Source organism: Acomys russatus, chromosome 26, assembly GCF_903995435.1.
Source record: "Acomys russatus chromosome 26, mAcoRus1.1, whole genome shotgun sequence".
NCBI lineage: Eukaryota > Metazoa > Chordata > Mammalia > Rodentia > Muridae > Acomys > Acomys russatus.
Window position 1 is genome coordinate 1 of NC_067162.1, and position 1,022,500 is coordinate 1,022,500.

At 40.6% G+C, this 1,022,500-nt stretch overlaps 1 protein-coding gene and 2 pseudogenes across 4 annotated transcripts; 1 reads left to right on the forward strand and 2 right to left on the reverse strand.

Moving 5' to 3' along the window:
- The first annotated feature begins 25,914 nt into the window (after positions 1–25,914).
- On the forward strand, positions 25,915–26,885 carry LOC127209619 (vomeronasal type-1 receptor 4-like; annotated as a pseudogene).
- Positions 26,886–53,200: 26,315 nt separating this feature from the next.
- Positions 53,201–551,128, reverse strand: Large1 (LARGE xylosyl- and glucuronyltransferase 1). Of its 4 annotated transcripts, XM_051168560.1 has the most exons (16): positions 550,668–551,128; positions 486,810–486,867; positions 406,409–406,596; positions 317,733–318,034; positions 305,278–305,360; positions 284,039–284,162; positions 247,274–247,445; positions 143,818–143,922; positions 115,584–115,696; positions 113,114–113,239; positions 98,413–98,568; positions 82,064–82,227; positions 71,957–72,235; positions 61,219–61,365; positions 58,126–58,321; positions 53,201–55,610 (listed from the first exon to the last, which is right to left on the reverse strand). In XM_051168560.1, the coding sequence occupies exons 3-16, from the start codon at positions 406,512–406,514 to the stop codon at positions 55,413–55,415; spliced, it is 2,271 nt and encodes a 756-aa protein (XP_051024517.1). In that variant the 5' UTR covers positions 406,515–406,596; positions 486,810–486,867; positions 550,668–551,128; the 3' UTR covers positions 53,201–55,412. The 4 variants fall into 4 exon arrangements, with proteins under 4 accessions (XP_051024517.1, XP_051024518.1, XP_051024519.1 ...); XM_051168561.1 differs by lacking the exon at positions 486,810–486,867 and having other exon boundaries at positions 550,740–551,128; XM_051168562.1 differs by lacking the exons at positions 486,810–486,867; positions 550,668–551,128 and adding an exon at positions 505,886–506,450.
- A 247,671-nt stretch (positions 551,129–798,799) lies between these two features.
- LOC127209620 (heat shock protein HSP 90-beta-like) lies at positions 798,800–828,886 on the reverse strand (annotated as a pseudogene).
- Between the last annotated feature and the right edge of the window lie 193,614 nt (positions 828,887–1,022,500).

Sequence of the window (1,022,500 nt, forward strand, 5' to 3'; positions counted from 1 at the left end):
AACCATAATCCTCATCCTAACCCTAAACCTAACCATAGCCCTAGCCCTAGCCCTGACCCTAACCCTAAACCTAACCCTTACCCTAAACTTAACCCTAAACCTAACCCCAAATTAACCCTACATTATCATATCCGACCTACCATAAACCCAACCTAACCCTAAACCTAACATAACCCAAACCATAATCCTAACACTAAACCTAACCCTTCCCCTCACCTTAAGCATAACCCTAACCCTATTCTTAATCTTAACCCTAAACCTAACCATAACCCCTAACCCTAACAGCAACCCTACCCTAACACTAACCCTAACTCTTACCCTCGCCATAAACCTAACTCTACACCTAAACCTAACCTGATACGAACCCTATTCCAAAACCGTAACTCTAACCTAACACTAACCTACAACGTAACACTAACCTAATCTAAAACCATAACCCTAGCCCTACCCAAACCTAACCCTTACCTTTCCACTAACCTTAACCATAACCCTAACACTAACAGTAACCCAACCTAACCTTAACCCCTAAAAACAATCTAACCCTACACTAACTAAAACTATGAAACATCCACCTAACACTAACCTAATCTAAATCGACCTGACCTGACCCTGACCCTGACCCTAACCCTAACACTAAACTACCCTACCCTACACGTAACCTACCCTAACCCTAACCCTAAACCTAACCCTAACTCTAAACCCCTAGCCCTAAACCTAACCCTACACCTAAACCTAAGCCGAACCCTAGCCCTAACCCAAAAACTAAAGCTAACCCTAACACTAACACTAACACTAACACTAACACTAACCCTAATCCTAAACCTAACCCAAATCCTAACCCTAACCCTAACACTAGCCCTACCCTATCCTAACCCTAACCCTATCACTAAGGCTAACCCTAACCCAAACCTAACCCTAGCCCTAGCCACCTAGCCTTAACGCATAACCTAACACACCCAAACTAACACTAACCGCGTACACTAACCCTAACACTAACACCTAACCCTAACCCTAAATCTAATCTAACCCCCGATACCCTAATCCTAACCCCTAACGCTAACCGTAACACTAACCACTAACAGTTCCTTAAACCCAGCCCTAACCACCTAAGCTCAACCTACTCGAACCGCACCTAAACCATAACCCTAATCTCACCTAAACCTAACCCGAGCCCGTATCCAACGAACCTGAAAACAAACCAAACCCTACCCTAACGGCAAACGCTAACCCTAACCGCGCCTAACAATCTAATCCTTACCACCAACCTAACCCTAACACACTAGCCCTAGCCTAATAAAACTGAAAACAAGAAAAATCCATAAACCTAACACCCTAGCCCTAACCTAAACCTATCTCTAAATCCTAACCTACTCAAACAATAGCTTACCCTAAACCTAGCCACTAAAAGCACTAACTCTAATCTAGCTAATACCTAAGCTAGCCAAACGAGCGTAAAACCGACTAACACTAGCTACCCCTAAACCTAACCAACAACCTACACTAAATCAAACCTAAAACCGACCAAAACCCTAGCCCTAAAGCTGAACCCTACCACTAACTCCACGAAACCGAAACCGTAAATCTAACCTATCCCATAATGCAAACAAAACCCTGAACCCTAAACCTAGACTTAACCGTTAACACCAACCCAAACCCTCCCGACCCTAACCCAGCCCTAACCAGTACACTTCACTTACCCTCACCCAACGGCCTAACCTAACCCTAACCCTAGCCCGAACCCTAAACCATTAACCGAAACACTACACTCCAACCGAACCCATCACACGCATAAACCTAAACCTAACCGTAATCCTCACCCCAACCCTAACCCTAACCCTAGCCCTAGCCCTGACCCTAACCCTAAACCAAACACTTATCCTAACCTTAACCCTAAACTTAACCCCAACTTATCCCTAACCCTTACCATAACCCTAACTTAACCCTAACCCTAACCTAACCCTAACCATAACCCAAACACTAACCTACCCGCCCTGTACCTTATATAAGCCTAACCCTAACCTTAATGTAAAACCCTAACCCTAACCCTAACATTAACTCTACCCTAACAGTAACCTTAACTCTAACCCTTGTGCCCTAAACTATCTCACCACCTAACCCTGAACCCGAAACCATAGCCCGATTCCTAACTAACCTACAACTGCAACCGCTACACTAACACTCAATCCGAACCCTAACTAAGCCATTACCTAACTAACCCTAAACTCCCATTAACCCTACCATAACCCTAACCTACTAACAGCTCCTACGTTAACCATAAAACAAACCCTAACCCTAACACTAAAACTAACCATGTCCCTAGCCCTAGCCCTAACTTAACCCTGACTCTGAACCTGACCCTGAGCCTGACCCTGATCTTGACCCTGACCCTAAGCCTAATCCTAACACTAACCTAACCCTAACCCTAACACTAACACCAAACCTAACCCTAACCATAAACATAACCCTAACAGTAACCCTACCCATAAACCCTAACCCTAACCCTAACCATAACCCTAGCCCTACACCTAACCCTACACCTAAACCGAACCCTAACAATAGCCCTAACCCTCATGCTAAACCTAACCCTAGCCACATACATACCCAACCCTAACTCTAAGCCCTACCGATCCTAACCCAAAACCTGAAGCCCTAACCCTAGTCACTAACGCTAACCCTATACCTAACCCTAGCCCTAAACCTAACATAACCCTAAACCTAACCTAACCTCCTAACCCACACTAACAACCGCTAACCCTAACCCTAAATCTCCCCTAAACGAATCCTATCCCATAACGCTAAACCCTAACCCAAACAGTAAAAACTACACTAGCCCTAAACCAAACCCTATACTAATACTCTAACTCAACCCTAACCCTAACCCATAAACCTAACCCTAACCCTACCTAACCTTAAACCTAAACCTAACCCTAACCCTACCATAATGCAAATGCTAACCCTAACCCTATGCCTAACTCTAATTCTTACCCTAACCCTAACCCGGACAACTAAGCCCCACCCTAACCTAAACGAACAAAACCTAACCACTAACCCTAAGCCCTAACCCTAACCGTATCTCTAACCCTAACCTAACTCAACCCCTATGCCTTACCCTAACCCTAGCCCTAAAGCTAACCCTACACCGAACCCTAAACCTAACACTAAACGTAACCTTACACCTAACCCTAACACTACCCTAAACCTAACTCTATCCCTAACCCTAACCCTAACCCACAACCCTGCACTAACCCAAACCTAACCCTAACCAAGCCCTAACGCTAACCACTAACCCTAACCCTAGCCCAACTCTAACCCTACACCTAACCTAGTTCCTAAGGCAAAGAAAACCCGAAACCTAACCGAACTCTAACCCTAACAGTACACTAACCGAACCCTAACGAATAGCCCTAACTTTAACACTAACACTTACACACCCTAAGCGTAACCCTAACCCTAACACGATCCCTGAACCCAACCGCTTAAACCTAGAACTTACCTAACCCGAAACCTAACCCTAACCGATACACTAACTCCCACCAACAACACCCTAACATAAACACACTAACCCTACCAGATCCATACCCTAACCCTAACCCTTAGCCCTAGCCCAAGGCCCTGACCTTAACCCTAAACCTAACACGTAACCCTAACCTTAAACCTAAACCTAACCCCAACTTATCCCTAACCCTTACCATAACCCTAACTTAACCCTAACTTTAACCTAACCCTAACCATAACCATAAACCTAACACTAAACCTAACCCTTCCCCCTAACCTTAAGCATAACCCTAACCCCTAACCTTAATCTTAACACTAACCCTAACCCTAACACTAACCCTAACCCTAACAGTAACCCTACCCTAACACTAACCCTAACTCTAACCCTCGCCGTAAACCTAACTCTACACCTAAACCTAGCCCTATTCCTAAACAAACCCTAACCCTAACCCTAGCCCTAAGCCCTAACCCTAACCATGACACTAACCATAACCCTAAATCTAACCATAACCTTACCCTAACCCTAACCTAACCCTAACCTAACCCTAACCCGAAACCTAACCCTTCTCCTAACCTTAACCATAACCCTAACCCTAACACTAACCCTAAACCTAACCTTAACCCTAACCCAAAGCCTAACCCTAACACTAAACCTAACCCTAACCTTAGCCCTAACCCTAAGCCTAACCTAATCCTAACCCTAGCCCTAGCCTAACCCTAACCTAACCCTAACCCTAACCTTTCTCTAACGCTAAACCTAACCCTAACCCTAGGTCTAACCCTAACTCCAACCCCAACTCCAACACTAACTTTAACCCTAACACTAACCCTAACCCTAAGCCTAATCCAAACCCTAACCATAATCCTAAGCGATAGCCCTATCCCTATCCCTAGGCCTAGCCCTACTTCTAACCCTAACCCTAACCCTTACCTTAACCCTAACATTAACACTAAACCTAACCCTAACCCCTACCCTAATCCTAACGCTAACCCTAATCGTAAACCTAACGCCAACGCTAACCCTAACCTAACAATAACCCTAACCCTAACACCAACCACAACCTCAACCCCAACCCCAAACCCAACCCTAACCCAAACCTAACCCTAAACCTAACCCTAACCCTAGCCCTAAACTAACTCTAACACTAAACCTAACTCTAACCCTAACCCCAACCCTCACCCTAGCCCTAAGACAACCCTAACTTTAACACTAACACTAATCCTAATCCTGAGCATTAGCCCAAGCCCTAGCTTTAGACCTAGTCCTAGCACTAACCTGAGGCCTAACCCTCACCCTAACCATAACCCTAACATTAACGCTAACCCTACCCCTAGCACTAGCCCTAGACCTAACCCTACCCTAACCATAACCCTAGCCCTAACCCTAACACTACCCTAACACTAACCCTAACACAAACCTTAACCCTAACCCTGACCCTGACCCTGACCTTGACCCTGATGTTAATCCTGACCATAACCCTAACCCTAACACTAACCCTAATCCTAGCCCCTAGCCCTAACCCTAACCTAACCTTAACCCTAAGCCTACCCTAACGCTAAACCTAATCCTAACCCTAGGCCTAACCCTAACCCCAACCCCAACTCCAAACCCTAAACTTAACCCTAACACTAACCCTAACCCTAAGTCTAATCCAAACCCTAAACATAACCCTGAGCGGTGGCCCTAGCCCTATCCCTATTCCTAGGCCTAGCCCTACTTCTAACCCTAACCCTAACCCTCACCCTAACCCTAACATTAACACTAACCCTAACCCTACCCTAACCCTAACGCTAACCCTAATTCTAAACCTAACACTAACGCTAACCCTAACCTAACAATAACCCTAACCCTAACACCAACCAAAATCAAATCCCCAACCTCAACCCCAACCCTAACCCTAACCCTCCCCCTAACCCTAAACCTAACCCTAACCCTATCCCTAAAACTAACCTTAAACACTAACCCTAACTCTAACCCTATCCCTAACCCTAACCCTCACCCTAGCCCTAATCTAATCCTAACTCTAAAATTAACACTAACCCTAACCCTGAGCATTAGCCCAAGCCCTAGCTTTAGACCTAGCCCTAGCACTAAACCTAGGCCTAACCCTCACCCTAACCATAACCCTAACCCTTAACTATAACCCTAACCCTAACGCGAACCCTAACCCTAACCTTAACCCTAACCCAAACGGTAACCCTAAACCTAGCCCTAACCCTGACCCTGACCCTGAACCTGACCCGAACCCAAACCACACACGAACTCTAACCCTAACACTAATCCTAGCCCTAAGCCTAGCTCTAACCCTACCCCTAAACCCAACCCTTGCCCCAAACCTAACAATAACACTAACTCTAACCCTAACCCTAACCCCAGCCCTAAGACTAACACTAATCCTAACCATAACCCTAACCCTAACCCAAACCTAACCCTAACCTTAACTCTATCCCTAATCCTAGTCCTAAACCTAAGTCTAAACCCTAGCCCTAAAACCTAACTCTATCCCTAATCCTAACCCTAACCCTTACCCCAACCCAAACCCTAGGGCTAACCCTAACCTAACCCTAACCCTAACACTAGCCATAACCCTAACCCTAACCCTAACCCTAAACCCTAGTCATAGTCGTAACCCTAATGTTAACTGTAACCATAGCCCTAAATCATAACCCTAACCCTAACACTTAGCCTAACCCTAACCCTAACCTTAGCCTTAAACCTAACCCTGCACCTAATCCTAGCCCTAACTCTAACTCTATCCCTAATCCTAACCCTAACCCTAACACCAATCCAAACCCTAGCCCTAACCCTAACCTTACCCTAACACTAACCCTAACCCTAACCATATACCTAACCCTAACCATAGTCCTAAACCTAACCCTATCCTTCACGCTAAACCTATCCCGAACCCTAAACCTATTCCTAACCCTAACCCCTACGCAAACCCTAACCTAACCCTAACACTAACCCTAACCCTAACCATAACCATAACACTAACCCCAACCACAAACCCAAACCCAAAACTAATCGTAACCCTAACCCTAACGATAACCTAACCCTAAACCTTACCCTAACCCTTCACCTAACCTTAACCATAACCCTATCCCTAACGCGAACCCTAACCCTAACCTTAACCCTAACCCAAACAGTAACCCTAACCCTAGCTTTAACCCTAACCCTGACCCTGAACCTGACCCTGACCGTGACCCTGACACTGACCTAACCCGAACCAAACCCTAACGCTAACCCTAACACTAATCCTAGCCCTAGCCTAAACCTAACCCTAACCCTAAACCCAAACCTAGACCCAAACCTAACAATAACACTAACTCTAACCCTAATCCTAACCCTAGCCCTAAGACTAACACTAATCCTAACCCTAACCCTACCCCTAACCCCAAACCTAACCCTAACCTTAACTCTAACCCTAACCCTAGTCCTAACCCTAACCCTAACCCTAGCCCTAACCCTAACTCTAAACCTAAACCCTATCCCTATTATTAACCTTAACCCTAAACCTAACTCTAACCCTAGTCTTAACCCTAACCCTATCCCTAACCCTAATGCTAACCTAACCCTACCCTAACCCTAACCCTAAAACTAAAGCTAACCCTATCCCTGACCCTAACCCTAACCCTAACTATAAACCTAATCCTAACCCTAAACTTAAACCTAGAACTAAACCTAACCCTAACCCTAACCTTAACCCTAAACCTATCTTAATCCTAGTCCTAGCACTTATCCTAACCCTAAACATAACCCTATCCCTATCCATAACCCTACCCCTAAGCCTAACCCTAACCCTAGCCCTAGAACTAATCTGAACCCTAACCCTAACGCTAACGCTAACACTAACCCTAACCCTAACCCTAAACCTAAACCTAACCTAATCCTAACCATGAAATTAACCCTAACCCTAACCCCAAACACAACCCCAACACCAACCTCAACCCTACCCCTAACCCTAACTTTAACCCTAATTCTAACCCTAATCATAGCTCTAACCCTAACCCTATCCCTAAATATAACCCTAGCCCTAACCCTAACCCTAACCCTAACCCTAAACTAACCCTACTCTAACCCTAACCCTAACACTAACACTAAACCTAACCCTAACCCTAGCTCTAATTCTATCCCTAACCCTAACCCTAAACCTAACGCTAACCTAACCCTTACCCTATCCCTAACTGCCTAACCGTATACCTAACCCTAACTCAAATCCTAACCCTAATCATGAACCTAACCCTAACCATAACCTTAAACCTAAACCTAACGCTAACACTAAACCTAACCCTAATCCTAACCCTAAAGATAACCATAACCCTTACCCTAAGCCTAAGCCTAACCCTAACCATAACCATAACACATAACCTAACCCTAACCCTAACCTAATCCTAAACCCTAACCCCAACCATATCCCTAACCTTAACCCTAACCCTAACCTAACAGTAACCTTAGGCCTAGCCCTAGCCCTCACCCTAACCCTAACCCTATCCCTAACCCTAGCCATAACCTTAATCTTAGCCCTAACCCTAACCCTATCCCTAACCCTAAACCTAACTCTAGCACTAACCCTAACACTAGCCCTAGCCCTAAACCTGACCCTAACAGAAAACCTAGCCCTAGTCCTAGCCCTAACCCTAACCCTGACCCGAACCAAAACCTAACCCTAACCCTAAACATAACCCTAGCCCTAAGCCTAACCCTAACCCTAACCCTAACACCAATCTTAGCCCTAAACCTAACAATAACACTAACCCTAACCTTAACCCTAGCACTAAGTCTAACACTAATCCTAAACCGAACCCTAACCCTAGCCCTAAACCTAACCTTCCCCTAAACATAACCGTAGCCCTAACCCTAACTCTAACACTAACCCTAACCCTAGCCCTAACCCTAACCCTAGCCCTAAACCTAACAATAACAGGAACCCTAACCGAAACCCTAACCCCAAACCTAATCCTAAACTTAAACCTAACCCTAACCCTAGACCTAACCCAAACCCTAACCCTAACCCTTCTCCTAACATTAACTCTAAACCAAACCGTAACGCTAACCCTAACCTTAACACTAAACCTAACACTAACCCTAACCATAGCCCTCCCCTTGACCATGAACCTGACTTTTACCCTGACCCTGACCCTAACCCTAACCCTAACCTAAACCTAACACTAACCCTAACACTAACACTAACACTAATCCTAACCCTAACCATAACCCTAACCATAACCATAACAGTAACCCTAATCCTAGCCCTAAACCTAACCCTAACACTATGCCTTACCCTAAACCTAACCCTAGCCCTAAACCTAATCCTACACCTAACCCCAACCCTAACCTTAACCCTAAACATCGACCTAAACCTAACCTTACAGCTAACACTAACCCTAACCCTAGCCCTAACCCTAACTCTATCCCTAACCCTAACCCTAATGCACAATAAGCACTAACACTAACCTAACCCTAATCCTAACACTAACCCTAACCCTAACACTAGCCCTAACCCTAATCCTAATACTAACACTCACCCTAAGCCAAACCCTAACCCTAACACTATTCCTAACCCTAACCTTTACCCTTACCTGACCTAACCCTAACCCTAATCCTCACCCTAAACTTAACTCTTACCCTAACCATAACCCTAACCCTAACTTAACACTAACCCTTACCTTAACCCTAACCATAACCTAACCCTAACCCTAATCAAACCCTAACCCTGATCCTAAACCTAACCCTAAACCCTACCCCTAACCACAACCGTTCACCTAACCTTAACCTTAACCATAACCCTAACCATAACGCTAACCCTAACACTAACTTTAACACTAACTCAAACTGTAACCCTAACCCTAACACTAAAACTAACCCTAACCCTAACCACAAACCCTAGCCCTAACCTTAACTCTAACCCTAAAACCCTGACCCTAACCCTACCCCTAACCATAACCTAGCCCTAAACCTAACAATAACACCAACCCTAACCCTAACCCCAAACCTAACCCTAAACTTAACCCTAACCCTAAACCTAGCCCTAACCCTAAACCTTCTCCTATTCTTAAATCTAACCCTAACATTTAACACTAACCCTCACCCTAACCTTAACCCTAACCCAAACCATAGCCCTAACCCTAACACTAAACCTAACAATAACCATAACCCCAGCCCTAACACTGACCCTGACCCTCACCCTGACCTTAACCCTAACACTAACATGAACCCTAACCCTAACCCTAACACTAACCCTAAACCCTAAACCTAACCATAACAGTAACCCTAACCCTAGCCCTAAACCTAACCCTACACCTAAATGTACCTTAACTCCAGCCCTTACCCTAACCCTAAACCTAACCCTAGCCCTACTCTAACCTAACCCTAAACCTAACCCAAACCCTAGCCCTAATGCAAACCCTAACCCTAAACCTAGCCCTAACCCTAACGCTATGCCTAACTGTAATCCTGACCCTAACCCTAGCCCTAGCTCTAGCCCTAAACCTAACACTAAACAAACCATAACACTAACCCTAGCCCTAACCCTAACCCTAACTCTAACTCTATCCCTGACCTAACCCTAACCCTATGCCTTACCCTAACCCTAATCCTAACCCTAACCCTGCCCTAAACCTAACCCTACACTTAACCCTAACTTAACCCTAACCCTAAACCTAGCCCTAAACCTAACCTTACACCTAACCCTAACCCTAGCCCTAACCTTAACTCTAGCCCTAACCCTAACCCTAACCTTAACCAACAACCAGCACTAACCCTAACCTAACATTAACCCTAACACTAACCCTAACCGGATCCCTAATCCTAACCCTAGCACTAACCCTAACCCTAACACTAACCCTCACCCTAACCATAACACTAACACTAACACTATCCCTAACCCTAACCCTTACCCTTACCCTAACCTAACCCTAAACCTAATCCTCACACTAAACCTAACCCTTACCCTAACCTTAACCCTAACCCTTACCCTAATTTAACACTAACCCTTACCTTAACCCTAACCCTAACCTAACCCTAACCCTAATCTAACCCTAACCCTAACCCTATCCTAACCCTAACACTAACCATAATCCTTCCCATAACCTTAACGATAACCCTAACCAAAACGCTAACTCTAACCCTAAACTTAACCTTAACCCAAAATAGTAACCCTAACCCTAACACTAAAACTAAGCCTAACCCTAACCCTAGCCCTACCCGTAACCCCGACCCTGAACTTGACCCTGACCCTGACTTAAACCTAACCCTAGCCCTAATCCTAACACTAACCCTAACACTAACTCTAAACCTACCCTATCCCTAACAGTAACCCTACGCTAAACCTACCCTAACTCTAACCCTAGCCCTAAACCTAACCCTATACCTAAAACATAATCCTAACCCTAGCCCAAATCCTAAAACTAACCCTAACACTAACACTAACCCTAACCCTAAGCCTAACCCTAATTCTAACCCTAATCCTAACCCTAGCCCTACCCTAACCTAACTCTAAACCTAACCCTAACCCTAGCCCTGACACTAACCCTAACCCTAACCCTAGCTCTAACCCTAACACTATATCCTAACACTAACCCTAATCCTAACCCTAACCCTAACCCTAGCCCTAGCCCTAGTCCTAACCCTAACACTAAACAAAACCTAACCCTAACCCTAACCCTAAGACTAACCCTAACCCTAACCCTAACCATAACAGTAACCCTAACCCTAGCCCTAAACCTAACCCTACACCTAAACCTACCCTAACCCTAGCCTTACCCTAACCCTAATCGTAACCCTAACCGTTATCCTAGCCCTACCCTAACCTAACCCTAAACCTAACACTAACCCTAGCCCTAACGCAAACCCTAACCCTAACCCTAGCTCTAACCCTAACCCTATACCTAACTCTAATCCTAACCCTAACCTAACCCTAGCCCTAACCCTAACACTAAACAAACCATAACCCTAACCCTAGCCCTACTCTAACCCTAACCCTAAACCTAACTCTAACCCTAACCTAACCCAACCCTATGACTTACCCTAACCCTATCTCTAATCTTAGCACTAAACCTAGCCCTCCAACTAACCTGAACCCTGACCGTAGACCTAACCCTAAGCCTAACACTAATCCTAACCCTAATCCAAGCCCTAGCCCTAACCCTAACCTAACCCTAACCCTATCCTAACGCTAAACCCAACCCCAACCCTAACCCCAACCCTAACCCTAGCCCTAAACCATAACCCTACACCTAAAACTACACTAACCCTAGCCCTATCCCTAACCCTAACCCTAGACCCTTATCCTAGCCCTACCCTAACCTAACCCAAACCTAAACCTAACCCTAGCCCTAACGCAAACCCTAACCCTAACCCTAGCTCTAACCCTAACCCTGACGCTGACCCTAATCCTAACCCTAAACCTAGCCCTAGCCCTAACCCTAACGCTAAACAACCATAACCCTAACCTAGCCCTAACCCTAACCCTAACCCTAACCTAACCCTAACCCTATCTCTAATCTTAGCACTAAACCTAGCCCTCCAACTAACCTGAACCCTGACCGTAGACCTAACCCTAAGCCTAACAACTAAATCCTAACCCTAATCCTAGCCTGCCTACCCGAACCTAACCTAACCCTAACCCTAACCCTAACCCTATCCTAACGCTAAACCTAACCCTGAACCTAACCCCACCCTAACCCTAACCCATAACCCTAGCCCTAAACCTAACCCTACACCTAAAACTAAACACAACCCTAGCCCTAGCCCTAACCCTAACCCTAATCCTAACCCTAAACCTAACCCTAGCCCTACCCTAACCTAACCCTAAACCTAACCCTAACCCTAGCCCTAACGCAAACCCTAACCCTAACCCTAGCTCTAACCCTAACCCTATGCCTAACTCTAATCCTAACCCTAACCCTAGCCCTACCCCTAACCCTAACACTAAACAAACCTAACCCTAACCCTAGCCCTAACCCTTAGCCCTAACCCTAACCCTAACCCTAACCCTAAACCTAAACCTAACTCTAACCCTAACCTAACCCTAACCCTATGCCTTACCCTAAACCTAACTCTAATCTTAGCCCTAAACCTAGCCCTTCAACTAACCTTAACCCTGACCGTAGCCCTAACCCTAAGCCTAACACTAATCCTAACCCTAATCCTAGCCCTAGCCCTAACCCTAACCCTATCCTAATGCTAAATCTAACCCTAACCCTAACCCCAACCCCAACCCTAACCATAGCCCTAATCCTAACCCTAACCCTAAGCCTAATTCAAATCCTAACCATAACCATGAGCGACAGCCCTAGGCCTATCCCTAAACCTAGGCCTAGCCCTACTTCTAACCCTAACCCTAACCCTCACCCTAACCCTAACCCTAGAATTAAGACTAACCCTAACCCTAACCCTTATCCTAACCCTAACGCTAACCTAATCCTAAACCCTAACACTGAAGCAAACCCTAACCCTAGCCCTAACCGTAACCTTATGCCTAACTTTAATCCTAACCGTATCCCTAACCCAGCCCTAGCCTTAGCACTAACCCTAACACTAAACAAACCCTAATCCCTAAACCCTAGCCCTAACCCTAACCCTGACTCTGAACCTAACCTAACCCTAACCCTATGCCTTACCCTAACCCTAACCCTAGCCCTAACCCTAACCCTACACCTAACCCTAACCCTAAACCTAGCCCTAAACCTAACCTTACACCTAACCCTAACCCTAAACTAGCCCTAACCCTAACTCTATCCCTGACCCTAACCCACAACCAGCACTAACCCTAACCTAAACCTAACCTAACCCTAATCACTAACCCTAACCCTAACCCTAACTCTAACCCTAACCCTAAACCTAACCCTAACCCTAACCCTAACAGTAACCCTAACCCTAGCCCTAAACCTAACCCTACACCTAAACCTACCCTAACCCTATCCCTTCCCCTAACCCTAATCCTAACACTAACCCTAACCCTAACCCTAACACTAACACTAACCCTAACCGTAACCCTAACTATAAACCTAACCCTAACCATAGCCCTAAACCTACCCTTAACCCTAACCCAAACCCTAACCCTAATGCTAACCTTAGCCCTAAACCATACCCTGAACCTTAACCTGACCCTGACCCTGACCCTGACTCTGACCCTAACACTAACACTAACCCTCACCCTAACCCTAACTTTAAACCTAACTCTACCCTAAACCTAACCCTAACCCCAACCCTAAAAGTAACCCTAACCCTAGCCCTAAACCTAACCCTACACCGAAACCTACACTAACCCTAGCCCTATCCATAACCCTAACCCTAATCCTAACCCTAACCCTAATCCTAGCCCTACCATAACTTAACCCTAATCCTAACCCTAACCCTAACGCAAAGCCTAACCCTAACCCTAGCCCTAACCGTAACCCTATGCCTAACCCTAACCCTAACCCTAACCCTAGCCCTAGCCCTAACCCTAACACTAAACAAACCTTAACCTTAACCCTAACCGTAACGCTAACCCTAACCCAAACCCTAACCCTAATCCTAACCCTAACCCTTCCCCTAACCCTAACCCTAACCCTAACTCTAACACTAACCCTAAACCTAACCCTAACCTTAACAATAACCGTAACAGTAACACTAACCCTAGCCCTAAACCTAACCCTACAACTAAACTACCCTAACCCCAGCCCTAACCCTAACCCTAACCCTAAACCTAACCCTAAAACTAAACCTACCCTAACCCCAGCCCTAACCCTAACCCTAACCCTAATCCTAACCCTAAGCCTAACGCTAGCCCTACCCTAACCTAACCCAAAACCTAGTCCTAACGCAAACTCTAAACCTAACCGTAGCTCTAACCTTAACCCTATGCCTAACTCTAATCCTAACCCTAACCATAACCCTAGCCCTAGCCCTATCCCTAAACCTAACACTAAACAAACCATAACCCTAACCCTAGCCATAACCCTAACCCTAACTCTAACCCTAACCTAACCCAAACCCTATGCCTTACACTAACACTAACCCTAACCATACACCTAACCCAAACCATAACCCTAAACCTAGCCCTAAACCTAACCTTCCACCTAACCCTAATCCTGACCTTACACCTAACCCTAACTCTATCCCTAACCCGAACCCACAACCAGCACTAACCCTAACCTAACCCTAACCCAAACCCTAACACTAACGCTAAACATAACCCTTCCCCTAACCCTAAATCTAACACTAACCCTAATCCTAAAACTAGCACTAACCCTAACACTAACCCTAACCCTAACTCTAACCCTAACCTTAACAATAACCATAACAGTAACACTAACCCTACCCCAAAACCTAACCCTACAACTAAACCTACCCTAACCCCCGACCTAACCCTAACCCTAATCCTCACCCTAAACCTAACCCTAGCCCTACCCTAACCTAACCCTAGCCCTACCCTAACCTAACCCTAAACCTAACCCTAACCCTAACACAAACTCTAAACTTAACCCTTGCTCTAACCCTAACCCTATGACTAACTCTAATCCTAACCCTAACCATAACCCTAGCCCTAGCCCTATCCCTAACCCTAACACTAAACAAACCATAACCCTAACCCTAGCCATAACCCTAACCCTAACTCTAACCCTAATCTAACCCAAACCCTGTGTCTTACACTAACCCTAACCCTACACTTATCCATAACCCTAACTCTAACCCTAAACCTAACCTTACACCGTAACCCTAACCCTAACACTAGCCCTAACCCTAACTCTATCCCTAACCCTAACCCACAACCAGCACTATCCCTAACCTAACCCTAACCCAAACCCTAACACTAACCCTAACCCTATCCCTAAACCTAACCCTATCCCTAACCCTAACCCTAACACTAACCCTCACCTAAGCCTACCCCTAACCCTAACACTATCCCTAACCCTCACCCTTACCCTTAACCTAACCTAAACTTAACTCTAACACTAATCCTCAACCTAAAACTAAACCTTACCCTAACCACAACCAAACCCTAACCCTAATCTAACCCTAACACTAACCCTATCCTAACCCTAACCCTAATCTATTCCTAACCTGAACCCTAACCTAACCCTAACAATAACCCTAACCCTAACCATAACCCATCCGTAACCTCAAACAAAACGCCAACCCTAAACTTAACTTTAACCCAAACCGTAACCCTATCCCTAACACTATAATTAACCCTAACCCTAACCCTAGACCTAACCCTGACCTTGACCCTGAACATGACCCTGACCCTGACCCTGACCCTAAACCTAACCCTAACCCTAATCCTAACACTTACCCTAACCCTAACCCTAACACTAACACTAACCCTAACCCTAACCCTAAACCTAACCCTAACCCTAACAGTAACACTACCCTAAACCCTAACCCTAACAGTAACACTACCCTAACACTAACCCCAACCCTAATTCTACCCCTAACACTAACCCTAACCGTAACCCTAATCCTAACCCTAACCCTAGCCCTACACTACCCTAACCCTAAACTTAACCCTAACCCTAGCCCTAACGCTAAACCTAGCCCTAACCCTATGCCTAACCTTAATCCTAACCCTAACCCTAACAATAGCCCTAGCCCTAGCCCTAACCCTAACACTAAACAAACCCTAACCCTAACCGTAACACTCACCCTAACCCTAACCCTAACACTAACCCTAACCCTAACCCTAACATAACCCTAACCCTAGCCCTACCCTAACCTAACCCTAAACTTAACCCTAACCCTAGCCCTAACGCTAACCCTAGCCCTAACCCTAACCCTATGCCTAACCTTAATCCTAACCCTAACCCAACCCTAACCATAGCCCTAGCCCTAGCCCTAACCCTAACACTAAACAAACCCTAACCCTAACCCTAACCCTGACACTAACCCTAACCCAAACCCTAACATAACCCTAACCCTAACCTAACCCTAACCTAACCTAACCATAACCCTAACCCTAAACCTAACCCTTCTCCTAACCTTAACCATAACCCTAACCCGAACACTAACCCTAAACCTAACCTTAACCCAAACACAATCCTAATGCTAACCTTAGCCCTAACCCTTACCCTGAACCTAACCCTAAACCTAACACTAACCCTAACCCTAACACTAACACTAACTCTACCCTAACCCTAACCTAACCCTAAACCCTATCCCTAAACCTAACCCTAACCCTAACAGTAACCTAACCCTAGACCTAAACCTAACCCTACAAATAAACCTACAATAACCCTATCCCTATCCCTAACCCTAACCCTAATCCTAACCCTAATCCTAGCCCTACCCTAACCTAAACCTAACCCTAGCCCTAACGAAAACCCTAACCCTAACACTACCCCTAACCGTAACCCTATGCCTAACTCTAATCCTAACCCTAACCCTAACCCTAGCCCTAGCCCTAGCCCTAACCCTAACACTAAACAAACCATAACCCTAACCCTAGCCCTAACCCTAACCCTAACTCTAACCCTAACCTAACCCAAACCCTATGCCTTACCCTAACCCTAACTCTAATCTTAGCCCTAAACCTAACCCTCCAACTAACCTTAACCCTAACCGTAGCCCTAACCCTAAGCCTAACCCTAACCCTAACCCTAACCCTAGCCCCAACCCTAACCCTAACCCTAAATCACAACCCTATCCCTAACCCTAGCCCTAGCCCTAACCCTAACCCTAACCATAAACCTAACCCTAATCCTAACCCTAGCCTTAGCCCTAACCTAACCCTAAACTTAACCCAAACTGTACACCTAACCCTAAACCTTGCCCTAGCCCTAGCCCTAAACCTAACCCTAACCCTAGCACTAAACCAAACCCTAACCCAAAAACTAGACCACCCTAATCCTAACCCTAACCCTTACCCTATCCGTTACACTAAACCTAAGCCTAACCCTAACCCTAGACCTAACCCTAACCCTAACCTTAGACCTAACCCTAAACCTAACCCTAGCCCTAACAATAACCCTAATCCTAAACCTAATCTTAGCCCTAACTCTAATACTAAACCTAACCCTAACCCTATCCCTAACCCTAACCCTAACCGTAAGCCAACCTAGCCCTAGCCCTAACCCTAACCGTAACCCCAAACCTAGCGCTAACCCTAACCATAACACTAACTCTAACTCTAACCCTAGCCCTAACCCCAACCCTAAACTTAACACTAACCCTAAACCTAACCCTAAACTTAGCCCTAACCATAACCAAAAACCTAAACCTAACCCTAACCCTAGCCCTAACACTAACCATAACATTAACCCTAACCCTAACCCTAAGCCCTAAGCCCTAACCCTAACCTCTAACCATAGCCCTAGCTCTAACCCTAGCCCTAACCCTAACCCTAACCCTAGCTCTAGCCCTAGACATAAACCTAACACTACCCCGAAACCTAACCCTAGCCCTAACCCTAGCCCTTGCCCTGACCCTAACACTAAACCTAGCCCTAGCCCGAGCCCTAACCCTAACCCAAACCTAACCTCTAACCCTAACCTAACCTAAACCTAACCCTAACCCTAGCTCTAATTCTAACCCTAACCCTACCTACCTAACCCTAACCCAAACCCTAACACTAAACCCTAACCCTAACCCTAACTCAAACCCTAACCCTAACCTTATCCTAACCCTAACCCTAACCCTAAAACTAAACCTATCCCTAACCCTAAACCTAACACCTACTTTTAACCTAGCCCTAAACCTGACCATAACCATATCCCTAACCCTAACCCTAACCCTAACTCTGAAACTGACCTTGACCCTAAATGTAACCCTAAGCCTGAAACTGAAACTGACCCTGACCCTGACCCTCACCCTGAGTCTGACTCTGACCCTGACCCTAACCCTGCCCTGACCGTGACGCTAACCCTAACCCTTAATCCTAACCCTAGCCCTAGTTCTAGCCCTAACCATAACCCTCACCCAAAACCCAACTTAACCCTAACCCTAACCCTAACTCTAACCCTAGCCCTAACACTAACCCCAACCCTAACCCTAGTCCTAGCCCTACCCCTAACCCTATCCCTAACATTACCCTAACCCTTACCCTAACACTAACACTAACCCTAACCCTAGACCTAACCCTAACCCTAACCCTAACCTTAACACTAACCTTAACTTTAGCCCTAACCCTAACCCTAACACTAACTCTAGCCCTCATCCTAGCCCTAGACCTAACCCTAAACCTAACCCTAACCATAACCCTAGCACTAGCCCTAACCCTAACCCTAATGCTAACACTAGCCCTAGCCCTAGCCCTAACCCTAACCTGACCATAACCCTAGCCTTAGCCTAAACCTAACCCTAACCCTAACTCTAACCATAATCCTGAGCCCTTACCCTAGCCCTAGCCCTAACCCTAACCCTAACCCTAATCCCAACCATAACCTAACTCTAACCCTAACTCTAACCCTAACCCCAACCCCAATCCCAATCCTAACCTAACCCTAACCCTAACCCTAACCTAACCCTAACCTAACCTAACCCTAACCCCTAGCCCTACCACTAGCCCTAACCCTAACCCTAGCCCTAACCCTAGACCTAACCCTAACCCTAACAATAACCAGAACCCTAAACATAACCCTGAGCCCTAATCCTAGCCCTAGGCCTAGCTCTAACCCTAACCATAAACCTAACCCTTACCCTAACCAAAACCCTAACCCTAACCTTACACTAACGCTAAACATAACCCTGCCTCTAACCCTAACCTTAACACTTAACCTAACCCTAACCCTACTTCTAACCCTAAACCTTACCCTAACCCTAACCCTAAATGTAACCCTAACCCTAAACATAACTTTAGCCCTAACACTAACCCTAACCCTAGCCCTAGCCCTAGCCCTAACCCTAACCATAACCCTAATCCTAACCCTTACCCTAACCCTAACTCTAACTCTTACCCTAACCCTAACCCTATGCATAACCTTAATCTAACCCTGACCCTGACCTTGACCCTCACCCTGACTCACACCTGGACCGTGACCCTGACCCTAACCCTAACCCTTAACCTAACCCTATTCCTGACCCGGACCCTAACCCTAGCACTAACCCTGAACCTAACCCAAACCCTAACCTTAAACCTAACCCTAGCCCTAACCCTAACCCTAGCCCTAAACCTAACCCTAACCTAACCCTAACCCTACCTCTAGCCCTAACCCTAACCCTAACCCTAACCACAACCCTATCCCTAACCCTAGCCATAGCCCTAACCCTAACCCTAGCCCTAACCCTAACCCTAATACTAACCCTAGCCTTAGCCCTAAAGCTAACCTTATCTCTAACTCTAACCATAACCCTGAGCCCTAGTCTTAGCCCAAGCCCTAACCTAAACCTAACCCTAACCCTAACCCTAGACCTAACTCTAAACCTAAACCTAACCCTAACCCTAACACTAAACCTAACCCTAACCCTAACCCTTACCCTTAACCTAACCCTATCCTTACACTAATTTAACCGTAAACCTAACTCTAGCCCTAACCGTAACCCTAACCCTAACCATAACCATAAACCTTGCCCAAATCCTAACCCTAACCCTAATCCTAGACCTAACACTAACCCTAACCATAACCATAAACCTAGCCCTAACCCTAACCCTAATCTAACCCTAACACTAACTCTAGCCCTAGGCCTAGCCCTAATGCGAACACTAACTCTAATCATAGCCCTAGCCCTACCCCTAACCCTGATGCTGACCCTGACCCTGAAAATGACCCTGAACCTGACCCTGACCCTATCCCTAAACCTATTCCTAACCCAAACCCTAACTCTAGCCCTAACCCTAACCCTAACCTAACCCTAACCCTAATCTAACCCTAAACCTAACCCTAACCCTAGACCTAACCCTAAACCTAACCCTACACCAAACCCTAACCCTAGACCTAACCCTAGACATAAACCTAACAGCAACCCTAAACCTAGCCCTAAAGCTAACCCTAACCCAAATCCTAGCCCTAACTCTAACCGTAACCCTAACCCTACCCCCAGCCCTAACCCTAAACCTAACCCTAACTCTAGCCCTAGCCCTAACCTTAAAACCAACCCTAAACCTATCCCTAACCCAACCCTAGCCCTAGTCCTAACCCTAACCCTAACCATAACCCTAAACCCTAACCCTATCCCTAACCCTAACCCTAACCCTAACTCTACCCCTAGCCCTAACCTTAAAACCAACCCTAAACCTATCCCTAACCCAACCCTAGCCCTAGTCCTAACCCTAACACTCACCCTACCCCTAACCCTATCCCTTACCCTAACCCTAACCCTAGCTCTAACCCTAAACCTAACCATAAATCTAGCCCTAGCTTAAACCTAACACTAACCCTAGCCCTAAACCTAACCCTAACCCTAGCCCTACCCCTATTTTAGCCCTAATCCTAACCCTAAACCTAACCCCAAACCTAACCTTAGCGCTAAACTTAATTTTAACCCTAAAGCTAACCCTAGCCCTAAACCTAGCACTAACCCTAAACCTAACCCTAAGCAGAATCCTAACCCTAAATCTTTCCCAAGCATTAACACTAACAACAACCCTAATCCTAACCTTAACCCTAACCCTAACCATAACCATAACCCTAACCTAACCCTTGCCCTAGCCCTAAACCTAAACCTAACCCTAACCTTAACCCTAACCCTAACACTAACCCTAACCTTAGCCCTAACCCTAACCCTAGCCCTAGCCCTAGCCCTAGCCCTAGACTTAACCCTATCCCTAACCCTAACCCTAGCCCTAGCCCTAGCCCTAACTCTAAACATAACCCTAACCCTAACCATAACCATAACCCTAGCCCTAGCCCAAACCCTAACCCTAACTATAGCCCTAGGCTGACCCCTATCCCTAACCATAACCATAACCATAACCTAACACTAACCTTAACCATAGCCCTAACTCTAACCCTAACCAACCCCAACCCCAACCCTAACGCTAATCCTAACCCTAAACCTAACCCTAAACCAAACCATAAATCTAGTCCTAGCCGAAACCTAAAAGTAACCCTAGCCCTAACCCTAACACTAAACCTAGCCCTAACCCAAACCCTAACCATAACCCTAGACTTAGCCCTAAAGGTAGCCCTAACCCTAACCCTAACCCTAACCCTAACTCTAACCCTAGCCCTAACCCTAACCCTACCACTAACTACAACACTATCCCTAACCCCGGCCCTTGCCCTAGCCCTAATCCTGATGCTAACCCTAGACCTAACCCTAACCCCTAACCCTAACCCTTTCCTAGTCCCAATCATTTGCCTAAAATTTTTATGATGCCATGGTTTGTAATAGCTGATTAACAAAGCACTGTATACATGTATCGCATTTTCAGTATCCATTCTTCAGTTGAGGGATATCTAGGCAGTTTCCAGCTTCAGGTTACCACAAATAAAGCTTGTGTGCACATAGTTGAACAAGTATCATTGTACCATGATGGAACATATTTTCTGAATATGCTTATGAGTGATATAGCTGCATCATGAGGTTAGATCTATTTTCAATTTTTAAAGAAATTGCCAAATAGATTTCCAACTGTAACCTCTCTTTCCATTGTATTTTCATGAAAGTTAGATATTTCCTATTCTGTCAGTTCTTTTCCTGATTCAACACTTTGTCTGCCTCTCAATTAGATATTACATTTAAACATGGATAATTCCTTCTACAACTTAAATTTACCTTCACTGCTTCCTATTAAAGGTGTGTGTTAAAGGTATGTCTGCATTTCACCTAGGTCACACAGACCTACAAGGTATTTGGACATAATTGGAGTAGACCATTTTGCTGGGTTCAAATTACTCGACAGGAACAAATAAAAATAAAATAGTGGTGGAAAGATATAAAAATTTGTAATTGTAATCTGAAGGATGCACTTGAATAAAACTCACATGCTTATATAAAATATACAGAGAATACTAACTATAACAGTTGCTATAAATATTTTTAAAAGAACTGAGTTGATTTGTGTTTAAAAGTAAGTGAAGTCTATATACAATGTGTTATAAAGAGTTCAATTTCTTATGCATGTTACCCCAATGCTTCTAACACCTTCCAGTTCCCCATTCAATTTTGAGGCATCTTAAGAACCCAATGCCTCCCGAAATTAACTCTATCTTTGGAGATACTCACAAGGAACTCTTAAAAGTCTTTGTTAATTGACAACTAGAGAAAGTTTCATAAATAATTTTACTCCCAGCACTGTAATCACCACTACAGATGGAAAAAATTGCAGTTAAGCAGGGAGGTGAGGTCACAGTGACACAGACCTCGCCCTCAGGTCTTGAGCTGGCTCTCTTACAGCCCTGCTTATTAATGATTCTGAGATGTGCTGAATGAAGTCACCATCCTGCAGAAGCAAGAATCCAGTGCTTTGATATCAGTCTGAGTGGCAGAGTCAGCAAAGAAGAGAGGACTTACTATATGTTCCAGTTTGTTAGTGGGAAGTTGGTGTAGAAAAAGATCCATGGAACTGAGAAAGTAGGCATAGGAGTAATTACATAACTAAGAGGTGAGTGGGAATGACAGAAGTGTCTCTAACTTTGTTGTAACTCCTGATGTTTCTTGCTGTGATATAATTTACTAATTGTGGCTGACTGAGGCTACAACAGGACATTGCACACCATTTGTAATGGTGCTGAAGCACTATTTTAATACATCATTCTGCTTATCCACCTTACCTAAATGAGATTTAGTGTATCTTCAAAGTAGTAGTAGTAGCTGTCATAAGATGAGGAGGAGGTGGAGGAGGAGGATGAAGAGGAGGAAGAAGAAGAGAGGGCATGAGTGAACTCATCATGATTTAATTCCCATAGTTGACATTTAAATGGAATTATAAGAAATTCACAGTCCTGCATAGGTCAAGTATGTTATCTGTTTCAGGATGTAAACATACTTTTATTTGACACCTCACTTATCTTCTGCTTTTAGAGGCATTAGTAATTGATTCTGTATTTAATGGTCATTGGTACAATGACTTGTTTGAAGCCTCTTCCATTTGAACTTGGAAAGGTATCATGGAAGAGAAGTTACATTATAAGTATTGTGCAAGGATAGCTAAGACCAAATATATCTGGACTAATCTCTCCTCAGTTAGTCATACTCTAAATGTAAGCAGAAAATGATTGGCCAAAGCAAATGTTACTGACTTTATAGCACAGATAATGAAACATTTAGTAAAATATGTTTGGTTTTAGTATTTGCTATTGCGAAGAAGACTTGCTCATATATTTTCTGTTTGTCTGTAGCGTTTTCAAACTGTAAACATCGCCATTCTCAAGGCAGGCTGCTATATAACAAATATGTTATATTTGTAGGACACATTCTTTAGATTCTTTAAACTGGAGTTATAGAAATGATAAAAGTAAAATCTTTTCAGGTTGTATTTTCTATTTGTGACTGAACTTGTAAACCTAGACGTATAATGAAAAAAACCAAACACATAATCTGTACCTTTGGGGTAATCATTGGTCTCCTTTTGTTCTGTGAACCCTGTATCAATAAAGAAGCACCACTTTTCCTTGTAGGAATAGGGTTTGCTGCCCTAAGAGTGTTACACAACTTAAATGTACTGACTTGCAGTCCAACACATTTTCCTCTTTTGTACCATCACTACTTTACACTAGTGCATAGTAACTGAGTTCAGTCAGTATCATTGTGCACAAATATTGGATGATGTATGTTGGGATAATGCTCTCAAATGTAATTCCATGAATTTTATGTGCAGACCTCAGCTGCTACCAAAACTGACATTCAAGGAAAAACTTAAATCAAAATCTCCTTGTTGTTTTCTCTGTGACTTCAGAACCATGCATCTCATAGTAATTTTACAAATGATACATCACATAGAACACCGTAGAATAAAATAATAGGTTATACATTCTTCCTTCTTTGACAGAAATATTACTGTTATTATTCTTCACACTGGGGTTACTGGCATGCAGGGTTGTATTTGTTCTTCCCAAGCAGATGTGATCAATGTTCTACAGAACTTGTGGGCACATTCAGATAATGCAAAGGTATAAGGTTCCTGGCTTATTTCCAACACGTACAAGGCTGTTATTTTTATTCCCTTTTCCCAACTTTTGTTAATTTTTGAATTTCTTTTCTTTTTAGTTATCTTAAAAGTAGCTGGTTTCTTTAAAATCTGTCTATATTCACAGTTTGGGTTAATGCAATTCTTTTTATTCTCTTTCTGCTCTTATTAACCTTATCTGTTTTAAGCACATTATCTAACCTTCTTCTCTCATATTATGCTTTATTTACTTTCTCACTGTGTCTCATACAAGCTCTGTGTCATGATCTAAGGAGCCACATTAAAATATCATTGGCTGAGCACATGTTTATCCCACAAAAACAAACACCTGTTATAGCGATAAGCAAAGAAACTGCATTAAGACAGAATAATGGCTGGTGATCTTTTCAGACATGGATTAATTCACTTAATAGAATACTTTCTATTTTGTTCAGTATCCACTCCCTCTGCAGTGCCAACACATAGAGAAAAGACAGCTAGTATCTGATAGTCTCTAATGTCTCAGAATATCTCAAAACATGTTTTAACTTCTTCACAGCTGCTTCTGCCTTATGGAGAGATGGAAGCACCAGCCAAAGAACATGCATGCACTAGATCTAGGCCCTCAACACACATGAAACGGATGCTCAGTTTGATCTCCATGTGGGTCCCCTAGAAAGTAGAGTGGCTTCTGTCTATGGGCTCTTTTGCCTGCTTTTGATCACTTTGCCCAACTCAGGCTGCCTTGTCTGGCCTCAGTGGATGAGGGTGAACTCAGTCCTTGTACCGAGATGTGTGTGTGTGTGTGTGTGTGTGTGTGTGTGTGTGTGTGTGTGTGTGTGTGTGTGTGTGTGTATGTATGCTGGGCTCCCCTTTCCTGAGGGCAACGGGAAGGCAGATGAGGGAAGTGAATCAGAGGGAGGAACTGGAAGATGACTATGGAGGGGGCTGAGATCAGGATGAAGAGTGAATATATAAATTAAAAACAAATTTAAAAATTAAATAGTCTGTTGAAATTATTAAACTGTTTTTGCTCTATAGCATTCCTCACAAATATCAATGAATTCAGAATGTCTTGCATCATGTTTGTTTTTACTACTATTTATTTTATGATTATTTATTATTCTCACTGGCCAAAATCAAATCATCTTGAATGATTCATATCATGTAAAACTTTTTATCTCTCCTTCCATCATTATTTACATTATAAGTATTGAGCCATCTCACAGGATAAACATGGAAATTAACCATTCATACAAAGAAGTTCTGGAAGAGGTGTTTTTTCTGGCTTTGTAGTTGGGAGTATAAAGGACCCGCTGTTTCAGTCTCTCAGTAGCTCCATGAATTAATGGATTCTTCTTTCACCCTAAGCTGCAATCATTGGCAGTTATTCATTAAACCAGAGAAACTATGTGGTCATACACTAAAGGAAATAGTGCTGAATCATAAAATGAGCTTTTGGAATCTGGCAATCAACATTGTTTTCTTATCACAAACAGCCACTCGAATTTTGGAAAATTTTTCTCTTATCTTCTACTATCTAGTTCTTTACTACAGAGAATGCAAACTGAAGCCCACAGTTTGATTCTCATGCATCTAATGGCAGCCAATGCCTTGATCATTCTTTCTGCAGGAGTTCCCCAAACAATGGCAGTTTGGGGATTGAAGCAATTCTTGACTGAATTTGGATGCAATTTCATAGTGTATGTTCAATGAAGTGCCCGGAGAGTGTCCATTGGAACCACATGTCTCTTGAGTGTCTTCCAGGCTGTCACCATCAGTCCTAGAAAATCATGTTGGAAGGATCATAAAGGCAAAGCTGAGAAGTACACTGGATGCTGCATATTTATTATCTAGGTTTTGTACTTCTTGATAAATTTCATTTTCTTTGTGTACATATTTACCAACATAAACACAAAAAATGTGACAAGAAAGCGATATTTTGAATACTGCTCCACTGTAGGGCATGATGATGTTAATGACGCCCTCTATGCAGCATTGGTAGTATGTCCTGAAGTCTTCCTTTCTGGGTTCATTGTGTGGTCCAGTGGCTCCATGATTGTCCTCCTGTTGAGACACAAACAGTTGGCTCAACACATCCGCAGCACTCATAATTCCAGCAGAACTTCCCCTGAGTCCAGAGCCACCCACAACACCCTGTACCTGGTGTCTATCTTTCTGTGTTTTTATACTCTATCCTCCTTCTTAAGAGGCTGCATTGCTCTGTTGCCTAAACACAATTGGTGGCTAGAAAACATCACTCCCATCATTTCTCTTTGTTTTCCTTCTTTTGGACCTTTTGTCCTTATGAATTATTACTCTGTTATGCCCAGTCTCAGTTTGTTCTGGATAAGGAATAAACCCTCTGGATCATATTTTAATTATTTAAATGACATGTTTTGCTTTGTATCCAGTGGTTGATTCACACTCTTATCTCAAAACGTTAATACAGTGACTTAAATAGGTGTTTGGCCCTTCGTCTATGAAAGATTAGAAAGATGACCATACAAGTGTTTCTACTTCTTGAATTAGGAACCAACAAAAGCTTCCTTATTATTTGAGTCTCATTTCTGTCAATTTGCAGCAGTGAGAGTCTTCTCAATACCCAAATGATATGCAAAGGGTTCAGCAAGAACTCTGTCAATATTACTAGACTTCCGGTGGGGTTCATCCAGGCAGGGCAGCTTGGATGCATATGGCTATCACAGCCAGTTTTAGGGGACCAACATTCTACCTGTAAGGAAAACTGAAACCATGTGTGGCCATGAACTTATTCTGCAGAGGCTGTAGTATCATCACAAGCATAATATCACCATAAGAGCAATATCTGTTACCTCATACAGATATCAATCCAAAGAATGATTGTTTTAACAAGATTTTGAAGATTGTTTGCTAATATTTTAGTGAGAATTTTTTATCTACATGCTTATTTGATAACAACTTTATTTGTCATTGTTCTGTCCTTATCTGTTTGGCATAATGATAATGCTAACGTCAGCTAAAAGTATTTGGAGAAATTAATACAGCTATTTTGGGGGTCAGTGTGAGGTTTGTTGAAAAGCTAAAAACTGGAAGTATGATTAGATTGAAGTATTCAAATCCTGGGCCTATACCCAGTGAACTCCATCTCATACCATAGAAATATGTGAATATAGATTATCCTTGCTGTTTTCTTTATTGTAGCAATGAAACAGTGTCTTCCTACATATGCATAAACAGATAAATCCAACATTAAGAACTTTTCATATAGAAAATGTACTATAACTTGACTACAATGAAAGATAGAGTCATAATGTGTGTAGAAAAATTCATGGACTGATAATGGATAACATTAAGCCAGGTCACACAAACTCAGGAAGAAAAAGAGTACATGTTCTTCAGTTGTTTTAAAGAAAGAGAATCCCAATCACTTCATTTTCCTAATAAAGACTCAGGAGCTAGGATGCTGGAGTAAAACCCTACTAACTCAGAAAGGCAGACAAAGCACCCAACTGAATTTACTACTCAGGTCGTGTCCCAAATGGAAAGGCCAGCTAGGGCACATGACATCCCAAGAGTAGAAAGCCAAACGCTTAAAACCAAAGAGTTATTTCTCCTTCTTCATGCTGTCTTTTGTTTATAGTATGTTTGAAATTATTTTATATGTGTACATATACATTTATATTATTACACATATATACAATAGATTTCCTATTGCAAGAAAAACCATGACACAATCAGGAATTATATAAAAGTTACATTCTTAGTGTTTGGGCTATGTGTATTCAACAGCCCTGAAGAAGACATCTTTCCTATCTTGGTGCATCAAAATTTCTGAACATAAATCAATCTTTATCACATAGTTTCATCATCCACTTATCACATTTATCTAGAGCTAAAACCAACTTAACCCAGAAGTGCTTAAGCTTCTTTGTAAAACTAAGCTACCTGGTCCTCATCCCCCTCAGAGCCTTGGGAATTAAATTCCCATTCAAACTGTCAATATGCCTAGAACTCTTCCAGATAGTTAGATATTGAATATAATGTTGTGTGATGTAATCTCTGAGCTTATATTTCAAAGTATCAATATGGGAAAAGATTCATTATTTTTGTGTAACTCGCATGTTGTTATAGCAAAGGACAAACATCAACTGGATACCATGCTATTCTTCTTTCTCCCCTTCTTGGCAAAGCACATGACTGTCCAGATGGATAGAAGCTGTGATCCTTTCTTCCTACCTATGTATTTTACACATTTAATACATACAATCCCAGTGAAAAACTACATCTCATTCTCTACGGAAATAAACAAAAATAATTGTAACATTTATATGGCATCGAAAAAGACCCTAATTAGCCAAAGCAATCAGTATCAATGATGGAGGATAATCATTCCAATCTTATGAAATACTATAAAGAGATAATAATGAAATTATATGGCATTGCCATAAATATATAGATGTAAACAAAAAGGACAAAATTGAAGACCCAGACATGAGTACATATACCTTCAGGCATTTAGTATTTGAAAAATGTCCCAAAAACTTAAAATAGATGAAAAAAAGCTTTGTCAACAAATGGTGTCGTGAAAATTGAATTTCCACAGTGAGGATAATGACATTAGACTTGTATCTACAAGTTTGCACAAAAATTAATTCCAAATTGCAAAAAGGCCATAAACATGAAGGGCAAAACATTTAAAATGCTGTAAGGAAATATAGATAGGGTCTTACACGGTATAGCTCTACGGAAGAACTTTGGGAACAGAGAGACTTTTGCTTAAGACTTAGAAAAAATGCTTTTCTTTTCCTTGGTGTAAATTGTTCTTTGATGATTTCTTGTGTATACATATTTAATATACCAACATACTATTCTATTGACATCCTTTTCTGTTGCTGGTGTAATGCTTTCAAAATCAAAAGATCCATCAATGTGCGGTAGTTCTTCAGGTCACTTGACAAGGACCACACCAGGAATCCAACAGGATTTGAGTGCCAGTCTGGGAATTCTGAGATATCTATCCTCATCAAATGTCCACTTCAATGAAAACATGGGTATTCAATATATCAAAATTATAAATATATTTGATACAATATATGTACCTATTTGTGATTCTTAAGTGCATCTAATTTATTAATGGCCATATTAACCATTAATACATTGGACGATTTCAATAACAGTGGTGAATTTGCACACATGCCCACTTATACATGTGCACAGGTTTGAGGAGCCCAATTGACAAAGGCTTCTGCTGAGGGTCGATTGTATATAGAGGGGACACAACTTCTTCTCTAATGCCAGAAATATGTAATGGAAGAGCCAGATGTTGGCTGGAGCAGACCTTAAGGGGTGCTGTTGTTTCTGATTATGAGAAACGGTTTTTTGGCACACCAAAAAGCTAAGGTTAAACTCCAAGGCAGCGGTGTGCTTGATATTTCATGTTTTCCTTGAAATATCTTGTGCTCATTTGTGCAGGATTGTTTGCTTTAGCTTCTCATTGACTTTGCCTCATTTTTTGATAGATGATGATGATGATGATAACTATTACCATTATTATTTATTCATTTCTCTTTCCTTGAAAATTCTAAGTAATATCCTATAAACCTTAATAAAATTGTTTTCTATAAAACATAGCTTCTTTTTAGAACACTCGGACCATTTTCTGTATCTGCTTCATTTTCTGATTCCTAATCTTAATCTAGGTCACACAGGAACATACAAGACAATGCCTACATACTCAAAAACAGACTCAAGAATTAAATAGAAAATATACCACATTTTTAAAGCTACTATATAGAATTATTGTATCATTATTCATAGATATTTCCTTCTGATACTTTTTATTCTTTGGAAACTTCATACATGTGTATAATGAAATAGGATCATCTACCTATGCCTAATTGCTCTATCCTAATTCTACCTGTATCTCCCCTAACATCTTCCCTCCCTAATTTATCAAAGCCAGCTCCAGCAGTGTTCTGTTATCTGAGAAACAGATATGGGGTCAACAATGGATGTGACATGAGTACACACACACACACACACACACACACACACACAACAGAAGACACAGAGGATGACACTAAGCTCAACAACTTTATTTTTTCCTTCAGCTTATTTATCAAGCAATATAAAAATTACAATGTGATTGCATCCTATGTTTCTTCAAATCAACAATTACAATGAGACATGATCATATACCTTATGTATTGCAAGTGAGAAAACAAGTTACTCCCAGGAACCCACATACAATCCTATCTAGGCAACCTATCATATATTAACAAAATGTAAGCAGGCAGGATATGCTTCTCTCACATGGTTTTATTTACTACAAATGCGGGAAAATGCATACTGTATTTTGTGGTTACAAAAGAGGATCCAATCATTTTGTTATTCATCTTAAAATGTAGTCTTAAGAAAATGAGCTCTTAAAAGTACAAAAAATCTAAACTTTCTAGGCATGTTGGTGCACACCTTTAATCTCAGCCCTTGGGAGGCAGAGGCAGGTGGATCTCTGTGAGTTCAAAGCCATCCTGGTCTATAAAGCGAGTCCAAGACAGGCAAGGCTACACAGAGAAACCCTGTCTTGGAAAACCAAAAGAGAAAAAAGAAAAAAAATCTAAACTTTCATATAAAATGCAATCAGCCGTTTTTAATTTAAACCATGTGGATGCACAACTATAGCCTTTAACATTTCTTTAAATAATTTCAGAAATCAAAGGTCAAAATTGGGTATAAGAAATTAATCATTACTTTTGTCATCCACCCACCTTTAGCAATAGAGGCACATTATTGAGTTCTTTCTGCTGTCTGACCTCAAAACATCCCTTGCACTACTATCAAGAGTGTGCCTCTCCAACTTCAAATTACTCCCCAAAATTTTACACAGGAAAGTCACTAACAAAACATCTTCACTTAACTTTATTAATAATCTACATCTCTAATCTATTTCTAAGTGTGGTTGTATACTCATTAGTCGGCTGCAGCAGAAATACCTGAAAAAGATCAATCACTAACATTCTATGTCCCAGAAAAACTCATTGGTTGGAAATTCATTCTTTCTGAGCCCCTAATGATGCAAAGACAGTTGATTCTGTAGGTTTTCTTGTGGTGTCCTTGACCCCTCTGACTCATTTAATTTTTCCTTCTACTCCTTTACAGGATTCCCAAATCCATGCGTCATGTTAGGCTGTGGGTCTCTGCATCTGTTTTCATCAATTTCTGGGTGAAATCTCTGTGATGATAATTATACTCGGTTCCTGTCTCTGCACATCCTGTAGGCAGGACAAATTGTAGATCAAAGATTTTGCAGCTGGGTTTAAGTGCCAAAACCTCTATTGGCAGTCTTTCCTGGTTAGAGAAGATGGCTAATTAAGGATCAATATTCTCCATTGCTGGGAGTTATAGCTAAAGTCACTGTCATGGTGTCCAGGGAGTTTCTATTGCCCCTGGCTTCCAGACTGTTTCAGTGATGTGGCCCCATTCTAGTCTCCTCTCCCTGTACTCTCTAAATCCATCTCTCCACTGCAATGATAGCTAATACCAAATATGTCTCGACTTATCTCTCTTCAGTTAGTCATACTCTAAATGTAAGCAGAATCTGATTGACCAAAGTAAATGTTTCCGATTTTACAGCACAGATGATGAAACACTTAGTAATATATGTTTGGTGTTAGCATTTGTTATTCATAAGAATCCTTGATCAGATATTTTCTGTTTGTCTGGAGTGCTTTCAAACTGTAAACACTGCCAGTCTAAAAGCAGGCTGTTATATAACAAATATGTTATATTTGGAAGACACATTCTTTAGCATCTGTAAATTGGAGTAATAGGAGTGATGAAAGTAAAATTCTTTCAGGTTGTATATTCTATTAGTGAATAAGCTTGTAAACCTAGACATATAGTGAAAAAAAAAACCAAACACATAATCTGCACCTTTTGGATAAGCCTTGTTCTCCTTTTGTTCTGTGAACCCTGTATAAATAAAGAAGCGCCATGATGGAAGTCATTCAATGTTTCAGAAGCAGTCTGAATGATAGTCAGTCAGACATGCAGAAGTGATCTGATTGCTACTCACTCAGAGGTGCAAGAGCCACTGACCATCATGTCTGACTCACTTTCCTCACTGACTCCTTATACCCTCTGCTGATCACACTGTCCACAGTGAACAAACCAGTCTGAAAGGGCCCCGAACATTCAAGGGTATCTCACATTAATTAAAAGGATTTCAGCCAGCTCACCATTCTACTCATATTAACTTCTACAGAAAGATTTTCTTCTAGTTCTTGACTGTCTTGTTGACTGTCCTTGCGTGGCTAATCAGGATGTAACAATGGTGTCTTTCTTGGATTGTTTGTTTTGGTCTAGTACTAATTCACAGTTCCTTCTGCCGGCTCCTACAGGGGGTCTCACCCTACCTTACCTTGTAGGAATAAGATTTGCTGTCCTAAGAGTGTCTTCCAACTTATGTGTACTAATGGGCAGTCCAACACATTGTCCTCTTTTGTACCATAAGAATAATTGCATACCTAAGAGGTGAGTGGGAATGACAGAAGTGGTAAGTGGGAATGACTGTATTCGTGTAGTATATGGTATTTTGTTTCAACTTAAAAGTGTATTTTTGTCCTTCAAATCTACGTATGGCTTACAAAGAAGTTATTTGTTCATTATGTGAAATCACAATTTGAGAAATTCTTACCAATGTAGTACCTTCAATTTTATGTTGATTAAGCACAAATTTAAACTCTTTATTAAAAGTGTCTTTTAAGACCATAAATCATAAAAAAAAAAAGAAAAGAAATCAATGGTTTCATTCAGTACTGGACACTGAATGCTACAATACTGATCTGCCAGGCAAGTTGTGCCCACGAGTACAATAGTAGCATGACTGTTACGGGGTAACCAACCACTATCTGCTTGGATCTGAGGCTTGCTCAGTGGAGGGATTTTTATATCTGATACTGTAAAAATGGGTCAAATGCCCATGACTGGCAAGGTCATAAACCCTAGTAGAGAAATCTGATGTTTCACTAAATGATCTTGTTATCAAATTACCTTCTTAATATTTATGCTTATGAGTGTAGAGCCATTAAACTGAAGAATGGTCAGGACTAAGTGGATTCAGAAGGCTAATAACAATAGTATAAGAGACATGAAGTTGAGAGGAAGATGCGTTGGTGGGCTCTAGGGTGAGTCAGAGGGAGCTAATGGACGGATGGCTCAAAATATTATGTACACCTGTACGAAATTCTCAAGGAATAAATAAAAGTGTAATTTTTAAAAGATTGCCAGCACATAAGCCTTGAAAAAAAAAAAGAAATAAGTTTTTTGCCAAAAGAGACTTGCAATAGAACGCACTAGTTTTGCCCATCTGCGCGCTAGGAAAGATTCTGAGTAGGTAACTCTGTTTGATGAAATCAGCATTTCTCTTGCTTCCCTGTGTGTAGGGAAGTTCAGTTTTAGTCATAGAAGCTCCCACAAGTGTTTCCTCACTGTGTTCACATTTCTTTAGAAACAGTATATTTGCTGGCAGAAACATGTGTTAAACTGCCATTTCTTCCTTCAGCAAACATGTATGTAGAAGGACAGAGCTAGCAGCAATGACATTTTCTCGACGTTTTATAACTCAGGGAAAAAGTTGCACACTTATGAGAGGCATTTGAGCAACTTTGATAGAAATGATTTTTTCACCTATAGAGACTTGCATTAGAACGCACTAGTTTTGCCCATCTGTGCAGTAGTATAAAATCTGAGTAGGTAACTCCGTTTGATGAAATCAGCATTTCTCTTGCTGCCCTGTGAGTAGGGAAGCTCAGTTTTACTTTTAGTACCTCCCACAAGTGTTTCCTCAGTGTGTTCACATTTCCTTAGAAACAGTGTACTTGCTGGCAGAAACTTGCATTACACTGCCGTTTCTCCTTTCAGCAAACACGTGTGTAGAAGGACAGTGCTAGCAGAAATGACACTTTCTCGACGTTTTCTAACTCAGGGAACAAGTTGCACACTTCTGAGAGGCATTTGAGCAACTTTGTCAGAAATGAGTTTTTTGCCTAAAGAGACTTGCGTTAGAATGCACTAGTTTTGCCTATCTGTGCAGTAGTACAGATTCTGAGTAGGTAACTGTGTTTGATGAAATCAGCATTTCTCTTGCTTCCCTGTGAGTAGGGAAGCTCAGTTTTAGTCACAGTAGCTCCCACAAGTGTTTCCTCAGTGTGTTCACATTTCCTTAGAAACAGTGTATTTGCTGGCAGAAACATGCGTTACACTGCCGTTTCGCCCTTCAGCAAACACATGTGTAGAAGTACAGTGCTAGCAGAAACGACACTTTCTCGACGTTTTCTAACTCAGGGAACAAGTTGCACACTTCTGAGATGCATTTGGGCAACCTGTTATAAATGAGTTTTTCGCCTAAAGAGATCTCCGTTAGAACGCACTAGTTTGCCTATCATCGCAGTAGTACACATTCTAAGTAGGTAAATGTGATAGATGAAATGAGCATTTTTCTTGCTTCCCTGAGAGTAGGGAAGCCCAGTTTTAGTCACAGTAGCTCCCAGAAGTGTTTCCTCAGTGTGTTCACAGATCCTTAGGAACAGTGTATTTGCTGGCAGAAACGTGCGTTACTGTGCCATTTCCCACTTCAGCAAACACAGGTGTAGAAGTACAGTGCTAGCAGAAATGACACTTTCTCGACATTTTCTAACTCAGGGAAGAAGTTGCACACTTCTGAGATGCATTTGTGCAACTTTGTCAGAAATGAATTTTTCACCTAAAGAGACCTGCATTAGAAAGCACTAATTTCCCTATCTGCGCAGAAGTACAGATTCTGAATAGGTAACACCGTTCGATGAAATCAGCATTTCTCTTGCCTCCCTGTGAGTAGGGAAGCTCAGTTTTAGTCACGGTAGTTCCCCAAGTGTTTCCTAGTGTGTTCACAGTTCCTTAGAAACAGTGTATTTGCTGGCAGAAACATGCGTTACTCTGCCGTTTCACCCTTCAGCAAACACATGTGTGGAAGTACACTGCTAGCAAAAATGACACTTTCTCGACGTTTTCTAACTCAGGGAACAAGTGGCACACTTCTGAGATGCATTTGATCAACTTCGTCAGACATGAGTTTTTTGGCTAAAGAGACTTGCCTTAGAACGCACTAGTTTTGCCTGTCTGCGCAGTAGTACTGATTCTAAGTAGGTAACTTTGATGAAATCAGCATTTCTCTTGCTTCCCTGTGAGTAGGGAAGCTCAGTTTTAGTCACAGTAGTTCCCTAAGTGTTTTCTCAGTGTGTTCACATTTCCTTAGAAACAGTGTATTTGCTGGCAGAAACGTGCATTACTGTGCCGTTTCGCCCTTCAGCAAACACATGTGTGAAGTACAGTGCTAGCAGAAAGGACAGTTTCTCGATGTTTTCTAACTCAGGGAAAAAGGTGCACACTTCTGAGATGCATTTGGACAACTTTGTCAGAAACAAGTTTTCTTGCATAAAGAGAGTTGAATTAGAACGCACTAGTTTTGCCTGTCTGTGCAATAGTACAGATTCTGAGTACATAACTGTGTTTGATGAAATCAGCCTTTCTCTTGCTTCCCTGTGAGTAGGGAAGCTCCGTTTTGGTCACAGTAGCTCCCACAAGCGTTTCCTCAGTGTGTTCACAGATCCTTAGAAACAGTGTATTTGCAGGCAGAAACATGCGTTACTGTGCCATTTTTCCCTTCAGGAAACACATGTGTAGAAGTAGAGTGAAAGCAGAAACGAGAGTTTTCGGCGTTTTCTAACTCAGGAAACAAGTTGCACACTTCTGAGATGCCTTTGTTCAACTTTGTCAGAAATGAATTTTTTCCTAAAGAGACTTGCATTACAACGCACTAGTTTTGCCTATCTACACAGTAGTACAGATTCTGAATAGGTAACTATATTTGATTAAATCAGCCTTTCTCCTTTATGGAAGCTCAGTTTTAGTCACAGTAGCTTCCACAAGTGTGTTCTTAGTGTGTTCACACTTCCTTAGAAACAATGTATTTGCTGGCAGAAACATGCATTACTTTGCCATTTTGCTCTTCAGCAAACACATGTGTAGAAGTACAGTGCTAGCAGAAACGACACTTTCTCAACTTTTTCTAACTCAGGGAAATAGTTGCACACTTCTGAGATGCATTTGGGCAACTTTGTCAGAAATGAGCTTTTTGCGTAAAGAGAGGTGCTTTAGAACACACTAGTTTTGCTTATCTGCGCAGTAGTACAGATTCTGAATAGGTAACTGTGTTTGATGAAATCAGCATTTCTCTTGCTTCCCTGTGAGTAGGAGAGCTCAGTTTTACTCACAGCAGCTCCCACAAGTGTTTCCTCAGTGTTTTCACATTTCCTTCTCTATAGGCCCTTTAATGTCTTCAATCCGTTTGGTGCCATCTTCCTGCACTTGTTTACAGATTTTATTTGTTTCCTCCACTGTCATCTTCATTACTATGGATTTGAGGTCATTTTCTTGTGCTTCAGTTATGTTTGAGATCTCACAGTTGATTTCTTTGGGATAGCTTGGAGCTGTAGATGCCATATCGTTTTGGGTTTTGCTATTTATGTTTTACGGTGAGCTCTAGTCATCTTGCTGTCTCTGACATTGAGTGGTAGTGTCTGGTGTCTTTCCCTGGATCAGGCAGGTGACTGGGTTTCAGCTCAAAAGGGACTTTACTCTACACTCTGGGCTCACCACTTGGTCAGTAATGGCTGGTGCTCACACTGAGCAGCCGAAGGATCAGATCGAGGTAGTGTAGATAAAGCTGGTGGTCATCCTGCCTTTGGCTCAGTTTGGAAACCTTGCCCTAGGGCACTGGGGCTTTCTTGGCCTTGTCTCAGTCCACCCTAGACTGATGGAACCCCTGCTGACTTGTGGGGTTGGCTAGGATTCGGCTTGTTCTGTCCAGTCTGTGGGGCCTAAGATAAGTCCCACTTGAGAGAGCAGAGACTGCCTTCTGGCTTCTTAGAGTTGTCTGGGCTTCTGCCTGATGCCTTCATGGTGGTTCAGTCCCCTTTGGGTGTGCATGTGCACATCCACTGGGTTGCAGGAGCTGGTCAGACTCTGCCAGAGCTCGCTAGAATAGCTTCCTGGTTTGGAGTGGGTAACTAATTTTCTGCCTGATCCCTCTCAGGCCAGTTCAGACCATCTTGAGAGTGTGGGAGCCCCAGCTAACCTGTGTCAACTGCCTAGGCATCTGCTTGGTCTCTTTAGGCAAATCAGTTCCACCCAGGTGTGTGGGAACAGACCACTGGGGTGGGGGTTTCTGCCTCATTCAATCAGACACTGTGGCCTCAGATCAGCCAGCCCGTGTGGCTTTGGAGCTCTGGGTGTAGGGTGTGTTGACAGCTGCCTGAGCCCCTGTGTGAGCCATGGGACCCTCCGTGGTCTGGTGGTCTCAGATCCACACTTTCAGGTCCCCCTGGTCCATCCATCCCACAGATCAGTCAGAGAGGGATAGAGAGAGTCACATTTTTCTGTGGTTTTCCCAAGCCCACAGCTCCCAGTTGGAGTTACATTGCCCATAGTTCAGTCTCAGATATGGAGTCTTGAGGTACACAGTTACTGACTACCAGGGGCACACAGCATCTTCTTGCTGGGTACAGGTCTGGTTTTGGGGGACTGTGCACTGGTCCTCCATGGGCCAGTTGGGTGGCCTGAGGCTTGTCCTACCTGTGCTCTTTACTTTTTGGATCACACTCATATAGGGTTCTTCAGGTCTTGTGGTCTGTAGCTCCCAGCCTGGTCCATAGTCTCCATCCTGCAGCTCAGATTCCCTATGTGTTTGGAGGTGCCATCTTGGATCCAAAGTGGTGATTCCTAAAAGGTGAGGGTGTGAGATAAACTGCTTCTATGAACACCCTGAGGCTGGCAACCCCACTATTGCCTGTGGCTGTGGAGGGCTCATCTGAGAAATGTGCTTTTGCAGCTACCTCTGGCTGCCCTGTGGCGGAGGGCAGTTTGCAGTCCCTCACTGTCTCTCCAGTGGGAACCTAAGCAGAATCCCATGCACGAGTGGTTCCAGCTGCTCCAAAACTTTTTCATGAAGTACCTGAAGCAAGAAAGAGTGCAGACAGGGTGAGCCCCAGCTGTAGCTGAGACATAGTGTTGGAACCTGCGGGGGACAGCCGAGTCAGGAGGTGAACCTCTGGGTGACCGGCACCATGCCATTTTAAAAACTCTTGTTCTATAGTACAACTTGAGATCAGTGATGGAAAGATCTGATATCTTCTTCAATTTCCTTCTTCAGGGACTTGAAATTTTTTCATTTCTTTCACTTGCTTTGTTAGAGTTACACCAGGATACTGTATAGTATTTGTGCCTATTGTGAAAGGTATAGTTTCCCTAATTTTTTCTCAGCCCATTTGTCACTTTTATACAGGAGGGTTATTGGCTTTATTGAGCTACTTTTGTATCCAGCCACTTCGCTGAAGGTGTTTATCAACTATAGGAGTTCTCTGGTGGATTTGAGGGGTCACATATGTATACTATTATATCATCTGTGAATAGGGATAATTTGAGTTCCTCCTTTCCTATTTGGATCCCCTTGTTCTCCTTTTGTTGTCTTATTGCTCTAACTAGAACTTCAATACAAGAGATATGGAGAGAGTGAGCAGCCATGTCTGGTCCCTAATTTTAGCAGAATTTCTTTGAGTTTCTCTCCATTTAATTTGATATTGGCTATTGCCTTACTGTATATAGCCTTTATTATCTTTAGGTGCCTTGTATCCCTGACCTCTCCAAGACTTTAAACATGAATGTGTATTGGATTTTGTCAAATGCTTTTTTGACATCTAAGGAGATGATCATGTGTTTTTTCTTTTAGTTTGTTTATATGATGGATTACATTGATGGATTTCCACATATTGAACCATCCCTGGATGCCTGGGATGATATTTTTGATGTGTTCTTGGATTCAGTTTATGAGTATTTTATTGAGTATTTTTGTTTCAATGTTTATAACAGAAATTGTTCTGAAGTTCTCTTTCTTTGTTGAGTCTTTGTGAAGTTTAGATATCAGGGTGATTGTGGCCTCATAGAAGGAGCTTGGTTGGGGGGGGGGAGAGAATGAGTTTGGTAATGTTCCTTCTATTTCTATTTTGTGGAGTAGTTTGAAGAGTATTGATATTAGCTGTCCTTTTAAAATCTATTAGAATTCTGCACTGAAACTATCTGGCCCTGTGTATGGCTTTTGTTTTGTTTTGGTTTCATTTGCTTAGGTTTGGTTAAGTGACATTTGATGACTGCTTCTATTTCTGTAGGAGAAATAGGACTATTTAATTTGTTTACCTGATCTTGATTCAATGTTGGCAAATGGATATATCAAGAAAATTGTCCATTTACTTTGGATTTTCAAATTATGTAGTATATAGGCTGTTAAAGTAATAACTCATTTTTTCTGGGTGCCTGTTATGTTTCACTTTTAATTTCTGATTTTGCTGATTTAGATGGTGTCTCTCTACCTTTTAGTTAGTGTGGCTAAAAGTTTGTCTATTTTGTTGGTTTTCTCAAAGAATCAACTCTTGTTTTTATTGGTTCTTTGAATTGTTCTTTTCTTTCTAATTTATTGATTTCATCTCTGAGTTTGATTACTTCCATTCATCTACTCTTCTTGGATGTTTCTGCTTCTTTTTTCCTATGGCTTCCAGATGTGTCATTAAGTTGACTGTATGAGAGGGTTCCAATCTCCTTATGAAGGCACTTAGTGCTATGAACTTTTCTCTTAGCACTGCTTTCAGTGTCTTATAAAATTGAGCATGTTTTGTCTTCATTTTCATTGAATTTTAGTATGTCTCTAATTTCTTCTCTGACCCAGTTATCATTAAGTAGAGAGTTGTTCAATTTCCATGTGTGTGTAGGCTTTTTGTTATTTTGTTGTTGTTGAGGTCCAGCTTTAGTCTAGAGTTATCTGATAGGATACAAGATATAATTTCAATCTACTTATATCTGTTGACCTGCTGTATGGTCAGTTTTGGAGAAGGTTCCATGAGGGGCTGAGAAGAAGGTATAATCTTTTGTATTTGGGTGAAATTTTCTACATGTATCTGTTAAGTCCTTTTGATTTATGACATCAATTAGTGTTATTATTACTTGGCTTAGCTTCTGATTCATTAACTTATCCTTTGTTGAAAGGGAGGTGTTGAATTCTTCCACTATTAGTGTGTGTGGATCTATGTGTAATTTGAGCATTATTAATGTTTCTTTTACAAATGTGGTTTCCCTTATATTTGGGACATAGATGTTCAGAATGATGGTTGAATTTTCCTTTGATGAGTATGAAGTGTCCTTCCTCATCTCTTTTGATTAATTTTGGTTGAAAGTCTATTTTATTAGATGTTAGAATGGATACTCGAGCTTGCTTCTTGTGTCTGATTGCTTACAGGACCATTTTCCAGCCTTTTACCTTGCATCTGAGATGTATTTCTTGAATGTAGATGAATGTTGGGTCTTGTTTATGCCTCCACTTTGTTAGTCTGTGTCTTTTTATTGGAGAGTTGAGACTATTGATGTTGAGAGACATTAAAGACCAGTGAATGTTAGTTCCCTTGATTTTTATGGTGGTGGCAGTGTGTTTGTGTGCTTGTCTGGTTTTTGTTTTGTGAAAGTGAAGTTATCTATTTCCTGTTTTATACTGGGTGTAGTTAGCCTCTTTAGCTTGGAGTTTTCCTTCTATTATCTTCTGTAGGTATGGATTTGTGGATAGGTACTGTTTGAATTTGTGGGTTTTTTTTTTTTCATGGAATACCTTGGTTTCTCTCTCTATGGATATTGAAAGTTTTGCTGGGTATAGTAATCTGGAGGGTCATCTGTCATCTCTTAGGGTTTGCAAGACCTCTGCCCAGACCCTTCTGGCTTTTATGGTCTCTGCTGAAAAGTCAGGTGTGATTCTGATAGGTTTGTATTATATGTTACTTGGCCTTTTTCATTTGTTGCTTTTAATATTTGTTTGTTCTGTACATTTCCTGTTTTGTTTACTATGTGGTGGGAAGATTTTCTTTTCTGGTCTACTATATTTGGTGTTCTGTAGGCCTATTGCTTTAAATTGGTAACATTTTCTTCTATGATTTTGTTGGGTGTCTGTTATTTTCTGTGCCTTGGAGCTGGACAACTTCTCTTTTGCAATTCCTGTTATCCTTAGGTTTCATCTTTTCATGATGTCCTGGATTTCTTGGATGGTTTGTGTCAGGAATTTTTTAGATTTAAATTTTTCTTTGATGGTTGCATCAAATTCTTCCATTGTATCTTCTCCAGGATATTCTTTTCTCTATCTCCTACATTCTGTTAGTGCAGCTTACCTCTGCAATTCGTGTTTCCTCTCTGTCTTCTCTTTCCAAGTTTTCCTCAGTTTATCCTTTCATCATTTTTCCATTTTCATCTTTAGATCTTGAATTGTTTTATCGATTTTCTTTCACCTGATTGTTTGCATTTTCCTGAATATCTTCCAGTGATTTTTTTTTCATTTCTTCTCTGCAGGCCTTTGTCATGGCCTCTCTAAGGTCTTAAATCTGTTTTGCTGGTGTCCTTCTCTGGCCATTCAGATCATCTGGTAGGTGAGTGGCTATAGGTTGAGACCTCTCGCCTGTGGGTATAAGGGAATCATTCAGTGGATCAGTCAGGTGACTTGGTTCAGCTCAGGAAACTTTTTGTGGATTTGCTTGGTGGCTTGAAGTCAGAGCCACTTGTGCTCTACACCATGGGGTCTCCTCTGTGCTCTAAGACCCAGACACTGTTGCTTTTTGGCCTACAATTCCTTCTGAAACACAGTCACAGATGCTTGTCACTAACCAGCATGTGGCTAGGTAGGCTATGGAGAGTATGTGTACCCCTGTATGGGCCAGGAACTCTCCGTGGATTTACCTGAAAACCTATGGTCATATCTACCCATTCTCCACACCTTGGGGTCTCCCGTGGGCTAGCAGCCTAAGTCCCTGGTGCACTGAAGTGCACAGTTCATCCTGATATACAGTGCTGGTGCACTGCTTTTGGTTGGGCTGCAAAGAATGTTCTTGGGCCTGCCTGGGCCTGGGGCCTCCCCTGGATTGGCCTGGTGATCTTAGTTTAGATCCAGCCATGTTCCATACCCTAGGTTCTCCTGTGGGCTAGCAGACCAAGACTCTGGTGTTCTGAAGCCCACAGTTCAGTCTGAGACACAGAGTCTTGAGATATAGAGTGCATATGTAGCTTGAAGGCAGGTATGCATCCAGACTCAGGGGACTGGGGATTAGGCACCTCCTATCCCTCAGGGACCCAGACTCCTTTGTGGACCAGTTAGATGGCTAGAGGCTATACCCACCTGTGCCCCACACAGTGTGGACCCCTCTCACCCAGTGCACTCCAATTCTGGTGCTCTGCATATCCCTTCCTGGTCCCTCAGCCCAGTCCTGTTGATTAGACACAGTGCATGATCAAGGCTGCCATCTTAGATCCACCATAATTATCAATTTCTATGGCAAAGAACTCTCCCATATACTACTTATACTGAAAATCATGCAGAAATTACTAGGGATAAGTTTTACATGAGTAGTTACACATAGTACTGTAAGAAACCCCAATCAACCCATTTTTTTCACAAAGTGGAACTTTGCTGGATCACCTACATTTGTCTATGTCTGCGGTAAGTAGACAGTTGTACCTTCTCCCTAGGAATAGCCACATATCATGCAAGGCCCAAGTATAGATAAGAGGTAAAGTCAAGGTTTTTGGTCACCATTTGAGAGTTCAGGATGCCTCCAACCCATTAAGGAAGTACTGTCCCCAAACACTAGGAAGTGAGACCCTAATATAAGAAGTGCAGACATTGGAGCAAAAATTTCCATTGAACATGGCAATCACACATGCACACACACACACACACACACACACACACACACACACACAGAGAGAGAGAGAGAGAGAGAGAGAGAGAGAGAGAGAGAGAGAGAGAGAGAGAGAGAGAGAGAGATAACATATCTGTCCATGTCTGAAAGTTGGTGAAAGTTGCTGGTGGCCTTCAGCAGCCTCCCGCTTTCCCCACTGGTGACTGCAGATGTATCTGGAAATAGTACTTGATTCTTAATGATATGGAGGCTTCTTTTCCCCCCATTTTACTCCTTTATTCTGGACTCTGATCTTCTAAAATCTGCCTAATTATGGAGCTTGAGGGAGAAGATTCAACATAAGTGTTTCACTCCAATTCTCTTCTGTGTCTGGCATGACTACATTCCATCAATTTTTGGTTATTCTAGGGTATCCTACTCCTTTATTAGTGTGAGAGCTTTTCCAGATGTTAGGAACTACTATCGGCATCACTTGGTCCATAAGTTGACATAGTGACTTACTCTTAATTAATCTACATATAAACATGGATATGTGCATAATATTCCCCATTTGTGGTAAATGCAATACTGTAAGAAGTAAGGAGGCAATATCTAGATGTATGTGGAACATGACAGCTCCAGGGAAAGGCACCCATCCTTGAAGGTAGAATTATATTTTCCATATAAAACGCAATATTCTACAAATCCAGAGATGGGGCTTCAGTCCCTACTTGATTAACTTCTTAATTATGGTTTTGTTGGCATTGCTGGTCTCCATGTAAAACTCAGTCTTTCTGGCAGTAAAATGTAATATTACAACTTAGTATAAGACCTGTGATCAGTCACTGGAACAGCCTTCCTTTCACCTGTAATCCAATCCTTATTTACCCCAGTGCTGTTATCCTCAACATCAAATGGCTTCATCAAACTCATCAATAACATCAAACTTTCTGAGGTCTAATGGATGCCTTCTATTCATGTACTTCATCTGAAGTCCTCATACTAGCTTGCTTCCAAATAGACTAACCAACCAGTCTGTGTAGCAATATATTTGGACAGGCCTCGCTCAGGTCCCAGAGAAAGCCTCCGTCTCTTTGGCAATGCCTTGGCATGGGAAGTCAGAGAGCTTTGCCATAAGAAAGGAGACTTACTTGAATATGTTAAGTTCCTTAAAGCAAACATCACAGGATAACAGGCTTTAATGCTTCCTGACTGTCAGAGGAAATTTAGTCCAACCTAGTAAGGCCCAACTTTCCTGCCAAAACAGCCATAACTTTTGGGCTTGTTTTAACACTTGAGATAATAACTCCTCCCATGATTTGATCTGGGTAGCTTTAAGATCCTCTCTCTGCATATGAAAGGAAGCTAAGAACATTCTTGGGAATAACAAACTCTGTAAGAAATGGGACCACAACTTTGAAGTCATTGTTAGGCCTTTGTCAGGCTCTGTAAGGAGAGGACCAGGGATTTCTAACTTGGAACAATTTGTAGGGCAAAGAGTATCTGAGTTATGCTCCAGCCCTAGAAACTACATGAATGGAGAAAGCCTTTTCTGTCTTTATAGCACAAAAACAGAGTAGGACTAGCAGTACACACCCAAATTCTGGGAAACATTAATTCATCAATTTCCCTTTATTTTTGCCTTTTAAATGATTTACCTGGTCTCAATTCTTTGAAGATTCCCATAGTTCACTATAGCATATATAATCTCAGCACACTGCTCTACTAGACATGTCATTATTCTTTATAGAATCTCTCTTATTGCATAAATAGAATTGTCATGTTGCTAACAAACAAAAGCAGTTGGGGCTATTTTCCTTGTTCCTGCACCTCTTAGATGCAAGGAATGTGAAATGTGTGTGTGTGTGTGTGTGTGTGTGTGAGAGAGAGAGAGAGAGAGAGAGAGAGAGAGACAGAGAGAGACAGAGAGAGACAGAGAGAGAGAGAGAGAGAGAGAGAGAGAGAGAGAGAGAGAGAGAGAGAGAGAAGAAGAGAAGAGAAGAGAAGAGGAGAGGAGAGGAGAAGAGAAGAGAAGAGAAAGGAAGAGAAGAGAAGAAAAAAATAATTTCTGCACTTGACTGGGGGAATGACTTTTGTCACTGTTGTGAGGTATATAGAAAGTCACTCTTGGAATCATTATAACATGGGTTCTTCAAGAGTCATGGAGCATTTCTTGTCTCTTGCTAAGATAATTTTGAAAGTCTGGAGTGTTAGGTAATCATGGTGACCAGAGCCACTCTGTTAAGTGAATCAAACCAGATTTATATTTTTAAAAATGTGTATGTATTTTCTCTTGTTCATAATGTCCATGGAGCAAAAGGCATGAAACTCACAGCAGGACCACTAGGAATATAGAAGTCGAAAGGCAGTGGGAATAAGAAGGGAACAGAGAAGGGAGTATGATTGTAATATTGTATCCATGTATGAAAGTTGTTAAGATCTGGTTGTGTCTGTCTCAAGTTGTTCCATCCTGTAGTTTTTCAGACTGTACCTTAACCTGAAAGATTCCATTTATAAACAGCTTTTTAATACATTTTGGGGATAGAGGATGTCTCTGAACTTGAGTGGACATGTGAACAGAACAGCATCATCTATCTGATGCCACACATGTAGCAGAGACTGATAATAACTTATTTCTGAGAGCAGGAAATATGTCAGCCTATAAATTTCTCAGGGTAAATTATAACTGTAGTGTTGGCTTAATGTTATTGTGGACTGTGTATAGTTTACCTTTGTTCATTCAAATGCTGATTTCTCCACCCCACTCTCTGAGTCAATAAAGAGAAGAAAACCATCTTTAATTGATCTGTGCATTCTGCACATCTTATACATTTATAATTTAAGAACTGAAGTCCCCCGGAGGGAGGAATGGGAGGATACAAGGGATAGGATAACCATTGAGATGTAATATAAATAAATTAATAAAATAAAATTTAAAAAAAGAACTGTATAATGCTTGTGAGTAATTGTATATTTACAGAACAAATGAAACTGACACTGGTGATGCTGGATCAGACATGGCAGGATTCATCTTCCAGCATGCTGAGATGCTAACACATCTGTTCCAGTATCCTACATTGTTCCATTCTCACTGCTGCTCATAAGAGGCTGCTCTAGGGGAGCTTTGAAAAAAATCTGGTGATGTCAATTGGTCCAGCATTTCAGACAATTCCAAACAGGACTTCTATTAAGCCTAAAATTTCTAAATATTTAGAAACTGGACCATAAATGTTATTTCTAGCTTGCTTAACCATTTTTCACAATTTTATTTGGGCCCCATAAAGGTAATATATGTCCCAAAATAGCCTGAAGAAACCTTAAGCGAATGATGCCCTATTTTCCTTAAGAGGGGTTGAGTATGTTTTTGGTTGTTTTCTTTGCTGTGAATGTCATTGTCATTGGTCTTATTCAGAGAGAAAATGAGGTTAGAGTCATGGATTTCTTTGTTCTATATTCTTTTATTTTTCTTTCTTGGTATGGAGATAGAGGTTGAAAAAAGAAAAGATATAAAAATATATAAAGATGATAAGACAAAAGTAGATTAGGGATTCTACTATTCAACTTAAGGCCTTAATTATTACTCACAAATAGGGCTATTTTTAATTCATCAGTATAGAATTTTATATATTAATCTAAAAGTAAGCTTATTTTTGACACATTGCACGTTGATATAGAATTCAAATTTAAGGTTATTCTTCACACACTAAATATATATGAGGTATTATACCCAAATAACTCATTTATAATACTAGGTTTACTTCTAATACTTTAAACAGCTACTGTGGACTGTTTGGGATAATTAAATAATGAGAGTTAATAAATTCTCAGTCAGATTCATGGTCATGTCAAATACTAGTTTAATTTAGCACAGGAATATACATCCTAGGTTTAACAGATAGATAAGATTGCATATATATATATATTAGATAAGGTCTTCAAAAATCTCACTGACTTACAGAATATGGCATTTAAAATATTTTTATTATTTTAAGGATTATTTGACAAGACATGTCAACTCCTGGCAGCACCCACCTACCTCAAAGAAGATGTTGATCATTGAAGAACTTCCTTATGGAGATGGCTTCAAATGTGGCAAACAAGCCACAGGGAAAAAGTGCCCTTGTTTCTGCCACAGACAGAATTCTGCCCGAAATGGGCAAGCATGGATACAGGTCAAGTTGACAGCCAAACTCTGCCAAGACAGAATAAGCAAGTCCTCAATAGTTCCTGCTTCACAAGTATGTCTGTCAGATATGCTGGGCCAGATGATGCTCCAATGTTATACAACATTTTGGGTGGCTGTCCAGACAACAAACTGTCGTGTGTGTGTGTGTGTGTGTGTGTGTGTGTGTGTGTGTGTGTGTGTGTTTTCTTTTTTTGGAAGCTGCCAACCTGCACTTCCTGTTTACTCAGGTAATTAATTTTGTTCCTTCTCAAGTCTCTTATGAGGTTGAAGACCAGATAGTTTAGTTCTACAATTAAGCTTAGTTGCTTAGGTGTTAAGATGTTCTTTGGTCTAGATAGATTCTTTTTAGATTGATAGAGATGATATATGATAGAGATTGATTTAGGTATAAAACTTTGGACTCTCATAGATAGGAATGGATACTATTTTTCTCCTAAGTTGCCAAATGCTTATGAACTAGAAATTGTGAATGTTGATCTTGCCTGATAGTTTTCATAAATGTTTCATAATTATTATTATATATTAGCTTATTATTGAAAGAAAAGGAGCCTTTTATTAGACTTAAAGGGGGAATGTTGGCATAATGTTCTTGTGGACTGTGCACAGTTTACCCTTGTTCATTCAAATGCTGATTTCTCCACTCCACTCTCTGAATCAATCAGGACATTGCATTGCTCCATTTATACTAAGTATCTCCTGTTTCAAGGTTGTGTAAACATGTCACCATTTGTTCTTTGTGTTATCAATAAAAACACACTAGCCAATGTTGAACAATAACAGAGAATAGAGTAGGATATCTTGATCAAGTGAGGGGAGGAGGAAGAGGAGGTAGAAGAGGATGGAGCTGCAAGGAAAAGACCAGAAAACATCAGGTGAAATGAACCAGGCCTCGAGATTATTGAAAAGCAAATATAAAGTGGGAAATCAGAATGGGAGAAAAGTATACTAGATGAAAGTTAAGGATAGAGTAATTATTACCCAGCATTGTGCTATAGGCTAATTAACTATATCCTGGTCTATCTGAGTGGTTATTTGGGAATCAAGCAGGCTAAGGAGTAACCACTGAAGCCCCTGAAATAATAATGTAGTTATTGGCACCCACATGGAGGTTCAGAATCATCTTTAACTCTAGTTCTAGGAGGTCTGATGCCCTCTTCTGACCTCCACTGGCACCAAGCACATATACATTGCACATACAGGAAGGCATGTAGGCCAAACATTTAAATACATTAAGTATTTTCTGAAAAGAAATGGATCTGGGTGAGAGGGGAGGTAGAGAGTTCTGTGTGTAGGGGAGGTTGCAGTTGGGATGTATCGAATGAGAGAAGAATATAGTTAAAAACTGAAGGACAAAAAAGACTATAGTATGGGTGACACTTTGTAGCCTAAAAGAGCATAGGCAGATTGTTGCAGCTTGGACTCTTGATCCAAGAATACTATGACACCTAGTTTATGTTAATTTGTTACACAAATACACTGAAGAAGAAATTAAACACAGAACAAAGGATGTTGTAATTGTATGCCATTTTATGCATTTCCAAGGAAATGATATGCTAGTTAAAAATGTGAATGAGTGGCTGGAGAGATGGCTCAGCAGTTAGGATCTCTGGATGCTCTTTCAGAGGACCTGAATATGATTACCAGGATCCACAATGAAGTTCACAACCAGTTTCGGGCAATCTGATACCCTCTTCTAGTCTCTGTGGGTACTGGATGTATAAGGTCACAGAAAGCTATGCAGGCAAAAAACACATTCAGTAAAATAAAATTCCTTTAGAAGAATATAATGTGAATTATGCATCCAATTTCCCTGCTTCAAATCCTAGGTATATTTGGTTGGAAACTTGGGCTCAGTTTCCCCTTTGTTAACATGTTGATTAATAGCAACTTATTCTAGATTAGTACTTGAATCACAATATGAAAATTGCTTATGACAAGCACAGTGAGCTCAATTCAAGTACTTGTAATAATTATGAATCAAAAATAGAACAGAATCTGTATTTACAAACATCAAGTTCTGGTATACATGAGCATGAAAGCTCACATTAAGAGACAAGAATCTTGTCAGATTCAATCCCTGCTCTCCACATAACTGTGGAGAATGTCCTGTCCATTGGGTAGATCAGAGTAGGGGTTTGATGTTTACTACTTGTATTGTCCTTGGTTAGTGTAATAGTTTGAGCAGACCCCCATGGGCCCCAATCCACCTGTCATAATGATGGGATAACAATTAAGTTGTAATCTAAAAAGATTAATTATATAAAAAATATTTTAAAAAGGAGACAGGAATCTTATTCAAAACAAAGGGAATACATTTACAAACTGAACTAAACGTAAAGGTTGTTGGCTGGATAAACCCAGGTATTGGCTATGTTTGCATTGGAAGCCTATTACCTCATTCATAAGATGACTTTAATATCTATTACAACAGTTTAACTACATTGTTCCATATCATTTTATCCATTGTCAGGATTATTATTTTTCTTCAAAATAGGTATCACCTGTTTTGGAAGCTTTCCATAATCTCCAGGTTGGAAGGAGTGCCTCTTCTCCAGATCCCATGTAACACCAGGCTTTCCAAAATCACTCAGATGTTGCTATTTGCTTCCCCATCTGTCTTCTCAAGAACACTAGGGCTCTCTGATGGTAGGGATTATGTATTGTTCATACTTCCTTTTGCATATAGAAATTTTTACCAGTTAGCTCAGTTGCTAAATCCCAATACTTACCTTTAGAAAACAAAAACTACCAATCACTTGTATGGTGGTTTGAATAAAAATGGCTCCCATAGGCTTATAGGGAATGGCGCTACTTGAAAAGATTAGGAAGTGTGTCCTTGTTGGAGGAAGTGTGTCACTGGGGGTAGGCTTTGAAGTTTCAGAAGCCTAAGCCAGGAGGGTCTTTCATTCTCTTCTTGCTGTGGATCCAGATGTAGAACTCTCAGCTGCTTCTCCAGCATGTCTGCTTGTGTGCCACCATGCTTCCCACCATGATGAAAATGATGAACTAAACCTCTGAAAGTGTAAGCCAGACCCAATTAAATGGTTTCCTTTCTAATAGTTCCTGTGGTCATGGAGTCTCTTCACAACAGTAGAACAGTGACTAAAAAAAAAAAAAAAAAAAAAAAAAAAAGAAAAAAAAAAAGAAAAAATGTGCTTATATGGAGATTTGCTATTGTATCTGGTGAATTCCTGTCATGATGTCAGAGCGTCAAGAGTTTCACAAATGTTTGAAACAAGCTTATTGTCAAAGGCCTGAAGAGATCAGAAGTACCAGTTGTCTTACCACCACATGAGGTTGTTAGAAATATAGGCTTTGGGGAGTGGGCGTCTCACGAGTAAATGTTATGCTGATGAGATCCTTAGTGAGATTCTTACACACAGGAAGATTTAAGAAATACCAGTAGGAGTAAACAACAAGATCAGTTCTCAAGGGCTAGGCCTGTTCCGCTTAGTAAGATTTTATAATCTTTTATTTATCTGAATCTTCCCAAAACTGAACAATTAAAAAAAAAATAGACATGAGAAACAAAGGGTTGATTTTCAGGGCTCTTAATTAACATATCTTAGTATCTGTATCCTTATCTTTATAATATATATAATTCCTGCCTTATGCTTTCGATGCAGATATAATTTTTTAAAAGTCTGTATCTCAACTTATTTGTTCTCCCTTGCTTCATAGTCCCAGACTTACCATTGCCTGTCATATGCAGTGTAGTTTATGTCCATGTGAAGCAACCACGTAAAAAGGCTTAGACTCCATTGAATATCCATCTCCACACATGAAACACTTTGACAACCACTTTCATTGTCTGGTAGTAGAGTATCTAAATTAGTGATGCATCGTATGGGGAAATTCTTTCCCAGAACTGCTGGCATTCTTATATCATGGGCATTTGGTGCCTCTCAAGATGATTTAAATATATTGGAACAAATCAATGAGCGAATCCACAATCAGAAGCCCATTACCTCCTTTTAGATACCATTTTTAGGAATAAGAAGTCTCTTACTGAGAACAGTGTTTGGGCATGATATCTCCAACATCCAATTCTGTGGGCCTGGAACAGCTGAGATGGCTCCAGATAACAGGGAAATTTCATAAATGTTATTGTCATTAAGCTGAAAAATAGATCCTTAGGACTAAAAGAACTACATGTCACAATGAACTAATGCAGATATGACTAGACCCACTGGATACCTGCAGCATCACATGGAAGGTCACGGCATGTATTAGTGTAAAGACACAGGTTTTTGAAGCCAGCCAGATTTTGTTTTAATCCCAAAGCATTCATTATTGTCTATAGGATATTGGGAAAAACATGTAAAATTTTTGAACTATGTCTCTACCAGCTAAGTAAAAGGGATCACAATATATCATGTCTGTCAAGGTCCAGATATAGTTGAAGTTTGGGTTCAATAATATGACTCTTACCATCTTCATTAGTAGTACGCAGAGACTCCATCTGGAAGGGTATTTTTTAAATCATATTTCTCTACCAACCTTGTGCTTCCTAAAGGCCTGGTAATAACAAACATAGCCTTAACTCAGATAAGAGCATCTTTGAGAGAAACAGTATAAACATAGTGTCTATTATTTTACAATAGAGCCCTAAGAATCTATTGGTTGATTTGGTAAATAAGTTCTCTATAAGTGAGGTCAACATGTTTATGAATATTACTTTGAAGCAGTTTGATGGGCTAGGGCTCAAGAAGGAACTTCAAATTCCATACTTCTACCTGGTTTACTTATCAGAGAATCAGTTTCTGTCCCACAAGGTTGAATCCAGCTACTTACATATGATTACATAGTGACCACTTCTAGTTCACATGAGCTTTAGGAAGTCAATGGGCCCAAATAGCTTTGGAGAATGGATGAGTGTCTACTTTTCAGGCTTTGTGTTACTTGATGGATACAAAAGGAAGAAGGTTAATAATTTCCCCTAGCAAGTTCAAATATATATATTTAATTCAAGCCAGTATGTCCTCAACTGCTTCTCACTGTTCCACATACATAAACCTCCACTAGCTGTCCATCTCTTGACCTCTTGTTTGGATTTGGATTTGGGCATCCGATAACTTTTGGGCTCTAGTTTCAAATGAGACTAAATGATCATGTCAGGCAGCCAAATTTGAGGAAATGGGATGTTTCTCATGCTCGTATGGAATGTCAGCTTCTGGCTTTAATCAATTCTATGTACATGGAGTTTCATCATCTTCCAGTATATGGGCATATTAGTAAAATAATTAGCATCTTCTTCCATTCTCAGGAGTGACCCTGCTTGAATACCAATTTATATGGTCATTGGCTATTCCTATAAAAATACAAATGAAAACAAGTTGTCTGGGATTTGTATGCCAGAAAAAATGTTTAAAGAAAAGTTTTAGGAAAATATAATTTGATGTTTAATACTGGGAAAACTGTGCTGCCAACTAATGTTAAGCTTGATTCAAGTAGCTGAAAATGAGTAGTTCAAATCAATCCACTGGCAATACGTAATCTGGGGAGAGGAGCAGAATGTTTGTGTGCCTTTATGTGTGCGCACATATACATGTATGTGAAGGAAGGGAAAGACAATGAGATAAAGATAAATATTGAATAGGCAATCATGGGGTTCAGGGAAGATCACTGCTCATGGCAACTGAGAAGATACGGACACAGTAAATTCTGTGAGCCTGTGGAACAGGATGCAGCATCACTACTAAAGAAACTGAACTTAATATGACTTTGAACACTTTTTTGTCATGTTTTCCTGTAGTGGTATTCATGCATTACTTTGATAATGATAAATCCTGCATAGATGCAATACATTCAGATCCTTGCTTTATCTATGTATTATATATTATACATAATGTGATATATATTACACATAATGTAATAGTAAACATTGTCAACCTGACAGGATCTAGAATTAACTAGGAGGATAATCGCTTATGAAACAAACCTCTAAACAAGTCGAAGAGATTACCTAGATTAGGTTAACTGAAGTGAGAACTTTCACCCTAAGAATGGGCATCACCCCACTTGATGGGGTCCATGACTGAGGAAAAAAGAGAAATCAAGATGAGTGTTTAATCTTATCTCTTTCTGATTCCTGACTACAGGTACGATGTGTTCAGTGGCTTCAAGTTCCTGCTACCCTGCCTTTCCTGTCATGATCGCCTGGATTCTCAAATTCTGAACAAAAATAAACCCCTTTGTAAGATGTTTTGTTGTAGCAATGATGGAAGTAACTAATGAAGACAAAAAATTATATGTATCTCTGTGACAATTAATTCTGATTACAGTTTTCTTCATTTTGTATTAATCTAGGGAAATCACCACTGATCACATCACATGTCTCATTGATTGGACTATTGTGTGGATCCACAGGATAAGAAAGCCCTTAAGGACAGACTATTCAATTGAATGATACTGATTTCCACAATTTGCATACCTAAAATATAAGATATTTGGCTACAGTGGTAAGACAGATGCAAAATGAAAGATTTGAAAATGGGTTGAGGGTTAAGGATAAAGTAAGATCTAACTTTGAACATTGAGGGAAAAATGGTGACTTTTCAAACAAAGAGAAAGATGAGATGGAAGAACAGAGAGTGTGAGGTGCTGTGTATGAATCTGACTTTGCCCTCTGGACCAACTGTGTCATGTGGCTTCTTACAAGGGTAGGAGGGAGATGAGGAAGAAAGTCTGTACTTTCATTTATTGAATTCAGCTTTTGCTGGTCACATAGCAACTCAATACAAACAGCCCAGCAGAGTGTAGGCCATCAACTCTTGTTCTCATCAATGTAAATACAACATTAATAGTGAAGAGTAAAGAAAATGGGCAAAAAGTCCAGTGTTTCTTCCATCTGAACAATGAAGAGGTGTTTGGCAACCCTAGCACAGGTCCTAAGGGGAAACTAAGCTCACCAGCTTCCCCACTTCCAACAGTGAGAAAGGGAAGAACATGAAGACACCTGATCCATTTCTTCCAGTGGTTTCCATGTGGTCAAGTGTTCAGATTGGACTTCTGTGAACTATTCAAGTTGTTCTAAAGGCCGGAGCAGGGATTCATACCTTCTGTGAGTCCTGAAGTAGTTCTTTGAAGCCCTTTCCTTGTGACTTGGTCACTGTCCATAGAAAATGTGACATGCATATACTGTTTGGCCTCATATTTCTGTAGTCCCTGTCATATCCCTGGATCTGGAAAGTGGTACATCAGAATCAGGTAGTCTCAGTGTTCATCCTGAACATGTGCTCACATGTAAATATTCTCTGAGGATGCTTGTCTTTTCCAGGCCACTGCTGATTGAGAGGTGTTGGTTGAGAGGATGCTTGTTTTTGCCAGGTCACTGCTGATTGAGGGGAGTTGGTTGAGGGAGCTGATTTTTCTTTTGGAGTTTTAAGGATTAGATGTTGTTTTAACTTGGATTCCTAGATAAAAAATAAACAAACTATCCCAAATTCAAACAACGTAAAACAAAACAAGAGTGATTTTGAGAATAAAGAACCAATTCACTTCATCTCCAGGTCCCTGTGTCTCCAAATGGTTGTTTGGTTCCTTGTTTTGCCCTCCACTTTGGGTGCCCACCTGGGTGGCAGGATAAAGTTCCCTTACTAGAAAGAAATATCTTGCTCTTATTTCCTAGAATGACTAACCCAGAGCATGGTAACTTCTTTCTCCATCGCTAAGATTTGACCCATAATTGCTTTAAAAAAATTCAATGGGAACATCCAGAAATTCTAACTTGGTTTGTGCCTTTATTGTAAGTTGTTAACTCTTCATTTGCTTCCACCCTTCTGTGTCCCATTCTGGAAGAACCTCATGGTGCACTTGATCCCTGTCCAAGATCTCAGAAGAGAGCAGCTTTGTGGGACCAAGGTGACAAGGGGAAACAAACCAAAGACAAGCAATGATGGAGTTTGCCTTCAAAGGTTGGGCTCCATGGAAGCAAGTGGCTCTTTCCTTGTAGTTTACCTATCCCTAGTGATGGCCTTTGTAGTGCTAGCTATTGTTCTCAGCCGTGAGATACTTCAAGGCAGCAAAGCCATAGCGCCGGGACATGTCCTGTTGAAACTCTTCCTTCAGGGTTTTGAGACAGATGCGATATTGCTTGTTGGAACGGAACTTAGTGATGTCAAAACTGGGGGCATGGGGCATGTGGATCATGTAGGCATTGGGCAACACGGTGAATTCATACTCCTGGAAGGAGAAAGACAAGAGCAATAAGAGATCTTACAAAAGCCCTAGGTCATGTATGACTCTGAATCAAAGGCCTGGAGAATTACACTAGGAGAGGGCATAATTGCTCCAGAATAACTTGCTTTAGGATCATGCCCATGAATTTGTAAAAAATATCAGTCATCTGAACTTTTATTTGCCATATACAAAGTGAGAATGAGGAAATCTATCTTGAAGGATGATTTTGAGGGTGAAACTCATACTTTATAGAAAGAAGGGAGCAGAACACATGTCAATCCCAAAGGCTCTCCATATACCCCATGATCACTCTGTAGTGATGCTACCATGCAATATTCTCTTGGCCAATGAATTGACATTTGTTTCTGTGATTCCTCACAAAACTGGATGAATATTGACAGTACCATCTGATAAGTACAAAAGGGGACAAGATAAGTATAAAAGGCAAAAAACCAAAATCTAATGTTTAAACTCAATGTGGTGGCTCATGGTTGTAACCCAGCACTTGGAAAGGCTACTTGAGAAGAATGCCATGGATTGCAGGTCAACCTGAGTTATATAGCAAGTTCCAGACCAGTCTAAGCCATATTGGGAGATCCTGTCTTAAAAATAGGTAGACAGATTAATAATTAAATAAATAAAATATCCAAATAAAAGACCAAAATGTTTAGCTGTATTGAAGCATAAGAAGGATAAAATTTTCCTCAATTTTTTGTAAGTGGTGGCATCATAGAATATGCTTGACTTGGCAGGAGACAGACAAATACCTAACACCTCTGAACAGCCAAAACAGTGGACACAAATTTAGGTCATGGAACTCAGACAGAACCCAGAACATGCAGTTTGCTCCAATTTTGGATTCTTGTCATCTACTTTCTCATCCCAGAGCAGACAAGAATAAACTTAGCAAGGCAAACCAAGGACACGAAAGGCATATGTGACAGGCAGACGATGGAAGCTGATGGTGAAGTGAGAAAAATCAGAAGATGCAAGACCAAAGGGCTCAGATGTCTGGGGCATTTCACACAAGGACAAAGTGGGTTACCCTCCCACCAGCCCCTACAGCTGGGGCTCTGTGACATGTCAGCTGTGAGTGCCTCACTTCCTTAAGTCACTGTAATAGTTAAAATTGTGTCTGATGAGTTCTATGCACAAATACAGAAAATAATATGGTTCCTGTGCTGGAGAGGTTAAGAGTACTGGCTGCTATTCTAGCAGTCCTTAGTTCAATTCCCAGCAACCACATGGAGGCTCACAACCATTTATAATGTGATCTGATGCCCTCTTCTGGCCTGATGGTGTACATACAGGCAGAGCACTAGATATAATAATAAATAAATAAATCTTTAAAAAAATTATATGGTTCCTTTCCAAAAGCTCTGTGAAAGAGTCTAAAACACAGGGTAGGCCTTGGTGATGGGAAAAATGAACTTTTCTTTGACTAGTCACTGTAAAACATTGTTGGGCCAGGAAATAGTATTGTTCTCTCTGGTAGCAAAAGCAGGCCAAGACAAATGGTCTGTAAGTAGGTATGCAGGTCATGACATAGGTACAAATCAATTGATATCACGCCTTGTTTTTCTCAACATGGACACTCTTCTACAAGCTCCTACCTACATCAGTAGTTCTCAGTCACCGGGAATACCTCAGACTCAATGGAATATGTGTCTTATGAATAGGGAAGGGGCTTAACAAACTACAGTCTGTCTGGTTTCCTGCATGGTTGTACAAATGAAGCTGTGCTGAAACCCAGCCATGGACATTTGTTTATGACCATCTATTGAGGAAAAATAGTGGCAGAACTAAGCAGGAAGAAAGAACACTGGCAGGTCTCTCAAAGCTCCACATACTTACCACCTGGTCCTTTGTAAAAGTATATAGTACTTTGGCATTCAGCTGGGCAGTGATGGCGCACACTTTTAACCCAAGCACCCAGGAGGCAGAGGCAGGAAGATCTCTGTCAGTTCAAGGCCAGCCTGGCCTACAGTGAGAGTTCCAAATTTGCCAAAGTTATACAGAGAAACCTTGTCTTGAAAAAACTAAAACAAAACAAGCAAATGAACAAAAAATCTGCAGAATTCTGAAGTATATTTGTTAAGTATTGTGTGAATGGATGAAGGATTTCAGATGCAACAAATTCAAAAAGTCACTGCTGTTTTAATTGAAGGGCAGGATAATTAACTACATTTTAGTGGCACACTTTGTGGCCCTTTCAGTCAGACAATTATACAATTTGAAGGCTAGTCATGACTAAGCCACTCTGTGCTCATCTTCCTCACTAGCCGGAGAGGGTAAGATGATACATTATAGGAAACTCACATTGCCTAATCCTAGAAAAAAGGTTTTTGAGGTTGAAAGCCTAGACAACCAGATTCAAATTCTCATTCTTAGCTCCTGAACACATCTTGCTCCTCTGAAGGTCCTTTTTAATCTTCTTGTCTCAAAGGTTCTCTTTTAGCTCTAACATTTATATCTCTCTCCTCTCCTGAATAGTACCAGGTGGGTGTTCTGTTCTCACCTGTGCATCCAATTCCATGATGTGAGCCACTTTATTCCAGCCAAAGCCCACAAATCTCCGATCGTACTCAGGACAGTCTTGTCTCACAACAACATATGGCTCAAAATCAGCCTCCCACTCAACCTGGTAAGGCGTGGTGGCAGTCCGCCACTTGGCAAAGTTTGTGGGTGCATGGCCTTTGGTCCATACGTGGTACCTGGAACATGTGGAGAAAAGCCATTGAGTGAAGGGGTGGAAGCCGAATATTCCCAAGATGAGATGGAGGAAGAAGAAATGCATGTTGATATGGTCTTCCTAGTGGAATGCGCTGTGTCTCTGCAAAACCCTCATTCAAGTTCAAGACTTTAGTGCCTGTAAATATGACCTAGTAGGAAGAGGATCTTTATAGAGGTACTCAGGTTAAAATTATAGTGGGACTTAATCTTATGTCCTTTTGTGAGAGGAAAATTTGAACACACAGATGCATAGTGAGACTACCATATGTAGATGCAGACAAAAATAGAATGATGGACCCCTCAAGAAACAAGGAATATTGAGGATTGCTGTCAATCACCAGGGGAAAAAAGCATAAAGGAACAAGAAAGCCATCTTTCCTACAGCCTCTGCAAAACCATGGACCTACTAGGACCTTTAATTTGGACTTCTATCCCGGGCAGAGACCTGGCTACTCCATGCAAGCAGACAGAGACAGTTTGCACTACTGCACAGTATTGTGTTTGTATTTGTGATCAACTGAAGATTGTATTTGTTAGCCATTGTTGGAACAATTTTAAATGCTGTAGATGCACATTGTTTTAAATTCTAAAAAACGCACCCAATACAGGATTGCAAATAGTAATGAAACACAGGTAGCCTGGTTCAAGAGCCAGCTTGTGTGCTACTGTCCTCAACATATATACAAAGGTAGAAGGAGCAAGAGGTTGAAGTGGAAAGCCATCCAGATTAGGATTCTGTTTTCATTCTTTGTCTCTCAGTGTACCACACACCTTAGGTCACTCTTTCCCACCTCATCTCAAAGGACTTCCTTTCAGATACAAGATCCAAGATTTTCTCCTAACTTGGCACAAGGTTGATGCTCTGTTCTGAAAGCTATCTCCGGTTTTATGATGTAAGGGAGTACATTGAAAAAAATTGAGTGGATGGATAATCTAAAGCTTGAGGTGTGTGTGTGTGTGTGTGTGTGTGTGTGTGTGAGAGAGAGAGAGAGAGAGAGAGAGAGAGAGAGAGAGAGAGAGAGAGAGAGAGAGAGAGAGAGAGAGAGAGAGAGAGAGGCCAGTGAGTAAATTATGCAAATTATGTGGAAGGTGGATTCAAGGAATAAAATGAAGCTATAGTTGGCATCCAATAGCTTAGCTGTAGGAGAAATACAGATAATGGGTTTCTTTAATCTCCTTAGGGACAGCTCTGTACAGCAAGCAAGGCTGTAAGAGAGAGTGCTCCATGACAGGTGGCATTCCAGTGGCAAGGCTCTTCTCTAAAACTCTTGTTTCATCAGAGACTGGACTTCTTCCAGACCATCACAAAACCATCCAGAAGAATCAATGGGAAGACTAGGAAGAGGAAAGGACTTGAGATTCAGTTCCATGCATGTAGCCATGTTCACCAAAGCCAGTTACTGGAAAACAGGATGTATCCATACCAGTTAACCTCAAAAGCAGAAGATGAGAGGGTTCCCTAGTACACCTGATACAATGTTATAGGGAAGAAAGAGTCGAGCTCACTGACCAGTGTTGTTGCTTGATGTATGTCAAGTGAAGGACTAGTTTTATTACCAGGGTTTATGGTATAGGATGAGGTCTGACACTGCATTTACAAAAGGTCCCAGGCAATGTGTTATGATGATATTGATTCAGGGGCCATACTACTCTGAGGACCATGTTCCTGGAGGGATATAGAAGCTTCCCATGCCATGTGAGTTTTTGGAGAGCAGGTAATAAAAGCAATTTATCAGAGAGGAAGGCTATAATTTAGCACTTGGTATGGTGGATTGCAAGCTTCCGGCAAGAGCAGTAATTATAGATAACAGCAGGCTAGGCCCCACCTCTCATGCACATAGATATGGCCTTGAAATGTATTCTCCCATCACCTGGGTGACTTTAAGTTGCAAGTGATAACTTTAGATACCTTTACATGGCCTGAGCCCTTAGATATTAGATTACTTGTGCACAAAAACATGAAAAGGAAACCCCACCAGGGATCTCACAATAAAACTCACCAAAAGTATTATTGCATATTGTAATTGTTTTACTTTTCAACTTGATACACGGTCTCAATGAGAGATTGTATGCATTAGGTTGGCTTGTGGGAATGTCTGTATGTGGATTACCTTGATTGCCTCAATTGATTCAAAGACCTACCCTAAATATGGGTGATACCTTCTGTCAGTGACCAGACTTGGAAGAAGGAAAGTTTTTTGGTCACTGGACTTTTACTCTTGCTGAAAAATTTATCTACCCTGTTGCTGCTGCCATCACCAGATCCTTCTGTGATATTAGAACAAGATTTTTCAGACTTCCAGTATGTATTGATGAGCAAGAATCTACCAGGTCATTGGCACCAGAATGGTATTGCTATGATAGCCTCCTGAACTGGGCAACTACCAAATTCTGGGCTTCTCCAATAGAAACATCCATTGTTGGACCAATCTGATTGTATTGTAAAAGGTAATCTAATAAATTCATTATATATATACATATATATACACACACACACACATACTATCAGTTCTATTCCTCTAGAGAACACTGCTATGTATATATCAAAGACAGAATTCTGAGCTAAGGGACAGTGACAAGGTCCTAAACGGAGCTGGTCAATTCTTTTAAAGTACAAAAATAAATGTGTCTTCTTGATCCAGTAGTCCTCTCTTTACATTTAGATACACTGCCTACCATCCATATATAATGAAAAGCAAGTAACATGCCAGGAATGGAGGACAGACAGAGTCCCAAGGACACAGGGATGAGTATCTTTCTTTGGCTTATAGCGGACTAATGCAATCCACTGACCTCTCTGCCAACAACTTTGACATCTAGGTGTCTTGGGAGAGAGGTCTTTTTGGCCCCCCAGATGACTTCTGTGAGGGTCACTCACCTGAATGTGAATAGGGTCCCCATGTCCAACATTGACAGCAGCTCTGCTTTTGACTTGGGGAAAGAGAGTCGGTAGCGCAGTGTCTCAAATGCAGGGACAATCATTGCTTTCTTGGTGTTGGCAAGGTCAAGCTGGATAACAGACTTCCTGAAAGTGAGGTAGGTAGAGATACAGGGTACCATTAATGTTATGTCAAATCCCTTCCTTGTGAGGATAGCTGATTGTCAGCCCATGGAGACTAAGCAACTGTACAAATTCCTCACGGGGAGCTGAGAGAAGAGCTGACAGTTTACTGTGGCTGACTCAGAGGACTAAGAATTTCTGGAAATCCAACAGAACATTAGGTTAGATGGTTCAGGATGGGCCTACTTTTCACACAATTGCATAATGTGCTAATATAAGAACCAATTGTAGAGTGGGGCAGTCTCAAAAGATGTATTTCTATCCCTCCTAAAGGGGAGGCCACAGAAGACTAGGGATACAAAGCTAATAAGAAGAAAGACATACGATGACCCTTCAACCTCAGGAATGGCCTAGATCCTGACTCCATGGAGTAAGTAGAAAACCTTTTCACATATAGCGAACACCTGGCCAAGTAAGACAGAATTCTAATGGATTACTTGGAGTTCTCCAAATTCAATGACTTCTATTCAGTCTTCTGCTCCTCAGGACCTGGATCCTGACTTCCTGGGTTGGACTGTGGGCTGCCAGCTCAGACATCATCTGTTAGGGAAATAGGCTTAATGATGGCAGCATGACATGAAGCTTTTAAGAAACACGGACTGGATTTGAATCCTGGCAATGCCACTTTGAGTTTAGTCCTGGCCAAGTAAACAAGCTCCTTACTACCTCAGGTCCCTCTTGCCCAGAATAGTGACAATAATGTCTTTTTTTTTTTTTTTTTTAGTTGCTATGGATGAAGTGTTATGGCAAGTTGTGTACCTGGCAGAAGGCAGGCATAAGTGATAAGTGGATATCATTTGCAAGGCTGTCATTAACCTGAGGCCTGCTGTACTGTGATCTCTTTTGTGACTAGATTGTTCTAGTCACATCAACTTTAGGATATTTTGATGCAATCATGGATCTTCTGTGTCTATCTCTAAAATAGAGAAAGCAGCTTTGAAGGCTTGAGGGAATGACACATACAACTCAGAGCCCGTACTTAAGCAGGGACCAGGGATGATGCTCAAAGAGAAGCTACATTCTGTGTTAGTCACTGTGTTTAATTGGGTCAATGTAGAGCAAACAGAGAGACAGGCTGAGAAGCACATTATCAGGACTTTATACCAATTAATGATGAGGAAGACTATGGACCAGGACAGATAAGGACATTTTTCTGAAACTATCCTTAGTCAGTCTTACCAGACCTTGGTGGATAGGTAAGAGGTGGCCTAGGGGTGGCATGGAAGGTAAGTTTGGAATCTCCAAACATCATCATAGTTGAGCCTTTCAACTATGACTAACCATGGTGGCACACAGTCCCATAGCACAGTAGTGATTTATGAAGAATGACTGAAGATAGATGCCTAGAAGCTATACTCAGGTAGTCAGTCTGTTCTGGCCTGAATTCTTCTCTCTCCCTTACTTGTCTGAACAATGATGTCAAATGTCTACAATTCCTCTGTGGCCAGATATCTGCAGTCAGACTTTTCTATTAAACCTAGTTTAGATACAATGTTGGGCCCTTTACCTTCCTCCTAGAAAAGATGAAATGTGCTTTGTTGATACATCCTACCTTGCCTGGAGAATGCTGACTCTTTGCAAATAATCTGTTGTCATCACTTGTCTGCAAGGTAAGTGATTTAATGGGAAGATATTTGGAACATATGATTAGCATCTCTATCATTTGACTTTTAGGAAAGAAGCTAACCCTTGATAATATGGTCAATTAGTTGAAGAATATAAAAGCAAAAGCTAAGCTGTCTAGAAAAGATGGCTGCTGCCTTAGGGCTGTAATATGTGGCTTCAATTGTAGGACTGCTCTCACATTCATTCAGGTTTGCCAGTCCCACAGACTGAGGGTCTTGCTGGGAAAGACTAGGTTGCAGACCTTGGTGCTTAGCTGAGATTTTGCTTAATCATTCAAGCTGTTTGTTCTATAATTTCTGTATCTGTGAGATAGGGACAGTAATGACAGTGTTCAACACTGAAGGCATTTGTGAAGACATAACTTTATGCTTAAGAAGTGCTTTAAAAATGTGTGTCAGAAACTACACATCAATACTGATATACAGGGACAGTAGACCAAAAAGACTAGTAGCTAGTAGTGTATGATGAACTGTTGATCTAGCACAGCCACCATTTAGTGATCATTTATATTTTACTATATATTAGGAGCAATCAAAAACGAATATCAGACTATGCGGATAGGGTATATGTGAATTTGGTGTCATTGCTGATGCAGTATCCACCCAGTGATTTTAGTATCTTCTAAGGTCTGAGCCCTAAGGGGTTGGTGTATCTATATGAAAGAATGACTGTATTTCTATAAACCACAGGAGAAAAATAAACCATGCTTATTAGTGAGGATTCATCAACAAGTAAATGCTGCTGAGAAGACAGGTAAGATGAAAGCCAGGGATGTCCACTGGGGTCAGGAATGGAAGTGATCTTCTTACTGACAGCTAGCTCTTGGAATAAGACAGGAAGCAGCTACCCAGACCAGTGAATGGGTGGTATGAGCCCTATGGGTAACAGTTGCATCTCCTAGCAGATGGCACAGACCCAAAACAAAGGTGGGGTTAGGTTGCATTTAGAAAGAGAATCCATACCACCCAGGTGTCTCCTCATGCTTCATCCTGACTGAATTCTGGAGGACATATGTAAGGCAGGGATATCTAGAGAGGCCAGTACAACTGACCAAGTGTAGGTAACCAATACTTTCATCTTAGTGATTGTAGGCTGGCAAAAATTAATTTGTATGGTATACTGGTTTGTGATAGAAATCTCAACCAGAGACTTGCCTCCAGCAGACTGGCTTGTAGGCATGTCTATGGGGGCATGTTCTGGATTGATGTTTGATGTGGGAGGTTCCATTTTACTCTGGGTGGTCCTACCTCTGGTCATATAGTCCTGGGACGTGTAAGAAGGTAGTCAGATATGAGCCTGGGAGCAAGCCAGTAAGCAGCATTACTCCATGCCTCTGACTCAGTTCTTGCCTCCAGGTTTCTGTCTTGAACTCCTGCCCTGACTTCCCTTCAGCTCTAGGCTGAAAGACCTCCTGTTTTTTCTGAGTTGCTTTTGATCATGGGATTCATTATAGCACTAGAAAGCAGACTAGGACAGGAAAGAACCAGCAGCTAGCCCTTTTCCTAATGGCTAGGAGATAGAAGAGAATATCCATGTTTTCTAATTAGACTCCTCCAAAAGTCACACTGGTCATAAATTTTCTGAAAATAGTATCCAAGCTACTTGCCAAATTCCAGCAAAGGATTAACTACCTTATACCAGCACTTATGCTTATGCATTCTACTCACGCAACACACCCTGAAAGATTGTCTTTCCAAGGCGATAGCTGTAAGCATCTGTCACAAGCCACTTTAGTGTGTGTGTGTGTGTGTGTGTGTGTGTGTGTGTGTGTGTGTGTGTAGAAAATCAAGAAAACAACATATCTTGGGGATCCAGAAAAGTGAGAAAGCACTGTTGCATTTTGACCAGACAAGACTTATTCTGAGGTTTTCATCTGTCTGGGACTGTCTGGGTGTTGTTGACTTCAAACTGCTGTGGGCTAGGTCAGTATGATCAGTATGTGTTGGGGGATATTCTGAAGAATGCAAACAAGATCAATGGCAGTATATTTCAGAATATGCTAGGGAGCCCGTGCCCAGCACAAAGTGGCAGCTAACTTTTCATTCCAGCTGTATGTGTGCACTAAGGGAGTATGACAATTTATTCTTCCATTTCAAGAGGAAGACAACTAACAAGTTTTTCAATAAAGGGGTCTAGTGCCTCTCATGAGATGAGATGTGAGCTTGAAGGGAGGCTGAACTGTTGGACATGAATCATGCACAATCTTGGCAATCAGATAGTGTCTAGTCTATCTGGACTCTAGTATGTCTGTAATTGCATAATCACAGTCAATTTTCTTAATTTTATTAGCTTTTTTTCTGATATTTATCACAATCAATGCGTTATGTCCTTGGATATTAAGAGAACTAAGATAACATATTCTCCAACTAATAAACATGAATGAAGCCAAATACATTGACACTCAAGCATCAAGCTTGAATAAGTAAGTATAAGTACAGGACTTCAGGGTAGGGAGCAAAGGAGGGAGGCAGAGAGATGCAGAGGGACTTCTGTGAATATAGTCATGAAGAAAGCCACAAGACAGACAGACCCTTAAGGAATGAGGTCTGACAATCAAGGCCACAACACAAGATCCATAAGGGAAGAGGTCAGATAGTCAAGGTCATCTACCAGAATGAGTAGCTCCCAAACTAACCACAACAAGATGGGTAGATTATTGATTGATGACATACCAGAGGGAGGACCTGTCAGTCAGAGAAGAGTAGGTCAGAAAGAAAAGCAAGAATGGACCTTGAGGAGTAAATTGTAAATGATGATGATGATGATGATGATGATGATGACGACGACGACGACAATGACGACATAATAGCTACAGCATATTGACCATGAGCCTGGCCTCTATTCTCCACCATCTCTTAAATTCCTTAGTCTCTCTAGTGAATGCTCACCTTCTTTCACTGTTAGCAACAATGGCTACATATCATGGAAAGATTTCGTGGAAAGCTTGCCACAGGTGGGCACTGAGTTAAATGTGGGATATGGGTCACAGCAGGGGCTGTGTGTGTGTGTGTAGAAAATCAAGAAAGTATAGTTCTGCTCTAGGTGCCCCAAATTCACATCCAAACTAGATAATCACAAGATGGTGCTCCTGAGCAAGCCTTGGGGCCCCAGGATTGGGAAGATCTGCACTTACTATGTACTCTGTAGAGTTGTAAGGATTAAATGGGTTTCCTCAGGGCAAAGTTAAGATAGTTCCTGATGCATAGACCTCTCTCTGTGTACATGCTGGGTTGATAATTATGGTCATAGTGATTAACTTGGACACGGGACCATCAGGTTATTGGGATCAATCAGCAGACTAAACAGAGAGCACTTCTAGGAAAGTTTACAGGGAACCAGGTAACCAGGTTCCTGAGCTCTGCAGCAGGAGGCTTAGCCTGAATACCTCATTAGTAAAATGAATGGAGGTGCTGATCTTCAAAAACACATGCAGGGGCATAATACAATGTTTGGCACATAGCAAGTGCTCAACAAATATTAAATCTTACAGATATGGCAGAGTTACAAGGATGTATGGATCCAAGGAAATGCCACCTGGTTAATATCTCTTAGTAAGCACTCAGTCTGAGTCACTTGGCATGACTTTTTTACACTCACTTTGTTATACACCAGAGAAAATATGAAGGAAGGTAGCTATGTGTCCTCTTGGACAGAGTAGAATTATAGTGATTACTCATTTCCTGCTATGAAGTATAGCATCTGTCGTGGTACCATGTTCATTTTCTAGGACATAAATACAAGGATGATAACAGAAATACCCATGACATGTAGGTAATAATCAGACTGGAAACCTGCCCAGTCTCATGGTATGAACAGTCTTGGCTGTAAATAGTCTAACTTCTCACCTTCCAACACCTCTGCCTTTCAGTCCATAAGCCATGCCAGCTGCTTCTGAGTCCTAGGTGTCCTGATGTCTCTTGCCAGGAGACCCATTGACCTTTAAACCTAATCTCAGCCACCAGATCATTTTGAGGCCTTTTGTGCCCAGCTACACTTATCTGCTATGCTCTCAGTTCCTGCAAATTCTATGTTTGCATTCATAGTGATAATGGTAACAATAGCAGCAGAAGTGGCAGCACGTACAGTCAGGTTAAAAACCTCAAGCATGCTTGGACAGGGCTAACTCTATGCTTTGTTACAAACTTGTGATGCCAGACACACATTGCAATGGTCATGGAAAGAATGTCCTATCACCTCTAACCTTCCAGTGACGTCATGAAGAGGTGTTGCAAATGAAGAACATGAAGGTCTTTAGCTGTCAAGTCCAAGTAAATGCTCCCTAAGTAGGTGTGGTGATTTCAATGAGAAATATGCCTCATAGTCTCTGGCATTGGTCCCCAGTTGGTGTTGCTGTTTATGGAGATTTATGTGGTGCAGCCTTGGAGGAAGTATGTGATTGAGAACAGGTTTTGAGATTAAAAGCCTCACATGCTTCCGATTTTCTCTCTTGGCTTTGTGTTTATGGTGAGGCACATAAGCTCTTAGCTTCCTGCTCCAGTAATCACGCCTACTACTTGTTGTCATGCCTATTGGCCATGATGGATCCTTATCTCTCTGGAACCATAAGCCAAAATAAATCCTTTCTTCCTTAAGTTGCCTTTGATCATGGTACTTTATATCAGAGTAACAGAAAAGTAGCTGATGCAGAAGAATAAATGTCCCTTCACTTAAAACAGGGTTACATCTTGATATACTCGTCACACATTGAACATATGGTATGTGGGAAGCCCATTTACTACTCCTAACCCAGCTGACAACAGTGTGCAGTATTATATCAGTTTTCCCTCATGACCATACATATGATTAGGAGCTTCTGTCACTGTTCACCCTAGCATCAAAATAGAGGATTGTATGCTTATTGCTAGCTGGGAAAAAGCAAAATACAGAGTCTTGAGTATAGTTTCTGTATATGCAGCCTTATATCTTTGAAAAAATCAGAAACTGAGCCATGATAGATCAGAGACCATTTGTCTGTTTTTCATGTCCTTGAGGGAAAAGAATGAGATAGCTCCATGCAGTTACCCAACTGTCCTGAAGGTGGCAGGGAATTTGCAAGTGGAGGTCCTGGGGTGGTGACGGGCAAATTCTTTTCATACCGACAGTTGTGACCATGCCATTGGACACAGAATTAACTCCTGCGGAGCATCTACTCTAACCCAGCAGTGGGCTGTTCCCCTTTATTAGCTAAAAATAGTGATATTGGGAAATAGAGTAAGCTGCCGAAGTCATGCACTCGTTCAAATGCAGGTCTCTGTGATTTCTCCATGCCTCGTGACCTTACTTAACAGTTCTGCAGACAAGAGTGAAAGCTGTTTCTCTACCAGCTGCTTTACCAGACATAGGTAAGGGCTGGAAGAGACTTGGGTGAAACTCTGCAGCTCTGTCCATGCATAGATCTGACTTCATTATTTCTAACTGAGCTGCTTGCTTTTGCTATATTAGTTGGTTGCTAAACAACTGCTAAGTGAGCTCCAATGCTGAGCTTTTTGTTGTTGTTGTTGTGTTTGTTTGTTTGTTTTTCTGAAATAAGTAGTCATGATATGAACAAGAGTTTGGAGTGCAAGGGTGACCTTGCTCTTTTGCAAAAAGCAAGCTGTGTGGATGGAAGTCCACTTTCTCCTCTCTCTGACACCATTTCTTCACTTCTCTCAGACTTAAATTTGGTCACCTGTAGAGGTGTTCACTTCCTAAAGAAGTAAAAAGACAATAAGAGGGTCAAGCAGCTGGCAGGGCTTCCAGCGCATGATAAGGATTCCTCTAAGGTGTCACTATCATTATTTACCATTTGAAGGTTAACAGAGTTTGGGTAAAACATTTTCTTAGATTTCAGTGTGGAAAAGAGAATCTCTGACAGGATATGCTGGTGTTCTTGAACACCACAGCTATTGCAGCAAATAGCATCCTTGACCTCTTCTTAAAACAGTAACAGTACACTACTATCAAGTATTCCCATTGGTGATTCACAGATCAGAAGTAATAGCTGCCACTCACTAGAAAACATTCTCTTCAAGGAAGGCATAGCTGTCTACATACAAAAAATGATAGTGGGTTTATTTTGGCCCTCTGACTGAATTCTTACTGGTTCTCAACATTCTGGTGTCTAGAAACAATCTAGGTCAGAGGTTAAAATTTGGTGAGCAGATTAGAGAGGGCTAATGTAGCCTGTGGATACAGTTTGGTTCCATAGTATTAAAATCTCATTTTCAATTATTTGCTCATTTTTAAAATTTTTATTTTATTTTATTTTAGTGTATAAGTGTTCTGACTGCTCATATCTGTTTGTAATACATGTGTTCTTGGTGTTCAAAGAGTGCCAACCCTCTGAAGAAGTGCATGGTTGCGAATATTCATGTGGTACTAGAAACTGAACTTGGGTCTTCTGTAAGAATAATTGGTGAGCAATCTCTTTGGCTCCCAATTATTTAATAATATTAAAACATTAAAATACATAAAAATTCAGATCCTCAGCAAAAACATAAAGAACTATCAATTCCAATCCTGTCACAACAGAAAGGTAATTACACACCTGGAGAGATGGCTGTTGCTTAGACAGAGCTATGGACTCTTGTAAATAGCACCTTTCCTAGAAAGGGTCTATAAATCTGCAATATTTCAAAATTCCTGATGACATTCATGTGGTGACCCTTGAACTAAGCAAAATAACTGGTTGTGGCAGATGTTGCCTAGCACTGAGTATGGTCTCCATCAGCAACTGTAACGCATTCTTCAATGACACATGTGGAGAAAACATGTGCCGTGTTGTAAAACATGCTACCCATATGGTAAAGTAAGGAAATAGAACACTGAGGTGAGGGCTTGTTTAGTTTTTTAGGAAAGGCCCAGAAGGTGAAGGATGGGCAGAGTACAGTTATCCAGCCTCTCCTCAGTCTAAGTTGAGGATGGCCCTAATTATCTATCTATTCTTCCAGTATGTAGCCTAGCATTTTGCTGACTGCCCAAATCCCCAAGTTGTGAGAGAGAAGGCTGTGCTGAGAGTTTAGTTTGACCACATGGGGGCAGCCTTGTCCTACGTACTGGGATTTTATTACTCAGTTGGAGCTGGACCTGGAGAATAATCAATCTGAGTCAGGGAGTCAGGAGTTCTAGTTCATTCACAGGGCATTGCATCACAGCTCCACAGCTCCACCCACTTCTCTGGTGGAATGCTATATTGCTTGTAGCCACTTACTTTTTTTTAATAGTTTATTAATTTATTCATATTACATCTCAATGGTTATCCCATCCATTGTATCCTCCCATTCCTCCCTCCCTCCCATTTTCCCCTACTCCCTTCCCCTATGACTGTGACTGAAGGGGACTTCCTCCCCCTGCATATGCTCATAGGGTATCAAGTCTCTTCTTGGTAGCCTGCTATTCTTCCTCTGAGTGCCACCAGGTCTCCCCATCCAGGGGACCTGGTCAATTATGGGGCACCAGAGTTTATGTGAAAGTCAGACCCCACTCTTCACTGAACTGTGGAGAATATCCTGTCCATTGGCTAGATCTGGGTATTACTCTTTGGTTCTCTGACAGCTGATGGGGCTCTCTTTCAAGCTTACCAGGAAGGAACTGATGCCATGCTACATCACTTTGTAGTGTTACTCTAATGAGCCAGAGGTTAAATACAGAGTGTAAAATACCTTCCTTTCCTGGAGAGAGACCTGGGTGGATGTATGGGGGCTGGTGGGAGAGGAAGGGAGAGAGGGGGGAGGGAGGAACAGAGTGAGGGAGGGAGAGACAGAGGGAGGGAAGGAGGAACAGGGAACAGGATAAGGAGAGAGACAGGGGGAGAGGAAATGAGAGGGAGAGGGAGCACTATCTCAGGAGTTTATATCCAGCTTGTTTGGGGAATCAGAAAACCCAGAGCAGTTAGTCAAGGTCTGAGACAGGGGCCTGCCAGACACTCCTCAGATCTTATGGCTACTATCTCTGTGGACTCAAGCCTGTTATTTTGCCTCTCCAAGTCTTACTGGCCCATGGTGTAACAAAGGGCCGCCCCTCATACTTTTAAGACTTGGTATGTGTATCCTAGAAGGACAAGGTATATAAACTGTCTTTGGCGTATGTGGATCCCAGCAGGCTTAGACACAAAGGAAATCCATGTTGACATGACAATTAAAAAAAGGACCCTTTAATGATATTGTTAAACCATGTGACTTTACATTTCTCTTTACAATTTGGAGCTGTGTTAATTCTACAGTCCCTTTCAATTCATATTGTTTATAATACGGCAGTAAATATAGCTTCCTATACAACTGCCTAGTCTTGTACAAGTGTACTGCTTTTGACCCTGCTATGTGGGAAGAGGTGAAAAAGGATACCTGAGATTCATATGGTTCTGAGTTTGGGTGTCCTGTGTCATGACTGCCCAGATCCCTCCATACTAGCTATGTAAGATAAGCCAGTGTCTTCTAGTCTTGTTCTGCAGTTTCTTGTTTGTAAAATAAAGACAACAATATAATCTGTGTCAGGGGCTGTGGGAGAACGAAACAGAATGAGATTTTATTCGTCAATCATGTTCTGGCATATACTTAAGTGCTTTAATACATGCCAGGCATTTTTATTACTTAGGTGTGTTTTAAGGAGCAGGCAGTAATCTTTTGAAAATGGTTACAAGAAGCCTGTCCTCTGCAACACTGCAAGAGGGGCAGACAGTTTGAGCAAAAGGGATGCTTCTATACCAAATTAACACATCAGTGTAAAACTTGGGTCTATTCTGTGCATGGGAAAATGGGACTTTGTATACATATTCCAAACCTGTAGGCAGAGGTAATCTCTGCCTCTTTTTGGGTTGAGTTTCCCTACCTATAAAAGGTAAGTGGCAGACTAGACAATGGTCCTGAGAGCCTTCTGGTCCAGCTCTTCACGATCCTGTGTGTATACCAGCCCCAAGAGTGGACAGAACAGCTAGATTCACTGAGTTCCTTACCTGAGGTACTCATAGAGCCCATACATAGGCAGGAAGTCAATGTCAGATAAGAACATGTAGGGTGTGCTGATGTGCTTCATAGCCACGTTGCGTAGGAGGTTGACAGGATAGAACTGGCCCTCCTTGTACACGATGTGGTAGCCCACATTCTGGCGGCTCATGAGCACTTCGGATCCCTGGGCATAGCGGAGGAACTGCTGGGCTTCAGCGTCTGACAGGTAGAGGGCTAGGCTGATGGGTCCCTCCCAGTGCTTACAGATGGCCTCCAGCATCTGTAGTCTGGAAAAGAAGGGAAGAAAACAGCATCAGCAGGACATCTTCTAATCTATCTCCAATGTCCCTTGGTCAATCACCTGAAAATCCAAATATCTTAATTAAATATGATTCAGTTTCTTACCAACAAAACAGACACAGAACATCTACCTTGTTGGTTCTTGGTTTATTTTGTTTGTTTGGTTGGTTGGTTTTTTTGTTTTTGTTTTTTGTTTTTTGGTTTTTTTTTGCTTGTAGCTGACTGCATGACAACAACCATAACACAAACTCTAAGCCTTACATTCATCCTCTGGGGTGCTATGGATTGGCTGGGTGTTCCCCCAAAGGTTCATGTGTTGAAAGCCAGGTCCTTGGTGTGGTATTGTTGAAAACTTAAAGAGATTGGACTGAGCGGAAAGTAGCTCAGGCATTCAGGGTGCTACCCTTAGAAGGGTTAGTTCTCCTGGGATCTCAGTTAATCCCACCAGTGTAGACTATTTTTCCTTGGCTTCCTATCTCACCAGAGGCTTTGCCTTCTTCTGGAAGTTCAGTGCCTTTCATTGAAGAAACAGATGAAGGTAGACATAATGGAGTATGCCTTTAATCTCAGCAGTTAGCAAACAAAGGCAGGTGGATTTCTGTGAGTTCAAGGCCAGCCTGGTGTACAGTGAGCTCCAGAACAAAATATTGAAAAATACTCTGTCTCAAAAAACCAATTACCACCCAAAAGAAGGAGAGGAGGCAGAGAAGGAGGAGGGGAAAAGTGGGTTTTATTCCTTTTCTGCATGCAGTTATTTCTTTCTTTCTTTTTTTTTTTTTCTTCTTCTTTGTCATGTTATGACAGGTAAGGGAGCCCTTTAGTTCCCAAAATTCACATGCATTTCTGTTCCTATTGACAAACACCCCGTTCACCAGAGTCTGAATGCACTGCTTGGATCTACAGCTTCTAATACTGTGAACTAATTTTTTTTTAAAGTAAGTTCTTAGCTTCAGATATTTTGTCATAGTAAAATAGAATAAATATTGCAAAAAGGAGGAGCTGAGTATGTATGTGACTATAGTGTAAGGGCTGAACTCTTCCAGCCCAATCTTCTGTGTTCTCTCAACAAAGCCTCAAAAAAAGCTTGTGGGCCTCTTAAGGCACTGACCACCATCAGAAGGTTGGACCCAAGGAACATTCAAACATAATTAAAATGAGTAATAACTAAAATTATTGAGAAATTCTGGTATGCCAACCATCTCCCAGAATTCTCCCAGCATTCTTGTGCAACTTTCTGTTGAAGAAACTGTAGCTCTAACTTTGATTTATTAACTTATTGACCTTACATGTATAGATAAGCACCTTAATGGGGTCTTGAAGTGACTGAGAAAAGAACAAAATTAGTGTTTTACAAAAGAAACAGAAAAAACATAGGCACAATAGAGACTCAAATGTATGTGGGATACCTGGTACCTGGGGTGGTGCCATCTTCAGTTTTCAGCATTTCCTGCTCTAGGACATACTGAGCAGCCACTTTGCAAGGCTAAGCTGGGCTTGGTGGCTAAGCATGCTTCGGTTCAGGAGGGTAAGGCAAGTGAACTGTTGCAAGATCGAGGCTAGCCTGGGCTACATTGTGAGTTCCAAGTAAGCCTGGGCTCCAGTGTGAGATGGTGTCTCGAAAAACAAAAACAAAAATAAAAATATAATGCAGACCAAAGAGAAACAAAAACACAAAACAACTTTTCAGAGTTGAAGAGACAGGGGAGCCAGGAAATCCAGAGAAAGAGAAAAAAGGTGCCTCTAGGAGGAATGAGGCAACAAGAAAGTTTGACAATCAATTGTGAAGATTCTATTTAAAGACATCAGAAGTGCCTGGTGTATAAAGCCTGTGCTAAAGACACAGCAGAAGCCCAGTTCAGTGCTTTTTCCTCTACTCAGAAAGAATACCCACATAAACAACAGTCTCATGGAGTGCCTGTTTTATTGGGGCAATTACCAAGAAATTTATGCCACACATTTTCATGTTTCTAAACAAAAGGGGAACAGGCACACCTGCCTTTGTTCAATGGCTTTCTCCTTGAACTTTCAGAGCCGTCTTACAATGATTCTGTCAGTTGGTACTGCTCTTATCTGCTGCTTCTTTCACTGGGGAGGATTAAGAGGCTCCTCAGGGTAAAATATTCTCCTGCTTCTTGTACCCTGCTAATTATGGCAAATGAGACACTATTTAAAACTGACAGATCCATTTTGAAGCAGGATTCTGTGGAATGGAGGGACTCTGAGCTTCCATGGAGACCCATGGCTATGAATCCTTTGGAACTTGAAAGCAAACATCAAGAGTGACTTACTCCTCCTATGTAGATAGGGTAGCTGCTGGAGGCATGGGCAGCAAGAGGTGTTTGACTGGAGACAGTATGGCTTGGCTCTGGATCCTTGCACAGACTTTAGTTGTGAATCTGCATTTTCCAAGCAAGGAGCAGGCCCTATCTGGAGCAGCTTTTACTCTAACCTCCACTAAGGGTCTAGAATGAAAACATAGTCAAAGCACCTAAGGTTCTTGGGAGAAAGGTGCTATTGATACAAAAAATAAGCCAAACTTTATAGAAGATGGTACCAAATCTTTTCAAGAAGCAAAGTAAGGAACAAGTGGAAAGGATCATACTGCCTGCTTCTGACCATTGCCATCAGCCAAAAACCTTCTACTTCTTCGTCCGCAGAGCTGACCTTTCAGCAAGGATGTGCATACTGATAAGCTGAGGTTCCCAGCAAGGACAATGGTGTTATAAAAGATAGTAATGTAGAACCTGTTACTACCAGATGCTTGATAAGCACCAGCCACTTAGTGGCTGCTATCATATTTGATATTCATAGTGACTACAAAGTGAAGGAAGGGAAGTGATTTCTTTAAGCCAAGTAGTCATATAAATTCAAAGGGTGGCTTTACACTCAAGTCTGTTTGACCCAAAAGCCTAGGATCCAGGTCACTAGTCAATGGACAGGTGTTAGGATCAGAACTCACAGTTGCAACCTTTCCCCCCTTCCTTGCCTGTCTTCCTAATTAAGAATATTGTGTTAGTGTATATATTTAAATGATATGGTCCATCATGGTGCGGAAGTCATGGTGGCACCTATTACATGATGTCTATAGACAAGAAGCAGAGGAGGTGGGGTTGGACTAGAAAACTTCAACTACTGACCCTAATGACTCATTTTCTCTAACAAGGCTCAACTTTCTTAAGCTTCCACAAGCTTCCAAAATGGCACCAATAGCCGGGCCATTAACCATATGAGCCCATGGGAGACATCTTACATTCAAATAGCAACAAATGTGTGCTTTGCATGCTGTCAAGTATTCTCTACTCCTTCCCCTTCCTTGACCCCTCTTTGGTTCTGCCACAAAGGTCCATAGCTCTCTCATGGCTGTTTCTCCACACCTGGTCCTTAATGAGTATCCATCCTTATACAGTTTCAAGTGATGCAAATCTCTGTGTATCTATTTTGGTCCCTGAGCTGGAAAGATGGGACAGATACAACAGCTAGGTTCTGGGCCAACACAAGACATTTCAAGAGGCAAAGGTCAATTAAAAACCTACAAAGATGTCAGTTTGGGGAAAGTATTGAAGTTGAGTGTGCGTGTGTATGCGCACGCGCGCGCGCGTGTGTGTGTGTGTGTGTGTGTGTGTGTGTGTGTGTTTTCAAATGTGACTGCATCATTTTTATGGTGAAAGAGTGACGTTTTAGAGGGGGAGTGTTTGCCAAATATAGGATTAGCCAACCAAGAATGTAGCTCTAGAAACTCTAAAAAATTTTGCCTTCTGTTCTAAGTTTTCCCCAATTCACCACGGATCCCACTACTGCTTTCTGCTTTAGAGAGTGAACAAAGGGCTCAGGACCTAAATATTGTCATAGTATGAGATTTGATCTGAGCTATGCAGTGTAGTGTGAACTATAGCATAGCATAGCATAGCATAGCATAACATAGCAGGTGATGGTATTTTGATGTCAGTGTACATACATATTCATTGGGAATGACAATTCCTTTGGCTAATTACAAATGCTACCTAACTTTCTCTATCAACACTTCATGTTTGATACTCTCTTACATGAATCAGGCCTGGTCATGTGACTTCATGAGACATTAGCAAAGGTGATGTTAGAAGGATTAAAAACTATTCAGGCACTTGGATTTGACCCTCAACACTCTTGGAACCCCATGACACCCCCTCAACCTTGTGGATAAATCTGTACCACCTAGCTTGATAATAAGCACATGCCACCTAATCTTAGAAGACCACTTTCGCTAATAGCAGGCATCTGAAGGGAACCCCAGACACCCAGTCCAAACTGCTCATAGAATAGTGAGCTCATTATGGTAGTCAGCCTAAGATACTAAGATTTGAAACAGTTTATTGAGTAGTAAAACATGTGGTTGGGTTTGCTGAGATAGTTACAGGAAGTGTATGGTAGAAAGTTGGATGTGTGGTAGGTCTGCAGTCCCTGAAGTTGCAATTTCTTCAGTTCTGCCTCTCAAACAAGCTTTATACAACAAATGTCTGTTATTGCCAATGGTACCAGAATGCTAGACAGTCAGTACTCCACCATTTCTGGGGTGTATGCACCCATAGCAGAGGGGACAATAAGCAAAACAAATTGAGAGGAGTTCAGATGGAGCCATGTACTAAGGATGCAAGGAACAGGAACATAATATTCAAGGAAGAGGGACTTAGAGAGGGCCAGAATGGCCTTTCTGAGGTGGTGAAATGCATGACCTGGAGCTGTGCTGCTTCTTCAAAATACTAACTCCCACAATGATGACCTTAGATGGAGGGGTCTTTGGGAAATGGTTGTGTAATAATCCACACAACTCTCCCTTGAGTAGCCTGTACCCATATTTGGGTAAAATTTAATAACTTAATTTCTATAAAATTTCTTTGAAAAAGCCCACACCCATACACATATCATTCCTTCTGTATATCTCTATTTCTTATATGTCCAGATATGTATTAAAATATCTCTGTGAAGCATCTGCTACACTTTGAAAAGACCCTAGAAAGTTCTCTTGCTCTTTCTACCATGTAAGGACTAAGTGAGAAAAAAAATCATTTAGAACCAAGAAGCAGCTCTGACAAGTTCCTGAATTTGCAAACACTTCAGTCTTGGACTTCACACCCCCTAGAACCATGGGAAATGAGTTTCTGCTACTTACAAGTTCTTCTGAATATTCTATTTTGCTGTACTAGCCATAGTGTACTAGGTTTGATGGTATAATCCTAGCACTCTGGAGGCAGAGACAGGAATATTTTTGGAGTTCAAGGCCAGCCTGGTGTACTTAACAACTTCAAGGCCAGCCAAGGCTACAGAGTAAGTCTCTGTTTCCAAATGTTTTTTAAAAAAGGAAGAAGGAAGGAAAGAGGGAGGGAGGGAAAGGGAACGAGGGAAGAAGAAGAGAGAGATAGAGAGAGAGAGAGAGAGAGAGAGAGAGAGAGAGAGAGAGAGCAACTTTTTGAATATCTCAGGGAATAGGTTTCCCAAGAGAGCAACAGCTTTGTGTAAAATCAGCTTAGCATAGCCAAGCAAGATTGCAGACAAATATGAATGTTGTGGGTAAGTGAGTGACAGAGGAGGAAAGATATCATGGAGTTGGGTAGATGCCTAACAGGGGCCTCAATCTTCTAAATATAAGAAGAAGTCATCAGAGAATCTAATGGTGTGATATGTCTCACAGATTAACGAGCTTGTCACAGGGAGAAGAAATAACCTCTCACTGTCCAGACTGGGCTTGGTACTTTTAAACGAAGTATCTCGAGGCCAAGCTGGGTACTTTACCAAAGCACATTCAAGTCCTCACAGTGTCTCTGGGGGTCTGGCTCGGGGCAGTTCTACATTTCTAGTTCTTTTTCTTCCCTAAAGCAGGCAGGAAGACCCACCAGTCCCATGAGGCCTACAACAATAATTACATCGTTGTCAAAGGGACATTAGAAAACAAGTGTCTGTCACTGACCAGATGTGTTATTGTGATGGTTTGTTTTTTGTCAATTTGACAAAACTAGTCATCTGGGAAGAAAGAATGGCCAATTTTGGAACTGTCTCCATCAGAGTGGCCTGTAGGCAAGTTGGTAGGGGCATTTTCTTGATTAATGATTGGTATGGGAGGGCTTAGTCCATGTGGGTGGTGCTACTCCAGGGCACGTGGTCTTGGGTTGTATAAAAAAAAATAGTTGAGTAAGCCATGTGTAACCAGCCAGCAGACAGTGTTCCTCCATGGTCTCTGCTTCAGGTTCTTCCCTGACTTTCTTGAATGATGGATTGTGGTGGGAAAATATAAGTCAAACAACCTCTTTTTTTTTCTCTCAGTGGCTTTGGGTCACAATGATGCCTTCTGCAGCAATAGAAAGTAAACTAAACTACATTTTTGTTCAGTAACCCCCCCTCCATTCCTATCTTCTGCCAGGACCTCATGGGGCAGAAAAAGCTGTTGGTTCCACATTGGTGGCTGGTGACACACTTTCTGATTGGAATTCTGGAGGTAGAGTTACCAAGCCAGTAGTTACCTCCCCTAATTCGCTATTCCATTTACACAGGATCTACCTCTGATATAAAGATTTATAAGCACACTGAATTATTTCTTAAATTAAAAATCAATCCAGGAGGCACCATTCAGTAAGCTCTGTCCTAACTGGATGCATAGGACGTAGAGGAAATGGTTGGAGTAATTTCTGCATTGTCTTTGGTGCTGTGTTATAATTTTTATTGTTTCTTGCTACATGCTTCTCTCGTGGAATTTTGCAAGTTCTTATGTCTTCTGGGGTGTTGCCTGGGTGGCAATACTTGTCACTGTGCCCTAGAGGCTACCCCATATCTTCTAAGCTTCGTATGTATGAAATTTGAAGGGATAGGCTCATGGTCAGTGTTCGCTGCTAATGCAAGTGGGGCTGGAGCTTTATATAAAGGGCCAGGAGGGAAGGAGCTGCCTGGTCATGGTGGCCCAGGCCAATGTGATTCTCCTGTTGGCAGTGGGTTCAGGAGCTTGGCTTGAAAACACATGCACACACAAGGCTAACTAATATTTGCTTATATCATTACTTTTTCAGCACTTTACATTCTCTTATGGTATAGTATCCAAACTACAATCAATGAAGCTGACTTGACAGTATCATCACTATTTCACGTACTGAGGCTGAAAAAGGCCAAGTACCTGACACAAATCCACCTATCTAGGCAGTGGTACAGCTAGTTAAGCTTCAGCCAACTTGACACAGTGTAGAATCATCTAAGGGATTTTCAACTGAGGAATTGTCCAGACCAAATAGGTCTATACATGTCTCTGAGGTCTCTTGGTTGACAACTGATGTGGGATGGCTTAGCGCACTGCAAGTGGCATCATCTCTAGACAGCTTTTCCTAGGCTATACAAGAAAGCTATCAAAGTGTGAGCCTGTCAGTGAGACAGTGAGGAACAAGCAGTATTTATTTGTAATTTCTGTTTTTAAGTTCCTTTCCCAACTCTCCTATTTGATGAAGTATGATCTCGAAAATAAGTCTTTTCCTTTTCCAACTTATTTTTGATCAGAGTATTTTTTCATATCAACAGAAAAACAAACACATACCCAGAAGTTTTCACTGGGGTATTTAGGTCTAGACAAAGGGTCCTTAATGGCAAATATTTTACAAGAGCTTCCAAAGATTCTCTCACTCAACTCTAGCCAGAATTTTAACCCTATTTATTGCAGATAAGGACACTGGGGTTTAGAGAGGTAAGATGACTTGTCCGAAAAAACAAACTCAAGAAGGTCAAGAGCCACTGATGACACACAGTGTCTGCCTGCAAGGACCAGGTCTTGTGCATAGCTATACCACTTGTATGTGTGTCTAAGTCAGTGTCTCAACATGTCTTCCTCAATAGTTCCCTCCACCTTATTTTAAGAGAAAGGAACCCACTTCCATTAGTTATATTCAATAAGAATCATTCCTAAACAACCATGGGATGCAAACTTCCACCCATTGTGGACTTCCTGGATGGTGCTCTGTGAGTCTCTCCATATCTAGCTTCTTGTTCCTTCAGGTTTTGCACACTCTTCATTCACTCATGACCAGTAACAGTGTTATTTACAGAACACCAATTGCACATCTGATACTTCTTTTAGTACCATGGCTCATTTCATCCTTAGAGCAAACCCAAGACACAGCCCAGACAGGGCATGTCAGGGAGCTCAACAGACACTCAATTTAATGTCTTTTTGAAATGAGGCAGCATGGCACAAAGGACACTGGGTCAGGGCAACCACTGTGAGGCACATGTAACTTAAAGAAGAACATGGTCAGCTAGTATGAGAGTCAGCTATAATGGCTAGGTAGAGAAAAGCTGCTTATCTCTGGAGCAGTGACTTCAGGGATTCAAATCCACTCACTTCTTGAAGTCAGTGAGATTTGAAAAATTAAAAATCAGAGCTGGAGAGCAATGTGGCTCAGCAATTACGAGTATATACAATGTAAAGACGTGAATTTGGTTCCCAGTGCCCACATCAGGTAGCTCACAATTATCGCAACTTAGTTCCATCGGATCCAACACACTATTCTGGCCTTTGTAGGAACTGCATACAACTAAAATTGTGTGGTTACACCTTTTTCCTGTCAGGTTCTTGAATATATAAATCACCCTTCCCACTATAGACCCTTTGGACTCGCTAGACCATCTGACTAGAAAACTTTTAGAAACTGGTGTGCCCTGTTTTCAATTTATTAAGATTTATTTATTTATTATGTATACAGTGCTTTGTCTACATGTATGTCTACATGCCAGAAGAAGGCATTATAGATTGCTTTTAGGTCTCTACAGATAGTGTTCCTTTTTCATTAAGACTTCTTCCAATGATATTATCTAAGGAAGATTCCCAGCCTCACTGACATTATCTATCCTAGTCCCTTCAAAGTTCTTGTTGCAGTTATAATTTTACTTAATTGTTATATTCTTGATCCTGGATCACATACTGCAAACTTAAAACATTGTCTAGACAAAAATTCTGTCTTAACTGGTTTGCTATGGAGCCTGGGTATGAATTTGTTTCAAAAGCAACCCATTGTGATCAAATTCATTCCATTGTGAAAACTGAGAACCAGCCTACAAGATAGTAACTGGGACAAGACCACCTTAATAGCAGCATCACTGGAAAATGCCCCTTGAAGGTCTCTTATATCAGGGCATGAGTGAGGAAAAAAGTCTGGCTCTTGTTTTTCTGGATTCACTGAAGTAGAATGAATGAGACTGGCATCCATAGGCTCATATATTTGAGTGCGCAGCCACCAGGGAATGGCACTATTTGAGAATAGGTGTGGCCTTGTTGGAGTAGGTACAATTTTGGGAAGGAAATTGTTGCTGGTGGTGGGCTTTGAGGTTTCAGAAGCCCATGATAAGCCCAGTATCTCTCTTTACCGTTCCCTGCCTGCAGATCCAGATGTAAGGTCTTAGTTCATGCCTACATCCCAGCTATCATGCTTCCAACTATGGTGACCATAGAGTAATCCTTTAAACTGTAAGTCATGCCCTAATTAAATGCTTTCTTTTGAAAGAGTTGCCTTGTTCAAAGTGTATCTTCAGAGCAATACAACAGTAACTAAGGCAACCTCTGAGGTCCCAGTGTGCAGGCTCTTCTGTAGGGCTTTACTCCTAATAAGCCAATCCTCCTTGCTACCCTTAAGCAACACCAGGAACTAAAAGAGGATATCCCCGTTGTGCAGCTGTGAGGATGGGACTAAGATAACTCCCAACTGTACTTCAGTTATCTAGTCCTAGGAGACCATCTTTTATCTTCTGCTGTTCCATGGGGCAAAGAGCATCACTTATGGGAACTGTGTGGTGGACAAGGTCATTGGCCGTACCTGTCCATGGAGAGCTGAGCAACCAAGGTAACATCCGTGTTGTCATGAGAAGGCTCGAACTCATAGTGCAGGAAGTAGAGGTGGGTTCGGTGTACAGTGAAGCGCTCTCGCCGGAACTCGTAACACAAGTCATCCTCATCTAGCTCTGACAGCTGCTTCTGGAGCTGTAAAGGAAGAAAACCTCTTGAGGGCAGGTGGCAAGGCTCCAGGGGACTCAGATGCCTGCTACTGTCTGTCCTTCCTGTGTTGGTGGTTCAAAGGAAAGGGCTCCGATTTTATTTCCTCAAGATTGTACTCTAACTTCAAAATGTGATCACCTTCTCAGGATAAGAGGTGAGCCCCCTTGTGGCCAAGAGAGACAGTGATGCTCCTTGACAAATGCAGAGCCCTCACAAACAAAACAGAGAGTTTTCCTAGGTAAGTCAGTCAAACAGTTTGGTTTCAATTAACACAAAGAAGATCTTTGTAGAATGAGGAAATCCAAAATGGGAGGGCTTGGCTTTTGTCTTCCTGGAGCTACATACTTCAATCTTTGGATCAGGTATAGGAGAAAAGAACGAAGTAAATTCATTAATGACACAAAACTCTTTTTATTATTTTTAAGGATAACTTCTTTATCTTTCAGCTTCTCTAACTTTCTGAAAGTCTATCCTCATTCCATCTTATACCCATCAGAACAGTTAAGATAAAAAAAAAAAAAAAAAAAAAAAACGCAAGTGACAGTATATACTGGCAGGGATATGGAGAAAGGGGAACACGCCTTCATTGCTGATGGGAGGTCAAACTTGTACAACCAGTTTGGAATTCAATCTGGTACTTTCAGAAAACTGGGAATAGGGCTACCTAAAGACCCAGCTATTCCACTTCTTAGAATATACCCAGGAGATACTCCACCACACCAAAAGGTCATATGCTCAACCATGTTCATAGTAGTCTTATTCATAATAGCCAGAACCTGGAAACAACCTAAATGTCCCTCAGTCGAAGAATGGGTAAAGAAACTGTGTTCCATTTACACTATGGAATACTACTCAGCTATTAAAAACAAGGAAATCCTGAAATTAGCAAACAAATGGAATGAACTAGAAAGAATCATACTGAGTGAGTTAACCTAGATCCAGAAAGGCTCACATGGTATGTACTCACTCATAATTGGACACTAGCCCAAAAGGGATGTCCCCTGAAAGTCTTCACTTACCAGGAAATTGGGATAGATGCAGGGACTTCCTACTGGGACTCTAGATGAGAAACGTATGGGAGAATGGGGAAATAGATGGATCCAGAGGGTCCTAGAAACCCACAAGAACATCATGATGGGCAGATCTGGACCCAGGAGGGTCTGCTCAAACTACTGCACCAACCAAGACAGTACATGCAGTAAACATTGAAGCCCTACTCAGATCTTTCCAATGGACAAGACATTCTCCACACTTGTGTGGACAGCAGGGACTGACTCTGACATGAACTCTGGTGCTCCATACTTGACCACTTCCCCATGGTGGGGAGGCTTGGTGGCACTCAGAGAAAGAATAAGCAGGCTACCAAGATGAGACTTGATAGGCTGTGCCCATATGGTGGGAGGAGGAGGTCTCCTTCTCTTACAGACCTAGGAGAGGAGAATAGAGTGAAAGAGAGAAGAAGGAGGAATGGGAGGATACAAGTGAAGGGATAACAACTGAGATGTAATCTGAATAAATTAATTAAATAAAACAAGCTTACATGGCTCCAGGTGCCCAACATACTATAGTATATGCTGGTAAACTCCATAGGACCACTACTATACAAATGAGGTTCTCTGCTTAACAGATAAACAGCTGAAATCTCAATAATAATAATAATAATAATAATAATAATAATAATAATAATAATAATAATAATAATAATAATAATAAAAATAAAAGTTTACTTAAAAAAAAAGAGAGATTAGTATATGTGTGGGTGGTTATAGTCATTGGCTTTGAAAAAGACAATGAACTTTTGGGGTATTTGGAATGACCTACACTATCAATGTGATATGTGTTGGTTTGTTTGTTTTTTTACCTCAGTGCAAAATTTCTAGATGCTGTGCAAGTTATAGCTTTGAGCAGACAACACTTAGTACATGCAGTTTGTATTTCAATAAATTAAAACTTAAAAAATAGTAATTACCCAAGGGTCACACCACTGGATGTAATTTCTTTGTCCTGTCACATCAACCTCATGTATCACATTTGAATAGAGATTACAGTTTACATTGTTGGATTTACTAACCTGTCTGAACAGAATAGACTGGTTTCACCAAAATGTGTATTCTTTTACATTTCAAAACTGATAGCATAATTCACAAGAGTACATATTAACCTGTTTCTCTCAGTATAGCCCTTCATCACTGGAGACCATTGTCTTGATACATTATGCTATTGTGTTATTTCTCAAGAGAGTAGCAGTAGCATGCACACACAAATAGCTTTACTCTTCTCCTCACTCCCCCCTCTGAAATGGCCTCACTTTGCACAGTGGTACTTACTAAAGTTGTGAGTCTCTTTCTCTATCCTTGAAACCTAGGTTGGAATTGGAATAGGCTTTTGTTGCTAGAAATTAGGAAAAGCAATACCCTCTTATTCTGAGGCTAGACTCCAAGAGGAATGTGTAATTCTCCACCATAGCCAGCTAGCCTGATGGGAAAGAAAAGATGCCTATGGCAGGTAGACTTTCCTCAGTTGTCCATGTCCTGTGAGCAAACCCAGCCATGCTCAGCAGTTTTTCTAACAAATGCTTCTTGTAGACCACTGAGGTATTAGTTGTGAGCAATATTAGCATGTGTTGGGAGGCATGTTTTCACTATGGTCCCTGACAAATCTAGGGACAGTTCAGCTCCTGAATACATGTTTGGTAAATGCTCATAGGTTTACCAGATGGACTTTTACAACCCAGATGCAGCCACATATTTCCAAATGCTCACTGGGAAATCAACTGATATCTAGTGATCTGAGACACTTCAGCCATCTAACATAGGTCCAAGAGGTAGAATGGAATTTTTACTCCATCAATGATTCTATGCACCACATGACCCTTTCTGATATGCAAGAACAGACCTGGAGGTCTCTTGTGACAACCAAACACAGTTTCCCTGTATATCACCTAAATCTTCTGCAGGCTCCCCATGAAGATTCCTCAGACTTGATTTTCCCTCTGGCTTCCTAGGACTTCCTTGGGCATTACATTTTTCCCTCTTAGTCAAACCTTGTCTCATTAGTCTTTCCCGTAATCTATTTAACTTTCAAATTCAACCTAACTGTTTCCTTTATGTGAGACCATTGTAGGCCCTTCTAGGAAAGCTGTTCCATTCCTCCTCTAGACTTGAAGAGTTGCTCCCAAACTCCACTAAATAAAACTATTTAAAGGCCTTACAAGATGGTCTCCTGCTTTATACCTAGTGCATAACAAAATGCTCAATAGCTACAGGTTGCATGCACAAATGATTTGCTGGGAACAATATGAACACCATCACTGTGATGGCCTGCTTTCAAATTATCCTTTGTTTCTTCTAATTATATTCGTGGAAAATAATAAGTCTATAATGTTAACGCTGTTATTTTCACTATTTGCATGCAATGGTCTGTGATGGCTGAACAAGATTTAGAGAGCAAGCAGATGTACAGCAGGCTCTGCATAGGTGCTCATCCTCTTCCAGGCACTCTGGAGAAGCCCTTGTAAACCTCACATGACAGGTGAGAAAGCAGCTTCAAATACCTGATGTCCTATAGGCAGGTCATACCAGGGCCCATGTGTACATATACTGTCAAGGGAAGATTTGGTCTCAGGTGAAGAATTTGATGCAGTGCAGACAGTTTTTAAACCACCCACAGAACAAACTCTAACGGCAAGAGCTGTATCCCACTCAAATTAAAACCCCTAAACCCAGGACATCCTGAGCACATTGTAAGCTATACAAGCCTCTATTGGTATCATTGACTGCTTCATAAGAAAGGGAGTGGCATCAAGGAAATTACCCCTGTAACTAGCAAGGTGTAGCTTTCCTAGCAGGGAGGGCTGACTAGAAGTCCTGGAGCATGTATGTTCTCTTTTATGAATTTTGTGGTATCAGTGGTATGTGATTCATCTGAATCCCACACAGGTAATGCTGAGATACCTGTCTGTGAGATTCCAGGATACCCAGATGCCAATTTAGTGTTAGTATTACCTTTACCATCATCCTCATGGGATGGACCTATGCTGACAGGGCTAGAGCTCCTGCTCAGTGTTGAATGTTGGGTGCCAAGTTAATGTTTCCAGGTTCACTGCCTCACTTTTTGAAATCCTTCCACACACATCTCTTATTAAAACCCAGGCTCTCCCTTCAGACCTCTAGCCAAAAATACTTTACACTACACAATTACTTCTTCCCAAGAATGGATGTAAGCCTCAAAACAAAAAAGTGACAGAAAACATAATGTGACTTGAACAAAGCAGGCTATTTAAAAAAAGGTACATATAATAAGGTCCCAACACAGCAAAAACAAACAAATAAAATCTACCACAGAATCAGATGAGGGAAACATTACAACGTTAACAAAGATTTTTCTGTGAGTGGTGGATTCAAAGATAAATTTCACTGCTTCTGTATACCTTCCTCCAGTTAGCAAATTCTCTGAAATTTTCCCAAATGAGATAATGCATGTAGGAACAGTTTGTAAAGTTTAAAGTGGTCTATAGACTTAAACAAAGCAATTATGATTGCATTACTTACCTTTTCAAATTCTAGTGTTGGCTGGCTTATTGCTGACTGTATGGCTGACGTTGTCTCAAGAGGAAGACACGAGTGGCTTAAATACAGTGTCCTCTTCACCCAGAGACTAGACAATGTGCCCAGTGAGATGATGGGCTGGACGGAGTGTTTTCATTAACACATCTGAAAGCTACTGTACAGTGTTCTCACAGGAGAAAACAGAGCTCCCCAACAAGTGAGTAACAGAAACAAAAGATAGATTTCTCCTGAGATAAAGCATTTGCTAAATTGCTTCTTTGGGCAACCTGCTGAGGCATAGGCAGAATTTAACTCCAGAGAAAATGCCCCTTTAAGCAGTTTGCACTTCTGTTCTGTCTTCCTATCCCTAAGGACAATGGTCGAGATTGGCCTTTGAAATGCATGAAATGATGCCTGAACATACCTAAGGGTTCAGTGGAAGTGCATGCCCTGGCTCTGGCTGATGGGACTTCTGTTTATACTGGTGAAGAAGCAGTGAAATGATGAGGATGATCGGGAACCAGGACCTGATAATTCTGACCTTAAACGAGCCCCGTTTAAACAGGAAACCAAGAGTCTGGGCTTCACAAAGCATCTTTGGAAAATCAGCAGGTCACTAGCAGATGGTTTGACAGGTGCTCCCATTTAAATCCTATCTCCAGCACCACTTGTCTGGGTGCCTCTCAGTCCTGTCCTTGTGATGAAGGCTTTATCTCTGAATGGTTCAGCCATGTGTTCAAGGTGAACATATGATCAGTGAACAAAACAGCAATAACTGAATCTAGGGGCATTTCCTCTGAGTTTTTGTAGTCACCATGTCACTATCATGTCAAGTCAAGTGGTACGTGAGGTATATTCTAGCTTTAAGCATCCAGCTCAATGGTTCTGTGGCTATGGAATAGTGACATTCCTCTGGCAGTTGTCCTTGGCAGGTTTACTTTGGCTTCTTCTTCCAGGCATTCTCAATCCTAAGGAAAAGCCACACCAAAGATTGGGCTTGATGGTACACTGAGTATGAGGAGAGGATTTCAAGCTTGAGGTCAGCCTGTGCTACATAGTGAGACAGGGTCTCAAGGGAAAAAAATTAAAGTACACTTAAGTGATTAAGATGTTAACTGCTAAATATACTTTCCTTAAACTCACATATGAGAGTATCTGGTGCCTTCAGATAATATCAGAATATCTTTCTTATTTTTTAACTCTGTGCATCAATGTATACAAAGGATGTGAATTGTTATGGTGTTTAAATTGCAGCAAGAATGCACCCATGAGATCTCATCATAATGACAAAACCCGTGAAATCATTTGCATAATGATGACATAATCAATCCAAGTGCTCATCTATAAATACATGTATATATGAGCAACATTAAAACAAATGTGGACTCAGAAGGTTGTTTGTGCAACATACACTACACACAGACACTAAACTATTATAATTATGAAGAAGAGGTCATGAATCTGAAAGTGAGGACAGGGGAAAGGGAGGAGTTGAAAGAGAAGAAGGTGTAGAAATGATACATATATTGTACTCATGTAAAAAATTCACGAAAATATAAAAACCTGAATAACAACAGCCCCAAAAATAAATTGCAGGAAGTAATATATTTGTAACTACTTACAGGAGGTCACTGTGAAGGGACACAGACACATTCCCTGGCTGAATGCTGTATCTCTTCCTGTCTACCAAAGCCCTTCTGTATACCAGAGTTCTCCGAGATGGAACTTTGAGGATGGTGTCTTCCTTGATTTTTCCAGTGCCAACCCTTGACCAACCTGACTTCCTTCCCATCCACTCTTGTCTCCTGAATACTAGCTTTGAAGTGGTGAGCAGATGGACTTAAATCTGGCAAACAGCTGTAGAAGACTTAGTGCATGTATTATTTAAAGTAGCAGAGACATTCTGTGCTCACCAAACCCACATACTCTCTTTGTGGGCACACATCTGGGCTGTATTTCCAGCTCCTTGCAGTCAAAAGGAACACTGGTATTTGGACAGATAAAGTTGCATGGCTACCACTTTTGAGTCTCAGTCAGACACAAGTGTCATGTAAAAGAGTTCAGCAGAGGAGTCCATGGCTTCCTGAAGGGCAGAAACAAGGTAGGACTTGTGCTCCTCAATATCCAATTTCAAAGGAGCAATGGATTCATGGAGGGTTCAAATTGATTTCCTCACTGTCACAGAGTTCAGGTTCTCCTACCCAGGAGAATTACCAACAGTGGGTGAGTCTCTTACCTCAAAAGAAGATAATCCCAAACAGGCATCCTGCAAGGCCCATCTCCCAGTAACTTTCTGTTGTGTTAAGTTGACAGCACTAACCACTATACTGTCTAACTCACATTGTCCTTTTGAGTCTATCAAGTTGACATGCCCTATTGCATTTTTACAGAAAGTCATAAAATTTTTTAACACATTTTTATTGAAAAATAAAATAATTCATATTACATCTCATTTTCTATCCCATCCCATGCATCCTCCTATTCCTCCCTCCTTCCCACTTTCACCCCAATCCCCGTTCCTTACGACTGTGACTGAGGGGGACCTCCTCCCCCTGAATATGGTGCTAGGGTATCAAGTTTCTTCTTGGTAGTCCGCTATCCTTCCTCCAAGTGCCATTGGGCCTCTCCAACAAAAGGACATGGCCAAATATGGGGCACCAGAGATCCTGTGAAAGTCTCCCACTTAACTGTGGAGAATGTTCTGTCCCTTGGCTAGATCTGGGTAGGGGTTAGATGATGACTGCACGTTTTGTCCTTGGTTGGTGCCTTAGATCAAGCAGAACCCCTGGGCTCAGATCCACCCATCATAATGTTCCTCTTGTAGGTTTCTAGGACCCTCTGGATCGACCTACTTCCCTATCCCCTATATTTTTCTCACCTAGAGTCTCAATAGGATGTTCTCACCTCTATCCCACTTTCCTGGTAGGTGCAGACAGAAAGTCATAAAATTTTTAAAAAGATCACCTTAAGCCACACAGAATTTTCATTAGGTAGTCTTCTAAGAAGATAGAGAACCATCTGATGAGTAAAACAGCCATGACCACAGAAGTCAGGGGCTCAGGGGAAGTAGACTCTGGACAAAGTGGGCCTGAGCTGAAACTAAAAAGCCAGCTACAAAGTGTAAGCCTGTACCTAGATATGTGCCCATAGAATGTCTTAATGTTAGGCTCCTCCTCTTTTCAGCCACTTTACTAATATACCTAGCCACACTGATTTTTAAGGCTTTGAAGAAGCCTAGAGTGCTCACTGGTGAGGAGCCTTGCTCAGCTGTCTTAGGGTTCCAGGCACTGTCCATGATGGTCTCAGTTGCAATTGTATGATTGAAAAGTGGGTGGCTTTTTCTACAGAGCAAGTTCAGGATAACCAAGGCTACACAGAGAAACCCTGTCTCAAACAACAAAACAAAACAAAACAAAAAGAACTTTAAATAAATAAAAGTTAGATATATTTGTTGAAAAAATGGAAAAAAGAAAAGGAAAGTTGGTGGCTGGATCCCTTTTCCCTAGCTGGGCTGCCTCCCCAGTGGGAGAAGATGCACTTAATGTTGCTCTAACTTGAGGTGCCTAGATGGGCTGATACCCCTGGGGACCTCCCCTTCCCTAAGAAAAAGGAGAGGGGGAAATGGAGAGAGGGACATTTGAGGTTGGAACCAGGAGGAGAGGAGGGAGGGGGCTGGGATCAGGCTGTAAAGGGATTAAATTAATAAATAAATGGGGAAAAAAGTTGGTGACATGTTGTTGGCTCATGCATGGCACATTCTGGTTTACCTCAGGGGCTCTGTTAGGGTACAGATGTTTCCACACAAGCCATCTGCTCTTTGGCAGTGCTATACAGAATGATGTCATACAGTGTTTATGGAATTTGTTTATATGTGTCTTACTTTTTAACTTCTAAGTGAGCCATGGTGATGCTGTTTTTTCCTCCTAATGGGCTTACTAACAAGGAAAAGAGAGTCACAGATAACAAGTCTATCACCTTTCATAGCAGGAGGGACCTGAACTTGTAATCCTTCTTCATTTCAGAATGATGTGATGTCAGATCTCAGATGGGTTAGAAGGTGTATGAGATGAGCTTTTCCTGACACACACACTCAATAACTACTTGTAGTGGTTGGTACACTGGACACTAACTTCTAAGCATGGCCTGCATGGATTAAGCTAATGACCATTTTACAGAAGAGAAAGTGTAAGCTCATAGAAAGTTAGAGTTACACCCAAAGTCATAAATGTAGCCTAGGGCTACATTTCCTGATCCTACATGCAAGATTCATTCTGACATGTGCATGTTTTAGGCAAACAGCTTGTCACAGTTTTATAGTCAGCAAGAGTGATTAAGAATGAGGTGGCTGGCAGTCTTACACATATGCTGATACTCTGATAGATAAAATGCATACCTGACACCATAAATTTGGGGCTGGGAAGATGGCTTCATAAGCAATGTGCTTCCTATTACGAGAAATACATTTTCTTCTATTAAAGGGAGCTCACCCACCAACGTTCAATATTCCAAAAATCTCCTCTGTCTTGTACTTGTTTGCCCAAGTTCTAGATATTGTTAATATTTGACTCTCATATCAATTAGACAACTGAGTCAGAATGTAACGTTGAACACCCACTAATCAGATGGGATGAGACCCAGCCACCACCTTATTTTATTTTTGCTTTGTGGCTTCTTTGTGTGACCCATAATTATCCTTTTCCTATACCATATAAGCATGAGGGTCTGAATTCAAATCCTCAGTGCCCACGTTTTTATAAAAAGCAGGCATGATTGCATAATAAGTACTGTAATAAGTACTAGAAAGTAGAGACAGGTGGATCCCTGAAGCTCATTGGCTAGCCACTGTAGCCAATTGGTGAGCCTCCAGCCTTAGTGAGACTCTATCTCAAAAGATAAGTTGGGGTGGAGGACACACCAAAGTTGACATCTTGACACTGCACACACATGCATAGTTGCATGTGCGTGTGCACACACACACACACACACACACACACACACACACACACACACACACACAGAGAGAGAGAGAGAGGCGGGGGATAATATCAATTGCTGTAAGTGCTATGAAGAAAAATAAGAAAGGGACTGTGTAACATAGGTCATGAGTCATGATTAGGAAATATTTTTAACAGTTGAAGAGACACTGATACAGAATGAGAGCTTATTATCAGCTTTCACTCTGAGGCCCCACTACTCTGTGATTTTACCTCCCAAAGTCTCTATGTTCTCCTCTGAAAATGGAACTTCTCTGGGTTCTCGGAGTAGGAAAGAGAAGATAAACAAGTGAGGACTCTTTTTTAATCATAACCACACCATGTCTAAATCTGCAGCTATCTCCACCTTCGTGGATTGGGCAGAGAGCACCACCCTGCGTTGGGGCTGTAGACTTAGGTAGACCTGATGACAATGGTAGTCTTATCATTTGAAAGTTATGTAACTCCAATTTTCTGCATGCTTGGTTCCTGTGACACATGACTCACAGGGCTTCCCCCTCATTATGGAGATTACAAATATATTTCCTTCTGCCATTTCCTGCAGGAAATCTCAGCTCCCAAAGGCTAGCAGAAAGTGGATAGAGCTCCTGAAGGAGCACAAAGAGCCATTGCAATGCCAGAGATTCAATCTTAGGATGCCCAGCAGGCTTACATACTTACACCACTGCTAGGAGACAGAAACTGATGACCCAGAGTGCTGATATGGTAAGAATATGAAGCCTGGGACCAAGTGGAGAGAGTGAACTTATCAATTACTGATATCTGAGATGACCATGGGATGAGAAAGCTGTGATGTGCAGGTGCTGACTGCTGTCTACATGAATTCTAAGCTCACTGTCATCCAGTCTTTGTTGTTGTTTTTGTTTTGCTTTGCTCTGCAGATGTCTAATAATGTTTTATAACAGCAGATAACTCTTTTACCATCAGTCTTTCTGAAATAAAGACATGTAGAGTTGTTGTTTTGGCTGACAGGGAAGTGAACCTAGAAAGATCTGTTCCTGAGGCTGAAAAACTGAAAGTGACAGCTGTCAGAAAAGAATTGCAGAAGCAGAAGCCAATAGTTACAGGCCATTTTCTGCTTGGGTATATGGCATCTTTCTTTGGTCAGTCCTCTGTCACTAAAAAAAGACATGGGTTTTGTTGGATTCAACTTAAATTGGTAACACCTGGCTACTTCAAGCATTTTAAAATAGTGAGCTTCTTTTATCAGCAAATTCCCCTAAGTGGAGCAAAGTCTTCTTGATAAGAGAGACATGTTATGCAGTACAGTCTTAGGGAGGACAGTTCTAGACTGACAAGCACTAGGAGGCATGCTGCGTTCAATGCAAAGTTAGATTGTCCTTAGTTTTCACTGCTGTAGAGGACAGGCCTCAGAGTGACAGGGTCCTTGTAAAGGGGCTGCTTTCAGGTTAATAGGAAGTAAAGTTTCTTATCTAGAGAAGGCTCACAGTGGACAATCTGTCATGGAAGTGATGAGCTCCCTGTTTTTGAAGGATTTCAGTAAGATGCAGGAGATGGGATTTTGAATAGGCAAGTGGGCAGAGAACAACTGTGACTCACCAGCTGTGTTCCATGGAACACCATGGTTTGTTTGCTCTATATGCCTGAGGGATAGGTGACTATGGAGGAGAGAGAGAGAGAGAGAGAGAGAGAGAGAGAGAGAGAGAGAGAGAGAGAGAGAGAGAGAGAGAGAGAGAGAGAGAGAGAGAGAGAGACAGAGAGAGAGAGAGAGAGAGAGAGACACAGAGAGAGAGAGAGACAGAGAGAGGAGAGAGAGAGAGATGTTCATCTCCATCCCTCCTTCAGATAAGAAACCTTAGATAGTCGTGCATATTATGAACCACTGAATTGCACTACATTATGTAAATGAATTCACCGGCCCCAGAGACAGATGCCCAGATAAACTGGACAGGAGTGGCTGTGTCTCACCAGCTGCTGTTATTCAATACCCCCGGTGGAGCTTGTTTTTTCTAAACGTGACTGTTTTTTTTCATTCTAGCAGCCCCCTAGCTGGAGGCTGGTGCTTCTTATAACCCAGTTCCTTGCTACTGAGGCAAATGATTTGAGTGGGCTAGTTTTATGTCAACTTGACCCAAGATAAAGAGGAGGGAGCTTCAATTGAGAAAGTGCCTATGTAAGTTAGGGTTGTGGGTAAGCCTGTAGGGCATTTTCTTAATTAGTGATTGATGGGGGAGGTCTCAACCATTTGTGGGTGCTGTCATCTGTGTTAGTGGCCCTGGGTTCTGTAAGAAAGCAGGATGAGGAAGGCATAAAGAGCAAACCAGTAAGCAGCACTCTTTCATGGCGTCTGCATCAGCTCCTGCCTCCAGCTTGAGTTCGACTCCACCTGCTTTCATTGAACAATGATATGAAAGTATAAGCTAAATAAACACTTTCTTCCCGAAGTTGCTTTTGGTAATGGTGTTTCATCGCAGCAATAGCCCCTTAACTAAGATACCCTTGACTACCTTATTAATTTTATGATTTTGGTTTCAGCATCAGGAACAACCAAATGACACATTTTTTCCTGCTGTGAATCTCTTAATCAGGAGGACTGACTGACCCAGAGCAAAGGTGACAAAACTTGTATGATTTATAATTAGATTTCTACAGGAATCTACAGGTTTTCTCTTAGTCTTTCCCCCAGTAGAAGCATTAATTAAACCTGCTGTCTAGTCATGGAATCATAGTTACCTTTAGACTAAAGGTACATCCCAACATACCTGGTGTTCCTGAAACCAAGGCCTTCTCTTGGGAGGTTGTCAAGAGTTATCTGGGAAACACTCAGAAAGGCATCCCTGTTCCCATTGATCAGGTGGTAAATCAGGGGCTAAGAACATTTTTGAAACTTTGCTGAGGTCATGGGTCTATTAAATGAAGGTTGCTCATCTCTAGAGGGTTTACATCCTTATTATCACCATTACTCTCTACCACTACAGAAGCAACAGCTAAGCAGTCATGTACATGGTATCCCATAAAACCCATACCTGCCTGGTCTCCAATGTTTTTTTCTCACATGGTCCACACTATAGACTCCACACTTCTCCTTACCCAGACTTCATATCTGAGTTCCTGGCCAAGTCTAGTGCTGCAGGCCTGCAAGTCTAGCACTTGGAGAGCAGAAGGATCAGACCTTCAGGTCTAGCCTGAACTACAAACTGAGCACAAAAGGAGTTTGGTGAAGCTAACAAAACTTTACGTCTTAAAATACAATGAAAGAACAAAGAGACCGGGTCACAGATTATCTGCCCAGCATGCATGACACTCTAGATTCAATTACAAATATTGGGTGAAAGAGAAAAAAAATCATATTTTCTTCAGTAAGTCTCTCCTAGTAAAACTCCTTCTTTCTCTTACTCATGTGGCATGCCTTTCCCCACCATGCACCCTCAGCACTACCGCTATGTATCACTTACTACAACTTGCCAGCCTGTGACACCCTCATGCCTGCCTGCATCCTCAAGAGACAAGTCCTATGAAAGCAAAGCTTTAACTTTCAGAGTCTTCTGTATTATCACTAGCCCTGTGGCTGGCAACTCAAATCAGTGAGCATCTGCTGGGTAGATGAATAAATCTTGAAGCTTGCACAGTCTGCTGTGGGACCTGTTCCCTTTGGGAGCCTGAAGGTCAAGTGATGCATGTCTTGATTGCTTCCTCCAGACACACAGCTGTGTGTGCACTGTGCCAGCTCTGATGGCGTCTTCCTAGAGTTTGAAGCATTAGCTTTGGACAGGACCCTGGAGTTGACTCTGTCTCTTTGTCTTTGTTTTTACCTTACCTGACAGAGAACTGGGCACTAGGAGTGCAATGTCATGGTTGTTGGTGGGGACAGGCTAGAATGCTGAGTGCTTACTGCAGGCTACTCTCAGACCTGGAAAGCCTTTTGTTTCTTCTTCACCAGGAGTTGTTAAGTGGCAGCTTGCATATGACTCATTGTTTAGATTCTAGTCTATGGTTTGCATTTACACTGAGAACCCAGGGCTGCAAAGACTAACAGGCAGACAACCAGAGAGGAGAAATGACAGAAAAGAGAGTTTTCACTGGGCATTTGGAAGAAAACTCCAGGCAGGCACTCTACTATAAGTGGTGAGAACAAACTTTGATTTGAGCAAAGAGAAAAGCTGAGGAAAACAGTGAATGGAAACACTGCTTCTCAGACCCTGAGGGTTTCAAATGCTTTCTGGAGTTCCTTCCCTTTTATCATCCATAAACTGTGGACACCAAGAAGGAGTCTAGAGGGACAGGAGAGAGCTAGAACAAATCAAAACTTCACTGGGATTCAGAAGGTATTGGTGGCTCTGTAATCAGAGTCACTCCAACAAAGGCCAAGAAGGCTCCTGGAGTCTAAAAGAGTCTAAGGACTTAAAGACAGCTATGAAAACCTTGCCAGTCCCATAGGGAAATTAAGACTTAGATACTTTCACTTTGTTTACAAAGGACCCTTTGCCAGCTCACATATCCTTCCATCTAGTTATTAACTGCTGTGCACTCTTTGCTCCCACCCTGTTCTCCAAACTGGTCCTGCCCCTCTGCCTTTGGACCAGGTACATCTTCTGTCTGGAATGTTATCTCCCTTGCTTGACTACAGCTGGCTTTCCTGTCATTCAGGTTTCTGTATCAATTTTATCTTTATATCAAGCTTGTTACTCCTCAGAAAAAAATCTATAGCACTGGTTATTAGCTGATCATATTTTCCTGAGAGCTTAGGTGGTTATATCCTAGCTAGCTTTGTCTCTCCTGCTGGGATATCCTGAGGGATAGGCTATTGTGCCTTTTTTTACCTCCTTCTGTCTGTCTTAACAGATTCATTTATTTTCATTTTAAATATATGAGTTTTTGCTTGCATATATGTATGGGTACCACATGCCAGTACACTTAACCACTGAGCCATCTTTCTAGTCCCTCTTTGCTCTGTCTGTACTTCAAAGCTCAGAGTGAGCAGGACACCCTACGTACATGTTTCTATACTGAACAAATGAAACGATTTCTTCTCTGGATGACACTGAGGACCCAGGACAGTGAGAACAAGCAGCACATAGCTTATACAACAGTTGCTAGTCTCTGGAGCATACATGCGATTTCTTGCCCATTTTTCAGTTGAGGAAATAGACAGAGACACAGGTCACATACGTAAATGTGGTAGTCTGAATAGGAATAGCTCTCTTGGACTCTTGTGTTTGAATGCCTGTCCCATAGAGATTGGCACTATTAGGAGGTGTGGTCTTGTTGGAGGAAGTGTGTCAATGGGGAGACGGGCTTTGAAGTCTCATATATCCTCAAGCTATGTATGGCTGACAGTCTCCTGCTGCCTGTGGATCATGATGTAGAATTCCCACTTCCTTTTCCAGCACATGTTTGCCTGTACATTGCCATGCCTCCTGCCATGATGATAATGGACTGGACTTCTGAAACTGTAAGACAGCCCCAATTAAATGTTTTCCTTTATAAGAGTTTCCATCACCATGCTTTTTCTTTATAACAATAGATGTAACACATACATATATGCAAGCAATACATAAAATAAAAATAAATGAATCTGTTAAGACAGACAGAAGAAGGTCTGAACAAAAACTCCAGAAAAGAACCTGTGTTTGCAGAGATTGATTGACTGATGAGAGTTTCAGGACTATGGAGAGACAGAAATATTGCATGACCTTGTGGCTAATTACCTTATCTTGGGTTCGTTTTTGCTCTCTAGGACAGCCACTCCTTGCCCACCTCTGTGAACTAGCATCTTGTGACTAATAGATAAAAACCTTTTAGAATCTAATAATCTAGCAGATTACTAGCCTCCACCAACCAAAAAGCTCTGTTCCTGGGCCACAGACACTAACAATGGCTCCAGAATAAACCATCTTTTATTTCTTATAAGATGAGACCTGTGTTTTTTTGTGTCAACAAAGGTAAAAGAGTGGAACTTGGTTTAGCTCAATTCTATGCCCCTACTATCTATGGCTACCATGCTCCTTTCTTATTCATTGTGTCTACAAAGGTAATAGGTAGAGTTAACTTCTGGTCAGCTTGATTCTATGTCCCTGCTGCCTGTGGCTACCACTTTTTCTACATCCTTACAAGTTCAGTGTTAGTAATAGCCAGCCCCCTTGCTTGCTGTAACCATGGGCAACTTGCTTACTTTCTCTCCTTTAACTTTTTCAATAGTAAAAGAAGAACTCAATGAACAAAAGTGAGATACAGTATACGAAAATATAAGAAAAAAAAAAAAAAAACACCCAATAGCTTCAGCTTACGCATATAACTATTCAGTCAATGCTTTCCTTGCCCAAACCAATTAGGAAGGAGGCAGTATCTATGGGAATCTCCTTCTGTGTGACTCTGGACACCAAGCAAGATGAATCATGGGTTCTATACGGATGCTTGGGAGTTTCCTGGCTGTGAGGCAGACATAGATATCTGATGGCTTGTTCTGCCTAGAAAAATCACTCTGATCCACTCAGTGATCCACAGGAAGTCACCATACGATCTGACCATTGCCCCATTGGACCATGGATTCTATGGCACATAAGGGTCCCTTTGGCTCTAGCCCTGAGTTGAGTGTAAAGCCTGGCAAGGACCCAATACAGATAAATTAGAGTGTGACCAATCTCTCCTCCCATCTGTGGAACACTTACATTTTCACTGTTGACATCAGTCTCACTGGGGCAGCCAAACAACTCCCGCCTGAGGAGGTTGCCATCATACTCCAAGAAGGTCAGGTAGAGGTTGCGGAAGAATTCCACGTGTTTGTTCTTCACACGGAGCTTCTTTGGGGAGTTCCAGTGGATGACCTGGAGGGCACCAAGGAGGCTGTCAGATGTTGAGAGCCATACAACATAGGGCTCCATGGCTTGAGACTGGGCCGGGTATGACCTATGAGTCTGCAGTTCATTCACTCACTCATTCATTCTACATTTTTGGCAGAGTGGTGGGGAGCCAGTGGGATCAATTCTTGCCTCTGTCTCTAAGCTGTCATTTAATTGTGGGAAGTTCCCTTATTCTCTGGGTCACAGGAGCATCCATAGTTCCTTCATGTGCCATTATTAGACTTTCATCTCTGGGATCCTCCAGCTCTGTAATGCAAAGGCTGAGGCCCTGCAGGCCAGAAACCTGCCTGGTGATGCAGACAGGACAGGAAAAGGACACTTGTGGCTTGAGGAGTGGCAGACATAGTTCCTCTCTGGAGTTTCCTGGTAGTCAGAGCATCATTTGGCAAAACCAAAGCTGGGGAAACTGTTGTGATTTCCAGATGAGAAATGAGGCTTTGGGCATACACTTTCTGACTTGGTTGAAAAGAGAAAATAAAAAAGTGGGAAAATTGAGAAAACTACGTGAATATTCAGAGTAAAGTTATCATAAATACTTGAATTATTAATATTTATTGTCACTTATGTTATTACTACTAACAATTACTTAATTAATTAATTTTTAATAAAACAAGTCCATGGTGCATCAATGTGAATACATACACAGTTTTATGATTTGCCTAGAAGTTATACTTCAGAGTAAGAGACAAGTATTAAAAAACCATCCATTCTAATTTAGAAGCATGATACATGACTTCAAAGGTTTTAATGATCTCTCCCCCAGTGAAGCCACATTAATAGGAAAATATGGTCCAGAATGGCCTAGCAAGTTGTTCAGTGTCACTCAGCTCCTATACTAAGCCATATTTATCACTCTGAGACACTGAATCAGGGTTCCTGTTGCTCATGTTTTTAATCATTTATCTCTGCCTAGTGAGGAATGTCGTTTCCTGGTCTCTTGACAGACAAAATCACCAATCACTGCTGGCTTGGAGGCAGCAATACCTGAGACTGACACTGCTGAAGAATGCGAGCATGAGTAGATTTTTGTGTGAAGCTGATGAACAGAGTTGAATCTGCAAGGTTTGTGGTGATAGCTTGCTGTAACTTATTCCCACTTCTGAGGAACCTTAATGCTACAGTCATAATAGTATTGATGATGATTATAATAGCTTGCAATTCACATGGTTTGATACTTCCTGTGTGCCAAATACTGGTTCAAACACTTTACTTGTCTAAACAAGTTTGTTCTTATCATACCTCTGTAAGACAAACGACATTTTCATTATGCCCTGTGAGGGTTAATACCGTCAGTGAGACAGGATCTAGAATCATATAGGAGAAAAGTCTTTGAACATGCAGGTGAGAATTTACTGAAGTGCAAGCCCTATCCTAAAGGCGGAGAGCATCACACCATGGTTGGAGTCCAAGAATGAAGAAAATGGATAAAATGATGTGGGTAAGCATCACATTTACCTCTGCTTTCTGACTGCAGATACAACATGACCAATCACCTTATAGTCCTGGAACCAGGACTTCTTTGGCTGGAAGTGTGAGCCAAAATACATCCCTTCTTTCTTAAGTAACATTTCAGATATTTTTTGTCACAATAATAAGAAAAGCAACTAATATATATTAAGATAAGGAAAGTTTAGATAATCTTTCTTCCCTATCTGGTCAGAAATCAGGATAAAGCAACACTGGAATTCAAGCAGACAGAAAAACTAGGAATGTCTGTTCTTTATTTTCCTTTATCTGCAACTATGAAATGATTCTCTTCCTAGAAATGAACATAATCTTTCTTGCCCTGGGATAGACCTGAGCTTGAAAGTAACTGAGGACTTCTAGATACACTAGCTGAGCCAGAATGCCAAGTGAAGGCAGGCAGTTATCAGGTAGCTGCTGGAGCAATCAACATAGAGGTTGGGGGTTGTGATATCATTGGACCTGAAAAGTCTATAAAGGTTGAAAGTATGTACAGATTTGTTGTCAGACTCTAGTGAGCCAGGATGAACTGGTTAAAACTCATTACTGTCCAGGAAACTTGAATCATTTGGAAAGAGAGAAGACAAGGTGATCAAAGGAGATGAGAGGTCCATCTCCATCAATGGCACAGAAAAGTTCAAAGGCACAACAAGATCTCACTGTGAAAGCAAGTCTGTGGAAAGAGTCTAGCCCATACTTTAGCCTCTGAGATACTTATACTCAGAAGGGCTCATAAAAATCATTCATGATGTGGAGAAATCAGAGGCTAAAATCCAGACAGGGCATGAAGAAGAACATCTGCTCCAAGTTACAGAGACAAGGAGTGCTGGGAAATGGGTATCTTCAACTCCCACCTGGTCTTCAACAAATAAACATCCCTGGTGTTTCTTTACCTTAAATGACTTTGTTACTTTGAAATAATTGTCCCTCCTTAGAATATTCTTGTTTCTTCTTTATTATGTGTCTGTTATCTTTCAAGCAACAGTAATTAAAATGCCATGGTACTGGCACTGAAACAGTCTGGTTGATCAATGGAATTGAATCAAAGACCCAACCCACATACCTATCGACACTTAATTTTTGACAAAAAAGCAAAATGCAACAAATGGTGCTGGTCTAACTGGATGCCTACATGTAGGAAAATGGAAGTAGATGTATATTTATCACCGTGCACAAAACTAAAGTCCAAGTATTAAAGACCTAAACATAAAACCAGACACACTAAATCTGTTAGAAGAAAAAGTGGGGAAGAGCCTTGAACTCATTGGGGGGGGCGCGCGGGAGAAGGGACTGGAGGCAGCAGGCATTATGTGGGGTGAAAGGAAGCCACTAAATTATAAATTTGTTTCACCCCACCATGGTTTCTAATACTTCGTATGATAATTTAAATAAGTTAGGGGGAAAATCCCAAAGATAATGATGGCATTGATTAAACTAAAGGGGTCAGAACATAATAAAAAAAACAAATAACAGTGGGAGGGATGTTGTTGGGAGGACTGGGGATTGGTAACTGTGGCAGGGAGATAAAGAGAATGGGGGCACTGAGCATGACCAGAATATGTTCTATGCACATATGAAACTATTGAATGAATTAATTAAAAGACAGACAGGAAACAAAAAAAGATGGTGCTGGAAAGATGGCTCTCGTTGCTAATGCGGAGGAGCTGGGTTTGACTCCCAGCACCCATGGGGTGGCTCACAACTGTCTGGAAATCCAATCCCAGAGGATCTGATGCCCTTTTCAGGGTTCTGTGAGCATCAGAGACAGAGACAGACAGAGCTTGATGGCAGAGGGGAGATAATGCAGTGATAAAATAAAGTGAATCCCTTGTCAGCAAATATTTCAAAATGATCAAGATACAACATAAATGCTAGAAAAAAATCCAAACCAAATTTCAGTGGAAATTTGCTGCTATAGTAAGTAAAGCATAGCAGATTTTGGAACATTTGCTTAGCTATCTTTAAAAATGACTGAGTATATGCAGAAGCCAGTGTCCTGCAGCAGCTCTGCGTGGCACAGTAAATGCCCCTCTTGAAAATGGCAGTCTGTAAAGAAGTGTGCAAGTCATCACTCTAAACAGACTAACAGTGTGACCCAAGAATATGAGTGCAGAAGGTGCTCTTCATGCACAATTCTCTTCATCACTGACAGGCATTTTTGCTGCAAAATAGCTGAAGTCAGTGTGCACAAGTGCTACATAATGGGAGTAAGTCTGTTAAGTTTATAAAAGCAAAATTGAACGTTTCCTGAAATTTTAAAACTCTCTCTGCTGAAATGAGCACTGATGATACAACTTTCTGTGAGACACAGAGTCTGGACAGGGAGGGGTATATAAGATGACTAAATCTGAAATTCTCTCTTCTTCTTTCTCTTTCTTCTCTCTCTCTCTCTCTCTCTCTCTCTCTCTCTCTCTCTCTCTCTCTCTCTCTCTCATGAGAAGACAAATGTTCATGGTATGCTATCACATAGTTTTAAAAAAAATGAAAAACATACTTAGTCTGATATATCAAGGTAAAAATGATGAAGAGGAAACAAGCACTTTCAGAAAAACATTTCTGATATAGACGGGGCTTTTAGAAAATGCCTGTAGTTGTTCCATTGCTATGAGGTTTATAAAGCCAGAAATGGAAGTACCCACTAATACCACTATTTCTAGAGAAATATCACAATATATTTATTTAGCCTCATGTTATATATATATATGTATTCAATTTAACCTTCAAATTTAACATTCAAATAAAGAATAACATGTTGTTTGTTAAAAACATTGCCATGTTATAAAGTACTTAATAAATTTTCAAAGACTACCAAGAAAAATTTACATTTAGTAGTTTGAATGCTAGCAAAATATTCATGTGATTTCTAGATTGAAAAAGATAAAGTAAGAACTTAATAAGTAGTGGAACTAGGGAGATGGCTCACCAGTAAAGAGAAATTGGGGTTCCAGTATCCGTGCCCAGCAGTGCAATACTGCATCTGTTATTCCAGCTCCAAGGGATCTGACATCGGGCACTGTCTTCTGGCCCCCCCCACAAGCAGTGCACGAACACACACACACACACACATACACACACACACACACACACACACACACACACACACACACACAAATCTGAGAAAAACTCAATAAGCATAGCAATGGTGTATTTCACATTTAAACCTCTGCATTTAAGGAGGGACCTCTGATGACAACCACTAATACCAAATGCTTTTGTATAACATGCTTTTAGAGTATGCTCACTATATTAGCAAGTACAGAACCAACACTTAGAAAATAATGAAGTTTTTCAATGATGTTTCTGTGCCAAAAATATTAATGGTAATGTTTTTAGAGGTGAAGTAACTTTTTTTTTTACTACTTAAAATGACCCAAGTAGATAATAAAGTAAAACTTCTCTGCTTTCCTTTTTTCCTTCCATACAAAATTCTACACTGTTTTCTCTTTACATTTCATGGTGTTTTTCAACTGATAGACTAGCAAGCAGAATATGGTCTGAACACTTTCATCCCAGTTCTTAGGAATCATATCTCTTTTAGTTGAGTCCAGGCTGGTCTACATAGAGTTCCAGGTCAGCCAGGCAGGTTACATAGCAGATACCTTGTCTCAAAACAAGACAGGCAAACAAACAAACAAACAAACAAACAAAATGCTTCCTAACTGATAACTCATTCTGGAACCCAGTCAGAGGCACCTTGAAAACTCTCATCCTCCTGCTTTTTCATATCAGAGAGTAGATGACTTAACTGCTGGGAAACAATGGAAGTCCCTATGGGAGGGGCTATGCCAGCTGGACCCTGGGAACATGGGAATACAAGAACATGTTGGAAACTTTCACCCTCAGCAGAGAACTAGAGTGCCCATTCAACATACAGAGTGCCCAGCCAGAGTATGTGCCAGGATCCAGGGTTTACCAGGTTTCTTTGTTTTATTATATATTAATGTATAGTGTTATGAATTTGTATGGAAACAGGTCATCTCAGAGAATTTTTAGGGCTGCAACCCACAGCTAAAGACCTCACAGAGCCCGAAGACCTGTCACATTAGCCTATGGCCCTACCTGTCACTTTCACCTGCTTTGTCATTTATTGGACACTGTCACCTTCTATCATCTGTGCTCATTAATGCTATCTCTGTACTCCTAGATCTCTCATTTCCTGCCTAGAGTCTGAAAAAAACCTGTCCTTTCATTGTCAAGTTATCTGCTGTGACTTTGCTCACTTCTGTGTGATTGTGAATCTTTTCTAGAGCAGAAGTAAACCTCCACGCTTGTCTATAGTCTCAGATTGACGGGGCACCCCCAGTCCCTTGCACACAGCTTACCAGTGTGGTCTGTCACACTGAACTCTGTACTATGGAATTTTCTTCTAGATCCCAGCTTCTAGAACCCAACTGTGGTTCACAACCCAACATAGGGTCATGTAACTGAATAGTGAGATTGAAAAGCATTGTTTACAGTAGGTTTGTGAACGTACAATGACCAAAAAATTAAGTCAAAGCACAATGCTTATGTATGGGGGCATTTTTAGCAATAGTGTTCGATGTTGCATGTATGACTTCATTGTGCCTTGGTTCTAAACATCTATGAGTCCAACTTTGGCCACCCTAGCATGTAACACTAATGAATGTTGCCTAACCTACCTTGGTTCAGATTCAAAATTACTAAGTGCCCTGAGTTGCTTGTGGCATTTGTATTGTACACACAAAGATTTCTGCATAGAAACAGTGGTTTAAAATTTACTATTATCATTCCTCAGCATGGAAGTGTCAAATGTGATTAGGTTTGAACTGTATTGTGGTAGAATGCTTGACTTAAAATATACACATATGTATTCATGAATTTACATGAATATATATGCATGTGCACATGCATGCGTGTGCGTGCATTCTTGAATTTGAGAAGGAATGGAGTGGGCATGAGAAAAGCTAAAGAGGGAAGGAGGGTATTAAATGATATAAATTCACAGTGTGCATATATAAAATTTTCAAGAAATTTAAAAATATAGGAAAAAAAACTGGTGTTTGAGTGGCTGACTGAAGCTCCATAAACAAATGTTGAATTCTGGCTTGTTATTAGGACAGAATTTCTACTAGTGCCTGGAATAGCTTTAAATGTATCTTTGTCTTTGGATACTATGTATTTATGTTGAGTGGTGTTCTCAGCATTAGGAATCAGAAAACTAAAATATTCATCAGTTTTGAAAAGCATCAAAATGCCATGTTCCTGCCCTATCAAATATTCACCCACACTTTAATTCCATATGTAAAGATAAATAAGTATATCCACTTCATTAATATGCAATTTTATTTTGTTTAGTAACTGACAAAGTTATATATGTCAAAGAAGCATTGGAAAAAAAGTTAGTTTCCTTGTCATCTATTATTAGTAGATATTTGATTTGGGTGTCTACATTTGAAGCACTGATCCAGTACATCTTGGAGCTCCAGATATTTCCCTGAATGGATGCTCTGTCATATCTGCATTGTGTGCCATCTTCTTGAATTTTAAAGACTTTAGCAAAATAATAATTGTTTCCCTATTTTCCAAAGGTAAGTAACTATGGAGGTGGAAAATCTGAGTTAGACCTCTAGAACCGACATAGAAAAGCTGAACTGGGTGATGTGCACTTGTACTCTTGAAAATAAGGAAACTGAGTCAGGTGGTGCTTGCTGGGTATCGTAATGAGTAAGCCTTGAGTCAATGAGAGATCATCTTTTTTCCACCTCCTCTTCCTCCTCCTCCTTCTCCTCCTCCTTCTCCTCCACCTTCAGACAAATGGCAATTGAGGAATAATATCAGAGATTGACAGGTGGGCTCTACATCTATGTGCACTTGTGTATGTGCACCCACATGGGCATACTCACACACAATCATATCAATGATGGCCACACAACTTAGATAGCCATGAGTGACCAATAAGGTATTCAGGGTGTGAGAGAAAGTGCAGGGCTCCAGTCACAGTAAACCAGCAACCAAAGCAGACTACTTGAAGAGGGGCTGACACCTCGGGGAGGCCAGAAAAAGACATTAGTTTCCACATAACAAATTATAGATGGTTGTGACTGCTATGTGGGTACTGGTTACTTTGTAAGGCCACTAAGATGGATCTCCAGCCCATCATTTCCTAATTAATGAGGACCTCTTATGTATTCTAGCTTCACGCCAGTAACACCTAAATCAGAAGCCACCTAGAGCCCCATAGTAAGGTCATGCAATGTTGTTTGCTAACCAGGAGCTGACCAGATATGAAAGAGGTCAAGCCAGAAGGCATTGTTTTCCAGATTTCAGATATTCTCTCTCTGGAACTGACTGGTTTTCTCCCTCAGTTCATACTAATACTTTTGAATCAACGTTACCATTCATCATTCTTATTACCTTCTCCCTGGATTCTCCTGCATCATTTTTCACAACCTGGTGGTGGCATGTCCAATATGCTAATGTACTTCATCTTCCTCAAAAGATGTGGAAGCTGACACATTTCTAAGTGTTATAAAAGTTTTCAAACTTGAGTTATGTAACACTTTCTTATGCAGATGCTATGCATTTCCTTCCGGAAAATATTTCACTCTCTCATGTAAATGTCATGATTCCTTCTGGTGTTTCTTTTCTGCATTCACACTTTCTTTTCTGATGTTAGCCCTTGAAATCCATTTACTCCAAAGAGGGGTTACAGTGAACAGTCATCATCCTGGAAGATCATTATCTCATGTTTATTTTTTAAACATATTTTATTTATGTGTATGAGTGTTTTGCCTGCATGAGTGGCTGTACACCCTGTGTTTGCAGTGTCCATGGAGGCCAGAAAAGGACACCAGTTTCCACATAAAAAGTTATAGATGGTTATGACTGCTATGTGGGTACTGGTTACTTTGGAAGGCCACTAAGATACATCTCCAGCCCATCATTTCCTAATTAATCGGGATGTCTTTTCATCGTTTTTTAAAACTTGGCTTGGATCTTATCACGCACCTGATGATGAACTTGAACTTACTCTCCATCCACCACTTCCCAAGTGCTACAATTATAGGTGTGTGGCCTTGTGCTGAGTCTGTGTGATGCTGGATTGCTTTTTGAGCTTTTCACTCTATCCAACTCAATGTATTTGCATTGAAAAATATGTTCAGGTAAAAACCCAGCTCTGTATTAGAAAAAAGAATTCTGGTTCTGAGGTCAGGAAGAAGAGTACTGGCTGGCTGGATATGTATAATAAATTACTTATTCTTTCCTTAATTTCATGACTAATAAGAATCTTCTCACTTGGCTGTAAGTGAGGTAATTCCTAAATAATATAACAGGAAATCTCTGATCATCTTTTAAGGATACAGTTGTGTCTGCTGGCTTGCTTTGAAAAGACCTCAAAGATCAGCACATGCTATACAGAGGACTCTGGTGTTATCACATGTCCTATGGCTTGCCCACCCACCGTCAACTTCATTAATCTTCATTCATATTTGGGTTTCCATTCTTTCTTGTATGGGCCTATATTTTCTAGCCACAAGGGAACAAACACAGCAGGGACAGTGGTTTGTATAGAACATGAGAGAAAGACAGAAAGAGGCTAAGTAAGGGAGGAGGAATAGAGGCTGAGGAAGGAAGAGAGTTGAGGATTACATTTATGACTGGATAAGCCCCTTCTCTTACCCTTTAAAAACTATTTATTACCCTTATTATCATTATATTAAATTATACTGTATTATACAATGAGGGCATTATTATAATCACCCTGTATATGGATGAGTGTGCTTGTAATATGTGTGTAAGTATGTGGGGATGTTCATGCCACAGCACACATGAAGGTGTCAGGGGACAACCAGTGGGAATTGGTTCTCTTCCCACCAGCAGGTCTTGGCTGACATAGCAAATGCTTCTGCCTATGGGGCCATGTCTGATCAGCAACTTACTCTGTAACTGTCCCAGCTGACATAAGGACTGAGAGAGTGTCCAGAAAACTCTCGTCAGGCCCTTTGCTGGTCTCTTGTGTTTGTGTTCCTGGCAAAAAACAAAACAACAAAACAAGGGAGGTGGAGAAGGTGCTCCTTTGGGCTCCCCTTTTCTCTTATAAGTTAAGTCAGAGAAGGCTGAGCCATCCTGCTTCAGAAATAAAATGAAAGTCTTTGAAACACAAAAGATGGAGGTAAAGTCTAAGCCCCCAAGGGGCATGGTTGAGAATGAGCCAAAAAATAATGGCTTCTACTTTACAGAGAATGTAATTGAACCTGCGGAATGGCAAGTGATTTATTCAAGTAGGTGAGCTGGTAAGAACTAAAACTGTCATCAAATATACAGAACCACTTGGCTCCTAATTCTTGGACACTTCTGTTTCTTCCATGAAAACACTTTTCTTATTTGAAGTTTTCTGAAGAAAGTGTCAGCATAAAGGTCTTTGCTGACACCCAGTATGGATACAATGCCCAAGGCCAGGAAACTTGATGTGAGGGCATGTCTGCTCCAACCTACTGTAATTATGCTGGCAGGAACCAAGACCTTATGTCCTTCCTTTGGTTATGAGACTATTCAAACAGTGGGCTTCGATAAATTGGATTTTCCTCAGGAATCTCATGGGAGAAGAGAATAGGCTGGGAGGCCAGTGCCAGTCATAGAGGGCACTTTCTCCTAGAAAGAAATGTATACAGTTATGACAACCAGACATACTTCCAAGCAAGAGAGCCTGTGGCCTAGCCCACGGTGAAAGGAAAAACCACAGATTGAGTAGGAATGGTAAGGCATGTATAATCTCTCAACTTCATTTCAGGACCTCCAAGATAGACTTGGGAGTGTGTCACTAGGCCTCTTTGATCCTCTTCCCAATGTGGCCAAATTAACTGATCTCCTTTTTCTTCATGTGGCCTGTTTGAAAGTGGGTCGCTGAACTCAGGGCTGTCAAGTCCCAGGCTTTGACACTATCAGTTTAGGTAACAACAGTGGGCATTGAATTTAGCAGGAGGGCTGTGTTGGCTACCAACAGCATTTGTATTTCTATGTTTCTAACACAACTGAAAATCTAACTAAAAGCTCTTTGAATTAATGGCATACAATTGCCAGAGAGACATTACTTCTATGATAGGCAAACAGAACACTTGGCTACAACTTGATGATAAATAATCATCACTAAAATAATTGCCTTCTGTTAGGTGTTGGTGAGGCAAAGAGTGGGAGAAAATGGGAACAATCCAGGAGTGTCCTTGGTGTTGCAAGGCTCCTTACTTCTCCCTGCACTCTAAAGGACAAAGTTCTGATGGTCCTAGAAGACGAACTGTGAGGGGAATTCACATATGCGAGAATCTAGCTCTCCATCAGTACATCAAAGCACTTGGTCTACAGAGGAAAAACAAAGAAAATTGAGGCTAAAACCAAGAGTCAGCTGACCTAGCATGGACACCCCATATCTTATGGAGGAAACTCTTCTCTATCCAGAGGGCTAAGGACTACCCATGTCTCAAGTTTTAAAGTATAAGAGTTTCTTGTTTGTTTGCTTTCTTTGTATTTAAGCATTTTACCCTACTCTCTAACCCCTGAGAATGATTCTCTCTGTGCTAATGTTTTCTTCCATATGGAAAAGCTAGCATCTCACTTATGGGATACTGAATCCTTCCTCCAATGATCAGGAAAGATACATTTTCACTTATCATATGCCTGAAGATGCACAGGCATTTCTGAGTCAGCCACTCTATTTTGTTATTTATTGGTTCCCTCGCTGTCCTCACATACATGGCTTTTACTAGTTACCAGCTTTGTGAGAATTTAGAACATGAACAAGTGTTTAGATTTCATTAAATAACTTTCTCATATCCATCTGGGAGTACACATTGTTTCTCCTTGACTCCCTCAATAATCTCATGATACTTGTGAAATTTTGGTGTTAAATCACCTTTGTCTTTCTACTGTAGTAAGTCCAACTGAGACATAATAATTATCTATTTTATTCATGACTAGATTTGGCTTGCTAATAATTTGCTTAAGATTTTTATACCTATCCATGTTCACAAATGAAACTCGCTTGTAATTTTCATGTCACAGAACTCATTTTGGGAATCCAGGATAACTTGAACAACAGAATGAGTTTTGTAAAAAGTGGTCATCTTTTCCTAAATTTTGGAAAAGTTTATTTAAAATTGGAAATATTTTCTGTCTAAAAATACAACTGCAAGAGCTTATTTCTACTTGCCAACTGGGGATGCTGTGTTCTTTTAGGAAGGGTTCCTGTAGAGATTGGAAAGATAGAATTATAGATAAGAGTTTGCTGTTTGGACCTGAGTTTGGATCCCCAGCATACACATAAATTTCAGGTGAACTTTTATTCCTATAGCTTGGGAGATTGAGGTAAGGATGCTTATATCAAGCTGAATACCTAGGCTAGACATATTGGTAAGCTCCAGGTACAAGTAAGAGACCCAGTCTCAATATACAAGATGAAGAACAATCAGGAAGATACTATACACATGTGCCAAAACATATATAAGCACAGAAATGTACACACATTTCACATATGTCCATATACTACAGTCACACCCATCATACCCATCCATTCTCATATGAAGGTTTAATGGATGGAAGGTAATCTTGGCATCTGACTTATACCAGTTTTGCTAAATTATTGATTTCTAGGAGTTTTTACTTTTCACATAAACTTTCAAATTTATTAAAATAATGTTGATCACAATTTTGACACATTACAATTCTGTGGTATTTACTGAGTGGAAAGTTCCATAAGTGGGAGATTGATAAATTTAATCTTTGCTGTATACCTAGAACTCAGAAAAATCACTTGCTCAGAAACTTCTGCAGAGTGAATCAATGACTCTGAAATCATGCTTGCTATCCACCTCCTGGTGAGTTCTCTTGGTTTTGTCTGATGAGTATAGGCAGCCTGTGTTGATCTTATTGGTAGTTTCCAAACAAGGACTTTACTGCACAATTTTATAATCAACTTCTGCTCTTATCTTCTTTATGTTCTGCCTTTTATTCCTTTTAATTTATTCTCATGTTCACTCTGTATCATCCCAGGTTGAAAGGTTGACATTAATTTGTAGCCTTTTATCATCTTAACACATTGACATTTATGTATTTCTCAATATGCTGATTTAATCTCATACTTTTGGACATGAATTATTTTCAATTTCATTTAGTCTCTAAGTAGTTCTCAGTTTCCATTACAATTATCATTTAGAAACATAAGAAATGTAGAAGTTGGTTCTCAGTTTTAATCATTTGGATATCTTTAGCCTTTAATTTGAAGTTACTTTGCTTGTTGCATTATGGTAGAATATGATTCTTTCAAATGTTCTGCGAGTTGTTCTGTGGTCTGGTACATGGTCACTTTATGGTAAGTGCTGACTGTGAAGTTGATAAAGATGTATTTTCTGACTGTCCACACAAGCCTCTTATTTACCCAATAAATCAATGTGTTAACTCTAACTCAAGCCATTTGTATTTTTATTATCATTGACTCATCTTTTTATACTTGAAAAAGGGATGTTAAAACATTACACTATGGTAGTAGGCTTATCCTTTTCTTTCTCTGAAGTTCTAATAAGTCAGGTATATACAGATATAAAGAAAATTAAAATATCTAAGCAATTATAGATATACTTACACTTGTTATACTTATACACTTAGAAATATATCTGCCACAGCATGGGATATATGCAGATACAGTACGCTTGTTCCTGCCTGGCAAATTTGATTTTTAGTTGGGTCCATCTCTCTCCATCTAGTACAGCTTTCTTTGGGTACTTTTTTGATAATATTTTTGCTTAATGTTATTGTCAACCTTTTATATTTTCATTAGTTAGGTTTATCCTTGTAAAGAGCATATGCTGCATATAATTTTCTCTTGAATCCAGAAAAACTATTTCACTCTCAAAATTACCTAGAATTCTTCATTTATATCTAAGATTACAGGCAAATAAATGTAATTGAGCTTCTCTTACTCTTAATGAATTCGAGTTACTTTGTTGTGTGTGTGTGTATGTGTGTGTTTATGTGTGAATGTGTAATTGTATGTGTGACTGTGTGTATATGAAACAAAAACAAAACATAGGCAAGACACACAATGATGTGTGCCTGCAAGCCCAGTACTGGGAAGTAGAGACAGAAAGATCCCTGGGAATTCACTGGCCAGTCAATCCAACCTGTCAGTGAACTACAGGCTCAGTATGTACTCTACCTCAAGAAACAAGATAGAAAATGATGGAGGAAAATAAGGTTTACGAAACTTTTTCTTTTGACTATTTTGGGCAGAGAGTCACTAGCAATACAGGAAACTAGGGGGATATCTAAGGTGTCCTAGACATGACCCTTCTGGACTAAGACCAATCATGGTACTTGGTTACGTCACAGAAAATGAGATTCATCAGCTAAATACATAGTTGCCAATTTCAGCCACAACTATAATGCTTTGTTGTGTGACACTGTCCATAGCACTAACTCATATATCCTGCTCTGGTGCCTTCTTAAAGCCAGGCCTTCTTCAGTAGTGACTCAGAAACTCACAGTAAAAGCTGTTCTGCCCTGTCCCATGTCCAGAGCGGTGGGGGTGGAGAACAAGACCTTTGTGCTTCCTTTCTTCACCCTGACCCTCGTACACTTGTTATAGACCCTGCGGTATTTACTTATCCTGACTTCCTTCCCTGTTTCTCTGCCCTTCTGCAAGTGTGACTTGGAAGTAAGTAGTTATTCGCATTCCAGCTGTAGCACCTGGCACAGAATTGGCCTTTCCACAAATGTTTTTGCTTGAGTTAAATCAATGGATTTTGGGATATGAAATGAACCAAAACAGCTGGCAATACACAGAAAGAGGAAAAATTACACAACCTGGTTCTTTACGCCAGGGAATGTAACAGTTTCCAGAAAGCCCAAATAAGAGTGTGAAAGAAAATTGCCAAGACAGAAAAGTCATGTCCTTTCTATTCTTTTGGGACCTTACATCTTCCACCATACTGACCACAGGCTCACAGAAAACTGTTCCCTGCCAATGTTCCCAGCTTCCCTCTGCCCAGTACAGGACTATGTGAACCACATACCACCATGGCACCTCTTGACGCACCTTTAAATCAGACACATCTCTGTAGCACTGCTCAGAGCGGGTGTGGTCTGACAGCTGCACATTCCAGAAGCAGGGGAGCTGATACACCAGAAAAGGGTTTTGTTTGATGACAGCATTGAAAATATCCTGAGGAATAAAAGCCAAAGACACAGTCAAGATGGTGGACAGATTCAGCTAACAGGACATCCCTGGAGCATCCTGTTCTGAGAACAGGATTGGTTGCCCCCACTGTGGACAGTTTTCCTGCCTGTTTTCTACAAAAACCAAGGGGTAGAGTCTGGGCAGGAGCAGGAGAATTCCATCCAACTAACCTGACTGACTCAATACTTATGAGTCTAGCTGGTCATCATCCAGCAAGGTCACACAGGGCAGATAGGGAATGACTTTCCCATGCTGGCTGTCATACAATAAGTGAAATCTCTTTTCCTCCCCTTACCCCATCCTAGGTGGGAGTCTCCTGGAGAGGAAACAGTATGATGACAAATGGCTCAGCTCATCTAGAGGCTTGAGATAAATTACAGATCTTTGCTCCTAGCAGCTCTTTCTTGGGGCTTTTGGTTAGCCCAGTGATGTATGTATGCTCCTTAGATTTCTAGAGGCCACAACATCCAGAGTGCAACATTCTATTTCAAACTCTAACTTGTCTAGGAAGACTTTTTTCTTTTCTTTTCTTTTCTTTTTTACTTTGAATTCCTTCTCCTAACCCAACATGGAAGCCCAATTATTAGCCTGCTACTTGAGAGGTGGTGCCAGGAGGTGATTTATGGGCCTCCCTTGCATGAGACTGCTGAACAACCTATGCTTACTGAACTGAGATATAGAGTTGTTAGCTTTGGGAGATACATTCAGGTCATTGTTTCCTGACTTGAAATATGAGGATATGAGACAACTTTTATCTTAGGTCTTAGACAGCATCTGAGTTATTTATTTACTTTTCACTCATTCATTATTCTGTAACTCATTTTTTTTTTTTTTTTTTTTTTTTAGGAAGGGTGATCAGTTTTTGGTTCTTTGGGAAATACTGAATAATGATGTTTTTAAAAATGATATAGACATGAAGACTTTTTGTTTCCTCTGTATTTGAAATCTTTGTGGGAATTTGACAAATAATCATGAACAAAAAAATGTGGCATGAACTCAGGATGGAAAGAAGAGAAAAAAATGAAGAAAACCCAGAGAAAGTATCATCACACCTTAAGATGGTCAACAATGCCAGAGTAAGATAAAATGTATGCCTTTCCCAGGCAAAATGAGAAATATGTTGTAATGAACATGTTACTTAGTAGTTTGTTGAAGTTCGTTGCCTGTCTGGTTAAGGTTCATCTTTCTTGCTTAAATGCCATTCCCTAAAGTTCAGGGTTACCAGGAGTAGGATCACAGTCATGGCTTCAGCTTACATATTACAAGATGCTTTTCAGATGTATGTAAAACATTTGGGAAAGAACACGTGGCACTTTGGGTCCATAGGGAGCAGATACATTCCACATTGATGGCAAAGATAGTACCAATTACTTTTAACATAGCAGACTGTCAGCTACTTGTAAATCATATTCCATACACAATGAGGTTTCTGAGGTAAAGAACATGGGTTCTACCACTGAGGACATGGCTTACTGCTTAGGAGCCCTGGCTGTTCTTCCTGAGGAGCTGGCTTTGATTCCCAGCAACCATATGAAGGCTCACAAACAACTGTAAACTTCTGTTCCAAGAGATCTGATAACTTTTGGCCTCCATGGGCACCAGGGACACGAGGTCCAGAGACATACATGCAAACAAACATCAATACACATAAAGTAAATAAAGAAAATCAGGTCCTTTACTTAAATCTGCCATCTTTTTACATGCCATAGTATACACTATTCAGTGAATGCCTTTTGACTGAGTGCATGAACAAATCAATGAACTAAGACACATCCAATTGCTAATAGGATTCTTTCAGAAACAGCACCAGGTCTGCTCTAGTTTGGTTTCTGGTATATTTTCCCAAAAGTCCATGTGCTAAATTACTGGTCCTAGGTGTTCCCTGATTCACACTGCAGGTATTTAAACCTTTGATAGGTAGGACTTAGTGATAAATTTTAAGGTTACTGGAAGAATACACATAAGGGTGACTGTGTCTTCTTTGGTGTCCTTATCATACGGTGAGAATATGTGACCCTCTGTATGTTCTCTAGTGTTATGCTATTAGACAAAGAGAAATTTGGTCAAACTGTGACCCAGAATGAACCTATTAATCCAGGCACGGATTATCCACATGTAAATTCCAGAATTTGGGACACTGAGGCAGGATAATTGCTAGATTGAGGCAGCCTGGAGCATACACTGAGAACCTATTTCAGAAAAAGCAATGGACTAAAGCAACCAAGCTGCAGCAAAACCTCATTTCTCAGTGTTTACTGTAGTAAGAACATGGTGTGTACTAACAAAACCAGGTACTCAGGTGTAAGAGTCATTGTCACCAGCTACTCACCTGGTCAGCCAAGGAGGTAGACAGCATACCCATGAGTTCCCTCTCTGCTGTCAGCCTCCACATCTGCTCCCATTTCATTTTCCGCAGCTTATCCAGAAGCAGTAGTATGACTCCTAGGGAAATTTTAAGATAGAAGAACAAGAGCAGCAGTGAAATGGAACTAAATACACTAGCCACTCTGAGATAATGTAGGTATAAGGTTATTGTGCAATTCAAATGTTGATTTATGTACCCCCTATAACTTGTTGCAATCCTTATTCTTGGATGTTGTGTCTTAATGTTGTATAAACAATGGTCCCCAATTGTCCACTGATATGGCAATTAAGCAGCTTACAGCCAATCACTGAGCAAGGGAGAGAATAAGGCTGGACTTACTGCCAACCAGGAGAGGAGGAGAAGAGAAGTAGGAGGAGACTGGGCTATGGGCAGGTTTCCAGGAGAGCATGGGCAGGGTTCCAGGAGACATCAGAAGAGATTCAGCTGAGTATGGAAAGCCACAAAGTGCAATTATCTCTGGGAGTTATACTGGGAGCAAGTCAGGTAATCTTAGAGGGTTGAGAATAGAGTAATAACTGCTCAGTTATTGTGCTGTGAAGCTTGTTGAACAAATAATATAATAGTGTCTTAATTATTTGGGTGATAGCTGAGTTAAGAGAGAAACTGAGAAACATAATTTTATAAAAGTAACTAGATAAGATCCAGTCACCTGCAAGGATGAGCTTTTTCCCCGAAATCTCAGGCAATGAACCTTCACCCTATAGGGTGCATGGTTTGGAAATGAAGAATCTTGGGATCAACACCAGGTTCTGCCAGATACTAAACAAATATAAAACTAAATCTCATCTCTGAAACATATCCATTACATAAGAAAGTATTAAGGTAGGTGGGAAACGCCTAATAATTTCTAGATATAGGAGGTGCTAATGGTCGTACTATGAGTTAAAAGAGTAAATTTTTATTATTTATATTTTAGGACAGTAATAATAACAAGAGATCCTGCTGTGAACTTGATATGCAGTACATTTTTCATAAATGCTAGTTTATCTTCTGAGTTTTCCCTGGAGACATGACACCCTTAGTATGGCTGATATGTGGTATTGCACAATAGATACAAATTCTTTCTTTCTTTCTTTCTTCCTTCCTTCCTTCCTTTCTTTCATTTTTGAGGAAAATTAAAACAGCGTTTCCACAACTTAACTTTGATTATGTATTTTAGTTTTAGTTACTTTAAAAAAATTATGAGCCCCCCTGCCCCTTTTGCCTGGGCTGCATGGCTAAGAGCCTAGATCATCACCAGTCCTGCGTCACGGGGCCCAGGTGGGGAGCAAGCCTGAGTCAACTACTAGTCCAGCACCACACAGGCCTAGGTGGGCTGACCAAGCCCAAGATAACCCCTACCTGATGGGCAGAGCATAAAAATCCCAGACACACAGAAGCCCACGGTACTACTAAGATGAGTAATCAAGTGGTGGAGAGATGAAAGAGAAACAGACAGATGTGTGCACAATGAAGAGACACAACTGAGGACTGGAGGGTAGTGAGCAACAGCCTTTTGTGAGTAGCCAGTGATGCCAACTAAGGTCATGGTAAGATCCTGTCCTGTGTTGTCAACTAAGGGCCATGTCTGGACCCATGGCCTAGTAGCAGTGGGGGTCTATTATCACAAAAGGACAGGAAGATGTCTCTGGTCTGGACTTGGGGCCATGTTGATGTCTCGGGGTAGGGCATAACTTGCCCTACCCTTTGTTTGGGCATCATGGGAGGCTGGCCAGAAAATGTGAGAGCAAAAGAGTTGGTCCCATCCCTCACCAGCTACAGTATGCAGGAAACTGGGCCTGTACTTTATCCAGGAAGCACAGTTAAGCTGGCCCTGGTTACGGAAGTTGCAGGTGAGCTGCCCCCAAGTTTCTGTGTGTTGGACAGCTGGCCTTGCCACTCATCTGCCATGTGGTGGCATGGACAAAGGAGAGATGTCCTCCCCTCCCTTCACCCCTAGCAATCTGTGGCAAACTGGAGAGTTGTCTCTGGTGTTATGGGAGCTGTAGAGCTGGCACTGCCTTTCACATACTGCAGCACTTGGGAGGGTAGGCCCTGCACCTTGCCTGAGCAGCACAGTACAGCTGGCCCTGAGAGTATGAGAGTTTGTGAACTCGCTTTGCCCTTGCTGGCTGAAGCATTGGGTGAGCTAGGCTGAGCAGTGCTGGAGAGCTCACACTGGTGGTGTGGGTGTGGGAGAGCTGGTGGGTTGACTAGCTCAGATACCTCTCAGGTGCAGATCTAGGACTCTGAGTTGGTCCACCCCAACATCTACCCATATATTAACTATTGGAACTCATGAAGGGGCCTATCCAAAGCCACAGGATTTCCATGACACAGGACAACAATAGGATATTCAAGAAGAGTTCCAGTGCAGTTCCAGTAGTGATAGTGTGGCAGAAGCTAGAGGCCTTGAATCAGACCAACGACTCCTTGAAATAAACATTTGCAAGCAAAGAAGTATGAACAAAAGGGTATAATTTTTGTGAAACACATTGGGACATACTATAGCTTCATCAATGAGATTTTTTTTTTCTTTTGAGGGGGTGGGTTTGCAATGGCAGAGAACAGATACAAAGACACAGGGAGATGAGTGGGATTGGGGTGCAGGATGGGAAATTAATATAAAAACCAATAAAAAGTTAATTGTAAAAATGTGTTTGAATGTTTGTCTCCATGAATGTGCATGAGCATTTGATACTTAAAGATACCAGAAAGGGTGAAAGTTCCCTTGGAATTCAAATTACAGATGGTTCTGAACTGCTGAATGAGTTCTGGGAACTCAGGTCACATTCAAGAGGAGCAAGTGTTCTTAACCTCAGAGTCATCATTTCAGCCCCTTCAGATTACATCTTTATCAATTGTTTGATAGTTATTGACGACAAACACAGCCTTGTCTTGGTATTCCTGACTTCAGTACAACCTTTATTGGCTCAATGATAACTACCAGGTATGACAATCAAGGAAGGCAGTGTTCATGTTGGGACTTTAGTACAAATGTCTAAGCCTTTGTGTTTATAAGAAACTATTAACAAGAGCCAGTTGCTTCCTTTTTGTCACTTTTTAAGGTAAATTTCTGTACAAATGCTTGAGCAAATGGGGCAGAATATAGACCAGTTTTACATTGAATAGACTCTTGTATTTGGAAAAAGGGAAAACTATTAAATATATCATTAAGACCAGAGCTGGGTGTGTTGGCACATGCTTTTAATCCCAGAACTCGGGAGGCAGAGGCAGGCGGATTGCTGTTAGTTTGAGGTCAGCCTGGTCTACAAAGTGAGTCCAGGATAGCCAAGCTAACACAGAGAGACTCTGTCTTGAAAAACAAAACATAAAAAACAAAAGAAATAAAAAATAAAAAATAAATAAAAATTAAAAAATTTTTTAAAAGGATTAAGACCAAAAAGTTCAAAATAAAATCTAACAAAAAGATGTGTTTTGGCTTATCTATGTGAACTGCAGGCATCTATGTACCAGGAATTCAGTCTAAGTGGGTTGAAAAAGGCCAAATTCAAAATATGAGGCCACACTATTGAGGTAGTGAAAAAAACTGCCATACTCTTGGGTTCCCAAAGCAATCCCATTCATGGTGATTAATTCAGCAGAAGGCCCACTGTCCAGGCAGCTAAAAACTTTAGTTGATACCTAGATACATATCTCTAAGATTCTCAGAAGGAAACTGACTTTCTCCTCCCAGTCACACATACATATCAATTCTAATACTCTTTACTTATTCTAATGTTTGGAGAAAAACATTGATTGACTGAAGGTTCTCGGCAGAGAGAGTTTTAAATAATGAGAAGAGCGGGGTAATACTGAGATGTATTCACAAGGCAAATTACGGTGATTCTTCACTTACTTTATGCATACTAGTTTTTTTTGAATACCACTTTCCTCAATGCCACAAGATCTTTTCAAGATAGATGCTGTCCTTATTTTACTAGATGGTAAACTGAGGAGTTAACTCAGGCAGCTGTATCATATAGAGTTGAAAAGCAGGAAGACCAGATTCAAGTGGGTCTGCCTGACTCCAAAGACAATGTTTCCTTGCTATTCCAAACAGACCTGAGGCCCACCAATGCCATTTGATGCCATAGGAATTCATGGGATGATGATGATGACGAAGACGAAGACGACTACTACTACTACTACTTTCTTCTTCTCCTTCTTCTTCTTCTTCTTCTTCTTCTTCTTCTTCTTCTTCTTCTTCTTCTTCTTCTTCTTCTTCTTCTTCTTCTTTTCTGATTCAGTTTCTACATAGGTAAAAACAACTAAACTACTACTCACCTCACCAGCGTCGAGAAATTGATGTGCTCTCTTGTGGTAGCCTGATAATGTTACCAGATAGCTATCCTGAGAAAACGGGTAGTGCTTGACAGTTTACATGATGTAAATATTCCTAGATTTGGATCATTTGAGTAATGTGGTATTATTGACATGGAAAGAAAAGCAGGTAATTGTCTCTTGCACCTCCTTCCCGGAGATGCAAGCCAGCTCCACAGTACCATAGAAACGGTTCCTTAAACAAAGAGACATTTTAAGAAGCAATAAAGATCATACACACACACACACACACACACACACACACACACACACACACTATCTGAATAGGTATCAGCAAAAGGAGGGAAGGGTAAGAGGATATATTACTAAGAACATGGTATAATGACACATATGTATGAAAATGTCATAATAAAAGCCATTACTTGCATGTTAAAACTATTCTTATTTATTTTGGGAAGAGAATAAAAATATTTTTATGAGGGAAAAAACTGGAAAATAGAGTGATATAATACTGGTGACACAAAAGTAGACTCCTGTCCAGAATGTATGAGAGACTTTGTCAACTGCTATTGTAAAAACTAATTTAAATTAGGTGGGATCAATGCTCCATTATATAGAGAAAGAAGGGCTGTGCAAGCTATAGGTGATGATAAAAGTACTTAAAGAACATTCTTAGAGGTCTATGTGGATCTATTATGAACTATAGAGTCTGAACTTAGCATCAACACCTTTAAGTGGTATTGTTCTAGTATACTGGGTGGCAGACTTGGTTCAGCACTGGCAACTTGGCTCCTTGGAAAGAGTCAAGAATCTAGGACTATTTTAATCTATATGCATTGGATAACAAAAAATAGTTGTTGGTTTGCTCTGTGTGTATGTATGTGTGTGCATATTTCATATTGTATATCATCTATTCTAAGTTGTCTGTGTATCTACTGCTATCTTTTAAAAATATTGTACGTGTTTGAGCATGTTCATGTGTGCTTGGGTGCATGTGTCTGTACAAGTGCACATGTATGTGTATGTTTGTATGTGAAGGTCAGAGGACAATCTTAGGTATTGATCCTCATTGAGTACTGCCTGCTTTCTTTCTTTCTTTCTTTTCCTTTCTTTCTTGAGACTGAGTTGGGAGAAACAGAAGGAACTTGTAGAAATAAATGCTCTCTAGAAACTCAAATGAAGAACAGGGATGGCATTTAGGTAGAGGAAGCAAGAGTGACCTGACAAATCAGACAAGCTTCTCCCTACAAAGCAGTGGTTTCACTAGAGCAGGGTACCCAACAAATATCAGTTTATAAATACTACCTACCATATCTGGAGAGTGGAGCTTAATAAAAAACAATGACCTATTCCCTGCTTTCCAACAAAGAAAGATTAAAAGAGGGCTGGGTAGAACAGTTGCCTTTCCTCATAAATCCACAAGTAGTCATGATTTATTCATACAATACATATCTTTACCCCCTCAGACTGATACTCTGAAAGAGCCATCTAGAGCACAAATGCCATGTAATTGACCCCAGCTTAATGCAAAGACAGAATATTGCAACAACTTGGGTAACCAAGGTCTGATACTACACACTACCAAGGACCCCTGGAAAAGTCACTGGGTCTCTGAGCCCTGGTTTCTTACTTATAACCTGGAGACTATCTCAGTCCAGTGCCAAGATAAGTCTCAGAATGGAGAATTAGATATTTAAAAATACATTGAATAGGCATGATACCTATGGGAAAACATAATCTGATAATTGATGCTCCTACCTTGAAATTCTTTCTCTATCCTGAATTCATATACTACCCTAAGTATCTTTTTTAAAAAATCTCATCTCTTTGTGTAATCCACTGGACACGTGAAATATTGACATGTTCTGACATATTCCCAAAACCACATTCTTCTAGACTTCTGGCATTATTCATCTTATAGTGCTACAACAACCTGTGGTAATTGTGAACCCCTTTGGGGTTACTGAAAGTGACATCTAAAAGGCATAATCAAGGGGAGGCAAAACTAATAGTAATGGAATGAAGATCCACATCATGAAAAATTATGTACATAAATTATGCTCTTGAGCAATAAAAACAGCCAGCTTAGGATGTCAGACAGAATCACAATGACCAAAACTTCTAAGAGATCCTATTGTCTTCCAGGGATAGGAGTTTGTAATGAGTAGGCAGAAAAGCTGAAGAGAGGCATATTCAAGAACAGAATTTCAAATAACTAGAAAGAAGCCAAATGCATTGTTTATAAGACGAAGAGAATTGTCTGCTATGTATTGAGTTCACCCTGTAAGGCCAGGGAACATACTAATTGATTACAACAGTCTTCCAAATCACAAATGTCATATAGTGGTTTGATAGTTAAGTTCTAAAAACTATACATTTCCTCAGTAAGTTGTCTAATTCTCACTTGCTGAATATGTATATTCCCACTAGAATTAATAGAAATTAATATACCCTTATGCAAAATGGGAACAAGCATTTAAGGTGAACTGTTTGAAACCATGGAAATGGCACATTTGTAATCCCATATTTAGTTTTGACATACACATTTTGGCCAGGTCAGATATTGACACTACTCACTCTTTCGCAGCCTGGAAGAAGTTGGTACCAAAAAGGTGGCCTTTGTCTGGCATTTGATATTGGATTAGCTGCCCATTTCCAGACTTGATGCTGGGTTCCAGTAGTGTTAAATTTGGCCTTTGACTTAAGGCATTCTGCATAGAGGCTTGTGGCCTTAAATTTGATGGAACCTTTTAGTGTAGTTGACTGAGATGTGTGTGGGAAGCCCTGTTAAATTCTGCTGTCAGAAATCCTGTGCTTAGGCTGCACGCTGTGACCTTCCAGTTACTGAGCTTTGCCAGAGGAGGTCTTTGTGTTCCAGGCTATCCTTGGACTATTTACCTTTGAAAAAAGTAGGGAAGTCCCTACTGAGAGACACCCAGAGGATTAAGGAAGTCCTTACAGAGAGCTACTCAGAGGATTAAGGAAGTTCCTACAGAGAGCTACTCAGGCTATTGTGTTCTTCTTGCCTGGGACCTAGGGAGAGAGGGATCAGAATAGATCCCATTGACCTTGCTATAAAAAGTCTTACTTGTTGGCATTAAAGACAGTCTTGATCAGAAATTTCTAGACTTGACTCATTGTTTCCCACGTCTCCATACCCTACTTTCAATACCCACTCCCTCTTTCAGTTGAACCCTGATTCGATTTGTACTGTGGACCGGGACACGGCAGATATGGAGGCAGGAAAGACATTTTTAAAATTTCTCTTGTTTACATATACATTTATATTATTATATAGAAATAAAATAAACTACATACCGCAGGAAGAACCATGAAACAATCAAGAATTATATAAATGTTACATTTATAGTGATTTGGCTAATTGTATTTGGAAAACTTGAAGAAAACATCTTTCCTATCTTGTTGAGTCTAAATTCTGAATGAAAATACATATTTATCATATCTTATCTCTATTAACTTAAAACATCTATCTAGACCTTAAAATATCTTAACCCCTAAACAACTAAGCCTAATTGTAAGATTAAACTATCTGGGCTTCAACTCCATCAGAGATTTCAGAAGGATTAAAACTTAATTACCTGAGTGAAAGGGAAGTGCATGTTAGCAGCTTCAAAAATGAAAAAATGACAGAGACAGTTTACTGCCTGAACAGTCACCCAAAACTCTCAATAACATTGGAGCATCATCTTCAGTCTTCGGGCCCATATATCTATCTGACAGACATTTGTGAGGAGGGAACTATTGAGGACTTATTTACCCTGTCTTGGCAGAGTTTGGTCATCGACTCTGCTTGTCCATTTTCAGGCAGAATTCAGTCTGTGGCAGAAACAGGGACATTTTGCCCAGTGGCTTGTTTGTCATATTTGAAGCCATCTCTTTAATAAGGTTCTTTGATGCTCATCATCTTCTTTGATGTGGGCTGGGTGTTGCCAGGAGTTAACCTGTCTTATTGTCAAAGAATCTTTACAATAATAAAAACATCTTTCTGTAGGTTTCTAAAGGCTTTTGAAGGCCTTACTTACAGCTGTCATGTGAGGAGCATAAGAGACTAACATGAGATAAATAAATGAGTAAATAAATTAAAATTCAAAGGCTTTTCTTGTGAAAAGTCCAGTGGTGGACTGATTTATGGATCAGAAAGCAGGGCTGCTCCCTTCTACATGTACTGAATATGTAGTGAAGCTCACACTCAAAACAGCAAAGAAAAAGGAGAAAGAGACGAACCCTTTTAAACATTGCTTTGGTATGGTTTAAATATTGATTTTTGCTGCACTCTAAGAGGAAGATAACAATGAAAACATCAGTGTGTACCAGGAGAAAAAAAGGTTTTCCATTTTAGAGATGAAGGCTAAGGCTCACATACATCTACTTACAGAGAGATTGTGTGTGTGTGTGTGTGTGTGTGTGTGTGTGTGTGTGTGTGTGTGTGTAAATACCCATGTTGTAAGTAAACAGGGGAATTCTGGTTCTATCAGTGTTCTCAGCCAATACAAAGTAGCTTATCCTGGAAGAACAGTATTTCAGTGTTGGTAGGACTGAAGGAGATCATAGGCCAACTGCAGGAAACCAGGCATGTATAAGGCAGGGCTTCCTGAGGTCTGACCTTTGTCATGAGGATGGAAGTCCTGACCCTGTATAAGTGATTTTGGTCACTGGTTGGAGAGCAGAAAGACTGGAATCAGGACAGTGTTTCAGAGATTACTTGCCCAATGTTAGAGCGACTTGTTTTCTTTCTGCATGTGAGCACACACAACAGACCTCTCAGCAAGCATTGCCAGCAAGAGGAACTATGTAAACTTAAAGAAAAAAGAATGACTTTCAGCTCAGTATGAGGTGGTACAGTTGGTTCATCATGATGGAGAAGGTGGCTCTGTGACAATAGGGGTGTGATGCTGCTTGCTCACATCTCAGAAGATCGGGGAGCAGAAAAATGGGAAAGCAGATATCCAGTTGGTTTTCAGCTTCCCCATTTCTTATTCAGAATGGAACCCTGTCCAACTCGAAGATGCCATCCACATTACAGTTCCTTTCTCAGCTAATTTTCCCTGGAAATGCTGTCATAGCCACATCCAAAGTCATGACCAACTAATACCCAAGTGTTTTTCAATCCAGTCATATTGATAATGAAAACCAACCATCATACCAGGCAAAACAATACCATAGGTCTTCATGATTAAGGTCTTTGATAAGAGGAAGATCTCCCCTCCTTCCCTTCTCCTCTCAACTTCTTTCTTTGCAGCCTGCTTTCATGATTAAACTAAATGAAAGAATCAGCTTCCTTAATTAAGACCACATACTTCCTTGATTCAGGAGGAGAAACAGAGGTTCCCAAGTGGCTACATAACTCCAACAGACAAGTTCAAAGCAGGCTTTGGATAAAACTTATTCCTTGCTTTAGTATAGGATGTTAGTGCAGGGGACAAGTTGAGAAGATGGTATGTAAACCAAAGAGTACTTGACTTATGCATAAGTGAGTCGTAAAGTTTTTTTTTTTTTTTAAGCCAGAAACTTGGTGGCTGTTGCTCCTCCCTTTGCATAGCAGTCCCTGGTTTCTATCTGTATTTCCTCAGCTCCACTTCACCACCTTAGTCCTCTAGTGATTCTGTAGATTTGCTGGTCAGACCAATGACAGTTCCTGTGCACTACACAGATGCTGCCTGGGAAGCACTGAGAGCATGTGGGTTGTCTTCCTTGAAATGGCTAGGAACGTGACACTCACAGTCATGGCTGTCCTCTCCTCATATTTGAAGCACTGTGGATTTTCATTACAAGCTTGATACAAATAATGAAGTGAGTTTATTAAAATTACTCAATTTAAGATCCCTGCTGATTTTACCTGGGACTCATTTTTTATTATAAAAATTAAAGGGTTCTGTGATCTACTTTTTTGCCTAAGTTTTTTCCTTCCCAAAAGCTGAAAAGACACATACATACACACACACACACACACACACACACACAAAGAGAGAGAGAGAGAGATAGAAAGAAAAAGAGAGAGAGAGAGAGAGAGAGAGAGAGAGAGAGAGAGAGAGAGAGACTTTCTGACACCTTCCACTTACTTTTGCTGGTTTTGTTTGTTTGTTTTTACTAAGTGTGGATGGGATGAGGTATAACTGGGAATTCTTAGATAGAAAAAGCACTAAGGGCTGGGTCTGGTTGTCCCATAAAGGCCCAGTGTCAATAGGCTTGATCTGCTTGGCACTAATGGGAGATTATAAAACCTTTATGAGGGGTACAATATTGAGGTGGTTGTAGGATCTTGGATCCATAATTGCCCTCTTTTCTGTTTTTCTATCCAGGAGATGGAGTGTTTTGCTAAATGTGCTATATCTCCACAGGTCAAAAAGTTATAGCTCAAAATGTTCATCATCCAGAATCTCCGACATTATGAGGCAAAACCAAACCTTCTTCTAATAAGGTGAGTATCTCAAGTGTCTGCCACTGCATGGGAAAATTGATTAGCTGAGAAAAAAGGCAGAACCTAGGCAACAATGGAAATCACAACTTCAGGTGTTAATAAATTCATGCCATGGGAAGAGCTCCATCTCTTCAAATTTCCGGGCAGAGCCCCTTTAGTGTGATTGTGATAGGGTGGGCAGGAGCAATGGCTCAGCAGTGAAGAGGACTAGCTGCTCTTCCTGAGGACCTTGATTGTGCTCCAGTGCCTACATGGTAGCTCACAACCATCTGTAACTCTGCTTCCAAGGGATTCAATTCCCTCTTTTGTCCACTGTGGGCACCAAGTATACATGTGGTGCACATTTATGCATGCATACAAAGCACTCATACACCCAAAATAAAAGAAATAATTCTAAAAAATCATTATGACCATGCTATGAATATAAAGAGTTTAGAGGTGGCCAAAGGCCTCTCTTAAAGATCTGTAGAATGCCTTTATTGCTTATTTTCGTTATCCAATGTTTCATGAAAAAAGAAAAAAAATCATATACATAGCTTTAAGAATTTTTACAGTTGATGCACAGTATAATTAGAATCTAGACCAAAACCAAACCTTGCTACTAGGCCAGAAATCCCTTCACTGTCACACACATACACTGTGCAGTATCCTGTCATTTAAGTTTATTCTAGTTATTGCTGAACTTCATAAAAATTGAACCAAAACAGTAATGGCACTTTAATGGCAACTTTTTGGTCCAATATCATGGTTGTGAAATCTATCCACATTACCTTATGAGGTTGTAGTTCTTCCATCTTAATGCTACATAACAACCTACAACATGATAGAATGTTACTGTTTAGCCATTATATAATGCTGATGGACAGGTAGGGTACATTTGAAAGTGCTTATAAACATTCTGGAATTTGTATTTTTGCTGAATACATACTCAGGAATGGAGTTCAGCTGAAGTAGATCCTTGCTAGTAGGTATATTGGTGGTACTTGCCTCCTAGGTGTAGTGAAGATTAGACATATTTGTAATCTGAAACTATGCATCCCTAACAAGTATACACACATGTTACCTAGGACTATCAATATGATTTTCATTAACATCAAACATCCATGTCTCCTGAGAAGGAACACCAGTGGCTATAAGGTCACTGCAATCCTTTATAGTCTGAACTTGCACTAAGAAATGAATGAGCCTGCCTGACTCAGGCACATTCCAGGACACTTTGTTCATGGGAAAAATTATTCTATAAATTGGATTAGCAGGGCATGTACTTACTGTTGGCGACAGAAAAGGGTGGACCCCCCACTAGCTTTGTTGTGATGTTGACCTTTAGAAAAGAATGTGCACAATTACCTGGTTCCATCTTTCAGCTAGAATGATAAACAACCTTCTTTGATCATGTTTCTAGTACAGAAACCAAGAATGGTGGAAGCAGGCTGCATTGTCACCTAAGGATCTGGCAAACACAGGACAGATGTTTTCCTAAGAAAAGGATTTCTGCTTTTATTGTGCAGAAAAAAAAACAGAGGTACAGAGGAGGTCACATCTCTTTGACCATTACAGAGATGCCAAGTAATGCTTTGTGGGTGGGAAGAGAGAACAAAGGAGTCAGCTATCTTAATGCTGGCTGGTGTGGGCATGTGATCACCCTAAGTTCTACTTTTAGTTTCCCTTCTTAAAATTGGATGCTTCCAAAACCATTTATGCATCTCTTTAAAGGCCACAGAAACCAGAGCTCTAGTCTAGTGAAGCATTTTTTTACTATCCCAGAACCTGCCTGGCTCTTTCTTGAGCATGCCCTCTGCTCTCACTGTTCCTGTATTCTTGTCAGATTTATCTTCTCAAACCCTCAGATCCTTCCCAGCAGATTACCTAACTACCAGTGTGCTTCCTTTCCATCTAGATGCCAATCAGCTGCAACATTTATCTCTGTTCAGTTGCCATTCCTGTGCATGTGTCTCTACCCTGAGATGCTCAGTCCTCCATGGTACAGGTAAGGCCACTTCCACATCCCAAAGTCTACCACAAGCATAGCAGGTAAAATCAGAGGATGCTGCTGCATAAGGTAAGTGAAAGGATGATTTCCAAAATAAGCCAGGGCCCTGTCTTGTGTGACTCAATAAAGACTCAAAGGCCATTTGCACACAAAGTGTTAAATGTGCTGTGATACATACTACTTAAAACCTAAAATCCTCTGGATTTTTAATGAAGCAGGTCTTGGATAAAAGGAGCTGGGCAGCTGCCAATCTGGCCCCTGCCTTCAGTCATAACAAAAGAGGCCCAGTGTTAAAAGCAAATCTTCTATTCAATGACCACCTATCTCCCAAAGGTTGAAAAAACTCACAAATTGTGCTATTAGGAAGTTTTCCAAGAATTAATTCTGGTCCAACAGATGGTTCTGGAAAAAAATATGGGCATCAAGAGAAACCTAGGTCTTTGTAACCTCTTGGCTGGCTGGCTTTCAGGAAGTGACTTTCTCTGTCTCTGCTCTCATCTGTGGAATGTGGGGCAACATAGCCTCAATCCTCAAAGACAAACTTGTCCCTGGGAATATTTTACTTCTGCTGATACTGACCATAAACCAAAGCAGCCTTTAATTAACCAAAGAATCTGAGCTTCATTTGGGTGGTAAATCCCAAGAGAGGAAGAAGCACAGAGGAAGCCAGAGAAGTTTTGTCATCACCACTGACTCCTCTGTTCCCCAGTTCCACAGGAGTGCTGTTGTATGTGTCAAAATGAGGCAGAGAGGCTGGGGGTGGAGTGAAGAAAACAAAGCAATGTACATCTCTCAGACACACTGATTAACTGGAACACATTGGAGATGTGCGTTGCCAAGTCCTACAATGACAGGAACATTTGGACAGAGAGGAAAGTGTGGGGTGGGGAATTGATTCTCAGTATGCATAGCATGCTGAGCAGAGTTGCATGATAATACACACTTTATTGAAATGCAAGACAAGGGTCCTGCAAAGCTGCCAGTGAATAAATACTTATAAACAAGAATTAATTGCTTGATGTTCTTACTTAGTTGTCAAATACCAAAGATGATTAAGAATCTCATCCAGGTAAGGTCCGCCCTACTGCTGTAGAATTGTACCATCCTAGGGAAGTCCAAGTAGCCCTGTGAAGCTCTTCCACCTTATCGCAACTGACTCCTCTGGTTTCCAGTTCTAGTCTAGGCCAACTAATGCCAGCACTGAGCTATTTTGTTCTTGTCTCCAGGCTCTGTGCATGGTTGGCTCCAGGTTGCTCTTTAGGTCTTGGCTAAAATATCATTTTCTTGACGTCTGTCCCTATTGTCTTCTGTTATAGAGTCTGATTAATTGATTTAGGCAGTAATCATAATATATAATTCCCTTCTCTAACCATCTTGGCTCTCTCACAAGTGAAGAATGAAAACCTCAAGGGATGTCAGCACCTCGGTTAGGAACCTCAGAAAGCTCTATGATCCTGTTGTGGCTCTGCTACCAATAGGCAAAGCAGTCGTGGTTTTGAATAAACTGTGATTACTCCTTACATTGAGGATCAAGAAGATAAAATATGAAAAGAAATATTAGCATTGCCTATGATAAAGTCATTCAACATGCATGGAAGATGCTGTTGAGAGTATCCAACACAGGGCTTTCAACATGTGCACATTTCTTTCCTTGTTGTGTTAGGCATCTTCTTCGTACCTCACAAAAAGAAGCTCATGGGAGGGGGTTTATTTCAGTTCGTGGTTTAAGAGGGTATAGCAGCAGGAACCTGCACAGCAGAGGAGTGGGAGAAGAGTTGAATGCTGCTGCTCAGCTTGCTTTTTCCTTCCTATGCAGTCTGAATCCCCAGCCCTTTGCCTATAGTCAGGATGAGACCTCCCTTCTTAGAACCTTATAGAAGAGTTCTCAGTCCACACAAATACACCCACAGGCATATTTTTTAGGCAACTCCATACCATGTCACACTAATAATGAAGAGCAACCTTCACATTTGCCCTATGTGAAGGCAGGTGGGCACAGTCAACCCATTGGTGGCTAAGGCAGCCTACTCTATAAACTTAGCTCTGGACAGATTATTAGCTAGAGTGGGAATAGTCTGCCATTGTCTTATCACCCAAACACATCTAAAAAATGAATACAGAGAATGTGGAAGATAGAAATAAAATTTGAAATTATGCGGTAATACCAGGAGTTTCATTCAAATGGGCATGGGATGAGGTAGAAGGGATCCAAAGGATACATTCTCATCTGGTCTCTGGTTGTCTCTCACATCTGACATGAAGGCTGATTCATGCCCATAGTCTTCCCATGATGTAACTATACAGCCACACCAACATCTATGGCTAGACCCTGCCTATGCATAGGGTTCCATGCCCATTTATCTTTCAACCATCTGTGTCTTCTTCCTAACAGACCTGTACCACTCAGCTGCTCCTGACCTGCTGGATCCTGTTCCTACGCTACATTTGCACCTTGAAAATGTTCTCTTATTCACCTTGTTTTGAAAGCCTGACAGCATTTCCTGATTACCATCAAACCAACAAGACAGACTTGAAAGAGATACAGGTTTTGAAATGCTAGTGTCCATTGTGAATGCTTGTAGGCTCACTTTGGTTTCATGCATTTCCCTCTTTTGTGTTGCAGAAAGGTTTGGCAGACATTAAACCACTGTGTGTTGACAGAAATATCTGCCACTTGATTCCTTATGACTGGCATTTTCAGATCACATAGGCCTAGAAATCCAAGCTTATATGAGAACTCAAGGAAGAACAGGCATTGTGGCTTCAGTTTTGATATTATGTGTTCACAGAACAGGATCTCATGGCTGTACCAACTCTTAGATAGCTTACGGGTGAAAAATACGCCCTCTCATCCAAAGATATTGATTTCTGTATGGCAAAAAGTTAAGTGAGGAGTCCGTGGTAGCAGATGTTTTAAGACCAAATTAAATAGACCATTCTCATTCCTTTTCTGTGCATCTTACGTGTGTAACACCCCAATCAAGGGTTCCATTAGTCCCTTGTTATTTCATTTTTTTAAGTGCCTCTATAGGAAACTGTACATAATTCATGGGACAGAGGTGCCTGATATTTACTGAACATCAATACTGATTCTACATCAGTGGGTTTTATGTTACATTTACAGCAGTTTAGTTAGACCTCCTAGGAACCTATTAACACTGGGTTATAATCCCCATTTATCAGATGGGAAAGATAAGTGGCACAGACAGGATCCCGCTTCGGTTCTGCCAGATGCACAGGACACTGCTTCTGCTTTGCTGTCAACTGCTGTTGGTAGACACTCTTGTTCTTAAAGGGCTAGAAAGTGGCTTTGGAAACCACAAGCTTTCTGCTGGCACTTCTTAAGTTTTGCCACCATGACCAACAAAGAAAGCAGCCACGGGCAAACAAAAAAACCAGTTGTGTGGCTAGAGTTTTATTAATGGACACTGACATTTGAGTTTCATACAACTTCCATGTGTCACTATGTAGAGTATTGTGTTTCCCCTCAGCAAACTGAGCATGCAAACCCCACTTTTGGTTCAGGACACAAAACAAAGCAATTTTGGCCAACCCCTGCTACACACAGTCAAATATTCACTAAGAGACAGTAAATCAGCTGGGAGAATAGTGGTAAATGGTTTTTGTTGGTGGTGGTTTTACTTTTTATTCACTCTTTATGTATTTCACAACATGCACCGCAATCCTACTCATCTCACCCCTTTGTATCTGCTCTCTGCCCTTGCTCTCCCCAACTCCCCTGCCCTGCAAACAAACAAACAAGCAAACAAAGATTTTGCATTGCCATGAAAGTTGCAATAGGCCACACAGTATACCTTTTGTCCAAATATCTTTTCTTACAAATGTCCACTGGTCTGGTTTTAGGCCTCTTGCTTCTCTTACACTGTCAATACTGGATCTTTACTAGGACTCCTCTTAGATATCCTGTTGTTGCCCTGTTTCATGGAGATTCTGCAGCTTTGTATCTGTAGGACTGGAAATGTTTTTATAGTGTGTTTTCCTGGACACCCAAACATGATCCTGGGTTGCAGGTTTCCTGTTTCTTTGGCTGCCTGCCTTGTGGCCAGCAAATAGCTGAGTCTATCTCCACCAGATTGGGTTTAATAAACATGGCTTCAGTAAACAAAGCCTGCCTTGCTAGAGCAGCCATGCAGGCTGAGAGATGGAGTATTTGTCTTGGATAATTGCCTTTGCTAAGATACCTCTCACTTGAAGCAGTCTCTCAGGGCCCCATGAACCAAATCAGAATCTGCCACACCAATTCTGATTCAAATACATGTGACTCACTGTGGAGAGAGAGGTGCATCAGTGGAGGGCTCAGGGCACAAGGATGGCTAGTTAAAGTGTAATGGTGGATGACAGTTCACAATATGACTAACAGAGCAGAAAGCTGGTGTTCCTCTCTATGCTAATTCACTAGCATTTTATGTTGGGTTCTTTGAGCCACAAGAAGCACAGGAGAATGGGCTGGGAATAAGAACAGGGAATGGAACTGCTTTCTGATGGTTCCTTCCTATAAATCCTCTAGGATTTCCCCCCTTACACATTAGCATTGCTTGCCTTTCTTGACAGACTTTGCAGCTGTGGTCAGGCTTCTGTCTCCACTGAAGTGTCCCCAAAGTCTTGCATGGTGAGAGATACTGTATACTGTTAACTGTCATCTCTGCTGAATGAGTGTCCACAAATTCAATCAGCTAAGAAGCCCAAGAACACAGTGACATCAAAATAATGCTGTATTTTTTTTTTTTTTTTTACCAATGTGATAAAACATTACTGGCCAAGGCAACTTACAGAAGAGTATTTATTTGTCTTAGGGTTCCAAAGTGATAAGACAGTGTCATGGTAGGGAAGCATGGCAGCAAGCAGTGGGCATGAAAGCAGGAACTGTGCAATGAGAGCTTACATCTAGAACCACAGGCACAAAGCAGGGGGAAAGCACTGGTTACGACTTGCAGGTTCTTGTTTTTATTTTTTTTCAAGACAGGGTTTCTCCATGGAACCCCTGGCTGTCCTGGAACTCTCTGTAGTCCAAGCTGGCCTCAAAATCACAGAGATCCATCTCCCTCCACAGTGCTAGGATTAAAGGCCTGTGCCACCACACAGGTGATCTTTTGAAAAAAAAAATCTCAAAGTTGATTCCTTAGGGACATACTCCTCCAGCAAGGCCACCACTTCTATACCTGGTCAGACTGCACCACTATCAGGGGACCATGTGTTCAAATAGCTGAGCATATTGGGGGTTGCTTTTTATTCAATAATAAAGAAAAGTGTAGGATGGAAAGAATGGAGCTGTCTTTATAATAAGGTTCTGGAGGAGAAGCTGTCTCATGTGTTTAGTCAACAGGAATCATCTGCAATGTACTGGAAACTACTAAGGTGGTTGCAAATTAGAGGTTATGATTTAAATCTCCCCAGGTATTCTTGCATGTAGCCATATGGGCAGGTATTGTTCTAAATTTGAGCGATGGTGCAATGCTATTTAGACAATTCATAGTGATCTAATCTAGCTTACTGGGGAATGGGGCTGGGTAAATTCCCAGAGCTACATAACTGCTGTACCAACAATTGCTATGCACTGACAGGCTAAGAGAGCTTATAATGAAGGCTTAAGGTCTGGGCTCAGGCATTTACTACTGGCTCTGCTAACTTATGAAACCAATTAACCTCACTGAGCCTCCATGAACTCCTCTGTAAAATGGGGATTGGATGAGCTAATTCAGATGAAAGCATGCATCAAATCTAATAGATTAGTGCTGTGAACTTGAAAGCAACCCTCCCCCCAAATCAGATGCCTTATCCCATCATAAATCTTTGTGATGTGTGAAAAGCATAAACTGAATGAATGTAGACAATCTTTCCAGGGAATGAAGCTCCTGGACCATAGCCTTTCTTCTTACTGCCCAACGCACAGGTGTCTGGGTGTCAGGTCTCAGTTCCTCTTCTTCAGATGATAAGATCCCCTGACTTCACATGGGTCAGCAGGGTAGGGCAGCAATTTTTTCAGGAAAGGAAACCCTCTTGTTACTGTTATTCCAGGTCAATTCTGAGCCAGGGACTGTTTATTACTCATGGCCAGCACTGGCTCTGCTTCACCTGGCCTCTGGTGCAAGGTCCATGACTTCAAAGGGCTGACCTTTACTGTCAGAGACCATCTCTCTGAGCTAAAGAAGCTGAGGCTGACTTTCTATTAATAGTTTCTCTGCAAAAACACTGCTGTTTCTTCAGCATAAAGACTGTGTGCTTAACATAGACAGCAAACAAGAACATGTCAAATCTAAGGGGTGACTGCTTACATATATCATAGCTATTTAATTGTGAAGTGGTATAAAATTAAAATATTAATAACATTAGATATGGCAGTGCCTCTCTTAGGATCCTTTGTGTGTTAATACACACCTAAACAAATATGACCAATGAAGGAATTTATGAATTATTGATTATATTGTATTGTGAAAACTTGGGAAAATATACTAGCTAGAGAGAAACAAATACGCTAATGGTCTGTCAAATGGGATAACAATACAGTATTAGAAATAAAAATACCTCTTTGTGTACTAAATTAATGTACAAAGATACCCCCTATTTTATTTTTAAATAAATAAGAGTGTGGGAAGCTGAAGCTCCTGGCGACAATAGAGCATACCGCAAAAGAAGATGCAGATGCAGATGCATAGGGGAGGAGATAATTGCCTACATGGAAAATCAAAAGTCAAGAGTGACCATGAAACTGAAGATAGCTCTGTCAGGCATGTGAGAAACCAGAGGAATGTCAAAGTATGATTTGTGGTGTTCAGTGATTCCCGATGGAGTGAATAACCACCCCTACCATAGATTCTGAGCTATTAATGCAATGTCACTGAACAAAGATGATAAGGGTAGTACATCTTCTTAGAGTTTTTATGACTGAGGGTATGAATGGGGAAATGAAGAAATACATTCTAAGAATCTGCTGTACAATATGGTGCTTATGGTTAATAACCAGCATCACAAAACAAAGTGTACCATTTTGTTAGAATAAGGTGCAGGTTGAGAGTGCTGCTCCTATGTAATTGCAAGAGATCATATCAGTAGTATGCTGCTAATATAGGAGTTGTTGAGGACTCATGACTGATTCAAATGTAGAGAACAGGCTGCTACTCATGTCACACATCTCCATGGCACCTGTATCATCTCACTTTTTCATAGTATTATCATAAGAAGCATTGCTTCTCTATCAGGGTACACTGAGTACAGCCTGAATGTCCAAAAACTCTAACCACCAAGTGGTTACTAGGATCTTTGGGATGTGATCAGGAAGTGAACAGGATATAAAGAGCCACTTCATCTTTGTTTTGCCAGTGAGGACACAGGTAGGAGGTGCCAGCCACGAGTCTGAAAGCAGTCCTCAGCAGGCATCAAATTGGCCTCCATCTGACATCTTGGCCTCTGAATGAAGAAAATGACATCCCCATTGTTCATGGTTTTACTACAGCAGTGTGAATCCACTAGGATAGCATTAGTATTCCTCACACACAGTGGAAAACAGGGTTATAGAACAGTGGTCTGGGCTCTCTATATCAGGCTGTGGAAGGACTAAGGCAGAAGCCTGGAGGATGGGCCAGCACCTGAACTCCAGGCCCTCGGAGGCTCTCAGCCACTGTATCTGTGATAGGCACGGCACAGGGTCCTGCTTTTGCATTTTGTTTCTCCTGGTTTCACTTTCTTTCTGTTTGGCATGTGGCAGCCTTGTGATTTACTTAGCAAAATGATAGGGACACATGAGTCCCTGAGGTCAGAATTTTCCAGGAAAGATAGTTCACGATAAGAGAATTAATTGGACATGGGGGTACACTACACTGAAGGCCAGCCTGTGGAAGCTTTGAGTTAAATTCACACTCTCTGAGGCCCAATGCCCTGGGGAAGCAATAGCAAGCAGTGGCTTCAGGGACAGTGGCTTATGCTTATAAGAAAAGACATTGACACACCTTGATATCTTTACAAGATGCTGCTGAAGAAACTCTTTAGTAACTGCTTTTAATTAGAGGCCTCCCATAAGGTCTGGGGAGAGGAGGCTCTCACTTGCTGGGTTGCTCACTAAGGTGGTTCATAAGATCCACTGAGGCTGAAACTTTGTGATGTGAAAGGTTAAGTGCTCTGGCCTGCTGATGGGTGCTTTGCATAGCATTTTGCAGCTCTTTTAGTGTTCTATTGCTGTGAAGAGACACCATGACCATGGCAACTCTTATAAAAGAAAGCACTTACTTGGGGCTGGCTTTATCCAGAGGTTTAGCCCATTATTTTCATGGCAGGAAGCATGGTGGCATGCAGGCAGACGTGGTGGAGAAGGAGCTGAGAATTCTACATCCAGATTGGTAAGCAGCAGGAAGAAAGAGCCACACTTGGCCTACTTTGAGCATTTGAAAAGCCAGGGTCCACTCCCAGTGACACACTTCCTCCAACAGAACACACCTATCCCAACAAGGCCATCCCTCCTAATCCCTGTCAAGTAGTGCTACTCTCTAATGATTATGCATTTAAAAACATGTGCCTATGGGGACCATTCCCACCACAGCCTAGAGATGTCCCTTGCCTCACGGACAAGACATAAATTGAGAATCAAAGAGAAAGGGGATGTTGGGTGCAAATAGCTTCTCCCAACAGGTAGAAGAGAAACTGTCTTATTTCAAACCCCTAGCCTGAAGGACAGGACTAAAGTTTAGCATTCAGAACACAGATTTGCTGGGCTACTTGCCTCACTGCTAATCTGCCAAGTAGCTCTGATGACATGTGAGATTCCCATCCTTTACTCAGAATTGCTGTACCATGAGTCTTTGACATCATTTATCTTGTGCTCACTGTGTCCCAGGCATTTCCCATTCATGTAATTCTTCCAGAAACCCTGAGAGTCTACCAGAAAAGGAAAATCAGCAGAAGGAAATTTCCCAAAGCTATCTAATGAGTCACAGGCAGAGGCAGCTATTACTAGGGCTCTGCACAGCTCTCCTATACTAGGCACAGAGGTCCCCGGCAAGTTCTAGATCTAGCTGTTTTACAGACTGTGATATTCAGGTGTGACTGAGTGATTTGTCCAAGAGTGAAGAGTGAGGCTCCTTGTCCTCTCACTTAGATATTTGATGGGTGGCTAGGTAGGGGCATATATCTTCCATAAAAAACCACAGGTAGAACTGAAGCCAGAGAAGGCTCTGTTTTGTGCGATATATTAGACAAGCTTTGGGAAAAGACACAGTATTAGATAAAGGTTCAGTGGAAAGAAGCAGCCGTGTAGCAGTCTACTAAGCATGCTTTCAGCAGGCATCATATAACCTGGAAGTAGGGGACATTAGTTCCTTAATTCTCAATGACCTTGACCTCAAGATAGACCCTGGGCCTTCTATGACTTTGAACTGGAGCTGCCTTGTTGAACATCAACAGCATTGCTGATTCCTAGGTTCTAAAGAAGCCTTCACTGCCAGCACCTAGGAGAATGGACCTGCATCACATGTGACCCCTACCAGACATTCATGTTTACAACTGCATGCAGTTGTCTTAAATATCAAAGCCTGAAACTCCAGTGTGGGCCCTTGTCTGCAGGCAGAGGAGAAGCTCCCTCTTGGTAAGCTTCAGGCTAGGATATAGGTGAGTGGACCCTTCTGCTGATCACAACCCACCAAACCCAAATGTGTTAAAAAGATAGTTCCTTCCCAGACTCTAACCCACACAAAAGGTGTCAAAAGCTGGCTCTTTGAAGATAAACATATCAAAGGCGACTTGGGGACAAGCCCCAGGAAGTGTCCTGGGAGCATCTCCTGCTATTTAAGTATACTTAGTTTAAAAACCCAGAGGCTGGAAGATTTGGCAGCTGCACTCCCCATTTCTCACCCTTAGCTCTCTCCCCTTGTCTTTTTTTCAATCATTAAGCTTAGTGAAATATAATCTAGTTCTTTGACTTTTGACTGTTTTTATTTTAATCAAGTTTGGTGTGGCCTTTCATAAGCCAGAGGCTCCCTTCCTCCTCTAGAAGGGACATAGATTTTTACTGTCTCAACCCTTGCTGAGCAAGGCTGCCCTGCGCTCCCTCCCTGCCTAGAAGGCCTTCTTCTGTGACAAAGCCTTCTTCAGCTAGCCTCCAGAAGGCTGAAGGAAACTCTGTGGCCAGATTCTCAGCCCAGCTTCTCGGAGAAAGGAACCCATACTCCAGCAGTTGGAAAAAGTTTAAACTGGCTATTATTAGATGGCTTTAACAGATACTGAGCTTAAACACCAAATGAAGGGCCCATAGGGCCCACTGTTACCTGGTACTTTGCCAAGAGTGCTCGTGACTTTTGAAAAAGAAAAAACTTCTCTCACATGTCAGTGCCCACTTGTGGCAAGGCCAAATCTCTACTGTGCTTTACTTTACACAAAGGTGAATCTGACTCTAGTCTTGAGTACAGGAAGAGAGGCACCTGACCATAGCATCTGGCTGCTGCCGCCGCCACAGCAATGCTGAGGCAATGAGTGAGTGAACTACATGTACACCCAATGTCTGGATGTTAATTAGTACAGAAATCTTCAAGTATTTCCTCAAAGTTTTGAAATTCTGGATATGGGAGGTAGAGAAAAGTGTCAGAGGACACCGATGTGTCAGGCTGTTTCAGTTTTTGGCAAATTACCAACTGGTTTGTCTTTCTCACTTCCTGCCATGGAATGTATCATGCAGTGTCTAATTTCTTGCCCACTACTTTCCACTCCTTTAGAGCCCAATGCTTGTTCTCATCTCAGAGGTGGGTCAGCCCTTGAGTGCCCCAGTTTACTTATTCTGCAGTTTAGAAGGATTTGTAGAGCAGTTCTTTCTTTCTCCCTGGAGAGCCAGGTCGCCATCTGACTGTCTCTGGCCTAGTATGTTGTGAAAAGAGCACAACATATTTTACTTTCCAATTGTTTTTTTTTTTTTAAACATATATCCTGTGGCTAATACACCCTTTGTCTTGGGACAACACAGATTGTCCTTGGATCCTTTGAGATGTTGCACAAACCCCTTGTGAAGTTGAGCTTGCTACTTAATGTCCTCCCAGTCTGCCATTCCTCTCCCACTCTCACCCCAGTGCTTTCATCTCCCACCACCTTTGTTGCTATTTGGTTTATACAATAGTCACCCATCAGCCTATAAACTGAAGTGAGCTGCATTTTAATGAGCCTGTCAAAACCTGTTTATTTGCTTTTTTCTCCCCCTGACAGCTTAACACTGGGTAAATGGCATCTCCTTGCACCCTGGAGGTGATGTGTAGACAGTGTAGTTGGGGGTATACTGTCTCTGTGCCACAGACACTGAAGGTGCCCTTAAAAACCATCTGAACTGGTGAGAGCTTTGTTCTGGGAACTGCCTGGCCATCCCATTCTCAGTTGCTCCAGTTCAGTGAGTCACAAACAGGGAAATGAGTTATGACAAGCTCCACTAAGAGTCAGGTGTGGTGATGACACCAGTACCAGCAGCACTTAGGAAGGGAGAGCTGAAGCAAGGGGATTGCTGCCAAGTATGATGCCATCCTGTGCTATACAGTGAGTTCTCAATCAGCCCAGGCTATGCTGAGACCCTGCTTCAAATATCCCGAAGAAGAGCGGCAGGGGATGGCGGAGTAGTGGGGGGCGGGGATGAAAGGCTTATTTCTCCAAATTTCTTAAGACATTCTGTGCTTTGTAAAAGCAGAATGAGAAAGACAAATACAAACTAACAAAGAGGAAATGGAAACCTAGCTGGATCTTTCAAGGAGAATGTCTCTATTAGAAGACAAGCCTAGAAATGAATCAGTGAACATCAGAAGATGACACATGCGGAGATGCAAGGAAAGAGGCCTTGTGTAAAGCAAGTACATTTGTGGAATATGGCTGAATTGTACTACCTCAACAAACACTCAGGATGGTTCTGAGGGGAAAGGGGGCCAAAGCAAGTCCTTAAAATGCTCTGGCTTACTGGTACTTAGAGTGACAGCCTCACAAAGTCACCCAGATTCAAGCCCAAGATCAAGCTGCTGGTTTTATAGACAAGAGAATCTGGATTCACAATGCTGAATAGGCGTTGCTAAAGGCAGGGAATTTCAAAAAGAAGTCAGGCCTAGGAGGTAGAGCAAACATCTCATGCTTTGTTTTTGGAGATTTTCAAAGTGAAACAGAGGTGGGAAATTGATACAGGAACTAAAACAGGTGGTTTCTCTTCTTAAAATAGCACCAAAAGCTAAGCTTTTCCAGACAATGGGAAAATGTGGCTGCATATTTTTATAAAACCAAAATTATTGATGGTTCTTTCCTATCTTCAGTGGCTGAGAGACTGTGGTAAACAATTTATAGTTACGTATCCACCATTTCCTGATTGAATTATTGGTTAAATATGTAAGAGGACAAAGACTTAAAAGAACTGAGTGCTTACTTTGTGCTTGACACAAGGCTGAGCTCTTAAATAAGTTTCTTCCTAAGCAGGTGGTCTTCACAACAAGAGGATACCATTTTCTTACCTCACAAGCTGGAGAACTAACCAAGCTGGCCAATTTGAGTGGCCAAGCCCACAGGAAGACTCACTGGCCCAGCAGTGGTTGCAATTCAAACGTGCTGGAGTTTGCCAATAACATACCCACAGGCTGTTTTACTAAAGGAGTCTCATCGGAGACTTGAAAAACCCAGGATTTAAAGTGACCATTTCCCTCTAGCAGAGTCTTCAAATTCCCCAGGAGTTGGATGATGTGTCCTGATGGGTGGCATAGTTGGTTTTACGAAACAATTTCCGATTGTGAAAGCCATAAATCATTTTATAATAATCACTTGGTACCATGGGCTTACTGAAATAGACCTGTCACATCTCACAGGGCTTTTTCTTACCTGCTCTGTCCTAACTCTAACTCTGCTCAACCAACAAATCGTTAGCCTTGTACTGGGCATGTAAAAAAAATCAGGTACACATCTATTACATATGTGTAGGGGGTCTAGGTCTAGCTTGTGTAAGCTCTTTGTGTAAGGCTTCAGTTTCTGTGAGTCTACATGGGCATAGGCCGAAGTTAGTTTACTCTGTGGGTGCTATTGTGGTATCCTTGACTCCTTCCCTCCTACCCACGCCCTATGAATCCCTCAATCCTTCCTCCCACTATTCCACAAAACTCCCCTAGCTGAGCCTATTCTATGGCTGTGGGACTCTGCATCTGCTTCATCAGCAGCTGGATGAAGTACAGCACGGTCATCATTTGGGTCCTATAATAATGGTAGTAGGGGCTGCCTCTGACTCTGTTACTTGCCTTTGGATTCCATTCCCCTACCTGGGCTGCCTTATCTGGCTTCAGTGTGAGATGTGCTTAGTCCTGCTGTTTACTTGAGGTACCAGGGTAGGCTGGTACCCATTAAGGCACCCCCTTCTCTAAGAAGAAAAAGAGAGGGGATGGGAGGTAATAGGATGCAAGAATAGGATTGAGAGGAGATGGGGAGGGGGCTGGTATCAGGCTGTAACATGATTAAATTTAGAAAAGGTCAGGAATGCAAGCAAGCCCGCCTGACCAGCACACAACAGGTAAGAAGAGGTCCTCCTTTGCCTAGCAATGAAATTTGGAAATACTTCCTTACCTGGGCTCTATTCCTTATATCAACTTCCCCATTCCTCATCTCCTCAGATTCCTCTCCTATCCAGTGACTAAAGCCCAGTGCAGCAAGAAAGGACAAGCTCTGAGTCTGTGAAGTACTGATTGGCCTAACTTGAGCTGCAACATCTGTTATGCAGAGCAGAATGATATAGGACCATGAATGGGGTGCAGCAGGCCTAATGCAATGGAATCTCATTCTTCCAGGACAGCCTTCAACAGGGGCTCCCTGGCTGAACATATGGCTGTTCACGACACTGATGCTGGTTTTTCCTTGTCTTCTTCCAGCTTTAACTCTCACTCTAAGTATTGACTTCAGGTTTGTATGACTAGTCAAGGAAACTACTGGTCAAAGTGTAGTATAATAGGGTCCATTTCTGAACTTACACATCCAAGAAGCTTGGCTCACATCCTTTTTCCTCTGGATTCTGGGGCCTCATGTTTAACTTTGATTTCTGTGGAGTGAGATTATCAGGTCTCAGTGTTGATTTTCTTGCTCTTTTTCTACTCTAGAGTGTGAGGTCAGACTCTAGAATTTGTCTATGCAGCATCTTCAGGTGGTGTAGTTTGAAAACATCTGCCCTAACTCATTACAGTTGCTGTTCTCAAAAAGTACCTGTTATAGTTCTGCTTCATTCTGCCTATCTGTGATGTCATTGCTTACTGGTCATGGAGGCATGGCCCTGGCCAGGGCCATAAAAAAAAAAACAAACCCTCTACATGCGCTTGCACTCGCGCTCGCTTTCTTCTTCTTCTTCTTCTTCTTCTTCTTCTTCTTCTTCTTCTTCTTCTTCTTCTTCTTCTTCTTCTTCTTCTTCTCTGGGGTACCCCTTCCCCCTTTCCTTCTTTCTCTATGACTATTTAGTAAATTCCTCTACAACATAATATTTGGCATCTGGTACCTTATTATCTGCTATCATTCTCTTATATTAAAAATAAAAGTACCACCCCATTTGGAAGTTGAAATTTTAAGCCCCAGGTTCTTTTCCTGATAAAAGTAAGTGCATATTTTTGAAAACAAGGATCACATCAACAACAATGAGTATGGAAGAGGGGGAAGGATCCAGAGGTATTTTCAAGACAGATATTGGGAAGAACTCTACTTGGGGGAGAAAAAAAGAGGGCTCTACTTTTTTATATATATATATCCATTTCCTGAAGCCACTGACTGGTCTAGGGTACTTAGCATTCAGATAGTTGTTGGACAAAGAATAACTGCACAAGTGACTATCAATAGCATAGACAGAAACAAAAGGGAAAATGCAAGATTGGTGTTAGTAACAAAGTTGAATAAATTACTTGATTTTAAACATGATATTTGAGATATGCATACCCAAAAGTACCAAGTTACAAATATGTCTACCTTTTTTCCTGCCACCCACTGAATAGGCTGTACATGGACCTTTTGAAGAGAGGAAGGGTCAGAGGAAATATGAGCCTTTCCTATGCTCCCAACCTGTACCTGGAACTCTACAGCAAGATACAGTCTGATACCTATTGTGAGTACAAATCCCTGTAGATCTAAAGTGTGCATGTAATATGATTGGGAAAGACAACATCTGTGCAATTAAAGAATTGAATTTATTACTGCAAAATGATCTCTGTTTTATATCAATAGTCAAAGAAATTACAGATCAAACTGATAAAGGGTACAATAGGATCTCAGCATTAAGTTTGGCAGAAGAGCCTTCTGGCACGATTGTCAGGCTTCCACCTCTCAACTGTTTCATTGCTTGTAGCATGACATGAAGTAATACCTGGAGGTGTCACCTGTGTATGTCTTGTGCTCTGGTAAAATCAGGAAACCAGGTGGCCTCCTTTGTGTTGCTGTTCATCTCCTTTCTTTGATGAAGGGACAAGGAGTCTACATATCACTCTCTGTGGCTCCCACCCACATTGCCCATGATTTACCTGTGTTGTAGCCCCTTCCAAGGGCTGGCCATGGACGGTGATTTTTCCAGAGATTTCCAAGATACCAGTCACTCTGGTTCTCTACCAAGCCCAGGACCTGTTGCCCTATAAAATAAAGAGTACACAGATGTCTTAGAAGCAGCAGGCCAGGCATTTATGGCTAGAGAGTACCAAACAGAAGAATAGTTCTATAGACCGTCATAAATATAGCTCACACCCACTGGGGGCTTGCACTAAGTGCCAGCTCCTGACCAGAGTGTTTAACTTGCATAACATATTTCATTCTTACAGTTAGGCAGCTGCTTTTATCATCTCCATTTTACAGAGAAGAAATAGTTTCCCAGAAAGGTTACTTACCTTTTCCAAGGTCATCTATTTCTGATAAAGCCAGAGTCCCCATCTATCCATTCACCCATCCTCCCACCCATCCATGCATGTATGTATTCAATCCCTAAATTATGTATTATATATTCAATCCCTAAATTATATACACAAGTCATATATTTATGGCCTTAAATACTAATTAATCTTCAAGCACTGCAATCTGATAGTTTCCACTGTATACTAATTTACTGGCTTTCTGAAGCTGGGATGCAAACGTTTTTGTTTGCTTGTTTTTTATTTAAATAATTTATTCATATTACATTCTGACTGTTATCCCCTCACTTTTATCTTCCCTTTCCCCCTCCCTCCCTCTTTCACCCTATTCCCCTCCATCAGGCCTGTGAAAGAAGGGGATCTCCTCCCCCACCATATGATCACAGCCTATCAGGTCTCATCCAGGTAGCCTGCTTCCCTTTCCTCTGAGTGCCACCAGACTTCTCCACTATAGGGAAGTGGTCAAATAGGGGACACAAGAGTTCAGGTCAGAGTCAATTCCTGCTGTCCACGCAACTTCAGAGAACGGGCTGTCCATTGGCTATATCTGAATAGGAGGTCTAGGTTTACTGCATGCATTGTCCTTGGTTGGTATAGCAGTTTTGCAGGTACCCTGTGTCCAGATCTACCAGCTTTGTTGGTCCTCTTGTAGGGTTCCAGGACCCTCTGGGTCCTGCTATCTCCCCATTCACCCATACCTCTCTCACTAGGAGTCCCAATAGCATGTCCCAGCATCTTCCCCAACTCCCCACTGGGGGAAGACTCTCAGAGGACATCCATGTTGGGCTAGTATCAAATTTTAAGTTGAGTATATACAATGTGTATCTTCCTGGGTCTGAGTTAATTCACTCAGGATGATCATTTCTAGCTCCATCCATTTGCCTACAAATTTCAAAATTTCCTTGTTTTTAATAGCTGCATAGTGTAAATGTACCATAGTTTCTTTATCCACACTTCGACTAAGGGACATCTAGGTTGTTTCTAGATTCTGGCTATCATGAACAAGGATGCTATGAACATAATTGAGAAGATGTCCTTGTTGTGTGGTGGAGCATCTTTCAGGTATATTCCAAGTAGTGGAATAGCTGGGTCTTGGGGTAGCCCTATTCACAATTTTCTGAGAAAGTGCTAGATTGATTTCCAAAGTGGTTGTACAAGTTTGCACTCCCACCAGTAATGACGGAGTGCTCTCCTTTCTCCACATCCTTGTCAGCATGTGCTGTCACTTGAGTTTTTGATCTTAGCCATTCTGATGGGTGTAAGATGGAATCTCAGAGTCATTTTGATTTGCATTTCTCTGACGACTAAAGACGTTGAGCATTTCTTTGTTTCTCATCCAATTGATATTCCACTGTTGAGATTCTTTGTTTAGCTCTCTCTGAACCCCATTTCTAAATTGGGTAATTTGGTTTGGTAGTGTTTAATTTCTTGAGTTCTTTATATATTTTGGATATTAGTCCTTTGTCGGATATAGGGAATGTGAAGATCTTTTCCCAATCTGTAGGCTGTCGATTTGTTCTGTTGACAGTGTCTTCTGTCTTACAGAGATTCTCAGCTTCGTTAGGTCCCACTTATTAATAGTTGACCTTAGAGCCTGGGCTGTTGGTATTCTGTTTAGGAAGTTGTCTCCTGTGCCAATGAGTTCAAGGTTCTTCTCCACTTTTTCTAACAGATTTAGTGTCTCTTGTTTTATGTTGTGGTCTTTAATATAGTTGGACTTTAGTTTTGTGCGTGGTGATAAATATGGATCTACTTGCAGTTTTCTACACATAGACGCTATGCTTTTTACATTGTATAGATTTGGCTTCTTCGTCAAAAATCAAGTGTCCATAGGCTTGTGGATTTATTTCTGGGTGTTCAATTAGATTCCATTGATCAACCATCCTATTGCTAGGCAAGTACCATGTTGTGCTAATTATTGTTGCTCTATAGTACTGTTTGAGATCAGGGATGGAGATTCCTCCAGAGGATCTTTTATTGTATTGCTTTTTGTATTCTGGGCTTTTTGTTTTTCCATGTGAAGTTGGGAATTGATCTTTCAAAGTCTTTAAAAATTGTGTAGATAGTTTGATCAGGATTTCATTGAATCTGTAAATTGCTTTTGTTAAGATGGCCATTTTTTACTTGGTTAATTCTCCCAATCCATGGACAAGGGAGATCTTTCCATCTTCTGATATTATCTTCACATTCCTTCTTCAGACACTTGGAGTTTTTTTTCAAACAAGTCCTTCATTTGCTTAGTTACAGTTACACGTAGATACTTTATATTACTTGTGGCTATTGTGAAGTGTGTAGTTTCCCTAATTTCCTTCTCAGCACAATTGTCATTTGTATACAGGCGGGCTACTGACTTTTTTGAGTTGATTTTCTATCCAGCCACATTACTGAAGGTGCTTTATCAGCTGTAGGAGTTCTCTGGTGGAGTTTTGGGGGTCACTTATGCATACTATCATATCCTCTGCAAACATGGATAATTTGACTTCCTCCTTTCCAATGTGGATGCCCTTGATCTCTTTTTGTTGTCTTATTCCTCACTAGAACTTCAAGTAGTATATTGAAGTGATACAAAAAGAGTGGGCAGCCTTTTCTGTCCTCGATTACAGTGGAATTTCCTTGAGTTTCTCTCCATTTAATTTGATGTTGGCAATTGGCTTGGTGTATATAGCCTTTATTATGTTTAGGTATATGCCTTTAATCCCTGATCTTTCCAAGACATTACACATGAATGGGTGTTGGATTTAACCAAATGGTTTTTATGCATCTAAGGAGATGATAATGTGGTTTTTTTTCTTTCAGTTTGTTTAAATGGAGGATTACATTGATATATTTCCACATATTAAGCCATCCCTGCACACCTGGGATGAAGCTTACTTGGTCATGGTACATGATAACTTTGATGTGGCCTTGGAGTTGGTTTGTGAGTACTTTATTGAATATTTTTACATCAATTTACATAGGAAAAATTGGTCTAAAATTCTCATTCTTTGTTGGGTCTCTTTGAGGTTTAGGTATCAAGGTGACTGTGGCATCACAGAATGAGTTTGGTAATGTTCTATCCATTTCTATTTTGTGGAGTAGTTTGAAGAGTATCTATATTAGCTCTTCATTGAAGGTCTGGCAGAACTCTGTGCTGAAACCATTTGGCCCTGGGCTTTTTTTGTTTAGGAGACTTCTGATGACTGCTTCTATTTCTGTAGGAGAAATAGGACTATTTAATTTGTTTATCTGATCTTGATTCAACTTTGGCAAGTGGAACCCATCAAGAAAATAGTTCATATCATTTAGATTTTCAAATTTTGTGGCATATAGGCTGTTGAAGTAGGACTTAATGATTCTTTATATTTCTTCAATGTCTGTTGTTATATCTCCCGGAATCATTTCTGGTTTTGTTGATTTTGATAGCTTCTCTGTGCCTTTTAGTAAGTTTGCCTAATGGTTTGTCTATCTTGGTTTCGTGATTCTTTGAATTGTACTCTTTGTTTCTAATTTATTGATCTTAGCCCTGAGTTTTATTATTTGCAGCTGTCTTCTCTTCTTGGGTGATTCTGTTTCTTTTTTCCTGCTAGGGCTTCCAGATATGTTGTTAAGTTGCCTATGAGATGTTTCCAATCTCTTCATGAAGGTACTTAGTGCTATAAACTTTCCTCTTAGCACTGCTTTCAATTTGTCCCCAACTTTGGGTATGCTGTATCTTCATTTTCATTGAATTTTACAACATCTCTAATTTCTTTATTACTTCCCCGATGTAGCTGTCATTGAGTAGTGAGTTGTTCAGTTTCCATGTGTGTGTAGGCTTTTTGTTATTTCTGTTGTTGTTGAAGTCCAGCTTTAGTCCACGGCAGTCTAATAGGATACAAGGTATAATTTCAATCTCCTTGTATCTGTTGAGGCTTGCTTTCTGACCTATATATGGTCAATTTTTGGAGAAGGTTCTGTGAGGTCCTGAAAAGAAGGTATAATCTTTTGTGCTTGGGTGAAAAGTTCTGTTAGATCCATTTGATTCATGATATTGGTTATTATTATTTCTCGGTTTAGTTTCTGTTTTATTGACCATTTCTTTGGTGAAAATGGGGTACTGAAGTCTCCCACTATTTATGTGTGAGGAATCAATGTGTGGTTTAAGGTTTATTAAAGTTTCTTTTACAAATGTGTGTGCCCTTGTATTGGGAGCGTAGATGTTCAGAATTGTGATGTCATCTTGGCTGACTTTGCCTTTGATGAGTATTAAGTGTCCTTCCTCATCTTTTTTTTTTTTTTTAATTAATTTTGGTTGAAAGTCTATTTCATTAGATATTAGAATAGCAATACCAGCTTGCTTCTTGTTCCCATTTGGTTGGAGTATGTATTTCCAGCCTTTTACCCTGAGGTAATGTCTATCATTGTGGCTCAGATGTGTTTCTTGAAGGCAGAAGAATGTTGGGTCTTGTTTATGCATCCATTCTGTTAGTCTGTGTCTTTTTATTGGATAGTTGAGACCATTGATTTCAAGAGATATTAATGACCAGTCCCGTGGTTTTGATGTTGGTTGCATAGACTGTTTGTCTGATTATGTTTTGCTACCATAAAGTTATCTAGTTCCTGTGTTATCCTGGTTATATCTTATCACTTTCGGTTGGAGTTTTCAATCTAGTTACTTCTGTAGAGGTGGATTTGTGCATAAGTACTGTCTGAATTTGTGTTTGTCATGGAATATCTTGTTTTCTCTATCTATTGTTATTGAAAGTTTCACTGGGTATAGTCTGGAATGGTGTCTATGGTCTCTTAAGGTTTACAGAACCTCTGCCAAGGCCCTTCTGGCTTTTATGGTCTCTGCTGAGAAGTCAGGTGTGATTCTGACAGGTTTGCCATTATATGTTACTTGACCTTTTTCCCTTGCTGCTTTTAATATTTTGTCTTTGTTCTGTACATTTTGTGTTTTGCTTATTATATAGCTGAAGGATGTTCTTTCTGGCATATTTTATTTGGTCTCTTGTATGATTATATTTAACTTCTTCTTTAAACTGGGGAAATTTTCTTCTATGATTTTGTTGAATATATTTTTCTGGGCCTAGGAGGCAGGTGTTTTCTCTTTCCTCAATTCCTATTGTCCTTAGATTTTGTCTTCTCCTGGTGTCTGTGATTTCTTAGATGTTTTCTATGAGGAATTTTTCAGATTTAACATTTTGTTTGATGGTTGTATCAAATTCTTCTATTGGATTCTCTACACCTGAGATTCTCTCCTCCATCTCTTTAATTCTGTTATCAAAGCTTACCTCTGCATTTCCTGTATTCTCTAAGTTCTCTCATTTTCAGCTTTCTTCTGTCTGTGCTGTTATCATTGATTCCATTTTCTTCTTCAGATCTTGAGCCATTTAATTGATTTCCTTAGTCTGATTGTTCGCATTTTCCTGAATTTCTTGTAGTGATTTCCTCATTTCCTCTCAATTGGCTTCTGCCATGGCTTCTCTAAGGTCCTCAATCTGTTTGGCTGCATCTTTCTGTATTTTTTTTTTTTTTTGGATTTTATTAATTTCCTCCATAATCATTTTCATTTCTAAGGATTTGAGGTAATTTTCTTTTGCCTCAGCAGTATTTGAGTTCCCAGGGTTGAATTCTTTGGGATAACTGGGTTCTGGAGATGCCACATTTTGGCTTTTGTTGTTTGTGTTTTTAATCTGGCCTGTAGTCATCTTGCAGTTTCTGATGTTGGGAGGTAGTTTCTGGTGTCGTTCATTGAGAGCAGTGCATTGGTAAATGTCTATAGGTTGAGACCCCTCACCTGTGGGGATCAGGGAACCCTTCCTGAATCAGGCAGGAGGCCTGGTTTCAGCTTTGGGGGACTTTGCTTTACACCCTGGGGTCCCCACAGGGGCCAGCAGAGGCTGTTGCTGGTGCTCTGCAGCCCAAGGTTCAGTTCAAGATAGTGTAAGTAGTATCTGCCTTTGGCTGGCCTTTGGAGACCCTTCCCTAGGTCACTCGGGACCTGGGGCATCAGTTCGGTCTGTCAGGGAGTGTAAATACTGCCCGTTGGTTTTGGCAGTTGGCTAGGCTTCCACCTATTCCTGCTCAGGCTGTAGTGCCTCAGTTCTGCAGTAGCCAGAAAACATGTCCATAGTAATATGCTCCCCCCAGCCCACGTGGGCCCTGGATCTCTCCATGGACTGGCAGGGTTATCTGAAGTCAGAATAATCCCAGATATACACTATGGGCACCCCCTGGGCCAGCAGACATTGAAGGTGAGGCTCTGTAACCCACAGTTCAGTCAGAGAGCGTGCAGGTAAGACTCGATTGGCTGTGCTAGGCTTTGGAGACCTTGTCCATAAGGCCATTAGCCCTTGGGACTTTCTGTGGATTGGTGTGGTAGTCTGAGGTCAGATGCACCAGTTCTCCTGGGTTCTGCCCTGGGCCAGAAGATCCAGATGCTGATGCTTCATTATCCATAGTTCAGTCCCAGATACAGAGACCTAGATATAGAGCACAGATGCAGCTAGCAGGCAGGTATGCGGCCAGTCTCTGAGGACTAGGTACCATTCCTCCATGGACCAGCTGGGTGGCCCGAGGCCAGACCCACCAGTGCTCTGTACCATGTGGACCCCTCTCACTTAGGGTTGTGCAGTTCTTGTGGTCTGTAGCTCCCAGCCTGGTCCCTAGGCTCTGTCTGTTCATAAGACACCATGCTTGGCTAGTGCCATCATCTTGGATCCTCCTTCCCATATATATTTTAAAAGAGTTTAAGCTGTCCTCTAGTCTTGTCCTAGATGCCTCTGCTCCAGCCTTGTCACCACGGTGACTCCTCCATAGTAATCTCTTCCTCAAGATTTAGTGACCTTCTTCTTTCTCTCCAACCCCGAGATTCGTTTGTTTGTTTTTAACATCAAAGTATAAGGAATTATCCTTGTTTGATGAGAGGAGAGCCCATATGGAAAAGCCACTCTGTGACCAGCTTTTCACAATGCTTCTGTCCTTATTACTTCTAATTTACATTGAACTATGTCAGTAAGCACCATATCAATTTCATGTCAATGCAACAGTGTCATCGGAAGGGGTAATTACTCATCTGTCACTCTACTTGGCATTGTCTCTGATTTTCCATGACATCTCAGATGGGTTAGACTTGTAGTCCAATACTTAGGGATATGTTTGGCTATGTCTGGTGGGTCCATCACTAAGAGATGTTATGTATGGACTGTAGGTAGGACTGAATTGCTGAGCTTTCCAGGGATGTCATCAAACCTACTGGGTTTCATTTGGAAGATCTATTAAAACATCAGTAACAGGTATTATCTTAGAATTATCTTTGCCATTTTATTGACTGGAGAATGAGGTTCTCATACAACCAGTGATTAATACAAGCACTGATGGAACTAGCACTAGCAACTGCATCCAGATTTTTTTCCTTTCAATGCATTAGTGCTTACTTACTCTTACAACAAATTTTTGAAATAGGTATCATTAATTCATATTTCCTAGAAAGAGAAACTGATGATTATGGACTTTAAATGATGTGCTAACAGTCACACAACTAGGCATTGATGAATTTTACAGCTAACCTTCTGAAGTGAAACTTCTCACACTGTTGGACAATCTGAGAAATAAAGAGGTTTCTCACCAAATGAAAACCCAGCAGCATGCTAAAGAAACACTTCAGTACTGTTGGAACACCACGCTGGGTGATTTAGGGCCTCCTTGGTATGATGACAGCTTTCTGAAATGATGGTGCAAGAGTCTGGTGTAATTTATTTGATCAATTTATTGAGCTGCTATCTAAATCATCATTCCAGCACAAACACATAAATTAGAGGCATGGGAAAAAATACTAACACCCACTTTGTCAATGTAAGTGATCACATTCCCAACTTGTAAAATCCCTTTGAAAAGAGTATAAGGAATTTAAAGAGTGTGAGATCCAATCAATGCCTCATGCAATAGTTTTGGGGTTTTGATGCAAATAACCAGCTCCAAAAGACTCGGCCCCCTTAGATGAGAAGATGTGAGCAGAATCCCGACACTAGAGTAACTTTATATAGGAGCATGGGGCAAAGCCAAAGGAGTTCTGGGGGGTCATGGCTTATATCAATTAAGGAACATGGGTTAGTATCACCAATACTCTCAAGCCTGATAAAGGGGATCAAAAACCCAGACCTTACAAAAATGTGATGGTTTGAATAAAGAATTGCCTCGCATAGGCCCAGGCATTGGAAAAGATGGTCACCATTGGTAATGCTGTTTGGAGAGGTTGTACAGCCTTGTTGAAGGAATTATATCACTGCGAGTGGGTTACAGACTTGCACTACTTCTACCTCTCTCCCTCATTCATGTTTGTGGTTCAAGATGAGATAATGTCCTGCTTCTCATCCCATTCCTGCTGCTTGCTATAACACCTCCCTGCCATGATGGACTCTTATTCCTCTGGAACCATAAACAAAATAAAATTCCCTATAACTGAGTTTTGATCATGGCATCACAGCAACAGAAAAGTAACCAATACAGGTACCATTTTCTCAGAACTGACACACAGGGAATGAGATTTTACTGCTTTGAGGATGACTACATTCATCTCAGGGAGGATGAATTTTTAATACCTAAAAATCCAAATTATGTTATTGTCACCATACACATTTTACTTGGCCTCAACCTATTGCTTCAAACATGTCTTCTCCTACCTAATGCTCTATTCCTACACAGCAAAACTGCAGGGTGTTACTTGCTTTCTTGCCTTTCTCACTCACTATGCACTCCCTCAGTAGGGACCAACCGTACTTGCAGCTGATTCAGTCATTTCATAGTCTCTATTGAGATTGATACTTAACACATAACCTCGAGTCTAAGTTATACTTTGTGTTCACGGCATCATGACACATATCTTTATTTAGAACTTCCTTTTTTGAGACAGGGTTTCTCTGTGTATCCTTGGCTGTCCTGGACTCACTTTGTAAACCAGGCTGGTCTCAAACTCACAGTAATCCATCTGCCTCTGCCTCCTGAGTGCTATCAGTGTTTGTGCCTTCATCTGATTTACATCCTTTAAATTAACAATTGGATGATAATAAACATGTGTGCCTCTCTTCTGTAAGTGTCTTGTATTCTTACATTAGCACATGGGCAAAGCCTGAGTAGTATTTCAAACACAGTAGGTGTTTATCAAATTTGGGCTATATCAATGAGGCTTTTGGTTATATTTCTCTTAGCTGGAAAGCCTATTCATGTTTGTGTGTGTTAGTATCCCTACATTCTTTTTTGTGTGTGGTATGTGTGCATATGTATGTGTGCAAGTATGCTTGCCTATGTGTGTGGGTGGGACTGTAATAGGTGACATCTTCTTGTATTGGTCTCCACCTTAAATTTTCAAATGAAGTCTCTCAGTGAACTTAGAGTCTGCTGTTCTCCTAGATTTGCAGGCTAGCAAGCCCACAAAAATTCTTATCCCTGTCACCCACCCTTGTTACCCTTGCTCAGGCTTTTAAAAAAATGGGTGCCAGACTGAACTCAGGTTCTTGTGCTTGACCATCAAGTGCTGTACTGACTGAGCTATTGTTCTCATCCCCATAAAGTATGGCCCATGCAATCAAAACATCCTCAAGTGAATGGTTTCTTTTATTTTCTTTTATTCTTGGCTGTACTGGGGATGACATGGAGGCCCCATGCATGAAAGGCAAGAGATCTGCCAATGTCAAATGCCCTCCCATAAGCTTAGGAATTTGAACACTGTGTTACCAGTTGGTGGTGTCAATAGTGTCAGCCCTTGTCCCTGCTCTTTTGAAGCTGCTTGTCATTTCATTTTCTCCTATTCCCAACATCAATGCATCTTTTCTTTAGCTGTTGAGTTCAGGTGTCATTGTCCCTCACTTGGAGAACTGCAGACATGGAAAACAGCAGCAGTGACATCATTCCCAAAAATCTTAAACTTTAGAATCTTGAGGGCTAACTTTAAGTCACCTCCAAGAATATCATTCAAATTCTTTTTCTCACATGCCTAAACTACCTTTCTTCTGCTGGCAGCATAAAATTCATTCACTCAATGTTCTACAAAAGAATAAAATATGAATCTTTAACTTGGAACATAACTATAAGGCTCATATCCGTTGTCTGAGAAAAGCCAAATAATCAACAGCTAAATGGATTCATTTGCATTAAGTGGATTCATTAGTTGTTATATCAATTATTAAAACAGTGGAGGGAAGAAGTGATTTTCCTTATTAGTCTCTCAGCAGCTTTGGGTTCTGCATATAGGCTTGTGAATCCCCTGAGCTCTCTATTTGGTGTCTATCTCCCAAGTGCACAGAGGTCTGTGGCTAAGGACAGGGAGATGTAAGTAGCAACACTGTTGGAGGCAAGGGTATAGAATCTGGATTGTTGTGTTCTCAGTGTGAAACCTTTTGAACACTTTCACTTTTCTCTGGGTGTCTCCTTGAATAATGTTTAGGCTTTACTATAACTTTTTTTTTCTGGATATCGTCTATGGGTCATCACCATGCCTCTACTCCCTGGGAACAGGCCACTGAGTTACAAAATAAGTCAATGGCTAGTGGAAGGCTGTGTCCTTCTGTTTTCCCGGTACCAAGAGGAGGGATTTCCTGGCCTGTTTTTGGTAAGATTTTCTCTCCCATAGCTGTGGATTACTTAACAGGTAAGAAGTTTGAGAAGCTTACCAATTTAGCTTCCTCCTATCACTTCTTCATCTTCATTCTTTATTTTCTATCCCTTCTTACATATGTTAATGTGTACATTCAGTGTGCTGACCCATAAATTAGGTTATGTGGGCCAGACCTACCCTGACGATGACCTCACTACTTAGGATGTCCCACAACAGGAGAACAATTGTAACTATGAGTCCAAATGTTAAGAAGACACATCATGGATGAAGATCAACAACACAAGGTGACACTTTGCATTCATTCCTATATGTTGGAGTAAGTTGGTATATGGTCCGTGTGTGTAGTTAATCACCTGTGTACTCTCACTGCCTTACATATCAATACTTCTGAGCATCAATTCTGGCCCTGGTGCCTTGTAATCTGAATTACCAAACCACTCCATACATAATTCAGATGTATACCGAAGGCAAACTATTGACTTGTCTGGAAGGTTGATCTCTGCCTTAGTTAAGAGTTAGGCTCATTTGTAGGGCTTATATGGTGGTGTCTACATCCAGTTTACAAATAAGCAGAATTCACTGAGGCTCTCCAGTGCTACAGTTACTTTATTTTAAGGTTTAAGGGTGTTTTGTCTATATTCATTGTCTGTGTATCGTATGTATGCCTCGTGTCCCTGGAGACCAGAACACTGTTAGATTTCCTGGGATTGGAGTTACAGATGGTTGTAAGCCACTGTGTGAGTATAGTCTTTGAACCATCCCTCTAGCCTCAAGTACTATACTTCCTGAACATAGTTAACAGGAGAATAATATGGACATTAGACAATTAAATTAAAGAATTCACACATATAAATTAAAGAAAGATAGCAAAATGTCCATTGAGTATCTGGAGGTATCATGATAAAAGCTCCCTAGTGTCTTGTGCTGCCCTCTGTGTCCAGACTGTCTTTCTCCTCCATCTATCTCCTCCCTTCCTCAGCTGCTATGGCTCTTAGTTAGCTGAAGCTCTGGTTCAAGCTGATATCTGCTGAGCATTTGCTTGCTGCCAGATACCACACAAAATATGAGGGAATTAAATACAAATAAAATGTACTCCTTGACCCAGATGCTGTTAGATAAAGAGAAAGATAAACAGTTTGAAGCAGTGTGATACCGGAGTGACAGAAGTTCTGATGAGTTGGAGGAATGGCACACCGAATAAATGGCAAGCAGAAAATAATTGATTCTGTGCAGAGTGTGGGGAAGCTCTGACTGGCACTCTGTATCTTGCCTGGTTCCATCTATCATGTTCTCTCATGAGAAGCATGCAGCCCCTCCTCTCACATGTAAACCTCAAAGCTCCCAGCTTCCTCATAGCCTTTTTGTTACATACTGTTCATTAACATCTATCTAGGACAGAAGTTCTTTCTGCTGCCTATTGTCAGGGTGGCTAAGACATGTACCCCAGCTCAGGCCTGAATGGCAAAAACATCCTCAACTCCAGAAGGCTCCGTCCAAAGAGTTAGCCTAATTAACCAAACAGTTCAATGGCCTGCCATGCCATTAAGAAGTGAATTCCCTGGGATTCCTCTGGGGAATGCCATCGGCTTCCAGAGCACCCTGACATACTCAGCATTCAGCAATGCCTGCCTCATCTCTGAAGGAGATGTGACTAAAAAAACCGGCGTTGTCATTGTTTTTACCTGGCCCTGTGGTTATGATTAAGTGTGCTGTTCTTGGTCTTCCCTATTCTACGCACACTCGAACTTATGAAAATGAAGCAGTCTTCTTGCTTACTCATACATCAACATTAACAACCAGACAAGAGCAAACAGTGTTGCTATATTATTGGGGCTCTATTACTGGTGTCATCAGCCAGCAGATAAATGGCTCCAGGCCAGGAACTCTGCTGTCTCCATCTTTCTCCACCTACTGGCTCCTGGCAGGGTTCTTGCTGTTAGGTTAGGAGGTGAGAGTGAAGTGAAGAAGGAGGGTCAGAGAGGAATTCTGTTACTTACAGCACATAGGATGTAAGACTAAGCAATTGTTCTCTTGCTGTGAGGAAGGAAACATAACTATGGCAAGGACAGAGCGATATATATAGCAATTAATTAGTTATTTGCACATATTCACTGTAGAAAGTAAAGTGTTTCATGAAGACATTTTCCTTAAAGCATGTCATGTATGTTGACCACATTCACCCTCTATTATCCTTTCCCATCCTTCCTCCTCATCACTGCTAGTCCCTTTCTTCTTTCTAGAAGACACTCTTCTATTTTCATTCTCTACCTCACTCACCTATCTATCTATCTATCTATCTTCTATTCTATCATCTATCAATTATCTAACTAGTCTATATTTTATTACTTATGAATACATCTATCATCTACATTACTGATCATATTATCTATCATACTATATATAGACTATCTTCTATTTTCATTCTGTAGCTCACTTATTTATCTTTCTACCTATCATCTCACTTTCTATTTAATCTATTGTCTATCTTCCCTTTTACTCCATCCATCCATCCATCTATCCACCCATCCATCACCTATCTATTCATCAAACCTAGATTCCACATATGAGAGAAGACATGCAGTCAGGAGACCAGAGAAATACTTGCATCCACAATTACTGTATAATTAAATCAGCGTATGGTCCACCAAGAGATGAATAGAAAAAAGAAAATGTGGTATATACATAGGGTGGAGTTTTATTCTAATGTAAAGAAGGAAAAATTAAGATTATGTCATTTCCAGGGAAATGGATAGAACTGGCGATTATTAAGTGAAAAAAGCAGACACAGAAAGATATGGGGGTTCAAAATCGGACAAATGGTGCTAGCCCTAGATCTAGTTCATGGTGACTGATCAAGCATAATCCCACTGAATCTAAGTTTCTTATAAAAGGCAAAGAATAAAATCTGTTCTTTATCAACAAGTATGTAGATGAAATAAGTTCATATATGTCAAATGCCTGGCTCGTGGTAGAGGTTAAATTAAAGGCATTTCTCTTAGTCCCTTTTGATGGTCATTACTAATAATTTGCATGGTTTTCTATTCAAGCACTAACAGTATTTGTATAGAAGGAATATATAAAATATAGCCCTACTACCTCCATCTCATGCTACTAGCCCTGGCCTCACCCTATTCTATCATTTAAAAACCTTTAACTTCTGTATTTCTGATTTACCTTTGAATACTTGCCATGTCTCTTTCATGGGCTCAGGTCACAGTCAGAGTCCCCTGACCCTGCTGATACCTTCTTATTCACTTCCTTGGCTCCTTCGTTTTTTTGTTTTTTGTTTTTTTTTTTCCTAAATATTACTCACAGCTAATATGCTCTACTCTGATGGCTTCAAATACCACTGGCTACAACATCTTTACTGATTCCACCCCTTCTCCAGACTCATTTCCTTCTTTTTTATTTCATCAGACTACCACCTTCATCTGGCTGTTCTGGAGTGATCTTCAACTCAAGCTGACTAAAACCCAATCCATAATCCTTTTCTCTTCAATATTCATCTCTTTATCTCTCATCAACCCACTCTCTGCTGTCGCTTTCTGATGGAATTCTATGCACCCTTACCATTATAAAAAGGTATGTCAATTGTTCCAATTTGATTTCTTAGATTCATCCCTTTCCTTGCTCCATATTACACTCATTATGTCTCTCTGAATTGCCTCAACACACTTTTGTCTGATCACCTTTTCCTCAGGACAGCTTTTTACCACTATATTCTGATGATTTTGCTTCCTTGATTAAAATTTCACATGCTTCTAGAGGACAGTATATTGTGGATGCATAGATGAAAAATTAATCTTACACACAGCCCATCATCCTCCCTGCCTGAACCTGTGAACTCAGCTGCAATGAGTGAAAGTGAGTGTGGATTAGCTAACCTCTCCAGAGAAGCTTACACAATAGGTGACCCTCACCATATATAAGGTACCTCCACTACTCTCTCCCTCTCCAATTCCCCAGAAAAGCTCTAGCCTCTACAGAGAAATACTGCCAATCAGTGCTGCACATCAAGCCAACTGTGCTTGCTTATATCACCAGGTGAATATTAAAATATTAAAACCTGGGGTGTCCTTAAGTATCACAGGGAAGCCAACAATACCCTACAACCTCATATTTATTCTAATAAGCTATTTTTTGATACAACACCTTTTATAGCCCATTGAATAGCATGTCTGAATGCAGGATGTCTAAAATAAGAAAAACATTTAGTGTCAAGGTCCAATTTACTAAAAATCAAGAAAGAACAGCTACTCTGCTTCAGGTGTCCCTGGTAAGTCAGTGTAAAATTTCAAAGCATCTCCTGAGAAAATGGGCACAAAAAGGCAGTTAAACTGCCAGGAATAGATGGAACTGGACTGTTTATGAACTTCTATGTAAAAGCAGCACCTGCTTTGGGAGTTCAACTCCAGCTCCAGGTACTTTCAGATGATACACTCTCAGATGAGCTGTGGGAATTTAGCAATTTGACTGAAAGAATCTTCTTTGAGGGATGCATTGACAAGGGGACTAAAGTGGACAGACACAAGATCAGTAGAGGTACCAGGTCTCTGATGTTGACTCCACATTCAGTCTTCCTTTTTTTCTTTTTGCCCTATGCTTCTCAGACAAGGACACTTTGTCTTTCATTGAACCATAACTAAGTTCTCATCTGTTCCAAATGCTAGCTTCTTCATACTTGAAACATTGTCTTGGGTAACTCTTGGGTCTTTATTTTCCTCGTCTATGAAATGGTGTTGGTGGCTATGCTCTGGGACTTCTCTGCAATTCTTAACCAGGGTTATATCTTCCCAACTGCATGTTCCTGGGATGGGATGTAGACACTTTAGGTTCTCTGAGTTTCACTTTTAAATAAAACATTCTGTACTATTAAATCTTGACTGTGGGGGGGGGGGTCTCTCCAAGGCACTTTCACTGAATGTTGGAGGCACAATCATATGAACTGGGGCCCCTTATTAGATAAAAATGAGAAAGGAAGCTGAGCACTACCACTGTTCTCTCTTTGTATCCACATTGTGGAAATACTGTGACAGCCATTTTACATATGTTACAGCTAAAGCTACACAAAAAACAAAACAACACACACACACACACACACACACACACAATAAAACAACAGCAACAACAACAAAACAAAAACAAAGGAATTTTCTTCCTTAGGTTGCTTTGCCAAATATTTTGTCATAGCAACCAGAAATTGTTATTCCCATTTGGTTACTGCCCACTTCTGATTTCACTGAGAAGATACAGCTCACAGGCCCTTAGCTTTAGGGCTATGCTGATTGCTGATTCCTCTACAAGGAATTAAAATCTGTGTTGCTTGGAAAGCTGAAGGAAGGAAGGATTAAAGGAGAGATTTAGCTTGCAAATGAGATCATGAGAAGCCACTAAAGTTCATCAATGCAGAAAGGAGGTACTTTTTCTCTACGAAGCTTTGAAGAACTAGGCAAGTTCAGAAAAGCTACAAGGTAAAACTTTCATGCCTCAGGGATCTACCTTGCTCCTACTCTGAACCACACTTCTGACCATCAAGGACACAATGGTGAACAACTAAACCAGTCCCTGTGCTTCAAGACTGAGATATACATAGAACTTCAACAACTGTCTTGCTTTTATTTTCCAGGGCCTTCTTCCTGTGTGAGTCCTGGAACAGTCACTTCACTAACAATAGTCTCCTGAATTCTAATGAACAAGAGGGTTAGAATATCATACCTCAGAGTCTGAGGGAGGAACAGTGTATGCAATGAGCAGAGGACCAGACCTGATGACATGGATGCATCCTTCCAACCTTTGATGGTCAACTTGACTATATCTAGCACTAACTAAATCCCAAATGACTGAGCACTCTTTTGAGAATTTTTAAAATTAAATCACTAGAAGTGGGAAGATCCACTAAATAATATGTATCTTTGGGAAGATAAACATTTAACCCAGATCTTCTGAGGTGGGAAAATCCACCTTTACTCTGAACCACACCCTTGCTGGTAACCTATATAAAGGACATGGAAGAAAGTTTGCTTTCTTTGCTTGCTTGCTCTTCTCCCTGCTAGGAAGTTCATTCTTTCACTGGCATTCAGTCCTATTTGTTTAGTATTCTAATGTACACTTAAGACCACCTGAGAGAGCCAGCCTTGTGGACTGAAAAACCACTGGATCCTTAGAACTTCCAAATTCATAGGCAACCACTGTTGAATCATCTTGGACTATAGCTTGTAAGTCATTGTAATAAATCATATACATATCATACACACATACACACACACACACATTTTATAAGTTCTGTTACTCTAGAGAACCCTGTCTAATATATAACCCCAATTACGTCTCTTTATTTTAAGCTTGCAATCATTTCTCAACATCCCCACCATGCTGGGCAGTCCCACATCATCCAATAAAGAAGAATCTTATGACATCCAGAAGAAGGCAGCACTGACCTTCTCTTTTGAGACCTTTTCCAAGGCCCTATTATATGTGTTTTCCAATATCACCTCAGAGATGTCTTAGAACAATCCCAGTGAGTGCCACCATGCTAAGTTCAGACTTCTGCAAGGAGAACAAACACTTAGGAAGGTAAAGTCACTGAGAGGAACAAATGATTAGGTTAGCTCCATAGTTCAGGCTTGCATTCTAGCATTTGTGTGATTCTATGTATCTTTAGCTTTGGATGTAAAATGTCCCCAAAAGTCTCATGTCCTTGAACCTTTGGTGCCCAGCTGGTGACATTGCCACAAGAAGATTGTGAAGAGGTTAGGAGATGAGGACTAGCTGGAAGAAGTGGGTCTATGGAGACAGGTCTTGAGGTTTTGGTATAGTCCTGGTTATATCGGTCTCTTTTTCTGCATTTTGATCCACTTGGATATGAGCAAGCTCCTGCTGCCACAGCCAAAACTCATTTCTGTTGCAAAGTCTTCCCCATTATTCAATTCCCCGCCTTATGATAGTGTGAATGGGAAGTATCTCCCATAGACTCAGGCATTTGAACGCTTGGTCCTAAGTTGGTGATGCTATTTGTTGTTTAGATGTTATGGGAAGGTACAGCCTTGCCAGGAGAAGTAAGTCAATGGGGTTGGGCTTTATGATTGTAAAGCCTCATCCTACTTATAGTTCTTCCTCTTCTCTGTTTTTATAAAAGATGTGATCCTTCAGCTTCCTGCCCTTCCTTGCTTAAGTTGCTTCTTAAGTTGGTATTGACTAGAAAGTAATTTACACACATTAAGTGTGGCTTAAAAAAGAAATGAAACATTTCATTTCTTCAGTAGAAGAGCTTTGCCTGCCACCACCATGGGGCAAGGCTATAAATAGTCAGAAAGGGGGAACAAATTGGTCAAGTATAGCTGAGAAGCCTATATTTTCTATCTCTGTTGTCTCCTGGAATCTCATATAGTGTTCTGAGACTTTCTGGCGTGTCTCCAGGTGCTCAGGCTATAATGCCTTTCAGTAGTAATCTCAGGGAAATAAGGTGAGGGTACCTATTCCCAGAAGTACCTCCTGGAGGCAGAAAGGAAAGGCTGAAGCTTGAAAGTAAAAGATTCAGTAAAGGACCAGAGAAGGAATAAACTGCTAGGATCTATGAACAAGGCTCCACCTCCACCCTCTAGACATTTCTATGAAGAGTCACATTGTCTTAATTTATGGTTTAAAAAATAATCCACTCAAACTCAAATAATGATTTTTCTCTTCTTCATTCTATGATCTTTGGTATTGGAAAAAGGAAATGGAAAAAAACTTTAAAAGCAAACAAATAAATAAATAAATACAAGAGAGAAGGAAAAAAAAAAAAACAGAAAGAAAGAAATATTGAGCTGCTGGGCTCTTTTCCAAGGCAGCTTTTATTATACCAACTCCTAGGATGCACAGCTGCTATTACTTCTTGAACATGGGGCTTCCATGAGGAATGCAGAGTTGGCCTGTATCCAGCCATCCACCTCTCTGTGGGCACTCATGGAGCTACTTTTTATTTTTAAAGAAGTTTTTTGGCATATTCTGATGGTTCACTCAGCCATCCCTGTGACTAACCAACCATGCTGCAGAAGAGCAAGTGTCTAGCTTTTCAGACCAGAGTTACCAAAAAAAAAAAAAAAAAAAAAAAAAAATTTCAGTATTCTCCAAGTAAAGTCTTGAGTTCTGGCTTCTCTAGTGATCAACTGTGTCAACTAGGCTTGCTCCTTTATTGTGGCTATGCTTTTTTATTTTCCAATAATAGATGATAATCAAATTTACCTTGTTGCTATCAGAAGGTTGCTCTGAGTACAAACTGAAATGTTTTCAGTCACACGATACTGTTCAGTTTTGATGAATTTTATCATTATTAACTAAAACTTCTGGGTGATGCTAACTTAAGTGATAATTTATGTTTTCAGTACATATCTATTAATCTAATAAACAGGTAAGCAAACACACACACACACACACACACACACACACACACACACACACACACACACACACGACAGCTGAGCCTGTACATAATGTAAGCTCAAATTCTGAGCCTCATGACAGGATCTGGATGAATCCTCCTTCCTTTGAGGTCTGGAATGGTTGCATAACAGTGACACCACATATGACCAAACAGATATACCACATTTTGGGTTATAACACAGGTATGCTGACACATACCACACTTGTACAGGATCATAGAATACCATATGAGAAAGGAAGTCTTCACATGGCTAGTAATGTTATACATGGAAACAATTAATAGTTAGAAGGGATGCATGCCTCGACTTTGGTTTCCTTTGGGTCATGACATAAGACATTTCCTATTCCAAAGCCTCAAATGTTGAATAGCAACATTGAGACCTAATGATTGAAATAAAGAAAAGAGAACTTTTGAGGTCAAGGGTGACCCAGATCTAGGCCATACTACCCCTGCCCATATGCCTGTTCCTTGTTGTACTCTTTGAACAGAATTCCCCCTTAGAAGCCAAGGACAACTCACCTATATCAAGCAGCTAGTAGTCATTAGTCATCTCCTTAAGGGATATTAACTCACTAATAACACCTAAACTGATACACTGTCTTTAAAATAGTTTTCAAATCTTACATGATGTAATGGTTATTGACAGCATTGACATTCTTTCTGATAGAGACTAAATGGAAGCTTCTGAATGCAGCTCTTTGCAAAGTCATAGAAATGGGTGTGGGTAGCAGTAAGACAAAGGTAGAGAGGAAATGTCTTTGCCTTGATGTACGGGTCCATAGACACAAAACTAGAAAGTCTAAACTACAGAAACTGCTCACCAAAGTGTGAGATATTACACAGCCAAGTAAACCCACTCATTTGGTGTTTCAGCATTGGTTGTCTCATCCATCACTCCTTCACCCAACAGTTAGCTACTGAATGTTGACTGTAAGATGAACACTGTTCTGAGTGCTGAGTTACAAAGACAGGGAACCATGTAGTAGTAGCTTACTTGGTTAGATTAAAACTCAGTAGACCCATAAAAAACCAGGCATAGGGTTACATGCTTATAACCCCAGTGCTGGGAACATGGAGATGGGTGAGTTCCTAGGACTCACTGGACAGTCTAGCACAATTCGTGATCCCCTGGTTTACAGTTGTCACAGTGAGAAGCAGGGTCTCAAAAGCCAAGATGCACAGCTCCTGAGGATGACATTTCCAGCTTCTACACACATGCACATATGGATCTGTGCTTCTGTGTGCATATCTCTGCTACTATGAAAACAAACAAACAAACACCTGCAAAACCCTCAACAAACAAGGACTTCTTCTGAGTGGGCGCATTCTACAAATGATGAGTGGTGAGAGGAGACGGCATAAAAAGCAGATGAAGGGATGGTATTTAACAGAAGTAGAACTGGATAGTCTTCTATAAAGAAGGAGCTTAGGATGCAGATTCATGCTGGCATTTCTTGAGGCAGGATGTTTTTCATTCCAGAGGCATGTCAGTAAGAAGAGAAAGAATGGCACGTGAGTGGAGGCAGTGCTATTGCAGCCTCCAGGAAAGGGCTCATGGAAGCCTGAAGTACCTGTTCCAGTAGCTGCATATGGACATTGTTGTCATATGTGCCATCTGGAAAAGGTCACTAGTTCAGTAGTGAATGACATGGAAATGTGCCAAAGATGACGTGTTCCTTTTTTGGGATTCAAAGCTGCTTGAGAATAAAAAGCATCAGGCCACATACTTGATAATGTTGGGTAATATTTACGAACTACCAAATGCAAGAAAATATGGCCACCTTGACAAAAAAGAATTCCGCTTCCAAAGGTCATTGTCACTCAGCCCAGGTCTCAAAAGTTGAGAGGACACCAGGAAAGATAGTTGCAGCTTTCTTAGTCTTTGGTCTTATTCAAAATCATTTCTATTTGAAACCACAGATCACAAAATGGTCATTTCTGTTGTTTTAAAAACTTTGTCCTCAACTTCTGACTCTCTCTCTGGCTTACCAAAGGCTGGCAGAGAGAAGACACGGCCATGAAGAATTGTCTTAAGTACTGCGAGGGTCGCAGAATGTTTAAGATCCCCAGCCTGGGTCTGGAGAGAGTTCTATGCTTGGATGTTGGTTAATTTCCACTATAATATGAGGGCTTATATTCTTTGGAACTTTCTGAGTAAGAAATACTATTATAAACAGTGAGAACATGTGACTCACATAGGAAAGCTGAACAGATAATTAGATCTCAAATCAGAAATGCAACCAAATCGAAACCCTTTTCAGAGACAATGATGTTAGAAGTAGAAAATTAAACAGCATGAAGCTTTGTGTTGGGCTGAAAAATACTGTATAAGATTGCTTTCAATGTATGTCTGAGGTATTTAAGATGTAAATGTACTGCATGTTTACACTTGGTTATCATTTCCAAGATATGAATGTGGTAAAGTACTCTTAAATCTAAAATAATCCTAAATTCAAAACACTAATTCTGGTCCTAAGCATTTGGGAAACACACACACACACACACACACACACACACACACACACACACACACACAACACACACACACACGATTTCTCCTTACATTTTCTTTCAGAAAATGAATTCACTAATTGACTCAGTAGACCTGTGTGTGTGTGTGTGTGTGTGTGTGTGTGTGTGTGTGTGTGTATGTGTGTGTGTGTATGTGTGTAAGGATACATATCAGTGCTGTTCCTCACTGTCCATATTGTTCTATGAGGCTGTCATTGGCCTGGAGCTTGTCAAGTAAAAGAGTATAATTGGCTGAGCCCCAGGAAACACCTGTCCTTGAGTGTCCAGTACCAAGATTATAAGCATGCCACACCATGCCTGTGTAATACATGAATTCTGGGCATGAATCTTTCCTCAGCCCAACTTTCTTTTCTCTTAACTTTGATCCCAGGAAGCTCTTAGCTTAAATTCAAATTGTGTAGAATGCAAGGATTCTCACACATAAATCACTTTATCTTTTCTTAATGATTGCCTCTGTAAGATAATATAGAATTAAAAAAAAGATAAAATAGACTATTCATGAATAATAGAAAACAGTGTTTATATAAATCAAGGCCTGCTACATTCTACTTCTGTTTCCTTTTTATGTGATCATTGACTATGATTGTTTTGAAAACCTTGCTTCTTTGTAAGCCAAGGACAAGCTGACTCCCATCACCACTGCAGAAGATTGAAGGTGTCTTACAGTCTGGATCTTGAGATGTTATACTTATTTTGATTTAATAACTTGCACAGTTATACACCTTAGTCTATTCTCCCAGTAGCAACTACAATCAACCCACCACCAATGACCCCAGTTTATAAAGTTACAATGCAAGCATTAAAATTCTCCTATATTTAGGGCATCAGAGAAGCCAGGGGATAGGTGATAACTTTATTCTGCTGAGCATGTAAGTAGCAGTTGCGCAGTCCAGCCTTGTGCTGTCTTCTGTGCAGGCTCTGACTTTCTCCCAAGAATGACCTAGCTCTGACCTCCAGATCCTCTTACCACTTAATTCCTTGCAGCTCTACCAGATGCTCAGGTTATTTCAAAGTTTTTTTTTCATCATCCCAAGTCATTATAAACCCTTCTGAGAAATGAAAACCCCAAATACTTACACACCCTTTTACCATCTAATTTTTAATGTACACCAGGGGATGTTTTGATTTTACCATGTTTAATCAATGCACTGGATCAAGCAAGTCAGAGAACACAAATAGTCACACTTATATCAAGTAATAATCAATCAAGGCATGGAGAAGCTGAGTCCTGTCATGCCTCTTGGGATTCTTTCCTACATCAAAATAATTTTGTTCCCAATTTAGCAAGTGGGGCCTCTGGGCTATCTATGCTGTAACTGCTTGCATTAGGATGGCATCTACAGGTATAAAAACATCCTGATTCTGTATTCTGGCAATAGGATATTGTTATTTTCTACAATGTGTTTAATACTGTTTAATTTTTTACAAATTAAGACATATGTTGACAAGTGTACAGTATTGTATATATATATTTGTTCATGTGTGTGTGTGTCTGTGTATAAAGCCTGAAGTAGATGCTGACTGTCTTCCTAGGTCACGCTCCACATTACTTATTGAGGCATGGTCTCTTTTTAAACTCAGAGCTCACTGATTCCCTAGTCTAGCTAGCCAGCTCTCCCCAAAGATCCCCGTCTTTACCTCTCTAGTGTTCTACTGTTGGGATTACAGGTGGGCTGTCTCTCCCACCCAGTTGTTATATGTGTGCTGAGGACCTGAACTCAGGCCTTTATTCTTGCGTGGATAGTCCTTTATCCACTGAACCATCTCTCCAGCCCTATAGACTTTTTAAAATACAGTTAATTATATGCATACTAGGAATTTTCTATTAATATCAAATCTCTTAGCAAATATCATTTGCATGTCTGTAAGATATGATTAAGACCAGTGTCTGGGAAGGGTGTTGGGAAGGAAAGCATGGCTGTAGGGTTTAGCTGGGGTAACCAGGATAGCTATGGTGGGTAAAAATTAGATACATACTTCTGAAGAATTAGTAGATATAATTTTGAACATTCTCAGTACAAGGAAATGATATCTGTCTAAGTTTATAGATAAGCCAATGGCCTGATTTAATTATCCACATTATATACTCGTTTAAAATGATACACTTGACCTTATAAATAAAATTACTATGTGTCAAATGCACACAAAGACACGACACTACACTACACACACACACACACACACACACACACACACACATTTATTCTTCCCTGGGTCAATGGAGCAAGTAATGGGAGGCAACAGGCTGCCTGTCTTTTTTTTTTTTTTTTTTAAATAATCTTCTGAAAGGGCATACAGGAAGCTCACCAGGAGCAGGACCGAGTGTGTTTCTATTTCCATCAGTCACACTGAGTAAAGAACAGCGGGACATACAAACTTGCTTAATGCACTTCTCAATAGTGCAGTCAGTAGTCTGAGTTAAGATATTTGCTTATTACATAAATATTTATTTATTACATGTGATGAAAGAGACAAGTTTTTGTAAAGGTAAGATTGAATTCTTGGCAAGGGTAAGGCACCTTGATGTTAAGACACAATGAGGAAGAAAAATACTAAGAGCACTGCATATTCTGAATATCTGCTAAAGAGTATCTTAAAGGGGGCAGCAAAATGGTTCAGTGGGTAAAGGTGCTAGCTGCCAAGATTGCTGGCCTGAGTTCAATCCCTTGAATACACACAGTAGAGGGAGAGGATAGACTCCTACAAATTGTTCTTTCATCCCTATGTTACCACTTCCGCCAAAGAAGTAAACAAAGAAATATAAGAAAAGAGGGTCTTTAAAGGAAGTTCTTTTTTACTTAGGTTCCTAATAACCCAGGCTCTCCTTGAACTCAATATTAGCCAATGACCCAGAACTTCTGATCTTCCTTCTTCTGCCTCTGGAATGTTGGAATTATACAGGTATGCCACAATACTTCAGATTAAACCCAGGGCTGTGTGCATGCTAACTAAGCATTGTACCATCTGACCTACATCCCCTAAATCCACCAACTCTTCTCTAAATTACACAAATTATAATTGCAATCTAGGAATAGATAATACATGGCTCATCTATTGGATTATACATCAGCAAATCTCAGTACCCCCATTTTTGACTTCTCTCCCATCATACATAATCCAAGGGTCTACACATTCTTTCCTTATATCATGGCCTGCATTGTAAAGGTCTTCACAATTGCTACAGGAGCAACACAAGTACTAGAAATGGGAGACAAAAACAAAAACAAAAACAAAAACCAACCAACCAAACAAACAAAAATTCCAAAAGCCTTAATTGAAGGCCAAGTCTCACTGTTTTAAGATCTAGATTGGCATTTATTAAAAGATTTTCCTAAAAAACTTGCAAAGGCCCCTGTAGATTTGCCATTCTACCATTTTACTACTGTTAATTATTCAAAGATACTAAACACAATTGTTCTCCCTGTGTATACCCACATCATCCATATGATGGCTATATATAACGGTTACATATAATGCATTATAGAGGGGTACAAAGACAGTTCCAAGGATGCATGGGATGTGGAAGAGAGTAAGAAGTATGTAAAAAAAAAAGGAACCTAAGTAATGTCCATTGGAAATATTGCACATAGACAAACAGACATACACCTACACATAAGACATACACATACACAGACAGACAGACACATCACACACACACACATGCTTGCAATTGGTAGAGCCAAAGGAATGTCTCTTGGAGAAGTGACATTTATATTGGGTCTTAAAAGACAGAGTTTAATTGGCAGAGCAGAAGGTAGCAGGCCATTATGGGTTGAGCAAAGGCTAGAAAAGGCTGGGAGATGCACAGAGAGAGTGGCTGCATGTGTTCCTAAAGTCAGCACACTCCAGGTTCTAAGCTTTGGCAAGGTGCCTGGCAAACAGAGCAATCATGTAGAGTTCTTTACTCTCTGAGCTTCAATTTGTTCTTTGTCAAACTGAGCTCATAAGATCTACTCACAAACTTGTTATAAGGAAGATGGGTTATATCTGTGAAATGCATAGCTTGGTGCCTAATACTTTGAGATTTCCAGCAAGTGAGCTGTGAATTATTATAGTTATTATTAGGCCATAAATCGAAGTGGTGAAAGTAGGCTAAACAGAATTCTTTTTGACTTGCTAATAAAGGTGTGGGGAACATCAGATTTACCAACCACGCAAACAATGTGAAAAGTACACAGCCACATATACATGATGGTGTCTTTAGGATCTACAACAGGAACAATTAAAATAATAAGTACAGATGTTACTAGATGCTGGGCACTGGGCAGAATGTTTAATATACAATATTAAGTCTTCTAATAACCTTAGAAAATGGGAATTAGTACTTCATATTTAAGAGAAAATGAAACCAGGATATAGCAAAATTAAAGTCTTTTGTCTGTGTGGTATTAATAAGCTGTAAAACTAGGATTCAAGCTATGTACATTTGGCTCTGAAATTTTACACCACACTTCTTTTCATGTGAGCCTAAGGATGTGGGTGGTCTACAGTGAGTGTCCTCTGAGCAAGTGGAGAATAAAGTCAAACAGAGCTTTTATGACATTGTGACATGCAGTGAAGATTGGGATCTTACAAGAATAGAATTCTACCTTTTGGTTGTGTCTGGCAAAGCATACTCCTTGTAAGATCGCTTTGACAACCTACTAATCCAGACACCCCACTCCACACTCCACAACAGGGTCTCACTACATAAGCCTGCCCATAGGAGCTCTGTGTCTATGCAATGGAAAAGCAGGGACTCTAGAACTATACATGCAAAGTAGTCTAAGCTCATAATCTCATCACAGTGGCCCCAAAGAGATTGCTTATAGATATGTCCCAGGGCGTTCACACTCATGATGCAATGCTGTTGGTGATGTACATTTGCCCACAAAAAGATAATTATTGATGTCAGAGGATGAAGGCAGTGCTTAAAAGTAACAAAATTCAATTTCTTCCTCTATCCAGCTTTCCCCAACTACACCAGCCAAATTTAGCTCTCTTGATGAGTTTCCATTGCTTCTGAACCATGTTGTCACTATGATAGTGAGCTCTTAACAATGGTAGGCATTGAGGAATCTCTGAGGAGGTTTAAAAAATACATGTACCCAGTCCACATCTCAGGAGATTTTAATTTGCTAATTGTCTAACTTTAGTTTAGACCAGGGGATTTGTCTCTTTAAAGAGTTCCCTGGGTGCCTCAGTATCAAGGCATGCAGAGAACAATCCTAAATCATACAATATTGCCATGAATAAACAAATAATATTGGATCGGGAAGTATACACACATATACATTGCATGCATGTGCATAAAAGGAACTACTGAATGGTGTAATTAGTCTGTAAAGAAAATTTGAAAGAAAGTAAATTCTGAAAGAGAAGGTGTAGAATGTACTCTGTACCTTGTCTAGGGGGATCAACTGATTATTTTATTTCTTTGGAATACTAATGTCTAGAACATAGAAACTCTCTGTAATTATCTGCTGGAGGAACAAGACTGTTAGGAGACACTTAGATGGACTTATCAAGTTAACCTGTAATCCCAGGTCTTTCTTTTTCTGATGCCTGACATGCATCAAAGAACCCACTCTCTAGGAAAGAATATTTTCTAACAGAAACAGCAACAGACCTTCTGGCCCCAGTTCATTCCACCCTTGTTTTCCAGGGCATGTCACTTCTGTCCATAATTTGGATGCTTATGGGAATGCAAGTGCACATGTGCATACAGGTACAAATGCACATATATACATGTATGCTTGCAGGTGAGAAGGCAATGTTTGATGTTATTCTCCGGGAGTGGTCCACTTTGTTTTTTGAGATAGGATCTCTTAATGTTCTGGAGCTATCCAAGTGGCCCAGGATAGCTGGCCTAACAAGCCCCACAAACCTGACTGCCTCCACCACCCCAAGTGCTGAGATTACATGTATTTATCACTATGCTTGTAGATTCTGGGCATTATATTCATGTAATCTTGCTGGCATAACAAGTATTTTACTAACAATGCTACTGTTTAAACTTTCTTTTATATCCTCCATGGGCTAGGCATTGACTCCCAAAATGAAAGCAAGCCAAGCCCCTCAAAAGATCCTCTTTCATTCCTTGCCTTTTTACTCACATACACCTCAGTGTACCAGCTGTGACCCTCAAACAAGTATGCTCAATGTTGAGATAGTCCTCAGAAGGAAAGAACAGCACAAAGGAAAGACTGCTCTCAGGGGCCTGGTGATTACTTCCACCTGTCTCTCAGCGTCCTGTGCCATATTCCTGAATAACCAGTTTTCTTTTCCTTGGTCTGTTCCATAGGCATGGATTTTTATTGCAGCTTTGTCTTAAAGAGGCAGGATCCAAAGACATGGCATCCTGGTTTTGTTGAAGAGATTCTAGTTTAAAAGCAAACAGGTGAATTTCAAGTTTCATTAAGTAGATGTGTTGATATTATGGGAAAGTAAAGTACAGAGGGTCAAGTCTTTGTGTCTTTTGGAACATACCATCACCTGTAATGAATTCAGCACAGCACTTTCAACCTTGCAATATTTCACTCATTGATTTATTGTCAAATGAAAAGGTGCTGGTTCCAAATGGCATTTAGTGAGACAGATGGGGAGTAGCCCAGACTTCATTACTTGGCATTTGCTCTCTGGATAATTTTAATGCTACATGAGTAGAAAGTGCAGGGTATTCTTGGCTCTAACCATCTGCAAGATATGTATTTAAGGTTCAAGTCTAACAAAGGCTCATTCTTTAAGTCCATCTGTCCATTGATATTGGCTCAATGTAACCCCCTCCTTTTTTTTTATAGAAAAGAGATACCTGATTTTAATATTTCTCATTCTCAAGAGTTTTTGAAGGGTCATCTACATGTGCATCTACATGGGTAGTCTTGCTTGATTCTGTAGAAGAAATATATAAAAAAAAAGGCATATATCTTGGAGGTAATGTTTGCAAGAGTATTGGAATTAATCAGATATTTTCTTAAAATGTGATGTAGGTTAGTGCCCCAACACCAAGATCCCAATCCCTGCTTTCTTGTTATTATTGTTATCTTGCCACAGTTTCATCAAATGTCTTTGTTGAACACTCCAGAATCAATGTCTGTAGTGCCATCAACTCCAAGGAAACCATACCTGAACTTCAGTCCCCGTTCACCTCCTATATATCCAACATTTCAACCAGGCTGTCACTGAAAGTCAACATGTCAAAATCTCAAACACCTCACCTTCTTAAAGAGCAAAACATTTTAAAAGTAGCATTCTGCAGTCTTGAATTACAGAGTCAAAATCTAATTAATATTTCCTTTAGAAAACAGAAAGGATGAAAACCCATCACATCGATGTTTCCTGGAAACAGACGCATACTTTTATCAATTTTTTAAGGCTGGTCTGATGTGTACATTAGTCCACCTGGACCCAAAAGGAAACTGAAGTTGAAAATGTAAGCTGCTGGCTAAGGGCATGTAGCTACAAGAAGGCAGAACTGAGACTCAAGCTCAGGCTTTCTGGACTACACAGTTGGCTCCCTGTCCTTCAGTTTGTCTATCCCCTGAAATGTCTCCAGGGATTTCTCTTCCACAGGTAATGCAAGGGGCTCCTTTAGTACCTGACTCTGACTTAAGTTCTTCCCCCAACTTATACCACTGCCTGCTAAATCTACCTGTAATACCATATCCTAGGAGCTGTGTTTCATTAATTAGAAATCGCAGTATTATTAATGAACTGACATAATCAGCCTCAGCCCCGATTAAGTCATTTTTACATTTCAAACATGCATTAGCTCTATGCATGCCTGTGAATCAAAAGGATCATTCCTATTTCCTAGAAGCCCTCCTCTAAATTCATGATTCTGACCTTCTGCGGGGTCAAGTTTGAACCCCATTTCACTCACCCTACAAACACCGATGATTTTCTAATTGAAAGTTCAGTAGGTACACCAGAAAGGATGGAAGATATGATCTCACTTATTATGATGTACAGGGAATAAGGACACAGACTTCAGGTGCCATTCTCAGAGTAGTTGTTCTTCAGATGTTTGTTAAATGAACCACAATTTATGAACTGGTTCTCAAGACACCTTGCCAGAAGCCACTGCCTGCACATCTGTTTTTTTTTTTTGTTTGTTTGTTTCCCCCTTCCATATATGCAATGCAGCCTAGAGTCTCTTCATTGTAATTACTCACAGAAGCTCATTTGGCTCACTGTATTTCCAGGAAACAGTATTGCAGTGCAAAGTCTGATGAGATCATCCCCAAGGGAGAACTTCAAACAAAGTGCTAAACAGTGGACTGTCACCATGCTGCTTTTCTAATTGCAGGAGGATGGAGAAGGCAGTCATATCTTCTGGGGTACTGGGTTTAGCGGCTGGCTACCTATGACTCTGATCAAGTCAATTAACCTTCTTCAACCACAATTCCTCCATTAGTGAACACATGATGAATCATCACAGGCTTCCTGAGAAAACTAAATGAGAGAGACCACAGAAGCCCAAGGCCTGGGAGGAATTTAATAGGTGTTGTAAAATCATTTGTTTTCTCCTGTGATTTCACTGAACCCTGGTCATTGAGCCTAAGATGTCAGAGAGTTCTGCAAGTTACCTTCTAGAGTCTTCTCAAAGCATGAGTACTGGGTACTGTGTGGCTTCTAACTTTGGCTTAACTGTATACTATGGGGAAGTAAGTCTACACAGTTGACATTAAGGTTTTTCTCAGTTAGTAGCAATTTCCTCAAGAACCCTTACAACTTATTCGTATGTTTCTGGTGACAGGGTGGCATTTCTTCTTATTTCTTTATGCTTGGACTTTGAGGCTAATTTTCCTACCAGCAAGTAGGTGGCCTGAAGAAGCAAGAAGTCAATAGTGACAGGGGCATTGTAGGCAAGAAATAGGCAAGCTATAGCTTGGGAGATGATCACTATGTAAAGGTGAGTGGTGGGGATAGGGTTCCTACATACCCTCTGGAGGGTGCTCTGGGATTCCTCCTGATATTGTATTTTGGAGACATTCCTAACATTAGACCTATCCTCTATTAGCCATGATTTTTTTTTCAGAATATGAGAATGGTTTTGTTTGGTCCCTTCTAATGCTTAGTACATAACCTGATCACTTCAATAACTAGTGTATGGATGAATGGATGGATGGATGGATGGATGGATGGATGGATGGATGGGCAGATGGATGGAAGGACAATGAACACACAGGAAGAAAATGAAAGAAGGGGAGAACTGATCTCAATCCAGTGGCATGTAAATATAACAGAAATAGCGTCTCTGTTCTCAGCTTGTCACCTTTGTAATTGACAGGCCTGGAACAGGGTATCGCAGCAATCGATAAGTGACTGGATAAACTAATCCAAGGGATTGTTTAAAAAATTGGCAGGAAATGATAACTACTCACTAACACCAATTTTTCTAGTATTATTTCGAGTGTTTGGTTCTCAAAATTAGTATACTGTGAAGGTTAGTGACAAGAATGGACTTCTCCAACAGGCCAAAGAACAGAGTTCCATTACGAGAACCAGACACAGCAGAGGCAGGGAATAAATAATGCTTGCTGGGTTTTTCCAGTGTGAAGAAGAGGTGATCTGTAGCTTGGGGGCTATTTGGGGGAGGTTCCTAGCACCTTCTCAGTGCTGATGTGGGAGTTTGACTGGCATTGCATAGTGGAATGCTGCCTAGCTGAACACAAAGGTGTGATGACAGCAGGGACATGAAGAATAGGCAACCTCCTCTGAGATTTCACAGTAGCTATGTGGAAAGGCCTATGCAAGAATGTGCTCCCTCAGAAATACAGGATGACGGTATCAATTAATTCCTTCCTGATACTAATGTCACAAACATAAGCCTTTTATGAGGCAGTAAAACAATTTTTATAGGTTTTTCCATCTGCTCCCTGTCTTGATGTATTTTTTTAATTAAAAAAGGGTTCAAGCAAGAAAAATCAGTCATAAATCTCCCTGTTTCCCTACCCATGGAGGAGAGGTAATTTAGTAGGGGGTGACCCTTAGAAAGCTATTCAGGGGGTCCTTAAACACCAGGGACTGTTTCCAGACAACAGCCTTCATTTGGTGCATAGAATCTGCCCTCACTTCAAACACTTTACATGTCTTACAAACCTAATGAGCCTAATAGATTTGTATTCATTTTATCTTTATTTCTAATGATAAAGCAAGGGGGAAACCCTTTCATGAAATGTGCAAACCAGAAAAAAACAACATAAAGAAGAAAATAAGAATGTGGTTTGGAGAAATGGCTGCTCTTGCAAAGGCAGAAAATTCAGTTCCCAACATCTATTTCAGGTAGCTCACACTACATGTAACTCTACCTCTTAGGACACAGGAATACCTATTCTGGCACACCAGGTACTGGCACACATGTAAAGGCGACATAGACACACACACACACACACACACACACACACACACACACACACACACACACACACACCCCTTGCAGTTTATCCCCTAGAGGTGTTAATAAACATGATCATAAATGTTTAGCCCAAAATCAGATAATTTGGTGTATGTTCTGAAAGCAGTGACAATGGCACAAGTGTTATATATCTTACTTCCTTTCACAGCTAGTCAGGTACTATCCTTGCATCAATAGTCTCCATTTTATGAATGCATGCCACATTAGTCTATTCTACAAATATACGAACAGTTAACAAATTGATGATTTTTATAGTTGGCCATGTTTGTAAACATTTAGTTATAGGAAAACTTGCCAAAAAAATAGAAGTAGGAAACTTTCCTTAGTTGCTAGGTCAACTCTTTTGAGCCTCAACTATTCTGGCATGTATCAAATGCACATATTACAAATTAGCCCACTTCACAGACCACCACTTACAACTAAGTAAAATCCTTCCCCAATGTTAAGTATTCTTATGATGGTAGTTATATTTTATTACTGATTTGGATCAGAAATGATCTTGGGGTAACGTACCAAAAGACAGAGGCGACAGTCCTAGAATCAGTTGGGAAAATGAAGGGTCAAGCCTTGAATGGCAGCAGAGACTCCATACCTCTTACAAAGAATATGAGACGACTATGTACTATTTTTGTGCACTCCTACCCATCCTTCCTTCTTCTCTCTCTTGTTGTCTCTCTTACACAATAATTGACTATCCTTCTATAGTGCTCTGTACTAGGCCCCATGTCAGATCCTTGGGGATTTGAGGTGGAGTGGAATTCTTAAAAGATTCATGAATGATTTGCTTTCTGGGTCTGTTAGTACACTTCCTGTTTGTTAAAGGAGGGTCTCCCAGGAGGGAGCTGTTAATTCATTGGAAACTATTCTTAGGAGAGAAACCAGAGGTTTGTGACACTTGTCTCTGAATGGTGGTGGTGGTAACGTCAAGAGGAACACGAACTGCCTTTCTGGTGGCAATGATTGAGGAAACTGAGACGTGGGACAGCTCTGACAGCAGAGCAGTTGCCATGCCTGTCCACATGGTGCTGGGAAGACAGGGCATCATAGAATTTATGTCAGACAGGACAAAACTCGTAAGACCTCCAAGTAAGCAGTTTCAGAAACTTCGGTCATTAAACTCCTTTAGGCAATCACCATACACTCTTGGCTCTTCTTCCTAATGGCATTTTCTTCCTTGTGTCTGCTAGCCACCTATCACCCTTTGGAAGTCATGGCTGACTTTTTTCACAACTCACTTGAGCCAGATGATTTAGGGTTTAGTGGCATCATTTCAAGGACAGCAGTAAGGCAAGTAGTGGGGGAGAGAGGGAAAGATCTTACAGAGGAAAGTCAAACTCAGAGACTCCAGGCTAAGGCTCTTCATCCAGCTCTCTAGTCATAGAAGAAGCCAAAGTTACTGTTAAGTTTCACCCTGGAAACCAAAAGGTCCATTACAGAAACAGAGATGCTTCACTCATAACTAAAGATGGAGTATCTACTGACACTGGGTTGCAGAAGTCCCAGGCAATGCTGGACACTGAGCAAACTAAGAATAGAAGGGGACTGGAAGGTGGGACGTAAAAGAATGATGCACGTTGCGGGTAGTAAAAAGGGAGGTTAGGAAATGTGGGACAATACATGTGATAGCAGCTAAAGAGGAGGGGCCAGGCAGTGATAATGATCACTGGCACTCTCTTAATTGTAAGTTCCCACTCCCACCCCACATTCAGGATCCAGTCTCATTAAAGCATAATTAAATTATCTTCACTCTGTTAAATTGATGGAGGTAGGATTGTGGGCCACTGGCTTCAGCCATCTTGAGAAAAAGGGTTGGTACATAGACAGGCTGCAGATTTGGAAAGGAGAACAGGATAGCGGAGAGACTTGGCCACCCCACACATCTGCTCCTGCGCAATTGGTCTTTTGTTTGACACTGGTTGGAAGTAGATCTGGGGATCCTGAGGACTTAAAGAGTGGCTGGAAGTTTAGTACTTTGGGTTCTGTCAAGTATATAGATTAGAAACAGGGAAAACAAAGGCATGGACTGGTGACCACTACCTCATTCTTGCAGATACACTGATCTAGCTTGGCTGTCTGAGTGACTTTTTTCAAAAAATTTTCCTGGCCAAATACACAAAGAAGTCAAAATGTCAAGCAACCTAGCAAGCTTCTGATGTCTCTATTAAGAAATTAGTGAGCTACTTTTCTAAGTTGGTCATACTTCACTGCATAATCTTCCCTGATAAAACAAGAAATATTCACAGAACTTGTTGCTAAGGGCAATACAGAGAATAATGAGCTATGGTCCCTCACCTTGAGGAGTTTCAAGTTAATGATTATTTAAGAATCTTTTTCTACAGCCAGTGTCAGCTTGATTTAAATGCAGGCCCAGAATTTATTCAACAAATTTTCTGAATCATATATGGAAAGAAAATACTGCTTCCAGAAGACAACCATTGAAGGGTGATGATTTTCTTTTGTTCTTGGTTTCTGTATCTCTTGGCTGCTGGTAGAGCTAAGGTCAAAGGTCTGAAGTATATTGTCTTAGTTAGGCATTCTATTGCTGGATAAACACCATGCTCCCTTTAAACTATGAGCCAAGCAACCGCTGCTGCTGCTGCTGCTGCTGCTGCTGCTGCTGCTGCTGCTTCTCCTCCTCCTCCTCCTCCTCCTCCTCCTTCTTCTTCTTCCACATTCTTCAGCTTAGTCTGTCAGTCGATATGTTGTCAGGACCAAAGTCATTGCCAAGTGTTATTCTTGGTCACATAGTCTCACTTCCAATGCTCCCTCTCACTTCCTACTCATCCACTATAACTTCTTTTTAAAAAAATACTTCCCGTTTATTTATTAATCACTATAGAGCCAACGTTCCTCCTTTCCTTCCAGTCGTAGCCTCACGCCCTACTCTGTCCTTTCTCCCCTTTCATTCTCCTCAGAAAAGAGGAGGCCCCCAAGGGGTACAAAATCTCATTGGCACCTCAAATTGCACAGGACTAAGTGCATCCTCTCCTACTGAGGCCAGGCAAGGCAGCCCAGTTAGGTGAAAGGGATCCAGAGGCAGGCAACAGAGTCAGAGACAGCCACTACTTTCATAGTTAGGGCACCCATATGATGGTTGGCCAAGCTGCATATCTGCTACATATGTAAGGGGCCAGGTCCAGCCTATGCATGGTCTTTTAGTGGTTCAGTCTCTGTGAGCTCCTGTGGGCCCAAGTTTGTATGTCTTCTTGTGGTGTCCTTAACCCTTCCAGCTCCCTCAATTCTTCCTCCTACCTGTCCACAACATTTCCTGAGTTGGGCCAATTGTTTGGCTGTGGTTCTCTGCATCTGTTTCCAACAGTTGCCGAATGAAGGCCCTCAGAAGACAGTTATGCTAGGCTCCTGTCATGTGTGTATTTCTGGGTCTGGGTTACCTCACTCAGGACAAAATTTTAGATGTTCTTCAACTGAAGAATGGATAAAGAAAATGTGGTACATTTACATAATGGAATACTACCTGGCTATTAAAAACAAAGACGTCATGTAAGTTGCAGGAAAATGGATGGAACTAGAAACGATCATCCTGATTGAAGGAATCATCATGACTTCTTGTCACACCTCACCACTGAACTTCCATCACCTGCAGTAACCTACTGTCTCCATCCTTCTAGTATCAGTACAAAAATCATAAGATATTCTTTGTAAAAATTTTCAGGAAATAAAAAGATACAAACTAGTAGTTTCAATATCTAGTTAACAGAGTCACATTTTTCTATAGTTTGTATTTCTTAGGTAGTCAATGACAGACAGTGTGGTTAGCTATCCTGTTATTTATGAAATCCAGTCCTAATTTCAGATACTTGCCTATTAAGACACAGCACTGGGTTTTAAGTCAGATCACCATTCAGATTCAAATACATCAGCAAGGACTCTTGGACCCATACTCTTGGTCGGAGCACCTCCTCTCTTCTGGCACCTCAACGTCCTCAACTTTCCTTCCTATCTTATTTTTCCTCCAAGTATATCTAGTGTATATTCACACACATGCACAAACATGGGCCTGTGTGCATGCACACACCTACACATACACACATTCAGATACACTCATATATACATACACACACACACTGTTACGTTAATGTGTTTTCCCATTAAAAATGAAAGTTCCACAAGGATTTTCTGTTTGTTGTGCCCACTACTGCAGCTGTCCACAGATAAAGGACCACTAAAGAAATGAGTCCTATTCGTCATAAAGAAATGAACTTTTCTCTTTTCTAGCTGAAAAATGCTACAAGCAGGGTATCAAAAATTCCAAAGCCCTGAAATATTTTTGGTCCTTGAATTTCAGATAAGGGACACTCAACCGATATTAGAAAGAGGGCCATGATTTGGGATGATGCTTGTACAGTTTGTTATACTGTATTTCTGCCAACAGAGAGAAGGCAGGCAGGACGAGACGATGATCCTGACCTGCCAATGTGGCAAATTATTGACCTAGAGATGTCTACTTGTCTACTCTGAGCCTTAGTTTTATCATCTGTATAACTGGAAGGCCTAGAGGTATATAAGATCAAAGGGCTTCTTTTCCATCTATTTGCTCTGTGGCATCAGAATATGGATGGGGGTCTTTTGTAGTAGAAGAAAGAAGCTGAGCACCTATCCTCTACCCTCTTCTTCACTGGGTTATATAATGGATTTTATTCATTTGCGAATGCCCCTGAGAATCTGAAGTACATATCACTTCTAAAATTAAGAGACAGAGGACAGAGCCAGTGGGATTAAACAGAGAAAACAGGAAAAATTGGCCAGACAAAGACTGGAAATTGAGTCCAGTACAATAAAATAGATTAAGTACAACTTCTGAGATGGGGTGAGAAAGAATACCAAAAGTAGGGGTTTACTACTACCCAACCTATCCACATCTTACTTAAACCATCCCTTAGGCACTGTCATATACCACAGATGCAGGGAGGACTGCACATCTGGGGCAACTAGCCATCCTTATTTACTCTTGGCATTTTCTCTTCACAGCTCTACCAGGAACAGTGAAGCAAAGATGTACAAATCCATAGATTCTCATCCCCAAACTTGCTGGGGCCAAGTTCCAGAATCCTTAGAAAGCAGGGGCTAAAACTTCCAGAGGGCCATTAAAAGGATTCTTAGCGTGCCCTATCTAGTTTCATTCCTGGGTTTTATAAGCATCCTCTGATTGTAATCCCATGACTTTTATCAAAAGGCTACCTCTGAATAGCAGACACAAATATTGCCTTTTTACATTCTCTCTGGTTGAGAGGCTGTGGCCTGAGTTCATCATTCTTTCTTTCTAGATTTTCTGCAGCCTGAGGGAGCAAATGCTATTTTTCTTTTCTTTTCTTTTTTTTTTTTTAAAGGAAAAGTGCCTAAGGGCAACTACAAACTTGTGCTCATCAAATTCTTCATTTATTCACCCATCTAAGGATAATTACCAAGGATGTATTACCAAGAAGACGCTGATTGAAGCAATGGAGGTTAAAAAAAAATAGTCTCATTTAAACTAAAGAGAAAGCTGCCTACATCCTTAACACAGGTCTGCTGAAGTGCCTGGTCCACTTACCAGTTGTAGACCTCCAACTCCTCTCACTCGAACTGCTGCCTGTATTCTGGGTTTCTGTGCTACAGCATGGGCTTCTTTCTCTTCCTCAGCACATATACATCTGACTGGTTTTCTGGTCCATACACAGAGCTGAATTTGGAGATTGCTTTTGTTTTCATTGCCTTTTCCTCTACCTACCAAGCTGGATAATCGGAAAGAGTACCCATGCAAATGTAGCCTGGGAGACAGCATAGCTGCAAAGCATGGGGTGCTGGCTACTAATGACAACTAACTTCATCTGAAAGAGCACGACTCACTGAAATCTGGAAAGTCACTGTGCTTATTTGCCAGGTGTTCCAAGAAGCACACCTGGTAGGCTACAGAACCTTTGCTCTGCTATTCTGGCTATAAGGACATGTGGGAAAATTGATTGAAAGTGAAAAGTTTGGCCGTTAGGTTCCCAATCTGTAAGTTGGAGATTATACCTTCCTGAGGCTTGGGTTGAGGGTCAAAGTTGATGTTATCTTTCACTGAATGCTTATTACAGGCCCAGCAGTGGGTGAAGTCCTTGGACTTGACACTGAGTCATACTTAATTCCACTGTGGCCTTAAAATAAGGGACAGGTAAATGATTTTGCAACCTCTGTTTCCCATTAAGAGGAATTTCTTGAGCAACTAGGCTTCACTGGGGCACAAAGGACTCATTGAGGTTTTAGATAAAGCTAGTGGGAATGTTTCAGTCATGACGGGATCATTTAAATGTAAATGAATCAAAATTATTGGAAAATACAATTTCATTACTTTAGTCATTTTAGCCACTTCTCAAGTGCTCAATTTCTACATGAGGCTGAGGGTTTCCATAGCCAGCAAATACAAAACAACTGCTATATCACAGAAAGTTCTTGTAGATAGAGCTTGCATACAGAGGGCATGAGGGAAGAAATGAGAGTAATCAATAGGAGCATTAACTCCATGAAGGTCCATGCTGGAAACACACACACACACACACACACACACACACACACACACACACACACACACACACGTTACCAAGGACTAATAGGGTGAGGCTATTCTCACTCTGGGGCTCAATGGATGGCTGTGGCACCTACAGTCAATAATCGTTGATTGTTGACTGCATATAGCTTTTAGTAATTGAAAAAAAAACATTTAAAAAAACATAATGATGAATCTGTTCCTATCAGCCAAATGGTTCCCTGTTATTGGTATGCCAGTTTAACTCTGAAAGTAGTACTTAAGGAGCTTTTCCTAAACTCAACGGAGTTCTCATTTTCAGAATCTGGAAAGTGTTTCTTCAATAATGTGAGGTGCTTAATTATATCAGTGTAGGCAAAAAGCTGTTAGAGCTCTTGTATTATCTTAACTTCCATGGGCTGTGCTACATCTTTATAAGGTCACATATCCTTATAAGGTGCAGATGTCCTCAAGATGTTGAACTACTAGGTCTTTATAGTATACTCCTCTCCATAGAGTCTATCATCAAAACATTCTTGGTTTGAGATAGATTCCTTGTAGCCCTAACTGACTTTACTTGACCTCCCTGCAGTTGCTAGTCTCATTCATTCAATAAATTTCCATGGATCACTTATAGGCGTCAACTATCATACTAGTTGATGATACTAAAATAGAAAAGGCAGGAGAAAGCATGGTTCAATCTCTACCCTCATAGGTTACAATGTCATAAGGAAAGGGAGACTACAGAGAAGTATTTCTAACACACATATGTCAAGGGATGAATGTAGACACAGAAACCAAAACCTGTAAGGTAGTCAGGGAACAGGGTGGCTTTCTTTCTATTTGGACATTATTATACTGGTTATCTTTTGAAAAAAGAGATGTGCATGTGCATACTTATTTTTTTACTATGTGTATATGCATGAGCCTGTGTGAATTTATAACTACCACATGTATATAGGAGCCTCTAGAGATCAGAAGAGGGCATCCCATAGAACTGGAGTTACAGGTGGTGGTAAATTGTTGTCAGTGCTGGGAATTGAACCTGGGTTCTCTGCAAGAACAGCACTCACTCTTTAACTGCTAAGCCATCACTCCAGCTCCTACTTTAGTTATCTTTTAAAATAGTCATTCAGGTAAACTTCTTTTTATTGATTATTTATATGATCAGTAGGCTGGATTGCAATAAAGAAATTAGAAATGCATTCTAACCCAAGAGAGCTTATATCCTAATATCAGAGAGACAACACACCAAAAAGGTGCTGGGTAGTTCCAAAGGTCAGCATGACTCCAGGCCAAGGCAGGATTGTTCCGCCCAGACTAGAAAGCAGGTTTCACAGCCAGCATACTCAGTCAGTTTATGTGAACATGTTTTCACTTGACAGATCACTGTCTTTATTCTTTACACTGTTCTATCCTGCATTCATCCTTGTCTTCCTCCTCTGAACTCTAAATAAAAAAAGTTTTTCTTTCCTCCTTCACTGCTGGTAGAAATGCAAACTAGTACAACCACTTTGGAAATCTATCTGATGCTATCTCAGAAAACTGGGAATAGGACTTCCTCAAGACTCCTTGGAATATACCCAGAAGATGCACCAACACACAACAAGGACATATGCTCAACCATGTTCATAGTGGCCTTATTCATAATAGCCAGAACATGGAAATAGCCTACGTGTCCCTCAGTAGAAGAATGGTTAAAGAAATTGTGGGACATTTACACTATGGACTACTACTGAGCTAGTAAAAACAAGGAATGTCTGAAATTTGTGGACAAACGATGGAACTAGAAAGGATCATAATGAGTGAGTTAACCCAGAAGCAAAAAGACTCAAATGGTATATACTCACTTATAATTGGACACTAGCCCAAGGGGCATGTCTCATGAAAGTCTTTACTTACCAGGAAATTGGGATAGATGTGAAGACATCCTATTGGGACTCTAGAGAAGACAAGTATGGGAGAATGGGGAAATAGAAGGATCCAGAGGATCCTAGAAATCTACAAGAAGAACATTATGACGGGCGGATCTTGGCCCAGGGGTTCTGCTCAAACAATGGCACCAACCAAGGACAATACATGCAGTAAACATGGAACCCCTACCCAGATCTAGCCAATGGACAGGACATTCTCCACAGTTGAGTGGAGAGTGGGGTATGACTTTCACACGAACTCTGGTGCCCATATTTGACCATGTCCCCTGGAGGGGGAGACCTGGTGGCACTCAGAGGAAGGATAGCAGGCTACCAAGAAGAGACTTGATACCCTATGAGCATATACAGGGGGAGGAGGTCCCCCTCAGTCACAGTCTAGGACAGGGGAGTAAGGCGAAAATGAGAGGGAAGGAGGAATGGGAGAATACAAGGGATGGGATAACCATTGAGATGCAATATGAATAAATGAATAATATATATATTATTTGATGATAGAACGAATGTATTTTGCCTCATTAGATGACCCTGAAACTTATGGGACACGGGGGGGGGGTAATTATATGATTTAAATAAAAACGTTCCCAACAGGAAAAAAAAGAAGAGGCTTGATACCCTATGAGGGGGAGGAGGTTCCCCTCAGTCACAGTCATAGGGAAGGGGAATAGGGTGAAAGCGGGAGGGAGGGAGGAATGGGATAACAATTGAGATGTAATATGAATGAATTAATAAATAATAAAACAAGTGAAAAAAGTTTTTCTTCTAAGAGCTTGGGATGATCGTCTCAGGCGAAATTAGTTACTTCCTCTACTAGGCTCCCCTCTGTGCAAGTTAACTATCTCAGTTACTGCAGTGTCATGTGATAAAGATATGCACTTATGAATCTGGGTATGGTATTCCTATGGGTCCACCTTCATAAATGGACAGAGCTGCCTCTTTTCCATGGAGATGATTAATCTTCATTGTCAGCTTGACTGCATTTCAAAGAACTTGGAAACACAAGCCTGCTTCTGTAAGGCTGTTTCCAGAAAGGCTTAAGTAAGCTGGTAAGACCTACTTTGAACATGGTAACACCATCTCATGGGCTCAGGTACTGGACTAAACAAAAGAAAGAGAGCAAGTTGAGCACCAGCATTCATCTTGCTCTCTATCCTGACAGTGGATGCAATGGGAACAAGGGCCTCACATTTCTGCTATCACACCCTTCCTGCCATCATGGACTAGAACCTTGAACTCCCAGCCAAAGAAACCCTTTCACCATTAACTTGCTTCCTGTCAAGTATTTGACATTTATAAAAACAACAGTACATCCATTCTCATTTATTCATTCTACAAGATTCAGGGACAATCGCTCACAAATATTCTCCAGATTCCTTAACATAGAGAATCAAAAAAGAGCCCCATCACTTTGTTCTAACCTTGGAAAGAGTGAGTCTTCTTCTCTAAGGAAGATGTGCCACTTTGATCTCATCACGCTTTGCATTTGTTCAGAGCAGTACCTAGTAGACATTCCCATCAGTAGATACTGCCACAACTATTACTGTCAAAACCATTTTTATGTGTTCTTAATGATACAATTTTGTTGATTTTTTAGTGTACTTCTGAAATTCTGCTTTTAGCCTGACCAGAGCATGATGATGCCCCCTCCCTGACCTAACAACCAAGAGACACTGGGTGCTGGGAAATGTGGGTTCCTGTGGAATGTATCTGCTCACGCAAAGGGCAGATGTCATTTGAAGACACTGGAATAGAGGTGGTTACTTGTTCTTCCCATCATCTCCAGCACTCTTCAAGAATATGATAAACACACTCTTGGACTTCAAGGCCCAGAGGCCTTAGATTTCAATGGCAGACTCCAGATGAGCAGTCTGCCTCTGTAAATGCCTCCTTGAGCCATAGAACTATTCAATTTCAGTCTTACCTGATGTTCTAACCCAGATGTGCTCCATTCTTATATCCATTTCTCTCTTTGGGTTACCTACATATTTTCTTTGAAAAAATGTTAGAGCCATATGTAGGCAGCACAAGTCCCTAAAGTCTTCCTTGGGCTGAGTGTCTTTTGGGCCCCAGAATCATTTTTTGCAAAGCACATAAAACAGGACCCATCTGCAGAGCAGTACACAGAGCATGAGTTCTTATGTTGACAGTGTTGGCATGTGGTATACACACTCATCACTACTACTGTTACTCCACTTTACTTTCAAGTGTGGAAACATTCTGGAAGGCTGAAGTGCTAAGGTAGTATTGTCTGGATGGCTGGCCATATGTGATATGCAGTTATATAAAATATATTCCTTAAGAACAAGAACAAATGAAACTTTGTTTTTAAATATGGTTGCATATGGGCAGGGAGAGTTTCTGATCACTGTACCTTCTTCATTCATAGAGTGCTACAAAGAACTTCTGATTAAGATGGTTTGGGGGATTAGGAAGATGGCTCAGTGGGTAAAGTGCTTCTTGTACAAGCATGTAAAAGCATCCACATGAAAAGCCAGTTGTAGCTATGCATGCATGTATAATCACAGTGCAGAAGATGCTGAGATAGCAGGCTATCTAGGGTTCCCAGGTAGTATAAAAGCTCAGGGAACTACAGGTTCATGGCAATATGCCATCTAAAAAAAATAAGGTAGACAGTGATTGAAGTAGACATGTCTACTGACCTACACACACACACACACACACACACACACACACACACACCGACAAAGATAACTATATGTTCACATGAGCTATTCCAGCCAGCCAGGACTCAGTCATTTAAAAGACAAAGCTGAGTACTCATCTGAAGGAGAGAAAAATTCTAAAGATGAAAGAATGTTCTGGAAATGTCCTTTTAATTAAACTGTCAATTGGCTGCATTTCCCTTGAGTCTTAGTACTTTGCTTATGAAAGGGAACTTACAGGGGGCTTTGCCTATTAAGCCACTTCATTTGAAATTAGAACTCTATCAAATTTTAATTCTCTGTTTAGTGCCTGGCAATGGGTAAATGCTGAAGTCTCTGAGTAGTATGAATCTATTCATCTTGTTGGCTTGGGGCTACACAGCTGGAACCAAAACATATTGTTAAACAATGATAGAAAAGAACAGAGATTCAAGATGAATTGCTGTGAAATATAGGCAAGGTCAGGGTGAAAAAAGAGCTTTCCTGAACCCGTGATAAGGCAGTTTCTACTGATATAGAGGCTGATGCACAGATGGGGCTCTACAGATACCTAAGTGTTCACAATGGTTTCATGGATTATTTCAACACCAGAAAAGACAAAACGAAACAAAGCAAAAACAAATAAAAAAAACCACTGTTTCTGGCTGGATTTTGCAAAAACTGATTGCTCAAAAGTGCTAAATGACTAAATGAGTGATGGGTAGCAAAGAAAATGAAGAGGTGGATACACTGGTAACAGCGTGACTGATGAGGGCCTGGCCCATCACTGGCAGGTGACAGATGATACAATAACTAAGGACGATATCAGGGAGGTTGCTGGATGGTCCAAGCTCTGAGATGGGGCCCCAACAGCTAAGGAGCCAGGGCCAGGAGCTGGGTTTGTGTGGTCTAGTCGAGGGAGACAGAATGCCCTTTCTCTCCAGTTTTTTCAGGTAAGTAATTCCAGGAGGGTGGAGAAACACACTAGGTGAAAACCACCTTCTGGGCTCTGATTCTTTTTCAGAGCCCTTCTTTGGAGGTCCTCCCAACTCTCCTAAGTAGCAATAGCCCCTAAGCAAGAACTCTGCTTAGGAGACTAGAAACAGAAGAGGAATCAAGCTGTTCTTTCTGAAGGTACAGGTTGCTCATTCAGAACACTGTAGATTATTTCACTGACAACATGCCTAAGAACCTCCAAGAAGGAATAAACAGCTGAGCAGACTGGTGTACATGTGTAATCCCTGGGTTTGGTTCATATCTTCTAATTACCAAACCAGACTTTCAGTGAGTTATTGGAAATACAATGTTTACTGTATATTTTGCATTCTACTTTTTTAAATTTTATTTTATTAATTTATTCATATTACATCTCAATGGTTATCCCCTCCCTTGTATCCTCCCATTCCTCCCTCCCTCCTATTTTCCCCTTACTCCCCTCCCCTATGACTGTGACTGAGAGGGACTTCCTCCCCCTGTATATGCTCATAGGGGAGGGGAATAGGGTAAAAGTGGGAGGGAGGGAGGAATGGTAGAATACAAAGGATGGGATAACAATTGAGATGTAATATGAAGAAATTAGTTTTTAAAAAGGAAAAGACAATGAGTTAACTCCTCTTTGCCTCAGTTTACTCATTGAAGACTGAGACAAATGTACCATTATTTGGCTTATAGTTACTATCCAGGGAATGGGCCTAAGAGCTACATACCACAGTGATTCAGCACATCTGGGAGGAGTCTCATGAAGTGGTGATTTGCTGGAAATACTGACAGAGCTTGGGATTATATTTATTTCAATTTTTCAAAGTGACTAAATTCATATTGTTCATGCATGGTCAATAAAAAAAAAAAGCATCTATGCTACAGCAAGGCTCAAATACCAATGTGATATGTTATACCTAAGTCTTTTTTCTCAAGGCTTTTCTATCTGCCTAAAGTTAATATATGCATGGAATGCTGTTGAGAGCTACCATCCATTCCCTGCATCTTGGTGTCCTAGAAGAGTTCAATATATCCCATCCTGTAGGGAACAGACATGTAACTGTGAAAGTATAGTCTAAACAAAGATTTCTTCTTTTTCCATAGGTAAAATAGAAGCCTACATTCCCAGGAGCAGCTTAGAAATACCCTGCAACCAAAAAGGAGCCATGCTAAGAACAAAGATGGGAGCACTTTAAAGACATGAGACAGTGGTCACCAAAACCTTTTGTTGCTTCTGCTTTCTATGTCACCTGGAATGATCCACTGCTCTTTTACCCAGCCCAGTTTGATAGGAATAATCTGTACTTACAAGCACGAAAAGTTCTGAAGGCATGCTAATGCACCCATGTGTTATATCAGCCATCAGGCATACAACATATGCTTTTATACCAAAAGTGTAAACATTTATAAAATGTACTTCACTATATAATACACCTATATGAGGTAATATGCAAATCTGATTAGACATTTCTCTATCTTACACACAGGAGTCTCAAGGTAGAAATAGTATCTGTTCACACTGGACACTACCTTGATCACAATCATACTGACCACTGCCTTAGTCCCATTCACACTGGATACTGCCTTGCCTAGCTTGTGGCTTTACTAAGTGATATATTCTAAAAAAGAACATTTGCTTTGGAATATCTTTAGAAAGCTGTGGAATGAGCAAAGCACTTACTTCATCTAAATCTCCCCAAACCTCTTATCATCCCTGTCCAATTACAGATGCAATCATTACTTGAGGGCCATGATGACGACAATGAGAGCGAGGTAGAAGCATCATTAAAGTGCATCATCTCTTATTGGAAACAATTTTGGTACAAGAATCCTAGTATGTTTGTTTAAAAAAAAAAAAAAAAACAGGTCTCAGAGTTTCCTGGTTTACAAGGTGGGTGAGAGCACACTGTGTATTCATTTGGCTGATTCAAACCACATATTTCTTCTTTATGACTGTTACTTCTTGCTAGCTATTTAGTCTCTTTGAGTTTCTGCATTATGATTCAAAAAAATGAAGAGGGAAGGGTTGGCTGGATGACTCAGTGCACAAGAGTGCTTGCGGAACAAATGCAAAGACCTGAGTTTGAATCCCAAGAGCCTATGTAAAAGCTGGGCAGTGTAGTGCTCAAGTGCACATCTACAATGCTAGTACTCTGACATTGAGATGAGAGGCAAAGACAGAAGAATCTTTGGAATTCTGGCAAACAAGATGGAGGGTGAAGACAAAAACCTGAGGTTGTACTCTGACCTCAATGGAACATGCAGCTGCCCTCATATAAAAACTCACACATATACACTATATCAAGAAAATGAGGATGATCAAAGTGCCTTTGCTTACATGACTGTTAGGTTTAAAAAGCAATATACATAATGTCACTTATCTTCTGAGAGGTGCTACCAGTTAATGGGAAGTGTTGATACTGTTTTAGTCCTGGCTTACATGGAAGCCATGTATAGCTTAATAAAGATTCACAACTAAAGGTCAGAAGAATTGTGTGGTGGTTTGAATAAGGATGGCCTTCATAGGCTCATATTTTTGAATGCTTAGTCATTGGAGAGTGACACTATTTAGAGGTATGTCCTTGTTGGGGTAGGTATGTCCTTGTTGGAGAACTATGGTGCTGGTGGTGGGTGGATTTTGAGATTTCAAATGCCCAACCAGGCTCGGTGTCTCTCTTCCGGTTGCTTGCAAATCTGGATGTAGAACTCTACCTCTCCAGTAGCATAACTGTCTATATGTCATGCATCCTACAATGCTGACAATAGACAAAACCTCTGAATGTAAGCAAGCCCCAAATGAAATGTTTTCCTTTATAAGAACTATCATGGTCATGATGTCTCTTTGCAGCAACAGAATATTGACTAAAACAAATTACCACTTCCCTAGACCAATGGCTCTGTTTTGAGCCCAGGTATAAGCATGGGGACAAGACACATCTTTATTACTGGAGAAGGGAAGAGATTTTTGGAAGCTTTAGGGAGGTGGAGGATACCTCCTGGCTCAGCCCTGAATCCTCTATGGGTGAATCTAAAATAAAAATATGAGCTGAGACTGTGGGGAGGGGGTAAGAAGGCTGTGACACTTCAAAGCAGTTCCAGTGCTATTTGAGAGGCTCAGTATTGAAAATGATACATTAAAGGGTTGGATTCAGAAGGCCAGTAGTTTAGAGCTACTTTCTGCATCAGGGATGAAGCTAATGAGGCTTTTCTTTTCACCATCTATAAAAGTTTATTACTGATACTTCAAAGGCAGAGAGCAGGGGAGGGTTGATGAGAGGTGCTGTTGCTCAGAAAAGGTGAACAGAGAATAGAAGATGCTGAGCTTGGAGGGCTGAGATAAAGGGCTTCCCTACCAGCTGAGAAGGAAGCAACTCCTTGAGACATTCACCTGGATGCCTACATGTGATGACCAGTAACTGGTAGAAGTTAAAGGGTGGAAGTATGAGGGAGGTGATGGAGGATTAATCGATTTTGATAGAAGGCATCTGGGCTGGCACTATGTACTCGCTGCTGGCAGCCATCACTCAGAGATGTCACACACTCATGGTTTCTTTCCTAAGACTGGTAGAAAGTGGCCTAAGCATTTTTTAGTTTCAACCTACTTAACAATTTGCTTTCCTTGAGATGAAGTGGAAAGGCACATAGAACACCTCTGTCAGCTAAGCTCTGTTGTCTACCTGAGGACACAGGGAAGGAAGTTCTAGTCTAAGGAAAGAGCCCTGAGTTGGGGGAAGAGTGGTTCTTTCTAGGAGCTTGGGGTCTCATTGTCTTACACTGTGAGCCAGGACATGAAACAGAAGAGACAATCAGACATTGACACATGTTCTTTGTCCTCTGAAGACAAAGTTTTTCCAGGCAACACTCACCTCTTCATCTCCAAGTATGCTCTTTTTTTACAGCATATTAGGAACTCAACTACAAGTTGCTACCATGCTCCATGCTTTGTATGCATTTCTAGTGTCTTTCCAAACACTTCATTAATCCACTTTTGTGATAGGAGACAGTTTCCAAACTCAAGGGCGAGGCGGTAGAGAGCTACTGAATTGAAATGCTATCAGGAGCTTGCTGCAAGGCCTGGGTTTGGTGCAGTAGGGTCCAAAAGTACAAATTGAATTGCTACAGTAGGACAATTTGGGAATCAATGGTTATCCAGAACCTCCAAGACATGATTCTTGCATTGGCACTGGCCAAGAGCAGTATTAAGACATGATGAAGTGATTTCAGAAAATAATTTGGCAGGCCTTCAGATCTAATATCAGTATTCAATAGGTGACCCAGCCATTCTACGCTTCAAAATGTTCCGAAGAAACAGAAACATATATCCACTCAGAACTATGTAATGAGGGGCTGGAGAGATGGCTCAGTGATAAGAGCACTGGCTGCTCTTCCAGAGGACCTGGGTTCAACTCATAGCCTCCACATGGTGAGTCACTACTATCTGTAACTCCAGTTCTCGGGGATATAATACTCTCTTCTGGCCTCCTCATTCACTGTACATAAGTGCTACACAGCTATCCACATAAGCTAAATACCCATGTAAAATAAACACATATGTTACAGCCTGTGTGGAATGTTTGCAATCGTACTGTATTGGTCATTGTTCTCTCTGTGAGAAATACCTGACAGAAGCAACTTAAGGGAGGATAGGTCTATGTTACTTTCCAGTTCAGAGCAAGTAGTCTATTATGAGCTGGAGTGCATCTGTCTGTGGTAGGAGAAATTTATGGGAACTGTGTGTTCTGTGGAACAGACTACGAAGAAGAGTCAGGGTATAATGCGCACAGCCCAACTCTATTCACCTATGTCAGCTAGCTAGTTCCTGCATCCAAGAGTTTCACATCCTTCCAAAAGAACGCAGTCACACAGGGATCAAGTGTTCAAACACAGTAGTCTGTGAGGAATGGTTCTCATTCAAATCATGACAAGTAAAGTAACCTGAAAGTGGGGATGACTTGAATGCATAAGTGATATGTGGATTTAAAAAAAAAGTATGATATAGCTATGCTATGGAATATCACTCAGTCATAAAGTGAATGCCACACTAACACATAGTACAATATGGATGGAATGTAAAAATACCATGCTGAGTTAGGGGGCCAAACAGCAAACACAGTGGGTTAGATCATTCTAGCCATAAGATGCATCTAGAATTAAAAAAAAAAAAAAATTCTACAGAGGCAGATTAAGGGTTATGTATGGCTTAGGATATGAAGGAATAGAATAAATATTATTGGGCACAGGAATTTTGCATAAAAATGTGCATACAATATTAAATGTTTTAATGTTGCATGGTCATTACACTCTGTGAGACAACTAAAAACCCTTGAATTATACATTCTGAACTAGTGAATTTTTTGGAATATGAAATGCATCCTCAAAAGTGATATTAAAGTTTACATATTAGAATTTCATAGATAAAGCTTTGGATTCTGGCTTTTGTGATTTCAGTACTATATGAAATAGGTGATATGCCCTCCCACTATACCCTGAACTTTGGTTCCCACACGTGTGCAGGATGCAGAATATCAGCTCCTGGGTTGCTACAACAATACGACACAGTACTTCATATTAAGTGTTAGTATCACATTTGTGGCAAGCTTATGACATTAAAAAAAAAAAAAAAAGACATGGAACAGTTAACCAAAGATAATACCTTAAGCAGACACAGTGATTTCTGAAACAGCAAATGGCACAACGAATGACAGTGGCAGGATAGCTGCAGAGCTCAAGCTTTTAGCATTTCTGCAGGAGACATCAAAGGCAGCAACCCCTGAAGAAGGTGGCCACCAGCCAGTGGTATAAGCTGTAAAGAGGCAATTCATTATTCAGCAGCCTCATTCTGGTAAAAGTAACATGTAGGGAAATTACTAAAGAACCTGCATTTGGAGCTAGGGAAATGGCTCGGTGGATGAAATGATTGTCATGTAAACATGAGAATGAGTTTAGATCCTCAGCACTCACCTAAATGTTGGGTGTGCAGGGAAGCCTCCTATAATCCCAGTACTCAGGAGCCAGAGGCAGAGAAGGATCTCTCCAGCAAGCTGGTTAGCTAGATTAGTTGAATTTGTGAGCTCTGGATTCAAGTGAGAGATCCTGTCTCAGTATTTTGGAGTTGATAGCAACTGAAGAAGACACCAGAAATTAATCTCTGGCCTCCACATGTAGGTACAGGTACACACACAGACACACGCAGGAACACACACATTTTTTAAGAGCCTGAAATATTCAGCTTCATTGGGACTGAATGAATGTGCACCTTAAGTGGCCTGCCCACTCCTTCCCTGTGCTTTCTGTCTAGGCCCTGGAATTTAGACTCTGATGGAGCAGTGCATTCCCCCTGTGGGTCATCTGCAGCTGAGCTAAACTGAGGTCTAGAAGCCAGGTTTGCACAGGTAGGCAGACATCTGCCTGGAACAACTGGCAATGCCATTAACACAGCAGACATGAGAAGGTCTGAATAGACTCCATTAATCCCCTATGCAGCTTGCAAGTCATCTCTACCCCTCAGGACATGGTTGAGATTGGGACTGGTTTCCATACAAGAAAAAGTGGTCCACTAGAGATGTTCCCAGCATCTGAAGGGTAATGCTGGGGTGAGGCGTTCACATAGCATGGTGAGGGGAAAAAGCCAGAACAAAACAGAGATACTAGGAGGAGACTGGAGGTTGAATACAGCAAATGTTAGAGCTTTTTGAAGGCATGGCAGGCTGCCTGAGAGAGGGAGAGTTCTACATTCCATCACTGGTTGCTTGATGACTTGAGTAAGGTCAGAGCCATCCCAGGCTTTGGGAACTCCTTGTCATGTTGAGACTGTGTCTTTTCAAAAAGACTGTTTTGGTTTCTGTCATTTGGGATCAATGCCCTTTTCTCCCCTCACTTACTGATGGCTAATGAATGACAGAGCAGACAGTAACACTGCTCTGAATATCGTGGGCTCTACTCTACAGAAGTCAGGGTAGGTTACACTGAATACAATCACAGTTTGAACATCCAGGATTCAAAAAATCAGAATTGAAAATAGTCAGAAATCTTAAATGTTTGGACTGCCACACAGAAAATTACTTAGCACAAAACCCTGCTTCCCACTGAGAATTATTTTCAAATATAATTTATCCTTGTGGTCATGATCTATGAAACATAGTAGATGCTAAATCTGCTAAGCAATGTGGCACTATCCCAGCTTCCCAGTTGCCATCAGTTCATGGAATTCACAGCCATGCCAGGCTTCTTCCTCAATGGGAGGAATAGGGTCTTATTTCAATCTTTTCCCATTAAAGGTGTTTTAAAAGTGTGTGTGTGTGTGTGTGTGTGTGTGTGTGTGTGTGTGTGTGTGTGTATACACTTTATTCTAAGAAAGCTACATTCTTACTTAAGGCTGAAGAGTCAGTCAAATGGTGCTCTGGAACAATTTTCCACTTAAGCACAGCAATAAAGGACAACTCTGGACAAAGTGCAGAAATTAAGTGTCTCCAGGAACCAGAGGTGAAGTGGCTCAGAGCAGGACTCTGGTGTTAGGGACATCAGACTGCTATTGTAATCTTCAGGGGAATACTATCTCTGTACTGGAAGTAACTTGTAAAATTTTAGAAGGGGCTGAGAGCTGGATGAAGATTCTGTGTATTTGGGAACACATCTAATTCCTTTAGATGAAACCCTTATGGGACCCCTTCTTTGTCTAGCTGCTATTCAGCAAGTTGGCTACTTCCTCTTATAACTATAAAAATTACTTGAGCAGCAAAGACTGTGATCCAAGGTCTTAAGCTGAATAGTCAGGAGACCCAAAAGCAAGACAGAAACTGTTCACAGGCACTCATCGGCTAACGGAATAGGGAATGGGTAGTCATGAGTGTGGATGAAAGAATCACAATAGACTCACATGCCATAATTTAAACATATGTTTATGTCTAGCAAGGGTAACAGTTGAGGGAAGGGGAGAAGGAAGCCTTTAGGATGAGATGCAGCTTGGCAGGTTGAATGATGAGATGCTACCCATAAAAGGATCAGGTTTAGCAGAGGCAGAGAACTGAGGGGAAGTGAGCTCCTTGAAAATGAAACAAGCTTGTCTGCACAGCACATGGTGCTGGAAATGAAAGCCTAGGATGGGCTCTGAGCTCATGGCTAAAGATGCTGACAGTTCTAGTACATGCTCAGTGGACTGAACTCCAACACCTGCTATAGTATGGATCTAGTGAAAGTACTTGACCTAGAGAAATATGACAGGCACACAAGAAGAAACATCTGAAAATTACATTTATATGGGGCCTCTAGAACAGACAAGCATGTAGAGACAAAGCAGAAGGGTGGTCTAGAAGAGGTAAGAAAGGAAAAATGTAGAATGACTGTTCAAAGTGGACTCACAAGTTGGGAAAGGCACTTTTCCAATATGTAAGTTGAGGGACTGCAGGCTGTTCTGCACTGCCAGAGACCATGGGAACACACTCATACAGATGATGTAGCAGACAAAAGAGGCTGTCAGCTCCTGGAGGAGGGAACCCTTAACTCATGAAGTTGATACATCCTTTTTCAACTTCTCACCAATGCCCTTAATTTTATGCCTCTAGCTAAGGGAGATAAGACACATTTCAATTTGATAATATTCCTTTCAATAATGCTACTCTTAATTAACAAGACCCCACACTACCAAACAGCTGCCAGCTTTCAGCACTTCTACAAAGGAGGAGCTTTGGTCACTGTTGAGTAGTGTCTAGAATGAACACAACAACTTTTTACAACATAAATCAGATAGCCACTGATGCAGTGCTTACACCACTCAATCCAGGATTCTGAAGATACATGCTGAACATTACCTTGGGCATGCCACATGCCATTATATGTATCAGTATACAAGTGAGATAGTAGTTCATCTCCAACATGTGGAACACACATGGGTCACAAATCAGCCTTTCTATTCTTCCAATGCACAGTATATACACAAGAGATCAAAGTAGGAGGTAAGACCTTTCTATCTCAGGACATTCTGTAGAAAAGATTTCTGTTTAGCAACTGAACACTGAAGTTTATAAATTTTATTTTAATTTTGAAAATTCTCTCTTTAGTTTCCTTTCCTTTTCTCTGGTTCCTTTGTCACTAAATGCAGGGAGAATTGTCATTGGTGATTCCATCCAACAATTTCAGCCCTGCCTATAAATCACTTTAAGCTTCCTGGAGAAGGTAAAAATGCTATCCTGACATTGCTATAGGAAAGATTCAGGTGCACTGAGAAGGAGGTAGCTCATGACTTCCACAGATTGCCTGGTGGGAGAATCTCCTGGCAAACATGAAAAACACTACCTCATATTATGCCTCCATGCCTCTCTCTGGGGATAGTTCTATCCAGTTGTGAAGGTGTTTGTATGTAAAAGAATAACATGGCAGAAAGATGTTGACGAAAACAGAAAAACACAAAGTGAATTCAAATGGTAGGATGTCTTTGAACCACAACTGTTTTCCTCTCCAGAGTCATTAGTCCTAATTACTAACAACCACCCTGGTGACAAGCACTGGCAGTTACTAGCTGCTAATTGGCTTTAATTTAACACTCTGATTGTGTGGTCACAGGTAAGTATTTACTTGGGGAGGGAGGACTACCTGCCCCTAAACAGCCCTTACAAAGAACACCCTCGCTGGATGTTTTCAGCCTAACTCAGGGTGAGGTGAAGGTGCACATTCCAAACTTCCTGGGGCATCATAATCACCCAGAGGGCTCACAAGAGTGCATACTACACTTCCACTCTACCCTCCTTACTGTTTTATAGCTCCGCATGTTCATCCGTAAGTGGTCCATGCTGCTCGCTCCATGAGGATTGAGCAGAGAGGCAAGGGCCCTCTCACCACCTGTACTATAGATGCAGGTGCACATCCTACACTGTGAAGGTCGAATTATGTCATGTTGAACTGAGGGGCATCTGGTCAAAGATTGCTTTTAGAAATAATTCATTGTTTTCCCCAAACCCAAGTAATATGCAGTCTCTTTAATCTCTTTCTTAATTGGCCATAAATAAATCAAAAAAGATAAAAGACATCAATATTTACCTGAGCTTCACCTAGCTAAGAGGTCTGGGTAATTAGAACAAGGCCTCAGGCTACACTTTGGACCTTACCTGTGATCTTAAAGTTGATCCACATTGAATTCAGTAAAATAAACAACCAGAGTCTACCTGATAGATTAAGAGCACAAGCCAGCACAGAGAACTAATTCTATTAGTTAACAAACTATGCTAGCCAGTCACTGTGTGCAGAGAAACAGGGACAAACAATAACAATACCTTCCTCTGTAAGTCCCAATCATACTCAATGTGTTCTAAAGACATTAGACCTAATGCCTGCAGTCACCTGGTAGAAGGGTGGTATGGATATCAGGGAGCTGGGCATATAGTACATTCCATGATCCAAGACTCCTTCCTCTGAGTAGATTGCATATCTTTAATTGCTTACCACAGGTCTGTCAGGGTCTGCACAGGTGAGGAAACTGGATTGAGGAACTGGGCCAATGTCATTTTCCATTAAAAGGTGGAGGTAAAAATTTTAAAAATCAGACTGCTCTGCCCTGGAAGGAGCACAAGCAATCATACTAGATTCTACAGCATTAGCTGGCCAGTGCTCTTTTACCCATGTGCCATGCCTTCAGAAGTTAGAATATGACTTTGCTTTGTAACTGTAGTCTTTGGCACTTGTCATACTTCCCTAATTGCTTCTTGACCTTAGGAGGACAGAGGCATGGCAGAGGGTACTAGGAGAGTGCTAAGATACCAGGCAACTGCTACACACACATATACAGTGACTCCATGCTTTCTGGATGAGCTATTAAATGACTAATGCAAATAAGCTGGGGCAGCCAGATTTTGTTCCCATTTGGACAGATGTTTTCACATGTGGCAGCTGTCCTCAAGTACCTTCACATAGAGCTTTTGTGGCTGCTCATTCTCCATACTGTAACACCACACACATAAGCGGTACCTGTGTGTGCACTGACTGCTGTCTGCATGTGGAGGGATCTGGAAGCTTAGTGACGGATGCACACAGTTATTGGATCTGCTTTAAACTCGAAGGAAAGGAGATGCCTGACACAGATCAGGAGGTATTCTCTTACCATGCTATCCATGTTGCTACTGTGGACTGCATGATATGGCTCAGCTTTGCATCATAAATCCCAGAGCACTTCAGACTGTTATCACTGCTCCCAAACATTGAGAGGATTTAGCTGACATAAGCATCGCCACAGTTGCCATTAATCCCATAAATACAAGATGAATGATGCTTTAGAGAATGGAATCTTTTAAAGCTCAGACATGCACAAGCACCATGGCAAGGAGAGAATGTGCTCCGATGGAAACAGACTGGTGAAAGGAGTAAATTGTAAATTTATGGAGAGTAGAACACACACACACACACACACACACACATACACACACACACACGCATGTACCTATGCATGCATGTGCAATATAAAAATAGTAAGTCTTTTAAAAAGAGCAGGCATTAGGGTGGAGATAAAATGTTTGCTTAGTGGATGAAATTAAAATGCTGCATAAGCACATGGGGACCCAAGTTCAGATCCCCGGTACCCACAAAAAAGTGGAGGATGATGGTGTGTGTGTAACATTGTCCATTGTACAAGGAGAAGGCAGAATCAGGAGGAACCTGGACTTGCTGGCTAGCTAGTGTAGCCAATCAGTGTGTTCTAGATTCAAAGACCCTGTCTCTAAAACCAAAGGCACAGAAATATTTGTAATTCAGGAAGATATTCAGCACCAACTTCTGGGTCTTACACACACACACACACACACACACACACACACACACACATACACATACACACACACACACACACCTTTGTCAAACTGTCTTCACAAATTGACATTCCACAGTATGGCTAGAACAAGAGACTTTCAGCCCTTTGGAGCTGAAGATTGGGGCTTAGGAAAGAAAATGGTGCACCTGTGTGTTAGCAATACAACTGATCTTTCAAAAACCAACATCATTACTAGTTAGTGAAAAAATACTTGAAGGAAATCAAAGTTATGCACAGAACTTCATTATGATGTAAAACACACCATAGAAGCCAGAGCTCCCACTTCAGTGCTTGGTTCTTTACATGCAGCCATACTTTCTTACTAAGAAGACTGACAGTGCAACATGAACCTTCAGAAGGGCAAATGAAATAGACACCAGAAGCAGTTGAAGAGAGGGAACAGAACGGAGACCTAACAATTATGTCCTCTGAAAGACTCCACCCAGTAGGGGAGCAAAGCAGATGCTAAGACTCACAGCCAAACTTCAGGCAAAGCGCTGATAGTATTATGGAAGAGAGGGGGATAGAAGGACCCAGAAGGGACAGGAGCTCCACAAGGAGACAAACAAAGTGAGGCAGCTTACAGAGACTGTTGCATCAACCGAGGACCATGCATTGAGAAAACCTAACCCCCCTGTTCAGTTGTAGCCAATGGGCAGCTCAGTCACCATTTGGGTCCCATTGTAAGGGGAGCAGGGGCTATCTCTGACATGGACTCTGGTACCCACGATTTGATCACTTCCTCTGTTGGGATGACCCTGCCAAGCCACAGAGCAGGAATTTGCAGGTAGTCATAATGAGGGGCATGGGAGGGATGAGGGAGAAAGGGAACAGGAGATGAGTTAGGGGCTTATAATCAGGATGTAATGTGAATATATATGAAGACTATCACATGAAATTACACTCAGCTAAGACCCAAGAAACCAAAGTCTTTTTTTTTTTTTTTTTTTTTTTTGGCCCCATTTTGAGGCATAAGGACCTCACTCTGCAAAACTTAAGGGTGGCTCCAAAATCTCTGTGCATTTGTTAGGTATCCCAGTCTAGCCTTCAACTTATGGTGAACCTATCTTACTTAACCTCTTCAGCAATGGGTTTACAGGTCTTAAGTACAAAGTTTTGATAACATTTTCAAATGAAGGAAGATTTTTAAAAATCGGAGACATTATCACTGGTGAAAAAGAAAAGAGAGAAAGTCTTCACAGAATGATGATATAGCAGTAGATAGAAACTTATCCAGCCACTGGCCATTACAAAAATAAATTATATTAATTAAATGAAGACCAGGGAACCATAGCTAGATACACGAGGAAAACATATGCCTTAAAACTATATAGAAAAGAGACTGGAAGAGAGCACGGATCCCTGCAGAATAAATGGGAAATGCTTGATTTCTGTCTCTTCCTTTCTCCAGTTTGCAACATTTTATGATAAGCATGCTTTTCTTCATAAAAGGGAAAAACATTCAGGGTAATTTTTATGGTGTCTCTTATATCCATTATGTGTTATGTCACTTTGACTAATGATTTTTCAAAAGGAGAAGCCTAATGCCAGTGGACACATTCTTTGCTTAAGAAACACAGGAGGAAGCATAGCCTTTGGGATGTTTTCCAGTGTGACAATTAAAGAAAGGCCTATGAGAGAAAGAGGAACTCCAGGAGGCCTGCTTACAGGGAAGGGAGGGAGGGGGTGATCATGTGCTGCCTATGAGAAAAGATTTGTAACAAATGCAGCCAGTTTGTGAGATTAATGAAAGGGGAAATCACTTTGCGTGGTGGTCAATCTTCAATAATTTAAGAATAATCAAGACTAATTTCAAAGTAATAAGAAAAGCTAGCCATGCCTAATTTTTGGCTGGAATTGTGCACTAAATTGGCTGAACGGTGTGAAACTGTTGCAGTATGGGATGCAGAACAACTCACTCTGGTTCTCTGCCTGGGTTCTTGAACTTTAATAATGACATTTACCTTGCCAGGAAGCTTTGGAAAACACCAAAGGTAGTGATGATCAAGTAGGTACGTGATGCAGCAAGAAGGGGGATGCAATTCTCCTGAGCAGACAGTATGATGATCAAAACATGATCTTCATGGTTTGGTGCACTGGAAGATGAGAAAGGCTGATTTCATTGAGAGCCTGTCTAGATCAGCTGACCTGTAGGTATATCTGTGGGACAGAGCCCTGGCTACCTAAATAGATTACAGAAAGACTTAGCCTGAATGGCAGGAGCATTCCATAGTTTGTGGCCCTGGACTATATAAGAGTAGGAAAAGCCAGCTGAGCATTACATATGCATGCATTTAATGTCTCTCTACTCCTGAGTATGTATGTGATATGACTAGCTGTTTTAAGTTCTTGCCTCCTTGATTTCCTTGCCATTATGGGTCTGTAATCCAGAATTGTGAACTAAAACAAAGCATTTCTCCTGTAAAGTGTTTTTTGTCAGAGTATTTTATCACCACTGAAATGAAAGTAAAACAAACAGGAATAAAACAAAAACACCTGTAAGAAAAAAATAAGTGCACTCTCCCTCATAATAATGCTTAGCAGAAGCCTGGAGCTCAAACAGAAGGAACTAATTTTAACTTCTCTTAAGTGGGAACAATCCCACATGTGTGGAAACAGGTGGCATGGGCTGGGACTCCGGTTGAGAGATAATAGTGACAAATGAAGATGATCTAGAGACTTAAAAGTTAATAAGCACCTTGTCAATTTATTTGGGGTGTGTGTTAAATGTTAATATGCATGCATGTGTAAACATATATACACATATACACATACTTAAATATGCACAGCCTTATTTCAGTGGGCCAGACTACACACAGAGGAAACATAATGAGCCTAGCTACAATACTGTGGAGACACAGAACTATGGAGAGCTGACACCAGCAGTTAATTTATAGAGGACGACAGTGAACGTCCAAGAAAAGTGGCATGCTCAAGTTTGCTAAGAGTGACAATGTGGAACACCTTTTCAGTATATGCCCAGGAGAGGTATAGCTGGGTCTTGAGGTAGCACTATTTCCAATTTTCTGAGATATCACCAGATTGATTTCCAAAGTGGTTTTACAAGTTTGCACTCCCACCAGCAATGGAGGAATGTTCCCCTTGCTCTACATCCTCACCAGCAAGAGCTGTCCCTTGAGTTTTTTATCTTAGCCATTCTGATGGGTGTAAGATGGAATCTCAGATTTGTTTTGATTTACATTTCCCTGATGACTAAGGATGTTGAACGTGTAAGTGTTTCTCAGCCATTAGAGATTCCACTTTGAGAATTCTGTTTAGCTCTTTACCCCACTTTTATATTGGGTTATTTGGTTTGTTGGTGTTTATTTATTTATTTATTTATTTATTTATTTATTTATTTATTTATTTATTTTTTAGTTCTTTATATTTTGGATATAGGTTTGTTGAAGATTTTTTTCCCATTCTGTCATATTGACAGTGTCCTTTGCCTTGCAGAAGCGTTTCAGTTTCATAAGGTCTCATTTATTAATTTGTGATCTTAGAAACTGTTGGTGTTCTGTTCAAAATGTTGTTTCCTATGCCAATGAGTTCAAGGCTCTTCCCCATTTTCTCTTCTAGTAGATTTAGTGTATCCAGTTTTATGTTGAGGTCTTTGATCTACTTGGATTTGAGTTTTGTGCATGTGGCACATATGGATCTACTTGCATTCTTCTACATGCAGTCTTCAGTTAGACCAGCACCGTTTGTTGAAGATGTTTTTCCCCATTGTATGGTTTAGGCTTCTTTGTAAAAAAAAAATCAAGTGACCGTAGGTTTATGAGTTTATTTCTGGGTCTTCAATTTGATTCTATTGATCTACCTGTCTGTTTTTATTCTAATAAGATGCCCCATTATATCACAGAGACGCATGCTCAACTATGTTCACAGCAGTTTTATTCATAATAGCCAGAAACTGGAAACTACCCGGTAGTCTCTCAACTGAAGAATGTACACAGAAATTGTGGTACATTTACACAATGGGATACTATTCAGCTACTAAAAACAGGTAAATCATGCAGTTTGCAGGCAAATAGATGGAACTAGAGAATATCATCCTGAGTTAGGTAACTCAGACCTAGAAGACACACATGGTATGTACTCACTTAAAAGTAAATATTACGCATAAATTACAGAATAACAGGCTACAATCCATAGACACAAAGAAGCTAAGTAATAAGGAGGGTCCAAGGGAGGATGCTTCTATCTTACTTAGAAGGTGAAATGTGGTGGAGCGAGGGAACTAGGTAGGAGAGGGTGTGGGGAGGAATGAACATAGGGATCAGATGTGGGGAGAGTAGGGGTGGAGGAAGTCAGGGGGAGGACTGGGTAAGAAAATGCAAATCACTAGGGGGCATCTCTGGGACAGGGGAGACTCACAGGAGTCTATGAGGATTACCCTAGCTGAGATTCCTAGCAGCAGGGGATATGGAGCCTACAGTTGACACCTCTTATAGCCAGGGGAAGCCAGTAAAGGAAGGAGACACCAATCTACACATAAAACCAACATTTGGCCCTAAATTTGATGTGCCAGGGTAAGTTGGTACCTATGGGGGCTTTCCCTTCTCTGAGAAGAGGGAGAGCAAAGAAAGGGAGCATGAGGGTGGAACGTGGAGGAGAGGAAGGAGAGGGCTGTGATCAGGCTGTAAAGCAATTAAATAAATATATTAGATATAAATAGATAAATGAAAGAAAAAAGATTGACAATGTGGATACTAACTATGCTGAGTGTTTTAGGTGTGATATGACTTCACAGAAACATATGCACCTATGAAGTGCTCCCTGGGTAGAATCTGGACTCAAATCACATTAGATACAACATATATAGTTGAGCCAAGATGATACTCCTGAGTATGACTTCAGACCACAAGCTCCTGACTTCAGTGTTGGGACTGGATGTTAGAACTCGAGACTCTCAGCCCAAATGCTGCTTAATTTTCATCACTGTAATTGCAAAGATCATCATGGATAGGTGACAACTCCTTGCATACCAGGTCCCAGACTTCCAGGAGGGAAAAAGGCTAGGTGTTCTATGGTTAGTTGTAGTGAATCCTGAGGCTTAAAAGAGTACGCGGCACAATACAAAAACTCCATACAAGTTTACTGAATAAGTGAGGGAACAGAAAACAGAAAGCTGGCAGGAGATGCTGGGTGTTTTCAGCATGAATTAGGGGACAGGGCAGCTCTGGGCTCTTCTGGGCCACAATCAATGAGAAAAAGTGACAGGTAAGAACTGGCTCCCTTATAGTCAGTTGAAGTTACAGCAGAGAGGTGGAGGTCCTCAGTGCACCATCTGTGGCACAGCATGGCCTTTGTCCCAATTCCAGGAGCAATGTGATAGGCAAGCAGAGGTTTGGTGTCATGATATTCACTGAGCAGAAACCCTGAAAGAGCTCTAAGAAATAGAGAACTTGATTGTCTGTTTGTAGGGTGATATTGGAGCACACATATTTGATAGTCAACTTACATCTAAGACCCATAAAAAGTCTTACAACTCAATAATAAAAATTAAAAAGATTTTTTTTTACAATTTTGCAACAGAGTCTTATATAGCTGAGGATAGCTTCCAAATCGCTATGTAGCTGAGGCTAGCCTTGAACTCCCAATTTTCTTGCCCCTCCCCCCCAAGTGCTGGGATTTCAGGAATGAGCCACTAATTCTGACTAAACAACACATTTTTAGGGGGTAGAATATTTTAATAGCCATCCTATGACATAATGTACATAGGTAAGAAGTAACTACATGAAAACATCTTTACAACCATTAATCATTTCTACACTTAAATGTAAACCACAAATACAAAACCACAAAAAGGCTTACTACCAAGAACAGGTTTTAAAAATTGCCATTTCAAGTAATGGCAAGGTACTGTCACACAACATTGGAGGAAAAGGAAAACCGTATAACAGATCTGGAAATTTTTTTTTTTATTCTTAAATCTCCAAGCAAACCTACATATGATTCTACTATAGCAGACCTTGAGTATTTGCTCCAGAAAAATGAATACATATGTCTCAATGTCCTTAACCCAACCTCCCTTTAGCACACAGACACTCAGCACCTTCTTCCTCAATAGCTCTTAATATGCTCAGAGGAGCATGTTTTGGTGTACTCTCCAAAGCCATTGATGTAGACAGTCCCTTCCACACAGGACCTTTTTCTGTAAATTCCGCACTTGGGTTCTGGGTCTCATAGGCAGCATCCAGAATGACAAAGCCTGAGACTAAATTTTCCTTCCACTGAGAAGATTTTGGAGGGGACAAACATTTGCTCTTTCCCAGCCTTCAAGTCTGTCTTGCCTTCTAAGTAACAAGCCCCTTAGCAGATGCACCCACAAGTCCTGATCATCCATAAATACTGTGTACCTACAAGAACAGTGAATAATCTACAACTCTTGAGTATCAGCTGTACATGACTCTGCAAGCCACGGAGAGCAGGAGAGAATGACCACACCTGGTCTCATCCCATCTTGAGAGCTGACATGTCCTCAGGATGAGTGTGGTGGCAAATGATAAGACCATGCAAACATTGTCAACACAAGGCCCTCTGCTAAAGTGGCATCTGGACAGAATACGCAGGGAATGAGGAATGACAAGGATGTCTGTGGCACAATCTCTAGGCAGATGAACAAGCAAGCAGGAAGCTGAGCGGCACACATGTGCTGGTATGACAACTCTGTAGGGCATCATGGCTGAAGAGAAATGGAGATGTAGAGAAGACCACAGCCCAGTGTTATAGCCAGGGTCAGCTTCATGGGGCCCAAGCTAAGAATGTGTCAGAGCTTCTCTTTTGCTGCTACCAATATGAAGTACATGATGACTTGGGAAAAAAAAAAAGATTGATTTACTTGCTCTGCTGAAGATCAAACCTCGGTCCTTCCATATGTCAGGTAAGAGCGCTACCAATGAGCTATATCGTCACACTGAAATCCAAAATAAATTCTTTTTTGTGTAATTTTTAAAGATTTATTTTTATTTATTCTACTTTATATCCTGATGGCAGCCTCCCCTCCTTCCTTTCCTCCAATCCCCTCCCTCTCACACCCCCATCCACCCCTCTCTGCTTTCTCTCTAGAAAAGGGGAGGCCTCCCATGGATATCAACCAGCCTGGGTATATCATATTGTAGTAAGACTAGGTGGATTTTCTCCTTTTGAGGCTAGAAGAGGGAGCCCAGTAAGGAGAAAGGGTGCTAAAGGCAGGCAAGAGTCAAAGACAGCTGCTACTCTGTTATGAGTCCCACATGAAGACTTCACATCTGTTACATATGTGCAGAGGCCCTCGGTCCATCCCATACATGCTCTCTCTGGTTGGTGGTTCAGTCTCCATGAGCCCCTGTGCGCCCAGATTAGTTGGTTCTGTAGGTTTTCTTGTGCTGTCCTTGACTCCTCTGGCTCTTTTAATCCTTCCTCTCCTTCTTCCACAGGATTCCCCAAGATCTGCCTCACACTTAGCTGTATCTGTTTCCATCAGTTGCTGGATGAAGCCTCTATGATGACAGTTACATAAATTATGTGCATACTAATATCCAGAAGTGTGGGCCTTTGTCTGTAGCTGGAGGAGATGCCTGTTTTCTGTAAGTTTCCTGCTTGGAAATAGGCGGGTGTGCTCCCTGCTGACAACAGTCCACATGACCAAAATGTGTTAGAAGGCTAGTTCCTTGCAGGGACACTTCCAAAGCAAACTTCACAGACTTTAGGTCAAAAGGTGTTAAAAGATGGCTCTTTGAAAAAACATACATCAAAGCTGCCCTGGAGACAAACCCTAGGATTTGTCCTGGGTGTGGCTCCTGCAATTCAAATACCCTTCCTTAAAAAACTCAGAGGTCTAGGTTGGGGGACACTCTTTCCCTTTTCTCCCTCCATGTCTCCCTGTCTTTGTTTTTAAGGTTGGATAGAACAGTAGTTTAGTGAATTAAAATCTAGCTCTTTGACTCTTGGCTGTCTTTATTTTAGCCAAGTGCGGTAGATTACCTGGCCTTTTACAAGTCTGAGGCTCCCTTCCCCCGCTGGAAGGAACATGCACTCCCATTGTCTCAATCCTGGCCACCCTGCACTCCCTCAATCTAGATGGATCTGACTAGAAAGCTCCTTCACTGCCGAGGAGGCCTTCCTCTTGAACAGTTCTTTGGCTAGAACCTGCCTCAGCTAGCCTCCAGAAGGCTGAAGAAAACTCTGTGACCAGATTCTCAGCCCAGCCTCCTGGAGAAAGGAACCCACAGAGAAGATGGACTTGGCCTCTCAGTCCTGGTTAGGAACTGAACTCAGGTCCTCTACAACAGAGATATATGCTGTTAGCTACTGAACCAGAGTATATAACAGGGACCTACCCGGCCACTCAGTATGTGTAACCCACTAGATGCAACACACTACAAAAATTAAGGGCTGCAATCATTTAGATTGCATTGCACTCCCTCCTAACTGGAACCCAGACCAAAAACAGAAATAAAGGAGACTATACGTCCAGCTTCATGCTGTTTTTACACTGCTTCCATGCCGACTGAATTCCCAGGCCTCTCCAAGGATCTTTATTCCCAAGGCCTCAAGATGTGACTTGGGGAAATACTCTTGGAAGATATTATGAGGGCATCTTTCAGCTTTAAGCTATGACACTTGGGTGATGCTAGGGTGGTGGTGCTGCCTGCTGAGTTGTGTCACAAAGGGAAAGCATAATTGATTCATAAAGCTCAATGTGGCCATGCACCTCTATTTAACACAAAGGTCAACTGATCCCCCCAACAAGTTTAGTCACCTGCCAGAGGCTAAACAGCCGGCAATGGATAGACTGAAGGTAAGAACTAAAACAGACTGGCTTTGTTATCCAGATTCTGCTCCACCAGTGACTATCACTTTAGTCTCTAACACAGTCCTCCTGTCCCAGGGAGCCTCCCGGGCCACCAGGTCAAGGGGTACTGGCCAGCTTAGGAGTCCTAAGGAGAGAACCTAGACTGACAGTATAGGGACTGAGAAACCGTGAAGTGATTCTGGGAGAGAGTTATATTCTAATTGCTTTTGACATATGGCACAGAAAAACAAACAAACTCACAAATACACACACACACACACACACACACACACACACACACAGAGGAATTCCACTCAGGTAACTTGAGCAGCCGGATACCATCTCGTAGGTATGCTGGCTGACTACAGATTAACAAAATAAAGATCTAGGTCAAGATTGAGAAAGCCTGGATTGGCCCACATGTGCAGGTCCTTGCACTTACCCCATGTAGGAAGGTCAAGGCCACAGTGGCAAAGAGATGCCCAGAGGGAAGAGCTATGACCTGATTTATACTGCTGAGATAGATATTCCAAGTTCTCCTTCAGAGATGCCCAGGCTTTACTCACTTGCACCAGAAGAGGGCAATGTCGCCTTAAAATTCAAGTCAGTCAGATCTAGTTTTCGGGAATGAACCAGCACAAGAAATGCTACTGCTCTAGCTCCCACACAAGCCTGGAGTCCAACCAGACTCTGGGCTGTTGGGCCCCTTCCCTAGGAGTTTATTTCTAATATTGAAAACAGCAAAGAACTTGATTCTTTCCTAGCTTTGTTCTAACTTGCTATTTTTTACAACTGCTACTGACCCACCTCACTGTTATCCACCAAAAAAAAGATATTTTTTACTTTAAAATTGTGTGTGTATGTGTGCCTGTGTGTGTGTGTGTGTGTGTGTGTGTGTGTGTGTGTGTGTGGTGTGCATGTATGTGTGTGCGTGCGCATGCATGCACACCGCAGAAATCTAACTGTCCTCACCTGTGCCATTTATTGACCCTGGATATTTACATAGATGCAGCAGATCTGAACTCAGCCCCTCATGCTTATACAGCATGCACCTTACTTGGTGAGCCATTTTCCCAGCTCAATCACCATATGGAATCTCCCCTACATTTAAAGTACTAGGTCAGCTACAAAACCCACTTTTGTTGAGCAAAAGAACCTTCTAGCCAATCTTCAGACCTTAGGACTGATTATCTGTTGTGCTTTCACACTCTACACAGGCTACCACCCAACCTGCCTTTTTCCCTATGACAATATTCTAGCCTAGGGCCTGGCAGTCATCACATCTCTCTTCTCATTCCAATACTGGGGAGAAGTAGAGCACCCCCACCTCCCTGAGGACTGAGGAAACTGCTTAGGCCTTTTTGCTTGGTTAGTATCAAACATCTACAAAAGCTTACAAGGAAAGTTAAAAAGAAATAACAAAGGCGAACAGAAAAGCAAAGGGCAAGTTCAGGTCCTGGAGGCTCTCCACACTTCTTACTGGTAAAGACATTGCTGTAGAACAAATCAGGCAAGAGAGACCCTGGGAAACTCTTCCTACAATACCACTTGAGTTTGAATAACAGACACTTTTGACACTTACTAATTTGGTACACAGATCTTCTGGCTTAGCACAGTTTAAAAGTTAATGTTTTGTTTGGACTCCTTCCATTATGGCATATGCTGATGTCATCAGGATGGAATTCCAGTGTCAGTAGAGTACATGAAAATAAGGGGAAGTAGCAAGGACTTTCCAACAATCTTTGTAGGTTGATCCATCCTATGGGGCTCACATGCCTCTGGGAGAAATCTCAGGAAAATTGAAAGCAGGGGTGTGGTGTACAGCAGGAAATGGAAGGATCCAACCTCTTCCAGCAGTGCTCGGGTGGGTTCATGGGAGAACTCCCGTTTTCTGAGAAGGGGAAGTGGTAGAAAGGGAAAGGAGGATGGGAGAGAGGAACTGGAAGGAGAGGAGGAAAAGGACTGCATTTGGGATGCAAACTGAATAAATAACCATGCATGTGCAAGTGTGTTTGTGTGTGTGTGTGTGTGTGTGTGTGTGTGTGTGTGTGTGTGCGTGCCAGCCAGAAGTAATCAGGAAGCTGTGGGAAACAGCTGTCCAAATAATGCTGCCCTACCATGCTTAACAATGAAAACAAAAGCAATGGACACAGACCTGTGACTTCAATATTTGGAAATCTATAAAAGACGCTTCTGTCTTAGTTGATGGCAACAGGACCTGTTTCTAGGAGGCACCTACACCCTGGATCCTGGGTATGTACCCGAGAACACTGAACCTCTGGTTACTTCTGAATTAATACTCAAAGTGTCTACAGAGAAGAGGTGCACTCTCTACATTGCTTCCCTATGTATACCTGTCCAGCAGTCCCATGAGATGAAGACCCAGTGTATTAGTATCATATGTATTGATATTCTTCATACAAGAACAACAATGTCTGAGATACAGAACTGCAAGTGGCAGACATTTAGAAAACATTCTTCAAAATGAACCACAAGGCATCATACGACCCAGCAACTCGACTCCTAGAGAATTGAAATGTATGCCCACATAATAGCTATATACATTAATATTCATGAAACATTATTCACAATTGCCAGACCAAGCAAACTGCCTCAAATGCCTATCAATTGATAAAAGCATTAAAAATGGTAGCCTGTGCACAGAGTAAAATATCATTTGGCCATGAAAACAATGAAGTACAGATGTTACACGAATAAGCTCTGAAAATATTATCCTAGGTACAAGGAGTCACTAAAGATCACATACCAAAGGGATCTGTTTATATAAAATATCTGGTACCTGAAGAATTATACAGGTGTGTGTGTGTGTGTTTGTGTGTGTGTGTGTGTATGTGTGTGTGTGTATGCATGTGTGTGTGTATGTGATGAGATGGCCTTACATGTATGAGGTTTCTGTTTTGGTGTCAATAAAATGGTTTTAACTTTGGTGGTGTCATTTGCAAAACTGAGTATTTGAGCACACCAAAATCCACTGAATTAAAAGTTTGAACAAAATTAATTTTATGTCATGTGACTTACATTTCAATAAAGCTGTTGTAAAGATAAATAACAGTGTGGTATGCCCATATACACTTAAAGGTTCAATAAAATGTATACCTCTTAAAATATTAACTAGCTTAGGAATGGAGTCAAAGCAAACTTAAATAATTAATAGCTTTTTAAAAAAGATTTATTTATTAATTATATACACAGTGTTCCACCCATGTACGTGCCTGCATGCCAGAAGAGGGCACCAGATCTCATTATAGATGGTTGTGAGCTACCATATGGTTGCTGGGAATTGAACTTAGGACCTTTAGTAGAGCAGCCAGTGCCCTTAACCTCTGAGCCATCTCTCTAGCCCCAATTAATAGATTTTTTGAAGAATGAGCTAGTGCGACTTCCTCTGTGTCATCTGTCATAAAAGACCCTTAATTGCCTCTTCTAAGCATTTTCCTTGTCATACCAGGCTGTACTGATTAACCATTGAGTTTTCTGATATTCAAGAAAATCAATATAAGAAGGTTAAATGAAATAGTTTCTAGATGCTAGAGCCAACATTAATATCCAGTCATTGCATAAATAATGTATTCCAGAGAGACTTCTTGTCGACCCACTGTATGCAGGGCACTTTCTTTTCTCTTCGAGCAATTACCTGCAACATGGGAAAATAAGTAAAAGAGGAAGAAGAACACAGACTCTTCAAAGAGGGAATCAGGCCAGTGGAGTGAAAGGGCTTCTTTTTGTAGTACCAGTAAGTAGGAGGCTGAAGCCCGAGGATTACAAGTTTGGCCAACTTTGGCAACAAAGTGAGGCATTATCTCAAAAATAAGCTAGTAAAATATTTATTATTGCTATAAAATTTTAGCAACAGGTGACAAGTAAGGAAGGGCTGTATGCTGCTAGGCTTTGCATCAAGAGAATGAACTCCAGATAGGAGGCAGAGCTCACTCCTGGAATGGGCATTTTTAGAGTATATCTGATTAATAAACCCAGGATACCCATTGGTGCACATATCTGGTTCTCTGACAAAGATTAAAAAACAAAACAAAACAAAAACCTAATAGCTGTTCATAGCCCATAGCACAATCTTGTCTGATATCAGGAAACCCTGTCCTGGATGGGCCTTGGAAAGACAACAAACCAGGAGTCAATATACTGCAACAACCATCCCGATCTTTCAGAGTAATACTGATTTATTCTGTTTTCATTTACTCTCTAAATTTTCTTCTGTTCTCTTTCTACATAAATTAATCAGCTGTGTAGTGACTCTACCAATCTACTATACAGTTAGAAGCCTGGCACACATATTAGGTGGAATTTTGTAAATGTAGAGTCATGGTCACAGACTCCAAGTTCAAGGTAATTGTCTCAAATTTCAAAGGTAGCTTAAAGATCTGTGCTCAGGGATGAAACCCTTGTATCTGGGATCTGGAATAGTACTATCCCAAGGCTGTCCCAGACGCTCCAGAGGCAGATGGGCTAAAAACATATGTGGAGAAATGTTGGTGCCATGTAGGCAGTCCTTAAAGACAATGGCAATATAGCAAGTCTCCGATCTTCCAAGGACCAGTGTCCTGATGTCCTACAACTGCAGATGGAAGGTAAGACTGGTCACACCGGGGCAGGCAGTTCCTAGATGGCACTTTCCTCATTTAGTGGTAGGGATGAGCAACTGATCACAGATCTCCCTTAAATCAGAATGCCAACTTGAACCATTTTTTATCAACTTTTAAAAATCAACATAACTGGGCAGGCACTACAACAAGTATGACAATTGGTTTAACTAGTGTCTAGGATCCTGGCTCCTCTAGGCATCTCTTCATGTAGGGTACAACCATCTGGCCAAAGTGTTGAGTATTTTAAAAGAAAGGTAAAAATGAAGAAGAAGAAGAAGAAGAAGAAGAAGAAGAAGAAGAAGAAGAAGAAGAAGAAGAAGAAGAAGAAGAAGAAGGGGAAGAAGAAGAAGAGGAAGAAGAGGAGAAGAGGAGGAAGAGGAACACACACAGAGGGAACAATAGTAAATAAAATAAAATAAAATAAAATAAAATGGCTAGGACATACTGGAAAAGACAAAGGGGAGCACTCAACCATTAACAACAGTACTGGTCTTTTGGTAGTGAACAGATGCTCACTTTATGAGAAAAGACAAGAGCTGCTTGGCCTTTATAGGTACCTCTACAAATCTGGATAATTCTAAGTTATTCTAATAGCTGCTTGACAATTTTATTAGCATAGTCAGCTGCCGGGTGGCGCTGTCCATGCCTGAAAGAATGAGTCCCCACTGGGAACTCTTTATAACAGTGAGTTCTATTTAGAACATCTTCCTCTTTTCAATTAGCTAATCACATAGGAGATTACATCCCATCAAGTCCATGGAAGCATGTGGCCGGAAGTCTCAGCAAGTGAGTGGGTCCCTCCTCAGAGGTGGAGGCCCACAGAGGCATTCAGATCAGCAGCTCTTCTGAGCCTTGGAGCTCAATTCAATAGATGTAAGATACCCCTTTACATTTTTACAAAATATTTGTCCATAAATTTTTATGTGTATGTGTATGATAGTGAGGAACATCTGTGCATATAGCATGTATGTGGAGGTCAGAGAACAACTTGCAAGAGTTACTTCCCTCCTTCTATAATTGGGTCCTAGAGATCAAACTCAGGTAGGTCACCAGGCTGAGTGACAAAGAGCCTTCATCTCCAGAGCCATCTTAACAACCTGATGGCCTGGTTTTATGTTTCACTGCATTTATTTATCACAAGCCTAAGTTTATTTTTAAGTAACCAGATAGTAAACCAACAAGCTCTGACATTTGACCATTATTTTAAACAGTCAAAACTCACATTTAATTTCTTAAAGTTGGGTTTGAGAAGATGGGTCGGTCAGTAAAGTGTTTGCTTTTAAAGCAGGAAAACCTGAGGTCCATACTTAGAACCCACATTTCAAAAGCTGTGTGTAGTGAGTGCATCTGTAAGCCCAGTATTAAGGAGGGAGCAATGACAGCAAATCCCTGGGGCTTGGGGGCACCCAGCCTTGCCTGCTTGGCAAAGTTACAGGCCAATGTGAAAGGTGACTGAAAAATGACTCTTGAGGTTATCCCAAGATCTCCATATATGCAAACATATGCCTATGCATATGCAAGTGTAAACACACATACACACACACACCAGAACAAAGAAAATGTTCTAAATTTCTTGCTTAATTCTCAAGTGTCCTTTTTTTCACGTTGAAGTTCATGTTTTATGACTGATGTTTGTTTGTTTGTTTGTTTTAGCTCCAAGGTTATGAACATCAGGACTGCTTGATGTTCTGGGCTGTTATCTAACCTACCAATTTCTTTTCTTTTTTTTTTAAATTTTTTTATTAATTTATTCTTGTTACATCTCAATGTTTATCCCATCCCTTGTATCCTTCCATTCTTCCTCCCCCCATTTTCCCATTATTCTCCTCCCCTATGACTGTTCCTGAGGGGGATTACCTCCCCCTGCATATGCTCATAGGGTATCAAGTCTCTTCTTGGCAATCTGCTGTCCTTCCTCTGAGTGCCACCAGGTCTCCCCCTCCAGGGGACATGGTCAAATGTGAGGCACCAGAGTACGTGAGAAAGTCATATCCCACTCTCCACTCAACTGTGGAGAATGTTCTGATCATTGGCTAGATCTGAGTAGGGGCTTAAAGTTTACCGCCTGTATTGTCCTTGGCTGGAGCCTTAGTTTGAGCGGGACCCCTGGGCCCAAATCTGCCTATCATAATGTTCTACTTGTAGGTTTCTAGGATCCTCTGGATCCTTCTACTTTGCTATTCTCCCATGCTTCTCTCATCTAGAGTCCCAATAGGATGTCCTCCCCTCTGTCCCAGCTTCCTGGTAAGTGAAGGCTTTCGTGGGACATGCCCCTTGGGCTAGTATGCAGATATAAGTGAGTATATACTATTTGATTCTTTCTGCTTCTGGGTTAACTCACTCATTATGATCATTTCTAGCTCAATCCATTTATCCACAAATTTCGGGAATTCCTTGTTTTTAATAGCTGAGTAGTATTCCATAGTGTGTATGTACCACAGTTTCTTTATCCATTCTTCTACTGATGGACACTTAGGCTGTTTCCATGTTCTGGCTATTATGAATAAGGCTGTTATGAACATGGTTGAGCTTCTGTAAGGCAGGAGGCACTGTCAAGAGAACAAAGCGACAGCCTACAGACTGGGAAAAGATCTTCACCAACCCTACATCTGACAAAGGTCTAATATCCAAAATATATAAACAACTCAAGAAATTAAACACCACCAAACCAAATAACCGAATTGAGAAATGGGGCTTGGAACTAAACAGAGAATTCTCAACAGAGAAATATCAAATGGCTGAGAAACACTTAAAGAAATGCTCAACCTCCTTAGTCATCAAGGAAATGCAAATCAAAACAACTCTGAGATTCCATCTTACACCCATCAGAATGGCTAAGATCAAAAATTCAAGTGACACCACATGCTGGCGAGGATGTGGGGAGAGAGGAACACTCCTTCATGCAAACTAGCACAGCCACTTTGGAAATCTATCTGGTACTATCTCAGAAAACTGGGAATAGGGCTTCCTCAAGACCCAGCTATTCCACTCCTTGGAATATACCCAGAAGATGCTCCAGCACACAACCTACCGATTTCTTAATGGCTTCTTTATACAACTTATCAAAGAAGCTTGTGACTCTGTTAGAAAATCCAAGGCTCATTCTCTGCTACCTGTGGGCTCTCTGTAACACACACATAGCACTAGCAATGGCAGGTGCCTTTAAGTTTGGAGGAGGCCTTGAATCACTAGTCCACACTACATGATGATGAGGTAAGTCCTGGATCTTCACTGGCCCAAAATTCAGCTATGAATCAGGGTCTTTCTAGGAGAGCCTTTTGCAAGTATGCAGATTCTAAAGCCTCACCTTTATATGGATTATGAGTACCCACTGGCACTGTCAGAGCCTAGACAACAAAGGGATGGATTCCGCCTAAGAATGTAGCCCCTCACTCTTGAGGCTACATGTCTAGGTTCAGCAAGTAGGTAATGCAAATCCTGCCTTGAGTCCAAATGGGGCATTCATTGGCTTGTGATGTCCACTGCCTTTGCCCAAGTATATTGGTGCTCTCCAGGTGTGTTCATTTCTCCTCTATGCTGTAGTAGCTTCTCCTGTTCTCATTCTCTCTGACCTGTTGAACATGTATATTTTTATTCCTTTCTTGCAAAATTAGTGGAATTAGAGTGGTCACATTGATAAGCCCATGTGTTCAAGATGCCATGTTTTATAATGTATTTAAAATAAAAATAGATACATAAGCCACTTAAATCTCATATGTAATTAAATTTTCTGCTATCTCAATGCTGCTCTCTGACCAATATATGGAAAACCAAAATATTCTGGGTCATTCTGTTTTGAAAAGTAAATCAGAAGAACAAATTAATGATGACAGAGTGACAATCTGAAGACAGTGGGGCTGTTGTCTTGTTTTGAGAACAGAATCAAAAGAAGTATAGCACGAGTGTGACATTCAGATGTGAAAATTGTCACTGTGAGTACTGTTGTGGCCACAATAACGTCTCCCTTTAAAATAGACTATTGTGAGTCTTCAAAGGTAATAGTGCAAGCTTTCATCATTTATCAATTAATTGTCAGAAGTGCAACAGGCTGGACCCAGTGCCAGACACTGGGGAGATAGAGAAAGCAGGCAATTCTGCATCTTCTATGTAGTACTTACATATGAACCACAAAGACCAGGAGCAAGCATTCCAAACAAAACCAAAAACTGAGCATAGTGATACATGTCTGTAATAATGACACATGTCTGTATTCCCAGTACTTTCCAGAAGAAGAAACATCAAGGTCACCCTCAGCTATAGCTCCAGTTCCAGGCTAGCATGGGCAACATGAGATCTTGTTTCAAAAAATAAACAACAAAATAAACCAAAAGCCATGTGTCTTTCTTCATTTTTATATACTTCCAGAAAAAACAAACAAAAAACAAAACAACAACAAAACCTCTAGCTTTCTCTGGGGCAGGTGGTTAAGTAGACAGGAAAATACTCTTTTCAGAGGTTTACTCTATGTTCTTCTCATTTTTACAGTTTGAGGAGCTGAGGCTTGAAGAGGTTAAGTGTATCTCTAAACAAAAAACATTTAAAAGGGAGGGAAAGATGGTTCAGTGGTGTAGAACACTGTTTGCTCTTCCATAGGTCCTGAGTCCAATTTGAGGCAACCACATGGTGGCTATGGCATAGAGGTATACATGGAGATAGAACACTCATGTAAATAAACAAAAAATATATATTTAAAAACCCCATTTAAAGTAGCATCTGATTTTTCCCTCCATCCCTCCTATCTGCCTCCTGTAGACACACATGAGAGAGAGAAAGGAGGGGGGTGGGGGTGGGGAAAGAAACAATAGCATTTTTAAGGTTCACTGTGCAATCTTTCCTGCAGTGTAGCAGCTTTAAAAAGAAAATAATGAACCTCAACTACCACCAACTCCATTAATAAACTGAACACATGGTGAGTAGTATTCTGTCAAATGTTGGCAATGCAGAGCTCAAGAACACACCCGCTTGAACAAATGGCAAATGCAACATACAGCACTTCTCCTCTGCATGCCAGCTCTTGTAAGAGGAATAACAGCATTAGTCAAACAAGAACTCTCTGGCCTTTCTGGGTACATGAGCTCTAGAAAAGGAGCTTATAAAGTTTGGTGGCAGGTAGCACAGCACTGCCAGACATCAGAATTGCTTTAGAGTGTGGAGAAATCTTAATAGTGTGCTGATGTCACTGTTTTTGAAAAGAGGATTTGCAACACCTTGAGGTGGGGATGTGTGAAAACAACTTAGGAAGTCTGGAAAAGCATTTTAAACAGAATATTCCAAGCAAATTAGAAAAGAAATACAAGAGTTCATTGGAGACAAGATGGTTAAGCAATGTTTTAGTTGCACATATACATACTGTGTTCAGACAATAGTGCAGGTGTGTACAGACTTACAGAAAGTCAGACACGGTTTGGAGTTGGTTTCAGGTTATGTTGTGTATTAGTACACAATGGTGCAGCATAACACCTGGAAAAAGCAACTTAAGAAATGGTTTAGAAGCTATAGTCCATCATGTGGGGAAGACTTGGTGGCAACAGTCTGAGGTACCTACCTAGTCACATCACAACCAGTCAGGAAGCAGAGAAGGATGAATGTTGATGCTCATCTCACTTTCTCTTTGCTTAGACCAGGAATGCAGCTAATACTAAGAATGGCTCTTCCCTGTTATTTAAAGACACTGATAACACCCTCATACATACCCAGAGGCATTGTCATGGTGATTTTTAAAACTATAGTGAAGATTAACCATTATATTAAGGAAAAGAAATTCTTTGCTGTGGGATTCAGCTCATCAAGTATGAAAAGCATTGATCTCCCTGCATCTACATGTCAGGTTAGAAACAGTCAGGCTGGCAATGGAATCATGCCAGATCTTTTAATAAAAGCCATGATGGAAAAAGCTCCCTGTGCCCACAGGTGTCTGTGCCTCACTCATCTGTCACCAACCACAACTGGCATGATGATCTTTCAGTAAAGGAGCCCGTGGGCCTACATGGGCTCAGTGGGAAAATGACATGCTCAAATATATCCTGTTATATGACCATGGCAAGCCTGACCAATATATACTATTTTTTAAAATTAGCTGTACTATCTGTATTATCAGTATGTCTGGCTAGCAATCAATTAAGACACAGACACTTGTTATATTTTAAAATAGCCTTAGTTAATGGGGCAGGCATGAGATCCCTGTCTCAATCCCATTTTGTCCGGTTTTAATAACTTTTATCAAGTTACCTCCCATCCATAATCCCAAATACTTAATAATGTTCTTTATCTGGTCATGTGCTTTTCTTTTATCTAACCCATAACAGCCTTTCTCTTTTTTCTTTAGGTCTCTCTTCTTTTTCTTCACGGCAGTCTTTCTTCTTCCTAGAATTCTTCTCTCTCCTAGCCCCACCTATCTCCTTTGCCCAGTCCAGGTGGGATGGCTTTTTATTAAGCAAAAGGTGAGTCACACAGACAGCAAGCAATAATTAGCATCAAAATACAACAGACCATCCCCTAACAAATATATGTAGAAATTTCCTTTAAATAGTCTCAGATGGCATTTCTTCTGGATTCTCAATCAAAGCCATCTAATCTAAAAACACTAATTAAACCTCCATGCTCCGAAGGTGTGTGCTTCTGATAACCTGGGATAAAATTCATACCCCTGCACATGTGTGAGCTTGTGACCTCAGATACCAGCCAGGGTTTGAGGAGACCTGCAGCTGTTTCTTGAGCAGTGGAACAGGTGTCAAGAAGATGAGGGCCGTCCCTTCGACCCCAGGGAGGCATACATAAAACAGAAAGTCAGTAAACATTAACACCTCCTGCTTTCACTCTCTCTTCTCATGGACATTTTCAGAGACATTAAGAAATAACCTCATGCCAACTACACTAATGAGTCAAGGAGAACCACTGCTGAGAAAATGGCATTTCTCCTTCTTCAGCAAAGGAAACAGTCACGCAAACCTCTATTCTGTGGCTGGGCCGCCAAGTGGTTGGGCCTTGCCAAATTCCCTCACCTCACCCACGCTGCTGCTTGCCAGCTAAGAGCTGTCCATAAGCCAGCCCCAGCCTGGCTGTGTGTGCGTGATCCCATGACCAGCCCAGCCCTGACCTTTACTGGTATTTATGATGCCGGATTGGATTTTGATGACTGTTTGAGCTCTTGACACAAAATAAATAGGTTGGCGTCTTTTTCTCCAAGGCAAGGGTGCCAGGATTTTAATCCTGTCTCCAAACACTTCTCCCAAATGCTACCCTGCCTCTCTCTTCCAACAGACAAGTAAGCAAGGAGCAATGTCTCTTTCCACACAGTGGCCCCTGGCACTAGGTCAATTACCTGAGGACAGTCATTCTCAACTCTGGCCTTACCTTAGTGCCATCTTGTAAGCTTTGCCAAATATGTGCTGGGTCTAGGAAGCTATTTCAGTTAGTAAAGTCCTTGCTGTACAAGCATGATGACCTGAGTTGGATCCTCAGAACCCACCTTAAACATCTGGGTACGGTGGTAAACTATGTGGGAGTTCTACTCTGAGGAGGTAGAGAAGGGTAGATCCCTATGGCTCCCTTACTAGCCATCTTAAACAAATCAATTAGTTTCAGGTCAATGAAAGACAGAAAAACAAGGCAGATGGTGTCCTGAGGAATGATCTCCAAAGTTAACCTTTGGCCTCTATATGTATGCATGGCCCCCACGTCGACCTGCAGTGGGAACCAGTGCCTATGCTACAGAGGCCAGGCTTTGGTTGAAAATTGGCCTGGGGATCTGGATTTTTTCAAGAATTCTCCTGATGATACTACTTTGAAGCTTGGGGAAGGGAAGGAAACAGAGAGATAGGTAATCTCCTTCACTACTCCATAGGCTGGCTGGCCTCTGTTAAATGGTTGGGAAGGTACACATTTTTATTGCACAGAAAAAAAGGTACAGAGATATGGAGGAGACCTCCTGGGACAACATAGCCAGTCTAGGATGTAGAGACATGCTTTCCTGGCTATTGCAGCCCTGGCACTCCGCATTGGTGATCTCAGATCATTTACACAAGCATGTGTGTGAAGTCATACTACCTTACAGGTCTCAAGAGAAGGACTACTCTACTAAAACCAGATGTCAGTACAGGAAATGTGCCAGCAACAGCACTGGGCACAAACAAGTGTACAGAAACACAATGCAGTGCATAACAAGTATTGAGCTTGGTCTTGTGAAACTAGGAAGAGAAGTTAGGACACAGCATTATAATACATTTAAAACCCTTCACTAATCTTAAATGCCCAGGCAGAAGTTGAAAATGTTATCCACAACTGACTCCAGATGGGAGAGATGTTTGGATTTCCGCCCTGTGCTGATATGGACACACACTCTTTATTCCTGATAGAGACTCATGGGTCACATGGAGGAGGCCATAAGGAGGCCAAGGTGGAGAAGTCTGTCCTCTGAAAAACCTAGGACACTTGTTTTGTATCTGGAGATGGCGCCTTTTCCTTAGCTCAGTACTGCTCAGAGTCCATAACCCTTATCCTATCTTATATTCTCCTTAGTTTTCTATAAAGAAAACATATTTTCATCCCCCAAATTTAAAAGAAAAACAGCTGCTATAATGGATGGCAGAGTTCTCTGAAGTCCCAAGACAAGGGCACAAACATTTGATATTGAGTATCTACTCCAGGCTGCTATTGGACAAACTCCAAGTGAGGCCAAATAGCCACCTCCCTTTGCAACTCTTTCCAGGCTTGTCTGGGGGACACAAGCTGGCCTGTGGCATGGCTCTAGAAACCAAATGTTCTTTTGGAACTCTTGTGTGCATCATTCAGTCTTAGGAGATCTGAATGACATGGGAACACTATTTTATTCACTTCTGCTTCTGTCTCTAGTCCTGACTCAGAAAGCATTCCATTCTAGGATGTTATATGACTGTCTCAAATACTCTCTGCTTTAGTTTTGTTTTGTCTTGTTGGTTGCGTGGTTTGGTTTTTCAAGACAGGGTTTCTCTGTGTAGCACTGGCTGTCCTAGACTCACTTTGTAGACAGGCTGGACTCAAACTCACAGAGATCTGCCTGTTTCTGCCTCCCAGAGTGCTGGGGTTACAAACACGAGCCACCACAATTGTCTCTATTTTTTAATTGAATCCCCCATAAAGAATAAACTCATCTGCTTGAATGATGACACAATTTATTAGCCCAAATCAGAAAGAAACACAGGACTCCAATTCCAAGTAGAGGTCTTCCTTCCCTGGGGCCCCAAAGAACCAGTTTGTAATAATAAAGATCAATTGTATACCTGGCTCAATCAAAAATATTTTATATAAAAATCAGGTATTACTTTTACATTTTGCTTCTTTTTTAATTCTTGAATATTTTCAGCTTCTGGGGGAAGGAGAATTCTTTTTTATTAAGGTATTCCCATTCATTGGTTTCCTAGCTCCTGTGATGGCCCCACATCCATGAACATATGGGCAGAATTAACTAGAGTTAGTACAGTATCAAAATTTTAATGTAGGTCACATGATTACATAAGTAGGCTACAAAATCTACCCTTTCTGTCTAAAAAGAATCACTTTCCAAAATGCTAAAGAAACTTACTGATGCATCAAATGCCTTGAAGAGGCTGAGCATGGTATAGCCTCGGTCTAAGAGGTGATCCAGGAAGGCAAAACAGGAATGAGTTCAAACAGAACATGCCATTCATGTAGGATGGGTTCCCTTAGTCAGCATCCTTCTCAGAGTTGTGAAAGAACAAATGGTAAAACGACTTAAGAAATTAAACAAACAAACTTTGCTTTGGCCTGACTACAGCTAGGAATCACAACTCAGTATCATCTGCTTTCTGTCTCTTCTTTTCAAGGTCTCAGACTTGCCTGAGCTCTCAAAGTGCCCATGCAGGGTAGAGGGTGCACAGCACTCAAAAGGCCATCCTCAGAATTGTCTGTTTATGAACTGGGATTCTGGAGAGTTCTTGTTAGACTCTAATAATAGTGTACCGTGTCTATAGGATTTATGTGAAGCCCTGCTTTCTGTCCAGGAGTCTAGAATTTGGATCTGAGAGTACTTCCTCTCATACACACGCAAACTAGCTCCTAATGAACTCATAGTGTGTCTGTGAGCTTCCCTGGTAGATAAGGCCTGTGTGTGCTGTTAGAACCCGTTGCTGCAACTCCTGACATGTGGCTTTACTATAAAAAGTCTCTAGAACTCTGAGCCCGACTTCCTCTGAGCTTGTCTACACCTGCCTTTTCTGTTTGCAGATTTTTCTCAGGATTCCGTAGTTGTCATGTGTTACATCGATGAGTATACCATCATACTGAGTGCCGGGGATCCTTTAGCAAGTCTTTGAACCCAGGTTGAACATGGAGACCTACGCCAATGTTGGAAAGACAGGTGGCGATTCCTCCCTAACAACTTCATAGTCCTGCATTTGCAGAGGAAAACATGATCGCTTTTCTAGGGGTTCCCATAGAAATTCTTGGTTTTACACATATTGCTTCTGACTCTTCGCTGTAGGTCGTATATCAGCTCTCTACAATACCCTCACCCAGGGAGTTGTCCAAGATCCTGTTGCTACTCAGAGAAGCTCATGTCCTTATCCTTACGGCCAATAATGGATCCATCCCATCAAATACTTATGAGGGATAAGAGCTTCTGAGGGAGGATGTGAACGCTAAGTAGACAAAACAATACTTCTATCACAATGGAGCATATAGGTGGTTTTTATGTGCAGCATTCAATATAAATAGATATCACATATGCAAAACAAACGAAAACAAACAAAACACAAGGTTGGAAAACTCAAAGATATTGTTTGTCATTAAACCGATGCTGATTTTTTTTTTTATTACCCACCTCCTGTTAACTCGAGAGACTAGGGTCAGCTTCAAGTGTGTTCGCTTCTGTATCATGCCTTACCTAGACATTCATGACTAATTTTATTTATTTATTTATTTATTTATTTATTTATTTATTTATTTATTTATTTTATTCAGATTATATCTAAATTGTTATTCCCTCACTTGCATCCTCCCGTTCCTCCCTCTCTCCCTCTTTCATCCTTTTCCCTTCCTCTAGGTCTGTGACAGAAGGGTACCACCTCCACCACCATATGGTCACAGCCTATCAAGTCTCATCCTTGTAGCCTGCTTATTCTTTCTCTGAGTGTCACCAGGTCTCCCCATCAAAGGGAAATGGTCAAATATGGGGCAATAGAGTTCATGTCAGAGGTAGTTCCCACTCTCCACACAACTATGGAGAATGTCCTGTCCATTGGCTAGATCTGAGTAGGGCTTAAATGTTTACTGCATGTATTGTCCTTTGTTGGTGCAGTAGTTTGAGCAGACCACCTGAGTCTAGATTTGGCCATCATGATATTCTTCTTGTGGGTCTCCAGGAACTTCTGGATCCTTCTATTTCCCCATTCTCCTATACTCCTCTTACATTGAGTCACAATAGGAAGTCCCTGCATCTATCCCAATCTCCTGGTAAATGAAGACTTTCATGGGATATCCCTTTTGGGCTACTGTCCAATTATAAGTGAGTATATACCATGTGAGTCTTCCTGGGTCTGGGTTAACTCACTCAGGATGATCATTTCTAGTTCCATCCATTTGCCTGCAAATTTCAGGATTTCCTTGTTTTTAATAGGCGAGTAGTATTACAGAGTGTACATGTACCACAGCTTCTTTTTTTAATTAATTTTTTCATATTACATCTCAATTGGTAGCCCATCCCTTGTATCCTCCCATTCCTACCTCCCTCCCACTTCCCCCCACTTCACTCCCCTATGTCTGTGACAGAGGGGGACCTCCTCTCCCTGTATATGTTCATAGGGTATCAGGTCTCTTCTTGGTGACCTCCTATCCTTCCTCTGAGTGCCACCACACCTCCCCATCAAGAGGATGTGGTCAAAAATGGGGCACCAGAGTTCACATGAAAGTCAGACCCCACCCTCCACTCAACTGTGGAGAATGTCCTGTCCATCGGCTAGATCTTGGTAGGGGTTTGAACTTTACTGCCTATATTGTCCTTGGCTGGTGCCATAGTCTGAGCAGGACCCCTGGACCCAGATCCACATATCATAATGTTCTTCTTGTAGGCTTCTAGGACCCTCTGGATCCTTTTATTTCCCCATTCTCCCATACTTCTCTCACCTAAAGTCCCAATAGGATGTCCTGCCCTCTGACCCACTTTCCTGTTAAGTGCAGACTTTCATGGGACATGCTCCTTGGGCTAGGGTCTCGATATAAGTGAGTATATACCATTTGATTCTTTTTGCTTCTGGGTGAACTCACTCATTATGATAATTTCTAGTTCAATCCATTTGTCCACAAATTTTGGGAATTTCTTGTTTTTAATAGCTGAGTAGTATTCCATAGTGTAAATGTACCACAGTTTCTTTATCCATTCTTCTACTGCTGGACACTTAGGCTGTTTCCATGTTCTGGCTATTATGAATAAGGCAGCTATGAACATGGTTGAACATATGTCCCTGTTGTGTGGTGGAGTATTTTCTGGATATATTCCAAGGAGTGGAATAGCTGGGTCTTGAGGAAGCCCTATTCCCAGTTTTCTGGGAAAGTGCCAGATGGATTGCCAAAGTGGTTGTACTAGTTTGCATTCCCACCAGCAATGAAGGAGTGCTCCTCTTTCTCCACATCCTCGCCAGCATGAGGTGTCACTTAAATTTTTGATCTTAGCCATTCTGATGCGTCTAAGATGGAATCTCAGTGTTGTTTTGATTTCCATTTCTCTGATGACTAAGGAGGCTGAGCATTTCTTTAAGTGTTTCTCAGCCATTCGATATTCCTCTGTTGAGAATTCTCTGCTTAGTTCTGAGCCCCATTTTTCAACTGGGTTATTTGGTTTGGTGGTGTTTAATTTCTTGAGTTGTTTATATATTTTGGATATTAGACCTTTGTCAGATGTAGGGTTGGTGAAGATTTTTTTCCCAGTCTGTAGGTTGTTGCTTTGTTCTGTTGACAGTGTCACCTGCCTTAGAGAAGCTTCTCAGCCCCATGAGGGGCCATTTATTAATTGTTGACCTTAAGGCCTAGGCTGTTGGTTTTCCATTCAGGAAGTTGTCTCCAGTGCCAATGTGTTCCAGGCTCTTGCCTACTTTTTCCTCTAACTGATTTAATGTCTCTGGTTTTATGTTGAGGTCTTTAATCCGCTTGGAGTTGAGCTTTGTACATGGTGACAAATATGGGTTTAGTTGTATTTTTCTACATGTAGACCAGCACAATTTGTTGAAGATGCTATCATTTTTTTATTGAATAGATTTGGCTTCTTTGTCAAAAATCAAGTGACCAAATGTGTGTGGTTTCATCTCCGGGTCTTCAATTCGATTCCATTGATCCACCAGCCTATGGCTGTGGCAGTACCATGCTGTTTTAATTACTGCTGCTCTATAGTACAGCTTGAGATCGGGTATGGAGATTCCTCCGGAGGAATCCTATTGTATAGGATTGTTTTTGCTATTCTGGGCTTTTTGTTTCTCCATGTGAAGCTGAGAATTGATTTTTCAATGTCTTCAAAATATTTTTTAGGTATTTTGATAGGGATTGCACACCACAGTTTCTTTATCCATTCTTTGAGGAACAATTAGGTTCTTTCCAAGCTGGTGGTGCTGAACACGTACTGTGTCTGTAGGAACTGGACTGGGAGCCACAGATTGCAAGACTTGGAGAACACTATATGACTAATTTTTAAATAGCCCAGAGTCTGTGTGGTACCCACCCTTCACCTGAGCTTAGCTTTGACACAGTGGGGTCCCAACCAGGATTCTTTGATTCTGGTGCTGCACTGTCCAGTATACTGAAACTCTCCAAGCCTTTCATGACAACAGCAGGATTGCTGACCAGTACTGAGTGCTGAAGTCTGACTAGGTCACTGTTCTCTCTATAACCATCAGCACAGCCTGATATGCTATCTCCTGCAGGATCTCACTCTTTCTTGCTTATGCTTAAACCTTCCATCAGGCTCTCAACTGTCTTCCTACCATTACCACATTACCTGTTCCTCTGTTCTCTACATTTCTACCACAGAGAATCCCAGATGTCCAGGGAACATAATCTCATTGTATTTCATGTTTCCCTGTTTTTGTTTTTGTTTGTTTTTTGTGTTTGTTCCCCTCTGCCCTCTTTCTGGAATAATTAGGAATTTTCTTTGAAAACTGGAGATCTCTACTTGGTTTGTAATTGACATTGTTCCTTATCCCCAAAGTCAGTAATATTGCTCTCTCCATCACAGCTAACTATGTTTGGTATGATTCCCATCTCTTAGCAATCATTTGTGCTTGTAAGTCCTCAGTTAGAACTGGAACCATACCAAGGAAGGGAGATCAGCTTAACCAACCTGTAAAATTGTTACAGATGGAGCTCATTGAGTAGGCCTGTCTACAAACCTATAGAAAGAACCAATGAATGAAAGCAGATATATACATACATGCATGCTCTTGCCTCTACTACTGACCAGGTAGAAAACTTGAGTGTGCTCTTTAATCTCATTAATCATGAGGCTCTCTGTTTTGTAAAATGGAGATGGACATATTTGGTGAGATGATGGAGGGAGTTAACATATTTTTAAAACTCAAGATTACATATCACAGTCCAAACTATGCCATAGTTTATGCAAGTTTCCTAAAGAATTGTGCTAGATTAACAGAAGGGAAATAAGAGAGATAGAACAGGGTGCACTATAATTCAATATTCTATCCACTTATTTTCTGTAAATCTAAAATTGTTTCAAAATAAATTTTATTTAATAAAGTTCTTACATTGAGGAACAACCCACCCTTCTGCCATGAACATGCAACCTACAAAGACTGGTTCTTTCTTGTATGACTTCATCTCAGAAATATTTAGCAGTTTAGAACAGTTGCTATTCTCATAGAGGACCCAGGTGTGACTCCAGCCCACACACAGTGGCTCAAACCTTCTGAAACTCCAGTCTCAAGGGATCTGACACTCTTTTCTGTTCTCCACAGACACTGCATGTAAGTATTATACACACACATGCAAGCAAAATACTAAAAAATAGTATTTGTAAGTAGGATTGTTGGCTACGATTGAATATTACACTGGTTCTTGGCTTTTATAAGAACTTTGCTCTCATGAATGTCAATGGTCTTTTTTTTTTTTTTTTTTTTTTTTTAAGATTTATTTATTTATTATGTATACACTGCTCTGCCTGCTTGCATCCCTGAAGGCCAGAAGAGGGCATCAGATCACATTATAGATGGTTGTGAGCCACCATGTGGTTGCTGGGAATTGAACTCAGGACCTCTGGAAGAGCAGTCAGTGCTCTTAGCTGCTGAGCCATCTCTAAATGTTAAAAAAAAAAAAAAAAAAAAAAAAAAAACAAGTAAGTAAGCAAAGCCCTAAAGTGCCATGCTTTATGGCCCCTGAGGCTGTCAAAAGCAAATAAGAACAACCTAATCAACAAGACAAAATACAAAAAATCAAATAAAGTCAACAAGAAACCCATTGTCTTCTTTCTGAATGGAGATATCTGTTAAGAACACACACACACACACACACACACACACACACACACACACACACACACGTAGATAAAGTATGCATGTGGGTTTGTATGCAGATATTTATCTGTATCTCCCTTTGCTTCCAGGGAAGCACTGTGGCTTGGCTGGGTAGTCATGTTCCTAGAAATGGCCATCCATCCATCTCAGTGTTTTGTTCACTTCATCCTTCCAGATGAGCAAGCCTGGCACACTGTGTAGAAAATAGCCCGGAGGATTTGCCTTCTTTGATAGGCCAAGTCTATCCTTGTCAAATATTAGATTTTCCTAATAATCTATATATATGCACTTAAGATAAAAATGTCATGCGCATTTGACAGCTGAAGAGTGACATGCACTGATTTCTTCTTTTCATGAGTATACAAATGAGGAGCAAGCTGTTCCCTCTTGTCATTTCCAGGGCAGATCAGAAATCCTTGCCAAATCTGTGGTGTTTGATGGGTCTGGTTATTACAACTGTGTTTCCTTTATAGACTCCTCAAAAAGGCAATCTACATGTTCTTCAACACTGTGAGAAAATTGAGAAATTATGTATGGCCTTTTCAGGTGTTGTTGCTGTTGTTTGTTTCTAGGCTAGTGTGGAGTATAAACAAGAAGGAGAAGAAAGTGTGAAGAGTATTCAACAGGAATATTTAGCATAGAGCTAATTCGGGAAGTCAGTTGAAGATGTATGCATCATGGATGCAGGAGGATGGAGAGAGCCTTTTTTTTCTTTCTCCAGTTGATGTTACTTGCACCTCATACCACCATGTCTGGAACTGAAACCTCCTAATGGATTCTACACATACCCATCAGCTATACCAGGTCACCAGAAAGTAGCTTCCAATGAGAAAGACTGTTGGACTTTTGGTGGTGCCCACAGATAACTGGGGAGTATCTGTTGGCTCTGTTTCTTAACAATTAAACTTTATTATACAACCCAACTAGCTTATACAAAAGGGAAAAAAGGTTAAAGGGAAACAAGAGTGAACCTTCAGGTATCCCTTCCATGGGACGGGTCCCTAGGTGTCTCTGGCCTGCGCACTGGTCTGGCCTATTCACTGATCCTTTTCCTGATCCACGTGCGCTCAAGCCCGGTCTGAACCTGCTGTCCTCTCTCCTCTCTGCCTGCCTGTTTCTCATGTGCAAAGGGCAGTCTCCCTCTCCCATTGAGGGTCGATTAGAAACACAATAGTCCAGGTGGAGTCCCCAGGTCCAATTCCTGAATTTCAGGCCCAGGATGGATACACCCAGTCTATCTCAAGGCTAATCTCAGGGAGTATCCATGGTGTGTCCAAGGGCAAAGCCCGCCAACACTGCTTTCACCTGTGACAAAGCTTACAATCCTTCCCACAAGTATCTGTGTGTTTTACTTTTGAGTAGATGTGATAAACACTGGAGAAAACAATTTAAAGAATCCAAGAGATATCTTGGCTCATTGTGTGAGGACTTAGGCTCTGCAACATACACTTGGGCAGAACTAAAAAGAATCTCTGCCTCATGAACTGGAGAGCAAAAGTGCAAGGGACCAGAGTCCCTGCAAGACAATGCTTGTCTCCACTTTCTACAACTGTACCCTAACTCCTGAGGTTTCTACAACCTCTCAAAATAGTGCCACCAGTTGGAAAGCAGGTGTTCACCATGTGAGCCTGCCCTGTGCTGGGAAACATTCCATACTCAAATGCTAACAGGATGTTTTTGACATCTTGTGGGTAGCTCAACATCCTACCAGGTAGACATCAGTCCTCTCTCTCACAAAGCAGCATGTTAACTGAGGCAAGATAAACAGTCACCATACCAGAGCCATGATATTCAAGTCACTGGCGAAGTCAGGTCATTGTGGGGGTTTGATATAGGCACTGACCTGTGTAATTAGAAAAGGCCACACAAGTAATTCCAACAACAACATCACCTTCCACCTTATAGCTCAGAGCAAGTTTTCAAAGGACAAAGCAGTAAATGATCATTAGGTACTGACTGCTCAGCTTTCCTTTGCCTATTAAGCTAATCTGAAACCTGGCTAACACAGAACTAACCTTCATGTGAGGTCCCTTGGACCAAGATACTTAAAGAGCAAAAAGATTGTCCTCTTTCCTGAGCACAGGATTGTAAATCAGACTTGCTCGTCATCTCCATGAGTTCATTTTGTGAGGATATGTTTCTTGCCTCCAAGCATTTGGCTCAGATTTAATGCTTTTATTAAAGGGTCTGACCTCCTTCATTTGAGTTTTCTCTACCATAACCCAGGAGATCCCAATAGGAAGGTCTCTCTATCTACCTACAGTAGCTACACTTACAGTCAACATCTCCATAAATTGAAGGATTTGATTTCAGCAGAATGTCAAAATTAGCCAGTGGAATAATTCACAGGTAAGACACCTAGCCCTATAATGCTCCCAGAAGCAACAGATGTTTTTGGAGGAAGATCAGTTAAATACTGGGATTTCTACTACCATAGTACTACAGCCTAATTTTGGCATTTCATACCAAGCAGATGCTCAATAAATATTTATTGAATATGTGACAAGGTAGAGGAGACATCTGGCTAGAATAAGTTTCCTAAGTTCCAGGTGTAATGTTGTTCAGCTTTTCAAAATCTCTTCCTGGAGCTTCATGCCCATTTCCTTTCTTGCTGTCCATGACCTTGCACATATTTGCTTCCAGGAGACAAGCAGGTGGTCTCTATAACTCAAGTTACTAGTAGATGACAACCATTCCAGCCAACGAGACATTAAGTGAGACCTTCCCCCAAATTGTAATTGGCACAGGTTACCCCCTATCCATCTTCAAACAATAACAGGGAATCAAAGGATATCCTGTCAAAACACCAAATACTTCTCTTTGTGGGATGATGTGGAAACTAGTGCAGTAGAAACTCCCTAGAATCTCCAAGGGTGATGCTAAAAAAAGACTCCTAGAACTGAGGTATACATATCCTGAAGTGGCCATCTTTTATAACTATGCAAGACTTCCAGAAGTGGGACTGCGACACTAACCCAGCCACAAAACCTTTGACCTATAATCTGTCCTGCATGCAAGATGTACTCGAGTAATAGTGATACAGAACTTGTGGGAGTGGTTAACCAATGACTGGTCTGACTTGAGGCTCATGACAGGAAAGGGAGGCCACGAATAACACTGCATGGATGGCCAGGAACCAAAGACTGGGCAGGTCAGTGACCCAGGATAAAACCAAGCATGACTGGAAAAAATGTAATGAAATTATTACTAATGATACTCTACTATACTATAGATCCATGTGTAGCCCAGTTGCTGTCATCATCCACTAACTGATGGGAACAAATGCAGAGACCCAAAGGCAAACATTAGGTGGAGTCAGGAGAACTCCACAGAAGAAAGGGATGAAGGCTTGTAGGAGCCAGAGGGGTCAAAGACACCACAAGAACAAGGCTCATAGAATCCACTAAGCAGGGCTCATGGGGGATCACAGAAACTGAAGCAACAATCACTTACCCCTTATGGGTCTGAGCTAAGTTCTCTGCACACACACTGTGGCTGTGTAGCTTGGTGTTCTTGTGGGACTCCTAACAGTGAGAGTAAGGGTGTCTCTGACACTTTTTGCCTGCTTTTAGGAACCTTTTCCTCCTACAGGGTTGCCTCATCCAGCCTTGACATGAGGGTCTGTACTGTGAGGAGACACCATGATCAGGCAATTCTTGTTAAAGAAAGCATTTAATTGGGGGCTCACAGTTTTAGATTAGTCCATTATCGTCAGGGGAGGGTTCTGGAGGCAGGCAGGCACTGGTGCTGAGAGCTTACATCCTGATCCACACAAACAGAGGAAGAGAGATTGGGACTGGTGAGGGCTTTTGAAACCTCAACTCACCCCACACCCCGCCCCCACACATCTCCTCCAACAAAGATACACCTAGTGCTTCCAATACAGTTCACCAACAGGGAAATAAGGATACAAATACATAAGCCTATGGGGGTCATTATTCAAACCACCACAGTTACCCACTTTCCTTCTCTTCCTTGTCACTCAAGAGTAAAAGAGAAGTAACAGAAATGTACTGATTAAGATAATAATACATTTTTCAGGATTATTAAGAATCCACTGATTGTAGGATCTATCAAAATATTTTCCAGAAGGAGACTATCTGTCCAGTTGCTTTTCAGATCCACACTGCAGGTTCTGAAATGGTAAGATGTGAAAACCCAGTATCACAGAACTGAGATAATAGCACAAATACCTGCAAAGTACTAGGAGAAGTACACATTTTGCTTCTGAAGTACTATTCCCATTGAGAGTGAGAAGCTGAAGTGTAATATGCAAGGAAGAGCCAGGCCTCCAGGAAGCTCTTAGGCGTTTCCTGCTCTGATACACAGTTGCTTTTACCAAAGGAAAGAAAATTCCCAGTTCTTTTATAGCTATATACCTCTGTTACCAAACTTCTCTACTCCATCTCAGTTGGGCTAATTCGGAACCTTTCATTTCTCAAGGAGGGTGGGGAATGCCTCTTCTAGTACCAAAAGTCTCTGACATCCTGAATATTTCGAAAGTGGCTATCTTCTTGTGATGAGCACAAAATGACTCTAATTTGAATGACCTCAGTGGCTAACTCTGGCAGGTCTCTACTCTAGTTCAAGTACTTCACAATAAGAAAATGATGCGCATCCACTCAGGTAATGTCCTGTTATATATACTATAGATGCAGTATGGTTAGCCTGAATTAAGCTCCATTTTCAGGGAGGCACTACTGGGAAGTGGTGAAAATTTTAAGATATTGGGTATGGTCTTTAGGTCATTAGGAACATGCCCTTGAACGGTAGTCCTTCTGTGAGGATTTATTTCTCTCTAGAATACAATTAGGAAGGCATGAGGATGACGATAATCAGGCTTTCTGATCTTGGTTTAAGATTTTACCTGTTTTTTGCTCAGAGGGCACTGAGATAGAAGATATCTTAATTCCTTGGCCTGGACTGCATCGGTAGAGGCTTCCAATAGCTACACTAGAACATCTTCACCCAACATGAATGATAGCTTCCCCTCAATAGCATAGATAAAGCCTCTCTCAATTAATCTCCTGTCCTAGTCAATGTTCTATTGCTGTAATAAGACCACAACCACAGCAACTCTTATAAAAGAGAACATTGAATTGGGGCTGGGTTATGTTTCAAAGGCTTAGTTCATTATCATCATGGCAGGAAGCATGTTGGTGTTCAGGCAGACATAGTGCTGGAGAAGGAGACAAAAAGACAAGAAATCTATATCTGGAACATCAGGCACCAGGAAAACAGAGAAGGGGAGAGGGAAAAAGAGAGGGAAGGAGGGTGGGAGGGAGGGAGGGGGGAGAGAAGAGGAGACAGAGAGAAACAGATAGATTGGGCATAAGTTGAGCATTTGAAACGTCAAAGCCCACCCCCAGTACAAACTTCCTCCAACAAGGGTACACCTAGTCCTATAAAGCCACCCATATTCCTACAAGGCCACACCTACTCCAACCAGGCCACACCTCCTATTAGTGCCACCCCCTATGAGCCTATGGGGGCCATTTTCATTGAAACCACACCTCCCTTTACTTATATACACATGTGCAATTAGGGTGGAACTACACAAACAGCTGGGAAGAGTGGATGAAAAGTGACATGAGGTTCCAATGACCCTCTCACCTCCTTTATCTAAAAGGTTATGTAAACAAGCCTAATACTGATGGAGGCTTACAAGTAGGCACAGACAATATAAGGAAGAAGGTGGCTGTTTTGCTCAGGGAATAACATTCCACAACACTTAGATATTTTCATACACTAGTGAAAATCAAGCTAGCAAATCCTGACACTAACACCTTATGAATATTATTATCTCCATTGTGTCCTGAGAGGACAGCAATTCAGAGATCCAAACAATGCCAAAGATATAAAGACAGCAAGAAGAAGACAAGCACTCCAAAAAAAAAAAAGAAAAAAAAAAAAAGAAAAAAAGAAAAAGCCTCATTTTCCTCATTCCATTACCCTGGGGAAGGGCATCTGAATTGGGAAAAGGAAGGGGCAGGGAGGAATGTCCTATCTACAACCAGAAGTTCTTTCACTCAAATTCTGGCTCCTATGCTTTCAAAAGGCCATACTATCAACAGGGGCTAATTAAAATTGGGAGATCCTGCACAATCCCAGGATGCCAGGGCACACAGGACTCTTACTGAAGGGAACAGTGAGGTGGGAATTATCTCCATCCCTTAGCTGGGCCCATACAGAAATTGACTTCCAATAGTAGGGGTGCATCAAGGCCTGCACACACAGGGGTTCCCAACAGTCAGGGTGTGATACAATGAATGATGTATCTCACCTGGAACGTGAATCATTTCTTGGTATCTATCCCGCCTGCTTGCCAGTCACTTAGCAGCTGTTAGAGATAACAGATAACAGTGCTGGTGTTCAAGTAGTTGTTATTTGATTTAATAGTAGTCCCAAAAAGTTAGAAAAGTGATCCTGGCAATGAGACCACCCCAAAGAGAAGACATTCTAATTGAAAAGAGAAAAACACAATGAAATTTGGACTGAAAATAATAGCTTTCACAACATTTATTTCAGTGTGTTTTATAGTTGTTCTTTTACTGTCAATCTCTTTCTTTGTCTAGTTTATGGATTAAACTTTGTTATATATATATATATATATTAACAAAACATAGAGTATATAAGATTTGGGGCTATCCACAGTGTTGGCAATCTATCAGAGAGCCTGGAATGGGTCCCTTGTTGATAAACTGGGAAATCCATGCTACTGGTTTCCTGCCTCACCCTTTGTAAGGTCCCCACATTCAGCAAAATCCAACATTTTCAACTCTGAAACCCCAAGCTTTCGATTGCAATGTTGATTTGTCTTAATAAACCCAATGCAGATACTTAATCTCCATATAATTCCTACTCCTCCCACCTTATCCCTCCAAATCTGTTCTAGAATTGTCTGCATTATCTATCCACCATGTAGAAAACCTGTACCAAGTACGTACTATATGCCACACACTGGTGCTGGGAGATACCAGGAATATGGCAACTGTTCCTGGTCTCTTACTGCTTATTTAAGAGTGGGCAAGACACAGAATGACTAGTGCAGCTTTCTATACTTGGGGCACTTAGTTGAGCAGCACTGGCTCGATGGTACATAGCAGTCATCTGTTGTGCAATTACTCAACAGATGAGAAGGCGCTGAGATGAAGAATGGCAGGACTGCCTTGCTGTGCCACAGGGGAAGTGGACACACTCAATCCTCATACACGTTAATGAGCCAGGATAGGAGGGATATGAAAGAGGCTCCCCTCTTCTGAGGAATAGGGAAGGAGGATGTAGGAGGGGGGATTGGACTGGAAGGTGAAGAGGGATGAAGCTATGACCAGGACGTAAAGTGAATAAATAAATTAAAAAAAAAAAAAAGAATGGCGAAGAGGGATAGGCATAGGTTTCCATCTACAGGATTAAATAAAACCTTTTAAGTATGTCCTGCCAGAAGCTCATATCTGAGGAAAGACGTGTAAGAATTTAAAGTACTGAGGCAGAGAGAGGTCAGGGGACCAGCAGGATCACCAGGGCAGATGGACATGAGCCACCTTTTGAATGAGCTGCAGATCAGATGTCTCCAGCAGTTGTTCTCATTATTTGCTTTTTGGACCTCGGCCTTGAGCATATGCTGTTCCTGTGAGTGCAGATGTTTAGACCAATGTATCAAAACCCTTCCTTCCCATCTCCTCTTGACTCTCTTTCTACCTCATGTTGTACTTTTCCTCTCAAGAAATAAGCCTACTGTCACAAAAGTTCTTTAGATGGACCTAGAAGCTAGTGGTCAGAGTCCAAGGTCAGCCAGATTTCAAGCCAGGTTCTTCCACTTAAAACTCATCCTTAGTGACACAGGTAGGTTCCACACACATTTCTTTGCAGGTATCAAAGGGGAATAGCACAATGCAGGGCTAGGGCTTAGTAACTGCTTAATCCTCATGGCCTGGGGCAGGCCCAGGAGCTCAAAAATAGTAGAAAAGCCAAATTAAAGACTCAGTGAAGATGAAAAGTAAGACAAGAGAGAAGAGAAAAAATGAGAGAAAGAAAGGGGGAAGTAAGAAAGGAGGAGCAAAGGAGGGAAGAAAGCAAGGCAAATAGAAGAGAAGGAAGAGAAAAAAGATGACAAGGAATGGGTAAGGAAGAAAGTACACATGGGTTGGGAGGGAAGGAGGGAAGCAAAATTTCTATCCCCTGACACTCAAGCATCTCAGGAATAAGAACAAGAGAAAAAATACACAGATGGAATGGAAACAAGCTACCTTTTATTGAATAATGTGCAAGGCAGAGCCATTACCTGACTTAACATAAAAAAAATAAAAAAGCCTTGAGGCAATTATTAGGGTATCATTCTCTTAGTTTTAAGGAAAAATACCAACAACAATAAGAGGTCCTGAGAGGCTAAAACAATCTCTCTGATGTTGTAAGAAAAGGCACAGTCACATCAAAGCTAATACGGGAATAATGAAAACTTCTACAACAATTTTGCCAGGGATGCAATTCTTGATGCTGCTCCAGTGACAGGCACCTCTTGTTGAGCTGCTATGAGTACCACAAACATCCAAGTGCGTCATAGAAGAGAGGAGGAGGGTATCAAGTGCAGAGAGGAACAATGATTGCAAAAGACCATCAGAATTCTGCAAGTAAAAAGTAAGCCTCAAGGCAGACATTAAACACAAATAAACAAAAAGCCCAGCATGTTGGTGCACATATGCAATCCCAGAAGCCTTTGGATTAAAGGCCTTTGACATATATGTATGAAGACCCTATGCCAAGCCCCACTCCCCCCAAACAGAAAACAATAAACCTGTGGAGGCTAGGTAGGAACCCTACTGATATTGGGGGCACAAGAGATTCTTTAAGGTATGGTACAACTTAGAAAGAAATGTTTCAGACTCATAGCTAGACTATATGACTGATGACCAAGAACAATCTTCCCTGGCTGACTTTCAGCTTCTGTACTTACTATGTCACACATTCAGTATCAGGCTACGGGTATCACTGAAAAACCCCTTCATATGATAATTTAAATATATATATTTTAAAATTCGACTTTTCTTCCCTGCAGCAAAGCTGTCTCTCTAGTTTAAAGAGCATCAAGAGCCAATGTGAAATGAGGTGAAAACTGTCTACACCAGTGCTAGGAGAGGCCACGCAGGACTAGTAAAAAGGGGACACCTTTAATCAAGGGAACCTGGCAGATATCGTGGTGTGTGGCTGTCCTGAAACCTCCACTTTGATCCCTTTCATATCAGCTAAAGGGAAGAATCAATGTTACTTTCAAATGGGTAAGTAAACTTCTAAGAAGGTGGAAAGTGGAAAAGTGCAATACTCTCCAAGTCTCCAACAGGTATCAGTCACTCTCAAACCTCATCCCACCACGGTGAGGAGGTATCAGTATTTTCCTTCTAAAGGTGCAGAGGAGATGAGGTTTTGAGAAGTTAATAACCCTCAGACATATACTGTTGATAAGCAGGCCACATTCCTTGGTCACATTCCTTGCTATGCTTTTTCCACTCCACCATTCCCATCAGGAAGAAAGGCAGTGGGAGAGCTAGGCAAGATAAGACATGTAGAACTTGAAAGACACTGGAAGAAAACTCCTTCAAGGCACCTAGCTAAGATTTTAAAAGCTCCCCAAGTGTCTTTCTGAAGTAAGACTTCCAGGGTTCTTTGTGTTCAGTGTTACAGTTATTTTTCATTTAAAACTACCACCAGCCCCAAGAGCTTCATGGACAAAGCTCTGAAGTAATGGAACACATACAAATTAATGATGTTACCCATTATCCCATTTGCTCTGACTCTGGTAGGAATCCTTAGAGAAAACAAAAACGGAAGAAATAAGAAAACAGAAATGGAGGGAATAACACACATTATCTTGTCCAGGTCTCACAAGGACCCTATTAGAATCATTCCCACTATATTTAGACTCAGAGAAGTTATGGAGCCCCCTGGAACAAAGCACCCTAGACTGGATAATTTATAAACAACAGGTTTTATTACAGTTCTGGAAGCTTAAAAAGTCCCAAGGCTAAGGTGCAATCAGACCCAATATCTGGAGAAGGCTAGTACTCTGCTTGAGAGATGGTGCCACGCAATGTTGTTTCTTACTCTTCATCTCAGATGTCAGGAAATTAAGGTGGACTATGTGAGTGAGAATTGCAGTTCTGCATCTTGAGAACTTAGCCACTGGGTTAGCCATTATACTTCAATGAGCATACTCTCCCAGATGAATAAGAAAGAGCCATTAGCAGGAATTGCTTCATGCTAGGCAGCGAGGAATGAATTTACCTATGGATTGCTGAGCTGAGTGTTAAGTACAAAGCAAATGTGGGAAATGTAAGCTGTGATCCACTCCAGTGAATCACTTAGGCCCCTGAAAAGATTGAGGTTAGCCATATTTGTTTGAAGGTCATCCTGTACCCTGCAGCAACATGCCCTTCTTCAAGAGGAGGCATTGTCCTTCTGGGTCAGAATGCCATCTCCATTATTCATCTAGGCTTTCTTCCAAAAGCCTCAAATTATGGGCACACATCTATTATTTATCCCCTCAGAAGATCTTCCTGTAACTGCTGTGGTCAGATCCTACATCAAATTTAACTTGCAGTTAGGCCAGGGATCCAGGACCCCAAGTCACACCTGATCTAACCCCAACTCCAGATTGGTAGCTGCCCTGTTCACTACTCCAGTGAGAATTCTAGAGCCTTGACAAAAAGTGACAGACTGCAGGCTCTAAAGCTGAAGAGTTTGGAGTCAGCTTTGCCACATAATAACTATCTGGACAAGAACAGCAATGTAAATCATGGTCAAGCCCAGTTTACCAAATGTTCAAAAGCATAAAGCTTCTATCTTGGTTTCTGAAACAGAAGTACTTAAAGAATAATCAACTCCCTTTTCTTCAAGAACACCCATCTCTCTGCACACTTCCTTGTCTCTCTGTGTTCAGTTGCTCATCTCAAGATTATCAGGACTTACAACAAATTCCTGACTTTCCCTTTGACTCTCTCATGTCCCGCAGTATAACCCGTGACACTGGCCCAGCTGCCTTGGATCATCTCCCACCTTATTTTTTGGCTCCCTGGAAATCTGACCTCCAGAATGTGCCTTAAAGTGGAAACTTCCAGCTCTTCACATGCTGTACCTGGGTTGAAGCTCACATCATCACCCACTAGGATTACTGAAAGTCCCCTAAATGTTTTTCTTGCTTCCTTTTACTCACCTAAGTACCACAAGGATGATCCTTTAAAACAGAAGACATATCAAGTATTGGGGGATGGTCTGATGTATTTTGATGCTAATTAATAAAAAAGCCATCCCACCTGGGCAGGGCAGATGAGATAGAGGGATGGCTAAGATTCCCTCACTTAGAGGAGAAAGAAGAATTCTGGGAAGAAAGAAGAAGAAGAAGAAGAAGAAGAAGAAAGAAGAAGAAGAAGAAGAAGAAGAAGAAGAGAAGAGGAGGGAGGAAGGAGGAGAAGGAGGAGGAGAGGAGAGAGAGGAGGAAGGGCCACAGAGAGAGTCCCGAGAGGAGAAAGAAAAGGACTGCCACAAGGAGGAAGGAGAAAGACCCAAGGAAGAGAGGAAGACCACCATGGGTTAAACGGAAGAGAAGTACATGGTAGGCATGGATGAAGAATAAGCCCAGATGTAGAACATTAGCAAGTATTTGGGATTATGGATGGGAGGTAGCTTGATAGAAGTTATTAGAAGCAGATGGCATGGGATTGAGGCAGGGATCCCATACCTGCCCCACTATGAGAAGTAGTTTAGATGATTAATGTCTGCCCTGCCCCAGGTTAACTAAGGCTATTTTAAAATAAAACAAGTGTCAGTGTCTTAATTGATTGCTAGCCAGGCATACTGATATACTGATAATACAGATAATTTATAAACAACAATAATCAAGTCACAGCTCTAACAGAGTCTGCCAAAAGATCCCCAAATTACTGGAAGCAAAGGCAACACTTCATTGTCCTACAAGGGTCCCATGATGTGAATCTGAAAAGCTTCTAGCCTTCTCTGGGGCTCATTCCATTCCATTTTGAAGTACACCCTGTTCCCTATCTACTCTTAGCAGTTCGTGCCCAATGCCCATTGTGCTCAGACAGTAGCCTAATCTGCTTCTAAACACACCTACTTGCTCACTTGTTCTGCCAAATTTGAGTATTTTCTTAAATATCAACTATTCAGTGAGAACCCCCATTACCATCCTGTCTGCATATTAACCACCCACTCACATGAGAATCCATACTTTTCTGTCATTTTTCCTACAGCACTAATCACCATATAATAAACTAAACATTTGATTTACTAATTTATTGCCTGACTGCACCTACATATAAACTTCCAAGAGTGAAGTTTGGGTCCTTATATTCTCACAACATTCCCAACTGTCAAACTATTTGGGAACTAGAATAATATATTATTGAATGGAAGGTTCAAGATTTTGTCCATCACCAGTCTGCTACTTAAATTTACATCACAATGTTTTGGCTTATATAACTTAAAAGAAGAAACGATTAACTTTCTTTCATTTTTCAAAGATTTTAGTTTGTGATCACTTAGTCCCCTTTCTATGTTTATAGGTTGAAGCAGAAAATCATGGCAAAGAACACAGTGTCAGGCAGAACTCATTTCACAGTGGCTAGGAAGTATAAGAGCTAGGAAGGAACTTGGGTGTGGTGAATCTTTCCAAGCCATGCTCCCAGTAACTGAGTTCCCCAAGAAAGCTTCACCTTCTGTAGCCCCCACCACTTCCCCAGAGAGTACCACCAGCTTGGGAGGACTTCAACACACAAACCCATGGGAGCTGATGTATATTTATGACAAATGCAATGTCTGATTCTGTTGCTAAGGATTAATGGTGCTGAAAACCCTCCAGTGGCCAAGCACAGGCATGTGTGAGGGTGCCCCCGCTCAGGTTGACAGGAAAGGACCTGATGTTGAGGAGAAGTATATGGCAAGAGATACTGGACATCGCCCAAAGCCAGAAGCGGAGGAGAGGACGGAGTCTTTTGTTGATTTTCTGTGGAATGATGGGCTGCAATGTTGGTAGCCTTGTGTTTGGTCTCAACACAAGAGCCACTGCAGACCTGGGGAGCTATCTGTCCTTCAATAGACAATGATGGACAAGGCCCCTCAATCTGTTTCGAGTGAATGAAGACAAGTGTCACTGACTTAAGATGGGGACTTTCCCCTTTGGCTCAAGCATTCTACATTCCTGGGGGTGCCTATGAAGATTGCTTCTTGCTGAAAACCTTCCTTAGTTCCAACGTAGAAAGAAAAAAAAAAAAAAAAAAAAAAAAACAAAGAGCAAAAACATTGATATATAGGGAACATAGCGCTTGCTTATTTTATTTTTACCTCTGTATTTCCTTAGGGGGAAATATGAGAGGGGGACATGGGAGTAACCTCACATTTGATTCCTTACAGACAAAAAATAAAAATGTAGTGTGGTATAGTCTATCAGAGAGCTCTCTGAAGTCAGATGTCCGCTTCTGAGTTGCTTTAGGAGAGTGGTTCTGAACTTCGTGGTCAAAGGACATTTTCACAGGGGTTACATATCAGATATCAAGTAGCAAAGAAAATAATTTAATGCTTGGAGGTTACCACAATATGGAGATTTGTATTAAAGTGCCACAGCATTAGGAAGGTTGTGAATCACTGCTTTAGGAAACAGTGGCGCTGGTCGGTGGGGCGGCAGAGGCAGGTGGATCACCATGAGTTCGAGGCCAGCCTGGTCCAGGACAGGCAAGGTTAAGCAGAGAAACCCTGCCTTGGGGAGAGAAAAATAAAAAAAAGGAAACAGTGGCATCTAATAGACACCTTTCTATGGCAGGGGACCAAGTAATGCTGGAAATAAACTAGTAAAAGAATGGATGGACATAATATAGCCCATTAACTCATCTCAATTCAAGGGTGTCCCACAGTCACTATACCTGTTCTGAACTTGAACAAGTACTCTATGCTAAGGCCTAGGATCCTCCAGTTCTAAGATCTCCAACAATCCCTAGGAGGTGCAAGAGCCCGAATGCCTTTCTTCCCTTCTAGCACTCTTCGCTATAGTACTTTGAGTAAGTAACATTTGAGTAAGTAATAACAGCTCAAACTGTGTGCTCTCAGCTGTGAGCGCTCAGTTACAGCTCTGCAGTTGGTGGACTCCTGCTCTAGTGTATTTCCTGAGATCTACTTCTTTAAGGGTGACACAGCGCTCCTGATGTGGGTAGATTGTGTTGTTGGGAGGCTGAGATGGAAGTCATCATAGCAAATGTTTGTCAGTGAGGAATGTGAGGGAGGGGCAGAATGCAAGACTGTGAAGACAGGTACAAAGAAGTCTCCATGGAGTACTCCAATGTATCCCCTTTTCTGTCACCCCAGCAAGTGCACCCAGCAATGGGGTCTGGCCACAGGCAACATGAGTCTCTTCAACCCAGGTTGTCCTCAGAGATAGCTGATGCCTGGCTCTCTTTATACAACATAGTCTAAGCTGTGGAAAGCCTAGGTTTTCTCTTCCAAGAGACAGGTGGTGGGTTTCTTTGGCACACAAGCACTCTGCCTATCCAATAAGACAGCACAGCTACCATTTCCCTGCAAGAATCTCACACTGACTTCTCTTCTTCCCACCAGGATATATAACAACTCTCATTGTCCCTTTATTACTCACTATCGCATTTCCAGAGCTGGGCACACTGCCTGGCACCCAGTAGGAATGCAATAATGCCCGCAGAATAAATGCACCATTAAACACTGAACATCAGCATAAAAGCACAGATAAAATCACACACAATTAAAGAGAAACTGTCCCCAGATGAGTTCAGTGTGGCATTGAAAGGAGGAATAAACAAAACTGACAAGGAATTTCAACAGAGCAACTGACAGGATACAAACTGAGCTTGGTCTTGAGCAAAACCCTATACCCCTGCAAGTTTAAACCAAGAAGTAGAAAGATGGACCATGATGGACTCGGAAAGAGGAGGGATAGACACACCTATTTTCTGCATTTCCAGTTCTGCAGAATGATGTCTTCCTAGTGTCCTCACTGACCCACAAAAATACATTTTCATCTTGATAAGAAGGCATCAAAGGAGTCACTATGTCATCCCCAGACTTTGCCAAGTTTGCCCAATTAGCAGAGAGCTACAAACCCCTAGTAGGAGCAGGTAGTACCACAGTAGAGAAGGTATTTACTCTTTGTCATGAGAGAAAAGAGAAACCATTAGGAATAACCCATGATTAATGAGAATGCTATGATTTAAAGTCATAGAGTGTTGATTCACTCTCCAAAGAGATAAGAGAAGAGGCAGAGAGATTTTAAACATAGAAGCCAGAGTGCAACACACACACACACAAAAATAGAACTAACCAAAAAAAAAAAAAAAAAAGACAGAAATTTCTCTCTCATTGGCCTTGGCCTTGGTGTAGAAGAACTTTAAAAACCAGGTAAGGTTAAGGAGGAGCTTTGGGCAGGTGCTATTAGAACAGTCCAACATCTATAGTAATGTGCTGCTTTTCTTTCATCTATGCTAATGTGATGTTTCTCTGTCATTCAAATATACATGCTATGCTCATGATCTGACCTTAGACAGTCTCATATACTTTGAAGTAATGATAACAGCTCAAACAACTTCTAAGAAGAGGATCTGGAGAAATGGCTCAGTGGATAAGAGTACCTGCTCTGTAAGCATGAGGTCTTATGTTCAAATCCTCAGCAATCACATAAAAAGCCAGGCATAAATGCATATACCTATACTTCAGCATTGAGGAACTTATATATTACTGGACAGATATTCTAACAGAAACAGCAAGCTTCAGGAAAAACAAAACAAAACAAAGAAAAACCAAACCTTTCTCAAAGCAATAAAGTGGAAAATTATAGAAAACACCTGATGTCCTGCTGTGAATATCACTAGTGCATGCACAGGTATGCCTATCTCCACACTCATGTGTATGCACCTCATACATTATGAAAATAATAAGAAACCAGACAGGAAGAACAATGATTCAAATCCAGCTTTACATACATATTTTTTAAATGTCTCCTTTATTTACTATAATTTATTCAGATATTACATCCCAATTGTTATCAACTCACTCTACATACATACATTTTAAAAATAACAATCCACAGTACTGGTGAGGACAAAAGCCATAGAACATTTCAAACACTTCCCCATCAATAGTCTTTACTCTTGCCTTGAAGAAGTATGGGAAGGGCACATCTCTACATAAATATCTCAGTACTTGGAGACTTAAATGGCAGAATCAAGTTGGTAGGAAGGAAGGAAGTGAGGGAGAGGATACAGAAAGATACAGTAAAAATCAAAGTCCATTTGAAGGGTAATGTGGAAACCCAATATATAGTAGAAGCCAACTATTGGGGAAGACAAAACTCCAACTGTCCACATCTTGTCAACAAAAGAAGTTTCTAGTATCAGAAACTGGTTACATCTAATTGAGTTGTTGGCCAAGGTGTCTTATTGGAACCCGCAAATAAGCTAGGCTGTTGTCAAGACTACAGTTTGCTCTCCACAAACTGACAGCTGGAACCTACTACTTACTTACACAACTCATTGAACGTGGAGAAATTGAGCTTGTGCCTGCACAGAGCCTTCACTCCAACAGGCTAGTATCTTTAGTACAGGAAGTTACTCTGCATGCTACTCAATGAGAATTGTAAACACCAACTCATCTACAACCCCTTCAATTAGCAATAATGTACTATTTTGAAATAATGCTACTGTGGCGGTGGCACAAAGCTGGTGGTAATAACCAACCTAATTTATATTTGATTTGACTTAAGGCCTACTCCACAAGAAAGAACCCATACCTGATGCTGCTGGGGGTCTAGGAGCCCAATACTAGATAGGCCAGGGACTGAAAATAAAATCAAATACTACATTCCATTAAAAGAACATTAAATGACTCCTGATTACATTCTACACATTGATAAGTACCTTGCTCAGCCATCATTAGAGAAGCTTCCTCCTGCAGCACATGGGAACAAATATATAGAGAAACCCATAGTGAGACAACGTACCAAGAGTGAGGGACCTTGGAAAACTTAGCCCTACGTGGGAAGTCTCTATCCAATTCTCCCTCAGAGAACACTGCAGAAGAGGACAGGAAAGAATGCAAGAGCGAGGGCAAAGAGATGAGGGACACAATGGAAACAAGTCCCTCAAAATTAACAAGATGGACGCACATATGAGTTGACAGAGACTGAGGCGGCATGCACAGGGTCTATGACAGATGGAGTCCTAAGATGTGAAAGGTGAAGTGGACATGTGCCATGTCTGTAATCCAGAAAGTATTTCCATTAGAAACCAATTGCTGCATGCTCAGTACTAGATGGCCAAGAGAAAACATACTCAATGGAGGCTCCTTTTCTCATAATGTTGTATCAGGGCTTTTATTTATCTGTTTGCTATTATCTTTTTATTTTTAATTTTACTTTATAATAGCTTCCAGTTTTGTCTTCTTATGGAATTCCTGAGTATATATGAACAACTGGGTCTCTGAATCTATATTTTCTTTTTGTATGTTTGTATAATGCTATTCTAATGTGTTAGTTTTTGATTTAATATATTGCATTTTATTTTATTTTATTATTGTCCATTAGAAGTCTGTTTTCTAGTAGAGACAGAAAAGTAGGGGGGAGGGTTGAGTCCAGATGGAAGGGAAGATAGGAAAAAAATGGTAGGGACAGGATATATTATATAATAAAAAAAACCTGTTGTTTTCCCTCCCCTCCCCTCCCCTCCCCTCCCCTCCTCCTCTTCTTCCTCCTCTTCCCTCCCTCCCTTCCCTCCTCCTCCTACTCTCTCTCCTCTCTCTCTCTCTCTCTTCTCTCTCTCTCTCTCTCTCTCTCTCTCTCTCTCTCTCTCCAGGGTTTCTCTGCATAGTCTTGGTTGCTCCAGGTTGGCCTGGAACTCACAGTGACCAGCCTGCCTCTGCCTCCCTGAGTGCTGGGATTAAAGGCATATGCCACCATGACATTTACATTTGTGATTTCTTACTGATATTATCCTTAAGCTCATGTCCTTTCTCAGATGTAAGGCTTGGGTATGGCTCAGTGGTAGCATGCTTGCCTAGCACATGCAAGGCTCTAAATTCAATCTTTAGAACCACTTTCAAAACAAACACTGGCTAAGAAGATGGCTCAGTGAGTTAAAGTACTTGCCCTGCCAGCACAGCCACCTGAGTTTAACCTCTGCCATTCAAAGGAAGGAAGAACTGACTCTCAAAATTTGTACTGACCTCCACATGTACAATATGTCATGTACATCTATGGACAGATGGATACACACACACACACAAGCACGCATGCACGCAGACATACACACGCATGCGCATACACACCATAATAATATATAAAATACATTTTAAAAAGCTAGCATGGTTGTATTGCTAACTCCTACCTTTGAACTTATGGAATACGGCCCACAGCTCCGCAATGTCAGTTGCAAAGGTAATGTCAGTGTCTAGGACAATGACTCTCTCAAGGTTGGCAGGTAGAGTCTTGGTCAGAACCAGCTTCATCAGGCCATAAATCCCAGAGTAATGTTTGTTGGGGATCCAGGACACCTCAGACTGGACATAACAAAACAGAAAGAGAGAGAGAGAGAGAGAGAGAGAGAGAGAGAGAGAGAGAGAATTGCAATATGAGAAAAAGAAAAAAAATCACCACAAGGATTCTTGGCTTAAATACTATAAATCATACCTAGACATAAATAAAATTAAATGCAAAACTGTTAAATAAATAAAAGAATACTCTTTAAAGATTTGTTCATTTTGTTTTAACACATTACGTTCTTCTGGGAATAAAAATGTATTTAACACACATAGGTCTAATATACTGGCTGTAAAGTAATCATTAAATGCAAATTCTATGTTGAGAGCTTGAAAACAGAACTTGTTACTATTGAAGAAGTTATATGGGCCCACTGAAGAAAATACATATGTGCAATAAACAAACAAACCAAACACCTCACCGTTCATAGGTCGAATTATTTCTTTAATTCATTCAACTTCTGTGGCATTAAAGATCACTACACTGGGCTGGACAGATGGCTCAGAGGGTAAGAGCACTGGCTGTTCTTCCAGCAACCACATGGTGGCTCGCAACCATCTATAATGAGATCTGATGCCCTCTTCTGGTGTGCAGGTGTACATGCAAGCAGAATACTGTATAAATAATAAATAAATATATTTTAAAAAGATCACTACATTTCATGGTATTTTTATTGTTTATGCTACCAGTGCCTCTTCATGGAAATGAGGACCTGGTCAGCATCTGTGTAACGCTGGACATCTGAGAGCAATGGAAGACAGACCTATATCACTTATCTCAGGGCTGCAGGGATTACCTGACAGAAAAGGAATAACCAATGTCTCAGAGGTAAGTGGCATGAGCTGCAAGGCTCACACTTTCATAGAACTTGTTATCAAAACACTACACCAAAAACTACACAGAGCCCCAGTGTGATTAAAAAAATGTCCTCATCTAGCAGCTCATGCCTTTAATCCCAGCATTCAGGAGGCAGAGGCAGGTGGATCTCTGGGAGTTCGAGGATAGCCTGGTCTACAAAGTGACAGGACAGACAGGACTACAAGAGAAATCCTGTCTAGGAAAAAAAAAAAACAAGAAACAACAACAAAAAACAAACAAACAAACAAAAGCCCAACAACAACAAAACCTCATCTATGTAGGTCATTTGTGAAGACCACATAGGAAAGATATGGAGCATGTGTGTGGAGGGTTTGCATGTGACCTGGTTCCACATTTTAATTTCAACAGATTAACACTGAATATACACCTTTTAATGAGGATGAGGACACTACCTCAGAATTCCAGACAATATTCTTCTTCTTTGTCTTTATAACTCCATTTAGAAGACATTAGTCTTTAAGAAAGTATGCAAGACTAGCCGAAGGGGCATGTCCCACGAAAGCCTTCACTTACCAGGAAACTGGGACAGAGGGGAAGGCATCCTATTTGGGACTCTAAATGAGAGACGCATGGGAGAATAGCAAAATAAAAGGATACAGAGGGTCCTAGAAATCTACAAGTAGAACAATATGATAGGCAGATTTGGGCCCAGGGGTCCCACTCAAACTAAGGCACCAGCCAAGGACAATACAGGAGGTAAACTTTAAACCCCTTCCCTGATCTAGCCAATGGTCAGAATATTCTCCACAGTTTAGTGGAGAGTGTGATATGACTTTCTCACGTACTATGGTGCCTCACATTTGACCATGTCCCCTAAAGGGGGAGACCTGGTGGCACTCAGAGGAAGGACAGCAGGTAGTCAAGAAGAGACTTGATACCCTATGAGAATATATAGGGGGACGTAATCCCCCTCAGGAACAGTCATAGGGGAGGGGAATAATGGGAAAATGGGGGGGGGGGGAATGGGAGGATACAAGGGATGGGATAAACATTGAGATGTAACAAGAATAAATTAATTTAAAAAAATTTAAAAAAAAAAAAGAAAGTATGCAAGCATTGGGTGTGGGTGGCTCACACATATAATCATAGAACCTGGGTGGCAGAGGCATGAAGACTGCTAAAAGATCACAGCCAGTGTGAGCTACCCAGTGTCATCCCTATCTCACTGCCACTCTATTCACAATAGCCAGAAATCTGAAACAACCTAAATGCCCCTCAATTGACAGATGGTTAATGAAAATGAGGCATATATATATACACATACATACATACATACATACATACACACACACACACACTATGGAATTATATTCAGCTGTAAAGTAAAATTACAAATTGTGACAGTTCAAAGGACAAAACTAGGAAAATATATACTAAGTAAGTAACCCAAGCCCAGAAGAACAAATGTCGCATGTTCTTTGACATCGAAGGCTCCTAGCTCCAAGTCTTCAGAGGTGACTACATTAACTACTGCAGAGGGATTGGGCTGTGGAAAGAAAGGGCAATAGCAAGTTGCAATTGATCTGAAGGAGGATATGGGAAAATGGAAAGGACTTCAATTAGGGATGTCAGTGCAGAAGTAAAAGGAGGGTGATGTAGCGGTAAGGATGTCTGAAAGGAGAAAAAAAGAATCCTATTACTATTATCTAAGATTTCATATACTACATGTAAGTCCATATATATATATATGTAGTTATGTATGTTTGTGTGTGTGCGTGTGTGTGTGTGTGTGTGTGTGTGTGTGTGTGTACTTTAAATAAAAACAATGACAGCATGGCAAATAACCCAAAGAGTGTAAAAGTGGTGCGAATATCTTGGTTGTAACCAATAACTTACTACTTGGACTTAAGGCTCACCCAACAGGAGGGATAGTGTACCTACTATTGTAAACCTAGCTAAATATTGGGTTAGTGAGGCCATGGTTCTTGGAGAGAACCAACAACCACTACTTTACTTTACAGCAAAATTCCGAACTGCATTCTAAATATCTATCCTTATACTCACAAATAAGTGTAGCTCTCACTAGCTCAAGATAACTTCTCTGTGAAATAGATGGAGTCCATTACAGAAAACCAGAACTTTTCAAAACACAGAGAACAAGAGATGGTATGGCATCCAGTACCAATTGATACACCTACAACACAACTCCTACACCTAAGACTTAGGAAAGATTGAAAGAGCCAGAGGACCCAAACGGCTGCTGTGAGATTATATTTCCTAGAATGTCAGGGAAGCCACACTCATGAAGTCTCAACAACATGGCTGCCTAAAAAAAGACCTCAACAAGGACAATATCAATAGAAATGCCAACATGGAAGTGAAGAAATCTCATGGGCCCCTAGCCCTATACAAAGAACTAGAGATGACTAAAGAATTCTGAAAACAGGAGAAATAAAAACCCCTGCCAAGTGACTGTCTAATACTGTCAGTCCTGAAACCATATACATACAAGCAACGTTATACAGACTGAGCAGGTTACATATGCACTTGCACTTGTTTTTATAGAAATATATACATTCATATATACATAGATACACACATATATAACACCAATTAAAGAAAAACATGCTATAGTTTTGAAAGGGGAGTTACATCAAAGGGGTTGGAAGAATGAAAGGGAAGAGAAATGATATAATTATAGTTTAATTTGAAAAAAACAAATTTAAAATGTAAGGATGAGAATGTATTTCCACAGAAATTTCATCAACATGCTATAAAAGTAAATGAACAGAAGGAAATGTCCATAAACTGATCAGCAAAGGAAGGCAGATAGGTTGGTAAGGTTGGTTTGGTAAGGACACAAAAAAAGTACCAACATAGAAATCTTACATATGGTATTAAGAGGGTAAAGGCTGCTCTAAGACATAGAGGAAAAAGAAGCCCTGCTGGAGCTCCTATAACCCACTGCATGTCTCATGCTCACTGCCCAGAATTCTTTACTATTCATAGGTTATATAAAAACATATGTTTGCTGCTATCTCTTAGGTTTATCTTAGTCCTCTGAAAAAGGAGACCGATGGCCAGAAAATTCAAGACACTCAGATGTCTATACCATGTGTCCATTTCACAGGGAAGAACCAGACACTGTTCATAATCTGTCACCTTGTACTCAGGCAGTATGGAGGACAGAAAGAAAACTGACATAGGAGGTCAAGTCCCTGGTTCTATCAACACAAAAAGTATTTAATCTCTCTGAGCCTTAATCTGTAAAATGGAGATGGTTCCAACTTCATGTCAAAATTAAAGGCAACAAGGGGATGGATTACAGTGATAGAGCACCCATCTGGCATTCAGAAGCCACTGGGTTTGATAACTAGCACTAAAACAAACAAACAACAAACAAACAAAGGGCTGAATTAATTTCTGGCACACAAAAGATGCATAGCAATTATAAGATTTGGCCCTTCTTCTTCATTCAGTTCCCTCAGACCAAGTACTTACAGAGATGTATCTCGTGTATGTGTGTGTGTTTGTGGGGGAGGGGGAAGAGAGGGTGCTGTATCTCGTGTATGTGTGTATGTGTTTGTGTAGGGGGGGAGAGGGTGCATGCATTCAACTGTGTGGAGGCCAGAGGTCAGCATTACGTGTCATTCTTCAGGCACTACCTACCTTGTTTTTGAGGCAGGGATTCTTTTTTTTTTTTTTTTTTCTTTTTTTTTTTTCCTTTTCCCATGAAATCTGAACTCATGTTTTTGGTTCTTGTTTTTGTTTGTGTTGTGTTAGTTTGCTTTGGTTTTTAAATCTGGATGTGTGGCTCACATAGTAGTTTTAGCACCACCACCATGTCTGTCTTTCTTTCTTCTTCTTCTTCTTCTTCTTCTTCTTCTTCTTCTTCTTCTTCTTCTTCTTCTTCTTCTTCTTCTTCTTCTTCTTCTTCTTCTTCTTCTTCTTCTTGTAATACTATTTTATTTTTCTATATTTTATTTAAATAACTTTTTCAGATGACACCCTGATTGTTAGTCCCTCACTTTTCCCATTCCCCCCTCCCTCTCTCTTTCATCCTATTCCCCCTCCCTTAGGCCTGTGACAGAAGTGGACTGCCTCCCCCACCACATGATCACAACATATCAGGTCTCATCCAGATAGCCTGCTTCCCCTTCCTCTCCACCAAAGAGAAGTGGTCAAATAGGGGCACCCGAGTCCAGGTAAGAGTCAGTCCCCCTTTCTCCACAGAACTGTGGGAGAATGTGCTGTCCATTGGCTAGATTGGAATTGGAGGTCCAGGTTTATTACATGCATTGTCTTTGGTTGGTACAGTAGTTTGTGCAGGCACCCCTGGATCCAGATCCACCAGCCTTGATGGTCTTCTTGTAGGGTTCCAGAACCCTGTGGGTCCTTCTATCTCCCTATTCTCCCATACCTCTCTTACCTGGATTCCCAATAGCAAGTCCCAGCATCTATCCTGATCCCCCACTGAGTGAAGACTCTCAGAGGGCATCCATGTTGGACTAGTATCCAATTATAAGTGAGTATATACCATGTGTATCTTTCTCAGTCTGGGCTAACTCACTCAGGATGATCATTTCTGGTTCCATCCATTTGAGGCAGGGATTCTTTCTTAAGCTGGAATTTCCAATTAGGTGAGTCTGGCTTTTCCTGGGGAACTACCTCGCCTTCATCTCCCCCAGCACTGAGATTCCAAAGAAGCACCGAGGGGTCTAGGTTTTCAGACGTAGGTTCTGGGCATCTAACAGAGGCCCAAGTACTTATATGGTAATCGCTTTACTAACTGAGATAGCTCGCCAGCCTTATGTCTCTGCACATGCACTGTGTTATTTGTCAGGAAGCCTGGTATACATAACAACATAAATGCTTAGGCTGTAGAGTCAGCTATACCTGAATTCAAGATCCATTATCATCATTTAATTGCTAGTCATGGCTTCTCTAAGGTTCTACCATAAATAAAACACTTCCTACTAAAAATTTGCTTCATGGGTAGAATCAGCCAGCACACCCAAACTTGAAGGAGAAGGCACTATCAAAAGGACTAACACTTGCCATGTTTACAGAATTAAAGGCACTCATTGCTACTCAGGGAAGCGACAAGGAAGAGAATAATATTATCTTGCAATGTGCAATGCCAGGCCAGCAGTTACTAAAATCCCTAAAAAGTAGTCACACAGTGACAGAGTGCCTAGATCCAGCAGTGACCTCCAACTAAGGGGAATAACACACTTGTGACAAATCACAGGGTTGGATCTAGAACATCCATCCCATTCTCTTTCTCCTCTAGTCCTCCAATCACCTGGTAGGCACCCCTGAAGAACAACCAGTGGACATATAAAGCAGAATTTAAACAGCAGCACAAAGAGAAGGGAAAAGGATCAGAAGGACCTGAGTGGACATGTCTAACACTGCGAGCATAGCCAATAGTGTTGACAGGGAGGTAGAAATTAGATACTGGTCAGAGTAAAGCATGATTATTTTTCAGTGCAAAGCTAGGTCAGGTGAATAGGGGGCAGTAGAGGAGAGTAGTCACCATCCAACACCCCCAGCTCCACTCCACACAACCATGATGTAAACCTGTAATTAAAATCTGCTAGAGGAAGGAATAGGAAGACCGCTCAGTGAGCAAAGTGCTGAGTGATCAGGAGGACCTGTTAGGATCATCATAGGCCACATAAAAAGGCAAACATTTGTAACCTCAGTGCTTGGAAGAGGGTGGCAAAGAGGTAAATGGATCCTGGGCCTCACTGACCAGCCAGCCTAACTGAATTGATGGGTTCCAGGTTTAGAAATACTACTCTTCAAAAATTAAGGTGGGAAACAACTGAGGAGATACCGCATATCAGTTTCTGGCTTGCAAATGCAAGCACACAAAAGTTCTCAGCCACACACCCACACCAAGAATCTGTTAGAAGAAGATTCTGGGATTTTTTTTTTCTTCTAATCTACATCTTACTTCCCTGGGAGTTAGCCTCCCAGTAAACTATCACCTTAAGATCTGTCTGGGACCTCAGCAAGCAGTTCCCTTCAATGCCCTTATAAAACTTTTCCTTGTGTAAGCCCTGGCCTTTGGACCTCAGCTCCATTTCTTTCCTCCCCAGAGAATCTGCCTGAACTGAAGCCTGGCAATCAGAACTCCATGCTGCATAGCAGTGCTATTTAATCAGACCTTTGATTAACTTATCCATCTATTTTGGTAACTATCAAAGCAGGAGAGCTTGGTGAAGACTGAGAGCCACTGTGTTGGGTTAAGCCATCTAATTAGATTTTCCTGACTCTCAGTTTTATTTTTAACATAGATGTGAGACACTTGGATGCATCACAAAACCATGAGACTACAGGAATAAATTAATCTCCACGTGAGTCCAGGCCTGAATGTCGCCCCAAGTGCCCAATTTAATTCATAATCAATTAAGTCCAAGTGTTCAATTGGAGGTAAAGGAGGCATGTGAATGAGTTTGTATTTAGAAAGAAAACCACAGGCAAGGCTAGAAAATGAAGGAATCCTTGGGGGAAAGAATGTAAAGTAGGTGAAGCAGATACATTTATTGTAATAAGCTCATCTCAAGACCCATATGGCTTCTACTGCTCTCTGCATCTTCCCTTCCTCTGTATTTTGTATTTTTTCTTCATTGAAAGCCACAGTCATCTAGGAAGCACCTCCTCTCTGCCTCAGGCTGGACTGGAGCTCCTAAAATGAGCTATCTCACTCTGCCATGCATACCACACTAACACATTGTGCTTAATTTTCCATGTTTGTCTCTTGAGTTTGACTGAAATTCATTGAGGCTGAGAAAATATCTTTTAACAATACCGTGGCAATATCCTACATGGTCATTGCTCAAGAATAGCTTAATAAATGTGAAGAACCTTAGTTTGGGCTCACGTCCTAGCTTCAATGTCCCCTTTTACTTAAAGCAGAGATATCAATAACTGCAAGTCCATGGTCATGCCGTGTGACAGAAGACATGTGGCTTGTTGAAACTGAAATACTGACTTAATGAGAGCTCTTAATGTTGATATGAAATACTGCCACTGGGACAGCAAAATTTGCTAGGCAAGCAGGGCCACTATGAAAGCAACTTTCCTCCTCCCTATATGTCAACATCATCAGTATCAGAGCTCAGCTGACTGAGATTTTTGATTTTGATCAAGGAAATACTTGATATAGGACAGGAAAGAGGTGGTTACAGATGTAGTTTGGCAGGGGAGATGCTATTCATCACTTATGTAAAAGACGTAAGTGAGGTTTGCCTATATGGAAGGCTAACAAAATTACAACCTGGAATCTATGAAAAATGTAATGTCTCTAGGGTGGAATGCCAAATACACTGGCAGACTCTGGGTAGAAGAGAGTGTGTGGGAAGGGTCACCTGTGTGGCTTTTCTAGGCAGGTTCTTAGGGTATTCACATAGGTATTGATCCGCCTCCCACCCAGCAACAAGCTCCAACATAAGGGTCATTAAGTCATAGGGTTTATGGTATATAGATAAAGGAAGAGAACGCTATATAACCACTCATATCCAAATATCCAACAGAGACAGAAGCACCTGCTGGAGTCACTCCCCACGGTTGTCAATATGACAAAGGGTGCGCATAATTAAGATACCAAAGATGAAGTTTGCCTTAGTGTAATGGACAGGACATTATTCCTGCGGTAGCTGTTAATAATTGTAAGCAGCATGGATGAAGCTTTAATTAGCAACCATGATTGCAGTCTACTGGACATCCATAAGGGATCAGAAGTGATCAGAGCTTTCAGGTTTCTTCTCAAGGGTGGATGGAGGACACGGGCAGTTCAAAACTCACCTCGTTGAAGCTCTGACACTACATTACTCATTAGGAACTAAATGGTGTTTCTACAAAGCTCTATAGTTGACTCCTGGGTATACTGTACACTAGGTAACCCTGTAACAGTGACCTAGAAAACCTGCCAGTGTGGTGATGTGAGCATTGGAACCTAGAGTTCAACTGTGAACTCATCTCCAAAGTGATCAATTCCAAACTAAGGATTGAGGGGCAGTGGTGTGCCAGTCATTAAGCCAAGTTTTTGGACTTTGATAGGTTATTAGAGGCAGGTGGGGAGGCTGGTTTAGCCAAGAATGGATGCCCACTTGTCATTGGAAATGCTGATTCTCAGTAGCCCCTAGGATACTTCAGATATGACAACATAAAAGAAAAAAAAAAGCATTATCATTTACTGAGTGTCAAGCATTTTGGAGAGAGCTTGTTAATTACTAAGTCCTCCTATAAGCCTTCCATCTGCTTATAATTAACCACAGTATACAAAGCTTGAGCTAAATCCTTCCTGCCCCTTCTCACTACAGTCCATCTACACTTTTGGGTTCATTTAAGGTCAGAATAGAATTATCTCTCCATCTAAACACAGCAAGCCGTGTGTGTGTGTGTGTGTGTGTGTGTGTGTGTGTGTGTGTGTGTGTGTGTATGTGTGTGTGTGCGCGCACGCGCACGCACGTGAGTGTGTGCACGAGTGCACACATGTGCCATCTACAAGATGTCTTCTATGCTTTTTGAGTCAAAGTCTCTTTTTGGCTTACCAGTTAGGCTAGGCAAACCCCAAGGACCTCTACCCTCTGCTCAACTCGATTACAAGCATATACCACCATGTCTGATATCTCTAGCACAGTTCTGGAGAGCACACTTTCCTGCTTAAAAGCCAAGTATTCCACAGGCAGAACCATTCTCCCCAACAAGGAAGATAATTTTTTGGGGAGGATGGAACACTTTATTTGTCTCACATTCCTACATCATTAGTTCATCACTGAAGGAAGTCAGGACAGGAACTCAAGCAGGGAAGTAACCTGGAGGCAGGAGCTGATGCAGAGGCTGATGCTGCTTACTAGTTTGTTTCTCATACCTTACTTGGCCAAGAAAGATAATTTTTAAAATTAATTCTGTGAGTGTGGAGACAGAGAGAGACAGACAGACAGACAGACAGACAGACAGACAGACAGACAGAGAACACCATAGCGTACATGTGGAAGTGAAAATAACTTGTGGGAATCTCTTGTCTCCTACAGTGTAGATCTCAGGTATTGAACTAAGGTCATTAGGGTTGTACAGCGAATGCTTATATCTGCTGAGCCATTCAGTTGGCCCCAGGAAACCATTTTTTAAGGGCAATTAGGTACCAAAGTTTTAGAGTTAGACATTGCTAGCTTCTAGATCTCCCTGGGACTTTTCTCATCTGTAAAATAAAATTACTCCTTTTGTCCCAGGGAGTAAGAGTATTTATAGTCTGTGAGCTTTTCCCCATCACTACGGAAATATTTACTCTTAAAAAAATAGGTTCCTTATATATGTCAACATTTTTCTGTGAAGCAAAAATCTCTTTGACCATCAAACGAAAAACAGATTAAAAAATGTGGTAAATTTATACTATGGAGTATTACTCAGATATTAGGGAGAAATGACATCAAGAAACTAGGCTACGTCCATAGCCAGCCCAGTTGAATCAGTCAGCTACAAATTCAGTAACAAATTGTTTCAAAAGAAAAAGGAGGAAAGCGACTGAAGAAGACCTTCAAAGTGGACTACTGGCCTCCCCTGACACACGCACATACTCCTCTACACACACATACAAACAAACACACACACACACACACACACACACACACACACACACACACACACATCTTTGGGACACCTAATGAGGTGCTGAGGATGAGCCAGAGGCCAATTTCAGTTGTCTAGAGACACTCATACCAACCTGTCACTGCTTTATGTCATACCATGACACATGCCCACCTATTTATCATCTCACATGGCTTTTGTTGGGAACATATTTGCCAGGTAGAATCTTTGTAAAGCTGTGCAAAGGAAGGGAGTGGAATCTTCAGTCATCAAAGTTTTGATTTAGTCTGAAATATTTGATCTTGTCACACATTGATCCTGTCAGACAGTATGGCCCATACACACTGCATGCTAATTGAAAGACTCTGTTGTACAATACTTTGGCTACTCCAGAGGCTGCACAAGTGACATGGCAGCTGGCTTTCCCAGAGTAAAGGGTTCAAGAGAGGAGACAGAAGCTAGTATGCCTTCTATTAACAGGCCTCAGAAGCAGCATGGTGCTATTTCTTCACTGTGAATCTGGCTGCACAATTTGCAATGTGCAAAAGGTCTGGACAAGAGTGTGGATACTAGATACTAGAGGGTTTACTGGGAGTCATCTTGGAAATAAGCTCCAACATCTGTAATTACAGAATGGAACAAACTGTGCTGGGATAAATGCTGAGTGTGTGTACAGCAGCCATCTGTTAGGAAGACTATTAAAAGGGAGGGGCAGGAAAGAAGGGGACACAATCAGATGGAGATGTCTGGAGGAGATGAACTTTCAATTTGGTCTGCAAAAGTAACATGGAGGTAGTTTTTTAAATACCTGAAAGAAAGAAGATAGAATAGGTGCCCTTAGTGAAAGCCCAGAAATACAGACAGACAGACAAGCACATAAACACACAGGATAGACACATGACTGTTATGTGTCTATGTAAAGTAACTATCATTTGATACTTTTCTAATGTTTATTGTTACTTTATGTGTACATGTTGGCAAATGTGCTGAGGTGTGCATGTGAATATCAGAAGAGAACTTGTGAAGTCAGTTTTCCTTACCTTTTTATGAGGTCTGTTAAGAGGTTGGAAGTGACAGAGGAGTACATGGAAAGGGTAGAAGGTTGAAAACTATGTATGCCCTACTCAACAGTACAGAGTATACGTACTAAAAGATAGATCCATTCTCATCTGTTTTTGGAATGTAAGATTTAAAGAGTCAATGATTTTAAGTAGCAGAAGCAAACTACAAAGCATCTGAAGGACCATGAGGTGATGCTTACGTGGAAGAAATGTAACAAAAATGCATATTGCTGAGCTCATCCTACATTCATTAGGTCTTGGGTAGGGATCAAGAATCTATAGTTTTCTGTCAGCATTGCAGGTGATTCTAAACTCCACACATAAAACATAAAGGAGACCCCAAAACCACCACTTCTCCATGTTTTATTGGCTGGTCTGCTCACACTGGGTCTCAGTTAGCTCAGAACAGGTCATTGACAGGTTTGAGCGACAGTGTCCCAATGAAAGCTGATAGTTGTCGGGAAGTAGATGGAGAGAAGACGCTTCTAAATATTAATAAAAGCCTGTGTTGAGACAGGTTTAGGAGTTGCATGTACATCTCTTGTGACATCCGAAACTTAGAAATCCTGTTTCAATACAAGTAGCCAAAGTTTTGGTGATGTTTTTAGAAATCAACATCAATTGTATGTTGAATTCTTTGGCTTACATCTTCCAACATCAACATCTTTGAAAGAACCTTTGTAGAGCCTCAAACCTGGTCTTTATAGGTGGGAAAGAATCAAGTGAGATTTATTTAATGTGTAGTTACAGCTTAACCTAAGACTTGATGGTTTCCAAGGATAAAGTAGCAGGAACCTACTAGTAAACCTCCCTCTGTCAATATAAGGCATCATGGAAGGACAGAGGCTCAGTGAGCCAAAAGGAACATGATCCCAGACCCTCCTGTCTGTGCACAAAGTCCCTTCCTTTCATCACATTTTAGTCACAGAAGCATCCTCTCTTTAGATCAGTGGAGCTTGACGAGATTGGCCACTGGAGCATTCACAGACTGCTTGCAGACTCTTCAGCACTTCACGTTCTAAAATGTAGCTCTGCTCAGCACCCGGAGTTCTGATTTGTGAACTGGACTGTTGCAGCCATTTAATTTCCTGAAATATTGCTGCCTTCTCAACTAATAGATTTTTCAATGCACTGAGGAGTAAATTTCATTAGCTCCTGTATTACATGGACTTAATATTTTTAGAAGTTATGGTTCTTCACACAGTTCTCTCTCTCTCGCTCGCTCGCTCTCTCTCTGTCTCTGTCTCTCTCTCTCTATGTGCGTGTGTGTGTGTGTGTGTGTGTGTGTGTGTGTGTGTGTGTGTGTGTGTGCTTAAAACAAGGCTGGATAGAGAGAAAATACTCTGCAAGTAGTTTCAAAGTGAACGAATGTAGTGACGCAAACAATTCTGGCTGAAAGGTCAAGGACTCACCTAAGTTGGAAGAGCACTTGCCTGGAATGCTTGATACCCACCCAGCACCACACATACCAGATGTGTATAATGGTGCATTCCTGCAATCTCCGTATGGGAAAGTGGAAGCAAGAAGACCCAAAGTTCATTGAAATCTTCAGTTATACAGTGAGTTTGAGACCAGCCTGGGCTTCAAGAGACCCTGCCTCAAAACTACACAAATGTCCAAAGAAACAAATGCATGGAATTCTGAGTGACTTCCCTACCATTGTGGAGACCCATGCCAAATTCTGCCATGACAGAAATCCTATGCTTAGGCTGTATGCTGTGACCTTCGAGCTGCTGACATTTACCTTATCACAAGGTCTTGTGTTCTAGGCTATACTTGGACTATTTACCTTTGAAAGAAGTAGAGAAGTCTCAACTTGGAATCACCCAGAGGATCTAGGAAGCTCTTACAAGGAACTACTCAGAGAACTAGGAAGTTCTACAGGGAGCGATTTAGGCTATTGTATTCTTGCCCCGGGGCTAGGGTGAGTGAGATAAGAATAGATCCTATTGACCTTGCCCTATATATGATCCTGCTAGTCGGCAATAAAGTGAATCTTGATCAGAAATTTCCTGACTTGTACCCTACTTTCAATCCGAACTCCCTCTTTCAGGTGAACCCTGATTCGATTTTTCCTGTGGGCTGGGACCCGACATACCATAGATTCATTCATGCTTTCAACCAACACTAAAGTGACATTTTAGTCTGATGCTCTAGGGTTTTGCCTTAAGGGAGAAGTCACAATCTCAGGAGACATAAGAATATTTCCTGTTTGGAGCCAGCCCGGGGTCATTCAAGGCTAAGAGTCTACTGGCTATGGAAAGATACTGATGCCCCGTTCCAAAGCTAACTTCCTCCTTTCAGCCTCTGCATAACTTCCTCCCTTCACCCCCTGCAGATGTTATTTAGCAGGTTAGCTCGGGACTTTCCGAGAGATAGTTAGCTAACATAAGATAGAAATTGCTCCGAGAAAAACCACAGGATGTTCCCCTGATGGTATCATCTGGAGACATTCTCGCCCACCCCCCACTACTGCTTAGTTCCTGCCTCCACCCCATATAAGCTTTTGCTTTTGATTCAATAAACGGACCTTGATAGGAACGCTACTTGGTCTCACCTCTTTCTTTCCCGTCTCATCCCTCGGGTATGGCTCCCCTCCCGACCCCGTAATTAGTTGTCCTGCTGGACAGGACAAGTGGCGCCCATTGTGGCCACGAGGTACGAGCCCTCTACTGTGACGAAGACCCTTTGTGGGCAATAGTTCAAAAGCCACCACGGTCAAGTTTCTCACCGAGGTCAAACTGAAAGTACCTCCGATTGTCTCCGGTGCGGGCCTGCCGCTCACAAGACCTCTCCGCACTTAGGTAAATGTTCATCTCTGTCAATACGATGGGTAAAAGTCTCTCAAAGGAAGTGCAATTTATTCACCACCTTAAAAGTTGTTTCAGGGAAAGAGGGGTTAGAGTTAAGAAAAAAAGACCTTGTATGTTTTTTCTTATTTGTTTCCCAAGTCTGTCCTTGGTTTGTCATTGATGGTCCTAATATTAATCCTGACCGTTGGGACCGTGTTCGTCGAGAGTTAGATTCCTATTCTTCCCAACATGGTCCTGAGACGATTCCTCTTCAAATTTTTAATTACTGGACTTTAGTTAAAGATCTTACCTTTTCTGATACCCCTGACATTTCTTCCATGGTTGCTTCAGCTGAGGCCTTCATTCGGCCTTTATCTCGTTCTGCCTCCTTGGCCTCCATGGAGTCGCATGGCTCCAAGTCGTTACAACGCCTAAAATCCCCCTGCCCTTCTGTTATCGTAGACATGGGGGATAACCCTCCTGCCTCCAATAAGCCTTTATATCCTTCCCTGTCCAAGATCTCTTTAGCGGATGATGCCCCCACAGACCAGGGCCCTGCAACCCAGGCTTATCCTGTTGTTAAGACAGTCCCCACCTCGGATGACTTAAGCTCCTCTGAGGAAAGCTACCTTAGAGGAAGAGGCCACCAGGTACCATAACCCAAATTGGCCGCCCCTTTCCTGCCCGCCCCCTTATTGGCCCCCTCCTTTTATTGCCCCCACATTTCAGCCTCACCTTCCCGGTAAATCCTCCTTACATTTGGCTAAACGCAACTTAAAACTACAGATTCAAGACCTTAAAGAGGTTCTTACTCTTCAAAAGGAATGCTCTGAACTTTCTATGGAGGTCCAATCCCTCCAAGATGCCCTCCGAAAAGCTCTTCTACTGCCTACCCCCAAGAAAAGGATATTATTGTACGTCTATGAACAATAAGGTCACATTTGTAAAGTGTTTTCTAGGTAAAACACACTACTGAAAAGCAATGTACAAATGTTAACTTCCCCTCCAAGTCATAATGCTGAAGCAGATGCCAAGGAAATCACACAATTATAAAGAACTATAGGACCTGGGTTTGAAAAGTCATATGTGCATCACTGATTCAAGTAAGATATTCAAATGAGCACTGGAAAATAAAAGCAATAAATAAGTTCTTAGTACAGTTCTTAGAATAGAGGAACAGATTGGAGATAGGAAGTCAAATCAGAAAATATGAAGCTCAGCAGACCTTGTATTTTAGCGTAAATGAGCACTCCATCAAGGTAATACTGAATAAGCATAATAAAGAGTCACTTTTTCACTAAATATGGTCACGTCTCCAATCTCTACAGGATTAAGAGCAGCACATGAAATACTATTTAAGGAAACTATGAAACTAAAGCATCAGGAAAGGAAAAATAAAACCAAATCCAAATTATAAGGGACTCTGAGGTCTGTTCTTCGGCACCTCGCCAGTGTGCTCTCTTGACCTTTGGTGCTCAGGCTTACCCAATGTATGAGTCTGAACAGTGTCACACTGGCCTGCAGCAAAGGTACACTGGAGTTTGGAGATCCTTCTACAGGTAAGGCTGAAGCCAAAATGCAGCACCAGACAGCTCTGCCCTGAATCCACATGGTCTGGCTGAATTTGGGCATCTAGAGGTGGTGCCAAGTATTTCACCTTGGTTTCTGGTTCTTTGGGCACAGAAAAAAGGGTTAGTTCCTAGAACCATCTTGAGGGGTGCTGCTTTGGGTTATTAAACCAACAAGTACTTCTTCTATACAATCAAGCATGGAGGTCACAACTGGATAAACGAAATAACTCATGAGCCATATCTTCCAACTTAGGAAAAAAGAAGACCAAGTTAATGATGTAGTTTTGTAAACTTTAGGTGGCTGAGTTTGGCTGTTCTTTTTTTCCCCCACATATATTGCCATAGTTTTTATGTTTTTAATTTTCTGGGAATATTCAAAACAATCTTTATGCAGAAGCACAAGGAACAATAAAATGTACCTGGACTTCAATTTTGAAAACACATTTCTGGAACAGGGACTTTCAGGTCCTGCATATAAGATACACAATGGCACTAGCTTGTTCTACAAGACCTGCAAGGAGGATGCTCTGTAGGAAGTACCGAGCAGACTGCCTCCCAGAGTCGGCATACATGTGAACTGTTAGTTAATTCTGAGTTAAGAAGGAATATTTCATTTGCTGACAAGTGGAAAAAAGGGCCTGATCACAGTGAACGAGAACAGAACACAAGCCTCTTACCACATCTGTCACCTCCTGTGATTTCCTGTCCTTGGTTATAATGGCTGGTTTTTAACAGTAGGCTTTATGTATTATGTATATGTAATATAAAGGCAGTGAGCACCCTCTGGAACACAATGTACGTTAAGTAATAACACTGTATTAATAATAATAGGGGATGAGAAAGGGGAGTTTTCAGCAGGGCTATTATGCCTGAGAATAAGATGTTGATCATTGCTTGATATTTTCTCTTCAAACATATTATTTAGCCAGTAGTGTACAGATTTAAAACCCACTGGGGTTCTTGAATTCAGCCTGGCTGAGTGGTTAAAATCCAATGAAAATATTGTAGATGAGTTTTAGCCAAGGGAGTATGGTATACAAAAGGAATATTTAACAGGTCAGAGTTTACAGAGGTCCATCTTTGAAAAATGATCCTGAAAAAAATAGTAGCTATACACACATGTGTTATAGTCTGGCTTTAACTCCAGCAAAGAAATACATTTTGACACTTAGGTATACCTTCTTCCATAATTGAGCTGGTGACATGGAATTAGGACTGAGAAGCATGGAGTATTTCCCATGGTTCCTATCCAAAGCAGTAATTGGGAATACTTGTTTACCTCCCATACTTCAATTAGAAAACAAAGGAAATCTGGCCCTGGGGTAGCCATTTGGGCTAAGGGCATGAAGAGAAATCACTATGGGGTGCACAGGACAAGTACCCAGTGTAGCAACACTGTGTTTCATGTAACTAGGCTTTCTGTTCTCTGGGTTCAGTGTTTTGAGCTCGTCAAAGTTTTAAGATTCTGCTGTGGGGGGTTACTTGGACTTGTTTGGCAATGCTTAGAGATGTTCTCAATTTTCAAATTGTGTGTGTGTGGGGGTGGGGGGGTGGGGGGAGACAGACCAGGAGTGGATGCTCAGAAGTCTCAGAAAGAAAATCTTTCACCACAAATAACTGCCACGTCCAAACTAGCAATAGGGCTAAGGCTAGGGACCCTTATTCAAAAGGGCTATTGAAGAAAAATATATATATAACTAAATACAATACATATTTAATATATTACACACACACACACACACACACACACACACACACACATACACACAGACACACATCTTTTGATCCTGATAGGAGAATCAAGTTCTTCTTGTTTGGACCCAGTGGAAAATTTATAGTCTCCAGAGGTAAGGAAAGATTTTGAAGGGGAAAGTACTCAGGACCCATACAGGCTGATTTTTCTCTCTGTCGGAAGGGACCTAAGGTTTAAAATAGCGTGTCTATTCAGGAACTGGTTCAGGGAAGCCTTGTCTTGGCTGTAGACACGGAGGTCCACCTTCATTGGCCCTCTCCTCGCAACTCAGGCTGGAGCTTTCTGCTGGAGCTCAATGTCTATCAGCCCTGCAGGTTAAGTGTCACCCTAAATACAACCACACATTGAAAAAAGGCGTGTGAGTTCCAGGCACTAGTCAGCTCCCGTCATACTGTCACCAAGTGATGGGTCTGAGGCATATGAGTGGCAGGTGTTAACCATTCTAGGTCAAGAGCACATGGTCATTTGCTCTGCATGAAAAGAAGCAGAGAGGTTTTGTTCATGGGGCCCAGATCCAGGATGTGCCACACTAAATCAACCTATTCGCCCCCGTTTGTGTGTGTGTGTATGTCTGTATGTCTGTGTGTGTATGTGTTTGTGTACATGGCGCCCATACAAGCATGAGTGTGTATACACATATAGGCATGCATGTATAGTAGCAACAGGGATCTCCCTCCCTAGTGCTGGTATTATAAGTCAGGGACACCACACCCAGTTTATCACATGCATTGTGGGAATCAAAGTCAGGTTCTCAAGAAAAACATTTTATCGATTATCTCTTTAGTCCCTTTCACCTGTTCCTATGAAGCATTGTCTTCTCTGTTCATTTCATATACACTCTTATTTAAGGAATAACAAAATACGGAATGGATGAGTATATTCCTCTGTATTGGGCAGTATGTTACTCACAGGTATCATCCTATGAATCACCTGTGAGTGGACATCTAGACAACAAACTCTTGCCTTTCTAAGAAAACTTTTCCTGTCCCAATTTCCACCATTTTTCTAGCAGTGTACTCACCAGGAAGTGATATCTGATCCTTCTCTCTACATCATATCACCTCCCCTTTGTTTATCATGTCCATACCCTATCAAGGCAGCTGTTAGCCCATACCTGTCATGTGAGTCATCTACAGAGGTATTTCAGAACCTTCTCTCCAGGAACCATTTCAGATAAAACATTAAGTATTGAGAATATTAACAAAATGTTTTCTTTCTTAGTTTATCCACTAAGACATCTGACTTCAGGACCCATCCCTTCACTGGATTCCTAGAGATGACCACGTCAAAGGCACTAGGATGAAACAGGGTTTGTAGTTGTCATTCTTTTGCAAGTTGATCAGTTGTAAAACTAGAATTCTAGACAGACAGAACTGAACAAAACAAAGACCATCCCATTTAGCTCTGCCGTCTTACCTGTCATATGCTGTATAGTTTGGGGAAACTTTTTAGACTCAGTTCTATACCCTAAAAAAATTAAAGTCTAATTTTCTAAACATGAGATCAATTTCATCTGCACTGATCTGATACTAAGCATGTCCCTCTCAGCTTTCTTGCTCATTGGTGACTCACTTGGTATATAGGATATCCTTAAGGGTGCCTTTTTGATCCTCAATCACCATTTTAGATTGTAAAGCATAGTGCTTTCAATGAAGCTCAAAGTAGAATAGAGGTTCGATTTGTGACTTGCCTCCTCTTAAAGTACACACCCTGACTATATACATCCTGAAAAGTAGAAAAATCTTAAGTGGATTGGGGTGACAGTTTTAGGTTTGGTTTATTAGGCTCCTCAACCAGAAAAGTGCTAGAGAGAAACAAGAGTGCATTCTTTCTTTTCAGAGCATACAGCATGAAGGATTTTAACTTTTATGGGTAAGCTCTGCAGATAATAACCAGGTAGGACTTTATTTTGGAAAACAGAGCATTTACTTGGGCAATGAAAACCTGTCTCCAGTTCATATCACCAGACAGAATGTTCTATGCCTTCACTGCACCTTCTCCTAAAACTTCTGAGTGCTTTAAAATGAAAAATGGCCTTTCTTTACTTGTCACTAGGAACCATGGTAGCCCCAGCTCAAGTTCAGTTCCTGGTCATGATGCTTCTGGGAAGTGACCTCAGCTGCCTAGTGCTAAGAGACTACAGTGAAGTTGTCTCTGTTTCCAGTTACATTGTTCTGAAACAATAAACCAGTTGTTCCAAATATGAATTCCTAAGAAGAGCACATACTCACTCAGCAAGTCCTTATCTTCTGGTTGGTCCGTTTCAAGGTATGAACAGGGAGTGTCTCCCCCAATCAGTTGAGGATGCTGAGACCCTTAAGTGGAGTTAACATAACCATTCTGCTTGACTGGGTACTCTCAGGGCTATCTACTCACCTCGAACTTGAAGAGTGCCCTGGGGCCTTCCACACACACATCAACAGGCATGTTATTCAACTTGAATACCAACTTGATTAAATGGAAAGCCACATATTAGAAAAGACAATAAATGATAGGAGAGAAAAACTGACAACTATTGATTATTACTAATTCTTACTGCTTCCCAAGTAAGCAAGGTCCTCACACCAAACCTACACTGATAATGAAGGGCTATTCATAAATTCCTTCCCAGATATAGATCCAAATTCTCTGCTGAGAAGACTGCACACACACACACACACACACACACACACACACACACACACACACACACACAAACTTGTTGTAGTTAATGCATGGGTGCCTTTCTTCTCTTTGGATGCTGAAGAGGTTGAGAATCAAATTTTCAGTGACCTTCTAAGTATGATCTTTCACATATCCCATAAAGATTCCTAAAACAATGGAGTTCCAAGATGGCGGCACCCAACAAGCATTGTATCTGATCTACTGCACAGAGACCAGGGACTTGAATGGAGCCACAGAATACTAAATCTAGAGAACTTTAGTGAAGGACACCAGAAGCCGCATCCCATCAAGAGAAACATAAAAAGGACTAAAGGACAGCATAAAAATGCAAACAACAAAAACCAAAACAGCTCAGCATCTCCAGATCCCAGCTGTCCCAAAGAAAATAACGTTGGGAACCAAAACAAAATCGAAATAAAAGAAAACGACCTCAAATCCTTAGTAAGGAATATGATAATGGAAGAAACCAATGAAATCTGTAAACAACTGCAGGAAGATGCAACCAAGCAGGTTGAAGACATGAAAGAGACATATAGAGAGGCACTGGAAAATTTTCAGGAAAATATAAACAGACAGATGAAGGAAATCAATAAAACACTCTAAGATCTGAAGTTGAAAATGGAATCTATGACAAAAGAACACACAGAAGAAAAACATGACCCAGAGGCCTTAGAGAAGAAAGCAACCAACAAAGAGAGGACCTTCTCTAACAGAATCCAAGAAATGGAGGAACAAATTTCAGGACTTGAAAATACAATTTTAGAATTCGAAACAACCATCAAAGAAAATGCTAAATCTGAAAAGTTCCTGACACAGAACATCCAAGAAATCAAGGACACCATGATAAGATGAAACCTGAGAACAACAGGCATTAAAGAAAGAGAAGACACCTGACTCCATGGCCCAGAAAATATCTTCAACGGAATTATAGAAGAAAAATTTCCCAATCTGAAGGAGATGCATATGACCATACAAGAAGCCTACAGAACATCAAATAGAATAGACCAAAAAAGAAAATCTTTCTGCCACATAATAATAAAAACACAAAATATACAGAACAAATAAAAATATTAAAAGCAGCAAGAGAAAAAGGCAGAGTAACATACGATGGCAAACCTATCAGAATTACACCCAACTTTTCAGCAGAGACCATGAAAGCCAGAGGGCCTGGACAGAGGTCCTGCAAACCCTAAGAGACCACAGATGCCAGGCAGACTACCATAGCCATGAAACTAGCAATAAGCATTGATGGAGAAAACAAAATATTCCATAACAGAAACAAATTCAAACAGGACCTATCCACAAATCCAGCTTTACAGAAGTTACTAGAAGGAAAACTCCACCCCACAGGGATGAGTTAAAACCAAAACTACACAGGAAATCGATAATTACACCATTGCAAAATCACAACCTCACAAACATCAAAATGAAGGGACTTAACAGTCACTGGTTCTTAATATCTCTTAACATCAATGGTCTCAATTCTCCAAAAGAAAAAAAAGACACAGAATGGATGCATAAACATTCTTCTGCATCCAAGAAACACATCTCACCCACAAGGACAGACATATTTGAGCATGTTCCCTTGATGGGGAGGCCTGGGGGCACTCAGGAAGAATAGCAGGCTAACAAAAAGAGACTTGATACCCTATGAGCATATACAGGGGGAGGAGGTCCCTCTCAGTCACAGTCATAGGGGAAGGGAGTAAAGGAAAAAAGGGATGGAGGGAGGAATGGGAGGATACAAGGGATGGGATAACAATAGAGATGTAATATGAATGAATTAATAAAAAAATAGAAGTTAAGAAAAAAAGATTCCTTAAACATGGCGTAAGCAAAAAGAGTGGCTTGAGGATACATACAAATCCCCATGAAGTTCAGGGGTCTTTTCTAACCAAATTTTATGAGGAAGCCCAGGAGTGGCATCAGCCTTACAGGACCAGACCAAATGACACAGTCATAGCACACATGTTAACAGGCAGCAAAGTGCTCCAACAGGAAGAATTCTTTCTGTCCTATGTACCTATCTGTTTTCCTTTCCTCACTCTTTTTTTATACTGTCTAAGGAAAATCCTATTTTTTAAAATTGCACTACTTTTTTCTTTTAACTACTACTACTACTTTTGTACAATGAAATCAAGTTGAAATCAAAACAGAGCATTTCTAAGTAAAGTGATATTACATGCTATTGTTTGTTTTCTGTATAACTAGGTGTGAACCAGGTGCATGCCTATAAATTTGGACAATAAGAACTTCTGTGACTTTTTTCTTTTTAAATTAACTTATTTTTGTTTTATGTGTGTGACTCTGCATGCATATATGAATGTATATCACCTGTGTGCCTGGGGTCAGGCCAGAAGAGGTTGCTGGATCCCCTGGAACTTAAGTTATAGGCATCTATGAGATACCTGATGTGGGTACTGGGAACTGAACTCAGTTCCTTTGCAAGAGCAGTAAGTGCTCTTAACTGCTCAGCTATCTCTCCATATCCTACTTTTCTTTCATTAGAAAGCTTTAAAAGGCTTACGTATTTCCTTTAATTTATACAGGAAATATTTAAATTTGTTACTCAATAAATTAAAACCTGTTAAACATAATTATTAAAGTCCTTTAGTACCTCCTAGTGAGGAAAGGCACAATCTCTATCCTTTAATTATGTTTATTATTTATTACTACAAAAATAATACTTTGACACCATTTCTATTTCCTGAGAGCAATGATATCTATATTTCATGAGCTAGCAAGTTGTTTTTGGGGTTTTTTTAAAAATAGGAAAATGGATAAGGTAAGGTGCAGTTTACTTAATTTCTACTTCAGGCAATTTTTCAAGTAGTCAGTAAGAACCTTAATATATCTATCTGCACATATATATGTACATGAGGGTACTTGTGTATAGGTGTGTACATATAGGTGTATTTACATGTTGTGAAAACACCAGTCTACACAAGAACAGAATTAACAAAAATTCAAAGCAAGTTCAGGGGCTGGAAAGATGGGTCAGCTGTTAGGAAAACTATGAAAACATGAGAGCCTGAGTTAAATCCCCAGTGGTGATCTGAAAAGCAGAATATGTCATGCAGACATAAAACTCAATTTTGGAAAACAAACAAACAAAAACAAGCTTTAGGTCCACAGTGAGACTCTGTTTAGAGGAATTAAGGCAGAGAATGATGGAGGACACCTAACATTTTCCTCTATCTCTGCACATGCATCCACAGGCTCGCTTCGCTCCCTCCCTTCCTCTTTTCTTTTTTCTCTCCCTTTATCCCCCTCTTTCTTCCTCCCTAACCCTTCCCCTCCTTTCTCCACACACACACACACACACACACACATATACACTACAATGTAAGCTAGAAATTTTGATTCACTCTGGACATCAGCTTTTACACACAATAAAGAGGATAAGACTCAGAACTTTGTCCAGCTAAGGGGCAGATAGGATGCCATGTACATCTAGAGACGCAAACTGTATCTCTCTGCACACAGATGACCTAGAAATAAAGTTTGTCATGCACCTTGATGAAAACTGACTCTCCTTTCCCCAGCAGCTATTAATTATAAAAACCTTCTCAGAGAGGAGTGGTGTCTTGTGATCCCCTCCACTCTCCCTAACTGGAATGTGGACTGGCTTGATTATGTGTCTTGTTCAGGTAATCACTGCTATGTGAGTTTATATATAATGATCACGTCTGGCCAGAAGACACTTTGCAGTGGGGCTCCCCATCCTTTGGCTCTTTCTATTTTCCGCACTCTCTTCTGCAGTGTTCTTGGATGGAGAAGGTGTGATATACATGTGACACTTAGATTAAAGCTGAGCACACAGCATATATTTACTCCTTGCCCTGTGACCAGTTGTGCAGCTCTCTTAACTACAGTCCACTGCAAAAAGTTTCCTTGAATAGGGCTAAGACAATGCAAACCTTCTTTTAGGCAAACACAACTTCATTTTCACAAATCAGCACAGACTTTGCAGGGAGGACCAAGGTCTCTTTCCAGCACTTTATGGCTAAGAAGGCTTGATCAAGGTAACTCTGTGCCCAAGTTTTTCTATGAAAACTAGAATCCTAACAGCACTCATTCTCAAGTCACTGCAAGAATGAAATAAGTTAACCCACACTAAGTACTTAGTGCTCTATCACATGCATGGTGAATGACTAATAAATGCTGCTTATTACTTTATCACTGTTTTCTAAACATATTGCCTTCCTCCATCTTACAATTCATTTTCTTTATTAGCATTTTCTCAATTTTATTCAAATGCACCAGGGAAGGGCATATTCCTATGTGATGCACTACTTTTAAAATTATTACTTTTTAAAATTTTCATGCCTTAATTTTTCTTACTTCACAGAATTTTGCTGTTGACTCTGTTTCCTTTCTGCTTTCCTTGGGCCAACACCACTGCTCATGTTTCAATTACCAAATGGCAAGCAAGGTCCACTCATCACCCTCTTTGCTTCTGAATAATGAACATCAGAGTTTATTACCACATCTCCAGTGATAGCTCTGAGTAAACTCTGGAAACTTTAGTGTTCCATGTCCTTTTCTAGCTGCAAAGTAGCTGGCATTTTTGTTTCTATTTCCTCCTGAATTAAATATACATTTAAGAAGATACTTTTACTTTTCCCTTACTTTCAAGTGAGTTTCTTGCAGGTTATTTTTTCTACAATGGTGTCAGGTCAGCAATGTTGGTGGTCTGACATTTACTGAGGGTGTTGTTTGTCGTTGGCCACCATTAGTCATCAAATTTGTTATGAACCTTGAAAATCCATTCTTCCTGTGCATGTGGATATGGAGATTGATAGCTGTTGACCTTGATTATATGTTTTTAAAACTCTCGTTAGTTTTACTTCATTGCTGTAATTGTTCTGATGGTGGAAACTGTCCCCACATAACCTACACTTGTTTGAGAATATGTTTTACCCCTAAGCTGTCTGCTTGGCCGAAAGGCTACAGTATAAAGAGAGGTGCAAGGTTTAGCTAGGATTTTTCACCTGTGTATTTAATACTAAAGATCATTTCTTCAGTACATATTTTACTTCATATTTTCTTTAGGTAGACTCTGTTTCATTGCAACAGTGATCCCTAATAGCCATCATTTCATCACTCGTTATACTGAGGCATTGCAGAAAGTTCACCTTCATTCTCACGGGAAAGGGAAAACAAACAAACAAACAAAAAACAAAGTGTTAAAATATACCATCCAAATTACTCTCTCAAATCATATAAAATTTTATGGCTTTGAAACCCAATCTATATTTCCCCTAGTGTTTACTGCCTGTAATCAGATGGCTATTTGTACATATTTTCAAACCAATTTTCTGACATTTATACTTAGCCTTGCAGTTGATTTAAGGCAACTATCTCCAGATCATTCTACACACACCCTTACTCAGCACACACTGTCTGCTTCTTGAAAACAAGGCTTTTCATTCCTTTTAACTAACTTTTCATATCTATCTATATATAAATGTGCATGTGTGTGTGTGTGTGTTGTGTGTGTGTGTCTGTCTGTCTGTCTGTCTGTTTGTCTGTATTTGTTCACACATGCCATGGGGTACAAGTAGAAACCAGAGTATAATTTGTTGGAGATGTTTCTCTACTTCCACCAAGTAGGTCAGGCGACTTAACTTGGGTCCTCAGTACCTTTACAACCAGAGCTATCTCCCTGGGTCCAAGATCTTTTCATTCTTGAGTACCCATTTTGATGACTTTGGGGAGCTAGGAATGACTTATGATGGATGGCTTGTTTTCTCTGGGTGCTCACACAGCATAAGCCATTTTACTGTCATATATACATGAGAATACATGGGCACTACTCCTGGATGTTTCTCAGTTTTCCTTCAAGCTTTGAAGATACTTTAAAGTTTTCATCATAAATTAGTAGGAAACACTTAAGTATGTTCAACTTGCTTATACAAGGTATATAAGTCACATGCTATCTCAATTATTGATATACTTTTTGTTCAATACATTATTAGTTAAAAACAAATTTAATTAAAATAAAATGAGCTAAATGTTTACACAGTACATTTAAGTATACAAAATTAAAATGAGGGCCTGGAACAATGATCCATGTCTTTAATATCAGCATTTGGGAGGCAAGGCAGGCAGACCTCTGTAAGTTCAAGGCCAGCCAAGGCTACACAGTGAGACCCTGCCTCAAAACAACAACAACAACAACAACCCTCCAAAACCCTAATAATTTAATTCAGTTTAGGATATTTTACAAAAAACATATCACATTTGTTTTTTATTCACCTGTGCATCCTCTTCATACATATCCCTCTCACTCTTTCTCAAAATTGCCTAACTGGTCATCCTAGGCTAGCCTTAAACTCATACACTCCTGTCTTTCTCTGCCTCCTAAAAGCAGTAATTACAAGTACTGGCACTGTGCCGAGATTAATTTTGCTTTGTAAAATGTAGTTAAAGAAAATGAAACATTCTACAAATCATACCATACTTTATTACTATCAAACACTATGCTGGAGTCAGATTTTTGGTTTTATAATCCATGAACATGGTCTTTGGAACAAGGCTCCTTCAAAGCATTCATTTCCTCACCTGGAAATGGTGACGTCAGCATGGCCACCTTAGAGTGCATTGTGTAACTAAAGTAAGAATATATTTGTTAAGCATATCATTCTGCATACTGTCAAATCTTACTAATGGGAATTACTATTTTAAAGGAGGGATTTTGTTTAATCCCTGCTACTGAAATGTGCACTGAGTTGTGAACACTGATTAATGACCACACCAAATCAGAGATCCTTCATTTCCAATTTTCTTATTTGAGATATTGGCAGGTGGAGTGTGTATCACAAGAAGATAATACTAAACTTAGGTCTACAGAAGCTGGAACTCACATCTTCTCCATCTGCTTAACAGTGATCTAATAATGTTTTTGGTCAATGAGTAATTAATAAGTTGAAGGAAGCACCTTTCCTATCTAGAACATGGAGTTATTCAGAGGACATAGGAAAATCAGGCACATGGAAGCATTTCATTCTTCAAAAAGCTTAGCTATGACCATGATGATCACAAGCAGTTAGAATGAGAAGGGTACATTGCTCAAGATGAAACCAAGGTAGTTTCAGACACTGGATAGTTTTAAATGAGTTAGGTAAGTCTCTGAGCTTAGACCAGTGATTGTACCAGATAGGAAAGGGAACACAGAGCTCATGAAAAAGTGACAGGAAGATCTAGTTACAGAAATATGAGGCAGAGAGAAATAGATGACAGAAGCCATTTGTGAAAGCACAGCTCAAATACACATTTACGTTGTATAACATCTCTGTATACCCTCCTTCAAGAAATAAATTGATAAGGGAAAAGAGAGAACTCGGTAGATACGCCAAGTCTTTGAGAAAGCAGGTGGCTGTGGCTCAACTCTGCATAGCCTCAGAGAGAGAACATGAAATGGGTGCTTTGGACAATGTTTCACTCTAAGAGCTGGGCACAGAGTGAAGTTATATTCTCTGCTCATGGGTTCTCACCAAAAGAAAGTGTAATTAAAGATGAATCAAATACATACTTATCCTAAGTCTTCATTGGTCCTTGACCCAGTGGACCCAGTGAAGCTCAAGGCAATCAACTCTGAGAATTTCTAAATATGACAAAGAATCTTCAGAAGGAAATGATTTCAAATCACTAAGTGTTCAAACAAAAATGAACCAGTTATCTATGCATCAAATAAGAATTGAAAATATAAGATAATGGCAGAGGACTGCCATGTTCTTTCCTAATGAAGAGTGCATGATTCTCAGAAGGAAACATGCCCCATTCATTAAGAAGGCTAAGTGCAGCTGTATGCAGAGTGGTGCATGCCCTTAATCTTAGCACTCTGGATTGAGGTGCCCAGGGGCAGACAGATTTCTGTGAGTTTGAGGACAAAATGTCAACAGAGGCAAATGCTTTAAGGCTAGTCAGAGATACATAGTGACACTCTGAAAAGGAAAAAAAAAAAAAAAAAAAAAAAAAAGAAGCTTGATATACAAAGAATAAAATTTCTCAGGTCTAAATGAAGGGAAGACCTGACATAAAAAGATTACATTATAATGCATTTCTGTTGTCTGTCTACATAGTTATATACACCCAGCATATAATGGGCAGTGGCTGGTCTTCTATGCATCCGATATATATATATATATATATATATTTTTTTTAATCTGTGGCTTTTATGCACAATGTATATCCTGTGGTCTTGATGTAAGCATCCATGACAAAGGCTAAGACATACCATTTGAATATGAACAAGATGTGGTTTTCAGAAATTGGACCATTAATCCAGAAACCAGAAAAGCATTACATGATCATGCTAATGGCACCTGTTCTGGTCCTGCATGTATTACCTCCTGTCAGCCCTCCTACAACAATATAACAAAGAAGGAGGGTCAAGCCTATGAACTATTCTGAAAACCAAGCCATGATGCCTATCCTTTAAGAGGTCAGCAATCACCCTGGTAGTGGAAATGATGAAGTTATTAATAACCAACCTCAAACATTAATGTTTCTTGACTTTTGATGGGGTTTTGTTTTGTTTTTTTTAACACCTTTTTATTGAAAAATAAAATAATTCATATTACATCTCATTTTCTATCCCATCCCATGCATCCTCCCATTCCTCTCTCCCTCCCACTTTTACCTCAATCCCCCTTCCCTATGACTGTGACTGAGGGGGACCTCCTCCCCCTGAATATGGTGCTAGGGTATCAAGTCTCTTCTTGGTAGTCCGCTATCCTTCCTCCAAGTGCCATTGGGCCTCCCCAACAAAGGGACATGGCCAAATATGGGGCACCAGAGATCCTGTGAAAGTCAGTCCTCAGTCTCCACTTAACTGTGGAGAATGTTCTGTCCCTTGGCTAGATCTGGGTAGGGGTTTGATGATGACTGCACGTTTTGTCCTTGGTTGGTGCCTTAGATCAAGCAGAACCCCTGGGCTCAGATCCACTTGATGGGGTTTTGTATTGATAATGCTAATTCAAGTAAAAATACTGTAAATCAGAAAGTAATTTATGCATTGAATATAAAAATTGCAGCTGACAAAACAACCTGTCCTAGAGCTGTGACTGTTTCCTCTGGTAGAATAGGGTAAACTGAGCATTGCAACTCCCTGTTGCTGCCAAGCATTACAAAATAGATATGCTACATTCCATTAGCAAATGAAAAACCCAAATCCCAGCCAGGCATGGTGGCACAGGCCTGTAATCCCAGCACTTCGAGGCAGAGGCAGAAGGATCACTATGAGTTCGAGGCCAGCCTGGTCTACAAAGCAAGTCCAGAATACTCAAGGCTACACAGAGAATCCTGTCTTGAAAAAAACAAAAACCAAACCAAACAAACAAACAAAACAAACAAACAAAAAACACAAAACCAAAAGAAAAGAAAAACTCAAATCTCAAACCTCAGGTACACTTTACTGCATGCACAATGCTTTAGTTCTGTTTTAAAGATGAAGTACTGTAAGCTGAACTGTCCTGATGAGTGCATGTGTAGTCCGCCATGTGAGGAGAAGGTAGGTGTCCACAGTGTGCCAAGCGCTGTGCTTCCTAATATAAAATACAATTTTTATGCAACAAAGGGGGGCTATAGCTATGGCTTGAAAGGCCTAAGTGCTGTGTGTTGCTGTGGTTATTTTAGCATGTATCAAAAAATCCAAGTCATACTTCCTATCTGGGTCCACTACTGAATACCTCAAGACTAGATCAGAGCCTCCAAAGGAGATGGAATTGCCCGAGCGCAGAGGAATATCTAGTCACATTAACTGAAGCACAAATACTGCTAGTGTGGAACCCTAAGTAGACTTGACCCCAGGATTAGCATTTGAAAATCCTAGCCAGATCTTCAGGAAAATGTATACATTAAAAATAATCATTAAAGAAACCTTGCTTGCCTTTCTAGGCCTCATTTGTTCAAAAATCTATGAATATCAGACCTCTTTCAACACATAGAATCCATGTTTGCTTCATTTTTCTGTAGTTGAAAATTCAGTGTTCAGTAAGTTTATCTTCCTGGGAAATGGACTGCATAGGCAGGAGTTCACCTAATGCTCTATGGAGAGGCCTGCAAGGGGGCTGAGAGATAACAACTGTCTAAAGAGAACCACCAGTCTTTCCACAGAAGTCAGCACAAAGGCAGTTAGCAATGAGTGGGACACCAATTTTCAGAGTCAACCATCAACAGCTTCTGTAACCACTACCTTGAATTCCACTTCATAACCTCTCTGATGTGGGTAATGAGCAGGCATCAGGGCTGAGAGAAAAGGAGATAAATTAGGACTCACCACAGATAGGTGATGGATGAAACAGCCACTGCTCCAGCCACTTTCCTTTATGAGCTCAGCATCATTGGAACCTGAGTGGTGGCATGGGGGTGACTTTCTGTGCCAGACAGGGCAAGATAAAAGGCGAATAGACATGCAGGACCTTGTCTAAAAGCTGGCAAGAACTGTTTTGCTGATTTAAAGCAAACTATCTACAGTAACAATCATTTAGTTTTGAAGAAGGTCCTTGGATGAGAGTGACTGGGCCACCACAAACCTCAGCAGCATCACTGGAGTGGGTCACTTTTATGCCTAGCAGGAAGGTCTGTTCCCAGCAGCCCTTTAAATGCTTAATTCATTTGCTCTTCAGGGAAAGTGAGAAAAGGCATTGAGAGCTTGGGGCACCCTTGTCTAACTAGATATATAGACAATATGTTAGCCTACACACACACAAAGGGAAAGAACACAGTATGAGGATTAGACAGTGGCGTTAAGACATTTCTGAGTTTTGAGCCATGAGTCCATGGCTCCAGAACATTCAGCTAAGATTTGGAGTCATTTATTCATGTAGTAGGGATACTAGAACTGGTCCCATAGAATTGTGGGAATCCAGAGGAGAAGGAGGGAGAACATTAGAAACAATATATTCATTCTAAAGGGAATAGATGGTAGATGCTGTCCATGGTCCAAGGGACCCCAAAAGACGGGTTTGAGTACATTGGGACCAGGGCACCCTAATTTACCAGCCACTGTGGCCCTTTCCTTCAAACTTAAACTCCGTATGTGCCTAGTGAATTATGCAACTTCCTGTCTTAGATCATCTCATTTCACAAGAGAAAAGTCAAATATCAGCCTTGGCATTTATTAGCTGCCTGATCTTAGGCAAATATTCCTCAGTGCTGGGTTGCTAGCTGATGAATTATCTGTGAGATGGAGGTAATCAAAGTTCACTCTCAAGCCCAGAGGGTTGTCATAAGAAGTGAGTGACAGTATGCAGCCATCTACAAAGCTCTGTACCAAAATAAATCCCCCTATTCTTTCTGGAGGCTCAGAGCTGCAAGCTTTGAGCAGAGCTCACAGCACAGAATGTACAGTCTTGGTAGCCTATTGATATGGGAATTTGCAGGCTGGAAATAAATGGGCCATGCAAGTATTGGAAAGACCAAGGAGTATTCTACAGGCTGCAGAGATGGGCAGGCTGAGACTCCTATTTGCAAATCCACACTAATTGGTCATTATGGAGAAAAGTACACCAGTCCATGGTGAGTTTCCTACAATTCATTTTTAATCATGTACCCATCCCTCATAAATTTTCTATTCCTTCATACTCCATCTCCAGCACTAACATAGATAAAAGGGGGCCCATAGGAGCATGTCTGAGAAATGCCACTTCCAAGAGCTATACAAAGTGATTTCTTGGAGGCAGCCCTATCAGGAGAGGCTGTCCTGCATGTGTGGAGATGGGCTTTCTGACATACTTGTTGAACACAACTACAGAACACAGCTCATGTCTGCTTCCCTCCTGTTCTTCCTCCTTCCCAGTTATCATCAAAAGGGTGACATGTGGATGCGTTTGTTCCTGATACTTGTCAAGTAAAAAAAAAATATTCAACCTGGTTTCATAGTGAGTTTGAAGGAAGCATGAGATACATGGTGAGTTCAAGGCCATTGCAGGCTGCATAATGAAGACAGTATCTCATTATATTTATTTTAAAAAAGTGGAATAGTCAAAAGAAAAGATAGAAAAATGAATACTTACCTATCCTAGGGCTGCTACTGGGATATGGACTGGTATATATGCAAAACCACTATTGCAAAGTCTCAGGAAGGCAGACACCTGGCTGTCCACATAGATGGCAAATCATACTCAGAAATGTGGCAACCCTCTTCTGCAACCAAAGATAAATCTTTCCTTGTTGTTCTCAATAACATAGCACTGGAGCTGGGAATGCTAAGGCAGGACCATGATCCCAGCTACTAGGAAGCTGAAGCACGAGTTTCATAGGTTCCAGACTACCTTGGAAACTTAGTGAGGCACTGTCTGAAAGCAAAAAGCAAAATGAAGGGGAGGGAATAAGGCTCAGTATAACAATGCATGATGAGCTTTTGTGAAACCCTAGGCTAAATCGCCAGAACTGAAACTGAAACAAGCAAACATGGACTATGTACCATAGTGACTATTTCTTTAATCAACAAGTCACACAACAGGGACAAAACTCAGGGAGCAAAAAGACATTAAAAGGGTCTTAGTGATAAGACACTAAGACCAAGGCAACATAAACAAGAATTTAATTGAGGCTTACAGTTTCAGAGTGTTAGAGACCATGATATCATGCCAGAGAGTATGGATACAGATAGGCAGGCATGGCACTGGAGTAGTAGCTGAGAGCTCACATCTTAGAACACAAGAACAAGGTATAGGAGCTAATGGGAATTCTGTGGACATTTGAATCCTCAAAGCCTTCCCCAATGACATACTGCCCCGCCTTACACACACCACATAATCCTTCCCAAACAGATCTACCATGTGTTCAAACATGAATCTATGGGAGCTATTCTCAAACCATCACAAGCAAGATATAGAAGTCCATGGTCTGTGTTGAGTTTCCTCATGAAATGTGTGCAATCCTACAATGCACAAAACAAAGAGTCCCCAAGGTGATGACAAAAAAGGCAGTTGCTCACAATAGCATAACTTCAAGAAGAGAAAAGGGAATGACTTAGCAATGAGAAATGAAGACCAAGAAACAGTTTAATAGCCAAAAGAAATGGCTTGCACAGTTGTGGTCTTCCTCTTAAGAGCAATATGGGACCACAGAAAAATTTAACCAGAGGGCAGGGGTACCATATGTGGGTTCACTTTTTCAGAAAACTGATCCTTGCTATTATACAAGAATAGTCCTGGGAGAGGAAATGTGAGCAAAAGAGAAGGCAAGAGATGCAAATGTGCAAAGAAAGGTAATGATGGTTGGTTAGGGATACCAAGGCTCAACTAGGATGTGGGGTTACACACAGGGAGCAGAACAAGCCAATGATGAGTAGCTATGCCTATGACAGTGTCATGAGCAAGTTTGCAGAAATGATCATATATGAATGTTTTTCTGTATGACCACTAGTGCTCAGGAAGAATCGTGCTGTATATAATGTGTCCACATTCAATATCTAGGTAGGATCTGGAATAAAAATCCTGAGATATATGAGAGAGCTGGTAACAGATAGAAAGAAATACAGATGTCCGGACTCTTCTATGTAAGGCAGGGCTTATATGTCCTGATCATACTTCATCATTGAAGGGAGATATGAAAGAAACTCAAGGTAGAAACCTGTAGGCAAAGACTGAAACAGATTATGGAGGAATACTGCTTCCTGGCATGCTTTCCATGGCTTGCTCAGCCTACTTTCTTCTACAGCCAGGACCACCTGTCCAGGGATGGCAGCACCCCAGTGTGCTGGGCCCTCTCACATCAACTCTTATCAAGAATGTGTCCTACAAACTAATCTGACAAAGGCATTTTCCCAACTTAGGTTCCCTATCCCAAATAACTTTAACTTGTTTCAAACTGACAAAAATCTATCCAAGAAATAACAAGCTTGTAGAATAGCAGACAACTTCTTTATGTGGATCACCATGAATAAAAGAACCACATTCACTCTCTATTTTCTCCTCTTATCTAAGACTCAGGGGACTGCAAGGATCACCTTGGCCCTTCAACAACATAAAGTCCATGGATCACATCACAGGAGATGTGATCAATATGATCCATAACATGTAGGTAGTACATGACCTTGGAATTCAAAAAGGAGTGAGACTCTTCAATTTAAATTTTTTTTTTTTTTTTTTGTTGAGAAAGAGTCTTGTTAAGTTACCTGCTGGGCTCTAACTCCTGGGTTCTAACAATCCTTCCTCCCCAGTCTCCCAAAGACTGAGAATATACATTCTTGTCACCAAGAATTTTTAAGAACTTGATATGTTACTGAGACTATCTCCTCCCTCAGTGGTTGGCTTTAACCTAGCCCATTTGACAAGTAAGCTAGCCAAGTCTCAGACTCGATTACATAGACTTTCTATAGAAGACACATTTTTGATATTAAAACGTAGGAATTGCTCTCATCTCAGTTTTTTTTTTTTTTTTTTTTTTTTTTTTTTTTTCTTTAAAGACAGAATCTCACAATATATTTCAGGTTGCCTTGGAGATAGTTATCCTCCAGCACAAGCAACAAAATTTTCTTGGATTAGAGACCTATGCCCTCTCACCTGGCTCCCTCTGTGTTGCTAAACAAGCCATAGGTAGCTTGTTGTTTGAGACAGTGCAGGGAGGAAGTGGGTGATAAGTGTGGAGCAGAGGAGCCCTCTTGCCAGCTCTGCTCCTCCTTTCTGGTTTCATTTCCCCATGGTGTTGCAGCTAAAACCCTGGGAAACAAGAGTAGCTTGCTTCTTACCTTAATTAGCACAGCAATTTGCTAAATTTTGTTTTTACCATTTTAAGAATGTTAATCAATTTTAGCTCAGAATAGATTGCAATGGCACACAAATTACGACAAGCCCCAAATACAAAATTCTGAATATCTCGATCAACCTCAGAGCCTAAAATATGTGAAAATCAGAAACTCTAGCATGCATCAGCACGATCTATTTAAAATGCTACTACTCTGAAATGCAATTATAATGGCATTGTGGCTCTTAGAAGAATCAATTTCTCAGAATTGGCCCCAGGCCTGGGTGTATGGTCCTTCCCAAGGTGATTAGAAACAGAGGGCCAAAGTTTTCACTTAAACCTGCTAATTCCTTTAGCAATAGCAGTATGTTAAACCTCCTAGTATATAAGACACCTACCATGCACCACCTACTATGCACCAGATACATATACTATGCCAAGTATGAGGGAAACCTACCATGTACCACCTCTTATGTACTAGAAAAAGCTCTTGGCTTCATATTTCATTATAGATATGCTGCTAGGCTCCAATGGCAGGCTCAGAATTTTAGCACTGCCACAATAGAATAGTCATTTGAACATTCCATGCTCAAGATCTGTGTAAGTGTTTTACAAAAAATAAAAATAAATACATACATACACTCATACACACATCTTAGTCTGTTTTAAGTAAATTTACATTTTTATGTCAGGATGCATTTATAGTTTCCTGTGGCTGCATGGGGAGTAAGGACCATAGATTAGACATAGTGGTAACAGACAAATGTATAAAATGTCCCTTGCTTATTCTTGGGAAGGAGAAAGAACAGCAATGCCACTAAGTATAAAAGGATGGGTAAGATTTGACAAGATAGTAGGGAGAAAAAGTGTGATAGAGAGAACAGAATGAGAATAGGATGGCCACACTGCTGACAAGGCACACATCAGGTGTCTTCAAATATGTATTGCTAAGTGTTAGGGAGAATTCATAGAAATGACAAAAGACAGATAAGCAGAGTTGGGAGCCGAAGTACATGGTCTTTCATTAGATCACAATCTCAATCATCATGGAAGCAAGGTGGCATTATAGAACTTCAAAAAAAGGAATTAGGCGACCACATGACTCATTGGTTGAAATGCTCCAAATGTAGTCCTTATTCAGTGTATTCTTTTTGGGGCATTGTCATATATTCCTTCATCAGAAACTCTTACTTACCTTAAACCTTGAGAGCACAACCTTTCCTTGTCTGAAGAAACAGGCCAGCATGAGCTGATGATTGGTTTGTGCCTTGTGATCAGTAGTTAATAGAGCACAGAGTTAAGGCAAGGTCTGTCCGACTCTGAGGTCAGCATTCACCTTGGAGAGCAACAGAATGATGATCTATCATTGTAGTACATACCATGTTCAGATATGTACCAAGAGCACTGAACTTCAGCTTCTATGATGGTGGGTAGAATTGCCCAGATCAAAGAAGGTTCTATGTTAGCAGACCAGTTTTACTAATGTGTTGTTTAATGTTAAATTCAGATAAGCAAAATTACAATCTGAACATTTCCAACTAGGAGGTGAAGTCTCTATCTTCACTATAGTCCATTTAATTACACCCTACCAAGGATTCCAGCTGCAGCAGGACAGGGAAACTCTTATCCTTTTCCCCTCCTTCCTTTTAGTACCTTGAGCTCATCAGCATTATAGAAGTCCACACGTACTGCAGGTACCATCCAGGTCTGGAAGAGTGTAGCCAGGATCTGCTCAGCAATAGAATCAGCAATGAGGTGGAAGTGTAGAGGATTCCGCCTGTGGAGGGGAGAGGAGGATGCCAGAGGAACATTAAGGGCCTTGATTCTAGTTGCAAACTCACCCCCTTTCAAGCAGATAATATGGCACAGTGTCACAAGCTATTGTGGAAGTAAATCAGGCATGCTGCTCCACAGTGGTTCTTGATGAGAATATTAGAGCTGCAAGGGAGAGAGGACATCGCCCTCAATCTTTGAATTTCAGTTCCCACATTTGTTATTAAGACATCTGTAAGGAAGGCATAATTAAGAATTATGCAAACTCTTGCATCTTCCAACTTGACATGCCAGCATTAATGCAGAAACACAAAGACTGGTATGGGAAGAGGCCAACATACTTCTCCATTAACTCAAAGGTGAGTGGTATTTTCTGCTTATTCTTTTCCAAAACGAAACTGTTTTTATGCTGGTATCATATGGGACTTTGTTTCTTTGTAGTGGGTCCAAGACTTTCACTCATTCAATTGTCCACAGTAACCAGCTCTTACATGACAGCATGACACAGGAACATTTACTTGTGCACTTTAATACTTGAACCCCATCTGGTGGTTCTGTTTGGGTAGGTACTGGAACCTTTAAGGGGTAAAGTTTGCTGCCATAAGTGACAGAGACTAAGTCTGGAGGCTTATAGCTTAAGCTCTCTTCTTGGGTTTGTGCTCCTGCTTTCCCCTTCATGATGAAATGTATCTCCTTCAGTTGCAAGTTATACTAAACTGTTTCTTTCTTAAGTTAATTTGGTTAAGGTATCTTCTTACCACAAGGAAAGAAGTAATAAGTACTGAAAGTAGGTATTCTAAGAGGGGTTGTTGTTTTTTTTAAGGTTTATTCATTATGTATACAGTGTTCTTCCTGCACACAAGAAGAGAACACCAGATCTCATTACAGATGGTTATGAGCCATCACGTGGTTGCTGGGAAATGAACTCAGGACCTCTGGAAGAGCAATAGGTGCTCTTAACTTCTGAGCCATCTCCTGAAGAGTAGAAAAGGGGTTGTAATACATGTCTTTTAACTATAAGTCAGAACAAACCCTTTTTTCCTTATATTGCTCTATCTCAAGTCTCTTGTTGCAGCAAAAGTGTAATCAATACAGGAAAAAATGAAAATGAGTTTTAAATCCTGTTCTGGCTCTTCTTGAAAAATTTTTCCTCTAGTCTAGTAAATGATGACCCAGCCTAACTTAAGCTTAAAAGTCATTTTACAGTAAAGATAAACTAGGTCTATTCCTGTATATGATTAAATTTCTGCTTCTCAAGAATTGGGCTGTAACTACCTCTAACCTTAACTACAAATGGTTCTGTACCATGTAATACTATCTTGCTAAGATCATCTTGTTGTGACCACCTTACAAACATGTCTTTGTTTCAAGAAGTTGTTATGGCTAACTTATAATGTTTGTGCTCTGCTTCTGTAACCCTGCCTATTTTGGCCAAATAATCCTCCATTTGGAAATCACCTACTCCCGAGCTATAAAACTCTCCTAAGGTCCAATGCTGATCTCTTGAACCCAGCCTTTAGAAGGAGACAGTACATGTATACATATTTAAAATCTTGCTTCAATTAATGGCTTTTTAAATTTAATTTGGGCATGATAATTTGAGCTGGCTGTCTTTCTCCTCACATCTTTGGGTTTAACAATCCAGCAACAATCAGGCCCATCTAGCTCCTATAACCCATTTATTCTATGTTCGGAGCCAGTCCGGGTTCATTCAAAGTTAAAAGAGTCTACTGGCTATGGAAAGATACTGATGCCCCGTTCCAAAGCTAACTTCCTCCTTTCAGCCCCTGCAGATGTTGTTTAGCAGATTAGCTTGGGACTTTCCGAGAGATAGTTAGGTAAGATAAGATAGAAACTGTTCAGAGATAAACCACAGGATGTTCCCCTGATGGTATTATCTAGAGACATTCTAAGGCCCCTCCTACTGCTTAGTTCCTACCTCCACCCCATATAAGCTTTTGCTTTTGATTCAATAAACAGACCTTGATAGGAATGCTACTTGGTCTCGCCTCTTTCTTTCCCGTCTCATCCCTCAGGTATGGCTCCCCTCCCGACCCCGTAATTAGTTGTCCTGCTGGACAGGACAAGTGGCGCCCATTGTGGCCACGAGGTACGAGCCCTCTACCGTGACAAAGACCCTTCGTGGGCAATAGTTCGAAAGCCACCACGGTCAAGTTTCTCACCGAGGTCAAACTGAAAGTACCTCCGATTGTCTCCGTTGCGGGCCTGCCGCTCACAAGACCTCTCCGCACTTAGGTAAATGTTCATCTCTGTCAATACGATGGGTAAAAGTCTCTCAAAGGAAGTGCAATTTATTCACCACCTTAAAAGTTGTTTCAGGGAAAGAGGGGTTAGAGTTAAGAAAAAAGACCTTGTACGTTTTTTCTTATTTGTTTCCCAAGTCTGTCCTTGGTTTGTCATTGATGGTCCTAATATTAATCCTAACCATTGGGACCGTGTTCGTCGAGAGTTAGATTCCTATTCTTCCCAACATGGTCCTGAGATTATTCCTCTTCAATCTTTTAATTACTGGACTTTAGTTAAAGATCTTATCTCTTCTGATACCCCTGACATTTCTTCCATGGTTGCTTCAGCTGAGGCCTTCATTTGGCCCTTATCTCGTTCTGCCTCCTTGGCCTCCCTGGAGTCGCATGGCTCCAAGTCGTTACAACCCCTAAAATCCCCCTGCCCTTCTGTTATCGTAGATATGGGGGATAACCCTCCCGCCTCCAATAAGCCTTTATATCCTTCCCTGTCCAAGCTCTCTTTAGCAGATGATGCCCCCATTGGCCAGGACCCTGCAACCCAGGCTTATCCTGTTGTTAAGATAGTCCCCACCTGGGATGACTTAAGCCCCTCTGAGGAAGCTACCCTAGAGGAAGAGGCTGCCAAGTACCATAACCCAGATTGGCCGCCCCTTTCCTGCCCGGCCCCTCATCGGCCCCTCCCTTTATTGCCCCCCGCACTTCAGCCTCACCTTCCCGGTATATCCTCCTTACATTTGGCTAAACGCAACTTAAAACTACAGATTCAAGACCTTAAAGAGGTTCTCAGTCTTCAAAAAGAATACTCTGAACTTTCTATGGAGGTCCAATCCCTCCAAGATGCCCTCTGACAAACTCTTCTACTGCCTGCCCCCACAACAGGGGCCACAATTCAGCGCTCCAGGGCCCCCTCTAAGAAACGCCCTATGCTAGCCTTTCTTGTGATGACCCAGCTTCAAGCCAATTCCAGAGAGTTTTCCGGCGCCGAGGCCTCTACTGAGGATTCTCTGCCATAGGGTGACGAGACGGCTGATGATTTAGAAGATACTGATGGTCATGGCTCAGATGATGAGGAACAGGGGGGCTCTGACCCCTCCCCTTCAGACCCCAATTCAACTTTTAAGCCCCTAAAATTCAAAATCCTAAAGGAACTCCACCGTGCGGTTAGAAACTATGGGCCCACCGCTCCTTTTACTCTTTCTCTGCTCTATTCTCTTGCCCCCCCAGGGCTACCTCGTCCCAGGAGAATGGCTCAAACTTGGCCAATCGGTCCTCCAGCATGGACAATATTTACTCTGGAAAGCTGATTTCATGGACTGCTGTCCAGAAACAGCAAAAAATAATCAAAGAAAGTCCACTTCTTCTTCCTGGACTTTTTATAAATTAACGGGGCAGGGCCACTATTCTTCAGAAACAAAGCAAGCGGCATTGCCTCCCGGGCTTCTTGCCCAAGTTAAAAATGCAGCCTTGGGGGCATGGCGCGCTCTACCACCAGGGAAGGGTCCTCTTACCACCCTGTTAACCAAAGTAGTTCAGGGCCCCCATGAACCTTACAGTGATTTCATTGCACGTCTACTTGAGACTGCAGAGAGAGTCTTGGGTCCAGACGAATCTGAAAATAAGCTTTTAAAACAGCTTTCTTATGAAAATGCTAATTGTGCCTGTAAAACTGCCTCACGCGGCCATACGAGGGGTAAGGATATTAATGATTATATCAGACTCTGTGCTGATGTTGACAGCTTTGCCCATAAAGTATCCCAAAGTGTACATCTGGCAATAGGAGCCGCCCTTAAGGCGGTCCATTCCGGCCCCAGGACCTGTTTCCGCTGTAAGCAGCCCGATCATTTTGCTAGACAATGCCCTGTCTCGGCCGCCACCACCGGTCTCCCCGACAATGTGCATTTGCCTACCTCGAGAGCTGCACCAGCAACTGTTTGCCCGCGCTGTAAATGCGGAAAACATTGGGCAAACCTTTGCCATTCCAAAACCGATATTCAAGGTAATCCCTTGCCTCTACCGCAGGGAAACGGATGGAGGGGCCAGCCCCGGGCCCCGAGACCCATACCTTTTTGCCCAGCCTCGGGGACACAGACAGGCTCGATGCAATCAGTCTCCCTACAATCAGATCCACCTCCTCGCTCTGCCCAGCCACTGCAGGGAGCGCAGGACTGGACCTGTGTACCTCCACCGACACAATATTGACACCTGAAAATGGTGTCCAGGCCCTCCCTACTGGGATATGTGGGCCTCCGCCCCAAGATACGTTCTTTCTTATTCTTGGCAGTGCCTCAACTACGGTCAAGGGTTTGACTGTTCACCCCTCCATCGTAGACAATGATTATACTGGGGAAATAAACGTATTGGTCAGTGCTCCCTCTGGCCCCGTGACCATTGCTAAGGGACAGAGATTGGCCCAAGCCTTGCCATTGCCTATGTCTCGCCAATTCCCTCATATGTCACCTCTTCGAGGTGCATCCTCCCCTGGGTCCTCAGATGTCTATTGGGTACAGGCCATTTCCCAGAGCTGCCTCACCCTCCAGCTACATCTAGATGGGAAACCTGTTGAGGGTATTATCGATACTGGGGCTGATGCTTCGGTCATCTCCGAGGCCCATTGGCCATCTACATGGCCTCTCCAGCCCTCTCTTACCCATCTACAAGGGATAGGCCACTCCAACAATACTCTCCAGAGTTCTAAAATTCTAATTGGACTGATTAAGAGGGTAACATGGGAACGGTGCAGCCCTATGTAATCAAACACCTTCCCGTTAATCTTTGGGGCAGAGACATCCTCTCTCAATGAAACTTCTGATGTGTAGCCCTAATGAAGTCATAGCCCAACAGATGCTTGCCAATGGGTTTCTGCCAGGCCAAGGCCTGGTAAAAAATAATCAAGGCATTGTCCAACACCTCCTCATGTCATCAAAATCTGATAGAAAAGGGTTAGGATATGAGGGTTTTTCCTAGGGGTCACTGTATCCCCTGCACCCCAGGCAGATAAGATCTCTTGGAAAAGTGATGCCCCTGTCTGGGTGGACCAGTGGCCCCTGACACCCCCTAAATTACAGGCTGCCACAACACTTGTGCAGGAGCAGTTGTCTGCCAGCCACATTGAAGCCTCCACTTCCCCTTGGAATACACCCATTTTTGTTATCCAAAAAAAGACAGGTAAATGGAGGCTCCTGCAGGATTTAAGAAAAATAAATGAAACTATGATGCCCATGGGAGTCCTCCAACCTGGCCTTCCGTCACCTGTAGCAATTCCTAAAGGATATCATAAAATTGTTATCGATCTCAAAGACTGTTTTTTGTCCATACCTCTCCACCCAGAGGACTGTAAACGTTTTGCGTTTAGCCTCCGGGTTCCTAATTTTGCTGGCCCCATGCGACGATACCAATGGAGAGTTCTCCCTCAAGGCATGGCAAATAGCCCTACTCTTTGCCAAAAGTTCATTGCACAAGCTGTTGATCCTCTTCGGGGCTCGTGGCCTTCCATTTGTTTTATACATTATATGGATGACATACTACTAGCTGGCCCTGATATTCGCCCTCTATATAATGCCTTACAACAGCTTACCCATCGCCTTCAGGCACTGGGCCTTCAAATATCCCCTGAGAAAATTCAATTAAAACCTCCTCATTTATTTTTAGGATTTGAACTCTTTCCTCATAAAGTCCTATCCCAAAAAATGCAACTTAGAAGAGACTCCCTTCATACCTTAAATGATTTCCAACGCCTTTTAGGCGATATTAATTGGCTACGACCCTATCTAAAACTTACTACAGGGGATCTAAAATCGCTTTTTGACATTTTACATGGAGACTCTAACCCTACCTCTCAACGAGCTCTTACCCCAGAGGCAGAGGCTGCCCTAGCTCTCGTTGAGTCTGCCATTAACAACCAAAATATTTCCTTTTTTGACCCTGCTAAACCCTTGCAATTCATTATCCTTCCCACCCCTTTTACTCCCACAGGGGTGTTTTGGCAGGGCGCCCCCCTTTATTGGATACACCTCCCTTTAGAATCGCCTAAGGTTCTTGCCACCTACCCATCCCTGGTGGCCCAACTCATAAAAGATGGCCGCCCTACAATCAAGAAAGACCTTTGGAAAAGACCCCGGCATTTTGATCCTCCACTATACGCCAGCTCAGATTAATTGGCTATTTATCAATTCCGATATCTGGGCCATTAATTACATAGATTTTCAAGGCAAAATCGATAACCATTATCCCCCTGATAGGCTGCTTCAATTCCTTTACAAAACGCCTACTATTTTCCCTAAAAGGACAAAATCGTCCCCTATCTCCCAGGCTCATTTAGTTTTTACAGATGGTTCTTCTAATGGTATAGCAGCTTATTCCATTGATGGAGTAACCACCTGTGTGTCTTCCCCTTTTCTTTCGGCACAGCTAGTTGAGTTATATGCTATAATACAGGCATTTACAGCCCTCCCGGACCATTCCTTTAACCTATATACCGACAGCGCCTACACTGCCTGTTCAGTCCCTTTGCTATAAACAGTGCCTCACATAAAACCCACCACCAACGCTGCCCCATTATTTGCGGCATTACAAAGCCTTACTCATCGGCGCACCGCCCCTTTTTTTTGTTGGACATATTAGGGCACATTCTGGACTCCCTGGACCTCTTGCCCAGGGAAACCGGTTAGTCAATGCCGCCACCCAAATGGTCGGGTCAATTCAGGTTCAAGATGATCCCTCTGATCTAATTTCCTGAGCTCAACAGGCCCACAAGCTCCACCATCTTAATGCCCACACCCTTAGGTTGCGGTTCAAAATCACCTGAGAACAGGCTAGACAGACAGTTCGTAATTGCAAGGGTTGTTTGACTTTTCTCTCCAAAGCCCACTTTGGGGTCAACCCTCGAGGGCTGGTCCCAGGTGAATTGTGGCAAATGGACGTTACCCATGTCACCTCCTTTGGAAAACAAAAACAGTGGTTTCTTTACGCCTCCCTTCAAACGGGAGAGGCCACTAAAAATGTCATCAACCATGTACTGACTTGCCTTTCCGTCATTGGACAACCCAAAACTATCAAAACAGACAATGGACCTGGGTATACCAGCGCCAATTTTAAACAATTTTGTGCCCAATTAAACATCAAACATATTACTGGCATTCCCTACAACTCACAACGACAGGGAATTGTCGAGCATGCTCACCAAACGCTTAAAAATATGCTGCTCAAATTACAAGGTACAGGGGGAATACTCTTCCCCACATTGGGCAATAACAAAACCCTTCTGTGCCATGCACTTTTTGTCCTAAATTTCCTTACCCTAGACAAAAATCACAGATCAGCAGCGGATCGCTTATGTCACACTACAACCTCTCAGACTTACGCCCAAGCCTTATGGAAAGATCCATTCACCTCCCGGTGGCAGGGTCCCAACCCTATTCTTATCTGGGGAAAGGGACATGCCTGTGTCTATGACTCAAAGGAGGGGAATGCCCGTTGGCTCCCTGAGCTCCTAATTAAACAGATTGATTCACCCAGGGAAGAACGCCCTGAGGAAAGGCTTTAATTGTGCTTTGTTACAATTGTGCTTCATTCAGCCTTTTCCTGCTCCTGGCCTGCCTCAGACACACAGCCTCGTCTGCCTCATATCAGATGTACAACTATACCTGGATAATTATGAATGGGGCAGGGGACATCATTAACTCCTCTTCCTCTACCACTCATCAAACACCCTGGCCTACTTTGGAAGTGGACTTATGTATGCTGGCCTTGGGGGCCAGCGAGGCCTGGGGAGCCCCCTCACATTATATGCCCCAAGATAAGCCATTGGATCTCCAGCCTAAGAGTGTCCAAGCAGGATGTGATGGATAAGTGCCCACGTGCTTTTTAGGAGTAATACCCATTTATGTGTGTCCCGGGGGACACAGAGACCGCTCCCTTGGTCACAAATGCGGCTTCTCTAGTGACTTTTACTGTGCCGCTTGGGGATGTGACACCATGGGAGATACCTATTGGAAACTTTCATCTTCTTGGGATTATATAACTGTTAAAAAAAAGGACCCCCCCAGAGACAGTTGACCCCTCTGGCACACGTGACTGTAGTAAATGGTGTAACCCCCTTATGATTACCTTTACTGACAAAGGAAAGAAGGCCACATGGAAGGATCGAGGCCTAGAGTGGGGACTTAGGTTATATACAATTGGATATGATCCTGGCCTCATTTTTAAAATTAAACTACTCAAGACCATTCCCAATTCAAAACCAGTGGCCATTGGCCCAAATCAGGTCTTACAGAACCAGCGGTCTGATACTGATGCACGCCACCCAACAGCCACTGTTACACCCCATACCACCCTGTTTCAACCCACCATACCTCCCGGTCCCTCACCTTCTATTAATATTATCCTGACCATGGTTAATGAATCCTGGTCTGCCCTGCACTCTGTTCGTCCCAACCTTGCAGATGACTGTTGGTTATGTTACCATGCTCCCCCCCCCCCCTTTTTATGAGGGCATTGCTATCCTTGGCGATCTTACTGTTACTAACGACTCTTCCCTGGTTCGTTGGAACCTGGAGGCCAAGGAAGGCATGACCCTCGCCCAGGTTTCAGGCCTGGGGCTCTGCATCAGGGTACCCAGGATGCGTTTACCCTCCATTATTTCCCCTTTGAGTAATCAGACCCTTGAGGTCAGTGGCGGCTCCACCTACCTGGTAGCCCCAAATGATACCTATTTGGCATGTTCCATTGGCCTAACCCTGTTTATTGTGGTACAGTCCTTCTTACGCCAATATGATTACTATGTGCTTGTTCAACTACTCCCCCAATTAACAGTTTATTCTACAGATGAATTTCTCCACTTCTGGACTTCTCCGGGTACACCGTCCAGGGTCAAGCACGAGACTATTAGGGCCACAACCATCGCCGTCCTGCTGCGCTCGGAACCATAGGGGCTGGGACAGGCATCTCCTCCCTGGTGCTCTCCAATCAAAACTACCATCAACTTAGCACAGCCATAGATCAAGATATTGTTGAAATGCAGACTGCTATGGCTGCCTTAAAAGAGTCCCTCTCCTCCCTCGCGGAGGTGGTTCTCCAAAAGAGGTGTGGCTTGGATTTGCTGCTTTTACAACAGGGAGGATTATGTGCAGCACTCAAAGAAGAATGCTGTTTCTATACCGATAAAACTGGGATCATAGAAGATAGCATGAGGAAGGTCAGAGAAAGTCTAGAAAATCGCAAGCGGGAGCGAGATAGAGCTGAATCCTGGTATAAAAATTGGTTTTCTGCTTCCCCTCTTTTGACTACCCTCCTCCCTTCGCTGCTGGGACCTCTTACAGGGTTCTTGCTACTAATATCTTTTGGACCGTGGGCTTTCAGAAAGATTACTGACTTTGTCAAACGCCAGATAGACTCTGCCATAAAGGGACCCACCCATATGGAGGTTCATAACCACAGGCTCAAACGACTCGACCCCGAGTCGGAAGACCATGCCGCCCCTGATAATGCGACTAAAAGTGGCCTTGATTTCAACAAGCTGAGACCTAAGGGCTTGAGTCAATTGTTCACTTGAGAGGGTGTGAGGCTAAGCAGTGCAGGGAACCATGCCAGATACCTCGGTAGGTTCCTGAGGAGCACACCTGACTGCATACAGGATGACGCGCATAAAGGATGTTACTATCCTTTCCCTTTACTCCGCAAACGCGTCTGGGAGGTTGGGGACATGTGACCTGAAAAAATGGCCACACATTGACCTCTGAACGCAACGCCCATCTCGAGGGGGGTCAGGCCTCTAATCCCCCCTCTCTCTCTGCTTCTACTTAATAAAGAAGGGGGAGATGTTCGGAGCCAACCCGGGGTCATTCAAGGTTAAAAGAGTCTACTGGCTATGGAAAGATACTGATGCCCCGTACCAAAGCTAACTTTCTCCTTTCAGCCCGTGCAGATGTTGTTTAGCAGGTTAGCTAACTTCCTCCTTTCAGCCCCTGCAGATGTTGTTTAGCAGGTTAGCTAACTTCCTCCTTTCAGCCCCTGCAGATGTTGTTTAGCAGGTTAGCTCAGGACTTTCTGAGAGATAGTTAGCTAACATAAGATAGAAACTGTTCAGAGATAAACCACAAGATGTTCCCCTGATGGTATTATCTAGAGACATTCTAGGGCCCCTCCGACTGCTTAGTTCCTGCCTCCACCCCATATAAGCTTTTGCTTTTGATTCAATAAACAGACCTTGATAGGAACGCTACTTGGTCTCGCCTCTTTCTTTCCCGTCCCATCCCTCAGGTATGGCTCCCCTTGCGACCCCGTAATTACTGGTCCTGTTGGACGGGACAATTCTACACTCAAGTCAGTGATAAAATTTTAGAGATCACCCCACCTAGGGGTTTGAAGTTGGATGTTAAAAGATAAATCCACTGGTTGTTACTTATCTTTATTCTGTAAAAAACTAATGGTGGCCCTCTGGAAGTTTCATCGCTGTCAGTTTTCAGACCTATAAAACATGCTTGATTAACATAGTTCTGTCATCTGTCTATATATCGATCTGTTACCTACATCAAATGAGCTTAAGAATATGAAGCAAATAGAACAAATACTGGAATGTCAAGGACCCCAAAACCCCAAGGGTGTCATGATCACACCAAACCTTTAATGATATCACATGAATATTTCAGTACTATCTTCTTGACTATTTCCTCCTCCACCATGTATTTCATTCTACACATCCTATGTATTCTCTAAAATTATCTCATAATCCTCTGTCCACTGTATAATATGTTAAGATCCATCCTCCCACATTGAGCTAAAAAGGATTTTAGTGACCTCACCTTGTCTTTCACTTCATTCTCCTGCCTTAATAATCCTTCCTCCAACTCTGGCTATTTCCTGTTCCATATTCATACATAACCCTTTCCTTTTCTTTCTATACAATAAGCTCAAGAGTCATAAATTAAAGGCAGCCTTCTTCAGCCATCCTACATAAAACAGCCCATCAATTTCTACCAGGTTACAACCCAGGTCCCTGTTTGGTTCCTTCCCAATATTAGTTAGTGCTGATCTCCATCCTCAGATGTAGCTCTGTCTTCTCCCTCTGGAGATACAAATGACAGATAATGTAAGCTGTTTGAGGCAAAGCTTTGGTTTTCACAAGTAACTTTCTTGTTTCTTGTTACTGCCATAGTGGTGCTTGCAAAGTGTATGGCCTACTGCAGCTCTACAAAGGCACTATACTGTTCTGCAAGCTTGTGTTTGCACTGGCACCTCTTCCTGCACCATCAGCACTGGGTTGGAATAATTCTACATCCCACTGTGTTAACACTGGATATTGAGAGTTCTGTTTTGCTAATGATCTCCAGAATTTTTTCACAGGTACTTTATTACACAAAAATTTACCTTGTCCTTGTTTAATGAAAGAATAAGGGGATCAACCAAGACCAAGATGACCTGAACTCCATCACAATTTGACAGAATTAACTGGACTTAAGCAAAGTGTTTTGAAGAAAGTGGTGGAGGAACTTCTTCAACATTGGATTGTGTAATTAGTTTATGAAATTAGAGTTTAGTTGCTCTGCTTAGGCAGTTATGAAGAGGCAGCATAATGGTTCATGAGTTAATCACACAATACATGTGAAGCCTGCATTTGTAAGAAATATTAAATATGAGTTCTTTCTAGCAAATACTTGAAACTTGTGTTTTGGTCAAGGAATTAAAATACTTTATGTACTTCAACTCTGAGTATGGGTAGATTAAAACAACAACAACTATGAGTTTTTTCAAATCTTTTAACATAACTACTCAAAAAACATGGGGCAATTTTTACTTACATAAAGGCCTGAGGATGCATCCCAAGCATTCCATGACCTGGAACACAGACTTTTTTCCCATTGGAGAAGTGACTCCTTTTCCCTTCCTCCTTCATTTCCTATGTACCAATTCTTTTATGACTGGCCAATTGAATAAGAGGTAGAACTCCAGCAAATGGGGAGCAAAACAGTTACCACCTGAGTTAGCATAAATACCAAGTACACTTCTTGTCAGTGTGCTTGCTCACTGGATCACACACTCTAGATCAAGAGTAAAGATTTGCCTTGTTTGGTTACTTCAGTTGGAGTGGTGGTCTCTTTCTTTATGACCCCAAATTTATTTCCTACACATGGAGCAGTAACTCTGCTTCTGTGGACAGAATGTGTATAGAGTATATGAACTCCTTACTGGCTAAGGCTTCCATGTACTAAAAATCTCCAGTCTCTATGAAGACTACTTCAGTCTTTATCTAGTTCCTGCAGTAACAGCCATGGGACAGGGCAGCAGGAAGGTTCTGCTCCACTGCCTCTCAGGAATTCCTTTTCACATTTCTTTGATAAATGTACATTCAGCCTTGTCCTTGCTTCCTGTATTTCTTTGTTCTTCTTAGGCATGAGACAATGAACTCTTGACCACATTTGATTTGGGTGCCTTTGACGACCACTTACTGATCTTTACACATCCTAGCTCCTCTAGGTGAGCTCTCAGTCAAGAAAGGAATATTGTTCTCAAAAGTCACACATCACTTAGATTTGTCATCTAAAGCAGAGAGGGAGAGGGGAGAGGGGAGAGGGGAGAGAGAGAGAGACAGAGACAAAGACAGAGACAGAGACAGAGACAGGTAGGAGATAAACTAGGCTTCAATGAAATTAAAAATAAAAAGTTTGTCCCTGCTCACTAGAATGTGAAAGCAGGGTGATCACTTTTAGATCCAAAGGAAGGTTCCCAAGGAGCATGATCAATCTGGAACCCTCACCTCAGCACCCCAAAACTCAAGATCACATGGAATAATTCTGTGTTACTAATGTCAAAAAAAGAAAGAAAAATGAATAGAACTTTTGTGCTTGGAAGGACATAAATAAGGTGAAAAACACTATTCAAAGTATGAGAAAAATATCTGCAAGTGAGTAACTGATGAGGGATTTGTTAGGATGCTAAAGATCTTTTACAACTCAAACAAACAAACAAACAACAAAAAAAGACAAGTAAGCCAATTAAAAATTCTGGAGAAGCTCTGAATAGTCATTTCTCAAGAAAGATTTACAAATGGTCAATAAGCACCTGAAAAGACACTCAATCTCGTTAATCCCCAAGGAAATGCAAAATGTAAAAAGCACAGTGAAAAAGCTCTGCACACCCACTAACATACTTAAAATAAAAAGACTAACAACAGAAGGGCTGGGAAAGACTCTGAGGCAGTCACCATTATTGATAGAAATTTGGAAATTTCTCAAAAAAATTAAATAAAATTAAAATTAGCACATAAATATCATTTCTGAGCTACTTAGCAAATTCTTCTGCTAGTAACATGCAAAAGTGTGTGTCCATATACACAGATATATAAATATAAAAATATAGTTACCTGTGGTCTAGAAATAAGTCTCCACTGAAAGTCAAAGAAGCAAACCTAATTAACTTAGTGGGTTAAAATGGATGGCAGGGGGTGGGGGTGTGAATTTGGTTTTGGTTTTACTGTTTCATTTTGTTTTTAAGTAGTAGGGCTTTTCCTGACTCTTGGTGAGCTCAACTCAAGGAGCTAGTATAAAGAGCAGACTCCACCTCTAGGAAGAGGTATATGCACTTGTCTCTTTCCTTAAGAGCAAAGATATTCAAGGAGGTCAGGGACTTAACTAGGGTAGCAAGCCTACAAGGACTGATTCAGCTTAAGATAACATTATTTTCCTTCTCTAAATTCTCTCCTCCTAGTGTATCCTTATGGCCTGTCATTGGGTTGAGTTTGGCTGGGCCTGCTTGTTCCACATCAGGTGCTTGCTCTTAGGGAAGCAGTGCCAGAAGCCATGCCATAAGCAGTTGAGCATACGCCATTAAAAGGTCTTCACTATCAGAGACCACTCTCCTCTTTCTCCTCCTCCTCCTCTTCTTCTTCTTCTTTTTTTTTTTTTTGTTTGTTTGTTTGTTTGTTTGTTTTTCAAGACAAGGTTTTCTCTATGTTATCTTGGTTGTCCTGGGCTCACTTTGTAAACCAGGCCTCGAACTCACAGCGATCCACTTGACACTGCTTCCTGAGTGCTGGGATTGAAGGCTTGCGCCACCACATCTGGCCCAGAGACCACTTTCTTGCTCTGTTTCTCATCTTTCACTTCTCCCCTGCTCTTTCTCTCTCTCTTTGTCTGTCTCTGTCTCTGCCTGACTCTCCCTCCCTCACTCCCCTGTCTGCTCCAAGAAGGCTTTCTGCTCCCCACCCCCATAAATTTCCTATAAGAGAACTGTTGCATGGTTTGATCTCTACAGAATTCTTTAACTCTTATCTGCCAAGGTAATGTACCACATAAACACCAACATTACTTGCCCTTCTGAATACTGATTAATTATTCTTTTCTTTTCTTCTGTCATTTTCTTTCAGGTACTGGCCAGCTAGTGCTTGTCCTAGGTATTTTTTTAAACTAACTAATGTTTTGGACTTTCTTGTGTTTTTCTTTTTTTTCTCAAAAGTTCCCACTTCTCACACGTCTTCCTGGAGCCATAGGGATGACCACAAACCAGTTTATTCTAACCAATGTCCTACTCCAGGCAGTTACAAGATTTATACCTCGCTCATCCTAGGGTTTTCTGGTAAACTCTAATAAGTTGTTATCAAGCTTTTATTTAAATTCATTGTTTGTCCTTCAGCTTCTATTTAAGCTGGTTCTTAAATTCTCATTGCTGAGACTGAGAACACCAAGAGGGGACTCAAATTTTCCAAGTTTCACATAATGGCTCTACTGAAGTCCCTATGATTTCCAAGACACTTCCTTGTCTTTTTGCTTCTTTAGCTGGCAGAGGCCCTGCACCCCTAGAAAGCATCACTAGGTTGCCTGAAGGCTAATGGTGAGCAAAGTCATGCTAAGCCAGTGGATTCTGACAGCTTTATATCGTTCCTAAGAAGAATAAGGAAACATGGAATGAGCAGGAAAAACAAACAAACCAATATAAATCTAACCAAACCAAAACAAAGCTGGGCGGTAGTGGTGCAGGCCTGTTATTCCAGCCCTCAGGAGGCAGAGGCAGGTGGATCTAAGACAGACAAGACTACACAGAGAAAACAAACAAACAAACAAACCAAAAACACAACTAGATAAAATGAGAAAGGACTCTGAAAGAAGAATGCCTTCCTATTACCCAGGGCTTTTTTTTTTTAAAGACAGGGTTTGTGTGTACAGCCCTTGTTGTCCTAGACTCACTTTGTAGACCAGGCTGGCCTCAAACTCACAGAGATCCGCACCTGCTTCTGTCTCCTGAATTCTGGGATTAAAGGTGTGCGCCACCCACACTCAAGGCCTTTTATGAGTTGTAGGGCAAGAAGTTGGTGGAGTCTGAGGAGATCTTTATTTAGATGGATAATTTTTGAGTATATCAGATAGTGAGCTGGTAAGCAATACACACCCCTTAACATGCTCCCTTAAGTCCAGAAGGGAAGTGATCATTCGTCACTTATTCAATCAGGGTCATGCATTCTGACCTCTTTAGGTCATTTTCTCCTCTAACCCCTTAAATTTCTTTTGTAGGCTATTGATTTGGTCACTTTCGACTTTACTGGCCCATGAGCTACCATAAAAACTGACATTATTTCCTTTGTAGCACTAACGCCTACCTCAAAAATAAAAGCTAAATGTGGTGAGGTGTTCAGCAAGAGATGTGGAAGGGAGTTAAAAAGGATAAATGAGGTGTATATGATTAAAAAACATCCATGTATGAAATTGTCAAAGAACAAATAGTAAATAAAAAGAGAATAGGTCTATATGCAAAAGCTTACACACAATTATTCTTACAAGAGTCACTCCAAATAGCCAAGGAGTACTAAATATCAAAATGGCCATCAATTAATGGTAAACAGAGAACAACACATTCATACAAGGGAACATTAATGCACAATAAAATGAGATGAAGTTTAGTACATGGTATATCATGGAAGAACCATAAAACCTCATGGGAAAGGAGATAAACCATTGAGAAGAGTTAAATATTGAAGGATGCATGTGGCAACAAATGTCTAGACTAAGCAAATCTAGAGACAGAATGCAGATGGATGACTGGTGATGTGAGATAAGAGAGTGGGAGCATCTTTACGGGGCAATGCAGATAGTCTAATATTCAAGAGAGGTGATAACAAACTTATGGGAATTCTAAATGTTTCCTTTCAAAGTGCAGTTACATTATCGGAATATTCCTAGACACATTTTGCTATCTGGGACTGGAATAATAGTCTACCCCGTGAATGTGGGACTGAGGTGACCCTGCTTTGCTTGTCTGTTCTTGATCCTTCACCACACTGGGAGGCCTGGCCTCCATGGCAGAGAAATCACTAGGTAGGAAAGCCTGCACATATGCAAGCCAGGCAGTGACCAAAAAGTATGTCCAATTCTGAAGGTCACAGAAAACAGCCTGATGATGCCCACAGTTAATGAAGATATCTACAACTCAAGACTAACTAATAAAAAAAAATGATTGCATTTTCTACATAGGTGGCTTCTAATTCAGGAAGGTAAGAATGGATTTTAATGATAGAACCTTGCAAATACCACAATGTGACAGAGGCTGTGAGCCTCTGTCTTCAAAAGCAAAGGAGCACCATTTAGGCAAATGTTAAGATCATATTTACTGCAAAGAAAATTTCACAAATGAAGTTAATAAACTCACAAGGAATAATCTCTATATACAATTTAAGGCTATTTAGTTTTACAACACTATCATATCTAGCTGGATTTTTTTTTTCAGTCACTAGTTATAAATATGTTTGGAAATGTACAGCCTTAGGCCACTGGGAAAAGGCCTCTTCCGAGACAAGAGCTTTGATCCATGTCCTAATACCCAGTAGCCACTTTGGTCCTCAGTTGTATCAGGGATTAGCAACAGTACCTTTCTTCAGCAGGCACAGGAAAACTGGGCATTTTAATATCTTGATAATGTTTCAAACAGAATTTGGTGCAGAGTGAGAGTGCCAGCAGCAGCTGTTAGGCAGTAGAGTCTTTGCATGCTCTAAACAGGGCCCAATGGCTGGGTAGAATTGGAGGAGAACAGAGCCAAAGTCCAAAGATGTATGGTGATTGCTTGCTTGAAATCACAATTTCCACAGGACTAAATCAAAAGCAGAGACAAAACCCATGCAGGCTCACTTGCTTTCGTCAAATCCTATGCTCCTTTTCCAAGCCTAGACACTGCTTTTACAATGAATATAAGCAAGATTTCAAAAAGAGTTTGATTATACTGACTGATGCTACATTTAAGAATATATATATATACATACATATATGTATAATTTATGTATTAACAATTCATAATAAAAGAGGTCATTGGTTTCGAAGAAAGCAAGGAGTCTATGGAAGGGCTTGGAAGGAGGGAAGAGAGAGGGGGATGGTGGTGAAGTGATTATATTATAATATCCGAAATCAAAGAAAAAAGATTTAAGTAATCCTTTTAAGAAAGAGACAATAGTAATATAAGGTGAAGGTCTTTGGCACATATTATGAAATTTCTTTCCAGAAGGTTGGAGAATGTTCAGTGCCACACTGGTATGTAACTGTGTATGTCGCTCTCTTACTATCTTATAAAGTATAGCATGCCCACTGTCACCTAGCACATTGTGGAAGCAAAATAGATTTTACATAACAAAACAAGCCTTAAATGAAAATGTTTTGAAAATCTTTTCTGGAAAGTAAATCTAATTACTGTAGTTAACAGTGAAAGCCAAAAGAAGCATCCTGCACCACTATTATTCTATTATCATTAACATTAGGAAGGTACTTCATTTATCAACATATTTTATAATCATGTCTTAAATCAATTCCCACAATGTGCTTAGACAGCAATAATGCTATTTATCCCTGGACTTTATCAGCTGAAAGTTTTTTAAAAATTGTTATAATATCCAGACTCACAATCAGCAATGAACCAATTCACAGTAATTCTCATTTATATCACTTAAAGGTGAGGGAGGGACTCCAGCGGTGAACTGGTCCAGAAGAGCCAAGCACTCATTGTCATGGACCAGCCTTCATCTTTATAATTCACACTAGTAATGAGCTCTCTTCTCAGATGTGCACTCTTCCATGAGAGGATGGTGTGCCTTTCAGGGCTACTAAGACAATTGCTATTTTTAAATTAACGTCTTTGTACAAGTTTACCCTCAGTAGAATTCTCAAAATTTCAACAACTACCAGCTTATATGATTTGTAGTGAAAGCAACAGGAAAAAAATTAATAATAATAATAATAATAATAATAATAATAATAATAATAATAATAATAATAACAACTCAAAACATGAGTTTTCCTGACCTAAAAATTTATCATGATTGAGACATAAAAAAAATTAGTATCTTTAATCATAAACACCCTTTCTTCTGAGAACAGGCATTTGGACTCCATCAGGGAGGGGCTCTAGCCCTGAAGCCCAGGAATAAAGGCATGGCTGACGATTTCCCATCTGGCTCATGCTCAGTCTTCACAACACCTGGTGCAGTCAGCAATGAGGGTGTAGGGGGTAACAAATGTCAGAAACTTCACAGTGGATATGGTCATGTAGAAAAGACTCAGCCAATTTCCATCTGACATTCCTATGACTTCTTCTACTATACAAGTGAAATCATAGTTTCAGTGGTTCAGGAGAAGGAGGAAGAATTGCCAGCCCTTGTTGCTAACTGATACTGTTGTATTTTGCTTAGTTGGTTACTCATTCTTCTCCCCATCCTTGATGCCAGAAGGTAGGAAAATGTAATCTTCAGTCAACAGGCCATCTCACTGCAGCTCCATAAGGGGACAATTACAAGAAACAAGCCAGGGAACTCAGTAATAAATAAACATTATGACACAGGAAGTCAGTGATCCGATCCACAGCAAAAGTTAACAGACATGGAAAACAAAGGGTTAAAACAACTTCCTAAAGGTCTCTTGCTGCTACAGTGTCATGAATGTGAACATGAAATCAGTCTAGGATTGTACCTTAGGTAACTGATTAAAAATCTCCAGGTTTCCTTATTAAAGGAATCCCCCAGGAGCACTTGTTAAACAAATGAACATTTATTGGTTGATATTTTTCTAAGTATGTGGGATACAGAAAAAGAAGACATAGTGTCAATACCCCAAAAGTCCATTTTTCTGCTACAGAAGCATCTGTGGATAAATATGTAGTGATCAACATAATAAATATGATACAAAGGAAAGAAGGATATTTTGCGCTGTAGAATAGGAGCTGAAACACACACTGAGAGTTGCAAGCAGCTTCCTGTTATAGTTATTTAAGTGTCGAATTTCATAATGTAAGAAGGTAATTGCTGACTTGGGACTGGGGAAGAAGTGGGGGATGGAGTAGCAGGGCACATGAAGGATAGAGTAGGAAGCTATGACCAGGCCAGCGTGGCATGACATAGAGTTATCACAGTGACAGGTAAGAAAGCACTATGAAGAACAGCACTGGCCCCTGATGGTATAAACATTGGGACTAGAAGTTCTACCTCTCTAACAATGAATGGCATGGATAGATCTTGCAAGATCAGAGATTTCTGTGTCAAACATCATTCCAGAGTCAGAGACAATGGATATAAGGCACCTAAATCTGGGAACCAGGAAGGTATGTACAGGTTAGTGACATGTGGGACTGAACTGGATGGAAAAGAAAGGGAGGGTCTAAAGTATCTCCGAGAGAGAGAGATGCAAAGGGCCACAGAAAGAAGGATGGCTGGAGACTGAGGTAGGAGGTAGGAGAAAAGGTAAATCCACATTCTTGCAATGTTGATGAGTCTGGGTGGAGAATTTCAGTGTATGGTGATACTCTGCTGTCCATTCAGATGAATTGAGAACTTCTCAACAGTGTTCCTTCTGCTGAGAACAGTCAGCATATTGACTCAATGTCTCATATGTGTTTGTCTATAATATGGATTGAAACGATAGATGAACCTTGTCCAAATTGATGAGCAGTTAGAGCAGGCCCAAGAAGGGCCCTGCCTGGAAATGCAGACATAATTTTCGATATGACCTTAAAAATGTCTAGTTAATAAACCTGAATATCAAAGGGAAGAAAGAGAGGCCCATGAGAAAGCAGAAGTCTAAGTGAGAGGTATCTCCATTTTCCAGAGGAAGGGAAGCAACCTTCTGACTGTTCCCATAGAGACCCAAAAGGCTTACCAGATTCCACCTACAAAAGTTAACTTTAGCCTAAGCTAAAGAAGAATTTCTGACAGTCAAAAGTACCCAGAAATGGGACAAGTCAAGCTGGGGAATCATTTTATGTTTTCAACAGTGCTGTAGCAAACAGAGTAAGACTAGCTGGAAACAGAAGTTCATTTTGCCACAGTTCTAAGAGATAGAAATCTAAGGTATTTGAGGTCAAGTTCCTTGGCTGGGGAGCTTCACAGTCTTCCTTCTGAATATATCTGTCCTAATCTTATATTTTTCACACTAGTCACATTGGGTTAGGGTCCACTGCAGTATACCTACTTTAATTTAATCTTCTCTTTTTAAAACTTTATCTACAGACAGTCCTATTTCAAAGTACCAAAAGTTAGAACTTCAAATAGGAGTTTTAGGTGGGATGTGATGCAGATTACAACAAAATCTGCTAACAGGAATGTGGAAAATATCTGGAGAGTGCGGGGTAGTAGAAACAGAAGCATCTAATTTGGGATACCCTTGAAGGATCTTTAATTCTGAAAGCCGCAAATCTATCCACGGTTGGACAATACTGAACCATTGCTATTAAGCATTTTGAATGCAGTTTCTTTCCTCATATTGTAGACAAATATTACATGTTAATGGCAGTTTATAAGATGGGTCAAAAAGCACACTCTTATATAACCTTCCCCAAGGCACCATATAAGTCAGGTACACACACTGCCAATAGAGTATAAGCAAAGACTGAACTTACCTATGAAAGAGGACTGACTTGACCAGGGTGACAACATCCCTGCTGGCATTGTATCCGGCACAGACGATGGCCACGTGTATGGTCTAAAAGGAAAGAAACAGAGAGTGAACAGTCATACACACAGAAGCAGTTCGTCCTGTCTGTAGACACATAGAAAAGAAATATCACCCTGATTTCTTGTTGGGATCATGGAAAACAAGGGCACTGCCTAAAGCCATAGAGAATAACTTGAGATGGTTTTACTAAAGTCTTTTTAATCAGTTTATGGAGCTATCATCATTTGGAGGCCATTAAGACTCTTTTCAATTACATTTTAGAGATGGGAGCAATGTGATTGGTTCAAATAGGTAAACAATGAGTCCCCTGCCCCCAAGCCAAGAAACAACGGCAGTGGATGAAGAAGAAATGTGCCCAGTGGGCCAGCAATCAGAGCTTTCATATTGTTACGGTTCAGAGTGTGAACTGTTCTTCTGAGATGACTTAGGGTACAGTCAATGTTAGGCTAAATGGGCCAATGAGCAGCTCAGGGCTCCATCTGGGATACTATTCTAGGAATTCAAGGGCAAACTTGGGAGGGGCATTATCAGTCATATCATTTAAGCTGTTGGCAGTACTGACCAGAAACATGAACCCTGGCCTGTCTTTAACCCCAGAGGGCTCTAGGAAAACTTGAGGGTCAGCCAGTAAGTGGAACATAAGGCATAAGTATCCATTATGTTTGGTTGATGTGCTAAAATACCTGACTATGAGGAAAGATGCATTGTGGTTCATGGTTTAACATCCCTCATTAGTAGAGAGAGTATAAATCTGATTGCATTTATCTTCAAGAATCAGAAAGCACCTGCCTGATCTCCTCTTTGAACTTTTATTCAGCTTGAGCCCATAATCCATGAAAGAACTATCTCCACATTGAGGGTAAGTCTTCCCTTCTTGGTTATTTCTCTCTAAAAATGACCTCAAAGACACATACACATGTGTACTGTCTAGTGATCCTAAATCCAGTCAAGCCAATGATCTAGATTAACCATCCTGACACCTAAACACACTTCATTTGTAAACCAAAACAAAAAACAAAAAATAAAACAAAACAAACAAACAAACAAACAAAAACCACTTCTGGTCCTAAAGGCTCATGGCCATGTCAGAATACAATATGCATTTATTTCATCTTTGAAACTCATGTAAGTCATAACATTTTCATTATTGTTCAAAACTTCAGAGTAAAGCCTTTTCTGAGACTCAAGTCAGTTGCTTAACTATGCAGAGATATGAAATCAGAAAATGATTCAGACACTTCTAATATAAAACAATGCAGTAAACATTCTCATTTGAAAGGGAAGAATGAAAGAAAACCAAGGACAAACTAGACTACAGAAGGAGAAAAAACAAAACAAAACAAAAAAGCAGGGCACACAACAACGCCTTTAGTTCTTTGTCCAGCAACTAGAACTCATGATGACATTGCCTAGGTGCAATATGTTTGGGAAGCCCCTACTTTCCACTACTGTTCCAGGTGGCAAATGTGGCATAATCTTTAAAGTACCTTTAGTTCATACCTGGAGCTTTTCTTAGGGGTATCAAGTACATCTCTGGTTAGTGGCACTGCACAATATCCTATGGTCACTACCATAAGATAGATTTTAATTTCACAGATTCATAGCAGCTTTATTGGCCATTCCCTACAAGAATATAACCCAGTAACACATTGGCTCACATAAGTGGCTTTCTTGAACCTTTATGCAAGTCCTCATGACCCATTCTTGAATTTTGCAAGTATAGCAGTGCTCTGTCATTGAAGTACAAATACTCTTAAATCTGTCAGTCAGGCTCGCACATTCAGGTTGGCTGAGGTTAACAAGGCCATTTTTTAAATTAATTTTAAATGTGGTGGCAGTCAGGGGAGAGGAGGCCTGGAAGGGGAGAAACAGCGAGAAGGAGGGAGAAAAACAAAACAAAACACTCTCTCTTGCTCCCTCTCCTCCATACCAAGGATTGAGTTGAGTACTTAAGACTCCCTGCTTTTAGCTATTACCATGTTCCCATCTTGGCATCAACTTTCTCTTTCTCTACACTGTACAGACATTGTTTCTTATTTTGGGCATGTTTTGACCAAGACTGGGAATGAATGGTCTAGTCTAGGACAACTGTAGTAAGAAAATATGGATCGTTAAAGAATGCAGAGTCCCTGCATGTCCGTTTTGTTACTCCACCTAAAGCACACCCTTCCTTGAATCAAAACATATCTCTTAAAAGCCATTTCCACCATTCTGTCCTACAAGCACTGCAGAAGAATAGTCCCTCTGCAAGCAATACTTCAACTGAAAAGTGGCTGCTTCAGAGATCAAGAATTAGTCCCCTTTTCCATTGCTATGATAATATAACCTAATAAATGCAATTTAAGATAGAGTTGATTTATTTGGCTCCTTATTCCAGGTTAAAATCCATTGCTGTAGGGAAGCTAAGACAGCAGAAGCTTAATAGTACTAGTCACATTATATACAAAGCAAAGAGCACAGAGCAATGAACACATGTACACTAGTGCCCTTACCTCCTCTATGCTCTAACTGCCCAGAATCCCAACTGAAAGAAATGGTGCTGCCAACAGTGGGTAGGCTTTCTTAGATCAGCCACAACAATTAGTACAATCCCACACATGCACACATACACAGAGGCCCTTCTCAGGTGATTCTAGATGGTGTGAAATTAAAAATAAAAACCAACCATCAGAATGGGTCTTCTGGTAGCTCATGCTGTCACATCATGGCTCCTGGCCTCCCCCTTGTCCAGGGCAGCACTTTCTAGAGGCTCTTCTACCATACTCAGTCTGTTAGATGCTATCTACAATGACTTCTGGCCAAGAGAAACTCTTCACTACCACATTTGGTATAATCACAGGAACTACATTCCTTAAACACAAATCATAAACTACTGGTCAGCCTTGGTCCATGCCTATAACTTCTCTGATCCCAATTATGTTCACTCAGCCTGACTACTCCTACCATCCCAGTGCTCAGCTGCAGCAGAGTATCACTGTCTCTTACGTGTATTGTCATGTGGTTATGACATCTACAGGGTCCTTACAGTTATTAGCCACTATACCTAATTCCTCTGCTGTGGAGGGACCACTTTTCCTGACATCATGGCATGACCTTTCCAGCCCCACCATACCTGGCCTCCATTGTTGCTCATCTAAACCACCCTTTCATTGTGTTCCCAGCCTCTTCCTTTCTATCATCTCTACCAAAGACACAAAGCCTGATCCCAGGTGTCTGATATAAGCCTTGTGAAAGATAAAAGACAAAACACTAATAGCAAGCACAATTAGAGCTGGCAGCAATCAAGAAATGACTATATCCTAGGTTTTGTGCTTCATCTCATACCCTCTATCACACTTAAATCTCATAGCTATGTGAGTCAGACACAGTTCATTTTTGTATCACAGAGGAAATTCATGATTTCATGATGCCAGACGTAATCCCAGCAGTTGGGAGGCAGAGGCAGGTGGACCTGTCTGAGTTCAAGGCCAGCCTGGTCTATAAAGCCAGTCCAGGTCGGTCCTGTTTCAGGTCAGCCAGTGCTATTACAGAGAAACCCTGTCTCAAAAAACTAATTAGAAAAGAAAAAAGGAAATGCATGCTTGGGGAGTATTATTATGTTTTGAATGTGAACTGCAAGAGGCTCCTGTGCTTGGTTAGCAGATCTCCAGTTGGTGGTGCTATTTTAGAACGCTCTGTGAGCTTCACAAAATGGAAGGCAAATGGAAGAAGTCAATGGGTGGAAGGATGACGGAACAGTTTTTCTGATCTGGGTTCTCTGCTTCCTGGATGCCTATGAGGAGATTCCTCACATTCCCCATTGCCCCAGAAATGAGTTTCTCTCACAGGCATGTGTTCCATAGCATGATAGACTATATTCTCTAAAGCCTTGAGACAAAAACAAACAAACAAACACGCCCAAACCTTTCTTTCTTCTATTAGGTATTTTGTCACAGTGCCAAGAAAAGTGGCTACAATTTAACCTATGGAACAGAGACGTCAATAGCATGCTGGAAATACCCCCAAAGTTTCAGAAAGCATACACCGTGTGCCTTAACAGTGTCTCTTAACCAATTAAAATAAAGTCTCTGATGCCCAGGATTTTCACATGCTCTGTAAGAAGGCAGTGTTCTCACCATGGAGCACTTGACACAGTCACCAAGATTCAAGATCTAGAAGACACTACTTGGGGGTTGGAATGTTGCTGACAAGCTATGGATCTGCTAAACATTCTAAAGTACACAAAACACCCCACACCCCACCGGCCACCTGCCACATAAGAAAGTAAACAGCTCATCTGTTAAGGACCTGAGGAGATATCTGTTTGCCAGACCATGAGAAGAACAAAATTCCTATTCTCAGAATCTATGTAAATGCCAGGGTAGGGAGGCCATTTCCTGGAATCCTAGCCCTAAGGAGGTGGAAACAGGGGAGCTCACCAGCAAGCTGCTGGATAGCTAGCCTAGCTGAATCCTCAAACTCTGGGATTCCCTGTCACAGGAAATAAGAGTGAGACAATCAGGAAGACATCCAACATCCATCTCCTGACTTTACACACATTCACACACATGGGAACAGGCATATATATGTATGCTACACACACTGTCCTAGATACTTTTATAACAATTTGACACAAACTAGAATCATTTAGGAAGAGAGTGCCTCAATTAAGAAAATGCTTCCATAAGACTGATTTGAGTACAAGCCAGTGAGTAATTTCTTCATTAATGGTTGATGTGGTTGGGTTAATTGGGTAGGGTGGGGTCCCTAGGCCTGTGGTCCTGGACAGCATAATAAAACAAGCTAAAAAAGCTATGGGTGGTAACCTAGTAAACAGAACTTGTCATTAGCTTCTGTTCCACTTCTGCCTCCAGGTCCCTGGCCTGCTTAGGTTCCAACCCTGGCTGGACTGTGATATTCTTGCTGGAAAATTATATCTTAAGAAAAAAGGTGTGTGTGTGCGCGCGTGCACATGCATGCACTTATCTACTCCAGCTCAGTAATGCATGCATTTCTTACTTTCTGCACCTGTAAAAATGAAAGGATCATCATTTATCTCTAGATAATATCTCCCACCAAAGATTCAAGGTAAAAGATGGCAATGCAGATGTGACAGCCGCCCATTGCAAGCATGAAGGGAGTGAATGAGAAAATGCTTGCACATGGGGACACAGATCCCAGAAGGGGAAGAAGAGGCAGAAAGCACACAGAATCTGGCTCTTCTGAATCCTAAATATGTAAACATGTAACCTCTGAGATATCAAACTTAGACTTGGTTTCAAGGTTCAGGGATGTTTAAAAATGGGCCCATGAAATAGAAGCATAAGCAAACACACTGCTAAATATTTTGAATAACTTTCTAATCTCTTCAGTTACAACCAATATATGTTTTACTATGAAAAAATCCATCATCTGGAGCCAGAGCAGCAATGAGCTACTACATAAGAAAGAAGAAAATCAGTGCCATAAATAGTTTTGCATCATCTACACTTTTTAGTTCCAGAGGGAACATAGGAGTGGTTCAGGTGCTGCAGCTAGAGAGAGGAGAGTTACTAGTGTCATAACTAGGTTTTGATAGTATAAAGTTGAGGTTTACAAGTTTCTCAGTGTGGTAAATTAAACACCTAATCAATGACTGACTGGAACCATTATGAAAGATTGGGATTGAACATCAGGTTTTCTGGCCACAGTTCCTTACTCTAAACCTTCTCTGTATTCTTGTGACTACTGGTGTTTTTTTTTTATTATTAATTTATTCATATTACATCTAGATTGTTAGCCCTTCCCCTGTTTCCTCCCATTCTTCCCTCCCTCCCATTTCTCCCCTTCTCCCCTCCCCTATGTCCGTGACCTAGGGAGACCTCCTCCCCCTATATATGCTCTCAGAATATCAAGTCTCTTCTTGGTAACTAGCTATCCTTCCTCTGAGTGCCACCAGGTCTCCCCATCTGGGGGACATGGTCAGAAAAGGGGCACCAGAGTTCGTGTGAGAGTCAGATCTCACTCTTCTTTGACACTAAGTCTCTCTGGAGGGCAGGATAGTGTTCTTGTTTGCCCTTCTGGACTCACTCACTTCCCAGCTTCAACTTGTTCTGTGCCCTCAGAACCAGATTTTCTTCCTATATCAAATAAACCAGTTTCTTTTCCCTCCACTTCTGGTTCAGTGTGGCCAATAGGAAACACCAGTGGGATATGAGCCATCAGCCTCTGCCAGTCTCTGCCAGGACTACTGTCCCCACCTTGGCTGTAGCCTCTTTCTTCCCTTCTTTCATGTTCTGGCACCACAGCACCTGCTGCCTGGAGCTGTAACCTCCTCTGCAGTTTCCCTTATTCTACCTGTGGCTTTCTTCTCCTTAAGCTCTTGCAGCTCTGTAGTATGACATGTGTGGTCTTTCACCACCTACTCGCATTGGTGACCCTTCCTGAGCACTACATGAGTTACCAAGACTGGAAAGTATACTTTACTTTCTTTGGTCCATATTGATATTGGCTGATCTCTAACAGTAAGGACACTAAAGGATCAATGTGAGAAATGATGATATCATTTAAACATTAGGAAGGCTCTTTCGAAGGAAACGTTCAAGGCTTCTACTTCCAACATTCATCCAGAACATAATGCTTAACATATATTCAATCTCTACCACCTGTGCTCACAGGTAAGAAGGGCAGAGCTGTGAATGAGGACTCATTCCTTACAACTGTGATATGAAGAGGTGACCTTTGTTCTAGAATCTGTATGATGAATTCAGAACTGGAAATCTTTGGCCTTTCCTGATATGCCAGGGCTCTTCTCCATGTGAACAGAAATGCAACAGAAGCACCACAGGGTCCATCTGAGGCTGGGCTAAAGAGAACAGGATGTCTTTTGTCCTCCTCTTTGTTAAGCTGTTTACTCTGAAGCAATCTAGCTACTGCACCACAGAGACACAGAGTCCTAAGGAGCTGAAGGCCCATGTATGTTGTGAACCACTTTGGAAACAAAGCCTGAAGCCTTTGGAAGACTAAACCACACTAATGTGCCTTGAAAGAACCAGAACTACAACCCAAGTTGCATTGCTCCACACTCCTGATTTTTCAGAAAATATATTATTCTATGAACAATAAATAGTGGATGGCTTACAACAATGGATCATGCTATGAAGCAGTACTAACAACACCTATAGGCAGTATACTAATCTCATGTCTTGACAATATGACAAGAGCAACATAAGAAAGGAAGGATTTATCCTAAGTTACAATTTGAGGGAATATTTATCACAGCAAGGAAGTCATTGCAACAAGGGCATGAGGCAGCTGGTCACATGCTATCCACATGAACATTGGTGCTCAGCTAGCTAGCTCCTTTCTCTGCCCCATCGTACCAATATGGGACCCACAGCCCAATGAATGGTGCCTACCAGATTTAGGGTGGGTCTTCCCAATTCAATTAACTGAAGCTAGAGACTTCTGCACAAACATGACCAGTGGTTTGTTTCTGTGATGATTCTAGATCCCATTGAGATTACATATTAACAAATAGAAGAGGAAGACCTAAGGCACTGACTCTATGACATGCAAAGCTCTAGAAAAACACTTATAAAACAATCCTGCTACACTCCAACCATAGCATTTTCTGACTCCTGGGTCTGGCATTTAGAGAGAATATTTTAGTGCATTTACACTCTTAAAGAAGCCCCAAAAAAGACATATGGAGCTAATGAATTACAAATGCAAATACCATCATGGTATCTTCTGACAGCAATCTGGGATGCAGTTAGACAGCTGGCAAGCCTTTATCCTGCAAAATACTTAAAGATGGAGTTTAAAAAACTTTTGAAAATACTGTGGTGTTAGGTAGGGGCGTAGAAGACATGAGTGAGAGGTGTCAAGTTTAACAAACATAGTGACTCCAAGCAAAATGTCAAACTCTCTTGATTTAGCAAATGTAGTTACAATCTGGCCAGAGAGGAAAACAATCCCCCTCATTTTTACAAGACACATGGTTGTTTCCACCCACCAAGGAGTCATTGTCCTCCTGAGGCTACTAGAATGCCCACATAGAAAGATGACCATGTATCATGACAGATGAGACACCCATCAGACATACAATATGGACTGGGCATGAGGTTCTAAGCATATGGATCCCAGAAGTCCTGAGCTATATAATTATGCACAGTGCTTCATGGCCAAGTTTCTGGAAGCAAACCGCCTAGCTTCATATGCAAGCACCACTTTAAAATTGTGTGGCTTTAAAATTGTGTGGCTTTGACTCACCATTGGCTACTCGTTTGTAAAAGGAAGAAAACATACTACATGAGAGCAATTAGCATGGCATCTGCTATTCCTTATGAGATTGAAAATAATAACTTACTGAACTCATGTGACTATGGAAACAAAAAGCTCAATGCAAGTAGCAAACGAAGAATAGAGATAAATCCATAAAGTGTGGTTTTCCATAATATGTGGAAATTCATTGATTCTTAATGTTACTATACCTACCATGGTGATTTTACAATACATCCTTAAATCCTCTGATATTCCTCTCACTGGGAGATAAAGTTGTATTACTTTTCCATTGCAACTAGGTGGACCTCTGTGTCTATTTAAGCTAACATACCTTGTCATTAGTAGAAGTGGCACATGGGATATTACATACTAGGACACTGAGACCTACAACCATTAGCTGCCATGTAAGCAGCTTAGTGCTGAAATTAGCCATGCTGTGAGGCAGCTCAATGTAGCCCATGCAGACAGATGACAAGAAAGAAGATGTGTCTGGACATTATTCCTGCTTCAGTCACAAACAAATATCGATTGCACCCAAAACAGAACCAATCAGCAAATTTATTTCTGAGCACCAGACAATGAGATGGCTCATGCAATGGCTGCTGTTGGGCAGGGAAGGGAGCTCACTGGGCAAGAGGACTGAAATTCAAGTACCAAACACCATGTGTAGGCATGGCCACATACACCTTTAACCCCAGAACTGGGAGAATGTAGAGACAGGTATATGTCAGGAACTTGCTGACCTGCCATCCTAGCTCAAATGGAGGGCTTCAAGTTCCAGTGAAAGGCCTCGTATCAAAAAGTGAGGCAGAAAGTAACAGAGGAAGACACTCAATGTTTTCCTCTAACATCCACACATGCACGCATGGATACATACAGGTGGTCAATCAGTTGATTGACTACACAGCAACATGGAACAAGATCCATATCAAGTCTGTGGACACTTATTTCCTACCCACAAACTCATTTCATCCTCAAGTCCACTGGTAAGTGGATGTTGTTATTCTTATTAGTTCAAGAGGAAAAAAGAATGGTCTATGCTTATGGGTTCAGTGAGGAGCAATGGAGGGACTCATATTTGGGGTTCTTGTCTCCATTTCTAGCAATTGTTTTGATGTTATGCACACATGGAAGAGAGAAGATGAAAAGAGGTCATTCAACTCTGGAGTGCACAGAATCCAGCCTCTGCTGAAATGCTACTGCTTAAGCAACAGAATATGCAGAGATAAAATGGGCAGCTGGTTGAAAGCCACATAATTAGGAGAGGATGAAAGGGCACAGGGACTGGAAAGGCTGGTAGTTCTATCACTAGCTAGCTCTGCTGACAGCAAGGAAGTCATTATGGTAGTTTTCAAAAACACTTGTCAGACTTAGTAGAAGTTTCAGTGTGACCACAGATTATAGAAGTGTCCTTGGCAACATGACCTTGTCCTCTGATGGGATGTCAAGATGAGCTTCAGAATTCATCATGGAAAAGTGCCAGAATGAATGCAGGCTTCTATTTGGCAGACATTTTTCCTTTGTCTCTTTGGCTTTTTTCCAAAAACCTTTGCCAAGTGCTACCAACTGGACATGCACTGCTAATGGGAATGTAACTACAGCAGAGCCTCCAGGTCCATGTGCAGAGAGGCAGGTCACAGTAAGATGTAAGAGCCTTCACATTTAGGTGGAAGGGCAAAGCAGGACCAGAATTTATCTAGAATAGTTCTATCAAGAACATTTTAAGGGTCTAAAAAGTAATATGGTCAATAGATACAGAAAAAGAAAAAAAAAAATGAGTAATGGTAACTGTCAGGTGCAAATCCAAACACTGGAAAGTAAGGGTCTACATCAGTATACCACTGCTTTGTCTCAAACAGCAATGTTATAACTTCAGAAAGGATATTCAAGTAGTTCATCATATCTCACAGTCGTGTGGACTGATTTTTTTTTAATAGCCACATTCATAGTACTTACTCCCACAAATTCCCTATTAGCTGGATTAGGGAATGTGGCGTGAATAGACATTTTGGTAAAAAGTAATTAATCTTCATGCCTAATTAAGTTTGTGAATGATACATAAGACAGAGAGGAGTTCACTAGTAATAACAATAACATAGCTTCAAAGAGTTAGATCCTTAAACAGAATCTGTTTTTCTGGCTCTCTTGCAGCTAGGTAGCTAAGGAAGTCTTGCAGCTAAGTTCTGCCAAAAGGATCTAAAAGAAATTGAGGTACCTCAATGAAGGATTGTCTGACTGTACTGGCCTGAATGAATGTATATTAATTGAGATGGGAAGACCCATCTTCAATGGGAGTGGCATCATTTCATGGACTGTCAGCGGAACACAAGAAGAATTTATTCTCTCTCTGCTCTTGACCATGTCTCACTGCATCAAGTTCTTGCCACCTTTACTACTCCATAGTTATAGACTATGACATGAGATTGTGAGACAAAGATACATTCTCTTTTACAGTTGATCTTGCCAGTTTTTTTTTCCAATCACAGCAGCAAAAACAAAACATAACAGCCAGCTTCTAAGCAGCAAAAACAAAACATAACAGCCAGCTTCTAGACACCCTCTTACTAGGCATGCTCCAATCAGGCTTGTATTAGACCAGAAATCCAAAGGTCCTGTCCTTATCATTTCTTGTTCAAGTCTCCTCTGTTGATACTGGATTTCTATACAAGTACATCTTCATCACTCAATAAACCCCCACTTCCTGTGGCACACCAATAGTACTGCCATCATTACTAATAAACCCATTCATGGGGCAGATGCTATGACTTAAAATGAGCTATGACCTCCGGGTAGAAAAGCCTAATATTATTTATCCTAAGAGACACCATAAGAAAATCCAAAAATATTATTTGTATTTAGCTAAAACGAATATAAATTACCTTAATAGAAAGCATGTTAACTGTCCTTGGCATCAGCTTTAACAGCCTTCATGAGGCAAAAATCAGCCTATGATGTTCATAGCTGAGGCACCTACCAGTTCCAAGAGGTAAGATAAAGTGTTCAAGTAAGAACTACCAAGGCTGAGTTCTTATTTGTCTTGCTGTTAGGAAGCATTTCTCTAAGCCATCTACACAGTAAAAAAAAAGAGGACACAGTAGAGCATTATGATAGGCAGATTTGGGCCCAGGGGTCCCGCTCAAACTAAGGCACCCGCCAAGGACAATACAGGAGGTAAACTTTAAACCCCTACCCAGATCTAGCCAATGATCAGAACATTCTCCACAGTTGAGTGGAGAGTGGGATATGACTTTCTCACGTACTCTGGTGCCTCACATTTGACTATGTCCCCTGGAGGGGGAGACCTGGTGGCACTCAGAGGAAGGACAGCAGGCTACCAAGAAGAGACTTGATACCCTATGAGAATATACAGGGGGAGGAAGTCACTCTCAGGAACAGTCATAGGGGAGGGGAATAAGGGGCAAATGGGAGGGAGGGAAGAATGGGAGGATACAAGGGATGGGATAACTATTGAGATGTAACAAGAATAAATTAATAAAAAAATTTAAAAAAAACAGAGGACACAGGAAATGTGAGAGAGTGTGTATGTGTCTATGTGTGTGCGTACATCCATGTACATGTTTTCAGTCCATATATACACATGATTAAAAGAGGATTAAAAAGATTCACTAAGAAAGGAAGTATTCTCCAGGAAGAAAATGGTACTAACATACAAAATCTCAAAGGATGGTTTTTAATAGGAAACACAATTCTAGTTCTGAATTGCATAGACTGGTCATAAACATAAAAGAGACTGAAGACTGAACTGCAGGAGAGAGATACACCTCTGGGATTATACAGCTATATCCCTGGGTATAATACCTCTGACGAGCTATCACTGGGTCCCCATGATGAAGACAAGGTGTGAAAACCTGAGCATTTTCTCCTGAGCACAAAGAAACCCTTGACAGGTTCCATCAGTTATGCTTCTGTCCAATAGGCTTTCTTATCCCTGCTTATTAATTATAGAAACTGAGGCAAAGTGAGGTTAAAAGTTTTTATGGCCACTCAGCAAAGTTTATGACCAATCTGGTTTTGCACTGAATTAAGAAACCAAGCTCTTTCCAGGCCCCAAATGTGCTTCCAGGAGGTGTTTGCAGGGATGAACAGTGAATGGGATTCTAAGGAGTCACTTTGCCCAACTCTGGTGCTCCTTACCTCACACTTTTCCACAGCTGGCTGCTGCCCACACTCAGAGCTGTTGCCTGCCACAATGCCAGCCCGTAGGTTCTCACTGTCCCCTGTTCCCTCCTCCATGGAGTAGGTCTTGGAGTGGTTCCCACGACGGTGAGCAGGGCCCTGACCCTGAGCCAGGCTGAGTTGCCTGCGTAGAGCACGGTTTTCCTCTTCCACCTCTCGCATGCGCACCTCCAGGCTCTCTCGCTCCCGTTGGCTGGAGGCAGTGTACCGAGGGCTGTGAGCTTGGGACTCCAGGGGAGACAGAGACACAGGTTTCCCATCTAGGGGAGAAGAAACCAGGAAAGTGTTAGCTTAGTAAACTTACTTCTAGGAACCCCAGCATTACCTCCCCAGGCTCTTGCCACAATCCCACTGCTTAGCAGGAAAGCAGATGGACTGTGAATGACAAGTCACCCACCCATATTGAAATGAGAAAAAAAGTGAGAACAGAATGACTTATAAAAATCAAGATACTTTGCAGAGAAAAACATTCTTACTATTGTTCCTAACTGAGCATAATGCCTTCTTCTCCATACAACAAGTTTGCAAGGAAACCTTTTTATCAAGAAATCACAAAACATGTCTGGTTAAGGAGGAATGGAAGACTCAAGATGGGGAGCTCCATGTTGTAGAAGAGCTCAAAAAGAAAAGAGAGGAATAAAATGAAGCTTCTTTTAAGTGAACCTAAGCCATCTTCCAAACCCTGTTTTGAAGGCATCACCCTCCAGGAGGAAGCCCTCCTCTGTCTCTACAGTGTTACTTAAAAGTATATGTTTTCAAGGCTGACTGTGTGTGTGTGTGTGTGTGTGTGTGTGTGTGTGTCTGTTTGTCTGTAATCTGAAAAACACCACTTCACACAGGCAATTAGCATATCTCCTTATACAAAGTCAGTATTCGGTACATGCTGACTATTAGGTATTCCACAGACACAAGACATACCCAAAGCCGTGTCCACGTTTTTTGTTTCCACTTTGCTGGCATCCCAGAATCAAGGAAGAGGGCAAGTCTCTCAGAGGCTTCCACCCATAACTCTCCAGAGAATGAGCATCTCCCTTGCCTGCTAAAGTGTACTTGTTTTTCCACAACCCAAGTTGTCCTCCTTGGAGCCCAGATCAGGCTGAGATCACAAACTGTACTAGGGAGGCTTACAGAGCTTGGGGATCAAAACTGGGGATGAATCATGTGCCAGGCATTTCACCTGAGCTGCCCATGCCTCTGACCAGGGTGTTTGAAATCTTTTACAGGTAACTACTATTCTATTTAGCCCCTAATCACTTTAGGGTTAACTGCAGAGACTCCTAATCCTATCATTGAAAAAAAAAAAAAAAAAAAAGGCTCTAGGAATTCCACTGCTCTGAACTACAAACCAAAGGTTGAGGGAAAACCTGCAGGGGACAGGAAATAACGAATGGGTCATAAGTGCACCGTAACTGGGCTAATTACAAGATCCCTCCCCAGCTTTTGAAGTCAGTCTCCATTTTTCCTTCCACTTAGTGAATTAAGCAGCACAGGAATAGGGTTGTAGCTCATTGGGGAGAGGGCTTGCCTAACAAGTGTGAAGCCTCCTTTGGTGCACCTAGCCTTAGTGAGAACCCATAACCGAAGCACTTAGGAAGATAAAGAGTTCAAGGCCATACTCAGATATACAGAGTTTGAAGCCAGCCTGGTATCGTGACCTGCGTGGGACAGTCAATGGGAGACCTTAGAAACGGAGGGGAAGGGGGACAAGGAGGGGCCCGAGAAATGGAGACAAGTCTCTGATCAAGCCTCATTTATTGAAAAGCCTCACAGAGCTTTTATGGGTAACCACCGGGGTCGGGGAGGGGGGGAGCGTATTTGCGTAAGTGAGGTCTCAATGGATACCCAACTGTAAAATGTTCCAGCAGTTATCTACTTTTACAGCTGCTCTAGCCACAGAAGGGGGAAAAGTTCCAGAAACAGAGAAGTTGTAAAGGGTCTGGTTAGTGAAACAAACAGCTCCCAGGACTGCTGTTCCCAGAATAGGGTGGCCTCACAAGCAGCTGGCCTTTATCTGATCTTACCAGTAGTCTTACTGGAAAAGGTAGTTTATAGCTGGAATGAAATAGCTCTTACTATGAGCTTGGGGGTCTTAGAATGATTGCACCCCACAGAAAGCCACTATGCCCATACAGACAAGGAGACTGACAGTACTAAAGTTCACAGCAAGAACCAATATGAAGTAAGCTCTCCCTGATGACACACTTGGCCATGACTCAACATAAGGGGCTGAGTACAAGGTTTCTGGGCCTAAGCAGGCCATTTCTCTCATGAAAGAAATCAGGAACATGAGCACAGAACCCATGAAGCTCTGAAGACCCAAGTTTCTGAGAGACTCTGAAAACGTAGCAAAGGGACCTAGTAGTTTGCTTTAATGCTCTGATCTTCAAATCCATCTGTGAAACAGGAACATGAATTGTAGAATAGACAATAAAGTAGGAGGCTAGAATACCAGTTCAAACAAAATGAGCTGTGCCTCTAACTAGGAGGTTCCTGGAACATAAAAGTTCCTATAACCCCCATCCCAAAGAGGGTAAGATGAGTTCCAGATAGAAATTCTGGTGTTAAAAGAACATCACATGTTCTGTGCATAGGATTACAATGTATAAGTAGGTGGCCACATGCCTTGGAATTCTTGCGCATGGCCTTCACTATGTTAAGGTGCACACACAGGAAAACAGGTATGTTACCAGGCTCCCTTTCTGTCCTCTTCCTCCTTTCCTCACAACTCCACAAGCCTGTTTATGAACAGTACAGGCTTTAATCATATGCCTATGGAAAATGACACTGCTGTGAAATCCGTTTCTAGCCTGTACTGGGCCCCGTTTGGTTTTAACTACACTTACTTCTCAAACATTTGCGGGTATTTTCTTGCTTTTCAGAACTCTATTGATTTGTCACCTATAAGTACATAGGAAAACAAACAAACAAACAAACAAACAAACAAACAAAGGCAATCCTCTGTGAGAAGAAACAACACCTAAAAGGGTAAAAATAATACTGTTCCCAGAGCCTGGAATCGAAGATGTGCCAATGGTGGACATGAATGTGATTTCTAGTCTGTTTTGAGGCCACAGCACCTTGCACAAATCTCTGCCTTTTTCAACTACTTTCTTCTTTTGAAAAGGAGGAAAGCTAGGAGTGGTGGCATATACCTTTAATCCCAGTATGGATACGTAGATCTCTGAGAATTTAAGGCCAGCCTGGTTCACATAGTGAGTTCTAAGACAACTGGAAATACATAATGAGACCCTGTCTTGAAAAAAAAACAAACCAAAACAACAAAACAAAAAGGAACAAGGAAGAAGAAAAAAGAGGAGGGGAATGCCAGAGACTCTCAGCTCTGGCTTCCTGTGCAAAGAGGAATCCTGTGGTAACCTGGCTGCCTAGTCTCATAGCTGAACAATTAGATGTGAGTGCTAGGAGGTCCCATGGCTTTGCCGTGTTGACAGCCTGCTCTCTTTTATTCAGATTCTTTCATTTGCTCCTGGTGTGCTGGGTCCTAACTTTGCTTGTTGGCCTTCACCCAACCTTAGGTAGAGGTGACAACAAAGAGCAACATGCCACCGTGGTTATCCATTGTCTCTTCTTAACCACATTCTTCCATACTGGACTGGGAGTAGTATGGTAGTTCACCTTGAGCTTCCAGTTTGCTGATTCATTTGCAGATCTGCCACAGGCCTCATCAGTTTAGTCTATCATATGTGTGTGTGTGTGTGTGTGTGTGTGTGTGTGTGTGTGTGTGTGTGTACCCATGTATATGTTCTCAGTGCATATACACAAAGTACTCAAAAATGATGAGTGTGGCAGGCATGCTCTGTAAGAGTGTCCATAAGCATATCCATATATGGCTCTGCTTCTTTGGAGCCATCTGACCAATAAAAAGACTACAGTGATCTATAGGTCTCACCCTGGAGGACATTGCCTCACACCCAGTCTCTTTATCCACAGTTCCTGGCACCTTTGCTTAATTTGATAGGGATGTGAAGAAGGGACTAAGGAAAGGGTTTATGATCTCTAGAGATAAAATATTTTAAAAGCACCAGATGTGGTGGCACATGCTTTTAATCCTAGCACTCCGAAGGCAGAGGCAAGTTGCCAGCCTGGTCTACAAAGTGAGTCCAGGATAGCCAATGCTACACAGAGAAACCTTGCCTCAAAACACCAATAAATAAATAAATAAATAAATAAATAAATAAATAAATAAATAAAAAGCTATGAAAAATACAAGCCTAATATGTGTCAAACTACCTGCTACTAGAAAATGTAATAGTTCATGTTGAAGAAAGAGGGAGAGACAAAGGAAGCCAGCAGGAAATCAAAGGAAGTGGAGAACATGACATTAAGAATAAATGAGCTTGAACTATGGACTTCTACTTACTAGTTAATAGATTTTAGCAAAGTACTGCATTCTTTGGTGACTCCATATATAAATTCTGAGAAAAACCCACAGCTATACATACACATTGCCCAGCACTGAGACTCAGCTGAGGTTATGAAATGTTTTTCTTCCCTTTTCCTCCAGCCTCACCCCAACTGTAGCCCTGGATGTAAGGTAATAAAGTGTAGGGCACCAAGTCCTATACCTTTGCTCCCTGTTGCCATTCCCCCCGACTTTGCAGTTTCAATCTGCAATCTATTTATATACACAGTGCATCTTTCTATGACACAGTGTGCACATGTGTTGATCTAGTTCAGCCCACTTTGAGTCAGAAATGTCAAACAAGACATTACTCAAATCCTTATTTGACAACCTCTTTCTCCTCCCTACACAAATTCTGAACAAGTAAGAATTTATCATCAGATTTGAATCTCTGAATCCACTCAGATGAATGCTCTGAATTAAGAAGCAAAACATCTAAGATTCAGAAAAAAAAAAGAAAAATTGAAAAGCAATCTCTGTGTGGTGGAACCACAGAGATTAGGTACCTGTTGTTCACAATGTCCTAAATGGTAATCCCAATCAATTTGTAAGTGTTCACTATCCTGCAATCTCTGCGCAGGGCTAGCATGTTATATGGTATGGGATTAGTTACTCACTTGCAAATAGACACAGCAGCAGAACTAATTTCCAGACTATGATGTAACCTCAAGTCCTTCTACTCACACCTTAGACATAGGTACCAAAAACCTTCATTGAGAGCCAGATTTGAAGAAATTTGTACTCCTGCACGGTTTTGTCGACAGCAAAGAGACTACATCCTAATCTTTGTATGGCAGGATATCAAATGGATATGGCTATGTTCTAGAAAAAGCATATTTACAAAAAATAAGGAGGAACCAAATTTGGAAAGTTTTGGTGTTCAAGGTCTGTGGGCCTTCATCCTAAAGCATCATATTAATTTTCTTGGTTAATCCCCTGCTTCAAGTATACCATTACTCTCACAGCTTCCCCCACAGATATTGTGAATTAATGTTCTTCTACCTCATTTCCATCACTTTGGCAGTTTGAGAATGTGCAGAAGTGAGCTCATCACTTCAAGGTCAACAAGGACTGTTATGTAACCACAAGGCTCCTCAATACACACATAAAAGCATGTATGGCCAGATATGCCTGTAATTCCAGTACTGACGGTGGGGGTGGGGGAGGAACAAAGGCAGGAGGATCACTAGGGCTTGCTGGTCATTCAGCCTAGCTGAAAAATGGTGAGCTCCAAGTTCACTGAAAAGACTCATTCTGAAGGGAATATGGTAGAGAATGATAAAGCAGGATACCTAATGGCCTTCTCCAATGCACACAGATACATATATACATATTATGCATGCATGCACGCACTCACGCACCACAATCTGCACTTCCTCTTCCAGTATACACAATAAGTAAGTAGGGTATGCACTGCCTTATCAAGATCAGTGAGATTAAAAGTCTGAAGGTGTGAAGACTCTAGTTCTCAGCACAGATAGCAACTCTGTTTGAGATTCTCAGAAGTAGCCAAGGTGGAGAAACATTGACCTGTCCGTCATGCCAAACCCTCTGGCTCAGTGACAAAGGAGGCTTTCACAATGCTCCCTTTACTGCAATGTGGCTCTAACCAGGGTCGTGTCCCTTTGCCTCAGCTTCCATCACCCTCTTAGAGCAGCTCCTGCTAAATGAGCAAGAATGGCCACTTGCCAGATAAGGATGACCTCCACAGGCTCAAATGTTTGAATACTTTGTTCATAGTTGATGGCACTCCTCAGGGAGTGTGGCCTTCCTGGAAGAAGCATGTCACTGAGGACAGTCTTTGAGTTTTCAAAGTCATGCCATTCTTGGTTCTCGTTCTCAGCTTATAGTTTAAGACCTGAGCCCAGCTTCTTGCACCTGCTACCACACCTTCCTTACAACATCAAGGACTCTAGCCCATTGGAACCATAAGCCCAAATAAACTTTCTTTTTTTTTTTAATTAATTTATTCTTGTTACATCTCAATGTTTATCCCATCCCTTGTATCCTCCCATTCCCACCCCCCTTTTCCCACTATTCCCCTCCCCTATGACTGTTCCTGAGGGGGATTACCTCCCCCCGTATATTCTCATAGGGTATCAAGTCTCTTCTTGGCTACCAGCTGTCCTTCCTCTGAGTGCCACCAGGTCTCCCCATCCAGGGGACATGGTCAACTGTGAGGCACCAGAGTACGTGAGAAAGTCATATCCCACTCTCCACTCAACTGTGGAGAATATTCTGACCATTGGCTAGATCTGGGAAGGGGTTTAAAGTTTACCTCCTGTATTGTCCTTGGCGGGTGCCTTAGTTTGAGCGGGACCCCTGGGCCCAAATCTGCCTATCATATTGTTCTACTTGTAGGTTTCTAGGACCCTCTGTATTCTTTTATTTTGCTATTCTCCCATGTGTCTCTCATTTAGAGTCCCAATAGGATGCCCTCCCCTCTGTCCCAGTTTCCTGGGAAGTGAAGGCTTTCGTGGGACATGCCCCTTGGGCTAGTATGCAGATATAAGTGACTATATACCATTTGATTCTTTCTGCTTCTGCGTTAACTCACTCATTATGATCATTTCTAGCTCAATCCATTTATCCACAAATTTCGGGAATTCCTTGTTTTTAATAGCTGAGTAGTATTCCATAGTGTATATGTACCACAGTTTCTTTATCCACTCTTCTATTGAGGGACACTTAGGCTGTTTCCATGTTCTGGCTATTATGAATAAGGCTGCTATGAACATGGTTGAGCAAATTTTCTTGTTGTATGCTGGAGCATCTTCTGGGTATATTCCAAGGAGTGGAATAGCTGGGTCTTGAGGAAGCCCTATTCCCATTTTTCTGAGATAGCACCAGATAGATTTCCAAAGTGGCTGTACTAGTTTGCATTCCCACCAGCAATGAAGGAGTGTTCCTCTCTCCCCACATCCTCGCCAGCTTGTGGTGTCACTTGAATTTTTGATCTTAGCCATTCTGATGGGTGTAAGATGGAATCTCAGAGTTGTTTTGATTTGCATTTCCCTGATAACTAAGGAGGTTGAGCATTTCTTTAAGTGTTTCTCAGCCATTTGATACTCTTCTGTTGAGAATTCTCTGTTTAGTTCCAAGCCCCATTTCTCAATTGGGTTATTCGGTTTGGTGGTGTTTAATTTCTTGAGTTCTTTATAGATTTTGGATATTAGACCTTTGTCAGATGTAGGGTTGGTGAAGATCTTTTCCCAGTCTGTAGGCTGTCGCTTTGTTCTCTTGACAGTGTCTCCTGCCTTACAGAAGCTTCTCAGCCTCATGAGGTCCCATTTATTAATGGTTGACATTAAGACCTGGGCCGTTGGTGTTCTGTTCAGGAAGTTGTCTCCTGTGCCAATATGTTCCGGGCTCTTCCCCACTTTTCCTCTAAATGATTAGTGTCTCTGGTTTTATGTTGAGGTCTTTAATCCACTTGGATTTGAGTTTTGTGCAAGGTGACAAATATGGGTCCAGTTTCATTTTTTTACACATAGACCTCCAGTTAGACCAGCACCATTTGTTGAAGATGCTATCCTTTTTCCATTGAATGGATTTGGCTTCTTTGTCAAAAATCAAGTGACCATATGTGTGTGGATTCATATCTGGGTCTTCGATTCGATTCCACTGATCAATCAGCCTGTTGCTGTGCCAGTACCATGCTGTTTTAATTACTATTGCTTTATAGTACAGTTTGAAATCAGGTATGGAGATTCCTCCAGAGCACCGTTTATTGTACAAGATTGTTTTAGCTATTCTGGGTTTTTTGTTTTTCCAAATGAAGTTCAGAATTGAACTTTCAATGTCTTTAAAAATTGTGTAGGTATTTTGATAGGGATTGCATTGAATCTGTAGATTACTTTTGGTACGATGGCCATTTTTACTATGTTAATTCTCCCGATCCATGAGCAAGGAAGATCATTCCATCTTCTCAGGTCGTCTTCAATCTCTTTCTTCAGAGTTTTGAAATTTTTTTCCAATAAATCCTTCACTTGCTTAGTTAGGGAACTCTTTCTTATGCAAGTTGCTTTGGCCATGTTGTTTTATCATAGCAACAGAATAATAGTTAATTAAATTAAGTAATTAAGATTAATTGTATTCTGACTCCTCAAACCTTATGTGTTGTTTGGTTCCCCTCATCTTCCTCCTGTCTGGATAGGTGTTTTCTACAAAGCAGTTCCAGTGGTCAGGCTGCTCCCTTTCCTTCTGGGATGATCATTCGGCACTGAGTTACAGTGACTTTTCCAAAGTCTCCTTTTCCACAAGAGGCAGTGTTCATGAATCATTTTGTCATTAAATACACACACACACACACACACACACACACACACACACACACACACACAATGCCCTCCTTGAAATACAGACATTTCTTGCTCTCTTTCATTACCACTTTTAAATGCAAAACAGACACAATGTTGAAGCCAACGTCATTTTATAAAAGTTCAGATAGCTCAGGCTCATCTTAAAAGCTTCACTCAAAAAAAAAAAAAAAAAAAAAAAAAAAAAAAGAAAGAAAAAAGAAAAAAGGAAAAAAAAAGTGATTCCCAAATACCCCAATGAGAGCTGAGTATGCTAACATGTTACTAGCTTTTTCCACTGTAAGAAGTGTGTGTATCAGAGAGAGCAAGTCACAATCACACTATCAGCTGCTTTGCAATGGGAAAGGCAAATGGCAACAAGACCAAACAAGGACTGCTTGATTGTTGTGGGTAAACTGGGAATGTATCACCTGAAGATTTCCTGAAGCAATTTTCTGGAAGATAACTTTGGCAAAAAAAAAAAAGTAAACTTGAGATTCAACAATGGCCTTGGGTATCTTCTGGCAAAGGCAAAATGATAGTAAGAAAAGAGTTCGTAAGTTCTGATAAAGAATCTGCCACCGCAATGGCAGGGAAGGAGGCCTGGATTCCATGCTCCTTGGCCAGAAATGAGCTCTATTCTCACCTGCATGGAATGATTTTCAAGAACTTTCTCTTAAAGGACTTCATTAAGTGGAGAAAATAAAGACATTCTTAGCATCAAAACTGCTGGACCCATAGATGAAGTTTTGGCTTGAAGTGTGTGTCCTTGACCCACAATTACAAGAATTTTTGCCCTTTCTAATTCAATGATATCAAATTTTGCCATTTTTTGGCTAAATATCCCATGTCCAGAAAGGTAGAAGCAGGTGGTCTTCAAACTACTGTGCTTCTAAGTAGCTAATTCTTTGATGGCCAAAGAAAGTGACAATAGACAGAAGAGTTGTGTGAGGAGCATCCAAGTTGCCACCAAACAAGGCAAGACAATGGCCCTCAGTCTACCATCAATTTATCTACTTAGCAGTTGAGTCATGGCTTTTGTTTGGCCATGAGCTTCAAGGACACCACTTGTTCTAGCAGAGGTCATACTGATTGGATGGAGGTAAAAAAGCAGCTTTTGTCTGTGCTTAGTTTATTAGGTTCTGTCCTAGTCAAATGTAACGGTTGGACAGAAACCTCTCTATTCTTAGGTCATGAGAACCACAAACTGCTTTGCTTTCTCTGCAAAGCTAGCTCCAAGGCTCCCCAAATCATTCCTATGACTCTTGATCATGAAAGAGATGCAGAAATATTGTGAAGCTGCTTAGTTTCTCTGACCCAACCACACCCTTTTTGCTGAGAAACAGTCAAGATGGAAGAGTTCATTGGCATATGTTTTAAAATAAATCTTCTATAAAACATTCAAGCATTAAATAATCTAGTACTACGTCTAAGACTGGCAAGTCACATGTGCTGAGAAGCATTATATTTTATAGTTAAAGAGTTCTAATGAGGGTATGTGCGTGTGTGTGTGTGTGTGTGTGTGTGTGTGTGTGTGTTCATTTATTTGTAGATCAAATAGAAAACAAATCCAGCTGGCCATATAGGATGATTCTTGAACAAAGTTTTAAATATTCTTTTCCATTCATCATACTTGGGATACGTTTTACCCAGTTTGTGAACTTCTCCTTGACATGAACTTCACATTACCATCCTTGGTGGTTATATTATACTCAGTGTTCAAAAATGTTTGGAGTGATTTGTTTAAGGAAGAGTAATGGGCAAAAACATCCAGTTAAGATCATAGAGAGATGAAGACTTGAATGGCAAGAAGCAGACAAACCAACCAAGCTCTGACACCATCCACCCCTGCTTCTAATGTGAGGAATAGTCCAGCAAAATCCAGACCTTCAGAGAAGACCTAACAACTACTACAAAGAAGAGGCCAAGGTGGGGAGTGGGGGGTAGGATGCTCAACAGCTAAGGGTCCTTACTGCTTTTGCAGAAGAAAATGGGTACCCATGTCTGTGAGACCACAAATGCCTATACCTCTGGCTCCAGAGGATCCAATGGCCACTTTTGACCTTTTTGAGCACTTGTACTCACCATACACATACAGAAACTGGTGTATACAAATAAATAAAAATAAAATAAAATCTTTGTTTTTAAAAATGAGGATCCAATAGTGGGCTAAGGATATATTCAGTTGGTAGACTGCTTGCCTAGAATGTTAGAAAACGTGGTTCAAATCTCAGTACCATAAAATATGGGCATTGTAGTACACACCCTTAATTCCAGCACTTTGATGGTGAAGACATGCCATCTCTGGATATCCAGTAAGTTTGGGAAGACTCCTGTTACTCTTTAAATGTCTTTAATGGTGCTGGAAGAGGACTAAACTACTGTAATTTGTCGCCAAGCATGGGATGGGGACTAGAAAATAGCCCACCGAGACTCTCATAACCTCCTCTATGTTTAAAGGTCACAAAGGCCATAGAAGTCTTGGGACTGAAAAAATAGATTCAAAGAGAAAACAGAGCAAAAGGCATAACTGTCCTTTCCCAGATAAGTCAGGGAAAGCCCTTTTTCTTTCTCCTTTGAGTGTGGAGACATGAATTACCTGAACATCTACCATAATCGGGGCCTATCATATATATCAAGGCAGCATCTCTTGCTGAACGCAGAGCTCACTGATGATCTAGTGTAGCTAGCCAGCTACTTCCCATACCCCTTCTTCCCACTCTAGAAAGCTGGGATTACAAGAGGCTGCCGTATTTACTCAGGTTTTGTTTTATGTGAGTGCTGCTCTAACCTCAAGAATCACACTTGTACTGTAATAGTTTTCTTTATTGGGCCATTCCCCTCATCCAGTTTCTGCTTACTTCCTGTAAATGAGCACGCACAGGGGTGATCCCAGACCCCATCAGCAGACTTTTCAGAATTGGTGACAGATGACTTGAAATGAACCATCTTCTCAAGGCCCTCTGATAGTTCATCTCCTCTCCCGTCAAGTGGCTTTGACATAGGTCCCAACAAGTCCCTATCACAGCTTGACCTGTGAATGTCAAGCTGCATGAAGGTCACCATCACTATTGAGTGTTCATCAGGGAGTTAAACCCAGTAGGACAGTAAAAAGAAGGGCTTGCATCATCAAAAAGAGCCTGATATCAAAGGGAGGTAGGACTGCATTTGTATTGATCAATGTTAGTGATGACTGAAGAGCTACCTATGGCACTGCGGGAGGCTACCACACACAGTGCTTTGCTGCATTTCAAAGGGAAACAGAAGCAAGGCCTTTTTGCAAATGTAGCAGGGTTTTTGGGTTTTGTTTTTGTTTTTGTTTGTTTTTTGGTACCATCCAGATGTTATAAATTGCCATGCCACCTAAAACAATGCTATCATGTTCCGCTCAATTATAAATTAAAAACAAGATAAAGCTTGCCTGGGCATACCTTTGCCTATAAATGATACCCCGCCCTCCTTTTTTCTATTGTCACCTTAACTAACATTAGAGTTGCATTCCAATTAGGGAGAGTCACAGTGTCAGGAGAAAGACAGAAGGGGACTGGTATCTATTATTATTATCTATCCATAAATCCAAATTAGCTCTCTCCAGGAAATCAGAAATGAAGAATGGATTTTGATCAGGGCAGACTAGGGAAGAAGAAAACAGGAGATTTTTATCAGAAGTTGAGCTTGACTAAAATGTCATTTTTATCAAAATGACACTTCACATATTATGTAGAGAAAGATGCATATTTGGCTAATCTATTTTGTTAATTCCCACTAAACTCAAAACCTGTCATCTTTGTATTGTGCACATAGTAATCTCTTTCCTCCTTCTTGAATTGTATAATAAAGTGTTTGCAAAAGTCTGATAAAAGCAAAAATAAAACTAATGACTCATTTTTTTAATGATTCAATTTTATTATTATTAATATTATGTTTATGCTTGTATATCTCTGTGGCAGAAAGTATACATGAATGCAGCACTGCAGATGGCTTTAGATCCCATGGAGCTAGAGTTACAGCTGGTTTTGAGGCATGCAAGAGCAGTGGATGCTCCTAACCACTGAACCACACCCTCCCCAGGCCAGAATTCTTGGCTCAACTTCACTGTGAAACAAAACTGGATTTTTCTGGAGGGAGGGGGTTTCTGGAGAAACCTTAAAAGATACCTAGGGCCAAAGTGAAGACTTTGGTGGTAGCATCTGCAGTCCGAGATTCTAATTCATGGTCCCAAAGAAGAGAGTTCCTGGCAGAGAAGTGGCCTACATGACTCAGAGCCAACGCCAGTATCTCTGGGTGCACATAGTAGGACAAATTCTAGGTGTAAGCCTTTCTGAATCTTTGAGAATTGCTACTGAATCCCCTGCATACAATAATCCCATCTTCAAAAAGACATGATTTCTGGGGGTCCCATATGTGCAAAACGTGAGCTAAGTTCTAGGGAAATGGAATGGGCTTGGGAAAGTAGATCTAAGACATTTGCAACTTTATAATGTGGTGAGTTACCACTGACCCTCCAACACCAGCTCAAGAATCCTGCTGAAGATCCTTGACGGCCAAGAGAGTGAGCTCTGCATTACTCTCTTGGTCCCTAGATATCTAGTGCTATTATACAAATGATGGCAGTGAAAAATGCCTGCCTGCACAGCCCTCTGCCTAGAAATGACTGTCTTCTTCTACATGTCCCCACAGTATCTACAAGCTGCTTCACACCGTGACTGTTCCCTCAACATGGATCAGCCTGATACCTGTTGAGACAGACACTGTGTTGGTGAAAAGCATTTCCTGCTGATGACATCATTATTATTTCTATTGAACATTGCACTTAATTCCGCTCCTCATGCCCCATCGACAAGCACATCAGTACTATATTAAAATATTCATTCTGTCTTTAGAATACACCTGAACACACTCTAAACTGCTGCTCTCACCTCAATTCTTACCGCATCACTCTTGCTTAGATGTTCCCAATGGCCATCTAACCACCATCACCCTAATTCAATCTATTTACTTGCTATGCACAGATGATATTTAACCATTATCATTAGATCACATCATGGCTCATAAGCAGCTTCCTGACTTCAGTGCAGTCCTGTGTGCCCTCTGTGTCTTCTACATTGGCTTTCTCTACGTTTCCTAGTAATGCTTACCTAAGGGCTGCTGGCTCTGATGCTTTCAGTAGGAATCTGCTCTGACATCACTCTTCAGAGAAACATCTGACAAGGGCCATGCCCACACTGAAGCCCTGGGTTTCTCCCTCCACTCTGGCACATCTTCCACTGCAAACATCACAAAACCTTCTAATAAGAATGTTTCCGTCCCCATCTTCTTTGCCTGCTTCTACCTCTAAAGCACAAATTTAACAGGGTCTTTCATGAACCTGTTGCATCCACCATGCCATCTCCAGGGCCTAGAACCAACATAGGCAACACATAGACTTCAACACCAAAAAATGTAAGTGAATGGAACTAATTACTGAACCTGCCCACTTAATAGCATCAGGCTGAAATGGGGATGGGTGCTGCAGCTCATTTACAGACTATCCACTTTGCCTGGATAAATCTAATACATAACCCAATTTAACTGAGGCAGGTTTTATTGTCCATATAGTAAAGAGAAAGAAAGACAAGCATGCCAAACTTAAGTAACCTACCAAAAGTAAGTTCTATGGACAGCTCATTCCACATTCTGCCTCTAGATAGCTTTAGCATAAAATAAAGGTTGCACTTTCCAGTAACAAGGTGGGAACATTTCTCACCACACATACAAGAGAGATCTGAGAAAGGGTAGTTTCACTAAGAATCAGAAAAGTGAAAAAATTCCAATAAAATAATAAACACTGAGGACTTTAAGTGAGAACTGTTCTAACAGCCCACTGAACTCCATCCAGGTTCAGCACCAGCAAAGGAGGGTGACAGACAGCACACTATGCTGTGAAATGCCCCAGATGGTGAGTGCAGTTACAGAAGACCAGAAAGGTGACGCAAAAGGATGCAGGGGCTTGACATTCTGACCAGGCTATGCTGGGTATTCCATGAACTTTTAATAGTAAGCTATGGGAGCCTGGAAAAAGCAGCTGCAGGGAGATGGGAGGCCATTACTTTTAGAGCTGCTGGTACAGACAAAGCTGGATCCCCTCTGTCCCTCCAGCCTCTAACAAAGAAAGAAGGCTGAGCAGGGGAGGGGTGGTCTTGAGGTACTAAAGAGATCAGGGCGACTCAGCTGCCAGACTCAGGCCAGGCAGGAAAAGTGAATGGGAAAATCAGAGCCCAGGGTCTGTAATCACCAGAGTATTCAGAGGCTGATCTGAGGCAGCAGGCTCCAGGGGAACCCACAAATGGTTAATTCACAGACTCTTCCCTGATGAGTAGCTTCAGCTGCTTCAGCTGCTCATCAATAGAATCTCCAGCTGATAATTATTAAGTGAAACTTGAGGCTTACATTTGCATATGTAAAGCACACTTCCCTTAGAAGCCACAATGGGAGGGAGAATGTGCTTCCTGATTGTACAGCATGAGGAGGATGAGGTTGGATGGGGATCCAGCCTGCTCTGTATGTGTTGCTCCATGCTAATCAAGCCAGATATTCAGCAGAAATAAACCCCACATCCCAAAATATGCCATTTTTCAAAATCCGGAGCTCACATAAGCGACCTCTCTCTAGAGAGTTGGGGAGAATGCATTTCACAATGCTAGCTTATGAGGGTGTGATTACCAGGCTGGGTGCATACTCATGCAGATCCAGTCCACTCACACACCTGGTCTGGGCTGGATTCATCCAGAAAGCTTCGATCCCAGCCACTGACTCCTGAAACTTTGAATCTGTGCACCTGCCCATGGCGATGCTTCCGCACAGAAGGACAAGTTAGATGGAAATGCCAGCAGCATCCTCTTCATGGGGGCTGATGGCTTACCTCTGTCACTTCAAATACCAGTGCAGTTGACAGTTCTAGGAGTTCTGAGAGGAATAAGAATGGCACAGGACCCAAGAACAGGTGCCTAAAATTATATAATAGTCTAAACAAATAGACAACAGGAACAAAAAAAGGGTAATAGAAGTAGCAACTAAGGCTTTGTTTCTCCTTGATTGAGTTTGTGACCACCCCCATGCCCTGCCACCTTTTTCTGAATGGGAAAAAAAAAATGGAGAAAAGAACTTTTCAGAAGCCCTCATACATGAGTCATGAACTTAGTTTATAAGATGTACACCAATTTACCAACCTTCTGCTATGGTGCAGAAGCCTTTTCTATAAGGATATGCCAAAGGTCCAAAAGTCTGCATTGTCCTTTTTATATAAAATACGAGGAAACTGCTAAACACATCCAGCTTGAATTTCTTGAAGGTACAGTTTAAATATAAAAGATATTTTGTGCAGTTTTATTAACTTATTCATATTACATCTCAATGGTTATCCCCTCCCTTGTATCCTCCCATTCTTTCCTCCCTCCCATTTTCCCCTTACTCCCCTCCCCTATGACTGTGCCTGAGGGGGACTTCATCCCCCTATATATGCTCATAGGGTATCAAGTCTCTTCTTGGTAGCCTGCTATCCTTCCTCTGAGTGCCACCAGGTCTCCCAGAAGCAGAAAGAGTTAAATGGTATATACTCACTTATATCTGCATACTAGCCCAAGGGGCATGTCCCATGAAAGTCTTCACTAACCAGGAAACTGGGACAGAGGGGAGGACATCCTATTGGGATTCTAGATGAGAGAAGCATGGGAGAATAGCAAAGTAGAAGGATCCAGAGGGTCCTAGAAACCTACAAGAAGAACATTATGATAGGCAGATTTGGGCCCAGGGGTCCTGCTCAAACTATGGCACCAGCCAAGGACAATACAGGCTGTAAACTTCAAACCTCTACTCAGATCTAGCCAATGGACAGGACATTCTCCACAATTGAGTAGAGAGTGGGGTCTGACTTTCCCACATACTCTAGTGCCTCATAAAAGATATTTTTTTTACAAAACTAATCAAATAACAGCATCAGTTTCCTATTTCTTTAACTTTTTTTCTCATTTTCTTCCTAAAGTTGCCTTGCTTACATCTCATTTGAGGGCTGCTTTCAGAACAATCCACTTTTTGGCCATGGTCTCAAAGTATACGACTTACTGTTTTTATGGAGACACTTGCTATATTCATGTCAAGGCTAGAAGTAATAATGAAATCAATTACTTAATGATATAAAAAAATCTACTATAACAGGCATGATATATTAAAAAAGACTTTTGCTCATTATACAACTTAGCTAGTAGCATGAGCTATGCCAGGTTGCTCCAAGAAACTAGGTTCCTGGTGCGGCTACTCTAATTCACATTGGACACTGGAGGGTATTCTAAAAGAAAAACTGTTATTGCAAGTGTTCCTAAGTGAGGTTGACTTAAGAATCTCCTGCTGAGCACCCAAAGGTCCAGCAGGGAAGAATGAAGGAGAGGACATATAGCTTGATGTCTTTGGCTACCCAGGTTGGTACTCAGGGCAAACGGTCTCAGGGTTGTTTGAAACACTGGTCAAGGCACTTGTTCTATAAATCGCTGGTATTGGCTCTGAAATAGCCACCTATGTGCTTCTGATAAAACAAAAGACTCTATGTGATGGCTAGTGTTATCTGCCTGACGGCATCTATGATCACATGGAGGATGAAGGCTTTCTGCTCTTGATTATGTCAAGTGATGTGGGAGGCTCATTCTCAAGGCAGAGCATCCTGGGATGTATGAAGCAAAGAAGGTGGCCTAAGAACTGGCATGTAGTTATCATTTCTCTCTACTCCTGATTATGGATACGAAGTGACCATGTCCTTCAAGCTCCACATACTGAGATTTTGCCTATATGATATACATACTGCAATCTGGAACTACGCGACAAAATAAATCTTTTATCCATTATGTTATTTTTGTGGTGGTATTTTATCATACCAACAGGAAAAGACACTAAGGTACTCTGCTTACAGAAAACCATGAGACCAAGCTCACAGCATCCATTATTCACCTGTCTTTCTTTTAAATAAACTGATAAAACATGGGGGATTGCTACTGTGCTACTCTACATGATGCAAAAGAGGCTCAGAGGGCCACAGGCTCTTGCCTAATGTCTCCAGGGATATAGGAAACTGAACTTGCGACAATCAAATCCTACACTAGCTCCTGAAATTGCTCCTGGTACAAAGTTTGTCATATTGAAACACAGAGTAGCACAAATATTTAATGGCATCAGAGGACCAGGTTTAAGTTTTTGTGAAGATCCCTCAACAGACCTCTGTCCTCCCACATGAGATTTTCTAGCTGATCATGAGCACAGTTGGCCACAGACTATTCTGATAGAAACAAGGCTGCATAGGTATAACACAGGATAAAACAGAACTTTTCAGAACCAAGTGGCCGCAAGAGAGAAGGACCGGCTGTGTTGATGTTGGGCAAGTTATTCAATACTTTTGAGCCTCAATTAACCTGTAACTAAGCGTCTACTTTAAAAGGATTTCAGGACGTTCTTTCAAAAATGCTCTTTAGAGCAAAGTCTCTAGCCAAGGAAAAGAGACTATCCATAAGACTGGGCTACAGGCAAGTCTGCCGGGCATTTTTCTTGATTAGTGATTGACATGTGAGAACCTAGTCCAGTGTGGGTGGTGTCAACCATGGGCAGGTAGCCCTGAGTTATATAAATTATATAAGCCCCGCTCTTACCCCATTTGGACTAGGTTCTTTGGCCTATTTTCCTTCTCCAACGTTAGTTCCAAAGTCTAGATCCAGGTTAGTCCATTATTATCATTCCCTAATTGCTAAACTGATTTTAAAATCTGAGGGGGAAAAGTGCATTGTGAGGTCTAGCCTGTGATTTTTTGTACTGTCATGTTTTGTTCAGTCTATAAAAGCAATGTATGTTGTCATTTCTCTAAAGCAGTGGTTCATATCCTTTCCAATGCCATAACCCTTTACTATAGTTCTTCATGATATGGTAAACTGCAACCATAAAATTGTTTTTATGCTGGTTCATAACTGTGGTTTTGCTGTGAGTTGTAACGTGGATATCTGATATATGACTCCCAAGGGGGCTGCAACATCTAGGTTGAGAACTGCTGCTCTGAATGTCACTTAAGATCATAAAAACACTGTCTATATTTGTGACATTTAATCATACTTAATCTTAAAATTATTGAAAAGGAATTTCATATCTATTTTGTGTACATGTATTTTTTTTCCTTTAAAATGTTGGATTTGTACTGGATAGATGGCTCTGCAGGTACCTATTACCAACACTGACTGACTGAGTTTAATTGCAGGGACTCATATAATTAAAGAAAAAAACTGACTTCTTCAAGTTGCTTTCTGACCTCCATATACAAAGAAAAAAAAAAAAAAAAAAGTCACAAGAGGAGACTCTTGGCATACAGAAGTTCTCAATCTAAAGCCACTTTCACAGTCCCACCTGCTCTTGTTTAGATTTCAGTTGTGTCCCAAAGGTTCATAGGGGACAAAGTTGGTCTTTTCTCATGTCATGGTTTTGACAAGTAGTAGAACCTTTAAGAACTGAATTAAGTATGAAGATGATTAGGGAGTATATCCTAAAAAGAAAGTAATGCCCATCCTATAGGAGTTGGTAAGGTTTTGTGGAACTAAGTTACTGGTTACTATGAAAGAAGGGAGTCACAAAGTGAGTCTAGTGTTCTCAAGTTCCTTAATCCTCATTCTCCATATCCACTCATATACATTGTTCTTTACACAAAAGCCTCCTCTTTCTGCCATTCCATCATGGATTGGGCCTCCATAGGGCACCTTCAAGAAAGCAAGCATATGTCAATGCCATAGTCAAAGCCCACTGCTCCAAAACTGGGACTGAAAATAAACCTTTATATAAAATGTCCAGGATCATGGGTTATCTTTGTTAGTTTGCTAGCAAAAACAAAAACAAAAACAAAAACATCACCCAATTTATCCAACAGTTTCAGAAATTAAAAAACAGCTGGACCATTACAAATACCATATCCAGCTTTGGTCTTACAGAAGAACTAAGATGAGAAACACTATAAAGACTGTCCATAATAAGTTCATGAGTGAAAATGAGTATTCACATTGGTCACAACGTGTGACCAAAAATGATCAGGAAGCCATGCTTGTCCCCACTCCCATGCAAAACTACAGCTTTAAATTGTGCAGCTTGAGAGTTTCAGTTATTCGCAAAGCGTATCTTATTCCTCAAGTTTCCACCTGAAGGAAGCTCTTCCAGGGCAACATGGTACATAGCATCCCCGAGTCCATCTGCTCCCCTACCCCTCTTCAAAAGAAGATGAATGATAAGCCCAATAGCACCCCATTTTGATTCTACAAAACTATCCTCTCCTTTCCCTGGCCTCTGGTAACCAAGGCACTTTTGGTCTCTCTCGTTATTATTCTAAAAAATCCATGTAAGTGAAATCTTACATTGGTCCTTTTTTGCTAACCAACCCCACTTAGCTTAAAGTCTACAAGCATCTGTCATTATCTCAATTCTTCCTCCACTTAGTACATTCTCTTTAAAAGACCCATCTCACAACTGTACCCTATGCACTGAAAGTCCCTCATAGGCTTGAGTTTATCAAAGACAATTGTTTACCCATGGGCCTAGGCTGTATACAGTGCCCCTGTTACTTGTCCACTTGTAGCAAACAGTTCTATCCACATACCCGTTGCCAGCCCTTTGCATGTGTTATCTCCAGGACATTAGTCACACTTCCAGGATCTCTGATCCACTTCTATTCAGCTAACCATGTCCTTATCTTCAGTGAGGCCTCAACATATGGCACACATGGCACATATGATAACCAATGACTACATGCCAGCTCTCACAGCAGTATGGGCTGCTCTTCTGGGGAACTCAATCACAGTAAAATGGAAATCTAATTGCATGTTTGCAATGCCTCTCTTTTCTTTTGCTTATTATAATTTCCAGGAAGAATCAAAAGTGTGTATTTTTGAGTTCTCATCTCTCTGAAGCACCAAACACAAACTTAAAAGTACAAGAGAGGAGCGCTGAAAGATTTTTGTTCCTTTGTTTAAAACCGAGCCCAAGAATGGAACCAGACCTAGGGTGGTTCAGGAAAGGCATGCTGAGAAAGTAAGGCTTGTCTCAGAACAAGAATGAAAGAAAAGGTAAAAATGGAAGGCATAGAATATCCAAGACGGAAGTCCTGAGCAGAAAAGCCCTAAGGGCACACAGATGTTGGGATAGTTGAGAAATTGAAAAACACCTGTAAAACCAAACAAAAAGAAGCAGACTTAGCATGGAAGGAGATAAAAGGATGGCCCACTTGACATGTAAGAACTGAAGTTACGCTACAAATGTGAGTCTACCAGTAAAATAAGCTATGACTTCCTAAAACCATTACCCCATGTTGGGACTGTGCATACGTCAGTCTTACTAACTACTGTGAAAGCACCACCTCCACCTTTTCCATGGCTTCCTATGGTAGATAATCCCCCCAATTCTGAGGACAGTGAACAAAAGCCAAGATGAGCTATGTAACTGGCCCCAAGGCATCTTTGCTGGTAAGTGTGAAGGTCTGAGGTTTTCACAAAGAACTATTTCTAACAATCTGTATTTTAACAAGATCATGACTCTTGTCAAGCCCAGAGATATTTTTAAGAAATGCTTACTTAAATCTGTGTTCTAAAAGACAGCTCTATGTTCTTCTGCATTGCAGATACTATGAGCACAAGTTTTGGTTGATATTTTGGTAACAAAGGATGCTTTTGCACAAAATACTAAAAAATGGCTGATGCAGACTTACTGCTCACTGCAGTAGCTGATGCCAACACTTGGGTCCCAGATCCACAGTGCTCCCAAAAGAATTTGACTCTGGAGTGATGAATCTCCTGAATGATGTCAGTCACTACAATAAAGTCTTCAGATCAAAGACCCTGTCTAGCTGCTCATGTTCACATGTTATAGATTGTATGTTCTGACAGAAATTTGAAAACTAGCGGGCTTACTATGGAAGCTTCCTGGTGATGGTGAAACACAACTGAGAACTAAAAAATTACCAGAAGATTAAATGAGAAGCCAGAATATATAACAAAGACTGAGAAAGTGGGCTGTACATTAAAATGTATCCTGTAATAACAGACCATGTACATATTATTATATATTGTGTTTAAGGAGGATATTATAGCCATTCAGAGTGAAACTATGAAATCTTCAGGACTTTTCCAATGAAGGACAAAATACTAAATATTCTGGATTTTGTGGACTACACAACCTCTGTTAGCTCATCAATTATGAACATATACATGACAGAAATCTGGTCCAAAAACAGGGTCTCTATAGAATCCTATTGCCATACTTGTCTTCTCATATAAGTCAAAGCAATATAGAAACTGGTCTCACATTGGAAGAATGCTTTTTAAAGTTTCCAAAAGTTTAGTTTCTACAAATCCTTATCCTGTCATACAAATCTCACTTATTCTCACTTAACAACGACAACAAAAAGCACAATACTAAACATTTACACAGGGTAGCGCAGCTGTGTCAGAAACAGGATCTGAATCCACAAAAGGCAGAATCTTTACATTTGGGGGCTTTTGACCATATTTGGGGGTCCTGCACTGAAGGCAGAGAAACAATACCTTTGTGAAATGGACAAGGAAGCAAGATAAATGACCTTTAAGTTGGTCTGCATCTATCAGTACAAGAACAGTAACAGTTTCAAACTGGCCCAAGAGGAAAAGGAAAGTAACCATGAACATAAGCAAACTATATAAGAACAGAACAGAAGGGCAAGGGAAATCAAGGTAACTATTAGTCAAAGGATATACTATCCCCATCATTTTCTCTACCCTTTGCCTTCTCCCTAGCAGTCTAATTTTCTCTCCTGTCAGCTCTGCCTGGTTGTCTGCAGTATTTTCTTAACTCAGACACCTACAGCACACTTGGGTGCTATGTCATCTCCAGATGACACCTGTCAGAGGAGTACCACTGTCCTGAACTCAGCTTAGCTCTGAGTTGTTTCTCCAAATTCCTGAGATGAGGATTCTACCAGATCATCAGCAATCTTGGATAACTGCTAGGCACAAGTCATAGGTACACAGTCCATCTAATCATGAGCAAAAACGAGCTAGTTCTCTGAGCAGTGGGCACACAACTTAGGATAAAGAAGCAAAGGCAGGCACATGCCCACACTTAAAACCTGGTGCAAAGTGTGGGCAGACCCAAGATACAGAAGGCCAAATTTAATACAGAATACACTATCCAAAACGGCACCTAAGAAGATGTATTTGTGCAGTTCAACAAGAATAAGGACGACCAGGAGAGAATCCAAAAAAGTCCACATGATCATACAGGTGAGGATTCCAATATGTAAAACTATAAATACACGTGGGATACTCTTACTTGATTTGAGAAGAGACTATTTTGACAGCTGTACAAAGCTGCTTTGTATTTCTCCTAAAGGCAGCATGGCAAAGAACAAGGGCAAGGAATTTTTGATCTGAAGAAGCGGATCATCAATTCTGATAGCAGCCGTTCATGTGTACATTGAAATACCTAAGTCAACACAGCAAGCAGCATGTCCCTAATGTGTACACGAGAGGCATGTTGCAATAGAGATGCTAGGATAGGAAGCCTCTGCTTCCTTTGTCCAATGATCTGTGAGGGATAAGAAGAAAAATCTGAGTGCCAGTTCTATTTTTAGCACTTGAAGTAGAGCCAGCTAATTCTCCCTTTGCTGCTGCTCATGGCTGACCCAGATCTCCCTGAGTTTCTTAGTGACATGCCAAGATCTAAGTACACTGTGGTTATCAATGACAGGCTCCCAAATTGAAACAAAATCCTTCTAAACTACCCTAGAGAAGAGGTACAGCATCTCTATGTGGTCAAGGCATGTAGTGATATGCTTTCTGGAGGTACAGGTGACATCCCTTCCCCAATTGCTTCCCTTGTTTTTACTCTTATAAAATAACTGAACCCCAGGCGAACCATGCCGATGTATTAGGGCACGGATTCTTAACTCTGAGTGCACAGCAGCATCATTTTTAGAGTATTGTATAAAAATATATATTAGCCCATTATCGCCCAAATTCTGATTCAGCAGATTCAGACTATGACCCCCAAATTAGCCATCTGCACAACTTTCCAGATGGTTCTTTGCATAATCAGCATTCAGAGAGAGTGGTTTAGGACACATATCCCAACACAGATATGTAGCACCTAAGTAAGGATAGCAGCATTTTCCAATATATACACTAATGATATGGGCTCTGAAAAACAAGAGGGCTCAGAAGGTGCTGAATGCCAACGCCACTAGGACTTCAGAAGAGGGGCATGGCAACTTCAGTACTCTGAAACAGAAACAGGAATAGAAAGTCTTGAGGCTCTGAATGGTGACTCCCTTGAGCCCTGTCTCAGAAGGGATTTCTAGGTCAATGTTCACTTTGAATATGGCAGAACCTTCCAACAGTTCTAATATGCATCTGATGTTAAAAAATTAGGACTGCGCCACCTGCCCCTTTCTTTGTTATTGGTATTCACTATCCATATATTTTTTTTAAATGACCCTACTCAAACTTAGCGTTTCTTGTAGGCCTTAACCTGCATCCATGTAATATTTAACTAGTATAAAACTATGTACGCACCTGTTTGAGACACTCACTCTATTCCTCCATGGCTTATTATCCTCCCACTTCTGGAAAAGGGAAACTTCCTGAACCATTTGGCACCAATCAATATCCCACACACAACTACCCATTTTTTGTCCAGAGCATAAACCTGTAACTGACATGGTGCTTCTCTTTAACTATGATCCCCATTAAAATATAAACAACATGGAGATCTGAACGGCTGCATCACCACTTCATCTCTGTCGTGTACAATGTGTCAAGTACAAAAGACCCAACTATTCAGTGTCCTATCTTCTACGTACCCGCCTCTTTGTAGGACATAAGATGAAGTGGTCAAACTATGTTACTCTATGTTACACCTAAAGTTCTACATCAGGATTCTAACCCCTTAGGCCATCAGTGTATAACCTATAATGGAAATAAGGTTCTTGAGGGTGTTCAGCTTTAAATATGGAGGGCCTTAATCTATTAAATATGATATTCTCATAAAAAGAAATCTACATTCTTCGCTGCCCCCATGGCTAGCCACACATATGCACAAGCAACCAGGACTAATTGGACTCAGGGGTTATTAATAACAGCAGCAGCAAATGGAACATATGAAGTTGGGGAAGACACTTGATGGAGGCAGTAAGGGAAGTTAAGAGTACATACTGAAGAATACATATGATCAGTATATATTGTAGAAATGTATGTGACCTTCCAAGAATACAAAATATTATCTTTAAAAGAAAGGCATTAGGAAGAGGAGGAAAACAGGGAGAGTAGAATTAGGTTGTCACAACTCAAGGAATTACGGGATTCTAGAAGAGGTGCACTTTCCTAGAACCTAAACAGGCACCAGAGCTTTTTCAAAACCAAGACTTCAGACTTCTAGCCTCCAGCATCATGATACAGGAAGGTACCATCATTTATAGCACGCAGACACACTTTGGTTTTCACAGTTCCAGCAAACTAATGTACATGGGTTCAACTTGAGGAAATCACACAGCAGAGCTACAAAACTCGATTTCTCTTACATTTATGTATCCACTCTTCCAAAATCTTGGGACATTATAAAGATGGGCCAGAAAGAGTGTAAGAGCCAGAGGCAGTGGAGGACTACATGGAAACAGTGTCTTCTGGACACAGCAGGGTAGTTGCACATATGAACTCACAGCAGTTGTGATAGCATGCACAAGATTTATGTAAGCCCAAGACAGACCAATCCCATCATGGAAAAGGCAGAGTTGGCATAAAATCTCACCCACTAGCTGCAGAGCTACAGGGAGAGGGGTAGCCAGTTTCCTTAAGAAAACAGGCACTTACTATGACCCTGGTAAATCAGCCATGGTCCAATGGGAAGCCACATATCCAAGAGTATTTGGATATGGTCTTCACAACATTCTTTTTAGTTGAGAAGGTAAGAAAGCAGGGGTGGATCTGGGAAGAATTGGGTAAGAGGGATGAATATGATCAGAACACACACAAAATCCTGAAATAATGAACATATGTTACTGTTGATTTACCAGTATGGCCTAATAACATTTATTATTAGGCCTATAATTATTATTAAGGCAGTATAACCCACTAGCAATCAATCAAGACATCTATTATATTTTAAAACAGCCTTAGTTAACCTGAGGCAAGGCAGATATGAATCCCCTAAACTACTTCCCTTAGTTGGGCAGATATGGACTATCTGTCCCAATCCCATGCCGCCTGCTTCTAATAATGTCTATCTAGCTACTTCCCATCCATAATCTCATATACTTGCTAGTGTTCTTCATCTGGGCCACATCCTCCATCCATGCTGGCCATGTGCTTCTCCTCCACCTAACCCAAAGTGGCCTTCTTTTCCTTTCTCTCTTCTTCCTCTCTCTTCTTCCCAAGATTCCCTCTGTCTCCCCTAACCCTGGAGCCCTAGCCATGACTATCCCATTTGCCCTACCCAGGTGTGTTGGCCTTTTATTGGTCAAACAGGTTAGGCTCTTACTCAAGGTATGTCACAAAGACAGCAAGCAGAAATTAGCATCAAAATACATCAGGCCAACCTCCAACAAACATGTGTCTAAGGCTTCCCCGTAAGTTCAGGATCCACAAAGATAAGGAAAATGTCACAGTAAGTGGACAGGTGGTGAGAAGATTGATTTCCAGGGTTGTCCCACAGATAAAAATAGAAAAGTAGGTATGCTTATAATAAACTAATCAATAATGTCTGGGTCCTTCAACCAGAATAGGGTACCTTGGGCACATACATAATACTTTTAAGATTTCTTAAAAAGTTATTTTTATTCATGTGCAAATGTTTATATGTCTGTGTGGAGGTGGGTAGACTTGAGTGCAGGTGTCCATGAAAGTCAGAAGAGGAAGCTGGATCTCCTGGAGCTAGTCTCAGACATTTGTGAGATGCTTTACATGGATACTGGAAACCTAACTTTGGTTGACAGTTTTAACCACTAAGTAGTCTATACAGCCACTCACGGAGAACTTTGGTGTACAATCTATATAGATAAGACCTTATCTTCACTTTCACGGATCTCATATAAGCAGACATCACTCCAACCATACCAAACTTTTGGAGAAATCATGAAAAACAATTTTAACCACGGCACTCTACTCTGGGTTTCCCACTAACAGACTTCTTGCCTTTGCAAAGAGTGAAGTGTGCCTGTGAGTGTGAAAGAACACAGCTTGTCCCTGGGTTTAGCAGGAAGAATCCTGACTTTCAGCATCTCCTTGAGGAATAACCCAGAAGGTGAGTCATTATTTCAGTTCAGATGGATCCTCAAAATATCCTTGGAGAACGAGAGGGAGGGGGAGAGGAATAGGGAGAGAGAGAGAGAAAGAGGGAGAGGGAGAGGGAGAGGGAGGGAGGCTACTTGTTAGAAATGTCATCTGCCTGTTCTGAAGAAGTAAAATCAAAGCATTCTTTGTATGAAGTAACAATCATGTCACTTGAAATCCAGAGCATCAATGATAGCAATACCCTCAGCAACCACCCACCCAGTTATCAGCTGGCGGAGGCTGTGAAGACACATACAGATTTCTTAATTTTGCCACTCTTTTCCCCTGCTAATTTAAAAATATCACAGGGTTTTAATTACACTCAATTTAATGTACTATACCTGCCAGCTCCAACACACTTCATTATTTATATTGCTGGAAAAGCACTTAAAAATCAAATGGTATAATTTCTTCTCATACATCTTTAAGGTAGATTTGTATCTAAAAGTGTCAAAGAGCAGCAGGCAAGGCGGAGCATGCCCAAGGCAACCCCAAGCCCGGAAGACATCCAGATGCCCTGGTGTCACTAAGAGTAGCAAGTAAGTGGTAGAGAAAAAGAAGCAAGATGGTGTGTATACAAAAAAGAGAGGTGGAACTGGAGATTCGAGCGTGGTAAGGAACAGGCTGATGTGAGTAGCCTGCAATGCCACTAGAGACCATGGTGATGTCCTGGGTCGGGCTAGTGTGGAGGATCATGTCTGGGTCTATGGCCCTTGTTACTACCAAAGGTGATGCAGACATACCTGGGCTGGGCTGCCTCCTAGGACCATGTTGATGTCTAAGGGCTGATGGCCCTGCCCCTCAGCCACTGTAGCAGGTGGGAGAGCAGGTCCTACTCCTTAGCTGAGCAGTGTGGGAGAGCTGGCCCTTAGGGCATGGAGAGTGTATAAGCTGGCATCTACCCCATATATGAACTGTTGGTCCTCCAGAACCAAAGCTACAAGATCTCCACAACAAAGGGCGACAAGAGAACATTTTAGAGGAGTATAGTGAGGACCCAGTACTGATGGTGTAGCAGAAGCAAGAGGCCTAGAAACAAACCAATGACTCACTGCTATGAACTTCCAAGTAAAGCTATTGAGCAAAAGGGTATTGTTAGTTTACAGGCCATTCCACTAGTCTGCCTCAGGGACATAGCAATGGCTTACATCATCATCAGGTACCAACAGGTGTCTGGGGGCTTGTCAAAAAGACCCACCTTCCACCCAACCTCTCTAGGTCTCAGTCTGTCTCTGTCTCTATTTCTGTCTCTCTGACCCCCACACACTATTTCTCTCTCCCTTTCTCTTCCTCTCTGCCTATATGGCTCACTCACTTGTCCCTACCTATTGCCCAGGCTCTCATTCCTCCCCCTTTCCCACAATAAATATCCTTTATACCAGATCTGTTGCCTTGCTTGTAATTCCTCAGGGGTACACCTAGGCACAAGCCCGTCATGGTGCCCTTGCTGACAACAGGTATACTGTGTGACACAGAGTGACACATACAGCTTCCATGGTGAGATTTTTTTTGTTGTTATTTGTTTTCTTTTCTGGGAGAGGCTGCAATGGCAGAAGTCAGATATGGAGGGACTGAGAGATGGGGTACATTTCACATTTTCACATTGGGATGTGAAATTTACAAATAATCAATAAAAAGTTTTAAAAAATAAATAGAATATATCAATATACACAAATACTGTCAAAAAGCTACGGTAAGCAGTTGGTTGCTTTCTGAATGTTACATTTAACAAGCTGTCAACAACCCACCCGCCAAAAACTCCTTATAAAGAATAAAGTGAGTGGGTCATTAGCTATTGTGTGGGAAGCTATTAAGCAAAGGTTGAAATATTAATTCACACCCTTAGCTCTCAGAAGTCAAGAGGTCCATGGCCAGATTATCAGAGTCTAGATGCTAGATCTGCTGCTTGTCAGCATTGTGTTTTCAGGCTTGACAAAAATTTTAGGGCTTTACCTCCCTCCTGTTAAATGGGAATAATAACAATACCTCTTTTAAAGAGGCGTGGGCGATGACTAATCCAGACAGCACGTATAAAGCTTCCAGAATACTGCTGGGAATACTTATACATTTGTTAGAATGAGCATTTCCAACATTGATAATAATTACCACCATTTGTAAAATAGTAACAACTGTCAATACTTCACTATATTAACATAATTTGGCTAACCAGATCACCCCCACACTTGTTTGACATTGTTACCTCAACATTGTAAATGCCTGTGGGGTTTCCTATGTTTCTAGCTTTTGCTAATTTGAAATTTCTACTTTGGTAGTAACATTTTCAGATGCACTCTTATGAGTGTATATTAATTATACACTGGGATTTCACTGTGACATTTTCCCATGTGCATGTAAAATTCTCTGAGCATTTTCCTCTTATTTCTGAAATAGATTCAGGCCCTCTGCAACACTATCTTAACATAAAGCCCAATGCCACCACCTATTTGGACCTTTTTTGGTAGCTACGCTGTTCATGACCTTAAGCATCCCAGGCTAATGAGAAAAGAGCAGAGCAACACTAGATATGTACATAAATCAGTTTGCCCAAGCCAAGGCAATTGCACCTGAAATTCAGTGCAGACAGGCTGGGCACTGCCTTCTTGGATTTGAGAAAAGTAGGAGAAAAGCAGTCAGTGAGCAGTCTAAATCTCAGGACAGAGTAATCTATCCCTTGCCAATGCCGGGAGGCTACTATAGCATTACCAGACCTTGTAAAAAAAAAAAAAAAGTCATGATTTCAAATCTGTGATATCTTTGTTATAATTTATATTTCAACCCAATCTATGTTTTAAATTTTATTTTTAATGATTTTTATCATTATTAGCACATAACTGGACAAAGCACACTGTGAGTTCTCTACATGGATATATCATGTGTTAATAATGATAACCTACCCTATTCTACCTTCCCCTCTTTTCCCACCCTATCATGATCTTTCTCAGTCCTTAGTAATATATTACTACTTCTTGGATGTCTTATTTATTTACTGACATAATTATTTATTTTCTACATAAGAGTGCACAGATACTCATTTTTCTGTTGTCTGCCTTACCCCCCTTAACATACAGTCCCTGCTCCCATCCATTTTTCTTCAGATAACAAGATCTCATCTTCCTTGAAAGCTCGATAATGCTGTGTTGAGTATACAAAACATAATCCAGTATTTTAGTTATGCATTCTTCTGATAGTACCTTGGCTAAGTCTATATCCTAGCCATTTTAAGCAGTACCATAATAAACAAGAGGGCATTTCTTTTATATATTGACTTCATTTACTCTTGAAGTCTTTTCAAGAGGCTACATCAAATTGCATGTTTAAGGATTACTACAAAGCAAATACTTCATGACAAATGGATATTTTGAAATAAATTACTGAACTGCTGGAAAGTTGGTCACTGGTCAGTGTTATAACCATGGTCTATGGCCTGTTCTCCTATTCCTCATAAGAACTTGTGCTGCTGCCCATCACGAAGCATTTCTTCCTCAAATTTTGAGTTCCCCCAATAAACTCTTTGCTTCCCTGTGAAGTCTCCCTGAGTCCCACAAGCAGAGAGTACATGTTCCTGACTAGCTATGCTGCCCATGGTAACCTTTCAATTTTGATAAAGATCTCTTAGTATGAAATTCTATCTGTTTACTTTAAGAGAATGAGTGGAGTGCCATGTAACCAGGGGTGGTCATCAAGTACCTTTAAATGGTCAGGCTTCCATCAGCTAGTACAGTAAACAATATAAAACAAAATTTGATCTAAAGATGTACTGGTGAGCCTCTGCAGTAGCAGCAAGGCAGTGCTGACAGTAAGCCCTCATGACGGTGCTACAGCAAGCTTAAGGACAACTATGCTGATGGAGGTGTTATAATTCAGTCTTCATGTGGACTAGAAGCTGTAGCTCACTCTTGTTTCCCACCTTTGTATCCCTTTCACCTAACTGGGCTACTCTGTCTAGTCACAATATGAGAAAATGTGCCTCGTCCTACTGCAATTTGATATGCCAAGGATGGTTGATATCCATGGGAGGTCTCCCTTTTTCTGAGGAAAAAGTGAGGAAGGGAAGGAAGACTCCATGTATCACTCTCCCCCTAATAAATCCTCGTACATGGATCTGCTGCATGCTGTGATTTTGGTTTCACTCTACAGCCCCACCGCAAACATCCTAATACCTGTGTGTTTTATTTCCTTCATGTCCTGACACCTACAGTCCACCAAATACCAGTTAGAAAACAAGTCATAAAGGAGGAAAATGTTGGAAAGACATCCTCAGGATCTTTTCTATAAGAATGAAGCTGGGGTTTCGTTGACTTTGTGAGTAATGGTGCTGATGTAAAAGAGGACAGCCCATTCAGTGGGTGCCTGCAATTCCACAAGGTTCAGGACTTAGATAGTCAGTGGTCTCTGTAAATAATAATGGTTCCTCACAGTAGATCTGAGGAGGAAGAAAAGCATTGCTGAGTCAGATAAGTGTAAGTAAGAGGCGAGGAACGACACTGCAGTATGTAACCCCATCGTCTTTCCCAAGATTCCTTACTCCTGCACCCAGAATGCTACCTCAATCCCATCGGCCTTGTATAGCAATATCCTACCTACAAACCTTCCAAGAAAAGGCTCTGAACTTCTTTCTTCACTTCTTCAAAGTTCTAGGTGATGCCTGCAGATACTCATGGAATCTTTATTTTGAGGACTTCCTAGAGCCTTACTACCAAGAGTCCATATTGTACTTGGGAAGAGATAGAAGGGAAGTCTAGTGACTCATAACTATTCTGAAGCTTGTGAAGAGATAGGAAAGAAGCCTAGCTAATCAGAAGCCATACTGAACTTTACAAACAGAGAAATTGCGAGGAACTGGTGAAAGGAACAGCAGTGGCAGCTAGCACAGTTTCCAGTGGTGAGAAGCATAACAGGGACACGTACCCTGGGGACTGAGTGGCATTCTAAGCAAACGTACTAATATACAAAGAATTCCACAGTGATTTTGCTAGAAAAGCTGACTGCACCTGCTTTCAGAGGCATCTATTAAGCCTGTGGAAATTACCAGAAACCCAAATCTGAGTGGCACCTGCTATGAAACTGCATCCAAACTCCCATCCTTGGATTCCATTATGGAATCTAGACACATCCACCAGTGATGTGGGGAAGTCGAGGATTTCTGTATTTAGCATAATGTAAAGAAAGTCAGGAAGCATTTACCAGAGCACATACATCAACTATGGGTTTGCTTAATTTTGAGTGCTTTGTCTGTTCTGCCATCAATATACCCAATATCTGAGGATGGGCCCTTTGTCTAGAAAGAAGGTCTATTTAGTTCCCACTTTGGGGTGGCTGAAAGTTCAAGATCAAGGAACCCCACCTGCTTAACCTATGCTATGGGTCTTCTAGTAGTACTATAACACGCTATAACAGCCCAGTGGATGTATAACATGGGGGGGGGGGCGGGGGAGCAGAAGGGGAAGGAGTCAGGTTCCTAAATTACTCAACTCTAAGCAAGACTACTATGAATCCCTTCTTAAGAGGAGTTATGAAACAGCCATCTCTTACTGTCTGACCACTTTTACTCTGCACTGGAGACCTGGAGACCAAGCTTCCAGCTCTTCAACCTATTTGGACAATGCTTACCCAGACCATACCACTATGCTATACTCATGTCTGAAGGAATTAGAATTCTAATTATGGGGCCAAAGATTACTCACTAGTTGTCTATTTTTCTTGCTATAGCTACAGAAAATTGAGGTCAAAATCTCATGCATCCAGATAATTACTCTGCCACTGAGGTACAACCTTTAGCAGCTCACTGTAGACAAACTCATTTGGTGGGCTACTCGCACTAACATCTGAGACTGCTGCTATATACAAAGTCTGGGACAGAAGGGGTTTTGTATGGTGGCTTTATAAGTAATAACGTCATGGAAACAGTGTTCCTGCTGAAGGCTGAGTATGGGCCCAATAGAGTGCCCACAAATTATTTTTGAATATTTATTTATTTTTATTTTATGTGTATATGTGCATATCTTCATGAATATATGTGTACCATGGGCATGCCAAATGTCCTTGGAGGCCACAAGAGGGTGCTGGATCCCCAGGAACTGGAGTTAACAGGTAATTGTTAGCTACTTTGTTGGTGTATCCCGGTCTTCTATAAGAGCAACAAATGGTCTTAACTACTGAGTCATCTCTCCATGAAACTTTACAGAAAAACAATAACAAAATTAACTTCAAAAAAAGAACTGTTATGTATGCTACCTTCTCTCTGAGTCTTGATTTTCTCATCTCTGACAAGAGGCTGATCACAACATGACCCCATCAGCTTAGATGAGCTACAAACATGAAGAGCAATCAGCAGGGGTCCTGGCACAGGAGAAGTACTCAAAAACTGTTGGATATGCCAAAGATGGTACCTATTGACTCATCTAGTCACACAGGTGCATATAAATTCATGAGAGCAAGAGAATGTGACAAAACATGGCAAATTAAATCAGCGCACTTTGTCTGTCTGTGAGTCTTGAAATGTTTAACCATGAGAGGCATTCACACTCCCAGTTGTTAACATAGTGAACAGCTTCCAGACTCTGGACTTACTGTTTATCCTTCCCATTAAACAGGAGCTCAGGTTCCACTCTTTCTCTGCCATAGCCAAGCTATTAGCACCTCCAAGAAGTGCCCCAATATATCTCAAATGCAAATACTTTTCCCACCTCTTCTGGGACTACCACAGTGTGGACTAGCTCTGCCTCTCTCTTCTATAACCAGAAAGTGTTTCTGCATGATCACTTGGAATGCACTCTCTGTCTTTCTCTCTCCCTTTCTCTTTCCCTACCAGGTACTTACTCCTGAGGCCATGAACAGATATTGCTAGATCTGATAAGTAGAAATGTACAATTGATTCTAAGTTGCATAGAACCTGAGCAATTATTTATTGTTACTTCCAAATCAAATTCAATCTGCCATCTTGGACTTTGTCTGGTGACCCTATGTTGATAGCTTGCTACTGCCACCTTGTGGCATACTATTTCCACCTGGAACAAAACTGTATGAGTATCTATGAAGACCAAAATCACTGGCATCAGCCTAACCTGGTTCTTATCTCTCCTCCTTCTAGCTGTCCTTTCAGTCATCCGATCTTGCCTGGCCTTAAGATTGCTGCATTTGGAATATCTGGGATATTTTCCTTTATATCTTTGGCCTCTTTACCAGTTTCATGGATAACCCTGTTCCAAGATGGCCTCCTTAAGGAAGTCTTTTTTTTTTAAAGTCAGGGTCTCTCACCAACCTGGAATATGCTATATAGGTCTTACTGGCTAGCCACTGAGGCCCACTGAAATATGGCTCTTCCTGCCTCCCTAGCACTGGGATTACCATCATATTCCACCACACCTGCCTTTGTAATACGTGGATTCTGGAAACTTAACTCATGCCTTAGGACGTAATCACCCAAGGTATCTCCCAGCCCTGTCTATTTATTTTTTGTTTGTTTTGTTTTTATTAATCAGATTCTCATTGTCTATCCCTGGCTAGACTACAACTCACTATGTAGATCATGCTGTCCTGAAACTCGGAGATCTGTCTGTCTCTGCTGCCTGTATCCTGGGATTAAAGGTATGTACTACCATATCCAACTGGTCATAGCCCTGATTATTTTTAAGAACATTTATCGCTGGTAGAAAGAATTGGTTTCTTATCCATTTCCTTCACTGAAAAGGAACTTTTGTGAAGCTACAGCTGACTCTGTTGAAGCCATTAAAAAGTCCCCTAAGCTGAGAACACTAGGTGACACACAACAGAGCAGGAAGAAAATCTTCTAAAGAATGGACAGGTGCTCATGGAAGTACTTATGCTGCTCTCTGCTCAACAGTCATGACAGCTTTGCCAGCACAACACACTTCACTGTTACATCTTCTACTGCGCAAAGTGTGGTGTGCTGGGAGGATGAAAGAAACCTGAATGTTCCCTCTCATGTGGAGGACAGAGGAGGTAGGATGAGAATCTGTCACTTGCCAGATGGAACCAATGCCAACATGAGCGCACCCACTAAAAAAGTTAAAATATCCTAATACTAAATTTTTCCTCCTTTTAAAAGGGTTCTTCTCTTTGTGGTAAACATTACACAGCACAGCTACAGAGAAATATCATATGATTCTTCTCACTCAAGATTCCTCACAATCACAAGATCTTTCTGGGGAGGAAGTTGAGACCCATAAACACTTAAGAAACTTAGCTAACACAACACTGCTAGTAACTAACAAAGTAATTAAGTCAAGTTTGGGGATGTAGCTCAATGGTGAAGCATCTGTCTAGTATGTGCAAGGCCCCAAATGCTATCCCCTGTACAGCACGTCCTCCCTCCCTCTTCTCCCCCACCCTCACTCCCTCCCTTTTCCCCCCTCTCTCAAACACAGCTAAGAGAAAGAGCTCTGACTCTAGAGCCATCACTAAGGAATAAATTTAGGCCTGAAGACCCATTCTACCTTACTGTCTATCTATAAAGAGACACCTGCCTCTTGAAGTTGCAAGGAGAAGAGATGGGAGAGTATTGGCTTCTGGGAAACAGTGGTCAGCACCTAGGCAAAGCATCCATCATTGTCTCACTCAGATCTACAGAGACCAAAGGGCTTCCATTGAACTGTTTTAAACCCAGATTTTGGTCCTCAAACTGCCTCCTTCCTCCCCTCATCCTGGCCAGCAATTGCCCACTTTTTCTACTTCTGATACAGAGGGTAGACTGCACTCCCTTCCCACCTCACCCATGTCTCAGTCAACCATCTATTTTTTCCCTTTTGTTGACTCCTCCCACAAATCCACTGTCTTAGCATGAAAGGTTATATGTTCCCTGAATATTCGCTCAAATGTAAAAATCACTACATTAAGCACAAAGCCTCATTTCAAGTTTTAAGCCATTAAATTAAAAGTTTTAGTTCCAACAGTGACCATCTCTCTTCTAAATAAGCCCATATTTAGAACTGTGTGTCACTGTGTCGGCTAGCAAATTCACTGCCTTAATGTGTGTGCATGTCTGTACGTGAGTGAACATATGCGACTGCACGTGCATGTCTGGTTAAGTTATTTAGGTTGCTGAATAATGACTGTGAAACTTTACAGAGTTCAGAATGGTAAAGTTCTCAGCATTAGACACGTACTACTTGTCTGCCTGGATTGGTGCTACATGTCCTACAGGAAGCAGACCTTCAGGTCCTGAGGCATGCAGAGGGATTGCAGCTTACTGACTTTGATCACACAGGGCAATGGAGGCCTCCTAACAATGTATCAGAGGGTTCTTTTGATCCCTGAGGAAAACCTAAAGATTTTATGGAATATCAAGACAAACAAAATCAGAGAGAAGCAGGGCAAACAAGGAGTGAAGAATGAGAGGAGGAAGTGGAGGAAGGGGACAAGGGAGAGGTATAAGAGTTGAAGGAGGCTGAGAGACTCCACCCAGCAGGGGATCAGGTCCAACGCTTGGACTCTCTGCTGGACTCCAGGTGAAGTGCTGAGAGTGGTATGGAAGAATGGGGGGGGGGGCACGGGGAATGAAAGGACCCAGAGGGTTCAGGAAACCATCAAGGCCAGGGCTGGTGGATCTGGACCCAGTGGGACCTGCACAAACTGTTGCATCAACCATGGACAATGCTTTTAGGAAACCGAGACCACCTGTTCAGATCTAGCCAATGGACATCTCATTTTCCACGGTTATAGGGAGAGTGGGGACTGCCTCTGACATGAATCTGGTACCCCTGATTTGATCACTTCCCCTTGATAAGGAATCCCGTTGGGCACATAGAGGAAGGTGAAGCAGGCTATCTGGAGAAGGCTTGATGGGCTAGGGTCATATGTGGGGGAGGAGGTCCCTTCTGTCAGAGGTCTAGGGAAGGAGAATAGGGATGAAGAGGGAGGAAGGATGGCAACAGGAAGATACAAGTGAGGGGATAACAAACAGGATATAATTATATTTTGTTTTAATTATAATTTCCCCACTGCTGGTAAGGGGGTTTGGCTTTTTATGTTAGCTTTTTTGAGGCACAATATGTTTAGTTTCATAAACAAATTATTGAAATGACAGGAATAATGCTCGCTGAGGCAAATTATGGGGGCTATAATACAGTTGATTCTGAACTATGTGAGACTAACATCTCAGTGTAAGTTGGCCTGAAAGCCAGCTAGCCATCTTCATCCTCTTTACATCCTAATCTGCTTCTTTGAGTGTAAAACAAATTATTTGTTTACAAGTAATGTACAGAGCTGATTATAGGTGAACAGAAAGGCATATATTTCATGTGCTTACTGAAATGTCTGTGGCTTATGCCAAACCAGAGGCTAGTCTTGGGCTTACCTGACTTTCCACTGTCAATATTTGCTGTTGAGAAATGAGCCTGCAGTTACCACCACATCCAACACCCAGCCATGCCCTTTCTCCCCAGGATTGATACCATATGCATTGATTATCCTGTTATAGCAACAACTAATCTATATTTAATCCTTCCTTTTTCTCATCTTTTAGAAAATGGCAGAGCTTCTCCTCTTGACTCTTTCTTACTCCCTCCAAATCCTAATGAAATTAATATTTAGCAGTTGTGACACCTCCACATCTGCCTGAGCTTGTATCTGGGTTTAGAAGGCAGATGTACAGAGGTGCATGGCATGTCTATGGTTTACTTCTTTGTATGCATGATGTGTGTGCAGGAGTGAGGGTGTATGTTTTCCACAGCACATATGTTTAAGTCAGAAGACCACCTTGGGTACTGGTCCTCTTCTTCCACTTTGTTTGAGACAGTGTTTCCTGTTTATAGCTGTGTTTGCCAGGCTAGACAGCCTGAACTCCCAGAAGTTTTACTGTCTCCACCTCTTTCCATAGCAGCCCTGGAATTTCAGAAACACACTACCCTATCAGGTTTCATGTGGGTCCTGGGGATTCAAATTCAGGTCCTATGCATTCATGGAAAATGCTTTACTCACCCAACCATCTCTTCCCTTATCAATATTATTTTGTTTCTCTGCACTGCATGGCATATTATTCTTCTCAGAACAGTTCTGTACACTTCCCAAGACTGCTTTGTTTGCCTTAATCCTTCTGAAGCAAGGCTTGAGGAGCTTGCCTCACTGGCTCTTCTGCAGCTTCTGGAACTGTGAAAAGTAGAAAGCTTGTTGGGGTTCTAAGACAAGGCCCAAGAGAGCTCAGGATGTGTTCTTTGTAGTCTGTGAGAGGGGATGGATAGTTTTATGTGGAATGAAAAAGCTGAAAGACAAATATGCAGGTAAGGAGTAGAGCTCACTCCCACAGTGACCTCTGGTGCTTCCTGGCACAGAAGGGTGAGGTCATCATTCCTGAAGAAAGAAGGTGAAGTTACATTGAGCCCATCTCAAAGTTCTCCATTTTAAAATGCTATGGTGCCACCTGATAACTCAAATATCCACACACAAGGTACATGTTTCTTCATGGAGCTATCATGGCTTGCTGACTAATTGCCCAGCTGGCTTAATTCTGCATGGTTATAAGCCTTGTTCTCATAGCTTGGACCTTGTGAATTCGTTACAAAATGGACTTGTTGATAATAATATCTATTTTTGCTCAAACTCATACAATTTTTTGTCTGAGGGGAACTCCAATAAGTCCAGTACCTTGGCTAATTACTGGTAGAACTGGGATCAAAATCCAGGTCTCTAAGCTTCTACTCCAGTGTGCTGCCAGAGTCACCCTCTGCCACTCTCTTCAAAGAAGGAAGAATTGAAAGCCCAATGCTATATTTTGAGAACACACTCATGAAACAAAATATTTGCCTTCCATGTAAATATAGTGTGCTTCTTTCACCCTGGGTTGAACTGTTACTAAGGAATAAGATACTGAAGGTCCTTCTGAAATGGCAAGATGCTGTGGGCCCATTTGAGATGGCAGGACATTGCGGGCCCTTCTAGGTTGACATGACAGACAGGAATGGACATATCTGTCTGCTATGGACCATTTCTAGAGCACAGTCAGTTAGACATTTCTATCTTGAAAGATTAAACTCACTCCAGTAAATGGGGGGGGGGGCAAGGGTCACCTGTAGGAGATGTTCATAATCATCTGTATGTAGGAAAACCCTCAAACTGGAACTGAAGGATCTAGAAACAGTAGCTGGCCACATCCCAGCCTAGACTACTGATCAAATCTTTATTGAACTTCCACTCATCTAAGCCGATAGCTTCCCTGCTGTTCTGCAAAGAATGTTAAGATCCCCCTGTGTCAACTGGACATGGTGGCACACGCTTGTAATCCCAGCACTCAAGAAGCAGAGGAAAGCAGGTTTCTCTGATTTTGAGGTCAGCCTGGCCAATAAAGGAAGTCCAGGACACTGAAGGATATACAGAAAAACCCTGTCTCAAAACACCCCAAAGCAAACAAAGAAACAAAAATTCTCCTGTAAAGAGAATTTCTACATCACCAGTGTGCCATTAATAGAGTCTGCATGCTCACAATAAATTCATGTAGACCAGAATGGTCACAGACTCATTATCTAGCCAATGATTGCCTTGAACTTCTGATTACACTGCCACAACATCCTGAGTACTAGAATTCCAAGATGCATCACCATGACTAGTGTGTGTAGTGTTGGGGATCAAGCTTATGTGTATGTGAGGCAAGCACACAACCAATATTCTTAACCAAAACATGTTCTTAAATATATTTTATTAGTTTATTCATATTACATCTAAATTGTTATCCCATCCCTTGTATCCTCCCATTCCTCCCTCCTTCCCACTTTCCCCTTACTACTCTCCCCCATGACTGTGACTGGGAGGGAGCTCCTCCCTCTGTATATGTTCGTAGGGTATCAAGTCTCTTCTTGGTAGCCTGCTATCCTTCCTGAGTGCCACCAGGCCTCTCCATCCAGGGGATGTGGTCAAATATGGGGCAAAAGAGTTCGTGTGAAAGTCAGTCCCCACTCGCCACTCAACGGTGGAGAATGTCCTGTCCATTAGCTAGATCCTGGTCAAGGTTCGAAGTTTATTGCACGTATTGTCCTTGGCTGGTGCCATAGTTTGAGCAGAATCCCTAGGCCCAGATCCGCCCATCATAATGTTCTTCTTGTATATTTCTAGGATCCTCTGGATCCTTCTATTTCCCCATTCTCCCATGCTTCTCTCACCTAGAGTCCCAATAGGATGTCCTCCCCTCTGTCCCACTTTCCTGGTAAGTGAAGACTTTCATGGGACATGCCCCTTGGGCTAGTATAGTGAGTTTATACCATTTGACTCTTTCTGCTTCTGGGTTAACTCACTCATTATGGTCATTTCTACTTCAATCCATTTGTCCACACATTTCGGGAATTCCTTGTTTTTAATAGCTGAATAGTATTCCATAGTGTAAATGTACCACAGTTTCTTTATCCATTCTTCTACTGTGGGACACTTAGGCTGTTTCCATGTTCTGACTATTATGAATAAGGCCGCTATGAACATGGTTGAGCATATGTCCTTGTTGTGTATCGAAACATCTTCTGGGTATATTCCAAGGAGTGGAATACAGGGCTGAAATTAATAAATTAGAAACAAAGAGAACAGTCCAAGGAATCAACAAAACCAAAATATTTGTATTGTAAGTACCTTAATTTCATTCAGGATTACGCAAAACCTCTCCCTACAATCTTGCACCTCAAATTAGTTTTTTCCATGCATCCTTTAACTGATTCAATATTTTTGCCCATTTACTTAAATGACTATCTGCTTGTTTGATAGAGTTCTGGGGCTCTAATCAAGAAACAGTATCCTTATTTACATGAACAACTATGGCAAATATTATCTGAGAAGCCATAGCAAGACAAACATGTATATCATATGTTGACATTTAAACAAACCTTTTCTTACAAACTAAAACATTTTATATTCTAGAATCACTTGAATGGAGAAGACGCATCTCCTGAGGGTTGGAAGCCACATGGCCATGAGGACATTGCTGACACCATTATCACATGAAGACATTTCCATAGTGGGCACTCGAGTCTGCACCACTGCCTTGTCTTGTCTTGTTGCTTGGACAAAATACCTGACAGAAGCAATATAAGCAAGGATAGCTTCTACTTTCCATCACAGTCAGAGAGTATAGTCCATTGTGGCATAAAAGCCATGGTGGCTGGCACTGGAGGCAGCTGGCAGCTGACCACATAACATCAACAGTAAGGAGGGAGGGAGGGAGGGAGAGAGAGAGAGAGAGAGAGAGAGAGAGAGAGAGAGAGAGAGAGAGACAGACAGACAGACAGACAGAGACAGAGACAGACTGACTGATAGATGCTGATACTAATTTCCCTTTCTTTTTGTTAAAAGAGGTAATTAATATGGGTCTTCCTATTTTAAATAACAAGTATGCCTAAAAGCTTATTTGCTTGGTGATTCTCAATCCTCTCAAGTTGACAGTCACTATGAACCATCATAGTGGCCTCTGTGACAAGCCTGTTGACCATGCCTCTAACTGCTATGCTCTAGATGCTAGTATTAAAAGGAAAAGATGTGGTATATAATCAGATATGGCCAGCATCATGCCTGAAAGAGAAGGAGGAAGAAAGAGTGAAGCAGGTCTCAGTTCACCATTCACAGGACTGGCCTAAGTAATAGCACCCAAGGACAGTGATTCCAGGACAGAGGGAAAGAGCGAGAGATAGACACAGTTGACACTGACCAAATGGGTGCCAAGAGAGTGAGAAGGATGTAGCTTTAGGAATTTGCAAATCTGTACATTTGCCTTTATTTTCCCTTTCATGTGAACATGATAAAAAACACATCTTATGTACTCTAAAGGGTTCTTTCACAAGCATAAAAGAATGATTTGAGGGGACAGGATAACATTATTCTATAGTTTACTGAAAGCCTTTTTCATTTTCTTAGCCTTACAGGAATGCCAGTGCATCATACAGTCAGTGGTACAGAGGATGAGAAACAAACAAACAAACAAACTAAGGATTGGTTTGTAAAAAAGAGAGTCAAAACAAAACTCCAATCACCTAAGCTGTTCATGTTTGAATGTAATCCCTCTGTGTTATTGCTCAGGTCTACTTCCAAGCCTGGTTCACACACATGCTCCTCTGAAGGGTAGATGATCACTAAGGGTAGTCTAAGGAAACCATCAATACCTGGAGCTTATGACACATCCACAATCTTAGGCGCATCCAAACCAGGTAACTCAAAAGCTGTAGGCAATACAGCTGAGAAGTACTGCTGTAGTACCAACCCATAGACCATGCTCCATCCTCCCACCAAGTTTCATAAGACATGCAGTGAGATTCAAAAAATATAGCACTTGCTGGGCATACATGTAGCACCAGGTAATATGGGGATCAACACATTAAGACAAGATGCAGTGTGTCTGAATAAAATGAAAAACCACAACATAAGAGGCCAACATCTCACTCTATCCAGGGGTTGGAAGGCTGATTTGATTGGAGATTTTTGATAAAGGCACATTAGAGTTGAATCTTACAGGATGAGAGGGAGTTAGACACGCAAACTGATGAACTCGCAAACGCAAAGGATGGAGCAGATTTCAAGATCCATGAACATAATGGGCAGAGTCACATGTCCTCTTTGTGCCTGATTAGCTCCACAGGCCCTCCTTGTGCTAAGGTCTTACTGCAATTCTAAGGGCAGCAAGGACTACCATACAGCTGTCCAATCAACATCTCTCCACTCTGCTTAAGACCAGTGTCTGCCTACATTCAGAAAACCAGACAGTGTTCCTCAGGCTCAGAAAAGCCACTGAAAGCTATTTGTCTTCTGACAAAGGTCCACGCTGTTCTTCTCCCTACTTCTTATTGCCTCATGGTCTACCACAAGGACAGTGACACTTAGGATCACCTTGGATACTTTACAGCCTCAGCCTACGACGAGGAGCATGAAGTAAAAATGAGAGTCTGAGAACCTCCACCACCATTAAACTAGCATATCACCTACATGGCCAACCTCCTGATCTCCTAGAAGAACAGGAAAACATTCCTATAGTTCAAGCCACAATTATTAGATAGCTGTTGTCATATGCTGGTGTGTCAACTGTTCCCATTCCACTGTTTCCATGGACAGAACCCCAAGTTCTTTTTCCACTTCACCAAACAAATTTTACATCAATTTCCCATTTTGTCTTCCACTTACTGCCATTCTCCAGAATGCTACTGCATACCCACTCAAGCATTTAACCATATAGTGATGTAAATGCACCATTCTCCCACAGCACCTGTATTCCCTCATGATACATCATGAGCATCCTCAGAACTAGTTACAAAAGCAGATTCTCTTACTAACTGGTCTGCATTTTTAATACGCTCCTAGGCCTTGAAAATGCCCTTCCCAGCTTGAGAAACACTGACGACCACTCAAGTCTTCATTTCAGTTTTCATCTGTTTAGCTCTAGACTAAGGAGGCAGAAATACATTAACCTATACCCTCCTTCCCCTTCATGCATTTTGCTCCTTGTCAACTTTTTCTACAACCTTAGGAAGGATCTCCATTGGCATATAATGCTACTGTATCTTCCATGAACAATGTAATTACCATCACAGTTCCCTGCTTTTGTTTTTATTATTCTTTCTGCCCTGGAAACCCTTATTGTTCTCAGCCCAACTCACCTGCCACTTCCTAGAAAGTATGTTAGAACAACTCTCACTGCCTCCCTTCCAAATAGTTGATCAACACAAAACAGACTCCAGCTTTTACAAACTTTGTTTTTCTTCTTTCTGTCCTTCTTTTTTTGTGTACATGTGTGTGCATTCACTTTTTTGAGTTTTGGCGTTTAAGGAAGAGAAAGAATATGAAATGGGGTCAATAGGGATTGGAATTCTGGAGAGAAATCGAGATGGAGAAATACTATGACAAATATATAAAAAAAAATGTAAGCAAATTTTACACATACATAAACAAACCAATACACATATAAAAAGTATTGTTTTATGAAATGAAAAAAAATATAGGTGAAGAAAGAAGTTCAATGGATAGAGTGCTTGCCTAGCATCACAAGGCCCTGGGTTTGGTTCCCAATACGGCATAAGCCAGTCTTAGTAATGCAAGTATGTAATCACAGAACTCTGGAGATGGAGGCAACAGAATTAGAGGTTCAAGGTAAGCCTGAACTACATGTCTGTCTCAAATACGATTAAACAAAACAAAGAGAGAAATAAAAAGGGAAGAAAAACTATAACAAGTGGAAAATGTGTGGCACTTCATATCCACCTACTAAGCACTGGCTGTTAATCTCCATACTGCAGCCTAGCTTGGGAGCAGACGATTCAGTATGCAGTCAGCATGCGTGCAGGGAATCTAACATGCAGTTTCTGGTCTGACCTTCATTCCTCATTTCCATCCTGCTTTGGAAGTTCCCCACACCTACTCTTCTCCACAGCCCAGCAAAAAGCCAGAATCCAGCCACCAACAAGGACATTATTTAGATAAAAGAACATTTTCTGCGCCATCCCAGTCTGCTGAAACTCACCTAGAAATAGCAAAGAAAAGCAATATAAATGTTAATAGGAACTTGTCTATTCACTTTTACTTAGGCTAATCTATTGCAACCCAAGAAAGAAGGAATTAAGACAGTTGAAGGGCCAGGAAGATGGGGAACCTGAAATACTGAAGCTCAGAAGACTACAGATCCTAGGAGGATATCCAAGTCCAGGACAAGAAGTCTCAATGGAAATCAGGCCACAGGGCTTCTTGGGGCATCTACAAGAGGCGAGTCAGGGTTCTTACTCTAGGACCTATGTTCTTAGAAAGCCATGAAATAGTGCCTGACACATTTAAGCATGGGTCTGTGTGGCAGAGGCAAGAAGTAGCTGTTATGTATCTCTGTCCAAACAGGCAAACAAATAAATCAATAGTGACAAGGTAGTATATGGCACATGTTCCTGAGGGGCAGGCTCCAGATGTTACAGGAATAAGAAAGAGAAGGGCATCACTACATCAATGGGGCAGGAGAGAACTAGATTCGAGGAAATGGAGCCTCACAGTGAAGATGCTTTAGGGCAGACAGGCAGTGAGAATGGTGGGTGCCAAGGCTCATATACTCATGTTTTACTAATAATACATCCCGTTCCAGAGAGAGAAGGGGGGGTGGGGGGAGATCTACATGATAATTGCTACAATGTAAATGATGTATTACATGGTAAAAGGAACTTTGAAAATAGGATGACTGCCCACCAACATGGGGAGATTATTCCTAAATGGACCTCATGCCACCACAAATGTCCATGTAAGAGAGGTATATGGGGAAGATTCAAATGCAAATATGCGGCACTGTGGCAGTGGGTGAAGAGATTGGAGAAATATGCTTTGTAGAAGGAAGAAAGAAAGGCTCACAAAACAAGGAGTGCCGATGGTAGAAGCTGAGAACAGCTGGGAAGTGGACTCCCCCTATATCTTGGACCTGACACCCTGTCTATAAGGATGATTTTGAACTTCAACCCTTCAAGATGGTCATCAAATATGGGTTATGTTCATACAGAATGCATTTTGGTAATATGTGATAGCAGCAACTGGAGTAGGATGCATCCATGTCCATAAGGGTATATCTTTGGGAATGTGAGAGGTAACGAAAACAATCAAGCAAGCCAAATCATGGAATGGCCTGTGCACTGGACTATATTCATGGATACTGACCAAGGACAGGAAAGGCATTGGCTAAAGAACACAATAATAAGATTGCCCGTGGGAAGTATTGTATTTGCTCATTTAAACTTCTTAAATCTTAGGAATTACCACATGCCTAATTCTCCATTTTATTGACTCTTGTTTCTTTTATTGTAGACTATAATGATTTTATAGAAAGAGAAAAAGGCTGGTGGAATAGGTAATGATCTCATCCCTCTCAATTCCACTCTAATGTTCCCAAAGATGCAGCCGTGCATGGTAGAGCTGTGACCTGGGTGAGCATATGTACAAACTGAGGAATTGTGCTGGAAGTTAGGAATTCTTCAAAAAACACTAGACAGAACACTGCGGATGAGAAACAGATCACAGTGTCTTGCCCAATTCTGACTCCAGGAAGGGTAAGGGTAACCAACACTTACTGAATACTCACCTTATACCTGAAATTACATGGTCATCCTCCTACAGATTCTAAAAGTTCTCTCAGCCTAAGCTTTGTGTAACTGAGCACATGTAGCATGAGACACAATGCCCATGAGAGACAACCAGAGAGTCCAGAAGGTAGCTCGCACACCATCCCATCCTCTGCCCATCTAGACTACATCATAAAGGCTTTTGCACGTAAAGTTCTAGCACTCCTTACTGCCCTGAACACCCTGACTCCTGCACATACCTCTGTACTCTACTACTACCCAATACTCACGCATCCAAATGTCGCTTGCTGCTCAAGGAATCACTAAGGTGACACCATCAAAAGGTCTCAGATGTGAACAAGCTGCATGTGCTCTGGCACTGTCCCTAGACCCTGAGGTCAAAGATCAGATACCCGGAGGTTCCAAGACAGTGTCTTTCTGTCACTCTGCAGCCAGTGAATTTGCAGAGAGGAGTGGGTTTCCCTTCCAAAGGGTTGTTAAAGCTGAGCTGAAATCCAATGTCTTGACACTGGGCAGTCACTTGATCTAGGGATCTAGGAATCAGGGATTGCTGTCCCGAGAGCCCCTGAACAACTCGAAATTGATATTTGGCACTGAAAAACAAGGATACTTTCTGAGCATCTGCCTTCCCCCAAGCCACAGAGGGCTGTGGCATTAAAATAGAAAGCACACCTAACAGTGCAGGGCAAGGCTCAGTGTTAGGTTTGAATTGTTTAAAGAATGTCATGCTTGAACATGCCCACAGGCCTATTCAAACTATTTTTTTTTCTTTGAAAAGCTGTACTTGGGGCAGAACTTACTTTTGAAGATAAACACCACAAATTCAGTAGTTATATAAACAGTTATACAGTTCATAAAGACTGAGATAAACAAGCAGGTGACAGAGTTGGTCCCACTAGCAAATCATATCTGGTACCCACTGGCTGTACTTCTATACTATGTCTCTACTGAATGCCTTGGTGCCTGCCTGCCTGCTAATACTTTTCTTCACTATCCTGCAGTACCCCCTTCACTTCATGTAACTTACCTCAACAAATTACAGTGACTTGTCTAGAGTAATCAGTTCTTCAGATTTTCCTCTTATCATATTTTAGCTTTCATTTATTGCAGAAAACCAGGGGCCAGGTTCTAGACCTTTCACTTATTACAGAAAACCATTGGCCAGATCCTAGACCTGGTACCTTATCATACACACCATCATATCCAGCCAAGTCAATGAGACAACAATCACCCCCAGCATCACTGCTGAATGGGCAGAGTGCCTGTCCAATGATAAAGGCTTGGCAAATGCAGAGTTGTACGAGAGACATTTTACATTCATTTACTGTCTAAAACTCTATACACACGAATCAACAGGCTCTATTTATAGATGAAATAACTGGAATTCAGAAAAGGGGCATGCTTCAAGAGTCCTGAAGATGACAAATGAAAACTGCTTCCATCAATAAATAGATTGGAACACATGGCTACCCCTCACAGTTGACACTACCTGGTGGACGGAAGCAAGAAAGCAGGTTTCTGAGGAAGACAGTGAGGAAAATCAACATTCTGTTCTGGTCTGTCTTCCCAGGGATGTGCAGGCTATGTAGGGTTGATCAGGGTTGTGTTTATTTCACCCCATCAGTCTGGCTGCATACAAATGCCTGCAGTAACCTTTGAGGGCCTTTCCCATTATAGCCAGCATAGCTCAAAAGGATAAGCCTTCCTCCTACCACAGGCCTCCAGAGTAATGCCTTCATGGCTAAATAAGGCCTTCTCACCAGCTCAAGGAGGAAGGAGGATCCATGAAAGGGCATCCATCTGAGGTATGGGGGAGGTAGCCTCAAGTCAAGACATGGCAGGAAGGGGGAGACCTGGTGGCACTCAGAGGAAGGACAGCAAGTAGCCAAGAAGAGACTTGATACCCTATGAGAATATATAGGGGGACATAATCCCCCTCAGGAACAGTCATAGGGGAGGGGAATAATGGGAAAATGGGGGGGGGGGGGGGAGAAATGGGAGGATACAAGGGATGGGATAAACATTGAGATGTAACAAGAATAAATTAATTAAAAAAAAAAAAAGACATGGCAGGAAAGGAAAGAAGCCACAGGTTCAAGTGTCCCATCATCCCCACTACCACATGACCCAGGACCAGTCAGCCTTGGCCTTATGAAGACTAAAAACATTTTTAAGCAAGTTCCTTCACATCCCTGAAAAATCCCTTGGGAAGCATTAAGTGGGCTCTTGCAAAGACTGACTACAGCTTTGGAAAAATGATCTAGCTCTTTAGAGGTAGGGGTATAAAGGGGTCCAGGTGGTCTGCAGAAAGGTTTATTTCGCAAAACACATGGGTAAGACCCTAGAAATGTGCCCTTTTCTACTCCAGAGCAGCCACTAGCACTGATTCTTTATGATCCCAAAAACACTCACATTCTAGACCTAATACAAAATAAAAGCACCCCAAAACACGATGACCCCATCAACCTCTATGGAGTCTATCATCAACACTTGATTAAGGAGAGGTACATAAGAGCAATGTCAGCAGAACAAAGCTATGCTCAACAAAGAGCAAGGGAGAGAAGAGGGGAAAGCCCTTGCGCATCCTTCCTGCACTGCCTTGACATCAGGGATATCTCTCAGGACCACACTTCCCCTGTGGCCCACTTGGCTCAATGACTACCTTACTGTGTTGCCCAATGCGAATGCCCAAAGAACTCCAGATGGGTAGGAGAAGCACTCAGCTGCCATATAATCAAACTTGTAAAATTAACTCTGGCTTGCCATCACCATCACAACGATGGTCATTGTGAATGAGAGGAGTTCTAGGCATTGACAGCTGGAGGGTCCAAAACTATATTTGCAGGGCACAGTCAAGACTTTCCAGGCACACAGGATTCAAACACATAAGTTTCCTCCCACCTCCTCCTCCCAGTTTCTCTGGCTTCCTAGCCAGTTTCACATCCATGTCCCAGTTCTTTGAAATCCTAAGTACGTTTTAAAATATCAAACTGCTTTAGAAAAGTGTCAATTTGTAAAGTCCCTGATTGGTATTCTTTACCTGCAGATCTAGGGCTATAGACAGGTTTGGGGCTAAGGAAAAGAACAGGATTGTATTGCTCTATTTAGCTTCCAGATGGAGCTGCCTCCCACAGTCAACCCACATACCCAAGGGCTGATGTCACTACTGGGAGTTTAGCAGTACTGTGAAGGTGTGGGGGTGAGTACCCCCATAAAGATAAACAACAATGAGTACAGCTGAGAAAGCAGGAAAGATAGAAACTAAGGAACCACTGTACATTTAGCTCAGAAAATATCTGCAGGAAGAGTCACCAGGCAGGGTCCCTTCAGGTGATTTTTTTGTGCAGCCTTGATAGAGCCAGGTTTACAGTGAGGCAGTGAAACTTGGCCAGTCTACTGAAGTATGGAGTGTAGGAAACATCAGCTAGTAGGGCCCTTAGGAAAAACTGCCATAGCCATCTTCTGCAATGAGGGAATGAAGAGCAATTCTGGAGAACTATGTTTTCCTCTGTGGTAATCTGGTCTCCAAGGATAGAATGGAATCTACTGAAGCCAAGAGAGAGTGAAAGAATAAGTAGATGAAGGGGAGAGCATTAAGGGAAACAGGGAAGAAAAGAAATGGAAAAGGGGTGGCAGAAAGATAAGATATGATGGAGGGAAAGAGGGGGCAGAGAAAGGGCGGTAAGAGAGTAATTATGATAGTGCATCAGGTATGAAGGCGTTTGGAGAAAAGGTGTCTACGGTGGTGACTCCAAAGTACCCCTGCCAGGGTTGGAGGGACATCTCAAAGGTTTAGAGTACCCATAAGGCCAGGAACCCTGTCCAGCAGTAGATGGCCAAGATACACAAACATACTCAATGACATTTTTGGAGGTTCTTTATCTCATAACGCTCTATTGGAGCTTTTCCCACCTTACAGATTCTTTATGTATAGATTAATGTTTCTAATTTTGTGATTTCATGGGATATCTGTGTGTGAGAATGTGTATGTCTCTGGGTTTCTGTGTTTCCTGAGCTTTTATTTTGGCTCTTTTTCTTCTGTTTCTCTACTTTGTCCTACTCTGGTTTGTTTTATTTTATTATATTGTTATTATTTTTACAAGCCCACTTGTATCCTAATGAAGGAGAGAAAAGGATGTGGATTTGGGTGGGTGGGGAAGTAGAGAGCATCTCTAAAAAGTTTGGCAAGGGAGTATACAATCATAATATATAAAATATCTACTTTCAATTAAAAAAAAAAAAAACTTGCTACTCTAATAGAGGTCTACAGTTCAGTTCCCAGAACCCACATGGCAGCTCAGTACCTGCACCTCCAGTTCTGGGATATTCAACACCCTCTTTTGCCTCCCCGGGCTCTGCACATCATGATGCACATATAGACATGCAGACAAAACACTCATATACATAAAAAGTAAATAAACCTTTAAAAGAAATACCTCAGTCTAATAGCTATATTGTAGTGTGGTGGGTATGACTGTCATCCTGATGGGTTTTAGAATCACATGGGTATAAACCTCTAGGCACGTCTGAGAGAGTTAATTTACATTATGTCACCAGAGTGGGAAGAACCACCCTAAATGTGGACAGTACCATGTCCTGGGCAGGGGTCCAGGGCAGAATGAAGAGGAGAACATAAGATGTGCACCAGCATTCACCTTGCTTCCTGGTTGTAGATGCAATGTTACCAGCTGCCTCAATCTCTGGCCTCTTCAACTTTACTACCAAAGTGTATTAAACCTGCAACTGGGAGACAATCAGTCCTTTCTTCCTACAGCTGCCTTCATAAAGGATTTTGTCACAGCAATAACAGAAGTAACTAAAGCAGACAGAGCAGCATTGGCTCACAGGTCCTGGACTGGGAGTCTAAGGTGAGGTTTTAGAAGAATTGGTTTATTCTGAAGTCCCTGTCTTAGCTTGTGGATGGCTGCCTTCTCCCTCTGGCCTCACATCATCTTCCTTCTGTACATGTGAGTACCCTGATCTCTTCATACAAGAACAGTCATGTGGGACTGCAGCCCACCATTATTTGAGTACAACTACCCCTGAAAATCCAGTCTCTCGGCAGGTACATTCTGAGATTTTAGGCATTAGAAGTAGTGCAAAATATCACAGGCAGGACAGGATCCAGCCCTTATACTACCACCTCTCCACATAATTGAGGGAAAATGAACAGCTTCTCAAAAGCTAAACCAATGGCATGAAGAAGAGCTGGAATTCCAGTGCTGATACTTAAATCCTTGAAAAGAACACCCTGCCATTCCATGAAGCCATCTTAAGATTGTAAAGTATCTGGTCTCGGGGCCTGTTCTGAGCATAAGGGAACCGAACTCTAGGAGGTCAAGCAAGTGACCAGAATGTTCCAGACCTAAACAGAGTGACACTTAGACTCACACCCAAGGTCTATGTACCCTAAAGCCTGTGTGTGTGTGTGTGTGTGTGTGTGTGTGTGTGTGTGTGCGCGCGCGTGCGCGTGTGCACGCGCGCAATCACGAGTTTATTACGTCAAGGCCATCTCAGGTAAAAATAACTGTCTAAAAAGCAACAAGGTAATACTGGAACTCATCTTGCTCTGTCCAGATGTCATTGTCATAAAAAGCTCTCTAGTCCTCATTACATGCTTTAGTTTCTTAACTTCATTCTCAGAATACACAAAATTTTAAACAGGTATTAAAAACTACCATCCTTGGGACTGAAGAGGTGGCTCAGATGTTATAAGAATACGACTGAATGCCCTTTAAGAGGACCGAGTTTTGATTCTAACAACCCACATGGTAGTTCACAACTAGATGTTAACTTATAGTACCAGGTATTTGTTACCCTCTTCTGGCTTCCATATGCACTGGACACACAAGGTACACAGACCTATAAGCAGACAATAATACCCATATGAAAAATAAAAATAAACTTTAATTTTGAAAAAAAGGCCTATCATCCTTGCATTTTATAGGCCATTCAACTATGAGCTTGCAACCTTCAGTGACACATGATTTGACTGATGACTGTTCTCCAAATTTCATTTCATGTTTCCTCAAGGTCTTTTGTGATACTAAGTATACAAACCTTGCATATTATTTCCTGGTAAATTATTACTGAATGCACAGATAGGTGAGTGGATAAATGGACAGGTAGGTGAATAAGTAAGTAGGCAAATGAAGGGATTCTTGAATGGATAGGTGAGTGGGTGGCTTAGAAGGATGGATGTGTAAATAGGCTGGAGGAAGTATAGCTAAATATATGGGTAGATGAAATGATAAATCAATGTCATGATAACCTGTAAAGATGCTTCCCAGCTTTAAGTCGCTCAAGTCCACTCACTGTTGTAGCATGGCTGAGAACAGTATCAGCCCTGAACCAGGACCTTTCTTCCATCTAGCTTCTTCCTACCAGACAGTGTATCAGAACAGTATCACTAACAGAAATAATAGAGTAAGAAGCTGATTGTAAGCTTAGCTTTCTGGCCATTATAGAATGGTGCAAAATTCCAGAATCCAATTAAACCTTCCCCTTACTTACAAGGAAAGCAAAACAACAAGTCTCCTATTGATCCTTTGCAAGGTAGGAGAAATGATAACCTTATCATTATTCAAATACACTGCCCCTGATGTCTACGTTTCCACTTGCAAAATGCCACTTCCATTTAACAAACCGGCATTTGAAAAGCTGTACAAATAAAGCACCACCCTGGGCAGTTTCTAGAGGCTGCAAAGACAACAGCTCATGGCAGCAAAGTGTTTACAAGCAATTCCAGGAGATTGAAAAACTATTCAAGAATGCAGAATAATATGGTACAAATTGTATTAGTGAGTGCTGAGCCATTGAAGAATAGCCAATGATCAGTAGAGAATAAAGAAATCTCAGAAGAGAAGCCACTGTGTTTTGGCAAAGAAAAGAATCAAGTGGGAAATAAAAGCTGTAATCATTGGCCACAGAAAATGACTAGGTTGGAGCCACGGATTACCATGGATATTACCTGGACATAACACTGAGAAAGTTGGGAATAATGATGACATATATTAAAGGCTTAAAAAACTATGCTGTGTGCCAAGGAAAAACAAAATATGGCTGGAAAATGAATGGTGAGATTGATAACAAACAGCATTCAGTGAGTGATTTTTAAAGGAACATGTGTGTCTTTCGAACACAAACATTTAGACTGACATACTAAACACTAGAAACCTCCACCAAGAAAGTCACTTAGTGTTCACTGATGGCATTCCTACTGTGTACAGGGCACTGAACTCCATGCTGTGTATTCATGCGTATGCCAGGTACTACAAGAAAGGGGGTACACAGGAATGTCTAATGTCAATTAAATCCTACAGAGACTCAGCAGTTTCCACAAGTAAGGAATGGGAGATGAGGCAAAAGAGAGACTCTTGAGCTTTCTCCATGCCAGGGTGTGCTGGAACAAGAAATGGCTATCTTTGTAAACTGTTACATCCAAGGACTCATGTGGGGCTGCCACAGGACAAGAGAAAGACAGAACCCCAGCCTCTAAGAGATGACTGGTTTGGTCATTCTCAAAGAAGCAGACCTGATACAATAATATCATACCCTTCCTTATCTGGAATCCCCTATGTTTTCATTTTGATGTGTACTAAAACAAGGAATGGAATACAGGTGTCCAGGGTATTCTAGAAGCAGGCACAAGGCTGTTCATATTCATGCTGAGAAGTCAGCTGGGCTGACCACAGAGAACTAATTCATAAAGTGCTGTTTATGAAAAATGTGAACAGTTCAGTTAAAGGCCTGAGCATGGACAAAAGAGCACACATAAAGGAAAGAAAGGAAAAACAAGGGGCTGATTTTCCTTATATATTTTTGTGTGTATGCATATTGCAAAGGTCAGAAGTCAGAGTTGTGTGTCTTCTCTACCAATTTCATCTTATCTTTTGAGACAGAAACTCTTATTAAACCTAGAACTTTATGACTGGCTAGGCTGCCTGGCAGTGAGCCTAGGATCCCACTACCTGAACAGAGTTACAGATGCACCTGAAAATATTCACCTGTTTTACATGGATTCTGGCGACCAGAGCTACGGTCTTTATGCTTGTTCAGAAGGCAGTTTCCTAACTGCAACAACTCAACAAGCTGAAATATGGGCTTTGAATAGAAGCTCCAGGTTTCTGAAAATAAAACCTGGGGCCAACATTTGCTTTGTATTGCATAGTGAGCATTCTATACTTAAGGAAATAGAACCAGGTAGTGGAGTGATGTCATCATCAAACCAGCAGAAACTATGCCAAGATTGAATGTCAGGAATTTGTATCTGGAGAGCTTTGCTAACATGACCTGGTGGCTCCCTTGATTGATGCCCTTAAATCTGTCAGAAAGCCAGAATCCTAGGGAGGTACAAAAGACCTACCACAAGAGCAAAGCCCTACAAGAGTAATGTCCAAAAGAGGACAGTATCCACCAGTGGGGGAGCTCACCGGAAGTAAGTTAGGATAGAATGACAGTCTGCTATTAAGCAACTAAGAGTGACACCTTCCATCCATGAGCCATAGTGTATCATCTGGAAACTTAAATTTAACTCCAAACATGGTCCAAAACAGAAAGGAACAACTGGTTATAAACATAGAGCAAGAGTGGGGAGAAAAGAAGATGAAGAGAGAGTGTCTGCATGGGGATATAGGAATGGGGAACACCCCACAGAGGCCAGTGAGCAAGATAATTCTATCCAGCCTCTTGGAAAGGGAATAGAGGCTGGAGGTGTGGTCAGTATAGAGAACTTACCTAGCAGGTGTAGGGTTCTGGATTAACATCCAGCACTGGGGAAAACAAAGATCAATGATAGGCGTCAGAGGGTAGAGAGAAAAGTAACCAGCAACCTCACTGTGGCCCTTGGACTCTTTTGTGGTCTCAACTGGAACAAAATTTAAAGGAGCTTTCTATGGCACACAGTCCACTGTCTCTAAGAATGTGCTCCGCTATTCTCGCAGAATGTAGTCTAATAAACATTTCTGTATAGGCACAATGGTAGCTACTCATTGAAACACAGCACAGCTGCCTATCCCTGTGGCTAATTTTTTTATTTATCCTCCAAACCTCATCTTTGTGGAAACCCCTGCATCATGAAAGCAAAGCCTATCAACCAGAAGGCTGAAATTTGCAATGCAGCTTAAAGTTTCATTTCATATCTAGTTTCTTATAACTAATCAGTTTTATTATAAAAGGAGGGTGGAGATTGACAGAGCTACAGAGAATGGGAAATAGATAGGGCTCAGGGAATGATTACAGAAAACAGTCCCAGGTCTGACTGTTTAGATGCTCATTAAAGAAATGAATGAATCCAACTTCAACAAATAGTTACAGCTCCCCCTAGCTCCCCAAACAGGATATAGCAAAGCAATGGGACTATTTGCACTCCTGTCCAGAACCATATGGAATGATATATATATATATATATATATATATATATATATATATATAATTCCCCCAAAACCTTTGGCCAGCAATGTCCTGTGTCCTGCCATTTCTACTAAATACAAATGCATGTTCATTCTTTGATTCACAGGAAGCACATCAATACTCTGGGGTTCACCATCTCAAAGTCATTGGTAGTTAGTAGCAAAATTGCAATATCAGCACACACATCTGGACAATGTAAATCAGGTTCACATGCTGAATTCTGTACTTGCTGATTTGGGTTCAGGAATTTGTTTTGTCTTCCTAGTTACCATGTCTTAACCAGAAATGATAAATCCATGTATTTGCTTGATCTTTCTCTTTTATATATGCTAATGAAATTGAGCCCTTTTGTATTGTTGGTGGGAATCAAAACTGACATAGACTTTATGGAAACTAGTATGAGTACTTTTTAAAATATTAGAAACAGAACTGCACTATGACCTAGCACTATTCAAGAAAACTGAATATGTCAGAGAGTAAGCAAGAACGAACTCAGTGCTCAGGTTAAAGGATGTGCCACCATGCAGAAATTGTGTGTGTGTGTGTGTGTGTGTGTGTGTGTGTGTGTGTGTGTGTGTAAACATGCATGTGCAATGACAGAGACCAGAGAACAACTTAGGAGAGCTGGCTTTGTGATATCTGAAACTAACCTTAAGTCCCACCTTCCCAAGCACCAGGTAACTTCCTGAGATGTTGGGAGTTGTAGTTCTTGGAAAACAATAAAGCCTCATAGAAATGTACATTGGACTGTTGGTTTTGTCCATAAAAAGCCTTACAGCACAACAAGTGTCTTGGGGCCACTCAATTGAAAGTTCCAGGAAACGGTCCTGACCAAAGTTATCTTAGTATTTAATAAAGCTTACTCCAAATTTGGTTCAAAATGGTAGAATTGTTTTTTCTCTTGTGCGTCTCAGGATTAATGGGTCTTGCGCATCCATCTTATTAGTCCTTGGGATCAAATTCAGGCTGTCAACCTTATAACTGTTATAGCATTACTCAGAATAGACAACATGAGGGATATATGCCTGCTGATAGAAGGCTACATAAGGAAAATGTGGGAGCAGAGTTGGGAAGATGGTTGGGTAAGTAAATTGCTTGGCATACAAACACAACAACCAGAGCTCAGATTCCCCAACACCCATATAAGAAACACACAAGGAATCCCTGGAATAAGCTGACTAACCTGACAAGATAAAACATGATGAGCTCTGAGTTTAGCTGCAGGTTCTTTCTTTCTTTCTTTCTTTCTTTCTTTCTTTCTTTCTTTCTTTCTTTCCTTCCTTCCCTTTTCTTTCTTTCTCTTTCTTTCTTTATTTTAATCACTTTATAACCTAATAGCAGCCACCTCGCTGCTCTCCTCCCAGTCCTACCCTCATTCCCCCCTTTCTTTCTTCTTAGAGAAGTGGGGGGGTCTAAGGGATACCCTGGCCCCACAAGTCACAGGAGAACTAAGCACATTCTCTCCCACTGAGGCCACACAAGGCAGCCATTTAGTAACGTAAAAGGTAAAAAGAAGTTGAGGAAGATATCTGATATTAGTCCTGAACTTCCATATATTCACACATACATGAACCAGTATCTGCACACACATACAGAGGGGGGACGCATAAAATAAATAAATAAATAAATAAATAAATAAATAAATAAATAAATAAATGCAAAGGTACAAGTGGATATGTATGTATGTGTGTAGAACTCAGTGTCTACAGCAGTGGTTCCCAGACCATAGTGGATAGGGGAATCACAACAGGGATGATTAAAACATCAGATTACCAAGTCATTGGCTCAGAGTATTTGCCTGAGTAGGTCTAGAGGAGTTCAGACTTTAGTATTCCAAAAAAGTTCCCAATTGGCAAATTGTTACTCTCTTAACACTAAGTTAAAGTTGTCACTCACGCAGACAAGGCTCAATGTAATTGAGCAACAACCCATACTGACATGCTGAGATCCTGGCTGACCTTATAACTAGCTTTCCTGTTACTACCCCAAAACCACAACTAAGAAATCTCCTAGGAACCAACAAACCATTGCAAATTCCTTTAATTGTAAGTTAATTCTCCATTACTAACTACTAATTTCAATTTCATGTTCCCCACTAGATACATTATTTCAGTTCTTTGCACAATCTACATAGAAACGCTTACCCCACCACAAGTGCTTATATGTGATTACACCATGTAGCCCTAACTTTATAAATCAGAGAGAAAGCTATAAACTTTACATTCATGGAGTTACAATTATATCTTGGAGATATCAGATTTAAGAAATAAAACTGGAGGATATTCTTTCAGACTTGAATTTTAGATGAACTAATAAAAATTTTAATTATGTCTCAGGCAATGCTTAGGGTATTCAATAAATAGTATATACATATACGTTAGCTACTTCTATGAAATTCAAATGTGAGACAGGCAAGTATTTTATCTGATAACTCTATTCTCTGTGTGGACATGTAAAAAGATTGACTTAGCCTTTATTATGTGTCATTTGCTCCAAAAACAAATGTTCTAGGAAAAGGTGTGTTGGTAAGTATATTAGCTGCAGGCTCAAACCTACTCTTCTACCTTTGCCCAATGCCTAGAATTCCTGAAAACACCTGGCAAATGTGGGAAGACAGCAAAGGCACATTGAGGTGATAGCAATGATCCTATAAACCAATGCCAACAACTAGCTACCCCAACGCGGAACATACATAAGCCATCCTGACTGAGATTTTCTTTTTGTAGTCCCTAAATGACTCTCAATGGCTATGTCTCTTAGCTACCTCTGATAATGAACATGTGGACTAGCTGAGTGGGTTGCTTAAGTCATCTACTCCTAATGCTTCATTTATTCATTCGTTCACTAGATCATAACACAGGCCATTGGAACAAAGGCCCCAACTACAACACTGCTGTAAAGAAAAGTTTTTATTTGGCTGCAAAGAGTTCTAGGCACTATGGGTTCACTTTAACCATGCCAAATACACTGTTGTGTTCTGTCAGCTCAAACTCCCTTGTTAGCATATTGACTAGCTGTATCTAGGAAGCAATGCCCAAAGATGCCAATGCCAGTCAACCAAGCAAAGCAGAGGCCAGTCTCACACTCTTGGGACTCCTAGCTAAGTGTGACCCATCAGAACCGCAGCTGGCTCCCTGAACACCATGCTGTGCAGAGCCAAAACAGATGCTGAGGGGAGTCTTAAGATCTTCACTAATTTAAAAGAGGAACTGTATGTGAAAAATTGGAAGTCAGAGAATGATGCTAAGAAAACAAACAAACATGAGCTTTTTGAGCAAAGCTGTTCACACTGAGGACAATTAATTAATGTTTTGACTGGACTCCCAGAGGTAGTCACAGTAGCTGTAGCCGTGATAGGCTTTAATAGTTTCTTATTGAACAGAAATGGCATGAATCAAAGAAGTGGAACACCATGTAGTCAATGGGCTCAGTTCTCTCTATCCCACTAACAAGTACTGTATTAAATGTGGAATGGTTCCCACCCAAACTACACCCCCACCCCCATATTTAGCCTCAACTTTGCCAGGAATGGTACCATTTAGAGAGTTACCTCATCTGATTAAGCATTTCCAACAGGGACTCACAATTACCTGTATGCCCCCTCCAGACTCTGTACCCCTTACCAATGAATATAATAGTCCTCAATCCTCATCCAAGATGCAGCTGGACATACTCTAGTTTCTCTTCAGATCATATAAGTCTTTCACCTTTTACAAAACAGGGCTGGGAACTTCAACCAGCATAGCTGGACTAACGACTGTCTCTTCCTGGGGAAATTTTAACTGAGGTACCAAGAAAATGGAGATACTGATAATTCCTACTGAGTATCTAAGCTGACAGGTCACAGAGTTGGAGCAGGTAAGACCGTACATACTAAGCTGTGCAAAAAAAGAAGATGTACAGCAAGCTGGTTGAAAGGAAGGGTAAGAACCCAATTGGAGTTGTAGATCAGAAGGCATCTCATCTATCAAGTTGTGTGGCTTTGGGTGTTGTATTTAGCCAGAGAAAAACACCCATTGCTTGTATACTAAAACTGTCTCAGTTGTATCTATTCCCTCAGGTTCACCATGGGAACAGGGTAAAAATCTGAAGGCTCAAAAAACTCATAGATACAGTGTTTGATAATTGTGGGGATCGTGACTGTTCCGTACATACTGTACATGCTGTACATTCTTCACTTACCTTAGAGCACTGGGAGAAATGGGCAGGGTTAAATAAAGCAAAACAAACTTTGAGCACAATGAAGACACTTTTGAAAGCCATCAGAGTGTCTTCAAAAGCATTACATCACGCAAGCCTGTGGCACCTTATGAAGGACAAAGAACAAAGAAGCTGTAGCAGAAACACATGCAATGCTTCTTACTCCTCAGAGTAGAACAATGGCTCAAAGTGGCCACTAATGCCAAATCTCTCTTCTCTCAGAAGTCATGAGCATCCCAGATCCTCTGCAAAAAATACAGTTGATTCTCTGGTGTGAGTTATGTTTTTCTTCAGTACTAATAAAGATCACAAAGCCTTATATGTGGTGATTATATCCCCTTCTATTATATTTGTTTGTTTGTTTGTTTGAGATAGGACCTTGACCTGTAGCACAGGCAAGCCTTGAAATTATAGATCCTACAAAAGAAATCACTTTGATAAGTCCAAGTCCCTTTGAAGATGTTGACAACAAAGTGCCAATGATGAAAATAACAGATGTGACAAAGACATTAAAAGTTTTCCAAATGGCCTGAGTGTTGCACATCATCACTGAGGAGGCAAAAGCAATCAGATCTCTGTGAGTTTGACCCAAGATAGCCTAATCTACATGAGTTCCAGGACAACCAGTGCTACGTAAAGAAAGTTCTCCAACTTAGCCAGCCATGGTAGATGAGGCAAGAAGATCCCAAGTTCAAAGCCAACCTGAATTATGCAAGGGGCTCCTGTTTTAACATGAAATATGAAAACAAAGTAAAGAAGGATGCACAGCATGAAGGGAGGACAGGCAAGGAAGCTTGCAGGAGAAGAGATCAAGGTACCCACAAGGATGTGAGAAAGTGGGAGAATAGCCAGAAACAATTACAGAGTTCCATCGGACACAATGAGAGGTCTCATGGGAAACAGATCATGTCTGCATGAGGACAGTGATTCATAACGCATGGGACAACCCCTGCAACTATGAAATACTGCCAGATCAAACAGCCAGCTGCTCTCATTGAATCCTATCTCTCCCAATCAAAGGTTTACCAGAACCAAAAGGATATGGAGCATGAAACTGAGACAAGCAATAGTTACAGGGCCACCAATAATGTAGTGTCTCTCTCTCTCTCTCTCTCTCTCTCTCTCTCTCTCTCTCTCTCTCTCTCTCTCTCTCCTCCTCTCTCTCCTCTCTCTCCTCTCCTCTCTCTCTCTCTCTCTCTCCCTCCCTCCCTCCCTCCCTCCCTCTCTCTCTCTCTCTCTCTAAAAATTCAGTGCTCCTAAGACAGGAATGGAGAGAACAGAGAGCTTCGGAGGAAAGCACAGAAGAAACAGGAAGAAACTCCATATCAAATGCCCACAACATAAACACAATAATAGATCTTTGTCGATGGGACTAGTGATACTATGCAGTCAGAGGTAAATGCATGAATTCATGGATTTCAGCCACAGAATTTTAAGCGGGTCACCTTCTATGCCCTCATATTATCCTCAGATAGTCATATGGCCAATGATAGAATTAGCTCAAGAAAGGAGGTAAAGGTTGGCATCATCTAGAACCCCTCCATCAAACTACATCTTCATGTCACTCCCAGAAAGATCTGAAGCAGTGGTGACAAGAACAATGACAGTTATAGGACGAAGAGAGGGAGAAGGAGAGCAGAGGTGCAGAAGGCAAGGTGAGGTCCAATGGGAGCTGGGGAGGTATACTTTATGACATGGCACAGCATGTGCTGAGAAACAAGGTTGTAGTTCTGAAGGCACTACAGAGGAAGGGTTGATGAGCTACCTGATGAATTCTGGGGAAGATCTGTTTGGCACAGGACAGCTGCAGCAAGCGTCCAACAGTAACATCTCAAAAGCTAGATATGCTTACTCTGAGTCTGCCTTTCTCAGGTGAGGATTTACCTGAACCAAAGTCTAATTCACAATGTGACCTCTCTCCATTAATGTTTTCACAGTAATGCAAGAGTGGGGGGGGTTGTCAACCTAGGAACAAAGTCTGTAAGTAAATGCCCCTCACAAGTCTGCCTAGCTTTGTCCCTTTGCTATATTTAGATGAGCAGCCACCAATGTCCAGGCAGAGGTAGGTGACTGCCTAGGCTCATGAGATCCTTAATAAGAAGATAGCCACTAGCTTCCAGGCTGCTAATGTCTCTCAGGTTTGTACTGTACAAGGAAGCAAGAAGAAGTAACTATAGGCTAAAAGTCATAAGCTAATAATAATACTATGCTTAGAAATACCCAGTGCCTGCTTGCTCTGAGCCAGTAGGCTCAGCCATGGCAATCTGGGAATGTTTAGAAACATCCTTAGTGTCCCAACTAGAGAAAGGAATAAAGTGGATTTTAGTAAGTCATAACAGTGTTAAAGCAGCATTCAATGCACTAGAGAGTTCCCTGGCCCCCAAATTGCAAAGGCCTGAATGTCTAGTGCCAAGTATGGAGTTCCGGTGTGATCTTCATAATATGCTAATTATTTCATATAAGGGAAAGAGTCCCCGGGACATTAATTTAGCCAGAGAGTTCACAGTAAGTAACAACCTAGGTAGCAGAGTGAGGAAAGATGAGAACAGGTAGATACACAAATTGAAGAGTAGGTAAATACTTGCCCATATATGGTAGATAGATGTATATATAAAAGCTAAATAGGTAGGTAGGTAAAAGGTTAGGAGGTAGGTAGATGAACAGACAGATAGACTGATGGACAAACAAGACAGGTAAGTAGGCAAGAAGGCAGACACAGGTAGACAAATTGGTAGAGTTGAAAGACAAGTAGACAGGTAGTGGATAAACAAGAAACCTGACAGGTAGGTAAACATGTGTAGCAAAAAGGCAGATAGGCTAAGACAAAAATGGCAAAATTGGAAGTATACAACTAAACAAGGCTTAGATCAAAGTCAGAGAAGTAAAACCTCGTCAAAAGCTGACACGAGGCCCTGGGCCACTTCTCCCAATTCTACCTCAGTACCCCAAACTACAAAGTGTCAGGGGCACAGCAAATCACTGGATTCCAGCCACACTATTTTTAGAACTAGCTTTTTTACTGCAAAGGAAACATCAGCTTCACATAAACGCTCCCAAGCTCTGCACTATGTTAACTCAACTGTCACGAGACATGGGTGGGTGTCAGATGCTATACTGTAAACGACCCCCAACCCCTGCTTTTCTTCTTTCTGAAAGAATATAGTTTGTGGGCCTCTCACCCCATCATTTATGAGGTATAAATTACCTAACCAGGAACAGGGTGACTGATTCCCTCCTGCTTAGTCTGTGACACCCCTCATCCCACAACTCTGAGTAGCTCTCTAAGCAACAGAGTGAAGGGCCAAGAAGTGAACAGAAGTCCTTCCCAACTCAGGTCATGGCTCCTTGCCTCTGTCAATATTTACCTCTCCACTCAATAAATCCCGATGTCCAACTTAATAGAAATCAATATCTTCTTAATGGCAAAGGAACAAGAAATTAAAGTAATATGGGTGAGGGAAAGAGGGTAGTTTTGAGATGTGAGTAGATTTGGAATAGCAATGTGGGGAGAATTATCTTGCCATGGCTGAATGGACAGGTAAATGCTTTCAGCAGGAATAAAGACAGCCAAAGGTCAAAGTCCCAAAGGAAAAACATGAAATGTTGGAAGACGGGTGACGATGGGCCCTGGATTATGCCCCCCACACACAAAAGAACATAGAAGTCTACTTCTATGATGGTACTACTATTCCACAAACATCGACCACCTTTACATAGGCTCAAGTAGTTGCTTTAACTTCCCTCCATTTTAATAGCAAGAACCAAAGGTTTCCAGGAGGTTTAACTGGTCAAAGCACCTGAGGGAAGTGATCCTTGATGCTTTTGAACAGATTTGCTGCATGCAGATAAGCCTTGCTCTACCCAGGGAGATGGTTACTCTACTAGCCTGGACTGCTCTACATAGTCCTCCTCCGGAACTCCAGGGCAGGACCCACAGGCTTAAACATTCAGGTCCACAATAAACAACCAGTCTCCAAATAGAAGCAGTCTTAAGGGAACAGGTAAGCATATCTTTAGTGTGATGATTCCATGGTCAAAGCTGGCCAGTTACCTAAGCTTTGACTAAAGCAGCAGTTCTTAGCTTGTGGGGTCACTGTTACTTTGGGGAGTCCCTTATCAGATAGCCTGCATATCAGATATATATATTATGATTCATAACAGTAGCAAATTTACAGTTATGAAGTATCAATGAAATAATTTTATGGTTGGGGTTCACCACAGCATGAAGAACTATATTAAAGGGTTACAGAATTAAGAAGGTTGAGAACTACCGGCCTAAAGGATATACTTACTCATGTTTCATGTCTGATCATATTTATAAAAATAAAATCAACAAGAACCAGGGAGACGAAGAGCACTGTCATGGGGAAAATAATTTTTGGAATGAGTCTTTATTTCAAAAGGAAAGCTATTTAGATAGTGTTGTCATAAAATGACACCCAACAATGGCAACTGAACAAACATAGCACAATAGAAAAAAAGCACACTTTATTTATAATATAAACTTTAATTCCTGTCTTTCCAAAAGTGATGCAAATTACAATTAAAATATATGTGTGTGGAAAGCCAAAATGCAGACTAAGCAGCTATGTGCACTACAGTGGGAAGATGGAGGAATGATTTACAGAGGCTCCGCAGAGAATACTAACTGCAATCAAAGTGCACAGGCTTCTCCAGCAGCAAGGGAGGAGAAATGAACTGAATATGGTCCCTCTCTGTGACAGAAAAGCATGTGGAACAATGCCATGAGCAATTGGGGTAAGCATCAGCTTTCAGGAAATATAAAGTACCAACATGATCCACAAGATGATGAATCAAATGTGTTTTCCATGTGCATTATCCTATGATGGAAATAGATTGCTCAGATGATGAAGTGGAGTGGTTCCCACCAGACTGTCTCCATATAATGATACTCTCATGCATAGTAGCACAGGAGGCTCTGCATTGATTACAACTCAAAATGGGACTGGTACTCGAAAGATAAGGCACCCTGTTGCCTTCAAAATGCACTCCCAAGCAGCAGAGGATGTTGAAAATTAGGATGACCCATAGCAGGAACTCAGGGCAGGGTGGACACAAGAACTAGCCCTACTATGAGCCCAGGTTCCACTAAGCTCTTTCATACCACTACTAATGCCCTCTGAGAAGGAATGTCACAGGAAGCAGATGAGCAAGTCCATAAATGAATGCCAAAGTTTAAATGTCACTATGAAGCCCCATTAAAGGGCATCCATAAAGATAACATTCTCACGATGGGGTACATCATGAGCAAGCTTCCTGATCTTAAAAGAGTGTGAATGCCTGTATGTCTCTGTGACAGAGACAGTCACATATGTATGTATGTATGTATGTATGTATGTATGTATGTATGTATGTATGTGTGAGAGAGACACAGAGACAGAGATAGCGAGACAGAGACAAAGATACACAGAGAGAGAGAGAGGGAGAGAGGGAAAGAGAGAGAGAGAGAGAGAGAGAGCGCGCAAGACAGACAGATAGACAGGCAAAGCAACATACATAACCTATTTAAAAGTAGCAAAAAGCTGGCATGGGATATAAGAGTATACTTCTAGCACCCAGGAAGGAAAATAGTAAGCTTCGGGGCAGGCTTGGCAACATGAAGAGTTCTAGGCTATCATGAGCTACACAAGACACTATGTCTCAAAAAACAAAACCGCCAACAACAGCAGAAACAAAATGGAGAAAGGGTTAAGGAAAGCTGGGAAGCTGGCTGCCTATCATCTAGCACTTGGGGATATTCAGGAAGTCATGGTCCATGACACTCTGTTTCACAAACCTAATAATCACAAAGTGGGATGGATGATAAGAACTGGTGATGGCGTTGCATTTTTAGACACAGTGATTAGAGGGGATTGGGGGGATATTTAGTAGAATTTGGAGATTTAAGAGACAAAACCAGGGAATGAGAATACCTAGGGGTATCTGCCAGAGTTCTGATGGGAAATGAGCACACTGCAACTGATCAACTTGAAGAGAGTGTAGAATGCAATGGCAGGAGACAGAGGCTAGGGGATGAGAACCAGGGAGGGAGCCATCACACTGTACAGCTGCAGCTGTGCATCAGTGATCACCAGGAGAACTGCAGCATATCACACTGACTTGAGCCAGCAACACTCTCTCCCACATGCAGACAGTTGCTGAGATGTTAGGCTTTGTGTTAAGTACTTTTATCTCAAAATAATACTGCTTATAAACAAGCAAGGCAGAAGGAAAATGTTGAAGGTGATAGATCACATATTAGAGCAACCATTTTATGGGAGTATATTTATCTCCAAAATCATCTTTTTTTTAATGCCAATCACACCTCGACCACCTCAAAAAATAAACAAATGAAGCAGCATTGGGTATAGTTAATCATCAATAATTAATCTACTTGAAGTCACTGTGTCAGAGTAAAACGCTTGGCTTCTGTTCCACTATATTTTGTGCTTTCTGAAATTACCTTATCTGTGTACCAATAAATTCCTTAAGAGGAAAGTGGAGTTTGAAGAAATGGAATGATGCCCCTGGAGTCCTGAGACTGTTCAGGAAAATAAGTGCCACTCGCAAGAGATGTATTCTTCATGCTCCATTCTTTTGCCCACAAGCAAGAAGAATGGAAGAAATAGCCAGCCTCCTTTCCTTCCTTCCTTCCTTTTTTCTTTCCTTCCTTCCTTTTTTCCTTCCTTCCTTCCTTCCCTCCTTCTCATGTCCTGCTAGGATCCTCACAAGAGGAAGCTGGGAGCCAGGCAGCAGGTTGATATCCCCCATTCAGGTCAGGCTGAGGCCACAGAGCAGGGTGAAGATGGGTATATAGTTCTAGAAAGAAAAACAAAACAAAACAAAACAAATCAAGTGTAAAGTCATGGGCAAGCATTTGCTGAAGGAGCATCTGTTGGCTGGTGGTCAAGACTAAAGTGACTGGTTTGAGCTGCTAGCAGAGAATATGAAGTGTCTTCGATTTACCAAAGCCCCGCGCAGCTGCCTCATGCCTGTGCTAAGCCTGCTGCAGGACACAAGCACATGCACCACAGGTGAGTGGGCACTGAGACTTGGTTGTGATTCAAAGAGAGAGGGAGAAAGGGAGGAAGAGAAAGGGAGTGATGGAGGGGGAGAAGGAGTATGAGACTATGTTTGCAATTCTCTAGAACCTCTGTATTCAGATAAGTGTAGACACTTAGAAAATTCCCACTATCAGAGGTCTTACCTCATCCCACTGCTACCATCAATCTCAGCCTTTTCCCTCATGTAGTTTCTTGACAAGCCTTGTGCAGGCCTCAGGGCCTTTGCACATGCTTTTCCATGTGTCTGGAAAACCATCCACAACCTTACCAGTGAATCTTCAAATTTATTTGTGTTGATCCTACCTCCTGTCTAAGCTTTCCCTCATAAGTCTTTTTGGAGCAAGCATGTCCTAATCTATGCTTTCAGGGCACTCTTTGCCAGTCTCCACACACTGCTTATTTTGTTGCACTCATAGTTTTCCTACCACCCCTCAAGATTCTGAAGCCCTTAAGGGCAGAACTGATTGCTTTTGCCTCTGCACTCCTATGCTCAACAGTCAAAGAACAATGCTGGCACTCGGATCTTAGTTGACTGCCTGCAGGGATAAATCAATAAAAGTCACAAAACAGTAGGTGGCAGACTACAGCAATTCAATTCCTGGTCCCAGCCTCTTTGATATAAGGGAATTCTTCTATAATATACCCCACATTCCTGAGGATGATACAACTATAGAATGAGAGATGTGATGAGTAGCTTATACCTGCAACACACTCAGCAGCTCAAAATGATATTAATTTAATAAATTAAAACACTGGTAAGCCCTTTAACATGTTAGTAGTTATTTGCACAGAGAAACACGTGTCTGTGCTTGATTGTCAAACAGAGATGAAACATATCTTTCAAACATTAGTTTGCTTTTTAAACTTTAAGTGTTGATGCAAGTTGCATTTTCTCTCTTAAAATTGAAGAATCAAGAGGGACTAAGTGGTTGTTGACTATCCATCCATGTATTCATATGTCCAACTATCCATTCATCCGTCCATCTATTCAGTCATACATTTATCTGACTGTTTCACTCACACATACAATCATTTATCCATTTGACCATACAGTCTATCCATTCATCTACCTATACATTCACTCATGCCTATATCATCCATCTATTTACTTATCTATCCATCCCATTCATGTGTGTGTGTGTGTGTGTGTGTGTGTGTGTGTGTGTGTATACACCCACTTATCCACCTACCTAACCATCCATTTATTGCATCTATCCATCTCCCTTCTTTCCTTCCTCTCTTCATCTTTTGTCCTTCCTTCTTTCCTAAATGGCAGACATACCACTAGACCTTAGGACTATAGGAACACCTCAGACTATTAACAGATGAAAACAGAAATGAACACATTTTAACATACTCAGTATAATGTATAATAAACAAATAACAAAGGTGTGGGGACAAACATGAAGAAATAAATGGCTTATTACAAAGAACTAGAAAGACCACAGAGTCCTGTTAAGAAACCATGAGCACATCCTAAGTCTCAAGGTCATGGGCTTGTCTTTTCTTCAGTTTTACAGTTTAGCTTTGATATTTAGAATTCTAATTCACTGTAAGTTGACTTTCATCACATCCTTCATAGTGCATAACAATCCATACAAAATTGTTTCAAGTGCTCCAACCCAGGTTAGTTGGCAGATTCCAGGAACGAGGAGCCAGTCATCCATGACCACATGATGAGTCCCGGGCATGGCTGGGGTCAGATGCTGGCTCTGGGCGCACAGTCCATAATTGTGTGGCCAAACTCCCTGCATACACTCCACCTGGATATGTACAGGGCAGGAGATGGGGGGGTTCTTCCTCCTCCGTCCCTCCTCACATATGGCAATATTACACCCTAAGTAAATAAACACATTGAAATAGGCAGCACTTTGAAATGCCATGTGCCAGCTGCCTAGCTGTCTCGGATTTGTTTCTCATTAACCTCAGGACCTATATTTTATCTCAAAACCATCTAAGTATTTGTAGGAATCCAGTGTCTTTTTTATACCTCTCTTCTCCATGTAGGTTTTCATTTTATCTAGTTCACTCAATCAAATTCAGTTAGCACTTACCAAGTACTCTGAATCTTCCTGTTGATAAAAAACTGAATGAAATGACAGAACTCTGCACAGAGGAACAGGGAAGACTCATACCTAACACTGGCATTGTACCACCTTCCCAAGACTTAGCAATAAGAAAAGGAACTTCAAATATGGATTCCCTCACACTTTACTCAGGGTTTATTCTTGAAGGATATTACCCATTCCCAGCACAGCTGTACAGAACAGAGAGAAGACTGACCCACTGTTTGGGACATACTGAACAGGAGCAGGAACACAAATAGAAAAAGTTCAAGTTCAAGGAGAGACTATTCCCCAAGCCAGGGGTGAGGGAAGCAAAGGGGAAAGACAGACAGCATTAAGGGCATGAAATTCCTGCAGATTTAAAGACAAGGGTAAACAAGGAACTGACTAGATTCATTATCCAGGCCTCTGAGAATTCAGGTCTATACCACACAGGCAGAAAAGCCAGACAATGAGAAGGAAGAAAAGCACATGCAAATATGCCTTGCTCTGACACAGACTATTACAATGTAAGGGAACCTGCCATAAACATAAAGTGTCTCCAAACTAAGAGGACTTCAAGTGATTCGGTGGGAGGGTATGGTCTTGGGTGGGGAGGTGGGAAGGCTATATGGTTCCTTGTAATAAAACTTGTATTTCAGGTAATAGAATTGGGTTCTTAGCACTAATGTCATTTTCTGCTAATTTAATGTCCCACGGATCCCTCAGAGTAAGGAAATTGTTAGCAGAATGCAAATTGAGCCAATTTAAAGAGAAAGAGCCTTTTCTGCAAGCCGGATGTGTTCAAAGGCTGAAAGACAAGGCCAAGCTAGTGGCCCTCCAGGGGAAATGTAAGTATGGGGAGAGTTTAGACAGATGCTTCTCTGAATAGTTTAGGAATGGGAGCGTTAACAAATCCTCCAGAGGCAATCTGGGAACGAAGGGGTGTTAGATGTTCCTCTGGGTGTTTTAGGGATGAAGGCTGCTGAGCAGAGGGACAGTGGCTGCTCTGCATTCTCACTGGTGGAAATAAACTCATAAAGATCACTGTGGCACACAGCTGTAAAGCTAGCAAAGCACCAGCAGACTCACTTCAAAGAGGCACTTGGCAACACTACTCTCTCCTGGAGCAAAGTATCCAAAACATCCTAGGTACCATGAGCAGAACATGACGAAGGGGTCAGAAATTTAAGGACACAATTGAGGTGCCTACCGCAGAAAGCTACTCAGCCTCCGCAGAGGTTCTTGAGTTCCTCGAACTTCAGCTTTAGCATCTAATAGATGGGACAGGGGCCGTGTATGTCTCTGGTAACTTTCTGGGAGAGTTACATGGAACAGCATGTCTAATGTTCTGTGCAGGATGGAGCCTAACATCTGCTCAAACTCCACAGATGATAAACTGTTGCTGACAGTTGGTTCAAACAAGTAGGGCTTGTGTGGGATAGATACCATGTTTTGAGCTCTTTCCATCCTAATTTTCTAGATAATTCTCCAGGCCTCTCTCTCTCTACTGTCTCCGGCTTAGTTCCCTAAACCGAACATACTCAGTTTGCAGACAGTCATGGGCACATTATATGAAAAGGGCCCCCAGAGCCTAAAGGCTTCTCCAAGGAGTATTCAGGATTTCGTACACCAAGAAGCCCACTGCCTTTGTCTATGATCTTGCTACTCTAAGAGTGAGCGTCAACAGAAGACAAGGACGCCAGGAGTTTTTGCTGAAGGGTGGTCTTGACAGCAAGAAAGATTCAACTCAGGAAGGAAAGGAAGTAAACCTTCTGAAAGGTTTCCACAGAAGCAGATTCTTAAAGTTTTCCACAGATATGGGTGCAACTGACAGCCCTGAGCTCCACAGAGGCAGCAGAGGGAGGAGGGAGAACAGAAACTAATTAAGCTCCTCCCTGGCTCTGATAAAGAGGAATGTATTTTCCCCAATGAGATGAAGTAGCTTAATTACTGCTATTAATACAGAATCACTGAAAGCCAAAGACAGGGCATGCAGGGAGGTGGGGGTGAGTGAGAGACCTCCGGGGTCTAAGCACAGAAGCAGAAGGGGAAATCCAGAAATACTGAAGATCTAGGGGATTTCTGGGAGGTTCAGAAGTCAATACAGGAGCCTGCTTGCTGCAGCCTTACACTGAGCCTAGCAGGTTTTCGATTTTGCTTCCTGGCCTCTAGTAAGATTGCCTCAGCCTAGTTAACTAAGCATACTGGTATCTAAGACCATACCTGCTATCATTCAATGATCTCAGCAAACAGACCACTCTCATCACACCCTCCTCATTATTTCCAATGGCAGAGCTGCGAGATGCCGCCTCTGCCTACACACTTCTTTACCATATGTGAAGACTCTACCCATGACATAACTTCCTCCTCCTTCCTTTGCTGTCTCAAGATGGATTTCTGCTCCTCTTCCAGGTCCCTGAACACAAGCACACTCATTTTTATTAGAGGAAGCATTTTAGGTTGTAATTGTGAGTCTCTTGTAGAGACTACTGCTCTCACCCTTAGCTCTATCATCCCTTCATTCCCTTACCCATTCACCAGTCTTCAAATCCTCATCTGGCTTCCTCCATGGACCCATGACACTCAGAATGAGCAAGTGGAAGGCAGGTACTATCACTTAAGACCGTGACCTTGAGGTCAGAAGATATGGCTTAATCTTAACAGTGTTTCTCACACTATAGTCCACTATCAAGCATAAACAGTACTTAATTAACTATTATACAATTACCATAGAGCACAACAAGATACAGGGGGCGAGGGAGGCCTGGGTACCCAAAGGGAACCACAGCATCCAGGATGCACAAATTTGTCAGGGTAATGGTGAAGGCCCAAATTGTAGTATTAGCGATGTCAAAGCATCAGAATCTTTCTCAAATATCTCAAATTGAAGAAAAAAAAAAAAAAAAAAGGCAAAAACTTCAGGTTAGGATAATTTTAGTTGGTCAAGTATTTACCTAGCATGCATCAAGCCTTAGGTTATATTCTTTACAGTGAATAAAAGAAGCTGCGGCAGCATGGTGGTGCATGCATATGACCCAAGCACTTGAACGGTAGAGACTAGAAGATCAAGAATTCTAGGCCATCAATTGCTACATAAAGGATCAAAGCTAGCTTGAGCTGAGAGCTGGAGAGCAAGGTGAAAGATTAAGAGCTCTGGCTGTTCTTCTAGAGGATGTGGGTTCAATTCTCAGTGCTCTCTTAATGGCTCACAAATGTCTATAATGCCAGGTCCAGGAAATCTGACCACTCTCCTTGCCTATGGGGGCACCAGACACACCTGTGGTGCATATTCTTCACATTCTGGCAATGTATCCACACACTTAAAATAACTTATAAACAACTTATGTTCCCACCATACCATACTAACATTCTTGCTCCATCAAGAGCAGTCAGTACACAGGCAGGCTAGGAAGAGGCAAGCCTCATGGTGAGAAAGGGCTCAGACTCTGAGCCAGATGCCCACTGACTGCAACTAGGCCAAGCTCAACCAACACCCAGTACTTCATCTATAACAGAAGCAAGGGTTGGGAGGAGGTGATGCTATTGCCTGCCTGAGCAATGGTTTTGAAGCACAGTGCAAGCACTCAGAAAGGCCCATATGACAAAGACTCAACATGTACAACTTATATTATCCCATAGTAAGGATAGGAAAAAAGTGGAACCTTAAAACCTCTTGTCCCAGACATTTCATTCATAAGGGTTCAAGTTTAAAAAAAAAAAAAAAAAAGGCAAAACAAAATAAGGCAACTATACAATACAAAGGTCTCTTTCTAATCACCATCTTTATCTGATTATCATCCAGAGAAGCACCTGGAAAGCAAGTCAGGCTGTCTAGGATAAAGGCTGGACCAGAGAGAAAAAGAGATTCCTCCTACTCATCAAGGAGCCCTCAGAGGAGGTGTACCTAGGAGAGTGATGCACAGCATGGAAATACTCCTCCTTATACCACTCACCTAAGTGCTCATCCAAAATGTGAGACTAAGCTGTGGCTGAGATGCTTGAGTCTCTCGGGAACTGTCACTTTATCAGCTTCCTCCAAACAGGCTCCCACGTGCACCCTGAAAAATCCTCCTGCCCACAGGTGCACACAGTCATTTATGAACTGGAAAATCTAAACAATCCACAAACCCAAATGCCCCCACAGTGTTTTGTGTGGGTCACAAATAGCCATAGCCTTCTGGGAAATATCAGTCATGGCCTGGCTCCTTGGAAGGTGAGGGAAAAGAAAGGTTATCACCACTGTTCAAAGTCCCTGTCTCTCTTCAAAGACTGATCCTAGTTATTGATAGGAGAATGACAAACGGCATGCAATTCCAAGATGAGAGCAGGAAATTTTGCAGTTTGAAACTGCCAAAGCACTCCTGGAGAACTTTCAATCAGTACATTTCCCATCCAGGGTGAAATAGAAGGAAATAACTTCCCAACTTCTATGGGAAACAAAGCTAAGCAAGAGGAAGCAATCAAAGAGAGGTGAGAGCTAGAATCTAGCTCATTCAAGAACCCAAGCCAGACTGCAGCTGACACATAGTCCTGATTAAATTTTAGCACCTTACTCCTTAGCTCTCAAACCTGAACCAGTTACTATTTCCATTTCCCTCATTGCTAAATAAGAATGTGTCTAGAGCCAGCCTGGCGTGGTGGCGCACGCCTTTAATCCCAGCACTCAGGAGGCAGAGGCAGGGAGATCTCTGTGAGTCTAGGACAGCCATGGCCACACAGAGAAGCCCTGTCTCGAAAAACAAAATGAAACAAAGAAAGGAAAGGAAAGAAAGGAAGGAAGGAAGGAAGGAAGGAAGGAAGGAAGGAAGGAAGGAAGGAAGAAAAAAAAGAAAGAATGTGTCTGGGTCTTACAGGGCAGCTCTAAGAAACAAAGGAATTGAAGAAAGCCAAGGAGTGTGAGTGTGTGTGTGGCTGTGTGTATGTTTGTGTACACATTAAGTGTGTGTGTGCAACTCTGAATGTAGGTATACATGTATGTGGAGGCCACAGGTCTTTACCACATATCTTTCTCAGCCACTATCTGCCTTACTTTATTTTCCTTTTTTTATTTTCTATTTTTGAGATTGTGATATATTTATTCCACACAGAGATGAAACTTCCTTTCCTTTTCCCATCATGCCATTAACTTTTTTTTTTTTTACATAAACATTGATCTTATTACACAAAGTACAATAAACTACATACGGCAATAAGAACCACGAAACAATCAGGAATTATAAACATGTTACATTCATAATGTTTTGGCTGTTTGAATTTGGCAGCCTTAAAGAAAACATCTTTCCTATCTTGGTAAGTCTAAAATTATGAATGTAAATCATTATCTAACATATCTCTTCATTATCAGCTTAAAACATCTATCTAGACCTAAGAACATTTTACCCCCTAAACAACTAAGCTTAATTGTAAAACTAAACTATCTGGTCTTCAAACCCATCAGAGACTTGAAAAGGAATGAAACTTAATTATCTGAGTAAACTGGAAGTGCAGGTTATCAGCTTCCAAAATGGAAAAACGAGAGACAGTTTACTTCCTGAACAGTTACCCCAAACTCTCTATAATGGTGAAGCTTCATGTTCAGCCTTCTGGCCCAATGTATCTGACAGACATATTTGTAAGGCAGGAACTATAGAGAACTTGCTTACTCTGTCTTGGCAGAGTTTGGCCATTGACTTTGCCTGCATCCAAGCTTGCCCATTTTTAGGTAGAATTCCTTCTGTGGCAAAAATGAGGACATTTTGCCTAGTGGCTGGTTTGCCACATTTGAAGCCGTCTCCATAAGGAGGCTCTTTGATGGTCATCATTTTCTTTGAGGGAGGCTGGGTTTTTTTCAGGAGTTAACCTTGTTGTCTTGTTCTCAAAGAATCTTTAAAATAATAAAAATATCTTTAAATGCCATATTCTGTAGGTCTCCTACATAAGCGGATATTAGCTATATAATACAGGATAACCACGCTGCAATACAGAGACCATGTATGATGTGAACCTAGACCCTCTGCTCAGATGTAGTACATAGGCAGCATACTCTCATTGTGGGTCCCACAACATGGGGAGTAGTGACTACTTCTGACATGGACTCTGGCCCCCCAACATGTTCACTTCCCCCTGGCAGGGTGGCCTTGCCAGGCCACAGAGGAAGAAGACACAGGTGGTACAGATGAGACTTGATAGGCTGAGATCAGATGTTAGGGGAGTGGGGCTTCTCTTTCCGAGGATTAGGGGAGGAGGGAAAAGGGATGAGGGAGGGAAGGGAGATCTGGAGGCAATGAGTAAGGGGGCTACAATCAGGATATAAAGAATTCCAACTGCAGAACATGCAGGTAACTTATATTGCTAGTCCCACTACATGGAAATAGCTCTGAGACTGGCTAAGACATGAAAAGCTATGGATAGACAATGCTTCTTGTTGGTCACAGAATCCCTTTGGCTTATTATTAGATGCCATTCTCTGTATGGAATGAGTGAAGATTTACAGATATCTTTCTTCGGCTCATACAAAGAGAAGAGAACCAGCCTTAATTGTTCTGTGCACCCTGAACACCTCATACATTTATAATTCCAGAACTGTACAATGGGTTGTTTTCAGAACAAAAGAGTCTGCTTTACTTTTGAGAAGGGATTTTTTCATTGAACCTAGAGCTTACTAATTTGGCTAGACTGGTAGGAATCATCCTATCTCCACCTCACTCCCCAGCCCCAGGGGAGCAGATACAGTTCTCAATGCCTGGCTTTTTACATGGACTAGGTGCTGGGTTTCAAATGCAGGGCCTTGTGCTTCCATGGCAAGTGCTGTCCCAGCTAAGCCAACCCCCATCCCTGCTGATAACAGCTTTATTTCCGGCATCTATTGAGTTTCAATGCCAGGCACTGAGCCAGGCAAAGGACCCAAAAAAGACTGAGAAAAGTAAGCAGAGTTGATTGTGCACAACTCTCGCTTCCTTGTCTACAAATTCAACCAATCAAAAAATTTTAAAAAATAGTGAGAAAATTTACTATGTACCAAAATGAAGAGACTTTATTTTCTCAGCATGTTTCCCTGAATCAGGCAGCCTAACAATTAATAATTTTAGCATTTACCTTATATTAGATACTATTTATTATAAATTATTTGGTGATGACACAAAGACCATGATGAGGTAACTGTAGGTTAAAGCAGGTACTATGTATGCCATTTCATATGAGGAATGAAACATCAACAAAAGAAGAGGAGACAATGAGGAATCAATACTCTGCTACCACCAAAGGACAGTGGTGGTCACTACCTAGACATGGGGTGGACTCAAGAATAAGTAACAGCCATGACTCACATTGAACAAAAAGGCTCTGAAGAGAGTTCTTAAGAATTATATAGAATAAGCCATTAACAGCCTAGGTGATACCTACGTGACCTTCTTATAGGACAGGACTGGCTCATGCTCCTCTAACCTATGTACCACAGGATGCAAAGGAAGAAGCTCTGCATAGAGACACAAGGGTAGGGAGGCCAAGGTCTCAGTCAAGCTTTGCCTATGGCCTGCCTAGTTGCCTGAGCACCTTAAGGTCTTCTCTTTCAGCCACCAGCCATCCCACAAGAGAATACTCGACCATTCCTTCCATCTGTGTGGCTGGCCTCCCGTTTCTACATGGTTCTTTTCTGACACACTACTTGTCAGTGAGATATGCTCAGTACATACAATTAAACCAGTACATCCCATCCCCATGCGTGACCAGGCCCTTTACCCCATCACTTGGGGCACCATCGTGCCACCATGCTTTAGTTACTATTGTTGTCTTGTCACCAATCAGCACAGCATAAGTGTGTCCATGTCCCATATCTCTCCATCCATTAGGAGATAAATTTAATGAGAAACAGTGACACTCTTGGGTGTGAGGGCTCTAGTTCCAGGCTTGCAGTGATATCTCATTGTGTTTGTTAAATAAAGAACCTTGGGAGATCCACTTCATAGTCCTGAAGCTTAGTGCCTGAATCAGAAATAGATATTCACCATAAGAGGTGGAAAGTAGTATCCTTTCCACAGGGACCAGGAAGCCCATATTCGATAGTGGATCACTATATGAGCAGGGCCAGCAGGAGGCTTCCACCATCTCAAGCTCTGACTACCATGACAGGCTGTGCTCCAGGAAGGAAATTGAGATGCCTATGAAATGAGGCCTGCATTGCCCTCTGCTGGAGCCGAAGAACAGAGCAGCCATGCTATAAAGGCCACCACAGTCTGCAAAGAGAGATCTGGCATCTCCAGGATTCTTAAGACTAACTTATACTCCACTGACATGTTGAGGCAGTTTTGCTTGAGAACATGGACAGAGTAGTCGAAGGAGACCTGAAATGAGGTTGGTCCAACTCTCTGTGAGGCATGAGGGGCTCTTCTGCATCCTATCAAGCAATAAGCAGCATTCTTGATTTTTGAGGTGGAAATTATGGCTGAGACCTATCAGCTGAGGATGCAGAACATTTCAAGTGAGGACTAGAACCAGATATGATGAACAGCATCATCAAAGGTTTTGCCATACTCTAAAGTTCTCACACAGCTGGCTCTTTAAGTAGAGTACTATAATTTTCTCCAAACATGGCCGCTTGGCTTAGGAACCTGCAGCTTGGTGAGCACAAAGGTCCAGAGTAGTATATTTACTCATATGTAAAACAAAAGGTTATGGGACTAGGTGGGTTAACTCTTGTGTGGAGGGAAAACCATTAATAAAACCCGAGAAAAAGAAGCTGATACCCTCTTGAGAATTCTTGGGACTAGAATGCTGAAAATTGATAGCATAGACCTGCAGCCCTTAGTCCAGTGACCTAAATTTGTTAGCATGATCCTGATGTTCATGAACCATATTTGCTGGGGACTGCATAGCTTATGCTAACTTTTCTTTAACAGTACACTAGTCAGTCTGGATTGTATCCCCGAATACAAAACAAATCACAAGAAACTGCAAGCTAATTGACAAAGTACTCTGGGGGGACACATTCCTTGTTGGCCATGTCTAGTTATCTAGTTACCATCCACTTTGTTATCCTTTGCATGGTACTTAATAAACTATTTCTCCTTTTCTAGTCTATAAGGTAAACTCATTCCCCACCAGCCAATCTCTTCCCCAATACCATGGGACTCCATAGTATTGTCGCTTACGTTCCCTGCAGACTTTCTTGCCTTCCTTAAAAGCACAAGAAGAGAAAACAGAACAAAGGTTTGTCCAATGTCTATTGTTGCACAGCTGGTGGGTCATGTAGACTTCATAACAAATGTTATGAAATGTTATGAGCACAGAGATGAGCACCTTGTGTGTGTATTGTCACCCTATGATGGTAAAAGTATCACTGATCCAAACTCAGGTCTCACTGTTCTTCTGAAGCATATTTATCCCATCAGTAAGCCCTCGTGTAGTTTTCAATGGTCTCATCTGTTTAGGGTGCCCGTCTGCCTGGGTGATTCTTAATGTCTTTTTCTGTTCTTAATTGTATGAGCCCACAGCAGAAACAAAATGTACATTTCATTAAAGAAATAATTGAATTTTCTGCTTCTGTTGGCTTATAATAATCCTGCTAGCCAGAGAACGTGGTATGCCTTCGCACCCAAAATAGCCCCTTATCACGTGTCTTATTTGTCTTGTCCTTGTCTGAAACTTGACAAGGATGACTTTGAAATGACATCTCCCAATTCCTTCTGTGTGTCAAGTGCTTGAGAGACTGGAGCATAAAGGATCTTTTCAGACAAGGTCAAAGTCCTCTTTACGCACTAGTTGGTGGCATGGATCAAACACTTTAACAGCCCTGAGCCTCAATATCTTCCTCTCCAAAGCATGAAGTACACTGAAGAATAAATAAGATATTTCATGGAATGATGACAGCCCAGCACCATGTAGATGGCAAACCAAAAGTTTCAAGCTCAGAGACTAACTAAGCCAGGCAAGGTCAACAATGGCATAATCAGACAGCAAAAGCTTTTACCCTACTTCTGTTCTACATAAAACAAAAGTTAGGGGTAATCCAGAGAATGATAGAGGAGAGAGATCGATGTTCATAAGCTAGAGCATGCTACACCCTCAAAGAAACAGCTACCACTCAATCCCAGCTGACGGCTGCAACCAAACCATGAGGGTATAGGTTTGCTACCTCTATCCATTTTTGTTATTTTGGTATAAGGAATGCCACACATCCTGGGTCTTAGTAGTGGTTTCTCGAGATTTAACCACTAGCAATGAGTTTTTTTAAATGACAAAAACAGACAGCAGGCCAAACTTAACACTACTGTGGACTACATGGAGGCAAACTCTGATTTAGGAGCCAGAGATGGAAAGAGGTTGCTGTAATTCTGATGATGCTGAGAGTTTGAACAGTGCACATCCTTCCCAGGTAGATATGTGATTACTGACTTACCTACATGACAACATGCATTAGCAAATACAGTTCAATACTGATGTCAGGGAATGACATTGTTCTAATACTAATGAAAGAGATCTCATTGCTGGTAGGGATGTTGGTCTCATTTCAAATTGATGAAAACACTCATTCAGAAGCAAGGATTTAGGAATAAGTTTCAGATGTGGAAGTCAACCCTGTGATCAAGTCCTCAGAGTGAGGGTAATGCATGCCAAAAAGGAACAAAGCATGCACACTTAAAGCAGAAGTGTTCAACATCAATCCCCCAAAGAAAAGTTCTACACTAAACAGTGACACAGACTCATGAATCCCAAAGGTCAATAAAATCCCTCTCATCTTGCAGAATGAAAATTATATAAAATCACTTCTAATTCAACTGCATACTTTCCACCCCCCTCCTCCCCCCACCATGTGTGTGAGTGTGTGGGTGTAAGGGATTGCATGTATGCACATATCTGTGTGGATGGCAGAGGACAATCACCTTGTTCTTTCCTCAAGTTTTTCCCATGTTTTGAGGCAGGGTCTTTCACTGGCCAGTCCTTGTCCAGGGAGCCTGTCTCTGATTCCCATTTCACCATGACTGAGATTATAAGCTTGCACCACCAACCAGCATTGTATGTGCATTCTGGTGATGCAAACTGAGATCCTAACACACTTGTCAGACAAGTGCCTTAAGGAGTGAGTGCCTGATTTGCATAGGCTTTTTAAATAAAGAAATAACATACACAGCAAAGTAAATACATGAAATGCAAAATATTTAGTAAATTATCACAAAGCGGCAAACCTGTATAGTTGCCATACTGGAATTGTACACAACAAGGAAACTTGAAGCTACTAAGGCTTTTTTTTCTATACATGCATATACAAATTTATTGCCTTTTTTCATCTTAACTCAGCACTTCTCATGTACTGAGGCCATAACTTTGGCAGTGTGAGAAGAAAATGAGTATGCTGTAAAAACTACCATGCCTCTCTTTCTCATTCTCTACAGTTTCATGGACAGAAGATTCATTCTTGCTATAAACATAAGCAATGTCAGCTTAAAGGCAGCACCTCAAAGCTTTCCACTAGCCTGTCCAAACTGGGAGCACCACTATTCTATTTGTCATATTATTAAGCACAATGAGAATTGATTGAATAAAAGGTGTGTGATCTGCAATAGTTATATAATCAAAATTTTGAAATGGTTAGCGAATGGGTAATATATACAATATGGATACTAGGATGCTTCATACCCTTGGTAAGGCAAAGCAAAGACTATCACACTGTATCACACTTCAAAACTGATGATATCTAGTTAAACAGTGTATTACCATGTAGCAGTGGTTAGCCTGGAACTCAGAAAGAGCCACCTATCTCTGCCACCTGAATACTGAGAATTTATGGTATACTGATAGTATAGCATATTTAAATTTTTCAAATGGTTTCTTGGGAGTAATTAAAACTATGAATAAGATACCTTTAAGTCATAGAAAACAAGTTTTCTGATTTTGTCAGACTTCAAGACTCTTCCAGGAAAGAAAGTAAACACATACTTCTGGGTCATTTTCTCTACTCGACAGCAGGGCCAAAAGCTATGTACAGGAAAAAGAGAACACCTCAGTAATCATCTCATAACTCATAAAATAGTGGGACTCCACTACCTTAATGAAATTCTCCTTAGCTCGTGGCACCTGCAAATGCACTATGTGTCCTACAACCTGGAAGTTGTTTAACACCAAACCTTTATTTTCACATTCTCATTTTTTGAGGGGAGGCGGGGAAGATTTTGTTTAAGCTCAGCACTAATTCCTATTATCTATTAGTTAACAAATCTTTTCATATTTGCCTTGGTTTAAAAAAAAAAAATCAATGTAGCTTTTGTATTATACTTTCCATTTCATTTTGCGTTTAGTATCCTGTGTTCATTATATATATATATATATATAATATGCTTAGGAAGTGATACATTTAGGTCACTGGTGAGAAGGCCAAAATGGACTTTGCTGCTATCAAAGCTGCCACAGAGACCAGTCCCAGGGAGAGCGAAGCCATGTCCTGAGGAGTCTGTTTTCAGGAAAATCTGGAAGCATCCATAGGCTGCGGGATGGGGTGTTACACATGAAGCTGTGCAATCAGCCACACTTGGGCAAGCTCTCATTTACCACTTCCTGCCACCTGTCCCACAACCTATGTGTTCAGACTTAACAATTCTTAGTCCGCATTCCAACTTTGCAAAATGGTCAGATATCACGACCTTTTGCCTTTCTGTTGAAATTTGCTGGGATGGCTGCCAAACACACTCAGTTGGGAGGCTTTTACCTCTGTAAGAATAGAAGGAACAGTCAACAGAGGTTTTAAGAATGCAAAGTGTGAGTACAGGCTGAAATCAGCTCAGAAATAAGTGTACTACACATGTTCAAGATGATGGTTATAAATGACCTGGACTTTGCATGCTCTGGAGACCTCTGCCTTCAAGTAACACCCACCCATCTCTGATCAAGGGAAGCTGGTTGCAGGGCATCAGAGGCAGTAAATGCAAACAACATAATGAATGCCTTAAAGTCTCCTTCTTCCACAAGCTCTCAACTCACCAAAAGCTGAACACCTGCCCCAAGGATGCAGAAAAGAAAAATCACAACTGCAAATAAAATCCACCAGACCCAGGATAGAAAGTGGATCTGGGGAAAAGTATGGTCTCAATTCAAATGAAGGTGTGCCTAAGCACAACCACTTAAGTCTAAGTGCCAACAGTCTAAGAGCCATAGTGCTGTGCCCTGGGGTATCAGTATCACAGATGCTCACAGCACCAGGAACTAGGAACTCCTATCCCTTACCCCAGACAGAAGGACTCTCCAGAAAATTCATACTAATTCCAAGGAGGAAGAGGATCAGTTCAAAGGCATTCTTGACTACAGCAAGTGTGTGGCTAACATCAGGTGCATAGACCTTGCCTCAAAAAAATGAAGGAGAAAAGAGGAAGTGCAGTAAATATATAGAAGGAAGAACCTTTCACCATGGGCTCACAAAGAGTTAACATTGGGATGGGCACTGGAACTAGGACGATGAGTCAAACAGACCTTCCCTACAAGAAACTCAGAGGCATGCACCTGCAGATCTCATAAGAGCAAATGTTATTTGCTGTATGCTGGTCACAGTATCTCCGCATGGGATCAGACATTAAGGGGAAAGGACAACGAACACAAATACTGAAGGTGCTATTTGAGAAGCCTATGAGCAAAGAACTATATACAGAGCAGAAAGAGCAGAGTGAAATTTAAGAAACAAAGTAGTTTCCCCAAAGTGGTCAATGAGGCAGCAGAACCCCAATGCACACAAAAATGGTAAGTTTCAGGGAAAAGGAAGGGAATAGCAAAATCATTGTAAGGATTCAGTTAAACCAGGAGACAGCAGAGAAATCTGCTGGAACCCAGGGCCAGACAGGGGCATGTATACTCACTCCTTCACTTAGCAAACATTTGAAGACCAACACTGAGCATTAAGATTACCTCTTACCAGATGGTGTAACAGTCAGCACTAGAGACATGTGATGGCAAGAAGGAAAACAAGAAGCTGTGAGTAAGAAGGGGAAGCAGAGTGGGTGAGAACAGGCAGCCTAATGGAAGGTCATGAGCACTGAGGCTGAGATCCAGAGATCATAGTCAAATGGACTGAGAAGGCAAAGAGATGGTGATAGGACCACAGATGTCTGAGGAAGGAGCAGAGCACAGGAAAGGCTTTGAAGGAGCTCAGGGTGGCCACAGAGGATGAGAAGATACCAGGAGATGGGGCAGAGAACAAGAGGAAAGAGCGAAGTGGTACCCTGTGGTGACTGTGGATACTCTCTGGAAGGAGACAAGAAACACAAAGGGTAACAGACAAAAAAAAAAAAAAAAAAAAAGACAAAAAAAAAAAAAAAAAACCAACAACAGCAAAATCATCTGCAAGAGGCCAAGCACAATGTGTGACATTTGAGGGATAGCGGATATGAGTTATGAAGGGGAGTAACTAGGTCAAGATAGGCAAGGGCTGGAAATGCTGTCTCACAAGGTAGAGGAAGAAATGAAGATTAGCCATTGAAGTAAAAGGTTGAGTTAGGAATGTAAGGGTTAAATAAGCAAAGAAAACAACACCCACTTATCATCATCCTCCAGAAGAGCTCCATGCCAGGTGGCCTCATTATTAGAACTGGCACTCTTTATTAGTCGGTTCTTGATCCCATAAAATTTAAGTACTGATCCTGGTCCCATCCTTAGAAGCATATGATGGTAAAAGTGTCTCCTTTTCCTATATAGTTCTTCCTAATTATGAAAGACTCTTATGGCTTACAATTCATTTATGTCAGACTTTCAGTACAATATGTTTGTGGGTAGAATGTTAGTACGGCAACCAGTGAGCTTCATTTTGACAATATTATTTCATGTTATGGAGACTAAAGCTAAGGGAGGGGAGGGACCATGCTCCAAGTACCCAGCTATTCCTGGATGAGCTGACTTCACATCTAGGATGCCTGGTTCTGCTCTGCGCTCTAGTCCCATTGTGCCACTCAAGGTAATCAACTAACTAATCAGACTGCTAAACCTGAGCATCAAAGCATCTGCAGCACAGAGGAGATTCTGGACTCTGCTCTCAGGAGACCCGTTCAAATTAATCAGAGTAGGAAAATAAACAAGCCCAATGAAAATATGAATCATACTTCCACAAATCCATGCAGCAATGTTATCTATGACCCTGCCTATTACAAAGCTAAAGCCTTAAGGGTATCAGTCAATGGGGTGTAGGAAGCACTAACTGAGAGAAGAACATATGTATGTACAGAACCCACTGCTATCTGCAGCAACAGATAGCATCCACCATGGAAAGGTGACTTTTGACTCCTGGTGGCCATTCAGCTTCCTCCAGAGTCTAGAGGTCTCACTGTCAGGTCAGAAAGTTCATCTTAGATGATCACCACTATGTTAGAGTAAACTTCAGCTTCCACATCTCTCCTAGGAGCATTTGACAGCCTTCCTGGACAGCTCTTTACAGCCACACACATAGCAATCTTCATTATGAGGGGATTGACATCTGACTTCTGGCCACATCTCTGGCCAAAGTTAGGAGCCACAAGAGCTGCCCTTATTTTGTGTCCCAGTGACAGCCCTGACTGCTGAATCTGATCCTTTGAGCCTCTGTGTCTCTAGCTCCTTCCGCTGCTTCTTATAGAACCAACTTGAGCTAACAATGTCATTCACCTGGGTCTTCCTAACCATGCTGACTTCTCTTATAGACTATTTTTACGGTGGAAAGCCTAGAAATAAACGCTAGGAAAGTGCACATCCATACATAGTCATTATCATCTGCCTAGACATTTTTGCTACTGTGCTCATGTCACTTAACACCCAACGAATGCAGTTTTTTGAGTCAGAGATTTAAGTTTATTCTTAAGTACTCTGATGATAGCTATAGCACCCAGTCGCTATCTAAATATTACCTTTATCCTGCCATTTCTCATAATTTCCCAAACAGTCTTGAAAATCACTCTGTTAAGAATTCTAGGCAGTTCATCAGCTATGGACTAACCAGGGTTTGTTTTTTTTTTTTTTGGTTTGATGCTTCTAATGGGTCTTTAAGGTGATAACAAATTGTAACTACAGATAGCTACAAGCTCCCTACAACCTAGATCTCCTCATTGCCATCAGAGGATGTTTTCCTTACCAGCCTGTGACCAGAAAAAATATATTATAGGGTTCAAGGGAAACTATAAAGCACCAAATTCTTCCCTAGTCTCTGACTACAGTGATTTTGTTTTGTGTGTGGTGGTTTCAAGGCAAATAACCATAGGTAATCCAGTGAGATGAACTGCTCTGTAATTAGGAAGAAAAGAAGTATAAGATGCAAGCCTTAACTGTCCTCCATCTAGGAAGAGCTATCTGCAGAGAAGTTAACCAAACGAATGGACAAAAACCTAGCCACGCAAACATCATCTAGCAACTTGAGCCAAGCCTACCTGCAGTGAAGACTGTCTTTAATTCCACTGTATTAACTATTTATATTAGTTACTTATCTTGGTACTGTGGCTAAACGTGTGACAAAAATAACCTAAGGAAAAAACAGCTTAACACAGATCAGTTTACTTAGATCCGTCCTAGAAGGGAGATATGGCAGCAGAAGTTAAAGGCAGCTAGCTGGTCACACTGCATAACAGCAAAGAGATGAGTGCTGGGGCTCAGCCCTTTTTTTTAATTCACCCTAAGACTCCAGCTCTCCGGATGATGCCACCCACATTATGAGGAACTCCCTCATAGACATGGCAAGGGGCTTGCCCCTAGGTGAATCTTGATCTTGTGAAGTTGCTAATCACTAAACCATGTTGTTAATAAATTATTTTTCATTCCAAAATCAGTGCAGACTGATTTGTAATATTGAGCACAGATAAAAATTCTATAGTAGTGTTCCCCAGTGTTAGAACTTGCATGCCACAGTACCAACTTGACAAGAAAGGGATACAGTAGTACAAGTGAATGGCAGGTAAGGCCCAGATTCACGGGTGGTAAAAGTGACTATTGAGTGCTCATCATTAAGTAGGACACCAATTTCATCTCCTACAAGGCTCAATGAATGCCGTGAAAAGAACAAAACAGCTGAAGAATAGAAAGATAGGCCATGAACAGCAGTCTTATGGGCATGACACTCATGAATGCATAACAGCTACAACCACCTACGCAGAGTCCACACAAGACTGAATCAGTAAATTCATTCACAGATTGGGGAGGGCCTCATGTGGCCACCATGGAGTGTAGCTAATGACAGATGAAAGCTCTTAGAGGAGAGGAAATCATTATTGTCACTGAAGCAGGCTCTGGTGAGTTATTCATGCTCCAGTGCAGAGCTTTTTACCCATGCTCATGCCATCGCTGGTTAAAATCAGCCAGTGAAAACAAAAACAAAAGATACAAAAGTGGGATGGGGACTTGGTAAGAGGAAATGGGGGTTTGTGAAGATGAGTAGACAAAAAGACAATGATTCTATACATGTACAAAACAAAGAATAAGTTTTTAAAAACAGAAACAAAGTTCTAAAACATCATTGTATAAAGATCATGTGGTAACTAGTAAAATTCCTTGCCAAACTACAATACCTGCCTAAAGCCCTAGTCTACAGTGTGGTATCAGAATAAAACTCTGAACTCCTGAATCTAAGCTGGGCTCCAGCCTGACTGGCTTGGAGATCATGGCCAAGTCAACAAAGTTTTTATCCTGCATACTTCCTACCTTTAGAACAAGGACATTCACTGAATTATAGTAAGTTGTTGTTTAAAAAGAAAATTCTGTACAATGTATGGCACAGATATTGTAATAATACCTGCTGTTGATATAGTCAATGTCATCATTGTCTTGTTAACACTGTTGTGCTAATTTTAAAATACTTTTTCTAATTCTTTTGAAAATTCATACACATATACAATGCGCCATGATCATATCCACCCCAACTCTCCTTTCTACCCTAACCCCCTGCAGATTATTTACTATTACAAACAGATTTGCTATATTGCCAAATGCCTGTTTTCCCATTCATTATTGCTTTTCTTTCATTTGGTTTGCTGTGCTTCCACGTGCTGTTCTGTGCTGCATTGTGCTGTGCTGTGCTGCACTGTGCACTGTGCTCTGCTCTCCTCTGCTCTGTGGTTTGTGGTAGGGTTTGGTTTTGTAGTGGTACCATTATGTTAAGCTGCACTAGGCTAGAACTCACAAGTTCTGCCTCAGGCTCCAGAGTACTGGGACATCAAGCACAGACTCTACGCTTAGTCTTCTTCTCACTTCTGGAACTGAACTAGCCCTAGATATCTCTGCTTCTTCCCTAGGGCCTCTCTCACTTTGACTCAGCTGAGAAACTTTCATCCTCGCATTGCCAGGATCACATCAACTCACCAGTTTCCCTATGACCCCACTGCAGAAAGGAGTCGCTCACTGCCAGAGCTGTTTAAATGAAAATCTCCCACCAGTCCAGGGTTGTGGCTAAGAGGAAGGAAACAGTGAAAGGGTTGTGACACTGGGGTCCTGCCATGGGCTAGTGACCTAAAATCACCCCCATTCTGGAGTTCAGACAGGTGCTCATCTGTGAAGAGCACTTGCTACTCTTTCAGAGGACCCAAGTTCAGTTCCCAGCAGCCCACATCAGGCAGCTCACAAGGATCAGCATCTCCAACTCCAGGGAAATCTGGCACCTCTGGCCTACTTGGGCATCTGTACTCATATGCACACACTCATATGCAGATACACACACTTACACATAAATTAAAAATAATAAAATAATTATTTAAATAAAAACCAATCACCCCTGTTCAGCAAGTGCATAGCTCTGTCATCTTTATACTCAGCTTCGCTAACACAACCTTCAAACATAGAGCCGAGCTCCTAATTAAAAGGTGGCCTTAAGCTGTCGATAAAACTATGCACAAAGGAAATGTTCAAAAGCACGGTAGTAGCTTTGTTGAGACTGACTGTCATGCATGATATTTTTTTCTAATTCAAGTGTGGGGCAAATTAAAAAAGAAAGTCTAAACATCTATATCACCATTCCTCCCTACCTGAATCTGAGACACAATCACCAACAATCAAGAAAAATGTTGACTGAAAAAATTGTGAAGTTTTACTTTCCCGTTCATTCCTGTAAAGTGGAAACAATAATCATTTGCTTTTATTTGTTCAGGGAAGGCCATTCCTATGCCCCATCCCCAGGCTCTCTTGTCACTGTGACAGATCATCTTTCATTCTCAGCCATAGCCTGACAGCTCCCACAAACTTCTCCCCCAGCACACACCACTGTGGCAATGATTTGTTAACCTGTCTGTCTCCTACAGGAGACAGTGTATGTCTAGATCTGTTATTTTTGTATTCTTAGCACTAGGTTTACTGAAGATGTCAACCAGCAAGAAAACATTGAATGTGTGAACAAACAAATGACTAGAGGGATCAATAAATGAAATATCTGGCTTCAGGAAAGGAAAGCCATTCACAAAGCTTCATCCTCCTCCTTTTTTTACACCAAGACCATGTGACTAAACAGGCTTCAGCCAATTGTCTACCTACCCCCCTGACACTACAGAAACTTCTATTTTACTTTCAGTCTAGTTTTTCTTTCATTCCTCACCTTTCTGACTTCCTTCAACTGACTGTGTGATGCTGGAAGTCATTTCTTATAACAAGCAATTTAAACGCAAGTTTTAGCCAGGCGTGGTGGTGCACGCCTTTAATCCCAGCACTTGGGAGGCAGAGGCAGGCGGATCGCTGTGAGTTCGAGGCCAGCCTGGTCTACAAAGCGAGTCCAGGACAGCCAAGACTACACAGAGAAACCCAGTCTCAAAAAACCAAAAAAAAAAAAAAAAAAAAAAAACGCAAATTTTTACAAGGAACACTATGGCCTCCGAGCTCTTTCTAGGCCTCTGTAACAGACTGTGTTCCCTTGACCTCCCAATTTTGCTTCCACTTGGCTTTTGTCCTTACCTTCAAAGCTTCCAGCAAACAAGTAAATCCACGTGATGGCTGGGATACAGAGCAGAGTCAAAGAAGCAGCCAGGAATTTCCGTCTCCCTCTGCAGATTCCCAGCATCCTCTCAGAAATGACAATCTCTAATTCCAGCGTGGTGTCTTTGTGCAAAACTTGAAGTCCTCAGCATCCCTCATAATACTTTCTGGAAGGAAAAAGAAAAGAGAAAGAGCTAAACCTCATCATGATGAGCAAGCAGATGGAGGCAAACTGGGAAAAAAAAATCTCATAGATCCTAAAAATAGATTCCCTGGCCAATGATCACCTTTTTTCCCAAGAGATGACAGATAAGGCTATAATCTTGTATCTGTCAAAACTGAGACACTTAAATAAATGATGAGGTCTATAAGGGAAGTTCTCTGTCACACAATATACACACATACACCCACTTAAAAGAATACTTAGCTAACATCTATTATAAACAAAGAACTATCAAAGCATGATATCAAAGCTAAGACATAGGCTAACGTCAAAGAACACAGTGACCAATTAAAGAACATGACCCCCCAAAATGTGACAATTTCAATTTATATGGCCCACTGATGAAGGAAAGAAAAAAGCAGCAGCTGAGTCATTTGTGGTCAACATGGCATGCAGCTCCTGTGTTCCTCATAGAGAGAATCATGAAAGGCACCAAAGGCACACGTAAATAGAGCACAAGACGGAAAGCTTAGTTAGATCACAACATAACTTGTTGAAACTGGTCTGTGCTCAATTGAGAAGGTAAAAATATCTCAATTGGGACTCTGCATAGTTCCTCACTACGGTAGATCCAGAAAAGATAGAAACAATGAAAATGTATTGAGAATGAACAAGAATTAACCCCTTGGACTGGCATAAGTGATTCTTAGACTAGAAAACAGTAGTGATGGCTTAAAAGAAGAGAAACAAGGTCGACAAGGATGGAGCAGATATTTCATCTTAACATATAATATGTATGTATATATGTACGTATGCATGTTTGTATGCATATATACAAACACACAGTGTCCCTCTCTTCCTGCTGCATGCTGGTCCTAATATAGAACTCTCAGCTACCTCTCCAGCACTCTGTCAGCCTGGGTGCTGCCATGCTTCTCATCATGCCAATAATGGACTAAACCTCTGAACAGTAAGCTAGCCCAAAATAAATGCTTTCCATCACAAGAGTTGTTGTGGTCATGGTGTCCCTTCACAGAAACAGGACGCTGACAAAGACAGAGGTTGGTACCAGGGACTGGCTATTGTTGCATTTGGCCTGATTGTGCTTCGGTTTGGAGAAATGTACACTTTGTGATTTTGGATTAGGGAAGCAGTTGAATGCTTTAAACTGGGCTTAATGGGGCAGTCTGGTAGAAGCATGGAAGACAGTGGGGCTGGGCAATTTGAACAGTGGGGACCTAGCTCAAGAGGTTTCAGAGGGGGAAATATTAGTATGTGACCTAAATTACATTCTTGTGATATTTTTACAAAGAATGTGGCTGCATTACGTTCTTGTCTGAGGAGTGGGGGGAAGCCTGAATCTAAATTGAAAAGTTTTTGGATTAGCAGCTTTGGCAGAGATTTCCAGACAGCCTACTATTGACTGTCTTGTAGACATTAGTGGCCATGCTTATGCTAATCTATAATGAAAATAAGCAAGCTGAACAAGGAAAAACACAAAATGTACAGTTTGAGGAGAAAAGGAGCACCAGGGGAAAGTTTAAAGAAAAGGACGATTCTAATGGAATAATGGCTACCTCAAGGCAAGACACAGCCAAGCTTCCAACTCGTGAGAAGGAACTCAAACAGGTAAAGAATGTAGAGCCAGGAGCTTATGAAGGGATGCTACTTACTGGATTTCTTGTTATGCCTTGATCAGCCTACTTTCTTACAGAACCCAGCACCACCAGCCCAGAAACAGCCAAGTCACAACAGGCAAGGCCCTCCTACATCAAGTAGTAAGAAAATGCCCTACAGGTTTACCTACAATCTAATATTATGAGTAGACTTTCTTAATTGGGATTTCCTCCCGAGATGAATTTAGCTTGTATAAAGTTGACATAAACTTGCCAGTACAAAGCCTGTGGACTTAGGAAGCAATGTATGATACTTGCTGAACATATATCAAAATGTGCCATTAGACACACATCTTTTACTTGGTCTAATATTCCTTAAATGTATCTTTCAAAAACAGAAGTCTGCCAACCAGATTTGTAATACAGGAATCAAAATCTGCACAGTTCCTCAAGCAGGCCCTCCCAGCAATGATGAGCCCTGCGGACACCATCCTCTGGAGCACGGGAAATCAGCAGCAAAGTTTGTTTTGGTAATTTTCTCTCATCTCTGCCTGAAGGGAAGAACACACTTCACACTAAGTCTGCAATCACATGTACATTACAGGCTGTAGCATCTCCTCCTGAAGATAGTCCTCAGCCTAAACGCGCACACAGTATGCCTAGAATAAGTACAGAAACCTGGCTGTTCCTTATGTTGTAACAGCCATTCAGGACCATTTCATACCATCTTAGTTTGTCTTGATCCTGCTGTGAAATCCAGTTCTCTGTTAGTCAAGTAAGGATTCTCTTAGTTATTAAACTAAAAGAGAAGAATCTTAGCAATGAAGATAGGAGACAAAAATTAGTTAGGCAATGTAGGCAGGAAACCCGAAAGCAACAGTCTCAGCAATGCCCTGCTGGAGCAGGGATGCCAGAAGGAGGCTCTGGTTCTCTGCTCAAAATTTCTGCCTGGAACATGAATGTGCGATGGAAATAATGAAATTTCATTCCAGGCATTAATCTCTTTTCGTGAACAGCTTTGGAACTGGATCTTTGTGTATTGATGATGGAAATGGATTAGGTCTATTTCCCAATCCCAAGCCCTCAATGATGCTGAAGTCTCCAATCTTTACCTAGTAATGCTACCATATTATTGAAAGACACCAGGGAAATCAAGGCTCTGCTAAGGCCCATTAAAGAAAAGCTATTTCCTCTTGGTCAAAAGAATGGAATCTAGCCAGGCGTGGTGGTATATGCCTTTAAACCCAGCACTTGGGAGGCAGAGGCATGTAGATCTCTGTGAGTCCAAGACCAACCTGGTCTACAAAGCAAGTCCAGGATAGTCAAAGTTACACAGAGAAACCCTGTCTCAAAATAAAAAAATAAACAAATAAATAAATAAGAATTAACAAGAATGGATAGAGCCAGGACTTTCAGATTTGCCCCAATATTATAGTAATTCACACCACTGTCTAATCCCTAGTTAGTCTAGTTAGGGACTAAGCAGTTGTATACTGCTCTTACAGAGAAATTGCAAGCATCCATTTTCAGTGGCAAATAACCAGCTATGACTTCATGTCCAGGAGATTCAACACACACTTCTAAATTCCACAGGTACCTGCACTCACATGAATGTGCACAAACCTAAACACACACACACACACACACACTTAAAAATATTTTTTAAAAGTTAATCCAGTTAGGCCTGTCAATTATCAGGCTAAGGAATCATCCCACAGAAAGACTGCCATGCTAAGGAGATGGACAGGATAAATCAACCCCCTTAAAGAATATGTGAGTTTCTTCCCAAGACCCCAGCCTTGGTGCAGTCACTGACAATGCCAAGGCCAGGCAGCTCTGCTAGGTCAGCCTGCTTTCTAAGGACTAATTTAGGAAAAAACTCACTTCCCTTTTCTTTTCCTCCATATCTCTTTCCGAAGCACATTTTCCCTAACACTTTGGAGTTTTTTTTTTTTTCCTCTCTCTTTCTATGAAGCTACCAACCTTTTATCACGCAGCTGGTTTCTGGCCTCTATCGACTGCAGCCTGACTCAAAAAGACATGACTTTGTCTCTTCCTCTTCTCCATAACCCTTGTCCTGGAGGCTGCTGAAATTTATACCTTGCCTGCCACATTGTTTTCTCCAAATTCTAATAAGATGGCCCTCTACCTTCCTACTGGCTCGTTTTTTAAATTTTCTTATTTAAGGAGACAAGAATTCAAAGAAGCGACCCTGATTTCCCTAGTAACACAGTGCTTTTGTGTGAACAATCCTTAAGTCGTGGCCTGTTGCCCTGCAACAATACTGTCACTCACCTCATCTTATCTCACTACATAGGCATCGTACTCTCTCACATGAGAAGAAAGATGAAAACAGAACAAAATGCAGAGAGAGGCCATATCCACAAAGTGTTTACTATAATGTAGTGTTGTAACTGTTCGGTCCTTCTTAGTTACTATTATTTTTCTATTACTACACATTTTACAAACTACAAATCATCATGGCACTATGTGTAACCCAGAAAATATATGTAGGACTTAGGACTAGCCATGCTCTAAGCCATGCTCTAGTGTCTGCAATGTATGGTCTGTGGAGCAATGACACCTACATCTAAATATTTAATATCATAAAATGTTTCTTCCTGGGAAGAGACACAACTTCTCTTGTAAAACCGACTCTCTTTCCTACAGTTCCTTTTTAAAAGGTGTGTGGGGTGGAGGGAGTAAAAGTAAAAAGGAGGAAATTGTAATTGTATTATCTTCACCTCAGCAAGTATATTGAAAACTTGATATTTTAATATACAATATGAACTAATTTCCACACATTCCCTTTATATCTGCTTTTTGCTTATTTACATCAATGGCACATTTCCAGAGTTCAGTAGCCATGGCTCCCTGCCAGAGTGCTGCATAGTACAGTTTTTAGGATGTCCTAAGCCTTTACATTGGAGTCCTGATGGAGGTGAGTGTTAAGTACAGATCACAGAATGGAGTTGAAGCAGAGGACCCAGAAGGCTTTGATGTAATCTAAAAAGGATAAATAGCAGCAGTAGAAGTCAGAAGAACCAAACTGAAATAGCTAAGTCAGAACTTAGAAAAGAAGAAATCACTGGGTGACTATCTTGATACCTGTTGACACTTTCATGGACCCTAATCCACACACACTTTATGACTCACCTATGAGACTCCATTTAACAGAGAAAGGCACTGGGGCTCAAGGAGGCTAATGCCCAGTCTTATGAAGGATGTGCTGTTTCCTTCTCCCCTGCCTTTCCATCTGCTGCCTGCCCTACCTGCTAGGCTTCCCCAACTTAGTTCCTTTTTATCCATAAATTGTTCTCAGTTTGTATGTGATTCTGATTCTTCCCTCCAAAGGACATCACGTATGATCTAGAGACAATTTTGATGCTCAGATCTGGACAGAGCACCTACTAAATAGAGATCAGGGATGATAAGAAAAACCTTACATGTTGCAGTTCATGCAGACCTACAAGGAAAGATTTCAAGAAAAATGCACGCTAGACTGAGAAGGACATCGCTCCTTTAGGAAGACCCTTCCCTCAGAAGGAGGGTCAAAGAATGTTTCCAGTGAGCACATGTACAGGAAGCTTGTGAATTTTCTCTTTCCTCCAGAGTGGCCTTCCCTAGGCTAGGGAGGTAAAGTATACATCTCCCAAAAGCCAACCAGTTTCCTTAACTTCCTCACTTTGTAAAGCCTGGATTATGATTCTTTGCGGCAGGTAGTATAGCTTTCTGAGGACAATGGGATGAATATTACTCCTGGCACATAAATCTTGCTGTGGCAACACAAGTTAAAGAGACCCAAAGAATAGAAAGAATGCAGAATTTTTTTAAAATCCATTTCTAATATTAACCTTTGTCAACAGTGTACTACCAGACAGACTTTTACTGCAAACAGTCCCTCCAAGCACACTTACCCAGCATCAGACTGCACTCCAAGAAAATGGTGCTTCAGAAGTTTCTTCTACATAGCTATGTTTAGTCAGTACTTAATTACATTCAAAAGACCAGGAAACCAATCTATGGAGTGTTTTGGTCTTTCTTCTTGTTTTTGTTTTTTTTGTTTTTGTTTTTGTTTTTTTTTCATTCTGAAAGGGGGTGATTTAAGCAAGCAGGCTTTACATTTTCAATATTCTTCTAAAACACTTTTGCATTATTGATGATTGAGGGGGTTCCTGGTATATGACTAGCAGTCTCTAGTTGACTGGGTTGCATGCCCTTGGGAGACTGGATATAATGACGTCCAGTAGCCAAAGGGTACAAAGAAAGCTGCTATTTCTGTTGTCACTCATCCTCATCCACAGTGGGGGAGCATATCTACTCTGCATTTTCTAGACAGTGCTTGGCCTGCGTGGGAGATGCAGAAACACTAACCTTTAGGAGCTTTGAGAAAGAATGAAGGACAGATGTAGAGACACAAGTCAGAGGTAGCAATAGAGGTTTTTTTGTTTGTTTGTTTTTTGTTTTTTTTAAAGAAAGGACTAGAGAATAAATTTATTTTGAAATTGTAATAAAAATGTACCTCTTTACAGTTTTTAAAATATTTTCTTAATTTGTGGGTCATGTAGGGAAAAGTGCTTTCTAAGTACCTGCTAAAATTATTTTCAGGGATCTTTGTCTTAGAACATTTTTCTTCTCTACCTTTTCTGGAAGCGAGCACGGCTGCTTATCACTGGGTAGTGTAAACAGCCATCGGACTCACATTCCCTTCACTGGGCGCTTAGCTTTGATGAGTCCTGGAGTTTCCTTGATCATAACTATTATATAAAATAAAGAAATACTGAAAACTCTTAGGATAATAACTTTAATATGATCAAAATTTTCTAGTACTTTTTTCTGATTTTTAATTTCATCCTAAAAGTTTGAAATTTAAGAGATTTGAACACAAACATGAAAACCCAAATAACCTGAACAATAAAATATAAAGAAAAATATTTCATACTTTATTAATAAGGTTCCATTGTATCTATCATATGAATAATGTTTAAAAAAGCAATAGAGTTTTAAAGAGAAAACATTTTAGCAGAACCAAAGAGCAGCACAATTTCAGAAAGAAGAGAAGAAAATAAAGGTCCATGGAAAAGAAAACTACTAGGAAACAAGGAAATGTTTGGGATCTGAAGACAGAATCTGTCCTCAACACAGACATGGAGGAATTCACAACATTGTGGTATGTAGCAAGGGCTCTTCACACTACAGTGGACCTGAAAGCACATAGAGGAGCTAGAAGCAGGGATCAGGCATCAGTGTCTAAGGCTGGCATTTCCTGATCTCCTCCCGTCAGCTAGGCCATATGCCCTACAGAGTCCATAGCCTTTCAAAGGAGTACTACCAGCTGGGGTAAAGTCTCAAAGCATGAGCCTGTGGAAGACATTTTAAATGCAAACCATGACAGAGCATATTGGTGGCTTAAAACAGCTGAGGAAAATGTGATGATCAAGAGACACAGGTAGGGCCAGGAGCCACTCTAAAGGCATCTAATATGAGCTCTCCTCTATAATCATTCTCTTAAGAGACATTTTCTGTTGATGAGGATGCAGTGGGGCAGTCCTGTGCTGAAGAACAAGGCCTCGTTAAAGCTAGACTCATGTTAAAGCAATAGCATCCCCCTTGCTATGGACTTGCCAGAAGCTGTCCTTACAAGGGTGGAGAGGGATCATGAATGATACTACAGGTGGTTTAAATACATAATCGCATGATGCTTATATATCCATCATGTTGCATAAGCACCACCTTTGGTTCCAAACATGATTCATCAGTCGAAACAAACACCCTTCAACCATTTCATACTTTTCTATGTTCCAATTCCACTTGTGTTCTCATGATAAAACACTGACCAAAAGGAATTAAGAGAGGAAAGGTTCAATTGGCTTACAACTAAGTTCGAGGTCACAGTCAATCACTGAGGGGAAGTCAAGATAGGAATTCAATAAGCTAATCATAACTGTAGTCAAGAGTGGAGAGAAACAAATGCTCCCACACTGCCTGCTTCTGCTGCTAACTTTCAGGCCACTTTCTCTTGTCCTTTACACTTCAGGACCACCTGCCTAAGGAATGATGCCATGTAGAATGCGCTTGTTCCTCCCACATCAACTAACAATCAAAACAACTTCCCACAGACATGCCCACGGACCAACTGGATCTGGGCAATCTGTCACTTACGCTCTTTCCAGGTGATTCTAGAATGCAACAAGGTGAGATTTAAAAGTAACCGTTACATACCAATACAGAAAACATCACTTTTCTTTCTGTCTCTATGGATTTATCAATTCTGAGTATCTCTTTCAAGGAGCTTCATATCGCACATGACCTTTGGTGACTAGCTTCATTCACAAAGCAAAATGATTTTGGACACTCATTGATGTTCTAGTATGTACTGGCACAGCAATCTCTGTTTGGCTGGTCAAGAGCCCATCATGTGTATTTATCATATTCTACGTCCACTCATCCAGATGATGTCATATTTGAGATATTCACATTTCTTGGTTACGGTGAATGGAGTTGATGTGAACATCTGCCTACAACCACTTGCTTAAAAAGAATGCCCTTTGTCAAATTTGTTAATCAAAAGTCCTTCACTCTACATACATTCAAGTTTATCTTCGTTGTTATTGATAAATTAAAATTTCTAGAACCTGTTACATAGGGAATGCAACCAACACTGGCTATGTGGTATCTATAATACACCTGGCTATGACCCTTTAACAATATTCACACTTTCATTTAATGTATCAAAAACTCCCAGTATTTGTGTATCTATCCAATTGTACAGATCAGAAAAATAAGTTCATTGTTGGTTAAAACACAATAGACACATTAAACGGTGAAGAATCGGGATTGAGAATGGTAGAAATGCCTATGCATGGTATCTGCACAACAGTAATAACTAATTAGTCAAATACTTATAGGCATTTTGCTTTTTCACTTTCTCAGAAATAGCTACATTTTCATGTTGTAGACTAACACTTCTTAAATGTTTTTCTACACACTACCCCTTGTCATCCAAAAAAATTTACGTGGCCCCAAGTAAATAAGTGGTAAATACATGCATAAAATAATCACTTCTTGATAATAAATCATAATTAAATTTATTTCAAAATAATTCTTTGGTATATGTTAATTTATCATTTATTATAGGTAAAATTAAATTATATATATAATGAGATGGCTGTGCTTGTTTCTACACAGTTGTCTTGATTGAATATTTGACAATGTGAGATTCATAAAAACCTCCATACTTTTCAAAGTTGATACATATTTTGATTTTGTAATTGTCAATACTAACAATATTTGTCTCAGACAAATATATACAACAAAAATATCAAAAGTATTTTTAGGTAATGTCAGAAAAGTTACAAATTTGTTCCTACTCTCAAATCAAACTCCTTAAATGAATCTTTTGCTGTGTAGGTATTTTGCCTGTAGGTTTGCGTGGGCACCTTGCAGGATATAGTTGTATGTAAGATCCCCTAGAACCAGAATTACAAAGGTTCTGAGTCATCATGTGGGTACTGGAAACTGAACCTGGGTCCTCTCCAATAACAGCAAATGCTCTTAGAGCCATATCTCCACTGCTCCTTAAATGAGTTTGATGGAACTCCAGACAGCAACTCAGCCAGCCATTTTAATAATCAAACATTCTAATACAACATAATATAAAAATATATTAACTTAATATTTACATGCAGAGAAATAAAAGTAGGATCATATTTAAAGTTTTTATTTCCTTTTTTTTTTTTTTGTTTTGTTTCTGTTTCTAGATATATGTATGTTGTGTGTGTGCTCTGGAGTGCATGTATGTGCACATCTGTAGAAGCCAGAGGTTAACCTCCAAACTCATTTCTCAAATGCTGTCCATCTTGTTTATTCACACAGGGATGCTCACTAATCTGGAGCTCACTGACTAGACAGACCCTATCATGACAGTCAGGGACCTCCTTATTGACTTCTCCTCACTGCTAGGATTATAGAATATGCTACCATTCTGGGTGTTGAACTCAAGGCCTCATACTTAGCATGGACTTACAAGAAAACACTACTTTGTAGCACTCAATGGTCTCCAATTAATCTGTGCCATGGCTTTTCAGGCAGCACGCACTAGTGCTTCTTGATGTGACAGCATACACAGTATAAAGTGCATGTTGTGTTCAGAATCTGCACTGAACTCCTGTGATGTGACACGAAAGAACACTACCAGAAATGCCTCAGGTAACCCACACATTTTGAGTTCGCTTTTGGCTGTTTAGCATTTAGAAACTTTTCTATTTCTGATATTTTTCATGACTCCCCCATTCAGAAGTCAAGACTGTCTGAGAAGCTGTGAGACAAAACACCTGGCGGGTTGTTGTATTAGTTTGCCAGCACTGTCATAACAAAGTACCACAATATAAGTTTATTTCACAGTTCTAGAGGCCAGAAGTTCAAGATCATGGTTTGAACAGACCATGCCTCTCACAGCTGATAGTGCTCTCCTGTCATTCACCGTGTGGACATGTCAGTGTCCCTCTCATACGAGACTAAAAGTCCAGCCTAATTCAGCACCACCTCATCTTAAATAAGTATATCTTTATATATACAATATGAAGATTGTACTCAATTATTGAATTCAATAAAAACATTAGTTATTGAATTCAATACATACAGTCAGTCCTACTTCTGAAGAAAATGCCATTCTTAGTCATATGAAGGGGACGCACCTTTATTTGTATCATGCCAATAATAAGAAAGAAAACCACCATGAGAAAGAGGATAGAGGGAAGCAGAGGAGTGACGCTAAGAGAGAAGTGGGGTGTGAGCAGCGGGAGGGGGAAATTAGGGGAGGGGGAGATGGAGATTAAAATTCCATGGGGTACCTACTGATGGTGGCAGAGCTGACTTAGACACCTGTAGAGTAGACAGAGGGGCTCAGAAAAATTACCCAAATGCCCTCTAGTATTCCAAACAAAGAAGAAGAAGAAGACGAAACAGGAAGGCAGTCTTCAGGAGCACTCAGTGACCTAGCTAGGCACTGATCTTGCCTTTGGCATCCGCGTTCAACAGGGAGTTCTACAAGCTGATCCCCAGCACTCCCAATCAGATCACCTGCTTTCCCTCCAAGAATCTTTACAAAGATATAAGCTGCTCTCCTCTGCAGACCTCTTCAGGATTTAGACCCATTCTGGAATTTTTCAGCTCTGGGCAAGAGTTAGCTGTCAACTTCTCCTGCTACCTCCAAAGTCAGAGAAGAAGCCTCAATCACGTTGCTTTCCACAGAAAAATCAAATTGTTCAGCAGTATCTCACACTACACAGAAAGATGAGGCACAGTCAACAGACTCTTTAAGAAGTACTAGTTCATTAGTTGTGAGGCTGTTAGGAGAACTTAAGAGCTATGTCTGGTAAGACACCAAGCTGTCTCCATCAGAGAAGTCAAGCTAAACACTCTCCATTCTTATCCCCTCATTCGTAATCTTGCTGTACGGCTTTAAGAATCAATGAAGAGTTTGGTTTCAAATAAATTTGTCTTCCTTTAAATGTTGTTTCATATGCCTTAGCACTTGAAGAGATGAGGATAAGATAAACTACTTCTCTTACAGCATTTGCTTTTCAAATCTCTAATTTTGCACTGGTATGTTCTAGAAACCAGCAAAGGCAAAGCAGGAAAGACAATGGAGTATCAGAGACCCAGGTCCAAATAATTATCAAGGGCACTCTAGCTGGGATTTCATGGGAGAAGTCATTGAATAAATCTTACATGAGCAAATGTCAAAGAGTCAGCCAGGGAGCCATGATTCACTTCACAAAGCAATGGTATCCAAGTACTTCTCATGTGCCAAACATTGCGCCAAGTGATTTGCATTAAAGTGATTTGCAAAAACTATCTCATTAGTCTCCAGAGAGTCTTGCCTGAAACTGTCCCACTGTTTTACATAAATACACAGCATACCAACACAAGTAAATATACATAGTATAGTCATTATTTATTGGCATACTCACATAGAACAGTAAAACTAAATATAGAATGCAACACCAGCTGTGAGGATGAATGCAAGCAGCCAACTGATGTAAATTACCACTGAAAGCAACTAGACTCCTCATGAACAAACTGAAGATTGCAGCACCACTGCACCAAGTCTGAAGTGAGCCAGATACAGGACCTCCTCCCACCCAAAATCATTTATGGGGTCAGAAAACAGACACAAAGAAATTTTCTGACCAGTTATCCAGAGCACAAATGAAATGAACCAAGATTTATTCCTCTGCTATTTCTGTTTCATCAGCAAATTAATTTGTGATTTTTAGAGGGAATACATCTTTTTAATATGTAATATTTTTATTAACTCAGAGAAATTCATTATTAAATTTGAAAGCATTCAAGATGAAAGGAAGAAAACCCCTTCAATAATCGTTTAGTTCATATTTGAGAAAAGAAGGAGAGCCAAGGAAAGGGAAGGTGAGAGGAGGCAAGAAGAGAGGCGTGATTAAAGCATATTTATATACATGAATGGAAATAAAATAAAATCCATTGTCTTAATAATAAATATATATATATTACTACAATGTCAAAGCACACTAAAGAGCATTTTTTAATATTATAGTCAGAAGTCACAGAAATATGGTGATGGAAATGGCTAAGTCAGAAAAGTACTTGCCATGCCAAGAATCATCGAGAAAAAGCCCAGCCATCTTTGCGACTCCGATGCTGAAGAAGCAGAGGCAGGGAGCTCCCTGTGGCTCACTGGCTGGTCACTCTAGCTGGATTGATAAGCAGAACACAGTAAGAGACCCTGTCTTTAAAAAAAAAAAAAAAAAAAAAAGCAAACAAACAACAACAAAAAAGACATGGCTCCTGAGGAGCAATATCTATGATTGACTTCTGACCTCCAAACACATACACATATGAGCACCTGCACAGAAAAACCCGTGTACAAACACATACAGACACACACATACACAAAACAAAAAGAGGGGCAAGGAACCATAAAACTCGAACAGAGGGAACAAGACTGTAAACTCAGGATATGACATCTGAACCCATAATTCCACCAGTTTATAGAGTGAGAACTGGCAGTCAGCTAAGAATCCGTCACATCCTTGCTTCAGCTTGAATGAGCAGATGTTGGAGACAAAGATCTCCAACACAGTCATTTGCTTTTTAAAATCCACTAGAAAGTTTAAGTACCCCAGTTCTTGATTCAACAGTATACTAAAAGGCTAAACAAAGGTGCCATTCCATTCCATCCTTTGGAAACTCTGTTCTGCTTCAAGACATAATTGTCACTAATGAACACAAAATGACTCTTTAGGTCATATAGACATGCACACATTATTAATATTTATATGTGTGTAATGTGCTTTGTATATTCATATAGCACAAAGTATATACTATGCATAATATACACAGCATCTGTATGCATAAAAATAAACATATATAAAAATCATTTTACTTTTACCCATTTCTTTCATGATTTAGAAAACTGATGTACACTATGTAAACTGTAAAGGTACTTGCAAAGCATAGATGGAACATTCAAATCCAAATATTCCAAATGTTTAAAATATGAGTTTTGTGGTAATAACTTGTCCCTGCAATAAGAATATTACACACCATGAAATCTTTGTTTCATGAACAAAATTATTAAAATATATAAAGAGGGACCTATAGGCTACATTTACATAGTATACAAAACCAAAACATAAAATCTACTTCCTTAAGACTCCAGCCCCATAAGGGAGACTTCATCATTTAGGTGCAAATACTGAAAAATTCTGAAATCTGGTCCCAAGCCCTTCAGATACTTAACCTGTGATTGGTAGATCTCTATCTGAAGATTAAGCCTGCCTCCCTATGAAGCCAGCACTTTCAATTCCCTACATGAAGGTGACGTCTCCAGCATCTAAAGCATGCCTCAGATGATAGGCTGACAGCCTAGACAACAGGCACCCAAAATGTGAAGGAACCAGCTCCTTAAGCTCCTAGCAAATCAATCAAACAAAAAGGAACAAACAACAACAACAGTGTGATTACTGATCACAGGGCCAACAGCATTGGGGTGGGGAGGGTCATGACAGTGTGTTCCTGTCTACAAATACATTTAGGCCCTTTGTCAAAGAAAATGATTTCATCTGCCAGATGAGATCTTAATTTTCCAACTTCATTAGCAGTTGATGAACAGAAAGGGTCACCTGGTGATTTCATAATTTGGCTCTGACATTTGTCAAAGCCACTTAAAAAGAAAAAAATGTCAGTTGTCAAAAGAAAGGAAATGCTAATCTAATTTATGCACTAGTTCCAAGCAAGCAAGGAGTAAATGTTTACACAAACACTGTACAAACTCCTCCTAACCAGTGCAGGGTAAAGAAGAAATTAAACACTCAAGAGATTTTCTAAACTGTTTAAAATGTGTCCCATTAGAAGCCACAGGCAGCAATACAGCTGCCTTGCTATCTTTATTTTTCCTAGTAGGTAGTAAAAAAATGCTTTTAAATTATAAAAGTCAGGATCCTTAGGTAGTGGGATGGTCATCAAGGAGCCCCATGTCTAGGAAGGCAGGGACGTCACTTACTAGGGAACAGAGAAGGTGGACTTCCAAGTCCTAGGAGGCGCATGCTCAGACACCACTCATCTCTATTTTTCCTGTTGTGCTCCTCTTATGATGCAAGAGAACACTAAGAATCAGATCCCAATGTATTAATCAAACAGCAAAGCAGCCACAATATGATCTCTCCCAATCACTTCCACTTACAGCTAGGGAAGCTCTCTTTTGAGTAATTAATTGTATTTCCTTGTGTTCAGGGCCCCTCCCAGGACAGAGAGGTTACTTGGGAATGGTAATGGGAGGTTAGCTAACAATCACAGCTGGGCTAGACTTTCCCTCCTGCCTCAGAGGGTATCCCAGCACTATGCTCCTTCCAGATCTTTAAACCCTTTCTGCTTAATTAACACCATCCTCTGGGTCTCACGCAGCTCAGTTCCCATATCATGCAAGAAACCTCCACCAGTACCAAAGACCTGTCCTCCTACACCACATCATGACATTTTCTGCAAGGGTATCCATCTGCCCTCCATTGTCATCCATTGTCATTTCTACAGGGTGAACAGCAGCAGGTTAAGAGTTGCTGCCTTCCAATCAAATGAACAAATGGCACACCTTACTTTCCATTAGTGGCTAGTGGTACCTTCTGCTATATTTTCAGCAGGAATTGTGGAGTATTTTTAAAATTTTTAATTTACTGGTCAACACAATCAAGCTATTGGAAACACACTGGAAAGCCAAGATTAGAAAAGGTTAGAATGGTGACCTTAATCCTATCAGTGACCTTAATCCTAGCAAGTCACTGGGCAGGCAAGCTTCCTGGTTCCTACACTTACCCTGAATACAGCAAGCTGACAACCAAACATTTTTTTTTTTCTGAATGTCTTTTCAGTTCTAGAATTTCAAATTTCTGTTTTGACGTAGCTCTAAAACAATGCACATTAAAAACCTAAATAATAATAATTATGGAGAATATCTTTCTTCCAAATTGCTTTCCGAGTTAACTCTGAACTTTTTCCTGACTTGAAGGAGGCCTTTCCATATTGTCCAGAGCTGAGAGCCTTCAGTTTTGAAAAATCTTCATGTCTTGCTGGGAATACTGATATACATCTTTAATCCCAGCACTAGGGAGGCAGAGGTAGGAGGATCTCAGTGAGTTCAAGGCCAGACTGATGATGATGATGATATGATGAGAGAGAGAGAGAGAGAGAGAGAGAGAGAGAGAGAGAGAGAGAGAGAGACAGACAGACAGACAGACAGACAGTCACAGAGAGAGACAGAAAGAGAGAGACAGAAGATTGAGTTCTAGGACAGTCAGGACTACATACAGAGACCCAGCCTCACAAAACCCAAAGCAGGAAGAGAGAAAAGAAAAAATCTTCATAACTCAAAGCAAAAGCCTCAGTGAGAAAGTGATTCTCGCATTTCACTCCTTAGAATGGCTTGCAAGTTCTCAGCATGGTGCAGACAAGGCCTTGTAACTTCTACCACTATGAAGTGGAAGTGTCAGCTCTGGGCTGGCAGCACCTTGTAGCTTTTGCAGGGGTTAGTTCCTCTGTTCCTTGATAATTGTGGAGAGCAGTGTCAATGTCTAAGAATCACAAATGTATTTAAGTAAATAATAAGGTCTTATGAGAGAATGTTATCAAACACTGGAAGAAAAGACTTTGGAGTTGATGAAAGTCGGCTGGGCTGTACAGCCATGGGATGCAGGAACTCATTACTAGCTAGTTTACTAACTGTGCCCACTGCATCTGCCTCAGAACTTAGAAAAGCACCTGGACATATACCTGCCACAACACTCCAAAATGCACCTGCCATAGCACCTGAAACTGTACCTCCCTTAGCATCTGGAAAACCACCTGCCACTGTATGTAAAAATACACATGCCACAGCACCATGCAAATGCACCTGTGTCAGCACCTCAAACACGTTACCTGGCTCAGCATTGAGACATGCACAGCCTATATAACACTGAGTGACTTATTTGCAGAAGGAAACTGTCTTCTATTGGATTCTGCAAATGTGCAGAATTTAAGCCAAGCCTTTTTACTCTACATCCAAGATATTTTCAGCTCCAGTACACTACACTCAACTGCCTCAAAAGCCAGTAAGTATCTGTTAAGGGAATAAAAAGACATCTAAAATGGTTCTTTTCCTTGTGATATTTGTAATCCAACAGAAAGACTTAACAATTCATACTACCTAGAGATTTCCAGCTATCTTTTTACCTTCAAATATGTGATAAAAGAACAAGTTGAGTCTCTCTGGAAGTTTGCGTTTATCCAGCCTGTCAAAGACATTTTTAAACTCCATATTCTGAGCATCTGAAAATCTGCAATGCCAACCTCTCAAGATCAGCAAAATGTAAGCTATAACTGGCATGTGTTTCTAAGAGCTGTGGCAGTTGTACATTTTGTTTTCAGAGCAATGCAGATCCAGAATATTTATTTAAATAACTTCAGAAGTTTCAACTCCCTAACCCCCAGCCCCTCACTCCCTACTCCCCACACCCTCTACTGCCCCCACCCCCCCTCTGCTACCCATGCTCAAAATGTCCACAGGCACATGTCCTTTCAAGATGAACACCAGGAATAGCCAAAACAATATGCTATAAACAAAATTTCTTTAAGAAAGCATAAAGAATGCAAACCTTATATTAGCTAGTAACAATTTTAAATGAGAAAAGAATTCTTTTTTTAATGTAAGAGAAAATGAGAAAGACTAATGACTGATGAGAAAAACAACTGAAATTAAAATATCTATGTGCCATGCATGGAAAACGCTGCAGCCACTTTCAGGTCTTCATCAAGTAATTTAGGCATGGGGTGGGGCAGGGCAGTGAGACAGTACCAAAAGCAGCTTTTAAAAAAAAAAAAAAAAAAAAAAGGAGGAGGAGGAGGAGGAGAAGAAGAAGAAGCAGGGAGAACCAGGTGCAAGAAGAAGAGCCTTGAATCCAAGCAGTAAACTTCCCCTTAGCCATCATGGCTTCTGTAAGAGAAAAATGGAACGTAAATCATATTACAGAAAGCTTACATGACATTCACTCTTCTCTGCTGAAACTTTTCTGCAATATCATTATACATCTTTCATTTCATTTTGCTGCTTAAAGGGAAAGGAAACCTTTTGATTGTGACACCTTTCTGCATGGATCGGTTCACTGCTAATACCTTAGCTCTGGGTGACTATGCATTCTGAGGGAAATTATCTGAGGAAAGTGCTGCAACACACCACAGACTATTTGAACGAAATCCTTTGGCTTCTGTGGCCAGTAAGCCAAAGGCTCACTGTGAGCACCAACACTCCACCAACCACTGCCATCATGGCTACCAAAGCTACAATTCTGATTACCACTAACAACTTCCATTATCTCCCCTGGAAAAATTTGTTCTTACATGTATCTAGGGTGAAGGATATTTATACATCTTAGTGGTTCCATGCCTACTACATTCTAGGACAGGTTCTTAATAATGTCATCCTATTTATTCATCACTTCTACATCCATAGGCACACTCTTGATTACCCTGTTTCTATCTGATCAAAGAGGCAAAAAAAGCAACCTGTGTCCAAGGTTCCCTCCAACCAATGTAGGAACAGAAGACACCGTGGCATTCACCCCTAAGTAAGTGTTATTTCGACAGCATGTCATGGTACACTGGGTGCAGACATCCTAGAATTAGAAACCAGAAGTTATGAAGACATGACCAGAGGGACCCTCTGTGAGGGCAGGATGATGCAGAAATGAGAAGCAAACCTGTCTGCTGTAGTGTGAAAGCCTCTTCTAAACTCATGTTGAAACTTAATGGCCACTGCAGTAGACATCAGTTGCCAGGCCCTCTACCTGTCCTCACAACCACCTCTCTATCCCTGCACTAGGTAATGGTTTCCAGTTTTTAGGAAAGAAAAGACATACTTCCTTTCTCCAAGATGCTCAAGAACTTTCTGAAACTCCACCCATAAGGAAAAAATAGAGGAACAGCTCTGTTTGTTCATTGCTTGCAGCACAAGCAGGACGTGCTAAGTCTGGAACTCTAGTAAACACATAAAGAAAAGGAGAAGGAAAGTAGTGATGGTTATAGCAGTAATTGGTACCTTAGCTCATGCCATCTGTACTCCCAGCATTGGGGGCACAGATAGGTGGATCTATGTGGTGCACTAATCTAGCTGAATTGATAAGATCCAGGTCTGGTGAAAGATTTTGCTGGAGGGGAAAGAAATAGCCACAGGCAGGAAAAGGGAAAAAGGAGGAGAGGAGAAAGGAAAGGAGAAGAGAAGTGGGAGGAAAAGTTGGGGAAAGCTTGGAGAGACACTGACATAGAACATCCAGCCTAAACCAAGTATAGTGTCCTTTAAAAACCATGAACAGCCTGACACCAAAAGAGCCCAAGATGTTAAGGTGCTCAGATGAGACGGAGGCCAGAGTTCAGAGACCAGCCATGCTATTCTGTAGTGCCAGAAAGATTAATGAGCTGTATTTACAAGCAGTTCAGAGATGAGTACACAATATGGCATTGTTAGTCCCATCAGCAACCAAAACAAGAGCTGGAAAAAATGCTCTAAAACTAACATCAGTCCCCCTTATCACCTGGGATCAATACAGTGCTGTAACGTTAAGAAAATATCCTGATTGAGAGAGAAGAGGAAACAGCCAAAATCCTATAGCCTTCTCCAGGCTTCAAGTAGAAAAGGCAAAGTCAGTTTCGGCTCCTGTTTGATATATGTGATATCTACCAAGGTTAAGGCAAAGAAAGCCCTCTGAAACAGGGAGCCATGGCTTCATCACCAATGATAGATAATGATTTTCATTCAGAATTCTAGACTCACCCAGATAGGAAAGGCTATCTTCAAGGTTGCCAAATACATAGTCAAAACACTATGAATGTAACATTTATATAACTTATGACTGCTTCATGGTTCTTCTTGCTGTATGTAGTTTATTTTACTTACATGTAATAATATAAACATTATGTAAAAAAGAAATATAAAAAATGAAAAGAAAAAATAAAAAAGACTGTAGAGTCTGGAGTAAGAGACTATCTGGCTTCAGATTCTCTCTATGCTCTCTTTTGGCTGTGTAACTATGAATCAGTTGCTGTTCCTGGGCCTTGATTTCTTTCTGTACAATATAAAGACAATAACTATATATACCTCGCAAGGGTTCTGTGAAATTAGTACTTAATACATATTTATGAGAATATATTCTGCTCCTGTGCTACAAAGGTATTCATCTGCATATACTTGTCCATGAAAAAATTTTCACTAAAAGTCAGCTTCAATAATGACTAGAATATGAAAGTGCACGGATCTAGAAAATAAGAAGACAAGGAAGTAAAACAGAACCCTGTGGGAAGAGGAAACAAGGCATCCCCTCAGCTTCAACCCATCCCTATCAGAGGATACCAAGAACAGGGACAAAAAAAAAAAAGAAAAAAAAATCCTTGAGAGCCACTCCAAGCCGAGAAAGGGCTTGGTGTTGCTGTTGGTGGTGTTTAATGAAATCATAGCAGCAAAAGAACATACTCTTAGAAACAGAAGAAAGAAAACAGGAAAGATCCTCTTGTGGGAGAATCTGAAAAATACCAAGTAAAGAGGAACAAGAGAGAAAGAGGAGAAAGCACCAGAAGCAGAGGTGAAAGGGTATGTGGAAGTGGATGCACCAGCACATAGCTGAGTGCAAAGTGAACCACAAATAAGGAGGAAGAGAAAGAGGGAAAAGAGGTCCTTGCAGCCATGTCTCCCACCACCCCAGAGCTTGCTGCCCAATCATAAAGCCACAGCTCTGCCTTTCCCTGGGTTCAGGTGACATGAAAGACGACAGTACTATTAATGGCTTTCTTATCGATGGCCACCATCTCTAACTTCCTCTTCCAAAAAGACCACATTACCCAGTAGTCAGGTTTCAGAAACTGCATGACCCTGTGGTTGGAGTAAACTTACACCATCAGTGCCATCAAAGTCTCTAGCCTCAACCACTGATTCAGGGGGATGTGTCTGAGCTGTTCCAATTAAGAACAGAGCTGGAGAGGGCTGGCAGATGACAAGCACACTGGAGAGGATAAAGCCCAGGAAATCGCAGGATGAAAAGGAGAGCCTCGCTCAGTCCCTACCTAAGGTCAGCTCCACTGCTGGAGATCCCAATTAAAACAAGTTTTCAGCACATCCCAGAAATGTCATAAACCAATCTGCTCCTGACCAACCTATGATATACTCTGTCACCAGGACTCCAGGTCCAGGACCCTCCCTACGCATAAGATTTTTCTAAAAGTAAACTGACTTAGGTAGGTGTGGCGGCTCCTGCCTGTAATCCTGTAACTCCGAAGGCCAAAACAATTGACCTGAGTTGGAGATCAGCCTGTGAAATAGTAAGAGACACTGTCTCAAAAAGGAGAAATAAAAAAAAAAAATAAAAAATAAAATAAAGTTCTTAAGTGTTATTGTACTTCTCACTTCCAGTTGTGACTCTAGAAAAGTCACTCGCCCCCTACTCTAACCTCAATTTAGTATGTCTACCTACAAAACAGGAATCATAAACCCAATCTTAATCCTCCATGTGTTGCATTAGTTACATAAGAGGGAAAAAAAGTAAAATAAAAATAACAAGTTCAGATACCTGGCAATGTCTGAAATTGAGTTGAAAGTTAGATACAACCAGCACACTGCACTGATCCCAAAGTGCACTTACATTTTTTATAATAAAAAAAATCAGTGCTGGAGAGTGGCCTAGTGATTAAGAGCACTGGTTGTTCTTCCACAGTACCTAGGTTTGATTCCCAGCACTCACAGGGCAGTTCAGAATCATCTGTGCCTCCAGATCTGATGCCTCCTTCTGTGTGAGGGTACCAACAATGCGTGTGATACACAGATACAAGTGCAGTCAAGTCACTAAAACACATAAAAAATAACTAATGGAGGGGGTGGGAATGGAAAGGAACACAGTGATTTTTTTAAAAAAGCACCTCACTAGTTTGCAAGGGAGAAGTGATTGAAGAGGTGCCCATTAAATGTTCAACAGGTACCAATCAACAAATGACAATCAAACATTGCCAAGCTCCCTCCTTTCCTCCACGCTCTGCTGACATACATGGCTCCTCGCCTTTCCAACTCCATTCATAAATGTTCCATGCTGACTCTGACGCTACAACATGGGACATGGGAGCGTCACATATTTTTCTAAAGTCTAATCTGAAGGAGATAACATAATCATTCAGATCCTTGCCACTCTGAACTGCTTTAAAACAGTTTCAAATGTGTCCACAATGTGGCTGCAAATGCAGACAACATGATATGAGTCCTTCATGGGGCTAATTCTGGGGACAAAAGAGTGAAGTGGAACCCAAACTCATGACAGTAGAGTCGAAAGCACTCTGTGAGGGAATCATGCATGTCACCCAACACCATGGGACTCAATTAAAAACAGTAACCTTCAGGACCCTTGCCATCAAGAACAGTGAACTACAGCCAGTATGCGAGGATTATCAAACCTCCAGATTGATGTGGTCTTCATTTTCTCTAGAATATCACTGAAAGCCACTTGATCCCTAAAAGGGTAGAGAAACAGTGACACACCCAGTCTGTTGTAAAATATCCTCAGCAGTGAGTAATACAGTACAGAGGGTGGCAAGTCTGCACAGAAGAAGTCATGCATTAAGCACCCATGAAAGATCCACCCATCACCTGCTTATTCAGGAAACACGCTGGGAGCCAGGAAACAAAGGCGCAATCCATGCAGTGAGAACAAAGAGTGAGTGACTGACTAACTAGCAAATATACATGAGGAGCTACCTGCATAGTTCAACAAAATAAAATGTGACAGAAGAGAGACCATTGGTGATACAGAGACAGAATTCTCTGCGGATTTGGTTCATGGAGAAGGAAAACAGTTGGCATCTCCCTCAATGAAGCTACACATGGTAGGATTTGATGTGTGCTCCACACTGGCTTTTGTTGAGTTTTGAATCCCACAGGTATATGCAGTCAGCTACATTTAACCTGCCACCAAGAAAAAGGAAAGTATATGAAGAACATGCTTTTATGTTGTTTCATATGGCTTGCCACTAAGCCTGGCTCACTCATTGTTTCACAAGTCTCCTGTGGGCACAGTAAGGCTGTCATCCTCTTATAGACAAGGATAACATCCAATGCTTTCTTATGTTAAGCATTTACCTCTGTGTATTTTTCAACTAAATATGTATCTCTGACATAACTGTAGATACACAAAAAGGTCCAAAAATAGTACAGAGTAGTCCCATGTCATTCAAAACAGGAGATTAGCATTAGCAACACAATGACACAATGACGCAGACTTCAGACATTACAGCAGATTCTTACTTAGCATGTGCAAAGGGCCTGAGTTTGATCGTCAGCATGAACCAAATCAACAGGAAAAGGAAATTATCCCAGGCTACTCTGTTATATTTATACCCTGCTCTTCCCCCACCCCCATCTCTCACACTCTACAACCTGTTCTATAAAATGCTATAAAATGGAATGCTGCTATGTCACTCAGCGGCCTGTTTTTAGGACCCATTTCCAAAGATCATCCTTGTCAGCTCCCTGAGTAGACCCATAGGACACATTTCAATCATTTATTGAGGAAGTCTATTTGGATAAGTGCCAATTTTAAGTTATTACAAACAGAAGTCCCCATAAAGAGGTATAAACAGGGATTTATGTGAATTTAAATTTTATTCTTCCAGGATAAATGCCCAGGACTCTAACTGCCATATCATATGATAAATAAACTTAAGGACTCATCACACAGATTCCCAACATAGCAAATAAGCTTTCAAATCTGCCCAAAACATGCCATTCCTGTGCATCCTTAGCAGCCTAAGTTGTTCTCAGTACTTTCATCTGTATACATTATACTGAGATGCAGGAGACCTGTTTAGAGATTAAGTTTATATTTCCCAAGGTCCCTACAAATGTTTAAACATGTTTACTTGTAATGTACATATTCTCTCCTATGACTTGCCTTCTATCCACTTTCCAAATGTAGTGTTTGGTTTCTTATTGTTAAATTCACAGAGATTTTTACATAATCAGAAAAGGACTCTCCTATCAAGTATGTGACTAGCTGGTTAGAGCTTATTTTTTTTAGCTTCTTAACAGAACCAAAGCAATGCAACAAAATACGATCAAGTTCAGTCTGGCCATTTTTGTTTTGTTTATGAATTGCATTTTTGTTATCCTCAAAGAGAAAAAAACAGAATTAGTAAGGATACTTGGGGTAATAACTTCACACATACCCCACATCTCAGTGTTGTGTTTTTTAAAATGGGGCAATGACAACACTACCCACCTGTTACTAACTAGAATTAAAAGAGTTCAACCACTTACAGTAGGGCACCTTATTCAAAGCAACAGCTAATATTCACAGGACTACCTGCTGTTATCATTTTACTCGCTTGTGAAAGTAATGTCTTTTGTTGCTGAGATTACCTGAAGGGGACTCCAGGAGGAAACCCCTAATATTTAATTAATTTTCAAAACAGTGAATGACTTGGTATGGGTGAGGATAAGGATTAATGGATTCTCCAGGCACAGGAGTCAGGCCAACATTCTAAAACAATTCAGCAACAAAATCATTCTGTCCTTACATTAAAGCCAAATCTGAAGGAGGTAATCTGGTTTCTGTATTTCTGAATCATAAACACGTTTGCTCATTACAGAGTCAGTGGCCCAGGACTGCTAGCTATGCTGCAGGGAAGACTCTGGTCCCATTATCACTTGGGTAAGATTTCTTAGCAACCATTGAACATTCCTGACCTTTCAAAAGGGTTGCCTTCTTCTCATTAGCAACTGCAGATGAATGAGGGTAATTGCCACTTGCCTTAGGCATGGTTACAATCCCAGCTGTATACTAAGATGTAGTAGAGCCATCTTGAAGCCAAATGAAAGGGATATTTTTAAATTAACCTTTGGGAAACCACTACAAAAGAGGATCTCTTTGCTCTCCTTTACTTAAATGGTAATGGAGGGAGGGACAGTGGGCATCTCCTGCTCATTCTCCTTGGGGAACTAATCTCTGTGGACATATAGTAGAGTTAACTGGACATTTTCATGTATGTGTCTATACAATTGCATACTTAAACCTTCTACCTGTGAGTAAACATTTGTCCCCAAGACTATCCCCTTCTCTGTAGACCCTAAGAGGGACTCCTAGCAACCAATTTTCCCTAGCCCCTAAAATATTTCCTAAATATAATCAAAGTTCCTTAATCTAGCTAACTGTCTAGCAAGTTGGGCGAATGGATAGGTGAACAGGTAGACAAGTAGAAGGACAATTAAGATGGATAGACAAGTGGGTATACAGATGGACAAGTGAGATGACAAGAAGATGAAAGCGCAAATGGGTAGATATATGACTGAACTAAAAAAAAGAAGGATAGATGAGGAGAATGAATCAGAAGGCAGATGGACAACTGCAAGCATGTGAAAATGGGGATCAATGGAAGATGGATGACTGGATAGAAGGGAAGATGAGTAGATAAGTGGGTAGCTAGAGGAACAAGAAATTGATGAATGTTAAAGGGATAGGGTATGAGTAGATAGACAGACAGACAGACGAACAGACCTATGCACAAATGGGAAGAGTGAGTGGGTAGATAAATTTACAACTAGGTAACTGAGAAAACAGGTGGGTTTGTGGGTAGAGAGAAAACAACTGGATAAAATGGGAAGATAAATGGCAAGTAAGTAGAAGATAACTGAATGGATCAAAAGATGGACGGGTGAATGGGTAGGATGAGAATAAGTGAGTAAGCTGGTAGGCAGATGGACAGCTAAATACATGAGAACATGGATGAGTAAATGGATAGACAGGTAGACATCTGGATGAATGGGAAGTTGGGTGGGTTAGTGGGTAAACAGATAGACAGTCAAATGGATGGGAAGAGAGCAGGATACACAGGCTGATGAAAACTAAGAATGAGGAGGCCAGGTAAGAGAAATGACTACTCACACCCTAAAGTCACTTCTGCAAATCCAAGTAAGGCAGCATAACTTCATCTTGTTCAATTCTAATGCTGTATCACAGAAGCACAGAGCTTCACTCTTCTGTACATTCTTGGGTATCTGCTGTCTTAACCTTACATCTCTTTCATATTAGAATGCTTATTAGTCTAGGTGTCAATCATCTATAGAGCTTCCACAGTGTTTCATATATAGGAGTACCTTTTCCCGTTACTCCTAGAAGCATCTGGTGGTGTAATTTGGAATATACAGCAAATTCTCCTAGAGTTTTGGCAGGTTTGCTGGTGTAAAGTACATTGTTGAGACACAGTAAATGTTAAGAGAATCCAAAGGTCTGTAAGGTGCTATAACTGATTGTTCAACAAAGGAAACAGCCAAAAGAAGAGGGAAGATGTCAGAAGTGTCTAAGACTGGCCTCATGCAGAGATGGAGATAGCTACACATGGCTATGACTAATTATGGCAAAATGACAATAAACAGTATCTGCAAAAGGAAGCAATGTGTGAAGTGAGATTTGGAGAAAACGAGGTTCAGCCAAGAGTCCTCTCCAGTAGAGTCACACAAGATGCACTTAATTCCTCCAGCAGTCAATGGTGACACGTGTGAAAATTCATCTAACACTGACCCTTCATAGATGGATAGAAGACAGGCAGGCCTTCTTTACCTGATATATGCCAAATTTGCTGACTCCCAGAAGCAAACAGCATAGGTGCTGTAAGCTCTGAGAACAAGTTAAACTCCCAGAAGATGGCCTCAATCTTATGCACACGACTTCCTGAAGACAGAAGTCAGAACACTATGCTATGTCTGAGGTACAACAGGATATACTCAAATTTAGGGCAAAACAGTCCTATGGGTAATTTTTTGCTGACTCCAATAATGTCTTGGTCCATAGCAGCTTTAGTTTTTTTCTTTGAAAACTGCCTCAGGAGCTTTTCATCTTTCCAAATATAGTAAATCTCTAACATCTGAAGACAGACCCTATCTCTACTAATGAAGGCATATAATATACAAGCATCTTTGGTTCAAACTATGAGTCAATACTAAAGTAATGAATCACATTTTCCCACATTAGTTTTCAGGTTCAGAGAGTAAAGACTGAATATTCTGTCATTTCACAAATGCATATTTGGCACCTTCTGAATACCAGATGCTGCTTTGGTCTCTTGCTTGTGTTGGTCAGTTTTCTGTTATTGTAATGAAATACTTGACTTGATATAATATAAAAAGAGAGAAGGTTTGTCTTGGCTTACAGCTATGGTGACATATGATCAGTATATGATCAACTAGATTCACCCCTGTGGGGTCTACAGAGCAACATGCCATTGTAAAAAGCATGTGGTAAAAGAAGCTACTTACCTCATGAAGGCCAGGAGAAAAAAAAAAGAAGAAGAAGCGGTCAGAGTCCCAAAAATGCCCTCAAGAGCAAATTCCCAATAGTCCAATTCCCCATGAGGTCCCATCTCATGAAGTATCCACCACCTCTCAACCATGGGCTAAAGGTCACTTGCCACATGGACCTCTGGTGGGCATTTATCCAAACCACAGCACTTGCTATACAGATAAGAAATGCAAAGCTACCAGACTTCACAGCCTAGCTCACCAATGCTTTGTATAGCAAAACTTTCTCCCTCCCTCCCTCCCTCCCTCTCTCTCTCTCTCTCTCTCTCTCTCTCTCTCTCTCTCTCTCTCTCTCTCTCTCTCTCTCTCTCTCTCTCTCTCTCTCTCTCTCTCTCTCTCTCTCTCTCCTAGTAACACCTCCGATGAAGCACTTCACATATTTGTGTATTTTAGCAAACTACCTTTAATTTCACCAGTGTGCAATACTTCAAATCTATATTTAACTTTTTCAAATCTTAGTTTGAGGAATTGACTCAGAAAGCTAAGTGTCTGCTGAGCAAACATGAGGACTTAAGTGTGCATTTCAAGCACCATGTAAAAGACAGGCACAGTGGCATGAATCTGTAACCCTAGTGCTGATTGGGAAACAGAGATAGGTAGATCTCAGGGGCTTGCTATCCACAAAGTCTAACTAAAACAAGCTCTAATTCAATGAGAGAACACATCAAAAATAAGGTAGAGAACAATACAGAAAGATTCTTAAAGCCAATCTCTGGACTGTGCTCGCACGCACACATACGCACACACATGCATGTGTGCCCGCGTGCACACACACACACACACACACACACACACACACACACTTTGAAGTAATTAAACTGACATCATTGTTCTGCCCATCGCTTGGGTTTTATTTTTTCAGGCACATACAGAATACAGTCAAATTCAGCATTCTCCCTTCCACCTGTACACTTCCCTTAGCTAATTTCATCAGGTTCATAATCATTTAAATGTTGGCAACACCACAATCTATATTGCCCACCTTCACCTTGCTCTAGAGCTGCTGGCTTGTGGCCCAACATATCCATTTGGATATGTCTAAAAACTACCACTAACTCAATAAGACTGAAACCAAACTCCTAATGTCCTTTCGCAAGCCATTTACTCTGGGAGAAGGACATTAGAAGAACATTACCAATCCTCCTCATTACAGTAAATGTGATGCTGATGTCCCCCACACCCTCCCCTGCTCCAACTTCTAGCATCTCTAATAAAAAATCAGATTCCTTTTTGACTCCTCTGTTTCTGTTAGTCTCCACATTCCATTATCAACAAACTCTTCTGAATTTACCTGAAAACGTGCTAGTGCTCTGATGATATCCCACTTTATTCTTTTTTTTTTTTTTTCTTTGTTCCAGTGTCTTTGTGGTTTCAACCACCAGCATCTACTGGCTGAGTTACTATCCTTGGTTCCTAATGGATGCCACATATTCCATTCTCAAATTAATAGCCAAAAAGATTGTTTTGAAAAGCAGACAATATGCCTCTCTTGTTGGTCCTCCACACTGCCTCCAATGGTTCCCCAAATCACTCAGAGTAAAAACCTCATCCAGAAGGTTCTCTCCCCTAGGCTGTTAGCATAAATACATGAGGGATGTGCAGTCTGCCCTGTGGGAGGAGTTGAAACCCATGGCCATACTATTTCCTGAAGCTTTGAATTCAAATGGTTGTGCCTTGCTGGAGGTTTCTTTCTGGAATTTAGACAAAAGCGCCTTAGGGCTGGCAACAACAATGTCTCTTCTATCCTCACTCACCCTCAAAACTGAGTGGACACTCTCTCCCACATAGTCACCTCCTCGGGGTCTCAAGGGTCTCTTTGCAGATGCTCATCTAAATGACAATCCACCACCTTGCCTAGTGAGGCAAAAGAAGTAAGTCTTCAAGATCTGCCTAGATGGCAGAGCAGGTTCAAGCCCAACATGGACAATTTAGTAAGATTTTGTCTCAGAATAAAAACACAATAGTCTGGAGATATACCTTAGTGGTAGAAAGCTTGCTTGTCATGTAAAAGGGCCTGGATTCAAACCCTACTATTGGAAGGAAAACCCAAAAATTCAGTATGGTGCACAACAAGACCCAATTCTTGTACTTAACATTTTTCTCACTGCTAATGTGAATTTTAGCTCCTGTCTATCTCTCTTCACTAGAATGTTTTGTTATTTTAAAAATAAATTACTACGCTAGGATGCTGTGACACATGCCTTTAATATCAGCACTTAGGAGGCAGAGGCAGGTAGATCTCTCTGATTTGAAGGCCAGTGTGATCTACATAACTAGTTCCAGGACAGAGGGGGCTACATAAAGAAACCTTGTCCTGAAAAAATAAAAATTAATTAATTTAATTAATTAATTAGAAAGTCACAAAAAATGAAGTCTTTAAAACAGTACAGAGACATGTAGTATACTCACAATGCTATGCAAGTACATCCATTAAATTCAAAATGCCTCTACTGTTCCAAAAATAAAACCACCAAACAGATTGCTAGTCATTCTCTTTCCCACTCACCCCCAGCCTCGAGTAAGGAAAATTACCTTCTTTCGAATATTATCTTACAAAGGAGATCAAACAATACGCCAACTTTTGTGTCTGTCTTCTTTCACAGTCCCTTCCTAGAACTGAGATTAATTATGACAAAAGTTTATGTCATTCATCATCACAATTCTAATGTCTAAGAATAATGCCCAACCAAAGTACCATTGGGTTTATAAGTGGGTCTACTGGTGGGTACAAACAATGGTTGAACCGACAGATGAATGAAACGGATGATGGATGTTGGATGAATCAATAGATAGGTGGGTACATAGGCAATATATTACTCAGAAGAAAGGAGAAAGAAGACAACGCGAAGAGGACTTATGTAAGGCCCACCCAGCTATTGAGAGGACAAGACAGAGAAAACAATTGCAGAAGTGGCTAGGGTAAGCTGTGCTATAGAACCACGATGGACATCAAACAGCTGACCTGCAGGGAAGCCTGCATCTTACAAGTCAAACCTGCACATTTCAGATGCTACATTCGCAGACACTTCAGAAGTAACAGCTCTTCAAAGGTCATCTATGGGAAGAAGACAAACAGCTCCTTGAACACATTCCAGGAACATCACTGTAGCATTACATCAAAATTGCCAGCAATGCAACATCTCCCAACTACATCCTCTTTGGAAACAGAACAAGACCTTATTTACTTTCAAGCCCAGAATCCAGAATAATGACCAGGCCTCAGCAAGCTCTTAGGACTGATAGCTGGCTGAGCTGTTCACAGGGAGACAATTAGAAACAACACTCTTTCTTTCTTATACTTTCAAACATGTTACTTCCAAAAACAGCTTGACTGGCAACTAGCTGAAGAAAAGCTATAAAGCCCTTAGAGACAGCATGCCTAAACCCAAACCCCAGCAATGACCCCTCAAGCTTAACTTCTGCTCAGTTTCATTAATAAGTCAGTAAACATTGGCATTCACAACCCAGCCATAATTGTCTCATAAACAATAATGGGAAAATGCAAATTTCCAATGTATCCCTTGCCCACATGGTCTGTCCCATTTCCAACATCTCCCACCATAGAAACATGTGTCGTGACTGGCAAATCCACACTTACATCATCACTCCCAAAGTGCAAGTTAATGTTCACTCTTGATTTCATTTTAACAAATGCTTAGTGACATGTGTCTACTGTCATGTCATCAGAGAGAGTTGTTTCACTGTCCTAGAAATCCTCTCTGTTCTGCAAATTCATCTTTCTCTCCTCTTAACCTCTGGCAACCACTGTCTTTTTATTGTAGCCATATTTGTCTTTTTCAGATTATCACTTAAAATGCAGTTTTCAGCAACGAGATTGGCATCTGTCACTGGAAATTGATCGGATATTCCTTCCCTGCATTACATGGCCGGATGGATCATTCACTTATCCTCTTCTGCATGTGTCAGACGTTCTCTCCACACATTTTCTGAAGGACATCTTGGCTCTTTCTAATTGCAGGAATCTGATGAGGCTCATTCCGTAGGAGTAGAGAGAAGAATGGCAGTTACCAGAGGACGGAATGCAAAGAATGGGGAATGCAGGGCAGAGGACACATAAGCAAGTGAGAGGAGGAGGAATGCATTTCAAGAAATGTACTGTACTGCAGAATGATGATGACACACTGTATTCTTAAAAAGATGTCAGCAGAATAAATGTTACATGTTCTCACCATAAATGATGATAATATAAAGTAATACACTTCTTAAGTAGCTACATTGAATCAGCCTTTAAGGCATATACACCTCAAAACATGTTAATGGTACATAACAGAAACATAATTTATCTGTCAATTTAAAAACTAAATTTGTTTTCTAAAACACATGAAAATTAAAGAATAAATAAAATCCCAAGGTCAGTTCTTGATCCCACTGTCCACATGTCACTCAACAGTCTCATGAAGAAAACAGCTTTCCCCGAAGAACACATATATCAATTCATTATCCAGTATCAAATTCATTATCCAGTCTCAAATACTCAGTCCTTAAAAGCATAAATACAAGGAACATTGTACGGATTGAGTGGGTTTTATTTAGGAAACATATCTGCATATATATGCATGCAACAATAATCAATGAAAAAAGACGCCAAAACTTGGAAAGAGATCAAGGAGAGCTTGGAAGGAGGTAAAGGAAATAGAAAGTGGTGTAATTATAATCTCAAAAAAATTAAAAAGTAATAAAAAGGAATGGTGTGGTTAGTACAAAGAAGAGTACAGGTATAGCCTACCATAGGCTGAATACATGAGACAGGCGACCTTTCTCTGCAATTGGAAATAGGGACCAAAGGCCAACACTGATGGCAAGAATCACAGTGTTCTCTGATGCATATATATTAATGACTCCTCCCCAATTCTATATGCTAAGCATTGGTGTTCTTATGTGCTGGGTGGAGACACTAGGCCTAAGAGGATTTAAGTTGATCAAACTTACCCAGCCAGTATGTGATGGTTAGGATTTGAACAAGGGACACACTGAATTCAAGAGCATGTGATAATACTCTCTAAGTCTCAGATAAAATCTCCCTATGGACTGTGCAAAACCAGATTATAAGGGCAGAGACACGTACAAGGAAGCCATAGAGCTCCTCATTATTCGCAATAAGATTCCAGGTACCAGAAGAAGCTCTGTGGACCAGTGTGTCTCTCTTCTGTGGTGATCTGAAGTGGGCCTGACAGCAGGTGCCTAACTATGTTGCATACAAGAAAGCAACATGGAGCAGAGCCATAGGAAACCTGAAGAAGTGGCAGGGGTTGTGGGGCTTGTATGCTTGTAATATCTGTCTCTGCACCAGGACCTAGCCTTGATACTGATCCACACATGGTTAACATGGGAGGATGGGTAAACTCGGAGTCCAAAAGTCATATGTAACTCTAAGCCCTTCCTCTGTGGAAGAAAGTCTACAAGCTGCTCCCCAAATCAGTCAAAGGGCTATTATCATGCCAGCTGTGGCAAGGTCTGGTTTCATTACGACTGGTATTACTGTATTTCTTACAAATAGCTCATTAAGGCAATTATCAGTCATTAGCACAGTAGCCTGAGCATCAGTACAATCACACACATTAATAAAGCACAATTTAGCAGAGCAAGTAAAGACATGCATGGGCTAAGCTCCCTTGTGGGGTACTAATGGTTCCAGCTGAAAAGAATCTCCACTGTGTGATAGCTAGGACTGCTATGGAATCCACTCATGCCCACAGCTCTGGGGTGATACTTGTCAGGCAACTCAACTCCACCCACAAAGCCTGAGTCTTGAAGGATGAATAGGTATTTGATGATTAGAAGAAACCCCTAGGCCTTCCAAGGGACCAAAGAACTTCCCTATTTAGACAACATAGAAGAATATGCAGGGAGTCAACAGTGGAAGAAGTGAGCCTTGGCAATAGTGGTGGGAAGTTGGGACAGGGAAGAAGCTGGAGACAGATGTCATGTTCAGTTATTTAGGTCTATTCTAGAGGAAGGGGAGGGATGACAATAAGGTTTACATAGTTCCACTAAGAGCTGCTGTAAGCTTTAGGAAACCATAGCAATGAGAAAAGGATGGTTGAGAAGACAAAGGACGAGATCAAGTCATAGGCTAGCTCATTCTTCTACGCCAGGGCTGATAGCTGACAGTGAAGGACAGGCCACAGGACAGGTCAAGTAGAAGAGGCCTCGCCAATTAAGTGACAGAGTAGAAAAATGACAAAGAGAAGGTGACTCTGAGATTTTTGACCTAGGGAACGAAAGGATGTCATTTAAAAAGACTTTCTCCAACTATTTTGATAGGTTTGATGTGGGTAGTCAAATGCAGAGAACATTTAACAACATGTGCTTATGTATATTTAACTCATTTTTCTTCACACTCAAGGACATTTAATATCTGGAGTCCTAGGCATGTACCCCAGATGGTTGGATGAAAAGGAAAGCACTTGCTAAGTGCTAACAACACTCAGAAAGTCTCCTCCACTTTCTTATGCTTTTGACGTAGCTTATTGCCTGTCCATAATCCATGATGATCTCTTGGTTTTATTTTGACAATGCTCCTTTTGTGTTGTCATATCTGTTGAAGGATGGTCTAGTGTATTTTGGTGCTAATTACTGGCTCCCAAAGTCAGCTTGCTGCCTTGAGCACATTCTCATGTACCCCCAAATATTGTTGTGTAAACTTGCCTCTCTGTTTGATAATAACATGCTGATACTTGAGCACGGCTGGAAGAAGGTAGGCATGGCAAAGGTTTCAGGGCTTGGGGAGAAAAGGATCTTCAGAAGGAAAAGGGTCAGGTACTAGAAAAAGAGAAGGAAGGAGGCCACCAGCATGGGTTAGGTGGAGGAGAAGAACATGGCCAGCATGGATGGGGGATTTGGCCCAGATGAAGACCATTAGCAAATATTTGGGACTATGGATGGGAGGTAGCTCCAGAGAAATTATTAGAAGCAGATGGCATGGGACGGGGCAAAGAGATATGGAAGGTAGTTTAGAGAATTAATATCTGCCCTGTCCCATCTGAAGCAAGGGTATTTTAAAACATAACAGGTGTCTGTGTTTTTATTGATTGATAGCGGGTTAGAAAATACCGTCATAATAATTATAGAAATAATAATAAACATTATTATACTGTACATTTAAAAATACCACAACACATCTCCTTTACTCATTACATCCCCAGATCCATGTATAAGCCATGCCTTCATCTCTGGATAGTGTCTCCAGAGAAACCTAGCTCTAAACCAGAACCTAATGTGCAGTATCTATCCAGCACATACTGTTACTGGACAGTGACACATACTCATCTCTGATACACTGGATTGTAGGCACAGATGACACAGCTTGTCAGCCACTGGTCCATCTATCAGATCCTCACAGACACCCTCAGGGGTACTGGTCTATTACTGACTCTCCCTTTCTGTGGTGTGCTCTATTCCATACACATAGTCAAACATCAACAGCTGTCCAGGTTAGGGTACAACATGGATCAAGGCATTTCTTCACAGTTAATTCACTCCTCAACAAATATGTGCTGTACCCTGACAACACACCAGGCCCTGTTCTGAGCAATGAAGCAGACATGAAAAGAACCATCTGTCCTCCAAAAAGATCACAGCTTCCTTGGGGACAAAAAACAAATAAAAAATAAAGACAGATAAAATGAAAATCTGTTTAATTTCCCTGGTTCTGCTTGTGCTCTGGCTTTTTCCTAGTAGGTGGCACCACATTGGGCATGAGTGCTGCTGTTGACTGTAGTTAGCACATTAAGCAGTCATTCTAAGAAATGGCAAGCTTGTCCAGTTAAGGTCATCAAGGCCAAGTTCAAAGAAATACGTAAAAGTATATCAGTTTGTAGACACATTCACTCATCTCTGTTAGTCAACTACTCAAGGCCCAACTACAAAACAGGTACTGATAGCATCCCAGAGAAAGTTAGGTGTGTTTATCATGTGGAGTCTGTTTTATCCAATAAAGTATAGGATATTGAAAACAGAATTAATCATGGTGACTGTACAGGGGTGAAAATAATCACCTTAAAATATGGAGATATGGTGTTGGAGAGATGGCTCAAAGGTTAAGAGCACTGCCTATTCTTCCAGAGGTCCTTAGTTCAATTCCCAGCAACCACACTGTGGCTCAAACCATCTATAATGTGATCTGATGTCCTCTTCTGGTATGCAGGTGTATGATGCAGATAGAGCACTCATATAAAATAAATAAATCTTTAAAAGAAAATATGGAGACATGTTGACATCCCTGCCTGGACATAGCCATGGGGAAATAACAAAATTTTAACCTACTTCTGATCTCCATGCATAGCAGCACTTCACAGTATTCCATGAAGGCCTCAGAGTGAATGCATTTTTTTTCCTGTGAACACCAGAGATACTAAGAATTACATTCTTTCTCCTCTTGACAAATAATGCAAGCCTTTTCAAAGTTGTACATTGGTCTCTACTTCTAACTCAAATCCCTTATGGGAAAACCTCTAGATTAAAACCAATGTTACATTTTAACAATGCAGTGAACACTGAACCCTGTTGGAGGTATGGGGCGGGGAGGGTGGAAACAATCACTGACTATTTAAATTGCTCCATTCTTGCAACAAGCCCAAAAACTATACATTAGTTGTCTCAACTTGATACCTAGCCATAGAGGTTGAATCTGAACTATAAGTAAGGAGTAAGATAAACTAAGACCAACATTCTAAGTTAGGTCTGCCTAACTTCTTTTTTTTTTTTTTTCTTTTTTTAGTATTAATTTATTCAAATTACATCTCAGTTGTTAGCCCATCCCTTGTATCTTCCCATTCCTCCCTCCCTCCCGCTTCCTTTTTACTCCCCTCCCCTATGTCTGTGACTGAGGGGGACCTCCTCCCCCTGTATATGCTCATAGGGTATCGAGTCTCTTCTTGGTGACCTATTATCCTTCCTCTGAGTGCCACCAGGCATCCCCATCCAAGGGACATGGTCAAATATGGGTCTGCCTAACTTCTAAAATCAAATACCTTTTATAGGACTTTCATGTGATTTCAAATTCCAGAATGATATCCCAAGAAGGCCTATAAAACTATTTTGAGAGCCTCTCTATTAGTTATCATCAACATCATCCCCTCTAAGAGCAAAGACACTGGGTGCCTGTGAGGCTAGTAATGTACTTCCAATGGCCCCAGAGGTGCTAAACACATTTCCTGACTCTTAACATATCAGTATCTATTACAATGACTGTGGTAGCTAGCTCAATGTGTCAATTTGGCTAAGCTAGAGAGAGACTTCAGTGGCTTAACTGAAGGCAAGTCACAAGTGGTTATTTTGTGGGTATTAACATACACAATTAGTAATCTTTAAGAAAAGGAGATTGCCCTAAAATCAGACCAAGGAACTTCATGCAGTCAAACAAAGATCTTCAGAGCAAAATGTTAGGTTTCTGAAAACCTCTTGGTTGTAGGTTAACCTACTGATTTTAGACTCATCAGTCTATTGCAGTCACAGGTAATTCTTTACAATACAGCTTCTAAATATTCATGTATCTTTGCATATATATAACATCTTACTAGTCCTGTGTCTCTGGAGGATTCTGCCTGGTGGATCTAACATGTGCATAATGTAATTTCATGTAAACTATTCCATTTGATCCTCACAAGGGCTCACGACTGAAAAGAACTGTCAATCCTGATGTCTCCCTAACATATCCAAAAGACACACAGACATCAAGTCTGGTCTGTGACTTTAAACTCTGATCTCTGGATTCACTGCTGCCACCAAAGTCACCAAATCCCTGATGGGAACACCTGGAACGAAGAGGAAAATTTTGTTGTCAGCTATACTTTAAGGCATGGCCCAGGGAAGATGCCAGCCTACAGCCTGGATAGTGGACTAGAAGCAGCTAGAATGTCTCTCAATCTTCATCACCTTGTCTATGCCAAGGGCACTCTCAGCTGCATCCTTATCAAGCTGTCCAGCTGTTCAACATAAACACCAAAATTATTGTTCTTCATTAATTCCCTGGAAGCCTTCATGTAAACCTCATTATCAGGCTTAGTAATTGCTCTGTGAATATACTGCCCATTTTCCAATTATGTTCCTTTCCTCATGTCGGGATAATGCTATCAGTAGAAATGTGCCATGTTGCATTGGTCTGTTTTATGACAAGTGGGTGAATGTCTGGCTTTAACAGTGGCTCCCACAATACAAAAAGATTCTTTCATCCAACTTCCATTCTTGATAATTTCTTAATGTCCAAAATGCAGGCACTGCATCCCTGGTCCCCCCACACAGGCTCACAACTTCAGAAAAGATATTGGCTAACCAAGAAAGGGAAATTTTTCCCACAGACTGCAACAAGGATCAGAGTTCTGCCTTTTCGGTGAAATCCCCCAGACAACACAAGAAGAGGTGCACAAGTTCCCAGCCATTCAATGCCTAACCAGGTCAGCTTCTTGCTTCTGCAGCGACCAGGAAGGTTTGCTCAGCAGATTAGTTCTCTGAGAGAAGCCTGGGAAGTCAGGGATTTGGCAGCTAAGCCCTTTGTAGATCATCATAAGCACTTCCTTTGAGACTATCAACTGCTCATCAACTCCAAAAACAGGCAACTCTCCTGAGTCCAATTATCTCCAAACTTTTCCTTTTTTGCATTCAATTTTCTCATTAAATGAGCACACAAAGTTGTGGCCTGGTGTTCAGTTGCCTGCACTGCTTCACAAACAGAACAAGTCTATGGTAGTTCATGGCCAGGCTAAGCAAACGCCCCCTGTGGCCTACGAGAGAAAAAAGAAGGATGTAGAAGGAAAACACCCTTGAACAATACAGGGCAGTTTTTCATGGCTGGGATCATCCCAGCAGCTAATTCAGATTTACCAAAGATACAGATATTATCTTAGACAACTGAGACTGCTGTCACGAAGAATCATAACTAGATAACTAGAAAAGAGACATTTCATTGCTCCCAGTTCTGAAGACTGAAAAGTCTAAGATCAAGGTGCTAAAATCTCCTGAAGGACTGTCAGTTTACATGTGGCATCTTCCCACTGTATCTTCACAATGTAAAGGGAGTGCAGGAACTCTCCCATTCCAACCTTCTAAGAGCTCTCTGATCATAACCTCAATGGCTCTTATCTATGCGTCCCTCCCAAATGGCCCGTTTCTCAATCCCACAGTCACATAGGGGGTTAGGGTTCCAGCATACCGAATTGGGAAGTTAAGTGAACAGAAAACTTTGAAATGTTAGTAGATACTTTAAAATTAATGGACAGACAGATAGCAAAAGAATAAACATGTTGTTGGCCTAAAATCATTCTCAAGTATACTGGCTCAAATTCTTGTAGGTCCTGTAAAGAAAGCTAGTCTCATGTGAATGCTAAACTTCTCTATATGCCTTTATCAAAAATCAAGCTCTTCTCTCCAATATGATCTCTCCCCCAATATAACCTCTCCCTGGAGGTTTGACACTGAAGTATATAAATAAATATACCGCTCACATACACATATGTACATGTGTTAATGTGTATGTGAACATGCAACCAGGAACATATAGTCAAATATGTACACTAGAGGCTCAGTAGCCTCCTACACTGGCTCTTTTGTTAGTCATACAAGTTTCTTCCTAAAGTGGCACTTACTCTCAGCTTTATTGAAAGACCCTCTCTCTGCAAGTCCTGGCAGGTACTCACACCTGCGCTCATAAATCTGGTGTGGTCTCAAGCCTTTTGCATGCTCTCAACAGCCCCAGAAGGTAGGCACTAAAGTCACTCCACTGTAAATCAAGAAAAAGATGACATAATCTGTTCAAAGTCCACCAACCTGAAAGTCATCACAGAGTCCCAGCTCCCATAGGCCTGTTCTGCACTAAGTCTGGAACCCTTTCTGATGTCACTGTGGACACTTCTTTGAGCTGTATCCCTCTCCGTTCCACCTGAGCTAAAGATCTCCTACAACCTTCAAGTTTGGGTATCCGTCTCAGGTGTCACCACCCGTGGCAGTGCTTAGTCACACATGTGCCTCTCTTTTCTAGACCAGAAAACATTTTGTGCAGACCCACCACTTCTGTGACGGTGGAACAAGCCCAATTCACAATGCAACAGGCCTTTAAATACTCACAGGGTCACATAAGCAGAGACCAAGCAAGATAGCAAAGCAACTGTATTCAGCTGCCTTGTCAATCTGGAGGCAGAAGAATCATGCTGGCTAAATAACTGCCTAATAAATCTGCCTTCTCATGGCAGAGAGACTCTCGGTCTGATAGCATGCAGCAACATGATTTCTGTTCACAATGCTTCATTGTCATTTTTATTAGTTATGTGTTACAACTTCCTCAATAGGTCAATATTCTCTAGGGGGTCAGGAAAAAGGTAGGACAAGATAAGTACCCACTTAAAACAGATGGAGAAGCTGGGAATCAGGGTGGCAGAATGGGAAAGGCAGCTTCAATCCATGGAAAAAAGACCTTTTCAGTTAAAGAACTTCAGGTCAGGCTGTCTCCCTAGAAGCCTCTGCCTTGTTTCTCACCTTGCAAATGAAGACATGATGGCTCACATAACTGCCCTTGAGTTATTAGGTGTATCTCCTTGCAGTCACATCCAGAGGACTTAAGACTTTTCCCATACTGCTGTGGCCCTCAGGAACTACTCTCCTGCATTTGTTCAGTGCCCTTATAATGACCTAAACTCAATTTATCACTTTACTCACTTATAGTCTGTTGTTCCCAGAAGACAGATGAAGTCTGTCATGGATTCTGTCACTCACTCCTTACCTTCCCTCTGGAGTCAAAGTTACTTCTACATCTTTGTGACTAAAATACCTGAGAAGCAACTTAAGGGACCAAAGCTTCATTTTGGCTCAGTTTCAGTGGAATTTCAGTCTATTGGGTTGTAAACCATGGCATTACTCATGGCATTAAGAGTATATGGTGGAGTTGGACTTTGGAACAGAACCCACCTACGGCTTCAGCCAGCCTCTGTAGCCCAGGTGCAGTGTGTGGGATGGTGGAACACCAGAGTCCTGACCTGGGGAAGTCTCAGGGAAACAGGTGAATCTATCCTCGGACACTCCCACCCACCCCCCACGCCAGTCAATGGAGAACCCCGAAGACCATGGGGAAGCCCAGGTGACAGTGAACATGGTACCCAGCAACAGCATGCACAATCAAGCGGTCTGGGCCAGAGCCAGGCAGCCGGCCTCAACAGACTCAGACTGCAAAATTGGGCTGATAGAACTTGGCCAGGTCAGTCCCCACAGCCCAGCAGGGACTCCCACACTCGTGGGAGAAGCTGCACTGCCCTGAGGGGCCTATAAGGAGGTCTGAATTGTGGCCACAACTCAGTGGGACTGAACCTCCAAAGGTGTGCAATCTAGACTGGTCCACTGCAATCTAGACTGGTCCACTATCTAGAGACGAGTCCAGGCAGGAACCTGACGGAGGACCACAGCAGTCTGTGCCTGGAAAATTAGACAGCTAAAGCCTGGCCTGGACAGTCCCTGCAGGGACTCCCATGTTCGTGGGAGAAGCTGGATAGTCCTGAGGGTTCTGGAAGGTGGTCTGAATTGCGGCTACAATTCAATGGGACTGAACCACCAAAGGTGCGCATTCTAGACTGGTCTGCTATATAGATGGTTCCTGGCAGGAACCTAACTGCAGGCCACAACAGTCCTGGCCTGGACAACTGGCAGTTAAAACCTAGCCTGGCCAGTGCCCACAGCCAAGCGGGATCTCCCACATCCTTGGAAGAGGCTAGACTGACCTGAGGAGTCAGGACAGAAAATTAAACAGCAGCCCCCAACACAGCTGGTCTGAATCCCCTCAATAGCATGAACAGGATCAGGCAGAAGCCTACCTCTGATGACCCAGCCAGGAGCGTAAGGTGTAGGGCAAAGTCTCCTGGTGCAGAAACCAAGTCATCTGCCGGTTCCAGGAAAGAACTCCCTGATCCACACAGGCAAGGACATGTGACCTATAATCACTCACCAACTATTCACTCTCAACGACCAGTGAAGGACACCAGAAGCTACCACCCAACATCAGAGATAGCAAGATGACTGAAGGACAACTTAAAATGAAAAAAAAAAGTTGCATCTCCAGATCCCAGCTATCCCAAAGAAAGCAACCCTGAGAACTCAAACACAATCAAAATACAAGGAAATGAAGTCAAATCCTTAGTAATGAAGATGATAATGGAGGAAACAAATAAAATCCATAATCAAATGCAGGAGGACACAGCCAAACAGGTGGAAGACATAAAAAAGACCGATAGAGATGCACTGGGAAAACTCAGGAAAATACAAACAACCAGATAAAGGAAATCAATAAAACAGTTCAAGATCTGAAGATGAAAATGGAAACAATGATAAAACCACAGACAGAAGAAAAACAGGAATGAGAGACCTTAGAGAAGAAAGTAAGCAACACCGAGGTGAGCTTATCTGACAGAATCTAAGAAATGGAAGAACAAATCTCAGGACTAGAAGATACAATTGTAGAACTCGAAGCAACCACCAAGGAAAATGTTAAATTTAAAAAATTCCTGACACAAAATATGCAAGAAATCAAAGACACCATGAAAAGACGAAACATGAGAATAATAGGCATCAAGGAAAGAGAAAAATACACCTGACTCCAAGGCCCAGAAAATATATTCAACAAAATCACAGAAGAAAATTTCCCCAATTTAAAGAAGGAGATGCATATTAACATACAAGAGGCCTACAGAACACCGAATAGAATAGACCAGGAAAGAAAATCTTCCCAACACATAATAATAAAAACACAAAATATACAGAACAAAGAAAAAATATTAAAGTGGCAAGAGAAAAAGGCCAAGTAACATACAGAGGCAAACCAATCAGAATTACACCCAACTTCTCAGCAGAGACCATAAAAGACAGAAGGGCCTAGACAGAGGTCCTGCAAACCCTAAGAGACCACAGATGACAGGCCAGACTGCTATACCCAGCAAAACTATCAATAACCATTGACAGAGAAAATTTTCATGATAAAAACAAATTCAAACAGTTCCTTTCCACAAATCCGGCTTAACAGAAGATACTAGAAGGAAAACTCCACCCGAAAGGGATGGAGGCACTTAGTGCTACGAATTTTCCTCAAAACTACCCAGGAAATAGATAACTACACCATCGCAAATATGACACAAACTCTCTACTGTAACCAACATCAAAAATTAAGGGACTAAACAGTCACTTGTCATTAATATCTATCAACATCAGTGGTCTCAAATCTCTAATAAAAAGACACAGACTAACTGAATGGATGTATAAACAAGATCCAACAATCTTCTGCATTCAAGAAACACATCTCACCCACAAGAACAGACATTGCCTCAGAGTAAAAGGCTGGAAAAAATATTCCAAGCAAACGGTCACAAAAAGCAAGCTGGAGTAGCCATTTTAATATCTAATAAAATAGAATTCAAACCAAAATTAATGCAAAGGGATGAGGAAGGACACCATACTCATCAAAGGTAAAATCAACCAAGATGACATCACAATTCTGATCATTTATGCTCCAAATACAAGGGTACACACATTTGTAAAATAACTATTAACAAAGCTTAAACCACACATCGATCCCCACACATTAATAGTGGGAGACTTCAACACCCTACTTTGACTGAAAGATAGGTCACTGAAACAGAAACTAAGCCGAGAAATAACATAATTAATCAACATCATGAATCAAATGGATCTAACAGATATTTATAGAACTTTTCACCAAAACTCAAAGGATTGTACCTTCTTCTCACCACCCATGGAACCTTCTCCAAAATTTATCACATAAGACATCACAAAGCAAGCCTCAACAGATACAAGAAGATTGAAATTATACCTTGCATCCTATCAGATCACCAGGGTCTAAGGCTGGACTTCAACAACAAAAGAAATAACAAAAAGCCTACACACACATGGAAACTAAACAACTCTTTACTTAATGACACCTGAGTCAGGGAAGAAATAAAGAAGGAAATTAAGGACTTCCTGAAATTCAATGAAAATGAAGGAACAACATACCCAAACTTTGGGACACATAGAAAGTGGTGTTAAGAAGAAAATTCGTAGCACTGAGTGCCTCTATAAAGAAATTGGAAACATCCCACATAAGCAATTTAACAACACATCTGGAAGCCCTAGGGGGGGGAAAAAAAGAAGTAGAAATACCCAAGAGGAATGGATGTCTGGAAATAATCAAACTCAGGGCTGAAATCAATAAATTAGAAACAAAGAGAACAATTCAAAGAATCAACAAAACCAGGATCTGGTTCTTGGAGAAAATCAACAAGATAGACAAACCATTAGCCGAACTAACTAAAAGGCAGAGAGACACTATCCAAATCAACAAAATCAGAAATGAACGACACTGAAGAAACACAAAGAATCATAAGATCCTACTTCAAAGGCATGTAGGCCACAAAATTTGAAAATCTAAGGAACATGGACAATTTTCTTGATCAATTCCACTTGCCATAATTGAATCAAGATCAGATAAACAAATTAAATAGTCCTATTTCTCCTATATAAATAGAAGCAATCATTGACAGTCTCGGCACCAAAAAAAAAAAAAAAAAAAAAATTCTCAGACCAATTTCTCTTATGAACATTGACGCAAAAATACTCAATAAAATACTTGCAAAACAATTACTAGAACATATCAAAGATATCATTCACCATGACCAGGTAGGTTTCATTCCAGGCATGCAGGGATGGTTTAATATACAGAAATCCATCAATGTAATCTACCATATAAACGAACTGAAAGAAAAAGACCACATGATCATCTCCTTAGATGCAGAAAAAGCATTCGATAAAACCCAACACCTATTCATGTTTAAAGTTCTAGAGACATCAGACATACAAGGCACATACTTAAACATAATTAAGGCTATATACAGCAAGCCTATAGCCAACATCAAATTAAATGGAGAGATACTCAAGGAAATTCCTCTAAAATCGGGGACCACACAAGTCTGCCCACTTTCTCCATATCTCTTCAATATAGTTCTTCAAGCACTAGCCAGAGCAATAAGACATCAAAAGGAGATCAAGGGGAAACAAAGAAGTCAAATTATCCCTATTTGCAGATGATATGACAGTGTACATAAGTGACCCCCAAAATCCCACCTGAGAACTACTACAGCTGATAAACACCTTCAGCAAAGTGGCTGGCTACAAAATTAACTCAAAATAGTCAGTAGCCTTCTTTTATACAAATGACAATCATGCAGAGGAAGAAATTAGGCAAACTACACCCTTCACAATAGCCACAAGCAATATAAAATATCTAGGAGTTACTCTAACCAAGCAAGGGAAGGACTTGTTTGAAAAAAACTTTAAATCTCTAAAGAAAGAGATTGAAGAGGACATCAGAAGATGGAAGGATCTCCTTGTTCGTGAATGGGGAGAATTAACATAGTAAAAATGGCCATTTTACCAAAAGCAGTTTACAGATTCAACGCAGTCCCTATCAAATTACCTACACAATGTTTTAAAGACATAGAAAGATCAATTCTCAACTTCATATAGAAAAACAAAAAAACCAGAATAGCTAAAACAATCCTATACAATAAAAGATCCTCCAGAGGAATCTCCTAACCGATTTCAAGATGTACTATAGAGCAACAGTAATTAAAACAACATGGTACTGGCACAGCAATAGGCTGAATGCAGGTTGGAAGGAGCGCAGGCTATGATGTCAAAGGTCTACCCCTAGTTAATCACCTCCACCGTGCAAATCCTTCTAAAGGCTCAAATGCTTCAAAACAACATCTCAAGACAGGGACTGGACATGCAAAAACACAAGCCAGTTAGAAGTAATTCAGATTCAGACCATAACAGAAAATCTTTTCTGAGTGGACAAGTGAGAGGGAGAAAATTCTGGTTGGTGCACGAGAGGGTTCCTGGTTTGGGTGCAAGCCACAGACCTGCCTCATCCACAAAAAAAAAAAAAAAAAAAAAAAAAAGCCTTTAGTAGAAACAAGCCATCAAAGAACATCAAAGGTGCTGTAGCCTAAGAAAGAAGCATTTCCCTTTCCTTCACTGTCAATCACATTCCTGTGTGACTTGAGGGTGGTAGTACTGGCATCTACTGGCCCAGGCCCCAAAGACCCAAACAGATGATTGACAGCAAACACGTGCAGAATACTGAGAGCAAAGCGGCCTTCCCTATGCTTTTGTGTAGGTATTTAATACAATTAGATGCCCAGGACCAAGGACTTAATCAAGGTACCCAAGGACACAGCAAAATGCAGGCTCAGTGATGCCCCACCCCTAAACAACTGAGTGGGTGATCTCCCTTCTAAATCCCTCCTTGAGTAGTGTAGCTAAGGCCACACACTGTCCCTTGTTGTTATTTCTGTTTCACATATCCATGCCAGAAAAGGCTTCCCTGATCTCCTGGGGACATGTAGCCTACTCTCATTGGCTGATCATCCCTATACTCCAAAATAGCATGGAGGAGCATCCAACTGAGAAAAAATGGTCTGATTGATTTCAGCAGCAGCCTGTTTCTAGCCATCAAACATTGGACTATACAATTGCTCCATGGTCTTTGTATCAAGAGGGATTGGCCACAAACAGCCAGTTTCTGCCAGCCAGCCATCAGACCTCACTTTAATTCCTCCTCATGGTAAGTGATCACAAAGTTCTCCTTTGATTTAAGGACTCTACAAAGTATATGGCAGGTCACAAAATAAGCTTTTCCTACATGTGAATTTTCTGGGTATCAGTTCAGACCTTAGCTACAAGCTCTATATCCTCTACTGTTCTCTCTTCTCTTCTTCTTCTTCTTCTTCTTCTTCTTCTTCTTCTTCTTCTTCTTCTTCTTCTTCTTCTTCTTCTTCTTCTTCTTCTCTCTCTCTCTCTCTCTCTCTCTCTCTCTCTCTCTCTCTCTCTCTCTCTCTCTCTCTCTCACACACACACACACACACACACACACACACCAATACTGTATCAAACCCAAGGTTTTGATGGAAGCAATAGCCATCACCTCCAACCTTCCTCAGGACCATTGCCAGCCCTTGCCATCACCTGAGATTCCATTATCTTGCTTTCAAATTCCCTGTTGTTACTAATTAGTTCATCCCACTGAATCTACTTGCTTATAATACCACCCTTCCACAGTTACCTGGGGGTAAGAAAAACAAGCCAAAGGCAAATCTCATGTACACTACTGATAATCTCTGTGATCTAAGAAATCTGTATACCAGGCCCTCCATGAGAACAGAGAGCTGTTCCCAGCCTCAGGGTAGAAGATGAAATATACCACAGACTCTGAACAGACTGAACTGGAGTTAGGAAAACCCTGGTTTTATATACAAATGCTGCTTCTCATTAGGGAAGAGTTCCAGTTCTCAGTGTCACAAAATAAAAGAAAAATGCCAGCTATTAAGGACTCCTATAGGGTTAAATGAGTTAACAAGTAAATATGAAAGCAGATTTTGGCATTTAGTAGCCAATTACACCCATCCTGAATTCAGCATCCATGAACTAAAAGTAGTTCAAAATATTCCCCAAAGAAAGGAACTTACATCTGCACTAAATACTACACATTTTCATCTTGCCATTATTTCCTAAATACAATGAGACTACTATTTACATAACAGTTACATTGAATGAAGCATCAGAAGTGACCTAGGAAGTACCACATAGGTACATAACACTGTGCTGTTTCATATAAGGGACTCTGACATACAGGGACCAGTGTATCTGTTAGGGGTGTTGGAACCCAGAAGAGGATACACAGGGACAATTGTACTCCCTCTCAATCGCAAAACTGTGAACACCTAAAAAGTACAGGTATTACAGGAGCAATAAAGAAAGGCCCACTCAGAAAACCATCTTTCCAGTCAAGAGAATAAAATCTCAAAAGAGAGACCTAGCATTCCAACTCAGCCAGGTCAACCACCCATGGGCCCAAGCAGCCAGTCCTACGTAGGCAGGCTGACCTTAACCCATGCAAAAGAGATGAGCAGTGTAATTATCCCTCTAAATAGATGATGTCATTTTCCTTCTCCGAAGTCCCACTTCCAGCACAGGCTCTCACAGAGCACAATCAGGCAGGTTCCTAAGTATTTGCTTTTCTGGAATACTAAGAACAACTTTTCCTTTTCTTCCTCTTATCTGTCCTTTAAATGTGTTTTCCATAACACTTGACCTTCCACAAATTTAGGCCTCTGTACTGTTTCTCTAAAACTCTCTTCCCTACCATATATCTGCTTATCCACCATGATTGCATTACATACCACCTTTAGCTCTAATAGTTGACTTGGTTTTGGCTTTTTGTTTTTTGTTTTTCCTTCTGGTCTTGATTCTTCTTTGGGTACCTGGTAAGATTTATAATTTTGCTGCCCTGATGTGATTTTCTTTTAAGTGCAAAAAATTTTCCTTGAGTTTATATTTGACTATTATTGAGTATATTGAGTGTATATACCTTAAATTCTTTCATTAATGAGTCTAAGAATCCTCAAAGGGGTTCCCAATTTAACCAGTATCATCTGGTGACAACAAAGACAAAAAAAAAAAAAATCCCTAAAACTCCAGTAGCACAGGGACCATTATGTTACCATTTCCTCTCTGACACACCATGCCTCTATGAGTAAAACTGTGACTGAGGAACACTTGCTGAACTGACAAGGTAATGAAGGTCCCCAAGAAAATTAAACAAGGGAACTTTACAACTTTTCTTCCTAACCACCTGCAAAAAGCATGTCCAAGAGCCTCTGGAAGAGAATAGAGATGCTAGGTAAGACTACTGCAAATGTTGGCTTGTTCTCTCCCTATACCCATGGCCTGTTTGCGGCTCCTGGAGGCCATGTTTCTCATAACACAAAAATGAGGTGGGTGTGTCTGTGTATATGCTTATATTAAAGGAGCTCAATTTTCAATACAGTACTGGAAATTCTAAGCAATCATGAACACAATGAGGAAAAATATAGGAGGAAATGGTTTATAAAGCCTGCAGAAGGGGCAAGTACTTTAAGATGGCATATGAATGAAAGGTGAAAGTATAAACAGCAAGGCATCAATTACCCTCAGTACATTTAAGAATCTTTTTAGAAAAAAAAAAAAAGAATCTTTTTAGGTTACAGAAGGCTTGCAGCTTTTCTTGCTAAAACACTTAGTTTTAACAAAGTGAAAGGATACTCCCATGATCATGTAATGCAATATAATACACAATCTATTTTTTTTTCTTAATGAGTCTACTAAATTATATCTTGTCAGTCCTGCCATGGTGCTAACTACATGGCCACAGGCTCATACATACCCTTGGGAGGCACAAACGTATCTGGACCATCAATCCTGAGCTAGGGCCCTACATACATAGTCTATGGTATTACAGCTGCAGGTGGACGTGCTTTCTTCCACTTACTATCTTTGGACGTAGCTTTTTTGTTGTGGTTGGGGTTTTACTTGTTTGTTTTTTGGGTTTTCGGGGCAGGGGGAGGTTATTGCTGTTTGGTTTGGTTTGGTTTGGTTTGGTTTGGTTTGGTTTGGTGTCAAGGTCTCACACTATAGCCCAGGCTATCCTGAAACTCACTATGTGCTCTCCTGCCTCGACCTCCCATGTGCTAGAGGTACAAGCATGAAGTACCATGCCAGATTTGAAACTACTATTCCTTGCAAATACACTGTTTTGTATATCTATATCTATAATTTAGGAATTTGAATACAACGCTTATTAGGATGTGGAGTTGAGTAAGATGGGTGGGATCTCCTAGCCTCCCAGCCACAGGTAAGATTAATCTGCATTAGCAACTGGAAAGACACAGTAGCCATGTTACTGGCTTTGAACAATGAACCAAATGAGAACAAGAGTCCTCAAATTCCAAAATTCTCTTGTCACAGAGAACTAGGACATTACATATAGTAGGCTCCTGCTGTGTCCCAGGGTATGTGTGGTATGACACAGACACCTCCAGACATACCATTTGTAGGTGAATGCTTTGCATACCTAAGAAGTGCATCTTTATTCTTTAAACCACAGAGAAAATTGAGTTGTTCATATAATCCACCTGCAAAACACAAATGTTATGTTAAAAGAGAAAAGCAGAGTTCTGGGAATGGCTCAGTCAATAAAGGATTGGTCAAACAAGCTTAAGGACCTGATTTTCAGTACCAGAACTAACCTCAAAAGCCAAGAATGGTGGTATGTGTTTGATGTTTGGAATCACGGTGCTAAGAATAACAGAAAGATGGATCCCTGGGACTTACAGACAGTCAGCCTAGCTAAATTGTCAAGTCCCAGGTGAGAGATACTGTCTCAAAAGTAAAAATCTGGGCCTACCTACTGAAGGGAGACTACTCATGGTTGTCTTCTAGTTCCACAAACATATGCATGTACTTGTACACACACACACTCACACACACACACACACACACACACACACACACACACACACACATTTTATGACTTCTGACAAAAAACTTACCAATTAGAAAGTAACCAATCAATTAGTAATCAAAAGCTCATACCCAGACCATATCCTACAACTTAACTACCAAAAAAAAGTGTGTATACAAGTAAGTAAGTTTATGTATGTACAAATATATGTTCATTTCCACTATGCTATAATGTTATTCCTGGCTTACTTTCCTGCCTCTACTGCAACTGTCACCTGTCTAAGAACAGATGTTTTTTCTTTGTGTCTGCCTAAAACCTAATACAATGCCAGGTACACAGTATAAGCCAATAATTATACACCTAAGTTAATGGTTTCACTGCATATAGTAAAAAAGTACAACAGTATGCCCAAGTTTACAAGCAACACATAATGGAATAAAAAGGAAACCATCCATCCTCTCAAACAAAACTTCACCCATTCCACCAAACAGGCCCCACGCCATAATGTGTCCCTGGTCTTTGTACCCCAATTCTAAGGACTGAGCCAATGCCACAACCCACAAATGTTGCGACTGTATACAACTGTATGTACATGTAGCCTTTGGCTTCTACCTCTTGTACCCTCCACTTAGATAACAAGGGATTTTCTAGAAAGGCTCTCTGTGCATGGAGTTCTCTCTGCTGCCTTCTATGGTGACATACCCTTGCTCAAACTGAGTCATATGCATTCCATGCTTCTGGATGCCCTCTTCAAAGGGGAGTCCTTGACATACTCAGGGGAGCATCCACATACTCAGTGATGGTACGTTCTTCAGTTGCCTTGTTAACAGCTATTACTAACTGTTACCATTTCCTGAATAGCCATCAATCTCAAGATCTCATACTGAGCACTGCAGCAGAATGCCTTGAGTAGGTAACTATTCATTTAAAACCAAATAAAACAAAGGAAAACAAAACAAAAACAACAACAAAAATAAAACAAAACAGGTTTACTTGATTTGTAACTCGAAATTTATAGGTTTCGTTGCTAGATTTACTAAAGATGAATGACATAAGCAACATGAAAACAGAAAGCCAGATAGCTCAAAAGTTCCACAAAGGCACCTTGAACCATTCCAAGGGCGCACAACCAATGACCTAAAGAGCTCTCTCTAGGACCCATCTCTTAAATGACCCTCGTACCTCATGGTATTGGTGACTAAGTTCCCAAATCATGAGCCTTTGGATGTCACAAACACCACTTAAATTTATATCATTATTCCCTTTAACCCTGACAATAATAACTGAAGGCAAGTATGGCTAACTTCATTTTGCAGATGAACAAATGATAAAACCAAGAGGCATCAGCCACATACAAACATTAAACTCAAGTCAGGCCCCTGGGCTTAGCTAACATTTTATTGACCAACATTTTTAATTATGTGTACTTCCCTGAGTCCCTAACTTATCTACCCATTTATTTTTTCCTTTCACCTATAAGCAGCCATTGAGGACTTTTGCTAAGCCCATATTATTTCCACATCACACATTAGGATTAAATTTAACAAGCTGTAGAATTTAAAGGTCTAGCCAATTAAAAAGTCTAAACATTTTCTACTAATAATAGCATCAGATTGTAATGAGAGCCAAGTGATGGAATTTAACAAAAGTGCTCCTAACAGGGCCTGGACACATAGTATGACCTCAATAAATGTTAGTTCATGAAGTTTAATGAGAGCTATGATCTATCAACACAGCATGGCAATTTTAAGATAAAAGAAGTGAGTGGGCATCATGGGTCAAGTCTAATGAAATATTGTACTGTGGATCTTCTCTGAGATGACATGTTTGGCCTTTGTTTTCCTATGTTACAAGGCAAAGCAAAGAGATTCAGGCATCTCCAGGAATGAGTCTTCAAATGTTACCATTTGTAATTTAAATGAGTAGTACTAGGACTAAGCATCCCAGACAAGCCTCAAGTTCATATGCAGAGAAAGGTGGCTTTTGCTACAAAGAACTATGCAGAGACACCAAATGACCATGCCACCACAAAGAATAAACTGGGCAAAGCACAGAGTGCACAGAGCATTTTATTCATTTCAGGATGCAGGTGGCCATCAAATTCCCAAATATGAAGTATTGACAAAAACAAGGGCGCAAAGTGCACCATCTTTCCAGCCATTATCCAGCCATCCCAACTCCATCACACTGGAAGCCACTAAAGTTCCCACCTGCAATTAGCAAGAAGAAAACTGTAGATATGGACTTGCAAGCATGAAGGGAGAATGCATGGGAACAGTAGACAGAAATGCTGCCCCTGGGTAAGGAAGGAGAGAGAAGACAATGAGAGAATGGCCAGAACCAGGCTGAGAGGAATGGGGCTCAGGGCCTATGCCCCTCCCAATATGAACCCCAGTGCTAAGGGCAGACACACATACCAACAGAATATTGAATGCAGAAGCATCTATTGCTGTCCAGGAGTCATACAGCACTTTCTCCTTCTATGTTTTCAATCCCCTATGACTTTCTATTAGAAGGCCCATGAGAAGACCTTTAAGACTGACCTGGCTCATAACTCACAATTATTTCCTTATCTCAAAATCATTAACTTGATCATATATGCCAACTTCCAAATAAGCTAACATTTAGAAAATCTAGGAGCTAGAAACAGATTTGGGGCCTAATAAAATAATAGCCTTTCCAAACAGTTGACTGAAAAACGTAGAGTTGCAAGCTAGAAGTGACCTGAGAAATCCGCTCATTCTACCTGTGATGATAGACTTGCCTGAGATTATGCCGAAGAGCAATCCTAGGAAGAAAAAAAAAAACTTTCTCAGAAACTACAGCTTCTCCCAAGACACTGGAAAGAGCTTGTTTTAAGGAATATTGTTCCCTCTCCACAAAAAAACAACAAACAATAAATAAATAAATAAATGCTGTCTATACAAATTGTTGGTGTTAACACCGTAAAATGAACCACATCTTTATAAAAGAATATGATTTAAAACAAGCTCTCCCAAAAGAGTACAAAGGAGAAACTCAAGAATGTGCTCATCTCGCTCCTATACAACATAAACTCAGGCCTGGCCCACAGTAGCCTGTGTGGGAGCCACAGGAGTGGAAAGAAGGCAGAGCCTGGGCAGAGGTAGACATTCTTTTAAAACAGGCAGCTGAAAGAGAGCAGAGAGCACTGGAGACAGACTGGGAGGAAGCTGGCTCAATTGTCAGGCTCAAGATTCTCTCTCACTGTAGGAACAACCCAGTCACATGGGCAGCTGCTAACAGGTTGACTGGACCATCCAAACTTCTGGTTCTATGGCTATGGATGGAGCTCATGAGCAGACACTGAAAATGTGGTTACCAAATGGTGAAGACATTGTTGCTCTGAGAACAACACCTAGGAAGCCACTGCTCTGGAGGGTGTCCTACAAAGATGGCCAGAGAATGGAATAAAAAGGATATGAACCAAAGTAAGTCCTTGAGAACTCCAGCTATTTGGGCATAAAGAAAAAGAAAGGGAACAGGGACAATAAACACATAAACAAACAAGCAAACAAACACAGGTGCCACTTGCAGGAAGAGATGGGAGGTAAAGAAGACATCAGGAGAAAGGGGGAGTCTGGAACTGACCTGCTCATAAACAGTGCCTGCACGCAAAGGTTCATATTTCATGGAGCATCTGGTACCCTCTTGTGTGGACTGTGAGGTCTCTGAGGGCAGAGATGGCCAACAACATGGTAAGACTACAGCAGAATTCTGAGAAGATGAGAAGGAAAAGGGTCTTTAAAACACACAGTGAGGTACCCTCCATAGCACACAACAGCTGGAGGAACAAAACCACAAGCCAAAAAGAAAAAAAAAAAAAGCTAAGGTTCTGGTCCAAGGTTCCTCTGTGAAACTTGGTAGTGAAGAAAGGACCAAAACAAACAAACAAACAAAACCTACCCTGGGCTACCCCAGATCCAAGCACACTTTCATGCTTAAGCCCTAAAGGTAGCCATCCCTACAGAAAGACATATATGGATGGATGGATGGATGGATGGATAGGTGGGTGGGTGGATGGATGGATGGATGCCTCATCACTCCTAGCTTTTGCTTATTGCCCCTCTGCAGTGTTCTTCCCCACTTATTTAAGGGGCTTGCTTCACTCAGTCACAGATTAAACACAACCTCCTCAAAGAGAGTTTTCTAATATACTTATTAGAATATATCCATTGATGAGGATCACATCCAGAGCTTTGCACCTTTGCACACACTAAACAAGTCCTCTACCAGTAACCTACACCCCAGTGAATTCATGACCTATGCTGCACACATGCCCATGAGCCTCTCCTGCCTTATCTGTTACCTGCCCTGATTTCCTTCCTCTCTTATCATGTGTGTCCCGCTGTGCTCTATCCTATTTATCTGCTTTGTAGAATATGCAGTCCATTTACACAGGGATGCTGCTTGGCTATTTTCTGCATACTCAGTGTCTACTATAGTCCCTGGCACCCAGTAGGTACTACATAAATGTTTACTAAGTGAATGTCTGCACTATCTTAAGTGTCTGCAACTTTCTCAGCCAGAATAGTCCCTTCAGGGTTCTGGAGGAAGCCTTCAACAGTGGGAAGCATAGTGAGCTCCTCCCCCTCACATCTGCTCAGCAATCAAATGGAAACTGATGACTGGCAGAAAACTCCAGCCACCATCTGGCTGTTCAAGGACCCCTACTGGGTGCTGACAGCATTGTCATTCAAGATAATGAAGATTAAAACCAACAGGGATCCAGGGAGACAGTTCCTAAGCAGGTAGCCTGCCTGGACTTAACCCTCTCTTCAAGGAAAGGAACATCCACTCTAACATGGGATAAGGGATTCAGGGATTACAGATGGCCAAGCAAAGGGAGGGATAAGGTGGAGAAACTCCCAGCAAAGATGCTATGGCTACATAATAGTGTAAGGAGCCACTGAAGTCCATAAGAGTGACAGATGAAATACACAGCTTGCACATCAGTCAACTGGGTACTGAGAAGAACTGCACTTTCATCTCATGTATTTAAGTGATGTGTGTGACTGCACCCCAATAGTCCTCAAGGGATACTCCATCTGACTCTTACTAAAAAAGCTGTCTAAATAAATCAATTCTCCTGAGCAGTCACCAACCATGTTTGATTAGCATGCAGAAGAGTCCTGGGGGAAGAGGATAGCAAGACCACCATACAGCTACCAGTGCAAAGACATCAGGCTCTTTTTCCTTCTAGCTCCCCAGTATAGAAACTGCTTTTTCTCTAAGAGACAGAAAGAGCTCAAAGCAGGTTCTAGAGCCACACAGTTTTGCCACTTATCAGCTCCATGAACTTTGGAAACTTACTTAATCATTTCTATGACACAGTTTATCCAAAAGCAGAATAGGGGCCATGATTTGTAATTATCTATATGGCTGTAAAAAGAACTAAATGAATTTATATATGTTAAGCACAAAGAAAAATGCTGGTAAAGAAGCAGGAAATGATGGTGATGACGGTGGTGGTGGTGATACAGATGATCAAGGTGTCCATTCAGCTGATTTAACAGAGGACTGTTATATATAAAAATTAAAGGCAGATGATAGAACACAAGGTAACAGGCAGCAAGTATTATGTTATACAGAGTATATTAAATGAGCATAAGGGGAAAGGGGGAAGGGGGTAACCCAGAGAGAGAGAGAAAGAAGAGAGACAGAGAGAAAGACAGAGAGAGAGAGAGAGAGAGAGAGAGAGAGAGAGAGAGAGAGGAAAGGTAGAGAGAGGAGAGAGAGTGAGCCAAATGGAGGGTCTGTCTTTTATATGGCCCTCAGCAGGGCCACCCCACCCCACCCCCATGGCAGGTAGGCAGTGACATCACAGGTAGGCAAACTGAAGCAGAATACTAACAAGGACCATAGACTCTATGGCTTATAAAAAAGAGAAACGTACTCTCCACAGTTCTCTGGGCTGAAAAGCTCAAGACCAGCCTTAGGAGATTACCTATCTGGTAGCACCTTCAAGCATGCAGAAAAGGGGAAGTAGCTCTCTGGAGCCTTTTCTAAGGGTGTAAATCCCTTTCCTAATTCTCATGAACCAAGCATATTTCAAGGCCTCTTTATATATCACTTCAAGGGTTAAGGTTTCAGTGTATTATCTGAGGGTGAACATTCAGGCAATAAGATGGTAATAACTATATTGATTTTCTTATTTAGGCAGATTGTGCATGTACATAACCTAGAAGTGACAAAGACATAAGTTATATTTTGGTCTCTTTGTATACCTCCTCTGTGCATATCTCCCTGTCCTCCGTCACACACTAAGGCTGAGAAGTGCAGGCTTGAAGAGCTGGAGAATCACGGGAGAATGGAAGTGAGATGCTGGGAGGGCAAGCAGCAAGCTCATCAGTGATGACACTTTTTGTTTCTTTGCTATGCTAAAACCTAATGTTCACCAAGTCAACAAGTCCTAGATGGGGCCCACAGAAGTACTTGAAAAGTTGACAGTAACTTCCTTGCTCCAGCACATGAAGTACTAGTTTTAAATCCTAAGTAAATGTAATGTCATGAACATGCAAATAAAGCTATCTCTGTCTTCCTTCAGCTTCCCTCCCATCCCTGAGGCCATAGTCCCAGGCATAAGCACAGAACTAGGGAAAAGTACAGCATGTGGGGCAAGGTCTTTGTTAAACACGTACACACTGCAGCAGGCCTGAGCCCTCCAAGTGGCTAATACTCAAACTTCTGAGTTTTGTTCATGCAGCTCCTCCTTGCCTAGCACAGGCATGATCCTCAGACAAGCATGTTATTTCCAAATATCAGACCCCAGGGTACTGAGTGATGCGTTTAGTAAAGTCGTTTCTCCCTTCACATAACTCACCAGTCCTCTTTCTTTGTAGTTGTCACTGTCCTGTCTGTGACTTTCTTTCTTTCACCTAACTTCCACTCAGATTTCAGGATTCTGGATCACAAATTCCCTTGAAGACACCCATCACAGCCCTGAATGCAGAGGCCCCTGTGAGACTAGACCTTCCCTGACAGAACACTTCCCATACCACCACCGCCAGCAACCACTAAACTGAGGATGCTCCAGGCCTCAGTCAGCTGTGATTCTGAAATCATCAGAAAACATCCAGGCAACTTTTCCTTCCACACATGAGGAAGAGCTCAGCCAGCAAGCCCAAGCCTGAGTACATAAATACATCCCACCCATAGGGCAAGATTGGTCAGAAATGAACTTGAGGGAGCCTAGGGACCCATGTCAGAAATTAAAATAGAGACTATAATAAGCTCAAGTCTTAGCCAACAAGGGATCAGCTAATTTCCTGGCTTTGGAGTTGTGGCTCTGCAATTCAGTTGCAGAGCTCAATAGAATAAATCAGGAAGGGCAGTCCAAGTTGAGGCAAGCCCATGGAAATAAGGGAAAATCAGATAAGGCATAACCCCAAACCTATCCATACCTGGAGCTTCGGATGGCCAGCCATGACACCTTCTCTGGGACACAGTGGAACTCCACAGATAAAAGCAAAGCCTGAAGCACAGGCTCTGATCTGATATAAACTCCAGGAATGCTGGGTGATCTGAGATTGCTGACTGATATTCCAGCCACAAGCTCCTATGGAGCCATGCTTGTCTATGTAAGGGCTCAGTAAGTGCTACATGCTACCAGACCGCTGATGAGATAAGCAGACAAGAACTTGTAGGCACTATAGTATGCCCCAGACATGGACCTGGCCCACAGGAGGACACATAGAGCCTGTTGATGATTTACTAAGTTCCACAGCCTACACAACTCCCACCAGAAAACATATTGCAGACAATTAATTCCCTATGCCCTACTCTAGGGGAAGGATGAGGTTAGCTCAAGAACCTCCAAGCAGTGGGCTCACTGAAGAGATTATAACAGGTCTGCCTGGAGAGCTAGCTGACTTTATGTTAACCTTTTAACTATATACTCGCATCAGTTAGTTTGATAACTGTCTTAGTATTGTGAATATACTTTATCAGTTACAGAGAATATTCAATTCAGCAACTCTGTGTTATAAGCCAAGATGGGACCCTCTTAGGATTCATGAGTGACCCCCTGGAAGTCATGTGTCAAGTTTTAACCTCCAGTCCCTAGAACTGACTCTGTATTTGGAGACCGTGTCTTTAAAGAGGTGAAAGGTGTTTTAAAAATGTATTGTTAAAATGAACATTAATGAAATCCCATGAGAAGAGAGGAGGGTACAAGTACACAGGGATACAATGTGAGAACACAAAGGAAAAAGTACTGTCTTTAAGACACTAACCCTGCTCGGTGATTCCTTGATCTTGGTCTTCTGGCCATAGCATTATGAAAAATATGAAAGGTCTGTGGTTTAAGGCATGGGTCTATAATCCTTTGCCATAATAGGGCTAGTAAAGTACCATGAAAGTTGAGGTTGCTCCTGGTGTTTACTGCCATCATTTTACTACAAAAATACTAGAATTCTAAGTGTTTGGATGATTTTTCCAGGTTTCTGAACTACTAGAAAGCAAATCTGAAACCCAGAAATCAAAACACATCTTTTCTCACGAAGTCCTTACACCTGCCATGTTCTCAACAACTATGTACTCAGCATCTGCTAAGAGCAAAACAAGGCCAAAAGAGACAAGGCCCCCTTCAAAGTAGAGCTTTCAGACAAATGGAAGAGAAATAAGCACTACCATCAAGTAATTATGTTTGCCATCAGCAATAGCTGGAAAACAATGAGATGAGAGATTTCTTTTCTCACTCAGTTTCTACAATAAACATTAAGGCAAAACCAAGTTTTCTTTCTCTTTTTTAAAGATAGATTTATTTTTTATGAATACAGTGCTCTGCTTGCATGTTGACTGCACGCCAGAATAGGGCACCAGATTTCATCATAGATGGTTGTGAGCCAGCATGTGGTTGCTGGGAATTGAACTCAGGACCTCTGAAAGAGCAACCAGTGTTCTTAAACTCTGAGCCAACTCTCCAGCCCCAACCACATTTTCTTCAAAAATAAAAAACAGTATAGTTAAAGCATAAAAGTGAATACTTGAGAAAGTGCTATTTCCCTCTTCACTAAATACCTGAAGGGAAAAAAAAAAAAAAAAAAAAAATCCCAGCACAGGGAAGATGCAATCGCTGAGTTAAGAGTTTCCACCATATCAGTATTCCTCAGTAACAAAGAAATGAATGAAATAATGCTATTAGCATTCCTAGGCAGGCTATGTCTACCCTTTGAAGTGAGAGGCAAAACCTAGTTCATACAATCACAGTGCTAAGGGACATGGAAACACAATCCATGAATTCACCCAGTGAATTAACATGTAGGGAAAATTCTCAAAACTGGATGGAACAGACATTCATACCATTGCCAGTATTTACATATATGTCATTATGATGTGTATACCCAGGCTTTGTGTGAATGTGATACTTCCTTGTTGGAGAAGCAGCCACACATCTATTGTACTTTGTATGGGGGATGGGAGGGTGGTTTCAAGATGGCCCATGATGGCCATATATAATTTTCACCCTCATGTATAGCTACCTCAAAAGAGATAAACTGCACTGCTTACCTACAATGGAGGCTGAGAGGACATCACAAGTCCATAGCCCTTCCTCAAATCCAAGGTACATTCACAGCCCCAGTAAACTAATGTACCTGATGGCATTCCGGATAAAACCAGAAATTCTACATTCCCCAGGCCTGGGGCTCTGGCCTGCCTAGCCAAGTACTTGAGGGCCTTGCAGTATTTGTCATATGTATTATTCATGCTAAAAGCATGCTGGCACTACTGCAGTCTATAGTCACTGTAGCTACAAGCTGAGTTGGATGACAAGTTTTGCAGAGCACTGAGCATGGAGAAACTTCACCATGCTATCTTTCAGGAATCCTGAGATGAGACCAAGAATATGAGCTGCTGGCTAATACTTCATACACATTAGACACTCAAGTTATGTTGACTTCTGGATAAGCAATCACTGCTATGTGTGAGGAGGATCCTGAGGAGGGCAGCAGGTAGCACTCATTCCATTGTTCTCCTGCCCGACTCTATCTGTCCTGGCCCAAGCTGTGTTAGTAAGGTCACAAGCTGAGTTAGTATGGTCGCGACCAAGGCTCTGAACTCATTTATGCATTTGCTCAATCAAGACTGGTGTGTATTTATACAATTGTGCAAAGGAATGCTTGTGAGGAAGAAGCCACACCCAACAGCCTGTGAGAGCAACTACAACCTCACACAGCTATCAGCACTGTAGTACATGCAGCTCAGCTGTACCTGCAGACTTGGTATAGATCTGCAGAACACATAGTTCATAATGAGGACAACCACAGTTCTCTATCTCACTGGGGAACAATGAATTAACCCATGAATCGGTGAGTATGCTTAAACCCCAGTGGTAAGAGGAAAGCAGATTAGGGCCTAAAACTTATATATGGGCAGTACAAGGGGCCTTGGAGAAGAATGTGTGCTATGCCGTCTGGCTGGCTGCTGCACCATTATTAAGTGGGATCTGACCTGTCTTCCCCCTCAGGTTCCATTGTGACATCCCCCAGCCCAGCCACAGCAGCTTTTTGCTATTCAAGTCACCTTGCTCCCTTGGGTCCTATCTTGGCTCTGATGGCTTTATCAGAGGCTCTCAGCAGCCTCCCAACCCCACTAAATACTTTCGTAGGTAACCTAACAAGTTCCCTCTATCACTACCTACTAAATCCCACAAATGTGGATTATTTGCACCTATGAATTAATGTATTTATAAATGTATTTTTTCTAAGATTCAGAGGTACAGTAAGTGCTTATCACATGCAAGGCCTTGAACTCAAGCCTCAGTGTGTATATTGTGTGTGTCCGTGTGTGTGTGTGCGCGCGCGCGCGTGTGTGTGTGTGTGTGTGTGTGTATGCACTCTTGCTGTGACATATAATATCCATGGCAACTCCATTTCTCTAAAAGAGTGCCTCATTAATAACAGTAATAAAGGTACTTGATAGCAGGATAAACTCAGTCATCTGAGGTTTTCAGACTCACAATAGCTAATTCTCTGTGTATTCCTTGCCAATACCCTAACAGATTAAATAAAGTAAGATAGAGGAGAGGAAAGGAGTGAAGGAGAGAGGGAAGGTGGTGGAAGAGAAGGAATTTCAGTAAGACTGTGAAGTTGTAATAACAAACATTCAAGTACTTGCCATAACATCTTTAAGACGGGCTAATTTATATGAACAGACCAAAATGACATGTGAAAAATGAAAGCCAACTGAGAGCAAAGGCAGCTGTCAAGTGAGTAAAAAGCCTTTGTAACCCACCAGGTGTGGTGGCACACACCTTTAATCCCAGCACTCTGGAGCCAGAGGCAGGTGGATCGCTGTGAGTTCCAGGCCACCCTGTTCTACTGAGCAAGTCCAGGACAGCTAACATAACAGAGAGAAACCCTGTCTCGGGGAGGGGGGAAAAAGGCTTTTTTAAACTGGAAAAGCTGCCTCAGCAAGAAAAGAATACTATGAACATCTGAGCCTATGGACAGCTTTAAGAAGCCACCCTGGCCCCAGAAAACTGAACACAGGTGAGAGTGTCCGCCTCCAGCATCCACAGGTGGCAGCACAGTGTCTATAAAGACAGCTGAAAGAGGAGAATACTCACCTGCAAGAGCAGCAGGCAGGGCCTGGTCAGCAGGGTGCCTTCCATTTCCCTGGTGCTCTGAACAAATGTTATCATTTTTCCAGCAGCGTCAGGGCAGGAAGGTTCTACAAACTGTATATTCATGCAGGAGTCAGCAAACTTTTCATGGAAAAGGTCAGATTGTAAATCCTTGATGCTCTGGCTGCCATAAGATCTCAGCTCTCAGCTGGAGTTATGCAAGCCTGATATCGTAGTAAGCAAGTGGGTATAGAAGATAGAATATTTGTGGTTATGGTCCAGCAAGGTTTTCTTAATGGACAGTGAAATTTAAATTATGTGTCATTTCCTTGTGACAGAAAATAGTATTCTTTTAATGTTTTGAGACCATTTAAAATGTAAAAGCTCGTGAAAACAGATTGGCCCACAGTTTGCACACTCCTGCTCTTGACCACCACCCAGTGCTCTGTTTTATCACCCAGTCTGAATGTAAGGTTATCCTTGCATTCTATGCTGAGACCATGGTTGCCAAACTCTCCTCTACTCAATCTTCAGTTATTTGTAGAACACTAGGGTAATACAGTTGTTGTTGTTGTTGTTGTTGTTGTTGTTGTTGTTGTTGTGTTTCCTTGAGCTAGGAATGTAACTCAGTTGGTAGGATGCTTGCCTAATGTACAAAAAAACACTGGGTTTGGTGCTCAGCACTGTATGAAAGTCCCAGAACAGGAGAGGATGAACAGGCTAGGAGTCCAACCTCAGCTACAAAGTAAGTTTGAAGTGAGTCTGAGCTACATGAAACCCTGTTCAGAATAAATAAGTGATAGATAGATAGATAGATAGATAGATGATAGATAGATAGATATAGATAGATAGAGATATGTCTGAATAAGAATATAAATAAATAAATAAGTGAGAAAACAAATAAATAAATGGTTTCCTTTTTTGATTTCTAATGAAGTACTTTTGGCACCAGAAGACAGAAACATTCTAGAATAGCCCATCCCACTAGGGGTGGGGGCTCAAGCTGCCAGCACTCCTGAGTTGCTGTCTGTGGTCCTGTGTCTCCCCGGAGGGCTCCTAGATGTCAACTGATGGTACTGTAGAATTAATACCATCCATCTTGCCATGACAGCTCCCCATGGCTTTTATTTGCATCAAGGAAGGGAGGGAAATGAAAGAAATAAACTACTCTCAGGACAGAAAAATCTATGTCATGCCGGGGAGGAAACACAACCATCTAGTACCTCAACAGCAGCTACAGAAATAGCCCGCACCACAGGCCTACCAAGAACACAAGATGTCTCATGGGAGAGGAAAAGGGTGATCTCCTGTGCATCTGGGAGGGGTGGTCCTCATGCTGAATACAGGGATTAAAGAGCTCTGTGATGCCCTCATCTTAGCATATCAGCAGAGAATCATCTCCTCATACAAAGACTCCCACAATTCACAAAAGCAGCATATCTACTGAGAACAAGATTTACTCACCCAAGAATTAGGAGATGAATGCTAGAGGGGTCTATTGATTCTTTAATAAAATTCTTAATTCCCCTGGAGCCAAAATGACTTGCCTTAAAATAACCCATTTACATGAATGAAAAGAAGTGATTACTGCTTGCCTGCAAGGCATGAGGCCCTGGCACATACATCACTGTAGAGAACTGCGCCCCTCACTGACCTATGACAATCACCTGTCACAGTGAGCATGGAGGTCTGCATTTGTACAATGTCCACGCTCATTCTGTTGCATAATTCGTCTGTTAATTCCACGGACTGATGGATTATGAAATCATTGTGGAACAATCCATGGGCCAAATCAGCCTCCACAGCACTGACACGACCTAAGTAGTATAGGAAAAGCATGCACCCATACAGACTGGCCTTAGCATTCTATCCAGCTTCAAAGTTATCTGACAATAGTATCACTGCATTGGCACCCTAAATTCACCAGGTTAACACCCAATACCTAAAAGTCTATGTAAATTAGGAGAAGCCCCACAAGAAAGCAAAATTGGTCCTAAAAATAAACAGTCTGTTATGTCTTTATAGTCTTTAAGACCCTTTCATACCAATATACATTTAAAACCAGAAGCCTAGCTCCTAAAATGCTGAGGGTAATACAATTTAATCTCTCACAGCAGCTTTGATCTATAAAGGAAAACCATTATGGCCTTTCTGACAAGAAAAGTGAAAATGTGATCTAAAAGATTCTCTCCAAGGGATCTAGTAAAATACTGTTTCTAATACGCATTTGGATGTTTACCACCCTACATCCTTACATCAGCCCAGGTGAGAGGCGAGCATCATCTATAAATTCCATCCTTCCCTTTGCCTCCCACTGGCAGACACCCTACATCAGTTTTGATAAATTTCTAAGCACTCAGCTTTTTCCATCAAAGTGACAAAAAATTCAATCTAAGTTAGCCATAGATAGATAGATAGATAGATAGATAGATAGATAGATAGATAGATAGACAGACAGACAGACAGACAGGCTGGAGAGAATGCTCAACAGTTAAGAGCTCTTCCAGAGGACCCAGGCTCAATTCCCAGCACCAACATCATGGCAGCTCACAACTGTCTAACTTCAAGAGCTGAAACCTACATACAGACATATATGCAGGTAAAACAACAATGCACATAAAAATAAATACATAATAAAAGCATTGGTTTATGATCTATAAATCTCTGCCAACCAAGGTATGATATGTCTAGCACTTTTATTCTTGATCCCTTCAGCCTCAGTTATACTTTGGGTGTCATATGTTTAAATACTTGGTTCCTCCACAGAAGGTAGTACTGTTTGGGGAGGCTCTAGAACTTCTGAGAGGTAGGAACAAAGGAAACTGTTTACTGAGATTCTAACACAGCCTTGATACTGGGGGGAGCTCTTCCTGTTCCTGAGTTAGGAGCAAGCCTAGCCACATGCTCCCACCAACCTGGACAGGAACTGGACCGATCAACATGCCTTTCCCACTGCTGAACTGAAAGCCAAAAGAAAACCTTCCTTCTTTACAAATGTGGCTCTGAAGCTCCTGCCCAAAAAGCCTCACTATCTTTTGACTCTGACCAGAGGCTTGTATCACCCTCCCAGAAATGACCACAGCTCCTCTAGAGCAAAGGTGAATGCTAAGCTAGAAAACTAAGAGATGCCTAGAAGAGGCAAAGAGACCTGCCTAAACTAAAGACACTAAAAGACAGAATCAGGACTCAAGCACAAACCACAGATTCCAAAGTAGTGATGAATCATTTCAAAATGTAGCAGTGAATCAGAAATCTTCCAAACAATCTCTAGACCACAAATAATGTCTGAAATATTTAACAACTGCCTACAGGGCTTCAAAGAGAGCCAGCCTCCCTTTACAAAACAAAGTTTGTAAAATCAAACAAGGTTACCATTATCTAAATAAAAATCCCCTTTATACTGTTAAATGGCTTCTCACCATGAAGAAAGTCAGAGCGTTGTACTTGAGGCAGAAAGGAAAAGCCTTCTGACCTATTTTTGTCCTTATAATAATGTAAAGCACCAAATCCTATTTCTTAAGAACCTCCAGTGTGTGCTATTGCACTGGCTGTTCGAAACTCTAAAATGACACCTATTATACAGTTAGAGATTATGATCGTGAGCAGTAAGGCATTTTTAATAAAAAAATTAAAAATAGATTTGCCACAGCATTTTAATGAAACTAGCAGCTCTCCTAGCTTACAGGGAAAATGATATATTTGGAGAGGATTGCTTTATATACTGACCTGAGAAGCACTGATTTTTAAAATGTCAAAAATATTCACCTCTGGAGCAAGTGCACATTGTAGAAACTCACACACACACATACACACACCATGTGCATATACAATTCCCGACTACAGGGATAGTCAGGCAGCACACAGGCTTCCACTAGAACAAATCCCCTGGAACTTTGTATTCTTAGGGGGCAGGGAAGAGCAAATGAAGCCTACCAGATGTGTGACAAGTTTGGAAATGAGTCAGGCCAGTACTCTCCAAAAGAACTTTTGGGCACAATACACAAAATTCCACACTTGTATCATTCACTGCACGTGACCACAGAAACCAAGGAAGCAGATTTTTAATATAATTTCATTTTAATTCCGCTAAAGTAGCCACATGAGGCTAGTGACTACTGAATTGGAAGACAGTCTAGATGTTCACCCTTGAGAGTTCTCCAGTGTGGTGGATCTCTTGCTTTCTATTTTCTATCCCAGCATAGACTGCCACCTACAGTTCTCCAAATAGGCCTGTGCTTGCTACTCTGGGCTCTTGCTGGCCCCTTACAGCCATACTCCTGGTCTCATGCTCTAAACCCAGACAGTCGCCTCTTCTGCTAAGCCTCCCTTAGTTTTTCCCTAGAAACTCCCCACTCGGAGGACCAACTTTCTTCTCCTTCCCCACTGCCTTATGAGCCATAGCAAGCTCCTACCACCTGCAAGGCAGGAGAGTATTGGTATGAGAACATGCATTCTGCAGAAGCTGTCCAGCATCAATCCTGTCTTTGGTATAAACTCAGTACCATCTCCCTAACCTCATACAAGTCATGGGGATCTTCACAAACCCCAGAGCCCCATCTGTAACACATGGTTAATAGGGGATGCTTTCCTTTCTGCTTGTTGTAAACAGTACAGAAATGACAAAACTTGGGCAAATCACTAGCAGAGTGCCTGGCAAGGAGCAAAGACTCAATAAAATTGATCACTTGGTCTTATTTTTCATTACATTATTAGATTGTGCACCTGTAAGTATGGACTAGATCTTTGCCATCCCTGGAACCCACTCCTAACATACAGCAAGTACTCATTAAAGATTAAAGTTATTAATGATGCCTCCAGTGGATGAATGCCAGGTCTGAGCTCAGTTCTAAAGACTCCACTAATGCTGAGCAACCTTACTCTGAAGGCAGGGTTCTAAAGCTAGATGCAGATTTCATCAGTAGTGGGCAGGGGGAGTGAAGTGAGGTCACAAGAACAATACCACTTACGCAGGGCTTACTCAAGCCACACAAAAAGTAGCTGCCACCATCCTCACTGAGGGTCCCACCACTGCCCAACCCTCTCACTTTCAACAGACCAGACCTGTAACAAACAGGTTGCCAGTGGAAACAAGCCTTATCATCATGTAGACTAGGACACAATAAAGTGAATTTAAGGTCAAACATTACTTAAGAGAAAGTAAGAGCACCTTTCCTTATCTTCCTCGGTTACCACAGAACCCCTTCCTTTCCTAGATGGCTACCTGGTTCGGGGGGGGGGGGGGAACTTTCCAACTTACCAGAACATCCTTAAAACCCTGGATTCCCACTGTGCTCTGTTCATGTTCCTGACCCTGAAAGACGGGCTCTCAGGAGGCTCTTCTAGGCTGCTTGGTTTTATTGAAGGCAAATGTGGATGAACAGCAGGTGAAGCAAGCATTAAAAGTGAGTCAGTGTTCAATATACAGCCTCCCAGCCCGTGTGGACTCGCAAGGAGACTGTTCGCTTCCCAAATTTGACATCTTTGGCTGTCTTCTGCTAGAAGTAATCTGGCACAGCTGCAGGGCCAGGAGCTAAAAAAGAGCAAGGTAGGGACTCGGAGGACACAACAAGCACTTCTCAAAAGACTCTCCTCTTGGCACGCTTCAGGCAGAGAAGGAGTTGAGCAGCTCTGGCTACAGGGGAAAGGCAGCCTGGACTGCAGAGCACAGAGAGCCTAAGCAGGAAGCTAAAAGCCAGACAGCATGACTAAGAACAGGGGCCTGCGATAGGCAGTGGCCTCCTAGGTGAATCTGGTTCTCTTCCCTCGCTGGCCTTCCATTTCCTCCCTTATAAAATCAGATGGTAGTGTCTAATTTTTTCTTCCTTCCTTCCTTCCTTCCAAACAGAAAGGAACTTCTTTTTGTTTAAACAAAATCCTAGGGGGCAGTTCTAATGCAGAAAACACAGAGGAGTTCCAGGTGGGACTGTGACATATCTGTGGAATTCTGGGTCCCCAATCCCAGAATTCATGAAGTGCAAGGCGCAATGCTAGGAAGACATGCTATCGCCTAACACCAAGCTTAACCATTTCAGGCTGTTACCTGGGACAGCTTCCCCTTGACTGTTTGCCACAAGTAACCAAGAAAGGGGCTTGTCCTAGTTTACTAAGGCTCTCTTCAGGGACACCAGACCTGCCACAGTGTGCCAAAGCCTCAGCTGCTCTTAATGACCCCTTCATCATGCAAAACCAGTACCATGTGGGAGAAGCTTATTCACCATTTCCAAGTCCTGCTGCCATCTTGATGAGCAGCCTTGCCCCAGCCTCTACTGGACCACAGCTTCTGTGTGATGACCCTGAGGAAATACTTCTCAGATAATTTCACCTCAATAATACTGGTCCCTTATTAATCATGGCTGATTTTCAACCCCAGCTAACCAACTTCCATTGTCCCAGCAAAGCACGAGAGCTCAATCACAACAATACCCTGTTGCCATGACAAATGCCGTGACCAAAATCAACTTTGGCAGGGAAAAGTGTACTTAGCTTATATAGTCCATCATGAATGGAAGCCAGGGCAGAAGCTTGAGGCAGGAACTGAAGCAAAGACCATGGAGGAATACTGCTTTATTGGCTTGCTTTCTAGCTTCTGCTCAGCTGTTTCCTATACAACCCAAAACACCTGCCCAAGGGTGCGCTGCTCACAATGTACTAAGCCCTCCCACAATCATTAATCAAAAAAATGTTCCGATAGACATATCCAGAGGCCAATCTGATGGAGGTGATTCCTTAATTGTGGTTCTGTCGTCTTATCTTCCTGGGTCTGCAAGATCAGCCCCCAGGAAGCTACATTTGAAAATATCACATTAGAAAATTTTATTACAAAAATGTCAACCAGGGACTGGAGAAAATCACAATGGCTCAGTAGTTAACAGCACTTGCTGTTCTTCAAGAGGATCTAGGTTCAATTCCCAGCACCCAATTAGTGGATCACAACCTTCTGTAACTCCAGTTCCAGAGGTTCCAAGGCCCTTTTTAACATCCCACAGGCACTAGACATGCACACTGGTGCAAAGATATATATGCAAGCAAGTCACACATATATGTAAAGTTTTTTTTAATTTAAGTCAAGTGAGAAGAAAAGAAAGGAAGTAGGAACAAAGACGGGAAGAAGTGGAAAGGGGAAGAAATTAAAGGTACTCAGAAGAAGAGAGTTGCTACATATCCTAGGTCGGACATAAACAACAACCAAACCATAACAATTTTTGTTCCATCTTTTCCCTACTCAATCCCCCTACACTTTTCTCTCAAGCATTATTTTGGAACAAATCCTTAACACACTGTAATAGGGGTCATGATCATTTTATGATGTTGATCTTTCAGTCCAAAATTGTGCTTTCACAACCTCACAGAGAAAGAACCATTCTTTTACTCTGACATCACATCAACTCCATCAGTTTCCCTCTTTCAAGGGATGAAATAAAAAAAAAACAAAAAACTGACTTACTGTCTGGAGCTTCCTACCACCTCCACCTCTGTCATTTAGCATGCATCTCTGCCCTCTCTGGTTCCTGAGAGCTGGAAGCTGACTCTAGAGTCTTGATCAAATTCAAGTTCCTTCAAGAGACACAACATCTGGCAGCCAATAATTAGTTTTTCTTTATTAACATGATTATTTTTAACATTCTTACCCATCTTCCAAAATATCTCATGTCTATACAAGTTATGTGTTCTATTTGCAGCCACAGTAAATCAAACTCTGATCACTCAGAAATTTATTTAACAATACAAGGTTACTATTTCAAAAATCAGAATTCCATAACAAGCAGATTCCACAGGGCAACAATGGTAGGAACCTCAATTCATGCTGGGCCTTTAAAACAAAACGTGGCGCTGAAGAGACTGCTCAGTGCGTACGAAAAACCTCTCACAGTACAAGTGTAAGAGCGTGTAAAAGCGTGCCCAGGGTTGCCTGTAACCCCCAGCATGAGGCAGCAGCAGGCGTTTTAATCAGTTTTAAGTTGGAAAACTTAGCAAGCATTTGGAGTAAACAGAACTACTAGGTGCTAATTGAACCAGGAGTCTCATGACATACACTAGGATTCCAGATGGGTGTGCATGTAGTAGAATCTAGTCTCCTAGAAAGTCCCAACTATCTCCCTTCTCGGTTATATGCCAAGAACTTACTGGTTTTATGCCAGGAGAGAGCAAACATTTTCCCCCACCATTTTTCATTTTGTCATTGAGAGGAGGGAAATTCCTGTGGTACATGTATGTGCTGTGAGTGTAGGCGTGAGTGAGCCAGAGAAGGCCTTGGGTGTCTTTCCCTATCAGTCTGCACCTCATTTCCCTGAAACTCTTGTCACTACCCCTAAAGTTCATTGTTTTCACTGAGATAGCTGGCAAGAGTCCCTGGGACCTACCTGTCTCTGCCCTCTCTCCAAACAATGCTGGGGTTACAGGTACTTCGACCATGCCCAGCTTTTCTGTGGGTTCTTGGGATTTGGATTCAGTTCTTCAGGCCGGTATAGCAAGGACTTGTACCCATTAACCTATCTGCTTAAGGAGGAGGAAGAAACCAGAGACCCAGTATGATTGCTTTTTTTTTTTTTTATCTTAACTCATTCTTTCATCAGCTTTTTCCACACCCCTGTCTAAACAGTTTTAGTATAAGCCACAGCCCTTGATCAATACTCAACCCAGTCACTGCTGCCACCCTACTATGCTAATCAGTGGTTATGACCAACAACATGTTTGAATGTACCAGAGGACAGAGGAGAATACTGCCACCCCACATCTTCCTCCTCACCTCCACACAAGCAACTGAATCTTAGTTCTGCTTCATGACTAGGACCTAGCTGCATGAAAAGCAAAGTTGTCCTCTGGCCAATTATCAATTCCATGAGAAAACAAGAAACATGCATGACAAGCATGAAATCAAACAACAGGTTGTTATGTAAGCTTTTTTTTTGGATGAAATGTGTGCTGAAGTGGTTCTGTACTCTGAGAGGTCACAATATTAGCACATGGGTGTTTATCAAGAAAGTCTCCTTGGAAATCCCTACCCAGTGTATTTTAAAGACCCAGTATTTTTCTTTACCATTATTTTCTAATCCCTTACCATATTTACATTGTATGTATATAAGCCTTATAGAAGATTAAGAAGAGGGTTGGGTACGGAATGGTGACTGGATTTTAAACCAGGATGAGAGGCCCAGGGAGATGTTCAAGCAATACTTGCAGTTCTTCAAAGTTTGGATACTGCAGCTATATTACTGTCTTAACTATCACACTCCCTAAGCACTCAAAAAAAAAAAAAAGTTGTTTTCTCTATGATAAATGAAAAGCGGGGAGAAGCCCATCATAATTGGTTTCAACACAAGGGTCCAGCCAACCCTGCCTGCTCTACCTACAGCAAAAAAGGAAAGGGAGCTATTCCTAGAGCCACATAGGTAGAAAGATGACCAACTTCCAGTGTGCAAGAGGTACCCAAACTGCTTGTATACCTACCTTCCTACTCAAGACTCCTCATTCTCAAAGCACAAGTATACACTTAATTACTGGAGTTACAAGCCCCAGAGTATCAGAGGCAGAGGGTGCCTGCTGGTTCTGGGTACTTTAACCCTAAGTAAGCAAAGAACTTTCTGAGACATATTCTGTTCTCTAAATGTGAAGAGCATTTTCACTGCCTCCTATGGATTCCCAAAGGACTGAAAGGCTAACTGGATAAGAAATGTGAATTCCTCTCTCTGAAACCCTAACCTCCTCCTTCCACCTGCTCTTATCACTGAGGCCAGAAGATCTATTACTAATCCATTCTTGGAGGCATCTGGGTTATTACAGAGGAGAAGATGTGTACAAAAGCATCCTTGTATCCTAGCATCCTCAGTTCATATGGATAAGTTACTTAAAATACTATATATGAAGACCAAAGACAGTGTCTGACACTTGAAAGACACTCAACAAATGCTTATGGTGTGGTATTGTTCCTATCATCACCATTGTTGTTATCATCCTCAGAATGTACAATTCCACACAGTGCAGACCCCATAACTGTATTTGGAAGAACAGCCTGGTCAATACACTCCTCTGGAAGACCCTTGACTAGCTAAGTCTATGTTAGAGTGGAGGGAGTCAAGGTAGGCACTGTCAGTGAACAGCTGGCTCCTGAGCTCCTCACCTGATAGGGGACCCGGATAGGGGTCCGGTAGTCTCTGTCCCCTGATCATTCCACCCTTACCTGGGTGTGCCCTTCCACCACACTCCTACTACCAATACACTATACACAGCATAAAGGGGTTTTTTAAATTGCACCACCCAAGCAAGTCTGCTTCTGTTGAGTGATAATGACAACGTTCCTATGGCAACTCTGGATTCTGGAATTTGGGTTTACGATAAAGAGAGAATATTGAATACCTGAATTTTGGACAAATGCTTTAAAATTGTATGTGATTTACTTTTCACTATTACAGCAAAGCCTGAGCCTTCTATAGTGCATGACTACGCAAGGATGTTCTCATACTAGTCAACTATGAGATAATGAGAGAGATTCTTTTCTCTGTTTTCAAGAAATTAAAAACCTATGAATGCCATTAAGAGTTCATGTTCAGGGCTACAGAGATGGCTCAAAGGTTAAGAGCACTATTTGTTCTCCCAGAGGTCCTGAGTACAATTTCCAGCAACCACATGGTGGCTTAAAACCATCTATAATGTGATCTAATGCCCTCTTCTGGGGTGCATGTGTACATTTATTATGTATACATAATAAATAAATAAAACCTAAAAAACAGATAAATAAAATAGTTAATATCCAGTCAACCAGGACAAGACCTGGTCTTGATTCTCAAATCAGTAGTCCTCAAGACTGCCACCACATCCTGCAATGGCACTTCTTGTCTCTGTAATGCCAATCTACTTCTTCCCCCTTCTCTTTTTTAAAAATATTATATATATATATATGAGTACTTTGTGTACATATACATCTGCACACCAGAAGATGGCATCAGACAGGTATGAGCTGCCATGAGGGTGCTGGGAAATGAACCAGGACCCTCAGACGAACAAAGAGTGCTCTTAACCACTGAGCTATTTCTCCAATCCCTCATCCGTACTATTGCTCACACAGAAACACATATAGCCTTGATTCTTGCCTTTGTAACTCTTAACACATCTTGGTTTGCTTCAACAAGCATTGAAAATATATATATATATTTGACTTAGAACTCCAATGAAACTGTGCACTCTTTAAAATATGATTTGAGCTAAACATTTTAATATATCCTTGGGCTTCCTGCTAATTGACAATTATCTTAGTTCACTGAATTGATGAGATTTAGAGTCTGAGCTTCAGACCAGGGAGACAATACAGCTGGCAAGGTATCTGCCTGAGTTCAATACCCAGGACCTAAGTCATAAACCAGTTGTGGAGGCACAGGCATTGAATTTCAGTCCTGAAAGATATCTAAAGCTTGCTAGGTAACCAGGCTACCTACTCTAATTGGCAAGTTTCAGGCTTGTGAGAGACTGCCTCAAAAACCAAGGCATGCGCACACACACAAACACACACACACACGCACGCATGCATGCATGCACACACACATACACATAAACAATTACACACGGGGGTTGGGGGTGGTCTAAGCTTTGAAGACAGAGAGATGGGCTTGAATCCCGGCTTTTATGGTTTTTTTTGTTTTTGTTTTTGTTTTTTGTTTTTTTTTTTTTTTTTTTTTTTGCTTTTATGTTCTTTAGCTATGCTTTTTAGCCAAGTTTTTTGTTGTGGTTTGGTTTGGTTTTTCCAGACGGGGTTTCTCTTTGTAACCCTAGCTGTCTTGGACCTTGATCTGGAGACTAGGATGGCCTCAAACTCACAGAGATCTGCCTGCCTCTGCCTGAGTGCTGAGATTAAAGTCGTGGCCACCACCACCCAGCTCAGCTAAGTTTTTAGCTAAGTTCTTTACCCTGTGTCTTCATTTCTTTATATGTTTAATGAAATAACAGCACTTACAGGATTAAGAAGGGAATTAATCAAATCTTAAGTGATAAAATACTCATCTCTTGGAAACTATGTTGTTTTCATCATTAAGAGTATTTATCAATATTATTAGTCATCATCATTAGCAGTATGTCATTTTCATCATTAATATTATTTATCAATATTATTATTCATCATCATTAGAGTTCACAGTTAATAAAACTGAAGCTCAAGGTTCATGGTCTTCTACTCAGTGTAAAACCAAATTCAAGCACTGCAGCAAAAGAAGGAATTTCAAGACAACACCTCTTTTTCTCCTGTAGTCCTTACTAGGTATAACACACAAGAAGTACCTAGAGAAATTTTGGAAAAACTTAACATGAAACCCTAAGGAAAGTGAGTAAGCCATCTGGCCAACCCTCTCACACCTGGACCCAAAGGATAAGACAATTCATCCCTATCATTCAACACATAGAATGACACTACTCATACCTACAGTGGTAGCATCTACGTTTTACCACCATGGATAATACCCCAGGGTCCAACAAAATTGGGTCCCCTAATTTATTGCAAACAGAATCACACACGTGTCAGGGAGAGGGTAGTCAATGTTGACTATGCTTAAGACTGCTCCGGATTGGGTGCTTTCAGAAAACCAGAGTTCCAAGAACTGTAAACAGAGAAAATGAACTCTGGAGAAGTGAAGAACTTATCCAATACCATAAAATCCAATGAAAACAGTGGGTGGGACCTCACGGGCTCTCTAGATCTCCTGCTACAAGCTGCTTTCTCTAGAAAAAACAGGACTCAACATCAAGCTTGGGCAGGACCAATCTAGAAAAACTCTCAGATGCAGGGATCGAAGTGGAAGTTCAGCTTCTGTGTTTTCCATTCCTTTCTTTACTACTGTCAGCTCAGGAAAGCATTCATGATTTCACCCTATATACTGAGTGTTATGATGCAGTTCAGTCATTATCCTGAATAAAAAAAGAAGCATAAGGCTCTAGGTGTTTAAGAACTTCATTCAACACCATGTGTTGTCAAACCCAAGCGGGAGAATTACACAGCTCTGTTATACAAAACACCATGCACCACTTTGGTACTCACAGGTGTAGGGGTGTGACTGTGTGCATGTGGGCTTGTGTAGTGTGTATGTGTGTGTGTGTGTGTGTGTGTGTGTGTGTGTGTGTGTGTGTGTAAAACACTTTGAAGCATTTTTGGTAACACTTTTATCACAGAATTGTGAGGCTGAAATAAGAATGCCTACATATGCCCAAGAACAATGAAAATTATCAGTGCCTTTCCCACTATGTTAAATTGGAAAGAACCTGTTACCAGGCATATACACGCACAGAAAGGAACTTGTATCCTCAAAATCAGCCTTGTGGCAGACATAAGACTAGATGGATGGATGGAGGATGGATGGATGGATGGATGGATGGATGGATGGATGGATGGATGGCAGGTAGATGGATGGATGGATTCAAGCCTTTGCTTCTTTTCTTTGTTATAGAGATTCTGGGCATCCCCCAACAAATCCTTTCAGTTCAACCATGGACAAGAAGAGACAAGTGTGAAAGTGAAACTACCCTCAACAGGTCCTAGCAAGCAACCTCCGAGTGTGCAGAAACGCCCATCCCTCCCCACTTCAGCCCCCATCATGGCCCAGCTACCCAGACTGGCCTCTTCCTTGAATACTTCTTTTGCATAGTGAACAAAACCCAAGACTACAAAGCTGGGTGATTCGACAGCCTACCAAGGTATGCTGAAATTATCCAAAAACATCCATATGTATCAAACTAAATAAATAAAATAAAAATATCATATTTAAGCAGTTAACAATTCCACAAAGCCAGTTCTGATTAATCTAATTATTAATGTGCTTTTTAAAGACACATCTTGCTCTGGGCACAAAAGACACAGTGACAGGGGATTATTCAGGATGCCTTGTTAAATATAATGCAATCTCTAAGATAAAAATGACTATTAATTATTTTAGCAGTTGACTGCAAAAAATAAATAATTAATTAATTTCCTGGGAGTTTCCCTTTTTGTAGCTCCAGGTTGAATTTTCTCTATCCTCTATCATTAGCCCCTTCTATCACAAACTCTATTTCCTAAAAAAAAAAATACAAAGTAAATCCCTGCAATGTTCTAATCAAACCCCCTTGCTCTCTTGAATGGCAACCTTTACAAAAAAAGAGGCCACTTGATAAATTCAAGAAAAGCAAAAATAAAACGTAATGAAAAATATAGTCACATAATCAAGGCTAATTACAAAGGAAGAGCTTTTCTCCATCAAGTTTTTTTTTTTTTTTTAAAGCTGTACTTCTGGACTGAATACAATAGTAAAGCATCATCTTTGAGGAGACAGTGTTACTTATAAAACCAAAGACAGTAGCTTTAGAAAGTCACTCAGAAATTAACTGGTGACATATTTAAAATAAACAGGATGAGCAAACCAGATCTAAGACTCTGGAGAAGGCAACATAGAGTACCACACTAAATCAAGAAGCACTGTATCTTCTACAAGCTTATGGCTACTCCAACTGCTCCTGGTATTACAGAAGCAGAGAGGTGGGACCCCAGCAGACATTCTGTGAAGAGGGTGATTTCCAGCCAAAGATCCTCAGAGATTCTTTCTAACAAAAAGACCTGGGAGGATGGGTATATTAGGGTACTGAGAAAATCATTTCCTGGCAACACCCTAACCTGTCAGACACAGAAATAGACAAGAGACTTCAAAGCCCAGAGAGACCACACTGCCCTTCACCTGTAAAGTATACAAGATCGTGATAGAGCCTTCCTTTCAGAACATACATGCTAAGCCCCAACAAATAAGTTGGTATTAAATCCAGTCTCAGGGGCAGGGCTCAGCCTTATGCCTTTGGGAAAAACCCTAAGTTGCAAACTGGTGATGTCAACTTGACTCCCCCGAAGGCCAAAAGAATTAGCAAAGATTTACCTTTAGTGATTCCAGAAGACTAGCATGTGGGTCAGCAGAGTGAAGAAGACCTTCCCTCAGGGTAGGCAGCATACCCAATCATTTCAGGATAGATGCAACAAAAACCTGGAAGGAGGGGGAATGACTTCTGGCTCATTTTTCTGGATGTATTTTGACAGCCCTTGGACACCAGGATTTGATGTCTTTAGACTCAAGGACTTGTACCAAGGCCTCTTGAGCCCTGAGGCTCCCAGGTACTGGACTTAGTCAAGCAACCAACTTCCCAGGACCCCCAGCTTGCACAAGATAACCACTGTAGTACCATGCACTCTCTGTAAGTCTAGAGCTACTTGCCCAGTAAGTTGCCTTTTACAGATAAACACTACACTAATTTCATTCTCTAGAGAACCATGACCTTGAGAGCCAGAACATCTTTAAAAGCCAATTCCTGAGAACCATATTCACACCAGCATGTCATGTTTTAAGGTAGACCAAGGAGATCCCTCCCTTAGTTATTCAGTGACTATTTGGTGCATTCCCACCTTGGTATATACAACTGTGAATAAGGCAAAAATACATATCCCGTTGCTCATTTTTTTGCTCACTGAATCCTTGTAAGAACAAATACAATGAAGCATTGTAGCCATCCTGCTCCTTGATGACAGGAACCGGAAGTACATAAAAGGCTAAGACACATCAAATGAGTCAAGGCTGAGCACAGCATGCTGAGAAGCAACTTCACATCATCACAACAGTACTGCTTGCCAAGCCTGGGCGTCGGGGTGGGGCGCATCAGCTTGCACGAGGACCAAAGGAGGAGAGTATAAAAGAAATGATCTCCACCTTTAGGAACGGGGTAGGGGACATTCGCAACCAAAGGAAGCCAGATTCACATAAAAAACACTTCAGAATTTTCTAAATACAGAGACTGACTAGAGAGTAGAAGTGGGTATACCTCCCAGGTGCACAAACGATTTTGGAAATGTTTACTTCCTAGAAAGCTACACACTCCTCCAGAAAAAGAGACACAACTGCTTCCAATGGAATGAGCTGGGAGACAGGCCTAAGGAGCTATCTCCCTTTTGGGAACCTAAGAGGGTCTAAACTAAAAGGCTGAGAAAAAGCTTGGTGATCTGATCTCCTTGATGCTAAGGAGTAGCTAACAGAATATTCTATTAGATGTCAGCAAACAGTACATACACAGAACAAAACAAAAATCCCTCAGAACTACACATTGAACCCATGTCCAGGTCCCTGTAAAGAAGCCACTCACGGGAGGAGCAGAACAGAGAAGTGAGCCTACAACAGGCTGGCATTTCTACTTTTAGCCCGTAAAAGAAAGCAAGCACTCTCACATAGCCAAACAATGGTGATTTGCAAAGGTTTCTGTGTAGATTTCAGAAAACAGATCTGAGAACACTTCACACTTAACCTGGCACACCGAAGGCTGCAGAAACAGCAAATTATGTCACAATTTGCTTTTGGCATTTTTCTTGCTTTTCTGGTATTAAAGATCAAACCCAGGGCCTTGGGGATGTTCTCTTCGGCCCTTTAGGTCTTTCATGTGGGTGCACACACATATAGGTGCTTGCGCATGGAGGCAGATTTGGATGCCCAGTGTCTTCCTCCATCTCTCTCCAACATACTTCTTGAGGCAAGGTATCTCACTGAGCCCAGAACTCACTAACGGGCTGACCAGGAAGCTCTAGGTAGCCATCTGTCTCTGGATCACCCAGTACAAAGGTACACCCCTCCATGCCCATCTTCTATGTACATGTTGGTGCTCCTCTACCCTCCTGCTTGCACATGGCCAGTATTGTATTGACTGAGCCATCTCCCCAGCCTCTGAATTTGTTTCCTTAATGCATTGTTTTTTAAAAAATGTAAAAATTATTTTTAAAAGGGAGGGTGACAAGGTTCCTTTAAGATTATCTGTCAGATGAGCCCCTATGCCACTATCTTTCTGTATTCCTTCTACCCACCATTTTTTGTTTTGCCAAGAGCAAGCAGAAAAAAGCTGAAGTCACATCTTAGTCAAGTTCAGAGGACAGAGTACAGAGGCCTCTGGGAGCTCTGTGCCTGGCTCACACATGCCCTTTTACTATAGGCTGGCTGCCAAAAACAGCATGATCTCCTCAAGGGCAGTGGAAAATCCATTATGAACTTTGTTACTCAGATAGCAAGAAGACCCCAAAAGTCTAGAATTCAAAAAATGTAAGCAATAACTATCCCCACCAGACACACAGTTGCAAGAAATGTAGTCAGGAGCATGGGAAGCTGAATTTAACGTGAATCCGGGTGAAAGGGAGAAAGAAATGCTTACTTAAGTCTTTCCCGGAGTGATTTAGTGGTAAGTGTCAGCCATTAGGACTCAGGGCTCTCCCACACAAGGCACTTATTTTAAATAGAAATTGATAATCGACTGGATCAGAAGGCAAATCCGGGCAATCACACGGTAGATCTCACCTTTGCTGCTGTAAACCACTTCACTGCACAAGGGCAGCATCTACTTGTCAGATCCTGGGCTTGAGGAAGCATGCCAGCTTCCAGAAAGTTCTCTTTGGGAACTCACACCTAGACCTGTGCCTCAATACTGATGCTGGGTGACTGTGCTTGCTGCTTTGAAAACAGTGCCTTTGGCGGCTACAGGAACCAGGCCACTGAAAGGACCTTTGGCTGGTAAGGAAAACATGCTTTGGAAAAATAGTGGGCACGAAACACAAAACAAGCAAAAGGCTTTTACTTTACCTGCTGTTGCATCTAACACTACAAAGTGACTCCCCAGAAGGCTCTGGAAGATGTGTTGGTGGGAAGCAGAACTGCAAGGCTCAAAGGGTTCATATTCGCCTCAAGCTTCAAAGGAGCTACTTCTGCATTCCTGACCTTGGGCGGCTCAGGCAGGCCTAGGCTCCTAAAGCATCTCAAACTTTCAGGCCTGGGAGATTGAAAGGATCTCAAACCTTCTTCATTCTGCAGGTGGCAAACTGAGCTCTAGTGAGGCAGGGCTAGAATTCAGTTTTTATAATACCATAGGTTAGGTATGGAATATAACCAATGGCCCATGAGTTAGAACTGTGACCTCCAGACTGCAGGTACTGGCAGAAGAGGATGGAACCTTTAGGATTTAGGCCCTAATAGAATAAAGTTAGTTCATCTGACACATAACCTTGAGGCTGTGATGTTGAGGCTAAGGCCTTTCATGTCTCTTGTTTTTTACTTCGAACTGCCATGAGGTACAGTAATTCCACCCTGGATTCCTACTATAACGTGCTACAGGAGCGCGGACAAAAAGCAACAGGCTAACTGACCATGAGCTTTTCCACATCATAAGGTGGTTGGTTGTCTTAGATATTTTGTTACAGTGGTGGAAAGCTAAAAAACAGAAACACCATGTGCTATAAGCACTGAACCATACACACACTGACAAGTACAGGGGATGCACACACATAACAGAAAGCCCTGGAAAAGCCCAAGAGAAAAGACACAGGCCGTTGAGTATAAAGAAGATCCTGTAAGATCTTTAACCAACATTTCTAGAATTCCTTCAATGGACTCTTTACAAAGTATCATCCTTGGTGCTGGGGAGATGGCTCAAGTGAGTGGTTAAGAGCTCCTGCTGCTCTCTCAAAGAAGCCAGTTTCAATTCTTAGCACCCACATTAAGCCGCACACAACCACCTACAGCTCCAGCTCCAGGGGATCTGACACTTTCTTCTGGTCGCTGAACACACTTACATGCATGTAATTTACATATATACACTCAAACACACACATCCCTGTAATTGAAGTTTTGGTTCCCTTAAATTAAAAAAAAAAACAACTCATGATATATTATGTAAACAAGGTTTTTTAATCCCAAGGATGTTGTTGGGGCTTTAATTGGTTCACAGTCCATAATTGTCTCATGTGATCTTTACCCACCACTGTAAGTTTATTTCTGAGGACTCTGGGGGATATAAACACAAGAACTCAGAGAAACAAAGTGTGGCAGCTTTGAGGAGACAGACACAGAGAGAGTTCCGAGAGGAACACTTGGAGGACGGTGCTCCCAGAGACATAGAGTTGCTTCAATCAACCCTAAACAGCCAGGAAAAGTAAAATGATCTATACTCCTCTCTCCACTAACATTCTCTCTTAGTAGGATTAAAGGGTTGGTAGAGGGGAGGTAGAGGCTTAAATACCGCAAATAAAATAACCTTAAAAACTAGCATCAGCACACACATACACAAAAGTATCATCTCTTGTATATCAAATTTGTTCTTGACTGTGGTGGTCTGGATGAAAATAGTCCCATAGGCTCATAGGGAGTGGCACTACTGGGAGCTGTGGCCTTGCTGTAGTAAATGGGGCATGACTGGAGGAAGTGTGTCACAAGGTCTTTAAGATGTAAAATTCTCAAGCTAGGTTTAGTGTAACATTCACTCCTGACTGTCTGCTGATCCAGATGTAGAACTCTCAGCTACATCTCCAGCAAAAAGTCTGAGTGCTACCATGCTTCCCACCATGAGGATAATGGACTAAAACCATGAACTGTAAGCCACCCCCACCTAAATGTTTTCCTTTATAAGAGTTCCCTTGGGCATGGTGTTTCCTCAGAGCAATAAAATCCAAACTAAGACACTGACTCTTAGAACTAGGAGAACCTTCAAATTAAATAAGTCAAATGTCGAGCAGACTAGAGTTGCACACCAACTTTGTCTATACTCATTTGTAAACTACACAAAATGCAGGCAGAAGATGGAAACCACCATCCTGACTGGTTCATCAAGGACACACAAATCAATCCATGAAGAGAAAACAAATATACTACCTATATTATGCTTATAACAGAATTAATTCAGGCTTTAAAAGAATTGAAGTCTTGTCACACGATACCATACGGATGAAGCTACACAACATTATACTAAGTGAAATCAGCCAATTACCAAAGGACAAATATTAACTGACCTCATTCATATGTGGTACTTCCAGGAGTCAATTCACAGGGAATGGTAGTTGCCAGAGGCTGCGGAAAAGGGAGAATGTTTAATGGGCATGGCATTTCAATTTTGCAAGATCAAAAGAGTTCTTGAAATTGGGTGCACAGCAGTGTGAATTACTTAACACTTCTTAGCTGTACGATTAAAAATGATTAAGATGGCATATTCTTTATTATGTGTAAATTTTATGAATTTTAGAAAACATTTTAAGCCAACACAATGATAACTAACCTCAGAGCTTAAAAAACGATTGTTATGATAATGTACATGACTCAGATAAATGTCTGCTTCCCTCAATGTCTCACTGTCTCCATCTTCAGGCTAAGAAGTAAGGCTGGGGAGAGGGCTGAGAAACATCTCAATAGTAAGGAGCAGTGGCTGTTCTTGCATATAACCTGGGTTTGGTTCCCAGCATTCATGTGGCAACCCATAGCCATCAGTGTCTTCAGTTCCTAACCCTCTTCTGGCCTCGACCAGCAACAGACACACATGTGGTAGACATATATGCAGATAAAACACTCTCTCTTTCTCTCTCTCTCTCTCTCTCTCTCTCTCTCTCTCTCTCTCTCTCTCTCTCTCTCTCTCTCTCTCTCTCTCTCTCTCACACACACACACACACACACACACGCATCTTTTAGAAGTTAAAAAAGGGAGAAGGAAGGGGTTATTATGCTGAGACCCAGAGACATGCAGCTCCTAAAACACAATTCTATAAGTCATGAAGCTCTGAGTCCCAATGTCCTAATCCTAAACCAACTGATGGACTGGTGAACAAGAGCCACTTAACTTCCCTGTATTAAGTATCCTGAGCTGTTCAGTGGACAACAGAACCCCAAACATCAGAGGTTGCTATTTGCAAGACAGCTGTGTGAGATGAAGGAGTTCAATAAACATCTAGATTACCAACCCACTGCTCTAGCTGCCTCCAACAGCTGGAATGGTTCGTCCTTCTTTCCAGAACCCTGGATACTCACAAGCCGTATCAGACAACAGCTCTCACAGGTCTGCTGCACAGTAACCATGTGCACAACCAACACCCACAGACACTCTGCAAGGACTCAGGGTGTGAGGTCCATGCTTACAGATGCTCTGGAGACTTCATCTTAGAAGCTGAAGATAAGGCTTCTTAGCCTCCCAACAGTATCTCCCCAGGATCAATGACCTGATACACCTCTCCTATGCCTTCCTCTCACACAATCCTCATTCCCTTCTGCACATGAGGAAAGGTGAGGAAGCACAGACCCCTCCTGGTATTACTGTCACTTAAATCTGCAAAGAGAAAAAACAACTCTGTCACCTTTGTAGTATTGCATAGGGCCCGTGACTGGGCCAAGGATGCCAATCTCCCCCATCATCCAAGCAGCTAAAAGGGACCAAGGCCTGCAAGCTGTTTTCATTCTCCTATGTCCACCCTTCACATACCTCTACACACACACACACACACACACACACATACACACACACACACACGGAATCAGCTACAGTGAATGAGAGCATACTGCCACAGAACACATCTAATCTAGGTACACCAGCTGTGTAACCTCAAGCCTCTCTCATTTGCAGAATGTTCAGCCAGTCTAGATCTAGATTCTCAGATCCTTCTCCTGAACACCTATTCCAGCACCCAAGTTCATGCATGAGCCAATAAATGTTTTAACTGCTCCAACCCTTAAACCAGAATTAGACACATGGGTCCTCCCTAATTGAAAAGGCAATGAAACAGTAACATGACTATAATAACACAGGAGCAATCTATTTCCACATAGTCAAGTCCTCTGACCTCTATGAATTCAAACTGAGTGGAAGAGAAGGGACACACACACACACACACACACACACACACACACACACTCCTGAGACAATGTCACTGGGAGGACACAAGAAAGAACATGTAACATGATACAAAACAAAGGAAGACTCTCTTCCCTATGCCTAGGAACAAGCTGGGAAGACACATGCCATCTATGAGGAAAGACCCTCCAACCACATCAAGAATAACCCCAGGGCATCCCTAGGGAAGGGGGTTTACAATATCTCCTGAGCAGTGGCCTGAGAAAGCTCAGTCCTTCAGCAATACAACGTTATGTTTTCTTCTTCTTTTTCCATTATTGAAATGGGGATCCTCTTGCTTAGCTGTATCATAGCCCTTCCTGAAACAGTAACTGCCACAGGAGCCATGAGAGAAGATGCTGAATACCAGGAAAGGCAGTATCAGACCAGAGGCCAACTATCAGCTAAATTTCACAGTTTCAGTGGCCACATGGTGTTATGCCTGCACTTCTTGTTACAAGGCAGAAGCTTTATTTCATTAATATAGTAACTCTACTAATGAATAAAGACCAGTGCATGCTCAAAATTAGCAAAAGCAAAAACACTCACAATGTTATTGATGAACAATGTTCCTCTTATAGCAAATATGTACTGAAAGTCCCATGGATGTACTGCTTACCATATGCCAATATGCCAGAAAGTTCCTGACTGATCTTTTTAATCGTTATTATACCACAAGAGGGAAGGAGGGAGGGAGAATGAGGAGGAAAGAGAATGTGTGTGTGTGTGTGTGTGTGTGTGTGTGTGTGTGTGTGTGTGTGTGTGTGTGTTTAAGGCTGAATCCGGGATCTTATGCTACTAGGCAAGTATCTCCACTGATCTCAATCCTTAACCCTTGATTTTCTTTTTAATTTTGTTTTGCTTGCTATGTAGTCTAGGCTGGCCGCGAACTCATCATTTTGTTGTAGGAGTTTTAATATTTAATATTTATTCACATAATTATTAAGACATGTAAAAGGAATTAATTATTTTATTAATAGCTAATGGTGGTTATTAATAGGGTGGCAGTTATTCTTTAACCAGCTATTTAAATAAAAGACACAGAAACCTGTCAGATTTATTACTATAACCTTAAATCTCTAGAGCTTGGCAAATATTAACCCTTTAAGGTACCTTGTATACTTCCCAGCCAAAATTCCCATAAATACTTGCACATGTTCCATTTGGGCTACTTTCGCTCCATCATGCCAGTCCTCAGTGCAAACTGCTGTAGGCCTTGTGTCCTAATTACCTCTTGGTAACCAGCTCCCTTAGCTTTGCCTCCCTCTCTTCTGCCCAGCCCATGCCGTAGCCAATTTTATTAGCCAATCAGAGATAATTTGGGAGGCAAGGTTCACACAACAAGTCATTTCAGATACATGAAAATTTGTGCATAGGTCAGTAATGATCTTGGGGGACAAGCAATGACCATTTGAAGATCTAGTAGGTGCAGAGCAACCCAAAGATCATCCTGCTGCCTATCCCTCTCATTCTAAGATTACAAGTGAGCATCACCATGCTCGGTAGGATATAATCATCACCAACATCATCTCATTATTATTGTTAGTTTATAGAAGATAAATGTGAGACACATCAGTCAATGAACTTGCCCAAACATGGGAGCATGTTTCAAAAAGCAGGTACCTCCACACACTTCTTTTTTGTCTCAGGAATATATTTACTGCTCCATCCTTTCCATAAGGCACAGTGACAACAGGAACACTGGTATAGACATATTAGAGATCAGTCCCACTCACCCACCTCACTGCTGCTTAATTTTTTTTTAATTTTTTATTATTAATTTATTCTTGTTACATCTCAAAGGTTATCCCATCCCTTGTGTCCTCCCATTCCTCACTCCCTCCCCTTTTCCCATTATTCCCCTGCCCTATGACTGTTCCTGAGGGGTATTACCTCCCCCTGTATATGCTCATAGGGTATCAAGTCTCTTCTTGGTAACCTGCTGTCCTTCCTATGAGTGCCACCAGGTCTCCCCCTCCGGGGACATGGTCAAATGTGAGGCACCAGAGTACGTGAGAAAGTCATATCCCACTCTCCACTCAAGTGTGGAGACTGTTCTGACCATTGGCTAGATCTGGGTAGGGGTGTAAAGTTTACTGCCTGTATTGCCTTGGCTGGTGCCATAGTTTGAGCGGAACTCCTGGGCCAAATCTGCCTATCATAATCTTCTACTTGTAGGTTTCTAGGACCCTCTGGATGCTTCTATTTTGACATTCTCCCATGCTTCTTTCATCTAGAGTCCCAATAGGACGTCCTCCCCTCTGTCCCAGTTTCCTGGTAAGTGAAGGCTTTCGTGGGACATGCCCCTTGAGCTAGTATACAGATATAAGTGAGTCTATACCATTTGAGTCTTTCTGCTTCTGGGTAAACTCACTCATGATCATTTCTAGCTCAATCCATTTATCCACAAATTTCCGGAATTCCTTGTTTTTAATAGCTGAGTAGTATTCCATACTGTATATGTACCACAGTTTCTTTATTCACTCTTCTGCTGAGGGACACTTAGGCTGTTTCCATGATCTGGTTATTATGAATAAAGCTGCTATGAACATGGTTGAGCAAATTTTCTTGTTGTGTGCTGGAGCATCTTCTGGGTATATTCCAAGAAGTGGAATAGCTGGGTCTTGAAGAAGCCCTATTCCCATTTTTCTGAGATAGCACCAGATAGATTTCCAAAGTGGCTGTACTAGTTTGCATTCCCACCAGCAATGAAGGAGTGTTCCTCTCTCCCCACATCCTTGCCAGCATGTGGTGTCGCTTGAGTTTTTGATCTTAGCCATTCTGATGAGTGTAAGGTGGAATCTCAGAGTTGTTTTGATTTGCATTTCCCTGATGACTAAGGAGGTTGAGCATTTCTTTAAGTGTTTCTCAGCCATTTGATATTCCTCTGTTGAGGATTCTCTGTTTAGTTCCAAGCCCCATTTCTCAATTGGGGTATTTGGTTTGGTGGTGTTTAGCTTCTTGAGTTCGTTATATATTTTGGATATTAGACATTTCTCAGATGTAGGGATGGTGAAGATCTTTTCCCAGTCTGTAGGCTGTCGCTTTGTTCTCTTGACAGTGTCTCCAGCCTTACAGAAGCTTCTCAGCCTCATGAGGTCCTATTTATTAATGGTTGACATTAAGGCCTGGGCTGTTGGTGTTCTGTTCAGGAAGTTGTCTCCTGTGCCAATATGTTCCAGGCTCTTCCCCACTTTTTCTTCTAAGTGACTTAGTGTCTCTGGTTTTATGTTGAGATCTTTAATCCACTTGGATTTGAGTTTTGTGCAAGGTGACAAATATGGGTCCAGTTGCATTTTTTTACACATAGACATCCAGTTAGACCAGCACCATTTGTTGAAGATGCTATCCTTTTTCTATTGAATGGATTTGGCTTCTTTGTCGAAAATCAAGTGACCATATGTGTGTGGATTCATATCTGGGTCTTCGATTCGATTCCACTGATCAACCAGTCTGTTGCTGTGCCAGTACCAAGCTGTTTTAATTACTACTGCTTTATAGTACAGTTTGAGATCAGGTATGGAGATTCCTCCAGAGCACCTTTTATTGTACAAGATTGTTTTAGGTATTCTGGGTTTTATGTTTTTCCATATGAAGTTCAGAATTGAACTTTCAATGTCTTTAAAAAAAATTGTGTCGGTATTTTGATAGGGATTGCATTGACTCTGTAGATTGCTTTTGGTAGGATGGCCATTTTTACTATGTTAATTCTCCCGATCCATGAGCAAGGAAGATCATTCCATCTTCTCAGGTCATCTTCAATCTCTTTCTTCAGAGTTTTGAAATTTTTTTCAAACAAGTTCCTCACTTGCTTAGTTAGAGTAACTCCTAGATATTTTATATTGCTTGTGGCTAATGTGAAGGGTGTAGGTTTCCTAATTTTTTCCTCTGCAAGCTTGTCATTTGTGTATAGGAAGGCTACAGACTTTTTTGAGTTAATTTTATATCCAGCTAATTTGGTGAAGGTATTTATCAGCTGTAGGAGTTCTCTGGTGGAATTTTGAGGGTCACCTATGTACACTATCATATCATTTGCAAATAGGGATAATTTGACTTCCTCCTTTCCCATTTGGATACCCTTGATCTCCTTTTGTTGTCTTATTGCTCTGGCTAGAACTTTGAGTACTATATTGAAGAGATATGGAGAGAGTGGGCAGCCTTGCCTTGTTACCGATTTCAGAGGAATTTCCTTGAGTATCTCACCATTTACTTTGATTTTGGCTATTGGCTTGCTGTATATAGCCTTTATTATGTTGAGGAAAGTGCCTTGTATCCCCGATCTCTCTAAAACTTTAAACACGAACGGGTGTTGGATTTTATCAAATGCTTTCTCTGCATCTAAAGAGATGATCATGTGGTTTTTTATTTTCAGTTTGTTTATATGGTGGATTACATTGATGGATTTCCATATATTAAACCATCCCTGCATGCCTGGAATGAAGCCTACTTGGTCATGATGAATGATATCTTTGATGTGTTCTTGTATTCGGTTTGCAAGTATTTTATTTAGTATTTTTGCATCGATGTTCATAAGAGAAATTGGTCTGAAATTCTCTTTCTTTGTTGAGTCTTTGTGAGGTTTAGGTATCAATGTGACTATGGCCTCATAGAATGAATCTGGTAATATTCCATCCATTTCTATCTTTTGGAGTAGCTTGAAGAGTATCGGTATTAGCTCGCCCTTGAAGGTCTGGTAGAATTCTGCACTGAAACCATCTGGCCCTGGGCTTTTTTTTTTTTTTTTTTTTTTTTGGGTTGGGAGACTATCGATGATTGCGTCTATTTCTGTAGGGGAAATGAGACTATTTAGCTTGCTTATCTGTTCTTCACTCCACTTTAGCAAGTGAAATTGATCAAGAAAATCGTCCATTTCCCTTAGATTTTCAAATTTTGTGCCATATATGCCTTCAAAGTAGGATCTTATGATTCTTTGTATTTCTTCAGTGTCTATTGTTATGTCTCCCTTTTCGTTTCTGATTTTGTTGATTTCAATACTGTCTCTCTGCCTTTTAGTAAGTTTGGCTAATGGTCTGTCTATCTTGTTGATTTTCTCAAAGAACCAGCTCTTGGTTTTGTTGATTCTTTGGACTGTTTTCATAGTTTCTAATTTGTTAATTTCAGCCCTGAGTTTGATTATTTCCAGACGTCTACTCCTTTTGGGTGTTTCTGCTTTTTTTTCTAGAGCTTCCAGTTGTATTGTTAAGATGCTTATGTGCGATGTTTCCAATTTCTTTTTAAAGGCACTTAGTGCTATGAATTTTCCTCTTAGCACTGCTTTCAATGTATCCCACAAATTTGGGTACATTGTTCCTTCATTTTCACTGAATTTCAGAAACTCCTGATTTCTTTCTTTATTTCTTCCCTGACCCAAGTGTCATTTAGCAGAGAGTTGTTTAGTTTCCACGTACATGTAGGCTTTTTGTTATTTCTGTTGTTCTTGAATTGCAGCCTAAGAGCATGGTGATCTGATAGGATACAAGGTATTACTTCAATCCTCTTGTATCTATTGAGGCTTGCTTTGTGACCTACGATGTGATCAATTTTGGAGAAGGTTCCATGGGGTGCAGAGAAAAAGGTATATTCTTTCTTGTTTGGGTGAAAGGTTCTATAGGTATCTGTTAGATCCATTTGACCCATGGCATTGGTTAATGATGTTATTTCTCGGCTTGGTTTCTGTTTCAATGACTTATCCTTCAGTGAGAGTGGGGTGTTGAAGTCCCCCACTATTATTGTGCGGGGATTGATGGGTGGCTTAAGCTTTTTTTTCGCAGATCTTTTACAAATGTGGGTGCCCTTGTATTGGGAGCATAGATGTTCAGAATTGTGATGTCATCTTGGTTGACTTTACCTTTGATGAGTATGAAGTGTCCTTCCTCATCCCTTTTGATCAATTTTGGTTGAAAGTCTATTTTGTTCGATACTAAAATGGCTACGCCTGCTTGCTTCTTGTGACTATTTGATTGGAATATTTTTTTCCAACCTTTTACCCTGAGGTAATGCCTATCATTATGGGTGAGATGTGTTTCTTGAATGCAGAAGAATGTTGGATCTTGTTTATGCACCCATTCAGTTAGTCTGTGTCTTTTTATTGGAGAATTGAGACCACTGATGTTGAGAGATATTAATGACCATTGACTGTTAGGAGTCTTAATTTTGATGTTGTTTCCAGTCGAGCGTTTGTGTAGTTGTGCTTTTGCCATGGAATAGTTATATATTTCCTGAGTAGTTTTGGTTGAAGCTTGACCCTTTGGGATGGAGTTTTCCTTCTAGTACCTTCTGTAAAGCTGGATTTGTGGATAGGTACTATTTGAATTTGTTTTTGTCATGGAATATTTTGTTTTCTCCATCAATGGTTATTGATAGTTTTGCTGGGTAAAGTAGTCTGGCCTGGCAGCTGTGGTCTCTTAGGGTTTGCAGGATCTCTGTCCAGGCCCTTCTGGCTTTTATGGTCTCTGCTGAGAAGTCGGGTGTAATTCTGAGAGGTTTGCCATTAAATGTTATTTGGTCCTTTTCCCTTGCAGCTTTTAATATTTTTTCTTTGTTCTGTATGTTTTGTGTTTTCATTATTATGTGACAGGCAGTTTTTCTTTTCTGGTCAATTCTATTTGGTGTTCTGTAGGCCTCTTGTATGTGTATAGGCATATCTTTCTTTAGATTGGGAAAATTTTCTTCTATGATTTTATTGAGAATAGTTTCTGGGCCTTGGAGACTGATATCTTCTCTTTCTTCAATGCCTATTATCCTCAAATTTCTTCTTTTCATGGTGTCCTTAATTTCTTGGATGTTTTGTGTCAGAAGTTTTCCAGATTTCGCATTTTCCTTAATGGTTGCTTCAAGATCTGTGATTGTATCTTCTAGACCTGAGATTCGCTCTTCCATCTCTTGGATTCTGTTAGAAATCTCACCTCTGTGTTGCTTGCCTTTTTCTCTGAGGTCTCACGTTCTTGTTTTTCTTCTGTTTGTGTGTTTATCATTGAATCCATTTTCATCTTCAGATCTTGAACTGATTTTCTGATTTCTTTCATCTGGTTGTTTGCATTTTCCTGCAATTTTTCTAGTTCCACTCTGTGTTTCTTTTATGTCTCTCACCTGTTTGGCTGCGTCCTCCTGTATTTGATTACGAATTTTATTTGTTCCCTCCATTAATATCCTCATTACTAAGGATTTGAGGTCATTTTCTTGTATTTCCGTTATATTTGAGTTCTCTGGGTTGTTTTCTTTGCGATAGCTGGAAACTGGAGACGCCATGTTGTTTTGGGGTTTTTTGCATATGCTTTTACGCTGTCCTTTAGACATCTTGGTGTCTTTGTTTTTGTTAGGTAGCTTCCAGAGTTGGATGGAGGGAGTCTGATGATAGATTCACTTGTTTTCTCACGATTTCCGTAGGCTGGAAGCTCTGATACTTCACTGGTGTGGATGGCAGGAGGTTAGCCCTGTCATTTTGGTCTCTCACAGCCAGTGATCCTCACCTCACCTGTGCTGTGGGTCCTGCAATCGTTCTGGGTCTCTGAATGATCGTTGGGTCAGGCCAAGGTATCCACGGCCTTCTGGGTTCCCTGCCAAGTCCAGCCAGGGACACTGGGCCCGAACCACGCGCCGAGCTCAACTAGATTCTCAGGGCCTGCACTGTCTGCCAAGCTCAGCTAGGGACTCTGGGCACAAAATGCACACAGGGTCCAGCCAGAATTTTGGGGGGGGCTGGGACTGCCCACCAAGCTCAGCTAGGGGCTTTTGGCCCAAAGTGTGTGCTGTGGTCAGTTATTAACTCAGGGCCTGAACTCAGCCAAGAATTCTGGATTCAAACTGCACACTGTGTCCAACCAGAGTCTTAGAGCCGGGACTGTGCCAAAAGCTCCGCTAGAGTCTCTGGGCCCAATCTGTCTGCCAAGCACACTTAGGGACTCAGGCCCCAAACTGCACGCCAAGCTCCACCCGAGTCTCCGGGGCGGAATTGTGCACCGAGCTCAGCCAAGGATTCTGGACTCACACTGCACGCTGAATTCAGCCCGGGACTCCGGGCCTATACTGCGTGGATAGGCCAGCCAGAGTCTTGGAGCCGCCAAGCCTGTGCGCACAGCTCAACTAGAGTCTCTGGGCCCAATCTGCCTGGCAAGTCCAGCTAGGGCCTCTGGGCTGAATCTGCGTGCTGACCTCAGCCTGTGTTAGCACCCCCGAACTGCCCGCTGAGCTGTGCTAGTGTATTGGGCAGAACTGCTCGTTGATGTGAGCTAGTGCCTCTGGTGGAGCTGAGTGTTCAGTCCAGCCTGCATCACAGCTGGAGGACTGCGGCTGCACTGAGCTGGTGCCTACGGTGGAATTGAGCGCTCCGCCCAGCCTGCGTCACAGGAGGAGAACTGCGGCTGCGCTGAGCTGGTGCCTAGGGTGGGATTGAGCGCTCCGACCAGCCTGCATCACAGCAGAAGAACTGCGGCTGCGCTGAGCTGGTGCCTAGGGTGGAACTGAGCACTCCACCCAGCCTGTGTCACAGCAGGGGAGCTGTGGCTGAGTTGAGCTAGTGCCTAGGGCAGAATTGCTTGTTGCGCTGACACAGCGTCTCCATGGCACTACGCACTGAGCTGAACCCAGGACTCTGGGGCTGAACTGTCCGCCAAGTCCAGTTTGGGTCACAAGGCACCATGCAGCCCAAATCCCGTCCAGAGTCCCCTCTCCCGCAGCAACTCCCACCAGCCACCACACTAGTCGCCTCCACCGGAAGGCTCAGAGCTGCAAACCTCAGCCACTGCCACTGCTGACGCTGGTGCCGCTGGTGCGGCCGCTGTTGTTGCTGCCTCTGTTGCTGCTGCTCAGATCCTAGAAAATCCACGCTCCTCCTGTGTGCAGGGGCACGCAGGTACTCTGCACCCTGGTCCCTCCGAACTGTGGAGCACTCTCGCTGCCGTGGTGTGGGGACCTTGGTGTTCCTGGCTCAGAAATCTGTGCAATTCCCTGAATTGTTCACTGGAGCCTCCAAACACGGTCCACACTGCTCGCCGCCTTCTTGGATCCCCCTCTGCTGCTTAATTTTAAGCTGAGTACCTATGTCAGATTCTTCCCACGCCTTTCTAAAGTAAGATTAGCATAGGGTCATTGGGTTAACTGAGACAATAAGACATGTGTTACAGAGTAAGCTATGTTGGTACTCTTCTTTCAGTGCATGCTGATCCCAGCCATCAGCATGTGCCTCCAAACAGCACCCTGTCACACCTAGATGATGCCATTTTCTTTCCTAAGAGACTTGAATTCAGTGAACTTTTTGTAATAGAAGGCTAGTAAAAGAGCTTTCAAAAGGTTCAAAATCATGGCTCCTACACATGAAGACACCAAAAGCACCCTGGAGTTCTGAGGTGACAAGTAATTCTCTGCCATGTTCATATCTGAGAGGAGCCTGGCTCAAAGACGAAGTATGTGGCCTCTGACAGATTGTCTCCATGTCTCCAGGTGACTATGGAATATTCCATAATGGACATTGTTTACCTTCAGCTTCACATCCCCTTGATTCTCACACTACCTGGAACACCCCACAGGACCAACAGATACAGAGAGAAGAAACCTGGAAGCCTAGAAAAATCAGGGATCTCCTTCAAATCACCAGTGGCCCTCCCTTCAGATCACTGATGATCCTACAAGCCTGTTTCAAGCTCCTCGCATGCCAAACAGCTCCCTTCTAGCTCTGCATCATTAACTCTCTGCCAACATCAACAATTGAGCCAAGGTCCAAGGTACACGTGGAGGAACCTATTCTTAGGAGGGATCCAATAAAGATTCACTGAGTACAATGAAATAACCCATGTACAATACAGATAAAAACAAGAGGGATAGTAGGAAAGACTGAAGGTTGCTAGGGAAAGATGCATGTGTGCAGTACCAAGGCCTTAAAGTCCAAAACATTCAAAATTCTCCTTGCCCGTTTCAGAAATGCACAGCCATTGCTTCATGGCAAGACTGGAAACTCCCTGAGAATAGGGACAATGCCTGTACATCACAGTATCTCCTATGCCACACATGAATGAGAGATTTAAATACTATATGCATGGATGTGTGGTAAAATAAGTGAATGGATAGGCAAGTGGATGAAGTGAGGCAGACAGACAGATGGACGGACAGACGGATGGATGGAAGGATGAACAGAAAGATGGATGGATGGACAAAAGGATGGATGGATGGATGGATGGATGGATAGACAGACAGAAGGATAGATGGATGGGTGGACAGAAGGATGGATGGATGAAAGGATGGATGGATGTCTGGGTAAAAAAACAGATAGTCAACCCTGCCTTTGAAAGCTAAATGCTTGCCCTGAATCAGCAATAGTAGAGACATCTGGACTTAACTAGTCAATCAAAGCCTTTCCTCAGAAGCCCTTCGCCATATCACCCCATACTCATTCTTAGAATCTAAAGCATCCCCATCCTACAGCCTCTGAGCCACAAAGTCTTGTCTAAATTTGGGTTGTGCTCAAATAGCATCTCATCCTTTGGACTCATCTCCCTAGTTCTTCCAGGTGTTTCTCTTGATTACTTTCACCCAGTTCTGCTCCTAACATGAATTCCTGGTCCTGCCTCATGCCACTTCATTGCCTGCCAAATGAGCCATGTTTACTTCACAGTTATCAACAGGGCACAGAACACACCAGGACAAATCTGAATCCTATTGTACTATTGACCTCTGATGTAGACAGACTGCAGTGGCTTCCACCTCTATGCCAAGTCACACTTTCTCTGCTTTCTACTCTGTAACCAGATCTAGCATGAAAGTCACTCACATTTGAACCCACCTCAGGAAAGGAACTATGAATGTCATCAAACTCACAAAATGGAAGTTTGTTTCACACAGCTTGACCTTCTCTTCTTCCCACCCTCACATTGAAATATTTCAACCATCACACAAGGTAGATTCTGTTTCATTTGTCTGAAGACATGACAGAACATCCTGTGAGGAATATTGGCTTTTTTCCCCAAAAGTGACATTGACATAACTTTACCTTATGGAAATAAGTGTCTTTAATCTAAATGAGTCACTTGGTGGGAACAATGACTTTGCTGTTATGGCTTGACTCCTTTAGGAAGACATGGGGGAGGGGAGAAAAAGGTATTCTGTCGCTAGCTGACAAACATTTAGAACAATGAGATTTTGGTTTCTACAGCAAGATCCACTGCTGTGCACATGGAAAACAGAGGGAAACAAGGAGCTGATTAAAAACACTGAGATAAGTTCTCTCTGGGCAAGAACCTAGTCACACCACTTCCTTGCTGTAAGATAGTCATCTATAGGGGAGATAAGATAGCCTGACCCTTGTGAATTCACACAGGGCCTTGAGGCCTAAATCATTCAATCCATGCCTCTGGATGGATCCAGAGTTTGTAACATACTAAACATTCAATGTCAGCAGTTATTACTATTTAGAGACAGCCTTGTAGGGATTGGTACTGTCTTTTATGGTAGAACTAGTTAGATGTGACTTTTGAAGTTTAATTTATTTGGAATTTAAAACTTACTTCCTCCACAGCACAAGCTTCCTTGTAAAAATGTAGTAACTACCAGTGGTTGGTTGCTCATGCAGCAGAGAGCACATAAGAGACTTCCCAGCACACAGATGGTCTGCTGGAAAACAATGGTTCAGAAATAAAGGAAGTGGCCTGAATTAGAGAGTTGTGTGACTTATGTCTCAATTTTCTCTCCCATTAAAAAAAAAAAGTAGCCATATTATTTAATGTTATTGAGTATTATCTCCTGCATAAGTGTTGAGACCACAGTAATTGTAAACACGCACTAGATGGTAGCTTAGAATAGGAATAAATGCATGGAAAAGTACAAGATGAGTATGGAAAAGTACTTTCCCTGGGGTCAAGCACATAGCTTGCAGTTGACTCAATCTTCAGAAAATATTACAAGCATCAACACTTTACTAGACATTCTTCTGGGCAGCAGAGAGAAGTGTTAACAAGAGCTCTGTCGGACTGGAGAGATGGCTCAGAGGTTAAGAGCACTGGCTGCTCTTCCAAAGGTACTGAGTTCAATTCCCAGCAACCACATGGTGGCTCACAGCCATCTATAATGAGACCTGGTGCCCTCTTGTAATGTGCAGGCAGAACATGGTATACATAATAAATAAATCTTTTAAAAGGGAAAAAAATCAAACTGTCCTCATGAACTTGCAGTATTTAAAAAAGATGCTATTCTTGTTTATGCAACCATGTCAGGAGCATGCTCATGCTACCACTAATCACTAATGCCCCCAAGAAATGGAAAATGAAGGTAATTAGTAACAGTATCTATGAGAGAGTGCCTAACAAAAAGGGCACTGTCATGGGTAGGCAGGTGGATAAATAGATGGACAGAGGAACAGAGAGACAGACAGATGGGAGAGGGCTTGAAAATGCTGAAAGAGTGTCCTGGTCTCTGGATGGATACGGAACTAAGTATCCACTGGTAGGAAGATATGGCTAAATTGAAGCACTGTTCCCAAGCAACACTAATAAATGATCATAACACAATCTGCAAACAGTATCACATATAAAAGCTTTATCACTGAAAGCAGAAATCTTAAAATCCTAATGACTGAGATATACATGGCCTTCACATACATGCTCTCTGGCTTCTATTACGGGCTCTGCTCTGACTTACCCTGTCAGCTGGGTCTACACCCTAAGCTGAGGAATGAAAGTACCTTATACTCGCCCCAAACACAGCCCAGTAAACCCCACCCAGAGCTCTCTGGTGGCTTGAGCAATGTATTCTAGGCATTAGGAAGAGCTTTGCAAGGAAGCAAGTGACCCTACCACTTTTCTTCCTTCTAAAATCTCAACTTCCTTTCATTGGTTTTTTAGCGCCCTGATATAACTAAGTCAGGCTGGGCCCATGCTGAAGCTCTGGATCTGCTTATTACCAAAGGGTAGGCTTCACCATAGTATCTCTCATCCTCTACTCCTAGAGTCTCCTTTCACATGCTATGAAAAAACCATACTTACTTCACAAATCAATAAAAAGTGTATTAGTTCATTTGTATTGCAACAGAAAAATACTTACAGCTGGGCACTATATGAGAAAGAGAAGATTATTAGATCATAGTGTGGCAAGGTCAGGAGCATGATACCAGCATGGATCAATTAGGACCTTATAGCTACATCACAACACAGTAGATGGCACCCTGTTAAAGCAAATGTGAGGTGGAAGTCAGGAGTTCAGGGACCAGACCAGGCTTGATGTTTAAAAAAAAAAAAAACCTCAGAAGAGAACTTACTTGCTCTACCTGAGACTCATGATCCTTTCTGAAGATAGCACTCCAAAGACACAGCACCTTTCACTAAGTCCACTCCAAAAGAGCAAGTTTCTCAAGCACAAACCTTGGAAGTCACACACAAAACATCTCCAAACCACAGCAGCGTCCAAGAATTTGGTAGAAGTTACCACACATTCATCGCAAGATGAGACAGATGGACAAGAGGTTTGGTTCAAGGTGGGAGGGCTGGCACCACCAAAGCCATCTGATCTGCCTGTGCTTCGTTCGCCTTCACCAACCATTCATGAGGGTTTCACATCCAATCTTCACTATCCTCTGCAGTCTCTTGGATATTATCTTTCCAATTTTACCACAACTATGTTGTTACTCCTCATCCTACTTAAAGAACACAATGTGTTTAGAAATACAGTACAAGAATCAGCCACATTTTTGACACCCAAAATCTAGCTCCCAAATAGCTACACAAGACAATCACTCATTATAGTGTGTCTGGAGAACATGTGAACACCACCATGTAGTCTCGGGAACTGAGCAGGGAACCCACGTTTACCAAAATAAATAACCAAGGATGAAGGTAAAAATATTAGTGCTAAATACCATGTTTCAGAAGACACAATTGGATGATACCTAAAGTTATTTCTCTGTCTGATAGTCTACAGAGTTCTTGATAGGCTGAAAGGATACGGTTACTTCCCAAGTGGCCTGTAACCATCTGTTATAGATCTTCCCTTACCCCACTGTACCCAATATCCTCCATACCATGGGCTCTCCTTGCAGAGACCCTTCATAGAATGTTCTTAATAGAACTACAGGCCATTTCTCTCATATAAATGAAGTTTTCAAACTTTAAAAATGTATATTTTATTATATTCTGGCTGCCCCAGGCCCTTGGTTGAGTACACCAGAAACCAAGAATAGTAGGTTTAGTATACAGACATAAAAATGACCCTGACTGACGCTCAGAGGCATAAAAGTAGTTTCTGAGTCTTCAAGGCATTATGAGTCAACCTCAGAATTAAAGATGCCAACACAAATCATGAACAGGATTGTGAAAAATGCTAGGAATTCAGGACAGGAATAAGGATTCCAGAGATAGAGAAGCAGAGACATGAACTGGCTCCAAAATGAGCAAAATTTAGACAAGACATAAAAGGAGACACCAAGGCAGACTCCTGCATTCAGAATCCCCCCTTGCTGGTCAGGGCTTATCTCTCCTCTCTACTCAGATATCTTCCTTTATAGTTCAGATTGGTCTAGAACTCACTTTGCAAGCCAGGTTGGCTTTTAACATACAGCAATCCTCCTCCCTCATCCTACCAAGCCCTGGGATAAGCATGAACATCATGCTTAGCTAGAACTGACCTTTTTAGATCCACTAAAGGTCCCTACAGTGTCCTCCCTAGTTTGCCAGTCCCTGGGCCACTCTGTGCTTAAACTAACCCTTCAGCCTGCTTATGTTCCAGATTCCCTGGGCACTGACCCAAAACAGCACTCTCCAAGTTGGTATTAAGTATGGCAGAGCTAAAATTAGGGCTGTTTCCATAGATATCTACACTTCTCTGGAACAAATCTGTTTGGCTCCCAAGTGGAATGAAAGTCATGTTTCCATTCTGACTGCAAAGTAACCCTGGGATCTGGAAAGCCCAAACCAGATCAGTTGTGCTAGTGCTTCTGAGCCTTCCTGACCTATTGGGCTCCAACTACCAAGGACATGTGCCCATGAAGAGCCACAAAACATCATGCAGAAAGGACAAGGAGGGACATAGCAATGTTCTTTCCACCTCATTCCAGAAAAAGGAGGGCAGGGTCTACTCACCTGCAAGCCACCATACCATCCAAAGCTAAGAGTTAGGAAACTTGGCTTCAACTTGTACAGAGAAACATCCTAGGACCCAGCCAAAGGTAAGAATGGAGTGACACCACACCCAGCTAGTACTGATAGCTGCTGCTTCCTTCTATGCTCTGTGCTGGGACTTTCAGCAGATTATCTCTGCACCCAAGTTAAGGGTTCACATGTGTGTCCCCAAAGTAGATATGTTAGGGTCCTAACTACCAGCACTCCAGAATGTGACCTTATTTACGAACAGGTTTACTGCAAATACAATTCAGGTGAGGTATACTGAGGAAGGATAGAACCTTAGCCCACATGGCTGATGGTCTAAGAAAATAGCAGATACAGAGGCATACACAAGAGATATGACCAGTGGAAGCCAGTGGTGCTCCAGCCAAGGAGGACTAAGGACAGAATTAAGCACCAGAGGAAGACTCAGGGAAGGACGCCTAGGTGGCCTTGACAATTCACTGGGCTTCAGACATCTGGCCTCTTTACATGTGAGACTGTGAGTCTGAGGTACCCCTTTATAGCACTTTATTAAGCCCAGTCCTAGGAGACTCAGTCCTCGTTACAATGCCATGTGACACATCTGGGTTTTCCATAAGGACACACAGAGATTCACTAATGCAAATAACAACAGCAGCACATACTAATCATGTGTTATACATAGCAACTCATTTAACCCTCGACAACCTCCAGAGGCCAAGGCATGTAATAAGAGAAGAAACTCATTCACAGAGAAGTACCTTGTTCAGTCTCACAGGTTGTATGTGATGACATCTGAATTAAAATCCAGACCCAGAATCTATGCTCCTACCCAGCTGTAATTGCCTAAATCAAGAGGGGAGTGACTGAGGGAGACATAATCTCTAGTGGTCGGGTTTCAAACCCCTTGGCCTCTTTATCTGTTTTGTATTTATTCCACTTTCCAACGGAATGTGTTAACTAGGTTAACACAGAAAACAACTCGATGGTACAAACAATCAAGCTGCAGTCGCTTCATACACCCCATAATTCCAGCCATAGTCCATATGGCAACAGGCATTAATTAGAAAAGGAACTTGGGCATCTCCAAGGAGGCAGAGGAAAACAGCTCATCTGTCAAGATGTTTTCTATATATGGCATTCTTTGTTTTAATGTTTTATTAATTTATTCATATTACATCTCAACTGTTATCCCATCCCTTGTATCCTCCCATTCCTCCTTCCCTCCCGCTTTTCCTCCTACTCCCCTATGTATGGCATTCTTAACAAGTAATGCTCACCTGTGATGTGCCAGCCCTGGGTGGGAAAGTACACAAGTGGCAGTTTCTGCTCACTCTGGAATGGAAGAGAAAGGGACAAACCCCCACAAATCTTAGTAAGTGCCAGGATTGAAATCAGACCGTACGCATGGCTGAGGCACAGTGTGGCTGAACTTAGATCTGCACAGGTAAGCGGGAGGGCTCAGGACAGCGCATGGAAAATTTAACCTTCATTTGAAGCGTTTCCAGCATTGCCACGACATGTCCTGCATCCCGTACAGCGTGCAATCTCCCAACTCCCTCCTCTGACACTTTTTCCTAAAATGACAAGCTTTTTATTCACTGAACAAAGCACACTGGAGGAGTAGAGAAACTCAACATCAGACTTGTAGTTCATTGCTCTATAATAAAGAGTACACCCTTAGACTTGACCCTGCCTCCATCAGTGACCTCATTAAGTGGACATTTGAGCATCTCTGACATACAGAGTCATTCTTAGAACATGGGAGCAGAGAGGGCCTTGTCCCACACAGGGCAGACATGTGATCAATGCTGTCCTTGGCCATTACTCACCCAGTTTCCGTCTAACAGTTCAACATAGTGCCTGGAAAAATAATAGAGAGCTGCTGTTCCCCTTCAGTACCACATGGCCACCACCTCAAGCTGCATCACATATGTTCTTGAACCTGAGTTTCCACAGAAAAGCCCCTAGAATGTAAGGAACTAGATGTTAAGCAGAGGGCATCCAAAGAGCTCACCTAGCTACTGCTGAGTCCTGGAGGAGGAGCCAGAGCAGAGTGAAAGAGGCAGGATCAAGAGTTTCAACTGACCTAGCTGAGAATACAAGCCTCTTCCATTAAAGCCAAACAGTTTTAACAGAAAGCTGGCCCACTCACCTTTGCCCCAGCTGCTCAGGGAAGCATGAAGGCCCTTAAGGACAGAGACTTGGCCACCTCTCTCAGCCAAGAGGACAAGATCGTAGCGGAGAGAATCCACACTGCTGGAGCGCTGCTGCCGGCCTGACTTTGTGTTTGGTGTTATCATTCCTGCCCTGTCCACAAAAAGCCCTTGGATCAGCCTGAGTACTTCTATTTTAACTCCTCCAGCACTCCACAGAGGCACGCCTAGATGAGCAAGCATGAGCTCTTCCCGGACAAAAGAGACACATGGTGGAGTTTATTTGTGTCAACTTTTCTGAATAGTCAAAGGGAACACTGGGTTGGAAAGGTCCCTTCATGGGGACCTTGCTGGGAAGCTGGTGTGGAGAAGGCAGTAAAATCTGGGTCTGGGCTAGAGGTCCTGACTCACACAGTATTCCAGGGAGTGTCAAGCAAGGATGCTGAGTTCTGAGTGCTCTGTCTCTCTAAGGCCACACAGAATTGTGGCACTGAAACGGACCTTATCTGTGGCCCTTCTTTACATTCATTCCCGCTGCCTGCTGACTGCATCCTGAGTCCTTGACCTCTGCCCACTCCTCCCAATAAAGCAGGCCCAAATCAGGCTTCTACCTCCAGCCCTGCCCTGTCCTACGCAAGGCACAAAAACCCAAGTATAAATGACTGCTTCCTCCTCCTCCACTGCCTGGTTCCATCTTCTCCCCTCTCCCGTCCTATTCTGACATTTTTTCTCCTCTCACTGCTCCACCATCTCTCTCTCCTGTGGTCCTGTTTTCCTTCCCCCCCTAGAAGCCTCATTTTTCTTGGCTGATCTGATACACTGTTAGCCTCCTGTGACCCTAGAGTGTAGGCATGAGGAGGGCAGAGAGTCAGAGCATTACACACTGATCAGGATCACAGGTACACTTGCCATCCAGGACCTAGTATGAACAGACTAGGGAGCAGTTTTTATCTCTCACATCCTCTCCTCTTCAGGGCAGCTGTGATGAGGAAAAATGCTTTGTAGTCTGAAGTTACCTCAGAACTTTTTCCTCAAATTCAGTAGTATATTTAATGGATAATAAAATGAATGGCATAGGTCCCACTTATTCTAGAGTTACTTAGGGATGAGAAGAGTATGCTAGTCATTTTTCTTATTGCTATGACAAAATACCTGACGAAAGTCACTTCTGGGAGGGAGAGGTACTGTCCATCCTAGTGAATACGGTGGCTGTTCTACAGTCAGGAAGCAGAGTGAGGTAAACACAACTGCTCAGCTCACTTTCTACCTTTCAGTCAGCCCAGGATGCCAACCCATGGAATGATGCTGTCAGTGTTCCAGATGAGTCTTTCCAATGCAAGTCAGCTAATCAAGGTAACCAGGTATGCACAAAGGCTTGTCACCTAGGTGATTCAAAATCCCATCACAATGACCATCAATATTAACTGCCATAGTCTTCCCAAAAGAAACAAGAAACACGCTCTTTAGCTGAGAAATCGTGGGTAAGCCCCAAATGGTTCTGCCACCATTCACAGGAAAGCCTAAAGTCAAGTGCTTCTGGTTAAAATCCCAGCTCAGCTTCCCATCGGCTGTGGAAGTCTAGGGCAGGAGCTTATCCTGTCTCTACTTCAATCTCTGACTGTAAACCATAAATAATAAATTACCTTCTGTTCCTGAATGCTCCAGAATCCACAAGCAGCTGTATTGCAGTTTTATGAATGCTTAACGTGCATCAAGTCTTCAATAACGATTCTAAGTGCTAAACTCTGAACAGTGAGCACTACCTGAACAGATTTGAACTGTAGTGACCATCATTCTGCTCAGGGTCAGAAGAGTCGAGAATCTCATTCAAAACTCACACAGCTAAGTAGAGGATTCAGGGCTTTCTTCCTCTGCAGTTCAAGTACAGCCCCGAGCAGTCTCTGCAAAGATGCTATGATACCATGCTCTGAGGCCAGCACAGGGCAAGCTGTTCATTCTGTAACTGGGATCACAGCAATAAACTACCCTGGTTTAATTTCTAAGAATCCCTGACTCCAGAAAGGAGATCTTATTTGGTATTTGGGGAGTTAAATTCTAGTCCCAGGGGCATGAGCCTTCTGTAATGCTTAGCGCGATTCTTTTTGTCCACTTCTACCCCTATCATTCCGATGAAAGAAGAAGGCTGAGAGAGCTGTTCACAACTCTCTGAGACAAGCTGAAGTCTCCAAGCCAAAGAGGTCGGGAAAATCTCCATCCCAAAACTGTTGTCAAAGCACTTTGTGGCGTGGGGTCAAATGCAGAATGGCAGCCACCAACTGTCCTTGACTGGGGGACTATGAGGACAGAGGGCCACACCACAGAGACCAAAGCTGCTCAGCCTGAATGCATATGTCGTTTCAATCATCCAATGGGACTCTGGGGGTGGGGGTGAGGTGCTGAGGCTTCCTCCTTAGTGACAGGGCCTGATCCATCTGCTGAGCACTAAAGCCCAAAGCCACAGAGCAGCATACTCAGCATCAATCAGCCCTGCAGCAGCCAGGTGACAAGGACCTGGAGCTGGCATGGGATGAATGCACAGCGTTTTGGTGGGAGGGAGATGCAGAGCTAATTTAACTGAAGACATCCCTTGCGTTACCCTGAGGATTTACCATCAACAGAAGAAAAGCCATGCAATGAAGGACCCTCCTACTTCCTGCTCTGAAGCGTCCTCTAGCCCCTACCCAGGATGGATTCTGCTGGAAACTCTGGCACGTGAAGTGTGGCTGTGAGTCCTGGGCTAAGAGCCTGCCTGCCCTTGGTTTCAGACACAATGGTTGGCTCCTCACAGCTATACAGCAGCCTCTCTCCCAGACACTGTTCAACCTGAGTGTCCCTATCTTGCAATTGCAAACAAATACTACCAAAGAACATATATCTGTAATCATGAGGAACATGAGCTTGATGTACCGCTCCTGTTCCTCCACACAGACCTTACAACACCCATGACTCTTGGTTTCTCAACTTCACCATGGACATGGGAACTATTTGGGGTTATTACACCCAAAAGAACCAGTAATGCAGAGTCGAAATAACTATACCCCATAGCAGTCGAAGGAGTAACTCCAAACATTAAAATCATAAGCAGTGTGGAATGTTAAAGGCACTCTACAGAGTCTTAAGTCAGGAGGGGCATCCCTGGGAGGAGCACAGGGCAGTGGTAGAGGCCAGAGCTGTTTGGAGTTGTGGTAATGTTCGATTTCTTGGTCTCAGAGTTGATCACACAAGAACATGGACTTTGGGAAAGTCCACCAAGCCAAACACCTTGGTTATCAGCTCAATTAGCTGAGAAATGCCTCAGAGGTCAGTGAAGCACACCTCTAGCTGTGTTCGTGAGAGCATTTCCTGGCATAAGCATGAAGGCCCTGATCAAGGCAATGTTAACATCTGCTGATGGACTCAAAGTCTACCTGGCCTGCTAGAAGAAGGTAGAAATGTCAATGGTGGGGCCTGGCAAAAAGAAGTGGGTTGCTGAGGAATGGAGTGCCTCTGAAGGGTAATTTGTGCTCTAGTCTCTTCTTGCCATTCTACCTGCTTCCTGGCTGCCATGCAATGCTCAGCTTTCCTAAGCCATGCTCTACTTCCATGGTGTTTTGTCAGAGACTGAAAGAAATAAAGGCATCTGTGGGCTAAGACCTCTGAAACTCTGGGCCAAAATACATCCTTTCAGCTTTAAACTGTTTCTCTCAGGTACTTGTCACCATTACAAAAAGTCCAAATGGTACTCACATGAACCAGCCTTTGACCTAACTTGGAGAATGAATTCTAAGTTTAAGCTGGGCATGGTGGTGCATACCTTAATCCCAGCAGACAGGAAAAACAGATAGGAGGAACCATAATTTAAAGGCCAGCCTCAGCTACATAGATCCGGTCTGAAAAAAACAAAACAAAACAATATCAAGCAATCAAAATAAAAATCCACTATAGATATAAATACACCCAATAGCATTGCTTGTTCACCAAGGTCATATTCATAAGGCCACCATTCAATGGTATAAGAGTACCTATAGACTTCGCACAGGTACCCAAATGTGGGGACTCCAAGTATCATCACTGATTTTACAAAGACATTCTAAGCACCTACTATGTGCCAGGCACAGATCTAGAGATGGACAATTAAGGAAGCTGTTTCTTCTTTAAAAGTTTATTTTATGATCTCAAACAGAAAGGACTGGAGACCATGTATGAGGCTCTGCTTTATGTGACAGGTATCCAGAAGGTGGGGTAATAATGTAAAGCTGCAGCTAAATTAACCCTTGAGAAGGCTGCCAGCTGCATATGCCTTTAATCCCAGCACTTGGGAAGCAAAGGCAGGTAGATCTGAGTTAGAGGCAACCTAGTTTACAGAGAAAATTCAAGGACAGCCAGGCCTACACAGAGAAATCCTGTCTCAAACAAACAAACAAACAGAATGCGGCAAGGACCAGCCTACTGAAGATAATCCTATAGCCTTCTCACTCTGAGCCCTGAAGCACAACTACCCAGTCCGTGCCAAATGGGAGCTCAGAGTCTTTTCCAAGGTTTTAGTTTTCTCCAAGATTTTTCTGAGGTAATCACAACAGCAAGGCTCTTGGAGATAAGATCATTCAGGTTCAAACCTGCAACTGTGTGGCTCTGGGCAAGTTTCTAAGTCTCCCTGTATCTCAGGAGCCACATTCTTGAAGTGGAAGAAATAATTAGTAGTAGGGTTCTGGAAACATTAACAATTAATATTCTGGTACTTAATACATGCTAGCTACATACTGCTTTCACAATTTCTATGAATTCCTAGTTGGCTGCCTCTCTCTGTGTCCTCCCATTAGATCTGTCACAGGCTTCATGCTCCACCAAAATCCAATGACACCACGTATTCATGGTAGTCAGCAATGGTCATTCAACACTGTATCCCTCTCAAGAAGACAGATGCTATGGTTTGAACATGAAACATTCCTCACAAGCTCAAGTGTTTGATCCCCTGGTATCCAGCTGCCGGTACCATTCCAGCTCTTAGAAAATGAGAATGAGAAACAGGAAGTGCATGACTGTGGGGTGGGCCTTGAGGGTTACTGGCCAGCTCTGCTTCCAGCCTGAACACTCTTCTTCACCACAAGCCATGCTACCAGCTCTTGTCTCCAGGGACGAAGACTTGACACCATGGCTCCCCATCTTTAGTAGACCCAGTAAACTTTAAAATGAACTCACTTCAATTGCCCCTTCTGGGTAATTTTATCACAGTGATGAGAACGTATACAAACAATACAAGAAAAAAGAGCAAACTAGAACGATGGAAAGCCAGGAGGAAGAAAACTCAATCTCCCAGAGACGTGCTCCATCTTTGCCTTGATTCTTAACAACCACTCTGTTCAACACTGCAGTGTGAGCCATGATTAACAACACAAACAGAGTACAGTGAGAGTGGATTAAGCTATGTCAAACTAAAACACGCCAGGTATTCAAAATATAGTATTAAGTAAAGGCAGTGAAGATTTCTTTGCATATTTTGGTTATAATGTATTAGATACAACATTATTAAAATTTTTTCCATGCATTCCTTCTTAAAAGTTTACTATTGCTAAGTTTTATAACTATACATGTGACCCGTCTTGTATTTGTGTTGGTCAGACATGTTCTGTCTTAAAAGCGTGTTTCTATGAAGTCAAAGTTCTTTCCCCCCGAAGAACTGTTATTCCCCACTTACTGTAACAAGATGTCCCATCTTAATACATAAGCATGCTGACTTCATTTGGAGGAATGTAAAAGTCAAACCTGGATGGGATGGTGGGATTTCCCCAAGGTTGTGTGGACAGCAATGGGGAAGGCCAGAACTTGAACCTCATCTAATGACATGCTAAATAGAGCACTTTTCAATACTCACTGCTAATTCATCTGAGGCTCTGAATCCCTTTCTCAAAGCAATGGCTTCTTTACATCACAGTCACAGGAAAACAAGGAACAAACACATAATCACTTATCACCTGGGGCCAGATCACCAATAGGAAGCTGTGTTTTGAGAGCAGACATAATTTATAGAAGGTCTAGGCCTTCACTGGATAAAATCAGGAGTTGATATTCAGACACTCTTAACACCTGGCCGTAAGTGAAAAATTCTTGTCTTAGCTTTGTGGCTGTAATTGCTCGTGTGCCTGCCACATATGGTGTGCCTTACATGAACTAATGCTGAATTCTTCAAATACCCCATAAGAAATGCATTACTTTTGCATGTGTATGGTATGGATACATGCATGTATGAATGTTCTGATGTGTCCAGAGTGCAGGCCCAATTTGAAGCCAGGTGTCTCCACATGACATACTGATACAGTGTCTTTCGCTGAACCCATAACTGATATTCTGCAGAGTCTAGCTAGCCAGTCTGCTACTCAGATCTCTGTTCCACCTTCCTAGTGCTGAATTAGAAGCAGCCACCATACCTCCGCAGCTTTTCTGTGAGTTGTAGGGATCTGAATGCCAGTCCTCCCACATGCTCAGCATGCTATTTTTCTGTCATATGAGCCATCTCCCTAGCCCTTAAGAAATAGATCCTTTATTCCCATTTTACAGATGAGAAAATAGACTTACATGAAGGAACGGGCATTATCCCCACATCATCCAGCTGATCAGTGACAAACAAAGAACTCAAAGCCAGCCTGTACCTATCCCCTCGCTTCCCTTCCTGCCCTCTGGGTCTCAGGACTAGACTACCTTTGATCTCAACAAGCCCTACAAAGCCAGGCTCAACTTAACTATTCAACAGCGTTAGTAAGGCTCTCTCTCATTCCTTAAAATCCACCAACCTTCCTTGAGCCAACAGTGAACTTCCAACATCACCTCTCCTGCACCAACCACAGTAAGTCTAAATTTGTTGCTTCTTTGCATATTATCTTGTGACAGTGCGAACCCTGTCATTAGAGAACTATGCCTTATCCACAGAAGCATCTGTAGCACCTGGCATACTATCAGGCACACATGAATAACACAATAAAATTTTTAAGTTGGTTTAGTGAATGAAATTACCAGCCAGCCAGCCAACCAATTCTGATCCTTTTGTTTTTGCGGTTGAGTTCCTTTTCCCAGAAGCTTCCTTTCCTGAAAGTAGATGTTCCTCCCCACAGGCGGCTTCTCCACCAATCTGTTGGTGTGGAGAAAGGCCAAGTGCATTGCTTTCAACTGCAGCCTGGTAACACCAATTGTCACCTCTCTGTTTTTATTAATTGCTGGGTTAATCACTCACTCCAAAAGTGTTCACCCACAACAGAGGGCACATTCTTATTCTGCTACTATGAAGCTGAAGAAAAGACAAAGAAAAAGAACAAAACAGAATCCTGTGGCCCTTAGGACCTGAGTTGATAGTTGCCTTTTATCAGAATACTAGAGACTAAACCAGATCAGATGGAAGAAAGAGTCTTAAACAAAACCTCAACTACCCACCAAGTCAATGAAGCAAGTATCAGAATGGACTGTGATGGACCTTCTCATTATGCCTCATCAATACTGTAAGGCTGCTATTATCATACCAGTGTCCGGAAATGGAGTGAGGCACAACTGAGAAATATTCCAGTCTCTGACCGAACCCCAGAGCCAAGACCCAGGCTGACTCCTCATCACTGTGTAAGTCACATCCACAACACCACTGCACACATCACTGGCCCTTGCTTATGCTTGACCCCTACTTTGAGACTTACAACCATATCATGGTCATTTCAGAGACACAAGGACACCATATGTGACACTCTGTCCCTCTGAGAAGGCTTTAGTAACCTCTTACCCACAACAAACTGAAAGGTTTTCACCTACCTTGTCAGCTACATCTTGCTGTAAACTCTGGAATTTTTGCATATGGGCATTTTGGTTCTTTCTGTTTTGCTTCCCTTTCTTAAAATACTATGTGGCTCTTCCTTGTCCATCCCTACCTGCTCATTCTTTGGACAGTAAGCACAGAAACAGAGAAACAGAAGAAACGTTTTTTTATCTCCTATGCTTTTATCTGAACACAGTTAAAGCATACTTATTGTATAGTTTGAGAATGACGAACTGAAATGCATAAATATTATCCTTCTAAACTATCCCCTTTTGCTAAGTAGCTTTGTTTGTTTGTTTGTTTGTTTTTTAACTTTCAAAAATGACATGTAAGAAGCTATCAAACCAAAATGCAATGACATTCCCTGACGGGCTCCCATATGGAGGCTGGAATGCTCCAGATGCCTTCCTGTGTCCTAGGTTTGCAGAAGCACAGTTGTAAGGCCTTGGCACAAGAAAAAGAGTGTGACACACAAGACAAGCTGGTTGAATTACTGTCCAGCTTAACAGCAAACTGCTCCAAGCCTACAGAGAGCTCCGTGCCCCTGTCATCTCGTGTTGAGCACTGACTGAGCAGGTGGAGGACTCAGAGATAAATACACATCTGTCCAGAAGGCAATGAGTACTGAGAAACAGAAGGTTAAAGAATTACATTTATAACATACGTTATCATACATTGTTATGAACTGATCATTTCTAAAGGTGGGGGCAGGGGCTGGTTCAAATGCCTAGGTCTTTATGAAAATTAATTTCAGTTCCAAGTGATCACAGAAAGGGAACATGGCAACTTTGTTTATAAGTGTCATCAAAATATAAACACCAAGTTTATACAGATGGATCCCTTGAATTGGCCGTTTTCCTCAGAATATGCTAAGATAAAGACACCCACTGGATTATGCTTTGGAAAAACTCCCACCAACAGTGTACATTTCAATCATGTGAATAAGCTAGGCAAACAGGCTATAATAAACAATGACAAGAGGTTAAGACAACACTTACTAACACAGGAGTCCTAGGGAGGCGTGATACTTCCATAGTATGAGCTTATCAAAGATGGCGCTCTGGGTTTGGCCTCCAGAAGGCAGGCTGACACAACAAAGAACCCAAAGGCAAAAAGAAGACTTCCCATCAATTCTGTCCATGACGAAAGTCAGTCCAGGCTATATCCAAGTCCTTCCAAAGGGCTCTCCTTTCTACCTCTTGTAGTCTCAAAGGGATGGGTAAAAGACACCACAGCCAGCTAGGGTACTTGGCCTAGGAAAACCAGAGAGGATCTTCAGCCCTGAAAGCAAAAACTATGTTATCAGCAAAAACCAAGCAGCAGCACTGGCCTTGACAAAGCCCACTGACAATGAAAGAGTCATACTTCCATAGGGCAGCAGAATGCTCCGGATAGCAGATGTGTCTGTTTCAGGGTTAGAACTACTACAGGGCATCCCCTGCTGAGATGACAACAAGACTCTGCACGTGCCCCTAATATGCTGTGACCTTCTTTATCATTGACTATCTTGAACTCTGAGATCCTCAAATTATGGGCATCTCAGTAGACAGGTTGAACATTTGCTCAATTTGTCACTCTTCAATCCAATTTTCCTCACACAGAACCACAAATCTCCCCAGTATTCCTCAAATCCATTATGGCTGTGAGACACAACACATGGCTAAATGAATTATGTCAAAAATGAGAAGACTCATCATGCTGGACTGTAGGTTCCAATACTGCACTGCAGGGTGAGTCAGAAAACTCCTACAAATCTGGTTGGCCCAAAAACTGGAAGTGGTTGGAGAGCAGGAAGAAAGAACTACATCTTTCTGTCTCAGTCTGCTCAAATGCAGACCCTTCGAGGGCATGACAATGGGAGAGCACACACACCTCCAGCTTGGAAAGATGAGGAAGTGTCACTTAGCAGCAGTGAGGATGTGTGACTACCACTCTGCCATCATCTTGAGAAATTTTACTGTTATCATCTTCAACTAGGAGCTGAAAAAAACAAATTAATGAAGTGAGCAGTTCATCACAGGACTGGAGAGAATAAAAACAACAGAGACTCAGATTTAAGGACTCCCCAACATCCTCCGACACAATATCGCAAACTTGAAGGATAGTAACCTCTTCCTTTTTGCTTTTTCTCATTTGTGTTTTATTGAGGCAAGATATCGCTATGTTCTCCAATAGCTCAGGCTGGCCTCAAATTCCTATCTCAGTGTCCCAGGATTGAGATATCAGGCATGTCCCAGCACTCCCAGTTCTGCAGTCTGTCATACAGACAGTCAGCAACATGGGAATTATCCTGTACCATCCTCACAGAGATAACTTGTTAACTCACACCAGTTTTCCAGCATGCATGAGACACAGAGTAAATGGACATCTAACATCATCTCTCACTACCTTTGTAGGAGATTGCACTTTTCATACACATGAACCTCCATAGTCTCTCACATAACAACTGAGAAAGAGTCTTGGGGCCTCTGCACTGACCTGAGCCACTGCTCTTTCCTCATCACTCATTCCTCCTCCTCCTTCAGGGGTTCAAAGTCATCTCCATGAGTCACTGCATCAAAAGGTAAGCTCAGGCTGGAGAGGTGGCTCAGCAGGTCAAAATGCTTGCTTCCCAAGCCTGGCTGACTTACAGCCCCAGAACCCACATATACAAGTCAAATGAGGGGGCACACACATCTGTAATCCCAGTGCTCCTAAAGCAAGGTGAGAAGCAGACACAAGAGCTCATGGGCCAGATATTCTGGAGTATAAAACATGGCAGAACCAAGAGGGACACTGACTCAACAAGGTAGAAGAAAAATTACTCTCAAAAGTTGTTCTCTGACCTCCACATAAGAGCCATCACACACACACACACACACACACACACACACACACACACACACACGCACACACGCACACACACATGCGCGTGCACACAATTTTTTACTTTATTAATTTCTTCAGATTACATCTCAATTGTTATCCCATACTTTGTATCCTCCTGTTACTCCCTCCCTCCCGCTTTCACCCTATTCCCCTCCCCTATGAAATACACACACATTTTTAAAAACTATTTTTAAAGGCATGCTCTACCCCCACATACCAGCTCTCCCTATCATCTATCTATAAGGTAATATGTTACCTGTCTGTGTGGTACTTTGCTTCAAAAAAGGCATGTTCTGTTTGGTTTGTACAATACTGTTCCCCCAAAATAGACCCCAAGCTTCACAGGAGCAGGGCCAACAATCACTTTATATGGACCCATAGTACTTAGGGCAGGTCTCACACCAACCAGTGCTCAACAAATAGCAATGTAATAATTCAATAATGAAAATGAAAGTTCAAATCTCAGTCCACCACAAGTTGGTCTCAGGTAGCCATACTACTTCACAAAATGTTATCCAACACCATTTACTCAATTCCCTCAGGAACACATCATAGCTGAACTGCCTATCCACCTGACCCCCCTCTCCAGGCTGCTAGAAACACAAGATTTGGAAAGCAACTGTGTATTTACAAAGATAACCTTGGATTGCTATATGTCACATCTTTCTTGGTAACATTAAAGAAAGCGCACTTTGCACAGGGCTACCCTGGGGAAGAGTCAGCCTGGAGGAACTGCCCACTAGTCAAGCTCCACATGCCTTCTGAGGGCCATGCACCATGCCAACTCCAGCAAAGGGCTGCCCTGGGGAGGCCTGTACCACCACCAAGCTCTGTGCATTTGGCTAGAGTGTCACAACTATGCGGGAAATCAGTAGGAGACCAGGCAAGGCCAGATTGGGGAGGCCCTGAAAGGCAACATGCCACCATCCTGCAGAGCTGGCAGAGTCTCGAGGTCACAGCTTACACTGCAGGCTGGCAACACTGCCTTTCATCTGCTGGCCCAAGAAGGGAGATCCACACCTCCTATAAGTCTCTGTCTTAGTGGCACAGTGAGCGACTAAAGTCAACCTTCCTGGAACAATGGCAGGCAACAACTGGAGGCTTCTAAGTGCTCAAATTGCCCTCTCCCCATTCTCTGAAGCCCAAGATCCCTGCCAAGCACAAAGGCAGTGTCACCTGAGCCTTCATGGCACCAACAGTACACAGGCTGTGAGGCTTTCTGCAGGGGGAAACATTTGTTTCAAAAAAAATAAAAGCACAGGCAACACCTCTGGAGGAATACAAATGAGAGCTGTGATGTGAACTCGGCGGGTTTGGTTTGGGTTTGGTTTTTGTTCTTGCTGTTGCTGCTTTCGGCAACGTGAGGGATCAAACCCAAGGCCTTGCACACGTCAAACAATCACTCCCTCTACCACTGAGTGCTATAATTTATTTTTCAGGGGTCACTTAGAGTGAAAATAGTTTGTATCCCTTTTATCGCTGAGCTTTTCTCACAAATTTCCCCTCCATATCTACAAAATCCCCTCAATGACCACACAGACTATATTCCCAAATGTACAACAAGGAAACTAAACTCCAAACTACTTCAAAGTGATTGAGTGCAGCTTAAGCACTATCCTTTCTTCCCACTTCTCCTTGCAGGGTCTTCATCACCCTGGAGTTAGAGTTCATTGCTTAGTTACTCTATTAAATACTATGCAGAAATAAAAGGAAGCAAACTAGCATCCCCCTTTAGGCAAAGTAGGAGGACCCATGGGGAGAGTGTAAACCAACAGCCAGACTTCTTGTCCTCAGTCCATACACATAATGACAAAGAGTAAAGAGAAGACAGAGGGAGACACCATGTGGCTGTTGGGCTTTTCCTTCTTCTACAAAGAAAGCAAGAAAAGACCCCAGGGCAATTGTTGAACTTTCAATTCATGTTACTCTAATGCTCTGATTAAACATGGCTGAAATTATATGTAACCACTCAAATCCCAGGAAGCAAGCCACACATGCTTTCAAACACAGGGTAGACTGGCTCAAAGACTCATCCACAGGCCACTTTTCAGAGAACCAATAGCACCACTCTCTTTTTAAACAGCTGAAAATCTAATTTTATTTCTACTGAGTTACTTTATTTCAAGCCAATGTTCCAGCCAACCCTCTGTGTGGTGTGTGTGTCGGGGATGAGGGGGTGGGGGTGGGTAGACAGAAACTCCAGGCTCGCAGACATTAGCCCAGGAGCTCAGTTGGCAGCCCTCCTTAGGCCAGCAAGATGACAAAGCGCAGTTCCAAAGCCCTCAGATCACATCAACCCTGCTAAGCCTCAGTCTGTCCATCTGTAAAATAGAGACATTTGTGCCACAGAGGCATCACAGGGGCCATATAGACCTTGTAGCATTAACAAAGACACAACAGGCTTGTTGACATGTTTTGCAACTTGGAAAAGGCTACATAGGCAAGCAGCTGGCTATGACAAACAGCGGAAAGTAAGTAAGGTCCTCCTTTAGGCTGAGGAAGATGCAGAAGCAGCTCAGATGCTCCAGAAGGTCAATACACAAGCATAGCCTCATAGTCATGAATCATGATACAGCTCTGGTCTCCTGACAGCATAACGAGATAAAAGCCTGGAAGGCTGGCCCTGAGTGGCCAGCATACTTTTGAGAGCTGGGTTGCTCTTTCCAAAGCTCATGGAACTGTGCCCCACAAAGATGGAGGATAGGAGAGGCAATAAACATAAAGAAGAATGACATAAATGTATGAAATTGACAGTCAGACCTAGTTCCTTATATGGTAGGCAAAAAAATTTTAATAATATTAAATAATAAATACACAAACTAATAAATAAGCCACACAGAGCTCCCTTGTTCCTTCTGCAGAAATAGGGACACTGAGAGGGAGCAGCATCTGTGAACCAAGAAGCAGCCCTAACCAGACATCAGATCGCCAGCACCTGGACCTTCTCCATGGCTGATGCCACAATCTACCCCACCTCCCAAAGAAGTCTGGTTCAGTTGTTCAAGCAAACCAGGTTCTTCTGTACTGAGTCCCCAGCACAGGCACTAAGCACATCCTATCAGCAACAGTGTAGAGCCACCTGAGGACCCATGCTACAGTCAGCCACCTCTGCCCTCCATTATGAATTTCTTTAGGTATTAGGCAGCAGAGCAATGACTCACTGGTGTACCCAGTATAAGCATTCACATGAATGACTCAGAAACTGCATTAATTTTAGATAAGATCCAAATGTCAATTTTTTTAAAAATTAAATGAAAAGAAGATTAACCTGAAAATCTAAGAGAATATGTAGAAGCCCACAGAGAAACACTGTTTGAGTCAAAATATTCAACAACTTCAAAAATCCCTCCCTGTGGCTTTTACAGCTATCTCCATTTCTCATCCAATCTAAGAAATGACAGGTGTGTGTCTCACAAGCTTGTGATCACACGCAGGGTCTATGTCACAGACCGTGATGACAATATGGCTAGCGTTTATAGAGCCCTAAATCTCTGCAAAGAATGTTCAAATGCACCCACACACAATACTCCCAAGAATCTAAAACAACATCACCTATTTTACAGACAAGGAGAGGTCTGCCCAGTGGCCTGAAGGTGGACCCAAAGTCACATCAAGTGCCTGACCAGGTCTGCTTGGTCCTAAAGCCGGGGCTTTATCCAAGACCCTACCTCACTTCCCCACAAGAAAACCTGGCATGGAGTCATGGTTGCCTTGCTGAAATCTCTGAAGCTGTGATTTCCTGCAATACCATCCTCACAAGATTGGGTGCAAGACCATTTCCTTATGGAATAGGGAGAAGTGTCCTCACAAGATACACAAGGAGTCCTCACAAGGCACAAGGCCTCTTCCCCTCCCAGTTGTTTAAAGAGCTTTTTTTCATGATGGGATAGTTGCCCACAGGCTGTCCATGCCTCAACAGGTAACCCCAACTCCAGTGAGACTCACTGGCTCACCAAATTAGACTTGGGTACAAAGGTTCCTTTGGTCTGTCACTGTACTCTATCTGTGGTAAACAGAAACAGACCCAAGGAAAAGCCACACAGTTAACATATACTGAGAACCATGATAATCAACAGGTGACACCTGCTTCGCCAACTCTCACCCACACTTCCTTCAGAGGTACCACTGCTTGGCTTTTAATTACAGGAGCTGCTCCCAGGCCCCCTCATTCAATATAAATGAAAAGTGGTCCCATCCAGTCATATTGTCTTCAGTTTCATTGTCACATTGGCAAGTGCAGCTGTCTTGACAATTTTTGTGGCAAAGGTCCAGGAATCCAGCTCCCTCCTGGGCTAGGCAGACTTTTGTGCACCGACAGCATTCCTCAGCTCCATTTATGACATCTTTTTCACTGAAAGAGAAGAAGGCACATCCTCTGCAGTCCACTCATTCATGATTTGAGAGCTGGATTAACTTCTGCTGGAAAACCATGCATGATGGTGCCCTTAAATAACCCCTCTCTTTCCCCCTCCCCCCACTTCTTCTCTCCTTCTGGAGCTCCAACAGAGGGTAAATCAGGCTTCGCAGAGGAGCCCTCATTCAGTTCCACTGAATGAGAGCAAAGATAATGGGAGCCAGGCCTGGATCTGGTGTCTGCAACGGATCTTATAGCACTCAAGGGCAAGAAGAAAAGGAGATGTAAATGTGGCTATATGTGCGATACATGGTATGTAGTATGCGGTGTGCACAGTTATGCATGCCTATGTGCACACATGGAGAGGCCAGAGAAAAAAGTTTGGTGTCTTCCTCTATCACTCTGTACCTTACTGTTTTGAAAGAGAGTCTCTCAGTGGCCTAGAAGCTCACCATTTGCAGTAGGCTGGCTGCAAGTAGGGATGCACATGCCTGTTTCCCTCAATATGGGGGTTAGAGGTGCATGCAGCCATGACCATCTGTTTGCATGGATGCTGGGAATTTCAACTCAGGTCTCCACATTTGAAGAACAACCACCCTTACCTACTGAGCAATCTCCCCAAACCAATTTTATGTTTATATCATTGCTTCAGTCTGATGCAAGCTGCTATGTTTGCTACAAAGGGAAAGGGCTTTTGGATGAGGACTTTAAAAGAGAATGGCATGTGAGGAGGGGAGGCAGATTCATTTATTTGCTGTTTCCTGAATGCTTCATGAATGGAAACCATAAAGCTCTGCACAGGAAATATAGTATGATTCAGGAAAGCTGAAGACTCCCTGGCCCTGTGCGCTAGGTAACTTCAGTATAGAGAATGAGAAACACACATAACCCACCACATCACTGACCTACGTCCTTACACCAAGCCCAGGTGACTCGCAGGGTCCCCAGACATAGAACTGTGACAGCAGTCAGCTCTGGGGAACTAACCACCCATGTGTTCCTGCTGGGTGCATCTTAGGGGTTAATAGTCGTTATAGCACCAAATACTGCTTCTCCCTGGCTTGTCCTGCTGCTTCAGTTGCAAAGTGAGCACTAGCATCATGTTCGACTCCTCTGATTTATATGTGGATTAAAAATGAAAATGTATGCACAACAAATGATGCATACCTACAATCCAAGCTACTTAGGACACTGAGGCAGGAAGATCAGAAACTCCAGACTACCTTGTACTACATAGTAAAACAGTGCCTCATAGTAAGAAAGAAATGGAAGGCTGGTGAAACAGCTCAGCAGTAGATATTGAGCTTTTTCGAGGCCCTGGGTTTAATCCCAAATATTACAAAAGAGAAAAATGTCAAGGAACTGGAGTGATGGGTGAGTGGTTAAAGGGTATTGCTGGCCTGAAGAGGACCAGAACTCATTTTCAATCACAGACAGAAAGTAGCACTCAGCCTCCTTTAACTACAGCTCCAGAGGCTCCAACAACCTTCTCTGCTGCTGGCACCTGCACTCATGTGCACTTACATGCATACAGATATATACACACATAAGTAAAAATAGAATCTTATTTTAAAGTCAAATGAATTAACTGGCATAGAAGCTAAAGAGAATGTCTGTTATATAGTACTTTACTTTGAATTTTTTAAATAAAAACGTTACCTAAATAACAAATCTATGATGTAGGATTAGAAGTTATACAAATAATTTCCAAAATACCACAAGAATGTGCTAGAACTGGGGTATAAATCTAGGCCTATGTCAAGTTGGCATTCACAGTAACTTATCCCTGAACAGAAATGCCACCGGGAACTGCTCTATTGAAGGCCAGACCATCATGGGCTATTCAAGTCTATTTATATTACAGAAGTCCCAGGTCTGTTCAAAAGCACCATTTTGTTGATGATAAACCAGCCTTCTTAGGCAATGACCCCTTATGTTGTTTAGGACAAAGTGGGCCATACCTTCAGGTATGGTGCCTCACTTTCACTAAAGAGGCAAGCACCAGGAAAGGTACTAAACTATGGATGGTCAAACTTTGATCCTCCTTCATGGATCACAGCTGCTCTGAAGATTCACCTCCTGGTTACAACCACCTGCTTTCTTAGCGCCAGACTCTTTGCAAGGGGACATCCTCTGCAACAAGCTCCTCGCTACTCCTTGTTGAACTCAGACTCCACTAGAGACGCATTTCAGAGCTCATCTTTGCAGAACTGGCTATCACTCCTGAACTATAAACCAAGGACCCCTCCTGAGGGTCTCCGAATACCTGGGAGTAGTTCATTATCTCTACCACTAGACTTGTTTCTTCATTTTATATAAAGACAGTCCAAAAATCCATGTCATTATCAAACTATGACTTCCACCAAGACATGGATGAAAGCATTTCTCATGCTAAATAGATTTGCTCATTTTTTTTTTATTCTTTGAGTATCTACTGTGTGTAAGTACTATGCTCTATACCAGCATTATGAGACTGAATTTGTGAGAATTCATATGAGAATGAATTGTGAGGATGTCAACAAGAAGGGTAGGTGTAAACAAAAGAATGAAACTTTTATATCTACAATGCATAACTTTAGCAAGTTTCTGGCCCTCTCTAGATTGCTTAATTTCTTCAAAAAACAATCATCATTAGTATTCACAGCTCATATCACAATAATGCTTTCATGAGATCTGTAAAATGTACAGCAAACATGTCTGTCAAAAATATACATAGGAATCTTTGTGAAAAGCTGATTATCAGAGAGGGTTGCTGCTCTCTAGCAACAGCTTCAATTTGTTAATCTTTCTTTGGTCCAGTGAAAGCAAAGTCATTAGATACTTAATGGGAAATTGGCATTGTTGCTCTGGCTTTGATGAAAAATCTACTTTGAAATGCTACATTCATTTTAACTGGGAATCCTCATCAATATGCGTCTAGTCTGGAATTTGACAGCACAGTCTGAACACAGCTCCTCCAAAGTCCATCCCTGCCATGAAATCTCTGACCATTCCCCAGCAACCTCCCTCCTGAAAGTCTCTTTACTGACTCCTTTTACAGGGTACCAGTCACCTTTTCTACAGTATACAACAGGTAATGATGTCATCCAGAGCCCCCGCTATCACCACCACTAAACTCCAAGCAGCATCCATTGTCAACATCACATATATCCTATCAATACCCGTTGCATCAAATGCTGCCTAAACAATGATGTCATCAAGCACCAAGCATCTCTTCATGTGCATCTGCATGGCTGGAAATCAACTGATGGCCACGGCCTGACTTTTCACTGTTGCAGTCTAAGATGGCTCTATACCTCCTACTCTTCTCAGATCAGAAGGCTAGCAGAACATTCTTTTCAGGGTAAACACAAATAAGTACCAGAAAACAGAAATGCTGGGATGTTGCAAGTAAAAACTTAGAACTACAACCACCACCTCCACCTCACCCTGTGGGTCAAAGCCAAGTGAATGGTAAAGGCCAAAGTCAAAATTCCAGGAACCTAGGCAGAAATTCAGAAATGTATGGAGGATTGAGGCCATTCATGCAAATGGTTTATACCTCCTAGGCACCTCATACATACAAAATGACCATTAAGCCCTGAATAAATGAACAAATGAAAGAAGGAATGAGGACTGAGTGTTCTTCAGAGCCATGTCAGAGCACACACCAATTTCACCAGCAGCCACTGTGAATCCTAAGTGCAGCATGCCAGCAGCACTCTCGTTAAATATTAGTTTGCTATGTCCCTGGGCTCCACTGTACTTTAACTGGAGAGGAGGCCATTCAAAACCGGGCACGCTCATACTGTTATTTTTTTCATGTACCTCTGGTTATGAAATAAATCAATAGTCCCATTCATACCAGGAGCGCTGTACACACATACCACCACCTCTCCACCAAAAAAAAAAAAGGGGGGGGGGGGTACAGTGATTTGCATAAGAGGAAGAAGGGAAGGGAAGGGATCAAAGGGGGGAAGGTGAAAAGGTGATTTCCATCCAACCTACAGTGGTTAATTTTCCTTTAACTACCTAGCTGAGTCTAGAGGTGTCAGCCGAGGCACATTAAAGTCCACGAACTTATAAGATGATGCATTATTGAAGTCACAGCAGGGGAAAAGGGCTCAGTTTAGAACACATAAAAGACTAAAGGCTGCATCGTTTTCCATTACAAGGTAAAGGCTAAAAGGAGAAAAAGAAAGAAAGGATAAAGGAATACATTTTAATTAGATATGAAGACACCTGCTCCAAAAGAATAGCAAAATCAAGTTATGATATTATGCAAACTCCAGGAACGCTTAAATTTCCTCCCGAACTCCAACCATTGTTGAATCTTAGCTTATTCCATTTCCCATTCTGGATCTTGCTGACACCAGCGACATGCCACCATGTATTCATCCATTCCTCAAATATGTACTGAGACACAAGACAGAGGGAGACAAAAGCCTGCCATCATCAGCTTACATTCACAAAAATGACACAGCACACTAACAGTGATGCCATACGCAGGAAAAATAATAATGTATATATGCAGGCTAAAGGAGGTGGGTGTACAGTTAGCAGACGTATACTTTTATACAGGATGATAATCACCAAAGGTTTCAGATCCCTAAGGCACCTTAGGTTAGCCACACATCCACTTTCAACGAATGCTTAAGATGGTCACTAAATTAAGTTGTACGGAACACCAAACCATCATACTATTCACTCTAGGAGGCACAAACATGATGCCCCTCCCATTGAGGTATCTGTAGTTTGGAACCTTCTCTATAAAGGCAAAAGCTACAGGTGAAACATGAACTAGAAGCAAGAGCTACAGACAGTCTGTGCAACACAAGCAATTAGCAATCTTGTGAAGGCCTGTTGGATACTCATCTCAGCATCACAGGCACCTCCAGAGCTGTGCTGAGAAGTGGGGAGAACACAAAGCAATGAAGGCTCAGGGTTCTATTGAATGTATATATTCCCAGGACAACTCCTGGAAGCTATACTGTGAACTATTCCAGTCCAAGGATCTAAGCAGAGGCTACCTCTAAATGAGATGAGGAATTGTGATTGTTAGACCACACGCTCACCCAAAGCTCTATCTTCTTTGTTTTATTCTCCACCTCCCACATACAGAAGCCCTTCTTCCCAGTGTTCTGCAGCAAGCTACAAACCTCCATCACCTGGTATATGTGCGACTCAGTAGCTAAGATGTACACGTCCAGATGAACCTTGATTTGTGGGATAGAGCAAAGGATCAATAGACATTCAAGCTTCCTGACTCCTCCACTATACAGCCAGGCAAGAGGCACTGTAGTCCTTAAACCTCAGTACCAGGGCAGCTCACTCTACCCAGAGCCCATGTTCTTGATTCCCTGGTCCTCTTGCATTATTTCCGTGCCATGTGGTTCCACTTTGATCCATCAGACATGCTAGGAGCCTCCATGAACTGCAGCTCAACCTTCCAAGTAAAGCTAAGCCAGAGGACCTGGGAGCAATACCTCCGCTCCCCCTGGAGGCAAGTGAGAACATGGCTGGAGTTCCAATCCTGACAACATATACACACTGTGTAACTAGAAAACAAGCCACAGTACATTTCAGTGTGCCCCCCACCCCCATATATCACGTACCTTGACACCCACTCATGAGGCGGCTGGAAAGGCACAATGAGGATTATTATTGAGGTGGTTGACATAATACAGGTGCCTAAACAAATAATAATAATAATAACAGCTGTTCTTAATCTACTGCATGGGAGTCAGTCCAACAAGAGCTCATACACTGAGGTAGAATTTGTAGGACACTTCAGTAGTTTATAGGGACAAGTAAATAGGACAGAAAATTTGAAATTAAAGTGACCCCAGCAAATATGATCACCCATAGTTTGTGTTCTATCAGTATGGAAAGGTGTGATACAGTGTGATGCCCCTACCAGCAAAGAAGAGATAGAGAAAGGATGAGGAAGAAATTTTCCCTACCAGAGGTGAACAGGTAAAACTCGGCCCCGGAGTCTATTGGACACACAAGTCAGAAAGGAGAAGAAAACAGGAAAGGCCTAGGAGAACAGATTCACTCTAACCATGAATGTATCTAAGTTTAAGAAGAAAATGGAAAAGCAGAAAATTCACACTTTTCCTGTTGCCAACATCTGAAAAGAGAAGACGCAGGCCTGAGCAGGGTAGAGAACCAGGATAGAGTGAATTCAGGCCCTGTACTAGTGAGCTGCTGCTGCATAACAAGCTGCCATCAACCTGCAGCTCAGAGCAGCAGTAATATTTGACCTCAGCTTTTGCAGCTCTGACATAAATCTGGCCATGGCATAATAGGTCCTGAGTGCACCTAGCTGCAAGGTTGCAGTCAGTGTCACCAGGTGGTAGACACATGGAGCATCTAGTGAAATTCTACCCATAAGCTTATTTGGGTGTCTGTTTATTAACTCAGGCAAAAGGCAAGTACATACCCCACCTGCTTGCTGGCTAACACATGGGGTTGTCTTCAGCCCCTGAACTAACCAATGTTCCTTGCTATGTGTACTCCAATGTGTGGCAACTTCATCTCGGCAGCAACAGCCTCATGCAAGACTAAATAGAATGGAATAGAACCCTTTCCAGTCTCTCTGCCACTGCTTATGAACAGGCCAAATCTCTTGTACACAGGTGGGATTTATCTAGAAGGACCCTGGGGTCTCCATCTCCTAGGATTACAATCTAATTCTGATGCACTGGTTGAATTTCTGTTATTACATACTTATTCACTAGGTTTTCAGATCACAGTTGAGCAATAGGGCTTAACTGTGAGAGGCAACAGAGCCAAAGCACCTTCCTGCCAGCCAGCCCTGATTGACCAGGCAGGCAGTTTCCCAATGGGAAGAAATCTGGGATTAAGGCTCTGCTTTTCCAGCCATCACCCCAAGTCTCTATCAGAACCTACACAGTAAGGGCAGGAGGCCCCTGAAGGCCTCTACCTCCTCTCCCAAAAAAAACCCATGAAGAGGAGCAAAGAACCCTAACTGGAAACACCTATGCTAGCAAAGCAACTGCTGCCAGGATGTGAACACATAGAAGCTTTAAATCAAGACCATTCTTCTGGGGAGTCTTACATGCCCATTTCTATGCTTTATTTTTGCTTACCCCGAAAGCTGTAAGCAGTAAAAACTTTCACTGGGCAGTGGTAGCTGTACACACCTTTAATCCCAGCACTCCAGAGGCAGAAGCAGGCAGATCTCTGTGAGTTCAAGGCCCGCCTGGTCTACAAAGTGAGTTCCAGGACAGCGAAGGTTACACAAAGAAACCCTGTATCAAAAAGAAAAAACAAACAAACAAAACTTCTCACTGGTAATATAAGGAGGTGAAGTCCACATACCTGTCATGACAGGCAGAATAGGGGCTTCTACCCTGAGCTTTTTTAGTGGGTGCAGCTTAGTGGGAATGAGTGTATTCTGTTCTTACACAGTCATCCACCTGAGAACTCTATGTCCACCAACTGAAACTCTGTCCAAAAGCAGCACAAAGTGGCAAAGAGAGGCAGGCTGGGCCAGGGAAGCCGCAGTGAGCAGAAGTCAGGACAGAGAGGCATGATGAGAACATGCAGGGAGGCAGAAAAGCCCTTATCTGCTTCCATCCTATCTTTGTCAGTGAAGGTGAAATCCCAGGGAGAATGTCAACCAATAGCAGACAGCAGAATGGTAGCGCTTTATTATGGAGCCTAAGTGACTGTGAACAGGCCATTATCAAATCTCTTTGGTGACAAAGCTCCATGTTGAAGGGGACAAATAAAAATAAGTACATTAAGCACAATAACTCACCGGGACCTGTCACTAAGACCCATTATCCCTGGGGATTACTGGGTTGTTTTCCTCCCAGCTTTCAGCTATTGGATCCTGGTTCCTTCCTCTTTGTTTTAATATTGCATCCATTACTCTCTGCACTATGAAGAGCCGCTGTTTGTCTATACTTCTGGGTTGCAAGGGCATAATTTGTTTTATGATTTTCTGAGGAGGGTAGCTGCTTTTTTTTTTTTTTTTTTTTTTCATCTTTAAAAGATGCATTCAATAATCATAGCAATGAGACTTTGCTTTAAAAACAAGATCTGGTCCTGTCACCCCTTCCAGCATTGATGTGACCACAGCTGTGGCCACTCAAAGGCAGCCTATAGGAGGCCTCTATAGTTTCTTTGTGGGGCAGCATGTGAAAAAATGGAAGTTTTACTTCAAAGAGTCACTGAATCATAATGAAGGCAGCCTGGAGTCAGCATAAGGGAGTCAGCAGCTGTAACTGCAGAGTGAGGGTTCTGCTACTCTATTGGTGTAACCTTGGACAAGTCTCTTGATTTTTCTGGACCCAAGTGTCCTCATCTACAAAATAATACAGCTGATCACCAAGCCTTTTTTGAAGATCTAGAAAGTCCTGTCTTTCAATGAGACAGAGAGGAAGTATGTATTATTTTTAAATTATCAGTATGCCCAGCTAGCAATCAGTTATGACACAGACACTTGTTATTTTAAAATAGCCTCAGTTAACCTGGGACAGGGTAGACATCAATCCTCTAAACTACTTCCCATAGTGGGGCAGGCATGGGATACCTGCCTCAATCCCATGCCATCTGCTTCCAATAACTTCTAGCAAGCTACCTCGCATCCATAATCCCAAATACTTGCTAATGTTCTTCATCTGGGCCGGATTCTCCATCCACAGTGGCCATGTGCTTCTCCTCCATCTAACCTATGGCAGCCTTCCTCTCTTCTCTTCAGGTCTCTCTCCTTTTTTCTTTCTAGAATTCCTCTCTCTCTCCTAGCCCCACATATCTCTTTTGCCCTGCCCAGGTGGGATGGCTTTTTATTATGCAAAAAGTAAGTCACAGTAAGCAGTAATTAGCACCAAAATATATCAAACCATCCCCCCAACAAGTATAAAGTTCTTTGATAACAGTTCTACTTTCTCCTTTCTTCTCATAGAAAAAATGCATCTGAGAAAATTATTCAGCGGCCCAAGACTTGTGTCACTAGCTCCTTCGCTTCCCCTGCCTTTTCCTTCTGTAAGGTAATATTTTCTAGGACATCTCACTGTGAATCTAGTCAAGTCCTTTTCCATATTATCCATCAGGAACTAAATAGAAGGACAAGTGCTTAAGGAGATGGAATGCTGGGCCAGATCACCATGGTGAAAGGTCATTAGACTCTTCCACAGCAGAAGTGCAAGACAGCAAATCCCCTTAGCTCTTCTGCAAGATGGCTGCCGACTACTGCACGCAGAGTAGAGACATCAATAGTCCTTTCAGGCATCCCTATTTCAATTACAGCATCTAAATCTACCCATGAAAAGAACACTTCTTGCAATGTAAGGCTTCCAAGTGTGGCACTGTGTGAGGCCACCATCTAACAAAATTGATCCCAGAACTTCATCGTCCATCTGAGAGGCAATGACATAAAACCTGCCAGCCTGACAGTGCCCAACTATCAAAATACTCCATAAAGGACTCAAATTCAGAAAAGGAAAGGAAAAAATGTTACAAGCTCTTCTGCGTTAGAAATGGAGCTGGGTTTTACGGATCATCAAAGCTCGTTGAGCAGTCTCTTGGGAGTGGAATAAAGATTCTGTCTAGCCAAGCAACGCCTCTGGCTTTGCAAAATTTGGTGTAACAGCCCAATAAATACCAAGTAGAGTTAGATATATGGTAGCTTTTAGTCCAGAACTGCAGGTGGCGAGAGACAAAAGAAGTGGCTTTGCCTGAAAACATAGGAATTAGGAACAGCCTAACCTGGTCATGATTAACCAAGCCTCCCTGAGTGAGAGTGATCCACGTGAGACTCTATCTTATTACCCTCCTCACCCCAGGGAGGTGGATGTACAATGTTGGCACACTCCAGATGGTCAGCAATTACAAGTCACTGAGTGCATGAAAGGAGAAATAAGTCTGGGCAAAGTTACATTAATCACCTGTGAGCCTCAGGAATGCCAATCCAATAATGAAAATTAGGCCAAAATGTATTTCTAGCCACAGTAGCGGAGTATACATTTAATCCCAGCACTCAGGAGGCAGAGACAAGCAGATCTCTGAGTTTGAGGCCAGCCTGGTCTACAGAGAGAGTTCTAAAATGAACACACACACACACAATCTAAAAAAAAAAAACACACAACGAAAAAAGAACAACAAAATCAGTGACTAAAAAAATAAAGAAACAAAGAGTTCTGTAACAGTTTAAGTATCTTTTTCTATAAATATTGAATTTATTGTTACAACAAACATTATATATACCTTGTTACCTCCAGTTATTTTTAATGAATTTGTTTATTTTTAATATATTTACTTTATATCCCCCTCATCTCCTCCTGGTCACACACACCCTCCTAGGCCCACCCTTCCTCCTTGTTCCCTCCTCCCCTAGTCCTCAGAAAGGGGAGTCCTCCTTTCTGAGCTCAGCCTATCAAGTATCAAGGACTGTCTGCATCTTCTTCCTCTGTGGACTGGCATGGCCACCCAGCAGGGGGGAAGTGATCAGTGAGTGGGCAACAAGGACCATGTCAGAGGCCTCTAATCCTCAAATTATGAGACCCACATGGAGACTGTGCAGCCTGTTGACTACATCTGAGCAGGGGTTCTGTGTCCTCTCCATGCATGGTCCTTGGTTGGTACATCACTCTCTGCAGGTCCCCTGGGCCCAGAGTTGTTGGCTCTGTTGCTCTCCTTGTGGAGCTTCCTGAGCTTCTATCCCCCAACTCTTCTCTAAGTCTCCCAAACTCAAGGGCTGGATGTGGTAGCACATGCCCGAGATGCAGGCATTTGGTTGTGGAAGTAAGGTGATGGTGAGTTCAAGACCAGCCTGGGATACCCAGCAAGACACTGTTTCAAAAAACTAAAAACACTAAAAACTAAACAAAAAGACAAGATGTACATATACTCTGACAGTAGTCTGTAGTACACTAAAAGAAGCCCACCACCACTACTCCGACTCCTTGCAGTGTCAGTGTGAAGGTTTCCAGAAGTATATTTGGTTTATTTGTGGCCTTTGCTCCTCTTCTTTGCAATTGATTAGAAGAGGCAAAAAGAGAAACATTCTTAGCCTCTATACTCAATAAAGCTCTTTTGAATACTAAAATGTAACTCACAAAAACTAATAAAAGCAGAATACAACACCATGCTATGCTTTCCATAATAGACTCAAGAGCTAGGATGTATGCCACAGGATCCACACCCAACTTAGACCAATGGCAGCAGTGAGTGCCCATTCGATTCAGACAAAGCAGATACCCAGATATCCTTAAGGCTACAAGGTACAGTCCCCATCCCAGTGATGTGCCCCTCTCAGTCCAGGACCAGCATTCTCTGAGTTCTGACCTAGCATGCAACTTGAGCCAAAATGTGAACTTTACTTCTCAAAGGAGTTTTAAGTGAAAAACTCACAGAACCTATAATCTGTTAGGATCCAAATCTTAATTTGATATCACAGACTTAGTTTGAGGTATTCTCCCAACTCCATGAAGATACAAACAGATGCTCCTTTGCCTACAACAGGCTTTTGTCCCAATAAGCCCACTGTAAAATGATATATGTTATACGCCAAGCCTATCATACCTTATAACTCAGCAGCATACCACACTACAGAGTACAGGTTGTTTTCCACCATGGTGGAATGGGTAAAGGCAGCTACATACAGCTCCTTGCTGCTCTCCATGATCCTTATCACCCCAGAAAAGATCAGAATTCAAAACCCAAAGAGTATAGTTTCTACGAAGGCATATCACATCCACATTATCGCAGTATTGAACCTATTCCTCCCTGAACCCATCTGTGTCTGGGCTGGATAGATGGCTTAGAGGTTAAGAACACTGCCTATTCTACCAAAGGTCCTGAGTTCAATTCCCAGCAACCACATGGTGGCTCACAACCATCTATAATGAGATCTGGTGCCCTCTTCTGGTGGGCAGGCATACATGTGGACTGAATACTTACTGTAAACATAATAAATAAATAAACAAATAAATATTTCTTTAAAAAACCATCTGTGTCCTAGAATGCTTTCTCACACAGATTGTGCTTGTTCCCCAAGTTGAAGAAAAAGGATGGTGGTTCATGTTTCACAAATAGAGAATATGAAGCTCAGAATATTGTAGATTTTATTGTGTCTCTAACACATATGTTGGAGTTTTAACCCCCAATATCTCATGAAGAATTCCCAAGAATAAGGTCTCTATCAAAGCTTTATTAAGTTTATTAAGGAGGGGTTATTAGTGTACTCCTTAATCAAACAGCTGGCACCTGTATAAAAAGAGAATTGTGAGACTGAGAGATGACTCAGTGAGTAAAGCACTTACCTCACAATCAGAGTTCAGAGCCCCAGTATCCACAAAAATGCAGGGCAGCTGTGGTACTCTACCTGTAATCCAAGTACTGTGGAAGCTGGGAATCCCCAGAGCAAACTGGAAGTTCTAAGTTCAACTGAATGATGCTGCCTCAAAAGATAAGGTGGAGTGCAATAAAGACACCACTGCCATAAGCACATATGTGGCTGCATAGGTGCACGTACGTACACACACACACACACACACACACACACACACACACACACACACACACACACACACACACACACCCTACATACCTAGATACTCAGTCTGGTTCTCTCAGGACTGAATTGATTTCCACTAGACAGCTTCTAAGCAAAAAGAGATGACTGCATTTTAACTACATCTTGTAGCAATCATCTCTCTCAAGCATAAAGGTTGGAATTTTTTTAGATGACAGGTAAGCAAAATTAAAATGAAGGATGGGGGGGTTGACACAGAAAAACTACAATTTGACAAGACAAAGCCTACCCCCACATCTCCTCAACTGATACTCCATTACTGACACAGACAGGCCAGACAATGGGCACACAGCAATTAAAACAACATTTAACACAAACAAGAAGAGTGAAAATGTCTTGACAAAATAGATAAATGGGCAGGTCTTTCATCTGCCTAGTGCAAAAGATGAGCTCAGTAATACACGGAAATCATTCCACAGTCGTACTTGTGCGACTTGGTCAATTCACACATAAACCCCTACACTTGCAAAATGTGGTCCCCAAAATGCATAACACAAGATGACAAGATTGTTACACACATACACACCAGCTCTAATACCAGATGACTCCAGCAGAGCTCTTGACCACAGAATCCACTATTCCATGCAAAGAATAGAGAGGACAGTTCAGGCCATCTCACTGCTGCAAAGTTGTAGCTTAGGGCAATGTCTGGAATTTCATTTACAAACAAAGCCCACCCTTGGGATATTCTTTGTAATGATAATGACGATGCTACAATTCCAACAAGGCAGCACTGAGCCTAAGCAGATAATGTTTGACACCCCTACTACCTGTTTACAATTATTTTAAGCAAGCCAGCTGTCTTCTCTGGACCTGTCCCCTCTCCTCTCTGGATCTGTTCACTCTCCAGTCCTTCAAAAGGAAGGAGTGTTCCCAAACAGCAGCCTGCAGACACAGTCCCTGAGTTGGTTTGTATGCATTAACAGACCAGAGTTAGCTACAAATTTGTGTTTCAAAGTTTGCACAAGGCTGGTCAAACAGAACCCACTGAACTGCATTAAAACATATCCCTGCTAAGGGCAAGATTATGGCTCCTCAACAAGCTCAAAACTGAAGTCTGTAATTACCCACAGCAAAACAGGATGTGACTGTGTGTGGAGAGAGGGTCTCATGAAGGCAATAAGGCTAAAATGCAGTTATTATCCTCATCTAGTGCGGTTTCATCCATAAAAGACAGGCAGATTAGAGCCCTGAACACAAAGAATGAAGATCATGTAAAGACTGACTGACTAAGGAGGCAGGCCTAGAAAGACACTATCCTCCCAAGACACCCTATCCTCAAAACTTTTAGAAAGTAAATTTCTGCAGCGGTTGATGGGATTTTTCCTGAGGAGAAGTGAACCAACATCTACTCACCCAGAAAGGGTACCAGTAACAAACCAAAGAAATTATCCCATCCAAACTCAGTGTGATGAACCCTGAGTTTACTGGGCTAACTTATAAGAGCATGGGTGTTGTTTACAGTAATATGGTTATCCCCAAAGTAGTGTATCAAAAATGTCCCACCTTGACATGGGTAACGACCTCAGAAAAATAGCATCACCCATCTTAGTCAACCTTCTACTGTATGCAAGAGCATCCCCCAAGACCATATGCAGCTAGGGAGGAAACGGACGGTAGGGAGTAACTACAATCACAGAAGGAATGTTCACAGGCCCAATTTTGTGAGGGTCTGGTTGTATATGGGCAATCACCAAGCTTGGATTAAAAGGATAATAGTCATGTTCCACACAGTTGTTGAGGTCTTCCTACACACTCACTTCCTGCAGCACTCTTATGCTATCCCTGGCAAACTAATCCACATGGCTTCTCCCATTTTTAATGTATCCTTTTAACATGTTTAATAAATAAAATCATGTTTAATAAACAAAATGCACTAACAAGAGCTCTTTGTTGTTTCACCTAAGGTCTTGAAATGACAAATCCAAGAAGTAGAAGACAACTTTCATGTCATCCTGTCACTAGGTAAGCGGACATCCCAATAGGAATCTGGATGCTAGGACAGTAGAGGAAGCACAATCTGCCTATGGAACACTGTGGAGAAACATTTAAACAGGACTCATCCAGCCTCCAAACCTGCTCTTGGGATGTTAGATTGGCTCTCCCACCCTGGACATGACTATCACTTTACCAGATAGACAAAGAAAACATGTTTCTGAGAATGAATATAACAGTGAAAGGCAGAGAAAGGGAATAATTGGCATACAAGGACATTGAGAACCTGGGTCCAGTCCTGCCTTTATGTGCAGCTACAAAACAGATAAAACTGAATTATGATTGATGCTGGGTGTATTGGTTAGGGATACTTTTGTTCTGATGAAACACCACATCCAAAACAACATAGGAAAGAAAGGGTATATATGGCTTACATTCCATACCATTGTTCATATTTGAAGGAAGTCGTGACAGGAATTCAAACAGGGCAGGAACTTGGAGGCAGTAGCTGATCCATGGAGGAACGCTGCTTACTGGTTTGCTCCTCATGGCTTGCACAGCCTGCTTTCTTATAAAACCCAGTACCACCAGCCCAGGGATGGGATGAGCTCTCCCCCATCAATTACTAATGTAAAAATGCCTTACAGGCATGCCTAGAACCAAATCTTATGGAGGCATTCTCTTAATTGAGGTTCCTTCCTCTCAGATGATTTTAGATTGTGTCAAGTTGACATAAACTATTCAGTACACTGGGCAACATCAGTTTTAATTAAGTGTCTACCTTTTATTCCTAAAACAGTCCCAACAGAGCCATTGAGGAATTGCTATCCACAGTTACAGTATACCTATAGGGTAAATGGTTCAACAAAATTTAAAATAAGTCTGCATTTACTGCGAATTGTATGTATTTAGCCACAAATGTAATGTGTAAGCTTCTGGAGAAAAACGTCCCTGAAACTCTCTAGACCAAACCTTAAGTGGATAAGAGTCCAAGGGAGAAAAGCACTTAAAGTTTATCCATTCCAAACATCAGTACTGTAGAGGGAGGTATATTGGACAATGACTGTCAAGCCAATATTATTATTTTACTACTACAAAAATTTAAACACATGCAGTACCTTGCCTATTTCTAAGTTGGCATCTACAATTTTCAACAAACCGTAAATAGTTTCTAAGGATATAATTTTCCTCACATGACAAGCATTAACACAAATAAAACATCCACATCACATTTTTCAATGAATCTAGCAATCGGATATCCATCATTCAGCTAAAAATTCAACAGTAATTTATTTTGTCAAAGCTACAAATTTTATAAGATTTCTTAGCACAAGAGAAGGACCCCAATGCCCAGTATCTACAACTAAATTCTCCAGAAACACACAAAGGAAGGGGCAACCCTATGAACTGAAAGTGGGTTCTCAAATTTTCAAATCATTCCTTTGTATAGAGGAGCCCTTCAGAGTTTTATAGCCAGAATGTTAGTTAGTTCAAGGTATTCTTCTTTATAAAATGTTAAAGATGACTCTGCAAAGGAAAATGAAAGAACCACAGACAATGTAGGAGGTCATGTCAGAATGAGTAACTTCAGGGATGGGGACATATGAAGTTGATGATCTAAAAAGTTATCATCCAAAATCTACTTGCATACCTACAGACCAGCTTCCAATATCACCATGGGTATGTATGCTTAAATATCAAGACACCTGGATTAGTGAATCCTAGGTCAGAGATTAAAAGCCAATATGGAGAGGGGAGTCCCAGGGTTGGAAAGGTTGTTCAGTGGTTAAGAATACTTACTGCTCTTGAAAAGGATCAAGTCCCAGCACTCATATTGGGTGGCTCGCTACTGCCTGCAGCTTCAGTTCCTACAGAAACTCAGGTAGGTGCACATGTATATATATAAACAAAATAATAAGTAAATTTTTATTTAAAAAAAAAAATCAAACATTCTGAACACTGGAAGTCCCAGTCTCTACTTTAACAGCTGTGCAAATAACAACCTCCCTTTACCTCAGTTCCCTGACATGTAAAATGAAACTGCTCAAAAAGTTACACAGGGATGAGCAAAATGCATCACACACATAAAGCCCAAGTTAAAAACATACATATGATACACATTACCTACTACTGTTATCATCATCACCACCATGATTTTACACACTGTGGATCACAGTTTGCCAAGTCAGGAACTTTTTTTATGCAACTCATGACTCCAGATCCCCTCTCCCTGTGAGAAGCCAAATTGCTATGAGACACTGGAGCAAGACTGTAGTGCTCATGTGTAAAGTGGGAAATGTTCCCCATGGGCTCATGTATTTGAATATCCATTTGCAGTTGGTGATTCTATTTAGGGAAGTTGTGGAACCTTTAGGCGGTGCAGCCCTGCTGAAGGAAGCAAGCTACTGGGAGAGCTCTGAGGGTTTATAATCTTCCCCACCTTCTATTCTCTATCCTTCATCACCACCCATTCCCCCATATCCCTACCCCCACATGCACCCCACAAACACACACTCTCAGGTAGTCAGCCAGGTGGTCAGCCAGGTGGCCAGCCAGCCTTCTGTCCCTGACAGCATGCCATGCAGTCCCCACCATGATGTACACTAGCTCTCTGAAACCTTAAGCTAAAACAAATTCTTCTACAAGTTCCTTTTACTTACAGTATTTCATTACAACAACAGAAAAATAGCTGATACAAGGAAGGTGGGATGAGTGTGAGTGCAAACATTTGCTTTTGTTGGAGCAAAATTAATGCCACATCCTAGATGTCATGTATATTCTACATTTAATGCCGTGGTTTGTGAAAAGTTGTCCTCCAGGTGATTTCACTACTTCTTCCGTTCAAGACCACTCACTGCCATAAACTAGACTTGCCAGCACTCTCCAGAAAATTCACCAAAACAATTAGATACAATTAACGCGCAATGATCCTCTGAGATAAAGCAACTTCCCTAGAGATTCAGCCTCCTGGACCCAACCTACTTGAAGGTCAACATTCCTGAGTCTCAGAACCCCCACTTACGATTTTTTCCTTACTTCCCTGTGACCCCAACCCCTAATTACAGTTTTTCCTTATAAACCCATTACCCTTGAAGCTCCAGTGTCATTCTCCTATCCTGCTGCATCAGGAAGGATTGTGATCCGAAGCTCTGAGCCCATAATACAGGACCCTGTGTGTATTGAATTGGCATTGAGTCCTGGTGGTCTTTTTTGGGGGGGTCTCGAGATCTGGGTAATCTCAGCATAACACTTTTACCATCAGGACCTTTGCAGATTTTCTAGGACTGAAAACAGAAAGCAAATGGACTGTCTTCTTCCCTCCCTCCCTTCTTCCTCCTCCCCTTTCCCCTCCTCACAAGCACCATCTTGCACTCATCATAAAGGATTAAGGAAAAGAGGTGTGTGGACGTGAGGATGGAATTCTACAAAACAACTAAAACAGGTGGGCTTTCTCAGCGTTATATATAAGATAACAGACTAAATGAACCAAAAACTACATTTCAATGCGAATTACAGGCAAACTCAAACAGAAGGGGAAAGGAGAAAGGTAAAACCCAATAGAAAGCATCGTTGGGCATGGGTTAAGTCAGATCACATCTATAGACGCAGAGGGGCTTTCTGGCTCTTACAACAAACACTCTAGGCCAAGCACAAGTTCATGAAGTCTTATTAGGGCCTGGATCACGCAAACTGTCTGACAAGCCCAGTGCTCTTCTGCCACTTGTTCCTCTATGACTTAGTAGGCGTGCTGCAGCATGCCTAACTTACAGGGCCAGTGCAGGAAAGCCTAAACGGGCCTCAGCAATATGACATAATCTAACCAGAGAGTGGATATGTGGAAGCTCTACACACCACTGCTGAGTTTCTGCAAAATAATTAGTCAAATTCTGCTTAGCCACTCCCCGCCACTCTTCAACAATTTCTCAATCAATTATAACTGCCATTCCAACATCTGGTTCATTAATGGAATGTAGAATGGAATTAAAACTGAACAGAAGCCAGGGTCAGAGCATCTACCAGTATCCAAAGATCAAGCCAGAAAGAGTCAAAAACTTGAGTGAGAAAGGGACAAGAAAATGAAAAGCAGGAAGCTGGGGAGATGGCTCAGGCAGTAAAGTGCTTGCCACACAAGCATGAGGACGTGAGTTCAGATCTACAGGGCCTAGCTCTTCTAGTCTGTCAAGGACTCCATTCTACCTCCGTAGGTTAGGCCTCAAAATCAATAGTAGAGGTGCCTATTTAACACATCAAAGCGGACCTGTCCACCAGGTTCTGACAGCTCAGCATTCCTTAGTCCCTTTCCCCCAACTACCCTTCTTCCCTATACAATCCATCCATTTTGACTACACAAGTACATTTTATCCCTTTTTAGCCTTTAACTTCTGGCCTCTTGGTCTCCTGGTCTCATGGCTAGTCACATGGCCTGGCTCAGGGTAATTTTCACTCTGGACTCTCCCAGGTGTCTCTGCCTCTGGCTGTGCTCTCCCTGATATCTACAATAAACCTTCTCCTCCACCAGACCTAAGAGCAGTCATGTCCTCCTTTCTTTCTTTCTTTCTTCCCCCCCCCCCCCCCATTGACTTTCTACCACCACTGCGATCACCAGATTCCCAGGGGGCATCAGTATACCCCAAGAAGACCCAACATCCCTTCTACATTTTGCAAAGGGGCAGGCAGTCACCATAATTGTAAATGCTTTAAGAAGCTAATTCACATCATCCTAGCTCCCCTGCAAAAAAAAAAAGGGACCCTCAAGCTAGTGCAGGAAAATAGTACCTTATATCAGCCCAGTAAATATCACAAAATCTACAACAGTATTATCACCATTGATGGGCCAAACAGTACTTCCAAGTATAGGATAAAGCCCTGAAGATAAGTGCAGTGTGTGCTGAAGACAGACAAGCCCCAACCTAGTCAGAAGGCTAGAACTGTGATAAACTGGAATAAGGTAGCAGCACTCAAGAGAACACACAGTATCATTCAGAACCCAGGATCAGGAGTTAGGAGGGAAAACTTCCTAAACTAGCTTCAAAGGGGAACTAAAAATGTCCCAGACAGAAAAAAAGGAAAGAGCTGAGCAGCCAAAGAAAGGAAGTACATACTTTGTCAGGTTTGGGGAAAATAACTAGCAAGTAAGAAAACTACAGAGTTAGGGATTGGTAGTTTGTAAAATGGGGAGCAAAGGGGAAGAGATGGAAGAACTGTGTTGGAGATGGTTCAGAACAAGCTTTGTATGTCCCATAAGAAAGGTAAATGTTTTTCAGTCACTGGCAGTGAGCCAGCGAGGTTAAATCCACAGAGCATTCTAGAAAAGTTCTCATTCTCCAAAGATTCTATATAAAACCTCTTTTAGGGAGTGGAATACCCTACTTAAAGAACACTGCTATCTAGAAAGGTGTACTCCGCCGTTATGCAAAAAGTATCCCCATAGTGTAGCAAGATGCTTCAGAGCAGTAAGGCAGTCATAGGGTAAGAGTCTGAGCACAGACCGGGCTCCGAATGTGAAGCACAGGCCCACTTGGAAGAACTCTGAGCAGTTTGCTCTCAGTTCATTTAGAAAAGAAAAATTTACTGTATTAAGCCTCTTCTTGAGTATCATCCAAAGTATAGAATTAGGTTCTTCTATAACCCTGCATCCATTTAAAAAACAAAAAAACAAAAACAAAAACAAACAAACAAAAAAAAATTCCAATAAAAGAGGTTCCACAAAGACTACCTCAACAATGCTCTCCCCAGAACAGTCCAAAGAAGTGTGGCTAGGTCACAAGTGAGCTTTATTCCAACTAGGCTGCCTTTATGAAGACTAATGATAACCAACTCCAACATCAATGTCAAGCTTAAGTTGAACCAATGACTAAGACTGGAAAAGTTTACGGAAGCATCTCTTGGCCTCTATCCTGGGGCAACAATTCCAGCCAGGGATCTGCAGAAAATGCATACTGCTACACTTGAGTGGGTCCTCGAGAACCATGTGTGGAAACCTGAATTTCCCAATGAGCTGGCATCAGAAGATGGAGCCTGTTGTAAAGTGCTTGGCTCAAAGCAGTGTGAAGTAGTTACTTTCTTCATTGCATCTGCAATGCTTTTGCTAACAGGCTCTAGCTGGCTTCTTCTCATACCCCACATCAGATATTTGTGCTCTGTCAACCTTACCTGGCCTGACCTTCCTTGAATCCTTCCATTCATGGTTTAAGTACTTCATATCTAAGGCCTGATTTAAATACTGCCTCTTCCACTGAGTTTTAGAAGCTAAAGCAAGCTCCAGTTTCAGATTCCCATGAGTACCTTCAGCTTAACACTCACTAGGACCACCGCCACCAATGTCACTGCCTTTCTACTCAGCCCCTAGTAACTCATTTCTATCTTGTACTGCTATTCACTCAGCACACATTTCCCCCTCCCCTGCAACCTCTCCAACTGTGTGTTTCAGGGACAAGATCAGAAGTGTCTACGTTTTACTCAACACACTTCTGTCAAGGCATCTCTAAGTGCTCGGAACTTACAGGATATTCCCATGAATTCTAAGATGGGTGTGGCCTCCTCACATGACCAGAGAAACAGAGTAAGCATGAAGGGATGATGACACCAGGCACATGTGAAGACCTCTGTTCTAGTTTGATTGCCTCCTCTCTCTCATAGATTCACTGGGACTCAAATGGAATACCATCATCTTCTATGATACCTTCAGCCTACCCAGCACACAAGCCTGTGCCCTTCACCTTTTATTCCTGCTTTTTTTTTTTTTTTTTTTTTAACTGTTTACTTCCTTCCACAGGTCAAGGACCTGGATGAATGGTCACTGCACCGTTACACAAGTAAAGGCACACATGGAAGAGGCTCATGACTCCATGAGAAAGTTAACACTATAAGGACATGGAGGGTCACAGAGTCTGTATTCAGGAAAGACAGATTGTAGACTCACTTAAAGGAAGTAAATAGTATCAAAGTCATCTAAGAAGAGAAACAAGGATTTGGGAGCCCCACAGGCTGAAGGCAAGGAAGCCAGGGCAAGGGCAGGGCTCAGACAACTAACCTAAGGAGCCCTAACCACTAAGTGTTCATGTGTAAGAATGAATCCCCACATCTCATGGGGGCTGCGGAGATGTAGTCACTGACCATGGCTCTAATGGCGGATTGTCTGCGCTAAGGAAGACTGGGTAGGTATGAAATAGACTGAAGTAGAGTATGTGGAAAAACAGAAAGGGAGGGCAGAGCTTGGAATTAGGGGTGTACAAAAGTGGAACCAAAGGTGGTGGCTAGGGAGCCTGGACTCTAGTCCCACCAGCCCTGTGTATAATCTTCATTACCTCACTGGCCTTGGTTGCCAAGGTTCTGGGATAAAGGACCAGGTCTGGGGGTTCAACTGTCTCCTCCAGGATGAATGTGTGAAGGAGCAGGTCTCAGGACTCAGCTGCCTCCTTCAGACTGAATAGTGGCCCAGCAGAGCTGCCCTGATCACAGGAGCTGTTCATGTTAACTCATGGCTCTGAGGAGCCCAGGGAAAGAAATGCAAATCTACGCAGAAGGTGGACGACATCTATAGGGTAAAGAGGTCTCTTCCTTGACCTTTTCCTACTGAGACAACATCTCTCCCTCTCCCTCTCCCCTTCCCCCTCCCTCTCCCTTCAATCCATAAGTCAACTTGATCCTCCTAACACAGAAGCAACAGCCTCATTTGTAGTCATGCCACAGCCACTGTCATCAGCACTAGAGATGTCAACATCCCCAATCACTCTAAGGCTTATACTGGAAATGTTTTTCAACACATCTTGCCATCTGAACATGAACCAGCTTAGGAGCACACCCATTCTTCTCATTCCAAATAAGTTAAAATTCCTATATACTCAGAGAAAGGGCACAGGGCGCATCACAGTACTGAACTCTCCTTCCTTATTACCAGGCCATCAATGTCCAACATACAAGGCTTCCAGAAAGTTTATTTTGCTGATCTGAAATGCCCATCACAGACAGAAAATCTAAAGCTCCATCAAGTGGCCTCAAAGTGCCCAAGTTCATCCCATTCACACCGGAACTACGGGAACTTTCCCCCTCCCTGATCACTCCACCTTAACTGTGAAAACAGGTCCACACCTTTATTCACTACATCTTTCGGTGCTGACATTGTCACTGCTTACTAGAATGCAGGCCCACTAAGCACCAGTCACCACACTAGAGGTAGAAAAAAGCCACCCCTTATCCTTCTGTCTGTATCTCCCAAGGAGAACCGTAAATGTCTCTCCCAGATGAGAACCAGTATCTCTCAACAAAGCTGGCACATATTGTTGGATTATTAAGCATCCACACAACTGTTCTGGAACCTAAAGGGAGGGGGCAGTGATGGCTTCCAGTCAGCCACACATGTTAACCTTATTCCAAAGAAAAAATATACTTCAATGTGTCTGAAGCAGTAGCCACATCTAACCACAGAACAACACTCAAGACCATATTCCTTTATGATTTAAAAAAAAAAAAATGAAGAAAGAAATTCACCCAAGGCCATGTGTTGCAGCAAATCCTCCTAAACTCCACAGCTACCATGGAGAGCTGGAAAGATTTGTCAAGCCCTTCTTTCCAATTGGCCTTGGTAATTCAGAAAAGGACCCTGTTAAGAGCTAAGCTCCCCCAGTTGTCAGGACTCCATTTCCATCGGCATCTGCTGCCTGTCCAAAGCAAAGCCCATAATGTGACAAGAGAGGCTCAAATTATGGGTGAGACTGTACTTTCCATTCTACCCCAGCCTGTGATTACCTGCAACTCCAAAATTACCTCTGCAGCCTTAACCACCTCCATTTCACTCCATTCCTAGAACAAACTCTCTTCTGGGAACTTGATAAGACATGAAGGTACTTGGGGAGGGAGGACACAACAGAACCACAAAACCCCTAATAGTACTATGTCATTGAAAGAACTTTCAGTGTGCACACACATATATACACACATACACACACACAAACACACACACACACACAAATTCATTGGTTTTTTTCTTTAAAATTATGCAAAGCAGACCAACGAGATAGCTCAGCTGGTAAGGCCACCTGCTGCCAAGCCTGATGACATGAGTTCCATCCCTGGAGTCCACACAATGAAAGACTTCCATGAGTTGTTTTTTTACTTCCACACATGTGCCCTGGAAAACACACACACACACATACACACACACACAAAAAAAAAACATACACTCATTTAAGAAAAAAAAAGAGTCAAAGTTGGAATTACAAAAAATCAAATCAAATAAAAAATTAAAAAAAAAAAAAATCAAATCCTGGGAACAGTTAGCTAACATAGTGACTTGCTCTGTGTGGCCAGTTAGTGAACTTGGCCATTTAAATAAGACCTGCTCTTCTTTCTGTAGCACGTCCCATACTGGGCTTCATGGCAGGTAAGCCTAATGAGCTATCTGGTGAGACATTGTAGTTTGTGGCTCAAAGGTCCTTGGAATTACCTAAAAGGTGAGTCTTCTAAAATTGTCCAGAAGGATTGCAGTCTTAAAATAACTTCAAATACAATAAAGGACCAGCTATTAAATAGTCGCCCACAATAAATCACTTTTGTAAAAATAAAAATCTTTTCATAGCTCAAACAATTACTTATCTTAAATTACTTGGTTTGAACAGACTTCGTATGCCAAAGTTCTCCTCAAATACAGCACACCCCATTTAGCTTCAATATTAACATAACGCAGACTCTCAGACTCACACTGCACTTGAGATTTCTTCTTTCCAAAAAGCAGTGCACTCTGCCCCTGGGGAGTTCAGAAGCAACCCAAAAACAAGTTGTGGTACACTCTTCCTGACTTAACTTTCACCTTTACCCAACATCTCCCTACAAGGTCAAATGGAAGGGCTTCCTTCTGTGGGGTCCCAGGCATAGACTCTAGAAGGGCCAACTCCTGTTTCTATCTACTTCACTTTCAAACAGGTAAAATGGTTTCACTTTGTTTTCTTTTTTATCATAAAGCACTTCTTTCTCCAGGAGTACTAAGTACTAGTATAGCATTCCAGGGTCAACGGGTCAGCTTCATATACAAGAACTAAGCAAGCTTGTTCATATATATCCATGGCCTCATGTATGAAAGGTTTTATGAAGTCATTCTTTTTTTTTTTTTTTTTTTTTTAGACAGGGTTTCTCTGTGTAACCATGACTGTCCTAGACTTGCTTCGTAGACCAGGCTGGCCTCGAACTCACAGCAATGTGCCTGCCTCTGCCTCCTGCGTGCTGGGATTAAAGGCCTGCGCCACCAAGCTCCAGCTTGCAACATTCTTTTTAAGTACACCTTTTGATTGGCCAGGTCTCTTCCCACTTCAGAGCAGAATGCTAAAGCCGTATCTGGCAGTCTAAACCTTACCACTTAGGTTAGACCTTTCCCTTTCAGCAGACTATAAATTATAAGATGAGCAATGCCTTACTGACAGGGAGTACCTGCAATCCAGAAAACATGGAGCACCAAGTTGACTTAATCCAATCCACTGAATATATGCATAAAAGGTGCAAAGCAAATGGACGAATACAAACATACATGTAGCTGCACATATGTAGGCACACATATGTAAGCACGCGCGCGCACACACACACATACACACACACCTTTATTCCAGCTCCTGCAACTCTGACTTCCCATTCTCTATAGGGCCCTCTGATAGAATGGCTCCATGTTGACTCTCTTCCACAACACATGCAGTCAACCCCAAGACTAAAAGGGTGAAACCATGGAGGCATGCAACCAACAGCAAAGAGAAGCAATAAAAATGTGTCAAGGCTGGAGAGATGTTAGGGCAGTTAAGAGCACCTGCTGCTTTTACAGAGGACCTGAGTTCAATTTCCAGCACCCACAGATAGTTTGCAACTGTCTTTACTCCAATTCCAAGGAATCCAGTGCCCTCTTCTGGCATCTGGGGTACAGGTATGTACACAGTGCACTTCACATTCAGGCAAAACACTCAAACACATACAGTAAAACTAAATCTTTAAATAAAATAAAAAATAAAAATTTTATCTATACTAAACATGTAGACTTTTGTGTTCTGCCATTTACCTTTTCAACAGTACACTATAGTAAGTATGCACCATTTACATTGGGGTAGGTATTATAAATAATGTAGAGGTGATTATATGGGAGGTTTATATAGTTTCTATGTAAACATTATACCATCTTATAAAGGGAACTTAGACATCTGTGGAAATTGTCTTAAGGGGAAGGGACCTAAGAAACAATTCCCAATGGATACCAAGACAATCTAGAGGGTAACATACACATAAAGGTAGACAGACATGTGCAGGCATAGTTCCATTTTCAGAAGTATAAAACTCTTGCAAAGAAGGTTGAGACTAGAATGGAAATAGCGATAATGCAGGAGGAACCTTGTTCCGGGGAGAAAGACAGCTATAGCTCTATCTGGAACTAAAATTGACAAAATAAAATGTATTTTAATAGAAGGCTGCTTTGCCTTCACCATACTGTATTATATGTTAAGTAACTGGGGTTCTTTTTCCCACTGCTGCATAATGAGACAATGAAACCCCAGATGTCATTCATGTACACAGAGGGCGGACTTAGATTTGAAAAGGGATCCTTTCTTTATTTGCCTTGCTAATAGCTTTTGAAAGGACAGGAGAAAAGTTTTATGTGGAGAAAAACAAGGGACACCAAAACATGTCTATCCTTTAATAGCAATATGAGGCAATCAACTAGTTTTCTTGGAACTCACCCAGCAACCACTTTGCCCCATTTTGATTACACAGAGCATGAGACTAAACCACAATATCTAACCTTCTGGCTCCAAGCTTTCCTTTCCCAAAAATTCTCCTTTTCCAGCTGCCATTCCCCTGACTACTCACAGAAGATGAATACTGTGGTTTCCATGATGCTCTGTCTCCCTTATTCCCAATAACCTAGGAAATTCCAAGTCATACTTTGAACACATCTGCATAGTAATAGTACTCAACTTATAGGAGTGGATAGCTTTCTGCTATCACTGATCAACAATGTGCCAAATGAAGAACGACTTTGACCTCAGCACAAGGCAAGGCACTGGTCACAAAAAATTCAGAATCAATCACTATTTGCTAAAATAGAAGTCTTCCAAAATATACATAAGAATACTTAACTCTGATGGAGTCTACCTACTGATTTCCAAAACTGAACATCACACTGTCTAACACACAAGACTACAACAGTGAGGCCCCAAACCATCATTGTTCTTGCCTGAGTCACAAAGACACCTTCACCTTGTTCATTGACCCTACACAAGGCCAGCATTCTGCCTCAGTTTCTCCTTCCACCTCTGCCAAAGGGTTTCATCAAGGCCCTTCAATGCCTTAGGACCACAGCCCAGATGTTCTTAGGCTTTTAGTGGTTACTCAATGACAACTCTAACAGTATTTCCTTCCGATCTCTTACTCCTTGGTTATATTGCACCTATGAGAATCAATCTATAAAGCCTTAATAAAAGGATAAGACTCTATGTTGATCATTTTTCCAAGGCCAGAAAGCAATTCTCCTTAAACTGCCTACATATGTATTATACTTATAAGGAAAAGGTCACAGATACAATCTAACAGACCCCAGGAGTTCAGGCAATGAAATAACTTGTAGAATTTTGCAGGTTCTGAACAAAGTCTAATTCTACATGCTGAATCGGGCTTTAAGACCCTAGCAGGACCTAGATCTTTGTGAGATGTGTCCTCTGGGTGCCAGTATTCTGGAATGGTCAGTCTCTCAGACTCTTCTTACCTAGTATGTCTTTCATAAGACTTAGTTGCTGTGTGTAGACTTGGGCCAAGGGGCTCTGTTCTCCAGGGAAATACAATTATCATCTAATTCTGCTGGAAGACGCCCAGACACTAACGATTTAACACTGTTAAAAGTACAGAGAGCATCTAAGTCCAACCACTCTGTCAAATGCTATGTTACCATCTGTGTAAGGGATGTACTTTTAAGGGGATGACAGCAAGAAATGTTAAGTTTGATGGAATTAATTTCAGCGATGTCTTGAAGAAGTGTTATTTTTGAAGACTGAGCTTCATAGTCCAAAAGCCCCACCCTCACCCTCATTCCCAAATAAGGAGGGGCTGGGGCTATAGCCCAGTAGTATACAGAGCATTTGCCTTAGCAAGTATGAGGCTCTGAGCTTGAACCTCAGACCTACAAAAGGGATAGGGGATAGTTACAAGCACTTTTAGGGAATTTAAAGTTAGCATGACCCAATGTTAAACACGTAGTTTGCAGGAGGTTACCTTCCCAAAATGTATAGCTCTTATAGACTTAAAACACTGTACCTGAGTTTTACCACATTTTCCCATAGCACCTCATACTTAACACCCACCTGATTACATCAGGCCCACCATCCAAACATTTGGAATCCACTTATTAATTCAAGCAGAATTTGGGTACCAGAAACTTAAGATCATGACCTTTAACAATAAGCCATGGTCATTTCTAGCATCTGTTCTTGGTCTTTGTGTTTTGGTGGTGGAATAGAAAGCCAGTTCCCCGCCCCCGCTCCACTAGTGTCCTGTAGGAGGCTGAAGGATGGTAAAGCAGCCTCCTGCCTTCAGGCATTGACTTTAAAGGACAGCTCGGGAATGGGAAAACCTTGGTAACCGAGACAAGAAGCATTCTCTTGACCTAAGAGAGGATAAAACATTTAGTTTTATTTCTAAGGCTCTTCCAGCTTCAACTTAAAAGCCAAAGGAATCCACATCCTTTCACATTAAAAATATTAGTCCACAATTCGGACCACTTCATGAAGCACACAGAGCCCACATTTACAGGCACCCTGTGCTCACCCAGACTGGTGGAAATCTCTGCTCTAGAAGCCTCTCTGTCCGATTAGGGGAGCTTGCCTCTGTTTTTTGACACTCTGGAAAATCCGCTAACAGCTAAATCCTTATAGCTTCTGCCCTCTGTTCAGATCCTTTCCTTCCCTGAATGGAATTAACAGGCCTGAGCTCGATAAATGCGTGTTCTCCTCAAGCAATTTTCACTGAGGTAAAGCACTCTTCAAAAATAAAGGTACACAAGAGATGTGTGAAACCTTCAAGCAAGTTTTCTTTTAGTCTTTTTTTTTTTCTCCCCTATTGAGGCCCCAACACATTGGAGAGTAATTCATTCATGTCACCCATTTGTGAGAGATGAGAACAGAAACCACCACTTGTTCTTTTCCTAATTTAGAACCCTCCCATATCTTGAGTCTATCAAAGTGGATCCTGATGTGGAAAAAGGCAGGAGAGGCAAAGAGAGACATCAGCCTCTACCACGGAATGAATGAGCACTTTGGGTCCCCACCTGTGTTGGAAAAGGCATCTGCATTTAGGCGATGTGCCACCCCCACCAGTCCTCCTTTGTCCCCTTGAAGGAAGAAAGAGTATGAGTTCTCTCTTGGGACACTTACATAAGACCCAGTAAAACTTCCTGTGACATTCACGGAAAATGTGAGCTGCTATTTTGCTCCCTCAGGAGATCATTCTAAATGGACTGAGTGACAAAATTCACGGATTCAGAATTCAGCAGAAACCTACTCAACCGGGTAGGTCAGCAGTGGAACTGGGAAAAAAAAATGTATCCCCATTAAACAGTGTCATCCAGGGGATGGACTGGGTGTGTAAAAGAAAATTTGTTCCCTCTGAAGTGATCCATTTAAAATCAGATTGTTCCGGAAGAAGCACATAGGTTTAATAAGTCTCCCAAGAGCAAAGACATGGTTTGTAGAAAGAACTGTCCTTACACAGACAGGGTATTTCAAAGTGATAAACAAAATAACTTCAAGATGCTCAAACTTTAGAGTCATCATCCCAACATCCAAAGCAATGACATTTACAGGAAGCTCTGGCTGGGCACTGACCACTACCATTTCGACCAACCACTCTTTCTTCAAAAGTTTCTTGCAAAATGTGGATGTACATCATCCCAGCCCTCAGCTCCCCGCCCCCCAAACCGGCCTTTCTTCAACCAATGGAAAGAAAAGGTCTCAGGGCATCGTAGAAAGACAAGGAGGGTCCAATACCTCCAAGTGTTACTGAAAAACACACAAACACACTCCCCCCTCCTCCATCCCCTACTACCTACCAACATCCTTAAGCCCATGAGCATGTCAGGCCCTGAGACAAGTCCAGGGGCCACCAGAGACTTGAGGTCTTCCACCTCCTGGTTTCCAGGACTCAAAACCAAGTCAAAAACGGTGTGCCCACCGTCTTTGCCAGCTTCCTAAGCAATGCGAGTATCAGCTACAGGTTTGGATAACTTGTTCGGCACTGCTCTCACCAAAGCATCCCCACGGAGGTTCTCTCACACCCCAGGGCTCTTACCTTGGCTTTGACTACCCACAAGCAGAGGGACACTCCAGAAGAGCTGAACCGAGTCGCGCCACTGACACCTACCAAGTGCAGGGGTTCCGGGTGGGCAATCTCAGCTGGCGCTATTCTAACCCGACGGTCGATGCCAAGCACAGACTTTGGGACAGCCTTGAGCTCCAAATGCCACACGAAAGGTCTGCTTCGCGGAGACTGATCACTGTCCCCTCTTTCTCCTTCTCTGAGGCGGCTGCAAGGAGCTGCTACTCCACGCCAGGACTCTTCCAAGCCAAGGGGCACCTAGCATGGGCAGGGGCCTGGGGCCGCCCTGGGTTGGGTCCCGGGAACAAGCGCGAGGAAGAAACGCACAGCAACAGCCCCGCCGACTCCACCTCCCGCGCCCCAGGCAGCTGAGCCCCTTCTGGGCAGGGCCTGTCCGTAGCCGGTCCGGCGGGGCGAGTGCGGCCGCGCCCCCGGCTCCTAGCGCCCAGGCTCAGAAGAAGCCGGAGGGCAGCTCAGCCGGGCCGGGAAGCGAGCGAGCTCGGGGACCGGAGATAGCTGCTTGCCGTGACCCTCCCCCCGGGCCTGCGGCGCCCGCCCGCGGCTCCGCGGGAAGCGGGCGCTGAAGAGGGCCTCGCCCCGGCCTGGAGCGCGGGACCGGGGGCGCGGGGCCGGGGTAGGCGCCCCTTGGAAGGTCACGGCCGCCGGGGCGCGGCGAACGGGACGCAGCTAGGTGGGTGCGGGGAGTCCGGGCGGGCGGCCCCCGCCGCCGCCTCCGAGACGCGCCGGCTTCCCGGAGCGCTCAGGTTTGGAGCCGCGCGTCCGCTGCAGACGCCGTGGACAGCCTGGAGCGGCGAACGGACGGGCGCGCGATCCCCGCTTCCCGCGCGCGGCCGGGCGGGAACCTCTGTGCGGAGACCGGCGTGGGAGCGCGCTGGGTTTCGAGCTCCGGGTTAGTCCGGCCGCCGCCGCGTGCTTAGAGCGTCGGGCTCGTTCAGCAGCTGCAGTGACTGTGTGTCTGTGTCATGTCTGTGCAGCTGGGGGGGGCGGGGGGAGAACTGCGATCCGAGGCCGGGTTCCGAGAGGGGGCGGGGCCGGAGACCGCCTAGGGGCCCGCCCCGTCCTCGTGACCTCACGGACGACCAATGGGATGCGCCAGCAATGTGCGTCTCTAGTGCCGGCCCTGCCTAGGCTACGCCTATGGCCAAGCTCCACCCTCGGCTCCTTGGCTCACTGGAACACAGGCGGAAGCAACACCCGGAGCAGGGACTTCGGGCCGGGTCGCCGCGGGATAAGAATGCTTGGGGGAGCTCTCCGCCCTTCTTCCCCAACTTGGCCTGATCGCGGCTGCCCCAGCTCTAGGCAGAAAGAAGAGGTAGATAGGCGTGCTGGGTCCTCAGAAGATGCTGCAGGGATGGCTGCGGGGGGTGGGGGGGGGGGTGGCGGTGTCAACCGAGCCACCCCTTTTACAAAATAGCAGTCTTTGGGAAGTAGGGAGTTTCCTATGCTTTTCCTTCTGCTGGAAACGCTGCTCTCCCCTAAGTGGGCAAGGTATGGGGCAGCCGGAGCTGCGAGGAGACTCAACTGAACGTTTTGTCAGCATCTTGTTTGGATTCTGGATCCAAGAATCCTGTGCAAGACTGTTTTTCTCCCAAGGGGGAACTACATGTTGTGCCCTCCCCGATACACACATATACACATGATGCACCCCTTTCTAATTGTATTCTTCCTATGAACCCCGCGTTCAATTTCCCACTGGTGGGACATCCAGCCTCCGGATGTTAATGACGAGGGTAGGGATGCCCAGTTGCAGAAGGAGTGTGTGGATTTGGTTACAGTAAAGGGAACGGGATGATCGTCGGGAAAACACCCCCATGAAGCTTAAGATGAGCCTGAGAGAGAAAGAGAAAGCGGGTGGATGAACAACTCTGATTGGAAGACCGAGCTCCGAAAGCGCGATCCACTCCCGGGTTTTTTCGCAACTCAGTCCCAAGGCTTCTGGGGTCCACTTCCCGGAGTCCCTACCTCCCCCCAACCCTAGAAGCCACTGGGTCTCTGCCTTCCCCTGCGCCTTTCTCCGCTGGCAGCCCACCCACTTTCTTTTGAAGGGCTGGGGAAGATAGAGCGTAAGAAAAGGCCGATTAGCTTAGGAAGCTTCGCCCCAACCCGAGGTGGGGCACCACTCTATCCCGGAATTCAGGGATCCATCCTCTCTCTGATACTACCCCCACCTCCAGGCTCCCGCCTTGGTACCTACACCCTTGGCCTGTCCTTTGACCCGGCCGGCACTCTTCCATCATCCATCACCACCACCACTCCACCCTTGCCTTCCCTCTAGCCTCTTGAAGTCAAGACCCCTTCCACCACCAGCAGAGGCTTCTCCCCCGGTTCCCAGTGCTGTTTACCTAATCAGTGGGAGCCTCAGTCAAGGAGGATGCGAAAGAAAGGTAGAGGTTGCACAGCAAAGACCCTGGCAAAGAAGTAAAAAACGTTTGTTTTGGAGCTTCGGGATAGTTAACTGCGATGCTGAGGTCCTGATGTCTTACCTCTACTGGGATGCGTCTCACCGTAAACGTTTCTGGGATAGCAGATCTTATCTGGTTTTGATGCCATTATTGTGTCGCAGAAGAACATTATGTGGTAAAATATTATCTAATATTCTAGAAACCATTAAAGTGTCAAAGTTTAATGCCAAGCCTTTTAGCTCGAAAGCAGTTCAGTTCTTCCTCTGACATATTGCTTTGTTCTAGAACTCCCAGAAAACAAGAGGATCATTTTTATTTTGTTTTTTGCAGAACAGCAGTCCTTCCTACTCTCTTCCTCCTCTCCCACACCAGCCCCCACCCTGGGACTGGGTAAAGTTAAAGCAAGAATGTGTGCTTTCTTTTTATTTATCGCCTCGCTTCACTTCATTAATAGTGTAAAAATGCGTTATTACAATACATTAGCATGTTAATAAGAGGAAGGGAAGAGAGTCTTGGAATTTACAAGCAAAGGAAGAAGTAATTGAATTAATATCAGAAACTCAAAGACAAAGAATGTGGAAAAGAAACATCTCCATTGTAAAGATCAAAGAACGGATCTTTGAAAAACATATGCAGGGTGGTGCAGGAGCTGTACTCACTGGGGTCAGTGAGGTCCCATAGAGCTTCACTCTCTCACATCAAGGTTACAGCTGTACACCACTGGTGTGTGGAATGGGCTAAATGGAGAATTTGTTAGACTTTTGTATCCCACAGACAGCACTGGTTAATTGGTATCATGGAAACCCCACATTTTTTAATTTTCCTATGGAAATTGCCTTACTTTCCTAAGTTTAACAGCCTAAGAAATTTAGAGTCTCTCTCTCTCTCTCTCTCTCTCTCTCTCTCTCTCTCTCTCTCTCTCTCTCTCTCTCTCTCTCTGTGTGTGTGTGTCTGTGTGTGTGTGTGTGTGTGTGTGTGTGTGTGTGTGTGTGTGTGTATTCTGAAGTTGGAAGTGATTGTCTAGGAATTATACCTCTTTGACACAAACCAAGATATAAATGTCATAAAATGATTTTGGCTATGGCATAATATAGTATGAAGAACGCAGAATAAATTATGTAAGGAGATGTATCTGTTATTGCTAAAGAATCAGTGCAGGTTTTGCTAAGAAATGGGAAAGTATTGTGCCTTCTAAACCAACTGCTATTTATCCTTATACCCCCATTGCACCTGTCACTAAAAAAGCTCTCTCTCTCTCTCTCTCTCTCTCTCTCTCTCTCTCTCTCTCTCTCTCTCTCTCTCTCTCTCTCTCTCTCTCTCTCTCTCTCTCACCGTCCCTCCCTCCCTCCCTCCCTCCCTCCCTCCTTCCCGTGCCCCTCCCTCCCCTGCCTCCCACCTACCCCCCTCCCTCTAGGGTCCTACAGAATTAATCTTACTAAACAGAAGGCCTTAAAATAGCCACTAGGGGGCCCTAAAGGCATCTCAAAGCAGAGAAGGCTCTCACCTCCCTGGTTTCTGACCTCCTTTTCTGAGTACTTAAGACAAGTCAAGAATGGACAAATCAAGCCTTTTACTTAGAAGTCAAGAATTTTTGTTTCTACCTTTTCTTACATATGAATCTCTCACTCCTCCCCAAAAGAAATGTTACATCCTTTTAGGGCAGCCTTTCAATAATCTCTACCTTTCCAAGGTAGGCGCACTTTCCTAAGTTTTGGGGCGTGTTTTCAGACTATTTGAACATTACACAAGAGCTAGGTAGTTAGGAGATTGAATCTTTGCAGAGAGGATATTTAACAACTTGTGTACCAATGTATCCACTAACAGAAGTCAGGCCAATCATAGGTTCACAAGGCTTGAGGCCTGGTAGTGTGCGTATGTGTGTCCATGCTGGGTGCCTGTCTTCTTCAGGCTTTTTCCATCTTATTTTTTCAGAATCTCTCACTGAACCTGGAGTCCACTGATTTAGCTAGACTGGTCAGAAAGCCACGGAGAGCCTCTTGTCTCTACCTCCTTTACCTTAGGAGGACAGAAGCACACTACCATGTCAGCTTTTTATTACAGTTCTAGGAATCCAAACTCGGGTCTTCATGTTTACAGATCAGGCACTTTACCACCCTGAGCCATCTTGAGGTCTGGGTTCCAGTGAGTTAGTGATGGTGAGGTGTTGGAAGTGTAGGAAGGAAAAGGAGAAACGATAATTGAATACAGAGGGATTGATTCAGGTTGGAGCCTACAGCAGGGGACACTGACCAGTCAACATGGAAAAGTTGCTATATCTTTTGTTTTCTTTTGTTTATTTTTTGTTTTTTGTTTGTTTGTTTGTTTTTCAAGACAGGGTTTTTCTGTGTAATAGCCCTTACCATCCTGGAACTCTCTTTATAAACCAGGCTGGCCTCGAATTCACAGAGATCCACCTGCTTCTGCCTCCTGAGTGCTGGGATTAAAAGTGTGCACCAAAAAAATAAATAAATAAAAGTGTGTACCACCACAGCTAGCTGATGTTGCAATATCTTAAGAATGTTGCATTTGTCAAAAACTAAATATCAGGTCTAATCTTAATAGAGTGCAAAATATAGCACTCAAACGTTTAAGGTTTCAAAAACTTAGCAGTCACAGAACCTCTGTCCCCCATCTTACCCCTAAGTAAGGTTAAGATGTCCTTTATGAGACGTGAGAATGCCCCCATAGCTCAGGCTACATAAGCTGAATTGTTCTCCAGCCAATGCTAGAGAGATAAATATCTGTAAACAAAATTCTACCTACACATCTATCAAGTGAAAATTTAATCACCAGGCATGAAACATTCCTCCGTTGTATTGGCCAATAATCAAAAAGCTTTCCTGGGCTAAACAAAATGCACCCATCAGGGAGACACAGAGAAGAAGCCACTTGATAAAGAATTAAAGAATGTTATAAAAGCCACCAAATTAACACTAATGGAAGTGTGATTTGAACATAATTTAACTGAAAACAAAGCAAGACCAGAAGTGAGACATGAAACAGAAAATGAAGATAAAGTCTTTCTGTGTGGGTTGAAAAATATTTTATGTTCTTGTCATCATGTTCATTAAGCAGGCTGGATACAGGTGATCCCAAAATAGCATCATTAACTTCTGGAAGACTTGCTACCTCAAACCTCAGAGCCTGATAATTAGAATAGATTTAGCTGTGGCTGGAAGATGGTGTTGTCTGTAGGAGTGAGAGTGTATTCATTCATTGGCTGTGAGAGGCTATCAGAGTCAAACCTTGTCTGCTGGTAGCTCCCTGGACACCCTATAATAAAACAGAACAGGAAAGAAAGAGCCCTTTCTGGGCAGAGGAAGAATGCATTGGTGGTAAAGAGGTCAACAGGAAAGGCTAAGCAAGTTTCTTTCCTCAGGTCCTGGCAAAGCTGGACTTCAAGATAGTGTGGCATAAGACCCCAAGACAAAAATGTAAAATATGAGCATAAGGAAAAGTATCATGTTCTGAAAATGACAAGTAGGAATGCATAGCTTTTGGAGCATATAAATGAGTAAAAAGGGTGGAGATGACAGGGTAGCTATATTTACAGTTCTTGCTCCTCTACCCCTTCTATTTTCCTATTTGCTGCAGAGTGAGGGGGAGGGGGAGAGAATTTGCAGAATGAGATCACCTAGGGATCATGTTTCAAGCAGAGGCTACTTCAGTAGATGTGGGTTGGAGTCTGGAATTCTGCTTACTAAGCAGAGCTGTCCGTGGACCACACCTTGAGTGGGATATAGAAGACATCCAATAACAACATCAGTCCTCTTTTTCCTATTTCACTTAATTAGTATTCCTCAAAATATAAAGCCAAAAGCAAGGATTGGGAGATAGGAAGGTAATTTTGGAAGTGACTCCAAAAAGCAGAATGGGGTGGTTTCAGTGTCCCCCAGCAGTCATGTCTCAGATATTCGGGTTATAACAACACCAGTGAATAAAGGCATGAGAAAATGAAATAGAGACGGGGAAAACACTAACAAGGGGTAGAAAGAGTGCTCAACCTAAATCAATCCTGGGGGGATGCTGAAAGAGATGGTACAGATTAGCACTGCCCAGAACTTTCTATGCAAGGGGAATGATCTATACCTATACTCTTTAACATGGTAGCCACTAGCCCAGGTGCCTATTGAATATGTGAAAAGAAGATACTGTGATCTTTTAGACTGTCAATTGGTTTAAATTAAAGCAGCTGTACAAGTCTTAGTGGCCTTCTCTTACTTCAAATTGAGTTGGTGTATGTTGTTCTCTCTTCCACATCCCTCCCAGTAAGGGATGGAATGTCCTTTCAGTAAGTGTGAACTCTCAGCCACTTGCAATCAATTAAGCTTCCTCTTGGGGAACTTGAGGCCCATCCCAATTTCCATTTTAAGCAATGGTTCTCTTCACTAACCAGGAGATTGGGATACATGTGGGGACCTCCTATTGGAACTCTAGGTGAGAGAAGTATGGGAGAATGGGGAAACAGAAGGATCCAGAGGATCCTAAAAACCTGTAAGAAAAACATCATGATGGGCAGATCTGGACCCAGAGGGGTCTGCTCAAACTACTGCACCAAGCAAGGACAATACATGCAGTAAACATTGAACCCCTACTCAGATCTAGCCAATGGACACGACATTGCATGGAGAGCGGCTACCGACTCTGACATAAACTCTGGTGCCCCATATTTGACCACTTCCCCATGGTGGGGAGGCCTGGTGGCACTCAGAGAAAGAATAGGCAGGCTACTAAGATGAGACTTGATAGACTGTGACCGTAGGATGTGGAAGGAGGTCCCCTTTTGTCACAAACCTAGGGGGGTGGAACAGGGTGAAAAGGGAAGGATTAAGGAACAGGAGGAGACAAGGAAATAACAATTGAGATGTAATCTGAATACATTTTTTTTAAAAAGCAATGGTTCTTAACCTTCCTGACACTGCAATCCTTTAATACAGTTCCTCGTGTTGTGGTGACCACGAACCATAAAATTATTTCACTACTTCATAACTGTAAATTTGCTACTGTTGTGAATTGTAATATAAATATCTGATATTCAGGATATCGGATATGGGACACCTCCCAAAAGGGGTTGCAACCCATGTTGAGAACCACTGATTTAGAATAAAATCAACAGTTCAATTTTCGAAAACATTTGCCCTTATTTTATCAAAAACTCCTATGTGAAGTTCTCATTCTGGGAGTCATCAACTGCAGATTAGCTAGGATCCATACAGTACATCTTTAATCCTTACAGATGCAGAAATGGGAGGTGCCTCCTTAGATTCACCTAATCTACTCCTGTTACAACTGAAAATAATTTCCCATATTTTAGACCTTGTTAGAAAACAGATGATTCTAGCCATAACCTTCCTACAAAGGCAATATTCATATTACACACACACAAATTAAATCACCCTGTTCAGATTTCCCTTTGCCAGACTAATTTAGACCCACGAAACCTTTCTTTCTTAGGTCACATATTTAAGTACTATATACTTTTAAAAATTTCAAAAGTGAGTCCTATTGTTTACCATGGTAAAAGCTTTCTAAAATAAAAAATTAAAAAAAAAAAAAACCACTAAAAGCTCGAAGGACAGTAATACCTTGCAACTTTTTGGCACTTACTATTTTTTCTTCAGTGCTTTTTTACACATACATTATCTCATTTTGTCCACCTAATGACTCTCAATTAAGGAGGATGGATATTATCTTCTCTTGAGGGACAAAAATAAAACTTGGGTTTGATTTATTCCTGTGGAGATTTGGGATGCTGCTGGAGCATCGTGAGTCCTCACCCACATGGCTAAATCGCCCTTAGAGTGCTGAGCTGGCTTGATCTTTATCCAACGTTTAGCTTTTTATCAAAGGTCACCAAAAGATAATAATAGCCACCACCCATTCTTGAGCATTTAATACATTCAGACCCTGTGCTTCTTGCCTTATTTCTATGTGTTTTATCTCCTAACTCTTAAAGGAGATGGTCTGATTATTATGCTTTCTGTTTATGTGAGTTTGCCTAGACCCTATAAGTTCCAGTTCTAGACTTCAGACCCTGTGGTCTGAGAGCCCATGCTATACTACCTGGCATTATGCAATTCTTGGTGAGGGTATTGTCTGTTGCTTTGTGAAATGTTCCTTTACCACATATGCCTTTGAAAAGACTGACAAAATGCTTTCTTGGAAGAAAGAGTACATTGTTGATATTGGATCACTTGTGAGTGTTCTGTTTTTGTTTTTTGTTTTTTGTTTTTCCTTTCAGTTAATGAGAAGATGTGTTATGGTAGAGATCATTTGGCAGGAACTGGGAATAAGGAAATCTGGCTTGAAGTGCTGTATAGGGATCAGCCGTTGAGGGGGTTAACTAGTTCTACCACATGCTACTCAGGCATCTCCATACACCTTGTTCTGCCTCTTTGCTTCTTGATATATAGCTTTTAAAATGAAGATAGTGATAGTAAATATAATGACCATTGTCTTATACAAGCTAATGTATAGGAAAGAACTATTGCAGTTGTCTTGTCCATTTATATATGTTATTTAAATGCATATCGAGGGGGAAGTGTGTCATTAGTAATTTTTTTCTCTTTTGGTTAATTTAGACGAGGTTTCTCTGTGTAGTCTTGGCTATCTTGGACTCCTTCTGTAGACCAGACTGGCCTTGAACTCACAGAGATCTGCCTGCCCCTGTCTGTTGAGTACTGGGATTCCACGCATGGCCTAGTATTTTGGTCTTAGTGGGAGACAGAATTCAATCCTCTGATGTGGAAAACAAAGCAAGAGAGGCATGACTCGGCCAGGGGACTTGATTGTGACCCACACAAATTGACTATAGATCACCAAGCAGAAGACTAGTTTATAAAATCAATGGGAAGGCTAAAGAAACAGACTTAAGAGATTAAGAGCATGGCCACACGCCTGCAATGGGGAAGACTTTCTCCAGTCACTGAAACTACCTTAGGTAGTTTTTAGTCCAAGATGTTAGTGATGTGAGGGTGTTGTTTTAGTTTTACGTTACGACCCATGGTCTGTATAGTAATTACACCTTTTTCTCCATTATTTTTTATTATGGTTCTTTTTTTAACATTTATATTTATATTATAACACATATCTCCCCTCACCTTTGAGATGGTTGCAATTATCTTTTGCTACTTTAATTATTTTGACTAAATACAATACAGAGAATGCAGATCTCACTTTTTATAAAAGCTACAAACACTTGTGAATTTTCTTTGATAAAACAGAAGGGTTTTAGTGATGTTCTTCTTTATTCTACATGATTGAATTAAAATAGACAAAGAAAACTTTTACACTTGAATTTCTTATTTGAGTACAATAACACTGTTGCAGTATGTCCTTTCAGACTATTATATTACAACACTCACTATATTTTTGAGGTCATCAAATGGATTGATGTAATTAACTATATATGATAAAGCCCCATTGTTCAGGAAAAATCATATATCTGGTATTATCACACGAACCATTTCTGCCTTCTTAAAATTGAAGTGTGACTATTTACCTCCTGACTTTTCTTCAGTTCTCTTTCTTTAAAGGTAGGAAGGCCTTGCCGCTTCATCCCTGAGTAATGAGATCACATTGATTCACAGCAAAAAAGAGGAGACAACTGACTGAGGAACTTAAATCCTACTGTAATGCCCAAGTTGTGAAACCCCCAAAGACCACCAGGAATCAGCTCGATGCAAATCACACAGAGTCTTGTACATTTCAAGCTTAGAGCCTGGACCATCAGCCTCCTTGTGAGGAGGAAAGATGCCAGCCCCTAGTGCTAGGGGAACAGAGTTTTTAAAGGAAAAACCTGCAGGCAGGGGATTTCCAAGTTTTGCTGTCATATGATAGGTTAGGGGGATACAGTAAAGTAGCCCTTTAAGCTGATTGCCTGGGGGACCAGGGCTAAGTGAGGGGAACAGTGCCACACTGCGGTGGGGGGGGGGGGGGGGGGATTTTTTCTTTGTTTTGGTCACTGTGACCTGTAGCTCTGATTGGTTGGCCCTGGTGCAAGCTCCTAGGGAACGGTTACTAAGTGTATGCTTGTGGATCTCCCTGGAGATCTCAGGCCCTAAACACAAAATGACATTGGTTTGGTCTTTACACTACCCCTTAGGCGGAAGAGAATAACAAAAAGAAAATGGCCAACCATAGAAACATACCACACTTTGCATCTAAAGATGAGATATGATAGATATTGATTTTCATTCAGAATTTTAGACCCAACAAAATAAGAAAGATGTTTACTTCAAGTTTGCTAAATACAAATAGCCAAATCACTATGGATGTAATATTTATATAATTCCTGATTGTCTCGTCATTCTCCCTGCTGTATATGGTTTATTTTATTTATGTGTTATAATATAGATATAAATGTTAAAAATGTTTAAAAAAGAAACATAATAAATAATGGAGAAAAAAGTCAGAAACCAGGGACCTTGTCTCATTGCAACAAAATAATCTGTGACCTATTGAAGCTGAACAACAAATACTAAAGCAAAGTTGGTGCAATTTACAATATCACTAAAATTCCTGAGCATAGAAGAGGAGATGGTGACTCAGAAAACAAAGACCAAGATGGGCGTGGTGGTGCATGCCTTTAAACCCAGCATTCAGGAATCAGAGGCAGGCAGATTGCTGTGAGTTCAAGGTCAGCCTAGTCTACAAAGTGAGTCCAGGACAGCCAAGGCTAACACAGAGAGACCCTGTCTCAAAAAAACAAAAAAACAAAAAAGAAAAGAAAAAGAAAGAAAACAAAGACCTGAAGAGTAGGTTTGGGACTGGGTGATAAGATATAGAGCACCTGGAAGTCCTAGCCCTCAGGGGGTCAAGCAACCCTCAGGTCTGATGTAGCTGTTTATTGTATCTTGAAGGCAACTCCCTTGTCAAAGGCATTATCTTTGAAGAAGCAGCTAGTTTCATGCAGTAACTCCATTCCTATAAAGAGATTCTTATCCTGTGATCCTCCAGGTCAATTGCTATTCAAATTGTGGAAAGAGGTTGGTCACAAGATAATTTTGAGTCTGAATTTGGAGTGCCAGCTCAAACAACTTCAGAGTTCTAATGATTACCTGCTGAAAATACACACACACGGAGACATACACAGGCACACTAACAAGGACTGGTCCCCAAAGGACTGGAAAGCACAGATAAACTGCCTCTACATTTTATTCAAATTCCAAAAAGATTTGGTCTTTCTACTGTGATGGCCTCTCTCAGCCCCCAGCATTCCTCATCATGACTTCATGAGCTCTTCCAGTAACAGAATTAACCACCTGTGTCTGGTGTTCAGGAGTCTTCACTGTGCAGAAGCCAAGGTAGCTCTCAGAACTGGTCTCACTGATAACAGTCTCATGATAACAGAAATAATTAAAAAGGGGCATGGGGGGAAGGGATGGCTTAGATGGTAAATGAGCCTGCTGCGAAGTCTAATGACCTGAGTCAATCCTAAGGATAGATGCTTGAAGAAGAAAATCAATTCCTGAACTACTCTCTACCCTCCAAATACATGCTGTGGGGTGTGTGTGTGTGTGTGTGTGTGTGTGTGTGTGTGTGTGTGTGTGTGTGCGCGCGCGCCCGCGTGTATACATATGCACATGCACACATTTTTTGCTGACTTTTTTGCCTTAAAAATTTTTTTTATTAAGTGTGTTTATTTTTTAATGTATTTACTTTACATCCCAGACTTTAGCCCCATTCCTCATCTCCTCCCAATCCCACTCTCCCATCTACTTTCCCTTTGTCATCAGAAAGAGGGAGCCCTCCTCTCCTACCCTCTGACCGCAGCCTATCAAGTCTCATCAGGGCTGCCTGAATCCTCTTCCTCTGTGGACTGGCCTGGCCGTTCAGACACGGGGAAGTGATCAATGAGTGGGCAACAAGGTCCGTGTTAGAGCAAGGCCCTACTCCCCAAATTATGGGACTCACATGGAGACTGTGCTGCCTGTTGACTACATCTGAGCAGGGAATCTAGGTACTCTCCATGCATGGTCCTTGGTTGGCACATTAGTCTCTATAGTTCCCTCTGAGCCCAGATTTGTTGGCTCTGTTTTTCTCCTTATGGAGCTCTTGTCCCCTTCAGGATCTCCTATCACCTAACTCTTCCCTAAGTCACCCTTGCTCAACCTCAAAGTTTGGCTATGTGTCTCAGCCTCTTCTGGATAGAATCTTCCAGCCTCTGTGGTAGGCTCCCATGCTGTTCCCTCTCTTCAGGCACTTCTGGTGTCTACTCTAATTGCTCTTCTGAATGAGTATTGAGCATCTTCCCTAGAGCCATCCTTGTTATTTAGCTTCTTTAGGTCTGTGGATTGTAATGTGATTATTTTGTATTATATGGCTAATATCTGCTTATAAGTGAGTATATAATCATGATTGTCTTTCTGGGTGTGGGTTACCTCACTCAGGATTATCTTTTCTAGTTCCATCCATTTGCCTGCAAATTTCAAGGTTTCTTTGTTTTTAATAGCTAAGTAGTATTCCATTATGTAAATGTACCGTACTTTCTTTATTCACTCTTTGGTTAAGAGACATCTAGGTTGTTTCCAGATTCTGGCTATTATGAATAAAGCTGCTATGAACATAGTTGAGCAAATGTTCTTGGTGTATGATGGAGCATCTTTCAGACATATGCCCAGGAGTAGTATAGGTGAGTCTTGAGGTAGCACTATTCCCAGTTTTCTAAGAAAGTGCCAGTATGATTTCTAAAGTGCTTGTACAAGTTTGCACTCTCACCAGCAACGGAGGAGTGTTCCCCTTTCTCCATATCCTCGCCAGAATATGCTGTCAGTTGAGTTTTTTATCTTAGCCATTTTGGTAGGTGTAAGATGGAATCTCAGAGTTGTTTTGATTTGCAATTCCTTGATGACTAAGGACGTTGAGCATTTCTTTAGGTGTTTCTCAGCCATTCGATATTTCTCTGTTAAAAATTCTCTGTTTAACTTTGTACCCCAAATACATGCTGTTGTACACATGTGTGTGAAAATATGCGCATGCACTCAAACACATACACATACATTTTTAAATGTTTGAAAAACAAAAAAGACTGTTGAAAGGATATCATATTAATGGGGACTTATTTTTAAAAGATATTTCAACTTTCAATGTTTTTATTTTATTTGTGTGTGTGTGTTTGTGTGTGTGTGTGTGTGTGTGTGTGTGTGTGTGTGTACAGGTAAAGTAGGTTGTGAGCTTCATGCGATGAACCAAACTTGCATCCTATCTGGGTACAACAAATGTTCTTGAAATGGCTACTGAGCCATCTCCCAACCTCATGTTTTCCATAAACATAAAAGTAACTGTATACCTCAAAGCACAGACATTAAGGACCACTTATTTCATTAATTGTTCAGTCTGTCTATCATCTGACTATCTTTCCCAGAGTGGTACAATTCTCTGTTGTTAAAGGTCTGGGTGGGACATAGTCCCAATAAGGATACTGACAGGAGGCAGAGATGTTCTTTCTTTGGCAGCTGAGGCTTGGACATTTCATCGAGGTGGACAAGTTAAAAGCTTCAGAGTCCAAAGGAGGCAGAAGCAACTGTACTACTGATCAGAACAGCAGGGTTGTATGTGCTGGCTTGTGTTCTCAGCTTTCCAGGACCTCATCTTTCCTGACAGTTTTTAGGGTGCAGTATAACAGCATTTTCTTGCCAATATGTCCTGTTGTAACAAGCATAATGAAAAATGGCTTCTACTATTTGTAAATTGAAACCATCTCAATAGAAGTGTTCATTGCCTAGATCTTGCTACACAAAAGATAAATAGAGGATGGTAATGAATGGTGGTTTTTGCTGTTTGTTAATATAATTCGCTTTCTACCAATTATAGAAGAGTAAGTAGAAGTAGCTGATACACAGAACCTTGGTGGCCATGCACAAAGGAAGGAATAAAGAAGTGTAACATGCATACAAACACATTGGGATTGGGCATGATGCTTAATCATGACTGTCTACTTGACTGGATTTAAAGCTACCAATGAAACTGGTAAGACACACCTCTCCAGGTGTCTGTTGGGTAATTTTCAGAGAAATGAGATCGTGAATGCACAAATCTATTTAAGGGTTTAGTGTAATGGAAGGTTTGGTTTCTTTAAAAACTCAGTTATGTTATATAAACATGTTTTTGTTTTAATCCCAGGTGTGGGACATGGGGATGCTTTAGTTTGTCCACAGCTGTTAACTATGATTGTCTCATGCTCTGAGAGGGGTGTGATCTTTGCCAGCAGCAGATAATTTAATTCTGAAGACTCTGAGGGGGTATAAATGACAGACCTCAAAGAGGGATGGCAGCGCTTGAAGGAAGAAGAAGGCTACTTTTCTCTCTGATGCTGCCCTGCTGCTGCTGCTGGTTCATCCTGCTGTAGTATTTGCTGTTTACTGGTTTGCTGGACTACTGGATACCCTGACTGTGATGATTGGACTTGCCCCATGGAACTAAATCTAAAGAGGTCTATATCCCCTTTCCCCTCTAGCCTTCTTTCTCTCTTACCAAGTGTTGGTGGTTGGAAGGGAGGTAGAAGTATAAGAACCCAAATAAAGTAGATAAAAGTGTGCCAACAATTTACTCCATAGATAGACCCTTTGGAAATGGTGAAATTGTGGAAGGTGTAGAAGAGATAAGTCACTGAGTAGGTATGTGAGAAGGAAATATCTTACTCTGGCTTTTTTTATGCCATCGAAACTTTTTGGCTGCTACAAGTTCAACACATAGTCTCTGTGGGAAGGATTGTAAGCTTTGTCACAGCTGAAAGCAGTCTTGGTGGGCTTTGCCCTTAGACACACCATGGATACTCTCTGAGATTAACTTCTATCACATCTAATATTAAGGAAAAGGGGGGAAGGAAGGGAGGATATAGGTTGAAGGAATGGAGATTATAAGTTTATAGAATAAAAGGTAGATTATTGAATCTACTAGCTTAAAAAATCATACATTGGTATTGTAGATTGATGAAAATTTAAGACTTTTGATTGATGGAAATTTAAGACTATTTTATTTAACTTTTGCTTCACATTGATAAAAACTTAAATTGTATATTGCTATTCATTTTTGCCTTATGTGTTGTATATGTTGACAAAATATTATATATTGTATGTTAGAAACTTAAGATCATTTTGTTCAATGTTTATTTAATGTATTATTCATTTGCCACTAATTTGAAAAGGTAATGTCTTATGAAAACTACTAATAATTTATTCAGGAAGATTGGAGATAAAAATTGCCTATAAATCTTACTAGATACTAACTTACTTTGTCATAGAGCAGGTTTGTTTAATTTCTTGTATATGTCTTCAAAGGAATAGATTGATAACTGCAAGAATAAATAGAGAGTTGGTCCTCAAACTCTTCAGAGATCCACAGAATATGGCATTTAATGATGAGGGCTTTCCTGACAGAGAGAGACATCTGCTCCTGGCTGCATCTCCATATACATCATTGAAGATGAGTGCATCAAGAGATAAGGGTGACTGAATGGTCACTGGACTGAGGAACTGCTCTTATCTCTACTGCTGATGACAGGCTGACTGTCTGCTATGATCAACAGTGATGCTGGAAAGTTGACTGTCCAGCTTTGAAGAGATTAGGTGGACCCGACTGTTGGAATTCCTGTTTCAAAAAGCAGTTTGTTGGATGTTTTGGGCCAATAAGGCTAAAGACTGATTGCCCCAAAGATGGAGAGAATCCGGTGACTGTCAAAGTGGTCTGCTTTCTCTGTCCTATCCACACTTGGAAGTTGCCTGCCAGCACATCCTTTATTAGATAAGATTTCCTTCTTGGGTGTCTGATGGGATTGAAGACTAGATAGCCACAGTGTTACTAGAAGAAGCTTTAGTGTAAGAATTAAAAACACATTTATAGATTGATAATTGCAATTTCTCACGAAGGGAAAGGACCCTTCTTTGGTAGGATAGTGGAATACTTTCTCCCAGGTTAACAAACATAAAAGAACTTGGTTATGTACTTGATACCTGATGATTTTGTATATATGTATATTTGTGTATGTAGTTCTTAATTTTTTTTTTTTTTTTAAGAAAAGGGAGATGTGTGGGAAGGAGTGTAAGTTTTGTCACAAGTGAGAGCAGTCTTGGCGGGCTTTGCCCTTGGACACACCAAGGACACTCCCTGAGATTAACCTTGAGATAGACTGGGTGGAGCCATCCTGGGCCTGGAATTCAGGAAGCAGAGCAGGGAACTCCACCCGGATTACGAGGATGACAGAAGGCAGCAGGTTTGGACTGAGCTCGAGTGCATATGGATTGGGAAAAGGATCAGAGAACAGGCTGGACCAGCGTGCAGGCCAGACACACCTAGGGACCTGTCCCATGGAACGGATACTGGAAGATTCACTCTTGTTTCCCTTTAACTTTTTTTCTCTCTTGTGTAAGATGGTTGGGTTGTATAATAAAGGTTAATTGTTGAGAAACAGAACCAACAAGTCTCCACCATACCTTTTCCACTACAATGAACTAAAACCTCTGAAATACAGCTGAGCAAATTCCTCTTCACTTTTTTATTTTTGGTCAGTCATTTCACCACAGTGTCAAAAGGGCAGCCAAAACAATATTGTATAATGCAGCCATAAAAATAATTAAGTTCTGTGATTTACAGCTACGTGGATGGAACTGGAAGACAGTATGTGACAAAAAGCTTGAAAGACAACATATGCTTTCATTCATTAGTATAAGTGTTAATTGTCAATCATGTAGAACAATGAAGTAGTAAAATGATTATTAAGACCTAAGAAGAGTGTTGGAGGGGAGGAAGAACAGAAGGAGGTTGGATAATGGGTACCAAAATAGAGATAGGTAGAAGAAAGACATCCTGCTGTCTGCATCACAATAGTGACTCAATTTATAATAATTTATTATACATTTTATACAGACCTAGAGGATGAAGTATTCAATCACACCAAACACAAAGCAAAGATAAATGTTTAAGGAAATAAAATGCTAATAATCCTGCCTTGATTATCACACATTATATATTGGTTTGGATCTTCATACTGCACCTCGTAAATATGTACAGTTATTATGCACCAATTAAAGGAGAAGAAAAGAAAAAAAAATCAGTAAAAGTGGAAGATAAATGATCATTTCTGCTGAGCCAGGTGCCTAATACAAAAATGTCTTTTTTTTCCCCCTCTCACCCCTAAAAAAGGTAGTCTATTTGCAAAAGATAGGCTGTAATTGCCAAGCACAAAGTCTTGCTTTTTGTTTTGTGTTTTAAAGGGCAAGATACAGATTTTTAGCTATGAGTCTATACTGCTGAAATTCTCTCTCCTAGACTTTCTTGCTTCTTAACTATTTATCCCCTCTTTTTTTTTTTTTTTCCACTTAGCCTCTTCCTAGCCTGTTTATTAGGGGCTTTTATTGTTGTCATATCATTTATTGGTGGTTTATTTTCAAATGTTTTTGATCTAACCTGAAGAAATTTGCATTGCAGTTCACTCTTTTGGCAAGCAAGTTTTAAGAGGAATTAGTAGAGTCTGTGGTAGACAGAAAGAATTTAGTCAGTTTCCATAAATGTATACCCAATAGGAAATAAGCTGCAATAACATTTCCTTATCACTCATGGCCCAGAAGGCCAGGTCTTTGTGAGAATTTTAAACACTCCTACCCTGGTCTATGAATCCTTCCATTGAAAGCAATCCAGGAACCTGATTGTTCTCTCTTCCCTAAAGCAAAACAACCCATCTGCAAAATGCTCACATGCTGGTAGTGCAGTAATTCCACCATAGCCTTCTGCTCCAGAGTTTACCCTAATTAGTCTAGATCTACTCTTAAGACACAGTCCTCTTACTAGAAATTGGTTTAGAAATGTGACTTAACATGATTCTGTCTAGCAAGATGGGAGAAATACCCAAAGGTTTGAAAGACGAGCTTCATCTCTGACAAAAGGAGATGGTGAAGAGTTGCTCCTTCCTCTCTTTGTACTATGTGTTGTTTGTGTGCACACAGCTTGAAATGCTTAAAATGACAGTAGCTGTCCTGGTGATTGTACCAAGAAAAAATAGGCAAAGCCAGCACTGAGGGATGGCCAAGAATGAGAAGAAAGGTTAGGTTCATGAATCATGAAATAATCAGCTCTAAAGTTACCTTAGGTCAGGAGGCCTTCAAGTAGAAATTTGATTTTTTTTTTTTTTTTGTAAAAAAGGTTTAAAAACTTAAAATATTTACTCATGTCTGTGTGTGAGTATGCATAAGAGAATATAAGTGTGCTCAGAAACCAGAAGAGGGCACTGAGCCCCGGAGTTGTAATAACGGGTATTTTGTGAAATGTCTGATGTGGGTGCTGGAAAGCAAACCCAGGTCCTCTACAAGGCTGGTAACACTCTCTGGCAGAGTCATCTCTCCAACAATAATGTGTTTTGAATTTTCAGATTAGGAATATGCCTTACTTATTTTTCTCATTCCTCTTGCTGTGAAAAATTCTGTGACAAAAGTGATTTAATGAAGGGAGAGGTTATTTTGTCTCATGGTTCATTATGGCAGGGAAGACATAGCTATAGGAGACTAGGCAGTTGGTGACATGCCATCCACAATGAGGAAGAAAGAAGAGTTAAGCACTGGTCCTCACCTTGCTTTTATTCTTTCTTTCTGCACACAACCCCAGTTAGAATGGTACTGTTCACGTTTAGCGTGAGTCTTCCTACCTTAATTAACACAGTCTGGAATCACCCTCAGAGATAAGTCCACCTGACAATCAATGCTAACTGTCACAGACAATGCTAACTGTCAGTGTTTCCTGTTTTGTGCGTCCTAACCTGTGTCCTGGGACACATTTGCATGGGCTTTTCTATTACCCTAGTAATGGCGCTGCCAGGCTCAATTTCCTGATTTGTAAAACTCACCTGTGTATACAATATATCTTTTTGGTGATTCTCTGTGATAGATCATCTAGCGAATATACAAGAATCATCAACAACATGTAAAACACCCATCATCAACTTTCTAACTGGAGATGTGGGGGAAATTAAGTGCCAGAAATAAAAGCAAGAAGCAGTTAAGAATATTCATGATGATCAAACTACTCCAAATGAAGGGCTTCATGAATAGTATTTATAAGATTTTTCCCAAAACCACACAATTTAAACACATGTCAGTCTCATGGGACTGTGTCATGACTCAGGAGGTAAAGGACTTTCTGCACAAGCGTAAGGACCCCAGTACAGACTCTCAGAACCCATGTGACATTGGACTTAGTAGCTCTCCTACAGTAAAATGGAAGGTGGAGACAAGAGAATCTTTGGAAGCTCATGTGCCAGAGAGCCTGGTGTAAGCATTATCAAACAAGAAGGGACTGTCTCAAACAAAGTAGAAGGTTAGAATCAACACCTGAGATTGTCTTCTGACCTCTAAATGTCTGATGTGGCATGCCCTCACTCATTTTCACACACATACAGACACATTGAATATGTCAGTTTTCAGAATGTGCATCAACTATTTCAAGCAAAAATGCCTTCTATAAGCCCATCCCTTAGTCTGAACTCATATTAAACTTGCAAGACCATATAACAAAGAATTAGTGGTGTCAGAGGGCAAACACATGGACAAAGAGGAGAAATTCTGTAAAACGTTCCAAGATAGCCATCATTCTGTGCTAGTACCACAAAACACCAGTGGAATTTAAACTCCATTGGGAAAAACTCCTTCAACTGTTTAATTGGTTCATATGAGCACTATCTGTTGACTATATCTGAGGAGGAAGGCTTGACCTATATATACAACTTCACCTCTTGGACAGAAAATTCAGCACTTCATAGAGTGAGCAATTCAGGTGTGTTGCCTATCCTGAGAAGTTTAGCAACACTCATGGGCCCTTGTTATCTTCAGTTCTTCTCCTGCCAGTTGCTCTTCAACCCACTTGAGTAAATCTTCTGATGCCATTGCTTCCTGCAAAGTAGCTCTTGTTAAGGTCAACAATGACCTCCATCTTGCTGGATAGATGCTCATTTTACAGTTCCTCTCAACAGCAAGAGCATTCATTGTCTAATTATCTTCTTAAATGATCTTGGTGCCCTGTCTAGTTCATTGTACATAAGTTCTCAAAAATATTTGTGACTGACTGAGTGAGTAAGTATATAGTCTATATCACATGGTGTTTTCAGGATAGGATCAAGTATCAAATTTAGAGGCAGGAATTCTTACTATTAAGATGTAATTTGGTAGAATTGCACACAGTAAAACTAAGTTCTATACTATTTTTTGCATTTTTTAAAACAACAACAGTGTTTTTGCTTTAAACACCAGGGAGGACATTAAGCCTACCCAAGAATTACCTCTTTTGAAACAGTCTTTTCAACACATTTGTTTTGCCCAACATCAAGTGCACAGTACAATATCTTCATTAAAATTTCCCATAGACCTCAGCTTTTCTTTTTTCTTTTCTTTTTTAATTTTCCTTCATTACTCCCATTATGTTATGAAACAGTGGTTGAGACCTGAATGTTTGACAAGGGATGTGAAGAAAATAAAATCTGTTTTCAAAGCTTGTTTAACTATTACATTAATTGTCAGATGATTATTGCATCATACTAAGTAGCCAAAAGTAACAAGTATCCTTTATAGAAGTAACTCCCACAACCGAGAGCTGGACAAAGAGGGGATATCTAGGATGTCCTATTGCTCAAGCTAAGGGACACAACAAATTCCATGTAGTTTCCATATTCACCACTTACGCAGCAATTCTTTTATCTGTTTCTTTGGGGTCCCCATGTCCTGTGGTAAATTTTGTAAGATCCCAGTTACAAACAAAGGCAGTAGACCACACAGATTCTTGTCATCACTAGTCTTTATAAGAAAGAGAAATATTAGCTTATTTAGGACATTCTATGATTGGTTATCTGCTTTATCTTTCACTAAATGAGTGCATCATTCTAGTATCCAGTGCCCATTTACCCAAAAATATCCCAAGAAAGGGCTTCTAAATGTCATAACTTGTAAAGAGAACGTATTAGTTTCTTATGGCTGTGTCTAAATTTCTAACAAAATGCAACATAAGTGAGGAAAATCCAGGCTTACAGTTCAAGGGGGTCATGGTCCTGAAAGATGAATGGGATGGTCACATGGCATGAACTGTTAGGAAGAAGAGAAAGGAAACAGGAAGTTCACAGGGCTAAAAGATTTTGAAACCCACTTTCATTTACCCACTTCCTCCAGTGAGGATCTATTGCCTAAATGTTCCACAACCTTCCCAAATAACTCCACCAGCTGGGGACCAGGGTTGAAACATATGAACTTATGATATTTCATAGTTATGGTTTTTACTGCTTTAATAAAACACTACAACCAAAATCACCTTAGGGAGGAGAGGGTTTATTTCATATTACATTTGTAAGATCAAGGAAGATAGGGCAGAAACTCAAGGTAGGATCCTGGATGCAAACACCATGGAAGAACTCTGTTTACTAGATAGCTCCTTGAGGCTTGCTCAGCCTGCTTTCTTAGGACCCCCTGCCTAGGAATGAAATTACCCACAGTGATCTGAGAACTTCCACAGGCCGGTCTGGTGGGGAGTACTTTCAATTCAGGTTTCCTCCTCTCAAATAGCTCTAACTTGTGTCAAATTGACATAAAACTAGCCAGCCAGGTCTTGAATTTTGAGGTCTCCAAAAATGGATCCAATCATTAACTGGGAAAGAGGTAATGTGGTTGGAAGCTAGAAGGACTGTGACCAGGTTAAAATGAAATATGCTGAATGGACCTGAGATGAGGGACAGGCCAGCTGTGACTGGGTTTTTAGAGTTCAGACTGATAAAACTGAAAGGCAGACTTGCATGGCTGCCTGCCAATGACTTTTTACATCTAGATGTGTTTTCTTGAACCCTGGGATATTGGCAAGATGCTTTTCTATGCTCAGCGTAGCCTTTTCCATTCACCATTCACCTTGGAAGGTAAATACTGTGATAGCCACATGGTAGCCAAACACAGACAAAGTAGCACACTTCAAAATCAGGCATCACATCCATGAATAAACTATTTTTGGTGCTGATGTTTATGGTGGCATTTCTAAGCAAGTGTCATAAGTTTTCTTTAAAACAGAGGCCTTGGGGGAAAGTTGAACCTTCACATTGAGTACAGTTATACAGGTCTTTGCTTTGACATTCCCAAAGAATGGAGAAAATCCAGGAGTCCCACAATAAAATGGACCAGGATTTAGGAGAAAACAGAGAATGCTGCAGTGAGGACCTGAAAGATGGACCTAATTACTTGGTAAGAAGAGGGAAGGTGGAATGGGCATGAAGGTTAAAATAATCCCATTTTGAAAAATGACGCAAACTTCAGCATGAGAAAGAAGCATCCAAATGCTCCACTCTTTGATGACCACACAATTAAGATTCCACAGCAATTGTGTTAAAGTCAACTCCAGGAGCCATTTTCACTGTTACTTAAGTGGAACTGGTAATGAAGTTGACCCAGTGCAATGCTAACAATTTTTGTTCTGTTGCTGTATACTGAGTTTCAGCCTCTTTCTATAATTGAGAATAAAATCTCTTGGGGACTCTTTGTTCATATCATGTGTACTACACTCCCAGTTTTAGCTCTTTGAGCTTCTAGTTACTTCCAACACTAAAAGACACTTGAGGAGCAGGGCACAGAGCTGTTTAATTTGTCTTACAAAGACGTAACCTTGGCCAAAGCCTATGTTAGCTTTTTGGTGCCAGTCCTATGTAGATGTGTTTATTTATTTATTATTATTAACTTTTATGAAAGGTAGGTAATGTCAACATGTGGGGCATGAAAATGCACTGGGATCCTTGAATTCTTCAACCACTTGCAACTGTTTTTTGTTCAAATAGACACAGATAATTGTAGGCTTTTCTTAGTAACGTTTTCAGGTATCATATGCCTCTTTTCAAACCATAACACACCCAAGTATTTTACAGCTGTGGATTTGGTCCTTGTACTTATGCAGATTGATGCCAATCCTTATTCTTTTGGTTGTCCTTGTATGACTTTCAGATACTTTTCTGAGCCCAGGAGACACTTAAAAGGTTAGCATTGTATTGTCTGTGTAATGAAAGCTTTTTACAGAAGGTGGGCAGGATAAAGTAAAATAATAAGGTCCTGAGCCATTCTCCCAAGAAAAATAGTGGGACAGTGAAGGTATTCTTTGAAAGGGTCCTCTACAAGTGAACTGTTGTCCATTCCAGATGAACTGATCTCAGAGTTTAGTAACTAAGGAATTACTAATAAAACATTTTAGTAAGGTCCAGTAAAGTGTGGGAAGATCTCTTACTTGTTCCAATTGCTTTCTCCAAAGAGCAATCCTGAGTGGTGGTGGGGAGTGAAGACACTAAGCACACTATAATCTAGTATTAGCTCTTTTGCCTTCTCATTCAGGGATGCTATGCATCTCCACTTGAGGGGCTTTTAGGGAGTTTTTTTATGACTTGTTCAAAAGATTCCATTCAAGCAGTTCAGATGCTAAGTATTCTCCAGTGAAATGATTTTCCATACTGGGTCACTATGAAGGCACCTGTCTGCATGTTAAATCATAGCTTTCTTCTACCTCCATATTAGAAGCTGGGCCTGAAGGATAGCTTCTTTTACTTCTACCTTGCTTTTTCCCTCTCTTCTCAGTGTTTGTCTTTCCCTTGGATTCCAAGTTTTTCAGACCCAGAAGGGCTATTCGGCATGGACATAATTTGTATTCTTTACCTTATCCACCAGCTCTGGACATAAAAAGGCAATCTGATGCTTTCACCTAATTCTTACATTTTTTCCCCCTGCCAATTCAGAGGCTAGAGTAGAAGACAATATACACATATTTTTTTCTTATTGTAATTTCTCTCTTTTGTGGGCGTTTTCTTTCTGGGCAAAGAGCTCAGCCTCTGTTGTGTGTTTAATAGCCCAGAAAGCAAGGGTCCTGGAACTGATTCCTGTTTACAATCTTGTCTTAGGGTTTGAAAGCTATTTTCTAGTCTATTAACTATTTTGAAGGGCATCCCATATACTCATGTGGTAGACTCCACTCATTAAGGACACATATCATTTCTATCTGTACAGAGGAAAGCAGCCTCCCTGGTGTGATAGGAAAATGGAAACTAAAGATAAATCCAGATGAACAGGTGAATGAAGCCTGTATGCAGAGTCTGAAAGCCCTTCTGTTCCATGCATCACCTAAGAAACAGCGCACATAGGGGGCTATGAAAAACCCCATGCCATGAGGCTTAGATGGTCACTAGTTCAAACTTTCCCCCCTTTTTCACTCAAACACTAACCAGGCCAGACACTGCTTAGCTTAGGGTGGTAAGGCCACAGAAAAATTCGACATCCTACTAAAACACTTCAAGTAGAGAATTGCATATTAGAATCTGAAGGCCAGAAAAGACCTAGGCTAAACTTTTGTTAATTCATTGTATTTTTTTTACATGTATATACACATATGTGAGTGCAGGTACTTATGCAGGCCCCAAGGAAAGTGTATTGAATTCCCTTCAGCTAGAGTTATGGGTGGTTGTGAGCCCCCTCCTTTGTCATGTGGGTGCTAGAAACTGTACTCAGGTCTTCTGAGATATCAGTACCTACTTTTAAACACTGAGTCATATCTCTTGGCTTTTTTCCGTCTTCTTAATATATTGTCTGATTTATTTCCATGCTTAACTTGAAAGACATGCCACTTTTCTCTATCTCCTCCTGGTGGCTACTTGAATTTTTATCTAACCTGTATGCTTCTTTTGTTAAGCTCTAACAAAAATTTTTTGAACATTTTTTATGTCATTTCTAAATTACTTTATTAATAAGTCTAGGACTTTAAATGGAACCTCAGTTTCCTAAGTAACAATAGGATTCTACCCAAGGACTTTCCACCTTCATACACAATAGCTTTAGAAGAATGTCTCATCATCAACAGTGGGAGCAATAAAACTGTTCTTCTCAAACACATCTTTTGTTCTGCCCAAACAAAGGATTGCATTAACTTATCCTGGGAAGACAACAACAAATATCTATTTCACTAATAGAACAAATGATTCAACTAAACTTACCTTGATGAATCAATTGATTTGGTTGGGAAGTGCCACTGAAGAACAGAGTCTCTCCTACAACATGTGGATGTTAATGTTTTCTATATTATCGGAAAGGGAAAAGGACTCATTTCTCTCTCATAGGTCCAATGTTGCGTCTTATATGGATATACACAGTTGCTCTGGCAATGGCCCTGTTATGGCTATAAAAAATGGTTCATATTTGTATACTATTGTTAAAAAGCCAACACATTGTTACTTTACTTGGTTGTAGACCCAGATGCATTGTTTGCTGGACTTGAGTTTCAGAGACTAAGGACATAGTATTCCTGCACCCAAATTATTGTTGGCTGAGCAGTCCTTAAACCTAGTTACACTCCAGATCAGCTTGACATCTGTGCTGTGTTACCATTGTTTCTTTGTCAGCTGACAGAACCATAGGAAAATAACAAAGAATGGTATTATAGAAAGCCTGAAAACTGATAAAATGAGGCACAAAGAACCAATCTGTGTCTGACATCCTTAAAGGAAGTCTAGTTATTTAGTAATTCATTTCCTATGGGAATAATTTGCTTCTAGCTTTTTCTTTCATCCTATGAAGAATTTGGAGGTGACAGGTGCCTTCTGATTTAATACTAGGAACACAGTTCAGAGTGATGGAGAGAGGTGAGAAAGAGGATGAAGTTAGGGAATGGGGAGAGAGAAGGGGAGGAGAAAAAAATTACAGGAGTAAAAGCTTATCTACCTCCGAGAAGAGCAGTAGGAGAAATTAGTAAGGGTGAATAATTCAAGTTTACAAAACAGTAGAGAAACCAGCGATGTAGGATGTTGATCATTTATTTTGACAGGTGTAGTTTATCTCTGCTCATTTATAATAATTATACATTGTAGAGACTCATTATCCTGCCCCCTCCTGTCTCTGTGCTGAGAACAGTTAAAAGTAAATTTGGCAGGTCTGGAGGGGGAGTGAGATAATGGGTGTTAATGACCAAATGGGAAATCTATACTTGAGCCACTTTCTGGGAGGGAGCCCTGGGGATCAGATGCCACAGGGGTGCATCCAGGCTTTGAAATAATTATTTGAAATTCCTGAGGAATTTTTTTTTTCCTATTGAGGTTTCATTTGTATCCAATCAATCTATAGGCTCACTTTTCTATTTACTGTCATTCCACCTTTTTTTCAGGTTAATATCTTTTGGATTGAGTTCAGAATAACATATACTAAAATCAATTATTGATATACAAACAAGATCAATCTAGACCATTTGATATGTTGATATTTTCATTACTTTTTCCAGAAAATTTGGGCAGGTGATAATATGTATTGTTTAAGCCTATAGGTGAAGAAGCCAGTCAAATTATAAACGCTAGTGTTTAGTAAATGTGCTACTTAGAATTCTGTTTTGCCATCAGGTCCAAGGAGCATAAACGCTAGTATATACAACAAAGGATTATTAGGGATTTGATTTATTAATATTATTAGAACTTCTTAGATCAACTACAGACACATACTAAACACTATATGTGGGAAAGACTGTAAGCTTTGTCACAGGTGAAAGCAGTCTTGGTGGGCTTTACCCTTGGACACCCCATGGATACCCTGAGATAGGCTGGGTGGAGCCATCCTGGGCCTGGAATTCAGGAAGCAGACCTGAGGACTCCACCTGGACTATTGTTTTTCTAATCGACCCTCAATGGGAGAAGGAGACCGCCCTTCGCACATGATACAGACAGGCGGAGAGGAGAGAGCAACAACAGGTTCAGGCCTGGCTTGAGCGCATGTGGATCAGCAAACAGGCTGGACCAACACGCAGGCCAGAGATACCTAGGGACCTGTCCTGTGGAATGGATACCAGAAGGGTCACTCTTTTTTCCCTTTAACCTTTTTTCCCTCTTGTGTAAGCTAGTTGGGTTGTATAATAAACTTTAATTGTTAAGAAACAGAGCCTACAACTATACATTATCCTTGTTGGTACCTGTAAAAGGATATAACACCAGTATCTATTTGATGAAGTATACTGTAAGAGTTAAATAATATATTTCATACAGAATAATGTAATTCATACAATTCTCCATTATGATTGCTTGAGCTTGGTACCTATTATGACTTAGCAATAGTAAAACTGTGAAGTTAAAATGTCTTAGAGCTAACTGCAGGCAGTATTTAATAGAATTTAGTCCCATGGACATTTTTAAAGTGTTCATTCTTGAGCAAGTCAGGAGTTGTAAATGACTGTCAAAAAAGAAAGAAGAAAGAAATCCAAACATAGTATCTAGGCTAGAAGAGGCTGAGAGATCCTCTACCTACTCCAGGCAGGACTGAAAAGAAAACATCACCAATAGTATTCCTTTGGAAGATATTCTTAAAAGGCTAGTTCCTTAGACACCTTTTGAATCAATTAGATAACTGATCTCTTTTCCATGTTTAATCTGCATCTCTTACCTCACAAATGAGGTGTTCATTCTCCTACCTCATAATAAAGGAAACTCTGTTGTTTCTTAAGTAGACACTCTGATTTCACTTTCAAACTTGACTTAAGATGGACAGTGTGCATATTTTAGCTTTCATAAAGGACATAAAAGACAGATTTATAAAGGACAATTACCCTTGGTTGGAGTTCCTGAGTGTGCAATGACTCTGCATAGTTCATTGGGAAAACCCAAATCTTTCCACTTTCTAACTCAGCTTGATGATAGCTCATCTTTGAGCAATTTTGTAAGTTGAAACAATCTTTGATACCCCAGTGCTCAAGAATACCTGTTGCCATAGGGAGAAGGAGTGAGAAGAGAGTTGTAGAGACACTGGTTTCTACATGATTTTGTTGGAATTGTCACCTGTATCTCCTAAACCTTCTGTCCTCATTGTCTATGAAATGCCCTAGGGGGCCTCCCACAGGCTCCAATAGCAAATTCAATTCAATCATTTCCAGACAGTGTTAGAGAAATTCATCCACAGAACAATGAAAAGATTTAATGCCTGTTGCTAAAAACAACACTGCTCTGGATGTTATCAAGGACAGAACAGCTTTACCAGATAACACAGATAAAACAAAAAATTCAGGAGAGGACCATAAAAGAAATATTTTGATCAGAGACTTAAGGTGAAAATACAAATAAATGGAACTGAAATTGAAGGTTCAGTAGGCACAGAAGCAGATGTAACAATAATTTCACCAAAATCTTAACATCCAGGTTGGCCTCTTCAGGAGGTAAAGATTGTAAGATTGTAAGATTGTAAGGATTGGAACTTTATCAAAGATAAAACAAATGCAACATGGGTTGCATATAGAGAGACAGAAGAACAGATAGGTAAATTAAAGCCATATTTGGTTAATATAGCCATGAATTTATGGGTACATGACTTGTTGTAGCAATTGAAAACATAGATTAATATTCCTTCAATCTCAGAAACAAACCATAAAATAAAAAATGCTTCTGAGAAAATAATAAAAGGAATTATCAATAATAGTCACATACCATTCAGGTTGTACATAGGCAGGACACAATAGCTGTGTAGAGATATTGGATATTGGAAAAAGTTGTTGAGTTAAATCAGCCTGTATATTTTAAACATGTGTTGGCCTGAGAATGGAAGCTAAGATATGTGTTACTTTGGGGAAAGGCTTTGTCTTTATTTCCACAGGAGAGGAAAAGTTGTAGATACCCTCAAAATTGATAATGATTAGATTGTAACAGGAGATATCTCCTGAATAAGAAGATCAGACAGCTTGATCATGAAGTTCAAACTAACTTATAAAGAATAACAAATGTCTTTCATTTTATTAGGCATGAAAAAATAAAAATAAAAAATATTAAGATTATCAAATGATAATTTACCAAAGGCACACTCTTCTTACAGGCATGAAATGAAAAATGGGCTTGTTAAACCATGTGTCTTACTTCCATGTTAGAATGTTAGACTGCAGAAATGCTACATGGCCCATGCCAGTTTTCTTCTTAAATAAAAAGGATATTTTTGTTTTTTTGGTATTAAGAGGACAGTTGAGAAATTTAAAATGTTTTAAGTAAGTTCAAGGGTTACTACAGTTCAAATTTGCTTTATAAATCTCTAGAAATTGGAATAATTTGGAGCTAAGGTAAAGTACTTGAACAGGACAGTGGTAGCCCATGCCTTTAATCCCAGAAGGAACAGAGAGATCTGTATAAATTACTTGTTTTTTAAATTCTAGATTTATAATAAACAGCATGGTGATGGTTCACACCTTATTCCCAATACTTGGGAGGGAGAGGCAGGCATTTAAGAATTACAATGATTTAAATTTACAAGCCACCTGCAAAAGGCAGGCTGGAATTCAAAGTCAATGTCCTTTGTGCTCCAAAAATAAATACATTTAAAGGTATATTTAGTTTCAAATTTTCAAAAGAATTTAAAATTTTTCAATGCCAAAAACTGTTTTGCCCTAGGAAAGATATAACCTGCCAAAAAAGAAATCCCCCAACCCCCACCTAGAGTTAGGATTGGGGCAGGGATTTGTTTTTATCTTTCCAGGAGAATAAGAATCCAAATAAGGAATCCAAAGACCACTGGACAAGTGAAAAATCTAAAGAAAAAGGAGTAGACACCAAAGAAGAGAAAACAAGTAGCTCAGGTGATTCAACCCCATAGACTGCCTCAGAAGCTGTTTCCTCAGGAATCTGCATCCAGAACAACTTCAGAACTGCTAGCTAAAATGGTCAGGCATCACAGACTTTTCCAGTTAAGACTTCAGTTAATCCCTGCACTTTCCCATCCAACAAGGACTAGAAAAGAAATGTTACAACTAACTTTCTTAAGTCTTGGCCACTTTCCTAATGTTTGGGCCCCCAAAAGGAAACTACATCCTAAATCAAAACAATTTTAAGAGAGCTATGCCCCATTCCCCAAAGGCAGAGGAGTGGGGTGGTTTTTTGGTCATTCGATGAATGATGGATGTTTGTCATTATTTTAGCGGATTTGGTTGCAAGTTGTTAATGGTCTTGGTCAGGGAAGAAACAAGATATAGGAGGTTAGACTCATGGACTTCTCTCTTTTCCTTTTTTGTATCCTCCTTTCTTATGTAGGAGAGAAGGGTTGAAAAGAAAAAAGGGGGATATGGAAATAATATAGGAATAATAAGAAAAAGAGGTAGATTATTGAATATACTTTTATAGATCTTTGTATGTTGATAGAAAGTTACGGTTATATTTTGTTACATTAGTATATAAAATTATGGTATATAAAATTATGATACTATGTATCAACTCATTTTAAGGCATTGTACCTATGTAATTCTTTAAAATGCTCTGTGATGTTCTAGTCCTTTTGAAAGTTACTATCACAAACTAGGATAATTAAGAAATGCAAAGTAATAGTCACTCAAACGTGTGGTTCTGTTAGGTACTATTTAGTTAACCACAGGCATTTTCTAAGTTAATCAGATAGTAAGTAACTAGAGACAAGCAATTTTTGCCTATTCAAATAAACATACTGAAATATATAGATGGTCTACAGAATATGGCATTTAAAGATGTTTTATTAATTTAATACTTTTCTGACAGTGAAACATGTCAGCTTCTGGCAACACCCTCACACTGCTTCAAAGAAGATGATGAGCATCAAAAGTCCTCCTTATGGCGTTTATTTCAAATGTGTCAAGTTGCCACTGTACAAGAAACTCCCATTGCTTCAAATGCTGACAGTATGCTATCCAAGCTGTGGCCAAGAAAGACACAAAGTCAACTGCCAAATTCTGCCAGGAAAAGGTAGACAAGTCCTTCATAAATATTGCTTCACAGAAAAATCTATCAGATATTCTGGACCAGTAGGTCAGAGAGATGAATGTTCCAAAGCTGCAAAGGAAACTTGGATGACAGGCAGCCAGCAGTCTCTGCTGTTTTTTCCTTTTTGGTTTTTTGAGACAGAGTTTTTCTGTGTAGCCTGGGCCATCCAGGACTCACTCTGTAGACCAGGCTGGCCTCGAACTCACAGCAATCTGCCTTCCTCTGCCTCCCAAGTGCTGGGATTAAAGGTGTGCGCCACTATGCCTGGCTCTGCTATTTCTATAGGTTTTGGAAACTGCTTGTTCTGCACTTTCCCAAGAACTTTCTGTTTATTGAAAACAAGTAGCGGTGTTGTGGCTCAGCTCTAGAACACTCCTTTAATCCAAGAGCTTTCTGTAAACAGGACAGAATAAAATTTACCCTAGGTCCCTAGGTCAAGAGGCAGAACAAGAAACCAGTTGACAGAAAATGAACGTAGAAAAAACCATGGAAAGTGAGAGGAAGTCCAGAGATAGAGAGAAACACAGGAAGGAGTGACATTGAGAGAGGGTACGTAAGACTGTGGAGAAGGAGAAAGGGCTTTTTATTTCTGGAAGTGAGCAGAGTTGGAAGGCCAGCTGAGTGCTTTCTTTGCCTCTCTGAGCATCTGGCTCCTGAGTCTTTCAAGGGAAAATTAAACATTTGAGATTTTGACATTATCCATAATGACTACTATTTACCACCTGACTCTTTAAAGAAAGCCCACAGTGAAAACCTCAAACTCAACTGTGGCAAGATTCCATAGTTGATTATGTTATGCCATCCTCCTCTGGTTGTGTTAAACCTTCTTCCTTCATTGAAATAATCTCCTATATTAACCCCTTTGATAACCTTTCCAAGGATAGTTGGTTATCCTTTAAGAGTCACAGCTTCTAATGGTATCTTACAGAAACAATGCCTCTACCTTCTGTTATTTTGTTGTTGTTCTTGCTTTGAGATAGGGTCTCATGTCCCCTAAATTGTCCTCAAACTCACTACATAGCTGAAAATGACCTTAAACTCTGATCTCCTCCTTCTACCTCCCAAGTGCAGTGATAACATGTGCCACTAATCCTGTTTTCTTTGGTGTTGACAATTGAACCAAGAGTTTCATGCATGCTAGGCAGGCGCTTGGCAAGTTACAGCTTCAGACCACTTCCTTTAGAAAGTACTGCCACTAAAAGCAAAAAGTTTGTCTTTGTAGCATTGTAACAAACAACAGCCTCATCTTTGTGCGAAGCTTCAGGTTCTACCTCCTCTGCAGTGGAATACTGATGCAGCCCATATCCAGTTGTTGAGCCTTGCATCTCTTTCTGTGCCACAGGGAATACTGTTACTCCTTAATTTATCCTGTCTGTGTCTTCCTTCACCACCCTTTCTATGATGAATTACTACCTGTATACCCACTTCATGAAATGCATATGATATCTACACAAAATTAAATCGATTGTATCTATACTATATTTCTTACCTCAGACCTACATAAATTATGTGCTTCCTTTGAAATAGAAAAACAACAACTCAACAACAACAAATAAATAACTCAGAAAATCCTGAGGCAATAACTTAGAAACATATATTCCATTAAATTAGAATAATCTAAAAGAAATAGTTTCATTTCTACATGCATTCTACCAAAATGAAATCAAGATGAAATAAATAATTTTAACAGATCTATAATCATAAACGAGATTGTAGCAGTAATTTTTCAATAGTCACTTATGTGCACAGGTGTGCCATACACTTGTGTCAGGACAACTTGAGGGAGTCAGTTTTTTCCATTACCCATGTGGATCCTAGGGGTTAAACTCAAGTTGTCAGACTCATTGAAAGTGCCTTGTCCCTCGTGAGCCATCTGATTTGTTATTTTATAAAAAAGGTCTCACCTTCTCTCTCCATCTGCCATGAGAAACCAAAGAATGAAATATCTACACATCATCTTGTATGTAAAGAATGGCTCTTACCAGACAACAATTCTCCCAGCACTCAAACTTAGATTGGACTTTCTACCTCCTCACACCTCCACCGTGGACCTAAATTTTAGGGCTTATAAATTTCTCATCAATTTTGCTATAACAACAGAAATAGCCTGAGATACCATGTGATCATTTTATAGCTAAATACTTTTGGAAAAATAAATAGAATGCATAGATCCTTTGGTAGACAATATACCTAGGCAAAAACATGCTTTTTTGCTTATTTAGGATTTTTTTCCCTGAAAAACAGAAAAGAAACTATCTTAAACTATTAACAGGAATTTTTTTCTTTATATTATAATTGGCAGTGACATTTGAGTGCTCTTTTTCACAAAAATCATAAATAAGGCAAGGGAACCTATTGTCACTACTTTGTTTAATACAGTACCAGTTAGCAACCTTTGCAATAAGGCAAACTAAATAAATAAAATATATAATAAACTGAAATGAATAAGGAACAGATGTCATAACTATTGACATATGAAAACAAAAGGAACTGACAAAATAGCTACCAAAACTAGTCAGTAAATTTAGTAATATTAAAAGGTTTGAGGTCAATATGGTAAATATTAGCAAACAGATGGAAAACAAAAATTTTAAATTCTATTTATATCTTTAAAAATACAACTAGTATATTTCAGAGTTTGAAATTCACCATACTAAGCCCTTTTAAGGTCTTAGTTGAAAACTCAGTTGTCATTCTGATGGCCCTGTTCTTTCTCTCCTCCAGGTTTTAAATACTTTCTTTGTTCTGTACTTCAGTATTATGACAATGATATGACACTGGAAGTTATTTTGTTTTTGTTTTTCAGCCTGGTCTTCTTGGTATTCTATGGATATAAATAAAATCCTCTTTCCTGACATTTGGGGAAAAAAATACAACTAGATTTAACCAAAGTCTAGATATGTACACTAAGTTATAAAACGTTGTAAATAAAATTAATCAACTGTATAGAAATATAAGCTATAAATAAGTGCTGCTCATTGGTTAGATACATATTTTTATGGATAGTTTATTGTTTGTATCTCTCACTAGAATGTAATCTGTTTGAGGAAGAAATTTTTTTTCTGTTTCACTTCCTGATGATTCTTCAGTGTCTATTAATAGTATCCATTGCTGTCATTTTCATTAGCGTATTTGCAAATGTGTGGAACCCCAGCCATTGTAACACCTTCTTGTTGCCAGACTTCATCTTAGGCCTCTCCTCAAGGTCACCCCAGTTACTGTAAAATTCACAAACTCTTCCATGAAAACAACTATGCTAGGCCTGAGCAAATCAATGGATAGCAGGAAAGCACCTAATATCCCCAGATGTTAAGCATTTATTGGTCAGGCTGGAGCAATTTTCTAGTGCCAACCCAACCTTGCTAAACGTTAACCAATCCTGTAACTGCCAAACTGGAAACTCCTGTTCTTTGCCACAACCATGATTAAAAAAAAACAAAACAAAAAAAAAAACTCTGCCTAATGGCAGTTTGGGGCTCTATTACTGATCTACTGCTTCAGTATGGTTCAAGAGCCCTCAGGCTCGAATTTAAATAAAGACTCCTTGCATTTGCTTATGGTTTCAGATTCCTGGTGGTCTTTTGGTAACTAGTGATCTGGGTATAACAGAATGAATGATTGTGTCACGAAGAAAAGCAACTTTGATTTTGCTTTGTCCCAAAAAGTTTCTTATGAGAAAAAACTTTATCAGTCTTGTTTCCATAGTCCTCTAATAATGGATACTCAAAGAACTCCAGATGTATGACTTTCTCTATAGTCTTTATTTACTTTCCTGTCTGATCCCTTAGGCAAGAAGTCTAGGCTCTAAATAGAATCTTCCTTACTGGATGGAATGCATAGATTCTTTGCCAGGGAAAATACACTATTAGAGCACACTGCATTTGCCAATGGTGTAAAGAAATTGACTCAGTCAAGCATTGAATTTGATAGATCTGAACACAAACTTCATAACAGGAGGAGCTAGAACAAAAAAATGAAGTTAAATTTTATAATGATCTCCAGACATATCAAGGTAGGAACAAGGCAGATTAGAGCTAGGAATTAAAACTAAGGGGAAAGACAGAATCTGGATAGACTATGGAATGGGAAAGGAAGGGAGGACCGAGGAAAATTGCTATGACTAGGCATACCTTTGTCTTGGTTAGCTTCAACTGTCAACTTGGCATACTTTAGAGTATCAATTGAGGGACTGTTGAGAACAGACTGGTCTTTTGGTTATATCTTCATAATTGTCCTGATTAGTGATTTATGTAGCCGGGAGTAGGCTACTATGGGTGACAAAATCCTTGGTCTCATGGGTCTGGTTATATAAGAAAGGGTAGCTGAATGTGTGAGTTTGAACCCAGACTTATTTTTGGTTCATGCTTCAAAGTTCTTGCCTTGTGTGTCCTGACCTGACTGCCTTCATTGATAGACTCTAACGTAGAAGTAAACTTAAATGAGTCCTTTCCTCATCTAAGTTGGTTTTGGTCAGTGTTTTATCATAGCAACAGAAAGTAAACTGGAACATTCTTCTAAGAATCATAAGATGGCTCATAGAATGGTTTACCAGCCAGTTGAAAGTACAAGAATAACACTGGCTTCCCTTGTTGTTTAACTTATTTCTCTGATAGATAAAAATTTTAACATCTGCCATGTATGTTTCATATAATTGTGATCATCAAATGAGATGGGTGCTGTGTGCAGAGTATTGTTATCAGCTGCCAGCCATTTTGTTCCTAAGATTCTGAATAGTTTCCAAGCCAGATGTCATCATGCATATCTATAGCCATAGCACTCAGGAAGCTGGGGGAGGAGGACTTTGAGTTTAAAGCCAGCCAAATCTACACACTGAGAACCAAAGAAACTCTCCAAACAAACCAAAAGCCAATGTTGAGTCCCAAAGTTAGTCTTATATTCATTGGTAAATGTGAAGTGAAAATTTTTTCTTTGTTTGTTTTGAAACAGGGTTTCTCTGTGTAACAGCCATGGCTGTCCTGGACTTACTTTGTAGACCAGGCTGGCCTTGAACTCATAGAGATCTATCTGCCTTTGCCTCCCTAGTGCTGGGATTAAAAGAGTGTACCACCATGCTTAGCATGAAGTGAAATTTTAGTATGATAATTGTCATTTTAAATATAAACATAAAAATTGTGTTGTTGAACATGTGATTACAGGACAAATAACGCATGTGTTTAATTGTCTGAAGTAGATGTTCAGAATTACTAGTGTCTATACCAGCTTGCCATGTGACTAGAAGCCACTCTTCCCAACTTTTATTTCATTCTTGGTTGTCTTCTCCAAATACATAATTCTTGTAACAGACTGTTAACATTTTTACCAAAGCAGAACACAGAATAAGAGTCCAACAAGGAAGCAGTCAATGTCTGGAGTAAAGATAGAATTCATACTAACTTATGGCAGACACAAATGTCTCACTTAAAACCTCAACATTGCTTTACTGTTAGCCACTACATTAAGTAGTTGGAACTTGTTCAGCTTGAGTTTGCAATGAAATCTTTCTGGCCAACTCAATTATTAAACAAAAAGACATACTCCTGGTTCAAATGATGAGAAGCACAAAGTAACTGGAAATCATCATTAAAATTAACTGTACATTCATCTGATATAAAATATGTAAGAGAATTGAGAGCATTGCCTTTCATTTGTTATACATAGGAGCTCAAAGGAGGTCAGATCAATGACAAGAAATGACACATCATTCCAGAGCCTCACAGATCTGCATGTGTCTCCACAGCAGCTCTAATTTTCTGTTTTCAACATTTGTTTCATATAAATTTCTTTTTCTTAGCAAACTTACCTGGCTTCAGACTGGCACACACCCTCATCTACCACTCTATGAGGTGATTCATACAGTGTCATTTCCAGGAATGGATACACTCCAAGTCACTCTTTCTGTGTTGTGATAGATGGAACATGACAGGTATATGATTGGGGGAAAGACCATGTTTCTAACTTGTCTAGATTGTAATTAATTCTGAAATATACACAATATAACTAAACCTCAAAACTAGGAAGTGGCCAAGGTGGGGTTTTGACTCAGAACTGAATCTAAACATTGTTCTTTTCAACACCAACCACGCTGTCTCTTGTGGTAAAGCTCACATAAAGATTTGGGTGGAAAGCAGTGACAACTAGAAATGCTTTTTTAAAAAACAGTTTTGTACAATGGTTTGAAATGGTCGGTTCCCATTTGATAAGGGATTTGATAAGGGTGACCTTCATGACCCTTCACCTCAGCTACAAAATTAACCAGTGGCCTAATTCCATGAACTTGAAATAAGTCAGACAAACACAATCAATGAATCTAAGTCCTTTAAGTGTCTTCTGTTTGCTCAACATTATTCTGTAATCTGGGAAATGATCATATATCAAAGTTCTTTGGAAAGCAGGAAGAGAATATGAAACAGTGTTATTGGAGAAAAACTTCAGGAGGGGTGCAGCTGCAAGGATCATAAAACTTCAGGATGGGTACAAGACTAGCAAAACCAGTAGATTTTCATTGTCAGAAAAATTGCATACAATATATGTAATTGGTAAGTAGATGACAGACAATTATCTTTTTATTTAAGGACAGAGGATTTCAGGTTTTATAGGTCATAAGCTCTTTGTTGTAGCTACTCAACACAATGATGTAGTGTGAAAATTCCCATAGAAAATCCATGAAAGATGAGTGGAGCCATGTTCCAATAAAACTTTATTTGCAGAATTAGGCTACCAAATGCATTTGATCTATAGAATGAAATTGTTTTGTTGTCAAGAATGACCTTGAATTCTATCTTTCAAGTATTGGGATGACAGGCTTGTGCCACCACACCTGGCATGTTCATTGAACTTTAAATTTACTAGTATAAGTTGTCAAATACTGTATCCTTTAGTAAAGAGATTTTCCCACAGTTCAAGCTAGATATACCCAAATATTAATTCTCTACCTCTTGCCACAATAAACCACCAACCTTGACTGGTACACTCATATTCTCTATTCACTGTATATTTTTAGAGAACACAGAATGGGCTTGTAATATTATCCTGTCACACAACCCAGGGCGTAGAATTCACCAAGAGTAAAGTGACACCTTGGAGAACAAATAGTCAAATTCTAACATCTTGAGAGCATAGGAAGTTGCAGTGTGCAGACCATACTTCATATCAGCAAAATCATGAGATATTATTAGAATGAGACCCAGGCAGTAGATTTTAACTATCCTCACCTGATGCCAAAGTCTAGCTAAGTTTGAGAATTACTATTTTGAACTCTACATTTTTGGAACCCCCTTCTTGGTGTCTACATAGTTACAGATTTTGTTGAAACAGTGAAAGACAAGAGAAACAATGAAACAACCATGGAAGAACCAGAAAGCTTCCCTTGACACTGTTAAACTATTGTATTTCTTGAATTGTCCTTATTTCCTATTTGTGTGAACTTCTCAGCCTACTTTCCTTGACAGTGGAAGGCATTTTCTCTCACATGCCATTTACAGTAACAATATGGTCAACACCTGAACACCTTTCAGGTGTTTCATGTCATTATCAAATCTGTGATCACATTTACTAGGCTCTTCCCTAGTTTCCATGGGGTTAACAGCCTCCATGAGTCATCTGAGATCACCTAGGGAGACATCCATCTGATCTGCTAGATACCAGGTCTTAAAGCCCTGAGAGGTTCCAGCCAAGCCACCTCTTCAATAAATGCTGGTCATCAACTGAACTAGGGAATACTCCCGTGGGCTTGAGAAAAGGATGAAAATGGGAAACAATGAGAAAGAAATAAGCAAGAATTCTTTTCCTTGGCAACTTCTTGCCTACCTGCAGGGTTTCTCTTCAAATACTGCTATCTGCATTGTAAATCAGGAAGCAATCTGCACCTTAAAGAATGAAAGAATCAGGATCTACAGAAAGGACAATGTCTCCCAGGTGCAGATGCTACCATATCATTGAGAAATTCCTTTTTCTATTTCTTCCAGTCATCTAAGAGTCAATAAATAGTTCTTTCCCTTCCTAGTCTAAATTATAATGTCCTTTTTTCAGCTATTTTAAATTATTATCATTTTTTCCTTCTCTGCCTCCTCCATTACATTGTAATATCATTATGAGCAGATGTAATACAGCATTAGCCTGTATCATCATTAGTCATTACTCAGCTTAGCATAGGCCAGGCATAGAAGAGTGGCCAAAAGAATTTTGTTCCGTTCCAGAGATAGGCATTGCAATTTACACGCTGAGGAACAATTTTTTCTCTGTTCTCATTATTGCTATCAGAATAAACAATTGCTACCCAATTACCTATCAGGGAAATTATTATTATTATTATTATTATTATTATTATTATTATTGTTGTTGTTGTTAATTATTTTGTAGTACTGGGTGTTGAACCTAGGTCTTTATTAAAGCCATATTTATATTTTACCACTAAGCCACATCTCTAGCCCACAATTATTCATACACGTGAACACAGCACATCCAATGATCATGGCTGAAGAGGTCTTTTTTTATCATGTGTTAGCCAGCAGCTGTCCATGAGAGACATAGCAGTCATATTGAAGGACTTCGACTCTTATGCTAGTGGCACAGTAATACAAAGCTGTTGAGTTTGGACATAAATAGTTGGTGGTCATGTTCATGCCAGTAGCACTGATGGACTCTATTGCTGCTGCGTCACCTTTCTGAGATCTCTTCTATCTTTTAGAGTCTTTTCAAACTCTTGTCAGTTTTCAAACATGCTCTTTCAGTGTCTCATTGGCTCTGTAAGTGTCCCTGGTACTTCTAATCAAATGCTATTGTAGTTCAATTTGTTAAGTCCCTTTGTTGAATGTAAACATGAGCCTTAAGGGACTTTCCCACCTTGAAGATGAGAAAAGAGGATAGCTTGCTTTTCCTGGGTTTCACAGGTAATAAGAGAGAAGCAAGGTTTGACTACATGGATGGGGGCCGTGTTCTTGCTCCAACCCATTTCTGCTTGCACACAGAGTGTTCAGTGTGTTAGATCTTTGTGATTTTGCACTGGTATTCCTGAACTATGTTCTCCTTTCAACTTAGCATTCTTCAACTCTTCATCGCTGTAGTGTGTGCATGTTTGTGTTCATATGGTGTGTGTGTGAGCTGTGTGTAGTGTGCTCTGTGTGTAGTGTTTGTGTATGTGTTTTATGCTTTGTGTTCATATGTATATATGGTGTGTATTTGTATGTGTGTGTGTGAGCTGTGTACATATATATATGGGGTGTGTGTTCTGTGTGTAGTGTGTATATATTTGTGTATGTGTGTGTGTGTTTGTGTGTGTGTGTGTGGTATGCATGTATGTGTTCTGTGTTTTGTGTTTATATGTGTATGTGGTGTGTATATGTGTATGTGTGAGCTGTGTGTGGTATGTGTTTTATGTTTATAAAAAGTAAATAGTAAGAAGATGCCAAATAACAAGATACTAGATGCCAGATATTAGATTACATGAGGTTTATTAAATGAGCATGAGGAGAGAAGGAAAGGGGGGAGGAGTACCCTAGAGGGGGAGAGAAAGAGAGAGAGAGAGAAAGAAAGAGAGAAGGATGGGTAAGAGAGAGAGGGAGAGGTGATGTAGGTCTGACCTTTTATTTTATTTATTTATTTATTTGGTTTTTCAAGACAGGGTTTCTCTGTGTAGCCTTGACTGTCCTGGACTCATTTTGTAGTCCAGGCTGGCCTCGAACTCACAGTGATCCACCTGCCTCTGCCTCCCGAGTGCTGGGATTAAAGGCATGCGCTACCATGCCCGGCTGGTCTGTCCTTTTAAATACTGTGCAGGGCAGATAGGCAGTGACATCACAGGTAGGCGGACCAAAGCAGAATTCTAACATTACTCCCTTTTCCTATAATTAAAAAAATAAGGAATGTTGGATTGTTTTTCATATAAGGTAGGTTCATTGAAAGTCGCCTTTGGCTGCCATGTAAGGGGAAAAAGAGAGAGAGAGGGGAAAAAAAACCCAGCTGTGAAAGTATAGGGTAGAGGGTGGGGTGTATCAGTGTGTCCTGTAGCAGATAGGGACCAAGAAGTACTGGGAGAACCTGCAACTGTTTGTCTGGGTCTGGAGCATACCATTTCAGCCTTTTGTAAATGGATAAGGGACAAAGTAATTGTCTTAACTACTTTCTGCTAACAGTAGGGCAGCGACAGTGGGTTGAAAGGCTGAAATGTTGGCCAGGTTCCAGAAGAGCAGGCTGTTGCATTTGCTGTCCAGGGTCTAAGAACATCTGGGGCTAGGAGGGGCAACACATGTCCAACTGACATTGTCTGTGGTTAGACTGGAGCATTTGTGGGTAGCCACCTTGGCAATGTCCTGGATGTAGGAAGTCTGGCAGGATACTAGAACATATACATGGGCGGAAGACAAAGTTAGTAGGTTAGGGAGAAAATTCCCTTTATGTGTACATTTGAAACTCTTGAGAGAACAAAGAGAAAAGGCTTTGAAGTAAGGAAAGAGACAGTGTTTAAAATTTTGAGAGAGCAAAGAAAAGGTTTGACCATGGGGAACGTCCATTTTACCCAATTGCTGGCAATAATTAAAACGGTTTAGTTTTGGATCTGTCCAAGATTGGTTGCAGAGGCCTGTAAGGTTAGCAGCCCTTAATGTAGGCATAGAGATATGAAATTCTCCAGAAGACATCTTAAAGATGTGCTAGGAGGAACAGGTGTCTGGACATTTCCCATGGGGAGGTGAAGCCAGTAATCCATTAGGGTGTGTGCAGAACAGATAGTGACTCAAAAAAACAGGTGCATAGACTGTTCCAGCTACTCATCAGTACTGGACAGTGACCCAAAGAGCTTAGCTGGTTGTGGAGGGAGAGGGCTGGGGAGTGGGAAGGGGGTGGGGAGACACAGCCACCTACCTTAGTACACTAGGAATTTTCGGAGGCCAAGTGGTGGTGGGCATGACTATGTCAGTTCTCACCCAGTGGGAACTGCTCTAGTTGTAGGTCAATGAGAAGGACCAGCCACAGCCAGGCTTGGGTTGCTCCACTCCTAGTGAACCAGAGAGGTGTCAACAGTCTCTTGGACAAAGGGAAGCATTTATGTGACTAGGAAGGGAAAATCCAGACGATGTCAGATGCAAAAGGGTGATAATTGTGTAATTAGGTTAGGGGAGTCCCAAAATCAGTGAAAAGGAGAAGGAATCTCACCCTCAGAGATAGGCAATAGACGAGAAACTTAGGCTTTAGATTGGCAGCACTTATCTGGATTCCACTTGATCTGAGAGGTAGATTTCTTGTAACTTACAAGAATCCTTCTAAGTTCATAAAGGGAGATAAAATTTAGACACGTTAGCATCATCATTGTTTGAAATGTTTAGTGAAATACACATTGTTAGACACGTACACATTGTAGGAAATGGCAGCAGACATATAGCATAGTAGAGGCTTGGGAAAAGAACTTTCTGTTAAAAACAAAAACACTCTTTGAAGTAAGCTTAGGAAAGGCAGAAGCATAATGGAACTTTTTTGACACCTGTGCACAGTAACATGGGAAGCACAGAAATCTCCTGTGGAGCAGAAGGGAAAAGGCTTATTTTAGCATCAGTACATATCATGAAAGATGTCTGTCCAAAAGACTGGATGTATACAATTTTAGTACAATGAGACACATTTTAAGAAAAAGACAGACAAAAGAAATTTAAAATTTTGGAACTATGATAGGATTGTATAGTGGAATGTTTTACCATAGTTAGATTAATACATCATAGCTCAATTGATCAGTGTCAACACTCTGAACAGTTAATACAACAACAGCATAGCAACATGATGAATACAAATCTTTTTAGACATTTAACCTTCATAAATTGCATTTACCAATTTGAAATACTTTCTTAGACCTTCTAACATTCCTAACTTACATGTATCAACCTTAATACTCTTTCTTTTTTCTCCTAAGATTTATTTATGTATTATTTGTACAGTATTCTGCCTGCATGTGTGCCTGAAGGTTACAAGAAGGTACCAGATCTCACTAAAGATGGTCGTGAGCCACCATGTGGCTCCTGGGAATTGAACACAGGACCTTTGGAAGAACAGACAGTGTTCTTAACCTCTGAGCCATCTCTCCAGCCCCTAATACACTTTCTTAGACTTTCCAATGTTTACAAATTGCACATACCAACCTTAAAACACCTTCTTGGACCCTCTAGCATTCATAACTTGCATGTATCAACCTTAAAACACCTTCTTGTATGATTTTTTTTTTTAAGTAGAAAAAGAAATTGAGACAATTTTTATTTTTAGGAGTTAAAAGTATAGTCTTAGAGAAAGAAGGCAGGTTTTTAGCCAAGAACCAAGTGTATTTGACCCTCTTAGCCAGGGATTTAGTAAGCAATTGTAGTTCCTGGAGCCAGTCACTGTGTGCACATAGTTGACTCCACCCCGACATTCCCTGGCCCACCTTAGGGAAGGCTGGACTTATGGAGTAAGGGTCACATCTCCAGCAGTCCTGTAGGGCAAAGGGGGTGGGGCCAGGGCAGTGGCTGGAAGCAGGCTGTGGTCATGTGGTTGCCCTTAAAGGTGGCAGTTTGCCTCAGTGATTGCCCTCAAGAACGGCACTTTGCTGGCGGATTTGAAAATGTTATCAGGCTACCATGATGCTCAGGGTGACTGAGTGCAGTGTTCCAGGAATAATCCAAACACAGAGGATTCCCCAAGACCGCATGGGTGGGGGGGGGTGAGGGGGTGGGGGGAGTTAGCAGCTGACTGTCCAGCTTAGCCATAGCAGCAGAGGGTATATCTGCACATGGCTTGTGGAACACAGCCAGCCTAGTGATCTGGGCTACTGAGGGTGGCATGGTTGGGAACCTCGGGAACTGCAAGGGGCCCAATAGTTGGCCCATGAGCACAGGGTATGTCCTGGAGCACTTAGTAATCCAGCCCAAGCAGAGAAAGAGCAGTGCACTGTATCCCCAGAGGAGCCAATGGAATGAAGAAAGGAAGGGTAGGAGTTGAGATTTATAGGTAGCTTATCTAGCCTTTTATGGAATGGTGCACACAGGCAGAGCCAGTTTTAGAGTGTAGCAGCAGATATTTACATCAGTTTAGAATCACGGTTCCAGTGGCAGTCTTGAAAAGCTGGTTTGGGAAGGCATCCTCACAGGTGGCTCCAGGCAAGTGCGGCTAGGTCGCTGCAGCAGTGGCAAGTGGGAGAGCAGGGAAAGGACTTAGAGAAAGGAATATGGCCCTTTGGATTTTGTATCTCTTGGGTTTTAGGCACCAATTTTATGTTTACAAATAAAATGATAAGAAGATAACAGACAGCAGATATTATATGAGGTTTATTAAATGAGCATGGGGAGAGAAGGAAAGGGGTAGGAGAGAGAGAGAGAGAAAGAGAGAGAGAGAGAGAGAGAGAGAGAGAGAGAGAGAGAGAGAGAGAGAGAGAGAGAGAGAGAGAGAGAGAGAGAGAGAAAGAGAGAGAAAGAAGAAGAAGGAGGAGGAGGAGGAAGAGGAGGAGAGTAGAGAGAGACAAAGGCAGAGACAGAGAGGAAGAAGAGTAGAGAGTAGAGGGAGACAGAGACCGAGGAAGAGAGAATAAGAGAAAGAGAGGGCAAGAGAGAGGGAGGAGCAAGGTAAGTCTGTCCTTTTATATACTGGGTAGGGCCACACCCCCATGGCAATGACATCACAGGTAGGCAGACTGAAGCAGAATTCTGTGTGTGTAAGTCAGAGGATGACCTTAGATGTCATTCCTCAGGTTGCTTTATGATAAGCTGTCTCACTGGCTTGGAATTTACTTTGTAGGGTAGCTAGCTGGCCAGATAGTTCCAGAGATAGCCATTTGTTTCTGCCTTCCTAGAACTGGGGTTGCAAACAAATACCACTGTGTGTGATTTCTTTTTAAAACATGATTTTTAGCATGAACTTAGGTCCTCACGAATGCAAAGGAGATACTTTCCCAGCAGAAATATAACTCCTGTCTTAGTTAAGGTTTCTATCGCTGTGAAGAGACACTGTGACCATGGCAACTCTTACAAAGGAAACTTTTAACTGGGGCTGGTTCATAGTTTCAGCAGCTTAGTCCATTATCATCATAATGGGAAGCATGGCAGCGTGCAGCTAGACATGGTGCTGGAGAAGGAACTGAGAGTTCTACATCCAGATCAGCAGGCAACAGGAAGAGATTGCCACACTGGGCATGGCTTGAGATTCTGAAAGCACAAAGCCCACCAACTAGTGACACACTTCCTCCAACAAAGACATACCTAATCCAACAAAGCCATACCTCCTAACAGTGCCATTTCTTATGGCCAAGCATTCAAACACATGAGTCTTTGCGAGAACCATTCCTATTCAAATCACTGTGCCAGTCTTTCTGTAGTATTTACATTTTTTAATTTTTAATTTTATTTTATAAATGTGAGTGTTTTGCTGGAATGTGTGTCTGTGTGCAGTGAGTGTGCAGTGCTCATGGAGGCCAGATGAGAAGAACAGATTCTTGGGACTAAAGTTACAGATGGTTTTGGACTGCTGTATATATGCTACAAATAGAATCAGGGTTCTCTGGAAGAATAGCCATGAGTCTTAAACACTAAATCATCTCCAGACTTTGCTATAGTACTTTTAACCTTGGTGAGTGATACTCAGAGCTACTTACATATGAGGATTTCATTATTCTTTTTTTCTTTTCTTTCTAATCTTTGTTGATACTTTATGGCCACCATAATGCTGACTGCTTTATCTACGTTACCTAGTCTAGCCACCAGTTATTAGTTACAACTAATTTTTACTATCCTCATTTTGCAGATGAATAAGTAGGGAATCAGAACACTTGTCTATCTTTCCCCAAAGGTCATGCAGTTGTTATGTGTCGTTCCTAGGCTTCACCAATGGCCAAGTTTCAGATGTCATAGTTCCTTATATGGCTAAACTTCATCTACTATGTGCCCCTCAGAGAGGCACTTTTTGATATTTCCAGATGAGAAGAAAAATTAGATGTCCTCACTGGTGCTTATGCCCATCTGTGACTCACTGAACAAAGGCTGACCTAAGAACTAACTTCATTGCAAAGACTGAAGACATTTCTTCTAGGAGAAGCAAAGCCCTGCGTAAATGCTTTCATATTTTACATGTCGCTGTGTCTATGGATTAGTTTCTTGGTGGTATTTTAAATTATTTAAACATATTGAGAGAAAAAAGTACAAAATGAGAGGTATGAGTTTTTTCTCTTTCCTTTTTATTGCAGATTTCTGTCTGTTATGGGCTATCCATTAAAGTCACTTGGGATTGGTTACCTAGGAAATGGCCTTGAAGACAGGGCTTTTAGATTGATCACCAGATTTATCACAGGAAGGTGAGTAGAGTGCTGTGAATTTGTTGCTTCTAAGTGGAAGAGAAGAAACTACTAAGCATTAAAAAAGGAAACTCTGAACTCCCAGCCCCCATTCCTTACTTTTAAATATTTAACAAATGACTTTCTTTCAGGAAGGCGTGGATTTCTAAATTTGCCTCCAGAGCAAAGGAGTCAGATGAAGTAATCTCAGATCATCTCAGAATTCAAGGTTAGAAGGACACACTGTACTGTGCATGTGCCTCTCCCTCTGCAGTGTTTCCTTGCATGTGTGTATGTGTATGTGTGTTATAAGAAAAACAAACTTTACTACTTTTTAAGTTAATTTCATCATAGGGAACAGAATTAGTTTCTGTCTCAGCAAGAAGCATCATTTTCTTAGCCCTGCAGTTGGTAAGATATTTTGAGACAGCCTCTAAGATAGAGTTTGTAATGCTGTTTTCAGAGCACCTCTGAGATAGAGTGAAGAAGATCCAGTAAATCTGCCTCAGTAGCTAAAGCTATGCTTATCCATGTGACAGACAGTGGAATTAAGCTCTATTAAAATGAAAAGACCTGATCAAATTTGGAATTTCTTAATAAAAATGTCTGGCACGTTAAAAAGTGCACAGTTAAAGAAAACTAACATTTGCCAAGTAGTAATCATGAGCTAGACACTTTTACTTTATATCTCATTTAATCCCTTCAAGAAAAAGGTAACTACTCATATGATAATTTCCAGAATTTTGTCCTGCAAATATTTATTGAGTACTTTATGTGTGACTGCATCAAGTTTCAAAGAAGATAAGTAACTTACCCAGGCTTAAAATTCATTTTTAGTTTCCTATTTCTCCTGAGAATCATATTACTTTTCACTACAATACTTTTACATTAGAAAAGAAAAATTAAAAGTTAAACAGCTAACCTGAAAATGTTATTGTGAGACTTTATTTTATGGTCCTAGGTATCCAGGTAGAGCTGAGCCTGATAATCAACTATCTGTAAGTGGCTTTCTGTGTGGTGGAACCTTCTTATAGTATGGTAACCATTTTTAAAACTGCCCCTACATAAGCATTCCAAGCCAAACAGGTATGCATGTTTGGCCTTTCGTAAACCAGTATTGAAAGTCACAGTTGGTTTGGTTGCATTCTGCTAATTAAAAGCAAGTCCTAAAATCATCTTTTTAAGAAATTGTTCACTTTACATCCCAATTGTAGACCCGTCCCTTGTCTCCTCCTGGTCCTACCTTTCCTCCCTCATCCTCTCCCCCACTCCCCTAGTCCTCAGCAAGGGGGAGCCCTCCTCCCTTAACATCTGACCTCAATCTATCAAGTCTCATCTGGACTGCCTGTATCCTATTCCTCTGTGGCCCAGCAAGAATGCCTCCCGAGGGGGAAGTGGTCAAAATGTGCTCACCAGAGTCTATGTCAGAAATAGTCCTACTCCACATATTATGGGACCCACAAGGAGACTGTGCTGCCTGTCTACTACATCTTAGCAGAGGGTCTAGGTCCTCACCATGTATGGAAAATTAGTTGGTGCATCAGTCTCCTCCACTCAGATCTGATGCCTCCATTGGTCTCCTTGTGGAGATCCTGTATCCTCCAGGTCCTTCTATCTGTCAACTACTCCATAAGACTTCCTGCACTTCACCCCAAAGTTTGGCTGTGAGTCTCAGCATCTGCTTCAATCCCCTGATGGGTGGAGTCTTCCAGAGACCTCTATAGTAGCCTTCATCCTGTTCTTTCTCTTCAACCACTTCAGGAATCTATTTTATTGGCCCTTCTGAATGATAATTAAGCATTCTTCCTAGGGTCCTTTTTTTTGTTTAGCTTCTTTAGCGTTGTGGATTGTAGTATGGTTATCCTGTATTATGTGGCTAATATCCTCTTATTCTGCATACAGCATTCTACCTGCACACCAGAAGAGGGCACCAGATCCTCTTATGTTGTGAGCCACCATGTGGATGCTGGGAATTGAACACATGACCTTTAGAAGAGCAGTCAGTGGTCTTAACCTCGCAGTCATCTTTCCAGCCCCCTAATAGCCTCTTATAAGTGAATATATATCATGTGTGTCTTTCTGGGTCTGGGGTACCTCACTCAGGATGATCTTTTTTAGTTCCATCCATTTGCCTGCAAATTTCAAGATTTTGTTGCCTTTAATAGCTGAGTAGTATTCCATTGTGTAAATGTACCACAGTTTCTGTATTCATTCTTCAGGTGTGGTACATCTATGTTGTTTTCAGATTCTGGCTATTACCTTGTAGGTAATACCTTGTTGACTGCTATGAACATAGTTGATCATATGGTAGAACATTTTTCAGGTATATGCCTAGGAGTGGTATAGCTGGATCTTGAGGTAGCACTATTCTCAATTTTCTGAGAAAGCTCTAGATTGATTTCCAAAGTGGTTGTACAAGCTCGCACTCCCACCAGCAACGAAGGAGTGGTCCCCTTTCTCCACATTCTCTCCAGAATGTGTTGTCATTTGAATTTTTGATCTTAGACATTCTGATGGGTGTAAGATGGATTCTCAAAATCATTTTGATTTGTATTTCCCTGATGACTAATGACATTGAGCATTTCTTTGTTTCTCAAACATTTGATAGTCCTTTGTTGGGAATTTTCTGTTTAGTTCTGTACCCCATTTTTAATTGGATTATTTGCTTTGGTGGTGTTTAATTTCTTGAGTTCTTTATATCTTTTGGATATTAGCCCTCATTCAGATGTAGGGTTGGTGAAGATCTTTCCCGAGATGGTAGGCTGTTGTTTTGTTCTCTTGACAATGTCCTTCACCTTACAGAAGCTTTTCAGTTTCATGAGGTCATATTTATTAATTGTTGATCTTACAGCCTGAGCTATTGGCATTCTGTTCAGGAAGTTTTCTCCTGTGCCAATGAGCTCAAGGCTTTTCCTCACTTTTTCTTCTATCATATTTAGGGTGTCTGGTTATTTTTTCATTTTTTAACTAATTTATTCAGATTACATCTAAATTGTTATCCCCTTACTTGTATCTTCCCATTCCTCTCTCCCTCTCTCTTTTACCCTACTCCCCTCCACAAGGTCTGTGACAGAAGGAGACCTCCTCCCCCACCATGTGGTCACAGTCTATTAAGTCTGATCTTGGTAGCCTGCTTCCCCTTCCTCTGAGTGCTACCAGGCCTCCCCACCAAGGAAAAGTGGTCAAATATGGGGACCAGAGTTCATGTTAGAGTCAGCCCTTGCTCTCCACACAGCTGTGGAGAATTTCCTGTCCATTGGCTAGATCTGAGTAGGGGTTCAATGTTTACTGAATATATTGCCCTTGATTGGTGCAGTAGTTTGAGCAGACCCTCCTGAATCCAGATCCACCTATCATGATGTTCTTATTGTAGATTTCTAGGACCCTCTGGATCCTTCTATTTTATGTTGAGATTTTAAAAAATATTTTTTCTTTAAATAATTTATTCAGATTACTCAATTGTTATCCCCTCACTTATATCTTCCATTTCCCCCTCCCTCACCTCCCTCTTTCACCCTATTCCCCTCCCCAAGGTCTGTGATGGAAAGGGACTTCCTCCTCCACCATATGATCACAGCTTTTGAGGTCTCATCCAGGTAGCCTGCTTATCCTTCCTTTGAGTGCCACCAGGCCTCCTCACCAAGGGGAAGTGGTCAAATAGGCGGCACCAGAGTTCATGTCAGAGTTAGTGCCCAATCTTCCCACAATCATGGAGAATGAGCAGTCCATTGTCTAGATCTGAATAGGGGGTCTAGGTTTATTGCATACACTGTCCTTGGTTGATGTAGCAGTTTGTGCAGGCCCCCTTATGTTTAGATCTTTAATCTACTTGGACTTTAGGTTTGTGAAGGGTGATAAACAAGGGCCTATTTGCATGTTTCTACACACAGTCATCCAGTTAGAAATTCTACCAAGGAACACCAACAGCTAATAAACAGCTTCAGCAAAGTGGCTGGATAGAAAATCAACTAAGAAATCAGTAGCCCTCTTTTATACAAAAGACAAGCAGGCTGCAAAAGAAATTAGGGAAACAACATCCTTCACAGTAGCCACAAAAAAACATAAAATACCTTGGTGTAACTCTAAAGAAGCAAGTGAAAAATTTGTATGAAAAAAAAACCTTCAAGTTTCTGAAGAAATTAATTAAAGAAGATATCAGATGTAAAGATCTCCCATGCTCATGGATCAGAAGGATTAACATAGTAAAAATAGCCATCTTAGACAAAAGCAATCTGTATTCAATGCAATTCCCTTCAAAATGACAACACAGTTCTTTATAGATCTTGAAAGAACAATTCTCAACTTCCTATAGAAAAACAAAAAGCCCCAAATAGCTAAGACAATCCTATACAATATCTCCATCCCTGATCTCAAACTGTACTACAGAGCAACAGTAATAGAAACAGCATGGTCCTGGCATAGAAACAGATAGGGGGATCAATGGAGTTGAATCAAAGACCCTGGAATAAACCCACACACCTATGGACAATTGATTTTTGACCAAGAAGTCAAAACCATACAATGAAAAAAAGATAGCATCTTCAACAAATGGTGCCGGGCTAACTGGATTTCCTAAGATTATCTCGAGGGCAAAAAAATTTAGAGCCAACTTACAGCCTGGTGTGGTAGTATGTGCCTAAAATCTCAGCATTGGGAGGCTGAGGCAGGAGGATCATGAGTTTGAGGCCAGTCTGGGCTACAGAGATGTTTCTGGTAGGTAGAAGAATACCAATATCACATTGGAGATGAGGAATAAAAATTCCTATCATCCAATGAATGGAACTAAAACAATCATCCTGAGTGAACTAACCCAGACACAGAAAGACACACAAGGATACTCACTCATAAGCAGATATTAGCCACTTATAAAGGATAACCACACCACAATACAGAGACTGACACACCAACCAAGGACCATATATGATGTGGACCTAGACCCTCTGTTCAGATGTAGTAGATAGGTAGCCCAATCTCCTTGTGGGTCCCATAATATGGGGAGTAGGATCTACTTCTGACATGAACTCTGGCTTCCCAATGTTGATCACTTCCCTCATGGCAGGGTGGCCCTGTCAGGCCACAGAGGGAGAGGACACAAATAGTACAGCTGGGATTTGATGGGCTGAAGTTGGATGTTAGTGGAGGAGGGCTCCCCTTCTGAGGACTGTGGGAGGGAGGGAGAAGGGATGAGGGAGGGAGAGAGAATAAGATCAGGAGATGATGAGGGAGGGGGCCACAATTGGGATGTAAAGAATTCAAACTGCAGAACAATCAGGTAATTTATATTGCTAATCCCAATACAAGGGATCTCTGAGACTGGCTGAGACATGAATGTCTATGCATAGACAATGATTTTTGTTGGTCACAGAATCCAGGAGGCTTATTATTAGATGCCATTCTTCATTTAGCATGAATGAAGATTTGCAGATGTCTTTTTCTGCTCATACAAAGAGCAGAAAACCAGCCCTAATTGTTTTGTGCATCCTGTACACCTCATACACTTATAATTTTAGGACTGTATAATGTTCATGAGAAATTATATGTTTTCAGAACAAAAGAACCAGACACTGACGCTGGTTCAGACGTTACAGAATTCATTCCTCTCAGCATGCTGGTTGCTGACGTCCTGCAGCCTTCATGTTCCAGAACCAAGTGTTTCAGTTGCTATTCTTCATCAGAACAGGAAAGCTCCAGGGACAGCTTTGAAGAAATCTTCGGATTCCAATTGGCCTAGCATTTCAGACTGTCACACACAGGACTTTTATTAAGCCTGGAATTTCTTTTTCATTTTGGTTTTTCGAGACAGGGTTTCTCTGTGTAGCCTTGGCTGTCCCAGACTCACTCTGTAGACCAGGCTGGCCTCAATCTCACAGCAATTCACCTGGCTCTGTCTCCCAAGTGCTGGGATTAAAGGCGTGCACCACCATGCCTGGCTAAACCTGGAATTTCTTAACATTTAGAATCTGGACCACAAATACTATTCCTGGCTTGTTTAACCATTTCCCCCAATTTTATTTAACCCCTAGAACGGTATTATTTGCCCCAAATAAGCCAGAAGAAACCTTAAGCGAATGAGGCTCCATTTCCCCTAAGGGGGGTTGGGTAGGTTTTTGGTTGTTCTTTTGGGCTACAGATGATTATTATCAATGGGAGTTGGTTATAAGTTAGTATTGGCCTTAAACAGAGAGAAAACTAGGTTGGACTCAAGGATGTCTCTCTTTTCCTTTTTCTTTCTTTCATAGGAATGAAAATAGGAGGTGAAAAGAAAGAAGAGGGAATATAGAAATATACAGAGATGATAAGACAAAAAGCAGATTATTGAATCTACTCTTCAATTTAAGGCCTTAATTGTTACTCACAAATAAGGTTATTTTTAATTCATTGGTATAGATTTTTGTACAATGATGCAAAAATAAGTTCAATTTTGAAACACTGGTGTAAACTTCAAATTTAAGATTATTCTTCACACACATATAGATATTTCTCTGCTAATACAAGGTATTGTACTAATACAACTTAATTATAACACAAGGTTTACTTCCAATACTTTGAAAGTGTTAGTGTAGGTGGTTTAGGATAGTTAAGTAATACAAGATAATTGTTAGTTGATCAAATCGTGATCATGTCAATTAAAAAATTAGTCTATTTTTATCACAAGAATTTAACAGATAGATAGGATTCATATAAGGTAAAATGGTCAGATAAGGTCTTCAAAAGCCTCAGAAACCTACAGAATATGGTATTTAAAGATGTTTTTATGATTTTAAAAGTTCTCTGACAATAATACAGATTAACTCCTGGCAACACCCAGCCTACCTCAAGGAAGATGATGAACATCAAAAAACTTCCTTATGGAGATGGACAAAAATGTAGCAAACAAGCCACTGGGCAAAATGTCCTTGTTTCTGCCACAGACAGAATTCTACCTAAATGAGCAAGTTTGGAAGCAGGCAGAGTCAATGGCCAAACTCTGTCAAGACAGGGGATGCAAGTTCTCTATAGTTCCTGCCTCACAAATATGTCTGTCAGATATACTGGGCCAAAAAGCTGAGGATGATGCTCCAATGTTATAGAGAGTTTTGGGTGACTGATCAGGCAGCTAAACGTCTCCGTCATTTTTTTCATTTTGGAAGCTGCTAACCTGCACCTCCTGTTTATTCAGGTAATTAAGTTTTATTCTTTCTCAAGTCTCTGATGGGGTTGAAGACCAGATAGTTTAGCTTTACAATTAAGCTTAGTTGTTTAGGGGGTAAGTTAATTTTAGGTCTAGATATATGTTTTAAGTTGATAGAGATGAGATATAATAGACATTGCTTTACATTCAGAATTTTAGACTCACCAAGATAGGAAAAATGTTTTCTTCAAGGTTGCCAAATACAAATAGCCAAAACACTTTGAATGCAACATTTATATAATTCTTGATTGTTGCATGGTTCTTCTTGTTGTATGTAGTGTATTGTATTTATGTGTAAAAAATACTGTAAAAATTCCTGTAATCTTTGTTCATTTTTATCTAACTCACATAGGTAGAAAACATTTACAGCTTTTAATCACTACTTTACAATCACTGCTTCTGTTCTCCAGTCTCATTGCTCATCTTGGTTATCTTGAGATAGTTTCCAAGTCCTGGGTGATAAGGAAGTCGCCAAATTTTACTGTGCTTCTAAGTATTTTCATAAATCAAATCACTATACTAAAGGAAGAAGATGACATCTAAAGTTGATATGTTCAGATAGAAGTGACAAGCCTGTCAGTAAATAAAACACAACAAAATCATTCCCATCTCTCAGCCTGCTAGAACCCTAGTCAGTTACAATGTTCTCTGGGTTATTGAAGTTAGGAACAGCAGAGAATTCTGAGATCCTGAAGGTCTGGGCTCTCTTTAACCTTGGTAGGTAGTAGTATTATGGTCATAATAGGCTTATTTGGCTTGGGTAGAATCATTCTAATTGGAATTAAAATTCTGGAAGCAGGCAATCATAATGACCATTACCTCACATGATTTGGGCAAAACTCATTTCAACCAATTTGAGATTGATTTGATCATATAGATTACATAAGGATTGTTGAATAAAGCTGGTATTTTGGTAGAATTAACTTCTTAGAAGAATGAGATATAAAAGACTGACTATTTCACAAGTGGATCTCAACTTTCCACAGTCTTATACATTGTTTCTACATTCTCAGTGAAATTTATAGTAGGAAGGGAAGGAGAAAAAGGAAAACAAATCAAATTTGTTAAGCATCCCATACGTGCTTTAATATTTACATACTGCACTCACATGGTAGTTACCAGGAAAAGCAGAACTATGAGATGAGTGGAGGCCAAAGTAAATTTATCAAATAAGTATCAGTCACCTTTCAGTTGCTGTGATAAAACACCATAACCAAAGCAACTCACAGAAGAATTTATTTTGGTGCAAGTTTCATGATGGTGGAATGGAGGCGTAGAAGCAAATGGCAAATGGTGGTGGAAAGGCTGAGAGCTCACATGTTAAACTGCAAGCACAAAAAGAGAGTAAAGAAAAATGGTGCAAGAGTTTTTTCCTCCAAAGCCCACTCTTAGTAATATACTTCCACCAGCAAGGCTACATCACCAAAAAACTGCCCAAATACCGTTCCTGAATAGAGAGCAAGTATTCTCTGTGCCCACATGCCTGCGACTATGGGCAATATTTCTAATTCAAACCACCATAAGGTTGAAAGACTTGACTCTAGATCGAGCTGATTCTAATTTGTAATTGAGGGAGCTAAAATTCCACGGATTAGTTAAGAATGTCTACAAGTTCAAAGTCAAGATTAATAACCAGTTCTGTCTTGTTTCTAAATCTATGCTTTTTCTTTTGTGTTTTACTAATGCCACTGTCAGTAGTCTTGAACTTGGAGGGGTAAAGAATGTGAAAAGAATTGAACTCACTTCTAATCTAATGTAGAAATCTGAGAAGATAACTCTTTTGAGAGAGTTGCTAAGCAAGTCTAACATCACCTAGAGAGTTAATAAAATTGGTAAGCACTACTGTAATTTGCTAACATTTAAACATACACTCAGTTGCCTTCTTGCTGGAAATAAATAGTGTTGTTCTGAGACATTGGAAGAAATGTTTTTGCAGTGCAAATATCAATTTATTTCCACAATAAAAAATTGACTGTGCTATTGATCCATGTCTCATCTGCTGCATTTCCCTAATCATAAAATTGAAAGGCATTCCCAGTAGCATTGTAGCTGTCAAACAATTATTGATGAAAAACTGTTTTTATAAGTCTTGATATGAGTTTTTTAAACAGCAAACTGACATGGAATGAAACACAAAATTAAATATGTTTCATTTGCTATGTAAAATGGCTTTTGTCTAATCTCCTCTCCTAAGAGTTGATTAACAAAATAATCCTAGGAACTGTTTACTTCTCATGAGACATTCTACCTTACCAAGTGCCAGCCTTGAATCATTCTTACAAGATTGATATTTCTCATCTCAGATTAATACAATTTTAATTTTAAAACTTGATCTCTCTAGCTTTTTATTTTTGCTATCTGGTAAGAGGTTTTTTTTTTTATAATCCTTCTTCCACTCTATTTTATAAACAGTAAATGTTTCACATAAATGTCAATATTTCCAATAATATTTATCCAAATGGTTCACTACATGAGATTTTAAAAAGCATTTGTGTGTTTCATAAGCAATTAAAAAGAATCTCAAATGTTTCCTTATTGGATTTTCCCTCTAGTTTGGCAGGAATTTGAGCTTTAGCTTGTCCCAGGCCAAGACTGTGTCAAACAGGATGAACTTTGGAGAAACACACACCACAGAGACTAATAAACTCCAATTACACCACAGGCTTCTGAAATGGACACTTCTACTTCCATATGCCACAAACACTGGCTCAAACCCAGGCTTGGATTATGAGCTGATACTTTTCTTGCACTTCAGAAAAGAAAGATGCTGCACTGAAGGTTCTCTCAGAACAGTGGCGTAGGTTGCATTAAACACCTGGTAAGAGGGAAAAGCCTGTTTATCTTGAGTTGTTTATACACAAGGTACCTATATTTATAAGACCTCAGTATTGCCCACATTATCCCAACTGCCCAGTGTTCACTTGTCTTTTGAATCTGAAGCCCATGGCCCTCTTTAGTTCTGGAAATTTTTTCTTACTTGTTTTGTTGTTATTTTCTATATATGTTATCTCCCAGAGTTTCTATTTGAAAATATTCAGGATATTTCAGTTATTCATACTTTCTTTCTATTGTTGAATGCATGATGGAGGATTCCTAGGCTCTATCAGTTTCTCACTTTATTCTCCATTTTCTTCAATTATATTCTTTACCATACCAAGTTGCCCTTCTTTCTTAAGAATCTGTTAGTTCATAGACATCGTTATGTGTGAGGAAATAGTTTATTTTCCTTTATTTGAAATCCTTTTTACACTTTCTTTTTTCTTTCTTATACTTCTCTGGGGAATTCTTATTTCATTTGTCTATCTTGGTATTTATCGTTATACTCATTTCCCTAGGGTGGAAAGCCATGGTACAGTGGTTGTAACAAATGATTATAACCTGAGTTATAAAACAGCAGAAATTTGTTCTCTCACATCTCTAGGGCTTCAACATCTGAAATAAGGTGTCCGTGGAGTCACACACTTGTTTAAAGCTCTAGGGAAGGTCTTTCTTTGATTCATTCTCTCTTTCTTCCCCTCTTCCTCTTCCTCCTTCTTATAGTAAAGAAATCTGAACTTGGAATGTACCAGATTTTTTGTTTTGTTTTGTTTATATTTCTCTCTGTGTAACCTTGGCTGTCCTGGACTCCCTTTGTAGACCAGACTGGCCTTGATCTTATAGAGATCTTCCTGCCTCTGCCTCCCAGATGCTGGGATTAAAGCCGTGTCCCACTACATGTGTTGAATCTACCACATTTTAAGGGCAAACTAAATACATGTTGCTGCATATCAAAATAGAAATTTTCATCTTAAGAAACTGAAACTCTCAGCAACTTTTTATGTCCTCTCCTCCACTCCCAGATCCTGGCAATTACTATTCTATTTGTAGTTTCTATTATGTTGACTACTTTTTATACATAATATGAGTAAAGACATGCAATGTTTGTCTTCCTGTCACTGTGTAATAAAAGTTACCCTCCAAGCCAACCTGCCACCATCATCATGAGATCAACTATGTCTATCTGTAATAATCTATGAGGATTGGGCCTGTGGAGGAGGGGAAAGGTCAAGTTACTGGACTCTCACCTGAGTATGTTGCCTTTCCTCACAGCCATGCCCTAGTTTTACATTGCCTCAGGTCTCAGGAAGGGACTAGTGTATATGGCCTAGAGGAGGCAGATCTACCCATCATCCATGTTGAGTGAAGGCAGTGTAGCTGCCTTGGGTCAGCTAACCCATCACTAAAGCTCTGTAAGTAAGTGTAATGAATTCATGGTTCCTCAGGGTGAATTGTGCTGAAATTGTATTTTGATTTGTTGTTAGAAACTAGGGAGTCATTTTTCATACCTCCTCCAGGGAAAGAATGTTAGCAACGGACTACTCATATCATCCAGCATAAAGTCCTCAAGTTTCTTCAGCATTGAAACATAGGGTAGGATTTTCTTTTGTAAGGCTAAGACTTCATGGTATGCATATAACATACTTTCTTTTTCTAGTTATTTTTCGATGGACATCCAAGTTTTTTTTCAACCTCTTGGTGAACATAGGAGATCAACTATCTCTTTGACATCTGGAATAAAAACCTGGAATAAATACCCAAATTGAGATTGATGGGTTTCTAATAGTCCTGTTTTTAATTATCTAAGAAAATGTTATGCTGTTTCTGCAGTGGTACATTTTCCCACCAACATGACACAAGTGCTCCAGTAAACTCCATCACTTGGTGTTGTCTGTTTTGTACCTGATAATAGATATGAGGTAGTATCTCATTGTGGATTTGATTTGCATTTCCCTGATGATTAATGATGTTGTGCATTCTTTTATATTCTTGTCCTTTGCATATCTTCCTTGAAGACATCTATTCAATTTTTATATGCATGCCTTCGTTGAAGAACTATCTATGCAAATCATTTGCCCATTAATGATCAAGGTATTTGTTTATGTATTTTGCTATCAAGTGACTTATTTATATTTTTGGGTATTAACTCTTTTTGAGACAAATGATTTGCAAACATTTTTTTCTCTCATCTAGTAGGGAGCCTGGGTTTTTGTACTATGCTATAAAGTTAGGTAGTATGAGGCCTCCAGCTTTGTTCTTTCTTAAGATAGTGTTGGATATTTGGGGTCTTTTATAGTTCTGAATTTTAGGATCTCTCCACAATGCTTTTTTTCAACATATACATCTTTATTTCTTTTGTTTAGTATGTTATTATTTTTATACAATTATAAAAAGGATAATTTCTCGCCTCTTTCTAGCTTCTCACCGATACTGGTAGTGGTGGATGTTCTTTGGCTTGAATCTGATTCCTTGGTTTGACTCTGAATGTCTCCTAACTATTGTTTCCGGTACCATGTGTTCTTTTCCTCCATGAGTGAGAATGTCTTTGCGTCCACATTTTATATTTCCTCCTTATATTAGAACCCTGCTGTTACGTTAGGGTTCACACTATTCTTGTCTGACTTAGTCTTGATGATGTCTGCCAAGGCTCTATTTCCAAATAACTTCATAGTCACAGAAATCGGGGCTTAGGACTGCCTGATGGTTTGTGTTAATAATCAGCTTGATGGGAAATGGGGTCCCATGAAAAACTTTTCCAGGTTGCCTGTCTATGGTGTCTCTTTGTTTCACTAGTCTATAGCAGGTGAGAAGTAGAACATGGCTTAAACAAGGTAACACCTTACTTCTGGATCTTGAGCCAAAACACTTTAGCCAAAAAGCACATAACTCGATCTTAAGTTGAGGTGAGGAGGGATGACCCCTGCCCCTGCATACACAGGAGAATATAGAATAGACAGTTTACTGGATGCTTAAATTATAGGAATTCCCAACCAATCATGTTGATGTTTTCTTGAGACACGTTAGTGTTTGCTTAAGAGCCCATCCCTGTGTCTTATGTGTGTATTGTTTATGATCTTGGACACTTTCAGAATCTCTGAAGTCCTGCAGATATTTTGGTCTGTGTTTTCCTCTATCATTCTGGAGGAATTTGCTTCATTTGCTCAGATTCCTCTGATCCACTTGTCCTCTGTTGATTTTTATTCTTGCTATAGATGTATAGTCTTTTTCATATCTGTTCTGCAGCTACAGGGCTCAGGGATAGAGCCATATGCAGGGATGTAAGGTTGATCTTTGCTCTTATTCCAATTTTATAAAACACTACCTCAAAAGAAAGTCACCTATTGAGTTGGAGGAAAGGGTAATGGGGAAAAAAAAGCAAGGTACTCTTTGTCGAGCTCAGTCGTTTCTGTACTGTCACATCTCTTAGAGTGTGCCTCATCCCTTAATCTAAGAAGTTATAGAGCATAGCCACTGAGCACAAGAATGCAGAATTGGACACAGCCAGCACCTAACCATGCCTTGCTTGGTATTGACTGTAGAATTGTGAACAGCCTCATAAACTTTCTCTACACACATTTCCTTCAAGAAAATGCAGGAGCTGCTAGCAATGTTAGATGGGATGCTGTAAATGTTAGATGAGATGATTCATGCAGTTTTCTCATTTTCACAGCGGGTGTTTGACCAAATAAACTGGAACTTGGTATTTTATTAGTCAAATATTAACTGGTCCTTCAATTAAAGGGACTGGCTTTGTTCTAACCCTCCAACAAAGATGGGGCCTTCATTGGCTTCCATACCAATTTAAATTATATTGTGGGTATAATTTTTCAGTCTTGATAATAGTTTTGCTAAGAGATGGTAAATATACTATGCCCAGCAGACAAGTAGAATCTGTCTTGGACCTAACTAGGATAGGCCCTGGGTCCCCACATCTGCTTGCAAAATAAATGGCTACTGGCTCTGAATTCCCCGAGTGTTTAGAAGTTATGCTCTTGACAGAGCCTCCCTTTTCCTAATTCTAGTCAGTTCTTCCCCTGATGTCCCCTTTCTGTGGGACTGACATGGATCTTGCCGTATCATCTAATGGAAGCTTTCCTCTGGTTACCAAAGAAGGCCCATCTATGACTAGTTATCGTACCAGTTCTGAATTCCCACTGCCATCTTCTCCTCATTGATTGAGACATTTTCAGATACTGAGACTGATGCCCTTGGAACATTTCAGAATTATGTATATTATATCACCCATCTGGCCTGTTAGATTCTGTTTCACTCTGTGTATAATGAAGACCATGTTGATCTTTATCATAAGTATGAGTGACTTTTATATTTCCACAACAGAAACTACCTATGGGAGAAAAGACTTACGTAAGTCAGAGATTTCAGTCTATAGTTCTTGACTCCATTTACTCTGGGCCCAAATTGAGGCAAAACATCCAAATGATATGGGCATGTGGTCAGAGCAGGCTGTTCAGTTTGAGGTTAAGAGGAAGCAGAGAGGAAGAATGGAGTCAGAAAGCAGGCGAAACCTTCAAAGAAATGTCTCCTGGGACCTATTTCTTCCTGCTGGGTCCCATCTCTTAAAGCTTCTATCACATTTAAAAACAGTGCCATTATCTGGGGATCTACACCCAAACCTGTAGGATGCATTTTTATTAAAGCCATGATATCATATAAAGTTGTTGTGAAATCTAAGTGAAACACCAGCTATTCAATGGGCAGTAATGTGAAAGCAGGGAACACCAGACACACTGTAGCTATGCTGTACATATCTGATAAATGAATGAATGAACATATAAGTCATCAAGGATGATGGCTGCCATAACAGCAGACCACAGACTGGACGGCCTAAACAACAATGAAAAAATGCCTCCCACTGGTCTGGAGGCTGGAAGTTCATGACCTCAGTCTATGAGTTTTGTGTTTTTTGGGGGGACTTTCTCTTCTTGGCTTGCAAGTGGCTTCACTTGGTTTCATTCTGTGCAGATGTTCTTCCTAATCTTCCCTTCTTGTAAGAGATCCAGTCGTATTAGAGTAGGGCTTACCTGCTTGACCTGATTTTCCTTTAATTACTTCTCTAAATGTTCTACTGCCAAACACAGTCACATTCTGGGATACTAGGGGTTAGGACTTAAACCCAGGAGCTCAGTGCTCAACATTGCCTCAGAATGAGTCATGTTCAATGCCTTCTACTCCATCTGCAGCATCCTATCTCTCTCCCACCACTTCCAGGAACAAGTTGTGCTATATAAATCAAATAGTACAAACAGATTAAAGTAAAATCACTATAAAATGCCTTCTTGAAAAAAAAATCAGCTAGTCTTATGCAACACACAGATGAATCAACTAGTTTGTAAAGCTATCTTTATCATACTTCAAATCCCTAATGTTCCTGTAAGTACTAAGAAAATGAAAGTTCATGATTTGAGCAATTGACAGTTAACTTGTTTAACTTACCTTTCCTAAACAGCCTGCAGTAGCATTTTCAAAGCATTGGAGGCAAACCATGTATTCTACTTGAGTGGAATGCATACAATACCTCATATTAGAGTAGAAGTATAAATAATGTGTGAATAATAATAATAAATTTGAATTCTATACCAATGTATCAAAATTAAACTTATTTTGCACCAATATACAAAATTCTATACCAATGAATTAAAAATAACCCTGTGAGCAGTTAAGGCCTTAAGTTGAGGAGTTGACGCAATAATCTACTTTTCCCCTGCATCTCTATATGTTTCTATAGTCCCTTCCTTTCCTTTCAGCCCCTATTTCCAAACCAAGCTTAGTTGTTTAGGAGTCAAGTTGTTTTTAGGTCTAGACAGATGTTTTAAGTTGATAGAAATGATATATTATAGACATTGAGTTACGTCCAGAATTTTAGACTCACCTTGACAGAAAAATGTTTTCTTCAAGGTTGCCAAGTACAAACAGCCAAAACACTATGAATGTAACATGAATATAATTCCTGATTGTTCTGTGGTTCTTATTGCTATATGTAATTTATTTTATATATGTGTAATACAATAAATGTATATGTAAAAAATAAAAAAATATTTAATAAAAAAATAAAAATGATAGTTCATCATGATTCTATCTGCTGAGCATGTATTTGTTTCATGCAGTGACTTCTTTCTCGCAGGTGGACACCATTATCCCTTTGAGAGGTGAAAAACTGGACCTAGGTGACATGAATTATTTGCCCAAGAACTTTCTCTGATTCTACATTCCTTCCTGGGAGAGTGTCTATGAGCATAGAGTGAGGCCATTTTTGTGGACATTAATATAGGACAGACTTGGGTTCTGACTAGAAAGCACTAAGCATATAGTGAGTGGGAGGGGCCATATTCTTCAACAGATTGAAAAAGATAGTCAAGAGGTGACAGAAGTCATACCCAAGCTCCAACTAATTTATTTAATTTGGTCTTTTTTTTTTTTTTTTTTTTTTTTAAAGCTAGAATTTCACCCTGGCCCAAAGTAAAAAGAAGGTATGTGGGACTCTGCTGGATAAGGTTGAAGTCTGACTTCTCTGGATGGCTGTTTCATGCTCAGTCTATGAAGACGGACTCCCTTTCCTAGTGGCATTCTTACTATACCTGATCTGGTAGCTGCACATTTTGTAAGGGTTGTCACATAGTCCTAGAAGTCATCCCCTTACATATAGGATAATTAAGCACTATTTTCCTCCTTCTTGTGATAGGGCCCCATGCTATTGCATGTAAATGAGATACTATACAACTGTATGTAAATTAAGTATCCAGGAACCTTAGCCCTCACTCTCAGACACATTCACCCTCAAAACCCCTCCCTACTGCCCAAGGTTTGTAAATAAAGGCTGGATGGAATGTGTGATGGGGAGGTTTATGTTTGGGGGTTGCTCTTGTGTGCTCAAGTTCATGTTTCTGCTCAGGCTCAGGCTCAGGCTTGGGCTCTCTTGCTCACTTTTCCTCCACCATGACTATCTGAGACTCCATTTATTACAGGGGGAACAACCTCTGAATGCCTGGTGATCAGACAGCAATGGAGGAACTGCCCTTGCAGCAGCTAGCACCTGCTCAGCCACCGCTGATACCTTGGTGCTGACCCCGCCAGTGAAGCACCAGTGGACCTATCACCCTATCTACCAGTGGGTTTCACACGTTAACCTGCTTCCACTGTTGGCACAGTGGCTCAACCAAGGAGCTTTAACACTTGTGGAGCTCCCAAGTCTCCATTGCCTGTTGAGATTTGCAGTCTCATTCTAAAAAGAGCTACCTGTAATACCCATGTGGAAACTAATTTTCTAGCTCCCTTAGAGGCCCTGACCATGAACATCACCCCTCAGCACTCTAATCTGCCCCCTCCAGCAAGAAACAGGACCTTTGATCTCCAGGTCTGTCCATTCTTGATCAGGGGCAAGCAGCACCTGGACTGACTCACTGGACATGGAGCCATTGGACACAGAACTAAAAAATTATTCATTTCTTTGCTCTGCTTGAGAAACTTTTGAAGTGTCGGAGATGACCTATTGTTGGCATAATGTTCTTGTGGACTGTGTACACTTTATCCTTGTTCATTCAAATGCTGATTTCTCTACCCCACTATCTGGTATCAATCCAGACATTGTGCTGGGATGTTTATTCTAAGTATTTCTTGTCTCAGGTTTGTGTAAATATGTCACCATTTGTCCTCTGTATTGCCAATTAAAACCAACGAACCAATGTTGAGCAATGACAGAAAATAGGGTTGGATATCCTGGCTCAGTGAAGGCAGAAGAAAGAACAGGAAGGCGAGGAGGCATGCACATGGAGAAGACAGGGAAACACCAGGAGAAATGAACTGGACTAGGAGATGAGTAAAATGCAAGTATAATATGGGAAATCTGAATGAGAGGAAGCTATATTAGCTTAGAGGTTTATGATGGAGTAGTTATTCTACGGCAATGTGTTCTATGCTAATTAAATATATCCTAGTTTCTATGTGTTGTTATCTGGGTTTATAGCTGGTTAAGGAGTAACTGCTGATTATATTAAAATTATAAATCAATATTAAATATTAATGTTCATCCAACAACATATGCACTGGGAAACAAATGGGAAATGATGGGTGAAGTGGTGTGGTGGTTGAGGTCAGAGGTCAGGGATGATGAGGAACTTTCCCTTAAATGTGGGAGTTTGTATAAAATGAGAGTACTGTTATGAACCTACTACATAGTATTTATCCAAAAGGGAGTAAACTAAAAGTCAAGAGAAGATCTATGTTTGCAAAAACTTTGCAAGTTGGGGAAGAAATTAAAACCTATCTCAGTGACTCATCCCATTTTCAAGCTTGATCAACAGGAACTGCCAAGCACAGATGTTTACTTTCTAGTTTAGGGTCAAAGGAAAGTTAGAGTTGTGACTGGGCTTTGGAAAGGCCAGATAGATGCTCTATCTGTATCAGTCACTTTGTATGACATTGACCAGGTTACTTCTCCTGTTTGACTTGTCACATAGAGGAGAAAGGCAGCTACCTGAAGAGGAAGCAGGGTCAAATGAGATAAGTGATGCAGCTATGATGGAGGCCGAGGTATGGCCTTCACTTTCTCACCCAAGGCAGGGCGTTATTGACTCCACAGTCTCCTGAACCTTTGTAACTGTTGCTTCTACCTTTTGTCCTCAACTTGATGTCTTCTCTCTGGATGGATGGAATAGATTTCTAAATGTTCTTCTGGCTTCAAAGTGTGAATTAGGGATGTATATTCTTTCTGAGTCTTTCTATTTTATTACAAAGTGAAACCCACACATCTTTGTGTAGTATGCAGGTTCTTCCCAAACTGACTTTTTTGTTTATCCATTTTCAACTTTCTCTGGGTCTTACCCTTGTATAAGTCTCTACTGTTGGGGACTTATCTACTTTAAAAAAGCGACATACTTTTTGGTCTCGGTGAAGTTTTGTTTGTTTGTTTGTTTTGTTTTTTTCAGAATTTACCTCACAGCCTTTTCTCACTGTATAGAGTTTTAACCTTTGCTACTCAAAATGGGACAGAAGTTTTACTTAATAATGTGATCATGAAATTCAAACAACATAGTTCATACAGTGTTTAACATGGTGTTATATGGATAGTAAGTTCTCAATAAATGTTTAGATTGCTACTACTTTACTACTACCAATGCTATCTTAGAGCACAGGGAAAGCAGAGCTCAGCTTGTGGGAGGAGGGGTTAGAGACATTTCCATTGAGGAGCTATACAATAGTCTTTCTAGAAGCTAAACCAAGAGAGATGGAAACGTTAAAAAGCTTCCTGGTTGGGAGATATATATATATTCTCAAAGGTGAGGCTATACATGGTATGCTTGCCAAATGGAAAGATGATGAATAAGAATTGGCCCATATACTCAGATGTGTGGAGTGGAAATCTTTGAAAGGATTAGAAGAATTAGAAGGTATGGCCTTGTTGGAAGAACTGTGTCACTATGGGTAGGTTTTGAGGTTTCAAAATCTTATGCAAGGACCAGGCTCTCTCTCTCTCTCTCTCTCTCTCTCTCTCTCTCTCTCTCTCTCTCTCCCTCTCTCCCTCTCCCTCTCTCTTTGTCTCTGTCTCTGTCTTTGTCTTTCTCTCTCTCCGTCTCTGTCTCTGTCTCTCTCTCTCTCTGTCAGTGCACAGATCAGGATGTAGCTGTGAACTACTTTTCTAGCACCATGCCTGCTTTCCACCATGCTCTCCACCATGACGATAATGGATAAAGCTTCTGAAACTATAAGCAAGCCCCAGTTAAATGCTTTCCTTTGCAAGAGTTTTTGTGGCCGTGGTGTCTTTTCACAGCAATAGAACAGTGACTAAGACAATGAGTGTGTCCGGATCTGTCTTTAGCTGATAGAAGAAGACAGTGTGTCTGGCTAGAAATGTCTTCTTCAGTCTGTCCTTTCTTATTCTACTAAATATTTTTTTATTTTTTGCCTTTCTCTCAGGCTAGAATGTCCTTTAGCCTAACACACCTCATACCACCTGTCACTGCCTAGCAAAGACCCTCTCATTCTACAAATCCCAGGCCCAATCTTCCATTTCCCCCCAGAAAGCCTTTTAAAATTTCCCAGGAGTAAAGTCTATGTTTTACATGAATTTGATATTCAAACCCACCCCTTGCCTATCTCAAACAAATGAATCATGGTAAACTTGTCAGTCCCTATCCAACATCTCCTCTTTTTTTTTTTTTTTTTTTTTTTTCCTTATTAATGCAATGCCACAGGAGGATAGGGTTGTACTTTCTTGAGATCCAGGGAACAGATCATGATCACTGTAGGAAGTATGGGAGGCAGAGATAAGATCTTGAAACAAGAAGCCAGAAGGAGAATGGCATCTCACTGTTCCCTCTGTGATACATCCTCAATTGACCTAAGGCCCTTCCACTAGACTTTACCTCATAAAATTCCACCACCTTCCAACACCACACTGATGACAAATCTTCAAATTCTGAGTCTCTTGGGGCTTGGAGAGGGGATAACACATATAAACCATACCCAAATCATAGCCACTATAGATTATTCACCCATGGCCCAGAGTACTACAGACATCAGCAAGTTGACTATGGAGCTGCTTCTAGATTTCTTGCCGTATGAAAAACAAACTAACAAACAAAGAACAAATCTCTATTTGTTGAAAGTGCTTATAGATTGGTGTTCCTCATGTCATTACTAAAAGCAACATAATAGATATTTGAAAGGTAGAGTTAGTGTACTTCTTATAATTAATGTGCTCCTCCCCAAATCTTGTGCCTTTAAAAGAGTGCTACACCAATGTAATGTGGTATGCATAGTGAGATGAATGATATAAGCTAATAACCAACTTGTTTTACAAGTATTAGTTCTGGTCCTGTGTCCACTGGTATAATAGTTTCCTATTTCAAAAAAGTGAGGTTTTTGTTTTGTTTTTTACTGTGTATAGTCAACATTCACTGTGCTGTTATAAGAGAATATTTTTATACAAGCATATCTTATATGTTGAGAGCCCCCATTGAAGACTCCCAGCTACACTCTTTGTCATGCATCTTCCCGATTAGTGCTCTTTGTTTCCCTAGACAGTTTCATTTAATGCCATATATATGTACATGATGTGAAATCTAGGAAAGAAAGAAAATATACATTTGTCTTTCTGAGACTGTATTCTTTAGCTTAATATTAACATCTTTCGCTGCATTTGTTTTCTTGCTAGCAAGCTATTTCTTACAACTGCTATTATTCCTGATTCATGGAGAAAGATCCTGAAGCTAACATGACAGCTGATACAAATCACACTAATAGCCAAAAGAAAGATAATTGGAATTCAGAATACATCTCATTCCCAGATCATTAGAAAAGAATTGCCTACTATGTGCTGGGAGCAGTTTTAGATGCTGGGCGAGATCAGTGACCACAGCAAATGTCCTCATCATTGAGAAATTCATTATCTAGTGAGGGGAAGAGCAAGTAGGCAACAGACAAGGTGTAGTGGGTTGGGAAGGTGTATCTGGTCTTTGCTACTTTATGTATTCTTTTTTGAATAATTCTTGCCCCCATTTTCACCCCCTGATACTAGATAGGCAGAAAACAAGGATAGAGGGGAAAGAGATCCCTGAATCTAGTTTCTTTCCTTTTGTTTCTTCTTTGATCATGGCTGCTAACAACCTGCAAACAACTTCCCAAAACAACCACCAACCACCCACCTTACCTCTTAGGGACCTCACATTTCGTTAACTTCTGAAAACTTGCAAGAATTTCAAACATCACACAATCACTTGAACATTTCTGCAGCTGGCGAAACCATGCTTCTGCTAGAGCATAAGGCAAATCATGGTCAGCTTCTGAGGACAGTTGGAAACAGCCCCACATCCCTATGCCTGGGATTAAAACAAAAGCTAGTCCTTAAAATATTCTTAGAATATATATCTGTTTCCTAAAGAAACCAAAATTACAGGATTCTCAAAAGTATCACTACAGAAAGGGCTTTGGGGACAGGGACAAGGCAGGCAGGATTCTTCCCAACATGCTGGCTCTTCTCCACACCTTTGCAAGTTCCCTATCACAAGCTGCATTTTGCAAGTGGGGATGACAAGAGTGAGCACACATGCTCTGCTAGTTTGCAGTCTCTCTTACTTCCCTGACCTTGATACAGCTGTAGTAAATAGCACATATTCAACCCTCACTGGACAAACATTTGTGAGAATTCACATTGGATTTATCTATTTAGTCAAAAGCTGCCTAAAAATATACAGATATCAGAAAGGGTAAATTCACTTCAGAAGCTCAACTAATACTCATGAGAGTTCCCATGTTCTAAGCGATGTGTTTGTGTAGGGGGATCCCAAGAGATTCCATCTCTAAGGAGACAGGTAGGAGGGGAGGAAATCATTTGACTTGCAGTGGGATAACAAGCAGGCTTCTCAACCTCAGGCAAAAATTACAGAGACAAATCTTTAGTGGGAGAGACATGGCCAGGGACTCATAGGTAGAAACAACCAGTTGCCTTCCCAACTCTCACACCCACAGATGGCATCTTTATTCCATCAGCAATTCTGTTTCCGGAACTGCCTCATTCTTTAAAAGATGTCTTTAGTGGTCTGACCCCTATGTGTAAACCTGCCACCTGGAAAAGGCAGCCACAGAATGCATTTATATTGTTTGCTGCAGATGGGTGACTATCATTAATAGGTCCACCTGATCCTGAAAGGCTTGAGATACTCAAGACAGGCAGCCAATGGACTTCACAGAGAGGGATGGTGTGATGGAAAGCAAAACCTTCCTGAAGGTTGAGACTTGGTTTAGGACCAGACCTACTGAATGGCCAAAATCAGCATGGAAGCATGACAAGGATCTCTGGATGCAGTCCTCTCCCTATCCCTGTTCAAGTGTAAGATCATTTTATTGCACATTGTGGGGTATGAGGTTGGCTGTTTGGGGATTGAGATTGCTTGACTTATTGGAGAGAAGAATCTGAATGAGAAACCTGGCTCTGCTTTTCAGCCATAAATAAACTAATATTCAACTGAATTTCAACAGGGAAGATGTGATCCTGAATGATTTGGCACTCAATGTCATATGGGCCACAGTTAACCCATCTTGGGTCCAAGAACATGGAAAGGTAACATCCGCTTTCTTTTCTGTAAAATGATGAGGTGGGGCTGGGGTGTCGCACAGTGGTAGAGCTAGATTGTCTAGCAAGTGCAAGGCCATGGATTCCATCCTCAGCTCTGAAAAGTATAATACAAAATTAAAATAATGGGGTGGACTAAATTATCCCTAAGCTTCTGCCAGCATTTCTAATTGAGGACTCAAACAATTTCACAATGACAAGGTTTTCAGGGTTCCTAAGTCTGACCGAGCTTAGAAGCAGCTTTAAAATATTTTCATATCCAATCCTGGCAATGCACATTGAGTAGGTTGGGTAAGGGCATAGAGAAATATTTTCCTTAGGTTTTGGCGATTGTACTCAGCCTGACTCCATCTGTATGTTTTAAGGCTTCTGAGATACTGGAAGTTCTTTGTGGGAGGCCACATCTAGGGCATTTTTGTGTCTTCGAAAGATCTTATGAGGAAACCCATTGGACTCTACCTAAATCCCCAGCTCCCATCCTAGATTCTGGAACGTATGTGCCACTAGCTGCAATGCTCAACTCATTCTGGGGCTGAGGAGAAGGTTTTGTGTTGCACCTACAGGTCCAAAGAGACAGTGGGCTTTAGGAGGGAATAAAACCTTGATACATGACTAGACTCACAAAAGGCTGTTGAACCAGGAACCCAGGGGAGTGTCCTAATCCCTGTCTGGAAAATGGGAACCACAGCTGGTCTCAGGTGTCATATGTCACTAGCAATCTTTTTTTCTTTAAAGCTCACAGATGCTTTGAGGATTAATAAGATGTTTGGAGAAAGGGCAGTTTCTAAAAAGGCAGTGAGTGTTTGGATTTAACATTGACAGGTAGGAGTTTAGAATGAGACTGATTCCATTCCAGACACTGAAGTATCAAAATATGAAATTCAAGCCATTAAGCCCTGGCTGAGGGCAGGTATCTTTGCAGAAAACAAAACTTTTTTTTTTTTTTTTTTTAGCTGAGGGCTGAGAATGAAGGGACATTTTGGAGGTTTGAGGAATAAGAAGGAGAAGTGGAGGGGAAGGTGGTAGAATGGTCAGGTGAACTAAGTCCATTTGAGGGAGGCTTGTGGATGAGAATACAGCTATATCATTTAAAAATTTTTAGTAATAGTTTATTTAATTTTATGTGTATGAATGTTTTACATGCATGTATGCAAATGCACCGAGCATGTGTAATATTCACTGGAACTGGAGTTACAAATAGTTGTGAGATACCATGTAGGTGCTGGGAATTGAACCTAGGTCCTCTGCAAGAGCAACAAATACTCTTCGCCACTGAGCCATGTTTCTTCCCCGACTCCCACTCATCACTTTTTGTGTTTCCCAGCTTGTGTCAGCTTCCTAAGGCGCAGGCATTGGGTGAGTTGAACTGTAGTAGGCCAAGGTTTCTGTTTTGTCTGAGAGATAGAGTAGGAGTGATGAGCAAGAGGATAGAATATGGAAAGAAGCAACTCTTGAATGTCCTTAGAGATTGGTAACACATGAGTAGAGGGATGCACAGTGAGATACAGGATGGAATGTGGGCTGGGTCACTAATTTCCCACTTGCTAAAGTCATTGCTGCATCCCAAAGAGGGCAAATCATAGACACACTGGCAACATGGAGAATTCGCAAAGCATGATGTACAAGGGAAGGGGCATCCATCTACTCCACTTATAAGGGTTCTTTAAAGTTGGTTTTCAGAGCCTGACTGATGAGAAAGGAACTCCTATCTGGGTGTCTGAGACTCTGATACCATTTCTTATTCAGAACAGTGTTTACTCTTGAGCTGGATTGTGTGTGTGTGTGTGTGTGTGTGTGTGTGTGTGTGTGTTTGATATCAACTAACTATAAAACATGCATAAGTATCAAACATTCAAAATTAGTCTTAAACATAAATATAAATGTAAGGTCGAATATTTTCTTGTTGTAGATGGATTACAGCTTTCCTTTCCTCAGCAACCCCCTTTGTTCACCAGCTCCCACCTCCATGATAATCACCTGAAGATCTTACCCATAGTGAGGACTACCATGGGTCTCAAGGAATCTGGGCTGGTACCTACACTTTACCAACTCCCAGAGGTTGCTGGTGCTGTTGTCCAAAACATTACTTGGGCCAGGAAAATTCTAGACTTCAGTGTGCAGCCCCAGCTCTAGTCATTAGTGACATAAAAAGCTCAGATAGCTTTTCAGAGGAAAGAGAAGTGAGAAAAGTGAACTTTGGGTACCAGCCCTGTAACTATATTGTGTTATATGCTTAATGGGAACTATTTTCATTCCCTCTGACAATAATAATTTTTTCACCCATTTTAGGAATGAGAACCTGGAGCCTTGATGTGATTGTGTACCTGAATTCATGTGGTAAATAAATGCAAATAAGAAATACAAAACCAAGTCAATTCTAATATCAAACATAATTGAATGTAAATTGTAAAATGTTTTGAAGGACATACAAGCAGAAGCTAAACTTATTTTTATTTCCATGAATATAAATATTTGCCACTGGTATCATGCTTTCATTTTGTTTTCAGAAGAAGATGAGTCCTTCATGTGTGGTTTGTAGGTATAAGTCCAAATCTTGGCTGCAGCTCTTATGAATATGACCCTGTACATACCTTTAACATTCTAAAGCTGTTTCCCTATCTCTACAAGAGGTACTTGAACCATATAACTAATTTGGGAACAAACTGAATGATACACATAAAGTGCCTGGACAACTCTTTCACAAATAGAAAGTACAGAAGAAATATTGTCAATTATTCATTTTATTACCATTTCTCCCACAAATCAAGGGCAGTGCCTACTGCAGAAACTGCATGCAATTGGACGTAGCATGTAGAAACAGTTTTCAGTTTAGGCGGAGCAAGTTCCCTAAGCAGAGAAGTAGGATAGGGACTGGTTATATGCATTTCCCATAAGTTCTATTGGCTTGCAGAGCATATTTAGAGGAAACCTGGATATTCCTGTTTCCATGCTCCTGTCTGAAGGCACATCCATGACCTTTCCACCATGGGGTCTTCTTCCTTCCAAGCTGCCACAGCTGATAAGATGCCTGCAGCTAGCTAGTGCTTAAATACCACATCATCATTGTTTGGCTATTTATCCTAAACAGGTGTTTTGAATTCACTTAACCCCAGTCTTTCTCATTTCAGAGCTGCCAAACTGTGATTCAGCTCCCAAGGCAGCAGTTTCTCTTTCTGTTGACTAACCTGGGCTGAGAAGGGCTGTGTCTGCTCAGCTGATTCTCATTAACTTGCCTCACAGGTCAGGAAAGAATGCCAGTGTCCATAGTTTGCCATGCATGTCCACAGTGGGTTTTCCAGCATCCCACCCAAGATCTAGAACATAGTAGGGGCTTAGTATACATGTACTAAGTGAATGGACTGAATTGCACTGAGGAAACGGTATTTCCTTTTTGCAAAACAACTGATGTTTATTAAACAATGTTGAAATATGGGTCAAAAGCTACTCATCAACTCCTGAAGGGCATATACTCAATTGAAAAGGTACAGGTGAGGAAAAGCAAAGCCCAGAGAGGTTATGCTATATGCCCAAAGTTACAAAGGAAGAAAAAAACCCAGCAATGATTTGAAATAGCCAGAGGTTGCCACCTGACTGTGAACTTCCCCTTGTGCATAGAAGTTAACTATGTAGTCAGTGGAGTCAGAAAACATACCTACAATTTTAAAACGTAGAATCATAAGTTCCACTATCAAGGCCCTTTTATGGGTGAGGGTGAGGAACCTGCATTTTAATCCTTATTTGTGAGTGCACGTGTTCAGTGTATGTGTGCATATATGTGGAGGAGCACATGTACATGTGTACATGTGTCTGCAGAGGCCAGGTGCCACAACCTTGAGTGTTATTTCTCAAGAGTCCCTCACTTTGCTTTATTGAGGCAGGGCCTTTCACTGAACAAGGAACTCAGGAGTTGGCTTTACTAGCTGGCCAACAAGCACTAAGGAATCATTTGTCTCTTTGGAGGTTACAAGCATGTGCCCCCCCCCTTGGAGGTTACAAGCATGTGCCACTGTGTCCTGCTTTTTAAAGTGAGTTTTAGGGTTCAAGCTCAGTTCCTCATGCTTGCACATCATACAGTTTACCGACTCAGCTACCTCTCTCACTCTAAATCTATGTTTTAAATAAAACAAGGACAATTGTATGAAACTGAATATTGTGGAATGGCAGTATGCTCTAAGAAATTAAGGAGATCTTGAAATCCATCTCGAGACCGCCCTTAATTCTACTTAACTATTATTTTAAATTTCTAAGTATCAAACACCTCATTGAAACTCGATGGTTGTTGGTTGTACTGTATTCGATAAACACCTGTCTAAAGCACCCTTGAGTCCCAGGGTTATTTCTATCCCAAAGAAGCAAGATGTGACATTTAAAAGCCAGTCAGAAACAAGGAAGTCCAGCTTTTAAGAGATGACAGAGTTTTCCTCACTAAACTCTTTGCTTCTGTCTCCAGGGGTGCTGAGTAATGGGATGGCTTCTCCAAGGGAAAGGAGCAGGAGCAGGGACACTAACAGGAATTTTCAACAGTGTAAACTGGAAGCTGGAGTCTCTGGTGAACTAACTTCACCATTCAGCAGGCATTCAGGAGATTCTATAGACAAGGGTATGCTCAGGATAACAAAGGCAGGGACATGTGGCTCCTGGGCTCCTCCATATGCCTTTACCTCAGCTTGGCTAACAGTGTGTCTCTGGGGCCTCTGTTTCTCTCAAATTTATGCTGTATGAAATGTCAAAGGGAAGCACTCACTGATTTTCCAATATAGTGAGGAGTATTTCCCTCTCTCCCTCTCTCTTTTTAATGTAATGTCCTCTTGGAGAATTTTTTTCGCAGCTCTAGATAAATATTTCTCTGTCAATTCAAGCAGAAAAGCACTTATGACTTCTTTACAAAGGTACTGCTGTCTGGTTATGAGGCAATTGTGTGAAACAGATGATTCGGGATATTTAGCATGAGCCCAGCACTAACCATTTGTTCCGAGAGCAGAAACACATGCTCCTTTGCCCACTGGGTGACCCTGGAGAAGAAGGGTACATTACTGTTTCTTTTTAAAATTTTTTATATATTTTATTAATTTGTTCATATTACATCTCAATTGTTATCCCATCCCTTGTATCCTCCCTTCCTCCCTCCTTCCTGCTTTCCCTCTACTCTCCTCCCCTATGACTGTAACTGAGAGGGACCTCTTCCCCCTGTATATGTTTATAGGTTATCATGTCTCTTCATGGTAGCCTGCTAGCCTTCCTCTGAGTGCCACTGGTCTCCCGATCCAGGTGATATGGTCAAATATGGGGCACCAGAGTTCATGTGAAAGTTAATCCCCACTCAATGATGGAGAATGTCCTGTCCATTGGCTAGATCTGGGTCAGGGTTTGAAGTTTACTGCATGTATTGTCCTTGGCTGGTGCCATAGTTTGAGCAGGGCACCTGGGCCCACATCTGCCTGTCAAAATGTTCTTCTTGTAGGTTTCTAGAACCCTCTGGATCCTTCTATTTCCCCATTCTCCCATGCTTCTCTCATCTAGAGTCCCAATAGGATATTCCCGCCTCTGTCCCACTTTCCTGGTAAGTGAAGACTTTCATGGGACATGCCCCTTGGGCTAGTGTCCAGGTATAAGTGAGTACATACCATGTACTGCTTCTGGGATAACTCACTCATTATGATCATTTCTAGTTCAATCCATTTGTCCACACATTTCAGAAATTCCTTGTTTTTAATAGCTGAGTAGTATTCCATAGTGTAAATGTACCAGTTTCTTTATCCATTCTTCTACTGAGGGACACATAGGCTGTTTCCATGTTCTGGCTATTATGAATAAGGCCGCTATGAACATGCTTGAGCACATGTCCTTGTTGTGTGCTGGAGCTTTTTCTGGGTATATTCCAAGGAGTTTAATAGCTGGATCTTGAGGAAGTCTTATTCCCAGTGTTCTGAGATAGCACCAGAGAGTTTTCCAAAGTGGTTGTACAAGTTTGCATTCCCACCAGCAGTGAAGGTGTCTTCCTCTTTCTCCACATCCTTGCCAGCATGTGGTGTCACTTGAATTTTTGATATTAGTCATTCTGATGGGTGTAAAATAGAATCTTGGAGTTGTTTCGACTTGCATTTTTATGATGACTAAAGATGTTGAGCATTTTTTTTAAGTGTTTCTCAGCCATTTGATATTCCTCTGTTGAGAATTCTGTTTAGTTCTGAGGCCCATTTCTCAATTGGGTTATTTGGTTTGGTGGTGTTTAATTTCTTGAGTTCTTTATATATTTTGGATATTAGACCTTTGTCAGATGTAGGGTTGATGAAGATCTTTTCCCAGTCTGTAGGCTGTTGCTTTGTTCTGTTGACAGTGTCTCCTGCCTTCAGAAGCTTCTCAGCTTCACGAGGTCCCATTTACTAATTGTTGACCTTAAGACCTGGGCTGTTGGTGTTCTGTTCAAGTTGTCCTTGTGCCAATGAGTTCCAGGCTCTTCCCCACTTTTTCTTCTAACTGATTTAGTGTCTCTGGTTTTATGTTGAGGTCTTTGATCCACTTGGACTTGAGTTTGGTGCATGGTGACAAATATGGGTCTAACTGCAGTTTTTTACACGTAGACATCCAGTTAGACCAAGACCACTTGTTGAAGATGCTATCCTTTTTCCACTGAATAGAGTTGGCTTCTTTGTCAAAAAATCAAGTGACCATATGTGTGTGGATTTATTTCTGTGTCTTCGATTCCATTCCATTGATCAGCCAGCCTATTGCTGTGCCAGTACCATGTTGTTTTAATTACTGTTTCTCTATAGTACAGCTTGAGATCAGATATGGAGATTCTTCTGGAAGATCTTTTATTATACAAGATTGTTTTAGCTATTCTGTTTTTTTTTCCATATGAAGTTCAGAATTGAAGTTTCAATGTCTTTAAAAAATTGTGTAAGTATTTTGATAGGGATTGTATTGAATCTGTAAATTGCTTTTGGTAAGATGGCCATTTTTACTGTTAATTCTCCCAATCCATGAGTAAGGAAGATTATTCCATCTTTTTTCTTTTTCCCTTAAAAAAAAAGGTTTTATTTATTTTTATTTTTTTTACATTTTTAAAATTAATTTATTCATATTACATCTAGATTATTAGCCCTTCCCCTGTTTCCTCCCTTTCTTCCCTCTCTCCCACTTCCCCACATCTCCCCTCCCCTATGTCTGTGATTGAGGGAGACCTCCTTCCGCTATATATGCTCTTAGAATATCAAGTCTCTTCTTGGTAACTTGCTATCCTTCCTCTGAGTGCCGCCAGGCCTCCCCATCCAGGGGACGTGGTCAGAAAAGGGGCACTAGAGTTCGTGTGAGAGTCAGATCTCACTCTCCACTCAATGGTGGAGAATATCATGTTCGTCGGCTAGGTCTTGGTAGGGGTTCGAAGCTTACTGCCTATAACAGAGAATTTTCAACAGAGGAATATCAAATGGCTGAGAAACACTTAAAGAAATGCTCATCCTCGTTAGTCATAAGAGAAATGCAAATCAAAATGACACTGAGATTCCATCTTACACCCATCAGAATGGCTAAGATCAAAAACTCAAATGACACCACATGTTGGTGAGGATGTGGAGAGAAAAACACTCCTCCATTGCTGGTGGGAATGCAAACTAGTACAACCACTTTGGAAAGCTATTTGGCGCTTTCTCAGAAAAATGGGAATAGGGCTTCCTAAAGACCCAGCTTATCCTACTCCTTGGAATATTCCCAGAAAATGCTCTACCACACAACAGGGACATATGATCAACCATGTTCATAATAGCCAGAACATGGAAATAGCCTAAGTGTCCCTCAGTAGAAGAATGGACTAAGAGACTGTGGTTCATTTACACTATGAAATACTACTCAGCTGTTAAAAACAAGGAATTCCTGAAATTTGTGGACAATGGATTGATCTAGAAATTATAATGAGTGAGTTCACCCAGAAGCAAAAAGAGACAAACTCACTTATACTTATACTCACTTATATCAAAACACTAGTCCAAGGGATACATACCATGAAAAACTTTACTTACCAAGAAAGTGGGTCAGAGGAGAGGGCATCCTATTGAGACTTTAGGCGAGAGTAGCATGGAAGAATGGGGAAATAGTAGGACCCACAGGGTCCTGGAAACCTACAACAAGAACTTATGACAGGCAGATCTGGGTCCTGGGATCCTCCTCAAATTAAGATTATTCCATCTTTTCATGTCATCTTCAATTCCTTTCTTTTGAATTTTGAAATATTTTTCCAACAAGTCCTTCACTTGCTTGGTTAGAGTAACTCCTAGATATTTTCTATTGCTTGTGGCTAATGCGAAGAATGTAGTTTTCCTAATTTCTTCCTCTGCATGATTGCCGTTTGTATATAGGAAGGTTACTGACATTTTTAGTTAATTTTGTATCCAGCCAAATATCGAAGGTGCTTATCATCTGTAGGAGTTCTCTGGTGGAATTTTTGGTGTCACTTATGTACACTATCATATCATTTGCAAATAAGGATAATTTGACTTCCTCCTTTCCCATTTGGATCCCCTTGATCTTCTTTTGTTGTCTTATTGCTCTGGCTAGAACTTCCAGTAATATAGTGAAGAGATATGGAGAGAGTGGGCAGCTTTGCCTTGTTCCCGATTTTAGAGGAATTTCCTTGAATATTTCTCCATTTAATTTGATTTTGGCTATTGGCTTGCTGTATATAGCCCTTATTATGTTAAAGTATGTGCCTTGTATCCCTGATCTCTCCAAATCTTTAAATATGAATGGGTGTTGGATTTTATCAAATGCTTTCTCTGTATCTAAGGAGATGATCATGTGGTTTTTATTTTCAGTTTGTTTACATGGTGGATTACAATGATGCATTTCCATATATTATACCATCCTGCATGTCTGGAATGAAGCTTACTTGGTCATGGTGAATAATATCTTTGATGTGTTCTTGTATTCATTTTGTGAGTATTTTAATGAGCATTTTTGCATCAATGGTCTGAAATTCTCTTTCTTTGTTTGGTCTTTGTGAGGTTTAGGTATCAATGTGACTATGACCTCATAGAATGAATTTGGTAATGCTCTACCCATTTCTATCTTTTGGAGTAACTTGAAGAGTATCGTTATTAGCACATCCTTGAAGGTCTGGTAGAATTCTGCACTGAAACCATATGGCGCTGGGCTTTTTTTGGTTGGGAGACTATCAATGATTGCTTCTATTACTATAGGGGAAATGGGACTATTTAGCTTGTTTTTTTGTACTTCACTCAATTTTGGCAAGTGGAATTGATCAAGAAAATCATACATTTCCCTTAGGTTTTCAAGTTTTGTGGCATATATGCCTTCAAAATAGAGTCTTATGATTCTTTGTATTTCTTCAGTGTCTGTTGTTATGTCTCCCTTTTCATTTCTGATTTTGTTGATTTGGATAGTGTCTCTCTGCCTTTTAGTTAGTTTAGCTAACAATCTGTCTATCTTGTTGATTTTCTTAAAGAACCGGCTCTTGGTTTTATTGATTCTTTGGACTGTTCTCTTTGTTTCTAATTTATTGATTTTAGCCCTGAGTTCAATTATTTCCAGATGTCTACTCCTTTTGGGTGTTTCTGCTTCTTTTTTTCTATGGCTTCCTGCTGGGCATGGGGATCGAACACATGTGTTTATTTATTTTTTAATTTCATTTATTTATTTTTTTATTAATTTATTCTTGTTACATCTCAATGTTTATCCCATCCCTTGTATCCTCCCATTCCTCCCCCCCACCCCCATTTTCCCATTATTCCCTTCCCCTATGACTGTTCCTGAGGGGGATTACCTCCCCCTGTATATTCTCATAGGGTATCAAGTCTCTTCTTGGCTACTTGCTGTCCTTCCTCTGAGTGCCACCAGGTCTCCCCCTCTAGGGGACATGGTCAAATGTGAGGCACCAGAGTACGTGAGAAAGTCGTATCACACTCTCCACTCAACTGTGGAGAATATTCTGACCATTGGCTAGATCTGGGTAGGGGTTTAAAGTTTACCTCCTGTATTGTCCTTGGCTGGTGCCTTAGTTTGAGCGGGACCCCTGGGCCCAAATCTGCCTATCATATTGTTCTACTTGTAGATTTCTAGGACCCTCTGTATCCTTTTATTTTGCTATTCTCCCATGCGTCTCTCATTTAGAGTCCCAATAGGATGCCCTCCCCTCTGCCCCAGTTTCCTGGGAAGTGAAGGCTTTCGTGGGACATGCCCCTTGGGCTAGTATGCAGATATAAGTGAGTATATACCATTTGATTCTTTCTGCTTCTGGGTTAACTCACTCATTATGATCATTTCTAGCTCAATCCATTTATCCACAAATTTCGGGAATTCCTTGTTTTTAATAGCTGAGTAGTATTCCATAGTGTATATGTACCACAGTTTCTTTATCCACTCTTCTACTGAGGGACACTTAGGCTGTTTCCATGTTCTGGCTATTATGAATAAGGCTGCTATGAACATGGTTGAGCAAATTTTCTTGTTGTGTGCTGGAGCATCTTCTGGGTATATTCCAAGGAGTGGAATAGCTGGGTCTTGAGGAAGCCCTATTCCCATTTTTCTGAGATAGCACCAGATAGATTTCCAAAGTGGCTGTACTAGTTTGCATTCCCACCAGCAATGAAGGAGTGTTCCTCTCTCCCCACATCCTCGCCAGCATGTGGTGTCGCTTGAGTTTTTGATCTTAGCCATTCTGATGGGTGTAAGATGGAATCTCAGAGTTGTTTTGATTTGCATTTCCCTGATGACTAAGGAGGTTGAGCATTTCTTTAAGTGTTTCTCAGCCATTTGATACTCCTCTGTTGAGAATTCTCTGTTTAGTTCCAAGCCCCATTTCTCAATTGGGTTATTCGGTTTGGTGGTGTTTAATTTCTTGAGTTCTTTATATATTTTGGATATTAGACCTTTGTCAGATGTAGGGTTGGTGAAGATCTTTTCCCAGTCTGTAGGCTGTCGCTTTGTTCTCTTGACAGTGTCTCCTGCCTTACAGAAGCTTCTCAGCCTCATGAGGTCCCATTTATTAACGGTTGACATTAAGGCCTGGGCCGTTGGTGTTCTGTTCAGGAAGTTGTCTCCTGTGGCAATATGTTCCAGGCTCTTTCCCACTTTTTCTTCTAAGTGGCTTAGTGTCTCTGGTTTTATGTTGAGGTCTTTAATCCACTTGGATTTGAGTTTTGTGCAAGGTGACAAATATGGGTCCAGTTTCATTTTTTTACACATAGACCTCCAGTTAGACCAGCACCATTTGTTGAAGATGCTATCCTTTTTCCATTGAATGGATTTGGCTTCTTTGTCAAAAATCAAGTGACCATATGTGTGTGGATTCATATCTGGGTCTTCGATTCGATTCCACTGATCAAGCAGCCTGTTGCTGTGCCAGTACCATGCTGTTTTAATTACTATTGCTTTATAGTACAGTTTGAGATCAGGTATGGAGATTCCTCCGGAGCACCTTTTATTGTACAAGATTGTTTTAGCTATTCTGGGTTTTTTGTTTTTTCATATGAAGTTCAGAATTGAACTTTCAATGTCTTTAAAAAATTGTGTAGGTATTTTGATAGGGATTGCATTGACTCTGTAGATTGCTTTTGGTAGGATGGCCATTTTTACTATGTTAATTCTCCCGATCCATGAGCAAGAAAGATCATGCCATCTTCTCAGGTCATCTTCAATCTCTTTCTTCAGAGTTTTGAAATTTTTTTCATACAAGTCCTTCACTTGCTTAGTTAGGGTAACTCCTAGATATTTTATATTGCTTGTGGCTAATGTGAAGGGTGTGGTTTTCCTAATTTCTTCCTCTGCAAGCTTGTCATTTGTGTAAAGGAAGGCTACAGACTTTTTTGAGTTAATTTTGTATCCAGCCAATTTGCTGAAGGTGTTTATCAGCTGTAGGAGTTCTCTGGTGGAATTTTGAGGGTCACTTATGTACACTATCATATCATCTACAAAGAGGGATAATTTGACTTCCTCCTTTCCCATTTGGATACCCTTGATCTCCTTTTGTTGTCTTATTGCTCTGGCTAGAACTTCGAGTACTATATTGAAGAGATATGGAGAGAGTGGGCAGCCTTGCCTTGTTCCCGATTTTAGAGGAATTTCCTTGAGTATCTCACCATTTACTTTGATTTTGGCTATTGGCTTGCTGTATATAGCCTTTATTATGTTGAGGAAAGTGCCTTGTATCCCCGATCTCTCTAAAACTTTAAACATGAATGGGTGTTGAATTTTATCAAATGCTTTCTCTGCATCCAAGGAGATGATCATGTGGTTTTTTATTTTCAGTTTGTTTATATGGTGGATTACATTGATGGATTTCCGTATATTAAACCATCCCTGCATGCCTGGAATGAAGCCTACTTGGTCATGATGAATGATATCTTTGATGTGCTCCTGTATTCGTTTTGCAAGTATTTTATTTAGTATTTTTGCATCTATGTTCATAAGAGAAATTGGTCTGAAATTCTCTTTCTTTGTTGAGTCTTTGTGAGGTTTAGGTATCAATGAGACTATGGCCTCATAGAATGAATTTGGTAATTTTCCATCCATTTCTATCTTTTGGAGTAGCTTGAAGAGTATCGGTATTAGCTCGCCTTTAAAGGTCTGGTAGAATTCTGCACTGAAACCATCTGGCCCTGGGCTTTTTTTGGTTGGGAGACCATCGATGATTGCTTCTATTTCTGTAGGGGAAATGGGACTATTTAGCTTGTTTATCTGTTCTTCATTCAACTTCGGCAAGTGAAATTGTTCAAGAAAATTGTCCATTTCCCTTAGATTTTCAAATTTTGTGGCATATATGCCTTCAAAGTAGGATCTTATGATTCTTTGAATTTCTTCAGTGTCTGTTGTTATGTCTCCCTTTTCATTTCTGATTTTGTTCATTTCAATACTGTCTCTCTGCCTTTTAGTTAGTTTGGCTAATGGTCTGTCTATCTTGTTGATTTTCTCAAGGAACCAGCTTTTGGTTTTGTTGATTCTTTGGACTGTTTTCTTAGTTTCTACCTTGTTAATTTCAGCCCTGAGTTTGATTATTTCCAGGCGTCTACTCTTCTTGGGTGTTTCTGCTTCTTTTTTTTCTAGGGCTTCCAGTTGTGTTGTTAAGATGCTTATGTGCGATGTTTCCAATTTCTTTTTAAAGGCACTTAGTGCTATGAATTTTCCTCTTAGCACTGCTTTCAATGTATCCCACAAATTTGGGTATGTTGTTTCTTCATTTTCATTGAATTTCAGAAACTCCTTGATTTCTTTCTTTATTTCTTCCCTGACCCAGGTGTCATTAGCAGAGAGTTGTTTAGTTTCCACGTACGTGTAGGCTTTTTGTTATTTCTGTTGTTGTTGAATTGCAGCCTAAGAGCATGGTGATCTGATAGGATACAAGGTATTATTTCAATCCTCTTGTATCTGTTTAGGCTTGCTTTGTGACCTACGATGTGATCAATTTTGGAGAAGGTTCCATGGGGTGCAGAGAAGAAGGTGTATTCTTTCTTGTTTGGGTGAAAGGTTCTATAGATATCTGTTAGATCCATTTGACCCATGGCATTGGTTAATGATGTTATTTCTCGGCTTAGTTTCTGTTTCAATGACTTATCCTTCAGTGAGAGTGGGGTGTTGAAGTCTCCCACTATTATTGTGTGGGGATCGATGTGTGGTTTAAGCTTTTTTAGGAGATCTTTTACAAATGTGGGTGCCCTTGTATTGGGAGCATAGATGTTCAGAATTGTGATGTCATCTTGGTTGACTTTACCTTTGATGAGTATGAAGTGTCCTTCCTCATCCCTTTTGATTAATTTTGGTTGAAAGTCTATTTTGTTTGATACTAAAATGGCTAAACCTGCTTGCTTCTTGTGACCATTTGCTTGGAAAATTTTTTTCCAACCTTTTACCCTGAGGTAATGCCTTTCAATATGGGTGAGATGTGTTTCTTGAATGCAGAAGAATATTGGATCTTGTTTATGTACCCATTCAGTTAGTCTGTGTCTTTTTATTGGAGAATTGAGGCCATTGATGTTGAGAGATATTAATGACCAGTGACTGTTAAGAGTCTTAATTTTGATGTTGTTTCCAGTCGAGCGTTTGTGTAGTTGTGTTTTTGCCATGGGATAGTTATCTATTTCCTGGGTAGTTTTGGTTGTAGCTTGACCCTTTGGGATGGAGTTTTCCTTCTAGTACCGTCTGTAAAGCTGGGTTTGTGGATAGGTACTGTTTGAATTTGTTTTTGTCATGGAATATTTTGTTTTCTCCATCAATGGTTATTGATAATTTTGCTGGGTAAAGTAGTCTGGCCTGGCATCTGTGGTCTCTTAGGGTTTGCAGGATCTCTGTCCAGGCCCTTCTGGCTTTTATGGTCTCTCCTGAGAAGTCGGGTGTAATTCTGATAGGTTTACCATTAAATGTTATTTGGCCCTTTTCCCTTGCAGCTTTTAATATTTTTTCTTTGTTCTGCATGTTTTGTGTTTTGATTATTATGTGGCGGGCAGTTTTTCTTTTCTGGTCAATTCTATTTGGTGTTCTGTAGGCCTCTTGTATGTTTATAGGCATTTCTTTCTTTAGATTGGGGAAATTTTCTTCTATGATTTTGTTGAGAATAGTTTCTGGGCCCTGGAGTCTGATGTCTTCTCTTTCTTCAATGCCTATTATCCTCAGATTTCTTCTTTTCATGGTGTCCTTAATTTCTTGGATGTTTTGTGTCAGGAGTTTTCCAGATTTGGCATTTTCTTTAATGGTTGATTCAATATCTGTGATTGTATCTTCTAGCCCTGAGATTCGTTCTTCCATCTCTTGGATTCTGTTAGAAAAGCTCACCTCTGTGTTGCTTGCCTTCTTCTCTGAGGTCTCACGTTCTCGTTTTTCTTCTGTCTGTGTGTTTATCATTGAATCCATTTTCATTTTCAGATCTTGAACTGATTTTTTGATTTCTTTCATCTGATTTTTTGTATATTCCTGAGTTTCTTCCATTGCCTCTTTATAGGTCTTCAGAGCTTGAACCGTTTTATCTATTTCTTTCATCTGGTTGTTTGCATTTTCCTGCAATTTTTCCAGTTCCACTCTATGTGCTTCTTTTATATCTCTCACCTGTTTGTCTGCATCTTCCTGCATTTGATTACTAATTTTATTTGTTTCCTCCATTATCATCCTCATTACTAAGGATTTGAGGTCATTTTCTTGTATTTCCATTGTATTTGAGTTCTCTGGGTTGTTTTCTTTGGGATAGCTGGAAACTGGAGATGCCATGTTGTTTTGGGGTTTTTTGCGTATGCTTTTTCGTTGTCCTTTAGACATCTTGCCGTCTTTGTTTTTGTTGGGTAGCTTCCAGAGTTGAATGGAGGGTGTCTGACGATAGATTCACTTGTTTTCTCACGATTTCCCTAGGCTGGGAGCTCAAAGCTTCACTGGTGTGGATGTTAGGAGGTTAGCCCTGTTGTTCTGGTCTCTCACAGCCAGTGATCCTCAGCCCCCCTCTTCCGTGGATCCTGCAATTGATCTGGGTCTCTGAATGAGCGTTGGGTCAGGCCAAGGTATCCACAGCCTTCTGTGTTCCCTGCCAAGTCCAGCCAGGAGCACTGGGACCGAACCACGGGCTGAACTCAGCTAGATTCTCAGGGCCTGAACCGTCTGCCAAGCTCAGCTAGGGATTCTGGGCCCAAAATACACACAGGGTCCAGCCAGAATTTTTGGGCTGGGACTACGCACCAAGCTCCGCTAGGGCCTTTTGGCCCAAAGTGCGTGCTGTGGTCAGTTATTGACTCAGGGCCCGAACTGACCACCAATCTCAGCCAGGAATTCTGGATTCAAACTGCACACTGTGTCCAACCAGAGTCATAGAGCTGGTGGAACCGAGAGCTCTGTCCAGCCTGCGCCACAGCAGGAGAACTGCGGCTGCTTTGAGTTAGCGCCAGTGGTGGAACAAGTGCTCCACCCAGACTGTGTCACCGCAGGGGAGCTGCTGCTGAGCTGAGGTGGTGCCTAGCGTGGAACTGAGTGCTAGGCCAGGCCTGCGCCACAGCAGGAGAACTGCAGCAGGAGAACTGCAGCTGCTCTGAGTTAGCGCCTGTGGTGGAACTAAGTGCTCCGCCCAGACTGTGTCACCGCAGGGGAGCTGCCACTGAGCTGAGGTGCTGCCTAGTGTGGAGCAGCGTGCTCAACTAACCCTGCGCCACAGCAGGGGAGCTGTGGCTGGAGCTGAGTTAGTGCCTCAGGCAGAATTGCTTGCTGGGCCGGGCCAGTACCCGGGACTCTGGGGCCGAACTGTCTGCCGAGTCCAGTCTGGGTCCAAAGGCTCCACGCGACCCAAATCCTGCCCCGAGTCCCCTCTCCCGCAGCAACTCCCACCAGCCACCACACCAATCGCCTCCACCGGAAGGCTATGAGCTGCAAACCTCAGCCGCCGCTGCTGGTGCCGCTGGTGCTGCTGCCTCTGCCGCTGCCGCTCCGATCAGAGAAAAACCACGCTCCTCCCGTGTGCAGGGGCACGCAGGTCCTCCGCACCCTGGTTCCTCCGAACCGTGGAGCACTCCCGCTGCCGTGATGTTCGGACCTCGGTGTTCCTGGCTCAGAAATCTGTGCAATTCCCTGAATTGTTCACTGGAGCCTCCAAACGCGGTCCACACTGCTCGCCGCCATCTTGGATTCCCACATGTGTTTATTTAAATGATGGCCGTCCTCAGCATTCCAGCGTTACTCTTCTAAGGACCATTTACTAAACGTTGACAGGAAGGTGTGGTCTCTGGCAGGGCCAGTCTTATTGCCATGCTCCCATATACCTATATATTGTTTTATAAGCTAAGCTACTCCACATGCCCTTCTTTTTGGTAGTAATGGGTACAAAGTAAGAGGATGAACTGTTACATTCAGACTAAGATGATTGTATATGTTGGCTTTTTGTTATTTCTCTTGTTGTTGAAGAGCAGCTTAAGACCATGGTGATCTGATATTATACAAGGTATTATTTCAATCTACTTGTATCTGTTGATGCTTGCTTTGTGACCTACTATGTGATCAATTTTGGAGAAGATTCCATGGAGTTCAGAGAAGAAGCTATATTCCTTTTTGTTTGGGTGAAAAGTTCTGTAGATATCTGTTAGTTCCATTTGATTCATGGCATTGGTTAATGATGTTATTTCTCAGCTTAGTTTCTGTTTCAATGACCTATCCTTCAGTGAGAGTGGGGTGTTGAAGTCTCTCACTATTATTGTGTGGGGATCAATTTGTGGTTTAAGCTTCGTTAATTGATCTTTTAGAAATGTGGGTGCCTTTGTATTGGCGGCTTAGATGTTCAGAATTGTTATATCATCTTGGTTGACTTTACCTTTGATGAGTATGAAGTGTTCTTCCGCATCCCTTTTGATTAATTTTGGTTGAAAGTCTATTTTGGTAGATATTAAAATGACTACACCAGCTTGCTTCTTGTGACCACTTGCTTGGTATATTTTATTCCAGCCTTTTACCCCAAGGTATTGTCTATCTTTATGAATGAGATGTGTTTCTTAAATGCAGAAGAATGTTGGATTTTGTTTATGCATCCATTCAGTTAGTCTGTATCTTTTAATTGGAGAATTGAGACCATTGATGTTGAGAGATATTAATGACCAGTGACTGTTGTGAGTCTTAATTTTGATGCTGGTTCCAGTAGAGAGAGTTTGTGTCATTGTGCTTTTCCGATGGTGTAGTTATCTATTTTCTGTGTAGTTTTTTTTTTTTTTTGTAACTTGTCCCTTTGGGGTGGAGTTTTCCTTCTAGTACCTTCTGTAAAGCTGGATTTGTGGATAGGTACTGTTTGAATTTGTTTTTGTCATGGAATATTTTGTTTTCTCCGTCAATATTTATTGAAAGTTTCACTGGGTAAATTAGTCTGGCCTGGCATCTGTGGTCTCTTAGGGTTTGCAGGACCTCTGTCCAGGCCCTCCTGGCTTTTATGGTCTCTGTTGAGAAGTTGGGTGTAATTCTGATAGGTTTTCCATTAAATGTTATTTGTCCCTTTTCCCTTGCAGGTTTTAATATTTTTTCTTTGTTCTGTATATTTTGTGTTTTGACTTTAATGTGATGGGAAGATTTTCTTTTTTGGTCTATTCTATTTGGTGTTCTGTAGGCCTCTCATATGTTTATAGGCTTCTCTTTCTTTAGATTGTGGAAGTTTTCTTCTGTGATTTTGTTGAGAATATTTTCTGGGCCTTGGAGTCTGTCATCTTCTCTTTTTTCAATGCCTATTAGCCTCAGGTTTCTTCTTTTCATGGTGTCCTTGATTTCTTGAATGATTTTTCCAAGTTTACCATTTTCTTCAATGGTTGCTTCAAGATCTATGATTGTTTCTTCTAGACCTGAGTATCATTCCTTCATCTCTTGGATTCTGTTAAAAAAGCTCGCCTCTGTGTTGTTGTTCTTCTTCTCTGAGTCCTCACATTCCTGTTTTTCTTCTGTCTGTCTGTTTATCATTGAAGCCATTTTTATCTTCAAATCTTGAACTGTTTTATTGATTTCTTTTATCTGATTATGTGTTCCTGAGTTTCTTCTGTTGCCTCTTTATAGGCCTTCAGATCTTGAACTGTTTTATTGATTTTCTTCATCTGATTGAATGCATTTTCTTGAAATTTTTTAGTGCCTCTCTATAGGCCTCTTTTATGTCTTCCACCTGTTTGGCTGCAGCTTCCTGCAATTGATTATGAATTTTATTTGTTTCTTCCATTATCATGCTCATTAGTAAGGATTTCAGGTCATTTTCTTGTATTTCCATTGTGTTTGAATTCTCTGGGTTGCTTTCTTTTAGGCAGTTGGTATCTGGAGACATCATATTGTTTTAGAGTTTGTGTGTGTGTGTGTGTGTGTGTGTGTGTGTGTGTGTATGATTTTATGGTGTCCTTTAGTCATCTTGCCATCTCTGTCTTTGGGAGGCAGCATTCAGATTTGGGTGGAGGTAATCTGAGTATAGATTCACTTGTTTTCTCATGATTTCTCTAGGCTGGAAGCTCTGATGCTTTACTGGTATCGATGGCAGTAGGCCAGTCCTGTAGTTTGGGTCTTTCACAGCCAGTGACCCCCCAGTTCCCTTGTTCTTTGGGTCCTGGAATTGTCCTCGGTCTCAAAATGTGGGCTAGGTTGGGCCAAATTGTCCACAGCCATCTGAGTTCCCTCGTTATACTGGAGGTCTCTGAGGATGCATGCAGGCTGGGCAGAGAGTGTCTGATGGCCACTCTTTTCCCTGTCTCCCCAAGATTTCCTTAGTCTCTGCTGACCTGCTGCTCTGTGATTCCCAGTATCATTTTGGGACCCAGACTGCTCACAGATTCCAGGTTAGTGGCATGGGGTCCAAACCACAGACACACTGAGTCCAGTTAGTGTCTATGGACCCAACATGAGCATTGAGTCTAGTTTGCATCTCTGGACCCAAATGGGTCTCGGGGCCCAATCCACGTGCTTAGTCTAGTTAGTGCTGAGTCCAACCAGGGTCTTGGGCCCAAACTGCATGCCATGCCCAGTCAGGGTTCCGTGCCCCAGACTCTGGGTTGAGTTGAGCTAGAGTCTCTGAGCCCAAACTCTGTGGCTAACTCAGCTAGCGTCTCAGGGCCCGAACTGTGTGCAGAGGTCAGCTAGAGTCTCAGAAGCTGAACCGTGCACTGAGTCCAGTTTTGGTCTCTGGGCCCAAACCACACACCGAGCTCAGTCAGGGTCCCGGGGTACACACCCTGTGCTGAGTTGATCTAGAGTCTCTAGGCCCAAACTGCCAGGCGAATTCAGCTTGCCTCCCGAGCTCAGCTAGGGTCTCAGAGCCTGAATGGTACACTGAGCTCAGCTAGAGCTCTGGGGCCGAACTGCACCACACCAAGTTCAGTTTAAGTCTCAGGGCCCAAAGTGAAGGCTGAGTTGAGCTTGGGTCATGGGACGCAAACTGAGCGCTGAGCTCAGCTAGGGTCATGAGGCCCAAATCTTGCACTGACTCCCCTCTCCTGTAGCAATTCCCACCAGTCACCATGCCAATTGCCTCTGCCAGAGGGTTCCTAGCTGTGAACCTCAGCTGTGTGGCTGCCGCTATGGTATGAGACATCCGCGCTCCTCCCATGCTCAGGGGTATGCAGGTTTTTTTTGTATTTTGTTCCTTTCATACTGTGGAGTACTCCCGCTATAGTTGGGTGGGGAGCTTGGTGTTCCTCATTAAGAATTCCATGCAATTCCATGAATTGTTTACTGGAGCTTCTTATACACAGTCCACACTGCTCACTGCCATCTTGGAGTCCCTGAATTACTGTTTCTAAGATAATAGAATTAACAATAATGAAAGATGCAGAAGATTGATCACAAAGAGAAACTGGAGTATTGTGATAATTCTTTCTCCAAGAAGATGTAAACACCACCTGCTTCCCCCTAATAACAACTGAGTGACAAACCAAAGTACCATCACACCAAAATTCAGCTTGGAAACTCATGCATTTATTAGGATTACTTACAGAGCATGGGTGAGGCACTGCCTGGAGGAGCATATATGACCCCCAAAGTAGCTCCAATAGAAACTCTTAGTTTCATTCAACATGGATGGTGGGCTCCCCATAGCCATACATGAAGAGCCCACTTCTATTAACTTTCTCTTGTCTATGTACTCTGGCATCGGAAACCCCAAGGCAATGAACAACCTGGGTGAGAATACATATATATGGCTTGACAGAACACCTGGAAACTCAGGTTAGATCAAATGGAACTCCTTAGCCCTTCTTTATATGAGGGACTATGAACAATTGACTAGCCTAATGACATCTTGAAAGCAGCAGATACAGCTGATCCAATGAATGTGGTGTTTTTTGTTGCTCAGAGGTCTCTGATTTGCATGGAGACAGGCCTAATGCCTTTGGACTTGTAATGCTCTGAATCTAATCTATCTTTTTCAGACCCCACTTCCTCTAGGGCATCATGGTTACCTTCATGGGGAAATTTATTGGGCTTGAGTCCCTGTCTTGAACAAGGTACCACATAGATATGATCTAATTTATTTTTTCATGAAGCCCTGGGAGGTATAAAAATTAAATTGATTTTTGTATTTTTTTTTACTTTTATTGAATGTCCATGATTCACATTCTCCTCTACCCAGCAAAACAAAACAGACAAACGAAAAATCTTGTCACAGAAGCTGTAGTGTTTCATGCAGTATAGCCTTTTGTCCACATGTTTATTTTCAAATGTTCATTGCTATGAGTCATGGGTCTGTTTGAGGCCTACACTATTGTTACTGGATCCTACTGGGATGGCTGCCAGTCATCCCATTGTTGCTGTGTGTCAAAGAGATTCTTAATCTTTTAATCTGCAGGTCTGGCCCCTTCATGTGTTCCAGCAGGTCATACATGGGGTAGATATTGGGGCAAGGTACACCCAAAGCCCTGGATTAGTGCCTGCTCCCCTGTCTTCAGGGCAGGGCCCACTCTCTTGCTCCCATGTCATCATGGCAGGGCTAGCTCACCTGTTCCTGTATCCTTAGGACAGGGCCCACTCTCCAGCTCCCTGTCCTGAGGGCAGGGTCGGCTCACCTGCTCCCATCTTCTCAGAGCAGGGCCTGCTCCCCTGCTCCCCTGTCATCATGGCAGGGCAGGCTCACCCTCTCCTTTGTCCTCAGGGAAGCGCCCACTCTCCTGTTCCCAGGAAATCATGGCAGGGCCGGCTCACCTGCTCCCATGTCATCAGGGCAGGGCCAGCTCATCTGCTCTGCGTCCTCAGGGTGGGGCCAGCTTTCCGGCTCCTATGTGCTGAGGGCTGGCTCACTTGCTCCTTGATTCTCAGGGCCCCCTCTCCTGTTCTTGTGTCCTCAGGGTCAGTTCTCCTTCTCCCGTTCAATTAGCCAGATTGTTGCTGGCCATCAAGGTCTGGATAGCCTCCTACTCCTGTAGGTACTGGATCTTGTGGACCATAAAGCAGGTGGCAAGTAACGCCTTTCAAAGTCTTCATTGAATAGCTCGCAGAAACCATTGATGTTGGCTCAACTCAGCTTCTTGTCTTGGGGAACTTGTGGCTCTCTTGATTCGCACCTCCTGGGTCTCTGGTTCCATTGTATGCTCCATCCGCCATGGGCCCCTGCCTCAGTGCTGCCCCTAGTATCCGCCTCTGCCTGATCCAGCTCTTGGCACTGAGCATGCCCCTGACCCTTGAGAGGAGGTCTATGAGGCCTGTGGTGTGGGCGGTGCAGTCCTTGACTCAAACAGCAACCCCTCCTCGAATGCCGTCTTTTTAGGCCATACTACACCGGGCCACAACCTGAAAAGCAGAAGTGGTGATGGTGGCAGCAGTGGCCCAGGGTCCCTGGGACCTCACCAGAACGTGGTCACATGGTCCTGTGGTGGGAGGGCATGCACAATCCATGACAGGATATTCTTCTTTCTAGGAAACACCAGTACTGTGTTTTGGAGCTCTCAGTATGGTCCTTTGGTGGCTGTGTAGTCACTGCTGTTCCTGTGATCAGGCACAGTGTGAGATTGATGCCATCTTGGATTATCTTGGCTTGAATATTTCTTATACATTGCACTAAATGTTTCCTCCCAATCAGGCACCTCTTGAGGGTGAGCATTTCTGTGTAGGTCTGGAACACAATCATCCTTCTCAGAATGCATTGAGGACCTCATCTTTCGAACCCCATGAACCTGTGTCTGCTGCGTGGACTTGTGCCCACTGTGTGGCTTAAATTGATTTTATATGTGAAGAAGTTGATAATCCAAGTTAGGTTGAAGAGTTACAAAGAGTTGGAATGAATTCTCATTGTTACCACTATTTAGCTGTGATACTACATAAGTTATTAAACTGTTCTGAGCTTTATGTCCTCAGCCACACACACACACACACACACACACACACACACACACACACACACATGCACACACAGAGTCTCACAAACACATATACACATATACTCACACAGATGCACACACATATGTACACACACACATATAAACACATACACATTTATATATACACACATACAAATATATCCTCCTCCCTTATTCTCCCTCTTTCCCTCCCCTACCCCCACTTTACTTTCTTTCCTTCTTCTCTTCATCTTTTTCTCTGTGTTCTTTTAGTTTTTGTTTTGGAAAGCAAAATAACCAAGAGAGGAGACATTAAGAATAATTCAACATTATTAAGCACAGACCATGCATCAAATTTGATGTTAAATAGCTGTTAGAATCTCTGCTTGACACATGGTAGATATGAAGGATCAGAAAAGTAATAAAACAATACCTGCTCCTCCATGGTGAAACAAAAAATTTCCATCTATCTTATTCTAGTGCTTGAATTTTTTTAACCACTCTGACTTTTTGTTTGTTTGTTTGTTTTGGTTTTTTGAGACAGAGTTTCTCTGTGTATCCCTGGCTGTCCTCGAACTCACATTGATCCACCTGCCTCTGCCTCCCTAGTGCTGGGATTAAAGGTGTGTACTACCATGCCCGGCTCCTGACTTCTAAATAGGTGCTTTATATTACTTAATTATTTATTTTTTCGTGTGATTGATTTCCATTAAAGAGAGGATATATATGTATGAGAAGAAGATTCAGATTAAGTAGCACAAATTTTATGAACCCTCTTCTAGTTTCATTTTTGATGTTGTGATAAATTTTTTGACAAAAAGTAACTTAGGAGAGAGAGGGTTTACTTGCCTTATAATTACAGGTAATGGTCCATCATTGTGAGAAAGTCAAGGCAGTAACTTCCATAGTCATGCTTGTGTGTCCTCAACTTGATTCTTCTGCTCTTATTCAGTACAGGAGCTACTGCCTAGGAAATGGTGCTACCCAAAGTAGACTAGTCCTCCTGACATCAATTAATCTAATTAATAGCGAACAGACATGCCCGTGGGCTCACCTAGTATAGTCAATCCTGCACTGAAGTTCTTCTCACATGATTTTAGATTGAGTCAAGTTCACAATTAAAGCTAACTATCAGATACTCCTGAAGAACATATATCAGGTAGAAATAGAATAGAAAACTATTCTATTCTACTCTTCTGTCATTTATACAGTGAGGTTAAATGGAAGAGCTTCCTACTAAAAATGTATACAGAAGTCACCTAGACCGGGGTTCAGCAGACTATGCTGATGGACCAAAGTCAGTTTGCTGCTTGTTTCTGTAAATAAAATTTTGTTGGAACATGATTGTTTTCATGTTATAAGGTTGGAAAAGATTACTTTTGACAGACACCCTATGATCATCAAATCTAAAATATTTACTATTTTATATATCTTTACTTAAAATGCTGAGATGATGATTTTATTTCTAGTATGAAATTTCTGACAAATAGTAGGTAATATGGTATTCTGGATAATTTTACAACTTGCTTTGCACACACAGAGTTTTCTTAGGTTTTCACATGTCTTCAAATGGGTGAGTGACAGTCTCCTACTCTACTGTAGTCACAGGGTAGATTTTGACTATATGATGTCACAAGTTGTCTAAGATTAGAGGAAGTCTTCTAGCTGACTCATGTGCTTTGCATTCATTGCATCCTCACATGGCCTTTGGAAGGAACATAGAGAAATGAAAGCTGTACCACAGTCTTTGGACTCAGGGTTTTTCTTCAGTGTGGTTTCTAATATGTCTTGTGAAAAAAAAAAAGCAACTGACTTTTTTTCCACACTCCAGATATTCAAGTATGTTTTCTGCAGTGTTCATTCTTGTATATATTATAAGGTATGCCCAAATACCTTCCCACATTCCTTACAACCAATGGGAATTTCTCTTAAGTGTGTGTTCTTATGTGACTGCAGAGGGCTGAGGAAAAAAATAGAGACTTTCCCATATTTCTTCCACTCACAGTGTTTTTTTCCCCCCTTCGTAGATCTGGTTGTGCTTCTTTCTTGATTTTATTTTTGTACAGAGGACTGAACCTAGAGTCCCATATACATCAAGCAAGCACACTACCACTGAGCTATGTCCACAGCCCCTCTATGAGTTTTTACTTATGCAATGAAGGATGGGGATGAGGCTAGAAATTTTCCTCCATCCTTCACCATCACAATATTTTTCCAGTGTGCTCCCTCATAGTGCATTAAAGGATGAGGGGCATATGCATGACTTCCCAACCTCCTTCCCAAACTCTTTATACCATAAGGTTTTCTCTATGCTTTGATTTTTTTTCATACATCTACTCAAGGAAAGTAGTGTAGAGCTTTTACATATAACAAACATTCATAGAGTTTCTCTTCAGTGTTTTCTCAAAGATATTTAAGAAAGACAGACAACTGTAAGCTTTCCCACAGTTCTTACATTTACAGGATTTCTTGTCAATATGTTTTCTTACACATTGGAGTAGGTTTTGAGGGTGCAATGAAGGTCCTTCCACAGTTTTTATAATCATATGGTGTCTCTATAGTGTGAATCATCATGTATTTTAAAGTCAGAAGAAATAGTCAAGGCCTTCCCACATTCCTTACTTTGTAGCTTAATCTCTGTAGTGGATGCTATGGTATGAAGAGCTATCAAAGATTCCACCATCTTTCTGATCACTTATAGTTTGTTCTCCCATTGTAAATCTTCATGAATACCCTGAAGAAGAAAAATAATAAAAAGCTTTGAAACAACGCCTGCCTTCATAGAACTACTTTCAGTAGGGGTCTCCATGAGCTTTCATAGACAGAAGTTGGAAAAATGGAAGGCTTTCCTTCCTTTCTAATACTGATGGGTTGCTTCTATGTAATCTAGTGATTACATAGATAGATTAATGATAGAATAAAACATAAAGGCTTTTCCACATTCATGTATTCCATTATATTTTCCTATAGTAATTCTCTTAAGCATAGCAAATTTTGAAGTTTGTCTACATTGATTTTTCTCATTTCATTCATAGATATTATTCACTATGACTTTATGAATTTAATTTTGAGCAATGCTATGAGATTTTTACTTTTTGTGTCAAGTAAGGGAGTAATGATGATTTCTTTTGAATCTTATTATTTTATGTTCGTTTTATGTTTTCCTCCCTCAATTTCCTAAAGAGCAACTAGTTTTTAGTATTAAAGTAACTAAAACACTTCTTGGTGTGCACCGCCAGACATGGTGGTGCACACTTGTAATCTCAGCACTCTGGGTGGAAGGCAGAAGAAGGTGGATTGCTGTGTATATGATGCCAACCCGGTCTACAAATTTGATCCAGGACAGCCAATGCTATACAGGAACCCTGTCTCCAAGGAAAAATAAAAACAAACAAACAAACCTTCTTTGTGGTCTGCAAACACATTTTCTAAACAAGTCCTCCCACCAATGTCTAAAGATTGTCCTCCTGTTCTCAGTAGGAGAAGTTATAGAATGCAGACATTGCTTACTTGGTGCCATTCATTGATTATGGACCCATGGCAAGGCAATCATGGTATGCAGCAGGTGGCAGGGCAAGTTTGCTCACATCCTGGTGGCTGGGAAACAGAGAGCAAAGGGTTGTACCTTTCTACAAGATGTGTTTGCTAACTTCTGAACTAGTGCAGAGGTCCTCGAGCTATGATGACATGTTCTTTTATTTTGGAAAAGAAATAACACACATACTTTAACCTACATGTGTATATTTGTCTCAACCACAAAATGTTTAATTTTAAAAGACTTATTGTTTTTAATTTATGTATATGGATGTTTTGTCTTCATGGATGTCTGTGCACCATATCTACGCTGTGCCCATGGAGGCCAGAAGAGAATGTTAATTTCCCTGGAACTAGAGTTACAGATGTTTGCAAACCTTGTGGGTTATAAAATTGAACTCCCATTTTCGACAAAACAACAAGTACTCTCAACTGCTGGACCATCTCTCCAGAGTCATAAAATTTAAATATAATATGATTCTAATATATTTTCTATGTTAAAACATTTTCCAAAATAGAAACTAAAAAAATGAACTGAAAAAGTGCAAAGTCAAGTATTTTTTTCAGGACCCCTGAGACTATCTTAGTCCTTTCCTCGTATATATATAGAGACTGATTCAGACAAGGATTGTAACCCTGAAATCTGTGGAGGAGCCATAGAGATGTCAGAAATGATGGAAGAATTTTTTCCAGTAGCATGAGTTTAAATGCAGCAAACCCCTGAAATTCTCACATTTGTCCTTCTGCTGCATTGTGTTCTTATGACAGATTTAATTCAAAGAGAGAACTTTGTTCTAAACATAGTCTCAAAATGGACAAGAATAATGGAGTTGGACTTCCTGTCTTAGTGTCAGCTGCAACAAAACAAGACAATATCCATGAAGTGTTTGCAGACATTGGGCAGCAGGCCGACCCATGATTTCTCAGGGGAAGTGAGCAATGGTCTTGGGTTCCCTCAAAGAAGCACTGCTCTGGTTGAGCTTTATGGTGGCATTGCTGGGGCAGAGTGACAGGGCTTGGGGTTTCAGGAAACCATTGTGGTGCCCCATCCCATAGGAAGAAACTTATATCTGAAAATCTAATCTAGCCAGACTCCATGGCTCATAGGCCCTAGAGAAGAAGCTGTTATTTTGTTAAATTGACACAGTGTCATACCTTCTAAATTCTCATCTTCACACTCAAAGATTAGACAAGTTCTCAGTTCTTATCAGAGAAGCTTCTTTTTGCCATGGATGATACTTAATATAGACTTATAATATGTCAAAGTGCAAAGAACACTTTGGGTGTCTGTGGAGTGTTCAGTCCCAAATGCAACCAAAATATCTTAGCCCCTCAAAAAAAAATCTTAGCTCATGTCCAGCACCCAGGGAGCTGGTGTCAGGGCAATAGGATTGTAAGATCAAAATGATGGGAAAGACTGCATTGAAAACAGTGTCTTCTGGACACATAAAGATGTTGCCCGCACGAAATCACAATAGATCTAATTTTCAAGCCATCCATGTTCCAGCATGGATGAGAGACTATCTCACAAGGTTCCACCTCTAGCTGCGGAGCCATTGGTAATGATTGTTGATGGATGTTGGAAAAGACAGTTCACTTTTCTTTAGGGATTCACCGCTGATAGACTGACCATACTGCAGAAGATTGCTTCATACCCATATGCATTTGGGAACACAAATTGTGGACATAGTGGGGTAGAAAAAGAAGAGGACATGAAGATGGAAAGGGGACATGTAAAGATTGGGAAGAAATTAGAAGCAAGGTATGATCAAAATACATTGTATACATGTATATATTTTCAAAGTAAAAATAAAAATTAGAGAATACTTGATTTAAATAAAAACCAAAAAAGAGAACATGTTAAAATTTGAGTTGTGTAGCTAAAACCAAGCTCAGAGAAAAAAAAAATATAACTTCATAAAACTTTTGTGATCCTATGTTCCCATTTTCTGAGAAAAACACAGATATAGTAGTCATTTTAAGTTATTTGCAAAGCTGCACATAAGCTAGGGTGAAAGACTAGAATTAGACTCTTCTGGATACATTTGTTTCTTTTACTATATCTTTGAAATTTTCCTCTGGACCTTGTTTAGAGATTTCAGAGCCATGTGTCTAGTCACTGTTTTGAGTCCTCACTCCTCATAGACTCCTTATTGTGAGAAGTTCTTTATGGTTGTGTATAAGAATCCATGTAGATGGTGTGTGGTGCAAGCAGATGCTGAGAAGAAGGAGAAAGTCCACAGTATGGAAGAGGTCATTGCCATGCCCCAAAAAAGGCGTAGGAAGCAAAGGAATCAATGGAGTTCTTACCCTGAGTATTGTTCCATATATCTGGATCTCACAATCAGCGTTGACTCCTAGATTTGAATTTGGTTGTTTGTGAATCTAAACACTTCTGCAGCAGGTAGGGTATACAATTGGTCCTTCTACATAACTACAGCTGACCTGTGATTTGCTATGTAGATTACGGTGACCTGTCCCTCTTTCTCTTTAATGGTGACATTACAGGCATGCACTACTACACCCTGCAGGACTAGAAAACTCCTACTCTCTATTGCATTTTGCTCCACTCTAAGATAGGTAATAAACACAACTATGCTCTTCCTTTCCTGATAATTAACTAGACTTTACTTGTTTTTAGTCTTTTAGCAGTTCTCCATGATCCGTAGCCCCAGGAAACTATCCTCCTTTTATCACCTTCACTGTTCTTGCTAGAAGGCCAAGTTTATACTCTACTCTTTTGTAAGAAAATTATCAAGCAGTAAACTCTTTTCTCTTGGGAGCTGCCAAAAGGCCATAATCTCAATTAGGAAAATACTCTATGTTTGAACTCACAGCCAGCTGGGTACAGTTCATCGGGCCTAGTGAGCAGGGAACACTGTGAGGACATCTAGCCTGATGGCCATGTACTTGTGCAGCTGCCTGAATGCACACAGCTTCAAGTTAGTGTGTGTGGCTTGTTCACTTACCTGTAGAGTTGGGAACCCATAGATGGCATCTGTGTCTATCAGGTAATATTCTAAGCCAAGGAATACCACAAATTCACATCATGAAACAAACTCACACAAGAGATTTATGGGGGGGCTGGAGAGATGGCTCAGAGGTTAAGAGCACTGACTGCTCCTCCAGAGGTCCTGAGTTCAAATCCCAGCAACCACATGGTGGTTCACAGCCATCTATAATGAGATCTGGTGCCTCTTCTGGCCTGCATGGGTACATGCAGGCAGAGCATTGTATACATGATAATAAATAAATAAATCTTTTTAAAAAAGAGAGATTTATAGGGGAGAAAAAGAAAATAGAGGCTGCTTCTGAGTAGAAACAGAAATCAGCATCTTTGAGAACATTTGCAATGAGCTGATGGAAAAGTACAGTGCTGCTGGAGGTATTGCTTGGTGCCATCTTTGATATCTTGTTTGGCCACTAACACTGAGTCATGGGTGTGAAGTTCTATCTCCTGTGGCTCAGGGGCAGACCTAGGGAAGGGTAATTTTCACTGGCCTATTACCCGACAGCATCATTTTTATGTCTCCAAAAATCTCATAGGATATGGGAAATGGCTTCTTTTCAAGATTTTTCTCAAAGTATCCTGATTCTAACCCAAGTTCTTTACATGGTTCTATGCAGAAAAGCATCATGTGGCCTATGAAGACAGATGTGTAGTGTGCTCAGCTCAAGTTCTACTACTCACTAGCAATGAGCCCCATGATGTTTGTTAATTTTCTATGCCTCTGTTTCCTCATTTATTAAACAAGCATAATAATGGTCTTTCTTAGAAAGTAATTGTGAGAGTTCATGAAAAGCTATCTTCAGTGCTATTGATTCCAAGACTTTCGTGGATAACAAAATCCACAGATGTTCAAGTCCCTTTAGAGAATGGCATAGTATCATATGTAAATATTTCTGCATGCTTTAAATTTTTAAATCATCTTTACATTTTAAAAATAATACCCAATAACATGTAAATGCCCTGTAAATAATTATTGTTCTGTATTGTTTAGGGAATGATGACAAGAAAAATATCTGTACAGAGTCAATACAGATGTATTGCTTTTCTGAGCTTTTCTTATCTGTTTTGGTGAATCTTTAGATGTGCAATCCATGGCTATAGAGGGCTTGCTATATATATGAGGCCCATAGGACAGCACAGTTGACACATAACAAGGTAGTATACGCACTAATTAACAGCATTGTTTATAAACTTTCATTAGAGAAATTTTGTTGAGAAAAAGCAGTGGCTTTCCACTCTCAAAACCCTGCTGTATAGGTCATCAGTCTTGGACACAGCTTACAAAAACTGAACTCAGACTGGCTTTGGCTAAAATGGAAGGTCAAGGGTATTCTAGCTTTTAGCATATCTTCTTTACAATAATACAAAGTAATAGCTTTGTGAACAACAGAGTAATCTCACCTGGGAATCTGATAAAGTATCATGTGTGAGTTGACTAATTTTTATATAAATTTTGTGGAGAAAGCATTCCCAAAAGTTGATGTCCATTTGGAAAATTAAAAAAAGTTCTCTCCTGATATTCTTTCATTCATGTCTTCAATCAAGCAACAAATATTTACTAAGGACTGTGTATTTAATTCCCTGGGACATGATATGGCATTTACACAACAACCAAAAGCTCTCACCTTGGAGAGCATGAGTGTTAAGAGAGACTCAGTGGCACTAATAAGTAGATGACAGAATGTTAAAAGGAGACCAGAGCTAGTATCTATTGTATATGCTGAAATAAATGTAAAAAATATTCAGGGAATGGAACAGATGAGGAGGGGTCATTTTATAGACTGAAAACCAGCTTAATATTTATAAATGGAAGGAGAAATATTGCAGCCAAGTGTAGGATGAATTAGGACTTGTGAGCTTTTCTTCATTCTGCATAATTGCTTTTCTGAGTTCCAATTTTTGAGGATGCAAATTACTTTAAGCTTTGGTATTTATTGATATGGCTAGAGAGGTGCTGGTTACCCAGTGAACACATGAGTGTGGTACTCACAAGTCTTTGTGACTACTATGACCAACTTGCTAAGAAAAAAACCTCCTGCCTTAACATGTGGTGCATGTGTGTGTGTCTTTATTTTTGCCATCAAGAAGAACTCTCAGTTCCTCAAGAAATGTTATAATAGGGCGGTTTTATTTGAGATTGAAGAAGAGAATATCTGGTAAGACTAGCATTGGAGATGAAATAGAAAGGATCAGATACCTCTTGTCTAAACAAGCACCCTCTCAGTCAGGCATGGTGGCACATGTTTTTAATCCCAGGACTTGGAAGGCAGAGGTAGGTAGATTTCAAGTTTGAGGCCAGCCTTGTCTACAGAGTGAGTTCCAGGACAGCAAGAGCTACTCAGAGAAACTGTCTTGAAAAAACAAACAGGGGGGAGGAATGGGAGGATACAAGGGATGGGATAAACATTGAGATGTAACAAGAATAAATTAATTAAAAAAAAAAGAAAAAACAAACAAACAAACAAACAAAGCACCTTTTCTTTTCTTGGAAGGAAGCTTAAGCTCATACATCACCTCCAGGATTGAAATAGGTGTGGAATTGCTGATCAGATTGCTTGAGGTTCAGGTCATCCAAATACTATGACAAGAGTCTGAACCCTAATGTAATCACTATTTTGTTCTATTTTCTTGCTATAACAAAATGTCTGAGGCTAGGCACATATTTAGAGGTTGAAAGTTTCCACTCTTTCTGATGTTTCCATACCTAGCATTATGCTTTTAGCAGTAGACATTTGGAGGAAAATCACATCCTTCCCTATCCAGACGGTTGTGTGGACAGGTGAGATCAGGGTCCCTTTGTGAGAAGTTTTTTCCCAATCTGTCAGTTTTTCTTGTTGCAGTCTTTTTCAAGCATGTTTATAACAATAATTGGAAGACAGTAGAATATTTATGCACCCAGACATGACATCTCTTGTGAGCTCTGCAATTGATGAATCCAGAATATGGAATATTTTGGAAGAACCTGTGAAGGTTAATTTTGGTCATTATCTTGTGACATTTGGAAAGAAGAATCTTCAGTTGTACAGTTGTCTTTATTTATTTACCTGTGGGTGTATCTGTAGGTCATTTCATTGATTGAAAGAATCTATAAAATCATCCCATTTTGGTTACTACCATCCTTAGCCAGGAGGGCCAACACTGTATGAGCAAGGTGGTTGAATGTAAGCCTGGGAACCAGTCAGTAAGCAGTGGTTCTCCATGGTTCCAGGTTCCTGCCTTGGCTCCCTTATATGACAGGATGCATGTAGCCTGTAAGATGAAATAAACTCTTTCTTTTCAGGTTGCCTCTAGTCATGGTGTCTGTCACAGAAACAGGAAAGCAAACTAAGAACAAAGGTAACCTTGAAAACCATGTTTATTATTCTTATGTAACCAAGGGGGATGGTGGCCTATACAGGATCTGAGAAATCCTGTACATATTTGTGTTTATAGTTACAATGCATTACCTACAAGTGGAACTACTTCTATAAGGAGAGACCAGTGTGTAGAATGACATCATGGAGTCACACAGAAGTAAGTTTGATGCTGTCTGGTCTGTGAGCTGCCTCATCTTAACATTTTCTTCATGGTGAGAACAATAGGACTTGTCTTGAAGGACTGTTGTGATATGAATGAATGACTTAACATATGCAAGTTCAGTCATAGCCATGTGCAATTCATAGATTGCAAGGTTGTTATGGCAACAGTAATACTAAATAACATCATCAGTGTTGAACTTGTGAATAGTAGTCAGTGAAGATGCTCATGTCTGTTTATTGGTTACTCTGTGAGACACAGACACTAGCTTGATATAGAGTATCATCTTCCATCCAGTGAAGACAACAAAGAGCAATTGGAGAGACACCAGATTTAGAGTCATGAAGTCTGAACTGAAGTGTCAGCTAGTTCTGAAACAGTTAATTTTGTAAACCTAGGCAAAAACGCTATGTCTTTTAAAATTTGTTATAAAGTTACACATAAAATGAATATTCAGAATATATTTTTGTTGCAGGAAGAACAATAACCTGGGCACTAATCCCATTCCTTCATCACCTGTACATATGAAGACGCCAGTGTCCTTCCTGTTTTATGTCCCACTCTCCTCATACTCTCGTGCCAGTCTTATCTTCTCTAGAATTTTAAGTTATTATTTATAATCAAGATTCTTAATCCTTCATACATTCATTAAGAGGATGCAGTGCTATACAGGTGGCCATGACTGTAATTTCCTTGTTTTAAAGTGGCAATAATTATGTCATTGCAGATGTAGATCTGATGCTCACACACTGCTGTCATTTTTTTTAAACATCAATGCACACCAACGTTGTCAGCCAAAATTTTCTTTTCCTCTTCTATGTCTCATTGTTGGCATGATAAGTCCTTTAATTTCTTTCTAGTTTTTTATGGATTAACAAACTAGGTAAGCCATACTTCAATTATATCTTATATTAATTAGAACTCATTGTGTTGTGTTGGATGACAGGCTATCAGCTATACCAGTGTATTTAGAGGTATTTGCTACATGGAAGGTAAGGGTTCCCATATCAGGTATTTTCAGTATGATGATGAAACACACCTTTACTGTGCAATGGGTGTGTTTTAGCTGAAAATAGAGTTTTGAACTACAGTGTTTTCTTGAAGACACTCTTCACTGTATGGCGCCTGGTAGTACATAGACAATTCCCCACAGAGCATTCTCTCATGAGGAAGGGTGCTCAGGAACAACAAAAGAAGTGAGTGGTCAGTAACTAGTCATGGAAAAAGTAAATCCAAGTCAGATTCTAAAGAGACAGTAGGTATTGGGTTGGCTAGGATGGCTGGGAGAGACAGAGGAGGTTGAAAACCTCAATACAGACTTGGAGGATGATAGTGGACATGTCCCTAAATTTTTCTTGACTGGGTAAATGGTCCTGACTATCCACTTCCTTCACATTGAAACTTCTTTTTTTTTAAAAAATTTTTATTTTATTTTATTTTTTTAAATCTTTTTTTTAAAATTAATTTATTCTTGTTACATCTCAATGTTTATCCCATCCCTTGTATCCTCCCATTCCTCCCCCCCTCCATTTTCCCATTATTCCCCTCCCCTATGACTGTTCCTGAGGGGGATTACCTCCCCCTGTATATTCTCATAGGGTATCAAGTCTCTTCTTGGCTACCTGCTGGCCTTCCTCTGAGTGCCACCAGGTCTCCCCAAACTTCTTACATCTTCCTTCTCAGCTCTCAGAACTTGTCTTTTTTTCCTTTTTTTTTTTTTTTTTTTTTTTTTTTTTTTTTTTGACATCTACTACAATCTTTCTTACCTAGCTGCTCTCCTGCAATCATAATAATAGTTTAGTAAACTGGGAATCCACTTGACTTGGATTGTACATACACCTTTCTAATTATGCTCTTGGCAGCCTGATATAGGCATTGTCCTGCAGCATGCCTGATAAGGCAAGCTGTGCCCTTTAAATGAACTTTTAGGGAGAATACTCTACTTACCACCATGTGCCTTTGCATAATGCATATGATTAACATCAAATGCATTATGTGAAGGAACACATGCAATGAGCTCATGTTGTGAGTGTTACAGCTGTGAGGGGAATGGAGTCTATTAAAGCACAAAACCACTCAAACTACACACCTAAGTAAACAAACTCTTCCTTCTTGTGGATCCTATAAAAGAAGCTCCAAGTCATAACCTCGGGACTTTGAATGCACTATCACTCATGCAGCCTGTTGTCATTCTTGACAGCATATTTCTCTCTGTGCTTTTACTTTACTTTAAACGAGTCTTTGCTACTTCTTCTGTATGTATCAGTTTTTAATTTTAGTTCCTTGAAGAAGGGGCCAAGAGCCTAGAAGGCTCTGACTAGACCCTGACCACCAGTAACACTGCTCTATCATGCTCTGACCTATGCTTGCCGCCCACTAACCCATGCTCATCAAGCAGAGTAGACTCGTATGTAAGTGATACGAGTACTGTACTAGTAAGCCCTTCAAAGCCTCCCCATCGTCCTCAACATGAGCTCTAGCACCTGTCCCATGGCCTTTAGAACATTCCTGGGACATCATCTGTCCACCTGTCTTCCTGTCCCTCATGCTCATCTTCTTAATGTCTATGCACAGCTAGCTAGAAGACTATATTTTTTTCTGGCTTCTTCCTAGATGTTCTCTTTGTCTTTATGCTTCCATCATGTGGGAAGCATCAAGTCTCTAAAGACCTTACTGCTACTCTTTTGAGGGACTTTAGCATATGCTCTTGGGCTGTTACTTACCTTTTAGTTCATTTAATTCTGATTTTCTCACTGGAGTTTTGCTGATCCTTCAGTACTTAATGATTTCTTCTCTTAGATTCCATTTTTCCTCTTTATAAATCTTGTTACATTTTATAAATTAAAATCTGTATTTTTTGATTTTCATTACACTTTAAGCTCTAAGAAGGCAAGAACTTGCTCTTATCTTCCATTCCAAACTTGCATCCACAGTGGATGGAAAATGGTATGCTGTTTTTCCATTGAAAAATTTTCTGTATAAATTTTCTTTCTATCATGTATTGATTCACAAATCATAATTGTACATATTTATTAAGTACAACATAATGCTGTGATTCATTTGTTGTGCAATGATTAAATAGTGGCAATTAACATATCTATATCCTTAAACATTTATCATTTTCTAGTGGTGTCTTAGGGTTTTTATTGCTATGAAGCTACATCATGACCACAGCAACTCTTATAGAGGTAAACATTTAACTAGTGGTGGCTTACAGGTTCAGAGGTTTAGTTCAGGGAAGGAAGCAAGGCACAGACATGGTGCTAGAGAAGGAGCTGTGAGTTCTACATCTGTATCAGCAGGCAACAGATTGTGTTATTAAATCTAGAAAGCTCTCATCAACTCTTTATATATTATTTTATTTTTTACATATATATTTATATTATTACAGATATATACAATAGATTACCTATAGCAAGAAGAACCATGACACAATTAGGAATTATATAAATGTTACATTCTTAGTGTTTTGGCTATTTGTATTTGACAACCTTGAAGAAGACATCTTTTCTATCTTGGTGCATCTAAATTTCTGAATGTAAATCAATCTCCATCACATATTGTCATTACCAATTTAGAACCTCTCTCTAGACCTAAAACATATTAACTCCTAAACAATTAAGCTTCATTGTAAAACTAAGCTACCTGGTCTTCAACTCCCTCAGAGACTTGAGAAGGAATAAACTTGATTATCTGAGTATGCTAGGAGTGCAGGTTAGTAGCTTTCCAAATGAAAAGATGACAGACAGTTTTCTCCTTGAATAGTCATCCAAAACTCTCTAACGCTGGAGCATCTTCTTCAGCCTTTTGACCCACTATATCTGACAAACATATTTGTGAGGCCAGAACTATTGAGGACTTGCCTACCCTTTCTTGCCAGAGTTTGGCTGTTGAGTCTGTCTGTACCCAAGCTTGCCCCCTTTTAAGGTAGAAGTCTGTCTGTAGTAGAAATTAGGACCTTTTTTGCCAAGTGGCTTGTTTACCACTTTTGAAGCCATCTCATCAACTCATAAGTCACATGCTTCTTCTGCTTTTCTTTTATTGTGCTGCTAAGCCATGTGTTGCTCCATTTGATGTTGCCTCATGGTCCTCAATGGATTGTTTTGTTTCTGCTTTGTCCTTTCTGAACTTCACTTTGGGGGATTTTTATTGACATATCTTCAAGCTCCCTTATACTTTCTGTGGGTTTGTTGTTCCTACGGAACCCTCAAGGCATTGTTTGTTATTCTGGTACTTTAACAGTGTCTTGAATCCTTGCTTACATTGCCTTCTGCTTTTGTCTTATATTTATTTTTTAATATATATTATTAATTTATTCATATTACATCAAATTGTTATCCCATTCCTTGTACCCTCCCATTCCTCCCTCCCTCCCACTTTCCCACTACTCCCCTCCCTTATGACTGTGACTGAGGGGGACCTCCTCCCCATGTATATGCTCATAGGGTATCAAGTCTCTTCTTGGCAGCCTGCTATCCTTCCTCTGAGTGCCACCAGGCCTTCTCATCCAGGGAATGTGGTCAAATTTGAGGCACCTGAGTTCATGTAAAAGTCAGTCCCCACTCTCCACTCAATTGTGGAGAACGGCCTGTCCACTGGCTAGATCTGGAAAGGGGTTCAAAGTTTACTGCACATATTGTCTTTGGCTGGTGTCATAGTTTGAGCAGGACCCCTGGGCCCAGATCTTCCCATCATGAGAGTCTTCTTGTAGGTTTCTAGAACCCTCTGGACCCTTCTATTTCTCCATTCTCCCATGCTTCTCTCACATAGAGTCCCAATAGGATGTCCTCCCCTCTGTCCCAGTTTCCTGGTAAGTGAAGACTTTCATGGGACATGTCCTTTGGGCTAGTGTTCAAATATAAGTGAGGATATAACATTTGACTCTTTCTGCTTCTGTTTTAAATCACTCATTATGATAATTTCTAGTTCAATCCATTTGTCCACAAATTTTGGGAGTTCCTTGTTTTTAATAGCTGAGTAGTATTCCATAGTGTAAATGTACCACAGTTTCTTTAACCATTCTTCTACTGAGGGACACTTACGCTGCACAGGAAATATTTCTTCTATTATATCCTTTAATATATATTTAAACTCTCTATCAGTTCTGGAGTCATGTTTCTGCATGTTTTTGAAGATTGTTTTCTTCCTTTCTAACTTTTCAGTATTGTCTTTAGGTTATCTTTTTTTTTTTTTTTTTTTTAAATGAAGGCCAAATACATTATTGCCTTATTTGGTAGGAGTTGGGGGTAAATAAACCTCTAGTGTAAGCATGTAGTTCACCTGTTTAGCAGTTAGGCTATACTTAATGTTTGCTGATATAGAAAGTGCCAGGCCTTCATCCATATTTCTGGATCCTTTGCTGTTGATCTTTGTGATCTTTGACTGAGTGTTTTTCCTCTGAGATTTGCTCTATTTGTCAGCTCTTTCAGTGAATTCCTGTTATTGTCCTGAACACACACTGATGTGGAGGAAAGGTACAGGAAATGGAAACCTTCTCTAACCGCCCAGTTAAATCTTAGTCTTCCTCTTTGCTATGGCTTGGAATTGAGAAATTCAGAAGCCTTTCACACTTATAAGTTCCATGTCTGTGGGTTCAACATATGATGAATTGGAAAATATTTGAAAAACATAGTTGCATCAATACTGAACATGTACAGATTTTTTTCCTGTCCTTATTCTTATCAAGACAATATAACGATGATTTACATAGGAATCATAGTGTATTAATTATTATAAGTAATCCAGGTCATATGTAAAGTTCTTTGTACTATAATATGTGCACAACTTCTATGAAAATATCATACAATTTTAATATATTTTATTAACTCTTCAAAAATTTCATACATGAATTCAAGTTTGTTTAGACCACATTTATCAACTGACTCATCCTAGATACACCCTAACTTCCTAGCCCCACCCACAACTTCATATCCTCTTTCCTTTTAATAGCCCACTAAGCTGAGGTTGTTCTACTCATATACTCATAGGTTTGGACCCTTCAACTGCCTCATTGAAGAGAAAGAAAAGTAGTCATCATGAGTCATAGCTTCAAGGTAATAGGGTACACTAGAGACCAGGCCAAACGGAAAAACAAAACCATGAAACAACATCACATGATAAAGGCAATTCCTTGATATCCATGAAAGATAGGCTTTCGATTCCATAATCTACAAAAGCTTATGTGCTTTATATGAAATATCAAGGTGCACATGGAAAGTGAGGTGGAAAGATTGTAATAGCCAAAGGTTTGGGTGTACCTGAGAGAAACTGTCTTCAGGACATGATAGGACTACTGCACTCATGAATTCATGGCAGCTACAAATGGAAAGACTATGCAATATTTATTGCCCCAAAGGTCTGGAACCTTGGGGTCACTTTAGAATATTGCCTATCACAGCTGAATAAAGGATGTGATATTTGAACTTGGTTGAAATGCAGAACTAGAATGAACAGATGTATAGTGTGAGAATTCCATGCCATGCAGAAGGAGCAACAGGTATAAAGAAGCAAGGGGCAATGAGGTATAAAGATTTTCAAGTTCTGTCTGTTCTATCTAAATTAATCAACCCACATACATGGCATATACAGTGGTTTTGTGTTTGTGATATCTCAATAGAGCTGTGTAAAAGATATAGGTCTTCTTGTTTTCTGGTACTTTGAGGCTGCAGATGAGTAATCTCTTGGGAGTTTACTTGGAGGGGACAGAGAAAAGCCAACAAGAATGAAAAGGACTAGCATCTCTCCCTCAACCAAGAGGATCCTGAATTATTAGTTTTGAGTGTCAGAATGGCTTGGTCACCTAAGGTGGTGTTTCAGGAAGCACCTGCCTTGTGTCTGTGGTGGATAGGCTGATAAGCATGGTTTTTCTCTTCCAGGAATGTGGTTGCCTTGGTGTTAACAAACTATAGTTTCAATAAATTAGGTCTGTTCATAGGAGTGCTATGTATCTTTAATTATATCTTGTTAAGCAAACCTTTCTTTAACTTTCTTTGCCTAAACCAAAAAGGTTAAAAAAAAAACCAAACCAAAAAACAAAAACTCAAAACACCCAAACCCCTAAACTTTTTCTATTTTACTCTCAGGACAGAGGTTGAAATAATTATAGATCACTTCCTGGTTGTAATCATATAAATGTCATTCTCTGCTTTGATTATCATTTTTTTGGATATTTTTACCAAAGATGTTTACATTACTGTAACACATTGGGAACAAACGAAGCAGCCATTCTGCAGGGAAATAGTATTGTATTGATGGTTTCCATGGAAACCCATGTGAAGTCATAGAACGTACATTATCTTATAATACATTACTCAGTGTCAGAAACAGGTAGCCAGACTAGAGAACAAACCATCAATTAATGAGAAACAATTTGGGGCCAGAGAATCGGAGCCAAATAGAAGGGTGCCTCTGAATGGTCATGTTCAAGCTAATTTATTGGTTCCATTACTTGATGCAAACCAATTACTCTGATTACATTTGTCCATATAAATCTCAACTAGCTCTGACTTTTAAAAAAGAAAATCCAAAAAAAAAAAAAAATACAATTTAGCATTTTTGAGAAATGTCTAAAATTAGTGTACAAAATTTGCTTGGTTCAAAGAAATTTAAATGATAGAATTACCCTGCTGGGTCCACCTAAGGCCAGCCAGCAGAGGTGAGTTGCATGCTATCCCAAAGCTCTATCCTCTGGTTCATGTCTCTGCCTGCCTCCCAAGAAGGCCTGCTAGGTCCCGGGAACTTTCAGGTTAGACTCTTCCCGTCAATCATCTGCCTCCTGGGTACATCTGTGACACAGCCAGTAGAGGTGAGCTGTGATATGTCCCTGAGCTCCATTGTCAGGCCCATGGTTCTGAATACCTCACTGAGGAGTCCTGCAATCATCAGGAACATTCCACAAACTCTAAAGACAACCAAATGCTAAAGGTCAGTATAAGAATGCAATCAACAAGAGCCAGGGAAACATGGTACCACCAGATCCCAGCTATGCTACTACAAGAAGCCATATATATATATAATATGTGTGTGTATACACATATATATGTACACATATATACACACTTATATACATATATACATACACACATATGCTGATGCATATAGAGCTAAAGCACAAGAAGATGATATTATCCAATCTAAATCCCATTTTCAGAGTTGATCAGTACAGGGGTGGTGGTGCTAGAGTGATCAAAATTTTATCAACACCTTGGATAGTTCTGCATCAGTGACTATAGAAAGCAGGTTTGGACATTCATTGTTCCCTGGACTGTCTGCCCTCCCTGTCTCAGCCTCACTTTTCCCTTTCAAGGAGGGCTTATCATGCACTTCATGGAGTATGATAGAGGATCTCATGAAAGGATCAAGGATACTAAGCTCTTCCCTTACAAATGGCACAACTTTGCATTTCTATTTCTCTGTTGGGTATAGCCATGTTGCTTTCACTTAGGTGACTCTCTTTTCTTGTTCCTTTGCCTGTATTTTAAATACAAATAGAAATGAGGTAGGAGCAATGGCTATGGGAAGCAAAGGCTCTAGAAGTAACTCCAACCTCTTCAGTTCTTAGTGAAAAAAAGCAACTTTCCTTCTGAACGTCCCCTCACCCCATATTTTCCTTAACTACTGATGTGAAGAGAGGGTCAGAAAATAACATGCCAATTCTCCCAATGCCACTACTTGCATTGAGGTGAATTCTAAGGCTTCTAACTTGCAAATGCTGAGTGTAGCCTTTAGAGGAAATAGACATAATCTGTTGTCAGTTGATCCAAGCCTGAACTTGCACAGCTGCAGGCAAAATGAAAGGAGAAGATTGAAGTCCTGGTGAAAACAGTAACAGAGAGAATAAGCTAATTGCTATGATCTAGTATTGTCCTCAAATCAGAGTGACAAATGATATCTCCATGAGCAGTATGTGGCCCAGCTCAGCTTTCAAGGGTAGAAAACACACTAGCATCAGCAGGTCAATTGAGTTTCTTTGTAAATTTAGACAGTCATCAGTAGTTATTGGGTGAGGTGGGGAAAGAATTTGAATGATCTCTTCAGACTCTGTAGGGTTAATCCTGTGATCCATGAGTGATATTGGAGATGGATATCAATGAAAGCAGTGAAGACACCTGTGTTTGCCTTTATGAGTGGAAATACCATTTGTCAATGGATTTATTCATTCATAAATACTTATAGGCACTGGAGACAGAATAGGTAACAAAGAAAAAACACTGTCCTAGTAAGAGAGAATTTAACTAAACACATCTATCATGGAAGGTAATAGTGAAGCAGTGACAATGAACAATCAATCTAAGGGCACAAAAATGATATGGTGAGAAGTGCATTTGATATTATGGTTAAGAATGCCTTCTTCATAAGGTAACTTGAAGGGTGAAACAGAGACAAGTGTAATTTTTTTTCAGGAAGAGGCAAGAGGTAGAGCAAAGGTTCTGTGGCAGCAGAGCCATGGGGTTTTTTTTTTTTTTTTTTCATTCAAGAGCCAGAAGGCAACTAGGACTGAAGCTCCATGCTTAAGGAAGAGATCAGGGATCAGGTCAGAGTCATACTTCAAGGTGGGATCATGGTAAGCTTTCTTAGATAAGGTCCAAAACACTTAAATAAAATTAAAAGCTTTTCAATAAAACTTAAGGAGGGACTTTGATAAGAACCCCAAGGTCAGCCAGGTGTGGTGGCACAAGCCTTTAATAATAGCACTCAAGGAGGCAGAAGCAGGCAGATCTCTGTGAGTTCAAGGCCTGCCTGGTTTACAAAGTGAGTCCAGGACACCCAAGGCTACACAGAGAAACCCTATCTGGAAAACCAAAAAGAACTCCAAGGTCTTACTCAAATGGGTGTTGCTCCAGTTCAATGTCCATCTCTGGAAATAGCAAAGGCTAGTGAGACAACAAACCAATGAGAAAATGAGAAACTTCTGCATGTCAAGCAAGCAACTTCATTGCATATTGTTTTTTAGGAAGAAGAATATGAATGCAACAGATACTGAGTGTGTCTAGAATGGTTGGGTTCTGGAAAAGATATATAGATTTTGAAAGCTGACAATAGCACATATCAGTTTCTCTTATCTACTCCTTTCACTTTTCTTCAGTAAGTGTGGACTAAATACTCATTTTCAAGACATAATGATGAGTAAGGTACCTCCTTCAGGGAGGTCTATGAACTTACAAGAGTGAAATATTTCAAAACATTGACCTTCACCGTCCCCAGGAATAAAATATGGACAATCACATCTCTATTGTATTATATTTTTCCATGGATGGGCAACTACATGAGACAATGCAGAAAAACTATGCTTCCACATGCATGATTACACATGCATACACACATGCACATACATAACTTACACGTGTACATAAAAAAGAAAAAGAAAACAATTAATGAAAGCATCCATCACTAGGCTGATGGAGTGAACATGGATACTGTTTTTGTCCCTCCAATTTTTAAATCCACATTACCTTGACAAGCAGAATTTTATTTTAAAAAATCTATGTATCAGTTGTTTATTACATAAAATAAATTTGTCCTTTCTAAAATGTTTTCTAAGTTGTTTCAGGTCAACCTCCAAGTTTTCATGGACTTTATCCATGTTAAGAGTTCTAGAGTATTTCTAAATTCAAGTAACCATGAAAGCTGAGTTCTCCGGAGATACATGCTGAGATCTGGGAGGTGAAGGCTGGGTAGCACCAATCAAAAATTACAGTACGGACACATGGATTACCAAGTCAAAACTGGAGAAACTGCTGTCACAGAAGCAGCAAGATTCTTGCTATCTTTCTGGTTCTAAAAGCAGATATATACCTCTACCCTTCCCTGCTCAGTCTCTGGTGAGCAGGATCCTAGAAAAGTGTTCTTAATGAGATGGGGAAAGTGGGAAGAGAAGTTGAAAAGGATAGGGAGGGTATGTTTGTGTGTGCTGTGCATAGGGGTTATTCAGTTGATAATAATTAAAGAAAGTATTTATATTGCATTATCTTTTGATTATCTATATATGTATATGTATGTGTGTATCTCAAATACATGTCTGTCTGTCTGTCTATCTATCTATCTACCTATCTATCAATATGAGAGAGAGACAGAGAGACAGAGAAAGAGAGAATGTGTGATAGAGTTTTGCCTTTCATCTTTTCTTTCTAATACAACATGAAAGTGCAAATACCAGGGTAGCTTGGTGCCTGCCTTGTGGGATCCATAGATTTTCAGCTGGCTGTGTGTATGCATGCATTTAGATGCTCTGCCCATGTGAGTTAGAGAAGACTGATGCCTCTATGCTCTAAAGCCTTTATTTATTTATTTGCACACGACATATTTAATTCCAAGGTGCTTAAGGCAATGCGAAAACATTAAATTAACTGTTAATCCTCTCCATGTCTCTATAAACCAGAGAAAGAAAGCCTTTTATTATAAAACATTGCAGACTAAATCTGAAAAACAGACTTCACAGGGAAAGGGATAATCAAGAGGGATGAAAAGAGACAGAGATTCAATAGGAAAAAAACATGAAAAGATTTTTTTTGGTAGTTCACAGGAAAGAAAGGAAACTTCTGGAAAAATTTCTCAGCAAGTGGAATTCAAAACATTCTGTCCAGCATTTCAAGTGTTGTGTACACTTTTCTTTTGTTTGTTTGTTTGTTTTTTGAGACAATGTTTTTCTGTGTGGCTCTGATAGTTTTGGAACTCACTCTGCAGACCAGGCTGGCCTTGAATGCACAGAGATGTATCTGTCAATGCCTCCCAAGTTTGTGTGCCACCACTGCATGGCTGTTTTTCTTTTTTCTTTTTTCAACCTTTTAGCAGATGACCTTGATTAAGATGACTAGATTCCCAAAAACATAAAATGGAAAGTGCATGATTGTCTGATTATGGATCAATGTAAAAAAGGCACAATAGGCTTGTAATATGTTGTTTGTATGACCATCACTACACTCAAAATCACCACCACCATCATCATCACCATTACTTCCATCCTCACAATCCTTACTATCATCATCAGTGATGGCACTTTTAATAGTTTGAATGAGAATGCTCCCTCATAGGCTCAGATACTTAAACACTTGGACCTTGTTTGGTGGTATTCTTTGGAGAGGTTTTGGAGATGTGTTCCTGTGGGATGAAGTACATCACTAGAGGAAGGCTTTGAGAGTTTAAATACTACACATCTCCTCCTCCTCTTCTCTTTTCCTGCTCCTCTTCTTCTTCCTTTGGTTTTTGTTTTTTTGAGATAGGGTTTCTCTGTGTAGCCTGGCTTTTCTGTACTAGCTTTGTAGACCAGGCTGGCCTAAAACTCAGAGATCTTCTGGGATTAAGAGTGTGAACTACAAAGTCAGATTCCACACCACTTCTAATTTTCCGTCTTTGCTTTGTGTTTTCCTTTGAGAATGTGAGCATTCAGCTTCCTGACTCTGCTGTATATCTGCTACTTGTTGTCATGCCTACCTCCCACAATGGACTTGTATCCCTCTGGAACTATAATCCTAACTCTCCCTTCTATAAGCTATCTTGATATGGTGGTTTGAATAAGAATGGTGCCTATAGGTTCACATGTTTGAATACTTGGTGCTGAATTGGAGTTGTTTGGAAATGATTAAAAAGTTTGGTTTTATTGGAGGAGGTGTGTAAGTGGGAGTGGGACTTGAGGTTTCAGAAACCCATTTAGTTCCTAGTAAGCTTTCTCTGCCTTGTGCTTGTGGATAAAGATGTAAGCCCCTGGCTACTGCTCCAGTACTATGCCTTTCTGCCTACTGTTCTGCTCCTCTCCATGATGGTCACACACTGTAATCACATAAAACTGTGAGCACCCAATTAAACACTTTCTTTAATAAGTTGTGTTAGTCATGGTGTCTCATCAGAGCATTTGAAAAGTAACTATGACATTTGGTTATATTGTTTTATGAGAGCAAAGGAAAGTAACTAATATAGCCATTATCACCACCACCACCACTATCACTATTACCACTATCATTATTATCACTTTTGCCATCATCATTGTCAGCAGCAGCATCTTCATTATTCACTGTCATCATCATCATTTCTGTTGTCAACATCACTATTACCATCATTATCATTATGATGTCTGTCCATGCCATCATCACATTTGCCATCATTATCACTATCATCAACATCATCACTACTATCATCATCATCATCAGTAGTAATAGTAGTAGTAGTAGCAGCAGCAGCAACAACAACAACAATAGCAGCAGCAACAACAGCAGCAGCAGCAGCGACATCACCCTCACTAGGATCATCATTATTATTATTACTGTCACTATTGATATCATTGTCATCATCATATTTGATTTTGTGAGAGGTTTTGAAATTTTGTTTGTACTACTTACTGTTTTGTTTTGCATCACTGAGAATGAAACTGAAATCCCATACATTCTAGGTAAATTGTTTACCACTTAACTACACCTCTAGCCCTGATGAGATAATTTTGACCAAGCCAAATCTGCATTCAAAACTTTTAAAATAATAGATCAGTTACAGAAATGTTCCCAACTTTCATGTCCTGTATTTTTGTACCCTTAACAGAAGGGTTACTTTTTCTTTTCTCATCTATCTATCTATCTATCTATCTATCTATCTATCTATCTATCTATCATCTATCTATCATCTATCTATGGATTTATCTATCTAATCTCTTTAAAGCCCAGTCTCAGCCCAATTCTAGCACCCTCCTCTCCTCCCAGTCCCACCCTAAATGCCCCTCCCCCTTGCATTTTCTCAGAGAAGGAGAGGCAGCCAAGAAGTATCAACCTACCCTGATATCACAACTTACAGCAAGATCAAGCACATTCTCTCCCACTGGGTTCTGAAAAGGCAACCCAGCTAGGCGAAAAGATCTAGTGGCAGACTACAGAGTCAGATATAACCCCTACTTTCATTGTTAGGGGACCCACATGTTGACCTCTCTGCACATCTGCTACATATGTGTAGGGGGCATCTAGGTTGATGATTCAGTCTCTATGAGCCCCCATGGGACCAGATAGTTGACTCTGTAAGCCTTCTTGTGGTGACCTTGACCTCTCCAGCTCCCTCCATAGAACTCTCTGAGCTTGGCTTATTGTTTTGCTGTGAGTCTCTGCATCTCCGTCTGCTGTTGGATGGAGCTTCTCAGAAGACAGTTATGTCAGGTTCTTGTCTGCAAATATAGCAGAGTATCATGAACAGTGACAGAGGTTGCCTCTCTCCCATGGGATGGGTCTCAAGTTAGGCCAGTCATTGGTTTAGTATCCTCTCGTTCTCTGCTCCATTTTTATCCATACACTTCTTGAAGGCATGACAAACTTTGGGTTGAAGGTTTTGTGGGTGGATCAGCATCCTCCTTCCTCCACTGGAAGCCCCACCTGGCTGCAGAAGGTGCCCACTTCAGACTCCTTATCCCCCTTATGCTAGAAGTCTCAGCCCGGGTCATTCCTATAGACTCATGGGAGCTTCCCCTGTCCCAGAGATGCTCCCCAAATGATTTTTGTTCTCTCTCTCTCGGTCTCCCTCCTAATCCCACTCTCTACGCATCAGATCCCCACTCCTGTTACCACCCTACCCCTCCCTCTTGCATTAGGTAGTTTAGATGCACTTATCTTTTGAATAAAGGCTGGTTTTATAACGGGTTGGCCAGTAGGCTACAAAAGCAACATTCTTTTAGTTCTGAGTATGGACCTCAAGTAATGTCATTCTTCTCTTGACCCTCTTGGAGGCTCATCTCACCACCAAGAAGAAGTTTGGGGTAGTCTTCAGAATTATCAGTGGTGAATGGTCTAAGGGTCCTCATCACTTAAGCTGATAGCCGACCTAGCTTTGTCACGATGCTCACTTGCCAGAAAACAATAGACATACCAGTAAGTGAAGCTCTTGGATGCTTTGTTTGATCTAGATCACTTGTTCAATATATCTATGAGCAGAAATAAATGATTTAAGTCATACAGCTTTGAAAATGGCTTGTTATGGAGAAATAAAGAGCTTTTACAGCTCTCTTTTCAGTTTTCATTAATTTCACTAACATTACTCTGTCTTAGCTGACAAAGATCAACTGAATCTATAACTTAATTTGTTTGTGACTAACTCTGAGGAAGGTAGGTGAGGAGAACTAGAGTAAACCAAAGTCCTGTTCAGTAAAAAGCAAGGTAGGTGAAATGTGGCTATTAGTGAGCTAATGACTGCTAAAGATGGTAAAGACTGTGGGTGACAGTAAGAGTTAAGAGGTTATGGCATTCTGGACAGAAAATATGGTAGCTAAGGTAGAGTTGGGATGGAATAGGATGGTTGGTAGAGTCACCTAATGAAACTCCTCTAGCATTTCTGGAGCTCATAGTGCTATGGTTTTGATGATTTTCTAAACTGATACATTAGAACTAAATTCCCAGTGTGCTAGTTTTAGGAGACTCTGCTGTCTGTAGTGTCTTCCAAAGACCCCATTTTACAACATCACTTTATTGGTCATTTGGATTCAGTATTTGTATTCTTATTGGGCCACTTCCTTGATAGCATAATATATTTGTCTCCATTTACCTCTGCCTAGCTTCTGGAAAGTTGATGATAATATCTATAAACATCTAACTCATTTTCTTTTTTTTAGTCTCAATCCATCTGTTCCCACCCTTACACTTCAGAGCACCCTCCTGCCTGAATCTTTGCTTCTACAACACTAGTCTAGCAATGTTGCCTCCCTTCTTTAATTCTTCAAGAGGTTTCTATTGTCCCAGGAGAAAGTCAACAATGCATAGCATGGAACATAGGACTTCTATTCTATTTCTGCAATTTTCCTCCTCAATTTTATATTTGCTTATGTCTCCTACTTGCTACCTGAGATCTCTCTGTGGCATTTTTCAGTCTCCAAGGAGACCAAAATGTATTATCGTCTCTCTTTTGTAGAGGAATTTTAATCCAGCAACATGGCTACTCTGGCTGGAATACAGATACTCTTTAGCATACACCTTTAATCTCAAACTATGAAGGTAAAGTTAGTTGGAGAAGGAAGCACCAATGTTTGAAAGTGATGTCTAATTGAGAGGTAGACAAAGTACCCAATCAGAGAAAGAATTAACAGAATAAGATATGCCCAGTTCTCACAAGAACAGAGAGGAAAGAGAGGTGACTTAATAAGAGAAGAGAAGAGAGAGAGTAGACAGCTTTTTACTGTACACTTTTATTTTTATTGTACATGAATAAAACAAACTATATACAGTAGGGAGAACCATGAGACAATCATGTGTTACATAAATGTTACATTCATAATGACTTGGCTGTTTGTATTTGTCAGACTTGAAGTAAACATCTTTCCTATCTTGTTGGGTCTAAATTTCTGAATGAAATTCAGTATCTATCATATCTCATCTCTATTAACTTAAATCCTTTACCTTGATCTAAAAAGATCTTATCCCCTAACCTATTAAACTTGATTGTGAAACTAAACTATCTTGTCTTCAACCTCTCTCAGAGACTTGAGAAGGAATAAAACTTAAATGCCTGAGTGAACCGGTAGTTCAGGTTAGCAACTTCCAAAATGAAAAAATTACTGAGACAGTTTACTGCCTGAACAGCCACCTAACACTCTCTATAACATTGGAGACTCATTTTCTAGGCCAATATCTGTGCCAGACTTATTCACAAGGGAGGAACTATTGAGGACTTGTTTACCCTGTCTTGGCAGAGTTTGGTCATCAACTCTGCCCACATCTAAGCTTGCCTGTTTTTAGGCAGAATTTTATCTGTGGAAGAAATGAAGACATTTTGGCCAGTGGCTTGTTTGCCACATTTGAAGCCAACTCTATAAGGAGGTTCTTTGATGTGTATCATCTTCCTTGAGGGTGGATGGGTGTTATCAGAAGTTAAAGTGTTGTCAAAGAATCTTTAGAATAATAAAAAATATCCTTAAATGCCATATTCTATGGGCCTCTGAAGCTTTTGAAGATCGTTCCAAAACTATTTTACTTTATATATCTATAGGATCATAGCTATCTGTTAGAATATCTATATCTATATCTACATATATAGATATATTCATTCTTATGCTAAGTCAGACAAGTATTGCATCAATATACAAAATTCTATACCAATGACTTAGAAATAACCTTTTTTGTGTGTAAAATTAAGGCCTTGAGTTAAGGAGTAGGTTCAATCATCTACCTTTTATTCTATCCTCCCTCTATATTTCTATATCTCCCTTTATTTCTTCTCAGCTCCTATCTCCTTACCTACAGATGAAAGATAAAGGAAAAGAGAGACACTCTTGAATTCTTCCTAGTTTTCTATCTGTATAAGACCCACAATAACTTATAACCACCTCCCGATGAAAATAAGCATTTGTAGACCAAGAGAACAAACAGAAGCCTACCTAACTCCTTTAGAGGGAATGGGACATCATTCTCTTAACATTTCTTCATACTGAATTGGGGCATACAATACCTTAGAAAGGGCCTCCAAATTGGAAAAAATGGCTAATCAAGCCAAGGAATGCATTTGTGGTGCAGTTTCTAAATGTTGAGAGATTCCAGGCTTAATAGGAGTCCTGTGTGTGACAGATTGAAATACTGGACCAAATGGGATCAGAAGCTTTCTACAATGCTGTCGAAGAAGCTGTCCAATTCTGATGGGTAACAACAACAGAGGTGTTTGAGGCTGGAGCAAGGGGGATGCAGGATGTCAGCGTTCAGCATGCTGAGAGGAATGAATACTGATATTGAGCATTTCTTTAAGTGTTTCTCAGTCATTTGCTATTTGTCTGTTGAGAACTCTCTGTTTAGTTCTGTATCACATTTTTAAATTGGATTATTTGATTTGTAGGTATTTAATTTCTTGAGTTCTTTATATATTTTGGATATTAGCCTTTTATCAGATGTAGGGTTGGTGAAGATCTTTTCCCAGTCTGTACAATGCGGTTTCATTCTGTTGACAGTGTGCTTTGCCTTACAGACTTTTTTTTTTTAGTTTCATAAAGTCTCATTTATTAATGGTTGATCTTTGGGCTTGAGGTATTGGTGTTCTGTTCAAGAAGTTGTCTCCTGTGCTAATGAAGTCAAGACTCTTCACCACTTTTTGTTCTAACTGATTTAGTGTATCTGGTTTTATGTTGAGGTCTTTAATCCATTTGGACTTCTGTTTTGTACAGGGTGATAGATATGAATATATTTTCATTTTTCTACATGCAGCCATCCAGTTAGACCAACACTATTTGTTGAAGATGCTATCTTTTTTTCCATTGTATGGATTTAGCTTCTTTGTAAAAAGCCAAGTGTCCATAGGTATGTGGGTTTATTTCTGGTTCTTCGATTTGATTCCATTGATCAACCAGCCTACTTCTATGCCAGTACCAGGCTGTTTTAATTACTGTTGCTCTATAGTACAGCTTGAGATCTGGGATGAAGATTGCTGCAGAAGATGTTTTATTATTAGCTATTCTGGGCTTTTTGTTTTTCTATATGAAATTGAGAATTGGTCTTTCAAGGTCAGTAAAGAATTGTGTGTATTTTGATGGGAATTACATTGAATCTGTAGATTACTTTTGGTAAGATGGCCATTTTCACTATGTTGATTTTCTCAACCGATGAGCATGAGAAATCTTTCCATCTTCTGAAATCATCTTCAAATTCTTCCTTCAGAGATTTTAAGTTTTTTTCATATAAATCTTTCACTTTCTTGGTTAGAGTTACACCAAAATACTTTATGTTGTTTGTGGTTATTGTGAAGGGAGCACTTTTTCTAACTTCTTTCTCAGCCTGTTTGTCACTTGTATACAGGAGGGCTCCTGATTTTTTTTTTTTTTTTTGAGTTGATTTGGTATCCAGCCATTTTGCTGAAGGTGTTTTCAGCTGTAGGAGTTCCTTGATAGAATTTTTGGGTTCACTTATGTATACTATCATACCATCAATGAATAGTGATAATTTGACTTCTTCTTTTCTGATCTGTATACCCTTGATCTCCTTTAGTTGTTTTCTTGCTCTAGCTAGGACTTTGAATACTATACTGAAGAGATACAGAGAGAGTGGACAGCCTTGTCTTGTCCCTGATTTCAGTGGACCTGATTTAAGTTTCTGTGCATTTAGTTTGATGTCATCTATAGGCTTGCTGTATATTGCCTTTATTATGTTTAACTGTGTGCCTTGTATCCCTGCTTCCTCCAGGACTTTTAACATGAATGGGTGTTGGATTTTGTCAAATGCTTTTTCAACACCTAAGGAAATGATTGTGTGGTTTTTTTTCTCTCAGTTTCTTGATATGATGAATTACATTGATGGATTTTTGTATATTGAACCACCCCTGCATGCCTTTGAAGCCTACTTGGTCATGGTGAATGATAGTTTTTTGTGTTCTATAATTTGGTTTGAGAGTATTTTATCAAGTATTTTTGCATCAATGTTCATCAGTAAATCTGCTCTGAAATTCTCTTTGTTGAGTCTTTCTGTGGTTTAGATATCAAGGTGACTATGGCCTCATAGAATGAGTTTGGTAATGTTCCTTCCACTTCTATTTTATGGAATAGTTTGAAGAGAATTGGTATTAGCTCTTCTCGTAAGGTCTGGTAGAATTCTGTGCTGAATCCATCTGGTCCTGGGCCTTTTTTGGGGGGGGTGAAGGGGGAGACTTTTGATCACTTCCTCAATTCCCTAAGGTGTGATAGGACTATTCAATTTGTTTACGTGATCTTGATTCAATTTTGGTAGTTGGTAGCTATCAACAAAATTGTACATTTAATTTAGGTTTTTGAATTTTGTGGCATATAGGCTTTTGAAGTAAGACCTGATGATTCTTTGGATTTCCTCAGTGTCTGTCATTATGTCTCCCTTTTCATTTCTGATTTTGTTTATTTGAATACTCTCCCTCTGTGTTTTAGTTAGTTTGACTAAAAGTTTGTCAATCTTGTTGATTTTCTCAAAGAACCAGCTCTTGGTTTAATTGATTCTTTGAATTGTCTTCTTGGTTTCTAGTTTATTGATTTCAGCTCTGAGTTTGATGATTTCTAGCCATCTACTCCTCTTGGGTGTGCCTGCTTCTTACTGTTCTAGAACTTTCACATGTGCTGTTAAGTTGCTATTGTGGGATCTCTCCAGTTTTTTTCTTTTATAAAGACACTTAGTGCTATGAACATTCCTCTTAGCACTGCTTTCATTGTGTCCCATAGGTTTGGGTATGTTGTGCATTAAGTTTCATTGAATTCTAAGAAGTTTTTAACTTCTCTTTTTATTTTATTCCTTACCCAGATGTCATTGCATAGGGAGTTGTTCAGTTTACATGAATTTGTAGGCTTGCAGTTGTTTCTTTTGTTGTTGAGTTCAATCTTTAATCTGTGGTGGTCTGATTAGATGCTAGGGATTATTTTTATTTTGTTGTATCTGTTGAGGTTTGCTTTGTGGTCAAGTATGAGGTCAATTTTGGAGAAAGTTCCATGAGGCCCTGAAAAGAATGCATATTCTTTTGTGTTTGGGTGAAATGTTCTGTAGCTATCAGTCAAGTCCATTTGTGTCATGATGTCTATTAGTTTCCATGTTTCTCCATTTAGTTTTTGTCTTGACGATTTCTCTGTTGAGGACAGAAGGGTGTTGAAGTCTCCCACTATTAATGTTTGGGGTTCAAAGTGTGGGTTAAGTTTTAGTAACCTTTCTTTTACAAATGTGGGTGATGCTGCATTTGGGGCAGAGATATTCAGAATTGAGACATCATCTTGATATATTTTTTCCTTTGATCAGGATGTAGTGACCTTCCCCATCTCTTTTTATTAGTTTTGATTGGAAGTCAGATACTAGAATGGGTATTTTGCCTGGCTTTTTGGTTCTGTTTGCTTGGAATACGGTTTTCCAACCCTTTACTCTAAAGCAATGTTTATCTTTATTGCTGAGGTGTGTTTCTTGTATGCAGCAGAATGATGGATCCTATTTTCACATCCATTCTGTCAGCCTGTGTCTTTTTACTGGGGAGATGAGGCCATTGATATTAAGTGATATTAATGACCAGTGGTTGTTAGTTCCTTTGGTTTAGGTGTTGGTGGTGGTGTAGTGTGGGTGTTTCTGTGTTTTGAACTTGTGGATGTGGAATCATTTATAACCTGTGTTTTCCACAGTGTAGTTAGCATACTTGGGGGATGGGAAGTACCTTCTAGTACCTTCTTCAGGGCTGAATTTGTGGTTAGGTACTCATTAAACTTGGTTCCTTCATGGGATATCATTTTTTCTCCTTCTATGGTGATTGAAAATTTTGCTGGGTATAGTATTGTGATTTGGCATATAGCTAAGGACAGCACTAACCTTCTGATCCTCCTACTTCCATGCCTTTTCAAGTGCTAAGATCACAGGTGTGTATCACAAGACTTGGCTTATGTGGTGCGAGGGAGTTGAGCATAGGGATTCCCGCATACTAGACAATTCCTCTGCCAAACTATCTACATTCACTGATCATTAATGCGTTTTTATTGGTTATTTCAATATTTACGTGCCGATATTGAGATAATCACTATGCATGCTACTTGTTATTCTTTCGGTTTTAGACATTATTAAGAATTGTTTGATGTGCATGCCTATGTTTATACCCACATCTTTAAATTTTTCTTGATCAATACAATTTTGGTTTGATCAACACTTGTGTTTACATTATTATGACTATGCAAATGTTATTCAGGCTGAGCAATGTAGTCATTTATAACTTATAATTACTTTTCCCTTTATGTATAACTTTGTTCTCCCTAGGGCTATTATTTATTTTCATTCTGCTTAGATTGCTATAATTTTTTTAATCAGCAAATCAACGCAAACCTTTTCCATTTGTCTAAAACCTCTTTTCTGTTTAATTTCCACACAAATTATGTAATCTCTATCTGTTTGATATTGTGAATGCTGCTCTGAGCTGTTAGGTAAGTTCTATCTTAGATTAAAAGCCTTTTTATGCTTGAAGCATATTTTTCTTTGTTATTCTAGTTCCCATTTCTAATGTTCCATCTTTTTTCATGGGTTATAATTTTCTTTTAATTCTTTATTTTTTTTACAATTCTTTGTCCTTAGAAATGTATTTTTTAATCAATATATATTTTATTAATTTATTCATATTACATATAAATTGTTTTCCCATCCCCAGTATCCTTCCATTCCTCCCCACCTCCTGCTTTCCCCCTACTGCCCTCCCCTATGACTGTGACTGAGGGGTCCTCCTACCCCTGTATATGCTCATAGGGTATCAAGTCTCTTCATGGAAGCCTGCTATCCTTCTTCTGAGTGCCACCAGGCCTCCCCATCCATGGGACACGGTCTATTATGGGGCACCAGGGTTCATGTGAAAGTCAGTCCCCACTCTCCACTCAGTTGTGGAGAATGTCCTGTCCATTGGCTAAATCTGGTAGGAGTTCAAAGTTTATTGTACATATTGTCCTTGGCTAGTGCCATAGTTTGAGCAGGACCCCTGGGCCCAGATCTGCCCATCATAATGCTCTTCTTGTAGTTGTCTAGGACCTTCTGGATCCTTCTATTTCCCCATTCTCCCATGCTTCTCTCACCTAGCATCCCAATAGGATGTCCTCCCCTCTCTCCCAGTTTCCTGGTAGGAGAAGACTTTCATGGGATATGCCCCTTGGGCTAGTGTATAGATGTAAGTGAGTATATACCATTTGAGTCTTTCTGCTTCTGGTTTAACTCACTCATTATGATCATTTCTAGTTCAATGCATTTGTCCACAAGTTTTGGGAATTCCTTGTTTTTAATAGCTGAGTAGTATTCCATGGTATAAGTGTACCACAATTTTAAAAATCCATTCTTCTACTGAGGAACATGTAGGTGGTTTCTATGTTCTGGATATTATGAATATGGCCACTATGAACATGGTTGAGCATATGTCCCTGTTGTATGCTGGAGTATCTACTGGGTATATTTCAAGGAGTGGAATAGCTGGGTCTTGAGGAAGCCCTATTCCCAGTTTTCTGAGATAATGCCAGATAGATTTCCAAAGTGGTTGTACAAGTTTGCATTCCTAAAAGCAATGAAGGTGTGTTCCTCTTCTCCACATCCTCACCAGCATGTGGTGCCACTTGAATTTTTGATCTTAGCCATTCTGATGGGTGTAAGATGGAATCTCAGAGTTGTTTTGATTTCTATTTCCCTAATGACTAATGATGTTGAGCATTTCTTTAAGTGTTTGTTAGCCATTCAATAGTCCTCTGTTGAGAATTCTCAGTTTAGTTCTGAGGCCCATTTCTTAATTGGGTTATTTGATTTGGTGGTGTTTAATTTCTTGAATTCTTTATATATTTTGGATATCAGACCTTTGCCAGATGTAGGGTTGGTGAAGATCTTTTCCCAGTCTGTAGGCTGTCACTTTGTTCTCTTGACAGTGTCTCCTGCCTTACAGAAGCTTCTCAGTCTCATGAGGTCCCACTTATTGTTGCCTTAAGGCCTGGGCTGTTAGTGTTCTGTTCAGGAAGTTATCTCCTGTGCCAATGTGTTCCAGGCTCTTCCTCACTTTTTCTTCTAACTGATTTAGTGTCTCTGGTTTTATGTTGAGGTCTTTGATCCACTTGGGCTTGAGTTTTGTGCATGGTCACAAATATGGGTCTAATTGCAATTTTTTACACGTAGACATCCAGTTAGACCAACACCACTTGTTGAAGATGCTATCCTTTTTCCACTGAATAGAGTTGGCTTCTTTGTCAAAAAATCAAGTGACCATATGTGTGTGGATTCATTTCTGTGTCTTCGATTCCATTCCATTGATCAGCCAGCCTATTGCTGTGACAGTACCATGTTGTTTTAATTACTGTTGCTCTATAGTACAGCTTGAGATCAGGTATGGAGATTCCTCTGGAGGATCTTTTATTTTACAAGATTGTTTTAGCTATTCTGTTTTTTTTTTTTTCATATGAAGTTGAGAATTGAAGTTTCAATGTCTTTAAAAAATTGTGTAGGCATTTTGATAGGGATTGTATTGAATCTAAATTGCTTTTGGTAAGACGGCCATTTTTACTGTTAATCTTCCAAGCCACGAACAAGGAAGATCATTCCATCTTTTCATGTCATCTTCAATCTCTCCAGAATTTTGAAAAATTTTTTTCAAACAAGTGCTTCACTTGCTTGGTTATAGTAACTCCTAGATATTTTATATTGCTTGTGGCTAATGCAAAGGGTATAGTTTGCATAATTTCTTCCTCTGCATGATTCTCATTTGTATATAGAAAGGCTACTGACTTTTTTGAGTTAATTTTGTATCCTGCCAAATATTGAAGGTGATTACCAGCTGTAGGAGTTCTCTGGTGGAATTTTGGGGATCATTTAAGTACACTATCATATCATCTGCAAATAGGGATAATTTGACTTCCTTCTTTCTTAATTGGGTCTCCTTGATCTCCTTTTGTTGTCTTATTGCTCTGGTTAGAAGTTCCAGGACTATATTCAAGAGATATGGCAAGAGGGGGCAGCTTTGCCTTGTTCCCGATTTTAGAGGAATTTCCTTGAATATCTCTCTATTTAATTTTATTTTAGCTATCGGCTTGCTGTATATAACCTTTATTATGTTGAGGTGTGTGCCTTGTATCCCTGATCTCTCCAGAACATTAAACATGAATGGGTGTTGGATTTTATCAAATGCTTTTTCTACATCTAAGGAGATGGTCATGTCATTGTTTTATTTTCAGTTTGTTCATATAGTGGATTACATTGATGGGTTTCCATATATTATACCATCTTGCATGCCTGGAATGAAGCCTACCTGGTCATGGTGAATGATATTTTTGATGTGTTCTTGTATTCATTTTGCCAGTATTTTATTGAATATTTTTGCATCAATGTTGATAATAGAAATTGGTCTGAAATTCTCTTTCATTGTTGGGTCTTTGTGAGGTTTAGGTATCAATGTCACTATGGCCTCACAAAATGAATTTTGTAATGTTCTATCCATTTCTATGTTTTGAAGTAGCTTGAAGAGTATCAGTATTAGCTCATCCTTGAAGGTTTCGTAGAAGTTTGCACTGAAACCATCTGGCCCAGTGTTTGTTTTTGGTTGGGAGACTATCAATGATTTCTTCTATTTCTATAGGGGAAATGCGACTATTTAGCTTGTTTATCTGTTCTTCACTCAATTTTGTCAAGTGGAATTGATCAAGAAAATCATCCATTTTCCTTGTATTTTCAAATTTTGTGGCATATATGCCTTTTAAGTAAGATCTTATGATTCTTTGTATTTCTTCAGTGTCGCTTGGTATGTCTCCCTTTTGATTTCTGATTTTGTTAATTTGGATACTGTCTCTCTGCCTTTTAGTTAGTTTGGCTGATGGTCTGTCTATCTTGTTGATTTTCTTAAAGAACCAGCTCTTGGTTTGTTGATTCTTTTGTCTGTTCTCTTTTTTTCTAATTTATTAATTTCAGCCCTGAGTTCAATTATTTCCAGATGTCTACTCCTCTTGGGTGATTTCTGCTTCTTTTTTTCTAGGGCTTTCAGCTGTGTCATTAAGTTGATTATGTGCGGTGTTTCCAATTTTTTTTTTAAAGGCACTTAGTGCTATGAATTTTCCTCTAGTACTGCTTTCAATGTATCCCACAATTTGGATATGTTTTTTTCCCCACTTTCATTGAATTTCAGGAAGTCTTCACTTTCTTTCTTTATTTCTTTCCTTACCCAGGTGTCACTAAGTAGAGAGTTGTTTAGTTTCCATGTATGTGTAGGCTTTTTGTTATTTCTGTTTTTGTTGAAGTGAAGCCTAACACCAAGATGATCTGGTAGAATACAAGTTATTATTTCAATCCTTTTATATCTGCTGAGGCTTGATTTGTGACCTACTATGTGATTAATTTTGGAGAAGGTTTCATGGGGTACAGAGAAGAAGGTGTAGTCCTTTTTGTTTAGGTGAAAAGTTCTGAAGATATCTTTTAGATACATTTGATTCATAGCATTGGTTAATGATATTATTTCTTGCCTTAGTTTCTGTTTCAATGACCTATCCTTCAATGAGAGTGGAGTATTGAAGTCTCCCACTATTAATGTGTGGGGATTGGTGTGTGGTCTAAGCTTCATTAATAGATCTTTTACAAATGTATGTGCTCTTGTATTGGGACCTTAGATGTTCAGAATTGTGATATAGTCTTGGTTGACTCTATGTCTCATGAGTATGAAGTGTCCTTCCTCATCCCTTTTTATTAATTTTGGTTGAAAATCTACTTTGTTAGATATTAAAATGGCTACACCAGCCTGCTTCTTGTGACCATTTGCTTGGTATATTTTATTCCAGCCTTTTACCTGGAGGTATTGTGTATCTTCATGGGTGAGATGTGTTTCTTAAGTGCAGAAGTATGTTGGATCTTGTTTATGCATCCATTCAGTTAATTTGTGTCTTTTAATTGGAGAATTGAGACCATTGATGTTGACAGATATTAATGACCAATGACTGTTGTGAGTATTACTTTTGATTCTGGTTCCAGTAGAGAGAGTTTGTGTCATTGTGTTTTTCCGACAGTGTAGTTATCTATTTCCTGTGTAGTTTTGTTTGTAGCTTGTCCCTTTGGGGTGGAGTTTTCCTTCTAGTACCTTCTGTAAAACTGTATTTGTGGATAGGTCCTGTTTGAATTTTTTTTCATGGAATATTTTGTTTCCTCTGTCAATGGTTATTGAAAGTTTCACTGGGTAAAGTAGTCTGGCCTGGCATCTGTGGTCTCTTAGGGTCTGCAGGACCTCTGTCCAGGCCCTTGTGGCTTTTATGGTCTCTGCTGAAAAGTCAGGTGTAATTCTGATGGGTTTGCCATTAAATGTTATTTGGCCATTTTCCCTTGCAGCTTTTGTTATTTTTCTTTGTTCTGTATATTTTGTATTCTGATTATTATGTGACGGGAAGTTTTTCTTTTCTGGTCTAATCTATTTGGTGTTCTGTAGGCCTCTTGTATGTTTATAGGCTTTTCTTTCTTTAGATTGGGGAAGTTTTCTTCTATGATTTTGTTGAGAATATTTCCTGGGCCTTAGATTCTGGCATCTTCTCTTTCTTCAATGCCTATTATCCTCAGATTTTTTCTTTTCATGGTGTCCTAGATTTCTTGCATGTTTTGTGTCAGGACTTCCCCAAATTTAGCATTTTCTTTAATGGTTGCTTCAAGATCTATGATTGTATCTTCTAGACCTGAGTATGGTTCCTCCACCTCTTGAACTCTCTTAGAAGGCTCACCTCTGTGTTGTTCATCTTCCTCTCTGACCTCTCACGTTTCCGTTTTTCTTCTGTCTGTGTATTTATCATTCTATCCATTTTTGTCTTCAGATTGTGAACTGTTTTATTGATTTCTTTCATCTGATTGTTTGTGTATTCCTGAGTTTCTTCCATTGCCTCTTTATAGGCCTTCAGAGCTTGAAGTGTTTTATTGATTTCCTTCATCTGTTTTTTTTTTTTTTTTTTTTTTTTTTTTTTTTTTGTATTTTCCTGAATTTTTTCCAGTGCTTCTCTATTGGCCTTTTTTATGTCTTCCTCTGGTTTTGCTGCATCTTCCTGCATTTGATTGTGAATTTTATTTGTTTTCTCCATTATGTTCCTCATTATTAAGGATGAGGCCATTTCCTTGTATTTCCATTGTGTTTGAGTTCTCTGTGTTGCTTTCTTTGGGATAATTTGGATCTGGAGACATCATATTGTTTTGGTTTTCTTTGTGTATGATTTACCCTGTCTTTTATTCATCTTACCATCTCTGTTTTTGGGAGGTAGCTTCGGCAGTTGGGTGGAGGAAGTCTGGGGATAGATTCATCCATTTTCTCATGATATCCCTAGGCTGGAAGCTCTGATGCTTCACTGATCTGGATGGCAAGAGGCTAGCCTCATAGTTTGGGACCCTCACAAGTAGTGATTCCCCAGCTCCACTGTACTGTGGATCCCAGAATCATCCTTGGTCTCAGAGCACATGCTGTGCCAGGCCAAATTTTCCATAGCTTTCTGGGTTCCCTCTTGGCACTGGAGCTCTCTGGGGACTCACGCAGGTCGGGTGGAGGGGATCCCACGGCCACTCTTCTCCCTGTTTCCCCAAGGTTTCGCTAGTTCAAAGCTCTGAAGGTCTTCTTGTCTGTGGTTCTTGGTAGTGCTTGCAGAATCCAGGTTAGTGTCACGGGGACCAAACCTCACATACACTGAGTCCAGTTAGCATCTATGGACCCAAACTGAGCATTGAGTCCAGTTCACCTCTCTGGGCCCAAATGGGTCTTTGGGCCCATTCTACGTGCTTAGTCCAGATAGCGCTGAGTCCAATCAGGGTCTCGGGCCCAAACTACATGCTGACCTCAGTCATGGTCTCAGGGCCCAAACCCCTGGGCCTAGTTGAGCTATGGACTCTGGGCCCAAATCCTGTGCCAAGTTCAGCTAGGTTGTCTGGACCTGAACTGCACACCAAGCTCAGGTAGAGTCTTAGATCATGATTGGTTACAATTTTCACTTTGTTGTTTATAGTCTCCTGTCACTTCCTGAGAAAGAAGTAATAAAATATTTCTGAAAAGTTTTTCACATCTGAAAAATGATTATAGATTTTTAGCTAGGTATAGAATTGTAGGTTGGATATATATATATACATATATATATATACATATATATAATTTATTTATTTGGTATTGCTATTAAGAAAGACAAAAGGATATGTACTAACTTATAAATGGGTAAAAGTGATAAAGTAAAAGATAATCATGCTGTGGTCCACAGATCCAGAGAATCTAGGTAACAAGGAGTTTTTAAAAATAGAACTCAAAGCTCTCCTATGGCAGAGGACATAGAATAGAATTCACAGTTAGACTGAGGGTGGATGAGGGTAAGAACAGGAGGAATCAGCTCTGTGTGTGTGTGTGTGTGTGTGTGTGTGTGTGTGTGCGCGCGCGCGCACCCGCACACAAGCGTGTGTGAATACTGGGAGAAGTGACTAGAATTGGGGATGTTTCTGGAGCAAGGTGGAAACCTTATGCTATAAAACCTCCATGGAATCTACAAGAGCAACCCTAGCAAAGAATCCTAGTAATAGGAAACATGGCTCCTTAACTGGACAACTTTGGTAACTAGACAAAGTCTCAAATGGAGTGATTGGGACACCAACTCAGTTCCCAAAACTTTGCCCTACAGTTTGTCCTGAATGCAGAGTGTTGTGGGATGAGAGCCTAATAGGTCCAGAGGGACATCATCCAGCAACTGATGTAGGCAGATGCAAAGTTCCACAGCCAAACATTAGGCAGAGTTCAGGGAGTTTTATAAATGGGGCCGTGGATAGGAGAAACCACAGGGGTCAAGACACCACAAGAACATGGTCCACAGAATCAACTGACTGGGACTCATGGATATTTGCAGAAAGTAGGGAGTTTGTAAGTATCTGACCTAGGCCCTCTGATATGTTATGGATGAGTAGCTTGTTGTTTTTGTGGTATTCCTAATGGTGGGAGTGAGGGATATCTCTCTTTTAGCTACCAGTGGCGCACTTTTCCTTTTACTGGATTGCCCTGTTCAGCCATTATGTCATGTTATATGACTGGTCTTATTATAGTGTATTTTGCCATTTGTCAGGCCGACATTCTTCAGAGAGGAGGCAGAGGAGGGATGGATCTGGGCAAGAGTGTATGTGGGGAGAGTGACTAGGGAGAAGGGAGGGAGGGGAAACTATAGTCAGAAGGTAACAAATGAGATAATAATGTGAATGCTCCTTCTCTTCCTTATCTCTTGTGAGTTACATCTCTGCATCCATGGTGTTCTGATTGTCACTTGGGTTTATTTTCATTCTTTGCATTGAACATTTTTCAAATTAAAAATTATTCTCTATTTGCATTGTTTTTATTTATTTTTATGCCTTCCATTGTCTTTGTTTTCTTGTTCTCAGAATTTGAAAGATTTTAAATGGTATTACCACATGAGATGCATATATTGTAAAATAATCATGACTTCATGTGACCTTGATGACTACCATAAAATCTACTATAAATATTCTACTGTATAAATATAAGATATACCACAGATTGCTTTGATATGCATTTACATAGAGGATAATGAGCATCAAAGAACGTCCTTATGGAGATGGCTCAAATGTGGCAAACAAGCCACGGGGCAGAATGTCCTTATTTCTATCACAGACAGAATTCTGCTTAAAAAAGGGCAAACTGGGATGCAGGCAGAGTCAAAGATTAAACTCTGCCAAGACAGGTTAAGCAGGTCCTCAATAGTTCCTGCCTCACAAATATGTCTGTCAGATATATTGGGCCAGAGGCTGAAGAAGATGCTTCAACATTATAGAGAGTTTTGGGTGACTATTCAGGTAGCAAACTGTTTTTGTCATCTTCTCATTTGGAAAGCTACTAACTTGACACCCAGCATACTCAGGTGATCAAGTTTATTTTTTCTCAAGCCTCTGATGGAGTTGAAGACCAGATAGCTTAGTTGTACAATGAAGCTCAGTTGTTTCAGGATTAAGTTGTTTTTAGGTCCAGACAGAAGTTTTAAGTTGATAATGACAAGATGTGATGGAGATTGATTTACACTCAGAATTTTACACACACCAAGATAGAAAAGATGTTTTCTTTAAGGATGTCAAATACAAATAGCCAAAACACTAAGAATTAACATTTATATAATTCCTGATTGTGTCATGGTTCTTCTTACTATAGGTAGTTTATTGTATATATGTGTAATAATATAAATGTATATGTAAGAAAATTCACCTCCTTCAGGAAAATGTTCATGCCTCATTACTGACCAAAAGTGATAGCTCATGAAATAATTAACAGAAACCATGATGAAAAAATATACCTTTTTATGAAAAAGATGATTATTACATGTGAGTAATTCAGTGTATCCTAGACTTCTTCACTCTTCATTACTGCAAAGTGTTCTTCTGTTGGCTGAATTGTCCCATTTCACATCTCTTGTTTCCACCTCGAATGACCATTTTAATTTTAATGGTTTGAGATGTTTTATTCATAGAAACATTTTTATTTATGTATTATCTTTTTTCCCACTTATTAGGATGTTTTCTATACTGTATGAAGTGACATGATCTTTGTTAGGGATTGATACAAATAATATACTATCATATATAAAGTAGCCACCACCTCTTCACTTGTCAGGGAGAACCATTCCTTTAATTATTGTATTGGCCATTGATTTCTTCAGGCAATTGAATCCTCTGATATCAATATTCATGGGTTGTGTGTTTCTAAGGATTTATCTATTTTCTTTATGCTATGTAACGTGTAGGCATATTGTTTGTTGTAGCTCTTTGTAATCCTTCAATAACTCTCATGCCTCTGTTATAATACAACTATTTTCATCTCTAATTTACCCCTGTGAATCTTTTGTTTCTTTTTTTTATTAGACTGGTTAAGCTCTGTTGTGTTGTTTAAAGTTTTAAAAAGCCAACTGACTTCATTCTGTTTATTGTTTTCAGTTATTTTTCTCATTTTTCAATTTTAATTTACTATAATTTATTCAGATTACATCCCGAATGTTATTCCCTCGCTTGTGTCTTCCCATTCCCACCCTCCCTCCCCCACACCTCTGACAGAAGGAGACCTTCTCCCCCACCATATGACCACAGTTTATCAGGTCTCATTTGGATAGCCTGCTTTCTCTTTCTCTGTGGGCTGCCAGGCTTCCTGACCAAGGGGAAGTGACCAAGTCAGGGGCACCAGAGTTCATGTCAGAGGCAACCTTGGAGAATGAGCTGTCCATTGGCTATTAAAAATAGTTTTTCTGTTCTCTAGTTGATGCTTTTCCTTACTAATCTTTATTGTTTCATTTATTCTACTAATTTTACATGTGTCTATCTTTTCTCTAGTTCCTGAGTTGCAATATTAGGCTTTCTGGGCTATTTCTTCTTTACAGAACATGTTTATTACTATAACCCTCCCTCTTCAGAACAGAATATGCTACATTCCAAACCACTGGTTATGTTAGGGTTCCTTTTTAGTTTGTCTTGAGATATTTTTAAATTTCATTTTTTAATTTCTTCTCAGACCCTTTTGTTGTTGATCATGTTGTTTCATCTGTAATTCTTATTGTCTGAATGTGAGGTCTTTTGAACTAAAAACATTAAAACCTTTTTATAGTTTTTTCCCCAATTTTCCTGTAAAAGACTCTTCTAGGAGGTATGAATGGCATTATAAAATATGAGAAGAGGATCAAACCTGGCATTACCTGCATTTAACAGGAAATGCAGACTAGAAATCATTCATGAGTGTATGTTTGTATATGTGTGTTTGCTAGCATACACATGTGTATGTGTAAATCTCTTTATATGTTTCCATAATGTGTATATGTATGGGTGTATATTGCCTTCTTACAGATCATCTAACTTGATGTTAGAAGGGAGAGGAATGAAAAGGTAGAAAGGAGGGGGAATTTATCACATACACATAGACACGATCCTGGTTGGGACCACACTAGGCATGTTGGATTTCTATATAGTACCTCCATTGCTAATGGTTTTCTCCACTGCAACTGAGCTAACAGTTAGTTTTCCCTGACTGATGGAATGGAAAAGCTGTTCAAAGTTAAGCTAATTAAAAAGGAATATACTTAAATGTGTTGCACTTCCAACCTTTTCTCTAGTATATCTCTTTGTTAACTGAAAGACTGCAGTTGTATGCTATGGGTTATTGTATCTGAAAGGGATGGTAGAAAAATAACATGTCCTTTCAAGAGTGCTCAAATTGACTTAAAATAAACATTTCATCTTAATTTCTAATAATTGATAGGCATGTATTTTGCCATGAATTATAAATATTGACATTAATGAAACTGCTTTATTGTGAGTTAATGTATTCATTGAAGGCTAATAATTAGAAACTTATCACACACTGAAATGTGTAAGAATGATTTATCTTTCAATAACAGGATGTTTTACATTCTTATGTAAATACTGTTAGCTCGCAAAATGGTGCATTTCCAACACTCATCTTTGCTTTTTCAGAAATATTCCTGGGATGAACTATGGAGGCAGCCCTGAGGAATTACTTCATTCACGCAGAGTGGTCACTTCTAAAAACATAATCTCCTTTGATGAACTCTGCTATGCCCTCTATTTACTGACAATTCTTGAGTCTGTGTCTTCAGATCAGAACTGAGTTCTGTATCCACATAGCTAAATGTATGAGCATCCATGTGTAAGAGGAGAGTTCCTGAGGTGCTTCTGCCACTATGACCCCGATTCCTTTCTTCATATGGATTCCTCATCACTTTTCATTTTTCTGTATCGCTCCCAGGAAGTCACGCTTTCCCACAGTGTTATTTGATTACCTGCTAGCTTTAGTCATCCTACCCTTCCCACCTCTCAAAGCTTATCTAAGCTTGCCCTTATCAGTGACAATAGCTCTATTACTTCCTAAGAAGATTCTTTTTTCCCCGTGGTTCTGTGACACTCTATATTATAGCCTGATTAAGGCAGCCATCTTTTAGTTTTACAATCACTTATTTGCCTCATTTCATTTTTTTCTTTTTTCTTTCTTTCTTTTTTTTTTTTTTTTTTTTTTGCACAGATATATTAAACTTCTAATCCATTTAGGTCATTGGAAAAGAAAAACAAAGAGATTCACTTCCAAAGGCCTCTGGTATGGTCCGTGATGTAGCAGTACAGGTAAATTGTTTAACCTGTCTTTTGTCCTTTGGGCTATTTGAAGGCTGTTTTGATACTCCAGCTGCAGTATCAGGAAGAGCCTACGATAACACCAGCTGGCCACAAAGGATTCATGCTTCATTCAGTGTAGTGAGAAGTATGGTTCACACTGTTCGTCTGCGTGTTTGTATGTGTTGTAGGTTGTGCATTTATAAACCATATGTTCTGGGAATATGGGCTATGTCTGAGGAACAGAGTTATTTTTAAAATATGTAAGTTATTTTTCTCCCAAACAATTCATCTTCAACGGCTGAGATCTGGTTCCTTCTTACTGCCTAGCAACCTCTGTCTCTATCACTTTGTTTCTCTATGTCTTTTCCATTTCCTTCCTGTGCCTGTCCATTTCTGCTTTCAGTTGGCTCTGCATTCCCCACAGAGACCAGGAAAGAGCCACTTTCAGTAAGGAAAGGGAGGAGGATGCATCCAAAGCTATAAAGTTTTCCTTGCTAGATTTGAGGCCAATATGTAAACAGTGTGAAGATAAGGAAACTGAGCTAAAGTCACTGACGGGAAAGTTTCTGAATGAGCCAGACCCAGCACTTGGTGCCCTTAGTGTCACTTCCAGTGTGGACTACCTAAGGTTGATGGATACCTCCATGTTTCTGCTGTGCTGGGGCCAGGCACTAAACTGGAATTTGTCAGAATAGGGAGGAAGAGAACAGTATGTTCATTTCTAAATGTAGAGTTCTCAGGGCTAGTATTAAAATTGACATTTGTTTTCTCAGCAAACACTCATAGGTAGAAAGGAAGAGTGACCAGCAGTATATTGGGTAGACTTTAGGGGTCATATGCTGGTGTCTTAGTAAAGGACAAACCACACCCAGTTAATCAAGAAGAGGGAATATCCAGAGCTTAAGTGCAAAGGAATTTTAAATACTATGTAAACTGGCTTTGCAGTCTTGCTAATGGAATCTGTGCAGTTTCCCAGATGGAAGGGACAGAATTGAAATGGGGACATGTCAAGATAATCTTTTTCCTTCTTTACCAATCTGAGTATTAAACTGATTTTTCAACCAGCCTCATTTGACTAACATAATAATAAGCACCATGGCAAAATGTGTTTAGAGGTTAAAAGCATAGTTAGGTGTCAGACATACCTGGATTTAGGGGATTGATTTTCTCTTTGCTTCCTGTGTAATCATTGGCAAGCTGGTTTTCATAAAGCCCCAGCTCTTTCCAGTCATGGTGAATTGTATTTAGGAAATACATGGGCCTCCTAGCTGCAGATGCTTGCCTGCAATTTTATCCTCTTAGTTAAAAACAGGGACAGTATCTGGCTCCTGGCTGTATTGGGCGAGTTAGGTCAGTTAACATACATAAATTGCTTAGCTTGGTAGCTGACATGGGGCAGATATGCAATAACTATTGGCTTTTAATTTAGTTATGTGCCAAGGATTTTTATAGGATTACTGAACTTAATCTCCACATTCATCCTTTGAGGCAGGTTTTGCCCACATGCCCACAGCCAGTAATGGAAACATCTTAGATGTCATGTAGGCAGTCTGCACTCTCAATTTGTATTCCTTGAATGTCATGTGCCTTTTTCTTCCTTTTGCTATCCTTCTTCTCTTCTTCTATTTCTCCCTATCTTCTCTAGTACTTTGTATGTTTATACATTCATTTCCATGCACACATCTATCCATTTTTACCACCATTACTTGTATTATTCATCTTTCTGCTAATCTATTTTTATAAGTCATCTTTCTTTGTATTGTACATTCTCTCTCTCTCTCTCTCTCTCTCTCTCTCTCTCTCTCTCTCTCACACACACACACACACAGAGTCACTCACACATGCCATTAATCCAATCACCGAGAAGACAAACTAAAACTCAGAGAAGTCATTAGACCCCAGATAACAGCTCTAATTTTCTAAGTCTAGAACTGTCTGACTTCCAAGTCTGAACTGCACTTAAAAAAAAAACTACATCAAAACTATGATTAAATGTAGTCTCAATTCTTTTTCAGCACAGTTATTTAAGATTCCACTGTTAAGAAAGAAAAATAGAAAAGTGTCAACTCTCTCAGTTCCTAACTTACTCATTTGCACTCCTAGCAAAAGAAGAGGGAATGGTAATACGAAGCACTGGCATGAGTATTTGGGTGATTTGGAAAGTATACTTTTCTTCAGGAATGAAGGTGACACAATTTGTCACTCAGTCAATGTAAGAACCTCTGGTGGCACAACCTCAAATATGATTGCTGTTTTAAAAGCAAGAATTGGCTCAGAAACAAGTGGGACCCATGAAAAGTGTGACACACCCAGAACATTTATTTATAGAGACACGCTATGGAGCCAACACAGCTTTCTGAGGTAACAGAGAAGAGCTGGCAGCCTGCAAACCCATAGGAGCAGGCAACCCTCAAATTGTAATGTGTCAGCTTGGGAATGTATAGAATACATTGGGATAATTTTGCATCTGGTTAACTTTCCTAATTAAGTTTCCTATAAACCAGTATGACCTTTTAAGTATCTCTCCTTGAAGGCATCCTTCTGTGGTAGCTCTGAATAGTCTGGGATCTGATTCCTGGCTAGTGCCTTTACCTAACTTCCTGTCATTGCTCAGTCATTTGCCTCTCTCCTTAGCATTCCACTCTTATGCAATCCTACCTGGTCTCAAGGGAGCTATTTTCTCTGGTTCCATCAGTAAATAAAGACTCCTGGGCATTATATAATCAACTTTTCTCATCCACTTCCAGTATATGGCAAAGTTCTTTTGGAAACTCAATCTCAATAATTCTGTCCTGTTTTGTTGGTGGAAATTTCTAGAAATCTCCTTGAGACCCTCTGGAAATAGAGCTGAGGAAATGACTGTATGGGTAACAGTATTTTCTGTCTAAATATCACTATTTGAGTTTAAATCCTCAGCACCAAGACAAAACCCCTGCCATGGCTGTGCACACCTATAATCCCAGTGCTGTTGCAATGGACATTGGGGCTCTCTGCCTTCCAGAAACCCTCTTCTGCCCTTCACAAATTCATAAATAGCAACACACACACACACACACTCAGACACTCCCTAGAAATGTATCGTTGAACACAGCAAATATCTCTGGATTTTATCTTTTAGACTCCATGGTACTAACTGCTTTGTGTTGAGATATTCAGTTTAAGAACATGACCATTTGGCTAAATCTACCGTTTTCCTCCATGTTTCAGAGGAAGAAGCAGTCTCTATTCTATTAGAAAACAAAGCATCACATCCTGCATTAAGCATCCCTCAGAGGACTGTGTTCCCCTCTTCTTTCCTATGTTTGTCTATTTGCTTCCTCTATTATTATCCAAACACACTACGGTTGTTGCCACATAAAATGAAAAACCAAAATTAAAAGGAAACAATGCTTTTCAAAACTGTGTCTCAGTCTTCCATTTCTATAGAAAGGTTATTTCTTCTCATCTTCCACTCACTACTGAACCTGCAGAACTCTTATTTTTACCTCCACTTTTCATAGAAAACAAACATCCTAAAAATACCAACAACCCCCAGTAAAACATTTTTCCACTTTACTGTTAGCTTTGGTGGCTGTCCTCTCCCTTTATAATACCTGCTATTTAAGATCAGGAAGTTTCATTAATTTTGTGTTTCAGAATTCAGCAAAGGGTCTCTCAACTTGTAACTTCTCAACTCACATTTACAAAATAAATTGGCACTGCCAAGCCCAATGGGCCCTTCTCACTGTCATTAAAGTAACTCTGTTCTCAAAAGCATTTGTTACTGCCCATAGCCATCTTTCTTGAATTCTCTCATTTTTTGACTCTAGGATGGAGTTGTTTTCGCTACTCTCTGTAGTGCATATAAATATGTTTTTGTTTTGATCTCAAGTGTGGGATGTGAAACAGACTTGTCGGAGGGTGTGCAGTTTTGTTTTGTTTTGTTTTGTTTTCTTGCTGGAAGCTGACTTGTGAGAGAACAGGTGATATTTGCCCACTAGAAGAGGAACCACCTCTTGAGGGGGCATGGTCTTTGCCACGTGATAAACATGCTAGAATGAACTTTGAGAGGATATATATGAGCCCTAAACAAGAATCTGAGCTTTTTTGATCTTGGCATCACTTCCTTTTGTTTAGGTGTTCATTGCTCCTCCTAGAGAGAATGATTAAAGTTCTGGATGCTGCTCAAGGTTCTGGTTGCCAGGCTGGGGTTCTGGCTGCTGATCCAGGTTCTGGCTACTGGTTCAGGTTCCAGCAGCTGCAGTTGCTGTCACCTTTGTTCAATTGCTGTTTTTCTGTTTAAGGGGTCTGCTGGAATCCTGTCCACTATGCCAGTGGAATCACTCCCAGGAACTGAGTCAAAAACGGTCTACTTCTTCTGTTCCTATTAACCTATTTTCTCTCCTACCTAGGGTAGGTGGTTTGGAAGGGAGGTATAAGCATTAATGAACCCTAAATAAAGTAGGTTTGAAAAAGTTCAAAGCCTACAATTCTCACCTAAAAGAAGTATCTAGAATATTACTACATCTTACACTGAGTCCTAATGGAGTAATGAATGAATTCCATTGGGTTTTTGTACTCTACTTTTATTTCAAGAGAAGTCATGTAAAATTGGTTTTGGATTTTTAGAAGCTTCTGGACTTTCAAGTATGAAGTAATTTGAACTTCATCTTACTTCATCCATGAGTTATAAAACACTTGCAGCTAATAAATACAAAATAGTAGCTTTGTATTTAACTTCAATTTATTATTTTTGAAATAAGTAGTGTAACAAAGATTTACATCTAATTTCAACTAAGACATATAATTAAAAGTCAGATGTCCTGGCTTTTTTGAAATAAGGAATAAATGGTGGCTGAAGATCCCTAAGATGAGATTAAAAAACAAGATTTGTTACCTACAGGAGTGTGTGATAGGTTGATTAGGAAAATGGCATCAATATTTTATGTCTTTATGAACCATGTCTTTTGCAATGTGGTTTTTCAGACCTACACCTGCCTTGCCCTTGAATTTTGAGTATATTTGTGACCTGCTTTGCTCTTTTCTTGATTTCAACCTTAGGCCCACAAAGGCTTCCTCCATTTATTCTCTGAGAACTATACCATTACCAAGTGGAAAAAGCCAGACAAGCCCATGGTGACAGAACATTACATAATTTATACATGGATCATCACAGTGATCCAATAATAGGCTATACAACTCCCAAAGGATTTCCAGCTGACTCTAAATATATGAGTGTATTTTGGTAAGATGATCCAAATTCAGTCTAGTTTAGATATTCTAGACTGTGGATCTATAGATTTATGAGCTAAATATATGCATGGTGTTTTGGAAAGGTTGATATAGCTAAATAAAGAAAAAAGGGCTAGTATTCTAACCAGGGAGGCACTTACACGAACTGCAGATTTTCACATTCCTTTTCATTCCTCAAAATCCAATACCTCAGTCTCATCCTCTTCTCTGTAGCAAACTACCTGCTGGAGCTTCCCTTTCTTTACCCTCATCTGCAGTGGGTCACACAGATCTTAACCTCCAATCTTCTTTCCCACTTATCCTGTTATCCCAGGCCCCAGCTCAGAACACTTTCTCTAAGAACTGGTCATTTCTGACAGAGAAGCAAGTAGAGCCATGAAGCAGGTATGTGAGCTTCAAATCTTGACTCTCCCTTTCTTCCTCATATCCAATGCCCCAGTATCATCGCCAGTTCTATTGCAGACTACTTGTTGTGGCCTCTCCTCACTCTCCTCCTCTATTCCCATAGAACTAAGAAGATCCTGGTGGAACACCCTGCTTTAATTCCCACTGTGGACCTCTCAAATCTTCCTGGCCCAAACCCACTCATAAGTGTCAGCTCCCAACACCTAGGAACACATTTTACCTAGAATTTCCAGTGACCATGACTATCAGGTTGCCAGATGAATTTTCTACAAGGCAATATAAAGCCACCACATTCTTCTAAGAAACAGAGGGAGCAACAGAAAGAAAGAAATGAAACAACCATCCAATAAAGACAGGACTGATATCGGCACGTAGAAATACAATCTTCTGAAACCTAGATGCCCAGATACCAGCCTAAAAATAGAACCGATAACATACAGGAAAATATGTATCCATGAGAGCCCAGCAGCACTTCTAGAGCAGGCCCTAAGTATTGAAACATAGATGACACACAAGAAAAAGAACTTAAACAGTCTTTATGAATATAATAGAAGTCTATAAAAAGAAAATGAATTAATACCTTAAAAATCTATGAAAATGCAAACAAACAGTGGAAGAAGACGTATAAAACAGTTCACGATCAGAAAGTAGAAATAGAATCAATGAACAAAACATAAACTAAGGAAAATCTGCAAATGAAATAATCTTGGAACTCAAATAGGACTCCTTAGCGGCAATTCTCATTAAAAGAGTACAAGAGATGGAAGAGAAAGTGTCAGACACTGAAGATACTATAGAAGAAATTGATAACTCAATCAAATAAAAGGTTAAATAAAAAATCCTGTCACAAACATCCAAGAACTCTGTGACAATACAAAATTACCAAATATAAGAATAATAGGAAGAGAGGAAAAGAAAGAAACCAGTTCAAAGGCATAAAAAATATTTTCAGCAAAATCATGGGAGAAAATTTTCTTCACATGAAGGAGATGTCTATCAAGGTACAAGAGGCATACAGGACAAAATATAGACTAGATCCGAAGACAAAATCTCCTTGGTGCATCATAGTCAAAACACTAAATGTACAGAAAAAAGGAAGAATATTAAACTCTGAAATGGAAAACAACCAAATAACATATAAAGGGATACCTATTAACAGAACATTTGACTTCCCAATGGAAAATCTAAAAGAAAAGAATGGATAAAGAAAATGTGGCAAATTTACACAATGAAGTAGTACTCAGCCTCTAAAAAAAGTAACATTATGAAATTTTCAGGTAAATGGATGGAACTAGAATAAAAATCATCCTACACCCAGCAAGACAAATATGGTGCATATTATCTTATATGTGTACATTAGCTCTTAAGTCAATGATAACCAAGCTACAGCCAGTAGAACCACAGAGGATAGCTATACAGTAAGGGAATGTGGGGTGGGGGCAGGTGGATCTCATTATGAAAGAGAAAGAATAGAAAAATTTTGATGGATTGGGATCTGGAATGTGAGGATAAAGTGAGAAAGGGGAATTAAGAGTGGGACAAGGGAGGAAATATGGGGAGAGACACAAAACATTAAGGGCCATCTGAGGAGTAGTATGGAAACATAATACAGTAGATGCTTCCTAAATATATGAAATGCAATAAATATATTCAAATACATATATGAAGGTGATCTAAATGAAGTTGTTAAATAATGAGAAAGACAGAGCCCCAAGTGGGCATCTTTTGTAAGAGCCAAAGAGGGTGATGGACTCTAAGGGCCTCTAATTAATACAATGAATGCACATGTGACCTCACAAAGACTAAGGCAACACACACAGGGCCTGTTAGATACTGCAGCAGTTGGGTCCTATACCTTAAAGGAGATGAAGACACATGCTCCCATCCTTATTCTAGAAGCAATCTCCAACTGATAATCACTTGAAAATGAAATTTTTCTTTCCTCAAAAGGATTCTCCCTGGGGTAATAAACTATTCTTAACCATTCCCAGTAATAGATGTCTAATAGAAAATGAACTGAAGGTCATCCTTGAAAGTTCCTTGTCTCTGAATGTCTTGTCAGGATTCTTTCTTCCTTACTTCTTTATCTTTCATTTTTCAAGACAGAGATTCTCTGTGTAGCCTTGGTTGTCCTGGAGTCACTTTGGAGACTTGTGCCTCTGCCTCCCTGAGTGCTGGGATTACAGCTATGTACCACCATATTAGCTCCATATATATGTGTGTATATATATGTGTATATATATACAGACACACATATATTTGAATGTGTGTGTGTGTGTGTGTGTGTGTGTGTGTGTGTGTGTTCCCCACAGGTCTTTTGCATGTATATTATGGTTTCCAGTGTAGTGTTTTTATGGGATTCTTAAATTTGTAAATAAGTGGGTCCTGATTCTTGTGCCTTCTCTTTGGCTCTTTTCTTTCTGCTTATTCCTTTTTTTCAAAATCTGATGCATTAGTTTTTGTTTTATATTATTATTTTATATTTTATTATTAACCCAGAGAAGACTGTTTGTAATGAGAGAAAGAGGGTGGGTTTGGATGGGATGGGAGGTAAGGAGGAGCTGAAAGAAGTAGAAGGAGGGAAAAACATACTGAGGATATAAGCAAGAAAAATCCATTTTCACTAAAAGGAAAAATAAATAAATAAAATAAAAATGAACTAAAATTGTGTGGTAGGAGTGTGTATGAACATATTAATGATGAAATTGTAATAACTGAGTGAGCCAGTTGGTTGTTTTGACTGATAAAAAACAACTTATTGAAATAAAGTTAATAAATCCTATATCCCATATGGCTCATCCATTTGAAGTGTATGATCCATTTTTATTTTTTATTTTTTGGCAAAATCAAGAGTTTTCAACTGTCACCACAATAAATTTTGGAACATTTTATAGTCCTCCTAAAGTAATCCTAAACCTATCAGTCATCATTCCTCACTTCCCAGCCCTCCTCCCTGAGTATCTAGGCAACTACTAATGTGTTCTCTGTCTCTGTAGATTTGTCTAGTCTGAAAACACTAATGAGATCATGTAATTCATGGTCATTTGCAACCAACATTTTTTTTTACTAGTATAGTCTTTAAGGTGCATCCATGCTGTATCATTTGTCTATATGTCTTCATTCATTTTACTGTTGCATAATATTACATTATGTCAGCCTTATCCATTGTCAGTAAATGAACATTCAGATTTTTTCACTTTTTATTTATTCAGAGCATTGTTGTTATAAGAATTTATGTATAATTTTTCTTTATAACTGTAGGGGCAGAATTGTGTGGTGATAGCATGACTCCATGTTAATTGCTTTGCTTGGAGGGCTGTCACACAATTTTCAGTGGTGCCTGCCCCATTTATGATTGTATCAGATTACCAGGTGGTGGTTTTCTCCCATCATCACCAACACCTATTATCATCTGTATCATTGGGCACAGCCATCTTGATGGGTATGAAGTAGAATATTATTATATGTAGATTTGAAAATCCATGATCATGAATAAGTTGAGCTTTTTTCATGTTTTTACTGTGATCTTTTGTATTGTTTGTATGTATGTTTATTCATGTCCTTTGTCAACTATTATTTGAATTACTTATTTTCTAATTACTGAGTTATATCTTCATTGGCATTTATTGTGTGAAATGCTCATGGGTTGACTGAAATACAATTGTCCAATATCTTTGATATATCCTGCCTTAGGTATAAATACTGAGTTTTGTTGTGTTTGAAACACTTTGATCATATTTGCCCTTCCTATCATCTCTTTTCTTCTTTGCCTTTCTCCATCTTCTTTATCTCCTTTTACTTTTATGTTTTTTCTTCTTCTAGATTTCAAATATGAGAAACAATATACAATACTTTCTTTCTGGCTTGTTTTGTTCAGCACAATGATGACTCCATCTAATTTCTTGCAAGTTATGTCTTTATTCATCTGATTGATATTCATTTATATAAAATTTCATTCTTTATGCATTTTTGTGGGTACTTAAGCTAACTGTGCAACACTGATGTTGTGAATAGTGATGCAACATGCATAGGTACATATCCATACTGTAAGCTGACTTTGATTTCTTCTGGTATGTTCAAGAATAGCACAGCTGGATCCTATGATAGTTTTGTTTATGATTTAAGAATGTTCTTTACTGATTTCCACAGTACATTCAATAATTTATATTCTTACCAATCATGTATAAAGCATCTGAAAGGGAAATTTTAAAAAAGAATGGAATTGGAGAGTCCAATCCAGTAGAATTGCAGAAAGCTCAGGAATTTGAATTTAAATTTTATTTACTTATTTTTAAGAAACTTTATGCTAGAAGGTGGTGGTGCATGGCTTTAATCCTAGTATTTGGGAGGCAGAGTTCACCTTCTAACTTAGAGATACACCTCTGGTCTTCAGAGCAAATTCCAGGACATCCCAGGCTACACAAAAGTATCCTGTCTCAAAACAAACAAACAAAAACAAAAACAAAACCCTCAAAACTTCATTATAAAAATCTTTCAAATAACTAAAATCATAATATACAAAAGTTAAACAGATACAAAGACCGACCATACAATCCAAAGAACTTCCATACAGTTTGATATTTACAATGGAAGTTGTGGAGTTTCACATTAAAATTTGTCGTTTCAATATTGCCCTTATCCACCATCAATTACCCCCACAAATCCATGACAGAAAAGAGAACTAGAAACACAGGTAGCTTTATATCCTCTTATTTTTACTTATTTTATGTGTATGAGTGTTTTCTTTCATGTATGTATGTGTACCACATGCATGCTTTGCCACCACACAGGCCATAAAAAGACATCAGATCCCCTGAAACTAGAGTTACAGATTATTGTAAGCAGCCATGTAGGTGCTGGGAACCAGTTTGAGGCCTCTGCAAGAGAAACAAGGGCTTCTCTCTCCAGCCTCCAGAATTTGTATTTAAATCAAATTACTACTCAACTCAATGCTGTCATTGTCACTCACAAGGTTATTTTTAATTCACTGGTATAGAATTTTGTATGTAGATGCAAAATAAGTTTAATTTTTGACACAGTGGTATAGAATTCAAATGTAAGATTATTCTTCACACATGTATATTTCTATTCTAATATGAGTTATTATACCTATATAACTCAATTATAATACATAATAATTATAATTCCAATACTTTGAAAGAGCTATTGCAGGCTGTTTAGGATAAATTATTTATACAAGTTAATTGTTAGTTGATCAAACCATAGTCATATCAGTTACTAGTCTATTTTTATCACCAAAATATATATCTTAGGTGCAACAGATAGATATGATTCTATAGAAAGATAAAATAAAATAGATAAGGTCTTCAAAAACCTCAGAGACATACAGAATATGACATTTAAAATGTTTTTTTTTTATTATTTTAAGGATTTATTGACAATGAGACAGGTTAACTCCTGGCAACACCCAGCCTACCTCAAAGAGGATGAAGAGCATTAAAGAACCTCCTTATGGAGATGGCTTTAAATGTGGCAAACAAGCCACTGGGAAAAATGTCCTCATTTCTCCCATAGACAGAATTCTGCCTAAATAAGGGAAAGCTTGGATGCAGGCAGAGTCGACAGCCAAACTCTGCCAACAGGGTAAGCAAGTCCTCAATAGTTCCTGCCTCACAAATATGTCTGTCAGATATATTGGGCCAGAATGCTAAAGATCATGCTCCAACATTATAGAAAGTTTTGGGACTGCTCGGGTAGCAAACTGGCTCTGTCATCTTCTCATTTGGAAAGCAGCTAACCTGCATCCCCTGTAAACTCAGATAATTAATTTATTCCTTCTCAAATCTCTGATGAAGTTGAAGACCAGATAGTTTAGTTTTACAATTAAACTTAGATGTTTAGAAGTTAAGATGTTTTTAGGTCTACATAGATGTTTTAAGTTGATAATGATGAGATATGATAGATATTGATTTACATTCAGAATTTTACATGCACCAAGATAGGAAAGATGTTTTCTTCAAGGCTGCCAAATACAAATAGCCAAAACACTAAGAATGTACCATTTATATAATTCCTAATTGTTCCATGGTTTCTTTTTGCTATAAGTAGTTTATTGTATTATGTGTAATAATATGTATATGAAAAAGTGAAAATATTTAATAATAAAAAATTAAAATATTGAAAAAAATCAAATTACCCAGAAAATACTATCTGTTGGTTACATTTGGTGTCACTGTTGTGGCTGATAAATTCTTTGATGAAGTAATGTTAAGAATATAGGTCTGTCTGCTTCTGGGTTAACTCACTCATTATGATCATTTCTAGTATACTCACTTATATCTGCATACTAGCCCAAGGGGCATGTCCCACGAAAGCCTTCACTTACCAGGAAACTGGGACAGAGGGGAAGGCATCCTATTGGGACTCTAAATGAGAAACGCATGGGAGAATAGCAAAATAAAAGGATACAGAGGGTCCTAGAAATCTACAAGTAGAACAATATGATAGGCAGATTTGGGCCCAGGGGTCCCGCTCAAACTAAGGCACCAGCCAAGGACAATACAGGAGGTGAACTTTAAACCCCTACCCAGATCTAGCCAATGGTCATAATATTCTCCACAGTTGAGTGGAGAGTGTGATACGACTTTCTCACGTACTCTGGTGCCTCACATTTGACCATGTCTCCTGGAGGGGGAGACCTGGTGGCACTCAGAGGAAGGACAGCAAGTAGCCAAGAAGAGACTTGATACCCTATGAGAATATACAGGGGGACATAATCCCCCTCAGGAACAGTCATAAGGGAAGGGAATAATGGGAAAATGGGGGTGGGGGGGGAGGAATGGGAGGATACAAGGGATGGGATAAACATTGAGATGTAACAAGAATAAATTAATAAAAAAAAATGAAAAAAGGAAAAAAAAAAGTATATAGGTCTGCTGTCTGTAAAGTAGCAGAGTACTGTTAATAGTGTTAAGAGTTGGCTTTTTCCCCTAGGGTGGGTCTCAGGTTGGGCCAGGTATTGGTTGGTCATTTCTTTGGCCTCTATTCCAATTTTATCTTTGTACATCTTGTAGGTAGGATAAATTTTTGGTTAGAAGGATTGGTGTTCATCTCCCACCACTATAGGTCTTTCCTGGCTAGAAGGTGGCCTCCTCAGTTTTGTGTCTCCCTCTGAGAGACCCTCTCATTAGCTGAAAAAATCAGATGTTGAGGCTCACAGCCAAGCATTAGGTGGAGTTTGGGAAGTTGTATGGAAAAGTGGGAGGGCAGGATAGAAGGACCCAAAGGGGACAAGAGTGCTACAAGAACACCACCAAAGGGAGGTGATTATGGTCAGGTTTTAAAATGAATATATTAATTATAAATACATTTTAAAAAAGGAACAAAGCTCACACAAAGCATGGTGGCACATACCTGTAATCAGAACTTGGGGAGGCAGAGTCAGGTGGATCTTTGTGAGTTCAAGGCCATCTTGGTCTACAATGTGAGTCCAGGACAGCCAAGGCTACACAAAGAAATTCTGTCTCAAAAATAATAACAGGTCTCCATATCCAGGGGATGTGGTCAAATATGGGGCAGGGCACTCAGAGGAAGGATAGCTAGCTACCAAGAAGAGACTTGATACCCTATGAGCATATACAGGGAGAGGAGGTCCTCTTCAGTCATAGTCATAGGGGAGGAGAGTAAGGGGAAAATGGGAGGGAGGGAGGAATGGAAGGATACAAGGGATGGGATAACCATTGAGATGTAATATGAATAAATTAATAAAATATTAAAAAATAAAAATTAGCCACATTAAAAAAATAAATAAAAAATAAAGTGATATAAAAAAAAATAACAAAAACAAAGAAGAAAAAGAATAAGGGTTTCATTCCCACCCACCCCTAAAGTAACAGCCTAGATAGGAAGTCACTGAAGACAATTCTTTTTTTTTACATTTTTATTATGTTTCTTTTTTAACATATGCATTTATATTATTATACATGAATAAAATAAAGTACATATAGCAGGAAGAACCATGAGACAATCAGGAATTATATAAATGTTACATTCATAGTGCTTTGGCTATTTGTATTTGGCAAACTTGAAGTAAACCTCTTTCCTATCTTGTTGGGTCTAAATTTCTGAATGAAAATCAATATCTATCATAGCTCATCTCTATTAACTTAAATCATCTATGTTGATCTAAAAACATCTTAACCCATAATCTATCAAGCTTAATTGTAAGACTAAACTATCTGGACTTCAACCCCATCATAGACTTGAGAAGGAATAAAAAATACCAGAGTGAACTGGAAATGCAGATTAGCAGCTTCCAAAATGAAAAAAAAAAATGACAGAGACAATTTGCTGCCTGAACAATCACCCAACACTCTCTATAATGTTGGAGCATCATCTTCGGCCTTCTGGTCTAATATATCTGACAGACATATTTGTGAGGCAAGAACTATTGAGGACTTGTGAAGACAATTCTTAAAAAGTGTGATGGGTATGCTAATGTTTGGTTCTCAAAAACTGATGGCCTCTGGCATGGATACTGGAGGGGAAGGAGTGAGTTTTAAGGAGCTGGCCACTGAGAGTTTGGTCATCCTCCAATGGGTATATGAATAACAGAAATTGGACATTTTTTAATATTCTCATTTTTATTTTTACTTTTGGAGGGGTTGCAGGACAGGCATGGAAGGACATGGAAGTGAGTGTGATCAAGATGAATTATGGGAAATTTCCAGAGCATAGATAAAATATTATGTTAAAAAGAATAAAGTTCTTACTTGGATATTGTATGTCAAAATCAGGGGGAAATCAAGGCTTCTAAGTCTCATGTCTGGAATTTTTTTCTCAATTTAAATAGGTGTAATAAATGCTATGTTGGGATTCCAGTAGCAGGAAGAAGATATTCAAGTTTAATCCTGATACTTAATGAGCTACTCTTGCACATCATAGCACATACTCTCCTTCCCATACACTGTAACTCACAAGCCCCAGAGGCATAAACTAACAAGATCTCAAAGAAAGGAAAGATATGTGTCATCCCTTGCTATGCTCAATAGCAGTTGTTCAAATAGATCCCTGCCTGGGAGATAGGAGGAGAAGCAAAGGAAAAGTCATCAAAGGGATTACAAAAGAGCCAGGGAGCAGTGAAATGTTCTTGAGCATATAAAATCCAGGTGTAGGTACAAGTTAGACATCATTTACCAAATTCTAGTTTCAAATTCTAGAAGCAAGCTTTCAGCTCTACAGACCAGTAAGCCCCCAAAGACTCCATTTTCTGCTTTGAACATTTTAATAACAAGGGATATGTATATATTTTTGTCTTCTTTGTTAAATGATTGATCTCTATAAAATAATTTACAGGTGAGTTAATTATGTAACCATAAATTTGTATAAAAGTAGTGGTCATACTTCCTTAAATAACAATGCATGCATATATGTATGTTCTCATGTGTTTTGGTGTGTGTGTGTGTGTGTGTGTGTGTGTGTGTGTGTGTGTGTGTGTTGCTTAGGGTGTTCACAATCACAGTGTATGCTACATGTAGTGTACCCAAGAGCTGGGGGCATGTCTCCCTCCCCTCCCCCTCTCTTCTCCTCTCTCTCCATTCTCTTTTCTGTTGTTGACATGGATCTGAGTACAAAAGGCACTTGCTGAAGTTTCCAGAGTCTTTAGTCTCAGGAGAAAACACTGCACTAGGGGACACATGGTTGAAGACAGAAATAGAGACAGTTTATTATAAAAGGAAAAGAATGAGAATGGACATTTAAGCTAAAGGAAAAAAGCTGAAATGACACCTGGACAGATAGCCTTTTGTGGGTTATTTACACAATACCAACCTCTCCCATTCCAGTTTTTCTCTGTCAACTGGTGTCTATTTTTATGCTAATCTTGAGGTCTTGCTTTAGTCCCCCCTTCTCCTGACACAATTTCTTTTCTTTAATTTTCTTTAAATTACTTATTCTGTGTGTGTGGAGGAGGGGGAAGCATGATGCATAGCGGGGGGCCAATGTGGAATTCAGCTTGCAGGTATCATCTCTCCTTCCACTATAGGGATTCCAGGGATTAAATTAAAGCATACACTTTGACATGCGAAGCCATCTCAACAGCATGTCTCTTCTCTTTTCTTCTTTTATCTTCTCTCCCTCTCTAGGCAGCCCCTGCCTCTGTTGCATTCTGGTGATGGGACCTAGGAACCTGTACACAGTAGGCACATATTCTGCCACTGAACTATAGCCCTAGTAGTGCTGGTACTTAAGTGCCCCTTTCTCCTGTTACTCTGCCTTGCCCTTTACTTGTGCAGATAGCTCTTTGCACTGATGCTGTACTTAACACATGCTGAGTTCCATGCCAGTACTTCCCAGGAATGGTGGCATGGGAGAATGTTTGCCAGCCTGGACCAGTTCTCTGATTTCTGCTCCATAAGAATAAAAAATAAGTCTCTGAAATGTCACATAATTTGTTAAGTTCACAGGAACTGTTAACAACCATGTGATTTTCCCTCCCAAGGCCCATCCTGCAATACACTCTTGCAGCACATTCTCCAGCACCAGCTTCAAGTGGATTTGTTTCTGGGTTTCCCCTAAAGGCAGGCATGGGAGGAAAGCATGAGGCTGAGGAGACATCTGCTACAGCAAAGGATCTCAGAGATTATCTCACATGTTGCCGACTCAGAAACGATATACAAATTTTGCACTGACAGAATAAAATTCTAATCACTGAGAATCTTTCGTTATCCAAACTCTTTCATCCTAACTCCAAAGTAATTAACTATTCAAATGAATCTCAGTGTTCTTCAGGACATGAAGCAGAATATTGCTTTTTGAAGGAAGTATGCATATGGGACTTTTTGAAGAAAGAAACCCCTCCCCCTTGTAGGCTTTGTTTTGTAACAATTAAACTTTATTATATAACCCAACTAGCTTACACAAGAAGAAAAAAAGGTTAAAGGGAAAAAAGAGTGAACCTTCCAGTATCCGTTCCATGGGACGGGTCCTTAGGTGTCTCTGGCCTGCGTGCTGGTCCAGCCTGTTCGTTGATCCACATGTTCTCAAGCCCAGTCTGAACCTGTTGTTCTCTCCTCCCTACCTGCCTGAGTCACGTGGGAAGGGCGGTCTCCTTCTCCCATTGAGGGTCAATTAGAAAAGCAATAGTCCAGGTGGGGTCCCCAGGTTTGCTTCCTGAATTCCAGGCCCAGGATGGCTCCACTCAGCCTGTCACAAGGTATTCATGGGGTGCCCAAAGGTAAAGCCTGCCAAGATTGCTTCCACACCCCCTCAATAAAACCACATTTCAGTTTTAATTTGCTACACACTGGGATATAAATATTCAGCATTATCCCTAGACAAGCTGATATTTAGCTGGCTCACCCTCCTTGTCCATGGAAAGACTGCTAAATGTATCAATAGCTTCCAGAATCTGAAGGGTGAATGCCACAGCCCTAGTTTTATTTGTCTAGAAAATTCCTCTTTTTCTGTAGTCTGTTAGAACAGGTGACGAAGAAGCCCTTCTAGATGCTGCTTTCTTCACTGTATCCAGGACAAAAATCTGCTACTTGCTTCACTGTGTGTTGGTGATATTTTGGCTACTATATTGCCAAAGAAATTTGAAATTCTTAAGAAACATACTAGAGAGGACTTTTATTCATGTGGTTGGTGCCACATTCTATGAAGGTACTGATTGTTGTGTCCATTTGGCATTATATAAGTTCTGAAGAGCAGAATGCCAAGATGGATGGATGCTCAAGGCCATGCACACAAATTTTCTACAGTTCTCAGTCTGATCTGGACCATGCGAAATTGTACCATAATAGAACTTATTCTTCACAAATTTCCTTTATATTCTCAAATTCACTCTTATGCCTATTCTTGTGAACTCAGAAAGTGATGGAGCAATAGCTGGTGAAACTTTGTATTTAGTCCTGCAATAAGGCTTGTTTAAGATGAATGTTTGTAGCAGATTTTTAGGTGTTATGTTATGTCAGGGCTAAGATATTATAATTAATCAGCCTGCTTAGAAAAAATTAAGGATTAAGTGTTGCCATCTGTGGTGATGGAAAGTTGTCACAATGACTCAAATGATATGTAATTAGGCTATTTGTAAAATAAATGATAACAGTTGGTGTGCAGGTTATGGTAGGTTACAACTCTAACTGCAGTCCTACTGTGGGTGACATGCAGTTGAGAGGGAGGTTGCCTGCTGGGTCTTAAATATCTACCAGATCAAAGATTTCCAGGTGGAGAGTTAGTGTTAGAAAAGGGAGAACACACTTTTTATTTTGTTCCAGATCTTTGTAGCTGAAGGAACAGAAAGGTGGGTTAGAGAGAGTATTAAGAAACTGAAGCTCAACTCAATAGCTTTCTGTTCCATCATTAAATAATAGAATCAGAAAATGAGCTTATGTTATGAGTTCTGGGCTCCACAGCTATGAATGGTAGAGTTGGGCTCAAATCTAGGCAACCTAGTAATTTTAAGCAGCCATTGAGTTAGAGAGGTAGTTATCCAATTAAATAGTACATTTTGGTTAATTGCCAACAGATTCTTTATTGTAAATAAATTTAATAAAATATATTTTCTTATGTCCTCAGAGGTATTATGGAGACATTTAATTCCGCAGAAGAAAGGGTAGAGCTAGATAGAAAATCTCAGAGCATCTGCCTCAATGATCTTATTTCAAAAAATAAAAATAAAAACAGAGCAGAGGAAAGTTCTACTTACCTATGAGTTCATGGGGTTGAGGTAACCCCTCCCAGAGCAGTGAACCCTCTACTTTCCTGAGGCCCACAAGGGTTTGCAATATTACAATATTATTACATATTTATGAGACTTAAAGAACTTAAAAATACACACTACCAATGTTTTTGGATAAACTTGTAATTGTAATCATTAACTTGGAAGAATATTGAGGAGCTGATATGTGACTAACTGTGAAATTTGAGGAAGAACATGAATTACACAGTATACAGGGGCTCTGTATCTAAGTTGTTTTACACCATCTATTGTTGTCTTCCTGCATCTACCCATTCAGGTAGCTAGTCCTCTATCAACCCATCTACCCATTTCCCCATCCATTAGTCAATTTATTCCAAGTCAAGCATCCATCTGTCTACCTGTCCATCCTTTCACTTATTTCCTGAATTCCTTCCCTTTTCTTTTTCTACATCTAACCGGTTACCAAATTCTATATTGTAGGTTTTTTTTTTTTTTTTTTTGCCACATTAGTATCTTTTATGACTACTTCTGTCCATCATCAATGACTCCATGTAAATCTTCCAGGTCAGGTTATGATCTTCTTTTTATCCTCAACTACTTCCTCCCTTATCTCTCTCCTGCTGTTGGATCACCTGGAGTTGTGATCATGTAGTTCCCTTGCTTAAAAAGTACACCCAGACTTCTTTTCAGTTTCAAGATGATATTAACTTCTTTGTTAAGCAGAGTCTTCATGATCTGCCTTCCTTACCTACATTCTTTATTTCTTCTCACTGTCCTTGCTCTACTCTCATTTCCTGGTATCAATTTAGAGCTTATCTTTTTTACTTGTGTTGTCAATAAATGTTTGCTGAAAGGAAAAATGGGCAGCTGTACCAAACCACTTACTTTGTGCTGAACACATTATTTTCTCAAAAGACTTAATAAGAACAATAGAAGTAATGGTGGAGGCAGCTCACTAACATTGAAAACATATCTTAGCCAGGAACTATAAGGACCATCTTATTCAGTCTTTTCAATACCTCTAAATGGCTCCACTTTGCACAGATTAGTGAAACAAGATAACTAGTTAACTAAACTACTTAATTAGAGAACTATCCAGCTGCAATGTCTGCTCAGCCTTCCTCACTTTATAGGCATAAATGTCCTAATGACTATATTCACTGGCTGCACACTTAGAAGACATTTTCCCAGACCCACGGTGTGTACACACCTACTTCATTCAGCAAATTCTTCCTTACTTCTAAAATTTTAGATCAAGCCTTACCTCTAGTGATCCTCTATTTGTGTCTTCTGCTGTAGTCTTATGTTTTCCGCTTGCTAACTATCCACATGCAATTCCCTCTAAAAAATTGGACAGCACAGTCTAATCATTTGCCATAAAGACAAGGAAAATGAGGATCAAAGCATGGTAGGAATTTGTGCATTTCATTAATATATATCAAGTGAACAATTCAGAATAAGGACAGAGGTCCCCTAAAGCCCAGTCTATTTCACCTGAGTGTAGCACTTCTCCATAGTTTTATGGCTTTTGTAACTATTGATGAAATTATTCTCTCCTGCAGTAGCTGTGCGGCTAAGGTAAGATACTTAAACTGAGCCTCATATTATTTATTGAAAATTACATATAGTTATACTATTCATGCAAAGGTCTGTTGTGAGAACTAAGAGAATCCATGTAAGGCATTTGGTATAGAGCCTGTTGTGTTGGGTAATCCCAAGGGTACTGTTTCCACCACAGCCTACATGACAGTCCTGTGAAACAGAGTGCCTTTTTTATCATTGTGCTTATTTCCATGGAATGATTCAAGACTCTCCTTACCCCTTTGTCCAGAGTAATCCTAGTTACTACCTTGTGGTTTTTCATGGGAAAGCTTGAAACCTCATGAGCTGGGGACTCCCTTGAAGCGACTCTTCTGAGTGTGAATAGCAAGCAGCCTAGTGAAAAGGCCAATCAAACAGTACTTCCACCCTTGGATTGTTCTGAAAAACGGATTTGGACTTTCTAACCCATGTGTATTCCCTGTACATGTACTGACTGAAAAAATAACCAGAAACTCAGCAACCCTGAACTAATGTAAGAAATAGTGTCATATGACTTTCAAATTTAAAGGGCAAATGCCATTTTGAAGGAAAGTCTCTTTATGAGGTTATTCTCCCATCTGAAACAGCATGCTGATCCAATCATTTGGAAAGTGGATAAGGAAATATTAGGTGTAAAGATGACAGCCCTTAGATTTGAGGAGATGTTAAGTCTTTGTGCTTCAGGATTAGAGAATGTGGTGGACTTGGATCCAAAATGAGTGTAGGAATTGCAATGAATGATTCTTAATTACTGCTGGAAAGCGGGTGGAGGGTAGGCGCACATCAGTCTGGACTCTCTTTTTTCTGTTTGAGCATGTTTCCAAAGTTCCTTAGCTTTTCTAAGACATGAGGTTCACTTCTATCAAAGAGAGGTATAGACATACCTCTATTTGAGGACTGGTCCTCCATGAACAGGTCAATACTTATGGAGCAATTGCAATGTGCCCGTCCTCCACATTTGGGTAATACCCCTAAATAAGTAAACATGAAGAATGTTCATCCAGTGTTGGTGTACTGTAAAGTGTAACATAAGGGGCAGCTATTTATATCATGATCTTTTATTCACTAAACAGAATGTGATATGTGCTGTTTGTTTTGAAATCTGTCTCCTTCCCACAGGTGATGTGTTGAATCTTCACAATTTCAATATTTTCCTGACACATTGAACTCAAACATGGCAGAAGACTTCTAAGTGCCAATACATTGAAATGAGGGTGGTGACTATTCAACGCTTTCAAAGAGGTGACAAAAGATATCTCTTGAGACATACCTGAATTCAAGGGTAGATGATTTCTTCCTTCCCAACATCCTGTTTTCTATGTTCTTTTAAAAGTCTGTGTTATGGAAAGGCTCAGATAAGGTCAGAATCAAGGAGAGTGCAAAAAGGGGGCTTATTCATTTGTAAAATTATGGGTGCTAAGAATGTCCATTTTAATAACATTTAGGGTGGAAATAGCAAACGTATAATTTATTTCCATGATGCTCTGCTGAAAAGAAGCTTCTTTAGTCCCCAAAGGCTAAGTTTCTTTGAAGCAATCCTGGTGTCAGAGACAGAATGTATTACAGATAGCAAATACTTGTCTGGGAATCACTGCAAAGATATGCAGCGGGAAGAAGAAAACTCATATTGAGCCATAGGGTAATAGGACAAGAAGACAGGCAGGCAGGACCTCTTCTCTCATGAAAACACATTTGGGTGCTTGAGACAGGAATAAGATGAGCACATGGAACAGTTATGGATATCTACAGGAAGGGAGAATGTTGTGTGATTTTCCTCAAGAGAGGTGAACAAGGCTCCAATGTGAGGTCAATTAAACAATTTCATCCAGGGAGTTTGTTAGAGCTACTTCACAAGTATAGGATAGGCCAAGTAAATACAGGACTACAAGTGACTCAAAAGCAACTGCATCACCAAGAGCACACCACAGCATGGGTGAGAGCAGAGAGACAGCTCAAGAAAGCTGCATCCTTGGGGTTCTCTGTGTGATGCAAGCAGCTCTGATGATTGGAAGGTCCCCTGCTTAGTGCTTATTACTGATTGTATAACATTGGGGAAGGACTTAGGGAATCTTGTAAGTTTCTGAAACTTCCTCAGGTTTCTAAGATTTGTTTTCTTCCTGAGCCTTAGTTAAATGCTGCAGTTTGGAGGAAGCAGCCACCCAACAGAGAGGAACTTGCTTTAGGTGAGGTAGGTGGGGAATCCTTTCTGAGTAGGTATATTTTGAGCTGATAGCTAGGAGATGGAAACAACATGAAAAATAAAGGCAGAAGTTATCAAGATAAAAAGATGGTCCCAGAAAGGACCCAAAGATGGGGAATTATTTCAGAGGTCAGTGACTTTGGGAAATGAGGGAGGGAGAGGGAGCTATAGCGATTGGACTTTGGTGATCAAGAGACAGAAACAATAGATGTACAAGAAGCAATGATACTGTGGCAAAGAGTGGGGATATTAGACCAGCTCAAAGAAACATGAATGAAATACACTTGAAAACCTTTTTAAGATAACTTGACTTAGAGAAGATTTGTAGAGAAGGCAGAGAGTTGCCCTGTTTAACACCAATTTAGTTTCCTCTGAGGTTAACACCCCTTAACCACAGTACTTACAAGAACTCAGACATTAACATAAGAACAATGCTAACAACATGACACCTGACCTTTGGAGATTCTAAAATGGCATGACTTACTTTAGGTAGGAAGACAGTCTAGACCACTGTGTTGTTGTGCATCAGAAGTGGGTAGTAATGGAAATGGGACCAGGCAGAAAGCACAGGCAGCAAAACAAGTAATTGTGGGATGCTGACAATAAGGAAAGAGAAAATTAACGGCTTGAGGATTCAGGGTTGGATAGGAAGCAAGGAGAGGTAAGGGAAATGGAAAATACACATGGTGAACACCTGGCCTGAGCAATCGGATAGATGCTAGTTATAATGACTGAGATGAAGAAGTCAAGCAAGCTGGGGAAGTCAAAGGTTCAGGTTAGAACTTCAAATCAAGCATAAGAATCTTGGGAGTTTATCAGTGATTCCATTCCATAGAAATGTAATGTGTTCTAACCCCAAGCTTCCGTTTAGGGTCATGCTTGGATTTAACCTTCCTTCCAATTCTACTTTTACCATTTTATGGAGAATGGAGTAGTAAACATTGCTGGAAAGTTGGGTCCTAGATTGCATTTCTGTTAATTGGATTCTATTAATTGGATTCAATTAATAGGATGGCTTGTGGCAAGGGAAACATGGTTCAGCATGCCAAATATTTGAAGAGACAACTTTTGGATTATGCTCTGAAAAGAGAAAGCAAGCAATGGCATAGGAGTTCTGGAGGCAAGCATGCAGACAGACTTTGGAGACCTGCAGTGTGTTTGTTTATCTGGAAATATGTTTTAGGCCTGTTCTGATTACATGCTGTAATGTGCCTAAATGGTCTTGTATATTGTATTTAAGTGTTGATTTTTAAAATTAAATTTATTTATATATTCACTTTACATTCAGATTGAAGGCCCCTCCCTTCTCTCCACCTAGTCCCATCCTCCTACTCTTGTTCCCTTTGTCCCCCTCTCCTTCTCCTCAGAAAAGAGGAGCCTCCCTTACTAACCTACCCCAGCACATCAAGTTGCATCAGGACTAAGTGAAAGCATCCTCTTCCACTGAGGCCAGACAAGGAAGCCCAGCAAGGGGAAAGTGATGCAAAAGCAGGCAGCCCCTGCTCCACTTGCTAAGAGACCCACATGAAAACCAAGCTGCCCATTATTTATATATGCATCGAGGGCCTAGGTCCAGTTCATCCATGCTTTTTGGTTGGTGCTTCAGTATCTGTAAGTCCCCATGGGTCTAGATTAGTTGACTCTTTTGGTCTTCTTGTGGAGTTTTTGTCCCCTCCAGGTCCTTCTATCTTTTCTAACACTCTTCCACAAGACTCCATGAGCTCTGCCTAATGTGGGTCTCAGCATCTGTTTTGATGCTGGGTAGAGCCTCTCAGAGGCCACTTATGATAGGCTCCTGTCTGCAAGCATAAACAGACTATCACTAAAATGTTGATTCTTGGTCTGGAGTATGGCTTAGTTGGTAAAATGTTTGCTGCACAACCATGAAGACCTAAGTACGTGGACTTGTACATTCCCCCCCCCACACGTGTATACCCATGAACATGAACACATACATGCACATACAGGATAAAAATAAAAATAATGTTCATTCTTTTCTATCCTTCTGGATTTTCTTAGTTACCAACGGCAACCTCTTGTATTTTTATAACAATTTCTGAAGTGCTGATATGAAGTCTCATTTTCTCAGAAATTGAAATGAAATGTAAGTTTCTTTCCTTTTCAAAGTGAGAAAACTTCAGAATACAGTTAATTAAATGATCTGAACTGACTTAATTTAGTACAGAATTAAGGGCTCTCAGCATAGGCTGATATCTTTGACCGTCACATTAACCTGTGCTGCCTTTGCATCTAATGATCCCAGCCCTTCTGTACCCAGGCATCTTACTGTCATCAGTGACCTGCAGCAGTGAACTCTCTCTGTTCATTTCATCATCAATTAGTGGTTTCTCTACCACTTCAGGTGAGTTGTTACATGTTTTCCACTCATAGAAGCTGATCTGGGCTTGCTGTTACCACTCCAGGGTTTCTGGTGCTTCTTTCTTCCTCTGTGGGGGTCTATTTTACCCCCTCACCTTTTCTAGTATTCTTGCACCATCATTGGCAAGTGAAGTCTCTCTATGTATGCATGTCTGGTCTTACTGATTGCTGTAGTCACTGCTTACTCAGTTAGAGACTCACTTTTCCAGTCATCCTCAATAATAAAAGTAGGTCATTTTCTTCCTAAATTGATTGAGGAACTGGTAGTCATGTGATCAGACTTCTGCAAGTATCCGTTTCTCCATCCATTTCTTAATTGTTTCTGTTATTCCTCTAGTCACTCAACTATGCACTTTCTTGCCTTTCTCTATTCATTTTGTTCTCTTTCATTGTATTCCTTTTTCAAGAGATAAGCGCGCATGTGTGTGTGTGTGTGTGTGTGTGTGTGTGTGTGTGTGCGCGCGCGCGCATGTGTGCATGGTGCATATCCATGTGTGTGTGTGTGCAGGTGCACACAGGTGCATGTGCGTGTGTGTGTGTGTGTGTGTGTGTGTGTGTGTGTGTGTGTGTGTGTGTGTGTGTGTTTGGATGTGGAGGCCAGATGGCAATCTTAAGCTGTCTTCTTGAGTTGCTACCTATCTTTTTTTTTTTTTTTTTTTTTTTAAGACTGCTCTCCCACTGCCTACCAATTCAGTTAGACTGGCTGCCCATTGAGCTCCACAAATGTCCCTGTTTGTATCCCCAACGTTGAGTTAGAAGTTGAACACTGAGCTTTTTATAATGTGAGTCCTGGGGATACGCAGAAATCTCTTTATCAACTGAACCATTCCCCAGTGGCAAAGGTGACTTGTGGATAGCTCACACTGTGTGCTTCTTGGACTGGTTGTTTAGTAACCATATCTAGATGGTTGACATACATTTCCTCCTACACATACCCCACAGCAGTCCTACAAGTGCAGCCATTATCTGCAGTAGGCTTGGTGAGGATCTGACCTCAGGCTACTGAGATGAGCTGTGCATTCTGTGCCACCTCAGAGACAACCTAAAAGGGCAAGCTGGCTCCATGGTGCAATGAAAAGTGCCTGCACTACGATCAGGCAGATGAGTGCCACATCTCACTCTGCCAACTCATAGCAAACAGCCCCTCTGCAATCCTCTCTTCTCATTAAAAATGGGGTTATACTACCTACTTTGAAGGTTCACTGTGAAGACTCTAAGGTGTGCATGCTTACAGCCTACCTTATTTCCTTAAAAATAGTAAGTATTCAATATATGGTGGCTAGTATTAACTGAGACCCAGACTCTGAAAGTCAACTTCCCTATTAAGCCTGTTTCGACATTGAGTATGCTGTCATTCTTATCAGGTTTTCAAGCAAACTCTTCAGTCTCCTTTCCTAGCTTGCATAACTTGTAGATTCAACAGTGTCTCTGGGGTTTTGAACTTATTCTATACAGAAATCTTCAAAGCCTACAAAGAATTAAAATCAACTAAAAGATTTGTTTAAAATGCAAATTACCTACCTATCACGAAAAGATCTCACTGGTCTATGAATACGGATTTTTAGCGTGGGCCTGGATTATTCAAATATAGGTGAATTATACAACCCTGGGAATTATAACTCATCTATTATTTCAGGACCCTGAACATATTAAAAGAATAAAAGTTAGGATAGGTATACTATATTATACATTAATTGCTACACAAGAAATACTCTTAAATCTTGGCTAGGAGTTTTTAAGCACAGAGACTATATGTGCTAATGAAATATCCTTTTGGCTGCTATCTGAATTGAAACGGGAACAGGAGGATCATTTGAGACATTGGAATATGCCGTGGAAGAGGATCCATGAGAGGTGCAGGGGCCTCAGTACAGATGGTAGTATGGAGATGGCATAAACAGTGATTTTTACCCTTCCTAATGCTGTGACCTTTCAGTATAGTTTCTTATGTTGCGGTGACCCCCAGCTATAAAAATTTATTTTTGGTACTTCATAACTGCAATTTTGCTATGGTTATGAATCATAATGTAAACATCTGTGTTTTTCAATTGTCCCACAGGTTGAGAACTATTGGCTTAGAACATAAATGACTTTCTTTTTCACTTTTCTGTGTATTGGTTATTAGGGTGGCTTTATTGGGCTCACCAGGACTTCTTTTGGCTGTGGTCTCGTGGGCCCATGCTCTTTCTATGGTGTCTTCCATGCTCATAGAGACTAAACTAAATATTCTGATGTGGATGCCGTAGCATTACTGGAGCGCCATTCTCTTAGTACAAGCTCGCACCCTGTCAAGTTTCTGCCTGTCTTCTTTCTGACATTACCCATCCCAAGAATTTGGTGATAAATTCCAGAATTACTGTTTCTGATCCTGCTTTTCTTTGCTTCAGACTACCATGGCCAGCTGTCTATCTTACATGTCCAAATCAGCACCTTACAGACTTTTCAAGTATATGGGCAGTTATCAGTTCTATTCTCCAACTCTGTCATTCTCTCAGATGTCTCATTCTCAACAGATGTCAGTGTAAAGCACTCAGCTGCTGAAGTCAAAACAGCTACTTAGCATTCTCAGTTTCTTTTTTTTTTCTTTTCAAGATTGGGTTTCTCTGTGTAGCCATGGCTGTCCTGGACTCACTTTGTAGAAGACACTGGCCTCTAATTCATGGATATCCACCTGCATCTGCCTCCTTGAATACTAGGATTAAAGGCATGTGCCACCAAGCCTGGCTTTCAGTTTCTATATTATCAATTTAAGGGAGCTTAGCCCTCTGAGGAGAAAGTTGTGCTGGCTTGTCTTCCATTCCCTGTCTACCACAGCTTACCATCTGCCCTGATGGCATTTCTCCCCTCACCTATTACAAAGTTTGCATTAGGTAACTAATTCCAATCCTCCTCAGTAATATCAATGAATATCATTTGAATATACCCCACATGCACAAGTTTAATACTTTTCTTTTTATGATATCAGCTTCATTTTATGAATGAATATACTTGTGCTGGAAAAAAATCATAACATAATTTCACTGCAGTTGTACTGAATGGCCAAGCTGGACATAAATGTTGCTCTGCCTATTTGTAGCTCCAAACTCTAATATGAGAAAAGCTTCTCTTCCCAGGAAAGAAAGCAGAGTTTGAATGCTCATTCTGCCATTTATCATCTATGAGAGTTGCAGCAATTACTTTGCTATCTGAATCTCAGTCTATTCATCTTTAAATTGGAGGCAAAATTATTTTAGATCCTTATTACAAGAATTAAATGAATGAAACAACCTATAAGATAAGCCATGTATGATGACTTGCATACATTTTGGTCTTTAGTACATGCATACTTACTAGCTTTCATCATTGTAATTATAAAAGGAAAACTATCAGGTATAATTGTCTATCTTCTGTGTAACAAAGGGGCTTACAAGTCCCAGAAAAACAAAAGAAAATAAGGACCATACACTATGTCTTTGAGAAACTTATGAGACTCTGAGACCTTTTTTAGTTAAAATATAAGATCTTGTTGCTTGACAAAAAAAATTTAAAAAACCTATTTGATATTACTTATACCACACATCATCAACACACTCAGGAACAGGCATGAATTTAGGTATGGTGGTGCATTGAGGCTCAGGGGTGGCCTTGAAGCAGCTACACTGAGCCATCTGATGGCTCTGTGGTCCTTGTTGGATCTGCTGGCAATTGCAGCAGTGACTTCGTCTTGTCCTTTCTACAGTTCAAGTGCTGCAGCACACCTCATCCCAAACACTTTATCCTAAATCCCTGACTAATGATGATGGGATTGGAGTGGGTCACCTATAAGTTTTGGATTTGTAATCATGAGATGAAAGAGAGAACACAATCATTGGCAAAGGTCAGTGCTATGGGTGTTCCCTGAATCTGGTTTAGTGGAAGATAGGGATAATTCATATTCCAGGAACTAGCTCTTTCAAAGTCTCACTGGAATGTAAGCACTGTAATCATAAGAGAGAAAGAATTCAGGACAATTGGAAACAACAGTTTCCACTATATTCATTTTCCTTTCTGCACTATTTTCATTCAATCTGTGTCCCCCCCCCCAAACCCTAAGAATGGTTTGTTTCTTCTCTTCAATGGAAGTTGAAAGCCAGGGCTGCATCATAATCTAATAATCTAATTCCAGCTTTAGCAGTAGGTACTATCTGAGAAATAGGGGAAATCTTGGTAACTATGTTAAAAAATGAAAGCAGGCTTAATCCTTGGAGGGTGACAGTGTGAAATAGGCCATGAGGAGTGAACCTGGGTGACATTTACTTCCTTGGGCATGGCTCCCAGAAAGGCTATGTTACCCAGTGTCTGCCTCTGGTTCCCACTGACATCAGAAAAAGCTCCTTGTGCTAAGTATGGCCTGTCCTTACTAAAGTCTTTCCTTATGGGTCATCTGTTGATGAAAACAATCCTTCTTTGAAATGTGGCTGCATCTGCTGGGTGGCACATTAAGCTAGACCCCATGGAGGAGAAAGAATATGAAAATAGAATCCATCCCCAGGGAAGTGAGTAGAATCCATTGCGCAGCCTCTGCATCTGAGTAGTACAGGAGCCAGGCGGCAGCACCAGCAGGCACTCTGCACTCAGCATGTTCCTTGTAGAAAACAAGATCACTAAGTGACTTCCACATCCTGCCATCATCTGCTTTCCCCAGAGATCATGCAGCCCTTGCCAGTCAATGCATTTGTTCCATCTCTGCTCCATCCATTTTTCTTCTTGTCATGGAAAAAAGACTTAACCAAACAACTCACATTAATATTTTTGATCCCTGTAAATGGCTAGATACCTTAGAGATACCACAATCCTCTCTGTTTATAGTGCCCCCATCCCTTGTACTTTATATTGGTGCAGAAAATGGCAATAACATGTTTTTTTATGAATGCTGGCTCCCCATTGTTAATCATTCCTCACTGAAGATGATTAGGTGGTTTCTAATTTGGGACTTTGTGTTTCCGGAACAGTATGACTGTTTCCTTAAAGCAGCAGTTACATCAGCCTATGAAGGAGCTGACCTTAATGCAGAGGTCACACACAGGTACAAACTCAATCAATTAGAAATTTGGAATGGCTATGGTCCTGGGTAAAAGCTTGCTATTAAATTGTAAGGCCCAAGGGCAGTGTGTGTGTGTGTGTGTGTGTGTGTGTGTGTGTGTGTGTGTGTGTGTGTTTACGCGCGCGTGCGCGCGCGCTCACGCGCATACATGCTATGCAGACAAATGGGCCTGGCTGATCTCCAATAAAATGTCCTTATAAAGTTAGGCTATTTGTCTGATGTCTGGTGTAAGTCCTTGTAGGACACGAGAAAGGATTTGAATTTTAAGTGCCTATGGACAATTTTAAACAGGGGAATTAATAATGACATATTGGACTGTTTTTCACAAGAATAATGTAGTCACGTCTTGGTGGCCTTAGGCTCATCATTTCATCTCTCTGGGCCAGAGTTTCCTGGTGTTTAAAATAGAATTGGCCAGTCCGCCTAGATTGATGTAAGGCTGGGGCGACACAGATGGAGCGAACGAAGTGTAGTTTGCAAATGTGAGTTATCGTGACTGTTAAAAGTGTTCCCATCTGTGGAGGCCCCGAGCTCTCCTATGTATCTCTACAGCCTTCTAGTATGAGAGATGGCACCGATTCATAGTAGGAGAAACTTCCTCAAACTCAGGAGGCAAAATTACTCACTTGCCATCACATAAGGAAAGGCAGTTGTGTTTGGGTTCCCGCCCGCCCGCCTGCGTCTTTTCAGCTCAAATATAGACTTCGTGCTCAGCACCTCGTGGGGTTGCTTCTCCCCTGGTAAGCCCACAAGTTTATTTTCTCTGCAGAGGACTCAGTTCTCCATGAGCAAAGCGATTTTCATTGCCTCACTTATCCTTAGCAAATGTAGCATGCAGCCTGTCTGGGAAGTGCCCGGAGGAAGCCCAGAGGAAGTTAAAAGGGCAATGAAAAGACAGGCACAAGGTACTAGGCCAGCAAATGGCAGGTCTTCAAGGATGAACAGGTGCTTTGGATACTCCTTCCCACAGGGGAGGCTAGGCCAGGTCGGGGGGCTTCCTACTCAATAGGGCAGTGCTCAGACTTCTCCCTGTGGTCCTCCCAGATTTAGCTCAACATCCTCTCTCCTCATGCTTTAAGGATGGTCCCTCCTCCTGCTCTGGTCATAGTGTTCATTCCAAACACCAGACACACATTTCCTTGCCGCCTCTTTACAAGTTTTACAGTTACCTCACTCCACTATTTTTTTTTCCTAGCACCTTTACAAAAATCTTCATTGTAGCTTTCCTGAACAAAGATCTTTTCTCCTGCGGAACACTACTTCCATGACTCTTTATCCCTATATTCTGTTATTTTTAGTGCTTAATACTATACCACATATATTTACCTGAAATTGTAGCCCCAAAATATTTGTTTATGTGCTTACTGACTGTCTGTCCCCATTAGAATATAAGCAAGTTGAAGACAGAGATCCATTACATGCATGGCTGCTCCTCCAAGTCCTGCCCAGATATATTTGGCATTAAAATAATTATTATGAAAAAAAATGAGAACATTAGGGAGGAAGGGACAGATGCTAAGTGCTCCCAGTCAGCTGGTTACTTGTGACTCAAGCTGGTATCAATTTAGCTCTATGACAGGAGACAGGAATCCAACAGGTTGAAATCTGGGTTCTGTAAAATATTCAGACTATCTTACAGTAACACTAGCTGCTAAAACAAATAAACTCCTATATTTCACTGACTCAGACCATCTTTATTTCTCACTCATAAAACAATCCAATGTGGATTTGTTCCTATTAATGGGAGACTTTCTCCACAATGTGATGCAGGATCCTAGGCTTTGTGGCTTTGCCATCACTAAGAACGGTGACTCCCCTGCTTACAGTTTATGTTGTGGAGAAAAAACTGGAGAAGGCGTATCCACTTGCCATGCCCTACAGCTCAGAGGATTCCCCTCTCTATTTCTACTCTCTTTTATCTCTCCTCCATTGGTAGGGACAGATCATAGCTTTACCCATCTGGAAGGGAAGCTCAGAAGCTCCACCTCCCCTGCTTTACAGCAACAGCTCTGCACAAAGAAACATTGTATTCTCGGCTCCAGCTGCAAATGGATGTTTGACTGTCTTTGTTGGATGGACCAGTTCTTACGTTTTATTTTATTTCTCCTCTGATGACAACTTTGCCCAGCACTAACACTTGCAAATAGTCAGTAGAGATCCTTAAGCTTCCTAGCCTATTAATCTTTGCCCTATATTCAAAGCCTGTTCAAGCCACAAACAGCCACTTTCCTCTTACCATTCCCAAGGTAGCCTTCCTAATGGTCTCAGGAAGCTAGGTGTCACAAGTGAGTCAAATGTCTCTGAAAGAATATTTTGCTGACCTTTTGCATACATTACTGATTCCTTAGATTCCGGAAACTGCTTCCATTTAAAGACACCAATGACCTTCCAGTGAATCGGATATATTTGCTCCGAAGACTCCATACTAAATGCCTTCTCTGCAAAACTTGACACCAGTGAGGATGTCTTCCTGCCTGAAGCTCGTGATTTTCTGAGCTCTTCAATCTCTGTTTTCATCTTAACCCTCTGACCATCTTTTCTCTGTCCTTTACTTTCTACTCAATGTTGTTGTCACTTGAGTTTCTATCTCCTCATTCACAATATGTTCTGCTGAGAATTCCTTCCATGGCCGAAACATTCTGTGTTAGTCTTCTAGATTTCCATAACAAACTGCCACCCACTGCATGAATTACAATGGCAGAATTTTATCATTTCATCTTTCTGGTTTGCAGAAATCCAAAAATCAAGGTGCTCATCTGTGAGGTTCCAAGCTGGAGACTCCAAGGAAGAGTCTGGCCATTTCTCTCTCCCAGACTCTGTGGCTCCAGCACACCTCAGAATTCCTGGCTTATAAATGCATCAATGTTTCTTGAATTTATCTCTTCATCTGTCTATTTTTTATGCCATTTCTTCTATAAAATTAGCAACCACTGGTTTCATAGCCCACTTTAAGTCTTGCATTGTCTTATGACAAAACTTCAATGCAATTATGTCTTCAAAGACCCCTTTTTAATGTGGTTATACTCAGACTGAGAACTAAGATCCTGACATATCTTTTGGTAGAACGCCACACCTTTCAAATCTGTAGCCCCTTCACCATATATTCTTCTGGGCTCTCCAACCTATATTTCCAACTCCTTCTTTATGTTTTCAACTGCAGGAGTTGCAAGAACCTCACATGCACATGGTGAAATCAGCATTTAGAATTGATTTCCTAAATTATGATTTTTCTTGATTCACTTTCATGGGAATTGGCTCACCATCTGTCCACTCTTCCAAGCTAGCAGCATGAGGCATCTCTTGGATTCCTTCCTTTCTTGCCTCCCACCTCCAATCAGACACTGACTTGCATAGGTATAGCTGGGAAATATCCCCCCGACTTCTCCACTACCAATGTCTCCAGGTTCTTACAGAGCTCAGCATTTTCATGCCTAGTCTGCTCACATTTCTTCACTAGCTTCCTCCAACTTATTATTAGAACTGTTCACATATTTTCCTCCTAAAGACTGATCCTGATCATGGAAGAGGTCTGTATTTCTTCATCTAAAATCTCAGAGTCTTTTGGACTTCAGAGATGCCAAACACTGCATAGTCTGTAGGTCTAGCAGTGCACTCTGGGGTAACACCATCATCTCAAACATAAACGAGGAAGTGAATGAATATTCACATGAAGAGGGATAAAGATTGTGAAGAAATATTTATAAGTTCAGCTGTGTTCCCCAGCAAATCACCACCAAATTTGTCCGAATACATGAAGAAACCTTCAGTTGTCAAGGTTTAGGGTTGCAATACTTGTATTTTTTTCATGAAGGTTTTTTTTTTTTTTTTTTTTTTTTTTTTTTTTTTTTTTTTTTTAACTGGTTCCTGATTGTCTCTTGCATTGGGATTTAAAAACTAATTCCTTACTTGTGACCTTCAGACATGTACATGTCTATCATAATATTTTTAAAATTCAAGGTGGAAAGCCTTTAGGATAAACAACTTGCACAGATTTTTACTGCCCTCTATTGTGTTTTAGACACATTAGTTCACAATTTACATTTTTTTTTTATCCTGTGTGTTTGACCTTGAGTAGCTTGGTCTCTAAGCTAATAGTTACAGATAGTGTGGCATGAAAGTCTCTTTAAAACACGTCCAAGAAACTTCTTCATTATCATCCTTATCCTTTTATTTTTGTTTCCTTACTCTTTTTACTATGCCAGACATATCATATTATCCAGACAAAGGCAAATCCTTAGATTGTGAAGTGAAGTTCTTGCCTCTGCCTAAAATTCCCTTTATTATTCCACTTATAAAAATTAATATTCATTCATTCAACAAAATCTACAAACTTAAAACTGTGACATTTTATGCTAGAGTAGAGAACAAGAGCGAAAAATCATTAGCCTCCTAGTACCTACATAATCTGCCAAAATATAAGCCTGGATACCCTAATTCACTCTTGTCAACTCTTAGGTCAACATGACATAGACTTTCTAACCCCATGTTGATTTTAGGTTCCAGTTTTCTGCATTAGGATAGAGTACCTTAAAGGACAATCATAACCATGAAATCACAATGCAATGCAACTATGCATCACTTTAATTTAACAGCTATAATCTATCCCACGTGGTTATAAGGAGGCTTCTCCTAGACAAATACTTCTACATTCATGGAGGCAGAAGGAAAGTGTTGGCAATAAGAACAGTGGCTCTTACAAGTCCTACCTACGGTTGACATACACTGCATCTGATTATCATTCTTTGGCTAGGGCAGGTCAAGGATTTCATACAACTTTTGGGATATTGAAAAAGACTTGGGAGAAAACACACAGGGATATTTGTGAATATAGCTAATGCTATCTGTAACAAGCATCTTCCTGTTAGTAGCTGGGCATAGACAATAATCCCTTAGTTTCATAGCACAAAATCTGGGACCTCAAGCTGCATTCTAGATTCTGTGTTGTCTAGGCATGGCTAGAATTCTTCATGGAAGATAAAATTGAAATATAATTCATGGATCAGGTTCTAGGCAGAGGGTTTTTGTGAGCATTAATGACTTAAATTGGTTGATATGGATCTGAGGAAATATTATGGGCAGTCTAATTTATTTGAGTAATAATTTAGAGTTTCTGAAATGGTTGCTGAACACCTATTGTATAAAGGCATTGAAGCATACAGAAACCTGACCCCTACCTGGATCTCTCCTCTTCTTGCTTGTGTCTCATTACACAAGTAGATGTTTCTATGCTGAAACAGTTATGACTTGAAGTTTTGTACATGATCTTCCTTGTCTAGAATTCCTTATCTTCAGTAGCCATGAGATAAGATGTCTCAGCATTAGGACCTTAGCTTAAATATCACCATTTTTTTAGTTGTCCCCATTTAGCATTCTTTTTTTTTATTAATTTATTCTTGTTACATCTCAATGTTTATCCCATCCCTTATATCTGCCCATTCCTCCCCCCCCCCCATTTTCCCATTATTCCCCTCCTCTATGACTGTTCCTGAGGGAGATTACCTCCCCCTATATATTCTCATAGGGTATCAAGTCTCTTCTTGGCTACCTGCTGTCCTTCCTCTGAGTGCCACCAGGTCTCCCCCTCCAGGGGACATGCTCAAATGTGAGGCACCATAGTACGTGAGAAAGTCATATCCCACTCTCCACTCAACTGTGGAGAATATTCTGACCATTGGCTAGATCTGGGAAGGGGTTTAAAGTTTACCTCCTGTATTGTCCTTGGCTGGTGCCTTAGTTTGAGCGGGACCCCTGGGCCCAAATCTGCCTATCATATTGTTCTACTTGTAGATTTCTAGGACCCTCTGTATCTTTTTATTTTGCTATTCTCCCATGCATCTCTCATTTAGAGTCCCAATAGGATGCCTTCCCCTCTGTCCCAGTTTCCTGGTAAGTGAAGGCTTTCGTGGGACATACCCCTTGGGCTAGTATGCAGATATAAGTGAGTATATACCATTTGATTCTATCTGCTTCTGGGTTAACTCACTCATTATGATCATTTCTAGCTCAATCCATTTATCCACAAATTTCGGGAATTCCTTGTTTTTAGTAGCTGAGTAGTATTCCATAGTGTATATGTACCAGTTTCTTTATCCACTCTTCTACTGAGGGACACTTAGGCTGTTTCCATGTTCTGGCTATGATGAATAAGGCTGCTATGAACATGGTTGAGCAAATTTTCTTGTTGTGTGCTGGAGCATCTTCTGGGTATATTCGAAGGAGTGGAATAGCTGGGTCTTGAGGAAGCTCTATTCCCATTTTTCTGAGATAGCACCAGATAGATTTCCAAAGTGGCTGTACTAGTTTGCATTCCCACCAGCAATGAAGGAGTGTCCCTCTCTCCCCACATCCTCGCCAGCATGTGGTGTTGCTTGAGTTTTTGATCTTAGCCATTCTGATGGGTGTAAGATGGAATCTCAGAGTTGTTTTGATTTGCATTTCCCTGATGACTAAGGAGGTTGGGCATTTCTTTAAGTGTTTCTCAGCCATTTGATATTCCTTTGTTGAGAATTCTCTGTTTAACTCCAAGCCCCATCTCTCAATTGGGCTATTTGGTTTGGTGGTGCTTAATTTCTTGAGTTCTTTATATATTTTGGATATTAGACCTTTGTCAGATGTCGGGTTGGTGAAGATCTTTTCCCAGTCTGTAGGCTGTCGCTTTGTTCTCTTGACAGTGTCTCCTGCCTTACAGAAGCTTCTCAGCCTCATGAGGTCCCATTTATTAACGGTTGACATTAAGGCCTGGGCTGTTGGTGTTCTGTTCAAGAAGTTGTCTCCTGTGCCAATATGTCCCAGGCTCTTCCCCACTTTTTCTTCGAAGTGACTTAGTGTCTCTGGTTTTATGTTGAGGTCTTTAATCCACTTGGATTTGAGTTTTGTGCAAGGTGACAAATATGGATCCAGTTGCATTTTTTTACACATAGACCTCCAGTTAGACCAGCACCATTTGTTGAAGATGCTATCCTTTTTCCATTGAATGGATTTGGCTTCCTTGTCAAAAATCAAGTGGCCGTATGTGTGTGGATTCATATCTGGGTCTTCGATTCGATTCCACTGATCAACCAGCCTGTTGCTGTGCCAGTACCATGCTGTTTTAATTACTATTACTTTATAGTACAGTTTAAGATCAGGTATGGAGATTCCTCCGGAGCACCTTTTATTGTACAAGATTGTTTTAGGTATTCTGGGTTTTTTGTTTTTCCATATGAAGTTCAGAATTGAACTTTCAATGTCTTTAAAAAATTGTATAGGTATTTTGATAGGGATTGCATTGAATCTGTAGATTGCTTTTGGTAGGATGGCCATTTTTACTATGTTAATTCTCCCAATCCATGAGCAAGGAAGATCATGCCATCTTCTCAGGTCATCTTCAATCTCTTTCTTCAGAGTTTTGAAATTTTTTTCATACAAGTCCTTCACTTGCTTAGTTAGGGTAACTCCTGGATATTTTATATTGCTTGTGGCTAATGTGAAGGGTGTGGTTTTCCTAATTTCTTCCTCTGCAAGCTTGTCATTTGTGTATAGGAAGGCTACAGACTTTTTTGAGTTAATTTTGTATCCAGCCAATTTGCTGAAGGTGTTTATCAGCTGTAGGAGTTCTCTGGTGGAATTTTGAGGGTCACTTATGTACACTATCATATCATCTGCAAAGAGGGATAATTTGACTTCCTCCTTTCCCATTTGGATACCCTTGATCTCCTTTTGTTGTCTTATTGCTCTGGCTAGAACTTCGAGTACTATATTGAAGAGATATGGAGAGAGTGGGCAGCCTTGCCTTGTTCCCGATTTTAGAGGAATTTCCTTGAGTATCTCACCATTTACTTTGATTTTGGCTATTGGCTTGCTGTATATAGCCTTTATTATGTTGAGGAAAGTGCCTTGTATCCCCGATCTCTCTAAAACTTTAAACATGAATGGGTGTTGGATTTTATCAAATACTTTCTCAGCATCTAAAGAGATGATCATGTGATTTTTTATTTTCAGTTTGTTTATATGGTGGATTACATTGGTGGATTTCCATATATTAAACCATCCCTGAATGCCTGGAATGAAGCCTACTTGGTCATGATGAATGATATCTTTGATGTGTTCCCGTATTAGTTTTGCAAGTATTTTATTTAGTATTTTTGCATCGATGTTCATAAGAGAAATTGGTCTGATATTCTCCTTCTTTGTTGAGTCTTTGTGAGGTTTAGGTATCAATGAGACTATGGCCTTATAGAATGAATTTGGTAATTTTCCATCCATTTCTATCTTTTGGAGTAGCTTGAAGAGTATAGGTATTAGTTCGCCCTTGAAGGTCTGGTAGAATTCTGCACTGAAACCATCTGGCCCTGGGCTTTTTTTAGTTGGGAGACCATCGATGATTGCTTCTATTTTTGTAGGGGAAATGGGCCTATTTAGCTTGTTTATCTGTTCTTCATTCAACTTTGGCAAGTGAAATTGATCAAGAAAATCATCCATTTCTCTTAGATTTTCAAATTTTGTGATGTATATGCCTTCAAAGTAGGATCTTATGATTCTTTGAATTTCTTCAGTGTCTGTTGTTAGGTCTCCCTTTTCATTTCTGATTTTGTTGATTTCAATACTGTCTCTCTGCCTTTTAGTTAGTTTGGCTAATGGTCTGTCTATCTTGTTGATTTTCTCAAAGAACCAGCTTTTGGTTTTGTTGATTCTTTGGACTGTTTTCTTAGTTTCTAACTTATTAACTTCAGCCCTGAGTTTGATTATTTTCAGGCGTCTACTCCTCTTGGGTGTTTCTGCTTCTTTTTTTTCTAGGGCTTCCAGTTGTGTTGTTAAAATGCTTATGTGCGATGTTTCCAATTTCTTTTTAAAGGCACTTAGTGCTATGAATTTTCCTCTTAGCACTGCTTTCAATGTATCCCACAAATTTGGGTATGTTGTTTCTTCATTTTCATTGAATTTCAGAAACTCCTTGATTTCTTTCTTTATTTCTTCCCTGACCCAGGTGTCATTAGCAGAGAGTTGTTTAGTTTCCATGTACGTGTAGGCTTTTTGTTATTTCTGTTGTTGTTGAATTGCAGCCTAAGAGCATGGTGATCTGATAGGATACAAGGTATTATTTCAATCCTCTTGTATCTATTGAGGCTTGCTTTGTGACCTACGATGTGATCAATTTTGGAGAAGGTTCCATGGGGTGCAGAGAAGAAGGTGTATTCCTTCTTGTTTGGATGAAAGGTTCTACAGATATCTGTTAGATCCATCTGACCCATGGCATTGGTTAATGATGTTATTTCTCGGCTTAGTTTCTGTTTCAATGACTTATCCTTCAGTGAGAGTGGGGTGTTGAAGTCTCCCACTATTATTGTGTGGGGATCGATGTGTGGTTTAAGCTTTTTTAGGAGATCTTTTACAAATGTGGGTGCCTTTGTATTGGGAGCATAGATGTTCAGAATTGTGATGTCATCTTGGTTGACTTTACCTTTGATGAGTATGAAGTGTCCTTCCTCATCCCTTTTGATCAATTTTGGTTGAAAGTCTATTTTGTTCGATACTAAAATGGCTACGCCTGCTTGCTTCTTGTGACCATTTGCTTGGAATATTTTTTCCAATCTTTTACCCTGAGGCAATGCCTTTCATTATGGGTGAGATGTGTTTCTTGAATGCAGAAGAATGTTGGATCTTGTTTATGCACCCATTCAGTTAGTCTGTGTCTTTTTATTGGAGAATTGAGGCCATTGATGTTGAGAGATATTAATGACCAGTGACTGTTAAGAGTCTTAATTTTGATGTTGTTTCCAGTCGAGCGTTTGTGTAGTTGTGTTTTTGCCATGGGATAGTTATCTATTTCCTGGGTAGTTTTGGTTGTAGCTTGACCCTTTGGGATGGAGTTTTCCTTCTAGTACCTTCTGTAAAGCTGGATTTGTGGATAGGTACTGTTTGAATTTGTTTTTGTCATGGAATATTTTGTTTTCTCCATCAATGGTTATTGATAATTTTGCTGGGTAAAATAGTCTGGCCTGGCATCTGTGGTCTCTTAGGGTTTGCAGGATCTCTTTCCACGCCCTTCTGGCTTTTATGGTCTCTGCTGAGAAGTCTGGTGTAATTCTGATAGGTTTACCATTAAATGTTATTTGGCCCTTTTCCCTTGCAGCTTTTAATATTTTTTCTTTGTTCTGCAAGTTTTGTGTTTTGATTATTATGTGGCGGGCAGTTTTTCTTTTCTGGTCAATTCTATTTGGTGTTCTGTAGGCCTTTTGTATGTTCATAGGCATTTCTTTCTTTAGATTGGGGAAATTTTCTTCTATGATTTTGTTGAGAATAGTTTCTGGGCCCTGGAGTCTGATGTCTTCTCTTTCTTCAATGCCTATTATCCTCAGATTTCTTCTTTTCATGGTGCCCTTAATTTCTTGGATGTTTTGTGTCAGGAGTTTTCCAGATTTGGCATTTTCTTTAATGGTTGATTCAATATCTGTGATTGTATCTTTTAGAGCTGAGATTCGTTCTTCCATCTCTTGGATTCTGTTAGAAAAGCTCACCTCTTTGTTGCTCGCCTTCTTCTCTGAGGTCTCACGTTCTCGTTTTTCTTCTGTCTGTGTGTTTATCATTGAATCCATTTTCATTTTCAGATCTTGAACTGATTTTTTGATTTCTTTCATCTGATTTTTTTTGTATATTCCTGAGTTTCTTCCATTGCCTCTTTATAGGTCTTCAGAGCTTGAACCGTTTTATTTATTTCTTTCATCTGTTTGTTTGCATTTTCCTGCAATTTTTCCAGTTCCACTCTATGTGCTTCTTTTATGTCTCTCACCTGTTTGTCTGCATCTTCCTGCATTTGATTACGAATTTTATTTGTTTCCGCCATTATCATCCTCATTACTAAGGATTTGAGGTCATTTTCTTGTATTTCCGTTGTATTTGAGTTCTCTGGGTTGTTTTCTTTTGGATAGCTGGAAACTGGAGATGCCATGTTGTTTTGGGTTTTTTTTGCGTATGCTTTTTCGTTGTCCTTTAGACATCTTGCCATCTTTGTTTTTGTTGGGTAGCTTCCAGATTTGGATGGAGGGTGTCTGACGATAGATTCACTTGTTTTCTCATGATTTCCCTAGGCTGCGAGCTCAAAACTTCACTGGTGTGGATGTTAGGAGGTTAACCCTGTTGTTCTGGTCTCTCACAGCCAGTGATCTTCAGGCCCCCTGTGCTGTGGATCCTGCAATTGTTCTGGGTCTCTGAATGAGCGTTGGGTCAGGCTAAGGTATCCACAGCCTTCTGTGTTCCCTGCCAAGTCCCGCCAGGAACACTGGGCCCGAACCACGGGCTGAACTCAGCTAGATTCTCAGGGCCTGAACCGTCTGCCAAGCTCAGCTAGGGATTCTGGGCCCAAAATGTAGACAGGGTCCAGCCAGAAATTTTGGGCTGGCACTACGCACCAAGCTCCGCTAGGGCCTTTTGGCCCAAAGTGCGTGCTGTGGTCAGTTATTGACTCAGGGCCCGAACTGACCACCAATCTCAGCCAGGAATTCTGGATTTAAACTGCACACTGTGTCCAACCAGAGTCTTAGAGCTGGTGGAACCGAGTGCTCTGTCCAGTCTGCGCCACAGCAGGAGAACTGCAGCTGCTCTTAGTTAGCGCCAGTGGTGGAACCAAGTGCTCTGCCCAGACTGTTTCACCGCAGGGGAGTTGCCGCTGAGCTGAGGTGGTGCCTAGGATGGAACTGAGCATGCCACCAAGCCTGCGCCACAGCAGGAGAACTGCAGCTGCTCTGAGTTAGTGCCTGTGGTGGAACTAAGTGCTCCGCCCAGACTGTGTCACGGCAGGGGAGCTGCCGCTGAGCTGAGGTGCTGCCTAGTGTGGAGCTGCGTGCTGAACTAAGCCTGCGCCAAGCAGGGGAGCTGTGGCCGAGTTAGTGCCTCGGGCAGAATTGCTTGCTGGGCTGGGCTAGTACCCGGGACTCTGGGGCCGAACTGTCCGCCAAGTCCAGTTTGCGTCCGAAGGCTCCACATGACCCAAATTCTGCCCCGAGTCCCCTCTCCTGCAGCAACTCCCACCAGCCACCACACCAATCGCCTTCATGGGAAGTCTATGAGCTGCAAACCTCAGCCACTGGTGCTGGTGCCGCTGGTGCTGCTGCCTCTGCCGCTCCGATCAGAGAAAATCCACGCTCCTCCTGTGTGCAGGGGCACGCAGGTACTCCGCACTCTGGTGTTCCTGTGCAATTCCCTGAATTATTCACTGGAGCCTCCAAACGCGGTCTACACTGCTCGCCGCCATCTTGGATCCTCCCCTAGCATTCTTTCCATAGTCCACAGGGCAAGAAATTGTTAAACTATATAGTCTATGAGTCTATTTTTTCTGTAAATCCAGGCTTACTCCTTATTTCTTTAGAGGCATCTACGGTTTCTTTTACACCAGGTCTATGAGGTTGTGTTACTGTGCAGGATGCCATATGGCTTACAAAACAAGAGTTCACTCTAGTTTTTCACAGTAAATGTTTACTGGACCCTGTTCTGGGGGTGCTCTGTAAAAATCAGTAACATTTTCTTCATTGGCACTGCTCTCTGGCTGTGTTATTGATATGTAGTTGATACTTCAACCTTTCATTTCCCACAGGAATGTCCCCATTAGAAGAGATCAGGCTCCTTGTTTCTGCCTGGCTCTCAAATATAACCAGAAAATTTAGAGACACTCAATAAGACACTTTGTTTGAATGACTAAATGAGTAGGTGTTGTATACACAGTGTGAGAAAATTTCATTGGATAATCTACTGAGCCACCCAGCTTGTGCAGGGCACAACAGTTTGGAGAGGAAAGAATGAGATTCCAAGTAGGTGTGTTATCCATCATTGTGGTCAGAATGTGACATGTCCTCCATTGCTTCATGTATTTCAATATTTGGTATCTAGGAAGTGGAGCATTGCTGGAGGAAGTGGGCAACTTGGGGTAGGTCTTTGGAGTTTTTAACCAGCCCCTACTTCCTGTTCATATTCTGCTCTGAAAGGCAGAGTCAATGTGACCAAACAGCCTCTTGTTCTCGATCCTGTGTTGTCTATCGTGCGGGACTGTATCGCTTTGGGACTATAAGCCAAAATAAACCCTTTGTCCCTTAAGTGGCTTTCCTTGAGGTATTTTGTCACAGCAGCAGACAAGTAATTAAGACATCAATCTTTATATTTGTTGCTCAAAATGAGTAGCTTTTTCATCTATCAATTGAAACATGTCCTGATCTGCTTTGGACTATACCAGAAAACCCAAGACCAGGGAGCCTAAAAAGAACAGAGGTGCATTTCTCATTGTTCTAGGGACTAAGAAGTTCAAGATCAAGCTACTAAAGGACCAGGATTCACTTATGTGATGTCTTGAACCCAGAGGATGCTGTTTCTCTCAGCAAAAGAGCAAAGAAAGAACAAGAGTGTGAGAGACAGAATGAGGCTACAATGAGAGCGAATTAATTGTTTATAGATAAACTTCCTTTGAAATAATGAACTCATTCACACCATAATTAAATAATTAATTTGCTTCACTTTCATCAACTCTCAGTAGATTACCTCTCAAACACCATTGCATTAGGAATCACTTTTCATATATTCAAACCATAGTATACCATGAAAATTAAAGTATAAGAAATCAGCCACTTAGCCTAGCTGAGAATTTAGTAGTCTGCTAACTTGCAACAGATTTTTGTAATAACAAGGGTCTCAACCTTTCACAATGGTTCCATAATTACAAGGTAAAAAGAAATAGAATGGCTAGAGAGATGGCTCAGTCCTTCACATCACTGGCTGCTCTTGCCAAGGATCTGGTTCAATTCCCAGCATCCAAATAGTAACCCACAACCATTTGTAACTCCAGTCCCAGGGGATACAATACTCTCTTCTGGCTTCTGAGGACACTGTTTAAATATGATACAAAGATACATCCGGGCAAAATTATGCATAAGGTAAAATAAAAATAGGTATAAAATATTCAAACAAATACATTGAACTGACTCAGGCTTTATCAATGCAAATGACAATATTCTTTCAAAATAAGTGCTTCATGGGAAAACTACTGCCCCACACCCTCCCTTTGTCAACTGATGTAATGCTGTACCATCCCTGAGAGAGGACTACTTTTGTTGGAAGCCCCAACCACACATGTGATGTTTACCTGGTGCAAATGATGTTTTCTAAAAAATGTAAACCAGTTTTCCTTAATTGTACTTTGTAAATTGTAAATGAATAATGGCAATTTCCAGGCTCAAGTAGTGATTTTGAAAAGGGATGATGCAGGAGGTGAGTGAAGGTCAGTTGGGAAGTAGAAAGAAAATAACTGGATTGTGAAGACTAGTTTTAACCACTTGATGAATGTGGAAGAGAACAGAGGAAACAGGGTCTCTTTACAGGATTCCTAGTAATGAAATGTGTTACATAGAAACTCTGAAAACAAAAACAAACAAACAAACAATAACCAATGCTGACTCTTACTTTCCTTTGCTGTCTGCACCCAGCACTCCAGTAAGTTCTGTGGGTGTCACAATTGAAATCTATTCTTCACCTTACCTCTGCCCCAGCCAGAATAACCATAGCACCTTCTAGATCTTCCACCATCAGCTTACACTTGGACTAATGCATTTGCTCCTCTCTATTTTTCCATAATAACTTCAAAAAATCTCTTTTCTAACCATAGCTATAGTGAACCTTTCTAATACCATCTGATATCCTTGCAATGTCCATGAGGCCCTCATGCTCGAGAGGCAGTGAACTCTTGTGTTATGTTTGAATTTTGATTTCCACCCCACCCAGATTATATGCTGAAACTTTTCCCACAGTGCAACCCTATCAAGAGGTGACGTTCGTGAGATGAAAGGGTCCACATTCAGGATTGGGATCTGTGCCTTATAAAAGGTACATAGGAGGTTACAGAAACAAGTACCATCAGTAAAACAGAGAGAATGTCCTTTTTATATACTACTAGATGGACTAGTGCCTTGATTTTGAACTTTACAGCCTATGGAACTATGATCAATATATCTCTAGTGCTTATAACTTGCAGAGTCAAAGGTATTTGTCTACTGCCACAGGAATGAACAGAGACAACTGGCATAGTCTCTGAACTCATCTTCTTTACCATTTTAATCTATGTTCCCAGAAATCCTTGTGATATCTCCAACCCACAGACTGTGTCCCTCCTGTGAGTCCTTATGATAATTCATTCTTCATTGATCAGTTCTGTAAATCTTTCCTGCTAGTCGATTCTGGGTTCTGCTCACCTATCCCCTTCTCAGAATAATCATTTGACCATTTATCCACAAGACCTCCTATTCAACTGCTTCCTTTTCCATTTTTTTTATTACACTAATCTCTCTCCAAAATACCATATTTCATTTTTTCTAAAGTTGCTTCTTATGTATTTTGCGTTTGTCAACACTTTATCTTTAATACACCTAGTGTAATACAGGCACTTATGAAATAACTATTGAAAGCCTGAATACCTGTTGCTTATTCATTCACTTACTTATGCAGTAGTGCTCACTGCCAGTCACTCTATTAGACATGGCAAGTAGAGACAGGATGATGTGCTTTTGCTTTTAGGTCACTTTGAACTTTGAAGAGTCAGATGGATTTCCTTCTGGTTAGATAAAGGTTTCAGGCTGGTAAGTACCAGAACAGAAATGTAAGCAACAATGAAGTTCTGAATGAGAATGGAGCACAGAATATATCTCATGATGAAGTAGACACTTCTCAGAGGATGGAGCCTTTGAGTTGGATTTTAATGGATAATTATGAGATGGTTACTGTAAATGGGGGTTGGAGAAATATGATAGCAAGTTTAACCATCATATAGCTGAAGTTAAAATGGAATAGAAAGATATACAGATATATACATATATGTCTATATCAATTGTGTGTGTGTGTGTGTGTGTGTGTGTGTGTGTGTGTGTGTGTGTGTGCCATATACGGTTCTGTGATCTATCCAGTAGTCAAAGTAAGGAAAGGCAGAGAAGGGAATTCTATGGAGGGAGAGAAGTCAAGAATGCAGAACCTTTAATCTCTTCTTCCATGTAGTGCTTTTTTTTAAATGGTCACACAAACACTTGAGTGTTTGTATTTTAAATATGCCCAGATGATAGAACAGTGCTGAATAAAATGGGACATCACCTGCTCTGAGGACTCATAATCAATGGAGGGTAGATATGTGAACAGCAAGAATCAGTGTAGTTGGGGTGTAGTTGGTCTTTGTTTTAACTAAAAATTGAGACTCTTTGTAGTGTCAGATCCTAGTGCTTCAGTGATAGGAATTTAACTGAACCTATATTTGTATGTGACCTCTGACATTAGTGGAATAGGTGATGTTTCCTCACAGATGACTCTGGAGTGAATGTGTTTTGGCTCAGGTCAAGACATAGGGTGAAGAAACTCATCTTCCCTTTTTCACTGAGACTGAAATAACAACTATAATTGCAGAGCACTCTGTAACAGGCAGCAGATGCTTAGGACTATCCTGCTATTGGTCCAAATGCAGGCCTTTATCTGTCCAGCCTGTACTATAATAATCTGAGTATTATAAATAGAAACTAATTTCTCACTCTTTGGGATGCTATGATGCCCAGGCTCAAGGTCCCAGCAGTTCAGGGAAGGGAGGGAGGGAGAGGCCACAGACATAACTGTGCTCATTTGAAGAAAGAACCTTGTCACGAAGGAAACTTGCCCCAGCAAGGCATCTTCTGGCTCTGACCTCATTTGCTTGTACACACTAATGTAGGAAAAGCACTAGGAGCTCAAGGGTGAGTTTCTTGCCTTCATTTTGACTGTCTTTTCAGTGTGTGACATATAGTAGGTGCTTAGGGCAGGGAGTTATACTGGGTGGATTTTAATTTTATTTCCAGTTCTGAAATGTTTGTGTCCTTGAACTTGATATTGTTCTTTGTACTTTAATGAGCCATTTCAGGCAAACACAAACTAAAGGAGAAGGTGAGGAGCATATCTTCTAGTTGGATAACTATAGGAAGGCTTTGGAGAAGGAAAATAAGTTCTTTTTGAAAGAGTGGCATGGTCTACCTCCTCATCAGTGAAGTGAGAGGCCACTTCTTTTAATGTGTTAACTTTCAGAGGCTGTTGAACTGACTCCAATCTTCCCCCACAGATGCCATTGCTGTCTCTGTAGAGGGAACATGGTGGGAGAGATTAGAGGGAGGAAACTCAGACAGGGATGGAGATCATCTTCCCACTCATCTCTGTAAGGTAGTGGTATTCAGTCAATCTCTTCTTTCCCAAAGTCCCAGGCTCTTTGGAGCTCTCTCTGTAAACATCTAATCCACGACTCATCCACTGTGCTTCCTCAGGTAGAGGGAGGATCTCAGATGAGAGTCATTAATTATAATGTCAATTAGGTGGCACAAGGTGTTAGTAAGGAGGTGAGAGGCAGAAAGCTCCCAGACAGGAGCCAGGAGAAAGCATGTTATAAATAAGGCTCAGGCACCACCATTGGAATGCTTATCCTTGACATCTATACATAGATTCCACATCTTGGCAGTCTGCCAAAAGCTTGCCCCTTTTATTTCTCTACCTTGCCTGGCATGAAATTGTCCTCTGTCTTGCAGCTGCCAACAGCCCATTTTCAATACCTAGTCTTTTAATTTTTTCCCTCATTTTTTTTTTTTTTTTGATTCAAGAAAGCAAGCTGAAAGCATTTATTCAATTCTTTCACCTGTTTGATTGCATTTTCCTGTATTTCTTTGAGGGAATTATTTTCCTCTTTTAAAGTCTTGGTCATTTTCATAACATCAGACCTGCTCAGTCATGATGAGACTTGATATGCTGGGGTGGACTAGTGGGCAGAACTCGCCTTTTCTGAGGGATAGAGGAGGAGGAATAGGGGGAAGAGGAGGGTAGGCAACAATTGGGATATAAAGTGAATAACTAAATAAATAAAAATTTAAAAAGAAAGTAAGCACACACTTTTAATCTCAGCACTCTGTAGGCAGAGGCTGATCTCTGAGTTTGAGGCCAGCCTGGTCTACAAAGCAATTCCAGGATAACCGGGGCTACCTGTCTTGAAAAACAAACAAGCAAGCAAACAAACAAACAAGAAACAAAACCACCACCACCAACAACAACAAAAAACCAAAGCAAAATAAAAAAGGTAAGTTGTTTATAGAGTGGTTATTTGATTCCCTCCCATCCTGCTAAATGTAGAGGTTGCAGTCTTAGTCCCTAGGGTCCAGAATAATAGTGCTTGAAGATAGAATTTGGGCAAGAAATTAGAATTAGATGAAGTTGCTGTCCTTATGAGACAAGGAGGTGACCAGTGTGCCCACTCGCTCTCATTCTGTCCTACTCCTATCTCCATCTCTCTCTATCTCAATCTCTCCCCCTCTTCATATAAGAAAACAGCAAGAAGAAAGAATAGAGTAGAGCCTTTCCAGACTCAAAATCGATGTTGTACTCACCCAGCTGGAATTCTAAGCATGGTAAAAAAGGCCAGGTGCCTTCCTTCTCCCCAGTTCGTGATCTTCATGAGAGTGAGCCTAGAGAGAGTATCTACATCATATTGGCACAGTGTGTGGGACACAACCAAAATTTATTAAATGAGTGAGGAGACACCCCAACCTCCTGTGGCTATTATCTTCTTCTCCAGGTTGTTCCTTCTTTTTGCCTTTGCCTCACACAAGCATGTATATGGCTGCAAAGCAAAGAGGATTAGGCTGATTGTAGATTAACTATTAAACTGTTCTTAAAAAAAAAAAAAAAAAAAAAAGGCAGTCATAGGAGTACAGCCATCAAGAATTCCATTTCTTTCCCCTGCTTCTATTTGCCTATCTCCTGAGTCAATTTTTCCTTTGAATTTTGTAGATTTTAAATGAACTTCCTTTACTTTCTTTGATCCATTTATTTGTTAAATTATTGCTTGAGATTATAATATAATTATCATTTCTCTCCCCCCTTCCTCTGTCCAAACCCACCTACATATATCACTCCTTGCTCTTTTTCAAATTCATGGACTCATCTTTCATTGATTGTTGTTACATTCATATATGTATGTACATGTATATTTCTAGATACAGAAACACAATCACTATGCAACTTTATTTTTAGGATAGAGATGATGTAATTTTTTATCTTAAGTTCTGACAATATAGCCCTGTTTGGCTGAAAACTCTCCATGCAGAACAGGATGACCTTGTTCTGTTAATCTTCCTGACTCTGTTTCCCTAGTACTGGGATTACAGGGGTATGACACTATACCTGGCAAGAGATGAACCTTTAATATATTATTATAAGCAGATAACGCAGTGACATGTTTAGCTATTTTTATTTATATTAACTCAACACATAACATGTAACCACTGAGTTGGACTCCTGCTTTACCAGTTTTCCAGTCCCTAGGCCTGTGATCTAGGACCCCTATTAGAAAGCCTTTGTAGCTGCATTTTTACAAGGTTGCTATACACAGCATTTCCAGCTCTTAGCAGTTGGCTCTTTTCAGATTCAATCCCTTGGCTCAAGTCTCCATCTCTCGCCCAATCCTTTGAATTGAAGCTTTCCTATTAAAATAACAACAACCCACTGAAATACTGAAACATCATTAATATATTATTAATATAGATTAATAAGTTAATATGTGGATATCATAAATTTATAAATGACAGGAAAAGTATAAATAAATGTGACTCAACCATCCTCACACCACTCTGATATTGTGGTTGTGTATGGTTTGCTAGATTTATGAGATATTGACTATATATGAGGCATTATTCCCTGTGGTATACATTTATCAATGCCTCCAAGTCTTTTAAATGACTTTTAGTCCTGAAGATTTTGGCACATTTCCTAAGGATATACTACTAATAAGAACTGAGATATTGGCTTACACTGAAGCATTCTGACTTGAGGAATCATTTTTGAATGATATCACAATGCCAAGTATCCATGTATATTTTACATAGACTTTTCCAGAGAAGGCAACAAGCATTCTAAGACGGAACTCTGAGAGTCCATGGCAGTTTGACTGAAAATGTGCCCCATAAGCTATATAGTGTGTTTGAACACTTGTGTCCAGGTGGTACTGCTGTTTGGGAAGATTATAGAACCTGTAGAAGGTGGAAACTTGATGGAGGAAGTACATAATTGGGTGTGGCTTTTGAGCATTTATAACCTGGCCTCGCTTCCCATTGTTTTTGCTTCCTGTGTATAAATAAAAACATTATCACTAAGCTTTTTCCTTTTGCATTCTTGATTTCCCTACCATAATATTGCTGATACCTTCCCAACCATAATAGACTATCTCTCTGGAATTGTAAGCCAAAACAACCCTTTTCTTCCACAGGTTGTTTTCTGTCAGGATGTTTAATCATAGCAAAAGAAAAAAAAAACTAATGCAAAGTCTCTTTATTGAAAGTTCAAAGAACACATGGAAATGCCTTGAGAAGGCTCAAGATTAGCTCTCTCTTGAGTGACCAGATTCTTTGTGTTATTGACTCAAGGGGTCAAGATATTGGCAAAGCAGGCCTTTCTACCTTTGATGTTTTTTTTAAAACTAGGATTATCTAACTTGTTTATATTTGATGAATACAAAGAGTCATAGGAAGTCTATAAAAGGACAAAGGAAGCATTCTACTTTGGAATTGTGCATGCCTGGCATTCGATATACATTATTTCACACTGCCCTATTCAGATCAATCTATCTATCTATCTATCTATCTATCTATCTATCTATCTATCTATCTATCTATATCTGCATGAGAAAAGAAAGAAGGAGTCACATGTTCAAGCACACAGAATTAGAAATGTTAGACTGGGATTTGAACCTATGTGGATCTAACTTTAAAGTTCATTTTTCTTAACCTATTCTGTGCCACTTTAAACTATTTAATGACATTAATTATCATGTACAGTGTAGCCATCACATAATTTCCCCAGAAGAAGTAAGAACTCCCTGATGAGAACGCCCTGAGTCCTTTCTTACGAGCATCACTGAAGATCACATCACAAGTTGATTGATATTAGTACATCACCGTCCTGCCCTTGAAGGAAATGGTCTGACTTAAGAGTCTTGAAAATACGATATATTTGAAGTACATTTCTAGAGAATCAATATAAAGGTGGAATCATAATGTACTCTAAATCAATATAAAGGAGGAAACATTGTATTCCTTTGTAACACATGCAATATGGGTGTGGAGAGTGTCTAGATACATGTGGAGACCTCTGCAGTACCCTTCACAGAGAACCATCTGTTTTGGGCTTTTACTGAATATTTCATTTTAGAACAGTTTTTGTTCTCCAGAATCATGATGAGGATAGAACACAGAGTTACCATACATGGCACACTCAGCTTCCTCTGTTATTAATAACTTATGTTATTCTGCAAAGTTCTTGCTATTAATGAACCATCATGATACATTAATAGTAGCTAATACCTATGTGTTAATAGCTTTTCATAGTTTCTCCCCAATTTCCTGTTTCTGCTCAGGATTCCATCCCAGATACTGCATTACATCTAGTCATCTCCTTCCTTAGGCACTTTTTGGTTGTGATATTTTCTCTGAATTCTCTAAGTTTTGATGGCTTCAGCAGTTTGGAGGAGTACTATTAATATTGCTGTGACGATTAAGTTTGGCTGTTAAGCTGCATAGCTTTAGAATCAGCTAAAGGCAAGCCACTAGGCACACCTATGAGAGATGTGTATGATCCTGTTATTCAAAGTGAGAACATTCACCCTGCATGTGGATGGTGCCTCCTGGTGGTGGTCCATATAAAGGGAGGTGGGAGGTAGGCTTTGCTTGTAGTTGCCTCTCTTCACTCATTGGAGAGTTCCTATTCAGTTGCTGCAGCTGCTATTTGAGGCATTCCTTTGTTAATACAAGAACCCAGCTTCTTCTGGCTTTCAAAGTGGACTGCAGACCAGTGCTTCTCCAGGAATCCTCCAGGTCTTCATCATCTGATTTGGACTGCAAGGCATCCAGCTGTGTGGACTGAACACATACTAGGTTATCAACTTTTCCATTGTAAATACAACCAGTGTTGGATTACCCAGACTGTACTAGATTGGCTTACAAATTAACAAATCCCATTTGAATATATGTTCTTTCTATGGTTTATTCCTTTAGAAAGCTTGAGCTAACACAATTGTTCTACTATTACTTTTTCATGGTCATCTCATGGTAAATCTGGGATTATGGTTTGGAAGAAGATCAGAAAATTATACCGTTTTATCATATGGCATCAAAAGTTCATGTTATCAGTGTGTTCTACCATTTGTTGCTGTTGTCTTGGTGACTTTGGTGCTTGTCAGGTTTTTCCACTGTCACATTATTTCTGATCTCCATGTGGTGTATTTTTAAAAAGAGGTTATTCTATATAACTTGCCCTTGCCTAATCTATCTTGAAAATGGAATATCTACACAGGCTGCTTCAAATCTTCCTGCATGGTGTGTTTGCCTTTCCTCCCCTTATTTATACATTCATTCAGTCATTTTTTTCTTCATAAAAATATGAACTCAATGAAATGGGTTTATACTTTGATATATAATTTAATATTAATCTATAAATGTTACTTTGGCCACTGGGGCTCTTTAACTTTGTTGCTCCATCCCTTTGAATAATCAATAACCCATCACTGTGAATGAGATTTTGGTTTGGTAGCCATCTGTTTTTGTATGGATTGGTTTTTTTTGTATGAGCTTATAATTTTCTTTATTGTTCAGCTCTCTACCTACATTTCTCATGTTTTGCTAGGTCCCTTGGCAACCCTGTGTCCTCTAATGAACACATACTGGTTTCTCAGCTCCTTCAACCACTAGTGTGGCTCCTAGGGATCTGATATACTGTTCATCTCCCATCCATCTACTCCCTCCAATGACCACATTTGAATGTTGTCTCTATGTAGCTTGACTCTGTCACTGAAAATTGGAATTTGCAGGAGCTACACAGCTCCCACAACATTTTTCTTCTACTTCATGACACTCCTCACAGGAGATATATCCATTTGCTTTCTCACCTCCCACACAGTCCTCCTCTTACTCTTCTCTATCTCCAACATTCTACTGAAATACCTCATAAGCAGGTCTCCAGAGATCTGCACATTGCTGCATCCAACAATCCAACAGTGCTTATGTTGCTTTGTACTGCAGCAGTTTTCAGCAAGATCTTCCCTTTCCTTTGGCTCTTGAGGTCTAGATTCTTCTGCTTTTTTTTCTACCTCCCTGAAGGCACCACCTTTATCCTGTTTTGTCAAACTAGAAATGCTATTGCTCCAAAGGTGACATTATAAACATCTTGTAACTTAGCCCTTCTCTCAGGCAACCTCCTCCTTTCAGGCCTATAACTCATAATTATAACAATTATAGCTCACAATTGTGTTTGAGTCTCAAACACAATTTTATAAAACCTAGTTGTTTTGTAGTGCTGAGAGGAATCAGAGTCAGTCAAAGATTTGGAAGAAAGTTGATGGAGGAAATACAGAACATACCAGGAACTGTTGCCATCATCATAAGCAAGTCCAGGTGAGGCAGAAGACCACGGGGCAGAAATCACTTGCAGCAGTGAGGACAGGTGTCTGACATGTCTTTCCAAGTTACTTGAACACTGGTCAACAGATCTGTTTTATTATTTCATTAGTTTGGTGTCAGAGACCCTTGCAAGTACCATGGCAGGCTTACAATACAATCCTTGTGTGAGGTGAAAAGTGAAACTTAAGACAGTGCCATTTTCATACACATTTAAACATAGGTTACAAAACCTTTGACATTCACAATAAGAATGAATTCTATTGGTTGTTAAACAGAGCTTAGGGCTAGGGCCTAGAACAGATTTGTTATAATCATAAGTTTAAATTCTATTGATGGAGATGCAAAGTACATGACAATTGCTTAGTAGTTGTGTGTTTTATTCACTGTAGGATTAGGGCCTAAACAATGTTCAGGATATTGGAGGCATTCATATGGAGGTTGGCTCATAATAAAATAGCAAATGTTCATCAGGTTGTTTGACAATGTTCACTCTGGCATTTCAGGTGACTAAGCCTCATTCATTTCCTTCCAAGAAAACAGTCCTATGAGATTGACAATCTTGGTTCATCTAATACTTGTTTATTCTAAGCTTTGCTTCCTATAGTTTTTTGGGTTTTGTATTTTCATTCTTTAGATCTCAAATGAAAGGCTGTTTGCCTAATTTATGATAGTGACATATGTCACATGAACAAGTAGCAGGAAGGTGGAGCTGAAATCCAGTGCAAGTAAGTCTGTAGGTGCTACTGCAAAGAGAAAGATTGGTTGTTGCTCTGGATGAATTGACAAATCTACATCTTAATCAGCTGTGCTGCATTCTCAGGGTGCACATGGTATGCCACTCAGTGTTAGAGCAGAAGTTGGTGATCCCATAGAAAAGACCAAAAATCACAAAGGAATTGAAGAACAGACATGGGCATATTTTGTTTCAGTTTATAACAAAATGGACTTTTGTCGTGATAAAGCAATAAACATGATTTTTACTCAATCAAGTCCCAGTGTGAATAACAAACAAATGACTTAGGGGCATTTGGAAAAGACAAATTATTTGTAGATAACATGAACTTTCAATAACTTGTAGATAATGTGGCCTTACATCCTTTCTTTTAAAATTGAGTGTGAATGCTTTAGATACTGCAGCCACTGTAATTATACTAGTGTACCTCAAGAGGACAGGCCCTATCTTTCTGATTTATAATTGTTTCCCTGCACTGAAAACAGTGGCTAATATACAATGGGTGATCAATACATAGTCCTTGAATGAATTAATTGCTCATATATATTGAACACTGTGTGTCAGACAAAAATGTGGACGTAATATTGATCACAATTAAAGATAATGGTAATAATACTTTCAAAGAAAACTGTAGCAAGCATCAAACCAATGTATTAAAAACTATTATCTCTACTCACAACACTAAAGATATCGGATGAACTGTGTCTCTAAATCAAACTTGATATGTCATCCAAGCCTCAACTCTAGAGTCTGAGAATGTGACAGTATTTATATATGGGGATCTTTCAAGAGGTAATTAAGATAAATTGAGGAAATTAGGGTAAAGCACTGGGTGTTCATATGAGAGATTGGGATGCAGACATAGAAGGAGACCATATGACCAAACAGGGCAAAGGGCACCACATTCAAGGGGAGGGTCGTCTGAGGAAATCAAGTGTGTTGACATTATGATCCTAGAATTCCAGAAGTAGAAGAAAATAAATTTCTATTGTTTTATCTAAATCATTCAGTCTAGCTTGTGACCCTTGTAAACATTAGGTAGCCTGAATCAAAGGTTCTTCATTCTTCCTATTACATTAGACCAGGTTATGTAGCAGTTTACTTAACCAACAGCTGCTCATAGGCAAGATAGTTACCTAAAATACAAGACATTCAATGATGCCTCATGTCACTTTACATTTCTGCCAGCATTTTACACCAATTTTTAAGTTCTTCCACATCTTGCTGCAATTATTTTTTTCTACCCAGCTTCAGGTACCTGGTGTTCCAGGCGAGACCCATAGAATACCAGCCAAGGTCTTATAGATGCTCATATGGTGTCCTTTTACTTTTAGTTAGTGTGTCTTCCTTTGACCAATAGCACATCAGAGTGATGTAACACAAAAAGTGTTCACTCATAAAAATTGCTGGCTTCCTATTATGTATGAGGGAAGTCATAGAAACGTGCTAGCTGCTGTAGTTTAATGGATGAGCTGTGGGCAACTGAATCTCTTTGCTCTGTAATGTAAGCGATGTAGTCTTCTTCAGGGTAGTGGGGGAAAGAGAGCTTATGAGATGAGCTGGTACCATATCAGTGAGTGAGAAAGCCTTAACTCTCTTCTTGGTTTGGGTAAGGACTTTTGACAGGCTTCTTCTTAGCCATAGGTCTGCCTTTGCCTATTTTAGAGCTTTAGACAGTTATAAACTGCAGATTCCTTCTGTGACACTTTGGTATGTAAATTTTTTAAGAAGCCTTTCATGGGACTTGACTTTGGGGCTAGTGCCCAATTATAAGTGAGTATATACCATGTGAGTCTTTCTGCTTCTGGACTAACTCACTCATTATGATCATTTCTAGTCCCATCGATTTGTCCACAAACTGCGGGATTAGCTGGGTAGTATTCTGTAGTGTAAATGTGCCACAGTTTCTTTATCCATTCTTCAACTGAGAGATATTTAGACTGTTTCTGGGTTCTGTCTATAATGAATAAGGCTGCTATGAACATGGTAGAGCATATGTCCTTGTTGTGTGCTGGAGCTTCTTCTGGGTATATTCCAAGGAGTGGAATAGCTGGGTCTTGAGGAAGCTCTATTCCCAGTTTTCTGAGAAAGCACCAGATAGATTTCCAAAGTAGTTGTACAAGTTTGCATTCCCACCAGCAATGAAGGAGTGTTCCTCTTTCTCCACATCCTCACCAGCACATGGTGTCACTTGAATTTTTGATCTTAGCCATTCTAATGGGTGTAAGATGGAATCTCAGAGTCATTTTGATTTGCATTTCTCTGATGACTAAAGACATTGAGCATTTCTTTAAGTGTTTCTCAGTCATTCAATAGTCCTCTGTTGAGAATTCTCTATTTAGTTCTGAGCCCCATTTCTCAGTTGGGTTGTTTGGTTTGGTAGTGTTTAATTTCTTGAGTTCTTTATATATTTTGGATATTAGACCTTTGTCAGATGAAGGGTTGGTGAAGATCTTTTTCCAGTCTGTAGGCTGTCATTTTGTTCTATTTACAGTGTCTCCTGCCTTACAGAAGCTTCTCAGGCTCAGGAGGTCCCATTTATTAATTGTTGACCTTAAGGCCTGGGCTGTTGGTGTTCTGTTCAGGAAGTTGTCTCTTGTGCCAAAGTGTTCCAGGCTCTTCCCCACTGTTTCTTCTAACTGATTTAGTGTCTCTGGTTTTATGTTTGAGGTCTTTGATCCACTTGGACTTGAGTTTTGTGCATGATGACAAATATGGGTCCAATTACATTTTTCTATATGTAGACATCCAGTTAGACCATCACCATTTGTTGAAGAGGCTATCATTTTTCCATTGTATAGATTTGGCTTCTTTGTCAAAACTCAAGTGACCATATGTGTGTGGATTCATTTCTGGGTCTTTGATTTGATTCCATTGATTGGAATAGATGTGAGGACATCCTTTTGAGACTTTAGGTAAGAGAAATATAGGAGATGGGGAAATAGAAAGACCCAGAGGGTCCTAGAAACCTATAAGAAGAAAATCATGATGGGTGGATCAGGGCCCATGGGGATCTGCTCAAACTATTGCACTAACCAAGGACAATACAATAGTAAACATTGAACTCCTACTCTGATCTACCCAATGGACAGGACATTCTGTATAGTTATGTGGAGAGTGGAGACTGACTTTGACATGAACTCTGGTGCTCCATATTTGACCACCTCCCCTTTGTGGGGAGGCCTGGTGGCACTCAAAGAAAGAATAAGCAAGCTACCAAGATGAGACCTGATAGCTATGATCATATAGTGGGGGAAGAGGTCCCCCTCAGTCATAGACCTAGAGGAGGGGAATAGGGTGAAAGCAGGTGGGAGGGAGGGTTGGGAGGATACAAGTGATGGGATAACAATTGAGTTGTAATTTGAATAAATTAATAAAATTAAAATGAAAAATTTAAAAAAAAAAGCCTTTCTACAGGTTGAAGCTCAATAATGCCCTTCACAAAGACCTGGGAGACATTCCTTTGAAGTACAACCATCATAAAAGGTTATTCCCCGGGGACTTGGTCTCTGGGAAGGTTAGGACACTTTCTGATAGACACATTGCTCTATGTTATAGAGCACTGTATGTGAACATACAAAAAGTTTACTTTTTCTATGAGTAAGGCCAGTTTGTCACTATATGTAGCCAATGGTTCAGATCCCTCTAGTACTGAAGACTCAAAGACCTTGTGTTGTAATGTAGACCTTAAACTGAATTTCCTACTTCCCCCTGCCTCTTTCGCTCTCCCTCCTTCTTTCCCTTTCTTCCACATTCCTAAACAAAGGGCTATTTGCCTGTTTAGCATGATTTGGTGGAGTGATCTTTTTCTTTTGCAGTGACACACAGTAAATGTTCAATAAGTGTTAGGCACTCAGTGCGTTACTATGCTGTACTCTACTTTCTGACTGCAGAAAGCTCCAATGAGCCTGGAGAGGTGCTGGCTCAGCAAGCAAAGTACTTGCCACACAAACATGAAGGTTTGTTTCCCCAGGATTCATGTAAAATCCAGCTACCCTGGATATATTTGCGATCTCAGTGCTGGGGAGGAGTGTATATGTACATGCTTTTACTTTTCATTCCTTTTCTGTGGGTCTGTGATTTTGTTTCTTTTCATCTTCTGGTCCTTTATTCCCTCTTTTAAATATCTTCTTTGGTCATTCTTTTTCCTTGGTTCTCTCTGACCTTTCTTTGCTTTTCCTTTTTCCATTTTTATCTGGCCTCTTTATGTCATTCATCAACTACTTTTACCTTTTTAAACTTCAAAGCTTATATCACATTGGACTTGCTGTTTTATCTTCTGTGGTCAATGGTTGCATAATGATTGGTTTTAATTTATTTAAAGTGTATTTCTATCTAGTTTGCTTTAGTATTGTAGCTGTTAGAGCACTTAGTTTCCTCTTCTATAAGGGGTACATCTAACTGTGTATCCAGGAGAAGATCCCCAAATAAAAGTGAAAGTGATAATCACGAACAAAGCTAAAAACATCAACATAGAAATTCTAGAAACCTGAACAGGCAAAGCAAGATAAGCTCCTGAAATTATAACTTAATTCTTGAACTAAAGGCATTGAAACAGTTCAAATGCAGCCATTGGTGGCTGGGGAGATGCCTCAGCAGTTAAGAGCATTTGCTGCTCTTGCACAGGGCTTGTATTCCAGCACACATATGGTACCTCACAGCATCCCATAATTTCAGTACAGGAATCTGACACCCTCTTGTAGATTTCATGGTTACCAGGCATATACGTGGTTTTATATACAGACATGTAGACACTCACACCACACATAAAACAACAACAACAACAACATCAATAATGAAGTATTCATCCAGTAGAGTGCTCTTTGAGCCAGAACAAAAAGCCAAACAAAGAAAATGAAAGTGATATAAGCAGGCATGAAAAAAGTCAAATTATTCCCAATTGAGATTGTTATGATCCTATACTTAAAAGGCCCCCAAAATGTCACCAAAAGCTCTTAGATTCGATAAGCATTTTCAGCCAAGTACCAGAATATAAAAACCAACATATTGGTGGTACTTGTCATCATATCAATATTAAACAGGCTGAGAAAGAAATCAAGCAAATATATCCAATTGTCTCAAGAAAAAATGAATTAAAGAGGCAAAAGACATCTACAATGAAGGAAAACATTAGAACACTGAATAAATAAATTGAAGATGACACTGGAAGATAAAAGGACCTTTCTGTTCATAGACTGGCAGAATTTACACTGTGAAAAATAACTATGCTATTCAAAGTAGTCTAAAGTTTCAGTGTAATTCTTATCAAAATTTCAACAACATTCTTCATAGAAACAGAAGAAATGATCCCTAAAATCACCTGGAAGCTCAAAAGAGCCAAAACAGCATGAGCTGGAGGTAAAAGAATACCCAACTTTAAATTATAGTGTAGAGTCAAAGAAACAAAATCAGCATGGTATAGTCACAGAAACACAGAAGAAGTGTAGTGGAATAAAAACAGAGACCTGAAATTAATCCACCCAGCCACAGTAACCTGACTTTTGATAAAGCTGTCAAAAGCAGTTCCTGGATAGAAGTTAGAATCTTTAACAAATAGTGTTTTGGAAATAAACACACACACACACAGACACAGACACACACACACACACACACACACACACACACACACAGAGAGAGAGAGAGAGAGAGCGAGAGAGAGAGAGAGAGAGAGAGAGAGAGAGAGAGAGAGAGAGAGAGAGAGAGAGAGAGAGAATCAGATGATTGGACAACCCAAAATATGGTACATATGCACAATAAAAATTTTATTCAACTCAAAGAGAACCAAAATGATGTCATTTGTTGGGTACTGGATAGATATGGTAGTCATCAGGTTAAACTAAATGAGTTAGGTACATAAAGACAAACATTGTGTAGTTTCTCTGATATATGGTGTGATAAAATATGAAATGTAAAAGTGGAAGGTTTTATTTAGGGAGAGAAAGAAGAGTATAGGGGAAAACCTAGATTTTGGTGTGTCTATCACACTCATGAGGAACATATATTTACAACCCTAAAGGGGATTAGTGGGGAGATGAATGGAGTCAAGACAAGTGTGAATATGAGTCAAGTTTAATGATACTGTAAAAAAAAAAGCTCCTCCCTCACCCTCATGCAAGCAATTCAAACTTGACTCACAACAAAGAAGCCATGAAAGTAGGAAGCTGAAATGTTTAAGCAATCAACAGAGAATAAGAGAAGGTAATGGGGTGAAAATTACTAGTGTTCATTATTTATATGCATGAAACTGTTAAAGAATAATAATAAATAAGTATAAAAATATAAAATTTAAACTCATTTTGCATGCTAAATAAAATAATATTTTAAAAAATTACTAACTTAAATGTGACCAAAAGAATGTGAGTTTTCTTAGACTATAGGGCCCATGATGGCAGCCATCACATCTGTTCTAGTGCCTAGAACAATACATGGACATTTCCTTGTTTGTGTTATAAACAAAGGGAAGATGGTGAGACGGTTGGAGAACAGGTGATCCAGGAAAAATCGAGTGCTGTGCACAAGAGTTTGAAGGGGTGAGTGGAAATGGCAAGAGCTGTGCTGTCAAAAGTTACATAGATGGTGTAGAGATGACAGAAATAATTTTAGCTGTTACATAAAAAGATATTTATCTATTTATCGAAAATAGTTTTCTCTCCTACAATTCATCTCTATCACAATTTCTCCCCTCTCCACTTTTCCCAGATCCCACTACCACCTCCCTTCTCCTGCAGATCCACCCCCACCTCCAATTCCTCTTCAGAATAGAGAAGCCTCCAAGAGATGACAGCCAAAGAGGACAAAACAAGATTTGGTAAGACAAGGTAAACACCCTCATATTGAAGTTGAACAAGGCAACCCAATAGAAGGAAAAGAGTCCCAAGAGCAGGCCAAAGATCCAGAGATCCCACTGTTAGGAGTCATACAAAATGCAAAGCTAACAGTACACAGAGGACCTGGTGCAGACCCTTGCAGGTCTCATGCTTTCTGCTTCAGTCTCTGTGAGCCCATATGGGCTCTGCTTCGTTAATTCAGTGGGCCAGATTCTCTTGGTATCATCTACCTCCTCTGACTCTTAGCCTTTCCTCTCCCTCTTCTGTGGGGTTCCCTAAGCTCTGAGGACCAGATGGAGACCTCCAAATTATATTCTCTCTCCACACAATGTCTGGGTGTGGGTCTCTGTACCCCTTCCCACCTACTTCCACAGAAAGCCTTGCTGATGATGACAGGACTAGGCACCATCTATGAGTATAACAGAATATTATTAGGAATAATTTCATTACTTATTTTGCCTGTTGTGTTTGGTTTTACCCTAGGTCTCTGAGTTATTCAGTCTCTGTTTCCTGGCTCTCTTAGAGTTTCTATTGGTGTGAAAAGACAATAGGACTACAGCAATTCTTATAAAAGAAAACATTTAATTAGGGATGGCTTAGAGTGCCAGAGGTTTAATCCACTATCATCATGGTGAGAAACATGGCAGTGTGCGGGCAGACATAGTGCTGGAGACAGAACTGAGAGTTCTGTATCTGGGTCCATAGGCAGCAGTAGAACTCTGAGCCACACTGGGTATGTCTTGAGCATATGAGACCTCAATGCCTACCCCCACAGTTACATACTTTCTCCAACAAGGCCACACTGCCTAATAAGTACCATTCCTTATGGGTCAAACATTCAAACACATGAGCAGGGGATGGGAGGCTATTCCTATTCAAGCTACTGGCCACCTACACAGTATAGATCACAGGCCCCCTCTCTTGGCTTGGACTTCAAGGCAGTCTAAATATTGATTGGCCACTCCTACAAGTTCTGTGACACCATTGTTCCAGCAGGCGGAACAGATTGTACATTGACAGTTTTGTGGCTGGGTTGCTGTCCAGGTTTTTCTTTTGGCAACTTGCAGCATATATAATTGAGCCAAGGAGATTAGAACATAGGGGTGAAGTCTGCATGCAGGTACCAGCTCAACCTCTCTACATTCAGTGAGCTGTGTGGATGTTGCCCTTGGCAATGAGGGCATGCTGTCAGTTTTCAGAGAAGTGAACTTCTGTCTTAGCATCAGCTTGGATTATTTAGGGATCTCCACCAAAGCCTGTTCGCCAACAACCAACCGAATACAACCCAGTCTCACCACTGGAAGCTGAACACCATGCTCCTGGAGGATGCATGAGCTCAGTGATAGTCTGCATCCTTGCTGACCTTTTGCTTTCCTGTTTTTATCAGCTGGATGCAGCTTAGTCCTATTGCCCCTTGCATTTCTTTCTCAAACCATTAAGGATCTATCTCTAAAGAGGTATAGCATGGACAACTTTGCTCAATTCCTTGTATCTGCAACTCTCTCTCATTTCAACCCATGATAAATAGATCATTCATCTCAAATGTTGTGCATAGTACATGCTCACTAAACATCCATTATATTACTCTGTAGTAATTTGTAAAGCAACAGAATGTTGATATGCAGTAAATAAGGACTTTCTCAGTACAGAGTCCTCCCAAGAAGACTTTCTATAGGTAAGCTAGAAAATAAGCTTAACTCTTACTAATTGACAATAATAGGAAGAGTGCTACAGAATAAGGGGAAGCAGTTCGTACTTTCTGCCAATAGAGGTTTTATGCTGTTGTGTTTAGTGCTCATCCTGTACAATCTCATTGAATTCTTACTATCATTTTCAAAGATAAATGCTATATTTGCTCTACTTTTAAAAGGAAGAAGTTGAGACCTGGAGGAATTAACTGGCCTGTGGTTAGGTAAATATTAAACATTGAAAACAGGGTCGACATTCAAAGATATCAGGCTTTAATGTCAATGGCTCTTAGCATTGGGCTGTATTACCAAACATTCATTTATCCCTACCATGAGGAGCTATTGAACTTCTGATATAATCTGGGCACTGTTTGGAGCCTGGGAACATAGAGAAGAGAAATGCAGGTAGAGTATCCCAATCATTCACATGCTGGTGGAGGAATTACAAATGAAGTGCTCTCAAAAGAAAATAAAAAAATAATATTAAGACGAATGTCAGAAATAAATAAAATAGCAAGATTTGCCTGTGAAGATGGGAGCTACTCTACAGAAAGAGCTGCAAGGCTGCTTTAGCTAGAAATAGCATAGCCAGAACTCAACAAGCTAAGGTATAGGCAGGAGTGCTCAGTCAAGGGGAATAGCAAGTCCAGACAAAACTGCCAAGCTTGTTAGAAGAAGGAAAAGAGTGGACTCTGGTGCCCCATATTTGACCACGTCCCCTGTGTGGGGAGGCCTGGTGGCACTCAGAGGAAGGATAGCAGGCTACCAAGAGGAGACTTGATACCCTATGAGCATATACAGGGGGAGGATGTCCCCCTCAGTCACAGTCATATGGGAGGGGAGAAAGGGGAAAATAGGAGGGAGAGAGGAATGGGAGGATACAAGGGATGGGATAACAATTGAGATGTAATATGAATAAATGAATAATATATATATATATATATTTCTTTAAAAAGAGTGGACTCTAAAGCCAGGAAGAGGTAGGATGTAGTTAGGAAAGAAGAGTTGAAAGTCAGGCTCCCAGGAAACACCTGTGGCCACAGAGCTTTTGTCATTACAATAAGAGAAGATTCTAGAGTTAGAGTCTTCCTGAGAGGAAGGCAGGTCCTGCAAAAAGGAAGCAGAGATGTTCACAGAGCAAAATGAGCAAGGCACTGTGTTTTTAGATAACTTTTTCCTTGTGGCTCAATGGATCAGTAGGTCAGTGTGTCAGTAGGTCCAGAGGGATATTGACAACCCACATATGTATTTTCTGCTACTAAGCACATACTGGGTAAAAAGAGTAAATATCTCTATATCTATATTTCTTTCTATCTTCCTGAAATTCCTTTGGATCCAGAAGCTAGGTCTGGAGAGTACCCTCATGGTATGTACTCTTATACTATTGAAACCAACCAACTCTTCTTCATGTTGTATTGTTCTGGGTATTCATGGATGGCAGGCTGCCAGAGACACTAGAGGAAAATTGTGTAGGTAAGCTTTAGTGATGCAGTCTAGCCAGCATGGGACAGGAGAAAATGAATTTTACATAAGTTTCTTGCTATTGTGTGAAGTTTAGGGCATTAGGGAACCAACTAGGGTGATGGGATTTGGAAATGAATAGAGGGTTTTACATGCCTGCAGCTCTGGAGATCTGTTGATGGGATTTTAAAGCAACCATGAGGCTCTTTTTAACCCATGGTGTGCTGAGACACAGACGACAATTAAATCATATCTCTGAGATGAGCACCATCCTTTGGGCTGGCCTAGAACACTGTTGGTATAGGCTGGCCTAGGATGTCAGTTGCTGCATCTAACTCTGTATGTCTGGGATACATGTCACCATAGAAATGAGACAGTGAAGCAGAATGCTGTATTCTCCCTTCGACTTTCTCTGCTTCTGATTCTTTGACCCTCCAACAACCCAATTTCTCTTGAGTGCTAAATGATGGAAGACAGAAAATGAAGGCAGAGCCCAAGTACTTCATCTGCTGTTAGTTTCCTTAATTGTATTTCCTACACTTCCTTTATAAATAGATTTTTAAAGCAAGACACTATGTTCTTTAAATTGAGCATTTTGGTTGTTATGGAAACGGCTGCTTTTATTTCTGCTACCCTTCCCATATTCTCCAGCTTATCCATAAAATGGAAGTTAGCACCTACTCTTTCAGACAGGTGAATTATCTAGTAACCTTGATCTTTAAGACAGTCTCCATGAGTGGGTCAGAATAACCTGTGGTTGAAATCTCTGTAAGAAAGCATCAGGTGAGCAGCTACTGTTCTTGGAAAATGTGCTCCATCCAGGCTAATCTTCAAATGGTAAGTGACTCACTGCACAGATTCAGACTGTTGGAACTCAAGAGGACTCTCAAAAGTGGTAATTGTTATAATAATAACTTCAAATCACTTTCCTGTGCACATTCAATGCATTAATTAGTCTCTAAGGGAAGTTTTGGAGTAAATCACTTGTTCAGAAGCACTGAACATTAGTGTGCAGAGCTGGTGCAGATGACCACTCCAGATCACTGCACAATGCCCACCACACTAGAGTCTCAGCAAAGATTTATCTGTGAATGTATACAACTGTCCCTTCCTCCAGGCTTCTGAGGGAGGGATATGCATGTTGATGGTGATGTTGTTCCAGGTACATGCTTGCATATGGATATGTACAAAATGTTGTGGGAGCAGATGCTAGTTCACAACCCTCTTCACTCACTGTTTTGTAAAAAGGAAGAAAATTAAAAATATTACAATTCAGAAATGTTGTATCACAATTTCCTTTGAATTAAAGCATTCTAGCCTGGAGTGAAGCTCTTTAAAAAACTTAGGAAATAAGCAACTCACCCATTTCAGAAAATTTCTAAAACTTGTCAAATACACAAGGTCCTTACCTCCCCAAGATAGTCAAAGCCATAAGGACTGTTAAGAAGAAGAGATCCTTTGACCTGTTGAGCTGCCTGTAAGTCCTGCAGATAGCTCTAGGGTTGTAGCTTTCATGAGTCCTCCCCAGCACTGGGGTGAGCTTTGTGATGCAGCTGTCTTTGAGTCAAACATGATACTGTTAAAAACCCTCATTTATAATCTGTTAAGTAATCCCAAAACTCAAAGCTTTACTGAGTTGGACTTAAGTAGTATTGTTGCCTTGGTCTGTGGTCCCTATCTGGGCTGTGTAGACATTTGTTTACATCTCCCCAGGAATAGTGTCACAAAACAAAGGGAAAACTCACTATAGCATCCAGGTTTCCAAAATCTTGTTCCGGTGGTTTTTGTTTATTTTATTGTCCATTGACTCTAAAAAAATGGCTCTGATATTTGAGTAGGTGAAGTAGTCCTCTGATATTATGTTTGTGCCATCCACTTATGCGTTGAAGTCCTGAGGCCCTAATGTGTTATATTGGTAGGTGGGGCTTTTAGGAGGTAATTAGGCTGTGAGGGTGTAGCCCACAAGTGCCCCTGTAAAAGAGGTCCCAGAGAACCTGCTTGTTTTTTTATTTTTATTTTTATTTTTCACCCTGTGAGGGCACATTTGCAGGACCCTGTTTATGAACCAGAAAACAACCTTTATTCTCTCATTGAATACCAAATTTGTTAGTTCTATGGGACTGTGAGATATAGACATCCTGTGGAGTTTTGTTATAGGACCTTAAAGGATTAAGATGTTCAAGACTCTTGTTTAATGATGATTCTAAATCCATAGGGTTTGAGTTAGGGTTTAAAATTTTGCACCTGTCTAGGGTACAAAATGTGATGTGTTTAATACCAGGGTTTATAATATTATTTAGACATTTGTTAGATGTAGGGTTGGTGAAGATTTTTTCCCAGCAAAATATATAAAGAACTCAAGAAATTAAACACCACCAAACCGAATAACCCAATTGAGAAATGGGGCTTGGAACTAAACAGAGAATTCTCAACAGAGGAGTATCAAATGGCTGAGAAACACTTAAAGAAATGCTCAACCTCCTTAGTCATCAGGGAAATGCAAATCAAAACAACTCTGAGATTCCATCTTACACCCATCAGAATGGCTAAGATCAAAAACTCAAGCAACACCACATGCTGGTGAGGATGTGGGGAGAGAGGAATACTCCTTCATTGCTGGTGGGAATGCAAACTAGTACAGCCACTTTGGAAATCTATCTGGTGCTATCTCAGAAAAATGGGAATAGGGCTTCCTCAAGACCCAGCTATTCCACTCCTTGGAATATACCCAGAAGATGCTCCAGCACACAACAAGAAAATTTGCTCAACCATGTTCATAGCAGCCTTATTCATAATAGCCAGAACATGGAAACAGCCTAAGTGTCCCTCAGTAGAAGAGTGGATAAAGAAACTGTGGTACATATACACTATGGAATACTACTCAGCTATTAAAAACAAGGAATTCCCGAAATTTGTGGATAAATGGATTGAGCTAGAAATGATCATAATGAGTGAGTTAACCCAGAAGCAGAAAGAATCAAATGGTATATACTCACTTATATCTGCATACTAGCCCAAGGGGCATGTCCCACGAAAGCCTTCACTTCCCAGGAAACTGGGGCAGAGGGGAGGGCATCCTATTGGGACTCTAAATGAGAGACGCATGGGAGAATAGCAAAATAAAAGGATACAGAGGGTCCTAGAAATCTACAAGTAGAACAATATGATAGGCAGATTTGAACCCAGGGGTTCCACTCAAACTAAGGCACCAGCCAAGGACAATACAGGAGGTAAACTTTAAACCCCTTCCCAGATCTAGCCAATGGTCAGAATATTCTCCACAGTTGAGTGGAGAGTGGGATATGACTTTCTCACGTACTCTGGTCCTCACATTTGACCATGTCCCCTGGAGGGGGAGACCTGGTGGCACTCAGAGGAAGGACAGCAGGTAGCCAAGAAGAGACTTGATACCCTATGAGAATATACAGGGGGAGGTAATCCCCCTCAGGAACAGTCATAGGGGAGGGGAATAATGGGAAAATCGGGACAGGGAGGAATGGGAGGATACAAGGGATGGGATAAACATTGAGATGTAACAAGAATAAATTAATAAAAAATATTATTTGATAACTACAAGGACCAAGTACATTGATATGTCAATTAAAAACCTTTTTTTTCAGCATATTGCTTGCCAATCAATCTTCTAGGTGCTGGTGATATGACAGCAAAGATCAATAACACATATTTATGAGGCTTATGTTCAGGAGGGGCTGAGCAGGCATGAAAATCTCGTTGTGTTAGCTCTATTCTCCTATGATAAAGTGACCAGGCCTACCGGGAAAAAACAAGATTCAGGAAGAATGGGTTGTGCTGGTGGTGGAGGGGAGCTGCAATTATAAGTGGGAGTTTTAGAGATGAATCTTGCTACAAACTCTAAGGAAGTATGAAAGAATAAAAATATTTGAGGAGTATTCTACGAGGAGAATTAACAAGTGAAAAAGGCCTGAGGGAGGAAAGGGTCTGATTAGCCATACCTAGAAGATATGTCTGCCTGCAACAGAGAGGCCAATAAGATATGAGAAAGAAATAAGCTGCAACCAGAAAATGCAAGAACTTTAGCTATTACCAGAACTGAAAGAACATTTTTTTGCAATTGCCAGAGCACAAGGACGGCAGGATCTCCTTTGTATCTTAGCAGACTCTTCATCCTGCCTCCTGTTGAGAACAAACAAGGAGAAGCAAGCAGGGAAGGAGTAGGAAGATCAATCATCCCCATCCATCAAAGAAGTCCACTTTTGTATCTCCATCTTCCTGGGGAATTCCTCCCCCACAGCCAGCATCATGGAAACTGAGAATCACTTCACCAAGTTGTTTTCTCTAGTTAAGCCCCAACTTTCCAGTAGAGGAAATCAAGAAGTCTCTCAGAGAGCTATCTGGGGGATGGAGGATAGAGACTCATCATTCTGTGGGTGTGTGGCTGGCAAGAAGCCAGGAGATAGAGAAAAATGCAGCAGAGGAGCCACCTGGCAAGTGGAAACGAATTATATCCAGCCAATTACTGACTGGTTTTATGTTATGGGACCTGAATGTTCTGGGTCCCAGGCAGTTGAAATCTTGTTTCAGGAATGAGCAGGTTACAGATGGCTCTATGGCTCTGTTATTAGAAGAAGGAAATCTGTTTAAAGAGAGTAACATGCATAACACTTAGAGTCCAATGGTGGATTAATGCGTGTGTGTGTGTGTGTGCGTGTGTTCATATGGGTGCATGTTTATTCATGGGTGCATGTGTACCTTGTTAGTGGAGGCCAGAGGCTCACCTTGGATGTAGTTCCTCAGGCATTATCTAACTTCTTTTTTGAGGTAGGATCTCTCACTGGCCTTGGGTTCACCTACTACTAGGCTATGCTGGCCAGGGCAGCACCACTAATCTGCCTGTCTCTACCTTCCGAGGTCTGGGATAGCAAGAGTGTACACCATACCTGACTTTTTGATGTAGGTTCTGTGGGATTAAACTCAGGTTCTCATGCTTGTATAGCAAGTACCTAATGATATGAACTATTTCTACATCCCCTGTCCTTTAAAATATTACTTAAGACCCGGACTAATCTCTGAAGAGATACAGAAGCTTGCAGGGTTTTAATGGCATTGCATATATTGTATAATAACTTGATTTAACTGATGCAGAAAATTGAGGATCATAGTGGGCCAATGTCACTAGTTTGTGAAATCTTGCCCCATCCGACTTTTGGGCTTATTATATTGCAATATTTTCTGTCAGAGATTTAGGCAGTGCGTCTCTCTCATGAAATCTCTTAAGAACCAAGGTACCGTCTACCTCTCTTCTACAAGCCTTCAGAGACATCTTGGTTTAGCAGAGGAACAATGAGGAACACTGAGCTAAAGAGGTCTCTATGTAATTTCTGTTCATATCCACTGTCCAGGACTCTGTGTCATGGGTGCAAATGGAAAAAAGGCCTCTTGCTATGTGGATTATAGATCACCGAGGAAGCTAAGTAGAAAGAAGATGAACTGAGCCAGAGAAATACCATCACAGAAAAGAGGGGATGTATAAAACCTTCATAATGGTTAAGTTAGTTATCAGCTTGACATACCTTCCAAGAGGGAACCTCAGTTGATGAGTTGCCCCCATTAGACTGTCTTCTGGGTATATCTTTGGGGCATTTTCTTAATTGATTGATGTGAGACATCCATCAGTGTGTGTGTGTGTATGTGTGTGTGTGTTGGGGGGATCCTGGCCCATATAAGAAAACCAGCCTCCAGGTTCCTTCTTTAAGCTCATGTCCATTAGATGAAATATTCCCTTTCTTTCCCAAGTTGATTTTGGCCAATATTTCAGCATGGCAACAGAAAGCACATGAGGAGAACATTCTGTCTTTTTTGGTTCTAGGCTCTCATTTTAGTACCTTCTCTTCTACATTTTTCCAACTTCCTTTCATTTCTTCCTCATTTCTTTCTGTGTGTAGTATTTTATTTTTCTTTTCTTCCCTCTCCCTGAGATTTTCATCCCTCTCTTCTTTCACCAATATATAGTGGACATGTAGAAGCATATAATGTCCCATGGGGAGCATTGAGCTGCAGCCACCACTGAGTCCATGTCCTTTTTGCACAGTTTAAAGACAATAAACTGACATAAGAACTGAATATCAAAGCAGAAGTGGCACCTACTATGTGCATTGGTGGAGTGTCCTGTATATGCAATGAGGAGCTGGAGAGGATGGATTGGATTCTAACAGTAGCTGTGTGATGTGGTCCTGCTATACCTCTGGAGCTCAATTACACACTCCTAAAATTGGGATAATGAGGCATTACAGTAGGTGGCAGAAGAACAGGAAAAGCAGTTTGGAGAAGTTGCTTTGGTTAATGTCAGACAGTTTACCTGAGAGACTTAATCCTAGAGAGGCAAAGGAGGCTGATGGTATAGGTAGTACCAGTCAGAGATCCTCTAGGGCCAATTTTGTACTGTAATGGGCTGGCTATATGAGGGCCAGTTCTGGGCTAACTGAAAATGCACCTACACCTTCAGGACAGTAGGTTGGGGTATGGCATACCCATTTCCTATTAATTTAACTCTGACACAAACTGGTTTAAATGTTAGGAACACATGGATGGTGGAAGTCAGAAGTCTGAAATAGATTTTACTGAGCAAAGAAGAAAATATACTGGCAGGACTGCATTCCTTCTGGAAGCTCCTATAGAGAACACATTTTTTTCTTTTTTTTTTTTTTCTGGCCTGTGCAGCAGTTACCTACGTTTTGGGGGTCATGATTCAGCTTCTATATCAGCAGTTTGCCATTGCAGCTCTTTGCCTGACTCTAATGCCTTCTACCTTATTTTTATATAGAACCCACAGTTCTATTGGATTTACCTGGGCCACACAGAAAAATATCAACACTCCAGTGTCTCTTTGCAATGGCATTTTCTCAACCTGGACACCTTGGTGGGGACATTATTTTATTTACTACACATGGAAAAAATCATTTTGTGACTGCATGAGTGCATGCATGTGTGCCTGTGGTGTGTGTGTGCACATGCATGTGTGCCTGGAGAGAGAGAGAGAGAGAGAGAGAGAGAGAGAGAGAGAGAGAGAGAGAGAGAGAGAGAGAGAGAGAGAGAGAAAGAGAGAGAGAGAGACAGACAGACAGACAGACAGACACAGAGAGAGACAGAGACAGAAAGAGGGTGGGAGGAAGAGGGAGAGAGAGAGACAGAGAGAGACAGAGAGAGAGACAGAGAGTGAGCGAGAGAGAGAGAGAGAGACAGAGAGAGAGAATGTATGAAACTACCTCTTTATCCAACTGCCTTGTAGTAGGTTGGGCAGGGGGAAGGATGACTTGTAGGTTGTGCGGTCTTTGAAGAATCTTGACTGGTCACTAGTCCAAAGCCCTGCAAGGCATTTTGTTCTTCTATGTTCACAGGTGCAGAAAGAGGAAGGAGGCACACAGTTGGTGTCTCTGTCACTCATCCCTTCTCAGTTGGCTCATCCTGGCATTTCTATACTGAAATTCTTTGTAGATCTAAGTGCTTGATATTTAAAAGAAGCTGCAATGGAAAGAAATGAGAAGAAAGAAAGCAGTAGCATTGAAAGGTGCTTTTATTTGTTTGCCTTTCAATGTGAATTAATTTTTGGTCATTGTGGAGGAAAAGGTAATAAGGGTAGGGATGTTTAATGCTTAGTTGTGCAGGAGTAGATGCCATCAGTGTGGGGGCCTGGTGGTGGTGGTAGAAGTGAAGAAAGGAATTATCTTTTTAATATTGTCAGCCTGGATCTCTAGCTTTTCTAGGCCATGTGGACCAGCATTTTTCCCAGCTCTATAACATGAATGAATCTCTCTGGGTTCGGATATTTATGTATGTGGTGGTTCAGCAGCCATGCCCATAGACATTAGAGGCTTCCTAATGGACAGATTCTGAATAACTCCAAGCACATTATCTTCACCATATCCAGCATGGAAAGGGTGCGAAGCAGAGGGCATTGGAAATATCCCTCTCACTGCTAGTGTGACTGTTCAGGCAAAGGGACTCACAATCAGGTTTTTTTATGTGCCTGCCACCTTATGTGGCATAACCTTGGGGCGGTTTCAATAGAAATAGCATGCATTATTGAGCTGGTCATGAAGAGCTGGGGTTATAGAGAGCTGCGGGCTGACAAATAAATTGGATTAAGGACAGTATATCCTTTCATCTTAACAGAAAGGAGTTGTAAGTTAGTATAAGATCTCTGCTTGTGTTGAGTTAGACCTTGATGTTCAATGTAGGATGAGCAGGGGATGCCTATGGGTCTCCAGTGGAAACAAATCCAAAGGGGTCTATCACTGCTGCATCTCCAGCACAAAAGGAAGGACGGTCTGTTTGTTCAGATTCCATTGCAAAATACCATACTGCCTAGGGCAAGCAACAGCAATCTGTTTTCTCCAAGCTTTGAAGACTCAAAATTCAAGCTCAAGGCACTGACAGGGTTACCTTCTCTTGAAGTCTTTCAAGGTTTCTGACAAATGGTCACTTTCTACGTCCTTATCTGTCCTCCTTTCCTCTTCCCAGTTCCGTTCTCTTTCTCTGACTTCTTGCTATATACCTCATGTTGACCTCTCAAAATAAGAAGTTTCTTGCCTCCCCATCCTGAGTAAAAGGAGCACAAGTGCATACTTACACACAACCAAATCTCTTCTTAAAAAACAAATGTCATATTATGTCAGAGACCCATCCTTGTGATTCTGCTTTGACCGTTTATAAAGTCTCTCTTTCCAAGTAGTACATTGGGAATTAGGATGTTAATTTGTGAGTTTAGAAAAGATGATTTAGAGTATGATAGGAACTGTGCTCCTTGGGAAGAAAGACATATAGCAATAAAAATGTCTACTTAGATTAACATCCAGATAAATTCCATGGAGAAATGACCTCTGGGAGAGAGTACACATCCATTGTGTGGGTATTTACTTGGAGAAGTACTCATTGGAGAAACAGGAAAATTCTCTCTCTCTCTCTCTCTCTCTCTCTCTCTCTCTCTCTCTCTCTCTCTCTCTCTCTCTCTCTGTGTGTGTGTGTGTGTGTGTGTGTGTATGAGAGGGAGAGAGAAGATAGAAAGAACAAGAGAAGGCGAGCTAGAGATGGGGAAGGAGAGGGAGGGAGGGAGAGGGAGCCTCTAGAGGAATATCCTTTTCAGGAAAATATTCCCAAGGAAAACTTTGATTGAAAAAAAATACACACTCATAAATGTGAGTAGGGAGCATGCCTGCTTGCTGTGGTCACACTTAGAATACAAACCATCTCTTGGCCGGGATAAACAGCCACTGTATGAATATGTAGAGTAAACTGGCATTCACTGGGAAAATAGCCTTTGATTAGATCCTACTGTGCAAAGCAGGGCAGTAGCATTTATTCTAAGTATGTGGTAAGCCATTCATTCTTGTAAGTGTCCTACACACATTAACCCATTTCTCCTCAGGGTTCTGAGAAGTGGGAACTGGCATATACTCCATTTTCCACACTCAGAAACTGACACAGAGACTCTGGAACATTGCCCAAGGCTTCACAGGAGGTGAATGATAGACCTAGCTTTGAATTCACTGCAGTCACTCAGACCCAGTGTAGTCATACAGCAGATATTGAATGCTGTGTTCCTCCCTATGTGCCAAGAACTAGGATAGACATGGAAATACAATACTAATAAATCATGAACCCCTGTTCTAAGAAAGCAGGATGGGAGTAGCAGTTTCCTAAACAGACAAGAGAATAAGAGTCCCCATATTTTGCTTTGATTTCCACTATAAAAATATACTCACTTATATCTGCATACTAGCCCAAGGGGCATGTCCCACGAAAGCCTTCACTTACCAGGAAACTGGGACAGAGGGGAAGGCATCCTATTGGGACTCTAAATGAGAGATGCATGGGAGAACAGCAAAATAAAAGGATCCAGAGGGTCCTAGAAATCTACAAGTAGAACAATATGATAGGCAGATTTGGGCCCAGGGGTCCCGCTCAAACTAAGGCACCAGCCAAGGACAATACAGGAGGTAAACTTTAAACCCCTTCCCAGATCTAGCCAATGGTCAGAATATTCTCCACAGTTGAGTGGAGAGTGTGATACGACTTTCTCACGTACTCTGGTGCCTCACATTTGACCATGTCCCCTGGAGGGGGAGACCTGGTGGCACTCAGAGGAAGGACAGCAAGTAGCCAAGAAGAGACTTGATACCCTATGAGAATATATAGGGGGACTTAATCCCCCTCAAGAACAGTCATAGGGGAGGGGAATAATGGGAAAATGGGGGGGGGGAGGAATGGGAGGATACAAGGGATGGGATAAACATTGAGATGTAACAAGAATAAATTAATAAAAAAAAAAAGAAAAAAAAAGAAAAAAAATATATATTTACACATGCTTATGTGTGTGTGTGTAATTTTTTTTTTTTTTTTTTTTTTTTTTTTTTTTTTTTTACTATTTCTATAGTGGGAATCAAAGCAAATGTTTCTATTGCTTGAAGTTGATTTTGGTACCAAGCAAGGAAGTTCTTGTTATAGATCTGCAGCAATCAGAGCTCCTTTGGAAATGACACCCACTGGGAAATCATGAATGCCCATGGGAACAATCACCTGTGCCTTGGGGACCATTCCCAAGAAGGAAATACTCTCCAAAACATCTGCTTGCTTAAGAGCTTGCCTGGAGCCTACTATAATAGGGAAGATCTCTATTTAGGTTTTCAGTCTTGACCACATGAGCTCTAAAAGGTATTCAAGTCATTCAGTAACCTGGACACTGAAATGAGCTAAAACCTGGTTGCAAGGGAGAATTGGATAGCATCTAGTGGGCATTCTCACTTTTTATCTTTGAAAATCTTTACATGTTTATAGTCTACCATTTATATGTTTAACAATCATAGGTTGAATTTCTGCTTTCTTAGTTCATCTCTGTCTCCCTGGTACTTTGAAAAGATTGTGTTCAGTACATTTCCAAATAAACAATACTGACAATTGCTATGGAAGATACCTTGACAGCACAGATGTATAACATCAGAAGATTCAAGCTGAATCCCAGCTCCCAGCTCTACCATTTTCTGACTTTGCAACTTGATGATAGTGCTAGTAGACTCTGGATCAGTTACTTAATCTGTAGAGTGAGGCTGGTGATGCCTTATGCCTGTGGCTCTTGGGTGGACCAAGTGATGCCATGTCTGTGAAGTACTAGGTATAGATGGTCCTTCCTCACTTTATGAAGACTATAAGCAAGTAAATTATCCTTTAGTCGGCAGTGTTTCCCTCAAATATCTAAACTGGAGGCAGGTGCCAGAGCATCTGATCCTTTAAGTCCAGAATTTGCAACTCTGATTTTCCCCTCTTTGTTGTCTCTGGAGAGCCAGAGTTCTATAGGATACATCTGCTTCTGCAATAAACCATCAATTATTAAAACTATAAAATATTGATGACTTGTTTTATAAAACATAGTGACTTTAATGCATTGATTATGAATTGAGAAAGATTTAATGAGCTTCGGGAGAAGAAAGAATTGGGCAATAATGGTGGGCCAATTCCTACTGTAGTTTGATCTCGAGGCAATTGTGTGAATGCATCCATCTAAGGCTGTTTGTCTCATGCTGTTTTGCATTTGATCCAGAGGATGTTGAACACCTATCCTCCCCCTGGACATTAAAAGCCAACCCAGGAGAGATGGGGAAATAGCAGGACCTTCTACATAAAAACAGCAAAGGCTGTGCTATTTTATTTGACTTCCGACATGGCTCCCATAGACTCTGGAAAGCAGGTGGATAACTTTGTAGTTCTTTTCACTTGGAGGTGATCTACCCACCATGTAACTCTCTTCCAAGTTCAGGACTTGTTTCTTTGTTCCCTTTATTTTAGGATTAAGGATCCCACAGCAGGAAGTGACCTTTTGTAAACTCTCATTTAAGGATGAGAAACTGAGGTCCATAGAGTAGTTTCTTGATATTTTACAGTGCATGAGGGAGTGAAGATTCTATTTCCATGTTTTAGAATTGATTATTTTTAAACTAAGATTATTTGTTGAAGGAGGACTAGAAGAGGGTGGCAGCATGTACCATCAAAGAATGACTTGAGGAGTTGACTTTCTCCTTTCACCATGTGGGCCCTGAGTGTTTAACTCAGGTCCTCCATCAGGGTGGTGGCAAGTGCTTTTATGAGCTGAGTTGCCTTACTGGCTTTTAAATGAAACTTTCTGATGGTGAAAGTTGTTCCATTGTGGAGTAGGCTTTGGACATTTAGCCCTAATGAACAATACAGAAGCTGGGTGGCTTTTGGACCTGTTGAAAGATGTGTGTGTGTGTGTGTGTGTGTGTGTGTATGTGTGTGTGTGTGCACGCACACGTGTGGGCATGTATTGGACATTTGCATGTATGACAGAGTATATGCATGTATATGTGATTGTGCATATATAGTTTGTGTGAGTGTATGCAAAATTGTTGTGTGACTGAGTACAAATTTGTGTGTGAATGATTGTGTGCCTATTTATGTGTCTGTGACTATGCACATTACGTGTTTTTGAATGGGTACAATGTGGGCATGCACATTTTTGTATATATATTCATCTTTGTGTGTATGCACATCTATTTGTATGACTATGTGCACATTTGTGTGTATAATTGTGTACACATTTGTGTGTAAGTGTTTATTGCAATTTCTGTCTCTGGGTGTGCACATTTGTGTGTATGTACATGTGTATGTATATTTCCATGTTTTAGAATTGATTATTTTTAAACTAAGATTATTTGTTGAAGGAGGACTAGAAGAGGGTGGCAGCATGTACCATCAAAGAATGACTTGAGGAGTTGACTTTCTCCTTTCACCTGCGTGTGTGTGCTTCTGCATGTGCATGTGCTTTTGCATGTGCGTGCGTGCGTGCGTGTATGCGTGTGTGTGTGTGTGTGTGTGTGTGTGTTTGCAGGTCAGAGGATAACCTTGGATTTTGTTCTTTAGTCATTGTCTACGTTATATTGAGACGGAGTCTCTCACTGGCCTGGAGCTCAGTGATTAAGCTAGGCCGGGTAGCAAACTCCACTTGTCTTCAGTTCCCTAGTGTCAGGTTACAGTTGTGCACCACTATACCTGGAATTTTGTGTGTGAGTTCTGAGGATTAGATTCAGGTCCTGTGCTTGCAAGGCAAGGACAGTACCCACTGAGCCATCTCCCTAGCTCTGGAAGGTGTTTTAAAAAGGATTTGAAACTTAGTAGAGCTTGTCACTCATCAGTTGTCTGTTCATGGCCTAGTGACTTCACTACTTCTCAGAAGATCATAGGATAGCACTCCTCTGTACTTCTTGCAATGTTCTTCTAGGGAAGAGCTTACCACCATCACTGAGAGAGCCCTTATAGCCACTCCATGATATATGAAATACAAGCCTAAGTGCTGATGGGAGACCTGGACTCAGAAAAATCAGTGGTGTTACCCATGTTCCCACAGACTACTGGTAGCTGCGTCAAAGGATAGGGCCATCATTTTAGAAGCACTTGATTGTTCCTGTACCAGGTTTCTTTTAATTCTATTGGGAGGAGTTCAGTGCCAGAGCAAGGACCATGTGCTAATACTGCGATAAGCTGGGGTGAGGGTCAGTTGCTTGCCTCAATTAACTTTCACATTTGTGTTGTCTGATTATCACCAGGGAAGTTGGGAGGCAGGACACTAGAATATTTACATCTAATACTTATAGAAAGCATTCTGGTGCCAGGTAACCAAGCTACCTGCTTTGCTCCATCTGTTCATTTATTTTATAGACCTTTGAAGTGGGAAATATCATTTTCACAATATGGAGAAAGAAACCAAAGCACCATATAACTGATTTAGATTACTAAGTCAGGACTTGACTCCAACAAGATGAGCTCGAGACCCTTTACATCTAGCAAGAAATAGTTTTTGGCACCTTTCTAGTCCTGCACCATACAATATCATTTCACAGAGTGGATACTGTTGCTTCATAGAACTATTATTCTTTTATTTTCAACACTCACCATTTCTTGATCGCTTTCATAGACTCCATTCAGGCTGCCAGTCCTTTTGGGGTTTCTAGCTGCTGATTTGAATCTTTCCCTTTGAACTCATGTTATGGAAACTTCATCTCCAATGCAATGACACAGATGAAATAGCATAGGTGGTATTCAGATCACCACAGAAATTATGCCCCCTCTTGTTCTCTCTCATGTTCTTTTGTCATGTGGGGCTTTTTACTATGCTGTTATGTAGTAAGAAAGCCCTTATCACATGTAGTCCCTCAATTGTGGTTTCCAGAACTACAAATTTACATTCACTATAAATTATCCATGTTTTTCTACTAGAAGAACAATACACAGCTGTCTCATGGGCTCTCCATTAAAAAATATCCTCTCTCTGTGTATGTATGTGCATGCATATGTGTGTACATCTCTCTCTCTCTTTCCGTGTGTGTGTGTGTGTGTGTGTGTGTGAGAGAGAGAGAGAGAGAGAGAGAGAGAGAGAGAGAGAGAGAGAGAGAGAGAGAGAGAGAGAGAGAGAAAAGAGAGAGAGAAGAGAGAGAGAGAGAGAGAGAGAGAGAGAGAGAGAGAGAGAGAGAGAGAGAGAGAGAGAGAGAGAGAGAGAGAATACATGCATATATGCTCTAAGGTGCACACTTACTAAACATACATGAGAAATGGTCAGAGGACAACACTGAGTCAGCGCCAGTCCTCATCTTGCTGAGATTCTTGTTCCCTTTTGTATCCTGCAAACTTTTGGGTATTCTGTCTCCAGCTTCCATTTCACCATAGGAGTGCTACGATTATAGATATGTACTACCACACCTAACTTTGTGTGGGTTCTGGAGATTGGATTTGTTTTGTTTTTAGAGACAGGGTTTCTCTGTGTAGCCTTGGCTGTCCTGGACTCACTTTGTTGACCAGTCTGGACTCAAACTCACAGCAATCCACCTCTCTCTCCCTCCTGAGTGCTGGGATTAAAGGCGTGTACCACCATGCCTGGATTGGAGATTGGATTTGAACTCAGGCCCTCATGCTTTCCAATAAATCCTCTAGCAACTGAGCCATTTCCTCAACAAAGGCTTCCAGTCATTTATATTTGACACACTCTTCCTGGGCCATCTCAGATCGCTATTTACATTTTGCACGTATGACTATTGGTACACTGCAGGGTTCTGACTCTGTGAGTGAAACCAGATCTATGGACATTCCCTTCCTTGGTAAACTTCAACTTTTACTTCTCCACACTTTATAACTATAATTCTGTTCTGGCTAGCTATTTGGCTAGTTTGTAGGTTTTTAAAGAATTCTTTCATTTCTTCCACTTAGTCAAATTCACGAAGACAGATTTAAAAAAAATATTCCTCATTTTATTCTTTAGTGTCTGTAGGGTCTGAAGTGGCATGGTCTATTTGATTTATGTTGTTAATTTGTGTCTTCTCTTTTCAACTAGTATTTTTTATTTCATTGATTTTTTTTCCCTCTCTTGAATTTCACTAGTTCCTACTTTAATTTTGTTTGTTCTTGCCTTGAGGTTCTTTGTTTTTTTTTTTTTTTTTTTTTTAATTTGTTATTTTTCTAGTTTCTTAAAGTGAAAGTTTCAGAATATTATACATTCTGATATAACCAAGTAAACTATAATTTAAAATATTTGTTTATTTTTATTTTATGTGTATGGGTGTTTGCCTGCCTATATATTTGTGCATCATGTGAGTTCCTGATGCCCATGGGGTCCAGAAGAGGGCATCAGATTCCCTGGAAATAGAGTTATAGATGGTTGTGAGTTACCACGTGAGTGCTTGGAATGGAACCCAGGTCTTCTACAAGAGCACCAAGTCACTTCTTTAATCTCCAAACTTTATTTTGAATTATTTATTATATTATTTATTTATTTATGTAAATGTGTATCTATGTGTGGGTATGTGCATATGTATGCAGATACCATGGGGGTTAGAAGAGGGCATCAGAACCCTTGGAGCTGGAGTTTGGGGGCTACTCAACATGGGTGGTGACAATCAAGCTTAGATCCTCTGTAAGAGGAGGAAGTGATCTAGTTACTAAGCCATCTCTCCCCAACCTCTAAAACTAAAACATCCCCTCTAATTACAATTTTAGCAGCATCTTATAATTTTGGTATATTTTTATTTAGTTCATGGTGGTCTTCTCTAGAAACTTCCTCTTTTGTCTGTTGATTATTTAGAATCATGAGAATAGAAGTATACTGGAATTTTCTAGACTATCTATTATTGTTTAGTCCCATTATAGTCACAGATCATGTTACATACGATTTCAATTCTTGTCATCATGTTGAGGTTCACCTTACGGTTGAGAATGTAATCTTATCATCTGCAGATGAAAGCATGTGTATTCTGATATTGGATTGGATATTTTATGGCATCCACTAGATCCATTTCCTGGAATGCCTGTTCAGTTCTCTAATATTGTTCATTTCTATTATTCATTGTATTTTTTGCCAAGTGGAGTTTTAAAATGTTAGACTACAGTTGTAGATTTGTCATTTTTTTCTCTTTCATTCTGCCCATTTGCTTTTTTTCTTTTAAAACTAATGAATATATACATTTTGGACTAGAACTTAATTGAATTGATCACTTTATCATTGTTTGTTATTATTGCCTATATCTTTTTATTCCTGGTGACTTTCTTTGTTCCAAAGTCCAATTATACACCTTCTCTAGCTTTATTTCTATTACAATTTGCTTGGAAAATTTAATTTTAGCTTTTTTCTTTGTTTCTATCTCTACATATGTATGTATATATACATATATAATTATATTTAAATCTTTTGTTTTTATTTTTTATGTGTATGAGTATGGATTTGTTTACAGGTGTACAGTACCCTCAGAGGCCAGAAGAAATCATCAGATATTCTGGAGTTAGAGTTACAGGAAATGGATGCTGGACTCTCTTGACCACTGAGTCATTCTTCCAGCCCTTATATCATTATATATAAAGTTAGTTTCTTCTGTATAGCCTTATATTAACTAATATGTTTATATCCATTTTGAATATCTCTGCGTTTACTTAGTGTCCTTGGACCACTTATTTATTTTTTAAAATTATTTTTATTTAATCACATTACATCTCAATTGTTATCCCCTCACTTGTATCTCCCCATTCTCCCCTCCCTCCCTCTTTCACCCTATTCCCTTCCCCTAGCCTGTGACAGAAGGAGACCTCCTCCACCACCATATGATCACAGCCTATCAGGCCTCATCCTGGTAGCCTGATTACCCTTTCTCTGTCTGCCAACAGGCCTCCCCACAAAGGGGAAGTGGCCAAATAGGGGTCAAGAGAGTTCATGTCAGATTCAGTCCCCTCTCTTCCCACAACTGTGGAGAATGAGCTGTCCACTGGCTAGATATGAATAGGAGGTCAAGTTTTACTGCATGCATTGTCCTTGGTTGGTACAGTATGAACAGACCCTCCAGGGTCGAGATCCACCAGCCTTGCTGGTCTTCTTATAAGGTTCCAGGAAATCTCTGGGTCCTTTCATTTCCCCACTTTCCCATATTTCTCTCACCTGGAGTACCAATAGGAAGTCACAGCATCTATCCCAATGCCCCGCTAAATGAAGAGACTCAGATGACATCCCTGTTGGGCTAGTATCCAATTATAAGTGAGTATATATCATGCATGTTTTTCTGGGTCTGGGTTAACTCATTTGGGATAATCTTGGCTAGTTCTATGCATTTGCATGCGCATTTCAAAATTTCCTTGTTTTTAACAGCTGAGTAGTGTAAATGTACCATAGTTTCTTTATCCATTCTTTGACTAAGGGACATCTAGGTTGTTTCCAGATTCTGGTTATTATGAGTAAGGCTGCTATGAATATAATTGAACAAATATCCTTGTGTGGTGGAGCATCTTTTGGGTATTTTCCAAGGAGTGGACTAGCTTGGTCTTGAGGTAGCCCTATTGCCAGTTTTCTGAGAAAGCACTAGATTGATTTCCAAAGTGGTAGTACCAACTTGAACTCCCACCAGCAATGAAGGAGTGGTCCCCTTTCTCCATATACTTGCCAGCAAGTGCTGTCACCTGAATTTTGGATCTTGACCATTCTGATGGGTATAAGATGGAATCTCAGAATCCTTTTGATTTGCATTTCTCTGATGGCTAAGAATGTCTAACATTTCTGTAAATGCCTCTTGGCCACTAGAGAACTCTCTGCTTAGCTCTGTACACCATTTAAAAAATTTTATTATAATTTATTCAGATTACGTCCCAACTGTTATTTCCTCACTTTTTTCTTTCCATTCTCACTCTCCCTCCCTCTTCCACTCTATTCCCCTCCCCTAGACTTCTGATAGAGAGGTATTTCTTCTCCCATCAAAGGAGTACAGTCTATCAGGTCTCATCTGGATAGTCTGCATCCCCTTCCTCTGTACTCCATTTTTAATTGTGTGATTTGATTTGTTGGTGTTTACTTTCTTGAGTTCTTGATATATTTTGAATATTATCCCTCTGTATGATGTAGTGGTGGTGGAGACTTTTTCTACAGGCTACCATTTTGTCCTATTGATAGTGTCCTTTGTCTTCCAGAAGTTTAGTTTCATGAGGTGCTATTTATTTATTATTTTCTTTTTTCTTTTTTAGTTACATGCTTGTTCTACAGTTTAAATTCATATCCAGGTTGTATCCCCATCTCTTACTCCCTCCTGATCCCCCTCCCTCCTTTATGCCCTCTCCCTTGCTCCCTTAGTTCTCAGAAAGGGGATCCCTCCTCCTATAACATCTGACCTCAGTCTAACATCAAGACATCAAGATTCATCTATACTGCCTGTAACCTCTTCACCTGTAGCCTGGCCAGGCCATCCTGCCATGGGAAGTGACCTAAGTTCTGTGGCCAGAGTGCATGTCCCAGGTAGTTTCTACTCTCTACATGTGGGGACCATGAGGAGACTATGTTACTACATCTGAGTAGAGGGTCTAGGTCCACATCATGGTCCTTGGTTGATGTTTCAGTAGTATTCCGATGTATTGTAGTGTGGTTATCCTGTATTATGTGGCTAATATCTGTTTTGAGTAAGTATATACCATGTGTGTCTTTCTGGGTCTGAGTTATCTCACTCAGGGTGATATTTTCTAGTTCCATTAATTTGCCTGCACATTTCAGGATTTCCTTGTTTTTAATAGCTGAGTAGTATTCCATAGTGTAAATGTTCTAGAGTTTCTTTATCCATTCTTTGGTTGAGAGACATCCAAGTCATTTCCAGTTCCTGGCTATTATAAATAAGGCATCTATGAACATAGTTGAGCAAATGTCCTTGTTGTATGGTGGAGCATCTTTCAGGTATATGCCAAGGAGTGCTATAGCTGAGTCTTGAGGTAGCCCTATTTCCACTTTCCTGAGAAAGCACCAGATTGATTTCCAAAGTGGTTGTGCAAGTTTACATTACCATCAGCAATGGAGCACTGGTTGCCTTTCTCCAAATCCTTGCCAACATGAGCTGTCACCTGAGTTTTTGATCTTAACCATTCTGATGATGATTGTAAGATGATTATTATGTTGTAGGTAGATTTTCTTTTTTGGTCTATTCTATTTGGTGTTCTGTATGCCTCTTGTACGTTTATATGCATCTCCTTCTTTAAATTGGGAAAGTTCTTTTCTATGATTTTTTTGAAAATATTTTCTGAGTGCAGTCATGGAACTGTAGCTGAAGAATGTGTCCATAGGTGCCTTGGACATGTGCAGGTATGGCACAATAGGCTGCGCTGGGCTTTGGAGAATGGTTGCTGGCTCCTGGGGCTTTCTGTGGACTGGAGAGGGTATATAAGGTCAGATACACCCATTTTCCTGGGTTCTCTCCAGGCTGGCAGTTCCAGACTCTGGTGATTCACCATGCATAGTTCAGTCCTAGATACCGAGTCCATGGTATAGAGCATTGCTGCAGTTCTCAGGCAGGTATGGGTCCCGTCTCTGGCGACTGGGCACCTGTCTTCTGTGGGCCAGTTGAATGGCCCAAGGCATGACCCACCTGTGCACTGCACTATGTAGACCCTGTCCCCTAGGGTTCTCCAGATCTTGCAGTCTGGACCTCTGCGCCATGTCCCTAGTCTCTGTCCTGCAGATCAGATACCATGTGTGTTCTGCACCACTATCTTGGATCTGGACCATTTATATTGATTTAATTATTGATATCCTTTCATTTAGATTTCTCATTTCATTTCTTTTTTGTTCACCTATCTCCTCTTTGGGATGTCTGAATGTTCTTAGTATTCTTCTTAAATTTAGATTTTGACTACATCTCCTTTCACAGAAACTGTAATCTTCAGCAAAGGAATTACACTGGATGCACTTTACCTTTCACTGTTCACCCACAGTTGGTTTCTATTATATCACATGAAATGTAGAATCCTTATTCTCATAGTGACCCTTCAACTTCTCACCTTTATACTGTCTTTGTATTGAGTTGGATTCATTAAAAATCCCAGCAGAGAATACAATGTTTTTAGTTTCAGCTCTCAAATGTATTCTACAAAACTCAATAGGAAAAAGTTGTCATTATATTATTATAATATTTTATATTTCTGTTGTTATACTTGTTATTCTTTTAAAATATTTTGTATATTAATGGACAAAAAACAATCATATATATTTCTGAAGGAGGACAAAACATTTTAATCCATGTATACCTTGATGTAAGAGTTAACCAAGCTAATGATCCTGTTTATTACTTCTTCAACAGATCTTTGTCATTCTTTTTTAAAAAGGAGGATGTGTATGTGTATGTGTGTGTGTGTGTGTGTGTGTGTGTGTGTGTGTGTATTTGAGAGAGGGTGGAGAGAAATTGTATCATTCTTCATGTGATATCTTTCCTCCTTTGAGATAGGGACTCTCATTAACCTAAATTATACCAACTAGTCTAGACTTGCAGGTCATTAAACCCCAAGAATCCACCCGTCTCCACTTCCTCAGAACTGGAATTACATGTACACACCACCACACCTGGAAATTTTGTGTACTATCTGGGTTGAACTCAGTCCCTCCTTCTTGCAAGGCAGCTGTTCTACTAACTAAGCCATCCCTTTCCTCTCTTTATTCTTTATATTTCAAGTTTGGAGCTTCTGTTAGCAGTTTATTTAAAGGAGATTGCTTTCAAACACACTATAAAGGAATTCTCTTGGTCTTCATCAATGTCTTTATTTGGGGATGCAGAGATGACTGATTGGTTAAGAGCACTGTCTGCTCTTCAAGAAGTTCTGAGTTCAATTCCCAGGAACCACATGGTGGCTCACAAGCCTATAGAATGTGATCGGATGCCCTCTTCAGACCTACAGTTGTACACGCAGACAGAGCACTGTATACATAATAAATAAATCAATCAAAAACAAAAAGAATGCCTTTATTTTAGCTTTGGTTCTGAAATCCCACATTGGATATAGATCTCTTAACTTAAAACTCTAGATGATTAATTATTTTCATTTAAACATGTAGTATCATATTCATACACCATGTATATAGGATTCAAGAGCATTGATTCTTCAATAATAAATATGTTAATAATATATGTAATTATACTATATTGCTATTAAAGCAATAACTTTTATAGTTCTGACATTACATTATTCTTGCATCTTCTGCTCTTATGATGTGTGAAGAAAATCCCAATCACTTTAACTACTGTTTCTCTGTAAGAAATGTTTTTCTCTGGCTACATTAAAGATGTTTTCTTTTGTCTCAGGGTCTACAGTGTTGATATGATATATCTGTATATATGCATCTGAAAAGATGGAGTCTGAAGGGCTCTATATATGCAACCTGAGAGGAGTCTGTAGGTATACTCTGCAGGGGGATTCTGTTTGGACTCTACTTATCTTCTTTAGTTTATAGGTTTACAGCTTTTCTCAACCAAGGTTGATATTGATTTTTGAAAAATATTTCCCTCAGGCACATGCTTTTCCTTTTGGTTTTTAGATTCTAGGGATATGAACATTAAATATTTTATATAGTTCTACACAGGAAATATGTAAAATTTTCTTTTCTCTTTGCTTGAATTTTGCTTAGAAGTTTTTGGTTTTCCCTATAATAGAAAGAGAGAGTATATTTTTGTTGTTTGACGTTGCTAAAATATGAAAAATTTAAATATTTTGACTGGATTTTAGATAAAAATTTAAACAAGGCAATGATAACAAAAGCCTCAATCCCAACACAAAGGAGTCAAAGATAGGCAGACCTTGAAATTCTGGATCAGCCTGCTTACACAGAAATCATGGCAGGAACCCTCTTCTGGTAAGCCACTTTTCAAAGCTGTGGCTACAGAAAAAAATGGTCAGTTTAAAAATCACTGTTGCCATTAACATGGGTTGATAAGCTACCTGCCATCATCACTCAGATATCTTTTAAACAGTCTAAGATTCAAAATGATGTATCTCCCCTTAAAGTTACCCTGTAAGTTTTTCTAAATTAATAATGGATAATAATGTCCCTACTAATCCAAAAAATGGATACATATCAATCTTAGGTTTATATATAGAGAAGATGATTTCACACTGGCCTGGCAGCTGATTTATCCCTTTGAATGTGAGACATTTTCTCACAGGTGACAGGTTATGGCCATGCTTGGCACAGAGAGACACAGAGGAAGAAAAAGGCAGAAAAAGATGCAAGCCTGAATTAAATCTCAAAGCTCTAAGGCTACAATTCATGTTTAAAGATGTAGCCACCATACGGAAAAGGGGACAGGGCAAAGATAGCCCCAACAAATGAAAAAATCCAGGTACAGGATGTCTAGGGTATACTTAAACTCTAAAAATAAAGAAAGTTTACATAAAATTTGGCTATAAAGACATAACCACCCATTCCTTGGAAAAAGTCAGGACAAAAATAACAAATATAGAAAACCAAACCTCTAAACAGGTACAAAATGCCTAGGGTATGCTTAAACACCAAAATTCAAATAGAATTTATATAAAGTTTATTTAAAACATAATGCCCTTTCTCTTGCTCAGGGCAAGTGACTTGTTTCTTTAGATGGGAGGTGTTCTCTCAGGAGACAGGTAGAAGCTTGGCCTAATATAACAGGTGCCATAGAGCCCATAGAAAGACATTTAGCTCTATACAATCTTGTTTTGATTTCAATGAGATAATGATTATATGTTCTTTGGTAATGGTACTATTATACATCCTCTTTGAGAAGGGACAAAATGAAACAAACCTAAATACGATGTTCTTTCTTCTCCTCCTACAAAAAGCAGAAAACCATGCTTAAATGATCTGTGCTCCTGCACATCTTATACATTTATAATAATGCTTATGAGATATTACTTGTTTGCAGAACAAAAGAACTGGACACTTGTGACAATGGATCAGACCTAACAGGATTCATCCTCCAGCATGTCGAGACATTGATGCATATGTTCCAGGATCCTGCATGTTTGAGCTTCACTGCTGCTCATCAAAGTATGATTCCAGGAGAGCTTTGAAGGAAGCTGCTGATCTCAATTAGTCCAGCATTTTATACTTTCCCAAACAGGACTTCAATTAAGCATAAAATGTCTCAACATTTAGCTACTGGACCACAAATGCTATTGCTAGATTGCTTAACCATTGCTTCCAATTTTATTTGGACTCCAATTAAGGCATTCCTTGCCCCCAAATCAGTGAGAAGCAGCTATGAAAAAAAAAGTCAGATCCAAGATGGTGGCATCTGATTATCAGGAAAACCCAGACTGCACAATGACCTAAACACCAAACTGAGAGTACAAAACACCAGTGTTGCTGATTCCCAGGTGAGACAGATCCATATTGTGTCTGGCATGAGTGGGTCCAATTCCAGCCCACCCAGCTAACCCACATTAGCCACCATCTTGGAAAGGACTGTGGGTTATCTGTGCAGTTTTCTGCTCTCACTTCCTGACTACTGCTTACTGGATATAGCACAGAAGGACTGTGGGTTATCCCTGCAGCTGCAGCTTAGGGCTCTCACCACCCATCTACTGCTTACTGTTTGCCAGATCTGGGACTGGGAGCAGCAGGCAGAATCTTAGGACTGGACACAATCTACATTATTTAGCTCCTGAGAAAAAATGCTGGCACCCAAACATCTTTGAGCTCTGATCCTCTTAGTCACCCCTGCAAGCTACTTGCCAGCCTAGCTTAGCTGGGTCACAGAGCAGATAAGCATAGCTCTACCATCTCAAGAAAGGCTGTGGAGGGCAGAGCTGAATCCAGGCACCTTCCACAATCCTCATCAGCTGCCATCCTCCAAGGTACTCCGGGCCTAGGTCTGTCTTTGCCCACCCACCTGAAGCACACTGTTCAGACAAAGCTAAGGCACAAAGGGAACAGGCTTAGTAGAGAGCTTCATGGGCCACAATCTACATTATCTGCTATCCTGTGAGCAACTTCAGGCCTGGGGTGATCTCTACTACCCACCTGAAGTATACTGCTCTGACACAGCTAAGACACAAAGCAATCAGGCTGAACAGAGAGCTGCGCAGGCCACAATCCTCATTGGCTGTTATCCTGCTAGTAGCTTCTAGCTCTGATCTCACCCTGCTCAGCTACAGCCTATTGGTCTGATCCACCTAGGTCACAGAGCAGAGACCTGTATGAGCCACACCCCACATAAGCTGCTGTTTAGTGAGCAGCTTGGAGCTCTAATATCTCTCCTCCAGCCAGCTCCTTACTGATGTAGCCCATCTGGAACACAGCAGATAGATAGAGCCCTGCCATCTCCAAAAGGACTGTAGGGCACCTGAGCAACACTAGGCTTGGAAATCTATCAGACCACTCCTCTCCTGCAGACCCAACTGGGATACAGCCAGGAAACCCAGCTGAGCTGAGCTGGCTGCAGGCTCTAACACCCACATCCCAACATCCTGAGGAGGCCTCTGGGGAGCCTTAGAAAAGAACCTTAGGATTGGAGCTCTCTATACTTTCTTCCAACCTGTCTGGTAAACATAGGACACAGACAGTGACCTCACTGAAGGAACCTCTAGATGTGCTAACACCAGAGACAACCAAATGCCTAGAGCACAGTGCAAGAAGACTAGCAACAAAACTCCGAGCCATACAACAACACCAAAAAACCAGTGACCTAAACACAGGAAACCCTGGATATATGAATATACATAAAGAACAAGGAGAAAATTTTAACTCTGATGTGATGAAAATGATAAAACCTTTGAAAGAGGAAAATAAGTCACTCAAAAAAACACAGGAAAACACATTCAAACAAATGAAGGAATTGAATAAATCCTATAATCAAGATGATGTCTCAATTCTGAACATCTATGCCCCAAATGCAGGAACACTCACATTTGTAAAAGAGATGTTATTAAAGCTTAATTCACACATCAATAGTGGCAGACTTCAACATCTCTCTCTCCCCAATAGACAGATCATCAAGACAAAAAGTAAATGGAGAAACAAGGGAAGTAATAGACATCATGAAACAAATGGATCTAATGGATACCTACAGAATATTGTACCTAAACACAAAAGAATACACATTCTTTTCAGTATGTCACAGCACCTTCTTCAAAATTAACCACATACTTGGCCACAAAGTAAACCTCAACAGATACAAGAACATAGAAATAATCCCTTGCATCTTATCAGACCACCATGGATTAAAGCTGGAACTCAACAACAGAAGAATCAATCAAAACTCTATAAACTCATGGAAACTAAACAATCCCCTGCTCAATGACATCTGAGTAAGGGACAAAATAAAAAGAGAAATAAAAAACTTTTTGTAATTCAATGAAACTGAAGACACAGCATACCCTAACTTACATGACACAATGAAAACAGTGCTAAGAGGAATATTCATAGCACTAAGTGAATTTATAAAGAACCTGGAGAGATCCCATACTAGCAACTTAACAGCACATGTGAAAAGTTCTAGAACAAAAAGAAGTAGACACACCCAAGAGGAGTAGATGGCTGGAAATCATCAAACTCAGGCCTGAAATCAATAAGTTGGAAACAACAACAACAAAAAATAGTTCAAAGAGTCAAGGAAACCAAGAGCTGGTTCTTTGTGAAAATCCACAAGATTGATAAACCTTTAACCAAACTAACTAAATGGCAAAGGGAGAGTATTCAAATCAACAAAATTAAAATGAAAAGGAGAACATAATGACAGACACTGAGGAAATCCAAAGAATCATCATGTCTTATTTCAAAAGGTTATATTCCACAAAATTTGAAAACCAAAACAAAATGGACAATTTTCTTGATAATTACTAACTATCAAAGTTGAATCAAGATCAGGTAAACAAATTGAATAGTTCTATCCACCTAAGAAAATAGAGACAGTCATCAAAAGTCTCCCAACAACAACAACAACAAGCCAAGGAAGACATGAATTCAGCAAAGAATTCTACCAGACCTTGAGAGAAGAGCTAATACAAATTCCCTTCAAAGTATCCTATAAAATAGAAACAGAAGGAACATTACCAAACTCATTCTATGAGGCCACAGTAACCTTGATACCTAAACCACAGAAAGACTCAACAAAGAAACAGAATTTCAGATCAATTTCTCTGATGAACATTGATGCAAAAATACTCGATAAAATACTCGCAAACTTAATTGAAAAACACATTAAAATGATCATTCATCATGACCAAGTAGGCTTCATCCAAGGCATCCAGGGGTGGTCCAATATATGGAAATGCATCAATGTAGTTTATCATATAAACAAACTGAAAGAAAAAAATCACATGATCATCTCCTTAGATGCTGAAAAAGCATTTGAGAAAATCCAACACCCATTCATGTTAGAAGTCCTGGGGAGAGCAGGGATACAAAGCACATAGCTAAACATAATAGACAATATACAGCAAGCCTATAACCAATATCAAACTAAATGCACAGAAACTTAAATCAGTTCCACTGAAATCAGGGACAATACAAAGCTGTCCACTCTCTCTGTATCTCTTCAATATAGTACTTGAAATCCTAACTAAAGCAATAAGACAACTAAAGAATATCAAGGAAATAAAAATTGGAAAGGAAGAAGTCAAACTATCACTATTTGCTGATGATAGGATAGTATATATAAATGAACCCACAAATTCTATCAAGGAACACTTATAGCTGATGAACATGTTCAGCAAAGTGGCTGGATACAAAATCAACTAAAAAAATCATTAGTCCCCCTGTATACAAGTTACAAAGAAGCTGAGAAGGAAGTTTTGGAAACTACAACCCTCACAATAGCCACAAATAACATAAAGTATATTGGTGTAACTCTAACAGAGAAAATGAAAGATTTGAATGAAAAAAACTTCTGCTCTCTGAAGAAAGAATTTGAAGAAGATTTCAGAAGATGAAAAGATATTCCATATTTGTAAATTGGGAGAATCAACTTAGTAAAAATGACCATCTTACCAAAAGCAATTTAGAGATTGAATGCAATTCCTATCAAAATACAATTCTCAACTTCATATGAAAAAACAAAAAACCCAGAATAGCTAAAATGATCCTCCATGATAAAAGATCTTCTGGAGGAATCTCAAGCTGTACTATAGAGCAACAGTAATAAAAACAACATAGTACTGGCATAGAAATAGAATGGTTAATCAATGGTATTGAATCAGAGACCCAGAAGTAAACCCATATACCTATGGACACTTGAATTTTGACAAAAAAGTCATATCTATACAGTGGAAAAAAGATAACATCTTCATCAAATGGTGGTGGTCTAACTGGATGGCTACATATAGAAAATTGAAAATAGATTCAAGTCTATCACCCTACACAAAACTGAAGTACAAATGGATTAAAGACCTTGAGATAAAACCAGACACACTAAATATGTTAGAGGAAAAAGTGGGGAAGAGCCTTGAGTTCATTGGCATAGGAGACAACTTCCTGAACAGAACACCAACAGCTCTGGCCCTAAAATCAACCATTAATAAATGAGACCTTATGAAATTTAAAAGCTTCTGTAAGGTGAAGGACACTGTCAACAGAGCAAAACAACAGCCTACAGACTGGGAAAAGATCTTCACCAACCCTACATCTAACTAAAGGCTAATATCCAAAATATATAAGGAACGCAAGAAATTAAACACCATCAAACCAAATAATCCAATTAAAAAATGGGGTTCAGAACTAAATAGAGAATTCTCAACTGGGGAATATCAAATGGCTAAGGAACACTTAAGGAAATGCTCAACATTCCTAGTTATTGAGGAAATGCAACTCAAAATGACTCTGAGATTCCATCCGAGTGGCTAAGATAGAAAACTCAGGTGAAAGAACATGCTGGCAAGGATGTGGAAAAACGAGAATACTCTTCCATTGTTGATGGGAATGCAAACTTGTACAACCATTTTGGAAATCAATCTGGTGCTTTCTCAGGAAATTGCGAATAACTCTATCTCAGGACGCAGCCATACCACTCCTGAGAATATACTTGAAAAATGTTCCACCATACAACGTGGACATTTGCTCAACTATGTTTATAGCAGCATTATTCATAATAGCCAGAATCTGGAAACAACCTAGAGTCCCCCAACCGAAGAATGGATAAAGAAACTGTGGTACATTTACACAATGGAATACTATTCAGTCTGTAAAACAAGAATTTCTTGAAATTTGCAGGAAATTGATGGAAATGGAAAAGATCACCCTGAGTGAGGTAACCCAGACCCAGAAAGACACTCATAAGTGGATATTACCCACATAATATAGGGTAACTATACTACAACACAGAGACTGAAACATCTACCAATGACCATGTATGATGTGGACACAGACCCTCTGCTCACTGTGTATTAGCACAGTGTCCTTGTGGATCTCATGTGTGGAGAGTAGGGATCACTTCAGACACACACTCTAGCCACTGAACTTAGGTCACTTCCCCATGGCTGGACAGCCTTGCCAGGCTGCAGAGGAAGAGGTTACAGGCTGTACAGATGAGAGTTGACTGGCTGAGGTCAGATGCTAGGGGAAGAGGTCACCCTTTTCTGAGAACCGAGGAAGGGAGAGAGAGGCAACTAGGGAGGGAAGGGGATTGGGAGGTAATGAGGGAGTGGGATACAATCAGAATGTGAAGAATTTAAGCTGCCGAACAAGCAGGTAATTTATATTACTAATCCCATTATATGGGAATAACTCTGAGACTGGCTGAGACATGAATGTCTAGGCATAGACAATGCTTCTTGTTGGTAACAGAACTCATATGAATTACAATTAGATGCCATTCTTCATATGTCATGAATGAAGAATTACAGATGTCTTTTTGTTCCTGCTCATACAAAGAGCAGAAAACCAGCTTTATTGTTCTGTGCACCACACACACCTCATACACCTATAATTTTAGGACTGTATAATGCTTGTGAGAAATGATATGCTTTCAGAAGAGAATAACTGGACACTGACATTGGATCAGACCTCACAAGATGCATTTCTCTCAGCATGCTGGACACTGACTTCTTTTATCCTTCATGTTCCAGCACCAGGTGCTACAATTGCTGTTCCTCATCACAACAAGACAGCTCCCTGTACACTTTCAAAGAAAGCTTCAAATCCAAATTAGTTTAGCACTTCAGACTGTCCCATACAGGACTCTAATTAAGCCTGGAGTTTCTCAACACTTAGAAACTGTCCCACAAATGTGATTCCTAGCCTGCTTAAGCATTTCCTCAATTTTATTTGGGGCCCAACTAGGTATTATTCATGCCAAATCAGCCAGAAGAAACCTAAGAGAATGACACCCCATTTCCTGTAAGGAGGATTGGGAAGGCTTTGGTTGCTTTCTTGGGCTATAGAGGGTTATTATCAATGGGAGTTGGTTACAAGTTATTATTGGTCTTATTTAGAAATAAACCAAGGTCAGACTCAGCAATTTCTCTTTTTTCCCTTATCTTACATTCTTAGGTTTGGAGATAGGGTTTGAAAAAGAAGAAGGGGGGAGAATAGAAATATATAAGGAAGATAGAACAAAAAGATTAGTGAATTTACTTCTCAACTGTCTCAATTGTCAATCACTGGCATAGAATTTTGTATATAGATGCAAAATAAGTTTAATTCTACATACAGTGGTATAGAATTTAAATCTAAGTCTACTCTTCACACACATCATATATATATATTTCTACTCTGATATGAGGTATTGTACCCATATAACTCATTTATAATACAAGATTTGCTTCCAATGCTTTCAAAGTGCTATTGCAGGTTGTTTAGAGTAAATGAGTTATATGCCTTAATAGTTAGCTGATCAAACCATGGTCTTGTCAATCACTAGTCTATTTTTATAGCAAAAATATACATCTTAGGTGCAACAGATAGATATTATTTTATAGAAAAAAAGGTAGGATAGTTAGATAAAGTTTCCAAAAAACCTCAGCGACACTCAGAATATGGCATTTAAAAATGGTTTTATTATTTTAAAGATTCACTGACAATGAGACAGGTTAACTCCTGGAAACACCTAGCCTACCTCAAAGAGGATGATGAGCATCAAAAAGCCTCCTTATGAAGATGGCTTCAAATGCGGCAAACAAGCAACTGGGCAAAATATCCTAATTTCTTCTACAGACAGAATTCTGCTTAAAAAAGGGCAAGCTTGGGTACAGACAGAGTCAGCAGCCAAACTCTGCCAAGACAGCATAAGCCAGTCCTCAAGAGTTCCTGCCTTAAAACGTGTCTGTCAGATATATTGGTCCAGAAAACTGTAGAAGAGGCTCCAACATAATAGATAGTTTGGGGAGACTATTCAGATAGAAAACTGTCTCTGTCATCTTCTCATTTGGAAAGCTACTAACCTTCATTCCCAGCATACTCAGGTGTTCAAGCTTATTCTTTCTCAAGTCTCTGATGGAGTTCAAGACCAGGTAGCTTAGTTTTATAATGAAGCTTAGTTGTTTAGGGGTTAAGATGTCTTTAGGTCTAGATAGATGTTTTAAGCTGATAATGACAATATGTGATGGAGATTGATTTAAATTCAGAATTTTAGATGCACCAAGATAAGAAAGATGTTTTCTTCAAGGCTGTCAAATACAAACAGCCAAAACACTAACAATGTAACATTTATGTAATTCCTAATTGTGCCATGGTTCTTTTTGCTATAGGTAGTTTATTGTATATACATGTAATAATATAAATGTATATGTAAAAAATTTTAAAAATTAACTAATTAAATAAAAAAACAATGTTCCATTTTCCTTAAGAATGATTTAGTAGGTATTTGGTTGTTTTCTTAGGCTATGGTTGCTTATTGTCATTGGGAATTGGTTTCAAATTATTAGTGGTCTTATTCAGGAAAAAAGCGAGGTTAGAACCAAGGATTTCTCTCTTTTTATTTTGACTTTCTTTCTCAGATGTGAAGATGGGAGTTGAAAGAAAGAAAGGGGAATATAGAAAATATGTATAGATGATAGAACAAATGGTAGATTACTGAATCTACTTTTTTTTAAAATTTTTTTTTGAATCTACTTTTCAAGGCTTCAATTTTTACTCTCAAATAAGGTTAACTTTAATTCATTGGTATAGAATTTTGTATATTGATGCAAAATAAGTTTATTTTTGATACATTGATATAGAATTCACATATAAGGTTATCATTGACACACAAATTATATACAAATTAATGGGTAATTAATCAGATTAATAGTCATGTCAAATACTGGTCTAATTTAATACAGAAATATATACCCTAGGGTTAACAGACAGACATGATTCTGTGGATAGAAGATTATATAAAAATAAATAGATAAATAAATAAAGTCATCAAAAACCTCATAGACCTACAGAATATGACATTTAAAAATGTTTTTATTATTTTAAACATTCTTTGACAACAGGAAAGGTTAACTCCTGGCACTATACAGCTACCTCAAAGAAGATGATAAGCATTGAAGAACCTCCTTGTGGAGATGGCTTCAAATGTGACAAAACACCCACTGGGCAAAATTCCCTTGTTTCTGTCACAGACAGAATTCTGTATGAAATGAGCAAACTTGGGTGCAGGCTGAATAGACTGCCAAACTCTTCCAAGAAATTGTAAGCAAGTCCATATTAGTTCCTGCTTCACAAATATGTCTATCATATACACTTTGCTAGAAGTCTGAAGATGATGCTTCAATATTATAGAGTTTATGGGTAACTGTTTAGGCAGCAAACTGTCTCTGTAGTTCTTTATTTTGGGAGCTGCTAAACTAAATTTCCCAGGTAATTAATTTTATTCTTTTCCAAGTCTGTGATGGGGTTGAAGACCAGATAATTTAGTTTTACAATTAGGATTAACTGCTTAGGGTGTGGGTCCATGGGGTTTAAAAGATGAGATCTTCACTGCGCTCTGAGGAGGAAGATTGTGTTCCAGAGCCACAAAGAAATGTTCACCCCTGAGAGCAGCCTGATTAGGAGGAAACACTTAGTGCAATGTCTTAGAAATACCCAAACCGAGATCATCCATGATGGCGTCGATCACACCCTGTGTCTGATACATGGAATAGTAGTGACTTCACAGCCACCAAAGGACCATACTGAGAGCTCCAAAACATAGTGCTGGTGTTTCCCAGAAATAAGGAAATTCTGTCATGTGGATCTCCATGTCCTTCAGCCATGGAACCATGGGACCATGCTCTGTTGAGCTCCCACGGAGCCTGGTGGATCAGCAAAGTGTGGGCTAGTTGCGCCTGAGCAAGGAATGCACCGCCCACACCACAGGCTTCACGGACCTCTTCTCATGAGCCAGGACCATGCTCAGTGCTGAGAGCTGGATGATGCAGAAGTGGATACCAAGGGCAGCACCAACATGGGGCCCATGGCAGATGGAGCAAGCAATGGAACCAGAGATTCGAGAGGCTTGAATCAACAGAGTCACATGTTCTCCAGGACAAGAATCTGAGCTGAGCCAACATCAATGGCTCCTGTGAGGTACTCAACAAAAACTTTGAGAGTCCTCCACTTGCCACCTGTTTGATGGCCCACAAGATCCAGTACCCATAGGAGTAGGAGACCATCCGGGCCTTGAAGGCCAGCAACAATCTGGCAAATTGATGTGAGCAGGAGAGCTGGCCCTGAGGACATGGAAGCAGGTGAACCAGCCCTGGGGACATGGGAGCCAGAGAGCTGGCCCTGCCCTGAGGACCTGGGAGTGGGTGAGCCAACCCTGCCCTAAGAACATGGGAGCAGGAGAACAGGCCCTGCCCTGAGAACACAAGAATGGATGAGCCGGCCCTGACCTGACAACACGGGAGCAGGGATTCAGCCCTGCCATGGTGACATGAGACAGGGAGAGAGGGCCCTGCCCTGAGGACACAGGAGAGCTGGCCCTGTCATGATGACATGGGAGCAGAAGAGCCAGCCCTGTCCTGAGGATGAGGGAGTGAGCCCTGATCCAGGGCTCTGAGTGGACCTTACCCAAACATCTACTCCATGTATGACCTGATGGAACACATGAAGGGGACATACCTGCAGATTCAAAGACTAAGAATCTCCTTGACACATGGCAACAACAGGATATCTGACAGCAGTCCCAGTGAGGATTCAGTAAGAATAGTGTAGGCCTCAAACCAGACCCATGACTCATAGCAATGAACATTTGAAAGTAAACATATGTGCGGCCCAGGCCTTAATGTCAACCATTAATAAATGGGACCTCATGAGGCTGAGAAGCTTCTGTAAGGCAGGAGACACTGTCAAGAGAACAAAGTGACAGCCTACAGACTGGGAAAAAATCTTCACCAACCCTACATCTGACAAAGGTCTAATATCCAAAATATATAAAGAACTCAAGAAATTAAACACCACCAAACCGAATAACCCAATTGAGAAATGGGGCTTGGAGCTAAACAGAGAATTCTCAACAGAGGAGTATCAAATGGCTGAGAAACACTTAAAGAAATGCTCAACCTCCTTAGTCATCAGGGAAATGCAAATCAAAACAACTCTGAGATTCCATCTTACACTCATCAGAATGGCTAAGATCAAAAATTCAAGCGACACCACATGCTGGCGAGGATGTGGGGAGAGAGGAACACTCCTTCATTGCTGGTGGGAATGCAAACTAGTACAGCCACTTTGGAAATCTATCTGGTGCTATCTCAGAAAACTGGGAATAGGGCTTCCTCAAGACCCAGCTATTCCACTCCTTGGAATATACCCAGAAGATGCTCCAGCACACAACAAGAAAATTTGCTCAACCATGTTCATAGCAGCCTTATTCATAATAGCCAGAACATGGAAACAGCCCAAGTGTCCCTCAGTAGAAGAGTGGATAAAGAAACTGTGGTACATATACACTATGGAATACTACTCAGCTATTAAAAACAAGGAATTCCCGAAATTTGTGGATAAATGGATTGAGCTAGAAATGATCATAATGAGTGAGTTAACCCAGAAGCAGAAAGAATCAAATGGTATATACTCACTTATATCTGCATACTAGCCCAAGGGGCATGTCCCACGAAAGCCTTCACTTACCAGGAAACTGGGACAGAGGGGAAGGCATCCTATTGGGACTCTAAATGAGAGACGCATGGGAGAATAGCAAAATAAAAGGATCCAGAGGGTCCTAGAAATCTACAAGTAGAACAATATGATAGGCAGATTTGGGCCCAGGGGTCCCGCTCAAACTAAGGCACCAGCCAAGGACAATACAGGAGGTAAACTTTAAACCCCTTCCCAGATCTAGCCAATGGTCAGAATATTCTCCACAGTTGAGTAGAGAGGGTGATACGACTTTCTCACGTGTTCTGGTGCCTCACATTTGACCATGTCCCCTGGAGGGGGAGACCTGGTAGCACTCAGAGGAAGGACAGCAAGTAGCCAAGAAGAGACTTGATACCCTATGAGAATATATAGGGGGACGTAATCCCCCTCAGGAACAGTCATAGGGGAGGGGAATAATGGGAAAATGGGGGGGGGGGAGGAATGGGAGGATACAAGGGATGGGATAAACATTGAGATGTAACAAGAATAAATTAATAAAAAAAAAAAAAGAAAAAAAAAAGAAAGTAAACATATGTGGACAAAGGACTATACTGCGTGATACACTACAGCTTCTGTAACAAGAATTTTTGTTTGTCTGTTTGTATTATTTTACTGGGGGGAGGAGAGGGATTTTGGTGCATGACCTGTAAATCATAGACATTCAATAAAAGTAAAAAAAAAAAATAAGTAAAAAAAAAAATAAAAGAAGGCAGAATGAAAAATAAAACCAAATCATTAAAAACTAAAAAACTAAAAAAAAAAAAAAAAAAAAAAAAAAAAAAAAAAAAAAAAAAAAAAAAAAAAAAAAAGATTAGTGGCTTAGGTGTTAAGAAGAACTTTTTGTACATCTAAATAGATATTTTTAGGTTGATAGAGATTTATTTAGGTTCAAGTTTTTAGATTCACCAAGGTAAAATAGATAATATTTTCTTCAAATTTTCCAAATACATTTAGAATAGACATTACATATATAAGTCATATATATATGTAAGTCTTACCTATTGAATTTTATAATTGTTATTACTGTATATTATATAAAATGGCCTGTTTATTTAGACAGAGGAGGGGAATTGTTGGGGCTTGGTCTGGTTGCTGTCCAAATGAACAAACTCATGAATTCAAAAGTGATGTTTGTAACCTTGACTAAAAACTTATTCCTGTTTGGCAAATAAAAAGCTAACACACCTGGGCAGGGCAAATGGGAGAGGTATGGTTAAGGTTCATGGGCTTTCCAAGAGAGGATCATGGGAAAAGAAAGCAGAGGACCATGGGGGATGAGGAAAAGGAGGATTAAGCAACAGATGATCAGAGGAGAAGAAAATGGATCGATGCCATGGAAAGGAGCCTATGGCTTGTTCAGCATGGATGGAGAAATAGAGAAAATTGAGTATTTTGTGACCATGGATGGGAGGTGGCCTGCGATGGGGCTAGAAGGTAAAGTTAGTTTAGGGGACTAAATCCAATTCTTATGATAATGCTGATGTTTTAGTCATCAATCTGTTTACATTCAGGAGGCAAGTTCTACCCTTATTATGCTGAACCCTAACTTAATACTACTTTGATTTCTAAGCTCTGCAGGGCTAGTTAGATAGACCAGGCATCAGCCCCACTGAGGGCTCAGTCTTATGTTTAAGTACCTATACATCTGGACTTACATAAGAATTTATCAGTGGGGAAGGCTTCATGACTATAAAAAATTTAAAAAGCCTTGATCTGTTTTCTGGAACAGTATAGGACAATAATGTCTGCCTGAGCTTTGTATTTTGCATACATTTTATGTTCTTCAATGTCTAGCCTCTTATCAACACTATTAAATTAATCAATACTGTGTGTAGCTCTCATTAACCAATTTGCATTTGTGTTCTACTGAATATATGTATATTCCTATATTCATCAGTGCATAGTTTGACCAGCAATTGAGTTCTTGAAAGCTTGGACTGTGTTAATCAATGTTTTAGTAATAATTTTACATGTGTTTCTTGGAGCATATGAGTCTGGGTTTCTTTAGGAATAGCCAGCAAATGGAGTTGTATCCTTTGATTTGATCCTAATGTTCAGCTCCCGTTTCAAACCTTGATTCAATTTACACTCTCTCAATCAGTGCCTGAGGATAGCCAGGCTCCCTGGGGTTGTATCTCACTCATGCTTGTGCCCATTATCCATGGCCCAAATGATGTTCAATCTACAGTTAATAAGCTGTCGAACAGACAGCTGGCTATGACTGTGCTACCTGTGGCTGAAGGGAAACACTTTGTTCAGATTCCAAGAATCCTAAGGTGACACTCCACTTTACACAGATAGGTTTCAAGGACATGTCACAACAATTATTGGCAGTGAGGAAGATGCTCATGAAAGCTACCAATAGTTTCTGAAGGGAAGCAGAAAGACTCAAACATCATACAACAGGCTGTCATCTCATTGTGTAGCATGGTAGGGATGGGGGGGGGTCATAGAAGTAATATAAAGGAGGGATTAAGATTCATAAGACAGGAAAGGAAAGGAACCATTGAGCAAATTCCAAGGAGGAACAGTCTGCATACTGTTTGCTGTTGTGCATCAGGAATTACAATTCATGACCTCAAAGTTATTGTATTCAAGACAAGATGGGAGGAACACAGACTTTTCAGGGTTAGAGCACATGCCCCATTGCCCTGCTGCACTCTGGTTTTGGACACTCACATCACACCATAAACTATTTTAAATGACTAGATGTCAAAAGTCTGCCAAATATGGATAACCAAATCACCCTGAATGTAACACTTATATGATTTCTGGTTGGTTTGTGGTTCTTCCTGCTATGTGTAGTTTTTTTCTATGTGTAATAATATAAATGTATATGTTAAAAAGAAATATAATAATTGAAAATGGAGAAAAAATCTTCAAAACATGGACTATTGTCAGTTTAAGGTGGATAGATGATCTTAAGGGCACATGAAATAAATGACAAAATTCATAAAACCCTCTGACTCTGTGCAGGTGAAGAAGATGCTGTAAAAAACAGGGTGTTCATAATACACTGGAAATAACTTATTCCCTCACCCCTAAGGAGATGAGCTTTCAAACACCAAACTAAAATCAGTGAAACCACTATGTTAAATTGAATAATAAACATCTGTTGTTATTATTATTTCTATTATTATTTATTATTATATTTACTTTACCTGTCAAGCTTTCCTTGATTGCTGCCAACTAAACTTTCAAAAACTATATGTATAAGGCAGAAAAGATTCTTATTTTACAAACTGGCAAAGTGAACCAGAGTGTTGTTTTTCTTTGTGTGATTTTCTCAAAGTCTTCACCAGTAAGAGCTATATCTGGGAACTGAATATAAGCCAGGACCCCATATTCTACATTTTACTTGTTAGTTTTCTGTTTTGTGTACAGTAAAACTTCTTTTTAAAAAAATGTAAGATTTTCAGTGTTATGGCACAGGCATGGATGTGTGTCACTGGTTCCCAACTGTGACAGGATGCCTCTTCTCACATTCCTGCCCTGATGCTTTATCAACTCCTCTCCCTGATTCTTGGTCATTGTAAATCACTATCATTTAGTCATCTTCAGAATGACATATGAATGAAATCAATCACCCAATCTGCAGCCTTTCTAGATTAGCATCATTTACTCTATATGCAATGCCTCTGAGATTCGTTCAAGTTGTGACTTTAAACATTTGTTCTAGTTCACAAACTGATGTGGTACCTCATGGTGTGGTTTATTACCTTCTATGCTGAAAGAGATCACTTCTGTTCTAATCTGGGCCAATCTTGAAAAGATCCACTAGCCACATTCATGTGCAGAATAGGGACATTCTTTCATTTTTTTGGTGATAAACATACATAGTGCCATTACTTGGTCATACAGCAATATTTTTTTACTTTTAGATTTTATTTTTAATTTATTTTGATTTTATTATTATTATTTTTTGTTTTTTAATTTTATTAATTTATTCATATTACATCTGGATTGTTAGCCCTTCCCCTGTTTCCTCCCATTCTTCCCTCCCTCCCACTTCCCCCTTCTCCCCTCCCCTATGTCTGTGATTGAGGGAGACCTCCTCCCCCTATATATGCTCTTAGAATATCGAGTCTCTTCTTGGTAACTTGCTATCCTTCCTCTGAGTGCCACCAGGCCTCCCCATCCAGGGGACGTGGTCAGAAAATGGGCACTAGAGTTTGTGTGAGAATCAGATCTCACTCTCCACTCAATGGTGGAGAATATTTTTTTGTTATTCCAACTTTGATGGTTATTTTTTTCTGAAAAATAATTTTTCAAAAGTAAGAATCATACTACTTAGTTTTATCTTATGACTCTCTCTATCCCATATCCCTTTCCAGTACTCTGAAAGTTAAATTCACCTGATTTTTTTCACTATCCCATCAGTGTGTCTCTGAGCTTTTGTGTGGTTCCACTTTATTTATGTGTTTGAGGGTCTATGTGTATGTGAATATATATGCAGGAGTCCAGAAGAGGATATCAGAATGCCTGGAGCTAGAGTTACAGGTTCTCTGTACTAAATTATATGAGTGTTGGGGATTGAACTTGGATCCTCTTCCAGAGCAATATGTTCTCTTAACTGTTGAGATCTCTCTATCTTTTTATGCAATAATTCTATAAGAAACTGCTGAAATGTTTTTCAGAGCATCTGTATTATTTTGCATCCCTACCACCAATGTGTGACAGATCCAGTTGCTTTACCTTCTCTTTGATACAGAGGGCTGCCAGATTTGAACAACGATGTAGTATTTCTAGCCACTCAAACAGGTGTTTACAACCAGTTCACAAGTTTTTAGTGGCTGATAAAGCTAAACATTTTCTCATTTCGGTATCTGCCACCTAAATATTTATTTCTTTTAGTATAGTGTGCATTCCACTTCTTCTCCATTAAAAAAATATTGATTTACTTGTCTCAGGCTTTAAAAGGCCTTAAAATATGTTCTAGGGGCTGGTGAGTTGGCTCAGCGGTTAAGAACACAGTCTGCTCTTCCAAAGGTCCTGAGTTCAATTCCCAGCAACCACATGGTGGCTCACAACCATCTATAATGAGATCTGGTGCCTTCTTCTGGTCTGCAGGTATACATGTAAGCAGAACTTTGTATATATAATAAATAAATAAATCTTAAAAATATGTTCTAAATATATTTTGTTTGATATATATTCTATACATTAATTCTCTCAGTTTCTTGCTTGCCTTTCCATTGTCTGAATATTGCCATCCACAGATTAAATCTCTTTAATTTTAATGAAAAATCTTTTTTTTTTTCAAGACAGAGTCTCTCTGTGTTATCCTTGGCTGTCTTGGACTTGCTTTGTAGACCATGCTGGCCTCAAACTCACAGCGATCTGCCTGCCTCTGCCTCTTGAGTGCTGGGATTAAAGGCATACACCACCATGCCTGGCTAATGAACTATTCTTTTACCCACCTTATTAGTTTTTTTCTGTCATGTCTAAGAACCTTTGACTTAAACAAAGGACACAACACTTATGAAATGTTTGCTTCCAAGTTTTTCTTTTCTGAGAAAGATACAGGGCAGTGGCTGGTTTTGTTTGTTGTTTTTGTTTTGCTTTCATTTTTAATATGGATGGTTATCAAGTTATTATAGACACTGAAAGACTATTTGAATAGCCTTTGCAATTTTGTTAAAGCTCAGCTGACCATTTTCCTATGGATCTATTTTTTGAGTTTGTTTAGGACTTAGCAAAGTTTCTATGAGAGTATAAATAGTAAAAAATGAATTAGGTTTTTGTGCCAAATGGTCTCTGTTACATCAGGGCAAGCATAGATATTGAGGAATGAGAAGGATTGTGCTGGATGCAGGAGGAGAGTTAAAAGAAAAATCCAAAGTGGATCCTTGTTGGATTCTAAAGTTATTTGAGATTGCTCTTGCAAGAATTCTGAAGAGTAATTTACTATGCAAGATTGCTCCTTTGTCCTATCTCAAGTGTAGTGCTCTCAGATTCTAGAGTGCCTTAGAATTATTAGTTTGTGAATAGAGAGGGCCGAGCCACGCCTGAGATGTCTAACTCAGTGAGTCCCAGATAAAGCCAGTCACTTTGCATTTCCAACAAGTTCCTGGAAATGCTGCCAATTCTAGCCCTTCTTCACTGCTGCAACCCTGACTGGCCAGGCAGGTTTCCTGTCACAGGCCCCTCTGTATTAGAAGCCTGGGATGCTTGTGGGAAACCTGCCTGGTACTCAAAAGATACCTGGAAGCACAGGATTACTAATATCACATGGCATAGAGCACCCTTGGACCACAACATGTATGAGGTGGAAAACCAACATTGGTGGGACATATTGTGATCCATTATAAAGGCCTTCTTTGATGGGCCCAGAGGAAGAGCTGGCTGTCTACTGTATATTTCATATCTGTTCCATGTGTCTCTTGTACTGTACCCTGATCATGGGCTCACTCTGTAAAACAAATTAACTTTAGACTCAGTGTCTGATTTCCAGGGTAACACAATCTAAGACATACACTGTAGTTCGCTGTCTCTGTTTATCAGTTAAATGACTTAATTGGTATTTACTTGCTTAAAGAAACACTGTCCACAGGCAACAACTATACTTTCATAGCCCTCATGCTACAGATGGGCACATGCAGACCATCATAAACAAATGTTAGAATAAAAGTAACTTTAGGCTTAGTAAATGAGTATGAGTAGAGGGAACTGATCCCGGTGAAATGAGTACATTTTGCTTGGATGGACAAGACAGCTCAGAGGCAATGACTAGAACACAAGGAGGTTGCATCTAACTGTTCATTAGGAACTAAGCTTTGGTGACGCAGGTTGGAATCCCAAGTCCACCATTTCCAAGCTGTGTTGATAGGGTTAAATGTCACTTTATGCTTTGCTTTTTACAGATGGAGGAGGGGGCTCATGGTGTCTATGATATGATGTCTTCAAATGTGTATAACAGGTACTATCTAGCCCCTACCTTGTCACCCAGTGGGTAGTTGAGAAGTAGTCATTCCTTCTCTAGTTGTTTAAATGTCCATTAAGGGCATAATGACAAGCGTTTGGAATTTGGGACTCTAAGATTCACTCCATCTCAAAGACAGTAGGAGATTGGAGCAGTATTCAAGTATGAGCATTAGTATTAATCATGAAAATTGCAATGTTTATTAATATGAGCCCATTAGAATGTGGGTCTTGCTGTATGTCAAGTATTATTCCAAAAGCTTACATTTCTTCTCATTCTCAGTCCACTCTACAAGGTACAGTCAGTCCATTATTGAACCCATTTGACAAAGACACAGGTACAGTAGCAAGTTGAGAAAATATCATGCAACTAGCTTAGCCTCAGAGCTGAAAACTGAACTGATATTTTTTTCCCACTCTGTTTCTGGCCTTCTTGCTGAAATTTGATCCAGTAGATGCTAGTATATCCAGGAGGTATGGATCCTGACTTCCATATCTTTTGGTACTTAAACAAGTACAGTGCTTTTTTTTGTAGTTATGATTTACATAACATATCACGTTGTCCTTTATTTTAGCCTTAAAAGCATTAAAAGCCTTGAAGGAAGCTGGGAACGGTGGTACATGTCATTAATCCCAGCATAAAGGGAAGGCAGAGGCAAGCAGAATGCTGAGTTTGAGGCCAACCTGGTCTACAAAATGAATCCAAGACAGCCAAGGCTACACAGAAAACCCCTGTCTTTAAACAGCAGCAGGAGCAGCAACAACAACACTCAAGTCTGGGGAAAAGCCAGGCTTAGTGGCTCAGGCATGTAACCCCAGCATCCAGGAGGATAAAATAGGAAAATAGTCATTAGTACAAAGCTATCCTGGGCTACACACTGAATTCCAGGCCAGCCTGTGCTATAGAGTGAAACACTAAAAATGTGGGAGAATAACTAATGTTTAGATTATCACTGTAGCTTTCTCAATAGCTGGTGGGTTGACTGTTCTAATACTCTACCATTTACCTGCTGTTTAAGACATCAGCTTTTATAGTGGGGAGATGGCTTAGTGGGTAGAGATCTGCATTCTGATCTCCAGAACAAACTTAATCTGAGACATGGACATGCACTTCTATAATATCAGCACTCATCAGAGAGATTGGGAAGTAGACACAGGAAAATATCGGAAATTTTAGGGGCTAGCTAGCCTGGAAGATACCCGGTTTCCATCAAGGTGGAAGATGAGGACCCACACCCAAGGTTGTACTATACAAGTGTACTCTGGCATGTGCCTATCCCACACATACATATGATCACACACATCAAACATTTACAAATGAGGAAGCTAGTTGCTGATCTCTGTAGAGGTAAGAAGGCAAGGAAAGCATGGCCTCTCCCATAAGGAGTTTATTCTGCCCTTTGAGAAGGTAGAAGTATAAATAGATGCAAGAAGAAATGCTATAGACTGAACACAGAGCGTTAGTTGTCATACAAAGGGGGAGATGTCCAATCTTCTCTGGAGGTTTGGTTGGGCTTTCTTAGGTGGTCAGCCACCAGTTGGCACTCTCAGAAGATATTGGACCTACATTTGCATACAGTATGAATATATGGAAACACCAAGTAAATTAGAATTCATTGCACAGATGCTGTGCAAATGTCCTCTGAATTACTGCTATGACACTTTTTAACAGGATGTGGATGTAGGTAGCTCAGTGATGGATCTTTGTTTGTAAAGCCCTGGGTTTAGCTAGGTACATGGCAATGAAAAACTGAAAGAGATTGATGTGATGGCATATCCTAGTAATTCCAGAACTTGAGAGTCTGGGGTAGAAACAAGTTCAAAGCCAGACTGAGAAACATAATGAATATAAATAGTCACTGCTCATAATTCTTTAAGAAAAGCCTTTTTGGGGAGAGTTGGTTATAAAGAAATGCTATATCCTGTATCAAGATTAGAATAAGGCAAAATCAAGAATGTTATTGAGGTCTTTACAATAATAATAACAACAGTGATATTTTTGTTGGACATAAGAGTAGAGTTCTAAATAGATCAATAAACTGTGGTATAGCCATACAATGGGATACTACACAGCAATAAAAAAAAACAATGAATTCAACATTGTAAATGCATCAAAAATATTTTATTAAGTAAAATATGGGTTTTCATTATGCAAGTCCGTTTAAGTAATACAATGGAAAATACAAAGTTACTAAAACTGAGAGGAGATCAATAGTGGCCCAGTGTTGCAAGAAGAGAATGATAGCAATGGGGCTACATAAAGAAATTTCTAGAATGGTAGAACTATTCCACATGGCTCTCAGGTGGTGAATCTATACTATAGGCATTTTCAAACTCCTTATATGTAAAGTACATATAGTTTTTTTTTTCAAAGAACTAGGAAACCCTGAATCCCAGAATAGAATATAGAGCATGAAAAAATGATTTTATTGAACTACATACAGATGTGTCTCATTGGATTTTCAAACAAGTAAGTAAATTGTAGTAAATTTGAACTAGAATTCTTGTTATCAGAGAAAATACTCAAATGTAAGTGGAGAATAAGTTCTTGAATATAGCCAAACTAACAGTTCCATTTCCAAAGGCTCAGTCATAGGAAAGAGAAGATGACCTCCTTGGGTGGATAACAGCAGCAGATCCTGCCTTCACCTGGAGATCAGGGTCAATATCAGCCAGGCTGGGGCCATCTGGCTCTGATACACAGCAGTGATAACACTCTGAATTAGTTATTTCCTTCCCCAAATCCCACAATCCCAGTTTAATAATGAAGAAAACACCAGAAAAGCTCAATTTGAAAGACATCCGACTTAATATGGTTTTATATTGCTGTGAAGAGACACCATGACCACAGAAGCTCTTATAAAAGAAAACATTTAATTGGGGCTGGCTTACAGTTTAGAGGTTTAGTCCATTGTTATCATAGCAGGAAGCCTGGTGGCATGCAGGCAGACATGATGCTCGAGTTCTATATCTGTATCCTCAGGTAGCAGGAAAAGAAATTAGACATAATGGGCCTGGTTGGAGCATCTGAGACATTAACACCCACCACCAAGTGACACACTTCCTCCAACAAAGCCTCACCTCCTAATAGTGCCACTCCCTATGAGTCTATGATGTCATTTTCATTCAAATTACAGCATCTTTTGAAATGTTCAGTTCAACCACTTCTCTTCAAAACTGTCAATGACATCAATGGGGGACAAGGGCTATTGATCAAGTGTCAAAAACTGAAGGGCACTAAGAAGATGCGAGGAATTAATGTGGTATTTGGACTGGATTTGGGACCACAGAAAGGACATCAATGAGAATCAGGAACAAACTCAGTGGACTCTGGAAGAGTGGTATTAATGTCAGTTTTGACCTCTTCACTATCATTAAGAAAGTTGCTGGCAGCAAGAAGCTGACCAAGAGTTTGTGGGAACTCTCTCCAATACTGTTGTAACTTCTGTTAAGTGAAAATATATTCCAAAGCACTGGTGGGTCTTGGCTGGATATTTCATGGCCTCTGCCCACATCTGTTTTGCTAGAAGCTAATAACATCACTAACCTACTGACGGCAAAGGCAAGTCTATAACCTGCCTACATGCACAAGAATAGAAAAATAGAAGACATGGTAAATTCTTAGCCTTATCTCTTTAAACACTTAGAACAGTAGCCAAGAGAAAAGCTCACCAACAACTCAAGCCATTTTCCCCCCAAAATGAAATGCCTTAGCCACCCTAACAGGAGGCAGAAACACTTGTGGGAATAAAGTTGGGTGTTATGGCAAGACTATTGAAGCCAAACTCTTGTTTTATATTTGTAATTCCGTGGTGTCATAAAAACCAGGTATGTTTACAGATGTGGAAGCCAAAGTCTACAGAAATTCAATCATTGCACCGTACAGACCTTACCAAAGATCAAGTTATAGATGTTTATAGGTTCACATACTAATAAAAGGGAGAGAGGAGGAGCATCAGGGGAAGAAAGTGTGAGAAAGGAAAAGAAGGAAAAAGAAGCAGAGAAAGTAAAAGAAGGAGGAAAATCTACTGGGTCTTTCTTGTTCATCTCCTTACTGCCTGTATTTCTATATTGACATCCTAACTCTCAACACTTGAGCGTATGATAACATTTGGCAATAAGATTTGTATGAGGTACAAAACAGAGCCATTTAAACACACGAAATGATCTTTTGACACAGATGTGCAAAAGGAAACCATATAATAACACAAGACAAGGTTGCCATCCGCAAGCCCTCAGACATTAAAAGAAATCATCAATGCAAACACCTTCATGATGGACTTCTTGGCAGTATCCAGAACTAAAAAAATGATTTGAGCATGGAGGGGCAAAGGCCACTGAGCATTCAGTACTTTGCTACTGGGGCTCATCTTATCTCTGCTGTGTTCCAGAGGTGCTGAGTACATGGGAAAGAGAGAGAGAGAAGTGAGCTTCAGTCCTCAGCTCCTTTTCTAAGAGGGAACCCAACCTCAGTGAAGCAAGATGCCCTCCACTGTGCTCCTGAAAGAAAAGGGTTTCCACTTCCCTACTGACCTTATCACCTCCCCAAGAGAAGCAGAGTCTTCTAGACTGCTCCACCCCTGAGTTGGGTCACCAAAACAAACAAAAAAAGGAAATGCAATATTTGGCTCAGTAAGGTGCTTGTCTGGCTAAATGGACCTAATATGTCAAAGTCTCCAACAGTACCTGGGACACTGTATGAAGATGGAAAGAATGTCCCCATTGCCACAACCAGAGGACACATGTACTTTCTTGGGAGATGTCAGATAAGTGTCAAGATCTGGGAACTAGATACTGTGTAGTAAGCTCCTATGATCATGATTAAGTGTCTTTGGTGAAGTCAGTGAACTCTGCTCACCTTCTGGATGGGAACATTGGTGTTCTCTCCTTCCAGGGCTCCTCTGGGACATGCTGAAAGCATAAAGATCTTAGGAAAGCCTCCAGTTCATCCTATACATCCACTAACCAAGTTGTCAAAATCTTATGTTTGATTTTCCTTTTAAATATTACTCACTTGTTTGAGAACAAGCCCATCTGGACTCATGGAAAAGTACCATGTTCCAACACCAGACAGCTCAGCTGTGATGATCAAGGCTTGGAGCCTCTTCACACTGTGCCAGTTCACAGAGAATAAGATGTGTCCCAGACTACAGTTTTAAAATGGAGTCGTAGTGTCTTTTGGGAGATGAACAGATGCCTCTGTAAAAATCTTTTTAGATATGTCTCTTAATTAATAGAACAAATGCCTGTTGAGGGAGAGAGGGAAGACTCTACTCCTGCTCCCAGGCATTGTTCTGGAAGAAGGAACAGAAAGTGCTCCCAATAGGTTGGCATCTACACAATTCTATATTTACCAGTATGGTTTGCTTTTGTTAATTCTTTATTAGCTGGTCATTAAGAACAAAATTACTGACTAGGATTAGTGCACAGGAAAGGGTTTATCTGTGTGCTTTCAGATTTTAATTGTAAGACAGATGCAATAACTTTGCATACAACACAGAGAAGGGCTTGGAGACATGCCCCCCACACTGGAGTACAAACAAACAAATGAATAAACCAGGCCACAGACAGTGTAGTTCAGAATGATCTAGAAGGCTACAGAGGAGGTATGATAGATTGACATTCCTGGAGCCAATCTCTGGGTCCTTGTGACGAAAGTATTTGATATTTAACTTGGGCTCCAGAAAGTACAGAAGCATAACCACCAGCTTGTATGTATGCGTGTGTGCAAAAGTAAGTGTACATTTGTGTGTGAATGCAGGTGAACACATGTCACAGTGCATGTGTGAAGTCAGAGAACAACCTCAGATATTGCTCCTCACCTTCCATCTTACTTTGAGCCAGGGTTTCTTTTTTCCAGTGCATACGCTAGGCTAACTATCCCAGCAGATTCCTAGGGTCCTCCTGTTTTCATCTATCACCGTCCCTTAGGAGCTCTGGGATTACAGAAACTTTGGATATATGGCCTGCCCTGCTTTTACCTCAGTTCTGCAGATTAAAATTCAGGTCTTCATGCTTGTGTGTCATGTTTTTTACCCATTGAGACATCTTCCCAGCTCTCTTACTTCTGTTTTAAATATAGATAATTGAGAATTTTTAAAAATTAGGTCTCATGTAGTATAGGCTGGCCTCAAATTTGATATATAAATGAGGTTGACTTTGAACTCTTGATCCTCCTCCCTCTACCTCCCAAGTGCCAGGATTACCTGTTTGCACCATCATGTATACTTATAATCAAGGCTTAAATAAATTCAATAGCATTCTTTATTCTCAAATCCAATTAAGTATAGACAAGAGTCAGGCTTTAATCTTAGATCATTTAATTGCAAAGTCTCAAAAAATTAATTACTACATTACCATGATCTGCATCAGAAACAGGGACGACTGAGTTCATTGATCATGATGCCACAAGTCTGCCTCCAGCAGCTCACATATCAATGGAGAACCAGTGGCTAAACAATCACCTACTTAAAGAAATAAGAGTCACAGACAAAATGCCACAATGTCCAGAGAATAGACAGGTCATCAGCTTGTTGGAATCAAGAAGTCACAAGATGGCACCATCATTGAGGAGCTAACTAGGAGCTAAGGAACTAATTAAGGTGCTGATGAGCTAGTTAGGAGTCTGGGGAGCTATTTAGGAGGTTGAAGAGATAGTTAGGAGGCTGGGGAGATAGTTAAGACTCTAGGGAACTACTTAGGAGGCCGAAGAGCTAGTTAGGAGGCTAAGGAGCTATCCTAGCAGAGAAGAAAGGGAAGCCTTGGGAAGCACAAGAGTGTAACAAGGAAAGTTCTAGTCATGAAAGGGCCTGAGTCATGATAGGAGCCTGAATAGGAGACCAGAGGGGGTTCTCAATAGGATTCATCAGCCTAGTGACATCTTAAGTATGACAACAGGAAGTTTTACCCACAGAAACTAAGTGGTAACTTATGCAGGAAAATAAACTTGCATTTACTTTATATGCACGGGTGTTTTGCCTATACATATGTCTATGCATGTCATGAATGTCTGGTGCCCACAGAGGCCAGAATGGGGTATGGGATCTTCTGGAACTGGAATTACAGATTGTTGAAGCAGTAGAGGAAAGGCTGGGAATTGAACGTGAGTCCTCTGGAAAAGCAACCAGTGCTCTTAACCACGGAACCATTTATTCACCACCTACCAGACACTTTTCTAGGAATAGGCCAGCAGTTAGGTACAGTGAACATGGTCATTAGCAAGATATAAGAGACTGAACAATAGTGTGTGAAAAACTAGGCCCATGGGATCAGCCACCTGCAGTTTGCACACTAGGCAAACTATTACTTTTCTTTTTCTGGAATAAAACAGCATGACCAAAGCAAGCTATAGAAAAAAATGCTTATCTGAAGTTTATTTGTCCAAAGGGTTAGGATTCATAGTGGCAGGGACAGTGGCTGACATACTTGGCAACTGGATCAGCAGCTGAGAAATCACATCTAGAACCACAAACAGGAATCAGAAAGAGCATATTGGAAACATCACATTATTTTGAAACCTCAAAAGCCCCCATCAACACACATTGTCCAGCAAGACCAAACTTCCTAAGCCTTCCTAAATGGGCCTACCAAGTATCCAAATGTCCAAGACTGATGAGGGACAACAGCTCATTCAAACCACTATAGCACCATAAACAGTTCAACTAGGAAACGAAGTTTAAGTTCAGGACCAGCCAAGGCTACATGAGACCCTGTCTCAAAAAATAAAACATTGGAGATTATGGAGATCTCCCAGTCAGTTAATCACTTGCTGTATTTGCAATGGGATTAGAGCTCATTTTCCAAATCCCAGGTAAAAAGTTCCAGATATGGTGGCATGGGTTTGTAACCCCAGCACTAAGGAGGACGAGACAGGTAGGTCCTTGGCACTCACTGGTCAGCCAGTCCAGCCAAATAATCAATTCCAAGTCCCAGATAAGAGCCTTGTCTCAGAAATCAAGATAGATGGCTCATGAGGAATGATGCTTGAGGTTGACCACTTGCTTCCATGTGCATGCACACAGACATGCACACATGTACTCACACAAACAGGAACACACGTGTACAAAACAAGCTTGAGTAACTAATCTGTTTATAGTCCTTAACAATAAGGAGGGGTTAAGGTCTTTCAAATAAAATATGAAGGGAATCAGGAATGAATTGGTGACAGAGTACTTGCAAAGCCTTGAGTGCCACCTCCAATACCACAAATAAATAAATTGGGAATTAATGAGGGAAAGAACTACCAGGTAAGTAAATCCTTTTGCCTGAATGGATCTGCATGCATTCTGACATTCAGAAAACCCTTGTTAGTCACTGATGACATCATAGCTGAAGGGTATGTTTAATAAATGGCCTGTCATGGCTATGACCAAAAGGAGCACATATTCTGTGGATATGAAGTATAGTAAACACAATAAGGTTCCAGGATATCATGGGAGAGACCTTGGTCAACAATCTCTTTTCTTTGGACAAACACAGGTGAAAAGCACTCAGGTCCGCAGTCGTCAACCTGAAAGACAACACATTCCCAGAGAATCACTGTGACCTGGTGAATAGGAACCAGTAAGGGACAGCCAGGAAATGGTAGTGTTCTTTTCAAAACAAAAAAAGAATAGTGCTGATGACACAGATCAAAAGCTGGTGATATGAACAGTGTTGAAGAATCGAGGCATTTTGTGAAAATTAGACAGGATAACTAGCCCTGTTCAAGAGGTTCAGGGTGTGAAGTACTTTAGATGTTATATTTTTTTGAATTTTGGCATATTTGCATATGCATATTGACATATCTAAAGCTAAAGAATGTCAGAGGTGTTTTATGTATATCTAACTCACATAGACAGCCCAAAGACAATTTTTTATTTAATGTTTTAAATAACCCTGTTCACAAGACAAAGTTTGATGATGTGGAGGTTTTCATTGTTGTCCATGTTTAAGGCTCAAAAAGCTTTGGAATTTGTGGTTTAAGATTTTTCCGGCTAGATGTTCTCAGCTTGTAATAAGATAGAACAGTCCTGTGCCCTTGAGGGACACTTGGAGATTTGTGAGCCTAGGATTGAATTCTGGACCCCCTCGTTGACTCAAAATAATATGAATGATCTGGTGTTTGTTACTCCATCTCCCTCCTGCCTCTATGGTCTCTTTACCTGATGGATGTGGATAATAATGCTTTCCACCTAAGACTGGTGAATGCCTGAACGGGTGTTATAAAATGCCTGTGTGAGAAGGGACTGAAATCCCACTGCTGAATGATCGATTCTCTAAGGCAAATCCAATGAACATAGCTCCTTTTCCTGTCTGTATTTCTAACTGGGAAGAGAGTGAGTATACAAAAGAAGTCAGATATCAAATACCAACATAATTGCTGTTTATCTGATTATCTACTGCTATACAATGAACCATCTTAAAACTTGGTGCCTTAAATATGCACAAATTTATTCTGCTCACAAAGCTGACACTTTTTACTAAATGAAGACTACTCATCTCTTGTCTACTTAGCATTTGTCAGAACAGCTCAAGGATTGAGGCTAGACTTTTCTTTTAAAAAATATTTTATTAATTTTGAGAATTTTATACATTATATTTTAATTGCACTTATTATCCCTCCCCAAACTCCCCAAAGATTGACCTCCACTTTCCATACTCATTCAAATTTGTATCATTTCTTTCCTTTTAACTTACTGAATCCAATTTGGGTTGCCCATATAGCTTGGGTATGTGGCTGTACAGTAGAGCGCAGTAAATTTAGCAAGGGGTCACATCCTTGAAGAAAATTAGCTCTCCCTCCCCTAGAAGCTATAAATCACTAATAGCACCTCAACCAGCAGTAGAGCTTTGTACCTGCCTTTTCCAGGTCCAACTATTTCCTGGTAGTCCCCACTAACTATGGTATTTACAGTCTTTCCATCATTCTTCCATGATGATCCCTCAGTCTTTTCAGGAAGTGGTATAATATAGATGTTCCATTTAGGACTGAGCCCTCTACAGTTTCTTATTTGCTATACCTTGCCCAGCTGTAGATCTCTATGTTAATCACTATCCACTGTAAGAAGAGGCTTCTCTGATGAGTTTTGCAAGATGTGCTAGGAGTATAAGGATGTACCAATAGGGCTCAGTTTAATCCTATGTCCACTTAGTTAACTAATACTAGGTTCTCCTTTAGGTACCTTATAACCACAAGTTCTTGGCCCTGATAATAGTATGAGGCAAAGTTTCCATCTTGTAGAAAGATTCCTAAGTCCAATCAGAAAAAAGTTGGTTACTTCCATGACACGTTACATAATTTCAACCAGAGGTCATGTCTTGTCAGGCTGGTTATCACTGTAGCTTTCAGTGTTCACAGTTAAGTAATGTGGGAGATTACTTTTCTCAGTTACATGCATAGAAACTATACTACTGGGAAAGCTAGCTGGTATGGGTGTAACATTCAGGTCAGAGACAGCATGATTTACCTGTTTTCTATGACTCGAGTATGCACTGTCTTCATAAATATGATCTTACCAAAGGTAATCAAGAGCAAAGGAAATACTCTGTAATATTTGGAGATTTATGAACCCTCACTGGCTAGCAAGTGCAAAAGAGCTAACACAACCCTAAAACTGTTTTTTACATTTGCCTCATTATAGGGCAATTGATTTGAACTTTTAAAAATATACATAAAGGTTTATATTTTAGGAAGCCTTCTGAAATAACAAGTCCTTTAATAATAAGCTGCTATTGATACTTCACACAGAAGTTACTAACCATGAGCAGATTCTAATCCTATGACCAAGCTTCCTGATTACACCTTAATAAAATAAAAATATGGAAAATTAGTGAAATGAAGAGATTGTTCTTTTAAAAATTGACAAACCTTTATAAACCTTAAACAAAAAAAGAGAGAAGATCCAACTTAACAAAAGAAAAGGTTAAAAGGAAAAGCTTACAACCCAAACCAGATATTCCAAGATTTATAGGCACATACATTAAAAATACGCATATGGGAGTGTTTAGAAGGAAGAACTGGAAGAAAGGGCCATTGTAATCAAGTCCCAATTTCAAAAAAATCTATATTCCATCACCTTTGTAGTGCAATGGGCAGTGTATCAGTCTCATAATAATCTATAGCCCACCACACTGGAAAATTTAAAAGAAATGGATGCATTTCTATATATCTATGATCAACCAAAATCAAATAAATAAGCAATTAATTTAAATAGACTCATAACATCTAATTAGATAGAACTAGCAATTTGAAATCTCCCAACTGAAAACAACCCAGAGACAGATACATTCAGCACAGAGACTAAGTTCTGCTTTGTTTTTTTATTACTGTAATGAAACACTGACTTGGATCAACTTGTGGGAGGAGAGAGTTTATTTGGTTTACAGTTCAGAATCTATCATCAAGGTGAGTCAAGGCAGGAACCTAGAAGCTAGAACTGAAGCAGAGGCCATGGATGAAGTCTGCTTATAGGCTTTCTCCCTCTAGCTTGCTCAACTCCTCTTCTTATATAGCCCAGGCCTTCTTCCTAGGGATGATGCCACCCATTGTAGGCTAGGACCTCCTACATCAATTAGCAATTAGGAAAATGCTCTACAGCCACAGCCACATGCCAATCTGATTGAAGAAATTCCTTATTTGAGGTTCTCTCTTCCCAGATATCAAATTAACAACTAAGATTAACCATCACAGACAAGTCCTTTGGTAGAGCCATCAACTCCAGAGAAGGGACACAGCCAACCAATGACAACTCACTATAAGAGTGCTTAGGTAACAAACACTCCAACCTTCTTCTTTTCCTGCTGTTCCATCTCCTTACAGTCATTTCCAATATGAAAACTTCAGTTAAGGCAACCTGTCAATGCTAATGGACAGGACACATACAGAAGAGAAAAGTAGGGAGAAGCAAACAAGAACCATTTGCTCCACTTCTCATAGTAGAGCTGGCCCCATCCCTTGCTGGCCTATACACAGCTAACCTCAGTTAATGGCTTCTGGAATGGATACAGGCAAAGAAAGTTTCATCCTTCCTAGGAGGCTGGCCACTATTTAGGCCATATTCCAATGAATATATGGGCAACACAAAATAGAATTGCTTTTTCTTTTGGGGGAAGGGTACTGAGGTAGGGAACAGACATGGTAATACTGGGAGGTTAGTGTGATCAGGGTACATGATATAAGATTACCAAAGAATCAATTATAGTTAAAAGATAAATAAAGAGTCTTCTGATACAAAACTTACATTGGAGAATCTGGGTTTATTCAAATGACCAGCAATCCACCACCCTTCTAAAAAAATGCCTATTACCATCTCATCCTCAATAGGTTGTTTGGTTCTGCTGGATAAAAACAGCCATGTACTATCTCCTTTTGGTCTCAAAAAGATGGAAAGGGAAGTATAGGACCAGGCCTTTCTCATAAAGACGTTATTCAAAACAGAAGTATGGACAGCCAGAGGCACTGTTCATTCCATCACTGGAGGGGGAGTGTGTAAAAATAACAGGACCATAGTTGTATGTGTGACATAGAGGCTAGATAGAGATTTTCTTCTACATTAAACCAGCATCATAATCCATTAGTTTTAGGCACACATCAAAGAGAGATATGTAAAACAAGACATTTCATCCAACTTCAGTTTTCCACATTCACAAATAGTACAGGATGATCCGAGCTATGCAGGAGCATCACAATCTTACTCTGCCCAGATCCTAACAAAACCTGACATTCTGCAGGGCAACTTTTCAAATAAACAGCCAGGAATGGACAGGAGAAAAAAAGCACTGTACAAACACTAATAATTCTCATTCTATCCTCTTACATATTGACATGTACTTTCTGCAATCTCTTTTATTTTAACATGAGGGAGAAGAGGGAGCACTAAGCATTTCCTCATCCATGTGTTCATGTGTTTTCTTTCTTCTTTACTCCTCTCAGTGGCTCAACTTCTATGTGTTACCCTCTAAATCCTTGATTTTTTCCTTTCCTAGTAATCTCCATCATTCTCCCCAGTCCTCTGTCATTTTATGTCAGGATAATTAATTGCTGCCTAATTGTGTCTGGTTTACATTACTACAACTCTCACCTTCCTCATCCAATTAATACCAAAGGAACAACCACTAAAACTTGTCTTTGTAAATAAGGACTATTTTTCTACCATATGATTTCTTATTATTTTCACCACTGATGTAAAATCTAATGTACACAAAGTCCCATGAGAAGCTTGCATCATATGCTAAAGTGCTAAATTATAATTTTTATTCTTGTCACATGGGTAGGTACCAAGTAAAGATGTAACGCTTTGGGTTTTCACGGGTTCTTTTTCTTTTAACAACAGAAGAGAACTTCAGATGAAGACTTCAGAAATTCAGGTAACCTCTTTTGCGAAGTCAGGTCTTGTAAGACCTGATAAGAGTGATTATTGATTCATGCTCTGCAGTCAGCACCCCACCCTGGAGATGAACACTGTTGCTTACTAAGGGGAAAACCTGCTGACCATGGACCTGGTTTGATATTTCAAAGCTCTGAAGGTGGCTTCTTGGCAAGGAATTGAGAAGCAGGAATGTGCCCACCTGTCAGGGATTTTTCTGGCACAGCTCAGTTTGCAGGGTAGGATAGATACATGACCTTGGCATGGACCAGTGCTCACACAGTCTTTTTAGTCAATGTTCTGAAGAGCATGTAATAAGTCCATTTCAGTGTCATATCATCCCTTTTATGACTCCATCATACCTTTTTGTAACAGCCTCTCTGCACCTTCTTCTATGCCTTTCCTCTTCTATTTTAGCCTCATTTTTTCCTTTGCTATTTCACCTTGTTTGCCAACTGGACAGGAGATGAAATTCACTAAAAGATATTCTTCTGGGTATGCATAAATGGGACTTTCCAGAAATGATTAACTGAGAAAGACTCTCCCTTAGACTGGAAGGCACACTCCAATGAGTGTCCCAGATAAAAGGAGGGTTGAAGGATAATCAGTAAATCCTTAGTTCCTTGATAGAATCCATATTTGCTCCTGCTGCCACCATGAAAATCCTCACCTTCCATTGCAGACTGAAGACTGTAGATTCTCCATCTTTTCAGCGCTAGACCTGAATTTCTGAGGTATCCAGCTTTGTGCATTGAGTAGCATGTGGATATTCCAGAATATAGATGGCCACTGTTAAGACTATCACTGAATCCTCTTTCTTTTCTTTTTTTTTTTCTTTTCTTTTTTTTTTATTAATTTATTCTTGTTACATCTCAATGTTTATCCCATCCCTTGTATCCTCCCATTCCTCCCCCCCCCATTTTCCCATTATTCCCCTCCCCTATGACTGTTCTTGAGGGGGATTACGTCCCCCTATATATTCTCATAGGGTATCAAGTCTCTTCTTGGCTACTTGCTGTCCTTCCTCTGAGTGCCACCAGGTCTCCCCCTCCAGGGGACATGGTCAAATGTGAGGCACCAGAGTACGTGAGAAAGTCATATCCCACTCTCCACTCAACTGTGGAGAATATTCTGACTTTCATAATGCATGCAAATCTTAATCAATTATGTTCATCTAGAGGACTTTCCTAACCCACATCCTCTGAAGCCTTCTTTTGTCCCTCTGTTCATCTTTCTACTCATATAGGTTCCTCCTCCACCATATCTCTCAGTTCCCTCACTTCTCACAGCCTCTGACTATGTATTCTTATCAATTCTTTCTGGGCTTCTTTAGGGACAATTCTTACTCCTGATAAAGGAAATTCCCAAGTGGTCCTGTCCATCAAGCAGGTCTTGCCAGATAGTACATGTGAGAATCTTGTAGCTTTTGCAAATATTTTGCTGCAGTGAAGAAAACTAACCCTGAATCTTCATGGGTTTTGACAACAAAGGCTTGATTATTGCACATACTACATAGTCATCACCAGATGATGCTTCTCTATTCCACATAGTGTAGGACCCATGCATTGGAGTTAAGCCGTCACATTCCTGAGGGTCTTTTTGTTGGAGACAAGTGAGAGAAGAGGTTGACTGCCTCCTAAGAGTTGCCAGGTAGTAATACAGAGTGCTCATCATGTTTAATGAACTTAAGAAACCTTATGAGAAGAATGATTTTAACAGAGCTCAGAATTTCAATCTTCCACTGCTGTGTGAAACAAGTGTTAGTAAACAAAGGTTCTGCCATACCCCATAATTCAAAGTCCTTAGCTAGGTGATAAGTGACTTCCATTGGGGTTTTGCATTAGCTAGAAGTAAAATCCTTCATTAGGTTTATGCATCTGTCAATGTATTTATGCAGTCTTTCCAAACACTCCTTTCCATCTATATGTAGCTTATCCACTGTGCATACTTCCAGTAATATACACATATATTTTATCTATACACATGACTGGAGCTGTAGGCATATACAAGACCCAAATTTTGCTTTTTCACAAGTGCACAAGTGGAGAGAAATAAAAAACATGCATTGCACTATATCATAGAAAATGAAGAATACACAACAAGGAAATAGGCTCAGTCATGTTCATAGCAGCCTTATTCATAATAGCCAGAACATGGAAACAGCCTAAGTGTCCCTCAGTAGAAGAACATATAAAGAAACTGTGGTACATTTACGCTATGGAATACTACTCAGCTATTAAAAACAAGAAATTCCCAAAATTTGTGGACAAATGAATTGAACTAGAAATGATCATAATGAGGGAGTTAACCCAGAAGCAGAAAGATTCAAGTGGTGTATACTCACTTATAACTGGACACTAGCTCAAAGGGCATGACCCATGAAAGTCTTCACTTATCATGAAAGTGGGATAGAGGAGAGGACATCCTATTGGGATTCTTGTTGAGAGGAGTATGGGAGAATGGGGAAATAGAAGGATCCAGAGGGTCCTAGGAACCTACAAGAAGAACATTATGATGGGCTGATTTGAGCCCAGGGGTTCTGCTCAAACTATGGCACTAGCCAAGGACAATATATGCAGTAAACTTCGAACCCCTACCCAGATCTAACCAATTGACAGGACAGTCTCTACAGTTGAGTGGAGTGTGGAGAGCAGGGATTGACTTTCATACGAACTTGGGTGCACCATATTTGACCATGTCCCCTTGATGGGGAGACCTGGTGGCCCTCAGGATAGCAGGCTACCCAGAAGAGACTTGATATCCTATGATCATATACAGGGAGAGGAGGTCCCCCCCAGTCACAGTCATAGGGGAGGGGAGTAGGGGGTAAATGAGAGGGAGGGAGGAATGGGAGGATACAAGGAATGGGATAACAATTGAGATGTAATATTAAATAATTAATAAAAATGATATTTAAAAAAAGAAAGAAAATGAAGAATATATGACCAAGTAAAATGGCAATGAGCTGCCTTGAACCCACTGAACAGATAATTTTTAATATCCGTGGTCTTTGTTGTTACATCTATAAACACCATTTGTGATGGTGTTTCTTAGTCGAATTTTTATTGCAATATGATAGAGTCCATGAAGATGTAAGATATATGAGATATAATCTGTACATTTCCATATTATCCATTAAGATGTATAGAGCTGTATGACATTTACCTGGTTTTCCACAATAATAGTTTCTTTCAAAATTCTAGTACATTAACCCAATCAGAATTTTGATGATTAATCAATCAATCTATTCAAATTTCTTCAGCTTCACCTGTTCCTTTTGGGGGAATCTATCTGTCTGTCTATCTATCTATCTATCTATCTATCTATCTATCTATCTATCATCTATCAATCAACTGTCATATAGCTATCATCTGTCTATCTATTATCTTTCTATCATCTATCTATCTATCTATCATTTATCTATTCAATCTGTTGATATTTTCAAAATAAATTCTCTCAAAATAAAATGAAACATCTATTTGTTGATATTTACAAAGAAAAGACTCATAAAATCACATGATCATCTTCAGAACATATAAATAAACAACAGCTGGATGTGGTGGTACACACTTTTAATTCCAGCACTCTGTAAGGGAGAGCCAGGTGTATTGCTGTGAGTCCAAAACCATCCCGGTCTCCAAAATGAATCCAGGACATCCAAGGCTACATGGAGAAATGCTGTCTTGAAAATAAAAGCAAAAACAAAACCCTCAATAATATTTCAGTTCCATCATTGTTGATAGTTTTAAATTTTGAATTCTCTATAAATGTTATTTTTAAAAACTCTATCTTGATAAGGTCTATATGTATCTTGTGATTTTCAGTAACACTTTCAAAGATTCTTTCGGCCTAATGCATTCTTTTCTACCTTTCTTTCCTTATTGCATCTACATATTTTTGTCCTTTAGAGTTTGTCATGTTTGTAATTGACCAACTGTATCTATAGGTTACACTTCATAGTGTCCCTGTCTTTTGTGTTTCCTCTACATTGACAGCTGAACTCAAGGCATAGTCAAATTTAGGTCGAATGCCTTTTTGGCACTGTTCTATGAGAGGCAGGTAAAGATTGGATGTTTCTTTCATGTTTGTAACCATGGTCAATGACTAAATTTGATAAATAGGGCATATTTTAATATTAGACAATATTAAACTCTGTTGCACTTTATTATTCATCATGCTATTGATTTAATATAAAATTATCATCTTAGCTCTATTATTTCATTAGCTGGACTAAAGTAAAGTAGCCATTAAAATAGGAATGAGCTCTCCAGTGATTTCCAAGTAGTGTCTGATTAAATTTTAACCATTGCAAGTATAAATAAACAAGATGTGTGGAACTATTTTTTCACCAATGTTTGAAATGCACACCCTTATTTCATGGCCATGTCTTCTGATTGCTCTCCATATTTTGACATTACTTTGAGAGTCTGAGCATTTTCTAAACATTCGATCTGGCGAAGTTAGGCTTATCCTGTCTATTTCCTACTCCAGAATTAGTCATTTTTCTGAGAGTCTTGATTTTTTTATGGATAAATGAGATAATTTTTGCTCTAGAAATGATTGCTGCTTTTTGTTCCTCATTGTTCTTGGTCTTGTGTCAGTGGACGGAAGGTGCTAAGAGACACTTCAAAAGATGACACACATCTTCTGAGGCATGACTGCCATTTCAGGGGTTCTCTTTGCTCCTTCTGATCACATCTAGTTTCTTTTCTCTTCAAAATTCTTGGTCTCATGAAAACAGAAAAAAGTGATGAGACTGGACTGCCAACCAAATAAAAATGCATGGTCTAGTCTTACAGCCCCTGAACATATGTAGCAGATGTGTAGCTTTGTTTTCATGTGCTTCTCCAACAACTGGAGTGGGGCCCTTCTCTGACTATAATACTCCTTTTGGATACTGATCCCCTAACTGAACTGCCTTGTCTAGCCTCTGTGGAAAAGGATGTGCCTATTCCTACAGGTATTTAATGTGTCAGGGTGGATTGGTACCCATAGGGGACTTCTCCCTTCTCTGAGGAGAATCATGTAGAATGGGGTAAGGTATGTGTGAGAGGGGGGGGCTGTGTGGAGAGGAGGGGGGCTACAGTCAGGATGTAAAGTGAATAGATAAATAAATTAATAAAAAAGAAAAATGACTGTCAAAAATAGAGAAATTTGCTTTTACATTACACTACATACACTACAGTGCTAAGACTCCCCCAGTACTGTGATTGCTGAAGATAATTACATTTCATTTTGTAATTTATAAAGTAGTTAGTGTATTTGAAAATAAAGATAAGTGCTAAAGAGACAGCTTAGTGAGTAAGGTGGTTATTGTACAAGTGTGAAGACATAAATCTGAACCACAGTTACCTGTGTGAAGCCAGTTATTGTTGATAATTCCTTGATGTGATGATGCTTCTACTATTTCAACTCATTCCGAGGTATTTGTTTATGACTATTATTGAGGTTATTTTTTATATTTAGCCATTTATTCTGATTTATTTTATAATTAAACAAAGTAGTAGCAGTCACAAAAACAATTCCATTAAGCAAGGTATCTTCATTAGTCAAGCTTGTCTACTTGTGCTCTCTCATTATCAGTTTTATGGCTTAGTCTGTGTGTCTCTGTTTCTATCTCTGTGTCTCTGTCTCTGTCTCTGTCTCTGTCTCTGTCTCTGTCTCTCTCTCTCTCTCTGTGTGTGTGTGTGTGTGTGTAATAAGTGTGCATATAATGCAGGTGCATTTCCATATGAACATATTAGTTTTTATAAGTGGACCTACATATTACCATATTGCATATGTGGAGATCAAGGGACAATGTTTATGTTGGTCTTCACCCTCCACCTTATTTGGAACAGTCTTTTTGTTGATTGTCAGTGTGTCTCATGCTAGCCTGAGAGCAAAAATTATCACCATCTATGATCATATGTTACAAGATTGGAATTATTTATATTGACTACTATGCCTGGATTTGCATGAAATTTGGGAATTCAAACTCAGGACCTTTTGCTTGCATAGCAAATACTTAACTTGCTGAACAATTTCTCCATATCTTATCTTTATTCTTATAGAAGTAGATATGTAGTATTCACCACCCCATTTTTTCTTTTAAAAATTTATTATTTTTTACTCACTTTACAATCTGATTGCAGCCACCTCACTCCTATCTTTCCAGTCACACCCTCACACCCCTTCCTTTATTCTCACATTCCTTTACCCTCAGAGACAGGGAGTCTCCCCATGAGTACCAACTCACTCTGGTACATCAAGTCACAGGAGGACTAAGCGCATCCTCTTCCACTGAGCTAAGACAAGGCAGCCCAGCTAAGGGGAAAAGAATCAAAGACAGGCAACAGAGTCAGAGATAGCACCTGCTCCAATTTTTAAGGGACCCACATGAAGGACATGTTGCATGTCTGCTATATATGTGTAGGAGGTCTAGGTCCATCTCATGCATGCTCTTTGGTTCATGGTTCAGTCTCTGTGAGCCTCAATGGGCCCAGGGTGATTTACCCCATAGGGCTTCTTGTGGTGGCCTTGATCTCTCTATCTCTCTCAGTCTTTTTTTCCCACTATTCAAACAAAACAAAACAAAATTCTCTCAGCTTATTGTTTGGCTGAGTCTCTGCATCTGTTGCCACTAGCTGATGGATCAAGCCTCTAAAGACAGTTACACTAAGCTACTGTCTTCAAACATAGCATAGTATTATTAATAGTGTCAGGGGCTGACTCTCTCCCATGAAATGGCTCTAAAATTGGGTCATTAGTTGGTTGGCCATTCCAACAATCTCTGCTTCATCTTTATCTCTATATTTCTTGTAGGCAAGACATACTTTGGGCTAAAGGTTTTGTCAGTGGATTGATATTCCTCTCACATATCTAGACATGCTGCTTGGCTACAGGAGGCTTCTTCAGGTCCCATATCTCCTAATGGTAGAAGTCTCAGTTACAGTCACTCTTGTAGATTCCCAGAAGCCTCCCCTGTCTCAGAGATGCACCCCTCTGACTTCCATTCTCTCTTCCAGCATTCTCCCTCCTCACTCCTGATACCCACCTCTGTTCCTCTCCTTATCCATCTCCTACACAGTTGTCTTCTACCATCTACTTCAGGTGTCTAGGTTATCTACTCTTCTGAGTGAGATTCAAACATTCACTCTTGGGCCCTTCTTGTTACCTGGAATCTTTGTGTCTGTGGTTAGTAGCCTGGTTTTTCTATACTTTATGGCTAATATCCACTTATAAGTGAATAATATGTGTGTCTTTCTCGGTCTGAGTTACCTCATTCAGGGTGATCTTTTCTATTTCCATCCATTTGTCTGAAAATTTCATAATGTTCTTGTTTTAGTAACTGAGTAGTATTCCATTGCATAAATGGACCACATTTTCTTTATTTATACTTCAGTTGAGAGACATCTAGATTGTTTCCAATTTCTGGCTATTAACTAATGTTATTATGAATTTTTCACCTTGAGGCCAAAACCATACAGTGGGGGGGAAAAAAAAAAAAAAAGAAAGCATCATAACCAAATAGTGCTGGTCTAACTGGGTGTCTGCATGTAGAAGAATGTAAATAGATCAATATCTACCATCATTTCACAAAACTTGAGTCCAGGTGGATCAAGGCCTCAACATAAAAATGGATACACTAAATTTCATAGTAGAGAAAGTGGAAGGTAGCCTTGAACACATTGGTACAGGAGGCAACTTCCTGAACAGAACACCCACAGCTCAGGCACTAAGCTCAGAAAATAATAAATGGCACCTCAGAAAAACATGGGGCAGATCCAAGATGGCACAGTGCATCTGATTAGCAGGAAAACCAGGATTCACAGTGACCTATACACCAAACTGAGAGCTATAAAACACCAGTGCTGCTGATTCTAAGGTGAGGGTGGTCCACATTGTGTGGAGCATGGGTAGGTCCTGCCCCTGGCCACCCAGCTAACCCATAGAAACATCCTGGGTGACAGGCCACATTAGCCACCATCTTGAGAAGGACTTTGGGATATCCCTGTAGCTCCAGGCTCTCACCACCTGTCTACTGATTGCTGGATCCGGTTTGGGGAACAGACAGGCAGAGCTGAACCCTCGTACTGGACAAAATCCACATTAGCTGCATCCTGAGAAAGAGTGCAGAGCACTCAAACACCTTTGAGCTCTGATCTCTCTCAGCCTCACAGATGCTTACCGGCCTAGCCCAGCTGAGTCCTAGAGCAGATAAGCAGAACCCTGCCATCTTAAGAGGGCCTGTGGAGCTTCTGAGCAGCTTGGAGTCTCTCTCTCTCTCTCTCTCTCTCTCTCTCTCTCTCTCTCTCTCTCTCTCTCTCTCTCTCTCACACACACACACACACACACACACACACACACACACCCTAGCTGCTTACCAGCAGGGTCCGTCTGTAACAAGGAGCATCCTGGCAGAGCTGAATCCAAGTGCATTAGCCACCATCCTATGAACAACTTCTGGCCTGGGTCTGTTTCTGCCCAGTGGACTGAAGCATACCGCTCTGGCACAAAACACAAAGCAAACAGGCTGAGCAGAGACCTGTGTGGGCCACAATGCTCATTAGCTGTGATCTTGATAGCAGCTTCTGGCTCTGATTTCACCTTGCCTATGTACAGCCCATTGGACTGATCCATCTAGGTCACAAAGCAGACACACAGAGCAGAGACCTGTGCAGATGACACCCTATGTTAGCTGCTGTTTACTGAGTAGCTCTGACCTCTAATCTCTCTCTGCTGGCCAGCAGTTTACAGGCCTAGCCCAACTGGGGCATGGAACACAAAAGCTGAGCCCTGTGATATCAAGAAACCCTGTAGATCATACTAGCAGCTATGGGTTCTTATCCCCTTCAGGCATCTAGCTGCTTACTAGCCTGACTCATCTGGGATACAGTGCAGATAGACAGAGCTGAGTCTGGTGCAGACAAAAACTGACATTTGCTGCCATTTCAAAAAGGTTGGTGGGGCCCCCCAGCAGCTTCAAGCCTGAATCTCTTGCAGCTCCCAGCTGCTTGATGGCATAGCCCACCTGGAACACAGAGCAAATAGACAGAGCCCTGCCATCTCATAAAAGACTGTAAGACACCTGAGCAACTTTGGGATTGGACATCTACCAGCCCACTCCTCTCCTGGGATACAGTCAGGGAACCCAACTGAGATGAGCTGGGTGCAGGCTCCAATACCCAATGTACAACATCCTGAGCAGGCCTCTGGGGAGCTCTAGTAAACAACCTTTGGCTTGGAGCTTTTTTTTACTTGCCCCTAACATGCCTGGCCAATGTGGTACACAAATAGCAGCCTCTAGGCCTGTTAATACCAGAGACAACCAAATGCCTAGAGGACAGCACAAAAAGACTAGCAACAAAACTCAGAGCCATATAAAAATACCAAAAACCAGTGATCCTAATACATCAAGCCCTGGAGATGTGAGCACCCACAAAGCACAAAGAGAACACTTTAAATCTGAGGGATGAAAATGATAGAAGCTTTGACAGAGGAAAATAATCACTCAAAGAAACACAGGAAAATACATTCAAACAGATGTAGGAATTGAATAAATCCTATAACAAATTGTAGGAAAATAGTTCCAAAGAGATGAAGGAATTTAATAACTCCTACAAAGAACTAGAGGAAAATAAAGCCAAAGAGATGAAGGAATTGAATAACTCCTACAAAGAACTAGAGGAAAATAAAGCCAAAGAGATGAAGGAGTTGAATAAATCCTATAAAGAATTATAGAAAAATTCAAATGGGAGAAAGAAATGAATAAGACTATCCAAGACCTAAAGAGGGAATTAGAAGCAAAAAAGAAAACACAGGCTGAGCCAACCTTAGAGTTAGAAAACATAGGAAAGAGAATAGGAGCTATCGACACAAGCTACACAAATTAAATACAAGAGATAGAAGAGAGAATCTCAAGTGTGGAAGATACAATCAAAGTTATTGATACATCAGTTAAAAAAACATTAAAACTAAAAAGTTACTGACACAAAACACCCAAGAAATCTGGGACACTATGAAAAGATCAAACCTAAAAATAATAGGGATAGAAAGAGAAGACACCAGTTCCAAGGCCCAGAAAATATTTTCAACAAAATCATAGAAGAAAACTCCCCCAACCTAAAGAAAGAAATGCTCATAAACATACAAGAAGCCACAGGATTCCAAATAGATTCAATCAGAAAAGAAAATCCTCCCTCTGCATTATAACCAAAACATTAAGTGTACAGAACAAAGAAAGAATATTCAAAGCTACAATATAAAAAGGTCAAGTCACATATAATGAAAAACCCATCAGAATTACACCTGATTTCTCAACAGACAACGAAGCTAGAAGGGCCTGGATGGAATCATGCAAACTTAAGACACCACAGATGTCAACCCAGACTACTATACATAACAAAATTATCAATCACCATAGAAAGAGAAAACAAGATATTCCATGAAAACAAAAACAAAAACAAAAACAAAACCAAGTTTAATCAGTACCTAACCACAAATACAGTCCTAGAGAAGGTACTAGAAGGAAAACTCTAACCCAAGTATGCTAACTACACCCAGGAAAACACTGGTAATAAATGATTCCACATCCACAAGTCCAAAGCACAGAAACACACACACACACACACACACACACACACACACACACACACACACACACACTCTACCACCACCAACATCTAAACAAAAGGAACTAACAGCCACTGGTCATTAATATCACTTAATATCAATGGCCTCAGCTCCCCAGTAAAAAGACAAACTGACAGAATGGATGTGAAAATAGGATCCATGACTCTGTTGCATACAAGAAACACACCTCAGCAAAAAGGATAAACATTGCCTTAGAGTAAAGGGGTGGAGTACTGTATTCCAAGCAAACAGACCAAAGAAGCCAGCTGGAATACCCATTCTAGTATCTGATAAAATAGACTTCCAATCAAAACTAATAAAAAGAGATGGAGAAGGTCACTACATCTTCATCAATGGAAAAATACACCAAGATGATGTCTCAATTTGAACATTTCTGCCGCAAATGCGGCATCACCCACATTTGTAAAATAAAAGTTACTTAAACCTAACCCACACTTTGAACCCCACACATTAATAGTGGGAGCCCTCAACACCCTTCTTTCCTCAATAGACAGACCATCAAGATAAAAGTCAAAGAAGCCAAATCCATACAATTAAGCACCAACAAATCAAATCACTCAATTAAAAATGGAGTACAGTGGAGGATGATGCAGGCTATCCAGATGAGATCTGAAGGCTGTGTTCATACACACACCTGTGGGAGAGGAAGTACCCTTCTGTCAGAGTCCTAGGGGAAGTGAAGAGGGAAGAAGAGGGCTCTAAGGTGGGTATAGAAAAACAAATGTAAGGGGGATAACAATCAGGATGTAATCTGAATAAATTATAATAAATATTTTAAAATGAAGCACAGAGCTAAACAGAAAATTTCCTAATGGTCAAGAGGCACTTACAGAAATGTTGAACATCCTTAGACATCAGGGAAATGCAAATCAAAATGACTCTGAAGTTCCATCTTGTACCCATCAGAATGGCTAAGATCCAAAACTCAAGTAACAGCATATGCTGCCAGATGTAGAGCAAAGGTAACGCTCTTCCATTGTTGGTGGGGGTGCAAACTTGTACAACCACTTTGGAAATCATTCTGGTGATTTCTCAGAAAGTTGGGAATAGTTCAAGACCCATCTATACCATTTCTGGCCATGTATCTAAAAGAAGCTCCACTATACCACAAGGACACTTGCTCAACCTCATTTTCTAAATTAACAAAAAACCTGCTTTATGAGCTTCTCTCAGCCATAAATCTTTTGTTCAGCCCATTAGCAGTATAGACAGATATACTTCATTTATCATTTTCTATGAATTAATAAATTTGAATATCTATAAACCTTATGATTTTGGATTTGATCTATCAGGACTCAATTATAAGCAACACTGAAATTACTATTATCATCCTCTCTTCCTTATTACCCCTTAAACTGGAAAGTTTTTTAAATCCCTATTTATAGTTGTAAATTACCTAGCTTTATTTTATTCTTATTTGCTTTCCTCAATTCTCCACCTATATTTGATATCCTGTATGAATGATACCAGAGTACACAGTCACTGCACACTGTATGAATGCACTTCAGGATAATAGACATAGCCGTGTGTGTGTGTGTGTGTGTGTGTGTGTGTGTGTGTGTGTATGTTCAATATTCTCCTGTAGCCACCGTATTGCTTTCTTTACCATGACTTTGGCCAAGTATATTGATAAGTCAAATAAATACATGGACAAAACTGAGAGGAACTGGATTTCATTGCCACCTTATGGAAGACAACTACTGAGAGTATTTACACCTCAATATCTGCTTGGCAAATATGGGATATATATATTTTCTTTATACATGCATATTAAATGTTTGCTTAGCCTTTTAGACATAGTTTTAAATTAAAATATAAATGGCTTGGAGGAGTGTTATTAAGTTATAATGTGCTCTTTTTGTTGTTTCTTTAATATTCCTCTACAACTTTATTGTTAGAGTTTAACATATTTATTTTAGAATATCTTATTAACTTCCATGTTTGTTAGTTTCATTTTTATATATCTCTTCTCACTAAACAATCCCCCCTTTATTTCCTGTTCCTTTCAGTAGCTCCCATTGCTTTTCTGTTTCTCTCCTGTGGTCTTTGTTTCTGAAATGCTGTTCCTAGTTATCCCACTTGAGCTGTCTTATTCTGGTTGGTTTTCTCTCATATATACTTCTATTGTTCCTTTAAATTCCTTTTGGAGTCTCTGTCATGTGTACTTGTAGAAACTTTTTTCTTTGCCATGCTTTGAATGTAAGGAAATTATTCTGCTTTTAACTCACTGCTTTCAAAATGATTATGTGTAAAATTTAAGCACAAATTTTTTTTATATTTTTATACAAATCTATTTTCATGCACTTTCTGGGGAAGAAGGGAAGAAGGGAAGGTAAGTGCATACATTGTAGCTTCAGAGCACTGGGCTTCCCTTTTCTGTTATTTGTGTTTAGATGTTCAGTGGGAGCATCCTTATCTCTCAAGTATTTTATTCCTTCTTCATTTCCCTGTGTGTGTGTGTGTGTGTGTGTGTGTGTGTGTGTGTGTGTGTGTTGGTGCAAATTGGACCTAGAGCCTCTTGTGTGCTAGAAAACCACCCTAGCACTGAGCCAAATCACTAGCTCTTATCCTCTCATCATTCCAACTCTTCTTTGCTATTTTGACTGCTTTGTCTGTTCTGCTATTTTGATAGCCTATCTAGTTGGCACGAGACTTAGACTGAAAGGGTCATGTGTGTTGATTTGTTAGTTTGGATCACTCTTGGGGTGGACTTGGGGTCCCTTAAGTCTCTAATGAACTGGCTTTATTTCACTGGCTAGTACATGTGCAGACCTTGTAAATCTCGTACATGTACTCAATGTATTTGTGGTGCTCTATGGGGGTCATTTGGTTTTAGGGGGCCAGATTTCCCAAGGATTGCCTCTACTACTTTACACAGCTCTTGTCAAACAGAAGTAATAGGCATGGCTAGCCTTCACTATGTTTTAAAAACAGTTATTTATTTATTAACTTTACATCCCAGTCATAGCACCCTCCCTCCCCACCTCCCTTCTCTATTCCTCTGAAAAGGGGAGCATACTAACCACTCACTGCAGCTCAAGTCACATTAAGACTGAGTCCATCCTCTTCCCCTGTAGCCTGACAAGGCAGTACCTTCAGGGGGCAAGTAATCAAAAAACAGGCAACAGAGTTCATGTCAGAGACAGACCCTGCTACCCTTACTAGTGGACCCACAGGAAGCCAGGGTTACCCATTGGCTACATATATATAGCAGACCTAGGTCCAGTCCATGCATGGTCTTGGTTGGTGCTTCAGAGTCCACAGACTGCTCTGGACCCTGGTTGGCTGGCTCTGTTGGTCTTCTTATGGAACTATTGTCACCTCTAGATTCTTTTATCCTTTCCCTAATTTTTCCACTAGATTACCTATGCTTCACCCAATGTTTTGCTATGAGTCTCAGCATCTGTTTCAAACTGCTGCTCCATGGAACATCACAGAAGATAGCTCCAATAGGCTCCTGTCTAAAAGCATAGCAGAGTAGCATGAACAGTGTCAGGGGATGGCTCTTTTCCATGGGGTGGGTCTTGGGTTGGCCTAGACACTGGTTGGACATTCCCTCAATCTCTGCTCTGTGTTCTTTCTTTCTTTCTTTCTTTCTTTCTTTCTTTCTTTCTTTCTTTCTTTTTTATAAAACAGGATCATATTTATTTTTCATACTTTAAATTTGAGAACAAAATAAAATAAACAAAAATATACAATACCAAACTCTGTTATTATCTGGAAGTGGACTTTCCTGCTTTAAGGCAGAAAGACACGATAGAAGAGATTCTTGACCTGAGCCTAGAGCCAGGTAGATTAAGGCTGCTAGGGAGACACAGGAAAACTATACCATGGGCATGGCCTTCCTAGGGGTCCTTTTATCTACTTCTTTTATGCTAGAGTCATCCTCAGCACTCACAAGTAGGGATATCTCATCAAGAACAGCAGCACTGGGCTCCTCTGCTGTTCCTTCATCTTCATCATTGCTCAAGCCTGGTTTAATCATACCATAGATGTGGTTGGAGTGGCATTCAGGATCCTCAAATGAGAAACCAAAGGATAGCAGAGCAGTTTCAAACAGCAGCACCACCAGTACCTTGACAGCTTTGTTATTTTTGTCTGCTTTAGTATTCTGATGCAGGGTCTCCACAATAGGGTGGTCAGGATTGATCTCTAGGTGATTTTGGCTACCATAAAGGCCATTGTAGAGTTGTCTCTCAGTGCCTGAGCCTTCATGTTCTGCTTCATGTTAGTTGTCCAGCCATACATGTTTGTCACAATGCAGCAGGGTGAAGAGACAAGGCTATTGGAGACTGTCACCTTTTTAATCTTCTAATCCAAGATTTTCCTCATGAGCTTGCAGAGATTTTCTAACTTTGCCTTACTCTCCTCCATTTTCTTCTTCTCTTTCTCATCCTCTGTTAGCTCCAGGCCCTCATTAGTCACCAAGATCAGGCTCTTTCCATCAAATTCCTTGAGTTGCTGCATGTAGTATTTGTCAACAGGGTGTCATTACACCACCTTAAAGCCATGTTTCTGCACATGCTCCACAAAGGAAGAGTTGGCTGCCTGATCTTTGCTCTCAACAGTGATATAGTAGATGGATTTCAGTGTCTCCTTCATAAGAGATATGTACTCTGACAGGGAAGTCATCTCATCTCCAGACTGAGAGGTATGATAGCAAAGAAGTTCAGAGAGGCAGTGCTGCTTAGTGGAATCTGCATGGATTCCAAGCTTTAAATTCCTGGAGAATGCCTCATAAAATTCTTGTAGTTTTCTGTCTTCAGCCAACTCAGAAATGAGCTGTAGGTACTTCTTGACAATGACTTTCAGGGATTTGCTCTGCCAGAGCATTTCTCAGATGTTCAGGGGCAAGCCCTCAGAGTCAGCCACATGATGGATACAATTTAAGTATTAAGTTATCAGCTCATCACAGCTGTCCATGATGAACACACAATGGTCAAACAGTTTGGTGGTGTTGCTCTTGTTCTCAAAAACTGTCAAAGGGAGCTCGCCAAGGAATTCCCTGAATTCTGTCTGCCTGCCCTTCTACAGAGACGTGCTTGACTGTCAAGTGGTCTTCCTAGTCATTGGTGAGGCTCTGATAGAATTCACCATATTCCTCTTGAGTAATGTCATTAGGGTTTCTGGTCCAAATAAACTTCATCTTATTCAATTCTTTCTGATCAATGTATTTCTTCCTAATCTTTTTTCTTTGTCTTTGTTACTGTCATCCTGCTCATCTCATTCCACACTTTCAATCTTAGGCTTCTCATCATCATCCTTATCTTCCTTCTCTTTCTCACCTTTATCTTCTTCTGCCTCATGATCACTGCTCTCTTTCATTCTTTCTCCAAGTAGAGGGTTATGGGATAGCCTATGAACTTGGAATATTTTTTCATCACTTCCTTGACCCTCCATTCGTCTTTTTTCTTTCTCTTTTCTTTTTATTATTAATTTATTCTTGTTACATCTCAAGGGTTATCCCATCCCTTGTATCCTCCCATTCTTCCCTCCCTCCCATTTCCCCTTATTCCCCTTCCCTATGATTGTTCCTGAGGGGGATTACCTCCCCCTGTATATGCTCATAGGGTATCAAGTCTCTTCTTGGTAACCTGCTGTCCTTCCTCTGAGTGCCACCAGGTCTCCCCCTCCAGGGGACATGGTCAAATGTGAGGCACCAGAGAATGTGAGAAAGTCATATCCCACACTCCACTCAACTGTGGAGAATGTTCTGACTATTGGCTGGATCTGGGTAGGGGTTTAAAGTTTACTGCCTGTATTGTCCCTGGCTGGTGCCTTAGTTTGAGCAGGACCCCTGGGCCCAAATCTGCCTTTCATAATGTTCTACTTGTAGGTTTCTAGGATCCTCTGGATCCTTCTAATTTGCTATTCTCCCATGCTTCTCTCATCTAGAGTCCAAATAGGATGTTCTCCCCTCTGTCCCAGTTTCCTGGTAAGTGAAGACTTTCGTGAGACATGCCCCTTGGGCTAGTATGCAGATATACGTGAGTCTATACCGTTTGAGTCTTTCTGCTTCTGGATTAACTCACTCATTGTGATCATTTCTAGCTCAATCCACTTATCCAAATATTTCAGGATTTCTTGTTTTTAATAGCTGAGTAGTATTCCATAGTGTATATGTACCATATTTTCTTTATCCATTCTTCTATTGATGGGCACTTAGGATGTTTCCATGTTCTGGCTATTATGAATAAGGCTGCTATGAACATGGCTGAGCAAATTTCCTTGTTGTGTGCTGGAGCATCTTCTGGGTATATTCCAAGGAGTGGAATAGCTGGGTCTTGAGGAAGCCCTATTCCCATTTTTCTGAGATAGTACCAGAATAGATTTCCAAAGTGGCTGTACTAGTTTGCATTCCCACCAGCAATGAAGGAGTGTTCCTCTCTCCCTACGTCCTCGCCAGCATGTGGTGTCGCTTGAATTTTTGATCTTAGCTATTCTGATGGGTGTAAGATGGAATCTCAGAGTTGTTTTGATTTGCATTTTCCTGATGACCAAAGAGGTTGAGCATTTATTTAAATGTTTCTCAGCCATTTGATATTCCTCTGTTGAGAATTCTGTTTAGTTCTGAGCCCCATTTCTCAATTGGGTTATTCGGTTTGGTGGTATTTAATTTCTTGAGTTCTTTATAGATTTTGGCTATTAGACCGTTGTCAGATGTAGGGTTGGTGAACATCTTTTCCCAGTCTGTAGGCTGTTGCTTTGTTCTCTTGACAGTGTCTCTTGCCTTACAGAAGCTTCTCAGCCTCATGAGGTCCCATTTATTAATGGTTGACATTAAGGCCTGGGCCGTTGGTGTTCTGTTCAGGAAGTTGTCTCCTGTGCCAATATGTTCCAGGCTCTTCCCCACTTTTTCTTCTAAGTGACTTAGTGTCTCTGGTTTTATGTTGAGGTCTTTAATCCACTTGGATTTGAGTTTTGTGCAAAGTGACAAATATCATTCCAGTTGCATTTTTTTACACATAGACCTCCAGTTAGATCAGCACCATTTGTTGAAGATGCTATCCTTTTTCCATTGAATGGATTTGGCTTCTTTATCAAAAATCAAGTGACCATATGTGTGTGGATTCATATCTGGGTCTTCGATTTGATTCCACTGATCAACCAGCCTGTTGCTGTGCCAGTACCATGCTGTTTTAATAACTATTGCTTTATAGTACAGTTTGAGATCAGGTATGGAGATTCCTCCAGAGCACCTTTTATTGTACAAGATTGTTTTAGCTATTCTGGGTTTTTTGTTTTTCCATATGAAGTTCAGAATTGAACTTTCAATGTCTTTAAAAAAAATTGTGTAGGTATTTTGATAGGGATTGCATTGAATCTGTAGATTGCTTTTGGTAGGATGGCCATTTTTACTATGTTAATTCTCCCGATCCATGAGCAAGGAAGATCATTCCATCTTCTCATGTTATCTTCAATCTCTTTCTTCAGAGTTTTGAAATTTTTTTCAAACAAGTCCTTCACTTGCATAGTTAGAGTAACTTCTATATATTTTATATTGCTTGTGGCTAATGTGAAGGGAGTGGCTTTCCTAATTCCTTCATCTGAAATCTTGTCATTTGTGTATAGGAAGGCTACAGACTTTTTTGAGTTAATTTTGTATCCAGCCAATTTGCTGAAGGTGTTTATCAGCTTTAGGAGTTCTCTGGTGGAATTTTGAGGGTCATTTATGTACACTATCATATCATCTGTAAATAGGGATAATTTGACTTCCTCCTTTCCCATTTGGATACCCTTGATCTCCTTTTGTTGTCTTATTGCTCTGGCTAGAACTTCGAGTACTATATTGAAGAGATATGGAGAGAGTGGGCAACTTTGACTTATTCCTGATTTTAGAGGAATTTCCTTGAGTATCTCACCATTTACTTTGATTTTGGCTATTGTTTTGCTGCATATAGCCTTTATTATGATGAGGAAAGTGCCTTGTATGCCTGATCTCTCTAAAACTTTAAACATGAATGGGTGTTGGATTTTATCAAATGTTTTCTCTGCATCTAAGGAGATGATCATGTGGTTTTTTATTTTCCATTTGTTCATATGATGGATTACATTGATGGATTTCCGTATATTAAACCATCCCTGCATGCCTGGAATGAAGCCTACTTGGTCATGATGAATGATATCTTCGATGTGTTCTTGTATTCGTTTTGCAAGTATTTTATTTAGTATTTTTACATCGATGTTCATAAGAGAAATTGGTCTGAAATTCTCGTTCTTTGTTGACTTTTTGTGAGGTTTAGGTATCAATGAGACTATAGCCTCATAGAATGAATTTGGTAATTTTCCATCCATTTCCATCTTTTGGAGTAGCTTGAACAGTATCGGTATTAGCTTGCCCTTGAAGGTCTGGTAGAATTCTGCACTGAAATCATCTGGCACTGGGCTTTTTTTGGGTAGGAGACTATCAATGATTGCTTCTATTTCTGCAGCGGAAATGGGACTGTTTAGCTTGTTTATCTGTTCTTCACTCAACTTCGGCAAGTGAAACTGATCAAGAAAATTATCCATTTCCCTTAGATTTTCAAATGTTGTGGCGTATATGCCTTCAAAGTAGGATCTTATCATTCTTTGCATTTCTTCAGTGTCTGTTGTTATGTTTCCCTTTTCATTTCTGATTTTGTTGATTTCAATACTGTCTCTCTGCCTTTCAGTTGGTTTGGCTAACGGTCTGTGTATCTTCTTAATTATCATAAAGAACCAGCTCTTGGTTTTGTTGATTCTTTGGACTGTTTTCTTAGTTTCTAATTTGTTAATTTCAGCCCTGAGTTTGATTATTTCCAGATGTCTACACCTTTTGGGTGTTTCTGCTCCTTTTTTTTCTAGGGCTTCCAGTTGTGTCCTTAAGGTGCTTATGTGCGATGCTTCCAATTTCTTTTTAAAGGCACTTAGTGCTATGAATTTTCCTCTTAGCACTGCTTTCAATGTATCCCACAAATTTGGGTATGTTTTTTCTTCATTTTCATTGAATTTCAGAAACTCCTTGATTTCTTTCTTTACTTCTTTCCTGGCACAGGTGTTATTTAGCAGAGAGTATTAGGTTTCCACGTACGTGTAGGCTTTTTGTCATTTCTGTTGTTGTTGAATTGGAGCTTAAGAGCATGGTGATCTGAGAGGATAAAAGGTATTATTTCAATCCTCTTGTATGTATTGAGGCTTGCTTTGTGACCTACGATGTGATCAATTTTGGAGAAGGTTCCATGGGGTGCAGAGAAGAAGGTATATTCTTTCTTGTTTGAGTGAAAGGTTCTATAGATATCTGTTAGATCCATTTGACCCATGGCATTTGTCGATGATGTTATTTCTCGACTTAGTTTCTGTTTCAATGACCTACCCTTCAGTGAGAGTGGGGTTTTGAAGTCTCCCACTATTATTGTGTGGAGATTGATGTGTGATTTAAGCTTTTTTAGCATATCTTTTACAAATGTGGGAGCCCTTGTATTGGGAGCATAGATGTTCAGAATTGTGATGTCATCTTGGTTGACTTTACCTTTGGTGAGTATGAAGTGTCCTTCCACATCACTTTTGAATAATTTTGGTTGAAAGTCTATTTTGTTCGATATTAAAATGGCTACGCCTGCTTGCTTCTTGTGACCATTTGCTTGGAATATTTTTCCAACCTTTTACCTGAGGTAATGCCTATCGTTATGGTGAGATGTGTTTCTTGAATGCAGAAGAATGTTGGATCTTGTTCATGCATCCATTCAGTTGGTCTGTGTCTTTTTATTGGAGAATTGAGACCATTGATGTTGAGAGATATTAATGACCAGTGACTGTTAAGAGTCTTAATTTTGATGTTGTTTCCAGTCAAGCGTTTGTGTAGTTGTGCTTTTGCCATGGAATAGTTATATATTTCCTGAGTAGTTTTGGTTGAAGCTTGACCCTTTGGGATGGAGTTTTCCTTCTAGTACCTTCTGTAAAGCTGGATTTGTGGATAGGTACTGTTTGAATTTGTTTTTGTCATGGAATATTTTTTTTTCTCCATCAATGGTTATTGGTAGTTTTGCTGGGTAAAGTAGTCTGTCCTGGCATCTGTGGTCTCTTAGGGTTTGCAGGATCTCTGTCCAGGCCCTTCTGGCTTTTATGGTCTCTGCTGAGAAGTCGGGTGTAATTCTAATAGGTTTGCCATTAAATGTTATTTGGCCCTTGTCCCTTGCCGTTTTTAATATTTTTTCTTTGTTCTATATGTTTTGTGTTATGATTATTATGTGACGGGCAGTTTTTCTTCTCTGGTCAATTCTGTTTGGTGTTCTGTAGGCCTCTTGTATGTTTATAGGCATCACTTTTTTTAGATTGGGGAAAGTTTCTTCTATGATTTTGTTGAGAATACTTTCTGGGCCTTGGAGTCTGATATCTTCTCTTTCTTCAATGCCTATTATCCTCAGATTTCTTCTTTTCATGGTGTCCTTGGTTTCTTGAATGATTTGTGCCAGGAGTTTTCCAGATTTGGCATTTTCTTTAATGTTTGCCTCAAGATCCGTGATTGTATCTTATAGACCTGAGGTTCATTCTTCTATCTCTTGGATTCTGTTAGAAAAGCTCACCTCTGTGTTGCTCGCCTTCTTCTCTGAGGTCTCACGTTCTTGTTTTTCTTCTGTCTGTGTGTTTATCATTGAATCCATTTTCATCTTTAGCTCTTGAACTGATTTTTTGATTTCTTTCATCTGATTGTTTGTATATTCCTGAGTTTCTTCCATTGCCTCTTTATAGGTCTTCAGAGCTTGAACCCTTTTATTTATTTCTTTCATGTGGTTGTTTGCATTTTTCTGAAAAATTTCCAGTTCCACTCTATGTGCTTCTTTTATGTCTGTTATCTGTTTGGCTGCATTTTCCTACATTTGATTACAAATTTTATTTGTTTCTTCCATTATCATCCTCATTACTAAGGATTTGAGGTCATTTTCTTGTATTTCCATTGTATTTGAGTTCTCTGGGTTGTTTTCTTTGGGATAGCTGGAAACTGGAGACGCCATGTTGTTTTGGGTTTTTTTGTGTACGCTTTTACGCTGTCCTTTAGACATCTTGTCATGTTTGTTTTTGTTGGGTAGCTTCCAGATTTGGATGGAGGGAGTCTGATGATAGATTCACTTGTTTTCTCATGATTTCCCTAGGCTGGGAGCTCAAAGCTTCACTGGTGTGGATGTTAGGAGGTTAGCCCTGTTGTTCTGGTCTCTCACAGCCAGTGAACTTCAGCCTCCCTGTGTTGTGGGTCCTGCAATTGTTCTGGGTCTCTGAAGGAGCGTTTGGTCAGGCCACGGTATCCACAGCCTTCTGTGTCCCCTGCCAAGTCCAGCTAGGAACACTGGGCCTGAACCACGGGCCGAACTCAGCTAGATTCTCAGGGCCTTAACCGTCTGCCAAGCTCAGCTAGGGATTCTGGGCACAAAATGCCCATAGGGTCCAGCCAGAATTTTTGGGCTGGGACTGCACACCTAGGTCAGCTAGCGGTTTTTGGCTCAAAGTGTGTGCTGTGGTCAGTTATTGACTTAGGGCGCGAACTGTCTGCCAAGCTCAGCCAGGAATTCTGGATTCAAACTGCACACTGTGTCCAAAAAGAGTCTTAGATCCAGGACCTTGCCTAAAGCTCAGCTAGAGTAACTGGGTCCAATCTATCTGCCATATACAATTAGGGACTCTGGCCTCAATCTGCACGCCGAGTTCCACTTGAGTCTCCGGGGTGGAATTGTGCTCCAAGCTCAGCCAGGGACTCTGGAGTCACACTGTGCGCTGAGTTCAGCCCGGGACTCTAGGCCTATCGTGCATGGATAGTCCAGCTAGGTCTTAGGGCCCACAAGCCTGTGGGCATAGCTCAGCTAGAGTCTCTCAGCCCAATCTGTCCGGCAAGTCCAGCTAGGGCCTCTGGGCTGAATCTACATCCTGACCTCAGCCTGTGTCAGCACCCCAGCTCTGCTCACCGAGCTAAGCTAGTGTCTCGGGCAGAACTGTTTGCTGAGCTGAACCAGCGCCTCTGGTGGATCCGAGCACTCTGCCCAGCCTGTGCCACAGCAGGAGAACTGTGGGTGTACTGAGCTGGTGCCTAGGGTGGAACTGAGTGCTCCACCCAGCCTGCATCACAGCAGGAGAACTGCGGCTGCACTGAGCCAGTGCCTCCAGTGGAACTGAGTGCTCTGCCCAGCTTGCATCACAGCAGGAGAACTGCGGCTGCGCTGAACTAGCACCGCTGGTGGAACCAAGCACAGCATGGGAGCTGTGGGTGTGCTGAGGTAGTGCCTCGGGCTTGCTTGCTGAGCTGAGCTAGCGTCTCCATGGCACTGAGCACTGAACTGAACCCAGGGCTCTGGGGCCAAACTGTTCGCCGAGCCCAGTCTGGGTCCCAAGGCACCACGTGACCCAAATCCTGCCCAGAGTCCCCTCTCCCACAGCAACTCCCCCCGGCCACCACACCAATCGCCTCCACTGGAAGGCTCTGAGCTGCAAACCTCAGCTACTGCCGCTGTTGCTGCTGGTGCCGCTGCTGCTGCCTCTGCCGCCGCTGCTCCGATCTGAGAAAATCTGCCCTCCTCCCATGTGCAGGGGCACGCAGGTCCTCTGCACCCTGGTCCTTCTGAACCATGGAGCCATCCCGCTGCCATGGTGTGGGGACCTCGGTGTTCCTGTCTCAGAAATCTGTGCAATTCCCTGAATTGTTCACTGGATCCTTCAAACACGGTCCACACTGCTCGCCGCCATCTTGGATCTCAACCCTCCATTCTTTTAAGTACTCTGTCTGGCCTTCTTTGAGGTGAGGAATCACCTTCGTACCTTGATACCTTGAATAATGGGCTCACCATGGTCTGCATGAACTATGTAGGAGCCATCAGTAGAAGACTCCCAGGCATACTGCTCCTCATAATTGTACTTTCTGATCACAATCACACTCTCTGCCAGTGGAAAGGCAGAATAGAATCCAATATCAAACTGCCTAATCATGGAGATGTCTGCACCAGCCTGGAGAGCCTCCATGAATGCTTTTTTGCCAGACTTCGCAATAGTTCCCAAGTTATTTATGAGGTCATCCTTGGTCATGACAACACCTGTGTCCACCCAAGTCAGCATGCAGTCCTGAGGATTAGGGATAATGTTAATTTTCAGCTCTTTGACACTTCCCAACTTGGAAGCATCTGTTAGGCTCTCATACTGAATCTTGTCCAAGGAATCAGAAGCAATAGAGATCAATTCAGAGAAAAATTTCTTTGTTTGAGAAGGAAGTGTTGCCAAGCATGGTGGCTCATGCCTTTAATCCCAGCACTTGGGAGGCAGAGGCAGGCAGATTGCTATGAGTTTGAGACCAGCCTGGTATACAAAGTGAGTCCAGGACAGCCAAAGCTAACACAGAGAAACACTGTCTTGAAAAACCAAAGAGAAAGAGAAAGTGATAGAGAGAATGAATTATTGATGATGAGGGGCATGAGCTGAGTGATTTCTGCCTGAAAGACAAAGGTCCTCACCTCTTCTCCCTGGCGCGCTTCCTCAGACATCTTGACAGAAAAGCCAAGTACAGAGCAGGGTGTACCAAGACTACATCCAACTTGCAAGGCAAGCCTAGGTTGTGCAGGGGTGACTCAAGAGAACTTATCTGTTCTATCTTTATCCTTGCATAACTTGTAGGCAGGGTAAATTTTGCATCAAAGTTTTTGTGGGTGGGTTGGTGTTCTCTTCCATTAGTAGACTTGTCTAGTGAAAACGTGTTGTCTTCAGACTTCACGGCCCGTGTTACTAGAAGTCTCAGCTATACTCCCCCTCATATCATCCAATAGGCCTATTCTGACAAGCCTCCAGCTTGTCACTGAGATGGCTCCACCACAGGTTTTCTTTTCTCTGTAGACCTTCTTTCTTCCTGCCTCTGCTCTCCACAGGTCTGATCTCTACACTTATCTGCCTCTGACTTCCTGTTCACATCTGGGTCCCTCTCTTCACACACTACCTCTGTCTATTCTATTTCCCCTTCTGAATTAAACTTAAGCATCCTTCCTTGGGTCCTTCTTGCTATTTATCTTCTTTTGGTCTGTGCATTGTAGTATGTTTAACCTGTACTAAATGGCCAAAATCCACTTAGAAGTGAGTACATGCCATGAGTATCTTTCTGGGTCTGGGTTAACTCACTTAGGATGATCATTTCTAGTTTCATCCATTTTCCTGGAATTTTCATGATTTCCTTGTTTTTAATGGCTTAGTAGTAGTCTATTATGTAAATTACTATAGTTTCTTTTTCCATTCTTCAGTTGAAGGACATCTAGGTTGTTTCCAGATTCTGGCTACTATGAATAAAGTTACTATGACTATAATTGAGCAAATGTCCTTGTTCTGTAGTATATCATTTTGGGGTGTATCACCAGGATTGTTATAGCTGAATCTTGATGTAGAAGTATTCCCAGTTTTCTGAGAAAGTGCCAGATTGATTTATAAAGTGGTTGTACAAGTTTGCACTCCCACCAGCAATGGTGGAGTTTTTCCCTTTCTCCACATCCTCACCAGCATGTGATATCACTTGACATTAGGTCTTAACCACTCTGACAGGTAGAAGATAAAATCTCAGAGTAGTTTTTATTTGCATTTCCCTGATGATTAAGGAAGTTGAGCATTTCTTTCATGCTTCTTGGTCATTCAAGATTTCTCTGTTAAAAATACTCCTGATTGTGTCATGGTTCTTCTTGTTATAGGTAATCTATTATATATGTGTAATAATATAAATGTATATGTAAAAAATGAAAATTAAAAATAAAACAAAATAAACAACAAAAAAGAATACTCTGGTTAGCTCTGTGATCCATTTTTTAATTGGGTTATTTGTTTCTTGGTGATAAGTGGAATGAGCTAATTGACAATGAAACTATAATATATAAATACAGATTTATGGGAAGCAGCACAGGAAAGCAAGGGAAGGGAAACCATATGCTGATGGTATTTGGAAGAGGGGAAGGAGAGAAGACAAGGAGATGGGAAAACAGCAAGTGCAAGGGCAGGCAAAAGAACAAAAGGGGATCCTTGAATCAAAATGCTGGTTTATATAATGAGTCTCTGGGAGAGGCAAAGCCCTACCACTAGGTAGAGAGCAGGCCATGCCAGCCATGCCATGTGGTAAGGCCTAACACTTGGTGCTTAATGTTTTGTGTTCTTTATATATATATTGGATATTAGACCTTTGTCAGGTGTAGATTTGGTGAAGACATATTCTGAATCTGTAGATTGCCTTTCATTCCATTGACAGTGTTCTTTGCCAATACAGAAGATTTTAAGTTTCAAGAGTCCCATTTATTAATTATTGATCTTTGGGCCTGAGCTGTTGATGTTCTGTTCAGGAAGTTGTCTCCTGTGCCAATGAGTTCAAGGCTCTTCCCCACTTTCTATTTTAATAGATTTAGTGTATCTGGTTTTATATTGAGGTTTTTGATCCACTTGTACTTGAGTTTTGTGCAAGGTGATCAATATTGATCTATTTGCACTTTTCTATTGTAGCAGTTTGACCAGAAGCATTTGTTGAAGATGTTTTCTTTTTTCCATTGTATTGTTTTTGCTTCTTTGTCAAAAATCAAGTGTCCATAGGTGTGCAGATTTATTTCCATTGATTCAATTCCATTGATCAACTCATCTATTTATATTCCAGTACCATGCAGTTTTTTTTTATTACTAGTGCTCTTCAGTAAAGCTTTAAGTAAGGAATGGATCAACCTGCAGAAGTTCTATTATTGTATAAGATTGCTTTAGCTATTCTGAGTTTTTTTTTCCATATGAAGTTGAGAATTGTTCTTTCACAGTATATAAGGTTGGTATTTTGATGGGTATTGCATTGCATCTGTAGATTGCTTTTGGTAAGATGGCCATTTTTATATATTTTAATCCTACCAATCCATGAGCATGGGAGATCTTTCTATCTGATATCATCTTGATTTTTTTCTTCAGAGATTTGAAATTCTTTTCATACAGTTCTTTGACTTGCTTTGTGAGAATAACACCAAGATATTTTATATTACTTGAGGATATTGTGAATGGTATGGCTTCTCTAATTTCTTTTTCCACCTATTTGCCCTTTGTACACAGGAAGTCTGCTTTTTAAAAAAAATATTAATCTTGTGTCCTGCTACTTTGCTGAAGGAGTTTATCAGCTGTAGGAATTCTCTGGTGGAATTTTTGGGTCATTTACATATACTATTGTATCATCTGCTAATAGTCATACTTTGACTTCTTCCTTCCTGATTTGTATACCCTTAATCTCCTTTAGTTTTCTTATTGCTCTATCTAGATCTTCTAGTATTACGTTGAAGGAATTTGGAGACAGTGGACAGCCTTGGTTCTGATTTCAGTGGGATTGCATTGAGTTTCTCTCCATTTAATTTGATGTTGGCTATCAGCTTGATGTATATAGCTTTTTATTATGTTTTGGTATGTGTCTTGTTTTGCTGATCTCTCTAAGACTTTTTATCATGAAGGAATGCTGAATTTTGTCATAGGCTCTTTCTGAATCTAATGAAATGATCATGTGATCTTTTTATTTCAATTTGTTTACATGGTGGATTACATTGATGGATTCTCATATGTTAACTATTCCTGCATCTCTGGGATGAATCCTACTTCATCATGGTTGGTGATGCATTTGATATGTTCTGGAATTTGGTTTGTGAGTATTTTATTGAGTATTTTTGCATCAATGCTCATGAATGAAGTTGGTTTGAAATTCTATTTCTCTGTTGAGTCTTTGTGTGGTTTACATATCAGGGTGACTGGCTTCATAGAATGAGTTTGGTAACATTCCTTCTATTTCTGTTTTGTGGAATAGCTTGAGGAGTATTGGTATTAGTTCTTTGAAAGTCTGGTAGAATTTTGAGCTAAAACCATCTGGCCATGGGCTCTTCCTGTTGGGGGAATTTTGGTGACTGCTTCAATTTCCTTAGGATTATAAAGCTGTTTAAACTGTTTACCTGATCTTGTTAACTTTGGTAGATGAAATCTATCAAGAAAATCAATTTCCTTCAGATTTTTCCAATGTTTTGGAATACAGGCCTTTGAGGTAATATCTAATGATTTTTTTTATTTCTTCAGTGTTTGTTGTTATATTCCCTTTTCATTTCTGATTTTGTTTCTCTGGGTACTGTTTCTCTGCCTTTTAGTTAGTTGTGGATAAGGGTTTGTCTCTCTTGTTGATTTTCTCAAAGAACTTGCTCTTGCTTTCTTTGATTCTTTGTCTTGTTCTCTTTGTTTCTAATATACTGATTTCAGCGTTGAGTTTGATTATTTCCTGTTGTCTACTCCATTTGGGTGTGTTTGCTTCTTTCTTTATTTCTCCTAAGTCTTTCAGGTAAGCTGTTGAGTTGCTAATATGGCATGTCTCCAAATTATTAATGAAGATACTTAGTGTTATGAAAATTCCTCTTAGAACTGCTTTCATTGTGTTCCATAAGTTTGGGTATGTTGTGCCTTCATTTTCATTTATTTTAGGAACTCTAATTTCTTTCATTTCTGGCCATTGAGCAGAGAGTTGTTCAGTTTCCATGAGTGTGTAGGCTTTTTGTTATTTCTGTTGTTTTTGAGGTCTAGTTTTAACCCATGGTGCTCAGATAAGGAACAATGGGTTAATTCAATATTCTTGTATCTGTTGAGGCTTGCTTTTTGACCAAGTATATGGTTAATTTGGAGATTCTTCTGTGTGGTGCTGAGAAGAAAATATATTCTTTTCTGTTTGGTAAAAAAGTTCTTTAAACATCTATTACATCCATTTGATTCATGACCTCTGTTAGTTTCATTATTTTTCTATTTATTTTCTCTCTTGATGATATGTCCATTGGGGAAAGTGGGCGGTTAAAATATCCCGCTATAAGTGTCTGAGGACAGATGTGTGAGTTAAGCTTTAATAAAGTATCTTTTACAAATGGACTTATTCTTGTATTTGTGGCATAGATTTTCAATATTGACATGTCTTCTTGCTTAAGTTTTCCTTTGATGAGAATAAAGTGTCCTTCTGCACCTCTCTTGAATAATTTTGGTTGAACCTCTATTTTATTAGATACTACATATTAGGATGACTACTCCAGCTTGCTTCTTGGTTTCTGGATGACTTCAGCACAAGCCTTTCTGGCTCTTATGGTCTCTGTTAAGAAGTCAGGAGTAATTATGATGGGTCTGAGTTCATATGTTACTTGATCTTTTTTTCTATTGATTTTAGGGATTTGTTTTGTAGATTTAGTGTTTTGATTATTATATGGTGGGAGGAATTTCTTTTTCTGGTCTAGCCTATTTTGTGTTCTGTAGGCCTCTTGTATGTTCAAGGGTATCTCTTTCTTTAGGCTGGTGAAATTTTCTATGGTATTCTTGAAAAGTTTTCTTGTTCTTGGAACCTGGCATCTTCCTTTTCATCTACTCCTATAATCTTGAGGTTATGCCTTCTCATGGTGTCCCTGATTTCTTTGATGCTTTGCATCATGAAATTTTCTGTTTTAATATTTTCTTTGAGAGATGTATTAATTTATTCTATTGTATCTTCAGCTCCTGAGATTCTCTCCTCCATCTGTTGAATTCTGTTGTTTATACTTTTCTGTTCGATTCCTGCTTTCTTCTCTAATTGTTACATTTGGAGGGTTTTCTTGACTGGTATTTTCTTAATTGTTTCAAATTCCATTTTCATGTCTTGAACTTCTTGACTCATTTCCTTTGCCTGTTTGATTGTGGTTTCCTGTTTCTCCTCGATGCTCTCTATTCGTTTGTTTGTATTTTTTTTTTTTTTTGCTGTAATTTTTGGAAAGATCTATTTGCTTTCTCTTTATAATGCTCAAATAATTGTATAAACATAGCTTTAAGTTCACTTTACTAAGATTCAGCTGCATCAGAGTATCTGCTGTTGTCTGGGTTTTCTGGTAGAGTCATGTTGTCCTGATTTTTGTTGTTTTTTTTCTTACCCTTTCCTTTAGACATCTGATGAGGGGGTTTGGGATTTATAAGCTGACAGTAGTCATGGGGATGAGTACCTTTGGATGTCAACTGCTTCATTTACTAGATTGAAAGACATTGTCCTCCTGGAGCTAGATTTGTCTATGTTCTGCCACCTATGATCCAGGATTTAGTACAGTTCCTTTGCCTTCTTGTTCTCTTCAGAGAAATCAGCCACAGAGTAGAACATGGCTTAGAGGACAAAATGATGTGTTGTTTCCGCTGTGTTGATCTTTTGTTCTACAGGGGGCCTACCCTGCTCCAGTACTCAGAAGAGCGTAGAGTGCTTGGAGATGGTGAGTCCCAACCCTGTGGAAATGGGAGTAGGGGTGGGAATGTTTTCTTATCTTCAGTCTGAGAAGTCTCCAAACTGTGATTTGGATCAGTAGCATGTTCAGTCATGGGTGTTGTTGAGCCTCCGAACCTCTGTTCTCCAGGAGGAGTGAAGAAAGCACCCATGCCTTAAATGCTTCACAGTATACCCAAACAGTACCAGCAGCTGGGAGAACAGAATAAAACATGAACATAATAGGAACATTGTAAATTCAAGCAAATCAAAAGAGAGTGTGCCCTGCCCAGGAACAAGGCCTTGTGTGATAAGTGAGTATCTAATCATAGTGGGGCCCTCGTCACCTTTGAACTTGATGAAAGGGGGTCTTATTTTTACTTTTATACTGGGTGACAGACTCTGCCTCCCTGTGCTGATGGCCTTGTTTCCCAGATTGAATTAGATTTTATATATTACTGGTTCTTACCTTTCTGGCCCCAGTGCAATTCTCATTCTTCATTGCCATTTACAGTCCTCTCAATTTAGACCCATCTGTGAAGTTAATTTCAGTGCTGTTTATTTTTTTCTTTCAAATTACTAATGAAGATAAAACATTTGATTGAATTGGACTTTGCAGCTATTCCTGGGAAATTCCATGGAGGCCAACTGTTGTTCCCTGTAATCATCTGTAAATCAAGCATGGTCAGTAGTTCCCAAGGACATTGAGTTTATGTTTGTGTTCCTTTAAGTTTAATTTTTCACAAAGACTCTACTCATTAACAAGCTTTAGTCTTCAGTATATATGAAAATATTTAATCGCACTAGTAAAGCCAAGCTATACAAAGAAAGACATTATTGGGGAGAATTTGTAGTTATCCATGATTGAACTTGTAAACTTTTTAAAAGACAGAACCTACTGCTAATTAAATGAGTTGAAAGTAATATTTCTAATTGAATGTAGAAACCAATATGACAATTGCACATCAAGATTCAGTGGGGAGCTTGCCTTCTAAAAGTGTTGAAAATTTATCATACAAATATGGTTCAAAGGCACTAAAATATTTCATGTTAATAAATGAAAATTACCTAAATTTAACAACAGTGGAAGAGTTACTGAATAAGTTATGGTGAATCACTTTAACAACTGGAAAGAGATGGATAGGTAGAAGAATGCCCATTGTTGAAAGCTATAATTATTGTTATGACTACTATATCAAACATTTTGCTCCTCCTCCATGATACTAGCTATGTTATTAATGAGAAACCCAGTTCCTAGTGTATTCTGTAATAATTATCAGCAAATGAAATTAGAAACAACATGTAAGTTAGCAGATGCTTGATTGTATTTTACTACATGTCTTCATTACTCTTCTGGTCATTGTGACATAATATGTGAAAAAACAAATTAATCAAAAAAATGGGTAGAGCTGTGTGCTGTATCCCTGGCTCCATTTTCCAGCCATTGTTCCACCAGCTTTCACTAGGACTGTTGTCCCAGGACCATCTGGGACAGATTCTTTACCATCCATCTCCTCTGGAATCACCTAGGGCACTCTTAGATGCCCTGATATACTTTTGTTGTCTGACCTTCACCAGGGTTGCTGAACCAGTGATATCAAGGCCTGCTGAACTAGACATGCTGCACCAGAAACAACCATGGGCTCACCAGAAACACTCAGGAACAACCAGATGGCTAAAGGCCAGGTTAAAAACATAATCAACAAGAGCCAGGACAATGTGGATTCTTCAAAGCAAGCCCAGGATATTCTATCAAAACTGAAGGACTAGAAGTTGACCTTAAACTCAATCTTATAAAGATGATAGAGGCATTTAAAGAGGAAAAGAATCCCTTAAAGAAATAAATGAAAAACCAAACAGGTGAAGGAAATGAATAAAACTGTACAACACAGGAATATGTAAGAAACAGCAATAAAGAAAACACAGAGAAATCTTGAGGTGAAAAACCCATGGATGAGGGCAGAATAACAGAAGCAAACATTACTAATGGAATCCAACAGTCAGAAGAAAGAAGATGTAGATGATAGAATAAAAGAAACTGGCACATCAGTAAAAGAAAACGTTACATCTAATAAAGTGGTGACACAAAACATCCAGGAAATCTCAAACACTATGAAGAGACCTAACTAAGACTAATAGGAATAGAAATAGAAGAAGGCAGAGTCCAAGCTTCAAGGACCAGAAAATATCTTCAACAAAATCATAGAAGAAAAATTCCCTAACCTAAAGAAAAGGATGCCTATAAACCTAAAAGAAGCATAGAGAACACCAAATAGATTGGACTGGAAAAGAAAATCCTCCTTCCATATAATAATCAAACACACTAGCTACAGAAAAGCTGAAAGGGGTAAAGACCAAGAACATACAAATGGAGATATATCAAAATTTCATTTGACTTCTCAAGACAGATTCTAAAATGTAGAAGGGTCTGAACAGATGTTTTGCAGCTTCTAAAGACTAAATATACCACCCTATCCTACCATACTCAGAAAAGCTCTCAATCTCCATAGAGGGAGAAAGCAACGCATTCCAAGACAAAACCAAATTAAAACTATATCTATTCTGAAATCCAGCCCTACAGAAAATACTAGAAAGAAAGTCTAGCTCATCCAAGAAAACACAGGAAATAAATAATTGCACACCAGCAAAAACAAAAGAATGGAAACACATACACACACCTTCACCACCACCACCACCACCACCACCACCACCACCACCACCACCATCAACAGAACAGGAATTGACCATCATTGGTCATTAATATCTTAATATCTCTTGACATCAATGAGCTTAGTTCTCTAATAAAAAGACACAGGCTAACAAAATTGGCCCATCATTCTGCTACATACAAGGAATACACCTCAGCAACAAAGAGACATTACCTCACAGTAAAGGACTGGAAATAGCATTTCCAAGCAAACAGGACCCAAGAAGAAATGTGGAATAGCCATTCTAATATCTAATAAAATAATTTCAAGCAAAATTAATCAAAAGGATGGTGGAAGATATTTCATACTCTTCAAAGGAAAAGTCTACCAAGAATACTTTTATGTCAATTCTGAATATCTATGCCAAAATTGTGAGAGTTCTCACATTAGTTAAAAAAATTACTAAAGCTTAAGTAACACATTGAAACACACATATTTATAGCAAGAGACTTCAACAACACATTCACACCAATGGACATGCAATAGAGACAGAAACTAAACAGAGAAACCATGAAACTAACAGATGTTATGAATCAAATTGACCAAACAGATATTTACTGAACATTTTACCAAAACACAAAAAGACTATACAATCTTCCCAGCAACTCACAGACCTTCTGCAAAATTGACTACGTAGTTGGACATAAAGCAAGCCTCAACACATAGAAGAAAATGGCAATAACTCCATGTATCTTATCAGACCACCTTGGAATAAAGCTGGACTTCAATGGCAACAAAACAATACAAAGCACACTGGAAACTCAATGAACTGAGTTTCTCTACTGCATGACCATTGGGTCAAGAAAGGAATAAAGAAATAAATTACTTTCTAGAATATAATGAAAATGAATGCACAACATACCCAAAGTTATGAGACACAATGAAAGTAGTGCTAAGAGGAAAGTTCATAGCACTAATGTCTTCATTAGATCTCATACTAGAAATTTAAAAGCATACCTGAAAGATCTAGAAGAAAAAGAAGCAAACATACCCAAGAAGAATAGGTGGCAGGAAATAATTAAATAATTAAACTCAGGGCTAAAATCAATAAATTAGAAGCAAAGAGTGTAATATAAAGAATCAACAGAACAGAAAAACCTGTAGCCAAACTAACTAAAAGGAGAGAGACAATATCCAAATTAATAGAATCAGAACTGAAAAGGACGGCATAACTACAGATACTGAGGAAGTCCAAAGATGCATCATGTCTTATTTCAAAATCTTGTCCCCACAAAATTAAAAATTCTAAATGAAATGGAAGCTTTTTCAGATAGATACAAGTTATAACAGTTAAATCAAGATCAGGGAAACTATTTGAATAGTCCTATAACCCCTGAAGAAATAGAAGCAGTCATTAAAAATCTCCCAACCCAAAAAAAAAAAAAAAAAAAAAAAAAAAAAAAAAAAAAATGCCCAAGGCCAGATGGTTCTAGTGCAGAATTATACCAGACTTCCAAAGAAGAGCTAATATCATTACTCCTCAACTATTCCACAAAACAGAAATAGAAGGAACATTGCCAAACTCATTTATTCTATGAGGTCACAGTCACCTTGATACCTAAACTGCATAAAGAGCCAATGAAGAAAGAGAATTTTAGACCAATTTCCCTTATGAACATTGATGCAGAAACACTCAATAAAATACTCATAAACCAAATTCAAAAATACATCAAATATAAAAACCACCATGATGAAAGTTGGCTTCATTCAAGGAATGCAGAGATGGTTCAATATATGAAAATCCATCAATGTAATCTAACAAATAAACTGAAAAAAATGATTATCTCATTAGATGCCAAACAATCATTTGACAAAATACAATACCACTTTATGTTAAAAGTCTTCAGGTGAACTGACATACAAGGTACATAACTATACATGATAAAGTCAACATTATGGAAGTCAATAGCCAACATCAAATTAAGAAGAGAAAAACTTAAAAAAATTACACCAATATAAGAAACAAGACATGGCTACCCACTCTATCCTCATCTATTGAATATAGTTCTTAAAGTCCTAGCTAAAGCAGTAAGACACCTAAGGGAATACAAATTAGAAAGGAAAACAGTAAAAGTATTGCTATTCACATATGATATAATATGCATAAATCACCCAAAATTCTACCAGGAAACTCTTGCAACTAATAACCACCTTCAGCACTGTGATTGGATTCAAAATTAAATTAGTAGCCCTTCTTTATATAAGCAATAAATGGGCTAAGAAAGAAATGTGGGAAATAAGACCTTTACAATAGCCACAAATAATATAAAATATCTTGGTATAACTCTAATCAAGCAAGTGAAAGGCCTGTATGCAAGGCTCTGATGTAAGAAATCAATGACAATATCAGAAGATGGAAAGATCTTCCATGCCCATGAATCTGAAGAATTAACATAGTAAAAGTGGATATCTTAAGAAAAGCAATCTACAGATTCAATGCAATTCCCATCAATATTCCAACACTATTTTTTACAGGCTTGGAAAGAACAACTCTCAACTCAAAAAAGAAATTCAAAAAAGGATAACTGGAGAATCCAAGATGGTGCTTTTGAACACACAGAGTATATAATCTGCAGGACGGGGAGCTACATACCACAACATCTGAAGAGCCCTAGGTGAGTAGGGTACACAAAGTGCAGAGCACAGGTGAGACCAGCCTTTAGCCACCTAACTGGTCCATAGAGGACCAGTGTCCAGGCCCCAGAAACTGAACCCATACCCACCAGGGAGCTGCTGCATACCCAGGGACTCCGTATCTGAGACTGAACTGTGGGTAGTGTAACTCCAACTGGGAGCTGTGGACCTGGGAAAAAGACAGGACAATGGGGGGGGGTTGGGATTCTGACCTCAGACCATCCCATGAGTCCCGAGAAAGCTCTTGAGGTTGCCAACCAGACAGGCATAAAATCTAAAGCCCAGCTCAGCCAACAGTACTTGCAGCTCTCTGTATCCCCCTCTGACTGATTGGTGGGACAGCAGGCAGAGAGGGACCTGAATGTGTGGAGCTGGGACCACCCATCCGTGGAGACACACAGGGCCCACATGGGGGCTCAGGCAGCTGTTGACATGCCATCCAGTCACAGCTCCAAAGCCTCACACTAAGGCTGACCTGAGGCTGCTTTGTCTTCTCTGATCAGGCAGAAACCCCCATCCCAGTTGTCTGTTTCCTGGACATCTGGACAGAACTGATATACTCTAAACAGACCAGGCAGATGCCTAGCTAGCCAGCACAGCCCAGCTAGGGCTCCCACACTCTTCGGAGGTTGTGAACTTGCCTGAGGGGGATCAGGCAGAAAACTAGCCACCTGCTACACACCAGGGAGCCACTTCAGGAAGCTCTGGCAGAGCCTGACCAGCTGCCTCAACCCACCAAGAATGCACGCATACACCCAGAGGGGACTGAACCAGCCTGAAGGGATCAGGCAGAAGCTCAGCCAACTCCCAGAAAAGTATCTGCTCTCTCAAGTGGGACTGATTCTAGGACCCACAGCCTAAATGGAACAGGCAGAATCCCAGTCAACCCCCACAAGCCAGCAGGGTCCCTGGCACTCTGGGGTGGAATAAGACTAATCCCACTTCCCTGCCCCTCAAAGTCCCAGTGCCCCAGAGCAAGGTTTTCAAACCCAGCAAAAGGCAAGATAACCAGATTTATTGAATTACCTCAAACTGATCCTTGGGCTGCAGAGCACCAGCACCAGCCTTTGTTGACCCAGTGGAGAACCCAGAGTATAGACCCAGTAGAGCTGAAACCAGGTCACCTGCCTGATCCAGGGAAGGAAACCAGAAACTACCTCTCAATGACAGAGAAAACAAGATGATTAGAGGTCAGCATAAAAATATAAACAGTAAAACCCAAAACAATATGGCATCTCCAGGTCCCAGCTACCCCACAGAAATCAACTCTGAGAACTCAAACACAATTGAAACACAATTGAAATCTCAAATCCATAGTAATGAAAATGATACTTGAGGAAACATATAAAAATCTGTAAACAAATGCAGGACGATGCAGCCAAACAGACTGAAGACATTAAAGAGGCTTATAGTGAAGCAATGGAAGAAATTCAGGAACAGACAAACAATCATATGAAGGAAATCAATAAAGCAGTTCAAGATCTGACGATGAACATGGAAACAATGATAAAAGCACAGATAGAAGAAAACTGGGAACAGAACTCAGAGAAGGAAGCCAGTGATGCAGACCTAAGCTTCACTAACAGAATTCAAGAGATGGAGGAATGATTCTTGGCAGTAGAAGATACTATGGTGGAGCTTGAAACAACCATCAAAGAAAATGCTAAATCTGAAAAATTCCTGACACAAAACATTCTAGAAATCAAGGACACCATGAAAAGACAAAATCTGAGGATAATAAAAATTGAAGAAAGAGAAGATGCCCAACTTCAAGGCCCAGAAAATATCTTTAACAAAATCATAGAAGAAAATTTTCCTAATTTAAAGAAGAACATGCATATAAACATACAAGAGGCTTACAGGACACCAAATAGAATAGACCAGAAAAGAAAATCCTTCTGTCACATAATAATCAAAATGCAAAATATACAGAATGAAGAAAAAACACTAAAAGCAGCTAGGAAAAGGGGCCAAATAATATATAATGATAAACCTATCAGAATTACATCTGACTTTTCAGCAGAGATTATGAAAGCCAGGAGGTCCTGGACAGAGGTGCTCCAAGCCCTAAGAGACTACAGATGCTAGGCAAGACTAACTATAAAGTGAAACTTTCAATAACCATTGATGGAGAAAACAAGATATTCCATGATAAAAAAAATCAAAGAGTATTTAATGACAAATCTGGCTTTATAGAAGTTAATAGAAGGAAAACTCCAACCCAAAGTGACAAACTACAACCAAAATTACATGGGAAATAGATAACTTTACCATTGCAAAAACATAACCACACAAACACTCTACTCCAACTAACATAAAAATCAAGGGACTTAATAGTCACTGGTCATTGGTATCTCTCAACAGCAATGATCTCAATTCTCCAATGAAAAGACACAGACTAACTGAATGGATGCATAAACAGGATCCAGCACATTTCTGCATCCAAGAAACACATCTCAGCCACAAGGATAGACATTACCTCAGGGTAAAAGGCTAGAAAAAAGTACTTCAAGTAAATGGACACAGGAAGCAAGCTGGTGTAGCCAATTTAATATCTAATAAACTAAACTTTAAACCAAAGGTAATCAAAATAGATAAGGAAGTACACGTCATACTCATCAAATGTAAAGTCAACCAAGATAACATCACAATTCTGAACAGCTACACTCCCAATACAAGGGCACCCACATTTGTAAAATAAATATTAACATAGCTTATTCCACACATCAACCTCCACAGATTGATAGTGGGAGATTTCAACATCTCACTTTCACCAAAGGATAGGTCAATGAAACAGAAACTAAATTTAGAAAGAATGACATTAACTAATGTCATGAATCAAACAGATCTAACAGATATCTACAGAACTTATCACCAAAATATGAAAGATTATACCTTCTTCTCAGCACCTCATGGAATCATCTCCAAAATTGATTATATAATACGTCACAAAACAGCCTCAAGAGATACAATAAAATTGAAATAATACCTTGTACCCTATCACATCACCATGGACTAAAGCTGGACTTCAACAATGACAGAAACAACAAAAAGCCTACACACACATGGAAACTAAGCAACTCTCTACTTAATGACAACTGGGTCAGGGAAGAAATAAAGAAAGAAATTCAGGACTTCCTAAAATCCAATGAAAATGAAGGAAATTTATGAGACACACTGAAAGCAGTGCTAAGAGGAAAATTTATAGCACTAAGCGCTTTCATAAAGGAACTGGAAACAACTCATATAGACAACTTAATGACACATCTGGAAGCCCTAGAAAGAAAAGAAGCAGAAACACCCAAAAGGAGTAGACAGATGGAAATAACCAAACTCAGGGCTGAAATAAGTAAATTCAAAACAAAAAGAACAATTCAAAGAATCAACAAAACCAGCAGCTGGTTCTTTGAGAAAATCAACAAGATAGATAAACCACTAGTCCAACTAACTAATAGGCAGAGAGACACTATCCAAAGCAACAAAATCAGAAATGAAAAGGGAGACATGACAACAGACACTGAAGAAATACAAAGAATCATAAGGTCCTACTTCAAAGGCTTGCATGCCACAAAATTTGAAAATCTAAGGGAAATGGACAACTTTCTTGATTGTTTCCACTTGCCAAATCTGAATCAAGAGCTGACAAGCAAATTAAATAGTTTTATTTCTCCTAGAGAAACAGAAGTGGTTATCTTCCCTCAACAAAAAAAAAAAAAAAGTCCAGAGCCAGATGGTTTAGCACAGAATTCTACCAGATCTTCAAAAAAGAATTAATACCAATACTCTTCAAGTACTCCACAAAATAGAAATGGATGGAACATTACCAGACTCCTTCTTCTATGAGGCTACAGTCACCTTGATACCTAAACCTCACAAAGACCCAACAAAGAAAGATAATTTCAGACCAACTTCTCTTATGAAAATTCATGCAAAAATCCTCAATAAAATACTTGAAAACCGAATCCAAGAATACATCAAAGATGTCATTCACCATGAACAAGTAGGCTTCATCTCAGGCATGCAGAGATGGTTCAATATATGCAAATCCATCAATTTAATATATGATATAAATAAACTGAAAGAAAAAAAACCCAACATGATTTTCTCCTTAGATGCCAAAAAAGCATTCAAGAAAATCCAACACCCATTCCTGTTTAAAGTTTGGGAGAGATTAGGGACACAAGGCACATATCAAAACATAATAAAGGCTATTTACAGCAAGCCAATAGCCACCATCAAATTAAATGGAGAGATGCTCAAGAAAATTCCTCTAAAATCAGGGACCAGACAAGACTGCTCATTTTCTCTATATCTCTTCGATATAGTTATTGAAATTCTAGCCAGAGCAATAAGACAACAAAAAGAGATCAAAGGGATATAAATAGAAATGGAGGAAGTAAAATTATCCCTATTTGCAGACAATATGATAGTGTACATAAGTGACCCCCAAAATTCCACCAGAGAACACTGACAGTGATAAACACCTTCAGCAAAGTAGCTGAATACAAAATTATCTCAAAAAATCAATAGCCTTCCTGTATACAAATGACAAATGTGCTGAAAAAGAAATTAAGGGAACTACACCCTTCATGATAGTGACAAGCAATATAAGGTATCTAGAAATAACTCTAAATAAGCAAGCAGACGACTTATTTGAAAAAAACTTCAAATCTCTGAAGGAGAATGAAGAAGACATAAGACGATGGAAAGATCTCCCTTAATTATGTATTGGGATAATTAACATAGTAGACATGGCTGTCTTCTCAAAGGCAATTTACAGATTCAATGAAATCCCTATTAAAATACCACCACAATTTTTAAAGACATTGAAATATCAATTCTCAATTTCACATGGGAAAACAACAAAAAACCCCAAATAGCTAAAGTGATCCTTACAAAAAAGATCCTCCAGAGGAATCTCCATTCATGATCTCAAGCTGTACTATAGAAAAAAAGTAATTTAAAAGCATGGTATTGGCATTGCAACAGGCTGGTTGATGAATGAAATTGAATTGAAGATCCAGAAATACATCTACACACATTTGAACATTTGATTTTTGACAAAGAAGCCAAATATATTCAACGAAAAAAGGATAGCATCTTCAACAAATGGTGCTGGTCTAACTGGATGTCTACATGAAGAAAATGCAATTAGTCCCATATTGGTCACCATACACAAAACTTAGGTCCAAGTGGATTAAAGACCTCAACATAAAACCAGAGAAATTAAATCTGTTAGAAGAAAAAGTAGGAAAGAGCCTGGAATGCATTGACACAGGAGACAACTTCCTGAACAGAACTCCACAGCCTAGGCCTTAAGGCCAACAATTAATAAATGGGAACTCATGAAGCTGAGAAGCTTCTGTAAGGCAGGAGACACTGTCAACAGAACAAAGTGACAGCCTACAGACTGGGAAAAGATCTTCACCAACCTTGCATCTGACAAAGGTCCAATAATCAAAATATATAAAGAGTTGAAGAAATTAGACACCACCAAACCAAATAACCCAATTGAGAAATGGGGCTCAAAACTGAACAGAGAATTCTCAACAGAGGACTATTGGATGGCTGAGAAACACTTTTAAAATGCTCAGTGTCCTTAGTCATCAGAGAAATGCAAGTCAAAATGACACTGAGATTCCATCTTACACCCATCAGAATGCCTTAGATTAAAAAAAAGAAACCTCAAGTGACAGCATATCTGTTGAGAATGTGGTAAAAGGGGAGCACTCTTTCATTGCTGGTGGGAATGAAAACTTGTACAACCACTTTGGAAATCTACCTGGTGCTATCTCAGAAAACCAGGAATAGGGCTACCTCAAGACCCAGCTATTCTACTCCTTGGAATATACCCAGAAGATGCTCCACCACACAATAAGGACATATGCTCAACCATGTTCATAGCATCCTTATTTGTAATAGCCAGAACCTGGAAACAGCCTAAATGTCCCTCAGTCGAAGAATGGATAAAGAAACTGATACATTTACACTATGGAATACCACTCAGCTATTAAAAACAAGGGAAACCTGAAATTTGTGGGCAAATGTGTGGAACTAGAAATGATCATCCTGAATGAGGTAACCCAGACCAAGAAAGACTCCCATGGTATATTCCACTTATAACTGTACACCAACCCAAAAGTTATGTCCAATGAAAGTCTTTACTTACCAGGAAATCAGGATAGATGCAGGAACTTCCTATTGGGAATCTAGGGGAGGAAAATATGCGAGATTGAGCAAATAGAAGGATCCAGAGAGTCCTAGAAACCCAAAAGGAAAACATCAAGATGGGCATATCTGAATTCTGGGGGATCTTCTCAACCTACTATACCAACCAAGGACAATAGATGCAGTAAATATTGAATCCCTATCCAGATCTAGCCAATGGACAGGATATTCTCCAAATTTGGGCGAGAGCAGGGACTAACTCAGAAATGAACTCTGGTACCCCACATTTGACCATTTCCCCTTGGTGGGGAAGAGAGTTGGCACTCAGAGAAAGGATAAGCAGGCTACCAGGATGAGACTTGATAGGCTGTGGCCTTATTGTGGGCAATGAGGTCCCCTTCTATCACAGACTTAGGGGAGGGGAAAATGGTTAAAGATGGAGGGAGGGAGGAATCAGGAGATAAAAGTGAGGGGATAACACTTGAGATGTAATCTGAATAAATTAATTAAAAAATAAAAAATGATAGCTAAAACAATCCTGTATAATAATAACTTCTGGAGGTATCTCAATCTATGAGTTCAAGCTCAATTACAGAGCAATACCAAGCTATGTGGTATTGGCATAAAAACTGACATGGAGATCAATGGAATCAAATCTAAGACCTAGAAATAAACCTGAACACCTACAGACACTTGATTTTTGGCAAACAAGCCAAAATCATCCAATAGGAAAATGAAAGAATCTTCAACAAATGCTGCTGGTCTACCTAGAAATCAGCATTTAGAAGAATGCAAATCGATCCATGTTTAGCACCCTGCAAAAAACTCAAGTCCAAGATGGTCAAAGGTCTCAATATAAAACCAGATACCCTAAATCTAATATAAGAGAAATTAGGCAAAACCATTGAACTCATTTGTACAATAGACAACTTCCTGAGCAGAACACCAACAGTTCAGGATCCAAGATCAACAATTAAGAAATAGGATGTCTTGAAATCTAAAAGCTTCTGTAAGGTAAAGGACACTGTCAACAGAATGAAACAGCAGTGTACAGATTAGGAAAATATCTTTACCAATCCTACATCCAACAAAGGGCTAATATCCAAAATATATAAAGAACCAAAAACACTAAATGTCAAGAAACAAAATAATTCAATTAAAAAATGGGGCACAGAACTAAACAGAGAATTCTCAAAAGAGGAATCTTGAGTGGCTGAGAAGCATTTAAAGAAATGTTCAACATCCTTAGTCATCAGGGAAATGCAAATCAAAATGACTCCGAGATTCCACTTTACACCTCTCAGAATGACTAAGACCAAAACTTCAAGTGATCATACATGCTGGTGCCAATGTGGAGAAGGGAGAGCATTCCTCCATTTGTGATGGGAATGCAAACTTGAACAACTACTTTGTAAATCAATCTGGAGATTTCTCAGTAAAGTGAAAATAGATCTACCTCAAGACCCAGCTATAGCATTTCTAGGCATACACCCAATTAATGCTATGCAATACAACAAGGACAATTGCTCAAGTATGTTCATAAAAGCTTTATTAGTAACTGAAAACAATCTAGATTTCTTTAATCCTTCAATCTATAGTCCTTCAACCATAGAATTGTAAGAAAATGTGGTAAACTTCCACAAGGGACTACTATTCAGCTATTAAAAACAAGGACACCAGGAAATGTATAGGCAAATGGATGAAAGTAGAAAATATCTCCCTGAATGAGGTAACCCAGACCCAGAAAGACACACATGGTTTATCCTCACTTATAAGTGTATACTAGCTATAAAAATATAGGATAACCAGCCTATAATTTACAGACCCCCAAGATGCCAAGTAACAAGGAAGGCCCAAGGGAGGATGTTTGAATCTCAATGAGATGGGGAAAGGCATCTGAAGTAGAAGGAGGGCAGGGGTTGTATGGGTGAGGGATCAGGAATGGGTATCAGGAAAGACTGGGACCAAGAAGAAAAATCAAGATGGGGACATCTCTGGGATTGGAGAGCTTCCAGGATTCTATGAGGTGACCACAGCTGAGAATTCTACAGCTCCACAGTGGGGGATATGGAGCCTGAATATGCTACTTTCCTCTAGCCTGGTGGGACTTCCAATAGAGGTAGGGAGACATCAACCTACCTACAAACCCTTTGGCCCAAATTTTTCTGGCTATGAGTAGTGCCAGGATAAAGATGGAGCAGAGATGAAAGGAATGGCCAACCAAATACTGGCCCAACTTGAGACCCATCCCAAGAGAGACAGAAGATTGACAACTATTAATGGTATTCTGCTGTGCTTGCAGACAGGAACCATGCATAACTGTCTTCTGAGAGGCTTTATCCAACATCTGACGGTAACAGATGCAGAGAAACACAGCCAAAAAATAAGCATAGCTAGGGGAGTCTTGTGTGAGAGTTGTGGAGAAGGATTTAGGGAGATGGGAAGTCCAAGAACACCATAAAAGACCTACAGATTAAACTAACCTAGGCCCATGGTGGTTCACATAGACTGAAACACCATAACCATGCATTGGTTGGACTTAGGTCTCCTACTAATATGTAGCAGAGGTGCAGCTTGTTCTTCATGTAGGTCTCCTAACAATTAGAGCAGGGGTTGTCTCTGACTCTGTTACCTGCCTTTGTAACCCCTTCCTCTAGCTGGGCTGCCTTATCTGGCCTCAGTGGGAGAAGATATGCCTAGTTCTGCTGAGACCACAGTAGGTTGTTACCCATGGGGAGCCTCCATTTCTCTGTGAACGAGTGCATGGAAGATGGAGGATAGGGTGCGAAGGTGGAACTGGAGAAGAGGAGAGAGTGGGGATGGGATCAGGTTGTAAAATGAATAAACAAAAATGAAATAAAATAAAATAAAAAGGAAGGAAAGCTTTACTTTGACTCACAGGAGTACAGTCCATACAATCTGGAAATAATGTTGGTATCAGTAAGGTAGCTGAACATGTAGTGTTTACAGTAAAGAAATAGAGATATAAATGGTGGTGTCTGCTCATTCTTCCTCTTCCTGTTCCTCTTCCTCCTCCTCCTTCTTTTTCTCCTCCTTTGTTCCTGTCCTGACCATACCCTCCTATTAATGGAGTTCTCCACATTCAAGGTGAGTTTTTTTTTTACTTCAATTAAATCATTATGGAAATACTTTCATAAACATACCATAGGTGTTTCCACTGTGATTCTAGTAACAATCAAGTTGAGCTTTGTAATAGCAGGGTTGAATGGACACAGGCCAATAACTACAGCTACTCAGGTTGATGAGGTAGGAGAATTAAAAATGGAAGTTTTCTTGGGCTACAGAGTGAGCTTGAGTTCAACTTCAACAACTTACTGAGAGCCTGTCTAAGTCAAATGGCATAAATAAAGCTGTGGATACAGTTCAGCATTAGAAAACCTTCTTAGCACATGTAAGGCCTATGTTCAATCCATAACAACTCAAAAAATTTTAAAAACGTAAAAGTTTGAATAAATCTGCAAAATAAAACAATGGATGACTGCTTATAGCAGCACCATTCATCTAAAACTGTAATAAACACAAAATTTCATTCATTGTTTTCTGTACAAAAACTACATGCAATAGACTATATAATAAGCTCTGGTGTGGAGGAGACTGGAAAGCATTAAATGAAAGACATCAGCTATAAATTGTCATATTTCATGATTCCATTTACAGTAGATGTTAAGATATGAAAACTGCAGTCAGTTATGAGTGATCAATGATTACACAGAGTCAAAAAGTAAGGAATAGGTGATATGCCATGAGGTTTCCTTATTTTGTGATAAAATTTTTCTAAGAGTGATTGTGGTGATGGTCGCTATAGCTCTGTGAACATTCAGATCAGGCTTGAGTTATATATTTACATGGAAAGTGATATCTTAGTGAACCCATAGCTGCAATAGATGACATAGACAGACCATGCAATAACCAATTACTTAATAAATATCTGTAAAACTATAATATAGTCTGTAGCAAAACCTAAAACAGAATGCTTCAGCATCCACTTAAGTCATTTTTATTAACAAAATCACAATGCTTTCTAATTATTCTATAGTGGAGCACAACTTTGATTTTTATATTCCCCTGTTTTTACAATTTTCAGGCAGAGCAGATTTAGTTAATTGACAAGACTCCATTAAACCACTGGCACCTGCAAAAAATCAAGATAGTTGTTCTACTGTTGCTTTATAAGCCATATTGATTAAAATCAGAAAGAGCCAAAAATAACAGAAACCTTCAGAGATGATGATGAACTGGTGAAAACAGAGAGAAGTTTATTCCCATTCATGTAAAACAGAAGTATAATCTCCATGACCTCTGGGGACTCAGATCCTTCTAGCTAGTTACCCTACCATTTCAAGAGAGCATTCTGCTTCAGGGTCCTTCCTGAAGTTACTGCTCTGACTTTCCTGATTATCTTGAAGAATGAGTCAAACAAACTCTTTCCTTCACTGACTTCTTTTCAATCAGAACAACTGAGAGCAAACTTGAACCAGATGACATACAAGATTCACAGGCAGGATTAAAGGTGAAGGTGACATGTTATTAGTCCATTGGGAATATGCTAAAATTCCAAGTTTCTTTTCACAACACAAACAGCAAAAAACATGATTCAAACCCAAGACCAGAATTCTTTACAGCAGTGGCTCTCAGCTTTCCTAACATGGTGACCATGTTCCTCATGTTAAAGGTTTTTTTGCTACTTCATAACTATAATTTTGTTACTGTTATGAACTGTAATGTGAATATATGATATGTGATTCATGTGACAGGATCATTTGATTCCTAAAGAGGTCACAACCCATAGGCTGAGAACCACTGCCCTTAAGCTACCTCAGAGATGGAGCTCGTGTCCTGGTTCAGTACTTCTTCTCCTACCAAGAAGGAATATTGGATGAAGCATGGTTCTCCTTCACCCCAGTGGTAAGTCCATATTCAAATTGTAGAACACATGATTGTAATTCTTTGAGACAAAAGAGTATTTGAAAGATCTTCAGATTTCATCTTGGTTGACATGGTGTGACTCAAATCTGGTCACGGTGACTTTGAGAAAAAAAAAGAAAGATATCAGAGAATAGGCAAATGTGGCATAAGTGTAGAAGTAGAGACCACAGTGATATAACCACAGCAAAGGAGTTCTATTTAGAAGGAGAATCAAGAAGACAGAGGAATGTCCTCCTTCAGGGTCTTCGAAGGTTATGTAGTATTTCTGCCTCCATGTCTCTGAGAAGCTAACTTCTGTGTGACCAACTGGATTTCTGTTAGTCTTGGCAATCACCAGGCAAGATCTAGCCTCTCATAGTGAATTGTCTACCCTTGGACTCTTACAGGTGTTGCCACTGTCATTTTCTAGTGTGCAGACATTTTTAGGCCCAGCCCATGGCATTACTATGAGGTTATAGAATCTCTACAAAGTGTGGCCTGGTGGAAAACTAAAATTTGTCACTGAAGGTTTCCTCAAAGGGGGATCTAGGATTCTGGACCCTTATTTACTCTCTCTTTGCTCCTGGGTCATCATGAGGTGAGCAGCTTTGTCTCACCACGAAACCCCGTGCCCATGCTTTACCTTGTAGCAGGCCCCAAAGCCAAAGACTATGGGACTCTGAAACTATGAACCAAAGTAAATATTTTTTTCTAAGTTGATAGTGCCATGAAGTTTACTCATGGGAAGAATATTGACCAATATTTTGAGTTTAAGTTCCAGAAAGCTATAGGAGAATAATGTAAAACCCAGTGTAATGATTAGCAATTGGCAAGAATGCCTCCATTTCCAAGTCCCTTCATGCATCAGCTCCTCCTCAGCCTTCATGGAGACTCAAGGCCAGGTACACAACACTATGGGCTTTTCAGAAGCTCATCACAGAGCAGAGATTTGAAGCCTGCACAACTATAACTGTTATAAGATATAACAGTGGGAAACAATGAGATTGGAACTTAGAACTCTACAATGTGAAAAGTATGCACACCATCAAAATAAAGACTCATTGTGTGTCTTCTTAAGTAGACCATGCCAATTAAAAAATCCAGTGAAATTAATCACCCTCAGTTCAGAGACAATTGGGTACAGAGGGGAGATTTTATCATTCTGGAATATTCTGAATGAAAAATGGTTTCAAGAGGGAGGCCAGAGTTGAAATATAATTGTGGCCTAAAGAAAGGGGGAAGGGTATGGAAAGATACAGGCTGTATTATTAATAATATTGATCTAAGCTAGGCTAGTTTAAAGAATGGAGGAGGAGTTGCATCAATAAGATAAATGGTATCTCTGGTAACCTTGAGCTCTGTATTGATGCAAGGGTGAATAGAAAGATTTTGGGGAATCAATGTGACTATTTCTAAAATTGCAAGGCAATTGATTGAAAGGCAGTGAAGGAAGTGGGTAAAAAACAATGTCAGCCTGTCATCACAGCAAATGAGGCCATATCACTGATCACCCGCTCTTAAAACCAGACTGTTAATAAGGGTTTCAGGAGGAGGAAAGGGGGTCACAGTGTCTGGAAATAGGCTGCTTTGCTGTATTTATAGGAAGGAATGAACTAGTTCAAATATTCTAAGTAGTTCAACTTCCATGTATGATATGCAGTCAGCCCATTCAGGATGGCATTTGCCTCACCTTCCCCAACACACATCTGATCACTTCTTTTATACACATAAAGAAAGGAAAAAATTCAGTCAGTGTGCTCTGATCCAAAGTAAAACATGATATGAGTTGGTGTGCTGCAGCCCTGTGTATAGAGAATGCTGTTTCCTTTTCAACAGATACTTCATTCACACTTGAGTTTCTTAGATGAGACTCTAAATGGCCTTGAAGACTTAGCCTCAATCAATTTTAATCTTCTTTCCTGAACCCAAATTATTTAGTAAACTCAGTATCATGAATAAGCTAGAAGACAGTTGGAATTGTTTTTACTGTTAGTTTGTACAGTTCTAGAATCTTTGAAAAATGAGTTGGTTTTATTGTTAGCCATTTTCATTTTTTCTTCTATTTGTTCTTCTCTCATATATAGCATCCTAACTGCACTTTCTTCTTCTTCCACTACTCTTAGTCTCCCCTCCCCGACACTCACATACAACACCTCCTCTCTCCTCCAGACCCACTTCTCTTCCATTTCCCTTCAGAAAAATGCAAACCTCCCAGAGATATCAACTGAACATGGCATAACAAGACATATACCTTCATATGGATGATGCAACTAGGAGGAAAAGGGTTCCAAGAGCAGGCAAAATAGTCAGAAACACCCCACTCCCACTGTTAGGAGTTTCACAAGAACAAAAGAAGCACAAGCATAATATATATGCAGAAGACCTAGCTCAGACACATTCATGGTTTTTTTTTCACTTCAATCTCTGTGTTATCCCTATGAGCCTTGCCGAGTTTGTTCTGTGGTCCATATACTTGTGGTGTCCTTGAACTCCCTGGCTCCTACATTTCTTCCTCTCTTTCTTCCAAAAGGTTTCCTGAGCTCAATCTAATGCTTAGCTGAGGGTTTCCTTCAGGATGGAATAGGGATGGGTGGAGATGAAAACAAGAGGAATCAGGCAGGGGGTGGTGAGATGAAGAGAGAGAGAGAGTACTGGAGACATGATGGTAATTGAGGCCATTTCAGGGGCAATGTGGAAACCTAGTGCAATGGAAACTCCCTGGAATCTATGAATGCAATCTTAGTGAAGACTCCTAGTAAAGGAGGATATGGAGTGTGAACTAGCCATCTTATGTAACCAGGCACCATTTTCAGGGGTGGTATTGGGACATCAACCCAGCCACAAAACCTTTAACCTACAATTTGCCCTGCCATGTTGGGGTAATGGTAGCTCAGACTTTGTACAAGTATATAACCAGTGACTGGTCCAACTTAAGACATACACCACCAGAGGAAGACCAAGGCTGACACTGCCTTGAGGACCAGAAACCAGTGCTTGGATATCCAGGAGACCTAGGATTGAACCAAACATGACTGGCAAAAATAAATAAGTGAAATGGCTCTTAATGATATTCTGCTGTATTCATAGACTGGAATCTAACCTAATCATCATCAGAGAGGCTTCAACCAGCAACTGATGGGAATATATGAACTGTTTTCATATAGAGAAATGTTGAGGTGAATACCTGCCCAGCCTTCCTTTTGCCTATTCACATAAAACTTCTACCTAATCCCAGCCATCAGTCCTTTTTTTACCTTGATGACAAGCTTTACAAAACCTTATCATTTTCTTGATACAATTATATACTAGAGATACAATTGAGCTAGCCAGACTATATTTTTCCCCCCAGAATTCACATGTGAGTAGTGAAGACAGGACACATAATCAAGAAAATGTAAATAGATGAAGCCTAGAATTTGACTGAGAGAGACAGACTAAGAGACTATATCAAGGAAGTTTACTTGCAGGAAGTTCATTTATAGGGAAAACTTAATAAATAGGGGGATCAAGCCATGTGATAGGTTGTAGTAGAAATTTTGGTATCCTGTGTAAATATACTTTTGTTTTCATCCCATGTGTGGGTTGTGAAACTGCCTTTAGTTTATCTACAACTGATTACAACCTCGTGAGAGAGCATGTATCTTTGTGAGCTGGAAACTGTCTGCTGAAGGAGACATGGTCTTTGCTAGCTAGAAAATATCCCTGTGAAGACTCTCAGAGAGTATAAATAGGAAGGGAGTGAGAGAAAGAGAAATGGAAAGAGAGAGATGTGGGAGGGAGGGAGAGAGGGAGAGAGAGAGAGAGAAAGAGAGAGAGAGAGAGAGAGACAGACAGACAGACAGACCCACAGACAGACAGACAGAGACACAGACAGACAGACAGATAGACACAGAGAGAGACAGAGAGACAAAGAGACAGAGAGAGATTACTTTGAGATGCTCCAGAGAAAATTTTGAGAAAGCTGCTGCTGATTCATTCTGCTGCTTGCTGATGCTGTTTGCTGTTGGTCTGGCCTGCTGGAATCCTGATGACTAGTAGTAGAATCATCCCCAAGGAACTGAGTCTAAAAAGGTCTACATCCTTTGTCCCTACTAACCTTCTTTCTCTCCTACTTCAGCTATACCACTCCTGGGCAAATACCCAAAAGACGTTCCACCATACCACAAAGATACTTGCTCAACTGTGTTCAAAGCAGCTTTATTAATAATATTGAGAATCTGGAAACAACTTAGATGTCCCCTAGCAAAAGAACTGATAAAAAAATATTGTACATAGGGGAATTCTACTTAGCTACTAAAACCAAGGACATCATGAAATTCGGGGGAAAATTAATGGAACTAGAAAAGAGCATCCTGAGTGAGGTAACCTAGACCCAGAAAGACACATATGGTATATACTCACTTGTAAGTGGATATTTGTCATGAAGCACAGCATAATCAGGCAAGAATTCATAGACCAAAAGATGCCAAGTAACAAGCAGTGCACAAGGGAGGATGCTTGAATCTCAACCAGAAGGGGAAATAAAATAGACATTGGGGCTCTTTTCAAAAGTCATTGTTCAAAATGGCTACATGGCATTTTAAATCTTTTAATTATCTTTAGGTTCCTGATGATAGTTATACCTTGATGAATCTGTATGTCATCTGAAATGTTTACATGAAAAAAGCATGGAGGCCCAACAGTCCTCAACGGAACAAGATTAAGAAGACCCAAAGCAATGTGCAGTGGTTTTTCTTGGTTTGTTTGTTTCTTCATTTGATCTTTATTGTGATTTGGATATGAAGTACCCTCCCAGGTTTTATGTGTTGAAAGGACTGGGCCCCAGTGTTTTAGGTGAGGCTTACATGGAAGTGATGGAATCACATAGGTTCTCCCTTCCATGATGGCTTATGGACTGATGGATTTACAATTTGATAGTATTTCTGGAAGATGGTAGGAAGTGGGGACTGGCTGAAAGGAGAAGTTCCCTGTGGCTGTGCCATTGAGGGGCATCTTGTCTTGTCCTGTACTTTTCTACTATCTCTTTACTTCCTGGTTGTTTGAGTTAGGAAATATTTATAGCATATCTCTATTGCCACGATGTTCTGCTTTGTTTCAAAGACAAGGATTCATGCCATGGGCTAAACCTGTGAGCCTTAATAAGATTTCCCTCTCTAACTTGCTTCCCCCAGAAATTTTATCATTGCAAAAACAAAATAAAACAAAACACCTCTATTTATACATTCTTCATTTGCCAGTACATAGTCTCTGCATTCAGTGTGAGAAGAATCTAAGACTCAGAGAGGTGAAGTAGTTTGCCCAAGTTTACATAGCCTGTCAATGCAAGAACAAAGAAAGAAAAATACAGAATCAGCTGTCTTTAGTTGCTAGATAAAAGGGAATGAGGATTAGCTCTATGAGAACTTCCACAGCAGCACCAGTGGCACCAGCATCAGAAGCGGCGGTGGTTGAGGTTTGCAGCTCAGAGCCTTCTGGTGGAGGCGATTGGTGTGGTGGCTGGTGGGAGTTGCTGTGGGAGGGGACTCTGGGCAGGATTTGGGTCACGTGGTGCCTTGAGACCCAAACTGGACTCGGTGGACAGTTCAGCCCCAGAGTCCAGGGTTCAGCTCAGTGCGCAGTGCCGTGGAGATGCTGGCTCAGCTCAGCAAGCAATTCTGCCTGAGGTGCTAGCTCAGCTCAGTCATAACTCCCCTGCTGTGACATAGGCTGGGCAGAGTGCTCAGATCCACCCAAGGCGCTAGCTCAGCAAAGTGAGCAGTTCTGCTGCTCTGATGCAGGCTGAGGTCAGAATGTAGATTTGACCCAGAGTCCCTAGCTGGACTTGCCGGGCAGTTTGGGCCCAGAGACTCTAGCTGGGCTTTGTGCACAGGCTCGGCAGCCCTAAGATTCTGGCTGGACTCTCCACACAGTTTAGGTCCGGAGTCCCAGGCTAAATTCAGCGTGCAGTGTGGGTCCAGAGTCCTTGGCTGAGCTCGGTGCACAATTCCGCCCCGGAGATTCGGAGGGAGCTCAGCGTGCAGTCTGGGGCCAGAGTCGCTAACTATGCTTGGCAGACAGATTGAGACTGGAGACTCTAGCTGAGCTTTTGGCACAGTCCCAGCTCTAAGACTCTGGTTGGACACAGTACATAGTTTGAATCCAGAATTCCTGGCTGAACTTGGTGGACGGTTCTGGCCCTGAGTCTATAACTCACTACAGCATGTACTTTGGACCAAAAGCCCCTAGCTGAGCTAGGCGCGCAGTCCCAGCTGAAAAATTCTGGCTGGACTATGCATGCATTTTGGGGCCAGAGTCCCTAGGGGAGTTCAGTGCATGGATTGAGTCCAGAGTTCCTAGCTGACGGTTCAGGCCCTGAGAATCTAGCTAAGCTCGGCATGTGGTTTGGGCCCAGTGTCCCTGGCTGGACTTTGCAGGGTACCCAGAAGGCTGTGGATACCTTGGCCTGACCCAACGCTCATTCAGAGACCCAGAACAATTACAGGACCCACACTACAGGGGAGCTGGGGATCAACGGTTGTTAGAGTCCAAAACCACAAGGCTAGCCTCCTGCCAATCACACTAAGGAAGCATCAGAGCTTTCAGCTTAGGGAAATCATGAGAAAACAAGTGAGTCTATCATAAGACTCCCTCTACCCAACTCTGGAAGCTACCCAACAAAAACAAAGACCACAAGATGTCTAAAGGACAGAGTAAAAGCATACGCAAAAAAACCCAAAACAACATGGCGACTCCAGTTTCCAGCTATCCCCCCCAAAAAAAACGACTCAGAGAATTCAAACATAATGGAAATACAAGAAAATGACCTCAAATCCTTAGTAATGAGGATGATAATGGAGGAAACAACTAAAATTCATAATCAAATGCAGCAAGATGCAGCCAAACAGGTGAGAGTCATAAAAGAAGCACATAGAGTGGAACTGGAAAAATTTCAGGAAAATACAAATTACCAGATGAAAAAAAATCAAGAAAACGGTTCAAGCTCTGGAGACCTATAAAGAAGCAATGGAAGAAAATCAGGAATATACAAACAATCAGATGAAAGAAATAAAAAAATCAGTTCAAGATCTGAAGATGAAAATGGATTCAATGATAAACACACAGACAGAAGAAAAACGAGAACGTGAGACCTCAGAGAAGAAGGCGAGCAACACAGAGGTGAGCTTTTCTAACAGAATCCAAGAGATGGAAGAACGAATCTCAGGTCTAGAAGATACAATCACAGATCTTGAAGTAACTATTAAAGAAAATGCCAAATCTGGAAAACTCCTGGCATAAATCATTCAAGAAATCAAGGACACCATCAAAAGAAGAAATCTGAGGATAATAGGCATTGAAGAAAGAGAAGATATCAGACTCCAAGGCCCAGAAACTATTCTCAACAAAATCATAGAAGAAACTTTCCCCAATCTAAAGAAAGCGATGCCTATAAACATACAAGAGGCCTACAGAACACCAAATAGAATTGACCAGAAAAGAAAAACTGCCCATCACATAATAATCAAAACACAAAACTTACAGAACAAAGAAAAATATTAAAAGCAGCAAGGGAAAAGGGCCAAATAACATTTAATGGCAAATCTATCAGAGTTACACCCGACTTCTCAGCAGAAACCATAAAAGCCAGAAGGGTCTGGACAGAGATCCTGCAAACCCTAAGAGACCACAGATGCCAAGCCAGACTACTTTACCCAGCAAAACTATCAATAATCTTTGATGGAGAAAACAAAATATTCCATGACCAAAACAAATTCAAATAGTACCTATCCACAAATCCAGCTTTACAAAAGGTACTAGAAGAAAAACCCCATCCAAAAGGGTCAAGCTACAGCCAAAACTACTCAGGAAATAGATAACTGTACCATGGCAAAAACACAACTACACAAATGCTCAACTGGAACTAACATCAAAATTAAGACTCTTAACAGTCACTGGTCATTAATATCTCTCAACATCAATGGTCTCAATTCTCCAATAAAAACACACAGACGAACTGAATGGATGCATAAAAAAGACCCAACATTCTTCTGCATTCAAGAAATATATCTCACCCATAACGCTAGGCATTACCTCAGGGTAAAAGTTTGGAAAAAAATTTTCCAAGCAAATGGTCACAAGAAGCAAGCAGGCGTAGCCATTTTAATATCGAAATATATAGACTTTTGATCAAAATTAATCAAAAGGGATGCAGAAGGACACTTCATACTCATCAAAGGTAAAGTCAACTAAGATGACATCACAATTCTGAACATCTATGCTCCCAATACAAGGGCTCCCACATTTGTAAAAGATCTGCTAATGAAGCTTACACCACACATTGATTTCCACACAGTAATAGTGGGAGACTTCACCACTCCACTGTCACTGAAGGATAAGTCATTGAAACAGAAACTGAGCTGAGAAATAACATCATTAACCAATGCCATGGGTCAAATGGATCTAACAGATATCTATAGAACCTTTCACCCAAACAAGAAAGAATATACATTCTTCTCTGCACCCCATGGAACCTTCTCCAAAATTGATCACATCGTAGGTCACAAAGCAAGCCCCAACAGATACAAGAGGATTGAAATAATACATTGTATCCTATCAAATCACCATGCTCTTTGGCTGCAATTCAACAACAACAGAAATAACAAAAAGCCTATACGTCCGTGGAAAGTAAACAACTCTCTGCTAAATGACACCTGGGTCAGGAAAGAAGTAAAGAAAGAAATCAAGGAGTTTCTGAAATTCAATGAAAATGAAGGAACAACATACCCAAATTTGTGGGATACATTGAAAGCAGTGCTAAGAGGAAAATTCATAGCACTAAGTGCCTTTTAAAAAGAAATAGGAAACACTGCACATAAGCATCTTAATGACACAACTGGAAGTCCTAGGAAAAAAAGAAGTAGAAACACCCAAAAGGAGTAGACATCTGGAAATGATCAAAATCAGGGCTGAAATTAACAAATTAGAAACTAAGAAAACAGTCCAAAGAATCAACAAAAATCAAGAGCTGGTTCTTTGAGAAAATCAACAAGAAAGACAGACCGTTAGCCAAACCAACTAAAAGGCAGAGAGACAGTATTGAAATCAACAAAATCAGAAATGAAAAGAGAGATAAAACAACAGACACTGAAGAAATACAAAGAATCATAAGATCCTACTTTGAAGGCATATATGCCACAAAATTTGAAAATCTAAGGGAAATGGACGATTTTCTTGATCAATTTCACTTGCCAAAGTTGAGTGAAGAACAGATAAAGAAGCTAAATAGTCCTATTTCCCCTACAGAAAGAGAAGCAATCATCGATAGTCTCCCAACCAAAAAAAGCCCAGGGCCAGATGGTTTCAGTGCAGAATTCTACCAGACCTTAAAGGGCAATCCAATACCGATACTATTCAAAATACTCCAAAAGATAGAAATGGATGGAACATTACCGAATTCATTCTATGAGACCATATTCATATTGATACCTAAACCTCACAAAAACTCAACAAAGAAAGAGTATTTCAGACCAATTTCTCTTATGAACATCGATGCAAAAGTACTAAATAAAATATTTGCAAAACAAATACAGGAATACAGCAAAGACATCATTCATCATGACCAAGTAGATTTCATTCCAGGCATGCAAGCATAGTTTAACATACGGAAATCTATCAATGTAATCCATCATATGAACAAACTGAAGATAAAAAAAAAGACATGATTATCTCTTTAGATGCAGAGAAAGCATTTGATAAAATCCAACACCCATTCATGTTTAAAGTATTGGAAGATTGAGGATACAAGCCACTTTCTTCAACATAATAAAGGCTATATACAGCAAGCCAATAGCCAAAATCAAAGTAAATAGTGAGATACTCTAGGAAATTCCCCTAAAATCAGAAACAAGTCAGGATTGCCCACTCTCTCCATATCTCTTCAATATAGTACTCGAAGTGCTAGCCAGAGCAATAAGACAACAAAAGGAGATCAAGGGTATCCAAATGGGACAGGAGGAAGTTAAATTATCCCTATTTGCAGATGATATGATAGTGTACATGAGTGACCCTCAAAATTTCACCAGAGAACTCCTACAGCTGATAAACACCTTCAGCAAATTAGCTGGATACAAAATTAACTCAAAAAAGTCTGTAGCCTTCCTATACATAAAAGACAAGCTTGTAGAGGAAGAAATTAGAAAAACCACACCCTTCACATTAGCCATAAGCAATATGAAATATTTAGGAGTTACTCTAACTAAGCAAGTGAAGGACTTCTTTGAAAAAAATTTCAAAACTTTGAAGAAAGAGGTTGAAGATGACATGAGAAGATGGAATGATCTTCCTTGTTCATGGACCGGGAGAATTAACATAGTAAAAATGGCCATCCTACCAAAAGCAATCTACAGATTCAATGCAATCCCTATCAAAATACCTACACAATTTTTTAAAGACATTGAAAGTTCAATTCTGAACTTCATATGGAAAAACAAAAAACCTAGAATAGCTAAAACAATCTTGTACAATAAAAGGTGCTCCGGAGGAATCTCCATACCTGATCTTAAACTGTACTATAAAGTAATAGTAATTAAAACAGCATGGTACTGGCACAGCAACAGGCTGGTTGATCAGTGGAATGAAATCGAAGACCCAGATATGAATCCACACACATATGGTCACTTGATTTTTGACAAAGAAGCCAAATCCATTCAATGGAAAAAGGATAGCATCTTCAACAAATGGTGCTGGTCTAACTGGAGGTCTATGTGTAAAAAAATGCAACTGGATCCATATTTGTCACCTTGCACAAAACTCAAATCCAAGTGGATTAAAGACCTCAACATAAAACCAGAGACACTAAGTCACTTAGAAGAAAAAGTGGGGAAGAGCCTGGGACATATTGGCACAGGAGACAACTTCTTGAACAGAACACCAACAGCCCAGGCCTTAATGTCAACCGTTAATAAATGGGACCTCATGAGGCTGAGAAGCTTCTGTAAGGCAGGAGACACTGTCAAGAGAACAAAGCGACAGCCTACAGACTGGGAAAAGATCTTCACCAACCCGACATCTGACAAAGGTCTAATATCCAAAATATATAAAGAACTCAAGAAATTAAGCACCACCAAACCAAATAGCCCAATTGAGAGATGGGGCTTGGAGTTAAACAGAGAATTCTCAACAAAGGAATATCAAATGGCTGAGAAACACTTAAAGAAATGCTCAATCTCCTTAGTCATCAGGGAAATGCAAATCAAAACAACTCTGAGATTCCATCTTATACCCCTCAGGATGGCTAAGATCAAAAATTCAAGCAACACCACATGCTGGAGAGGATGTGGGGAGAGAGGGACACTCCTTCATTGCTGGTGGGAATGCAAACTAGTAAAAACAGTTTGGAAATCTATCTGGGGCTATCTCAGAAAACTGGGAATAGGGCTTCCTCAAGACCCAGCTATTCCACTCCTTGGAATATACCCAGAAAATGCTCTAGCACACAAGAAGATTTGCTCAACCATGTTCATAGCAGCCTTATTCATCATAGCCAGAACATGGAAACAGCCTAAGTGTCTCTCAGTAGAAGAATGGATAAAGAAACTGTGGTACATATACACTATGGAATACTACTCCACTATTAAAATCAAGGAATTCCCACAATTTGTGGACAAATGGGTTGAGCTAGAAATGATCATAATGAGTGAGTTAACCCAGACGCAGAAAGACTCAAATGGTATATACTCACTTATATCTGCATACTCGCCCAAGGGCCATGTCCCATGAAAGTCTTCACTTACCAGAAAACTGGGACAGAGGGGAGGACATCCTATTTGGACTCTAGATGAGAGAAGCATGGGAGAATAGCAAAGCAGAAAGATCCAGAGGGTCCTAGAAACCTACAAGTAGAACATTATGAAAGGCAGATTTGGGCGCAGGGGTCCCGCTCAAACTATGGCACCAGCCAAGGACAATACCGGCCGTAAACTTCAAACTGCTTTCCAGATCTAGCCAATGGACAGGACATTCTCCACAGTTGAGTGGAGAGTGGGGTATGACTTTCACACGTACTCTGATGCCTCATATTTGACCATGTCCCCTGGATGGGTAGACCTGGTGGCACTCAGAGGAAGGATAGCAGGCTACCAAGAAGAGACTTGATACTTTATAACCATATAAAGGGGGATGTAGTCCCCCTCAGTCACAGTCATAGGGGAGGGGAATAAGGGGAAAATGGGATGGAGGGAAGAATGGGAGGATACAAGGGATGGGATAACCATTGAGATGTAACAAAAATAAATTAATAAATAAAAATTTAAAATAAATAAAAAAGAGAACTTCCCCATGGTCTTGGTTTGATTTTGAATGAACCCCGTAGACTCATAAGTTGGAATTTTTGGTTATAGGGAATGGCACTGTGAGGAGATATGGCCTTTTTGAGTCACTATAGGTGGGCTTTGAGGTCTCAGAAGCTCTTGTCAAGTGTGTCTCAATCTCTTCTTGCTACCTAAGAGTAAAGATGTAGAAATCTTGGCTCCTTCTCTAACACCATGTCTACCTACACACCATCATGCTTCCCTGTAGGGTTCAACTTTTCCAAACGTACTTTATTTGGGGTTCCCTAATGCTTCTACCTTCCTTCCAACCCACTACCCTAGATAGGAGAGAAAGGAGATTTATGGGAACAGGGAAAGTAGACCTTGTAGAATTCAGTTCCTGGAATAGAGTCCCTTGGTGTAGTTGGCAGGATTTCAGCAGACTAGCAAATCCAAGAAAGTTGCTGCTGGATACTGGAGGGGCAGGAATCTGGAGCATTCAGAACCTGGAGCCTCAGCTGCAGCCCAAAGCCTTGAAGCCTTCACTGGAGTGGTTCCTTCAGAGCATCTCAAAGTGGAGCAATGAACACACCAAGAACCCAAAAGCCCTGCCTACTGTTTTGGGCTCAGAGTCTGTATTAGGATGTTTTTCATCTGGTAAAAATCAAATGCCCACATGACATGGCTCAACCTCCATCACACATTTGGGATCTAAACAAAAACATGTTTACATCCATTGTATATCCGGCACTTGGGATCAAAACAAAAACATGTTTACATCCACTACACTTCCCACCATAATTACAATGAACTATACTTCTGAAATTATATCTCAGACTCAATTAAATGGTTTTCTTTCTAAGAGTTGAGAAAGCCATGATGTCTCTTTTTAGCAATAAAGCCCTAACTAATCTACCCATGAAGGATGACTGTTTGACTGTCTAAAGGCTTGAGGAGTGATTAACCCGTGATAACCCACAGAGGACATCAACCTGTAGTCTTTATCATGCAAAAGTTTGAAAACATTTAAAGAATTGAGATAGTTCCCTAATTTCTTTATTCTTTCAACAGTTTTATTTATTTTTATGTGCATGGGTGTTTTGCCTGCATATGTCTATGCACCATGTGTGCTTTTGGTTCCTATGGAGACAAAAGAAGGTGTTGGATACTCTTGACTTGAGAAACGATGGTTGTGAGCTGTCATGTAGGTGCTGAGAATAAAATCTGGTCCTCTGAAAGAATAGGAAGTACTTTTAACAGCTGAGTCATCTCTACAGTCCCAAGTTTCTTAATTCTTAATACTTACAGTAAATCAAATTCTGTGCCCCAAGTGTCATATAAATTCCTAATCAACACTCAATCATTAACAATTTATGGCATAAATTATGAGTTTAAAAACTGTGTATTGAGAAAAATGAGTCTCTTAGAAATCCTGTCATACTTTACTACCCGGACTGTAAGGGGTTCTGACTACTGTGATCTGGAGCAAGCACTTAGGTATGATAACATGATTCTTGCTACTGTCTGTTCTCCCTCTGCAATTCCAATGTCTACTGAGTAAAGGCCCTGTGTCACCTTTTCCAGGCCTCCTGGTGAAATTTGTCTCTCCAATTAAGGAGCAGCCAAGGGACAATTAAACTGGGGGCTCTGTGCCTGAGGAACCTTGTTAAGCTTTGACCTTTTATCACCCTGAACACACAGTTCCTGCCTTGTCTCAGCATCATCAAGTCTAATCAAACATGTCACACCTCCACAGAGATAAATTACATTTATTACAGAAGAAAAATTAAATTAAGGCCATTTAGGAGTTAATTGTGACTGTTGAGGCTTAATTTATCATATTATCCCACTGTGTTGTGTTGAGATAAAAAATATGCTGACCTAGCTTAAAAAATAAAATCTTTAAAACTAGAAAATATAAGCAGGATGTTTGGGGCAGCAAACACAACTATGAGGCTGAAGTGACATGAAAGTAGAACAGTGGACTATTTGAGAGAAGAAAGGGAAACATTCAGAGGAAACAGGGCTCGTGAGGCATAAATTAGAACAAAACATAATGATCTACATGTATTAAAATGTCATAAGGCCACACAGCTGTGAGGTTTGAAAGATGAGGTCATCAATGCATCCTGAGGAGGATGATTGTGTTTCAAAGCTACACAGAAATGTTCACCCCTGAGAGCAGCCTGATTGAGAGGAAACAGCGCAATGTATTAGAAATACCCAAGGCAAGATCATCCAAGATGGCATCAATCGCACACTGTGTCTGATCCATGCAACAGCAGTGACCATACAGCCACCAAAGGACCATATTGACAGCTCCAAGACACAGTGCTGGTGTTTCCCAGAGAGTAGAAAATCCTGTCATGTGGAACATCCATGCTTTCCCACTGCCAGACCATGGGACCACACTCCAGTGAACTCCAGGGACCTCGGGCTGCCACCACTGCTACCACCACTGCTTTTTTGGGTTAAGGCCCGGTGCAGTGTAGGCTAAGGAGATGGTGTTTGAGGAGTAGGTGTTTTTTGAGTCAAGCCCAAGCGAGGGCTGCATTGCCTACAGCACAGGCCTCAAGGACTTCTTCTCATGGGCTGGGGGCCATGCTCAGTGCCGAGAGCTGGATCATACAGAGGTATACAGTAGGGGCAGCACCAAGGCAGGTGATGGCAGATGGAGCACATGATAGAACCAGAGACTTGGGAGGCATGAATCAACAGAGCTACAAGTTCCCTGGGACAAGAAGCTGAGCTGGGCCAACATCAATGGTTTCTGCAAACAAGTGAATGAAGACTTTGATGGGTCTCCACTTGCCACCTGCTTGATGGCCCACAAGATCCAGTACCCACAGGAGTAGGAGGTCATCCAGATCTTGACAGCCAGCAACAATCTGGCAAAATGAAATGAAGCAGGAAAGCTTACTCTGAGGACATGGAAGGAGGAGAGTTGTCCCTGAGGACACAAGAACAGGAGAGTTAGCCCTGAGGACAGGGAAGTAGGTGAGCCAGCCATGGGGACATGGGAGCAAGAGACAGGGCCCTTCCCTGAGGACAAGGGAGCAGGCCCTGATCCAGGCCTCTCAGTCAACCTCACCCCAACATCTACCTCATGGATGAAATGCTGGAACACATGAAGGGGCCAGACCTGCAGATTCAAAGATTCAGAATCTCCTTGACACACGGCAACAACGGGATATCCAAAAGCAGTCCCATTGAGGATCCAGTAATGATAGTGTAGGCCTCAAACCGGACCCGTGACTTATAACAAAGAACATTTGATAGTAAACATATGTGGACAAAAGGCTATACTGAATGATACACTACAGCTTCTGTGACAAAATTTTTTTGTTTGTCTGTTTAATTTTACTGGGGGGAAAAGAGGGATTTTAATGCATGACCTGTAAATCAGATATTCAATAAAAGTAAAAAATAAAACAAAATGTCATAAGACCTTTAATTTTCAATGATAACTTAAAATAATTTTAATGTTCTTTTCCTATCAAAAAAGACAGAAAAAGGACAAAGATAGGGGATCCATAGAATATCAGATGATAGACTTGAGAAGAGGCTATGAAAAAAGGGGGTAGATCAAGTACACATGTGGAGAGATGAGTATGGGTATGGGAGATACTGATAAAGTTTGTTTAGATGAACAAATTATTATTTTATCATTACCATCCAAGTATTTTTGTTGAGTGTTGAACCACAATACACAGAAGGTACTCTATTAGATTTCATCTGACTATATATGCTGTCTATCAGGAACCATGTCCAGTGCATCACCCCCACTCCCTACCATCCATACTATATAGGCTTGGAAGACACAATGACACATGGATATGACACATAGGCCTCTGTGGTAGCACTGGAAGAAAACATAAGTCAAGCACCCCTAATCTGAAAAATCTAAAATCCTAGATCTAAAATGTTTCAAAATCTGAAAGTATGTAAATGCAAAAAGAATCCCACAAGTGTTCATGCAATGGACATTATTGCACAGAGCCCCCTGTAGGCTATGTGCATATGAAACAACGATTTTATGTTTGGACTTGTCCTTTCCATGTCTATGAAAGTATTATAAAATATCACACACACACACACACACACACACACACACCTAATATTAAAGTTGTCAGTCTCCAACATGTTGGAAAAGGGGCAATCGACCTCTTGTGAGCCACTGTGAGAGCATGGGCTTGATCACAAAGGCTGCTTACTGGAACTTGGGAAACAAGGCTGAGAGTGAAAAGAAAGGATGTAAAAATGCTCAAGTAAAACATCCATTGGGTTATTGATTGAGGCATTCTATTTCCTACTTGTTTTTGCCATGTAATCATGACCAGTGTACACTTCATCTTCCAGACATGACTGCCCTTGGATGAGAACATATACATTTTCTTTAGTTATAGAAGGTGCTCAAGGCTGCTGGTCTGTACAAGAGACTGCACTTGAAAGAAACCATCTAGAACGTTTGGAAGGCAGAACACAAAAGACAGAGGTATACAATCAGGGTGTCTTGACTGGAAAAAAACTTCTAGGATTATTTATTAAATAATAAACTCAGATATGAATTCTCATTTCTTTACCTCTAGTGAGATCACCCTTTACAAGTCCTGTTTGAAGATAATATTTGTGTACTAATTTGTTCTTTGGTTCCAAATAAGATGGGGGAGAGAATAGCAAATGTGAGGTACTAAGTCATGGGTCAGATATGATCAGTAGTCTAACTTGGGTAAGCATTCATTGACCACCTGCAGGTAAGGATGCCTAGAAAATAAAGGCAATTAGAAAACCCCTTATAATGTGTCACTCAGCTGGAAACTAATGAAGACCCAGTGCAGGAGATAAAGACTAATTAGACTAAGTGGGAATTCCTTAACCAAAAGGAAACTGTCAAGTGTCAGACAGGAAAAAAAGTTCCAGCAGCTTATAAAACCAGATGAATCCATTTATAGTCTTAGTATAATCAAGATTATTTCTTACAAATTGAAATATTAATATTTCCCTTAGGAAAGGATAGTGAAAAGAATCTCAGTCTCATCCCTAGCATTCAGACAAATATACACACAATTTAGTCACACACTCACACGAAGACATACACACATAGACACACATGCACACACACATACACATAGGCACATAAAATACACACATTCACAAACAAACATACATGCACATTCATATGTTCAGATACACATACACACATGCATACAACACATACATACCAACACACTCACACATACATGCACATGCACACACATGTACACACAAACACCCACAAACGAACACTCACATACACACATACAAAAACACATAAACACATGTATACACCACACACAAAGACACATACATGAGCACAGCGAGATGTATAAGAGAGAAGGGGTGGGTCAGCCCATGTTCATGGAATAGAAACAGTAAAGACATCTGCAAAAAGACTCAAAGCTCATAACTTCAATTTAGTATACAGGTAGGATGTGGGTACCAAGGGCCTGTCATTTCTTGGTGAGTCAGTCCATTCTTCTCTTGCCAGACAATCCCTCTGCTCCGCAATCACACTTATCCACGTGCTAGAATCACTAGTCTTCTAGTAATTAAATGAAAAGATCAGTTAGAAAGAAGGGAGTAAGTTGATTATTATAACACATGTATATTTAAAACAGACTTTGCTTTAATCTTTTGAAATACATCATAACATATAAGAAAACTAAAAGCATTTAATCAATATACAGTAGTTTTTACAATATAATGGGAGGTTTCCTACTTGTGTATAATATACTTTGATGACATTTACCACCCCACTTACCCTCTTGGGCATCTCCTTTGGCTGGTCTCTTCCACTTTCTCGAAGTCTACTTTGGGTTTATTTGCTAAAGAATAGAAACATTGAACCTTTTTTCTTTTTTTTTTTTAACATTATTTTTTTTATTAATTTATTCTTGTTACATCTCAATGTTTATCCCATCCCTTGTATCCTCCCATTCCTCCCCCCCCCCCCATTTTCCCATTATTCCCCTCCCCTATGACTGTTCCTGAGGGGGATTACGTCCCCCTATATATTCTCATAGGGTATCAAGTCTCTTCTTGGCTACTTGCTGTCCTTCCTCTGAGTGCCACCAGGTCTCCCCCTCCAGGGGACATGGTCAAATGTGAGGCACCAGAGTACGTGAGAAAGTCGTATCACACTCTCCACTCAACTGTGGAGAATATTCTGACCATTGGCTAGATCTGGGAAGGGGTTTAAAGTTTACCTCCTGTATTGTCCTTGGCTGGTGCCTTAGTTTGAGCAGGACCCCTGGGCCCAAATCTGCCTATCATATTGTTCTACTTGTAGATTTCTAGGACCCTCTGGATCCTTTTATTTTGCTGTTCTCCCATGCGTCTCTCATTTAGAGTCCCAATAGGATGCCTTACCCTCTGTCCCAGTTTCCTGGTAAGTGAAGGCTTTCGTGGGACATGCCCCTTGGGCTAGTATGCAGATATAAGTGAGTATATACCATCTGATTCTTTCTGCTTCTGGGTTAACTCACTCATTATGATCATTTCTAGCTCAATCCATTTATCCACAAATTTCGGGAATTCCTTGTTTTTAATAGCTGAGTAGTATTCCATAGTGTATATGTACCACAGTTTCTTTATCCACTCTTCTACTGAGGGACACTTAGGCTGTTTCCATGTTTTGGCTATTATGAATAAGGCTGCTATGAACATGAACCTTTTTTCTTTTTTATTAATTTATTCTTGTTACATCTCAATGGTTATCCCATCCCTTGTATCCTTCCATTCTTCCCTCCATCCCATTTTCCCCTTATTCCCCTCCCCTATGACTGTGACTGAGGGGGACTACATCCCCCTTTATATGGTTATAAAGTATCAAGTCTCTTCTTGGTAGCCTGCTATCCTTCCTCTGAGTGCCACCAGGTCTACCCATCCAGGGGACATGGTCAAATATGAGGCATCAGAGTACGTGTGAAAGTCATACCCCACTCTCCACTCAACTGTGGAGAATGTCCTGTCCATTGGCTAGATCTGGAAAGCAGTTTGAAGTTTACGGCCGGTATTGTCCTTGGCTGGTGCCATAGTTTGAGCGGGACCCCTGCGCCCAAATCTGCCTTTCATAATGTTCTACTTGTAGGTTTCTAGGACCCTCTGGATCTTTCTACTTTGCTATTCTCCCATGCTTCTCTCATCTAGAGTCCAAATAGGATGTCCTCCCCTCTGTCCCAGTTTTCTGGTAAGTGAAGACTTTCATGGGACATGGCCCTTGGGCGAGTATGCAGATATAAGTGAGTATATACCATTTGAGTCTTTCTGCGTCTGGGTTAACTCACTCATTATGATCATTTCTAGCTCAACCCATTTGTCCACAAATTGTGGGAATTCCTTGATTTTAATAGTGGAGTAGTATTCCATAGTGTATATGTACCACAGTTTCTTTATCCATTCTTCTACTGAGAGACACTTAGGCTGTTTCCATGTTCTGGCTATGATGAATAAGGCTGCTATGAACATGGTTGAGCAAATCTTCTTGTGTGCTAGAGCATTTTCTGGGTATATTCCAAGGAGTGGAATAGCTGGGTCTTGAGGAAGCCCTATTCCCAGTTTTCTGAGATAGCCCCAGATAGATTTCCAAACTGTTTTTACTAGTTTGCATTCCCACCAGCAATGAAGGAGTGTCCCTCTCTCCCCACATCCTCTCCAGCATGTGGTGTTGCTTGAATTTTTGATCTTAGCCATCCTGAGGGGTATAAGATGGAATCTCAGAGTTGTTTTGATTTGCATTTCCCTGATGACTAAGGAGGTTGAGCATTTCTTTAAGTGTTTCTCAGCCATTTGATATTCCTTTGTTGAGAATTCTCTGTTTAACTCCAAGCCCCATCTCTCAATTGGGCTATTTGGTTTGGTGGTGCTTAATTTCTTGAGTTCTTTATATATTTTGGATATTAGACCTTTGTCAGATGTCGGGTTGGTGAAGATCTTTTCCCAGTCTGTAGGCTGTCGCTTTGTTCTCTTGACAGTGTCTCCTGCCTTACAGAAGCTTCTCAGCCTCATGAGGTCCCATTTATTAACGGTTGACATTAAGGCCTGGGCTGTTGGTGTTCTGTTCAGGAAGTTGTCTCCTGTGCCAATATGTTCCAGGCTCTTCCCCACTTTTTCTTCTAAGTGACTTAGTGTCTCTGGTTTTATGTTGAGGTCTTTAATCCACTTGGATTTGAGTTTTGTGCAAGGTGACTAATATGGGTCCAGTTGCATTTTTTTTACACATAGACCTCCAGTTAGACCAGCACCATTTGTTGAAGATGCTATCCTTTTTCCATTGAATGGATTTGGCTTCTTTGTCAAAAATCAAGTGACCATATGTGTGTGGATTCATATCTGGGTCTTCGATTCGATTCCACTGATCAACCAGCCTGTTGCTGTGCCAGTACCATGCTGTTTTAATAACTATTGCTTTATAGTACAGTTTGAGATCAGGTATGGAGATTCCTCCAGAGCCCCTTTTATTGTACAAGATTGTTTTAGCTATTCTGGGTTTTTTGTTTTTCCATATGAAGTTCAGAATTGAACTTTCAATGTCTTTAAAAAATTGTGTAGGTATTTTGATAGGGATTGCATTGAATCTGTAGATTGGTTTTGGTAGGATGGCCATTTTTACTATGTTAACTCTCCCGATCCATGAGCAAGGAAGATCATTCCATCTTCTCATGTCATCTTCATTCTCTTTCTTCAGAGTTTTGAAAATTTTTTTAAACAAGTCCTTCACTTACTTGGTTAGAGTAACTCCTAAACATTTTATATAGCATGTGGCTAATGTAAAGGGTGTGGTTTTCCTAATTACTACTTCTGAAAGCTTTCCATTTGTGTATAGGAAGGCTACAGACATTTTTGAGTTAATTTTGTATCCAGCTAATTTGCTGAAGGTGTTTATCAGCTGTAGGAGTTCTCTGGTGAAATTTTGAGGATCACTTAAGTACACTATCAAATCATCTGCAAATAGGGATAATTTGACTTCCTCCTTTCCCATTTGGATACTCTTGATCTCTTTTTATTGTCTTATTGCTCTGGCTAGCACTTTGAGTACTATGTTGAAGAGATATGGAGAGAGTGGGCAGCCTTGCCTTGTTCCCGATTTTAGAGGAATTTCCTTGAGTATCTCACCATTTACTTTGATTTTGGCTATTGGCTGGCTGTATATAGCCTTTATTATGTTGAAGAAAGTGCCTGGTATGCCAGATCTCTCTAAAACTTTAAACATGAACGGGTGTTAGGTTTTATCAAATGCTTTCTCTGCATCTAAGGAGATGATCATGTGGTTTTTTTATTTTCAGTTTGTTTATATGGTAGATTACATTGATGGATTTCCGTATATTAAACCATCCCTGCATGTCTGGAATGGAGCCTACCTGGTCATGGTGAATGGTATCTTTAATGTGTTCTTGTAATTGTTTTGCAAGTATTTTATTTAGTACTTTTGCATCGATGTTCATAAGAGAAATTGGTCTGAAATACTCTTTCTTTGTTGATCTTTGTGAGGTTTAGGTATCAATGTGAATATGGTCTCATAGAATGAATTTGGTAATGCTCCATCCATTTCTATCTTTTGGAGTAGCTTGAATAGTATCGGTATTGGCTTGCCCTCTAAGGTCTGGTAGAATTCTGCATGGAAACCATCTGGCCCTGGGCTTTTTTTGGTTGGGAGACTATCGATGATTGCTTCTATTTCTGTAGGGGAAATGGGACTATTTAGCTTGTTTACCTGTCCTTCATTCCACTTTGGCAATTGAAATTGATCAAGAAAATCGTCCATTTCCCTTAGATTTTCAAATTTTGTGGCATATATGCCTTCAAAGTAGCATCTTATGATTCTTTGTATTTCTTCAGTGTCTGTTGTTTTGTCTCCCTTTTCGTTTCTGATTTTGTTGAGTTGGATAGTGTCTCTCTGCCTTTTAGTTAGTTTGGCTAACGGTCTGTCTTTCTTGTTGATTTTCTCAAAGAATCAGCTCTTGGGTTTGTTGATTCTTTGGACTGTTTTCTTAGTTTCTAATTTGTTAATTTCAGCCCTGATTTTGATCATTTCCAGATGTCTACTCCTTTTGGGTGTTTCTACTTCTTTTTTTCCTAGGACTTTCAGTTGTGTCATAAGATGCTTATGTGCAGTGTTTCCCATTTCTGAACTCCTAATTCACTAATGTCCAACAGACTTCAGCTATTGGAGGACAGATAACCTTTAGAAGAAGACATAAATCACTAGACTCCACCTTTCTACCACTTTTGAGCACATGCTTTGTTTACTTTATTCTTGCAGCCTAAGTCTCCACTCTATTGGAGATGCAAAGTGTATGCAGTGAAAAACCCAGGGCCTGTGTTCTTTCGGAAAGTTCAGGTAAACCAAAGTGTTCTAAATGATTTGCAACTGTCTTACATTTTTCCAGCTGTCTCCTCTTGTACTCCTCTCCAATGAATGCAAATTGTGGCCTCCAGAGTTCAAAAATGTGCTTTGGGCAAAAAGAAGCACCACAAATGTTCTCTCTTATAACTCTTCCTTCTATCATATTTTTTTCTGCCGACCTAGTGATGCCAGGTAATAAGCACACAACTAGAGAGAAATGGGCTCTAGTAAGAGATCTTGAATTATTATTATGGTTGCATAGATTAAAGTTTTAGAGATAGAGTGAAAATTTAGAGGCAAGCCACTTCAGAGATGGAGAACACCTGGTATACAGACCATAATTTTTAACACTGACACTCATGGTAGGCATTGGCAATGCATCACTGTAGTCTTTTTCTATGAGTTCAGGTGTAGTTTCACATCCTTGTCAATGCAGTGCTTAAATGACTACCAACTGATTCTGAGTTGGCACACAAGATGAAATTAATTTTCCATCTCTGACCTGGTCCTAGATAGATAAAGGGAAATTGAGAGGCAGAAATGATCCAATACCAGCCTATTTTGATATTCACACCTGGCTCTGATTTCATCACTGTGAAATCAGAACCATACATATCATCTGCTCCTGTCTCTGGATCCCTCTCTCTTGGGCCTCTACTTTTTGTGTCCTCCATATCCAGAGATCTTTACCTTTAAGTTCAAGCACTATTTTCCTGTTTGATTATCAGTGCACTAATGTCCATTCCTGGCCACAGTTGTGTCTTAGGGAATATCAGCTCAGTGTTGAATAGATTTGTGACACTTGGGATGCTTGCTGACCACTTCATATGTAAGTTGGGAGTTGCCATATTTTCTCTGCACTGAAAGAGTACAAGAGTCTAGTTGTTTGTAGTGATGAGGCAGAGAAAGAAGAAAAATATGGTCAGAGAAAATGAGCCCATTGAAATATGAAGTGAAGACTCTGGTTTCTGATCATAGTGGAAAAAATATTTCCTTCCACGCTAGAGACATTGGAGCTCATTGAGCATATGTAGAATCTGTTTAATTAGTGGCAGTAGGAAGGCCACCATGAGGTAAAAGGTGGAAGAAGAGTGGTGGAGATGATATGGGAGTTAATATCATAGAATTATTAGGAAGTATGAAAAGAGATGGTGTTTAGCTGGAAAAGTAGATCTTTGCAAGTATTCCCTGAGGAACAATATGATGACAGTTGTATTATGTAGTAAAGTTCCTCACCTGGTGGCCAGGACCAGAGTTAAGGGAATGGGAAGATGCATTTTCCCCTGGAGGCCTCTTGCATTTTAGAGCACAGTTTCCTTCAAGACAAGCAATTCCACATGTAGTTCTATAGCACTAGTGTCCAAACTTGTTATGAGAGTTCTTTAGTGCATGAAAGAATTGATGTCTGAGTACCACCTAGAATATTTTTATTTAATTGATTTTGGTTGTTGCCCAAGTATAGGATTTTTTTTTGTATGTGAAGTGTGTGTGTTTTTAGAATAAAAACCAGTACTTTGCACATGCCAGGTGATCTATTACTAATCTCAGCCCTCCCTAGTTGTTCCTGCCTAAGGTTGCAAACATATTGCTCTATAGGTCCCACTCTGATAACCTCCAGTATTTCCGTCCTCTGTTGCTTTTAGAAATCCTATATAAACAGGAGCTCTGGGTAACATGCTACTGTTTATATCATGTCAGTCCATGCTGTGGGAATCAATTAACCCTACTAGTGCTAGCAAGCTGGAAGTATGCGGTGGAGTGTTGGGTGGGTTTCATACATTGAGAACCATTTGATGAACTGCTTAAAACTGCCACATCAGGGAGCACCTAATGATGTAAGATAGGGTATTGTCATTAATCTGAGTTTATATGTGTTATCAGAAGAATGAAAAAATATGCAGTGGAAAATATATCTATTACTTTATGTTTTTCTAAAATGAACTGACAATATAAATCCCTTGGGTATGAAGATGGAGAATGAGTCCTCCAAAATAAAGTTGCATCTATTGGAACAGCTGAGCCATCCCAAGTGGAAAAGTCAAGTGGTAATTGTTTGAGGACCTGTACTTGATCTTGAAACACACCTGGTAGCGAGAGCAAAGTACTTAACCTATGAGATTCATTTTATCTGTAAAATGGATATAATCAAGTTTATGTAACAATTATTTGAACGGTTCAAATAAATGATGAACTTATGTTTCATTGCAGTTATTATTAGGCAAGCATTAGTCCTAGAGCCACAGGACTGAAAAGAAATGTAAAAACGACATAAATTATAAATGTAGCAAGAACATGAACAATTTTTTGAAGAAAAATACATGGAACTAGTAAATGATGGAACATATAGTATCTCTCATGATTAGAATGTTTTGATAGGGATCAGAATGCCTGTAGTTTGCATCATGGTGGGATATGTTTTCTTACATTGTGTTACTTGGAATATTATTTGATTTAGTTCTTCTAGAAAACAATTGGAAATGTCAGGAGTGTCTGAAAAGTTTCTTTTTTAAAGCATTAGTTCTACTTTTGTATAACTCCTCAGGAACTAAGTAAGATTGACTATGGATGTTGACCTCAGTAATATTTGTGAGTGAAAAATAGAAATGATCAATTACCCCAAATATATGAGTAGTTAAGAAAACATGATTATTTTCAAAACACAACAATGTACACGCAACTTAAATTTATAAAAATTACTTGAGGACATAGAGAATGCTTTTGGTAAATGGAAATGCAAGATAGCAGAGTTTAGTTTTTGATGTTGCCAATTTTACTTTTAAAATGTATGATATCTTGTCTATTAGGATGTTTTTATGCTGTTACAAACAGACACTCATTCAGATTGGCTGAAATAAAAGAGAAAATGTATAAGCTCATATAGTAGGAAATATCCTCAAACATATCTGACTTCAAATTTCATTGATTGATTAGGTCAACATTTGCATCAAGGATTCAGTTTCCTTCTAATATCTATGCTACACAAAGTTGCCATCATACCCCAGGCTAAAGATGCTGAACTCAGACCCAAAAAATGTTAAAAGAAAAAGCACATCTTCCTTCTCCTCATTGCCATTTTTTAAATTGCATGCTTGTTTTTCTTTTATTCCTTCCGTCCATATCTCTCTGTTCCTTGTCATTTCACCCCCCTTTTTTTTAAATAGGAGTAAATATATTTATCACTGGCATATTTTCAGAATCTTCCCCCTGTGTTTTAAGGCTGAATCAAATAATACTGGTTCCTGCACCAGCCCTTGGCCAACGAAAGAATTCTATACTTAGATTAGGATTAAGATCTGGTTCTAATCTCAGAATATTGTTTTTTCTGACTTTTGTGGCCTATAGATCCAAATATTATTGTTGGTTAGTTAGCAAGGCAGAGGCTACAAATATGCTGGGTAGACCATCTATGTCCATGTGCATCTATCTAACCCTAACCCTAACCATAACCATAATCCAGGCTCAATTTCCCACATCTACATGGTAGTTCACAATTGTCCATAACTCCAATTCCAACTGATATGACCAATCAGGTAGAGTTTCATAGAATAATGCAAGTATGAGGTTTCTAGTCCATGTACTTGGTGTCAATATTTTAATGGAACTCAAATATTGTGCAGAATACTCCCAAAGATCAAAGGAAAGAGCATGGAATACCAAGAAAAAGCACCCTAGATTTGTTCACCGGTGATGGGCATGTATAGTTTCTTGTTGACATCTTATTATATCAGGATACAGAGTGACTGGGGCCAGAAGTGGGACTGAATTATAACACTCAAGACCAGCTCCCCACCTCCTTCCCCCAGTAAAGCTCCAATGCTTAAAAGTTCCATAGCATCCCAAACAGCAACATCAGCTGTGGACATAGTGTTCAAACACATGAACTTGTGAAGGATATTTTGAGCTCAAACTATAATATTGTTATGAGCATATCACACTGTAAGTGACTTGGTGAAAGTTACTAACATAAATTAGTAAGTTTATACTACTCTTGTGCCCAGTTTATATTCTGGGAAGTGCTTATTGCTCAGTCCAAGATCACACACTTAGTAGGTAACAGCTCTGAAGATTAAACACAGGCAGTTTTATTTTTGAGTCTTCACCCACAATTACTATAACACACTGTTTCTTTATTATAGAATAAACACACTACTCAAATCTTGTCTTCATATTATCAGTTATGTATAGCCTAAATAAGTTGTTAAATGAGACCTTCTAAATTACTCAGCACAATCTAGGTCATCAATGCATGTTCAAGGAAAGAATAATGAAGAAAAAAAAGGTAGAGAAAAGAATGGTTTGACTTCTCTATCATATATTTAATTATTCATCTATAGATACTGGATACTATGGATACTGAAATAAAAGTGTAAAAATTCCTCACTCAGAGCTCCTGTAAATACATTAAAAGGTATTTTACTATTTTAAAATTTTATTAACTTTTTTTTGATATATTTTGATCATATGTTACCTTCTTACAACTTCTCCCAGATGATCCCCACCCTCTATATACTCAACTTCATGTTCTCACTCTTAAAAGCAAAAATATAAAGGTGTTTTATTTCTACAACATATTTTACTATTTTTAATTATGTGTATGTGCATGAGTGAGTCTGTGTGTGGGCATATTTATGTGTCTATAGGTGCATGTAGAGACCAGAAGAGGGTTTTGGATTTCCCGTAGTTAGTTGTAATTATGATCATCCCTATTCAGGTGCTAGAAACTGAACTAAGATCCTCTTCAAGTATGATATGTTACTGAGTCATCTCTCCTACCATTAAAATATGTTTAGAAGAGACTATCAATTCAATTTTATTCATTGACACACTGAATATATTCTCTGGTTTAAAATTTGTGGCCAATCAAATGGATGATACATTGGTGCAATGACATACTGCCTCTAGGAAGCCATACCTTCTGGAAATAGAAAAATTTGTATAAATATTCACATAGATTTATACCAATTAAGAGCCTATATTTATGTTTGTCATGTTATAGCCATCACAGAAACTTCCCCAGCATTCTTACAACACATGCTATCACTCCTATATTCTGAAAGAAGATAGGTTTCCAGATGACTCTATAGATCAAGAATATTACTCCCTGATCCTAAAGCAAGTTGGGATGAGCATGACAAATAGATGTAAAAGACACCTCAGGATCTTAGGTTGGCTGGTATGATAAAGCTGATCTTTGGGTGCACAGATGTTGTCTCCACATTTGGTGGAATAGTGGGCCTATTCAAAATCAGAGGGATTCTTGGACCTCACCGTGAGGGATAAGAGGATGGGGAGCACACAGCTCTGTATCTATGCCTTAGAAGGCACAGTCTAATGGAGTTTTGAAATCTATCCTACCAACATGGACACCTTTAGAGTGTATGGAGACATTTGCCTAATATTCATACATGTCCTTAGAGAGCAGAAATAGAGGCAAAGTGGGACATGAGTGAAAGTGAGCTGAACATCCCCTAGAGGCCAGCACTCTTTAATGCTTATGTCACCTTGAGAAGGGGCTGTAATTGCTGTTATTGTATAGACTGGAATACTGAAATTTCTTAGAGAAGTTTTCTTCCTAAGCAGATATGTTATTAGAACCAATTACTTCCAAGCTTAAGCTCTTTTGCATGACTTCCAAGCCTTCTGGGTAAGCAAGCAGATAGCTCCTTGCTGTGAAAAATGTTTGCTTAGTTGGAAAAGATGACTGAAGTCCTCTTGGAGTGTTTAAAAGCATTCTGGGGTTTACTAGTCTGAGCCCCTGTTGTTTGTATTTAAGGGAACTCCCACTGCTGAGGAGTGAAGCCAGGGATGCAGCCAAGACTTCCTGACCCAAGAGAGCTCAGAGATGCTAAAGCAAAAAGAAGTAGGTCACCCTCTGGCTGGATATGCCAGATCTGCTTCAAAGGTACCTTTTCTAGTTGGTTTCTACCCGTCTCTGTTCAGGGCAGGGAAATGTAATCAGTGGCTGGGGCTCATATCTGGGATTGGGATTTCTTAAGAGTCTACAGAGGAGTTAAGACCATTCAGGTCTTAAGGAGATACAATATAAAGAGAATGAAGGAGTGAGTGAACTTATGAAAGCCAGAAGGAAGAGAAGCTATGGCATGTGAGCTGTCTATAACATAGTCACACAATAGGGAGGATAGAAAGGGAGTCCTTCTAATGACTGTACACATGCCCTCCCTCTCTTTTTATATCAAGACTATTCCTTACATCTTGTCTATGTGAAGTGGAAGTGACTTCTTTTTTGCCAGCACCCAAGAATAAGCTAATGAATCATAACTGGCCAGTTACTACCTGATCATGGACAAAGTTCAATGTATTAGTCATTTATCATGACTATGACAACGCACCTGATACGAATAAAGAAAAAAGTATTTATTTTGGAACATGGTTTGAGGGACTCTAGTCCATCGTTGTGAGGAAGGCATGCCAGCAGAAGTACTAGGTTGCTGGTTACATTGCATTCACCATCAGGAATGCCTGTGCTCAGCTCAGTTTCTCTCATTTCTCATTTTATTCAGGCCATAATACAAGCTCATTCCATTCAGGGCCAGCCTTTCTTCTTCAATATACATACTCTGCACACATCCAGACATGTTTCCTGTGTGATCTCAAATACACTCAAGTTGACAATGATATTTAAAGGCTTGGGGAACCATAGCTGTTTCATATAGATATTTTTATCTTTAAAGATGACTTAAGCTAAGATGCAAAATTGCCCATGTGAGGGGGGCTTATGAATAATGAATCCAACTAGGTGTGAAATGGCCAAAAATGAGGGAGGAAGAGGGAGAATAAATTATTTATGCAGCTGGTCCCAAGACAATTGAAGTAACTGAAGATAACAAGTTTTTATTATATTGAAATTTACTGACAATTTCTACAGGAAATGACATGTGATAGGATGGGACATACATTATGGTCAGAGTGCCATAATAAAATGCTGTAGGCTGAATAACTTATTGTGTCAGTTTTCTTTTCTGTTGATGTGATAAAATACCATGACCAAAGGCTATTTATAGAATGAAAAGCTTATTTTGACTTACAGTTCCAGAGTTCCAGAGGAGGCATTGCAGCAAGCAGCTGGACCAGGGAGCTGAGAAATCACATCTCAATGTAGGAAGCAGACAAAGTGAACTGGAACTCTCAAAATCTGCCCCCAGTGACACAATTTCACCATCACGTCTCCACACCCTAAAAGTTTCACAACCTCGTAAATAGTGCCACTAACTTGAGACAGTATTCAAATACTTCAGCCTATGAGGAATATTTCTTATTCAAACCACTAAATTTATAAACAACAGAAATATATTCATAAGAGTTCTAAGACTATAAATCCAAGCTCAAGGTGCTACCTACCGTGGTTAGTATCTGGCAACAGACTAGCTCCTATTCTGCTTATGGTGGCCTTTCCATTGTGCCATCATATAGAGGAATGGGTTAGAGAGCTTTACAGTCTCTTTTATGAGGTACTACTCTCATTCCTGAAGATCCACTCTTCTGACATAATCACCTCCTGAAGGCTCACATCTTTCTACCATAAACTTGAGGATTATTCTTCACTGTAATAATTTGATGTCAGAAATCTTCAGCCTCTTCAGCTTATGGGAATAACAAGTCATTGGTGTCTTTCAAGATACATAACTGAATTTTATTTCTTTATTGATAAAATAAGAAATAAATTATTATCATAATTATAATAATAATAATTATTATTTCCTTTATGAGTAATCATCATAATTTCTAATAGTCATATAACTATTTATTTCTGCCAGGTCCTTGACTAAGGTCTTAGTTCCTTATAGAAATTTCATGAAAATAAATGTCATTATCGCCCCCCTTTATAGATTAGTAAACTTAAGTGAAGTCAGGCATAGGAGTCATGGCCCAATTTAGCCAAGAGCCCAATGGTCAGTTTAGTAAAACTCTTTGGCATACTTGGTTGATGAGCCAAAGGTGGGTTAAAAAGAATTTGTACACAAGAACCAGGACATGCACATTCTCATGCCATTTCTGCCATAGGATGGTAACTGTGGACAAGCCACCTCCTTCCTTAGAGGTTCATGTGTTTTTATGTGTTCAGTGAGGGAACTGGATTAGCTGTCATAAAGCTTCTGTCTGCCTTTAATGTTTTGTGATTCAATGAAAGATGATGCCAAGTATATTATGTTTATTGTCCCCTCCTGGCAGATGTATTCAGACCATGAGTTACTATTCTCATATGCAGTACTGTTCTCATGAAGTTCACAGTGCAACTCGAGAACAACTTTTCCAAACTCACCTCTTTCTAAACCTAGGCCATTTAAACCTTCTTATGGTTGTTTTTCTTGAATTCATGTCGTTAAAAAACACAAATTTATTTTTTTATTCTATTTACATCCCAAGGACAGCCCCCATCCTCTCCTCGCAGTCTCCCCTCATCCTCCCCATCCTCCCCTCTTCTACTCAGAGAAGGGAGGAAGTCCTCCATGAGTACAAACCCTCTCTGTCACAGGACTCAGTGTATCCTCTCTCACTGAGGCCAGACAAGGCAGCTCAGTTAGGGGAATGAGATCCAAAGGGTGGCACCAGGGTCAGAGAGGCCTCCGCTCTAGTTGTTGAGGGATCCACATGAAGTCCAAGCTGCTCATGTGCTACATACATGCAGGGGGACTGAGATCAGTCCTTACATGATCTTTGAGTAGTAGTTTAGTATCTGTTAGGCTCCATTGGTCCAGGTTATTTGACTCTATAGGTATTCTTGTGGAATCCTTGACTCTTTTGGCCCTTTTTATAATTTCACCAACTCTTACATAGGACTTCCTGAGCTCAGTCTAATATTTGGCTGTAATCTCTGCATCTGTTTCCATCAGCTGCTGTGTGAAGCCTCTCAGAGGAGTTATGCTAGGCACCTGTCTACAAGTATAGCAGAGTAACATTAATAGTGTCAGGAATTGGTTCCCTCTTGTACAGTGGGTCTCAAGTAGGACAAGTCCTTGGTTGGCCATTTCTTCCATCTTTGCTCCATTTTGTCCCTGCACATTTTGTAGGCAAACCAAATTTTGGGGTGAAGATTTTTTTGGATGGAAGTCCTGCCTGGCTACAGGAGGTGGCCACACCAGTCTCAATATCTCCTGCTGCTAGGTTGAGGCGTATCTAGGTTGTTTTGACTTTCTGGCTATGATGAATAAAGCTGCTATGAACAAAGTTGAGCAAATGTCCTTGTATCACAGAACATCTTTTAGGTATAAATCCAGCAGTGGTATAGCTGGGTGTTGAGGTAGAACTATTCCCAAATTTCTGAGAAACTGCCAGATTGGTTTTCAAAGTTGTTGTATAAGTTTTCAATCCCATCAGCAATAGAGAAGTGTTCCCCTTTGCCGGCATGTACTCTTTCTTGAGTTTTTGATTATAGGCACCCAAAGGGGTGTAAGATGGAATCTCAGGGTCATTTTGATTTGCATTTCCCTAATGACTAAGGACACTGAACATTAAGTGTTTCTCAGTCATTCAGGATTCCTCTGTTGAGAATTCTATGTTTAGCTCTGTACCCTATTTTTAATTGGATTATTTGGTTTATTGGTTTCTAATTTCTTGAATTCATTATATATTTTGGATATTAGTCCTCTGTCAGATGTATGGTTGGTGAAGATCTTTTCCCATTCTGTTGGTTGTCATTTTGCTCTATTGACCATGACCTTTACCGTACAGAAGCTTTTCAGTTTATGAGGTCCCATTTATTAATTGTTGATCTTTGTTCATGAGCTGTTGGTTTTCTGTTCAGGAAGTTGTCTCCTGTGCCAATGAGTTCAAGGCTATTCCCCACTTTCTCTTCTAGTAGATTTAATATATCTGGTACCTTGTATTATAAATGAGTTGTATGACTAATATGCATACACACACATATACATATACATAGTGAAGATTAACCTTATATGTGAATTCTATATCAATGTATCAAAATTAAACTTATTTTTGCATTAATATACAAAATTTTATACCAATGAATTAAAAAAAACCTTATTTGAGAATAACAGGGAGCTGGAGAGATGGCTCAGTGGTTAAGAGCACAGACTGCACTTCCAGAAGTCGTTAGTTCAATTCCCAGCAACCACATCATGGCTCACAACCATCTATAATGTGATCTGATGTAAAGTGTATATATCATAAATAAATCTTTCAAAAAGAGAGAGAATAACAATTAAAGCCTTAAGTTGAGGAATGGATTCAAAAGTATAACTTTTGTTCTATCATCTCCATATATTTTCTATCTTCCCCCCTTCTTTCTATTCAATTCCATTCTCCTTATATAAGAAGAAAGAAAAATAGAGAAAGGAAAAAGAAAAGAGGGAAATCCCTGATTCTAACTTTGTTTTCTCTCTGAATAAGACATTAATAATTTATAACCAACTCCCAATGACAATAAACATACATAGCCCAAGGAAAAAACCAAAATTCTACCCACCAACCCTCCCTTTAGGGGAAATGGGAAGTCATTCTTTTTATGGGTGTTTTTCATTGATTTTGGACAAAGATTATCTTTTGGGGGACCCAAATAAAATTGGGAAAATGATTAAGAAAGCTATCAGTAGCATTTGTAGTCCAGTCTCTAAATGTTGGGAAATTCTAGGCTTAATAGAAGTCCTGCTTGTGACATTTTGAAGTGTTCAACCAGTTGAGATTAGCAGTTTTCCTTAAAACTTTTCTGGGAGCAGGCTTTGATGAACAGTAGGAAGGCTGGAACATTTAGATGTGTCAGTGTTTCAGCATCATGAAAGATGAATCCTGTCAGGTCTCATCCAATGTCATCAGTGTTTGGTTCTGTTGTTGTAAAAATATATAATGTCTCACAAACATTATACAATTCTAAAATTATAAATATATAAGATTTAGAGGATACACAGATCAATTAAGAGTGGTTTTCTGCTTTTTGTATGAGAAGAAGAAAATATTTGTAATTAGATCTTTTAAATTTTGACCCTTTTCAAAGATGATGTATAATATTACCATTACCAAAGAACACACAATCATTATCTTATTGAAATTAAAACAAGCGTGTATAGATCTAAATTTCCTCCTCTGGGTTCTATGGTGCCTATTGTATTAGGCTAAGCCACCACCTGTCTCCCAAGGAAAGCCTCCCATTTAAAGAAACAAGCTGGTTGCCCTGAGAAATGGAAAAGGCATTATGTTTTAAATGAACTTTATATAAACTCCTTTTTAATTTTAATGCTCAAGCCTATCCTAGGCATGCTGAACCTGTTTAGAGACTTGGGCCTGAGTTTTTATATTTGTTATGGATACTTTTGTCCTGCCCTTTTTTCCATATGAAATGGGTGGTTACACCTTTTAAACATGAATTGTAGCCTTTGAGTTTTGGGACTTAGGCTGGCATGTTTTTTTCAGCCACTGTAGTCCTCTGTGTTTCTTTATGCCAGGTGTGGCTGTAACCTGTCCCCCATGAGAAAATGTTTCATGTTTAAAGGGACAGGCCACTTGTCAGAGCAATGTGATACCTCACCTTAATCAGCATTTAAAAACTTTTTGGCTGTGGGAGGCATATAATTTGCATGTTTGTCTTCTAGCCTAAACTTGGGTCCTTATTTTGATTACAGAATCTCTCTCTCTCTCTCTCTCTCTCTCTCTCTCTCTCTCTCTCTCTCTAGCAGTAAAAAAGGAAGAACCGGAGCTTGTGGCATCTGGTCTAATAATCAACCTGTAAAAATTTAAGTTGAAAATTTTTTCCTCTTTTGAATCAGTGCTGCAAAAATCAGCGTTCTTTGCAGGGAGTTTCTTGCTATCATCACCCTGTTTAAATTTCTCTTCTCAAATGGAGTGAAAAATCTCTTTTAATAATCTCATGTTTTAGCAATGTCAAACAACAAAAATATCCCCTCTGTTTCCACTATAGGGAAAAACAAAAACTTTCAAGCTAATTCAAAGAGGCAAGAAAAGTTTTATGTTTTGCGCTAGTTGCAGCATTTCAGGCTGCAGTGGTGGAAACATGCTTATCATTTCTTGGAATTTAGTTGTTGTTAAAATGTATTTGGGAGATATGCAAGATGGCAGCAATGAGTGTGTATAGTATCTGAACATCAAGACATCAGTGATAGCACAATGAGTGATTGCCCATGCTGTGAACTCTAAACATCCACTTCTGTGTTTCCCCAGTGAGTCCATGGTATGAGTACCTCATGGGTCCAATCTCAGGTCAGCCTGTTAAATCCAGGAAAAACACTCGTACCACCGCCATCAAAGTCACAGCCTCAGGCCACATGCCTGCTCCTACTGTCTGGGAATACCTTTGGGATACTAGGGAATGCCTGGCTCCAAATATGGGTGCCCACATTCACTGTCACTCTGCAGATACTTTCTGGGTATTGCAGCTCATGGCCCCAAACTTGGCCCTTACCATGGAGTCGATCTGTTCTGATACCTGGGCAGGCAGCGCCAACCTCAGGCACTTTGGCTCAGTGAGCACAGTGTCTGATCACAGTGTCTGGGCAGCGGGACCTCACTAACCATGGAGCAAGAAATCTAGCAGTGGGGCACCTGACTCTAAGACTACAGGACTTCTCTTGCCAAAAGAAAGGTCCCCACACCCCTGAGAAGACCACTTGGTCTCCAGCATCATATATTTGTGGTGAGCCTCTGGCAAGTCCCTTAGAACAACCCCCCAGTCTGAGTCCACTTCTAATAATCTGAGAGGGGCAACTATAGGAATATCCATCTTCCTTCCTGGATCTATTCCCGAATGCCCCACCCCACCTAAGAACTCCAGCAGGCAACAGAATCTACCAGCTAGTACCTTAGGCAAGCATATGGCTAAAGACTAATATAACAACACAACCATTAGTACACACCTTTAATCTCAGCCTTCGGGAGGCAGAGGCAGGTGGATCTCTATGAGTTCAAGGCCAACCTGATCTACAAAGTGAGTCAAGGACAGCCAGGTCTACACAGAGGAAGCCAGTCTAGAAAAAAAAAAAAAAAAAAAAAAAAAAAAAACAGCAATATGGCATCTTCAGAACCCAGTTATTGTACTGCAAGCAGGCCTGGTTCCTGTAAAACAACTGAAACTCAAGAAAACTATATTAAATCTATGCTTATAAAAATGATAATGGAGGAAATGAAGACAATGCTTAAAGAAATACAAGAAGGTACAGGTAAACAGTCTGAGGCCTTTAGAGAGAAAATGAATAAACCACTGAAAAATGACAGGAAAATACAAACACAAAAAGGAATTGAACAAATCATATAAAGAAATGCTGGAAAATACAAACAGTTGAATGAAAAATAATAAAATGATTAAAGATCTGAAGATGGAAATTAACACAATAAATAAAGCACAAACAGAGGGAATCCTTGAGGGGGAGAACGTAGGGAAGAAAACAATACAACAGTACAAGAGATGGAGGATAGAATCTCAAGTGTAGAAGATACAATGGAAAAAATATCTGTGTGCATATCAAAGAAAATGTTAAATGTAAAAAATTCCTAACACAAAACATCCATGAAATCAAGGACACCATGAAAAGACTAAATCTAAGAATAATAGGAATAAAAGAAAGAGAAGACTTTTGGCTCCAAGGCCTAGAAAATATTTTCAACAAAAAAATAATAGATGTCTTAAGAAAGAAATGCCTATAAGCACACAACAGGCCTACAGAACATCAAATATATTAGAACAACATTTATCCTCAGAGTATCCTTCTAAAAAAGTCAGATATACTATAGGATAGTATATTTATGTGAATACACTTCAACTATAGGCCAAAACAAGCCACACTGGTCCATACACTCCTGGCTATGCTAGTAGTTTGGATACATAATATTACCACAGAGGAGTGAAAGGTAATTTGCTCTGTATCACATTTGCTTAAGGTCAAGTAAAAAATTGGTGATGTAAGATAGAAAACATCAAAGTGATTAAAATATAAGAGAAGTCACTTATCATTGGTTAAAAATTCAAAGGAGCTGTTTGAGAAAAGCAAGTCTCTGGGATGAATCTTGTAAGCTGAGTTGAGAATACTTATGAGTTCACACTCAAGGGTGGAAAAGAGAGGGGCAGTGCAGGTAAAGGGAAGAGTAAAAGGAAAGGCACAGAAAAACAGGGGTACTCACAGGAATGAGAGTTTATCTCTGTAAGTGTCATGTAAGAAAACTACAGTTCAAGTATAGGCTGGATCAGAGAAAACTCCGATCAACATTTGCTAAGTAAGCTCTATTGCTTCCAGAAGCCAGCATATTTCTTTTAGAGATTCAGGACCAAGTGACCATCAGTACTTTACCAATGAGGGAAAACTGACTGCTGGTTCATACAAGCAAAATAGAATATAGCAAATGATAAGATGCTGTTTCATAAAATCCAAGAATATTATGTATGCCTTTCAACTAGGCTCACCACAGCATTAACTCTCAGGTCACACAACACAGTAGAATGCAACCTAAGATGTCCTCAATGAGACACTGTGGTTAAGTACTCTATTTATGATACCTGTCCTGGAAAGCACGGTACTTGTCTTGATCTAGGCAACATAGTCCATGTTTATTAATTCTGCAGGCAGAAGAAAGATAATAATATTTAGAGTAAGTATCTGATGACAACTCTTAATTTCTGCCATTATTGGTGGTAAGATTTGAACATATTCTACTTTTTTAAACCTTCGGAGTCCTTTTCAGCAGAAATTGGGGTTAACAACGCTTGCACCTGTCATAATGAGCATGCTGTACAATATGACAATATGAAATTAACACAGGTAGCTGAGAGGACTTTGGATTATGCCCATGGGCTAGAAAAAATGGTGTTCAGTGTGACAGCTGTAGGACCAATGTTGAGAGCTCAGTAGGAACTGGAGCCTGTTTAGATTGTTTGCACACAACTTGCCATCTACTCTAGTCTTCTTCTTGTCTGCTTTTCTACACTTGGCAAATTTTATGGATTGAGAATTTTCTTCCTTATCTGAAATCACAGGGTTTTGGTGTGAGATTTTTGCCAGTAAGACACATATGAGCCTTGGGTTCAGAACCAAGATGAGTAAAAATAGGAAATGTACATCAAGTGTTGATGTTTTCAGTCTCTAAATGCACTCTATTAACAGAAACCAACATTATAATGGAGGCTTGGGCTTATCCCCAAGTTGACCTTATGCTGAATTGTTCCTAAATCCAACCCTTGTACTATAGGGCTGATGATAAGTCTAGAAGACTCTTTAATTAGGAGCTATGGTGCTGAATTTTATTCCCTCATAGCCTTATTATTGCAGACACTCCCTTGGAGACCATAAAGACAAATATACAATAGGCCATGAACAATAAGGTTAATAAAAATGGAGTTTAAATGTGAGCTGATAGAACTTGAGGAATGAAGAATAAAAATAAAACCATCACAGGAATGTAATTTTTCTGCTGGAAGAGCTATATAAAGATAAGGAGTACTTGAAAATATAAGGTGAATTGAGGAAAAGGTAGAGAAAAACTGTTTAGCTGAAATGACTAAGACAGAGGATTAAAATAGCTTCATGATACAGTATCAATAATAGGAGAAGGAGAGGGGTTCAGTAGTAAAGATAACTTATTGTTTTGCAAAGGACATAAGTTCAATTCCCAGCAATCATGTTGACTCACAATCATCTGTAACTCCAGCTCCAGGGGATCAGAAGCTCTCTTCTAACCTCATGGGCACTGTACACCTGAATATACAAATATATACACAGACAAATACTTGTGCACATAAAATACAAATAAATATTAAAAGTGAAAATAAAGGATATACAACACCAAGGTAATAGACATATACATCTTAACAAAGAGGTAAGAAATATATTTTAAAATAAAGCATAAATTAGGCAAATTATGATTCTCTTTAAGTTTCTAGAAATTAAATACCTATCTATCTATCATCCATCTATTATTTTATGACAAATCTACCTAGTACCTATGTATTGTCAAGGGGAAAACATACCAAGGAGAATTTTCATAGAATCAACCCCTCAGAAACATGTGTTAATTAGGTTTCTAGACTTTAAAGGGAAGAATCAGTTCTTAACATGAGTAGGAAAATTATCAAGTTACCTGATTGATCTCAATATTTTCTATCTCTATAACAATTTTCAGAACTAAAAAAGCATGGAGAAATTTTTATTAAAATAGCTAGGAAAAAAACCCAAGAGTGTTCCTATGGCATTGAACTGAGTCATTGTTTGTGGATAAAGGTGAAAGACTGTAATCCTGAAGCATGCAGTACCACAGTGTATCCCACCCAATGGAAGAGCTGGAAGAAGCCAGACCATGAACCTCAGGAAGAAAGGAAGGAACAGTGACAATGTCAGAATCCTCTCCATGAACTGCCAGTAGATTAAAATAGAAACTTTTATAAATTAGAGATGATTTAACTAAGGAAAGATGAAAGAGAGGAGAAAAGTGGAAAGGCATGGTTGTGTGTGTTGCTTTCCTTGTCTTTTATGGCCTTAGGCCAACAGAGATGACATAAAGCTGATATACAATACCACCATAGTTTAAAATAATATGATAATCATCACATTCAACACACACACAAAGCAACAGTGAATGAGTGAAATACTTAATAGGATCATGAAGATAGTACAGCAGTTAATGATACTTTCCCTATAAGCCTGAGTATCTGAGTTTGATCTCTGAAACCTGATAGAATATTAAAATAGAGACCCAACTCTACAAAATTATCTATTGACCTCCACATATCTACCATGATTTTTGTGCTCCAAGTTCCATCATATACACACAGTAATAAATTAAAAACTGATAATTAATGAAAATTAGGTGGCAATGGGAAGAAATGATCAAAGTAAAGGAGAATATACAGATTTTGCCATGTGATATGAAGTTTGTAGACCTCAACTAGGAAGGAGAGGGGTATTACAGTATCAAAGGAAAGAACCCTCCAAAACTTATGTGAATAGAAAGAGAATAAAAAGGGGATACATTAAGGTAGCTTGCCTAGCATGTATGGGAAATTGTTGCATTTTTATCACCCACAGTGCAGACTAAACACCACCACTACCACTACCACCACCACCACCAAATAAAACAACTATTATTAATGGGAAAGTTGCTTTACTGTTCTAAGGATTTCTCTCAGGGAAGAAGCTCGCTGAGTTAGACACTTGTGTCTTCTCTCTGCCTCTTCAGATACTTGCCCTGGGGAAGGGGAAGTGATTTATCTCTTTTTGTAAATTTCAGTGGAGCAAAGGGCTCCTTTTCAACACATCTCTTATAGATTCTCCTGGGAAAGGAGCTGCCCTTAGGGTAAGAGAATTCTAATTGGCTCCTGGAGACAAAGATCCATCACTCTACCTAGCACTTGAGACCTATCCTAACATCTATGTCTGTCTGAGAGTGCTTCAGTGCTGGAGTTCAGTGTAGGATGGCTCACTTGTCTATAGATAGAACTCATGTATTTCATCTTAGACTTCATTAGTAATAAAAATGGTCTTGGAGAAATGACTCAGTAGTGTGCTTGTCCACATGCTTGAGGACCTTACATCACCTCTAGAATCCATATAAAAATCTAGTTGTAGTGCATGTGTCTATAATCCCAGTGCTGTAGAGGCACAGACAGGAGAATCCTTGGATTTCGTTGGGCACCCCCCTTTCTGAGTAAATCCATAAATCCCAGGCTGGTAAGATAGCCTGTCTCAAAAACATGAAAGGCTTGTGAGATGATTTAGCAAATGATAGCACTAGCTGTGGAGCCTCAGGACCTGAGATAATAGGAGAAATCAATTCCTCCACGTTGTCCTCTGTCCTCCACACACATGGCATGGTACCAGCTTTCTCTACACATCAAACTAATACACTAACTAACTAACCAACTAACTAAATTGTTAATAAAAATTGAGATGGAAAATGACTATAAAAATGTCTGAGGCTGAGTTCTGACATTCACAAGATAACACACACACACACACACACACACACACAAACACACATACTCATACATGCATGAACAACTCTTTCCACAAACATGATTATACACATACAATCATAAAAGTGACATTTGCAGTTAAGATTCTTGACTTTCAAATTACTTAGAACACAGGTGTGAATAAGGTGTGATCATTGGGGAGCTTTACTATGAGACCCTAACAATGCTGAGCTGAACCATTTGAGGGTCTCGGTTCAATGGGAAGATATTTGGAGTACTGCAAAACAAAGTCTGACATATAGTAGATGGAACAGATGGCTGAGGTGTCTATTTAACATATCAAAGCAGTCCTGGCCTCTAGGTTCTCCCAGAATCCCTTAGTCCCTACCTGTTACAGGGTATGGTTGACATACTCTGCCCTCTACACTGAATCTCCAGGCCTGGGACTGGGCTTCTCTTCCCCAAGACTCTGTTCCTTATATAACCCAGCCATATTGGTTACCTGGCCCCTTTTGCCTATTGCTCTCTTGACTGCTGCATCTAGTTCCTCCTTTTCCCTCTGTTTTCCCCTCCCATCTCTTCTCATGGACCAGGGTCATGTCCACTATTGGCCTCTCCCAGAGGTTTCTGACTCTGGCTATGCTTTCCCTTTTATGTACAATAAACAAACCTAGGAGCAGCCATGTCCTTCCTTCTTTCCTTCCCATTTATTTATTTATTTCAAGTATGTGCCTACATTTTTAGAATGTAGTGGAAAATGACAGCTAGTCAGTCAGTTGTGTTAGGACTGCAAGTGAAAGTATGGGGTGCAGTCATTGTGATAATTTTCTATCTCCTGCTCAGAGCAGAAATAGACAGCTGCCATACAGAGGGCAATGTGTGAACTTGGTTATACAAAGGTCGATAGAGAGAAAGAGACATAGGCTGAGTTGTAGTCATCCTATTTTATTATTGTTTCCCAATTTCTACTTCAGAGATATGTGTGATTCTGAAGGGTTCTAATCTCTGGGACTGTATGGGACACATGTATTCTAAGTGAGATTCTTCTCTCATCATTTTTCCCAACTAAGCTCATTTACAATGAGTTATCTTTACCTTTGCTCAATAAAATTTTGAGTAAGCCTTGAAATGCTAAACTGCAAAGCAGCTGGATGTTGTTTTTTAACACACACACACACACACACACACACACACACACACACACACACACACACACACACACATATATATATATATATATATATATATATATATATATATATATATATATATATATATACACACACACATATTAGAAGAATTGTACATCTGGGAAAACAGCCAGAATGTTCTGTAGGGAGAAAAAATGTACAACCACTGGGTTTTCCTCATTTGCGTGTAGTGAATGAGTGTAAAGCCAAGCTATCATAGCGACCACCTGACTTGGAAAGATGCCATGAGCAGTTTACGATCATTAAAGAAGAAAACACAAAAGCTAACACAAATCAGTTAAAATTTCAAACTTCCTACCTCATGAATTATCACCAAAGTGTGACGCTTCTGAGTGCTAACCAGATGGACATGATATTAATTCTAGTCTGAAATTCAGTAAACTCTGCTAACCCCACAGATGGAGTAAAAATAACAACTGATTCCATTCCAAGTAGAGTTCTTGTTTACCTGCACCTTGCTTTCGCAAGTGCCCAGGGTGACTGATTGCTGACCTGGGATCTCCTGAACCTCATCTAATAGGTAGAGCAGGTATATGTTCTTGGGCTAGAGGTAAATGGGATATCTAAAATGAAATGGGAATAATATTCAATACTCAAGCTGGGACTGAGATGAGCTTTTGAAAAGGGGGTAAAAGAATTTCAGTTAACAAATGGATCCACATGTTAATAAAGTGTGGCTGCTATCAGCACCTACGAAGGAGGGTACAAGAGTATCTCAAATATTTAATGAACTCTGCTTAATCTCTTTTCTTTATGGTAGCATTTATGAAATATTTCTTTAATGTATTCAAGTAGTTGTTTAGTCAATACCCATCTTTCCAACTAGATGGGATTCAAGAGTCAAGAAAGATGTTTCAGCTACCCGTGGTTCTATAACTAAAACATCAAGGCTGAGCCCCTTATAAATGATAGAAATGTACTTCACACACTTCCAGGAGTGAAAATTCAAAGATGAAGGGGGTGTTAACAAATTTAATTCTTGGGAAGGACCAGTCTATTCTTCCAAGATGGTGCCTCATTGTTGGGATCTCTGGGTAGATGTTGGTTCTCCTTATATGGTAGAGGAAATGGAAGGGCAAAACAAGAGCCTAGTTAGTTCTTTGCTGCCCTTTTATGTGGTCCTTCCTCCCATCTTTAAGGTGGGATCCTCATTGGAACTCTTACCTTCTAAAAATGTACCCTTCAACATTATTGTGTCATGGACTATGTTCAATATGATTGCTGCACAGCCTTTTGCCTAAAATTAAGTATAATATACACCTCAGCATTTATTTCAGAGTGTTCAGAAATGTGCATACCATAGGAAATGTTTATACTTGCTTACAAAATTTCCCAAGAACCTTGTCCCATGTATGAGTATTATTTATCTTAACACATATTTCCTGGATTAATGTATGCTGTATATAGTTACAGAATGTGTGCTTGTCAAATAGTGGGCTTGGAATGTTGAGGGTTTGACTTGGGTGAAGGACAATGTCCTGCCATTTGACTGATCTCTTGGCAAGACCTTGAGATTGCTTTGTCTTCTTGCCCAGATGCTAAAGGATTGGCACTGTGATTTGGCTTCTATTTTTCCTCTCTTCTGCCTGGAACAGAAGGGTTGAACTTTAACAGGTCAGAATCTGGTTGAATGAAAAGTATTAATCTCAGCTCTCACTTCAATAAGGGGGATTTATTTGGGAGCATCAAAGGGATCTGTTTCAAAGCAATTACACTGTAAAAGCCATCCACAGTTAATATCGTCTTTACTCTCTCCTTGGCATTGCACATCTTCCCTTTGACTGACACTCTTCTTTGGTCCATGGAGTCTGCACTTACACCTTTGCAGTGAATCTAGAGGCAGAAACAAAGGCAAAGACACTGCTGCTCAAGAAGCATGTGGCATCAGACCCAGCATTTGGGGCCATTTTCTCTGGAAGCTTAGGTGATGTTCTTTGTTATAGCAGAATAAAGTTCTCTCCAGCTTCACCATTTGCGTCACTTTCTTTATTTTCCACTATTCATCAAAAGGACCCACTTTAGCATCATTATTGCATTGATTTTATGCTCTGCCAGGTGATCAATACTCATAGGATGCAGACTTGGTGCCACTGGAATGGATAGATTACCATTCAGGAAAGCCAGGGAATGACTCTGAGAAAGACAGAAAGACATGGATTTTCAGTTGGTCATAAAAACAATAATTGGCATTGATTGGAAAGTGGTTAATGTTCACCAATTGTTAGAGGCTCAAACTCAATTTTAAATCTTATAAGAAAGAACAAAAAAGGAATTTATTGACCAAAATTATTGGGAATTATATATATATATATATATGCACACATATACATACATACATACATACATACATACATACATATGACATAGTAAATATTTAACTATGATTGAATCCAGGTACCTGGTATACCTTTCTGAAAGTCAATCCTTGACTATTAACTTATTCCTCATAAAAATAATGCTTTCTCAACAAGGCTTTCTCCACAGAGAAGACTATAAGGTTGCTGATGATCTGAGGCCAGTACCACAGAGTTGTCAGATTAATTAAATAAAAATATAGGAGTTTAATTAAAACTGAATTGCAGATAAACATAATTTCTTAAAACTATAAGTATACTCAAAGTAGTATTTTTGTAGGGATTAAATGCTATATCAAACATATTTATACTGAACCATGTATTTGGAGCTGGATATCATGGTACATATCTATTATTTTAGGATTCAGAAGATGGAGGCAGGAAGATCAGGAGTTCAAAGTAAATCTCAGTTATGTAGCAAGGTTGAGGTCATTATAGGTTACATGGGCCTTATTTCAAAATCAAAAACAAACCTGAAAACAAAATAGATTAGGCTACTGGGCTGTTACAGACAACTTAAAGAAATTATTTGGGTTTATTGTTTCAGAGTCAATCCATGGTTTGTTAATTTCATTGTTTTAGGGACTATGGTGAAGAAGAACATCATGGCTAGAAGCACATGACAAAACAAAGCTGCTTACCTCACCCTGGCACATTCTTTGTTACCTAACTTTTTTCTAGTATGTGGTCCCATCTTTTTAATTTCCTTCCATCTTCTGATAGTTCTTGCAGTCAGCAAGCAAGTCTTTAAACACATGAGCACATTGAAAAAAATCCCACTTCGAAGGAGTTCCAAGATGGCGTTGATCAGTATGCACAGTATCTGATCTACTGCAAGGAGACCAGGGACTTGAATGGAGCCACAGACTGCTGGATCCTGAGAACTGTAGGTGAGTGGGGTTCCAAACTCCACAGACCACTGGTGGGCCTAGCCCTGGGACAAGCAACAGCCCAGAGGTGCTAAACCCACTCCCCACATGTGAGCTGTAGCTGGCATATAAAGCACAAACTTACTGTGTGGGGAGGTGGTATTCCAGAGCCCCTGGCCTGAGGAGTATCAGAGAATAAGATAAAACTGCCCTTGGATCCCTCCACCCATCTCATGCTAAACTGTGGATGTCACCTGCACAGGCTGAGTGGAAACACAGGTGGTGGGGCCCAGCAAAAACAGCTAGAGTGGGCATGCAGCTCGTGGGCCGTCCTGGGCCCAATCTAAAGCCAGACACAACAGACTGAGCCTGCAAACGGGGGCAGGTAGAAACCAGCCTGAACTGTTCCCACAGGCCCAGCAGGATCTCCCACATTATTGGAAGATGTGGGGCATGCCTGCAGTGTCTAATCACTGACCTAGAGGGATCTCTAAGTGTCCCGGCTCACAGGGTCACAGGAATTGCAGGCACCTTGGTTCCCACTAGCTGCCTGAAACCCTATTGTCTCTGACCTGTGGTGCACTGATCCTGCATTCTCCAACAGACAGAACCTAGCTGGATCAGCTCCCACAGGCCTGGTAGGATCTCCCACGCTATCGGGAGATGTGGTTCATGCCTGCAGTGTCTAATCACTGACCTAGAGGGATCTCTGAGCATCCCAGCTTACAGGGTTGTGGAAAGCGCAGGCACCTTGGAACCCGCCAGTGGCCTGAAACTATATTGTCTCTGGCCCATAGCGCACTGACTCTGCACTCTCCAACAGACAGAACCTAGCTAGTTCAGCTCCCACAGGCCCGGCAAGATCTCCCATGTTCCTGGGAGAGGCTAGACACTTCTGCAGGGTATAGAGGCAGAGATAAAAGACAGCTACAGCCCAGAAGATCTGATCCAGCTGCGGTCTTGGATAGAAAGTGACAGGAAGGACAGGCAGCTGGGACCAACCTACCCAACCACAGTGCTTGTGTGCTGACTTAGTTCTAGGGCCCAAAACTGCTGATCTGAATTACAGCAGTAAGGTGAAAGGGTCCAAACAGAAACCTACTTTGACTGACTCAGTCTAGAGCCTAAGGTGTAGAGAAAAATCTCCAGGAGTGGAAATTAGATCACCTGCCTGTTCCAGGAAAATACTCCCTGATCCCCACAGGCAAGGGCATCCGACCTATAATCATTCATCAACTATCCACTCTCAAACAGTGAAGGTCACTAGAAGCTACCTCCCAACATTAGAGACAGCAAAATGACAAGAGGACAGAGAAAGAAAGCCAACAAAAACCAAAACAGTTTGGCATCTCCAGATTCCAGCAATCCCAATTAAAACAACCCAGAGAACCCAAAAACAATCAAAATATGAAAAAAAAAACTCAAGTCCTTAGTAAGGAAGATGATAATGGAAGAAATGAATAAATTCTGTAAACAACTAGAAGGAGGCAAACAAGAGGGCAGAAGATTTAAGAGTCATATAAAAAGGCACTAGAAGAATTCAGAAAAATACAAATAACCAGATGAAGGAAATCATTAAAACATTTCAAGACCTGAAGATAAAATGGAAGCTATGATAAAGGAACACACAGAATAAAAACATCATCAAGAGGCATCAGAGAAGAAAGCAAGCATCTCAGAGGTGACTTTATCTAACAGAATGCAAGAAGCAGAGGAAAGAATATCGGGACTTGAAGATACAATCATAGAACTTGAAACAATCATCAAAGAAAATGCTAAATCTGAAAAGTTCCTGACACAGAACATCCAAGAAATCAAGGACACCATGAAAAGATAAAACTTGAGACTAATAGGTATTGAAAGAGAGGACACCCCACTCCACAGCCCAGAGAATATCTTTAACAGAATCATAGAAGAAAATTTTCCGAATTTGACGAAGGAGATGCATATGAGCACACAAGAGGCCTACAGAACACCAAATAGAATAGACCAGAAAAGAAAATCTTCCCGCCACATAATAATAAAAACACAAAATATACAGAACAAAGAAAAAATATTAAAAGTGGCAAGAGAAAAAGGCCAAGCAACATACAATGGCAAACCTATAAGAATTACTCTCAACTTCTCAGTAGAAACCATGAAAGCTAGAAGGGCCGGGACAGGGTCTTGCAATCCCTAAGAGAACGTAGATGCCAGGCAAGATTACTATATCCAGTGAAACTATCAATAACCATTGATGGAGAAAACAAGATATTCCATGACAAAAACAAATTCAAACAGTACCTAGCCACAAATTTGACTTTATAGAAGTTACTAGAAGGAAAACTCCACCCCAAAGGGTCAAATTACAACCAAAACTACATAGGAAATACATAACTACACCATCGCAAAATCACAACCTCACAAAATCTCAACTGTAACAAACAGCAAAACTGAAGGGACTTAGCAGTCACTGGTCGTTAATACCGCTCAACATCAGTGGTCTCAATTCTCCAATAAAAGGATACAAACTAACTGAGTGGATGCATAAATATGACCCAACATTCTTCTGCATTCAGAAAATACATCTCAACCACAAGAAAAGACATTGCCTCAGAGTAAAAGGTTGGGGAAAAATATTTCAAGGAAATGGTCACAAGAAGCAGGCTAGGGTAGCCATTCTAATATCTAATAAAATAGACTTTCAACCCTATCAAAATACATACAAAATATTTTAAAGATATTGAAAGATCAATTCTCAACGTCGTATGGAGAAACAAAAGCCCAGAGTAGCAAAAACAATCCTATAAAATAAAAGATCCTCCAGAGGAATCTCCATACTCGATCTCAAGCTATACTATAGAACAACAGTAATTAAAACATCATGGTACTGGCACAGCAACAGGCTGGTGGATCAACGGAATTTAATTGAAGACCCTGACATAAATCCACACACATTTGGTCACCTGATTTTTGACAAAGAAGCCAAATCTATTCAATGGAATAATGGTAGCATCTTCAACAAATGGTGCTGGTCTAACTGGATGTCTACATATAAAAAAAAATGCAATTATACCCTTATTTGTCACCATGCACAAAACTCAAGTACAAGTAGATTAAAGACCTCAACATAGAACTAGAGACATTAAATCATTTAGAGGAAAAAGTGGGGAAGAGCCTGGAACAGATTGGCGCAGAAGACAACTTCCTGAACAGAACACAAACAGCCCAGGCCTTAAGGTCAACAATTAATAAATGGAACCTCATGAGGCTAAGAAGGTTCTGTAAGGCAGGAGACACTGTCAACAGAACAAAGCGACAGCCTACAGACTGGGAAAAGATCTTCACCAACCCTTCATCTGATAAAGGTCTAATATCGAAAATATATAAAAAACTCAAGAAATTAAACACCACCAAACCAAATAACCCAATTGAGAAATGGGGCTCAGAACTAAACAGAGAATTCTCAACAGAGGAATATCAAATGGCTGAGAAACACTTAAAGAAATGCTTAGCCTCGTTTGTCATCAGAGAAATGCAAATCAAAATGACACTGAGATTATATCTTACACCCATCAGAATGGCTAAGATCAAAAATTCAAGTGACACCACATGCTGGCGAGGATGTGGGGAGAGAGGAACACTCCTTCATTGCTGGTGGGAATGCAAACTAGTAAGCCACTTTGGAACTCTATCTGGTGCTATCTCAGAAAAATGGGAATAGGGCTTCCTCAAGACCCAGCTATTCCACTCCTTGGAATATACCCAGAAGGTGCTCCAGCACACAATAAGAAAATTTGCTCAACCATGTTCATACCAGCCTTATTCATAATAGCCAGAACATGGAAACAGCTTAAGTGTCCATCAGTAGAAGAATGGATAAAGAAACTGTGGTACATATACACTATGGAATACTACTCAGCTATTAAAAACAAGGAATTCCTGAAATTTGTGGACAAATGGATTGAACTATAAATGATCATAGTGAATGAGTTCACCCAGAAGCAAAAAGAGACAAATGGTATATACTGCCTTATATCGAGACACTAGCCAAGGGGCATGTCCCATGAAAGACTTTACTTACCAGGAAAGTACATCAGAGGGGAGGACATCCTGTTGGGACTTTAGGTGTGAGAAACATGGGAGAATGGGGAAATAGAAGGATCCAGAGGGTCCTGGAAACCTACAAGAAGAACATTGTGTCCTGGGGTCCTGCTCAAACTGTGGCACCAGCCAAGGAAAATATAGGCAGTAAACTTCGAACCCCTACCCAGACCTAGCCGATGGATCCACCATTGAGTGGAGAGGGAGGTCTGACTTTCATACAAACTCTGGTACCCCATTTTTGACCACGTCCCCTTGATGAGGAGGCCTGGTGGCACTTAGAGGAAGGATAGCAGGCTACCAAGAAGAGAGTTGACACCCTATGAGCATATACAGGGGGAGGAGGTCCCCCTCAATCACATACATAGGGGAGGGGAGTAAGGGGGGAGTGGAAGGGAGGGAGGAATGGGAGGATACAAGAGATGGGCTAATACTTTAGATGTAATATGAATAAATTAATAAAATATTTTAGAAAAGAAAAAATCCCACTTCAACAATCATATACTCCCAGGACCCAGTGGAGAAAGGCAGTCTAACTGCTTAAGAGCTTTTTGCTCAGTACTTGTTTGGACAATTGCTGTAGGTTCTGGTGATATAGCTAATAATGAGACAGAGTGACAGCAAGGGTTTTTTTGTGGTCATAGAGCTGATCAGAGAATGAGCACAGACACTTGTAAAATTAGCACGGTGCTTTGTGTAGTGATAAAATCTACAAAGACAATAAAATAGGGAAGACATATAAGATGCTGCAGTGTGTGCATTAAATTAAGCTTTCTCAAATTATGTCATAAGATCCTGTTGTTTTTAATTATTAATAAGTCCTAGGAATGTTTATTATCAGTGTTATCAATATTATCAGTATGCCTGGCTAGCAATCAGTCAAGACACTGACACCTGTTACATTTTAAAATAGCCTCAGTTAACCTGGGGCAGGGCAGACATTAATCCTCTAAACTACTTCCCATAGTGGGGCAGATATGTGATACCTGCCCCCAATCCCATGCCATCTGCTTCTAATAACTTCTACCATGCTATCTCCCATCCATAATCCCAAAACTGGCTAATGTTCTTCATCTGAGCCAAATCTTCCATCCATGTCAGCCATGTGCTTCTCTTCCGTCTAACCTATGGTGGCCTTCCTCTCTTTCCTTTTTGGGACCCTTTCCTCTGGTCTCCTTCTTCCCAGGATTCTCTTCCCCCATCTCTCTCTCTCTCTCTCTCTCTCTCTCTCTCTCTCTCTCTCTCTCTCTCTCTCTCCTCCCCCATCCTTCTTCTTCCCAGGATTCCTCTGTCTCAAGCCAGGGAAACTTAGCCACATCTATCTCATCTGCCCTGCCTAGGTGAGATGCTTTCTATAAAATAGCATAAAAATACATCAGACCATCCCCCAACAGGATCCTGTAAATGCCACTTTACTTTATGGTAGAGTCTTTGAAGACAGAATCTTGTTAACAACAGATCATAGTCTATCAGGTGGTCTCTACCCTTAGGGGAAATTTGGACTTTTTCTTAGATTTTTTCCTGTTGCAGTAATAACCACCATGATCAAAGCTATTTGTAAAAGAAAGATCCATAGTCCATTGAAGGAAACAAAAACAGAAACTCAAGCAGGACAGAAACCTGAAAGTAGGAGCTGAAGCAAGGGCTATGGGGAAACTCAGTTTATTGGCTTTCTCTCCATGGATTGTTTAGCTTTCTTTTTAAAAATTTATTTACTTACCTATTCACTTTATATCCTGGTTGAAATTCTCCTCTTCTCCTCCCAGTCCCCTCGCAATACCCCTTCCCCATTCTCCCCTCTCCTCCGTGGAGAAGGGCACCAACTCACCCTGGCACAGTAAGTTGATGCAGAATTAGGCTCATCCTCTCCCCCTCAGACAAGGCATAACAGCCCAGTTAGAGGAATGGGCTCCAAAGGGAGGCCTCAGAGTCAGAAAGGGCTCCTGCTCCAGTTGTGGGCTTAGTTTCTTATACAACTCAATGGACTGCCTGTTCAAGGATGGAACTTCTCACAGAGGCCGAGGCCCTCTCTTATCAATCATTAATCAAGAAAATCTTTCATAGACTTGCCTGAAGGCCAATATCATAGAAGCATTTTTCAATTGAGGTTCCCTCTTCCCAGGTAAGTCAAGATTGTGTAACGCTGACAAAACAAAACAAAACAAAAAAAACACAAAGAAACAAAAAATCTAACCAGTAGAGACATAGAACTAGAGAAGTGCTATGTGAAGATACATGAGGGAGAGACCATAATGATGAAAGCACAGATTGGACTAAGTCATCTGCAAGCCAATCAGCACCAAAGACTCTCCTCTGGCACTGGAGATTAGGATAGAGGCATACAAAACAGTCTCCATTAAAGCCTTCAGAGCCACATTTCATAAATTCTGAATTTCATGTCTCCATAACCACGGAAAAGTACATTTCCCAATCCATTTGTGGTCCTTTATTTCTGATTCCCAAAGAAATGAGTACAAGAGGCAGAAGGAGGAGAGGTCACCACGAAAAAACTCTTGAATTGATACCTCAAGGATGAGGAGGCAAGGAACATTCAGTGTATGACTAAGAAACACACCTGACAGCATTTGAAGCCAATATGGTAGGAATATATAAGAAAAAGAACACAGAGAGGAAGAGAAACCCATACCAAGACAGGAAGGTCTTAGAGGAGAGGCAGCACTTTTGAAGAGGTTTAGGAGTAGGACAATGTGATCTGCATTTCAGCTCTGCTGCTTCCTCATAGTGAGATAATTTCCCCCTTAATTTAGTACAACATGCATTTTATTTCTTTTCAAATGTAAAATTTCCGCAAAAAATTTCCATATAATATTATGGTTTAGCTCCCAGACATCCCTGGTTTATTTCTATGACGTTGTCTTCCCTATAAAATCTGATTCTCAGCCTACATCAATTTGGACTTTCCTGAACTTTTAAATCATTTCCATTCTGCCAAGGTATGACTTCCTAAGATGTATTTGCTTTTCAGCCTGGTGTCCAGTCCATGCTCCGGTGTTCTCTAGCAATAGCCTCATTTGTTCCTGGCTTTGCTGCCTCCTCCTGGGTACTTCATAGCTGTGGCGTTGTGCCTAGATCCAAGAATGAGTGCCAATATAGACATAATTTGAGGCCATGGATTAGCCTTGAGCAAGGAACAGATCTGTACTGTGATATCTGTAGGTCTTTTAAAACTAAATAGCCTTTGACTGACCAAAAGATGGAAGCTGAGTACCTTGCATGTGGTGTGATTTATCATTTCCCTGAACCCTGATACAGGGTCCTCATTAAGATTACCTTGCAGCAAGCAGTTACAGTTCTTTTACAGTAGTAATAAAGAACAGTTTTTCCTTAACCTACCGATTCTCAAACTTGAGCAAGCATCTAGAATTCCCAGGAGAGCTTTTCATGGTACATACTGCTATTTCATACACTTAGAATTTCTGATTTATTTGGTCTAGATGAATCCTGGTGATCTCAGTCTCTAAACAGTTTTTGGATGATATTAAAGTAAGTTTGGGGACCTCACTATTTATAGCTCACACACAAAGAAGATGTGTTCTTGAATGTAATCAAACCTATAGTGTCTGGCTCCTGAGAGATGATCCCCTCCTTCTTAGGAAGTTTTTCCCCTTCATGATTGACTGGGGAGTCTATGTAACCAAGTACACGAAACTCTTATGATATAGAAGATAAAATGAAGATGAAAGAATTCATGAATAAAATGTTTTGGATCAAACAGGCTGCGGTGGATAATTAGGTCAACTTGGCACCAGCTTAAGTCATCTGAGAGGAGGAATCCTTAAACAAGAAATTTTTTCTGTAGGATTGTGCTACAATGGCCTTTGCGCCCTTTGTTCCTCCAGACCCAATCCCTTTGTTTTATTCCTCATTCTATAACAGAATGCCAGATGCAACCTCCCCCATCCACTCCTCACCCACATCTCTAGTAGATCCAAACAAACTATCCCCTCCTCGTCTTCATCCCCCACAATATTTTCTGAATTCCAGCTTCCAACACCAGTGGCCATTCCCTATGAACACACCAGCTGAGCAGGCAAGAAAAATAGGAAATTCACAGCCATCACACTCTCTAAAACTCCAGAGAGGAAATAGAAACCAAGAACCAAAATACCCACCCAACAAAGAGAAACCCAGAAACCAGCACCTGGACCTATTGTCATGCCAAACTCAGATGCCCAGAAGAAATCAACAACAGCTAGGGCAATATGTCTCTATTAGAGCTTAGCTTTCCTGCCACAGAAGGCATGAATAGTCCAACATAGCTGGAGCACAAGAAAAAGATGTTAAAACTAACTATATAAAAATGATGGAGTCTTTAAAGAGGATGTGAATAAATCCCTTAAAGAAAACCAAGAGGATACAAACAGTTGAAGAAAATGAATAGAACTGTTCAAATCTGAAAACAGAAATAGAAGCAATGAAGAAAACATCAACTGAAGGTATCCTGGAAATTAATACTCCTGCAATCACAGAGACAAACAATGATGAAATTAGGAGTGAAATGGTATATGTTCTGGGGAAGGTATTGACATGTGCACTCAAGAACAATTACAATGTATGCCCATTGCACCAAGATGGGACATCACAGGGGTTGAGTTTCCAAGCTAATAAAAGGGGCCATTCCTGATATACTAATAGCCTTGCCCCCAAAACAGTTATTAAACAGACCTGTATGGCAAGAGCGGTGGCCAATAACAAAATAAAAATTGCAGGCACTTGAACAACTGGTATGAGAGCAACTGGAGGCTCAACATATCAAAGAGTCTACCAACTCCTGGAGTTCCACTGTGTTTGTTGTAAAAAGAAAATAAATAATCAGCCAATCAATCAGGAAAATGGAGAATGACAACAGATTTAAGATCAGCGAATAGAGTAATTCAACCAATGGGTCTTTCACAGCCTGAACTTCTTTCACCTTCTTTCGTATGTAGATCATGGCCTATAATAATAAATGACTTGAAAGATTGTTTTTTTTTTTCAAAGTACCCTTGCATGAGCAGAATAGGGAAAGATTTGCATTCCTAGGATCTACCCTGCACAGTAGTGCTCCAATAAAAACATACCATTGGAAGATATTGTCATAGAGAATTTAAATAGTCAAACTTTATGTCAATATGTGTATGAAAAATATTAGAAATAATTTGTAGGAAGTTTACTTAATCTATCATTTATCATTACATGGATGATATTTTGTTGGCTGATTCTGACACAAATATGTTAGAGAAAATGTTTAAGGAAACACAAAGAAGTCTACCATGCTTGGTATTACAAATTGTTCCAGAAAAAATACAAAGAGGAGATTCACTCAGTAATTTGGGTTATAAAATCTGTCAACAAAAAATTCAGCCATAAAAGTTACAGATCCATAGGGACAAATTGCAAATCTTAACGATTTTCAAAAATTAATGGGAGATATTAACTGGTTGAGTCTTACATTTGGAGAAATTAAGAACAAATATTAGAAAAGCAAACATATACTGGGATCAAGGTTCTTTATTTGAAACAGGGGAAATGGCAGTAGCATCTACTTTCTACAGTCTGAGAAACATATGCATCTATGAAAACTGTCACAGTAGCTTATAATAAAGACCACTAAGTGCTGTTATTTTGTAAATTTTATTGAAATTTCTGGTCTTGGTGTACCATTTGATTTCAGAAAACCTTTGACAAGTTGCAGTAGCCCTAAAATGCAAAGATGAGTAAATGGGCTGGGTGCAGATTGATATTTTTCATGGAGTATTGTTGTTGTTACTTCTCCAAGGAGATATGAAATAAAGTACAGTGATTACAGACAAGGTATTGATGATATGTCAGGAAAACCATTCCATCCAAGTCTGGGTTGGCAAACCATGATTTTATTGGAATCACCTACAGAAGTATTGATTATTCTGAGGTATTTCCACTATCCAAAAGTTTAGCCTTTTGTGAATGATGATTCCCAAAAGCTGCATCCATGGATGTCACTGCCCAACTTGCAGGCAACTCTGATAAAGAATCTCCTGTCATACCTACAATTTCTTTAACCACCTTGGAATATGTGGGGAGGGAACTGTTAAGCTTTATAATTTCTGACTTCCTGAATCTTTTGAACCACTCTTTCCTCTTGGAAGCAATGTTTCAATACAGAGGGAGCATAATCAAAAAAGCTCATTGATCAGGGTAAAGTTGTGCAGAAGCAAACATACACTAAGGAAAGAAGAGGAAAGACAGGTTTTTGCTCCAAACAAGAGACAATAGATATTACTCAGTGCACAGCAGTGAGAGTTGAGAGGAGGAGGAGGAGAAGGAGGAGGAGGAGGAGGAGGAGGAGTAGGAGGAGGAGGAGGAGGAGGAAGGAAGGAACTCCACTCCCAGAATCAGATCCACTCGGGAAGCCTGCTTTACCACAGCTCTATGCCTTGGTAACGGGATCAAGGTGCTGGTATCCCTCTCCATATGAAGCTAGTAAGAATTCAGAGAACCCTGTCTACCGTGTCATTCCCATGAACAGAAACTGAAGTGGAGGATGTTACCCTTCCCAGTTTTTAATCTGGTTATTTTGTTTGTTGGCATTTAATGATTTGAGTTCTTTATATATTTTGGATATTAGACCCTTGTCAAATGTAGGATTGGTGAAGATCTTTTTCCTTTCTGTAGGTTGTCATTTTGTTCTATTGGCAGTGTTCTTTGCCTGACAATATTGTTCAGTTTCAAGAAGTCTCATTTATTAACCATTGATTTTAGAGTTTGAGCTCTTGATGTTCTGTTCAGGATGTTGTCTCCCCTGCCAATGAGTTCAAGCCTCTTCCCAACTTTCTCTTCTAATAAATTTAGTGTATCTAGTTTTATATTGAGGTCTTTTGGTCACTTGGACTTGAGTTTTGTGCAGTGTGATGAATATGGATCTATTTTCATTTTTCTACATGTAGACATCCAGCTAGACCACCACCATTTCTTGAAGATGCTGTATTTTTTCCATGTTATGGTTTTGGATCCTCTTCCAAAAATCAAGTGTCAATAGGTTTGTGAGTTTGTTTCTGAGCCTTTGAATCAATTCCGGTGTCCAACCAGTCTATTTCTATGCCAGTACTATGCAGTTTTCTCACTATTGCTATGTAGGATAACTAGAAGTCAGGGATGAGGATACCATCAGAATTTCTTTTAATGTGTAGGATTGCCTTAGCTATTTTTTTTTCCATCTGAAGTTGAGAATTCTTCTTTCAAGGTCTGTAAGGAATTGTTTTGGTATTTTGATGGGGATTGCATTGAATCTGTAGATTGCTTTTGGTAAGATGATCAATTTTACTATGTTGGTCCTACCAATACATGAGCATGGGACATATTTCCATCTTCCAATATATTTTTCAATTTCTTTCTTCAGAGACTTGAATTTCTTATTATATAGGCATTTAACTTGCTTGGCTTGAATTACACTAAGATACCTTATAGTATTTGTGGCTATTGTGAAGGATGTAGTTTCTCCTATTTCAGCCTCAGACTGTCCGTCATTAGTATACAGGAAGGCTATTGATTTTTTGAATTAATATTTTATCAAGCCACTTTTCTGAAGGTGCTTATCAGCTTTAAGTGTTTCTAGTAGAATTTTGGGGGCTCCTTTATGTGTACTATCATATCATCCAAGCATATTGATACTTTGAGTTCTTCCTTTCCAATTTGCATCCCCTTGATCTCCCTTAGTATTCATATTGCTCTAGATAGAAGTTCAAGTATTATACTGAGGAGACATGGAGAGAGTTGGCAGCCTTGTATATCTCCGAATTTAGTGGAATTGTTTGAGTTACTCTTCATTTAATTTGATGTCAGCTATCACTTTGCTCTATATACCCTTTATTATGTTTCAATATGGACCTTGTATCACACTCTTCAAGACCTTCTTCCTGAAGGGGTGTTGAATTTTGTCAAATGCTTTTCCTACATCTAATGAGATGATCATGTGACTTTTTCTTTCAATTTGTTTATATGATGAATTACATTGATGGACTTTCATATGTTGAACTATCCCTGCATCCCTGGGATGAGGCCTAATTGATTATAATAGATGATCTCTTTGATGTGATCTTAGATTCAGTTTTCAAGTACTTTACTGAGTATTTTTACATCAATGTTCCCAAGGGAAATTGTCCATAGTTCTCTTTATTTGTTGAGTACTTGTGTGGTTTAGGTATTAAGGTGATTGTGGCTTTATAGAATGAGTTTGGCAATGTTAATTATGTTTCTATTTTGTGGAATAGGTTAAGGAGTATTGGTATTAGCTTTTCTTGGAAAATCTGATTGAATTCTGTGTTAAAACCATCTTGCCCTGGGCCTTTTTTGATTGGGAGACTTTTGATGATTTCTTCTATTTCCTGAGGGGTTATACGACTGTTTAAACTGTTTACATGATCCAAATTCAACTTTGGTAAGTGAAATTTATTATGAAAATAGTCCTTTTAAAAAAATTTTTTTTCCAATTTTGAGGAATACAGGTTTTTGAAATAAGACCAAATGATTTTTTGGATTTCCTCAGTATCTGTTTCTATGCCCCCTTTCATTTCTGATATTTTAAATTTAGATACTCTTTCTCTGCCTTTTAGTTAGTGTGGCTAAGGGTTTGTCTATCTTGTTGATCTTTTGTGGGTGTTTTTTTGATTCCTTGTATTGTTCTCTTTTTTTCTAATTTATTGATTTCATCCCTGAGTTTGATGATTTCCTGTTGTCTAATTCTCTTTAGTGTATTTACTTCTTTGTATTCAATATCTTTCAGCTGTGCTGTTATGTTGCTAATATGGGATCTCTCCAATTTCCTTATGATTGTGCTTAGTGCTATGAATTTTCTTCTAAGCATTTCTTTCATTCTGTTCCATAGGTTTAGGTATGTTATGCTTTCGTTTTCATTGAATTCTAGAAAGTTTTTAATTTCTTTCTTTATTTCATCCCTCAGTTCCCACGAGTTTGGATGCTTTCTGTTATTTTTGTCGTTCTTGAGTTCCAGCTTTAATCCATGCTGGTCTGATAAGATACAAGGGGTTATTTCAATCTTCATGTATTTCTTATGGCTTGCTTTGTGACAAAGTATATAGTCAATTTTGGAAAAGTTTCTGTGAAGTGCTGAGAAGAACATATTCTTTTGAGTTTGAGTGATATGTTCTCCAAATAAGTCAGGCCCATTTGGTTCATGAAGTCTGCTAGTTTCATGATCTCCCCATTCAGTTTCTGTCTTGGTGAGAGTGGGGTATTGAAGTCCCCACTATTAGTGTGTGGGGTTATATATATGATTTAGACTTTAGTAATGTTTCTTTTATGAATAGGGAGCATAGATATTTAGAAGTGAGGCATCATCTTGGTGGATTTTTTTTCTTTAATACGTATGCAGTGTCTTTCCCCATCTCTTTTGGTTAGTTTTGCTTGAAAATATTTTTCTAGACCTTTGCTCTAAAGTAATAATGTCTATCCATGTTGCTGAGGTGTGTTTCTTGTATGTAGTATCCATCCTGTTATCCTTTGTCTTCTTATTGAGAGGTTGAGGGCATTGATGTTGAGAGATACTAATGAGCAATGGTTGTTAATTTCCTGTTATTTTTATGTTTGTGGTGTTAGTGTGTATCTGCATGTGTGTGTGTGTGTGTGTGTGTTTCCATTGTGAATGTGTGATTATTCATTTCCTGTGTTTTCCAGGATGTAGTTAGCCTCTTTGGATTGGACTTTTCCTCTCATATCATTTGTAGGGTGGATTTGAGGATGGATACTATGTAAACTTTGTTCTGTCATGGAGTAATTTGTTTTCTCCATCTATGGTGTTTGAAAGATTTGCTGGGTATAGTAGTTTGGGCTGACATCTGTGGTTTCTTAGGGTCTGTGTGATATCTCTTCAGGCCCTTCTGGTTTTCATAGAGCTGTTGAGAAATGACATGTAATTCTGATAGGATTGTCTTTATGTGTGAAATGGCCTTTTTCCCTTGCTGCATTTAATGTTCTTTCTTTGTTCCGTACATTTAGTGTTTTCATTATTATGTGGTAGGGAGATTTTCTTTTCTGGTCCAATCTATTTGGTGTTCTGTAAACTTCTTGTGAGTTTATAAGCATCTTTTTCTTTAGATTGGGGAAGTTTTCATCTATGATTTTGATGAAAATATTTTCTTGGCCTTGGAGCTTGGAGTCTTCTCCTTCTAATCCTATAATTCTTAGATTTGGCCTTTTCATAGTGTCCCAGATTTCTACGTTGTTTTGTGTTGGGAACTTTTTGAAATTTACATTTCTTTGATTGATGTATCAGTTTCTTCAATGGTATCTTCTACACCTGTGATTCTCTTTCATCTCTTGTATTATGTTGGTGATGTTTGCATCTGCAGTTCTTGTTCTCTTCCATATGTTTTCATTCTCAGGATTGCCTCAGGTTGTGTTTTCTTTATTTCTTCTATTTCCTTTTATTTCCTTATTTATTTTTCTCCCATTTGATTGGGTTTTCCTGCATTTTAAAGATATTTATTGAATTCCTTCATCTGTTTGAATATATTTTCTTGTTTTCTTTGAGGGATTTGTTTTCCTACTTTGGCTTATCATTTTAATAACCTCAGATTTATGCTTGTATTCTTGCACTGCAGATCTGTTAATATTTTCAGGGCTTGATGTGGTAGGATAGCTGGTTTCCCATGACATCTTATTGCCCTGGTTTTTGTTGCATGTGTTCTTATGCTGATCTCTAGCCATCTGGATGGTTTTGGTGTTTTTGTTCGCCTCGTGGTCCGTTTGCTGGCCTTGTCCCAGGTGGAGCTATGCTGGCTGTGCTTGCTCTCTGTTCTCTGTGTCCCAGGCAGATCAGACAGATGGAGTGAGCAGCAGAGTGGACTTTATGCTGAATGTTGTTTGGGCCAGACACAGGCCTCCTCAGGATGGAGGAGATTTGGGGTTGTGTCCTGCAAGTGGCTCATCTCTTCTGTCTCTCTGGTGTCTTTTTCCTAGGTGGGTTAGGCAAATGTAGTTAGCAACAGAGAGGACTCTAAGATAATGCTGTTTGGGCCAGACACAGGGATCCTTGGGATGAAGGATGATGGGGATTGGGTCCCACAAACATCACTTCAGCTTGCTCTGTTGGCTCTCTGCTGTTTGTGTCCTATATTAGTCAGGTTGGTGGGGTCAGCAGCAGATAAGGCTCTAAAGAGAATGTTGCTCAGGCTGGACACTGGCCTCCTTAGGATGAAGCATGATGTCAGTTTTTTAAACAGCTGTGTAATACTCCATTGTATTAACTATGTAAATATACTATGTTTTCTTTATCTATTTTTTATTTAGGAATATATATGCTGTTGCCAGTTTCTGGCTATTGTAAGTAAAGCCACAATGAGCATAGTTAAAAATTGTTCTTATAATAGGGTACAGTATCCTTTGGGTATATGCCCAAGAGTGTAATAGTTGTGTATAGAAATATATCGATGCCCAACACTCCGAGAAACTGCCATATTGATTTCCATAGTGGTGGTACAAATTTGCACTCCCACCAGAAATAGAGGAGTAGTCCCTTGCTCCACTTTTCTGCAACATGTGTTATTAACGTTAGCCATTCTCACAGGAATAAGATGGAATCTCAAAGCATTTTTGATTTGCATTTCCATGATGCCTAAGGATGTCAAAACTTTTTAAAAATCTAGTTTCTTGAGTTTTTTTATGCTTGATATTAGTCCTCTGTTGGAAGGGGAGTTGGGAAAAATATTTCCCATTATGTAGGCTGCCTTTGTCCCATTGATGGTATCCTTTGCCTTACAAAAACTTTTTAGTTTCAAGATGTCCATTTATTAATTGTTCATCTTAGTGTCTATACTCTACATTCTGTTCAGAGAGTTGGCTTATTGTCTTAATGCATTCAAGGATATTCCATACTTTGTTTTCTATCATATTCAGTGTATCAGGTTTCACGTTCATGTCTTTGATCCACTTGGATGAGTTTTGTTCATGGTAATAAATATGGATCTATTTGCATGCTTCTTCATTTAGACATCCAATTCAACCACCACTATTTGTTGAAAATGCTTTCTTTTTTCCAGTCTGTATTTCTGGCTTCTTTATAAAAAGAAAAGTCAGGTGCTCATATGTGTGTGGATTTATGTCTACATCTTCAATTCAGTTCCATTGAACTGTTTTTATGCCAATACCATGCAGGGTTTTATTATTATTATTATTATTATTATTATTATTATTATTATTATTGTTGTTGTTGTTATTATTATTATTATTATTATTATTATTATTATTATTATTATTATTATTAGTTGTTTTATTGCTCAGGATTGTTTTAGCTATCCTAAGATTTTGTTTTTCTATATGAAGCTAAGAATTTTATTTTCAGGTGGTGAGCAGTGAGAACCTTGTCTAGAAGCCAGAATAATTGAGTCAGAGAATTAGACTGATTTCTTAGCCAGGAACTCCAAGTTCTTCCCTCACTACAGTGGGACAATTCTATGCTTTGGAAGGAACAAACTTTGGAAAACCTCCACTCCCTGGAATACGATAAAGAACACAGACCCCTTGGGGAACAGAGCATCCTCTGCTGCAGCAAGTAGCTGGGAAGAGTGGTGAGCAAGGGCAGCAGTGAACAGTGGGTGACTGGCAGGGACTGCAGCAAACAGTAAGTATTGATGAGGGCTGTGACAGGCTACAAACAGCAGTGAGTGGCAGAGAGACCAGCATGGTGACTCAGCTGTGGGCTGCAAACAGCAGGAAAAAACAGATAGCAAGTAATGGCTACCAGCTTACCAGCTTAGCACAGCAAAACAGGGCAGAGAACAAATGAACCACTTTCCAAAACACAGACTTGGAGACTCCATAGTCTAAACAAATAAATAAAAAGGAACCCCCCAATCCCCCACCACCACCTCTCGAACCTGGCTGGTCATCCCACAGGGCTGGGAATCACAAGCTCTGAGCACACTGCACTCTTTAGAGAACTAAAGCAGTGAGAACCTCCTGTGGAACAAAGGATTAACACAGCATAAACCACACAGCATCTGACATTCAAGCCACAGGTTTACTATGTGGTTGACTCCTCAGAGGAGAACAAGCAGCTAAAGGAACCCTACAAAATCATGGATCCTAGGTGACAGAGCTTAGACAAATATAGACACAGGAAGACAGAGTCTGCCAAGCCAGTATAGGAAGCATCTGCCTCCCGAAGGTACTCAGCCATGTGCCTACCAGCTCAGAAAGTCCAAGCCCTCTCAGCAGAAACCAAAAGGAAAGAATAAGAGGTCAAATAACAAAACCCAGGACATTATGGCTCCACCAGAAAGCCCAGTCAGATACTCTAATACATTGGAATCACAGGAAAAATACCTCAAAACTATGTTTATACAGTTATTTGAGAGTTATAAAGAGAAACTAGATAGATCCTTCCAAGAATTCCAGGAAAGAACAAATGAACAGAGACCATCCAGAAGAAAGCACAAGCAAACAGGTGAAGGAATTAAATCAAACAGTTGAAGATATAAAACCAGAAATAGACATTAAAAAATCACAAATTGAGAAAAAAATGAAATGGAACAATTAAAGAACGAAGCAAGAATCCAACAGACAAGTATAACCAACAGAATCCAACATATGCAGGAAAGAATCTCAGGGGCTGAAGATACAATAAAATAAATTGATACATCTCTCACAGAAAATATTAAAACAGAAAAATTGGTGACACAAAGCATCCAAGAAATCAAACACACCATGAGAAGGCTTAACCTCAGGATTATAGGAGTAGATGAAAAGGAGGATGTAAAGTTCCAAAGTCCAGAAAATGTCTTCAAGAAAATCACAGAAGAAAATTTCCCCAACCTAAAGAAAGGGATACCCTTGAACATACAAGGGGCCTACAGGTCATGAACTATCCAAGATAAGAAAGGAAATTCCTCCCACCACATAATAATCAAAAAACTAAATCTGCAGAATACAGAAAAGATACTAAAGGCAGCAAGGGAAAAAGGCCAAATAACATATAAATGCAGACCCATCAGAATTGTACCTAACTTTTCAACAGAGACCATGAAAGCCAGAGGGGCCTGGGATGAGGTCCTCCAGACACTAACAGATCCAGACTACTATATCCAACAAAACTTTCAATCACCATAGATGATGAAAACAAGATATTCCATGACAAAACCAAATTTAAACAGTATCTAAACACCAACCCAGCTCTACAGAAAATAGTACAAAAAAACACTTCATCACAATGAGGTCAACTACACCCAAAAAAATGCAGTATACAGATCACATCACAGCAGCAAAACCAAAACAGACACTGCTACACACAATCACCACTAACTACACAATAAAAGGAGCCAATAACCATTGGTCACTAATATCTCTCAACATCAGTGGCCTCAGCTCCCTAGTAAAAAACACAGGCTATCCATTGGCTAGATCTGGGTAGGGGTTTGAAGTTTACGCCTGTGTTGTCCTTGGCTGGTGCCATAGTTTGAGCAGAACCCCTGGGCCCAAATCTGCCTATCATAACGTTCTTTTTGTAGGTTTCTAGGACCCTCTGGATCCTTCTACTTTGCCATTCTCCCATGCTTCTCTCATCTAGAGTCCCAATAGGATGTCCTCCCCTCTGTCCCAGTTTCCTGGTAAGTGAAGACTTTCATGGGACATGCCCCTTGGGCTAGTGGGGTATGACTTTCACACATACTCTGGTGCCTCATATTTGACCACGTTCCCTGGATGGGGAGACCTGGTGGTACTCAGAGGAAAGATATCAGGCTACCAAGAACAGACTTGATACCCTATGACCATATAAAGGGGGAGAAAGTCCCCCTCAGTCACAGTCATAGGGGAGGGGAGTAAGGGGAAAATGGGAAGGAGGGAGGGAGGAATGGGAGGATACAGGGAATGGGATAATCATTGAGATGTAATATGAATAAATTAATAAAAAACAAATAAATATATATCTTATCACAAAAAACACAGGCTAACAAAATGGACGCAAAAACAAGATCCAACAATCTGCTGCATTCAAAAAATACATCTCAACAACAATGATAGACATTATCAGAGAGTAAAGGGCTGGAAAAAGAGATTTTCCAAGCAAATGGACTCAGGAAGCAAGCAGGACAGGAGTACTCATTTTAATATCTGATAAAGTAAACTTTCAACTAAAATTGATGAAAAAAGATTGAGAAGGACACTTTGTTCTAATAAAGGAAAAATCCACTAAGACAACATTACTATCTTGAATATATATGCCCCAAATATCAGGGCACCTGCATTTGTAAAAGAAATACTTTTAAAGTTTAAATCACTCATCAATCCCAACACAATAATAGTGAGTGATCTTAACACCCCACTCTCACCAGTGGACAGATCCTCAAGGCAGAAATTAAATAGAGAAATAATCATGCTAACAGAGGTTATGAATCAAATGGACCTACCAGACATCTACAGAACTTTTCACCCAAACAGAAAAGAATATACCTTCTTCTCCATGCCAGACAGAGAACCTTCTCCAAAAAAGATCATATAACTGGTCACAAAACAAGCCTCAATAGATCCAACAAAATTCAAATAACCCCCTACATCTTATCAGACCACCATGGCCTAAAGCTGAGCATCAACAACAATAGAATTTTTAAAAAGCCATAAACACATGGAAACTGAACCATGTTCTACTCAGTTACATCTGGGTCAGGGATGAAATAATGAAAGAAATTAAAGACTTCCTAGAATTCAATGAAAAAGAAGGCATAACATATCCAAACCTTTGGAACACAATGAAAGTGTTCTAAGAAGAAAGTTAATAGCACTAGGTGCCTTCACAAAGAAATTGCAGACAGCACATACAAGCAACTCAATGGAACATGTGAACACTCTAGAAAAAAAAGAAGCAGACATACTCAAGAGGAGTAGATGGCTGGAAGTAATCAAACTCAGGGCTGAAATCAATAAATTAGAAACAAAGATAATAATTCAAAGAATCAATGAAACCAAGAGCTGGTTCTTTAAGAAAATCAATGAGACAGACAAACCCTTAGCCAAACTAACTAAAAGGTAAAGGGAGAGTACCCAAATTAAAAAAAAAAAATCAGAAATGAAAATGGAGACATAACAACAGGTATGGAGGAAATTCAAAGAATCATTAGATCTTACTTCAAAAGCCTATACGCCACAAAAATTTGAAAATCTAAAGTATATGGATAATTTCCTAGATAAATTCTACTTTCCAAAGTTGAATCAAGTTCAATCAAACAAATTAAATGGTCCTATATCCCCCAAAGAAAATAGAAGCAGTCATCAAAAGTGTCTCAAGCAAAATGAGCACTGGGTTAGATGGATTCAGTGCAGAATTCTACCAGACCTTCAAAATAAAACTAATGCCAACATTCCACAACTATTCAACAAATTGAAACAGAAGGAACATTACCAATCTCATTCTATGAAGCCACAGTTACCCTAATACCTAAGCCACCAATTACCCAACAAAGAAATAATTTTAGACCAATTTCCCTTATGGACTTAGAAGCAAAAATACTCAACAAAATTCTGGCAAATGAAAACAAAGATCACATCAAAAATCTCATCCATCATGATCATGTAGGCTTCATACCAGGCATGCAAGGGTGGTTCAATATATGGAAATCCATCAGTGTAGTCAATCATATAAATAAACTGAAGGAAAAATACCACATAATCATCTCTTTAGATGTAGAAAAAGCACCCTTTCATGTTAAAAGTCTTAAGGCAATATACAGAAAGACTATAGGCAACATCAAGCTAAATGGGGAGAAACTTAAATCAATTCCACTGAAATCACGGACATGACAAAGCTGACCAGTCTCTCCATTTCTCTTCATTATAGTACTTAAAGTCTTAGCTAGAGCAATAAGACAGCTAAAGGAGATCAAAGGAATACATATAGGGAAGGAAGAAGTTAAAGTTTCACTGTTTGCAGATTATATGATAGTATGCATCAGAGACCCTTAAAATTCTACCAAAGAACCTACAGCTGATAAGCAACTTCAGCAAAGTGGCATGACACAAAATTAACATGAAAAAGTCAATAGCCCTCCTGTATAAAATGGCAAATAGGTGGAGAAATAAATTAGGCAAACCAATCCCTTCACAATAGTCTCAAACAATATAAAGTATCTTGGTATAAATTTAACCAAGCAAGTGAAAGACCTATATGAAAAAATTTCAAGTCCCTGCAGAATGATATTGAAGAGAATATCAGAAAATGGAGAGATCTCTCATGCTCATGGATTGGGAGAATCATAATAGTAAAAATGGCCATTCTAACAAAAGCAATCTAAAGACTGCATGCAATCCCTACAAAATACCAACACAATATTTTACAGAACTAGAAAGACCATTCTTAACTTCATATGGAAAAGCAAAAAACCCAGGATAGCTTAAACAATCCTATACAATAAAGGATCTGCCAGAGGAAACTCCATCCTTGATCTCAAGCTGTACTGTAGAGTAACAGTAATAAAAAAAAAATGGTACTGGCATAGTAATAGGCCAGTTGACCAATGGAATCGAATTGAAGACACAAATATACATCCGCACACCTATGGTCATTTTATTTTTGACAAAGAATCCAAAACCATACACTGGAAAAAAAGATATCCTCTTCAACAAATGGTACTGGTCCAGCTACATGTCTACATGTAAAAAAAGGAAAATAGATCTGTATTTATCACCCTGTATGAAACTAAAGTCTAAGTGTATTAAAGACCTCAACATAAAACCAGAGACACTAAATATGTTAGAAGAAAAAGTGAGCCAGAGCCTAGAACTCATTGGCACAGGAGACAATTTCCTGAACAGAGTACCAATGGCTCAGGCTCTAAGATAAACATTTAATAAATGAGGCCTCACGAGGCAGAGAAGCTTCTCTAAGGCAGAAGACCCTGTCAACAGAACAAAGCGGCAGCCCACAGATTAGAAAAAGATCTTTACCAACCCTACACCTGACAAGGGGCTAATATCTAAAATATATAAAGAACCCAGGAAATTAAACACCACCAAATAAATAATTCAATTAAAAATGGGGTACAAGGAATTCCCGAAATTTGTGGATAAGTGGATTGAGCTAGAAATGATCATAATGAGTGAGTCAACCCAGAAGCAGAAAGAATCAAATGGTATATACTCACTTATATCTGCATACTAGCCCAAGGGGCATGTCCCACCAAAGCCTTCACTTACCAGGAAACTGGGACAGAGGGGAAGACATCCTATTGGTACTCTAAATGAGAAATGCATGGGAGAATAGCAAAATAAAAGGATACAGATGGTCCTAGAAATCTACAAGTAGAACAAGATTTGGGCCCAGGGGTCCCGCTCAAACTAAGGCACCAGCCAAGGACAATACAGGAGGTAAACTTTAAACCTCTTCCCAGATCTAGCCAATAGTCAGAATATTCTCCACAGTTGAGTGGAGAGTGTGATATGACTTTCTCACATACTATAGTGCCTCACATTTGACCATGTCCCCTGGAGGGGGAGACCTGGTGGCACTCAGAGGAAGGACAGCAGGTAGCCAAGAAGAGATTTGATACCCTATGAGAATATACAGGGGGAGGTAATCCCCCTCAGGAACAGTCATAGGGGAGGGGAATAATGGGAAAATGGGGGGGGGGGAATGGGAGGATACAAGGGATGGGATAAACATTGAGATGTAACAAGAATAAATTAATAAAAAAAAAGAATATAAAAAAATGGGGTACAGAACTAAACAGAATTCTCAATAGAGGAATATTGAGAAACACTTAAAGAAATGTTCAACATCCCTAGCTATCAGGGAAATGTAAATCAAAACAACCTTGAGACTATGTCTTACACAATACCTCAAATGACAGCACATGCTGGCAAAGATGTGGAGAAAGGGGAACACTCCTCCACTGCTGGTGGGAGTGCAAACTTGTACAACCACTCTGGAAAGCAATGTGGCACTTTCTGAGAAAAATGGGAATAATTCTACTCCAAGACACAGTGATACCACTCCTGAGCATTTATCAGAAAGATACTCCACCATACAACAATGACATTTGCTCAACTATGTTTGCAGCAGCCCTATTCATAATAGCTAGAACCTGGAAACAACTGGGATGTCCCTCAACTGAAGAATGGATAAAGAAACTGTGGCACATATACACAATGGAATACTACACAGCTATTAAAAACAACAAAATCTTGAAATTTTGCAGACAAATAGACGTAATTAGTAATGATCATACTAAGTGATATAACCCAGATCCAAAAATACATGCATGGTATATACTCATATATACGTGGATTTTAGCCCAACATAGAAGTCCTCTGAGAGATTTCACCCAGCAGGGGATAGGGACAGATACAGAGACTCAAAGCTAGACACTGGACAGAGTGTTGGGAGTATAGGGAGCCCTGCCAGGGCACAGACGAAGGGATAATGTGTAGTACAGGGGACACTAGATAAGCTAAGGTCAGATGTTAAGGGGAGGAGGGCTCCCCTTTCTAAGGACTAGGAGATGAAGGGAAAAGGGATCAGGATTTGATTAGGGTGGAGGTGGGGTTGGGAGGGGCTAAGGGGGGGGCTACAATTGAGGTGTAAAGAATTCAAACTGCAGAACAAACATGTAACTTATATTACTAATGCTACTACATGGGAATAGCTCTGAGACTGGTAGAGATGCAAATATGAATACATAGAAAGGATTCATGTTGGCCACAGATTCTCTGTGGCTTATTACTAGAAACCATTCTTAGTATAGCATGAAGGAATATTTACAGACACCTTTTGTAGGCTCATTCAATGAGCAGAATACTAGCCTTAATTATTCTGTGCATCCTGCACTCTTCATACAATTATAATATTTAAACTGAGAAATTATGTTTTTAGAACAAAATAACCAGATACTGATGCTGGATCAGACTGGACAGGATCCATTCTCAGTATGCTGGATGCTGACACCCTGTGTCCTCCTTGCTCTAGCTCCAGATGCCTCTTTTGCTGTTACCCATCAGATTTGGACAGTCTCCTGGACAGCATTGTAGAAAGTGTCTGATCCAATTGGGACTAACATTTCAGTCTCCTATCATTTAGAAGCTGGACCACAAATGCAATCCCTGGCTTGCTTAACCATTTCCCCTGTTTTTGGGCCCCTTCTAAAGTATTATTTACCCCCAATTCAGCCTGAAGAAACTTCAAGATAATGACATCCCATTCCCTCTAAGGGGATCGGGTATGTTTCTGTATGCGTTCTTGGTCTACAAATGCTTATTTTCATGGGGAGGTGGTTAGAAGTTATTATTGGTCTTATACAGAGAAAAACCTAGGCAGAATTCAGGGATGTCTCTTTTCCTTTATCTTTCATCCATAGGTTAGGAGATAGGAGCTGAAAAGAAAGAAAAGGAGATATAGAAATATAAAGGGATGATAGAACAAAAGGTAGATGATTGAACCTACACCTTAACTCAAGGCCTTAATGTTACTTACCATGAAGGTTATGTCTAAGTCATTGGTATAGAATTTTGTATATTGATACAAATCATGGTCATGTCAAATACTATTCTGATTTGGCACAAGAATATATGTCCTAAGTCTAACAGATAGCTATGATTCTATAGATATATAAGGTAAAATAGTTTTATAAAGGTCTTTGAAAGCTTTAGAGACCCACAGAATATGGCACTTAAATATGTTTTTATTATTCTAAATATTCTTTGACAATAAGACAAGTCAACTCCTGACAACACCCAGCCAACCTCAAAGAAGATGATGAGCTTCAAATAACCTCCTTATGGAAATATCTTCAAGTGTGGCAAACCAGTCACTGGGCAAAATGTCCCTGTTCTTGCTACAAATAGAATTCACCCTAAAAATGGGCAGCTTAGATGCGGGCAGAGTTGATGGCCAAACTCTGCCAAGACAGGGTAAGCAAGTCCTCAATAGTTTCTACCTTGCAAACAAGTCTGGCCTAGACATTGGGCCAAAAGGACAAAGATGAGGCTCCAATGTTATAGAGAGTGCTGGGTGACTGTTCAGGCAGTAAGCTGTCCCAGTCATTTTGTTCACTTTGGAAGCTGCTAACCTACACTGCTGGTTCAGTCAGGAATTTAAATCTTATTCCTTCTCAAGTCTCTGAGGGGTGTTGAAAAACAGATAGTTTAGTTCTCCCATCAAATTTAGTTTGTTAGGGGAAAAGATCTTTTTAGATCAAGATAAAGGAGTTAATATTGATGAGATAGGATAGATGTTCATTTTCATTCAGAAATTTAGACCCAACAAAGACAAGAAAGATGTTTACTTCAAGTTTGACAAATACACATAGCCAAATCACCATGAACGTAACATTATGGAACTCATGATGGTCACATGGTTCTCCCTGATATGTGTAGTTTGTTTTATGCATGTATAATAAAATAAATGTATATGGAAGAAAAGAGTTGTACTTTCAAGGTCTGTGAAGAGCTGTGTTGAAATTTTGATGGAGATTGTATTGAATCTGTAGAATGCTTTTGGTAGGATGGCAATTTTTACTATGTTAATCATACTAATACATTGAAAATGTTCGAGCTTCCATCTTCTGATATTGTATCCAATTTCTTTCTTCAAATACTTGAAGACTTTATCATAGAAGTTTCTCACCTGTTTGGTTAGAATTACTCCAGAATATTTTATATTATTTAGGGGCTATAGTGAAAATTATTTTTCCACTGATTTAACTTTCAGTCAATTTGTCATTTGTTTATGGAGAGTTACTCATTTATTTCAGATATTCTTGTATTTAGCCACTTTGCTAAAAGTGTTTATTATTTGTGGAAATTCCCTAGTGGAATTCTTAGGGCCACTTATTTATATTATCATATCATTTGCAAATAATGATACTTTGATTTCTTCCTTTCTGATTTGTATCCACGTGATCTTCATATTGTTTTAGTGCTGTAGCTAAAACATTAAGGACCATATTAAATAGAGATGTGGAGATTGAACAACCTTGTTTTCTTCCTGATTTTAGAGAATTTTTTTGAGTTTCTCTCCATTTAACTTGATGTTGGCTATAAGCTTGCTGTACATAGCCATTGTTATGTTTAACTATATCACTCTATCCCTAATATCTCCAGGACTTTTATCAAGAAGAGGTATTGGATTTAGTCAAGGAGCTTTTCTGCATTTAATGAGATGATCATATGGAAGTTTTTTTCTTTCAGTTTATTTATATGGTTGATTACAGTGATGGATCTTCATGTACCATTCTTGCATCCATGCATGGAATGAAGCCTACTTGATCATGGTGGATGATATTTTTGATATGTTCTTGGATTCAGTTTTCAAACACTTTACGGAGTACTTTTACACCTATGTTCACAAGAGACATTTGTCTATAGTTATCGTTCATTGATGAGTATTTTTGTGATTTAGGTATCAGGGTGACTGGGGCAATGTTACTTCTGTTTCTATTTTGTGGAAAAAATTGAAGAGTGATGGTATTAACTCTTCTTTGAAAGTTTAGAATTCTGTGCTAAAACCATTTGGTCCTGAGGTACTTTTCTTTCTTTCTTTCTTTTTTCAAAGATTTATTTATTCACTATGTATACAATGCTCTGCCTGCACACCAGGAGAGGGCACCAGATCTCATTATAGATGGTTGTGAGCCACCATGTGGTTGCTGGGAATTGAACTCAGGACCTCTGGAAGAGCAGTCTGTGCTCTTAACCACTGAGCCATCTCTCCAGGGTCCCTGGGGTACTTTTCATTTGGAGATTTTTAATGACTGCTTTTATTTCACTGGGGGTTATAGGTCTATTTAAATTGTATATATGATCTTGATTTATCTTTGGTAAGTGGTGCCTATTGAAAAAACCATTCATTTCTTTTACATTTTCAAATTTGGTGGAGCAAAACTTTTAAAAAATATGTACTAATAATTTCTGGATTCCATTGATGTCTTTTGCTTTGTCCCACTTGTCATTTCTGATTTTCTTAATTTGGATATTCTCTCTCTGCATTTTAATTAATGTGGATAGGTTTTTTTGTTTTTTTGTTTTTTTGTTTTTAATCTTGTTGACTTTTTCAAAGAACCAACTCTTAGTTTCATTGATTCTTTTCTATCCTTCTTTCTATTTTATTGATTTCAGTCTTCAGTTTGATTATTTCTTGCCCTAATGCAGGCACTTAATTAGTGTTCTGACCATTTCTCTTAGCATTTCTTTTTATTGTTTGCCATAAATTTGCGTATGCTATTTATTCATTTTCATTAAGGTCTGGATAGTCTTTAATTTATTTCTTTCTTTTTGTATTCATCTGTTTTTCATTCAGTAGAGAGTTATGAGTTTCCAAACATTTGTGAACCTCGTGTTATTTGTATTATTGTTGATATTGAGCTGCAATTTGTGGTGATCTGATAGGAAAGAGGGAGTTATTTCAACTTTATCTGTTGTGACTTGTTTTGTGTCCCTGGACAAAATTCCATGAGGTGCAGAGTAGAAGGTATCATCTTTTGTATTTATGTGAAATGTTCTGTCAATATCTTTTTGGTCCATTTCTTTTGTAATGTTCTGTTTATTTTTTGTCTGAATAACCTGTCCATTGGTAATACTGAAGTATTGATAGCTCTCACTATCAGTGTGTGAGGGTCAATATGTGAGTTAAGCTATAAGGATGTTCCTTGGGTTTCCTGTATTTGGGGATGTATGTGAAAAATTGAAATGTAGTCTTGGTAGATTTGTATGAGTATGCAGTGTCCTTCCCTATTTCTTTTAGATTGAAGTCTATTTTGTCAGATATTTATTTTTGTGGATGTTTTATTAATTTATTCAGATTACATCTCAACTGTTATCTTCTTGCTTGTCTCCTCCCATTCCTCCCTCCCTCCCTCTTACACCCTATTCCCCTCCCCTAGGTCAATGACAGAAGAGGACCTCCTCCCCCATCATATGATTACAGCCTATCAAGTCTCATCTTGGTAGCCTTCCTATTCTTTCTCTGAATGCTACCAGGCCTCCTCATCAAAGGGAAGTGGGCAAATAAATGTGGAGCACCAGAGTTCATGTCAGAGTCAGTCCCCGCCCTCCACACAACTGTGGGTACTGTCCTATCCCTTGGCTTGATCTGTGCAGGGGTTCAATCTTTACTGCATGTATTGCCCCTGGTTGGTGCAGTAGTTTGAGGAGACCCCCGTGGGTCCAGATCTGCTTGTCATAATGTTCTTCCTGTAGGTTTCTAGGACCCTCTGGGTCCTTCTATTTCCCTATTTTCCCATACTTCTCTCACTTAGAGTCCCAATAGGAGGTTTCTGCATCTATCCCAATCTCCTGGTAAGTGAAGATTTTCTGGTATTATTGCTGTTGGGCTAGTGTCCAATTATAAGTAAGTATATACCATGTGAGTCTCTGGGTCTGGGTTAAATCACTCAGTATGATCGTACCAGCTTACTTCTTAGGTCACTTTGCTTGGAATATCTTTTATTGCAACCTTTTAATTATACTTGTCTATACTTGATGTTGAGGTGTTTCTTGAATGCAGCAGAAGGATGGATCCTGTTTTTGTATCCATTAAATAAGTGTGTGACATTTTATTGCAGGAAATTGAGACAATTGATATTAAAGCTATCAATGATAAGTGATTGTCGGTTCCTGTTATGTTGTTATGTTGCTTCTGCTGCTGCTGGTAGTGGTAGTGGTGTGTGTGTGTGTATGCTTCTCTTCTTTTTTATTTTTCAAGCGAGGGCTTCTTTGTGTGTCCTTTGCTGTCCTGGACTCACTTTGTAGACCAGGCTGGCCTTGAAATCACAAGAGATACACCTGTCTCTGCCTCCTGGAGTGCTGAAATTACACACATGTGCCACAGTGCCTGGCATGTTTCTTTTCATTTTATTTTCCTGGTGTGAGATTATTTTTTGTGTTTTCATGGTTGTGGCTAACATCATTAAGTTCAAGTTTTCTTTCTAGCACCTTCTATAGGACTGGATTTGTATATAGATAATGTTTAAATTTTATTTCATCGTGCAATATCTTGTTTTCTCTACTTATGGTGATTGAATTTTGTGATGAATATAGTAGTCTAAACAGGCATATATATTCTCCCAGAGCCCACATCACATCTCTCCAGGCCCTTCTGCCTTTTAGAATCTTCACTGAAAAGTTGGGCATAATTCAAATAGGTCTGTGTTTATATGTTACTTGGTCATTTTCCCTTCAAGCTTTTAATATTCTTGTTGTTGTGTATGTTTAGTTTTTTGATTAATATGTGGATAGGGACCTTTCTTTTCTGGCCCAATCTGTTTGATGTTCTGTATGTTTGTTCTACCTTTATATACATATCCTTTTTCAGGTTAGGAAATTTTTCTCATATAATTTTGTTGAGACCATTTCCTGGGCCCTTGATCTGGATTTCTTTTCCTTCATCCATCCCAATTATTCTTAGGTTTGGTCTATTCATGGTGTTCCAGATTTCCATGATGTTTTGTTCTAGGATTTTTTTTTAGATTTTAACATTTTATTTGACTGATATGTCCATTTCTTTCAGTGTATGTTCAGTGCCTGTGATTCTCTCCATTTCTTGTATTCTGTTGGTAAAGCTTGTTTCTAAAGTTAGTGTTAGTATTCCCATTTTTTCCTTTCTAGAGCTTTCCCAATTTGTGTGTTCTTTAATACTTCTATTTCCATTTTCAAGACATGAAATGTTTTATTTGTTTCATTAAGCTCTTTGTTTGGGAATTTATTTTTTATCTATTTACTTTGCTTTTTGAGGGATTTATTCCATCCAATTGTTTCTTTGTGTTTTCCTGACTTTCTTTAGGGACTTATTCATTTCTTCTAGTGATTTGTGTTTTCCTGGATTTTTTTGTGGAATTTATTCATATCCTCTTTAAGAACCTCTACCATCTTCATGTCTTCATGTAGTTACTTTTAAGGCCTTTTTAATTGTGCTTCAGCTATGCTGTAATATTCAAGTCCTGCTGTGGTAGGATAGCCCAGCTCTAGTGGAGACATATTGTCCTGGCTATTAGTGATTGTGTTTTTTCACTGGAATCTACACAACTGGGTATAGGATGATTATAGGTCTAGGTATTAATTATCTTTGTTTTGTTCCTTGGTTTGAATTTTCTCTCTGGAGTTTTGGAGAGTATGATGCCTGTGTTGCCTGTTTTCCTGGTATGCTCAGCTGGTATTTTCACAGGGAATGCCTAATACTGTTGAAGGTAGGTAACTAGGATTAGGTGGGGGAAGCAAGGTTGGCGAAGGTCTTTGTGATCCATTGGGGATAGGGTAAGAGAAGAAATGGAGACAACAGCAAGTTTCCATCTATAGAACTAAGGATGAGATGATGAGTGAGTGAGAATGGATCTCAGGAGCGGTAATAGAAGTGTGAGTCTGTCTTCAGCATACTTCTTGCCCTGGGAAGAGTTGCTTCTGAATTAGTAAGGAACACCTACTAGAGTTGGGGTCTGGGACAAAACAATAAGTGAGCAGAGCAAACTTAGAATGGGATGGTTGGTGGGCTCCTCAGGAGATGTGGGGGAAGGGTGAGGGAAAAGTTCAAGTGGTTTTCTGTTGCAGCAATAGGGACAAGCCTAGGAGGTTTGGTTTGGGAAAACAGAGAGATTTAGGTTGTTTAAATATACATACATGTACTGCATGCTGTTGGCCTTCTAGTACCAGAGGTCATGAAAATATTAGCTTCTGTTTATGCAAAGAATTTGCTATTAGCTCCAATGCTTCATTTCTTTAAAAATTCACTTATAGAGACTTGATACCCTATGAGCATTTAAAGGGGGAGGAAGTCCCCCTCAGTCACAGTCATAGGGGAGGGGAGTAAGAGGAAAATGAGAGGGAGGGAGGAATGGAAGGATACAAGGGGTGGGATAACCATTGAGATGTAATATGAATAAATTAATAAAAAATTCAAAAAATAAAATAAATAAACTTGTTAAATGATAAAAAGAAAGAAAGAAAGAAAGAAACCAGACAAGGTTTTCACAGCCTTCCCCTCCTTACTAATTCAAATACATCAAAGATTATTTTTCCCTGTCGCATGCTATACTTCTAGGGTTTTTTAAATAAAGTTTTCTCATGACTTAAAATAAATCATTATCAAGGTAAAATATTTGGAAAAAAGTCAAAAACATATGAGGAAGAAAATAGTCTTCCAAATCTTAACTCCCTGAAAAGAAGCTGACTTTCAACCGCTTTCTAGAGATGAAAATGATGTGTGTGTGTGTGTGTGTGTGTGTGTGTGTGTGTGTGTGTGTGTGTGTGTGTGTGTTTACAAATAAGTATATTTGGCCCTCTTTAAGGTCTCATTCAATCAGAACCACTCTGATGCCACCAGGGCACAAGAAATATCTTCATGGATCCCACTACACTAAATAGGACTTTGCTTGCTACATTGATAGGTTTACAAGGAAAAAACAGGATCATAGAACAAACACCAGGAGAAAGAGGCTCAACCAATAACACAGATCACCAGGTTTTAATCAGTTCTCATTCTCATAGTTTTTGGTGAAAAAGAACAGATTTTATGTCCATTCCTTTGAGAGAAAAATTCTGTGTGCCAAAAATTCCTGGTTTCTCTGAAGATCTTTGGGCACAAGAACATTCATGGTATGTTCTCAACAACTTTACTAAATCAGTGTCTTATTACTTTTTATATATTTTATATACTTACCCAGTCATCCAATCACCAATAACTTTCCCTCTCTCCCTTCTTGCCTCCCTCTTTTTCTTTCCCATTTTAAGAAAATACCTCAATACTTCTGTTTCTTTTCTTTTACTTAAAATTCATTTAACATGCTGGTAATAGCCTCATCCCTCCTCACCTTCAACCTCTACTCTCCCACTCTCACATCTTCTTCCCCTATTCTTCAGAAAAGGGGAGCCTACTTTTCCACACCCACATCTCCCCAGCTCATCCACTCTTATCAAGACTGACTGTGTCCTCTTTCCCTGTGGCCCGGCAAGGCAGTCTTGCCAGAAGAAGTTATTGAAAAACTGGCAAAAAAAAAAAAAAAAAAAAAAAAAAAGTCCATGTCAGAGAGATCCCCTATTCCCCTTACTAGTGGACTCACATGAATCTTGGGTAGGTCCTCAGCTACATCTTTGTAAAGAACTTAAGTCCAGTCCATGCAAGGTCCTTGATCGGTGCTTCAGTCTCAGAAGGCCCCTTCTGGCCCTGGTTAGTTGGCTCTGTTGGTCTTCTTGTGAGGCTCCTGTTACCTCCAGTCCATTTTATCCTTCCCTTCCCTTTTCCACAAGGTTCTTTATGCATCACTTAGTGTTTGGCTGTGAGTCTCAGCATCTGTTTTGAGCTGCTGCTAGATGAAGTCTCTCAGAGGACAACGCTGCTTGACCTCTGTCTGCAAGCATAGCAGAGTATCATTAATACTGTCAGGTGGATTGTTTCTCTCCCATGTGGTGGGTCTTGAGTTGGGTCAAGGATTGGTTGGATCTCCCCTCAATCTTAGCTTCATGTGCTCTATATTTGTCCCTACACATCTTGTAGGCAGGGTGAAATTTGTGTTGAAGATTTTTGGGTGTGTTGGTGTTTCCCTTCCTCTACCAGAAGACTTGTCTATTTAGAGGGTGTCCTCTTCAGTTTTTATGACCCCTGCTATAAGGAGTTCCGGTTAGAGTGCCTCTTATACTCACCTGGAGGGCTACCATGACTTAGGTCTCCAGCTTGTCACAGAGATGCTCCTGACCAGGTTTTCTATTCTCTACAGGCTTTTTGTTCTCCCATGCCTGCTCTACCCCCTCATATCTCTGTGTTTCCTCTTTTACTTTTTCCCTCTCTTCAATGACTACCTCTGGCTTTTCTATTTACCCTTCCCGGTGAGGTTTAAGCATTCTCCCTTGGTTCCTCCTTGTTACTTATCTTCTTGGGTCAGTGCATTGTAGTATGCTTATCCTGTACTATATGGCTAAAATCCACTTATATGTCAGTGCATACTATGTGTATCTTTCTTGGTCTTGGTTACCTCACTCAAAATGAACTTTTCTAGTTCCATCCATTTGCCTGAAAATTTCCTGATTTTTGTTTTGCTTTGTTTTAAATAGCTGAGTAGTATTCCATTGTGTAAAGGTACCACAGTTTCTTTATCCATTCTTCAGTTTATGGACATCTAGGTTGTTTCCAGCTACTAGCTAGTATGAATAAAGCTGCTATGAACATAGTTGAACAAGTGTTCTTGTTGTATGGTAAAGCTTCTTTTGAGTATATGCCCAGGAGTGGGTAGCTGGGTCTTGAGGTAGAGTTAGTCTTAATTTTCTAAGAAATCTCCAGATTGATTTCCAAAGTGGTGGTGCAAGTTTGCATTCCCACCAGCAATGGAGGAGTGTTTCCCTTTCTCTAAATCCTCATCAGCATGTGCTATGACTTGAGTTTTTTTATCTTAGCCCTTCTGATGGGTGTAAGTTGGAAACTGAGTCATTTTGATTTGCATTTCCCTGATGACTATAGATATGGCACATTTTTAAAAGTGATTCTCAGCCATTCGAGATTCTTCTGTTGAGAATTCTCTGTTAAGCTCTTTTTTCCAGTTTTTAATTGGGTTGATTTACTTGTTGGTATATAATGTTTTGAGTTGCTTATATAATTTGGATATTAGCCCTTTGTCAGATGTAGGAATGGTGAAGATCATTTCCCAGTCTGTAGGCTGTCATTTCATTCTGCTGACAGTGTCCTTGGCTTTACAAAAGGTTTTCAGTTTTAAGAAGTCCCATTTATTAATTGTTGATCTTAAAGCCTGAGCTGTTGGTGCTCTGTTCAGAAAGTTATACCTTGTACCAATAAGTTCACAGATCTTCCCCACTTTCTTTTCTAATAGATTTAGTGTATCTGGTGTTACATTGAGGTCTTTGATCCACTTGGACCACTTTGATCCAATACCTATCAAAAAAACCAAAATAATTCTGACAGACCTTGAAAGAACAATTCTCAACTTTATATGGAAAAACAAAAAAAAAATCTTAAACAATCTTAAAACAAAACAAAAATCCTATAAAACAACAACAACAAAAACTTTCTGCATGTATCTCCATCCTGGGCTTCAGGCTATACTATGAAGTAATAACAATCAAAGCTGCACGATCCTGGAATAGAAATAGACTAGCAGATCAATGGAATTGAATCAAAGATCCAGAAATAAAACAAGACACCCATGGACACTTGATTTTTGACAAAGTAGCCAAAATCATATAATATAAAAGAGATAGCCTCTTCAATAAATGGTGCTGGTCTCACTCAATGTCTACATGTAGAAAGATGCAAATAGATCCATATTAATCACTCTGCACAAACTCAAGTTGGAATGAATCAAGGACCTTAACATAAAACCAGAAACACTAAATCTAGTAGAAGAGAAAGTGGGAAAGAGCCTTGAACTCATTGATGTAGGAGACAAATCCTGAGCAGAAGATTTTTAATAATCAAATGCCTATACTACTCAAAGCAAGGTATACAATCAATGCAATATTTATCAAAACAAAAATAGAAAGATATTTTAAAATGTATATGGTATCTTAGTTAGTGTTTCTATTGCTGCAAGGAAACACTATAACCAAAGCAATTTAGGGAGGAGAGGATTTATTTAGCTTACATTTCCACAGCACCATACATCATCAAAGGAGGTCAGGACAGGAACTCAAACAGGGCAGTAACCTGGAGGCAGGAGCTGATGAAGAAACCATGCATGGGTGGTGCTTACTGGCTTGCTTCCAATGGCTTGCTCAACTTGCTTTCTTGTAGAACCAGGTACCACTAGCCCAGGGATGGCTGGTCTACCAAAAATGGGCTGGGTCCTCCCCTTTCAATCATTAATTAAGAAATTTACCTTTTTTACAGTCAGATTTTATGGAGTCATTTCATTGAATTTCCCTCCTCTTAGATGATTCTATCTTGGGTTGACAAAACAAACAAACAAACAAAAACTATGCCGCAATATGGAAACACAAAGAATACCACATGGCCAAAACAAACTGAAGAAAAACAAAAGCTGGGAAAAAAAAAAAAAAACATGCTCTCTGATGTCACAAAGCTCTAATATTTAAGGAAAATCTGATTTTGATCTTATTTTTTTTAGCATTAGAACAGACATAATACAAAAATACACCCCTTAACCAATTGTGGGTCTCTGTGTTAACAGACATGTACTACAAAAAGGAAATTCCTCTGATACTCAGAGATGCTCTAATCTGTGTGTGTAATGAGAAGGCCTTCAGAGTTGGTTTAATATAATGTTCCATTAGCAGAGTAACAGTAGCATATTCTCCCCAAGGCCCTATGCTCTCTGTGTTGCCCCTGGTTCTTGACCCTGATAACTGTGCCAGGCATTGGTTCTGTCTTATGAAGAAGGCCTTAAATTATGTCATAAAGTAGTTTAGTTACTCCTATGACATTTGTGCCACTATTGCACCAGTAGCTGTGTTTTTCTAGGTAGGTAGGTAATTAATTGTAGCTTACAGAGTTCATATCTAGGAGAGATTGATGGTTGCTTTTTTCCCTTGGTAGTGTGCATGGAACCTTCCAGCAATGTATTAGAGGAAATTACGCCACTGACATAGTCCATCTAAATATACTGATCAGTAATCTAGGAGGGCTTTTAAATCTAGATATACTGCAGTTTAGGTAAAAGTATTTTGGAGATGAATATTACTAATTGTGAATGTTTTTATTCATGAATAATTTAAAAAATGGCCAAGACAAAACACATTTATCTTCTAATTTTGACAAATTTTTCTCTTATCTTTCAGTACTGGGTAATGCCATCAAGCAATGACTCTTCTTAGCCTTAGCAGGTATGTTCACACAATCACACTCACTGCCTAGTAGATTAAAAATGGTTTTTGAAGTCTCAGATATCACATCTAAGTCCAAGGAGAAAGGGGCGGGGGTTGGAGTATCTCCAGCAATCTGTCCGTTTAGTTAATACCCCTCCACCCTAGTGTATCTTCCTCATACATGCAACCTATTCTGCTGTTTCCCTATCTCAACTTCAGCATTTTTCCTAATTCTCATCTTAGACTGCATGAATAGGCCTGCAACAAAAAGGTGTGATTTGGAATAATCCTCCATCAACACTTCAGGCTTTGTCAATGACTTAGGAGTTTCCTGTTCCAGAATCTTTCCATTTCTGTCCTATAGTGAAAAGTGGTGTTATTTCCCCCATGGTGTCAGAAGAATAACACACACACACACACACACACACACACACACACAGAGAGAGAGAGAGAGAGAGAGAGAGAGAGAGAGAGAGAGAGAGAGAAAGAGGGAGAGAGAGAGAGAGAGAGACGTCTTCCATTATTGAAACTTGATCTTAGTCATCTATGTGCTACATTGAATAAAGAACTGGGGGCTAAGACTCCCCTTGATGCCCCCAGATTATGTATGTTCTTACATTATTCTCAGTTCTCTGGAATGTGCACTTTGCCATTTGCTTTCCATATTAGAAGCTCATTTTGGGTCAATGGTAAAAGTTGGATAGCTTGCTTGATAATGTTGCCATTTGACCTAATTAGATATTATATATGTTAATAAAATGTGCATCTAAAAGGAAATAGAGCAGTATTGTCATAAAACTAAGTTAAATTAGTTAGAAAAATTCAGAAGATCAAGATAGTTTTAAAAGATGGTCAAAGGCCAGAGGTGTGGTTTAGTGTTGATTCCTGCTTAGCATGTGCAAAGCCCTGGCTTCTATCCCAGCAAAGAAATTAAGAGTACTCACTGGACAGTCAACTGTCTGTGAGTTAACATTAAGTGGTTAGGAAACAAGAGTAAAAGAGGTGAATAAATCTTCCTTTAGATGGTATCATGTGTAGATGCATTCCCATCTCATGTGAAAAGGTTTACAGGTATGATTGAAACAGAGGCTTTTAGTATTATTCATGAAGATGAAGGTATCCAATTTGCAGGCTTAGACTGGAAAACAAGTGTGGGCCCCATGGCTAAAAGCAGATAAATGGGTTGAAATGTGCTATTTGAAACAAAATATTAACCACCTTTACTCCTCAGGTTTGAATCATCCTGACTAAATGTAGTCTTATGGCAGCTGACAGCGCTGGTTGCTAGGCTACATTTGAAAGGTCCTGGGTGGTCCCCATCTTTCTCATAAAACCCCGTCCTCCACTGGGCCCCTCCTTCCCATTCTGTCATTTATCCTTAGGAGGTAGCAGATTGCTAGACTTCTTTAGTGTCTTGGAACTTTCAGTCTGTCTCTGTGGCTAAGCAAGGGTAGAGGAAAACCCTAGTTCATGAGTTGGGTAGATGATTTGACCATCTTCCCTGGGCTCCCACTTAGCCCTGTATTCTGCTATTTGCCTACTATAGCCTGGAGCACTGAGAAATATCACTTGTTTTACTCTGTGAGGTTGGTATTGTACATCATCTTCCTTAAGGCTTCCTAACAACTTCTGCTTTTATCTTAATTTTTTAATACTTTCATACATGAGTACTATATTTACATTATTTTAACCCCCTCTTTCTTCCCTCCAACTCATCCTGTGTACTCCCACTCCCTCTCAAATTCAAGCCCTCCTCTTTAACATAGATTAATATGTGTATACAGATATATATATGTATATATATATATATCTTATATTTGTATATATTTATACTGTGTCTATTGAGTGTTGGTCTTGTGTACATATGTTTAGTACTAACTATTTGGTGTTAGCTTACCTTTCAGAAAGTTCATCCCTGGAGAGATTTGATTCTCCCTCTCAGCCTGTAGCTCTTCATCTTTTTTTTTTATTATTAATTTATTCTTGTTACATCTCAATGTTTATCCCATCCCTTGTATCCTCCCATTCTTCCCTCCCTCCCATTTTCCCATTTTCCCATTATTCCTCTCCCCTATGACTGTTCCTGAGGGGGATTACCTCTCCCTGTATATGCTCATAGGGTATCAAGTCTCTTCTTGGCAACCTGCTGTCCTTCCTCTGAGTGCCACCAGGTCTCCCCTCCAGGGGACATGGTCAAATGTGAGGCACCAGAGTATGTGAGAAAGTCATATCCCACTCTCCACTTAACTGTGGAGAATGTTCTGACCATTGGCTAGATCTGGGTAGGGGTTTAAGTTTACCTCCTGTATTGTCCCTGCCTGGTGCCTTAGTTTGAGCAGGACCCCTGGGCCCAATTCTGCCTATCATATTGTTCTACTTGTAGGTTTCTAGGACCCTCTGGATCCTTCTACTTTGCTATTCTCCCATGCTTCTCTCATTTAGAGTACCAATAGGATGTCCTCCCCTCTGTCCCAGTGTCCTGGTAAGTGAAGGCTTTCGTGGGACATGCCCCTTGGGCTAGGATGCAGATATAAGTGAGTATATACCATTTGATTCTTTCTGCTTCTGGGTAAACTCACTCATTATGATCATTTCTAGCTCAATCCATTTATCCACAAATTTTGGGAATTCCTTGTTTTTAATAGCTGAGTAGTATTCCATAGCATATATGTACCACAGTTTCTAAAACCAGAGACACTAAGTCACTTAGAGGAAAAAGTGGGGAAGAGCCTGGAACATATTGGCATAGGAGAGAACTTACTGAACAGAATACCAACGGCCCAGGCCTTAATGTCAACAATCAATAAATGGGACCTCATGAGGCTGAGAAGCTTCTGTAAGGCAGGAGACACTGTCAAGAGAACAAAGCGACAGCCTACAGACTGGGAAAAGATCTTCACCAACCCGACATCTGACAAAGGTCTAATATCCAAAATATATAAAGAACTCAAGAAGCTAAATACCACCAAACCAAATAACCCAATTGAGAAATGGGGCTTCGAACCAAACAGAGAATTCTCAACAGAGGAATATCAAATGGCTGAGAAACACTTAAAGAAATGCTCAACCTCCTTAGTCATCAGGGAAATGCAAATCAAAACAACTCTGAGATTCCATCTTACACCCATCAAAATGGCTAAGATCAAAAATTCAAGCGACACCACATTGCTGGCGAGGATGTGGGGAGAGAGGAACACTCCTTCATTGCTGGTGAGAATGCAAACTAGTACAGCCACTTTGGAAATCTATCTGGTGCTATCTCAGAAAAATGGAAATAGGACTTCCTCATTGGAATATACCCAGAAGATGTTCCAGCACACAAGAAAATTTGCTCAACCATGTTCCTAGCAGCCTTATTCATAATAGCCAGAACATGGAAACAGCCTAAGTGTCCCTCAGTAGAAGAATGGATAAAGCTCTTCTTCTTTGGGTGGAACATTTTGAAATTTCCCCCACTCATGTTAACTGGAGTTGTCATCATGCACATCTCATTTAGAACATTTCAAATATACATTATAATGGTTCCTGACACTTTCCTTCCCTGCATATACATTTTTATGAGCTTTAAATGTGCCTTGAGCAGAGATGATTTGTGAGTCTTCTGATTTAATACCTAATGCAATGGGAACAAGAAGACAAACTAGCTCTTTTACCTACCTACTGTAGCTAGACCCATTATCCGTCAACTGAACCATTGATCAATCCTTCCATCCGCCTTCTATAAAATGTTATATGTTATTCACTATGTGCTTGGCACTATTGTCCATCTGATAACTTGCCACAATCTGTAATTTTTTTCTTTAGATAATCAAAACTTCTAATGTCTTCTTCCACTTTAATTTGATTTTTCCTAGCCTAGTCCTTAATGTCAGGCCTCTTCTCATTGCTAATCTCTATAACTTCCCATTTCTTTTATCTTTAATAGAATTATGTTCCTCTGCCCTGTACCAAATTTGGGGAAAAATTGAATAAAATGTGCCTGCCTTTCTCACTTTCTTCTATTCATTTGCTTTATAGTCCAACAAGAAGCTTAGGAGGAAACTCTACTTTTGAAAAGCCACATCTTTTTGTGGTGAGTACTAACATTGACATCTACCTGAGGTAGAGAGAGGACCATACTTGAACATAGTAAAGGGTATCACCAATAATAGAAACTTGAAGATAACATGTATTTTATATTTCTACATACTTCTTTGATATCCCAGAATCCCAAGCTCATTTACTGACACTGTGTTTCTCTTCTGTTTCTCCACTAACACTGTTTTGTCCCTGTGATCGTGCCATTTTGTTTCTTTCAGCTTTGAAAGCTTCACAAATCATAGGTGGCATGTGTCTTAGGTTTGTATGGCATCTGCTGGCAGAACCATCCTTCACAAATGTGAAGACCATTAGGACTCCACAGATTCCTGGGAGCAAGAAGCACCAGTGACTGTCAAAAGGCACTGGCAATAAAGGGGCTGAAGGGGTACATGTCCTGCACCTGGCACAACTCCAGTGACTTCAGCTGACTGAAAGTTGTGCATGCTCTGGGGCTTCCCACCGATCCATGTTAGGTCTTCATTTCTCTTCAGTCTCTCACCCCCCATCTGTTACCCATTGCTTCACATTCTAGTTGAGATGAACTACATTTATAGCTCTGGCCTTGCTGTCTCTTGTGCCCAGGTCTCTCCAATTCTCTGAATTCTGACTTTGTCTCCTGCCACAGTTCTTCAGCCCATTCCCTCTCTCCTTGGCCTGAAAAATCTAATTTACCTTTCAAGTATCAACTTAGATTTTGTTAGAAACCTGCCTCCAGTCCCCAGAGACTGACATGCCTGCCTAGATGTCCTACTTTGTTCAAAGTAGCTTCCACAGCATCCCCTAGTCAGCATCATCATCACTTATTGGGCTCTCATGTTGATAATAATTCCCATGAAATTGGAAAATACTTTAACTAATATTTCCATTGCATGTTTTATAAGAACAGGAAAGTTTTATGCAATAAGTGAGTGAATGAATAAGCAATTACAAATAAATCTATTCAAGGTTCATGCTGGATACCTAGCCCAATTTAGAGCCAACTCAGGAGCAAGCTTCGCATGTGTTACATGTTCCCCAGCTTTTGACATGTTTGGAGCCAGGATAGATTGGAGAAAAGACTGATAACTTAAATATGCATTTTAAAAATTTCAGAGAGTTAAAGAAAGAAATACATCCTTATGGAAACAGCATTTGATAAAATCCAACACCCATTCATGTTTAAAGTTTTTGAGAGATCAGGGATACAAGGCACTTTCCTCAACATAATAAAGGTTATATACATCAAGCCAATAGCCTTTCCTGCAAAGCCATTAATCCAGGAAGACACACTATGCAGGGACAGCTTGCCCATCTAAAAAATGGGGCTCTGCTGCAGTATGTAAGGGCCAGAACAGTGACTGCTGCTTGGATATCATTCTATATTGAGAAGAGAGGGATATCAACAGATCTCATCACTATAAGGGCATTAGGCTTCAAGGCAGAAAATTTTAGGGAATTAAGAAATCTAGTCAGATTTGTGCATGAAGAGGGAATCTGTGAACTCCCAGGTGTGGAAGAAAACTGAAGGATCCTGAGGGAGATCCTAATTGAAACATGGCTGATTACAATTTCTCTGAAAAGGAAAATGAAAGACATATAAACATCTGCTGTGGACCCATGAAAGACTACTTAAGGATGCAGAATGCAGGCTCTGGGGTTTGGGGCCTGGCAATATAAAAGCAGTGGCTTAGGCGTGTGTTAGTCATTGGGGCAAATGAGAGAGGTCAAAGTTTAGTGGACATGCAAGGAAATGGTAGCAAGGCTCCAGGTGCAGTCAAGAATTAAATGACCCAGGTACCTGGGACCATTTTCAAGTTGTCTGGCATCCGACAACTTAGGCCTGCTGGCCCTACCCTGATTGCAGGGACTAGGCCTGATACAAACCTTCCAAGGCCATCAGGTCTTACAGACATGCAGACAGGTCCTACAGAATTCACTAAGTACTCTGTATATAGACTCAGATTGCTTGGCGTCTAAACTAAAATGCCTTCATTTGAAGCCTAGGCCCACAGCCTTTCCAGCTATGTCCAGATGCAAGTACACACTACTACTACAACATGCAGAGATTGTAGAAGCCTCATAATATTCATGCCTTCTGACTGTGCCCTAATGACTATCAGGTGCCTCGGCCCTTGATGAACAGTAGAGTGTCTAAGAGTGGAAAGAAACCTATAGTCAAGCCTGACAACCTGAAAAACAGTACAATAAATAATTTTACTTAAAAAAAAAAATAAAAGAAGAGAAATACAGACTTGATCAGAAGAAATACTCAAATATCCCACATATAAATTTGGAATTTTTGCATTAGATTAGGTCCAACCTCATACAAATTATCAAAATATAAAGAAATAGGAGCCAGTTAAGATATAAACAGTCTTGGATAACAGCCAACCCACAGTACTGAGGAGATTGTCTCTGGATGCTATGCATCAAACCTGCATCCTCTGGAAGAGCAACCAGTGCTCTTAACTACTGAACTATCTCAACAGCCCTTGAGGTTTCTTTTTTAGCATATTGGCAGATTGACACTTATCTGCCATTTAATTCATTTTTCTACTTTGTTTATTCTCCTTACTTTTATATTTATATGAATTTCTACTTTCCATGTACTACGTATATTTTATATTACCTGAACTATATAAAATTGTATCAATCTTGTGTTTTTGGTATTCATACTTTCTATTAGATTTTCCTTATCTAGAAAAGGTTGTGTATAAACTGATACACAACACTAAGCAGAAATGTGAGAAAAGAACAAAGTTCAGTCCAACCATGTATTAGATTTTATGAACGTTATTCACTTTAATTACACAGTAATCTTATGAAAAAATCCCTTTTAAATGCAAAAATCTAAGGCTCTGAAAAATAAAATAACTTGCCCAAGCAAGGATGGGCATTTAAGTGGTAAACTAAAGTTTAATTACAGATTTGTCATCTAGCTTATCTTTTGAGGTTTTATTAATTTTTTAGTTCTTCTTCAAGAATAATTTTTTCATACTGTTTCCATAAGGCTGTGTTTCTTTCTTTAACTCTCTGCTATTTTTTAAAATGCATATTTAAGTTATCAGTCTTTTCTCCAATCTATCCTGGCTCCAAACATGTCAAAAGCTGGGGAACATGTAACACATGGGAAGCTTCCAGAGACACCCATATCTCACGGAAACTTGGTTACCATGTCTACAGAACAGAGCTCTTCAATTATTATCCATGATTCTTGGGGAGTGATTCTGACATGTGTCACGTTTGACAGCCCTCACTGATATCTCTTCATTATGAAGTTGGTACTTCTCACTGCAAGCTCCCCTTGGGGTGTCAGGTGCTCATCTCTGTCCTGACCCATCTATAGAAAATGAATTAAATGACATATAAGTGTCAATCTGCCAATGTGCTAAAAAAGAAATCCCAAGGGCTGGAGAGATAGCTCGGTAGTTAAGAGCACTGGTTGCTCTTCCAGAGGATGCAGGTTAGATTCATAGCACCCAGTGACAATTTACTCAGTACTGTGGACATTGCCCTAGGAAGGGTTTATAGATTGAACCTGTCCTGGACCAACTGTTCCCCACATTTTCCCCATGTTGCTTTCTCATACCACATACACACAATGTTAATTTGGATTCCACACTTTCTTACGTACAACTAGAGCTTCCATTGGTGATGTTTTTCTTCTTGGCCCATCCAGCTAATATTTTTATTTTAGCTTGGTTTCAATGTGTATTGCTCTATTAATTTTGTCTTTTTACTATTGTTGACTTGAGATTTTTATGTACTTTGTTTCTTACCACTTGGTTAAAGTTATAAGCTTCAGCATTCCTACTATCCTGGAATTGTAAACATGACTATTTGCTTTAATCAAATGTAAAGCTTATTTTCTTGAATAATAAAATGATAATAAAATGGTTTCCACGCTGGATACTCAATAAAAATATATGTATATTTTAAAATCTTCTTAGAATTTGCATAAAAATATAGTTTTAATGCTTTTGCATTCTAAGAATACTTAAATTCATCCTTTAAAAACTCTCACAAATACATCTTTGTCTTTTTATGAGCCTAATTTATATTATATTTTAAGCATAAATTATGAAGTTATTTTCATATTCAATATCATTGCTTGTTTAAAATGCATTTGTTTCACCCTTGATTTTGAAAGAACATGAACATACATGCATTCTAGTTTAACAAGTATTTTCTTTTATACTTTAAATGTATTATTTTGCAGTCTTCTTGTTCTACTTAATGGAAGGGAATCATGCCATCAATTTATACCCCTCAACAGTAATCAACATTTCACTTTCCGGAATTCCTGCAGCTATGTAAAAATGCTTAGCACTGATTTTCAAAAAAATCAGAAAATGGTCATTCAAAAAGTAATCCCATTCTTTCCAATCTTTCTAGTGTTACCTTTTGGATATCATTTGATTGTTAGACCCTTGCATTAGTCTTATTTTGTTTTGTTTTTGTTACTGTGATAAAAACCTGGAAAGCAACTTAAAGGAAGAAAGATTTATTTCACTTCATTTCCATGCCTGTGCTTCAATAGAAAATAGTAGTGAAAAAGTGTGGTAGAGTGGGCTGCTCATTTCCAGGAAGCAGAAAAAAGACAGCATTTCAGAGGGGAAGTAGTGGGGGAAAAGATGCATCTTTCAAAGTCATACCCACAGCAACCTACTTCCTCCAGCCATGGTCCACCATCTAACATTTCAATCACTTCTCCATACCCTAACATTTTAAGCCCATCAATGAATTAATCCATTTCTGAAAGAAGAACCTTCACCCTGAGTCCTGTTTCTGAATGCTGCTTACCTTGTCATCCAAGACCTCCAGACAGGAGTCTTTGTGGGGAGACAGTTCATGTTCAAACCACAGCCACTATCTTACTCTCTCCTTTATGATTGTTGATGTTTTGTTCATAGTCCCCATATTCTAGTTCCTTGAGCTCCATTTTGGTAATCAGTGAAGCATATCTTCTGCTTCATTAAGACTCATATTTCTGTGTATCCTGCTGTTTTTTAATTTTATTCATGGTTTCTACTGTTCTTTATGAATTTTATACTTGGTTACTTTTCAAATTTTCCTTGCCATTTCTTATGCTTTCAGTATCTATTTTACTCCTTTAAATATATTCTTTTACCAACTCTTTAATATGTCACAATAACTCCAACATGGGTCATTATTCAAAGTTTAATTCGGGGTGGGAGTTTTCATTCAGTGTAAGAACACTTGTACAGCATGCATGAGGCCATGTGCTCAATTCTAGCACTTAGAGAGAATTTAACTCTAATTTTGTTGTCTAGGCTTGTAGTGTTCTTGTTTTGATATTGATCATAGTTACTTGATTCTACATGGTTATAAAATGTGTTATTGTAAATGTGTACCTTTTCACTGTTGCTCCTCAGAGACCTGAGTTAAAGCATATTCCTCAAGAGATAATTTTATTGCATTTTGTACAACACTGGAATGATTTCAATTACATTTTTGGTTTGGAATATTTTTTGGATTATACATCCTGTGTGAATTTTTTGGTCCAAGTGAGTTTCTGGAAGGGATTCCTGTGGAGGCTTTAATCTGTTTTGCCCAAGTTAAGTAAGCATTCTACCCTTGCTTTCTGGAGATCAAGATTATGATTTCATATTTTTTTGTCCTGAATATCTCATGACTATCTAGTCTTCATTTCAAGGTCTCTGGTCTAACTTTCCTTCTATGTGTTAGGGTTTGTCTGCATTTTGCTGTGAAAGTTATGTTATTATCCACCAGAACATCACAGATATTCCAAGGGAAAAAGGCATTCTGTCTAGACTGTATTTCTTATCACTTTTCGTCCTTAGAAAATTCCTTATTCTTTTATACTTTATTCTGAATTTTTGTGAATTCTGTACTAGGAATGAGTCACTAATCAGTTTTGCCTGGAAATAGAAATTAAGGATTACTTTTCTAACCTCGGTGTCAATAATAAGACAGTATCTGGAGCTATGCCTTAAGTAGGTCTTATGCCTCAGTTTCTAAAGCTTCATGGCTATGACAACCCCAGAGTCAACTCCTAAATGCCACACTCTGTTAAATCCTGATTTAACACCTATCAAGATTTCATCACTGCGTCTTTACTGAATTCACGTTTCATAGACCTTTGGGGCTATTTCTCATTGCTTTTAAATAAAGATATATTTCATTTTATTTTTGCTATTACGAGCATTTTTAACAATTTCCTATGGAATGTTATGAGCACCCCAAACAAGAGAACAGACTCTCAGCTCCTAGACTTCCTACTTTTTACATATCCTCAATGATAAGGCTGACGTGTCACTGTGATGATTAGTTGTCAAGTTGACAAAATCTAGAATCATGGGGAAGATAGACCTTTGAGCATGTCTTGGAGGGTTGTTTTGAGGTAGGAAGAATGGCTTCTTACTGTGCATGGAATTACTCCCTAGGCAGGGGATCCTGGACTATAGGAGAGTGGAGAAATTGAGATGAGTACTAGCATGCACACTTTAATTGCTCACTTTTTTGGATGATAGTTGTGGAATGAACAGCTCTCTCAATCTTCTCATACTGTGATCTCTCTGTTTTGATTGACTACAGCGTGAAACAGTGAGCAAAAATAAACCCTTTCTCCTTAAGGTGATTTATCAGAGTAGTTTATCATCACAAAAGGGAAAGAAACTAAAACAGTTATCATGCTCATATCTTGGAGTTCCTGTGAGGCTTCAATTAGTCAGTCCATAAAAAGCTGTCAGAATAGTCTCTGGAGCATATCTTATGGATTAATTATTATTAAGAGTGGGTGCACAGCACAGAAGAGTTTGCATACTTTAGTGTAGGTAGACTTAGCCTGTCCTTGAGTCCATGTTCATTTACTATAAATCTATACAGGGGTTTAAGTCAGAGACTGTTTGAGTTTTAGGATAAGAAAATTCTATTTCCTAAATAGACATGAAAGGTAGAGACTTATTTGTTGAACACTGAGAGACCAGAAAACCTGAAATTAGATTTCAGGGCCACCACGGCAAAGGTTTAGAAATAGGCCTACAGGAGAGACCAAGCATGATAAGGCATATCTGGCCAGTACGGGGAGGAACCAGTCTTACTGCATTGCTTTCCTTACTGCAGTCACATGGCTGCATTCCTTTCTGCCCACAGATGATAAGGTTGCTAGGAAAATGGACCATAGCGAGAACAAAGAAAACCATAACCTTTTGTGATTTTGGCACCATCTCACAACCAATCATTTTAAAGCACAATATCCCCTTTTGTATCTCAACCAATATGCACTTTGGCAGGCTGGCACTCCTTTGCTTTGGGCACACTAGGAGGAAAAGAAACCTATAAATTACCATTAACTCAGAGCTGATTACTCTTCTCCAGATACCACTGGGCTGATGATGATGGTTGAAGCCTAGCTCAAGCCTCAAATAAAGATTTTCTTGTGCTTGCACAGGCTTTGTCTCCTGGTGGTCTTTTGGGGGTCTCACAAAACAGGTACAACAGTACCCAGGCAGAATTCCACTTCAAATAACAAGAGAGTTAAAAGCTAAATTGAGAGGGTAGGTAGATTTTGGAAAACAATAAGAATGGCTCTCCAACTTTATGATAAGATGTATCCACTGGTATGCATTAACTGAAACAAAAAATTAAATTATAGGAGAGAAAGGAACTTCAGAATGCAACACAAGTACATTTGTGTCCTTGGTAGAGTCCAGCATAGTCCCTCACTTACTGTAGTTTAGTGTCTACTTGCCAATAAAAATATTAAAAATTATTTAAAACGTTTACTTTTCCCAAAAAGCAGGTACATATTTTTCATATTTATGTACCTAAGGTTAAGTAGAACATGGGAACAATTATACTACCTATCTGGTACTGTAGGAGGAAGAAGACCTGCCTTGAGCAACGAGGCCCACCAGTCAATACACATGTGCAGAAGAGTGTCTTCATGTAGAGTCAGCCTGAGTCCCGTCTGGACATGCCTGGGCATGCCCATATACTGAGTGCCCAAAGTCTGGTGATGTCATGATGGGAATCAAGGAGGTTGAGTCACAGCAGCAGCTTGCAGTTTGGGAGCAAATGGGACACTGGGAGTGAGAAATAAAGGCATGCATTATATCAGCCATAAATGAGTCTGCTTTTGCCACTATCCTGACTCCCAGAGTCTGAATTGTTGACTCCACATCAGCTCACCCCTGCCCCCAAGGGTCCTGGGCGTGGGTCCCAGCAATATTTGGCACCCAGTGTGGTATCTTACCCATGCGGTAGAGTGCCCCCTTTGGCAGTTTTGTTGGTGAGTTCACCCCTTTATGTTTTCTGTTCTTTTCTCTCACATGAGATGAGTGTACTGTGTCCTCTCTTTTCCTTTGTGTACAATTTGTCTTTTCAGGGTGGTACACTCACATTACTTTTGGTTTGCCTTGCATCTCCACATAAGGGCTGGCCCACCATGAGACAGAAATCGGCCCCCCAAATGGCCTTTTGAGACCAGAGACACCATTTGGGTATATGGCTATGACCTCACAAACTGCAGAAGTTCCCCACTAACACAAGACTCTCAGGTTCAACATACATCTTTCCATTCTCTTTATTGTGTCCATTTCCTCAAACTTGTTCCTACACGATCTGTAATTACTGTCAACCTGCCTGGGAAGCACAATCTCTTTCCCAAACCTTAGCTATTGAAATGATGGTATGGAGAATCAATTTTTTGTTTTTTTTAGCAATGGCGTTTTGTTTTTGTATTTATTTTCCTTCAAACCTTTCAAGGTTCAGAGGAAATGCATGTTTGGTTGGCATCTCAGGTTGCCCTCCCCTCCTCCACATGGTCTGTTAAATACCACAGCTTTCTCCAACCTTGGCTCCTTGAAGGAAAGCCTTTGCATATTCTTAGCATTCCTGGTAACTCCCCAACCCTCTTGCCTTTAGCCAACCAGCAGGTGATATACCGGTCATCTTTCTTCACCTGCTATCCTTAAATATCCACCATCCCTCCACCGCTTACCCCCACCTCATCAGCCTTAGCCAGGGTGTGACTTTTTCTGGCCTCATTTCCCGAGGCTGCTGAACTTGCCTAGGGGCTTCGGTTCCCAAGTAAACCTGCCTTTTTATATTTTTAATCTGGCTTTGGTTGGCCTATTTCATTGGCAAAGACAACCCATTAATGAACACTAGCTTGACACACAGGCATACATGGGCCAGAGCAATTCACAGGCGCTGCTCCCAGCTGCCTGCAGGCTCTACTCTCACAGAGCAGTGATAAAGACTGCTTTGGTTTCTCTCCAAGTTGCCATAGCAGAAGGCTTCTGGGTCTTTTTTGGCTTTGTTTTGGCTCTTGTTGTTATGAAATTGTTTTCAATGTGCTTAGTGGTAGTCATGCTTCTCTTTACCCTCTCTAAGAAAGTTCAGTGAGAAAGGCAGAAAGTTGAGAGCTGGCAGGCTAAGTTGCCATCAATAAGAATGGTAGAAGGAACAGAACTCTTTTCCACAGAGTGTATAGCAGCTAGAATTCAGAGCTCCTAGCTAGGAGATGTGTGTCCACTCTTTCTGGAGAGAGTCAACCAATTTCCAAGGAATGAAGGACAAGGATTCATTTACTAAAGCCTAAATTGGCACAGCTGACCCAAGGCTTAGACTTTTCTTGTTTCCTTGCTTAACTTTTGCCTGAGATTTTTAAGATTTTGACTGGAATTGAGGTGAAATATTTGACCAGGTCAGTGGCACATGCCATTAATTCAAACACAAAGGAGACAAAGATAGGAGGATCTCTGAGTTCTAGACTATCTTGGTCTTCACAATAAGTCAGGGTGTGACCCCCTGCTGATGAGTTAAGCCACTTGAAGAAACAGCCTAGAATTCAAAATGACAAAACTTACCTTGAAGTTACTATGTAAGTTCTTTTTTCTTAATAATGGACTATATCAAGTCTCTTCTTGGTAGCCTGCTATCCTTCCTCTGAGTGCCACCAGGTCTCCCCATTCAGGGGATGTGGTCAAATATGAGGCACCAGAGTATGTCACAGTCATAGGGGAGGGGAGTAAGGGGAAAATGGGAGGGAGAGAGGAATGGGAAGATACAAGGCATGGGATAACCATTGAGATGTAATATGAATAAATTAGTAAAATAAAATTTAAAAAAATGGACTATATGCCCAATCCTATATCAGGTAAAACGGAATTTTGTCATACAGCCACTATTGTAGCTGCTGTTGTAGCAGTTGTTGCTGGGGCATTTACAGCAGCCATTGCTTTGACATAGATAGCCATGACATCAGAGACTGTCAATGACATAGTTTCTGAATTGGCTGAAGTGTTCCAGGCACAGGAGTTATTAAATCGACACCTTTATCAAGTTGTACACATTCTCCAACAACAAATTGACCTCTTGGCTGAGGAATTTGCCTTGTTCAGGGACATGTCCCTGCTCACCTGTGACCCCTGATTCTATGCTATATGTCTTACCCCCTACCAAGTGCACAATTTCACTGAAGTGCTCCAACAGTTGTCCTGCTTCCTCTAGGGGACCTGTTCAAATAAGTTCCTCAATTACTCTTTGTTACTCAGAGAAAGCATAACAAAACTCAATGAGACCTCTGATATGGGGTTCATGCAACAGGTATGGAACAACATAAAAAAATTCTTTGAACCTTCCTGATGGCCACCTAAGCCATTTTTGGGAGGAATAATGATCATAGAAATCATTTTTCAGTGTTTTCTGCAGTACATCACTCAGCAATGTTCTATCAACAAAACTACTCTACAGATACTCATGGCTTTGGAATACCCAGACCATAGTCCACTAGAAGTGATTCTGGCCTGGATCACATAGATCCATAACGCCACTGTCTAATACCCTACACACGCTATGCACTCTCCAGGGATATGCCACCCTTTGGGGCCTGGTAGTGAATGATGGGTCAGAACTGGTTTGGCAGGTCAATCTAAGACAGGCACAGGCCATTATACTGGGGGACCCTGAGGTAGAGTCAACAAGATCAGAACATAAGAACACTGGTTCCCACTGGGTCACAAAACTAAAAACAAAAGGGTGGATATGTAGGAGGAATGAGACCTTCACCTGGCAACACACGTGTACAGAAGAGTACCTTTGTGTCGGGTCAGCAGGAGACCTGTCTGAGCATGCCTGACTGCCCAGAGTCTGGTGATGTCATGATTTGAACCAAGCAGGAAGAGCCAAAGCAGCAGCTCACAGTTTGGGTGTCAATGGGATACTGGGAGGGAGGTATAAAGACATGCACTATTTCAGCAATAAATGAGTCTGCTTTTACCACTCGCCTGACTCCCAGTATCTGTGTTGTTGACTCTGTGCCAGCTTATTCCTGTGCCCAAGGGTCCTGGGCATGGTTCCCAACAGTATGATACAATTCACTTGTCTGAGGAACATAATCTGTTGCTTAGTTTCCTCAATATCTATTATGTAGGAAATCTAAATCAAGACCCGTTGAACATAGTATCCTGTTGGGAGGAAGTCTTATAGTGTTCTCCAGGAAGTTTTTTTTTTTTTTTTTTTTTTATTAATTTATTATTGTTACATCTCAATGTTTATCCCATCCCTTGTATCCTCCCATTCCTCCCCCCCCCCCATTTTCCCATTATTCCCCTCCCCTATGACTGTTCCTGAGAGGGATTACATCCCCCTATATATTCTCATAGGGTATCAAGTCTCTTCTTGGCTACTTGCTGTCCTTCCTCTGAGTGCCACCAGGTTTCCCCCTCCAGGGGACATGGTCAAATGTGAGGCACCAGAGTACGTGAGAAAGTCGTATCACACTCTCTACTCAACTGTGGAGAATATTCTGACCATTGGCTAGATCTGGGAAGGGGTTTAAAGTTTACCTCCTGTATTGTCCTTGGCTGGGGCCTTAGTTTGAGCGGGACCCCGGGCCCAAATCTGCCTATCATATTGTTCTACTTGTAGATTTCTAGGACCCTCTGGATCCTTTTATTTTGCTGTTCTCCCATGCATCTCTCATTTAGAGTCCCAATAGGATGCCTTCCCCTCTGTCCCAGTTTCCTGGTAAGTGAAGGCTTTTGTGGGACAACAGAGCTAAGAGAGGAGACCAGGGTCAGACATCAGGAAGGAATTTTTTTATATGTTCTGGTCACTGTGACCTGTAGCTCTGATTGCTTGACCCCAGGTGCAAGCTCCTAGGAACAGTTACTAGCTGTATATTTGTGGCTCTCCTTGGAAACTCTGGCGAGAGGGTCAAGTTCTCAAGCCCTGAACACAAAATGGCATTGGTTTAGTCTCTACACAAGCACACTCTCTTTAGAAACTGATTTAGAAGTTAATTATTCATCCCTACAAAACCAAGTTGAGTTGGTATTTTATTGTTTGGTTGATTCCCTACTATAGTTTTGAAATTTTCTTCAAAAGATAACTTAATTCTAACATCTAGTGACATTACAGCACTTTGCAGCTGTTGAGATGGGGCAAGGTGATATTTACAGGAAACTAACCAGGTCTGGAGGTCCCATGAAGAATATAGGGGAAGCCAATAGCAAGGGAATGGCTCTAGCTCTGAGTCAGCTTGCTTCTGCTTGAGAATGTGAGTTTGATCTTCGTGTCATCAATCCCACATGGAGTCTCTCAGTTGTGCTGTCAGAGAGCATAAGTGGGTATCCCTTGGCAACAGCATCAAACAAATACTGGAGTGCTCTTCTACAGAAACACTTACTGCAAGCAATCATGGAACACCTGGAAAATGCCCATATGAGAACTGATGCACGGCAGCAGTGGGGTGTATCATTTGGAGTGTGAGCGGGTGTCATAGAAGGCTTTCCTGGAGGGATATCACACACACACACACGCGCGCGCGCGCACATGCACGCACATGCACACACACCACACACCTACTCACCAGAAAGAGAAAACCCATGGCAGACCAAAGTCACACATAGTGCACTCTTGCATTTCTTTGGGTTTCTTCTAGCAATACAGTGGAAGAGCTACTTGAAAGCGCAAGGAGGACCTTTGAGCCACACCACTGAGAAGCATAACACCACATCGGTGATCTACAGCCAATACTTCTGAAGCTCTCTGTATGACACACAGGCAGTTTAGCAGGTCAGAAACTCTCCTCCAGGCATCTCTGCTGGTCACTCTCTCCCTGCAACACTTGTTTACTGCCTCTGAAGGCTTGGGTGGGATCACAGTAAATCTTCTAAGTTTCAACTTTTCCAAACACAGGAAAGTTGTTCACTTTGAGTCTCGTGACCCTCCCTGCTCCTTCCTAAAAGGAATGTTTTAATTCAGAAGATATTGTTCCACAACAAGGAAAGATGAGAGAAAAGTCATGTATGAAGGCAATGCCAAGTGAGTTCAGTGAGAGAAAGTAACAAGGGAAAAAATATAGAATAAATTAAACTCAGAAAGATTAAGCTCTGTATTCTCTAGACCAAATCATACTTTAGGGATCTGAAATATTTTATATTAAGATCCTGGTGGCATCTTTTTGCCTGCCATTAGTCTTTCTTGTAAGCACTCAGCACAGCCACCTTAGTGTGAAACCAGATATGAATCATGTATGCATGAATTTACATGGCTGTGTTACAATAAAACTTTATTAACAAAAATAAATGGTAGGCCAGGTTTTTCTGCAGAGAGTAGCATGGCAATGTTCTCTCTAAGGTGCTAGGAAGACAGATATAGCATCACCTCTGTGCTACACGCTGTCTGCAGTCTGAGAATATAAAGAAGGAAACTCCCTGAGCCTTGTTTCTAGGAGTTCAGTTTATTTCTTCCATTTCCTTCTTATTTTTTTTATAATCACCATCGCCACACTGAGCATCATTAAAGGGCCACACCTTATTCTAGGAGTTTTATTAGAATTATCATTAGACTTCAGGCAGTCCTGCAACAGAAGTACTGCTATCTCCATTTTATTTTATTTTTTATTCTGCTTGTAAGAGATTTATTCTGGTTGTAAGAGCGTGTTAAAAAGCAGCAGAAAAAAAAAACAGTAAAAATTTCCTAGCTTGTCTAAAGTTCTATAGTTCAGTCTTGAGACTATAATGTAACCTGGTTCTTTTTCTTGTAAAGTAATTGACTATTCTAAGAAGGATTGAGGATTCAGAAGATGAAATGTAGAGAGGGTTTATTTGAGCCACTGTCTCACAGCCTGGTTCTGTGGATTTAGTTTCAAAGTGATCCTCCTGGCTCAGCCTTCCACAATGCCTAAATTAGTGTGTGTGTGTGTGTGTGTGTGTGTGTGTGTGTGTGTGTGTGTGTGTGTGTGTGTGGTGTGTGTGAAATGGGGATCATGGAAGTACTTAAGTAATGAGGTCTATGGTAATTAAATTTTGTACTGAACTTACTGCACACAGTGTAGCACACTCACACCAAGACTTACCTGGCTTTGCTTGTTCAAGGTTTATAAACACCACGACAATATTTTTAAAACTAAGGAATACCTGGTTGACCATGGAATGATGTATCTGGATCAACCAGAGCTCTTTAGAAAGAAAAACGAGACAAACATTTTTCTGTAGGCTACATGTTTTTAGTTCTTTCTCCTCCACACAGTGCCATGAGGATAACTGTGGAATGAGCAGGACTGATCTAGAGCTCAGGTACAGAGTGCACAAACCTTGGAAACAAGAAGGAACAGACTGTAGACTTGGTCTGAGGTAAATCATCCTGCCCTTTTTATTCCGTTGTTACTCAATGGGAAGGAAGCACAAGGACTCAGCAAGGAAGGGGATAGAAATGGGGCACAGGAAAGATTTCAGAATGAGTGAAAGGCACAGGTAGCTATTCTGGATGTTTGAACAAAGGACAGATGACTAACTGTAAGGACCAATGAGAATATATTCAGGGAGAGGCTGGTGGTCAGTGACCACAGTACCCTCCCAGGTCAAACTGCTGGAAGTCGCAGGGTGAGCTCAGGTCTAAACAGGATGGGAGATGAGGAGGAAGAAGAGACTGAGATACCTTCTGGAGTGGCCTATGTAGGGAAGAACATTGGCACATGCTTTGCCTTCAGTCAGAACCAAGTGGGAGTTATTGACCTCCAGTCATGTATGCAAACTTTCCCCTGGATCAGCCCCATGTAAGTCTGCATCTGCTAATGAGATTTCATGGAGGGAGGGTTTTAAGAGATCATTAAAAAGCAGTTTTTGCAAACACAATATTAGGTTTTAAGGAGTTAGCAGTGGTGAGCCCTTGCTGCTCAATATTAACCAAAATCAGTGATAAGCGGCCACTCAGCAAACAGAGGGAGGCTGCTGAGATCCCTCAGGTCCCATGAATAGCAGGGAGTGTTCCTCTTGAGTTGACATTATCTTTTATTTTTATTTCAATTGTAAGTTTTGTTAGTGTATATGTACAAAATCATGTATGTATGTATGTGCATATGTGTATGTGTATGCACATGTGTGTGCATGTGGAAGCCAGAGTTCAACATTGTATGTATTTCTCCTTTGTCTCTTCACCTTAGTTTATGAGACATAAACCTCTAATTGAGCCTGGAGCTCACAGATTTGGCAAGACTGGGGTCTAGCAAGCCCAAGTATCCTGTTTCCACTTCTCAAGTGCTGGGATTATAGGAGCATGCTGCTTGAGCTGGTTTTTGCTTAGGTGCTAGAGATCAAACTCAGGTCCTCCTGCTTGTGTGATCTGTGTGGCATGCACTTTACTGACTGATCCATTCTCCTGGCCCCTTAACAATATAGTTTTTGAATGTTCTCTTTATTACCAGAATGTTGCTTCCCATTAGAGAATAGTGTCAACAGCAATATTATTAATAAGAATAACATTTACAATATTCGACATTTATTGATTATGTACCATGTCTTAGAAATTGATAAAATATTATGCAAACATTCTCTTTAATTTATAATTAAATCTCTATAATTTAGCTATAAAATATCATCAGCCTTATTTTCCACATAAACATTTTAAGATGGAGCAACAAAATCTAGATCCTTGACCTCTTACAATGAAATGGTCTGTCTTAATTTCTTTGCTTGTGCAATCAAAAAACACCCTCCAAAAATCAAGTCCAAGGAAAAGAGGTTAATTTCAGTTTATAGCTTAAAGGTATGAAATATATTCATTGTGGCAGAGAAGACAAGGTAATGGGAGTTTGAAGCAGTCGATCACATCTTATCCATAACTGAGAATCAAAGCAATGAATGTTTTGTACTCACTCATATTTCTCCTTTTTATACACTCCAGGACCCCAGACCAAGGAATAGTGGTTTTTCCCAGTTATTTAATCTAATCAAGATGAAAATGACCACAGGGAGGCTCAGAGGTCTGTTTTACAAGTGATTCTAGATTTCATTAAGTTGACAGCTGAGATTAACCATTTCCATTATCTCTTAGTGTAGGGGCAAAATTAATGCCATATCCTATATGTCATTTATATTCTGCATTTAATACCATGTTCTCTATGAGAACTTGTCTCCAGGTGACCCCACTCCTTCCTGTATTTCGGGAATGATCGCGCACTGTCATAAACTGGGCCTACCAACACTCTCCAGAAACTGCACCAGAACAATTAGTACAATTAACACCCAATGATCCTCTGAGATAAAACAGCTTCCCTGGAGATTCAGCCTCCTGGATTCAACCTGCCTGAAGGTCAACATTCCTGAGACTCACGACCCCCTCTTATGGTTTTTTCCTTACTTCCCTGTGACCCCAACCCTTAATTACAGTTTTTCCTTGTAAACCCATTACCCTTGAAGCTCCAGTGTCATTCTCCTATCCTGCTGCATCAGGAAAAACTGTGATCTGAAGCTCTGAGCCCGTAGTACAGGACCCTGTGTGTATTGCATTGGTATCAAGTCCTGGTGGTCTTCTGTGGGGGACTTGTGGTCTGGGTAACCTTGGGATAACATTAGAACTCTGTTCTTGTCTAAGTAGTGGGGAAGGGGCAGGGGAAGAACTTGGATGAGTAAAGAAAGGGAAAGCTATAATCAGGATATATTGTATAAGAAAAGAATCTGTTTTTAATAAAAGGAAAAATGAGATTATGCTTCATGTGGCTCAAGTACATAGAGAAAGGATTATATCATAGGCTAAACCTGAAAATGTACATTATTTGTGGCTCACATTTACTACAGGCTCTCAATATGCCAGGTACTGTTGCTTTACTTTCTTTTCATATAAGATCTCTACCCTCACCAACACTGTGAGTTAGCAATGAGCATCTTCCCATTTTCCCAGAAAATACTTGCAAGAAACTTAATGTTAAACAACTAGTCAGAAGAGGTGCAGATGCAAACATAGATACCAAATCAATCTAATAGCCTATTCATGTGTGTACTAGGCTTAACAAAAATTTCATCTGTGAGTGCCATGCCATAGACTCAGCAATCTGATGTGCACAACTGTGGACAGCAGGTTAGGAACACACTCCATGCTCCAAAACAAATTTACCTTAGTCTGTCTTGTTTACTCTATTTTCAGAGGTTAAAACACTGGCCATCAGAAGATAATCTCTTAATACACATTTGTTGCAAACATGTTAAACTATTAGGCACCATTATTGTTACTGAGGAGAGATGAAGAGCCATCTTGAATCCAAATGCCTGAAGGACCTGAGATATGAACAAAGAATATGGTGTGCTAGGCCGGAGGAAGGGGTCAGAGAAGTCCTCTGACTTAATGTCATAAGTTAGCAGAGATGTTGTATCGAATGCCAGAGTCCCTATCTTAAGATGGTTGTCCTGAAGTACCTAAGGGAAGAGAGGTGCATGTAGAGAAGATGGCTAGTGTGCAGGCCAACATGGCCCCATCTGTGGAGATGGAAACCTGAGGTAAAATGATTCTATACCTAGGCTGAGTTTGTTTTATTACCTCTGACAAAAGACAACCAGAATTAAAAAAAAAAAGGGGGGGGGAACCAGGAGGATTCCTGGGGAAATGGAGAGGGTGACTCTAACCATGGTGAAGGATTTCAAGAAGAGGACATCATCAACACCAGACTCTGTAGAGTTCTACCTGGAGATCCAGCTGTACAAGATACAACTTCAATGAGTGCTCCAGGGGAAGGTGGCATTAAATTGTGAAAATTTGCCAAAGGTCATAGTGTAAGAGCAAGAGTTCCAGAGATGGGCCTAACCATGTGTTCATAACCACTGTGAGATCTATTCATCATTTTCCCGTGTTTCTTGCTGGCTTCTGACTCCCATCTTGTTCCTCACTTGAGTGTATCTGTGATTATGCTCTGGATCTTCCCTAGGATTCTCATCCCCCACCCATGTGAAGTCACCATTTTTGAAGAGTATATATTTATGTATGTATGTATGTATGTATGTATATAGAGTGAGAGCAGAGAACAACCTTAGGTGCTATTTTACCTTTCCTGTTTGTTTACTTGTGCTATAGAGTTTCTCATTCAGCAAGCAGGCTAAATTGAGCCTGTCTTTGCCACTCCATTGCTGAGATAAAATGTGCATATCAGCATACCTAGCTTTTGTTACATGAGTTCTGGGGCTTGAACTCAGGTTCTTGTGCTTTCAAAGTAAGATTTTCATGGATTGAGCCATCTCCTTATTCTTTTTGCAGTTTTTTGTTTGTTTGTTTCTTTGTTTTTAAGAATCAAACAGTCCTCTGTCGTGACATCACATCTATCTCCTACGTCCTATAAGTCAGTGCAGGTTATTCTTCAAATTTTCATTTGTAATTCTCCCACAACTCTGATCTCCTTTCCCTTTTTATTATCCTATTAATCGCATATTGCTTTTTGGTCCAATGGGGCCCTTTTAGGGCAGGATGGTTCCCTTTTACCTTGGTGTTCCCATGACACAAAGCACATTGCATTCAACATAGCATGGGATCAATAACACTTGTTAAATTGAAACAAGACACAAACAAGATATATTTCTCTCAATCTATTACCTCCAAACTAGTCTTTTGAGAGTCCTTTGCTGATAGGCTTTATGTTTGTATAAAATTTAAAGGAGAATCTAAAAGCATGTTTTGACAAAAAAGAAATATTCAAGGAAGACTGGGAAACCCTAAATGTAGATCAACAGAATAATATGTATAGAAATTTTTTTACATGTATAACAAGATATACCTTTATAAACAACTGTGAAGTAATGGCCAGATTATCTTGTGTACTAAAGGAAGTGAAGAAAAGTATGTGTGATCACAAGAAATGATGGTAAATATATATGTGTATATATATGTGTGTGTGTGTATATATATATGCCTCATATGATCCACATGTATATATTCCTGATTGTTTATATTTATGATAGGAAAGCGAACAAAAAACAGAAACAAAAGGGGTTATACTCCACTCCTGTTAGTGACAAAAAAAAGAGAGGAAGATAAATATTTCAGAATATACCTTGATTTCTATGCTTGACTCTGCAACCAGGAAAATGTTTTTCATAATTACTAAGCAAAATCAAATCTACAAACTGTCATTTCTAAACACTGAAATCAGAGTGAGAAACACAAACTTAATTGTATGAATGGGATTACAGCTCAAATAAATACACAGCTATTAAAATTATCTAAAAACACAATAATTGAACTCCATCTCCAGTGAGATGCAGATAGTGGATCAAAATATCTTTCAATCAATTTTAAATACCTGCAGCAACTAATGCTAATGATGGTTAATGACACCCAGAGTTTTGTGTGACCACTGTGAGGTGACTAGATGAATATTTACCTCAATGAGAAGTACATAATACAATTAGTGTTTAGAAAATAATACGGAAAAATCATATTAAAGAGGTTAAATGAAAATCCTGAACTCAACTTAGGACCCATTTCATAGTAAATTTTAAATACATCTCTTCTTTCAAAATAAGACCTCATTTACTAGGCTCGCTCACTGACCAACTAGTGAGGGCTACATACAATGACCAATTCTACATTAGCGAAGTTCCCTAGAGAACCATAGTGTTGTCACAAATAAATTTATTAATATAAGAAAACAGAGGTTTCTTGAAGGAATGTCTGACTCCATATCTGGGACAAAGGAGCAAGATGAACCTGAAACCATCTTCCAGTAACACAGGAATCTATTGTACGTAAGTGGGACTGTGTATCAAGAGATATGGCACCTAGCTTGATTAAAAACAAACAAACAAACAAACAAACAAACAAACTTCTTTGGCCAGAAGAGAATAATAAATGTAGGAAACCTTAAACTCTATTTTTCACAATAATTTGAAAGAATAATTTTAAGTCTAGCCAAGGCAGATTAGCTGGGACTAGACTAGGTTCCTCCTCCAATTATCTAGAAAATGAAAAGAATACGCAAATGAAATCAATTTCTCAGCCATAGACAGTGGTTAATGATGATTTTGTTCTTGAAACCTAATGCCAGTTATGACAGCCCATACTTGTGAATCTATTACTTGGGGTGCTGAAGCAGATTATTATTACAATTTGAGGCAACCTTAAAATATATAGTGCATCCCAGACTACATAGTGAGATCCCGTTTAAAGAAAAGAAGAGAAAGAAAAGGAAAGGAAAGAACAGAGTAATGGTCCTAAATCTTAGATACTAGTTCATTCAGAACTGCCAGTCTTGCTAAGTTAAAGTAAAGAACAGCCCTAGTCTTTTTGTAACTTATTATGCCATGCTTGGTAAATGCCTGCCATACCCACAGTAGTGAAAAGAGCAGCCAGTGATGCCTGATTGGGAGACATGCATGTGGTGTACTGGCTCTAAGTCCTGTTGGCAATACTTTCATGATACACACCCAGGAACACCCTGGGCACCTACATGGGCATTCAATTTAAACCTCTAAGCAGTCACTTTGCCTCTATCATGACCCTACTTTATCTTATGAGCAAATAAGATGAAGTGATATTATTAAAATTTGAGTCAGAGAAATCACCCCTTCCACCAAAAACTACAAGGGTTCTTCTTTTCACTCAAAGCAAAAGCAAAAATCTATATAAAACGATCAGACCCAGAATGACCTGGCCCCTATATACTGATCTGATCTGCGTTGCCCTGCAGTTCGCTTTGTTAACTTTGTCCCAGTCACACGGGAACATGCCCTGCACACTGTCATCTCTGGGCCTTAGTGATTGTTATCTCCTGTCCTGGAATTCTTTTGCCCTCAGATATCCTCTTGGGGTCACTGTTTGGGAATGTTTTCCACTGTGACTGTACTTGTCCCCATGGCTACTAGGCTACTAGCATGGAGATTGACAAATGAGGTGGCCTGAAACTATACAGACTTCTTTTCTTACAGTTCATAGTCTCAGTATCTGAAATCAAGTTGGGGGGAGGGCCAGTCTTTCTTTCTCTTGAGGCTCTAGAGGAGGAGTTTCCCTTGCCTCCCCTAGCTTTTAGTGGCTGTCAAGCAATCCTTGCTGCTTCCTTGCTCATGCTGCATTCATTAAATCCAAAACTCTGGTGGTGTGTTATTTTCCCTATATGTCTCCTTGCATCTTTCTCATGGTAGTATGAGGAATACATAACACCATTGTGGGTCTGACTTCCAATACCAGCTACTCAGTTACACAAGATTTGATTAAATCACCTGTGTTGGGAAAGAGAGAGCCCACATACCAGGTGGTAAGTGGATATAAGCGACCTGCTCTTGTCATTGTGGTCAGTATCTGCACTGGCACAACATGTGTGATTTGTTTTCTCTGTGCAAAGAAGATTTTAATCAATGTCAGAGTGGCTCAGCTACTGAGATTTAGGGGTAGAAATGTTAAGACAGCTGGCACTTCTGGCTTGCATAATGGCTGAAGAATACTCCTGGGGTTGCTGAAGGACAGACTTTAAAAATTCTTACACTAGCAACTTTATGAATTGGTATCATTTGCTTCATTGCTTCACAGTCTAGTTAATGTTCTGGAATTCCTCATATCTTCTATTAATGATTATTTATATGTGTTACCACTCAATGGACAGGTAATGCGGGTGTCCCACACTGACTGAGAGTCATTTTAGGCATCAAGTAATAGAAACACTTGTCACCCACTCTGAATATATGCCAGGCACCACAGTAAGCAGGTAATGTATGTTGACTTACATGATACTCCCTGTAGGTGAGTGTCATCCATATCTAATCTATATTTTCTGACATTGATCACAAAGAGATAAGTAACTTATAGGCACAGAAACTGTACTTGTGATATTGAGATTTGATCCCAGATAGTCTGTAGTCTGACACCAAAATATGAGCTATTAATCACTCTCTTGTGTTTTCTCTCAAAGGAGCTTATGGTTTAGTTAGAGAAGAGAGCGTATTTTCTCCAGAGTAAGCAAAGAAGGGAAATTATTTTTAGTGGAAGAACACACACACACACACACACACACACACACACACACACACACACACACTGGATGGCAGATGTAACTGACAAGCCTTAAGGCTACCAAATCAGAATGTATATAATTGACCCCTATGGTTTGCTGGTACCTTCCTGACAAGGTAGTTAATAAAAGCCTATTAGAGCTATGCCATTTTTTACATTTACATTCCTGGTGAGTGAGTCTTCTGGTATTTATAGACTCAGTGAACGTTATCTGGGTATCTATATGTTTGCATTCTGCTATTTGATTGTTTATCATTGATTTGTAGCTGAAATTTAACTCACCTGAATTATTTCATAATCTGATTGTTTGCTGGCTAGGAGCAAATAGATGTAATTAAATCTAGGAGAGATTCTCAGCCTTCTTCACATACGACCCAACCTAGACTTATCTAAATAATGGCAAGCTTCAAGAGAAAGCGTGACCTCTTTTATAGGTTGTTTTAGGAAGTTTCTTTGACCATTTCTGCATCTACCACAGTATGTCTGCTGCAAAACTCTTTATATTTCACTGTATGCAAAATATGCTTCTTATCCAAATTCTAAATCCTCTAAAATATTATCTATTAATGACATCTGAACTAAAGTCTGGGGTTTTCTGATCAACGCTGTGCCAAGATGTGCAGGACACTCTTGAATGTGCTTCTTTGAACTTGGGCATTCTTCTCTGGAGACCTCAAACTTAAAAAGAGGTGTCTGACATTCAGCAATTCACAGCAATGTAGTGAAGGGCAGAATCCATCATTTTCAGCAGTGTGTTATCCTGGCTTTTAACAAAATATGCCACCTTCATAAGAAATACCTCTAGTTAAAACAGCTGGGACCTCTTTTCTGTGTCATGTGTGCTTTTATAAATTTGGAGATGCCAAAATCTTTTTGCAATTCAGGCAAAAGCAGAGCCATCCAGTTAAAGTGGGTGGCTGTATTACTAATGCAAGTCCCTCCATGCTTTCGAGGCATTCTGCACACTTAGTTATGGATATACTCAATTTCATACACACTTGTTTCTCTCTGGGACAATTACTGTAAGCCTTTAGCTCCATTTAAAAAAAAAGTGTATATGCTCATAGGGCATCAAGTCTCTTCTTGGTAACCTGCTATCCTTCCTCTGAGTGCTACCAGGTCTCCCCCTCCAGGGGACATGGTCAAATATGAGGCACCAGAGTTCATGTGAAAGTCATACCCCACTCTCCACTCAACTGTGGAGAATGTTCTGTCCTTTGGCTTTTCTGGGTAGGGGTTTAAAGTTTACCGCCTGTATTGTTCTTGGCTGGTGCTTATACAGGGGGAGGAAATCCTCCTCAGGAACAGTCATAGGGGAGGAGAATAAGGGGAAAATGAGAGGGAGGGAAGAATGGGAGGATATAAGGGATGGGATAACCATTGAGATGTAACAAGAATAAATTAATAAAAAAATTTTAAAAAAGTGTATATGGGTGCATACCTGATGCCCACAAAGACCGGAAGATGGGGTCAGATAACCTAGGACTGGAGTTGCATAGGCTTGTGAGAGGCCATATGGGTGCTGGGATTTGAACCTGGATCTTCTGGAAGAGGAGCAAGTGCTGTTAAATGCTGAGCTGTCTCTCCAGTCTTTAAGATTTTTATGAACTTTGTCCTCTAATTAAGAATGCCTGATATACAGGGGGAGGTAATCCCCCACAGGAACAGTCATAGGGCAGGGGAGTAAGGGGAAAATGGGAGGGAGGGAAGAATGGGAGGATACAAGAGATGGGATAACCACTGAGATGTAACAAGAATAAATTAATAAAAATAAATATAAAAAAAGAATGCCTGATATTCAGTTCAATATGTTTTTCATAGATCCTAAAAAATATGTCAAGGCCACATGTTTGATTTAATGTTTTCTTTTAAGGCTGTTACTCTGAGAATTTTTACTGGATTATCTGATATAAGATCTGGAATTAAGGAATAAATTTATGGGGCTTGAGAGGTGGCTCAGTAATGAACAGCACTTGTTGCTCTTGAAGAGGGTCTGGATTTTATTCCCAGCACCCAGGAGTGGCTTATAACTAACTGTAACTTCAGTTTCAAGGGATTCAACATTCTCTTTGAACTCTATAGGAACCAAGAATAGACATGGTACACATCCAGGAAAACCACTTATACACATAAAATAAATCTTTTAAAAGATATTTTTAAAAATAAATTTATGTTTCTATTTACCAATACTGACTTTACTTTCCCTTCTAAATTGTGCTGTGACATGAAGGATTTTTTTCTCTCTCTGTATTTATCATAAGTATCTTTGTATGCTGTTTTGATTCAATATTAAATGTCCCCACAGACTCATGTATCAGAGATTTGGTCCCCAGATGACAATGCTCTTCTGGTAGGTCACAGAACTTTAGACCATAGGGTCTAGCTGAGAAAACTGTGCCACTTAGATCCGTGAAGTCCTCAAATGCTGCATCTTATCCCAGGCTCTTCCATCTCTTCTCCTCTTCCCTCCTGCCCCTCTCCTCCTCCTTTCTCCCTGCCCCTACCCCCTCTCCCTTCTTCCAGTCCAGCATGAGGTAAAACACCTCTTTGGTGACACTCTGAAACTGTGAGACAAAAAACAACAACAAAAAACCAAAACAACAACAACAACAAAAAACCAGATAGTTCCTTTTCAAGTTGTTTGCCTCAGATATTTGGTCAAAACAAAGCCAAATTCTTCTGCAAGGCACTTGAAAATAATTTTCCAAGGTAAAAAATTTTAGAGACATCGGTATCGCCCAGTTTACCACAGATGGTAAGGATATAGACTGGTCCACCTAGACTTCACAGTTTTGCAGGTCCCCCTTCTTCCTTGCTGTTCTCTCCATACTGCTCCCTTCTCCTTTGGTTCAGTGCATCTGTAGTCACCACTGACATTTCCTGGACTCTTCACTAGGCTCCACTCCCTGGTTCCAATGTTGATGCACATGTTTTAGATTTTTGTGTTTCAATTTTTGTACCCATTACATTATACTGAGTAAGAAATAATCAACTTCAAAATATACTCATTAAAGCCATTGGCTGTTTAGCTTTCTTCTAACCCAATAATTAGCTAATACTTTTGGTTTGGGTCAGCTTGGCTGATACCTACTAGCCTTGCTGGTGGGCCTGTTAGTGATGAACATATTGACCAGGCCTACTTACACTCAGACTTTAAAAGCCTGAAGAGAGGTAGATTGCCAGTCTGCCAGCTGGGGCAATGCATGCCATGGAGTAGTGTCTCACTTTTCAGCACTTCATGCAAAGTTTATTTCTGTAATAAATAGAGGTTTTAGGGATATGCAATACAGCTGCAACACAAAAGCTTTTTTGCACTCTCCAGATCTATTTGTTTTGTTTCTCCCCACTGCCCCCACTGATCAGTTTAGTTATGTGACAAAGCTCAGAGGAAGGGAGGTAGGGGTTATGCCAAACTGATTACAGGTAGGTTAACTGGGTGGCTATTTTTAGAATCTGCTGCAGATGTTAAAATGGAAAAGAAGAGATAAAGAAAGGTTTATTTAAAATCCTCTCTGAAGGGCAGTGTCCCTGTAAAAGATTTATCTTAGCACCTGGGTTGGGTCAGACAGCTCCGAGGAAATGAATGCTTTGAAGCCAAGTTCCAGTGGCTGAACAGATGGCATGCTGTAATCTTTAGAGACATTATACAAAGCAACAGAGCTGAATGATTTAACCTGAGATGTGTCGCAGACTTATAGACACAAACTATTTAAGTCAACGCTCCATCCAAGACACCCTGAGGAATGCCTAGTCTAATAGAGTTATATTATCCTGTGCCAATACACATAGTTAATTTTCATGTTTGCAGTATATGTGCAAGTTAGAGGCTTGCTGGGAGAAGTTTATCTTTCCACATTAAAAGATTGTGATTGACATGGACAGTGGAAGAAGTGAAAACATTTTCTAGCAAAGGCAATAATGTAACCCCTTCTGTCTAAAACTGAGTTTGGGAATACATGTCTTCAGTGATAGCATAGCACAAATGGAAAGTACACCCAAACTATACTGCAAACATAATAGAAATTAAATATAAATTGAAATTAATGTACTATACCAAGATACTACAAAAATTACAAATATTGATTTTCTAAGTAAAAGTGTTCTCTGTTCTAAATAAATACACACCTTGGGAACTACCTCTTACAAGAAAGACAATGCTAAATTATGAAAGCTTGTCCTTAAATTTCCTCTTCTAAGGAATGGGAGGGTAATTAGGCCCACTCCTAAACAATGGGATGTCTAATTACTTCTCTTCCAAATAGTTTCATGCTCAATTGTCCCTCTCTCAGCCAATGGCACATTCAATCAGTCCTCTTCTAAACAATGCAGGGTATTGAATTGCTCCTCTCCCAACAGTTGAATGCATCATTGTCCCTCTTACCGTGATGAACCATTCAATTATTTAGGTGAATACAGTTGAAACATTTCCTTTCTGGCACAGTACTGCAAGGCTAGGTCCAATGCACTGATTTACTAATTAGGAGACAGAAAATTATTATTATCATGATCCTTCAAGATAATTTTGAAGCTTTCTGAATAAGTGGTTTTCTTGTCCCTCTTCCTCCCCTCCAGTGACCTATTGGATCTTCATATCTACTACCAGACATGAAAAGTGCTATGGTTGGGGATATCCCCAGCTGCTAGCCCTGTTTTGGAAAGTGGTGGAACCTTTGGGAGGTAATGAATAACAGAAGTAACTAGGTCACTGGGTGGAGGGCTGGGAAGCTGATGGTATGACTCTGCTTCCCATTCCTCCTAGAGCGAAAAAGTAAGCATCTCAAGCACATGCTTCTACCACCATGCAGCCATCCACTGCCATGCCTTCCCCATCGCACTAGAGTTACACCCTCAAATCATAAAAAAAGGAAACCCTTCACTCCCTAAGCTGCTTCTTGTCAGGTATACGGTCTCAGTAACTACATAAAGTAAATCAGAATTGTTTCTTCATTTAACGTGTGAGCTTATGAATGCCACACAAACACCTCTCAGCCAAAGTGAAAGGACTGTGAAATGCATCAATTGTGGCCAAGTTTGGAGCAAATACAGCCTCACCCCCAGAAAGCTCCTCTTTTAGCTTCATAGGAAAACACAGCAAGAGAGAATCAGCTCTGTAGTTTGCAATTACCATGAAACTCAGAGGAAAGGGAGCTATACCCTGCCTGTCTGAAGAATCAGAAGGGCTGGTGAAGAGGGTTCATCTACTTGCACCTTAACAAAAGTTAAGTACTTTGACAAAGGCGAATAGAAATTACACATGGACACACCTAGGCAGAGGCCACTGCACAAACATGCTCATTCATGATGGACAGCTAGTAGCCTGAAGTGTGTTTAGGCCTAGGATACCTGGAGCAGATTCATTCTGGTGGACCTGCAATGACATTCTCCAAAGTTTTGTTTTCACCTTTGAGACCCACTGATTACACAGAGTGCAAAAAGGCAGGAGAGGGAGTGATTCACAGCAGAGTGTGGTCTCAAGTTATTCCAATTAAACCCTGAAGATGTCAATGATGCTTGGCCTGGGGATAAGAAAAAACACACATGAGAGTGGAGTTGGTCCATACCTGACAGCAGCTGAGAGCCCTGAAGGAGCCTATGTCTATGTAATTCTAGTCCCCAGTCCTCCTGTGCCTCCTAAACTTCTAAATGCAAGTGTGAAACAAATGTCTCAAGGGATGTTCTTACTAGAGAGATCCCATATGCACCATGGAGAATGTTTCTGGAGAACTCAGTCTGCACTCAGAGGTGGTCTTCTATAATCAGTCAGCATGTAGATGTGCTCTGGGGCATTTCTTTTTCTGCATGAGAAAGCTACCTCTAGTCAAAGCAGAAGTATAAACAGGATATTGAACCTGTAAAGTCCATTAAACATTTTAAATTATCAGTAGTAATGCTTATAAAAACAGTGTGCCACTCTGAAGAAAAAGAAAAACTCTGAAGCACATTAAGGCAAACAAACATCATTTACATTCTCCTCACACAGACCTAGCCACATTAACATTTTATTACAGTTGATGGCTTTTCTCCCTTCCCATGCTTACGCATACAGTGACCAGAAAAATGTTTTAATCGAAATTTAGATTGTACTGATATTACAGTTTGATGTCCTGCATTTTACATGTTAATATTTTTTAAGTTTATGAGGTCTTTATTTATAAAATGGTTATCATTTAGAGCATACTTATTGTATCCAGGAAGTGATTTAGGGTTTCATAACTTTTTGGCTTATTTCTCACAGAAACAATATAAAGTAGATTATAAGGTCTTTTAGGTTGCTATTAGGAACATAATTGATAAAATACATATACATGGATATATACATATATGTATTCTCATATGTATGTGTGTATATAATATATGAGGAACTTACATTGGCTTTCATGAAATGGGTCTTAGTAGTCCAATGGCTGTTTGAATGCTGGAGAGCCAAGGAACTTTAGTTTCTCAGGCCAAAAATCTGGATGACACAGCATCTTCCAATCCAGTGCTGAAAGTCTGGAAGTTCTTTTCAGAGTTGAGGAACATTTGAGCTGCTGCTGAGCTCATTTTTAGAAGGCTGAAGAAGCTAAAATGGTGGCCAGCATGGGACCTCAGTAGTACCGAAGCACTCACAATGAAGACGTAAAGGCAGAAGTCACCGTAGTCTCCTCTGATATTTTTGTATCTGGACAATCTATTGGAAGGCACTATTTGAGAGCAGGCTATCACACTTCAGGTAACCGTCTCTAGAAAAGGCCTCATAGATATGGCCAGAGGTATGTTTCTTATGTAATTCTGTATCCCATCAGATTGCCAATTAAGACCAACCATTGCAATAGACAATATTTTTCATTCTTTCATTGTTGTTATTATTATTATTATTATTATTATTATTATTATTATTATTGGTTTTTTTCAGACAGTCTCCCTGTGTTAGCCTTGGCTGTCCTTGATTCACTTTGTAGACCAGGCTAGCCTCGAACTCACAGCAATCCGCCTGTCTCTGCCTCCAGAATGCTGGGATTAAAGGTGTGCGCCACCACACCTGGCTCTTATTTTATTTTTTTATTTTTAATGTTAAATATAAACAGCATAACATAAATGTTCCACTCTAAGTATACATGTAAGTGTTTATAAGGTACATACATGCTGTCATATAATAATCACCAGCATCACAAAAGTCTCTCATCTTTCCCTACACTATACATTAAATGATCAATGGCCCCAATTTCTCCCTCTGATAGTCCTTGTCAACTGTCATTCTCCTCTCTGTCTCTCTGAAATTGGTTAGTCTTCATATAAATGGAATTGGACAGTTCTTTTCCTTTTGACTGGCTTATTTCAGGGTTTATCTATGTTGAAATATGTGAAATATGTGTCAAATTGCCCTCCTTTTCAAGGCTGAATACTATTTTATTAATTTAATCTTATTATACATCAATGGTTATCGCATTCCTTGTATCATCCCATTCCTCCCTCCCTCCCATTTTCCCCTTACTCCTCTCCTTGATGACTGTGACTGAGGGGGGTTTCCTCCCCCTTTCTATGCTTATAGGGTATCAAGTCTCTTCTTGGTAACCTGCTATCCCTCTTCTGAGTGCCATCAGGTCTCCCCCTCCAGGGGATATGGTCAAATATGAAGCATCAGAGTATGTGTGAAAGTCAGACCGCACTCTCCACTCAATTGTGGAGAATGTCCTGTCCATTGGCTACATCTGGGTAGGGGTTTAAAGTTTATCGCCTGTATTGTCCTTGGCTGGTGCCTTAGTTTGAGCAGGACCCCTGGGCCCAAATCTGCCTATCATAATGTTCTCCTTGTAGGTTTCTAGGACCCTCTGGATCCTTCTACTTTGATATTCTCCCATGCTTCTCTCATCTAGAGTCCCAGTAGGATGTCCTCCCCTCTGTCCTGCTTTCCTGGTAAGTGAAGACTTTCATGGGACGTGCCCCTTGGGCTAGTATGCAGATATAAGTGAGTATATACCATTTGAGTCTTTCTGCTTCTGGATCCTATTTTATCCAATGTATATGTCACACTTTGGGCTGTTGTGAATAATTCTGAGTGTGGATGTGCAGTGACTGTTTAAGTTCCTGCTTTAAGTGGAAAGGCTGAGTCATCTGGGAATCTATGTTTAACTTTTCTAGGAGTTGCCATATTGTTATGCTTCCATGTTACAGATTGGAAAAATGGAAACAGAGAAATATGTGATTTTTACACAATCCTATAGCCAGTGATTGACAAAACTTGGACTTGAACTTTTAGGGAATTTGGCCTCTGTACCAATTTTTAGTGCATCTTACTATGGGTTCACCCCTTTTCTTTTGTGGGGAACCCAAAGTGTCAGATGAGTACCAGATTCAGGCTGAGCTGAGTTGATAGAACTTCAACTCAACTTAAAGAGAATCTCCAACGTGAAGCCTAAGATGTGTTCTGGGTTTTTATAAACCTCCCCCAGAAACTACTTGGGAAAAGAGCAATTAATTCCTGGCATGTGGTGTGTCAAAGGTAAACGTCCAAACCATCATTAAATGAAAAGGCCAGACCCAGAACCCAAATAGTGTGTGAATCCATTCACATACAGTACCTAGAACAGCAAATTCAAAGAGACCAAAAGTCAATTTATGGCTACTTGGAATGGGAATTGTGAGGAAGTCTTGGGTTCCTAGCTGTGAATAGGTGCGACAGAACTTACTGGGGAAGATCTTACCTGTTCTAAATCTGATTTATAGTGCTAATAATTAAGTTGATAATTAACATGGAATCATATACTCAAAGTAGGAAAATTTTATGATACGTAAAATATAGCTCAATAAAACTGGGCAAGAAATTTTTAAAAGAATTTTTCCAAGTGGTTCTGATGTTCATGATCTGGAGGTCATGAAGAAGCTTTAAAAATACAGCCACCCAAACAAAGTCTCATTTAATAATAGTATTTCTCAGATGAACTAAAGTAATCACAAGTCACTTAAAATACTTAGGAAAAAACAGACACCACACAAACTTTTTCTATTCACTGGGTGTATTTAGGAAGTATAGAATATTAATTAATAAAGCAACAGTTTTCTTTAAGACTCCTTACTGCCAAACTAATTGACACACAGAGACTGTCTTATTTTTCAAGCTTAAAGCACTGGAGGTGGGAAGATACAGACTCTCTAAGCTATTTAGCTATCTCTCAGCTACACAACCCAAGTTACTTGACAGTAAGCTATTCTTTCTGGGCTGGATATGCTCCATTAGGCCACTGCCTCTTTCTCCATCTTCTGTTCCTTCTCCCATATCCTTTTCCTGCCACATGATCTCCAAATCCAGGGAACCTAAACTTTGCCTCCTCTCTTCTGCCAAGTCACAGGCTTCAGCATTTTTTATTAACCAACCAATTTTGAATTAGGCAGAGCAAGGTTTATACAACAAAGACAGGCATACACGAGAATGTGTTCATCTTGGCAGCAACCAGATCTTGGGGGCCCATAGTTAGCATTAAAATATATAGCACCAGACCAACCCCAAACAATTTCCCTTTTTGTCTTATAACAATAAACCCCATACAATAAGAAAAAATATGAAACACTTATGAAAACTACCATGTAACAATTACGTTTACAATATTTAGTCCATTTGAATTTGTCAATATTGGAGAAAGTACTTTACTATCTTGATGAGTTCAGACTTCTGTATCCAAATTACTTTTATCATAGCTTGTATTTAAAAACCTACAAATTCTATTTAGACCTAAACTATTTAATCTTTAATCCCATCAGAGACTTGAGAAGTAAGTAATATTACCTAAGTGTGTAGGATATTCAAGCAAGCAGCTTCTAAAACAAAGAATTGACAGAGACAGTTTGTTTCCTGGACAGTCACTCAGTATCTCACTATTGAATTGAAGCATCACTTTCAGCCTTCTGGCCCAGTACATCTAAGGGATTTATTTGTGTAGTAGGAACTATGAAGGACTGTCTTGGCAGAGCTCGGCAGTTGACTTGACATGGATCACAGCTTGTCCATTTTAGGCAGAATACTGTCTGCAGTACAGTAGGGGAATTTCTTTACCCAGTGGCCTTGACACATTTGATGCCATCTCCTAATGGAGATGTTTTGATGTCTGTCATCTCTTTTGAGGTAAGCTGGGGATGCTGCCGGAAGCTGACATATCTTGTTTTCAAATAATCTTTAAAATAAGAAAAACATCTTTAAATGTCATATTCTGTAGGCCTATGAGGTTTTTGAAGACCATCTACCTATTTACCATTAGGTAGCTCATAATCATATCTATCTACCCACCTATCATCTATCTATCTATGTATATATCTATGTATCTATCTATCTATTGATCTATCACCTATCAAACATTGTTTCTGGCTATTACTATCTATTTAACATAGGAAGAATATTTCTGTAATAAATTATTCTATATAAAACATGACCATAAATATGATTGACTAATCATTAACTTGTAATTTTTAAATATCCTAAATAGTTTGTAAGAGCAACTTTAAAAGTACTAGATGTAAACCTTGTATTTATAAATGAGTTGTATAGGCCCATATCTCACACTAGAGTTGAAATGTGTGTGTGTGTGTGTGTGTGTGTGTGTGTGTGTGTGTGTGTGTGTGTGTATGTGTGTGTGTATAAAGTAACCTTAAATTTTTTCAATATACCAAAATTTATACTAATGTAAACAAAAATAACCTTATTGGAGAATAGCAACTAAGTCTCTAAGTGGAAATATAGATTCAATAATCTATCTTTTATATTATTATTCCTATAAGATATCTCTATATCCCCCTCTTTCTTTTCAACCCCTTTCTCCTTATCTAAGAAAGAAAGAAACAAAGACAGAAAGACAGAGACAAGAAAAGGATTGAAATCCCTGAGTCTAAGTTTTTATACCTTGTTTTCTCTCTAAATAAGACCATTAACAATTTATAACTAACCCCTTTATAATGTCAAGCATCCATTACCCAAGAAAACAACCAAAACTCTCTCCACCCTAACCTATGGAAATGGGGCATTGTACTTCTTTGGGTAGCTTCCTGCTAATTTGAGGTATTGGATACCTTTTTGGGGCCCAAAAAAAATTGGAAAAAATGATTAAGTAATCTAACAATAACATTTGTTATCCAGTCTCTAAATATTGAAAAATTCCAGGATAAATTGAAATTCTGTTTGGAAATGTTTGAGAGGCTGGACCAGTTGTAGTCAGCAGCTTCCTTTGAAGCTGTTCAGGAAACAAGCTCTGAGGAACAGCAACTGAAGAAGTCTGAGGCAAGACAATGTAGGATCTTGTAGTATCTTGTGTCATCATCTCAGAATCCTCTAGAATGAGTCTTGTCAGGTCTGATCCAGCATCACCCATGTCCAGTTCTTTTGCTCTGAAAGCATATCATTTCTCACAAGTATTATACAGTTCTAACATTATAAATGGTTCTCTGTTCTTTTGATGAACAAAAGAAAGACATCCGTCTGTCTTTATGGCAAGCCAAATTATAGCCTAATTTTGCCATTTAAAAGAATGACAAGAACATTAAAAGAAGATTGTAGGGTGTTCAAATATTCTCTTCTAGGCCCTTGGGTCCTGTCATGCCAGGCTGAGCTGCCACCTGTCTGCCACTAGAGCCTGGCATCCATAGGGACTCCCTGGCTGCCCAGAGCAACAGAAGAGGCTTTCCTTTTACATCAACATTATTTAAACTCCTTTCTACCTTTAGTACTCGAGCATGCTCTAGTCATATTGTACCTATTTAGAGGTTTGGGCCTATGTTTTTACATTCACTGTGGCTATCTTTGCCCCACCCCTTCTCCACATGGTAAGAGCTTTTTCACCTTTCAAATACAGACATTGTAACCTTTGTGTTTTGGGACCTAACTTAGGCTGGTATGTATTTTGTCACCTGTATTGTCTCCTCTGCCCTTCTGTGTCATGTTGAGCCAACACCAGTCTCCTGCAAGAGTTTTACCTCTATGGGGATGGGCCAGCTGCCCAGAGCAGCTTGGCATCTCACCTCAGTTATCTCTCAATAGCTCTTGGCTGTGTGAAGCATGTGGCTTGCATGTTCATCTCCCAGCCTAACTTTGGGTCCTTACATTGACTAACAAAATATCTTTTCTTTTTAGGCCAAAATGCCTTTTGGCACCAGTTCTCCTATGGGAGCACCAGTTTCTAAGGATACTGGCTGGCTTCTCAGGGCAGTATGACATCATCTTCTCCTTACATAAACTCATGATTGATGTGTACCTATCCTCTAGATCACTAAGGATGTTGTTATCCATTATTCAGAAAAAACTTACTTAGTAACTTTAAGGAAAAAAGCTGTTTGTAATCAGCTTTATCCCATCATCAAGGGGGTCCTACCCTGACCTCGTTGTGTACACCAGGCTGATCCAGAACTCAGAGACTAACCTATCTTTGTCCCTTATTCTCTGAAATGGAACGTGTGTGCCATTACTGAAAAACTCAAACATTTTACCTCAATTTCAAATCGCTGTAACTATACAATTTAAAGAACAACAAATTTGAACTGTAGTGGCATTTTAAATTTACTTTAAAATCTTCAAAAATATCCTATGTTTTAGTAATGTCAAACAATACAAATATCCTTTGTATTTCTTGCTATAAGGAAAACCAAAAACATTCGAATAAAAATCAAGCAAAGAAACAAGAAAATCCTAAGTTTTAGGCCAGTTGTGACATGCCATACTACAACAAGGAAGTTCTGATGGGAACTTAAAATAATTTTTTTTGATTGTTCAGTGTGTAAAGTGCTTGGTAGGCAAATGTAAGGACTCCAGTTTGCATCTCCTTCACTCAAATAAAAGCTAGGTAAGGTTCCACAGAGCTGTTAACCCTAGCCCTGAAAGTGGAAAGTAGAGACAAGAGAATCAAAGGGACTCACTGGTCGGCCAGTCTAGTTTAGCTCTGGTTCAGTGAGATAGTATGTTTTAAAAAATAAGGTAGAAAGTGACTAAGGAGAACACCAACACATTCATGTTTGACATGAATATACAACTATAACCATTTGCTTGGTTTTGCTTAAAGGACTTTGGCTAAAAAGTTTCCTCCTACTGCTTACATCATATTTATGTTAAAAACTTATATTGATCTTTCATATCGATATGACTTTACACAGATATGTGCATACAGACACACATGAAACATATGCTCCCGTTTGTTAACATATAGCAATAGGATTATCATATACAATCTTTCACATATTCTAATGATCTTACAAGGTAATAGTTTGAAGCTCTTTCAAAGTCTTCAAATTACTCTAATTTACGTTTAATAATAGTGTGCCTAGTAGTTCATTGTAGACTGTTTTACAGTTAATTCACACATGTCTCTGCTCATTAATGTTAACTTATTTCTAGTTCTTTGGCAGGATAATACTGAAATGAACACACTAAAACTCAGGTTCTCAAGCAAATATGTTTTTATTTTTATGGGCGATAACCCATCTAATTGAACTGGCTGAATAAAAGGTGTATTTCTAATATTAACACGTGATGGATAAATTGCTTCCTATAAACACCAGACCCTTCATGTGCAGCCACCTGGGAAGCAATAGTATAGCACTGTGCTCCCAAGCATCTGCTCCCTGTTCCCAAGCTGTGTCGATCTGCTGCTTTCCCCAAGCTTCAGCTATCTATTGCCCTACCCCTGCCCTGTAATATACTACCTTTTCCAAGCTGCAGAGAGCCCACTGGCACCCACTAACCCTTTAGCCCACTGCACCTCCCCCCAAGAGCTGCCAGTCTTCTTTCCCACCTCTGGACAATCAGGTCCTCCTTCCCATCCTGCAGCTACAGAGGCAGGAGACAAAATGGCAGCTCATGTAAGCGGCTCAGTGGGAGCTGTCCATGGTGATTATTCCTGCCTCAGATGACAGCTATGCCAATCTTTCCTGCTTCAAATTACTGTTTTCAGAGGGAGTCTTTGTAAGTTGTGGACACCTTGTGAACCTTATAACCCCTCAAGACAGGTAAGTAGCCAGATCTCTGTCTGAGAAAGCACTAGCAGCCTTACCCCTCCACCAGACCACTGTAACTGCCATCTTCGGCCCCTCAGTAGAGCTCATCTCAGTTTGTGCTAATTTGGCATGAAAAGTATGGACAACCCCCCCCCCAACAATGCCTAAGAAGAAAAACTGACAAATCTCTGAGCTTTCTACTAAAACCCACCAATCATTGAGCAGGAGAACTGACGAGTCTGTGAACAGAAATGCCCACCAATCTCTGAGCTTTCCCTTAGCTCAGGACTTGGAATTCCCCAATCCATACTCTGGAAATCCCTGGCCCAGAAATCTCCACCACCTGAGAAAACCTATATAAAGGCCTTGTCTGTCTATTTCCCTGCTGTCTTCTCCAGGGAGAAGAAACAGCCACTCTTGGATTCATCCCTCCAATAAATCTCTTACAAAAGATTTATTGCCTGCTCTGACTGACTTGTAGAAAGAAGCAATGAAGAAGAGGAGAAGAAAGAAGAAATGAAGAAGAGAAGAAAGAAGAAATGAAGAAGTGAAGAAGGAATGGAATTCAAGCTCCAAAGCTCCTCAGCTCCTCAGGGTTTGGGGCAGCTCTTCCCTGGGAGCTGTAACAGATGGAGAAGCAGCAGAGCTCAGACTCCAAGGTTCATCACCTCCTCAGCTCCTGAGCGTTTTGGCAACCTTCTCCTGAGAGTTGCAATGTCTCTGTTGAGGAAGCCTCCTCGCAGAACGGTGTGGTTCCTGGGCTCCCATGCCTCAGGATATCCTGTAACATGTGAGGGATGGAATGCCTTCCCATTCCTCAGAGTTGCAGACACTCTTCCACCTGAGTACCAGAAGGTGGGCCACACTACCACAACAGGATATATATATATATATATATATATATATACACACACACACACACACATACACACACACCACACATATATGTATATATATGTATATATATATATATATATATATGTACACATACACACATACATACATACACACTCACACATATGTATGTACATAGGGCTGGGTAAATGGCTCAGCACGTAAAGGCACTTACTGCCAAGCCTGATGACTTCAATTTGATTTCTGGAAACGTACAGAATAGAGGAGAGAATTGACTCCCAGAAGTTCTCCTCTAACTTACACATGCCATAACCTTGCCACCTCAAATAAATAGTTTTTTTAATTTAAAAATTTTTAAATTAATTTCATATGAATCAAATATTTAATCATATGAAGTATGAATGAATCAAAGTCTTACAAAGTGCCTAGAGAATTACATGTAATATCTGCTGACCTTGCTAACCCATAGCTCTTGACTGAGTTGCAGTAAAAGAACTGCCAAGCTTGTATATAAGAAACTTTAATACTGTCTATGACAAAAGATGCTATAAACAGACTCAATGGATAAAATCAAATAATAGATTTGAAAAGCTTAATATTGCAAATACTTCAAGAGATATTATCTGTAACATAAAGATATGCTTTTGGTTTGACTAGGAATAGATTGCATTATAGGAAAAATGGATAGGAAAGTCTAGTTTGGTACTACTTTCTTTTTTTCTTTTTTAAATATTTTATTAATTTATTCATATTACTTCTCGATTGTTAGCCCTTCCCCTGTTTTCTCCCATTCTTCCCTCCCTCCCACATCCCCCCTTCTCCCCTCCCCTATGTCTATGATCGAGGGAGATCTCCTCCCCCTATATATGCTCTTAGAATATCGAGCCTCTTCTTGGTAACTTGCTATCCTTTCTCTGAGTGCCGCCAGACCTCCCCATCCAGGGGATGTGGTCAGAAAAAAAGCACCGGAGTTCGTGTGAGAGTCAGATCTCACTCTCCACTCAACGGTGGAGAATATCATGTTCATCGGCTCGGTCTTGGTAGGGGTTCGAAGCTTACTGCCTATATTCTCCTTGGCTGGTGCCTTAGTTTGAGGAGGACCCCAGGACCCAGATCTGCCTGTCATAAAGTTCTTCTTGTAGGTTTCCAGGACCCTGTGGGTCCTATTATTTCCCCATTCTTCCATGCTACTCTCGCCTAAAGTCTCAATAGGATGTCCTCTCTTCTGACCCACTTTCTTGGTAAGTAAAGTTTTTCATGGTACGTATCCCTTGGACTAGTGTTTTGATATAAGTGAGTATATACCGCTTGTCTCTATTTGCTTCTGGGTGAACTCACTCATTATGATCATTTCTAGATCAATCCATTTGTCCACAAATTTCGGAAATTCCTTGTTTTTAATAGCTGAGTAGTATTCCATAGTATAAATGTACCACAGTTTCTTAGTCCATTCTTCTATTTAGGGACACCTAGGCTGTTTCCATGTTCTGGCTATTATGTATAAAGCAACTATGAACATGGTTGAGCATATGTCCTTGTTGTATGGTAGGGCATTTTCTGGGTATATTCCAAGGAGTAGGATAGTTGGGTCTTGAGGAAGCCCTATTCCCATTTTTCTGAGATAGCACCAGATAGATTTCCAAAGTGTTTGTACTAGTTTGCATTCCCACCAGCAATGAAGGATATTCCTCTCTCTCCACATCCTCGCCAACATGTGGTGTCATTTGAGTTTTTGATCTTAGCCATTCTGATGGGTGTAAGATGGAATCTCAGTGTCGTTTTGATTTGCATTTCACTGATGATTAATGAGGATGAGCATTTCTTTTAGTGTTTTTCGGCCATTTGATATTCCTCTGTTGAGAATTCTCTGTTAAGTTCCAAGTCCCATTTCGCAATTGGGTTGTTTGGTTTTGTGGTGTTTAATTTCTTCAGTTCTTTATGTATTTTGGATATTAAACCTTCAGCAAATTGGCAGGATACAAAATAAACTCAAAAAAGTCAGTAGCTTTCCTGTATACAAATGACAAACAGGCAGAGGAAGAAATTAGGAAAACTACTCCCTTCACGATAGCCACAAACAATATAAAATATCTAGGAGTAACTCTAACCAAGCAAGTGAAGGACTTATTCAAACAAAACTTCAAACCTCTGAAGAAAGAGATTGAAGATGACATCAGAAGATGGAGGGATTTACCTTGTTCGTGGATAGGGAGAATCAACATAGTAAAAATGGCCATCTTACCAAAAGCAATTTACAGATTCAACGCAATCCCTATCAAAATACCTACAAAATATTTTGAAGATATTGAAAGATCAATCTCAATTCATATGGAGAATAAAAAACCCAGAATAGCAAAAACAATCCTATACAATAAAAGATCCTCCGGAGGAATCTCCATACCTGATCTCAGGCTGTACTACAGAGCAACAGTAATTAAAACAGCATGGTACTGGCAAAGCAATAGGCTGGTAGATCAATGGATTCGAATTGAAGACCCAGAGATGAATCCACACACATTTGCTCACTTGATTTTTGACAAAGAAGCCAAATCTATTCAATGGAAAAATGATAGCATCTTCAACAACTGGTGCTGGTCTAACTGGATGTCTCCCTGTAGAAAAATGCAATTAGACCCTTATTTGTCACCATGCACAAAACTCAAGTCCAAGTGAATTAAATACCTCAACTTAAAACCAGAGACATTAATTCAGTTAGAGGAAAAAGTGGGGAAGAGCCTGGGACACATAGGCACAGGAAACAACTTCCTGAACAGTACACCAACAGCCCAGGCCTTAAGGTCAACAATTAATAAATGGGACCTCATGAGGCTGAGAAGCTTCTGTAAGGCAGGAGACACTGTCAGTAGAACAAAGCGACAGCCTACAGACTGGGAAAAGATCTTCACCAACCTTCATCTTTTTCTTTTTTAAATTGAAATCTGAGTTACAGTGAAGATCTAGTATTTATCTATATATGATGATTAATATTTATTGTTATCTTGGCAAGACATAGAATCACCTAGGCAACATGCCGCCAGGCATACCTGCAATTGACTGCCTATATTAGGTTAGCCTCTGGGCATGCTTGTGAGGGATTATCTAGGGTAGGTTAACTAAGGTGTGAGATCAGCTTTAACTGTGGGCAGAGCAGCATCACTTCATGGGATGGGATCCTTGACTCAATGAAAAAGAAAAAATAATCTGAGCACTAATGTTGTCTCCTGATTTCTGATGGTGGATGCAGTATGAGCAGCTGTTCAAGCTCTGTTCACAATGATTTTTCCACCTTGATAGACTAAATGCTTCCATCCCCCATTCTTGCCAAGTGTTTTATTACAGCAATAAGAAAAGTAGCTAATACATTCTGAACCTTACAGTGCAGCTATGATAGTATTCAAAATACAGAACATGATCAACACCTCTTCCCTCTCTCTGACCCAACGCTAGCACTCAAAAGATAACTACTCTTCTGATTTCTGTAACCATGGATTAATCATTAATTATCATGGATTAATATAGTACATCCTCACAATGCAGGCATTTTAGCAACTGAACCATCTTCTCAGCTCCTTTTTAATTTGTATACAATATCCTTTTACATGCATTAGATCATTGAGGATTAAAGTACTATCTTCTCTGGCTGATAAAACCTCTTCGTCGTCTAAGTATATGCCAGGGAGATCCTTTCCTACACATCTTCATTTAGAAAAGATAGAGTGTTGGATCAAAGAATGTTTGCATTGTAATTTAAGATTTTACAGCTACTTTCACAGAAGAAATAGAGAACTTCAGCATTTTTTGTCCCTCAGGGTAGATGTGACCTCTGTGAGATGTGGGCCCTTCTTGAGAAGCTTCTCTTTGGATCTTGTCTGATGCTCTCAGGCAGGTGACTGACTCAAAAATGAAGGAAGCAGCAGGTTCCTTAAAGTGACTAATCTGTTTAGAACCAAAAGTAATTGTTTTATAACCAGAGATTATCTTCCAGAAATTTGAAAACTGAACCCCCACCCTGATTCCTCACCCAGGCAACTTATGGCAACTTATATAGAATGCCATATTTCACACCACTCTGTATCTCTTATGCCCAGCATTCTCACTGCAGGTGGCTGTTTCAGGGCAATTTTCTTTGCCTTTGTTGCATTAGATTTCTTGGGAGGAAGTGGAGTATTTTCTCCTAATGATGGCTCAGGTCAGCAGCATATTCAAACCCTTTCCCCCTTTAAAATGCAAATGAATTCTGTGGGACACAAAAAACCTCTGTATGGCAGATTTCCTTTGGGCAATTTGTGACTATCTTTTGAGCTTAAATTGTTTGGAAAACATTTTTTCCCAACTGTCCTTATATATTCTATGGACTCAAGGCTCCAGGAAGATAACTGTCCAAGAATATCTACCTGAGTGTTTTGCTCACTTGTACCTGTATTCCAAGTCTTTGTGTTTCATGTCAATCTGCTGTGTGGTTTTGCTAGATGTGGGATATTGTTACTCAGTTCATATTCTGAACATTTGCCTAAAGATATTAGAATGAGTTTATTTGCTTGTAATTGGGTGACACTGGAGATGATATCCTAACTCCTGCAATCTATTGATTCTGTACCTATAAATGTGGGGTAACAGTAGTATTTTCCCTGTAGGATGGTTGCCAAGATACAATTAGATAATATAGGGAATAAACTTGCTAAATGCTTGAAAGATGTTTACTATAGTATGAATTCTATCTTCCTATTTATTACCCATGTGAACACCAATTTTTACTACTCTGGATATGAAAGTTGACACTAACACTATTTTGTGCTTGGTCTCCATTATAGAACCAGGCCTGACCTAGGCCTGACAGCAAGAAGTCATCAGTTCCAGGAACAGACCATAAAAATCTCCCACCCAAAGGGCAGCCCAAAGATAACCACAGGAATTAGAGAAATCTGATCTCAAGATTGGCCATCTGTGCTTGACACCCTTATATGGTTTGGGCATCTCATTTTGTGATTATGCATTCATAACACAAGAATGCAATCTGCTGGCTACCTGGCCATGGGCCAATCAGAAACTGACCTATGTTTCTTGCTTTGCTAACTACCAATCAGGTAATTGTGCTGGAACCCCCTCTTTACCCATAAAAAGGCCTGTGATCAAACATCCAGGGTTGTTATTTTGTAAAGTGGCTGACCCCATCATGCTTTTTCAAAATAAAAACACTCCTCCTGATTGCATATGTGGATGATGGTCTCTGAGTGGTGATTTCAGACTTAACAGATTATGATAATATTTACAAAGTGTTAGCATTCTGCTTCTGTCTGCCTACCTGTGATGTTATTGTTTACCTGGCATGGGGGAATGGCCCTGCTCAGGGCTATATAAAAGGACAGTCCTATCTCTCTCCTCCCTCTTACTCTTCCTCTCTTTCTATTCTCTACACCCCCTCTCTCTTCTTCTTACTCTTCCTGTCTCTCTCTGGGGTACCCTTTCCCCCTTTCCTTCTACCCCCCCCCCATGCTCATTTAATAAACTTCTCTACAACATAATATCTGGCATTTGGTACCTTATTAATTTATTCTAATTTCCTTAGGTCTTATATGATTTTCTTTTATTAAACATAAAACAAAGTATCTAGTGGAGTTTATCTTTTTCTTCTAGAATTGTGACTTAAGTTTAAAACTGAGGGGAAAAGATAGTAGTATTGCATATTACACATTCACAAAGACACCATCAGTTGGCATCCTCACTCACTTCAGAGGGTTCTCTAAGACATAGTTCAGGCATTTCAGTAGCTATGACCTGTAGAGTGTACAATCACCTGACAATAGAGGAGGATTGCAAACTAGAGAAACTTCTCTTGAGAGATAATAACTTATGCAGACAGTTTTTTCCAACACTCACACCTTTACTCCTTTACCCAAGCTAAAAATAGAAAGGAAAGGATCTAAGCAGAACCAACCAATCTGATATCTGATTATGATATCTCGCTCTTGGGACCTTCAACCTGTGTTCCTTATCATTTGGTCACATACAAGAGCAATGAAATATCTGATGCTTTTGTAATTAAGAGACAGAGTTGAGAGGGAGAGAGAGACAGAGAGAGAGAGAGAGAGAGAGAGAGAGAGAGAGAGAGAGAGAGAGAGAGAGAGAGAGAGAGAAGAGAAGAGAAGAGAGAACAAAGTTGATCAAAATGGACCTTACCCTTACCATGTGATGACACTTCTGTTTATTCTACAGTTTGTCTTTGATAAAGTTATTTGTGGAGAGGGAACTCAAAAAAGTAGATGACCTTAGCTGTTTTGGGAATTCTTATTCCAAAGAGCTACAGTATAAATGAAGAACATTTTGCTAAAAGAATGTAGCCTATCACTTACACTTAGATCAGAAGGAACAAATATAGACTAAGTTGCATTTTTTTAAATGTGTCAGTATCTGGAAGGTACAGGACTAAGTGGGTAACCAACATATTTATTCAAGGCAGATGATATTTAGATGACTATTGGGCTGGGAACCCATAAGATAATAGTATCAAGAATCAGAGACTGTCAACAGAAAAATACATGCCAACTCATTCAGACTTCACAGAGCAATGTACTTACCCTATTGTTTCTTCTCTAGCCTAACACTACATACTTAAGGAGGAGGGAAAGTAGAGTAAAACATCTCCTCTAGTCCTACCTTACTAGTAACATAGGCTTCTTTTTAGCAAATGGAAGCTATGAATGCAATAGGGCAATATAGTAAATGCAAATGAATAAATCAGCAATAAGTTGGTGACAATGTGTTGTTAGGAGACCTTTACAATGGGGAAAGATGTCTTCCTATGATCCAATTAGCCATTGAGCTTTTGCAAAGACAGATTACCTTGTTCAGGTGAGCCTTCACCACCAAAAGAACAGGAAGAATTGCTATAGAAGTTTTAAAACAAAATACAAAGGAATTAGAAAAATGGATGTGAGTTTGAGTTATATTTTCCTTTTAAAACATTTACTGATTCAATATTGAGAACTGAGACTCCTAGAAGATAAGTAGAAAGTATGAGTAAAGGGCTATAATGATGGAACAGAGCTTCCTCCAGCCACAAAGATTTGGAAGGGAAAATGCATAGACACTAGTGTTGGCAAAGGAGAAGATATACTGGTAAATACTCCAGGAATCCAATGGGAATCCTAAAGGTAAAATTGGAAATAGACTGTCTTTCCTTAAAACCTCTATAAAAGGAGAGTTGAGGTGACTTACCTCTGCCCTTTTAACCTTTAGAGGTAAAGCAATTTTTTTCTGAGGAAAACGGTGTTTTCTAAAGTCATTTGGCATTACTAACATTAAAAAGCTCAAGCACACAAGAAGATACAATCTCATTACAAGATAAAATGGGCAAGAGAGAAACATTAGCAGTTAAAAGCACTTGCTGTTCTTGCAGAGCTCTAGGGTTTCATATACAGCACCCATATGTTGTCTTACAGTGATCTGTAACTCCAGTTCCCCAGAACCGGATGCCCTGTTCTGCCCTCTGTGCGCACCAAGCATGCACATTGTATATACATACTTGCAGGCAGCAAATGCACAGACATAAATTAAATGCATCTAAAAAATAAATAAATAAAACAAGTGAAAGCACAGTGGTCAAAAGATACCTACAAGAATGCCATTTAAATGTGCATTTTAACAAATATTAATGTAAAAATAATTAAATAAACTTGAAAGTTGTGTTACAGCACTAGAAAATGAAAAAGGTAACAAATTAAAATTTGGGAATTGGCCAATATAGTAAACACTTTTTAGAAATAAAGTGCTGTAATGGATGTAAACATGCATTTGTTTTGATCCCAAGTGTGGGAACTGAAATAGACTTGTGTGAAGGTGTGCACTGTTTGTCCACTAGAAACAGACTTGTGAAAGGACATATGGTATTTGTCCACTAGAAGAGCAACTACCTCTTATGAGGGAGTGGTCTTTGTCAACTGATAAACATACTGGTAGAGACTTTGAAAGGAGACATATATAAGCTTGACATTTTGTTTTTTGCATTGTTTGGCTGTTCATTGCTCCACTTCAAGATAATCCTAGAGAGATATGCTCCAGAAAATGCTTCAAGGTTTGGGCTTCCAGCGGCTGTGGTTGCAATCACTTTTACTGAATTTATGGGTTGTTGTTTAACAGATCTGCAGAAAGCCTGATGATGAAAAGTGGAATCCACCCAAGGAACTGAGTCTAAAAATGTCACTTCTCCTGTCCCCATTAACCTATTTTCTCTTCTATTTGGGGTAAGTGGGTTTGAAGGGAGATATAGGCATTAAAGAACCCCAAATAAAGTAGGTTTGTTTAAAAAAAAGTCAAAGCTTCCAAAGTGACCTACTTAACCACACGTATGATAGAATCATAAAGAGAGATTGCAACAAACTAGAATATTGGTTTGGTCAAAGAACCCACATAGACAAAAAGTGAGAAACATATAATGCTGGAGTAGAAGAAGGAATCCTAGGAAATCTAAGAATAAGCACTGGGCACAGTAGCTGAGACTTTCTATCAAGTTGCTGAAAGAGTAACTCAAGTCCTAAGTTCAAGATGCTCAGCAGCTTTCTAGACGTGTACATAGAAGGAAAACATGCAGCCCTAGAAATGTTTTAAGGCAGCCAGAGCAAAGGAAAGATGGCATTCAAATGAATAGCTATGTGGAAAGTTCTGATTTAATAGAAATGAAATTTCAGAGGACAAAAGGCAGGCTAAAGTGCTAGAATCAGTTGTCAGCTTAAAATTCAACTTTGGTCAAATGGGAAAAAAAGAACAACTTCAAGCAGCACAATATTGGAAGTTTATTAAAATCATGCAAATGACAATTGGGAAAACTGAGGACTGATTCTTCTCATACAAGAAAGAAGAAATCATAGAAGCAGAGAAAGAACAACAGAAAAAATGAATGTGTGGTCAAATTTAAAATTGAAGGTTTACTACACAAAGACATGTAAGCCTGCCAACCTATGGAAAATGTAACAATAATGAAATATACAAATGGAATAAATAGAATTTAAAAGCTTCATCTAAACATTGTATAGGAAATGGTGTAAGAACTTCTTGACTTTAGCAATCCATTGACATGCTTTTACTTCCTCATAATCACTAAAATAATACACAGTGTGCAAGCTAATAGAGAAACATGTGACCCATATATAGTTTTAAAAACTTAAGGAAAAAATGAGAGGAAAGTAAATCAAAAGTGAAGGCAAAAAACCACAATTGGTGAATGATCCAAGATGGTGGTGCCGAACACAAATGGTATCTGATCTGCAGGATGGAGAACAGGGACTTGGCTGGGAGTAATAGACCACAAGACCTAGAGAGCCCTAGGTGAGAGGAGTCAGCACAGTGTAGAGCACAGGTGGGTCCAGCCTCTGGCCATCCAACTGGCCCACAGAGGACTGGTGCCCCGTACCCAGATTCTGGACCCATACCGGCCTGCAAACTGTAGCCGTGCTCTATATCATGGATTAGGTATCTGGGACTGAACTATGGGTGGTGAAGCACCAGGGTCTGGAACTGCTGGCCTGGGGGAAAACTCGGGAAAACGGATGGATCTCACCTCAGAACTCTGCCACCTCACCGCCTACACGCATGCCCTGCCAGCACAGCCTAGCATGCAGTTCCATATCTGTGCTCTTTCTCTTTCTCTCTCTGACTGCTCGGTGGGCCACACAGGAACAGTGTCAGTGTCTGCTGGCCCAGGGCTAGCTGGAAGTGTAGATCTGGGATACATGTGACGTCAGATCATAGCGCCAGTCCAAAGAGGGACCCAGTGTGCACACAGGGGCCCAGGCAGCTGTGGACATGTACTGCAGCTACAGCTCCATAGCTGCACTCTCAGGTTGACTGATCTAGGGTGGAAGGATCTGAATGGATCTCCAGAAGCCTAGACAGCTGTCTTGATGCAGCAAGGGTTCTCATGCTTTCTGGAGGGACTGAACAGGCATGATGGGATCTAGCACAAACCTAGACAGCCACCACAATCCAGTGTTCTCTCATGCTCAGTCGGGACTGAAATGGCCTGAAGAAATCAGGCAGAAGACTAGCCAACCATCACAAGTCAGAGGGTAGTATCTTCTCTCTCAGGCAGGACTGCACCCAGGCCCCATGGCCTGGATGGATCAAGAGGAAGCCTAGCCAACCGCCACAAGCCAGCAGGGGTTCCAATACTGTAGCATGTACTGAACCTAGGCCCCTGAAGCCCCAGTGCCCTAGGACAAGGTTTTCAAAGCCCAGCCAGGGTATCAAATCTCGGGAGGGAGGGAGGAATGGGAGGATGTATAGGATGGGATAGCAAATGAAATGTAATATGAATTATTTTATTTTTCAATAAAAATGTGTTTAAATTAAAAAAAAAGCCCAGCCAAAAGTAAGATAACTGGCTTTATCTAAGATACCTTGAACTGATCCTTCGGCTGCAGAGCACCAGCTCCTGCCTCTGCTAACACAGTGCGATGCTCAGGGTGTGGAAAAAAGTCTCATGGAGCTGAAATAGGTCACTTGTATATATCAGGGAAGGGTTCCCTGATCCCCTCAGGAGAGAGCTCTCAACCTATAGACACCCACCTATGAATTGCTCTCAATGACCAATGAAGGACACCAGAAACTACCTCCCAACATCAGAGACAGAAAAATGACTAAAAGTCAGCATAAATAGACAAGCAACAAAAACCAAAACACTATGGCATCTGCCAATCCCAGGTACCCCAAAGAATCCAACCCTGAAAAGTAAAACACAAATGAAGTACAAGAAAATGACCTCAAATCCTTTGTAATGAAGAGGATAATGGAGAAAATGAATAAAATTCATAAACAAATGCAGGAGGATGAAGCCAAAAGATTGAAGACATTAAAGAGGCTATAGAGAGGCACTGGAAGAAATTCAGGAAAATACAAACAATCATATGAATGAAATCAATAAAACAATTCAAGATCTGAAGGTGAAAATGGAAACAATGATAAAAGCACAGACAGATGAAAGCTGGGAATGAGAGAGCTTAGAGAAGAAAGCAGGTAATGCAGAGGTAGGTTTCTCTAACATAATTCAAGAGATGGAAGAAAGAGTCTCAGGAGTAGAAAACACAATTGTAGAACCTGATGCATTCATCAAAGAAAATGTTAAATCTCAAAAATTCCTGAAACAAAACATCCAAGAAATCAAGGACACCATGAAAAGCTGAAACCTGAAGATAAGAGGCATTGAAGAAAGAGAAGATGCCTGCCTGGCTCCAAGGTCCAGAAAATGTTTTCAAAAAATAATAGAAAAAAATTTCCCCAACATAAAGAAAGAGATGCATATAAACATACATGAGGCCCACAGAACACAAATAGAATAGACCAGAAAATGAAAATCCACCCACAACATAATAATCAAAACACTAAATGTACAGAACAAAGAAAAATATTAAAAGTGGCCAGGGAAAAAATGTCAAATAACATGTAATAGAAAACCTATCAGAGTTACATCTGACTTCTTAGTAGAGACCATAAAAGCCAGAAGGGCCTGGGCAGAGGTCAGGCAAACCCTAAGAGACCACAGATGCCAGTCTAGACTACTATACCCAGTGAAACACACAATAACCATTGGTGGGGAAAATAAGATATTCCATGACAAAAACATATCCAAACAGTACCTATCCACAAGTCTTGCCCTACAGAACTTACTAGAAGATGGAAAGATCTCCCTTATTAGTGGATCGGTAGAATTAACATAGTAAAAATTGCCATCTTACCAAAATAAATTACAGATTCAATGCAATCCCTATCAAAATACCTACATGCTTTCTAAAGCTATTGAAAGACCAATTCTCAACTTCACATGAAAAAACAAAAAACCCAGAATAGCTAAAAATAAACCTGTACAATAAAAGATCCTCTAGAGCAATCTCCATATCTGATCCCAAGCTGTACTATAGAGTAGTAATAATTAAAACAGCATGGTACTGGCATAGCAACACGCTGGTTGACCAATGGAGTCTAATTGAAAACCCAGAAATAAATCCACACACATATGGACATTTGATTTTGACAAAGAAGGCAAATCTATTCAATGGAAAAAAGATTGCATCTTCAACAAATGGTGCTAGTCTAACTGGATGTCTACATGTAGAAAAATACAAGTAGATTCATATTTATTACCATGCACAAAACTCATGTCCAAGTGGATTAAAGACCTCAACATAAAACCAGAGACACTAAATCTGTTAAAAGAAAAAATGGGGAAGAGCCTGTAACTCATTGGCACAAGAGACAACTTCCTGAACAGAACTCCAACAGCCAGGGCTCTAGGGCCAACAATTAATAAATAGAACCTCATGAAGCTGAGCACATTCTTTAAGGCAGAAGACACTGTCAACAGAACAAAGCAACAGCCTACAGACTGGGAAATGATCTTCATCAACCTAAATCTGGCAAAGGATTAATATCCAAAATATATAAAGAGCTCAAGAAATTAAATACCACCAAACCAAATAACCCAGTTAAGAAATGGGGCTCAGATCTAAACAGAATTCTCGCCAGAGGTATATCAAATGGCTGAGAAACACTTAAGAAATGTTCAACATCCTTAATCATCAGAAAATGCAAATCAAAATGACTCTGAGATTCCATCTTATACCCATAGGATGGCTAAGATAAAAAACTCAAGTGACAGCACATGCTAGTGGGAGTGAAAATTTCTACAACCACTTTGGAAATCAATCTGGCACTTTCTCAGAAAACTGGGAATAAGCTACCTCAAGATCCAGATTCTCCACTCCTTGGAATATACCCAAAAGATGCTCCACCAGACAAAGACATATGTTCAACCATGTTCACAGCAGCCTTATTCCTAATAGCCAGAACCTGGAAACAACCTAGATGTCCCTCAGTTGAAGAATGGATAAAGAAACTGTGGTACACTTACACTATAGAATACTACTCAGCTACTAAAAACCCTGAAAATCTTCACTTAGCAGGAGATTGGGAAAGATACTGAGACTTCCTAATGGGACTCCAGGTGAGAAAGATAAGGAAGAATGGGGAACTAGAAGGATCCAGAGTGTCCTGTAACTCTACAAGAAGACCATTAAGGCTGGCAGATCTGGACCCAGGGAGGTCTGCTCAAACTACTATATCAACCATGGACTATGCACGTAGTAACCCTAGAACTGCTATCCAGATCTAGGCAATGGAGAGCACATTCTTCACAGTTGTTTACAGAGAAGGGACAGACTCTGATATGCACTCTGTTGCCCCCTATTTGACTACTTCTCCTTGGTGGGGAGGCCTGGAGGCCCTCAGAGGAAGGGTAAGCAGGCTACCAGGATGAGACTTGAAAGGTGGTGATCATATTGTGGGGGAGGGTGTCCCTTGCTTTCACAGACCTAAGGGAGGGGAATAGGATAAAAGAGGGAGGGAGGGGAGAATGGGAAGATACAAGTGAGGGATAACAATTGAGATGTAATCTGAATAAATTATGTAAATAATAAAAAAACCTCAAATGGCAAGAGTCTAGCTATAACCCCATAGATGGCATTAACTACATTAATGAAAATTAATTAAATATCTCAATAAAACACAAAGATACTGAAATCAGATAAAAGGCAAAAGCTATGTTATGATACACACTTTAAATAAAAATGTTCAAAGAAATTAAACACTAAACCACAGAATTCTACAGTATGAGAATATTGAATTTTTTGATAGCATTATTAGGGATAAATGGTGTTTTACAGTGACATAGAAATTAACACATCCATAAACTTCATAGGGGATCAATAGCTTATGGCCAACAAAGGCTAAATTCAAAAAGTGCTAGAAAAAGTTCAATGTATATGCTTATATATGTGATATCTATTATACACATATTTGGTAATTTAGAAGATTGATAATTCTAAGTCAATATACAAAAAACAAATTGGTAAAGCCAATATAAAATAAAAAGCTAAGTAGTAACATTTGCAATATTATGAATGGGTTAAATATAAATCTACAACTCTAACACACATAGGGGCTTTTTTTCTCATATCAAAAACAAATAGAAGATTTTTATGATTTTCATTTATCTTTATATTTGATCTAGATATCCAATATAATCCCAATCAACATTACTATTTTTTGTGAAAATTATAAAATTTCTTTAAAATTTTATGCTGTTTTGAAAGATTAAGAAGAGCAAGAAAAACTTGATAACTGAGTAATAGGCTTTGTGCTGGCAGAATTTGTAGAAAAGATTCACACTCCCAGGGAACATGTACTGAATCCTGGTGTATAACTATGTTTAAAGACAGGCCCATGGGAGGTGATGAAAGTTGACCGAGGTCATAAGAATGGAACTCCCAGCAACAGATTAGTGTCTTTAGAAATGGAGACATCAGATAGTGAACTCGTTTTCTCTACCATGGAGGACATTGTGAAAAAGGGATCATCAAGAAAGAAAGCAGCAGAGATATCATTACCAGTAATTAAACTAACTGGGGCTTTGAACTTTGAATTTTCCAGCCATAGAACTGTGAGGCTGTGAGGACTGTTCTTTATGTCATATACCCAGACCAGAGTATATTGCTATGCTACTCTGGCAGAATAATGTAGCCCATACCAGGGTTCTCTGAAATCTTATTTTCTCTCATTCCTCTGACATAGGTGACTTGGTGATAAGAATAGTTAGGTTTTAGCCATTGGTAGGAGAGGGGCTGATGAGACATAATTAATTAATTAATTAACTAATTGAATAATCTGTGCATTTGTTTATTGTGTGATTGTGTGTTGTGGTATATGTATGTGTAATGCATTCACAGGAATGTGCAGGTATGAGCCCATCACACACCTATAGATGGCAAAGGGGACATTGGGTGTCTTCTCTGTAGTTTCCTTCCTTGTTCACTTGAGGGTCCCCTGCTGAACTGAAAGTTCTGTTTCATTTTTGCTAGCTAGGGCCATGCTTGACTCCAAATGTGCCCAATTCATAGACTGGAAGTGCAGGCATGCACAATCCTGGCCAGCTATTTATAGGTTGCTCAGGATTCTAACTCCAGTGCTTAGGCTTGCTCAGTGAACGTTCTTGCCCTGAGCTGACACATACCTCTCTGAATTTGAATTTAGATGGGGCAAAAGGTGAAAGGGAGAAACCAGAAATTGACTCAATGGCTTTAGTGAGGAGGAGCAGAGGTGTCAGCCTCATGGCTGTGGATGCTAAGGGCCACATTTGATCCTTCCTTCCTGCATATCACAATATCTCATTCATAAAACTGGGTCTCCATGCACTGAGAGAAAATTGTCTGTTTAGTAATCTGTTCTAATTCAACCAAATAGCAAGTGAAGAAAGTTAACTGACAGCACATATGCCATGCTATTTATTCACAGAAATCAATCACAAGATCTTAAATTTAAGTGAGAAAAATAAAGACTTATTAGGGCACAAAATAAACAGGAACTTTTCCTTACAGTATTATATTAAGCAGAAAAATTTCTATTTACATAAAGAAACAAATAGAGAAAATAATTATTATATGAACAAATGCCTAATTCAGAATATATAACAAGATCCCATATTTAATGCACACGCCCATATACACAGATAAACATATTTATGTATTTTGCTGTCCTTATCTTCAATAAGCAAAAGACAAGAGGAAAAACTAAACAAAATCCTTGAACAGACTTTGAAAAATGAAGATATCACCAGGCAATGGTGGTGCATGCCTTTAATCCCAGCATTCAGGAGGCAGAAGCAGGTGGATCTCTGTGAGTTCAAGGCTAGCTTGGTCTACAAAGAGAATTCTAGGACAACCAAGGTTACACAGAGAAACCCTGTCTCAAAAAAACCAAAAAAAAAAAAAAAAAAAAAAAAAAAAAAAAAAAAAAAAGAAAGAAAAGAAAAGAAAAAGAAAAATGAAGATATCTAATGAGTCCATGTAACATAAAGAGGCTTAGCTAGCCTTCTTAGTCATCAGGGAGCTGCTAATTAAATAAGATAATTAAAAATATGAGATAATCATACAAGGCCACCAGAGTGACCTGATTAAAAAGACTGTTGATACTAAAGTTTGGCATAGAATAAGAGAGATTGGGGTTCACATGTGCTGGAGTTTCAGTGGTACAGCCAATTAGGAAGACTGTGCAGCAATGGCCACTAAGACAGTGTGTGTAAACCTTTTGATCCTACAGTTCTATTCCTGGGTGTATATTATAAAAGAATGGGTATACATTCAAACAACAAACAATATAGAGAGGTATTTCTAAATTTTTTATTTTGAATGTTTTGCTTGCATGCTTGTGTACCATGTGTGTGAAGTGCTCACAGAGTCCAGAAGATCTTCTACAACTATAATTAAAGATGGTAGTGATATTCCAAGTGGGTGCTGGGACCCAAAGTTGGCTCCTCTGTGAAAGCATCACATGCTCTTCACCTCTGAGTTGTGACTCCAGGCTCTATGTGGAGGCATTTTATAATAGCATTATTTAAGTCTTTAACCTGGGAATCCAAATACTAACCAGCAGGAGGAGAATGAACAGGTGTATACTCACATCATTACTAAAATAAAGAACAGAGCGTGGAGGCTTGGTTAAATAAGCCTAGCTGACTCCATGACCGGCTTCCATTTCTTGGTAGTTCAGAACAGGCCTATTTCTCCATTCCTCATAATTAAGCTCAGAAGTCAGTGGAAATACTGCAGAAAATGGACAGCCAAGCAGAGACCTGGCCAGAGGAAGATAAGATTGTTTAAGGTTGGTTTCCTGCTGGTCTAATTGCTTAAGGATGATTTATTGCTGATCTGGAGATCTCTTGTCTTACGATTAACTCATGATCACTGACTAAATTTGCCTACATGTTTTCAGTTTGAATGTTCCAGTCATATTAAAGATGGCATAACCACCTGCCCCCTGGAATTCTCTACAATGGCTTTAAAAAGAGTCTGTGAGCTCACTTCGAGGTCGTTATTTTGTCTAAGTGGTGACCCCAGCATGCTTGATTTTTGTAGAGTAGACACTCTTTGTTGCTTGCATACTCCTTGAGTCTGAAGTCTTCTTCAGCATGTTCAGGCCCCTAATAAGAAGCTACAAAAAAAGTGAATGTCTTTTGTACACAAGGTGAGAATGGTATGGAGTAATGCTTAGTAAAGTATTCATAAGCAAGTGAATGCAAGCCAATAACTTTCATGTAGTTTCTGAAAGCAGGCTTCAGGGTACTGGTTGCCTTTGGAGAGGAGGCTCGGGTTCAGTAGAGCTACTGCTTTTCTCTCAATGATCTCTCTATGAATGCTTTTCATCTTGTGGTAATTTACAAAACCCTATATTTTGGGCAAGCTTCTGTACATGTGTATGTTTCAGTAAAATGTCTGTTAAAATATGTGTAACAGAGTCAGAAGGGAGTTACTGGAAAAATAGACTCTTATTTCCATCTCAATGTGTTGCAGCTCCTCTGTGAATCAGTTAAGATGCTGCTGGTGTGACCATTGTTATTGGAAGCCACAAAATTTCTGGGAACCTGAACTTGGCACAGAAGAGAGTCAGAGCAAGAAGGAATAAAATGAAAGTTAATAACACAGTCCAATTAACCAAAATGTCAATCTGAATGGTCCAGCCAAGGGAAGGAGCCAAGGAACTGGGAAACTAGGAAAAAGATAGAGCCAGTAGCTTTTGATTGTAGTACCAGGTTGTGAATACTGGCAGATCATCTAAGCTTTGTTGCTAAGAGACTACAAAGGACACTGTATTCATCAGCTTTCTAGCATAGAACAAAATATTTAGAAAATTAACCTATAGAGATTAAAGGTTTCTTTTGGCTTGTCCTTCAGGGTATGGCCTACCAACATAGGGGCAGGTGGCTGGTGAGGTGCTGCGTGGTAATGGTAAAGAGAAGGTGAGGAAGAAATCTGTTCAACCTTAGGTTCAGGGTGTGAAAGACAGTGAGAAAAGGTCTGGATACAAGAAGAACAGGGCCTTTGGAGGCTTGCAATGGTTGATCCTGATTGTCAACCTCATTTCTTTTCCCTCCTAAAAAAGCAGTGGATATTTAAAACTTCAAATTTGGTTGTTTCACCTTGCAGTTATTCTTGTTTTTTATTGTAAAAATATATACTTTCTTTGTCTACCAGGAATTAACAAAGGACCTTTGGAGTTATTCACTGAGAATTGTTGATGACAATCCTGAGAAAAGTAATTTCACAGAGACTTCTTTAACACACCTGATTCACAGACATTGATTCAGTTTAGTTGTCTAATCCCCTAACACAAGACATAATTGATACCTAATGTAAGTCTGAAAATGAATTGCATTATCACCACTCAGAGTTGGAATGAAGTTTGAAATCCTCTGTAATCTTACTTTCTTCTTAATTCATAACTTGATTCTGCAAGGGCCTTGTGAAGCACCCACCATGGACACTAGCATAAGGTGGGCAAGGCATCATTCACTGTTTTGTTTTGTTTTGTCTTGAGATATGGTCTTTCTGTGTAGTCCTGACTGTCCTGGAATTCACTATGTAGATCAGGCTGCCATCATTCATACTTTTAAAGAAAATTATGTGGGCTGGAGAAATGGCTCAGTGGTTAAGTGTATGTACTGCTCTTTCAGAGAACCTTCATTCAGTTGCCAGGCCTACACTAGGCAGATGACAAATGCCTGTAATTTCAGCTCCAGGGCATCTCATGCCCTCTATGTCGATGGTCTCACACCTGCAATCCCATGCATCTCCTCCCCACACATAAATATATGCAATTAAAAATAAATCTTTTAAAAAAGAAGAGCTTGAGAAGAATAGCAGTTGAGAAGTTAGCAGTTATCTCTAGTTCTTGTAGAATACCCACAGGTCCCACCATGCTGCAGTTTTCTGTGATGAACAGCTTTTGTTTGCTTTAGTTGATGTAACTTGCTTAGTCTCTATTGACCTGCTAAAGTTTTCTGTTTTCTTATGATTTGGTCTTGACAGATTATAAGTTCTGGAATTTGTCCTGCTCTTCTGAGTTATTCAAGTTACTGATTTATGATTCTGCATGGTAGTATCATTATCCTCTGTATTTGTATGGCTTTGGCTATAATTTTTATTTCATTTCTGATTCTATTTGAGTTTTCCCTACCTATCTTTAAAAATATATTAGTCTACCTAGAGGTTTTTCACTTGATTCTTTTTTAAAATTCAAGTATATGTTTTCCATTTTTCCTAGTTTCTAGCTTCCATTTTTTTAGATTCTATCATATTTATTTCTGTATTCATCTTTGTTATTGCTATTTGCTATGCTGTGCTCCATAGTGTTTCTTTTGACTCATGATAGTTGTGAATATGCTTCTTGCCTTTAGAAGTATGGTTCTTCAACTTTACATTTGTAAGAAATTTCAATTTTCCTACTGTTATTGATTTCAAGTTATATACATTTGCAGTGAGAAAAGAAAGATCATTGTATTTGCCTCCCTAAATTTGCTACAGCTTATTGTGTAACCTAAGATGTGTTTTATCTTATAAATGTTCTATAAACACTCAGAAAGAATGCATCACAATGTCCTCCCATATATGTCCATCAGATTCCTTGGTTCTGTCAAGTCCATTTATTATGCTACATCTAAAGTGCACTTCAAGTCCAGTGTTTTCTTATTGATGGTCTGCCTGGACAATCCATTGTTTGTAGTGAAATATTATTAAATTTTCCATTATTAGTATTTTGCTGTTTATCTCTCTCTTCATATTTGTCTTGGCTTTGTATAGTTAGGTCTTCCTATCTTGGCTGCTTATGCATTTCAATTATTATACTTTCTAAATAAATGTCATTTTTAGAATGAAATTTCTTATCTTTTCTGTTATAGTTTTTATTTGCTCATTTTGACTGCTATAAATATAACTACCCTTGCTTTCTTAGTTTCTCCTTAAATCTTTATCCATTCATTACTTTCAGTCTATCTAATCTTTGAAACTTATGGTGTGTCCATTTGTAATATTAAGTTTCCTTATTTTCTTATTCTTGCTAGCTTGTGTTAATATGTGTGTGCTTGATGGAGCAGTCACCTCTTCTGTGTTTCATGGTCTTGTTTCAGTATGTGTGCAGAAAATTACTATTTAAGTGTCTGTGAAGATGCCAGATGAGTAGTTGAAGCAGTTCTGGCTCTGTGAGGTTACAGAAATGCAGTCTGTGTGGCTCTGCTAGTTTAAGTCAGAATTGGCAACCATTGCAGGGGCCTCAGTGGCCAACACTGAGGGTGTCGGAAGAGGTGGTAAAGACTGTTTGGTGGTAGGAAGGAATGGCTTTTAAGGTATCCTTGATATATTTTTCTCCTACTTTGGAAGTAATAGTAAAGGGATCTCTTCTATATTGGGTCTAGCTTGCAAATGTAGTGTTGGCACTATATCTGAGCAGTGCTCAGAGAATGTGTGGAGGGACTCTAGCTCCCAAGATCCAGGTGAAATGCCATCTCCTTTCGTGGCAAATGCACTTCTCCTGCCACATTGGTGTGTGAAAGTTGTGGGCACTCTAAAGAGTCCAGGATCCACATAGGCCCACAGAGAGCTATGCTTGCTTTTCATCTGATACATGTAGTTCTTTTGTATCATTTCACTGTTTTATAGAAGCAATGTACCCCAACTATTGAATCAGGTATCTGGCTGGGATCTGGAGCTGACAAATTAGGCAAGACTGGCCAGTCAACCAGCCCCAGAGATCTGCTATCTTGGCCTCTTAAGCACTGGAATTTTAAGCTTCCCTCCATGTTCAGCTGTTCCATAGATGCTGAGGACCACATTCATGTGTTTATTCTCATGAAATAAACACATTACAGATGGATTTATCTCCCCATGTCCCATTGTGAGGTTCTCAAAGGGGCTGTGAAATTAGGAAGGAACTCTTTGCACCAAGAATGAAGAAAACTGTGGAGAGCTGCGAAGTGCCGTGCCCTGACATGGCGCCGGTTTCCGCCTTCTGCCTTCCCGCTGGTGAGTGCTCTCCAGGATAAACAAGTCCTCATATGGCAAAGGGCTGTGCAGGGGTAATGGACGATCTTGTGATGAGTAGCCTTGCTCTGACTTTGACCTATGAGGAGTTAGCACCTGGCAAAAGCTGATTGGTACTTGGTTGTTACTTAAGCTCTGTTCTTCCCTTCTTCGGGGCCATTCCTGCTTAGCAAAATTTTGAGTAAAGATCTAGAGAAGAAGTCTGGTTGTTGGTGTCTTATTTCCTCTGGATGGTGTGGAGCCGACAAGTGGTGGCCCGTACGGGGACGTTAAAGTTCCCGTTGCGCCAGATTTCAGAACTCCGGATCTACAGGGCGATCGATCGGTAAGTGTCCGGGATTGTCGGACCCAAAAGGTTAGGTTCTCAGGTCAAGACAGATTACAGTCCGCGGTAAAGCGGGGGACGGCTGATGACCCTGTAGTCATGGGGAATTCGTCATCATGTCCAATCAAAGCAGCCTTAAAAGAGCTATTGAAAGCCAAAAGCTTAAAAATGAAAGAGGAAGTCATTGTAACCTTTCTGAAAGAAGTAGATATAATTGCCCCTTGGTTTGCGGTCTCTGGGCACCGGAATGTGAACTGTTGGGATAAATTGGGCAGAGAATTAGATTTCGCCTGGGAGCAGGGGAGCTTAAAAGGAGGAGTCCGCCCCATATGGAGGCTTGTCCGTAGCTGTCTGGAGGACGAGAAGTGCTGTCAGGCAGTTGAGAAATCCTCCGAAGCATTAGAACAGCTACACGAGAGTAGGTCCGAAGGGGCTTCCAGTGAGAAGGACAAGAAAACACTGGAGGGAGGGCGCCTCTACCCCGACCTCCATGGCCTCATGACAGATGGAGAGTCCTCCTCAAAGAGTAGTTCAGAAGAGGAGGAAAAAATGGAGGAAATGGAGAAGGAGCTTGAGAACCTCATGGCCAAGATGGAGGCATTAGCCAAGAGGCAACACAAAGGAGGGGGAAGGAACAAGAAAGCGGAAGTAGCCGCACCCAAGAGCGAGGACTCGCCATCTTGGCGCGTCTCTCTGTCCGCGCCTCCGCCTTATGCGGACACGTCACCGCTATAGCCATCACATTCTTTGTGCCCTGAAGTATGGAAACAGGCTAGTGCTACTTTTCCCATTTTTGTGGACGCCAATAATCAGTGTTACCATGAACCACTAGATTTTAAGGAGCCCAAGAGTCTGGCTGAATCCGTCCAAACTTATGGCCTTCAGGCCTCCTTCACACATGCTCAGCTGGAGCGCCTTGCCAATAAGGCCATGACCCCTGTTGATTGGTTCAGCACGGTAAAAGCCTGCATGTCCACGGGCCAATACTTGGATTTTAAATCTTTTTATCAGGATCTAGCTCAACAGCAAGCTGCACAAAATCAAAGGGCTGGGAATGCAGCTTGGGATATGGATATGCTTATGGGTCAAGGGAGATTTGCTAATGCTCAAACAGGTTATCCTCCAGAGGTTTATGCACAAATTAACACTTTGGCCATTAAGGTCTGGAAGTCCCTGCCCAACCGTGGCGAGGTCTGGGAGAACTTAACAAAAATCATACAAGGCACCTCAGAACCATTTTCTGATTTTGTCGCAAGAATGATGGAGGCTGCGGGCAGAATTTTTGGCGATCCAGACACTGCCATGCCTCTGGTAGAGCAGCTTATCTTTGAGCAGTGCACTAAAGAATGTCGTACTGCAATTACCCCTTGGAAAGCTAAAGGATTACAGGCCTGGTTAAAGGCCTGTAGAGAGCTGGGAGGTCCCCTTACTAATGCCGGCCTTGCCGCAGCAGTGATGCAGATGACTAGAGGAAAAGGTAGTACGCCAGGAGCATGCTTTCGGTGTGGAAAGCCTGGCCATTTGAAACGCCAATGTCCAGAGAAAGGTCAGAAAAGGGAGCCCCGTACAGGACCAGGGCTATGTCCTAGGTGCGAAAAGGGGAACCATTGGGCTAATGAGTGCAGATCGGTCAAGGACATTAACGGTCAACCCCTAACTCCAGGATCTGATGACGCCCAGCCAAAAAACGGGCAGAGGGGCCCTCGACCCCAGGGCCCTCAAATGTATGGGGTCATGGAGAACAGCCAGCAAACCCCTATGCCCAATTTCAGGCCTCCAAACAACCCAGGAGAGCCACGGCGGGGTCTGCAGGATTGGACCTCTGCTGCACCACCCAACTCGTATTAACTCCACAAATGGGGGTGCAGCCAGTAGGCACTGACTTTAGAGGCCCACTACCAGAGAATTCCATGGGCCTTTTAATAGGTCGCTCTTCGTCCACACTCAGAGGTTTGATAGTTCACCCTGGGGTCATTGACAGTGATTATACTGGGGAAGTTAAGATCCTTGTTTCCTCCCCAAGAGGCATAGTTTCCATCTCTCCAGGCGATCGCATCGCTTAACTAGTTTTGTTACCAAGCCTATATGGTCAGTTTGTTTCCAAGAAAGCTAATAGAGGGGACCAAGGTTTTGGCTCCTCTGGAGGGCAAGTCATGTATTTGTCATTAGACATGGACAAAAGGCCACTGTTAGAGTTAAAGATCAATGGAAAAGGCATACTCGGTCTGTTAGATACAGGCGCCGATCGTAGTATCATAGCTCATAAAGATTGGCCTGGAGATTGGCCCTTGCAGCCTTCATCCCAGACCCTTCAAGGCCTGGGATATGCACGTTCACCAGACATGAGTGCTAGAGAATTGCCCTGGCAAGGCAATGAGGACCATAAAGGTGTCTCCAACCTTATGTCCTAGAGCTACCAGTAAGCCTATGGGGAAGAGACCTTTTAAGAGATTTAGACTTTAAATTAACGAATGAAGGTCAATATTCAGTTCAGGCCCAAAACATGATGAAGGATATGGGATGGCATCCCTCCTCAGGCATTGGCAAGACGTTACAGGGGAGAAGGAGTCCAATACAACCATAGGCCACGCCTTCATGACAGGGTCTGGGTTTTTCTTAGGGGCCGCTGGGGATGGTGTACCCATCACTTGGAAAACTGAGGACCCAGTATGGGTTCCTCAGTGGCCCCTGTCCTCAGAAAAATTGAAAGCTGCAAAGGACTTGGTCCTTGAACAGCTTAAGTTAGGCCACATAAAGCCGTCTGTTTCTCCATGGAATACACCTATATTTGTAATAAAAAAGAAATCTGGAAAATGGCGACTGTTACATGACCTGCGGGCTATTAACAAACAAATGCAGGTCATGGGGCCGATCCAGCGTGGCCTTCCCCTGTTGTCAGCCATACCCAAGGAATGGCCTATTATAATTATAGACATTAAAGACTGCCTTTTCTCTATCCCTCTGCATCGACAAGATACAGAACGCTTTGCATTTACTCTGCCAGCCATTAATCAAGAGCAACCTGACCAGAGGTTCGAATGGGTGGTGCTCCCACAAGGCATGGCCAATAGCCCTACTATGTGCCAATTATATGTTGGCGAAGCCATTATGCCTGTTAGAAACCGGTTTCCAACATTGAAGTGCTTACATTACATGGACGATATCCTCCTATCCCATAAGGATGAGCGAGTACTACAGGAAGCATTCTCTATGCTAACTGAGTGCTTGCGAGCCCGGAGGCTATACGCTGCACCGGAAAAGGTCCAACAGGATCATCTGGTCTCTTACCTTGGTGCAAGGATTGGACCTTCGGAGGTCATCCCTCAAAAAATTGAGATTAGAAAAGATAATTTACAAACTCTAAATGATTTTCAAAAACTTTTGGGGGACATTAATTGGTTGCGACCCTACCTAAAGATACCTAACTCCCAACTACAGCCCTTGTATAACATTCTCTGTGGGGACTCCGCTTTAGATTTCCCCAGGCACTTGACTAGAGAAGGTCGAGAAGCACTGGGCAAAGTTGAGAACGAGCTGGGTAAGGCCTGTCTCCGACGATACTCACCTGATCAGGACATTTCCCTTATAATTTTTTCTACCAAGCAGCAACCCACCACTGTCCTATGGCAACAGGGGCCTCTACAATGGGTTCACCCTAAAATTTCCATCTTGAAAACCGTCGAGTATTTTCCTACTGCTGTTGCAAATTTGGCTATGGACGGAATACAGCATTGCATTCAACATTTTGGTGTACAACCATCCTCATTAATTATTCCCTATACTAGAGATCAGGTGCAAACCTTGTGTGCAGTTGTAGATGAATGGGCAATTTTAAGATGCACCTTCTGGGGAGACCTTGACAATCACTATCCTCAACACCCTCTGATACCATTCTTTCAAACGCATCCTGTAGTGTTCCCCAAATTAACCAAACGTGCCCCATTGGTTGGTGCCGCAATCATTTACACCGATGGTTCAAAGACAGGATGCGGTTCCTATAAAATAGATGAGGCTCCCCCGGTCGTCATTCAATTCCCTCCAGCTTCTCCTCAAATCATTGAGTTAAAAATAGTCTCAGAAGTTTTTGATAAATGTAAAATGCCTTTTAACCTAGTATCAGACTCTCTGTATGTAGTTAACCTTGTCACTAATTTAGAAGCGGCAGGAAAATTCAAAGCCGCTAGCCCTATATTTCCCCTTCTGACTAGGCTCCAAGCATTGATTTGGAGTCGCACTTGCCCCTTCTTTGTTCAACATATACAGGCTCATTCAGGACTACCAGGTCCGATGAGCCGTGCCAATAATGAGGTTGATATAGCTACCCGTAGAAAATTGATCCTGTCATCGCTATTTCGACCCCCAATAGAAATGGCCCAAAGCTTTCATTCCTTGTACCATGTTAATTCTAGAACCTTACAACTTAAATTCGGCATCTCTAGAGAGGCCGCACAACATATTGTTACTCACTGTCCAGATTGCAGCATTCACCTTCACCCAATGAGTGTGGGAGTGAATCCTAAAGGTTTGCTACCACTAAAAATATGGCAAATGGATGTAACTCATATTCCAGAATTTGGAAAACTAAAATATGTACATGTTTCTGTGGATACCTGTTCTGGTATAATCTTTGCCTCTCCCCTTTCTGGTGAGAAAGCTCGTAATGTTATCACCCATTGCCTAGACGCATGGGCAACCTGGGGAAAGCCCCACCTGTTAAAAACAGATAATGGCCCAGGTTACACTGCTGCATCCTTCAATGCATTTTGTGCCCAAATGCAAGTGGCCTTAAAACATGGCTTGCCCTATAATCCTCAGGGACAAGGTATAGTAGAAAGAGCTCACCGCACCCTTAAGGAATGTCTTTTAAAACAAAAAGGGGGACTTGGGTCTGGCCGCACCCCCAAGGATCGTATTTCTCTTGCCCTATTTACCCTAAATTTTTTGACACTAGACAATGATGGTTGCTCTGCGGCGGAGCGTCATACAAATTGGAGTCCAACCTCTAAAGGTCAAGTAAAATGGAAGAATATCCTTACAGGAGAATGGGTTGGCCCTGACCCTGTGCTGGCCTGGGCAAGAGGATCTGTTTGTGTTTTCCCACAGAACCAGAATGAACCGATCTGGGTCCCGGAACAGCTGGTACGGAAGTGTAACTCCAGTGATCCTCCTGCTCCTCCTCTTGATGATGAATCCTGCGATGATGGAACCAAGATGGGGATCCTGTCGGTGTTCCCAAAACCGACGCACAAGTTTTTCCCAGATTTTTTAGTACCAATAAGAGTCTGGAACTCCCTTACCTCCCCCGAGATTTGGAGACAGCTATTGCTGATGAGAAGTTGCTTATTCCTCTAATTGGTACCCTCTGCTTTTTCAAGGTTTCTAATATTTCCCTTTCTCTTGGCTGTATCAAAATTTATGATCAGACAGCCGGTTGGTTTTGATAGAAAACCCTTTAACTTCAATAGTACTAGTGCCACCTGGATAGGGGGATGGTGGCCTAGTATGGAAGATGATAATGCCACCATTCCACCTCAGCCTCAGTGGGCCCCCTTTTTGCAGAGGCATTGATAAAAAAGATACCTTCTTCCCTTGGACAGGGTGCCAAAACCATAGAGCTGGTTGGGCCGTAAAGTTCTTTTTTACCTTTTCCCCTCGCATTTCAGCCATTTACAACGCTACGTGGGCGGGATACAATTTTACCTGGCAGAGTCCTAACCAAGCTCGACCGTTTGATGTCTGGTTACTTTGTGGCATCAATGGAAGTTGCTCTGATCTTTCTCCATTTGTGATGCTTGGAGGGGGCATGGCAGGTAATGCATCTTTCAGTTGGAAGGAGAGACTTTTGAAAATGTCACCAAAATTGTTGCACACGGCCGAAATATTAGTTTTGCTCCCACACCTGTATGCCTGTGGCCACCTTTTGGTTGGCTTGTGTATAATGGCTCCTCTTACAATTCCTCCTTCTTGTCTTGTTCCAATCAATCCTGCTATTATAGTCAATGTTGGGACGGGGCTCGCTTCCCTTTAGCCATGGTCACTCGATTGCCGCGATGGATTCCGGTCCCTGTAGAGGCTCCCTCCTCCCTCTCCTTGTATCGCCCCAGGCGTGACTTTGTATTACCGCTGCCATAATTGCGGCCACTTCCCTGGCGGCAGTCAGAGCCACGACCACAGCTGTCTCTTTGACCACCTCAATCCAGACTGCCCAAACGCTGAACAATCTGTCAGCCGCTGTAGCCACGGCTTTGGATACTCAGTCCAGCATTAACAGAAATCTAAGAGGGGGTATCATGATCCTTAATCAGAGAGTGGACCTGATCCAAGAACAGAATGATACCCTGTGGCAATTAGCTCAACTGGGCTGTGAATGGAAGTTTTCTGGGCTATGCATAACTTCTGTGCAATATCATAATTTCACCAAAGTGGCAAAGTTATTTCAACAGTTGTCTAGCTATCTTACAGGATATTGGTCCCAGACCTTTGATTCGTTGATGACAGAGATGCGTACTGCTATTGTTACTGTGAACTCCAGTCGAGTGGACATTTCCACTGCAGAGGGCCTCGCTTCCTGGATTCAACAGGCCATGCACCACCTTAAAGAATGGGCTGGCATCGGAGCCCTCGCTATGGCCCTTTTGATTGTCAGCTTTCTCTGCCTTGTGTTCCTCCGACACTTGGTCATATCCCATAATAGAGACCGTGCCCTTATTGCACAAGCCTTTTATGCCATAGAGGCCGGACAGTCCCCTCAGGCTTGGCTGGCAGCCTTTAAGTCCTGATCAAGAAACCTAAGATAATGAGCTTCCCTCTACCCTTCCCTTGCTTGGCCTTTGCACCCGACTGAGCCTTGTTGCCATTGCACGTCGGAAGGCACGCTTCGCCCAAAACGCTCAATGGCCATTGCACTCTGCAGGGACTCAACCCATTGCACGCGGGATGGCATTGAGTGTTAACCCCATATTGGTCCTCGATCGGATGGGCCATAATAAATGATCCAGCCTTGATCGGACTGACTTCCTTTCCCTTTGCTCATTTCTTATAAATTAAAACAGGGGGAGCTGTGGAGAGCTGCGAAGTGCCGTGCCCTGACATGGCGCCGGTTTCCGCCTTCCGCCTTCCCGCTGGCGAGTGCTCTCCAGGATAAACAAGTCCTCATATGGCGAAGGGCTGTGCAGGGGTAATGGACGATCTTGTGACAAGCGGCCTTGCTCTGACTTTGACCTATGAGGAGTTAGCACCTGGCAAAAGCTGATTGGTACTTGGTTGTTACTTAAGCTCTGTCCTTCCCTTCTTCGGGGCAATTCCTGCTTAGCAAAATCCTGAGTAAAGATCTAGAGAAGAAGTCTGGTTGTTGGTGTCTTATTTCTGCTGGACGGTGCGGCGCCGACAGAAAACGGAGCCACTGCCCCACCCTTACATAGCTATGCTATGTCACTTTCCTCCTCTGCATGGTGATTGCCTTCCAAGTGAGTGGTAGGATGAGCTAGCTTGTCATAGTCTCTGAATCTCTAAGATCTGTGGGCCCCTGAGTGCAGCATGAGGAAATGACACTAGACTGAGCTCAGGAAATTTAGCTGTGTGCTGAGCTATGACTTTGAGGACTCAGTTCTCTTTCTGATCACTATTTCTTAATAGAGATGGATAGGATATCTAGTGATCCTGGCTGACTCTGACCTTCTGTGACCTGGAGTCAGAACTGAGATCTTCATATTGACAAAGGGCTTCTGTAGTACCTAAGAATTATAGACTCTGCCTGTAGGATGACCATGATTGTGATGATGGCAATGATGGTGACAACTGTTGACTTAACATTCATTATGCTTCCCACTTTCTGCTTTATCTGCATTATGTAACCGAACTCTCAGAACAGCTTTTCCTACTTTCCATTTTGCAGATGAAACAATGACTCTGCAAGCACCTTTCTCCAGGTCACAAAGTGAGGTAAGGCAGGAGCAGAGTAAAAGCCAAGGCATTAGCTACAAGTTATTCTCCTTGGTGTCATGGATGCTACATCATTTCAGCTTGAGCCAGTTTTATAACTGAACTCTTTTAATATGCTACTACGGACCAGCATGGGTAGTCCCTTAGAATTTATAAAGCATTGATGAAGCGTGTCTTTCAAACTGGTTTATGTCTGGTTTTTGAGCTGAGAGAATTGGGATTGGGAAAAGTAAGTGAATTTGCAGATGCCCACATTGGTTAGTACTGCAGGCGTGCTCTTGATTCAGCTTTCAGGATTTCTTACCACATGGCAACTAACTCTATAAAAAAGAGAAATAACACTTCCCTCTGGCCTGCTTCATGGTAAGAATGTGAAGAAGTTATTTGGAAGGTATAAAAATGTCCTACAAACACACATCATTATGAATTTAAACTCAGAACTGTTTCCCATTTTCTTGTACATGTATATGTTCCTAGTACCTTCCAACATGCACCTTAATGAGCTCAACACAGTGCTACAGATGGGACATGACAGAATGCAGACAGACAACTTTCCTTCCCTTTGGCATTTCAGCTGTGTAAGGCTCTGACACCTTACAGATCCCACTGGCAGGACAGACATGACAAGTTAATTCTGAAGCCAGCAGACTGGAGCAAGCTTAGGGACTCTGTAATGAAAGGGGATCTGACTTCTGCAGCGGGATTATCAGAGACCAATTGTATAATTCAAGAAGAGAAATTATATCTATTGGTTTCTGTCCATCCAGCATGGCTGACGATGGAAGGTGCCAGGTTGGTGACTATTTTGTTATATAAAATATTTTGAATTATACTTGAGGTTGGTGATTGCATGAGATAAATACTAAAGATGTTGGTTTCTACTTCTTTTTAAGGTCTTTCAGAATCAAATGGCTCATGGAGCTTCTGCCAAGCATGGACTGAACCCTTTGAAACCATGAGCAAAATACATAACTTCTTCCTTAAGTTGTTTATGTCAAGTTATCTTGTCATAGCAGTAAGATATTTTCATCTCTCTCTGCCTCTCTATATCTCCTATCCTCTCTATTTCTCTCTCTGTTGGTCTTTTTCTTGTATATACATACACAAATCCACACTCACATAGATGCACACATTCCTACTCATGTGTGTATACACACTCACATGCATGCACACATACACACACTCTCTCTCTCCCTCTCTCTCTCTCTCTCACACACACACACACACAGACACACACACACACACAAGCTAGCCTATTCTTTATATCAGATTAGTAATTTTACAACTATTCTCTCAGAAATCTAGGCCCAGTTTGGCTCTAAAATAGGAGACTTTGTCAGATGTCACTTGAAAATAGTGTGATATTGTCTGGATGACAAGCAGTGACACACAGATGGAACTGTGTTCATCTGAGAAGCTCACAGAGAGGAAAGCTCAGTGAAACCAAGGCAAAACAAAGCCCTGAATTCAAGTATGAAGCTAGTGTGGGACATTACTATGTAGATAACAGCCCAGACAAAGCTACGTACCAATCCCCAAATACAGGAACCTTGGAGGAAGATTTTATTTTCAAAGATTAATGAGAGATGGGGGAGAGGAGCAGGGCAACTTAAGGACTCTTTTCCCAGAATTAGAGTAGAGGTAATAACACTATATTAGTGTGACTTCTCCGGGACCAAATCAGCAGGACACACAGTCACTGTTCTCTTCAGACTCTAAAGCCTCAGAATGCTCAAGTCACTTCTACAAAATGGCATGAGATTTACATATCACCTAAGAAGTCCTACATACTTTAAATGATTTTCCATGTTATTAATAGTATTTAATGAAATGGGAATGATGTGTATTACTTAGCAAATTATTCCAAGAAAACAAATGGATGAAGAGATTTAATCCACTCTTAGGTAATTCTAATTCACAACTGTTTAAACCCATGGTGTGTGTGCATGCCTGCATGTGTGTGTGTGTCTGTGTAGGAGAGAGTTACAATAAATAACTGTGGTACATGATCAGGGCCATTGAGAAGTTCTAAAGTATTCTGTCTGCTTGCTGCAGACTCAGGAAAGCAAGTGATACAACTTAATCTCAGTTTTATCTATGGCTTCAAAGCCAAGGATGATGACAGTGTAAACCCTACTGAGAGATGGAGACCACAATGAGGCAGGTGGTGAAATGTTATCACTCAGTTCATAACATTCTTCACATGATTCCTCCTTCTGCACCTTTTTGTTTTGAGACCATCGATAGAATACTCACTCCTAAGTCCACAGATTCAAATGCTTGTCTTCACCAATATACCCAAGAAACAAGGCTGCATCAGGGCCATGTGACGCATTACTTTCTCTAAATACCAATCTCCACACTGTTCTTTACAATGACAATGATCACCTCCACTATCCACTGAGCACTAGTGCTGGGCTACACATATAACATGAGATGAATATTTTACTCTTTCACCTTACTGAGAATGAACCTGAGATACAATAAAACTGATAATTGGACAAGGATAGTCACCATTGCAGAGTGCAGAAAGCACTTGGCATAAGACATCCTTATTTGGGACCACATTAATTCTAAGATGGAGAAGAGCAACACAGTTTCTCAATAGGTTAGGAAAAGTAGCTAAGATGTCAAGTAATAAAACACCTCATGTCCTCTCACTTAGTGAAGTAGGGACAGGAAAGTAAGCAGCCAGAAAGAGGGGATTTTCAGAATTTATATCATTATGGGCTCCTAGTATGTTTGGGCTATCGACCCTTCCTGCTTCAAAGTTGGACTCTCCTGTATCATTTGCTTCCATGTCAGTCTAACTCTCTGTATTAGATAGTCACACAGATGCAGGGATGTCAACTTGTTCCATCCCTCATGGTGAAGAATAGGGTCTGCCTTCTCACCCTCCGTGGAGTAACTTCTTGGACCTCATCCTCTTTGGCCCCCCAGCCCATATGAGAATGCCACATGCTGATGGGTATAGGGCAGTGTTCTGATATAATGACAAAGGAATATGGCATGGATATGACAGAGTTTGTGCTTATATACCCTTTATTTGATGGCTTCAGTGATCTTTTTTACTTCTGGCATGATACATATCTCCACGCAAGAAGGACTCAATGCAGGAAATATATTCTTTCTAGCCATCTTGTCATCTCTCCAGCTATCCTACCTTGGAGCTGACAGAAACCCATTCCCAGCTTCCTGTGGGAAGTAGAGAAAGGAACTGAAAACTGGCAGGATGAAGGAACTGGCTGGAGGCTTCAAGTTCCTCTCTGTGTAGTCATTCAACCAGTCTTTGAAAGGTTCTCAGAGGGAGATGCAGCTGTGGTTTTATCCTGCTCTATTTCTAAGGGAGTGAGGGAAAAAGTCAATGGGAAAAGAAGTTAAAGAGATCATGGGCTGAAACTTAGCCTCACTGGCAAGCAGAAAGAGCTCAGCATGAAGTTTGGCAGAACTCTTTATAGCATGCCAAGACAACACCAGAATTCCTACTACATTCCAGTCACCTGTTCTGCCTGGCCTTTAGATCAGCTCTGAAAAGAGAGGAGAGTAGACTAAGGTCCTACAATATCCTTCAGCGGTGGATCTTCAATGACCCGAAACCTCCCATTAAGCTCCACCTCTTAAAGTTTCTAGAACCATGCAAAAGCACTTCATTCTGGCTACTAACAAAACATAGATTCTTTAGGGGGCACATCCAATTACAGCACCCCTGTCTCACACCCCTAAAGGATTCAGCTTCCCTTCTAAGAGTTAGAATCCAACTTGACAAAACTCCCTTTACCTACATCCCTTAAATACAATTGAAACTTGCTAGTATTTGCAGAATGGTTTTTCTAAATGCTAAAGCAAGCTGAAAGGTAAAAGCAACAAGACAGATAAATACAATGATAGGCAATGCTAGGAACCACAGTGAAAAGAGCAAAAAGTTTTTATGTTACCCAAACCTGATATTAAAGAACCTCCTCTTACCAAACTATTGCAATTTCTGCTTTTGTAGATCTCAGCCTTATGCCTTATGCCTGAGAGGAGGCAGGTAGAGCAGCCCAGTTACAGGCTTCATATCATGCTGGAGAGTCTCACCCTCATGCCCCTGAAGCTGATACCTCCCAAATGTTGGTCTGTAGTCGTCAGGGCTTCTAGGATGGTCCTTGAGTAATGTTGGGGGTTATAGACCATATGACCAATGTTCAGCCATCTTGTCCAAGTCTGCACCTTTAAGTCTCTGTCTTTCTCAGAGCTTACCTTTCACCAGAAACTAGCTGACCCTGTTGTGAGTCAGCAGCTAAAGACAGATAGGGATGAAGCGACCCTGTTGTGAGTCAACAGTTAAACTAAAGCTAGATGAAGACAAAGCAAGATGCCCTGCATAGCGGGAGGTCATGACCCTGCCTGGAATTCCCTATATTTTGAGGAAAACCCACAACTGTGTTGCTATAGTGATATGCTTCCCTGCCTTCTGAATTATAAAAGCTGCTGCCTAACTAATAAAGTTGAGAGCTTGATCAATCAGACTTGCTCTCCTTCCTTGTGTCTTGCATTTCTCAACAGGTAATCTCGCTCCCGAGTTTTAGTCAAACCCTACAGGTCGGGGCAGAGTAATTCAACTCAACTCTGTGTTTTTCTCCCTCTCAATTCCATCTACTCACCTAGCACCTGGTTCCATCATCAGCCAAGCTGGATGATCAATGTCAGAGAGAAAGACTTTCATGACTGTTCTCTTGTATCTAATTGTCATTTAGTTTCTGCCAAGCAGCTCCCTCAAATCTTTCTCTCTTCCCATCACATCCTTTCACTCGCATCCTCCTCTCTTATCCAGCTCCTAACTCTTCCCACAATTGGGTCACTTTTATCTCTCCTCTGGATCATTGGCTCAGTCTCTTACCAGCTTTAATTCCTTTGATGTATTCCCTATAGTAGGAACAAAACATTTCAAATACAAATACAATTAGGTCATTCCTTTCCTGCATAACAGCTTATAAATTTCTTAATATACTCTGTGATATAATTATACTATAATCCTAACAAATCAATGGAATCTAACTCTGCTTACTCCTCTAGCTCCTTTAGGCTTATAACACTACATACACACCCCTCTGCACATAATACTTGTGCTTGGTGGCTTGACGCTTGTGCCTGATCCTGTCATTCTGAGCACCTACACTTCCTCTGTTATGTTACTCTGATATATGGAACTTTGTTCAGCTCTTCTTTTTAAATGGACTAACCTGAAACCAAGCTCCCTTGTCTAGTTTCAGTGAATAGTTCTTAGATTTTACTTTCTCTAAAATGTGTTCTTCGTGTGTGTGTGTGTGTGTGTGTGTGTGTGTGCGTACATGTGTGCGCGTATATGTATGTAAAGTTCAGTGAATCTGGAGCTTGTTGATTGGTTAAGCAGGTTGCTAGCAAGCTGGAGATCTGCCTTTTTCTGCTTCCCTTTCTCCATTATCAGAGTTACAGACACGAGCCTCCATATCTAGCTTTTACATGGGTGTTGAGAACCTAAAGTTGAAGACCTCATCCTTATTCAGCAGGCACTACCAACTGAGCCATCTCTCTATCCTTAAGCTATTTTTATGTCTCATGATACCAGGTTAAGTGCCTTACCTGTGAGTCCTAATGTAATAACTCTGCTGGTAACACCTTTTAAATTTTATGGACTCGTCCATGAGGAATGTGACATAGCATCTAATTTATTATTACTCCATTATTTGTCATCACAGTGTTGAACACAAAGTATGCAACGTTTACTAGGCATCTGATAAATAGCTAAATAGATGGACACATGAATGATCATGTGCTGACTGTTAGGGGTTTGCAACGGAGTACCTGGGCAGATCAGTCAAGGCCAAGGAATGCAGCAAAGTTCACACCACACGATAGATCTTACACAAGAGATGTATGGGTGGGGGCATGGACTGAGTACAAGAGAGACAGAAACACAGAGAAAACAAGAGAGAGAAGCAGAGTAAGAGAGCAGGATGTACTGGCAGAACCTTTTAAAGGGTACATGTGTCAAATTTGGAAGCTAGTCAAGATGTGGCTGCTGGTACTGAGTAGGCCTTGGCTTAGTCAAATATTGATATAGAAAGTATAAAAAAAGAGTCATTTCACAAACATATTGCATTTCCTTGATGACTAAGGAGGTTGAGTCTTTCTTTAAGTGTTTCTCAGCCATTCAATATTTCTCTATTGAGAATTCTCTGTTTAGTTCTGAGCCCCATTTCTCAATTGGGTTCTTTATATATTTTGGATATTAGACCTTTGTCAAATGTAGGGTTGGTGAAGATCTTTTCCCAGTCTGTAGCTGTCAATTCGTTCTGTTGACGGTGTCTCCTGCCTTACAGAAGCTTCTCAGGCTCATGAAGTTTCATTTATTAATTGTTGACCTTAATGCTCTGGATGGGGAGGCCTGGTGGCACTCAGAGGAAGGATAGCAGGCTACCAAAAAGAGATATGATACCCTATGAGCATATACAGGGGAAGGAGATCCCCCTCAGTCACAGTCATAGTGGAGTGGAGTAAGGGGAAAATGGGAGAGAGGGAGCAATGGGAGGGATGGGACAACAATTTAGATGTAATATGAATAAATTAATAAAATATATTTTAAAAAACCAACCAAAAGCAAAACATATTGACAGTTTTCAGTTGAATGTCGACAACATGGAGAAGAAAGACAAGGGCCAGACTTCTTTCTACTCAGCAGTACCTTGACCTTGAACCATGTGATTCATCACACCATTCCACAATACTCTAAGCAAGCAAGTTTCAGGGAGCCTTGTCTGGCCCAAATTGTAGACAAAATTAAAATTTATGAAAAAAAAAATCTTTCCTTTCCTCTTCTCTAATTTTCCTTCATTTTTCTCTCTTCTTTCCTCCATAGGTGAAGCTCATGCATGTTATGTCTGTATTCCCCACATCCATCTTCTTACTTCATCTGGTATGCTAAGAACTCACTCTTTTTTTTAAAGGATGTGTTGGTGAAAACAAGACTAATGCATTTCTTAAAGTGGGGTGTTAACATCTGAATTGATTACCTTGGATGTTCCCTGACTGGCATGCCCTAACTGAAGTATCCAGCAGAGGAGGAAGTGACAAGGGAAGCCACTGAAGACTTGAAAGGGGATTAGCATTCATTCCCCCCAGACACCCTCTTGTGATGTTTCTCAGTCAATAAGAGATTAGACAGAGGAGAAGGTTTAAGCATAGCCTTTCCTCTTCTCATTTCCTGTTAATCCTCTCCCCTATATTCTCACACTAGCCTGTGAGCAGAGTTCTGGGCATGAGTCTGTGGATGTGCACACACCCACACAAAGCTTCTTTCTCTCTTATTTTTCTCCTGGATTTCTCTGGGAAGCCACAAGCAGATATTTTTACTGTTATTTCAAGAAAATGCAATATCAGCAGAAGTGGAAGAATCTAGTGGGTTTTGAGACTGGTGTAAGGGAAAGTGAGGAAGTAGAGGGCAGGGGCATATGGTTAAGAGGTAGGAAGAGAGACTAGTAACTAAACAGGAAGTGGTTTTAATCAGAATTGTGGCAGGGTGGGAGAAGGGACTTTTAAAATCAACATAGGAAAAGCTGGAAGTTAGCGCATAAGAGGTGGACATAAGAAAACACCAGGTGTCGGATTCCTGTGCCTTTAATTAAGAAAACCATCTCTAGGATGGTCACAATACTTATCCATACTCACACAAATTTGACTTTTACCACTCAGATGGATGCTATGCTCTTCTAATAAAGGCATCTATGCCTAAGAGAGGCTTCTTGGCTATGCAGTTTATGGGAAATGTGTCTCTTCTTTTCAGTTTAGCTAGCTTCTTGAACTATGTCCTTCTTTTTTGGGAGTGAGTTATGGTAACACTTTAATTTTTCTTTATTTCTGTTTCTTTTAAGCAATTTTTTACTCAATAGTGTTTGAATATCTGATGTTTAAATTCCGTTGATCCAGAGAACTTATTTTCATTATTAATTTCAAATGTCCTTCTCAACCCCAATCTATGAGTTGCTTGCCCCAGGCTAGTGGCTCCCAAGTTGCTTAACATATCCTTAGCTAAAAGGAAGTGATGGGGATGGAGAGCCTTCAAGAAGATGGAAGATGGATACAGTCTTCTGCAAAGAATGAATAAGCATTTTAGGTACTGTTTTCATGCCTTAATAAGAAGGCACCTAAGTTTCAGGAAGATAGACCCATGGCTTCTTTCGCCTGCATGTAAGTAATTCACTGGGTATTACTTTTTAAAAAAACTGCTAGCCTGCTTTTCCTTTTCAGAAGATGACTACTGTAAAAATTAAATGTGACAATAGAAAGGTTTCTCAGCACAGTGGCAAGCTCCTTGACTATCAAAGAATAAAGATCAATTTCCCCATTTGTGTAGGTATGGAGAAAAGATCTGGGCAGTAAAAATACAAGATTTATTGTGTCTCTGGAATGAAAATTTAAACCCTGCTGTAGTGTGGCTGGCATTATCTTGTCTTTCCTTTGGTTCACCCCAACTCCTGTTGAACACATACATGCAAAATGCTTTAGAATAATGCTTAGTCATAAGCGCCATTTGTGTGCTGGAGTTTTGAAATTATATTTATTCTCTCTCTCTCTCTCTCTCTCTCTCTCTCTCTCTCTCTCTCTCTCTCTCTCTCTCTCTCTCTCTGTCTCTCTCTGTGTGTGTGTGTGTGTACCACGGCACACATGTGGAAGTCAGAAGACAGCTTTAAGGGTTTATTTCTTTCCTTCCATCATGTGGACTAGAAGGACTGAACTCAAAACCCCAGAGCTAGTCGCAAACATCTTTACCTGCTTAAGCCATGCCATCAGCCTCATTGCTTTGATTTTCAATGCAGTTGTCATTATCATTTCTGTCTCTGTAGTCCTCCTGGTTCTATTTCTTTTTTTCATCACCACCATCTCCTTCCTTGAAGCTTATTTTATTTCCTCTATCTGTATTTTTCCCCTGAAGTATCTACATAGGAAGCCTGGGTAAATTACATCTCTCAACTCTCCTGCCACTTGGCTTCTTGCTTGGCTTTGACAGCTAAGAGAGATTATAAAAGGAAGAGGCCTAGAATTTCTTCTTATTTTTCTGCCTTTTTGTTGGTGTTTGTGGAAAGGTCTGAGCTGTGTCTCCTTATGATCCTAGCAGCTCACTTCTTAGTGATCAGGGTCTTGGCAGGAGGCACTGCCTAGTACTCCCAGCAGGCCCTAGTGCTTAGCTCCACCACTACTTGGAGCCATCTCTTCCCAAAATTAGCACACTATACTCACTCCTTGGCTGAGAGCAGGAACACCTCTTCCTTTAGCTCTGCCATCGTTACAGGAGGTGGTGGTCTCCTGCAATGACTCATCTTTCAGTTATTATGACACTTTTTCTCTTATTCATATTCAGCCACACTTTGGTAACTGGGTCCTTACATTAGATACTGTTCAGAGCCAGCCCAGGGTCATTCAAGGCTAAAAGAGTCTACTGGCTATGGAAAGATACTAATGCCCCATTCCAAAGCTAACTTCCTCCTTTCATCCTCTGCATATGTTGCTTAGCAGGTTAGCTAGGGACTTTCCGAGAGATAGTTAGAGATAGTTAGCTAAGATAAGATAGAAATTGTTCCTAGAAAAACCACAGGATGTTCCCCTGATGGTATTATCTGGAGACATTCTCGTGCCCCCGCCTCCCACTGCTTAGTTCCTGCCTCCACACCATATAAGGTCTGTTTTTGATTCAATAAACAGACCTTGATAGGAACGCTACTTGGTCTCGCCTCTTTCTTTCCCGTCTCATCCCTCAGGTATGGCTCCCCTCGCGACCCCGTAATTACTGGTCCTGCTGGACGGGACAAGATACCTTTTTTCTGAAATGCCTAGTATCTGTTTTGTTCTTTTGTTTTGTTTTGTTTTGTTGTTGTTGTTGTTTTTCCTCATGGAAACTGACTCCTAAAGAAATTTCATTTGCTCACCCCATGGAGACAGGGATTATACTAATTTAGAATCAGATCTTTTAGGGTTAAGGGCTTTCTACTAGTTCCCCTGGCAAAACATCAGAGAGGAACTAAATAACTTCCAAAGCCACTTTCTCAGGGCTGCAGAAGAGAGAGTGAAACACATGTGTCTCCCACGTCCCTAAATTATTTCTGGCTATAGGCTGAGAGCCTCACAGGTGGTTGTTCTGCCCACTTATCATGGAGCGCTAATAACAAGAGTCATTTATCCCACCTTGAATTCCTCTCTGACTTAAATATTTTCTTTCCTCCCCTATCTCTTCTCTATCTCTTCTGCTGCTATCATTGGCATCTTGCAGGAAGACCTTTCTTAGCCAACAAGCTAGCTCCAGCAATGGTACATGAAGAGCTAACATTTATTGATCACTCTCTCCTTATGGTAGTAATACTTTTTTGTTCTTTTTGAATTTTAGAGATAGGGTTTTTCTGTGTAGCTTTGGCTGTCCTGGACTCACTTTATAGACCAGGCTGGCCTTAAACTCACAGTGATACACCTGCCTCTGCCTCCCAGCTGCTGGGATTAAAGGCTTCTGCCACCACGTCTGGCTCGATAATTTTCTAACATGAAACTGCTATGCAAAAAATTTATCATCAATCCAGGTTAACTGAGGTAGTAAGGGGTGGAGGTAGAATTTTAACTGTAAGGGCAAATTTAATGCCATATTCTATATGTAGTGTATATTCTGCAACTAATGCCATGGTCTGTGAATGTTCTGTGAGAACTTGCCCTCCAAGTGACTTCACTTCTTCCTGTGTACCAGGAAAGACCATGCACTGCCATAAACTAGACTCTCCAGAAACTCCACTGACACTATTAGATACAATTAACTCCCAATAATCTTCCCTGGAGATTCAGACTCCTGCATTCAACTTGCCTGAAGGTCATTCCTGTGACCCAGAACTTTCCCTTGAGATCCAGCCTTTACCCAGCCTGCCTGAAGGTTGATATTTCTGTGACCCAAAATCCCCACTTATGGTTTTTTCCTTACTTCCCTGGGACCTCAACCCCCAATTACAGTTTTTCCCCTTATAAACCCATTACCCTTGGAGCTCTAGAGTCGTTCTCCTATCCTGCTACTTCAGGAAGGATTGTGACCCGAGCTCTGAGTCCCTAATACAGGACCCTGTGTACTTTCCATCAGTATTGAGTCCTGGTGGTCATTTATGGGGTTTCACGATCTGGGCTATTGGGATGATCTTGTTATTACATAACCATTTGATTCCCAAAGTAAGGCAATAACTTCATCCATCCATCTGTTAGTCTGTCCCTCTTTCTGTATACCTGTCCATCCATCCACCCATCCAAGAAAGTTCTTTCCACACTAACTGCTGTGACAGCCGCAGTAATTGCTAGTCATAAGTTTTATTCTCTAAGTACAGTACAGTAAACTGTGCGTTGTAGAACTGAACGTAGAGTCACAAAATATTTTGCAATAGAAAAAGGTTTCTTCAAAGGTATCTTTGGCATTGCTTATCAGCATAGGATGGCAGTTTTTCTGCCACCTTTATTTCAAACACACAATGTACACAGTTTATACTACATATGCCATCACACCAACAAGCTTCCTGGCACACATTAGATCAGATCTGAGAATAATACACAGTATAAATTGCAACATTTTTGTGGTATTTGCACATTTTCTGTTCTTATAGAAATTTAGAAAAAAAAAACCCAGATTATTAAAAAAAAAACCCAAAAATCTAATATTTCCTAACATCACTTTTATGTTTATGAATATCAAATTAGTATGTCTTTGGGTTTGAATTTTAAAATGTTAAGTTGTTGGCTTGAGTTTCATTAAAAAATGAAATGAAGGGGATCCAAGATGGCGGCAAGCAGTGTGGACTGTGTTATGAGGCTACAGTGAACAATTCAGGGAATTGTACAGATTTCTGAGCCAGGAACACCGAAGTCCCCACACCACAGCAGCAGGAGTGCTTCACAGTTCAGAGGGACCAGGGTGCAGAGGACCTGCATGCCCCTGCACATGGGAGGAGCGCGGATTTTCCAGGATTGAAGCAGCAGCGGCAGAGGCAGCAGCAGCAGCGGCACCAGTGGCACCAGCAGCACCAGCGGCACCAGCGGCACCAGCGTCAGCAGAGGCAGTGGCTCAGGTTTGCAGCTCATAGCCTTCCGGTGTAGGCGATTGGTGTGCTGGCCAGTGGGAGTTGCTGTGGGAGAGGGGACTTTGGGCAGGATTTGGGTCGCGTGGTGCCTTGGGTCCCAGACTGGACTCGGCGGACAGTTCAGCCCCAGAGTCCCGGGTTCTGGCTCAGCTCAGCAAGCAATTCTTCCCGAGGCACTAACTCAGCACAGCCACAGCTCCCCTGCTGTGGCACAGGCTGGGCGGAGCACTCAGTTCCACCCTAGGCACCACCTCAGCTGAGCGGCAGCACCCCTGCAGTGACACAGTCTGGGCTGAGCTCTTGGTTCCACCAGCGGTGCTGGCTCAGCACAGCCTCAGTTCTCCTGCTGTGACGTAGGCTTGGCGGAGCCCTCAGTTCCACCACTGGCAATGCCTCAGCGCAGCCGCAGTTCTCCTGCTGTGACGCAAACTGGGCAGAGCGCTCAGTTCCACCGGCTCTAAGACTCTGGTTGGACACAGTGGGCAGCTTGAATCCAGAATTCCTGGCTGAGCTTAGTGGACAGTTCGGGCCCTGAGTCAATAACTGACCACAGCATACACTTTGGGTCAAAAGCCCCTAGCTGAGCTTGGTGCGTACTCCCAGCCCAAAAACTCTGGCTGGACGCTGAGTGCATTTTGAGCCCAAAATCCCTAGCTGAGCTCAGCAGATGGTTCAGGCCCTGAGAATCTAGCTGAGTTCAGCCCGTGGTTCGGGCCCAGTGTTCCTGCCTGGACTTGGCAGGGAACACAGAAGGCTGTGGATACCTTGGCCTGACCCAACGCGCATTCAGAGACCCAGAACCCACAGCACAGGGGAGCTGAAGATCACTGGCTGTGAGAGTCCAAAACAACAGGGCTAACTTCCTAACATCCACACCAGTGAAGCATTAGAGCTCCCAGCCTAGGGAAATCGTGAGAAAACAAGTGAATCTATCATCAGACTCCCTCCATTCAACTCTGGAAGCTACCCAACAAAAACAAAGACGGCAAGATGTCTAAAGGACAGCGAAAAAGCATACGCAAAAAAACCCAGAACAACATGGCGTCTCCAGTTTCCAGCTACCCCAAAGAAAACAACCCAGAGAACTCAAATAGAACGGAAATACAAGAAAATGACCTCAAATCCTTAGTAATGCGGATGGTAATGGAGGAAACAAATAAAATTCATAATCAAAAGCAGGAAGACATAGACAAACAGGTGAGAGATATTAAAGAAGCACATAGAGTGGAACTGGAAAAATTTCAGAAAAATGCAAACCACCAGATGAGAGAAATAAATAAAAAGGTTGAGGCTCTGAAGACCTATAAAGAGACAATGGAAGAAACTCAGGAATGTACAAACAATCAGATGAAAGAAATAAAAAAATCAGTTCAAGATCTGAAAATAAAAATGGATTCAGTGATAAACACACAGACAGAAGAAAAATGAGAATGTGAGACCTCAGAGAAGAAGGCGAGCAACACAGAGGTGAGCTTTTCTAACAGAATCCAAGAGATGGAAGAACGAATCTCAGGTCTAGAAGATACAATCACAGATCTTGAAGCAACCATTAAAGAAAATGCCAAATCTGGAAAATTCCTGACACAAAACATCTAAGAGATTAAGGACAAGATGAAAAGAAGAAATCTGAGGAAAATAGGCATTGAAGAAAGAGAAGATATCAGATGCCAAGGCCCAGAAACTATTCTCAACAAAATCATAGAAGAAAATTTCCCCAGTCTAAAGAAAGAGATGCCTAAAACATACATACAAGAGGCCTACAGAACACCAAAAAGAATTGACCAGAAAAGAAAAACTGCCCGTCACATAATAATGAAAGCACAAAACACACAGAACAAAGAAAAAATATTAAAAGCTGCAAGGGAAAAGGGCCAAATAACATTTAATGGCAAACCTATCAGAAATACACCTGACTTCTCAGCAGATACCATAAAAGCCAGAAGGGCCTGGACAGAGATCCTGCAAACTCTAAGAGACCACAGATGTCAGGCCAGGCTACTTTACCCATCAAAACTATCAATAACAAAATATTCCATGACAGAAACAAATTCAAACAGTACCTATCCACAGATCCAGCTTTACAGAAGGTACTAGAAGGAAAACTGCATCCCAAAGGGTCAAGCTACAACCAAAACTACTCAGGAGATAGATAACTATCCCACGGCAAAAACACAACTACACAAACGCTCGACTGGAAACAACATCAAAATTAAGACTCTTAACAGTCACTGGTCATTAATATCTCTCAACATCAATGGTCTCAATTCTACAATAAAAAGACACAGACTAACTGAATGGGTGCGTAAACAAGATCCAACATTCTTCTGCATTCAAAAAACACATCTCACCCATAATGATAGGCATTACCTCAGGGTAAAAGGTTGGAAAAAATATTCCAAGCAAATGGTCACAAGAAGCAAGCAGGCATAGCCATTTTAGTATCGAACAAAATAGACTTTCAACCAAAATTAATCAAAAGGGATGAGGAAGGACACTTCATACTCATTAAAGGTAAAGTCAACCAAGATGACATCACAATTCTGAACATCTATGCTCCCAACACAAGGGCACCCACATTTGTAAAAGATTTGCTAAAAAAGCTTAAACCACACATCGGTCCCCACACAATAATAGTGGGAGACTTCAACACCCCACTCTCACTGAAGGATAAGTCATTGAAACAGAAACTAAGCCGAGAAATAACATCATTAACCAATGCCATGGGTCAAATGGATCTAACAGATATCTATAGAACCTTTCACCCAAACAAGAAAGAATATACCTTCTCTTCACCACATGGATCCTTCTCCAAAATTGATCACATCATAGGTCACAAAGCAAGCCTTAACAGATACAAGAGGATTGAACTAATACCTTGTATCCTATCAGATCACCATGCTCTTAGGCTGCAATTCAACAACAACAGAAATAACAAAAAAACCTACACGTACATGGAAACTAAACAACTCTCTGCTAAATGACACCTGGGTCAGGGGAAAAATAAAGAAAGAAATCAAGGAGTTGCTGAAATTCAATGAAAATGAAGGAACAACATACCCAAATTTGTGGGATACATTGAAAGCAGTGCTAAGAGGAAAATTCATAGCACTAAGTGCCTTTAAAAAGAAATTGGAAATATTGCCCATAAGCATCTTAACAACACAACTGGAAGCCCTAGGAAAAAAAAAAGAGGCAGAAACACCCAAAAGGAGTAGACATCTGGAAATAATCAAGCTCAGGGCTGAAATTAACAAATTAGAAACTAATAAAGCAGTCCAAAGAATCAACAAAACCGAGAGCTGGTTCTTTGAGAAAATCAACAAGATAGACAGACCGTTAACCAAACTAACTAAAAGGCAGAGAGACAGTATTGAAATCAACAAAATCAGAAATGAAAAGAGAGACATAACAAGAGACACTGAAGAAATACAAAGAATCGTAAGATCCTACTTTGAAGGCATATATGCCACAACATTTGAAAATCTAAGGGAAATGGATGATTTTCTTGATCAATTTCACTTGCCAAAGTTGAGTGAAGAACAGATAAACAAGCTAAATAGTCCCATTTCCCCTACAAAAATAGAAGCAATCATCGATAGTCTCCCAACCAAAATAAGCCCAGGGCCAGATGGTTTCAGTGCAGAATTCTACCAGAGCTTCAAGGGTGAGCTAATACCGATACTCTTCAAGCTACTCCAAAAGATAGAAATGGATGAAACATTAATAAATTCATTCTATGAGGCCATAGTCTCATTGATACCTAAACCTCACAAAGACTCAACAAAGAAAGGGAATTTCAGACCAATTTACCTTATGAACATCGATGCAAAAATACTATATAAAATACTTGCAAAACGAATACAAGAACACATCAAAGATATCATTCATCATGACCAAGTAGGCATCATTCCAGGTATGCAGGGATGGTTTAATATACAGAAATCCACCAATGTAATCCACCATATAAACAAACTGAAAATAAAAAACCACATGATCATCTCTTTAGATGCTGAGAAAGTATTTGATAAAATCCAACACCCATTCATGTTTAAAGTTTTAGAGAGATCGGGGATACAAGGCACTTTCCTCAACATAATAAAGGCTATATACAGCAAGCCAATAGCCAAAATCAAAGTAAATGGTGAGATACTCAAGGAAATCCCTCTAAAATCGGGAACAGGGCAAGGCTGCCCACTCTCTCCATATCTCTTGAATATAGTACTCGAAGTTCTAGCCAGAGCAATAAGACAACAAAAGGAGATCAAGGGCATCCAAATGGGAAAGGAGGAAGTCAAATTATACCTATTTGCAGATGATATGATAGTGTACATAAGTGACCCTCAAAATTCCACCAGAGAACTCCCATAGCTGATAAGCACCTTCAGCGAATTGGCTGGATACAAAATTAACTCAAAAAAGTCTGTAGCCTTCCTATACACAAATGACAAGCTTGAAGAGGAAGAAATTAGGAAAACCACACCCTTCACATTAGCCACAAGCAATATAAAATATCTAGGAGTTACCCTAACTAAGCAAGTGAAGGACTTGTATGAAAAAAATTTCAAAACTCTGAAGAAAGAGATTGAAGATGAGCTGAGAAGATGGATTGATCTTCTTTGCTCATGGATCAGGAGAATTAACATAGTAAAAATGGCCATCCTGCCAAAAGCAATCAACAAATTCAATGCAATCCCTACCAAAATACCTACACAATTTTTTTAAAGACATTGAAAGTTCAATTCTGAACTTCATATGGAAAAACAGAAAACCCAGAATACCTAAAACAATCTTGTACAATAAAAGGTGCTCTGGAGGAATCTCGTGCCTGATCTAAAACTGTACTATAAAACAATAGTAATTAAAACAGCATGGTACTAGCACAGCAACAGTCTGGTTGATCAGTGGATTCAAATCAAAGACCCAGATATGAATCCACACACATATGGTCACTTGATTTTCGACAAAGAACCCAAATCTATTCAATGGAAAAAGGATAGCATCTTCAACAAATGGTGCTGGTCTAAGTGGATGTCTATGTGTAAAAAAATGCAACTGGACCCATATTTGTCACCTTGCACAAAACTCAAATCCAAGTGGATTAAAGACCTCAACATAAAACCAGAGACACTAAGTCACTTAGAAGAAAAAGTGGGGAAGAGCCTGGAACATATTGGCACAGGAGACAACTTCCTGAACAGAACACTAACGGCCCATGCCTTAATGTCAACCATTAATAAATTGGACCTCATGAGGCTGAGAAGCTTCTATAAGGCAGGAGACACTGTCAAGAGAACAAAGCTACAGCCTATAGACTGGGAAAAGATCTTCACCAACCCGACATCTGACAAAGGTCTAATACCCAAAATATATAAAGAACTCAAGAAATTAAACACCACCAAACCAAATAACCCAATAACAGAGAATTCTCAACAGAGGAATATCAAATGGCTGAGAAACACTTAAAGAAATGCTCAACCAAAAAAAAAAAAAAATGCTCAACCTCCTTAGTCATCAGGGAAATGCAAATCAAAACAACTCTGAGATTCCATCCTACACCCATCAGAATGGCTAAGATCAAAAATTCAAGTGACACCACTAGTACAGCCACTTTGGAACTCTATCTGGTGCTATCTCAGAAAAATGGGAATAGGGCTTCCTCAAGACCCAGCTATTCCACTCCTTGGAATATACCCAGAAGATGCTCCAGCACACAACAAGAAAATTTGCTCAACCATGTTCATAGCAGCCTTATTCATAATAGCCAAAACATGGAAACAGCGTAAGTGTCCATCAGTAGAGGAATGGATAAAGAAACTGTGGTATATATGCACTATGGAATACTACTCAGCTTTAAAAACAAGGAATTCCCGAAATTTGTGGATAAATGGATTGAGCCAGAAATGATCATAGTGAGTGAGTTAACCCAGAAGCAGGAAGAATCAAATGGTTTATACTCACTTATATCTGCATCCTAGCCCAAGGGGCATGTCCCACAAAAGCCTTCACTTATCAGGAAACTGGGGCAGAGGGGAGGACATCCTATTGGGACTCTAAATGAGAGAAGCATGGGAGAATAGCAAAGTAGAAGGATCCAGAGTGTCCTAGAAACCTACAAGTAGAACATTATGATAGGCATAGTTGGCCCCCATGGTCCCGCTAAAACTAAGGCACCAGCCAAGGACAATACAGGTGGTAAACTTTAAACCCCTTTCCAGATCTAACCAACAGTCAGAACATTCTCCATAGTTGAGTGGAGAGTGGGATGTGACTTTCTCACGCACTCTGGCGCCTCACATTTGTCCATATCCCCTGGAGGGGATATATATGTGTGTGTGTGTGTGTGTGTGTGTGTGTGTGTGTGTGTGTGTGTGTGTGTGTGTGTGTTTGTGTGTGTAGAACTTTTTTAATCATTGACACTTATAAAAAGCAAAATATCAATCTCCCTGAACATCCCTTTAGATATTTGGTATCAAATATCCAGGCAAGATTTAACTTTTTATGTAAAAATAAGTAAACATATCTGTTTCATTAGTACACAAATTTGTTTACATTTTTAATGAATGGTAAAATGATATGTGTACCAAAGAATTTTTTTTCAAATAATTTTAAAAAATAAATTTAATTTTGTTTTATTATTAGTAACTGTCTGATTTGTATACTTATTTTATATAGCTATGTATTTGGACAAAAAGAGAGCATGGATAGAAAATCTATGGATAGAAATATCTTGAAATTTCTGTCCAGAGCCAGCCCAGGAATACATATATAGAATGAAAAATAGGGGTGGGGAAAGACTTAGGAGATAATGGTAGGAAGGCAACCTTAACAGAGCTTATGCATTAAGAGGGGTTGGCGCAGGCTGCAATAAAGCTGTGCATGGTGCTGCTGGTCCCAAGAGCTAACAGTCAGTAGCCCCTGTGGGTCTCCTAAGACCTGAAACTGAGAACATGTTCTTTCCAACATGGGACTAAGGTTTTCGACCTGCTAGCTAACTCTTTCCCTCTGGTTTTTAAACAACAACCAGACCCACTTTTTACATTTATTTATGTACAAATATTTATCTACAAATATGTAGATGTGTTCATATGTGTATGTGCCTGTCTCTGTGTATCTTATCTGTGTGGGCACATGTATATCATGGTGTGAATGTGGAGGACAGGGGACAATTTATGAGAGTTACTTCTCTCCTTCTGGTACCATATGGATCTCAGAGACTGAATTCAGATTATCAGGCCCAGAAGCAAGTGCCTTAACCTACCAGAGGAATCTTGGCAGGCCTCTTTGGTACTTATTAGAAGCAGTGGCAACAATAAACTAAACTAATAATTAGTATGGAGATAGAGACTAAGAAAGGCTGAAGTCCCTCAAACTAACATTGACTCTAATTTTTATTTTAATGTTTACTCATAAGTGACACTGCTAAAGTGGCAAGAACTAGAAACTAGGTAGATCATGGGACTAGGAGAAAATCTAATATTATTCTACTAAAGAAACATAGCAAATAGAGCAGTGTCTCTTAACCCACATCACAAACACTTCTTACAGAACATGGGACTCATAACTGGACAAAATGTATGGAGTAAGAGACTTTGGCACACCCAGTCCCAAACAAAATGTCATCATCAAACCTCTCCCCTTGAAGCTCAAGGATCTATGTGGAAGAAAAGGTGGAAAGATTCTGCTAGCCAGAGGTGATGGATGACTTCAAGGAGAAAGCACCTTGCAAATTCAGTAGCAATAATGCACTTATGAACTCAAAGGCTATGATAGCACAAAAAGATCTGCACACATTCAAGCCAGATGAGATGAGATCCAAGGACTGAAAGGACAAACAGACATATCCTTAACCAAGATGCTATCTGTAATTGATAGCCACTGGCAAAGAAACAATTAGTTTTCTCAAGAGGATTCTCACTAGGTATATCAACAATACTATAGGACAGGCCCTAAACCCAGAATTTACTGGATATGACAAAATGAATTTAATGGTATTTGGTGGATTTTTTTTCTTTGTTTTGTCATCTTTATTTTATATTACTAGGCTTTTGCCTGATTTCTGCCTATCTCTTTTTCTTCTTTGAAAGACCCTAAACACTTATTTTCAAATCTTATTGTCTAGAATCAGAGCTCAAAACCACCCTTGAGTGGATCTTGGTCAGTGAGGGCAGAATAATTATAATTCACCTGGACTGTAATGCAAGACGGATCAGTTATGCAGGATGTAACTAATCTGAGATTTT

Coding starts and splice junctions, on each gene's coding strand:
- Large1 (XM_051168561.1), bottom strand. CDS start 406,514: ATGCTGGGAATCTGCAGAGGGAGACGGAAATTCCTGGCTGCTTCTTTG. Junction 284,163..305,277: donor AAGTCAGTCCTCTTTCATAG/GTAAGTTCAGTC, acceptor TCCCCTCCACAG/GCGGAATCCTCTACACTTCC. Junction 247,446..284,038: donor ATAATGCTGATGAGCTCAAG/GTACTAAAAGGA, acceptor TGTTATGTCCAG/TCTGAGGTGTCCTGGATCCC.